The 1,104,169-nt window shown below is 29.8% G+C and overlaps 9 protein-coding genes, 2 long non-coding RNA genes and 1 pseudogene across 32 annotated transcripts; 5 read left to right on the forward strand and 7 right to left on the reverse strand.

Moving 5' to 3' along the window:
- Positions 1-196,105: 196,105 nt before the first annotated feature.
- LOC129910788 (palmitoyl-protein thioesterase 1-like) lies at positions 196,106-210,862 on the reverse strand. 2 transcript variants are annotated; one of them, XM_055988330.1, is made up of 8 exons: positions 210,648-210,862; positions 200,791-200,973; positions 200,569-200,711; positions 197,050-197,138; positions 196,829-196,987; positions 196,605-196,754; positions 196,390-196,516; positions 196,106-196,315 (listed from the first exon to the last, which is right to left on the reverse strand). In XM_055988330.1, exons 1-8 carry the CDS (start codon positions 210,649-210,651, stop codon positions 196,190-196,192), a joined length of 981 nt encoding a protein of 326 aa, XP_055844305.1. In that variant the 5' UTR covers positions 210,652-210,862; the 3' UTR covers positions 196,106-196,189. The 2 variants fall into 2 exon arrangements, with proteins under 2 accessions (XP_055844305.1, XP_055844306.1); XM_055988331.1 differs by having other exon boundaries at positions 210,635-210,740.
- LOC129910789 (palmitoyl-protein thioesterase 1) lies at positions 210,734-215,997 on the forward strand. The gene is made up of 7 exons (XM_055988332.1): positions 210,734-210,954; positions 213,511-213,659; positions 213,738-213,826; positions 213,891-214,049; positions 214,119-214,268; positions 215,590-215,716; positions 215,781-215,997. The coding sequence occupies exons 1-7, from the start codon at positions 210,840-210,842 to the stop codon at positions 215,907-215,909; spliced, it is 918 nt and encodes a 305-aa protein (XP_055844307.1). The 5' UTR covers positions 210,734-210,839; the 3' UTR covers positions 215,910-215,997.
- LOC129910787 (uncharacterized) lies at positions 215,712-217,738 on the reverse strand. Its single transcript, XM_055988329.1, has one exon. It carries the CDS (start codon positions 217,649-217,651, stop codon positions 215,906-215,908), a length of 1,746 nt encoding a protein of 581 aa, XP_055844304.1. The 5' UTR covers positions 217,652-217,738; the 3' UTR covers positions 215,712-215,905.
- Positions 217,739-218,201: 463 nt separating this feature from the next.
- On the reverse strand, positions 218,202-256,235 carry LOC129908591 (carbonic anhydrase 2). Of its 2 annotated transcripts, XM_055985206.1 has the most exons (4): positions 256,048-256,235; positions 227,181-227,737; positions 226,914-227,050; positions 218,203-219,140 (listed from the first exon to the last, which is right to left on the reverse strand). In XM_055985206.1, the coding sequence occupies exons 2-4, from the start codon at positions 227,653-227,655 to the stop codon at positions 219,000-219,002; spliced, it is 753 nt and encodes a 250-aa protein (XP_055841181.1). In that variant the 5' UTR covers positions 227,656-227,737; positions 256,048-256,235; the 3' UTR covers positions 218,203-218,999. The 2 variants fall into 2 exon arrangements, with proteins under 2 accessions (XP_055841182.1, XP_055841181.1); XM_055985207.1 differs by lacking the exon at positions 256,048-256,235 and having other exon boundaries at positions 218,202-219,140.
- On the forward strand, positions 234,973-239,343 carry LOC129908592 (carbonic anhydrase 1-like). The gene is made up of 5 exons (XM_055985208.1): positions 234,973-235,415; positions 235,479-235,639; positions 235,701-235,775; positions 235,831-236,052; positions 239,022-239,343. The coding sequence occupies exons 1-5, from the start codon at positions 235,055-235,057 to the stop codon at positions 239,202-239,204; spliced, it is 1,002 nt and encodes a 333-aa protein (XP_055841183.1). The 5' UTR covers positions 234,973-235,054; the 3' UTR covers positions 239,205-239,343.
- A 2,119-nt stretch (positions 256,236-258,354) lies between the features above and the next one.
- Positions 258,355-258,996, reverse strand: LOC129912238 (uncharacterized). Its single transcript, XR_008771787.1, has 2 exons — positions 258,873-258,996; positions 258,355-258,790 (listed from the first exon to the last, which is right to left on the reverse strand). It is a non-coding gene; the product is annotated as an uncharacterized LOC129912238 (long non-coding RNA).
- Positions 258,997-263,641: 4,645 nt separating this feature from the next.
- On the forward strand, positions 263,642-304,067 carry LOC129912807 (rho-associated protein kinase 1). 5 transcript variants are annotated; one of them, XM_055991243.1, is made up of 10 exons: positions 263,645-264,521; positions 285,969-286,114; positions 286,185-289,043; positions 289,526-289,683; positions 289,750-289,869; positions 294,230-294,393; positions 294,468-294,661; positions 294,737-294,842; positions 294,960-295,190; positions 302,540-304,067. In XM_055991243.1, exons 1-10 carry the CDS (start codon positions 264,487-264,489, stop codon positions 302,559-302,561), a joined length of 4,035 nt encoding a protein of 1,344 aa, XP_055847218.1. In that variant the 5' UTR covers positions 263,645-264,486; the 3' UTR covers positions 302,562-304,067. The 5 variants fall into 5 exon arrangements, with proteins under 5 accessions (XP_055847219.1, XP_055847220.1, XP_055847218.1 ...); XM_055991242.1 differs by having other exon boundaries at positions 302,559-304,067; XM_055991241.1 differs by lacking the exon at positions 302,540-304,067 and adding an exon at positions 298,462-298,884 and having other exon boundaries at positions 263,646-264,521.
- A 5,798-nt stretch (positions 304,068-309,865) lies between these two features.
- On the forward strand, positions 309,866-317,584 carry LOC129909883 (T-complex protein 11-like protein 1). The gene is made up of 8 exons (XM_055987025.1): positions 309,866-310,024; positions 310,267-310,486; positions 315,257-315,367; positions 315,443-315,604; positions 315,667-316,145; positions 316,206-316,524; positions 316,669-316,835; positions 316,900-317,584. The coding sequence occupies exons 2-8, from the start codon at positions 310,464-310,466 to the stop codon at positions 317,196-317,198; spliced, it is 1,560 nt and encodes a 519-aa protein (XP_055843000.1). The 5' UTR covers positions 309,866-310,024; positions 310,267-310,463; the 3' UTR covers positions 317,199-317,584.
- A 4,303-nt stretch (positions 317,585-321,887) lies between these two features.
- LOC129909884 (ethanolamine kinase) lies at positions 321,888-335,807 on the reverse strand. Its single transcript, XM_055987026.1, has 4 exons — positions 334,894-335,807; positions 323,238-323,695; positions 322,517-322,966; positions 321,888-322,423 (listed from the first exon to the last, which is right to left on the reverse strand). The coding sequence occupies exons 1-4, from the start codon at positions 335,131-335,133 to the stop codon at positions 322,339-322,341; spliced, it is 1,233 nt and encodes a 410-aa protein (XP_055843001.1). The 5' UTR covers positions 335,134-335,807; the 3' UTR covers positions 321,888-322,338.
- A 14,822-nt stretch (positions 335,808-350,629) lies between these two features.
- LOC129909882 (disintegrin and metalloproteinase domain-containing protein 9) lies at positions 350,630-831,534 on the reverse strand. Of its 16 annotated transcripts, XR_008771453.1 has the most exons (25): positions 831,246-831,533; positions 763,841-763,891; positions 637,254-637,450; positions 630,254-630,313; positions 559,893-559,966; positions 515,684-515,756; positions 504,032-504,178; positions 446,578-446,862; positions 438,743-438,912; positions 429,136-429,305; positions 427,490-427,653; positions 419,579-419,743; positions 419,337-419,481; positions 410,444-410,615; positions 402,185-402,304; positions 401,459-401,636; positions 390,185-390,335; positions 377,951-378,089; positions 365,230-365,388; positions 361,576-361,640; positions 360,553-361,210; positions 360,253-360,357; positions 351,130-351,147; positions 350,969-351,063; positions 350,630-350,747 (listed from the first exon to the last, which is right to left on the reverse strand). XR_008771453.1 is itself a non-coding variant. In XM_055987020.1 (23 exons), the coding sequence occupies exons 1-23, from the start codon at positions 831,313-831,315 to the stop codon at positions 350,735-350,737; spliced, it is 3,765 nt and encodes a 1,254-aa protein (XP_055842995.1). In that variant the 5' UTR covers positions 831,316-831,534; the 3' UTR covers positions 350,630-350,734. The 16 variants fall into 16 exon arrangements, 15 of the variants coding, with proteins under 15 accessions (XP_055842995.1, XP_055842989.1, XP_055842987.1 ...); XM_055987020.1 differs by lacking the exons at positions 350,969-351,063; positions 351,130-351,147 and having other exon boundaries at positions 360,019-360,357; positions 831,246-831,534; XM_055987014.1 differs by lacking the exons at positions 350,630-350,747; positions 350,969-351,063; positions 351,130-351,147; positions 377,951-378,089 and adding exons at positions 354,429-355,353; positions 389,205-389,310 and having other exon boundaries at positions 360,019-360,357; positions 637,302-637,450; positions 831,246-831,534.
- Positions 831,535-831,792: 258 nt separating this feature from the next.
- On the reverse strand, positions 831,793-902,243 carry LOC129909885 (uncharacterized). Its single transcript, XR_008771454.1, has 2 exons — positions 899,882-902,243; positions 831,793-831,858 (listed from the first exon to the last, which is right to left on the reverse strand). It is a non-coding gene; the product is annotated as an uncharacterized LOC129909885 (long non-coding RNA).
- Positions 902,244-1,067,838: 165,595 nt separating this feature from the next.
- Positions 1,067,839-1,068,328, forward strand: LOC129910534 (40S ribosomal protein S10b-like; annotated as a pseudogene).
- The last annotated feature ends 35,841 nt before the right edge of the window (positions 1,068,329-1,104,169 follow it).

Raw genomic sequence — 1,104,169 nt, forward strand, 5'->3', positions numbered from 1 at the left:
TACAATTCAATTGGAGTTGAAAAATTCATTTTTGAAGAAAATGACATTTCAAAATCTTTAAATCGTCATATCTCGTTAACCAAGCGTCTAAACAGGTCAAAACTTGCAAAATTCAAAATTCTCTAAAAACAAAACTACATGTCCAAAACTTATAGAAAATACATTTTTGTGCTCTGTGAGTCGATATCCTTCGCATACAATTCAATTGGAGTTGAAAAATTCATGTTTGAAGAAAATGACATTTCAAAACCTTTAAATCGTCATATCTCGTTAACCGAGCGTCTAAACAGGTCAAAACTTGCAAAATTCAAAATTCTCTAAAAACAAAACTACAACTCCAAAACTAATAGAAAATACATTTTTGTGCTCTGTGAGTCGATATCCTTCGCATACAATTCAATTGGAGTTGAAAAATTCATGTTTGAAGAAAATGACATTTCAAAATCTTTAAATCGTCATATCTCGTTAACCGAGCGTCAAAACTTGCAAAATTCAAAATTCTCTAAAAACAAAACTACAACTCCAAAACTTATAGAAAATACATTTTTGTGCTCTGTGAGTCGATATCCTTCGCATACAATTCAATTGGAGTTGAAAAATTCATTTTTGAAGAAAATGACATTTCAAAATCTTTAAATCGTCATATCTCGTTAACCGAGCGTCTAAACAGGTCAAAACTTGCAAAATTCAAAATTCTCTAAAAACAAAACTACATGTCCAAAACTTATAGAAAATACATTTTTGTGCTCTGTGAGTCGATATCCTTCGCATACAATTCAATTGGAGTTGAAAAATTCATGTTTGAAGAAAATGACATTTCAAAATCTTTAAATCGTCATATCTCGTTAACCGAGCGTCAAAACTTGCAAAATTCAAAATTCTCTAAAAACAAAACTACATGTCCAAAACTTATAGAAAATACATTTTTGTGCTCTGTGAGTCGATATCCTTCGCATACAATTCAATTGGAGTTGAAAAATTCATTTTTGAAGAAAATGACATTTCAAAATCTTTAAATCGTCATATCTCGTTAACCGAGCGTCTAAACAGGTCAAAACTTGCAAAATTCAAAATTCTCTAAAAACAAAACTACATGTCCAAAACTTATAGAAAATACATTTTTGTGCTCTGTGAGTCGATATCCTTCGCATACAATTCAATTGGAGTTGAAAAATTCATGTTTGAAGAAAATGACATTTCAAAATCTTTAAATCGTCATATCTCGTTAACCGAGCGTCTAAACAGGGCAAAACTTGCCAAATTCAAAATTCTCTAAAAACAAAACTACATGTCCAAAACTTATAGAAAATACATTTTTGTGCTCTGTGAGTCGATATCCTTCGCATACAATTCAATTGGAGTTGAAAAATTCATTTTTGAAGAAAATGACATTTCAAAATCTTTAAATCGTCATATCTCGTTAACCGAGCGTCTAAACAGGTCAAAACTTGCAAAATTCAAAATTCTCTAAAAACAAAACTACATGTCCAAAACTTATAGAAAATACATTTTTGTGCTCTGTGAGTCGAAATCCTTCGCATACAATTCAATTGGAGTTGAAAAATTCATTTTTGAAGAAAATGACATTTCAAAATCTTTAAATCGTCATATCTCGTTAACCGAGCGTCTAAACAGGTCAAAACTTGCAAAATTCAAAATTCTCTAAAAACAAAACTACATGTCCAAAACTTATAGAAAATACATTTTTGTGCTCTGTGAGTCGATATCCTTCGCATACAATTCAATTGGAGTTGAAAAATTCATTTTTGAAGAAAATGACATTTCAAAATCTTTAAATCGTCATATCTCGTTAACCGAGCGTCTAAACAGGTCAAAACTTGCAAAATTCAAAATTCTCTAAAAACAAAACTACATGTCCAAAACTTATAGAAAATACATTTTTGTGATCTGTGAGTCGATATCCTTCGCATACAATTCAATTGGAGTTGAAAAATTCATTTTTGAAGAAAATGACATTTCAAAATCTTTAAATCGTCATATCTCGTTAACCAAGCGTCTAAACAGGTCAAAACTTGCAAAATTCAAAATTCTCTAAAAACAAAACTACATGTCCAAAACTTATAGAAAATACATTTTTGTGCTCTGTGAGTCGATATCCTTCGCATACAATTCAATTGGAGTTGAAAAATTCATGTTTGAAGAAAATGACATTTCAAAACCTTTAAATCGTCATATCTCGTTAACCGAGCGTCTAAACAGGTCAAAACTTGCAAAATTCAAAATTCTCTAAAAACAAAACTACAACTCCAAAACTAATAGAAAATACATTTTTGTGCTCTGTGAGTCGATATCCTTCGCATACAATTCAATTGGAGTTGAAAAATTCATGTTTGAAGAAAATGACATTTCAAAATCTTTAAATCGTCATATCTCGTTAACCGAGCGTCAAAACTTGCAAAATTCAAAATTCTCTAAAAACAAAACTACAACTCCAAAACTTATAGAAAATACATTTTTGTGCTCTGTGAGTCGATATCCTTCGCATACAATTCAATTGGAGTTGAAAAATTCATTTTTGAAGAAAATGACATTTCAAAATCTTTAAATCGTCATATCTCGTTAACCAAGCGTCTAAACAGGTCAAAACTTGCAAAATTCAAAATTCTCTAAAAACAAAACTACATGTCCAAAACTTATAGAAAATACATTTTTGTGCTCTGTGAGTCGATATCCTTCGCATACAATTCAATTGGAGTTGAAAAATTCATTTTTGAAGAAAATGACATTTCAAAATCTTTAAATCGTCATATCTCGTTAACCGAGCGTCTAAACAGGTCAAAACTTGCAAAATTCAAAATTCTCTAAAAACAAAACTACATGTCCAAAACTTATAGAAAATACATTTTTGTGCTCTGTGAGTCGATATCCTTCGCATACAATTCAATTGGAGTTGAAAAATTCATGTTTGAAGAAAATGACATTTCAAAATCTTTAAATCGTCATATCTCGTTAACCGAGCGTCTAAACAGGTCAAAACTTGCCAAATTCAAAATTCTCTAAAAACAAAACTACATGTCCAAAACTTATAGAAAATACATTTTTGTGCTCTGTGAGTCGATATCCTTCGCATACAATTCAATTGGAGTTGAAAAATTCATTTTTGAAGAAAATGACATTTCAAAATCTTTAAATCGTCATATCTCGTTAACCGAACGTCTAAACAGGTCAAAACTTGCAAAATTCAAAATTCTCTAAAAACAAAACTACAAGTCCAAAACTTATAGAAAATACATTTTTGTGCTCTGTGAGTCGATATCCTTCGCATACAATTCAATTGGAGTTGAAAAATTCATGTTTGAAGAAAATGACATTTCAAAATCTTTAAATCGTCATATCTCGTTAACCGAGCGTCTAAACAGGTCAAAACTTGCAAAATTCAAAATTCTCTAAAAACAAAACTACATGTCCAAAACTTATAGAAAATACATTTTTGTGCTCTGTGAGTCGATATCCTTCGCATACAATTCAATTGGAGTTGAAAAATTCATTTTTGAAGAAAATGACATTTCAAAATCTTTAAATCGTCATATCTCGTTAACCGAGCGTCTAAACAGGTCAAAACTTGCAAAATTCAAAATTCTCTAAAAACAAAACTACATGTCCAAAACTTATAGAAAATACATTTTTGTGCTCTGTGAGTCGATATCCTTCGCATACAATTCAATTGGAGTTGAAAAATTCATGTTTGAAGAAAATGACATTTCAAAATCTTTAAATCGTCATATCTCGTTAACCGAGCGTCTAAACAGGTCAAAACTTGCCAAATTCAAAATTCTCTAAAAACAAAACTACATGTCCAAAACTTATAGAAAATACATTTTTGTGCTCTGTGAGTCGATATCCTTCGCATACAATTCAATTGGAGTTGAAAAATTCATGTTTGAAGAAAATGACATTTCAAAATCTTTAAATCGTCATATCTCGTTAACCGAGCGTCTAAACAGGTCAAAACTTGCAAAATTCAAAATTCTCTAAAAACAAAACTACATGTCCAAAACTTATAGAAAATACATTTTTGTGCTCTGTGAGTCGATATCCTTCGCATACAATTCAATTGGAGTTGAAAAATTCATTTTTGAAGAAAATGACATTTCAAAATCTTTAAATCGTCATATCTCGTTAACCGAGCGTCTAAACAGGTCAAAACTTGCAAAATTCAAAATTCTCTAAAAACAAAACTACATGTCCAAAACTTATAGAAAATACATTTTTGTGCTCTGTGAGTCGATATCCTTCGCATACAATTCAATTGGAGTTGAAAAATTCATGTTTGAAGAAAATGACATTTCAAAATCTTTAAATCGTCATATCTCGTTAACCGAGCGTCTAAACAGGTCAAAACTTGCAAAATTCTAAATTCTCTAAAAACAAAACTACATGTCCAAAACTTATAGAAAATACATTTTTGTGCTCTGTGAGTCGATATCCTTCGCATACAATTCAATTGGAGTTGAAAAATTCATTTTTGAAGAAAATGACATTTCAAAATCTTTAAATCGTCATATCTCGTTAACCGAGCGTCTAAACAGGTCAAAACTTGCAAAATTCTAAATTCTCTAAAAACAAAACTACATGTCCAAAACTTATAGAAAATACATTTTTGTGCTCTGTGAGTCGATATCCTTCGCATACAATTCAATTGGAGTTGAAAAATTCATGTTTGAAGAAAATGACATTTCAAAATCTTTAAATCGTCATATCTCGTTAACCGAGCGTCTAAACAGGTCAAAACTTGCAAAATTCAAAATTCTCTAAAAACAAAACTACATGTCCAAAACTTATAGAAAATACATTTGGAGTTGAAAAATTCATTTTTGAAGAAAATGACATTTCAAAATCTTTAAATCGTCATATCTCGTTAACCGAGCGTCTAAACAGGTCAAAACTTGCAAAATTCAAAATTCTCTAAAAACAAAACTACAAGTCCAAAGCTTATAGAAAATACATTTTTGTGCTCTGTGAGTCGATATCCTTCGCATACAATTCAATTGGAGTTGAAAAATTCATTTTTGAAGAAAATGACATTTCAAAATCTTTAAATCGTCATATCTCGTTAACCGAGCGTCTAAACAGGTCAAAACTTGCAAAATTCAAAATTCTCTAAAAACAAAACTACATGTCCAAAACTTATAGAAAATACATTTTTGTGCTCTGTGAGTCGAAATCCTTCGCATACAATTCAATTGGAGTTGAAAAATTCATTTTTGAAGAAAATGACATTTCAAAATCTTTAAATCGTCATATCTCGTTAACCGAGCGTCTAAACAGGTCAAAACTTGCAAAATTCAAAATTCTCTAAAAACAAAACTACATGTCCAAAACTTATAGAAAATACATTTTTGTGCTCTGTGAGTCGATATCCTTCGCATACAATTCAATTGGAGTTGAAAAATTCATTTTTGAAGAAAATGACATTTCAAAATCTTTAAATCGTCATATCTCGTTAACCGAGCGTCTAAACAGGTCAAAACTTGCAAAATTCAAAATTCTCTAAAAACAAAACTACATGTCCAAAACTTATAGAAAATACATTTTTGTGATCTGTGAGTCGATATCCTTCGCATACAATTCAATTGGAGTTGAAAAATTCATTTTTGAAGAAAATGACATTTCAAAATCTTTAAATCGTCATATCTCGTTAACCAAGCGTCTAAACAGGTCAAAACTTGCAAAATTCAAAATTCTCTAAAAACAAAACTACATGTCCAAAACTTATAGAAAATACATTTTTGTGCTCTGTGAGTCGATATCCTTCGCATACAATTCAATTGGAGTTGAAAAATTCATGTTTGAAGAAAATGACATTTCAAAACCTTTAAATCGTCATATCTCGTTAACCGAGCGTCTAAACAGGTCAAAACTTGCAAAATTCAAAATTCTCTAAAAACAAAACTACAACTCCAAAACTAATAGAAAATACATTTTTGTGCTCTGTGAGTCGATATCCTTCGCATACAATTCAATTGGAGTTGAAAAATTCATGTTTGAAGAAAATGACATTTCAAAATCTTTAAATCGTCATATCTCGTTAACCGAGCGTCAAAACTTGCAAAATTCAAAATTCTCTAAAAACAAAACTACAACTCCAAAACTTATAGAAAATACATTTTTGTGCTCTGTGAGTCGATATCCTTCGCATACAATTCAATTGGAGTTGAAAAATTCATGTTTGAAGAAAATGACATTTCAAAATCTTTAAATCGTCATATCTCGTTAACCGAGCGTCTAAACAGGTCAAAACTTGCAAAATTCAAAATTCTCTAAAAACAAAACTACAACTCCAAAACTTATAGAAAATACATTTTTGTGCTCTGTGAGTCAATATCCTTCGCATATAATTCAATTGGAGTTGAAAAATTCATTTTTGAAGAAAATGACATTTCAAAATCTTTAAATCGTCATATCTCGTTAACCGAGCATCTAAACAGGTCAAAACTTGCAAAATTCAAAATTCTCTAAAAACAAAACTACAACTCCAAAACTTATAGAAAATACATTTTTGTGCTCTGTGAGTCGATATCCTTCGCATACAATTCAATTGGAGTTGAAAAATTCATGTTTGAAGAAAATGACATTTCAAAATCTTTAAATCGTCATATCTCGTTAACCGAGCGTCTAAACAGGTCAAAACTTGCAAAATTCAAAATTCTCTAAAAACAAAACTACAACTCCAAAACTTATAGAAAATACATTTTTGTGCTCTGTGAGTCGATATCCTTCGCATACAATTCAATTGGAGTTGAAAAATTCATTTTTGAAGAAAATGACATTTCAAAATCTTTAAATCGTCATATCTCGTTAACCGAGCGTCTAAACAGGTCAAAACTTGCAAAATTCAAAATTCTCTAAAAACAAAACTACATGTCCAAAACTTATAGAAAATACATTTTTGTGCTCTGTGAGTCGATATCCTTCGCATACAATTCAATTGGAGTTGAAAAATTTATTTTTGAAGAAAATGACATTTCAAAATCTTTAAATCGCCATATCTCGTTAACCGAGCGTCTAAACAGGTCAAAACTTGCAAAATTCAAAATTCTCTAAAAACAAAACTACAACTCCAAAACTTATAGAAAATACATTTTTGTGCTCTGTGAGTCGATATCCTTCGCATACAATTCAATTGGAGTTGAAAAATTCATTTTTGAAGAAAATGACATTTCAAAATCTTTAAATCGTCATATCTCGTTAACCGAGCGTCTAAACAGGTCAAAACTTGCAAAATTCAAAATTCTCTAAAAACAAAACTACAAGTCCAAAACTTATAGAAAATACATTTTTGTGCTCTGTGAGTCGATATCCTTCGCATACAATTCAATTGGAGTTGAAAAATTCATGTTTGAAGAAAATGACATTTCAAAATCTTTAAATCGTCATATCTCGTTAACCGAGCGTCTAAACAGGTCAAAACTTGCAAAATTCAAAATTCTCTAAAAACAAAACTACAACTCCAAAACTTATAGAAAATACATTTTTGTGCTCTGTGAGTCGATATCCTTCGCATACAATTCAATTGGAGTTGAAAAATTCATGTTTGAAGAAAATGACATTTCAAAATCTTTAAATCGTCATATCTCGTTAACCGAGCGTCTAAACAGGTCAAAACTTGCAAAATTCAAAATTCTCTAAAAACAAAACTACATGTCCAAAACTTATAGAAAATACATTTTTGTGCTCTGTGAGTCGATATCCTTCGCATACAATTCAATTGGAGTTGAAAAATTCATGTTTGAAGAAAATGACATTTCAAAATCTTTAAATCGTCATATCTCGTTAACCGAGCGTCTAAACAGGTCAAAACTTGCAAAATTCAAAATTCTCTAAAAAAAAAACTACAAGTCCAAAACTTATAGAAAATACATTTTTGTGCTCTGTGAGTCGATATCCTTCGCATACAATTCAATTGGAGTTGAAAAATTCATGTTTGAAGAAAATGACATTTCAAAATCTTTAAATCGTCATATCTCGTTAACCGAGCGTCTAAACAGGTCAAAACTTGCAAAATTCAAAATTCTCTAAAAACAAAACTACATGTCCAAAACTTATAGAAAATACATTTTTGTGCTCTGTGAGTCGATATCCTTCGCATACAATTCAATTGGAGTTGAAAAATTCATTTTTGAAGAAAATGACATTTCAAAATCTTTAAATCGTCATATCTCGTTAACCGAGCGTCTAAACAGGTCAAAACTTGCAAAATTCAAAATTCTCTAAAAACAAAACTACAACTCCAAAACTTATAGAAAATACATTTTTGTGCTCTGTGAGTCGATATCCTTCGCATACAATTGAATTGGAGTTGAAAAATTCATGTTTGAAGAAAATGACATTTCAAAATCTTTAAATCGTCATATCTCGTTAACCGAGCGTCTAAACAGGTCAAAACTTGCAAAATTCAAAATTCTCTAAAAACAAAACTACATGTCCAAAACTTATAGAAAATACATTTTTGTGCTCTGTGAGTCGATATCCTTCGCATACAATTCAATTGGAGTTGAAAAATTCATGTTTGAAGAAAATGACATTTCAAAATCTTTAAATCGTCATATCTCGTTAACCGAGCGTCTAAACAGGTCAAAACTTGCCAAATTCAAAATTCTCTAAAAACAAAACTACATGTCCAAAACTTATAGAAAATACATTTTTGTGCTCTGTGAGTCGATATCCTTCGCATACAATTCAATTGGAGTTGAAAAATTCATTTTTGAAGAAAATGACATTTCAAAATCTTTAAATCGTCATATCTCGTTAACCGAACGTCTAAACAGGTCAAAACTTGCAAAATTCAAAATTCTCTAAAAACAAAACTACAAGTCCAAAACTTATAGAAAATACATTTTTGTGCTCTGTGAGTCGATATCCTTCGCATACAATTCAATTGGAGTTGAAAAATTCATGTTTGAAGAAAATGACATTTCAAAATCTTTAAATCGTCATATCTCGTTAACCGAGCGTCTAAACAGGTCAAAACTTGCAAAATTCAAAATTCTCTAAAAACAAAACTACATGTCCAAAACTTATAGAAAATACATTTTTGTGCTCTGTGAGTCGATATCCTTCGCATACAATTCAATTGGAGTTGAAAAATTCATTTTTGAAGAAAATGACATTTCAAAATCTTTAAATCGTCATATCTCGTTAACCGAGCGTCTAAACAGGTCAAAACTTGCAAAATTCAAAATTCTCTAAAAACAAAACTACATGTCCAAAACTTATAGAAAATACATTTTTGTGCTCTGTGAGTCGATATCCTTCGCATACAATTCAATTGGAGTTGAAAAATTCATGTTTGAAGAAAATGACATTTCAAAATCTTTAAATCGTCATATCTCGTTAACCGAGCGTCTAAACAGGTCAAAACTTGCCAAATTCAAAATTCTCTAAAAACAAAACTACATGTCCAAAACTTATAGAAAATACATTTTTGTGCTCTGTGAGTCGATATCCTTCGCATACAATTCAATTGGAGTTGAAAAATTCATTTTTGAAGAAAATGACATTTCAAAATCTTTAAATCGTCATATCTCGTTAACCGAGCGTCTAAACAGGTCAAAACTTGCAAAATTCAAAATTCTCTAAAAACAAAACTACATGTCCAAAACTTATAGAAAATACATTTTTGTGCTCTGTGAGTCGATATCCTTCGCATACAATTCAATTGGAGTTGAAAAATTCATGTTTGAAGAAAATGACATTTCAAAATCTTTAAATCGTCATATCTCGTTAACCGAGCGTCTAAACAGGTCAAAACTTGCAAAATTCAAAATTCTCTAAAAACAAAACTACAAGTCCAAAACTTATAGAAAATACATTTTTGTGCTCTGTGAGTCGATATCCTTCGCATACAATTCAATTGGAGTTGAAAAATTCATATTTGAAGAAAATGACATTTCAAAATCTTTAAATCGTCATATCTCGTTAACCGAGCGTCTAAACAGGTCAAAACTTGCAAAATTCAAAATTCTCTAAAAACAAAACTACAAGTCCAAAACTTATAGAAAATACATTTTTGTGCTCTGTGAGTCGATATCCTTCGCATACAATTCAATTGGAGTTGAAAAATTCATGTTTGAAGAAAATGACATTTCAAAATCTTTAAATCGTCATATCTCGTTAACCGAGCGTCTAAACAGGTCAAAACTTGCAAAATTCAAAATTCTCTAAAAACAAAACTACATGTCCAAAACTTATAGAAAATACATTTTTGTGCTCTGTGAGTCGATATCCTTCGCATACAATTCAATTGGAGTTGAAAAATTCATTTTTGAAGAAAATGACATTTCAAAATCTTTAAATCGTCATATCTCGTTAACCGAGCGTCTAAACAGGTCAAAACTTGCAAAATTCAAAATTCTCTAAAAACAAAACTACAAGTCCAAAACTTATAGAAAATACATTTTTGTGCTCTGTGAGTCGATATCCTTCGCATACAATTCAATTGGAGTTGAAAAATTCATTTTTGAAGAAAATGACATTTCAAAATCTTTAAATCGTCATATCTCGTTAACCGAGCGTCTAAACAGGTCAAAACTTGCAAAATTCAAAATTCTCTAAAAACAAAACTACATGTCCAAAACTTATAGAAAATACATTTTTGTGCTCTGTGAGTCGATATCCTTCGCATACAATTCAATTGGAGTTGAAAAATTCATTTTTGAAGAAAATGACATTTCAAAATCTTTAAATCGTCATATCTCGTTAACCGAGCGTCTAAACAGGTCAAAACTTGCAAAATTCAAAATTCTCTAAAAACAAAACTACATGTCCAAAACTTATAGAAAATACATTTTTGTGCTCTGTGAGTCGATATCCTTCGCATACAATTCAATTGGAGTTGAAAAATTCATTTTTGAAGAAAATGACATTTCAAAATCTTTAAATCGTCATATCTCGTTAACCGAGCGTCTAAACAGGTCAAAACTTGCAAAATTCAAAATTCTCTAAAAACAAAACTACAAGTCCAAAACTTATAGAAAATACATTTTTGTGCTCTGTGAGTCGATATCCTTCGCATACAATTCAATTGGAGTTGAAAAATTCATTTTTGAAGAAAATGACATTTCAAAATCTTTAAATCGTCATATCTCGTTAACCGAGCGTCTAAACAGGTCAAAACTTGCAAAATTCAAAATTCTCTAAAAACAAAACTACATGTCCTAAACTTATAGAAAATACATTTTTGTGCTCTGTGAGTCGATATCCTTCGCATACAATTCAATTGGAGTTGAAAAATTCATTTTTGAAGAAAATGACATTTCAAAATCTTTAAATCGTCGTCAAAACTTGCAAAATTCAAAATTCTCTAAAAACAAAACTACAAGTCCAAAACTTATAGAAAATACATTTTTGTGCTCTGTGAGTCGATATCCTTCGCATACAATTCAATTGGAGTTGAAAAATTCATGTTTGAAGAAAATGACATTTCAAAATCTTTAAATCGTCATATCTCGTTAACCGAGCGTCTAAACAGGTCAAAACTTGCAAAATTCAAAATTCTCTAAAAACAAAACTACATGTCCAAAACTTATAGAAAATACATTTTTGTGCTCTGTGAGTCGATATCCTTCGCATACAATTCAATTGGAGTTGAAAAATTCATTTTTGAAGAAAATGACATTTCAAAATCTTTAAATCGTCATTATCTCGTTAACCGAGCGTCTAAACAGGTCAAAACTTGCAAAATTCAAAATTCTCTAAAAACAAAACTACATGTCCAAAACTTATAGAAAATACATTTTTGTGCTCTGTGAGTCGATATCCTTCGCATACAATTCAATTGGAGTTGAAAAATTCATTTTTGAAGAAAATGACATTTCAAAATCTTTAAATCGTCATATCTCGTTAACCGAGCGTCTAAACAGGTCAAAACTTGCAAAATTCAAAATTCTCTAAAAACAAAACTACAAGTCCAAAACTTATAGAAAATACATTTTTGTGCTCTGTGAGTCGATATCCTTCGCATACAATTCAATTGGAGTTGAAAAATTCATGTTTGAAGAAAATGACATTTCAAAATCTTTAAATCGATATATCTCGTTAACCGAGCGTCTAAACAGGTCAAAACTTGCAAAATTCAAAATTCTCTAAAAACAAAACTACATGTCCAAAACTTATAGAAAATACATTTTTGTGCTCTGTGAGTCGATATCCTTCGCATACAATTCAATTGGAGTTGAAAAATTCATTTTTGAAGAAAATGACATTTCAAAATCTTTAAATCGTCATATCTCGTTAACCGAGCGTCTAAACAGGTCAAAACTTGCAAAATTCAAAATTCTCTAAAAACAAAACTACATGTCCAAAACTTATAGAAAATACATTTTTGTGCTCTGTGAGTCGATATCCTTCGCATACAATTCAATTGGAGTTGAAAAATTCATTTTTGAAGAAAATGACATTTCAAAATCTTTAAATCGTCATATCTCGTTAACCGAGCGTCTAAACAGGTCAAAACTTGCAAAATTCAAAATTCTCTAAAAACAAAACTACATGTCCAAAACTTATAGAAAATACATTTTTGTGCTCTGTGAGTCGATATCCTTCGCATACAATTCAATTGGAGTTGAAAAATTCATTTTTGAAGAAAATGACATTTCAAAATCTTTAAATCGTCATATCTCGTTAACCGAGCGTCTAAACAGGTCAAAACTTGCAAAATTCAAAATTCTCTAAAAACAAAACTACAAGTCCAAAACTTATAGAAAATACATTTTTGTGCTCTGTGAGTCGATATCCTTCGCATACAATTCAATTGGAGTTGAAAAATTCATGTTTGAAGAAAATGACATTTCAAAATCTTTAAATCGTCATATCTCGTTAACCGAGCGTCTAAACAGGTCAAAACTTGCAAAATTCAAAATTCTCTAAAAACAAAACTACAAGTCCAAAACTTATAGAAAATACATTTTTGTGCTCTGTGAGTCGATATCCTTCGCATACAATTCAATTGGAGTTGAAAAATTCATGTTTGAAGAAAATGACATTTCAAAATCTTTAAATCGTCATATCTCGTTAACCGAGCGTCTAAACAGGTCAAAACTTGCAAAATTCAAAATTCTCTAAAAACAAAACTACAAGTCCAAAACTTATAGAAAATACATTTTTGTGCTCTGTGAGTCGATATCCTTCGCATACAATTCAATTGGAGTTGAAAAATTCGTTTTTGAAGAAAATGACATTTCAAAATCTTTAAATCGTCATATCTCGTTAACCGAGCGTCTAAACAGGTCAAAACTTGCAAAATTCAAAATTCTCTAAAAACAAAACTACATGTCCTAAACTTATAGAAAATACATTTTTGTGCTCTGTGAGTCGATATCCTTCGCATACAATTCAATTGGAGTTGAAAAATTCATTTTTGAAGAAAATGACATTTCAAAATCTTTAAATCGTCATATCTCGTTAACCGAGCGTCTAAACAGGTCAAAACTTGCAAAATTCAAAATTCTCTAAAAACAAAACTACAAGTCCAAAACTTATAGAAAATACATTTTTGTGCTCTGTGAGTCGATATCCTTCGCATACAATTCAATTGGAGTTGAAAAATTCATGTTTGAAGAAAATGACATTTCAAAATCTTTAAATCGTCATATCTCGTTAACCGAGCGTCTAAACAGGTCAAAACTTGCAAAATTCAAAATTCTCTAAAAACAAAACTACATGTCCAAAACTTATAGAAAATACATTTTTGTGCTCTGTGAGTCGATATCCTTCGCATACAATTCAATTGGAGTTGAAAAATTCATTTTTGAAGAAAATGACATTTCAAAATCTTTAAATCGTCATATCTCGTTAACCGAGCGTCTAAACAGGTCAAAACTTGCAAAATTCAAAATTCTCTTAAAACAAAACTACATGTCCAAAACTTATAGAAAATACATTTTTGTGCTCTGTGAGTCGATATCCTTCGCATACAATTCAATTGGAGTTGAAAAATTCATGTTTGAAGAAAATGACATTTCAAAATCTTTAAATCGTCATATCTCGTTAACCGAGCGTCTAAACAGGTCAAAACTTGCAAAATTCAAAATTCTCTAAAAACAAAACTACATGTCCAAAACTTATAGAAAATACATTTTTGTGCTCTGTGAGTCGATATCCTTCGCATACAATTCAATTGGAGTTGAAAAATTCATTTTTGAAGAAAATGACATTTCAAAATCTTTAAATCGTCATATCTCGTTAACCGAGCGTCTAAACAGGTCAAAACTTGCAAAATTCAAAATTCTCTAAAAACAAAACTACATGTCCAAAACTTATAGAAAATACATTTTTGTGCTCTGTGAGTCGATATCCTTCGCATACAATTCAATTGGAGTTGAAAAATTCATTTTTGAAGAAAATGACATTTCAAAATCTTTAAATCGTCATATCTCGTTAACCGAGCGTCTAAACAGGTCAAAACTTGCAAAATTCTCTAAAAACAAAACTACATGTCCAAAACTTATAGAAAATACATTTTTGTGCTCTGTGAGTCGATATCCTTCGCATACAATTCAATTGGAGTTGAAAAATTCATTTTTGAAGAAAATGACATTTCAAAATCTTTAAATCGTCATATCTCGTTAACCGAGCGTCTAAACAGGTCAAAACTTGCAAAATTCTCTAAAAACAAAACTACATGTCCAAAACTTATAGAAAATACATTTTTGTGCTCTGTGAGTCGATATCCTTCGCATACAATTCAATTGGAGTTGAAAAATTCATTTTTGAAGAAAATGACATTTCAAAATCTTTAAATCGTCATATCTCGTTAACCGAGCGTCTAAACAGGTCAAAACTTGCAAAATTCAAAATTCTCTAAAAACAAAACTACATGTCCAAAACTTATAGAAAATACATTTTTGTGCTCTGTGAGTCGATATCCTTCGCATACAATTCAATTGGAGTTGAAAAATTCATTTTTGAAGAAAATGACATTTCAAAATCTTTAAATCGTCATATCTCGTTAACCGAGCGTCTAAACAGGTCAAAACTTGCAAAATTCTCTAAAAACAAAACTACATGTCCAAAACTTATAGAAAATACATTTTTGTGCTCTGTGAGTCGATATCCTTCGCATACAATTCAATTGGAGTTGAAAAATTCATTTTTGAAGAAAATGACATTTCAAAATCTTTAAATCGTCATATCTCGTTAACCGAGCGTCTAAACAGGTCAAAACTTGCAAAATTCAAAATTCTCTAAAAACAAAACTACAAGTCCAAAACTTATAGAAAATACATTTTTGTGCTCTGTGAGTCGATATCCTTCGCATACAATTCAATTGGAGTTGAAAAATTCATTTTTGAAGAAAATGACATTTCAAAATCTTTAAATCGTCATATCTCGTTAACCGAGCGTCTAAACAGGTCAAAACTTGCAAAATTCAAAATTCTCTAAAAACAAAACTACATGTCCAAAACTTATAGAAAATACATTTTTGTGCTCTGTGAGTCGATATCCTTCGCATACAATTCAATTGGAGTTGAAAAATTCATTTTTGAAGAAAATGACATTTCAAAATCTTTAAATCGTCATATCTCGTTAACCGAGCGTCTAAACAGGTCAAAACTTGCAAAATTCAAAATTCTCTAAAAACAAAACTACATGTCCAAAACTTATAGAAAATACATTTTTGTGCTCTGTGAGTCGATATCCTTCGCATACAATTCAATTGGAGTTGAAAAATTCATTTTTGAAGAAAATGACATTTCAAAATCTTTAAATCGTCATATCTCGTTAACCGAGCGTCTAAACAGGTCAAAACTTGCAAAATTCAAAATTCTCTAAAAACAAAACTACAAGTCCAAAACTTATAGAAAATACATTTTTGTGCTCTGTGAGTCGATATCCTTCGCATACAATTCAATTGGAGTTGAAAAATTCATTTTTGAAGAAAATGACATTTCAAAATCTTTAAATCGTCATATCTCGTTAACCGAGCGTCTAAACAGGTCAAAACTTGCAAAATTCAAAATTCTCTAAAAACAAAACTACATGTCCAAAACTTATAGAAAATACATTTTTGTGCTCTGTGAGTCGATAGAGTCGTTCGTGGTAAGTGTGCGCAGCCGGTAAGTGTGCGCATTGCTATTTTCTCGAAACTAGTGTAAAAATTTAAATTTCTGCTGATGCACAATTAATTAAATATCTGATCTTCGTCGAAGTCCGTTATATTTATGCTTCTGTTGTTTTTAATGTTTCGAGAAAAAGCAAAAGAAAAAAAAGTTAACTTTCCTTAAAATTTTTCACACTTTTCAAACTGTGACAGTGACCTGTCTTTGACTTAAAGTGAAATCAATTGATTTTTTTTATTGAGCTTACTATTTAAACTTTATGTTCCAATAAAAATGTTATTGTTTTTTGTATTTATTTATTAATATTTTATCAAAAACAATAAAAAACTGCATTTGGGGTAAGTGTACGCAAAAATTTGGGGGCAAGTGTGCGCATGCAAATGCATGGGATTCCACTGAAAATATATATACTTGCATAAAATGCTTCAAAATGCATCAAAATTTCACAGTGTACAGAATGGATCAAAATAATGAGAAAATCGTATGGGAGCGGGAGTCTCAGACCCCTCGTTTGGTTTTTATATGTCTTTAAAAAATGAAAAAAAAGAACAATAGATATTCATTTAGATTACTAAGCAAAAGTACCTGCGCACACTTACCGTACACCCTGCGCACACTTACCCCTTCGAAGGGGTAAGTGTGCGCAATATGACCTGTTTTGGTTTTCTTAGGAAAACATAAATAATTTTATAAATATTAGTTAAATTTTAATTGAATTTAAGAAGTCAAAACATGTATCTGTAATAATCAATTTACTTTTTTTATGTACATCCTATATTATGCTTGTAATACTTATTCAAAGTCAAAAGTGCGCACACTTACCACAAACGACTCTATCCTTCGCATACAATTCAATTGGAGTTGAAAAATTCATTTTTGAAGAAAATCACATTTCAAAATCTTTAAATCGTCATATCTCGTTAACCGAGCGTCTAAACAGGTCAAAACTTGCAAAATTCTCTAAAAACAAAACTACATGTCCAAAACTTATAGAAAATACATTTTTGTGCTCTGTGAGTCGATATCCTTCGCATACAATTCAATTGGAGTTGAAAAATTCATGTTTGAAGAAAATGACATTTCAAAATCTTTAAATCGTCATATCTCGTTAACCGAGCGTCTAAACAGGTCAAAACTTGCAAAATTCAAAATTCTCTAAAAACAAAACTACATGTCCAAAACTTATAGAAAATACATTTTTGTGCTCTGTGAGTCGATATCCTTCGCATACAATTCAATTGGAGTTGAAAAATTCATTTTTGAAGAAAATGACATTTCAAAATCTTTAAATCGTCATATCTCGTTAACCGAGCGTCTAAACAGGTCAAAACTTGCAAAATTCAAAATTCTCTAAAAACAAAACTACAACTCCAAAACTTATAGAAAATACATTTTTGTGCTCTGTGAGTCGATATCCTTCGCATACAATTCAATTGGAGTTGAAAAATTCATGTTTGAAGAAAATGACATTTCAAAATCTTTAAATCGTCATATCTCGTTAACCGAGCGTCTAAACAGGTCAAAACTTGCAAAATTCAAAATTCTCTAAAAACAAAACTACATGTCCAAAACTTATAGAAAATACATTTTTGTGCTCTGTGAGTCGATATTATTCGCATACAATTCAATTGGAGTTGAAAAATTCATGTTTGAAGAAAATGACATTTCAAAATCTTTAAATCGTTATATCTCGTTAACCGAGCGTCTAAACAGGTCAAAACTTGCAAAATTCAAAACTCTCTAAAAACAAAACTACAAGTCCAAAACTTATAGAAAATACATTTTTGTGCTCTGTGAGTCGATATCCTTCGCATACAATTCAATTGGAGTTGAAAAATTCATTTTTGAAGAAAATGACATTTCAAAATCTTTAAATCGTCATATCTCGTTAACCGAGCGTCTAAACAGGTCAAAACTTGCAAAATTCAAAATTCTCTAAAAACAAAACTACAAGTCCAAAACTTATAGAAAATACATTTTTGTGCTCTGTGAGTCGATATCCTTCGCATACAATTCAATTGGAGTTGAAAAATTCATGTTTGAAGAAAATGACATTTCAAAATCTTTAAATCGTCATATCTCGTTAACCGAGCGTCTAAACAGGTCAAAACTTGCAAAATTCAAAATTCTCTAAAAACAAAACTACAACTCCAAAACTTATAGAAAATACATTTTTGTGCTCTGTGAGTCGATATCCTTCGCATACAATTCAATTGGAGTTGAAAAATTCATTTTTGAAGAAAATGACATTTCAAAATCTTTAAATCGTCATATCTCGTTAACCGAGCGTCTAAACAGGTCAAAACTTGCAAAATTCAAAATTCTCTAAAAACAAAACTACATGTCCAAAACTTATAGAAAATACATTTTTGTGCTCTGTGAGTCGATATCCTTCGCATACAATTCAATTGGAGTTGAAAAATTCATTTTTGAAGAAAATGACATTTCAAAATCTTTAAATCGTCATATCTCGTTAACCGAGCGTCTAAACAGGTCAAAACTTGCAAAATTCAAAATTCTCTAAAAACAAAACTACAACTCCAAAACTTATAGAAAATACATTTTTGTGCTCTGTGAGTCGATATCCTTCGCATACAATTCAATTGGAGTTGAAAAATTCATTTTTGAAGAAAATGACATTTCAAAATCTTTAAATCGTCATATCTCGTTAACCGAGCGTCTAAACAGGTCAAAACTTGCAAAATTCAAAATTCTCTAAAAACAAAACTACAAGTCCAAAACTTATAGAAAATACATTTTTGTGCTCTGTGAGTCGATATCCTTCGCATACAATTCAATTGGAGTTGAAAAATTCATTTTTGAAGAAAATGACATTTCAAAATCTTTAAATCGTCATATCTCGTTAACCGAGCGTCTAAACAGGTCAAAACTTGCAAAATTCAAAATTCTCTAAAAACAAAACTACATGTCCAAAACTTATAGAAAATACATTTTTGTGCTCTGTGAGTCGATATCCTTCGCATACAATTCAATTGGAGTTGAAAAATTCATTTTTGAAGAAAATCACATTTCAAAATCTTTAAATCGTCATATCTCGTTAACCGAGCGTCTAAACAGGTCAAAACTTGCAAAATTCTCTAAAAACAAAACTACATGTCCAAAACTTATAGAAAATACATTTTTGTGCTCTGTGAGTCGATATCCTTCGCATACAATTCAATTGGAGTTGAAAAATTCATGTTTGAAGAAAATGACATTTCAAAATCTTTAAATCGTCATATCTCGTTAACCGAGCGTCTAAACAGGTCAAAACTTGCAAAATTCAAAATTCTCTAAAAACAAAACTACATGTCCAAAACTTATAGAAAATACATTTTTGTGCTCTGTGAGTCGATATCCTTCGCATACAATTCAATTGGAGTTGAAAAATTCATTTTTGAAGAAAATGACATTTCAAAATCTTTAAATCGTCATATCTCGTTAACCGAGCGTCTAAACAGGTCAAAACTTGCAAAATTCAAAATTCTCTAAAAACAAAACTACAACTCCAAAACTTATAGAAAATACATTTTTGTGCTCTGTGAGTCGATATCCTTCGCATACAATTCAATTGGAGTTGAAAAATTCATGTTTGAAGAAAATGACATTTCAAAATCTTTAAATCGTCATATCTCGTTAACCGAGCGTCTAAACAGGTCAAAACTTGCAAAATTCAAAATTCTCTAAAAACAAAACTACATGTCCAAAACTTATAGAAAATACATTTTTGTGCTCTGTGAGTCGATATTATTCGCATACAATTCAATTGGAGTTGAAAAATTCATGTTTGAAGAAAATGACATTTCAAAATCTTTAAATCGTTATATCTCGTTAACCGAGCGTCTAAACAGGTCAAAACTTGCAAAATTCAAAACTCTCTAAAAACAAAACTACAAGTCCAAAACTTATAGAAAATACATTTTTGTGCTCTGTGAGTCGATATCCTTCGCATACAATTCAATTGGAGTTGAAAAATTCATTTTTGAAGAAAATGACATTTCAAAATCTTTAAATCGTCATATCTCGTTAACCGAGCGTCTAAACAGGTCAAAACTTGCAAAATTCAAAATTCTCTAAAAACAAAACTACAAGTCCAAAACTTATAGAAAATACATTTTTGTGCTCTGTGAGTCGATATCCTTCGCATACAATTCAATTGGAGTTGAAAAATTCATGTTTGAAGAAAATGACATTTCAAAATCTTTAAATCGTCATATCTCGTTAACCGAGCGTCTAAACAGGTCAAAACTTGCAAAATTCAAAATTCTCTAAAAACAAAACTACAACTCCAAAACTTATAGAAAATACATTTTTGTGCTCTGTGAGTCGATATCCTTCGCATACAATTCAATTGGAGTTGAAAAATTCATTTTTGAAGAAAATGACATTTCAAAATCTTTAAATCGTCATATCTCGTTAACCGAGCGTCTAAACAGGTCAAAACTTGCAAAATTCAAAATTCTCTAAAAACAAAACTACAAGTCCAAAACTTATAGAAAATACATTTTTGTGCTCTGTGAGTCGATATCCTTCGCATACAATTCAATTGGAGTTGAAAAATTCATGTTTGAAGAAAATGACATTTCAAAATCTTTAAATCGTCATATCTCGTTAACCGAGCGTCTAAACAGGTCAAAACTTGCAAAATAAAAAATTCTCTAAAAACAAAACTACATGTCCAAAACTTATAGAAAATACATTTTTGTGCTCTGTGAGTCGATATTATTCGCATACAATTCAATTGGAGTTGAAAAATTCATGTTTGAAGAAAATGACATTTCAAAATCTTTAAATCGTCATATCTCGTGAACCGAGCGTCTAAACAGGTCAAAACTTGCAAAATTCAAAATTCTCTAAAAACAAAACTACAACTCCAAAACTTATAGAAAATACATTTTTGTGCTCTGTAAGTCGATATCCTTTGCATACAATTCAGTTGGAGTTGAAAAATTCATGTTTGAAGAAAATGACATTTCAAAATCTTTAAATCGTCATATCTCGTTAACCGAGCGTCTAAACAGGTCAAAACTTGCAAAATTCAAAGTTCTCTAAAAACAAAACTACATGTCCAAAACTTATAGAAAATACATTTTTGTGCTCTGTGAGTCGATATCCTTCGCATACAATTCAATTGGAGTTGAAAAATTCATGTTTGAAGAAAATGACATTTCAAAATCTTTAAATCGTCATATCTCGTTAACCGAGCGTCTAAACAGGTCAAAACTTGCAAAATTCAAAATTCTCTAATAACAAAACTACATGTCCAAAACTTATAGAAAATACATTTTTGTGCTCTGTGAGTCGATATTATTCGCATACAATTCAATTGGAGTTGAAAAATTCATTTTTGAAGAAAATGACATTTCAAAATCTTTAAATCGTCATATCTCGTGAACCGAGCGTCTAAACAGGTCAAAACTTGCAAAATTCAAAATTCTCTAAAAACAAAACTACAACTCCAAAACTTATAGAAAATACATTTTTGTGCTCTGTAAGTCGATATCCTTCGCATACAATTCAATTGGAGTTGAAAAATTCATGTTTGAAGAAAATGACATTTCAAAATCTTTAAATCGTCATATCTCGTTAACCGAGCGTCTAAACAGGTCAAAACTTGCAAAATTCAAAATTCTCTAAAAACAAAACTACATGTCCAAAACTTATAGAAAATACATTTTTGTGCTCTGTGAGTCGATATCCTTCGCATACAATTCAATTGGAGTTGAAAAATTCATGTTTGAAGAAAATGACATTTCAAAATCTTTAAATCGTCATATCTCGTTAACCGAGCGTCTAAACAGGTCAAAACTTGCAAAATTCAAAATTCTCTAAAAACAAAACTACATGTCCAAAACTTATAGAAAATACATTTTTGTGCTCTGTGAGTCGATATTATTCGCATACAATTCAATTGGAGTTGAAAAATTCATTTTTGAAGAAAATGACATTTCAAAATCTTTAAATCGTCATATCTCGTTAACCGAGCGTCTAAACAGGTCAAAACTTGCAAAATTCAAAATTCTCTAAAAACAAAACTACATGTCCAAAACTTATAGAAAATACATTTTTGTGCTCTGTGAGTCGATATCCTTCGCATACAATTCAATTGGAGTTGAAAAATTCATGTTTGAAGAAAATGAGATTTCAAAATCTTTAAATCGTCATATCTCGTTAACCGAGCGTCTAAACAGGTCAAAACTTGCAAAATTCAAAATTCTCTAAAAACAAAACTACATGTCCAAAACTTATAGAAAATACATTTTTGTGCTCTGTGAGTCGATATCCTTCGCATACAATTCAATTGGAGTTGAAAAATTCATGTTTGAAGAAAATGACATTTCAAAATCTTTAAATCGTCATATCTCGTTAACCGAGCGTCTAAACAGGTCAAAACTTGCAAAATTCAAAATTCTCTAAAAACAAAACTACATGTCCAAAACTTATAGAAAATACATTTTTGTGCTCTGTGAGTCGATATCCTTCGCATACAATTCAATTGGAGTTGAAAAATTCATTTTTGAAGAAAATGACATTTCAAAATCTTTAAATCGTCATATCTCGTTAACCGAGCGTCTAAACAGGTCAAAACTTGCAAAATTCAAAATTCTCTAAAAACAAAACTACATGTCCAAAACTTATAGAAAATACATTTTTGTGCTCTGTGAGTCGATATCCTTCGCATACAATTCAATTGGAGTTGAAAAATTCATTTTTGAAGAAAATGACATTTCAAAATCTTTAAATCGTCATATCTCGTTAACCGAGCGTCTAAACAGGTCAAAACTTGCAAAATTCAAAATTCTCTAAAAACAAAACTACAAGTCCAAAACTTATAGAAAATACAGTTTTGTGCTCTGTGAGTCGATATCCTTCGCATACAATTCAATTGGAGTTGAAAAATTCATGTTTAAAGAAAATGACATTTCAAAATCTTTAAATCGTCATATCTCGTTAACCGAGCGTCTAAACAGGTCAAAACTTGCAAAATTCAAAATTCTCTAAAAACAAAACTACATGTCCAAAACTTATAGAAAATACATTTTTGTGCTCTGTGAGTCGATATCCTTCGCATACAATTCAATTGGAGTTGAAAAATTCATGTTTGAAGAAAATGACATTTCAAAATCTTTAAATCGTCATATCTCGTTAACCGAGCGTCTAAACAGGTCAAAACTTGCAAAATTCAAAATTCTCTAAAAACAAAACTACATGTCCAAAACTTATAGAAAATACATTTTTGTGCTCTGCGAGTCGATATCCTTCGCATACAATTCAGTTGGAGTTGAAAAATTCATGTTTGAAGAAAATGACATTTCAAAATCTTTAAATTGTCATATCTCGTTAACCGAGCGTCTAAACAGGTCAAAACTTGCAAAATTCAAAATTCTCTAAAAACAAAACTACATGTCCAAAACTTATAGAAAATACATTTTTGTGCTCTGTGAGTCGATATCCTTCGCATACAATTCAATTGGAGTTGAAAAATTCATGTTTGAAGAAAATGACATTTCAAAATCTTTAAATCGTCATATCTCGTTAACCGAGCGTCTAAACAGGTCAAAACTTGCAAAATTCAAAATTCTCTAAAAACAAAACTACAAGTCCAAAACTTATAGAAAATACATTTTTGTGCTCTGTGAGTCGATATCCTTCGCATACAATTCAATTGGAGTTGAAAAATTCATTTTTGAAGAAAATGACATTTCAAAATCTTTAAATCGTCATATCTCGTTAACCGAGCGTCTAAACAGGTCAAAACTTGCAAAATTCAAAATTCTCTAAAAACAAAACTACATGTCCAAAACTTATAGAAAATACATTTTTGTGCTCTGTGAGTCGATATCCTTCGCATACAATTCAATTGGAGTTGAAAAATTCATGTTTGAAGAAAATGACATTTCAAAATCTTTAAATCGTCATATCTCGTTAACCGAGCGTCTAAACAGGTCAAAACTTGCAAAATTCAAAATTCTCTAAAAACAAAACTACATGTCCAAAACTTATAGAAAATACATTTTTGTGCTCTGTGAGTCGATATCCTTCGCATACAATTCAATTGGAGTTGAAAAATTCATGTTTGAAGAAAATGACATTTCAAAATCTTTAAATCGTCATATCTCGTTAACCGAGCGTCTAAACAGGTCAAAACTTGCAAAATTCAAAATTCTCTAAAAACAAAACTACATGTCCAAAACTTATAGAAAATACATTTTTGTGCTCTGTGAGTCGATATCCTTCGCATACAATTCAATTGGAGTTGAAAAATTCATGTTTGAAGAAAATGACATTTCAAAATCTTTAAATCGTCATATCTCGTTAACCGAGCGTCTAAACAGGTCAAAACTTGCAAAATTCAAAATTCTCTAAAAACAAAACTACAACCCGAATAGCACAAAACACGATTTGCAACAAGATTTTTGTTGCATTTGTATCATACTGAGGTTATCTGAAACGAATGCCGTTTTAACTCAGTTTTATTTTTGTACCCAAAAAATTGATTGAAACATTTTTGTTCGAAATGCTGTTTAAAGGTTTTAATTAAGTTCAAACTTGTTCCTCTAAAAACGCAGATGTTGTTAATTTATTATAAACAATAGTGTGGTCCACGTTATAAGGCAAAAAAATAAACCATATAATTCATTAGTTCCCCACGCATTATTTTGCTACAGACATCAATACCAACACATGCTGAAAGTTTTAGCCCTCAAAAGAAAAAGGAAGAGGGCGCTCATCAGCTTTGGAATATTAGACTTTGTTACCCTTACCTTACCCTTAATATCTGATTATATTGTATTAGGACTTGGCTTGAGGTTGGAATTTGGCTTAAACATGATAAGCACGCATGTTCCCGACAACCATGTAAATGATTTTCATATTTCTTTGGTTTTGAGTCACTAGCTCGTATTTCATTGATTAATTCTGTTTTGTTAACTTTAAGCAAAAAATACTTACAGACGAATTTAAATGAACAAAAATTATTATCTGTGAAAATATCACTTAACTATTGGTTTTTTATGAAAAACTTTACCACATCATAACTTAATCCACTTGATAAATCAAAACACGAGTTAATTACTAGGCATGAGGACCCAGCTATAATAGCATGTGAGCAAAAACTTTGAGCCTGTTGAGCGCCCACTTACACTTCACCTAAAAAGCTGAAATTTCACGTGTGTAATACAAAACACATATGCAACCAATTTTTGAGTGGGGAACAACGGAAATGTAAAAACCAAAAAATTGGACCACCCTAATAAACAAGTATCTAAGTTAAAAGTTGGTAAAATGTTATATTTACTCTTATTCAATTTCGATTTTGGTTTCTTTCAACTAAAATATTGATAAAACCTTTATGCAGCATACTCTTATTACAAGTTAGTAACTTAATTAAAATGTTTAGTTGCGAATAATTTGAAATACACCAAAAACGGTTAAACAACATCACACAAACTAAGGTAGTGATTAGAATATTTAAGGATAGAACAAAGTATTTATGTATATAACATTGGAATGATTCAAGTACCTATAGTTGGTTAAAGACAAATTAAAATCATTTTCGGTACCTACAATACAAATTTTAACAAAGCTTGAATTTTTCAATTTGCGTTTATGATTATACACATTCTACATTTTATTCGATGGCTTTTTTAGATACTTTAACTTCCTTATTGCACGTAATGTGGATCGATGTTACTTTTGTTTTTTTATTTTTTGGATCTCGGTCATTTATAGAAAGTTGTCACAGAGTGTGAAATATCTAAAAAAGTTATATTTTACTTTTAATTCTTTCTCTTGCAAAAATCTGAACAAATGCGTTATGTGATGTTTCACACTCAGTTAAACATACATTTTTCATAACATTCTATCAATGGTTGATATCAAAAATATTAAAAACAGAAATATAATCCATCCACCCGTACCTTGTACCTATACATGCATATCACTTCTTAAGTGGTTTTTTTCTTTTGTTTTGGTTATTGTTATTGTTCCACACTTAAATGAAACAAAACAACCAACATACAACACATTAACGAATTGAATGCTTAATAGTTGTTATAACATAATATTTATAACTTTTTACTGACATTGACTGTAGCTCAACTGTTTTGTTTTTCGTTCAAGAGTTTTTATTACATTTAAGTTTTTGAAAGTTTGGTTTAACAAATATAGAACTAGAATTACAACATTTTTTCATGTATTGAAGTTGAAACAACAACGAGTTCCAAATGATATTATAGTTATGTTTCTGGAGCTCCGATTATTAGTTTTTGATACTTTCATTTTGACAGATGATGCTAATTGTAGTACTTAGTTGAAAATCCATGGAAGCAAAACGAAATGTTATTATATGCCAGAGTTGCCTAAGACAATCAAACAAATTTACAGGCCACAAAACAAAAATCGTAGATTTCTGGATGGACAAAAAAATATTTTAATAATAATACAAATACCAACATAATACAAAATTTAATTTTCACATATAAAAGTCATATCTAATTTTATAATTTTTTTCACAATTCGATCCATATTTCAATGGATGCCTAGGCTAGAAGTCAGAGGTTTTTTAATCGAAAGGGATTGTAGCCATTTTTTTTATTAATTTCATATTTATGGCATTTAAAAAAAAAAAGATGGCAATTAGCATTTGGAGGTTTAATGTGACATAAAATAAAAACACACTTAAAGTGCAAAATAGGAAAAATGTAAACAAAAAAAATACCCATGGCAAGCCTGACAAAGTAGATTAAAAGTGAATGATAGTTTGTTGTTTATTTTATTTTTCCGTCTGAATCTGTTTCGTTGCTGCTAGGATTTCTTAGTACTAAAACTTATGTTTTAGTAACAGAGTGTACATTTTATTATAAACTAGCATATTTCTCTGTTGCACCAAAATTGTTAAATGGTTGAAAGGGATTGTTTTATAACAATAAGTTTCTATTTTGTTCAAGTTATATGTTTAATAACATGAAAGTTTTAATTTGAAATTCTTTTGTTTTAGTGTGGTTTCATGCAACAAGCGCCATTTTAACTTCCATAATAATTCGAATTTGATTTAATATGATGAATTTAAAATGATTTTTCATAAATTCTTATTACCGTTTCCTATTAAATTTCAGTGAAAAAGGGTGTATATTCCATTTTCTAACATTAGCCAGTTTTTTTTCCGACTTTTATACCTAAATAAAAAAATTATTATTTGTCAATTTTCAATTTATTTCTCTAATTTCAATAATTTATGTGGCGCGTCAATTTTATAGAGGCAAAATATTAATCTTTATGATAAAAATAGTAATTGCATTACAATTTCCGTTCATAAACAACTAAAACCTTCATTTTCAATCATAATTATTATACGTATTATATTAATTTTGTACTTTTGACTTTTATCTTTTTTATAACATCATAAGACAAAAACATTTTATGTTTTTATGGAATAATAACTTTTCGGAAACTTTTTAGATGTTTTCGAAAACAAAAATTTCATTTAATTATAACAAATCCTAACAAAAATAATAAAAGTCACTACTTTCTTTAACATTTCTACAACATTAGTAAAGCTGATGTTCGACTTCATTCATAGTTGCACACTTATTACGTTAACTTTCATGAAACATGTTTTAAGTTCAGAAAACACAAATAAGACCAACAAATAACAAAATTTAACCTTTATAAAACACAATTGCTACAAATTTGTTGCAAATCAAGAGGGGAAATGCGGCTTTTTGGGTTACAATATTGTATAAGAATATGTTTCTGAAATTAATGGAAAACAATTTGATTGTTTTACTGGAGTTATATCTGCCAAATTAAAACCCATCTGTGCTATTCGGGAAGTCCAAAACTTATAGAAAATACATTTTTGTGCTCTGTGAGTCGATATCCTTCGCATACAATTCAATTGGAGTTGAAAAATTCATGTTTGAAGAAAATGACATTTCAAAATCTTTAAATCGTCATATCTCGTTAACCGAGCGTCTAAACAGGTCAAAACTTGCAAAATTCCAAATTCTCTAAAATCAAAACTACATGTCCAAAACTTATAGAAAATACATTTTTGTGCTCTGTGAGTCGATATCCTTCGCATACAATTCAATTGGAGTTGAAAAATTCATGTTTGAAGAAAATGACATTTCAAAATCTTTAAATCGTCATATCTCGTTAACCGAGCGTCTAAACAGGTCAAAACTTGCAAAATTCAAAATTCTCTAAAAACAAAACTACATGTCCAAAACTTATAGAAAATACATTTTTGTGCTCTGTGAGTCGATATCCTTCGCATACAATTCAATTGGAGTTGAAAAATTCATGTTTGAAGAAAATGACATTTCAAAATCTTTAAATCGTCATATCTCGTTAACCGAGCGTCTAAACAGGTCAAAACTTGCAAAATTCCAAATTCTCTAAAATCAAAACTACATGTCCAAAACTTATAGAAAATACATTTTTGTGCTCTGTGAGTCGATATCCTTCGCATACAATTCAATTGGAGTTGAAAAATTCATGTTTGAAGAAAATGACATTTCAAAATCTTTAAATCGTCATATCTCGTTAACCGAGCGTCTAAACAGGTCAAAACTTGCAAAATTCAAAATTCTCTAAAAACAAAACTACATGTCCAAAACTTATAGAAAATACATTTTTGTGCTCTGTGAGTCGATACCTTCGCATACAATTCAATTGGAGTTGAAAAATTCATGTTTGAAGAAAATGACATTTCAAAATCTTTAAATCGTCATATCTCGTTAACCGAGCGTCTAAACAGGTCAAAACTTGCAAAATTCCAAATTCTCTAAAATCAAAACTACATGTCCAAAACTTATAGAAAATACATTTTTGTGCTCTGTGAGTCGATATCCTTCGCATACAATTCAATTGGAGTTGAAAAATTCATGTTTGAAGAAAATGACATTTCAAAATCTTTAAATCGTCATATCTCGTTAACCGAGCGTCTAAACAGGTCAAAACTTGCAAAATTCAAAATTCTCAAAAAAACAAAACTACATGTCCAAAACTTATAGAAAATACATTTTTGTGCTCTGTGAGTCGATATCCTTCGCATACAATTCAATTAGAGTTGAAAAATTCATGTTTGAAGAAAATGACATTTCAAAATCTTTAAATCGTCATATCTCGTTAACCGAGCGTCTAAACAGGTCAAAACTTGCAAAATTCAAAATTCTCTAAAAACAAAACTACAAGTCCAAAACTTATAGAAAATACATTTTTGTGCTCTGTGAGTCGATATCCTTCGCATACAATTCAATTGGAGTTGAAAAATTCATTTTTGAAGAAAATGACATTTCAAAATCTTTAAATCGTCATATCTCGTTAACCGAGCGTCTAAACAGGTCAAAACTTGCAAAATTCAAAATTCTCTAAAAACAAAACTACAACTCCAAAACTTATAGAAAATACATTTTTGTGCTCTGTGAGTCGATATCCTTCGCATACAATTCAATTGGAGTTGAAAAATTCATGTTTGAAGAAAATGACATTTCAAAATCTTTAAATCGTCATATCTCGTTAACCGAGCGTCTAAACAGGTCAAAACTTGCAAAATTCAAAATTCTCTAAAAACAAAACTGCAAGTCCAAAACTTATAGAAAATACATTTTTGTGCTCTGTGAGTCGATATCCTTCGCATACAATTCAATTGGAGTTGAAAAATTCATGCTTGAAGAAAATGACATTTCAAAATCTTTAAATCGTCATATCTCGTTAACCGAGCGTCTAAACAGGTCAAAACTTGCAAAATTCAAAATTCTCTAAAAACAAAACTACAACTCCAAAACTTATAGAAAATACATTTTTGTGCTCTGTGAGTCGATATCCTTCGCATACAATTCAATTGGAGTTGAAAAATTCATTTTTGAAGAAAATGACATTTCAAAATCTTTAAATCGTCATATCTCGTTAACCGAGCGTCTAAACAGGTCAAAACTTGCAAAATTCAAAATTCTCTAAAAACAAAACTACAAGTCCAAAACTTATAGAAAATACATTTTTGTGCTCTGTGAGTCGATATCCTTCGCATACAATTCAATTGGAGTTGAAAAATTCATTTTTGAAGAAAATGACATTTCAAAATCTTTAAATCGTCATATCTCGTTAACCGAGCGTCTAAACAGGTCAAAACTTGCAAAATTCAAAATTCTCTAAAAACAAAACTACAAGTCCAAAACTTATAGAAAATACATTTTTGTGCTCTGTGAGTCGATATCCTTCGCATACAATTCAATTGAAGTTGAAAAATTCATGTTTGAAGAAAATGACATGTCAAAATCTTTAAATCGTCATATCTCGTTAACCGAGCGTCTAAACAGGTCAAAACTTGCAAAATTCAAAATTCTCTAAAAACAAAACTACATGTCCAAAACTTATAGAAAATACATTTTTGTGCTCTGTGAGTCGATATCCTTCGCATACAATTCAATTGGAGTTGAAAAATTCATTTTTGAAGAAAATGACATTTCAAAATCTTTAAATCGTCATATCTCGTTAACCGAGCGTCTAAACAGGTCAAAACTTGCAAAATTCAAAATTCTCTAAAAACAAAACTACATGTCCAAAACTTATAGAAAATACATTTTTGTGCTCTGTGAGTCGATATCCTTCGCATACAATTCAATTGGAGTTGAAAAATTCATTTTTGAAGAAAATGACATTTCAAAATCTTTAAATCGTCATATCTCGTTAACCGAGCGTCTAAACAGGTCAAAACTTGCAAAATTCAAAATTCTCTAAAAACAAAACTACAAGTCCAAAACTTATAGAAAATACATTTTTGTGCTCTGTGAGTCGATATCCTTCGCATACAATTCAATTGGAGTTGAAAAATTCATTTTTGAAGAAAATGACATTTCAAAATCTTTAAATCGTCATATCTCGTTAACCGAGCGTCTAAACAGGTCAAAACTTGCAAAATTCAAAATTCTCTAAAAACAAAACTACAACTCCAAAACTTATAGAAAATACATTTTTGTGCTCTGTGAGTCGATATCCTTCGCATACAATTCAATTGGAGTTGAAAAATTCATTTTTGAAGAAAATGACATTTCAAAATCTTTAAATCGTCATATCTCGTTAACCGAGCGTCTAAACAGGTCAAAACTTGCAAAATTCAAAATTCTCTAAAAACAAAACTACAACTCCAAAACTTATAGAAAATACATTTTTGTGCTCTGTGAGTCGATATCCTTCGCATACAATTCAATTGGAGTTGAAAAATTCATTTTTGAAGAAAATGACATTTCAAAATCTTTAAATCGTCATATCTCGTTAACCGAGCGTCTAAACAGGTCAAAACTTGCAAAATTCAAAATTCTCTAAAAACAAAACTACATGTCCAAAACTTATAGAAAATACATTTTTGTGCTCTGTGAGTCGATATCCTTCGCATACAATTCAATTGGAGTTGAAAAATTCATTTTTGAAGAAAATGACATTTCAAAATCTTTAAATCGTCATATCTCGTTAACCGAGCGTCTAAACAGGTCAAAACTTGCAAAATTCAAAATTCTCTAAAAACAAAACTACATGTCCAAAACTTATAGAAAATACATTTTTGTGCTCTGTGAGTCGATATCCTTCGCATACAATTCAATTGGAGTTGAAAAATTCATTTTTGAAGAAAATGACATTTCAAAATCTTTAAATCGTCATATCTCGTTAACCGAGCGTCTAAACAGGTCAAAACTTGCAAAATTCAAAATTCATTTTTGTGCTCTGTGAGTCGATATCCTTCGCATACAATTCAATTGGAGTTGAAAAATTCATTTTTGAAGAAAATGACATTTCAAAATCTTTAAATCGTCATATCTCGTTAACCGAGCGTCTAAACAGGTCAAAACTTGCAAAATTCAAAATTCTCTAAAAACAAAACTACATGTCCAAAACTTATAGAAAATACATTTTTGTGCTCTGTGAGTCGATATCCTTCGCATACAATTCAATTGGAGTTGAAAAATTCATTTTTGAAGAAAATGACATTTCAAAATCTTTAAATCGTCATATCTCGTTAACCGAGCGTCTAAACAGGTCAAAACTTGCAAAATTCAAAATTCTCTAAAAACAAAACTACATGTCCAAAACTTATAGAAAATACATTTTTGTGCTCTGTGAGTCGATATCCTTCGCATACAATTCAATTGGAGTTGAAAAATTCATTTTTGAAGAAAATGACATTTCAAAATCTTTAAATCGTCATATCTCGTTAACCGAGCGTCTAAACAGGTCAAAACTTGCAAAACTCAAAATTCTCTAAAAACAAAACTACAACTCCAAAACTTATAGAAAATACATTTTTGTGCTCTGTGAGTCGATATCCTTCGCATACAATTCAATTGGAGTTGAAAAATTCATTTTTGAAGAAAATGACATTTCAAAATCTTTAAATCGTCATATCTCGTTAACCGAGCGTCTAAACAGGTCAAAACTTGCAAAATTCAAAATTCTCTAAAAACAAAACTACAACTCCAAAACTTATAGAAAATACATTTTTGTGCTCTGTGAGTCGATATCCTTCGCATACAATTCAATTGGAGTTGAAAAATTCATTTTTGAAGAAAATGACATTTCAAAATCTTTAAATCGTCATATCTCGTTAACCGAGCGTCTAAACAGGTCAAAACTTGCAAAACTCAAAATTCTCTAAAAACAAAACTACAACTCCAAAACTTATAGAAAATACATTTTTGTGCTCTGTGAGTCGATATCCTTCGCATACAATTCAATTGGAGTTGAAAAATTCATTTTTGAAGAAAATGACATTTCAAAATCTTTAAATCGTCATATCTCGTTAACCGAGCGTCTAAACAGGTCAAAACTTGCAAAACTCAAAATTCTCTAAAAACAAAACTACAACTCCAAAACTTATAGAAAATACATTTTTGTGCTCTGTGAGTCGATATCCTTCGCATACAATTCAATTGGAGTTGAAAAATTCATTTTTGAAGAAAATGACATTTCAAAATCTTTAAATCGTCATATCTCGTTAACCGAGCGTCTAAACAGGTCAAAACTTGCAAAATTCAAAATTCTCTAAAAACAAAACTACATGTCCAAAACTTATAGAAAATACATTTTTGTGCTCTGTGAGTCGATATCCTTCGCATACAATTCAATTGGAGTTGAAAAATTCATTTTTGAAGAAAATGACATTTCAAAATCTTTAAATCGTCATATCTCGTTAACCGAGCGTCTAAACAGGTCAAAACTTGCAAAACTCAAAATTCTCTAAAAACAAAACTACATGTCCAAAACTTATAGAAAATACATTTTTGTGCTCTGTGAGTCGATATCCTTCGCATACAATTCAATTGGAGTTGAAAAATTCATTTTTGAAGAAAATGACATTTCAAAATCTTTAAATCGTCATATCTCGTTAACCGAGCGTCTAAACAGGTCAAAACTTGCAAAATTCAAAATTCTCTAAAAACAAAACTACATGTCCAAAACTTATAGAAAATACATTTTTGTGCTCTGTGAGTCGATATCCTTCGCATACAATTCAATTGGAGTTGAAAAATTCATTTTTGAAGAAAATGACATTTCAAAATCTTTAAATCGTCATATCTCGTTAACCGAGCGTCTAAACAGGTCAAAACTTGCAAAACTCAAAATTCTCTAAAAACAAAACTACAACTCCAAAACTTATAGAAAATACATTTTTGTGCTCTGTGAGTCGATATCCTTCGCATACAATTCAATTGGAGTTGAAAAATTCATTTTTGAAGAAAATGACATTTCAAAATCTTTAAATCGTCATATCTCGTTAACCGAGCGTCTAAACAGGTCAAAACTTGCAAAATTCAAAATTCTCTAAATACAAAACTACATGTCCAAAACTTATAGAAAATACATTTTTGTGCTCTGTGAGTCGATATCCTTCGCATACAATTCAATTGGAGTTGAAAAATTCATTTTTGAAGAAAATGACATTTCAAAATCTTTAAATCGTCATATCTCGTTAACCGAGCGTCTAAACAGGTCAAAACTTGCAAAATTCAAATTTCTCTAAAAACAAAACTACATGTCCAAAACTTATAGAAAATACATTTTTGTGCTCTCTGTGAGTCGATATCCTTCGCATACAATTCAATTGGAGTTGAAAAATTCATTTTTGAAGAAAATGACATTTCAAAATCTTTAAATCGTCATATCTCGTTAACCGAGCGTCTAAACAGGTCAAAACTTGCAAAATTCAAAATTCTCTAAAAACAAAACTACATGTCCAAAACTTATAGAAAATACATTTTTGTGCTCTCTGTGAGTCGATATCCTTCGCATACAATTCAATTGGAGTTGAAAAATTCATTTTTGAAGAAAATGACATTTCAAAATCTTTAAATCGTCATATCTCGTTAACCGAGCGTCTAAACAGGTCAAAACTTGCAAAATTCAAATTTCTCTAAAAACAAAACTACATGTCCAAAACTTATAGAAAATACATTTTTGTGCTCTCTGTGAGTCGATATCCTTCGCATACAATTCAATTGGAGTTGAAAAATTCATTTTTGAAGAAAATGACATTTCAAAATCTTTAAATCGTCATATCTCGTTAACCGAGCGTCTAAACAGGTCAAAACTTGCAAAATTCAAAATTCTCTAAAAACAAAACTACATGTCCAAAACTTATAGAAAATACATTTTTGTGCTCTGTGAGTCGATATCCTTCGCATACAATTCAATTGGAGTTGAAAAATTCATTTTTGAAGAAAATGACATTTCAAAATCTTTAAATCGTCATATCTCGTTAACCGAGCGTCTAAACAGGTCAAAACTTGCAAAATTCAAAATTCTCTAAAAACAAAACTACATGTCCAAAACTTATAGAAAATACATTTTTGTGCTCTGTGAGTCGATATCCTTCGCATACAATTCAATTGGAGTTGAAAAATTCATGTTTGAAGAAAATGACATTTCAAAATCTTTAAATCGTCATATCTCGTTAACCGAGCGTCTAAACAGGTCAAAACTTGCAAAATTCAAATTTCTCTAAAAACAAAACTACATGTCCAAAACTTATAGAAAATACATTTTTGTGCTCTCTGTGAGTCGATATCCTTCGCATACAATTCAATTGGAGTTGAAAAATTCATTTTTGAAGAAAATGACATTTCAAAATCTTTAAATCGTCATATCTCGTTAACCGAGCGTCTAAACAGGTAAAAACTTGCAAAATTCAAAATTCTCTAAAAACAAAACTACATGTCCAAAACTTATAGAAAATACATTTTTGTGCTCTGTGAGTCGATATCCTTCGCATACAATTCAATTGGAGTTGAAAAATTCATTTTTGAAGAATATGACATTTCAAAATCTTTAAATCGTCATATCTCGTTAACCGAGCGTCTAAACAGGTCAAAACTTGCAAAATTCAAAATTCTCTAAAAACAAAACTACATGTCCAAAACTTATAGAAAATAAATTTTTGTGCTCTGTGAGTCGATATCCTTCGCATACAATTCAACTGGAGTTGAAAAATTCTTGTTTGAAGAAAATGACATTTCAAAATCTTTAAATCGTCATATCTCGTTAACCGAGCGTCTAAACAGGTCAAAACTTGCAAAATTCAAAATTCTCTAAAAACAAAACTACATGTCCAAAACTTATAGAAAATACATTTTTGTGCTCTGTGAGTCGATATCCTTCGCATACAATTCAATTGGAGTTGAAAAATTCATTTTTGAAGAAAATGACATTTCAAAATCTTTAAATCGTCATATCTCGTTAACCGAGCGTCTAAACAGGTCAAAACTTGCAAAATTCAAAATTCTCTAAAAACAAAACTACATGTCCAAAACTTATAGAAAATACATTTTTGTGCTCTGTGAGTCGATATCCTTCGCATACAATTCAATTGGAGTTGAAAAATTCATTTTTGAAGAATATGACATTTCAAAATCTTTAAATCGTCATATCTCGTTAACCGAGCGTCTAAACAGGTCAAAACTTGCAAAATTCAAAATTCTCTAAAAACAAAACTACATGTCCAAAACTTATAGAAAATAAATTTTTGTGCTCTGTGAGTCGATATCCTTCGCATACAATTCAACTGGAGTTGAAAAATTCTTGTTTGAAGAAAATGACATTTCAAAATCTTTAAATCGTCATATCTCGTTAACCGAGCGTCTAAACAGGTCAAAACTTGCAAAATTCAAAATTCTCTAATAACAAAACTACAACTCCAAAACTTATAGAAAATACATTTTTGTGCTCTGTGAGTCGATATCCTTCGCATACAATTCAATTGGAGTTGAAAAATTCATTTTTGAAGAAAATGACATTTCAAAATCTTTAAATCGTCATATCTCGTTAACCGAGCGTCTAAACAGGTCAAAACTTGCAAAATTCAAAATTCTCTAAAAACAAAACTACAACTCCAAAATTTATAGAAAATACATTTTTGTGCTCTGTGAGTCGATATCCTTCGCATACAATTCAATTGGAGTTGAAAAATTCATGTTTGAAGAAAATGACATTTCAAAATCTTTAAATCGTCATATCTCGTTAACCGAGCGTCTAAACAGGTCAAAACTTGCAAAATTCAAAATTCTCTAAAAACAAAACTACATGTCCAAAACTTATAGAAAATACATTTTTGTGCTCTGTGAGTCGATATCCTTCGCATACAATTCAATTGGAGTTGAAAAATTCATTTTTGAAGAAAATGACATTTCAAAATCTTTAAATCGTCATATCTCGTTAACCGAGCGTCTAAACAGGTCAAAACTTGCAAAATTCAAAATTCTCTAAAAACAAAACTACATGTCCAAAACTTATAGAAAATACATTTTTGTGCTCTGTGAGTCGATATCCTTCGCATACAATTCAATTGGAGTTGAAAAATTCATTTTTGAAGAAAATGACATTTCAAAATCTTTAAATCGTCATATCTCGTTAACCGAGCGTCTAAACAGGTCAAAACTTGCAAAACTCAAAATTCTCTAAAAACAAAACTACAACTCCAAAACTTATAGAAAATACATTTTTGTGCTCTGTGAGTCGATATCCTTCGCATACAATTCAATTGGAGTTGAAAAATTCATTTTTGAAGAAAATGACATTTCAAAATCTTTAAATCGTCATATCTCGTTAACCGAGCGTCTAAACAGGTCAAAACTTGCAAAACTCAAAATTCTCTAAAAACAAAACTACAACTCCAAAACTTATAGAAAATACATTTTTGTGCTCTGTGAGTCGATATCCTTCGCATACAATTCAATTGGAGTTGAAAAATTCATTTTTGAAGAAAATGACATTTCAAAATCTTTAAATCGTCATATCTCGTTAACCGAGCGTCTAAACAGGTCAAAACTTGCAAAATTCAAAATTCTCTAAAAACAAAACTACATGTCCAAAACTTATAGAAAATACATTTTTGTGCTCTGTGAGTCGATATCCTTCGCATACAATTCAATTGGAGTTGAAAAATTCATTTTTGAAGAAAATGACATTTCAAAATCTTTAAATCGTCATATCTCGTTAACCGAGCGTCTAAACAGGTCAAAACTTGCAAAATTCAAAATTCTCTAAAAACAAAACTACATGTCCAAAACTTATAGAAAATACATTTTTGTGCTCTCTGTGAGTCGATATCCTTCGCATACAATTCAATTGGAGTTGAAAAATTCATGTTTGAAGAAAATGACATTTCAAAATCTTTAAATCGTCATATCTCGTTAACCGAGCGTCTAAACAGGTCAAAACTTGCAAAATTCAAATTTCTCTAAAAACAAAACTACATGTCCAAAACTTATAGAAAATACATTTTTGTGCTCTGTGAGTCGATATCCTTCGCATACAATTCAATTGGAGTTGAAAAATTCATTTTTGAAGAAAATGACATTTCAAAATCTTTAAATCGTCATATCTCGTTAACCGAGCGTCTAAACAGGTCAAAACTTGCAAAATTCAAATTTCTCTAAAAACAAAACTACATGTCCAAAACTTATAGAAAATACATTTTTGTGCTCTGTGAGTCGATATCCTTCGCATACAATTCAATTGGAGTTGAAAAATTCATTTTTGAAGAAAATGACATTTCAAAATCTTTAAATCGTCATATCTCGTTAACAGAGCGTCTAAACAGGTCAAAACTTGCAAAATTCAAATTTCTCTAAAAACAAAACTACATGTCCAAAACTTATAGAAAATACATTTTTGTGCTCTGTGAGTCGATATCCTTCGCATACAATTCAATTGGAGTTGAAAAATTCATTTTTGAAGAAAATGACATTTCAAAATCTTTAAATCGTCATATCTCGTTAACCGAGCGTCTAAACAGGTCAAAACTTGCAAAATTCAAAATTCTCTAAAAACAAAACTACATGTCCAAAACTTATAGAAAATACATTTTTGTGCTCTGTGAGTCGATATCCTTCGCATACAATTTAATTGGAGTTGAAAAATTCATGTTTGAAGAAAATGACATTTCAAAATCTTTAAATCGTCATATCTCGTTAACCGAGCGTCTAAACAGGTCAAAACTTGCAAAATTCAAATTTCTCTAAAAACAAAACTACATGTCCAAAACTTATAGAAAATACATTTTTGTGCTCTGTGAGTCGATATCCTTCGCATACAATTCAATTGGAGTTGAAAAATTCATTTTTGAAGAAAATGACATTTCAAAATCTTTAAATCGTCATATCTCGTTAACCGAGCGTCTAAACAGGTCAAAACTTGCAAAATTCAAAATTCTCTAAAAACAAAACTACATGTCCAAAACTTATAGAAAATACATTTTTGTGCTCTCTGTGAGTCGATATCCTTCGCATACAATTCAATTGGAGTTGAAAAATTCATGTTTGAAGAAAATGACATTTCAAAATCTTTAAATCGTCATATCTCGTTAACCGAGCGTCTAAACAGGTCAAAACTTGCAAAATTCAAATTTCTCTAAAAACAAAACTACATGTCCAAAACTTATAGAAAATACATTTTTGTGCTCTGTGAGTCGATATCCTTCGCATACAATTCAATTGGAGTTGAAAAATTCATTTTTGAAGAAAATGACATTTCAAAATCTTTAAATCGTCATATCTCGTTAACCGAGCGTCTAAACAGGTCAAAACTTGCAAAATTCAAATTTCTCTAAAAACAAAACTACATGTCCAAAACTTATAGAAAATACATTTTTGTGCTCTGTGAGTCGATATCCTTCGCATACAATTCAATTGGAGTTGAAAAATTCATTTTTGAAGAAAATGACATTTCAAAATCTTTAAATCGTCATATCTCGTTAACCGAGCGTCTAAACAGGTCAAAACTTGCAAAATTCAAAATTCTCTAAAAACAAAACTACAACTCCAAAACTTATAGAAAATACATTTTTGTGCTCTGTGAGTCGATATCCTTCGCATACAATTCAATTGGAGTTGAAAAATTCATGTTTGAAGAAAATGACATTTCAAAATCTTTAAATCGTCATATCTCGTTAACCGAGCGTCTAAACAGGTCAAAACTTGCAAAATTCAAAATTCTCTAAAAACAAAACTACATGTCCAAAACTTATAGAAAATACATTTTTGTGCTCTGTGAGTCGATATCCTTCGCATACAATTCAATTGGAGTTGAAAAATTCATGTTTGAAGAAAATGACATTTCAAAATCTTTAAATCGTCATATCTCGTTAACCGAGCGTCTAAACAGGTCAAAACTTGCAAAATTCAAATTTCTCTAAAAACAAAACTACATGTCCAAAACTTATAGAAAATACATTTTTGTGCTCTCTGTGAGTCGATATCCTTCGCATACAATTCAATTGGAGTTGAAAAATTCATTTTTGAAGAAAATGACATTTCAAAATCTTTAAATCGTCATATCTCGTTAACCGAGCGTCTAAACAGGTCAAAACTTGCAAAATTCAAAATTCTCTAAAAACAAAACTACATGTCCAAAACTTATAGAAAATACATTTTTGTGCTCTGTGAGTCGATATCCTTCGCATACAATTCAATTGCAGTTGAAAAATTCATGTTTGAAGAAAATGACATTTCAAAATCTTTAAATCGTCATATCTCGTTAACCGAGCGTCTAAACAGGTCAAAACTTGCAAAATTCAAATTTCTCTAAAAACAAAACTACATGTCCAAAACTTATAGAAAATACATTTTTGTGCTCTCTGTGAGTCGATATCCTTCGCATACAATTCAATTGGAGTTGAAAAATTCATGTTTGAAGAAAATGACATTTCAAAATCTTTAAATCGTCATATCTCGTTAACCGAGCGTCTAAACAGGTCAAAACTTGCAAAATTCAAATTTCTCTAAAAACAAAACTACATGTCCAAAACTTATAGAAAATACATTTTTGTGCTCTGTGAGTCGATATCCTTCGCATACAATTCAATTGAAGTTGAAAAATTCATGTTTGAAGAAAATGACATGTCAAAATCTTTAAATCGTCATATCTCGTTAACCGAGCGTCTAAACAGGTCAAAACTTGCAAAATTCAAAATTCTCTAAAAACAAAACTACATGTCCAAAACTTATAGAAAATACATTTTTGTGCTCTGTGAGTCGATATCCTTCGCATACAATTCAATTGGAGTTGAAAAATTCATGCTTGAAGAAAATGACATTTCAAAATCTTTAAATCGTCATATCTCGTTAACCGAGCGTCTAAACAGGTCAAAACTTGCAAAATTCAAAATTCTCTAAAAACAAAACTACAACTCCAAAACTTATAGAAAATACATTTTTGTGCTCTGTGAGTCGATATCCTTCGCATACAATTCAATTGGAGTTGAAAAATTCATTTTTGAAGAAAATGACATTTCAAAATCTTTAAATCGTCATATCTCGTTAACCGAGCGTCTAAACAGGTCAAAACTTGCAAAATTCTCTAAAAACAAAACTACAAGTCCAAAACTTATAGAAAATACATTTTTGTGCTCTGTGAGTCGATATCCTTCGCATACAATTCAATTGGAGTTGAAAAATTCATTTTTGAAGAAAATGACATTTCAAAATCTTTAAATCGTCATATCTCGTTAACCGAGCGTCTAAACAGGTCAAAACTTGCAAAATTCAAAATTCTCTAAAAACAAAACTACAAGTCCAAAACTTATAGAAAATACATTTTTGTGCTCTGTGAGTCGATATCCTTCGCATACAATTCAATTGAAGTTGAAAAATTCATGTTTGAAGAAAATGACATGTCAAAATCTTTAAATCGTCATATCTCGTTAACCGAGCGTCTAAACAGGTCAAAACTTGCAAAATTCAAAATTCTCTAAAAACAAAACTACATGTCCAAAACTTATAGAAAATACATTTTTGTGCTCTGTGAGTCGATATCCTTCGCATACAATTCAATTGGAGTTGAAAAATTCATTTTTGAAGAAAATGACATTTCAAAATCTTTAAATCGTCATATCTCGTTAACCGAGCGTCTAAACAGGTCAAAACTTGCAAAATTCAAAATTCTCTAAAAACAAAACTACAAGTCCAAAACTTATAGAAAATACATTTTTGTGCTCTGTGAGTCGATATCCTTCGCATACAATTCAATTGGAGTTGAAAAATTCATGTTTGAAGAAAATGACATTTCAAAATCTTTAAATCGTCATATCTCGTTAACCGAGCGTCTAAACAGGTCAAAACTTGCAAAATTCAAAATTCTCTAAAAACAAAACTACATGTCCAAAACTTATAGAAAATACATTTTTGTGCTCTGTGAGTCGATATCCTTCGCATACAATTCAATTGGAGTTGAAAAATTCATTTTTGAAGAAAATGACATTTCAAAATCTTTAAATCGTCATATCTCGTTAACCGAGCGTCTAAACAGGTCAAAACTTGCAAAATTCAAAATTCTCTAAAAACAAAACTACAAGTCCAAAACTTATAGAAAATACATTTTTGTGCTCTGTGAGTCGATATCCTTCGCATACAATTCAATTGGAGTTGAAAAATTCATTTTTGAAGAAAATGACATTTCAAAATCTTTAAATCGTCATATCTCGTTAACCGAGCGTCTAAACAGGTCAAAACTTGCAAAATTCAAAATTCTCTAAAAACAAAACTACAACTCCAAAACTTATAGAAAATACATTTTTGTGCTCTGTGAGTCGATATCCTTCGCATACAATTCAATTGGAGTTGAAAAATTCATTTTTGAAGAAAATGACATTTCAAAATCTTTAAATCGTCATATCTCGTTAACCGAGCGTCTAAACAGGTCAAAACTTGCAAAATTCAAAATTCTCTAAAAACAAAACTACAACTCCAAAACTTATAGAAAATACATTTTTGTGCTCTGTGAGTCGATATCCTTCGCATACAATTCAATTGGAGTTGAAAAATTCATTTTTGAAGAAAATGACATTTCAAAATCTTTAAATCGTCATATCTCGTTAACCGAGCGTCTAAACTATAGCTGATGATACCCGGGTAACCGGTTACCCGGGTAGTACCCGGGTACTCGAGTAAATCGGGTAATGCCCGGGTACCCGGGTACTACCCGGGTACCCGAAACTACCCGGGTACCCGGGTACCCAACTACCCGATTACCCGACTACCCGATTACCCGGGTATTATTTGTCACTGAATTTATCGGAATTGCTTCCTACTTTTACCAAATATTTTTCCACGACTAGTAAAATGCTTTTAAAAAAGTGATAAAGATAGTAATATAATTGTTTTTATTTGTATATTCGGTTACCCGGTTACCCGGGCACCCGGGTAATTTCGCTTACCCGGGTACCCGGTTACCCGGGTAGTAGCCATTTTACCCGGGTACCCGGGTACTCGGGTAATTTACTACCCGGGTACAAGCTACCCGGGTAACCGAGTACCCGGGTAGCATAATACCCGGGTCGAATCATCAGCCCTAGTCTAAACAGGTCAAAACTTGCAAAATTCAAAATTCTCTAAAAACAAAACTACATGTCCAAAACTTATAGAAAATACATTTTTGTGCTCTGTGAGTCGATATCCTTCGCATACAATTCAATTGGAGTTGAAAAATTCATTTTTGAAGAAAATGACATTTCAAAATCTTTAAATCGTCATATCTCGTTAACCGAGCGTCTAAACAGGTCAAAACTTGCAAAATTCAAAATTCTCTAAAAACAAAACTACATGTCCAAAACTTATAGAAAATACATTTTTGTGCTCTGTGAGTCGATATCCTTCGCATACAATTCAATTGGAGTTGAAAAATTCATTTTTGAAGAAAATGACATTTCAAAATCTTTAAATCGTCATATCTCGTTAACCGAGCGTCTAAACAGGTCAAAACTTGCAAAATTCAAAATTCTCTAAAAACAAAACTACAACTCCAAAACTTATAGAAAATACATTTTTGTGCTCTGTGAGTCGATATCCTTCGCATACAATTCAATTGGAGTTGAAAAATTCATTTTTGAAGAAAATGACATTTCAAAATCTTTAAATCGTCATATCTCGTTAACCGAGCGTCTAAACAGGTCAAAACTTGCAAAACTCAAAATTCTCTAAAAACAAAACTACAACTCCAAAACTTATAGAAAATACATTTTTGTGCTCTGTGAGTCGATATCCTTCGCATACAATTCAATTGGAGTTGAAAAATTCATTTTTGAAGAAAATGACATTTCAAAATCTTTAAATCGTCATATCTCGTTAACCGAGCGTCTAAACAGGTCAAAACTTGCAAAATTCAAAATTCTCTAAAAACAAAACTACAACTCCAAAACTTATAGAAAATACATTTTTGTGCTCTGTGAGTCGATATCCTTCGCATACAATTCAATTGGAGTTGAAAAATTCATTTTTGAAGAAAATGACATTTCAAAATCTTTAAATCGTCATATCTCGTTAACCGAGCGTCTAAACAGGTCAAAACTTGCAAAATTCAAAATTCTCTAAAAACAAAACTACATGTCCAAAACTTATAGAAAATACATTTTTGTGCTCTGTGAGTCGATATCCTTGAAGAAAATGACATTTCAAAATCTTTAAATCGTCATATCTCGTTAACCGAGCGTCTAAACAGGTCAAAACTTGCAAAATTCAAAATTCTCTAAAAACAAAACTACATGTCCAAAACTTATAGAAAATACATTTTTGTGCTCTGTGAGTCGATATCCTTCGCATACAATTCAATTGGAGTTGAAAAATTCATTTTTGAAGAAAATGACATTTCAAAATCTTTAAATCGTCATATCTCGTTAACCGAGCGTCTAAACAGGTCAAAACTTGCAAAACTCAAAATTCTCTAAAAACAAAACTACAACTCCAAAACTTATAGAAAATACATTTTTGTGCTCTGTGAGTCGATATCCTTCGCATACAATTCAATTGGAGTTGAAAAATTCATTTTTGAAGAAAATGACATTTCAAAATCTTTAAATCGTCATATCTCGTTAACCGAGCGTCTAAACAGGTCAAAACTTGCAAAATTCAAAATTCTCTAAAAACAAAACTACAACTCCAAAACTTATAGAAAATACATTTTTGTGCTCTGTGAGTCGATATCCTTCGCATACAATTCAATTGGAGTTGAAAAATTCATTTTTGAAGAAAATGACATTTCAAAATCTTTAAATCGTCATATCTCGTTAACCGAGCGTCTAAACAGGTCAAAACTTGCAAAACTCAAAATTCTCTAAAAACAAAACTACAACTCCAAAACTTATAGAAAATACATTTTTGTGCTCTGTGAGTCGATATCCTTCGCATACAATTCAATTGGAGTTGAAAAATTCATTTTTGAAGAAAATGACATTTCAAAATCTTTAAATCGTCATATCTCGTTAACCGAGCGTCTAAACAGGTCAAAACTTGCAAAATTCAAAATTCTCTAAAAACAAAACTACATGTCCAAAACTTATAGAAAATACATTTTTGTGCTCTGTGAGTCGATATCCTTCGCATACAATTCAATTGGAGTTGAAAAATTCATTTTTGAAGAAAATGACATTTCAAAATCTTTAAATCGTCATATCTCGTTAACCGAGGGTCTAAACAGGTCAAAACTTGCAAAATTCAAAATTCTCTAAAAACAAAACTACATGTCCAAAACTTATAGAAAATACATTTTTGTGCTCTGTGAGTCGATATCCTTCGCATACAATTCAATTGGAGTTGAAAAATTCATTTTTGAAGAAAATGACATTTCAAAATCTTTAAATCGTCATATCTCGTTAACCGAGCGTCTAAACAGGTCAAAACTTGCAAAATTCAAAATTCTCTAAAAACAAAACTACATGTCCAAAACTTATAGAAAATACATTTTTGTGCTCTGTGAGTCGATATCCTTCGCATACAATTCAATTGGAGTTGAAAAATTCATTTTTGAAGAAAATGACATTTCAAAATCTTTAAATCGTCATATCTCGTTAACCGAGCGTCTAAACAGGTCAAAACTTGCAAAACTCAAAATTCTCTAAAAACAAAACTACAACTCCAAAACTTATAGAAAATACATTTTTGTGCTCTGTGAGTCGATATCCTTCGCATACAATTCAATTGGAGTTGAAAAATTCATTTTTGAAGAAAATGACATTTCAAAATCTGTAAATCGTCATATCTCGTTAACCGAGCGTCTAAACAGGTCAAAACTTGCAAAATTCAAAATTCTCTAAATACAAAACTACATGTCCAAAACTTATAGAAAATACATTTTTGTGCTCTGTGAGTCGATATCCTTCGCATACAATTCAATTGGAGTTGAAAAATTCATGTTTGAAGAAAATGACATTTCAAAATCTTTAAATCGTCATATCTCGTTAACCGAGCGTCTAAACAGGTCAAAACTTGCAAAATTCAAAATTCTCTAAAAACAAAACTACAACTCCAAAACTTATAGAAAATACATTTTTGTGCTCTGTGAGTCGATATCCTTCGCATACAATTCAATTGGAGTTGAAAAATTCATTTTTGAAGAAAATGACATTTCAAAATCTTTAAATCGTCATATCTCGTTAACCGAGCGTCTAAACAGGTCAAAACTTGCAAAATTCAAAATTCTCTAAAAACAAAACTACAACTCCAAAACTTATAGAAAATACATTTTTGTGCTCTGTGAGTCGATATCCTTCGCATACAATTCAATTGCAGTTGAAAAATTCATTTTTGAAGAAAATGACATTTCAAAATCTTTAAATCGTCATATCTCGTTAACCGAGCGTCTAAACAGGTCAAAACTTGCAAAATTCAAAATTCTCTAAAAACAAAACTACATGTCCAAAACTTATAGAAAATACATTTTTGTGCTCTCTGTGAGTCGATATCCTTCGCATACAATTCAATTGGAGTTGAAAAATTCATTTTTGAAGAAAATGACATTTCAAAATCTTTAAATCGTCATATCTCGTTAACCGAGCGTCTAAACAGGTCAAAACTTGCAAAATTCAAATTTCTCTAAAAACAAAACTACATGTCCAAAACTTATAGAAAATACATTTTTGTGCTCTCTGTGAGTCGATATCCTTCGCATACAATTCAATTGGAGTTGAAAAATTCATTTTTGAAGAAAATGACATTTCAAAATCTTTAAATCGTCATATCTCGTTAACCGAGCGTCTAAACAGGTCAAAACTTGCAAAATTCAAAATTCTCTAAAAACAAAACTACATGTCCAAAACTTATAGAAAATACATTTTTGTGCTCTCTGTGAGTCGATATCCTTCGCATACAATTCAATTGGAGTTGAAAAATTCATTTTTGAAGAAAATGACATTTCAAAATCTTTAAATCGTCATATCTCGTTAACCGAGCGTCTAAACAGGTCAAAACTTGCAAAATTCAAATTTCTCTAAAAACAAAACTACATGTCCAAAACTTATAGAAAATACATTTTTGTGCTCTCTGTGAGTCGATATCCTTCGCATACAATTCAATTGGAGTTGAAAAATTCATTTTTGAAGAAAATGACATTTCAAAATCTTTAAATCGTCATATCTCGTTAACCGAGCGTCTAAACAGGTCAAAACTTGCAAAATTCAAAATTCTCTAAAAACAAAACTACATGTCCAAAACTTATAGAAAATACATTTTTGTGCTCTGTGAGTCGATATCCTTCGCATACAATTCAATTGGAGTTGAAAAATTCATGTTTGAAGAAAATGACATTTCAAAATCTTTAAATCGTCATATCTCGTTAACCGAGCGTCTAAACAGGTCAAAACTTGCAAAATTCAAATTTCTCTAAAAACAACACTACATGTCCAAAACTTATAGAAAATACATTTTTGTGCTCTCTGTGAGTCGATATCCTTCGCATACAATTCAATTGGAGTTGAAAAATTCATTTTTGAAGAAAATGACATTTCAAAATCTTTAAATCGTCATATCTCGTTAACCGAGCGTCTAAACAGGTCAAAACTTGCAAAATTCAAAATTCTCTAAAAACAAAACTACATGTCCAAAACTTATAGAAAATACATTTTTGTGCTCTGTGAGTCGATATCCTTCGCATACAATTCAATTGGAGTTGAAAAATTCATTTTTGAAGAATATGACATTTCAAAATCTTTAAATCGTCATATCTCGTTAACCGAGCGTCTAAACAGGTCAAAACTTGCAAAATTCAAAATTCTCTAAAAACAAAACTACATGTCCAAAACTTATAGAAAATAAATTTTTGTGCTCTGTGAGTCGATATCCTTCGCATACAATTCAACTGGAGTTGAAAAATTCTTGTTTGAAGAAAATGACATTTCAAAATCTTTAAATCGTCATATCTCGTTAACCGAGCGTCTAAACAGGTCAAAACTTGCAAAATTCAAAATTCTCTAAAAACAAAACTACAACTCCAAAACTTATAGAAAATACATTTTTGTGCTCTGTGAGTCGATATCCTTCGCATACAATTCAATTGGAGTTGAAAAATTCATGTTTGAAGAAAATGACATTTCAAAATCTTTAAATCGTCATATCTCGTTAACCGAGCGTCTAAACAGGTCAAAACTTGCAAAATTCAAAATTCTCTAAAAACAAAACTACAACTCCAAAACTTATAGAAAATACATTTTTGTGCTCTGTGAGTCGATATCCTTCGCATACAATTCAATTGGAGTTGAAAAATTCATGTTTGAAGAAAATGACATTTCAAAATCTTTAAATCGTCATATCTCGTTAACCGAGCGTCTAAACAGGTCAAAACTTGCAAAATTCAAAATTCTCTAAAAACAAAACTACATGTCCAAAACTTATAGAAAATACATTTTTGTGCTCTGTGAGTCGATATCCTTCGCATACAATTCAATTGGAGTTGAAAAATTCATTTTTGAAGAAAATGACATTTCAAAATCTTTAAATCGTCATATCTCGTTAACCGAGCGTCTAAACAGGTCAAAACTTGCAAAACTCAAAATTCTCTAAAAACAAAACTACAACTCCAAAACTTATAGAAAATACATTTTTGTGCTCTGTGAGTCGATATCCTTCGCATACAATTCAATTGGAGTTGAAAAATTCATTTTTGAAGAAAATGACATTTCAAAATCTTTAAATCGTCATATCTCGTTAACCGAGCGTCTAAACAGGTCAAAACTTGCAAAACTCAAAATTCTCTAAAAACAAAACTACAACTCCAAAACTTATAGAAAATACATTTTTGTGCTCTGTGAGTCGATATCCTTCGCATACAATTCAATTGGAGTTGAAAAATTCATTTTTGAAGAAAATGACATTTCAAAATCTTTAAATCGTCATATCTCGTTAACCGAGCGTCTAAACAGGTCAAAACTTGCAAAATTCAAAATTCTCTAAATACAAAACTACATGTCCAAAACTTATAGAAAATACATTTTTGTGCTCTGTGAGTCGATATCCTTCGCATACAATTCAATTGGAGTTGAAAAATTCATGTTTGAAGAAAATGACATTTCAAAATCTTTAAATCGTCATATCTCGTTAACCGAGCGTCTAAACAGGTCAAAACTTGCAAAATTCAAAATTCTCTAAAAACAAAACTACAACTCCAAAACTTATAGAAAATACATTTTTGTGCTCTGTGAGTCGATATCCTTCGCATACAATTCAATTGGAGTTGAAAAATTCATTTTTGAAGAAAATGACATTTCAAAATCTTTAAATCGTCATATCTCGTTAACCGAGCGTCTAAACAGGTCAAAACTTGCAAAATTCAAAATTCTCTAAAAACAAAACTACAACTCCAAAACTTATAGAAAATACATTTTTGTGCTCTGTGAGTCGATATCCTTCGCATACAATTCAATTGCAGTTGAAAAATTCATTTTTGAAGAAAATGACATTTCAAAATCTTTAAATCGTCATATCTCGTTAACCGAGCGTCTAAACAGGTCAAAACTTGCAAAATTCAAAATTCTCTAAAAACAAAACTACATGTCCAAAACTTATAGAAAATACATTTTTGTGCTCTCTGTGAGTAGATATCCTTCGCATACAATTCAATTGGAGTTGAAAAATTCATTTTTGAAGAAAATGACATTTCAAAATCTTTAAATCGTCATATCTCGTTAACCGAGCGTCTAAACAGGTCAAAACTTGCAAAATTCAAATTTCTCTAAAAACAAAACTACATGTCCAAAACTTATAGAAAATACATTTTTGTGCTCTCTGTGAGTCGATATCCTTCGCATACAATTCAATTGGAGTTGAAAAATTCATTTTTGAAGAAAATGACATTTCAAAATCTTTAAATCGTCATATCTCGTTAACCGAGCGTCTAAACAGGTCAAAACTTGCAAAATTCAAAATTCTCTAAAAACAAAACTACATGTCCAAAACTTATAGAAAATACATTTTTGTGCTCTCTGTGAGTCGATATCCTTCGCATACAATTCAATTGGAGTTGAAAAATTCATTTTTGAAGAAAATGACATTTCAAAATCTTTAAATCGTCATATCTCGTTAACCGAGCGTCTAAACAGGTCAAAACTTGCAAAATTCAAATTTCTCTAAAAACAAAACTACATGTCCAAAACTTATAGAAAATACATTTTTGTGCTCTCTGTGAGTCGATATCCTTCGCATACAATTCAATTGGAGTTGAAAAATTCATTTTTGAAGAAAATGACATTTCAAAATCTTTAAATCGTCATATCTCGTTAACCGAGCGTCTAAACAGGTCAAAACTTGCAAAATTCAAAATTCTCTAAAAACAAAACTACATGTCCAAAACTTATAGAAAATACATTTTTGTGCTCTGTGAGTCGATATCCTTCGCATACAATTCAATTGGAGTTGAAAAATTCATGTTTGAAGAAAATGACATTTCAAAATCTTTAAATCGTCATATCTCGTTAACCGAGCGTCTAAACAGGTCAAAACTTGCAAAATTCAAATTTCTCTAAAAACAAAACTACATGTCCAAAACTTATAGAAAATACATTTTTGTGCTCTCTGTGAGTCGATATCCTTCGCATACAATTCAATTGGAGTTGAAAAATTCATTTTTGAAGAAAATGACATTTCAAAATCTTTAAATCGTCATATCTCGTTAACCGAGCGTCTAAACAGGTCAAAACTTGCAAAATTCAAAATTCTCTAAAAACAAAACTACATGTCCAAAACTTATAGAAAATACATTTTTGTGCTCTGTGAGTCGATATCCTTCGCATACAATTCAATTGGAGTTGAAAAATTCATTTTTGAAGAATATGACATTTCAAAATCTTTAAATCGTCATATCTCGTTAACCGAGCGTCTAAACAGGTCAAAACTTGCAAAATTCAAAATTCTCTAAAAACAAAACTACATGTCCAAAACTTATAGAAAATAAATTTTTGTGCTCTGTGAGTCGATATCCTTCGCATACAATTCAACTGGAGTTGAAAAATTCTTGTTTGAAGAAAATGACATTTCAAAATCTTTAAATCGTCATATCTCGTTAACCGAGCGTCTAAACAGGTCAAAACTTGCAAAATTCAAAATTCTCTAAAAACAAAACTACAACTCCAAAACTTATAGAAAATACATTTTTGTGCTCTGTGAGTCGATATCCTTCGCATACAATTCAATTGGAGTTGAAAAATTCATGTTTGAAGAAAATGACATTTCAAAATCTTTAAATCGTCATATCTCGTTAACCGAGCGTCTAAACAGGTCAAAACTTGCAAAATTCAAAATTCTCTAAAAACAAAACTACAACTCCAAAACTTATAGAAAATACATTTTTGTGCTCTGTGAGTCGATATCCTTCGCATACAATTCAATTGGAGTTGAAAAATTCATGTTTGAAGAAAATGACATTTCAAAATCTTTAAATCGTCATATCTCGTTAACCGAGCGTCTAAACAGGTCAAAACTTGCAAAATTCAAAATTCTCTAAAAACAAAACTACAACTCCAAAACTTATAGAAAATACATTTTTGTGCTCTGTGAGTCGATATCCTTCGCATACAATTCAATTGGAGTTGAAAAATTCATTTTTGAAGAAAATGACATTTCAAAATCTTTAAATCGTCATATCTCGTTAACCGAGCGTCTAAACAGGTCAAAACTTGCAAAACTCAAAATTCTCTAAAAACAAAACTACAACTCCAAAACTTATAGAAAATACATTTTTGTGCTCTGTGAGTCGATATCCTTCGCATACAATTCAATTGGAGTTGAAAAATTCATTTTTGAAGAAAATGACATTTCAAAATCTTTAAATCGTCATATCTCGTTAACCGAGCGTCTAAACAGGTCAAAACTTGCAAAACTCAAAATTCTCTAAAAACAAAACTACAACTCCAAAACTTATAGAAAATACATTTTTGTGCTCTGTGAGTCGATATCCTTCGCATACAATTTAATTGGAGTTGAAAAATTCATGTTTGAAGAAAATGACATTTCAAAATCTTTAAATCGTCATATCTCGTTAACCGAGCGTCTAAACAGGTCAAAACTTGCAAAATTCAAATTTCTCTAAAAACAAAACTACATGTCCAAAACTTATAGAAAATACATTTTTGTGCTCTGTGAGTCGATATCCTTCGCATACAATTCAATTGGAGTTGAAAAATTCATTTTTGAAGAAAATGACATTTCAAAATCTTTAAATCGTCATATCTCGTTAACCGAGCGTCTAAACAGGTCAAAACTTGCAAAATTCAAAATTCTCTAAAAACAAAACTACAACTCCAAAACTTATAGAAAATACATTTTTGTGCTCTGTGAGTCGATATCCTTCGCATACAATTCAATTGGAGTTGAAAAATTCATGTTTGAAGAAAATGACATTTCAAAATCTTTAAATCGTCATATCTCGTTAATCGAGCGTCTAAACAGGTCAAAACTTGCAAAATTCAAAATTCTCTAAAAACAAAACTACATGTCCAAAACTTATAGAAAATACATTTTTGTGCTCTGTGAGTCGATATCCTTCGCATACAATTCAATTGGAGTTGAAAAATTCATGTTTGAAGAAAATGACATTTCAAAATCTTTAAATCGTCATATCTCGTTAACCGAGCGTCTAAACAGGTCAAAACTTGCAAAATTCAAAATTCTCTAAAAACAAAACTACATGTCCAAAACTTATAGAAAATACATTTTTGTGCTCTCTGTGAGTCGATATCCTTCGCATACAATTCAATTGGAGTTGAAAAATTCATTTTTGAAGAAAATGACATTTCAAAATCTTTAAATCGTCATATCTCGTTAACCGAGCGTCTAAACAGGTCAAAACTTGCAAAATTCAAAATTCTCTAAAAACAAAACTACATGTCCAAAACTTATAGAAAATACATTTTTGTGCTCTGTGAGTCGATATCCTTCGCATACAATTCAATTGCAGTTGAAAAATTCATGTTTGAAGAAAATGACATTTCAAAATCTTTAAATCGTCATATCTCGTTAACCGAGCGTCTAAACAGGTCAAAACTTGCAAAATTCAAATTTCTCTAAAAACAAAACTACATGTCCAAAACTTATAGAAAATACATTTTTGTGCTCTCTGTGAGTCGATATCCTTCGCATACAATTCAATTGGAGTTGAAAAATTCATGTTTGAAGAAAATGACATTTCAAAATCTTTAAATCGTCATATCTCGTTAACCGAGCGTCTAAACAGGTCAAAACTTGCAAAATTCAAATTTCTCTAAAAACAAAACTACATGTCCAAAACTTATAGAAAATACATTTTTGTGCTCTGTGAGTCGATATCCTTCGCATACAATTCAATTGGAGTTGAAAAATTCATTTTTGAAGAAAATGACATTTCAAAATCTTTAAATCGTCATATCTCGTTAACCGAGCGTCTAAACAGGTCAAAACTTGCAAAATTCAAAATTCTCTAAAAACAAAACTACAACTCCAAAACTTATAGAAAATACATTTTTGTGCTCTGTGAGTCGATATCCTTCGCATACAATTCAATTGGAGTTGAAAAATTCATGTTTAAAGAAAATGACATTTCAAAATCTTTAAATCGTCATATCTCGTTAACCGAGCGTCTAAACAGGTCAAAACTTGCAAAATTCAAAATTCTCTAAAAACAAAACTACATGTCCAAAACTTATAGAAAATACATTTTTGTGCTCTGTGAGTCGATATCCTTCGCATACAATTCAATTGGAGTTGAAAAATTCATTTTTGAAGAAAATGACATTTCAAAATCTTTAAATCGTCATATCTCGTTAACCGAGCGTCTAAACAGGTCAAAACTTGCAAAACTCAAAATTCTCTAAAAACAAAACTACAACTCCAAAACTTATAGAAAATACATTTTTGTGCTCTGTGAGTCGATATCCTTCGCATACAATTCAATTGGAGTTGAAAAATTCATTTTTGAAGAAAATGACATTTCAAAATCTTTAAATCGTCATATCTCGTTAACCGAGCGTCTAAACAGGTCAAAACTTGCAAAATTCAAAATTCTCTAAAAACAAAACTACATGTCCAAAACTTATAGAAAATACATTTTTGTGCTCTGTGAGTCGATATCCTTCGCATACAATTCAATTGCAGTTGAAAAATTCATGTTTGAAGAAAATGACATTTCAAAATCTTTAAATCGTCATATCTCGTTAACCGAGCGTCTAAACAGGTCAAAACTTGCAAAATTCAAAATTCTCTAAAAACAAAACTACAACTCCAAAACTTATAGAAAATACATTTTTGTGCTCTGTGAGTCGATATCCTTCGCATACAATTCAATTGGAGTTGAAAAATTCATTTTTGAAGAAAATGACATTTCAAAATCTTTAAATCGTCATATCTCGTTAACCGAGCGTCTAAACAGGTCAAAACTTGCAAAATTCAAAATTCTCTAAAAACAAAACTACAACTCCAAAACTTATAGAAAATACATTTTTGTGCTCTGTGAGTCGATATCCTTCGCATACAATTCAATTGGAGTTGAAAAATTCATTTTTGAAGAAAATGACATTTCAAAATCTTTAAATCGTCATATCTCGTTAACCGAGCGTCTAAACAGGTCAAAACTTGCAAAATTCAAAATTCTCTAAAAACAAAACTATACAAGTCCAAAACTTATAGAAAATACATTTTTGTGCTCTGTGAGTCGATATCCTTCGCATACAATTCAATTGGAGTTGAAAAATTCATTTTTGAAGAAAATGACATTTCAAAATCTTTAAATCGTCATATCTCGTTAACCGAGCGTCTAAACAGGTCAAAACTTGCAAAATTCTCTAAAAACAAAACTACAAGTCCAAAACTTATAGAAAATACATTTTTGTGCTCTGTGAGTCGATATCCTTCGCATACAATTCAATTGGAGTTGAAAAATTCATTTTTGAAGAAAATGACATTTCAAAATCTTTAAATCGTCATATCTCGTTAACCGAGCGTCTAAACAGGTCAAAACTTGCAAAATTCAAAATTCTCTAAAAACAAAACTACAAGTCCAAAACTTATAGAAAATACATTTTTGTGCTCTGTGAGTCGATATCCTTCGCATACAATTCAATTGGAGTTGAAAAATTCATTTTTGAAGAAAATGACATTTCAAAATCTTTAAATCGTCATATCTCGTTAACCGAGCGTCTAAACAGGTCAAAACTTGCAAAATTCAAAATTCTCTAAAAACAAAACTACAAGTCCAAAACTTATAGAAAATACATTTTTGTGCTCTGTGAGTCGATATCCTTCGCATACAATTCAATTGGAGTTGAAAAATTCATTTTTGAAGAAAATGACATTTCAAAATCTTTAAATCGTCATATCTCGTTAACCGAGCGTCTAAACAAATCAAAACTTGCAAAATTCAAAATTCTCTAAAAACAAAACTACAAGTCCAAAACTTATAGAAAATACATTTTTGTGCTCTGTGAGTCGATATCCTTCGCATACAATTCAATTGGAGTTGAAAAATTCATGTTTGAAGAAAATGACATGTCAAAATCTTTAAATCGTCATATCTCGTTAACCGAGCGTCTAAACAGGTCAAAACTTGCAAAATTCAAAATTCTCTAAAAACAAAACTACATGTCCAAAACTTATAGAAAATACATTTTTGTGCTCTGTGAGTCGATATCCTTCGCATACAATTCAATTGGAGTTGAAAAATTCATGTTTGAAGAAAATGACATGTCAAAATCTTTAAATCGTCATATCTCGTTAACCGAGCGTCTAAACAGGTCAAAACTTGCAAAATTCAAAATTCTCTAAAAACAAAACTACAAGTCCAAAACTTATAGAAAATACATTTTTGTGCTCTGTGAGTCGATATCCTTCGCATACAATTCAATTGGAGTTGAAAAATTCATTTTTGAAGAAAATGACATTTCAAAATCTTTAAATCGTCATATCTCGTTAACCGAGCGTCTAAACAAATCAAAACTTGCAAAATTCAAAATTCTCTAAAAACAAAACTACAAGTCCAAAACTTATAGAAAATACATTTTTGTGCTCTGTGAGTCGATATCCTTCGCATACAATTCAATTGGAGTTGAAAAATTCATGTTTGAAGAAAATGACATGTCAAAATCTTTAAATCGTCATATCTCGTTAACCGAGCGTCTAAACAGGTCAAAACTTGCAAAATTCAAAATTCTCTAAAAACAAAACTACAAGTCCAAAACTTATAGAAAATACATTTTTGTGCTCTGTGAGTCGATATCCTTCGCATACAATTCAATTGGAGTTGAAAAATTCATTTTTGAAGAAAATGACATTTCAAAATCTTTAAATCGTCATATCTCGTTAACCGAGCGTCTAAACAGGTCAAAACTTGCAAAATTCTCTAAAAACAAAACTACAAGTCCAAAACTTATAGAAAATACATTTTTGTGCTCTGTGAGTCGATATCCTTCGCATACAATTCAATTGGAGTTGAAAAATTCATTTTTGAAGAAAATGACATTTCAAAATCTTTAAATCGTCATATCTCGTTAACCGAGCGTCTAAACAGGTCAAAACTTGCAAAATTCAAAATTCTCTAAAAACAAAACTACAAGTCCAAAACTTATAGAAAATACATTTTTGTGCTCTGTGAGTCGATATCCTTCGCATACAATTCAATTGGAGTTGAAAAATTCATGTTTGAAGAAAATGACATTTCAAAATCTTTAAATCGTCATATCTCGTTAACCGAGCGTCTAAACAGGTCAAAACTTGCAAAATTCAAAATTCTCTAAAAACAAAACTACAAGTCCAAAACTTATAGAAAATACATTTTTGTGCTCTGTGAGTCGATATCCTTCGCATACAATTCAATTGGAGTTGAAAAATTCATTTTTGAAGAAAATGACATTTCAAAATCTTTAAATCGTCATATCTCGTTAACCGAGCGTCTAAACAGGTCAAAACTTGCAAAATTCAAAATTCTCTAAAAACAAAACTACAAGTCCAAAACTTATAGAAAATACATTTTTGTGCTCTGTGAGTCGATATCCTTCGCATACAATTCAATTGGAGTTGAAAAATTCATTTTTGAAGAAAATGACATTTCAAAATCTTTAAATCGTCATATCTCGTTAACCGAGCGTCTAAACAAATCAAAACTTGCAAAATTCAAAATTCTCTAAAAACAAAACTACAAGTCCAAAACTTATAGAAAATACATTTTTGTGCTCTGTGAGTCGATATCCTTCGCATACAATTCAATTGGAGTTGAAAAATTCATGTTTGAAGAAAATGACATGTCAAAATCTTTAAATCGTCATATCTCGTTAACCGAGCGTCTAAACAGGTCAAAACTTGCAAAAGTCAAAATTCTCTAAAAACAAAACTACATGTCCAAAACTTATAGAAAATACATTTTTGTGCTCTGTGAGTCGATATCCTTCGCATACAATTCAATTGGAGTTGAAAAATTCATTTTTGAAAAAAATGACATTTCAAAATCTTTAAATCGTCATATCTCGTTAACCGAGCGTCTAAACAAGTAAAAACTTGCAAAATTCAAAATTCTCTAAAAACAAAACTACATGAGCAAAACTTATAGAAAATACATTTTTGTGCTCTGTGAGTCGATATCCTTCGCATACAATTCAATTGGAGTTGAAAAATTCATTTTTGAAGAAAATGACATTTCAAAATCTTTAAATCGTCATATCTCGTTAACCGAGTGTCTAAACAGGTCAAAACTTGCAAAATTCAAAATTCTCTAAAAACAAAACTACATGTCCAAAACTTATAGAAAATACATTTTTGTGCTCTGTGAGTCGATATCCTTCGCATACAATTCAATTGGAGTTGAAAAATTCATGTTTGAAGAAAATGTCATTTCAAAATCTTTAAATCGTCATATCTCGTTAACCGAGCGTCTAAACAGGTCAAAACTTGCAAAATTCAAAATTCTCTAAAAACAAAACTACATGTCCAAAACTTATAGAAAATACATTTTTGTGCTCTGTGAGTCGATATCCTTCGCATACAATTCAATTGGAGTTGAAAAATTCATTTTTGAAGAAAATGACATTTCAAAATCTTTAAATCGTCATATCTCGTTAACCGAGTGTCTAAACAGGTCAAAACTTGCAAAATTCAAAATTCTCTAAAAACAAAACTACAAGTCCAAAACTTATAGAAAATACATTTTTGTGCTCTGTGAGTCGATATCCTTCGCATACAATTCAATTGGAGTTGAAAAATTCATTTTTGAAGAAAATGACATTTCAAAATCTTTAAATCGTCATATCTCGTTAACCGAGCGTCTAAACAGGTCAAAACTTGCAAAATTCAAAATTCTCTAAAAACAAAACTACAACTCCAAAACTTATAGAAAATACATTTTTGTGCTCTGTGAGTCGATATCCTTCGCATACAATTCAATTGGAGTTGAAAAATTCATGTTTGAAGAAAATGACATTTCAAAATCTTTAAATCGTCATATCTCGTTAACCGAGCGTCTAAACAGGTCAAAACTTTCAAAATTCAAAATTCTCTAAAAACAAAACTACAACTCCAAAACTTATAGAAAATACATTTTTGTGCTCTGTGAGTCGATATCCTTCGCATACAATTCAATTGGAGTTGAAAAATTCATGTTTGAAGAAAATGACATTTCAAAATCTTTAAATCGTCATATCTCGTTAACCGAGCGTCTAAACAGGTCAAAACTTGCAAAATTCAAAATTCTCTAAAAACAAAACTACAACTCCAAAACTTATAGAAAATACATTTTTGTGCTCTGTGAGTCGATATCCTTCGCATACAATTCAATTGGAGTTGAAAAATTCATGTTTGAAGAAAATGACATTTCAAAATCTTTAAATCGTCATATCTCGTTAACCGAGCGTCTAAACAGGTCAAAACTTGCAAAATTCAAATTCTCTAAAAACAAAACTACAACTCCAAAACTTATAGAAAATACATTTTTGTGCTCTGTGAGTCGATATCCTTCGCATACAATTCAATTGGAGTTGAAAAATTCATGTTTGAAGAAAATGACATTTCAAAATCTTTAAATCGTCATATCTCGTTAACCGAGCCTCTAAACAGGTCAAAACTTGCAAAATTCTCTAAAAACAAAACTACATGTCCAAAACTTATAGAAAATACATTTTTGTGCTCTGTGAGTCGATATCCTTCGCATACAATTCAATTGGAGTTGAAAAATTCATTTTTGAAGAAAATGACATTTCAAAATCTTTAAATCGTCATATCTCGTTAACCGAGCGTCTAAACAGGTCAAAACTTGCAAAATTCAAAATTCTCTAAAAACAAAACTACAACTCCAAAACTTATAGAAAATACATTTTTGTGCTCTGTGAGTCGATATCCTTCGCATACAATTCAATTGGAGTTGAAAAATTCATTTTTGAAGAAAATGACACTTCAAAATCTTTAAATCGTCATATCTCGAACCAAGCGTCTAAACAGGTCAAAACTTGCTAAATTCAAAATTCTCTAAAAACAAAACTACAAGTCCAAAACTGTGAGTCGATATCCTTCGCATACAATTCAATTGGAGTTGAAAAATTCATGTTTGAAGAAAATGACATTTCAAAATCTTTAAATCGTCATATCTCGTTAACCGAGGGTCTAAACAGGTCAAAACTTGCAAAATTCAAAATTCTCTAAAAACAAAACTACAACTCCAAAACTTATAGAAAATACATTTTTGTGCTCTGTGAGTCGATATCCTTCGCATACAATTCAATTGGAGTTGAAAAATTCATTTTTGAAGAAAATGACATTTCAAAATCTTTAAATCGTCATATCTCGTTAACCGAGCGTCTAAACAGGTCAAAACTTGCAAAATTCAAAATTCTCTAAAAACAAAACTACAACTCCAAAACTTATAGAAAATACATTTTTGTGCTCTGTGAGTCGATATCCTTCGCATACAATTCAATTGGAGTTGAAAAATTCATGTTTGAAGAAAATGACATTTCAAAATCTTTAAATCGTCATATCTCGTTAACCGAGCGTCTAAACAGGTCAAAACTTGCAAAATTCAAAATTCTCTAAAAACAAAACTACAACTCCAAAACTTATAGAAAATACATTTTTGTGCTCTGTGAGTCGATATCCTTCGCATACAATTCAATTGGAGTTGAAAAATTCATGTTTGAAGAAAATGACATTTCAAAATCTTTAAATCGTCATATCTCGTTAACCGAGCGTCTAAACAGGTCAAAACTTGCAAAATTCAAAATTCTCTAAAAACAAAACTACATGTCCAAAACTTATAGAAAATACATTTTTGTGTTCTGTGAGTCGATATCCTTCGCATACAATTCAATTGGAGTTGAAAAATTCATTTTTGAAGAAAATGACATTTCAAAATCTTTAAATCGTCATATCTCGTTAACCGAGTGTCTAAACAGGTCAAAACTTGCAAAATTCAAAATTCTCTAAAAACAAAACTACAAGTCCAAAACTTATAGAAAATACATTTTTGTGCTCTGTGAGTCGATATCCTTCGCATACAATTCAATTGGAGTTGAAAAATTCATTTTTGAAGAAAATGACATTTCAAAATCTTTAAATCGTCATATCTCGTTAACCGAGCGTCTAAACAGGTCAAAACTTGCAAAATTCAAAATTCTCTAAAAACAAAACTACAACTCCAAAACTTATAGAAAATACATTTTTGTGCTCTGTGAGTCGACATCCTTCGCATACAATTCAATTGGAGTTGAAAAATTCATTTTTGAAGAAAATGACATTTCAAAATCTTTAAATCGTCATATCTCGTTAACCGAGCGTCTAAACAGGTCAAAACTTGCAAAATTCAAAATTCTCTAATAACAAAACTACATGTCCAAAACCTTTAGAAAATACATTTTTGTGCTCTGTGAGTCGATATCCTTCGCATACAATTCAATTGGAGTTGAAAAATTCATTTTTGAAGAAAATGACATTTCAAAATCTTTAAATCGTCATATCTCGTTAACCGAGCGTCTAAACAGGTCAAAACTTGCAAAATTCAAAATTCTCTAAAAACAAAACTACATGTCCAAAACTTATAGAAAATACATTTTTGTGCTCTGTGAGTCGATATCCTTCGCATACAATTCAATTGGAGTTGAAAAATTCATTTTTGAAGAAAATGACATTTCAAAATCTTTAAATCGTCATATCTCGTTAACCGAGCGTCTAAACAGGTCAAAACTTGCAAAATTCAAAATTCTCTAAAAACAAAACTACATGTCCAAAACTTATAGAAAATACATTTTTGTGCTCTGTGAGTCGATATCCTTCGCATACAATTCAATTGGAGTTGAAAAATTCATTTTTTGAAGAAAATGACATTTCAAAATCTTTAAATCGTCATATCTCGTTAACCGAGCGTCTAAACAGGTCAAAACTTGCAAAATTCAAAATTCTCTAAAAAAAAAACTACAAGTCCAAAACTTATAGAAAATACATTTTTGTGCTCTGTGAGTCGATATCCTTCGCATACAATTCAATTGGAGTTGAAAAATTCATTTTTGAAGAAAATGACATTTCAAAATCTTTAAATCGTCATATCTCGTTAACCGAGCGTCTAAACAGGTCAAAACTTGCAAAATTCAAAATTCTCTAAAAAAAAAACTACAAGTCCAAAACTTATAGAAAATACATTTTTGTGCTCTGTGAGTCGATATCCTTCGCATACAATTCAATTGGAGTTGAAAAATTCATGTTTGAAGAAAATGACATTTCAAAATCTTTAAATCGTCATATCTCGTTAACCGAGCGTCTAAACAGGTCAAAACTTGCAAAATTCAAAATTCTCTAAAAACAAAACTACATGTCCAAAACTTATAGAAAATACATTTTTGTGCTCTGTGAGTCGATATCCTTCGCATACAATTCAATTGGAGTTGAAAAATTCATGTTTGAAGAAAATGACATTTCAAAATCTTTAAATCGTCATATCTCGTTAACCGAGCGTCTAAACAGGTCAAAACTTGCAAAATTCAAAATTCTCTAAAAACAAAACTACATGTCCAAAACTTATAGAAAATACATTTTTGTGCTCTGTGAGTCGATATTCTTCGCATACAATTCAATTGGAGTTGAAAAATTCATGTTTGAAGAAAATGACATTTCAAAATCTTTAAATCGTCATATCTCGTTAACCGAGCGTCTAAACAGGTCAAAACTTGCAAAATTCAAAATTCTCTAATAACAAAACTACATGTCCAAAACTTATAGAAAATACATTTTTGTGCTCTGTGAGTCGATATCCTTCGCATACAATTCAATTGGAGTTGAAAAATTCATGTTTGAAGAAAATGACATTTCAAAATCTTTAAATCGTCATATCTCGTTAACCGAGCGTCTAAACAGGTCAAAACTTGCAAAATTCAAAATTCTCTAAAAACAAAACTACAACTCCAAAACTTATAGAAAATACATTTTTGTGCTCTGTGAGTCGATATCCTTCGCATACAATTCAATTGGAGTTGAAAAATTCATTTTTGAAGAAAATGACATTTCAAAATCTTTAAATCGTCATATCTCGTTAACCGAGCGTCTAAACAGGTCAAAACTTGCAAAATTCAAAATTCTCTAAAAACAAAACTACAACTCCAAAACTTATAGAAAATACATTTTTGTGCTCTGTGAGTCGATATCCTTCGCATACAATTCAATTGGAGTTGAAAAATTCATGTTTGAAGAAAATGACATTTCAAAATCTTTAAATCGTCATATCTCGTTAACCGAGCGTCTAAACAGGTCAAAACTTGCAAAATTCAAAATTCTCTAAAAACAAAACTACAACTCCAAAACTTATAGAAAATACATTTTTGTGCTCTGTGAGTCGATATCCTTCGCATACAATTCAATTGGAGTTGAAAAATTCATTTTTGAAGAAAATGACATTTCAAAATCTTTAAATCGTCATATCTCGTTAACCGAGCGTCTAAACAGGTCAAAACTTGCAAAATTCAAAATTCTCTAAAAACAAAACTACAACTCCAAAACTTATAGAAAATACATTTTTGTGCTCTGTGAGTCGATATCCTTCGCATACAATTCAATTGGAGTTGAAAAATTCATTTTTGAAGAAAATGACATTTCAAAATCTTTAAATCGTCATATCTCGTTAACCGAGTGTCTAAACAGGTCAAAACTTGCAAAATTCAAAATTCTCTAAAAACAAAACTACAAGTCCAAAACTTATAGAAAATACATTTTTGTGCTCTGTGAGTCGATATCCTTCGCATACAATTCAATTGGAGTTGAAAAATTCATTTTTGAAGAAAATGACATTTCAAAATCTTTAAATCGTCATATCTCGTTAACCGAGCGTCTAAACAGGTCAAAACTTGCAAAATTCAAAATTCTCTAAAAACAAAACTACATGTCCAAAACTTATAGAAAATACATTTTTGTGCTCTGTGAGTCGATATTCTTCGCATACAATTCAATTGGAGTTGAAAAATTCATGTTTGAAGAAAATGACATTTCAAAATCTTTAAATCGTCATATCTCGTTAACCGAGCGTCTAAACAGGTCAAAACTTGCAAAATTCAAAATTCTCTAATAACAAAACTACATGTCCAAAACTTATAGAAAATACATTTTTGTGCTCTGTGAGTCGATATCCTTCGCATACAATTCAATTGGAGTTGAAAAATTCATGTTTGAAGAAAATGACATTTCAAAATCTTTAAATCGTCATATCTCGTTAACCGAGCGTCTAAACAGGTCAAAACTTGCAAAATTCAAAATTCTCTAAAAACAAAACTACAACTCCAAAACTTATAGAAAATACATTTTTGTGCTCTGTGAGTCGATATCCTTCGCATACAATTCAATTGGAGTTGAAAAATTCATTTTTGAAGAAAATGACATTTCAAAATCTTTAAATCGTCATATCTCGTTAACCGAGCGTCTAAACAGGTCAAAACTTGCAAAATTCAAAATTCTCTAAAAACAAAACTACAACTCCAAAACTTATAGAAAATACATTTTTGTGCTCTGTGAGTCGATATCCTTCGCATACAATTCAATTGGAGTTGAAAAATTCATGTTTGAAGAAAATGACATTTCAAAATCTTTAAATCGTCATATCTCGTTAACCGAGCGTCTAAACAGGTCAAAACTTGCAAAATTCAAAATTCTCTAAAAACAAAACTACAACTCCAAAACTTATAGAAAATACATTTTTGTGCTCTGTGAGTCGATATCCTTCGCATACAATTCAATTGGAGTTGAAAAATTCATTTTTGAAGAAAATGACATTTCAAAATCTTTAAATCGTCATATCTCGTTAACCGAGCGTCTAAACAGGTCAAAACTTGCAAAATTCAAAATTCTCTAAAAACAAAACTACAACTCCAAAACTTATAGAAAATACATTTTTGTGCTCTGTGAGTCGATATCCTTCGCATACAATTCAATTGGAGTTGAAAAATTCATTTTTGAAGAAAATGACATTTCAAAATCTTTAAATCGTCATATCTCGTTAACCGAGTGTCTAAACAGGTCAAAACTTGCAAAATTCAAAATTCTCTAAAAACAAAACTACAAGTCCAAAACTTATAGAAAATACATTTTTGTGCTCTGTGAGTCGATATCCTTCGCATACAATTCAATTGGAGTTGAAAAATTCATTTTTGAAGAAAATGACATTTCAAAATCTTTAAATCGTCATATCTCGTTAACCGAGCGTCTAAACAGGTCAAAACTTGCAAAATTCAAAATTCTCTAATAACAAAACTACATGTCCAAAACTTATAGAAAATACATTTTTGTGCTCTGTGAGTCGATATCCTTCGCATACAATTCAATTGGAGTTGAAAAATTCATTTTTGAAGAAAATGACATTTCAAAATCTTTAAATCGTCATATCTCGTTAACCGAGCATCTAAACAGGTCCAAACTTGCAAAATTCAAATTTCTCTAAAAACAAAACTACAACTCCAAAACTTATAGAAAATACATTTTTGTGCTCTGTGAGTCGATATCCTTCGCATACAATTCAATTGGAGTTGAAAAATTCATTTTTGAAGAAAATGACATTTCAAAATCTTTAAATCGTCATATCTCGTTAACCGAGCGTCTAAACAGGTCAAAACTTGCAAAATTCAAAATTCTCTAAAAACAAAACTACAACTCCAAAACTTATAGAAAATACATTTTTGTGCTCTGTGAGTCGATATCCTTCGCATACAATTCAATTGGAGTTGAAAAATTCATTTTTGAAGAAAATGACATTTCAAAATCTTTAAATCGTCATATCTCGTTAACCAAGCGTCTAAACAGGTCAAAACTTGCAAAATTCAAAATTCTCTAATAACAAAACTACATGTCCAAAACTTATAGAAAATACATTTTTGTGCTCTGTGAGTCGATATCCTTCGCATACAATTCAATTGGAGTTGAAAAATTCATGTTTGAAGAAAATGACATTTCAAAATCTTTAAATCGTCATATCTCGTTAACCGAGCGTCTAAACAGGTCAAAACTTGCAAAATTCAAAATTCTCTAATAACAAAACTACATGTCCAAAACTTATAGAAAATACATTTTTGTGCTCTGTGAGTCGATATCCTTCGCATACAATTCAATTGGAGTTGAAAAATTCATTTTTGAAGAAAATGACATTTCAAAATCTTTAAATCGTCATATCTCGTTAACCGAGCGTCTAAACAGGTCAAAACTTGCAAAATTCAAAATTCTCTAAAAACAAAACTACAACTCCAAAACTTATAGAAAATACATTTTTGTGCTCTGTGAGTCGATATCCTTCGCATACAATTCAATTGGAGTTGAAAAATTCATTTTTGAAGAAAATGACATTTCAAAATCTTTAAATCGTCATATCTCGTTAACCGAGCGTCTAAACAGGTCAAAACTTGCAAAATTCAAAATTCTCTAAAAACAAAACTACAACTCCAAAACTTATAGAAAATACATTTTTGTGCTCTGTGAGTCGATATCCTTCGCATACAATTCAATTGGAGTTGAAAAATTCATTTTTGAAGAAAATGACATTTCAAAATCTTTAAATCGTCATATCTCGTTAACCGAGCGTCTAAACAGGTCAAAACTTGCAAAATTCAAAATTCTCTAATAACAAAACTACATGTCCAAAACTACATTTTTGAAGAAAATGATAAATCGTCATATCTCGTTAACCGAGCGTCTAAACAGGTCAAAACTTGCAAAATTCAAAATTCTCTAAAAACAAAACTACAACTCCAAAACTTATAGAAAATACATTTTTGTGCTCTGTGAGTCGATATCCTTCGCATACAATTCAATTGGAGTTGAAAAATTCATGTTTGAAGAAAATGACATTTCAAAATCTTTAAATCGTCATATCTCGTTAACCGAGCGTCTAAACAGGTCAAAACTTGCAAAATTCAAAATTCTCTAAAAACAAAACTACAACTCCAAAACTTATAGAAAATACATTTTTGTGCTCTGTGAGTCGATATCCTTCGCATACAATTCAATTGGAGTTGAAAAATTCATTTTTGAAGAAAATGACATTTCAAAATCTTTAAATCGTCATATCTCGTTAACCGAGCGTCTAAACAGGTCAAAACTTGCAAAATTCAAAATTCTCTAAAAACAAAACTACAACTCCAAAACTTATAGAAAATACATTTTTGTGCTCTGTGAGTCGATATCCTTCGCATACAATTCAATTGGAGTTGAAAAATTCATGTTTGAAGAAAATGACATTTCAAAATCTTTAAATCGTCATATCTCGTTAACCGAGCGTCTAAACAGGTCAAAACTTGCAAAATTCAAAATTCTCTAAAAACAAAACTACAACTCCAAAACTTATAGAAAATACATTTTTGTGCTCTGTGAGTCGATATCCTTCGCATACAATTCAATTGGAGTTGAAAAATTAATTTTTGAAGAAAATGACATTTCAAAATCTTTAAATCGTCATATCTCGTTAACCGAGCGTCTAAACAGGTCAAAACTTGCAAAATTCAAAATTCTCTAATAACAAAACTACATGTCCAAAACTTATAGAAAATACATTTTTGTGCTCTGTGAGTCGATATCCTTCGCATACAATTCAATTGGAGTTGAAAAATTCATTTTTGAAGAAAATGACATTTCAAAATCTTTAAATCGTCATATCTCGTTAACCGAGCATCTAAACAGGTCCAAACTTGCAAAATTCAAATTTCTCTAAAAACAAAACTACAACTCCAAAACTTATAGAAAATACATTTTTGTGCTCTGTGAGTCGATATCCTTCGCATACAATTCAATTGGAGTTGAAAAATTCATTTTTGAAGAAAATGACATTTCAAAATCTTTAAATCGTCATATCTCGTTAACCGAGCGTCTAAACAGGTCAAAACTTGCAAAATTCAAAATTCTCTAAAAACAAAACTACAACTCCAAAACTTATAGAAAATACATTTTTGTGCTCTGTGAGTCGATATCCTTCGCATACAATTCAATTGGAGTTGAAAAATTCATTTTTGAAGAAAATGACATTTCAAAATCTTTAAATCGTCATATCTCGTTAACCGAGCGTCTAAACAGGTCAAAACTTGCAAAATTCAAAATTCTCTAATAACAAAACTACATGTCCAAAATTTATAGAAAATACATTTTTGTGCTCTGTGAGTCGATATCCTTCGCATACAATTCAATTGGAGTTGAAAAATTCATGTTTGAAGAAAATGACATTTCAAAATCTTTAAATCGTCATATCTCGTTAACCGAGCGTCTAAACAGGTCAAAACTTGCAAAATTCAAAATTCTCTAATAACAAAACTACATGTCCAAAACTTATAGAAAATACATTTTTGTGCTCTGTGAGTCGATATCCTTCGCATACAATTCAATTGGAGTTGAAAAATTCATTTTTGAAGAAAATGACATTTCAAAATCTTTAAATCGTCATATCTCGTTAACCGAGCATCTAAACAGGTCCAAACTTGCAAAATTCAAATTTCTCTAAAAACAAAACTACAACTCCAAAACTTATAGAAAATACATTTTTGTGCTCTGTGAGTCGATATCCTTCGCATAAAATTCAATTGGAGTTGAAAAATTCATTTTTGAAGAAAATGACATTTCAAAATCTTTAAATCGTCATATCTCGTTAACCGAGCGTCTAAACAGGTCAAAACTTGCAAAATTCAAAATTCCCTAAAAACAAAACTACAACTCCAAAACTTATAGAAAATACATTTTTGTGCTCTGTGAGTCGATATCCTTCGCATACAATTCAATTGGAGTTGAAAAATTCATGTTTGAAGAAAATGACATTTCAAAATCTTTTAATCGTCATATCTCGTTAACCGAGCGTCTAAACAGGTCAAAACTTGCAAAATTCAAAATTCTCTAAAAACAAAACTACATGTCCAAAACTTATAGAAAATACATTTTTGTGCTCTGTGAGTCGATATCCTTCGCATACAATTCAATTGGAGTTGAAAAATTCATTTTTGAAGAAAATGACATTTCAAAATCTTTAAATCGTCATATCTCGTTAACCGAGCATCTAAACAGGTCCAAACTTGCAAAATTCAAATTTCTCTAAAAACAAAACTACAACTCCAAAACTTATAGAAAATACATTTTTGTGCTCTGTGAGTCGATATCCTTCGCATACAATTCAATTGGAGTTGAAAAATTCATTTTTGAAGAAAATGACATTTCAAAATCTTTAAATCGTCATATCTCGTTAACCGAGCGTCTAAACAGGTCAAAACTTGCAAAATTCAAAATTCTCTAAAAACAAAACTACAACTCCAAAACTTATAGAAAATACATTTTTGTGCTCTGTGAGTCGATATCCTTCGCATACAATTCAATTGGAGTTAAAAAATTCATTTTTGAAGAAAATGACATTTCAAAATCTTTAAATCGTCATATCTCGTTAACCGAGCGTCTAAACAGGTCAAAACTTGCAAAATTCAAAATTCTCTAATAACAAAACTACAACTCCAAAACTTATAGAAAATACATTTTTGTGCTCTGTGAGTCGATATCCTTCGCATACAATTCAATTGGAGTTGAAAAATTCATTTTTGAAGAAAATGACATTTCAAAATCTTTAAATCGTCATATCTCGTTAACCGAGCGTCTAAACAGGTCAAAACTTGCAAAATTCAAAATTCTCTAAAAACAAAACTACAACTCCAAAACTTATAGAAAATACATTTTTGTGCTCTGTGAGTCGATATCCTTCGCATACAATTCAATTGGAGTTGAAAAATTCATGTTTGAAGAAAATGACATTTCAAAATCTTTAAATCGTCATATCTCGTTAACCGAGCGTCTAAACAGGTCAAAACTTGCAAAATTCAAATTTCTCTAAAAACAAAACTACATGTCCAAAACTTATAGAAAATACATTTTTGTGCTCTGTGAGTCGATATCCTTCGCATACAATTCAATTGGAGTTGAAAAATTCATTTTTGAAGAAAATGACATTTCAAAATCTTTAAATCGTCATATCTCGTTAACCGAGCGTCTAAACGTCAAAACTTGCAAAATTCAAAATTCTCTAAAAACAAAACTACATGTCCAAAACTTATAGAAAATACATTTTTGTGCTCTCTGTGAGTCGATATCCTTCGCATACAATTCAATTGGAGTTGAAAAATTCATGTTTGAAGAAAATGACATTTCAAAATCTTTAAATCGTCATATCTCGTTAACCGAGCGTCTAAACAGGTCAAAACTTGCAAAATTCAAATTTCTCTAAAAACAAAACTACATGTCCAAAACTTATAGAAAATACATTTTTGTGCTCTGTGAGTCGATATCCTTCGCATACAATTCAATTGGAGTTGAAAAATTCATGTTTGAAGAAAATGACATTTCAAAATCTTTAAATCGTCATATCTCGTTAACCGAGCGTCTAAACAGGTCAAAACTTGCAAAATTCAAATTTCTCTAAAAACAAAACTACATGTCCAAAACTTATAGAAAATACATTTTTGTGCTCTCTGTGAGTCGATATCCTTCGCATACAATTCAATTGGAGTTGAAAAATTCATTTTTGAAGAAAATGACATTTCAAAATCTTTAAATCGTCATATCTCGTTAACCGAGCGTCTAAACAGGTCAAAACTTGCAAAATTCAAAATTCTCTAAAAACAAAACTACATGTCCAAAACTTATAGAAAATACATTTTTGTGCTCTGTGAGTCGATATCCTTCGCATACAATTCAATTGGAGTTGAAAAATTCATGTTTGAAGAAAATGACATTTCAAAATCTTTAAATCGTCATATCTCGTTAACCGAGCGTCTAAACAGGTCAAAACTTGCAAAATTCAAAATTCTCTAAAAACAAAACTACAACTCCAAAACTTATAGAAAATACATTTTTGTGCTCTGTGAGTCGATATCCTTCGCATACAATTCAATTGGAGTTGAAAAATTCATGTTTGAAGAAAATGACATTTCAAAATCTTTAAATCGTCATATCTCGTTAACCGAGCGTCTAAACAGGTCAAAACTTGCAAAATTCAAAATTCTCTAAAAACAAAACTACATGTCCAAAACTTATAGAAAATACATTTTTGTGCTCTGTGAGTCGATATCCTTCGCATACAATTCAATTGGAGTTGAAAAATTCATGTTTGAAGAATATGACATTTCAAAATCTTTAAATCGTCATATCTCGTTAACCGAGCGTCTAAACAGGTCAAAACTTGCAAAATTCAAAATTCTCTAAAAACAAAACTACATGTCCAAAACTTATAGAAAATACATTTTTGTGCTCTGTGAGTCGATATCCTTCGCATACAATTCAATTGGAGTTGAAAAATTCATTTTTGAAGAAAATGACATTTCAAAATCTTTAAATCGTCATATCTCGTTAACCGAGCGTCAAAACTTGCAAAATTCAAAATTCTCTAAAAACAAAACTACAACTCCAAAACTTATAGAAAATACATTTTTGTGCTCTGTGAGTCGATATCATTCGCATACAATTCAATTGGAGTTGAAAAATTCATTTTTGAAGAAAATGACATTTCAAAATCTTTAAATCGTCATATCTCGTTAACCGAGCGTCTAAACAGGTCAAAACTTGCAAAATTCAAAATTCTCTAAAAACAAAACTACATGTCCAAAACTTATAGAAAATACATTTTTGTGCTCTGTGAGTCGATATCCTTCGCATACAATTCAATTGGAGTTGAAAAATTCATGTTTGAAGAAAATGACATTTCAAAATCTTTAAATCGTCATATCTCGTTAACCGAGCGTCTAAACAGGTCAAAACTTGCAAAATTCAAATTTCTCTAAAAACAAAACTACATGTCCAAAACTTATAGAAAATACATTTTTGTGCTCTGTGAGTCGATATCCTTCGCATACAATTCAATTGGAGTTGAAAAATTCATTTTTGAAGAAAATGACATTTCAAAATCTTTAAATCGTCATATCTCGTTAACCGAGCGTCTAAACAGGTCAAAACTTGCAAAATTCAAAATTCTCTAAAAACAAAACTACAACTCCAAAACTTATAGAAAATACATTTTTGTGATCTGTGAGTCGATATCCTTCGCATACAATTCAATTGGAGCTGAAAAATTCATTTTTGAAGAAAATGACATTTCAAAATCTTTAAATTGTCATATCTCGTTAACCGAGCGTCTAAACAGGTCAAAACTTGCAAAATTCAAAATTCTCTAAAAACAAAACTACAACTCCAAAACTTATAGAAAATACATTTTTGTGCTCTGTGAGTCGATATCCTTCGCATACAATTCAATTGGAGTTGAAAAATTCTTTTTTGAAGAAAATGACATTTCAAAATCTTTAAATTGTCATATCTCGTTAACCGAGCGTCTAAACAGGTCAAAACTTGCAAAATTCAAAATTCTCTAAAAACAAAACTACAACTCCAAAACTTATAGAAAATACATTTTTGTGCTCTGTGAGTCGATATCCTTCGCATACAATTCAATTGGAGTTGAAAAATTCTTTTTTGAAGAAAATGACATTTCAAAATCTTTAAATCGTCATATCTCGTTAACCGAGCGTCTAAACAGGTCAAAACTTGCAAAATTCAAATTTCTCTAAAAACAAAACTACATGTCCAAAACTTATAGAAAATACATTTTTGTGCTCTGTGAGTCGATATCCTTCGCATACAATTCAATTGGAGTTGAAAAATTCATTTTTGAAGAAAATGACATTTCAAAATCTTTAAATCGTCATATCTCGTTAACCGAGCGTCTAAACAGGTCAAAACTTGCAAAATTCAAAATTCTCTAATAACAAAACTACAACCCCAAAACTTATAGAAAATACATTTTTGTGCTCTGTGAGTCGATATCCTTCGCATACAATTCAATTGGAGTTGAAAAATTCATTTTTGAAGAAAATGACATTTCAAAATCTTTAAATCGTCATATCTCGTTAACCGAGCGTCTAAACAGGTCAAAACTTGCAAAATTCAAAATTCTCTAAAAACAAAACTACAACTCCAAAACTTATAGAAAATACATTTTTGTGCTCTGTGAGTCGATATCCTTCGCATACAATTCAATTGGAGTTGAAAATTCATGTTTGAAGAAAATGACATTTCAAAATCTTTAAATCGTCATATCTCGTTAACCGAGCGTCTAAACAGGTCAAAACTTGCAAAATTCAAAATTCTCTAAAAACAAAACTACATGTCCAAAACTTATAGAAAATACATTTTTGTGCTCTGTGAGTCGATATCCTTCGCATACAATTCAATTGGAGTTGAAAAATTCATTTTTGAAGAAAATGACATTTCAAAATCTTTAAATCGTCATATCTCGTTAACCGAGCGTCTAAACAGGTCAAAACTTGCAAAATTCAAAATTCTCTAAAAACAAAACTACAACTCCAAAACTTATAGAAAATACATTTTTGTGCTCTGTGAGTCGATATCCTTCGCATACAATTCAATTGGAGTTGAAAAATTCATGTTTGAAGAAAATGACATTTCAAAATCTTTAAATCGTCATATCTCGTTAACCGAGCGTCTAAACAGGTCAAAACTTGCAAAATTCAAAATTCTCTAAAAACAAAACTACAACTCCAAAACTTATAGAAAATACATTTTTGTGCTCTGTGAGTCGATATCCTTCGCATACAATTCAATTGGAGTTGAAAAATTCATTTTTGAAGAAAATGACATTTCAAAATCTTTAAATCGTCATATCTCGTTAACCGAGCGTCTAAACAGGTCAAAACTTGCAAAATTCAAAATTCTCTAAAAACAAAACTACAACTCCAAAACTTATAGAAAATACATTTTTGTGCTCTGTGAGTCGATATCCTTCGCATACAATTCAATTGCAGTTGAAAAATTCATTTTTGAAGAAAATGACATTTCAAAATCTTTAAATTGTCATATCTCGTTAACCGAGCGTCTAAACAGGTCAAAACTTGCAAAATTCTAAATTCTCTAAAAACAAAACTATATGTCCAAAACTTATAGAAAATACATTTTTGTGCTCTGTGAGTCGATATCCTTCGCATACAATTCAATTGGAGTTGAAAAATTCATTTTTGAAGAAAATGACATTTCAAAATCTTTAAATCGTCATATCTCGTTAACCGAGCGTCTAAACAGGTCAAAACTTGCAAAATTCAAAATTCTCTAAAAACAAAACTACATGTCCAAAACTTATAGAAAATACATTTTTGTGCTCTGTGAGTCGATATCCTTCGCATACAATTCAATTGGAGTTGAAAAATTCATTTTTGAAGAAAATGACATTTCAAAATCTTTAAATCGTCATATCTCGTTAACCGAGCGTCTAAACAGGTCAAAACTTGCAAAATTCAAAATTCTCTAAAAACAAAACTACATGTCCAAAACTTATAGAAAATACATTTTTGTGCTCTGTGAGTCGATATCCTTCGCATACAATTCAATTGGAGTTGAAAAATTCATGTTTGAAGAAAATGACATTTCAAAATCTTTAAATCGTCATATCTCGTTAACCGAGCGTCTAAACAGGTCAAAACTTGCAAAATTCAAAATTCTCTAAAAACAAAACTACAAGTCCAAAACTTATAGAAAATACATTTTTGTGCTCTGTGAGTCGATATCCTTCGCATACAATTCAATTGGAGTTGAAAAATTCATGTTTGAAGAAAATGACATTTCAAAATCTTTAAATCGTCATATCTCGTTAACCGAGCGTCTAAACAGGTCAAAACTTGCAAAATTCAAAATTCTCTAATAACAAAACTACATGTCCAAAACTTATAGAAAATACATTTTTGTGCTCTGTGAGTCGATATCCTTCGCATACAATTCAATTGGAGTTGAAAAATTCATGTTTGAAGAAAATGACATTTCAAAATCTTTAAATCGTCATATCTCGTTAACCGAGCGTCTAAACAGGTCAAAACTTGCAAAATTCAAAATTCTCTAAAAACAAAACTACAAGTCCAAAACTTATAGAAAATACATTTTTGTGCTCTGTGAGTCGATATCCTTCGCATACAATTCAATTGGAGTTGAAAAATTCATTTTTGAAGAAAATGACATTTCAAAATCTTTAAATCGTCATATCTCGTTAACCGAGCGTCTAAACAGGTCAAAACTTGCAAAATTCAAAATTCTCTAAAAACAAAACTACATGTCCAAAACTTATAGAAAATACATTTTTGTGCTCTGTGAGTCGATATCCTTCGCATACAATTCAATTGGAGTTGAAAAATTCATTTTTGAAGAAAATGACATTTCAAAATCTTTAAATCGTCATATCTCGTTAACCGAGCGTCTAAACAGGTCAAAACTTGCAAAATTCAAAATTCTCTAAAAACAAAACTACAACTCCAAAACTTATAGAAAATAAATTTTTGTGCTCTGTGAGTCGATATCCTTCGCATACAATTCAATTGGAGTTGAAAAATTTATTTTTGAAGAAAATGACATTTCAAAATCTTTAAATCGTCATATCTCGTTAACCGAGCGTCTAAACAGGTCAAAACTTGCAAAATTCAAAATTCTCTAAAAACAAAACTACAACTCCAAAACTTATAGAAAATACATTTTTGTGCTCTGTGAGTCGATATCCTTCGCATACAATTCAATTGGAGTTGAAAAATTCATTTTTGAAGAAAATGACATTTCAAAATCTTTAAATCGTCATATCTCGTTAACCGAGCGTCTAAACAGGTCAAAACTTGCAAAATTCAAAATTCTCTAAAAACAAAACTACAACTCCAAAACTTATAGAAAATACATTTTTGTGCTCTGTGAGTCGATATCCTTCGCATACAATTCAATTGGAGTTGAAAAATTCATTTTTGAAGAAAATGACATTTCAAAATCTTTAAATCGTCATATCTCGTTAACCGAGCGTCTAAACAGGTCAAAACTTGCAAAATTCAAAATTCTCTAAAAACAAAACTACAACTCCAAAACTTATAGAAAATACATTTTTGTGCTCTGTGAGTCGATATCCTTCGCATACAATTCAATTGGAGTTGAAAAATTCATTTTTGAAGAAAATGACATTTCAAAATCTTTAAATCGTCATATCTCGTTAACCGAGCGTCTAAACAGGTCAAAACTTGCAAAATTCAAAATTCTCTAAAAACAAAACTACAACTCCAAAACTTATAGAAAATACATTTTTGTGCTCTGTGAGTCGATATCCTTCGCATACAATTCAATTGGAGTTGAAAAATTCATTTTTGAAGAAAATGACATTTCAAAATCTTTAAATCGTCATATCTCGTTAACCGAGCGTCTAAACAGGTCAAAACTTGCAAAATTCAAAATTCTCTAAAAACAAAACTACATGTCCAAAACTTATAGAAAATACATTTTTGTGCTCTGTGAGTCGATATCCTTCGCATACAATTCAATTGGAGTTGAAAAATTCATTTTTGAAGAAAATGACATTTCAAAATCTTTAAATCGTCATATCTCGTTAACCGAGCGTCTAAACAGGTCAAAACTTGCAAAATTCAAAATTCTCTAAAAACAAAACTACAACTCCAAAACTTATAGAAAATACATTTTTGTGCTCTGTGAGTCGATATCCTTCGCATACAATTCAATTGGAGTTGAAAAATTCATTTTTGAAGAAAATGACATTTCAAAATCTTTAAATCGTCATATCTCGTTAACCGAGCGTCTAAACAGGTCAAAACTTGCAAAACTCAAAATTCTCTAAAAACAAAACTACAACTCCAAAACTTATAGAAAATACATTTTTGTGCTCTGTGAGTCGATATCCTTCGCATACAATTCAATTGGAGTTGAAAAATTCATTTTTGAAGAAAATGACATTTCAAAATCTTTAAATCGTCATATCTCGTTAACCGAGCGTCTAAACAGGTCAAAACTTGCAAAATTCAAAATTCTCTAAAAACAAAACTACATGTCCAAAACTTATAGAAAATACATTTTTGTGCTCTGTGAGTCGATATCCTTCGCATACAATTCAATTGGAGTTGAAAAAATTCATTTTTGAAGAAAATGACATTTCAAAATCTTTAAATCGTCATATCTCGTTAACCGAGCGTCTAAACAGGTCAAAACTTGCAAAATTCAAAATTCTCTAAAAACAAAACTACAACTCCAAAACTTATAGAAAATACATTTTTGTGCTCTGTGAGTCGATATCCTTCGCATACAATTCAATTGGAGTTGAAAAATTCATGTTTGAAGAAAATGACATTTCAAAATCTTTAAATCGTCATATCTCGTTAACCGAGCGTCTAAACAGGTCAAAACTTGCAAAATTCAAAATTCTCTAAAAAAAAAACTACAACTCCAAAACTTATAGAAAATACATTTTTGTGCTCTGTGAGTCGATATCCTTCGCATACAATTCAATTGGAGTTGAAAAATTCATTTTTGAAGAAAATGACATTTCAAAATCTTTAAATCGTCATATCTCGTTAACCGAGCGTCTAAACAGGTCAAAACTTGCAAAATTCAAAATTCTCTAAAAACAAAACTACATGTCCAAAACTTATAGAAAATACATTTTTGTGCTCTGTGAGTCGATATCCTTCGCATACAATTCAATTGCAGTTGAAAAATTCATGTTTGAAGAAAATGACATTTCAAAATCTTTAAATCGTCATATCTCGTTAACCGAGCGTCTAAACAGGTCAAAACTTGCAAAATTCAAAATTCTCTAAAAACAAAACTACATGTCCAAAACTTATAGAAAATACATTTTTGTGCTCTGTGAGTCGATATCCTTCGCATACAATTCAATTGGAGTTGAAAAATTCATTTTTGAAGAAAATGACATTTCAAAATCTTTAAATCGTCATATCTCGTTAACCGAGCGTCTAAACAGGTCAAAACTTGCAAAATTCAAAATTCTCTAAAAACAAAACTACAACTCCAAAACTTATAGAAAATACATTTTTGTGCTCTGTGAGTCGATATCCTTCGCATACAATTCAATTGGAGTTGAAAAATTCATTTTTGAAGAAAATGACATTTCAAAATCTTTAAATCGTCATATCTCGTTAACCGAGCGTCTAAACAGGTCAAAACTTGCAAAATTCAAAATTCTCTAAAAACAAAACTACAACTCCAAAACTTATAGAAAATACATTTTTGTGCTCTGTGAGTCGATATCCTTCGCATACAATTCAATTGGAGTTGAAAAATTCATTTTTGAAGAAAATGACATTTCAAAATCTTTAAATCGTCATATCTCGTTAACCGAGCGTCTAAACAGGTCAAAACTTGCAAAATTCAAAATTCTCTAAAAACAAAACTACAACTCCAAAACTTATAGAAAATACATTTTTGTGCTCTGTGAGTCGATATCCTTCGCATACAATTCAATTGGAGTTGAAAAATTCATTTTTGAAGAAAATGACATTTCAAAATCTTTAAATCGTCATATCTCGTTAACCGAGCGTCTAAACAGGTCAAAACTTGCAAAATTCAAAATTCTCTAAAAACAAAACTACAACTCCAAAACTTATAGAAAATACATTTTTGTGCTCTGTGAGTCGATATCCTTCGCATACAATTCAATTGGAGTTGAAAAATTCATTTTTGAAGAAAATGACATTTCAAAATCTTTAAATCGTCATATCTCGTTAACCGAGCGTCTAAACAGGTCAAAACTTGCAAAATTCAAAATTCTCTAAAAACAAAACTACAACTCCAAAACTTATAGAAAATACATTTTTGTGCTCTGTGAGTCGATATCCTTCGCATACAATTCAATTGGAGTTGAAAAATTCATTTTTGAAGAAAATGACATTTCAAAATCTTTAAATCGTCATATCTCGTTAACCGAGCGTCTAAACAGGTCAAAACTTGCAAAATTCAAAATTCTCTAAAAACAAAACTACAACTCCAAAACTTATAGAAAATACATTTTTGTGCTCTGTGAGTCGATATCCTTCGCATACAATTCAATTGGAGTTGAAAAATTCATTTTTGAAGAAAATGACATTTCAAAATCTTTAAATCGTCATATCTCGTTAACCGAGCGTCTAAACAGGTCAAAACTTGCAAAATTCAAAATTCTCTAAAAACAAAACTACATGTCCAAAACTTATAGAAAATACATTTTTGTGCTCTGTGAGTTGATATCCTTCGCATACAATTCAATTGGAGTTGAAAAAATTCATTTTTGAAGAAAATGACATTTCAAAATCTTTAAATCGTCATATCTCGTTAACCGAGCGTCTAAACAGGTCAAAACTTGCAAAATTCAAAATTCTCTAAAAACAAAACTACATGTCCCAAAACTTATAGAAAATACATTTTTGTGCTCTGTGAGTCGATATCCTTCGCATACAATTCAATTGGAGTTGAAAAATTCATGTTTGAAGAAAATGACATTTCAAAATCTTTAAATCGTCATATCTCGTTAACCGAGCGTCTAAACAGGTCAAAACTTGCAAAATTCAAAATTCTCTAAAAACAAAACTACATGTCCAAAACTTATAGAAAATACATTTTTGTGCTCTGTGAGTCGATATCCTTCGCATACAATTCAATTGGAGTTGAAAAATTCATTTTTGAAGAAAATGACATTTCAAAATCTTTAAATCGTCATATCTCGTTAACCGACGTCTAAACAGGTCAAAACTTGCAAAATTCAAAATTCTCTAAAAACAAAACTACATGTCCAAAACTTATAGAAAATACATTTTTGTGCTCTGTGAGTCGATATCCTTCGCATACAATTCAATTGGAGTTGAAAAATTCATGTTTGAAGAAAATGACATTTCAAAATCTTTAAATCGTCATATCTCGTTAACCGAGCGTCTAAACAGGTCAAAACTTGCAAAATTCAAAATTCTCTAAAAACAAAACTACATGTCCAAAACTTATAGAAAATACATTTTTGTGCTCTGTGAGTCGATATCCTTCGCATACAATTCAATTGGAGTTGAAAAATTCATTTTTGAAGAAAATGACATTTCAAAATCTTTAAATCGTCATATCTCGTTAACCGAGCGTCTAAACAGGTCAAAACTTGCAAAATTCAAAATTCTCTAAAAACAAAACTACATGTCCAAAACTTATAGAAAATACATTTTTGTGCTCTGTGAGTCGATATCCTTCGCATACAATTCAATTGGAGTTGAAAAATTAATTTTTGAAGAAAATGACATTTCAAAATCTTTAAATCGTCATATCTCGTTAACCGAGCGTCTAAACAGGTCAAAACTTGCAAAATTCAAAATTCTCTAAAAACAAAACTACAACTCCAAAACTTATAGAAAATACATTTTTGTGCTCTGTGAGTCGATATCCTTCGCATACAATTCAATTGCAGTTGAAAAATTCATGTTTGAAGAAAATGACATTTCAAAATCTTTAAATCGTCATATCTCGTTAACCGAGCGTCTAAACAGGTCAAAACTTGCAAAATTCAAAATTCTCTAAAAACAAAACTACAACTCCAAAACTTATAGAAAATACATTTTTGTGATCTGTGAGTCGATATCCTTCGCATACAATTCAATTGCAGTTGAAAAATTCATGTTTGAAGAAAATGACATTTCAAAATCTTTAAATCGTCATATCTCGTTAACCGAGCGTCTAAACAGGTCAAAACTTGCAAAATTCAAAATTCTCTAAAAACAAAACTACAACTCCAAAACTTATAGAAAATACATTTTTGTGCTCTGTGAGTCGATATATTTCGCATACAATTCAATTGGAGTTGAAAAATTCATTTTTGAAGAAAATGACATTTCAAAATCTTTAAATCGTCATATCTCGTTAACCGAGCGTCTAAACAGGTCAAAACTTGCAAAATTCAAAATTCTCTAAAAACAAAACTACAAGTCCAAAACTTATAGAAAATACATTTTTGTGCTCTGTGAGTCGATATCCTTCGCATACAATTCAATTGGAGTTGAAAAATTCATTTTTGAAGAAAATGACATTTCAAAATCTTTAAATCGTCATATCTCGTTAACCGAGCGTCTAAACAGGTCAAAACTTGCAAAATTCAAAATTCTCTAAAAACAAAACTACAACTCCAAAACTTATAGAAAATACATTTTTGTGCTCTGTGAGTCGATATCCTTCGCATACAATTCAATTGGAGTTGAAAAATTCATTTTTGAAGAAAATGACATTTCAAAATCTTTAAATCGTCATATCTCGTTAACCGAGCGTCTAAACAGGTCAAAACTTGCAAAATTCAAAATTCTCTAAAAACAAAACTACATGTCCAAAACTTATAGAAAATACATTTTTGTGCTCTGTGAGTCGATATCCTTCGCATACAATTCAATTGGAGTTGAAAAATTCATTTTTGAAGAAAATGACATTTCAAAATCTTTAAATCGTCATATCTCGTTAACCGAGCGTCTAAACAGGTCAAAACTTGCAAAATTCAAAATTCTCTAAAAACAAAACTACATGTCCAAAACTTATAGAAAATACATTTTTGTGCTCTGTGAGTCGATATCCTTCGCATACAATTCAATTGGAGTTGAAAAATTCATGTTTGAAGAAAATGACATTTCAAAATCTTTAAATCGTCATATCTCGTTAACCGAGCGTCTAAACAGGTCAAAACTTGCAAAATTCAAAATTCTCTAAAAACAAAACTACATGTCCAAAACTTATAGAAAATACATTTTTGTGCTCTGTGAGTCGATATCCTTCGCATACAATTCAATTGGAGTTGAAAAATTCATTTTTGAAGAAAATGACATTTCAAAATCTTTAAATCGTCATATCTCGTTAACCGACGTCTAAACAGGTCAAAACTTGCAAAATTCAAAATTCTCTAAAAACAAAACTACATGTCCAAAACTTATAGAAAATACATTTTTGTGCTCTGTGAGTCGATATCCTTCGCATACAATTCAATTGGAGTTGAAAAATTCATTTTTGAAGAAAATGACATTTCAAAATCTTTAAATCGTCATATCTCGTTAACCGAGCGTCTAAACAGGTCAAAACTTGCAAAATTCAAAATTCTCTAAAAACAAAACTACAAGTCCAAAACTTATAGAAAATACATTTTTGTGCTCTGTGAGTCGATATCCTTCGCATACAATTCAATTGGAGTTGAAAAATTCATTTTTGAAGAAAATGACATTTCAAAATCTTTAAATCGTCATATCTCGTTAACCGAGCGTCTAAACAGGTCAAAACTTGCAAAATTCAAAATTCTCTAAAAACAAAACTACAACTCCAAAACTTATAGAAAATACATTTTTGTGCTCTGTGAGTCGATATCCTTCGCATACAATTCAATTGGAGTTGAAAAATTCATTTTTGAAGAAAATGACACTTCAAAATCTTTAAATCGTCATATCTCGTTAACCGAGCGTCTAAACAGGTCAAAACTTGCAAAATTCAAAATTCTCTAAAAACAAAACTACATGTCCAAAACTTATAGAAAATACATTTTTGTGCTCTGTGAGTCGATATCCTTCGCATACAATTCAATTGGAGTTGAAAAATTCATTTTTGAAGAAAATGACATTTCAAAATCTTTAAATCGTCATATCTCGTTAACCGAGCGTCTAAACACAACCAAACTTGCAAAATTCAAAATTCTCTAAAAACAAAACTACATGTCCAAAACTTATAGAAAATACATTTTTGTGCTCTGTGAGTCGATATCCTTCGCATACAATTCAATTGGAGTTGAAAAATTCATGTTTGAAGAAAATGACATTTCAAAATCTTTAAATCGTCATATCTCGTTAACCGAGCGTCTAAACAGGTCAAAACTTGCAAAATTCAAAATTCTCTAAAAACAAAACTACATGTCCAAAACTTATAGAAAATACATTTTTGTGCTCTGTGAGTCGATATCCTTCGCATACAATTCAATTGGAGTTGAAAAATTCATTTTTGAAGAAAATGACATTTCAAAATCTTTAAATCGTCATATCTCGTTAACCGACGTCTAAACAGGTCAAAACTTGCAAAATTCAAAATTCTCTAAAAACAAAACTACATGTCCAAAACTTATAGAAAATACATTTTTGTGCTCTGTGAGTCGATATCCTTCGCATACAATTCAATTGGAGTTGAAAAATTCATTTTTGAAGAAAATGACATTTCAAAATCTTTAAATCGTCATATCTCGTTAACCGAGCGTCTAAACAGGTCAAAACTTGCAAAATTCAAAATTCTCTAAAAACAAAACTACAAGTCCAAAACTTATAGAAAATACATTTTTGTGCTCTGTGAGTCGATATCCTTCGCATACAATTCAATTGGAGTTGAAAAATTCATTTTTGAAGAAAATGACATTTCAAAATCTTTAAATCGTCATATCTCGTTAACCGAGCGTCTAAACAGGTCAAAACTTGCAAAATTCAAAATTCTCTAAAAACAAAACTACAACTCCAAAACTTATAGAAAATACATTTTTGTGCTCTGTGAGTCGATATATTTCGCATACAATTCAATTGGAGTTGAAAAATTCATTTTTGAAGAAAATGACATTTCAAAATCTTTAAATCGTCATACCTCGTTAACCGAGCGTCTAAACAGGTCAAAACTTGCAAAATTCAAAATTCTCTAAAAACAAAACTACAAGTCCAAAACTTATAGAAAATACATTTTTGTGCTCTGTGAGTCGATATCCTTCGCATACAATTCAATTGGAGTTGAAAAATTCATTTTTGAAGAAAATGACATTTCAAAATCTTTAAATCGTCATATCTCGTTAACCGAGCGTCTAAACAGGTCAAAACTTGCAAAATTCAAAATTCTCTAAAAACAAAACTACATGTCCAAAACTTATAGAAAATACATTTTTGTGCTCTGTGAGTCGATATCCTTCGCATACAATTCAATTGGAGTTGAAAAATTCATTTTTGAAGAAAATGACATTTCAAAATCTTTAAATCGTCATATCTCGTTAACCGAGCGTCTAAACAGGTCAAAACTTGCAAAATTCAAAATTCTCTAAAAACAAAACTACAAGTCCAAAACTTATAGAAAATACATTTTTGTGCTCTGTGAGTCGATATCCTTCGCATACAATTCAATTGGAGTTGAAAAATTCATTTTTGAAGAAAATGACATTTCAAAATCTTTAAATCGTCATATCTCGTTAACCGAGCGTCTAAACAGGTCAAAACTAGCAAAATTCAAAATTCTCTAAAAACAAAACTACATGTCCAAAACTTATAGAAAATACATTTTTGTGCTCTGTGAGTCGATATCCTTCGCATACAATTCAATTGGAGTTGAAAAATTCATTTTTGAAGAAAATGACATTTCAAAATCTTTAAATCGTCATATCTCGTTAACCGAGTGTCTAAACAGGTCAAAACTTGCAAAATTCAAAATTCTCTAAAAACAAAACTTCATGTCCAAATCTTATAGAAAATACATTTTTGTGCTCTGTGAGTCGATATCCTTCGCATACAATTCAATTGGAGTTGAAAAATTCATTTTTGAAGAAAATGACATTTCAAAATCTTTAAATCGTCATATCTCGTTAACCGAGCGTCTAAACAGGTCAAAACTTGCAAAATTCAAAATTCTCTAAAAACAAAACTACAAGTCCAAAACTTATAGAAAATACATTTTTGTGCTCTGTGAGTCGATATCCTTCGCATACAATTCAATTGGAGTTGAAAAATTCATGTTTGAAGAAAATGACATTTCAAAATCTTTAAATCGTCATATCTCGTTAACCGAGCGTCTAAACAGGTCAAAACTTGCAAAATTCAAAATTCTCTAAAAACAAAACTACATGTCCAAAACTTATAGAAAATACATTTTTGTGCTCTGTGAGTCGATATCCTTCGCATACAATTCAATTGGAGTTGAAAAATTAATTTTTGAAGAAAATGACATTTCAAAATCTTTAAATCGTCATATCTCGTTAACCGAGCGTCTAAACAGGTCAAAACTTGCAAAATTCAAAATTCTCTAAAAACAAAACTACAAGTCCAAAACTTATAGAAAATACATTTTTGTGCTCTGTGAGTCGATATCCTTCGCATACAATTCAATTGGAGTTGAAAAATTCAATTTTGAAGAAAATGACATTTCAAAATCTTTAAATCGTCATATCTCGTTAACCGAGCGTCTAAACAGGTCAAAACTTGCAAAATTCAAAATTCTCTAAAAACAAAACTACAAGTCCAAAACTTATAGAAAATACATTTTTGTGCTCTGTGAGTCGATATCCTTCGCATACAATTCAATTGGAGTTGAAAAATTCATTTTTGAAGAAAATGACATTTCAAAATCTTTAAATCGTCATATCTCGTTAACCGAGCGTCTAAACAGGTCAAAACTTGCAAAATTCAAAATTCTCTAAAAACAAAACTACAACTCCAAAACTTATAGAAAATACATTTTTGTGCTCTGTGAGTCGATATCCTTCGCATACAATTCAATTGGAGTTGAAAAATTCATGTTTGAAGAAAATGACATTTCAAAATCTTTAAATCGTCATATCTCGTTAACCGAGCGTCTAAACAGGTCAAAACTTGCAAAATTCAAAATTCTCTAAAAACAAAACTACAACTCCAAAACTTATAGAAAATACATTTTTGTGCTCTGTGAGTCGATATCCTTCGCATACAATTCAATTGGAGTTGAAAAATTCATTTTTGAAGAAAATGACATTTCAAAATCTTTAAATCGTCATATCTCGTTAACCGAGCGTCTAAACAGGTCAAAACTTGCAAAATTCAAAATTCTCTAAAAACAAAACTACAAGTCCAAAACTTATAGAAAATACATTTTTGTGCTCTGTGAGTCGATATCCTTCGCATACAATTCAATTGGAGTTGAAAAATTCATTTTTGAAGAAAATGACATTTCAAAATCTTTAAATCGTCATATCTCGTTAACCGAGCGTCTAAACAGGTCAAAACTTGCAAAATTCAAAATTCTCTAAAAACAAAACTACAACTCCAAAACTTATAGAAAATACATTTTTGTGCTCTGTGAGTCGATATCCTTCGCATACAATTCAATTGGAGTTGAAAAATTCATGTTTGAAGAAAATGACATTTCAAAATCTTTAAATCGTCATATCTCGTTAACCGAGCGTCTAAACAGGTCAAAACTTGCAAAATTCAAAATTCTCTAAAAACAAAACTACAACTCCAAAACTTATAGAAAATACATTTTTGTGCTCTGTGAGTCGATATCCTTCGCATACAATTCAATTGGAGTTGAAAAATTCATTTTTGAAGAAAATGACATTTCAAAATCTTTAAATCGTCATATCTCGTTAACCGAGCGTCTAAACAGGTCAAAACTTGCAAAATTCAAAATTCTCTAAAAACAAAACTACAAGTCCAAAACTTATAGAAAATACATTTTTGTGCTCTGTGAGTCGATATCCTTCGCATACAATTCAATTGGAGTTGAAAAATTCATTTTTGAAGAAAATGACATTTCAAAATCTTTAAATCGTCATATCTCGTTAACCGAGCGTCTAAACAGGTCAAAACTTGCAAAATTCTCTAAAAACAAAACTACAAGTCCAAAACTTATAGAAAATACATTTTTGTGCTCTGTGAGTCGATATCCTTCGCATACAATTCAATTGGAGTTGAAAAATTCATTTTTGAAGAAAATGACATTTCAAAATCTTTAAATCGTCATATCTCGTTAACCGAGCGTCTAAACAGGTCAAAACTTGCAAAATTCAAAATTCTCTAAAAACAAAACTACAAGTCCAAAACTTATAGAAAATACATTTTTGTGCTCTGTGAGTCGATATCCTTCGCATACAATTCAATTGGAGTTGAAAAATTCATTTTTGAAGAAAATGACATTTCAAAATCTTTAAATCGTCATATCTCGTTAACCGAGCGTCTAAACAGGTCAAAACTTGCAAAATTCAAAATTCTCTAAAAACAAAACTACAAGTCCAAAACTTATAGAAAATACATTTTTGTGCTCTGTGAGTCGATATCCTTCGCATACAATTCAATTGGAGTTGAAAAATTCATTTTTGAAGAAAATGACATTTCAAAATCTTTAAATCGTCATATCTCGTTAACCGAGCGTCTAAACAGGTCAAAACTTGCAAAATTCAAAATTCTCTAAAAACAAAACTACAAGTCCAAAACTTATAGAAAATACATTTTTGTGCTCTGTGAGTCGATATCCTTCGCATACAATTCAATTGAAGTTGAAAAATTCATGTTTGAAGAAAATGACATGTCAAAATCTTTAAATCGTCATATGTGTGGATCAGAATCAAAACCCATTTTATCCACTTTTTTTGATTTCGAGTAAATCGAGAAAAACTTGTATCTCGTAAACGAAACATTTTTTAGTACTTTTTTAAATGCAGGATTGATTCAATTAGGATTCCCTACAGTTCAAGTCCAGAAATCGTGATCTGAGGGTTTTAGTTTTAGAGCTATACCCAAAACAAATATGGATATAATGGATTTTGAAAATCACCTCTGAATTTCAGGCCAAAATAAGAAAATATGGCATTCAAAAAAACTCAATTAAAAACGAGAAAACTTTATTTCCTTTTTTTTAACTACGCCTACTTTCTTGAACAAATAAATTCAAACCTAAATGCCGAAATTTTTTTTTCAAAAATCCGTATAAATTTTCGGATATTGCCATCTAATCTCATCCCATGGATAAAATGGTTTTTGAATTTCAAATTTATTTTAGAAATAATATTTTGAATGGATTAAATGGATTTTGATGCGAATAAAATTGTTTGGATATAATGGATTTTGAAACAAAAACTCAAGTGGATAAAATGGGTTTTGAAATTAACCTCTAACTTTGTGGTCTGATTTCTACGCCAAAAAATGTAGTTAGAGACTCAAACTTGGGCGCAACGTATGTATTTGAATAATAGAAAAAAAACCTCATACCTAAGTCATTTTTTTTGAAAAGTGGATATAATGGGTTTTGATTCTGATCCACACATATCTCGTTAACCGAGCGTCTAAACAGGTCAAAACTTGCAAAATTCAAAATTCTCTAAAAACAAAACTACATGTCCAAAACTTATAGAAAATACATTTTTGTGCTCTGTGAGTCGATATCCTTCGCATACAATTCAATTGGAGTTGAAAAATTCATGTTTGAAGAAAATGACATTTCAAAATCTTTAAATCGTCATATCTCGTTAACCGAGCGTCTAAACAGGTCAAAACTTGCAAAATTCAAAATTCTCTAAAAACAAAACTACATGTCCAAAACTTATAGAAAATACATTTTTGTGCTCTGTGAGTCGATATCCTTCGCATACAATTCAATTGGAGTTGAAAAATTCATTTTTGAAGAAAATGACATTTCAAAATCTTTAAATCGTCATATCTCGTTAACCGAGCGTCTAAACAGGTCAAAACTTGCAAAATTCAAAATTCTCTAAAAACAAAACTACAAGTCCAAAACTTATAGAAAATACATTTTTGTGCTCTGTGAGTCGATATCCTTCGCATACAATTCAATTGGAGTTGAAAAATTCATTTTTGAAGAAAATGACATTTCAAAATCTTTAAATCGTCATATCTCGTTAACCGAGCGTCTAAACAGGTCAAAACTTGCAAAATTCAAAATTCTCTAAAAACAAAACTACAACTCCAAAACTTATAGAAAATACATTTTTGTGCTCTGTGAGTCGATATCCTTCGCATACAATTCAATTGGAGTTGAAAAATTCATTTTTGAAGAAAATGACATTTCAAAATCTTTAAATCGTCATATCTCGTTAACCGAGCGTCTAAACAGGTCAAAACTTGCAAAATTCAAAATTTTCTAAAAACAAAACTACATGTCCAAAACTTATAGAAAATACATTTTTGTGCTCTGTGAGTCGATATCCTTCGCATACAATTCAATTGGAGTTGAAAAATTCATTTTTGAAGAAAATGACATTTCAAAATCTTTAAATCGTCATATCTCGTTAACCGAGCGTCTAAACAGGTCAAAACTTGCAAAATTCAAAATTCTCTAAAAACAAAACTACATGTCCAAAACTTATAGAAAATACATTTTTGTGCTCTGTGAGTCGATATCCTTCGCATACAATTCAATTGGAGTTGAAAAATTCATTTTTGAAGAAAATGACATTTCAAAATCTTTAAATCATCATATCTCGTTAACCGAGCGTCTAAACAGGTCAAAACTTGCAAAATTCAAAATTCTCTAAAAACAAAACTACAACTCCAAAACTTATAGAAAATACATTTTTGTGCTCTGTGAGTCGATATCCTTCGCATACAATTCAATTGGAGTTGAAAAATTCATTTTTGAAGAAAATGACATTTCAAAATCTTTAAATCGTCATATCTCGTTAACCGAGCGTCTAAACAGGTCAAAACTTGCAAAACTCAAAATTCTCTAAAAAACAAAACTACAACTCCAAAACTTATAGAAAATACATTTTTGTGCTCTGTGAGTCGATATCCTTCGCATACAATTCAATTGGAGTTGAAAAATTCATTTTTGAAGAAAATGACATTTCAAAATCTTTAAATCGTCATATCTCGTTAACCGAGCGTCTAAACAGGTCAAAACTTGCAAAATTCAAAATTCTCTAAAAACAAAACTACATGTCCAAAACTTATAGAAAATACATTTTTGTGCTCTGTGAGTCGATATCCTTCGCATACAATTCAATTGGAGTTGAAAAATTCATTTTTGAAGAAAATGACATTTCAAAATCTTTAAATCGTCATATCTCGTTAACCGAGCGTCTAAACAGGTCAAAACTTGCAAAATTCAAAATTCTCTAAAAACAAAACTACAAGTCCAAAACTTATAGAAAATACATTTTTGTGCTCTGTGAGTCGATATCCTTCGCATACAATTCAATTGGAGTTGAAAAATTCATTTTTGAAGAAAATGACATTTCAAAATCTTTAAATCGTCATATCTCGTTAACCGAGCGTCTAAACAGGTCAAAACTTGCAAAATTCAAAATTCTCTAAAAACAAAACTACATGTCCAAAACTTATAGAAAATACATTTTTGTGCTCTGTGAGTCGATATCCTTCGCATACAATTCAATTGCAGTTGAAAAATTCATGTTTGAAGAAAATGACATTTCAAAATCTTTAAATCGTCATATCTCGTTAACCGAGCGTCTAAACAGGTCAAAACTTGCAAAATTCAAAATTCTCTAAAAACAAAACTACAAGTCCAAAACTTATAGAAAATACATTTTTGTGCTCTGTGAGTCGATATCCTTCGCATACAATTCAATTGGAGTTGAAAATTCATTTTTGAAGAAAATGACATTTCAAAATCTTTAAATCGTCATATCTCGTTAACCGAGCGTCTAAACAGGTCAAAACTTGCAAAATTCAAAATTCTCTAAAAACAAAACTACAACTCCAAAACTTATAGAAAATACATTTTTGTGCTCTGTGAGTCGATATCCTTCGCATACAATTCAATTGGAGTTGAAAAATTCATTTTTGAAGAAAATGACATTTCAAAATCTTTAAATCGTCATATCTCGTTAACCGAGCGTCTAAACAGGTCAAAACTTGCAAAATTCAAAATTTTCTAAAAACAAAACTACATGTCCAAAACTTATAGAAAATACATTTTTGTGCTCTGTGAGTCGATATCCTTCGCATACAATTCAATTGGAGTTGAAAAATTCATTTTTGAAGAAAATGACATTTCAAAATCTTTAAATCGTCATATCTCGTTAACCGAGCGTCTAAACAGGTCAAAACTTGCAAAATTCAAAATTCTCTAAAAACAAAACTACATGTCCAAAACTTATAGAAAATACATTTTTGTGCTCTGTGAGTCGATATCCTTCGCATACAATTCAATTGGAGTTGAAAAATTCATTTTTGAAGAAAATGACATTTCAAAATCTTTAAATCGTCATATCTCGTTAACCGAGCGTCTAAACAGGTCAAAACTTGCAAAATTCAAAATTCTCTAAAAACAAAACTACAACTCCAAAACTTATAGAAAATACATTTTTGTGCTCTGTGAGTCGATATCCTTCGCATACAATTCAATTGGAGTTGAAAAATTCATTTTTGAAGAAAATGACATTTCAAAATCTTTAAATCGTCATATCTCGTTAACCGAGCGTCTAAACAGGTCAAAACTTGCAAAACTCAAAATTCTCTAAAAACAAAACTACAACTCCAAAACTTATAGAAAATACATTTTTGTGCTCTGTGAGTCGATATCCTTCGCATACAATTCAATTGGAGTTGAAAAATTCATTTTTGAAGAAAATGACATTTCAAAATCTTTAAATCGTCATATCTCGTTAACCGAGCGTCTAAACAGGTCAAAACTTGCAAAATTCAAAATTCTCTAAAAACAAAACTACATGTCCAAAACTTATAGAAAATACATTTTTGTGCTCTGTGAGTCGATATCCTTCGCATACAATTCAATTGCAGTTGAAAAATTCATGTTTGAAGAAAATGACATTTCAAAATCTTTAAATCGTCATATCTCGTTAACCGAGCGTCTAAACAGGTCAAAACTTGCAAAATTCAAAATTCTCTAAAAACAAAACTACATGTCCAAAACTTATAGAAAATACATTTTTGTGCTCTGTGAGTCGATATCCTTCGCATACAATTCAATTGCAGTTGAAAAATTCATGTTTGAAGAAAATGACATTTCAAAATCTTTAAATCGTCATATCTCGTTAACCGAGCGTCTAAACAGGTCAAAACTTGCAAAATTCAAAATTCTCTAAAAACAAAACTACATGTCCAAAACTTATAGAAAATACATTTTTGTGCTCTGTGAGTCGATATCCTTCGCATACAATTCAATTGCAGTTGAAAAATTCATGTTTGAAGAAAATGACATTTCAAAATCTTTAAATCGTCATATCTCGTTAACCGAGCGTCTAAACAGGTCAAAACTTGCAAAACTCAAAATTCTCTAAAAACAAAACTACAACTCCAAAACTTATAGAAAATACATTTTTGTGCTCTGTGAGTCGATATCCTTCGCATACAATTCAATTGGAGTTGAAAAATTCATTTTTGAAGAAAATGACATTTCAAAATCTTTAAATCGTCATATCTCGTTAACCGAGCGTCTAAACAGGTCAAAACTTGCAAAATTCAAAATTCTCTAAAAACAAAACTACATGTCCAAAACTTATAGAAAATACATTTTTGTGCTCTGTGAGTCGATATCCTTCGCATACAATTCAATTGCAGTTTAAAAATTCATTTTTGAAGAAAATGACATTTCAAAATCTTTAAATCGTCATATCTCGTTAACCGAGCGTCTAAACAGGTCAAAACTTGCAAAATTCAAAATTCTCTAAAAACAAAACTACATGTCCAAAACTTATAGAAAATACATTTTTGTGCTCTGTGAGTCGATATCCTTCGCATACAATTCAATTGGAGTTGAAAAATTCATTTTTGAAGAAAATGACATTTCAAAATCTTTAAATCGTCATATCTCGTTAACCGAGCGTCTAAACAGGTCAAAACTTGCAAAATTCAAAATTCTCTAAAAACAAAACTACATGTCCAAAACTTATAGAAAATACATTTTTGTGCTCTGTGAGTCGATATCCTTCGCATACAATTCAATTGCAGTTGAAAAATTCATGTTTGAAGAAAATGACATTTCAAAATCTTTAAATCGTCATATCTCGTTAACCGAGCGTCTAAACAGGTCAAAACTTGCAAAATTCAAAATTCTCTAAAAACAAAACTACATGTCCAAAACTTATAGAAAATACATTTTTGTGCTCTGTGAGTCGATATCCTTCGCATACAATTCAATTGCAGTTGAAAAATTCATGTTTGAAGAAAATGACATTTCAAAATCTTTAAATCGTCATATCTCGTTAACCGAGCGTCTAAACAGGTCAAAACTTGCAAAATTCAAAATTCTCTAAAAACAAAACTACATGTCCAAAACTTATAGAAAATACATTTTTGTGCTCTGTGAGTCGATATCCTTCGCATACAATTCAATTGCAGTTGAAAAATTCATGTTTGAAGAAAATGACATTTCAAAATCTTTAAATCGTCATATCTCGTTAACCGAGCGTCTAAACAGGTCAAAACTTGCAAAACTCAAAATTCTCTAAAAACAAAACTACAACTCCAAAACTTATAGAAAATACATTTTTGTGCTCTGTGAGTCGATATCCTTCGCATACAATTCAATTGGAGTTGAAAAATTCATTTTTGAAGAAAATGACATTTCAAAATCTTTAAATCGTCATATCTCGTTAACCGAGCGTCTAAACAGGTCAAAACTTGCAAAATTCAAAATTCTCTAAAAACAAAACTACATGTCCAAAACTTATAGAAAATACATTTTTGTGCTCTGTGAGTCGATATCCTTCGCATACAATTCAATTGGAGTTGAAAAATTCATTTTTGAAGAAAATGACATTTCAAAATCTTTAAATCGTCATATCTCGTTAACCGAGCGTCTAAACAGGTCAAAACTTGCAAAATTCAAAATTCTCTAAAAACAAAACTACATGTCCAAAACTTATAGAAAATACATTTTTGTGCTCTGTGAGTCGATATCCTTCGCATACAATTCAATTGCAGTTGAAAAATTCATGTTTGAAGAAAATGACATTTCAAAATCTTTAAATCGTCATATCTCGTTAACCGAGCGTCTAAACAGGTCAAAACTTGCAAAATTCAAAATTCTCTAAAAACAAAACTACAACTCCAAAACTTATAGAAAATACATTTTTGTGCTCTGTGAGTCGATATCCTTCGCATACAATTCAATTGGAGTTGAAAAATTCATTTTTGAAGAAAATGACATTTCAAAATCTTTAAATCGTCATATCTCGTTAACCGAGCGTCTAAACAGGTCAAAACTTGCAAAATTCAAAATTCTCTAAAAACAAAACTACAACTCCAAAACTTATAGAAAATACATTTTTGTGCTCTGTGAGTCGATATCCTTCGCATACAATTCAATTGCAGTTGAAAAATTCATTTTTGAAGAAAATGACATTTCAAAATCTTTAAATCGTCATATCTCGTTAACCGAGCGTCTAAACAGGTCAAAACTTGCAAAATTCAAAATTCTCTAAAAACAAAACTACAAGTCCAAAACTTATAGAAAATACATTTTTGTGCTCTGTGAGTCGATATCCTTCGCATACAATTCAATTGGAGTTGAAAAATTCATTTTTGAAGAAAATGACATTTCAAAATCTTTAAATCGTCATATCTCGTTAACCGAGCGTCTAAACAGGTCAAAACTTGCAAAATTCAAAATTCTCTAAAAACAAAACTACATGTCCAAAACTTATAGAAAATACATTTTTGTGCTCTGTGAGTCGATATCCTTCGCATACAATTCAATTGGAGTTGAAAAATTCATTTTTGAAGAAAATGACATTTCAAAATCTTTAAATCGTCATATCTCGTTAACCGAGCGTCTAAACAGGTCAAAACTTGCAAAATTCAAAATTCTCTAAAAACAAAACTACATGTCCAAAACTTATAGAAAATACATTTTTGTGCTCTGTGAGTCGATATCCTTCGCATACAATTCAATTGGAGTTGAAAAATTCATTTTTGAAGAAAATGACATTTCAAAATCTTTAAATCGTCATATCTCGTTAACCGAGCGTCTAAACAGGTCAAAACTTGCAAAATTCAAAATTCTCTAAAAACAAAACTACATGTCCAAAACTTATAGAAAATACATTTTTGTGCTCTGTGAGTCGATATCCTTCGCATACAATTCAATTGGAGTTGAAAAATTCATTTTTGAAGAAAATGACATTTCAAAATCTTTAAATCGTCATATCTCGTTAACCGAGCGTCTAAACAGGTCAAAACTTGCAAAATTCAAAATTCTCTAAAAACAAAACTACAACTCCAAAACTTATAGAAAATACATTTTTGTGCTCTGTGAGTCGATATCCTTCGCATACAATTCAATTGGAGTTGAAAAATTCATTTTTGAAGAAAATGACATTTCAAAATCTTTAAATCGTCATATCTCGTTAACCGAGCGTCTAAACAGGTCAAAACTTGCAAAACTCAAAATTCTCTAAAAACAAAACTACAACTCCAAAACTTATAGAAAATACATTTTTGTGCTCTGTGAGTCGATATCCTTCGCATACAATTCAATTGGAGTTGAAAAATTCATTTTTGAAGAAAATGACATTTCAAAATCTTTAAATCGTCATATCTCGTTAACCGAGCGTCTAAACAGGTCAAAACTTGCAAAATTCAAAATTCTCTAAAAACAAAACTACATGTCCAAAACTTATAGAAAATACATTTTTGTGCTCTGTGAGTCGATATCCTTCGCATACAATTCAATTGGAGTTGAAAAATTCATTTTTGAAGAAAATGACATTTCAAAATCTTTAAATCGTCATATCACGTTAACCGAGCGTCTAAACAGGTCAAAACTTGCAAAATTCAAAATTCTCTAAAAACAAAACTACATGTCCAAAACTTATAGAAAATACATTTTTGTGCTCTGTGAGTCGATATCCTTCGCATACAATTCAATTGGAGTTGAAAAATTCATTTTTGAAGAAAATGACATTTCAAAATCTTTAAATCGTCATATCTCGTTAACCGAGCGTCTAAACAGGTCAAAACTTGCAAAATTCAAAATTCTCTAAAAACAAAACTACATGTCCAAAACTTATAGAAAATACATTTTTGTGCTCTGTGAGTCGATATCCTTCGCATACAATTCAATTGGAGTTGAAAAATTCATTTTTGAAGAAAATGACATTTCAAAATCTTTAAATCGTCATATCTCGTTAACCGAGCGTCTAAACAGGTCAAAACTTGCAAAATTCAAAATTCTCTAAAAACAAAACTACAACTCCAAAACTTATAGAAAATACATTTTTGTGCTCTGTGAGTCGATATCCTTCGCATACAATTCAATTGGAGTTGAAAAATTCATTTTTGAAGAAAATGACATTTCAAAATCTTTAAATCGTCATATCTCGTTAACCGAGCGTCTAAACAGGTCAAAACTTGCAAAATTCAAAATTCTCTAAAAACAAAACTACAAGTCCAAAACTTATAGAAAATACATTTTTGTGCTCTGTGAGTCGATATCCTTCGCATACAATTCAATTGGAGTTGAAAAATTCATTTTTGAAGAAAATGACATTTCAAAATCTTTAAATCGTCATATCTCGTTAACCGAGCGTCTAAACAGGTCAAAACTTGCAAAACTCAAAATTCTCTAAAAACAAAACTACAACTCCAAAACTTATAGAAAATACATTTTTGTGCTCTGTGAGTCGATATCCTTCGCATACAATTCAATTGGAGTTGAAAAATTCATTTTTGAAGAAAATGACATTTCAAAATCTTTAAATTGTCATATCTCGTTAACCGAGCGTCTAAACAGGTCAAAACTTGCAAAATTCAAAATTCTCTAAAAACAAAACTACAAGTCCAAAACTTATAGAAAATACATTTTTGTGCTCTGTGAGTCGATATCCTTCGCATACAATTCAATTGGAGTTGAAAAATTCATTTTTGAAGAAAATGACATTTCAAAATCTTTAAATTGTCATATCTCGTTAACCGAGCGTCTAAACAGGTCAAAACTTGCAAAATTCAAAATTCTCTAAAAACAAAACTACAAGTCCAAAACTTATAGAAAATACATTTTTGTGCTCTGTGAGTCGATATCCTTCGCATACAATTCAATTGGAGATGAAAAATTCATTTTTGAAGAAAATGACATTTCAAAATCTTTAAATCGTCATATCTCGTTAACCGAGCGTCTAAACAGGTCAAAACTTGCAAAATTCAAAATTCTCTAAAAACAAAACTACAACTCCAAAACTTATAGAAAATACATTTTTGTGCTCTGTGAGTCGATATCCTTCGCATACAATTCAATTGGAGTTGAAAAATTCATTTTTGAAGAAAATGACATTTCAAAATCTTTAAATCGTCATATCTCGTTAACCGAGCGTCTAAACAGGTCAAAACTTGCAAAATTCAAAATTCTCTAAAAACAAAACTACATGTCCAAAACTTATAGAAAATACATTTTTGTGCTCTGTGAGTCGATATCCTTCGCATACAATTCAATTGGAGTTGAAAAATTCATTTTTGAAGAAAATGACATTTCAAAATCTTTAAATTGTCATATCTCGTTAACCGAGCGTCTAAACAGGTCAAAACTTGCAAAATTCAAAATTCTCTAAAAACAAAACTACAAGTCCAAAACTTATAGAAAATACATTTTTGTGCTCTGTGAGTCGATATCCTTCGCATACAATTCAATTGGAGTTGAAAAATTCATTTTTGAAGAAAATGACATTTCAAAATCTTTAAATCGTCATATCTCGTTAACCGAGCGTCTAAACAGGTCAAAACTTGCAAAATTCAAAATTCTCTAAAAACAAAACTACAACTCCAAAACTTATAGAAAATACATTTTTGTGCTCTGTGAGTCGATATCCTTCGCATACAATTCAATTGGAGTTGAAAAATTCATTTTTGAAGAAAATGACATTTCAAAATCTTTAAATCGTCATATCTCGTTAACCGAGCGTCTAAACAGGTCAAAACTTGCAAAATTCAAAATTCTCTAAAAACAAAACTACAACTCCAAAACTTATAGAAAATACATTTTTGTGCTCTGTGAGTCGATATCCTTCGCATACAATTCAATTGGAGTTGAAAAATTCATTTTTGAAGAAAATGACATTTCAAAATCTTTAAATCGTCATATCTCGTTAACCGAGCGTCTAAACAGGTCAAAACTTGCAAAACTCAAAATTCTCTAAAAACAAAACTACAACTCCAAAACTTATAGAAAATACATTTTTGTGCTCTGTGAGTCGATATCCTTCGCATACAATTCAATTGGAGTTGAAAAATTCATTTTTGAAGAAAATGACATTTCAAAATCTTTAAATCGTCATATCTCGTTAACCGAGCGTCTAAACAGGTCAAAACTTGCAAAATTCAAAATTCTCTAAAAACAAAACTACATGTCCAAAACTTATAGAAAATACATTTTTGTGCTCTGTGAGTCGATATCCTTCGCATACAATTCAATTGGAGTTGAAAAATTCATTTTTGAAGAAAATGACATTTCAAAATCTTTAAATTGTCATATCTCGTTAACCGAGCGTCTAAACAGGTCAAAACTTGCAAAATTCAAAATTCTCTAAAAACAAAACTACAAGTCCAAAACTTATAGAAAATACATTTTTGTGCTCTGTGAGTCGATATCCTTCGCATACAATTCAATTGGAGTTGAAAAATTCATTTTTGAAGAAAATGACATTTCAAAATCTTTAAATCGTCATATCTCGTTAACCGAGCGTCTAAACAGGTCAAAACTTGCAAAATTCAAAATTCTCTAAAAACAAAACTACAACTCCAAAACTTATAGAAAATACATTTTTGTGCTCTGTGAGTCGATATCCTTCGCATACAATTCAATTGGAGTTGAAAAATTCATTTTTGAAGAAAATGACATTTCAAAATCTTTAAATCGTCATATCTCGTTAACCGAGCGTCTAAACAGGTCAAAACTTGCAAAACTCAAAATTCTCTCAAAACAAAACTACAACTCCAAAACTTATAGAAAATACATTTTTGTGCTCTGTGAGTCGATATCCTTCGCATACAATTCAATTGGAGTTGAAAAATTCATTTTTGAAGAAAATGACATTTCAAAATCTTTAAATCGTCATATCTCGTTAACCGAGCGTCTAAACAGGTCAAAACTTGCAAAATTCAAAATTCTCTAAAAACAAAACTACATGTCCAAAACTTATAGAAAATACATTTTTGTGCTCTGTGAGTCGATATCCTTCGCATACAATTCAATTGGAGTTGAAAAATTCATTTTTGAAGAAAATGACATTTCAAAATCTTTAAATCGTCATATCACGTTAACCGAGCGTCTAAACAGGTCAAAACTTGCAAAATTCAAAATTCTCTAAAAACAAAACTACATGTCCAAAACTTATAGAAAATACATTTTTGTGCTCTGTGAGTCGATATCCTTCGCATACAATTCAATTGGAGTTGAAAAATTCATTTTTGAAGAAAATGACATTTCAAAATCTTTAAATCGTCATATCTCGTTAACCGAGCGTCTAAACAGGTCAAAACTTGCAAAATTCAAAATTCTCTAAAAACAAAACTACATGTCCAAAACTTATAGAAAATACATTTTTGTGCTCTGTGAGTCGATATCCTTCGCATACAATTCAATTGGAGTTGAAAAATTCATTTTTGAAGAAAATGACATTTCAAAATCTTTAAATTGTCATATCTCGTTAACCGAGCGTCTAAACAGGTCAAAACTTGCAAAATTCAAAATTCTCTAAAAACAAAACTACAAGTCCAAAACTTATAGAAAATACATTTTTGTGCTCTGTGAGTCGATATCCTTCGCATACAATTCAATTGGAGTTGAAAAATTCATTTTTGAAGAAAATGACATTTCAAAATCTTTAAATCGTCATATCTCGTTAACCGAGCGTCTAAACAGGTCAAAACTTGCAAAATTCAAAATTCTCTAAAAACAAAACTACAACTCCAAAACTTATAGAAAATACATTTTTGTGCTCTGTGAGTCGATATCCTTCGCATACAATTCAATTGGAGTTGAAAAATTCATTTTTGAAGAAAATGACATTTCAAAATCTTTAAATCGTCATATCTCGTTAACCGAGCGTCTAAACAGGTCAAAACTTGCAAAATTCAAAATTCTCTAAAAACAAAACTACAAGTCCAAAACTTATAGAAAATACATTTTTGTGCTCTGTGAGTCGATATCCTTCGCATACAATTCAATTGGAGTTGAAAAATTCATTTTTGAAGAAAATGACATTTCAAAATCTTTAAATCGTCATATCTCGTTAACCGAGCGTCTAAACAGGTCAAAACTTGCAAAACTCAAAATTCTCTAAAAACAAAACTACAACTCCAAAACTTATAGAAAATACATTTTTGTGCTCTGTGAGTCGATATCCTTCGCATACAATTCAATTGGAGTTGAAAAATTCATTTTTGAAGAAAATGACATTTCAAAATCTTTAAATCGTCATATCTCGTTAACCGAGCGTCTAAACAGGTCAAAACTTGCAAAATTCAAAATTCTCTAAAAACAAAACTACAAGTCCATAACTTATAGAAAATACATTTTTGTGCTCTGTGAGTCGATATCCTTCGCATACAATTCAATTGGAGTTGAAAAATTCATTTTTGAAGAAAATGACATTTCAAAATCTTTAAATCGTCATATCTCGTTAACCGAGCGTCTAAACAGGTCAAAACTTGCAAAACTCAAAATTCTCTAAAAACAAAACTACAACTCCAAAACTTATAGAAAATACATTTTTGTGCTCTGTGAGTCGATATCCTTCGCATACAATTCAATTGGAGTTGAAAAATTCATTTTTGAAGAAAATGACATTTCAAAATCTTTAAATCGTCATATCTCGTTAACCGAGCGTCTAAACAGGTCAAAACTTGCAAAATTCAAAATTCTCTAAAAACAAAACTACATGTCCAAAACTTATAGAAAATACATTTTTGTGCTCTGTGAGTCGATATCCTTCGCATACAATTCAATTGGAGTTGAAAAATTCATTTTTGAAGAAAATGACATTTCAAAATCTTTAAATCGTCATATCTCGTTAACCGAGCGTCTAAACAGGTCAAAACTTGCAAAATTCAAAATTCTCTAAAAACAAAACTACATGTCCAAAACTTATAGAAAATACATTTTTGTGCTCTGTGAGTCGATATCCTTCGCATACAATTCAATTGCAGTTGAAAAATTCATGTTTGAAGAAAATGACATTTCAAAATCTTTAAATCGTCATATCTCGTTAACCGAGCGTCTAAACAGGTCAAAACTTGCAAAATTCAAAATTCTCTAAAAACAAAACTACAACTCCAAAACTTATAGAAAATACATTTTTGTGCTCTGTGAGTCGATATCCTTCGCATACAATTCAATTGCAGTTGAAAAATTCATTTTTGAAGAAAATGACATTTCAAAATCTTTAAATCGTCATATCTCGTTAACCGAGCGTCTAAACAGGTCAAAACTTGCAAAATTCAAAATTCTCTAAAAACAAAACTACAACTCCAAAACTTATAGAAAATACATTTTTGTGCTCTGTGAGTCGATATCCTTCGCATACTATTCAATTGCAGTTGAAAAATTCATTTTTGAAGAAAATGACATTTCAAAATCTTTAAATCGTCATATCTCGTTAACCGAGCGTCTAAACAGGTCAAAACTTGCAAAATTCAAAATTCTCTAAAAACAAAACTACAAGTCCAAAACTTATAGAAAATACATTTTTGTGCTCTGTGAGTCGATATCCTTCGCATACAATTCAATTGGAGTTGAAAAATTCATTTTTGAAGAAAATGACATTTCAAAATCTTTAAATCGTCATATCTCGTTAACCGAGCGTCTAAACAGGTCAAAACTTGCAAAATTCAAAATTCTCTAAAAACAAAACTACATGTCCAAAACTTATAGAAAATACATTTTTGTGCTCTGTGAGTCGATATCCTTCGCATACAATTCAATTGGAGTTGAAAAATTCATTTTTGAAGAAAATGACATTTCAAAATCTTTAAATCGTCATATCTCGTTAACCGAGCGTCTAAACAGGTCAAAACTTGCAAAATTCAAAATTCTCTAAAAACAAAACTACAACTCCAAAACTTATAGAAAATACATTTTTGTGCTCTGTGAGTCGATATCCTTCGCATACAATTCAATTGCAGTTGAAAAATTCATTTTTGAAGAAAATGACATTTCAAAATCTTTAAATCGTCATATCTCGTTAACCGAGCGTCTAAACAGGTCAAAACTTGCAAAATTCAAAATTCTCTAAAAACAAAACTACATGTCCAAAACTTATAGAAAATACATTTTTGTGCTCTGTGAGTCGATATCCTTCGCATACAATTCAATTGGAGTTGAAAAATTCATTTTTGAAGAAAATGACATTTCAAAATCTTTAAATCGTCATATCTCGTTAACCGAGCGTCTAAACAGGTCAAAACTTGCAAAATTCAAAATTCTCTAAAAACAAAACTACATGTCCAAAACTTATAGAAAATACATTTTTGTGCTCTGTGAGTCGATATCCTTCGCATACAATTCAATTGGAGTTGAAAAATTCATTTTTGAAGAAAATGACATTTCAAAATCTTTAAATCGTCATATCTCGTTAACCGAGCGTCTAAACAGGTCAAAACTTGCAAAATTCAAAATTCTCTAAAAACAAAACTACAAGTCCAAAACTTATAGAAAATACATTTTTGTGCTCTGTGAGTCGATATCCTTCGCATACAATTCAATTGGAGTTGAAAAATTCATGTTTGAAGAAAATGACATTTCAAAATCTTTAAATCGTCATATCTCGTTAACCGAGCGTCTAAACAGGTCAAAACTTGCAAAATTCAAAATTCTCTAAAAACAAAACTACATGTCCAAAACTTATAGAAAATACATTTTTGTGCTCTGTGAGTCGATATCCTTCGCATACAATTCAATTGCAGTTGAAAAATTCATGTTTGAAGAAAATGACATTTCAAAATCTTTAAATCGTCATATCTCGTTAACCGAGCGTCTAAACAGGTCAAAACTTGCAAAATTCAAAATTCTCTAAAAACAAAACTACAACTCCAAAACTTATAGAAAATACATTTTTGTGCTCTGTGAGTCGATATCCTTCGCATACAATTCAATTGGAGTTGAAAAATTCATTTTTGAAGAAAATGACATTTCAAAATCTTTAAATCGTCATATCTCGTTAACCGAGCGTCTAAACAGGTCAAAACTTGCAAAATTCAAAATTCTCTAAAAACAAAACTACAACTCCAAAACTTATAGAAAATACATTTTTGTGCTCTGTGAGTCGATATCCTTCGCATACAATTCAATTGCAGTTGAAAAATTCATTTTTGAAGAAAATGACATTTCAAAATCTTTAAATCGTCATATCTCGTTAACCGAGCGTCTAAACAGGTCAAAACTTGCAAAATTCAAAATTCTCTAAAAACAAAACTACAAGTCCAAAACTTATAGAAAATACATTTTTGTGCTCTGTGAGTCGATATCCTTCGCATACAATTCAATTGGAGTTGAAAAATTCATGTTTGAAGAAAATGACATTTCAAAATCTTTAAATCGTCATATCTCGTTAACCGAGCGTCTAAACAGGTCAAAACTTGCAAAATTCAAAATTCTCTAAAAACAAAACTACAAGTCCAAAACTTATAGAAAATACATTTTTGTGCTCTGTGAGTCGATATCCTTCGCATACAATTCAATTGGAGTTGAAAAATTCATTTTTGAAGAAAATGACATTTCAAAATCTTTAAATCGTCATATCTCGTTAACCGAGCGTCTAAACAGGTCAAAACTTGCAAAATTCAAAATTCTCTAAAAACAAAACTACAAGTCCAAAACTTATAGAAAATACATTTTTGTGCTCTGTGAGTCGATATCCTTCGCATACAATTCAATTGGAGTTGAAAAATTCATTTTTGAAGAAAATGACATTTCAAAATCTTTAAATCGTCATATCTCGTTAACCGAGCGTCTAAACAGGTCAAAACTTGCAAAATTCAAAATTCTCTAAAAACAAAACTACAAGTCCAAAACTTATAGAAAATACATTTTTGTGCTCTGTGAGTCGATATCCTTCGCATACAATTCAATTGCAGTTGAAAAATTCATGTTTGAAGAAAATGACATTTCAAAATCTTTAAATCGTCATATCTCGTTAACCGAGAGTCTAAACAGGTCAAAACTTGCAAAATTCAAAATTCTCTAAAAACAAAACTACAACTCCAAAACTTATAGAAAATACATTTTTGTGCTCTGTGAGTCGATATCCTTCGCATACAATTCAATTGGAGTTGAAAAATTCATTTTTGAAGAAAATGACATTTCAAAATCTTTAAATCGTCATATCTCGTTAACCGAGCGTCTAAACAGGTCAAAACTTGCAAAATTCAAAATTCTCTAAAAACAAAACTACAACTCCAAAACTTATAGAAAATACATTTTTGTGCTCTGTGAGTCGATATCCTTCGCATACAATTCAATTGGAGTTGAAAAATTCATTTTTGAAGAAAATGACATTTCAAAATCTTTAAATCGTCATATCTCGTTAACCGAGCGTCTAAACAGGTCAAAACTTGCAAAATTCAAAATTCTCTAAAAACAAAACTACAAGTCCAAAACTTATAGAAAATACATTTTTTGTGCTCTGTGAGTCGATATCCTTCGCATACAATTCAATTGGAGTTGAAAAATTCATTTTTGAAGAAAATGACATTTCAAAATCTTTAAATCGTCATATCTCGTTAACCGAGCGTCTAAACAGGTCAAAACTTGCAAAATTCAAAATTCTCTAATAACAAAACTACAAGTCCAAAACTTATAGAAAATACATTTTTGTGCTCTGTGAGTCGATATCCTTCGCATACAATTCAATTGGAGTTGAAAAATTCATTTTTGAAGAAAATGACATTTCAAAATCTTTAAATCGTCATATCTCGTTAACCGAGCGTCTAAACAGGTCAAAACTTGCAAAATTCAAAATTCTCTAAAAACAAAACTACAAGTCCAAAACTTATAGAAAATACATTTTTGTGCTCTGTGAGTCGATATCCTTCGCATACAATTCAATTGCAGTTGAAAAATTCATGTTTGAAGAAAATGACATTTCAAAATCTTTAAATCGTCATATCTCGTTAACCGAGCGTCTAAACAGGTCAAAACTTGCAAAATTCAAAATTCTCTAAAAACAAAACTACAACTCCAAAACTTATAGAAAATACATTTTTGTGCTCTGTGAGTCGATATCCTTCGCATACAATTCAATTGGAGTTGAAAAATTCATTTTTGAAGAAAATGACATTTCAAAATCTTTATATCGTCATATCTCGTTAACCGAGCGTCTAAACAGGTCAAAACTTGCAAAATTCAAAATTCTCTAAAAACAAAACTACATGTCCAAAACTTATAGAAAATACATTTTTTGTGCTCTGTGAGTCGATATCCTTCGCATACAATTCAATTGGAGTTGAAAAATTCATTTTTGAAGAAAATGACATTTCAAAATCTTTAAATCGTCATATCTCGTTAACCGAGCGTCTAAACAGGTCAAAACTTGCAAAATTCAAAATTCTCTAATAACAAAACTACAAGTCCAAAACTTATAGAAAATACATTTTTGTGCTCTGTGAGTCGATATCCTTCGCATACAATTCAATTGGAGTTGAAAAATTCATTTTTGTAGAAAATGACATTTCAAAATCTTTAAATCGTCATATCTCGTTAACCGAGCGTCTAAACAGGTCAAAACTTGCAAAATTCAAAATTCTCTAAAAACAAAACTACAAGTCCAAAACTTATAGAAAATACATTTTTGTGCTCTGTGAGTCGATATCCTTCGCATACAATTCAATTGGAGTTGAAAAATTCACGTTTGAAGAAAATGACATTTCAAAATCTTTAAATCGTCATATCTCGTTAACCGAGCGTCTAAACACAACCAAACTTGCAAAATTCAAAATTCTCTAAAAACAAAACTACATGTCCAAAACTTATAGAAAATACATTTTTGTGCTCTGTGAGTCGATATCCTTCGCATACAATTCAATTGGAGTTGAAAAATTCACGTTTGAAGAAAATGACATTTCAAAATCTTTAAATCGTCATATCTCGTTAACCGAGCGTCTAAACAGGTCAAAACTTGCAAAATTCAAAATTCTCTAAAAACAAAACTACAAGTCCAAAACTTATAGAAAATACATTTTTGTGCTCTGTGAGTCGATATCCTTCGCATACAATTCAATTGGAGTTGAAAAATTCATTGTTGAAGAAAATGACATTTCAAAATCTTTAAATCGTCATATCTCGTTAACCGAGCGTCTAAACAGGTCAAAACTTGCAAAATTCAAAATTCTCTAAAAACAAAACTACATGTCCAAAACTTATAGAAAATACATTTTTGTGCTCTGTGAGTCGATATTCTTCGCATACAATTCAATTGGAGTTGAAAAATTCATTTTTGAAGAAAATGACATTTCAAAATCTTTAAATCGTCATATCTCGTTAACCGAGCGTCTAAACAGGTCAAAACTTGCAAAATTCAAAATTCTCTAAAAACAAAACTACAAGTCCAAAACGTATAGAAAATACATTTTTTGTGCTCTGTGAGTCGATATTCTTCGCATACAATTCAATTGGAGTTGAAAAATTCATTTTTGAAGAAAATGACATTTCAAAATCTTTAAATCGTCATATCTCGTTAACCGAGCGTCTAAACAGGTCAAAACTTGCAAAATTCAAAATTCTCTAATAACAAAACTACAAGTCCAAAACTTATAGAAAATACATTTTTGTGCTCTGTGAGTCGATATCCTTCGCATACAATTCAATTGGAGTTGAAAAATTCATTTTTGAAGAAAATGACATTTCAAAATCTTTAAATCGTCATATCTCGTTAACCGAGCGTCTAAACAGGTCAAAACTTGCAAAATTCAAAATTCTCTAATAACAAAACTACAAGTCCAAAACTTATAGAAAATACATTTTTGTGCTCTGTGAGTCGATATCCTTCGCATACAATTCAACTGGAGTTGAAAAATTCATTTTTGAAGAAAATGACATTTCAAAATCTTTAAATCGTCATATCTCGTTAACCGAGCGTCTAAACAGGTCAAAACTTGCAAAATTCAAAATTCTCTAAAAACAAAACTACAACTCCAAAACTTATAGAAAATACATTTTTGTGCTCTGTGAGTCGATATCCATCGCATACAATTCAATTGCAGTTGAAAAATTCATGTTTGAAGAAAATGACATTTCAAAATCTTTAAATCGTCATATCTCGTTAACCGAGCGTCTAAACAGGTCAAAACTTGCAAAATTCAAAATTCTCTAAAAACAAAACTACAACTCCAAAACTTATAGAAAATACATTTTTGTGCTCTGTGAGTCGATATCCTTCGCATACAATTCAATTGGAGTTGAAAAATTCATTTTTGAAGAAAATGACATTTCAAAATCTTTAAATCGTCATATCTCGTTAACCGAGCGTCTAAACAGGTCAAAACTTGCAAAATTCAAAATTCTCTAAAAACAAAACTACAAGTCCAAAACTTATAGAAAATACATTTTTTGTGCTCTGTGAGTCGATATCCTTCGCATACAATTCAATTGGAGTTGAAAAATTCATTTTTGAAGAAAATGACATTTCAAAATCTTTAAATCGTCATATCTCGTTAACCGAGCGTCTAAACAGGTCAAAACTTGCAAAATTCAAAATTCTCTAAAAACAAAACTACAAGTCCAAAACTTATAGAAAATACATTTTTGTGCTCTGTGAGTCGATATCCTTCGCATACAATTCAATTGGAGTTGAAAAATTCACGTTTGAAGAAAATGACATTTCAAAATCTTTAAATCGTCATATCTCGTTAACCGAGCGTCTAAACAGGTCAAAACTTGCAAAATTCAAAATTCTCTAAAAACAAAACTACAAGTCCAAAACTTATAGAAAATACATTTTTGTGCTCTGTGAGTCGATATCCTTCGCATACAATTCAATTGGAGTTGAAAAATTCATTGTTGAAGAAAATGACATTTCAAAATCTTTAAATCGTCATATCTCGTTAACCGAGCGTCTAAACAGGTCAAAACTTCCAAAATTCAAAATTCTCTAAAAACAAAACTACATGTCCAAAACTTATAGAAAATACATTTTTGTGCTCTGTGAGTCGATATCCTTCGCATACAATTCAATTGGAGTTGAAAAATTCATTTTTGAAGAAAATGACATTTCAAAATCTTTAAATCGTCATATCTCGTTAACCGAGCGTCTAAACAGGTCAAAACTTGCAAAATTCAAAATTCTCTAAAAACAAAACTACAACTCCAAAACTTATAGAAAATACATTTTTGTGCTCTGTGAGTCGATATCCTTCGCATACAATTCAATTGGAGTTGAAAAATTCATTTTTGAAGAAAATGACATTTCAAAATCTTTAAATCGTCATATCTCGTTAACCGAGCGTCTAAACAGGTCAAAACTTGCAAAATTCAAAATTCTCTAAAAACAAAACTACAAGTCCAAAACTTATAGAAAATACATTTTTGTGCTCTGTGAGTCGATATCCTTCGCATACAATTCAATTGGAGTTGAAAAATTCATTTTTGAAGAAAATGACATTTCAAAATCTTTAAATCGTCATATCTCGTTAACCGAGCGTCTAAACAGGTCAAAACTTGCAAAATTCAAAATTCTCTAAAAACAAAACTACAACTCCAAAACTTATAGAAAATACATTTTTGTGCTCTGTGAGTCGATATCCTTCGCATACAATTCAATTGGAGTTGAAAAATTCATTTTTGAAGAAAATGACATTTCAAAATCTTTAAATCGTCATATCTCGTTAACCGAGCGTCTAAACAGGTCAAAACTTGCAAAATTCAAAATTCTCTAAAAACAAAACTACAACTCCAAAACTTATAGAAAATACATTTTTGTGCTCTGTGAGTCGATATCCTTCGCATACAATTCAATTGGAGTTGAAAAATTCATGTTTGAAGAAAATGACATTTCAAAATCTTTAAATCGTCATATCTCGTTAACCGAGCGTCTAAACAGGTCAAAACTTGCAAAATTCAAAATTCTCTAAAAACAAAACTACATGTCCAAAACTTATAGAAAATACATTTTTGTGCTCTGTGAGTCCATATCCTTCGCATACAATTCAATTGGAGTTGAAAAATTCATGTTTGAAGAAAATGACATTTCAAAATCTTTAAATCGTCATATCTCGTTAACCGAGCGTCTAAACAGGTCAAAACTTGCAAAATTCAAAATTCTCTTAAAACAAAACTACAAGTCCAAAACTTATAGAAAATACATTTTCGTGCTCTGTGAGTCGATATCCTTCGCATACAATTCAATTGGAGTTGAAAAATTCATTTTTGAAGAAAATGACATTTCAAAATCTTTAAATCGTCATATCTCGTTAACCGAGCGTCTAAACAGGTCAAAACTTGCAAAATTCAAAATTCTCTAAAAACAAAACTACAACTCCAAAACTTATAGAAAATACATTTTTGTGCTCTGTGAGTCGATATCCTTCGCATACAATTCAATTGGAGTTGAAAAATTCATGTTTGAAGAAAATGACATTTCAAAATCTTTAAATCGTCATATCTCGTTAACCGAGCGTCTAAACAGGTCAAAACTTGCAAAATTCAAAATTCTCTAAAAACAAAACTACATGTCCAAAACTTATAGAAAATACATTTTTGTGCTCTGTGAGTCGATATCCTTCGCATACAATTCAATTGGAGTTGAAAAATTCATTTTTGAAGAAAGTGACATTTCAAAATCTTTAAATCGTCATATCTCGTTAACCGAGCGTCTAAACAGGTCAAAACTTGCAAAATTCAAAATTCTCTAAAAACAAAACTACAACTCCAAAATTTATAGAAAATACATTTTTGTGCTCTGTGAGTCGATATCCTTCGCATACAATTCAATTGGAGTTGAAAAATTCATGTTTGAAGAAAATGACATTTCAAAATCTTTAAATCGTCATATCTCGTTAACCGAGCGTCTAAACAGGTCAAAACTTGCAAAATTCAAAATTCTCTAAAAACAAAACTACATGTCCAAAACTTATAGAAAATACATTTTTGTGCTCTGTGAGTCCATATCCTTCGCATACAATTCAATTGGAGTTGAAAAATTCATGTTTGAAGAAAATGACATTTCAAAATCTTTAAATCGTCATATCTCGTTAACCGAGCGTCTAAACAGGTCAAAACTTGCAAAATTCAAAATTCTCTTAAAACAAAACTACAAGTCCAAAACTTATAGAAAATACATTTTCGTGCTCTGTGAGTCGATATCCTTCGCATACAATTCAATTGGAGTTGAAAAATTCATTTTTGAAAAAAATGACATTTCAAAATCTTTAAATCGTCATATCTCGTTAACCGAGCGTCTAAACAGGTCAAAACTTGCAAAATTCAAAATTCTCTAAAAACAAAACTACAACTCCAAAACTTATAGAAAATACATTTTTGTGCTCTGTGAGTCGATATCCTTCGCATACCATTCAATTGGAGTTGAAAAATTCACGTTTGAAGAAAATAACATATCAAAATCTTTAAATCGTCATATCTCCTTAACCGAGCGTCTAAACAGGTCAAAACTTGCAAAATTCAAAATTCTCTAAAAACAAAACTACAACTCCAAAACTTATAGAAAATACATTTTTGTGCTCTGTGAGTCGATATCCTTCGCATACAATTCAATTGGAGTTGAAAAATTCATGTTTGAAGAAAATGACATTTCAAAATCTTTAAATCGTCATATCTCGTTAACCGAGCGTCTAAACAGATCAAAACTTGCAAAATTCAAAATTCTCTAAAAACAAAACTACAACTCCAAAACTTATAGAAAATACATTTTTGTGCTCTGTGAGTCGATATCCTTCGCATACCATTCAATTGGAGTTGAAAAATTCACGTTTGAAGAAAATAACATTTCAAAATCTTTAAATCGTCATATCTGCTTAACCGAGCGTCTAAACAGGTCAAAACTTGCAAAATTCAAAATTCTCTAAAAACAAAACTACAAGTCCAAAACTTATAGAAAATACATTTTTGTGCTCTGTATCCTTCGCATACAATTCAATTTTAGTTGAAAAATTCATTTTTGAAGAAAATGACATTTCAAAATCTTTAAATCGTCATATCTCGTTAACCGAGCGTCTAAACAGGTCAAAACTTGCAAAATTCAAAATTCTCTAAAAACAAAACTACAACTCCAAAACTTATAGAAAATACATTTTTGTGCTCTGTGAGTCGATATCCTTCGCATACCATTCAATTGGAGTTGAAAAATTCACGTTTGAAGAAAATAACATTTCAAAATCTTTAAATCGTCATATCTGCTTAACCGAGCGTCTAAACAGGTCAAAACTTGCAAAATTCAAAATTCTCTAAAAACAAAACTACAAGTCCAAAACTTATAGAAAATACATTTTTGTGCTCTGTATCCTTCGCATACAATTCAATTTTAGTTGAAAAATTCATTTTTGAAGAAAATGACATTTCAAAATCTTTAAATCGTCATATCTCGTTAACCGAGCGTCTAAACAGGTCAAAACTTGCAAAATTCAAAATTCTCTAAAAACAAAACTACAACTCCAAAACTTATAGAAAATACATTTTTGTGCTCTGTGAGTCGATATCCTTCGCATACAATTCAATTGGAGTTGAAAAATTCATGTTTGAAGAAAATGACATTTCAAAATCTTTAAATCGTCATATCTCGTTAACCGAGCGTCTAAACAGATCAAAACTTGCAAAATTCAAAATTCTCTAAAAACAAAACTACAAGTCCAAAACTTATAGAAAATACATTTTTGTGCTCTGTATCCTTCGCATACAATTCAATTTTAGTTGAAAAATTCATTTTTGAAGAAAATGACATTTCAAAATCTTTAAATCGTCATATCTCGTTAACCGAGCGTCTAAACAGGTCAAAACTTGCAAAATTCAAAATTCTCTAAAAACAAAACTACAACTCCAAAACTTATAGAAAATACATTTTTGTGCTCTGTGAGTCGATATCCTTCGCATACAATTCAATTGGAGTTGAAAAATTCATTTTTGAAGAAAATGACATTTCAAAATCTTTAAATCGTCATATCTCGTTACCGAGCGTCTAAACAGGTCAAAACTTGCAAAATTCAAAATTCTCTAAAAACAAAACTACAACTCCAAAACTTATAGAAAATACATTTTTGTGCTCTGTGAGTCGATATCCTTCGCATACCATTCAATTGGAGTTGAAAAATTCACGTTTGAAGAAAATAACATATCAAAATCTTTAAATCGTCATATCTCCTTAACCGAGCGTCTAAACAGGTCAAAACTTGCAAAATTCAAAATTCTCTAAAAACAAAACTACAACTCCAAAACTTATAGAAAATACATTTTTGTGCTCTGTGAGTCGATATCCTTCGCATACAATTCAATTGGAGTTGAAAAATTCATGTTTGAAGAAAATGACATTTCAAAATCTTTAAATCGTCATATCTCGTTAACCGAGCGTCTAAACAGGTCAAAACTTGCAAAATTCAAAATTCTCTAAAAACAAAACTACAACTCCAAAACTTATAGAAAATACATTTTTGTGCTCTGTGAGTCGATATCCTTCGCATACAATTCAATTGGAGTTGAAAAATTCATTTTTGAAGAAAATGACATTTCAAAATCTTTAAATCGTCATATCTCGTTACCGAGCGTCTAAACAGGTCAAAACTTGCAAAATTCAAAATTCTCTAAAAACAAAACTACAACTCCAAAACTTATAGAAAATACATTTTTGTGCTCTGTGAGTCGATATCCTTCGCATACCATTCAATTGGAGTTGAAAAATTCACGTTTGAAGAAAATAACATATCAAAATCTTTAAATCGTCATATCTCCTTAACCGAGCGTCTAAACAGGTCAAAACTTGCAAAATTCAAAATTCTCTAAAAACAAAACTACAACTCCAAAACTTATAGAAAATACATTTTTGTGCTCTGTGAGTCGATATCCTTCGCATACAATTCAATTGGAGTTGAAAAATTCATGTTTGAAGAAAATGACATTTCAAAATCTTTAAATCGTCATATCTCGTTAACCGAGCGTCTAAACAGGTCAAAACTTGCAAAATTCAAAATTCTCTAATAACAAAACTACATGTCCAAAACTTATAGAAAATACATTTTTGTGCTCTGTGAGTCGATATCCTTCGCATACAATTCAATTGGAGTTGAAAAATTCATTTTTGAAGAAAATGACATTTCAAAATCTTTAAATCGTCATATCTCGTTAACCGAGCGTCTAAACAGGTCAAAACTTGCAAAATTCAAAATTCTCTAAAAACAAAACTACAACTCCAAAACTTATAGAAAATACATTTTTGTGCTCTGTGAGTCGATATCCTTCGCATACAATTCAATTGGAGTTGAAAAATTCATTTTTGAAGAAAATGACATTTCAAAATCTTTAAATCGTCATATCTCGTTAACCGAGCGTCTAAACAGGTCAAAACTTGCAAAATTCAAAATTCTCTAATAACAAAACTACATGTCCAAAACTTATAGAAAATACATTTTTGTGCTCTGTGAGTCGATATCCTTCGCATACAATTCAATTGGAGTTGAAAAATTCATTTTTGAAGAAAATGACATTTCAAAAACTTGCAAAATTCAAATACTCTAAAAACAAAACTACATGTCCAAAACTTATAGATATACATTTTTGTGCTCTGTGAGTCGATATCCTTAGCATACAATTCAATTATAGTTGAAAAATTCATTTTTGAAGAAAATGACATTTCAAAATCTTTAAATCGTCATATCTCGTTAACCGAGCGTCTAAACAGGTCAAAACTTGCAAAATTCAAAATTCTCTAAAAACAAAACTACAAGTCCAAAACTTATAGAAAATACATTTTTGTGCTCTGTGAGTCGATATCCTTCGCATACAATTCAATTGGAGTTGAAAAATTCATTTTTGAAGAAAATGACATTTCAAAATCTTTAAATCGTCATATCTCGTTAACCGAGCGTCTAAACAGGTCAAAACTTGCAAAAAAAATGACATTTCAAAATCTTTAAATCGTCATATCTCGTTAACCGAGCGTCTCAACAGGTCAAAACTTGCAAAATTCAAAATTCTCTAAAAACAAAACTACAACTCCAAAACTTATAGAAAATATTTTTGTGCTCTGTGAGTCGATATCCTTCGCATACAATTCAATTGGAGTTGAAAAATTCATTTTTGAAGAAAATGACATTTCAAAATCTTTAAATCGTCATATCTCGTTAACCGAGCGTCTAAACAGGTCAAAACTTGCAAAATTCAAAATTCTCTAAAAACAAAACTACAACTCCAAAACTTATAGAAAATACATTTTTGTGCTCTGTGAGTCGATATCCTTCGCATACAATTCAATTGGAGTTGAAAAATTCATGTTTGAAGAAAATGACATTTCAAAATCTTTAAATCGTCATATCTCGTTAACGGTCTCGTTAACGGTCAAAACTTGCAAAATTCAAAATTCTCTAAAAACAAAACTACAACTCCAAAACTTATAGAAAATACATTTTTGTGCTCTGTGAGTCGATATCCTTCGCATACAATTCAATTGGAGTTGAAAAATTCATGTTTGAAGAAAATGACATTTCAAAATCTTTAAATCGTCATATCTCGTTAACCGAGCGTCTAAACAGATCAAAACTTGCAAAATTCAAAATTCTCTAAAAACAAAACTACAAGTCCAAAACTTATAGAAAATACATTTTTGTGCTCTGTATCCTTCGCATACAATTCAATTTTAGTTGAAAAATTCATTTTTGAAGAAAATGACATTTCAAAATCTTTAAATCGTCATATCTCGTTAACCGAGCGTCTAAACAGGTCAAAACTTGCAAAATTCAAAATTCTCTAAAAACAAAACTACAACTCCAAAACTTATAGAAAATACATTTTTGTGCTCTGTGAGTCGATATCCTTCGCATACAATTCAATTGGAGTTGAAAAATTCATTTTTGAAGAAAATGACATTTCAAAATCTTTAAATCGTCATATCTCGTTACCGAGCGTCTAAACAGGTCAAAACTTGCAAAATTCAAAATTCTCTAAAAACAAAACTACAACTCCAAAACTTATAGAAAATACATTTTTGTGCTCTGTGAGTCGATATCCTTCGCATACCATTCAATTGGAGTTGAAAAATTCACGTTTGAAGAAAATAACATATCAAAATCTTTAAATCGTCATATCTCCTTAACCGAGCGTCTAAACAGGTCAAAACTTGCAAAATTCAAAATTCTCTAAAAACAAAACTACAACTCCAAAACTTATAGAAAATACATTTTTGTGCTCTGTGAGTCGATATCCTTCGCATACAATTCAATTGGAGTTGAAAAATTCATGTTTGAAGAAAATGACATTTCAAAATCTTTAAATCGTCATATCTCGTTAACCGAGCGTCTAAACAGGTCAAAACTTGCAAAATTCAAAATTCTCTAAAAACAAAACTACAACTCCAAAACTTATAGAAAATACATTTTTGTGCTCTGTGAGTCGATATCCTTCGCATACAATTCAATTGGAGTTGAAAAATTCATTTTTGAAGAAAATGACATTTCAAAATCTTTAAATCGTCATATCTCGTTACCGAGCGTCTAAACAGGTCAAAACTTGCAAAATTCAAAATTCTCTAAAAACAAAACTACAACTCCAAAACTTATAGAAAATACATTTTTGTGCTCTGTGAGTCGATATCCTTCGCATACCATTCAATTGGAGTTGAAAAATTCACGTTTGAAGAAAATAACATATCAAAATCTTTAAATCGTCATATCTCCTTAACCGAGCGTCTAAACAGGTCAAAACTTGCAAAATTCAAAATTCTCTAAAAACAAAACTACAACTCCAAAACTTATAGAAAATACATTTTTGTGCTCTGTGAGTCGATATCCTTCGCATACAATTCAATTGGAGTTGAAAAATTCATGTTTGAAGAAAATGACATTTCAAAATCTTTAAATCGTCATATCTCGTTAACCGAGCGTCTAAACAGGTCAAAACTTGCAAAATTCAAAATTCTCTAATAACAAAACTACATGTCCAAAACTTATAGAAAATACATTTTTGTGCTCTGTGAGTCGATATCCTTCGCATACAATTCAATTGGAGTTGAAAAATTCATTTTTGAAGAAAATGACATTTCAAAATCTTTAAATCGTCATATCTCGTTAACCGAGCGTCTAAACAGGTCAAAACTTGCAAAATTCAAAATTCTCTAAAAACAAAACTACAACTCCAAAACTTATAGAAAATACATTTTTGTGCTCTGTGAGTCGATATCCTTCGCATACAATTCAATTGGAGTTGAAAAATTCATTTTTGAAGAAAATGACATTTCAAAATCTTTAAATCGTCATATCTCGTTAACCGAGCGTCTAAACAGGTCAAAACTTGCAAAATTCAAAATTCTCTAATAACAAAACTACATGTCCAAAACTTATAGAAAATACATTTTTGTGCTCTGTGAGTCGATATCCTTCGCATACAATTCAATTGGAGTTGAAAAATTCATTTTTGAAGAAAATGACATTTCAAAATCTTTAAATCGTCATATCAAAACTTGCAAAATTCAAAATTCTCTAATAACAAAACTACATGTCCAAAACTTATAGATATACATTTTTGTGCTCTGTGAGTCGATATCCTTAGCATACAATTCAATTGTAGTTGAAAAATTCATTTTTGAAGAAAATGACATTTCAAAATCTTTAAATCGTCATATCTCGTTAACCGAGCGTCTAAACAGGTCAAAACTTGCAAAATTCAAAATTCTCTAAAAACAAAACTACAAGTCCAAAACTTATAGAAAATACATTTTTGTGCTCTGTGAGTCGATATCCTTCGCATACAATTCAATTGGAGTTGAAAAATTCATTTTTGAAGAAAATGACATTTCAAAATCTTTAAATCGTCATATCTCGTTAACCGAGCGTCTAAACAGGTCAAAACTTGCAAAAAAAATGACATTTCAAAATCTTTAAATCGTCATATCTCGTTAACCGAGCGTCTCAACAGGTCAAAACTTGCAAAATTCAAAATTCTCTAAAAACAAAACTACAACTCCAAAACTTATAGAAAATATTTTTGTGCTCTGTGAGTCGATATCCTTCGCATACAATTCAATTGGAGTTGAAAAATTCATTTTTGAAGAAAATGACATTTCAAAATCTTTAAATCGTCATATCTCGTTAACCGAGCGTCTAAACAGGTCAAAACTTGCAAAATTCAAAATTCTCTAAAAACAAAACTACAACTCCAAAACTTATAGAAAATACATTTTTGTGCTCTGTGAGTCGATATCCTTCGCATACAATTCAATTGGAGTTGAAAAATTCATGTTTGAAGAAAATGACATTTCAAAATCTTTAAATCGTCATATCTCGTTAACGGTCTCGTTAACGGTCAAAACTTGCAAAATTCAAAATTCTCTAAAAACAAAACTACAACTCCAAAACTTATAGAAAATACATTTTTGTGCTCTGTGAGTCGATATCCTTCGCATACAATTCAATTGGAGTTGAAAAATTCATGTTTGAAGAAAATGACATTTCAAAATCTTTAAATCGTCATATCTCGTTAACCGAGCGTCTAAACAGATCAAAACTTGCAAAATTCAAAATTCTCTAAAAACAAAACTACAAGTCCAAAACTTATAGAAAATACATTTTTGTGCTCTGTATCCTTCGCATACAATTCAATTTTAGTTGAAAAATTCATTTTTGAAGAAAATGACATTTCAAAATCTTTAAATCGTCATATCTCGTTAACCGAGCGTCTAAACAGGTCAAAACTTGCAAAATTCAAAATTCTCTAAAAACAAAACTACAACTCCAAAACTTATAGAAAATACATTTTTGTGCTCTGTGAGTCGATATCCTTCGCATACCATTCAATTGGAGTTGAAAAATTCACGTTTGAAGAAAATAACATATCAAAATCTTTAAATCGTCATATCTCCTTAACCGAGCGTCTAAACAGGTCAAAACTTGCAAAATTCAAAATTCTCTAAAAACAAAACTACAACTCCAAAACTTATAGAAAATACATTTTTGTGCTCTGTGAGTCGATATCCTTCGCATACCATTCAATTGGAGTTGAAAAATTCACGTTTGAAGAAAATAACATTTCAAAATCTTTAAATCGTCATATCTCCTTAACCGAGCGTCTAAACAGGTCAAAACTTGCAAAATTCAAAATTCTCTAAAAACAAAACTACAAGTCCAAAACTTATAGAAAATACATTTTTGTGCTCTGTGAGTCGATATCCTTCGCATACAATTCAATTGGAGTTGAAAAATTCATGTTTGAAGAAAATGACATTTCAAAATCTTTAAATCGTCATATCTCGTTAACCGAGCGTCTAAACAGGTCAAAACTTGCAAAATTCAAAATTCTCTAAAAACAAAACTACAAGTCCAAAACTTATAGAAAATACATTTTTGTGCTCTGTGAGTCGATATCCTTCGCATACAATCCAATTGGAGTTGAAAAATTCATGTTTGAAGAAAATGACATTTCAAAATCTTTAAATCGTCATATCTCGTTAACCGAGCGTCTAAACAGGTCAAAACTTGCAAAATTCAAAATTCTCTAATAACAAAACTACATGTCCAAAACTTATAGAAAATACATTTTTGTGCTCTGTGAGTCGATATCCTTCGCATACAATTCAATTGGAGTTGAAAAATTCATGTTTGAAGAAAATGACATTTCAAAATCTTTAAATCGTCATATCTCGTTAACCGAGCGTCTAAACAGGTCAAAACTTGCAAAATTCAAAATTCTCTAAAAACAAAACTACAACTCCAAAACTTATAGAAAATACATTTTTGTGCTCTGTGAGTCGATATCCTTCGCATACAATTCAATTGGAGTTGAAAAATTCATGTTTGAAGAAAATGACATTTCAAAATCTTTAAATCGTCATATCTCGTTAACCGAGCGTCTAAACAGGTCAAAACTTGCAAAATTCAAAATTCTCTAAAAACAAAACTACATGTCCAAAACTTATAGAAAATACATTTTTGTGCTCTGTGAGTCGATATCCTTCGCATACAATTCAATTGGAGTTGAAAAATTCATTTTTGAAGAAAATGACATTTCAAAATCTTTAAATCGTCATATCTCGTTAACCGAGCGTCTAAACAGGTCAAAACTTGCAAAATTCAAAATTCTCTAATAACAAAACTACATGTCCAAAACTTATAGAAAATACATTTTTGTGCTCTGTGAGTCGATATCCTTCGCATACAATTCAATTGGAGTTGAAAAATTCATTTTTGAAGAAAATGACATTTCAAAATCTTTAAATCGTCATATCAAAACTTGCAAAATTCAAAATTCTCTAATAACAAAACTACATGTCCAAAACTTATAGATATACATTTTTGTGCTCTGTGAGTCGATATCCTTAGCATACAATTCAATTATAGTTGAAAAATTCATTTTTGAAGAAAATGACATTTCAAAATCTTTAAATCGTCATATCTCGTTAACCGAGCGTCTAAACAGGTCAAAACTTGCAAAATTCAAAATTCTCTAAAAACAAAACTACAAGTCCAAAACTTATAGAAAATACATTTTTGTGCTCTGTGAGTCGATATCCTTCGCATACAATTCAATTGGAGTTGAAAAATTCATGTTTGAAGAAAATGACATTTCAAAATCTTTAAATCGTCATATCTCGTTAACCGAACGTCTAAACAGGTCAAAACTTGCAAAAAAAATGACATTTCAAAATCTTTAAATCGTCATATCTCGTTAACCGAGCGTCTCAACAGGTCAAAACTTGCAAAATTCAAAATTCTCTAAAAACAAAACTACAACTCCAAAACTTATAGAAAATACATTTTTGTGCTCTGTGAGTCGATATCCTTCGCATACAATTCAATTGGAGTTGAAAAATTCATTTTTGAAGAAAATGACATTTCAAAATCTTTAAATCGTCATATCTCGTTAACCGAGCGTCTAAACAGGTCAAAACTTGCAAAATTCAAAATTCTCTAAAAACAAAACTACAACTCCAAAACTTATAGAAAATACATTTTTGTGCTCTGTGAGTCGATATCCTTCGCATACAATTCAATTGGAGTTGAAAAATTCATGTTTGAAGAAAATGACATTTCAAAATCTTTAAATCGTCATATCTCATTAACCGAGCGTCTAAACAGGTCAAAACTTGCAAAATTCAAAATTCTCTAAAAACAAAACTACAACTAAAAAACTTATAGAAAATACATTTTTGTGCTCTGTGAGTCGATATCCTTCGCATACAATTCAATTGGAGTTGAAAAATTCATGTTTGAAGAAAATGACATTTCAAAATCTTTAAATCGTCATATCTCGTTAACCGAGCGTCTAAACAGGTCAAAACTTGCAAAATTCAAAATTCTCTAAAAACAAAACTACAAGTCCAAAACTTATAGAAAATACATTTTTGTGCTCTGTGAGTCGGTATCCTTCGCATACAATTCAATTGGAGTTGAAAAATTCATGTTTGAAGAAAATGACATTTCAAAATCTTTAAATCGTCATATCTCGTTAACCGAGCGTCTAAACAGGTCAAAACTTGCAAAATTCAAAATTCTCTAATAACAAAACTACATGTCCAAAACTTATAGAAAATACATTTTTGTGCTCTGTGAGTCGATATCCTTCGCATACAATTCAATTGGAGTTGAAAAATTCATGTTTGAAGAAAATGACATTTCAAAATCTTTAAATCGTCATATCTCTTTAACCGAGCGTCTAAACAGGTCAAAACTTGCAAAATTCAAAATTCTCTAATAACAAAACTACATGTCCAAAACTTATAGAAAATACATTTTTGTGCTCTGTGAGTCGATATCCTTCGCATACAATTCAATTGGAGTTGAAAAATTCATTTTTGAAGAAAATGACATTTCAAAATCTTTAAATCGTCATATCTCGTTAACCGAGCGTCTAAACAGGTCAAAACTTGCAAAATTCAAAATTCTCTAAAAACAAAACTACATGTCCAAAACTAAGAGAAAATACATTTTTGTGCTCTGTGAGTCGATATCCTTCGCATACAATTCAATTGGAGTTGAAAAATTCATTTTTGAAGAAAATGACATTTCAAAATCTTTAAATCGTCATATCTCTTTAACCGAGCGTCTAAACAGGTCAAAACTTGCAAAATTCAAAATTCTCTAATAACAAAACTACATGTCCAAAACTTATAGAAAATACATTTTTGTGCTCTGTGAGTCGATATCCTTCGCATACAATTCAATTGGAGTTGAAAAATTCATTTTTGAAGAAAATGACATTTCAAAATCTTTAAATCGTCATATCTCGTTAACCGAGCGTCTAAACAGGTCAAAACTTGCAAAATTCAAAATTCTCTAAAAACAAAACTACATGTCCAAAACTAAGAGAAAATACATTTTTGTGCTCTGTGAGTCGATATCCTTCGCATACAATTCAATTGGAGTTGAAAAATTCATTTTTGAAGAAAATGACATTTCAAAATCTTTAAATCGTCATATCTCGTTAACCGAGCGTCTAAACAGGTCAAAACTTGCAAAATTCAAAATTCTCTAAAAACAAAACTACATGTCCAAAACTAAGAGAAAATACATTTTTGTGCTCTGTGAGTCGATATCCTTCGCATACAATTCAATTGGAGTTGAAAAATTCATGTTTGAAGAAAATGACATTTCAAAATCTTTAAATCGTCATATCTCCTTAACCGAGCGTCTAAACAGGTCAAAATTTGCAAAATTCAAAATTCTCTAATAACAAAACTACATGTCCAAAACTTATAGAAAATACATTTTTGTGCTCTGTGAGTCGATATCCTTCGCATACAATTCAATTGGAGTTGAAAAATTCATTTTTGAAGAAAATGACATTTCAAAATCTTTAAATCGTCATATCTCGTTAACCGAGCGTCTAAACAGGTCAAAACTTGCAAAATTCAAAATTCTCTAAAAACAAAACTACATGTCCAAAACTTATACAAAATACATTTTTGTGCTCTGTGAGTCGATATCCTTCGCATACAATTCAATTGGAGTTAAAAAATTCATTTTTGAAGAAAATGACATTTCAAAATCTTTAAATCGTCATATCTCGTTAACCGAGCGTCTCAACAGGTCAAAACTTGCAAAATTCAAAATTCTCTAAAAACAAAACTACAACTCCAAAACTTATAGAAAATACATTTTTGTGCTCTGTGAGTCGATATCCTTCGCATACAATTCAATTGGAGTTGAAAAATTCATGTTTGAAGAAAATGACATTTCAAAATCTTTAAATCGTCATATCTCGTTAACCGAGCGTCTAAACAGGTCAAAACTTGCAAAATTCAAAATTCTCTAAAAACAAAACTACAACTCCAAAACTTATAGAAAATACATTTTTGTGCTCTGTGAGTCGATATCCTTCGCATACAATTCAATTGGAGTTGAAAAATTCATGTTTGAAGAAAATGACATTTCAAAATCTTTAAATCGTCATATCTCGTTAACCGAGCGTCTAAACAGGTCAAAACTTGCAAAATTCAAAATTCTCTAAAAACAAAACTACAACTCCAAAACTTATAGAAAATACATTTTTGTGCTCTGTGAGTCGATATCCTTCGCATACAATTCAATTGGAGTTGAAAAATTCATGTTTGAAGAAAATGACATTTCAAAATCTTTAAATCGTCATATCTCGTTAACCGAGCGTCTAAACAGGTCAAAACTTGCAAAATTCAAAATTCTCTAAAAACAAAACTACAAGTCCAAAACTTATAGAAAATACATTTTTGTGCTCTGTGAGTCGATATCCTTCGCATACAATTCAATTGGAGTTGAAAAATTCATTTTTGAAGAAAATGACATTTCAAAATCTTTAAATCGTCATATCTCGTTAACCGAGCGTCTAAACAGTTCAAAACTTGCAAAATTCAAAATTCTCTAAAAACAAAACTACAACTCCAAAACTTATAGAAAATACATTTTTGTGCTCTGTGAGTCGATATCCTTCGCATACAATTCAATTGGAGTTGAAAAATTCATGTTTGAAGAAAATGACATTTCAAAATCTTTAAATCGTCATATCTCGTTAACCGAGCGTCTAAACAGGTCAAAACTTGCAAAATTCAAAATTCTCTAAAAACAAAACTACATGTCCAAAACTTATAGAAAATACATTTTTGTGCTCTGTGAGTCGATATCCTTCGCATACAATTCAATTGGAGTTGAAAAATTCATGTTTGAAGAAAATGACATTTCAAAATCTTTAAATCGTCATATCTCCTTAACCGAGCGTCTAAACAGGTCAAAACTTGCAAAATTCAAAATTCTCTAATAACAAAACTACATGTCCAAAACTTATAGAAAATACATTTTTGTGCTCTGTGAGTCGATATCCTTCGCATACAATTCAATTGGAGTTGAAAAATTCATTTTTGAAGAAAATGACATTTCAAAATCTTTAAATCGTCATATCTCGTTAACCGAGCGTCTAAACAGGTCAAAACTTGCAAAATTCAAAATTCTCTAAAAACAAAACTACATGTCCAAAACTAAGAGAAAATACATTTTTGTGCTCTGTGAGTCGATATCCTTCGCATACAATTCAATTGGAGTTGAAAAATTCATTTTTGAAGAAAATGACATTTCAAAATCTTTAAATCGTCATATCTCGTTAACCGAGCGTCTCAACAGGTCAAAACTTGCAAAATTCAAAATTCTCTAAAAACAAAACTACAACTCCAAAACTTATAGAAAATACATTTTTGTGCTCTGTGAGTCGATATCCTTCGCATACAATTCAATTGGAGTTGAAAAATTCATGTTTGAAGAAAATGACATTTCAAAATCTTTAAATCGTCATATCTCGTTAACCGAGCGTCTAAACAGGTCAAAACTTGCAAAATTCAAAATTCTCTAAAAACAAAACTACAACTCCAAAACTTATAGAAAATACATTTTTGTGCTCTGTGAGTCGATATCCTTCGCATACAATTCAATTGGAGTTGAAAAATTCATGTTTGAAGAAAATGACATTTCAAAATCTTTAAATCGTCATATCTCGTTAACCGAGCGTCTAAACAGGTCAAAACTTGCAAAATTCAAAATTCTCTAAAAACAAAACTACATGTCCAAAACTTATAGAAAATACATTTTTGTGCTCTGTGAGTCGATATCCTTCGCATACAATTCAATTGGAGTTAAAAAATTCATTTTTGAAGAAAATGACATTTCAAAATCTTTAAATCGTCATATCTCGTTAACCGAGCGTCTCAACAGGTCAAAACTTGCAAAATTCAAAATTCTCTAAAAACAAAACTACAACTCCAAAACTTATAGAAAATACATTTTTGTGCTCTGTGAGTCGATATCCTTCGCATACAATTCAATTGGAGTTGAAAAATTCATGTTTGAAGAAAATGACATTTCAAAATCTTTAAATCGTCATATCTCGTTAACCGAGCGTCTAAACAGGTCAAAACTTGCAAAATTCAAAATTCTCTAAAAACAAAACTACAACTCCAAAACTTATAGAAAATACATTTTTGTGCTCTGTGAGTCGATATCCTTCGCATACAATTCAATTGGAGTTGAAAAATTCATGTTTGAAGAAAATGACATTTCAAAATCTTTAAATCGTCATATCTCGTTAACCGAGCGTCTAAACAGGTCAAAACTTGCAAAATTCAAAATTCTCTAAAAACAAAACTACAACTCCAAAACTTATAGAAAATACATTTTTGTGCTCTGTGAGTCGATATCCTTCGCATACAATTCAATTGGAGTTGAAAAATTCATGTTTGAAGAAAATGACATTTCAAAATCTTTAAATCGTCATATCTCGTTAACCGAGCGTCTAAACAGGTCAAAACTTGCAAAATTCAAAATTCTCTAAAAACAAAACTACAAGTCCAAAACTTATAGAAAATACATTTTTGTGCTCTGTGAGTCGATATCCTTCGCATACAATTCAATTGGAGTTGAAAAATTCATGTTTGAAGAAAATGACATTTCAAAATCTTTAAATCGTCATATCTCGTTAACCGAGCGTCTAAACAGTTCAAAACTTGCAAAATTCAAAATTCTCTAAAAACAAAACTACAACTCCAAAACTTATAGAAAATACATTTTTGTGCTCTGTGAGTCGATATCCTTCGCATACAATTCAATTGGAGTTGAAAAATTCATGTTTGAAGAAAATGACATTTCAAAATCTTTAAATCGTCATATCTCGTTAACCGAGCGTCTAAACAGGTCAAAACTTGCAAAATTCAAAATTCTCTAAAAACAAAACTACATGTCCAAAACTTATAGAAAATACATTTTTGTGCTCTGTGAGTCGATATCCTTCGCATACAATTCAATTGGAGTTGAAAAATTCATGTTTGAAGAAAATGACATTTCAAAATCTTTAAATCGTCATATCTCCTTAACCGAGCGTCTAAACAGGTCAAAACTTGCAAAATTCAAAATTCTCTAATAACAAAACTACATGTCCAAAACTTATAGAAAATACATTTTTGTGCTCTGTGAGTCGATATCCTTCGCATACAATTCAATTGGAGTTGAAAAATTCATTTTTGAAGAAAATGACATTTCAAAATCTTTAAATCGTCATATCTCGTTAACCGAGCGTCTAAACAGGTCAAAACTTGCAAAATTCAAAATTCTCTAAAAACAAAACTACATGTCCAAAACTAAGAGAAAATACATTTTTGTGCTCTGTGAGTCGATATCCTTCGCATACAATTCAATTGGAGTTGAAAAATTCATTTTTGAAGAAAATGACATTTCAAAATCTTTAAATCGTCATATCTCGTTAACCGAGCGTCTAAACAGGTCAAAACTTGCAAAATTCAAAATTCTCTAAAAACAAAACTACATGTCCAAAACTAAGAGAAAATACATTTTTGTGCTCTGTGAGTCGATATCCTTCGCATACAATTCAATTGGAGTTGAAAAATTCATTGTTGAAGAAAATGACATTTCAAAATCTTTAAATCGTCATATCTCGTTAACCGAGCGTCTAAACAGGTCAAAACTTGCAAAATTCAAAATTCTCTAATAACAAAACTACATGTCCAAAACTTATAGAAAATACATTTTTGTGCTCTGTGAGTCGATATCCTTCGCATACAATTCAATTGGAGTTAAAAAATTCATTTTTGAAGAAAATGACATTTCAAAATCTTTAAATCGTCATATCTCGTTAACCGAGCGTCTCAACAGGTCAAAACTTGCAAAATTCAAAATTCTCTAAAAACAAAACTACATGTCCAAAACTTATAGAAAATACATTTTTGTGCTCTGTGAGTCGATATCCTTCGCATACAATTCAATTAGAGTTGAAAAATTCATGTTTGAAGAAAATGACATTTCAAAATCTTTAAATCGTCATATCTCGTTAACCGAGCGTCTAAACAGGTCAAAACTTGCAAAATTCAAAATTCTCTAATAACAAAACTACATGTCCAAAACTTATAGAAAATACATTTTTGTGCTCTGTGAGTCGATATCCTTCGCATACAATTCAATTGGAGTTGAAAAATTCATGTTTGAAGAAAATGACATTTCAAAATCTTTAAATCGTCATATCTCCTTAACCGAGCGTCTAAACAGGTCAAAATTTGCAAAATTCAAAATTCTCTAATAACAAAACTACATGTCCAAAACTTATAGAAAATACATTTTTGTGCTCTGTGAGTCGATATCCTTCGCATACAATTCAATTGGAGTTGAAAAATTCATTTTTGAAGAAAATGACATTTCAAAATCTTTAAATCGTCATATCTCGTTAACCGAGCGTCTAAACAGGTCAAAATTTGCAAAATTCAAAATTCTCTAATAACAAAACTACATGTCCAAAACTTATAGAAAATACATTTTTGTGCTCTGTGAGTCGATATCCTTCGCATACAATTCAATTGGAGTTAAAAAATTCATTTTTGAAGAAAATGACATTTCAAAATCTTTAAATCGTCATATCTCGTTAACCGAGCGTCTCAACAGGTCAAAACTTGCAAAATTCAAAATTCTCTAAAAACAAAACTACAACTCCAAAACTTATAGAAAATACATTTTTGTGCTCTGTGAGTCGATATCCTTCGCATACAATTCAATTGGAGTTGAAAAATTCATGTTTGAAGAAAATGACATTTCAAAATCTTTAAATCGTCATATCTCGTTAACCGAGCGTCTAAACAGGTCAAAACTTGCAAAATTCAAAATTCTCTAAAAACAAAACTACAACTCCAAAACTTATAGAAAATACATTTTTGTGCTCTGTGAGTCGATATCCTTCGCATACAATTCAATTGGAGTTGAAAAATTCATGTTTGAAGAAAATGACATTTCAAAATCTTTAAATCGTCATATCTCGTTAACCGAGCGTCTAAACAGGTCAAAACTTGCAAAATTCAAAATTCTCTAAAAACAAAACTACAACTCCAAAACTTATAGAAAATACATTTTTGTGCTCTGTGAGTCGATATCCTTCGCATAGAATTCAATTGGAGTTGAAAAATTCATGTTTGAAGAAAATGACATTTCAAAATCTTTAAATCGTCATATCTCGTTAACCGAGCGTCTAAACAGGTCAAAACTTGCAAAATTCAAAATTCTCTAAAAACAAAACTACAAGTCCAAAACTTATAGAAAATACATTTTTGTGCTCTGTGAGTCGGTATCCTTCGCATACAATTCAATTGGAGTTGAAAAATTCATGTTTGAAGAAAATGACATTTCAAAATCTTTAAATCGTCATATCTCGTTAACCGAGCGTCTAAACAGGTCAAAACTTGCAAAATTCAAAATTCTCTAATAACAAAACTACATGTCCAAAACTTATAGAAAATACATTTTTGTGCTCTGTGAGTCGATATCCTTCGCATACAATTCAATTGGAGTTGAAAAATTCATGTTTGAAGAAAATGACATTTCAAAATCTTTAAATCGTCATATCTCCTTAACCGAGCGTCTAAACAGGTCAAAACTTGCAAAATTCAAAATTCTCTAATAACAAAACTACATGTCCAAAACTTATAGAAAATACATTTTTGTGCTCTGTGAGTCGATATCCTTCGCATACAATTCAATTGGAGTTGAAAAATTCATTTTTGAAGAAAATGACATTTCAAAATCTTTAAATCGTCATATCTCGTTAACCGAGCGTCTAAACAGGTCAAAACTTGCAAAATTCAAAATTCTCTAAAAACAAAACTACATGTCCAAAACTAAGAGAAAATACATTTTTGTGCTCTGTGAGTCGATATCCTTCGCATACAATTCAATTGGAGTTGAAAAATTCATTTTTGAAGAAAATGACATTTCAAAATCTTTAAATCGTCATATCTCGTTAACCGAGCGTCTAAACAGGTCAAAACTTGCAAAATTCAAAATTCTCTAAAAACAAAACTACATGTCCAAAACTTATAGAAAATACATTTTTGTGCTCTGTGAGTCGATATCCTTCGCATACAATTCAATTAGAGTTGAAAAATTCATGTTTGAAGAAAATGACATTTCAAAATCTTTAAATCGTCATATCTCGTTAACCGAGCGTCTAAACAGGTCAAAACTTGCAAAATTCAAAATTCTCTAATAACAAAACTACATGTCCAAAACTTATAGAAAATACATTTTTGTGCTCTGTGAGTCGATATCCTTCGCATACAATTCAATTGGAGTTGAAAAATTCATTTTTGAAGAAAATGACATTTCAAAATCTTTAAATCGTCATATCTCGTTAACCGAGCGTCTAAACAGGTCAAAACTTGCAAAATTCAAAATTCTCTAAAAACAAAACTACATGTCCAAAACTAAGAGAAAATACATTTTTGTGCTCTGTGAGTCGATATCCTTCGCATACAATTCAATTGGAGTTAAAAAATTCATTTTTGAAGAAAATGACATTTCAAAATCTTTAAATCGTCATATCTCGTTAACCGAGCGTCTAAACAGGTCAAAACTTGCAAAATTCAAAATTCTCTAAAAACAAAACTACTTGTCCAAAACTTATAGAAAATACATTTTTGTGCTTTGTGAGTCGATATCCTTCGCATACAATTCAATTGGAGTGGAAAAATTCATTTTTGAAGAAAATGACATTTCAAAATCTTTAAATCGTCATATCTCGTTAACCGAGCGTCTAAACAGGTCAAAACTTGCAAAATTCAAAATTCTCTAAAAACAAAACTACAAGTCCAAAACTTATAGAAAATACATTTTTGTGCTCTGTGAGTCGATATCCTTCGCATACAATTCAATTGGAGTTGAAAAATTCATGCTTGAAGAAAATGACATTTCAAAATCCTTAAATCGTCATATCTCCTTAACCGAGCGTCTAAACAGGTCAAAACTTGCAAAATTCAAAATTCTCTAATAACAAAACTACATGTCCAAAACTTATAGAAAATACATTTTTGTGCTCTGTGAGTCGATATCCTTCGCATACAATTCAATTGGAGTTGAAAAATTCATGTTTGAAGAAAATGACATTTCAAAATCTTTAAATCGTCATATCTCGTTAACCGAGCGTCTAAACAGGTCAAAACTTGCAAAATTCAAAATTCTCTAAAAACAAAACTACAACTCCAAAACTTATAGAAAATACATTTTTGTGCTCTGTGAGTCGATATCCTTCGCATACAATTCAATTGGAGTGGAAAAATTCATTTTTGAAGAAAATGACATTTCAAAATCTTTAAATCGTCATATCTCGTTAACCGAGCGTCTAAACAGGTCAAAACTTGCAAAATTCAAAATTCTCTAAAAACAAAACTACAAGTCCAAAACTTATAGAAAATACATTTTTGTGCTCTGTGAGTCGATATCCTTCGCATACAATTCAATTGGAGTTGAAAAATTCATGCTTGAAGAAAATGACATTTCAAAATCCTTAAATCGTCATATCTCCTTAACCGAGCGTCTAAACAGGTCAAAACTTGCAAAATTCAAAATTCTCTAATAACAAAACTACATGTCCAAAACTTATAGAAAATACATTTTTGTGCTCTGTGAGTCGATATCCTTCGCATACAATTCAATTGGAGTTGAAAAATTCATGTTTGAAGAAAATGACATTTCAAAATCTTTAAATCGTCATATCTCGTTAACCGAGCGTCTAAACAGGTCAAAACTTGCAAAATTCAAAATTCTCTAAAAACAAAACTACATGTCCAAAACTAAGAGAAAATACATTTTTGTGCTCTGTGAGTCGATATCCTTCGCATACAATTCAATTGGAGTTGAAAAATTCATTTTTGAAGAAAATGACATTTCAAAATCTTTAAATCGTCATATCTCGTTAACCGAGCGTCTAAACAGGTCAAAACTTGCAAAATTCAAAATTCTCTAAAAACAAAACTACAACTCCAAAACTTATAGAAAATACATTTTTTGTGCTCTGTGAGTCGATATCCTTCGCATACAAATCAATTGGAGTTGAAAAATTCATTTTTGAAGAAAATGACATTTCAAAATCTTTAAATCGTCATATCTCGTTAACCGAGCGTCTAAACAGGTCAAAACTTGCAAAATTCAAAATTCTCTAATAACAAAACTACATGTCCAAAACTTATAGAAAATACATTTTTGTGCTCTGTGAGTCGATATCCTTCGCATACAATTCAATTGGAGTTGAAAAATTCATTTTTGAAGAAAATGACATTTCAAAATCTTTAAATCGTCATATCTCGTTAACCGAGCGTCTAAACAGGTCAAAACTTGCAAAATTCAAAATTCTCTAATAACAAAACTACATGTCCAAAACTTATAGAAAATACATTTTTGTGCTCTGTGAGTCGATATCCTTCGCATACAATTCAATTGGAGTTGAAAAATTCATTTTTGAAGAAAATGACATTTCAAAATCTTTAAATCGTCATATCAAAACTTGCAAAATTCAAAATTCTCTAATAACAAAACTACATGTCCAAAACTTATAGATATACATTTTTGTGCTCTGTGAGTCGATATCCTTCGCATACAATTCAATTATAGTTGAAAAATTCATTTTTGAAGAAAATGACATTTCAAAATCTTTAAATCGTCATATCTCGTTAACCGAGCGTCTAAACAGGTCAAAACTTGCAAAATTCAAAATTCTCTAATAACAAAACTACATGTCCAAAACTTATAGAAAATACATTTTTGTGCTCTGTGAGTCGATATCCTTCGCATACAATTCAATTGGAGTTGAAAAATTCATGTTTGAAGAAAATGACATTTCAAAATCTTTAAATCGTCATATCTCGTTAACCGAGCGTCTGAACAGGTCAAAACTTGCAAAATTCAAAATTCTCTAAAAACAAAACTACAACTCCAAAACTTATAGAAAATACATTTTTGTGCTCTGTGAGTCGATATCCTTCGCATACAATTCAATTGGAGTTGAAAAATTCATGTTTGAAGAAAATGACATTTCAAAATCTTTAAATCGTCATATCTCGTTAACCGAGCGTCTAAACAGGTCAAAACTTGCAAAATCGTCGCCTGAGAATTGTTTTGTCGTATACGCCAATTTTGGAATTTTGGGAAATCGCATTTTAAGGTTTGAGCTTTTATAAAAAAAAAACTGGCCGATAGATTTTTTTCAATTTTTAATAGAATATTTTGTGCGATATCTTCTTTATATTTATGTTGTCAAAATTGTCACATCAATTTTAGTTTTCAAATTATCAAGGTTTTTATCCAAAATCAGTTTGTCGTAAACGCCACCAAAATCAACTTTTTTTTACATCCCGTACACGTACGACAAAGTAGGCGCACGTACAACATTCCAATACTAAAAAATAAATAAAAAAATTTTCACAGTTCGTTTTTATTTATTAATTAAATATTTAAAAAATAGTTTCTTATTACATAGAAGTAGTATTGGTTTGACTTAGAGGCTCAATTATTAAAATAAATATATCTAAAATAAAGAAAAACCAAAAAAATGACCATAAACATAAAAAAAAATTTAAAAAATGTCTTAACAAAAAATATAAGTCATCCTATGGCTATGAAATATGAAAGAAATAAAATAAAAATAAACCAAGTTTGGTTAAATTAATATATGGTCATAAATAAAAGTAAATTAAATAAATATCAAACTAAAGAATTTATTCTAATTTTTTGATTTGACGCTTCATAATATTTTTGGTCTGATTTAGGCATAAATATGAAAAGGCTTTTAATATCAATAATCTTATCCTTAGTTATCGAGTTAGATTTTTTAGTAATTTGAAGACTTTGGCTGAAAAAATTACAGGAGTTGCTATGGTAGACTTTTTATATGTTTTAAATATTGATGAGCTTTTATATTCCACTTTTCTACCGCTCGCTTTATAAAATAGTGTAAAAGTATCATCAGTATCATCAATTTGCAAAACAATAACGCAAATTTAGCGAAGAACAATGGCGCCTTAAAAAAATAATTTTCGACCAGCAGGTGTTTTTTGCGAGCGGGTGCAATAACAAAACTCACAGCAACCCTTTTTCGCTTCGTTCACAACAAAGCGCGTGAACGAAGAGGCGCCACGGGCTCGGCGCTTACGACTACTACAGTCGACTTGTTGATCTTGTGTGTTCGATACAAGATCAATAAGTATACAGCAATAAAACAGCAACCTTTTTTTCACTTTACTTCGTTGAAGACAGCGCGTGCGAACGAAGTGACAAGATCAATAAGTGTACAACAATAAAACTGCGATCTTTTTTCACTTCGCTCAAGACAACGCGCTTGAACGAAGCGGCGCCCGCGACCGACGGTCGACTTCTTGATCTTGTGTTCGATAGAAGATCAACAAGTGTACATATTTATAAGCGGTACTTGTGACCGAGGATGAGGTCAAGTATCTAGCGGCAGGAACAAACGACAAGAACCATGACAAAATTAAATACAACATTTGAGATGTCTCTCAGATGCACATTTTTCTTCCTTGCACCTCTAGGAATAGTGCAAAACCTCAAGTAGCGCAAAGCTTAATGCAGCCCTTAGTTTTTAAATTAATTGTCCTTATAGCACATGAAGTTCTTATTTTCAATAAATACTTTTCTAGCAGGTTTATTATATTTGTTTATATTCTATTTGGGTCATATACCTGCATACATGTAAGGCAAAACAAGTTCGAAATTTTCTACTCTATCTGTTTTGTACGACGTACGACAAACCAATACTGAAGAAAAAAAAGCTGAAAAATACATAGAATTTTTGTCGTAAACGCCAAAAGTTGGCGCTTACGACAAACCAACGCTAATCCGATGCTTATTTTGTGGATATACGACAAAATGCACACTAATTATCTCAGTAACGGTAAACGATAGGACAAATCTGATAACAGAAATGAAAAGAGAACGTTCTAAAACCTATTACTACATATCCAGTTTAAAAAAGTGCATTTTGGCGTTTACGACAAAACAACTCTCGGGCGACGAAATTCAAAATTCTCTAAAAACAAAACTACAACTCCAAAACTTATAGAAAATACATTTTTGTGCTCTGTGAGTCGATATCCTTCGCATACAATTCAATTGGAGTTGAAAAATTCATGTTTGAAGAAAATGACATTTCAAAATCTTTAAATCGTCATATCTCCTTAACCGAGCGTCTAAACAGGTCAAAACTTGCAAAATTCAAAATTCTCTAATAACAAAACTACATGTCCAAAACTTATAGAAAATACATTTTTGTGCTCTGTGAGTCGATATCCTTCGCATACAATTCAATTGGAGTTGAAAAATTCATTTTTGAAGAAAATGACATTTCAAAATCTTTAAATCGTCATATCTCGTTAACCGAGCGTCTAAACAGGTCAAAACTTGCAAAATTCAAAATTCTCTAAAAACAAAACTACATGTCCAAAACTAAGAGAAAATACATTTTTGTGCTCTGTGAGTCGATATCCTTCGCATACAATTCAATTGGAGTTGAAAAATTCATTTTTGAAGAAAATGACATTTCAAAATCTTTAAATCGTCATATCTCGTTAACCGAGCGTCTAAACAGGTCAAAACTTGCAAAATTCAAAATTCTCTAATAACAAAACTACATGTCCAAAACTTATAGAAAATACATTTTTGTGCTCTGTGAGTCGATATCCTTCGCATACAATTCAATTGGAGTTGAAAAATTCATGTTTGAAGAAAATGACATTTCAAAATCTTTAAATCGTCATATCTCCTTAACCGAGCGTCTAAACAGGTCAAAACTTGCAAAATTCAAAATTCTCTAAAAACAAAACTACATGTCCAAAACTAAGAGAAAATACATTTTTGTGCTCTGTGAGTCGATATCCTTCGCATACAATTCAATTGGAGTTGAAAAATTCATTTTTGAAGAAAATGACATTTCAAAATCTTTAAATCGTCATATCTCCTTAACCGAGCGTCTAAACAGGTCAAAACTTGCAAAATTCAAAATTCTCTAAAAACAAAACTACATGTCCAAAACTAAGAGAAAATACATTTTTGTGCTCTGTGAGTCGATATCCTTCGCATACAATTCAATTGGAGTGGAAAAATTCATTTTTGAAGAAAATGACATTTCAAAATCTTTAAATCGTCATATCTCGTTAACCGAGCGTCTAAACAGGTCAAAACTTGCAAAATTCAAAATTCTCTAAAAACAAAACTACAACTCCAAAACTTATAGAAAATACATTTTTGTGCTCTGTGAGTCGATATCCTTCGCATACAATTCAATTGGAGTTGAAAAATTCATGTTTGAAGAAAATGACATTTCAAAATCTTTAAATCGTCATATCTCGTTAACCGAGCGTCTAAACAGGTCAAAACTTGCAAAATTCAAAATTCTCTAATAACAAAACTACATGTCCAAAACTTATAGAAAATACATTTTTGTGCTCTGTGAGTCGATATCCTTCGCATACAATTCAATTGGAGTTGAAAAATTCATTTTTGAAGAAAATGACATTTCAAAATCTTTAAATCGTCATATCTCGTTAACCGAGCGTCTAAACAGGTCAAAACTTGCAAAATTCAAAATTCTCTAATAACAAAACTACATGTCCAAAACTTATAGAAAATACATTTTTGTGCTCTGTGAGTCGATATCCTTCGCATACAATTCAATTGGAGTTGAAAAATTCATTTTTGAAGAAAATGACATTTCAAAATCTTTAAATCGTCATATCTCGTTAACCGAGCGTCTAAACAGGTCAAAACTTGCAAAATTCAAAATTCTCTAAAAACAAAACTACATGTCCAAAACTAAGAGAAAATACATTTTTGTGCTCTGTGAGTCGATATCCTTCGCATACAATTCAATTGGAGTTGAAAAATTCATGTTTGAAGAAAATGACATTTCAAAATCTTTAAATCGTCATATCTCCTTAACCGAGCGTCTAAACAGGTCAAAATTTGCAAAATTCAAAATTCTCTAATAACAAAACTATATGTCCAAAACTTATAGAAAATACATTTTTGTGCTCTGTGAGTCGATATCATTCGCATACAATTCAATTGGAGTTGAAAAATTCATTTTTGAAGAAAATGACATTTCAAAATCTTTAAATCGTCATATCTCGTTAACCGAGCGTCTAAACAGGTCAAAACTTGCAAAATTCAAAATTCTCTAAAAACAAAACTACATGTCCAAAACTAAGAGAAAATACATTTTTGTGCTCTGTGAGTCGATATCCTTCGCATACAATTCAATTGGAGTTGAAAAATTCATTTTTGAAGAAAATGACATTTCAAAATCTTTAAATCGTCATATCTCGTTAACCGAGCGTCTAAACAGGTCAAAACTTGCAAAATTCAAAATTCTCTAAAAACAAAACTACAAGTCCAAAACTTATAGAAAATACATTTTTGTGATCTGTGAGTCGATATCCTTCGCATACAATTCAATTGGAGTTGAAAAATTCATGTTTGAAGAAAATGACATTTCAAAATCTTTAAATCGTCATATCTCGTTAACCGAGCGTCTAAACAGGTCAAAACTTGCAAAATTCAAAATTCTCTAAAAACAAAACTACAACTCCAAAACTTATAGAAAATACATTTTTGTGCTCTGTGAGTCGATATCCTTCGCATACAATTCAATTGGAGTTGAAAAATTCATTTTTGAAGAAAATGACATTTCAAAATCTTTAAATCGTCATATCTCGTTAACCGAGCGTCTAAACGGTCAAAACTTGCAAAATTCAAAATTCTCTAAAAACAAAACTACAACTCCAAAACTTATAGAAAATACATTTTTGTGCTCTGTGAGTCGATATCCTTCGCATACAATTCAATTGGAGTGGAAAAATTCATTTTTGAAGAAAATGACATTTCAAAATCTTTAAATCGTCATATCTCGTTAACCGAGCGTCTAAACAGGTCAAAACTTGCAAAATTCAAATTTCTCTAAAAACAAAACTACATGTCCAAAACTTATAGAAAATACATTTTTGTGCTCTGTGAGTCGATATCCTTCGCATACAATTCAATTGGAGTTGAAAAATTCATTTTTGAAGAAAATGACATTTCAAAATCTTTAAATCGTCATATCTCGTTAACCGAGCGTCTAAACAGGTCAAAACTTGCAAAATTCAAAATTCTCTAAAAACAAAACTACAACTCCAAAACTTATAGAAAATACATTTTTGTGCTCTGTGAGTCGATATCCTTCGCATACAATTCAATTGGAGTTGAAAAATTCATGTTTGAAGAAAATGACATTTCAAAATCTTTAAATCGTCATATCTCGTTAACCGAGCGTCTAAACAGGTCAAAACTTGCAAAATTCAAAATTCTCTACTAACAAAACTACATGTCCAAAACTTATAGAAAATACATTTTTGTGCTCTGTGAGTCGATATCCTTCGCATACAATTCAATTGGAGTTGAAAAATTCATGTTTGAAGAAAATGACATTTCAAAATCTTTAAATCGTCATATCTCGTTAACCGAGCGTCTAAACAGGTCAAAACTTGCAAAATTCAAAATTCTCTAATAACAAAACTACATGTAGAAAACTCATAGAAAATACATTTTTGTGCTCTGTGAGTCGATATCCTTCGCATACAATTCAATTGGAGTTGAAAAATTCATTTTTGAAGAAAATGACATTTCAAAATCTTTAAATCGTCATATCTCGTTAACCGAGCGTCTAAACAGGTCAAAACTTGCAAAATTCAAAATTCTCTAAAAACAAAACTACAAGTCCAAAACTTATAGAAAATACATTTTTGTGCTCTGTGAGTCGATATCCTTCGCATACAATTCAATTGGAGTTGAAAAATTCATTTTTGAAGAAAATGACATTTCAAAATCTTTAAATCGTCATATCTCGTTAACCGAGCGTCTAAACAGGTCAAAACTTGCAAAATTCAAAATTCTCTAAAAACAAAACTACAAGTCCAAAACTTATAGAAAATACATTTTTGTGCTCTGTGAGTCGATATCCTTCGCATACAATTCAATTGGAGTTGAAAAATTCATTTTTGAAGAAAATGACATTTCAAAATCTTTAAATCGTCATATCTCGTTAACCGAGCGTCTAAACAGGTCAAAACTTGCAAAATTCTAAATTCTCTAAAAACAAAACTACATGTCCAAAACTTATAGAAAATACATTTTTGTGCTCTGTGAGTCGATATCCTTCGCATACAATTCAATTGGAGTTGAAAAATTCATTTTTGAAGAAAATGACATTTCAAAATCTTTAAATCGTCATATCTCGTTAACCGAGCGTCTAAACAAGTCAAAACTTGCAAAATTCTAAATTCTCTAAAAACAAAACTACATGTCCAAAACTTATAGAAAATACATTTTTGTGCTCTGTGAGTCGATATCCTTCGCATACAATTCAATTGGAGTTGAAAAATTCATGTTTGAAGAAAATGACATTTCAAAATCTTTAAATCGTCATATCTCGTTAACCGAGCGTCTAAACAGGTCAAAACTTGCAAAATTCTAAATTCTCTAAAAACAAAACTACATGTCCAAAACTTATAGAAAATACATTTTTGTGCTCTGTGAGTCGATATCCTTCGCATACAATTCAATTGGAGTTGAAAAATTCATTTTTGAAGAAAATGACATTTCAAAATCTTTAAATCGTCATATCTCGTTAACCGAGCGTCTAAACAGGTCAAAACTTGCAAAATTCAAAATTCTCTAAAAACAAAACTACATGTCAAAAACTTATAGAAAATACATTTTTGTGCTCTGTGAGTCGATATCCTTCGCATACAATTCAATTGGAGTTGAAAAATTCACGTTTGAAGAAAATAACATTTCAAAATCTTTAAATCGTCATATCTCGTTAACCGAGCGTCTAAACAGGTCAAAACTTGCAAAATTCAAAATTCTCTAAAAACAAAACTACAACTCCAAAACTTATAGAAAATACATTTTTGTGCTCTGTGAGTCGATATCCTTCGCATACAATTCAATTGGAGTTGAAAAATTAATTTTTGAAGAAAATGACATTTCAAAATCTTTAAATCGTCATATCTCCTTAACCGAGCGTCTAAACAGGTCAAAACTTGCAAAATTCAAAATTCTCTAAAAACAAAACTACAACTCCAAAACTTATAGAAAATACATTTTTGTGCTCTGTGAGTCGATATCCTTCGCATACAATTCAATTGGAGTTGAAAAATTCATTTTTGAAGAAAATGACATTTCAAAATCTTTAAATCGTCATATCTCGTTAACCGAGCGTCTAAACAGGTCAAAACTTGCAAAATTCAAAATTCTCTAAAAACAAAACTACATGTCCAAAACTTATAGAAAATACATTTTTGTGCTCTGTGAGTCGATATCCTTCGCATACAATTCAATTGGAGTTGAAAAATTCATGTTTGAAGAAAATGACATTTCAAAATCTTTAAATCGTCATATCTCGTTAACCGAGCGTCTAAACAGGTCAAAACTTGCAAAATTCTAAATTCTCTAAAAACAAAACTACATGTCCAAAACTTATAGAAAATACATTTTTGTGCTCTGTGAGTCGATATCCTTCGCATACAATTCAATTGGAGTTGAAAAATTCATTTTTGAAGAAAATGACATTTCAAAATCTTTAAATCGTCATATCTCGTTAACCGAGCGTCTAAACAGGTCAAAACTTGCAAAATTCAAAATTCTCTAAAAACAAAACTACAAGTCCAAAACTTATAGAAAATACATTTTTGTGCTCTGTGAGTCGATATCCTTCGCATACAATTCAATTGGAGTTGAAAAATTCACGTTTGAAGAAAATAACATTTCAAAATCTTTAAATCGTCATATCTCGTTAACCGAGCGTCTAAACAGGTCAAAACTTGCAAAATTCAAAATTCTCTAAAAACAAAACTACAAGTCCAAAACTTATAGAAAATACATTTTTGTGCTCTGTGAGTCGATATCCTTCGCATACAATTGAATTGGAGTTGAAAAATTAATTTTTGAAGAAAATGACATTTCAAAATCTTTAAATCGTCATATCTCCTTAACCGAGCGTCTAAACAGGTCAAAACTTGCAAAATTCAAAATTCTCTAAAAACAAAACTACAACTCCAAAACTTATAGAAAATACATTTTTGTGCTCTGTGAGTCGATATCCTTCGCATACAATTCAATTGGAGTTGAAAAATTCATTTTTGAAGAAAATGACATTTCAAAATCTTTAAATCGTCATATCTCGTTAACCGAGCGTCTAAACAGGTCAAAACTTGCAAAATTCAAAATTCTCTAAAAACAAAACTACAACTCCAAAACTTATAGAAAATACATTTTTGTGCTCTGTGAGTCGATATCCTTCGCATACAATTCAATTGGAGTTGAAAAATTCATTTTTGAAGAAAATGACATTTCAAAATCTTTAAATCGTCATATCTCGTTAACCGAGCGTCTAAACAGGTCAAAACTTGCAAAATTCAAAATTCTCTAAAAACAAAACTACAACTCCAAAACTTATAGAAAATACATTTTTGTGCTCTGTGAGTCGATATCCTTCGCATACAATTCAATTGGAGTTGAAAAATTCATTTTTGAAGAAAATGACATTTCAAAATCTTTAAATCGTCATATCTCGTTAACCGAGCGTCTAAACAGGTCAAAACTTGCAAAATTCAAAATTCTCTAAAAACAAAACTACAACTCCAAAACTTATAGAAAATACATTTTTGTGCTCTGTGAGTCGATATCCTTCGCATACAATTCAATTGGAGTTGAAAAATTCATTTTTGAAGAAAATGACATTTCAAAATCTTTAAATCGTCATATCTCGTTAACCGAGCGTCTAAACAGGTCAAAACTTGCAAAATTCAAAATTCTCTAAAAACAAAACTACAACTCCAAAACTTATAGAAAATACATTTTTGTGCTCTGTGAGTCGATATCCTTCGCATACAATTCAATTGGAGTTGAAAAATTCATTTTTGAAGAAAATGACATTTCAAAATCTTTAAATCGTCATATCTCGTTAACCGAGCGTCTAAACAGGTCAAAACTTGCAAAATTCAAAATTCTCTAATAACAAAACTACATGTCCAAAACTTATAGAAAATACATTTTTGTGCTCTGTGAGTCGATATCCTTCGCATACAATTCAATTGGAGTTGAAAAATTCATGTTTGAAGAAAATGACATTTCAAAATCTTTAAATCGTCATATCTCGTTAACCGAGCGTCTAAACAGGTCAAAACTTGCAAAATTCAAAATTCTCTAATAACAAAACTACATGTCCAAAACTTATAGAAAATACATTTTTGTGCTCTGTGAGTCGATATCCTTCGCATACAATTCAATTGGAGTTGAAAAATTCATTTTTGAAGAAAATGACATTTCAAAATCTTTAAATCGTCATATCTCGTTAACCGAGCGTCTAAACAGGTCAAAACTTGCAAAATTCAAAATTCTCTAAAAACAAAACTACATGTCCAAAACTTATAGAAAATACATTTTTGTGCTCTGTGAGTCGATATCCTTCGCATACAATTCAATTGGAGTTGAAAAATTCATTTTTGAAGAAAATGACATTTCAAAATCTTTAAATCGTCATATCTCGTTAACCAAGCGTCTAAACAGGTCAAAACTTGCAAAATTCAAAATTCTCTAAAAACAAAACTACAACTCCAAAACTTATAGAAAATACATTTTTGTGCTCTGTGAGTCGATATCCTTCGCATACAATTCAATTGGAGTTGAAAAATTCATTTTTGAAGAAAATGACATTTCAAAATCTTTAAATCGTCATATCTCGTTAACCGAGCGTCTAAACAGGTCAAAACTTGCAAAATTCAAAATTCTCTAAAAACAAAACTACCTACAACTCCAAAACTTATAGAAAATACATTTTTGTGCTCTGTGAGTCGATATCCTTCGCATACAATTCAATTGGAGTTGAAAAATTCATTTTTGAAGAAAATGACATTTCAAAATCTTTAAATCGTCATATCTCGTTAACCGAGCGTCTAAACAGGTCAAAACTTGCAAAATTCAAAATTCTCTAAAAACAAAACTACAACTCCAAAACTTATAGAAAATACATTTTTGTGCTCTGTGAGTCGATATCCTTCGCATACAATTCAATTGGAGTTGAAAAATTCATTTTTGAAGAAAATGACATTTCAAAATCTTTAAATCGTCATATCTCGTTAACCGAGCGTCTAAACAGGTCAAAACTTGCAAAATTCAAAATTCTCTAAAAACAAAACTACCTACAACTCCAAAACTTATAGAAAATACATTTTTGTGCTCTGTGAGTCGATATCCTTCGCATACAATTCAATTGGAGTTGAAAAATTCATTTTTGAAGAAAATGACATTTCAAAATCTTTAAATCGTCATATCTCGTTAACCGAGCGTCTAAACAGGTCAAAACTTGCAAAATTCAAAATTCTCTAAAAACAAAACTACATGTCCAAAACTTATAGAAAATACATTTTTGTGCTCTGTGAGTCGATATCCTTCGCATACAATTCAATTGGAGTTGAAAAATATTTTTGAAGAAAATGACATTTCAAAATCTTTAAATCGTCATATCTCGTTAACCAAGCGTCTAAACAGGTCAAAACTTGCAAAATTCAAAATTCTCTAAAAACAAAACTACAACTCCAAAACTTATAGAAAATACATTTTTGTGCTCTGTGAGTCGATATCCTTCGCATACAATTCAATTGGAGTTGAAAAATTCATTTTTGAAGAAAATGACATTTCAAAATCTTTAAATCGTCATATCTCGTTAACCGAGCGTCTAAACAGGTCAAAACTTGCAAAATTCAAAATTCTCTAAAAACAAAACTACCTACAACTCCAAAACTTATAGAAAATACATTTTTGTGCTCTGTGAGTCGATATCCTTCGCATACAATTCAATTGGAGTTGAAAAATTCATTTTTGAAGAAAATGACATTTCAAAATCTTTAAATCGTCATATCTCGTTAACCGAGCGTCTAAACAGGTCAAAACTTGCAAAATTCAAAATTCTCTAAAAACAAAACTACAACTCCAAAACTTATAGAAAATACATTTTTGTGCTCTGTGAGTCGATATCCTTCGCATACAATTCAATTGGAGTTGAAAAATTCATTTTTGAAGAAAATGACATTTCAAATTCTTTAAATCGTCATATCTCGTTAACCGGGCGTCTAAACAGGTCAAAACTTGCAAAATTCAAAATTCTCTAAAAACAAAACTACATGTCCAAAACTTATAGAAAATACATTTTTGTGCTCTGTGAGTCGATATCCTTCGCATACAATTCAATTGGAGTTGAAAAATTCATTTTTGAAGAAAATGACATTTCAAAATCTTTAAATCGTCATATCTCGTTAACCGAGCGTCTAAACAGGTCAAAACTTGCAAAATTCAAAATTCTCTAAAAACAAAACTACATGTCCAAAACTTATAGAAAATACATTTTTGTGCTCTGTGAGTCGATATCCTTCGCATACAATTCAATTAGAGTTGAAAAATTCATGTTTGAAGAAAATGACATTTCAAAATCTTTAAATCGTCATATCTCGTTAACCGAGCGTCTAAACAGGTCAAAACTTGCACAATTCAAAATTCTCTAAAAACAAAACTACAACTCCAAAACTTATAGAAAATACATTTTTGTGCTCTGTGAGTCGATATCCTTCGCATACAATTCAATTGGAGTTGAAAAATTCATTTTTGAAGAAAATGACATTTCAAAATCTTTAAATCGTCATATCTCGTTAACCGAGAGTCTAAACAGGTCAAAACTTGCAAAATTCTAAATTCTCTAAAAACAAAACTACATGTCCAAAACTTATAGAAAATACATTTTTGTGCTCTGTGAGTCGATATCCTTCGCATACAATTCAATTGGAGTTGAAAAATTCATTTTTGAAGAAAATGACATTTCAAAATCTTTAAATCGTCATATCTCGTTAACCGAGCGTCTAAACAGGTCAAAACTTGCAAAATTCAAAATTCTCTAAAAACAAAACTACAAGTCCAAAACTTATAGAAAATACATTTTTGTGCTCTGTGAGTCGATATCCTTCGCATACAATTCAATTGGAGTTGAAAAATGCATGTTTGAAGAAAATGACATTTCAAAATCTTTAAAACGTCGTATCTCGTTACCCGAGCGTCTAAACAGGTCAAAACTTGCAAAATTCTAAATTCTCTAAAAACAAAACTACATGTCCAAAACTTATAGAAAATACATTTTTGTGCTCTGTGAGTCGATATCCTTCGCATACAATTCAATTGGAGTTGAAAAATTCATGTTTGAAGAAAATGACATTTCAAAATCTTTAAATCGTCATATCTCGTTAACCGAGCGTCTAAACAGGTCAAAACTTGCAAAATTCTAAATTCTCTAAAAACAAAACTACAACTCCAAAACTTATAGAAAATACATTTTTGTGCTCTGTGAGTCGATATCCTTCGCATACAATTCAATTGGAGTTGAAAAATTCATGTTTGAAGAAAATGACATTTCAAAATCTTTAAATCGTCATATCTCGTTAACCGAGCGTCTAAACAGGTCAAAACTTGCAAAATTCTAAATTCTCTAAAAACAAAACTACATGTCCAAAACTTATAGAAAATACATTTTTGTGCTCTGTGAGTCGATATCCTTCGCATACAATTCAATTGGAGTTGAAAAATTCATTTTTGAAGAAAATGACATTTCAAAATCTTTAAATCGTCATATCTCGTTAACCGAGCGTCTAAACAGGTCAAAACTTGCAAAATTCTAAATTCTCTAAAAACAAAACTACATGTCCAAAACTTATAGAAAATACATTTTTGTGCTCTGTGAGTCGATATCCTTCGCATACAATTCAATTGGAGTTGAAAAATTCATGTTTGAAGAAAATGACATTTCAAAATCTTTAAATCGTCATATCTCGTTAACCGAGCGTCTAAACAGGTCAAAACTTGCAAAATTCTAAATTCTCTAAAAACAAAACTACATGTCCAAAACTTATAGAAAATACATTTTTGTGCTCTGTGAGTCGATATCCTTCGCATACAATTCAATTGGAGTTGAAAAATTCATGTTTGAAGAAAATGACATTTCAAAATCTTTAAATCGTCATATCTCGTTAACCGAGCGTCTAAACAGGTCAAAACTTGCAAAATTCAAAATTCTCTAATAACAAAACTACATGTCCAAAACTTATAGAAAATACATTTTTGTGCTCTGTGAGTCGATATCCTTCGCATACAATTCAATTGGAGTTGAAAAATTCATTTTTGAAGAAAATGACATTTCAAAATCTTTAAATCGTCATATCTCGTTAACCGAGCGTCTAAACAGGTCAAAACTTGCAAAATTCAAAATTCTCTAAAAACAAAACTACATGTCCAAAACTTATAGAAAATACATTTTTGTGCTCTGTGAGTCGATATCCTTCGCATACAATTCAATTGGAGTTGAAAAATTCATTTTTGAAGAAAATGCCATTTCAAAATCTTTAAATCGTCATATCTCGTTAACCGAGCGTCTAAACAGGTCAAAACTTGCAAAATTCAAAATTCTCTAAAAACAAAACTACATGTCCAAAACTTATAGAAAACACATTTTTGTGCTCTGTGAGTTGATATCCTTCGCATACAATTCAATTGGATTTGAAAAATTCATTTTTGAAGAAAATGACATTTCAAAATCTTTAAATCGTCATATCTCGTTAACCGAGCGTCTAAACAGGTCAAAACTTGCAAAATTCAAAATTCTCTAAAAACAAAACTACAACTCCAAAACTTATAGAAAATACATTTTTGTGCTCTGTGAGTTGATATCCTTCGCATACAATTCAATTGGAGTTGAAAAATCCATTTTTGAAGAAAATGACATTTCAAAATCTTTAAATCGTCATATCTCGTTAACCGAGTGTCTAAACAGGTCAAAACTTGCAAAATTCAAAATTCTCTAAAAACAAAACTACATGTCCAAAACTTATAGAAAATACATTTTTGTGCTCTTTGAGTCAATATCCTTCGCATACAATTCAATTGGAGTTGAAAAATTCATTTTTGAAGAAAATGACATTTCAAAATCTTTAAATCGTCATATCTCGTTAACCGAGCGTCTAAACAGGTCAAAACTTGCAAAATTCAAAATTCTCTAAAAACAAAACTACAACTCCAAAACTTATAGAAAATACATTTTTGTGCTCTGTGAGTTGATATCCTTCGCATACAATTCAATTGGAGTTGAAAAATTCATTTTTGAAGAAAATGACATTTCAAAATCTTTAAATCGTCATATCTCGTTAACCGAGCGTCTAAACAGGTCAAAACTTGCAAAATTCAAAACAAAACTACATGTCCAAAACTTATAGAAAATACATTTTTGTGCTCTGTGAGTCGATATCCTTCGCATACAATTCAATTGGAGTTGAAAAATTCATTTTTGAAGAAAATAACATTTCAAAGTCTTTAAATCGTCATATCTCGTTAACCGAGCGTCTAAACAGGTCAAAACTTGCAAAATTCAAAATTCTCTAAAAACAAAACTACAACTCCAAAACTTATAGAAAATACATTTTTGTGCTCTGTGAGTCGATATCCTTCGCATACAATTCAATTGGAGTTGAAAAATTCATGTTTGAAGAAAATGACATTTCAAAATCTTTAAATCGTCATATCTCGTTAACCGAGCGTCTAAACAGGTCAAAACTTGCAAAATTCAAAATTCTCTAAAAACAAAACTACATGTCCAAAACTTATAGAAAATACATTTTTGTGCTCTGTGAGTCGATATCCTTCGCATAAAATTCAATTGGAGTTGAAAAATTCATTTTTGAAGAAAATGACATTTCAAAATCTTTAAATCGTCATATCTCGTTAACCGAGCGTCTAAACAGGTCAAAACTTGCAAAATTCAAAATTCTCTAAAAACAAAACTACATGTCCAAAACTTATAGAAAATACATTTTTGTGCTCTGTGAGTCGATATCCTTCGCATACCATTCAATTGGAGTTGAAAAATTCATTTTTGAAGAAAATGACATTTCAAAATCTTTAAATCGTCATATCTCGTTAACCAAGCGTCTAAACAGGTCAAAACTTGCAAAATTCAAAATTCTCTAAAAACAAAACTACAACTCCAAAACTTATAGAAAATACATTTTTGTGCTCTGTGAGTCGATATCCTTCGCATAAAATTCAATTGGAGTTGAAAAATTCATTTTTGAAGAAAATGACATTTCAAAATCTTTAAATCGTCATATCTCGTTAACCGAGCGTCTAAACAGGTCAAAACTTGCAAAATTCAAAATTCTCTAAAAACAAAACTACATGTCCAAAACTTATAGAAAATACATTTTTGTGCTCTGTGAGTCGATATCCTTCGCATACAATTCAATTGGAGTTGAAAAATTCATTTTTGAAGAAAATGACATTTCGAAATCTTTAAATCGTCATATCTCGTTAACCGAGCGTCTAAACAGGTCAAAACTTGCAAAATTCAAAATTCTCTAAAAACAAAACTACATGTCCAAAACTTATAGAAATACATTTTTGTGCTCTGTGAGTCGATATCCTTCGCATACAATTCAATTGGAGTTGAAAAATTCATGTTTGAAGAAAATGACATTTCAAAATCTTTAAATCGTCCTATCTCGTTAACCGAGCGTCTAAACAGGTCAAAACTTGCAAAATTCAAAATTCTCTAAAAACAAAACTACATGTCCAAAACTTATAGAAAATACATTTTTGTGCTCTGTGAGTCGATATCCTTCGCATACAATTCAATTGGAGTTGAAAAATTCATTTTTGAAGAAAATGGCATTTCAAAATCTTTAAATCGTCATATCTCGTTAACCGAGCGTCTAAACAGGTCAAAACTTGCAAAATTCAAAATTCTCTAAAAACAAAACTACATGTCCAAAACTTATAGAAAATACATTTTTGTGCTCTGTGAGTCGATATCCTTCGCATACAATTCAATTGGAGTTGAAAAATTCATGTTTGAAGAAAATGACATTTCAAAATCTTTAAATCGTCATATCTCGTTAACCGAGCGTCTAAACAGGTCAAAACTTGCAAAATTCAAAATTCTCTAATAACAAAACTACATGTCCAAAACTTATAGAAAATACATTTTTGTGCTCTGTGAGTCGATATCCTTCGCATACAATTCAATTGGAGTTGAAAAATTCATGTTTGAAGAAAATGACATTTCAAAATCTTTAAATCGTTATATCTCGTTAACCGAGCGTCTAAACAGGTCAAAACTTGCAAAATTCAAAATTCTCTAAAAACAAAACTACATGCCCAAAACTTATAGAAAATACATTTTTGTGCTCTGTGAGTCGATATCCTTCGCATACAATTCAATTGGAGTTGAAAAATTCATTTTTGAAGAAAATGACATTTCAAAATCTTTAAATCGTCATATCTCGTTAACCGAGCGTCTAAACAGGTCAAAACTTGCAAAATTCAAAATTCTCTAATAAACAAAACCACATGTCCAAAACTTATAGAAAATACATTTTTGTGCTCTGTGAGTCGATATCCTTCGCATACAATTCAATTGGAGTTGAAAAATTCAGTTTTGAAGAAAATGACATTTCAAAATCTTTAAATCGTCATATCTCGTTAACCGAGCGTCTAAACAGGTCAAAACTTGCAAAATTCAAAATTCTCTAAAAACAAAACTACATGTCCAAAACTTATAGAAAATACATTTTTGTGCTCTGTGAGTCGATATCCTTCGCATACAATTCAATTGGAGTTGAAAAATTCATTTTTGAAGAAAATGACATTTCAAAATCTTTAAATCGTCATATCTCGTTAACCGAGCGTCTAAACAGGTCAAAACTTGCAAAATTCAAAATTCTCTAAAAACAAAACTACAACTCCAAAACTTATAGAAAATACATTTTTGTGCTCTGTGAGTCGATATCCTTCGCATACCATTCAATTGGAGTTGAAAAATTCATGTTTGAAGAAAATGACATTTCAAAATCTTTAAATCGTCATATCTCGTTAACCGAGCTTCTAAACAGGTCAAAACTTGCAAAATTCAAAATTCTCTAAAAACAAAACTACATGTCCAAAACTTATAGAAAATACATTTTTGTGCTCTATGAGTCGATATCCTTCGCAAACAATTCAATTGGAGTTGAAAAATTCATTTTTGAAGAAAATGACATTTCAAAATCTTTAAATCGTCATATCTCGTTAACCGAGCGTCTAAACGGGTCAAAACTTGCAAAATTCAAAATTCTCTAAAAACAAAACTACATGTCCAAAACTTATAGAAAATACATTTTTGTGCTCTGTGAGTCGATATCCTTCGCATACAATTCAATTGGAGTTGAAAAATTCATTTTTGAAGAAAATGACATTTAAAAATCTTTAAATTATCATATCTCGTTAACCGAGCGTCTAAACAGGTCAAAACTTGCAAAATTCAAAATTCTCTAAAAACAAAACTACAAGTCCAAAACTTATAGAAAATACATTTTTGTGCTCTGTGAGTCGATATGCTTCGCATACAATTCAATTGGAGTTGAAAAATTCATTTTTGAAGAAAATGACATTTCAAAATCTTTAAATCGTCATATCTCGTTAACCGAGCGTCTAAACAGGTCAAAACTTGCAAAATTCAAAATTCTCTAAAAACAAAACTACATGTCCAAAACTTATAGAAAATACATTTTTGTGCTCTGTGAGTCGATATCCTTCGCATACAATTCAATTGGAGTTGAAAAATTCATTTTTGAAGAAAATGACATTTCAAAATCTTTAAATCGTCATATCTCGTTAACCGAGCGTCTAAACAGGTCAAAACTTGCAAAATTCAAAATTCTCTAAAAACAAAACTACATGTCCAAAACTTATAGAAAATACATTTTTGTGCTCTGTGAGTCGATATCCTTCGCATACAATTCAATTGGAGTTGAAAAATTCATTTTTGAAGAAAATGACATTTCAAAATCTTTAAATCGTCATATCTCGTTAACCGAGCTTCTAAACAGGTCAAAACTTGCAAAATTCAAAATTCTCTAAAAACAAAACTACAACTCCAAAACTTATAGAAAATACATTTTTGTGCTCTGTGAGTCGATATCCTTCGCATACCATTCAATTGGAGTTGAAAAATTCATGTTTGAAGAAAATGACATTTCAAAATCTTTAAATCGTCATATCTCGTTAACCGAGCGTCTAAACAGGTCAAAACTTGCAAAATTCAAAATTCTCTAAAAACAAAACTACAACTCCAAAACTTATAGAAAATACATTTTTGTGCTCTGTGAGTCGATATCCTTCGCATACAATTCAATTGGAGTTGAAAAATTCATGTTTGAAGAAAATGACATTTCAAAATCTTTAAATCGTCATATCTCGTTAACCGATCGTCTAAACAGGTCAAAACTTGCAAAATTCAAAATTCTCTAATAACAAAACTACATGTCCAAAACTTATAGAAAATACATTTTTGTGCTCTGTGAGTCGATATCCTTCGCATACAATTCAATTGGAGTTGAAAAATTCATGTTTGAAGAAAATGACATTTCAAAATCTTTAAATCGTCATATCTCGTTAACCGAGCGTCTAAACAGGTCAAAACATGCAAAATTCCAAATTCTCTAAAAACAAAACTACATGTCCAAAACTAATAGAAAATACATTTGTGTGCTCTGTGAGTCGATATCCTTCGCATACAATTCAATTGGAGTTGAAAAATTCATGTTTGAAGAAAATGACATTTCAAAATCTTTAAATCGTCATATCTCGTTAACCGAGCGTCTAAACAGGTCAAAACTTGCAAAATTCAAAATTCTCTAAAAACAAAACTACTACTCCAAAACTTATAGAAAATACATTTTTGTGCTCTGTGAGTCGATATCCTTCGCATACAATTCAATTGGAGTTGAAAAATTCATGTTTGAAGAAAATGACATTTCAAAATCTTTAAATCGTCATATCTCGTTAACCGAGCGTCTAAACAGGTCAAAACTTGCAAAATTCAAAATTCTCTAAAAACAAAACTACATGTCCAAAACTTATAGAAAATACATTTTTGTGCTCTGTGAGTCGATATCCTTCGCATACAATTCAATTGGAGTTGAAAAATTCATGTTTGAAGAAAATGACATTTCAAAATCTTTAAATCGTCATATCTCGTTAACCGAGCGTCTAAACAGGTCAAAACTTGCAAAATTCAAAATTCTCTAAAAACAAAACTACAACTCCAAAACTTATAGAAAATACATTTTTGTGCTCTGTGAGTCGATATCCTTCGCATACAATTCAATTGGAGTTGAAAAATTCATGTTTGAAGAAAATGACATTTCAAAATCTTTAAATCGTCATATCTCGTTAACCGAGCGTCTAAACAGGTCAAAACTTGCAAAATTAAAAATTCTCTAAAAACAAAACTACATGTCCAAAACTTATAGAAAATACATTTTTGTGCTCTGTGAGTCGATATCCTTCGCATACAATTCAATTGGAGTTGAAAAATTCATGTTTGAAGAAAATGACATTTCAAAATCTTTAAATCGTCATATCTCGTTAACCGATCGTCTAAACAGGTCAAAACTTGCAAAATTCAAAATTCTCTAAAAACAAAACTACAACTCCAAAACTTATAGAAAATACATTTTTGTGCTCTGTGAGTCGATATCCTTCGCATACAATTCAATTGGAGTTGAAAAATTCATGTTTGAAGAAAATGACATTTCAAAATCTTTAAATCGTCATATCTCGTTAACCGAGCGTCTAAACAGGTCAAAACTTGCAAAATTCAAAATTCTCTAAAAACAAAACTACAACTCCAAAACTTATAGAAAATACATTTTTGTGCTCTGTGAGTCGATATCCTTCGCATACAATTCAATTGGAGTTGAAAAATTCATGTTTGAAGAAAATGACATTTCAAAATCTTTAAATCGTCATATCTCGTTAACCGAGCGTCTTAACAGGTCAAAACTTGCAAAATTCAAAATTCTCTAAAAACAAAACTACATGTCCAAAACTTATAGAAAATACATTTTTGTGCTCTGTGAGTCGATATCCTTCGCATACAATTCAATTGGAGTTGAAAAATTCATGTTTGAAGAAAATGACATTTCAAAATCTTTAAATCGTCATATCTCGTTAACCGATCGTCTAAACAGGTCAAAACTTGCAAAATTCAAAATTCTCTAAAAACAAAACTACATGTCCAAAACTTATAGAAAATACATTTTTGTGCTCTGTGAGTCGATATCCTTCGCATACAATTCAATTGGAGTTGAAAAATTCATTTTTGAAGAAAATGACATTTCAAAATCTTTAAATCGTCATATCTCGTTAACCGAGCGTCAAAACTTGCAAAATTCAAAATTCTCTAAAAACAAAACTACAAGTCCAAAACTTATAGAAAATACATTTTTGTGCTCTGTGAGTCGATATCCTTCGCATACAATTCAATTGGAGTTGAAAAATTCATTTTTGAAGAAAATGACATTTCAAAATCTTTAAATCGTCATATCTCGTTAACCGAGCATCTAAACAGGTCAAAACTTGCAAAATTCAAAATTCTCTAAAAACAAAACTACAACTCCAAAACTTATAGAAAATACATTTTTGTGCTCTGTGAGTCGATATCCTTCGCATACAATTCAATTGGAGTTGAAAAATTCATGTTTGAAGAAAATGACATTTCAAAATCTTTAAATCGTCATATCTCGTTAACCGAGCGTCTAAACAGGTCAAAACTTGCAAAATTCAAAATTCTCTAAAAACAAAACTACATGTCCAAAACTTATAGAAAATACATTTTTGTGCTCTGTGATTCGATATCCTTCGCATACAATTCAATTGGAGTTGAAAAATTCATGTTTGAAGAAAATGACATTTCAAAATCTTTAAATCGTCATATCTCGTTAACCGAGCGTCTAAACAGGTCAAAACTTGCAAAATTCAAAATTCTCTAAAAACAAAACTACAACTCCAAAACTTATAGAAAATACATTTTTGTGCTCTGTGAGTCGATATCCTTCGCATACAATTCAATTGGAGTTGAAAAATTCATGTTTGAAGAAAATGACATTTCAAAATCTTTAAATCGTCATATCTCGTTAACCGAGCATCTAAACAGGTCAAAACTTGCAAAATTCAAAATTCTCTAAAAACAAAACTACAACTCCAAAACTTATAGAAAATACATTTTTGTGCTCTGTGAGTCGATATCCTTCGCATACAATTCAATTGGAGTTGAAAAATTCATGTTTGAAGAAAATGACATTTCAAAATCTTTAAATCGTCATATCTCGTTAACCGAGCATCTAAACAGGTCAAAACTTGCAAAATTCAAAATTCTCTAAAAACAAAACTACAACTCCAAAACTTATAGAAAATACATTTTTGTGCTCTGTGAGTCGATATCCTTCGCATACAATTCAATTGGAGTTGAAAAATTCATGTTTGAAGAAAATGACATTTCAAAATCTTTAAATCGTCATATCTCGTTAACCGAGCGTCTAAACAGGTCAAAACTTGCAAAATTCAAAATTCTCTAAAAACAAAACTACATGTCCAAAACTTATAGAAAATACATTTTTGTGCTCTGTGATTCGATATCCTTCGCATACAATTCAATTGGAGTTGAAAAATTCATGTTTGAAGAAAATGACATTTCAAAATCTTTAAATCGTCATATCTCGTTAACCGAGCGTCTAAACAGGTCAAAACTTGCAAAATTCAAAATTCTCTAAAAACAAAACTACAACTCCAAAACTTATAGAAAATACATTTTTGTGCTCTGTGAGTCGATATCCTTCGCATACAATTCAATTGGAGTTGAAAAATTCATGTTTGAAGAAAATGACATTTCAAAATCTTTAAATCGTCATATCTCGTTAACCGAGCATCTAAACAGGTCAAAACTTGCAAAATTCAAAATTCTCTAAAAACAAAACTACAACTCCAAAACTTATAGAAAATACATTTTTGTGCTCTGTGAGTCGATATCCTTCGCATACAATTCAATTGGAGTTGAAAAATTCATGTTTGAAGAAAATGACATTTCAAAATCTTTAAATCGTCATATCTCGTTAACCGAGCGTCTAAACAGGTCAAAACTTGCAAAATTCAAAATTCTCTAAAAACAAAACTACATGTCCAAAACTTATAGAAAATACATTTTTGTGCTCTGTGATTCGATATCCTTCGCATACAATTCAATTGGAGTTGAAAAATTCATGTTTGAAGAAAATGACATTTCAAAATCTTTAAATCGTCATATCTCGTTAACCGAGCGTCTAAACAGGTCAAAACTTGCAAAATTCAAAATTCTCTAAAAACAAAACTACAACTCCAAAACTTATAGAAAATACATTTTTGTGCTCTGTGAGTCGATATCCTTCGCATACAATTCAATTGGAGTTGAAAAATTCATGTTTGAAGAAAATGACATTTCAAAATCTTTAAATCGTCATATCTCGTTAACCGAGCGTCTAAACAGGTCAAAACTTGCAAAATTCAAAATTCTCTAAAAACAAAACTACATGTCCAAAACTTATAGAAAATACATTTTTGTGCTCTGTGAGTCGATATCCTTCGCATACAATTCAATTGGAGTTGAAAAATTCATGTTTGAAGAAAATGACATTTCAAAATCTTTAAATCGTCATATCTCGTTAACCGATCGTCTAAACAGGTCAAAACTTGCAAAATTCAGAATTCTCTAAAAACAAAACTACATGTCCAAAACTTATAGAAAATACATTTTTGTGCTCTGTGAGTCGGTATCCTTCGCATACAATTCAATTGGAGTTGAAAAATTCATGTTTGAAGAAAATGACATTTCAAAATCTTTAAATCGTCATATCTCGTTAACCGAGCGTCTAAACAGGTCAAAACTTGCAAAATTCAGAATTCTCTTAAAACAAAACTACAACTCCAAAACTTATAGAAAATACATTTTTGTGCTCTGTGAGTCGATATCCTTCGCATACAATTCAATTGGAGTTGAAAAATTCATGTTTGAAGAAAATGACATTTCAAAATCTTTAAATCGTCATATCTCGTTAACCGAGCGTCTTAACAGGTCAAAACTTGCAAAATTCAAAATTCTCTAAAAACAAAACTACAACTCCAAAACTTATAGAAAATACATTTTTGTGCTCTGTGAGTCGATATCCTTCGCATACAATTCAATTGGAGTTGAAAAATTCATGTTTGAAGAAAATGACATTTCAAAATCTTTAAATCGTCATATCTCGTTAACCGAGCGTCTAAACAGGTCAAAACTTGCAAAATTCAAAATTCTCTAAAAACAAAACTACAACTCCAAAACTTATAGAAAATACATTTTTGTGCTCTGTGAGTCGATATCCTTCGCATACAATTCAATTGGAGTTGAAAAATTCATGTTTGAAGAAAATGACATTTCAAAATCTTTAAATCGTCATATCTCGTTAACCGAGCGTCTAAACAGGTCAAAACTTGCAAAATTCAAAATTCTCTAAAAACAAAACTACATGTCCAAAACTTATAGAAAATACAATTTTGTGCTCTGTGAGTCGATATCCTTCGCATACAATTCAATTGGAGTTGAAAAATTCATGTTTGAAGAAAATGACATTTCAAAATCTTTAAATCGTCATATCTCGTTAACCGAGCGTCTAAACAGGTCAAAACTTGCAAAATTCAGAATTCTCTAAAAACAAAACTACATGTCCAAAACTTATAGAAAATACATTTTTGTGCTCTGTGATTCGATATCCTTCGCATACAATTCAATTGGAGTTGAAAAATTCATGTTTGAAGAAAATGACATTTCAAAATCTTTAAATCGTCATATCTCGTTAACCGAGCGTCTAAACAGGTCAAAACTTGCAAAATTCAAAATTCTCTAAAAACAAAACTACAACTCCAAAACTTATAGAAAATACATTTTTGTGCTCTGTGAGTCGATATCCTTCGCATACAATTCAATTGGAGTTGAAAAATTCATGTTTGAAGAAAATGACATTTCAAAATCTTTAAATCGTCATATCTCGTTAACCGAGCGTCTAAACAGGTCAAAACTTGCAAAATTCAAAATTCTCTAAAAACAAAACTACATGTCCAAAACTTATAGAAAATACATTTTTGTGCTCTGTGAGTCGATATCCTTCGCATACAATTCAATTGGAGTTGAAAAATTCATGTTTGAAGAAAATGACATTTCAAAATCTTTAAATCGTCATATCTCGTTAACCGAGCGTCTAAACAGGTCAAAACTTGCAAAATTCAGAATTCTCTAAAAACAAAACTACATGTCCAAAACTTATAGAAAATACATTTTTGTGCTCTGTGAGTCGGTATCCTTCGCATACAATTCAATTGGAGTTGAAAAATTCATGTTTGAAGAAAATGACATTTCAAAATCTTTAAATCGTCATATCTCGTTAACCGAGCGTCTAAACAGGTCAAAACTTGCAAAATTCAGAATTCTCTTAAAACAAAACTACAACTCCAAAACTTATAGAAAATACATTTTTGTGCTCTGTGAGTCGATATCCTTCGCATACAATTCAATTGGAGTTGAAAAATTCATGTTTGAAGAAAATGACATTTCAAAATCTTTAAATCGTCATATCTCGTTAACCGAGCGTCTTAACAGGTCAAAACTTGCAAAATTCAAAATTCTCTAAAAACAAAACTACATGTCCAAAACTTATAGAAAATACATTTTTGTGCTCTGTGAGTCGATATCCTTCGCATACAATTCAATTGGAGTTGAAAAATTCATGTTTGAAGAAAATGATATTTCAAAATCTTTAAATCGTCATATCTCGTTAACCGAGCGTCTAAACAGGTCAAAACTTGCAAAATTCAAAATTCTCTAAAAACAAAACTACAACTCCAAAACTTATAGAAAATACATTTTTGTGCTCTGTGAGTCGATATCCTTCGCATACAATTCAATTGGAGTTGAAAAATTCATGTTTGAAGAAAATGACATTTCAAAATCTTGTAATCGTCATATCTCGTTAACCGAGCGTCTAAACAGGTCAAAACTTGCAAAATTCAAAATTCTCTAAAAACAAAACTACAACTCCAAAACTTATAGAAAATACATTTTTGTGCTCTGTGAGTCGATATCCTTCGCATACAATTCAATTGGAGTTGAAAAATTCATGTTTGAAGAAAATGACATTTCAAAATCTTTAAATCGTCATATCTCGTTAACCGAGCGTCTTAACAGGTCAAAACTTGCAAAATTCAAAATTCTCTAAAAACAAAACTACAACTCCAAAACTTATAGAAAATACATTTTTGTGCTCTGTGAGTCGATATCCTTCGCATACAATTCAATTGGAGTTGAAAAATTCATTTTTGAAGAAAATGACATTTCAAAATCTTTAAATCGTCATATCTCGTTAACCGAGCGTCAAAACTTGCAAAATTCAAAATTCTCTAAAAACAAAACTACAACTCCAAAACTTATAGAAAATACATTTTTGTGCTCTGTGAGTCGATATCCTTCGCATACAATTCAATTGGAGTTGAAAAATTCAAGTTTGAAGAAAATGACATTTCAAAATCTTTAAATCGTCATATCTCGTTAACCGAGCGTCTAAACAGGTCAAAACTTGCAAAATTCAAAATTCTCTAAAAACAAAACTACATGTCCAAAACTTATAGAAAATACATTTTTGTGCTCTGTGAGTCGATATCCTTCGCATACAATTCAATTGGAGTTGAAAAATTCTTGTTTGAAGAAAATGACATTTTAAAATCTTTAAATCGTCATATCTCGTTAACCGAGCGTCTTAACAGGTCAAAACTTGCAAAATTCAAAATTCTCTAAAAACAAAACTACATGTCCAAAACTTATAGAAAATACATTTTTGTGCTCTGTGAGTCGATATCCTTTGCATACAATTCAATTGGAGTTGAAAAATTCATGTTTGAAGAAAATGACATTTCAAAATCTTTAAATCGTCATATCTCGTTAACCGAGCGTCTAAACAGGTCAAAACTTGCAAAATTAAAAATTCTCTAAAAACAAAACTACATGTCCAAAACTTATAGAAAATACATTTTTGTGCTCTGTGAGTCGATATCCTTCGCATACAATTCAATTGGACTTGAAAAATTCATGTTTGAAGAAAATGACATTTCAAAATCTTTAAATCGTCATATCTCGTTAACCGAGCGTCTAAACAGGTCAAAACTTGCAAAATTCAAAATTCTCTAAAAACAAAACTACAACTCCAAAACTTATAGAAAATACATTTTTGTGCTCTGTGAGTCGATATCCTTCGCATACAATTCAATTGGAGTTGAAAAATTCATGTTTGAAGAAAATGACACTTCAAAATCTTTAAATCGTCATATCTCGTTAACCGAGCGTCTAAACAGGTCAAAACTTGCAAAATTCAAAATTCTCTAAAAACAAAACTACATGTCCAAAACTTATAGAAAATACATTTTTGTGCTCTGTGAGTCGATATCCTTCGCATACCATTCAATTGGAGTTGAAAAATTCACGTTTGAAGAAAATGACATTTCAAAATCTTTAAATCGTCATATCTCGTTAACCGAGCGTCTAAACAGGTCAAAACTTGCAAAATTCAAAATTCTCTAAAAACAAAACTACAACTCCAAAACTTATAGAAAATACATTTTTGTGCTCTGTGAGTCGATATCCTTCGCATACAATTCAATTGGAGTTGAAAAATTCATGTTTGAAGAAAATGACATTTCAAAATCTTTAAATCGTCATATCTCGTTAACCGAGCGTCTAAACAGGTCAAAACTTGCAAAATTCAAAATTCTCTAAAAACAAAACTACATGTCCAAAACTTATAGAAAATACATTTTTGTGCTCTGTGAGTCGATATCCTTCGCATACAATTCAATTGGAGTTGAAAAATTCATGTTTGAAGAAAATGACACTTCAAAATCTTTAAATCGTCATATCTCGTTAACCGAGCGTCTAAACAGGTCAAAACTTGCAAAATTCAAAATTCTCTAAAAACAAAACTACATGTCCAAAACTTATAGAAAATACATTTTTGTGCTCTGTGAGTCGATATCCTTCGCATACCATTCAATTGGAGTTGAAAAATTCACGTTTGAAGAAAATGACATTTCAAAATCTTTAAATCGTCATATCTCGTTAACCGAGCGTCTAAACAGGTCAAAACTTGCAAAATTCAAAATTCTCTAAAAACAAAACTACATGTCCAAAACTTATAGAAAATACATTTTTGTGCTCTGTGAGTCGATATCCTTCGCATACAATTCAATTGGAGTTGAAAAATTCATGTTTGAAGAAAATGACATTTCAAAATCTTTAAATCGTCATATCTCGTTAACCGAGCGTCTTAACAGGTCAAAACTTGCAAAATTCAAAATTCTCTAAAAACAAAACTACAACTCCAAAACTTATAGAAAATACATTTTTGTGCTCTGTGAGTCGATATCCTTCGCATACAATTCAATTGGAGTTGAAAAATTCATGTTTGAAGAAAATGACATTTCAAAATCTTTAAATCGTCATATCTCGTTAACCGAGCGTCTAAACAGGTCAAAACTTGCAAAATTCAAAATTCTCTAAAAACAAAACTACAACTCCAAAACTTATAGAAAATACATTTTTGTGCTCTGTGAGTCGATATCCTTCGCATACAATTCAATTGGAGTTGAAAAATTCATGTTTGAAGAAAATGACATTTCAAAATCTTTAAATCGTCATATCTCGTTAACCGAGCGTCTAAACAGGTCAAAACTTGCAAAATTCAAAATTCTCTAAAAACAAAACTACAACTCCAAAACTTATAGAAAATACATTTTTGTGCTCTGTGAGTCGATATCCTTCGCATACAATTCAATTGGAGTTGAAAAATTCATGTTTGAAGAAAATGACATTTCAAAATCTTTAAATCGTCATATCTCGTTAACCGAGCGTCTAAACAGGTCAAAACTTGCAAAATTCAAAATTCTCTAAAAACAAAACTACATGTCCAAAACTTATAGAAAATACATTTTTGTGCTCTGTGAGTCGATATCCTTCGCATACAATTCAATTGGAGTTGAAAAATTCATGTTTGAAGAAAATGACATTTCAAAATCTTTAAATCGTCATATCTCGTTAACCGAGCGTCTAAACAGGTCAAAACTTGCAAAATTCAGAATTCTCTAAAAACAAAACTACATGTCCAAAACTTATAGAAAATACATTTTTGTGCTCTGTGAGTCGGTATCCTTCGCATACAATTCAATTGGAGTTGAAAAATTCATGTTTGAAGAAAATGACATTTCAAAATCTTTAAATCGTCATATCTCGTTAACCGAGCGTCTAAACAGGTCAAAACTTGCAAAATTCAGAATTCTCTTAAAACAAAACTACAACTCCAAAACTTATAGAAAATACATTTTTGTGCTCTGTGAGTCGATATCCTTCGCATACAATTCAATTGGAGTTGAAAAATTCATGTTTGAAGAAAATGACATTTCAAAATCTTTAAATCGTCATATCTCGTTAACCGAGCGTCTTAACAGGTCAAAACTTGCAAAATTCAAAATTCTCTAAAAACAAAACTACATGTCCAAAACTTATAGAAAATACATTTTTGTGCTCTGTGAGTCGATATCCTTCGCATACAATTCAATTGGAGTTGAAAAATTCATGTTTGAAGAAAATGACATTTCAAAATCTTTAAATCGTCATATCTCGTTAACCGAGCGTCTAAACAGGTCAAAACTTGCAAAATTCAAAATTCTCTAAAAACAAAACTACAACTCCAAAACTTATAGAAAATACATTTTTGTGCTCTGTGAGTCGATATCCTTCGCATACAATTCAATTGGAGTTGAAAAATTCATGTTTGAAGAAAATGACATTTCAAAATCTTGTAATCGTCATATCTCGTTAACCGAGCGTCTAAACAGGTCAAAACTTGCAAAATTCAAAATTCTCTAAAAACAAAACTACAACTCCAAAACTTATAGAAAATACATTTTTGTGCTCTGTGAGTCGATATCCTTCGCATACAATTCAATTGGAGTTGAAAAATTCATGTTTGAAGAAAATGACATTTCAAAATCTTTAAATCGTCATATCTCGTTAACCGAGCGTCTTAACAGGTCAAAACTTGCAAAATTCAAAATTCTCTAAAAACAAAACTACAACTCCAAAACTTATAGAAAATACATTTTTGTGCTCTGTGAGTCGATATCCTTCGCATACAATTCAATTGGAGTTGAAAAATTCATTTTTGAAGAAAATGACATTTCAAAATCTTTAAATCGTCATATCTCGTTAACCGAGCGTCAAAACTTGCAAAATTCAAAATTCTCTAAAAACAAAACTACAACTCCAAAACTTATAGAAAATACATTTTTGTGCTCTGTGAGTCGATATCCTTCGCATACAATTCAATTGGAGTTGAAAAATTCATGTTTGAAGAAAATGACATTTCAAAATCTTTAAATCGTCATATCTCGTTAACCGAGCATCTAAACAGGTCAAAACTTGCAAAATTCAAAATTCTCTAAAAACAAAACTACAACTCCAAAACTTATAGAAAATACATTTTTGTGCTCTGTGAGTCGATATCCTTCGCATACAATTCAATTGGAGTTGAAAAATTCATGTTTGAAGAAAATGATATTTCAAAATCTTTAAATCGTCATATCTCGTTAACCGATCGTCTAAACAGGTCAAAACTTGCAAAATTCAAAATTCTCTAAAAACAAAACTACAACTCCAAAACTTATAGAAAATACATTTTTGTGCTCTGTGAGTCGATATCCTTCGCATACAATTCAATTGGAGTTGAAAAATTCATGTTTGAAGAAAATGACATTTCAAAATCTTTAAATCGTCATATCTCGTTAACCGAGCGTCTAAACAGGTCAAAACTTGCAAAATTCAAAATTCTCTAAAAACAAAACTACATGTCCAAAACTTATAGAAAATACATTTTTGTGCTCTGTGAGTCGATATCCTTCGCATACAATTCAATTGGAGTTGAAAAATTCATTTTTGAAGAAAATGACATTTCAAAATCTTTAAATCGTCATATCTCGTTAACCGAGCGTCTAAACAGGTCAAAACTTGCAAAATTCAAAATTCTCTAAAAACAAAACTACAACTCCAAAACTTATAGAAAATACATTTTTGTGCTCTGTGAGTCGATATCCTTCGCATACAATTCAATTGGAGTTGAAAAATTCAAGTTTGAAGAAAATGACATTTCAAAATCTTTAAATCGTCATATCTCGTTAACCGAGCGTCTAAACAGGTCAAAACTTGCAAAATTCAAAATTCTCTAAAAACAAAACTACATGTCCAAAACTTATAGAAAATACATTTTTGTGCTCTGTGAGTCGATATCCTTCGCATACAATTCAATTGGAGTTGAAAAATTCTTGTTTGAAGAAAATGACATTTTAAAATCTTTAAATCGTCATATCTCGTTAACCGAGCGTCTTAACAGGTCAAAACTTGCAAAATTCAAAATTCTCTAAAAACAAAACTACATGTCCAAAACTTATAGAAAATACATTTTTGTGCTCTGTGAGTCGATATCCTTTGCATACAATTCAATTGGAGTTGAAAAATTCATTTTTGAAGAAAATGACATTTCAAAATCTTTAAATCGTCATATCTCGTTAACCGAGCGTCTAAACAGGTCAAAACTTGCAAAATTAAAAATTCTCTAAAAACAAAACTACATGTCCAAAACTTATAGAAAATACATTTTTGTGCTCTGTGAGTCGATATCCTTCGCATACAATTCAATTGGACTTGAAAAATTCATGTTTGAAGAAAATGACATTTCAAAATCTTTAAATCGTCATATCTCGTTAACCGAGCGTCTAAACAGGTCAAAACTTGCAAAATTCAAAATTCTCTAAAAACAAAACTACAACTCCAAAACTTATAGAAAATACATTTTTGTGCTCTGTGAGTCGATATCCTTCGCATACAATTCAATTGGAGTTGAAAAATTCATGTTTGAAGAAAATGACATTTCAAAATCTTTAAATCGTCATATCTCGTTAACCGAGCGTCTAAACAGGTCAAAACTTGCAAAATTCAAAATTCTCTAAAAACAAAACTACATGTCCAAAACTTATAGAAAATACATTTTTGTGCTCTGTGAGTCGATATCCTTCGCATACAATTCAATTGGAGTTGAAAAATTCATGTTTGAAGAAAATGACACTTCAAAATCTTTAAATCGTCATATCTCGTTAACCGAGCGTCTAAACAGGTCAAAACTTGCAAAATTCAAAATTCTCTAAAAACAAAACTACATGTCCAAAACTTATAGAAAATACATTTTTGTGCTCTGTGAGTCGATATCCTTCGCATACCATTCAATTGGAGTTGAAAAATTCACGTTTGAAGAAAATGACATTTCAAAATCTTTAAATCGTCATATCTCGTTAACCGAGCGTCTAAACAGGTCAAAACTTGCAAAATTCTAAATTCTTTAATAACAAAACTACATGTCCAAAACTTATAGAAAATACATTTTTGTGCTCTGTGAGTCAATATCCTTCGCATACCATTCAATTGGAGTTGAAAAATTCACGTTTGAAGAAAATGACATTTCAAAATCTTTAAATCGTCATATCTCGTTAACCGAGCGTCTAAACAGGTCAAAACTTGCAAAATTCAAAATTCTCTAAAAACAAAACTACATGTCCAAAACTTATAGAAAATACATTTTTGTGCTCTGTGAGTCAATATCCTTCGCATACCATTCAATTGGAGTTGAAAAATTCACGTTTGAAGAAAATGACATTTCAAAATCTTTAAATCGTCATATCTCGTTAACCGAGCGTCTAAACAGGTCAAAACTTGCAAAATTCAAAATTCTCTAAAAACAAAACTACAAGTCCAAAACTTATAGAAAATACATTTTTGTGCTCTGTGAGTCAATATCCTTCGCATACAATTCAATTGGAGTTAAAAAATTCACGTTTGAAGAAAATGACATTTCAAAATCTTTAAATCGTCATATCTCGTTAACCGAGCGTCTAAACAGGTCAAAACTTGCAAAATTCAAAATTCTCTAAAAACAAAACTTCAAGTCCAAAACTTATAGAAAATACATTTTTGTGCTCTGTGAGTCAATATCCTTCGCATACAATTCAATTGGAGTTGAAAAATTCACGTTTGAAGAAAATGACATTTCAAAATCTTTAAATCGTCATATCTCGTTAACCGAGCGTCTAAACAGGTCAAAACTTGCAAAATTCAAAATTCTCTAAAAACAAAACCACAACTCCAAAACTTATAGAAAATACATTTTTGTGCTCTGTGAGTCGATATCCTTCGCATACAATTCAATTGGAGTTGAAAAATTCATGTTTGAAGAAAATGACATTTCAAAAGCTTTAAATCGTCATATCTCGTTAACCGAGCGTCTAAACAGGTCAAAACTTGCAAAATTCAAAATTCTCTAATAACAAAACTACATGTCCAAAACTTATAGAAAATACATTTTTGTGCTCTGTGAGTCGATATCCTTCGCATACAATTCAATTGGAGTTGAAAAATTCATTTTTGAAGAAAATGACATTTCAAAATCTTTAAATCGTCATATCTCGTTAACCGAGCGTCTAAACAGGTCAAAACTTGCAAAATTCAAAATTCTCTAATAACAAAACTACATGTCCAAAACTTATAGAAAATACATTTTTGTGCTCTGTGAGTCGATATCCTTCGCATACCATTCAATTGGAGTTGAAAAATTCACGTTTGAAGAAAATGACATTTCAAAATCTTTAAATCGTCATATCTCTTTAACCGAGCGTCTAAACAGGTCAAAACTTGCAAAATTCAAAATTCTCTAAAAACAAAACTACATGTCCAAAACTTATAGAAAATACATTTTTGTGCTCTGTGAGTCGATATCCTTCGCATACAATTCAATTGGAGTTGAAAAATTCATTTTTGAAGAAAATGACATTTCAAAATCTTTAAATCGTCATATCTCGTTAACCAAGTGTCTAAACAGGTCAAAACTTGCAAAATTCAAAATCCTCTAAAAACAAAACTACATGTCCAAAACTTATAGAAAATACATTTTTGTGTTCTCTGAGTCGATATCCTTCGCATACAATTCAATTGGAGTTGAAAAATTCACGTTTGAAGAAAATGACATTTCAAAATCTTGTAATCGTCATATCTCGTTAACCGAGCGTCTAAACAGGTCAAAACTTGCAAAATTCAAAATTCTCTAATAACAAAACTACATGTCCAAAACTTATAGAAAATACATTTTTGTGCTCTGTGAGTCGATATCCTTCGCATACAATTCAATTGGAGTTGAAAAATTCATGTTTGAAGAAAATGACATTTCAAAATCTTTAAATCGTCATATCTCGTTAACCGAGCGTCTAAACAGGTCAAAACTTGCAAAATTCAAAATTCTCTAAAAACAAAACTATAAGCCCAAAACTTATAGAAAATACATTTTTGTGCTCTGTGAGTCGATATCCTTCGCATACAATTCAATTGGAGTTGAAAAATTAATTTTTGAAGAAAATGACATTTCAAAATCTTTAAATCGTCATATCTCGTTAACCGAGCGTCTAAACAAGTCAAAACTTGCAAAATTCAAAATTCTCTAAAAACAAAACTACAAGTCCAAAACTTATAGAAAATACATTTTTGTGCTCTGTGAGTCGATATCCTTCGCATACAATTCAATTGGAGTTGAAAAATTCATTTTTGAAGAAAATGACATTTCAAAATCTTTAAATCGTCATATCTCGTTAACCGAGCGTCTAAACAGGTCAAAACTTGCAAAATTCAAAATTCTCTAAAAACAAAACTACAACTCCAAAACTTATAGAAAATACATTTTTGTGCTCTGTGAGTCGATATCCTTCGCATACAATTCAATTGGAGTTGAAAAATTCATTTTTGAAGAAAATGACATTTCAAAATCTTTAAATCGTCATATCTCGTTAACCGAGCGTCTAAACAGGTCAAAACTTGCAAAATTCAAAATTCTCTAAAAACAAAACTACAAGTCCAAAACTTATAGAAAATACATTTTTGTGCTCTGTGAGTCGATATCCTTCGCATACAATTCAATTGGAGTTGAAAAATTCATTTTTGAAGAAAATGACATTTCAAAATCTTTAAATCGTCATATCTCGTTAACCGAGCGTCTAAACAGGTCAAAACTTGCAAAATTCAAAATTCTCTAAAAACAAAACTACAAGTCCAAAACTTATAGAAAATACATTTTTGTGCTCTGTGAGTCGATATCCTTCGCATACCATTCAATTGGAGTTGAAAAATTCACTTTTGGAGAAAATGACTTTTAAAAATGTTTAAATCGTCATATCTCGTTAACCGAGCGTCTAAACAGGTCAAAACTTGCAAAATTCAAAATTCTCTAATAACAAAACTACAACTCCAAAACTTATAGAAAATACATTTTTGTGCTCTGTGAGTCGATATCCTTCGCATACCATTCAATTGGAGTTGAAAAATTCACGTTTGAAGAAAATGACATTTCAAAATCTTTAAATCGTCATATCTCGTTAACCGAGCGTCTAAACAGGTCAAAACTTGCAAAATTCAAAATTCTCTAAAAACAAAACTACATGTCCAAAACTTATAGAAAATACATTTTTGTGCTCTGTGAGTCGATATCCTCCGCATACAATTCAATTGGAGTTGAAAAATTCATGTTTGAAGAAAATGACATTTCAAAATCTTTAAATCGTCATATCTCGTTAACCGAGCGTCTAAACAGGTCAAATCTTGCAAAATTCAAAATTCTCTAATAACAAAACTACATGTCCAAAACTTATAGAAAATACATTTTTGTGCTCTGTGAGTCGATATCATTCGCATACCATTCAATTGGAGTTGAAAAATTCACATTTGAAGAAAATGACATTTCAAAATCTTTAAATCGTCATATCTCGTTAACCGAGCGTCTAAACAGGTCAAAACTTGCAAAATTCAAAATTCTCTAAAAACAAAACTACATGTCCAAAACTTATAGAAAATACATTTTTGTGCTCTGTGAGTCGATATCCTTCGCATACAATTCAATTGGAGTTGAAAAATTCATTTTTGAAGAAAATGACATTTCAAAATCTTGTAATCGTCATATCTCGTTAACCGAGCGTCTAAACAGGTCAAAACTTGCAAAATTCAAAATTCTCTAAAAACAAAACTACATGTCCAAAACTTATAGAAAATACATTTTTGTGCTCTGTGAGTCGATATCCTTCGCATACAATTCAATTGGAGTTGAAAAATTCATTTTTGAAGAAAATGACATTTCAAAATCTTTAAATCGTCATATCTCGTTAACCGAGCGTCTAAACAGGTCAAAACTTGCAAAATTCAAAATTCTCTAAAAACAAAACTACATGTCCAAAACTTATAGAAAATACATTTTTGTGCTCTGTGAGTCGATATCCTTCGCATACAATTCAATTGGAGTTGAAAAATTCATTTTTGAAGAAAATGACATTTCAAAATCTTTAAATCGTCATATCTCGTTAACCGAGCGTCTAAACAGGTCAAAACTTGCAAAATTCAAAATTCTCTAAAAACAAAACTACATGTCCAAAACTTATAGAAAATACATTTTTGTGCTCTGTGAGTCGATATCCTTCACATACAATTCAATTGGAGTTGAAAAATTCATTTCATTTCAAAATCTTTAAATCGTCATATCTCGTTAACCGAGCGTCTAAAGAGGTCAAAACTTGCAAAATTCAAAATTCTCTAAAAACAAAACCACAACTCCAAAACTTATAGAAAATACATTTTTGTGCTCTGTGAGTCGATATCCTTCGCATACCATTCAATTGGAGTTGAAAAATTCATGTTTGAAGAAAATGACATTTCAAAATCTTTAAATCGTCATATCTCGTTAACCGAGCGTCTAAACAGGTCAAAACTTGCAAAATTCAAAATTCTCTAAAAACAAAACTACATGTCCAAAACTTATAGAAAATACATTTTTGTGCTGTGTGAGTCGATATCCTTCGCATACAATTCAATTGGAGTTGAAAAATTCATTTTTGAAGAAAATGACATTTCAAAATCTTTAAATCGTCATATCTCGTTAACCGAGCGTCTAAACAGGTCAAAACTTGCAAAATTCAAAATTCTCTAAAAACAAAACTACATGTCCAAAACTTATAGAAAATACATTTTTGTGCTGTGAGTCGATATCCTTCGCATACAATTCAATTGGAGTTGAAAAATTCATTTTTGAAGAAAATGACATTTCAAAATCTTTAAATCGTCATATCTCGTTAACCGAGCGTCTAAACAGGTCAAAACTTGCAAAATTCAAAATTCTCTAAAAACAAAACTACAACTCCAAAACTTATAGAAAATACATTTTTGTGCTCTGTGAGTCGATATCCTTCGCATACAATTCAATTGGAGTTGAAAAATTCATTTTTGAAGAAAATGACATTTCAAAATCTTTAAATCGTCATATCTCGTTAACCGAGCGTCTAAACAGGTCAAAACTTGCAAAATTCAAAATTCTTTAATAACAAAACTACATGTCCAAAACTTATAGAAAATACATTTTTGTGCTCTGTGAGTCAATATCCTTCGCATACCATTCAATTGGAGTTGAAAAATTCACGTTTGAAGAAAATGACATTTCAAAATCTTTAAATCGTCATATCTCGTTAACCAAGCGTCCAAACAGGTCAAAACTTGCAAAATTCAAAATTCTCTAAAAACAAAACTACATGTCCAAAACTTATAGAAAATACATTTTTGTGCTCTGTGAGTTGAAAAATTCATTTTTGAAGAAAATAACGTTTCAAAATCTTTAAATCGTCATATCTCCTTAACCGAGCGTCTAAACAGGTCAAAACTTGCAAAATTCAAAATTCTCTAATAACAAAACTACATGTCCAAAACTTATAGAAAATACATTTTTGTGCTCTGTGAGTCGATATCCTTCGCATACAATTCAATTGGAGTTGAAAAATTCATTTTTGAAGAAAATAACGTTTCAAAATCTTTAAATCGTCAAATCTCCTTAACCGAGCGTCTAAACAGGTCAAAACTTGCAAAATTCAAAATTCTCTAAAAACAAAACTACAACTCCAAAACTTATAGAAAATACATTTTTGTGCTCTGTGAGTTGAAAAATTCATTTTTGAAGAAAATAACGTTTCAAAATCTTTAAATCGTCATATCTCCTTAACCGAGCGTCTAAACAGGTCAAAACTTGCAAAATTCAAAATTCTCTAATAACAAAACTACATGTCCAAAACTTATAGAAAATACATTTTTGTGCTCTGTGAGTCGATATCCTTCGCATACAATTCAATTGGAGTTGAAAAATTCATGTTTGAAGAAAATGACATTTCAAAATCTTTAAATCGTCATATCTCGTTAACCGAGCGTCTAAACAGGTCAAAACTTGCAAAATTCTAAATTCTCTAAAAACAAAACTACAACTCCAAAACTTATAGAAAATACATTTTTGTGCTCTGTGAGTTGAAAAATTCATTTTTGAAGAAAATAACGTTTCAAAATCTTTAAATCGTCATATCTCCTTAACCGAGCGTCTAAACAGGTCAAAACTTGCAAAATTCAAAATTCTCTAATAACAAAACTACATGTCCAAAACTTATAGAAAATACATTTTTGTGCTCTGTGAGTCGATATCCTTCGCATACCATTCAATTGGAGTTGAAAAATTCACGTTTGAAGAAAATGACATTTCAAAATCTTTAAATCGTCATATCTCGTTAACCGAGCGTCTAAACAGGTCAAAACTTGCAAAATTCAAAATTCTCTAATAACAAAACTACATGTCCAAAACTTATAGAAAATACATTTTTGTGCTCTGTGAGTCGATATCCTTCGCATACAATTCAATTGGAGTTGAAAAATTCATTTTTGAAGAAAATAACGTTTCAAAATCTTTAAATCGTCATATCTCCTTAACCGAGCGTCTAAACAGGTCAAAACTTGCAAAATTCAAAATTCTCTAATAACAAAACTACATGTCCAAAACTTATAGAAAATACATTTTTGTGCTCTGTGAGTCGATATCCTTCGCATACAATTCAATTGGAGTTGAAAAATTCATGTTTGAAGAAAATAACGTTTCAAAATCTTTAAATCGTCATATCTCCTTAACCGAGCGTCTAAACAGGTCAAAACTTGCAAAATTCAAAATTCTCTAATAACAAAACTACATGTCCAAAACTTATAGAAAATACATTTTTGTGCTCTGTGAGTCGATATCCTTCGCATACCATTCAATTGGAGTTGAAAAATTCACGTTTGAAGAAAATGACATTTCAAAATCTTTAAATCGTCATATCTCGTTAACCGAGCGTCTAAACAGGTCAAAACTTGCAAAATTCAAAATTCTCTAATAACAAAACTACATGTCCAAAACTTATAGCAAATACATTTTTGTGCTCTGTGAGTCGATATCCTTCGCATACCATTCAATTCTAGTTGAAAAATTCACGTTTGAAGGTCAAAACTTGCAAAATTCAAAATTCTCTTATAACAAAACTACATGTCCAAAACTTATAGAAAATACATTTTTGTGCTCTGTGAGTCGATATCCTTCGCATACAATTCAATTGGAGTTGAAAAATTCATTTTTGAAGAAAATGACATTTCAAAATCTTTAAATCGTCATATCTCGTTAACCGAGCGTCTAAACAGGTCAAAACTTGCAAAATTCAAAATTCTCTAATAACAAAACTACATGTCCAAAACTTATAGCAAATACATTTTTGTGCTCTGTGAGTCGATATCCTTCGCATACCATTCAATTCTAGTTGAAAAATTCACGTTTGAAGGTCAAAACTTGCAAAATTCAAAATTCTCTTATAACAAAACTACATGTCCAAAACTTATAGAAAATACATTTTTGTGCTCTGTGAGTCGATATCCTTCGCATACCATTCAATTCTAGTTGAAAAATTCACGTTTGAAGGTCAAAACTTGCAAAATTCAAAATTCTCTAATAACAAAACTACATGTCCAAAACTTATAGCAAATACATTTTTGTGCTCTGTGAGTCGATATCCTTCGCATACCATTCAATTCTAGTTGAAAAATTCACGTTTGAAGGTCAAAACTTGCAAAATTCAAAATTCTCTAATAACAAAACTACATGTCCAAAACTTATAGAAAATACATTTTTGTGCTCTGTGAGTCGATATCCTTCGCACAATTCAATTGGAGTTGAAAAATTCATGTTTGAAGAAAATAACATTTCAAAATCTTTAAATCGTCATATCTCCTTAACCGAGCGTCAGAGGCGGCGGAAGGGGTGTGCTGAGTGTGCCCCCTCACACGGCCCCGCTCTTAGAGGGGCCCCGCGGTCGCTAAATGAAAATGTCCCAGAAATAATAAAATCCGAAAAACCATGTCTCTTCTCTTTATTCAAAACAATCAAATAATTGAAATTGGCTTGTTTCCACTCGATTTCCATAATTCCATCGAGATAAGTCGAAGCATACATTGGCCACTTTTTGCAAAAGTAGGAAAGAAAAAATAAATTAAACAATTTAAGACTATTGTTTGTTTTTTTTTTTTTCTCAACTGAATCAATTTCAATTTTGTTTTATTGAACATACTATATACAATTGACTTAAGCTTAACTTATTTCTAATAAGATACATTGATTGATATAAAATTTGTTGGCACATATGGGGCCTAACCTTATACAATGGATAAAAGATAAAATATATATAAATATAGTACATGAATAGGCTTAATTTTACACGTCTGCTGACTAGGTTATCCTCGGGGTGTTCCGTCCCGGTTGTCCAGTTGTGGTATTGATAATGGTGGGTTGGGTGGTATGGCATTTAGCCGCGGTAGTAGGCCGATTGCGTATCGGCGTAAAAGTAAACTACTTCCTCGTTGTCGGTTGGGATTATGTGCTCATCCAGAATATCCAAAGCACTAAGGTATCTGGGTTCGGGATGTCGTTGTTGACATTTATCTATCGACATTTATCTATCGACATTTATCTATCCACATTTATCTATCCACATTTATCTATCCACATTTATCTATCCACGTATATCTATCCACATTTATTTATCGACATTTATCTGTCGACATTTATCTATCGACATTTATCTATATACATTTATCTATCGACATTTATCTATCGACATTTATCAATCCACATTTATCTATCCACATTTATCTATCCACATTTATCTATCCACATTTATCTATCGACATTTATCTGTCGACATTTATCTATCCACATTTATCAATCCACATTTATCTATCCACATTTATCTATCCACATTTATCTATCGACATTTATCTATCGACATTTATCTGTCGACATTTATCTGTCGACATTTATCTATCGACATTTATCTATCCACATTTATCTATCCACATTTATCTATCCACATTTATCTATCCACATTTATCTATCGACATTTATCTGTCGACATTTATCTATCCACATTTATCAATCCACATTTATCTATCCACATTTATCTATCGACATTTATCTGTCGACATTTATCTATCGACATTTATCTATCGACATTTATCTATCCACATTTATTTATCCACATTTATCTATCCACATTTATCTATCCACATTTATCTGTCGACATTTATCTATCGACATTTATCTATCCACATTTATCTATCGACATTTATCCATCCTAGATATCTATCGATAGATAAATGTCGATAGATAAATGTCTATCGACATTTATCCATCCTAGATATCTATCGATAGATAAATGTCGATAGATAAATGTCGATAGATAAATGTCGACAGACAAATGTGGATAGATAAATGTGGATAGATAAATGTCGATAGATAAATGTTCATAGATAAATGTGGATAGATAAATGTCGATAGATAAATGTGGATAGATAAATGTGGATAGATAAATGTCGATAGATAAATGTCGATAGATAAATGTGGATAGATAAATGTGGATAGATAAATGTCGATAGATAAATGTCGATAGATAAATGTGGATAGATAAATGTGGATAGATAAATGTGGATAGATAAATGTGGATAGATAAATGTGGATAGATAAATGTCGATAGATAAATGTCGACAGATAAATGTCGACAGATAAATGTCGACAGATAAATGTCGATAGATAAATGTGGATAGATAAATGTGGATAGATAAATGTGGATTGATAAATGTGGATAGATAAATGTCGACAGATAAATGTCGATAGATAAATGTGGATAGATAAATGTGGATAGATAAATGTGGATAGATAAATGTGGATTGATAAATGTCGATAGATAAATGTCGATAGATAAATGTCGATAGATAAATGTGGATAGATAAATGTCGATGGATAAATGTCGACAGATAAATTTCGATAAATAAATGTGGATAGATATACGTGGATAGATAAATGTGGATAGATAAATGTGGATAGATAAATGTGGATAGATAAATGTGGATAGATAAATGTCGATAGATAAATGTGGATTGATAAATGTGGATAGATAAATGTCGACAGATAAATGTCGATAGATAAATGTGGATAGATAAATGTGGATAGATAAATGTGGATAGATAAATGTCGACAGATAAATGTCGATAGATAAATGTGGATAGATAAATGTGGATAGATAAATGTGGATTGATAAATGTCGATAGATAAATGTCGATAGATAAATGTCGATAGATAAATGTCGACAGATAAATGTCGATAAATAAATGTGGATAGATATACGTGGATAGATAAATGTGGATAGATAAATGTGGATAGATAAATGTGGATAGATAAATGTGGATAGATAAATGTCGATAGATAAATGTGGATTGATAAATGTGGATAGATAAATGTCGATAGATAAATGTCGACAGATAAATGTCGACAGATAAATGTCGATAGATAAATGTCGATAGATAAATGTCGATAGATAAATGTGGATAGATAAATGTGGATTGATAAATGTGGATAGATAAATGTCGACAGATAAATGTCGATAGATAAATGTGGATAGATAAATGTGGATTGATAAATGTGGATAGATAAATGTCGACAGATAAATGTCGATAGATAAATGTGGATAGATAAATGTGGATAGATAAATGTGGATAGATAAATGTGGATTGATAAATGTCGATAGATAAATGTCGATAGATAAATGTCGATAGATAAATGTGGATAGATAAATGTCGATAGATAAATGTCGACAGATAAATGTCGATAAATAAATGTGGATAGATATACGTGGATAGATAAATGTGGATAGATAAATGTGGATAGATAAATGTGGATAGATAAATGTCGATAGATAAATGTCGATAGATAAATGTCGATTGATAAATGTGGATAGATAAATTTGGATAGATATATGTGGATAGATAAATGTCGATAGATAAATGTCGATAGATAAATGTTCATAGATCAATTTTCATAAAATATTATAGAGCACTTCTGATTATCGTAGAACCTTGAAATTTGGTAGAATGTTAGAGCTGTTTATTCGAATTAAAAAATTTAAAATTTGAGAATTTCAGCCAGGGGGCGTGGCAACTGCCTATTTCCGGTGAATTTTCATCAAATATTATAGAGCATTTCTAACTTAAGTTTTTTAGTAAGATATGTTGTTTTGACCAAACTATTTTTCGTTCAAGAATAAGATTATTTCGAGTTGTGTCCTATATTTTTTTTAAAGAATTTTAATTTTTCGAACGAAGGAACTTAGTTGTGCTGTTTTGACCAAACACTTATTTAAAAGTATAAACATTTTTGATTGGTCAAAACAGCACAAGTTGGAGTTATGCCATTATGATCAAATATAATTTTAGAAAAAAGGAGTTAAGTGTGGTTAGGGCCATTGAATATCTTTGGAACTAGTTTACTTAGAGTTATGCAGTTAAGACCAAACGAAAATAGATTTTCGAAAAAAATGAACTTATGCTTTTAATACCAAACTCAATAGATTTCTATTAGAAAATCGTTTTTTTTTTCTTTCTTTTGTATAGAGACAAGATTTACATCAAAATGTAATTTTAGGAATATTGAGGACTTATTGCTTCTTTTAATTGGTGATTCAATTTTGCTTTTGAGTTGAAGAAGAAGAGAACGGAAAAAACCAAGGGGCTCCCGCTGCTAAATACAGGAAGATATATAAAAAATTGGAATTGTTTTTGTTGATGTTTGCTTTCCTCTATTAGATACTTATCAATCATTTAATTTTTTTTTTACGAAATAACTGATAAATTATTCGCATGTTTGTTTGAGCAAAATTTTTGATTTAAAACGGGTTTTTAAAGTTTGGTGGATTGTAAATCCGTCCGTATTTTGAAACATCAATGAATCCGCAAAATGTGTTCGAATACGGAATTTCGAACAGCGAAAATTCGAAAATTCCACTGAAGAAAATGGTCCTTTTTAATCATTAAATTGGCGGCGGAAAACAGAAATGTTCTTAAGTCCTAAGTAACAAAGTGTTCAAATTTCTAGAAAGTATAAAAAATCAGTTTATATAAATAAAGAATTTTTTTAAGGGAAGTAAAGTTTACCCATTCTTAACCTTTACAAAAACTTATTTCATACAATTTTAAATACCTATACAAAATTGAAAAATAGAAAAAAGAAAAAAAAAAACAGTTTTTATCACTGAGATTTTGTATTTTAAATTTAATTGGGAATTTTAAAAGCAAAATTTTATATAATCCAAGTTGCTGGGCAAACTAATTATCTGCTTCAGTTGAGAAAAAAAAAAAACAAACAATAGTCTTAAATTGTTTAATTTATTTTTTCTTTCCTACTTTTGCAAAAAGTGGCCAATGTATGCTTCGACTTATCTCGATGGAATTATGGAAATCGAGTGGAAACAAGCCAATTTCAATTATTTGATTGTTTTGAATAAAGAGAAGAGACATGGTTTTTCGGATTTTATTATTTCTGAGACATTTTCATTTAGCGACCGCGGGGCCCCTCTAAGAGCGGGGCCGTGTGCGGGGGCACACTCCGCACACCCCTTCCGCCGCCTCTGTTGAAAATGACCTTTAACAGTTGATTTGTTATGACACGATAAAGACCAGTGCAACATTTCAACAGGTTTTAAATTAGCATACAATTTTCAAATTTGTCGATCTCTTATTGCACTGAATAGAAATAAATCTATAGGTTTTGCTGTATAAATAAATAGAGAAAGGGAAAAACCTTTCCTATTCACTTCTGACATTTTACCTTACATAATTACCTTTTCATTTTGATTTTAGCTCTTTTACAATAAATGGTACAACACACTATTTTAACTTAGGTAAACAAAATACAAACAAACTCTAAATAAAGTTCAATTTAGAGTGTATATGGTAGGGGGGAGTGGGGCAGTTTTGAACACGGGGCACATTTGAACACTGCATATACAATTTTAGTATATCAATCTTTTTTAGAAGTATTTCGATATTTAAACCCGTCAACACGATATCCATAATTGTCAATGACTTTCCATCGTTATCTCGGCTGACTTTCAGATTTATAGGTGGAAGGTGATTTTTATAGTGGTTTTGCATTATTTCAGTTTTTTAGTTGTAAGAGTTTAAAAAAAAATTGGTACGTGATTTCAAAACGTAATTCAATTTTTGTTAATGGTTAATGAATTTTAAACTAATTGATGGTGAATTTTTGAATGAATATATAAATGTTAAATATTTATTCAACATTTTATGTCGTTGACACAGTTGGGGCAGTTTTTAACAAGTATGGTGGGGCACTTTTGAACATGTTCAAAACCGCCCCGAGTAGTTTGTATCAGACATTTTAAGGACACTTGAATGTGTTTTATTTAATAAATCGTAATGTTCTTATAAAAAAAAATAATGAAACTAGCATTTGTGGGCAAAATTAAAGAAAAAATGGTAATATGTACAACATAATTGAAGATTTAAAAAAAAGCCTGAATTCTTCAAGTTCTGCTAGACTGTTCTCGATGAGAACTCGATTAAAGTATGCTCAACGAGGATTTTTCTAGATCAGAACAGGACAGCACACAGCACAGTTTCGTGAGAAACGTCAGAACAAGTTAGAACAGTCATTTAAACGTCAGTTGTCAAAATAATAAAAAAAAAAACGAATTATACGAATTTTTTGTTTATCGTTTCTCGTTTATTTTTCTATTTTTTTGTATTTTTACTGTATTTTTACTGCGAAAAATATAATTAAAAATTGTTTTTAGCTATAAAAACCACGAGCACTCGAGAAATATTCGCAAAATTAAATCAAAACAAAAACAAAAAATGACAGCTTTGCTTTTGACACTTCTCACGAATCTGTTCTAACCTAATCTGACTCAAAAGCAAGAACAAAAAATCCTGTTCTAAACTGTTCTAGTTTTGTCAATGAACAGCAAACTAGAACAGTTCAGCACAGAAGATCTCAATAAACAGCAAAAAGCTGTACTTTTCTGCCTAGAACAGTCCAGCACAGCGTCAGTGAACAGACTTTATATACCGCTTAAGCGTTATAGAAATTAAAGTCAAGCTACCTACACCAATTAATGCTCCTGGTACATGAAGAACATCCGCTTTGTTAACATTTGGATTTAATGTCTAGAAATATATCTATATATATTGAAAATAAATCTATTATACTCTGAGAAGCATAAATGGTATGAATACCATTTTTCTAAGATATATTTTAAAGGAATTTTTCATGATTTTTGTTTTTCTTTTGAACTTATAAATGTGATGAACTGATAACACTGGTCAACAAAATTAAACTTTTTTTTTTGTTACAGAAACCAAGGTATACTTTTCTATAGGATTTTGGTGTGCTAAGCTCAAATCCGAAGTCAAAAAAATTCTATCACATCACGTTTTTGAGATAATCCCGTTAAAAAAAAATTGAAAATGCCGCTTTTTACCAGTCTTCGAGATTATTTCTTAGCTTTTGGTTATTTGTTTTAAATAAATTTGTAACGGTTTCTAATAGAACTAAATCTTGTCTTTCTAAATCCGTTTAAATCTTTTGAAAATCTCTTATCTTCTTTGAGAAATCTGAAATTGAAATCAACGTGTTTGGTATATCTCATGTTTATTTACTTTTAATAGCGAATCTCGAAAAGTTCTTTTCCAATCGCTTTCAAATTTTGACACAACGTTCCATTTAGAATCTTGCAAGTTTTTATATTTGCGAAGGTGGTGAATCCCAGTGAGATACATCAAAGCGTGACCGTGTCAGATACTTATACTAAATAATTACTAGTGAGAAAAATATAATTTTTTTTTCTTGTTAAAAACAAGATAAGAACTTACTGGAATGTAAATGAAACGTTGTGTCAAAATTTGAAAGCGATTGGCAAAGAACATTTCGAGATTTACTATTAAAAGCAAATAAATATGAGATATACCAAACACGTTGATTTCAATTTCAGATTTCTCAAAGAAGATAAGAGATTTTTAAAAGTTTTAAACAAATTTAGAAAGACAAGATTTAGTTCTATTAGAAACCGTTACAAATTTATTTAAAACAAATAACCAAAAGTTAAGAAATAATCTCGAAAACTGGTAAAAAAGCGGCATTTTCGATTTTCTAACGGGATTATCTCAAAAACGTGATGTGGTAGAATTGTTCTGACTTCGGATTCGAGCTCAGCACCCAAAAAACCTATAGAAAAGTATATCTTGGTGTCTGTAACCTAAACCTTGTTGACCAGTGTAACTATAGTTTAAATTTTAATGTTATTTTTTCTGAGTTTTTATTATTTGTTGGTTAATTGAATATGATATAATAATCAATTACTGCTGTTCAAAAGTGCCCATACATGGGGCACTTTTGAACATAAGAGCCTTTATTTTTAAAACATCAAAATTCAATATAAATAATTTGTTTAACTAACCAAATGTTCTTTGAAATCGAAGTTCAATGTTACTGTTCAATGTTAGTAAACTTTATAGATCAAGAAAACGAACATATTTCGTTCAAGCAGTGGCGAAAGCAAAAAGTGTTCAAATGTGCCCCACTCTCCATTATTTATATGCTCTTAACTATAAACGTATTATAGTATTACAATTGAAACTACACTCCTGCTCAAATTTAACGCACATCCTATTTATTTTAAAGTAAAGTCCTGCTATTACTTTATGCCACATTATCATGGTTATTTTCTCAAATGAGACAATAGTGATCTTCAAGGTATGGAATAAAATGTTTGTCGGGAAAATTTGGCGGGAGATTTGCTGAAGTCTGTCTGTTAACCCGCGAACCTTTTAGAGAAGAGTCATAAAATTTCATGGAGTTAAATTTGCTTTACAACACCTACGGAGTTAGCGAGCCTTTCTAAACCTAAGTTAAGTACCCAAAAATACTTGACTGATGCCCTCGAACAGCATCCCGTTCCAGCCTGATGCACGATAATGCAGGCTAGAGTAGTTTGAGAATATCTTCAAGATTTTTATATTCCAGCTTCAATTTAACCACACAGAAATTTGGATTTGAATTCAATAGAACATGTGTAGGACATATTGAAAATATGCATTCGCGACCGAAATCCACCTGCAAGTAGTCTTGATCAACTGAAAACTTCAGTGAAAGAAGTGTTACAACAAAACCTTCAAAAGTTAATTAGTGGAATGGATAAACGACTCCAGGTTGTAATATGCGCTAGAGGAGACTATACCAAGTATTGCATACAATTATGGGAAAGAACCGTCACCCGCTTCCATTTTTTTAAATTTTTCTTCTTAAAAACAAAAATTTTACTATAATCAGTTTTCAGACCTTGCATTGTTAAATTTGGTTTATCTTTTTTACTTGCTCTATAGGGCAAGTATTGGTTTCGTGTCAAAAAAAAAATTCGAGGTTTTAATCAAAACTAACATTACGATGATGGAGAAGTCCGAAAAAGTGGTTTTCGTCATGACGTCCGTCGGTCTGTGCGTCGGTGCGTCTCACAGTGCGGCACTCCTTGGACAAAAAGAAAAAAAAATATGTGCGATTTTTACAAAAGTAACGGTTACATCATATAGTCTAATAACCAAACCATTGTTAAACAAAACTTTTTTCTCATTGGGCAGAATAGTTTTTCGGCAAAGTCTGTTGCAACTATGCATTGGCAACAAGAAAAATTTATTTTAGTCAGTCTGGTTTGGTAAGTCCGAACGATTATTTTTCTTAATAAGTACGGTTAACAGTTAAACAAAAATTTTGTTTTGGGTTATTAAGAGGGTATAATGTTTTATTATATAAAACATTTTGGAAATCAATTGGAGGTTTTTAAATTTTTTTTTAATTTTGAAAATATGTAATCATTTAATTTCCTTTTTTTTGGAAAAGTTCAGAAACTTTGAATAGACGTAAAAAATTAGCGGCTCAAAATATCCTGTAATTTGTACAGAAACGCATACACTATATGTTTGGCTATGTGCTACTGTATAAATTTACTGCTACAAACTGCTACACTTAGGCTATTGATTATGTCGAAAAAAAACAGGGCAATAAGGAACTAAGACGTTCACGGGTTTTTATTGCAGGAATTGTTCAATTTGTTATAAAAGAACATAAAACCGCGGAGTGCTATTAAATGAGAGGCTGGAAACTGAAGATAGGGGTGTAAAAGCCCCCTTTTTGGTTTTTCCAATATATCTCATCAACCGAGCAAAATTTTAATATATTGCTCTCAAAACTTTTTGTAGAGAATTGAATTTCCCATTAGAATAATGTTTTTTAAAAATTGAAAAAAAAAATTTCCATACCAAAATAGTCGAAACAATCATAAAAAAAATATCAAAAAAATCGATTTTTTGAGTTTTTTTGCTTTTTTACTTGTACATTTTTTTTGGGTTGAGATAGACATAAACATTGCTCCAAAGAAAAAAAGAAGATTAAATTTCCTTCAAAATTCTGTACTCACTAAATTTTTTCATTGAAAATTAACCGAAGTATGGCCATTTTAATATATCTTTTTTTCGCATTTTTAGTTTTACTCAAGTAAAACAGAAACATTTGAGGGGAAAGTACGATAACTTAAGCACCAAGAACTGATAATGAGATTTTGTAGAGGGGTTAAATACAATCATTGTTTACTTTGGGAGGGGGGGTCTATGTCCCCCCGTTTTGGCGGGAGGGGCAATTTTCTAAAAAAAATACTTAAAATAAAAAAAAATTATTAAAAAACAACGGCAACACTTACAGTTCTGATTGATACTTTTTTCAAAAGCTAGAATTATAAACTTAATATTAGTTTTAAAATGAAGTTATTTTAATCAATTGTTTTTGAAATACTTGATTTCAAAGTCACAACTTGTGAAAAAAAAGTTTAAAAAGCACATTGAGTACAATTTTCACAAAGATTGTGGAATTCAATACGAAATTGATCGACAAAGTAAACTGCCTTAATTGATTTCTTATCAAATCATGAAAATCATAATGTTATTATGCCTTCTACTTTTTGAGAAAATTCAAAAATAGACAAAATACTTTCTTTATCGGAATCACTGGTTTATTTCAAAAACAATTGATTAAAATAACTTAATTTTAAAATTAATATTAAGTTTATAATTCTAGCTTTTTAAAAAAGTATCAATCAAAACTGTAAGTGTTGCCGTTGTTTTTTAATATTTTTTTTATTTTAAGTATTTTTTTTAGAAAATTGCCCCTCCCACCAAAACGGGGGGACATAGACCCCCCCTCCCATAGTAAACAATGATTGTATTTAACCCGTCTACAAAATCTCATATTCAGTTCTTGGTGCTTAAGTTATCGTACTTTCCCCTCAAATGTTTCTCTTTTACTTGAGTAAAACTAAAAATGCGAAAAAAGATAGATTAAAATGGCTATACTTCGGTTAATTTTCAATGAAAAAATTTTGTGAGTACATCAATTTGAAGGAAATTTGATCTTCTGTTTTTCTTTGGAGCAATGTTTATGTCTATCTCAACCCAAATAAAATGTACAACTAAAAAAGCAAAAAAACTCAAAAAATCAATTTTTTGATATTTTTTTTATGATTGTTTCGACTATTTTGGTATGGAAATTTTTTTTTCAATTTTTAAAAAACATTATTCTAATAGGAAATTCAATTCTCTACTAAAAGTTTTGAGAGCAATATGTTAAAATTTTGCTCGGTTTACGAGATATATTGAAAAAACCAAAAAGGGGGCTTTTACACCCCTATCTTCAGTTTCCAGCCTCTCATTTAATAGCACTCCGCGGTTTTATCTTCTCTTGTAACCCATTGAACGATTCCTGCAATAAAAACCCGTGAACGTCTTAGTTCCTTTCTAAATGACATAATCAATAGCCTACACTATTTTTAATGATTTTTTAAAAGCGTAGATCAAACCATAAAAAACATTTTTGTGTAAATAAAAGTTTTTAAATTTTTGTTTTATTTTAATTTTTGGACATCTGTCCCGTATAAGATAAGAACAATTTAAGGAGTGATTCTTGGGTTTATTCTAAGAAAAAAAATTGGTTTTCAGTAAAGCTCTATCTGCAAAGTTGCTACCACGTTACGATGATTAAAGAAAACGGTTACTTTTATATACCTTTACTCATATTAATGATGATTTCTGTGTTAAAACAATTGGTATAAGCAAAGTTAAGATTTTTAGAAAATATGTTATTTATTTTAGCTGCTTTTAAGAAATTTTGATATCTTTTTTGATTGCTCGGATATTAATTTTTAAAGTCTGTTCATTTTTTCTTGCCCATGATAATTTTTGACTGAGGCCAATCTTCTTCGAGAAATGTATTTTTAACAAAGCGTTTGATGTATTTATTTTTATGTAGGAAGCCAATAATAAACAAAAATGTTATACACAAGTTTACCAAAAAACTTATATGTACATTTTATGATACTTAGGAAAACCTGCACCAGGAAAAATCTTATTTTTTTATTAAGTCTTAAAATGTTAAGAAAAAAATGTTTTTTTTGTTGTTTGAGATAATTTTTATTTAAAGTGCAGTTACAAAAAATATTTAAAGTCCCTTCCTTGATTTGGTAAAAGTTAGGTCAAAGCATTGCATTTATAAGTTTCCATGAGAGTTTTCAAATTCTTAGAGCCTTATTTATAACTACTCTTTGAACATAATACTTCAGGGTAAAAGTATAGACTATGTAACCACATGAGTCTTGCGGTAAATATGCAGCATTATGTTATTCTATATTGCAAAAACTTGAGTCAGTATAAATTTTTAAAGATATTCAATAAAGCAAGGAACATGATTTTTTTGCGGCATCCCTTGTACAAAAGTAGCGGCCTTTTTGCTCTAGCAATCAAACCAAAAAAGAAAAAAAAAAACACTTTGTAGCAATGAACCAAACGGTACTGGCACAAAATCAACTGCAACTGCATAAGCCAAACAAAAGGAAATAATAACTTAGATTATCCCTCATCAGAGAAGAATTTCCGTATTTTAAAAATATTTATGAAATCAAAATTTGTGTTTTATCTTAAGAAATTCTATGTTAAGCTAATTTTGTACAAATAAATAGTGAAATGTACCTATAAATTGAAGAAAATGATTTTTGTCCAAATTTTTTTCAAAAGGCCGCACTGTGCGTCTGTGCGTCGCACTGTTGTCCAAAATGACTTATCTCGTTGCAAAAATCATAACTTTTGAACGGATTGAGGTAGCGGTACAGTTTTTTTTTTAATTTGAAGGAAATTTCCAGGGCTGTTACACCAATGAATTTCAAGAAAATTGTTTAGGAATCATCGGCCGAAAACCGATTTTCTTAAAAAAAAAAATATTTAAATTAAAATTGGTATGCCATTTTGTAGAAATCACTAATTCACATCTAAAAAAAGTTCAGATTACACTTTTCCATGATATTACGATTATAGAGAATGCCAAAAAAGTTGGTCCCGGAAGTCCGTCTGTCTGTCTGTCTGTATAAGGATCTACATCCTAAACGGATGGACCGATTGACTTCAAATTTGGTATGTAGCATTTTTTGGAGACCCTCCAGAGGTGTTTTTGGAATTAATTTTTTTGGGCCAAAAATAACGGTACTTGTCATACACCAATTTCAGTAAAGCTGTAATTGCTCAAAAACGGCTCCAACGATTTTGTTTAAAAAATTCAAATGTAAGTTTGAAAACAAGGTCTATCTTCTAATGAAAAAAATTTTTTTGGAAAATCATTATTAACGGTACCTGCCATAGAACGGTTTTTTTTAAATCCGATATTCTCCGAAACGGCTTATTCGATTTCAACGAAACTTTTTTTGAAGAAGCACTTATATAACTCAAATATAAGCCAAAAATAAAATTTCAAAAAAAATAATTTTTGGATTTTTAAAAAAATTTTGAAATTTTTTTTTGAAAAATAAAATTTTCGAAAACGGGACATTGTATTTTTTTGAAATTTTGTTTTTAGATGTGGATTAGTGATTTCTACAAAATGGCATACCAATTTTAATTTAAACATTTTTTTTAAAGAAAATCTGTTCCTTCTGCCTTCATTTTTTTTCAAAGTACAAAATCTCGGCAGTGCGCAAGCATGCGCAGCTAAATATTTTTATTTTGAATCAACAATTGATTGGTACACATACCCTATTCGGCTTAATGAATGGAACCGAATGGATTTTTTACGGTACCTGCCATAAAACCGTTTTTTTTCAAATCCGATATTCTCCAAAACGGCTTATTCGATTTCAACGAAACTTTTTGTGAAGAAGCACTTATATAACTCAAATATAAGCCAAAAATAAAATTTCAAAAAAAATAATTTTTGGATTTTTAAAAAAATTTTGAAATTTTTTTTTGAAAAATTAAATTTTCGAAAACGGGACATTGTATTTTTTTGAAATTTTGTTTTTAAATGTGGATTAGTGATTTCTACAAAATGGCATACCAATTTTAATTTAAACTTTTTTTTTAAAGAAAATCTGTTTTTGGCCGATGATTCCGAAACACCCTGTGAAATAATTTTATTGAAATTCATTGGTATAACAGCCCTAGAAATGTCCTTCAAATAAAAAAAAAAATTGTACCGCTAACTCAATCCGTTCAAAAGTTATGATTTTTGCAACGAGATAAGTCATTTTGGACAACCGTGCGTCGTCAAAAAAAAGCTGTACATGAAGCTGCAGCCTAAACGGGTAGACGGATTTTCTTGAAATTTGGTACAGATGATTTTTTCGTAATTTCCAAGGTTGTTTTTTTTTGTTTTTTAATATCTCGCTTAGAACATATACCTCTCATACAAAGTGTTCGAGGTATTGCAATTTTCTCGAAAACGGCTCTAACGATTTTGATTAAATTTGACCCACGTTATACTGTACGTAAATCTAACAAAACTGCGTTTTTAGTTTTTCTCAAAAAATACGTATATAGTGAAAATATGATATTACATTTTTTTTTAAATCGCTGATGTCGGCTCTTCCCGGGCATCGTTAATGAGTTATTGCAATTTTCTCGAAAACGAATCAAACGATTTTGATTAAATTTAACACACGTAATTTTGTACGTACATAAATCTAACATATTTGCGTTTTTAGTTTTTCTCAAAAAATACGGATAACGGAAATATGGCGTAAGAAATTATAAAAAAAAAGATTACATATTTTTGCATTTCTTATGAAATTCCTTTAAAAATCAAATTATAACCAATTCAAAATATTTTTCCAAAAAAGCGTTGACATAAAAGGTACTTTTATCATTAAAGCAAGTACGTGCGGCCCCAGTCGGGCATTTTATTTTGGTTGATAATACTGTTGCAGTTTAGCATTTTTTCGACTTGCTAAACAATAAGAAAACAAAAAAAAATGCAAAAAGCCTTTTAAAACAAGAGGCAGGGGTATAACTTTAGAAGAAAAATGTGTGCGTTCATTTTGAGCAGGAGTTTATTATAAACGATAACCGCATTTTCTGTGAAAATTCTCCTACCTACATATTTCTATTTTTAAAACATCACCGATTTTCTATAACAAAGTTCAACACGTGTGTGTTACGTTACCGATGTTAAAACTCACTTAGCAAACACATTACAACCATCATTTTTTATGTTTTATTGAAGTGTTGCAAAAAAAAAATACGGACTGAAAGCAAACATTATCCTTGGAATACGTACCATACACCGGGAGTTATAGTGTTTGCATTCGACAAGAAAATTCTTCCCACTCGCTCATAAACTATCTGTACCATAACGTATAGCCTTATATCGTTGCATAAACTTAGTCTCTCTCGCTCTCAGTCTGTATAGGTACGATAAAGTTTTTATATATGAGAGAAGAAAACATCCAGGTCGCCCAGGACCTAGGCCACTGTAAATGACCTTAGCTGTTGGAAATTTGATTAAATTTTCTCGCCCACAATATCATTCCAAGCCATTAGCCACACTCAATTGCTACTAGTATACCTTCAGTGCCTTAAAAAAACACCCTCCGGCATCGATCGATGAAAAACTCTTTAACACCGATAAATTATTTATTTAGCTAGAACATTGCACACAAGGGAATGTGCTAGGTATAAAAGTGCATGTGTTCTCCATTTTGCAGAAGCATAATCTGATACTACAACGACGACGGAGACAGCCTTAGTCATTTCAAATTTAAAAAAGTATGGTTTAATGGTGATACTATGACTCTGTTATATAAAATATGTATATGAATAGTTTAAGTTTTAGGAATTTTCAAAGTCGACTTTTCCGCTAAAATGGAACGGAAAATGGAACTGGGTATAGTCTTTTTCTTATTCGTAAGGTAAGGTTAAGGAAAATATCTCTGGACTTGACAGTACGCCCAAAATCACACTGAAGCTTCATATGAACATGAACTTTATTACAAAGAAAACAAAATTTGGAATAACAAAGCTATTATTACAAGACTATTATGACAGACTTCAAAGCAATGCCAGCAGAATTTCAAACTTCATTTCATGCTTACACAAAAATGTTTTTAGCAAATTAATAATATTAACTTTTTAAAGTCTGCTCGGAGCGTTTGAGTTTCCGAAAATCAAAGTTATTCAGCTCACATGGATTCCTTCTAAAAATAATATAGGAACAAGAAGATTTTTTGTCCACAAAGAAGCAATTCGCACAACGAATGTAACAAAGAGATATTATTTCATTTTATGAGAAACTTCAGAAAAATAGATGAATTTATGAATTTCTTGGATAAAACTTTTTGTATTTGCACCCGTTCTTAAGAACAAATTTAGAGAAAACAACGAATATATGATCTTTTAATTATCTATAACTTTCCACATGACTTTTTCGATAACTGCTTCCGAATGTAAGAAAACAAATATTTCCATTGCAAATTACTGGCAGCAACCAGAAATAAAAGAAACTTTTAAGTTTCATTTATGAATAAGACTTAAAAAGTCTCTTGTTTTGATGTATCATTTGATGGATTTCTAGGAAATTTTTTAAAATGCATTTTTTTAGTATTTTTTTTTTCGAAAATCCAAAAAAATTGATTTGAAATTTATTTTACCTAAATTCACAGCCTCTTTCTCTGTGAACTCATATCTTTAAACCAAAACTGAGATATCTAAGTACTTCCAAATTTAAGAAAAAAAATATTTCAATTGCAACTAACTCAGCAACCAGACCTTAACTTTTGGGTTTAATTTATGAATAGAGCTTAAAGACACTTTTCTTTTGATGTCTTACTCGTTGGATTTAGAGTAAATTTTTTAAAATGCATTTTTTTCTGGCAAGAGGTTTAGCTTAGATTTTTTTCGAAAAATCTAAAACAAACAATTATTTCAATTGCAAATAACTAAGCAACCAGATCTCAAAGAAACTGTTGGATTTAAGTTGAGATGAGATCTTCAAGAGACCTTTCTTCTGATTTTTCACTCGATGGATGTGGACGAGGGTGACAGAGTTACATCCCAAGTAACAATTTAGCTTTCATAAGGGTCAATGCAAGCTATTTTTTGGCTTGCATTGGAAGAAGGACAGGTCTTACACAAATCATTTTGGAGCTTTTTACCGAAATTGAATAGGAATTTCCTTCACAAGTTAATAGCTTGGGAAAAACAGCTAAAAATGTCCTTACGGAGGTCCTCCTGCAGAGGGTTTATCTAATGCACAAACCGGATTACTTGCGTAGGATGTTAAAATAAGGCCTATTAGAAGTTGTTATAAGATGTTGAATTTATGCATAAAAAAAGAATTTATTGAATTTTATTTCATTATTTTTATTTTATATGGTTCTTTCTATTTTGCATTTTCTACTTTTTATTTTATTTAAATTTTTTCCTATTTTGTTTTTTCTCCTTTTTTGGAAATTCCACTGCATTTTCTGTTGTTCTGAAATGATGAGAATATTATTTTATTTGGAAAAGAACACATTTTTTTATTTTCACATGGCCCGACCAGGAATCAATCCCACGTACCTCTGCATACACCGAAAAAAGAAAATTGATAATAACAGCTATCAAATTAACATTTTTCAGTGACAAAAGTCGTCCAACAATTAAAATATCAATTTTGATATTTTATCATATCATTTTGACATTTTTTAATTTCAGGTGGGATTATGAAAATTTCACTTTGACAATTAAAATATCAATGTTGACTAGATTTTACGTCTTAGTTTATTATAATGAAACCTATTTCTTTCCTTTTCATTTTTATTATTTTTATTATTTTAAGAATTTTCTTTCTTTTTTCAAAATATAACTGAAAGCGAATATTCTTTACAAAATAATGGTGATATTATTTTTTCTGTTATAGGTGATATTATTGTTTTGTTATTTTCTCCCAAACTATGTGAAGTAAAATCTTCGTGTCGATCAACTTTAAATTTACTTCGAAAAAACACAAAGCGCCTTTAAATTAGTACACATTAAGAATTTTTTATTTAATATTTTTCAATAATTTGGAATGAGAAATTGATATGAAAAAATGATAATAAAATTAGTGCTCTTGATACCCGGATACCCGAGTACTCGCCCGAGTACCCGGGTACCCGAGTTTTCGGGTATTACTCGGGTAGCCGGGTAAACGGGTATTCGGGTACCCGAGAAATACGGGTACCCGGTTGTTTAGTTACCCGAATACCCGGGTACCTGGGTACTCGGGTATCAAAAGGAAAAAAAAAAGGATTTGTTGGGAAAATTGTTGATTATTGTGCATTTTAAACGGTAATTAACACACCATAGGTATAAGATTGAAGGCAAAAATTAAATTCAAAGCAGTTCTCCAGTCAAAGCGAAGAATCGTGCGAAGATGCAACATCTGCATAGTCTCCATTCCTCTAGGTGGCCGAAGTATGCCCACCGAAGAAGGGTCCTTACCGTGTGCAAAGATACCTTCCATTTTGTTTATTTCGATTTTTATAGATTTCCATTAAAATTTTCTAAAATATTAAGTCAAAAAAAAAAAAGCAGAGAAAATGAGATTTGAAAAAAGCTCTCCTTGAAAAAATAAGAGAAAATTTGTTTTAAGTGGCTGCATTAAAATGTATAAATATTTCCACATATATGCTATGCACTTTTCAGATTAAAGTCTTAAATGAATTCTGATAATATTATTGAGCGAATATAAGCATAATATTACCAACATTTTGGCGAGAAATTGGAAAAAGTTACAAAAGAGTTTTGACATTTGATTAAAAAAAAAAATCGAAAAAAATCAATATGGCGTTTGAAGGTACACTTTTAACATAAGAACGCCGCAACCGATGTTAGTGTTAATATGGTCTTAAATTGTAGCTTAGAATATACCAATCATTTTTGGTTTTTGGTAAAAAAAAAATTTTTCCACCCATCATAAATCCCATGGCCCTAATATTCTTAAATCGAACACTTCTAAATAATTTACAGAAACAAATGACTTTATTGTACCCGGGTACTCGGGTTTTATAATTCATGAAACTACCGGGTGCCCGGATACCCGGGTACCCGAATACCCGGGTACTCGAGTAATACCCGAAAACTCGGGTACCCGGGTATTTGTGAGAACGGGTACTACCCAGTCGAAATCAAGAGCTCTAAATAAAATATCAAAAAAAATTTCCAAAATGTGACATTTAAATAATATCATCCTGATAATAAAAATGTTGTTTTAACATTTTAAATACCATAAAACACATTTTATAGAGAATTTTTGGCTGATATTTAAATAAAATGCACGACTGGGGTCGCACGTACTTGCTCTTGCAGTTCAAAGTATCGTTATCTTAAATAGCTATTGGAAATTTAAGATTTTGTTTAGTCGAGAAAAAAAAATCAAAAAATAAAGTTGCAAGTTAAAAAAATTAAAATTAAATTTTTTTTTTCAAAAACTTAAAAAAAAATTTTTCAAAAACTTTTTTAATTTTTTTTTTAATTTTTGACACTTCAAAATTATGTCTGTAAATTTTGAATAAAATTAACTCATGTTTTGATGAAATATATGAACTTAAAAAATATGTTAATTTTTGAAAAACGGCAACGCCATATATCCGTTCTCCGAATTTTTTGAGAAAAACTAAAAACGCAGTTTTGTTAGAATCAATAAGAGTATTGCGCACACCAAATTTAATCGAAATCGTTAGAGCCGTTTTCGAAAAATTTGCAATACCTCGAAAACGTTATATGGGAGATATGCGTTAAAATGGAGATATTAAAAAAATAAAAAAAAGGGGTCTAGGGAATTATGTAAAAATCATCTGTACCAAGTTTCAAGCAAATCCATCCATCCGTTTAGGCCCTAGCTCGATGTACAGATGGACGTACAGACGCACAGACGCACAGACGCACAGACCGACGGACGGCATGACGAAAACCACTTTTTTGATCTTCTCCATAATCGTAATGTTGGTTTTGATTAAAACCTCGATTTTTTTTTTCTACACGAAACCAATACTTGCCCTATAGAGCAAGTAAAAATGTTAATTTGATATTTAAATAAAATGCACGACTGGGTCGCACGTACTTACTCTTGTAGTTCAAAGTGTCTTTATCTTAAATATCTATTGTACATTTAAGATTTTGTTAAGTTTCGAAAAAAAATTTTTTTAAATCGAATGTTAAGAAAATTAAATTTTTCAATTTTTTAAAACTTTAAAAAAAAATTTTATTTTACATTTTAAAATGAAAAGAATGGGAGCGGGTCATAATTCTGCTTGTCAAAATTCTGTACGACAAAATTCTGTGGGGTCAAAATACTGTAATACCATAATTCTGTACGTCATTATACTGTAAATACAAAATTCTGTACGTCAAAATACTGTATCAACAAAATACTGACATGCAAAATTCTGTTTTGTAAAATTCTGTACGACAAAATACTGTATATCAAAATTCTGTAAAAATGCTGTAAAACGATATTTTTTTACAGCATTTTTACAGAATTTTGATATACAGAATTTTGATGTACAGAATTTTGAAATACAGTATTTTGACCAACCAGAATTTTGCTGTACAGAATTTTGACTTTCAGAATTTTGCTCATACAGCATTTTGCACATACAGAATTTTGACATACAGTATTTTGGCATACAGTATTTTGAATACAGAATTTTGCAACATACAGCATTTCGACCCCAACCCGAAAAGAATTAGTTGTCTGTAAATTTTGAATAAAATTAGCTTATGCTTCGATTTAATATTATGAACCTAAAAAATATGTCAATTTTTGCAAAATGGCAACGCCATATTTCCGTTCTCCGAATTTTTTGAGAAAAACTAAAAACGCAGTTTTGTTAGGATCTATAAGACCATTACGTATATAAAATTTTATCGAAATCGTTAGATCGGTTTTCGTGAAAAGTGCAATACCTCGAAAACGGTATATGGGAGGTATGCGTTTAAAAGGAGATATTAAAAAAATAAAAAAAAACGGACCTAGGAAATTACGCAAAAATCATCTGTACCAAGTTTTAAGCAAATCCATCCACCCGTTTAGGCCCTAGCTCGATGTACAGATGGACGCACAGACGCACAGACCGACGGACGGCATGACGAAAACCACTTTTTTTTATCTTCTTTATCATCGTAATGTTGGTTTTGATTAAAACCTCGAATTTTTTTTTTCCGCACGAAACCAATACTTGCCCTATAGAGCAAGTAAAAATGTTAAATTGATATTGGTTTTTTTTTCGGTGTACCAACCCAGCACCTTACCAGTAGACCATGCTCGAATATTAAAGATGAGTGAAAAAATGGAGCTAATTAAAACCTCACAATAAAATGCAATGTTTTTTTCTAATGCGTTACAAACATTGCACATCTGCATGATAAAAACTTTGCATACTTACAGGTGAAAAACATTGCATACTTCCAAGATGAAAACATTGCATACTTACAAGAACCTCTTGGAACAGGTCTTATAAAAGCCTTCTGTCACTTAAAAATACAAGGCTTCTTTAGAACGGTTCAAACAGGTCTTATAATCTTTTTTAACTTATATTTACAAGGCTTCTTCTAAACACTTCTAGATAGCCTTAAGGAGACCTCTTTTTTTTCCAAAATGGTTGACTTGCGTAAGTAAGCCTTAAACTAAACGTATATAAACTACAGCTTGTCGAATCGAACAAAATGGACCTTATGCAAGTAAAATTGTTACTTGGGATACCTGGTCAGAAAGCTGAAAACGAGTGCATAAGATGTTTGGCGCATGTAGAGCCTATGAGTAAGTAAAAAATACTTTACCCATTTTCATATAATTTTGATCACCTGACAATCAGGTCAAGTACCAAAATACAGATTTAACTAAATCATCTGTATTTTCAGAATTTGGTTCTAGAAAATTCAGTTTCTTAGGAACAACTTTCTCAGTATTTTTCTAACACTTAAAGTGATTTTGAGCCCTAATTGAGTTAAAATCAACTCGATTAGTGTAATTAGTTCCAGAGAAATTGTTTGCAAATATTTTGAAATAAGTTATTTACATGCCCAGAACACGAGAATAAATTGAAATTTAAAATTTAAACATAATTTATTAATTATTTTGAAAACAACACTGCATAAAACAAACTAAATGTAGTGTGTATACATATAAACATGTTTTTATAAACATTCTGGATAATCGCTTTGCTTGTTCCATTGCACCGTGATCATAAACTGTAACCAAACTTTTCAGACCTAAACAAAGCATTCAGTTGTATTATCTCATTATAAAATTCCAAATTATTATTTTTCCAAACTTCAGAAACATTCAAGCATTCTTTTTTACTTAAACAACTATGTATTTATTTCTATTCAAAACCAAACATGTAAATAAAGGATGTTCTTTTGTTTTCAATAAAATAATTACACAAAATAAATTCCACCAAAACATTTCAGTTGTAATTTTGCCAAATTTACAAGGCAATTATTGCCAAGTGCATATGAGAATACATTTATTCTAAAATTTAAATCATTATTTTAATTCCAGCACACTACCAGATGCTTTTTCTGAAGAAGGATGGTCAGCAATTTATTTGTAAAGTTAATATATGTACATAAAATTTAGAACAATATTTCTTGAGAAGTGTAAAGTTATTTTTAGTTTATGAAACAGCTTCACAAGTTCTCTCAAAACAAACATTTTTTATTTGCATATTTAGAAACAGAAATAAACTCCAGAGAAAGAAAATGGTGTATTTTTCAATTTTATATTCCAATTAAATAATATAAAGACAAATATTGACAGAGTACAGTGGGCATTAAAGTGGAAAATGGGATGTAAATTGACGCTTTATAAATTTATTTATGAAATTTGAAGTACTTTGACCTTTTTCTTAATAAAAAAAAAAAAAAAAATAAGTCTATTCAAAATTTGTGATAGAAGAAATGGCAAGGGCAATTATTGCCACAAAGTGTTTTTCTATATCATAACCATTTTGAATTTAATCACTGAAAGATATATTTAAACACGCCCAGGAAGAAGATATTTTTTCCAAGGGAACAAATTGTAACATAGAAATCGAAATTGAGGTGGTTTAGAACCCAAACTATTAAATAGTTGCGCGCAACGGGGGTTTTTGCTTGTATTTCAAAATCAAAAGTGAAAGTTAAATCGGTTCTTGTAAGTTTCTACTAAACTCTCATAATTAAAAAGTTGCAGCACTTCAATATAAAGTAGGTACATATGCAACATTTTAAAATGATGATTTATGACCAAAATGTTTTGCTTTATAATAAATAACACCGTTTATAGGTGATATGCCATCCATGTTTGAACTTTAAAATTTCAGGAAGGTAGTGCCACAGTCATAGTTCCTACCTAAATGGATCAGCGGAAAATGTAGCCGCATTAACTGTACGAAGTTTATAAAACTGCTGGGCGGGCAGACTATTTCCGAGCCTTTTTCCAACTTCCGGTTGCGATTTTTAGGGTCACTGAAAATATTAAGTATAATTAGTAGATGATTCCCGGTAGATTGCAAACTAAATGGCTGGACAGAAAAAATCCGGACCCTAGTATTTGTCCGACCATCTAAAAATAATGGCATTTTTGTTGTTGGCCTGCCGCATCTCTTTGAGCTTGATTAGTAAACGAAACACAATAGTTTCTTTGAGGTCCGGTAGATGGGTTATTTGAAATCAAAATCATTGTTTCTTACATGTGGGATCAAAGTCTCGAAACAAGTTTTGGTTTTAAGATATGAGTTTATAGTTAACTGGCATATAAATCAAAAATGTCCTCCAAATCTATCGAGTGAGACATCAAAACAAAGAACTTTTTAAGCCTTATTCATAAATGAAACTCAAAAGTCTTACATTGAAAATTTGTATACAAACTGCTTGAAAAAAATGCATTTTACAAAAATACCTCTAAATCCATCGAATACAGCATAGAAAAAAAGAAGATTCCTTTACGATCAATTCAAAACATTTTTCGAAAACATATTTCTAAAAATATTAATTTTTTTATTTGAAAAATCAAAATCATGTCCATAAAATGTTTTGAAGCTTCGTTTCCAACTAATTTATTTTGGAAGGGCGTACCAAATTTTATTTTGTTTTTCTTTTTTAATCTAAAAATTCTTTCTTAAATTCTGACCAGAAACCGAATCGGATATTTCTACTGGTCATCATTCAGAAAATTTTTTTCTTTAATTTCCAGTTTTTATGAAATTCTTTAAAAACCAAATAAAAATTATTCTTTTGATTTTTATTATAAGGGGTATCATAATAATAACTCAAATAGCACAAAAGTCTAAAATACACCAAAATATTTGGTGTATTTTTTGCACTTTCGTGATATACATTTTCAATGTAAAAAATACACCATTTTCTCGTATATAATAAACTCCGGTGGTTAAAAAAATATACCGATTTTTGGTGTATAAATGGCACTAGTGGTATATTAAATGATCTGGTTTTTGGTGAAAACTATCCCTTTGAAATTGAAAAATACACAATAAATCTTTGGATAAAATACACCATTTAAATTATTCTGATTTAAAATTTGAACCAAAGTTTATTTTTTACCTCAAACAATGAACTTTTGTTCACTTTCATAATATTGCCATAAATATGAATTTGTTTGCCTAATTTAAAAAAGAAACACATTCTGTCTACTAATTTTAGATACTTCCCCCTCTAAAATTCAAGCGCCTCAAAAATATCAGTGAATTAATGATTTTTTTGTTCGATTTTAAAAATCAATTTTTTTCAAAAATTATAATTTTGTTGTTGTTTTTACATTTTTTTAGAAGAGTTCTTTTATAATATAATACATATACCTAATCCAAAAAACCAAGAATGCGGGATAATTAGGTCAATAAATATACTATTATAGTAAAAAAATTATTTGCTGTCTCCTTTTTTTAAATGGCGGCCATTGAAAAATATGGCGTCTCCCACTTATTCATTCTGGTGAATTTTATGTCCACAGGGTGTGCTTCCTACACCAAAGAGAGTGTACAAAATATACCGTTTTGGTTGATTTCAGAATCGGATAATTTTATGCACCATTAAGGGTATATTATAAAAACAACTGAATATCGGTGTATTTTTTGCACAGAATCTTAAAAAAATGTTGAAATTTTGTACAGAAAAGACAGTGGTATAATTTGTACACCACTAATTTTGAGAAATACACCATATTTTTTCAATTTCCTCAATTTTACACCAAAATTAATGAATTTACACCAATTTATACACCAGTGTGCTACTTGAGAATAGCTAGTTTTTAAGAAAATATAAGGCGTATTTTTTGTTTAACGGTTTTTCAAAGTTTCCTCAAAAAGATTTGAAAATATTTCCGCATATTGAAGGTTTATTTGTTGTCTTTAAAACAACGTTAAAACAACATGCATTTTTACTATCGGTTTTTAAATTTTTGGGAATATCTTAAGCACTTTTTAGTTTTTTACTTGCGATATAGGTACCAAATATCAAGTTATGCATTCGTACAAAAAAAAAAGTTGAGATAAAATTTTTCCATGACATAACGATGATAGAGAATGCCAAAAAAAAAACAATTGGAAGTTTTAAGACAATGTCTATCTTCTAGTGAACGTAGAACCGTTTTTTTTTTTTAATCCGATTTGCTCCGAAACTGCTTATTCGATTTCAACGAAACTTTTTGTGAAAAAGCATTTATATAATTAATATAAGCCAAAAATAAAATTTCTAAAATAATAATTTTTGGATTTAAAAAAAAAAAATTGAAATTTTTTTTTTTGAAAAATCAAATTTTCGAAAACGGGACTTTGAATTTTTTGAAATTTAGTTTTTAGATGTTGATAAATGATTTCTGCAAATTGGCATACCAATTTTATTTTTAAACTTTTTTTGCAAAAGATTATTTATAAAAAATTAGATTTAAATAAAACGGCTCTGACGATTTTGAAATTTTTTTTTCTAAAAATGTATCTTAATATATCAATCAAAACTGCATACTTATTTTGGAGGGCAATTTGATTTTAGATTTTGTTTTATTTTTTTTAAACGAATTTTATGTTTTTTTTTTTATTTTATATATTTTTACTTGCGATATAGGTACTATATAATTATCAAGTTATGCATTCGTACAAAAAAAAAAAGTTGAGATAACATTTTTCCATGACATTACGATGATAGACAATGCCAAAAAAGTGGGTCCCGGAAGTCCGTCTGTCTGTCAGTCTGTCTGTCTGTATAAGGAACTAGAGCCTAAACGGATGGACCGATTGACTCCAAACTTTCTATGTAGTAGTTTTTGGAGACTCTCCAGAGGGGTTTTTGGAATTAATTTTTTTGGACCAAAAATAACGGTACCTGTCATACAAAAATTTCGGAAAAGTTTAATTTCACGAAAACGGCTCCAACGATTTTGTTAAAAGAATTCAAATGTTAGTTTTTAAACAAGGTCTATCTTTTGAAGAAAAAATTTTTGTTTGAAAATCATTATTAACGGTACCTGCCATAGGACCGCTTTTTTCAAATAGGATTTTCTGCAAAACTAATTATTGTATTTCAATGAAATTTTTTATACAAACGCATTTATATAATTTAAATATAAGCCAAAAATAAAATTTTGAAAAAAATAATTTTTGGATTTTTAAAAAAATTTTGAAATTTTTTTTTTGAAAAATCAAATTTTCGAAAACGGGACATTGAATTTTTTTGAAATTTTGTTTTTAGATATTGATTAGTTATTTCTACAAAATGGCATACCAATTTTATTTTTAAACTTTTTTTTCAAAAAATTAATTATAAAAAATTAGTTTTTTTAAAAACGGCTCTAACGATTTTGAAAATTTTTTTTCTAAAAATGCACCTTAATATATCACATAAAACTGCATACTTGTTTTGTGGGGCGATTTGATTTCAGATATTGTTTTATTTTTTTTTTTTCGTTTTTGTATATACCTACACTTCCCAAGTTTCTATATAAAAAGTCTTAAAAATTTAAGCAACTTGAACTCTAAGAGCAAGTTCGTGCGACCCAGTCGTGCATTTTATTTTTAATAGAATGAAATGGCTCAAATTTGTTCAAGACAAAATCCCATACTTTTTACTTTTAAAAATTTAATAATTCTTAGTTTTTTAAGAATATTTTATAAAAACTCATTGTGTGTGTACAATTGTAATTTAATTTATATGTTTTTTTTTATTAATTCTAAATAAATTAATTAATAATCTTTAAATCTAAATTTAACAAGGAGATCTTCAACTTCTTAAATACCTTAAAATATTTTCAACAAACCATTCATCAGAATACTTCAAATGGTCCCCATTCAGTTCTAAGAAAACAAGTTGCCCTTTTTTGTCCATTGTTGCAAGTCCCAGTTTATCCTAATGATGAATGGCAAAGAAATTTTGTTTGTGTATCTTTTCTTTTTCTAACGAAAAAGTATCAGTGAACTTACTTCTCTATACAACTTGCTTTTTCTTAATGGTAAAATAACCTTATCCTGTCCAGGTAAATAAAATTCAAACCATTGAGTCTCTCTAGGTTGGGTAACAGAGTCATTTCGAAACTTAACCATTATAAATCTGCAAATAAGATGAAGAGTGTATACAAAAAGACAACATTATTTGCATTAAAGTTGTTAAAGAAGGAAAATTAGATGTAAATAGCTACCTTTCAAGTTTTTGTAAATTTTGAGAATATTCTTCGTTCTTCCCTTTTTCGTTGTTTATGTCACTGAGAAATGTACTCTGCCACTTGTACATTACCTCATTGAAAGGATCATGCCAATAAGTTGCAGGAATCAAGAATTTCTGCGTTGAACTGGAAATTTAATATTCCAAACGATAAAATAAATAATATAAAACAGAGAAAGTATTAGTTTCAGGAATACAAACCTTTTATATGCAGCTAAGAAAAGGAAATGTCTGATTATATCACATATCCATGTTTTCGTTGAAGGACATTTGGGAAGACCATAGACTCCTTGATGTGGTGAGGCAAATGTTATTAGGTTTTTCATGGGTGGCCAGGGACAGCGTTGAGCTATAGCTCGTCTTTAAAATAAAGTAGGTCCATGTGTTTTGAAAATATTTTAGCATTTTATAAATTGACTTACAAAAAAACACCACCTTGTGAGAGACCAATGCTGTTATAACCATTTGATAATCTTGTATCATTTTGCAGTTCATTGCAAACCAAGGAAATCTATAAGAAACTATTTAAGTAGTTAACATTTAAAATAAATTCGAGATTCAAAAAATATTGTACTCAAAGAAAATCTATTTTTTTGAAAAAATAAAGTTTAAATTAAGGAGTTTAACAAGTAAAATAAATTATAATATAATTTTTGTATATATATATGTTTTTGTACTACATAGTTACAACATAAATATGCTTTGTTTAAACAAATTCAAAATCCTTTTTGTTTAAAAAAATAAAACCAAAAATGTATTTCTTAACTAATAGTGGCTTGTCCTATTATTCAAATAAGCCCTTAATTTACATAGCTAAGCATAGATTTCAGTTGTTTTGCAAAAAGGGCCATTATGGTTTATCAATGTCGTGCACATTGGGCCTTTTTGCGCCATCGATTTTTTTTTTTCATACGAATGATCAGTTATTAGTACTTCTTGTGCTAATTATATGAACACTGTCAATTATCCAGGAGAAGGAATGCAATACTTAAAAAAAACTACACAAACTTGATAAAAATAGAATGCAAAGAGAAAAATGTTAGCCATTTTGTATTGTTATTTGTTAATAAATTACGTAGAACACACCTACGCCAACACGATTTGGGCTGAAATTTTCACATTTGTTTGATTGAAGAGTACCCAAACGGACCTAATATAAGGAAACATTCAAAATATGAAGTGTCAAAAATATACGTTTTTCACATTAAAGATACAACTTTTTTACTGTAAATTTTATTAAAAATGCTTGAACAATTTTTGTTAAGAAAAATAAATCAAAATGTTTTTTTTTTCTAAAAGCTGGTATTTGGAGACATTGGTGCAAAAAATGTATATAGATTTTGAAAAAGAAGTAACATAAGGTGTATTATTAGACAAAAGTATTTCCTACAAGAAGTTCCTTGATAATTTTTATTTTTGGGATCAAGTACATATAACTTAAATGAAAAAATACACATTTATCAAAAAAACATTATTAACAGTACCTGTCATAAAATCGTTTTCTTCATTTTTAATTTACTCGTAAACGGTTAAACCGATTTCAAAGAAAATATTTTAACAGCAGCATTTTAGTAACCGTAAAATAAGCAATAAGTTCAAAAAATAACGCATAGAAATAATTTTTTTTTTAATTTACTTTTACGGGTTAATAAAAGTTTTTTATCTTTCTTTCTATTTACTTATGTATTTCTTTTTAATATACAAAAATTATTTTATTTAAAAAAACGGCTCTAACGATTTTCAATTTTTTTTTCTTAGAATTCTTTCTTATATAAAAATTAAATGGTATAATTTGTTTGGAGGTGAAGACCTTTTAAAAAATGTATTCGCAAGATAAAAGGAATATTATGCTTTTTTAATTTTGTTTTAAAGATTTTATTAAAATTACTAGCTGACCCGGCGGACTTCGTTCCGCCATTTTTTGTTTTTATTTTTAATTTTCGACTCTATATAATTAGTTAACATTTTAAATGAAAAAGCGAATCAAAACTTGAAAAGTTCGTAAAATGAGTTTAAAAATATTCACTTTTAAACTTTTAGCAAAAGAGGCCTATGTAAAATATGGCCTATGTTAAAAACGGCCAAAAAACTTGGGACAAAAAACTTGTTTTTCCCGTTATTCGGTCAAAAATCATTTTAAAATTTAAAAATTTGTAAATGCTTGCGCATGACTAAAGCCTATATTTCCTATAAGCTTAAGATTTTTTGGAGGCTTATAAAAATTACAAAAAAATTAAAAACTACTCAAAAATATCCCTTAAAATTAGTTGTTTTTCAAAAATTCAAATTTCAAAATCCAGGGCCTATGAACAAAATCCGTATAAGACGCTTAAATTTTTTTCTTAGTATCTTTCCAATCGTGTAACTCAAGTTTCCGTAAAAAATTTTAACTACTTTTAATAAGCCTTTTGTCGAAGTTCTACCAGATGTTTTCAAAAATAAGCAAAATAAGTTAGCCGGTGTGGCCGGTTAGCGAACGTACAAAAAACCAAACTTTAATATATATAAAAAGCAAAAAAAAACATGTAATTTTATTTTCTCACGCTTAAAATGTGTTATCAAATGAAAGGTAATATTATCAGGATGCTCAATAAAGATAAATCAAATTTTTATAAGCTCCAGATCAAAAGATGTAATATGTTGAAAAATAGAGTTTTATTTTACCGTTATTTCAAATTTGTCATTACAAAATTAATTGAAACTTTGTACAAATATAGTCTTGCCCATTATCTATCTACACTGTAAATTTTATTCATTTATCTATTGAAGAAAAAAAGATAAAAATAAAAAACTGTTAAAAACGGACAAAAAACATGGGACCAAAAAAAATTGTTTTTCCCGTTATTCGGTCAAAAATCATTTTAAAAATTCAAAATTTTGTACATGCATGCGCATGACTGAAACCTATATTTTTTGCAGACTTTAAAAAATTCCAAAAAAATAAAAGACTACTCAAAAATGTCCCTAAAAATTAGGTTGTTTTTCAAAAAATTTTATTTCAAAATACAGGGCCTATGAAAAAAATCCGTTCTAGACCCCTAATTTTTTTTTTTAATATCTTTCTCATGGTGTAACTCAAATTTCTGTGTAGTTTAATTGGGCTTTTTTGGTCAATTTAGTTTGTTTATGTAAATAAAAAATTTAAACATAAATTTTTGTTCCGACGTTTCGCTGGAGTTTTTCAGCATCTTCAGGGGCGGGGGCGCTTTATTATTACGTCTACATACATACATAAGAACACGGTTTTTTGAAAAATTAAAAAAACTACTTTTCAAAAACAAAAAAGTTAAGTTAAAAATCATAATTTTACTACCAAGTCTTACAAAAAAGTTTTTTTTTTTATTTTTTAAAAAGACATAAGGCAAAGAAAATCTAATAGCTCAATTGAGGTTCTTAATACCCTCGATAACATCGCCATCCACTATTTATTTATTTTATGATTATAAATCCTAAAAGAAGAATGTCAGAAGCGCTTTAGAAATTCTTAACACCTTCTATAAGAAATTCTGTGCTACTTGTCATATTTTATTGTAGTATACATATTTTGAATTGGTTTGTTGTTTTTGCATAAGATAGATACATACATACTTCCAGTTTTAAACAAACTAGAAGTTAATTTTACTTCTAGTTTGCCTTAAATTGGACTTCCTTCTGCAAAAACAACAGCACAATTCAAAATTTAATAAATTTAAATTTGGATGTCTTTAAAATCCAATATCAATCCAAATTTAAACAACTGCAGGATAATTGATCAAAAGCAACCCTTTGGTAGTCGTAGTTTAACTATGTACTTAACCCCCAGCAAATACAAAATTCTTATATATGTCTTAAATTTCTCAAATAAGGTTGACATTCCAACTTGCAATATTATCTACTATACATAAGAACGTTTAAAATAATTGAAGCTTACACATTGACATTAATAATATTCATTTACCTACCTGTATATCAGGATGCATGAAAATAGAATTTTGATATTCATCCCACACACTGGCACCAATTCGTATACGTTTCACATAAATACCATCAATATGATCCTCTATAAGTTTCATCATCGAATTAGGTATTCCTTCTGAAGTATCTCCTGTGTCGATAGAAAGTTAAAGGAAAAGGAATTTCGAAATCACATTCAAATAACTTTACGAATTTAACTCAAGAAATACCACTTCCATGCCAAATAACTACCGGAGTTGGATCCCCATAACTCAGACACCAGATAGATTGCCAGATTCCAATAAATACCAAAAGCTTGTTGATGAAAGTCATTGGCTCAACGAATGTTCCTTGATGAGATTGTGGGTAAGTAGGTAGGTATGTCTTCAATATACTTTGTCCGTCGTCGTCACCTGTACGAGTGCTCAATTAGTAATGAGTGATGTCAAAAGTTGTTGGTTGAAAGTTTTTTTTTTTGTAGTAGGTAGGTACTATACTCTTGTGAAAATGAAAACAAATGAAGCGGCACAAAAGTTAATGAACCTGAAAGTTATTGTTCTTAAGAAAAAGAAAAAAAAAAAAAACAAAATTGGCTTTCATTGTACCAGTGTTATATTGGGCTACGAATTTGCGTTACCCATAAATAGATTTGTATAAAGTAAGAGTGCTGGGCTATATTTGGAAATGTAAGTAAGTCTTTGGGTTAGAGTGTTTATTTTGCTTTTAATTACAAGTACAAGGTAGTCAAGTGAAAGTAAAAATTAAAAAGTAAAAACACCTTTGATTACTCAATTTAGAGACAAAAGGGGTTTTTTTTTAAAAGTTATTGAGAATTTCATGTATTATTATACCACTTTGCTTCGATTGCTTCTGTGTCGCTTTAAAATTCGAAAAATAAGGTAGGTATATGTATACATAATTTCATTTTTTATTACTTTTTGAAAAAATTTTGTTTTTCTATTTATTTATTAACATTGACGACAAGAGGATGAAGATTTTGCTAATTATTAAGTGCAAGTGTTTATTTATTTTCGATTTAGGGTGTTTTAGCATCTAGGCCAAAATGGTAATTTGCATTATTTACACGTTGTTCACATGCACGGTGGCGTATACGTAATTTTTTTTATATATCTCACATGTAGTACAAAAGTGTCACAACTCAAAAATCTTCATTTTTTAATAGAGGCGATAAACCAATTTACAGAGAATAGAATGAGTATATTTATTAATTAGTTAATTTTTAGAAGAGGAAATACGCTTTTAACCAAATTCAGACAACCAGCATCATTTAAATTATCTTAAACCTTGGAAATTCACGTTTTTAGAGTTGTGACAATTTTAGTGATCTTTGTACACAAAAAATAATTAATTAAATCAAGTTTTTTCACCGCTTTCATATTTTTGTTAAGAATAAATTATTGAATATTATTTCAATACAATAGGTGTGTTTTTTATTACCACCGGTCTTAACTTGACAAAAAAACCACAGTCGGGGATAAGCAATTTACATGTTAAATACAACAACACTTTAGCCCCTTGGGCTTAGTTGTTTTGCCCAGAGAATTCTCTGGGCTTAACTTTTTCAACAGATTAAATCTGTGCTACCAAATAAACTTGTTCTTAAATTGTTTAGAATTTGTTTAAAAACACCAAAACTAATGTTTGGAATGACAATTATTGTTTTAAATATTTATTTAATAGTTAGTTAAACTTTTTTTTTTCCAAAACACAATCAAACCCAAAAGCGAAAAATATAACAACTTTATATTTTTTTTCTGTCAGCTGATTTCGGAACATTTAATATGCTGCCAATTTTTTTCGCTAAGCCCCGAGGCGTTTTTTTGTCCAGTTAAGACCGGTGTTAATAAAAAACACACCTAATGTCGTTTATTCATCACACCTCTTTTGAAGCCTTTCCTTCTCTTAAACTGAAAACTTTAACTTTATTTGGAACAAGAAATTATTCAGAAATTCTCTTTGGTAACACCGTTTATCTTGAGGTACTCATGGATCTCATTATAAACACCGTCGTAAAAAAAACATAGGTTTAAGAAAACTTTAAGACCGAATCACAAAATCACATTATATAAGAGATTTCGGTGAGATGAATCACAACAGGGATTTGAGATACTCACGTTAGGAAACCACAAACATTTTTTTTTGAGACTAGCTTAATAACCTATAAGCCGTTGAAATATTTTATTCACCTAACTCATGTCAAAATATTGTTAAGAACACAACGAACGAAAAAATATAATTTTGGATTTTTAGGTGAAGTGCTAAAAAATTTCAGACTTATTTGAAGTCAGCATGTTTTTTGTAGCTAGAAGTTTATTCGTCAAAAGTGTCATAACTCGAAAAACATCCAAAAATGTATGAAAATAGGATTTGTTTTGAGTTGAAGTGTTTGTAAAATATCTGCCCTAGCTAGCTTAAGGTTTGATAAAAAATTGGAAGCATTTGGGATTTAATTGAGCTTTAAAAAGCAATATTTTTAAATAAACAACAAAACTGTATTAACTCTAAATTACAACTTTTAATTTATCTAAAGTGTTGTAACTTAAAATAATACAAAGGGGATACGGTTACCTCAATCAACTAAAATGTCACAATTAAAAATGAAACAAATGCTTTTCCCCAGAAAATTCAGCAAAAGTGTTTCAATCCAAAATGCAACACTCGATTATCTTGAAAATGGTACAACTAAAATGACATAATTCAAATTAAGACACTTTTAATACTTATGAAAAAACTTTTTCCAACAAGAATCACGTCACAACTAAAAATATGTCATTTTTGTCAAAGGACTTTTTATTTCAAATGAAACATCTAAAACGACATTTTACCTTCTGGAATAAAAACTATTCAAATTATATCAATGGCAACTAGATAGATTTGTCCGGAAAAATTTCAAATATTTTTTTGTTGTCAAAAACTAAAAAAATGTGATTTTTGAGTTGTGACACTTTTGTACTACATGTGCGATTGTATATATTTTTTTAAACCATATGCAAGATTATGCGAGGAGAAGAACGTTGATCAAGAAATAAAATGCAGGTTCATTGAATCTAGCCATATATGACACATTATTTTAATGTATTTTAAAATGCTGAATGGAATGAGACCCAAAACGACCACTCTAAAAAAGTTAATAATATTTTTATTTATGATTCCTGGCAACAAATCCTTTGAAAAAAATCATTTTAGGTAGTGGAAGTACTAATCATCGTGCCACGCGGTACAACCATTATTGGAAAATTAACTACACAAAGAAGAATGATTAAGAGTTGTTGGTCACTAGGCTTAGCTCCTTCATAGGATGTTGCATGTATGATATATCATGTCACAGCAAATGTTTTTAAGTAATTTTACTTGAGATATACTCGTACATATAGATATTATAGAAAAGTATGAAATTACTATGATTGAGAATGCGAAAAGTATGTCTCGCAATTCTGTTTGTCTGTCTGTCTTTCTCTATCTCGAGCTACCTGGCAAACGTAACGGTACTTGCCATATGACCAAAGTAGACAATTTAGTTTTCCTCAAAAACGATTTTGACTTAAAAAAGTACAAGTACATGCTGTGGCAAATAAAGTGCTACTTTTGAATTAAAAATTAATACATATATTAAGATAGTAGGTGTTAAATATATAAAATTTCTTTGTTCAGAGACCAATTTATGCAAAAAATGCTTTTTATGCATGTCCGAAATACCTAGGCCATAACCCATAAGTAATATTTTTTTTTTTTTGTTAACTTTTAGTTGAAAGTTTATGCTACAGCCATACTTGAATAGAATGTTGATTGAAAATACCCAAAACATGTAGAATTATGTCTGTAAAACTACTTTCTTAAAGCGTTCCCGAAATGACGCTTTGACCATAATTGATTGATATTTTGCATGTCACAAAGTACAACGAAATATTTTTGATCATAATATCAAAAACAAAATCTAATTTTAATCTAAATATCCCTCAAAACAAGCGTTCCCGGAATGACGGTTAGTTGATTAAGTTTCTTATAAATGAGGTCTGGTTGCTGATTTACACAGGTGGACAAAAATAAAAATATTTTTTGTGCCTGGCTTTAATTTGCACTTTTTTTGTTCATGGTAAACCATAACAATAGATAATCACCCTTTCTTCTCCTAGGATTTGCTTTTGTAGTGTTGGGAGCAAAAATACAATTTTTATACCCTGTGAGCCTAACTTGAGTCTTGTGAGAGTTTTAAAAATAATAAACCAGAGTCACACAATACAAATTTTTTTGGTCTTGTTGCTCTGAAATAAAAATAAGAAATTGAGTTTTTATAAAACTCGGAACTGTTAATTAATTTGCAAAAAAAATGGAGTATGAAATAAATAAAATGCACGACTGGGGTCGCACGTATTTGCTCTTGCAGTTTAAAACATTTTTATGTTAGTTTACTTGTAGATTTTAAGAGCTGCCTCTATATAAAATTAAAGAAATTTTTTTGATGTTGGGGAAGAGCCGACATTTAGGGCAAATTTTTGTTAAATGAAAAATAAAAGGTTTTTTTATTTAACTTTTTTTGAAAAAAAATAAAGATGCAGTTTTTTTGCAATGGCTTTGAATATTACATTTGTAAAGTTTAATCAAAATCGTTTGAGCCATTTTCGAGTTATTTGGTATAATTTGAAATATTTGTATGGGAGGTACACTTTTTTGACTTTTTTGAGAAAAACTAAAAATGCAGTTTTGTTGCAATCACTTTAAATATTACGTCTGCAAAGTTTGATCAAAATCGTTAGAGCCGTTTTCGAGTTATTTGGTTTGAATTGAAAAATTTGTATGGGAGGTACACTTTCTAAGCGAGATATAAAAAAAAAAAAAAAACAAAAAAAACCAACTTTCAAAATCCCATAAAAATCATCTGTACCAAATTTGAAGAACGTTTAGGCTGTGGAAATGTGTACAGATGGATGCACAACCGCACAGACGCACGGACGGAATTGCGAGACCCACTTTTTTGGAATTATCCATCATCGTAATACTTGCCCTATAGATACGGTGACCATATTTCTGGAAGCGAAACCCGGGACAGATAAAAAATTCGTTGGATCGTTTTGAAAATATTGATTTAAAAAAAAATTTTAAATTAGTTTTCATAATTTTTCCTTATTTGGATATCAAGATTTCCTAAACGATTTTATGGGAGCGTTTTTGTTGAAATCATTTAAGTCGTTTACGAAATCAGAAATCAAGAAAAGGGTTTTATAATAATGTCTGTTAAAAACTTCTTAAAAAATATTTTTTTAATCAAATCGGGAGAGCTGTTTTTTAACATTTTAATTTTATTTTAAATGATTTTGAAATTGTATGATCTTTAACACAACTTTTAACATGTCCTTAAAAGTTTTGAAACTTATCTGGGTTCTTTACTCTTCCATATGTTGTTCTTTATTCGAAAACATTTTACCTGGTGCAGCAACCTGACAAACAGAAGCTGGACCTAAATAATTGCCGAACATTTAAAAAAAACTAGCCTAGTCTAGAGACGAAACGAAAATATTCATACAAAACCAGCACCAAATTTTGCTTTTCGTTGCACAATGCGCAGCTTAGGTAACGAAATTCTTACCTATGCTAGAATATATGGAGAATTTTTAATAGTTTGTCACTCCCATTTATTATTTGTCCAGGCAATTTTTCTTGCAGCAAAAGTTTTTTGACTTTGGAGACTTAGAAAAATGTTCGTTTTGCTTCAGCAACGTACTAACCCGAGTCGAACTTTATGTACGAATTTAGTACCTAAAGTACCTTATAGAATCTACTTAAGTACTTTTCATCATAAAATAAACCTAAATTAGAACTTTGTATACTTACTAAACTCAGTATCTCCTGTGAAACCTTCACGACTGATGAGTAACGACTTTCAAAACTGAAAACACTAGTTAAATCCTAAATATTCTACTTGTGTACTGAGGTTTAGACCTGACTATGTACTTGTAAATCTTTTTAAGCTTGGCAGATACTATTAACACTATTGAAGCTAGGTTGAGACTATTTAAACTGAAACACTTTTTAAGTGCTAAATGTACTTCATGTGTCTTGAATGTTTTACTCCTAAATTTGTACTCTTTCAGCTAGTTTGAGGCTATCAAAACTCCAAATTCTAGTTAAGTTCTAAAAATACAAGTTCAAACAAGCACGACCTCGGCCATTGTCTCTTGCACTTGACAAATTGAAGGCCATTTGAAGAAGTCATTCGGCGAGCGCGGATCAATGACTGTGTTGTCGCGTAATTTAATTTTTGAATACAACGAAAAGTTAAAATATTTGAAAATAAAAAAAATAGGTATAATAATTTTGTGAAAAAGCAGAGCGTACGCTTAAGAATGTGAAAAACTAATAATTTGTGAAATAAAATAATCCAAATAGAAAAAAAGTGAAAGTGAATAAAACAAAAATTAGTACATTTTGTAGAGTCACAAATTTTTTTTATAGGGCAAGTATTGCTTTCGTGTCAAAACAAAATTACCTAATAAAAAATGGAGAAGTCCAAAAAAGTGGTTTTCGTCATGACGTTTGTCGGTCTAAGCGTCCGAGTCGGTGCGTGTCGTCACTGTACTGTACATGAAGCTGCTGCCTAAACGGGTGGGCGGATTTTTTGTTTCGTAATTTCCAAGGTTGTTTTTTTTTTTATATCTCACTTGAAAAGTGTACCAAAAACCAAAGCGTATATAAAATTTAAAACAATGAGAAAAAAATTAAAAAAAATTTTTGTTCATGATTTTTTTTATTATTTTTTTCTGATTTCTTACCAAATCGTTAAAATTGCAATGGTAAGCAAACATGTATGTATTTACTTTTTGTTACAAACGCTAGTCGTGTATTTTATTTACTTTTTTTCTGAACGTGTTCTGAGCTTGTTCGTTTGTTGTTGTTTAAGGTACTAAGGCCGTCTGTGAATTGCGTTAAATAGATAACACCGTGTAAGATTTTTGACACTATTGAGGTGAATAAAAAATTTTCAGCTGTAAAAAAATTATTGGGCTGGTTAAATTTGAGTTAAATTTTTTTTGCAGATGGTTTTGTTTTTTTTTTTTTTTACTAAAAAGGAGTTTCATGGCAGAAAAAACGCAGAAAAAATTTTAAACAATAATTCATACCTACAGCTGAAATTTTTTTTATTAACCTCAATAGTGTCAAAAATTTTACACGATGTTAACTATTTAACGCAACTCACACACGGCCTAAATGTTTAATCAGATAAGTACTGAATTACCTACCACATAAGCACGGCTATTCATTTTTATAAATTGAATATTATTTATTCTATCTTAATTCGAATTTGTAGGACCTAATAAGAATATTTAGAATCTATTGAAAACAAAAAGCCTATCGGATATAAGTATAGAATAAATAAGATTTAATGAGTTTTTGTAGTATATTTAGGTTTTAAAGAAGGGTTAGTAATAATTTTTTTGGTCCTAAATAACTACCCAAAATGGGATTTTTTCCGATAACCGACTATTTGCGGTCTTAAATAGAGGTTATTTTCTTTAGGAATTAAGTGATATTTATGGTCTATTAAATCTTAATACAGAATGTTTGGGTTTAAAATAGGTTTCAAATAGTGCCAAATGTTCGACTCGGGAATGCTTTATCCGAAAAATTAGAAAAATTTTAATTTCCACCCAATGTTTTCTTATTTTCCGTACAAAGTATTTAAAATATTGAATACAAAAATCAGAGAATGTTCAAATACGGGACAATCAGGGGACAAATTACAAAATACGGGACACTTATACGTCCCGGGTTTCTTGAATAAAAACCCGGGACAAGCTGTAGAAAAACGGGACAGTCCCGGGTAAACCGGGACGGATGGTCACCGTACCTATAGAGCAAGTAAAAATATTTTTATTAGTTAATTTTTTTTTTTATTGTTAGGCAATGTTCTAGTGAACGAATTGTAAAAAACAAAAATCAATTATGGGCAGAGGAAGCAAAATACTGTTGCAAAGTAGGGATTTTTCGAAATTTCACAATAACTGTAAGTATTTGGGATGAACAAGTTACCAAATAAAAAAAAAACTATGCAAAAAAATTAATTTAATAAGTAAAGAATTTCAATATGAACTAGTTTGGCTACAGTTTAAATACAGTTATTTGTGTAAGTTGTTATTTTTGTATAATAAAAATACCATCAGAGTGAATTACTTTTACCATAAATATTGAAAATAGAAGGTATCAAATAATACCTCAAGCTCCCATTTGACAATAATTCGAAAAAAAAAAAACAAAAATTTCGATTTAATTTTTCTTTTTTCTTCTTAAATTTCCTCTTTTTTTATTTTTCTGAATACATATGAATATGAAAACAGCATTTAAATGAAGAACAGAAAACAAAAATCAGCCAAAACGGGTAAGACGTTCTCGAGTTTTTGCCAAAATTACGCACGACAATTTTTGTAAAAGACAGATTTACTTGAAAACTGGAAATGGCTCTGCTGGCTGACTTCAAAAGCAAATTAAAAAAAAAATATTTTCCAGATGAGTATCAATATATCTATCATAATTTCATAGTCACAACACAACCCAAGAACAAATTTCGTGTTGACCTGTGTTATTTGCGATCTAAATATTTTTTTTTTCTTCTGGGGTCGAATTACGGCATACGTTCGTTAACGTATGGTCGCTATGTGTCCCTATCTTTTTCTACAAATTAAATAGAGACCGGAATAGTCAAAACGTTAACGTATCATCGTAATCGTGTGCTGTATTTCAACCCCTGATATTTTCGTATCAAAATCTCGAAACAAGTTTTGGTTTACAGGTACGAGTTCACAATGAGCGGACCTATCCACTAAGGTAATAAAATTTACAAATCTATTTTTTGAAGATTTTCAAGAAAAAATCAAGGTTAACCCCTTGCCTAAAAAATAGGCATTTTAAAACATTTCTTCCAAATCCATCGATTGATAAATCAAAAAAAGGCGTCTTTTAGCTTTATTCATAACTGAAAACGTCTGGTTGCTGAATTGCAATGGAAATATTTTCTTACATACGGAAGCAGATATTTTCGGATCAAAGTCTCGTTACAAGTTTTGGTTTACAGATATGAGTTAACAATGACCTATCCATTTAGGTGAATAAATTACAAATCTATTTTTTTTTTTAATTATCGAGAAAAAATCAAGGTGATCTTCTTGCCCAAAAAATTGGCATTTTAAAAAATTTCTTCCAAATCCATCGATTGATACATAAAAAAAAAGGCCTCTTTAAACACTTGCACGTTTCTTGCACGTCTGCTTGCTGAATTATTTGCAATCGATATATTTTTTTACATTAGGAAGCAGATATTTTCGGATCAAAGCCGCGAAACTAGTTTTGGTTTACAGATATGAGTTCCCTATTAGCGGGCCTATCCATTTAGGTAAAAAAATAGCAAATCTATTTTTTTTTGCAGATTTTCGAGAAAAAATCAAGGTTAACTTTGCGGCTGGCTGGAAGTCGTAAGTTTTGTCCAAAAAAAAATATAAAAATACGCCATTGTAGGTCTGAATGTGGTCTACAAATTTTATTTTAATAATTTTTTCGATATTCATCACCCAAAAATAGATTTTGTCAAAAAACAAATGGCATGTCCTAAATTTTTGACTTTTTTAATCGATATCTCGAAAACGGTTCATGATACACAAAAAATGTGTATGCATGAATTGTAGAACTCGTTAAAAGCTACAAAAAAGCTTCTTGTAAAATTTTCGCATTCGTCAGATAGCCGAGTTATTGTCAAAAAACCAATTTTATCCTTTTTTTCAAAATGGCGGAAAAAGCTCATAGGAAATCTTGGTCGAAAACTTCAAGTTAAGCTTTTTTAAGCATCCTCTACAACATATCCAAAATTTAGCTTTCTCGGTCATTTTGCATTTCTAAGCCGTTTTTTCCGACATAATGACTGGCCTATAAGTACTGAGTTAACAAAGGCTATTAAGAGCTGAAAGAAAAAAATTTATACATGGCAGAGCCCAACTTCAATTTTGAATTAAGTTCTGCTAGAATGTGAAATCACAAAATTTTTTGTGAAGTTCATTTCTAATCACTTACCTTAGGAACATACCCATAAAAGCTTTTATAAAAGCTCATTTAAGTTCATCATTTAATTCATTTTTAAACAGCTGCTTTTTGACAGAACAGAAATGTTGCTCTCTTTTTTTGTTTTGTTTTGGTTCGGCAATAATTGATTGTGCTAGTTTATTTATAATCCAACCGTTCGAGATTCAAGTTTGCATTTAAATAATCTTTAAACAAAATGAACTTTATTCTTCTTTTATCAATTTTATTTATTCACAATATTTCACAAAACAATGCTGATGAAAATCTTATCAGCAATAACATTTTACCGGTTGTTATGTGGCATGGAATGGGTAAGTTAAAAATTGATTTTTTTTTTTGTTGAACAACAAAATTGTTTATCATTATAAAAATGTCAATAACAACTGTTGACACTGTTTCAAATTAAATCTTTGATTTATTGATAAAATTATTTGAGATAAATCACAAGAGTGTAAGTACCTACTCTATTATTATAAAATCCCGACGACACAGACGTCTTTTTTAATCGACTACTGCCGCGAGCCTATCTTGATTTAATGATAGGTCTTTCAAAGAAAAAGAGTAGATATGCCTCTGTTAATTGACTGCACTAAGGCAAATTTTAATTTCTACAACAAAACAACATACAAGCTCTTTAAAGTTTTTAAAAAAAACCAACAATTGAATGAGTGAATGAATATGTTTGATGATATAATCCATTAAAAAAAAAAAACCAACATGCATCTCGGCTTCAGTTGAATGCCACTTTTATTTACATACACTCCATGTCGAAAGAATATGGATAGATTACCGCTATTAAATTTAATGCAAAGTTATATTACCTGAAGCTATAAATGGATCATTGTTTACCTTTCAAGAAATTTTAAGATATTACTCATACACCACAGTGACCCTGTGAGTTTATATTTTTATATTTTTTGTTATATATGACAGGTATAACAGTAAATTTTCAGTGAAATTTTTAACGTAATAATAAAATAGTGTTGTTGATCAGTGAGAAAAATAATAAAATCAAAAATAACCCATTAAGCTAACTAAATTTTTGCGTAATTTTCAAGACATATTTTATAATTCTTTTTAATATCTCCTTTTAACACATATCTCCCATATGACGTTTCCAGTTCAAATTTATTCACTTTATTTCATTACTTTAAGTCCAATGGAATGAAATCGTGATTAAATATAGGTAAAATATTTACGTTGGTTTTGTTTAGTTTTATTTTTCGATTTGTTTTCGAGATTAAAGTGTACCTAAAAGATATTTCCTGGAAAATGGAAGATGAAATCAATTTTTATAACTGGGCATTGTAAACACAGGGGATTAGATTTTTAGTCGAAATCAAGTAAGTAGACTTTCGTGTCTCTGATTGTTAAGGTGCCAAAAATAAATAACTTTAAATAAAAGCAATTTTATATTTTTCTTGGCCAACTTTCCAATTAAATTGCCTTAATTAGAAGGACTTCACTAAAAATTTAGTTGCTAACCTTTTTTTAACCTTTCCAATAAAATTGGCTGAATTGAAAAAAAAAAAACAGCTTACCAATTAGAGTCCCGAAACTTGACTAGCTTTTTAGTTCATAATCGTTCTGAACTTGTCCATACAAAACAAAATCTCAAAAAATAACAACAACAATTGTTCAGATAAATATCAAACGGAAAAGTGAGTGGGAATCTTGAGAAAACCCCAGTCAAAGCTTTTGAAAATTTTCAACTATCATTTGGTTGTATTTGTAGTGGCAAATAGGAAATGAAATCTGAGATTCTACATAACCCCTATTTTAGCTATCAAATTCAGAAATCTGTTTCCGAATTGGTTAATGGAATAATATTTTGAATTTTATAGTCTTATAAACAAATCTAAATTACCGAATTTTTAACTTTATTATATTAAATATTTAAATAGATTTCGGAGTAAATCAGCTAATCAGTCTTCTCATACACATTGTTTTATTTTAACAAAGTTTTTTTTCGAGATTTGTTCTCAACGTTGGTTGTTTGCTTTATAAAACAAATAGGTATTTTATGAGAAAAATAAGATTATTTTTTCTATTAATTAATTAATTTTAAAACTCATAAAGTTTTAAATTTCGAAGTTTTATCAATAATACTGGGGTGTAATACGTGCATTTAACCATGGCTTGGGTAAAGAAAATTGCGAAAGATGTTTAGTTTTCCGTATTTGCTATACTTAACCGCATTGTTAATTTTGCAAATTGATGACGCAAACACCAGCTCATACTATTATTGTTTAATATCTTAAAATTGATGCCCGATTTCAAGAAGGGATTTTAAATATTTAAATAGGTTAAGCCTGTTAATGAAATTTTGGATTTCGTTGAGCGCTATTGATAGGCTATTGATTATATCGAAAAAAAAACATGGTAATAAGGAAATAAGACGTTCACGGGTTTTAATTGCAGGAATCGTTCAATGGGTTATAAAGAGAAGATAAAACCGCGGAGTGCTAATAAATGAGAGGGTGGAAATTGAAGATTGAGGTGCAAAAGCCCCTTCTTTGGTTTTTTCAATATATCTCATAAACCAAGCAAAATATTGATAAATTGCATTTATAACTTTTTGTTTTCGTTAAAACAATTGATTAAAATATAACTTAATTTTTAAATTAATTTTAAGTGTATAGTTCTAGCTTTTGAAAAAGTATCATTCATAACTGTAAGTGTTGCCGTTGTTTTTTAATAATTTTTTTTAAATTTTAAGTATTTAAAAAAAAAACTGCCTCTCCCTCCAATTTATTTAATACCCCAAATTTTTGTGAAAACTCGACCCGGTTTCCTTTTTTAAATTTTGTTTTAAGGTATTGATTGCTTAGTTCCTAAATGGTAATTGTTTAACTTTTTTAAAACAGGTGACACCTGCTGTTTCCCATTCAGTCTTGGTTCCGTAAAGAAACTCATCCAGCGAGAGACAAATGGTACATACGTAAAATCTTTAGAGATTGGAGGATCAATTTTAACCGATTATAGCAGTGGATTTTTTATTCATCCTGACAAACAGGTTTTTCAAATTATATTATTTTCTTATTATTTTCAGTGCTAAAATATTTTGTTCTTTTTTTTTTTGTACTTTAATCAGATTGATGATGCTTGCAATCAAATTCGTAATGATCCAAGCTTAGAACATGGCTACAATGCTTTAGGTTTCTCACAAGGTGGACAATTTTTGTAAGAAACACCCAAAACAGTAAATTCAGCTGTTTAAAAATAATGTATTTAAAATTTATTGCAGACGTGCTCTAGCACAGCGATGTCCAACACCTCCTATGAATAATCTCATATCTTTCGGCGGACAGCATCAAGGAATTTTCGGACTGCCCAAGTGTCCGTCGCTGAGTCAACCAACATGTGAATATATTCGACGATCTTTGAGTTCAGCTGCATATGAAAAGTGAGATAATGTTTACCTACATAACAGAAAAATTTAAATAAAATTGTATTTTAAATATATTTTTTTTAGATGGATGCAAAAAGATCTTGTACAAGCTACTTATTGGCATGATCCTTTGAATGAGGAAGAATACCGAAATATGAGTACTTTCCTAAGTCCTATCAATAATGCCTTGCATAAAAACACAACCTACATTCGGAATCTTCAACAACTAAACAAGTAAGACATCAAAATTTTGTATAAATATGCCAAAATTAGTTATTGTTTTTGGTGTTTTTAAGTAAGAAAATTACAAAAGCCTCTTTTGAAAACGTATTAAACCACGTAGGTAGATTATGGTTTAGGAAACCCATATTTGAATAACTTCAAAGGGATTATAGACCAAATTAAAAGGCCCTTCAAGTCCACCAAGAGGAGTACCTCTTCTTTAAAAATTCAACTGACTAATACAAAATGTTATTGCTCAGAAAATATTAAACTGATTTCTTTATCTGTTTACCAAATGAAAATGTTTTCAAATCCAGCAAAAAAATGTTTTAAAAAAAAAATATTACACATACACCACAGTGACCGTGTAAGTTTAAACTTTGAAAATTGTTTCGAAACTCTGAAAAAAAATTTACCGCTGTGACAAAGAATGAAACTAATAAGGGTTTGTTAAATGTTTTCTGCAAAAACTTAAACGTGAACACACCAATTTGAAATAAAAGTGTAACACTTTGAGGTATCTTGTCGTCGTAGAATCATGAATTTTGAAAATCACGCAATTGCATAGGATAGCAGATATCGAGAAGTTGGGGTTTTCTATGAATAAAAGCGATATCCACAATATTCCAGTAAGACTGCAAAAGATCTGTGAGTTCGATATTTTGAATACAAATAAAACTGAAACTTAAATGAAAATAAATTAATTGAGTTATCTGCGTTACTAAAACGCTTTTGTAAAAAAATTCGTTGAAATCGATTGAGTCTCTAGCGAGGAAGTGAAAACAATAAAATCAAAATTAATGAGCTAAATAAATTTTTGCGTAGTTTCCAAGATCCATTTTTAACACATATGTATCTCCTATATAACCTTTTTCAGGTATTTCAATTTCTTCGAAAACGGCTCTAACGATTTCGATTAAATTTGGTATACCGTATACATAATGTACTTAGTGATTATAAAAGAACTGCGTTTTTAGTTTTTCTTAAAAATTTGAACAACAAAAATATGACATAATTTTATATTTAATATTTTGCCAAATTCTGAAGCAATTTTTTCATAATTTACAGTATTAGAAAAAAACACGCCTAAAATGTGTTAAAATTTAAAAAAAAAAAGTTTTTCAAGCAAATTTTTTTTTTACCCTCGTTGTTCTTTCTTTCTCTCATGATAATCTTATCAAAAGTTTTAATATCAAATGGTTAACTAATATATATAGGTACCTTGAACTAAAAGAGCACGTTAGTGCGACCCAGTCGTGCATTTTGTTTTATCTTTTGTTCAAAATTTTTCTATCGGAAATAAAAAAATATTAACCATGTATAAAAATTTCAGATTCATAATGGTTAAGTTCATCAACGACACCGTTGTCCAGCCACGAGAATCACAATGGTTTGGTTTCTATGCACCTGGTCAAGATAAGCAAATTCTCTCATTAAGAGAAAGTGAAATATATCTCAATGTAAGATTTTCAAAATGTTTAATTTCTTAAATTTCAAAAACCTAAATATCTTTTTTTATTTCAGGATGATCTAGGATTACAAAAAATGGATAAAGATGGCAAACTTATTTTCCTCGAAAGTGAAGGCGATCATTTACAATTTACAAACGAATGGTTTAAAACTAAAATAGTGCCATATTTACTTGCAAATTAAATATTTTGTTCAAGCAATAAACAATTTTCAATAAATGTTACAATTTCTTCAGTTAAATCACAAAAATTACAATACATTTGAAGATAAAGTGCTTGATGTTGAATTATTTTGCGTTTATCTTCTAACGAATGATCTTGTTCAAATTTTTCTATAATGAAAGGCATTTTTATTACCAGAATATCTATTTCAGTTAAAGCAACTGAATTGACAATTTGAATAGCTTTTGTTTCCCATTTATCTAGAAACGAACGAATTGCAGATGCACCCAATTGGATTTTGACGCTTGTGTCACAATGTGAAATTCTTCTCCTCATTTCTCGAATGATTCTCCTAAAACCATTTAAACCTTGATTGCGTTTTATAAAGTTTCGACATCCTTCAATTAACAACTTGAGAGTGTGTAATTTCAAATCCCAAGCTTTAGGATGGGATTTGTTTTTGAATTGCCTGAAAATTTCTTTGAATTTTTGTAGGTCTTCAGAGTTGCACTTAAATCCTGGATTTAATTTTTCAAATAATTCACATTCTGTTAGGACAGTTCGTTGGCCAACTTTTCCTGGTAAAACATTAGAAATTACCATTTCTATAATATCTCTCGTAATTATATTTAAATAAATTTCTGGTATATAGCATTCGCCTGAGAGTTCCAAATGAATAGTTTTCGTTTCTTGAAAGAAAGACGGTTCAGTACAAAGTTGCCACTGATCGGCATAAATCATGCGATGATTTGGTTTGAAAGAAACCTCCACAGGTTTACTTTCATCATAAGTTAATTGAAATGCTTTTTGATTGAATTGGAAGACAGACTCATCAGGCGGCATAAAAGCAAAACCATTAGGTTTTATCTTTTTCCATGCAAATCGAACAGGCTTTCTTCCAGTATTCCTGATTCGGAAACCTACAAGTGTTTGCTCTTCAAATGGCAAACATTTGAATTCCAAATGAAATTTTAAAGGTTTGATAGATTTATCATCATCCATTCTCAATGTACAATCGTCTATTTGAATTGAATATTCTGGAAAATCCAAAGATTCTACCTGAGAAAAGGACGACATAGTTGACAACTCAAAATCACTATCGCGTTCAATCATCGGCTTGGTATGTTTGTGAATTCTTTTTCCAACAATTTCTAAGCCATCTGTCTCCGGGTAGTATTCAATTATCTTCGAAAATGGTGTTGATTTAATTTTTCGTTGCAAAGAGTCCGACGATAAAAATGCATTATCACCTTGTTTCATCCATTGCTCGTCTCGACTGACCTTTGGCATTCCAACAATTTCAATATTCGCCGTTTGAATTTTTTCTGAAAGTGGCAATGTTTCAATAAGACTTGGACGTCTTAAATTAATTGGTTTTCGCATTGCCAATTTAGTAGGATCAAGTCGTTCAGCAACATCAATTATACGTTTGACATTTTGTACATTCCGGTGATCTTCGAGTTGGTTGTAGAGAACATGCGAAAGACGTTTACCAGTAACCTTTCGTATGCGACATGCCAACTTTTTACGATCTTCAAGTATTTTTGTCCAATAGAGTAGACGTTTGTCCATTGAATAAACAGATTGATTTGGAGCACTAAATAAGGAACATGAAGAACCTTGGTCAGATTTGGTACAAAAGTATTTTTTCATAATATCATCGATTAGCATCGAAGCTGCAGATGGATGTTTAAGTTCTTTTATTTGTTTATTGAGGCATTTGCAATGAGAGCTTTTTGATTCGAGTTCATCCTCACAAGACATTTTTTTTTAAATATAATATTTCATAAAATTATTTAAAAAAATTTTCTTGACAAAATTCAATTAAACTTTAACTACAAAAATAATAATTGAAGCTTAAAAATAGTAATAAAGGTACATACTTTGATTTTTTTTTTAAGTAGAGGAGAAGTTTATTTTGACAGAGCTTATTTGGTTTAACTTTACCAAATGAGTCTCATAGGCAGGACTTTGCGGTTAGCAGTAAAACAAGCAAGCATATACCACGGTCTTTAAGCGTAGGTCGACGGTTAAACCCGAATTAGGGCTGAATGACTGCAATATTTTAACATCTTATTTTGTAAACAATTATCTCAGACATTTCTTAAATTATTAAACTTAAAAATAAATTATTAAACTTAAAGAAGAATATTGAAGAAAAAAAACTCTGATAATTTTTAATTTACATAGAAAATTTATTTTTCTGATATTTTGTTCTTTTTTTCGGTTTTTTTTTAATGGATACATTTTGTTTTTTTTTTTACTTTAATAATAAGAATAACAGAGTTATATATAAAAATTTAAAATTAATTTGATTGCCAAAAATACTATATAGAAAACAAAAAACATTTTAACTTAATAATTATGCATGCAAAACAGAAATAGTATTATTTACAAACAAACAAAAAACAAACGCCTTGATTCGAAACAAAAAAAAAATACTTAGCCCAGTTGAAAGCGAATACTAATAAAATATTGTAATCAAAAACAGAACTGGCGAGTTCGAAAATTGGTCTTGAGCTTAAATAGATTAGAAGATTTTTCTTGTATGTAGTATTTTAAATATATATATATATGTATTTATGTTACTATAAAGTTTTTTTTTTTTTAAATTTGATTAATAGTACAAAAATATTATATTAAGTGATATATATATACCTATATATATTTATTTTATTCGCCTATGCATTCTATTTAAATGAATAATTGCTTTCTGGAGGCATTTTCATTGGGCACACGCACAAATAAGATATAAAACTAAAAAGACTCAATCTGCATATGTACTTTTTACCGTTATTAGTTTCAAAGAAAACAGTTTCGTTATTTTATAAAGAAACTGTTTTGGAATTGCACCGTAACAATTTTATTTTGTTCACATTTTGTAGTAAGAATTAATTTAAATATATACGTATATAAATTTCTTTTTTTTATATAATAATAATTATTTTATATAATATTTATTCAACAACAGGTGTGGAACCAAAGAAACCCAAAGAAATGCCATAGTAGAATAGTGATTTTTTTTTTTTTTCATTTTTTATATAGAGTTTTATAGCAAAAAAAGGTGATTTATGGTGATGATGCCGCAGCTCCTGTTATCTGGGAATTGGGTTCATAATTTTGATTTTGGTTTTGCGTTCCTAGCAAAAAATACTTCGGGATTCTTATGAGGTTTTTGAATTTCACGGAAATTCTTTACTATCTTCTTGCTCTCGTCCTTGGGACACGACTGAAGATTTCTAAACACGGAGACCTGAAAGAACAAGAATACAAAAAATATGCTTAGTTAGAATGAAACAGAGTAAATATGTAGGTATTAATATTATCCATCGTGCTACCTGTAATAAAATGTATTGTTTCGCTAGGAAAATTAGAACAATAGTAGTTATAATTAAACCGGATTTGACGAACGGTTTTTCTTTACAAGATAACGATGCTATAATGTTTAAATGACGAAACGATTTACTAAAGGATATCCGTCCGAAATATACATACATTTCTGGAAAAAAATAATAGAAACGACTTGCACTTTTACATGTATGATACTGTACATAATTACCGGATAAAGGTATTTTATATTTTCGACGAAAATATCTGTGGTATTTGGTGATGGATAATTGCATTTAAAAAAAGCCATTAACCCTCTGTTATACTATTTGGCTATACATATTTTCAATATTTTTTACCATCAAAACTGAACGACTATATTTGAGGACCTTGCATCAAAAGGTATACAGTAGGGTGGAGTGAAAAAACCTTTTTTTCGATTTTTGCGTGTCCTGTAATATTAATCGTTAGTCCATGATCTAAAATGTACACAACCAAAATTTTAGTCAATTATGTCAACATCTTGAGGTGGCGCACTAGACTTGAATGAAAAAAAATATAAATCTTCAGAAGGCAATATATTGTACTTTAAGAAGGTTTTTTGCCAAACCCAGTATGTAAAAAGAATATGTTAAGCTTGTTAATGAAGCTGCAATTTTATTTGTAAGCCCAAGCCAAGAATTGGTTACATACAACTAAGATCAAATTCGGGCAAAATTTTCAATATTTTGAAACCGAATCTGAATTTTTTAGCCAAAAATAGTACCTAAAGACTGCTTATAGAAACATTTATAATTTTAGCTAATTTGATTTATTGCTTCTATGTCTATGTATTTAATTAAAAACTAAAATTTAAAAAAAAAATTAAAATCAGTGTTGTTTTTACGTTTTTGAAATAGGCCTCTTTTTCAAGTCAAGTCGAGTGCGCCACCTCTAGATGTTGTCATAACTGGCTAAAATTTTGGCTGTACACTTTTTAGGTCAAGGATCAACGATATATAATACAGGACACACGAAAATCGAAAAACATGTTTTTTCACTCCACTCTAGTATACAGCTCCATTTTTTTTTAACTTAAGCAGATGCAAAATTGCACATTTTCATATTATTTTTTCAAGTTCTAGGTTAAATAAAAAATAATAGTAATTACTGCGATTTTTTGAAGTTTTTATATGTCTAAATTAAAAAAATACTCAATTATTGAGTATAATACTTTAATAAGCTGTTTCATTTTAATAATCGTTTGAATAGTCTAGTAACTAAAGCTCAAAAATTGGCAATATTAGGGAACCCGGCCGAACAGCTTAGACTTTGATGATCTTTTTTTTCAAACCTCGGTAATTAAAAATACTTTAAAGTCTATAGATTAAAAATTGCCGGCGTTGCCGTTTTGATTTTTTAAATTTAATTGAAGTTTTTTGTGAACAAAAACAAATTTTTTTCAAAATTTTTTCTTAAATTTCATAAATTAATTGATGCCAAAAGATTGTCTAGGAAATTCAAGGAAAAAAAATATATGGGAGTGAGGGACAATCTTCCATAGTTCAAGCGATAGATGCAATTTTCTTATTAATTGACTTCAAACACAAAAAAAAATATTTGAACACAACGGCAACACTTACAATATTCAAATATACATTTTTTAAAAGCTAGAAGCTTAGTCATATATGTAAAATTAAAATTAAGTTAATTGAATGAACGGCTTTTGAAAGAATGGTAATTGAACTCAGATTTTGAAAAAAAAAAATTATTGAAAAAATTTTAACATGTCGTTTTTAAACTTGGTCGTAATATAAAATGCATTTATTTTCAAATTTTTTTGGCCGCATTTATTATGATTTCAAATTATAAAAGGAAATGTCAATATGTATTACGGTTTATGAAAAAAATTAAAAAGTATTTCATTTTCGAAGAACTTTTTTTAATAAAAGTTTTGAAAAAAAATGTAACTTATTTTTTTTTAAAGTTCAACATCTAAACATAAAATTATTTTTTATTCATTTAATAACCCTTACTGTTGAAAGTTAAATAGCAAAAATTTAAAGTTCCTATTTACCACAGTCTTTGAGAAAATTAATTATTTCAATGCAAAAATTCAGTTTTAATAAAAAAAACCATTGAAATTGAAGTAATTTTTCATTTTTTTTTTCAAAAGTGTGATATATTTTACCTTTTTTGCTTCGAAATTCAACTGATAATATTTATGGCAAAACATTTTTTTTTAAAAAATTCATATTTTATTAGAAAAAGTTTGGAAAAAAGTCATTTTAAATTTTTCTAATAATATTTTTTTTTTTTAATTCTGAGTTTGAGGACCATTTTTTCAAAAAGTCTTGATTAAATTTAGTGGATTTAAATTTAAGAGATAAGAATGAGCTTCTGGCTTTTTAAAAATGTATTTTAAAATATTGTAGGTGTTGCCGTTGTTTTCAAAATATTTTTTTTGTGTTTGAGGTCAGAATGTTAGAAAATTGCATTTATCGCTTAAACGATGGAAGATTGTCCCTTACTGCCTTTTATATATTTTCCTTAAATTACCTAGAGAATCTTTTGCTATCATTTGTTTTATGAAATTTAAGCAAAAAAAATGGTTTTGTTCAAAAAAAATTTAATTTTAATTTTAAAAAACAATACGGCAACACCGGCAATTTTTAATCTATAGACTTTAAAGTATTTTTAATTACCTTCGTTTGAAAAAAAAAATCTTCAAAATCAGAGCTGTTCGGCCGGGTTCCCTAATAATTTGCTTTAGTTACTCTACTAGAAAGCCTTAAATAAAATATTCCCATAGAAGTTTTCAAAAATTATAGTGGCACAACTACGTATTAAAGAACACCTAATTGTTTTATTTAAATAAGATTTCGAGTAAAACCTGTGTTATTTAGCTTTAATTCTATTTGATGCAAAGTTAATAAATGAAGTTTATTCTTCGATATTTAAATTTTCAAACATACATTTTTTTAGGGAACGTATCTTAATCCCGCTTTTTAAAATACCGTTTTTCGAATATCCCGAAAAAAAAGTTTCAAAATCCCGTCTTCTAAAATACCGATTTTTTAAATCAGCTTGAAAATATAACTAATCAACATTTAAAAACAAAATTTCAAAAAAATTCAATGTCCCGTTTTCGAAAATTTGATTTTTCAAAAAAAAATTTTCAAAATTTTTTTAAAAATCCAAAAATTATTTTTTTCAAAATTTTATTTTTGGCTTATATTTAAATTATATAAATGCTTTTGTTTAAAAAATTTCGTTGAAATACAATGAGTAGTTTTGCGGAAAATCCGATTTGAAAAAAGCGGTCCTATAGCAGGTACCGTTAATAACGATTTTCAAAAAAAAAATTTTTTCTTCAAAAGATAGACCTTGTTTAAAAACTAACATTTGAAATTTTTAAACAAAATCGTTGGAGCCGTTTTCGTGAAATTTAACTTTTCCGAAATTTTTCTATGACAGGTACCGTTATTTTTGGTCCAAAAAAATTAATTCCAAAAACCCCTCTGGAGAGTCTCCAAAAACTACTACATAGCAAGTTTGGAGTCAATCGGTCCATCCGTTTAGGCTCTAGTTCCTTATACAGACAGACAGACAGACTGACAGACTGACAGACTGACAGACTGACAGACTGACAGACTGACAGACTGACAGACTGACAGACTGACAGACTGACAGACTGACAGACTGACAGACTGACAGACTGACAGACTGACAGACTGACAGACTGACAGACTGACAGACTGACAGACTGACAGACTGACAGACTGACAGACTGACAGACTGACAGACTGACAGACTGACAGACTGACAGACTGACAGACTGACAGACTGACAGACTGACAGACTGACAGACTGACAGACTGACAGACTGACAGACTGACAGACTGACAGACTGACAGACTGACAGACTGACAGACTGACAGACTGACAGACTGACAGACTGACAGACTGACAGACTGACAGACTGACAGACTGACAGACTGACAGACTGACAGACTGACAGACTGACAGACTGACAGACTGACAGACTGACAGACAGACGGACACCCGGACTTCCGGGACCCACTTTTTTGGCATTGTCTACTATCGTAATGTCATGGAAAAATGTTATCTCAACTTTTTTTTTTGTACGAATGCATAACTTGATATATAGTACCTATATCGCAAGTAAAAATTAGAATTATTTTTTTCTACAACCTTCTTTAATTTTAATAGGATTCCATGGATGTTTATTTTGGTAAGCTTATTCACAAAATTAAGGCCTCGCATTGGTGCCCAAAAAAAATTTAAAATAGGTAAATCAAAACTAAAATAAAATTTGACATTGGGCGCCAGTTAAATATAAAAAAATGGAATAAATTCTTTTTTGTAAGAAATTTGGCTGGCGTTTTAAAATTGGAGAAAATCTTACATTGGGCGCCAGTTTAATAATACAAAATATAACCTTCTAATGTTCGATATAAATTCATGAGGATAATCTAATGAATGAAACGTTTGAAAGTTGAGCGCCAGTTAAAAAATAAAAATCGTTCTCAAACAAATGTGAAGGTGGTACATGAATTGAAAATTGATGCAAACATTTATTTCATAGGTATCGGACGAATTTAATAATAAAATAGTATTTATTTAATAAAAATTATTTTTTCTAAAATTTTTCTAATTAAAAAAAGATTTTATACACTGTCATATTTTACTCTGTTTCTGTATAAAAGACGGTTTTGAAAAACTTTAATTTTGGTTCCTACACAAAAACGAAAACCCTTTAAAAGTTTGAATTTTGGTTTGAAAAATTGAATCTTTCAAAATTATAATTCTTGTGTTTGAAAGTTATTCAAAATATGTATGTCTGGATATTTCTATAGAAACATTTTTTTTTCTATTTAAACAAAACAGGAAAAAAAACTCTTTTCTATTAACACAAACAATTTTTTTTTTTACAAAATAAATTTTTTTTTTTAAACAAAAAAAAACTTTTTTTATTAAAAAAAAATTTTTTTTTATTAAAACAAAAAATAAATTTTTGTTGTAAAGACGAAATGACTGCTTTTATTTGCTTTTTAATAAAATTAAAAATTTTACTTCAAGCCTGGACTGTTTTTGTCAATTTTGTTGATTTTTGGAACAAAAATGTTATATTTTTTAAATTTAAATTTTTTTTTGTATATTTTTCATCAATTTTGCTAAACAAAAATTCTTCATTGTTTAAAAAAACCTACATTGAATTGTTGATTTATAATCATTTTTAGCAAAAAAAACAGAACCGACTTCTATGGCTCAAAACTGGGTTTTATGATTTTTAAAATAGTTGCCATGGCTAAATGTAAATGAAATTGAAATGGGACCATACTGCAGCCACCAGCTTTCCAATACAAAAAGAGTTATCAAAATTGGTTCACTCAGTGCAAAGTTATGCGGTAACAAACATAAAAAAAAAAAAAAATACAGACGAATTGAATACCTCCTCCTTTTTGGAAGTCGGTAAAAATAAATTTGCAAAAATTAAAGTTAAATCGATTTTGCAAGTACTATGCAACAATAAAAAAAATAGGAATTTGCTCAAAAGAAAAAGTTTCCTCTTCTCAATATTTTCATTTTTTTTATGCTGCTTTGGCTAGCTATCTGGATAGCTTTTCGTTCAAAGAGATATTCCAGATACGGGTATCCCAGATAGCCTATCCGATAGCTGTTTGAACATGCCCATTGATTTAAAGGTCACGAAGATAGAAATAATTGATTTTTTAAATCTGTCTTCTGAAATGTCGCTTATTTAAAATCCCGATCAATTATAATCCCGCATTTCAAAATCTCGTCAAATCCCGAAAATCCCGTTTTTTTACAAAATACATGCTTAATTAATAAATTTAAAAAAATCATGAGAAATAGACAAAAAATTAGTAAAACTGATTTTTTGCATCGTAAAGCCCACAGAATATGTACCTTCAACACAAATTATGAAAACGGTATTTCTTTTATAAAAACATAAAATGATTAAAATCTTAAATTGAGTAAAAGAAATTTAATTTATTTAAATATCAAAATTGTTGAAATGCATCCAAATATAAGTTGAAATTATGTATATTTAAATGAAATTTCTTTTGATTGTGTAGTGTGTACTTAATTTAAGATGTTGTGATCATTTTATGTTATTATAAATCAATTGGAATATAAAAAGCGGGATATCGAACCCAACCCTTACAAAAATAAATTCTGGGGAAATGAAAATGATGCCGATGATGGTAAGCAGGATTACGTGTTGTTTTTGTTTTGTGTGTTAAATTGATCCCCACTGCTATTGTCTTTGACATTTGTACCAAATTTTACACTGATGAGTAAAACCTCATCACAATAATGAATCGGTTTGGACAAATCGTCGAAAGCTAACTTTGAAAAACAATTTTGCCTGAAAAAAGTCAAGTCACGCTTGGTTTTGTAACGCCATTTCTGGTTATTCGCTAAGCTCAAAAAAACGCTTCGCTGGCAAATAGAGAAAAAAAAAAAAAACGAAAGAACGAAGGAATTCAAGATTTTCCAGAAAGTACTTTTGGAACTTTTTTTAGAAATGAAATTGAAAAACGTTGGCATAAGTTTATTGCATCGGCTGGGGAAATTTTAAAGGAGATAATCATAATCAGATTTAGAAGAACTATTAATAAAGTTTTTTTTACTTATTTCCAATTTTCCGGTACCTTTGGTACATATTATTTTATGTGACATAAAAGTGCTTGGGTATTATTTAACAGACTTATTAAGTGTCTGCCTGAGATGCACATGCATGGCAATTTTTTTTTTTCATTACTGTTTTTACAATGTGCAATGTATAATATAAATAAAATGCACGACTGGGGTCGCACGTACTTGCTCTTGTAGTTCGAAGCACTTTTATGTTAGTCTACTTATAGATTTTAAAAGCTGGATCTAAATTTAAAAAAAATTGATATTGGGGAAGAGCCGACATTCAGGGCAAAATTTTGTTATATGAAAAAAATTTTTTTTTGTTATTTGACTTTTTTGAGAAAAAATAAAAATGCAGTTTTATTGCCACTGCTTTAAATATTACGTATGCAAAGTTTAATCAAAATCGTTAGAGCCGTTTTCGAGAAATTCGTAATATCGTATTTTTTGTATGGGAGGTATACGTTCTAAACGAGATATAAAAAAACAAAAAAAAACCAACTTTCAGAATTCCATAAAAATCATCTGTACCAAATTTGAAGAAAATCCATCCACCCGTTTAGGCTGTAGAAATGTGTACAGATGGACGCACAACCGCACAGACGCACAGACGCACGGACGGAATTGCGGGACCCACTTTTTCGGAATTCTCCATCATCGTAATGTTGGTTTTGATTAAAACCTCAATTTTTTTTTTCGACACGAAACCAATACTTGCCCTATAGAGCAAGTAAAAAATTTAACGGAAAACATATTGCTAATAGCTACTAATGCCACAATATGCATACAATACAATTGCAATACCAGCTGTCCATAGCTGTTGCTTGAGTTATTCATCAGACAATAATAGGTATGTGGTCTCTTAGTTTAGAATTTATAACTAGTTTATATCCAATAAATTTCCAACTACTTGTGTCAATTTTTTTTTAATCTAGCGAAGGATATTTATCAAATAAGATTCATTAACAAATTTTACTCTTGACTTAAACCTGTCAAAAAAAAACAACATCTTAATTAACATAAATTTTACCTGCTCCCGCGATACATAGATCGGCGTTCTATAAATAATCCACGTCACACTTTCAAAATACGGCGCAGTCGTCAGAGATCCTTTATATGTGTAATAGTGTTTGCTCAGCTCTTGCAATCCAATCCAGGACAAACAGTCTGTGCACATTACATTCATCATCATTTCGCCAAGCGTGTCACAAGATAAAATAAAAGTAAACAAAAAAATACAATTTTTTTTCATTGAGTAAAACCATTCTTGCATTAGACATATGACCAACCATCAAACCTGAATCTAATGATGCGGTTGTGTGAATTTTCTGCACAATCCGTATACCCTCGGTGATTTTTTGAAACTCCGGACAGTCTTTTTCTCCACACGCCTGTATAAAAAACGCAATCACAGCAAGGCCGTCTGGTTTATTTTTAGCCTCAGCAAAATTTTCATACTTTGAATTGTAGTGCACCGCATGCGCCTCCATTGAATATGTCATGCCTTCTAGAGTGTGCTCACAGCCAGAATCATCGGTTTCAGCCCAATGAAAATGTATCTGCTCGAATATATACTTGTCTTCGCCTAGTACTCCACCAATTATGAATGGTTGTTCGGGACGCTTTGAAAATGTTACCATTGCAGAGGTGCCAGTATTTGCAACTCTCGCCACACCAACTGGCTCCCAATGACCATGATACTCAAGTGGATCGACATCGTCACGATGTTCGATGGCACGGTTGCTGATCTCGATAGGTGATTGCACTGGCATTTTTGAACTCTTTTTCTTCGTAATAAATTAAAAAAATTAAATAAAATATGCACTTAAGAGATGATGATGATGAAGAAGAATTCTGTAAAGATAAAGATAAAATCCAAATAAGTAAAATGAATGAAATAAATTCTGGGTTATATTTTTATTTAGGTAAATATTATTCAAGTGGCCTTTGTGTGCACTATTTAAGCACGTGGATTGGATTGAAATGTCATGGAGCTTTGATTTCCGTCACAAAATTAAATATTTCGCACTTGAGAGAGAGATTTTTTTATAGTTTGGGATTATAAATTATTGTCCTCCTTGAGTTTAATCTTTAAGTTTATACCTGACACTTGTAGAATGAGTGGAATTGATATTGTAACAAAGGCCAAAGTCCTCAAAAGCTACGTGATTAAATTTTCAAATGATACAGATTAAACACATGTTATAAACAATAGAGATCCTCTTGAATGAGATTCGTCTGAAGTTATTTAGTGTAAGAAGCATTATTAAAAAAAAATTATATTTTTATTTGCATTTCAAATCAACTGACCAAAAAATAGCCTGCATTACCAAATACAAATCTAAAAAAATAATGTTTGATAAAGTTTTTGTTTTTGTATCTACCTGAGGCAGTCAGATGATGGTCTGGCTGACGGAATGAAAATTTAAACTCTTGTTAAATGTTATTCTAAAATGAGATATGTATCTAAATTCCACCGCATTTGGACGAATGAGTTAGTATATGAAGTAATTATCTACGAACGCACCCAAAATTTCACTACTCCATCTTCTAGCTAGCTCATTTTATTCAAATGAGGAGAATATTATCTCATGTTCTTTGTCTTCTAAGTTTAAGTGAAATAATAGCTTACAATTGCTTTGTAGTCACTTCAAAATAGCAAGGGACATTGTTCGAAAGGTGATTGGTGCGAAGACAGAATGGTATTGAAGAAATGAACGAACTGATGAATTGTTCGGGCGAGTATCAGTCCTTCAATTATGAGAATGCGGATATTTATGCATGCATATAAAATGAAGCCATTCTAATATGTATAGGTGGAGTCATTAAAAAAATCGAAAAAAACAGAACACCAAGGAAGCGTCTTGAGTCCTCTGTTCTTTATTGCAGTCCTTGACTACCTGTACGAAGGTAAAGTGATGAACCCAAAATTATGAACATCAATTATTCTTTGCTGACGATGGATCTATTATAATAGAAGGTTCTACATTCCTCGAACACTTGACTTTTGGGAGGGTGTTTTGAAAAGAAATGGTAACCGCCAAAACAGTCAAGTAAGAAAAATTTTAATTTCTCAAACGCTAAGTATAAGACCGAAGAAAATAATAGAATACTTATGCTGCCCTTTTTCTGATCCATACAGCTCTTTTCCTGGCATTCATTTGAATACTAAAGTACCTCCAAGTGTGGGATCTATGATTAATAGCGGAGCTTCTTGTCATAACAATATCAATAATTGTCTTCTGTGAATTTTTTCAGGACATATGTAGATTAATTTTGATTTTGATTATGTAGTATTGAAAGATAAAACCGCCAAACGGACGTGAAATCTAAAATAATTCAAATCTATCGGTTTTTTTTCAGTAATTATCCGACGATGTCGGTTAAGGTGATGTTCGTGCTCATTCTCTTTGAAATGTGGTTGATTTTATCGTTACGAATAGCTAGATTCGCATTGGGTTAAAAATTATTTGTTACACTTTTGTTATTAAGTAAAACGTATTTTTATTTAAACTCTCTTTTTATTTAACACACAATAAATAGCTGTAACCTATGTAAATGTGTTGTCTTCAGTAAATGTGTTTTCTTCAGGAAAACAAAATATTTACTATGTCACAAGGTTACATCTTATCTGACGATTTGAATAATAATAATAAAGGTAAGTTCTTAAATAAATTAAACTTTAAGAACACATTTCCACTGCTGCAATATTTTATTAAATAATTTTCAGGACCTGACTTTTTTTGCAACGACACTCTATAAAGTAACAAAATTATTATTCTCAATTTAAATAATATTCATACTCTCACGTATGCATTGTGTATTTAATTTAGGAAGGTTAAACAAACTAAAACTCTATAGGTACCTCCCCAACTTCTAACCTATATCTGTACCTACGTAAAAAAAAAAATCACGCTTCCAATATTTATCATGAAATATTAAAGAAACCCAACTATGCGAACTAGTCACGTGTGTTTTGTAAATTTGTATCGTTCGGAATGAGTTTAAAGGTGGTTAAATAACGAATTCATTTTAATAGTATGGTGATTTCATTGGAAAAAAAAAATAAACATTGATTTCTTGATTTTAGTTATTTTAATTTTTTGTTTATCGATACACATTTCTGGAATTGGTACGGTTGTAATTGAAACTTATTGTAAAACGAACGCAGAAAAAAAAAGATACAGATTTGTTTTAATTGGAATATATTTGCAAGTCAAACCTACTTGTTATGTAAGTTATGTAAGCAAATATAACAGACACAGTCGTTTCTGTTTAACATTAGGAATTTCCAAACTTGATTGTAAGGTGCATTTTCTTTAAGCGTAATTCCAATTAAGTTGCGTTTCTTCTTTTATGCAAGTTAGTTAAGTCAATTGTATACATATCAAGTTAGAACAACACAAACTTTTTAGAAGAAAATAATTATTCACATGAATCTTTGATATGAATTAATATGAATTGAATATGTACCTATGTCTTCGAATATATTCGAAATTAACATTGTATGATTTGGTTGGGAAATTTGCTTATCTTATTGTGCGTCTGTGTACTGTAGGTCTGTATGACTGTATGTACAATGTAGGTACACATTTTCACCGCCAAAACGAGTGGACGGATTTTCTTCAATTTTTTTTCGGAAAACGACTTTAAAGATTTTGATTAAACTTCGCAGAAGTGCGACTCAGTCGTACATCTTATAATTCTATAGAATTGATTCCTCGAAAATTTTTGTTAAGTAAGTAAGTAATTCATTTATTGGTTTGTTTCTTTAAATACTATTTACAAATTTTAGAATAAATTTTAAAGCTTTGGCTTTGCCGTCAGCTCGGTTGGCAAATTTAAATGATAATAAAAAAAAAAATATACATTTACATTATCAAAAAAGAAAAAAAGCAAAAATATTCAATTACAAGTAGCATCTTATATTTTAATACGTCTTTCAGAAAAAGATAGAGTTTCTTCCATATACAGATAGAATTGTTTTGCAGAGGGATTGTTTCTTGAAGTGTGAAAGTTCTCTTTCCCAAAGAACAAAATTCGTTGTTGTGCAAATGGACAAACACTTATAAGGTGGAAGCAGTCTTCTTTCGATTTAAGGTTGCACAGTGAACAAAATTGGTTGAAGCTGTTATTATATGGCGTTCCATTAAGTCCAAGAATTTCGCACCTCATCTTAAATATTAAAGATATTTCTTTGTAAGTGAGTGCATCGTTGAAATAATTTGCTTCCATAAGGTTCAGCTTTAATTGAGAGTAAATAACTCTACTCTCCGACATCTGAGCTTCTTCAATAAATGCATCTCGTACAGAACTTTCGTGGGCTTGAATTATTTTGTAAAGTTTTTCCTTTGATTGATGACTATTAAGTATGTTATGGTGATTCTCATTGTGGTAAAAGTCAGTTATTTGGGTTACATAAGGCCTGTAGGTAGTTTTTTTTTTTTGTATAGAATTGAGAGACAAAAGTATTTTGACAAACGTTCTTTTTCAATTTTAGTAAGGTAAAGTAATACTTTGCACATATTTTAAGCATGTATCAATTTGTAAAGTTATGATCTTGTGGTCAACGAAATCGGTCAACGCATTGGCTCATATGCAAAAAGAATGAGATCTATCTCAAGAAAATGAGATATACATACATACATATCTCAACTCTCAAGAAAATTTAGGTACTGACTCTCTGGCATAAATATGACCTCGAAATCGTTTCCCAATAGTGTAATTTCATGTGATAGTTTTTGTATTGATAAGTTTTGACATTTACGGCGCGTTGAAAGAGTAAAGTTAAGGTTTTTAGTAACGTCAGAAAGAATTTTTGCTTTATAATCTGAGAAAAGTCCGCCATCTAGGGTGTATGAAGAAGAAACAGAAGCAGAAAAGAAGAAGTTGTTTACAGGGTGTCAAAGGTCACATTTTGAATCAAAACTTTTAACAGAGTTACGGCCTTATTCTGCAGTTAGATTTACGTTAAGTCTGACATATGAAACGTTTAAATGGCGTTGCAAATTTAATTTAAAAAAATAGTTTTTCATAAAAAGTTCTAAAGCATCGTTTGGCCGTAACTAATCAAGTAAATCTTTCAATTCATATATTCTTGCTTATAATTCACAGATACTCTAAAATATTTTGTTGTATAATTTCAAGTTCAAATATGATTTGGTTTTTGTGACTTGAGCTCGTCGGGAAATTTATGACTTCATCAAAAATCTCTGTTACTTGCTAGAGATCATCAAATTTCTTTACTTATTTCAATAGTTTAATCAGTTTGAGTTCGGTAGTTTGTTTGATTTGTATTGAAATAAGTTTTTCATCAGAATTTTACCAGCTCCCAACACTTTCTGTAGAAATAACACTTTGCTATGGTAGTTACTACATAGTTAAGCTTGAACTAATTGCAAATTAAAGAAAAAATAATTCCATGAGTAGAATTTCCAAGCAACAAATGTAATTCTTATTAAATCTTCATCCATTAATTTACTATCATTTATCAATTGATTACTACAAACACATTCATTGGCCAAGCCCCCATGAATTAAAACGTAAAACCGATTTTTTTTTTTTCAATTACTTTTAATTTCACTAAACAATACCAACTAGTAAATATAATTATACTTTATGATTAATTTCACCCTCTACTAAAAACTATTAACGTTCCATTATTGCACAATCTCTTAAATTAAGCTAAATAAATCTCTGTTACACAACTTTATTAACACCATAAAATTTGAATAAGTACTTAATAGTAGTTATCAGGTTATCACATTAACAAAACAATTAAATGTCAAATAAATCGATAACACGGATAACAACAATTGCAATTATAATAATAATTATTGTAAATATTTGTTTTTAGAAGACTTTGATCATAAATATCCCATAAACACGTATTTTAACACTTGAACAATATTTAACACAAATTTCGTCGCTATTAAAGTAAGCACGTTCTACAGTATCAATTTTTATATTAAATTATACAACAACCAACCTTCGTTAGCCAATTATCACATGACTCTTTCTATTTGAATACTCTAAATAAAAAGTTCCTCTCTCTTATTATATAAATTTCTTTAGAAATAAATAATGTATTTTTCTGTGAAGGCTGAAGGGTTGTTTTTTAACACGCGGAAGAGCAGAGTATAGTAGTGGAGAAAATGGAGAAGGGGATGGAAAGTTGTTGCCGGAATTTTATAGCCAGACATTCACGAGGGTCAATGCAACACTTGTTGGTCGTCGTCGTTGTAATATCGATCGAAGTTCTATCAACTGGTTAATTTATAAAAAAAATTTCAATGTATGCAGTAGCAATTCAATTTAATTATTGATTTGTGAACTTCGATGGGAATGAATTTTGAACGAATGCTTGTTGTTGTTGTTATTTTTATATTTTATGGCATTGATGGAAGATTGATAGGGAACATTTAGTATTTTATGCATAAATAATAAAATTGCAAATCAATAAATTCTCTTACTCATACATAGGAATATCGTTGAGTTGTGACTGATTATGGTTTTTTGACGCAAGTGAAGTTTTATTTTTTAAATAATTGGTGTTCTGGTTCAGAAACTTACGTCATGGTAATTAATAATCTCTTAGGAAGTATTTATAAACGGGGTTGCCGTTAATTGTTTAACTGCACACGAAAACACTTACATCTGTTTCTGTAAAACAAAAAAAATCACACCATAAATGAATAAAAATTAAATAACGCTTAATTTAACTTCCGCAGCGACGACGCATGTATTTCTTCAATATCGGTTTATGCTTTTGAAGGGTGTCGGACAACGAAAAAAACTTTTTATTTTAGGTGGTGGAGGTTGGGAATCGAACCCAGACCTCTGGCACCACAGTCCATTGCACTAAAAATCGCCACGGGGTACTACGTTAAATTGAAGTTGCTATTACTTTCATTTGGAAACTTCTATACTTTTTTTGAAAATTGCAATAACAGGGCAAGTTCTTAAAATAATAAACAAGTTTCAGGCCATTCGAATTCGGAAATTGAGTTTCATAAAAACTTCGAACTGATAATCAATTTGTAGCAAAATGGCATAGGTACAAGATAAAAATTGTAAATTAATTTTTCCAACTATTGACCAATGTTTAAAACAAAAAAATTAAAAAAACAAAAATCATTTAAATGGACTGGAAGCAAAAGCCACAATTTTTGTATAAGATTAGCTTATATGGTCTGCCATTTCCCAATTCGGAATGGGATTTTCAAATCGAACAGCTAAAAGAGGGTTGAAGATGTAGCAAAAAGGAAATGGATTTCTTGTGCCCATTGCCATTTCAGATTTAAAAGAATTAAATAGAGATTCAAATTTCTGACTCTGGGTTTTCCTAAAGATTCACGTATACATGTCCAAAATTTCTTGGCGAGGCTTATTTGGTGGATGCTGCCCGTTTCTGTCACATCATCTATTTCCGACGATGGGTGACACGTTTGCTGAGCTGCCCTTCGATTCTTTCCAAAAGGTGCGAAAATGGCCAGATCACTGCTTTGCCCAAAAAGGGTTGGGTCATAATTTTATAAAAACTAAAATCAGGTTTCCAAAACTATATAGGTATACCATTATTCTCTATTTAAAAGGTTCTGCAATTCTGAAATTCCTCTATAAATCCATAAATCTGTATTTTGAAATTCTGTGAATGGTAAACAACAGAATTTTAAAATATAGTAAAATATAGAATTTTAGACTTAGGAATTAAAAGGACACATTTTCAGTAAAACTCGTGGAAATATCATCATCACTTATTGCAATGCAAATGTTTTTTTTTTTCGACACAAGTTCATTTAAGCTTTAAGGGTCTGTCAAATTATGCAGCATTGTTGTGGTAGATGCCCAACTATTTTGGTTTTGATTTGTTCTACTTTTAGAATGATTTTGCGAATTGTCCTTTCCACCATACTTCAAATTCTTATCAGCATATATTTTTTTCCATGCATAAAGAATATCAACTGTGCGCAATTTTTAATATTGATTTCAGTTTTAGAACTGCATACCACTAAAGACATCAATGGTAAGTGAGTGTGCTAATTTTTCTGATTTCTAGAGTGTAAATTACACTGTCAAACACAGAAATTGATAAATAAGCCTTGAAAAACTGTCACTATCAAAAAATCAAAACTAAAAAGAACTTCAATAAAACATAAAAATAATTTGGCTATGGTTGAATATTCAGTCTGTTACATTATGGACCATTTCATCTATTCTGCAATTTCTTCTTTAGCAAGTTTCGCTTATGATCATCCTTTGGTGACGCTTATTTTAAGTGTCATTATAACCATAACGATGGGTTATGGAAATTTTTCAAAACTTTTATGCGTTTCCCAAAATACCCAACCGGATTATGATTATGAATCAGAGAGAGGACCTCATTCCTGGGAAACTTCGGGTACAGAAAATCAATCTCCGATTGATATCAAAACAAGTTTGGTTGAAAAATCAATTATTCAAGAACAATTGATGTGGAATCACTACAATGATATTCCAACAAAGGTTACAATGGAAAATAATGGTCGAACAGGTAAAAATAAATTCATACCTATATTTGAAAAGAACTTAATAAAGAAATAATTAACCATTATAGTAATATTGAAAGCAAAATATGCTGCCAATATTCCAACAATTAGTGGAGCTGATTTGTTTCATAGCTACAGTTTTGAGTCACTTTGCTTTCATTGGGGTTATTCAAATACTGAAGGCTCTGAACATACTATTGACGGTAGAAAATATGCAATGGAATTACAAGTAAATAACAAGAACTTTTTTCTAAAAAAAGAGATACCTATTTTATTTTTGTTTTATTTAGGCAACTCATAAGAGCGAACCGATGTTGCCATGTCTAACAAACTTACATAGCCTTATTATTGCCTATGTTTTTCAGGTAAGTTGAAAGCGGATCAGTTGTTGATTTACAGAAAAAAATTATGTTCTGTTAGGTTGCTGCTTATAATCCATTTTTTGATCCTATTGTTCTTAACCTGCATCGCATTAAAGAGCCTGGAACCATTGTTGAAATTCCTCCATTTCCCTTAGCATGGTTGTGTTATCAATTCAAATCTGGATTCTTTAGTTATGGTGGATCAAATAGCATTCCACCTTGTGACGAAGGCGTTGAATGGTTTATTAATCCTGAACCAATTGCTATTGGAGAAAATCAAGTAAGTACTTAACGAACTCTTAGAGGCAAGTAAAATTAGGCATTGTTATTATTTGTTTGCAATCAACGTAATGAACCAGATATCAATTTGTTTGATTTTAAGTTGAGTTTTCATTGGTACCGAATTAAAAAAATTCAAGGATCAAAATAAAAGGTCGATTTTATCAACCAGCGTACAAAGGATATAAGTAGTATTACGATATTGTCTTTTTTTTTAAATCCAACATCTTCTTTATGGAAAAGTGTGTGTTCAATTTTGCATTGTGTACCATTTTCGATGCAAAAATTATATTTGTCTTATAGATGATATTTTTAACTTTAAGATAAGTATGACAAAGAACAACGGCTCCTCTCTTATCTTTACTTGTACAAAAAAAAAAATATCATCAAATTACTTTTCAACTTTTCTAATAAGCGACAAACACTAGACAAAAATCGGTCACATACAAATTCGAATCAGTGCTTTAAAATTAATTTGACTACTACAAATTTAGGTGTTTTCATTTTTGCAACCTTTGTGTCACAAAACAGCCGACCTTATCTCATTTGTATGGGCTGTTAGAATGACATCAATCACGTTTTAGGTGGACTTAGCTGTTATTAATGGTATAGTTTGCTATGTATTGTTGATCTAAATAAGAAAGCAATCTTTAAATTGGGTCATTGGCGAGGTCATTTATTGTATCAGGCTTTTCTTAAAAAACTGTTTTATTTTTGTCTATAGTGTTTTAACTTTTTTTGAAATGAAAAGCTGAATAATCATTGAAACAGGAGGCACCAGCTTTCGAATACAAAAAAAATTATCAAAATAGGTTCACCGGGGGTCAATTCCCGATCTGTGAAACTGTGTAGTGATAAAGTTATGAGGTAACAAAATTTTAAAAATATACTCCTCCTTTTTCTGGTAAAAATTAATTCAGAGTTCAGAAATATGAGATCCCAGCCAATCGTTTGAAAGTTTGGAAATATCCATTATCATTTGTGAGAGACAAGTTTTCGAAATTTTCGTTCAGTTTTAGTAGATAGAAGTGAATGTTAATATAGTTCAAATCCTTATTTGACTCTAGTTAAATTTCAAACGAAAATGAAGTTAAGAACATAACTTTCTACTTAAACATTCTATCATTTTTTTTTTTTTGAAAACTTTTCGAAATCACTTTAGATGATTTTAGTGCAGCCCTCTTGTGAATAATTTTTTTAAAAACTAGTGAAGTGAAACGAAATATCATACACAATTTATATTAAAATTTCATTTTCGAAAAATCGTCGCCTCGTGCGTCCTTTTTCAATTTTTTCGGAATTTCAACGCAACGAGAATCGGAATATTGTGTAGGTATTGTTTCATATATTTTCATTATTTGGAATTTTTTTAAAATCGTCAAAGAAAATCTCGTCTCGCTCTCGTCTCGTCGCACAGTGTGCAATTTTGCCAATCTAGCGGTACTTAATTCTAATTCTAAGTAAACTTAATTTTTTTGATGCAAACCAGCTTAATTTTGTTAAGTATTGTATTTCTACAAGGGTTTTATTGATTTTCAAAATTATATATTTAACTATATATCCAATATGTGGTATACGAGTACAAAATGTACCACAAAGGGTGGGGAAGAGCCGACATCGAGCAAACGATTTTGGGAGTTGGTTCTTAAACTGTCTCTGTTTCGAAAACGAAGCAAAATATCGAAAAATTTTATTTAATCTTTTTGTCTTATTTTGCCAACAAGAATCTAAAAAAGTCATTTTCAATTTGTAAAAATGTGATTTACGATTTTTCAAAAGATCGAAAAATTGGTTTTTGGCCTATGTACCTGAACAAAAAAAAAAAAAATTAATGGTTTCGCACACCAGACGCAAGAAAAGTAAACGAATTCTAATACAGAATACATCAACGGAGATTTTAAGCCCAAAAACAGGACGGATACACGAGGATACATTTTTAAAACGCTTTACAAAGTTAAACAACACAAAAAAAAAGACACTCTTTAGGTCTTCACACAAAAGGTTTTTTATGTTTTTTATTTTTTAGTGCACAAAAAATTTACTTACCTTAAATATTTCTTAAATGTTACTTATAATAAAAAAAATCAATTTAATTTAAACAACTATTATTTTACTTAACCACGGTGTTATCAAAGTGACACAAGAAAAGCAATGAGCTTTAAATTTTTTTTCTCTTGAACCAAGCTAATGTTTGTGATTCTGTGGAACGGTAAATTTGATTATTTTCTTGTTGTTTTTTGTTTGCCATTCTATTGCCTGAGGTTTTACCTTTCATATGATACCAATTTTGTTGGATATGGGAGACATATATTTTTCATTAAAGTACAGCTAGATTGCGAAAATTGCACACTGTGCGTCGTCTCGCAATATTGTGAATCCGGCATAATATGGTTAAATTTTTTTTTCATTTTAGAAAGATATCGAAATTAAGTTAGATGTAAAATTAAAACATCATTGCATTCATTAATTTTCTCGTTCAAAAATGTATCATTTAAAAACTAACATTAAAATCCTATTGCTTAAAGAATATGATGAAAATTTCAAATGATCTTTTCTTTCAGTGTTAGTTTTCCAAAGTATGTAGGTTTTTTTCACAGTCCTTGACATTCACAAAAATTTGAATTTCAATAAACTTGATTACATACTTGTTATTATCACTTTTAGCCACACGACCGCTAGACATAATTTTGTCACACTTATAAAATAGCACATTGAACCGAGACTGATAAATAATCATTTAACACTTTCCTATTATAGTAATGTATATAATATGAATTGACGTATTTATTTAAACTATAAAAATAAACAATATTATAGCGATAAGCCGACAGCAGCGGCCGGCACATAATGCGCTAAATACCGCTACATCATGCGTTTAATTCAACTAATACAAAATTATAATCAAAACATTCGATTATACTCTTACGATAATATGATAATGAATTTAATCTTTTCTCTTTCTATCAACAGCTTATGGAGTTTAGATCGCTTCTTTCATCGGATGGTTCATCGAGAATTATTAGAAATTCAAGACCAGTTCAGTGTTTGAATACTAATCGTATTGTCCATTACAATAATTACGAAAGAAGCGATAGTTTGTGTTCGTGTGATTCACAACAACAATTATCAAATGCTAACGAAAGCGACAATTAACTGTTTTATCAACTTGAAATCACATCAAAGATATTTCATGATTCGACTTTTATCAAGAATAAATAAATATTTAATCGCAACGATAATAAGTAGTATTGTAATTGGCTCTGTTGAGATCAATAAATTTATCTGTAATGTTTTTTAGTGTCTATAAATATTTCAATGTCTTAACCATAAGATAATTTGGTCAGAGTTTTAAGAACTGGTATTAACAGCAGTCTGTCTAATTTAGGCCAAACTTTGTTGGTAATTTGCCGGACTGATTAACTTATTGTGAGAGCAAATGAGTTTCAAGTTCAAATTATTATCTTATCAATCTAAACTTATCGGATCGCTGAGCAGGGCTATAGACCATAATGACTCGGCCACTTTACTGACAACACTCATGCCAAAATTTGGAATGTCGGGTGTTTGGGCGCGGTTAAAACGTCTGTCGTTGATGTTTTTTGTAATCAGGGCGACCAAGGCGTCAGGATCCAATTGTCAGGATCATTATTTCCAGGGGGTTACCCTCACTAAATCAATTTTCAAAAAAATTTGTACTTTTGATGCACTTTTTCTCTGCAAAGGCATGCATCGATGCTGGCAGACGTTCGTTTTATTATAACATTAATATGAATCGGTTACCTCTCACGCAAAAAATCTGCTCCCAGCTCTCGGTCTATTATAGTTATTGAAAAAAAATGGTCGACAAAATCGAGTTTAAAGTGTTTGCTTATGAAATTTGTTAGTTTATGTTTGCTGATATGATATTTTCATTATGGACTTTTGTCCACTGTTTTATTATGGACTTTTGTCCGCTTTATTGTTTTCCCGCAGTCAAAAATTGTCTCACACCATTTTTCGGAATTCCATAACTTATAATAGAAATATTTCAGGTGGGACATAATCTCACACATTTCTCATTAAGGTCCAAATTATTCACACTCCATAAGTGCATAATTGAACAATGAGTTTATGTTATAGTGGGACACAATTCTTTTTAGACTTATATATGTGCTATGGATCTATGGTCAGAATAATAATAATGGGTCAAGTCCACTTCTCTATAGGTTGGATGTTTTAATTTACTAAAAATTAAGGGTTTCGTTTTATATCAAATAGTATGGAAATTTTTGCGTCACGTTTGTAACGTAAAAATCAAGTCTTATATGCAATTAATTTTATATGCTTTTATAAATTTTAAGCTTTATTATAAGAACAAGCTATTACAAAAAACCATATGCATTTAAATGAATTCTGTTGGTATAAAATAATGAGTAAAACTGTCACACCCAAAACGATGAAAAGCCATTATGAAACTTCGAAAACAAAACCGCCATTCATCTATTTAATCAAAAGTACATACAAAAATTATTATACCCCATTGATTTTGAAATATTTGTGCACTGGAATTGTAATATTAAAACGTTAAAAATTACAACGCTTATCAAAATTAATTAAGAAATTTGATTACACTTTCTTTAACACCTATTGAGTGCCATTGTTCGATGTTTTTATCTTTAAACAATCTGAACTGTCATTACTCATTAAGTATTAAACAAACAATTTCAGAACTATTCGGAGCTACTCCGGAAAGTTCCGGCAACCAAAAGAAAATGCCATAAATCTACTTACGCAATTATTATTAGAATGGCCTTTTTCTCTATCCTGTCAACTAATCAAGAAAATATCGTACAATTTTGTTGATTGAACTTGATTGATGGTTTCTTTTAAGCAATATAACAAATCAAACTGATTTTTAATAAAGAAATTATTTTATCAATTTTATTTTTATTTTTTTTTTTTTACTGGCCTATGATGAATATAACCTACACATATGCATCAGATATGATAATAATGATGAGATTTGATCAAATGGAGACACCAACAATGCAATAAACCTCATATCAAAAATAATTGTTTTTATTATTCACAAAATCTTATCTTTCTGAACTAATAAAGAAATAAATAATTTGGAATTTGTTGGCATGACGGGAAGTGTGCCTGTCAGAAAAAATATTTATCATCCTTTGTTATTTGATTAATTACGAAGCTGTTATAATTTTAAATGTCTTAACTAAAAATAATAAGAAGAATTGAAAAATAAACAGATTGCTTATAGTTATAAAGTAGTAGTTTTTATGAAGACTGGCTTATTCGGATAAAACAATAGATAATAACTTATCATCAGACGAAATGTTTATGATTTCGATAAATACTCCGTTTCCTGCTGCTTTAAAATCTAATATATTACTAGAACGCACAGATAAATTTGCTAATGCTATATTAGTTGTTTTGGAAAGGGCTGTACAAATTTTCATGACATTTTTAGAGTTTGTGGCAGGGAGGTTAAAATTTTGAAGCTGATTTATAAAAAAAAAGCATCCGCTGCCAAGCCCACTGTTCTTCTGCTTTTTTTTTTTCTAAGCGAATGTCAGAATGGTAGGGGTTGTAGTAGGTACATGCGAGGGAAAATTTCTGCTATGTATTAAGAACATCTCTAAAAAAATTACAAAAGCAGACAAAAAAGTTTGTATAGCAATTCATATCAAACTTACAAACAGGTTCACACAGAGAAAAATAGACCACATAAAATAGAACAAAAACAATAAGATTTCTCTATGGTTTTCATCCAAGAAGGAAACCTTATTAAAACAATCGGGTTTTCCTTATTGTTTTAAAATCTGCAAAAAAATAAAAAAAACGATGACCAGGCTGGGAATCGAACTGGAGACTTCAAATCATTAGTCGCCCACCTTACCACCTGAACCAACCTGCCATGAAAATATTGATCGCGATTTTTGTTCTAGTGCTAAGTTGCAAAAAAAATCAACTTTTCAGTCAAATTTTAATAAGATTTTCTCTATAAAAATAATAAGAAATCTCCTTAAAAAAACCTTATTAATCGTTGATTTTAATAAGATTTCCTTATGAAATGTATGGACGGTAAAACAATATGGCAATCTGTTAGTTTTTAGCGGGTCATATTTTTCTCTGTGCATCTATAGCGATGACCGATAATCCTTTTTATCAAAAAAAAAAAAAAAACAAAACCGACTTCTACGGCTCGAAACATGGGTTTATGGTTTTCTTATGGATGGTACAGTAAAACCTGAACGAAATTGAAATGGGACCACACTGCAGGCACGAATAAAAAAGAATTTTCAAAATTGGTTCAGCCATCATTTGCCACAAATTACTGTTAGAATGCCTCTGACAACGGTTGTCGAATGAATATTAGATTACAATTTCATATAAGAATGCTTATAGTGTAGTAACTAAAGCAAATTATTAGGGAACCCGGCGGAACAGCTCTGATTTTAACGATTTTTTTTTTTTCAAACGTAGGTAATTAAAATTACTTTAAAGTCTATAGATTAAAAATTGCCGATGTTGCCGCATTGTTTTTTAAATTAAAATTAAATTTTTTTTTTACACAACACTTTTTTTACTTAAATTTCATAAAACAAATTATAGCAAAAGATTCTCTAGGTAATTTAAGGAAAAAAATATAAGCGATAAATGCAATTTTCTCACAATCTGACTTAAAACACAAAAAATAAATATTTTGAAAACAACACCTACAATATTTTAAAATACCTACATTTTTAAAAAGCCAGAAGCTCATTCTTATCTCTTAAATTTAAATCCATTAAGAGTTTTTGAAAAAATGGTCCTCAAACTCAGAATTAAATAAAATGCACGACTGGGGTCGCACGTACTTGCTCTTGCAGCTCAAAGCACTTTTATGTTAGTCTACTTGTAGATTTTAAAAGCTGGATCTATATTTAAAAAAAAATTGATATTGGGGAAGAGCCGACATTTAGGGCAAAATTATGTTAAATGAAAAAAAAAATTTTTTGTTATTTGACTTTTTTGAGAAAAAATAAAAATGCAGTTTTATTGCCACTGCTTTAAATATTACGTATACAAAGTTTAATCAAAATCGTTAGAGCCGTTTTCGAGAAATTCGTAATATCGTATTTTTTTGTATGGGAGATATACGTTCTAAACGAGATATAAAAAAACAAAAAAAAACCAACTTTCAGAATTCCATAAAAATCATCTGTACCAAATTTGAAGAAAATCCATCCACCCGTTTAGGCTGTGGAAATGTGTACAGATGGACGCACAACCGCACAGACGCACAGACGCACAGACGTACAGACGCACGGACGGAATTGCGAGACCCACTTTTTTGGAATTCTCCATCATCGTAATGTTGGTTTTGATTAAAACCTCAATTTTTTTTTTCGACACGAAACCAATACTTGCCCTATAGAGCAAGTAAAAAAAAAAAATGTTAATAAAAAAATTTAAAAAGACTTTTTTCCAAACTTTTTCTAATAAAATATGAATTTATTTTAAAAAAATGTTTGGCCATAAATATTATCAGTTGAATTCCGAAGCAGAAATGGTAATATATATGTATATATCACACTTTGAAAAAAAAAAATTAAAAATTACTTCAGTTTCAATGGGTTTTATTTTCATAAAAACTGAATTTTTGCATTGAAATAATTGATTTACTCAAAGATTTTTCAAATAAGAACTTTAAACTTTTGCTATTTAACTTTCAAGAATAGGGGCAATTGAATAAATAAAAAATAACTTTATATTTAAATGTTGAACTTTAAAAAAAAATACCTAAGTTAATTTTTTTCAAAGCTTCTATTAAAAAAAGTTCTTCGAAAATGAAATACTTTTTAATTTTTTTAATAAACTGTAATACATATTGACATTTTCTTTTATAATTTCAAATCATAATAAATGTGGCCTAAAAAAAATTTGAAAATAAATGCATTTTATGAAAATGTTTTAAAAACGACATGTTAAAATTTTGTCAATAATTTTTTTCAAAAATCTGAATTCAATTACCATTCTCTCAAAAGCCCTTCATTCAATTAACTTAATTTTAATTTTACAAATTTGACTAAGCTTCTAGCTTTTAAAAATGTATATTTAAATATTGTAGGTGTTGCCGTTGTGTTCAAATATTTTTTTTTTGTGTTTGAAGTCAATTAATAAGAAAATTGCATTTATCGCTTAAACGATGGAAGATTCTCCCTCACTCCCATATATTTTTTTTCCTTAAATTTCCTAGGCAATCTTTTGGCATTAAATAATTTATGAAATTTAAAAAAAAATTTTAAAAATCTTCAATTAAATTTAAAAAATCAAAACGGCAATACCGGCAATTTTTAATCTATAGACTTTAAAGTATTTTTAATTACCGACGTTTGAAAAAAAGATCATCATTATATTACATTCAGCCCAATCATGAGTTCCACGTGAACAAAATTCTACCCGCAATTTACCTTTCCCTTATTGTGAGTTCCCAGCGAAAAGTTGTTCACGTTCCAAAAATTCCTCCTATATTGATCAATTGGTAAGCTCTTTTTTTCAACTTAAATTTTTGGAGGCGATCAGGAAACAATTTCGGAAGAAAATGTTAATTTCATTCAGGGAAAACTCATGAAAACTTTTTAAATTCCATGAGAACAAAAATATTTCACGTGAAAAAAATGATGATTTACAGAGTCTTCACACACTAAAAAAAATTGTTCCTGATTTTTGTCTCTACAGAGAATTGAATTTGATGTCATAAGGTCAATAAAAAGCGAAAGAGGAAGACGATTTTAAAGACACCTCGTTTGTCAAATATCGATAGCTGGTTTATAAGTTGTGGTGGAAATACAAAACCCTCTATTTGGCTATGCCGAAGTTAAGAAAAAAAGTATCCACATTAAATTTAAATGTTTTGCTAGAAAATGAACTTTCTATATAGTAAAATATTTAAAACTAAATAAGTTTTTTCAACTAAAATACATTATTTCTTATTTTAATTAAGATTATGAATCAATCTGGTTTGATATGGTTTCCTTTTCCTTATATGTATGTACAAAAAAATTATATTATGTAGGTATGTGTAAAACATTCAATAATATATACAAACACACACATAATAATGCTCTATTGTCAATATTTTAATTTCCGTAGGTGGTTACTACCAAGTAAAATTGACTTTTAGAATACAACAATTAATAAATTACTATAAAGTGATGTCAATTAATAAGAAGACCATTTTTATTAACAAACACCTCTTCACTTTGACGCATATTGTGGAGGTGGTGTTAGAATAGTAAACAATACTAAATGAGGAAATCATTGTTTACATTCAATCAACAGGCATATCGTTTAGAAAAATTAAATGCTGGAAGAATACACCACATAACGACTATTGTGAAAAAGTTACTGATATTATGCGCATGACTGATTTATTGTTACTGATTGAAGACAAAAAAAAAAGTTGTTTAAAATAATACACACACACACACAGCCATAGATTGAATGTATATTAACATGTTTAGATCCTTATTGATTCTTATAGAAAAACGGAGCTACCTGGTACAGGATATTAATTGAATGAATCAGCCAATATGTACTTTCAATGGAGTTAACAGTGGTAAAATATTGAAACTAAGCTGGAAAGCAGGAAAAACTGAACAAATCGTTTCTAATAGCATTCAACTCTTTTTCTTCTATAGAAAAAAGTCTTTGAATGTATGTAGTCAGAAGTACTCCATATAAAGTACTTATCAAGGGGATATTTAGGGATTTACAAAATGTTGGCTCATTGTTTTTGGGCTAGTATTGGATTTCTTCTCATGATCACGAAAACGAATTCACTTGTTTTTTTTTTAAGCGATTTCATGGGCGAAACAAATGTTAAAGAATTAAGAAGGCTGTTGCCTCTTGTACATGGTTTAATCTAATCATGGAAACAAAAAAAAGTTTGAAATCGTAGGAGCCGTTTCCTTTAAAAAATTTAAAAAATTAAATTGAATTGAATTTAATTGAATTGAAGTAATTATATACATTTAAATCAAGAAGCTAATATCCATTACAATTATTTTTATTATTGAATGCAATTGACAAGCTGGAAAAATAACACCCTATTGTTTATACTCTGACAGATAAACTTGTTTTATGCTAACCGCGGCGCGGCCTTAACAAAAATTGTTTTAATTTTCAACGAAATGTCTTTGATGAATAAATCATCTTTCTTTTCTCCAAAGTTTTTTTTTTTTAGATTTCAATTGAGAATAATTGTTCAAAACACTCTTATAAAAGATCAATCACCTTTGACGCGCAATATAGTAGTTCTAAAATTAATGAGACTTTTGTGGGTTTCTTTTGGCGGTGCAGTCGGATTAACAGTCACAACTTACTCAAGTTTCCTATTTGAAATAAGTTGTTTACATATTGAATTAACTCATATTACCCCATGCAGTTTTTTTTTTTTTTTTTGTCATACAACAAAATGTTATTTATCTTGCAAATAAATTAAACAAAATGATGTAATATAATTGATATGTCTTATTCATTTTTTTCTCTTACTCGTATTTTATTGGATTTACCTATATTTTGTTATTGTATTATTTTTGATTTATTAATGGATCTCTTGTATTAATAAGATAAACATGTGTATAATATGAGAAAAGATCTGTAGTATGTATTTTTTTTGATTCGTAGTTAAACATTTTAGAATCTATTTAAATTTAGTAACCGGTTCAGTATCTTCTTTTAATTTAAATTTATGTTTTTTATTAACATTAAAATATATTAACATTTATGAAAAAGCTAAGAAACAAGTAACTGCAAGTTTTTAAGACATAAAATTGCAATATGAAATATTTTGTGATTCATATCCTAAGTTTCAACTTGTACATTCGTTAAGTGTGTTAAAAAAAAAATGGGAAGTTTTGTACAACAGATGAAAATACATAAAAAAGTACATTATTAATATTGTTTTATAATAAATTCAGAAGCGTGAACGCACTTTAAAAAGTTCCAACTAATTTACCCTAAAACTTTTCTTTGCACTTTTCAGAAAAAACATTAAACATTTATTAAGTGTTCCATTGAGCCAAACTCAGACAATGAAAAAGGTGAAAATCTGAAATCACAATAAAAATCAATTTTTAGTTTTTCGTCTTTTCCAATTTTTTTGCGAAATGTGAAAAAAGGTAATCTACTCTTGAAAAGTCATTTCTGAAAAAATAAACATTTTTGGAATGTTTCTAAAAATTCAACAGATTTTTGAAGCTTTTAAAGCTTTTTTTGAAGAAAATATCAACTTTTTCTTATTTTAATTGTTTAACAAAGTAAATAAGATCATATTCATATTCATATTCAAAGTAAATAAGATCATATTCAGAATCTTACAAAACAAAAAAAAAATTATGGATCCTACTATGAAGAGACAAGAAAATAAATATTCCATGTTTAACAATTACAGTGGTTTTTATTCTGACATAATCTAAGACCCCTGTGGTTTGTTAATAAATAAAATTAAATCATCTTATTTTAAAATAACACACATTTTAACTCAAGTTAAAGGTAATTCAATTAATTATATTTTTTGTTTACTATTTTTAAACTTCGAAAAAAAACCCTGGCTGCAATGTGTCATTGAAGGAAGTGTTCATTAAACTCAATCACTTAACAATCGAGAAGTGCACACTGACCAGGTATCCAGCCAGGCCGCACCTCAAAAGAGTGTTCAGTTTTATTGATAAATTAAAAATAAGTTAATTTCCAATGCAAAACTAGCGGTATTTTTCTTTTTTTTTGCAATTTTATGTATTTATATTCACTACGGTTGAGTGATGCGTCCATATCAGACTGCCACAACAGTATGGTGGTGGCATGTTTTTGTCATCTTTCTACCTTGAAAAGTCTACAACCAGCACTTTTTGTCATTGTCATTGCTTAAACGTACAAAAATAAAATTAAAACAAAACATAACAAAGCATACATATATGCCTAATTTATTGTTTACTTTAATTGTACTACTTTATTCTACTTCATTAAATATTCCTAAAATGTTTATTTAAAAATGATAAAAAAAAGACACAGATAATAATTCTAAAACGAGTTTATTATCATTTTTATTACATTTATTTTAAGGAATTCATATAAGTAAACAATCAAATTTTGTTTAAAAAAAATCACAAATCAAACTGATTATAAAACGTCATGAACAGTATTCCGAGAATTCGAAAAAAAATCACAAACGTTTTTAACTTGAGTCATTAAATCAGTAATAATTTTATTTGATCTAAAAATAAATAAAGTAACGTTCAGGTAAAATGAATGAAAAGTTATTTGCACAATAACACCTTTCGTAATTTAGCATACATTTTTATTTCCTTGTTTGACTTCTTTAAGATCAAGGGGGAAACCTTTTCAAATAGAGTTTGTTGTGCGATTTCTGAGACTTTTGTATTCTCAGAAATATTTAACCCAGTTCACAATTTTGCAATAACTCAGAGCCTACGAAAAATTCTTAACTCATAAAACGCAAAATCTCTCAAAATTCACAATTTTGCAATAACTCAGACCCTACGAAAATTTCTCAACTCATAAAACGCAAAATCTCTCAAAATAAAACCACTAAGGAATCAAGGATATTGTCAGGATAAAACCCTTTTCTTATCAGTAATGATGGATACTGAGACTTTTTTTTGCAGTATCTTCAATCCAAGGAGACTTGAAACAGAAAGACAAGCTAACGTGGCTAAAGTAACTTTTAACCAAATATAACCAACACCCCGACTGGGTGTTCCATTCAAGGCACAGTATCGTTCAAAAACCTCAGCATCAGCACTCTCCTTAACTCATCTAGTGGATTAAACCTTTCGGTTTTTTCACAATTACATACATTGTAATAATTGAGTTGAGCGATTGAACCGATGCCAGTCAGGTTCTCAACTGAAACTTACGAACTACTTCAGATAATTCAGCTCCGTAACCCATCCTTAATGGCTCTCAGATATAAAGTCAAGAAACTAAAGGAGTAAAAAAGTTATAATAAAGCCGCGATCATTAGTCAATAATGGGTCTTCTGATAGATACTCAAGTCTTAAAGCTTGCCTGTCTCCACACGCTGAACCAAACAAAGTACTGAGACTTGTTAAGGCAGTCCATTAACATGAAAGGGTACCTAATCGATCTACCTTACTATTATTAGTTAAAATGTTTTTATTAGTACGCCACAGTTTTCACCTAAGATTAAAAATGAAAGAAGAACAGGGTTAACCCAACCAACCAAAGTTTTGCTTGATCTGTAAGTAGCTTCTCCGAGCACTCATCGCTTTACGGTATGTTAAACCATCTCCAAGATAACTATGATGAAATTGCAATTCTGAGCATTTGCACCGTGATTTTCTCCGACCGATAGCGGAAATGATACTATAGCAACGAGTGACTCTACGAAAAAGCAAAAATTGTGCCATTGGATAGGAAATTTTACCAACCACTTCTATCAGCTAATGAGAAAGATAACTAATCTTAGAAATGTGTTGATTTTCAAATTGGTTAGTAAACAGCAAGTTCAATAAACCAAATTTTAATTGAATTTTATTAGTATAGACGAACCTTCAACACTACATTAAAACATCGATCTTCTTTCGTCTTCGGTTAATCATCAACTGGGAAGACAACATCTTTGTCAAATTTATTTATTTATTTATTAAGCCACCAAGTCAATTCTATTTATATGAAGTTTTCAGAATAAGGGTCAATTTATTCACTCTCCATTCTATTTAAAGTCCCCATTAAAAATTCAAAATCTGTCAAATCACATTTTAAAATTTCCTGTTTTTAATGGAGACTTTAAGTTTAATAAAGTGTGAATAAATTGGCCCCTTATTTGTTTATTTTGTTCTCTCAAACGAATAATAAATTCGATTTAATTTTTTTAATAAAATATTCTACCTACAATTAATTGTTGTTTATTTTTATTTTGTTGATAAAATGACCAGATTTGAAGATAATACACATAAAATTGCCAATAGCACAAATTTATTTAAAATGAAACCCTCTACACAAGAATCAATCATAATATAAACCGGGTAGTCAAAAATTCAAGTTTTTTCCACCAATTTATATTTTTTTCTTGTACAAGCTGGTATTTAACGAAAAAATCCAAGTCAATCAGTCAAGTTAAGATTCTAAGATAGTAATGGCAATTGCTAGTGGCATACCACTTCATCTACAAAAATAAAAGCAGATTTTTCCAGTTTTCTCTTTAAAGACGATCCACCGACCGACAACGACGACTTTACAATAAAACCACGAGACTTTAATTAAGGCACGTGAGTTTATGACTAAAAAAAAATACTTTTATGGGGAGCGGGTGACGTTAATCGGGGTTTTGCCTGTAGTTTTTGTTTTCTTTTTTTTTTTTTAGGTAGGTATTTATGGTTGAGAGACAAGGTCATTATTGATCAACAAAAGTAAAAAAAAAAAAACACCAAAATAAATATCTTTTTACTTTCGAAATGAAAAATATGTTTTTTTCTATTATAGACATTATGAGTGTACGAGACAAGACTAAGTGTTGAAAAACAACAAATCATAATGGAATGTGTTCTAAAATGAGTAATTTCATTTATTATGTTTGATCAATTTATCTAAATAAATAATTTATCTCTTGAATCGATTTTATTGCAAATAAATCTGTTTCTTACAAAAAAAATTTATTTTCATATTGATTTTTAAGTGAAATCACATACGCGAAAAAAGAAGTGCGAAAACAAAAATTACGCTGAGTTTAATTTAATGTAAAGCAAAAATAAAATAGTTCATGATCAAATTTTTTGCAGGCATTGATAAATTACCTACCACTAGAAATATCTGAAACACATTTGGAATTTTTCAACAACATGAATTCGATAAATAAACTGTACATATAAAACACATAACCTCTTACGAATAAAAACAAATAAGTGCCAATCGACAAAACGGAACAATCAAATTAAAATAGATAAAAAATTCAAAACACGTAATAAAACTAAAAACAAAGACTTATCTTCACTACTTTACACATATGAAATGGAGCAAAGTGGTTTTATTTTATCAATGACAAGGAGCGTGATGACATCACAAACAACACCATCACCGCAAGTAATTACATTTCAACAGGCTCTTGCTTGCTAGCTTGTTTAATAATAAAACAAAACAAAAAAACATTAAAAAAAGAATCAATTCCAAAGTTTATATAGCCACCCAGCTGATTCTTATTAAGCAGTCGGTCTGTTTATTGATTGCTTATTCAAAGAATTATTTGCGAGAAATTTATTTCTACCTTGTTTAAGCTTGTGGCATTTTTTTTTTTTTTTTTTTTTTTTGTAGAATTTCACATTAAGTAAGTACTAGCTGTCGCATTCACAGAAATACAATTTCTAAAAAAAAAAAAAATAACAACAAGTCACGCGAGATAGAATCCATGAGAATGTTTATAGGCATCTCTAGTGATCTCTGGCTGGGTCTAGCACTCACATGTCGTCTATCACCCCGCCAAACTATGGAACACGATGGTGTTTAAATTGACTAGAAATCGATTCATTGATTTAGGACTATGAGCCAAGATAATTTTTAAATTTCTTTTGTTTCCTTTTTTAACCAACTTATTGGCAAAGCATTTTAATATTTTTTGTATTATTTTAAAGGTATAGGAAGTTTCCCTACAATTCAGTTTTTGAGTACTAGTATTCATACTAACATGAAAATTATTGAGAAGTTCATCAATATGATACTAGCCGACAAATTAATGATCATTACTTTTGCAAAAAAAACTTAATAGCACGTAGTTGCCCTTGTTGTTAAAGTTGCTTGAAATGTTGAAAAAAAAATATCCACTTTTCAGAAAAAAGATTTTAAAAAATGTTAATTAAAAATTGTGTTTTTTTTAATAAAAAAAATATTTACGGTAGATAACCAGAACGATTCTGTAAAAAAAAATTAGGCTTATCAGGTAAGTTGTGGAATGTCCAAATTAAGGTAAATATATGTATTAGCAAAAGAAATTTTTCTCTCTTAGAATCCAATCCGAAGTTGAATCCTGATTTGACAGGATTATTAGAAATATAATCCATCTACAAGACTTAGGGCGTTGTTAAATATTGTTATATATTTTATAATTATATGCCACAGCACAATGGCCGTTAAAATAAACTAATTCAGTCATTAAAAGTCCTGGGGTGCCAGCACGTAACTTTGAGCAAAAATCTCATTTGGATGAAATGTCCATACATTTTAGTTACCATGAATAAAAAAAAAACCTTCACGGAGAAAGATGATCAATGCACATAATCCCAAGAAGAAATTTTTCCTCCCAATATCTCCAAAATATCAAAAAATCTCCGTTTTTTTTAAACTGACAAAAATAATACTATATAAGATATAATTAGATCACCTCATTCAACTGTTTTGATAAAAAAAATCCTATAAATTTAATGAATAATGTAATGTGTGCTTTGAAAAATATTATTGTTAGGAAGAAATTGATATATTTTTGTACTTGACAAATTTAACTTCCGGGCAAAATTAGGTAGTAGAAAAACGACGAACAGAAAAGTCATCTTTGAAAAATTAGTGTTTAAGGCGTTTGTGGTATTTATAAGACCTATACTATATAAAAATTGGGAGTACTGGTCTTATTTGAAAGCTTTTTTTAAATCAGAATTGCCCAAAAGCAATTCACGAAACACACATCAAAACCAGACTTGCCATGGTATTGTTTATTAAGCCACGCAAGTATTTGCTACAAGATCGGTGGCAAAAGAAGAATTAAACTCAATCATCAAAGTTGTGTATTAAAAGTATTCACAATACCTAAGATTTACCATTGGTAAGCTTCCTTCATAAACTTCATAAACGAAAAAAGAATAAGTGTTGTCGAGGGGTTGGTGGCTGTTGTTTTTTTTTTTCTAGTATTTGGGAAAACATGCTCCTTGATTTCGTTCATAGCAGAAATTGAAAATAGGAAAATTACTTTCTTTATTAGATTTTTTTTCTTGGCTGTTTTGCTTTACCATTATCAAAAATCAAAAACTAAAAAGTACAAAGTAAAGCCTGCTTCGACTCTATGAATGGGTTTTATTTCCATTTAAAATTGGATCCTAAAAATATAATTTCTTGTTACTAATGTGGTACCAGTACGCCCATGAGTGAGTCTGATAAAAAAAAAGTATTTTTCCTATTTTTCAATTTTCTCAAAAATAAGAAGGCATAGTTCCTATCGTGGGCACAACGCCAAAACCACGAATCTGCAAAATTGTAGTTTTGAGAAAAACGGCTTCAAAGTTTTGGAAATTCATGCAATCTTATGGGAACTCGTGCTACGGAAATTGATATTTTGGGCTTTTAGGCAGCAGATGGATGATTGGGTTCGAAGCAGTGGATAGAGGGACCGATAACAAGTAAAATGACGCATTAAAGTGAAAATGTCCAAAAATGCAGATTCGCGGTTTTGGCTTTGTGCCGATCATTGAGGCAATTTACTTTATTGATATATTTTATTGATACATTTTGACAAAAATAGTATTCAATGTATTTTTTATACTTGTTTTTCCCAAATGTTGACTCCGAAATCGATTATTTCAAAAACTAATTAATAAAATAACTTTATTTAAAAATTAAAATTAAGTGTATAACTCTAGCTTTTGAAAAAGGTATCATTGATAACTGTGAGTAGTGCGTTGTTTTTTAATATGTATTTTATGGGATCGGGTCAAAATTCTGGCTTCAAAATTCTGCTTTTTCATCGAAAATTCTGTTTTTCAAAATTCTGCTTTTTTCTATTGTTTTTCAAAATTCTGCTTTTCAAAATTCTGCCAGCATTATATTTGAACAAAAAAATTCTGCTAATTCTGTTTTTTTTTTATAGCATATGCTCTGGCTAAAGAAAAATACACCTCATTAATGTAATTCAACATTGGTACTTTCCTAAATTTTTTTATTTAAGTGTCGCAAATATTTTTTGAAATGCATATACTGACTTTCTTTCAAATAAAATATGTATACTAATTGGAACCTTTTCTTATTCAAATTTTTGAATATTCATCTTTATTTGATAAATTAATAAATTTTTAGTTATTTTCGGAAATGTTTAATATTAAAAAATATTAAAAGCGCGCGCTTTTTAACATTTTCCAAACCCTTTTTTAATTTTTTGCAGAATTTTGAAAAGCAGAATTATGAAAAGCAGAATTATGAAAAACAGCATTTTGAAAAACAGAATTTTGAAAAGCAGAATTTTGTAAAGCAGAATTTTGAAAGCAGAATTTTGACAAAAGAATTTTGACCCCGGCAGAATTTTGACCCCAACCCGTATTTTATTTATGATTTTAAGTAGTTTTTTTTAGAAAACTGCCCCTTCTGCCTAAAGGGGGGGTACATAGATCCCTCCATTCCCGTAACAAAAGATAATGGCATTGAACACCTCTATAAAAAACCGTTATCAATTTTCGGCGCCTAAGTTATCGTAATTGTGGTTTGCGTTGATGTGAATTTTTCACAAAAAAAAAACACTTTTAGGGGGATATCTCAACAAAAAAAATCTAATCCGATTTTGGTAAAAACGGATTATTATTGCTGAGACCTTTACGAACAAAACATCATTTTTAGTTTTTGTCGTCATTTTAGGTCAACCTTAAACTTCTTGTTCAGGATCACTGTGTAAAACTTTAATCATAAAAAAAAGAAAGGTAACCCTACATCAATTTCTTTCATCTTTTCAAATTCAATAGGTATGCTTTTCATGGCATACATGTAAGACCTATTTTCGATAAGGTACTTAACAATAATATGAATGAGAGACAAACTTCCCTGTACTGAACTGCCAATTTTGATCAGACAGTGTAGTTGAGGTCGTTTTTCACTAGTTGGTAGGCTAAAATGAGACCGAGACGACTTTTTCCACGTTTGTTAATACAAACTATATTTTTAGCATTTTGACCATGTCACAGACACTGGAATCAAACTGCAAACAGAGCCTTACCCGAATTTTCAACTATCGTTGATTAGATTTTAAGAGTAATCTAGAAATTCAGTAAACCGCTAGAGATTGGTACAAAGATAACAAACGCTTCTTCATTCCGAGCAATCGTCGGATAATAAAATTTTGGTATTTTTTTCCGATTTCAGCCAATTTTGAATGGCATTTTGGTCTACTGTTGTGTAGGTATATGAAGCTCTCTCAACAATATCAATTAATAATCTAAAAACAACTGTTTAGACTTTGATAAACAAAGCGACATCCACAACGCCGTTTAGGTACACTTCCTGAGTTCTTTCTATTTCTCTACTATGTACAACTTTTAGCTATACGGTCTTCTATTAGACACAAAAGTCTCGTGACCTTTGTATATTGCAAAATATATAACGAATCAGCGTAACGTTAGCGACTTCAAATGTTACTGATCAATGAGGGATGACGCATATCAAGTTTTTTTTTCGCTATGTGAGTGGAAAAATACAAAATAAAAAAAAAGAAATAGTATGTAAGGTGGTTTGATTAATTTTTGTCGCTAGAGCTGCTAGAAGAGACACAAGTTTCTACAATTGCAGACAATTAAATTTTTGTGTTTTGTGACAATATAATTAAAAGCTTAATAATAACTGCAGTCACAGGAAAACTGCCACTATCAACAGAGAGAAACGCAAACCATGAGGAAAGTTTACAGCTTGTTTACATTGCTTTTGTAAACAGAGATCTTTTGATAATTCCAACCTTTTTTTTATTCATTTTCGTTCTCGTTTTTTTTTCATTTGTAACACAAAAAAAGCTTTATGAAGTTTTGCTGTGTGCTAGTTAGTTGTTGGTCTTGCGAACAGGTAAATTTCACTTGAATCACTTGACATAACCGGGCAAAGTAGAAAAAAAAAGAATATATGAAAAAATGAAATAAGATAAAATCAGCAAAAAGCAAAGGAAGGTTTCCTTTTTTGACACTGTTCGGGTGGGGATTTTCATCGATTTTTATTGAGAATTATATTAATCAAAACTCACCTGTTGATTGTGAATTTCACTTTAATTGGATTTTAATTATGTAGAACGTAGTATTCAATGCGAAAAAGAAATAAAATCAGCTAATTAAATTCTTGCCAGAATGACTTGAGATTTATTTACACTTTCAGACACGGTGAACAGAGATGTCTCGACTGGCCGAGTCGACTTTTCGAATTTGACTTGTGTGAATGGATATGAATGTGTGTGCGACGGGATGGGTTCATTAATCAAGTGATGACGGTATGGTGGCTAGAGATGTGAGTGAATCGATAACATATTTATTGGTGGAAAAATGGTTATTTTTTTAGAGCTGAATGCAACCATTCTGATAGAGATGTGCTAGACTAAGTTATCGAAGGTGTAAACTTCTATCACTGCAAACCAAAATGGAGTAGTTTATTTGAAAAACATAACCACAAACAAAAAATATTCTGTAACTGGATGCGTTTCTTTACCAATTAACAATTTTGCTTTTATAACGATAGTGAGAAGCTTCTCGTCATGACTAAACGGCCACTTTTTGCAAAAAGTCAAAAAGTGAATATTTTTAAATTCATTTTGTGATAGTTTTTTTTTACAACCGGTCTTATAGCCTGTTTTCACTAGACCCCAAATGAGATAATTAAATTCGAATGTCAAAATCTATAAAAAAAAAAGTGTGTGTACACATGTACATGCGATTGAAGTTATACTTCTCACTCATGGGGTTTTCGTTTGGTAGCCATCAATTTCTTTTATATAGTTCCGTTAAAAAAAGAGTGATTTTGACTTCGATTGGCAAAAAAAATGAGGGAACTATTTTTGCATAAATTTTGTTTTAAGTTTTTTTTCTGGAAAAACTTTACAAAAATACTTTTGAATATTTTCACTCTTGTCCTATTTCACTTTTTGAGCCAATCGTCGCCTCAGTAAAATAATGTCGTAAATAACATTCGGCTACTTTTGGGGAAACGCAATTAAAGTTCAGATATTTTTTTCGCGAAAACTGTACGGTGCATTTTTTAAAAAATATCATGACATATAAAGAAAATATTTGTCTATTGAATTATGTTAGAATTATTTCAATATTCCAATCCAGAAACAAATAATAGTCAATTTTCTCCAATATGCCGATGTCGTATGTTACGTTTTCACAGAAACTATTTGTTACTCAAACACATACGACAAATTGATGACACATACAACAAAAACAAGCAAAGTTTTATTCGACACTTGTTTACGACATTCGGCAAATAGATGTCAAATTCAATGCGAAAAAAAATAACTAACGTTAATTTATTAACTTTTTAAAATCACATTGGCTCTTTCTTGGTGATAACCCGAGTTTAGCAAAACTCAATTTTAACAAAAACATCAATGGTAAAATAACATACCTACATCTAACTTCTAAACAATTGGTTTAGAAGCAGTTCACCTATAAAATGATGAACTTTTTTAGTTTGGAAGTGAGATGTATATGTTTTATTTTTTGTTAAAACGAGGTTTCGCTTTAATTCGGGTAGGTATATTACTATGGGTTATTAACTTCACAACAAAATTCTTTCCTAAAGCCTGGTACGCTGCTTGCGCTAAATTTTAGCTCCCATACAAATTATCGAAAAATTTTATCTGAGCTAAAATGGATCCTATACAAATTATCGATAACTTGTATGGGAATTTTATCTCGGCTAAAATTTAGCGCGAGCAGCGTACCAGGCTTAAAGCCTGTCGCGCTAAATTTTAGCTACTATACAAATTATCGAACATTTTTAGCCGAGATAAAATGGATCCCATACAAGTTATCGATAACTTGTATGGGAATTTTATCTCAGCTAAAATTTAGCGCGAGCAGAGTACCAGGCTTAAGGCTTAACTACATTCAACTTCAAAAAGTACAAAAGTGAAAAAATGTTTTGTCTTTCACCAACACACTGCAAAATTCTATCTTTCATCTCAGAAAAACAAAAGTGAAAGTTAAAACATTTTTAACTTTTACTTTTTCACTTTTTGAAAACACCAACACATGCAAACCAACAACTTAAGAAAATGATTGCTAGATGGCGTTGCAAAGGATAATTTTCAATGAACATGCCTTTTTTTTGGCAGATGATTTGTTGTAAACAAAAAAAAAAATTCAACAAAAATTTATAAATTCGAAACAAATTCCAATGCAACATAATCTTTTAAAAGGTTTGTTGTAATTTCAAAAGGTTTTCCTTTGTGATTTGATGTAAAAATATATCATTTCTATAGCCTTGGAAGCTGTAGCCCTCCTGCCACATTATCTTGATACAATCGGTATAATACAATAAATGAAACCCGAACACATGTTTTCAATTTAAAATTTTTCTTTGGCCCAAAAGATACATAATAATTGCTTATTTCACTTTGGTTTCTTTTTTGTTTCGTTGCTTTTCCACCGACTGAGGAGACGGTATTAGTTCGATGGTAACCTCCAAAAAGAAATTTCTATCGGCCACCGCAACACCACCACCAATCACAATCTCCTAGTCCAAGAATAAATCTATCCTTAAAGCTTATCATACTGGACCACACCATCACCCAGCAAGTGGTGTTTATTTCCAATATTTATATTTGCATGAATAGCGCAATAACAAAATCCAATTAAATTGGAAAACACCATGTCGTGATGCTTCTCGGAAAAGCGGGGACTCTTTGGTTTGGTTGTTGTTTTCTTTTCCAGCGGTGGCGATGAGCTAGATGAACAACGGAAATGAATGCATACAGTTCAATGATGAAGTTTCTTTATGCCCACATATTTAAAAGAAATTATAAAATAAAAATAATAAAATCTTAAGAAATAAAACAAAAATGTTAGTACTCACATCTTGACCGCAAGACAAAAACTAATAACTGCACAATTTTTTTTCACAAAAATGACAGATAATCTTAAAGTTTTAAACACAATTTTGATACTCAATTTCGTATGAAGATGTCGCTAGTAGTATGTGTGTATTTTTCACTTTTTCACTTTTTGAAATCAAAAAGTGAATGTAGTTAAGCCTTTAAAGATAAAATCACATAAATAGAAAAAAAAATAATAGGTACATTATTTTTAAAGCAATTTTAGAATTAATGAGATCACAGTTTACTAAAATTAAGTTATGGGGACTTTTCACGAGTCGATTTTTGCCGTGCGGTGAAGCTTTTCGACCCGTGTGAACGTGAGTCGCAGGCAACTAAAGTGACAATCCCCATAGAAAAATCCTAGTCGACCGACATATCGTGAGGCTAAAAACGACTCGTGAAAAGTTGGCATTACTATACAAGTTGAATTAAAATTATTACAGTTTTAAGATAGCACGATAAAAGCTTCATACAAATTTCGCAGGGCCAAGTTTTCATTTTCACTGGATTCGAAACATTGGGGGAACCTATAGGATCGGCATCATAGAATTCATCTTCCAATATTTCGTTACATATGCTAAATTAATAAAATCATAAAACCACTATTTGATGCATTTTGTATGCATAAAATAAAGCATCCATTCGATGCAAATGGTCTTGTATCGTTGTAAAGGCCTAACTACATTGGCTCAAAAAGTGAAAAAGTACAAAAGTGAACATTTTCAAACGTATTTTTTTATAGTTTTTCCAGGTGGAAAACTAAAAATAATTACGCAGAAAGCTTATTTTTTTGTCTAAAAACAATTTGGTATCCTCTTTTTTACAAAAATAATTTCGCTAGCGAGAATAAAAATTTTTTCACTTTTGTACTTTTAGCCTGGTACGCTGCTCGCGCTAAATTTTAGCTCCCATACAAATTATCGAAAAATTTTATCTAAGCTAAAATGGATCCCATACAAATTATCGATAACTTGTATGGGAATTTTATCTCAGCTAAAATTTAGCGCGAGCAGCGTACCAGGCTTTTGCAAAAAGTGGTGAATGTAGTTAAAGCCTGGTACGCTGCTCGCGCTAAATTTTAGCTGAGATAAAATTCCCATACAAGTTATCGATAACTTGTATGGGATCCATTTTATCTCGGCTAAAAATTTTCGATAATTTGTATGGGAGCTAAAATTTAGCGCGAGCAGCGTACCAGGCTTAAGCCTGGTACACTTTTGCACTTTTAAGCCTTAAAGCCTGGTACGCTGCTCGCGCTAAATTTTAGCTGAGATAAAATTCCCATACAAGTTATCGATAACTTGTATGGGATCGATTTTATCTTGGCTAAAAATTTTCGATAATTCGTATGGGAGCTAAAATTTAGCGCGAGCAGCGTACCAGGCTTTAGCGAGAAAAATTGGCAGCACTGCATATTAAATGTTCCGAAATCAGCTGTCACAAAAAAATATAAGAGTTGTCATATTTTTCGCTTTTGGATATTCTTGTGTGTTTAAAAAAAAAACTAACTATTAAATAAATATTAAAAATAATAACTGTCATTCCAAACATCAGTTTTGATGTTTTTAAACAAATTCTAAACATTTTATGAACAAGTTAATTTGGTAGCACAGATTTATATCTGTTGAAAAAGTTAAGACCAGAGAATTCTCCGGGCTAAACAACTAAGCCCAAATGGCTAAAGTGTTGTTGCATTTAACATGTAAATTGCCGTTTTTTTTGTCCAGTGAAGACCTGTGGTAATAAAAAACACACCTATATGTTCGCTGTTGACTTTGGAGACTTCAAAATTTTTAGTTTCGCAGCTGAAGCCTGGTACGCTGCTCGCGCTAAATTTTAGCTGAGATAAAATTCCCATACAAGTTATCGATAACTTGTATGGGATCCATTTTATATCGGCTAAAAATTTTCGATAATTTGTATGGGAGCTAAAATTTAGCGCGAGCAGCGTACCAGACCTGAAGCGAAACGAAATTTTCCATACCTACAAAATTTCATTAACGAAATCGTGAACGAAATTAAATTTGTTTTGTTTTTGCTTTAAAACTTATTTTCTGATGTTTTTTTTTGAATTTTTTGATTTGTATTTTTATTATTTTTACTTTGCTAATACCCGATGGTTTTTCGTTGAGCCTAGTATGCAGCTGAAGCAAAACCAAATTTTCCATACAAAATTTCGTTAACGAAATCTTGAACGAAAACTTTCGTTTTGCTTTTCGTTTTTCAGTACGCAGCTCTAGCGAAAAATTGGAGATTTTTCACTCATTTTGTCACTTACTTTTACTGTCCTGTGCATTTTTCTTGAACTAAAAGCAGTGTTGACTGGTTTTTCCACTTTTAAATAATTTATTTCTTGCTTTAAAAATTATTTTCTGTTGATTTCTCTTGATTTTAAAATAATTTTGAATTTTTTTGACTTTGACAGAATACTCGATGATATTTTTTCGTTAGTCAGCTATTACATGAAGCCTCAAGAGGCACGCTTCTTTTCAAAACTAATGAGTGCAAAAGAGATAGAAGATCAAACAAAAAATTATCCGACCGGAGAGTCGTGGGCCAAAATTCTGAGACTCTTTTTTGACGTTTCTTTTTCCACTCTTTCTTTTTTCAACATTCTCTTTCATTCTTTTTGCTTCTTGGTGGAATACAACAACAACAATACTTAAATCAAAAGAGAAATGTCAAATTTGAGTCTTTGACTCAAGAGGCATCGTGTAATAGTACGCGCCTCACAGAATGATTATTAAAAGAAAATTCGAAAAAAGAGTCAAGCCTCTTGAGGCTTAATGTAATAGCTGACTTAGCATTTTCGTTGTCGACTTTGGAGACTTGAAAGTTTTTGGTTTCGCTTCAGCTGCGTATTAGGCTTGACAACAAAAAAATACCATCGGGTGTTATAGCAAAGTAAAATTAATAAAAATACAAATAAAAAAATTCAAGAAAAAACATCAGAAAATAAATTTAAAAGCAGAAACAAAACAAATTTAATTTCGTTCAAGATTTCGTTAACGAAATTTTGTATGGAAAATATCCGATTCACTTCAGCTGCGTACTAGACTTGAAACTAGAGCCTACGATTTTGTTCGTGTATTTAATTACACGTGTACCCGATACACGTGTACACGTGTATCTAAAAAACGTTTACACGTGTATCTTATTTACACGTGTATTTATTAAATACACGTGTATTTATATTTACACGTGTAAATACGAAACAAAATGATTTTTTTGCTTTTTGGGGGTAAAATAAAAGTTTTTAAAACTAAACAACTGAAGATTATTGTGCAAATAAATAGTTCGAATTGGAAAAAAAGTATTTGAACTTTTTGAAGACCTTATAAATAATTTATTCAAAAATTAAAAATAATGATGTGCCTTTTCATTAAAAAAAAGCTAATAAATTTTTCCAAGATATATTTGCATATTGCCTACTGTGTCTTTCTCAGGGCTGTAACGTAAGTATCAATAAAAACAAAATGAAAACAAAAATATTATAGTTTAAACAATTAAAAATGCGCATACGCACTAAAAACTATAAAATAATTGATTGATTTATGTGAAATGGTTAAACAAAATTTAGAACGTCTTTTGGACAGTTTGAACCAAACCCTCTACACCTTTTGATCTAAAATTTGATTGATTAAAGTCAATTTAATTATTTTATATGTTTTGTTGCTTGGTAATCTAATCTAATCTGCTTTATTTTTTTACTTTTTAGTCGTATAATATTTGAAAGAAGATGATAATTTGCTTGGGTGGTATGAGCTCCCAAAGCCCCTCTCTTGCAAATTACCTACAAAAGCTTTTGTGATATTTAGAATGGGATAAAATATATTTGGGGTGTTTCAACCCCTCAATGCCCCTCCCCTGAGTTCGGACCCCAAAATATTGCGTTGCAATCCAAACTTCATATGTGTACAAAGTTCAGTTCGATACGATAATGGGAATCGGGTCAAAATTTTTTTCCAAGATTTATATGGCTAGGGTTGAATAAGAATTTCCAATTAAATTTTCCGTGTAATTTCAATGTGTAAATCTAGCCAATAACCGCAAAAACCTGAACAATATCCTTTTCATTCAATATAATACATATTTTAGGAAATCGCCACCAAATCTACCTGTTCGAACGCTATTTACACGTGTAAATATAAATACACGTGTAAATATAAATACACGTGTATTTACAAATACACGTGCTTCGGCACGAATTATTTAAATACACGTGTAGCACGTGTACCTTAATACACGTGCAATAGTAGGCTCTACTTGAAACCTAGTTTTAAAATAGTGTAACCTGCTCCCAATGCATTAATTTACTCACTGACTACTGCCATCCAAAAAACCTCAAACAAAACTAAAATCATTCAGCAAAACAAAAAAAATGCATTTCCTCATCTCCATATTGGTACAACTGCTTGAATGAAAGGCAAAACCGCTGACGTATGTATGTGTATGTGTGTGTGTTGTGTGTGTCTTCCTCACGGATACGCGAAAATCTCTTGGACGACAAAAATTTTTTTTTACATTTTTATAATTTTCCACAAAAACATCAAATCAACTTTTATAAAATATTTCAATTTTCCATTAAACTTATCTTATGCACAAGTTATTCAATACATTTACAATGTGATTTCGTGATACTAAAAAACCCTCGCCGTAAATTTTTCCAAACCAACGAAAGTTTCAACCAAAAAAAAAAATTCATCACCTTCGACACAAAAAAAAAAATCTCGATCGCTGTGTGTTTTACGTTTTTTTTTTTCATTTGTATTTCTTTCCTTTTCTCTCTCTTTTCCTTCTTCACTAAATAGTTGATTCATTATCTCGTTTACTCTTTCTTGTCGTACAATTTTTTTCCTTTGTCGCCCGCATTAAAAAAAAAAAAACTCGACAAAAAAAAATCGAAAAAGTCTCGTCGACGAAGACCCACCTTGCCAAATAGTTCCAGAGAAAAAGAAAAGAATTTTTTTATATTTTCTTGGTGGAAAATAATTCTCTAACAAAACTACGAGAAAATAAAATAAAAAACAAACAAAATTGTGACTGTTTTTGATTCTTATCAATTTTGTTTTTTTCTTTTTGATGAACTCTCGTCGTCGTCGGACAAAAAAGCGTGCAAAATAAATAAGCTCCTTGGATGTGTAGTCGTCCCGCAGGCGCCGCGGTTATAGCCACCAAATCATCTCGAGAACTCGAATCCGGGAGGCGCTCCGCTGTGCCACCATTTACATTAAATTGTCATCGCTTTGCAGTTATTAAAATGTCGATAATGAGTGTAAAATCACTTAATTCACATAAAAATGAAGAATATCTTTGAATAAATTTTGAAGAAAATCAGGAAAAGTAAAAAACGAGAAAACAACGAAAAAAAATATCGAAAAATTCAATAAAATTGCATTTTTAATGTTTTCGACGCAAGTTCCCTAAGGAATTTCCCAATATTCCCCACGGATAAGAAAAGGAAGTTTGAGAAGACAACACTTTTCTGCCTAGACAAATTGTCACAGTCATTTCCATCAGGATTTGATTGTTAATCGAGAAAGAGTTACCCGGAGTCTGGAGGAGCAGCAGGACATAATCCCACAAGTAAAAATGTCCGGCTTAATAGACGAAGATCGCAGAAAAAGGTAATTTTTTTCTTTTACATTTTGTCTACACAAATTAATCGCTCTAAGTGAGCTCCACAGGGACAAAACGCCAATTTTTTGTTTGGACTAAAGGCCATAAAAAGCTATATTAAATCAATAAAATTTAACAAGTTCAATTAAATATAGTGCTTATTCTTCTACTACTTATTTCAGTATTTTATAGAATTTGTATTATAAAACCAATCTTCTTTTAAAACTTTACCTCAACCCCATCATCATCATCTTTCTTCCGTTTACCCAGTTAGGTTACCTATGCGGACTTGAAAGAAACTTACATAATTGATTTTTTTCTTTTTTATTTATTTAAAAATAAAAACATCACATCAGAAGAAGCAGAAACAGAACTATTTATTTATTAAAAATGTGGATGTAAATTTAGTTAAAAGAAGATTTTTATAGCTAGCTAGAGAGATAGATAGAAGGTACATAGAAGTACAACAACTTTGTGGTAGGTAGGTATGTTGTGTGTACCAGGAAATTATAAGTAGAAGAATGGTTAGACAACAACAAAAACGTGGTGCGGGTGGTGGTAGCTTCCGATTGCTGCTGTTGTTGGTTGTGCATCTGGCATTCGTTGTTGTTGTTATTTCTTTTTTGCTTTTCATGTCGGCTTTGTTTTGATTGGGGGCTTCTTAAGTTGATGGTCATATTTTGTGAAGGAAACCGACAAATTATATAGGTATAGTTTCTTTTTGTCCCATTTTAATTTAATGTTTTTAAAGCTTTTTAAGCAAAGAAACAAGAAACATTTTAGCCAGACTCCTTATGTATTAAGTAAATGCCGGATGGTGCCGCGGAACCTATAAGTTTAGGTACCATATCAACCTTCCACTTCATATAATGCAAATTATTGATTTTATTTTTTTTTATTTAAGTTGCATAGGTATATAACATGAACATCCTTGATTTTGCGGTGGCGTGCGATGTTTGTTTTTATTATATATTTTCTCTCTTTTCCGTTTAGTTTTTGTTGTTGTTGTTTTTTTTTTTGTGATTGTCTGCCTATCTGTTTTCGGTAGAGAATATAGAGAAATTAAAAAGATAGTAAAATTTTGTTCTTTTTGGGAGGTGGCTGACAGATCAATAGATGTACTTTATTCTCATGCAGTGCATTAATGTTAATTATGAAGGTTTTTTTTATACAATAGAACCATGCTTGCAGTTTATTGCCAAATTAATCGATTATTAGGTAGAAATACCTTCATTGTTTAATTATTAATTTTTAATCCTAAATAATAGGGGGTTCTATTTCGCATAGACATCTCGCCATTCTCTTTCATGCTCTTGCAACCTTTGTGAAATTTGCTTATAGTCCACCAAGGAAATATTGTTGTTTACACTCTTGTAGGACTTAATGTATATGTCGATTTCAATTCGTACAGTGCCTTAACTTTCTGCATGTTGGGCTCAATGCAACCGAACAGCAAAAAACAACTTATCACTTCCGATGGAAATGATAGAGAATATTATTGCTGTGATTTTGACTAAACTATGTACCAAGCAGCATTTTACATTCAACCCCTTCAACTGCAACACCTCAGGAGAGGATTCTAAACCAATAACTTGTGTCTTGCACTTGTTTTTGTCTTAAATGTTTAATTTTCCAGCTACTCCCTGTTTCAATGTCACAAGTTATCAACCCTTTAGTTGTTGTGCGTAATCTAGATTTTAAGCTAATGAATCAACAATAGCATAAACTTTTGATGCATACAGTACTAGAATAAGAAAACTAGGGAGGGGTTTGAAAGGAACCAACGATGAACCTTAGTTTTGAAGTTCTGAATTTTGAAATGGGAGGGAAAAATGGAGGCGGGTAACGTGTTACACATTCGTGTAGTGCGGCTGAAAAAAGATTCTCTCTGTTTAACGGTAGGTCAGAAATTGGACTCGACCGTAAACGAATGAGCAAGAGCATTCCTTGAAGCACCAGTTTACGTTTGAATTGTTTGAAGAAAGGAATGTAACTAACTATTTCATCAGAACATTGATTATTAAAATAACGATAAAACGTGAAGCATGAGCATCATTTTTAAAGCTCAATTTTGTATTGCACCCATCTGCCCAAATGTGTAAAATATACTCGAATCTTGGAGAAATATATGCCTCATAAATTACTACTAGGTCAGACGGGGTGGAAAATTTCTTTCATCTTTGGAGGAAATTCTATTTTCTCTTGTTTTCAAATTCTAGCTGTTACGAGTTGCGTATTCGAACACATTTTGCGAACTCATAAATGTTTCGAAAAACGAACGCACCTACAATCCGAAATATTTTTGCCGTTTTCATTCCGGGTAGCAATTTGCTACAGGAAAAAAATATTCTCCGACAAAAAATTCGAATGGAAATCAGAACAAACGTTTTTAAATGCGTACGGATTCAATTTTCGTTTCCGTTTTCAAATTCCGACAAATATTAGAACAGCCGTGTATGTGTTAATTCCACAGAAGTTTGCTTGTAATGCAGTTATCAAAAATGAAAAGCAGCTCGGTTTCCTAAACGGTGTAAAGATTTTCTCCACTGTTGGGTAAGATAAACTATCAGATCACCAGTGGACCTATTGCTAAAAAAAACAGTAAATTAAGAAACGGTCATTAAGAAACTTTCGTTGCTCGAGATATTTTTTAAGTTGGTAGGTTAGGTAGAAATGGCTGTCAGGAAAACAACTGACACACTTAGACCATTTATTGGTCCGTTGTGATACCATGATTTTGTGAGGAAATTCCTCACTAATTAAACCAGTTGGAGCTTTTAATAAAGCGGTGAAGGTTGAAGATGTCAGTATTGATTAGCTCACTGGTATCTTCTAAGAAATATTTTTCCAGGTATTTTTTACGTCTACTGGAAAGGGCAGGACATGAGCAGAGAAGATGTTGGATTGTTTCTTCTTCTTCCTCATCAAGGCAACTTCTACAGAAGTCGTTAGAGATTACGCCAAGTCTTATGGCGTGTCTACCTATGAGACAGTGTCCTGTTAAGACACCTATTACAGAGCTGATATGCAATCTGCTTAGAGACAACAAATTTTTTGAACGTTTTGGATCTAGCCTAGGCCAGATCTGCTTGGTCGTTTGGCAAGTTATAATGTTTGACCATCGTATGTTTGTTGCCTCTATAGCTTCTTGCTTCAGCATGAGTTTGCACGTTGCGATTGGTATACCAATATTTGCCTTATTGGGTAAAATTGGTATTAGAGTTCCATTTCTGGCGAGTTCGTCTGCTTCACAGTTTCCCAGAATATCTCTGTGACCCGGCACCCAAAAAAGGTGAATGTTAAACTGTTCTGACATCTCCATGAGAGATGATCGACAGTCGCGGGCAGTAACGGAGTTTGTGGAAACCGAAGCTAACGATTTAAGGGCGGCCTGGCTATCAGAGAAGATGCGGATATCCGATGTAGATATCACGTTTTCTTTGAGCCAAGTCAGTACTTCTTTAATCGCCATTATTTCCGCTTGGAACACGCTGCAGTGATTAGGGAGACGGAAGGAGAGACTAACATTAAGTCTATCGGAGTAAACCCCGCCACCCACTCCGTCATTGGTTTTAGAACCATCTGTATAGAAATGAATTGAATCATCTCTTAGAAACTCGGCATTGTCCCATTCTGATCTATTTGGGATGGTGACTTCATAATTATTGCCGAAAACCAATTGTGGGGTGGTGTAGTCGGAGTGACTGTGGATTGATCCGAATGAATTCAGAATATTTGTGTGGCCAATAGAGTTATTGGTCCATTGAGAGATGGCTTGGAGTCGAATAGCAGTGCTCGCGGCCACCTGCTTGCTGAATATATCTATGGGTGGAAGATTGAGTAATATATCAAGAGCGGCGGAAGGTGTCGAACGGAGAGCTCCGCTGATGCACATGCAGGCTGAACGTTGGACTTTGCTTAACTTGTCTCGATATGTTACTTTTTCCAGAGCAGTCCACCAAACTGCTACCCCGTAAGTGAGAATAGGTCTGATGACTGCAGTGTATAGCCAATGAGTTATTTTAGGAGATAGTCCCCATTTATTCCCTATAGCTTTTTTGCAAGAAAAGAGTGCCACTGTGGCTTTTCTTATTCTTTCTTGTATGTTGGTTTTCCAGTTTAATTTGCTATCCAAAATAAGACCCAGGTATTTGGCTTCGCTGGCAAAATTAAGTGGAACACCATTAATAGAGGGGGGGTCTAGTTGTGGAATTTTATATTTCTTTGTAAAGAGGACAAGTTCTGTTTTTTGAGGATTTACCCCCAATCCACAGTTTGTTGCCCATTTTAGTAGCTTATTTAGAGCAGTTTGCATTAGTTCTATTATAGTATGGAGATGTTTTCCTGATATGGCAATGGCGACGTCGTCAGCGTATGCAATCACTTTGAATCCATCTACTTCTAGACCGACTAGTAGTTCATTAACCACTAAGTTCCACAGGAGTGGGGAGAGTACCCCTCCTTGTGGTGTACCTCTACTAACAGATCTTCTTGCTGAGAAATCTCCTAGAGTTGAGTTAATAATTCTGCTTTTCAGCATAAGGTCTATTAGCTCGCTCAGTGAGCTATCTACTTTAAGGTTCTTCAGTGCATTTGTGATTGCTATGTTGCTGACGTTGTTGAACGCGCCTTCAATATCAAGAAATGCAACTAAGGTGAACTCTTTATGATGGAGGGAATATTCAATAGTGCGCACTACAGTATGTAGTGCTGTTTCAACCGATTTCCCTTTACAATAAGCGTGTTGTGCTGTAGATATAAGATTGGGATCTATGACATTACGCAAGTGGATATCAATCATTCGTTCTAAGGTTTTAAGAAGGAATGATGATAGGCTGATAGGTCGGAGGTCTTTCGGATTGACATGAGAGAATTTGCCTGCTTTGGGTATAAATACAACTTTAACTTCTCTCCATAGGGCAGGGATGTGTTTCAATTTTACACATCCATTCAGAATTATCTCTAAGATGGGAATTAGAATATCTGATGCCATTTGAAGTTCGGCTGGTATTATACCATCCGGTCCAGCGGATTTGTATGGTTTGAAGGCGTTGATGGCCCACTTTAGCTTCTCTCTTGTAATCAGACCAAGATTGTTTTTTGAATTTGTGTCTGGCCCTGATGGGTCGACTCTGTTTATAATGTTTGAGCTACTTGGAAAATGAGTATCTAGTAGCAAATTGAGTGATTCTTCACAGGAGTTGGTCCAGGCCCCGTTATTTGTTTTCAAGGCACTGGGTTTTAAGTTGGTAATTAGTCAGTGTTTCCATGACCTTTAAAAAAAGAGACGTATGTAAGTGCAAACGGTTGGTAGTTTGAGGATGAGGAAGATTCGCCTCTCTTAGGGGCAGGCATGACGAATAATGTTTTTATTCACTGCTGACAGATGGAAAATTTCAAGCTGTGGTTTAGCCAGCTTGAAAGAACACCTGTTCAGAACGATAGGAGAGTACTATCCGGGCCAGCAAATGTAAATGTCAAGAACTTTGAGAACTCTTGCTACTAGACTAGTGTGAAAGAAGATAAGTCGCATGAATCCGTTTACGCCCTTAATTACTCGAAGAGTCATTCATGGCACTAGCGGGTATCGTAGAGTTGGCAGCTTCTTAACAGAGATAAATAAAATTTCGGTCGCAATCGAAAATTCAAATTAAATGGCGATGACTAACCCAGCTCTGCTCGTAGGCAGATTGCAACACTCAACTTTTCCTCTATTCAAATTCTTTGCTTCGGTTTAGGCATTTTTATTGAGCTATATCAATTTCTATTAATGAACAAAATCAAATATGATCCAATCACAGCAAAGCGTCTGTGGAGAATCGAGCCTTATGATTGTTTTCCCGGATTTTAGTTTTCCAAGTCTTAAACCAAAATGTTTTATAGGCGACCTCTCTTGTATATGAGACATTCTATGTTTTAATTCATTCAGCATACCAGATTGTAAATTGATTTAGGATATGTTCCTGACCAGATTGTCTCCATCTGCTAAAAACATATCGACCAGTAGGCCATCTGTACCTACATCTTTATACAACATACATATATGTATATACATTTTGTATATATTTGCTACCAAACACTTGAAAACGCGACTTTTCTTTCATCAACCCCAAAAGAAGTTCGAATGTATTAGAAACTAAACTATTTTTAATAAGCAAACACTGTAAGGTACTTAAGAAATTGTATGTATCAATTGTATTTTGAAATGCATTTACATAATTAGATATGTTCATCAACTTTTTGATGTTTCGGAAGTTGCATAAAAGTCTATCCTCAACTAAATGGAACAAGTTGAATACTATTTATAGATTATTATTAAGGTGGGGCAAGAATTTATACTTCTATTTGTGGTGTCAGTGGTATACAAACACAAGCACACAATGTTTTGTTTTGTTTTTACACTAAATTAATTAACTTTAACGAAAAAAGAAACAAATATTGTAAATCAAATCATTTTAACACCAAATAAATACAAATACATAAAATAATACAAAATAAAATAACAGGAAGTGATCTTCGTATTTTAGATTATTTTTCTTTTTCGGGTTTTACCATTTATTCCAAGAAACAAGAACATTCATCACTTGTTGTCTAACAAATCGCACTTTACTCTTTCAAATATTCAAAAGACTTCAATGTGAATTCTTCGTTTGACATTTGATTAAGTAAAGTGTTTCCAAAAGAGAATAACATTCAGCCAAATGGAATACATATTATGTATTCCATTTGGCTGAATTTCAATTGAAAAAAAAAAAAAACAATAAACTGTTTTGTTAGAACGAATACGTTTTTTTTCTTTGATGCTTTGTGTTAACAACACTTATTTCAAAACAAAATTTACTGAATTTAGTAATTTGTTTTATAGCAATATTTCTTAAATTAAAAATTTAACGCTCATTGAATTCATTGAACTTATTAGTTCTAAAGTTATTCAAGGTCAAAGTTCAGCATAAATTCGGGTGACACGGAACTACCACAAATAATAATTACTTTTCATAAAAAAGAAACATTCTTGTAAAGAATGTAGAAGACAGTAGCATACCTGGATAATCTAGTTATTCTAGTATAAGGAAAGTTTTCAACGGTGGTCAGCGAGATCACTGACATAGCTTTGAAAAAAGTTAGCTAGAGATTTCCGTTTCTGCCAGATTTATGCTCTTGCGTTCTCCTGCGTCTCCTATCAACCTTCATATATTTAATAGCTTAAGGAAGCCGCATGCTGGGATACATCGCCATTTGGTTTCACTGATACAATAAGCTTAAATATAATACCTTCAGATATGTATGTTGTGGCGGGTGCCTTTTAGTTTTATAACTTACCAAGAAAAAGAAACGGTCGTTCGTTTGCTTTGGGAGAAAAGTCTTCAGAGACATACATAGATAAGCTATCATAAATAAAGATCCGAGACTTGATCTTATTTCGCAATGCTACAAAGTAAATCTACAATAATCTTCATAGACTTTAGCTTCTCTCCCTAAATTGCCAGCACTGTGAGGAAACAAAGTTTAAGTTTTTTTTTTAATCGATCTTGCCACGGCCGCCACTGCCTTGCACCACTGCCTTTCTCACTCTACTTTAGACGCGCCGGACAACCACTGATTTCAACTGTTTACTTAATATACAGAATCTACTCTGTGTTTAGCTTCCAACTTAAAATTTGCATTATGGCAAATGAAGGACTCAGATCCAAGAAAGATTTTCGGTGTTTCGTTATTGCCGATATTTGTGAAAATACAAGAAAGCAGGTAAAATATTTGTTGAAAATAAGCGACTTTCTTTGTTAAAAAAAAAATCCTGGCTATTAAAACCTGCTGAATAAGGCAATGAAGATGGTCTTCGGACCTCCATGGAAAATCCTACGTTTACATTAAAAAATAATTTTTTGTTTTTTTCGCACCTTCATACTTACAATTCGATGAAATACTTAACAAGAATGTAGTAACAAAAGTCATTAATCGATTTGCGTCCAATTTACAATATTTGTTTCTCCGTCCATTAATAGCTTTTCCAGAATGTATTAAAATTTTCTAAAACATTTCAATCAGTTTTCCATTTAAGTGTGGCGCCAAATAATTTATGATCATTAGTCGACATTCCCCTATGTTCCCTGCGATATGCATTTATTATTTTAAAATAGCTTACAAATTCAAATTAAAAATGTGTTCTATAAAAGATTTGTTCAAAACATTTGACCCAAAATAACATGCTGATGTCTTTTATTAAAATTTTTAAACATCAATGCCATAATTTTGCAATACACATTCCGTCAACCTACATGAGAGCGGGCGTCCGGTAAACAGCGTCACTCTTCTCGATGTGTCGTCGTCATTGGGACAAACAAAAAAATTATTATTAATATTTTTACTTATTGAACCCAAAATGCTCTCTCTCCGAAAACGTAAATAAAATTGGAAAATGTCCAAAACGAACAAAAATGAAAACTCAAAAAAAAAAAAAAAAAAAAATTATGAAAATGGCGATTCGCTAGCTGCGCTCTTTATACTGCATTATATTATTTTTATTATGATTCAGCTGTGGGCTGATAGTTTGGCAAAAAATAATTGTTTTTATATGTTTTATTATAAAGTAAGTTAAGTGTTTTTATAGAACAGTTTTAAAAGTTGAGTCATTAACAAAAGATTATAGTCTGAGATTGTTGAGTTGAAAATGATTTGTTTTACTGGCTGATGGCTTAAAAAAAAAACTTGAATAGAAAAGAAAACATAACAGAAATCATTTTATTGAAATGTCGAAAACATTTCCTATAGTAATAAAAATAAATCAAAAAATCCACAAAAAAGAACCGATTTGGTTCTTAAAATAAAATGCACGACTATATCGCACCTACTAGCTCTTATATTTAAAGTTGCTTTTTTAAAAATTCTTTTTATAAATCTATAATTTTGAGAAATCCAACCTTTTCCATTTTGGGCATATCGCAATTTTGGTCTTAAAAATAAATGTTCAGTTTTCCCTATAGTAAATCTTATAAACTTATACCTGACAAGTTTGTCTCACAAGTTTGAAATTCTCTCCAGTAGTTTAGACTACATTAAGGTAGATACAGACAGACTGACAGACTTGTTTCGCATTCTCCATCAACGTAGTGACATGTTGGATTGTTATCTCGTGTTCTATAGTAATGGATTCCTGCTATACACTATACCTTTGTTTGCCAATGTAATTTTCTTCTTATTTTATGGTGTTCAAAAATTGGAACGAATTCACATTCTTCCCAGACTGCACTACTTTTACTAAAACAGTATTGAAAAAGGTCAAAAAATGGCAAGACTGGAAAAGTAATATTAGGAAACCATAAGAGAGTTCATTTTAGTCACCAATTACACCAGTCAGCAAAAATAAACATTTCTTGTTACAGAAACCAAAAAAACACTTCTCATGTTTTTTGTGTGCAAAGCCTAATCTGAAGTTAGAAAATCAAAAATGCTTTGTACGTGATAATTTCTTTTAATTATAAATTTGTGACGGTTTCTAAAAGAGCTAAATAACTTTTTGTAAAATTTTTATAGCGATCGGTAAAGAACTTTTCGAGAATGCTTTTGCTACGCAAGTGAACTTAATATTTTTGTATATAGAGAAGATATACTTAAATACATTGAGTTCAACTTAAGATTTCTGGAAGAAGAAAAGAGATATTTTGTAAAGATTTAATTAAATTTTAAAGAAGGAATTCTCTCAAATATCTTGATTTAATACTCGGTTTTAATCAGCAGAGAAAAGATTTTAAAAAAAATTGGGGTTAAAAAAAATTCCAGCGTTTTTAATTCAGGATTAGGAATTTTCGGGCTACTCTTGGTCTATTACTTTGAATGAAAGTCACCTTAAAATCAACCGGTGAAGAGTTCATAAATGTAAAAGTACTACCAATAAACGACCCATAACTCGTTAATATAATAATCATATGACCTTGCAATGCGGCAACTTGTTCTTGTACATAATATTAGCGTCGTCTGTGTTTTCGTCATGTTTTCTTATAAGCTCCAAAACTATTTTTGGCTTTTATCTCCGTCTATATAACGCAAAGTTTGGCATCACTCAAATTTCTCTAATAGTTTCATTGCAATTTAAATATCTAGGAACCATTTTTTATTTCTACTTGTCGGCTAAGATCTTAGAGTTCGAACTTCGAAGCTCTCTTTCGAAAAAGATGTATAAATAAGCTCGTATTGGTACAGCTTCTATTCATAAAGAGCCTTAGTTCGTGGGCACACCATCCTTCCACTTTGATCAATTGGTTCTCTAATTGAGCTAGTTATTTCTTGAGTGATTTCTTGTCTTCTAGACTTATGTGAATATTAAAAAAAAAAATTTAAATTACCTATACCAAGTTGTAAATAAATTCATTGTCCCGTTTAGGTTCGAAAGCACAAAGACGAACGAATAGTCGAAACAACCATCATCGTTATTTTGCTCTTGATTAAAACCCATAATTTTTGTTTTCGTTCGCAAACAGTACGTTGATATTTCTTTAAAATATGAAAAAAAAGGAAAATAATTTATTTTGAAGAATCTTAACAAAAAGAATAAAAATTATAATTTTTTAAAATTATATAGGTATGTAGATAGTTTACCAATAATTTATATTTGCAAAAAAATACCTTGGAACTATTTTTGTTTCTATTTCTGGAAGCAGTGACACCTTTTTACCACAAAAACAAATGCTAAACGTGTGTTAAATGCCAATTTAACTTCCTGAAACTGGCTAATTCTCTAGCAAATCTGTGTGACCTGTGATATTTTTTTCATCAGTCATTCGGAAACGAATTACCAACAAAGACACAACAACACACAAGTCAACACAATTCAAGAGCACTCAATGAAATCTAATGCGCGATCCCAAAAATAACTACGAATAAATTCTTTTCCCACTCCAACCAAGAAGTAATCCGTGACAGAAAAAGAATGTGTACATATTTGATTTTTTTTTGTTTTTATTTTGGTTTAGGTTTTGTTTTTTTTTTTTACTTTTCTTTTTTTTTACTATATTGGCAAGAGTCAGCATAATTACAAATTAAGAAAAAATAAAATAAAGAATATATCAAAAAGAGACCAAACTCCTTAGTAGTAGAGTAGTAGCATTAATTTTTTATGTGGAAACATCGAATTTGGTTTTATTCGTTTTTTTTTTTTTTTACATTTAGAAAAATCGCTGCACTTTTGATAGTGGTTTTAGAGCCAATTTATGTAATTCTCAGGTTGTTTTTTTTTTTTTTAAACTGTCTTTCATATTTCAAGCTGACACATCTTTTGAAGAATTCGCGAAATTTTTGGTTCTTCGTGAAATTATTAAATGAATTTTACATCTTTCTTTGCAATAAATATTGAGGGAACAGTTCTTTATGTATTTTTTGTTGTTTTTTTTTTTTTATAAATCTAGTCGTCAAGAGTTAAGAACACTTTGAAATTATGTATGTTTTCAAGCTTTCTAAGTAAAAACTTTTTTTCGATTACTGTTTTGCCGTTAACAAAATAGCGGTAGAAATAAATTTGTAGGCAAATTTCATCGTCACGGGTGAGACGCTTGTTTAATGAATCTGTTTCCGTTTCAAATTCTACTCATATTTGTACATAATTTTAATAGACTTTCATAATACCAAGATTGGAAATTGTTTATCATAGCAAAAATATTATAGTTTAGTTATTATGTATTTTGAAAATAAACAGCGTTCTTTCTACTGTCACTGGTGGGACATAAATAAGAAGAATAGTAAATTATCTTACAGAATGTCCGCGAATAAATTCGAATGTTTATTTAACGTGTCGCTCTCATTTTTTTTTTCTAAAAATAAACAACTTGTGCTTCATTTTTTTCAGAAATCCTTTTTTTCTTTAATTTTGTATTTCAAACAGTTTTTCAATTATTTCGTGAAAAAATCCATCCAATAACACAATTTACTCCGGTACACAGTTATTCAAAGTTTTTTGGTGCACTTTCGTGTAATGCACAAAATCCCAGTGGTGTGATTGTTAGTGCGATCGACTTTGATGTCAGAGGTCTGGGTTCATTTCCCAGTCTCCATCATTTACAAGAAAAACATTCTTCTACAATTTACAGCCGTTCAGAATCAGTTGTAAATTGTAGCTCCCTTCCATTCTTGAAAATTATTACATGCACACAAGTAAGGTTGGGAATTATCAGTCACTAGTCATTGCTCGTTATTGAGGTGTCGTGCCACAAATGTATTTATTTTTTATTTTTTCGTCGTACTCTGCCATCTTTATTTTTACGATAGCACCCAAAATTTTGATGGAACGCAAATCTACATAGGCTTTTTGTGCTTCCCACATAGATTGAAAACTTGATTTTATAAGCAAGTTCGTAAAATAATTACGTTGAGCTAAGGATCTCCATCTTGTTGGAAGATGGTTGCTTCCATTGGATATGGTAGACATCCATATAGGCCACACCAATTAGGTTTAAGAAATTAATATGTTTTACAAAATTTTATTATTCTAAGAAATAAAGAAGTCATTAAAACTAACTTACCATTTGATAACTAAATTGGTCGAATGTGTGGTAATTAGATTGAAGAATATCGAGATAATCTTCTTTTTAGGCTAGGCGCACACATGCGATTTTAGTCGCACGATTATTCAGTCGCAAAAATGGATCACACGCATTTCAATGCCGGTGAACACACATGCTTCTAAAAAATAGCCGCGATTGTCATATTTTTTTGGCGACGCGATTGTCGCAAATTAAAATGAAACAAATGGACCAGCATAGTTATGCACACACTTGCGACTAAACCGAAAACGACTAAGAGACCAAATCATGCGCACACATGCGATTTTCAACCACACGATTTTTTTAGACGCAAGAAATGAAACACATTATTTTAAATGAGCGCGCACAGACTTGCGATTTTAAAATCGCAAAGTTAAAAAAAATGGATCCGGTTCTATTTTTCGCGATTTTTTTTTTTTTGCTGCACATAAGGATATATTATACAGAATATAATGCACCTGCCCGCTCGTGCGACACTTGAAACAATTGTTTTAAGTACAATAATGGATATTTTTTTTATTATTTTTGTTATTTTTTCTTCGTTATTACTAGAAAGTGTTGTATAGTGGCTCTTTTTTTATAAACGATGGGAAATTTAAAAATACAATTCCATAAAATTCATAAGAATTGAGGCGCTCAGAACTAAAAGGGGCTAACCCACATTTTCAAAAAAATCAAACTGAGTACACAGATCGAACCGCAATAAAACAATTTATAGTATAAAAATACATTACCATTAAATTATATTAAATAGAGTTAAAATTAGAGCCAAAAACTTTTGTCACTCTAGTGGACGCCATTTTGGCTTCGGCGACAAAATTGCCTAAATCATTTATAACAAATGTAGTTTCGGAATAGAAAAAATATCAGACCTTAGCCCAAAAGTATAACCAACACTCCTAACTAAAAAAAAATACAAACTAAGAATTAAATAATATTTTTTTATAACTTTTACAAGCCAACATAAAAGAAACCCTGAAAATATGATTTTCTTTAAACTCGTTTTTCTCAAAACGAAATTTTTGGGGTTAGGCCGATTTGGCGCTGTATTTAAGAGAAGACCCTCAGAAATTTACCCAGTACTATAGAATGAGTATTCAATGCTTTGGTGAAATAATGGTACTCGTGGGGAATAAAATAAGATACAAACATACACATTGCAGAGAATCTATTTCTATTTCTAATCTGGAAAACAAGCTGTCAAACCCTTACCAAATTTTGACACATTTATCACTTTACCACTTTTACCAGAGCTTACACCGTTTCATGAATTCACCTTATCATAAAATCCGCTCGTAGATACCATTTGTTTGTATGAAATTTTTCATTACGAACGGATTTCGTGATTGTTATCTTTGCGGTCATTTGACCATTAGATTTGAACAGTGGCTCTTTAGATCTTTATCTTTGAGATGATGCATTTTTTTTATCGAAAAACGGTCAAATTTTTTTTGACCAAACAAAATGTTTTTTCTTGCAATAAAAAATAGTCGCGCGATTTTTTAATCGCAAGTGTGTGCACGGTAATTTTATGTTGCGACTGCGACTTTTTAGTCGCAACGACTGAAAATCGCATGTGTGCGCCTAGCCTTATTCATTACCTAATTCGTTGATCATAACCAAAACCAAAACAAACTCACACCATAAGGTCACCTGCAACTTTAATGTTTTTCTTTCATGCGGCAGATAACACAACTATTCTTTTTTATTTCGCTTATTTCGCTCATCTTCTCCATAAAAGATGATCTGCATTTTTCTCCTCAAAAGATTCAACCTTCATATTATGTACTCATTCTTTCAGGAATGCTTACTGTTATCATTTTACCATATTTTCTGTGAATTGGATTTGAAACTACACATTACAGAAATAAAGTTACGGCAGAATAAGTTTAATTTATGAAGGGGGACGATATGTAAATAAATGGTTTTATTTGCTCAAAAATCCAACTTTCAAATGAAGTACAACACTTATTGGTATATGTGAATGTGTTGTAGTTTTAAAGTCAAAAGCCTACCATATTAAGCTATATTTCTCAAAGAAAAAAAATATAAATAAATCAAGATGAGTAATTCAGAGATCGGTATACCACAAGGTAATCATAAGCAAAATTATGCAAATAATCGTTAAAATTTATTTTTAATTTACTTTGCTTGCCAAGAAATGACATCAACCCTAGAGTGTAAACCCTTCTTCTAAATATTTTTTTATAAATTGTTCATCTTAGAAAATAGACAAGATGTCTCATGAAAACATTTTTCTTTGGGATAGATGTTAAGATATTTTTGCCGTTTTTCTATATGTTTAAAAAATAATTTCCAACTAAAAATAAATAAACGGCTGACATACGTTAGTTTATTCTTCTTGTTTTCCTCAATATCTAAAAATCACCAGCATGTCATAGCATCTAGCAAAAATAAACCAGCTCGCATTGTGAATTTCAAATTCACCTAATCTACGTCATATTGGTTTATTACTATTACAGTTGTTTGCCATTCAATAATATTAGGAAGCTTGTGAGAGCTCTAAATCAAAAACCTCAATATCCATCTACGACACGAATTCGTGCGTCGGACGGCAGACGCTAAGAAAAACTCTAAAGAATTCAAATAATGATGTAACTAGCTTACCCGTGCGAGACTTCTCGCATGCTTAAATAAAAAGAAAGTATAGCTAGGTAGGTACAAATGTAAATGCAGAGTGTGTTTTTTAAAAAGTCGAGAATTACTAAAAAACTCCTGTTCATCCCTTTTAAAATACATTGGATTAGCCCCAGTTTAAGTTAAACAGCTATGAATATGGCACATTAAATTTAGCAATTCTAGGTTCCCTAAGTTGTACATACATTTTATAATTAACTCTATTTCAAACAGGTTGCCGCAACTAATATCTCAAACTTGGTCAATTTGAAGAACTTGAACCGATGTTGAATCATGCATTCACCACCTTAACTATCAATTGATAGTTGATAAATACTGAAATTTGATGTTTTAAAATCGAAATGGGGGAAAACTGGTCATTTTTTTAATGGATCTTTTCAGTTACATTTCACGGTTAGCATCATTCTTCGTTTTCAAATTTTTTTCAAAGCAAATAAGAGATCAAATTTTTTTTAACAACTATAAATTCTTTGCTTCCGGCTACAAAGAGGTTAAGTCACAAAATTGCACTTTCGGGTTTTGATGAAAAGAGAATAAGCTCTTTTATTTGGTATCAAAAACATAAATTTAGAGTAACTCTTTCTTATAAAAATAAGGGGATCAATGCTCAAAAATTCATCGATTTTCAACTTCAATCGGATTTTCTGGTAAACTATCATTTATGTAAGTCCTTTTTACCCAGGGGCAAAGAATTGATAGTTGACAATCGTAATAGGGGTGCAACACTTACGCCCCTATAGCACGCAAAGAGCAAATGAAGGGTCCAGGGGAAAAACGGCACATGTCCACTTTTTGTCAAAAATAAACGAATGATGAGGTCTTGTAGTATTTACTGACCACTATCTGATGGCATCCTTACTTTTATAAAACAAATTTAAGCCTTGCTGAAAAAATAAATAAATTGTGTGCTAAGTACTAAGTTGTATGGAGAACAAAATTTAAAAACGCATTTTTCTCGAAATGAGTTGGAATGGACTTGTGCTGTTTTTCCCCTGGAGCCTTCAAATATTCCGGCTTTTTTCTTATGTACATTATGTATGTATATACTATATATGCACATACATAGGTACACTTCCCAGACTTTTCCTGGCAAATGGAAGATGAAATGTTCCTACGGAATATGTTCATACATATATGTAGGTACTTACAAAAAATCTTGAAAAAAAACCATAGGTGTGTTTTTTTGTTTATCTATATTGATTTTTGAAATCCATGCAAATATTTGGCACCACTGTACATAAACTTTGGCAGCTGTCTGTCAGAAAAGTCGCTTTTGTTTTTTTAGTATTAACTCCGCAGTGGAAGGCCATTACATCCATGATGGATGCAAACAAATTTTTTTCACAAAAAAAAAACAAAAACCATAGCATGGCATCCATTTTGGATTCAAAAAATTTCACAAAAAACCAAAAATCAAAACTGACAGTTCTGATTCTGAAAAAAAAACAGAATTTCTCTTCTGGTTTTAAAAACAGAATCAGAAGCAGAATCACTCACACATTCATAGATTTAAATGTTAGCAGTACAAAATGTTTGCAGCACAAAAACAAATGAAGTTTGGCGCGATTACACATATATGTGGCACATGTTAAACTTCAGATTCTTCGGAATAAAAAAAACTGTTCAATTGGGATTCTGAATCGAAGAACAATTCCGGATTGCCAATTAAAAACGCCATTAAACGTTTGTTATTGTTTTGTTTCTGGCGGTGTTTTTTTTTCATAAAGGGAAATTCCAAAAACTATCTTTGTCTTTTCCTTTTCTAATTTGACATATCTCGGCAGGGAAAATGTAAACAAAAAACATATTGTCACACACACTTACATTACAACAAACACTGTGTGTTCGAAATCATTTAACCACAAAAACTTTTATATTTCGCGATTGTTTTCAAATTTAAAGTTTTTATTTCCGATTAATTAAAAAAAAATAATTAATTTTACATATTTATTTTGGAAAACACGAACTAAATTCACAAAACTCTATCGCAATTCGCGCCTCCTTTTGTTTGTTTATGTCTTCAGTCTTCACCATCCCAGCTATAGCTGTAAATTTTTTTTTCTTTTTTTCTGTTTTCTTTTGACTATTTTCTTATACTGACAATCGTTGGAAGTTCCCCACTGAACTTATTCCAAAGATCCTGTCAAAAGCGATGAACACTTCCACTTTCCAATAATTTTGGAAACATCTTATGTAGAAGTGTTCAATGATCTGAAAGAATAATTAAAATAAAGGTAGGACCGCACTTGATGTTGAAGGAACTACGCTAAGTACACCAAAGTAAAAAATAAGCAAAATATTTTGTATCTTTCATTGGTTATCGGAACTACACTATGTGGAATATAATTATTCCTATCAAAATATCGTATTATGTGATAAATGAATAAAATAAATCAATTATTTGTATTTGACGAATTCGACGGAAGAAATAGCTCAACTTTCTACTTTTTCATCTGTCGTATCCTTTGACATTGGTTGTCAACAATAGATCAGTTCGATTTTCTGTTTCGGAGTGCAGACCGGGGAATTTCAGAGCTAAGAACTGTGTTCTTTTCTTTTCTGATTTTATGAATTGTGAACTTTAGTTGTTTATTTGTGAAGAAAATGTAATAAAAGTAACATTTAATGATATATCTAATAAATTATATCAATTAAATACTAAAATTCTGTTGTAGAGTTCAATTTTATTATGCCAAAGTCATATCTACAAATGATAATCTGTTATTAAAAATTGTTTTTAACTGAAGAGCAAGAACATACATAAAGTCTAGTAGCGTATTTTATTTTATTAAAAAAAAAAAGAACAACGATAATAGTTAACAATTTCTTGCATCAGAACTTCCTTAGTGCACATTCATCGAGAAAATATCGAACATACCTTGGAATTTAAAGTGAGCTGTCAAAAAGCAATCCGTCATGCAACGTATTCTTTGGGTCACCCCTTTCTGTCCCATCCTTCAATTTCAACGGATTGATTGACACAACGGGTGGAACGGATTCTATGGGTTAACCATTAACCATTAACCATTCAAAATGAAATAGTTTACGAAAATATCTCATTTGGATTTTAGTGAAAACATAATATAAGGCACTTAAATACAAAATAAAACTTTTGAGTGATCTTTTTTTTACGGAGGTTGACTACCCAGAACCTCAAAAGTTGGCATTTTTAATTTGTGTTCCAAAAATGAAATAAAAATGTATAACTAATGTTACATGTAACAGGGCTGTTTAGGTACTGCCTAAAACAGAAATAATTCTCCTTTTTTCAACTTTTTTAACCCAATTCCTGTTTGATTAGACTGAAACTGTGTAGTTTTTTTTTTACAAAAAAGAGAGCCCCTCTTCTTGCAAATTTCTGCCCAAAAATTTCTTCGGACAAAAGTCTGAAATCTTTCAAAAGCTAGTGCCTTCTTTTTTTCTTTTAATAAATGATAATTTTGTCCTAAAAGAGTTTGCGTACTTTTGCACAATTTTTTCTTTCTCTGAGAGGATTTCATCCCCACTTCTAAAATTTGACAGGTTTCATATTTTTGTCCAAACTTATCTGCAATTTGTTTGTACATAATAATGCTTAAAATGTTAACCATCAGAATTTTTAAGCAAATCGGAGAATTTACTCGCCTAATGAACGCCCCTGATGATACGAACTAATGATATACGAACACCCCTAATGTGAACAGGAACACGCCATGTCAAACATTTCCAGATTCATTGGAAAGTGATAAAAAGTCATTTTAAAATTCATTTTGGCTGGAATATTATTTTTTAAACAAATTAAGATTTCTTAAAAATTATAAACATTTATATATTTATATTTTGCCAGATTCTGGCGGCAGAAATTCGCCTTTTTTTAAGATATAATTTATTAAAATCTGTTCGGTGTAAGTCCCGGAAAAGGGTGTTCGACAACCGTAATAATATATATGATTTGGAAGACAAGAATGCGTAAAAGAGTTTACACGACCTCAGAGAGTATTTTTTTAAACACACAAAGACGATGATGGGTCGTTCTCGATGAGCCTCAAAATACAATTTAATTATCGCTCGCAACGAGCTCAAAAGCTTTTGTTTTGTGGTGCTATTGAACTGTTATTTCTATACTTTGGCAATGATCTCCTGTACTTTGTTTTTTTTTTTTATCAAAATAAAATCAAAAAAAAAAAAAAAAAAAAAAACAAGAGAAAACAAAACTTACGAAACAAATAAAATTGAATGAAGTGATTAATATTTGTTTTTATTTTGCATAGAAATTGTGTCGCCAACTGGATCATTGATTGAGAATGCTTTGAATGTTTGATCTTTGTGGGAATTTCCATGCATATGGATGATTGAAATGCAAATTGAAGAGAAAACAAAAGACTACTTTAACGAACTGATAATTTCAATAGAAAACATTTTTTTTTCTTGAGATAGTAGTTGATTCAATTAGGAATCGATTAGAAAATGGGATAATAAATTGTTGTGTTTTTGTTATATTTTTATCAGTACACTCATCTTTCTATTAAAAAGAGAAATATTTTTTTTTTTAAGTTGATTACTCACAAAAATAAAAAAAAAAACACTGCAAAATTTTAGAAGGAAATTAGTTAAAAAGATATTAAACTCTTCAAATAATTATCTATAAACTGTTTTAATACTTAAAAGTAGAAGTTATTATGTACATGCTTATACGAGCGTAATAATGGTTATCACTCAAGTCGAAATTTTTCTCAAGTGGACTTTTGACTAGGCTTTTGTACACTTGAGATGCTGGTTACATGAAGAAAACAAAAGCGTTTAGTTAACTTTCAACATTTGAATAAAAGCTAAGAAAACCTTGAAGTGAATGCTTGAACATTGCCTCACTAAAATTTCTTCAGCCGTTTACTTCAGGAAAATTTTGTTTGTTTTCTTTGATGGAACCTTAAACGCAGACAAAAGTAAGAAGTGGTTTTTCTATGTCTTTTTCATACTTGCAGTGTTGCTGCCTGTGTGTAATCAATTTACATTAAAGGTTTTGAATGAACAACAACAACTTGTGTGTGATACCACCAAATTCATAGGCTGGTGTTATAGCTATTTCACGGGGACCAACCCGATCATCAGACTCCTTTTTAAGTGGTGCAAAGTCGCTCTATGTTCAATTAATTTTGTAAAATGAGGTGGTATACTATTTGACCGAAAAACAATGATTGGACTGAGGCAGGAATCTATGGGACTAGAACTAAAACTTCCATTCAGAAAGAACAGTCTCCTCAACGACCGACATGACCAATAATGTACGGAACGAAATCTCGACAAAAATTACAAAACCCTCAATCTGTTAGGAAAAAACTTAAAAAAATTGAGAAGAAATACAAAAAATTTAAACATATGTACCATCATTTTAATAGCCAAGCTGCACCAAAAGTAATACACTTATGCCATTAGCTCCAAACTCGTATGGTACTGAAAAAGAAAGGTACACAAACTTTTCAAACAGAATAACATAGCACTCAACTTTGGAAACGTTGCTCTTAGCGGAAATAAAGCATTAGCATTAAAGAGAATACAAAAAGAACCAAATTTAAAACTAAACTCCTATGCTCAGGCAAGCCAAAATACTATTTTGGGAATTTAAATGATACAATTCTTGCATCCATATGAGCAGAAATAACCTGAGAATAATAGCAGGCTCCCTCACAGCCATTGCAAACTTGGCCTGGAAAACAGTGCCACCTAAAGGCTCTGAAACGAGCATGAATAAATATCAGAACACATACTGGATACCTGTGGAACACTCATGCACCAACGACATGGACACAAAGGGAACCCATTATTGCGAAAAAAAAATTCACCTCCACTTTAAATATTCCAAATACTTAAGTATCTGCAGGTTACTGACTTTTAGGTGAACTGTAAAAAAAAATTCCATAGTAGCAAAAATTGGAGCATTAAAAGACCTTTAAGGTCGCACTGCAATTTTCCCCTACATTCAAGAGCTACAGTATTATAAGCCCAATTCATTTTTATCAATGAGGATCTTAATCCATTTTCCATTTTCCCGTTCAACACAACATATAATTCCATACTTTCTAAAAACCTTCCCACTTTTAGGAAATTATAAAAAAAATATCCTTCAGTACGAAGATAAACTAAACATCCATGAGAAACACTTCGATCTCAATCTGTAATCTGTAGTCCATTTTCTTCTATACATTTCTATTTCTATTAATTTAATACAGATAATTAATACTTGATCTATGTATTTATCAATGTAACACAATCTTTATTATCTTCTTTTAGAGCGGCGCTTTTGGAGGAGAGGATGCGTGATCCATTTAGCCATGCCAATGTGGATTGCTTGTTGGATACAGTCACAGCACTGGTTGCAGATTGTGACCATGAATCGCTTAAAATCCTTAAAAACATAGAATCATATGCCTCGCGGTGTAAGTACATTTAAATATCTACTTTAATTTCAGTTAAATAAAATAATTTTTTATTAAATTTAAAATATAGATAAATCACTGGCAAAAGAGATTGCTGAACTGCGTATGAATGTAGACGATTTTCATTTCATCAAGCTCATCGGTGCGGGAGCATTTGGCGAAGTGCAACTTGTACGACATAAATCCTCTAAGCAAGTTTACGCAATGAAGCGTCTTTCAAAATTCGACATGATGAAACGGCCAGACTCGGCGTTTTTCTGGGAGGAGCGTCACATCATGGCTCACGCCAACTCCGAGTGGATTGTGCAATTGCATTATGCATTTCAAGATACCAAGTATCTGTACATGGTGATGGACTACATGCCTGGCGGTGATATAGTCAGTCTAATGTCCCTTTATGAAATTCCCGAAAAATGGGCAATTTTTTACACAATGGAAGTGGCCCTCGCAGTGGACACAATTCACAACATGGGCTTTGTGCACCGGGATGTGAAACCAGACAACATGCTTTTGGACAAAAATGGTCATTTAAAGTTAGCTGACTTTGGTACGTGTATGCGAATGGGACCAGATGGTTTGGTAGTGTCAAGCAATGCAGTTGGTACACCGGATTACATCAGTCCTGAGGTATTGCAGTCACAAGGAGTTGACAACGAATACGGCCGTGAATGTGATTGGTGGTCTGTGGGAATATTCTTGTACGAAATGCTGGTTGGTGATACGCCTTTTTATGCAGATAGTCTAGTCGGCACCTACGGCAAGATAATGGACCACAAAAACTCCTTATCATTTCCATCTGAAGTCGAAATAAGCGAGAATGCCAAGTCGTTGATACGTGGTTTTCTGACTGATCGATTACATCGGTTGGGTCGTCATGGTATCGATGAAATTAAGACGCATCCATTTTTTCAAAATGACACGTGGACTTTTGAAAATATAAGAGAATCTGTGCCACCAGTTGTCCCAGAACTTAGTAGTGATGATGACACACGCAACTTTGAAGATATCGAACGCGACGAGACCCCTGAAGAAGTATTTCCTGTGCCTAAGACTTTCGACGGAAATCATCTGCCGTTCGTAGGCTTTACGTACAGCGGTGACTACCAGTTATTGGGCACCGATACTGTAGACACAAAGAGTGCCGCTACAAACAACAATATTCACCGCCATCGGCCATCTAACTCAAATGAACTTAAGCGACTGGAGGCGTTGCTGGAACGCGAACGCAATCATTCCGATACGCTAGAGAAACAAGATACTGCTCTGCGTCAACAAATTGAGGTGATTACTAAGCGCGAAGCTGAATTGCAACTCCTTGTAAGCGATTATGAGAAAGATTTGGCGATTCGTAAACACAATTACAAAATGGCCATGCAAAAGGTTGAACAGGAAATGGAATTGCGCAAGAAGACCGAAGCTCTGCTTGCCGAAACCCAAAAGAATCTCGACGATGAGCATAAGATCCGTACACGTGAAATGAACAACAATCAGCACCACAATGACAAAATTAACACACTTGAAAAACAGCTGGCTGATATGCAAGAAAATCTTAAACTGGAAACAGAAAACAGCCAAAAGTTGAAGAAACAAGCGGCAGAGCTGCGTCTGGGGAAAACAGAGGTCGAACAAAAGGTCACTCAACTGCAGGCTCTTATATCAAATCTACAGATTCAACGTGACACTCTGCAACAAGAAGTAGCCGAGCTACAAACACGACTTATTCAAGAGAAAAATGCCCGCACACAGATAAAAGAAGTTCAAAAGGAGCTGGAGAGTAAACTACAAACTGTATCCACTGACCTTGATCGTTGCCTTAATCGGGAGCAACAGGCAATAGTGGACAATCAAACTCTGAATGAGAAGATCTCGGATTTGGAAAAGTCCAATGCTAGCTTAGACCTAGAGCTGAAAGCCGCACAAGGAAGATATCAACAAGAGGTAAAGGCTCACCAAGAAACGGAGAAATGCCGAATGTTGAGTCGCGAAGAGGCAAACATGCAGGAAGTTAAAGCACTGCAAACGAAACTCAACGAAGAGAAATCGGCACGTATTAAGTCCGATCATAGTTCGCAAGAAAAAGAGCGTCAAATAACTATGCTCTCGGTAGATTATAGGCAAATTCAACAGAGGCTGCAAAAACTCGAAGGAGAATGGCGACAAGAGACCGAAAAGGCAATGGTCTTACAGAGTCAACTGGACCAAGAGCAGAGCAAAAAGAATAATCTTGTGTCTGAGTTGAATTTACAAAGTTCCGAAGTAGCCCATTTAAAATCTCGCGAAGGCCAATTGCAGAAAGAAGTTAATCAGTTACGAGAAACTAAACGGAAGTTTGAAGAGGATATAGTTCAGATAAAAAATGCTCACAATAAAGATATTCTTTCAATGAAGGAACTACAAGATCAACTAGAAGCCGAACAATATTTCTCTCGTCTCTACAAAACACAGAGTAACGAACATCGTGAAGAAATCAACGAAAGATGTCGCGAAATTCAAGAACTGAAGGAAGAGCGCGTCTCGCTCAAACATCAAGTTCAAGTTGCTGTGGCGCGAGCCGACTCAGAAGCACTGGCGAGATCTATTGCCGAAGAAACAGTGGCCGATTTAGAGAAGGAGAAAACAATCAAGGAGCTTGAACTTAAAGATTTCATGACAAAACATCGTAATGAAATTGCAGCTAAAGAAGCTGCCCTGGTGGCTATCAAAGAAACTGAAGCTGAATTCTTGAAGAAGCTCAACAAACAAATTGCTGAGTGTGAGGAATTGCTTCAGCAGAATAAAATTATGCAGGAAGAGATGATACAAGTTAAGTCCGACAAAGACAACGAAATTGTTAAACTTAAAGAAAAATGGAAGACTGAGATGTTACTTAAGCAAGTGGCTGTCAATAAGCTGGCCGAAGTGATGAATCGCAAGGATACTGATTTGCAGAGTAAGTTTTTTTTTTAAATTGAGTCTATCATTTTTCTTAAACAGTTTCCAAATAAAACATTATAATTCAGTATTTTTAATTTAAAATAAATGAAACTACCGTTTAGTGAAAAATTCAAAGTTATTTTTCGAACAAGTCCAATATCTATAAGATGAAAGACTTGAAAGACCAATTTGCTTAAAATAAGTTATCCTTGAAATTCATATTCCGATTTCCATCATTTTCATAGAAATGCACGCACATTTTAAAAGCATATTGCTTTGCTTCTGTTTCAATAAAGTGAGCACAAAATACCTTTAACTTTGCCCACAATACTTGCGTCGCGCTGAAGAAAAGTATGCAAAACCACTGGTTTTGTGTCATGTTTGGAGACTCATTATGCCTATTTTGTTTTATTCAATGTCTTTTTATTTTCAAATCTCATCGAATTTCCAGCTTATTTCTTATATTTATTTTATATATACTTCTATTTTCTTTCAAAGGCAAACAAAAAGCAAAAGTTCGCTCATCAGCTGATTTACGTAAAAAAGAAAAGGAGAGTAGACGCCTGCAACAAGAACTTACTCAGGAGCGTGATAAATACAACCAATTGCTGCTTAAATTCCAAGACCTTCAAAGTCAACTCATTGAAGAAAGTCATGTGAGATATATTATTTAATTATTATCTTCGTAATTTGTTGAATTTTGTTGTTGTTTTTGGTTCTAGGCACGAACTAAGCTGCAAATGGAAATCGACTGTAAAGCAACAGAGATCGAACAATTGCAATCGAAATTAAATGAAACAGCCTCGCTTTCATCTGCCGATAATGATCCAGAGGATAATCAAGTAAGTAGATTTAAAACTCATTTTTTTTTCATATAATATGCGCTCGCAGTAGCAATTTTGTTTGTATACAAAAAAAAACATATTTATATTTTTTTTCTTTAAATAACAATTGCCCCATTAAAACGAAATGCAGCATTTTAAAATTTACTTAAATTTCAAATTTACTTATTTATCGCCTGCTTTAAGCAAGTTGAATCTTAATCCAACCTTTCCTAATCTTTAAATGGTACAATAATGTAGTCCCAGTTACATAAGTTCTGAAAAAAAATGCCATGAGCAAGCATGGAACCACTGAATTATTCTAATTGTGTTGCCCTTTTCGTGTTGCCTTACTTTTGAAATGAAACTAATTGTGTTTATTTGTATAAAGTGTGTGCTGTTATATTATCCTGGAATCCGTTTTTAAAGTGTAAAACTGCTATTGTTAATGCTTGAAAATAAAAAAAAATCTTTTGTACAGATTTAAATATTTGATGCTTCAAAATCAACGAATCGATAATACAAATGATTTAAAACTATACTAATTGTGATTCAGAATAGTAAATATGTACAACGTCTGGTTCTTTAAACGGAGAAATAATATTTGAAGAGGGTTTTTTTTTCTAAAAAGGGATAAAAACACAAATTGTAATGTTCCATATAGTTTTATGCTTTCCAATTTTTTAAGAGTCGGATTTCCTGTTTTTTCACTCAACTTAAATATTTAGTTTAAACCGATCATTGCATGGTTTTTAAAAAAGGACATTTTTTAAGTCAGTCCTAATATTTATGATAAAATGAAATATAGGAAGTAATGAAAAAGTTTGCTTCGTTTAATACCCAAAGCTCTTTCAATAGTTTTCCAGAAATGAAAAGACAAATCTCAAAGTTGATTATAATTTTTGTCGTGCTATTTCATAATCGCTTTTTTTGTAATCTTTCTTGCCATTTTTTTAAATATTAATAAATGCTCTAAATCAAAAAGCTAAATCCAAAAAAATCGAGTTTGTTGTAAGCCATTTAAAAAACTTTAGGAATTGCATAGAAATATTATGAAACACTAATCGGCTCACTTAGGGAGGGAGATGTTCTTGCTTTAAAAATTCATTTATGAGTTAGAACAGAATGAACCTTAAAAACTTTCTAATCTATTTCAAGAAATACTCTTCGAAGGTTTGTCACCTTTCATTAGTATTATATTTTTATGGAGATATCAGGGTTTCTTCTTTGAGGATGGAAATATTTTCCAAACAAGTCAGTCACGTCTTTTATATTTTCTGTTCATTGTGAACCGAATGTGAGTGCTGGGAGGGCAATCGCGTGGTAGAGCATTTTTCAGTTACACATTGATATCGTCAGCTGTGTTTTATTATTCCCATGGTCCAGATCAGATCATTGTTTTTATTTGCTTTGCAACAAAAGCAGGATCTCGCTTTGTTATTGTAACGCTAACAAATGCAATGATCTACTAAGAGTTTCGCTTTTTAGAGATAGACTTTTTAAAAAATATTTTCCACCACATTTTCAAATAGAAAAAAGTTCTGAACGAAATGCCAATCTTTTAAGTTTATTTGATTTGAATTTTTATTTGCATTTCATTTTGTCTTTTCGTTTTTTTTTTTGTATTTGTAATATCTTTTTTTTTTTTTAGTTAAGAAACTATAAAATATCCATTTTTGAATTTGGATTTTGAATTTTCACATCAAATAAACACAGGATCAAAAGTTAAAATTGTGTGATATGTGATTAATGATAATGAAATGGTGGAAATTTTAGAAATTGTCGAAACATTGCACAAAATTGCATCTTTAATTAAGTACCTACGTTGCGAGACCAATTTCATAAAAAATATATAAATCCTGCTCACTTTTTTTATTCAGTTGAACAAAAAAAAAACCTTTAAGGCAGAATATCTAAGTCCATAACATAACAAAATCATTCTTATTATTTATTTGCTGGATTTTGAAGCATTAAAAAAAACTGTAACAAAATAAAAAAAAATATTATCACAAAACTCTTGTTAGGCAGTGTTAACCATGCGCAACGACAGAAAGCAGAGCTGCCCACCTCAGCTTATCAATAATACTAGCAAAGGCAAAATTGCTTTTGAAACGAAAAGCAATACCCTACAAAGATCAACAATGGGCTGAATCAAAATAAATATTTAAATATCGTGTTCGTGGTAAGAAAAAACGTTTGAGATATTCAATTAGCGGCTTCACACTCGGTATTTTTGTGCACATCTATCGTATTAAAGAAAACGTTCAAATTAAATAAAAAATAAATCTGTAAGTACACAAAGTTTAAATAAAAACAGTAACACGTTATTTAGCAAAAAAACACATCAAATATTATTTGTGTTTTTCAGAGAATATTTAATACACTACTACAAAAAAAAAAATTCACTCGCGTCATCTATCACATCTGCTTGCTATGCGCCACTAAAATTCACAAAAAGATAAATCTCTTTATGTTCTTGTAAAACTTCGCTCCGCTTTCTGTCTGTGCGTTCTTCTTTACATCACACACACTGCACCGACAGAGGAACATTTTCATCGCTTTGATTGAATTTGCCAAAAACAAAAAAAAAAAAAAAAATAAAACATAAAATGTATTAACAGTCTTGAGGCTTTAATGATTGTGTCACCAGAGTTTGTTAACCCCTTTCTAAAATGAAACAATCAAAAATTATTTAAAAAAAGCATTTCCTCAGAATGTTCCTAAGCTTCCTGGGATGGAAGTAATCGAGAAGGAGATTTCTATTGATGACGAATACGAATACGATGATTGTGTCGATTGTGACTCCACACCTGAATGTGATGGTGGAATTTTGCATGAACAAGATGCTCCTAACATTACTAAAGAAAATGACAACAATAATGATGATAATGACGATGATGATGAAAGTGAATTGAGTAGTGATTATAATGAAATTCTCTTTTCCAATGATGATAATAATTTGGCAATAATTCAACATACTACAACGCGCGAAGAAGCATTTGCTGCTTTGACAATACTTAGACGTTTTTTCTACGCTTGCCGAACCGATATGACAAATATTAATGCTCTAGAAATTCAATTAATGGAGCTAACTGTTAGATATTTAAATTTTTCATTTATTCATATGTTATTAATATTTATGTATTTGGTATTTTAAAAAATATCATTGAAAAAAAAATTATAATATAAATATTGTTAATTTATTATTTATTTACAAAAATTAAAAAAAAAAATTGTTAAGTTTGTGCTTTAATTTTAATTTATTACAATGTGCTGTTTTATCAAATTAAAATAAATTTAAGACTTTGATTTTTATAACTTTAAAATTTTGTTTCTTGTATTTTATAAGAGTTGTTGAAATGTGTCTACAATAGCGAATGAAAAAATTTTTGATCGACAATATTTTATTAAAATGTATTGATGAGTGCGGATGACGTGAAATTCGAGGTACTCTGCAGATTAATTTCTAGGTCAGACTGAAAGTGAAAACGAGAAATAGTTTTACATTTGTCGCGAAGATAAACCAAATGGTTCGAGGTCAAAAACATACATTGCAAAAAGTATTTAAAACCCTCTGATACTTAATAATAGGGTGAAAGAGCAAGAATTATACTGAAATTTGACTAGAGTTTTTAATGGGGTTTTCGTTTGGTAAATTTATATTTTGATCTATAAATTGATTTTTTTTCGTTACGAAACGAATACGTTTTCAGATTGATTTTTATTTGCTCTAGTATTGGTGTGTATTTGTGTCTGTAAACCAGGCAGCGGTCGCAGTTGTCAAAAATCGATTCGAAAGTTAATTTTATTTTATCCAAAGATCATATAGACAAATCAAAAAATTCACCTAAAATAGCTTCCATTTGAACTCAAAACTGTTATAATTCTTTCTTGAAACCAAAACAAATAATTATCAAACAAAAATTTCAAAAACAAAAATGGCTTTCAATAATAAAACATAATAATGTTAGGAAATTTGATCTAAGATCAAAAATAAATCATTTTTTTTTGGCAAAACGAAGGCAAAAATTGTCAAAATCAGTTTTTTGACAGATCTAAATCAAAAGTACCAAACGAAAACCCCATAAGATTAAGGGGAAGGTATACAAATTTTATAGAGATACACACCCCCGCCAGACGCTTGAAACCACATTAAAAAATAACCACTTTTTCGAGTATGGCATACCAAATTATTTTCAAAAAAACTTACGTTTGTAACGATAAGTTTTTCACATTTGGTTCAAGTGGTTCCAAACTTTTGACGGCGGGGGTATATGTTTAAGCCAACAATGTAAATTTAAAGTTTTTTTTTAGAACATTCTTTTGCTTTTATACAAAAATTAAAAAAATATTAAAGACCATATTTTTTTTACTTAAATAGGATTCAGTCTTTGAAGGCTGGTTAAGTGTGCCAAATAAACAAAATATTCGCCGACATGGATGGAAACGGCAGTTCGTTATTGTATCATCAAGAAAAATAATATTTTACAATTCCGAGATAGACAAACAGAATACAATTGATCCTGTGCTTATATTAGACTTAAGGTAAGTTCGCAACGAATGACTTTCCCACCAAGGAAAATTACTTAAAACGAAAATATTTCTGTTTTAAATTACAGCAAAGTATTTCATGTACGTTCCGTGACACAAGGTGATGTCATTCGTGCGGATGCCAAAGAAATTCCTCGAATATTTCAATTATTATACGCCGGTGAAGGCGAGGCTAGACGCCCAGAAGAACAGAATCAATTAGACATCAGTGTGTTAAGAGGAGGATCTGGGGATGAGAGGCCCGGGACCATTCTGCACAAGGGTAAGTGTATTAATATTGTTTTCTTTCAACGATTTGATGTTATTTTTGTATTTTCTAACAAAAACTTTTCCATAGGTCATGAGTTTGTCCACATTACATACCATATGCCAACTGCTTGCGAAGTTTGTCCAAAACCGCTCTGGCATATGTTCAAGCCGCCGGCGGCCTACGAATGCAAAAGGTAATATTTATTGTTGTTATTGTAAAATCAGTATTTAATTGTTGCTTGTTTTTAAAATTGATGTGTAATATATTTGTTTTGTGTGTGTTTTTCTGTGTGTTCTTATTTCCAAAATAGATGCCGCAATAAAATCCATAAGGAACATGTAGATAATAATGACCCATTGGCCCCATGTAAATTACATCACGATCCTCTTAGTGCTAGAGAAATGTTATTGCTAGCTGTAACGCCAGATGAGCAACATCTTTGGGTTACTCGTTTGTCTAAACGTATCCAAAAGAGTGGGTATAAAGCGAATTCATCAACAAACAATAATTGTTCGGGAGATGGTAGTAAGATTTCACCAAGGTAAGATAGTAAATGTATTTAAACTAAAAAATACATAAATTAAATATTAAAGTTGTAATAAAGTAAATAAATAAACTTTATGATGTACTTGTGTATGAAATCAAACAAAAATTAATGTACATAATATAGATGATGAAATGTACATTGATATGAACATTCACTTTTAACAAATGGAAATTCATATTTCAGGGAAATACAAGATATAAATGCTCTCTATATTCGTAGCACAGTTAGACAATTATTATTATTAAAAAACTTAATTTTTAACTTCTGCTGAAAGCAGCATGTTAAAAATATAGAAAGTGTTCTCAACTGTAATTAAAATACCTTTAAAAAAAATAAAAAAATAATTTTTGGTCGTTACTCACACCCTTAACTACTATGAACTTTGTGTACTTGTGTTAGCAAAGTAAAGTCTATTGGCCGATAATTAAGGTATTTCAGTCATCAGTATAAAAACGTATAAACGTTCGCTCACTCCTGCCATTCGATATCGTTAAAAAAAAAAAACTATGCTAAATTACCTTAAAACGATGTAAAGTTTAAACATTTAGTGCACACTAAAAGAAATAAGAAAGCAATGAAAGCCATCTGGCGACAAGCAGAACCAAGTTTCATTTAAAACTAGGCTCTAACTCTAGATACTGCAGTCTCGACCATTGGTTTATTAATGTTTTCGTTATAAGTACGAGTATCGATTAGTTTTATGTAATTATTTTCTACAACAACAATAATGGCCAATTCACTTTGATCTTGGAAAAGTTGTCTTCATGTTTTTATGCAGAAAACCTAATTGTACAAGAAAAACTTCATTTTTTTTTATTTGAAAATTTGGGTAGCATACTAATAAACTCACTTTATTTTGAACATTTCGCTTACTGGAAGGAAGCATTTATGAGGCAGCTGAACTTTTTCTAAAATTACGATAAAATAATGAAGAACAGTTCTTGATATCCCTATTTTAATAAATTGATCCGTCTGTGAGATTCACTAGGTTAGCCTCAGAAAGCGGAGGCAAGTCTCCCGGGCTTGCATCACTCCATATCCGCGGGCAATACAAAAAAAAAAACATACAATATTATTTAATTATTTATGTATCATTTGAAGGCAGTTGGTATAATTTTGCCGAAGATATTGTTATAGGACTAGGTGAAGATGGACCAGAAATGGCCAGTTTATACAGGGTGTCCCAAAAGTTAACGTCGAAACGAAAACGGTAGATAGGGTAGGTGGTGATAGTTATCAGAAAAATAATAAAAAAAATCGCAGCCATATATTTTGGGAGTTATGGGCATTTGAAAAAAATTCGAAAATATGGTCACCCTGTGACGGTTTTTCATGTGCCGTGGCTACAAATCTTAATTTTTCTCATTTTTTTCTTTTGTTACGGAACCTTGAATAACCCTGCTATCAAATGCATTAAAAAATTTTAACTCAGCTGCATCAGTTTTAAAGAAAATATTACTTTTTTACCCAACTTAGTACTAAAAAATTTTACATGACTCTAATTCAATGAGCCGTAGTGTAAAAAAAATGCACTACGATGTTTCAGCAAGTTGCCTCAAAAGTTGGTGTGTTCAATTCTCTTTTCAAAATGGTATAACATTGTTATGAATATTTCATAAATAACCGAGATAAAATGTTTTTTCTTAAGAAATCCGACTTTTTTTAGGTAATTTTTCCATATTATTTAAGTTTTTGTATTCTGAAAGGTTCTGAAAGGGTACAAAACTTGAATAATATGGAAAAATTACCTCATAAAAGAGTCGGATTTCTTAAGAAAAAAAATTTTATCTCGGTTATTTATGGATTATTCTCAACAATGTTATACCATTTTGAAAAGAGAATTGAACACACCAACTTTTGAGGCAACTTGCTGAAACATCGTAGTGCATTTTTTGTACACTACGGCTCATTGAATTAGAGTCATGTAAAATTTTTTAGTACTAAGTTGGGTAAAAAAGTAATATTTTCATTAAAACTGATGCAGCTGAGTTAAAATTTTTTAATGCATTTGATAGCAGGGTTATTCAAGGCTCCGTAACAAAAGAAAAAAATGAGAAAAATTAAGATTTGTAGTCACGGCACATGAAAAACCGTCACAGGGTGACCATATTTTCGAATTTTTTTCAAATGCCCATAACTCCCAAAATATATGGCTGCGATTTTTTTTATTATTTTTCTGATAACTGTCACCACCTACCATATCTACCGTTTTCGTTTCGACGTTAACTTTTGGGACACCCTGTATGATAGCAATTCATAACTTAAAATTCAATTCACATCTTTTCATTTGTATAATTGGGCAGTAAATTTCTTATTTTTATTTTTCAATTATTTTGGAGTCGTCACCAAAGAAATTATTAATAAACAAATTCTGATTTTTCGTTAGTTTATTTTTTTCTCTAGCATTTCTTTCATTCGAACAAGCATGATTTGTTGTTATTTTTGGGTTGATTTGTCGCAATGAGCCAATAAAATTGAGTTTTTTGTTTATTTGTTCTCAATTTTATTGCAAGGGAGAAAATAAACTCAGAGTCAGGACTTTTTATTTGAAACTACCTATAAAAGATTGTCACTTAGCATAAATTTTGTTTACATTTTTATGAAGCTCAGTTCAGTTTCTATGTGAATTCAAGATTCGAACGTAAGCTCACAATTGGGGTCAAAAAGCACCCCACGCACTCTTTTTCGTCAAACTGGAGAAAAGTTAACGGTCAACTTAAAATGCAATTGATCTGGCTCTTAAAAATTTAAACTGAATTATGGTTAATTTAAGAAGTCTATAATAGCTGCGTTTTATTTTCGTCGTGATCCAGATCAGGTCATCAGGTGTTAATTATATTGTATCAAAGACATAAGAAAATTAGAAATAATCGTCAAAGTTAATGACGGTTTATACTTTACATGGAAATTGTGTACATGAATTTTATCTTGTATTTCCCTTTTAATCACAGAAAATAATTATTTCATAATTTCTTAAACATAAATTCTCTAAAACACTAATATGCCATTTAACAAAATCTCCTTTTAACTTTTCAACAAAATTATTAAATAAACCAATTGAAACTTTCTTTATTTCATGCTTTCATTTACTCGCAATCAATCAAAACGCTATAAAAAAATGTGGATATGGTAAACTTATTTCTATAATTTATATTTAATATTTCAACTATCCACATTATTGTTTGCGCGTAATAATAAATAAAAAAACCAATCAATGTCAATTAAATCGCCATTGCCTTTCATCACCATCATAAACATTTAACAGCCAATCAACTCGTTCCAATTACAAGCCATTTGCAGTCAATGTACAAAGATCAGCGACACTTCCAGCTAATTCATCATTAAAACAGTGATTATCGAAATTTTTTTAACAAAATAAAAAAAAAAAAAAAATAAATATTATATATTATATTTTTATACAAACAAAATTAATTAAACAAAAAAATAAAATAAAAAACAACAACAAAATCAGTACTAATAATTAATAAATACGTATATATATAAATAAATTAATTTTACACGATGGAAAAAAAAAGAAAATTCTAATATATCATATCATTATAATACATTTTCTTTAAATTTAATTAAAAGTTTGTTAATTATTTAAAGTCAGCAAAGCGTAGACACACTGAAAGTAAATAGGAAAGCGAGAACAATTGTTGAAAATAACAATTAAAATAAAACAAAACATAGTTATTATTAAATAAACACACACATACACACGAGTTCATTCAAACAAAATGCATTTTAATCGAAATAACAATAATTCCATTTACTTTGAAACAAAAATACAAACCATTTTCGTTTTCACAATTTATATAATTTTTTTTTTTGTTTAATTCTTAAATCTGTTTAGTATAATAACATACCGTTATATAAGTGATTTCTCATAAAAAAAAAAATATAAAATTAAAACAAAATAAAATATATTGAATAACTCAAGATGATATACATAAATCTTCTAAACTTAAATAATTAAATTTAAGAATAATAATTCCTTGATGTTAAAGATTTATAACATTCGTTTATTTTTTGAAAGAAGATTTTTTTTTAATTTCGCTGCTAATATTGTTTATTTTTATTTTACTTTCAATTTTCTGTAATTTTATTATTTGTTTATTATTATTTTTTTTATAATTCTTTTTTATTATACAGGGTGTCCCACAGTCACCGCCCCAAATGAAAACCATGGATTCCTGAGATAATTTTAAGTCGAAAAACTTAAGAGGTAATTTTCTCGTTTTCGTCCCGTTTTCGAGTTACCACGGTTTTTATGATTTTTGCTCTCTTGTCCTTTAACTGGCCTTATCTTTGCCAAACTACGTTTGATTTGAAAGATTTTTTTTGCAACCAATCAAGAATTTATTGCAATTTAAGTTTGTCTCAAAACTTTTATTTCTGCGGACAACCGTTTCTCCACAATTTTGCATCAAACACAATTTTCTTCGGTTTTTAAGTTGTTTTTTACACTTTCATATCATTTAAGTCAAAAAAGCACGTTAATGTGTGTTAATTTTTTGTGCTTTTTATTAAACCCCAGTTTATTTTCATAAAAAAAATAGGTTTTATTTCATAAAAAAGGCTACTGAAAGTAATTAAAAAAATAAACAAACTGAGTGAATTAAAAAAAAAAAATAATTTTTCAATAATTTTTCAATTAATTTAAATGAATTAAAACTTTTTCTGAGCTTTATCTATTTGTTCTTTTCTTAACCACAATTGCTCAGAAAAAGTTTTTAATTCATTTAAATTAATTTTTTATTTAAAAATTATTTTTTTTTTCATTCACTCAGTTTGTTTATTTTTTTTTAATTACTTTCAGTAGCCTTTTTTATGAAATAAAACTTATTTTTTTTATGAAAATAAACTGGGCTTTAATAAAAGCACAAAAATTTACACTCATTAACGTGTTTTTTTGACTTAAATGATATGAAAGTGTAAAAAACAACTTAAAAAACGAAGAAAATTGTGTTTGATGCAGAATTGTGGAGAAACGGTAGTCCGCAGAAATAAAAGTTTTGAGACAAACTTAAACTGCAATAAATTCTTGATTGGTTGCAACAAAAATCTTTCGATTAAAACGTAGTTTAACAAAGATAAGGCCAGTTAAAGGACAAAAGAGAAAAAATCATAAAAACCGTGGTAACTCGAAAACGGGACGAAAACGAGAAAATTACCTCTTAAGTTTTTCGACTTAAAATTACCTCAGGAATCCATGGTTTTCATTTAGGGCGGTGACTGTGGGACACCCTGTATATATTATTATTTAAAAACAAAAAAAAAAAAAACAAGATATATATAAATAAACTTATTAATATTATATGAAAAACAAAGAAACTATTTTTAAAAAACTCAATTGAATTTTGTTTTATTTGAAAAATTTTGCTTTCGTTATTTTCGAAGTAGGAGTAGTCATGGCCGCATGTTTCAGATCATATTTTCATCTGCTTTATTGTTTGATATATTTTTGCATGTTTAAATGTTGGTATTTTTTCATAATATTGTATCATTGCTAAATAATGAAAATAAAAGGGAATGATTTTTTTGTCGAGCTAATCTTATTCTATTAAGATTGCACATCAGTACATTCCATGGGAATACATTAAATATAGAATCTTCCGAAAAACAAAAATGTTGGAAAATATTGTAAAGAAAAATAATAACGAAATAATTGTTGGGTATGGTCCGATTGGTCGTTCGGAACCATACCCAATGTTCTTTCGGTACTTAATGCCAGATCTAATTATTAAAAGAAATCAATTCCGAATTTATATTTAAGGTTAATCGAGAACATAGTAGTTGGCAAACCATGCTGTTTGAAAAAAAAAACCATCGAAAACAATTATTCGAACATTATTCATAAAAAAGAAACAATTAATAGAACACAAATTCTTCGACTTCAAATTATTCGAATAAAAATCATTCGAATAAGAATTATTCGAACAAAATGGGCCCGGATTATGCCCATCGTTGGAAGGCCCTCATCCTGTGGGGCTTCGTTGACGGTACAAATATCTAAAAAGTGTTTTGTTTTACATGATTTTTCAGCAAATCTTTAGAGTTGATGAAATTTTCTTATTCGAAGAATTGTTTTTTCAATGACTTGTCTTCGACGAATGGTTATTCCAAGGATTGTTTTCAGAATTCAAAAACTATTCAGTTAAATTGAATGAATTCTTACACATAGGTACATAGTTATAATTTCGGGTTGAAGTACTATAATTTACAGACAAAAGTATGCAACACTCGAAACTTACAAATTACTTTTCTGAAGAAACGATTTTTCTTTCAATTTATTGCAGAAAAGTTCATAATAATACCGGATAGTGTGTATTTAGTTTCGATTTGAATGTTTCAAAATTTTGATCAGAAATAGACATCTCGAGAAGGCTTTCAAGATCTCACTTATCACACATTCGCATGCGTAATTTTCTACGAACCACGAATAAAAAACATCCATTCGTAAAAACATTTTATATGAAATTTTCCATCATCTACGAACGGATTCTGCGATTATTTTTTCAGGATTCGTAACAAATTTCCCATACGAATGGAATTCGTTATAAGGACGATTAAGATACAAGCTTCGGACGAAAACTAGTAAAATGGTTCCCACAGGCGTTTTGTATTGTGTTGGCATTTCATACTGAATTCGTCTACAGTCTGTAAAACGGAATCAAAGAACAAATTACTGCATAAATGTTCATTAGTTGTTTACACATAATTTCGTTCATTGGAAAATTGTGCAAAATTGGAAAAAAATCACTCGGCCTTGTCTCGCCTCCGATTGGTAAAAAGTTGGAGTTGAGGTCACTTTAACTTTTTAATAATAAAAAGTTATTAACTTTTTAATTGAGTTTTATTCAATGGATATTTTGTTCATCTACGGTACACAGGCATCAACAAATAAAAAAAAAAAAAAAAAACAAATTATGCTTATGTCTATTAAAAATAGTAAGCGTAGTATCCAAAAACTGCCATCGGTCGTAAAACACGACCACACGTTTTGAATTTCACGAACGACTTTTTTTCTGATCGGATACGATTTTGCTTTAAATTATAAAGCTTTAACTGACAGTAATTATTCTTCAATGGAAAGTAAACGAAGTGTATACATTTATTAATTATTCAATTCATTGATTACCACAGAGTTTTGAATTAAATTAACAATTTTTTTTAATAAATCGTGAATGAAAAAATTAAAAACAAACAAACAAATTCATTGTAAATCTTATTAGTATCTTTTAATAAATAATCACTTTTACCTCTTTCATATACCTACATACAATACATAACATTTTACATACCAAACACTTCAAAGTTAATAAAATACTTCTTTTCAGTCGTGGTGCTACCAAACAGTAAAAAACTTAAAGTCAAAGTTATCTTCAACATCTTTAAAGAACTGGGAGCAGCTAAACAATGATTATATTAAAAAAAAAAAAAATTGTTCAAAGTAAAAACACATAAATAATATACCTACCTAATTCTTTTTCATCAAAATCAAAAATAACTAAGGCATAACATAATGAATTTGTATTTTAGAAACAACATTCCCGATTAAAACATAACATGCCTCGTACTTTGTACATACATTTATATATGATACAATAACAACTACTGTAGAAGTTCATGAATTTAAATTAAAATGAATAAAAAAAAAAACTTGAACAATCAGTATACTCGTAGAAGAGCTCACACAAGCAAAACTGCCTTAAGTGCTCCTTTAGTATATTTAAATATTTTGTAGATGTACTTATTTCATTAAACATAAAAAAAAAATAAAACAAAACAAAAGAAAACAAAGCAATAATTGATGTTCAATTCGATTTTAGAACTCAAAATTAACTCAAACTTAAAGTACTTAGATTAAAAAAAAAAATATATACATATATAAAAAATTAAAACATTTTTAATTGACACATACTACACACATTTTTAAATATTATAAAACTAACCGCCTTATTAATCAATAAATTATGTAGATAAAGTATACAATTTTAGCTTTTACTAGTTTTGATTTAAAAATAAAACATACAATTACTACGAAATCAAGACTCAAAACATTTTTTGTACCACGGGTGTGTATATAAATTAGCATCCACTTTTATAAATTTGTATTAACCAAGCCCAGAAATTTATCAAAAACACAGACCTAAATTTTCAAAATATTTAAAACTCGACTCTAATGCCGGTATTCTTTTCAAGCGCTCATAACTTATGAGCTTACATAAATTAAGTTTTCGGAGTCAGCAATCATAAATTAAAAACGGTCGGCACCACTCATAAGTTGTATGACTAGCCCTCTAAAGTTAAACTGGCCTAAATGTGTACTAAAACGAGGCTCGAATTTAAACACACACAAATTTGGTTCTCTTAAAGTCGAGTCCCATTTTAATGTTGGTTTTAAATATTTGGAAATATGCGCCATAGATTTTATTTCAACACATTACATTTATATACACATCTGTGTTAAAACAATTTTTTAGACACAGGTAATCGAACTTATCATGAATTCTATTCGTTTCGTGAATTTTGTACGAATCCTGAAAAAAGATATCACAGAACTCATAGCAATTGTAAATCTAATACAAATTACGATACGAATGGAATTCATGTTAGGGCAGATTTTTTAGGCACTACAATATTTTGTAATTTAAAAAAAATTTTCTCAATCTAAACATTAAATATAACAAAGAGAAAATGAGTTTTTTTGGAAGATACGCTCTTTTATGTAATGTGCTCTCTTTCGCTTGAAAGTAAATAATTGATTTATCACTTAAGACCAAATTACAATAAGTATAAAATTTATTTTTTTATTTTTGATAGTATTTTAGAATTAATGAATTTATAATAATAACTCGATAAATCATCATCATTGAATAAATTTAAAATTTTTAAATTTGCACTTATTCAAAAATATTTATGCAAAATTGAAATACATGCATACAATTTATAAAGGAACTAATAAATATCATAAAATTTTAGTATGTAAGTTTTTTTTTTTATTAAAATTAATGTAAATATGTATAGTTTTAATATAAAATATATTTCAAGTAAATACCATTTTTATCAAAAGAAAGAAATCTCGTGTTTTATTTTTGCAAACTTTTACTGTAAAAAGTTTCTTATGATATAATTCTGATAATATGATATGAAAATTTAAAAAAAATATTTATTGCAACTGAAAAATAATATTTGCATTGAAAAAAATATATTTGTTGCAACTAAAAATATTTGCATAAAAAAAAAAATTACTGCAAATGAAAAAAATTGCACTGAAAATAAAATTTTTATTGCAAATAAGAATATTTTGCATTGAAAAAACATTTTTATTGCAAATAAAAAATTGTCTGCATTGAAAAAAAAAAATTCAATGCAAAATGTATGCATTAAATATTTTTTTAATATTTGTCGAATTTCTCATAATTCTGAAATAAATTGCTATAGTACAGGAAAGTTAGTAAAAAAACAAGCATATTGTGGAACGAAATATAGGACGGCTGAATTTTTCAAATCTGATAGAGGGATATTAGAAAAGCTTAAGTCCTGGTTTTCGGGAAGCCACCCCCCTGGCGAAATCCGCCATTTTGGAAAACGCGAATCGCTCTATATCTCCAAAACTATTTATCCTAGAGAAATGATTATCAGACCAAAGTTCCTGGAAATTTAATTATCTTTTTCTTTGTAATACATTATTTTTCTGAGCGGGCAATGGTTTTGAGGTTATGTTGTTTTAATTTATTTTTTTTTTTTTTTAAAGATTTTATCATTCCCGGTATTAGTTACATAAATTTTTAAACAGTTAAAGTTATAGACCATCAAATTTCCAATAATTTGGTATATTTTTGAAAGTCATGCGATGTATGAGTCGAAAGTTATTGATCTGAAAACTGCGTAGTCTAAGTACACGAAAGTTAGTAAAAAAACAGACATTTTGTAGAACGAAATATAGGGAGGCTGATTTTTTCAAATCTGAAAGAGGAGTATTAGAAAAGCTTTAGTCCTGGTTCTTGGGACGCCGAGCACCTGGCGAAATCCGCCATTTTGAAAAACGTGAATTGGTATATACCTGCTACACTATTGACTTGACCGAATAAGTTACTTAACCAAAGTTGTAGGTAATATGAATATCTGTTCTTGTACATGCACTGTTTTTCAGCGAGGACAACACTTTTGAGGTTATGTTGTTTTTTTTTTTAATTTTTTTATTTTTCACGGTCTCTATGATAGAAACATAATTTTTTAGCATCATAAAAGTAGGATGTTTGACTTAAAACACAAAATATGTGTACCACAACATTCTACGGTTTACCATAACCCACCATAATAACTAACTTCCTCTCATATCATATGTTTCTTGTTCTTACATTACGTACACGATTAAGTATTTTAGGTATGAACCTTATGCAAAAGCATATTAGTATATTTTTAGAAAATATTGAAAGGGATTGCTCTTAAAATTCCGTATCTTTGGTTTGAAAAATCATATAATCTTCAAAAGTATACCAAATTAATGGAATATTGATGTTCTACAACATTAATCAGAGAGAAAAATTAAAAAAAACCGAAAAAATAAAAAATTAAACAACATAACCTTAAAAGTGTTGTCGTCGCAGAAAAACAATGAATGTATAAGAAAAGATATTTATATTACCTACAACTTTGGTTAAGTAACTTATTCGGTCAAGCCAATAGTTTAGTAGATATAGACCAATTCACGTTTTTCAAAATGGCGGATTTCGCCATGGAGTTGGTGTCCCGAGAACCAGGACTTAAGCTTTTCTAATACCCTTATTTCAGATTTGAAAAAATCAGCCTCCCTATATTTCGTTTCTTAAAATGCCTGTTTTATTTACTAACTTTCCTGTACTTAGACTACAGTTTTCAGATCAATAACTTTCGACTCATACATCGCATGACTTTCAAAAATATACCAAATTATTGGAAACTTGATGGTCTATAACTTGTACTGTATATAAAATTATGTTGCTATTACCGAGAATGATAAAATCTTAAAAAAAAAGGAAACAAAATAAATTAAAACAACATAACCTCAAAACTATTGCCCGCTCAGAAAAATAATGTATTACAAAGAAAAAGATAATTAAATTTCCAAGAACTTTGGTCTGATAACCATTTCTCTAGGATAAATAGTTTTGGAGATATAGAGCGATTCGCGTTTTCCAAAATGGCGGATTTCGCCAGGGGGGTGGCGTCCCGAAAACCAGGACTTAAGCTTTTCTAATGCCCCTCTTTCAGATTTGAAAAATTCAGCCGTCCTATATTTCGTTCCACGAAAAAGTCTATCTTTCCTGTACTACTACACATTATAGCTCAACCTTAAAAACTATAAAAATAACGTTTTTTTGAGTTTTATAACGCTTATATTTCAAAAACTAAGGTCAATAAACTTTTTCTGACTTCAGATTCAAAATCAGCACCCCAAAAAAAAAATCAGAAAAGTATATTTTGTTTCTTCTGCAAAAAAAAAGTTTAATTTTTTTCACCAGAATTATCATTGTAGCCAACCAAAATATTGATTTCTACAGGTTATAACTGAAATAGTTTTGGACGTACAAGAAAACTTAGTATACCAAAATGTAGGAAATTTAGAGTTTTATCAATGTTATTATGAGAACTATTTCGCTTAGATGAAACTAAACTGAAGAAAAGTGTAAAAACCACGATCATCACCGAAAATTTTACATGTTTTCGTCAATAACTTTTTATAGAGAAACTTTACAAAAAAAAAATTATTTGATAAATAAATAATTTAAGAATACGTTCTTCTACAAAACAAGACAAAAAAATCCATTCTACGATAAACAGGAGCCGAGAAAATCACAAAAACGCATTTTTCAAAATGGCGGCCAAACCACACGTTTTTGAGACAACGGACGGATTGGCAAACAAATCAGCAATAACAGTTAGAAATAAAGTGAAGTATCATACGACTGACTGACAATCAGCGAATTTTAACGACGCACAGTGCGGTATTTTGGTCTAAAACCTGACCAATGTATTTGGGCATATTTTCCACATCAAATACGTACCAAATGACAAAAAAGTTATTCTGAAGGAAAAATTTTCATTTTCTAGGTACAGTAAAAGCCACTTAAGTGCTTACCCACTTACCTCCCGATCAGCCGACAGAAAAACAAATATAAAAAATCATAAAATGCACTTACAATCCTGTGCTATAACTTTGGGTGCTTTCATAATTGCATGGTTGCTTTGTTTACATGCTGTCATTTGCGATCAGACTAATGTCAGAAAAACTATTTGCGCACGTATTTTACTTTGAATTTATGAACACTTTTTCTGATTTGCGTCATTTGTCAAAAGTTTGAAGTTTTAATTCATCCTCTTCTCCAAAATAAACCAATTCTATCCTTTAAGAAAATAAACTTTTTTTTACATTTCTCTCAATGTTTACAAATTTATTATATCCAAGGAATTCGAGGCTATTTTTGTTATTTTTACTTGAATTTTGAATTTCAAATCAAAATTTTGGTAGAATTGAGAAATGAAGGAAAGCTTTATCATTTTTTACGTCATGTTCCTTCTTTCTTCAAGTTAAAATTCATTGCGCATGGGAATTTTTTCATTTGCACATTTGCGCTGCAAATATTTGCGTTTTACATTTATGAACACCTGACATTTGTCATTTGCATTAATGAAAGCTTTGCATTCGTCAGACTTGCGCAACCATGCATTTATGAAAGCACCCTTTTCTTAAAATAAGCGATTTATTCTTTATTTTTTTTTTTCTGACTCAAGTTGTTTCATTAAATAGTTTTTGAGAAATCAAGTTTTAAGCCTGGTAAGCTGCTCGCGCTAAATTTTAGCTGAGATAAAATTCCCATACAAGTTATCGATAACTTGTATGGGATCCATTTTATCTCGGCTAAAAATTTTCGATAATTTGTATGGGAGCTAAAATTTAGCGCGAGCAGCGTACCAGGCTTTAAAGATGAAATTTAGAAAAAAAAAAATGTTTTCGTTTTTTAATTGATTTTGTATACCTAAAATTTTCCAATATTATGGACACTTATTTAATGACCTAGTAGTTTTTAGTCAAATACTAAAGATTTCATTCTAATAAATATTAAAGTTAATAAGAAAAAAAAAAAAAAAAACTGTAACATACTTTTTCCCGGGAAACCCAGTTTTTTTTTATTTGCATTAAAATTTTTTTATATCTCAAGAATATTTTGCTCAAATTGTAGGTCTATTGCACGGAGAAAAATGAATCTAGTATTTTATACTCCATATGACTAGTAAGGTAATTAAAGTAAAAAGCCATAGAGTTTAAGTAAAATTTACCTTACGTATTGAACATTTCTTGGATCCGTAAAGTAATTTTTACAAGAAAATTATGGTGAACAAATTGTAGTAGTATATACCTTACGAGTAGCAATATTTTCTTTACGTAGAGTAAAATATACTTTCAACTAAAAAAGTGTATGACTCTATTCACTTTAAGATTCTAGTAAAACATATTTAACTATTCTAAGAATAAGTTTTACTTTACAGTATAGCCTGGTACGCTGCTCGCGCTAAATTTTAGCTGAGATAAAATTCCCATACAAGTTATCGATAATTTGTATGGCATCCATTTTAGCTCAGATAAAATTTTTCGATCATTTGTATGGGAGCTAAAATTTAGCGCGAGCTGCGTACCAGGCTTTATGTGCTATTAATTTTTTTTTGTTTAGGTACTTGTTTAATAAAAAAAAAACATTAGAACACCGTTCAAAAGAGAGCAGTTTTTCCTTTGTTTGCCATTAATTTTGAGGGGTTTGGGGTGTTGCAGAATTAAAATAATTAAAACGTCAAATCAAGACCTAAAAATTTCCTATGGGAACACAACATTTCATGTTTTCAAGTTTTTTTTTTTTTTGCCGAAAACCGCGTTTTGAGCCTGGTACGCTGCTCGCGCTAAATTTTAGCTCCCATACAAATTATCGAAAAATTTTAGCTGAAGCCTGGTACGCTGCTCGCGCTAAATTTTAGCTGAGATAAAATTCCCATACAAGTTATCGATAACTTGCATGGGATCCATTTTATCTCGGGTAAAAATTTTCGATAATTTGTATGGGAGCTAAAATTAAGCTCGCGCTAAATTTTAGCCGAGATAAAATTCCCATACAAGTAATCGATAATTTGTATGGGATCCATTTTAGCTCGGCTAAAAATGTTCGATAATTTGTATGGGAGCTAAAATTTAGCGCGAGCAGGCTTTGGGTTTTGAAAATTTGCGAGTTTTTTTTTTGCACTAAATTGCTTCATTCTATTCTGATAAGACTCGAATGCGTCCATTTATATATTTTTTTCTACTGAATGTTACCAAAAATCGATTTATCCGTCAAATCCACATTCAATTTCAATGTTATTCAATTGCATTCAAATTTTGTATTCGTATTTCCAAAAAAGTTGATTCATTTCAGTTTTTTATTCAACAAAAAACCTTTCTTCTCGTCGCATCTCGAACTTTATAGAAATAAAAAACTTAAAATTATTTGTGTAATTAAACAATAATAATAATATTGAATTCATATAAAAAGGTTTGTTGCAATTATTTAGATCAGATTGACAAACAAAAAAAGAAAAAGATTATACTCCTTCAACTCAGTCACAAAAATTGTGAAGTGTTGTTTTTGTTTCAAACAAAATTTTTAAGTGACAGACAAATATAAAAAACAGCAAAAATATAAATAAAAATAACTTGATGATAATTTTAAACACAAACTGACCTAGTTAATATATTTGCAAAAAAAAAACTAGAAACAATCCCAGCAAAGCTAATTAAGATCTAAAATAAAGTAAGTACTCTAAAAAAAATTCCACATAATAAACAAAGCTCTCGACGAGTTTTTTTTCCCTCTGTAACCCCTACCTCTTCCCCCACACTCACTAATTTGATATTCTGCCTTCCTATTTACAAACTACTGCGTAATCGCTAGATGAAAATTTTGTAATTAAACATTCCGCTTAGAAATTTTCTTGTGCAATACCACAAAACCAATGTTTTTGGCCTCGTACTCATTTTGGAAAGTATTTTTAGATTTTTTAGGAGCAAATTGCAGATCTGGCTTGAAGAAAAAAAAATAAAGTTTTATTTCGATAGAAGGTGCTTCTCATTTCGTCCTCCTTTCCACACGTCTCCGCAAAACAAGTTAGAAGTTTCTTTGTGTCTAAACAAAGCCAACGTTTCCTGTACGAAGTCGAAGTCCTCCTCTGTGTTTCGCGAACGACGCAATAATGCCAGCTGATTCAGTTTCAAGGTAAGTCTGGGATTAATACCATTTTTGGAAGATGAAAAACTTGTATTGGCAGAGAATTGAAGAGTGGTGTCATTGACAGACAGACACACAAAACAGGAACTGCAATAAATGTAATCGTAATGTTTTTTCTTGTGTGTTGTCTTGTTAACAGACGTGTGACGGAGTGAATCAACAAGCAAAATCAATTGTTCAAAAATAAAATCAAAGAACAAAGAGATTTATTGTCTGTTTATTTTATTTTCTTATGCGGTTGGCGGGTGTTGGGTGGGTTGGTTGGTTCGATAGTTGGTGGTAGCTATATAATATTACATCCAATTGCATTCAAGGTGTCTAGTTTTTAAGTTTGTTTAGAACATGTTTTAAAAGACAAGTGTAATTTGTATTAATTTTGCATTTTATGTATTAGTTTGCTTCGGTAAGAAAAGTAGAATGCTTACCTTGGTTATTGTTAACACCTTGTTGAGAGATTAGATTTAAAAAAAATAATAAAACAACCCCTTAGTGTGGAATATACTTAGATAGGTATAGGTCGTTTCAAATCAAAAGTCCCATGAAAAATTGAGCAAAAATAAAAAAAACTCATTCGCTTACTGGAAGGAAGCATTTATGAGGCAGCTGAACTTTTTCTAAAATTACTATAAAATAATGAAGAACAGTTCTTGATATCCCTATTTCAATTAATTGATCCGTCTGTGAGATTTACTGGGTTAGCCTCAGAAAGCGGAGGCAAGTCTCCCGGGCTTGCATCACTCCATATCCGCGGACAATACAAAAAAACATACAATTATTTAATTACACTGGGCAACAAAATTTAACTTTTTTTTTGCCACAAGAACCAAAATATAATTTTTTAGTAGTTTTTGGAGTGCTGAATCCGAATCTGAAGTCAGAAAAATTTGATTGGCCTCCGTTTTTGAAATATTACCGTTATAAAATGCTAAAAAACGTCATTTTGGCTGTTTTCGAGGTTCTGTTTTTATGATTCGGATTCAGCACCCCAAAAACTAATAGAAAAGTATATTTTGGTTCTTGTGGCAAAAAAATTGTTGACCAGTGTTATTTATCATTTGAAGGCAGTTAGGATAATTTTGCCGAAGATATTGTTATAGGACTAGGTTGGCCAGAAATGGCCAGTTTATATGATAGCAATTCATAACTTAAAATTCTATTCACATCTTTTCATTTGTATAATTGGGCAGTAAATATCTTATTTTTATTTTTCAATTATTTTGGAGTCGTCACCATAGAAATCATTAATAAACAAATTCTGATTTTTCGTTAGTTTATTTTTACTTGCTCTATAGGGCAAGTATTGGTTTCGTGTCAAAAAAATAATTCGAGGTTTTAATCAAAACTAACATTACGATAATGGAGAAGTCTGAAAAAGTGGTTTTCGTCATGACGTCCGTCGGTCTGTGCGTCGGTGCGTCTGTGCGTCTGTGCGTCGTCAAAAAAAGGTGTACAAGAAGCTGCAGCCTAAACAGGTGGACGAATTTTCTTGAAATTTGGTACAGATGATTATTTCGTAATTTCCAAGGTTGGTTTTTTTTTTGTTTTTTAATATCTCGCCTAGAACGTATACCTCCCATACAAACTTTTCGAGGTATTGCAATTTTCTCGAAAACGGCTCTAACGATTTTGATTAAATTTGACACAAGTAATGCTGTACGTATATCTAATATAACTGCGTTTTTAGTTTTTCTCAAAAAATACGGATATTGGAAATATGACAATTTCTTTTTTTTTTTAATCGCTAATGTCGGCTCTTCCCGTGTATCGTTAATGAGTTATTGCAATTTTCTCGAAAACGACTCTAACGATTTCGATTAAATTTGGTATTCGTTATAGTCTTAATGAGTCTAACAAAACTGCATTTTTAGTTTTGCACAAAAATTTCCTAGAACGGTATGGCGTTGCCGTTTTCTGCCAAATTGATGTATTTTTTAGTTAATGTCGTATATTTCATCAAAGGCTAAGCCAATTTTATTCAAAATTTGCAGACAGATATTTCTTGTCATTTAGAAGTGTAAAATGTAAAAAAAAATCTAAAAAGTTTTGAAAAAAAAAAAATTAAATGGAATATTTTTTACTTTTATTTTTTTTTTTCAAAATTTAACGAAAACCTTTAATTTCCAATAGTTGTCTAAGATATAGATACTTTGAACTACAAGAGCAAGTACGTGCGGCCCCAGTCGTGCATTTTATTTTCTCTAGCATTTCTTGCACTCAAACAAGCATGATTTGTTGTTATTTTTGAGTTGATTTGCCGCAATGAGCCAATAAAATTGAGTTTTTTGTTTATTATTTGTTCTCAATTTTATTGGAAGGGAGAAAATAAACTCTGAGTCAGGACTTTAGATTTGAAACGACCTATACCAATTTGAGTTGTAGAATAAGTGGGTTGGTAAAGAAATTTAAAATTAAAAATGCATTTCTGATAGCTGTTTTGGCTGGCAAGTGTACCAACAGTCCTGTGCTGATGAATAATTTTGTAAGAAAAATTTCAGCTTCTTAAAGTGAAGAGTTTCTGACCAACGCAACGATTCAAAAATTTCAAAAACTGTAACTGAATCACAAACTGACCATCAGAATTGAGGCCATAAGAGCCGTATTGTCTCAACTCATTTTGACACACTTTTTGAAGAGACGAATTCTAATATTTACATTTGTTACCAAAATATTGTGTCGTTTTTAAAAACGTATCTATTCCATTCATGTACCTGTTCTCGGAAAAAAATGATTTTTCAAAGAATTGATATTAGTTTTAGCCGCTCAATTAAATCATTTATTATATTAGTTATGGACTTATCATTTTGTGAAAATAAACAGCGGCTTCTAAATGTGTAGTTGCTTTAATAGACTATTGGCTAAAAATCTTAAGTTTAAAGCGTCTTTCAAGTTCAAAAACTACCCTGAACATTGTATTCTAATCTCAAATATTATTGTTTGATAGACTGAGGCTTAAAAAATTTTTTAACAGATTTTAAAATTATAGACCGGGCGGCCACTCAACTCATCGAGCTAAAGAAAATTTCAAATTGAAAGTGAAAGCGGGCTATTAGTAGTTACGAAAACTACAGCTCTGCCCGGCCACATCCTGGCACGATTGGCGTGGTAAAGTGCATTGTGCATCTCAATAGAGCTAGAAGACGATATTAATGTCAAATTACAGGTAATACCATCTTCTTCTCAAATTGAGACGTTTTCTGGGTCAAAGGTTGTCAGTTTCGAAACGTAGCCTGTTTTAAGGTTAGAAGCGATGAATGTGAGCTTTTTCATAAAATCTTGTTTTTTGGTACCTGTGTTGAAAAATAAGAGTCATTAGCATTTAAATACAAAATGGTGTTTTGGAAAAAGTTTGATAGATTCTTAACAACGACCCAAAGTATATGCAAAACTACGAAATAATACCCTGTGCCCCTTTAAACTTATGTCTCCTTTTGAAAACCATAGGTCTTCCAAGTCAGAAATTTGAGATTTTTCACTTCTAATGTTCCCCAATGCTGCGGGGTCAAGATTTGATGCGGCAGACCTCTAAATTTTGAAAGAATATGTTATTAGCCTTATTTTGACATTACTGATTCTTTAATGTCTATATTAACAACATTTGCATCGCACCTTTAATCTAATTCTCCCTTATATTTTAATAATTTTAAATATACTTTGTATGAATAAAAACAAACTATCAACAAATGGCTTAAAAAACTCCTATGCCAGAAAAGTGCTTAGTTTTATCTTTGATTTTATACCAACAAAACTCCTTAACTCGTCCACGAACACCACCAAAAACAGGACTTTAGCCAAAAACTCTTGTTTAGCGCTTCTAACCACAAAACGGGGTGCATGACAAAACTACCAGACTTTCACCCGGAAGACCTCTGAATTTTAAAAGCTGACAGTAGCACCTTTAATTTGATACCAATATGCATTCGTTTGTTTTGGTTTATATATTATTTTTTTGCTTAACTTATAATTTGTTCACCCGTAAATAACAACCGTTTGTTTGTTGTTGTTTACAGTAAAAAATGTTTACTAACCTGGTTATACAGTTATCAATAAAACATATTATTTGTTAGAGAACCAATTATGTGATTTCTGACTTTCTCGTAAACCAAACAGATTTTCATTTTTGGATTTAATTTTACTTTTATTTTGGATTTAATTTTACTTTTATTACATTTTTTTTGAAAACAAATTTTTTGAAAACGTGGTTTTATTTTTAAATGTGGATTAATTGTTTTTTTTTTTTAATGCCATTATAATTTTTATATTATAGTAATACATATTAAAAAAAAAATTTACTTTTACCATAAGGACAAATTGTGTATTTTATTTTGATAATCTTCTTACGTTAAATAATTTTTCAAATATCAAATTTTGAGGCAAAATCTCGCAGGTACTTAAAATTCTCGCGAAACCGTAGTCTGCCATATTTTTAATGTTGCAAGATTTAAAGATACAAGATTATTACAATTCGAGATTTCAAGATTTTTAAATGTGGTCATTTGTAGATAACTCTTGGCTGAGTCATAGAAAATGGGTTCGCATCGATATGAATGACTTCATTTATTTTCATTGTATCTTCTTCTAACCAATAATAAAATTTTCGAGACACCCAATCGCTTTGTGTTTCATTATTAAAAAAAAACTTGTCAAGTTTGTATTGGAAATCTTGATATCAAACTCCAAATCTTACACATGAAATTGTTTTTGCCTAGAATATTTTTTATCATGAGAAATATTAAACAAATATAATTTTTTGTATTTTAGAATGGATTCTAACAGTTCTACCAATGAAGGAAGTAACATGGAAAATATTTTAAGTTCTTCTCCTGTTGCTACTAGCATGAGATTAAGAACTGATAGTGAAGGATCTGATCAGTAAGATAACAAACATATATCATAATACTCAAATTATTAAAAAAAAAAGTTTTTTTCTATTTAATTTTTAAACAGAGCACGATTCTTGCTTCCGAGTACCGATGGAAGTCCACCAAAAGTCGTGACTCTAAATGAACTAACTCATGTGGTCAATAATATTGAAAACATGTCATTAGTACATGAAATAGCTGTAAATCCGGATTTTAAGTTTGAGCCTTATGAACCACCAGAGAACAGGTAACTAATCAAACACATTTGTCCTCTCAACAATTTGTGTATATTTTAATCATCTTTCTAAGCTTGGAACGTCGTATTAAGGAAGTAATGCATAAAGTTTTCTGGGACATTTTACGTGAACAACTCAATTTAACTCCACCCAATTACGACCATGCAATTCAATTATTAGCAGACATCAAAGAGTGTTTCCCACAAATTATTCCTTCCAGCAACAAACGTGCCTTGGAACACATCAATGAAGTTCTTGATGCAAGTGTTATCCGTCAACAAGCTGAACAGGGTGTACTTGATTTCAAATCTTATGCTAATTTTGTCATAACAATTATGGCAAAATCTTGTGCCCCAGCAAGGGATGAACAAGTAAAAAAGCTAACTGAAATCGATGATGTTGTTGAAACTTTCAAGGGAATTCTAGAAACAATGACTGTTATGAAACTGGATATGACCAATTATATGTTGAATTCAGCAAGAAATGATATTTTAGCAAATTCAGTTGAATATGAAAAGGTCAAGTTTAAGGAGTATTTAGAATATTACAAGTGTAAGCAAGAATTTTTAATAAAGATAATAATATTTTGATAAATCTAATTTTTGTTTACAGTTGGCTTCCCTAACACAGACAGTTGGTTGCGACGTAATCAAGTTCAAACACAAACCGGAACCTTATTGAGTCCAGACCAAACCATATACAACGCCTACATGGAACTAATGAACTGGTCTGATCCAGAGAAATTCCCTGAAGTACTTTCTGTTGACAAGGACCGAATTTTGAAATTAGGTCAGAGAGCAAAGCGATTGTGTGCTAGCGCATCGTTGATTTCTATTTGTTCAGCAGTACCAATTATTTCACAACGCACAGCAAATCGCACAACACTGGCCAAGCAGATTGAAATTTTACTTCAAAGTGTTACCAACGAAAAGTAAGTAAACCCATAACCGTTACTTTTTATAGGAAATTTATTTATTTTCAATTTTCACTTCGCATTGATTGTTTGTTAAAATTCTTATATTTAAAAACACCATTTCATGTTATTTTATTTATAATTATTTTTTTTTTAAAAAAGGGAACTCTCTGAGGCAATTGAAAACATTTGGATTCAAATTAAGACATTCATAAACTCCAAACTCACAGAGGAGAATGAAAATGAAATGGATGCCACTGCCGAAAACACGCTTAAAACTCAAATTCTTCAAATTGGAAACATCGATTCACCTGTTCGTAATTTATTATGTAAGTAATTTCTTATGGAGGACATTTTTTACTCGCATTTTATTAATTTTAATATATAAATTAGGGAAACGTCTGCATGCCTACTTTAGGCTTGTGCTAGGTGCAAAAGCTGGCACTCCACCACCGCCACCTGGCTACACTGATTACCAAGATGAATTACAGGCATTCGCTATTGCCTTGCGACGAGTTATTCTCTATAATCACTCAGTATTTGGTGAATATTTCCTACAGGTGCTTACTAATCAACGACCAGGAGCTGCAGGTACTTCGACTTCCACAAATACGGATCCACTGCCAAGTACATCTGCGAACTCAACAACCCAACCATCTAACGAAAATAAAGAAGAAACGAAGAATGAGTAGTTCAATTAAATTTTCGTTTACTGTGGATGGTAAGTTTGGTTGGGGTTTCTGGACAAAAAATAAAAAAACAACAACAAAAACAAAGGCGAAAGTAGAAATATGCTGTGCCGATGCTACATAAACTGACCCACCCAGAAGATGTAAGCAGTGTACATTCTACATTAATTTAGATGATACTAAGAGACAACCCTGCCATGCTTTTGGAGTGATATATCCGAATGGTTGAGACAAAGTTAAGAAAATCTCATGAAATAAAATAACAAAACAAATAATTAAGAAAAAAATATATATTATGCATTAATAACATGATGTGCTAAAATAATTATCATTGATAGACACAATACTAACAACGAACACACAATAAATGTTTCTTTGTAAGACAACAATTTTATTTTTCTACACTTTTTTGCACCGCACCTTTTTTTTTGTCACGATAAGAAAGAAAGTTGAAAGCAGGTTTCTTTTTTATAAAGAATGAAAATTCATACATAGTAATTTTTTTAAAAGGGCCAGACTTAGCGGCAATTTTTCAATAGTCAGAATGAAGAATACAAATTTTGAATTCTACATAAATCCTTATGTGACACTTAACAGAAAAAGTAAAACAAAGGAGTTTAAGTTGAACTTAAATATTTAAGTATCGTTTCAGCAAATGTCTAAATTTAGTTTTACGATGGGTTTCTGTTTGTTGATCCAATTCAAATAGAGAAATCATCTAAGAAAACAGAAAGAGGTACAATCATTACATTTTAAGGAAGTCAAGGTATAAGGTTTTGGGCAACTCCTTTTAAGAGACTTTTTTATTTAATTTGATTAATATTTGCTGTTTGATATACATAGAAATCACCAAAAAGAGGGATTATGGTTCCATTTAGGGTGATTTTGTTCACTAGAAGTTTAACATAACTTGGGGATTTTTATCTTCAACTTCTGAATTTTGTTTTGTTCACGCAAAGTTGACGTTTTCAACTTTCGATTTCAAACTCGAGAGTTGATAAACTTTCGGTTTTCTCAACTTACGGAAAAAGTAGAAGTTTGCCAACCAAACTTGAGATTCAAAATATGATTATAAGCTTTTTGAAATCAAAGCAGTTTTCATTGAATATGTTTATTGATTCCAATAATTTCCTTTCTTTTTATTTTTTTTTTAACAAAATCCTAAATAAATTGTGCCTTCCTCTGTTTTTGTATGTTAAAAGATTAACACTGATCGATGACATACATACAAATATTTATTTCTTCCATAAATCCCAATATGAAAACGATGGAGACAAAAGCTCTCAAACTACCTACTAATTAATAATTTTCTTCTTCAAAAATTATTTTACGCCTTTGTGCATGTAGGCCTCAGAAATAAATTGAAAATTTAAGTAGTGTTTTCGTGAAAATAAGATAAATTAATCAATATTTTTTCACAAAAACTCTCCAAATTCCAAGTTCAAAAAAATGTCTACAATTTTTTGAACTTGGGAACTGCACGAAACATTTTTCTGAATTTGACAACTGTAACGTTTTGTTTAAAAATGGTTTTTACACTAATCTTCAACAGTTCAACCAACTTGTAGATTTTATTAAATAATTTATGTGTGGTCTTTATTTTAGTTCTTAAATTCTTCATTATTTGGCACATTTGAGGTAAGATATAGCCCTGTGACTTCCATGTTAGTTTATGATTTTGTCTTTTAGCAGGCAATGATTTGTAGTGCCATGATCTGTAGCATTCAATGTGCGACGTGTCTTCTGGGTATATGAGTGTGACACGAAATCTTGAAAAATGGCAGCCTACTGTCAAACAAAAATATTTTTAAAAAAATAAACTTGAAACCTTATTAGACTGGACTATGAGAACTCGAACTATTATTTGTTTTAAAGCAGGGGTTCAAACTGAAAATGCGAATTACTTGGTATGTAAGAAATTCATATTTTTAAAAGTTGAAATAAAAATCTATGAAACGAAAACATTAATTCAAATTACACGGTGTAACACTCAAAATATACGCGGGCGGAGACCTATCAGGTTTTGTAGAGCTAGTCGCAGTGAATACGAAACGGTATTTGAAAATCCCCTAACACCCCCAAAATCTGGAGTTACGGGGAAAAAACGGTTTTTTGGACCTTCACCCATTGAAAAAATTCTAGCTTCGACAATTTTTTACCCATTTTCGATTTTTTTACAGTTTCTGATAGAAGATAAATATACCTTTTTAACAATGTATAAAACATGTTATGTCGGTTAAACCACTTAGAATTTATAAGATGTCAAAGTTCAAAAATTCAATTTTTTTTGTCATTTGCCCAACTTCGGCATCAATTTAAAGTATATGTTTTCAAGACAACATGCTATTTTAAAAATATATTATAAAACTATATCTATTTCCCAATTGATCGAGGTATTTTTTATGAAAATCACTTCAAAATTGGCTTAGAAAAAAAACAAAAACAGAAAACTGCCTCACTTAATTCCTTATCAAACCGTGAAAACTATATGTTTCTATGTCTTCTAGTTTTTGGGAAAATTGAAAAATTATTTTATCAGATTTTTCATTTTTCAAAATATTTTTTGTTTTCATTTGCTTTTAATTTTCAATTTTCTCAAAAACTAGAAGACATAGAAACATAATAGTTTTCACTGTTCGATAAGGAATTTATTGAGGCAGTTTTCTGTCTAAGTAATTTATTTACTAAAATTCAATTCATGGACAAAAATAGTATAAAATGAGTTTTAAAAAAATTTTTTTCCCTTATTTTTAACTTTGAAATCGATTATTTCAAAAACAATTGGTAATATTTTATTGATTTAAAAATTAGAATCAAATGCACAATTTTGCCTTTTGGAAATGGTATCATTTATTACTGTAAGTGTTGCCGTTGTTTTTTAATAATTTTTTTTATTTTGATAATTTTTTTTTAGAAAAATGCCCCTCCCACCTAAACGGGGGGAGATAGACCCCCCTAACAAAGAAAAAAAATGTTTGTATTGAGCTCCTCTACAAAAACCCTTCATCAAATCCTGGCGCCCAACTTATCCTCATACGTGCCGAAACAACATTTTTGTTCTATGCCTAAAAGTTCGAATTTCTGTAACTGGGTTGAAATCGAAAAATTTTTTTTTCTAAGCCAATTTTGAAGTGATTTTCATAAAAAATACCTCGATCAATTGGGAAATAGATAAAGTTTTAGAGTACATTTTTTAAATAGCATGTTGTCTTGAAAACATATACTTTAAATTGATGCCGAAGTTGGGCAAATGACAAAAAAAAATTGAATTTTTGAACTTTGACATCTTATAAATTCTAAGTGGTTTAACCGACATAACATGTTTTATACATTGTTAAAAAGGTATATTTATCTTCTATCAGAAACTGTAAAAAAATCGAAAATGGGTAAAAAATTGTCGAAGCTAGAATTTTTTCAATGGGTGAAGGTCCAAAAAACCGTTTTTTTGCCCGTAACTCCAGATTTTGGGAGTGTTAGGGGATTTTCAAATACCGTTTCGTATTCACTGCGACTAGCTCTACAAAACCTGATAGGTCTCCGCCCGCGTATATTTTAAAACCTCATTTTTGTAACACCGTGTTATTAAATCGTTTGTATTTTTCATAGTTTTTTCTTGCTATGTGACCCAATTTAAAGAAAACATAGTTTTGGGTGTATGCATTCATTCATTAAACGTTAAAAAAAAAAGCAGAAGCTTATTATTTACCCGACCAATAGGAATCTATTTACATAATTACGAAAGGTGACAAACAATTACCTAAGTAATCCCGTAGACACAGAATATAGTCGAATCACGACACGATTTGTTCAGAATGTGTTCTAAAAAAAAATTTGTTTCTTTGCGAAAATTTAAATCTTTTAATTTATACACATTTTTATAAATCACACTGATTAGCATATTGAAGATAAATTGAAATTAATGTTCGACTAAAATTAAATTAATTAAATGAGTATGTCACTAAAACTAACACGATTGCACTTCTCTTAATGCGACAAATTTAATGTCCTGCCCTTAAAGAAAAATAATTTAAAAAAAAAATTAAAACCATTTGGATCATATTATATTTTATTTATATACGCATGTACGTACACCTACATACATACATTTATATAAATCGTTGTACTCTATAACCACCACAATTATTTGTGATATTTTCCTTATAAACTTAAGAACATAAAAATACTTTTACCATTATTATTCATTAACATTTTACTTTAAAATATATAAGAATATACCTACATTATGTAATAGTTAACCGTTAATAATTTTAATTATTATAAAAATATTCAATTGTGATTTTTTGTAAGCAAATATTATTCTGTTATTTCAGTATAATAAGGTGCAAACAATTATTTGAACGCATAATATCCCAGACAAATAAAACTAAATATTTTATGACAGAAAAATGTTTTTTATTTTATTTTGGAAAGTTCTCTCTTTTAAAGCTCACTGATGCAAAAGAGAACAAAAAGATTTCCTTGACTCAATTTACTGCAATAGTCTGGGAAAGCCAGTTCGTCGAGTCTGAGTGCTCTTCGGTTGTCTGTAGTTCTGTACAATTATGACTAGAAATCCTGCTAACAGCTTATATTGGAACTCCTAATGGAATTATTTTAATCTGGAACGGACTAGGCTATAACAATTTCTAATATCAACCACCCATTTAGAGTAAAAAATAAATTACCAAACTGTTATATTTTTTAAAATACCTTTAATTCACCTTTTATACATTAAAACATTCAACAAAATGATTAAAAAAAATTAACATAAAAATAATTTGTAAAACAATATAATAACAATGTATCTAGAGGGAATGCTTTAAATTTTTAAAATTAAACATACAAAATAAAAAAACAAATACGATTCGCTCGTTTTAAGTAATTATTAAATATTTTTAAGCTTAATTATAAATTAAAAAGCGAACTAAGTTCTTAGCAACAAAAAAATCGATGAAACTATAATTTTATAAAATTTGCCGAAGATTAAGTTTTTTTTTGTTTTTCAGTTTTTTTTTATGAATTTTCGATTTAACTTTATACAAATAAACAAAAACAGTTATGTAATTATTGTTTTTAGTTTCACATGTAGCTTTTTAAATGTCTTGCTGGTTTCGTGTCAAACGATTTCGTTAAGAAACTTATTTCAGCTAAGACTATTGGTGTTTGTATCCAGTGATAGAAATTGGTCCTTTTTGCTTAAGTATTCATTGTAACGGGTAAAGGCGTAGCTGAAAAGAAAGAAACAAATAAAAATTGTTTTATTATCACATTTTTGATATATATATTTTATGGCTTTATACTTATTTGAGCTTTATACTTACTCGACAAAATCAAAGTCAATTGTTGAATATTCCGCCTGAATAAGTGCCCATATCGTCCAAAAGAAGTGTGCTGCCAATGCAAATTGATTCACTTGCACATACAATGTTTCGACTTGTTCATCTGAAACTTGGCTGGTTCCTAAATATGACTCCAAATAAGTACGCAACCAATTAAGTTGAAATTCCTTGGATGGATAACGCTTATAATCAACTTCATCTACGCCAGCAAATTCAGCAAAATGATTGCCAATATCAAATGCTTGGAAATTATAGTCAGCATATTCGTAATCGATTAAGGTTATCTGTGACAGGGATTCTGTGTAGATAACATTGCCCAGCAATAAATCATTGTGTGCAAACACAAGCGGACTATTTAGTGATTTAAGTTTCTTGTAAAGCATTTCAAACTCGTTGCGGATCTTCGAAATTGGTAGAAAAGTTTTTTCTAACCTAGAATGAGTAAGGAAAATTAGTATATGAGATGGTTCACTATAGGGTTAGTTGGGTTGATTATATTTTTTGTTTAATTATTTTTTTTTTTAGACAGAAAATGGCAAATTACAATAGAGTTGGTATACAACAACTGAGTGCAACAACAGAACCAGATCACACTATACCAAGGAGAAGAAGATGACGATTTTTTGAAATCTTATGTCCTTCTTATGTCCTGTGAATATAGCAATTTGTGTTGAAATGTTATTGGATGTTTGTGTCAAATTACCTGCTGTGCTTGTCTGCATCTGAAAAACGTTCGGGCACTAGATCGAAGAAGCTTTGAACTTTTTTCCAAAGCATTGATTCGCGTGTGGATGATGGTATCGTCAAACCGTTGTCTTGGGATACTTTATGCATGTCTGCCATACGGCATGCAACAAGTTTCCATATTTCAGGTTTTGTCACGCTTTCTGGATTGAGTGTTACTCCGGGTACATATTCGTAGGCGAGGCCATTTTTAAATGTAGCAAATAGTGAGGGGGCGAATCCGTACGAATGAAGTAGCTTAATGTTGCGGGTTTCAGCTTTGCGATCGATAAGTAGGTCGGTTTTGTTGCCGTAAACTCGGACGAGCACCACATTTTTGGAATAGTCGGTAGCACCATTTTGAGAAGTATTATTGTCATCTTGTGGAGTTTTGTTAAAGCAACCCACTAGTTTGTTTGTAATGCCATCAGTAAAAATCTAGAAATAAGCAAAAGAAAAAAAATTGGGTTTATATAAAAAATAATCTAATTATTATTCGATAAAATAAATAATTTTTTGGAGCGTTGAGCAAATGAGGAACCAAGACAAAGTGACTTACAATTCTTAATATTTCTTTGTCCGTGTAAACTATTTTCAAGAATTAAGGGGACCTACAATTTTTTTTGACTTTAAAAGACTAAGGTTTTTATGCGATTTTTTCATGAGAATTATACTCTTGAAAGATTTGTCAATTCCCCGATGGCTCAGAAGCCCTGAAAAAAATTTCTACATAGTGGAGGCTGGATTTGAACAAAGAACATCTGAAATTGGTATCAAATGAAGTATAACGATAGGATACAATTAACGAAAAGCACTTTGTATGTTTTTTTTTTAATTTTTTTATTTTAGAAGAAAGTTTCGATAGGTATTATTTTTCTACTTAAAGTTAACACACTAAGGTATGCGATCGACAAACGTTAAATGGTTCTCTGTGCCCGATTTTCCCCTAATAAATAATAATTGTGTGTGTGTGTATGTACTTTTTGTGAAATTTTTTCTTTATCATAAATTGCAATTTTTTTTATATTTCGTCGAAGACAATTTTGTCACATTTTTATTCTTGATAAGCGTGGAAGATAAAAAATCAATAAGACATCAATATTACTATCTATTTCTTAAAATTAATTGAAAATGTTTAATTTTTAATGGACGACTTTTTTTTGTATCGACCTTGATTTTTCTATAGAAACAACAACCAAGATTAAACAAAAAAAAAAATCTTACTTAAACTTTTCCCATCACAAAATAAATACACGATCTTTCTGTCTATTACACAAACAATTTAAATGTCATAACAACTCTGTTTGTAGTTAGATGCTATTCAATAACAAGTAAATATTACGCAAACACTTTCATTTAGAAGCCTGTCTGTAGTTTTTTTTTATACAAGTTTTAAATTAGAACACTTTTCTATCAATTACCTTTGAATGAATATGCTTCGTTAATAATTTTGTAAGCTATTAAGTAATTATTGATATATAGAATTGACTATACCTTACCTACAGTAATTAACTGATGGCTATAAGTTGTTTTTTTTATTAGTTCAGCTTAAAAGAGCGTGAGTCGTTATTCGAATTTTGTTTTAGAGGATTAGTATCTGTTTCTAATTTAGGATACAAAAAATGATACGTATAAGCCACAGTACCCTATATTTTACATTTAAGTTTATTTAATTGAATTCTTTAGATTCAAAGGATTTAAATTATCTCGGCTTACGCATTTTCTTTTGATGTAGATTTTGAAAATGCTTCTTCTTTGTTTAAAATAATTTTGTTTGTAGTTTTAATTATCATTTACTATAACAGGCATAGGAATTCATCCCCTAAGCTACAGATGTATTGCCACAAAATATAAAAGTCATGTGCGTTATAATCGTGTCAAATTAGTTATCATAATGGTGAGATAACCAACCATTTCTATAATAATTTTTTTGAAGTAATTTGAATATATACACATTATACAAGTCAGTTTCTTTGTTCAAGGGTATTTTTTTTTTTTCTAATATTTATGCAGTTAATTGCCATATAAATAAAATACACGATTAAAGTCTAGAGCATTACTACTCAAATACACCAACAATTTTGAAATATTTTTCTTCTTTTCTTTCTAAACGAGTAATGCTTAAAATTGCGACTTATTGCAACAAAATTAATCATTAACAACTGAAATGTGCGGTTGAGAAATTACAGCACTGGGTCGCTTCTAAATACAATGTAAAATAGATAGGATCGTTAAAACTGAGTACTTAAACAAAAAATTAAAAAAAAACAAATGTAAATATGTTGTTTGAGTGACTAAAACACGTTCTTAACGACATGAGGTCTCAAAACAAGATATACATTCTGATTTCTCCTATAATAAAAATTCAAAACCGTTGGATCAGTTTTTACAAAATTAACTTAAAAAAATGTTATTTTATTTAAATCCAAATATTTTTCCAAATTTTTTTTTCGAGCCATTCTAAGGCAACGCAAATGTTTTTAACAAAAAACGTTAAAATCAGTTTTGTCGCTTATAATGAAAAACGGTTTTCAACAAAAGATAAATCGTTGGAGATGTTCGTAAAAATTAAATATTTAAATCTCAACTCTTAAAAGTTTTAACCGTCTTCTAAACAACAACTTTTAAAGTGATTTTAAATCTTAAAGGCATTAAATAATTGAAGGGTCCGAAGAAAAACAGCACTAGTCCATTCCAACTCATTTCAGCAAGGCTTAAATTTGTTTTATAAAAGTAAAGATGCCATCAGACAGTGCTCAGTAAATACTACAAGACCACATCATTAGTTTTTTTTTGACAAAAAGTGGACATGTGCCGTTTTTCCCCTAAAAAAAAAAACTAAAATACAAAGTAAAATTTCATTATTATAAAACTTCAGACAACAAAATTATTGTTGACCAGTTTTATTCATAACAATGCAATGGAAACAAAAGCTATGTGCTGCATTTCCGCTGGAAAGTTTCTAAATAACCTTTAACTAAAGCTGTTCACTAATTATCTTATCTAGCACTGATATTATTTCGCTCCTACTTACATACATATGTATATGTTAAAAGTGGGTCAAACTTATAATCTCGAGTTTTTTTTTTACTATTGTTTCAAAAAAAATTGTTACAACTGTATTTTGTATTAATTTCTTGTTGCGTTAAACTAAAATTCTTCCAGGCTAAAAAAACTTTATTCCGATTTCAGAGCTTTGTATTGGCTTTTATTGCCAGTGTCTTTCGATGCGATAAAAGTCGATCTAATCGATAAATATCTGTTTTGGTATTGTGTATCTCTTTCGACAAAAATATTCGCTATTTTGAACGATGAACTTGATTTGAGACGATAGCAAAATTGTAAACGAAAAAGATCAAACGATAAAACGAAAAATTTCGTTCACAACAGAATTTCACAACACCAAAATTCATTTTCGATGATCGATTTTCGACAAAAGTCGTCTATCGATAGACAAACGAAACACGCAATAAGGGCCATTGTGTTTTTTGGTAACTCAGTACTTTGCTTTTTAAATTTTTGCACGGAAACAACAACAAATGAATGCTAAGGATAAACAAAAGTTTTTTCCTTGTTGGTTTACAGAGAAATATTCTTTCTAAACCTATACATTTTGTAGGATCATTAATAAATAAATAAAACCTTTTATGAGGAAGGCTTTGTTCTTTTATACATCTTTCAATAAGATACTAGTTTTCAAATAACACAATTTTCAGTTCGTATGAAGCATGGATTCAAAAGTCTTTGTGAACAAAGGCCTTGCAATAAAATTTTGTATTGGAAATTGAAGATTGAAATATCTATCGTTTTTCGAATGATCGAACTAATTGTTTTTTTTTCAGAATTTTTTCATTGCATTATTAGTAATTACTTACTAAAGAAGCATTTTAAAAAAATCAGAAAATGAAAGTCTGTTCGAAAATATCAGTAAATTTTCAAATTTAATTATTGCATTTTTTATTAGAAACATTTTTCACAAATCAAAAACATAGAAAGGAGAAATCTTTTATCTACCTTAAAACCTAAAAATAAAAAAATCACTAAAAGTATCTTTCAAAGTAATTAACTGATAAGATACAAAAATGTCTGTTTGTATATTTTATACTGTCTGTATTTTAAGCATTTCAATAAAACAATTCTTTGTTCTAGCAAAGTGATGTTTATTTTATTTATGTATTAAAAAATAAATCACACGTTTTTAAATTATCTCATTTGGAGTACAAAACATTTTATAGCTTGTCGGAGATCTATTTCGAAGTTATTTTACCGAGATAGAAATATATCTTTTACTGATTCCAGCTTTTATTTTAGTTTTTAATTTATAGATGTGTCCAATTTCAAATAAAATAAGAATTTTGTTATGCCCCAACAACACTACACTTGTACCATAATCTAAGTATTTTTTTAATCGGGAATGTACCAATTACACAAATATTTTAAAGAACATTCAAGAGCTATTGTAGTAATCTACAATCTTAAGAGCTTTTACTGCTTTATATTATTGTGTATAATTATGGTTTCATTAAATGATAAGTAGTCAAGCACATTCATTAAGGTGTTCTTTTTTTTTGTTTCATACATGAATGTAATTTTTTGAATTCCGACGTCATGTCGGAAAGCAAATACAATTTAGGATGTTTTAGAGGTCAGTAAGCCTGAGAAGAAATTGTACTCATATAAGACATAAACTCAGTAAAGTTGATATTCTGGTAAAGTTTGCGTTAAATTCGACGGGTTTTAAACAAAAGTCAAAGAAGATGTCGAGATACCTTTATCTTAGGGGGTAAGAAACTAATTTTAGAACCTATGTATGTATCTCAATATTCATAATTAATTAGAACATTTCTCGATTTTCTTTATATACAACTGCTTTTAAAGTCCATTACTCAGTATCTGAAAGGCATTCTTATGCTGTTTTCAAGCCGAGAGTCGTTTTCATTAGTAGCTCAAAATGCTATTTGAATGTCAATGCAAAAAAAAAAAAAAACACTTAATTTTTCGATATGGATTAGTTTAAAAAAAAGTTGGCAAAAAACACCCTAATCTTTATATATTTTTGAAAACAATTTACAGTGTTATAAGATATCATAATGTCCAAGTGGAAGATCAAATCATAATTTAAAAGCAAAGTAGACTTTTACCTGTCAAGGCGACGGTTATTTCTAATTTCGTGTTTTTTAATAAATTGTTGTTAAAGAGATAAGTATCTCATGATAGAAAATATTCCACTTAACTTAATCATATTGAAGTACATATTTCATATTGAACATATGTACCTTACATATCTTCATTTTATTATCAAATACAAAATAAAGTTGCAGGCTTATCTGTAATCTCTGAGTTTCAAGAGAAACATTTTATTATGTTGATTAGTGATTGCTGTTTGTTTTTGTAATTAGGTAACTACCCTTATCAAAAATTCAAATCACAAAATAAATCTCATTTTTATAATCTCCTACGACTTTGAAAAAAAGAAAACTTATAAAAAAATATGTATGCATAACAAAACTTGTTTACTATAATATTCGCTAAGATGAATAACACTCATTATAATAAACGTATTTGCTTCATTTATCATTTCCATTTCGTGCAGGCCGCAAATTTACGAGTATTTGTAAAATAATTGTGCAAAAAAAGAAAAAAAAATATAAAAAAACAAGTACCTACATAGATATACTTGGTTTAATTTTTAAAGTCAGAAAATATTTAAGCAAATAAATTTGTTACAAATTTTGTTACGTGCTTAGAACAATTACGAATATTGTATTAGTTGTAGAATGATTTATTGTACTTTGTACTGACGATCAAATGCAATTATACTTAAAGTGTTGCGCAATTTATAACAGAATACACGTCATCGACCCACAAAATGTTTTCTTTTATTGACTTAGTAAACAAATACATAGTTATAGATACTTTTTGTTAAAGTTGTAAGATAAGTTGTTTAAGCAAAAGCATAGTTTTATAAAGAAAAGAGTTAATTTGTTCTCAATATGTATTTTCTTTGGTCTTAAACGGGCATTAAAAACTTATGTTTTACTTACAACTTACGTTAATATTATAGAAGTGACTCACAAGAACATTTACATTAATATAATTGACAGATTTGGTTGCGTTAGTTGTAAAATTTCCGTAAGTTTTCAAAAATTTATTCACTCAAATCTTTCTCAGCTTACGCAAGTTGAAACAATTACTTTCATTTAATTCAGAGGCGTTAATACTGATACATTTTTCAAAATAAGTTTACGTGAGTAACTTAAGTAACTAAAACGTGCGTATGTGTAATCCTTGCCTTAATACAAAAAAGTAGTATTAAACGAAGCTGTTTATTATGTAACGGCCTACAAATACAGTGGCTCACAGGTCATATTGATACAGCTTGATAAGTTTTGAAAATACATTCAATAAAGCTATGCACGCGCACATATTAGAATCAATGCTTGAACAAAAATCTGAAAACATACAAAAAAATAAGTTCGATATCAAAACCTACGCAAATAAGAAATTTTTTACTTCTGATGACTTACTTCTAATAACAATTTTTGGATTGAAGACAAGCGTTTTTAACGTTGATGTCTATTTTCCCTAGAATCAATTAAAAAAAAATAATAGCTTAAATAAAATAAAAACAACTACAGTCCACTCCCTTTAATGCGAATTTCCTAAAAGTACGCAAAATCCCTCTAACATTTTGTTTGCAAAAACTCAAACTGCGATTTGCTGATTTTTTTTTTCAAAATCTATTGCAGAACGATGACTTTAACAAATAACGCCATACAAAAAATTGTTGCACGCATATTTTGGAAATAACGTTTAAATAAGTGTTTTTTTTTTTTGACGTGATAACGTCTTATAAATCGATGAACCATGGCAGCCACCACAAAAAAGTGACGCCATTTTCTAACGTTACACTCTCGCACTTTCGCAGTGCGGCAAAGAATTTCAATTCAAAATTAAAAATAAACTATTAGAGATACAAAAATCTTCTATAGCTTATTTGAAAGATAATAACCTAAAGCTTAATCCAAATGAAGGATTTTTTAAAATTCCGTCATTTAATAGGGTAAACAGGGGTAAAATGAAAAGATGAAATTTGGGCTAAAATCTAAACGCGAAGTCGTAGAGAATTGATTTTTTTTGCTATAGATAGATGAGATTAATTAAGAATAACTACATTTAAGAAAGAATTCTAAAAAATTTTGAAACTAAGCTATAACGTTTTGTTTGAACGTTGTACACTTGTTGGGGCTATGACAAAATTATGGTTTTGGGTAAAGGAAATTTTTTTTGACTATTCTAAAGATGCCAGGTGAAAGATAAGGGAAAAAAAATTAGGTATCTGATACGGATTTTTTTCCAACACTCTGCGTTTCGAAATATGAATTTTTGAAAAACACCTTGTTTTTTAGGGGTATTTTTGGACATGTAAGCTTTTGCCTAATGCATGAATGTGCAAAAACTTGGAATCGTTTAGTGAGTTTTGACTGAATAACGGAAGAAACAAGTTTAAAAAAAAACACGTTTTTTGACAGTTTTTCACCGATTTTCATCGTTTTCTATTTTTATCTTTTTTTTTAAGAGATACAGGAATAAAGTATATAGAGTAATGATAGACCATGACTACGACTATATGTGTGCGAAGTTTTAATCATATTCGTAAACACAACTTTCAGATAACGGTAAAATAAAATTTTAGAATTCAACAGGTTATAAACTTTTATTATACTTTTATGAGCATTCTGATACAATTACCTTTCATTTGGTATATCACACATAACGGTAGACTAACTACAAGCTATACAATGTTAAATCAAGAAACTTGCGAAAACCCTCAAAACACTACTGGATATCTTTTGCCACCCCCCCCCCCCCGCCCCCCGAACAGCCACCAGTCTGGGAAGTACCGTAATCTCAGTCTGGAAATTCGACATGGTTGACTTTAAAAAATTCTAACTTCTCTTGTAGGCATCTTTGAAATGAGATTGATACGTCATATGAAAGGTGAATTGAAAAGCTTTCACATGGTATAAAATCTTTTATAGGTTGTTAAACAAAAAAATTGATTCCATAGCCTGAGAACATAAAAATAAATGTTTTTTTGCCTTTTTTAATGAAATTTGATCGAGTTCAAAAAATTCTATATCTTTTTGTAGATGTCTCATAGACCTGATCGATATATATATTTTGAGCTGAAACAATAAGCTTTCAGGTGATATAAAACTTATTATAATTTGTTATATAAAAAAAATGAATTTTTGGGTGATGGAAATGATTTTTTCACTTTTTTCATAAGAAATGATTGTTTTTAATAAATTATTTTAATACTTTTTGCGCATTGTAAAAATTTAAAAACGGTTTTATTATTTAGAAGAAATATTTGGCTTTTTAATGGTATAAGCTTTGTAGGTACCTACTATATGGGTACAAAAAAAAAAAAATAAAATAAAATTCGTTTTTTTTTTTAAATAAAATAAAATCTGAAATCATATTGCCCTCCAAAACAAGTATGCAGTTTTGATTGATTGTATTAACATGCATTTTTAGAAAAAAAAATTTTGAAAATCGTTAGAGCCGTTTTTTAAAAAACTAATTTTTTATAAATAATTTTTTGGAAAAAAATTTTTTAAATAAAATTGGTATGCCATTTTGTAGAAATCACTATTCAACATCTAAAAACAAAATTTCAAAAAAATTCAATGTCCTGTTTTCGAAAATTTGATTTTTCAAACAAAAATTTTCAAAATTTTTTTAAAAATCCAAAAATTGTTTTTTTGGCTTATACTAAAATCATATAAATGCTTCTTTACAAAAAGTTTGGTTGAAATCGAATAAGCAGTTTCGGAGATAATCGGATTTGAAAAAAAAAAACGGTTCTAAGGCAGGTACCGTTAATAATGATTTTCAAAAAAAATTTTTTTATTAGAAGATAGACCTTGTCTTAAAACTTACATTTGAATTTTTTAAACAAAATCGTTGGAGCCGTTTTTGAGCAATTTCAATTTTACTAAAATCGGTATATGACAAGTACCGTTATTTTTGGTCCAAAAAAATTAATTCCAAAAACCCCTCTGTAGAGTCGCCAAATAATGCCACATACCAAGTTTGACATCAATCGGTTCATCCGTTTAGGCTGTAGCTTCGTTTACAGACAGACAGACTGACAGACGGACTTCCGGGACCCACTTTTTGGCATTCTCTACCATCGAAATGTCATGGAAAAATGCTATCTCAACTCCTTTTTTTTTTGTACGAATGCATAACTTGATATATGTATAGTACCTATATCGCAAGTAAAAAGGTAATTTTGTTTAGCTTTTTCTTGTAAATTATGATTGTTTGAAATAAATAAACACTTCAATTGACTCATTTTAAAAGCCACAACCCGTTTTCTTACGACGTTATCACGTGAAATCATCGTCCGTAAATCGGCTTTACAGACAACCTCTTTTTCAAAAACTTGGCACTACCAATACTGAAAAAAAAACTAAAACCTGCAGCACTTATATTTTCAATGTTTCAAACTTTTATAATGATATTGACAATGCAATATCAATATAAACGCAAACAAAATAACTTTTGTGGATTTTGGGAGCTTTTAAATTTTTTAGTGCAAATTTTCTTTTTTTCATATTTCCTATACGAAGAGTGGACAAAATCTTATGCTTGATGTGTATGTTACTCAAGGTGGACAAACGAAAACTTTGTGTGGATAAACGGCGATTTTTGGTATACATATTTAAACAACTCGAAGTGGACTAGCGACAGAAATTTTAATTTTCGAAAAAAAGTATTTTTTGGGTTTTTTGGGGGACTTTGAATTTTTCAGTTGGTACACTGTGGTGTATGCGTACTTTTTTAATATCTCCTAAACGTAGGGTGGACAAACGATGATTTTTGTTATGTATGCATTTCTCGAATTATTTTTGGGGATTTTACAAAAAACGATATTTTGTATGAGAGTTGCTATAAAGAAAATTCCTATAAAATAAAATGCACGACTGGGGCCACACGCACTTGCTCTTGCAGTTCAAAGCACATTTATGTAAGTCTACTAGTAGATTATAAGAGCTGCCTCTATATAAATTTTTAAGAAATTTGGTTTATGTAGGAGAAGAGACGACATGGAGACCAATTTTATGTTAAATAAATTTTATTTTGTTATTTGAATTTTTTGATAAAAACTTAAAATGCAGTTTTATTGCAATTGCTTGGAATATTACGCATGCAAAAATAAATTAAAATCGTTTGAGTTTTTTTTCAAAAAAATTGCAATAACTAATAAAATATTTAAGGGAAGAGTCGACATCACTGATTAAAAAAAAAAAAACGGAAATAATATACATATTTCCATTATCCGTATTACGTGCGGTAAATTTAATCAAAATCTCTAGAGCCGTTTTCGAGAAATTTGTATAAATCGAAACTTTTGTATGGGAGCTATACGTTCTAAGCGAGATATTAAAAAAAAAACAAAAAAAAAAAAAAAAAAAAAAAAAAAAAAACCAACCTTGGAAATCACGAAAACAACATCTATACCCGATTTCAAGAAAATCCGTCCACCTGTTTAGGCTGTAGCTACTTGTACAGACGGATGCACGAACGCACAGATCGACGGACGTCATGACGAAACCCATTTTTTGGACTTCTCTATCATAAGGTCTGTTTAATGAATCTGAACCGCACAGAAAAGATGCGAAAAGTACAGGTTTGTGTGTTGCATAAGGAAAAACCTTGCCCTAAACTGTTCTACAAACTGTCATTTTGTGTTCCATGAAGTTTTCCAGCACAGATTAGTTCAAGTTTTTCTGCTCCTACTTTTGAGGTAGAGCAAACAAGTGAGAAGTGTCAAACAGCAACTGATTTGTTTTATTTTTACAAAAATATATTTAAATAAATTCAAAATAATGAAAATTTGTTTAGAATATTCTTTATATGTATGAAGAAAAATTCAAAATGTGAAAAAATATCCTGATTAATTATAATTTATTTGAATGAAAAGTCATAACAAAAAAAATTATTTTAATTTTAAGTTTCAAAACTGATAGGCAAAAGTAAACCCTATAAAATAGGAAGGTGTACTTTTCTGATCTTTTTTGTTTTGACAGTTTTCAAGAATTTGTGCTGTTCTGATCTTTTCTGTTCCAGTTTTTCTTCATTAAACAGACCTATAGTAATGTTAGTTTTGATTAAAACCTCGAAATTTTTTTTGACACTAATACTTGCCCTATTGAGCAAGTAAAAAAAAGAGTTTGCTCTAAAATTTTTTTGAAGGATAGACAAACGAAAATTGTGTGTGGACAAACATGGAAAAAAGAATTAGTCAAATTTGGTTAAAAAATTTGAGGTGGCAGTTCTGGCTTCACGGTAACCAAGTCCACCTAGAAATCTTTTCAGGAAACAAAACAAAAAAAAACATGCTACTTTACAACTTCAATTGCAACATTCTTATCTTCAAATTACGTAATTTATCTTCTGTCTTAATAATAAGCAAGCATAGAAACAGTCTACTAAGATACGATCGTCCAATAACCCCAGACAAATTGATAACCTTCTGAACATACGAAGATACACTCTACTTAAGATTTTTAAAATTTGATAAGAATATTGAAAATTAAATACAAAAATACAATACAAACCTTAAATTCAGCTGTAGACAAATCCCAATGCGATCGAATTACTTTCAAAATCTCTTTGGCACCGGATATCACATCGTTTTCATCAACGGTCAATGGTATGAATGGTACTTCCGTTTCTGCTGTTTCTCGACTTCCATTGTTCTTGCAACATCTGTCATTGCTATTATGCCCAGCCTCCAAGACAAGCTTTGATGTAGTTTCACTATCGGTTTGTTGCTGGCAACAGCCTTCTGTTCCCATAATTCAAATAGAACAACAACAAAACAAAAATCGAAGAAAAACAAGAAACCTTATTGATTTATAAAAAATTATTGTCGTTAAAGTCTTTTTATGTTTTGTTTGTCTTTGACAAAAGTTGAAGTGCGACAGTTAATTGCTGGAATTGATTTTTGTGTCGGCACCTTTTTAGTCTTTCGCTAATTTCAACTTAATCGTGGAACAGGCTAGAAATCCTGTTTACTTTGAAAATCAGCTGATGTCTGACAAAATTAGGACAGGCTTAATAATTGGCGCCTAATAAATGTTGTTCTGTTGCAACAGCGCATAAGAGAAAATCCTAAGCGAAGGCGCGGTGCGGTAGGTAGAGTAGATCTATTTTTATCGATTTTTCAAGGGATTTTATTTGGTTACTCGATTCTTTTTTTCCAATTAGAAATAAAAAGAAAACAGGTACTCGTTTAATATCACACTCAAATTACTATTAATTAAAATGTATATTAGTATTTAATGCCTTTGTACATTAACACTTTTAATTAATATCGTAACACAAAATCACAGGTAACGAACTTGGTATTGTTAAAGGATTTTCTGCTTTGCAAAAAATATAAATGTATGAATCAAATTTGAGAATCGGGATGAAATAAAAACAGCACCAAACTCGACTACATTCGATGACAGCTCACAGCGAAATGAATTTTGTGTGCCACTGAACAAAATTGAATTTGAATTTTGAAATGAATTATTTGAGAAAATGAACTTTGAACGATATATCAAAATAAATTCGCAATAATTCATTTAGTTGAAAAATTTGTGTTATTTTCTCTTTCATTGAGTAAGTGAAAAAGAGATGGAATTGATTTGTTTTGTTATCATTTTCATTCATTTTGTTTGTTTTTGCTGTTATTTATATCAGTTTTTTTGTGTGTTTATTTTCAGAATTTAATGTGAAAGACAAGGATGGAACTTTTCAGGTTAAAAGATAATATGAGGGAAAACGAGATGGAAGATGAATATAGAAATATTGAAAGAAAATCACAGGGTGACCAGTGGTCACTGACCACATAATGGAATGTTGTTTTTCTTTGTATTCTCAATTTGTAGTAATGTAGTCTACAAATCTGTGTTATTAAGTCTGCTTCTACACGAAGACGTAAGGTTCAAGATGCACATAAGAGCAAGGGAATAAGAAAGTTCGAAAAAAGGGGTAAAAGATTTTCTACCCTGTGATGTCAGTCGCCGGTCGAAAACTTTGACGGCTCGCGTACACCAAATCCGTCATCGGCCGAATTATGCTCGGGCGTTGTCGGCCGAACTCGGCCGATAGAACCAAGCACATAGAAAGAAAAGAGAGTGCGTACACCACTGAAAGTGACATCGTCCGTTGACGTACGTTGACGCCCGATAATAACCGATCAACCGGCATAATCCGAACTTGTTTGGATTTTTCGTCCGTTGTCGGGTTGATTTATACATAGATATTGCTAAAAGAATTTTCTTTGCAAAAATTGGCGGTATGAACTTTCAAAAATATAAATTTCTTCAAAATATTCCATATAAAACAATTATTATATGCACTTCAAGTTTCACAAAGTCAAACTACAGACCGGCAGCGACATCCTAGATCGGAAGCAGTGTATGCAGACGATCGTCCGAGAAAGTCGTCCGAGTAGTTCCGACCCGATGTCGGCCGATAATTCGGTTTTAGTGTACGCGAACGGTGAGACTCACTTTGACGTTTCTCTTTGATCTTGTTCTTTTTTTGTTGTTTTATTTTATTTACGTGTATTGTAAGTTTTTTTTTAACATATTCAAATATTTTTGTTGCACATAGAGCCCGCTGGAGTTGTTTTTTTGTATATTTTGGTGCTTATTTTGGAATAAAAATACACACGAAAACGAGAACAAAATAAAAAAAAAAAAAAAAATTGCTGTCAAATTTGCGTATTATTAAAAATACTTAAACTGAAATCTTGGCAGCACTGTATATTAAATGTTCCGAAAACAGCAGACTCATATTTTTCGCTTTCGGGGTTTTCTTGTATTTTTCATGTATGTTTTACAAAGAGATACAATAATCTATGCCATGAAAACTAGTTTAATACATTTTGTGATTCCAAATGTCAGTTTTCACGTTTTTAAATAAATTCTAAACAATTTATGAAAAAATTAGTTTGGTAGCACAGATTTAAAACTGTTCAAAAAGTTAAGCCCAGAGATATCTCCGGGCCGGGCTAAAGCCTGGTACGCTGCTCGCGCTAAAATTTAGCGGAGATAAAATTCCCATACAAGTTATAGATAATTTGTATGGGATCCATTTTAGCTCGGCTAAAAACTTTCGATAATTTGTATGGGAGCTAAAATTTAGCGCGAGCAGCGTACCAGTCTTAAACAATAAAAACATGGGGCTAAGGTGTTGTTGTATTTAACATGTAAATTGCTTAGCCCCGACTGCGTTTTTTTTTGTCCAGTTAAGCTCGGTGGTAATAAAAAACACACCTATTCATACACAGCCGTATTTATTAGATTTGCTTAGATTGGTTCTCAAAGGTTGTTTAGTTAAGCTTGCTTAAATATTTAATTCGCCTTTAAGCAACGTTGCTTAAATTTTAATTTATAATCGAATTTCCACAGATGGTTAACTAATCGATAGTTGTGTCAAAAAATGAAGGGGAATTAACTAATCTAGTACAAAATACTATTACATTTATGAAACATCACGTGGTTTTGACAGCTTGAGGGTATGTAAACAAAAATTCTTAACCTTGACTGCAAAAAAAAAAAACACATTAGGTCGTTGACAATGATTTTGCTTTCATCGGGTTCCTTAATAAAATTAATTTTAAATTCAAACTACTTTTAGGGAATAATTGCATACGTCTTTACCCCACACCCTAGATAAATTATTATCATGGTACTGAGCTCACGATCTTAAGGCTTGGCCACACCGGAGGGTATGCGGTAGAGGTACGGGTAGCGGTAACGATATTTGTATGAAAAAAATTCCACATCTGAACGTTGATATGTCAGTTTGGAATTTTTTTCATACAAGTACCGTTACCTCTACCCGTACCGCTACCGCATACCCTCCGGTGTGGCCAAGCCTTTAGTAATAACTAGCTAATAATTCATATCTGGTCAAATCAATCTTAAAATGGCTCTAAGCGAGCTCTAAACGCGGTGAATGGCGTTTAAGTTAAGCAATCGTTAAGCAACGTTACTTAAATGTGTAAATTTTCTATAAATACACATTTTGTACTTAAAAGCTATTTAGAGTTTGTTTAACGTTAAACAACATTTAAGATTCTTTTATAAATATGGCTGACAATGTTAAGCCTAGATAAATAATGAATCTAAAATGAATCCCATACAAATAATTATCGATAACTTGTATGGAAATTTTATCTCAGCTTAAATTTAGCTCGATCTGCGTACCAGGCTTTAATCGATAAAGCCTAATCGCACTCGTTTAATTTTAAATCCTCAAATATGAGAAGAATTTATTTAAAAGAATATTTTTCACTTCTTAAACCAATTTTCTTTACTTTTATTGCTTTTCATTGGCAAACATCAACAAATAAAAGCATGCTTTAAAAAGATAAACGATCGTTTTGCTGCCTGCGACCTGTTTAACGATAAAGTATACCTACTTTAAATGGTTCGAAAATATCAAAGAGTAGACTTCTGTTTTAAATTTTGTTTTTAGATCCGACTTCCGTTTTAAAGTAGATATAGAGTAGGGTTTAAATGTTTGAATATTTGTCCGTGGACTAAATTTGGCCTTTAAGCCTGGTATGCTGTTCCCGCTAAATTTTAGCCGAGATAAAATTCCCATACAAGTTATCGATAATTTGTATGGGATCCATTTTAGCTCAGCTAAAATTTTTCGTACGCAGCTCGCGCTAAATTTTAGATCCCATACAAATTATCGAAAAATTTTAACTGAGCTAAAAGGATCCCATACAAATTATCGATAACTTGTATGGGAATTTTATCTCTGCTAAAATTTAGCGCGAACAGCGTACCAGGATTTAAGCCTAGTGCCCTGGTACGCAGTTCAAGCAATTTTATCTCGGCTAAAATTTAGCGCGAACAGCGTACCAGGCTTTAAGCCTGGTGCCCTGGTACGCAGTTCCCGCTAAATTTTAGCCGAGATAAAATTCCCATACAAGTTATCGATAATTGGTATGGGATCCATTTTAGCTAAGCTAAAAACACTGTGAAAGTTTTTTGAAAAAAATTTTTGAAAAAACTTTCAAAAAAAATTTTGTTCGAAGTCGTACCGATAAATCGAAAAACTAATTATGGCCAATGGATTTCTCGAGTCCAAAATAGGGCGAAACAGTTATTCGCGCGCCTGTCAAGAATTTCGACTTGCACAGTGAAATTTTCCATAAAGCCTGATACGCAGTTCAGGCTAATTTTTTGCCAAGATTAAATTCCCATACAAGTTATCGATAATTTGTATGGGATCAATGCTCGGCTAAGTTTTTTCGATAATTTGTATGGGAGCTAAAATTTATCTCGAACAACGTACCAGCCTACGTTTGAAAACGATTCGTATAAAATTCTTGAATAAACAGCAGAAAATATACCTAGATACAGATATCGCATCACCAAGTCAGGAAGTGTCCAAACAAATAAATACCTAAATAGATATTGAAACAAAAATTCATTTAAATTGTTAAAAAAAACTCAATAGGTGGAGCAAGCAACTTCTGTTAATTGTATTTTCATTTGTTTCTTCATTTCAAAGATTTGAACTTCCAACTTCCGCCTTAAAAGCTTTATTTACTCTCCATTGGATGGTTTGTGTATATGCTAAGCAAAAACACAACTCAAATTTTCATTTTGCAATACAAAATATAAAGCTATATTCACACTGAAATGAAGGCACTTGAGACTTAAAACTTGAATATCTAGCTCTATACAAATGTAAAAGTGTTAAAAAAGATAGGTTCTTTCTAGTAACCTGACCTATTTTAACAGAAATTTGGAGTTCGCTTACCTGCAGGCACCATGGCGCAAAAATTGTGTTGATTATAAATTTTACTTTTGAAAACGAACCTAATTTTTTAAATCTCCCGTCTTTGGATACCTAGACAATCATTACATACTAAAATTGAGAATTTAAATAAAAATAATTTATTTTATAAATAGAGTATAGATCTTTTTGATTTTTAAATTTATTTTTCAATTGATTCACTTATTTTTCATTCATTTGTGTGGTTGAGCTAGAGTTGTTGTTTAATAGCCCAGTCAAGAAAGACTATCTTCGTGAATAAACCTTGTAGAGTAGATATTTATAATTAAGGAGTTACATACATAAATCCCCTTGTAATCTTTAAAAAATCGAAATTTTTGTCTTGCATATTTTGAATCAATATATATTTAAGTATATTGTCCGAAAATTTACCATTGATTGGGCAAACAGACGTCTTACTTATTTTAAATGGTTCCCAAAGCTTGAATCACGTTTTTCTCGAAACGGTATTTTCAAAGTCGGTGAGGAAAATTTCTCTAAAACGGCTGGACGGATTGGCATGAAATTTTCACACAATCTTCTTATATACTTTTGTCAGTTACTGATGAAAGTAATAAGGTTTCTAAGAATTATCTTGATATATTTTGAAACACTTAGATATGTATAACTCCTTAATTTATTTCACCGTTTAAACATTTGTTTGAAATTTTTTCCTTTAAAATAGGCTTTTCATATAGATATTCGCATTTTAAAAGTGGCAACCCTATTTTTTTCATTTTTAGTAGGTGTGAACTTATTTTTCATTTGACACCAATTTTAACCCTTAAAAAGTTGCAATAACCCTTATTCTATGAGCTAAGTAACTAGCAGGGACGTACTGCGTACACTCCCTTGGGGCAAGCGGGGTGGTGCCCCGGGGCCCCCGACCGACCCCAGGGCCCCCACTGGAGACAATGCAGATAAGGAAACTGTTAGCATAAATTGAGTTACAAAGTAACCAGGGAGAAAAATTATGTCATTCAGTGTAATGTATAATGCATTGGTAGCCACACAATATATGTATATTGATTTTAAAAAAAGGTTACCCCAGGGGCCCCAAAAAAAAATAAACTGCTTTTTTATAAGAAAAATTATAATTTTATCTTAGGGCCCCAAAAAATATTACTTGAAAAATCTTTGCCACCACAAATAATACATAAGGGGCCCCAAAAAAGCAAAAAAATATTATTTGAGGATCCTCAAAAGTGGTTCAAAACAATCAAATGGAAAATTAAATATAAATTCAGGGGCCCCAACATAAATACATCAGGGCCCAAAATAAAAACATTACGTTATTGGTGGCATTCCGAATATTACTTCAGAACAGAGGCCCCAATACCTATTAATTCTTGGCTCCAAAAAAATTATATTATATTTTAGGGGCCTCTAAGCACTTAATTTTGAGGCTCTAAAAATAATTTTTCAGAGGCCCCAAAATAAAAAAAATTATGTCTGATGATGGAAAATAAAATATGTATTTATTACTTCAGAACAGAGGCCCCAAGAACTATCAATTCTTAGCTACAAAATTTTTATTTTATGGTTCTCTAAATATTTAATTTTGGGGGCCCCTAGTACAAGTGTTTACTACTTTTATGAGAGACATTTTAAGTAAGTATAGCAAAGTGCATTACGAACATATTAAAACATTAAAATAAACCTAAAAATAAATAACCCATACAAAAAAAACGTATGGCGTATACGTAATTTTTTTTAGTAACTAAGGGGCCCCCAAATATCAAAGGGGCCCCATAATTTAGTCTTACCCCGGGGCCCCGGCGACTCAACGTACGCCACTGGTAACTAGATGGATGCCTCCTCGAACTGGAACTACCTATAAGTCTAGTTTTGTCTCTATTGTATAAAACTATGTTTTTTTTTGTATAGCATTATTAGAAAAACGTCGTTCTCTAATATGATTTCCTCTCCAGTCTCCTTAAAATAAATAATTAAAACTTTAATAAAACACTGTGATTTATATAACATGCAATTTATTATATTTTTTCATTCTTTTTTCACAAATTTATTTCATTTTTATTCGGGCAGTGATTTTACATCATCAATACAATTTTGTTTATTAATCAAATAAATAAATTCCATATCTTAATTAAAATGTACAAATTTTGTTTTATTGGGTTTTCTTTTTTTTTTTTTTAATAATAATAATATTATAATTTCAACCTTTTCGTTTATGTTTTAAGTTTTTTGGTTTCATGTTGTTTTTTTGTTTGTTTGTTTTTATTTTCAATTTTGCATTTTTATTAATGTTTTGTTTATTTTTTTTTTGTTTGTTATGAATTAAAAGTGCATTCTTAATAACCATTTTTTTTGTATTTTGTCTCTATCGATAGGTTTAGGTTTCCAATTTTTATTTTGTATTCCTTTTTGTGTTATAATAATTATAATATAATGATAAAATGAAAAATAAAATTAAATATAATATTAAATTATCTAAAAAATTGTGCTAATAAATCATTTAATAAATATATGATAACATAATAATTTATGTAACAATATTAAATATTGGATTATGCTAGATAATTTTCAAAGATAAAAACGGATTGATTTTCTTATATGTTTTCTTAATTTTTTTGCTTTCTCTTTTCTTTTACTTTATAAAACTGATAATAAAATTCTATGTTGCCATTACCGTATTGTTGTTTGCTGTTGTTTTTTTTGTTTTTTGTTTTATTCTTGTTTTTATATGGATCCTTGGATAGTGTTTCGAATTGTTGAAATATATCGAAATCGCAGATTTATTGTAATAATAGTTTATTAAAATTAATTTGTTTGCTCCAGAATATAGTATATTGTTGATTTCTTTTTTTTTTGTATGTTTATTTTTTATTTGTTTTGTTTAACTAATAGATCATTAACATTTTGCTTGCCTGTTTTTAGTGTGTGGTTGTTTGATGAATGGTTTTTCTTGTTCAGTATTTTTTTTTTTCATTTTTTTTTGTTTGGTTTATATATTTGTTTCACTGCAATAGTTCATACATACAATATTATCATCATTTTTTATTTTTGTTTAATTTTAATTTAATTTCATACACATTACATTACCTTACGAATTAGTATTTTATACACTAAATTAAATTCATTTTAGAATATCTCTGTAAGTCTGTTAATTATTAACTAACGTTCCATTCATCATTCATTTTTATAATCAAATTTATTTCTTAAGTCTATCATTTCATAATTTTTTTTTTTAATTTTCCATTTTTTTTAATTCTCACTGTTATGTTCACCTTTAACGGTAACATTTTTAAATACTTTTGGGTTTTTTCTTCTTCTTTATATTTTTTTTTGAGTTTTTAGTCATATTTTCAGTTCTAAAAACATAGGTTTACTTTAAAACTAAATTCTGTACAATGTTGATGAAAAAACAAAATCAAAAAATTTAAAATTATTTTATATTTACTTTAATAAATACAATAATTTATTTACACGCTGCTCAAAATCGTTTCTCGTTATAAAAAAAATATTGTTTTTTTTTTTTGTTGTGATGATATTGGTAGTTTTTTTTTATTTAATAATTTTCAAAATTAACTATTTTATTCGTTATTATTAATTAATTCTTTTTTTTTTAATTTTAAAAGAAATGCCTATTAGTACGTAATTACGCATACATATACAGTTTCAAAGTTATTAACTTTCCATTTTTTTGTTTTTGTGTTTTTTTTTTAACAACATGATTTCTATATAAAAGTCTGTTTTAATTTCATTAAAACCTGTTTTATGTTCATTTAAATAAATTTGTTTATGTTTTAATTTATTTTTATTTTGTTTTTGTTTTTAATTAGATACTCTAGAAGATTTTGTGTATAAATTTAAAAATTCCTCTTGTACGATTTTCTAAGTATTTTTTTTTTTTTGCTTTAACGAAATTAAAATAAGACTTTATGTTAGGGGAAAATGGGGGAAGGGGGAGGTTATATTGTTTTGTTTTTTTGTTTGATTTTAGATAAACTGCATTAGAATTTTGTTTTAGATAAAATATTTTCATATTTTATTGTTTTGTTTGGTTGCTTATTAGATTAGTGTCCTTAATTTAAATAATCTAACTATTTCTTACGATATTATTTTCTTTTTGTTTTGTTTTGTTTTATTAAATAATTTCCTGTTATGTGTTTTGCTTTTGGATTTTGTTAAAGTTTTGTCCATGTAAGTTATTTTTGTTTAGATTTATTTTAAGCTCAATACTCATACTGTTGAAGTTGTAGTTATTATTTTTCTTTGAATAATTAAGTTGTGTTTTTTTTTCTATTAATTTATTTGTTATAGTTTTTTTTTTCTTATATAAATTAATTTTTATATATTAGAGTGTGTGATTTTGTTTTGTGTGTGTTGAATATCTTTTACAGTGAATTTGATTTTTTTTTTAAGTTTAATACAAAAAATATATAGGCGAATTTATGCAACGAGGAATTCAAATTGCTTAAATTAATTTTTGTTGTTTGTCAAGATACCAGGTGAATTTTTGTTCAACAAAAAAAATTTTAAATAACAAAAATAAAATATTTAACAATATAAAAATATAAATTTAAATTTAAATAAAAAAAAAATAATTATCATTTATTTATTTACAAATATGTATATAATATTTTTTTCATACAAATGTATGCACATATATATATTTTGTTTCCATTTTGTGTTTATCTATTTTTTTTTTTTGTTTGATTACATTTTTTGTTATATATGTTTTTTCTTGAAACACATTTTGTGTGGCAAAATCGAATAAAATTTAGAATTGTACGAGGCTTTTGTATTTTTTTAATCTGAAACTTTGAAGCGGCTTCCACTATCTTTTTGTGATATTTATATTGTTATTTGTATTTTAAGCTAACGAGAAAATAAAATAAAAGTATAAAATAAATATTTAAAATTTTAACTGAAAACGAATGAAAAAAAATAATAATAAAATAATATTTATATGAATAACCAGTCTGTGTGCATCAAATGCTTTCAAATTATTTAGAGAATTAGCTATTAGCAAGCGGAAAGAAACTTTTTTGTGCATTATTAACAATTATTCTAACTTTCAAAAATACTAGCGAATTAAAAGAATAGTTCTATGTTTTTTTTTTTTTTGTTAACCATTTTAATGCAAAACTACAGATCTAATGTTCATTTTTAAGGGGAAACAAATAGCTTTCCTTACGCAAAACCAGCAATAGTTAAAAGTTAATTTTGTTTGTATTAAATAACCAGCTGCAAGAAAATAAAGCAAAAATACTAATGTAAATCACGAGTTACATAATTTTTCGGAAATTTCTAACTAATCAAAATTAAATAAAAATAAAATCATGATGACGATGAATCGAATCTTTAAACAAACAGAACTTTTACTTAGAACGCATTCATTTTTGTACAAATGCATGTCTGGATGCAGTTGTTAGCTAATTTTCATTTTTGCAGAACGGAAAGAAGTACTTCATTTATTTTCCAAACTAGCACCCGTTTCCTCACATCTTTTATAGTTGGGGTTTTAAATTGTTCTAATTCATATTTTTCAGCCATTTAAGCTGTTTTGAACTCTTGATAAATATTTTTCAGGCAAAAAGTTCTCAATATTTCACGAAATGAGTGCATTCACTACCAAACTTTGAAGCCCGTAAAAAAAAGTAAATGCGAGATTTAGAGAAGATTTAGCTTGATAATGTAAACGTACCTACATATATTCTAATTTTTTTTTTTAAATTAAATTTTTAAAGATGTAGCATAAGATATTGCAACCGCAGTTTCATTACGAGGGTCACCATTCTATATAGTATTACATCTCTAGGGACCGGTTTTCCAGTGTTGAGTAAGCTCTAAATTAGTTTTTTTTTTTTTAAGCAACATTAACTAATCTTTCAATCGTGAAATATTGGTGCATTTCGTTGTGCAAAGCTATATGCATATTCAATTTTCCTTTCAAACATTAGGTGGTAAGGCAAGGTAATAGGTAATGTGTGAGTGAATTTACGAGTCTATGACCTATCTTTTAGATTCAATACATTTTGCGCACACACCTGTCAATAATGTATATTCCTTCATTTACTCACAGGGTAGAGATGCTTTTCCCTATACATATTTGGAGAAAACTCTAAAAAATGGCGATATCGTTTTACGTTTTATGGTTTTCAGGTTTCAGCAGTTTTTCATTTTTTAAAACAACCACTTGTTGGATTGTATGAAAATTATTTCAAAATCTTGAAAGGTTTCGGAAGTACATTGATTTTAAAAACTGTAAAAATATTCTGTTCTGCACATAGCGTACATACTTCGTCCAACCAGTAAAATTAAAATAAAATGCACGACTGGGTCGCACGTACTTGCTCTTGTAGTTCAAAGCATCTTTATCTTAAATATGTATTGGAAATTTAAGATTTTGTGGAGAAAAAAAATAAAAACAAAAAAAAAAAATCGAAAGTTAAAAAAATTCAATTTTTTAAATATTTTTTGAAAAACTTTTTTGTTTTATTTTTTTTTTACATTTAACACTTCAATACCTATGATGTCTGTAAATTTTGAAAAAATTGACTTATGCTTTGATGAAATATATGAACTTAAAAAACATGTCAATTTTTGAAAAACGGCAACGCCATATTTCCGCTCTCGGCATTTTTTGAGAAAAACTAAAAATGCAGTTTTGTTAGAATCAATAAGAGTACTGCACACACCAAATTTAAACGAAATCGTTAGAGCCGTTTTCGCGAAATTTGAAATACCTCGAAAACGTTATATGGGAGATATGCGTTAAATTGGAGATATTAAAAAAATAAAAAAAACGGCCCTAGGGAATTACGTAAAAATCATCTGTACCAAGTTTCAAGCAAATCCATCCATCCGTTTAGGCCCTAGCTCCATGTACAGATGGACGCACACACGCACACACGCACAGACCGACGGACGGACGGCCTGATGAAAACCACTTTTTTGATCTTCTCCATCATCGTAATGTTGATTTTGATTAAAACCTCGATTTTTTTTTTCTACACGAAACCAATACTTGCCCTATAGGGTCCAACTACAAAAACTTACTCGGAACTAACACGCTTTTCCTTTCAGTAGAAATGAGTTTGAATAGAACAAGCATCTTTATTAAAATTGATAGCTTCGAGATCAACCGATGCAAATTAATAATGACCACGACGGACGTATTAGTCGTAACCAGTGTTGCCGGAGAGATTATTTTAAAAGTAGTACAGAAGACAACAACAGGGTAGTATTTTGAGGAACATGTTAGTAGGTTCAGAAAGGTTTTTGCTTGATCACTAGAATACCGAATAAAAATTCTATGACAACAAATCCGATCTACAACAAATATGGAGATATTAATAAAAAAAATGTTATATTTATGTTGAACTTGCTCGTGTAGCTCAAAGTCAATTTTTTTTTTTTTTTAAATATTTGTTAAAATCATAGAAATATCTTACAGAACAAATTCTGTAGATTGGTTAATGAAATAAATGCGAACGAAAATCTAAATCGCTAGGGTCATTTTCAGAAAATTGCAAAACTAAAAAAATTTGTATTGAAATAATATCGGCGAACCCCACATGTCTAGCCGTAGTGTGAAACAGTAAAGTGGGATAGCTGTGATCCCATTCGAGGTCATGACTGTCGTCGATAATGGAGAAGAAGAAGAAGAAGAAAAAATTTTGTATTGAAGATGTCCGTTCTAAGCTCTAAGGAATGTGTATATTGACAAAAAAAAAAATGTTTCCCTTAACTTGATTATGCCAAGTTAAAAACGTTTAATGTTTCACCGTCAATGCTTTTACTTAGGTTTTTAAATGTTAAGTGGTACCAATTTTAACAATGATGTAATTATTGAATTTAAAAATACGTCGAAAAGAAACTAGTAGTAAGAACGAAAGAAGGATTTCGCTTGTACAGAGGTCCCGAGAATAATACAAACAACACTTGCTTGGCAGATAAAGATGAAATGCGCCATAACCTTCTTATGTAAGCTGCCGCAAGATTACGCTTTTTTTTCAAATTAAGGAGGGTTTAGTATTATGAATTATTATCCTTCAATGGGGTCAATATTTTCGGAATCATCAACAGTGCTTCGAAAGTATTGAAAAGAAAGATTTCAAAAGTTGTTAACTACTCTCCAAAAAATTCTGGGATGTATTATTTATAGATGAACACTCTGTACTGAGCTCAACACAGGAATAAAGATAATCTTAATAGCCGTTTCCTGAAATAATGTCTGATAAATCTCAAGATCAAATCAGAAGTTACTTTGAAAAACCCTTATATGCAAGAGCAAAGATCAAAATCTAATCAAGGCACGTAATTGAAGGCCAATTTAGTTACCTATAGATATCAATTCATCGTACTTCATCTTATCTTAGCTTTGACAGTAAATGGACCCTTAAGATCTATATCGAGCTCGCCATAACATATTTTATTATGCTGCAGTGAGAGATGTACAGCCAGCTTTGAGAAATAATCATAAATAAGACATAATGCTGCATGGGCTTTAGAAAGAAAATATAGTGGAGTAACTAAAGCTAAAAAATTGGCAATATTAGGGAACCCGGCCGAACAGCTTAGATTTTGATGATCTTTTTTTTCAAACGTCGGTAATTAAAAATACTTTAAAGTCTATAGATTAAAAATTGCCGGTGTTGCCGTTTTGATTTTTTAAATTTAATTGAAGATTTTTGTGAACAAAAACAAATTTTTTTCAAAAATTTTTCTTAAATTTCATAAATTAATTGATGCTTAAAGATTGTCTAGGAAATTCAAGGCAAACAAAAATATATGGGAGTGAGGGACAATCTTCCATAGTTCAAGCGATAGATGCAATTTTCTTATTAATTAACTTCAAAACACAAAAAAAAATATTTGAACACAACGGCAACACCTACAATATTCAAATATACATTTTTTAAAAGCTAGAAGCTTAGTCATATATGTAAAATTAAAATTAAGTTAATTGAATGAACGGCTTTTGAAAGAATGGTAATTAAACTCAGATTTTTGAAAAAAAAAATTATTGAAAAAATTTTATCATGTCGTTTTTTAAACTTGGTCGTAATATAAAATGCATTTATTTTCAAATTTTTTTGGTCGCATTTATTATGATTTCAAATTATAAAAGGAAATGTCAATATGTATTACGGTTTATGAAAAAAATTAAAAAGTATTTCATTTTCGAAGAACTTTTTTTAATAAAAGTTTTGAAAAAAAATGTAACTTATTTTTTTTAAGTTCAACATCTAAACATAAAATAATTTTTTATTCATTTAATAACCCTTACTGTTGAAAGTTAAATAGCAAAAATTTAAAGTTCCTATTTACCTCAGTCTTTGAGAAAATTAATTATTTCAATGAAAAAATTCAGTTTTAATAAAAAAAAAACCATTGAAATTGAAGTAATTTTTCATTTTTTTTTCAAAAGTGTGATATATTTTACCTTTTTTGCTTCGAAATTCAACTGATAATATTCATATTTTATTAGAGAAAGTTTGGAATAAAGTCATTTTAAATTTTTCTAATAACATTTTTTTTTTTTAATTCTGAGTTTGAGGACCATTTTTTCAAAAAGTCTTGATTAAATTTAGTGGATTTAAATTTAAGAGATAAGAATGAGCTTCTGGCTTTTTAAAAATGTATTTTAAAATATTGTAGGTGTTGCCGTTGTTTTCAAAATATTTTTTTTGTGTTTGAGGTCAGAATGTTAGAAAATTGCATTTATCGCTTAAACGATGGAAGATTGTCCCTTACTGCCTTTTATATATTTTCCTTAAATTACCTAGAGAATCTTTTGCTATCATTTGTTTTATGAAATTTAAGCAAAAAAAAATGGTTTTGTTAAAAAAAAATTAATTTTAATTTTAAAAAACAATACGGCAACACCGGCAATTTTTAATCTATAGACTTTAAAGTATTTTTAATTACCTAAATTTGAAAAAAAAAATCGTCAAAATCAGAGCTGTTCGGCCGGGTTCCCTAATAATTTGCTTTAGTTACTCTACTAATAGTAAGATGAAATTTGTAATTTGTTCACTTGTTTTCACTTGCTAGTTTTTATTGATTTTCGGTTCGGACATGCTGTAAAAATATCAGTCATCGGTTTATTAAAAAAATATTACCTACATAGATAGCATATTTAAAGTTATACAGAAAGCTTCAGAAAAATTATAGTAATGGAACTTAATTGTTGCAGAATTACTGTACAAATTAGCTATAAATCTCTTAGAGAGACTAAATAATACAAGAATTATTATTATTTATTATATAAACGATTGTTTGGATACAAAATAAAGATTTTTTTAAAGAAAATTCATTACAAAATTGAGCTCTAAATAGCAGCTATATGAAAAAAATATAGTTATACTATATATAGATCAATTAATATAGAAATTCTTTATATCTAAATTAAAGAAAAAAAAAAAATATATATATAAATCATGCAACTGGTCATTCAATTAAATCAAATTTAATTTACGCAAATAATTTTTTTTTGTTACTATACATTACATCACTGTCTCTCTGTTCTTTTTTTTTTTTATTATTTAATCTTCATCTCAATTTTTTTTTATTTATCATGATATAAGACGACGACGGTGTCTCTCGTCAGTCAGTCTGTCTCAATTATACTTAGCGATAATATCTGAAACAATAAAAAAGAAAATTAAAAGGGAATTTTATTTCTTTTTTTGTTTGAGTTGTTGTTTTTTTTGAAATTGTTACTTAAAAAAATGTAAACTACAAAAATGTATTAGAAAAAAACATTTTTAAATTAACAAAAAAAAAAAAAAAATTATAACTTAGACTATATAAAAATTAAATAAAAATAAATAATGAATTAAAAAAATTTTACAATATTCTAACATTTTAATTTTTTATTCTCCACAAGGTGTCTGAGGTTTTTTTTTCCCTTTAATTTAAGATCTAAGACAAGAGTCTATCAATTGTCTAACCTAAATCTGAATAAATTAATATAAAAAGTAAATAAATAAAAGAATGAATTATTTTTTAACACGAAAAATCACCTGATATGATGATTGAATCTGAAAAAAGATTTCATTAAATTATTCAATTGATTTCTTGAAATGATATCGTAATTTTTTTTTTGTTTGGTAGGTAATTTAAGTTTTTTTTTTTTTTTAAGTTAACTGTATGAATGAGAAATTTTTATGAGGAAGATGTTTTCATTTTGATTTTGGCATTTATCTTTTTTTTTTTTAATGGAAATGATTTTGGTTTGTTATAGTTATGTTTCATCCAATTTTGGTATAAAAAGTATGAATTTGAGTTTGTTTTGTTTTTTTTTTGTCTTATATACAGATAGTCGATAGATAGGTTAGTTTTTTTTGCTTTGAAATGAAAATGATGTTTTTTTTTTTTTTTTTGGTTTATTTTTATATCTTTTTTGTTGTTTTATTTAAAAAAATGCATGTAGTTGTTGTTTGTTTATGGAAATTTGTTTTATTTAATTAATAAACCAGGTTTGTAGTTTTGTTTATTTTTGTGGAACACTTTTATTTTTATTAAATTTTATAAAGTTCTATTTTGTTTTGGTTGTCCAATACTTAATGATATTTTTTTGTTTTGTGATTTGTGTTATTTTCTTTATTTTTTTTTTCATTTATTTGTTAATATCTAAACTTACAATTTAAACGAACATGTTTGTTTTTTTTTTTTTTTTGATATACAACAATTAACAGAATTTGCTTTGGTTTTTATTGGTTTCTTTTTTGGTTTATAATTTTATCTGTACACATTTTCTAATTTTGATAATTTAACTATTTACATTTAAATATTTTACAAAATTAAATTATGAAACTTAATAGTTTTTATTTCGTTTTGCTTGCTATACCTATATAATTTTTTTTATGTTTTTTTTTTTAAATTAAAATAATGTACATTTTTAACCGATTTCTAGTTTTTTGGGTTTATAATGTATTTGAATTTCAGTAGTGGCACAGTAGAAAGTTTAAAACTATTGAAACATTTTTTTATTTAATATTTCTTTAACTAATAAAAAATTGAAAATGCATTTCTAAGAACAAAACAATAGAATTATTATTATGTCCCTGTACTCGTAAGTGCGATTTTAAATTAAACTATGGAATATTTCTGAAAGTTTTAAAAAGTTTTTGGCAGGTTTTATTTTAGTTTCAGATAAGTTACGCTTTGAATAAGACTATCGACTCAGTAAAATAAAAAAATCGAATTTTTTTGGGATGTATTTTAATTTATATTTGAAATGTCAGCAGTAAAATTTCGGTATGACACTACTCAAATCGTTCTTTTTAGTATTAAATATGTAACTTTTTTTTTCTTTGCTCAAAATCCATTTTATAATATTCTAAATTTGATTTCGAAGTAAAAAAAAAAACTATGACGTCACGTTTTTAAGATATCAGATGTCCAAGATGAGCTTTTTGTATCTTAGGAGCGTGACGTCATAGATTTTTTACGATTTCGCATTCAATCTCAGAATATTAAAATCTATTAGAAGAGTATATTTTGAGTAGAAAAAAATATTCAGTTTTATTGAACATTTTATTTTTTTTGTATTATTTCACGTTTTCCAATCTTTACTCAAAAAAACTTAAAAGATTTTTTTGTTTAAATTAGCACAATTTTGACATCTTTCCTACACGGAGAAAAAACCTGCAGAAATCCGCTTGTTTTAAGGTTATCTTTTTCTCCGTGGGATGGAAAGATGTGAAAATTGTGCTAATTTAAACAAAAAAATCAAAAAAAAAAAGGTCATTATACAAAGGTCTTGACTTTCTTTTAAAAATTTTCGATTTTTTTCATTGAATATGAACAGTTATTACTCCTAATCCAATACCGAACACCTTTCCCACATAAGTTTTGCTGTATTTTTAGTTTTAATCCTGTTTGGAAAAAGAAAATTCAGTTTAAACTCTTATTATGTCTGCCATTTTGAAGCCGCCATTTTGAATAAAAAAGTTGGCAGTTTTTTCGTTTTTTTTTTAGTGTACATTTCATGACTTCAAAGGTACGACCATGCCTTGGTGTAACAGGCCGTTATGCGGACGACTACCAAAACCAAAAGTCTTCTTCTACCGTAATCTGCACTATGATAATAGGAATACAAACGACTTTTCAATAGTTTTTCGTAAAACATCAACTTAATGGACGTTTTTATCAATGAATAATGTTAAATTACTCGCAAGAAAACGCAAATATAATACCCTGTCATTGATGTTAAGAAAACTATAAGGGCTGGGATCTCAATACTGGTGACATGTCTAAATGTAATTTTCTTGAGCGGTATGTAAATTCTCACAGTTTATTATTAACTACTCTTAAGTAAAAATTCTACAGTCATTTCTGGGATCTTACAAATTATTTCTACCTTTTTTATTTAAAGTAGTTAAGAATGATGATAAGGACTTCAGCAAGCTTTAGTGCTTTGACTTTTAGTAGTGACTGCTAAAATAAAAAAAACTCTAGTTAAGCTGTATCTAAACTAGGATCATAATAATACGTAAGGACAACTTAAACTGCACCATCTACTTACATTTAAAAAGAATATGATTTTTTTGTTCTATTTAATCGTACTATTTATTTTTGTTCTATAATTTTTGTTTAATAAATATATTCCTGCATCACCTGTTTTTTAATGTAATCATAGTTATAATACTGCGTGTTTAATATAACATGATCAAATTTTTAAAATCGATCGTTTTCTATTATTTTTGTATACATACATAATTTATGTATGTATTTAATTATTTATTTATTTTTTTTTTTTTTCAATTTAATAAAAGGAAATTGTTAGATTTATCTACGTATAAGACTAAGCCTAAACATATGTATTTACATAATTTTCTTTTTTTTTTAATTTCTTATAAAATAATTGTTTTATTTTTTAAAAACAGGCGAACCAATTTGGTTCACAATAATTATTATATTTTTTTAAATTACTGTTAACATTTTTTTTTTGTTTTTTTTTTTTTTTAATTTTATTCGTAATACACATTTTAGGCTTTGTTTTTTTTTTTCGTTAAGAAATAAAAATCATTACTTTTAATTTTATAATTTACCTATAATTCTTAAAATAATTATTTATTTTGTTTTTTTAACTTTTCACAGGTGTTGTTTTTGAATTTATTTTTTAAATTCTTCGTGTAATATTAGATTTTATTTTGTTATATTTTTTTTTGTTATTAATTTTAATTACATTAATGTTCTATATAAAATTGACTTTATATTAAATTTATTTTGTTTCTCACTATTTTTTGTTTTTTCTTAAATGTTTTCGGTTTTCGTAAAAAAAATTGGCCAGTGCTACCGATATACGTCGATATCATATGGCTTGTGTTAATTTTAATTTTTAATTTAATTTTATGTTTTTTTTTTTTTTTCATCCATAGAATAAAACTCTTCTGGTGTTTTATTTAATTAATCGCTAATTTTGAATTAGTTCTATACATTTACATGTTGTTTTTTTTTGTTTTGTTTTGTTATTTGAATATATCTATAGCCTTTTCTGTTTAAATTTTAATATTTATAAACATTAACTGTGTTGTGCAATTAAGTATATTATCTAGGTTTTAAATTTTATTTGCCTAACCTTAAAACTAAATTGCATTTTCTGTTTTTTTTTTTTATTTTTGTTTCATAATTTTTTTTTCTGTTTTTAATTTTTCCTCTTCATTTGCAATATAATTTTATATGTGTGTATATGTATTTTTTTTTAATTTTAGAAAACTGTATGTTTAATAGTGTTTTGTTATGTTTATTTTTGTTGTTGTTGTTAATCTGTTTTTTGTTTTTTTATTTTTTCTGTTTTTGGTTTTAATTTAAAATAAATAAATATATCTAAGTTAAATCACGAATAGGGGGCGGATATATTGACCCCAAACAGTTATTATCAGTGTTTGTATTCAGGATAGCGTCCATTCTCCATTAATTGTCCGTCTCCTATTTGATTTGATTCTATGTGGGCGCGCCTCAATTGTGGCTGAATAACACTGCCGCTGCTCTCCGTTTCGGTCGATGGTGGTGAGGGGTAGAAGTCCCTCTGACTTACACTTAAGCCATTGGCTACCCCCATTGATGATGGTTCGCCGTGGTGGTGGATAACGGAACTCGTTGAGGCCGTTGACAATTGTCCGACGCCGGGTTGTTGGGAATCCGACATTGTGCCTTGTTGATGGTCCAATACCACGACGGATACTACATCCTCACTCGCCCACCGGGCTAACTGTTGTTGAGCTTGAATAAAGTCATCACTAGAAAATAATAATCATAACAGGAACAACGATACAAGAAAAATTATAAAACGAAACAAACAAACAAACCAACAACCCAGAAAACAATCAAAAAAAAAAAAAAAAAAAATTATATAAAATAAATAAAATAAACCAAAAAAAAACTTATTAATCAAACTGAGATACTTTTTTGGTATATATCAATTTAATAATTTTGTTTTTTGTTGGAATTAAAAAAAAAAATTAAATTAAAAAATTATGTTTTATGTTAGCAACATATAAAGCCAGGCTTTAAAACAGAAGTATAAAAAAGTACCTTTAAAGCGTTTTTTTTTAAATGCAACATAGTCGAACGAGCGGATGTAATGTAATTTTTTTTTAATGGTTTGTTTTGTTGGTTATGTATTTTTGTGTGTAATTACTAATTTTTTTTTTTTTTAAATTTTAGCATGAACTCTAATAATTGTTGTTTATTATGAAAATGTGGGGGGAGGAATTTGGCAAACATAAGATGTAAATATTTTTGAAGTAATAAGGAGAACCAAGTAAAAAGTTTTTTTTGTAATTTTTTGTAAGTAAACGAAAAAAAAGAACTAATTCAGAAATGTATTTTTTATGTCATTAATGACAATGTAAAATCATTATGTTTTCATATTAAAAAATTTAATGTTTTTATATTATTTAAGAAAAATACAGCATAAGTTTTTTATACAAAAATTTAACATATTAAACTAAACATTGTCACATGTGTGTCATTTATATTAAAATATTAATTCGCAAAAAAAAAATGATTGACATTACGATTATGGAGAATGCAGTTGCGTTGCTAGCCCTGTGGGGGCCCTGTATCCAAATTATTTTGGGGGCCCCTCCCATCTATATATAATTTTTTGAAAAAAAAAAAAAATTGAAAGCTGGAATTTTTTAGCAATTTTTTTTTTAATTCCAAAATTAATTTTTTTCAGAATTTTATCTTTTTTTTATATTAAAGCTATATTGTAAAAACTTTTGTAATAAAAACTTCGTTGAAATTGAATTAGTGGCTTGTAGATCAGTAAAAATAATTTTTGAAAAAAAAAAAAAATATATTACTAGCATATGGGTGGTTGGAAAATTCGATATCTCAAAAACTCGGTACGTTAGAGGCATTCTAGTGCTAGATTCAAATTCAGAATGTCAAAAGCCATAAGAAAAGTATAATTTGATTTCTGTGGAAAAAATTTTTGCATTTTTGTAAAAGATATAAATCCAAAACATATAAATCTCATTTTTTCATTTTTCTCAATATTTCTGAGGTTATTTAAAAAAAAGGGTAAAAGTTGTAGATCTTTTTATTATCCCCCAATTTGTTTGTGGGCATTGAACAAAAAATCCAAGAAATAGCATACAAAAATGTCTAAAATTGTGTTTTACTACTTTGGTACTTTTTTGGTCTTTTTGGTATTTGTTTTACTTAAAAAAAATTGTTTTCATTGAATACGTACAGTTCTTCAGTTCTATGTATATTTAAAATGCTCTATTATAAAATTTTTAATCTATAATTCCGTAAAAAATTCTGTATTTCAAAATTCTGTAAATTCTATTAATGTAATAAAAATTGTTCAACAAGAAATAATTACAAATGTGTTATTTTTATAACTGTGATTTTTAATGAAGAGGTTTTGAATAAAAGAATTTCGAAAATCTAAATTTGCAGAATTTTGAAGAAACTGAATTTAACAACTGTTCAAATATTGCAAGGTCAAGAAAATAAACATCAATTCCGATTTAGTTTTTCAAAACAGCTTTACTCCTTAGTTTGTTTCAATCTCAATCCAACAGTTTAAAACACTTTTATGTTAGTTTACTTGTAGATTTTAAGAGCTGCCTCTATATAAAATTAAAGAAATTTTGTTGATGTTGGGGAAGAGTCGACATTTAGGGCCAAATTTTGTTAAATGAAAAATAAAAGGTTTTTTTATTTAACTTTTTTTGAAAAAAAAAAAAAAAAAAATAAAGATGCAGTTTTATTGCAATTGCTTTAAATATTACGTTTGTAAAGTTTAATCAAAATCGTTAGAGCCATTTTCGAGTTTTTTTGGTATAATTTGAAAAATTTGTATGGGAGGTACACTTTTTTGACTTTTTTGAGAAAAACTAAAAATGCAGTTTTGTTGCAATCGCTTTGATTGCCGTTTTCGAGTTATTTGGTTTGAATTGAAAAATTTGTATGGGAGGTACACTTTTGAAGCGAGATATAAAAAAAACAAAAATAAAACAACTTTCAAAATTCCATAAAAATCATCTGTACCAAATTTGAAGAAAATCCGTCCACCCGTTTAGGCTGTGGAAATGTGTACAGATGGACGCACAACCGCACAGACGTACAGACGCACGGACGAAATTGCGAGACCCACTTTTTTGTAATTCTCCATCATCGTAATGTTGGTTTTAATTAAAACATAAAATTTTTTTTTCGACACGAAACCAATACTTGCCTTATAGAGCAAGTAAAAAATAAAATTCTTAGTCTGACTAATAAAAACACAACAAAAAAAAAAAAAAAAATAGGTCGTACTAAAAAAACGACCAACGTGTTTTGTATACTCTGTAAATTACAATTGCTCAAATTTAGAAATTATAAGGTCGAATATTTTTAGCTTTGTTTATTAACCGGCCGTGTTCGAATTGCGTTAAAATACTGGTTAAAATTTGACATTTGGTTAAATTTTGACACTAGCGTGGAGAATAAAATGGGTTAACAATTATCCAGCTGCGAAGCAGGGTTTAATTTGACACTTGTGGTCAAAATTTGACGTTTCTCAAGATAGAAAGATCAAGATAGATTTGAAATTATTTTTTTTTGTATAATGCGTTGATATTTTAAGAAATGTAAAAGTATTAATACAAAGCACTTTCATAAATTATTATTCATCTTGCAAAATTGGAAATGTATGTTGGTTTTTTATTTTTTATATTTCTATTTTGTTGGTACCTGGTGAACCATGAATTAGTGTTCGAACACTGAATTAAAAATATCTTTTTAATCGCAATGAAGTGGGAAATTATGGATACAAATAAAAAAAATATGTGAAATTGAGAATTTCTTACATTTCCATACTAGAATATTTAACTTTATACATTTTCAGCTGGGTTTTGTTAAAAAAAAAAAAATAATTAATTGAATAGGTATAAGAAAAACCATTTTTGAGGGTAATTTGGTTTTATCTTAAGCGAATTTTTTAATCAAATTAGTGCCAAAAAAAGTCCCATTTTAACACATTTTAACCCAATTCGCACAGCAAAAAAATAAATTTGATCCCTTTTTTAACCAAATGTCAAAATTTAATCGTGGTAGAAAATGTAACCAACATTTTAATGCAATTCGCACACGGCCTAAATAATAAAATTCATTCAATTATCTATACAAATGAGAAAGTTATCTACAAATTTATAAATGTTGAGCAGTTTATGTGGTAGTCCCACCCAGCCTTAAGGGCGAAATTAAATTAAAATGTGTAAATATCTATTTTAATTCATAAAATTATTATCAATTATTTTGTTTTACATAACCCCATATTAAAGTTAATTCATACTTTCTTAGTAAAAATTAATTAATTAATTACTAATAAATTAATTAACCGTCTATTTGATTTGTTAAACAAGGAAATAAACTTTGAATTCATCAGTTTCCGATTTCCAACTTGCTCAGTCCTTTTGCATTTTGACGGAAAATTCTTTTGGGTTACTTCTTCGTCAGCTATCACTTCTATACTTTTGTGTTCTTCTACATTCATTTTGAGGCTCTGTTGTACTGGCAAAAAAGTTTTCCATATCTCATAAACGACACAAATAAATCAATTTATAAATTAAATACAAAATTTAGTATTACACCGTTTTATAAGCGAATTTTCGAACGACTACAATAATTGTGTGTTACTAAGGAATTTTAATATTTTAAACAAGTCTTCCTATTTACAGTATTTTTATAGATGTTTCTTTCTTTTTAAAGTCTTCAATATTCCTATTTAAAAAAAAAAAAAAAAACTATTAACATTCATTAATTTGTTTATTTTAATTTTCGTTACAACATATTATTTCTTCGGTTTTTTTTTTTAATTTTGGTAACATTTTGATTAATTGATTTTTCTTTCCTCCTTTCTTCCATAATATTATTGTTTTTCATACAAAGTATTTTTAATTATTATATTTATTCATTAAAATTAACATTTCTTTCGTATTTTTTTTTCTTTCGTCATTAGTTTTGATTTTTCTCCTTATTACTTTGAAACAAAAGCTTAAAACATCTTGGTACACTACATATGACTAATTTTAATTTTATTATTATTTATTATAAAAATTAAAACTAAATATAAAACAAAAAAACATAAAACAAGGTTTTACAACTAAGGGTTTTAAGAAAAAAAAAAAAAAACTAAAAAAAACTAAATTCTATTTTATGTAAAAAATTCTTTTGGAAAGAGCGTTAGCAATAACGGTTTTTACGTGTGAACTTTCAGCAAACGAGTCCATCATAATGCAAAAACACAAAACACCATAAATATTAAATTTATAAACAAAATATTATAATATTTAACGAAAAACAGAAAAGTTAACGAAACTTAGTTTTTTTTTTTTTTTTTTTAATTTTAAATTTTAATTACAAGGTATCACTAGCCGGGATATTGGTGACTGAAGGGGACCTACCTCTCACTATCGGGAGTTTCACGATCAATCCGGGCATCTACGGTCCTATCATGATGATCGGCACTCTCGTAGATGCCCTCATCATCTTGATGCAGATGCGTATGCGACGAGTGATGTGATGAATGTGGGCCATGTGTGGCATGGCCATGGGCATGAGAATGATGCGCATGATGGCCAAAAGCATGAGGTGAGTGTGATTGATGAGGATGTCTACTAGTTGTTGGATGCCTATACCTTCCATAAAAGCGATTCTCCTCGTCGGAGCGCGGGCGACAGCTTCTGCTGTAAGACGGATGGATGGTCGCTGTTTTTTGTGATTGGGCTAATTGTTGGTTGGAGCTGTAAAATGGTTTTTAATTTTTTTGTATTTTTTTTTTGTATCAAAAAGGATCAAATTTTTTAAGCAGGTTGATTTATGTGTTGATTTAAAAATTAAAAAAAAAAAAATTAAAAAAAATTAACAAAACAAACACATTTAAAACAAGAAAAATAAAAATTTGTATATATTAGTAGACACAAAAAAAATTAACTAACCCTTGCGAGGATTCACTACAAGCAGCGGAACTATCTAATCTATAATGGCGGTCGGCTTCCGTTTCGGACATTCGATTGTCCTCGGAGCCACTAGGGCTCATATGCCTAACCGAATGATGCTCTAATTGTCGAATTAGATCTTCTAGGTTTCTTATTCGCAGCGGCCCGGTCGCTGGGGCATCATCTTCCTCAGGCAGATGGTGCTGCGATCTGTGATGGTGCAATATCGCACCGGTCTGAGGACCTTCCACCAGCACCGTATGTGGTTGATTAATGTCGCAGATGTTCTCTTTGGAACCGGACTTTGAGCTGCTGCGTTTGTATTCGCCATAGCTGAGCTGTGACGTTGAGCACTCTTGGAGTGTTTTGCGCAGCATTTCTTCGCTGAGACTACCACTACCTACGGGAGTGTTCCCAGCGCCAGTACCACGATGTGAAGCTGCATTTCGTAGAGCTTCCAAGATGTCTTCGTGGTAGCCATTAAGGCTTTTTAGAGTGCGCTCAACTTCGGACACTGCTGCGCCAGATGCCGCTGCTGCTGCTAATGTGCCATCTTGTTGAGCAATTAATTCCAGATTGTCTGATTGACCGTCTTCCCATTTGTTGGCTTGGTCACCAAGAACCAGTCCGTAGCCGTGCTTTTTCAGTATGCCTTTTTCTGAAATGTCATAGGGAGGAGTTGGAAGGTGTTTTTTGTGTTTTTTGATTTTTTTGAAATTCGGTTTTTCGTTTCAATGCATGATTTTCCATCGAACTACGTATAAATATTTATTCAATAAATAATTCAATGATAATGAATTCTATATATCGAGGACAAGTTATTTGTTAGATTAAGCAAAAGCACACACTTATTATAATATTGGTTTTTATATAGTTTTGGGGAAAAACACGCATTTATGAACTACCATACTATGGTTATAAAATGTATAGAGTCTATAATTTTGTTATAGATTAAAACATTTTAAGACTTGGTATAAACATTTAGTATGATTATAAGTTATACACATAATTTGAGTCAATTACCTGAATGAGCTTGATCTTCTTCGCTGCTTCCAGTCAAACGTCTGACCTGGGGAGTCTTGTGATCTCTGGAAAAATTAACAATCATAATGTAACAATTTTATGAAAGAGTTTAAAAATCAAATTATAATTAAAGCAGAGACGGTTTTAAATTCTAAAAGTTATGTTCCATGTTAGTTAATTGATTTTTTAAGATAGCGCCAACAACAATTACACGGTGTAACACTCAAAATATACGCGGGCGGAGACCTATCAGGTTTTGTAGAGCTAGTCGCACTGAATACGAAACGGTATTTGAAAATCCCCTAACACCCCAAAATCTGGAGTTACGGGCAAAAAACGGTTTTTTGGACCTTCACCCATTGAAAAAATTCTAGCTTCGACAATTTTTTACCCATTTTCGATTTTTTTTACAGTTTCTGATAGACGATAAATATACCTTTTTAACAATGTATAAAACATGTAACTCGGTTAAACCACTTAGAATTTATAAGATGTCAAAGTTCAAAAATTCAATTTTTTTTGTCATTTGCCCAACTTCGGCATCAATTTAAAGTATATGTTTTCAAAACAACATGCTATTTAAAAAATATATTCTAAAACAATATCTATTTCCCAATTGATCGAGGTATTTTTTATGAAAATCACTTCAAAATTGGCTTAGAAAAAAAAATTTTTCAATTTCAACCCAGATACAGAAATTGGAACTTTTAGGTATAGAACAAAAATGTTGTTTCGGCACGTAGTAGGATAAGTTGGGCGCCAGGATTTGATGAAGGGTTTTTATAGAGGAGCTCAATACAAACATTTTTTTTCTTTGGAAGGGGGATCTATCTCCCCCCGTTTAGGTGGGAGGGGCATTTTTCTAAAAAAAAAATTATCAAAATAAAAAAAAATTATTAAAAAACAACGGCAACACTTACAGTAATAAATGATACCATTTCCAAAAGGCAAAATTGTGTATTTGATTCTAATTTTTAAATCAATATAATATTCCCAATAGTTTTTGAAATAATCGATTTCAAAGTCAAAAATAGGAGAAACAAATTTTTTTTAAACTCATTTTATACTATTTTTGTCCAGACTGTGAATTTAGTAAATAAATTACTTAAACAGAAAACTGCCTCAATTAATTCCTTATCGAACAGTGAAAACTATATGTTTCTATGTCTTCTAGTTTTTGAGAAAATTGAAAAATAAAAACAAATAAAAACAAAAAATATTTTGAAAAAAGAAAAATCTGATAAAATAATTTTTCAATATAGTTTTCACTGTTCGCTAAGGAATTAATTGAGGCAGTTTTCTGTTTAAGTAATTTATTTACTAAATTCACAGTCTGGACAAAAATAGTATAAAATGAGTTTAAAAAAAATTTGTTTCTCCTATTTTTGACTTTGAAATCGATTATTTCAAAAACTATTGGGAATATTATATTGATTTAAAAATTAGAATCAAATACACAATTTTGCCTTTTGGAAATGGTATCATTTATTACTGTAAGTGTTGCCGTTGTTTTTTAATAATTTTTTTTTATTTTGATAATTTTTTTTTTAGAAAAATGCCCCTCCCACCTAAACGGGGGGAGATAGATCCCCCTTCCAAAGAAAAAAAATGTTTGTATTGAGCTCCTCTATAAAAACCCTTCATCAAATCCTGGCGCCCAACTTATCCTACTACGTGCCGAAACAACATTTTTGTTCTATACCTAAAAGTTCCAATTTCTGTATCTGGGTTGAAATTGAAAAATTTTTTTTTCTAAGCCAATTTTGAAGTGATTTTCATAAAAAATACCTCGATCAATTGGGAAATAGATATTGTTTTAGAATATATTTTTTAAATAGCATGTTGTTTTGAAAACATATACTTTAAATTGATGCCGAAGTTGGGCAAATGACAAAAAAAATTGAATTTTTGAACTTTGACATCTTATAAATTCTAAGTGGTTTAACCGAGTTACATGTTTTATACATTGTTAAAAAGGTATATTTATCTTCTATCAGAAACTGTAAAAAAAATCGAAAATGGGTAAAAAATTGTCGAAGCTAGAATTTTTTCAATGGGTGAAGGTCCAAAAAACCGTTTTTTGCCCGTAACTCCAGATTTTGGGGGTGTTAGGGGATTTTCAAATACCGTTTCGTATTCATTGCGACTAGCTTTACAAAACCTGATAGGTCTCCGCCCGCGTATATTTTAAAACCTCATTTTTGTAACACCGTGTTATTAATAAGAAATTAACTTTTTAAATCGGTACTCGTATATCAAATATTTAAATTTATGTATTTATTCCTAAGGTAGTTTATAAATATTTTGCAATGATTTTGACTAATAATAATTAGCTCTTTATTGACTGACAATTTTTGTTGGACAGACTATAGCAATATTTATAATTATTTTGTTAAAAGAAACATTTTGAGTTAAATTTTTGTCCAACTTGTTTCTGTAGGCTAGATTTGATAGAAAATTTTGAATTTCAAATAATTAAAAAGTTTAAAACATTTTCAAGGCTTTGAATTTTTAAATATTTTAAATTAAAATAAAAGCATCCAAAGCCAACACAAATAAATTTAAGAAAGCTCTTAAAGCTCCAAAACTTGTTTCGGGACTTTGATCCGAAAATATCTGCCTCCGAATAAAAAAAAAAATATTTTCGATTGCAAATAATTCAGCAACCCGAACTCCTACAAACTTTTGGTTTTCAGTAATGAATAGAGTCTAAAGCGTCCTTTCGTTTGATGTATCAATCGATAGATTTGAGAAAATTTTTGAAAATTCCGAATTTTTGGACAAGGGGTACGTACCCCTTGCATAATTTTTGAAAATCTTAAAAAAGTAAATTTTTAATTTTTTTATCTGAATGCATAGGCCTGTTTACTGTGTTCTCATATCTGTAAACCAAATCTTGTTTCGGGACTTTGATCCGAAAATATCTGCTTCCGAATGAAAAAAAAAAAAAATATTTTCGATCGCAAATAATTCAGCAACCCGAACTCCTACAAACTTTTGGTTAGCAGTAATGAATAGAGTCTAAAGAGTCCTTTCTTTTGATGCCTCATTCGATAGATTTTGAGAAAATTTTGAAAATTCCAAATTTTTGGACAAGGGGTACGCCTTGGATAATTTTCGAAAATCTTAAAAAAATAAATTTTTAAATTTTTAGCTGAATGCATAGGCCTGTTCACTGAATTCTCATATCTGTAAACCAAATCGTGTTTCGGGACTTTGATCCGAAAATATCTGCCTCCGAATAAAAAAAAAAATATTTTCGATTGCCAAACTTTTGGTTTTCAGTAATGAATAGAGTCTAAAGAGTCCTTTCTTTTGATGTGGCATTCGATAGATTTTGAGAAAATTTTTGAAAATTCCGATTTTTTAGACAAGGGTACGCCATTGATAGTTTTTGAAAATCTTAAAAAAATAAATTTGTAATTTTTTTATCTGAATGCATAGGCCTGTTCACTGTGTTCTCATATCTGTAAACCAAATCTTGTTTAGGGGCTTTGATCCGAAAATATCACCACAAAATTTAGTTGAAGTTGGCAATCCATAAGATTGATCATTTTACCAGAACGATAATTCGTATCTCCTATATTTCATTCTAGAAAATATCACTTTAAACAGTCTCTGAAGATAAGATATATTTTAATAACTTAAACTTACCTAAATCCGGTTTGATTTTGATACATCAACTTGCTGGATCCATCCAATGAAACCTCTTCCACCGAATGATGATTGGCTGCATTGCCTGCCGTTTGGTAGGGCTTGACAATTGGCTTTTTCGAATATGGCGGATCATACTTCAATGTGGTAGTCTTCCTCCTGATTTATTTCGGGGAGTTTTTTCATTTGATTTTTCGTTTTGTTTGTTATTATGAGTTATTATTTTTTTTTTTTTTTATTGTTTGTTAATTATTTTTATTTTTATATTTTTTTGTTTGATTTTATAAACAATTTTGTTAAATTAATTTTTTTTTTATTGGTTTTGTTTTTGTTTCGATGAGAAATGTTTTATGAAAATTTAATAAAAGTGAATTTGTTTAGAAAATAGTTAAAATAATTAAATGTATCTATTTTTTTTTTTTGAAAAAAACAAAATGTAAAAAAAAAAATAATTTTGTGGACTAATTTTTTTTGTTTAATTTAATTAATAAATGGGTTATTAGAGTGTTTTGTGTAAATGTTGTTATGTGAACGATGTGTTTTAGATGTGTTTTATTGTTTTTTTTTTTTTTTTATACAATGGAAAACATTTTACTATATTATAATAAGTCAACATGAAAAAATAGAAAATAGAGTGAGAAATTCGTATATGTATATTTATGAAGTATGCTTGTTTGTTTATTTTGATTAAATATACACATAAAGTACGCAATATAATGATACAAAATGGCAAAGAGTTGATCATACATTTATAGACAGTTGAAGTTTACAGTAGCACAGGAAAACTTTTGTACACACACACAACACAATATGCATACCTACACAGATAGATAGATCACATTCATCAATAATTATTTTTTTTGTATTTTAATATATTTAAATTGAAAGTCTAAAAATATATTTATAGCGTTTTAATTGGTTTTTGGAGGTTAATTGTTTAATTGGAACTACAGTTAGTGACAGTCGTTTTCAAAGACGGTGAAGAGTTTAGAATATATTTTTTAAAATGAAAATTATAGAACATTTAAAAGGTCAGTACATATTTACACATTGCTAGTTGAATTTTGTACAAGTGGGTTTTCAAATATCTAAGAAACAATCACTTAATTTATTATGTCGCTAGGAGCCACATTTGGTCAGTTAGTTTTAAAGTTTGTTCATTTTATAAAAACTATTTCAATGACTTTTAATCGAATAAAATGCCACTGCAGGTGGCCATGGCACAGAGGAATAGATGGATGACTTCAGAGCCAGACATCGTGGGTTCAAACCCAGCGGTCGGCTCAGAAGTTTTTTCTAAATCGCCAGCTTAACTGAAGCCACCTGTGCGATAACATGAGACAATTTTCAACTATGTCTCCTCCTCTGTGCCACGTAGTTCAGTGTTGTATGTTCTTCTCTCGTTCTTTCTCTCTTTGTCTTTCTGTGTTGTATTAATGTCTTGTGTTGTATCAGCAAAATGGACCTAGATTCCGAAGCTGCAGTGTTTCTAGTCCGGAGATTTATCTTCAGACTAGTTTAATATGTAATGTAATGTAATGTAAAATGCCAAATTTACTTACTATTTTATGTCTAGATATTTCTTTGGATTTATTGAACTTCAATAAAATTCACAAATTTCTTCAAAAACAACAGAACAATTCTTAAGATTGCATTAACACGAACCCCTTTTAAATTTTTCAGATCTTAGGTTCATCACAGTTATACTTCAGATTGAAGGCTTTGGTGTTGAAGCAGGTAATGCATGAACAGTAAAGGGGGATTATATTATTGGAATTGTTGGTTCTACAAAACCATATATAGACAGACTAATATAAAAATCTCCTAATAGGTTCATTTTGGAAACATAAGCCATATTAACATTCATTGTATTCATAGAGGAAAAGATGAGGACACCAAATACACAATTATTATGAGCTTTTAAAAAGAGCATTGCTCTAAAATAATGAAATTGTCTCAGGGGATCATTAAAAGTACGGTAACAAAAACAAGGGGAATCCGCCTAAGAATCAGCAGATAGTTTCTTATTTAGGTAATTCCTTTTCTTATTTGAAAGAAAGTTTTAACATTGCTCAGAATTTGAAAACATCGATTCATACAAACTGAAAAATTCTACTACTCTATATCAAATTTGAACAATGCGGTGAATACAACCAACCCTCGATAATTTCAATCACAAGACTTAGAAAAAAAAGAAGTTATATTTTTTTTTCTAAATTATAAAATATTAACGTTTGGATATGCTAAGTGGATGTCAATCTAAATTCAAAAGTTCAGACGATATCTTTGATGTCAAAATCTTATTATATACCTACTAGCTGATCGGGCAGAGGTTGTCCTGCCTCTAGCAGTTGATAATTTCTATTCTAACCTAAAAATCGTAATTTATCTGGCAATAATAAAATAAAATAAAAAAAAAACAGTCGTTACTTAGTTTTATGAAAGATTTGTAATACAAAATATATGGTTATTGTATGAATAAAAAAACTCATAAAACTTGAAAGTTTTCAACATTCACTTGCTACCAGCCCATAGCTATACACTTTTGACCAAGGTTTCAAATTTCTCCCTCTCCTAACTCCCTTGCAAAACGTTACCAATTTTGTATATCAATTTGAGTATGTATATATTTCAAGACACGCAGATCTAATGAGTTATATCATTAGTTTCTTCTTTCTCATTTGTCATACAACCAATAATATTGAATGAATGTAATATACCAAATATTTTATATTGAATTGTAAAGTTTTTTTTTTGCAAGAATTAATCGTTTACTCAATAATATTTTATTTATTTGGCGAGAAATGATGTTTGGTAATACCTAAATTCTTGATAAGTTCGAACCTTTTTAACTGGCTTCCAAAAAGGAGAAGGTTCTCAATAATTCGTCTGTATTTTTGTTTTCAATCTTTGTTCCCTCAGAACTTTCGACTACGTGAACTAATTTTAATTTAATTTATTTGAAAGCTAGTGCTTCGAGTGTGTAACCATTTCAATTTGGTCCAGTCCTGAGTATGGTATCCATGAGAAAATCATACCTAATACAAATTTTGATTCACAGAAGTGTTTTTTTTTTGATAAAAATGATTGTTTGAAGGACATTGCTAGAATTCAGTAGAAATCAATAATTTCAATTCTTCGAAATGAACACTGTCAATGGTTGGCAATCGCTTAATGATTTTGGTATGACTAATAACGTTTGATAGAAAACGCCAGGAAAAAGAATAATTAAGAAATCTTGAGTTACTGTTAAGATATTTCGTTTGAGTGCTAATCCGCATTAATAATGCAATTTGATAGTAATTTTAAAGTTTAACTTTGAAAGGCATTTCATTCTCTATCTTTACCAAAATGTATAATTCATACAACCCCATCTTGCATTATCAGAGAAAAATACAATCCCATTTTCCCATATATGCGTATTTTTTTTTACTGTAATATGTAATAGATGGAGTTGCAAATGAATTTAACTTTAAGTTTTCTTATGTTCAAGAAGATATTTCGAGGCCAAGCTGTTCTTGAATTTATGAATTGAATAGGTTATTATTAATCAGCCCTATGATGGTAGCCGATCGGAAGAAAATTTTATCCGATTTGTACGAATTTTTCAATTTTCATATGATTTTAACCCTTCCGACAGTAAAATCGGACAGATGTACGAAAAAAAATCTCAGGTGCGTTGAAAATTTAAAATACATGCGATGCTATGCAGTGAACTGTCAAAATATTTGAGACGCGTTGTGCTTTATGCTTTTTTTTCTTTCCGATTCTTCCCGATAGAAAATTAAACGTGAAAAATTATCCGAAAAATATAAAAACCAAAAAAATTGGAATAATTTCTCTCTTCAAATTCGGGTACCGTGAATACAAAAATCTTCCGATCGGAACTTTTCTCCGATCGGATATTTTTCCGATCGGCTACCATCATAGGTCTGAATATTGAACAAGTTTTTTTAGTGTGACATCCAAAAAGCTAAGTTTTTGAATCAGAAATATTTTACTTGACTTGTCAACAAGAGTCTTTTTTCTATTGACTCTTTTCAAATTTGTTTCATAATTTTATAAATGCCTTAATTCACACTGGGCAACAAAGGTATTGTTTTATTAAGTTTGATCAACTTTTCCGAAGTTTTTTAGGTTGCTGAACTCGAATGCGAAGTAAAATTTTTTCAGCTTGCGTTTTCGAGATATTTCTACCTAATATTCCAATAATTCGAAACTGATCAAATCTATCCAAAGGAAGTAAGCCTCAGTTGAAATTTTTACATTTTAGTTAAAACTTTAAACTGAAATTATTAAAGCTTTAAAATAATTTATAACTGCCTAAATTCAAATAAAATTAGGATATATCAGCTGATGTGTGCCGAAGAACGAAAATATCAGTCGGCCAGTTTCAGCAAATTAAAATTATGTAGTTCAATTTAAGCTGAAACAGGTGAATAACTGGCAGTACTTGCAATGTTTCTTCATTTTTGTTTGTACTTTTTGGATACTTAAACTTACATATGTATTTACTTAATACTATGCGAGTGTATTTTATTTATTTGTAAAATAGTTGTAATTGAGTTGTCATTTATCACAGGAAGCTTACAAAATTAATTGTATAGGAACTTTTTTTCTGACGGCTTATGATACGAAAAACCTTCAAACCATTATTTAACGTATAAAATATATTTTGACTTACAATTTGAATAAAATATAATAATTTGTTTATTTTATTAACACACAAACATGCAATTCATAACGCATGTTAGCAAGCAATATTAATTAAAAACCATATACCAAAATAACAGTAGACCAGCTCCTTCAATATGTCCAACAGACGTTGTAAATTTATATATACATATAAAAATTGTAGTTATGTACATATTTATAAAACGTCACTATTTCGATGAAACATATGGTTATTTCTATATAGCTTCAGTTTATACATATACATACAAAAAAAATAAATGTTAGCAATATGAAAAAATGATTGATGGTAACATAATATTATATGTTCAAAAATGATTTTATTTTTTATGAAAAATGATGAAGATGATGAAGACTATGCTGAGGGTTAAATAGAGCTGGTTTCAATGTGTGATGCTGTGATGATGATGAAAATGAAGTGTAATTTTTCTCTCACTTAATCTTTTCTTTTTTCCTTAACTTTATATTAGATATTTTTAATATATAAATGATATAATTTTTGAAAGTAAATGGAATTTTTTTTTTTTTTTAATAACTTGTTCGACGTTTTTTCACATGACAAATATAGTACATAGTACATATATTTGTGTATATGCCATGTTCTACATATTGTCATGTGTACACAATACACAAACAAAACCAATCTTTGTGTTTGATGTCTGTATAATGGTATTGTGTAAATACAATGTGATCCCGTACAAAGCACCAGCACGAACTCAAAGCCAGTATAGTAAATGTTTTTTTTTATTTTACAATATGAATTATATTACTCTTTTATATTTTTTCTTTATATTCATTTAGTGCTTTTATCTTTTATAATATTTTTTTTTAATTAATTAATTTTTTTTCATATAAATCTACTTTATCTATATGAGAACTTTTAAAATTAAAAAAAGAAAACAAATAATACACACAAAACAAAAAAGTTAATCACGCGTGCCGTGTTAAGCTCCCCGGTCCGTTTTGCATTATTAATATAACACACACATTCAATTGAAAATTAAAAAAAAAAAAAACACACACAAATTAGTACCTACTTGGGAATAAAAAAAAAATTAAACAAAATAAAAATATTAAAAAGAAATTCGCATTATGTGTTTCGTTCATATTAATACACTTCTCTCCAGGAATTTTATTATTTCGCCATTTTAATAGATTACAACTATTTCTAGGAATGACTAATTATAAAATTTGTAATTTTACTAAACGAGTTTAAAGGGTTTTATCGATTGGTCCAGGATACAAAATTTTATTTTAAAGTTTAAAAAACTCAGTACGGACGATCACTGGGGCGTATACGTTACATTTTCTTATATTGAAAATTGTCATTAAACGGTCAAGATAATCAAGATCAAATCAAGAAAAGTTTCATTATTTGACAGCGACAAAGAATTTTACTGTAAACTTCTATATAAAAAAAAAAAAACAGAATTTCACTGGTCACTGTGGTGTATACGTAATATTTTTTAATTGAAATTTTCATTAAAAGATACATTCTTTGGCCAGAATTGGACATTTTGCTGTCAATAAATGAGAATAAAAACTTAACTGGACACTATGACGTATACGTAATATTTTCTTATATTGAAAATTTTTTTTATTTTTTTTAACACTTCATCAAGTATTTTAGTATTTTTGAAAAAAAAAAAAATCATATTTTTTTTGAAACATTGTTCTAGAAAAAAACAGTCACACAATTTAAAAGAATATTAAACTTATTGCATGGTTCTACTGTCAAATTTCGTAGCTTATGAATAATTAAATACTAAATGATGGACTTATGAAATTAAAATTGAATATTCACAGCACTTTAATTCATAATTTCAGGAGTTTGCCAGAGGCAAAAATCTATCTTAATTGATTGTATTCGCAGAATTTTTTAATTGAATATTGATTTCTCAGTCCATTAAAAGAATCACAGTTTCAAACTGACCTTTATTCTAGTCCGCAAAAATATAAAAATTTCTTGGAAAAGTGGTTATTATTTCTACGAAAGTGAATGCATTTACTAAAAACAAACAACAACAGATTTATTTAATAATCTCGGATTTTGTATGAAAATTTAAATCTTTTTTTTATGTAAAATTTGAAAGCATACTTTTTGAGCACAAAGTGTAACACAAAAACATTTGTTTGACACACTTGAAGCTGTTCACAATTCTTTTTGTGAAAATCAAGCCAAATTGAAATATTGTAGTAAAGAAAAATACCAATATTATTCATATTCCTAAAAAAATAAAGGAACTTTTAGAATAATTTAATTTGTTAAAAAAAGTTAAAAACTTGAATTTATTTTTTAAAAAAAGTAATCACACATATTTTTTAAAATGGCCATTCTTGAAAAAAAAAGTTTAACAATTTATAAAATTAAAATTAGAAAGTAAGGATTTACCCAAACTCTTTACATATACAAACAAATTTATTTTGACTAATTCTTTTTCATTGAAAACTGAACATGACGTCCTTCATATCAAATCGTTGAACCCAACCATATTTATTTTCATAAATTTTGTTATTCTCTTATTAAATATTTGTAATAATGCTTTGTCATAAATAAACTACGAGTATTTTGATTTTTCAAAGTCACATAAAAATTTTGTCTAAAAAACGGATTTATCTCGTGAACATTTTCGAGCAATGATTAGTTCGGACTTCCGTTGATTTTTCAACTTTGCCAAAAGTTCAATTGTGAACGTGATTCGTTTACTGATGAATTTCACGAAGATCGTCCAAAATCGGTTGTTTTGTCAGATAATGCATATGAACATTTCATGGCGAAGAACTTTCTTGGGGTCATTTTTTCCCACATAATTTGACAATCGCTAAAAAAAAGGCTAATAAAATACAATCACGGTAAGTCAAAATTTTTTTTAAGAAATAATAGTTTTTCTCAAAACTGAATGTTTGAATTGAGCAATAAAGTTAACTTTAAGACTTATTGATTGAGTTATAAATTTCTAAGTTAAGACCGTTTTGTAACTAATCATCCTGAGGGTCTTAGAGTGATGTTTACAGAATAAATTCTTTTAAGAAAATGCACATACGAGGATCATAAAGACACAGGATTTAATTAGGGTTTTTACTTAGCCAATCTAATATATTCTGTTATTTGACAAAATGATCAAGGTAAAAGTGCACTTCATTTATAAACACGGTTTAGCGATGAAAGATTTCTAGAGCCCAATTCTAGAACGTAAGCCTTGGAGTTACTTCATATGATTGAGTTTCCATATCACTTGAAAGGAAGATAGAAAAATTTTAACTCAGTTAAATTCAATAATTGCCGTTTACGTTCTTTAAGTCTGTTAAAAAGTTAAAAGTTTTCAACTCGTTTTCCGTCTTTTCAAACGTTAATAGGATGATGGGGGAAATTCGACGTTCAAATAACAGAAGTGCATGAATAAACGCTAAACGGACCATTTTTCAAGTTAAAGAATTTTTGAGGTTTTTGTGTTTTATTTTTTAAGGAAGTTGTCAAAAAATGTCAATACTTGATTAATTCTTGTTAGATTGTCCGGTTGTTAGGATTCCACGACTGTAAAACACATTCATAATGTATTTTCAAAATTTTTCAACAATATGCGATTTTCTTTAAGGAAAACAAAAAATGGATGACTATTGACAAAAACAACTTACCTTTTATATGAAAATATAAATAAACTTATTTAAAAAAAAAAAAAAAAAAAAACAAATACAAAACAATAATAAAAACATAAACAAATCAAAATTATTCTATATAAATAAATGATAAAAAATTGTATGTTTTTAATATACAAACATACATAATGATAATTATAAAATTCAATCAAAACTTTATCACACTAAATCATTTTGAAGCATCATTTAAAATATATTATATTCGTACTAATTGTTCAATTATTGTTTTCATTTTTTTTGTCTATCTATGTTTTGTTAAGTAAATCAAACAAAAAAAATATAAATTTTTGTGTTTTTTTGAATGACTATAAAACAATTTCTGTTTTTTTACCAAAACTATTCACATAGCAGTTAACAGTCACAATGACGACAAAAGTAGTAATGAAAAATTTTCTTTCTTTTCTTTAAATTTTCTTTTTTTTTTTTTTAGATAATTTAAATAATAAAAGATTGTCAGTTTTTAAATATCTCAATAGTTTTTTTTTTTTTTTGCTGTGTCTCATCTTTTTCTCTTCTCTCTGCTTGCTGATGTCGAAATATAGAGTCACGATTTTTTTTTGTAATATTGTTGTACGTGTTAGAATTTTTTTTTTTAAATAAATGTCAAATTTTGTAGTTATGAGATTGATAAATTAAAATTTTTATATAGGTTTTGTTTTTAATTTTTTAAGGGTCTATGTCTAAATTAAGTAAAAAATTTTATTGAGGTATTAGGCGGGTTCAATGCATATCAATTTATTATTTTTCTATGCCTCTCTGATTGGATAGCTGTCAAATGTATCCTAGTCAAAAAAAGGCTAGTTGCAAATTGACATCTAGCCAATCAGAGGACTTAGAAATTGTTAATGGTTAATAGACTAATCCAACTTCTGTTGAAACTGGGAATTGTTATTATCTTTTGCGGGGGGATACACTTAGTTAAAATATTTGGTTAAGCAATGGACAAAGAAAATTGGAAGGGCTTTTAGTTATATAAATGGGCGAAGAGTTAAAGCATAAATCTACATTGTTTCATTTTTTGTTTTTTTTAATTTATTTTTCGAACACTTCGTTAATAGTGTTTGGAAGACTTTTACAATTCTACATATTATCAGCTCTAAACTAATTTGGAGTTGCAGTTGATACAATCCTGACATACTGAAAGTTTTGAGTAAATTTTTCCAAAATTTATTAATGACCACTATCATTTTATTTGTTTTCATTTTTTTGTTTTTGGTTGAATCTATTTTAAACTGTTTTGCATTAAACTGCAATAATTTTTGAGTTATTTTTCAATTAACTTCCGTCAACTTAAAACTGATTTGAAGTTGCTTTTAAGTTGTTTTTTTGTCAAAATTGTTTTTATTCAAACTTATTTCTTAAAGAAAAAAACAATTTGAAATCAATTTAGAATTTAACCAACTGATAACAAACAATAAGTAGTTTTAACTTGATTACAAAAAAAAAAAAAACAATAAGCGCTTTTTCTTTGTGCAAGTTAAGTTTTGGCCATGAAGTGCAATTGTGGTCTACTCATTGATACAGTGACGAGTATAAGACGAGAGAGACTGCCTCATTTGCTTCAAGGTCAATGTTATGATCATTGGAGTAGCACGGAAAAGTTTATTAAAACTTCCTAACCAAATAATTTTATAGCGGCAATTGGCATTCTACTGGAAATTTTGTGATTATCCTATTCAATTCAGAACTCCTGCAAGCGAACATTTTGGACTAGACAGTTTTGGGAAATATTGGACTATATTCTTAAAATAGTAAAGTTTAATCAAGATTGTTCTCCCCGAATAGTAGTGGTTGTCTGGTTAGGACTATCATCTACTATTGACGAGTGTAATGTTTGGACCGGTGCACATTTGTACGGCCATTTATTGACGAAATGTAATAAAATTTGGTACACGGCAGAATGTTTGTATGGAGAATACGAAAACGTTGCCAACTTTTTTATATTCAAAATGACGGCTCCAAAATGGCGGAAAAAATGAGCGTTTAAATAGAATTTTCATTTTCAAAACAGTATAATCTAGAAATTTGTGTAAATTCATGTCAAAAAGGTGATCTTAGATTTAGGATTCATAAATTCATATTCTTTAAAAAAAAAATCAAAAATTTTAAAAACAAAGTCCAAAAAACGCCAAATTAGTAAAACACACGAACACCTCTTATTACGATAGTTCATGGCTTTTTTAATTATCACAATATTGAAATCTCTTCTATTTATGTTTCATAAGAAAATTAAATAATGTATATTATTGAGTTTATAAGCTTGCCAACTATGTTTTTAAGTAAATATTAGAAAACATAATATAATTAAAATTTTCAATGTTCAATATAACTGAGAATTTATTATTTCGGTAAACCAAAATAAATTTTTCCAATAGATTTTAATGTTTTAAATTCAAATCCAAAATCGAAAAAAAAATCTATGACTTCACGTTTTTTGAGATATAAGTGGTTCAAAATTAATTTTGATCTACAATAAGTGATGTCATAGTTTTTTTTTCGAATTTGGATTTGGATTAAGAATATTAAAAAGTATTAGAAAAGTATATTTTGGTTTACCGAAAAAATAAATTCTCAGTTTTATTGAACAATGAAATTTTTAATTTTATCATGTTTTCTAATATTTATTTAAAAGATAGGTGATTCCATGGTCTAAAATTACCCTAAAAAACTGCTACTTTGCTTAGCCAAAGTTAATATAGGACTAGGCTTCAACCAAAATTACCTTTGAATTTTAGCCATTAGATTCAAGTCGGAAAGAAAGGTCGAACCTTTTAGTCAGCCATAGAATATGGCAGGGCTGAAAGCAGTATAAGCCACACCATAATATGAATTTTGTATTCTTCGGATGTCAAAGATTGAAGGCCATATTAATATGCAGCAGGTTTTGAACTTTTTAGCTTGTAAATTTTCCTCATGATATGGTAAAATTAAAGCTAGAGTTTTACACACATTTGCATTCACTGCACATCATAGTCTTTTTTTGATCCATATATTAGGAAAGTGGTACCAAATCTTAATGATTTTTATTCAGTTTGACGAGGTTTTAACTAAATATAAAATTGAGTATCTAATATTTGAACTTTTTGAAGGCCTTTTTTTCTATCAAACCCAATTCTATTCTACTTGTTTTATTAATATGTTTCTATTATAAATCATTGGTGTGAATACTTTTGGGCACTATTGGTATACAAACAATTCTTTTCAACCGATAAGTGCAATTTTGCATTGTTTTTTCTTATTAAAAATTGATGTGACGAAGACTGTAACAAAATATTTCCTTATATTTTCATCCCGAATACAATGTAGATTTATATTTAATGGGTGTTATTTATCGCTGATGGTCCACCACAAGGTGAACCTTTAGTTACATAATTGTTTAGGGTGGGTTAAGGTATACAGATGTTTCTTTTTCAATATTAAGGGTTTTTTTTTTATTAGGTAAAATATAATATTATGATTTTAAGATTTTTTATTCTGGTTAATGATTGAATAACGCTTTGCAATTATAGGTTTCATTACAAAAAGCGAAAAAGCGTTTAAAAAGAAAAAAAAAAAAAAACAAAACAAAAATATGCGTTTGTATTGATGCAAACATTGAAATGGATTTACTAAATGTTACGAAATTGAGCGTGCTTATATAAAATAAAAAATTAAAATAAAATTTATACATGAGTATTGTTTTTTTTTTTTTAGCTTTTTTTTGGAATAAGCAATTGATTTGAATGAGAATTCGAAATTTAAAAACAAAATTTTTTCAATAGTCTTCTTTTTTTTGCAAAGAAAAAATTTTGTATGTACGTTTTATCTACACATCATGACTACAGCAACAGAAGTAGAAAAGAGTGCGATTTGATGTATGTATAATATTTTTTTGCTTTTTAAAAATTAAAAATAAAATTAAAAATAGTGCAGAAATAATTAAAACGGTGAATAATACAATTTTTTAAATTATATTTAGTGTATGTGTGTGTGTTTTTTTTTGTGGTAGTGGTATTGGCTGTGGTGTTGGTGGAGTAGTGTATTGTAAGCATTTTTTTTTTTTTTTTTTATTAAAAGTTTAGTCTGTTTATGTCTTTGTAAAAAAATTAAAAAATAAATAAAAATATAAAATTTAGTTTTTCTTTGTTTTTGTTTTTAATCAACTACCTTGTACTTTGTTTTGTTTTTGTTTAGTAGTTTGTTCGGATTTTGAAAACAAAAAAACTAACAAATGTCAATTTTTTTTTCTGTTTACTTGTGAGTTTTTCTTTCAGTTTTTCATCTCTTATTTTTTTTTGCTCTTTTTTTTTTTGACTAATTTTCTTTCTTCTTTTTTTTGTTTTTTTGGAAAAAAATAAAAACAATCGTTTTTCATTACTTCTTTTCAACTAACCTCAGACACAGGGAGAAGTTTCTATGTACTACAACTGACCTGTAGCACAGTGCCATCAAGGTGAATGTTACAAAAACGAACCCAACAACTGACATTAGTACACCAACTAAGAACACTGTATTTGAGCCGTGGTAGTTCTCTATACGAGTAATATTTTTTTTTTTATATATAATTTAAACATAATAAATATTATTATAGATAAGAAATTGTGTGTATAGAATAATGTGTGATTGATGCAGAATAAAGAATTCAAGAATTTATTACATCGAAGAATACAAGATACCATTTTGAGTTGACACAAAATCCATTTAAAAAAGCAGCATCAGGATGTTTGGAAATATATAAAAAATTATTTAAAGAAAAAAAGTTTAAAGTTAATTTTTTTGATATTTTAATTTTTTGAAATTAAAAATAACAAAAAAAAAACTTTTAAAAATTAATTGTTTTTAATTGAGTTTATTTTTCTCTTCTTTTTTTTTTTTTGCAGGTAGAAAACTTCTTTATGACAATGGTAATCCGTTGAGCTTAATTTTATTTTTACTTTATTGCTGCATTTTTTGAAGTTCAATTCTCTGACGGAATAATAATAATTAAAAAATTTATTTGATTTTATTTGTAATTTAAAACAATAACATGCATATTTTTTTGATTGTTTTTTTTTTTTTTTTATTAAAATATTGGAGAGGGTGAGAAAATAGATATTATTAATTTTTTTTCTTTTAAATTTAAAATTAAGATGTTTTCGGGCAAGGTTTTTTTTTTTTAAATAAGTTTTTGTGATCTATGATGTGATGACATTTTTGATGTTGTTATGGAAAATGTTACTCAAAAAAGTTGATAATTAGAACTATTAGGTAACGAATTATATGACAATTTCGTTAGATATTATTTAATAACAAATCAAATAGGGAAAAATATTAGTTATTTTGATGGAAAATTTGAAAAAAAAAGTTGATTTCAATTTAGTTCCTAAATCGGAGAGTTCAAGACAAAATTCAACAACACAAGGTACACGGAATAATATTAATGTATATTGAAATTCAGTTTAATACGCTGCCGCTGACGAAAAAAAGAAGACTTAGTTAATGTCGCTTTAAGGCAAGAAACCACAAGAGATTTGTTTTTATTTTTCACTTTGATTGATGTTCATATTAATTCTTATTCATTTTGAATATAATGTAGTTAAATCAAAGTGATTTTCAATGATTTTTACGTTGTTTTGCTTTCGCTATCTACTATCAGTGTAGATATAGCAAAATGGGGACAGTAATAGTCCAAGCGGCGACCGTCGAGTTACTTAGCTTATAAGGTTAGAGGTTAAAATTAGTGTCAAATGAAAGATAAATTGATACTGAAAATAAAAAAATAGGGTTGCCACTTCTAAAATGGGAACTTCCATGTGGCAACCCTATTTGAAAGGAAAAATTGTCACATAACTAATACATTCATATCTTTGTTGTTTGGCCAGATAAAAAAAAATTTGAAAAGCCAAACGAAAGCCAAAATAATAAAAAAAAAATAATAAAATAATATAAAGGACGTGACCCTACAAATGTGGCAACCCCATCCAAATGAAAACAACACTGACAAAAATCTTCTTTGAACAAAACAGTATAACTTTTTATGCACTAGAAAGCTAAACTAAACACTATATTTTAGATAATACTCCCTTCTATTTAAAAAATGTCGGGTGCCACCTCGCAAATGCAGACAAGTACTCGGCAACCCTACTCAAATGCTAAAAAACGCAAAAATCACTTGTTTTTTGGCCAAAGTGTATAATATTTGATCGAGTTAAAGGCTGTAAAATACATTATGTTTAGCTTAGACTCTCTTCTATCTAAAAAATGTCGGGTGCCACCCCGCAAATGTAGACAAGTACTCGGCAACCCTACTCAAATGCTAAAAAACCCAAAAATCACTTGTTTTTTGGGCAAAGTGTATAATATTTGATCGAGTTAAAGGCTATAAAATACATCCTGTATAGCTTAGACTCTCTTCTATCTAAAAAATGTCGGGTGCCACCCCGCAAATGTAGACAAGTACTCGGCAACCCTACTCAAATGCTAAAAAACGCAGAAACCACTTGTTTTTTGGCCAAAGTGTATAATATTTGATCGAGTTAAAGGCTATAAAATACATCCTGTATAGCTTAGACTCTCTTCTATCTAAAAAATGTCGGGTGCCACCTCGCAAATGCAGACAAGTACTCGGCAACCCTACTCAAATGCTAAAAAACGCAAAAATCACTTGTTTTTTGGCCAAAGTGTATAATATTTGATCGAGTTAAAGGCTGTAAAATACATTATGTTTAGCTTAGACTCTCTTCTATCTAAAAAATGTCGGGTGCCACCCCGCAAATGTAGACAAGTACTCGGCAACCCTACTCAAATGCTAAAAAACCCAAAAATCACTTGTTTTTTGGCCAAAGTGTATAATATTTGATCGAGTTAAAGGCTGTAAAATACATCATGTTTAGCTTAGACTCTCTTCTATCTAAAAAATGTCGGGTGCCACCCCGCAAATGTATACAAGTACTCGGCAACCCTACTCAAATGCTAAAAAACCCAAAAATCACTTCTTTTTTGGCCAAAGTGTATAATATTGGATAGAGTTAAAGGCTATAAAATACATCCTGTATAGCTTAGACTCTCTTCTACCTAAAAAATGTCGGGTGCCACCCCGCAAATGTAGACAAGTACTCGGCAACCCTACTCAAATGCTAAAAAACGCAGAAACCACTTGTTTTTTGGCCAAAGTGTATAATATTTGATCGAGTTAAAGGCTGTAAAATACATCATGTTTAGCTAAGACTCTCTTCTATCTAAAAAATGTCGGGTGCCTCCCCGCAAATGCAGACAAGTACTCGGGTTGCCGAGTACTTGTCTGCATTTGTGGGGTGGCACCCGACATTTTTTAGATAGAAGAGAGTCTAAGCTAAACATAATGTATTTTACAGCCTTTAACTCGATCAAATATTATACACTTTGCCCAAAAAACAAGTGATTTTTGGGTTTTTTAGCATTTGAGTAGGGTTGCCGAGTACTTGTCTGCATTTGCGAGGTGGCACCCGACATTTTTTAGATAGAAGGGAGTCTTAGCTAAACATGATGTATTTTATAGTCTTTAACTCGATCAAATATTATACACTTTGCCCAAAAAACAAGTGATTTTTGGGTTTTTTAGCATTTGAGTAGGGTTGCCGAGTACTTGTCTACATTTGCGGGATGGCACCCGACATTTTTTAGATAGAAGAGAGTCTAAGCTAAACATAATGTATTTTACAGCCTTTAACTCGATCAAATATTATACACTTTGCCCAAAAAACAAGTGATTTTTGGGTTTTTTAGCATTTGAGTAGGGTTGCCGAGTACTTGTCTACATTTGCGGGGTGGCACCCGACATTTTTTAGATAGAAGAGAGTCTAAGCTATACAGGATGTATTTTATAGCCTTTAACTCTAGCCAATATTATACACTTTGGCCAAAAAACAAGTGATTTTTGGGTTTTTTAGCATTTGAGTAGGGTTGCCGAGTACTTGTCTACATTTGCGGGGTGGCACCCGACATTTTTTAGATAGAAGAGAGTCTAAGCTAAACATAATGTATTTTACAGCCTTTAACTCGATCAAATATTATACACTTTGCCCAAAAAACAAGTGATTTTTGGGTTTTTTAGCATTTGAGTAGGGTTGCCGAGTACTTGTCTACATTTGCGGGATGGCACCCGACATTTTTTAGATAGAAGAGAGTCTAAGCTAAACATAATGTATTTTACAGCCTTTAACTCGATCAAATATTATACACTTTGCCCAAAAAACAAGTGATTTTTGGGTTTTTTAGCATTTGAGTAGGGTTGCCGAGTACTTGTCTACATTTGCGGGATGGCACCCGACATTTTTTAGATAGAAGAGAGTCTAAGCTAAACATAATGTATTTTACAGCCTTTAACTCGATCAAATATTATACACTTTGCCCAAAAAACAAGTGATTTTTGGGTTTTTTAGCATTTGAGTAGGGTTGCCGAGTACTTGTCTGCATTTGTGGGGTGGCACCCGACATTTTTTAGATAGAAGAGAGTCTAAGCTAAACATAATGTATTTTACAGCCTTTAACTCGATCAAATATTATACACTTTGCCCAAAAAACAAGTGATTTTTGGGTTTTTTAGCATTTGAGTAGGGTTGCCGAGTACTTGTCTGCATTTGCGAGGTGGCACCCGACATTTTTTAGATAGAAGGGAGTCTTAGCTAAACATGATGTATTTTATAGTCTTTAACTCGATCAAATATTATACACTTTGCCCAAAAAACAAGTGATTTTTGGGTTTTTTAGCATTTGAGTAGGGTTGCCGAGTACTTGTCTACATTTGCGGGATGGCACCCGACATTTTTTAGATAGAAGAGAGTCTAAGCTAAACATAATGTATTTTACAGCCTTTAACTCGATCAAATATTATACACTTTGCCCAAAAAACAAGTGATTTTTGGGTTTTTTAGCATTTGAGTAGGGTTGCCGAGTACTTGTCTGCATTTGCGAGGTGGCACCCGACATTTTTTAGATAGAAGGGAGTCTTAGCTAAACATGATGTATTTTATAGTCTTTAACTCGATCAAATATTATACACTTTGCCCAAAAAACAAGTGATTTTTGGGTTTTTTAGCATTTGAGTAGGGTTGCCGAGTACTTGTCTACATTTGCGGGATGGCACCCGACATTTTTGAAGTTATACTTCTTATGGGAGGGTGGGTATGAAAATTTACTTTTTGACAAGAATGTCAAAGGGATTATGACGCGATCACCCTGGGTAGCAGGGCTGTCGTTTCACCTTTAGAGTACGCAGTACTTTAGTATTTAAAAATGCAGTACGCCGCAGTACGGCAAACAAAACACACAACACGTAGCAAGTTACATGTTTCATGTGGCAAGTTGCATGTGGCAAGTTGCGTGTGGCAAGTTGCAAGTGGCAAGTTACATGTGGCAAGTTGCCAGGGTTGCAAAAAGCTAAAATTTCAGCTCAGCTCACAGCTCAGCTCAAATTTGAGCTAGGTACCATAGCTTAGCTCATTTGAGCTGAGCTGAGAGTGAGCTGAGCTGAAAGTGAGCGCCCCAACTTCCAACGCCTATATCTCGGAATTTTGAAAAAAATGAAAAAAAATGTTTTGATGCCTAAAGGTAGCGGGGACTCTAACCTACATTTGGGTACAACTTCCATCCCTGTAGGTACACGCGTTTTCAAACCAGGAGAACTTAAAGGTAAAAAAAAGTTGAGCCCGATTCTGAAAAAATAGGCATGATGTGGCGGTTTAACATGCAAGGCGATTTTTTTAAAATCTGACAATGTGCAAAGCGTAGGCCCATGACACAAGCTATCATTTGGCATCACTCCCAAAAATTGCTCTCAAGCGGTTTAGCTTCCAGGAGCGTTCAAAGATTCGGGGATTTTTCGAAAAAAAAATGTACCCCAACTTTCAAACGCGATTTTCTCGGAATTTTGAAAAAAATCGAAAAACCGGATTATACCACTTTCGGGTAGCTGAGAATATAAGCTTTTATATGGCACCACATCAAAGCGTTCGAACGCCTATATCGCGGAATTTTGAAGAAAATGAAAATAAAATTTTTGATGCCAAAAGGTAGCGGGGACTCTAACCTACATTTGGGTACAACTCCCATCCCTGTAGGTCCACGCGTTCTCAAACCGGGAGAACTTAAAAGTAAAAAAAAATTAGACACGATTCTGAAAAAAAAGGCATGATGTGGCGGTTTAACATGAAAGGCGATTTTTAAAAAACTGATAATGTGCAAAGCGTAGGCCCATGACACAAGCTATCATTTGGCACCACTCCCAAAAATTGCTCTCAAGCGGTTTAGCTTCCAGGAGCGTTCAAAGATTCGGGGATTTTTCGAAAAAAAAATGTACCCCAACTTTCAAACGCGATTTTCTCGGAATTTTGAAAAAAGTCGTAAAACCGGATTGTACCTGATTTTTTTTCATGATAAAAAAAGAAATATTTTACTAAAAAAAATAGAAATATATTTACTATTAACCCTAGAAAGATAATATACGTCTGTAAGATGTATGGCGTGTAAAGAACTGTTTTATCTAATTCAATTCAAATTTCTGGGTTTTTGTTAAATTGATTTGATTTATTATATCACTTCTTTAAAATAATCTAATTTATGAGTTAAATAAATATAAATATGACAAAAAGTGTTAACATAAGACCAAAAATCTTTTTTAGAATCATACGTCTCTGAGACGTATATTATGATTATCTTTCTAGGGTTAAAAAAACCAAGAGAAAGATCACGAAAAATTATCTGTTTTATTTATAAAAATATCCATGTGCTAAAATAATTCCATTAATAACTAGAACGAAACATCTTAAGCGATGGTGTTATATAAAAGTTTAAAATATCTTCATATTTCATTATACTTTCCAAATAATAAAAATCAATGTATCCTCTCACCCATCACAGCTCAGCTCAGCTCACTTTACTTTAGCTCACCCAACAGCTCAGCTCAACCATCAGCTCAGCTCACTTTCAGCTCATCTCAAATGAGCTGAGCTATGGTACATAGCTCAAAAGTCAGCTAGCTCAAAATTTGAGCTGAGCTGTGAGCTGAGCTCAGCTCACTTTTGAGCTTTGTAGCAACCCTGCAAGTTCCATATTGCTACTACTAGTGCTGAAGCACACACAATTCTCATAAAATTACCATATCGCACATTTTATGCGCAATTCATTTAGTTTCGTTAAGCGTATACCGTACGTTCTGAACCGCACAACATGTGTAAATTTCACAGAATAAATTGAAAACTACATGGACGCAAGGAGGATGAAAGAATTAATTTATTGTTCACTTGATAAAAATGTTAAAAAAACGAAGTGTGGATTAATTATTTTAATAATAGAAATTAAAAATATCAAATGAAATTCATTTACATATACTGAATGAGAAGTATAACTTCAGTCGCGTGTACATGTGTACACACACTCTTTTTTTTAGATAGAAGAGAGTCTAAGCTAAACATAATGTATTTTACAGCCTTTAACTCGATCAAATATTATACACTTTGCCCAAAAAACAAGTGATTTTTGGGTTTTTTAGCATTTGAGTAGGGTTGCCGAGTACTTGTCTACATTTGCGGGGTGGCACCCGACATTTTTTAGATAGAAGAGAGTCTAAGCTATACAGGATGTATTTTATAGCCTTTAACTCTAGCCAATATTATACACTTTGGCCAAAAAACAAGTGATTTTTGGGTTTTTTAGCATTTGAGTAGGGTTGCCGAGTACTTGTCTACATTTGCGGGGTGGCACCCGACATTTTTTAGATAGAAGAGAGTCTTAGCTAAACATGATGTATTTTACAGCCTTTAACTCGGTCAAATATTATACACTTTGGCCAAAAAACAAGTGATTTTTGGGTTTTTTAGCATTTGAGTAGGGTTGCCGAGTACTTGTCTGCATTTGCGAGGTGGCACCCGACATTTTTTAGATAGAAGGGAGTATTATCTAAAATATGGCGTATAGTTTAGCTTTCTAGTGCATAAAAAGTTATACTGTTTTCTGCAAAGAAGATTTTTGTCAGTGTTCTATTCATTTGAATGGGGTTGCCACATTTGTAGGGTTACGTTCTTTATATTATTTTATTATTTTTTTTTAATATTTTGACTTTCGTTTGGCATTTAAAAAAAAACTTTTATCTGGCCAAATAACAAAGATATGAATGTATTAGTTATGTGACAATTTTTCCTTTCAAATAGGGTTGCCACATGGAAGTTCCCATTTTAGAAGTGGCAACCCTATTTTTTTATTTTCAGTATCAATTTATCTTTCATTTGACACCAATTTTAACCTCTAACCTTATGAGCTAAGTAACTCGACGGTCGCCTCTCCGACTATAAGGTCGTAAACTTTAAACTTGTGCCCGATTAATGTAAAAGAGTTACCAACAGAATTTTATGCTTAAAATAAAAACTAAATTATTTTACTTAACAATGAAAGTAATGCATCATACAAAAGTACAAAATCGAACGACAGAATTTTGAGATATTGACCATTAAAGAACTCCCCTTGCATAAACTGGTTTGTAAGGATATAGGGAACGTAAAGAAATATAGACAAACAAATACTATGCAAATTGTGACTTTCGAACATCCTTTTTTAAATATAAAATTTGGGTAATTTCGTGGTAATTTTAGACATGAAATACGTGGTCAGAAGCGTTTTTCTCTAAACGGACTTTGAAGTTCTTAGAACCTTCTTGTTCTAAGGACCCGAAATATTGATGAACATTTTTGTTCTAGTGTTCAGTTTATAATTAGAAATCTCTTTCTTTCTATAACATTTCTGACTATTTTGTACTATTTTTATCTTGATGTTTTAATGACAGTGTATTTTTTTTGGGACAATTCAATTTTGAATTTGAAAATTGTATTGTTTAAATTAAAACTACTTAGAAATATGATACTACGTATTTCAAACTCGATTTTTTGAAAATTCGTAACTTTATAAAAAAATTTAAATAGTTTTATATAGTTTAAACTTTAAAACCAAATTATTAACTAAATTGTTATAAAAGGTTAAATTCATTTTTCTGTAAATGCCAAAATTCCGTAAATTAAAAATTATTTGTAATTTATGTATTTTGTGGATTCCAAAAAAAGTATACTTGCAAAAAGTCTTTAAATAATATAAATTATGTAGGTAGAGGTACATACAATATATATATGTATGTAAAATATAAAATCATTTTTATAGTGGAAAAATGTGCGCACGTTTTTTCATTACCAAGACAATTTTTCTTTTGTCATATGCAGAACTGTTTAGAATAGCCAATTCTTATGGATTAACCAAATTTCGAAAATCACAAAATAAAACATAATTTTAGAAAAAATGAATTTTGCACTAAAAAAAGACCAGTTCCATTGTAAAGACAATATATCAAATGATTCAAAATTCTTCTTTTCAATAATATAATATGCGTAACCGCTTCAAATATGTAAATGTTTTTATTTGTCACGATGTGGCTATGTACCTATATTTATTTTGATTACACTGGTCTGCAAGGAAATTCTCCTTTAAATAAAACTATACTTTTCTAAAAGATTTTTGTATGCTGATCCGAAGTCAGAATTGACCTAGCACGTCACGTTTTTTAGATATTCCCGTTAGAAAATCTCAAAACCCCATTTTTTTTGCTTTTTTCGAAGAAATATTTTGGCATAATGTAATCTTTTTCAATTAAAATTGTTACGGCTTATGAAAGAACTTATTTTTTCCTTTCAAAATTAAGTTTCAATCTTCTCAATATCTCTTTTCTTCTCCGAGATATCTTAATTTAAGTAAGTTTAGTAGGTTTGGCATATCTTATTATAAAGAAACTGATCTCTAAAAATTAATATATCTTTCTCCCAAGAAAAAAAAGTATACTTTTCTAATAGACTTTAGTGTGCTGATTTTGAATCCTAACTTAAAAAATTTCGGTCAGCTCTGGTTTTTGACTTATAGTAGTTTTTTTTTTGAGATTTTCTAAAAAAAAAACTAAATTTTGTGATACTTTAATGCGAATATCTCAAAATCCTGACGTGATAGAATATTTTTGACTTCGGATTCTAACTCAGCACATCAAAAACTATAAGAAAAATTTACTTTTGTTTCTAGGAGAAACAAATCTGAAGCTTTAAAAGGCAGTTTTTTTGAATGGTTTATTACAAATAAGATATTTCTAAATAGAAAAATAGTATATAAAATTACAAAAAACGTAAACATTTTCTTTAATGCATTTTACTATAGTTTTCTTTACATATTTGACTTTTCAAATATAATGGGCGTTGATATTTTACATTTTCCTTAATTAAGGTGATTTTGTTCTTGTAGGATTTACTAAAAAGTGAAGGATTTCGATGTTTCTGCTTTTTTTGTCAATCAGTATTTTAAAATATGAGTAAAACATTAATAAAAGGACATATTTGGTATCAATATATATTATGACAAATAAGTTCTCCAAATTTGATCTCAATTCGACAAATAGTTTTAATTTTATACAAGCTCAAATGAATGTAAAAGGGTGATTTTTTAGAAACTACCCACATTTTTCAAAAATTATTTTTTTCAAAAATGGTACCTGATAGAATTTTTCTGAAACCAGATTTAGATTCATTCAAGTCTAATCTTTTATAATATAAAAAAATTATTTGAAGGAGAAAAAAAAAGTTCAATTTTGCAGTTTATTAGTATTTTTCAGCTGTGATGGACATTGGCTTTATTCGTTGAAAAATCAACAAAAAAAGTTAAACAAAGTTTAGTCTGCAGATTAAATAATTAATCGCTTTTTAATAAAAAAAAAATAGACAATTTTTTGTTTCTAAAAATCGCTAATTTATTTTTAAACATAACCTTTCTTAAATCTTAAAAAAATTCAAAGACAAATGATTTGTAATGGGATTTAAAAAAAAAAAATTTAAATAATAACTTTAAATTTTGTGTATTCCATTCATTTTTCATTAAATTTTTAGTTTTTTTTTTTAGTTTGATCCCTACATAATATTATATATCCTGTAAAACAGGATTACCATAATAGAATAAAAAAGAAATATTTAACTAGCCAATTTTTATTTTATTTCCTTGCATAATTATAATATGTTTTAAAATCAAAATTTTAAAACAAAAAGTAGCTCAAATAAATGAATAAATTAAAATTCAATTCACACTAACACAGAAGTTATACATACACACCAATTAAATGAGTTGATATAAATAAGTAATTTTATATATATGTAAATATATATTTATACTTTTACACCAAAGTATTTACAAACTAAAGAAATAAAAAAAAAATATATTCATTATTGTTTAAGACAGAAAACCAAGCAATGTTACAAAATATTACAGAGATTTATTTATTAAACACATAAACAACACCAAGATTTATACAGACAATATTTAATTAAAAAAAAAATAAGGATCAAAACATTTAACTAAAGAAAAAATAAAAAGTTATAATTTTTTGTGCATTTTCCAATTTATTTGTATTTTTGAAATAATTATATAATTTATCAAATTCAATTCATTTTGTGAGTAAAATGTTTCCAATTTATTTTTTTTAATTCTTTTAATAAAAATTTTAATTTTTTTCTTGTTGGTGTTTTGTTTCACAAAAGATGTTAAAATTTTGTTAAAAAAAAAAAAAACAAAAAAAAAAAAACAATAGGTATGTGTTTAAAATTTATTGCTTGGTACTCTACCTGTAACAAACGGCCAAAGTTGCAAAACTAATGAAGACACACTTCACGATAACGGTTAATATGATGACCATTGTTAATGTGCTGATTCTATCTTTATCTGAGGTTCCTGTAAGATGTTTTATTTCGTATTTGTTTTTTGGCCAAATCAGTAAGTTTTTTTTTTATAATTTTGAAATTTTAGTGTGATTTTGAGTTACATATGTAGATGTTAATAAGATATTAGAGGATTAAGAGTGGTACCAGCTAGTGAAGTTCAACAAGCTGGTACTACTTCTTTAGACTTTTGAGGAGGTTAGAGAGCAAAATACTGATTTTCAGTTAATTTTAGTAGAAATATTTTCTTAATTTTATGGAGAAGTTATTAGTTTTCAAAACTTTTTTTGAGGTACAATATTTAAGGTTATTTAAAAATCAGTTTTTGGCTCTTCTACCATCAAGAAAGGATGGTTGTTTTCTTAAACAACACGTAATATTAAAAAAAAATATAGATATATATTGTGTGGGCAGTCAAATTTTAAAAGTTCAATTTAATTTTTTTGATTTTCTTGTCATTTTTGTAAGAAAAAAAAAATATTCATGCAGAGTTTAATAAATAGAGTTAAAGAATATTTTTAACTGTCATACCATAATACATTTTGGGATAAAATTATGTACAAGAATAAATAATATAACAAAAACTACTTTTATTAATATTATCCTGTCAATTGCAAGACAAAAAAAAATAATTTATGTATTTTTTTGTTTGTTTTTATTATAATTTCTTAGATTACCATTGTCATATTTTGTATTATTATTATTATTAATTGAAAGCTTAATTAATTGTGAATAAATTTATATATATTTTACATTGAAATTAAGAAACAAAAATGTTATATTACAACAATATTGTGACGAAATTACGCTAGATTTTTATTTTCAGTTTATATTTTTTATTTAAATAATTTAAAAAAATATTTGTGTTAAAATAATATTGATCTTACCATATGGCGTTTCTTTCTTTTCCATTTTAATTGTATTTTCAGGTGTTGGTAAGGCTTGTGTTGGCATTGGTGTTGTCAGTATCACAATCAAGCTGCAATCCATTCCTCCCCAACCCATATCACAGAAGCATCGATTCGTGTTCGTGCAGACCTACAAAAAATAGAATTATGTTACAATATATGTATGTATTTTAACATTTTTTTAAAGGAAATAAAAAAATTCTTGTATGATAAATTTGTCTTAAAATGCATGAAAACTGAAATATTATCTATTCCTAATGCCGCTAGGGCACAGTTATAAAGGAGAATATGATAAATTCTGGGTCTAAGAGTATTTATTACCTTTTTATTAATTTATTTGAAAGTTATGATTTTTGGAAAAGAAAAGAAAATTTGAAAAATTCAAGATTTTTTAAATGTTTGAATTTATCTATATCTTAAGCACCGTTATTTATGGTTTAGAAGAAAAAAACTTGTTAATTATTTTTGAAGTGAACTATCAAGGTACATCATGTTATGGCACTTTAAAAAAACGTCAAAAAATCGTTTTTCAATTTTTTCCGTCTTATAAATTCTAATCTAGGGTATATTTGAGATTTTTTTAACAGTTTTTTAATAGAGGGAGGGGTATTTGTTCTTTTTTAACATATTTTCTAAACCAAAATAGGTGTAGATTTTTTAAATTGAATCTCAAAGTTTAGCATTTCTTACACCTTTTTTTATAATTCGGAGCTACATTTTTAAGTTTTGACATTTTTTTTTTTTATAAACAGTTCTGGTGTCCTATTCATGTTGTATCATTCAAATTTATTTATTAAAAATCGGTTAGAAATTGTAGAAGGTATGATTTTTTTTCTCGAGGAAGGAATTTCAATTTATTGGGACGATCGTATAAATGAAAAACTAGTTTCTCTGTTCATATGTACTAATTGTAGAAAATGTTGTTATGGTCTTAGTTTTTAGAAAAAATGATAACACAGCCACACAAAAGAAAGTGCCAATACTTTTAAGCGGACATGCCAACATTGAATAATTATATATAGAAGTGACACCGGAAAAAACATCCGCTTTGTTTTAGGGGTGGCGCTACAATCGTTACAGGAGTGGCGCCACAATCGTTTTAGGATTGTGTATTCGATGGCCGAAAAATACCTGAAAAGGACATTTGGTTACTAAGTAACCACAACTACTATATTATTTATATTTGGTGTATTTGTATTAGTTATGTTTTGTGTTAGAAGTGTGTTTGTTTATTTTTGTTTCTGTAATATTCAAATTGAATTTATTTTTAATTTTTGTAATATTTTGAATTGAACATTTATTTTTGAATGTTTGATTCTATGTATATTTGAAAGGATTTTGTTTTTCTGTTTTTATTAACGACAAGAAGATTTTTCGTCAACTGTAGAGAGTTTATTTAATTTTGATTAGGGTGCTTTTTGTAAAAACATCTAGGCCAAAGTTGTAGTTCACATTATTTAAATGTTGTCCACATGCACTGTGGCATATACTTGCTATTATCTAAAACCAAAAAGACACGGCATCAGGAAGATTAATCAATTTTCGTTCCAACCATCCGAAACACATAATTCTAAATACAGCTTCCAACTTAATAAGTAAGATTTTCACGATAAGTGACACTTGTTTCCACAGAACAAACGAAGAAAAAATAATTAAAATGTTGAGAGACAATGGGTTTCCTTCTACCTTAATACGCAGTCTTCTCTTCAAACATAAAAATAAAATTCCCCAAACCAAAAAAGATGATCGTCCAACTGGCTACTATAACAGCGTTATTTTTGTACCTGGCTTAACGGAAAATTTCAAAAAATCTATCGTCAACAAAACCAAAAATATTCTCATGGCTTATAAGCCCAACATGACGCTCAGCCATCTCTTCACAAAACTCAAAAACAAACCAGAGAAAGATAAAGCTACAGATGTGATCTACAAGATTAACTGCAAAGGAAAACCGAATGAACCATGCAATTTGTGCTACATTGGCACAACAAAACAATTTCTCCGCCAACGCATGTCTAACCACAAGTCGGACATCAAATCCAACAACCCTGGAAAAACTGCATTAGCCAGCCATGCAATTGAATATGGCCACACTCCGGACTTCGAAGATGTTAAAGTTCTCCAGACTGAACGACATACGTCTAAACGATATACACTGGAAACACTGCACATCATTAATAACAAAAACAACATGAACCGAAAGCTCGACACACAAAACATATCATCCGTATATTGTTCTCTTGTCTCATAGTAAATGTCAAAAATATTTGTTTTTTTTTGTTTGTAATATAGTCTATTTAATAGACCCGAGCTCCAGAGCAAAAATAGAACAAATTCGTTCAAGACTTTTTATTGGCGATTATGGTTCCTTGGCATACAAGAATACTCCAGCCAAAAGTGCTACTAAATCCATTGGTGCATTTCTGAGAAAACGGCAACACTGGTCGGTTTTCAGTTTTTTTGATTTAACTCGAAAACCAAGCCTGACTTTGAAATTGTTCAAAGACACTTTTCATAGCAAATTAAATTTTCTGTCAAGTTAAGATGGTTAAAAAATTTTAAAAATTATTTTTGACTAAAATTCTAACCTAAAATCAAAGAAAAAAAAGTTAAAAAATTGACAATTTTATTTTTTTTTACTAAATCAAGGGGCATTTTGTGTCTGTAGCCGGGACGTCCAAACTTTGTACTAATGAAATAAAGTAGAGGTAAAATCCTTTGATAATACGTAATTTTTAATTTTTTTTGTCAAGAAACAACTTAAATGTACCTATTCAAAAACTAGCACTTTTTCTAAATTTTTGACTTTTTTAGTGAAAAGCAAGTTTTTAAAACTCGATAAAATCCTATTAATTGGTAACTTTTAGACTTTTAAAGTAAACATACTTCGAGGGATTGATTTAATATAAACTAAATATGACAAACAAAAAAATTTATTTGCATCCTTATGGCCTTTTGTGCAATTTTGTGTATGTGCATTTTTATAAATACGGGTCGAATGGATGGACGGAGAGCCATTAGCTTTGGTCTATTGCATAGAAGAACATTTAATACCAACTCATTTACTGTTTTCAATGGCCTGAAAAACAATTCTTGTAAAATCCGCGACCAACGAAAAGTTTCTCTTGAAAAACGAAAAAAATACTGTAATGAGTTTGAAACAAAATAGCTCAGGCAAATTAGTAAATCAAATTGCACTTTTCGCGGGACAAATTTTTTTCATGGAACGTGTTTAGGTGAATGTCCTTATCGTAAAAGTGAATTTTTTGGGATGATAAGATATCGGGAACAGCCGCCATCTTGGAAAAGAGGTTGGTGCCGTTTTTATTTTATAACTCCATTTTTACTCATTTAAACCAAAAATGTCCGAGGATAGACTTATTCACAATTAAATTATCTAAAAAATGATATACAAATGAATTCCGTGAGTTAGTTAAATTCAATTTTATAGTCGGTCAAAGTCCAAATTCTTCTCGCAAGGTTAAGACAATATGATATTTTTTCAAATATCTGAAGAACTTTTGATTTGTTTGGGATTTTCTTCAAGAATGAATTATAGCACTTTTGATTATCTATAAAATGAGCCCTTTATCTAAACTGTAACCAACATAATGTATAAGCCATCTAACGTCGAAGTTCACATTCTACTAGTCAAAAGTGAGAAAATAACAAGTTTTCTTCTATTAGACCGAGCAAATTTTTGAAGTGGAGGTATAACCAAAATATAAGTAAACAGTTTTTTAACTATATTCGTCTAAATATTGAATTCAAAGTTTGAAATCTTTAATGTTAACCTTTATATGGTTTTCGAGGTTTTAAATGAAGTGAATTTTCCAATTAACGTGAATAAGCTAAAGTGACACTATTTAAGATTCTAAATATAAGAACTGATGCCCTGTCATTTTTCCAAAACATGAACACCTCAATCTCAGCATTACGATAAGTATAACTCAAGATATGAGGTGTGTAAGCCGTTACCTTTTCGAGACTATTGTGTTTAATTTTTGATTGTTTATTTGAACTATTGAAATCCCAAATAAGTTCAGTTAAAAAATCGTATATCATGACCTCGACGTTTGGTTGCTTCTACAATGTGATGGTTACAAAAACAATAAAGGGTTCATTTCATAGATAATTAAAAGTGCTATAATTCATTCTTGAAGAAAATCCCAAACAAATCAAAAGTTCTTCAGATATTTGAAAAAATGTCATATTGTCTTAACCGAGCGAGAAGAACCCGGACTTTGACCGACTATAAAATTGAATTTAACTAACTCACGGAATTCATTTGTATATCATTTTTTAGATAATTTAATTGATAATAAGTTTATCCTCGGACATTTTTGGTTTAAATGAGTAAAAATGGAGTTATAAAATAAAAACGGCACCGACCTCTTTTCCAAGATGGCGGCTGTTCCCGATATCTTATCATCCCAAAAAATTCATTCAGGACATTCACCTAAACACGTTCCATGAAAAAAATTTGTCCCGCGAAAAGTGCAATTTGATTTACTAATTTGCCTGAGCTATTTTGTTTCAAACTCATTACAGTATTTTTTTCGTTTTTCAAGAGAAACTTTTCGTTGGTCGCGGATTTTACAAGAATTGTTTTTCAGGCCATTGAAAACAGTAAAAGAGTTGGTATTAAATGTTCTTCTATGCAATAGACCAAAGCTAATGGCTCTCCGTCCATCCATTCGACCCGAATTTATAAAAATGCACATACACAAAATTGCACAAAAGGCCATAAGGATGCAAATAAATTTTTTTGTTTGTCATATTTAGTTTATATTAAATCAATCCCTCGAAGTATGTTTACTTTAAAAGTCTAAAAGTTACCAATTAATAGGATTTTATCGAGTTTTAAAAACTTGCTTTTCACTAAAAAAGTCAAAAATTTAGAAAAAGTGCTAGTTTTTGAATAGGTACATTTAAGTTGTTTCTTGACAAAAAAAATTAAAAATTGCATATTATCAAAGGATTTTACCTCTACTTTATTTCATTAGTACAAAGTTTGGACGTCTCGGCTACATACACAAAATGCCCCTTGATTTAGTAAAAAAAAATAAAATTGTCAATTTTTTAACTTTTTTTTCTTTGATTTTAGGTTAGAATTTTAGTCAAAAATAATTTTTAAAATTTTTTAACCATCTTAACTTGACAGAAAATTTAATTTGCTATGAAAAGTGTCTTTGAACAATTTCAAAGTCAGGCTTGGTTTTCGAGTTAAATCAAAAAAACTGAAAACCGACCAGTGTTGCCGTTTTCTCAGAAATGCACCAATGGATTTAGTAGCACTTTTGGCTGGAGTATTCTTGTATGCCAAGGAATCATAATCAGCAATAAAAACTCTTGAACGAATTTGTTCCATCCAAAAGGGTCTATTCAATAGACTAATAATTAAAGACTAAACTTCTCTTTGAAGTGTATTTTGCTCATTTTTATTTTTTAATCTTTGCTTTTTAATGTAGATTACAATTTTTGTTATATTTTTATGTAACGTAAGTTTACAATATTGTTTAAATTTGTTGCACAGTTGTTAATAAAATATTTGTTTTTATTTTGATAAAATAAAGTTCCCCTGAAGAAGACAGCAACCCCTGTCGAAACGTCGGGAAAAGCTAATGGTTACTTAATTGTTTCATTACTACAACCACTGCGACCAAAAAAGCCAAAGGAATATAAGATTTTAATCTTTTCCACTTCTTTCGATTATATTATCTTAAACCGCATAATGCAAGAGTAGGTAAGGATCAAGTTCATACAATATGGCCATATTACACATTATTTTAAAGTATTTTAATATAATACGAAACTACCTCGATTATTTGCTTAAAATGATTTATGTATGCGAACAAGAACTTTGGATTTACGGCTTTGTTCAAATTTGCAGCTGTAAATGAAAATTTAAAGTTTTTACAAAATGTTAAATTTTGAAAAAAAATCTGTTCGTACCATTTTTGGATACTTTTCTCTGTTTTTAATTTTTTTATCTAAAATTTAAACGATAATAATTAATAAAATGTTGAAATAAACTCACAAGAATTTGAGTTTATTTGAAAAAAAAAAAAACTGTAAAAAGGACTATTTTGATCGCAAATGTATGAAAATGTGGTTTTGGATAGTTCCAATGATCCTATTTCACCATTTGAAATAAAATATTTGGTTCTAATATCCTAAAACTAGAAGAATGTAGCTTTTACATGCTTTTTATTTTATCATGATACTATATAGTCAAGCTATATGCATTCTCACAAATAACAACCAGACATGCCATTAATATAGCCCTGTTCCATTGGAGGATACTAATAGTAGATTTTTTATATACCAATTTCGGAAATGTTTAATTTTCTCGAAAACGGTACGAATTTTGTTTAAAAAAACTATAAAATAGTTTTTGGGCAGTCATGGAAATTTTTTATACAAAAGCATTTATATAGTTTAAATATAAAACAGTTAGAAAATTTGTAAAAATATGTAATAGTTTTTGGATAAAAAAAAATTGAACATTCTTTTTGAAAAATCAAATTTTAAAAAACAGGAAATTAAATTTTTTTGACATTTTAGTTTTGAATGTTGATTAGTGATTTCTACGAAATTGCATACCAATTTTATTTTTGAATAATTTTTTTTTTAATTTATTTATAAGGTTCCACCGATTTTGAAATTTTTTTCTACAAATCTTTCTTAGTAGAAGAAATCAAATTGAATAGGTACTTGTTGGAGCTATCACGAATTCTGCTTTGTTCATTTAACTTTTTGGACTAGTGTATAAAAACAACTCAGGTTAAAACCTGCACTCGTTATGAAACTCATAACTATTAAATTTAGACCAGCGTTTGCCTTGTACCTGAGTATTAAATTGTTTATTGGTAAGTTGAAATAAATTCAGTTAAATATTTAAGTCAGCCTTAAATTTGATTATTGGTAAGGCCCGTAGAAAATAAAATTTACTAATTATAAGTTTTGGTGAATAAAGCTTCTTATTCAGAATTCTTTGGCGCAAATTTATTTGTTATGAAGTAAAGTTATCAGGTGTAGGTTAGCCTAATAGTAAGTAAATGTATGAGCGTGGTCGAATGTTCGGTATTCGGCCGAATTGTTATTCGCAGCATCTCTAGTTGGTACCATTAAAAAATTTCAATTCAATTTTGAGCCAAATCGACTTATTGGTTTGAGCTCTTACCTGATTCACAATATTACGTTGAGTTTTTCTTAACGCTTTTCTTTTTTCACTAAGGGCCATTTGCTGAAACGAACCTTAAATAATTTATTTTGAACAAAAACTTTTGCTTCAGTTTCGATTCAGCAAAAAAAATATAAAAAAAAATAGCAATCTCTGTGGGGATACGAACTCAAAGCGCAAAAGTAAAGAGCAATCACCTTGTCACCTACGCTAATAGGACTATTGAAATAAGGGTAACTTTCATGCCCTATAAGGCCTAGGATATACAACAATAATATTTAATTTTGTTCAAATTCTCGTCGTTAATACAAAATTTCTTGTTTTTAGTTTCGAGTTACTATGGATACATTTATAATGTCAACTAAATTTTCAATATTTTTGTTTGATATTTGTGTAATTTTGTAGATATGTATTAGTAAAATTTCCTTATTTTCTTTTTTCATTTATAGGATGTCGATGTGTCGATACAATTTATTTTTGTTTGATATTTGTTTTATGTTTTATGTGTGAGTAAAATTTCCTTATTTTTTTTTTCTATTATAGAATGTCGACGTGTCGATACAATTTATTTTTATTTGATATTTGTTTCCTTATGTTTGTATAAGTGAAATTTCCTTTTTTAAAGACAACATTTTGGAAACATAATTTGCTAGGACAAGCTCCATTCTCTCTGGGGATTTTTTAGTACATTTTTTTGCCGATAAAAATAAAATTGTGTGGCGCTAGAAACTATCGGTGTCACTTCTATATATAATTATTCAATGATGCCAATCTTTAAGTATTTTGACGTTCTGAATCCGAATCTGAAGTCAGTTTTGCCCAAACACCCTCAAAATTTTGAGTAAATTGCTAAGGTCTATCTTTTAATGAAAATTTTTTTTTTTGAAAATCATTATTAACGGTACCTGCCAGAGAACCGTTTTTTTTTTTTCAAATTGGATTATCTCCGAAACTGCTTATTCGATTTCAACGAAACTTTTTGTAAAGAAGCATTTATATAATTCAAATATAAGCCCAAAATGAAATTTCCAAAAAAAATAATTTTTAGATTTTTAAAAAAATTTTCGAAAACGGGACGTTAAATTTTTTTGAAATTTTGTTTCTAGATGTTGATTAATGAGACCTACAAAATGCCATACCAATTTTATTTTAAAACTTTTTTCCTAAGAATTATTTATAAAAAATTAGTTTTTTAAAAAACGGCTCTAACGAATTTTATTTTTTTTTTCCAAATTTCTATATAAAAAGTCTTAAAAATTTAAGCAACTTTAACTCTAAGAGCAAGTTCGTGCGACCCAGTCTTGCATTTTATTTTGTTTTGTTTTTTGCAATTTATTTTGAGAGTTTTTGGGCAAAACTAAATGTTCGTTTTTCGTTGACAAATAGGACATTTTTCAAAAACATATTAAAAAATCAAAAAAATTATACATTCATTGTACTTCACAAAATTTTATTTAAAACGAGCCATTTTATATAAAGATAAAAAAAAATAAATAATTTTTTTTGCATGTTTCTCAATATATGTTCGAGGATAATATCAAAAAAAATAAATTTAATCAATTTTAAAGCTTTTTTAATTGTTTACATTTTTTTTAAAGATGTATGTACACCGAAAAAAAAATTTGATAATAACAGCTATCAAATTAACATTTTTCAGTGACAAAAGTCGTCCAACAATTAAAATATCAATTTTGATATTTTATCATATCATTTTGACATTTTTTAATTTCAGGTGGGACAGTGAAAATTTCACTTTGACAATTAAAATATCATTTTGACATTTTTTTAAGTTAAAGTGGATAGTGAAAATTTCACTTTGACAATTAAAATATCAATGTTGACTAGATTTTACGTTTTGGTTTATTATAATGAAACCTATTTCTTTCCTTTTCATTTTTATTATTTTTATTATTTTAAGAATTTTCTTTCTTTTTTCAAAACATTACTGAAAGGGAATATTCTTTACAAAATAATGGTGATATTATTTTTTCTATTATAGGTGTTATAATTGTTTTGTTATTTTCTCCCAAACTATGTGAAGTAAAATCTTAGTGCCGATCAAATTTTCTCAGTAAATCATACATTTTGCTTCGAAAAAACACAAAGCGCCTTTAAATTAGTACACATTACGAATTTTTTATTTAATATTTTTCAATAATTTGGAATGAGAAATTGATATGAAAAAATGATAATAAAATATAAAAAAAAATTTCCAAAATGTGACATTTAAATATTATCCTGATAATAAAAATGTTGTTTTAACATTTTAAATATCATAAAACACATTTTATAGAGCATTTTTGGCTGATATTTAAAAAATGTTAATTTGATATTTAAAAAATGTTAAATTGATATTGGTTTTTTTTTTTCGGTGTATGTAGGTAGGTATATTTTTTCCCAAAAATCGTAAAAAAAAACTTTTTTTTATAAGAAAGACTTTTTTCGTAAGCGACTGGACTGATTTTGGCAAATGTTTACACACAAGCGTTTGAGTGCATTTAAAGCTAAAACCCAAATTTTTAAGAAATATATTTTGAAAGATCAATATTTTGAAACGGGTTGAAAAATTTTTCAAAATTTTTGTATCGGTTTTGTACCGATTAATAATATAGATACTAGAATGGTATATATCAATTTAAAATGTTTAAAACAATTTATAAGGTATATACAAAATATATAAAATATAAATATTAAATTTTTTTGTTTAGAAACAGCTTAAAATTGTTTCATCTAGAAGATGTTTGATCGATTATAAGCTATCAAGTTTTTTAAAACAGAATTAAAAAATAAAGGAATACTTTTTTCTTTAGAAATATCAAAACGGGTTATCGAATATCTTCAAAATTGTTGTTATAGAAAACTCTAAATTTAGCGAAAATTTACGTAGGTACATATAAAACTATAAGGACGATGTTGTTTGGAATATTGTTTTTGTTTTCTACTGAAATAAACAAAACAAAAATAGTTGAAACGATAGGACGTCATCGTTTTGAATTTTCGAGATTTGGGTCCTTTTTTAATTCACTCTAACCTCCAAAGTAGTAAACATTTAAGTTAGGTAAGTACCTACGTTAAAATAAATTGCTATTTAGTTCTAATTTAATGTGGTTACTTGAACTTTTTTCATTTAATTTCATGAAATCACTTAATTTTAATTATTCTCTTTCATCTTTGAAGAAGAAGTACCTATCTTATAAAAAAAATTTTATAATTTTATCAAACCTAAGTCTGACGAAATGACACCCAACTACTTCTCATTTTTTTTTTCAACTTCCCTAAGAAAATTTTCAATAAGGTTGAAATTGTTGTTGCTGAAACTAAAAGTACCACAAAACTCTGAAGTATATCTTGACTTGACCCTTCTTCTTCTTTCAAATGTATTCATTCTTCCAAGAAATTGTTCAAAAACTCTAGAAACTATTTGGTAAATTGACCATTAATTCAATTAAGTATATACTTGTGTTGTGTGTGTGTAAAAGTCCATGAAGAAAAAACAAAAATATATTCATCAATTATCATTTCAGTTCAGTTTTGTGTATCCATCTGTTATGTTACAGAATAGAAATAAATTTAATACTCACATGTTAATTTATTCTCATAGGTACATGAGTATAGAAATAATACAATGATTCGAAAATTGTTAGGGTGACCTTTTTTTTCAATAAATTAACTATTAAGGTTTTTTAAATTTTCTTTAAATGTCAAAAACATCTGTTTAAAAAAATCACTTTTAGTTTTTTGAACTCGCAGACTCATACACAACCTCTAACAAAAACTATTTTATTTGTATTTGTTGTAACTGTAATGAAGCCAATTCACCCTATCTCTTCAATTCAATATAACAAAACTTTTATTCGCATTGTGTGTGGCAAGCAAAGAAGTGGTAATCCACATTTAAAAAGAAAACTAGGACAGAACAAAGTAACACTCCTTATCAACTATTATAGGTACATGGTACATTCCCTCTGTGATATTGTTGTCGTTTTATAAAACGAAACAAGACAATTGAACAAGGACATACATAAAAAGGATATAGTTGTATGTTAGATAGATATAAATATACTTACCCCATGATCAGAGCATTCTTGTCCTTGTTTGTTGGCTGGACACTTGGTCTGGTCAATATGTGGAAATAGACTAACGCACGTTTGATTCACACAAATCAAATTATCTCCACATGGGGTGCCATCCTTAACGAGACCATGTTCTGGATATTCATTAGAGCCCACTTGACCGCTTGTTGCCCTGTTGTTAAAAGAAGAGTATAACCAAATCAATTATCATACTTATCTAGGATATATACAAAGTTAGAAATAAAAGTAAAGTATACTCTAAAGGCCAAATAAGAAGAAAAATGGTTGTTAAACTTTAGTTTTATAAAGAAGAAGAACAAGAAGAAGATATGAAACAATAATTAGATTATTGATAAGAGTTTATAGAAACAAATTTTGAAAGCCTCTTCTATACTATATGCATAAAGTTGTAGTATGTGCTAAGCTTCCAAAATATAAATACAAAATAAATGAGAAAGCCTTGAACAAAAATTAAGAGAAAACAAAATTAGGGTAAAAGTCATCTTGAAAATATCAAATTAAAGAAGCAGAAAAGACAAAGAAGGTCCTTTTGGCTAAATCCAATGAAAAAGTTCAACTTCTAGGCAACTTTTTTGAAAAAAAAAAAAAACAAAACTTTTGTTTCATTGATTTTATATTTCAAATTCGATTCCTTTGTGGATTAGTTTATAGGCAAAGAACAAAAAGAAATCTTTTATCATAATTGACACCATCACTTACTTGCATTCGTATTCCACTCCCTTAATTGATATAATGGTCCGCGAATAAAGTTGATCAATGCCATCGTTAATTGGTTGTCGTTCGCCTTCCTTGCATTGCAACGTGCCACACTGAACGTTTCTATAAAAATAAAAATAAATTCATAATGACCCATGGTTAATGGATATATTGTAGATAAAATTAAAACAGAGTTAAAAAAAAAATGTATCAAAAACCTCGATTAATGTGAAACTGACGTGTCTTTCTATTCAATCAATATTAAAAAAGAATAATAAAGGTTTTGATTAAATTTACGAAAACTATATTGCACATCCTATGCCTCACTTTGTGAGGCCCAGCTCATACACAGACACACACTATGGTTCATTGGGTTTAATGCATTCAATTAAGTCTTTTTTTTTTGTCAAAAATATTTCTTTTATTTAAAATTATTGACAAAAAAGGAAATTGGAAATATATCCAATAAAAAGAAGTTTAATTTGATGGTTCATTTCAATATAATTTGTGAAACACAATCATCAGATGGGAAAATCCTATTTGGTTAGAAAAATTACGGTAACCTTTTGGTATATCATTTGTAAATGTTAGGAAATTGATAGGATAATTTTATTTAAAACTGTCTCAGTGACGAATAAGAATCTCAAGTCAATCTATACATGACGATATGTATGATACAAATGAAAAAAAAAAAAAAAAAAAAAAAATCAATTTAGAGTAGAGGACAAAAGGTCAAGAATAAGACCAGATGTTTATATGAAACCCACAATCCTATTACCTGGGTCTGACAATGCCATTAATAGGACTAAAATTGTAAACTTTTTGAGCGAAACTTTTCACGGGGATTATCCATTCAGTATACCTATTAATTTACCCCTTACAATGATCAGCTAACGATCTTCATTAGCTGATTTTTAAAATTTCTTATTCTCCTATGGAGAAATTTTTACCACTGCGCAGATATTTCCTTTTTTTTAATGTTGCATTATTATTGAATATTTAAAAAAAATTGATTCCTAAGAAGTAAGAAATTAACCCTAATTTACATACAGACCCCGGCGAATGTTTGATTTTTTTCTTATAACTTTTTTTTTTAAATAAAATTAAAAAAGTATAAACTTCATTTTTGCGAATTTGGTTTATACTTTTTCATGTCGCTAGAACTTTTTTCGGTCTCACTATTTTATAGAGAATCATATATGAAATTGATGTAGAATATTCCGAGGAATTCGAATATTGTATTCACAATTCAAAAAAAATGTATTTTCACCCTTATAAAGACACTTTTTTGTGACCACTTTTAATTTTTGTGCTGCCAAATTCGCACCCGTGTGCCGACAGAGGAATAACATCCCGAGTCGAACATTTGGCACTATTTAAAATCTAAATATTACCTACACATTCTTTGTTTAGATTCAATAGGTCATAAGTATCACTAGATTTCTAAAGAAAATAGCCTCTACTTAAGACTTCAAATAGTCGGTTATCGGAAAAAATCCCATTTTGGGTAGTTATTTAGGACCAAAAAAATTTCAATTAAAGCCTGTTTAAAACCTAAATATTCTATGAAAACGCATTAAGTCCTATTTATTCTACTTATATTTCCAAAAATACTATAGGCCCTTTTCTTCTCTCTAGGCTTACTTAATATTTTTTTAATAGTTTCCATTAAAAAAATGCGACTTTATTGCCTTAAGGGCCTTACAGCTAGAATTAATCCGCGGCGGTGATCCCAGACATAGAAAGAAAAATTCACAGGTCAGTTTTTAGGTGTAATCAGTAAAAAAAGTATTAGTTCCAATACTGTATCACTGTATTGTATACTCATAAAACACTGAATGTTTAAAAAATAATTCCAGAAAGATTAATTAATTTACCAACAAGTCCAGTCATGTTAGAATTACCGCCACCATATTCTTTAGTAAATTCTATTACAAAAATTGCAATTGCTCGAAAAAATTGTATTGGAGGTACACTTTCCAAAGGAGATATAAATATTAAAAAAAAAAACAAGCTTCAAATTATGAAAAAATCATTCATACCAAATTTCAAGAAAATCCGTCCACCCGTTGAAGCTGCATTTTCATGTAGGTACAGATGGACCGACACGCACGCAACGAACTGACACACCATCACACGGACCGACGGAAGTCATGACGAAAACCACCTTTTTTATGGTTTTTTACTTGCTTTAGAGCAAAACAAAACCATTTAATTAGTAGGTAATTAATAAAAGAATTTATTTATTTTGACCGACACGCATATTTTTTTTTCACTTTACCTATTTCACTTCCACTTTTACATTCCACTTTTTTTCTATGTATTTTGTTTTATAAACTTAAGAACTTTTTTTTATTTTACGTATATGTATACACTATACCTACCTACATAATATGTCTGTTGGGGTACTGCCTAAAACAGAAATTTTTTTTATAGTAGGTACCAAAATAAGAATTGGATTAAAAATGTTAAAAAAAGTAGAAATATTTGTGTTTTAGACAGTATGCTTCAAATAGACCTAATATAAAGTACGCTGATTTTTACAAAAAAAAAAAAAAAAAAATCAACCGATACCGACCCGCACTCGCCATCATTTGCTTCAAATGGCCTTTAATGTGTGCATCAGACAATGAGCAAGTTTGTTGCATGTCTGAACTTGAGTTTCTAGGACATAACTAGAATTTGGAGTTTTAATAGTATTAAGAATTGAAAAGTACAAATTTGAAGAAGAACATTTAGAACTTAAAGAGTGTTTGATGTTTTAATAGTCTCAACCTAGCTTAAATAGTATTAATAGTATCTATCAAGCTTAAAGAGTTTTTCAAGTACTTAGTTAGGTCTTATTATTCTGGACACAAATAGAATGCTTAGGATTAAACTAGTGTTTTCAGTTTTAAAAGTCGTTAATTATCCGTCGTGGAGGGTTCCTAGGAGATACTGAGATTAGTAAGTATACAAAGTTCATATTTAGGTTTATTTTAAAATTATAAGTAGTTATATAGATTCTATTAAGTACATTGAGTACAAAATTCGTACATAAAGTTCGACTCGGGATACAACAATGGCTTGTTACAATAATTGTGTTGTTGTCATTGTCAGTGAGGTCCTTTTATCAGAAATATGGTTAGTACTATTTATCAACGAGAAAATCACTCCCAGTATTATTCATTGATTGTTTTTGCTACAAAAATAGTAAATTCATTAATAAATGAGCTGATTTTTAATTGTAAAAACTAATACCTAAACACATTTTTTTTATTTGACAACTTATAATAAATTTTATATCATTATTGTTTCAGCTTATGTAGATCATGCCTATACAACATCTGCAAAAAGTGCTAGAACTTTGTGAACCCAACCAGTTTTCATAAAAAAAAGCAAAAAAAAAAAAACATCAATCTTTTTTCTCTTCTAAAACTATTAAATCCGTTTTTTTTTAATGACAACCTATAATAAATTTTATATCATCTGAAGGCTTATTATTTCACCTTTCATATGACGCTTCAATCATATTTCTTCCATCATTACAAAAACAAGTACGAATTTTTAAAGCCAACCATGTCGAAATTTCAAACTGAGATTACAGTACTTCCTACACTTGTGGCTGGTCATGGGCAACAGATCTCCACAGTTGTTTTGCGGTATTTTTCAAGTTTTCAATTTAAGATTATGTTACTTGTAGAGCATGTACTGTTATGTGATATATATCAAATGAAAGGTAATATTATCAGCTTACGTATTAAATCTAGCTCAAATTTGTATGTGCTATAGATTAAAAGATATAACGTTTTTAGGAAAAGAACATATTTTCATCGTTATTTCAGGATTTTGAATATGAAATTAATTGAAATTTTGCACTATTATATACCTAGTTTATTTAATTACCTGTCTACAGTATAAATTTTATTGATCTATCTATTAAAACAAAAAAGTTATAATCAATTGATTTTTTTTGTCGCTTTTTCGTTTCATCGTGTTTCAAATCACTATACGATACTTAAGAAGTTTTCACTTCAAAAACAAAAATAACTAGTTTAAGTTTGTACATATGTGCAATGGGAATTTCCATAGTAAAAACAACATACAAAAAGTTCAAAATGGCCGTTTAATTGTCAATTTTAATGTAGGAAGTTGTCAAAATTACGATTGATTTTGAGACAAAATGACAAAATGCATTCGGTAAATTAAATCACCCATCTAAAAGCCCAAATTTGGCACTTCTGACTATTACATATTTAATTCACCAAACAGACAAAAAAAATTTCGAAAAAATTACCTATTTTGAACACCTTGACATCAAAAAATATTTTCCACGGTGCACATAGGGGTATTTGCCAATTTTACGCGGACTTAATTATTTTTCCGGTTTATCTTCATCAACAAGGTAAAAGCTTGTATTTAGTACTGGAATAAAGTGTTTTAAGTGTTTATTTCAATGAAAACGTTTTTCTTCCTAAACCACTTTTTGATCAAACAAAAAATTGTCAAGAATGGATCCCAAAGGTTTGTTAAAGCGCTTATAAATGGAGTTCTATTAATGGTATCGCCAAGATAAAGGTCATACAATTTAGGAAAAATCATAAGGATTCAGGTTCTGTAACTAAAGAAGTTGAATCTTTTTAAAAAAAACTTAAAATATGGATGCTGAATACAAGGTAACCATTTTTCAAAACCTAAAATCTTTAAGAAGAGCAAATGTGTCGAAGTTGCACGTAGTTGCACATGATTTTAATAGATTCAATTAGATAAGAGTTAAACCTTTAGAAAACATTAAATTTTATCACACAATAATGTGAAATTGTATAACTTATCTCCTTACCAACACAGAAATTCAGTTTTTTACGATTAATTTATATTAAGATTCAACATAACACTTTTTATTTATAAAGTAATACAACATTTATATTAATACAGTCAAATAAGGAGAAAAAAGGGGTAAATCTCGGAATGAATGTTAGTAGACATTTTTTTTGCTCAATATCTTCCTTTTGCCATTCTATAACATATCTCAAAAGTCTAGAAAAATCTCATGTCCGCTTGTCGCGATTTCAAGGTCAAATCGCGAAATGGAGATTTTCAAAATTAGCAAAAATAGGCTATGGTATTATATACACATATGATACATGATTTCAAGGTATTTTTTAATGCTGATTCCAAAAAATCTAAAATCAAGACAATCTGACGTCTCTGGAAAAAGTTATACCTGTTTTTCATCTGTCAACTCATATTATTATAACAGTTGCAAACTTACTGCCGAAAAACCCTTTAAAGTTATGGTAGATGAACCAAATTTTGCATGAAGATTTTAGAATCCATCATTATTAAAAATGAAAACAATCCATTACAAAAAATATATATACCTACGAAATAATGGTATCTTTTGATGGAGGGGCAAATTTTAGGATATGCACTAAAGAAGATTCTTGTTCATCTTAGGAATAAGTGCTAATAGGCTAATTTTTTCATTTTAATCTTTGTTTGGATATTCTTTAACTACCCTCAAAAATCTAAAAAAAATCTCATGTCCGCAAGTCCTAATTTTCTTGGTTTGAAAATAAGGTGCAGATTTTAAAAAATTGGAAAACTACACTTCAGATATTTGTGTCAGATCAACATGAATAAGGTGCATTACTTTTCAGGGATGGTCAGGTTGACTTGTTTGTGAGTTTTGTTGGAATTAGTGTTAAAAAATACCTTTAAATCATGTCGCTTATGTTGGTATACATATACAAATTTAAACTTTTCTTATTAATTTTTTAAAATCTGCACCTTATTTTCAAACCAAGAAAATTAGGACTTGCGGACATGAGATTTTTTTTAGATTTTTGAGGGTAGTTAAAGAATATCCAAACAAAGATTAAAATGAAAAAATTAGCCTATTAGCACTTATTCCTAAGATGAACAAGAATCTTCTTTGTGCATATCCTAAAATTTGCCCCTCCATCAAAAAATACCATTATTTCGTAGGTATATATATTTTTTTTAATGGATTGTTTTGATTTGTAATAATGATGGATTCTAAAATCTTCATGCAAAATTTGGTTCATCTACCATAACTTTTAAGGGTTTTTCGGCAGTAAGTTTGCAACTGTTATAATAATATGAGTTGACAGATGAAAAACAGGTATAACTTTTTCCAGAGACGTCAGATTGTCTTGATTTTAGATTTTTTGGAATCAGCATTAAAAAATACCTTGAAATCATGTATCATATGTGTATATAATACCATAGCCTATTTTTGCTAATTTTGAAAATCTCCATTTCGCGATTTGACCTTGAAATCGCGACAAGCGGACATGAGATTTTTCTAGACTTTTGAGATATGTTATAGAATGGCAAAAGGAAGATATTGAGCAAAAAAAATGTCTACTAACATTCATTCCGAGGTTAAACCCTTATTTGACTGGATTAATACAATATTTAGATACAACATCTAGTAGACAGTTTCGTATGTCCTTATCGATATTCCATAAAAACTTTTGTCTACATCCACTTCAAAAAAAAGTACTTACTTAAGCACAGTCGCTAAATTACCAAAAAAAATTTAATTTTATCTTTGGGTTGAAAACTTTAAACTCTAGACCGCTGCTGTTAGTCACCTGAAGGGATAATCAATTTTAAAACTATAAGAAAATGCTAAGCAAGTTATCTACTTTTAGTAGGATGTTGATTTTTTACGTTTAGATCAGTTTAAAATGTCGTGTTTTGTCCGCCTAAATTGACTAAATACCCCTATGTGCGGTGGTTGTACAACCTACACAAATTTATTGATTCCCAAAATTTTTGTTTCTATTTTTTTTTTTCCAAGAATTACAATAAAAATATGATAATAAAACATAATTTCATGAAGTTTACGCGAAAAACCAAAATATGTATACGTCAAAAACCTACAATGCCACTTTTTCGATAATTGAGTTGTTTGAAAAAAAAAATATATAAGCAGTTTTATTGCAATAACTTCAGTTACATGCGCAAAGGCTAAACAAAATCTTTAGAGGCCTTTTCGAGAAAATTGCAATACCTCAAAAATTCTGAATGAAAGGTTAACGTCCTTAAGAAAGATTAAAAAAAAAAGAAGAAACTTTCAGAATTCCATAAAAATCATCTGAAGAAAACTTGAAGAAAATCCGTCCACCTGTTGAGACAGTAGTAAATTGTGCAGGTGGAAGCACAGATCGACGGATGTCATGACGAATTCCACTTTTATGAATTTCTCCATCATCAAAATGTAGGTTTCAGTTTAAACCACAAACATTTACGATTAAAACTTAAAAAAAGTAAAAATGTCAAAAGTCAAATGTTACAGACAGACATTCGCTATATTTGATAGGTTTTTTTGAGCCCTGTTAACTTAGTACCTTTAGTACCTACATATATTTATAATACCTACCTAAGTTAAAAAAAATGACGTTTGGATGAAAATTGAGTGAGTCGGAAAATAATGAGTTTAAAAATAACTTTCAAAATATACAACCAACGCAAAATTTTCATCACAAAATTAAATACATACTTTTCACTAAAAAAAAAACCCACCTGAATTGGCGACGGAAATTATTTTCAACTCTGAAATAACCGCAACAAAACTGTCATACTTGTTGGTTATTTCAGTTAAACCCATTCAAGGTTAATGGATTCACAAGAAATATCATCAATATCTATACTCGTAAAGTTTACGAAATATGTAGTTAAACAAAATTTTATGGTATACCTAACCAAATGAATCGTGATGTTAATTCAGCCATATATACCGATATCTACCTACTATACATTTTCACTTTGCAAGAGTAAAAAAAGTTCACCTTTCATCTTCAGTTTGCATTGCAAACCACTCTAAGCTCTGTGAAGGTAAATCTTTTAGAAATATAAGCGTGTCCATCAAAGTAATTGCTTTCTTGACAGCATCCCCAGTTTCATTTTAGAAATTTTCACGAAGCTGTATAGCGGTGATGGTATGGTGGAGTAAAGAGCTCAATATATGAAGCAAACTTTTTCGATATGGTTGTGACACAAGAAACCAATTTGCCACGTTGGCAGTTTTTAGAGGTAAAATAGTTTTTTTTTTCATTCAAAAAAATTAAAAAAAAAAAAACAAGAAAATACTGCCGTTCGAAGTGAATTAAAATTCTTGTGAAATAGTTTGAGGAAGATAAAACACGACTTTAAGGATAATGAGGAAGAACTTGTTGTAATAATAATATAAACAAACAAATGATACTATAGAACCGAGAACGAAAAAAAATATATAAAATAAAATATACTTACTCTGGGTCACATTTAATATAATGTTCGTTGGCATCTCGTCCACAATGACCATTTATGGATCCTTTCGAATTAAATTGTTCATAACATTGACGATCGGCCGCCGAACCACCATAGCCCCATATGCCCTCACATTGCAGACTTAACGTTGGACAGTCGCCTTGAAAGCAATAACCTGAGAAAGAAAAATACACAAATAAAAAAAACAAAATTATTATCTATGAGTTTTTTTTTTTTTTTATATTTTTAGATGATGGTTGTGAGGTGACATTAAAATAAGTAAGTTTCTTTGTTTTTGTCTTCTTTTTTTTGTGGCATTCACAAAACAAAATATTTTTCTTCTTTTTTTTTGGTGGTGGTGGGTGTCATGTTCTTTAGTTTTATGGACAGTATTATTAGCGGAAACAGCAAACTAATGCGCACAGGAAGAAATGAAAAACAACAAATGTCCGGACCACTTAAATCAAATGTCAGAACTTGGTTAAGATGTGGGAGTAGAAGCCGACACTCATCTCAGAGTAAAAATGAATTGGAGTGGATTTTTTGTCTGTGCATTTCGTGAATGAAAGTTACGACGCCGACGCACAGTGGGGCGACCCATATGGCAATGTTGGAAACAATTCAAAAAATAAAACAAAAGATATCGGTGTTTTATGTTAGTTTTCCGTTATATAACATTCCTATGCATCAAAACCACACTCATTTTATCTTGGTGCATGATTTCTCACTCTAAAACGAGCACTTGAAGTTGCCACATTAGTTGTATTTAAATTGTGTTGTAAAAAAATTAACAAAAAGGTTTAATGTTCAACTAGCTGCCATTTTTGTTTAAATAACAGTATAATTCTGATTAAACATGGAATCGAAAGATTCGGTTTTATATTTTATCATTTAAATAAAAAAATTTAAATCAATGAATTATTTTGCTCTATTTTGTATTAAATGTAGAGTGTTTAAAATTGTTAGTTGGAAATTAAGTTATTTTCTAAAAACTTTAGCTTAAAGTTAGTTTCCACACACTTCCACATCGAGATTTTAGTATTTTCATATGCCTTGACTTATTATCTGTGGAATTCTTAAAAGAAAGGGTGCTCATATGTGCTCCATTTTTTGTTTTAGTTTTTTTTAAAGTATATCCTCAGTATATTTTAAAAGGCTTACTTTTTGATCCAGATTTATTAGGAAGGTTCTTATTTTTGAAATATATATAATTTTTTGCTAATCTCATATGGTTGAAAAAAAATAAGAATTTACATTCCTCAATTAAAGTTCCTGACTTAATTCTAACCCGTTTTTCCAAGGAACTAAAGTTTCTTATGGGAACAGTATGGTATTTTAGTCCTTGCCTTGAATAGAAAACTTTAAAATCTAGCGTTATAATGCATACTTTATTATAGCACTACAAACAAATAGATTATCTCACTTCCACATTAATTTCATCCATCAAAAAAATTAAAATAAAAAACGTTGAAAAAATGGTCAAAAACTTTGGGGCAAAATAAATGTTTTTCCCCTTTATTCGGTGAAAATCATTTTAGAAATAGAAATTTATGCACACTAACATAAATCAATCTCACCTATAAAAACTATAAGTTTCAGATTTTTTGCAAGCTTTCAAGAAATCCTAAAAAAAAAAAAATACCACTCAAAAATACTCCTACAAAATAGCTGTTTTTCAAAAATTCACGTTCTACGACAAACCGTTGTAAAAAAATAATTTTTTTCTTACCATGTCATTTTACCCCTATTTACCCTATCTAATGATTGAATTTTTAGAAATCCACTTTCACTTCACTTTAAGGATATAAACTTTTAAATAAACTATATTAAATTTTGTCTCATATGAAATAAGATGAAACTCCAATCTATACCACATATCTAACGGCAAGTGGAACGTGAGGAATAGTCATCCTTTTTCGTATTTGCAGCACGGGTTCATCGATTTATAACATTTTACAACGTCACAAATATAATTCAGCCAACTAAATTTCGCAAATGAATTAATTCCAACTTTTGGGGTATCTTGCCCCATTGTGCGACGCAGTGAAAAAAATATGCACCTGTTTAGTTGATGGACTAAGGAGCATTTTCTTTTCTAAATTTTGTTACACTTAAACAACAAAAAGAAATAAAGCACGAAATTCTTAAGACGTTTTGAGTTGAGTAATATTTTAATTCCAAACAGGATGTTGGTGATGGAAACAGAGATCATGAAGAAATTTCAATTATCAATTTTTCACGTTTTATGCGTGGTAAGAGCTACGGCTCGTAGATTTAATTTTTTAGCAAATTTTTAACCTTTTGTATACCTACTTCACAATTTTCATTTTGAATTTTTCAAAAGATGGAGTGCATCTGAAAAATAAGTGAAAAAAGCTTTTTTTTTGTTGAAAACATGCAACCTGTGTGATGATGGGTTATAGCACTATGTATGGAGTTACCCTCCTTTGAAATCAAATTATAATCATGAAATACAAACTGGGGCTTCTTGGTGGTGGGGTAGACTTAAAGGAAATTTATAGCATACAAAAATATTGCATTTTTATAGCTTTTATAAATGAAGTATTTTTTAATTTTTTTTATAAGCAATATATATGTGCCCATGATTATGAAAGTGGACTAAGTCACTTTTTGCATTGTTTGAAGAAAAACTTACACAATAATTTTCTTATAACGATTTAATGATATTTCTTTTATGAAATCACTAGAGGAGCAATAAAAATGTTTATTTACTGCAATTTCGCTTTCAAATAAACTTTACTCCTTAAATAATAATTATTTTTAGGCTAGATTTGATGCCATTTTTAGGAGTGACTTAGTCCACTTTCATAATCAAGGGCACATATAGGAATTAAACTAACAATTAATATTTCTATAGATTTTTAAAAAATACAAAAAAATTAGAAAAAAATCAGGTCATATTCTTTTTAACTAATTTTTTTCTCAAAATTTTGAGTTTTTTTAAAAACACTTCTTTAAAGGAGATGACCCATTTTTTTATGGAGCCTGGGCCCAGGGCGTACACCAATGAGACTAGTATCAAATGAAAGCTTATATTGAGTTCTATTAGTGAGTAAAATATTTTTAAAATTAGTTTTGGGGATTTCGAAATGTTTGAGTCTGAAGTTGGGGACGAAAAAATCAGAAAAATCGGATTTTTTCGAAACAAATCTTCATAGCATCCGAAGTATAGAACCTAGAGAGACAATTTTGGTACCAAATAAAAGGTTAAAGTAATACGTTTCGACTGATACTAATATCTTTTTCCTATCCTCAGTAGGATAGGAAAAAGATAGGGCCCAAAATGGGAATAATCTTCTGGATTTTTAAAAATGTATATGTATATTAATACTATCGATCAGTCGTTCTTTACAAATACTTATTTTTATGTTTTAACGAATAAATTTGTAATAACTTAAACTATGGAAAATTATCCAATTTTTTGATATCATTTAATCATTTAAAACAAAGTCTTTGTTTTGTTTATGGCACAAAATTCATAATTTAAATTTTAAAAACCAATATGGCATTAGTGGCAATTTTTAAAGTTAAAGAATTGTATAACCGACGGAAAAATGGTTGAAAATTTAGTTGAAATCGATTTACCATCGTAGACTTAGCCAGAATTTGACTTTGGTTTATTTTGTGATGGTCAAAGAATAAGTCTTACTTAAAACAGCTCTAAATGACAACAGCTTTTTGTTTTGTTCAAGAGAGGGATAACGCTCAGAAATAACTTCTTTTTAGGCTAATAAAGCAATAATTTTAGGTAAAAGCCAGATCTTCGACAACCCCTGAGACTCTTTATTTAGTTTTATTGAACTTGAAAAGTGCAATATCTGAGCTTCTTAAGTTGTTTTTTTTTTTGGAAGAATTTCTGAATTGTTTTATTATTATTGAAAATTTCGAAAAGAATGACAATGGAAATATGGAAGAAGAGAGAGACACACACAAGGAAACTGAAATATTTCTTGCCAAATAGAAGGTAATTAAACGTGAGTCGTTGGCTTCCTTTTTACCTTGCAGCCAATATATAAGAACTTCAACAGATTGCAATTCCTTTACGTATAACGAAGATGTCTTTCTAATGTTTATTTGCTTTCACACCTCTCATGAACAAGGTATGGTGTCTAAAAAGTCACTTTTAACATATGTGAGTAGTTTGGTTTAATTTTCTTTTTGAGTAACTTCGTTTGCAAGGAGCCTTGTCTAACACTGATTTCACCAAAGGTTTTCTCATTATCTGCAATTATTTTTATGTCTTCATGTTTTTTTTTTTTTCTTCCTAAGGATAATTCTTATCTAAGCTGTTCAATTTTTTTTTTCTATTTTTAAAGTTTTGTACAAGTTCATTAATAGCGAATGAAATTGTGTAAAAGCCCTCTTTTGCAGAAGCCGCAACCATTACAACGTTATGAACTTCAAATGAACTTTGCTATAAAAGTTTATCTATGTTAAGACTTCACTCTTCTTAGAGTATCTTTTTTTGTTGCAATTTTTTTTTTCTTCTTTTTTATTTTTGCAAGAAAAAGAAATTAGTTTTAAGACACAAATAGATGCAGATACTTTTTGTTTGGTTTGTCTGTGGTAAGGTTTTTTTTTCTTTTCTTCTAGGTTTTTTTTTTTTTTAATCTTGTTCCTTTTTTTTTGTGTGTTATACCGCGCCAGCCGTCATCTTGCAATTTTCTTTTTGCCCTTTTGTTGTTTGTTCTTCTTAAGTTTGTTTATTTTTTTTTTTGTCTTTTTGGTTTGGATATTTTGAGCTGAGCGTGTGAAATCTTCTTACCACATTTGACTTTTGCCCAATTTTTTTTTCTACGCTTTTTGTTGTTGTTGATGCATTTTTTTTTATCAAACCGAAAAGGAAGCAATTTATAGTGTACAACAGGAGTTTCCTTAAAGATGTATTTATAACTTAAAGTTTAAGGGTAACTATTTTTTTTTGTTCTTGTATTCTGAGGGTGGATTCTGAATTATTCATTTTTAAGTTTTAACAAAGTCGGTTTTTGTTTTTGTTTTAATATTCTTATGCATGCATATTGCTTCTTTAAGAACTTCTTAAAAAATGCAGGTAACAAGATTGTTGAAAATTTAAAATTCGTTAGAAAAGTTTGCTGCTTTCTAATTGCTATTCTCTAAGCAGAAGACTACTTTGGATACAGTGGGGATGCAAATTCTTAGAAGAGCATCTTTGTTTAAAGAAAGGCATAATGGGAATGTTTATTTGATCTAGAAGTTTTATTATATTTGTATCTGTCTTTCTTTATCGAAAAAAACAAAAATAAAAACATGTCAATTTAAAAAAGTAGGAAATATACTTTTGTCAAAACTAGACAGAAATTGCAAAACTGCAGGACATAAAAGTTCGAATTTTTGGAATACCCATCTCAAGTTTTGTGAACATAGAACAAAATTCAAGATGTCTTTATTGAAATAAATATCATTTTTGTCTTTATATTCTGGGGCTTATAAATTATATTGAAATATTCTTTTTAAATGTTCAAATTAATTTTTTTTTTGAAATACATATAACTAGGAATTTCTTTTCTTTGGTAGAATTCTGAGAACTTTTGAATTAAAAAAAATATTCAGCAATGAAATTAATGTTTTTCAATTCGAATTCAGTAAAGGACTAGAAAAAAAGGACCTTGAAGAAATAAAAGAGACTGTCAAAATTCTAAGAATGATGTTAAATAAGCTAAATTTACAAATACATACATGAATATAATAATATGAAGAATTCTAAGAAATTTATTGCATTGAATAAATCATTTTTATCTCTTTTTGGAAAAATAAATGGCTCATGATGCTTTCAAGTTTCAAATTCAAGGATTTTTATTTTAATAAAAATTATTTTGTTAGAATAAGAAAAAAATACTTAATTCATATATAAATTTATACATTATGCATATTACAAAGACATATTAGTTTTATTGAAGGAAAAATAGTAAAAGTAGAAGAGAATATATGCATTGTTTTGGTAAAAACATTTTTAAATTTTTGATAAGAATAAAAAGAATTTTTTTTGAATTAATATGTCCAGTCAAATTAGATCGAAAATAGGATGTGCTCGTAAATAATTCAGACAAAGCTGTAAATGATTTTAATTTATTGTGAACATCTCAAAGAAGAGTCGTACAAATTTGTGACGGATTCTGAGTTGCGCATAACTTTTGATAGCCAAAAAACCGTTACATTTTAGGACTTCTTTCAGTTTTTGGGTGATAACTCCTGAAAAATAACTCGCACAAAAAATGATTGTACACTAAAGTTAAAGAATATTAAATTTTACATCGATTTAATACCAAAAACATTAATTTTGGTCAAGCGGTTTGGTCAGAAGTGGCAGTCAAAAGTATAGTAAAATTTTACTACTTTGAATAAAAGGTGTGTAATCTCCATTTCAAACGTCTATTTTTTGAATCTACGAAGGTGAAGTGAAACTCAATTTTCCATACAAAAATAGCACACTGAAATCTTGAACGAAAAATTTCATTTAGCTTTTCGTTTATCAGTACGCTGCTCTTGGTAAAAATTTTAAAGTTTTCACTCATTTGTCACTTAGGTTCTTTTTTATTGTCCTGGACTTTTTTTTGTTTTATTCAAAGAACTGTGATAATGTTTTTTTCTCATTTTTAATTCATTAATTTCTTGATTAAGAAATTATTTTTTGAAGTTTTTTCTTAAATTTAAATGAATTTGGATTTTCTTTATTGTGACTTTGACAGAATACTCGATGATATTTTTTCGTTAGCATTTTCGCTGTCTAGTTTCGAGATTGGAAAATGACTCTTCTTTGAGATGTCCAAAGTACCTAAATTAAAATCATTTCCAGCTTTGTCTGAATTATTTACGAGAAAAAGTCTAATTTGACTGGGCTAATATTGAATATAAGGTTTACCTTGTTTTACCTGGTTTGATAAACCAAACTTTTTCTCTATTGGAACAATTAAAACAAATTTAATACTTTACTTTTAAGAGGGTTTTGAAATGAATGTTTATGCCTAAAAGGTTTGTACTTTTTAATAAATTGATGATTTTTTTTTAAAGTTGAAACAACTTTGATTTAAAGATATTTTATAACGGCAAACCGCTTTAAACTAACGATGTTCTACTTTCAATTTAAAATTTTCATCTTCAACGCAAAAATATTCCGAAAAATATTTGAATCAATGTGATTTTCGTGGATTTTAAGTTGTTTTTTTTCCCTAAGTGTACAGGAGTTAAAAAGTGATTCAACATAGACAGTCAATCTGTTTCTTATGATAAAGCCCTTAAATGCTCCAGGAAACAATGAGAAAATGGAAAGAGAAAGTGTAGAAAAAACTAAGCTTGTAGGTATTTAAAAAAAAATTCACTGGTTACTGTAAAACTGTTCTGATTTTTCACTCAAATTAAAATAATGCTTTATAAACTAGTAGACTCAAGTTTTTTTTTACACATGAAGGGTCCACGGGAAAAACGGCACATGTCCAAACTAATGATGAGGTCTTGTAGTATTCTGATGTTATCCTTACTTTTATAGAAAAACAAATATAAGCCTTGCTAAAAAAATAAATACCTGACGTGCCTTTAGTACTAAATTGTATGAAGAACAAAATTTTAAAATGCGTTTTTCTCGGAATGAGTTGGAATTGACTTTTGCTGTTTTTCCCCTGGACCCTTCCCATGGAATTCAGTAACTAAAATCATAGTGAAATAATATAGGTCCAAGATCTAAGGGAAGAAAAAACTTTTTACATCGGACAATAATTGCCGACTCAAGATGATACCCGTTTTCGTTAGAGCATATCCATTTTTTTTAATAAATAAATATATTATCATTAGGAAAACGTGATTCAAAACCAAACCCTGTTTTTTTTTTTTTTTTTTTTTGTACCAAAGCATTCATATTCAATTACAATAACCTTCCCGTAATCTACCAACTACTTCAATTTATATATCATTTCAAAATGCATAATTAAGCATTTTAATGAAATTTAAAGTTCAACCCCTTTGGCTTTTACAAGAACCATTAAAAGTCTATGACACAGTATCAAAAGTACCTACATAGTTCACTGTATCCTCTAGACAAACCCTAATTGAGTCTAATTAAGCCAAGCATACCATAAGCGAGCTTTTGCAGTGTATATCTTTCTATACTACAACATACTAATAGCCAGCTTGTATATACCTATAGTTACAAAGATATACCTAGCAACAGATAACTAGGCGTTGTGCAAGAAATAGTCATTATAAATGGAATCCCATTATCTTTTGCTCTTCTCTGTGTTAGGACATCTTTTCCGTGCTTCAAACAACAACTTTCCTGTGGGTGCTGGCTGCATAGCATATCTCTCTCCATTTACCCACCAACCGCACACACACACACACACACCGTGACCATCCAATCATCAAATTCACATGACCAACGGATACCAAACTTCCTCCTTTATCCTGTGCCCGATGTTGTTAGCTTTACTTTACTTTAACTATCTGTCGTCACAAAAATAAAAAAAAAAACGAAAAGAATTACTTTTCCACTCTTTCAGCACTTGGCTGAGTATGATATCCTATCGGGAGCGCAAGAGAGTAGCAGACAGACAAAAACGCACAAACCCATCATGTCCTTTGAACTGGACTATATCTGGATCCTGGCCTTGCTAGAAGCTCTACAATTTAATTAAGAAAGATATATTTTTTTTACTGCTACTTATTGCATAACAAAATGCAGACAGACAGAGATGAGGGAGATAGCATACACCTAAAGAGAGAGAGAGATGGAAGAAAATGCGTTACAATGCATTTCCTGTGCGGAATACACCCACACATCAATTAGCTGGTATGTTATATTTTATACGCTCGCACTTGCATATGCATTAATTTGAATCCCTTGAAGCTATTATAATATACGCACCGGATGTTCCTGCTTTTGTATGGCCGCATGGTGATCCGTTCTTTTTGTAGACATCGACCGGACAATGGCCATTGTCGCCATCACAATATTCGGGCAGATCACATTCGGTAATGGAATCTCGACAGATGAAGTCCTTTGGGCGGAGCTGTGCAAATATACAAAAAAAAATTGAATGTTAATAGATTGAGTTTCCAAAAGTTTAGATTATGCGATGGACTCGGTGCATCATCATATAAACTTACCCGACACTTATCACAACACATTCCGGTAGCACATTGGGCTTCTGTTTTCAATTTGCAGGTTATTCCATCACAGCAAGGATCTATTGCACATTCCTCGAAAGTTCCACAATCACATTCTTCATCCTCTTCAACGATTTTATTGCCACAATTTCGCCGCATTTCAATCTGGTTTGATAAAAGAAAAATAGAAAAAAGAAAAAGAAATATGAGAATGTTTGTGGCATTAAATTTCATCAAAGAAAAAGTTATATAGATGAGTGTGTAGAGTGTAATGTGAATAAAAGTTAGAAAAAAAAAAAAGTTAAAGGGTTCAAAGTTATCTAGAGAAGATATTAATTAGTGGTGTGCCTGTGTTCTAGACGTTCTAATGATGTAGGGGAGACTGAGGCACTTATCAAAGAATGGACAGATTTTATATTACATATATTTTTGACATAAAATTACTTTTTTTTTAAGACCATATAAAACGTCATTTTAGTAATAGGTGTAGTAACTAGTAAGAAATTTCTAGTATGGGTTTTAAGCTGAATTATGAAATAGATTTGACATCATCAATTCAAATTGTCTAAAAGACATCAAATGCCAATTTTCCTGAGCGGAACTACCATGGTCTAAAAAGTGAAAAAATATAAAATTTTGAATGAATGAATGAAATGAACAAAAGGTAGTTATTTTAGTTAAGTCTTGAAAATTGTTTTGATTAATGGATAGCCTAAAATCATGAAAACATTCTTTCAACTTGGTGCCAAAAAGTTAAGAAAACAGATGGTCTTCAAATTTTGAAAAATATAATATGTACATTTTTCAAAAATTATTGAAGAGGCAAAATCTGAGGCTAGTCAGCAACTATCTACTATTCAACTATAGGGATTGTTTTAAGTTTAACTGTTTTTTTTTCTTATTTTCGAAGTTCGCAAAAACGAAAAGATATAGATAATATAGAGTAGCAGGGATATTTATTACATTTTTGTGTACTTAAACACTGCTTAGCTTTTTTCAAATTTATTATTTATTTATTTAATAAAAATAAATATCACATTATTCAAAGTTAAGACCATTTATACTTAGACCAAAGTATGACAGTTATAAAACAACTAAAAACATGGTTTTTGAACACATTTTTGAAATTAAAGCAGTTTTTTAAAGTTAATTAACGTTTATAAATAATAGCCTAGATGTATGTATAACCAATCTGAGTAAACAGTTTTATAGCTTCCTGCATCGGGCTGAAAAGTTTGGCAGCTGCAGTTCGCTTCATAGGTTTTTGGTCAAATTTACATTATTTCACGTTCGAGTATATGAACTGTTAATCTATCATTTTCCCTAAGACTGATCTTGACCTAGATCTTGCTGATAGAACTTAAAATGTAAGTAAAGGTCTTTAAGGGGTTTTGTTTTGGAAACTTTTGTGTTTAGTTTCTCGTTTGTTTATATCAGTTGAAAAAGAGAAGAGTCAACAAGGTTAGCTAAAAAAGCTTAGATTGAGGTCTTCAGATCAAGGGAAAATTAAAAAAAAAACCTGATGCTAGGTATATGAAGTTACATATTTTCCATTATGTGATTATTTAATTTTATAGTCTGCTGACGTTGATTCGAAAACGAGCCTTATTTAAGCTTTTTGTAAAAATTTAATATGGACTTCGTGTTTAGGGTACTTCAGAAAGCATAATAAATCAATTTTTTTTTCCCAGCTACATTATGTTTTTCAAAAACTGATAGGATTTATCCTCCGATAAGAAATGATGCTATTTCAAAAATTTTTTCATTTAAACTAATGAGGAATCCAATTCACTCTATCTAAGATCTTTGAAACGTGAGCTATCGCAATATTTCTTGGACACTAGATTTTGTAATATTTATAAATCCTCAAGTTTTCAGATTTCGTTGAAGTGTGAATGAATTACACAAAAAAAAAAAAAAACAAAAACAAAAAATAGGAATTAAGATTGGCTTAAATTGGGTTTAAATGACCTAAAAAAAAAAGACATTTTTTGTATATCTCAGTTTAAATTTTGAATCGTAACAGGAGAAGGATTTTAAATAAAGTTGTGTTTGGTACCAGTACTTAATCGTTCCACGAAATAGGGTAAATTAGGGCATTATGGCATACCTAAGCACAAACTCAAATAACTTTACTACGGACAACAATTGTTATTTCAATAATTTTTTTTAATTAAATTTGATAAAAACGTAACATAAATAAATTATTTAAGAATAAAAATTCAAGCGTTTTAACAAAAAATAAATTAAATTAAAAATAGTCAAAAAAAAACCATATTGCCCTATGTACGGGCAATGTGGCGAACCCCATTTACTTCGGAGCCCTTTACTTTTTTTACATATATTCGGCATTTCTGAAATATAATTGTAAATAACTTTCATAAAATTAACGTTAAATTGAGGTTAATTTGAAATTTAAAAAAATGTTGAGACATTATGTAAGTTACTTTTGAAATTAGTTTTACATAAGGGCATTATGGCGCAGTCAACTATAATGTAGCGCCATAATGCCCCTATTGCATCTGCGCCATATTGCAAAATATACACATATTCACAAAACACCAAAAACCAAACACAATTCTTACTTCATTTAAAATATTACAAGTTATATAACCAAACCAAAACTGTACTCTGCATTCCACTCTTCACAACAAACACGTGCACTGTATAGTTACCGAGATACACACAAACAAAAACAAAGCGATATTATATTGGAACCCAGAACCGGTATATTTATTTTGTTTTCTTTCTTGTTTGACACAAAAATAATAGCACTGACCTGCGATTTTCACAAGGCTAGTGTTCAACGAAAACCAAAGTTTCTGCATTGGTTTTATTTAAATGCGAGTATTGGAAGTATGGTAGTTGAGAGGTGCGCCATAATGCCCGGTGCGCCATAATGCCCGAAGTTACCCTAAGTTCGAAGATTCTTATTGCTTTGATAAAATTTATGAAATTAGTTTCTGTAGCATTAAAAATAAAAGTTGTTTACCCTGGTTCAACTTTTCTACAATGTCTTCGAATTTAGAAAACCAAATTTTCTATAATATCACATCCACTTTCTTTATCTATCTTTACCAGGCCGTAATATCTACCTGCCTACTTACCTTCAGAAAATACATAATTCGAACAGTTTTTGATTTTTTGAAACAACTTCATACCTAAAAACTAAAGTACCGAGTCGATGAAGACTCACGTTAAAACATATACAAAACAAGCCGCTATAATTTTTTGTGTAAGGTAGAGCTCCCTTTGTTTTTTAAATTTAAATTTTCATTATTGCTTTATACTTTTAAGTACATCTAAAGACAAATTATTTAATAATAATATTGTTTACAACAAAAAATTCTTAATCCCTTAAAAAGCCATTCTGATCCTGGTTTACCCTGTGCTTATTACTGCATATCCGATAATACCATACCGAAAAATAACAATAATTTAACTTGAAATTGACTTACAACAAAAAAAAAGAAAAGTTTTTTCCACATGAGAAAAGAATAAATAATTAGAAAAAGTTTGTGAAAAAGTCTTTTATGTTATACGCTAAGCTACGCATTGCTTCTTTCTTCTTTTCCTCCTACTCCTTCAGTTCCTTTCCTTTTTTTCCTTTTTTTTTAAGACTTTGAATATATTTCTCTTTAATGAGCCAAAAATCACAGCCAGTCCTTGTTGAATACCAGAAATTTAACACTTATTTAAACAATTTTCTGGGAATTTTTCTGGTTGGTATAATATGCGTATAATGTATATAATACACTTTACATACAACCATATACTCGTACACTGATAGATATGGCAGTAATTTTCTTAAGAGAAATCATCGTTTGTTCAATATTCTCAAGAGTATTAAAGAAAAAAAAAAAAAAAAAATAAAGAAATTCTACAAGTGAAAGGTACGAGTATATGTGTATGAAGAATAGGTACTATATACCTAAGGGGTGGATTTTGATAAGTTATACCTACCTACATCATATATATTGAAATATTTACCTTGAGGATATTATTATGAGTTGAAACATTTCACTCGACACATGTTTTTAATTACTTTTTCAAAAAATTCGTAACCAAATGTTGATTGTTTGTTTCTCCATTTTACTTGTCAAATTCAGTCCACAGTAAGATCTCTGTATTTACTTCTTAGAAAGTTTGATTATATTAGTTTACTTTTTGATAAGTTCATCGTTTCATCATATCGGGATTCTTAGAAATGATTTTTTTGTAACGCAGTTTTTAAATTTTGGCAAATACAAATTTAAGAAAAGAGATATTCCTTGAATTCAATATCAATCATTAATATACTTTTGTCAAAAAAATCATGATGTTTTTGACATTTTGCTTCGTTCGCTTTAATACATTTATTTTAACTATGGCATTTTAACCCTCTGTAGGCACACCTCTTTTTTGTGACGTGATAGGCACACGGGTGCGAATTTGGTTTATACTTTTTCAAGTCGCTAGAACTTTTTTCGGTCACAATATTTTATAGAGAATCAAGTATGAAATTGATGTAGAATATTCCGAGGAATTCGAATATTGTTTTCACAATTCCGAAAAAAAAAATATTTTCACTCTTATAAAGAGACTTTTTTGGGACCACTTTTTTGAAAAATCGTAATTTTTTTTATTTTTGTCCTGCCAAACTCGCACCCGTGTGCCGACAGAGGGTTAAGATTAATTTGATTTTTTTTTTGAAAAATATTTTCTATTTTAGGTGGAAAATTTGAAAAACATTCGCAGCTTATTCACAAAAAATTTAAATTGCACGTGAAAGACTTGTGAATTGTGATAGATAGGTTTCGACAAAACTCACACAAAAAATTGGCGCTATTACTATATGTATTAGGGTGGGTCAAAAAAATGGAAATTCGTTTTTTTGATTTGGTACTTCGAAAACTCGATTGCTAGACACCTCTAGAATATACTCACCAAATATGAGCGCTTTTCAATTTTCCATTTTTACATCAAGCTTCTACCAAAAAAAAAAATAATTTTTTTTAATTGACTTTTTAGCCAATTTTTTTACATATTCTTGTAGAAAATTGAACGCTCTACAAAAAAGGTTAAATACACTTTTTTGAATTATCTAACCGTTTAGTAGATATTTGAGGTAAAAAATCGAGAAAATCTTTAAAAATTCGTTTTTTTTTTTTCTTAATTTTGTAACAAATTGAAAAATTATATTAATCAAATGCGCATGACATATTCTTGTAGAATACAGATTGTTCCACAAGAAAGGTCTTAATAATTTTTTTCAATAATCTAACCATTCTAAAGATATTCGAGGTCAAAGTTAAAAAAAAATATGAAAACATTTTTTACTTTTCAAAATTTTCTAATTCACTGAAAATTCAATATTTCCATATTAGCAAGATGTTTTCTTGTAGGGACTTAAACGTTCTATAAAAAGTTCCTTGGCAGCAAATTGATTGCTTTAACCGTTTAGAAGATAATCGTATTCAAATCGCAATGCATACTTGTCATAAGAAAACTATTGAAATCAGTGGGCATTGGTTTGGATACGAATATCTTCTTAACGGTTAAAGCAATTAATTTGCTGCAAAAAAACTTTTTATAGAACGTTTAAGTCCCTACAAGAAAACATCTTGCTAATTTGAAAATATTGAATTTTCAGTGTATTAGAAAATTTTGAAAAGTAAAAAATGTTTTCATATTTTTTTTAACTTTGACCTCGAATATCTTTAAATAGGTTAGATTATTGAAAAAAAATTATTAAGACCTTTTTTGTGGAGCAATCTGTTTCCTACAAGAATATGTCATGCGCGTTTGATTATTATAATTTTTCAATTTGTTACAAAATTATGAACCAAAAACGAATTTTTAATGATTTTCTCGATTTTTGGACCTCAAATATCTACTAAACGGTTAGATAAACGAAAACAGATATAAAGTCTTTTTTGTAGAGCGTTAAATTTCCTACAAGAATAAGCAAAGAAATTTGCAAAAAAGTCGATTTATAAAAAAAATAATTTTTTTTTGTAGAAGCTTGATGCAAAAATGGAAAATTTAAAAGCGGAGGACCTTCTAAATAAAGAGCTCATATTTGGTGTGTATATTCTAGAGGTGTCTAGCAATCGATTTTTCGGAGTACCAAATCAAAAAAAAGAATTTCGATTTTTTTGACCCACCCTAATATGTATTAAACCTTCGGACCTTCATTATACAAATACTATTTTTTTAAGAAGCGACCTTTTAATTCTAGGGCGACGAAAACTAAACAAATACTAATGCAAAGTTTAGGGCTATCTCGTTTAGTTCAAGAAGTCGATAGGTAAATCAGATTAAATCATGATATTGCAAAATAAAAAACGAGCTTACATTTTTTTGGTTTTGATTAAAAACTGGAGTGCATAAGAATAAAAAATAAAATGCACGACTGGGTCGCACGTACTTGCTCTTATGGTAAAAGTAGCTTTTATCTTAAAGGTTTTTATGAAAAGCATATTTCTGAATTATGTAAAAAAAAAATACATAAAATCTTGTTTTTTTTTAAATTAATTAAACACCGTTTTTAATGGTTTTGATCACAAAACGAAGTACCCAACTCGCCTCTGTAAATTTAAATCTTCCAGTTTCTACTTTTTATACAGCTTTTATTGAGCTTGCTTCAGAATTTAACTGCTTATAGAAGTTCGGACTTGTTTAACAACTTCTAATAAGTTGTTTAAATACTGTTAAAGAAACTTAAACGAAGAAAGCTTGTTTTTTCGGATAAGCCTGTTTAATGAATTTATAGAAGCTTTACAGAAATTACCAAGTTTTGTATTTGATTTTTGGTTTTGATATTAAATAATCTAGCTCGGACACTTTTTGGTTTTGACATTGAATAATTTAGCTCGGACATTTTTTTGCTATTTGAACTGATTAAGTTCTTCATTTCATTAATGAATATACTAGGATGGCCGAGTGGATAGAGTAGTGAACTAGCACCAAGCAGATATACGAAGTTCGATTGCTGAGTGTGGTAAAAAATTATATACTTTTAAAATTATTATTAATAAATATACTAAAAACTAATGGAATGTTATATATAATATCAGATCAAAAGATAAAATTCATTATTTAAAAATAGTTAAAAAAGAATTCCTTTTGTTTTTGTAGTTGTTTTTTTAATTTCGAGCTATACAAGCTCTTCCGAAGCTATCTGTCAAATCTCAAAGCTTCGATAGAGCTTCGGTAAAGCTTCGTTAAAGATCCTTATAGAGGGTCAAACTTGTATAACGTTCTCCTTTTCCATGCCCAACAACCTAACTAAAGTTTAAAAGAAGCTGAAATGTAGCTTTTGTAATACCTTAACCATAGCTGAAATGTTAGTTGGGTATGCCACCTGATTCCTTGTATGAAAAGAAGTTTATAGAAAAAATAAATTGAAAATCGTTGGAGCCGTTTTTTTTTAAATAATTTTCTATATATAAAAATTTTTAACTGTTTCCATAAAACGAAAAAAATATTTTTTTTTTTTAAGTCTAAAAATGTATTTTTAGAAAATTTTCTAAAATTTTATTATTACGGTTACTTAAACGCTTTTGTATCAAAATTTTCTTTGAAATCGGGTTAGTCTTGTAAGAGATATTCAGAAACAAAAAAAAACAAAAAAACGGTTCTATGGCAGGTACCGTTAGTTACGGTTACGGTTAGAAAATTAATTGTTCTACTTCAGTTATATGGCAGGTACCAAACAAGAAGACAAAACTAAATTAAAAGTAATACCTAAATAAATTTGATATTTTTGGTTTTTCTTGAATCGTATAATGAAATGAAACAGAATTGTGTTACTAAAGAACTGAAAAAAAAAAAAAATTAAAATAAATTATTTGGTTTGGGACAGTTGAAAAGATATTTTTTTAAATATGTATCATTAAATTGTTTGATTTTATTATATACAATACTTACTTCATTTGGTTTGTTTAGCAAACAAAGACCATGTCCAGTTCTTAAGGCATCGATGTAATCTTTTTTACTGCATTCTGAAAATTTGTACGGCTGAACATTTTCTTGTCCAACAATTGACTGTGCCATAATACAACCATGCCAGTCTCGGCAAAAGCACTCTTCACCTGTAAGGACAAAAATAAATGTTAATGAAAGAGTAAAGAATAGGTACATAACATCACCATAGTATAACAAAGGAAACTCAAAAATTAAAAAGTTTTCTGTCAAAGGTTTCAATAGTTAGCAAAACGTCACTAAAACCCAAGTTTTCAATGCTAAGCTAACCTTATTTATTGGTTTTTCCTAAGAATAAATTTTTTATATTGACGTTATTTTTCTGAAAATCTAATAAACCTAATTTTCATGAACACAGAAAATTTTAATGTTCGATGAAAAAAAAAAGCACGTATACGCCACAGTGAACTGAAAGTTCATTACGGTGTTAAGTAAGAATTAAAAAGCTATGCGAATTTCTTTTTGCTGGGAAAGTTTACACTTAAAAAGTCAACTTTGTATTAAGTAATTTTCAAATAAAAATATATTTGCCGAATTTAAAAATCAAGTTAAAATAAATGGTGACACCTTGTTTGTAAATATTGTTTATTGATAAAAAAAAACAATCTATTGCACAAACAGAATGGACACCCATTTTGGTGTGAAAAATATTTATTATATGAAATATTGATCCATGTAAATATATATTTCCACTTTTTGCGTCATTGACAAATCCAAAATTAGTGTTAATTTAAATTTTAATTACAAAAAAAAAATTATATGAATCCTCTGATAAAATATTAATTTATTTGATATTATTTAATATTTATTATAAAATTCTCATTAAAATTAAGCATTTCATTTTCAATTTAAAAAATCAAAATTCAATTCAAAAATAATAAAATAAAACAACACAAAAATATAAAAAAAAAATCGCATTAAACTAGGATAATAATTTTAATTTTAATCTTTGTCGTTCAAAATAAATGAACAAAAAATTGATTTAATTTGCTACCATTAGCCAAGCCAACTTATATCCCTCCACCCAGGATGTGCAATAAAAAACAAATTACTGGGTTATTAAACATTAAATAAAATTTATTCCACCATAAATGCTAATCATTGGAAATAAATCATGTGAGAAATGGAAAGGGACATACCTACTACAAAAATCGAAACGAATATACCAAAGCAAAAAGTATAACAACAAAAATACACCCTCTCTATAATGTAAAAAATAAAAAAAAAAAAACATTTCATCGTGATGGCGACAAATGATTCCAAGGCGAATCAGTCAATAAACAACATCTTGAAATATCGAAGAAAAGACACAGCCCTTGGAACATTGGGAGTTAAAAGGAAGAAGAAAAGAACATAAGACAAGCCTGTCATTAATTTGCTGCCCAGGACTCTCTGTCCTGTCACAGCGCTTCTTTTCGTGACATAAATCACAATTCCAGTGAGTGTTGAAATTATGAGCGAAAGCACACCACGAACGAATCTGATCTGTGCAGTAAGCGGCTAATTGATTGATGTCCCCGAAAAAAAAAAAAAAAACAGATAACAAAAACAGTCCTTGAGGAAGGAAGAAAATACATAATCTTCGAACTTACGTCCATCATCATGGCCCATGCCAATATTGTGTCCTATCATATGGGCCATCGTTCCAGCTAGTAGATGTGGCTCATAAACATTGATATCAACACTTATGCCAACCGCCCGCGGTGTACAAACAGTCTCTGGCACGGCCATACCTGCTTCGCCTCCAGCAAATGTCTCACCCCTGAAAATATATATAAAAATAAAAGAAAATAACAAAGAATTATTTAGTATTATTGTCTGTCACAAAAAGATAAGACACGAGCAATAAAATAGTACAGAAAAATAGAAAAACACCAAAGAAAACAAAACTCGATAAATAAATATGACGGCGTCAGAGAAAAGCTCTCAATCATCGTTAACAATTGAATTAAAGTGTACAAGACTTCCACCAAAAACCATAACAAATGAAAAAAAAAAAAATTAAGTACATCGAGTTTCTATTTTTTAAAGCTCAATAAACATTTTTAAATGCCTGGTTTTCTTGGTGATACATTTACAATAAATACACTTTGAAGGTCAAAGCTAAAAATTATGTTTTTCTTAATACAAAAGAGACAAGGAAGCTGTATAAGATCTAAGATACATTTGGAATCATTTTATGAAGTTCCTCTGCTGTTTTTTTGGCAAGTTATATACAATTTAACTGTTTTGTGGAATGTCTATATAGCGACGGTAACAAATAAACGATAAATGTTTGAACTACTGTGCTCTGTGCCATCTCAATCAGAGACGATAGGTAGTTAAAAGCTTTTATATAGAGTTTTATAGACATTTTATAGCTTTTATTGCTTCATCAAAGGAAGTCTACCATATTGCCACATAAATGAATGATTCCAATCAAAAGGAATGTGTACTCAGTGAATAATGTAGGTAACGTACATATTGGTTTGAAGAGTCCATTTCGTCAAATTAATTCTATTTTGCAAAATTGCAATAGGTTATAAATATTTTCATTATTTTGGAACTTGAAGTTTTGAAGTCCTTCCTTCTAGGAATTTTTTTTTTTTTTGGAAAAATCAAATTTTTGAAGTATTCAAGTCTAAAGAATTGCTAAACACTCAAATAACATAAGCTATTATAAAGTTGTTTTTAATGAACATCAAAAAACTAATTCATCAAAAACATTCATTTAAAAAAAAAATTGATTTCACAAAAACACAAGAAATCATACTTATAAAACTTTTTTTTTTTTTTCAAAATTACAATTGCAATTTATATTTTAATGTAAGTAATTTCATTGAAATTGATTAAGTCGTGCACAGTTAAATTCAAAATAATAAAGTTCTGTTAGAATGCCATTTATACAAATTTTTGTTTTTGGCCTCGACTCTTCATGAAGTCGTAACGTTGGGTCAAAAATATTCATATGTGTGTAAGGTAAAAAGCTTCAATTATTTAGGGAGAAAAATTTAGAAGCCGAAGAATATCTTTGTACATATATGCAAAAAAAAAAATGCACTACTGGGTCGCACGACTTGCTCTAATAAAATAAAATGCACGACTGGGGTCGCACGTACGTGCTCTTATGCTTAAAGTAACTCTAATGTTAAAGCTTTTTATTCAAGAAAATTAGGAAAAATTTGATATTTTCAAGAAATTTCATAGGTAGTGTAAAAAAATAAAATCTGTTTTTTATAATTAATTAAACACCGTTTTAAATGATGTTTAAAAAAAAAAAACAAGTATGCCATTTTTTTACTTGTATAAAAAGGTATTTTTAGAAAAAAATTTTCGAAAATCGTAGGAGCCGTTTTTTTAAAAAAACAATTTTTTATATATAAAAAATGTCTAACATTTTTCAAAAAAATAGTTGGTATGCCATTTTGAAGAAATAATTAAATTACACATAAAAAGTAAATTTCAAAATTTTTCATTCATCCGTTTTCAAAAAATTGATTTTCACAAAAAAAAATTTTGAAATATTTTTTAAAAATCCAAAAATGCGTTTTTTGAAAATTTTCTAAAATTTTAATATTACCTTTACTTAAACACTTTTGTATAAAAATTTTCTTTAAAATTGGGTTAATGTTGTACGAGATATTCAGAAACGAAAAAAAACCGTTCTATGACAGGTACCGTTAATAACGGTACAAAAAATATTTTTTTTATTTTAAAAGTTGGCTCTTATCTGTAATACTACAAACAAAAATTTTAATCAAAGTCGTTAGAGCCGTTTTTGAAAAAAATTAACTTATGTATTTCCGTTATATGTCAGGTACCGTTAGTTTTGGTCATAAAAAAAATTTCAATTTCCCCTCTAGGGAATCACCAAAAACTGCTAACTACTAAGTTTGAAGAAAATCACTTCACTTGTTTAGGCTGCAGCTCCAGATAGAGACAGACAGCATTGCCGGACCCACTTTTTTGGCATTCTCCATCATCGTAATGTCATGTAAAATTGTTATCTCGAGTTCGATTTTTTTTACGAATCCTAAACTTGCTCTATAGTACCTATATCGCAAGTAAAAAGTGGCTTAGAATATTAAAGTTCTTATGTAAAAATTCTGAAAAGAATATTCTTAATTTAATTTTTAAACTATGAATGTGAAATTTTTAAAAGAGGACTTTTCAAAACTGTTGGCGCCGCTTTAAAAGAAGTGTTTTTTATGCGCATAGAAATTTTCAAACATTTTTCAAAAAAAAAAAAAAAAAAATCGTTAGCCGATAAAAAGTAGATATGAGTCAATATTTTCAAAAAAATTGATTAACTTTTTAAAAATTCTTAATTTTCACTTTGAAGTTACTAAAAATTTTTCGTTGAAATCGGTCAGGCATCAATAAAACGGTACTATGGCAGGTTAATAGCGGTCCAATTTTTTTTTTGTTTGTTTTATTAAGAGCAGGACCTTTTTTTTTTTTGACAAAATGATTTAAGTCATTTTTGCGAAAAAAATTTTGGTCGCGTATGGCAAGTACCGTTTTTTTTTGGTACTCAATTTTCTCTCGAAACAATCACCAAAACCTATTTTTTCTGCTCAATCGTTATTTGCTACCAGCATAAACTACTGCCTTTGTGAAAATGTATATATTAGTAACGAATGTGTTGCCGTTGTGTTTTAATACATTTTTTTTTTGTTTACATTTGAAGACGATTTGTGAGAAAATTGCTTCTACCGGCTAAACGATTTAATCTTATAATTCACTCCCATATAATTTGTTTCTGTAAATATTCTAAATAATCCTTATACATCATTTTATTTATGAAACCAAAAAAAAAAAAAAGTTTTGGAAAAAAAATTATTTTTATATTAGTTTAAAAAACAAAACGGCAACACCGGCAATTTTTAACACATAGATTTTAAAGAATTTTTCATTACCGACGTTTAAGAATAGAAATTATCAAAATTGGATCTGTAATTTGCTTTAGTTACTCCACTAAAACATAATAAAACGATAACAATGCAAAAAAATACAAATTTTTTGAACAAAAACTTGCTAAATTGTTAAATAAATAACGTAACGTAGTAAATAACGTTTGAGTCGAATAAAAATCAATATAAACAAGAAAAATGACTTTAAACCGGGCAAAATATTTAAAATTATTGAAAAAAAATTCCGAAAAAAATGTTTGTTCGAATTCGTACCGATAAATCGAAAACTAATGATGCCAATCGATTTCTCAGGTCCGAAATAGGGGGGAATAGTTAACAGCGCACTTGTCTCAAAAAAATTTTTGAAAAAACTTGCACAGTGTAATAAATAAATTATTCACGACAAAACTAAGTATTTACTATGGTGGTATTTTCAGCAGTTTCCATTATTTTCGGTAATGTTTAATGCATTAAAATTAAGATTAAACATTACTTTTTATTTGGAGAACTTCTCAGTGTTTCTACTCATTGTGTTTGTAACCTATTTTGCATTATTATTCTTTTTTTTGGGTCGTTGGCCTTTTAAACAAGAGCTTCATAGCATATGAATGAGTAAACTCGTAGTCGTACATATGTTCAAAGTCAAAAAGTTGAACCTGCACATTCATAGCATAAGTCTTTAAACACAAAAATTATTTGAACGTCGGTTTACAACAACACTGTGTGTTCCAGGTGTTAATAGTCGAGCAATTGCAAATAATAATAAGCAAGTGGAAAATTATCCTTTTATGTTCCAAATATAAAGTTAAAAAATCCAAAAGCGTAAAAAATGAGTGCAAAGTAAACAAAAAAAAAAAAAGAGAGAAAAAAAGGCATAGTAAAGGTAAGCACTGTCAAAAGACTAATATACCGCGGCGATACTAACCTAAATGGTAAGTGGGCATTGCTATGGATTTCACAGTCCTTAAGCCAAAAGGAGTCAAATGGATTTTTAAGTATACTTATACCTCTACTATACATCTGGCTTGCAGTGTACCCTATGGTTTCTTTCAACATATATATATGTAGTGTGGAAGGGGTGTTTATGTCTTCTCTGTACATTTGTATAAAGCCGTAAAAGTTAATTTGCTATTTCACCTAATTTAAGCTGCCTGCAGAATTGTTTGCTTATGGCTTTGATCCTTATGCTATGATGTTGAAGAAGTAAATGTTTGTTTTTTTTTTTGCTTTCTTGTAAGCTATTGAATAATTTAATCGCTTAGTACTGTAAAATTGAATATAAAGGTTATACGTGAAGAGATTGTTAATGAAAGGGGTGCTACCTTTTTTTTTATAGTTTTTTGTTTTTTTACATATAGAAAAAAGAGAGGTATTAAGTTGATCATCAGTTGAATCCGCAAATAGAACTTTAGCCGGAAACGGTTAATAGAGTCAGCAAATGGACCAGCGAGTGAAATAAAAACTATACGGTAATAGAATTTTATTGCGCAAAAAAATGTGGGGCATCTGGGGAACAATATTAAAGAATTCTCCTTACAGAAATGTTTTTTTTTTTTTTTTTTGCAGAAAAAAAAAATTAGAAGGTTCATTTTGTAAATTGGCAAAACGATAATGTTAAGACGTGTTTATAAACATTAAGGCTGAAAACAATCAGTTTAACATCGAAATTTAATGTTGAGTGTTTAATATTACAAATAAAAAACATGGATTCCTTTCTTGAGGTAGATACACCTAAAGTTCTTAAGGTATACAAACAATAAAAAGCTATTAGAATAACAATAAAGCTACGCACTGCAATAAGAGCGAATTAAATATTAAAACAACCTAAGAAAATCATTAATAGGTTAGCTCCTAATTTTTAAGAATATGAGAAAATAAAATGCACGACTGGGGCCGCACGTACTTGCTCTTGCAGTTCAAAGCACTTTTATGTTAGCTTACTTGTAGATTATAAGAGCTGCCTCTATATACATTTTTAAGAAATTTGATTTATGTAGGGGAAGAGCCGGCATGGAGGTTAAACAAATTAGTTAGTTTGTTAAATAATTTTTTTTTTTTACTTGACTTGACTTTTTTGAGAAAAACTAAGAATGCAATTTTACTGCAATTACTTTGAATATTACGTATGCAAAATTTTATCAAAATCATTAGAGCCATTTTTGAGAAAATTGCAATAACTCCATAATGATGTACGGGAAGAGCCGACATCCGCGATTTAAAAAAATATAAAGACCATATTTCCACTATCCGTATTTTTTGAGAAAAACTAAAAACGCAGTTATGTTAGAACTATATACAGCATTACGTGTGTTAAATTTAATCAAAATCGTTAGAGCCGTTTTCGAGAAATTTGCAATAACTCGAAAATTTTGTATGGGAGGTATACGTTCTAAGTGAGATATTAAAAAACAAAAAAAAACCAACCTTGGAAATTACAAAATAAACATCCATACCAAATTTCAAGAAAATCCGTCTACCCGTTTAGGCTGTAGCTGCTTGTACAGATGGACGCACGGACGCACCGACGCACCGACGCACCGACGCACCGACGCACAGACCGACGGACGTCATGACGAAACCCACTTTTTTGGACTTCTCCATCATCGTAATGTTAGTTTTGATTAAAACCTCGAATTTTTTTTTTGACACGAAACCAATACTTGCCCTATTGAGCAAGTAAAAATGTCTTTGATACAAGAAAACTTAGTTGAAATGAATGTTGAGTCAAAGAGTAAAAAATTCATTTTCTGTTTAAAGTAAATTGAAAAAGATCTGTATTTTTAATCGAATTTATTGTGTTTCAAATCGTTTGCTTTAAAGGCCTATTAACTTCTGATTTTTCGGACGTCGAGCAGTACCAAAACCACTCACCAAAAAAAAAAAATTACCTTCAGTAAGTCTAAAACTCTAAGAGTGATGAAGTTGGAACTAGTGAAATACAAAAAACAGAAGTCTGGTAGGGTTGCCGTATGCTTTTTTTGCCAACTATTTTTTTTTGTGCAAAAAATGGCCAAATTATCCAATTTTATTTCTTGAAAAGTTTAAATTTGAGCCAGAATGTCTGGTAGGGTTACCGTATGCCATTTTTTGCCAACTATTTTTTTTTGTGCAAAAAATGGCCAAATTATCCAATTTTATTTCTTGAAAAGTTTAAATTTGAGTCGGAAAGCAAAAATGTGTCAGTTTGCTTCTTAGGACTTAAAATCAATAAACCAGTACATCGGTTGAAAGTTCTTGCCAAAAGTTTTATTATTCCTTCTTATCAAAAACAACTCTTCATTCAGAAATGTTTTGTAGTGTGAATATTTGTACTTTTTGTAATAATGTTTTAGGCACAATGTGAACGGTATGGCGCTACTAATGAAAATAAGAAATATAAGTAAAATTTAAAAAAAAATCAAATAGTTATTTATTAAAAAAACTGATAACCGTCTCAAAAAATTACCAAAAAAAAAAAAACAAAATTATCTACAATCTACATTACTTGAATTGAGTTTTATCATTAAAAAAAAATCCGTTTCTTTTTTTTAATTTTTATAAAACTTCAATGTAAGGTCTATTAAAACAGTTTGTACAATTTTTACTTGCTCTATAGGGCAAGTATTGGTTTCTTGTCGAAAAAAAATTTGAGGTTTTAATCAAAACCAACATTACGATGATGGAGAATTCCAAAAAAGTGGGTCTCGCAATTCCGTCCGTGCGTCTGTACGTCTGTGCGTCTGTGCGGTTGTGCATCCATCTGTACACATTTCCACAGCCTAAACGGGTGGACGGATTTTCTTCAAATTTGATACAGATGATTTTTGTGGAATTTTGAAAGTTGGTTTTTTTTTTGTTTAGAACGTATACCTCCCATACAAAAAAATACGATATTGCGAATTTCTCGAAAACGGCTCTAACGATTTTGATTAAACTTTGTAAACGTAATATTTAAAGCAGTGGAAATAAAACTGCATTTTTATTTTTTCTCAAAAAAGTCAAACAACAAAAAAAAAATTTTCATGTCCTAAATGTCGGCTCTTCCCCAATATCAATTTTTTTTTTAAATTAAGAGCCAGCTTTTAAAATCTAGAAGTAGACTAACATAAATTGAACTGCAAGAGCAAGTACGTGCGTCCTCAGTCGTGCATTTTATTTTTTGTAGAAATCACCTCAATGAAAATGATGAAAACCGTTAATAACGATTCAAAAACTATTATCTGCTATATTAGTTACCATCTCCTAATTTCTTAAATCTAAATTGTAAGACGTATATGTATATAAGTCATTTTTTTAAGTGTGTACCGAATTTTTGAAAAATCATGAAAATTTGTTGTTTTTACTAGCATTTATTACTAAGGAAAAAAAAAGAAGAAACGTCACGTACAGACAAGCAAGTTAACCATAAAATTGTTTGAAGTTCAAAGTTATTATTTATTAATCCGTTAATTGTCAAAATGCTTATGGTTCAAAAAAATTTATTGAACTGAAAAATCTGAATTAAAACTTATGGTACCTACATTTTTCTATTTTAGTTCAAACAGTTGCAAATTTCTAAAATAATTTGATTCGGTTGAAAACTTCAAAACAAATTTTCATGATTAAAAGTTGATAAGCTGCATTTTTATGAAAGAAAATCTTTGAATTTGAATGGTTTTCGCCAATTTAATTGTTACATTTATAAAAAACTGATTTTTTTTATGAAACCATTTGCAAAGATTAATAATGTCTTGGACGGTGTGATTTTCAGTAATTTATTATTACAAGGAATGAAAAAACTATCAAAAATTTAAGTTAGTTACTCTTATTTCCCTTAGTGTCTAATTTAATTGAAAGGAAAATCAAGTTCTGGTATTTTGCTATATCTCTAAAGTTCCCCTTACTCTGTCATAGTTTCAATAAATTTTAAAGAAAAAATTAACTTTCAATTCAAAAGAAAAGTGTTATTATGTTTTTATGTTTTTATGTATAAAATCAATTAATGAATATTTTCGAATCACTAAGAAATAATTTAAAACGTAAAAATTGACGAGCTTGAAAAGCAATTTTTTTATGAATGTTATTTTTGGGCTTTTTTTTTATATCCCAATTCACATGTTACCATTGTTATTGAAATTGAAGAGTTTCCAATTTAATTGGGTTTCAAAAAAATGAATCCTACTCTCAAAGAAAAAAAAATATACAAAAAAAAAAAATAACAATATAAATTGAGAACGTGGTTATTATCGACGATGATTTATTGTCACATCTGTTACTGTATGATTGGAATAAAGTTTACCACTGGGTCGTAAGTATTTGCTTAAAAATAGTTTTTATTTTTTGAAAAAAGATTTGAATTTCTCGTAAAGAAGGAACTTTTTTCTTATAGATCGTTTGAAAAAAAAAACTCGAAAACGTTAAGGTAAACACTAAAAGTTGTAAACCACAAACTGAGGCAACAAATGTCACTATAAACGAGATAACAACTCTGAAATAGCAAATTTTAATTTTTTTTTCTTCGAATCCAATACTTGTCCCTATAGATCAAGAAGAAATAAAATTTATGTATGTATCTCTGTTATTTTAAGTAAAATTCATTGAACTCATGGGGCGGGGTATTATAAAGATGTTCGACGACTGATGATGATGGGAAAAAAAAGCTCAATCAACATCAGGTTCAGGATAATGGTGGAGGCGATGATGATGATGATGGCATCATGTAGTCGACGACACAAAATCGAAATGAGAAAAAGATGAAGGTATACCTACGTCTACCATACAATCGTAGTTTGAGTTGTCATTTGGCACTTCATACTGAAGTTTCTCTGGATTCGGGACTTCTTTTTTTTTTTTTTTCTATGGGTCATGTCACGTGTGCGTCGGTCGTGGTTGTCATCGAAAAAAAAATCGATTTTGACTGATCTAAATGAAATTGTGTAAGTTGAGCCTTTATATGTGTGTAAAATAAAAAAAAAAGCAAAAATATTTCTCCTTTTCATCCTCTCACTATTAATTTTCGGTTTGAAGCAAATCTACACATACTAAAACAGAACAAAACACATACAAAAAAAAGTGTATAGATGTAATGAAGAATATAGATTGATGGGGAAGTTAATTTCATTTATTAAAATGTCACGTGGCGACCGACGTGCGGCTCTAGAGCACGACCGCCTGTTATTTTTATAGGGATTGAAAAAAAAAGAATGGCAATTTTTCTTTTACGCACGTTCTTATTCATTTATACATACATACAGGTAAAAAATAAACAAACAAAAAAAAAACCAAGAAGTACAAAATAACAGTTCTTCTTATTTTTTTCATTTGGTTTTTATTATGATAACGAACTTACGTTAGTAGTTGAGTGGTGTCTCTTTCGATTTGAAAAAGATTCCTTGATGTGTAATCATTGAAATTCGATATTGCCTTACTGATATCCTTGCTGCCATCGATGACTGCTTGATTCTTGCCCCATGTTTCAATATATACAACTGATACTCGGGTGTTCAAAGTGCGGAAATACTGCAATGAAATTATACAATGAAATAGAAATTCATATTTATTTATTTTTAAAACATTGGCACTTTGAAAATAAAAATAAAGAAATAAATAAATTTAATTAATAATTTCAATTAGATTATGGACTGATTGACTTTTAAAAAAGAGGTTTTGATAAGGATACAACTTTTTCTTTTAGATAATTTAAGTATTTACATGGGACTGTCATCTCTATTTCCTATGATCATTGTCAATCTAATTTTACCTAATAACTTTCAATTCCTTATAGACCAGTGCCAATCCGGTTTTCAGAAGGCAAAAGTTGAACAAATTAGTAGCAGCTAAGGCTGGTGAGAAATTTAGGATAAATGGTATATGAAAGGGGAAAAAAAATTGGGGGAAAGGGGGTGGGTGGGCGAAAAAGTGGGGTGGGTGTCAAAAATCATGGTTTTTTACGATTTCTCTCAGAAAAAATCGAATGCCTTGTTCGATTTCACTAGTCAAAAAGTTTTTTTTTTATAGAAATCAAAGTTTATTTTTCTAATGGTTTATTGTGCGCTGAGCTCGAATCCGAAGTCAGAAAAATTCTATCACATCACGTTTTTGACATAACCATGCCAAAAATCAGAAAAATAGTATTTGGGACGTTCAAAATTCAATATCTCAAAAACTTTGCACGTTAGAGCTATTCTAGTGCTTGATTCAAATTAAAAAGGTAAATGACCATTAGAAAAGTATAATTTGGTTTCTATGAAAAATTATTTCTCGCCAATATTACTGTCATTTACGGAAAAATCAATCTTAAAAATCGTTTTTTTGTTTTTTTTTTTTTCAATTTTTCTCCATGTTTTCTAAAACAAAAGTATAGTTTTTCCACACAATCTTTAAAAAACGGTTTTAAGCTAAATAATTGCATTCTAAACTTTTCAAAAATCAAAAATTTTTTCGGTAATTTTTTTGATTGAAAAATAGGCTATTTTTTCAAATTAAATTCGTCAAAAATCCAAAAATTAACTTTTTGCTCAAAAAAGGTTTTTAGTAGAAAGAAAACATAACAAAGTAATTTTTAACCAAGTTTTGTTAAAATCCAACAATTTTTGTAAAAGATAAAAATAAAAAATCAAAAAATCGTATTTTTGCATTTTTTTCAATTATTTTTGAGGTTATAGAAAAAAATTGTTTGAGTAAAAGTTGTACACATTTATACTACCTACAACTTTTGCATTTGACTTTTTTCGATAGGACGTCTAATTTTGACAGAAATCGTAAAAAAAACATGATTTTTGACACCCACCCCACTTTTTCGCCCACCCACCCCCTTTCCTCCAATTTGTACCGACTTCCAAAAAGGAGGAGGTATTCAATTCGTCTGTATTTTTTTTTTTTTTTTTTTATGTTTGTTACCGCATAACTTTGGACTGAGTGAACCAATTTCGATAATTCTTTTTGTATTAGAAAGCTGGTGGCAGTGTGGTCCCATTTCAATTTCGTTCACTTTTAGCCATAGGAACTATTTTAAAAACCATAAGACCCAGTTTTGATCGATTTAAGTCGGTTTTGTTTTTTGCTAAAAATGATTATTTGACATTATCTATTTTTTGGTGATGAATATCCTCGACCTCCAGCCGGCCACACCCCCTTTCCACCAATTTTTACCGACTTCCAAAAAGGAGGAGGTATTCAATTCGTCTGTATTTTTTTTTTTTTTTTTTTTTTGTTTGTTACCGCATAACTTTGGACTGAGTGAACCAATTTCGATAATTCTTTTTGTATTAGAAAGCTGGTGGCAGTGTGGTCCCATTTCAATTTCGTTCACTTTTAGCCATAGGAACTATTTTAAAAACCATAAGACCCAGTTTTGATCGATTTAAGTCGGTTTTGTTTTTTGCTAAAAATGATTATTTGACATTATCTATTTTTTGGTGATGAATATCCTCGACCTCCAGCCGGCCACAAAGTCGTTCGTTCGATTGTGAAAGTCGTTTTTGGGTTTACTTTTTCTTTTTTTCTTTTTTGTCGACGTTTCGATTGTGCTTACAATCCTCCTCAGGACTCTAAGAAAAAATGTTCTAAAAATTGCTTATACAATATTTAAATTTTATACTTATCTTTATCTTAATGGCTTTCTTATAATTCTGGCTTGATTTCTTATAATTTGTTTTCGCTGTTGTTTTAAAAATTCAATAAAAAAAATGTCTTGAAAAAGACGTTTATAACACTAGTCAACAAAATTGAACTTTTTTTTGCCACAAGAACCAAGATAATATACTTTTCTAGAGGTTTTTGATGTGCTGAATTCGAATCTGAAGTCAGAAAAATTTGATTGGCCTCCGTTTTTGAGATATTACCGTTATAAAATGCTAAAAAAACGTCATTTTGGCTGTTTTCGAGCTTCTAACTTTATGTGGGGTAATTCATTATAAGCTGATTATAAGAACAGATATTCTTCTTTCCAAAACTGTTTAAATTTCCCCAATATCTCTTTAATTGCTCGAGAAATCTTAAGTTTCAGTTAATAAGCCAAAGAGAAACTAAATTTAATCTAAATTTTGTTGATTGCGGATTCGAGAGAACCAAAATATACTTTTCTAGAAGTTTTTGGGTTGCTGAACTCGAATCCGCAATCAGAAAAATTCTATTAGCCTCTGTTCTTGAAATATAACCTAAAACCCACTAGAAAAGTATATTTTGGTTTTTGTGGCAAAAAAAATGTTTAATTTGGTTGGCCAGTGCTTTTTCTGAGCCAAGGAACGCTACTTAATTTTTTTAATATCTCAGGCAGTAAAAGAGATATCGAAAATATTTAAACAGTTTTTGGAAGAATAAAACCAGTTCTTATAAATACCGTTACAAATTTATTAATATTAAATTACCTCGAAAACAGCCCAAAATAACGTTTTTTTTTGGCATTTTCTAACGGTAATATTTCAAAAACGGAAATTAGCAAAAAAAAGTTGGTGGTAGACTTCATTTCGATATTTTTTATTAAAAGTCCTATTTTGATAAAAAGGACGCGTATCCTATTTTCTTCGTGGATAAAATACTGCTCTAAAATATTTATGAATTTTTCTAGGAAAACTTAAATATATTTCTGTGTTAGCAAGAGTCTATCTTCCACTTCGTAGATCGTAGCGGAATTGGAAATTTTCCTAAAAAAAAACCGCCTTAAAATGGAACAAAAATTTAAGAATAAAAGAACAACAGTGTTCTGGCTTTTAAAAAGCTATTATTCTTAGTTTTAAGTGTAGGTAATTATTTTTAAATATTTAGGGGAGCCAATTTTTTTATTTTTATGTTAAAAATAGTGTATCGAAATGAAAGTCTCTCCAATTTTGAGCTTCATTTTAATAATTTTAGCTTTTGAAAGACTTACAAATCCATTTGAAAAATTCCATATTCTTTTTTTTGTTTTCTAAACTCAATTATCAAATTGATCAAGTGACAAGTCCACTAACTGGAAAAAAAAAATCAATTGAGTTGATAACAAATTTTAATTCTCTATGGGCTATGTGCACAAGCTTAAGCAAAATCATCTTTATTCCTATTCTTCTTTGCCCACTCAATATGGTTATTGAATTTTATTTTTTTGAAATAAAAAAAAAACGTAAGGTAAAACACATTTTTTTTAATACAAAATTCTATTTGATATTTGAACAATACCTACCAGAACGCCCCCTACTGTGAAAAAAATAGAACCATTTTTCTCTATAAATGTCTAACCGGACTTTAGGTATAGGTGTACTTTTTCTACTCCACAAAGGTAGTAGATTTTTTTTTGTTTGTATTATAGTCTTATTCCTTACCTATATAGAGAACCAAAAGAATTCCATTTACAGTGAGTAATAAATTAGAGTATTCTTTCTTTCTCGATGCTTCATCACTTTCTCCCCCCCTTCAAACATAGAACACCGGAGCTTTTCTTTATTCAGTTTTTCGTCTGACATTTTCATTCGTTTTGTATTCCCGAAATTCATTTCCTATGTTAGACAATATATAGTCACAATTAATCTTAATTGAATGAGAAAATGTCGTCGAGTCGTTGTCGTCGTTGTCGGTTCGGTTGTCGATACGAAGCTTCAGGATAAAAATGTGTATATAGACGATGTTATGGTGGTACGATTGGGTCGACCAATGACAACGATAAAACCGGACGCGAAGTAAAACCAAAATGGGGATCACAAATCCCTAAAGGGGTTTTTGTTTGAGCATATAAAATTCAAAAGAAATTCCTCGCTCTATGGTATAAGGGAGCACTGGACGATGCCATTCATCGATAAATTTAAATAAGAAGTGCAAAAAAAGAAAATACACAGTTAAAGCTTAGGTGATTTACCTTTACCACAATTCAACTTAAATGTCTTTGCTCTCATCTCGCTGAGTAAAAAAAAAATAAAGAAAAAAAAGAAAATTTACCGAGAAAACGAGGGTAAAAAAAACTCGTTAAGTTTATGTTTTTTTTTTGTTAATTTTTTTTTTTTTGTTGAAATTTGAAAAAGCAGTCGCTAGGGATTTATCGAAGCGAAAATTTCATCCGAATGCTATACATAATATAGTCCACAGGTAGGTCTAGATATAGACAACGAGATGGAGGTATAAAGAATCATACATATACCAACATAAAGGTGGTAAAAGAGCCATTTGCCTATGAGTCAAAGATTTCACTGGAAAAACTTTTTCCGGTGAATGTATGCTGTTGGGGAGTACATATTTGCTTCTAGAGAGAGAGTGCAAAGGCAAACGAAAACCAAACCCATTGCCAGTACCATAGTGCACCATCGCTGAACGCCACTCATTCGAAAGTCATACAACAGAAAAGAGAAGTCAGTTTGGTGTACCCACTTTCTCCAGAGTCTGCAGCAAAGCTGTAGGGGCAAAGGGATAACATACAGCTGCAAGCATATACCTTACCTATGTGTATAAAGTAGTTTTCTCACATTTCATTTTTTTTCTCAGTTTTTTTTTTTTTTTTTTTTTAACTATAGAACTTTATTTTCATTTCAAATATTTTATTTAAAAATATAATATTCCTGAGAAAAAATAATTCGCTTGAGTTGTCATACCAGTCGTTGTAGTATATGGTTGTAGGGGATTTTTCTGCATTTAGTTTTTTAGCTAGTTTATCAAGTTGAACGAATAATCTAAGTTTTCGACCTCGAAAATTCTATAGTTTATGACGATTTTCACCCTCCATTTTCACATGTTTTCAAAGTTAATTTGAGGTCAGAGTCGTATGCTTAGGAGTTATATTTTTCTAAAGTTTGCCAATTTTTTTTTTTTCTAATCTAGATATTATCAACATATTTTGTTGGTAGGGAGAAATTTCCTTCTCCGAAAAAAGATCAATATTAAACATTTTTGAGTGATATACAGATTATTCTACATAGCTTATGAAATATTGAATGATAATGATAAAGTTTCATTTAAGGAATTTAGTTTCTTTACCGCTATTTTAATATAAGTTGTAGGTACAAATAATGAGCATTCCGAAGCCGATATCTTTTGACCAAGTTTTTTGAAATAAGTTTTGAATCTAAGACAGACCTGTGCATAAAAAATATTAATTTTTTTTGGATTTTCGAAAAAAATCCAAGGTGTACCTACCCCTTTGAAAAAAAAATAATTTTTATAAAACTTCCTCTAAATCTATTGGGTTAGATCTCAAAATAAAGGTTTCTTAAAGCACTATTTATAACTGAAAAGAAAAAGTTTCTTGGAGGTCTGGTTACTGTGATATTTCCAACCGAACATTTTTGTTTTTTTTTTTTTTCTTTTCATACATTCCGAAGCCGATATCTACTGCAGGGTACTACAAATTAAAAAAAAAATTATTTACTTCAAATAAAAACATTTCCAATGAAAAAAAAAAATTTATTGTAACTGAAAAATATTTGCATTAAAAAAATTTTTTTATTGCAACTGAAAAATATTTGCATTGAAAAAAAAAAAATATTTGTTGCAACTAGAAATATTTTGCATTAAAAAAAATTGTAGTCGAAATGAAAAAAAAATTGCATTGAAAAGAATATTTTATTGCAAATAAAAAATTTTCTGCATTGAAAAAGAAAAAATTCAATGCAAAGTGTGTGCATTAAAAATTTGTTTTTATATGTATTCGTCTAATTTCCTACAATTTTGAATATTTGACAATACATTAGGTTCAATGTTATAGTTGAAATAGCTTATAAATGGTCAAATAGTCAAAATTGTAAGAAATTCGACGAATATTAAAAAAAAATATTTAATGCACACATTTTGCATTGAATTTTTTTTTCAATGCATTTTTTATTTGCAATACATTTTTTTTTCAATGCAAAATATTTTTATTTGCAATAAAAATTTTATTTGCATTGTAAATTTTTTTCATTTGCAATACATTTTTTTTTAATGCAAGATATTTCTAGTTGCAATAAATATTTTTTTTTTCAATGCAAATATTTTTCAGTTGGAATGCAAATTTTTTTTGAATGCAAATATTTTTCATATATATATATTTTTTTTTTAATGAAAATTTTTTTTTATTTGCAACAAATATTTTTTTTTTTATTTCAAATGCATTTTTTTTTAAATTGATATTTTTACAACCCTGATCTACTGAACAAAATCTTGAAATTCGGGTTGAATTGAGGACATGAGTTCAAAATCAACAAGACTCTACATTACTTTAAAAATATTACAATTTTAATTTTTTTGGATCTTCAAAAAAAAAAAAAAATCCAAGGGGTACCCCTAGAAAAAAAAAAATAAAATTTTTAAAAATTTCCTCATCAAGGCGTCAAATAGTCCAGTGCATTTATAATTTGACCCAGCAGTTTGTACCACCCCCAATTTTTTTTTGCTCATTCGATAGAGCATTGGCTGAATATCATTACCCTGATTTTTCGCACTCGTGAAATTCACCTTTCGGCCGCCATCTTAGATTTTAATTTTTGTTGAATATCTCAATTTTTATTTATCCTACATAAAAGTTGTGTAAAATTGATAAAAAGTGCTCAAAACTTTAAAATTGTCACTTTTTTCTGGTTTTTTTACTTTGTTGGCTTGTAACTTTTTTAATATTCAGAATATCGAAAAAATGTTCTTAACATTTTAGACGCGAAATTTAATTGCCTACGTTTCTTGTATACACAACTTTTATGTAGGATAAATAAAAATTGAGATATTCAACAAAAATTAAAATCTAAGATGGCGGCCGAAAGGTGACTTTCACGAGTGCGAAAAATCAGGGTAATAATATTCAGCCAATGCTCTATCGAATGAGCAAAAAAAAATTGGGGGTGGTACAAACTGCTGGGGCGCCCATATATTCAGAAAATCGAGGAAAAGCAGCTTGATTGTTTAAACTTAACTTGTAGGCCTTAGTGTAAAAAGTCAGGTGCATTCCTTCCCTTAACCAATCAAGCAATAATAATACCCGATCTATGATAAAAATGCAAACTTGTCAGGTTGCCATTATGCATGAAATATTTCAAAACACACTTAGGCCCTATTTCACAATAAATATCTGATTTTCTTTCAAGTAATTTAATTCAAACTAAACTTTTAACATTTTCATTTAACCAAATAAAAAAAAAAAACATTAATATTAAAGTTAAATTTTTTTTGTTTGACTAAAAAAAAAATGAGACATGCCAAAAATAAAGATACAAAAAAAAAAAATAAAACCAAAAATTGAAATATTAAATTACTTACCAAATCAGCAATATTCGCGACCTGAATGGCATCATGGATGACATCAGACCGGGAGCTGCCGTTTCGTTTTTCAAACATTGCTTTGTCAACAATAACTGCTGTTTCAATATATTTTGTTGCCTCACGAACATCCCGCTTATATCGGCCAGCACCATTCGGATGAATATCATCAATGATGCCCGATAAATGTTTAGTGCGACGTGAACGCCACGAATCTAGATTCCCAGAATTAGCGCATCCTTTATTGGCTTTAGTTCGTGCCTCAAATATCACATGTGGATGCTTCTGCTGAAACAAGGGGTGTATAAAATTTTAGAAAAGCCTCGAAATGACACGATATACCTAGTGTGTGAAATTGTTATATAAAATGAAAAATAAATGTTAGGTGTATACCATTCAAATATCTATTAGCTATCAATTTTGTGTTTTTTTTTTGTTTCTGTTTTGTTTGTTATTTGTTGTTTAAAGTTTATTTTTCTATTAAATTGATTTTAAAGTATTGTTATATAGAATTGTGGATATAGAAAATATATGGATCGCACAAAAATAGTTTGGTTTTTAAAATAATCTTGCCATGTTTGGTTATTCTGTTTCCTGAAATTGTTGTTTTTTTAATTTCAGACTAAATTATACTAATTTTTATATTTTAATTTTCTGAGAATTTCGATTTGACACTGAATATAGAAAGGATATTTTTGTCCACCTGATGGATGTAACCACAATGACATTTCTGCTTTCATTTCATTTTTATTTAATTCGAACAAAATACTAAGCGAACAAGCGAATCATTTGGTTTCAAGCTAAGTGAATGTTCAAAGAAAAAGATGGACAAAATAAACTTAATTTAATCTGACACATTGCTTTCTTACATTTTTTATTCTGTGAATAATTTAAACAAAAAATTTTGTTTTCAATTAAACATTTTTTAACGGTTTGGGGTCAAAATTCTGCTTTTCAAAATTCTGTTTTTCAAAATTCTGTTTTTTAAAATTCTGTTTTTCAAAATTCTGCTTTTCAAAATTCTGCTTTTCATAATTCTGTTTTACAAAATTCTGAATAAAATTAAAAAAGGGTTTTTTAATTTTTTTCAGAATTTTGTACAATCATCATCTCGAAAAATTTGCTCCTTATTTGAGATTCCTTACTCTCGAGTAGGTAGGTACTATCTCAATTTTTGTAATATTAATTCTTTGATAAATCAATAATTTTGGAAATTATTGAGAAAAATTTTAATGATAAATATTTTCGAAAAAATGATAATTGAAAACTTTTTAATTAAACATTTTTAATTAATCGTTTCTAATTAGTTTTAGTTTTCATTAATAAGGTGTATTTTTGTTAAGTAAACACATATACTATGAAAAAAAAAACAGAATTATCAGAATTTTTTTCTTAAAAAAAATGCTTGCATAATTTAAAAAAGCAGAATTTTGAAAGACAGAATATAAAAAAAGCAGAATTTTGAAAAACAGAATGTTCTTGTAAAAATTAGAATTTTGAAAACCAGAATTTTGAAGCCAGAATTTTGAACTGCTCCCTTTTTTAACATATAATGGATTGAGATAAAAAAAAAATTTTTCCTTCAAATATTTTCGTTCTAATAATAGCACAAGTTAAAAAGTAAACTTTATTTGTAGAGAGGGACATCGTATCAAATTCCTTTTTAGACTAATATTTTACTGATAAATGCAATTTTTGATTTTTGAACATTTTTTTAAAAAGATGGCATAAAATTTAATGCCATTTTATAAAGAACCACAAAGTCTACAGTAAAAACCATTATTTTCGACATTTAACTGAAAAAAAAAAAAAAAAATATTTTTTTTCTTACTTTTGATGTTTTTAGTTTTTTTTACACACTTAGGTGGCTGATACAAGTGTAAGCGGACTTGATTTTTATTTATTAATAAATAAATTTATAATTCTATTTGGATATTTGTTGTAGTAAATTGCAAAAGTTGAAGGAAAATTACAGCCATTTTATCTTAAAGTTTTGGGTCACTGTAGTGTATACGTAACATTTTTTTTATATGAACCATATTTGACCATTAATGTTAAATATCTACTGCTGTTAAATATCTAAGTTGGTTTTGTTAATAAATGTATAACTACGGTGATCATACTTTTATGAAACCCGCAACGTAAAAAAACTAACATGTTAATGTGACGTTTTATATTTTCATGATTATAAAACAAATATGGTTCAAAAATTGATTATTAAAATGTAATCAATTTTAGTCTTTTCGTTATTTTTTATTCAGAAAGATATTAACATGGGGAAAATAACAAATACAGGAAAATAAAGGAATAGAAATTATTGTCTTAAAGGAATAACAACAAAATAAATAAATAACATAAATAAATAATAAATGAGTACAATTGATAGCCGTAACAGTGTATTTGATATTAACAATGTTTTTTTTTTTTTTAAATAACAGTATAAAAAGAGTTGGGTTCAATACGTTTTTTATTTTTCTGCTTTTTTGTAATCCCGCTATTTTTAGTCCCGTTTCTTATTACCTTGTCAAAAATAGTTGTTTTATTTTAAATAGCGCTCGATTTTTCAAAGCAAAATAAATAGATACATAGTTCCGATGTTCAAAATCGAAATAATAAAAAAATTAAAACAAATTCAAAATTGGAAGATTTTTAAAAATGCATTTTATTGTAAGCAAATATAACAGATAAAATAAAATGCACAACTGGATCGCACGTACTTGCTCTTGTAGTTCACAGTATCTTTATCTTAAATGTCTATTGGAAATTTAAGATTTTATTTAGTGTCGAGAAAAAAAAAATCAAAAAAAAAATCGAAATTAAATTAAATTTTTTTTTTCAAAAATGTTTTTAAAAATATTTTATTTTTTACATTTTATACTTCAAAATGATGTCTGTAATTTTTTAATAAAATTGACTCATGCTTTGTTGAAATATATGAACTTAAAAAACATGTCAATTTTTGAAAAACGTTAACGCCATATTTTCGTTCTCCGCATTTTTTGAGAAAAACTAAAAACGAAGTTTTGTTAGAATCAATAAGTCTATTACGTATACCAAATTTAATCAAAATCGTTAGAGCCGTTTTCGTGAAAGTTGCAATACCTCGAAAACGTTATATGGGAGATATGTGTTAAAAAGGAGATATTAAAAAAATAAAAAAAAACTGTCCTAGGGAATAACCTAAAAAGCATCTGTACCAAGTTGCAAGCAAATCCATCCATCCGTTTAGGCCCTAGCTCGATGTACAGATGGACGCACAGACGCACGGACGCACAGACGCACACACGCACAGACCAACGGACGGCATGACGAAAACCACTTTTTTGATCTTCTCCATCATCGTAATGTTGGTTTTGATTAAAACCCCCAATTTTCTTTTCTGCACGAAACCAATACTTGCCCTATAGAGCAAGCAAAAAGTAGAGTAAAGGGATTTTTGAAAAAAGGCATTCTTTATCCATTTCCGGCTGCTACCAGTTCCAGTAGACTTAGAAACATGAAATTTTACACACTATCTGTTTTTGGTCTGATGTGAAAATTTGGAAAAGCTTCTGGTTTTCGGGAAAATTGACGTTGCGTTTTCGCAACGCTAGCCAAAAATGAGCCTTATAAAAATTTTTAATAAAAAATTTTCTTCTATAAAGTATAAATCAGCTATATTTAAACATTTTTATGAAGAAATGAACTAAATATAAATACAGTGAGTATTGAAAAACGGTTTAAAACAAAATGCGTTCAAAAATCCTAATTCAAATTTTACTTTAGCTTGAATTTTGAAAGTCCTAAAAAAGCACGAAAAAAAAATTTTCACAAAAAAATCTACCTAACAACTGGTCGATTAGGTAATTCAAGCATTTTTAAAAATCACTTTTTTAGTTCATTTCAATTTAAATTCAGTTATGTTCCAGATGTCTTCAAACATGTCGTTGCGAAAACGCAACGCTAGCCGTAAATGGATTTTAAAAGCGGGATTCCGATACTCTCCCTTAATGATTTTTCTCGTCTTTCAGTTATGAAAATAAACTACATACCTACCCATTCCTTATTAAATAAAAAATAAATTTTTACCAATTTTTGAGCATGGAATCTCCATCACTTAACAAAGTTTAAGTTATTTTAAGAGGACATTTTATAATTTCAATAACATAATAAATACATATTTATTAGCAATTTTTTAACTTAAATAGAGAAAATTAAAATTGTTCACCATCATGTTTTTGATCATAATGAAAACTATCTAATTCCTTGACAAAGTAACTTTAATTAGTGATGCAATATTAGTTTACTGCATTTTTTTTTTATTAATTTACAAAACAAAAATCATTGGACCATAGATTTATTATTTTCTCTCAAAACAGTTCCTCTCTTATTTTTTTATAATTTTTATGTGTGTATTGTTGCGTACAGAAGTTTAAATTTTACAAACAGACAGAAAACGCCAGTCACAATTCCATCTTTATCGCTTGATAAATTATTAAAACATACTTTTGGCCATAAAACAAGCCAAGCAACACATTATTATCCCGCATGGATAGGTTCCAAAAGAACGGACTCCTCTTCTAGTTCTAGCTCTACAACGATAATCATGATTCTCATGCGGATGCTCCTTTCTCCTGGCGGTGGTGGCGCTAAGGGTCGTTTTTTGGCATTTTTTTTTTTATGGAGAATTGTGAACTGAAAGTGACATCTATGAGGACATGGATGTGAAGAATTTTGTTTGACGTTGTCGTCGTTCGTCGTCGTAGTCGTCGTTGTTGCCTCAAACAAAAGACAATCATGCCAGGGACAGACAGAGAGAGTTAGAATAAAAATATTTATGTGTGTTTGTTATGTTTATGTATAGTTACAGTTTTTTGGGGGGGCCTTCATCACTTCTTGAGTGTGTATATTTTTGTTGAGGGTGGTAAATGGTATAATGATAATGACATTGCTGATAAATGTGGTTTCCAAGGAACAGAGCTAACCACATATACCGTACCAGGAAAAACCATCATCCACACATCCAGGAATATTATACGAAACGAAAAACGACAGCAACACAATAGTAGCTAGAGAGAAAGTCCTTTTTTGTTTATACAAGTTTGACTATGCCAAAATAGGATTAGGTGTTGATATTTAACGGAAAATCATCCACGGTTTACTATACTATGCGATAGAAGGAAGCGTGTTTGATGCTTTGAAGCCAATATTAATTTCACCTAGCAACGGGTGCTTAGCGATAGATACTCGCATAGGATGATTTTGTTGACGACGAGTTGCGAGAAGAGTGTATAATAGATAAACGCATGTTTGGGCCACATAAAGGATAGATAAGAGCCAGCTGATTTGACAATGAGTTAGCAATGTTTCGTTTCAAAAGCTAGATAGCTCCCTTTTGCAATAACCAAGTGGGTTGGTGGATATATAGAGCAGTGGCGGCGGCGGTGATGAGGTTTATAGGGTTTTGTGTATACTATATATGTGTTAACATAGGTACACAATTTATATTAATTACAAATGAAATGGATCTACGCGGTGTTAAACAAGTGTTTTTTGAAAAGGCACAAAGATAGAATAATCTATTGTTTCTAACTAAACGATAAACAATGGCATACATAAACTTTCCGGGGCCTTCTCTCTCAATGAAACTCTGCTTTTGAACACTGAACGTGTACCGAACCACATACACCAGAACCCTATAGGCATAAAGGATGTGTAATTTTGATTTTAAGGATGTTCTTGATGTAGGTTTAACAAGATAGCAAAAATGTGTGTTGGTGGTGCACGTGCATAACTTTATATATATTTTTATACATGGGAGTATCTGATACATGCGAGAAGTATTATGTAGGTATGCTTAAGTTTTATTAGGTGGAATGATGAGCTTCTGTTTAATGAATAATTTGTTGTGATTGATATAAGATGATATAAAATATGCCGCACCAGAGTATAGGATTATTTTGTAAGAATATATTTTGCTGATACTGTGTACTTTTATAAAATACCTACTCATAATCTGTAAAAAAAGAAAACGAGGTGGATGAGAATTATAAAAAAAAAAACAAGTGAGTGAGAATTATATAAGGAACGAGAATCCTTGGTATTCTATTATAAAATTAGTGATCGAAATTTTGTCAAAAGACTTTAAATAAAATTGATGTTATCATGCAAAATAGGAAAATGGCAGGCATGATCAGGTATTGTTAATAGTTAAACTCGAGTACCCGAAATTTGAAAAATGGGTTAAAAAATAGGAGCTATATAGGCGTTTCGATATGGGACATTGAACCTTATGTGTCCTAACTAAGAGAGGAAATCTTCAAAAGACACTTGGCAGTATTCGACACCAAGTAGTGTGGGACTCTTAACCACTAAAACCACCTCTTTATCAGGACCAATCTTGAATGATCGACATCAGATTTTTCTTTCTTAACTTTGTAAAATCACTTTGGGGGAAGTTTAAACTTTTAATACTTTCCCATGTTTTTTTAGACCATAAGCTCATGAGGCTTGGTTCTTCTTAATCTCCGAACATGGTTTCTGGTATTCAAGACGGACACCATTTCAGAATTGGTATGACTTTGCAGTCTCGGATTATGGGATACAGCGTATTTTTTAACAACTTCTGTAACCGTTTCTATTTGTAAGTCACGATGTAGATCGCTATTTCTTATGTACCAAGGTGCATTAACTATTCCACGAAGGACTTTGTTTTGGAATTTTTGGATGATTTCGGTATTTGTTTTCTTTGTACAGCCCCATAATTGGATACCATAGGTCCAAACAGGCTTTAGTACTTGATTATACAGCATTATTTTGTTTTGGGTTGATAAATCAGAGTTGTTACCAAGTAACCAGTACATTTTTCTATATTTCAAGTTTAGTTCTTCTCTTTTTTTTTTGATGTGCTCTTTCCACTTTAGCTTTGCATCCAAAGTCATTCCAAGTTATTTGGCCGTATTGGCGTAAGGTACAGCTTGATTATTAATGAATATTGGAATATTGTTTATCATTTTATTTGTAAAGTTTATATGTGAAGATTTTGTTTCATTTAGTTTGATACGCCATTTTTCGGTCCAATCTCTGACTGTGTCGACGGCATTTTGCAGCTTAACTGCTCCCCTAGAGACACATTTGTCGGGTACCAAAATTGCGGTATCATCTGCAAAAGTAGCCATTATGGTGTGATTCCCAACTGGGATATCCCTTGTGTATTGTAAATACAGGGTAGGACCTAGGACACTTCCTTGTGGTACACCGGCTTCTATTTTCTTCAATTCCGAATATTCTTGATCGTACCTTACTCTAAACAATCGGTCTGAGATGTACGATTTTAATATTTCATAGTACTGTCTGGGAAGATCCCTTTGCAGTTTGTACTCAAGTCCCTCATGCCAAACCTTGTCAAAGGCTTGAGCAACATCTAAGAAAATAGCTGAACAGACTTGTTTTTCTTCTAATGCTTTTTCTATTACATCCGTTATTCTATGAACTTGGTCTATCGTGGAATGTTTATTTCTAAAGCCAAACTGATGATTTGGGATTAACCTTCTTTCTTCTATAATTTTGCTAAGTCTCTTCAGAAGCAGTTTTTCAAAAACTTTTGCCATAATTGGTATAAGCGATATTGGTCTGTAAGACGTCACTTCTGTAGGTGGCTTACCTTGCTTGGGTATGACAATAACTTCAGCAATTTTCCAATGGTGTGGGACATACCGTTGCTTAAGGCATGCATTTATTATATATTGGAGTTTTATGAAGGCTTTCAAAGGCATTTCTTTCATAACCTGAGCAGTAATAAGATCGTAACCTGGTGATTTTTTATTTGATAGTTGATGTAAACACATACTTTTTATTTCTTTTAATCTTACAATTGGTATTTCACTTTCATCTATCTTATCAACAAGCTGTAAGCTATTTTCAGCCGCGTTTGTTGGGTATGGCTTAAAAACATTCGCTAGATGCTCCGCGAAAAGGTTAGCTTTTTCTTTTGGGTTACCGATCCATTTCCCATCTTGAGATTTCAAGGGAGAGTTTAGTAAATGCGGTCTTTTCAGGCGCTTGGCTGCTTTCCATAGCGAAAAATCGGTTGAAGCATCAGTCGTTAAATTCTTTAGGAATGTACTGAGTGAATCATTTTTGAATTTATAAATTTGTTTTTTTAAGATTGTTGCTTATACGGTTAAACGTTGTTTTATCATCTGGAAATCTAGTATTTTGCCATTTTCTTCGAGCTCTTCTTTTCTCTATTATCAACTCTCTTATCTCTAAAGGATATTTTATTTCATTTTGTCTTCTATTAGAAAATGTTGGAGTACTTTCTTCAGCGGCCTGTTGCACATCAGCAATAAATTGTTCCACTTCATGGTCAATTTGCTCGATTGTATCCATGGGAGATCTTAAATTTATAAAACTTAAAAGCCTTTCTCTAAAATCACTCCAGTTTGTTTTCTTATTTACAAGCTTTGGATTACTTTTTTCTATTACTTCCGATTCACTTAGTGTTAGAATCACTGGAGTATGATCTGATGACAAGTCATAATTACCTTCGACACTAATGTGATTTCGTTTGATTCCTTTAGCTACGAAAAAGTCAATAAGGTCTGGTATTTTGTTAGTATCGGAAGGCCAGTAAGTAGGCGACCTGGAGGAATAGAATTCGCAATTGTATTTACGGCCTGAGTGGAAAAGTCTTTTGCCTTGAAGCAATGAGTGAATTGAACTTTGTTCTCTGAGTTGCGACAGTGAAAAACGGAAAAGAAGAACTTTGGGTTTAATTTTTGGGGAGTCGAATCAAGTCCCGAAACTTCAAAAACTCCAAAAATCCAGAAACCTAAGAATACCGAAAATCTAGAATCTTTCCCGAAACCAGAATATCAAAAATCCGAAAACCCGAAATCCAGAAAATTCAAAATTCCGGAAGCCATTATCCAAAAAATCTCGAATAGGATCCCGAAAAATTTGTGAAATTTGCGAATTTTGGGTTTTCGGAATTTTGGATTTTCTGGATTTTCGAGATCTTGGCTCTTCTGGATTTTGAATTTTTTGACCCCCAACAAAATTTTGTTAGCACTATACAATGCCAGGTTTTCTATGGGAGCTATGTAGGTATACTTCTTATTACTTTACCCTTTCGATATTGCAAGGCTGTTCTGAGTTTTCAAAGGTTCTTGTTGGTCACCTGATCAGTTTTACCAGTAATTGTGCTTTGTTGCGGGATATTCAATGAAAATGCTGTCAAAGGCTACAGTTTTGAACTTTGACTTTGGAGGTGTCATATTTTTGTGACGTCAGAGAGCCATTAAATTGGTCTTCTTACCGTGACAAACAAAACAGATAAGAGCCTCTATCCAAGAAAATAAAGCTCAGATCGACATCGGATTTTACCAGAGCAACAAAGCAACCCGTGATTTTAACTAAGAAAGTTGTGATCTTATTGAGGAAACCATGTTACCGGGGTTCGTGACTTTACCATGACGGAAACCTATGATTTTATCGAATCGCTCTATGATTTTTGGGGGGAAACTCTTGATTTTACGAAAAAAAAACGGTGATTTTACTAGATCTTTGATCTTACCGGAGCGCCGCCGATGTCGTTTCACCGAGAAAATGGAGCAATTTATGATTTTACAGAACCGATTCACCATTTATCAGTGATTTTTCTGAGGCGTTTCTTGAATTTATCGTGTTGGTAAACTTGTTATTTTACAGAAATAATTCAGATTTTACCGGAAAAATCCATGATTTTTCCAAGACAAGACGTGATTTTACCAGGAAAACGTGTGATTTTTTCAAAGTAATCTGCGATTATATCGGAGAAAACAATGATTTTATCGGAGCAACCCGTAATTTTACCCATAGTTTTTTGAATTGTATTTTCAATACATTTTGTATTATAATTTGTTTCATTAAATTGCTTAACAACCAATTCAATTCTTTATCTTAATTCTATAATAAATTGTTTCCAAGAAAATATATTTTGTTTTTTACTTTTAAAAGAAAAATCGATTTCTTTTTTTTTTTTTTTTTTTGTGAATTTTTAATGAAGGAAAATATATGTAAAGCCATCATCATCATCACCCGTGCCACACTCTTAATTACAAATTATTGTTGGTCAATTCATGCAAGCGTTTATGTTAATTTGAATTCTCCCTCTGGGTCTGAGTGGCGTCAACATTTATAAAAGGTTCTTTATTAAAAATTAAGGTTAATTATATCGTTCATCATTTTGTTTTTACAAAAATTTTCTTCCTTTCAAAAAGAAAAACAAGAAATACAAAACAGAAAGGAACACAAAAAAAAAAGTCCAAAAACAGGCTGTGCAACATTTTCTGGACGACCAAACAACGATGATGATGACGACGATGACTACAACAACGACTACTATACGATGTATAAATTATTAAGATATTTTATTTGCCTTCCTCTCTCTCTCTCTCTCTGTCTCCTACTTCCCTCTCTCTGAAAAAGTTTGACTTGATTTTGACTCCAACTCGGCCACAAGAAACAGCTTCATAAATTTCAAAAAAAAAAAAAACTTAATCGCATTAACTCGCCCCAGTTAACGACCGACAATTTTTTTGGGGAATGGCGTGAAAATATTTACCCATAATAAACAAACACACACACATACAAAAACACACAAAATACACACAATGAAAAATCGGAAGGAAGTGCTTACCTTTGAAAATCAGAAAAGTCAAAACACACTATAACCAAAAAAAAAGATAATTGGCGGCGTATAGTGGTTGTCATTTTGGGCTGGTATGGAGGGGAGGGTAATATGGACAGAAATGAATGCAATGATTTGGTGTGGCTCCATCAGTCTTCCCTAATAGTGGGGTGGCAATTTATTTAAGGTCTCTAAAGAGCACTTATGGGACGCGATGGGCGACAATTGTGTGGCTTTAAAAAATGTTACTGCCGCCTATTTTTCTTCCTTTTATTTATTTTTTTTTTTTGTATAAGTCTCCATTTAATTTGAATCTCTGGTGGAGCTCCATCTGCACCTATCTATATTCATTACACACAAAAAAAGAGTCCGTATATACAAAATAAAAAATCACACACAAAAATTGTATATTATACAAATTTTTTAATATTATTTAATTAGTCTCTCTGAAATATGCAAAATAAATGCAAAACTTTTCAAAAGACGTGTTGACAGTATACAAAAAAAAAAAAACAAAAAAAAAAAGTTATTCATCAAACATTCTGTTCATGTGTGGCTAGAGATTTTAATTAACTCTTTGGTATCCAGAAAAAGTTTTGTTGGCGCCAAACAGAGTCGTCAAATGTTAAATTAGCGCCTTTGTCAAATTAGTAGAATGATGGTGGGGAGCTTAAGTTTTTAAAGATTAACAGAAACCAGTAAGTAACTAAACAGTAAACAAAATTGTATGACTATTTTTGTGTAAATTTTTATTAGCTGTTTTAATTAAGGTTAGATAGAAATTTTAGGACAAAATCGAGAAACAAATCTGCTTACTGCCTCACCAATAATTTATATTGTCGTTTTTTTTTTATTTAATGCTACATAGACATTTAAATAGATTTTTTGAGAAAAATCTATTTGCTGCCACACCCATGTTATACAAATAAGTTGCGGGTAGTTAGGCCTATCAGCACTTTTTTATTCCAGTTTAAATAAACATTTAGGAAGAACTTAAGAAAAAATCCACCAAAAAAAAGTAGTTGCGGGTAATAAGGCCAGGCCGCATATTTTTATTTCAGGTTAGATAGACATTTAGGAGAGTTTTTATATAATTTATAATATAAATAAGTTGGTTGCGGGTAATAAGGCCTACCAGCCGTTTTTTTAAAGCTTAGGTAGTTGCGGATAATAAGCCAGTTGACGTTGTTTAATTTTAGGTTAAATAGACACTTAAGAAGAACGCTATGTGCTCTCACATCCAAACGTAATATAAATAAGGTGATTGTGGGTATTAAGGCCTTAAGGACTTATCTGCCTGCTGCCATGCACTTTTGTAATGTAAATAAGGTGGTTACTGGTAGTAAGGCCTACCCCCCTTTTTACTTGCGATTTAGGTACTATATATCAAGTTATGCATTCGTACAAAAAAAAAAAGTTGAGATAACATTTTTCCATGACATTACGATGGTAGAGAATGCCAAAAAAGTGGATCCCGGAAGTCCGTCTGTCTGTCTGTCTGTATAAGGAGCTACAGCCTAAACGGATGGACCGATTAATGTCAAACTTAGTTTTGTAGCGTTATTTGGCGACTCTCCAGAGGGGTTTTTGGAATTAATTTTTTTGGACCAAAAATAACGTAGGTACTTGTCATATACCAATTTTAGTAAAATTGAAATATATCGAAAACGGCTCCAATGATTTTGTTAAAAAAATTTAAATGTTAGTTTTAAGCTAAAGTCTATCTTTTAATGAAAAAATTTTTGTTTGAAAATCATTATTAACGGTGCCTGCCATAGAACCGTTTTTTTTTTATCCGATTATCTCCAAAACTGCTTATTCGATTTCATCGAAACTTTTTGTGAAGAAGCATTTATATATTTTAAATATAAACCAAAAATAAAATTTCCAAAAAATTAATTTTTGGATTTTTAAAAAAAATTTGAAAATTTGTTTTTGAAAAATGAAATTTTCGAAAACCGGACATTGAATTTTTTTGAAATTTTGTTTTTAGATGTTGATTAGTGATTTCTACAAAACGGTATACCAATTTTATTTTAAAACATTTTTTCCAAAAAATTTTTTATAAAAAATTAGTTTTTTAAAAAACGGCTCTAACGATTTTGAAATTTTTTTTTCTAAAATTGCATGTTAATATATCAATCAAAACTGCATACTTGTTTTGGAGGGCAATTTGATTTCAGATTTTATTTTATATTTTTGAAAGAAAGAATTTTATTTTATTTTTTTTAAGCAACTTTAACTCTAAGAGCAAGTTCGTGCGACCCAGTCGTGCATTTTATTTAATATATATAAGGAGGTTGCGGGTGATAAGGCCTGGAACCATTTTTTTTTTCAAACATTCAATAAAATAAGAAATTAAGCCCACACTTAATTTACATCAAAATCGCGTAAACTGCTTTTAAAAACTGGATTTATAGCAAAAAGTTCACACAACATGTGCTGGGATATCACTTTATGAGCTTTCTTCTGGAAGCAAAGTTACATTAGAAAATATATTTTTTTTTGAAATCAGTAGCGGGTGGAGACTTATCATTTGTAATAAATCTTTTGGAAACTATAGTAGATAGGATCTTCTAGAATTTCGTCTAATGATCGAGTTCATAATAAAAATTTTATTTCTGGAAATGGTTTTTAAAAGAAAATCAATTTAATTTGAAACTTATTTACCCGCACCAAGCTAGCTTATACAATACAGTCATCAAAATAATGGAAGCTACTGCTGCAAAGTGGATTTTTCAAAAATTCTTCACAATAATTTTTGAATATTTTTTGAGAATTTAAAGCATTGAGAAATGCTTTTTTGAGATCCGCACACTTCCACACCAACTTTTCGTTTAGAACTTATTTCTCAAAAGCTGTAGTGGAAGAGTTTTTTTTTTGAATTTTTGTCTTGATATTTTGATAATTTTTTTTAAAGAGTTTTTAGAATCAAAATTGTATAATAAGGACATTTATCATTAAACAATTTTTTTTCTAAAAACTCTTTAAAAAATTTATCAAAATTATGAACTTGGCCTTATACTACCCGCCCCTAGCTTAAATCAAATTTTTAAAAACTGGTTTGTCAAAAACGGTTCGCAACTATGGCTTTGAGTGCTTTAGTTCACGAAATTCCCCCACTCAGCTATCGTTTGGAATTCAGTTCTCGAAAATATGAATAATAGGTATATCTTTTAGAATCTTTATTTGTAAGTTTTTAAAAGAAAATCAATAAAATTTTAACTAGGAATTATTACCCGCACCGAACTTACATCAAAATCTTGAAAATTAATCCTGCAAAAATTCGAAAATTCTTTAAGACTATTTTTGGATATATTTTATGAGAACTTTAAGCAATAAGATGAATTTTAAATCCACCAACTTTCAATCGTTCATCCAGTTTTCGTTTAGAATTCATTTCTGTGAAAATGGAACGGATGGATATTCAAGAATTTCTTCTTATTCGAATTTTATTTCTGAAAACTTTTTTTTTTTAAGAGAGTTAATAAACAACACCCAAAAACCCACATTTCTTGGGATAGCTTCTAACCAATTTGAATTTTTTTTAATTTTGGAAGGATTTTTAGACAACTGCCCACTGCCAAACCTACTTTTGTTCTATAGTTGGATTCTTAAAAACGCTTAGAACGATTTGAATGAAATTTTCAGGACTTCTTTATTTAAACGAGTTTAAAACAGATTTCTACTGTGTATATGATACCTACAATAATTCAACAACAGACAGAGTGATTAAATCCGGAAAACAAAAACAAAAACAAAATACATTTTGCAGACTATCAATCCCGGGGCTCTGAAATCAGGCCAAGCTGTCCTCGGCGTTGTGATGGCCCTGGTTATTCCAATTTTATTTTTTTAAGGTAGGGACTGTTGGTTGGTGGCTTGGGTGTGAGGTATAAAGAGCGTGAAAAACTTTGGCGAAAAGTTTAATTTGGTGGCGTCTTTTGTATATCCCTTCATCAAGTTTTCTCCTTTGTTTTTTTTTTTTTAATTTTTTTTCTTCTTTTTGGGCAGGATTAAAACTTGAAGCAAACGACAGGAGCAAAACTACATTTCCATCAGGGATTTTGTTCTCTCGCATATATTTATTTTTTTGTTATCTCTATGGTGTTCTGGTGTGCCTTTGTTGAATGTTGACGGGGCGACGACGTGTATACCGAGAAGAGACTTGCATTTGCATTCGCTTTCCGTTTGGACAACCACGAATGGTATCACGTAGCAACGATTAAGGATTGACTAAAAAAGGGAGGGGGGAGAGGAGGATATTTGCAGAAACTGGAGGTTTTTCCATCACAGTGAAAGAGAGAGAGAGAGAGAGAGAGAGTTACCAACCAAATGACAAAAAAAAAAAAGAAAAAACCAAAACAAACGAACGAAAACGACAATGATTTCGATATCGACAGAGTCATTACACAGAAACGTTTCGTAATATGGCATTTTATTTACATTTTTTTCTCTTTCAATTTTCAATCGATGTTGCTTGCCTGTAATACCCTATACTCTTGCTGCTGCTGACTATATGACGCGCGGTAAACGTTGTTCTACGTTGAGGTAATAGCTTAGCCATGACTACGTGTTTGACTTTCACCATGATGCCCTTGTTTTATAGATTAGAAAGATATATGTATGTAGATGGGTTTGGGTATATAAGGATATAGGGATATCAAGCAGTGACAATACTGTCATTTGCAGATGGATGTTTTAAAAATACAAACAGAAAGTAAAGAAAAAAAAAAGAAGAAAATTAATGACAAATTCACTTTATGTGTGTGAGTGTGTGATTTGCCAGAAGTGTTTGATTTTCTTTTATTGAGTTAAATGACATGTTGAGTTAGGATTTGTTGATATAACAAGAAAAGAATTAAATCAAATATTACCTAACTGGGAATAAAGTTAATATGTTTGTAAGCGTGATGATGGTAAGAAAAGTTTTCATTGCCAGAAAATGAGATAAATTTGGAAAAAGAAACACATACGTCAAAGTTCTATATATCTACCCTTTTAGGATAGGATGGATACCTTTTCTTTTACATAATGTCATGTTTAATAAGTTTTCTTACTTAAAACCTTTTTGAATTTCTATTTTTAGTCTCATATTTTAAAAAATTATTCATTATACCTTCAGGAGAAAAAGGGGAGTGTGTGAAGTTAGCATCCCTTTTTATAAAATTGTGATTTTTGAAAGTTGTTCCAGGTTGTTCAAAATTTTTTTTTGAAAAATTTTCAAAAATGGAGATTTTAGAGCCAAAAAACCGTTTTCGACCTAGCCCCCCTTTTTTCGAAAATTGAAATTTTGAAAGTTGTTCCGAACAATGTTCCAAATTGTTGGACCTTTAAGTTCAATATTTAAAAATTTAGCGGCCAAAAACAAAAAAAGTTCTAGATTATTTTTAAAGTATCTAATTTTAAGTTTTATGGTTTGAAACTCGTATAGTGTTTTTCAACCCTCTGTAGACACACCTCTTTTTTGTGACGTGATAGGCACACTGGTGCGAATTTGGTTTATACTTTTTCATGTCGCTAGAAATTTTTTCGGTTACAATATTTTATAGAGAATCAAGTATGAAATTGATGTAGAATATTCCGAGGAATTCGAATATTGTATTCATAATTCTGAAAAAAAATATTTTCACCCTTATAAAGAGACTTTTTTGTGACCACTTTTTTGAAAAATCGTTATTTTTTATTTTTTTCCTGCCACATTTTCACCCGTGTGCCGACAGAGGGTTAAAGTGGAGTTTTTTATAAGTATTCAATTTGATATTCTCAGTTTTTGTCACAAGGGAGTCTGGGGAGCACGTTTTCGAAAAAAAAAAACGTATATAAATTTTTTTCTTATGTTTTAACTGGAATTAATTTGAAGGGACTATATTATCACAATATTGTTTTTTTAATATTTGAAAATTTTTGGGGTTCAATAAGATTTTTTTTCTAATATCGTAAAAATAGTTTTTTTGCTCTAAAATCTATATTTTTCATTATTTTTTGTTAACATTTTTGGGAACATTTTGGTTTTTATAATAATACATGTGGGTGTGCTTTTTGATTTTCGGTTTTCGAATTTGGGGGGTGGTTGGGGTTTTTTTTTATAATTTTGGTTGGTTTTTGTTTGGCTTAAGAAATATTAATGTTCAACTTGGAACAACTTTTGGAATTTTATTTTTCGAAAAAGGTAGGCCTATGGAAATTTTTGAAAATGTGAAAACATCACGATTTATTTTGAAAGTGCATTTTCGAGTTGATACTCTTACTGCAGAACACTGAAACTCACTCCAAATATGAATGTATGGTTAAATATTCGATTTCAGATAAAAAAATTTGGAAAATAAATTGGAAAAGTTTTTTTTTCTTAATTTTTCGAAAAAAAAGTTTCCAAAGCGATATCTTTAAAATACAAATTTTAGGACCTCAATTTTTTGGAACAATGTTTAAAACACTTTTTTAAAGTTAAAAAAAATATAAAAACTTAAAAAATCGAAAAAAGGGGGGCTAGAATTTTTTTTATTTTTGGCCCCTAACTTTCGAAATATTGAACTTAGAGGTCCAAAAATTTGGAACACAACAACTGTACAACTTTTTAAACCCGGAACATTTTTCAAAATTTCAATTTTCTAAAAAAAGGGGGCTAGGTCGAAAACGGTTTTTTGGCTCTAAAACCTCCATTTTTGAAAAGAAGAATTGGCCCCCAGAACTCTCAGATGAAGTAGGCTTATTTTTTCATCGAGTGCAATTGCATCTGGGGAATTCAAATTTCAACTACAAAAATTTAGCCAATATGATAGATTTTTGCCAATATGACTTTCGTCTTAAATTAAGCGGAAATCGATTTAATTAAAGATGAAAATCTTCTTGTTTTAATTTAAGACGAAAGTCATCTTGGCAAAAAACCATACAGAAATCCGCTTAATTTTAGGTTGTTTTTTATTTTGTGTAGCAAACCATTCACGATATTCTTTCGCTAATGCAGTAACGCAGTGGTTGCAGGACTCTGTGGTTTTAACTTACAAGCAACTTATAGAGCCCCTTAAGTTTCCCAATTGAGATCATGTTATCGAATACAAACATGAAGAAGCTGGAAATCTTTGAAAGAAATACCTATTTTGCATTTCTTTTGTGGGGCACTGGGATGCAATACGACAGTAAGCGAAGAAAATACTTTAGCCAGAAAGAACTTCTTGGGCAAAGAAAAAATATTTACAATTTTGAAAGATATCTCCTCTATATTCGTAAAAGGTGTTTTCAGAATCTAAAAACCTACCCCAATCCATGAAAAGGAATTATAATCAGCAGCCAAAGAAATGTGTTTAATAATATTTTTTCTTCAATATTCCAAATGATTTTTGTTAAAATAAAAATTATATTCTTTTTGCCTTGAAAAAAAAAATATTAATTCAATATTCCACCCATTTTTTTTTTGTGAAACTAACAACTTGGAAGTACCTAAACTATTTATTTACCGGAAAAAACAACCTCATAACTTTTTAGTAGTAGTTACTAGCTACTTTACGATAATTTCCAATCGTAAATATGTAGTGTAGATGTTGTTAGTGTAGGTATGAATATTTCTGTATATTATTTACTATATCCACTTTTGTTTGAAAATTTACATGCTTCAAGTAATCAACCCCAAAGGAATATTACAAAAAATTATTTTTATGTTGTACGTGTCCCAAACATTTTTTGGTTAAGGTAACTTTACATCTCTAACAACAACCAGCCAACAAAAACGAAAAAAAAAAAATAAAATAAAGTTTTTGAATAAAAATATCTGAGTAGATAGATAAGAGGAATGAATAATGTACCCACTTGACTAGTTGGCCTAGATTTGTTTAAATGTACCTACGTGTATATATTGTGTAGTATACCATACGCGTATCAAATGGGGGAGAAACCTTTTATTCAAAAATATATATTTTTATTCGTACCTATTTTCATTATTTAATGAATTTCAAGAACTTCTTCTTCGGAATTCTATTTTCAGTGGCTATTTATATGAGAAATTAGTCTAATTAAAAAGAATTTATACGAACAGAAATAAAAACTATCAGAAAAAGATTTTTTGATTTTTTTGCAATGCTGTTTTTGGCTATGTGGCTTCGTTGTAGTGTTAAAATAGAAAGTACATGAACTTTAAGTCCTGTCCACGTTTTATCAAATCTAGTGAATCTCATGGCAAGCTACACCCGAAACTGTTGACTCTAATAATAAAATGCACGATTGAGTCGCACGAACTTGCTCTTTGGGTTTAAGTTTCTTAAATTTTTAAGACTTTTTATATACAAAATTAGGAAATGTAGGCATATAAAAACAAAAAAAAAAAAAATTAAAGAAAATAAACTTCGTTTTTCAAAAAAATAAAACAACATCAACAAATCGCCCCACAAAAGAAGTATTGATATGTGCATTCTTAGAAAAAAAAAAATTTACAAAATCGTTAGAGCGGTTTTTAAAAAACTTTTTATATTTTTTTAACTAAAAAAAATTTTTTAAATTTCTTATATTTAAAAATTGAATGAGAAAATAATGAATTTTTTGAAACGCATCTTAAAGTTTTTTTCTCAAAATCTTCTGTTTAGGCAAATATTTAGCTAGTCTAAAAATGGAGAAAGCATGATAAGTAATTACTCTATAAGCCCATATAAACACTTTTGCTAAATATTTGCCTAAAATATTTTTAATGAAATTTTGAACTTCAAAAAAACTGTTTTTTTTTAAGAAAGTGCTTTTTTGTTTTTATGAAAATAAAATACAAAATCATTCTTTTTTGACAATCATGCACTGATTACCTACTTATAAACAATGTTTTTTTTTTTCTTTTTAAAAGTTGTTTTTTTTTTTCTTTTATTATAAGAAGTTTCGCGAAAATACTTTTTAATTTAATTTATTATTAATTTTTTTCCAATTAAAATTGATGCGGCTATAAAGTTTTTTAAAAAAAGTCCCACCTTACAAAGTAAATTTGAAAAGAAAAATAACTTGAACATCAAATTTGACAATTTTTTTCAAAGTTTTGACTTTGAAATTTTATTTCACAAAAAGTATAGGCGAAAACTACTTAAATCGAAGAAAATTTGAAAGAATGCAAAATAAGCTTTCAAAAAAGCTATTGCACAGTATTCTAGGTCTTTTTGTTGATTTTATGTATTTTTTTTTAATTTAAGGTTAAATTTTCAGAAAATTGCCAGTCCCACAAGAACGAGGAGACTTCCCCCTTCCCATACATTTTTTTCTTAGATCAAACTAAAGATCTAAAGAGAAAAATAAATATTTTAATGGAAAAAAGTTCATAAACTTCAAGAAGACTGCTAACTTTATTTACAAAACCAAATAAAAGTGAGAAAAAATGTCTTATTTTATTAGTAGAAGTAATTAATATCACAATTCGACCTATTCTGCCCCACTGTGAGACGGGCAGACGGACTTCCGGGACCCACTTTTTTTCGCATTCTCTACCATCGTAATGTCATGGAAAAGCAAGTAAAAAAAAAATAAATATTAATATCGTGAAGAAGGTTACGTATACACCATACATATTTTTCATTAACAAAAAGCTTCAAAAGAGTCCTACACTGTATTTTTTTTGTTTGAAAATCCAACTATATAGAGAGTTCATTGGAAATAGTCTAAATCTAGCCTTAATATTGAATATCTAAAGAAAACAATTTTTAATAAACAAACAAAAATGAGTTTAATTTTTTACAAACGTTGTGTGTGTGTGTGTTTTTTTTTTTTTTATTTTCCAAAAATTCTCTTCAAGTCTGAAAAGAGGAAGAATGTTCCCCATAATACCCTCTCTAAAACAGTGCCTGTTTTGTATAGTAATAGTAAAAATATCCTTAACATTTGCTTAATACTTCTTAGAATTTAATATTGTGTTTATGTTTGCACTCCATCATTTAGTAGTCAAAAGATTCCTAAAGGTTGCTATTTTTATGATAATAGCTAACATCATTTGAATGTTGTGTGGTAGTGCTTGTTGTTTATTAAGATACATATATGTATGTGAAATACACACAACACACAACGCCCTCAAGGTTTATATTATATAGAGGCTGGATATACGAACTCTTGACTTGTTGATAATAATATGTCAGATACAGTGCCCGAAGCATAAAGTTAATAATATAAATTCTTAAATATGATCCAGGAAATATAAACAAGATTATTATATGTTTTATGAAAGTGGAATGTGAGACTAGATTTTATATATACATACCTTCAAACTATTTATAAAAAGTATATGGTAGATACCTATTTAATATTTTGATTTTTAATATTTGATTTTTATTAAGGAAGAAATATGATAAAGTTATGCCTAGAAATATTAATAAAATTCGTAGCTATTTATAAATCTGTGTGTTTTAAGAATGCCCAGAGGAACTTTAAGATTACATAATATAGCAATCATCATAAATCGAAGTTAGGGTGGTGGATTTCAAAGAAGTATAAATCTAGTACAATTTATCTTAGAACTAAGAATAAGTACCTATAAGGTCATCATTAAATAGGAATTAGTAGTTTTTAGTAGTTAAAGCAATCAATTTGGTGCTAAGGAATTTTTTGTAGAACTTTTAAGCCAATACAAGAATACATCTTGTTAATTTGAAAATAATGAAGTTTCAGTGAATTGGAAAATTTTTAAAAGTAAAAATTGTTTTTATAATTTTTTTTAACTTTGACCTCGAATATCTTTAGAATGGTTAGATTAATGAAAAAAGTTAACAAGACCTTTTTTGTGGAGCAATCTGTTTCCTACAAGAACATGTCATGCGCGCTTGATTATCCTATAATTTTTCAATTTGTTACAAAATTAAGAACAAAAAACGAATTAAAAAATAATTTTCTCGATTTTTGGACCTCAAATATCTACTAAACGCTTAGATAATTGAAAAAAGGGTGTAAGGCCTTTTTTGTAGAGCGTTCAATTTTCTACAAGAATATGTAAAAAAAATTAGCTAAAAAGTCAATTAATAAAAAACTGATTTTTTTTTTATAGTGCAGGTAAAATAGGCATTTAAAAGAAAATAAATTGCACGACTGGGGTCGCACGTACTTGCTCTTATGGTAAAAGTTTCTCTAATTTTAAAGATTTTCATGGGCAAAATAAGGGAAAAGTTAAAACTTGATATTTTTACGGAATTTCATAAGTGGTGCAAAAAAAAATAATATCAGTTTTTATAAATAATTAAATACCGTTTTAAATGAACTTTTACAAAAAAACTAAGTATGCCATTTTATTTCTTGTATAAAAAGGAATTTTTAGAAAAAAATTTTCGAAAATCGTTAGAGCCGTTTTTTTTTAAATAATTTTTTATATATAAAAATTTTCTAACATTTTTCAAAAAAAATGTTGGTATGCCATTTTGAAGAAGAAATTAATTTACACACAAAAACGGAATTTCAAAATTTTTCACCAACCCGTTTTCAAAAAATTGATTTTTCAAAAAAAAATTTTGAAATATTTTTTAAAAATCCAAAAACGTGGTTTTTGAAAATTTCTAAATTTTTTCAAATATTGATTATTAAAACGTTTCTGTATAAAAATTTTGGTCGAAATCTGTTATGTCGTTTACTAGGAATTCGTAAATCAAAAAAACCGTTCTATGGCAGGTACCGTTAATAACGGTACAAAAAATATTTTTTTTATTTTTAAAGAAAGCTTTTATGTGTTACACTACACACAAAAATTTTAATCAAAATCGTTAGAGCCGTTTTTGAAAAAAATTAACTTTTCTATTTCCGTTATATGACAGGTACCGTTAGTTTTGGTCCTAAAAAAAAAATTTCAATTTGTCCTCTAGGGAATCACCCAAAACTGTTAACTACCAAGTTTGAAGAAAATCGCCCTATTAGTTTAGGCGGTAGCTCGAGGTACAGACAGACAGACAGACAGACAGACAGACAGACAGACAGACAGACAGACAGACAGACAGACAGACAGACAGACAGACAGACAGACGGACAGACAGACAGACAGACAGAATTGCCGGACCCACTTTTTTGGCATTCTCCACCATCGTAATGTCTGGTAAAATTGTTATCTCGAGTTCGATTTTTTTTACGAATCCTAAACTTGCCCTATAGTACCTATATCGCAAGTAAAAAATTGTTACACTCATGAAACCTATCAAAAAGTTTGCTTTTAGGATAAGAACCAAAAACTATAAAAAAAAAGTTGGGTGGAAGGGTGTTTTTTCGCGGACAAGAGGGAGGGGTTGAAGGTCAAAACCATACTGAAAAAATTATTTGTCGAATATCAACATATGACACATGTTTTTAAGGTATTTTTTAATGCTGAATCTAATGACATTAAAATAAAGTCAATACGATTGCTTTAAGAAAAGTTATTGCCGATTAAAAACAAGGGTGCTTGTTTTTTGACTTCAACAAGTAAAATATAGCCGAAACCCATGTGAAAAACATGCTACACTGATGAAATTCGGGATGAAGGTTTTAGATAAAGCAGGGACAAAGGATTCACACAGTTCTTAAAATTATTTTTAGTGAAAGGGTGTTTTTTTGATGGGTTAAGTTGTGTGTGAGGAAGGTATCATAACAGCTGACTTAAATTTTATTTATTTTTAAATCTTGGTGTAAATGTTTTGGTACAAAATTATCTTGAGTGAAAGGGTGTTTTTTTTTTTAAGAAATGATGAAATTCGGAATTAGTACCACAAAAACTAGGAAAAAATTGTTACACCAATTAAATTTGGTAAAAAAGTTTAATTTATAACAGAAACCAAGAACCCGAACAGTCAATACAAAAATTTTAGGTTAAAGGGTGTTTTTTTTGGGAAATAGGGAAAAATCAGCAAAAAGTCCGATAAAATCAATGGTATAAATGGTACCCTTACGAAATTCATTAAATATGTTCTCTTTCCCATAAGAATTACGAATAATGTAAGTCTATATTTTTTTTTTATGTGAAAGGGTGTTTTCCTTAGAAGTAAAGAAAATTTTGGTATATTTGAAAAAGTGTCTAATACTTGAATAATATTAGTGGTACCCTATTGAAATTTAGCAATTATGTTACTTTTAAGATAAGAAACAAGAATCTAAAGTCTATAAAAATATCATGGTTAAAAGGGTGTTTTTTTTAATTGAAAACAAAAAAGATGGGTCACTCTAATGAAATTTGGTTGATTTTTGGATAGAAAGCAAGAATAAAGAGTTTTTATAAAAAAAATTTTGGTGAAAGGGTGTTTTTTTTCGAAGAGACAGTAAAATCTGCAATTGGTCCCAAAAAGCCAAAATTTTTTATGAAAACTCTTTATTCTTGCTTTCTATCCCAAAATTAATGTTTTTACCAAAGTTTCATTAGGGTGGCCAATCATTTTTGTTTACACTAAAAAAAACTCCCTTTCAACCACAATATTCTTATAGACACCTTAGAGTTTAGACTCTTGTTTCTAATCTCAAAAGTAACATAATAGCTGAATTTCAATAGGGTACCACGAATACTACTCTTGTATCACTCATTTTTTTCAAATATACCCATATTTTCTCCCACCTTTCCAATGAAAAAATGTAAACACTTGTTTTATTCGTAATTCCTATAGAAAAGACAATATTTTTAATCAATTTCGTAAGGGTTCCATTTATACCACTGATTTTATCGGACTTATTTTCCCAAAAAAAAAAAAAAAAAAAACACCCTTTAATCTAAAATATTTGTATAGACTACTTAGATTCTTGGTTTCTGTTATAAATGAAACATTTTTACCAATTTTCATTGGTGTAACAAATTTTTCCCAGTTTTTGTGGTCATATTTTCGTATTTTTAAGAACTTTATGAATTCTTTGTCCCTGCTTTATCTAAAACCTTCATCCCGAATTTAATCAGTGTAGCACGTTTTTCACATGGATTTTAATTATATTTTACCTGTTGAGGTCAAAAAACAAGCACCCTGGTTTTTAATCGGCAATAACTTTTCTTAGAGCTATCGTATTGACTTTATTTTTGTGTCATTAGATTCAACATCAAAAAATACCTTAGAAACATGTGTCATATGATGATATTCGACAAACACAAACCCCCTCCCTCTTGTCTGCGAAAAAACACAATTCCATCTAACTTTTTTTTATAGACTTTTTTTATCCCAAAAGCATACTTCTTGCCAAGTTTCATGAGTGTAATAATTTTTTTCTTACTATTTCTTACTATACTATTCTATTGAATCTTTATCAATTATACCAGCTTGCTTGAATTTGCCAAAATCCGTCATTTTCACCACATCATTTGAGCATTGTCTTTGTGTATTTATGTAATACCTTTTGATTGACATTTTAAAACACGCGCAATATAGTAATTGATTTAATACACGCTGATTTTATCTCCATCAACAAGATTGAAAGAAATAGTATCAAAAGGACAACGTGCTTTTTGCCCTCTGAACAAAAAAAAAAAATTATAATGTATGTTCTATAATTATTATTATAGCTGAAAGATTTAGGTTTCTACTGTTATTATAATTATTTTTTTTTTTTTAATTTTTAACCTAAAACGTGATATCCTGTAGCAAGCTGACGAACATTTTAATTAAAATTTAATTAAACTCTGATGACTGCTATATACACAATCAAATACATACATAAAAATGTGAAAAATGATGGTAATGGCTTGACCATACACAAATAATATTAATAATGTTTCTGGGCCGGTCAAAATGTCTGTGTTTTAACAACAAAATCAAAATAAAAAAAAAAAAAAAACATGAAAATATAATTACAAAATTTACAAACAGAAGGAATAATTTTTTGACTGATTCTGACCACTAGCAAGTATTAAAATTTTAACAACAGAGTTAATGGCGATTTATTGAAACACAAATTACATAAGATTTAAATTTGGCAAAACATCCCTTTTGTTTTGCATATAGCTGCATTAACGGCAAGCATGCTCGTATAACATTTACGAATATTCCTTTTTTTTTTTTTAATAATAATCTGGGTTATTGTAATTATGCTCAGGTTATAAAGGTTTAATATCCTTGATCTCGAAAAGGGATGGTAAAAGAAATGTCACTGACTTTGATAAAGGAAAAACAGAAATTAAACAAAAAAAAATGAAAAAAAAAACATGAACTGATTTTAAAATAACATTACAAAAGAAGAAAAAAATGTCAAGTACAAAAATACAAGATTGGAATTTAATTTAGATTGTTTTTTTTTTGTTCTCTGCTAAATCATATAATAAAGAATTTAACTTAAACTGAGGAAATACAAATTAAATAGCCTATTTTAATGAGAGATGTCTTAAGGATTCCGAGGCTGAAATCATCAACGTATAGCTATTTCGAATCTTCTTTAAAATTGAAAAATCACAATGTAGGTACCAATAAAAGGTTCCACTCTATATTTATCCTTCTACCCCATTTTTAACGTCACTTTTAACCCGTTTCTATCGATGTTGGTATGTTTGTTCCCTCATAACTTCTAACCTAATTGTCATTATCTGAAAAACGAGACAACGCTGTAAGCATTTTAATTTTGCCCTGGTCATAGAGTATCAAACATTTTCTAAAATTGCGTGTGTTTCATACAATTCTTTTCTAAATTATCTACATCAGGGATGGCGAACCTTTTTAGAGCCCCGTGCCATTTTAATCAAATAATTTATTTCAAGTACATTTGGCGTGCCATACAGTTTCGATCTAGTTTTTTAGTGACTACTAGAAACAAAAATTAATAATTTTAAACTACGCAGCATTTTATTTGTAAACGTTAAAATTCATTTATTTAAAATGCAAGCTGAACTGGTTTAATTTGGCAACATATTTCTAAGAGGATCCTTAATGTTATTAACTTCGAAAAATAAGGACTCACACACTCGCACTTTAGGAAAAAAAAAATATTGTCAGACGCCAACACTTTCAAGCAGGTACATAAATGTATCGGGAATTGATTTTCATGTTTCCATTAATTAAGATGTGATTGCATTCTTCGTCGTTTTGAAGAATTTTTGAGTCCATATCGTTCAACTGCATTTCAATGTCTTTAATTTTCACCAATCAAGTTTTGACAAGCTAAATTTATCAAAGGATTTCATATCAGACGTGCGGTTAACTATGGCCGTTCCTTTTATACAAAATAGTTACAATTTTGTAACTATGAATTGATCCCTCATGAGATCGTTGATGTGTCAAAATGGACATTTTGTTTACAAAACAAACGAAAATTCGTCGACTGCTGATCTAATTACCGATAAAAACTCTTTAGTTAATTTTAATTCTTTTGGTTTTTCAGGTAAATTCAATCCATTGTTAAATTTGTTCAAGTTTCAAAATTACTTACAGTTTTCCAACATGATAAATTTGCAGCATTTTCATTCACCTATTTTTCTAGTAACGATTTTTTTTTTTATTGTTGTAATTAAGTGAGAAGAAAAAGAAAAGAGTTTTAAAGTGGAACAATCTCAAGAAAAATCTTCACTGGAAAAATCGGGGAATGTCGTTGGTGGCGTGCCGGAAATATTTCATGGCGTGCCATCGCCATCCCTGATCTACTTAATATGAGTATTAGAGTGGCAATAGCGCGGAAAAGTTGCGAATGGTGATAACTAATAAGGGTTTAAAAAGTAATCAATCGGCTCTGAAGTATGAAAAAAATGTTTTTAAATGGTATTTTTACAAAAAAAAAATTACAACCTTAACATATTATTTTTTGAACATAATAGCTTAAAAAAAACTTTCATATGAGCTAAATATTAAGTAGAAAAAAAAAAAAAAATGCACGACTAGGTCGCACGAACTTTCTCTTGTAGTTCACAGTATCTTTATCTTAAATATCTATTGGAAATTTAAGATTTTGTTAAGTGCCGAGAAAAAAAAAATCAAAAAAAAAAAAAATCGAAAGTTTAAAAATTTAATTAAAATTTTTTTTTTCAAAAATATTTTTTTTTTTTATATTTTATACTTCAAAATACTTTCTGTAAATTTTTAATAAAATTGACTTATGCTTTGATGAAATATATGAACTTAAAAAATATGTCAATTTTTGAAAAACGGCAACGCAATATTTCCGTTATCCGCATTTTTTGAGAAAAACTAAAAAAGCAGTTTTGTTAGAATCAATAAGTCTATTACGTATACCAAATTTGATCAAAATCGTTAGAGCTGTTTTCGAGAAAGTTGCAATACCTCGAAAACGTTATATGGGAAATATGCGTTAAAAAGGAGATAGGGAATAACCTAAAAAGCATCTGTACCAAGTTGCAAGCAAATCCATCCATCCGTTTAGGCCCTAGCTCAATGTACAGATGGACGCACAGACGCACAGACGCACAGACGCACGGACGCACAGACGCACAGACCGGTGATATTAAAAAAATTAAAAAAACGGGTCTGGGGAATAGCGTAAAAAGCATCTGTACCAAGCTTCAAGCAAATCCATCCATCCGTTTAGGCCCTAGCTCAATGTACAGATGGACGCACAGACGCACAGACGCACGGACGCACAGACGCACAGACCGGTGATATTAAAAAAATTAAAAAAACGGGTCTGGGGAATAGCGTAAAAAGCATCTGTACCAAGCTTCAAGCAAATCCATCCATCCGTTTAGGCCCTAGCTCAATGTACAGATGGACGCACAGACGCACACACGCACAGACCGACGGACGGCATGACGAAAACCACTTTTTTGGTCTTTTCCATCATCGTAATGTTGGTTTTGATTAAAACCTCAATTTTTTTTTTCTACACGAAATCAATACTTGCCCTATAGATACGGTGACCATCCGTCCCGGTTTACCCGGGACTGTCCCGTATTTCAACAGCTTGTCCCGGGTTTTTATTTAAGAAACCCGGGACGTATAATTGTCCCGTATTTAGGAGTTTGTCCCGTGATTGTCCCGTATTTGCACATTTTCTGATTTTTTTTACCGACCAAAAAGGAGGAGGTATTCAATTCGTCTGTATTTGTTTTATTTATTTTTTTATGTTTGTTAACTCATAACTTTGGACGGAGTGAACCAATTTTGATAATTCTTTTTGTATTGGAAAGCTGGTGCTTGCAGTGTGGTCCAGTTCTGGCTATAGAATCTATGAAAAAACCATAAAACCTAGTTTCGATCCATGGAAGTCAGTTTTGTTTTTTTTTTTTGATAAAAATGATTAATTATTCAAAATTTTAAAACTTTGTACGGAAAACAAGAAAAAACAGTCTTTGGTTGATTTAAATTAAAAGTTTTTCTAATAAGTCTCCAAAGTAAAAAAAAACTCTTTTAGAGTAAGAAAAATTACTTGGACAGTTAAATGTCAGTGAAAAACGATTGAAAACTCTCCAAATATTCTAGCACAGTAAAGAATTTCGGCGGTTAAGCTGCGTGAATGTGCATCGAAAAACAAAATTTTCGTATTTCGTCGTGCTGGTTTTATATGAAAATTTTCGTTTCACTTCAAGACTAGGCTTTAGTTTTAAAATTTTGTTGTCATTTTTTTAGCTCTAGCTTGTATTTGTCGAGTTGAAAAGCTATATCAGGAAAAGTTTTTTTTTTTATTGACAAAATATTCTTTTAGAAGTTATTAACAGTAGGTACCTATTATAAATCCGCTTTCTTGATTTTGTAAACGGCTTAAATGATTTCAATGAAAATGCTCCCATCAAATCGTTTAAGAAATCATTATATCAAAATAAGGAAATTATGAAAACTAGTTTTAAAAAAATAAAATTTTTATTTTTTTTTTTTTTTTGTGAAAAATCAATATTTTCAAAACGAATTTTTTATCTGTCCCGGGTTTCGCTTCTAGAAATATGGTCACCGTACCTATAGAGCAAGTAAAAAATTGGCTCAAATTGGTTAAGGATTCGGTGGCGCATGTGTTTTAAAATTTGTCAAAAATGGCAAAAATCATATTTTTACGATATTATTTTCTTTTTTATAAACTATTTGTAAAATTATTATTTTTACCAAATAAGAATTAAAAAATGAAGTTGACACAATCAGTGAAAGTCACAGTGGTGCTCTTTTTTTTGTTTCTTTTGAAGTTAGTACAATTTTCATCTTTTTATTTTGTATCTTTCTTAATTTCTACTTTTAAACATAGTTGGGAATTATATAAAGCCAAAATAGTCAATTTTTTATGAAAATAAATAGGAAAGATGTCAAAAATTGAGCTTTATAAACAAAAATCCAAAAATAGCACACAAAAAAGGTCAAAAGTGCGGTTTATCAGAAATTTCGTAGGTGGCTTACAAACCCCCATTTTGAAAAAATTTATTTTTACTGGGCTACTTGTACAAGAAAGTAAATATATATACAATATAAATTACATAATAATGTAATTTTTTTATTAGTAAGAAAACATATGGAAATATAAGGCCTTTTTTCCAAATTGGAAATTTTTGCTTCTATAAAAAAAAGGTTTCAGTTTGTGTTCGTTTTTAATTCCTATCTTTGCCTATCTAACATTGTTCGTTTTCAGTAGAAATATTTCATCCGATTAGAACAAAACCTTGCAAAAATATGTATATCAAATTCGTTAAATTTTTTTTATTTTCGAAACATTCAAAACATAATATCTCACTCCAACTTTGGCTGAAATTTTTGAATTAATAAAATTCAACCGTACTTCCGTTGAAAACAAAATATAGTGCAAAAGTAGTTTACGGAGCGCATCCTTATGGCTTAATATGCTGCTGTGTAACCACCCAACTACAAAAAAACTACTACACACACAAAAAAAAAAAATTATCATCTCCCCATAACACGGTAAGGGCGTGGAGTGTAATAATAAATGAACAAAACGACAGCGTAGCTATATCGTGAATTTGAACAAAGCTGATAGGAAAAAAAGTAGGAGGTGTAGATGTGGAGCAGAAAGGAAAAAGGTATAGGCGACGACCGACCGACACGAGAGGGGGCACAGAGATGTTTTGAAAAAGTTTTTGATTATAATTTTCCGTGCCAACTGCGTTGTCTTTCCTTTAGCAGCACAATAACTGATGGAACTGCATTCAAACATTCAAAGCGGAAACTATGCAGATGCAGGTGGAAAAATATTGTACAAAGAAAAATTCAAAAATGCTGCAATGAGTTTCTTCGTTGTCTCTCTGTGTATGGTGCTGCTGATGATGAAGATGTGACATACAACAGAAAAATTTTGTTGTTGAATGGAGGTTTAGTATTAGGAAAGAAGGTTTTATAAGTTTGATCCTTGTGAATTGATGGCGCGTTTTGAAGTAAAAGCATAGAATTTGATGAGGAACATGAACACATACTTGAAGGTCCAACATTGTTTTTTAATATGCCATCTCTATGCGCGAAAATATAAATTCTAAATGAAAAAGAAAAATAAAGGAATCTTTGTTGAAAAAACCTGATTCGAATATCGATTGGGAATGAATTTTGAATTGAATTTTTGAATCCTGCATTTTTGGATCCATCAAGAAAACTTCAAAGGACAATTTAAAGTAAAATTAGTTCAGCTACAAAGTTATAGAACATATTTATTGTCTTAAACCTATTGTTTTTAGGATATAATTTCTTGTGACTTTAGGTATATCTCCTATAAGAGGCCCATAGAAGACGAAGATACTTCTTAAGGATTTTTAAAATTTCTAAACTCAAAATTTCACTTTTTTTTATTTTGAATACCGAACAAAAAGTCATTACTTCTTCTATAAACTTCCCTTTTTGTGAATTTTGTACCCGAAAGAAGTTTAGCTCAATAAACGTTGTGAATGAAACCATACGGAGAAAAAAAAGGCACCTAAAAGTATAGCGATACCCACTTTAAATTCGATTTTCTTTAAATAAGCGGAATCCGCCTAAATTTTTAAAGTGAGCTTCATTTAATTTTGATAAGAATTTTCATCTTATAAAAATCGACTAGTGCGTTTGTTATGTAAGGTTTTTACTTACGATATAGGTACTATATTTCAAAGGTGAGATAACATTTTTCAATGACATTACTATGGTAGACAATGCCAAAAAGTGGGTCCCGGAAGTCCGTCTGTCAGTCTAATGCCAAGGACCGATTAATGTCAAACTTGTTTTTGTAGCGTCATTTGGTGACTCTCCAGAGGGATTTTTGGAATTATTTTTTTCGGACAAAAAATAACGGTACTTGTCATATACCGATTTAAGTAAATTTAAAATTGCTCAAAAACGGCTCCAACGATTTTGTTTAAAAAAATTCAAATGTTAGTTTTAAGACAAGATCTATCTTCTAATGAAAAAAATTTTGTTTTTCTAAATCATTATTAACGGTACCTGCCATAGAACCGTTATTTTTTTTCAAATCCGATTATTTCCGAAACTGCTTATTCGATTTCAACGAAACTTTTTGTGAAAAGAAGCATTTTGGATTTTTCAAAAAAATTTGAAATTTTTTTTTTTTTGAAAAATCAAATTTTCGAAAACTGGACATTGAATTTTTTTGAAATTTTGTTTTTAGATGTTGATTAGTGATTTCTACAAAATGGCATACCAATTTTATTTTAAAACTTTTTTTTCCAAAAAATTATTTATAAAAAATTAGTTATAGTAGGTACCTACATTTTCCAAATATATTATACAAAGTCTTAAAAATTTAAGCAACTTGAACTCTAAGAGTTCGTGCGACCCAGTCGTGCATTTTATTTTTTCGAGAATCAAGCTCCTAAGTGGAAAAAACTATTTCAAAATAATAAAAAAAATCCCCTAATTTTTAAAGATTTTTATTTTTAAGATGGCGCCCTCAAAGGTTCAAAATTTTTTTCGCATTTAGAATAGGTAATATGTTGACTTATGACATCATTTTTTTTTAGTAAAGTAAAAATGTGAGGTTAAACAGAGTTTTCAAAAAGGTACAAACCATTTCTTTAGGACCAGAGGTTTAGTCATGAACCAATTCATACCTCTGTAATTTAAAAGCAAAAAGATCATGAAATAGAAAAACAAAATATAGATTGCCATCAACATTATAAGGTCATGATAAAAAACATATTTTGCACATATGTAAGTTAGCTCAAAAAGCTGAAAAACTGTCGATGTTATGACTAATCACCCACTAGATATACCCCGGTATTTCGTTATTTCATTCCAATCCAAAACCTTAAAGCAAGAATTTTGATCCGCAATAATAATGTTATTTTCAAGATTGCACTACCACCAACCATCACACTCAGATCAGAAACAAACCTTACCAAAAATGTCAAAGTGTATCATTTTTATTCCTTAAAACAATGCGTTTTATTGCTTACTCGTCGCAATCCCCAACCTCGTTATGCGGATTTCAAATCTTCCCTGTCAAAAGATGTCCCACATATATATAAATATTGATGTGTACATGTCACATAGAACAAAATATAGGTTATCTACCGTTCTTTCGATTAAGGACCATCTTCTTTTTTGTTTTTTGTTGCTTTTTGCCTTTGGTTTTTTTGGTTATTGTCGTCGCGTCGTGTTGGATTATGTGTCACAATTTTTCAATGATTGTATATTGTTTTATTGCTCTCTCATATGTTTATGCATTGAATTCTAATAAAACTTCAAGAAGAAAAAGATCGATGAAGTGAGAACGAAGAAACGAAATATTTTCTTTTTGGCATTCTTTTTTGCTTTCTGCTAAAAAATATATCTATAATTTATACCTTACTTTCTTTTATGTAAAAAATGTATATCTATGAGCATCTAGTCATATATATTTGCGAAATATGATTACATTTTCGATAAAAGGGATTTGGTTTGGTATATTTCATATCGTGTCCTTGGAGAGTGCCACCACCAAATCAACCCAGCAAAGAAGAGCAAAATCTACACTACCTACGTATTTGAATGTAGGTACATAAAATATAAAAGTGTCAAACGAAGGCGTTTCATAAATTTATCTGGCGGCGATAAAATGACGTGAAACCTTTTTGGAAAAAAGGATGTGAAATTCGAAGATATTGCCAAGGTGTTTATTACATCGTCGTCGACGACAATGATTCAAAAGTTGTTTACATGAGTATTTTTTTTTAGCCATTTTCATCCATTTAAAAATCTCGAAAACTGTTAAAGATTGTAATTTTTGATGCCTGATAAAAAAAAAAACTGATTACCATTTCCTTCAAGTATTTTTTTTAATTCTATCAAATTGGAATTAATATACAAGAAAACAAACATGAAAGTTTGCTCATTGTTCTTCTCAAATCGAACGAACAAAACCCTTATCAAGAATAAAATGCTGAGATATTGTTTTCTAATTAATTCCTAAAAGCTTAAGATTTTCAATATAAAAGCAAAATCAAATGTTGTTTTCGTACAAATTAAAATTTAATCCAATTAACAAAGATTGCATAACCTCTTTCTCCCATCACTCTTGAACCGAACTCGCAAAAGCTTAACTTCTCTCCATCGAATCCGCATCGACATCGACATTGGCAACAATCATATTGAAGAAAGTAGAGGAAATTTATATGTAGATATACCAAATGGACATTATTGTAGCAAATGAATTTCTTCACTTAAAAACTTGTGCAAAATTTTCCGGTTCATCCTTTTAGTTTTGCACTTTTCAATTAAAATATCAAATTATTTTCTCATCTTGTTCGATAGAGAGAGTGAGAAAGAGAGATAAAGAAGAAGAAGAACTTTCACAAACTATGTACTAATACTATTTCACTACTATACTTGAACAATAAAAGTTCCCAATTTAATTCTCCAATCAACACAAAATGGGAACCGGAACAGAAGTAATCATTGGAAATATACGAAATAACAAAGGAAAGAACAACATCCCTATACAAATACCATACATATGCACACACATACCTACCTACAGCTGGTACAAAAATGTATCGAAACGATTGTCCCTGACACTGACATCACACAGAATAGGCAAATACCAAAATAAGAATACGACATCAGGCAAGGACCAGTACCACCAGGTTAACAGAGGTGCAATCGAAAATTTGTATCCTCTGAATTCTGGAAAATCATGTAGATGAGTATAGTGAATGAGTTTATATAGGCAGTGCATAACAACAATCCTTTTTGGCCGAAAATGAAATCGACAAATGAATTACCTAACCTGCAACAATAATTTCAGTACATCCCACTTCTGAAAATAGTGTTTTCTCTATTTGCTATTCTGAAATCGAAAATCCGTTTTTCAAGTGTATTTTCATTTTGTGTTGTTTATGAACATGGTCGTTTAATGCCCCCAACCAATAGCCATAGAGAACCTGTGTGTTATTTCGTTCCAGTCGGGTTTATTATGGATATAGATGGTATGGGTACAAAAAGCGGATCAACCGTTTTAGCGATTATGTAGGGGGAAGAGTTAAAAGGGGCGTCAAAAAAGACTTTATGTTTTTTAGTTAGTAAATTAAAAGTTCAAAATGGATTTTGTATGATCTAAGTTCCCATGTCTCAGAAGTTAATGCTACAAATAAGTGATTTGAAACAAGATGAAACGAAAAAGCGGCAGGAAAAATCAATTGATTATAACTTTTTTGTTTTAATAGATAAATGAATGAAATTTTTACAGTAGATAGGTAAATAAATAAACTATAATTGTGAAAAATTTAATTTAATTTAATATTCAAAATCCTGAAATAACGATAAAAACGATGTTCTTTTTCTAAACACGTTATATCTTTTGATCTAGGGCACATGACAATTTTATTTATGTAGGTAAGTTTAATACGCATGCTGATAATATTAACTTTCATTTGATATATCAAAAACGTGAAAATACCTCAAAACACGTATGGAGATCTGTTGCCGATGACCAGCCACCAGTGAAGGAAGTAACGTAATCTCAGTTTTAAATTTCGAGATGGTTGACTTTAAAAAATTCTTACTTTTTTTGTAGGCATGGTAGAAACATGATTGAAAAGTCAAATAAAAGGTGAAATAATAAGCTTTCAGATGATTTAAAATTTATTATTTTTTTTAATTTATTAGGTTGTCATATAAAAGATGATGAATCGAAAAAGTGGAGAAGATTAAAATCTTGTTTTCCGATTATTAACTCTAAATTGGTCAATAAATCATCTTTAATTTATAAAAGATATGGATTTAAAGGTGATGGAATAAAAAAAAAGGTAAATTTTTTCGATTTTTATTTTATGCAAGAAAAATAATTTTTAAGGTTTCACTTCAACCATGTGTGAATTGCACACATGATTTTTTTTTAACATGGTGACGTATTTAAAATTTTTAATTTTACGGGTTAGGGTTACATTAAGGGCCTCATTCTCTTTTGAGCTAAAGTCAACTACTGATATTTGAAATTTTTTATAAAATTTCTTGAGAAAAACAAAAATACAACGACATTTGTATTCAGTTGATCAGAGGAATGGAAGTTTTGTGAAGTGAGTAAGGTGAACCCAATATGTCAAACCTTCAAGTGAAGAGTTAGGAGAGTTGTGAAACTATTTAAGATCATGAAAATTGTTGAAAAGAAGAAGAAAATCAGATTTGCTGATCTAAACAAAAAGTGCTAGAGTTGCCACCCCACAGCAGTTCTACGCACATTTTAACGCGATTTTAAAATATTTTCCTCTTCATATTGAATAACGTAAGATGTTAAAATAGTCTAAATCTTTAGTGAGTCATGTAGGTGGACTTAAAAAAAAAATGGTGAATGGAAAGGGGTCTATTTGCCTCTGCTTAGGTGGGAGATGCAGTTTTCTGAAACGTCACTTAAAATAGAAACAAAAATTCTTAAAAAAACAACTTTACAGACTAGTGCAGGCGAACCTTTTTAGAGAACATTTCCTCAAATATATGAAAAATTAAATATATTTCAAAAACTACAGCTGCTAGAAAGAAACCAATGATTTTTGAGATTACTGAACCCAAATCTATAAAATTTAATATAAATCTTTTTGAAAAATTTTAATAAGTTGAAAATTGTTGGCCACTGTTATGAAAAAAAAAAACTCTTCAGTTAGTTTTACTTCGACTGGTTTTTTATGTCAATTCAATCAATTTAAAAAAGTTAGGAAAATATGTATAGTTTTTATTCCAGTGACGATTTTTTTCTACTGTTGTAATCAAGAGTGAGAAGAAGGGGAAAAGAGTTTTACAGTGGAACAAAATCTCAATAAAAATCTTCAGTTTAAAAAATCGTTGTCTCTGAAATGTGCAGTTTTATTACTCAAATTTATGGCGTGCCGCCAATGGCACGAGTGTCATTGGTTCGCCATTCCTGGCCTATAGTGCATACAATAGCAGTAGAGAAATAAATTTTTATTTTTTTTTTTTTAGAAAAAATCATACATATTCGTATTTGTTTTCAAGAATGTATACAAAATTTGCAAATATTTTCTCATAAGTAAGCTTCATTGAACTGTTCAATTATAAAGTTCTAAAGCAAAAACTCTGGTTCTCGCGTTTATCAATTACATAGCTCTAAAAATATTAGCTTTTAAAAAAATTTTATGTCACCAACCCAGAAATTGGTTAGAATATACCGCATTTTTAACACAATAAAGAGTCGAAAACATAGTTTTTTTTTGCAAAACCCTTAATTTTTTTTAAAGGGTTTTGCAAAAAAAAAAACGCTCTTTTTTGTCTGTGTTTTTTATCTTTACTTTTTTGTGATTTTTTTTTTTTTTTTCAACCAAATCTTGAAATTGAAATGATAAGTAAGTATCTTATAGCCTTTGGTAAAAAAGGGGTATTTTTTAACAAAAGAAGTATTAATAACTTTTGTACCTATAGTAGAGAATTTTGATAAAAAATTTTCAAAACTAGTAAATTTTCTTGTTTTTTACTTTTTTGGTTTGTAACTTTTTTAATATTCAAAATATCGAAAAAGTGTTTTTGACATAAAAGACGCTAAATTTAATTGTCTACGTTTTTTGTAAAACAAACTTTTACCTAGGATGAACAGAAGTCGAGATATTTAATAAGAACTAAAATCCAAGATCCAAGAGTGATCAAAGAAAAATTTGAGGGTGGTACAAACTGCTGGGCCAAATTATAAATACACTGGACTATAATAAGTGCGCGGGGGGGCTCTTAAGTTTTTTTTTTTTAATGATTCATGTCTTTGGTCTACCTCATTTAAGTAAGTAATTGTTACAAACACCGATTTTTGTTGCAATGTAACCTTGCCTTTGTCCTTGAGTGACTTATAGAGCCCTATTAGCACTGCAGTTAAAATTTGTGTGATAATCCTTCACTGCTACGTATATAAAATACACAAATATAAAGAAAATTGAGCATCGCATTGGTAAACAAATTGGAACTTCCATTAGTATGATGCCACATCGACTTTTTTTTTTCAATATCACACACACAAACACACACATGGTGAAATCTGAAATCTACTTAAAATTAAAATTGTTTCATTAAATTTTTAATTACACTCCTAAATCAATAAAGTGCGAAACTGGAAATTCGATAAAAATCTCCACTTTTGCGAATAAAGTGAAAATCAGTTTTTTTTTTTTTTTTTTATTCACAGTTGGTTTTTGCACTGATTTTTATCAAAAAAAAAATATATATATATACCTGTGTGTACAGATAAACACTGTGTTACCGTATATAGCTTTATCTATAGTAAAATAATTAAGTGTTTGTCCATGCACTCCAATTAGCACAGCGATATCATCTGTTAGTGGAGGTTACTTTAGGCGCCAACCAGAGAGATATATCAGGTTAATTGTAGGAGGTTTCAAATTTAATATTTACCCCGTTAGTATCTATATATTATAAATGTTGGCAATGTCGAATTTTGTTGTTATCGATTGAAAATCAAATAAAAAAGAAAAAAAAAAACACAAAAAAAATAGCCAAAGGGAATGGTTAATTTTATATTTAAATTGGAAAATTCTTCCTGGCTCTATCTTTCTATGAACAAAAGTATTTATATCTAGTAAATGATCGACCTAATTAACACATGAAGCACTTTATCGTTCAATGTGAATTTTCAATACTTAAACCAACATTAATCATTTTAGAACAAAGCTCATATAGGCAGGTGAGAAGGTACACCGATTCAACACTAATTAATAGATAAATATATTTTGAATGGATAAAAGTGGGTCGCTCGTGTTTGCTTAGGCCTTATATACTTTTAAAAATGCAAAAAAAAAAAAACATTAAGTTTTTCAAATCGAAAGGACAATAGAACAGTATAAAGGAAAAGTGGCTTCATTGGGATTGGATAAACCTTAAAAATGTAATTTTTGGTTTATTTAACGACTTTCCCCTCCAGAGGGCGATATATGAGAAGACGATTCATAACCTATAACCAGGAGAAAAGTAAGACCATTTCAAAAAAATCTCATTTGTCGAATTATGAAAAGTAATTTAGAAGTTATGAGGGAACATACACTGGTCAAATACGCAATTCGACTTTTTTATGGATGCTAAATGCAGAAAAAAAAGGATATAATACGGAGCAATTTAATGATTCATGAATAATAAATCTTCTATTAGCATATGGTGGTAAAAATGGGTACATAAAGGGTAAAAAGAAGGGGTAAGGGGTTGAATGTAATGAACAATTGGGTTTGGTTCGTAATGGAGTTGAGCTCATGGAGACTTTTCATCAGAACGTCATGAACTAAAAATTTGACTAAAATTACCTCTTCTCTACAATAGGTCTTCCTTTTTTAAGTTAAGAATTTTTGAAATAAAAATCAAAGAGAAACGCGATAGAATTTTATACCTAAGTTCTATTGAGGTCGATGTTTCATTAAAAATTTTAATTTATTTTTTCTTATTCAAATGTACTTGATCTTAAAAATATTCTTTTACCTACATGATTTATTTTTTTAGAACCACATTTTATAGTCCTTTGTTAGAGGTAAAGAGATAAATTCAATTTAAATAAAAAAAAGTATAAACAAAGGTCCTTTAAAAAAATAAATGATTTTTATTAGAATAAAAATTTCCTTTTTACAAAATTCAAGCCATCAAAAAAGTGCACTTAACGTTAAACATAAAAATCTTTTAACATAATTTTTATGACTCTAAAATAAATTATATAACTTTATTTGTGTTAAGGTATGCATTTTTTTTAAAGCAATATATTTTGTTTTTTTTTTTTCCTGTAAGCAGCAGCAAAAAAAAAGGACTATGCAACAATTTTTTTTCCTCAAATAATAATAATAATAATAAAAAAAGAAAAGAAAACTTTGCGGATAAGATTAAGATTCAGCGAATCTTTATTTTTTTTTTGTATTCTCAACTCTAGAGACTACCTACTTCAGCTCCTTCAAAACAAACCTCCACTGGGCTCACTCTTACTTAAAATTCATAAAATCCTTGAATAAATCAAAATCAACCCATAAAAAAAAAACTCTGACATTATTAAGTTTCAGGAGTTTGAGCAAACAAATAAATTAAATATAGAATAAGGCAAAAAAAATAAAAAAAAAAATAAATATAAGTTGAGATGAAGATGATAATGAAAATATTGAAAGCAAAAGCGGAAGGAAATAACTTATCTCTAAATGAAGCACTTAAACTTTCGGACAGTGGGTGAAATTTACGAGACAGCGGAAATAAAATAAACAACAACAAAGCAACAAAAAAAAAGTGGAAAATCCTGTTGTTGAAGAATATGATATTAATAGTCTGGGAAGTAGAGTTGCAAGTGATGAGTGCAACTAATTTATATTGATAAGTAATAATCTTTTTTTTGGATACATTTAAAGAAATTTTATTTTTTTTAATTGTTTTTAGAAGACTAAAAAATACAATATAAAAATCTAAGAAACTTAAGGTTTAAATATTGAAGACAGGAAGTTAAGCAAGTCGTACTTTGTCCAGTTTTAGTTGAAACATGCCAATGACGTTTTTCGAAGAAAAAAACTTTTTTTTGGGCACATATTATGTAAGTCGCATGAGGGTAGAATTTTTTTGCTAAATTGATTTGGGGGTGTTTTCATAAACGTCTGCCTAACTTAGGCCTGCGTTAGACGTGTTCATAAAGTCAGAACTGCGATCGGACTAACTTAGTCCAATAAAAAATTAATTTTTTTTAATTTTTCGAAAAATTTGGATACGATTTAGAAATTTTTTCTGTGTCATAGAAAATTTCTAAATCGTGTTTTTTGAGATAATAAGTTTAAATTGATATTTGTTGGTATTAGGGTGGCTTTAAATAATGTTATCTTCCAAATTGCAAAAAAATCAACGTGGATATTATTTTGACCAAATTATCGAAGAAAAAAAATTCCATTATTAATTGAAAAAAAAAATTAATTTTCACTGCAGAGAAAGTTTGTACAACATTTTTTATTAAATATAATGTAAAATTGTTTAGGTATTTTCGCATTAAGGGGCTCAGATGGTACCTATATTTTACATTTACGCTTGGAATTCAACCAAATTCTATTAAAATAATTTGACATGAATTTTATTTTACTATAGCAAAAAACGCACTCAAAACAACTTTCATTTTTTTTTTTCAAACGCAAAAATAAAATGTGCCACCCTAATTAAAAATATTTTTTTTCCATCGACGATTTGTCTCAAATGCGAACCGCTAGTTGTTTTTATTATTTTTTTTTAGAAGAGCGCCACCCTAATGTAACACGTTTTACAAGTTTTTCGTATCCGATTTATTCTTTCTATTTTATTGACCCAGTCGTGCATTTTATTTGTTTTTAAGATGAGTAATATAATCCTGTATAAAGAATCATCAACTTAAAACGAATAGTAATCACAGTGGCTAGAGAACTTAATTGAATAAAATTTATTAATTATTTTAGGGTGGAAAGCAATAAAAACTTATTTATTCCATAACTAATATCATGAGTTTTAAACTACAAAATGGATTAACGAGTCATTTTTCAACGTTATCTTAGAATCCATTACACAACACTATATCTTAGCCTATACGACACATATTTCATAAATTTAAGTCAGCAAGTTTTTAGTCAAAAGAATCTCTCCCTGTAATGGCAATGGCGACGACAGGCAAGATTGAAAAATTGTCGGTTTGGATTGTATCCAAAAAATAAAAAAAAAACTATATTTTCTTCTTCTTCACTAGCCGATCCGCATTCAAGTCGACCTACCAAAAAAAAACACACACAAACTCAAACCAAACATCTGGGTGCACGAATAATATCGCAAAAGTTTATTTTGATTTTCATCAAAGGACATGCTGCTTGAAGTGTTTTCTTCATCGTGTCGTATATAGAGCTGTAGGAAACCGTATGTATTCGTTACTTAAATGCGGGTATTCACTTCAGTAACGAGTAACGAAACGTTACTGCCCAAATAATTTCGTTACTCGTATGTTTCGTTACTGGTACTGAACAAGTAACGAAACATGCGAAACATACGAAACGTGCGAAACGTGCGAAACATACGAAAAATACGGAACATACGAGTAACGACGATACTCCAATTCCAATACCAATTTGGATTGGATATACGAAATGCGAAACGAAAACAAAATGGTACACTGCATTTGTCGTGTGCGCATTATTTCGCATCTCGTATCGGTTCGGTATCATCATTTATGTATTTTACGATTTTGTTGTTCTGTTTTTGTGTATGTATATCAAAAGGGGTAAATAAGAATTCAGTTTCTTTCTCTTTCGTACCTGTTTTTTATGGACATGTGGGAGTGAGATATGTGAAAGTGTGTTTGAGTGTAGTGTAGATACATTCCAATTAGAATACCAATTTGGATAGGTATACGAAATGTGAAACAAAAACAAAATGGTACACTGCATCTGTTGGGGCATAGCCGTACTTGTATTCTGTTTTCTCCTTTTGTAATTAATAAAAAGAATTTTTCTTTTCCTTTGTTTGATTTGTTTAATTTATTTTATTCTTTAGTTTGATTCAAACAAATAATTACAATTTTGGTTTTATTCGTGGTTTTAAGTTTTTGTTTTTTTTTCTTTTGATTTCAAGTAGGTACTACTTTCTTGCTTGTGTGTGGTGAGGTGGTGTCTGACATGAGTGACGACAACTTTGAATGAGAATATGGAATGAATTTGACTGAATGAAATGATTGAATGGTTTTTTATTTTAGGTTGGCTGCAATGACAATTTTTAAGTTTGGACCGGGAGGAAACGAAACATGGGCGTGTTCGGGAATGAGGATAATTTGCGTTCCGCAATTTTCCCTAAAACTGAGTACGCTTTTTACGTATTCGTTTGCGGTTCCCTTCGGTAGAACATTCTGAATTGAACAGCATTTATCGCATCTCGTATCGGTTCGATATCGGTATCATCACTTCATCACCACGACGCAACCAATCTGTTTATGGCCTTTGTGTTAATAGTTGATATTTAGCTTAAGAATGTACAAAAGTTTTTTGGTTTTTCAAAAAATTAGTTTATTTTCGGTCCAAAATTTTCAACACAAAAAAAAGCAGAGAAAATGAGGTTTGAAAATCACTCTCAATAGAAAAAATAAATGAAAAATTGCTCGACATGGTTGTATTGAAGTGTTAATATTTCGAGATCTGCGCGTTGCACTTTTGAAATAAAGGTCTCTAAAGAATTGTGATAAGATTACTGAAAGAATATAAACAAAAAATTACCCAAGTTTTGTCTAAAAATTTGGAAAAAAATCAAAAAAGTTTCCACGTTTGATTAAAAACAAAAACGAAAAAAATTCAATATAGCTACCTTTAAACTCTTATTACATGAGAATGCCGCAACTAATTTTAATGTTTATGACCTTAAAATGTAGCTTAGATTATAGAAATTGTTTTTGGTTTTTTTCAAAAAAAAAAAAAATTAACACCCTTATACCAATAATGTACGAAACATACTTAAAATACCAAACATACCAAACGCATCAAAGACATGAAATATACGAAATGTACGAAACACACGAAGCATGCGAAAGTAACGAAAGTAACGAAACATGCGAAACACCCGAAACATACGAAATATGCGAAAAATGCGAAACATACGAAAGTAACGAGTAACGATATTATTGATGCGGGTACTAGTATCAAAAGTAACGTATACATGCGGGTACTCATTTTGTCGTTACTTTTACAGCCCTAGTCGTATATAAAGTCATAGTCATCCTCATCGTCATCTCGTGCAAATGCGGTAGTTTTTTTCTCTTCTTATAGTTTGGTGAGGAAAACTTTTGATGAGTTGCCTGAAAAATTGTTTCACTTAAGCGTCCTTGACAGATTTTTTTTTTCTTCTCTTTTTGTTATTATAATTTGAAATTTAGGGTATTTTTTTTTTTACTGTTGTTTTTCTGTCTCTCTCTCTTACTTCAATTATTCATGAGAAATGGAGGTGTGGTAATGCTAGAAGCAATGCTACACAGTCAATTCAATTATTCAAAAACGTGTTTTTGCGTGCAAAAGTACCAAGATGGCTTGTGTTTTTGTTGTGATTTTAATTTCAACAAAAGAATAAATGTGTTAAATAATCCGTTGCTACACGCAGGAGAAGCCTGTCAACACATACAATCAAACACTGTCAACACATCTCAAAGGAACAGGCGATCAGCGATATGTGTGTATTTCCTTTTTATTTTTCCCTTCTTCCTCAACAACCAACAACACTACAACACCAACCAACGATCATGTGTGTTTCCTTATTCTTCCCTCCCTCTCTTCTTTTTAGTCGTAAAAAGATCTCCAATAAAAAGGACGTGTCACGAGCAGTCCAACTAAAACGAATAATAACTCTGTGTTTTATTTATTTACAATTTATTTATTTATACAGTCCATTTTATGTAGAGTTTATTGTTCACGGTCCTTCGACGCCCAATACTGTGCCACGCGCCTTTCAATAACTAGACATGTAATTAAATTACTTAAAACGGTAGTGAGTGTGCGAAACTACAAAAATTATACCAAAATATAAACCATAATCCCTCGCATATATAAAAAAACACACAAAACAATATCATCGACAGATTTTGTTACAAAAAAAAAAATTGTGCGAATAAGAATTAGAAAAAATGCAAATACCTAAATTAACATAAAAAATATCAGTGACACGAAACGAAGCGGATCGTATGTGGGTGATAACGGTTCACATAAATGCAAATGTGGCTGTGTGGCAAATTCTTGGAATGTATTTCAAGTGCACTCCAATCTCCAATGTACCGCAGCAGATCATTGCTTTGACAAGCAAACATAAAAACAGATGTAAGTAACACAAAAAAAAAAAAAAGCAAAAAACAAAACAAAATTTTACTTTAAATTATTACAAATGTTGCTCACCCACACAATTGCAAAATATTTTTGATTTCGCTTTGACAAAATGTAACAACGAAGCATTATTTATAATTTTTGTTTATTTTTCTTTAAAACAATTATCCTTTCCTTTACAAGGACACAACATGTACCAAATTCAGACACATAGGTGTCATCTTTAAAATCTAACTCAATGCTGACAAGGGAGAATTTTCCCAAAATATTTTGCGTACAGAAACAAAAATGCAATGAGCATCGAATTGAATTCTAACTGGATTCACAACACTAGTCTCACATAGCGCTATACATATACGGTCCTTAAATATGTATGTACCTATGTACGAAAGTATCTACTTAGCTTAATTTTGTAAAAAAAAACTAACGAAAAATATATATGCCGATGTCTAGGTACGCAGGTTCGTACTTCGTAGAGTTGTACTTTGCTTGTACATACTTTGCGAATATGATGCAATCAAATAATGGCGTACACAAAATAAAAGATCTATACAAAGGATACAAAAAATATATTTTATCATTATAAATGTTTATTCATCTCATCTTCCATCATAATTATGAGACAAAGTAATAGTAACAAGTACCCCGTTTGTATGGCGATTTGAATCCGAATTGAATCAGGATTTAGGTCTATATATACCTGAATCGAATTGAATCCGGATTTGTCGATCCGATCCGACTCGGGGAGCTGAATCGAATCGAAAATATGCATATATACCAAAAGAATTGAATACTCGAGATATAATTTATGGTGGAAATTGTGTGTGATTGTCTTCTTATTTGCAAATTTTACTGTATGTATGTATTATGATATCTAGTTTTACTTGCACTTTGTTTTTGGTTAGATTTTTCTATTTTACTGCAAATATATTTAAAAGAAAAATTGTGTTTTCGATTCTATTTCAATTCGATTCCTCGATCTGGTACTTCCATATACCTGGATGGAAATTTCGATTCAGTTTCAATTCGATCTTTAAATCGGCCATACAAACGGGGTAAAGGAGCCATGAATAAAGGTATGACAAAGACAAGGTTCATCCATCTGATTAGATCATTCTCATCACCACCGGTCGGTGGTGGTTTTCTCTTTCTGTTACTATGGTGCAAGCATCGGAATGAGACATCGCTTTGAGTTGTTTTTATTTTTCTTTTTTTTTATATAGCGGGGTATCTGTGTTTCCGTCGATCATATTGGTGTTGCATGTTTTGTCGTGTCGTTCGGGTGGATGCATTGTTGGATCGTTTCATTTTTTTTTGTTTGGTTCAACAGGTCGAGAGTTTGTGTTTTTTAGGTGTAGTGGTAGCAGCACGTAGATTATGCCCGTGTGCCTTTCACGTCACAAATAGGGGCTGTGTCTACAAAGAGTTAATTCATATTTTGTGGCGCATCTTTGTCTCAGCATTTGAAATAGGAAATCTTGCTAGTTCGTTTTTATTTTCCCTTTTTTAGCAAAAGATTAGTTTCTTCAACTATGTGTGTAGGCAATTAGTTACAGTGGTGATGCATGAAATCAAGCCGTTAGGTTAGGAGTATACTTATAATTGAGAGAAAAGAAACAATGTCCTTTATGCCTGCAAGATCGACAACTGTTGTTATATCCTCATACTATAAGATACCCGCTGCGCAGTTAGCTTTAATTTCTGTATTTTTGTTTGTCTTGTTTTCTTCGGGTCAAATTGTGATGTAGGTAATTGATTGTATGGTGCGTTATTTTTTATTCTTACAAACATTTGATTGTGAACGGCATAATAATCGTCATAAACATCTGATTGGAAATTCGCAACATTGGAAAGTGTGTAACAATTTTGAATTAGGTGCAGGCCAAATGACACCCCATTCATATAGTCTTGCAGAGATTCATAATGGTATAATGTAGGTATGTATGTATAGGTACATAACAACGAAAATTAATTTTTTTGCAATAAGGCAAGCAAAACGCAGAACTTTAAAATATTAAGATCTAAATCATTGTCGCATCATTTCAATATCATTTTTCAACTAGAATGTATAGGTAATATCTATCATGATATTATAAATCAAACAAACATTTTATAATAACAATACCTATACTCAACACTTTATAAATACATATGTATGTACAAGTACATCATACATACTAAATAATTATGTACCTACATACTACATACCTACCTGCCTTCATTTGTACATACATTCATCTGCATAATTATGATAAATAGACACCTAATTTGTAATGAATTAAAATTATCTCGAATTCAAAACGCCCATAAAAGATGGTAAAAAAAAAAAAAAAAAAAAAAAAAAAAAAAAAAAAAAAAAAACAACCACCATAGTAGGTACAACATCACCAAATCTGTAGGTATGTAGGTACATAGGTACTTAAAATTATTTCTATCGTATCTTGTTTATAACATTCAATTCAATTACAAAACAAAGCAAAGCAAAGATCAGTACAAATCGATTTCCGATATTCAATCTACATACCTACATAGATACATACAAAATACCATTCAACTTCAAAATCGCAAAACAAGAGACATATTTGTCTATGGTGTCGTGAAATTTGTGCATCAACCACGAAAGTGTTGATTTCCATGTAGGTAGGTAGATGGTGATATTTTTGCAGTATGTATACATAAAGGATCTACATAATCTATTTGTACAGCTATCCTCTAAGATCTAGGTACCTATTCCTTTCGCTATTTACTTAGTGGTGCAGCTGTTGGAATGGAAAACCCGTTAGGTCATTTTTGTTTTCGTCGGTAATTTAGGGATGCATTGCTTGTGTCGAGTGTCACTCGAGTACACATTAGCTAGGCAGGTACCTTTTGTTTTTATGGCTGTTTTCGTTTAAATCGCGAAATGTTTTTATTTTTATTTGCAAGAAAATAGAAATAGCGGCGTTACACCAATAGTGTAAGAATGTATCTTGTAGTCGAGAATATACCTACCTACGCGCTACGCATTTATGTATCTTGTTTGCAAATATATGAATGTAGCCCAACTTGTTTTTTTGTGTGAACAATTTCTTTTCCTTTGTTTTAGGGTTTGTTGTGAAGAATCTATGCAGCTGTTGAAATTGAAAATTCCGTTAGGTCGTTTATTGTCCTTTTTGTAGTAGAAGAATTTTCTTGTCATTGGTTCGGTCAAGTAGGTAGGCAGGCATACATTTGGTTGGACACCACTCATTTAACTAGGACAGTAAGATCTGTACCCTTTTTGTCGGATAAGATTGACAACTCATGTTTTATGGTGTAGGAAAATAATTGTGTGCGAAATTCTTTTATGATAAAGGGAATCATAATCGTAGATCGCCGAGGCAATAAGGAATTATTTTACGATCTTTTTAGTTTTATTTTAGCTGCTTTTGTTTCCAAAAATGTTGTCGTTTTGCGCGGTGAGGTTGAGGATTAGATCTGCCAGGGTTTAATTGAATTGTTTTGCTTTCTCGGGGTGGTTAGTAAGTAGGATAATTATCAACCTACTTGTTTGGGTCGGAGTGAGTTATTCAAATTGTGGTTATTCAAATTAATCACAAATCACAAAGACAATTTGAGTAACTGTTCTTTGAAATCCTCAAGGCACAAATTGAGAATAATGGCAAACAAAATAATAGCGCTTTTCATTTTATAGGACAGGCTAAATGTTTCATTTAAGGATCTTAGCTTTAATGCAAGATGTTTTCATTTCATTCTTTTGCAGTTATATAGTTATTATATAAATAACGTAAGAAAATCATACAAACAATGAAAAAGAGTCAGTGCAAGCTGAATTATAGAAACGCAAAACCAATATAAAGCATTTTTTTTTTTTCTAAAAAAAAAAAACAAAACAAAAAACACAAATAATGCACTTTTAAAATAATATAGGCCAATTTACATTAAGGTAACAAAACATACATGTTAAACCAACAAAACAAAATACAGGTGCATTTAAAGTTCACTCCCACCCAAACTAAAATTTCAATTACATTTCACTCTTTTGTTTCATTTGTTTTCTAAGAATACATTTCATGCGTTAATTTGTCTACAGGGGATTTTATTTGACTTTTATATTTTTATCCTTTTCTCAGTCGATTTCGAGTGTACGTTCGCAGGATGAATCGATGAATTCATCCCAGCGTACATTCTTCCAGATAAGCAGTTACCCACAAAGGGTAACCTTTTCACGTTTACAATTTGAGACAATTTACCTCACAAATATTTTGAGTTGTCTTTCAAAATATTACACAAATAATAGGTTAGGTACATCGAATTGTACGTTGAGCTTAAAGCTACATATAAAGTAAATGACAACTGCCATATTTCACCACCTAAACCGTTTCTTGACCTTACTAAAGGTTTATTCCACACTTATGCACCTAAACACAATTGAACTTAATTCAATTAATTAAAAAAAAAAAAACTCACATTTTTGTTAAAAAAAGACGAAGATTTGAAACATAATAAAAAAAGGATTTGCCTGCATAGTGTGAAAACACTCAATCTTGAGGGAAAGTTGTTGCACACAAAGGGTAAACTTTTGATATTTCATATTGAGTGTGCGTTTTTACAAAATGCACATTCTTCCGAAAAAAAAAAAAAAAAAAAAAATTGTTACCTACAAGGGTGAATTTAACATTTTGAGTGTGTGTTCTTACAAAACGCACATTCTTGCAGACAAGTTGTTACAAAGGATAACCTTTTATTTTTTATATTTTCACTTGGAGTGTATGTTCGCAGGGTGAATCATTTGTTCATGAGACAAAATTCATCCCAGCGTATATTCCTGCAGAAAAGCAGATCGCTCACATAGGGTGTCCTTTTCTCAATTCCATTTTGAGTGTACGTTCTTACAAAACGTACATTCTTACAAAAAAGCAGATCGCCTACATAGGGTGCCCTTTTCACAATTCAATTTTGAGTGTGCGTTCGCAGGATGAATCATTTGTTCAGAAGACAAAATTCATCCCGGCGTACATTCTAACATGAAACCAAGATGAAGCATTTGTTAAAGAGACTAAATTCAAACCAAAAACATCAGTTGATATCAAATGTTCAACAATACAAAACACTTCGAACACGTGTGTACATAATAAAAAAAAATCAGTATACATTAAAACTGCTCAAGAAAAGGCAGCTACATCAGATCGATCGCATTCATTAAAAAAGGTTAAGGAATTGAAAAATACTAATTTATAAGAAAAACAAAAGTTCTTCATCCACACCTATGCAAGAGACCTGTTCAATTAGTTATTTTCAAATCACACAAATTAACTTAGGAATTAAATCATTGGAAGCAGAGTCATAAAGCAAACTCAATAAACAAAATTCAACAAACTAAGCAAAATCAAATCATAACAAATTTCAAAGGATATCATGCAGAACAAAAATGCTAGTACATTTACATTTTACATCTATGTATGTATTTACTAACTTAAACTGTGTTATTTATGGGTTTATTGTGCAAGAGAAATATAAAAAAAAAAAAATTTTAGGTACCTGCACATATATAAAATAAGGTACACAAGGTTGGTGTTCGGGGTTTGACTTTGGTGTTTTAGGTTGACTTTGGGTTGGGTAACTTTTTGACTTTGGGTTGGACTACAGTGTGCGTCCTTACAACGCGCACATTCTTGCAGAAAAGGATCTACCTACAATGGGTAACCTTTTTACTTTGGGTTGGACTAGGAGTGTGCATCCACACGAGGTGCACATTCTTGCAGAAAAGGATCTACCTACAATGGGTAACCTTTTGACTTTGGGTTGGACTAGAGTGTGCGTCCTTACAACGCGCACATTCTTGCAGAAAAGGATCTACCTACAATGGGTAACCTTTTGACTTTGGGTTGGACTAGGAGTGTGCATCCACACGAGGTGCACATTCTTGCAGAAAAGGATCTACCTACAATGGGTAACCTTTTGACTTTGGGTTGGACTAGAGTGTGCGTCCTTACAACGCGCACATTCTTGCAGAAAAGGATCTACCTACAATGGGTAACCTTTTGACTTTGGGTTGGACTAGGAGTGTGCATCCACACGAGGTGCACATTCTTGCAGAAAAGGATCTACCTACAATGGGTAACCTTTTGACTTTGGGTTGGACTAGAGTGTGCGTCCTTACAACGCGCACATTCTTGCAGATAAGGACCTACCTACAATGGGTAACCTTTTGACATTCAAGAAAAGGACCTACCTACAATGGGTAACCTTTGACGTTCAAGAAAAGGACCTACCTACAATGGGTAACCTTTTGACATTCAAGAAAAGGACCTACCTACAATGGGTAACCTTTTGACATTGCAGAAAAGGACCTACCTACAATGGGTAACCTTTTGACGTTCAAGAAAAGGACCTACCTACAATGGGTAACCTTTTGACATTCAAGAAAAGGACCTACCTACAATGGGTAACCTTTTGACATTGCAGAAAAGGACCTACCTACAATGGGTAACCTTTTGACGTTCAAGAAAAGGACCTACCTACAATGGGTAACCTTTTGACATTCAAGAAAAGGACCTACCTACAATGGGTAACCTTTTGACATTCAAGAAAAGGACCTACCTACAATGGGTAACCTTTTGACATTGCAGAAAAGGACCTACCTACAATGGGTAACCTTTTGACGTTCAAGAAAAGGACCTACCTACAATGGGTAACCTTTTGACATTCAAGAAAAGGACCTACCTACAATGGGTAACCTTTTGACATTCAAGAAAAGGACCTACCTACAATGGGTAACCTTTTGACATTCAAGAAAAGGACCTACCTACAATGGGTAACCTTTTGACATTCAAGAAAAGGACCTACCTACAATGGGTAACCTTTTGACATTCAAGAAAAGGACCTACCTACAATGGGTAACCTTTTGACATTGCAGAAAAGGACCTACCTACAATGGGTAACCTTTTGACGTTCAAGAAAAGGACCTACCTACAATGGGTAACCTTTTGACTTTGGGTTGGACTAGGAGTGTGCATCCACACGAGGTGCACATTCTTGCAGAAAAGGATCTACCTACAATGGGTAACCTTTTGACTTTGGGTTGGACTAGAGTGTGCGTCCTTACAACGCGCACATTCTTGCAGATAAGGACCTACCTACAATGGGTAACCTTTTGACATTCAAGAAAAGGACCTACCTACAATGGGTAACCTTTGACGTTCAAGAAAAGGACCTACCTACAATGGGTAACCTTTTGACATTCAAGAAAAGGACCTACCTACAATGGGTAACCTTTTGACATTGCAGAAAAGGACCTACCTACAATGGGTAACCTTTTGACGTTCAAGAAAAGGACCTACCTACAATGGGTAACCTTTTGACATTCAAGAAAAGGACCTACCTACAATGGGTAACCTTTTGACATTGCAGAAAAGGACCTACCTACAATGGGTAACCTTTTGACGTTCAAGAAAAGGACCTACCTACAATGGGTAACCTTTTGACATTCAAGAAAAGGACCTACCTACAATGGGTAACCTTTTGACATTCAAGAAAAGGACCTACCTACAATGGGTAACCTTTTGACATTGCAGAAAAGGACCTACCTACAATGGGTAACCTTTTGACGTTCAAGAAAAGGACCTACCTACAATGGGTAACCTTTTGACATTCAAGAAAAGGACCTACCTACAATGGGTAACCTTTTGACATTCAAGAAAAGGACCTACCTACAATGGGTAACCTTTTGACATTCAAGAAAAGGACCTACCTACAATGGGTAACCTTTTGACATTCAAGAAAAGGACCTACCTACAATGGGTAACCTTTTGACATTCAAGAAAAGGACCTACCTACAATGGGTAACCTTTTGACATTGCAGAAAAGGACCTACCTACAATGGGTAACCTTTTGACGTTCAAGAAAAGGACCTACCTACAATGGGTAACCTTTTAACAGTAAATTAGAAGTATGAGCCCACAAGAGGCGCACGAGATAAAACGTAATAAAAAAAATTTTAAACATACACATTTCAAACATACATTTATAAAATATATTCCTTCAAGTAGGAAGCATGACTAAATATTTTCTTCTTTATTTTCTTTTCTTTGCGAGCCAACACAGAGAAGTGGCTAAGGATGCCACATGAAACATCGTTAATAATTCTCTTGATTCTGCCGAATCAAAGTGGGCAGGAACATCTCTTTATGCGTTCAAGCCCAAGGAAAACAATATAGTTTATCGATAGCAGCAAGTGATCCATTCCGAAGCAGGAACCTGTTCTGTTGCAACAGTAGCGGCAACATTAGAAACATTGATACCAGAGTGATGGCTCGATATCAGCCTATGATTCATCAAAACTACCAATTCTTTATCGGCAGCTCTACAACAATTACTTGTCATCATTCAACGATATTCATCTGGGAATGTTGTAATGCGACTAGGCTTTAATACCTCTTCAATTTTTAAACGCAAAAATACATCAGTATCTAAAGTCCTAATACAGCCATCAACTAAAAAAATTTGCAAATAAACGGAACAAGCTTTCCACATTCAAATTCAAATATTTTAATTCGTGATCAAGTTAAGCAGAGCGGACACTCTTAACAAGCCGTCTATTTCAGAACAACAGCAGTATAAACAACAGACTGCATAAACAACTTTTACAACATCTAATACAATTGGTGGGCCACATCAAAATCTCCAAGAGATTCAACAGATCTTAAGTCTGCAAAACAATCAACTATAAGGTCTATACGAGCAAAGACTCTCAGTCAATTCGCTACATATTACCCGAATCGACTTGGTTTTTCCCATTGGCATTTACTCAGGGGCGCCAATGGTTTTCCCAATGTCCTTGAGCAAATGCTATTCGGAAGAAGCCCCCAACGCATCGAAGATCAATAATCATCAAACATTAAACCGAAGGTTTAAAGTGGGCAGGATGTTAAATAATCCGTTGCTACACGCAGGAGAAGCCTGTCAACACATACAATCAAACACTGTCAACACATCTCAAAGGAACAGGCGATCAGCGATATGTGTGTATTTCCTTTTTATTTTTCCCTTCTTCCTCAACAACCAACAACACTACAACACCAACCAACGATCATGTGTGTTTCCTTATTCTTCCCTCCCTCTCTTCTTTTTAGTCGTAAAAAGATCTCCAATAAAAAGGACGTGTCACGAGCAGTCCAACTAAAACGAATAATAACTCTGTGTTTTATTTATTTACAATTTATTTATTTATACAGTCCATTTTATGTAGAGTTTATTGTTCAAAATGGACAGAACCAGGTCGGACATTATTGCTCATAGAAAATAACTACCTACCTTAATTTTTTGATTTTGAAGAAAATTTAAAAAGAAATGAATTACATAAGTCAGAACTACATAAAAACACAAAGTGAAAAAAAAAACAAAAAAAAATCCATACTTTTCAAATAATTTTTTTTTTTTTGACTTTTACGTTTCGATGTAGTTCTAGTTTTAGGCTATTTTTACATATCAATATACTTTTACATATTAATGCCCCAAAATGCAATAATTCGTGTTTAACGTGACATGTGGACCTTTGGTGCTTATATTAACCGCAGAACTTGAGTTAAGTGTCTTTTACTGTTCCTTGGAGAGTGACAACGAACTACTGTGTTTTTTTAATTAATGTCATTAGTTTTTGATCCAGTATTTTTTGTGTTATACAAAAAAGAAAATCATTTTATTTTTAAACAAAAAATTAATGAATTTCAAAAAATGAAGTTTGTAGCTCAGCTCTTTTGTTTAAAAAAAATTCCAATTATGCTTACTAAAGTGGGTTTTTTTCATTTATTTTCCATTTTAAATTTTAAATACAAACATAAAATACGGTTAAATCCAAATATATGTAAGTGATTTCATTCATTCATTAAGACATAATTAAGCTATTTTTCTCATACATTCGTTGCAGTAGTTTGCGCCGCCTCACAGTGCGGTAATTTGACCTAAATGTGGTCATAAATCAAATTTCACAATTTTGCCCTCCCTCCCAGGATTAAGTTTATGTTCCATTACAGGTAGATAGCCAGGCTACTTTTTAGTGAAGTCTATCTTTAAATTATTCAACCCAGTTCGCCACACCATCAGTTGCAAGTTGCACTATTTGGGTAAACACGAACTTTTTTGCGATTTTTATTAAAAAAAGTGAACTTTCTTAGTGTTTTTTTTTTTTTAACTTAAAAGTGATTTTCGTGAAAATTTTTGCTATGGATTGTGACATTCAAGGTTTTTATGGTATTCTAAAAAAAAAATAATATATAATTGTAATTGTATACATCCTTAAAAATTTTGCACTTTTTTCACCGTTTTTTTTTTTTTCTAAACATTAGTGTTCTTAAATTAGCGCAACACGCCGCAACATGGTCTAACCTATATCTTTTTAAACTGCAGGGTATGTGGAACAATTTTGCATTTCAAGAGCTTGCCCGAGTTTGTTTAAAAAAAAAATGCAAATAAAAAATTTTATTGCACATAAAAAAAAAGGAACAGGGTTTCCGTGAAAAAATTACACAGCCACACAAAAAAAAATAAAAGTCCTGACCTGGGGTTTCGACTATGTTTTTCACATAGTTTTTTTGGGTCGCTGAAACCGAATCTGAAGTCCGTTTTTCCCCATCACATCAGGTTTTCGAGATAACCTCAAAAAATGTCACGAACAAAATTTTTTTTTTTCTCTGATCTGGATGTGCGAATATGTTAATCATATAGTTTTTGGATCGCTCAATCCAAAAAATCCTCAAAAAATGTCATATAAGAACTTTTTTTTTAGTTTAGACATTTTTTTGGTGATATTTCAAAAACCTGACGTGATAAGGCAAAATAAACTTCGGATTCGGTTTAAGCAACCCAAAAACTATATGAAAAACCTAGTCGCAACCCAAGGTCAGGACTTTTATATGTTTTTGTGTGGCTGTGTTATGTTTCGGTTTTTTTTTTTTTTTTTTTTAATTTCTTAAGAACTTTGATATTTATTCGAATGAATTCTTTAGTATTTGACTAAAAACTACCAGGTCTTTAAATAATGATAAAACAAAGTTCACAACATTGCAAAATTTTGTACAGAATTAGTTAAAAAAAAGAAAACAAATTTTTTTTTCTAAATTTCATCTTTTAAACTTAATTTCTCGACAACTACTTAATTAAACAACTTGAGTCAAAAAGCAAAATAAAGTATAAACTACCAGCTTTAAGAAAAGTTATAGCACACGACTGTACGTGATTTTTAATATTTATTTTTCATGGCTAATCGAGAGGTAAGCACTTAAGTGAGTTTTAATGTACCAAGAAAATGAAAAATTTTCCTTCCAAATAACTTTTTAGTCACTTTGTACCTATTTGAAGTGAAAAATGTGCCCAAATATTTTTGGCCAGGTTATAGACCAAAATACAGCACTTCGCAAAAAATCAAAACTATTAATTTTATTCGCATTGTATTGAGTTGAATACTAAGCAATAATTTTGTGTGGATCTTTTATAGCTGCTTTTATATACTTAACCATTACACGATACAAAGTTTTCCAAATTATTTAATCATTTAAAGCTGATAATTTTATCATATAGCAAATAAATTCAAGCTGTTTACTGTTTACTTCCCAAAAAAAAAAAAATCAATACCTTAAGTGAGTATTTTTGTACAATTTTTATATTTTTATAAGTTAGGTATTACATTACCAACGAAAGCTAAAGGTGTCAACTATAAAAATCAAACAACATCAATCAAAATCTAAATAACATCAAAAGAAATCAAATATTTATCCACGAAAAAAAAAGAAAAATTCTTCACATTTATGTATAAAATATGATATATTCATATATGATATCCACATATACAATGTCACACTAAAGGTCCTTCCTGTTCTTTTCATAACCGAGAGAGAGAGAGAGTGACAAATAAAAAGCTTGAACAAAAGAGCGAAAATTGACATAAATAAAATCATATGGAATAAAAGAAACCAACTGCTCCAAATCAAAATCAATACAAATGCAATAAATTCAAAACGCAGAAGTCTCATAAATCCGAAAAGCTATATATATAGGTAGGTTTTTTTTTTTTTTTATTTATACATAACGATGATTTCTTCTATACTTTACTTTACACACCGTAGCGACGTGGTTAGCTTGTCTATGAATGAGCATGAACTTTCGTTATAATGCCGGTATTATGCATAAATAAAACTATGTGTGTGTGGGGGGGGGGGGGGGATATGTATGAGAGTTGGCTTTTGTATAATGTAAAATAAGAAATAAACCACCCTGAGGACATAAAAGTGAAAAACCATTGAATAAAAGGATCACGAAAAGAATTCTAAAAAGGTAAATTCAACCGTTAAAAATATGGTATAGATACTAGATAATGTTAGAGTGGTGTGGTGTAGTGAGATAGTAATAAAATGTAAAGCTATGGGTCCCTAGAGCAAAAATGTTTTTTTTTTTTTTTTTTTTTAGTTCAGAATACATTATATTGGTTGGTTTCTAGAAAAAAATTGGTTTTTAATTAAAATATTGAAATCAGAAATTCAGAAATCGCTTTTAATTAAATTTCGAGTATTTCTTTATAGAAGCAGTAAAACAATAAATTTGGTATTCATGAAAAATAACAACAAATATGACTAAAACCACTTTGTCCTTTCCTTAAAAATCATTTTTCCATTTCTTGAATATTTTACATGTTTTAAAAAAAATCTTGTATAATACCTTCCTAAATATATTATCTTTTTTTTTTTACATTTCTGATATATTTTGATGTCAAAACATTTAAGTAAATAATATTAACAACAGCTTACCGAAAGATCTCCTCCATAGAAGGGATGTATTACGAATGTTTCGTTGCCAATGTGTATAACACCGCTGACGCCATTACACGTATGAAACGCAGCGCTGGCTCCTGGATAATCCTTAACTGTGCCATGGTAATAACAATGTTCGATATCCTATAAGAAGAATACAAAAAAAAAAAAGAAAAACATGATTTAAAAAACAAGAACAAGAAATAACAAAATAATGTGTAGTAAGTATAATATCGTTTTTTTTTTTTTTTTTTTTTGTAAAGTAGCCAAATAAAGTATTTTTTGTTATTTTCTTGTATTTGCTGATTTAAACGGAGTAGAATAAGAAATTGGATTGAAAACATATCTACCCTTCTTTACCTTGTTAAGGTATAAAAAGGTTTTTTACATTTGAAAAAAAAAAAATATATTAATGGGGTATTACAAGAGTTTAGGTATCATAAATAAATAAAAATTTTGCATAGACTTACAAAATAAAAAAGGGACTTTTCTGAAGACGGGAGTAAGAAAGAAAGTCTTAAGAAACATGTTACAGATGAAAAAAAAGTATTCGATGGCTTATAAAACCTAGCACCAAACCTAGTTAAAAAGTGGGGTTTCCAGAAAAAAGACTATTTGGCGCAATATTAAGGTTATCCTGAATTATTTGATTTTTACGCTCTTGATTGGTAGGTACTTTTTGACATTATGAAATCAAAAAATCTTGACCACCTTTCTGTTTCTTTGGGCAGTAACTTTAAAATAAAAATTAAAAAGAAATTATAATAACTTTTTTTTTTAATCGGTCCATATTTGTAGCCAGAGTAAAATAGAAAATTGAATTTTAAAAGAAAAAAAAAAAAAAATCTTGGACGGCGCACCTCATCACAGCCGGACTACCGCCCTTCGCCGTTTTGCGGAAAATTTCGCCGCACTGCCCGCCCCGCACAGTGGTGCCTTTAGTGCTCTTTGGCGTCAAAATTCATTTGCACCGCCATTTCTTGACGAAATGTCATGAAATGTACACTGAAAGACATTTGTATGGAGAATACAAAAAAACTGCCAACTTTATTATATTCAAAATGTTGGCTCCAAAATATCGGAAAAGAATCCGCTTTAAAATAGAATTTTCATTTTCAAAACAGTAGGTATATAAGCTAAAAAGGACAATGGTAATTTATGTATGGGAGCTGGCCCTGAGACCAATAACGATGAGTCATAAGTCATTTAAAAGGTATTTTTGTGTACATCAATTGTTTTTTATGGCGACAAACTTCAATTCGCTGTGTGAATGTCAAAAGAAAGATAAGTTGATAGAGAAAATGAAAAAAATATGGTTACCGCTTTCAAAATTGGAACTTCTAGGTGGCAACCCTATTTTAAAAGAAAAGATGGAATATAACATACCTTTGTTGTAGTATGATCAAATAAGAAAATTTTTGAAATGTCACACAAAAGCCTTAATAGTGAAAAAATCAATAAAATAATATTCGGAATGTAGGCCTACAAATTGGCAACCCTTTTTAAATTAAAAAAAAAAAATCAAAAAATCTTTTTTGACGAAAAGAGTACCTACAAACTTTTGTTGACTCCCTTCTTTCTTAAGATTGTCAGTTGCCACATCAAAAATACGAGAAAGTACAGGGATAGAAGAGGATGTCAACAAAAGTTTGAATTCTTTTGCTCAAAAAAGATTTTTTGATGTGTTTTTTTTTTTTGTTTTTGTTTTTAATTCAAATACAAAAAGAATTATCAAAATTGGTTCACTCAATCCAAAGTCCAAAGAGGTAACAAACACAAAAAAAAAAAAAAAAAAACAGACGAATTGAATACCTCCTCCTTTTTGGAAGTCGGTAAAAAAGGTGTTAGATCTTATATTTAGGATTCATAGTCTTTAAAAAATATCAAAAATTTTAAAAACAATTTAAAAAAACGCCAAATTAGTAAAAAAATACTTTAAGTTAAGTAAAACATACTAGTTCATGGATTTGTTATTTAAATTAGCACAGTTTTGAGATCTCTTCTATCTATGTTTCATAAGAAAATTTAATGTTGAATATAAGTAAATATTAGAAAACATTTTATTTATAATGCAAAATTTCAATGTTCGATAAAACTTAGACTTAATTTTTTCGGTAAACCAAAATATACTTTTCTCTAATAGATTTAAGTCGAAATAAATTTACGGCGTCACGTTTTTGAGATATAAATACAGTCAACTCCCTCTAAGTCGAACTTTCACGGGACACGAAAACTGATTCGAGTTAGAGGGAAATTCGAGTAAGAGCGATTAATTTGGTCTATTTTCTTAAATTTGTTCCATTAAAAATGGTGAAAAAGTTCGAATTAGAGGGAGTTCGACTTAGAGGAAGTGGACTGTAGTTCAAAATTAATTTTTTATCTATAAATACTTTCTCTCCTGATTAGTGTCTAGGGAGAAAATTTGTTAAAGAGCCTTTTTTTCGGCAAGGAAAAATTTGAAAAAAAAAAAAAATAAATTTGTAAATTGTTTACCTAAATAACAAATAGGTGTTCACTTTGAACTCATTTTTGTAAACCAAAACTTGCATCGAGACTTTGGTCCGCACAACTGTAAGACGAAAATATTTTTGAATGCAAATAAATCAGTAGCTAACCAGATAGCTCACTCGATGAACTTGGAGGAATTTTTTTTTTAATAATTTTTTTTGGAAAATCAGAAATTTTTTTTTTTTAATTTTTAACATAAATGCATAGGCTTGTACTGTGAACTCATATCTGTAACCCAAAACTTGTTTCGAAACGTAGGTCCGCAAATATCTAGCTCCGAATGTAAGAAAAAAAATGTTTGAATGCAAATAACTCAGCAACAAGACCTTCAACGAACTTTTGGATTTCAGTTATGAATAGAGCTTAAACAGACTTTTCTTTTGATATCTCATTCGATGAATTTGGAGGAAATTTTTTCAAAAGCAATGAAAACATGCAGAAATTGGTGTCGTCAGTTCAAAAATTGCAATTTGGACCTGAGACGGTACTCATGCTGTCTTTCGCTACCTCCAACAATAAATTTAATTATATGGTGTGTAACAAGAATGAAAGAAGGAGGTGGTACCTTTGCCTGCCTGACCTTGCCTTTCTTCGACTTTCAGCGTTGGTCTGTAAAATTAGTAGTGTTTTGTATTTAAAAATATTTTTTAACCTCTAAATGATTACTTATACCTCCCTTCAATAGCCTTGATTTTATTCTATTCTTCAATTTTCACTCAATGATAAAAATATTGAACTAAATATTTGTACCTATATATGACTCGTGCACAAAATAATAATAATAATAAACAACCCAGCGCTCTATTGTCACTCGAATAAAAAAAAATTGCACACAAAACATTTCCCACACATTTCATTTGGCTTCCACCACTCGATCAAATAAAAGTTCGTCTAAATGTCCTCCGGTTGCTTTATATAACCATCCGGCTTACCTTATACCATACAGCACGTTTTCTCGATTTTCTACATAGTGTTATTACATTTTTATGTATACAAAGATATTTATTTTTTTTTTCTTTCGCTTTTTCTGCTACAATGAAATTAAATTATTTCACAAATCCAATTTCCGGTATTGAATTGGAACTTTGATTTTCAGTTTGTAGAATTTTTGAAGACGTTTTTGTGACAACATCATCCCAACACACACACACAAATAGAACGGAAGTACCCTGTCTGTGCCTTTCCTTATTATACCCCACACCTTAAAAAGAGACGAAGAAAATATACATTTTCAGTCAAGTCTTATTTTTTTGTATATATCCTCTCTGTGAAATAAAAATCCGAATCCTTTAAAATTGACTAGAAATTTGCTAGCATCCTAAAACTCATTCTCTTCTGTCATCCTCCTCATCTACTCCTTATATAAGATTGTTGATTTTGTTGTCTTGAAGTGGTACTAAGATAATTTCTGCCGAAACAAGAATAAATAAGTTTTGCGAACTTTCTCTCAACGTTTTCATACAAACAAATCTATACACAAACAACAACAACACAGTCTGCTAAGAGTATCTAAAAAGGAGTAGGTACCAAAAAGGACACATTTCTATATCTTAGAAAACATATATATATAGTAAATGAACTTGGTGATGTAAATTTTTTGGCCAAGAAACACGATGGCAAAAGTTTACGTTTCCCTTAAACTGTTGTATGCATATCAAGAATCTGCATCCTCAGGCAAAAATACACAAATTTCAAAACTTAACAAATCCACAAAGAATGGCAAAAGCTCTAGCAGCAGCAGCAGCAGCAGCAGCAGCAGAACAGAAAAGCCCACCCGGTGCGCGCCCTTACAAGGACGACCTGGAGAGAAATGACATGACAAATAATAAAAAGAGTATAAGAAAAAAAAAAAAAAAAAAATAATTTTTCGGATTTTAGTTTATTTATTTATGCACTTTCGAAGTGTCCAGCACAGAAGGAAGGAGTATTGTGTCAAGGATTTTCCTCTGGCATAATTTGCACACAAATACGCCGATGACACGACTAACACTATAAAGAGCTGCTGCATGTCCGTCGGTCGGTCGGTCGTCCTCGTCCTCATCCTAGGTCGTTGGTTGTGTGAGTGTAAATGTGTTTAAATGTAGATATATAGCAAAGCAATATCCTTTGGAAATTACTATTCAAACAAAAAGTGAAAAGGTTTTTATTCTTTGCCAAAAAGAAGAATGTTTTACGTATATTTATGTATGTATGTACTAGTACCTACATTGAGTTGTGGTTGTGGCATTTATTTCATTCTTTTCTGTTTTTTTTTTTTTTTGTCTCCTCCCATCTTCCAACGTTTTGGTCAGTTTAACCCGAAAGTACGAAATAATTTTTAGATTTAGGGTAAAAAAGGAATCAATGGGTTTTTAGTTTTTTACTTAATAAACATTCCTAACAAAATTGTTTTGTTTGTAGTTTTTTTTTTTCAATTCAAATAAATTGAATGGGTACCTACATTTGGTACAGTATTTTTATATATATTTTTGACTTGGTGAACTGGTCAAGGACCTTTTTTTTTAAGTGAAACTTATGATTCTTTCGTTATTATTTTTAAATCCTTTTTTTAAATGCCAGGAAAAGTGAACTCAACATTATGCCTATATCTAATGAGATTTGGCAGCAGTGAAGTTTCTAGCAGTACGAACATCAATATTTTCAGTACAATAACATTTTAGAGTATAGCGAATGCCTCGTAAAATATAGGAAAGAGGGAAAAGAGAACTAAAATTTTACCGGGTGGAATTTTGAAGTCTGAAATCTAAAAAAGTGGGAAACTTCTTATAAATAATTTTTTAATAAAAATTACAGAACATTTGGATTCAATTTTATTTCGACTTTCTATAGGAAATTTGACTTAATATCTATATAATTTCGGTAAGAACATGGTGTGAACTATAAAAAACAAAATTTAAAGTAACTTCGAAGTTATTTTGACAAAAACAACAAACTGACAGTCCGTCCAAACATGACTAGGTGGTCGTGAAGGCGTTAGATTGTTAATTTAATGTAAGTACTCGAGTTCGAATCTTATTCTCGTCGAATAGTTTTTTTTTTCATTTTTCTATCCAAAAAAATGACAAAACTTTCCACGGCTGTGATGCGGCTGTGGTGCGGTCGTGAAGTTAAGGCGTTAGATTGCTAATTTAATGTAAGTACCCGAGTTCGAATCTTATTCTCGTCGAATAGTTTTTTTTTTCATTTTTCTATCCAAAAAAATGACAAAACTTTCCGCAAAACTGTGCGGCTGTGGTGCGGTCGTGAAGTTAAGGCGTTAGATTGCTAATTTAATGTAAGTACCCGAGTTCGAATCTTATTCTCGTCGAATAGTTTTTTTTTCATTTTTCTATCCAAAAAAATGACAAAACTTTCCACGGCTGTGATGCGGCTGTGGTGCGGTCGTGAAGTTAAGGCGTTAGATTGCTAATTTAATGTAAGTACCCGAGTTCGAATCTTATTCTCGTCGAATAGTTTTTTTTTCATTTTTCTATCCAAAAAAACTAACAAAATTTTCCGCCAAACGACGCGGCTGTGGTGCGGCTGTGGGTGACCAAGAATTTGTTTTCTTTAAAAATTCAATTTCTATTTTTTCTTCATTTAAAAAAAAAATACGAATAAAAAAACGGTGTGTATCAAACATGATAACTCTTAAAATCCCAATAACTTTTAATTGCTTGCCAGTTGTCTCCTGTAGAGAATACTTTTTTATTTTTTTTTTTTCATTTTTAATTTAGGTAAATATCATTTTTACTTGCGATATACACTCCGCTTCAACTGAATAAGCACACAAATTTTCAAAGGTATTTTGTCCATTTTTTCCTAAGATTGAGCTTTCATGTAACATTTGATGATGTTTACCGTTAGCTTGTGATGTTGAGAAACCAAATCAGAAAGAATAATTCTCAAAGTACCGCTATTTTTTTTCGTGTTCTATTACAAAGCGTCCCATATGGAAAAATGCAGTTTTTTTTTGCGTCAACTGAATAGACACACGGTCTTTAAAGGTCAATATCTTCGTTGTTTGTGAGAGTTTTTAGGTGTTTGGCATACCAAATGAAAGGTTGAAATGTTCATAGTGAGATTTTGTCATTTAATGTAAATTAAAAAAAAAGTAGTAGATTAAAAGCTTTGAATACTGGCAACAGAGCTAAAATTAATTTGTTAACGGAACAAGTACTGACCGGGTCTGCTGTAGCTACCAAAATTGATCGGAGTTTTAGTGTGTTGCCTATTCGTACCTCAGAAATAAAAGTTCGTGCAGGAAAAATATGAATTGAAGTAAAAAATGGCAAAAATAGCAGTTAATCGACGAGAAATTTTGAAATCTGCCTCCAATTCATTTGACCCTGGGGCAAAAATCAAACAAAAAGCTGGTGTTACTGCAAGTGTTTCAACACTCCGCAGAGTAATAAACAGCACGGATCATTTTAACTCATTTAAAGTCCAAAAGAAACCACCTTTAAACAAGCAACAAAAAGGTATTCGTTTAGAATTTTCTAGACTCCATATGAGCTGGAAAAATGAGTGACGCAAAGTGGTTTTTTTCATTTGAAAAAGGTCAATTTTGATGGATTCATAATTGAAGTCATCGGGGCTATCAAAATTGACCTTTTTCAAATGAAAAAAACCACTTTGCGTCACTCATTTTTCCAGCTCATATGGAGTCTAGAAAATTCTAAACGAATACCTTTTTGTTGCTTGTTTAAAGGTGGTTTCTTTTGGACTTTAAATGAGTTAAAATGATCCGTGCTGTTTATTACTCTGCGGAGTGTTGAAACACTTGCAGTAACACCAGCTTTTTGTTTGATTTTTGCCCCAGGGTCAAATGAATTGGAGGCAGATTTCAAAATTTCTCGTCGATTAACTGCTATTTTTGCCATTTTTTACTTCAATTCATATTTTTCCTGCACGAACTTTTATTTCTGAGGTACGAATAGGCAACACACTAAAACTCCGATCAATTTTGGTAGCTACAGCAGACCCGGTCAGTACTTGTTCCGTTAACAAATTAATTTTAGCTCTGTTGCCAGTATTCAAAGCTTTTAATCTACTACTTTTTTTTTAATTTACATTAAATGACAAAATCTCACTATGAACATTTCAACCTTTCATTTGGTATGCCAAACACCTAAAAACTCTCACAAACAACGAAGATATTGACCTTTAAAGACCGTGTGTCTATTCAGTTGACGCAAAAAAAAACTGCATTTTTCCATATGGGACGCTTTGTAATAGAACACGAAAAAAAATAGCGGTACTTTGAGAATTATTCTTTCTGATTTGGTTTCTCAACATCACAAGCTAACGGTAAACATCATCAAATGTTACATGAAAGCTCAATCTTAGGAAAAAATGGACAAAATACCTTTGAAAATTTGTGTGCTTATTCAGTTGAAGCGGAGTGTAGGTGCTATATATCAAGTTATGCATTCGTACAGAAAAAAAAGTTAAGATAGCATTTTTCCATGACATTACGATGATAGAGAATGCCAAAAAAGTGGGCCCAGGAAGTCCGTCTGTCTGTCAGTCTGTCTGTCTGTCTGTCTGTCTGTCTGTCTGTCTGTCTGTCAGTCTGTCTATGTGTAAACGAAGCTACAGCCTAAACGGATTGACCGATTGATGTCAAACTTGGTATGTAGCATTATTTGGCAACTCTCCAGAGGGGTTTTTGGAATTAATTTTTTTGGACCAAAAATAACGGTACTTGTCATATACCGATTTTAGTAAAATTGAAATTGCTCAAAAACGGCTCCAACGATTTTGTTTAAAAAATTCAAATGTAAGTTTTAAGACAAGGGTTATCTTGTAATACACTTTTTTTTTGAAAATCATTATTAACGGTACCTGCCATAGAACCGTTTTTTTTTTTTTCAAATCCGATTATCTCCGAAAGTGCTTGTTCGATTTCAACGAAACTTTTTGTGCTGAAGCGTTTATACAGGGTGTCCCAAAAGTAATGGATCAAACGAAATATGCTGATAGGCCAACTTTAGGGCTCCCAGAATTTGGTAACTTGTTCATCCCTAATTCTTACGGTTTTCGATTTAATGCAGTTTTTGTGAAATTTCGATAAATCCCGACTTTGCAACAGTATTTTGCTTCCTCCGCTCATAATTGATTTTTGTTTTTTACAATTCTTTCACTAAAACATTACCTAATGATAAGATATAATTAATTAATCAAAATATTTTTTATTTCATTCGCCATTTTGCTGCAAATGAATTAACAGTTCCATGTTTTATGAAAACTCAATTTCTCACTTTTATTTCAGAGCAACACCCTGAAAAAAATTTGTATGGTGTGACCCTGGTTTATTATTTTGAAAACTTGCCGTGTTATTGCAGATTTCAAAAATGTATAAAAGTTTCCAAAGCTGAAATTAGAACGAAAGATATTACAATTTGAATGCAAAAAAACAGAGGTTTTCAGAGCAAAATATCAAACAAAAATCGAGGCTTTTATTCAAAAAGAAATAAACAAACAACAGTCGACAAAATTTGTTTATTTTTCTTTGTTATTTTTCTCTGAAAGACCCTGTTTTGTTGCTTTTAAATTGTTATATCTTAAGTTCTAACTTTAACTTTGGAAACTTTTATACATTTTTGAAAACTGCAATAACACGCCAATTTTTCAAAATAATAAACCAGGGTCACACCATACAAATTTTTTTCAGGGTGTTGCTCTGAAATAAAAGTGAGAAATTGAGTTTTCATAAAACATGGAACTGTTAATTCATTTGCAGCAAAATGGCGAATGAAATAAAAAATATTTTGATTAATTAATTATATCTTATTATTAGGTAATGTTTTAGTGAAAGAATTGTAAAAAACAAAAATCAATTATGAGCGGAGGAAGCAAAATACTGTTGCAAAGTCGGGATTTATCGAAATTTCACAAAAACTGCATTAAATCGAAAACCGTAAAGATTTGGGATGAACAAGTTACCAAATTCTGAGAGCCCTAAAGTTGGCCTATCAGCATATTTCGTTTGAACCATTACTTTTGGGACACCCTGTATAATTTTAATATAAGCCAAAAACAAAATTAAAAAAATATAATTTTTGGATTTGAAAATTTTTTTTTGAAAATTCAAATTTTCAAAAACGGGGCATTGAATTTTTTTGAAATTTTGTTTTTAGGTGTTGATTAGTGATTTCTACAAAGTGACATACCAATTTTATTTAAAAACTTTTTTTCCAAAAAATTATTTATAAAAAAATTAATTTTTTAAAAAACGGCTCTAACGATTTTGAAAATTTTTTTTTCTAAAAATGCACCTTAATATATCAATCAAAACTGCATACTTGTTTTGGAGGGCAATTTGATTTCAGATTTTATTTTATTTTTTTAAAAAACGAATTTTTTTTTTATTTTTTTTTTTGTCTTAAAAATTTAAGCAACTTGAACTCTAAGAGCAAGTTCGTGCGACCCTGTCGTGCATTTTATTTTTGTATGTATTATAAAAAACATTATGTATGTATGTATTAAATAAAAAAAAAAAACTTGCTTTGAACTAAATTATTTTCATTGCCGGTTTAAAGTTTAGGTATAAGCAAAAACTGATAATTTCTAAAAAAATATCAGCGATATCTTCTGAACGATTTCCTAACATTTCCTATTGAAAATTGTAAATTCTACTTTTTGATAGCGTTAACCATTTTAAAGCTATGAATTCGCGAAAAATAGTTGTTTTCAACTTTTTTGTCCTTTAACAATTTATGACTTAGACTTTTGTTTAAGTATTATACTTATGAAAAAATAAAGATAACTGCATTTTAAAACATTAACTACCGCAGTGAGATTTAAGTGATGGGAATTATGGTAGCTATATACGGAAATATCGGGAAGACAAATTTATTCGGAAATGTACCTATTCTTTCTTTCAAAAATTTTTAGATACGTTAATGACTCTCCCAGCTTTTCTCAGAATAAATGTTTTTTTTTTTTGGAATTAATTTACCAAATGGTTTTATCTAGAATTTCATTTGATTTTTTCCTATATACAAAAAAATACACAAAATTAAATTTAACTCCGAGGGTAGAAATTTCCTTAGAATTCCCAATGTTATTCAGTACTGAAAGAGATTATATTTAAATAAAAGAAAAATCAAAATTTGTCAAAATAATTTTTTTATTCCATGGAAATTTGAATTTTCTATGTATTTCATGACTTTATGTTAAACAAAACTGAAATTCTGAAAAAAATGTATTTTGGCTAAAAAATACGACGGAAAACACCAAATTAATTAATGGTAATTTATATACATACAACGATACAATAATTCTTGTCATTTTTCTTCTTAAACAATTTTAAAATTTGTTAATTTTAGGGAGAGAAAAATTGTATCCGAATTTTTAGTAAAAAAAAGTGCATAGTGACAAATTTTTATTTATATACAAAATATAAATATGCCAAAAGTTTTAAAATACCCCATTTTCCACTATGCAAAACAATAACTACTAGAAAAAAAAAATGACATTTTTAACTATTGGAATTTTATCTCTGCTCTAGGTTAGGCCAACAATATCTAAATATATATTTGTTGTTGTTCTTCTCCTTCAATGACTGTTTGGTATTCCATTTAATAGATCGAAATTTTTTCAAACTAGAATATAAATAAAGGTAGAGAGAGCTGTACCTAACCTACATATAGATATTGTTCAGCTGGATGCAGTAAAATATTTTTGGTAGAATTCCAACAAATTTAAAACTAAAAAATAAAGAAATGACCTTTTAGTTAGTCAAACAAAAGAATTGAAAAAAAAAAAACGAAAAACCATTTTTTTAATAAAAAGTATGCGTTTACCAGTAGTATCTAGTTAAAAAATATATTTTTATATTTCTTTCATGTTTTTTCATTGGAATTTTCAATACTTGCTCCAGTAAAAATTATAAAAAATATTTAACTGGAAGTCCTGAAATAGATGTTGTAGATTTTTGTTTGCCTAGAATACTTTTACATTAAAAAACGAAACAATGTAATAACTAAATGGGCTAGATTTGTTTGTATCTTTCAATGGAAATGTTAAGGGTTAAAAAAGAAGAAGATTGAAGATAAAAAGTTCATTCAATATACATATCTATGAAACTTTTATATCCCGTTTTATTTATAACTTTTGAAAAAAAAAAAAAAAAATAAATAAATAAACAATACTTACATGTCTATTACCATCCACAAGATATCCCCCGACATGATAATGTTTTTGTTGGATATTTGGCGATAGGAGTTGTCTGAAAAGAAAAAAAATAAAGAAATACTTATTAATAATTTATTTAACTCCAAGACATTAGACCAGTCGCAATGTTATAAAAAGTGTAAAATTATGTTAAATTGATAGTCTTTCTATTGTATGCGGTGTGTTTGTGTGTAATGCTAACCAGGTTAAACGTGGAAAATTGTATGAAGCTTCCATGGACATAGCCGTAGCTAGGATTTCATTTCGGCGGGGGGGGGGATTAGCTGAGACCAAACAAAATTTTTTTTTAGAAATCACAATACTTTGTATCAACTATATGTAACTGCAGTCGATTCTAAATCCCGCTAAATCAAATAGTCATTTCAACTGTGTAGAAGCGAAAAATTTGCCAATATCCTTTTTAAGTATTTTTTAGGAGAGGAATTCGTAGTTAAAAGTTTAAAAAAGCCCTGCTTACGGTAAACGAATTTAAAAATGGCCGAATATTCAGCGGCATCTCTAGTTTTGTAGATACAAAGAGTGATAAGTTGGTTGATATAAATTGCGAGCGTTAGCGAGGAAGAAAATTTTTTTTAAGAAACAAATTTTAACCATTCTAAGGCTTTATAAAAAAATTATTTCGTACAATTTAATATATAAAACATTGAAAAATGGACTTTTTCTTGCACTGAAATTTTGTAGTAGAAAATTGACAGGTACATTCTATCTATTAAGTTCTAAATGAAATTAGCAATACTTAAAAACCAAAATTTTAAATAATCCAAGTTGTTTCACATGAGCAAATTACACTGGTCAACAAGGTTTTTGTTACAGAAACCAGGATATACTTTTCTATAGACTGAGCTCGAATCCGAAGTCAGAAAAATTCTATCACATCACGTTTTGGAGATATTCCCGTTAGAAAATTAAAATGCCGATTTTTACCAGTTTTCAAAGTTATTTTTTAGCGTTTACTTATTTTTTTTTTAAATTAAATTTGTAACATTTTCTAAAAGAATTGTGTCAAAATTTGAAAGCGATTGGTACAGAACTTTTCGATATTTGCTATTAAAAGCCCCAAACACTTTGATTTCAAGTTATGATTTCTCGGGGAAGAAAATAGATATTTAAAAGATTTAAACGGATTTAGAGAGACAAAACTTAATTCTTTTAGAAACTGTTACAAATTCAATTTAAAAAACAAATAAGTAAACGCTAAAAAATAACCCTGAAAACTAATAAAAAGCTGCATTTTCGATTTTCTAACGGGAATATCTCAAAAGCGTGATGTGATCGAATTTTTCTGACTTCGGTTTCGAGCTCAGCACACAAAAAACCTATAGAAGAGTATACCCTGGTTTCTGTACTTCACTTCACTTTGAAATTTAACAATAAACTGAAATTGTTTAATTTTATAATTTGAAACAAAAGAATAACGAAATGTTGTAAATACAGTGCTTTGCAAAAGTATAATCGCTCCATATAAAAATGCTATTTATATAAAACCGAGTATTGCAGCGACACCCTACTATTTTTTTTATTAAAGGGAAAAGGGGATCAAAAAACAAGAATATTGAGAAGAACAAAATGTCCCGTTACTTTCTCTTATAATATTTAGAAATAAAAACAAGTTTTTCTTCCATTGCAAAAGTATAATCGCATTTTTTTTATTTTAAGTACCTATGGCCAACAAGGTTTTTGTTACAGAAACCAAGATATACTTTTCTAAAGGTTTTTTATGTGCTGAGCTCGAATCCGAACTCAGAAAAATTCTATCACATCGCGTTTTTTGAGATATTCCCGTTAGAAAATCGAAAATCCCGCTTTTTACCAGTTTTCGAGGTTATTTCCTAGCGTTGGTAGGTAGAGGTACTACAGTCTCTGAATAAATCGATACATTTATTTTCGCTTACATACTGGATTTAAGGTTAACATAGAACAAAAGTGGGTAATAAGCAACTGAAGATATCTCGGACAGTAGAAAAGATGTCTGAAAGATTTAAATAGATTTAAGCTAGAACTACATCGAAACACAAAGTCAAAAAAAGTATAAAAAGTAAACAAAAGTACAAAATAACAAAAACAATTTTATTGATGTGACATTTAAAAATTTAAATTATTTGAAAAATTAGAAACTTTTTGTACTTTTTTCACTTTGTGTTTCTATGTAGTTCAGACTTTAAGGGTAATATTTCAAAAACGAGATGTGATCGAATAAGTCCGTCTTTGGATTCGAGTTCGGCCACCGAAACCCTTTGAAAAAGCATAGTTTAGTCCCGGTACCAATAACCCTGCATAAGTACTTCTTGTGGTATTTAAAGGGTTCTTAAAAGAGCATTTTAAGGTGTTAACATAGTGCTTAAGGAAATGGTCAAAGAGATAAAAACTTTTTGTAATGGACCAAACAATTTTTGTTTTCCTTTATACAAATTTCATCGACAGCTTCTGCAACGATGCAAAATTGGTAGTGATTTTAAGGGAGATTTTCATATAGGTAATCAAATCACTAAAATACAAAAACAAATCATTTAGTGCTGCATATATTAGACTTGTATATGTTTATAATATAGGTATCTTTTGATTTTCTGAAAAAAAAATTTCGGGGGGGGGGGGGGTTAAACACCCAACCCCCCTCCCCCCTAAATACGGCTATGTCCATGGAATTTACCCAAATAAATTGTTTTGTTCATAAATCCACTAACCTTTAGGTCACGGGGCATAATGGGCCCCTTAAGGTAAAAACAACAAAAAAAAACATACCAAAAACATGTTAATTATGCTCAAAACAATTTAATTCATTAAATGAACATTAATTACATAAATTAAGGAGATATAAAATAAATAAACTTAAAAATTCTTCAATTTGTATTACTTAAATTTAAAAAAATGGTTTAAAAACCCATTTTGCCCCATGCATGGGGCATAATGGGCACAGGTTAGAAACAGTGGGTATTGGGTTAATGATGTTACTGAAACGTCTGCGAATGTTAGTCGATTCATCATCTACATCCTCCTCGCCCGCACAAGAGCAATGGGCCCACTTTCCGTAGGCCTTGCATGGAATCCATCCTTCTGTTGATTCGGAAAACAAATGTCCACAATAAAGACATTTTTCATCTTTTTCGCTTTCCGAAAATTCTATTTACCTCTTCTTTTTTATTTTTTTTCAAGTAAAACTTAATAAATGAAATAACTAAATAAGATAAAATAAATAAACTTATAAATGAGAAAAACTAAACTTAAAATGCATTCATAGTCTAAAAAGGCGCATTTTACTTTGACTCAGAAATACATCAACTCAGCTGAAAAGCTATTTTTATTCACTACGAACCACAGATATCATTTTCACTCAATAAGGAGATTCCCCCGTATTACCACGGGGACAGATGCAAAATTGGAGTTGTCACTCTATTCAAACAAGAAATACGAGGGGGGGGGGGGGGGGGGCATTATACCCCAGGGGCCCGATATGCGATTTTGGTACACAATTTTAAATAATTTTTTTTGGAATTTCAAATACAAAAAATTAAAATGTTATCAAAAGTATTGAAATATAAGAAAATTAATTCCCTTGCACCTTTAATTATAACTTTATTTTTAATACAAGAAAATCAAATTTTAGTTAAACTGTATTAAAAACGTAAACGAAAATGGAAGCCATTTCAAAAAAGAAAGAAATTTTTTTGTGTCTGAATTAAGGGTTATCGCTACCTAAAAAGGTACCTATATAAAACAAATTGGGTTCAGAAAAATTCGTTTAGTAAGCTTTTTTTCTGATAAAAAAATCAAAAAAATCTGAATTTGCACTATTTTGAAGGCACTTTGTCTTTTTTCGAAGTAGAATGTATGAATTACTAAAAAAATTGATGAGCAATAACATTTCACTTCACATAAATTTGTGAAAATATAAAAGAGATAATAATATCACCATTATTATTTTTATGATGAGTACCTAATCACTTTTAGAAATGTTTTGTTTCATTCTTAAAAAAGAAAATACTCAAAATAAGAAAAAATAATAAATAAGAAAAAGAAAGAAATATCATTATAATAAACTGAAACTTTAAATTGAGGAATACTTCGTTGATTTTTAATACAAAAATATTTAAATTTCAGTCAATTTTGTATTAGACTCAAAAATGTATGCAACCAAAATATTAAATTTAAATAAAATTTTGGTATTGCCTCACATGTAACCCAATGTAGAATCTACACCAAAATTTTTAACCGTGTTATAGTGAATAATGTAGAGCTGTGTCAATCGTGATTGATTCGGTCTTTTTGACCCGTTCACTATAGACCAAATCAATCAATCCTAATATCAATCTCGTTCATAAAATAAGAAAGTACGAAGTGAAAAAGAACGTTTCGTTCATCCAAATCGTTCACAATCAAAAATCATTTAAAAAATCTCTCAGAACTCGGATTTCGTTCATTCCATTCATTCTCAATCATCATTTCGATTCCATGCATACAACTGATACAAGTTTATATAAAGCAGGTTCAGAGTTTGAATTGAATAGGATTCGATTGGGAATTTTTATCGAACATCTGACCTTTGTCTTCTTTTTATTTTTGATGTATCTATTTCGACGTTTTGAACTTGGCCTTATTAATAAAATCAAATTTAATATCCCCATTTTGTACTAAAATAAGTATGAGCTAAGAAGTAACGAAATACCAAAATTACACTATTTTGTGCTGCTAGTGAAATAATTCAATTTTGTATGGAATTACTGATGGTTACACTATGACATGCAATCTAGAAAATAAATTATTAAAAACAAAATCTCTGATAATTAAAATTGCATAGAAGAAAAAATCAATTATATGAAATTTCGGAATCCAGACATTTTTTCCGTTTTACAATATTTTTCAATTTGAATGTAATATGTACACGATAATTTTTATACTCTTCCATCACAATACAAATTTAAAAGAACAAAACTGAAATTTGTATTATGCTAACAGGTTTTAAATTTTATCAGCACGGTATTGATACATTGTTAAATTTAACACATCTCCTAAATTGAAGCAATTTGCTGAATATTACGTTTAAATTTCGTAGACTCTATTGCATTATCGCCTTGAAAATAAGCTTCACAAAATAACAAAACATCATGTCAACAGCCTGTTATATAACAGGAACATATAAATATCAATCTATACATGATATAATTAAATTCTAAAAATATTACGATACATAATATGTACCAATAAGTATTTTTCGACGCATTATCCTTTGAATGTGTACATATACAAGCACATATAAGTATCAAATGTGTAAATATGTCTACCGAAATTATTTTCAACTTAGCCTTGCGATTACTTAGTAAAAAATTTACACTTAGCAAAATTAATTTTATTATTTTTATAATAAAAAAAAAAAATAAAATGCACGTACTTGTGCTTAATGTACGTAAAAAGTAACTCAAAAGCTTTTAAAATAAAAATTCATTAAAAATTTTTTTTTATTTTATTTATAGGACATTTAAGACCAATTTATTCACACTCCATTAAATTTAAACCCTACATTAAAATTTGTTTTAAAATTAAAATTTATATATTATTATTATTAATGGAGCCTTTAAAAATATAATAGAACGTGAATACATTGGGCCTTAATAAAATCAGAATCTTTATACAAAATTTTGAAAAAAATTTTCTTTTTTTTCAGTGCATATTCCCCATCAGACAAGGTAAAAACCTAATTTCTCCACCCAATGCTTTTATATTTTCGAAGAAAATTTCAGTAAGTGAGAAAAGGAAATCAGTCTAAGGATACACCTACACCCACCATTGTATTTTCTTGACAAAAAAAAAGAAAAACAAAAAAACATAAAAACAAAACCGAATCAACACAAAAGTGCGTAGTATACTCGTACATATACATTTTTTTTTATTTTTTTGAAATTTAATCCTTAATTAGTCTGAAACGGAAGAATCCCGCTTTAGATGTAGGTAATTCACATGGAAACACCAAAATGGTTGCTATTTGAGTACTTAGCTTTTTTTTTCTTCTTTCCATTTTTTCTATTTTCCTATTTTTTTGTTTTCCTGCAGATACTGATCTCTCTATAACAAAAACAACAAAATTGAATCTCTAGGTCTTTTGCAAAAAAAAAAAAAAGATTATCATCCATCCAGAATTTCTATACCTATCAACTTTTCTTCCTTCCTTTCCTGGCATCTATGTACCTCTACAATAGCTTTAGCTATTAACATAAGGACCTACACTTTATTGTATACATAAAGAAGTATTTGCCTGAAAGGCTTCTTCAATTTTGAAGTGTTTTGTTTAATTTTATTTGCTTTTTGTTTCTCGATTTAATTTCTCTTGATAAGATGAATCAATAAAACACAAACCAAACCCAGCCAGCAGAGAGAGTGTAAGAAATGAAATAATCAGTTTTTGTATATGTCTTTCAAAATGTTGGTTGGTAGAAGTAATATTGAGTTTTTTAAAGTCTTGGTGAGAAAATTAACTTTCACACTTTTTGAATTAAAACAAAAATAATATGCGTATTTTATACAAAAGCATTTCGTTGAAAAAAAAAACAAAAAATTTATTCATTTTCTTTTGTTTAAGCAAATAAAATGAACCCACATTTTTCACGCCCGTCTTAATATTTACAAGAATCCTTAGAATAAGTAAATTTCGTTAAATGGAAAATTTCTAAACAATTTTTTGAACAATTGCCATACAAAATTGAAAAATACCAACAACAATGCAAGAAATAAATGTATACCCATCCAGAAAAGTGGTGGGTAGATAGATATATATATAAATATATTTACCCTATGTACATACCCATACATAAAGAAGTGCTATTGAAAATTCAATTAAAAACGATGAAATTGAAAAATTATTCGTCCCACTCTCTTTGGTCTTTTGCCTAAATTGAATGAAATCCATTTTGGTCTTCAAATTGAGTAAGAGAAAACACACTCTTCTCTTCACTCCCACACAATTAAATATGTACAAGTGTACATACCCCCGAACATAATATAAAGACACAGTCAAACCTCAGGATATTTAGGATCGGGATGGGATAGGAAGAAGGACGACTTTGAGCAAGCAACCAAGAAGCAACAAGGCATCGGGATGGTTCGTTCTCAATTGGGTGCCCGCCATAAGCACAACCACAACTCTCAAGCTCAACAAATATAATCGATGTGATGCTCCTCTGTGTGTTGATGGTTTTGTATGGTCGACAAAGATGAGGTCGCAATTTTCCGGAAGGAAGGAAGGGCGACAGGAGGCTCTGATGAATATGGGAGGTGGGGGGGGGTGGTAGTTCATTGATGTGTTGGGCAAAATCGCCTTCATTTTCCTTGTTGCCAAGAATATGGATGTTTTGTGTTCCATTACTGCGATATTAGGTACAAAAATGAATTACACTTCAATGAAACAAAACGCAGGCAAAACCTTGAGTTAAACAACTTAATGGACTTATGAAGGTAAAATCGACAGACGAGAGAGACCGTCCTAACCGACTGGCGTCGAAGAGGGAAGCTATACAAAGTAGAATGATGGACGCACGATGATGACGATGGTGACTATACGACCGACGAACAACGACCGAACGAACGACCACCACACCGCGACAAACGTAAGGGTGAGTAAATTTCAATCATATTGAAGGTAGCAATAGCAATTAAGTTTTACCTACAACTTTGGCATTCGAGAGTGAGTTTGGCAGGTTTATTAAAGCGTGTTTAGCCTTAGGGCACTCTGTGTTACGATAAATATTACATTTACGAAAGGAAGACTGTATATATTGAGTTATACCTACCAAGAGAAGAGAGAGATACACCAGTTAGTCTTAGTTGGTATATATCCGGGAGGACTGGAGGCTTAAATTGATTTACTGACGGAACGCACAGAGACCAGAGAGAACCATGGCAAAAGTAACCATTGGCAGATAAGGTTCTTTTGTTATCTTAAGGATTGAACTTTAATGAGTACCCCATCAGAATATCAAAACTATTTTTGTTTTTTTTTTTTTTTGATGATTTATTTGATTTTACTGTGTTGGGGTTTATAGAAATTTCTATGCGGAAAATAGGTAGAAAAGGGTAGCGATGGGCTAGGACTTAAATCGACTATTGAGTTTCTAATTAGCACAGTGTTCAACATTTAACACAATTTTATCTTTATAGAAATTCGATATAGAAGTGGGTATAAGTAACAGTGGGCTGTTGCTTGGTAACATTTTCCTTAAGTATTAAAATATAACCCATTTTTCTATGGAACTTCAAAAAGTGGAATTATTTATATTGATTTTGTTTAAACTTGTATTTTAACAAAGTTCGACTCAGCTTAACTCAACTAGAAAGAACTCATTTTAACCAATTCAAATCGATTCTAAAACTAACTTTAGAAAGCCTAGTTCCGATGAACCAAATACCATATTTTGACATTTGGACTTATTACTTATTTTCGAGATAAGTTGCTTAAAGATGAGCTTTTCCGTTGCAGTTATCTTAGAGTTGAAAAAAATACTTAAATCGCTATTTTCCAAAAGCTAAAGATTATTATAAGATTGTTAAGTTAAAAGTTGAGCCATTTTATAAAGACTTCTGCAATAACTCAAAAATGTTTTAGAAAAGGAAACTTTTCTATTATAGATTTCGAAAAATTACCAACTTTAAAGAAATTCGTTCAGAATCAGATAAAAGATAACCATCAAACATGATGTTTGTCTACCCTTTTAGTCTGTACCTGTCTTGAACGTCAGATTTCACTAATAAACTCGGTAGTTATGAGTTAAGAAGTACATACTTCCTAAAGGCGAAATTTAAATTTATTGTTTTGAAAAATATTTTTTCTCAAGAACGCCTCTTACGATATTTTTAAAGAAAAAAAAAATATTTTCTAACCGGCTTAGGACTCGTAAAATAAATCGAACTCGAGATAACAATTTTACATGACATTACGGTGATGGAGAATGCCAAAAAAGTGGGTCCGGCAATTCTGGCTGTCTGTCTGTATATCCCTCGAGCTACAGCCTAAATGAGTGAAGTGATTTTCTTCAAACTTTTTAGTTAGTAGTTTTGGGTAATTCCCTAGAGGGGAAATTGAAATTTTTTTTTTATGACCAAAAGTAACGGTACCAGCCATATAACGGAAATAGAAAAGTTAATTTTTTTCAAAAACGGCTCTAACGATTTTGATCAACATTTTTGTGTGTAATGCTACATGAGAACCAACTTTTTAAATAAAAAAATATTTTTTGTACCGTTATTAACGGAACCTGCCATAGTACGGTTTTTTTGGTTTCTGAATATCTCGTACACGACTAACCCGATTTCAATAATTATAGGTACAAAAGTGTTTAGATAAGGGTAATATTAAAATTTTAGAAAACTTCCAAAAAACACTTTTTTGGATTTTTAAAAATATCGTAAATTTTTTTTTCAAAAATCAAATTTTTGAAAACCAGTGGGTGAAAAGTTTTGAAATTTCGTTTAAAAAAACGGCTCTAACGATTTTCAAAAATTTTGTCAAAAAATTTATACTTTTTCATACTAGAAATCAAAAGATCATTTAAAACGGTGTTTTGTCAATTATAAAAAGAGATTTTATTTTTTTTTCACTACTCATGAAATTCCTTAAAAGTAAAAAATTTTCCCTAATTTTGTTCAATAAAAAGCTCTAACATAAGAGTAAATTTTACCACAAGAGCAAGTACGTGCGACCCCAGTCGTGCATTATATTTTATTTTGAAAATGCTTGAATTTTTGTATAAAATGAGAATTATTTTTTTTTTTTTAATTTCTTATTATACAAATGGCTGTTAAAACCATTAAGAATCATGCTTTAACAATTTTAATTTATTTTTAATTTTTTTATAAAATTGCTTAAATATTTTATTTATAATTTAAATATGATTGTTCCTATTAAGAAGCTTTAACATTTACCATAAGAGCAAGTAAGTTAAGCTCAATCGTGCCTCGTACATTGTATTTCAAATGCGTTTATGAAAAATTGTTATCATGTTTGCGTCTACACAAACCTTTAGTTGCAGTCTCTAAAGAAAAGCTTTCAAAGTAATGCACCGAAAAGAGTTTTTATAAAAAAATGTATAGATTTACCCGGCACCGACTCGCCACACTTCTTGGAATCAGTTCAGATACGGCTTCGCGGCAAAATCGTTTTAAATTTTTGAAGTTATACTTCTTTGGGACGGTGGGTATGAAATTTTGTTTTTTGACAAGAATGTCAAAAGGATTATGACGCGATCGCCATCTCTGACACAATTGGGCAACAGGGCTGTCGTTTCACCCTTAGAGTTGTTGGTACTTTAGTATTTAAAAATGCAGTACGCCGCAGTACGGTAAAAAAAACACACAACACGTGGCAAGTTGCATGTTTCATGTCGCAAGTTGCATGTGGCAATTACCATGTGGCATGAATCATGGTGCAAGTGCATGTGGCAAGTAGCACGAGGTATGTGGTATTCAGTATGCAAAATGTGGTAAGTTGCATGTGGCAAGTTGCGTGTGTCAAGTAGCATGTGGCAAGTGTCATGTGGCAAGTTGCATGTGGCAAGTTACATGTAGCAAGTTGCATGTGGCAAGTTGCATGTGGCAGGTTGAATGTGTAAAGTTGCATGTGGCAAGTTGCCACAAAAAACAAAAACGTAAATACTCATAAATAAAAGGAAAAGAAAACAACGTAGACTAAAACTAAAAAGGCCATTAATCATAGATAAATTTAAATTTTTTTTCTCAAAAATTCTTAATTTCCAATTAAAAAGATTTTTTCATGCATAACTTAACTATATTCAGGGAAGTCAGATTGTCTTTCGTTAAGGTACATATCAAATGGAACTCATTTAATATACTGAGTGAGAAGTATTACTTCAGTCGCGTGTACATGTGTACACACACTCTTTTTTTCATGTTTTTTTTTTTCTAACCTTCTAAAAATGCAAACAATGCATACAAAATCGAAACACTTTACTAATTTTGTAAATAAGTTTGTGATTGAAGTGTGACCCCCCCCCCAAACTAAAAATCTGAATCCATTTATATTATTTTCAATTTAAAGTATGTAATATTTCTATTCATTTGAAGACAAATTAAATTAGTTCAAGAGTTATCCAACATATCAAACAGTTGAAGCGATGATGTTTACTTTGTTATTAAATACAATAATTTTGAAGTGTGTGCAAATTTGCAGAATATTGACAAAATGGTTGATTGGGTCATAAAGGGTAGCAGTATGTGAATTAGAGTGATTGTCTTTCTTCGTCAAATTGTTATAATAATGATGAACAAACAAACTGAATTTTGAGTTGAAATACAAAACGCCAATTGGATTGGCTTCCTTGGAAGCCCAATTGAAAATCTGTGAGTAAACAAGTCTCTTGAAATACTGAAAAAGGTATACAATCTCTTATTGTCGAGGTCGTTTAAAGGAAGTAAATATTTGAAATTTTGAGTAATTAAAATTATTTTGTTTTGTATAAACTTATTTGTGTTTATATTTTCGTGTTATATCATCCGTTTATTTCATTTCAACATCAATTTAATTGTGTCTAGTTTTGGGTACCTTTTTAATTGGAGTATAGAAATTACTGCAGAGTAAGTTTACCATTTTTAAGAAAAACTACAAGATTTGTATGTTTTTATGTTCATGAAATTGGTTTAATTTGATTCTTAACATATTTTTGTTATTTCTTTTATATCAAATTAACTAAAAATTATAAAAATATTTTTGTAGAAAGAATAGTCTTGGAATGCTCTTTAAAGAAATTGTTATTTAATGTTGTTTGCTCCTCCTGAGATTCGCCAGTATTTTTTTGCTTTTTAAATCTGACAAAAACATACAACCTAGTCGTGCATCTGCATATTATTGTAATCTATACTTAAATCTGAAATTAACAAGAAAGAAAAAACTGTTTTTTCTTTAAACAATTCCTTGACATCTTATACACGTAATTCACCAAAAAATTGTTTTTTTTTTTTTTTTCAAAATACCTTTATATCTGCTATATCAAATAACAACCGTTCATGACACTAAATTTCAATCGACCATCATCATACTCAAATATTTACATTATTTTCTCCCTTGTTTCTTATTCGCATGAACCATCGGTCATTTGCATACTAATTTGAAGAGGACATTTTATAAGCACATAAATATTCCATTATATCGTCTCGTTAAAAAAAAAAAACAAAAAAAAAGACAAAATAAAATGAAAAAAACAAGCACTTCACATATTCCAAAAATTCCACCACCATCACATAGCCAGGTCGCTCTTCCTTCGTTGTTTGGAATGAGGGAATTTCTTTTTTTTTTTTTTAATTCAATACCCGGAAAACACTTAATTTTCGTGTGCCCTGTTGCTATAGGAATTTGTTCTTTTTTTTTTCATGCAATATCTTTTTATCCTGTGAGTTTGCTCTATTAAACGTTGAAAAAGGATATATAAGAGGATGGGGAAATTATGCAATAACTTATGTTTCCTGTGCGCGCACTCAGGGGCGGATCCAGGATTTTTTTCTGGGGGGGGCACAAGGGATGGATTGGCAAAAAAACAGCAATAACAGTTAGAAATAAAGTGAAGTATCATACGACTGACTAACAAGCAGAAAATTTTAACGACCCACAGTGGTCTAAAACCTGGCCAAAAATATTTAGGCACATTTCCCACATCAAATAGGTTCCAAATGACCAAAAAGTTATTCGGAAGGAAAAATTTTCATTTTCTTGTTACAGTAAAAACCACTTAAGTGCTTACCCACTTACCCCTGGATTAGCCGGGAGAAAAAAAAAATATAAAAAATCTGAAAATGCACTTACAATCCTGTGCTATATTAAAGTTAGTAATCTATTCTTTATTTTATTTTTTGACTTAAGTTGTTTCATCAAATAGTTTTTGAGAAATTAAGTTTTAAAGATGAAATTTTGAAAAAAAAAATGTTGATGTTTTTTAATTGATTTTGTATAAAATTTTGCAATATTATGGACATAATTATAATATTAGTTAATGATCTAGTAGTTTTTAGTCAAATACTAAAGACTTCAATCTAATAAATATTAAAGTTCCTAAGAATAACAAAAAAACTGAATCATGCTTTTTTGCTGGGAAACCCAGTTTTGTTTTTTTTTTATTTGCATTAACCTTTTGTAACCCAAGGTCGTAAATTTAAAAATTAATAAGTCAATCGAATGGCCTTTATCTTTAATAAAACACGTATTTTTTAAAAATTCAATAAAGTCATTATTTACTTAGTTATTTTGATATTTAGGGAGTAAAAAAAAGTTTAAATAATTTATTTTTATATAAAACTGCAAAAATTCAGGCAAAAAACTATCTAATATTAATTTTTTAGTCTATTTAATAGACCCGAGCTCCAGAGCAAAAATAGAACAAATTCGTTCAAGACTTTTTATTGGCGATTATGATTCCTTGGCATACAAGAATACTCCAGCCAAAAGTGCTACTAAATCCGTTAGTGCATTTCTGAGAAAACGGCAACACTGGTCGGTTTTCAGTTTTTTTGATTTAACTCGAAAACCAAGCCTGACTTTGAAATGGTTCAAAGACACTTTTCATAGCAAATTAAATTTTCTGTCAAGTTTAGATGGTTAATAAATTTTAAAAATTATTTTTGACTAAAATTCTAACCTAAAATCAAAGAAAAAAAAGTTAAAAAATTGACAATTTTATTTTTTCTTACTAAATCAAGGGGCATTTTGTGTATGTAGCCGGGACGTCCAAACTTTGTACTAATGAAATAAAGTAGAGGTAAAATCCTTTGATAATATGCAATTTTAATTTTTTTTTGTCAAGAAACAACTTAAATGTACCTATTCAAAAATTAGCACTTTTTCTAAATTTCTGACTTTTTTAGTTAAAAGCAAGTTTTTAAAACTCGATAAAATCGTATTAATTGGTAACTTTTTGACTTTTAAAGTAAACATACTTCGAAGGATTGATTTAATTTAAACTAAATATGGCAAACAAAAAAATTTATTTGCATCCTTATGGCCTTTTGTGCAATTTTGTGTATGTGCATTTTTATAAATACGGGTTGAATGGATGGACGGAGAGCCATTAGCTTTGGTCTATTGCATAGAAGAACATTTAATACCAACTCTTTTACTGTTTTCAATGGCCTGAAAAACAATTCTTGAAAAATCTGCGACCAACGAAAAGTTTCTCTTGAAAAACGAAAACAATACTCTAATGAGTTTAAAACTCATACTCTAATGAGTTTAAGCGCTCTTCGGCTATGAACTGATAGTGTATAAAAAAAAAACAAAATAGCTCAGGCAAATTAGTAAATCCAATTGCACTTTTCGCGGGATAAATTTTTTTCATGGAACGTGTTTAGGTGAATGTCCTTATAGTAAAAGTGAATTTTTTGGGATGATAAGATATCGGGAACAGCCGCCATCTTGGAAAAGAGGTCGGTGCCGTTTTTATTTTATAACTCCATTTTTACTCATTTAAACCAAAAATGTCCAAGGATAGACTTATTATAAATTAAATTATCTAAAAAATGATATACAAATGAATTCCGTGAACTGGTTAAATTCAATTTTATAGTCGGTCAAAGTCCAGGTTCTTCTCGCAAGGTTAAGACAATATGACATTTTTCCAAATATCTGAAGAACTTTTTATTTGTTTGGGATTTTCTTAAAGAATGAATTATAGCACTTTTAATTATCGATGAAATGAACCCTTTATTGTTTTTGTAACCATCACATTGCAGAAGCAACCAAACGTCGAAGTCATGATATACGATTTTTTAACTGAACATTTCAATAGTTCAAATAAACAATCAAAAATTAAACACAATAGTCTCGAAAACATAACGGCTTACACGCCTCATATCTTGAGTTATACTTATCGTAATGCTGAGATTGAGGTGTTCATGTTTAGGAAAAATGACAGGGCATCAGTTCTTATATTTAGAATTATAAATAATGTCACTTTAGCTTATTCACATTAATTGGAAAATTCACTTCATTTAAAACCTCGAAAACCATATAAAGGTTAACATTAAAGATTTCAAACTTTGAATTCAATATTTAGACGAATATAGTTAAAAAACTGTTTACTTATATTTTGGTTATGCCTCCATTTCAAAAATTTGCTCGATCTAATAGAAGAAAACTTGTTATTTTCTCACTTTTGACTAGTAGAATGTGAACTTCGACGTTAGGTGGCTCATACATTATGTTGGTTACAGTTACGAGAAAGGGCTCATTTTATAGATATTTAAAAGTGCTATAATTCATTCTTTAAGAAAATCCCAAACAAAAAAAAAGTTCTTCGGATATTTGAAAAAATGTCATATTGTCTTAACCTTGCGAGAAGAACCTGGACTTTGACCGACTATAAAATTGAATTTAACTAGTTCACGGAATTCATTTGTATATCATTTTTTAGATAATTTAATTTATAATAAGTCTATCCTTGGACATTTTTGGTTTAAATGAGTAAAAATGGAGTTATAAAATAAAAACGGCACCGACCTCTTTTCCAAGATGGCGGCTGTTTCCGATATCTTATCATCCCAAAAAATTCACTTTTACTATTAGGACATTCACCTAAACACGTTCCATGAAAAAAATTTATCCCGCGAAAAGTGCAATTGGGTTTACTAATTTGCCTGAGCTATTTTGTTTCAAACTCATTAGAGTATTGTTTTCGTTTTTCAAGAGAAACTTTTCGTTGGTCGCAGATTTTTCAAGAATTGTTTTTCAGGCCATTGAAAACAGTAAAAGAGTTGGTATTAAATGTTCTTCTATGCAATAGACCAAAGCTAATGGCTCTCCGTCCATCCATTCAACCCGTATTTATAAAAATGCACATACACAAAATTGCACAAAAGGCCATAAGGATGCAAATAAATTTTTTTGTTTGCCATATTTAGTTTATATTAAATCAATCCTTCGAAGTATGTTTACTTTAAAAGTCAAAAAGTTACCAATTAATACGATTTTATCGAGTTTTAAAAACTTGCTTTTAACTAAAAAAGTCAGAAATTTAGAAAAAGTGCTAATTTTTGAATAGGTACATTTAAGTTGTTTCTTGACAAAAAAAAATTAAAATTGCATATTATCAAAGGATTTTACCTCTACTTTATTTCATTAGTACAAAGTTTGGACGTCCCGGCTACATACACAAAATGCCCCTTGATTTAGTAAGAAAAAATAAAATTGTCAATTTTTTAACTTTTTTTTCTTTGATTTTAGGTTAGAATTTTAGTCAAAAATAATTTTTAAAATTTATTAACCATCTTAACTTGACAGAAAATTTAATTTGCTATGAAAAGTGTCTTTGAACCATTTCAAAGTCAGGCTTGGTTTTCGAGTTAAATCAAAAAAACTGAAAACCGACCAGTGTTGCCGTTTTCTCAGAAATGCACCAACGGATTTAGTAGCACTTTTGGCTGGAGTATTCTTGTATTGCAAGGAATCATAATCAGCAATAAAAACTCTTGAACGAATTTGTTCCATCCAAAAGGGTCTATTCAATAGACTATTTTAGGCACTTTCCTAAAATCCAAAAATAAAATAAAATAAACTAATGAAAACTTTTTTTTTCTGAATTTCGTAGTTTTTACACAAACTAGCTTATTTTCAAAAAAAGCCCAACTTTCAACATTAACTGTCAATTAAAAACTATTGGTGCTATTTATTAGAAATTTGAAGTAGGTACTATTTCGATAAAGCAATACTTAAAGATTATATTAGAAGCTTCAAAAGAAAAAAAATAGTATGTAGTGCTTTTATGCAATCTTTTTCGGTTTGTTACAGAAATGTCACATGGGGCTACAAGGGGTTAAATTGTTTTATATCTCAAGAATATTGTGTTCAAATTGTAGGTCTCTTGCAGCCAAATTGACCAAGTTCTGAGTATTTTAATACTTCCCTTAGGAACGTTTTAGTCTTTTAGTCCAGAGTTCAAAACTTTAAATCGTTATCCCCACTACTAATGTTATCAACGCCGGTGCTCCTCAAAACTACTGCACCGATTCTTTTGAAATTTGAAACACTATTTTTTTACATATTTTTAAAGGTATCCCTGGAGAAATTTTCTCAATAAAATAATATTTATAAAAATCTATAAGTAAGGGTCGCTTTTGAGGAGTTTTTTTCAAGGGGTCTTTATTTTCGGGGTGCAAACTTGGGCAAACTTCTAAAATGCAAGTTTGTTCTACATATCCAGCAGTTCTATAATATATAGTTTATGCAATGTTGTGGCGTGTTCCGCTATTTTGAAAACACTAATGTTAAAAAAAACAACGAGAAAAGTGCAAATTTTTTAACCCCTCCGTATTAAAAAATAGAGTTGCATATACAATTATTTTTTTTTTTTAGAATATCATTCAATGTCATTCGATGTCCATATCAAAATTTTTCACCAAAATCACTTTGAAAATTCACTTTTTCTTAAATCGAAAAAAAATTCGTGTGTACCCAACAAATAGCCTTTTATTTATTTGTGAGGTGGAGCTTTTCATGGGAAAGGGATGCAACAAACAATAAAATTCGCATTTTCAGCCAGAAATAGACAAGAGTTTCACTCAAGTTCTTTCTGTTATTATTCATATATTTTTAAAACTCTTATAGTTTGATTTCCTTTAAGTATGAACTTTAAGTTCTGGGGGGGGCACGTGCCCCCCCCTGGATCCGCCTATGCGCGCACTGAAGAAAAGATCCACGTTTAAGATAATTCAGTTTTCAGAGGTTCGGTTTTTTTTTTTTGCTTTTGGAAGGGGGAAATGCAAGGACGATACAAAATACGTATAGGTTCATTATGTTGTCATAGCATTTTTTATATTATTTATCTTGTAGGTACCCTCTCTGACAACACTTTTGTACGAAATGCATATTTTTATGAACCAAACAAATTGGTTAAATAAATGGAAAAATCAAAAACGAAAAATTGTAGGATTAAGAAGAAAATTAATTATTAAAATCTTTATGCAATGGGAATGGAATGCTTTTTACACTTGTCTTCAGAAAAAAAAGGCTTATAAGCCGAGAACTTTTTTTTTAAATTACCAATGAAAATCAGGGATTTGAGATCAAAAAGTAATGCAAGGATTTTCTGCAACTCTGGTAAAAGAGGGAAAAAGAAAATTATGGAATGCAAGAATTTTTTTTTAATAAGTAAAAGCATTCTTTCAGGTCATTTAATAGGTTACAGCACTCTTAAGACATGTTACTTTATTTTATTACAATAGCTACACTCAGAGATAAGGTGAATTATTCCCACCAAAATAAGAAATGGATTTTTTTTTAACAAATTAAACGCTGTTCGTTAGTCTCGCTTGAACTCGAGAACGGCCTGACCAGATTTTCCTAATTTTGGTCTTGAATTATTTGTAGAAGTTCAGGGAAGGTTTAAAACTTCATACCATACTACTACCCCTAATAGTTAGGGTGGTCCAACAAAAATTTTTTTTTTAACGATTCTTTTAAATTTTGTGTGCATATCAGTATCGGGTAGGTCTAAGATTCGGCCAAAATCTATTTTTTACACACAATGGTTAGGGTAGTCCAATAATTTGTTTTTTAATTTTATGATTCCGCTTTGAAAATTATGAGATTATCAAATTAAATACTTCAAGTATTTTTTTTTTATTTCCGAATGATTAATAAATCAATAAATTGAAGCAAAAAAAAATAAATCAGAAAAGAGCAAATTAATTTAAAAAAAAACTAAGTTTATTATAAATGTATTTGCCTAAACTACAAAACCATTAGGGTGGGCTAACAATTTTTTTTTGGAACGATTGTTATGAAATTTTATGTGCATATCAGGAAGGTCTAAGGTTCGGCAAAAATCTATTTTGAATACTCCAAACAAATTGTTAGGTATTATTATTTTTTGGAATGATTTTTATTAAATTTTAGGTGTTTTTATAACTGAAGAACGGTTGAACCGATTTAGTTGAAAATTGGTGGAGAGGTAGGTTAGCACCAGGAGAAGGATACAGGATACTTACAAAAACTGCATTGTTAATGCATTTTGTTTTGGAATAAGCGCACTAGGCACACAAAAATTTCTCATCTTATGGATCCAAATAAAATAACCGTCCTCAAAAAAAAAACATTTTATGTTATATTATAACCCAAATTTACCATGTCCATCATGTGCATTTTGTCTAAAAACAAGCTAAAAGCATCATTTAAAAAAATTCTGAACTTATGGCACATTAACTTAGGGTATTTTTGGATGCTGGAAATTATAAAACCAAAACTAAAACAATCTGACTTCACTTAATTTTTTTTTTTAATATGTTTTTATGAGCTAAAAACATTGTTATCTCACGGTAAAGAAATAAAATTGTCTTTCCCGAACTCTCTGCGAATTGTTCTTTGGGTAATGCAGTTTTTGGTGACAGAATGGGATTTAAAGGGAAATTCTCAAAATGTGCCTGTTTTCTTTTAGTGCATTTTTTTTATTGCCCAATTTTAGCAAATTTTGGGAAGCATACGTTTTTTTGTGTTTTCTTATTTGGTAATAAATAGTTTTGCACTTTTTTATTCTATTGGAGCCTAAATAAGTTCAACATTTTGATACATGCTTGAAAAATGTAAAATACATTACCTTACCTTACCAACATTGAAAAACAACGGTTGTCAAAATACTTTTTCCACTCAGAAATTCGCACTGCTAACACAAAAATGGCAACACGGAAGCATAATACCACCCATATAAATGACCGTTTACTTGGATCTTTTAACTTTAACCGTTATAAATTATTCTCATCAGATCGAGAAATGTTCATTTTGTCAAAATACTTATTCCGACTATTGTATATTTATTATCCTAATTTCCTCCTTATTTGCTCTGAGGCGGGACAACGTTCGCCGGGTCCGCTAGTTAAATTAATATTTTTGTAAAAAATGTTACAAAGCAGAGATTTTTTGAGGTTTTACAAAGATTAATTTAATCGAAATACATGAGTATTTAGTATTTTTAGGAAATTCTGTTTTCATTTTTAGTCATTTTTTATATTCTAGGAGGTTTGTCGATAGTAAACGATAAAAAAAATCGGTAACAATTAGGTACTGAAGGAATAAAATGTTGCTTAGAATATTAAAGTCTCTTAAAGCGTTCATAAAACAAAAAAAAAATTAATTCAATTTAGTCATTGATTTTATAAGAACTGCAAAAAATTATTGAAAATTGTTTTTAAAACAAGGAAAACACATTTTGGAATGATTTAAGTTTTCAAACTGAGTATGCAGTGAAGTTGCTTGTATAACAAAGATTTTTTTGAAAATTGTAGAAACCGTTATTTTTTTTAAATTAGTTTTTACTTAATAAAAAATTTCAAACAATTTTCATTAAAAAAAAAATGGGAAAGTATTATTTGACACATAAAAACGAAATTTAAAAAAAATATCAACCCGTTTTCAAAAAATTAATTTTTCAAAAAAAAAATTCTAAACTGATCATTTTTAGACATTTTAATATTCGCTGAAATAAGCTACCAAAGTCGTTTATAAGAAAGTCAGAAAGCAAGTAAACTGTTCTATGGCAGGTACCGTTAATAAAATGTTTCAAAAAACTGTTTGTTTGTTTTAAAAGTATGATCTTAGTTACCAGAGTACACATGGTTTTGTTTATCAAAATCGTTAGAGCCGTTTTTGAGAAAAATAACTTTTTCCATTTAAGTCTTATGGCAAGTATCGTTCGTTTTGGTAAAAAAAATTTAAATTTTCCATCTAGGGAATCACTTAACCCTCTTAACTGCTTAGTTTGAAGAAAATTGGATTCTCTATCATCGTAATGTTATGTCCGATTGTTATCTCGAGTTCGATTTTTTTATGAAGTAAAAAAAAGTGCAGTAAAAATACTTATAGAGAAATAACTCGTGAATAACTTTGTAAGCTGAAAACATTTTTGAAACCACAAATGCCACCCAGCATTGAATTGTTAATACAATATTTTTACTTGTTTAAGTATGTATAAAGGATCTGAAAGAGTTGTATAATTTTAAATACATTTGCATAGATCTTTTAAGTCTAAAAAAAAAAGGGAGTTACTGGTCACTGTGGCGTATACTTGCTTTTTTTTATGATAGTAGTCTAAGATCAGATCATACGATGGTCTATCTTCTTATTTTTACCAGTTGAGAGTTATATTTTCGTAAAAGTAGTGTATAAAGACATATTTTGAAGATGAGTTGCCAAGGGATATCCTTTCGAGGCAAAGGGTTGCCACGCTTAAAAGTTCGCTTTTTGAGTTTTTTTTTACTAAAAAAAATAAAAAAAAAAAAAATTTGCCTGAGCCTCGAAAAGATTATAATAAAAATTTATTTTTGCTCTTAAAGAGAGTTTTTACTTTAAGTAAAGATATAAAAAATATTGAAAGTGTCCTTCTTGGTTTTTTTATGCATGCCAGAAGCTGTTTTTTAATTCCACTATAAGAATTTTTGTAACATAGCCAGTATTTAAAGAATTCCTTACTTAATATGATTATGGTTAATTTCACCCAAGTATAGTTCGTTTTCTTGACAGCTAATATTTCTGTGCAATAAAAAGTAATTTTTCTTGTCTTTAAGATAAAGAACCACAACATTTTTTGATAGAATATTTTTTTTAATTTCTTTGAAATATTAAATGAAAAATGCAACAATTTTATCAGATATAAAGGTATTTTATATTAAAAGAAAGTAAAAAAACGTAGGTAAGTTCTTTTAAAATTGAAAATAGAAAAAAACACTTTTTCAAGTCCTATTTTATGGAAAAATAAAAAATAAATTCCGAAAAATTAATCTTGCACCCTGGACAGGAATCTTTTTCAAAGACCATAATCTTACTTTGAAGAGGTGGCAACAACAATGACCAATTTCAAAAACAATCTATAGCAAAAAAAAAAAAACAAATTAGCAAATTTAAGTAATTACTCTGTTTCCCGGAAAACAGAGTAGCGCAAACTCACATACTGACCCGTCCATCATTCTCAGCTATTTCCTTTCAATTTTATTAATTTAAAGGACGTGGAAGATGTGATGTGCAAACAACCCTAACCTTTTTATATATGTATATCTTTTATTCGTCGTTGTGTCGTCGTTGGTCGGTCGTCGTGTCGATGCGATGAGACCGAAGAATACGCATAGCAACGGTAACTTTGGGTCAATAGGCAAATATTTGCGAGGTTAATTAAAAACGTCTGATTCGTAGCAACGAAGGACGGCATCAACAGCAGCAAGCAGCACAGAGCAACACAGGATACGTCCGTCTGATGTTTGGTAGTCGTATAGTTGGAATTGAAGTTGGAGTCGAAGTCGTTCGTTCTCGTCTTTCGAATTTCCAACTCTCCTGGACGGATTACATATATAAAGAATCGCATTGGCCTCTGTTCTGCGTTCTGTCCTCACTTTGTTTGTATAATATCCTCCCTCCCACTTCACCCCCATCCCCATCAAACTGGTTGGCTTTAATGAAATATTTATTAGTTGCTCAGAAGGAGTACCGAGTAGTATAGTATTTGCTTTGCTCCTTTGCAATTGAATTGTCTACAATGAAAGCAAAAAGGAGGTCGCTTCGGTGATATTTGTGGTTTTTGTGGAATGAGAAAAATATAGAAAGCAGTAGCGTTATGCAAGAGACTTGATTCTATAAGGACATAAGCTTAATGAAATTCCTTCAGAGTAGTTGTTGGTTATGTATATTTATATATATATATAGGAGAAAAAGCCAGCATATTTATTGAAAATTTGGGCAAAATTATTTTTGGCCAAAAAAACCATCATAGAAAAACTAAGCAAAAGAGTGTTTGTGTGTGTTTGTATTATAAATAATGAAAATAATGACCTACTCTTGTCTTATATTCAAGTCTTCAAACTATAGAAATATATACAAAAGACTACTGCAAAACTGTGAATTCTGTGATGGTATAATGGTCTGCCAATTTGTTGAGTGAATTACGAGGAATTTCCAATAATGAGAGTAATATGGTTGGTCTTCTTTTTTTTTTCTTCTGTAAGGGATTATGGTATAAAGTATGACTGCTATACACGAAGCTCTTATTCACAGACGTTACCAAAATGCGGATAAAATGAAATTGTCATACTTCAATCATGAATCAACTTATATGATGTGTTTATAGCATCATAACTTTTCATATTCGTTTGTGAAGAGAATGTCATTTCCGAAACGGAAATGGTTATTTTGTTGGCGATGTCATATATTTGAACAGTTTCAAGGTCTATTGACAATCTACTTCCATCACATACAAAGCTTTGTGGTTGGTTTTTTTTTCCTAGAATTCTGTTAATGTATAGATTGCTGATGAAATATCATTGATTTTGATTACCAATAATCATATTACGATAGAAGAAGAAGAAAAATAACAATTTTCTGAAGTTAGTTGTGGAATTTCAAGGATTCCAGATGTTAATTCATATAAGCTGATTATGAAAGTCTTTTGAATATTTCTTATTCTAATTAAGGATAAGATAAATATTATCTGCACTCAATAATCAAGTTAATCAGTATGTGTAGTTTTAGGACTGGGAATAATTGTATGTCATAGTCTTACCATATTTTGGTATGGATAGATAGAGCTCAATCAACCTTCAGAAGTTGAGCCAAAAAAGGCTGAATTAAACCAACGGAACAGTCTTCAAAAATTTCCAAAGATGCCCTTAATTCTGATAAATGAATTAATTGGAAATGTTTAGTTAATCGTTTTTGATGGCTGTGCAGGTTTTGAACAAAACTCTGGCAAGAAAATCACGAAAAATCCTTAATTGTGATGCAATCTTATAAGTTACTATAGAAGCTTTATTTTAAATGTGTATATAGTTTAGCATTTTTTTTTTTAATTTTCTTACACAAACATAACCTTAAATAACACTGGTCTGCAAGGAAATCCTCTTTTAAATAAAAGTATACTTTTCTAAAGGATTTTTGTATGTTGATTCCGAAGTCAGAATTTACCTAGCACGTGACGTTTTTTTAGATATTACCGTTAGAAAATCTCAAAACCCCATTTTTTTTTGCTGTTTTCGAAAGAAACATTTTGGCATAATGCAATCTTTTTCAATCAAAACTGTTATGGTTTATGAAAGAAATTATTTTTTTCTTTCAAATTCAGTTTCAATCTTTTCAATATCTGTTTTCTTCTCCGAGATATTTAAATTTAAGTAAGTTTAATAGGTTTGGCTTATCTTACCATAAAGAAACTGATTTCTAAAAATTAATATATCTTTCTCCCTAGAACAAAAGTATACTTTTCTAATGGACTAAAAAGTGGAGTAACTAAAGCTCAAAAATTGATGATTATTTTTTTCAAACGTCGGTAATTAAAAATATTTTAAAGTCTATAGATTAAAAATTGCCGGTGTTGCCGTTTTGATTTTTTAAATTTAATTGAAGATTTTTGTAAACAAAAACAAATTTTTTTCAAAAATTTTTCTTAAATTTCATAAATTAATTGATGCCTAAAGATTGTCTAGGAAATTCAAGGAAAAAAAATATATCGGAGTGAGGGACAATCTTTCATAGTTCAAGCGATAGATGCAATTTTCTTATTAATTGACTTTAAACACAAAAAAAATATTTGAACACAACGGCAACACCTACAATATTCAAATTTACATTTTTTAAAAGCTAGAAGCTTAGTCATATATCGTCGGTGAAACCAGAAAAGTGTGTAACTCCATTTTAGAAAATTTTATAGGAGAGCAAAAAAACAAAATCGTTTTGAAGGCATTTGTATGAGTTTTCATTTTCTAATTTGCTAATAAAATAAAAACTATGAACTTTAAGGGGATTCTGAGTTTAAGGAACGGTAAATATTAGGTGTGTCTAACAGATGGCATTCAAATCTAATTTTCAGAAAATTTGGAGTTACACACTTTTCTGGTTTCACCGACGATATGTAAAATTAAAATTAAGCTAATTGAATGAACGGCTTTTGAAAGAATGGTAATTGAACTTAGATTTTTGAAAAAAAAAAAAAAAATTATTGAAAAAATTTTAACATGTCGTTTTTTAAACTTGGTCGTAATATAAAATGCATTTATTTTTTTTGGCCGCATTTATTATGATTTCAAATTATAAAAGGAAATGTCCATATGTATTACGGTTTATGAAAAAAAATAAAAAGTATTTCATTTTCGAAGAACTTTTTTTAATAAAAGTTTTGAAAAAAAAATGTTACTTATTTTTTTTTTTAAAGTTCAACATCTAAACATAAAATTATTTTTTATTCATTTAATAACTCTTACTGTTGAAAGTTAAATAGCAAAAATTTAAAGTTCCTATTTACCACAGTCTTTGAGAAAATTAATTATTTCAATGCAAAAATTCAGTTTTAATAAAAAAAAACCATTGAAATTGAAGTAATTTTTCATTTTTTTTTTTTCAAAAGTGTGATATATTTTACCTTTTTTGCTTCGAAATTCAACTGATAATATTTATGGCCAAACATTTTTTTAAATAAATTCATATTTTATTAGAAAAAGTTTGAAAAAAAGTCATTTTAAATTTTTCTAATAACATTTTTTTTTTTAATTCTGAGTTTGAGGACGATTTTTTCAAAAAGTCTTGATTAAATTTAGTGGATTTAAATTTAAGAGATAAGAATGAGCTTCTGGCTTTTTAAAAATGTATTTTAAAATATTGTAGGTGTTGCCGTTGTTTTCAAAATATTTTTTTTTGTGTTTGAGGTCAGAATGTTAGAAAATTGCATTTATCGCTTAAACGATCGATGATTGTCCCTTACTGCCTTTTATATATTTTCCTTAAATTACCTAGAGAATCTTTTGCTATCATTTGTTTTATGAAATTTAAGCAAAAACAAAAATGGTTTTGTTAAAAAAAAATTAATTTTAATTTTAAAAAACAATACGGCAACACCAGCAATTTTTAATCTATAAAGTATTTTTAATTACCTACGTTTGAAAAAAAAATTGTCAAAATCAGAGCTGTTCGGCCGGGTTCCCTAATAATTTGCTTTAGTTACTCTACTAAAAGTGTGCTGATTTTGAATCTGAACTCAAAAAATTTCGGTCAGCTCTGGTTTTTGAGATATAGTAGTTTTTTTGAGATTTTCAAAAAAAAACCTTGATTTTGTGATACTTTAATGCGAATATCTCAAAATCCTGACGTGATACAATATTTTTTACTTCGGATTCTAACTCAGCACATCAAAAACTTCTAGGAGAAACAAATCTAAATCGTTACAAGGCAGTTTATCGAATGGTTTATTACAAATAAGATATTTCTTACTAGAAAAATAGTATACCTATACAATTACAAAACACGTACAAATTTTTTTTAATGTATTTTTTATGGTTTTCTTAACATATTTGGCTTTTTAAATAAAATGGGCGTTGATATTTTACATTTTCCTTAATTAAGGTGTTCTTGTTCATGTAGGATTTACTAAAAAGTGAAGGATTTCGATATTTCTGCTTTTTTTGTCAATCAGTATTTTAAAATATGAGTAAACATTAATGTAAAAGGACATATTTGGTGTCAATCGATAGATAATTATATTATGAGGAATAAGTCCTTCAAATTTGAGGTCATTGTGACAAATAGTTTTAATTTTATATAAGTTCAAATGAATCTAAAAGGGTGATTTTTTCTACCCACATTTTTCAAAAATCATTTTTACAAAAATGGTAACTGATAGAATTTTTCTGATACCAGATTTAGATTCAGGAAATTCTAATCTTTCATAATATCAAAAAAAAAAAGTTAAATTTTGCAGTTTACTCTTCGTCAAAATCCTTCAAATGACTTCACGTTTTACCGTTTATTTTAAGCTTTTTCTAACAAAAAACGAGTAGCAGCTATTATTGTGTTTTCTTTTCCCTTTTTTTCAATCCAGTCATACAAAAAAAAAGTATACATCACATCCTGTGCATGTATTTCCCTACATATATATCCTCTTGAGTTAATTCAAAACTTTTCCAAAAAGTGTTTAAAAAGGACCTTTTTTTTTTTTTCTTTTTTGAGTCGTTTGATGCTCCATATACCTTTGCATACGAATAAAGAATTATATCGAATTCAACATTGAAGTATACAAAAATATATATATATATAAAAAAGTTTCATGCATAAGATATTACCTTGTCATGGCACATGCCTTTTGAATAAAAGGTAGGTAGGTAGTTAGGTTTTTTTTTTTTGGTATTGGTATGCCTTCTTTCAACTTTTTTACTTTTCCACCACCTGATGCCCACTTAAGTTGCACGTAATGTTTTCGACTGCTATTAAACTCGATTTTTCAATTAACTTAAAGGATCTATAGATGACAAAACAACTTTTGAAGTTAGCACGGAAAAGCTTTCATTGTGTACTTTATCATCCTTAACCTTTGAACATACAACACCTTCCCAAATAGTCTCTTACCACGATATACTAGAAGGTAGGTTTGTAGTACCTACATACTCTTTTCTAAATTGGAACTTCAAACATGGTAAAAGAATTTTAACACGTTTTCAAAGAAGAAGAAAAAAAATGGTATTGAAAACCATCATCATGAAGGATATGAGCTTTGCAATGACGTTACTATGCATATAAAGCGATGTTAAGTAGAAAGAAGAGGAAAAGCTAAAGAAATGCTTGTAAATTTCTATTAAGTAAATAGTAACTTGAGCTGAAGAGTGTGGTAATAGATAATAATGATTGGAACTTATAAAAATAAGTATCAAGTAATTCTTTTCGTCGGGTTCTCAGACATCCGCACCAAAATATTAGTGTGACAGAGAGTTTAATGGAAAATTGTTTCGTCTTCCAGCTCTTGCTTTTTTTAATTCTTTAATTTAATTCTTTCATTACCATAACCTTACCATTAAAATTCTTCAAGGGGTGATTGCGTTTTAGGAGACAAACGCACATCAACTAATATCGTAGATATATAAGAACTCGAGGTTTATTTACCCGTTTTGGTCGAGAACAGTAGAATAAACAAAACAGACAGATTGACTTTTCACGAGAGTATCAACCTTTTATGATTCACTTTCTAAAAGATTCGACGTCCTTATTTATTTCCTTCATTAAAACAAAATCTCATAGGGGAATTTGATCCAAAAAGGTGATCAACATTATTTGTTCGTATTTTCAAATGAAAAAGGTTCTTCAAAAGTGTAATTAATAAATACAAAAATTATATTTATTATATTCTACAATTTTTGTAATTTGTATTAACCAATAGGATATTTCAATCACCCAGAGAAAAAACGCATAGTAATTTTTAATCCGTTCTACATTGAACTAATGGTGAAAAATATATTCATTAATTTTCTAAAAATCGTCCTATGGTTAAGTTACAGTTTATCACATCAATATAAGTGAGATAGCACAGTGGTAAAGCACAAGCTTGTCAACCCAGGTACAGCAAATTTCGGTTTCATAAAGAATTGGAATAGACTAATAACTACAAGAATCGTAGACTTGTAACTACACGCAAATTATACAAGTGTGGCGAATGTTTCTGTTTCATATAAGTATTTGCCTAAAAATTTATTAGTGATAGACTTGTAACTACAAGCGGTTTTTTACAAGAGTAGAAAGACTAATAAAGAAAAAATGGTGTCTATTTTTGGGTCATTTGAGGTTCGAATGTATTGCATGGATAACGTAATAGCACTAAAGTGATCAAGAACTATATAATCAAGAAAGTTAATTTGCGTTTTTTTTTTTTAATTAGTACAATGCCAAAAAAAAATTGTTGGCACTAAAATCATTGTTCTTTGGTTAGAGACAAAAGTTTTGGCTTTGAAATCTTTATATATTCTTTTTTCTGAAATATGCATTCAAAAAAGTTATTCAATTTTAATTTGGTGGCATCACGCATTTTTATAGTATCTCAATAACTTAAAAAAATAGATTTTCTACTACTACAACTACAAAAGACAAATTTTGCACCGTTGTATTTTATTTTTGCAATATGGTTAAGGTATTGCAAAAGTGTAAAAGTGTAAAATAAATTGTAGTCTGTATATTTGGTTGTTTTATTTTAAGAAAATGTTACACTTTTGCACTTTTACAACGATACAAGACCATTTGCATCGAATCCTGAATACCCCTAATAATTTAGTGTCGGAACTAAATTTCTTAACAAAAACAAGCTAATTCATCTTCTCAACACAATTTCAGATCATTGTATCTTGATTTTTTCAAAAAATAGACAACAGCCTGATGCTGGTTCAAAAACTCAAGCTTTTAGCTGCCAATCCAAAAATGTTTATTATTTCGCGACCTTAAAACAACAAGGTTCTAACCGACAATTTTGAAAAAAATGAGTTATATCAACTATAGGTAAAATCGTGGTGCTCTTTCGATTCCCGCTATCTATTTTGCTCTATCTCTTTCCGTTTCGAAGATAACCAAATAAAAACAAAAACACTGGAAATCCCCCTTATACAAAACACCCTTAAACAAAATCGCACAGAAAAAAAGTCGATCCGGCAAGCACTACCTTTTCATTTAGAATAAAAGAAACGGATCGACATGGGGTGCTTATGGTTGTCAAACGATGCAGTTCTTATTTATCTATGACATAACCGTTAAATTTTCTTGATACGCTTCATTTTTATATAGACTTTTGATCAGCTTTTTGCTATAAATACCCCTTTGTACATTGGTAGATCATTTCATCAATTTACATCATAGTTATATTGACACTATTGACAGAGATTGAACCTAGTCTTCATAAGTGGAAAAATGTTCCCCATTACAGGGTAAAAAACCATTTTTTATCCAATTTGTCAAAAACACTGGAAATTGGAAACTATAACTGTGAATAAAAGACTTTTTCAAGAGTCCTTAAGTCGATACAAATATTACAAAAAAAATGATATCAATTAAATTTTTAAGTACTTATACAACTTTTGTGTACAAATACAAAGTAAACAAAAACCACAAAAACACTCTTGTAAATTTTCAAAATTTTACAGCATTTTCAAGGTCTCCGTCAACCATTCACTTTTTATTTCCATTTCCTAACACCATTTATATAGACTAACACTCATTTCCGATAAAGAAGACTACTTTTTTTTGTATACAAAAGTTGTGAAAAACATGTTTATGACTTCTAGCAAAAAGGCATATCAAAGCTGATATGTCTTAAAAAAACCTACATCAACTTAACCAGTACCCACCCCATTCAATTCGTCCTCTAAACTTCTTTCTATCATACAGAATTTTAAAATAAATAAAAACGTTACTCTATAGTAACAATACACATATATAAATCACAAGAATCGAAAAGTCGAAGACAAACAAACGAAATCTATGACAAAAGATTCCTTCGATTAAAAGACAAAAAAATAGAAAAGTAAAAAAAAACAACCCCCATATAACACAGAAAAAGATACATACATACATTACATAACCTATAGAAAAAGATAGACAAAATACCAAACGACAAAGGACTCAAATTTAGGGTAATTGAACCGCCTTTGATGATAAGTTTGCGTTGACGTTGAAGGCGATTTCTAGTTGTTATGCCTTTTTATGACATCGTTTTCCCTTCTACTTCTTATTCTTCGGTTCGCAATACAAAAGATCGAAACTCTAAATCACTATGACAAGAGACTTTGGGCAAGCTTAGAAAAAAAAATAGGAAAGAAAAAAAGAAAAGAAACAATTTTTGTTTAAGGATGTCAATGTCGCTCTCTTCAATGCATGGCCGGATAATGAAGAACTCAGTCGATTTTGAAAGGGCTCCAGATGGGAAGCTTACATGTTTTAACTTCAGTCTGACATAGAAAAAAATTAGTTTTAATAACACTGGTCGGCAAAAAAACAAAAAAAGTCGGGAGCAAGAACTCTGTAAGGTGATTTTAATTAATTTGAGTCTGCTGAATTCAAAACTGTTTACAGATTTATTCCAACACGTCTATAGTTTTTGAGCTATGCTCATCACTATTTTCGCTATAAACCCTCAAAAACTATTTTTGAATGAAATTTTTTTTGGCGTTTGATCTAAAATAATATTTTTCCGTAATATTTTGCTTTTTTTATCCAAATCAAGAGTCGAAAACTGTAATTTACTTCAAATCTGCTTCAAAAAAACCATAAATGTTACCATAACCGCCGGGATTTTGAGATATCACGCACTTCTATATCAAATATCTTTTAGAAAAAAATAATTTAAAAAATTAATATATTTAAAAGGATGAAATATGGGTTTTGGAGATTGCATAAGTAGTTTTGGAACAAAAAAATTAAACTGTGTTTAAATTCAACGCCAAAAGTACAAAAAAAAGGCGTTTTTGAAGTGTTAATATTCAAATATTTCGAAAACGTGACGTACCAGTGAAATTTTGACTTCGGATTCGGAATCAGCACACAAAAATCCTTAAGAAAAGTATTGCTTGGTTCAAGCTCTTTTTTCGTTGCCGACCAGTGTAGTTAAATTAAATTATCTTAATTCTCTACTCGAATAGTGACAACGTATAGTTTAAGTTTAACAAAGGTTTGAAAAACTGAACCTTTTAAATCTTGTAGTTCCGATGTTTTTTTGGAGAGCTTTTAATAATGTTTTTTTTTTTTATGTTTTCAAACCCGAGTTTTGAAAGTAGTATAGTCAAAAATTCATAAAACTACTAAAAAACAAATTTTTCAGTCTTTGAATCTGTATCCTTAGGAACGATAAATTACACCTTGTAGGTACTTGTATGCTAATCAAATTTGCTTTAATTGGAACTTAAAACTAACTTTTCAAGCAGATTTAATTTTTTTGTACCTACTTAACCTTATTAGAACGGTAATTGGGAAATTTCGTCCTTCAAACGACAAATTCGTTCGATTTTGTCACATGTTGTTTGGATATTGATTCTTATGAAAACTAAAATTTTTTGACATCGACACGGTGAGCTCTATCTGCCATTTTGTAGCAAATATGCACAAAAATGCATTTCGTCAAATAATTCTCCAACAGCCTATTTACGAAAAAAGAGACAAGGAAAATAGTGGCTTGGATAGCAAAAAGTAGAGTCTTAGGTTCAATTTTATATCTTAATGCAAAACAATAGACGATTGAGTTGCATATACTTGATCTCATGGTAAAAGTGGTTTCGTTGTTAAAACTTTTTTTGAAAAATTTAAGAAAAATAAAAGGAGCAACTATAATTTAATTTTTTATTGAATTTAATAAGAAATTAAAACAAAAATGGTTTTTATAATTAATTTAACACCGTTTTACATGTTTCTAATATCAATTTAACATTTTTTTAAATATCAGCAAAAAATGCTTTATAAAATGTGTTTTTTGATACCTAAATAAAATATCAAAACAATATTATTATTAAATTATTGAAAAATATTTAATAAAAAACTCGAAAAGTGTACTTATTTAAAGGCACTTTGTGTTTTTTCGAAGTAAAATGTATGGCTTACTGAGAAAATTTGATCGGCAATAAGATTTTACTTCACATAGTTTGGGAGAAAATAACAAAACAATTATATCATCTATAATAGAAATAATAATATCACCACTATTTTATAAAGAATATTCACTTTCAGTAATGTTTTGAAAAAAGAAAAAAAAAATACTTAAAATAATAAAAAAGATAAAGACAAAAATATCATTCTAATAAACTGAAACGTAAAATCTAGTCAACATTGATATTTTAATTGTCAAAGTGAAATTTTCACTATCCACCTAAAATTTTAAAAATTTAATTTAATTTAATTGTTGGACGACTTTTGTCACTCAAAAATGTTAATTTGATAGCTGTTACCTATATCAATTTTTTTTTTCGGTGTAGTAAGTAATCATGCCAATTGTTTGATCGTAGGAAGAATTTTTTTTAAATGATTGAAATTCTTTACAGCCATTTTTAAATCATAATTTTTTGTGGGTATGAAAAATTTCTAGAATAAAAAAAAATATAAGCTATTTGCTATAAAATATTAATCAACACTCAAATAGAAAATTTAAAAAAAATCATCAACCTGGTTAACGGTTTTCGTATTACGAGAAATTCATACAGTAAAAAAAAACTGCTTTTATGGTAGTTAAGCAGCAGTTTTTGAGAAAAAAAAGCTTTCAAGTTTGGTCAGATGCCTACAATCGCTCAGAACCCTTAATTTCAAGTAAAGCAAATTGCTCCAGCAGCTTGGGATGCAGGTCGAGATAAAGAAAAACGGACAGACAGACAAGCACAAGCAGAATTTCTTGATATTTGACTTTGTCACTTTTTTTTTAACACAAAGAAAAATTAAAAATAAAATATAATTTAGGATTAAAAAGTAAAATTTAAATTTTTTTTTGAAAAATCAATATGTCAATTTGTTTGAAACTTTGTTTTTTTTTTTTGTCGATTAATATTATATTTTCAATTTGGTTCGTGAAATTTTTTCGAAAATTTTACTAAAAAAAATAGATTTTTTTTAAACGGCTCCGAAAATTTAAATTTTTCTTCTAAAAACTCCTTGCTACACAGGAAGTTAATGAAACTTCCTGTGTTCAAAATGGTTGAAATTTTCAAGTTTTTGTTAAATAGGTATCTCACAAAATTAAATTTAAAATATTATTTAATGAATTTTTACATAAGAAACTCAAGTATTTTAAACAAATTAAAAATATGAAACGATTTCATTTTTGTAAACAACACTTAGTTAATCAACTTTTTCAAAAAAGGCAAAACATTTGACTAATTTCGCTCCTCACTGTATGCTGCAAGTAAAAAAAAATAAACGGATCTGTTAAATTACTTAAATAACAAGTACACCAAATTTCAAACAAACTTTTTCAAGGATTCAGAGTTATAGATCGATGAACAGATCAACTCAAAGACGCTTGTTTAAACTTCATTAATCTAATAATGTTGGTTTTGATCAAAATGTCCACAAAAATATTTTGACACGAAACTAATAATCAGAGATGCTTGAGAAAATTCCAATTTTTGAGAAAAAAATTCTCTAAAAAATCTCTAATTAAGTAATCACATGGTCAAATAACTCATCACATACGAAACTAAATCGCTCTATAGAGAAAGTTAAAATCATCTGCGTCTGCAACCTTTTCCATATGTAAGGCCCCTTCATGTGTAATACGTCCCCGCTTCAATTTCTTTTCTTTTTAATATAAAAACTTACTTCATATCCTTCTTCTTTTTTTCTTTTATTAAGAATGTTTAAATGTTTTTTTGTTTTTGTTACTGTTGCTTTTTAAGAAAAAATACACGAGTTTCGTTACAAGACAACATTTTACAATTACAGTACCTACTCAACCCTTTCAATATAAAACATTTTTTTTTTTGTCGGTTGAATATCATTCATTTCAGTTTAACTGTGCTAAATCCTTTTTATTGTTTCTAGAGTCAGGTGTGGGAAGAAATATTTTTTTGAGAAGAAAAATATTTTTTTTCTTGTTTTTTGTTTTTGAAATTAATGGAATTCTTCATCCGGGGAATAAATTCATATTTTGAGGGATAATTTATGGAATAAAAATACAACAACAACAAAAAAAAAAAATGAAAATAATAATAAAAAACTTTTTAGTCGATGAAGGTATAAAATGGGGACTGCCAGAGATTAAGGCAAGGATAAGTGAGTTTTTATTGCCCCAAAAAAAAGGACACTTCTGGAATAAGTTTAGCTGTGTAGAGTTTTGTGTACTACAACATCCTATACGCATCACCTTTCGGCCTTCTAAAATGTTAAATTCAGTAGGGACATTGGGTGAACTGAAGAACTTTCGTTTTTTTTTTCTCTAATTTTTTTTTTTGAAGACACAAAACGATAGAGGGAGAAAAATAAATTGAAAAAACATCAAGCTTAATGAAGAAATAATAAGAATTGAAATTTTATAAGTGCCTAAGTGTGGACAATACAGCAGCAGCAACACAAACACAGTATATACAGATACACCCAATGAACCCTCTGTTCCGCACTAAGGGTTCTGTCCTCTTTCGTATACACGCCAGAAGCAGATAGTAGTGCGATTAATTTTTGTAAAAAGCATGAAACCATTCTCCCATGAGATGTAATTTATTTTAATAGAAATTTGTGTTGAAAAAAAAAAGTTTTCTTGTTTTTTTTTTCAATTTTGAGCTTTTGTGTTAAGTTCATCGTTATGTTTCCAGGAAACTTATTTGAATGTAGAATTTTTTTTTGTTCGCTGCTGATCTTTAATTTGAATATATTTCTAATAAGGAATAAGTTTTTTTTGTCAATTTATAAAAAGAAATTAGTGGATTTTTTTTAATTAAAGTTGGTACAGGAATGAAGGTGTGAAAAACAATGTGCATGAACTTCGCTCTTCAGGATAAGTCTATCAGTATTAACATAACACATAAAAGTTTAATTTTTTTTTTTAATCAAAGAACTTTAAACTTGTACAAGGGAAAAAGTGGTTTTATTCAGTATTTTGAATATTTTGCAGCTTGCAAAGGTTCTATGGATAGTTGAACAAATAGAGACACGTCCCACCGACCTGGATCAAATGAACAAAGTCCAAGCTTAATAAGTTCAATAAAACAGCTGAAACTGACAACCTTGCACCTAATGTGTTAAAATCCATGTAGGTATAGGGATATTAAATCGATACCCATTCCTTATTTATCAATTTCAAGGCCCGAAAAGTTTTCGAGTTTATATCAAAGGAACAAAAAAATAGGTGAAAATCATGACTCTGGTAGGGTACGTAAGTGGAAAAAGAACTCAACCAAACAGAACAGCTCCTATCTTGAGACTGGTTGAGTTTAGTTGTAGTAGATGCCATCTTAAAGTATTGCAATATTAAAGTATTGTAATAAGTCAATGTGTCAAAAATAAAACTAGTTTATAAAAAATAAAAAAAAAAAAATTCGTAGGTATAGATTTGTGCCCAGAAAAGCCGAAAATCAAACCAAAAATACAAAACTCTTAATTACCACTTGTAAAATGTGTTAAAGAGAAATGGTTAAAAACAGACCAAAAATAGTAGATTTTGTAAGACCATATTTTATTCAATTTTAGTCCTATTAAATTTTTGAGACTTTTTTTGAAAGATAAAGTATCACCTTTATACGTTTAATATCTATTAATTTTAAAAGGATAAAAATAGACTATTTAGTAAAAACTTCAAAAATGTAATTTTTTTCTCTTTTTTGAATAGTTTTTCTTAAGTTTCTTACAATATTTTAATTTTAACTTTTATAAAAGGATGCATATCGATAGAAAATTCAATTATCTACAAAAAAATTCTCAATAAAAATTTTCAAATTCGGCTTGCTTTTCAAGTTATAGACAAAAACTCAAAAAGAAACAAAAAGAGTCAAAAATGGTCATATCGTTGTAACTTTCTATAAATTTTGAGGAAAAGTATCTTGTTATCTTTTCCAGAGAATGTACGTAAGGTTACGAGGATTCGAAAGATTTTGATTTTTTCTTTCACTATGAAAATTTTTTGTTGCCGGTTCTTCTATTCAAATTGATCGTTTATTACTCAAGATATAGCCCGAACACTTTAATATAAAAATTCTCAAGTTTTGTTCAACTCCGAGTGAAGAAAATGGACCTAAGTATCCTGGGAAAAACAAAGACAAAAAACTTTGAAAAATCATATCTCGAAAACGTATCGAGTTCCTAAGGTCAAAGTGGGTAAGAAAAAAATAGTAGGATTGAGTGTCCATTTTGGCTGATTTCTCCAGATTGGAATTTTCCTACAGTGTGATTTCACTACCAGGAAATAAATGCGGTGTTATGAGAACGAGATGTTATTAGAAAAATTAAATTATGTAGGTAATATTCATTTTAACAATAGTCGGAAAAAGGATAATAGTTTAAATGAGACTTTGGACTGGAGTCCGATTTTTCAAGGAAATCAAACGTTTAAGAAATTAAAACCAGTAAAGCTATACTAGGGTCAATTCTTTTCGCATAAATCTTATCTGTCCCTCTCGGTTGAACCTATGATTGATCGATGAAAGGATTTTTGAAAAAGGTATATTGATGTTGAATTATGTGTTGAACACTATTAAGAACTTCAAAAACATATTTTTTTTTAGTTTCGGCCTTATTCTTTGGTTTTAACTCATATCGATTATAGACCGCAGAATTTCCATTGAAAACCACTACATTGATCTAAGAATGCATTTTAGCAATTAAATCCTTTCTCAAAAAATCCAACGATAAGTTCTGCATAATAACTTTAGCTTTACAGTCGTTCTGTATGGGTCAAATGAGCAGGAAATGGAAGCAGCTAGCTAGTTATCAAGCTACTCTCTTGACTGAATGACTTGATGGATGAATCCCTGTTTTGGTCTGAAATTAAGTACCATCGTATGTAAGTATATAAAAGTGTGTAAAGTTGCAGCGTACAGATCATACAATAAGACCATTCACCACACATCATCAAGTGAAATATTCATGTAAATTTTTAAATATAGTAGGTACTCCATGATAAATACTTCAGGAATTAAGTTATTACATACCACTCCTATATATTTTTTGTACACAAATAAAAAACAAAAAAAAAAAAAACAATTCGATTGGAGATTCATATATCCCAATGGAGTCCTTTACACAGAGTGAATTATCATTATTATTGCCTTTTTTTGTCGACGACGCACGGGCACGGTAGCTCGAAGACAGTTTATTGGAAAATAATAATTGTTATATGTTCCGCCATCGGGGATATTGTAACGGTTGTTGGTCGTTGGGATGCGTATTCCTTTGTATCTTCGAATAAATTCCTCGAAAAACAACCAAACAATTCCATCGAATTATTTTTTTTTATTAATTCATTTTTTTTTTTTTTTTTATTAAATCTCAGCAAAGAACAATGCTTCATGTAAACATGGCGTAATAATAACAACTTAATTTATATATATATATTTTTTTTTATTTTCGTTTTTATTATTTTACTGCCATTTACCATGTCTACTTGTCATTTACATTTGAATCCGAATATCGCCGAGGTTGATAATAATTTTTTTTGTATATGGGATGATGATGATGAAGAGGGGGGGGGGGGGGGGGGAGAGAAAGAAGGTGTTGTAGGCATATACACATCGGAGCTATTACGAAATGAATTAATTTAAATCCTTTTTCAAAAAGGACTCTGATTCGCCAACCTCTCTACCAGACTCTTGAGAGTGACAAATCAATTTGTATAAGTTCGTGAGTTCTTATTTGCGTTGTATGAATTTATGTTGTTGTTTTTTTTCTTGTTTGCTATCGGCGGCGCCATTAAAACGAACTTCATCACTTAATCGGGGAAGTTGACATGTAACACGCGCGTATGGAAGGCGAATTTTCATTCATATTCATGTATGCATTACATTTGTTTGTATGTATGTAGGGTAGACATACCATTGTGTGTAATGTGGAATGTTTTATGATAAGCAGATGAAGGCGTTGTCGTCATCAGTGACGAGCCTATTCAAATTTAGCTGAAAAGCAATAAATTCGTGTGAAACACTGATGTCTTGGTTACAGTTATTTGTTGTAAGAGTGTCAGTAATATAAGGTCTTCTTTGTTTAAATATGATTTATTGGTAGAATTTTGTCAGAAGCCAAATTTGAGTCTGTTTTTTGGTCATTGTTTGAAATTTGTTGTTAACATAAAAAAGGTAACCCTTATGAAATGTGACATATTCTATGTAAGGGATGATAGTTTAAATTATAGAAAGGGCGTTTGAAATGATTTTTATTATTTAATAGGTTTGAAATTTTTTTCAAGAAAAACAAAGTATAACATTTGGTATGAAATTGAGAAATAGTAGAGAATTTCTTATAAAAAAATTAGAAATTTCTTACAATTTAATTATAAATCCAAAATCAAAAAAATTTGTTATTTTTTGAATTTTTTTTGCATTTTTGGCAGTAATGCTTTTGACACTCGTGCCCGGAAACACAGGACGTTTATTAGTCCTTAATCTTCTAATATATACAAATCTCATGTCGTAGTGTTTGTTACCAAACTCCTCCGAAATGGCTGGACTGATTTTTATGAAATTTTGTACACATATCGGGTAGGTCTGAGAATCGGCCAACATCTATTTTTCATAGGTACCTCTAAATTGGTCCAGCCAAATTTTTTTATATTTTCTTGGAACGATCTTTTCGAAATTTTTCGTGTATGTCGGGAAGCCTGATAAAATGGTTAGGGTGGTCCAACCAAAAAAATTTTCTATATTTTTTTGGAATGATTTTTATGAAATTTTGTAGGTAGGTATATCGAGTAAGTCTAAAAATCGGCCAACATCTATTTTTATACCACTAAATAGTTAGGGTGGCCCAATCAAAAAATTTTGGAACGATTTTTATGAAATTTTGTGGGTACATCGGATAAGTATAAGAATCGGCCAACATCTATTTTCATACCATAAATGTTTAGCGTGGTCCACTCCAAATTTTTTTTTTTTTGAAGAATTTTTTCAAATCCTGGCCTTATATTGTTTTCAAGGGGTTCAAAAAAGTTAGTTTTCCTCATATGAAAAACTAAAATAATTTTTTTTTCTTGAAAATTTTTTTATTGAAAACTTTCGGAACATTGTAACATTTCAATGGACTAAAAGCGACGCAACTGATTTCAATGAACATTTCTGTACCAAAATATTTTGATAATTAATAAGAAACTTTTTCAAACAAATTTGTTGGGTTCTTAAACATAATTTTTTTGTTTCCAAAATCAATTTTTTGAAATTGAATCAATGAATTTTTTTAAACTATTTTTAATTTACCTATTTAATTGGCAAACCTTTTTTAACATTTTTTAAAAAATTTAATATATAATAAACAAGAAATTTTTTTATATAATTTTATACAATAATTGACCAGTTTTGACATTTTTTTAATGGTAATGTATTAAAAAAATTATTGTAAAATATGACTTACAAAAAACCGATTGAATTCTTGCATTTGTGGCAGTAATGTAAAAAAACTTAACATAATTCAGTAAAATTAATTTATTAAAAAAATAATATGAATTTTTTGCTTTTTGGTGTCTACCAATAACTTCCTAACAACAATACGATAAAAACTATATCCATTTTGAAATCCTCTTTAAACGCGCACCTACGTTCCTATAGATTATTTTTATTCCACATACAGGTGTTTAAAATTTATCATAAAATATTTTTTTACTTGCGATATAGGTACTATATATCAAGTTATGCATTCGTACAAAAAAAAAGTTGAGATAACATTTTTCCATGACATTACGATGGTAGACAATGCCAAAAAAGTGGGTCCCGGAAGTCCGTCTGTCTGTCTGTCAGTCTGTCTGTCAGTCTGTCAGTCTGTCTGTCTGTCTGTCTGTCTGTATAAGGAGCTACAGCCTAAACGGATGGACCGATTAATGTCAAACTTGGTATGTAGCGTTATTTGGCGACTCTCCAGAGGGGTTTTTGGAATTAATTTTTTTGGACCAAAAATAACGGTACTTGTCATATACGGATTTTAGTAAAATTAAAATAGCTCGAAAACGGCTCCAACGATTTTGTTTAAAAAATTCAAATGTTAGTTTTACGCTAAGGTCTATATTTCAATGAAAAATTTTTTATTTGAAAATCATTATTAACGGTACCTGCCATAGAACCGTTTTTTTTAAATTCGAATATCTCCGAAACTTCTAATTCGATTTCAACGAAACTTTTTGTGAAGAAGCATTTATATAATTTAAATATAAACCAAAAATAAAATTTCCAAAAAAATAATTTTTGGATTTTTAAAAAAATTTTGAAAATTTTTTTTTGAAAAATGAAATTTTCGAAAACGGGACATTGAATTTTTTTGAAATTTTGTTTTTAGATGTTGATTAGTGATTTCTACAAAATGGCATTACAATTTTATTTTTAAACTTTTTTTCCAAAAAATTATTTATAAAAAATTGTTTTTTTAAAAAACGGCTCTAACGATTTTGAAAATTTTTTTTCTAAAAATGCACGTTAATATATCAATCAAAACTGCAGTTTGCACCGAAAAATGAGATTTTCAAAATTAGCAAAAATAGACGATGGTATTATTACACATATGATACATGATTTCAAGGTATTTTTCAATGCTGATTCCAAAAAATCTAAAATCAAGGCAATCTGACGTCTCTGAAAAAAGTTATACCTGATTTTCATCTGTCAACCCATATTTTTATAATAATTGCAAACTTTCTACCGAAAAACCCTTAAAAGTTTTGGTAGAGGAACAAAATTTTGCATGAAGTTTTTCATGTCCATTATCATGAAGAATCAAGAGAAAGCAATGCAAAAAACATTCATATCTATGAAAAAATGGTATTTTTTGAGAAAATATGGAATTTTGGGATAATACACCAAAAAACATCCTGGTACAATGTTGAAATTAGAGCTAATAGGCTAATTTTTTTGTTTCTATCTCTTTTTGGATATTCTATAACTTATGTCAAAAATCTAAAAAAATCTCATGTCCGCAAGTCCTTATTTTGCGGACAAAAAATTTCTATTAGCATTCATTCCGAGGTTAAACCCTTATTTGACTGGATTATGTAGAAAATTATAAAAAAACGAAATTGATAAAATTTGTGGTGAACGAAATTGTAAAATGATAAAATTAAAAATACACTGAACAAAAAAAGGTAACATTTTATGAAATAGTTGCCATAGATTTTTTTTCTATTTGGTTTCAGAACAGTCATAAGTGCAGGTATCAGACATTTATTATTTGTATTGTTTTTATTTGTATAATTTTTTTGCGCATACAGAATCTAATTTTATTTTCTATGGAGTGCTTTCTTGGAGATCATTCTTTGTATTTTAGTGCAGAAGTTTTTACTATATTTAAATACAATTTTTTAATTATAAAATCTTTGATATTTTCAAGTTTTTCCCTCAGTGTAAATCTTTCAAATTTTTTTTTCTACTGTACCAAAAAAAACTGAGAAATATTCTTCAACACTACTGTATAAATGTATTTATTTTGTGAAAATATACAAAATTGAACAAAATATACAAAAACAAAAAAAACCAAAAATAAAACAATCGTGCTCGTAAATATTTATAAATTGCGTTTTGCACTGACATAAAATAAAAAGCCTTCGATTTTTATGTGATTTTTTTTTTTATAGGGCAACGTGTGCGTGTTGTCTTTTTTTTTGTAAAACAAACGAAGAATAATATAAAATATACATACATAAACATATACATACATCTCCTACACTTTTATACAAACATTTGTACCTACACACAACAAATCGTATAGGAATTTCCATCGTATCTGTTTTTATATATATAGAATTTTTTTCTCATTTTGATACCATGCCTATATAAATTGAATACTGATTGAAATTGAAATTGAAATTATGATTATTGAAAAGGAAGTTCAAAAAATTGGTGTTTAGAGAGGAATGGCGGGAGTGGTTTGGATTTGTTGTGGAGTCTTCTTTGATATGAAGAAGACCGTTTGATGGAGGAGGTTTCGCAAAAGGATTGCCGTGAATGACGGTTAAGTGTGAAAATGGAAAGTGATTGCAAACAGATGTTATACGTATACGGCACAACAACGACGAGGGTTTATTTGCAAACATAATTTTCAGCATTCAGTAAATTCGTTTATGTGTTTTGTTTTTTTTTTTTTTTTTTTTCTTTTTGTATTCATCTGTTTTACTTGAGTTTTGTTTGGTTTTTTTTATTTAAAAATAGATAACGAGAGGGAGTTAAATTGAAGAGTGGAAAAATACCATCAAACCTCTCTAAAACTTATCGTTTATACTGAAAACGAAATGTTGTAAATTTCTATGTTTAGAGATACTTATGAATAAAATTTATACTAAAGTTTAGAGGGTGAGTAGAAAGTATATTTGGATAAAAAAGGAGCATTTAATTTTAGGAGATAATATAAGTCTACTCAAAACTTCGACAAAATGCTACCATTTATGGTAAGGGTTGATGGGAACAACTTTTTAAAAGGATGGGAACAATTTGAAATAAAAAATAAAGTACCTCTTCAAGTGTCAGAAGTGGAAAGATATGGTTGAAAATGATAGTTGAGGATATATTCAATCTTTTTCTAAATTTGCCATAATTTAAAAGAAATAAGGATCATTACTGGAAATTATTGAAAACTCTTAAACTAAATGTATCTCAACTGAAATCAACGCCACACTAAGGGATGAGGACATTGGAATGTCCAATTTCCAGAGGTTGAACTTTCTACTTATTTTATTTTTAATAAGGACAAAATTTAATTTATATTTTTTGTATAATTTTCTCGTTTGAATGTGTCTGTGTGTATTTGTGATACTCTTTAACTTTCTTCTAGCAAAAGAAAGTTCACTGAACGTATGAGTAGAACATAATTATTTTTTCTTTGCTTCGTATAATCTCAGCTCTCTTATTTCATTTTTTTATGCAGACGATGATAAGACAGAGCTCATATAAGTATATTATATATACATATACAAAAGCATTAACGTGTGAATTATGACATCTTCATTATGATGATGAATGCCATTTATATTCAAACTACATCCTTAAGATGAATAAATTCTATATACATAACCACACAAATCTGTATGTAGGTACCAACCCGCCAACACACAACACACTATTTCAGAATAATTATATTCTTTTTTGTATACCAAATTAAAAACGCTTTTTTATATTATAAAAAAAATATATGTATCTATATATAAGCATAGAAGTAGATATATATAAATGATACAAGTACACATCAAGGAACTCGCATGTTGTGCTTGGTACATGACATTTCTTTTTTTTTTTGTTTTTGTTTTTTTTTTTTTTTTTAATTTAACGACACATATATGGGAACATGCATATTTATATTCAAACATCAAACTCTTTTGTCTAGACATTGTAGACGGAATTATTTTTAGTTATCCTTTTTTGAATAAGTTTTATTTTTTTATGTCGCTATATGTTTCTATTTTTTTTTTAGTTCAAAGGATATTTTTTTTTGTTAAATATTTTATGAATTTTTTTAAATTATTTTTTTTTTGTTAGTTGGTTTTTCATGGTAATATTTTAGTCGGGATGTTATATGTACTAGCTTAATTTTCTCATTCATTAAGATAACCAAGGACATACATATTATTTTTTTGTTTTATTTTTTGTTTCATTGAAAAAAAAAAAAAAAAAAATACAAATAATACAAATAATTTGGCTGAATGGGATTATTTTTATGTGTGTTTGTGATTTGTGTTATCGTTTGTGTGTAAGTGCCAACGTAATGTCCTTAAAATCTTTTGTGTTTTTTTTTATTTTTTTTTTTTTTGTTTAACAAAAATTCTATTGTTTTATGAGTACTTACGAATTCAACTCCAAATCCAGTCGAAACTTATGATTAAATGCCTTAATTAATAGTGAGGTTCGGTGAAAATGTTTCTGAAATTAAAAAAAAGGTAGATACAAATTAATCAATAAAAAAGATAGAGAAAATATTAAATTTGAAGGTTTAAATTTTTATTTAAAACTATATTAAAATTAAAATCTTAATTTTAATCTTAATCTTAGGTACTTTAGAATAAAAATGACATAAAAACTATAAAATCTTATGTTTAAGAGTCATTTTCAGGTTTATGAAGGTGGAAAATTTGATTTCCAGGCGGGGTCGATCCAGCCCATCATCGGACAACCCATAATGGGACAACTCATCATGTCCAACTCATCATGACGGAACACAGGCATTGTTTTTTTTTTTTTTTAATAAAAACATCATTAAATGCAAAAAGTGTTCATTTCATTTTATTTCCTTAAATTAAATTTACTTATTAAAAGCGTTCCTGGAACATATCTATAACTCAAAAAATCTGAAATTCAAGTGGATTAAAAAGAGATTAAAATGAAATATTTTATGGAACCTATTTCTTTTATTAACACCACTTTAATATGTACAGTATTCTTCAAGAATTTAGCGTACATAAATTAAATTTGATATGAATTTAGATAGGTAAAAAATGTATTTTTTTTTTCTTATAATATTATTTAAAAACAAGGCTTCTTTAATCCCTCAAATATTTCGTTTTAGACAATAATAAAAGGACAATAATATTTAAAATGTGTTCCCGGGAACGCTCTAGAACTGTAAATGAGTGCATTTTGCTAGAAAAGCTAGCTAGTTAAACGAATTTCCTATATTTACTTAATTTGAACATACAAATTTTTGATTAACTAATCAATTTGAACTCTAAGAGCAAGTTTATGCCACCTAGCTGTGCATATTATATTTCAAACTCTTCAAAATGTGGAGTCAGAAGCAGTCTGTTACAATTTTTTTAAACGTTACTTAAAACCATCTTGAAATTCTACTTAGAGAATCAAGCTTGAAAAAACTTGCATATAAAAGCTTTTTTAAACTTTTAAAAAATGTATACAATTGTTTTTCAAAATTTTGTTAGAAATTAATAATAACACTAATTTTTGGAACAAAATAAGTTGATATGAAAAAATATCATCAAAATGCACACCAATTTCTGAACTACAAGTCTGGACTCAGTTAAGCAAATTAATTTAATCCTCAAAAAATAATCACTTAAGTCCAAAAATATTAAAAATTGCTATGCAGTTTCGGAGAATATTGAATGAAATTTTGTAAACATGGATCCAATATTTCCGGTTTTTGATTTTTTGGTTATAGATTTTTGGTTTTCAATATTTTATGTTCAAAAACGGGTTGGGGTCGAAATTTTGTATGGGCCAAAATTCGGATTTCAAAATTCTGTATTCCAAAAGTGCGCACTTTTTTTCATTATCAAAACAATTTTTTTTTTATCATTTACAAAATTTTAGAATACAGAATTTTGAAATCCAGAATTTTGTTTTAACAGAATTTTAGAATACAGAATTTTGAATTTACAGAATTTTAAAATACAGAATTTTGAAATACAGAATTTTGAAATCCGAATTTTGGCCCATACAGAATTTCGACCCCAACCCGTCACATAGCAAACGGCTCTTATACACTGTCATACTAAATTTGTTAATTGAATATAAATTGTTCAACAGGCAAGATAAAAATGTATATTTTTGGAATATACAGAATTCCAAAAAAGCAGACTAATGGATTTGCAGAATTTTGAAAACAGAATTTTGGATTTACAGAATTTTGAAATACAGAATAATAGAAAAGTAGAATAATAGAATACAGAATTATGTTCATACAGATTTTTTTATTCTTATACAGAATTTTGGTCATACAGAATTTTGGAATGCAGAATAACGACCCGTTCCCGTTCAAAACATTTTTTCAATAACGCCTTAAAATATTTTTAAATTACTTTTCATATGTCAACCAAAAGCCTTTGGTCTTCATAAGGTTACTCAAATACTCATACAAACTATTCGAAAGTCCTAATTTATGTTTATTTACAGACATGTTCTTTGTAACCATTTATAAGCCATATCATTTTATAAAGAAATGCTTATTGGAAATACAATTCAGAAGAGCATAAATGCTCTAAACTTTGTCCTAAAAAATTATCATCATTCAAAGCAACATTTTGTTCTCGAATACTTCACATCAAAGGAATAAATCCACTCAAATTTTTTTTTTTTTTTTACTAAAAAAAAGAGTCCATGTGTATATTTTGGAATATTTTAATGCATAATGTTATCTCAAAGTAACAAGCTATATAGAGCTACTTAAATAAACACATAGTATATGAATTTAGTCCTTCGCTGTTTCCCTCCACTCAAGTATAAATTCCTTAAAATTTCAATATTATTGATTTTTTTTTAATATGAAAAAAAAAAAAAAAAATAAAATAAAGATCTATTTAACCAACCACTAGTGTACCATACAAGCACATAACTAAAAACATGGTCAAGAAAAAAAATATTTTTTTATTTTTGTATTTATTTTCGATTAATACTCAAAAAGGACTTTGCCATCTTTCAAAGCAAATCCAAATGAAATAAATAAAACAAACATCAAGTTTTGTATATAAAGAGCTTCAGTTTTCGGAAAAACCCCTTTGAAGCTGATTTGAACCACTAGTGTATTTTCGTTTTCTCTTTTGGAAAAACCGCTAATATCTTGAAAGCTTTTATTTTTTTTGTTGTTGTTTTTGATCCGCATACAAAGTCTGAATGCTTGGTAAACTAACTGGGAATTTACATTTTAAATCGTCCTTTTTAGCTTTATGTACGTTTATACAATATTCCTCTTTATCCTTTTTTTGCTCCTTTTTTTTTTGTCTGATTAATTTTTGTTTTTATATGGATTAGAGATACCCACATATATATAGAGAAATATAAGGAAAAAAAAAACATGGATAAATGTTTATGTTTGTTTGAATCGCCTTAGGTATATGTTTTTTTGTATATATGTTGGAATTTTTTCTGGACATTATGGTTTTGATTTAATAGATTTTTTTTTTGTTATTCAACATGTCGTGTAGATTAGGATAGTATGAATTAGGTTTAATTTTTTAGTTTGAATCCTTATAATCAATGTTTCTGTTTTTGGGTTAAATTTTGTACTAGCCTTCCTACACCTACATTAAAAAAAAAGAAGAAGGAATCGAAAATATTTCACACAAAACGGATGCCCGTGCATATTGTACACATCCTTCATGGATGAATTAGTTTGAAACTTTTCATTTGGGTATTTAATAAAAAAAAGTATACTACTCTTGTAAATTCTGGGATTTATAAAATGTCTTGCGCAGTATGTGTGTAAATGTAAAAAAAAATATATGTAAATAAGAAAAAAAGGCTACAAAATTTAAATACACACATCAACATTTATATTTTAAATTCCGTTTTATGAGTTATGGTTTCAAAGTGTTTAATGTTATGTATAAGTGAATGATTTTTTTCTCTACTCCATATTTTTATGTATATGTATGATTACGGTCAATTTTGAAAAAAAAAACTTTCCATTAGAATGTATCAAAAGATATACATTTTTACATATTTTTACACATAAAGCGGAAATAAGGGAAGGAAAGGAACAATAATGCTTTTAAGGATTGATATTTTAAAAACAATATGATGGTTTTTCATGAAAATGTAAATTTGTTCAAACTGCAAGGTACTTACAAATTTAAAAGTGATCAATTTTTTTTTTGTTCCAAACTCACTATTAAATCTATAAAAAAAACGTGACGTCACTAAATTTTAAAAATTAATGAAGAGAGAGTTTGATTTTGAATATACCTAAATAATAGTTTGATTCCTGTTTGTAATTGACAAGTTTCCAATATTTATAACAAATAAAACTAACCAGAGTTATCTTGAGAACGACTTTTGTATACAAAAATTTCCAGCCAAAAAAGAACTAAAATACTTTTTATCAACCATAATAAAAAAAATTGCTTCGATTAATTGGTCAGCAATAGAATTTTTATATAAATGGTTCAATTTTTTTTTTATTTAAAAAAAAGTACGTATACACCATAGTGACCCAACTTTCGGAAATAAGTATTTGCGAATATGAATCAAATGAAAGCAAATACATTCATGGGCTCTTGCTCTTATTAATTGTTAAAGTTCATACCCGAGGTACAGATGGTTGACTATGCTTGAGATAGACTCACATAGAAGTTATTCGGGCCAAAAAGTTAACCGACAAAATTTATTTGATTTTTTAAGTTGGGCTTTTCTCTATTAATTTTGAATACACTTTTTCATAACGTATTTAAATTAATTTAAACATAGTCATATGATAAAAGACAAATAATCCTTGAATTTCAAACAAAAAAGTAAAAAAAAAAATAAACAATTTTTACATTGAAAAATTATTGTAATTATTTTGCCGGAATTAGGACTAATTTCGAATGCAAAAAGAAATAATTTTCGAAACGTTATTCATTGTACCTGTAGAAACGTTTTTTTTTTATTTCTCACTTTACTTGTAGATGACCTAACCAAATTTCAAAGAATTTATTTTTTCAGTTTTTAAATTTTTAGTATTTGCACCCAATATTGAAGTGTACCAAAATTTTGTAAACAAAGCAGTTTGCTAATTAAAAAAATCAATTCCTACAAAATGGGCCATTCATTTTTTTGAAAGTTAGTTTTTAAGTAGGTACCAATTCAATTCAATTCTTAAAATTGGAATTTTAATTTTTTTTTTTTATATTTGAAAACTCTTGAATATTTTAAGTGAGTTTTCATACAGTGAAAATTGTTTTAATATTTGAAAACTCTTATAAAATTTAATTTTTTTTTCCAAATTTAGTGTTAAAATTTAGTGCTTCTAAAAATTTTTTGTTACACATTAATTCATTATAATATTATGAACTTTGCTTTCAGTTCAAAATCCTTTGAAAAAAAGTCTTTAAAATTTAAAGAACATTTTTACTTGAAATCGGTAATTGAAATTTTTTTTGTCAAAAATAATGTACATAGATATGTATTTTGATTGCAAATAATTCAACAACCAGAACTCCTACAAACTTTTGGTTTTAAGTTATGAATAGAGTGTAAAGAGTCCTTTCTTTTGATGTATTATTCGATGTATTTGGAGAAAAATCCGAATTTTTAGACAAGGGGTACCCCTTGGATAATTTTCGAAAATGTTGGATAATTTTCGAAAATCTTAAAAAAATTAATTTGTAATTTTCTTAGCTGAATGCATAGGCCTGTTCACTGTGATCTTATATTTGGGACTTTGATTCGAAAATATCTGCCTCCGGAAAAAAAAAAATATTTCGAATGCAAATAACTCAGCAACCCGAACTCCAACAAACTCTTGGTTTTCAGTTATGAATAAAGTCTAAAGAGTCCTTTCTTTTGATGTCATTTTTGATGGATTTGGAGAAAAATTTTGAAAAATCCGAATTTTTAGACAAGGGCTACCCCTTGGATAATTTTCGAAAATCTTGGATAATTTTCGAAAATCTTAAAAAAATAAATTTGTTATTCTATTAGCTGAAAACATAAACTTGTTTCGGGACTTTGATCCGAAAATATGTATTTGTATATTGTTTTTATTAAAATTTTATAGCAGTTTTTTTTTTCCAGAAAAAATTAAAATAAAAAAGCCCTTCACGAGAGTTTTAAAAAAAATTTAAGATAGCAATGTTAAGGAAAATAAATCCATCCTTTAATTCTGCAACAATTATAAATACATTGTAAGGACTGGAATAATTGTCTGTACCTTTTTTCAAAATGATGTTAACGTACATAATTGCGAACATAATAATAAATTATAATGTTTATTCTTCTACTCGAATAAATAAATATATTTTTTTTCTTTCATCAAAACAATAAGTTTCTTCTAAACACGATGAAATCGAAATATGTATAAACACACACATACTATTAAAAAATGTAAACATTACCCCCCAATTTCTTTTTTATATACATATTTTTTGTTAAACAGTTCAATACACAAATATTATTCCATTTATTTATTTGTTGATTTTGGAATTCTTCCTGGGGCCAAAATTTTGAATATTGTTCAATATATATATTTTTTTGTTCTTGTTTAACAACCTACTATTTTTTTTCGATTTTCTTTCTTTTTTTTTTTTTTGTTCTAATTTATAATTTACAAGGTAAGTGTTTTTGGTTATTTCGAATCACGTACCTTTTGTGTGCTACATAAGCGGAATTCCGCGGCCTCTATACGGTGTTATGAAAGCATGCCAAACCAAACATGCCTCTGTCTGTTACCACCTTTATAAATTGAGCAAAGATACAACAAAAAAAAAACCATTTTTGTTAGGATACAAAACTGAAGGAACAAAAAAAAAAAAAAAATAAAATAAATATGTAAGGAAATTTTAAAGGAATGTGAACAAGGGCGGAATTGAGAAAAAATCTAGAGGCAATTATATTTTCTTAAAAATGTTCAAAAGTTTTTTTTTTTTTGCTTATTGAAATATTAAATTTGCTTAAACTTTAAACACAAAGAAATTAAAACAAAAAACGAGAAAAAACAAACTTAAAAGCAAATTTTGGAATAATTGAAGAATTTTGCGAATAAGGATGAAAAATATATGGCCCTCATGAATCTGTCGCCTTTAATGTTATCTAAATGTCAAATCCAATGGTGAACAAGAATGTCAACAAAAATAAGGCCAAACATTATTTGACAATTCACGTACACGTTTTTGCCTTAAGGACATTTTTTCGCACGTCGACTTGCATTTATCATTATTCCCGGGCAATTTAAAGGAGTTTAAACAAAATGATACAATTTTGCTTCCTTTCGTTCTATGCTCGGAATGTAAATATCATTTTTTTTTTGTTTCGCCTTCCTTTTCTTTATACTTTTTTTTTTTTGCTAAGGTTGCAATTTTTTTTTATTTTGTGTTGGAGCTCGAGCTCCTTTAAGGAAGAGTGTTAGTATACATTTATCTACACAATTGAAAAGGAAGGTGTAAGGAAAAGATGTTGGCAGTTGAGTTTGGTGAAGATGGTAGATATATGACTAAGATGGAAGGAGGACACTCTTACAAATGATTCAAAAAATCTAATTCAGTGTTCTTGGCATTTTTTTTTCGCTTGTATATGCTATACTTCTACGTTATATTGATGTGTGTGTATGTGTTGTTATTATTCTTCAGTCTCCTTCAGGAAGGATTGGATGTTTGTATAAAAATTAATATCCGGCAAACAAAATTGCATAAAGATTCTTTTGTGCGCTTAAGTGAACTTCATAAGCTTGTCGTAAAGTTAAGGGCATACATACACTATATCTACATGAAATAAGAAGTATGTAGGCATATACAAATTGCTCACACGGCTCATTGAATGAATGTTGAGAAGCTCATAAAAATAAATCCCCGAATTATGTTGCTTGCGTTATGGAATGACTTGTTACAGAGATTGCCACTTTTTTGTTTTGTTTTTTATTTTGTTTAGCTTAATAAGCATACATTTTTGATGCAATCTTCAAGACCTTATATGAAAAAAAAGACAATAGATGTTTTGTTGATTTATGCTGGAAAAAAATTGATAAAAAATTGGAGTAGATTTTTTTTTTGTAATAGCTTTGCAAGATATTTACGGTAATTACTTAACTTATGTGTCAGCACGGGGGTAATATGTTCGCATTATGTACTTTTATCATGTAAATATTTCCCAATTTTGTTTGTTGCATTCAATTTAAAAAAATAATTATGGAAATAAGAATATACCTACGCACGCACTTAATAAATGTACCGTGCGTAGACATAAAAAGATACAAGATAAGTACTTATGTATGATGTTTGTATACTCGATGGTGTTAAGAGGAAAAAAAAGTTAGTGCCAACTTCGGTATCGCACAAGTTTTTTTTCTATTTTCTCGCTTAAGCGGATTGTTGCTTAGCTTCCGGAAACAATGTTTTGAGTTTAACAGTACAACCACCAGCAATATCTACACCAACATAGAAATATCAGAGCATTCATACCAGTATTATCCAGCTTTCTTAAAAGATAAGTCTGAAAGTTTTGAACTGATGGAGAATACAAAAGCATTTATAAAGCAGTAAAAATCGCATTCAGAAAATCTTGCAAAGATGCTTAAGAATGTTGAATGTATGAGTGCGATTACCAAGCAAATTTCTGAGAAGAATAGAGAAATAGTGGAAAATTTGGCCCATGTAGGTAATATGGCCCACCTCTGTATTTCCTAAACGACAAAAGCAAATATAAAATTGTTTATTTCAAACATCGTTAAGGCAGTTTATCCTCAGTATTTTGTTATATTTGAAAGTTAACTCCATTTTTTTTATGTTTCGAGATATTTAAGGGTTTGCGTTTTTAAGTGTTTGAGGGAAAAAACGCAACGTAAAATGTTATATGTTCAACGTTGATTTAACGTTGAAAAAACTAACATGAAACATCTTTAAATTAAAATTGAAACAACGTAAGATTTTTTTTTTTATTTTTGTCGGATTTCATCTTTTGTTGCATTTTATCACCCTTATTTCCAACAGTGAGATAGCACGTTGTTAAAGCATTCCAATAGAGATCCAAGAGTTGTAGGTTCGATTCCCAAGTAACAATTAAGCTTTCATAAGGGTCAATGCAAGCTATTTTTTGGCTTTTATAACAAGAAGGATAGGTCTTATGCAAATAATTTTGGCGCATTTTACCGAAATTGCATAGGACTTTCCTTCACAGGTAATCCACAAGCTAATAGCTTGTGACAAACAGCTTAAAATGGCCTTACGGAGGTCTTCCTGTAGAGGGTTTATCTAATGCACAAACCGGATTACTTGCGTAGGATGTTATAATAAGGCCTTATAGAAGTTGTTGTAGAAAATGTTGTAGAAAATGTTGTAGAAAATGCATAAAAAAAGAATTAATTGAATTTTATTTCATTTTTTTTATTTTCTTTTGATTTTTTCTGTTTTGTATTTTCTACATATTAATTTTATTTAATTTAATTTTTTCCTATTTTGTTTCTTTTCCTTTTTTGGAAATTCCACTGCATTTTCTGTTGTTCTGAAATGATGAGAATATTATTTTTATTGAAAAAGAACACATTTTTTTTATTTTCATCACATGGCCCAGCCAGGAATCGATCCCACGTACCTCTGCATACCAAGCCAGCACCTTACCAGTAGACCATAATCGAATATTAAAGATGAGTGGAAAAAAGGGAGCTTATTGAAACCTCACATAAAAATGCAATGTTTTTTTCTAAAGCGTTACAAATATTGCATATCTGCAGGATAAAAGCTTTGCATACTTATTGTTGAAAAACATTGCATACTTGAGAGATGAAAACATTGCATACTTACAAGAACCTCTTGGAACAGGTCTTATGAAAGCCTTCTGTCACTTGAAAATAGAAAGCTTCTTTAGAACGGTTCAAACAGGTCTTACAAAGGTCTTCTTTAACTCATATTTACAAGGCTTCTTTTGAACACTTCCAGATAGTCTTAAGGAGACCTCCTTTTTTTCCAAAATTAAGCCTTTGCTTAAGTAAGCCTTAAACTAAACGTATACAAACTATAGCTTGCCGAATCGAAGAAAATGGACCTTATGCAAGTAAAATTGTTACTTGGGTTCTCAGTGGCTGCCAATTTTTTTCTTTTTTTTTTTTTAATAAATTGATGATTTTTTTCAACTTTGAATTAAAGATGTTTTATAACGGCAAACCACTTTAAACTAACCATGTTCTACTTTGATTTTAAAATTTTCGTCTTCAACGCAAAATCATACCGAAAAATAGTTGAATAAACGTGGTTTTCGTTGATTTTAAGTTGTTTTTTCCCTCAGTGTAGGTATATTGGGGAATTAATATGATGTATTTCTCAATGTGATGCAGTGATATTTCAGAAAAGAAGAAGAAGAAGAAGAAGAAGAAGAAGAAGAAGAAGAAGAAGAAGAAGAAGAAGAAGAAGAAGAAGAAGAAGAAGAAGAAGAAGAAGAAGAGGAAGAAGAAGAAGAGGAAGAAGAAAAAGGAGAGGAAGAGGAAGAGGAAGAAGAAGAAGAGGAAGAAGAAGAAGGAGAAGGAGAGGAAGAGGAAGAAGAAGAAGAAGAAGAAGAAGAAGAAGAAGAAGAAGAAGAAGAAGAAGAAGAAGAAGAAGAAGAAGAAGAAGAAGAAGAAGAAGAAGAAGAAGAAGAAGAAGAAGAAGAAGAAGAAGAAGAAGAAGAAGAAGAAGAAGAAGAAGAAGAAGAAGAAGAAGAAGAAGAAGAAGAAGAAGAAGAAGAAGAAGAAGAAGAAGAAGAAGAAGAAGAAGAAGAAGAAGAAGAAGAAGAAGAAGAAGAAGAAGAAGAAGAAGAAGAAGAGAAGAAGAAGAAGAAGAAGAAGAAGAAGAAGAAGAAGAAGAAGAAGAAGAAGAAGAAGAAGAAGAAGAAGAGAAGAAGAAGAAGAAGAAGAAGAAGAAGAAGAAGAAGAAGAAGAAGAAAAAAGAAGAAGAAGAAGAAGAAGAAGAAGAAGAAGAAGAAGAAGAAGAAGAAGAAGGGGAATTAATGTGATGCAGTGATATTTCAGAAAAGAAGAAGAAGAAAAAGAAGAAGAAGAAAAAGAAGAAGAAGAAGAAGAAGAAGAAGAAGAAGAAGAAGAAGAATTCTCTAGATTACAGAAGCTATACCAATAGTGTTCGATATTTCGCTGATTTTTGACTAGCCTCTGAAAATGGTTTTTCCATAGAGATTTCTTATCATTTTTATGAAGAAAATTTCATTTAAATTTGAGTAAAAAATTCATTGGCAGTAGATCAGAAAATGCCACCAATATTTGTATAGTGAATTTGTTCAGGTGGCTAAGCGTGCGATTATAGAATTAAAGTCTTGAGTTCGATAAGAAAACCCGTTTGTTTTAATAAAGTTTCCTTCTTGGATGAAAACCATATCTTGTTGTTTTTTTTTTTTTCTATTTTCTGTGGTCAATTTTTCTCTGTGTATTATAAGTTTTTTTTTAGTTTTTATGATAACTGATGAAATCAGTACAGACCAAAAAATTCTAAAACTTTTTCAAATTTTCTGCATTTTTTGTAATTTTGTGTTCCACTCTTGAGTTCGAAAACTTAGGATGTTCATTGGCCAAAAATTATCAACAACTATGTAACTATTCCAAAATTCTGAGCTACTGAGTTTTGACGCACAGTCTTCCTCTACAAAATTGACAAGGTCATTGGGCTTCATAGTAATTTCATTTCGATTTCGATTTTACTTCAATTTTTTTAAGTAAGTAAATACCAAACTGTAAAATGCTGAAATGTTATAAAAAAAAATGTTCCTAACAAATGGCAAATTAACCCAACCATCCAAACCATCGCATTCATAATGATTTGTTTTCAAATTGTTGGTAGGTTAGGTATATAACACGAAGTATAGAAATAAAATAGCAGATACGTTGATGTTAAGTTGAGCAATGCACAAAATTAATTTTTTTTTCTTTCCTTCTACAGGGTGTCCCAAAAGTAATGGATCAAACGAAATATGCAGATAGGCCAACTTTAGGGCTCTCAGAATTTGGTAACTTGTTCATCCCAAATCCTTACGGTTTTCAATTTAATGCAGTTTTTGGGAATTATCGAAAAATCTCGACTTTGCAACAGTATTTTGCTTCCTCCGGTCATAATTGATTTTTGTTTTTTACAATTCTTTCACTAAAACATTGCCTAATAATAAGAAATAATTATTTAATCAAAAATATTTTTTATTTCATACGCCATTTTGCTGCAAATTATGTAACAGTTCCATGTTTTATAAAAACTCAATTTCTTAATTTTATTTGAGAGGAACATCCCGAAAAAAAATTGTATGGTGTGATACTGGTTTATTATTTTAAAAACTTGCCGTGTTATTGCACTTTTCAAAAATGTATAAAAATTTCCAAAGTTCAAATTAGAACGAAAGATATTACAATTTTAATGCAAAAAAACAGGGGTTTTCAGAGCAAAATAACAAATAAAAATCGAGGCTTTTATTCAAAAAGAAATAAACAAACAACAGTCGAGGAAATGTGTTTATTTTTCTTTGTTATTTTTCTCTGAAAAGGCCTGTTTTGTTGCATTAAAATTGTAATATCTTTTGTTCTAACTTCAAGTTTGGAAACTTTTATACATTTTTGAAAAGTGCAATAACCCGGCAAGTTTTTAAAATAATTAACCTGTGTCACACCATACAAATTTTTTGCAGTGTGTTGCTCTGAAAAAAAATTAAGTAATTGAGTTTTTATAAAACATGGAACTGTTAATTAATTTGCAGCAAAATGGCGTATGAAATAAAAAATATTTTGATTAAATAATTATTTATTCTTATTAGCCAATGTTTTAGTGAAAGAATTGTAAAAAACAAAAATCAATTATGACCGGAGGAAGCAAAATACTGTTGCAAAGTCGAGATTTTTCGATAATTCACAAAAACTGCATTAAATTGAAAACCGTAAGGATTTGGGATGAACAAGTTACTAAATTCTGAGAGCCCTAAAGTTGGCCTATCAGCATATTTCGTTTGATCCATTACTTTTGGGACACCCTGTATAACACAATGGACATTGACAAGGATATATAATGCTCAATTTGAAGAAAAATTTTTCCAGGTCTCCAGGCAACGTTCCAGGTGAATGAAAACAATTCACATCGTAGCAGACGTAAAATCGGCACGACCGACAAGGCACGGCAGCACACGGCCGGCCGACTTGCACAAACAGAGAAAAGCAAATATGATGAGTTAGAGATGACAAAGAAATTTCTATAAATCTTCATTGTCCGCTATACCCTTTTTATATACATATATAATAGGTACATACTATATTTATATATATTTTTAAATGTATATAACTTTTCCACTATACCCCCTTAAGTATATATCAAAAGCAATCTTTATCTTCATGAGTGCCAAAAAGAAAAGAACATTCGAGTTTTCGTACAAAGTGATGTTCCTCCATCTTTTTTTTTCAATCATACAACAACAACAACAAAATAAAGTAAAAGATACAAAATAAAAGATGCGGAAACACAGGACGACGACGAGGACGAGAACACTGATAAATGGAAAACGAAATGAACAAAAGCACAGAGATGGATGCCTCCTTGAGTGTTCTGTGTGTGTGTGCATGTTGTATCCACTTGGCCCAGATGAGATCAAATTTAAAGACGAAGAAAATATTTGTGCTTCCTTCAGCTGAGTGGCCAGGAGTTATTTTCCTGGAAACTACATCATCATGCAGGAATACCTAGCTGCTGCTGCTGCTGGTAGCTGGTTGAGTCAGTTACTCGAGCTTCTGGATCTGGTTGATGATGTTGGTTGGTATACCGTCTTTAATTCTTGGAAGAGAACAAGTGGCTTGGCTATGGTCAAAGTATTCAACCGTAAGCATCACAACAAGTTAAAGGTAGGTATACGTTATATAAAGGTATAAGTTATTATAAAGCTTCGCTGTACGGTTCAAATGCATCCTGATGATGGTTTTTTTGCTTTTTTGGTTTCGTTTTATTTGGAATTTTAATATATATACATCTTTAACGCAAATATACAAATATTAGAAGAGTAAATTGTTCTTAGTTTGTATTTAATGAAGGTAAATTAAACAAAAAAAAAAAAAAAATAGGTATATCTTGTTGTTTTGATGCACTTGTACCATGAGCTTGTTTCTATTTACCTTAACCAGAAATGTGAAATTTTGGATTGGTTGTATGCGTTCTACATTTAAATTTCTTCTAAATGAAATTTATTCTAAAATTTACCAGAGCATGAAATGTTGATGAAAAGTTACAGAGTCCTCTAATCTGCATTTGTTATGTGATATTTTTATAAACTAATTTAAAAAATTACCTCTCATTACATTCGTAAATCTTCTTAACGGTTAAATTTTCAAAACTTTTAGGCGCTTTTTAACATTTTTACAGTTGAAATGAATGAATTTGTTTCAAAGTGAAATAAATATTAGAAAATATGAAATACAAATTTGACTTAACAGATTTGAAACATTTTTTTTTTCACCCGGAAGCTCTGAAATAACTTTATTTTTATTTTTAGCAACGTTTTTAAAACAAAGAAATTGTCGAGATCTTTTTTTACTTGAAAAAAAAAAGTTTTTAACTTGTTAACAATTTTTACTTGATCTATAGGGCAAGTAATGGTTTGTGTCAAAAAAAAAAAAACGGGTTAACGGATTTTCTTCGCACTTGGTATTAGATCATTTTTATGAAAGTTACCCTCCCATTGAGTTTTATTATTTTCTCGAATGTCAAATAACAAAAAAAAATTTTAATGCACAAAAATTTGTCCCTTATTTCGGCTCTTCCCGTATATCAGCTTAATTTCCTTAAAATTTATATGAAGGTTGTTCTTTAAATGAACAAGTCAACTACTATAAAAGTGCGACCAAGTCGTGCATTTTTTTTTAATTGTAGGTATTATTATGTTATTTTTATTTTTTTTTTTTATTTATAAGTAACAAAATTTTAAAAATTTAAGGAAAGTCGTTATAAAACATTCTAGGTCACAAATATTGCAGCAAGCTGATTTTTTGGTATGTTGTTTCAATATGTAGGTGCTCGAATTTTCTAAATAACTATTCGGATCTAAAATTATTAAATTAACTAAATTTTTGCAGCACTCAGGACAAGTTTAGGGTTCGGAAGAAATCGCACTCGAGTTATCAAGCGGATATGAAATTACAATGATACAGAATACGAAAATAAAGGGTTCTTCTTCACAGGAAAAAAGAACAGCAAAAAAGAAGCGGATTCTGTATTAAATAAAGATGATTTCTGAATGTTTTTTTTTTTTTTTTGATAAGAAGAATTCCGTAAAATCTTCTTATTCAAAAGAATCCACTTAGTTTATAATGGAAATCTTCGTTATTTTATGTGAAGGCTTATTAAACTATCTCACAATTGAAAATCATTAGGTATGATAAACTGCAACTTAACTGAAGTTTCGTAAGAATTTAAAAATTGTTTATATTGCTTCAACCACCAAATATTAAGAAGATTTGCAAAGTCATTTTTTAAGATGATATAGTTTTTATTAAAATTAAAAGAAGTTGAGTTTAAATTTGACAGAGTTAATGCGGATTCCATTTGTTTTAAAAAGAAATCTTATTGTTTTAAGTAGATGGGATTTAAAGTGTGCATCATCTTATTTTAAGGTGCCTTTTTTTCTCCCTGTACTTATGATTTATGAAACAAAAATAAATACATTTTTTTGACACATCCGATTTCAATAAAAACATTTTTACAAAAACATCTCACTAACTGCAATAATAAAATTAAGAAACATTTGCAAAAAAATCATTATTGAATGTTAAAAAATAATCAAAAAAATAGTAGGTATTTCCTTTTTAATTGCATACCAATTTTTTTTTTTTTTTTTTAATTTGTGAAAGTTTTAATACATTGTGTCCCAAAAGTAATAGATCAAACGAAATATCATCGGCTTCATAACTCACAAATTCAAAATTTTACAGGAGAAACGAATGAGTAGAGAAACAACAGAGTAGTTGGGAGTTAAGTGCAGTGCAAAATTTTAATTTAAGTCTATTTAGAGTTTTCGTAATGACTTCAAATTTTTTGGGTAGCTCCGCTGACATATTTTATAAAAAATGGCATTCAAAAGTCATTTTCGAAAAAAGTGAAGTTACGAGGTTTGCTTATGAGATCGACGATATGCTGATTGGTTATCTTAAGGGCTCTCAGAATTAGGTAACTTCTTCATCCCAAATCCTTACGGTTTTCGATTTAATGCAATTCTTGTGAAATATCGAAAAATCTTTACTTGGAAACTTACTTACTGGTGTTTTGAGGTTTTTCGCAAGTTTCTTGATTTAACATTGTGTAGCTTGTAGTTACGTCTGCCGTTATGTGTGATATACCAAATGAAAGGTAATTGTATCAGGATGCTCATAAAATTTCTATCTGCTCTTGGTCAAAAGTTATAACCTGTTGAATTCTAAAATTTTATTTTACCGTTATCTAAAAATTGTGATCACGAAAATGATTGAAACTTCGCACACATTTAGCCGTGGTCATGGTCTATCATTACTCCGTATACTTTATTCCTGTATCTATTAAAGAAAAAAAGATCAAAATAAGAAACGATGAAAATCGGTTAAAAACGGTCAAAAAACGTGTTTTTTTAAAACTTGTTTCTTCCGTTATTCAGTCAAAACTCACTAAACGATTCCAATTTTTTGCACATGTATGCATAAAGACCTACATTTCCTATAAGTTTAAGATTTTTTGAAAGCTCCAAAAAAAGCTAAAAATCAAAAACTACCCAAATACAGATATATTTCGAAACGTAGAGTGTTGGAAAAAAATCCGTATCAAACGCCTAATTTTGTTTTTCCTCATCTTTCACCTGGCACCTTTAGAATTGTCAAAAAAAAATTTTCCCTACCCAAAATCATCATTTTGTCATAGCCCCAACAGGTGTACAGCGTTTAAACAAAACGTTATCGCTTAGTTTCAAAAGCCCAAATTTCATCTATTAAATGACGGAATTTTTAAAAATACTTCATTTATATGAAGCTTTAGGTTATTATCTTTCAAATAGGCTATAGAAGATTTTTGTATCTCTAATAGTTTATTTTTAATTTTGAATTGAAATTTTTGCCGCGAGAGTGGAACGGGAGAAAATTTCATCACTTTTTTGTGGTGGCTGCCATGGTTCATCGATTTATAAGACGTTATCACGTCAAAAAAAAACTCATTTATTAATGACACAGATGTTTCCGCTGAATATAATCCAAATATAGAAATGAAAATTTTTTGAAAAGTATGAATATCATGTCGCAATTCAAATTTTGAATATTTAATGACACCTTCTCCAACCTTATACCCTACTTATCTAATCAATAAAACGTTGTTTGTATATGATTTCATTAAAAAATATTATTTCAAAATTTCCCTCTATCTAATATATATTTTGCACCATCCAGAGTGATAAACAAAAAAACCGCTTTTAAATCAGATCCTTTTTCACATCATAATCTTTTATTTCCATCACTTTTTTTTTCTGTTTTTATTTTTCACCTCTATTTCAAAAATATATCTAACGTGTAGAAAAAAATAAAAAAAAAAAAACTTCTCGGGCAATATGACATCGAAATTCAATACCGGATTTCCAATATTATTGAATGTGAATGGGAAATATTAAATATTCATGTGCTATGTATTGAAATTGCTTTCACCGGCTCATTGTGTATGTCGCTATACCGAATCGTTCTCGCTGTGTCGTCGTTGTCGTAGTCTTCTTCTCTTCAAAAATCTAAATTCAACGATGAATAAATGCTCCTATAGATTTACATATATATACTCGTTGTAGATATAGAAAAAGAACTTAAATTTAATCTATATAAGAAGGAAAGTTTTTTCTTTTTTTTGAAAACTGCATTTTGCATATTGAACAAAACTGCAAATCTGTGCAAAAATGTTAAATGTATTCGTGGCATGATCTCGTTCTCATCTTTATACCCTCAACTTTCAACTTCGATATAGAATCAAATTGTCATCATCATAATCATCATAATATTTTTTTTTTTTTTATTAAGTTGAGGTTTTTTGCATTTGCATATCTACGTGCATATATTTCCGTTTTTGTTCCATTTATGATGTGATTTTTTAGAAAAGAGTGAGAGGAGCATACTGATTTATCGGTGTGTATTCGTTCATACAAAATTTATTAACTAGAAGGACTTCTAGCAGTGTCCTGATTGAGGTGCCGACATAAGGGCTTGCCCGAAATGAAGAATGTCGTCTTGAAAGGATCTCAAAGGATCTTAGTTTATTCCTTTTTTTCCATCCTGACAAGAAATTTGTATACACTTTTAATAGCTCTTCTAAGTTTAATGGCTGTTTAAAAACCTTCGAAATGACTTCTAATTAGTTTGCTTTGTGAATGAACTAAAAGAAATCGACATATCAAGATATCAGTGATGGTCCATATCTAATACAAAACTATAGAGTCAAATCCATAGAATTTCAATTAGTAAAAGCAATCCCTTAGAATTGAGGAAAAACAATCAGACAAGCATGATAGCCATTGCGCTCTTGCTATTCTAGATAAAACCATTTACCTACTAGTATTTCTCAACAAAAATCAATTATTCACATCCTTTCCGCAAGTATTGAAGTTAAAATGCTCGAAACAACACACCACCAACAATACCGCACAAAACACCACCACCATAACCATATCACCAACACCATAGCAACAATACCGCACCGCACCATCCGGAGAGCCAAACATGATAGCATTTCTAGTTTCTAGATGCAATTTTAATTGAACTTCCCAATCATTTCGGCACAATGCAATTAAACCCTAGGGATGAGGTTGAGAATGAAGATGAGAGAGAGAGAGAGAGAGAGGATGAGGATATAAGGACAAGAGAGATCAAACATTGAACTAGACCACGAAACCAATTCTCTTACTTCATCTTGATGCTGAAGAACAGTGGGTTATTCATTTCGCGTATATAAAAACGAGGTCGATCAAAAGAAGGAAGAAAGAAGAAAAGTTCCGGAAAAAAGGATTAACAGAAAATACAAATAAAAAAAAAAAAAAAAAAACATCTGTGTGCCTTAGTTCACTTTATTATTTTTAAACAACCCGCTGCACTTGACAATCGAAATACTATTACTCCTGGCACGTTACCAATTTTAAAAGCAAACAAAAAAGGTCGCAACTCTTTGCTGTGGGTTGCTTACGAAATTTTTGGGAAAATCCTTTTGTAGAATTTAATTCACTTGGCGTGGATTTGCCATGTGAAGCGGATAAAAAGATTCTTCATTGTTTATGTCCTAGAGAGAGTATAGTAGATTTAGTGCAGACTTTTAAGGATATTTATTTTTCATTGCCTTATGGCTAGGACAAGAGTAGAGTATAGGTATTATATGTGTATTTGTATTGGTTTCGTTTAGAAAAGTTTTTAGATTTAAATCAAAAATAATTTAATTTTCTTTACGGATGGATTTATGGATCGATGAGGTATGAATACGATAGATGACAATAGAAATAAGAAACCACAAAATAGTTTTTTTTTTATAATTTCAGTGGCTTATTTATTTATCAAAATATAAATCCTAATTAAACAGTTTAGAGATGATGTGAACGTGATTATCGTCAAACAGCAAATACACTTCGCGTCACTTGAATAGAAACAACATTTTTTCTTTAGAAAATAGCGATTGGCGCTTTGGTGAGGTAACTAAGTAGATTTTTGGTTTTGCATTTTCAAAGAGGAACTTTTAACAAACAATGTTGTAAAAACAAAAAACCCAAAACAGAAACCGTATGGCTTCTAGTTGCGTTTTTTCGCATTACCTCACAAAAAACAGTGTTTTTTTTTGCGTCACTTGAATAGAAACAAGCTCTTAAATTAGATAAAAATGATGAAAAATCATGGAAAACACTAATTATAGTAAAACAATATTAAGCTTTGACATTATTTGCACATTATAACCAATTATGGGCTACGAGCTACCAATAGGCACCACAGAAAATACATAAATAGAATTTAACATTAAAAATGCACTTCTACTGTACACAATCGTGGAACTTATTGGAGAAAGTGATAAAAGTGTTTGGTAACTTATCGTGGAACTTATTGGAGAAAGTGATAAAAGTGTTTGGTAACTTCTTACAAATTAAGAAAATCACATTTTCTACAATTTAAGGATTGAATAAGTGAAATAAACTTTCGTTTTTATCCGGAATGCATCTGTTTTGTTTTTATTGCGTTGTTTTTTCTTGAACTATCCTTGTGCAATCTCTAAGACGGTTGTTCTTCCACGTTCCTAAACTTGCCAAGAGCTTCTACCATTATTTCTTTGTAAAAGTTAGCATCTGTTTTTGAAGCGTGAAGCTTCAATTTTGCTATTGCACATCATAAAAACAAAGCGTATTACTATAACACATTTTAGTGCCCTTTATTGGCGATGCGATAAAGGTTATTCTTTTATAAACCAATGAAATAGGGCTAATATTAACGTGGTCCATCTGAGTTGGTATGTTTTTCTTTAAAAAACCACTCTTTACCTCACTACTTTTCAGTTCGAATGCAACTATAAAATAGTTAACTTTTTTGTAATCTTAGAAGAACTTAAAATGTTGTTATTTTGCATTTTGAGGCTTTTTTAATGTTGTGCACCTTTTATAACTTCCAGGATGGAACAAACCAACACGTTTCCATCGCACTAACACCACGTTTTTGACCGATTTTAGCGGCAAAGTGAAGAAAATTGCAGCTAGTTTTTAAGTTATTTTTTTCTCTGCTCGTGACTTGGGTCTCACCTGTCTTATTTTTTGATTTGATCACTAGTTTACGATATTTTAAAAATTATCTCATCCAAATTTGGCAAATTTTCCAATATCTTTCTCGATTTTGCATAGTGCAGGTGCATTTCCAATGTTAGCTGCTATTTATGCATTTTCTGTGGTGCCTATTGGTAGCTCGTAGCTCATAATTGGTTATAATGTGCAAATAATGTCAAAGCTTAATATTGCTTTACTATAATTAGTGTTTTCCATGATTTTTCATCATTTTTATCTAATTTAAGAGCTTGTTTCTATTCAAGTGACGCAAAAAAAAACACTGTTTTTTGTGAGGTAATGCGAAAAAACGCAACTAGAAGCCATACGGTTTCTGTTTTGGGTTTTTTGTTTTTACAACATTGTTTGTTAAAAGTTCCTCTTTGAAAATGCAAAACCAAAAATCTACTAAGTTACCTCACCAAAGCGCCAATCGCTATTTTCTAAAGAAAAAATGTTGTTTCTATTCAAGTGACGCGAAGTGTAAAAGAGCGAAATATCATTGAAAAAGTAAGAATTAGCCGTAGTTTTGTAAGTGTGCAAAAGTTTTAGTTAATTAGGAAGCAAAAGAACAAAAATCTTCATTGGATATTACAAAATAAAAGAACATTAGATCATTTAACAATAAATGAAAATGAAATACAAAGATCAAAATTCAGAGTGGTCTCAATGCAAGGATCTACAAAAAAAAAAGCTGAAAATAATTTTATTCAACCAACGTGAATTGTATATTTACGAAACAGGCATTTCTTGGAAATTGTAATAAACGAAACCTGAGAGTGACACCACTGACTATGGATTAAGAAATGACCATATAAGCATTTCAAAGTAGGTATACTTACATATTTGAAATATCGTTTATGACAACCTCATTCTTGGATTTGAAACTAAAACTTATAGGCTATTGATTATGTCAAAAAAAAACAGGGTAATAAGGAACTAAGACGTTCACTGGTTTTTATTGCAGGAATCGTTCAATGGGTTATAAAAGAAGATAAAACCGAGGAGTGCTATTAAATGAGAGGGTGGAAACTGAAGATAGGGGTGCAAAAGCCCCCTTTTTGGTTTTTTCAATATACCTCGTAAACCAAGCAAAATTTTGATATATTGCACATATAACTTTTTGTAGAGAATTAAATTTCCTATTGGAATGTTTTTTAAAAATTAAAAAAAAAAAAAATTTCCATACCAAAATAGTCGAAACAATCATAAAAAAATATCAAAAAAATCGATTTTTTGAGTTTTTTTGCTTTTTTACTTGTACATTTTTTTCGGGTTGAGATAGACATAAACGTTGCTCCAAAGAAAAAAAGAAAATTTAAATTCCTTCAAAATGCTGTACTCACTAAATTTTTTCATTGAAAATTAACCGAAGTATGGCCATTTTAATCTAGCTTTTTTTTTACTCAAGTAAAACAGAAACATTTGAGGGGAAAGTACGATAATTTAAGCACCAAGAACTGATAATGAGATTTTGTAGAGGGGTTAAATACAATCATTGTTTACTATGGGAGGGGGGGGTCAATGTCCCCCGTTTTGGCGGGAGGGGCAATTTTCTAAAAAAAAAATACTTAAAATAAAAAAAAAAAATATTAAAAAACAACGGCAACACTTACAGTTTTGATTGATACTTTTTTCAAAAGCTAGAATTATAAACTTAATATTAATTTTAAAACGAAGGTATTTTAATCAATTGTTTTTGAAATGCCCGATTTCAAAGTCAAAACTTGTGAAAAAAAAGTTTAAAAAGCACATTGAGTACAATTTTCACAAAGAGTGTGGACTTTAATACGAAATTGATCAATAAAGTAAACTGCCTTAATTGATTTCTTATCAAATCATGAAAATCATAATGTTCCTATGCCTTCTACTTTTTGAGAAAATTGAAAAATAGACAAAATACTTTCTTTATCGGAATCACTCGCTTGTTTCAAAAACAATTGATTAAAATAACTTCATTTTAAAATTAAGGGGTTATATCTAGTTGTAAGTGCAAAAAAACCTTCTTTTTTGTGGATTTTTTGTGAAGAGGCATTTAATTATATAAACATAAAGAATACATATCCATATAGCAAATTTAATGTATTAAAATAATTCGCTGTATATTTAGAAAAATATTGGGTTCCGTTATTTTTGTAGTAGATCTCCTAGACGACCTCCAAAAAAAAGGTAACTGGCGGTGAGCAAGATATCTCTGATCCAAATTACTTAAAATTAAAAAAACCAAAAGATTAATTTTCAGGATAGACGAATGCAGGTAATGAACGAAGGAAGAGTCAAAATTTTGATGTTTGACAAAATGGCGGCTTCCCAAAAAAAAAATCGTTGTTTTTCACGAAAACTTATACTTTAAAGTAGCTTAAAAAATCGAATTATTGTCAAAAACCTTTTTCCTTCGTTCATTACCTGACAAAAGTATCTAAAAAAATTGTGTAAAAATTTCAAGCCGATTACTCCAGCCGGAGAAATTTTGCTCACCGCCAGACAATTTTTTTTTTAAGGTCGTCTAGGAGATCTACTACAAAAATAACGGAACCCAATATTTTTTTAAATATACAGCGAATTATTTTAATACATTAAATTTGCTATATGGATATGTATTCTTTATGTTTATATTATTAAATGAATCTTCACAAAAAATCCACAAAAAAGAAGGTTTTTTTTGCACTTACAACTAGATATAACCCCTTAATATTAAGTTTATATTACTATTTTGGTATGGACATTTTTTTTTTTTTTTCAATTTTTAAAAAACATTATTCCAATAGGAAATTTAATTCTCTACAAAAAGTTATATTTTTTAATTTAATTTAATTTTTAATTTTGGTGGAATATATCAAAATTTTGCAGAGTGTTGTTTTGTTATTTCTTACTAAATTTAGGGTGCTGAATCCGAAAACAACATTAGTTTTTTTCTAGCAGCTCTAGTTCTTCATACATGAAAAGGCATAGAAATTCATACACATTTTTTTTTGTAAAATTTTTTTTTATGTAAAAAAATTTTTTATATTTTTATTTTACTTACTGAACCAAAATACAATACATTCAAAATAAATTTTTCCAGCAAAACTTTAAAAACGCTTGTAATAGGTAATAAAATCTAAAAAAAAAAAAGTATGAAATCACTCCAAAATATCAAAAATTAAATATTTAAAAGACAAGAGCTCCCTAAGTGAGCCCAAATGTAATAGGTTCAACAAAAAATTTTCTGGAAAATCTTAACAAACATTTAAAATAAGCATAACTTTAAAATTAGTACGAAATTACCCACAAAATGTGGAAAACTCAAATATTTCAAAAAATAAAGCTCCTAGAAATAAATGAATGTGATTTTTAGGTTTACTGACCCTTAATACAATAAGTTTAATATAAATTTTTCTGGAAAATTCGAATAAACACTCAAAATTAGAAAAACTGAAAAATTAGTATGAATATTCCCCAAATATGAAAAATTAAATATTTCAAAAACTAGAGCTGCTAGAAAGAAGTATTTTAAAAAAGATATAAATCCTTCTGGAAAATTTTAAAAAGTTGAAAATTGTTTGCCAGTGTAAATGAGGAGACATAATTTGTGCGCTTAGAAGACCAGATGAGTAGAAACTTGGTTTTGTTATGTCAATTACCGTTTTCGGCGTTTGATCATGAAATTTTTCGGGGTTTGATCATAACAAATGAAAAATAGTTTTTTTTCGACACTCAACCTTTTTTCTGATACCGTTTTTTCAGATGTGGTATACTTTTTTCTAATTCTTTCTATATCCGATGGCTATCCAACCTCGTTCTGTGTTAAAAACAAGACCTCAAAAGAATTTCAAAATTGTTCAATGGTTCCAATTTGTTTTTCACCTTTTTTTTTACAATATCTCACTGGCGATTTCATTGTGCTAAGTTCTGTTACTTTCAATTTTGCAAATTTCTTAAACCGCATTAATTCCCCAAAATATGTCTTTCTCTCATTGTGTACAAACAAATGTTTTTCAATCCTTTTTTAATCTCTTATGCCTGTGGTAAAAAATTAGCGCATTTTTATGAACTAAGCTGTTTCTTGAAGTGCCTCACATCCCCTAGCTATCACGTCTTTGTGAAAGTTAGGTAGCGGTAATAGCGCTTATTAACAAAATTTATATAATTTATATTTAGAAAAATAAATAAATAAATTAAAATTAAATTTGTTGCGATTACTAATAATTTGCAAGGATGGAACGGAACTACAATTTTTAGTTTTTTTGTTAATATTTCGTAAGAGGCAGTACCTATAAAACAAGTGAATTTTTCAGGTGGTGGAGGTTGGGATTCGAACCAAATCTTCTCACATCATAGTCTATTACAAAGTTCACAAAATACTACTTACAAAATCTTACAATGCCTTTTAATCTTTTAACAACTTTCTTGGTTTCGAACCTATTTTGTTGAAATTAATATCTTCCTAATTGAAAACATAACAGAGACATTTTTTTCAGTCACTTAAGTAACGAAAAACACTAACGAATTGTTCGTTAAAAAATAATATACCGCAAGGCATTCAAACCCATTTTATCGGCATATCGTGGGTAAAACCACCAACCTGCAAAATTGTAGTTTTGAGAAAAACGGCTTCGCTCAAGGAAACTCGTGCAACGGACAGTCGACACAGTGAATAAAAGGACCGATAACAGCTAAAAAACGCACCATTATCCAATATCTCACTCTGGTATATAAAAAACGGCATTAAGCTACATAAGTTTAACCCCATTTTTCGAAACGTAAAAAATATCTTTACCGCCCTATGCATTCTACAGTTTTTACTTAATTCTGAGTAGGTACCTACTCGCTACTCCTTGCCTCAAAATTCATCAGATGAATTTTCCCCTAATGCATTCAAATATTAACTCAAATCTAGCAAGAAGTTTTGGTCCTCCTTTCCGAACTTGATTTTTAATTTTTTTCTTCTAGCAATAGCAACTCTTCCTCTGTGGACCAGTTTTTCAGCATTAAGTAAGTGCTTTTATTTACAAAAACATTTTTTCTTAAATCCAGAGTTAACTCACCAAAGTTGGCAGTGTTAATTTTAACCACGCACTGTAAAACTGATACCTGCGTTTTTTACCCATTTTAAATCACCCTCAACTCTATAAAATTATTTCAGCTTCTTAGATTCGTTTTTATAACTACTAACTCACTACGCTAGGTACCTTATACTTAAAAATTTCTGTTAACAAAAATTTCATCAAAATCGGTTAAAATTAAGCGAGAAAGTCAGAAATAGTAAAAAATCGGGTTCTTTGACCAATAAATGTCTCAAATTTGTTCTTATTCGAAAATTAATGCATTTTCGAATCAAGATCAAGAACTAATGATTAAATGGAAAGTTGCATTAATTTAATTATAAATTAAATTCGAATTCTTCTAAAGCCATCATTCGTATCATTCTGGCACAATAAGCTTAAAGAGAACAGCAAAAGTACGTGAACTTAATGACGGAAATCCCTTTTAAGCATTTGGCTACAAGGCTTTTTGGTTACATGTTATTTGTTTCAATAATAGTGTCTGACTTTATAGAAAACCGCAATTTGCTTTAAATAAATGCAATAATAATGTTACGAAAATTAAAAACAATTTTAATTTCATTAATCAATTCAGTTAACATATATATATACGAAATTATATGAAGTTAATCCTTACACAAAGTCACTATATACAAAGTCACATTGCAAAAGACTTAGTACATAGTTGCATACAGTATTTTTCATTTAAATTATTTTTAATTCATCTCTATAATCCACTGCAACATTGTAATCCCAAAAAAATAAGGTTTTAACAAGCTTGAATAAATATTCACTTTAATATAATAATAACTTCCCAGGAAAACTCTTTCTCCATGTGACATGTGAAAACAACAAAAAAAATTAATTGAGTTGCAATTAAAAGTCCAAACGCGTTCCAACGTTTCACAAACAAAATTGTATACATATAAATTAAATATCCTCTTCACGTCATTTATCAATGTTTTGAGAGTTTATATCCGTTCCTGCGATGTGTCCATTCCATCATCATCATCATCCAATCCAAGCCACTCAACCATGTACTTATATGATTAATGCTCAAAAATAATTTATATTCAATGACACACAGCTCGACAGAAAAAAAAGTTCGATATCTAAAAGGCTTAAAACTGTTCGTTTCGCAGATGCCTCCAAATTATATTGATATGCTCCTATGCTATAGAAGGCCAAACTTTCCATGTCGCAGAAAAACAAAAAAAAAAAAAAAAAAAAAACATCCCTAAAAGTGTGAGAAAAATCTAAAGAAGATTATATAGGCCAATAGCAATATAGTATACTTCTTCTTCGAGACAAAAAAGAAAAAAAAAAAAAAAACATGGAGCAGAAAAACTATTTCGAAAAAGCTTGACAATTCCAATCACTTAAAACGTTCTGGCGCAGAAATTATTTTCATTGGCATTGTCATAGCGTTTGATTCTTCTTTTGGTACTTGGACTTTTGGTTCACCCTCCTCGGTTATCAGACCACCAAAATCAACCCAAAATAAAAAAAAAAAAAAAAAAAAAATAGCTCAGGACACGTCTTGCTGGAGCCACGTTTTTGGATTTTTCTCTTTTTTGTTATATGTATATGGCTGGGACTATATAGGAAAAAGGACATTATTTTGTGTAAAAGCAGCCGATGCGATACTGGTTGGGGAAATGGAAAGGCTTTTCATTCTAAAAACAGGCTTTCATTTTGTTGAAAAATAAAGAGAGAAGTTTTGCAGTGAAGCTGCTGGTGATGGTGACACAATGAAGCGAGCATAACAAAAAGATACAGATAGTAGTAGTTGATGATACAAAACTTTTGCCTTCTTGCTCTACTTAACAGTGCTGTGCAAAAAAATTATGTTTCTAGCTTTTCGAGTGATAGTTTTTTTGAGAGTTAAAACTAAAAAATTCATCTTAATATTAATTTAATTTGTAGTCTAAGAGCTTCAACAACAAGATAAATCTATAAAGGGAAAGTGATACTAGTTTCTTGTGACAAAAACATTATTAAAATAAAAAAAAGCTAAAATGAAGGGGTTGTCATATTTACAAATTATAAAAACAATTAAAAAAGATTTCGAACAATGTTGAAAAGCTGACTTAATAAAACTGAATTGTTAAATCGATAGATCGGCAATAGATTTATTGCTTAGCAGAGAACCGATTCATATAAAAAAACTGTTTTTTTTTCGAAAAAAAGTGCAATAACGAATGCTGTTTTTACTTATTTATGGAACTAAATAATGTCTAGTACTAGTAAGAAAAATTCAAATGTAACAGTAATTTCAAAAAAATTACAAAAAGCCTTAGAAAATTAAAATTTTTTAAATGTTAGATATAGGTAAAAAAAAAAATAAAATTAGAAATGGTAGTAAAATAACCTTCCGTTGGTTAGAATTTCAGTATAAACAGATATGTTGTTCACGTACACTAGAGGGTTCCAAGCCTATAAGGGCGAATTTTTTTTTTTTCGTTTTTGAATACGCATACCCTTTAATTTTTTTCTAATTGACCCCAATAACTAAAAGATAGAATATTATAGAAATCAGATAACGATAACACCAATACTATATTATTATGATACGGCGAAATCATCAAGTACTTACATGTATCAACGCAAGTCGGCACGGGTTGCTGTGGTCCTAGTTACATGAAATTTTATTTATACGTGTTTTAACACGATTCAAAAATAATTAGAGGGTATGCGTAAAAAAAAACAACTATAATTTTTTTGGGACACTCTATTAGAGTCATTTACATGTAAGTACTTGATGATTTCGCCGTATCATAATAATATCGTATTGGTGTTATCGTTATCCGATTTCTATAATATTCTATATTTTAGTTATTAGGGTCAATTAGAAAAAAATTAAAGGGTATGCGTATTCAAAAACGAAAAAAAAAAATTCGCCCTTATAGGCTGGGACACTCTAACGTACACCGTGGCGTATACTTTATCTTTTTTTGTTGGATTTTTTACATGGCATTATGCAAGATTAGAGTACGAGAAGATGGAAGGATAGAATGAGATCCGAAACGACCAATATAAATAAAATGCTGGGGTCGCACGTACTTGCTCTTATGCTTAAAGTAACTCTAATGTTAAAACTTTTTATTCAAGAAAATTACTGAAAATTGAAAATTTGATATTTTAAAGAAATTAAAATAAAAAAAATCTGTTTTTATAATTAATTAAACACCGTTTTAAATGATCTAATACAAAAAAATAAGTATGCCATTTTATTTCTTGTATAAAAAGGAATTTTTAGAAAAAAATTTTCGAAAATCGTTAGAGAATTTTAAATATTTTTTTATATATAAAAATTGTCTAACATTTTTCAAAAAAAAGTTGGTAATGCCATTTTGAAGAAATAATTAATTTACCCGTTTTCAAAAAATTATTTTTTCGAAAAAAAAAAATTTAAATATTTTTTAACAATCCAAAAATGTGTTTTTTGAAAATTTTCTAAAATTTTAATATTACCTTTACTTAAACGCTTTTGTACAAAAAATTTTCGTTAAAATCGGGCTAGTCTTGTACGAGATATTTATAAATAAAAAAAAAAACGTTCTATGACAGGTACGGTTAATAACTGTACAAAAAATATTTTTTTTTATTTAAAAAGTTCGCTCTTATGTGTAATACTACACACAAAAATTTTAATCAAAATCGTTAGAGCAGTTTTTGAAGGAAATTAGCTTTTCTAATCCCATATAACGGGAAAGGTACCGTTAGTTTTGGTTCTAAAAAAAATTTCAATTTCCCCTCTTGGGAATCGCTCAAGACTATCAACTACCAAGTTTGAAGAGAATCGCTTTAGTAGTTTAGGCTCTAGCTCGAGGTGCATAAAGACGGACAGACAAACAGAATTGCCGGACCCACTTTTTTGGCATTCTCCATCATCGTAATGTCATGTAAAATTGTTATCTCAAGTTCTATATTTTTTTGGCGAATCCTAAATTTGCCCTATAGTACCTGTATCGCAAGTAAAAAAGAAGTACCTAAGGCGTGTTTTTTCTATTACTCAGTTCCTACTCATTTTTGATTTTATTCGCAAAACAATAATAAAAATTACACAAGTAAGTATTTGTTTTTATTGTTTTTCGAATAAAATAAAAAAATGAGTAGCTACTGAGTTGAAGAAAAAACACGCCTCTACTATCATATTCTGTTTATTTATTAATATAATGACAAGAAGATGAACATTTTGTTCGATTAATAAGTGCAAGTGTTTATTTAATTTCGTGTGTGACTCTGGTCTGACGTGCACTGTGGTGTATACGTGATTTTTTATTTTGGCTTTTTTAAATCGGCATATTCGAGATTAGAGAAGGAGAAGATGGCCGGCCATAATGAGGAATGAATGAGAATTTAGTAAAAATTTATGTTCCTAGCAATTGGCTACTAGCTAACCATTTTTTATCAACTTAAATCATAACGACGCATTTTTAGAATAAAATAATTTTTGAAAAAAAATACTCTATTGAACTAAAAAGCATCATAAAATCTAAAATAAAATTTTTCACACAGCACTGTGTAATATAGAAAGAATGTTGGATTTTGGTATTATGTCTATGGTTAGATATTATGGTAACAAGAAGGAGTTTCGTATATGTGAGTTTCGGCGGCCTATCTCTATTCGCCTGGAATGCATATCACGTTCTGTCTGTTTGGGATATTTTTGTTTCATCTCTTCAATTGTGTTAGGTATGCTTGGAATATTAATTGAGTTGCAATGGCAACAGCGGCCGCAACAACATGATGATAAATCTCCGTCTCCTACTAGAAAAGCAATAAAATGTCCTTGGTTTGGTTTGGTTTGGTTTGCTCGCGTATGTTTATATATGTTGGTTGGTATGCCAACAACAACGAATTAATAGAGTTCAGATAGGCTGCGAAACAGATTCGATGGTACTTCTGAATTTCATACATACCTTTTACCTACCTACCGTACCGACTGATGATATGATTCATATTAAATAATACTTTGTGTATGTGTGTGTGTGTATTCTAAAGTTCAAGCGATAGTATATTGTTAAAGATTGGCTTATATGGATGTGTGCATTGTGCACACGTGCTATTGTGCAAATTGAAGCCGCTAATTGAAGAGCTTGCCTGATAAATGCAATTGCATACGAAATAATTACCACCACTCGGGATCATCTTATTAAAGTGCAATTATAGGGTATGTGTTGTGAGTTTCTAGAAATCTTATTATTTTTTTTTTTTTCTTTATCTCTTCCTCTCTCTGTCCTGCTCTAGGACAGAGAATTATTATTAATCTGCATAAAACAATGTGTATTAGGGTGTTCGTTATTTTTGAATCATGTTCCTAAGTGTTAAAGATTTTTATCATTTGAAATGGGTATGTGTTGACTTATGAGGCCATTTTTTTGAATATAGGTAAACTTAAATCAAAATTTTTTGATGAGGTTCTTGTCTACATTAAAAAACGTTTTCAAAAAGGTATAAATCATTTTTCTAGGACTAGGGGTTTAGTCAGGACATGTTGTTTAGTGTAGACAAGAACCTCATCAAAAAATTTTGATTTAAGTTTATATTCAAAAAAAAGAAACATAATTCTCGAAAAAAAAAACCTAAATAATGATCGCCCTAATGTGTATCTGTAAAGATAGATATACACATCATAAAGTTCACTTAGACAAGCAGGAAGATGACTTACCTAGTATATGTATGAAGGTAGAAATGATTGTGCAACGTTTGTGCACCCAGGGGTAAAATGTCCACTAATAACACTGAACCCCATGTTGTTTTTGATTTCCCAACTTGATGAGTAACTAAAAACTGCAAATGGTTCCATGGTGGTTAATCAAGCTACATTTTCATTATGTTTAAAGGCTATAATAGATATAATATCTTCATCCAAGTTTCTCTGGGTTTTACCAGAACGGAATAATTTTTGATTTAATTAGTGGTAGTTTAGGGGGTAAGGCATCCATGGTATGGCCACGACGAGAAAAAACGCTTGGCCTTTTTTTGTGGATTGTAAATATTCAAGAGTATTATACTATATTTCAACTTTTAACTTTGAAAATAGAAATTTATTTTCAAATTCATGCAACAGTCAGTTGACAACTTTTTGTTTTTATAGTTTTCCATATGGATTATTCAGTAGATGTTTTTTTGTGGTTTTGGTGTTGGCACTAAGCCACGGAGCATTAGTGTAGTGTATGAAAAATAATTTCACAGCTTGGGTTTCTATGGTACTTAACTCGAGGTTTTGTTTCGGGATTTTGTACAAAATTGTTCGCAATATTTATTTGGGGTTAAGTTTGATGTCCTACCTATAGTGACAAAATTAGTGATGATTAAGACTCAGTATGCTTATGTTCAAGATGAATGTAAAGAGAGATTTATTGCTGTTATAAAAAACTTTTCGTTTTGTAAGCATAACATATATCTGGTGTGTAAGCATGAAAATTGCAAAAATCTGGATAAAAAAAAAGTCTATGAAAAAAAGACGTTATCTGTAAAGCCGGTTTACGGACGATAATTTTACGTGATAACGTTGTAAAAAACAGGTTGTGTGCTTTTGTTTAAAATGAGTCAATTGATTTTAGTTGAGTTTATTCATTTCACACAATCATAATTTACAAGAAAAAGCTAAAAAAATTAAATTTTTTTTTCTTTTATATTATTTTTTTTTGATTGGAAAAGCTTACAAAAAAAAAAAAAAATAATACCACCTTAAAGCTCAATATTTTTTTAACCATATAAAGGCTATTGTTTTAGCTCAAAATATTCATATCAACCATGTCTGTACGACATCTACAAAAAGGGCTAGAATTTTTTTGAACCCAATCAGTTTTCATCAAAAAAAAAAAAAGCAAAAATATCAATCCTTTTTATCTTCTCACGCCATTAAATGGTATTTATTTAATTTTATAAATTTAATCTTATATCATAAGAAAGAGCTATTATTTCACCTTTCATATGACGCTTCAATCATATTTCTACGATGTCTACAAAAAAAAATAAAAAAAAAGATAAAAATAAAAAACGGTTAAAACATTCAAAAAACTTGGGACAAAAAAACTTGTTTTTCCCGTTTTTCAGTTAAAAATCATTTTAAAATACTAATTTCTTGCGCATGCATGCGCACCGTTATAGACTACTTGTTTTATAAGTTTGATATTTTTAGAACGATAAGAAAAATAAAAACTCACCCAAAAATACCCCAAAATTTAGGTGTTTTTCCAAAAATTCATATTTTGAAACGCAAAGACTTAAAAAAAATCCGTATCAGACCCCTAATTTTTTTTTTTATTATCTTTCGAATGACGTTTTTCAAATTGTCAAACAAAATTATCCCTACCTATAATCACTACTTTGTCAAAGGTCTACCTCATGTTTGAGTTTTAGAAAACCATTTATTACTTGGTTTTGAATTTTTTTAGAATTTTTTCAATACCATTGTCAGCCTTGAAATGAATTAATCTATCGATAAGGAAAATTCAGCTCTTTACATTGTCGCGTTTAGAAAATAGGAAATTTTTACAATTTTTTTCAAATTTTTGAAGCTCAAAAATATAGTGAAAAATATTTTTTTGTGAAATATAATCATATGACACATTTTCTAAAGTATTTTTTGATGCTGAGTCTAAGAAAATTAAAATAAAGTCAATACGATTGCTCTTAGAAAAGTTATTGCCGATAAAGCAGGGACAAAGGATTCAAAAAGTTCTTAAAAATATTTTTGGTCAAAGGGTGTTTTTTTGATGGGTTGAGTTATGTGTTATGAGTTATTTTTTGGAAATAGGAAAAATCCGAGATAAGTCCGATAAAATCAATGGTATAAAAGTTACCCATACGAAATTTATTAAAAATGCTGTCTTTTACATAGGAATTACGAATAAAGTAAAACTATAATTTTTTTTTATGTGAAAGGGTGTTTTTTTAGGTGTAGAGAAAATATGGGTATATTTGAAAAAGTGTGTAATACTAGAGTAATATTAGTGGTACCCTATTGAAATTCAGCAATTATGTTACTTTTAAGATTAGAAACATGAATCTAAAGTGTCTATAAAAATATCTTGGTTAAAAGGGTGTTTATTTTTTTGAGGGAAAACAAAAATGATGGGTCACCCTAATGAAATTTATTGAAAACATTGAATTTTGGATAAAAAGCAAGGTTAAATAGTTTTCATAAAAATAATTTAGGTGAAAGGGTGTTTTTTTTCGAAGAGACAGTAAAATCTGTAATTGGTCCTTAGAATGGTTTTTTGTTGGCTTAAATATTTTGAAACTTCAATAAAAATGTCTTGAAAAAGATGTTTTCAAATATTGAAATTTCAAAACTACAGCGAAATGTCTGCTTTTATGATTAATTCTGGCAAGAATACCTACACAGAACGCAGCTAAACAGCTATAAAACTTACAGGAGGGTGCTGCGAAGAAATATAATAAAGGTGTGACTGAAATGAAGTAAAAAGGTATTAACAGACGGTAAAAAGGCCCAAATAATGATATAAATCCTGAATTGAACATGTTATATGAATCAGAAACGGTTTTAGAATATGACAAATCTCTTCTTTTCATTGCAATGATGATGAAAATCTCATTTCCACCACAAAGCAGAATGCAACTATCAACTTGGACGTTGAAGATCAACAATTTCGTCTTCCCAGGCTGGAAAAAGGCAATCTTTTGTTCAAGTTTGATCCACTGTTACAACAAAAATACTGAACATTATAATCTTTTAATGCAAAACATCATTTCTGTTTACATGAATCCATAAAATTTCCAACTATAACAAAAGAGTTTCAAAGATATCAAGTTAACAAAGCTACTTGAACTAATTGCTAACAGCTAACTTCAGAGTGTTTATAATAGAAGTAGAAATTAATATTAACCAAAAAGACCGACATTTTATATCCTGGTACATTTTCTTTGTTTTTATCATAAAACCTTTAGAAATTGAAGCTTCTCTTTAACAAAAAAAAAAAAACAAGAAGTATAGATGGCGAACAAAACCTACCCTCAAGTTATTTATAATGACTTTCTTATTTAAACACTTGATACAATTTTAACCGGGCCTTATGATAAAGTTCAGTTTTGTTTGTTCCTATCCATTTTCGGTATGTCCGCTCTAGGCATTTTCATTTTTAATGAAATTATACCAAAAATAACCTTCACGCTTCATAAACACAGACAAACAATAACAAAAAAACAACAAGAACATTAAAAAAAAAAAATTATATTTCAAAAGACACTCTCAATCAGTAAACAATGGTAAATTGTATACAAGAGTAATTATTTTTTTATTATTAAACTGTTCCACTTGAAGACTTAGAAAAAGCGTTCGCCAACAATATCGCACGATTTTGCGAAATAAAAAAGTTAAATAAAAGAAAAAAAAAAAAAACACTGATGCTAGACTTCCAACTTGATGAAGCGTAATGCGATATTTCCTTTTTCCTTTTTAAGAAAAAAGCAACAACAACAAAAAAAAAAGAAAACTGAAATAAAGTCGCGTGTTTCCATCCAATTGAATATTTTAATTTCCTTTTTCGCCTCGTTTAAGAACAAAGGGACATCAGCATTGGTAAAATGGCAAAAATATCCGTTGTTCTTCCATTCTTACCCTTGGCACTCAACTTTTTTTTTTTATTCCAACAATTGGAAGGGGAAATTGAATAAAAATGGAAACGAAAAAAAAAAACGAATTCCCCGAATATCTGAATCTACTCTTGCACATTGAGTACTTTTGATCGAATTCTAGAAGTGGTCTTATACTCGTATAGGTCTTGTAGTATATTCGTGGGAATGAAGGTCGCCAACGCCATACACCAACAGCAGCTACACCAACAGCGCCACGTGGAGTCTTCGATTTGGTGCTGAATTTCTGAAACTAAAAATGTGCAGGGGCTAGGGTAATAAATACAATGGTGGTAATTGGGGTGGTCAAATAGCCCGCACTGGGGTATAATAAGGAAAGAAAAACAAATTAATTCTTTTGTTGCCATTTCTTCTTCATTATTTTTCTTCTTCTTCTTCTTCAATGTTGTAAAAAAGAAGATCTTTGAATAGGCTTTTATATAAAGGCCTATGGCACAGCGGGTTTTATTTAGTTTGGGTCTTTATTATTTTTTTCTTTCTACTTCATTTTTTTTTTGTGGTGTTGTATATGAGTGTGTATACATAATGTATAATTTATTTATCGATTATAATTAAGCCGAATATCCAAATTAAAATTCATGACCAGAGGTCATAAATACACACTTTCACCGCAGATAAATTTTGTTTTTTTTTTTTTTGTATTCAAATCACGATAAAGAATTAATACCCAAGTTGTGTTTTAATAAATAAAAAAAAAAAAAATATTATTACTTTACAATTATTCCTGAAGCGTTATAGGATTTGCGGTTATGGTTATAAGACGGTGTCCTTTCTTATCACAAAATTTTGGAGAGCTAATTATATTTCCATCTTTATTTTACACATGAAAATCGTAACACAAATTATTTTGAAATAAATTTCGGTCACTGGGTTTGGGGTTTTTTTTTATTTTCAGATGACTGAATAAATCATGAACAGAATTACAATCGAAAAACACTCTATCTGGGGTAATTTTTAAACCCATGGATAATAATTTGCACTTTAAAATGCTAAAAAGAAACCATGGTAAAGTTGGATTTAATTTTCGGCTGTGAAAACTTTGAGGATTTGACAAACGAATCTCGTTTTATATAAGTGATAATTTACTTTGTTTTGTTGCACACCAAATTAGTAGAATCGACTTTAGATCGCAACAGTGAATTTGTGTGGTGAACGCCTGTGTTTTTGTATAGCTTAAATTTTTTATTAGCATATGTGCCCTTAATTATGAAAGTGGACTAAGTCACTCCTAAAAAAACGATAAAATCTAGAATAAAAATAAGGTTCTAAGCATTTTAACTAACGAAAATGCACGAACTGCGGCAAGTAAGATCCTAATTTTGAAATACAAAGTTTCTGACTTTCTCGTAAGCTACGTTATTAATTTCAGCAAAAAAAAAAAATTACAAAAATGTTTTAAAAATAAAATTGTAAATACTAAAAAATTTTCTAAAAAAAAAAAACGGAAACGATGAAAATTTCAAAACTTTAATTTCATGTGTAAATTAATATTTTCCTCCCAAAGTGCGCATTTATTTGTTTCCACCAAAACTTTGACAGTTTAACCCTCTTTCAGCACATGGGAGCGAATTTTCCATAGCAAAAAAAAAAGTGGTCACACAAAAGTGTCTTTATAAGGGTGAAAATACATTTTTCGGAATTGTGAATACAATATTCGAATGCCTCGGAAAATTCTACATCAATTTAATATATGATTCTCTATAAAATAGTGAGACCGAAAAAAGTTTTAGCGACATGAAAAAGTATAAATCAAATTCGCAAAAAAGAGGTCTGCCTGCAGAGGGCTAAGCCTAAAGTCATTGTTTCGAAAAATAAATGAAAATATGTTGCTAGAAATGATGTGCTGTTTTTGTTTTAAAATCATTTCTCAGTTACAACTAGAGTTTAATGATTTCACCGTAAAGATAAATTCTAACGATGTAAAAAAATAATTTTTGTATAATGTTAACAAATGCCATTTATCAAATTATATTTGCTTAACGACCCTATATATTTTATTAAATATATTAGCCATCAAATAAGCACTTGTTTATATGCTCAGATCAACAGGTGGAACTATTTGAAAATGAAAAGATTAGAATACAATTTTGTTTTATATGTATATAAGTAGAAAAAAAGTACGTATACGCCCCCATGAACTATGAAATTTGTTCTCATTTTACATGATTTTATTTATGTGTGTGATAAGTAGTAATTCAAACATTTTTGTATGACAAAAAATTGAAGAAGACAAAACAATTCAAATCCATTGCTCACTATTCTTATATTTGGGTACCTACGTGAGAAAATTGTAGTTGGAATTTTCGGTGGTTTACACTTAATTTCGATACTGCGCCAGTTCGTTGCTGCGTATAAGATATGTGTCTTTCCATAAGTAGTCTACTAAAAGTCTCTTAAGGGGTTATAATGTAGTTGTAAGTGCGAAAAAAACGTTCTTTTTTTGTGGATTTTTTGTGAAGAGGCATTTATTTTTATAAACATAAAAAAATTTTAAAAAATATTGGGTTCCGTTATTTTTGTAATACCTAGATCTCCTAGACGACCTCCAAAAAAAGGTGTCTATCGGTGAGCAAGATATCTCTGATCCAAATTAACTAAAATTTAAAAAAATTAAAAGATTCATTTCCAGGATAGACGAATGCAGGTAATGAACGAAGGAATAGTTAAAATTTTGATTCGATTTTTTTCACAAACATTTACACTTTAAAGTGGCATAAAAAATCGAATTATTGTCACAAAAACTTATTCCTTCGTTCATTACCTGACAAAAGTATCTAAAAAAAATTGTGTAAAAATTTCAAGCCGATCACTCCAGCCGTTTTGGAGAAATTTTGCTCACCGACTTTGAAAACACGGATTCGAGAAAAACACGTTTAAAAAAAATCTTGTGTGCAATTCACACGTGGTTGAAGTGAAACCTTAAAAATCATTTAAAAACAATCGAAAAAATATAACTTTTTTTTATTTCAGCTCAAAATATTTATATTGACCATGTCTATACAACATCTACAAAAAGAGCTAGAATTTTTTTAACCCAATTAGTTTAAACAATCAATCTCTTTTCTCTTCTAACGCCATTAAATCCATTTTTTAAAAGACAACCTACAATAAATTTTAGATCATTATTATTTCACCTTTTATATGACGCTTCAATCATATTTCTACCATGTCTACAAAAAAAGTAAGAATTTTTTAAAGCCAACCATGTCGAAATTTCAAACTGAGATTACGGTACTTCCTCTACTTGTAGAGCACCTACCGTTATGTGTGATATATTAAATGAAAGGTAATATCATCAGCATGCGTAAAGTAAAAGTTAAATAAATTTGCTATGTGCTCTAGATCAAAAGATATAACGTGTTTAGAAAAAGAACATCTTTTCACTTTTATCTCAGAATTTTGAATATGAAATTAATTGAAATTTTGCACAATTATAATTTATTTAATTACCTATCTACTGTATAAATTTTATTCATCTATCTATTAAAAAAAAAAGTTATGATCAATTGATTTCTCGTGTAGCTTTTTCGTTTCATCTTGTTTCAAATCACTACGATACTAAAGAAGTTTTCACTTCAAAAATATTTTCTCGGAAACTAATTGCTGTATCAACGTGAAATTTTTGGACAACATTTTTATTTATATGTGCATTCCAATATTTTTCAAAATTACAACTAGGTATAACCCCTTAAGTAACGACTTTTTCTCTTGTAGATTGACTCCATTGTTAAACTGGCATTTCCTTGGAAAACTATGTTCTTTTAGACATTACAAGACTTTTTTTTAGTTATCTGAACCGCAAATATAATTATATGTAAAATATTCGAGCTATCAAATTTAAAAATACGAGTAAATTTCGAGTTGTTAGCAAAAATATTGGAAAGTTACCAGAAAATCTTTAGGATGAATTTTGTATATGTAAAATATTTAGATCAAGTTCCACAAAATCTATTTGAAATAAAATATTTTCTCTTGTATTCTGTCGTCCTTAAACAACCACTTACTATTGCTTATTGATAGATTATGTAACAATTTTTCCCCAAACAAAAATGTAGTACATATGAAATTTAAACTAACCCAACAAAATATTCTTATTAAATCCATGTTATAATCAAGTTTTGCAAAACAAAGCATTAAGCAGAGAGTATTTATTTCTCGTAAACAATTATTTTCAGCAAAATTGTGTTCTTCTCAACAATTTCTACTCGCTCTTAAAATATAATATATTTTCCTGATCCAAACAACTCACTTGAAAAACTCTTCAACTATACTTTGAATCTATCCAATTCTACTCCTCTTCGGATTAATAGACAAACAGGTTTTGTGTATATATATTTTTTTTTTTTTAGTTTTGAGAATTCTACTTCAATGCATACAACCAACATGAATATATACAACATCCTTGGAAAGTAGTTTATATATTTTGTGCTTTGTGTATGCGTTGCACAAAATAATGGATTCCCAAAAGGAGTAATTGAAAATAAAATGCACAGTAAGAAAATAATTTTCATATAGCACTGAATGCATTCATATATACTACTATAGTACTGACACTGAAAGGAACCCATCCGCCGCCGCCATCTTGTTGTCTTCCGTATCCATATTTATACAGTCAGTAGCTACTACTGGTGAATCTTAATGCTTATACTCATTAGCACTTAGTTGCAGTTCAGTTGAAGTAGGCGGAGGTGGAGGCGGAGGAGGAGAGGGCATCGTGCATTAAACAGAACCATTTTCAAGTATTCAATTAACTCTGATCCTCCTACCTCATATTGAAAGGATGCATTTCACAACAACCAACGACGACGATGAGGATATATACGAACAACGTGGACTGAACTGAGTAAGATAGAAACTCTCGTTCCAAACAATTAGAACTCCAAAGTATACGTTACGCACAAGAGTATATAGTCGGCGTGGTTGTTGGTCTTTTCTTTTCATTGCCGAAAAGATTGCAGCACCCCATCAACGCCTATCTTTTCTTTGTAATGTTTCTAATTGTAAATTTGGTGTGGTAGTAGTAGTTTTGGTTTTGGTTTCAAAAATTAGGATGAAAAATGGTTTGTTTGATATAACAAAAGACAATGAATTATTAAAGGTTCCTACAGTTGATAAGACATTTGAGAATGATATACAGGGTGTCCCGGAATGAGATTAGAAGATTTTGAGGGATGATTCTTGGGTATATTCTAAGAAAAAAATTGTTCTACAGTAACTCTTTATCTGCAAAGTTGATACCTTTTAGCGATGATTTAAGAAAACGATTACTTTGGTAGGCCTTAACTCATTTTAATGTTAATAACTCCGTTAATACTTATGATAAAAACTTCATTAATGTTTTGATTTTTAGAAGAAATGCCATTCTTTGTACTTGCATTTAAAAAATGTTAATATCTTTTTTTTATTGCTCAGATATTATATTTTAAATGGAAAATCCAAAACCCTAAAGTCCTTAATGCCGAAAATCCAAAATTTATAAAACCCAAAATCCATAAAATATAATTTTTGGTAATTTCAATTTTTTAAAAATAGGCTAGGTCCCGAAAACTGAAATCCCGAAAACTCAAAATTCAGAAAGTCCGAAAGCCCACAGTCCCAAAAATTTCGGTGTTTTAATTTCTGAAAAAAAAAAAAGTTTTGAAATAGTTCCCTATATTTGCTCTTTGAACATGACACTTCAACTTCTTATTGTACTTCTATATGACTTCATGTTCATTTAAAGTTTCTGTATAAACAAATAATTTTGAAAAATTTTATTTTTTTTTTATTTTTATTTTGGGGGTTTTGGCGTTTTTGGATTTCAGGTTTTCCGGATTTTGGGTTTTCAGGATTGTAAATATTTGGAGTTTTGGATTTTTGGGATTCTGGGTATTCTAGATTCTAAATTTTTGGGATTCAAGGTATTCTGGGCTCAAAATTTTGGGATTGTGCCCACTTCTCGGTTGTTTTGTACCCTATTGAGTATTAGTAATTGCAATCATTTGTCTTCAATAAGGCTTTCACGTAAATTTTGACTGCAAAGAAAATCTGATACTATGCAACAAGCCCTTAGGATCCTTGATCCCAACATATCGAATGTATCTAAGCATCTTTTCTGGTCACACTACTTTTAATTTCTTGTCGGCAACAGAAAATATCAGATCTCTAGCTTAAAAGATGTATCCATAAGAACCCTTGAAGGCATTTTGCAATGAAAATTGCACCAGAATTGTGCTATTTTTCATGTACTATGTATTGCAGCATTACGTAGTATAAGAGGCATCCCATTATCATCACTACACCATCATTACCGCTATATGTGACCGAAAAAGCCGACCTGCCTCAACTATTAATACAAACACGGTGTACTACAAGGCCACATGAATGTGCGGAGTTTTTGCAAGCGATAGCAGTTGTGGCACTTACAACATTCAGCCAGCCAGCCACACCGCGCGCGTCGAGCGAATGAAACGATATAACATACCTCGCTGACTATTGAGCAATGGGATAGTATAGTATAGCATAGCACAGAGCAGAGCAAAAGGACGAATTTATGGACCACACCGAGCTTTTGGCCTACATAACACTAGAAAGGATGGAGGTTTTTTCAATGTAAGGAATTTACTCTGTTGTTGACGTATGCACAAGCGAAAATACATCATACACATAGTTGCAAGAGAATGAGTTTGAAGGTTTTTTTTTTTATATTTTTCGTTGGTTCATTTTAAAATTTGCAGCCACGCCTGCCTCAAAATACTAGGCTTTATAGTACACCCAGCAGTAGCAGCAGCATCATGGATATAAAGATTGGAATTATGTATGTCACAAACATTATACGTTACGTATACGTACGTATGAGTATATATATGTATTTTATGAAGTACCTACACATATTTTGCTCAGCGAAAAAGTTTTTCATACAAAAACTTTATATAGGTAAGGTATGGTAGGTATAGGTATGGTCACCGGTAAATTTATCGAAAACAATTCGTCGAATTACAATTCATCGAACACAATTGATCGAAAAAACAATTCACCGAACAACAATTCTTCGAATGACAATTCGTCGAATAACAATTCATCGAATAACAATTCATCGAATGGCAATTCATCGAACACAATTGATCGAAAAAACAATTCACCGAACAACAATTCCTCGAATGACAGTTCGTCGAATAACAATTCATCGAATAACAATTTATCGAATGACAATTCATCGAATGACAAATTCATCGAATAAATTATTAAAAAACATAGGTTGCCACCACAATATCGTGACATATCTTTTTGTAAAGCTAGTAACTTTTACTCTAATTTTGCATTTAAATAAAACCGTTTTATTAAACCTTTTTTCCAAATTTTTTTTTTCAAACACAAAATTTTGAAAAAAAAAACTAAAACAAAAATTTCAAACTAATTTTTTTCAAAATTTTATGTAATTAAAAGCTAATTTTGTTTTCAAAGATAAATTTTAACATTCGTTTTTAAGGAAGCAAAGAAAACCCGATGCAAAAATGTATTGTCGTTTTCGAGAAATTAATAAAAAAAAAAAACAAAACAACTTTTTTTTAAGAAAACACTTAATTATTTGTTTTACGTGGTTGATTTAGTGTTCATTTTCTTTTATTTTACGATGAGTTTGGATGCATTTTCCGCAAATTCTTCGAATGAAAATTCTTCGAATGACAATTCCTCGAATGACAATTCGTCGAAAACAATTTATCGAATCACAATTCATCGAATGACAAATTCATCGAATAAATTACTAAAAATTATTGGTTGCCACCACAATGACATGCCATACCTTTTTGTAAAGCTAGTAACTTTCTCTTTTAGTTTGCATTTAAATAAAAATGTTTTAGGGAATTTAAAAAAATTTCAAAATTTTAAAATTTTTCTAAGTCCCAAATGTGAAAATTTTTCTAAGTCCTGAAATATAAAAAATTTTTCTAAGTCCCGAAAAAAAATTTCTTAGTCCAAAAATATGAAAAAAATTTCTATTTCATATTTTACGACTTATTAAAATTTTTCACATATTAGGACTTAGAATAATTTTTTATATTTTTGGACTTAGAAATATTTTCAAAATTTTTAGTTTGAAAAAAAAAATTCTTAAAACATTTTTATTTAATTTCAAAATAAAAGTAAAAGTTGCTCGCTTTACAAAAGTATATGGCCATTGAATGAAAATTCTTCGAATAACAGTTCCTCGAATGACAATTCCTCGAATAACAATTCGTCGAAAGCAATTCATCGAATGGAAAATTCATCGAATAAATTATTAAAAATCATAGGTTGCCACCACAATGACGTGCTATACCTTTTTGTAAAGCTAGTAACTTTCTCTTTTAGTTTGCATTTAAATAAAAATGTTTTAGGGAATTTAAAAAAATTTCAAAATTTAAAAATTTTTCTAAGTCCTAAATGTGAAAATTTTTCTAAGTCCTGAAATATGAAAAATTTTTCTAAGTCCAAGAAAAGTACGTAAAAGTAAGAATTTTGCTGGGAAAAAATTCCAAAATGTAGTTGGACTTCAGAACTCCAAAGAGTATCAAGATACCAGCCGAAAACCCTCATTTTGCACACTCGGACCTAGAGCCATTTGGCCGCCATTTAGTTTTTTTATAAAAATTTTACTTTTTCACATAACTCACGTATTTTTGAATCTACAGAAAAAAAATTTATGGAAAACTTGAAGATAATTTAATTTCCTACAATATATGTTAAATAACTAATCTTCAAAAAATTGAAAAACAAAAAAATGAATTCTCTAAGTTTTCGGTAAATATTTTCTTTGTTGTTTTTCTTTTTTCGTTACTTCGTACTTTACATTTGTTTATTCATATCAAAAAAAAAAAAAAATAAAACAAAAAAATTAAAATATATAAAGTTATAAAAATATAAAAAAATTCAAAAAAATATTTAAAAAAATAAAAAAAAAAAAAAAAAAAACAAAAAAAAAAAAAAAAATGGAACTAAATACCTGCCACGTCCTCGTCGTTAGTTCTGGGTAATGCCAAGTGCAGGAAACATAAAAACATTTATATGTTTACATCAAATCTACTCTATTTCTACTGACTAGAAATAATATGTACAATATATTTAACACACGCATCTGACAAATTATTATTATTATGGGGAAGAGCCGATATTTAGGGAACATTTTTTTTATTTGACTTTTTGAAAAAATAAAAATGCAGTTTTTTTGCAATCCCTTTGAATACTACGTCTGCGAAGTTTAATCAAAATCTTTCTATCTTTCTACGCGAGATATACAAAAAAAAAAAAAAAACAAAAAAAAAGAACTTTCAGAATTCTATAAAAATCATCTGTACCAAATTTGAAGAATATTCCGCCCACCCATTTAGGCTGTGGAAATGTGTAATAACCGTGGATTTTTAATAATTTATTCAACGAATTGTCGAATTTGATTAAGTCCTGAAATGTGAGTCCAAGAATATGAAAAATTATTCCCAGAACATGAAAAATTATTCTAAGTCCAAGAATTTGAAAAATTAAAAACATAAAAATTTTTATAAGTCCTCAAATTCTTGGGAAATATTTCACATTATTAGGATATCCTATGCAAATTATACCCTGTATAATACCTTTGTCCCTATATACAAAATTGCAATTTTTTGAAGTTTTTTGCCTACAGATCGAAAACGTTGTGTCAAATCGAGAAACCGTTAGTGTAGTAAATAAAGATAATAAAAAGATCTACAACTTTTACTACGAACTATTTTTCAAAAAAAGCTCAAATAAAAAAGATATGACAAAAATAAGAAAATCGCCTTTTGACGTGTTTCAAAAAAACCACCCTAACTCTTAAACCGGAGGGATAATCGAAAAAAGTTATTTAACATATATTGTAGGAAATTAAATTATCTTCAAGTTTTCCATAAATTTTTTTTCTGTAGATTCAAAAATACGTGAGTTATGTGAAAAAGTAAAATTTTTATAAAAAACTAAATGGCGGCCAAATGGCTCTAGGTCCGAGTGTGCAAAATGAGGGTTTTCGGCTGGTATCTTGATACTCTTTGGAGTTCTGAAGTCCAACTACATTTTGGAATTTTTTCCCAGCAAAATTCTTACTTTTACGTACTTTTCTTGGACTTAGAAAAATTTTTCATATTTCAGGACTTAGAAAAATTTTCACATTTAGGACTTAGAAAAATTTTTAAATTTTGAAATTTTTTTAAATTCCCTAAAACATTTTTATTTAAATGCAAACTAAAAGAGAAAGTTACTAGCTTTACAAAAAGGTATAGCACGTCATTGTGGTGGCAACCTATGATTTTTAATAATTTATTCGATGAATTTTCCATTCGATGAATTGCTTTCGACGAATTGTTATTCGAGGAATTGTCATTCGACGAATTGTTATTCGAGGAATTGTCATTCGAGGAACTGTTATTCGAAGAATTTTCATTCAATGGCCATATACTTTTGTAAAGCGAGCAACTTTTACTTTTATTTTGAAATTAAATAAAAATGTTTTAAGAATTTTTTTTTCAAACTAAAAATTTTGAAAATATTTCTAAGTCCAAAAATATAAAAAATTATTCTAAGTCCTAATATGTGAAAAATTTTATTAAGTCGTGAAATATGAAATAGAAATTTTTTTCATATTTTTGGACTAAGAAATTTTTTTTCGGGACTTAGAAAAATTTTTCATATTTCAGGACTTAGAAAAATTTTCACATTTAGGACTTAGAAAAATTTTTAAATTTTGAAATTTTTTTAAATTCCCTAAAACATTTTTATTTAAATGCAAACTAAAAGAGAAAGTTACTAGCTTTACAAAAAGGTATAGCACGTCATTGTGGTGGCAACCTATGATTTTTAATAATTTATTCGATGAATTTTCCATTCGATGAATTGCTTTCGACGAATTGTTATTCGAGGAATTGTCATTCGAGGAACTGTTATTCGAAGAATTTTCATTCAATGGCCATATACTTTTGTAAAGCGAGCAACTTTTACTTTTATTTTGAAATTAAATAAAAATGTTTTAAGAATTTTTTTTTCAAACTAAAAATTTTGAAAATATTTCTAAGTCCAAAAATATAAAAAATTATTCTAAGTCCTAATATGTGAAAAATTTTATTAAGTCGTGAAATATGAAATAGAAATTTTTTTCATATTTTTGGACTAAGAAATTTTTTTTCGGGACTTAGAAAAATTTTTCATATTTCAGGACTTAGAAAAATTTTCACATTTAGGACTTAGAAAAATTTTTAAATTTTGAAATTTTTTTAAATTCCCTAAAACATTTTTATTTAAATGCAAACTAAAAGAGAAAGTTACTAGCTTTACAAAAAGGTATAGCACGTCATTGTGGTGGCAACCTATGATTTTTAATAATTTATTCGATGAATTTTCCATTCGATGAATTGCTTTCGACGAATTGTTATTCGAGGAATTGTCATTCGAGGAACTGTTATTCGAAGAATTTTCATTCAATGGCCATATACTTTTGTAAAGCGAGCAACTTTTACTTTTATTTTGAAATTAAATAAAAATGTTTTAAGAATTTTTTTTTCAAACTAAAAATTTTGAAAATATTTCTAAGTCCAAAAATATAAAAAATTATTCTAAGTCCTAATATGTGAAAAATTTTATTAAGTCGTGAAATATGAAATAGAAATTTTTTCATATTTTTGGACTAAGAAATTTTTTTTCGGGACTTAGAAAAATTTTTCATATTTCAGGACTTAGAAAAATTTTCACATTTAGGACTTAGAAAAATTTTTAAATTTTGAAATTTTTTTAAATTCCCTAAAACATTTTTATTTAAATGCAAACTAAAAGAGAAAGTTACTAGCTTTACAAAAAGGTATAGCACGTCATTGTGGTGGCAACCTATGATTTTTAATAATTTATTCGATGAATTTTCCATTCGATGAATTGCTTTCGACGAATTGTTATTCGAGGAATTGTCATTCGAGGAACTGTTATTCGAAGAATTTTCATTCAATGGCCATATACTTTTGTAAAGCGAGCAACTTTTACTTTTATTTTGAAATTAAATAAAAATGTTTTAAGAATTTTTTTTTTCAAACTAAAAATTTTGAAAATATTTCTAAGTCCAAAAATATAAAAAATTATTCTAAGTCCTAATATGTGAAAAATTTTAATAAGTCGTAAAATATGAAATAGAAATTTTTTTCATATTTTTGGACTAAGAAATTTTTTTTCGGGACTTAGAAAAATTTTTTATATTTCAGGACTTAGAAAAATTTTCACATTTGGGACTTAGAAAAATTTTAAAATTTTGAAATTTTTTTAAATTCCCTAAAACATTTTTATTTAAATGCAAACTAAAAGAGAAAGTTACTAGCTTTACAAAAAGGTATGGCATGTCATTGTGGTGGCAACCAATAATTTTTAGTAATTTATTCGATGAATTTGTCATTCGATGAATTGTGATTCGATAAATTGTTTTCGACGAATTGTCATTCGAGGAATTGTCATTCGAAGAATTTTCATTCGAAGAATTTGCGGAAAATGCATCCAAACTCATCGTAAAATAAAAGAAAATGAACACTAAATCAACCACGTAAAACAAATAATTAAGTGTTTTCTTAAAAAAAAGTTGTTTTGTTTTTTTTTTTTATTAATTTCTCGAAAACGACAATACATTTTTGCATCGGGTTTTCTTTGCTTCCTTAAAAACGAATGTTAAAATTTATCTTTGAAAACAAAATTAGCTTTTAATTACATAAAATTTTGAAAAAAATTAGTTTGAAATTTTTGTTTTAGTTTTTTTTTTCAAAATTTTGTGTTTGAAAAAAAAAATTTGGAAAAAAGGTTTAATAAAACGGTTTTATTTAAATGCAAAATTAGAGTAAAAGTTACTAGCTTTACAAAAAGATATGTCACGATATTGTGGTGGCAACCTATGTTTTTTAATAATTTATTCGATGAATTTGTCATTCGATGAATTGTCATTCGATAAATTGTTATTCGATGAATTGTTATTCGACGAACTGTCATTCGAGGAATTGTTGTTCGGTGAATTGTTTTTTCGATCAATTGTGTTCGATGAATTGCCATTCGATGAATTGTTATTCGATGAATTGTTATTCGACGAATTGTCATTCGAAGAATTGTTGTTCGGTGAATTGTTTTTTCGATCAATTGTGTTCGATGAATTGTAATTCGACGAATTGTTTTCGACGAATTTTCCGCAAATCATAGGTATAGGTATATAATCTAAAGCCCTGAAAGTTAAAAATTGCGTGCTTGTAACATCCGCGAGGCTTTATTTATGTAGCAATTAAGTTTTCATTTGTAGTTTAATTTTGTGGCTGGATGCAGAGTCAAAAGAAATCAAGAAAAAAACACAACCTTAACTTTAAGTAGGCCGAAAAAATAGAGGTATGTTATAGACACATGTAAATAAATGGCCTTTGATTAGATTTTTGTAGTGAATTCCAAGTAAGTTGTTTCTTAAAACCTTAAATCTACGACACGTATAGGTTTTCGTCATTTATGCAGTTTTCTAGAGTTTTACCTCCATTAATTCATAAGAGTATAGTTTCATTCGTTAAGAGAATATATAAATATTTTTCACTGTTTAAACTTTTATATGACAGCTACTTTTCTTCGCTTTTTATATCAAAAAATCATAATTTTTTACTTTTATGTGCAGAAATTCAATAAGCAGAACGAACTTTGTTGAACTTGAGAGCAACCTTAGGGGGCACGGGGCACCCTCCTCACAAATGCAGCAGGTAAATATAAACAACTGCTACAGCTGATGAAGTGTTAGTAATGAGATTTTTATAAGGGACTTCCTCGATTGATAAATTAGTAAGAGCTTATCCAGCAAAGTGATTATCTTTAATCGTTTAACCTATTTCCGGCGGCTACCAGTTCCAGTTGACTTTGAAACTTGAAATTTTATACAATATCTGTTTTTGGTCTAATTAGAGGTGAAAAAAAAAATTTGAAAAGCTTTTGGTTTTCCAGAAAATTCACGTTGCGTTTTCGAAACGCTCGCCGAAAGGGATATCAAAATTTTTATAATAATTTTTTATACACATGGAGTATGAATCAATTTTATTTGAGTATTTTTATGAAGAAATTAACCAAATAAAGATACACTGGGTAATGAAAGATTGTTGGAAATAAAATAACAAAATTTGTAATAAGTTATACATTATATTTTGATATTTTATGCTTACTAAGAATGGTTTTTTGTTTGGTACTCATGGAAGCATTTTGGATATGAATCGGGATATTACATTTATTGCAGGAAAAAACGGATTGGCTAGAACACTTGCAACATCGTTTTGATGAAAGTATGTTTGATGTTGTAAAACAAAATTATAAAAGTGGCTTATTTATTAATTCCTTATGGTAGTGCAAGTACATACATAGTGAAAACTTCTCTCAATTGATTCCTTTCAAAAATCGATAAACCAAGTCAGTACCCGGTAACAATCGACAATTTTTCTAAGTCTCACCAACTAAAATATCCCCTTTCTAACAGGTAATTTGATTTATTCTCAATGCATAGCGAAAAACGAACTCTTGTATTGTATTTACATACATAGTTTGTCAAAATAAAAGTGGTAAATCAGAATTGACCGAACTCAAACAAATGAGAAAAAATCGTGGTTTCATTGATTTTGGAACAACAATTGTAACAATCTTATCAAATCATTTGATGGATCCACCAATCATACAAAACGGTTTGATCAAATAAAGGACAAAATTGTCAACAATTCATTGCCAAATTCAATTCGTGAATACAACATAACGATGGACGGAATTTGTTTATATAATAACTCTACAAGCAATTATCTGATTCAAATTCGAGTATAAAAGTGGAACTGGTCAGTTTTATTTGACTATCAAATGCGCTTGATGAAGCGTTGCTGAAAGTATGGATAAAATATTGCATTTGCAAAAAATTTGGGAAGGAAACACCAATGCCAAGCTAAAATTTAGAGCATTTGTTGTAGATTCCCTGTTGTGATCAGAAACAAAGAATGAACCAGAGATTCAAAGAATCTTCGACATTGCAAGTGTTCTAGCCAAACCGCTTTTTCTCCAAGAAAAGTTATATCTCGATTCATTAAAAATACTTCGATGAATAAAGCAAAAAAATTACGTTTAAAAGTTCAAAAATTTTACCTCAAAATTTACAAAAACTCAAATTTTGATAGTTCTAAAGAAGCACGAAAACACTTTTTTACAAAAAAATCCAAAAACATGTCGATTAGATATTTTAACTATCTTTTCAAATAATTTTTTAGTTTATTTAAATTTATAATCAGTTATGTTCCAGACGTCTTCAAACATGACGTTGCGAAAACGCAACGCTATAGCCGGAAATGGGTTAAACTGCATATTCAATAATTAATAATTTGCCCATTTGTATCTTAACACGGCACAAGAACACTGTTACTTTTTTTTGTAGCAGAGTGGAAAATATTTCTTCTAGTCATTCGAATATGCTTTGTTCCAAATCTATTAGAAAAGCACGAATATAAATGTTTAATATGCAACCCTTTTTGTAGACCCTGAGGTATTCAATTCGTAATTGCCTAATTAAACAACTTAAATACTTTTGCTTTATATTGCTTAAAAAAGTTAGAGGCAAAATTCCTAAAATATTGGAAACCCTACAAGAAACAACGAAATACTCTTATCTCCAAGTACAAATGAGTTTTTATCAGATAAAATGTTGTTCCAAATAAAGTTATGAGTAGCAAAAAATTACTTTAAGAAGGAGTTAACAAATTTAAATCACTTTAAAAATTTTCCTTTAAGTAGAATAATTTAAGTTTCATCTAGGTACTAACCTAGATAAATGGTGCAAGTGGGCTTTCCGACAGGAAATTAAGAAAGAATAAAGAAGGAATAAAGCTTAAATAAAGAAGCTATAAATAACATACGTACTATAACATGAAAGGAAAAGAATACCTAAAAACAAGCCAATTTCTGCATTAGTTTTTGCCAAGATGATTTCTGTTTTAAATTTAGCGGACAAATCTTCTTAATTTCTTGAATGTGCTTATTTCAAAGATATTTAGTCAATTTAAGACGAAAATCATCTTATTTTCATGTGGATAAAATGCACGACTGGGGTCGCACGTACTTGCTCTTATGCTTAAAGTTACTCTAATGTTAAAGTTAAAGCTTTTTATTCAAGAAAATTAAGAAAATTAAAAATTTGATATTTTCAAGAAATTAAAAAAAATAAAATGTGTTTTTATAATTAATTAAATACCGTTTTAAATGACCTTTCACAAAAAACCAAGTATGCATGTTTACTTCTTATATAAAAAGGAATTTTTAAAAATAAATTTTCGAAAATCGTTAGAGCCGTTTTTAAAAAAAATAATTTTTTATATATAAAAATTTTCTAACATTTTTCAAAAAAAAAGTTGGTATGCCATTTTGAAGAAATAATTTATTTACGCATAAAAACGAAATTTCAAAATTTTTCATAAACCCGTTTTCAAAAAATTGATGTTTCAAAAAAAAATTTTGAAATATTTTTTAAAAATCCAAAAATGAGTTTTTCTAAAATTTTAATATCACCTTCACCTAAACGCTTTTGTATAAAAATTTTCGTTGAAATCGGGGTGGTCTTGAACGAGATATTCATAAACCAAAAAAACCGTTCTATGACAGGTACCGTTAATAAAGGTAAAAAAAATATTTTTTTTTATTTCGAAACTTGGCTCTTATGTGTAATACTACACTCAAAAATTTTAATCAAAATCATTAGAGCCGTTTTTGAAAAAAATTAACTTTTCTATTTCCGTTATATGATAGGTACCGTTAGTTTTGATCCTAAAAAAAAAATTCGAATTTGTCCTCTAGGGAATCACCCAAAACTGTTAACTACCAAGTTTGAACAAAATCACTCGAATAGTTTAGACTGTAGCTCTAGGTACATACAGACAGACAGACAGACAGACAGACAGACAGACGGACAGACAGACAGAATTGCCGGACCCACTTATTTGGCATTCTCCATCATCGTAATGTCATGTAAAATTGTTATCTCGAGTTGGATTTTTTTTACGAATCCTAAACTTGCCCTATAGTACCTATATCGCAAGTAAAAACAGTTGGTTCACTGGGTGGTTATTTAATTATTAACTTTTAATAGGTATAGGTACCCGTTCATAATGAATGTTATTTGAAACAACAAGTTACTTATCCTTGTCTATTTTATAAATTAACTCAACTGTTAAAATTCCCTTTAGCAAAAACGTTGAGTTATCTTTTTTTCCTCATATAAACAGCACTCTATCAAGACAATCATTATTTCATCAAAAAAAACCCACCCGGATAAACTAAAATAATAAACTGTCAAAATTCCCCTCAAAGAAAATTATACTCCAAGATCCGAAATTTGTTTGTGCGGTTATGTTGGGTTAGTCTCGGTTAGGGTTGCCAACCGTACTCTAAAAAAGAGTATTGTACTCTATTTTACCTATGTGTACTCTAAAATCTATAACTCTGATAGAGTACGTCAAAATACTCTTTTTTTTACTTTAGGCTGAGTGTAGCACCACATAAACATAAGCATCTTAACGTTTACAAATTGTATTGGTTTATAACTTTCATATTTCTAAAGATAGAATTGAATGAAAAAAAAAACGAGGCTTAAAATTTTCGACCTTATAATTTCCAAATTTGATCAATTTTTATTTAGAGAGTACAAAACACTTTAATTTTTTTCGTTGTTTTAGTACGACCTATTTGTTTTGTGTTAAGTCAAACTTAAAATTTAATTTTTTTACTAAAATTTTATTTTTTTTTTAATTCAAATTTTGTTCTCTATTTTACTTTGTTTTGTTTAAGACTTCAAAATATTAGATTTTTTCTTGTAAAATATCAAGGTATTTAAAATTGAGTTAACCTTCTTATATATTTTTATTTCGATGAATTATATTGATAACTGCAAAAATTGTAAGCCATATTCTATCTGTTCTTGCCACTTCAGCATTCACTGAGAGAGTATTTTCGGTCTTGAATATGAAATGGCGAGAGGAGAGGAATAGGGCTTCGTTGAAATTGATCAAAAATGAGCTCTTAATGTATATGAATTTTGAATTTGAACGTTTAGTCATACACGCTACACATATTTAAAAAAACAACAAAAAATTGTTATGTACTGTAAGAAGCAAAAAAATACATTTTCAGGACTTCAAACAAATGGTAGGTACTCTTCTTTTTTCAAATGTGTTCTTTTTTTTTTCGTCTTTGAAATCAAATATACTCTATTCCTTTTTAAAAAAAGTTGGCAACCCTAGTCTCGGTATAGTTGTATGCTCTTGTGGTTGGTAGATACATGTACATTTATATAGTCTAAGACTTGACTTCTGCATATAACAACTTATCACAAATTGAGACTGACCCAGCTCAAACAATTTCCTTAAGGCCTCCAGGGGGCTAGCCGGCTAAAGTAGTTAAACTTATTTTCTTTAATTCAGTTTAATATTTTCTTTTTATTTTTTATTTTTTTTATTCCTGACGTTCAACCCCTTTTTTCATCTTTTGAACACAATTTTGTGATAAAAATAAAGAAAAAAACTATATACGAGTGCTTATTGGATACCATATGGGGTTTGTGGAAATTTGAATAGGAAAAGAAAAGAGAGAGGTTGAAAAACTTATTTAAAATTGATGAAAAGGTCAAATGCTTTTTACCTCTTCTTAAATGTATATGGGGATTTGAGGTTGAACTTTCACGAGCATAAATAAGGAAATTTTTTTGTATATATTTTTTTTTTTTTTGTTTGTTAAAGGTTGTTTAAACATTAAATTTTTGTCAAGTACTTTAGTTCGGTTTGCTTCCTTCATGCTGAAGATAAATTTTTTGAATGAAAAATGTTTTTTTATATAAATATTCCAGGCACCCTAAAGCAGTGTCTCATTAAGTGTCCCTATAGAAATTAATCAAAAAAGGATATAACGGTTATCACTTCTTTGAAACATTAAAAAGTAATAGAAATATAATTGATGTACGAAAAAATGGTACTGGTTGATCTAGAATCTGTGAAATGATAAGAAATTACCAGCAAGTCCAGGCTAAAACAAGTTAAAAAAACCTCATTAAAAAAAAAAATTAACTACCATAGTAATAAAATTCTTCACTATCCGAAATCTTTTGTTGTTACTCTCAAAGGAACAAACACGCCTCACTCTGATTTAGTTATCAAACAGATCTATGTTAAAAAAAAAAAAAAACGGACAAATAAAAAGGTAAAAAGAGAACAAAGTTTCATTCGTTTGCTAATTATGATGTTTTATTTGTTTAACCATACCCCAATAACAATTATTTAACGAAAATAAAGCCCAAGGCCGTTTTTAATTTCCCTAATAAAATCCCCGTCTATGATGTCTTCATCTTCGAATAACAAAGCAAACGCAAGCATTATTATTTGCTCTCTCCAGGTACCTTTATATAATAGTATAACTATACCTAACCTATATAACTGAAACCTACCCATTATTATTAGGTTTGGTACGTTTTCTTTTATGAAGATTCGACATAGGCACGACAACTTAACTACCGAATATTTATGGACTACCCACACAATCACCAATTATACAAACAACACACACAACACAAAAAGCAATCCCGGTTAACAATAAAAATGGAGAATGGCGCCCATAAAAGTACCGCTACCGCGTCTCATTCCAATCACCCAACACGACGTTATAGCAATTGCACGAATAACAAAAACAACAACAACAACAACAACAACGACCCACAACACTAAGAACGATGACGGTAAGGGTTTCTAGATACACTACATTACCCTCTACTACCATACCAACGAACGAACGATACGAACCCAACCATCATCAGCAGCATTGTTAAATTCAAGGTATATATGTTGTTGTAAGTATATTGGTAGTGTTGTGAGCTGTTTAAAATTCGCGTGTTGAAAATTCCATGGCAATGTAATTTTTACCTTTTGCTTTGACCAAGGCAATTAGATTTCGAACAATGAGAGCCTGGGTATAAAACATGCTCCCAAGGCAGGTCTTGCCTAGCCTTTTTCTCCTGGCCTAGCACAAAAAGCTTAAAACTTGGACGGATGCGATTAAGAACTTGTCACGCGATTTCAGCAGGTAATTGCAAGGAAATCTCACCGAAATGGTTGGTCATTTAGCAAAAACACAGACAAAAGCCTATTTACCGTTGGAATATGTGTTGGCAAATCTGTAACATTAACCGGACCGGTCATTTGTAATGATTTAAGGTGTAAAACGATATAAAGTGATGTATTGTAGTAGAAAAAACATTGTATTTCAACATCAACCTTATCGTTTTCGATATAGTACATACTTGCACAAAAGCAAAACAAAAATAGCTTTTTCGTAATACAGTTAAGTGTTGCATGGCGTGGGATATTGGTATATACCTTTTACTACCTACTACCTATACACTTTTAAAGTGTTGGTGGTCATTTAAATGTTAAAACCTTAATTTCTTCCTTCCTTTTTCATTCATATCACTTCTGACAGGCACTAACTTGTGTGGGGAGGATTTTAAAACCTTTTTTGTAAAGGTACGTCTATAGCTAGGGCCTTTAAGCACTTCCTGATTGATTGAGATTAGCGTAAATAGGAAATGATGTAGCGAATTTGGCGAAAACTTGAAAGAATTTGGGTTCTAATGCATAATTAAATTTTTACGAGTATTTTCCTGTAAGTTTTTCATCATACTCGTAGAAGCAGTACAAAGGGTACGAATATAGAGCAAAACCTAATATTTTGGGTTAGATGTCGGTTATACGTAAATTACACCTATGAGCATTAACTTTATTGAAACGTCGTCGTTTTCGTATAGTTGGTCTTGTTCGTCGTCATCACCGTTGTTTTGTCGAAGCAAAGGGACAAAAGTTAAAGTTTTTGGGGCTTTTTTTGGCAGAGATTGAATTTGGCTGCAAATGGTTTGGTGTTGGTGTGGCTTAACAGAGCAGAAAGTGATTTTAAGGGGTCGATGGAATTTCATGTGCGGATTAGCGCCATTGACAACGACGCAACAACATTAAGAGAGTGATGAAGGTATAGAAATATATATATAGGTATGGTGAGTGATTTTGTGGGTGTTGATATGTATGTTTTGGATGATGATGATGATAGGGCAAATAGTATTGACTTTAATAGTGCGGTAGTGATGTGGCATAATATAATGTTGACAATGAGAGTGAAGAACTTACTTCTGGTCCTTAATTTCGTGGGACAGTTATCTTCAGTATAATGGTAACAAGAGGCCTAGTGATTTGAGTTATTTTGTATATTAAAGCCAGTTAGAGTGGCAGAAGTTTTACGAAATCTGTAACACGATTACATTGCTAATCTTTATTAAGTTTAAGATATGTACCTACATATCACAATACTTTTGTATGTTTTGAAGGTTCTTAGAAAAACTACGCATTTTGTGATTACTGACTATAATAGTGGTGATAATTCGATTTTCATAATTTGCCTTTCAAAGTTACTCAAGTAGAATAACTTACATCTGAAAATGATAAGTGGTTTTAAAAGCTATAATACAGGGTATTTTTTTTAACAAAGGGTTTATATAATTTGTTAATTCATCAAGAAAATTTGAATAACTCTTACGGTTGCAAAAATCTCCTTAAAAGTTTCGGCTTTTTATTCAAAAAATTGTGGATTTGGTATACACTTAGTTTTGGATTACTAATTTATATGTTTTAACAAGTTAATCGATAGAAATAACAACAGCACCAACTAACGCAAGAGCTTCGTTATAGAAAAAATTGGACAAAGAATATTGAATATTGACAACAAATGAGTCCAAGTGGAAAAGGGTTAGTTCGTATCAATTTTAATTTCAAGAAAGGTCACGAAGATAATCTGAAAGCTAAATAAATAAGCAAGAAACAATAAAACAATTTTTCTGCTCCACTTAAGATTGTTAGGTGCAATGTATCAAAATATTTTTAAAAAAATCGATTTTTTAAAGGAATATACCTAATAAAACCACTGCTATTACCATTTTTGAAAACATGAAAAATAGATTAAAAAGACCAAAACCAGTAGATTTTGAAAGTCTATATTTTATCCAATGTAAGCGGTGTTCAATTTTTGTGGCCATAACACTGAAAAACGAAGTATCTTCTTTTCTCCATTACATGTTCCACATCTATAAAGGCTCAAAAGATAAAAATAGACTATTTAGTAAAAACATCAAAAATTTTTTTCTTTTTTCTCTTTTTTGAATACATTTTCTTAAGTTTATTACATATTTTAATTATATAAAATTTTGTTGAAAGGATACACATCGATAGAAAATCTAATTATCTACAAAAAATTACCTAATACAAATTTTCAAATTCGGCTTGCTTTACAAGTTATATAGGCAGAAAAATAATGATCGTTACAAAAATGGTCATATCTTTATAATTCGTCCATAGATTATGAAGAAAATCATCTTGTTATCTTTTTCAGAAAGTGTACTACACATGCAAAATTTAAAACTACTATAGGACTCGAAACAGTATGATTTTTTCTTTCAGGCAAAAATTTTGTTTAAATGTTTCGGATACATTAAACTTAAAAATCTTTAGTGCCGCAGAAAAGTGGTTTTACTGTTTCTTGCTTATTTATTCAGCTTTCATTTGCAGTTTTTTCTGTTCAAATTGATTGGTTATTACTCAAGATATAGCCCGAATACTAAATATACTGGGAAAAATAAGGACAAAAAATTTTGAAAAATCATATCTCGAAAACCTATCTATCGTAATTTTTTTTTAAACTAATTTCCGAGTCCCTGAGATCAAATTTCGTAAGCAAAAATAGTGGGATTGAGTGTCTATTTTGGGTGTAAAGCCAGTGTAATTCTTACCTAGAATTTTTTTTTTTGAAATATTAAGTTTTTCAAAAACGGAACATTTTTAAAATTTCCAATTACTTATTACTATTTGTTCATTATTTTATTTTCGATTTTATGTTTTATGTTTTTTGTTAATTACATTTACCACATTTTATTTTGCAGTTTGTGCGCCCTGGCGGACAAAGTGATTACGTTTGTTTTATGATCGAAGTGACGAAATTAAAAAAAAATTTATTGATATTCCTAACTCGGCTTCTATGAGGCCCCTCTAACTTAACTTTAATAAAAGAAAAAAAATCTAAAAAAAAAAGTTTGGCCTTTTAGTTTTTTTTTTTAAATTAAATACACTCCTTTTCATCAGAATAGGTACACAACTTTTCAAATGTTCAGTATTCGTTTTTTTCTTACAGTGTAAGAAAAATAATAATTTTTTGATGCAAGTCATTGTTTAAGATGTTACCAGAATCAGCAAAAAAATAAAAATAATTCAAAACGTGTGGTTATTTTTTTTTTGTTTCTATATGGCAAAGCATTTCACATCGAAAAACTGATTTATTTTTTTGTTTCATCACAATAGGTAGGTACACATAAAGAATGATGTCAAAGTGGTCCATGAAATGAATTTAAACAAAGTTCTTCTTAAAAACGTATTTTACTTATTTTATTTTTTGTATAGTGCCGTTTTTATTCATAAAAAAAAATAACAAAACTGTCCAGGAATTGCATTGTTAAATCTCTTTATGCAATCTATCTGAATCTCTTCCCTAAATTGTTAAAAATGGTGGGTTAGGAAATATTTTTGTCTTAAAATCGAATATCACAAATTTTATCAGTACGGGCTAGCCATTTCCAAACATTTTCAACAAGGTTCAGGGTTGTTTTCTATGGCAGATACTGGAGTACTTCCTAAATTTTTACTTCCTCTCAATATTTTTCAGAGTATTTTTTGTGGTAGGAGGCGTCGTCGTGGTCCTGTTGGTTCACAAATACTAGAGAATTAAGGAAAAGCTTCTTGAATATTCATTTAGAAATAATTGTGACCATTCTTCACGTTTGAAATTCATTATTTGTACTATCGTAGTAGATTACTTTCTTCCGTGTCTTAACACTTCTTTTTTAACAATGAATTTGGTCTCAAAATGGTTTCTCTTTTCGCAAAATGTTAAACTGATAGTTTAACTCACCAAGGACATCAATGTTAAATGTTCATTAATCAAAAAATAACAATAATACCACTCAACTTTTCATGTGGTTCAGGATTTCAAAAACCTTAAACGAATACAATTCTGTTCTTGGTTAAGTGATGGTGTCTTTTAAAAATTCAGCCATTTTAGAAGATTGGGACTAATGCGACCATTCTATTTACTGTCCTAAAATTACAAATAACAACTGTTATCACTTTTATTCTTGTCGTTTGCATTTTTTTTTACCACCATTCATGGTTTTTTACTCCCAGAATGTTTGTAGCTGAAGTCTTAATAGAGCATATTCACAATAATTATTTGCAATTTTTTTAACCATACCATTTCTGGTGGATCCTTAATTGTTTGTTTTATTTCTTAAGGTATTTTCGTCAAAATTTAGCTATTTGAAACCACCCATCCAGGGTGTACCTATTCTGATGAAGAAAAAAATAAGTAAATTTTTTCTCAAAAAATACTTTATACAAGAAAAACAATGGAAAAGTTATGGTCCATTTTGAAATAATTTTAGCCGTTGCTTTTCCCAACATCTTAAACTATTAAAAAAACAATAAAATCTTACTAGGTCATGCACCAATATTGGGGACAAACAGTTAAATAAAATTTGAAAAGTTGTGTACCTATTCTGATGATAGAAGTGTATAACAACGGCTGGTTTGAACTGTTAAAGACTCAGTCACTCAAAATGGTTATCAAAAAAGTTCAAAAGCGATATTTTTCTTGCTATTTTTTAAAATGTTAAATAATCTCTAAATATTTCAAATTTTTCTTTACGCTTTTCTTCATTTTGGAGAACTTTTAAAAAAGGGGAACCATAGCTGATTAAAAGCGTCTTCTATTTTACTGAATAAGATATCAGCACACTTCTTCAAATGCATCTTCTGTTGTGTATGTAAATTTTTTATTAAAAAAAAAAAAACTTATCGTTGTACAAGATCAACCCCTTCAATTGTGTACAAAAAACTAGTTGAGACTTCACCAAGTAATCTTGTACAATTACAAATTTCATTAATCAATCTGCTTACTCCAAGCCAGAACAAACATTTTCTATTGTGGCATTCATTGTGTCACTTCAGCTGCAAATTGTGCAAATAGATGTTTTATTCTTTTTTAAATTTTATTACCATGCGCATACTGTTCTCTCTGTCAACCAACTTGATGCTCTAATTGACTGACTTTATCAGACTTACCCAAACTCTTCATAAACCAAAAAAAAAAAAAAATAAAATACCAAGTTGACGATCATACTGACTGCTGACAGTGCGATGACGTATTCAAAATGAAAAGGAACACTATGATTAGAATCAAATCCTTTGATGTCCCTCTTACATGTTTACTATGGTGCATCATCCCTAGTTGTCGTTATTGTCTTCTCTTCCTCCTCGTCAGCATCATCATCATCATCATCACTAGCATCGCTTCAGCTTAGGCAACGTTGTAACATTTACTGTGTCCTTATTATCGTTTTGTAAGAAATACTTTAGTATGTGTGAGTAAGTTTTATATTTTTGTGTAAAAGAGATAGTTTGCCACATGAATGAAAAGCACCAAACAGCATCAGACACAGAAACTGACACCATGCTAACACATATTTTATGGCCTTCAACGAGCAATGTTCTGTTAGCTGCTTCTGCTGCTGTTGAACACTGTAATCGGAACATGGGTCTGGTGGCGTATACGTAACAATTTGCTGCAACACACACATACAAAAAGAAAGAAAGAATACAACAAAAAAAAAAAGAACAAAAACAAGAAGAAAAAAAAAAAAAAAAACACTCACTTCTTGCCTTCAATTGCAACACACAAATGAGAGCATTTCAGACTCACAATATGACATGTTAGTGTCACACAAAATACATGGTTTACTGCTGAGAAAAATGTCAGAATTCTTTGTTAAATTTTCAAGTGGAGACAATAGCGTGAAAAGCACCCTCAATGCACATTTGAGAAGGGGGCTTTTTAGGTCCATGTGCTGGATGCGCTTCTTTGATATTGGTTCACTATTATAATAATACTTTGTGCATTTACCTTCACATTTTTTTTTTTTTTAATTTTTTTTTTTTTGTCAGACATACACAAAAGGGGAGGAAAAAAGGATCCATCAAGGATTTCTTCAGGCATTTCATATATACACTATATGATGACGACGATTTCTTTTCAGTTTTTTTTTTTTTTTTTTATTATTTTAGTATGAAACACTTTTCAGACGTTCTATACTCTCAGTGGAATATACATATACAAACACTATCTACACCCACACCTGTGTACACACTCACTACACACATCACAATGTGGCATGACCTGCCACCATGTTTGCTATTCACATACACACATACAAATTCATATATATTATTTATATAGAAAAGAATCATTTATGATTGCAATGTTTAATGCACTTTAATAATTTTGATTCTTTTGTGGGACAGAAGATGAAAATGGAAAAAAGACAAAACTCGCAAGACTCGGAAAGAAAAATAAAAAAAAATATGAAATGGAAAGAGGAAAGTATTTTATTTTTAATGGCTGGAAAATCATAATTACGCACGAACTAAGGTTAAGCCTTTTTTGCCGCCGCTGCCGACTTAAAAGTGGTCTTTTTAATTGAATGTCTGCGCTCCATCTACTAACACTCTTTCTAACACTTAAGTAGATGGATGATGGATATACAAACGAGAGGTCTAGGTTATTTATACAAAAATGTATGATACTATGTTTTTTTTGTTGTTGTGTTTTTTCATTTTAATGTAAGAATTTTAGGTGTGAAAATAGTTGGAGCAATTTTTGAGGTCTAAAATACATTTTTTTTTCTTACAAACTGGACTGGAGCAGTGCTATGATAAATGTGGATGTAAAGCTTTTGTAGGACGAATGGATGCAACTTATATGTGTTTTTAGAACGATTTCGTTTTTAAAACCTTTTTTTGTGGAAGTTTCTTATATTTTTTGACTGTTTTAAAAGTGTTTTTAAGTCACAATTTGAACTGATGTGTGTCCTTTAAGAAAACATATCGCTTCTTAACCATAATTCTTAGATATAATTTATTCCAAAACAGATTCATGGCTTTAATTGTATTTCATCATCATTATAAATATAATTGATTTAGTATAATATTTTACCTGTATGAACATCATGCAAAGACATAGTGATGGAATATTTTCTGCATAACTAACGCAGTTGTTAATAATAATTAATTTTGTAAATGCCATTTGAATTTCAGATCCTGTATAGAATCCTTTGAGTAGAATATCGAACAGAGAGATATGTATATCAAAGCAATGGCAATGGATATTAATTAATAAACTAGACAATTCAAGCATTGTAGGGCTTTGTGTAACTAATGTATTCAAAGTAACTGTAATCACGTATAGCATCAACGCGAAATGGTTTCAAATATTGTGAGTTCAACGGAAAGCGTTTGGATGATCAATTTTCAAACAGCATATTCTCCAATAATAAGTCTCAATTTTCAATAGATGGATGTGTTATTAAACAAAATTATTACCTACATAATACCTAGAAATTTAAAAATTGTTATTTAAATGGGACAAGACGCAGCAAAATAAAATGCACGATTGAGTCACATGAATTTGCTAAATAAATAAATAAAATAAACAATGTTCAAAAACTAACAACTCTTTTTTTTATCAAAATCGTAGGAGTTGTTATTGAGAAATAATATTAATATTCTAAAATGTATGTATGGTAGCAACCATTTTTTTCGGTCCAGGAAAATTTATTCCATTTTTTTTTCTCAATCTTTAGCTTTGCTTTCTTAGCATTTTTGATTCAAAATTTATAGACAAAATTAAAATTAATGTCATTAGAATGACATTAGAAAGCAAAATATCAAAAACATCTGAGAAATAAAATTCGGCTTTTCATAATTCTGCTTTACAAAAGTCTGCAAAAAATTTAAAAATTTTTTGGAAAATGTTTAAAAACGCGCGCTTTTTTTTTTATTTTTTGCAGAATTTTTAAAAGTCACCTCCTCGCTGCTTATTTTATTACTTACTCACTTTGTCAAATTTTTTTATATTCACTAACTGTTTGTTTGATAAATCAATAAGTTAAAAAATATTAAGCAAAGGTTTTTAATGTTACATAATTTCGAAAAATAATTAGAAATTTATTAATTTATCAAATAAAAGTGAATGTTCGAAAAATTGATAAAGAAGTTAATATTTTGTATCTTTCTATTTAATTTTTAATAGTTTTCAATGGTTTCTAGATATGAATTATAAAAAAATCAGTCTATGTATTTAAAAAAATATTTGCGACAGTTACACAACAAACAGTTAGGAAACTAGTATGTAATAGCATGTAAGCCAGATGCTATGAAAAATAAATACAGAATTAGCAGAATTTTCAAAAATATGCTGGCAGAATTTTGAAAAACAGAATTTTCGTAAAAAAAAACAGAAATTTAAAAAACAGAATTTTGAAGCCAGAATTTTGACCCGATCCCGGTAATTACCTATGTATCCAGGATGAATGAAAACTTAAATTATATTATTTGAATAATATTGACAAAATTCAGAGCCAAATTAGGACATTGCATCGGGAGACGGACAGAATCCCGAAATCCAAAATCCAGAAAGACCAAAATCCAGAAAACCCTAAATCCCGAAAACCCCAAATCCCGAAAACCCAAAATCCCGAAAACCCAAGATCCCGAAAATCCAAAATCCCGAAAACCCAGAATTCCGAAAACCCAAAATCCCGAAAACCCAGAATCCCGAAAAACCAAAATCCCGAAAACCCAAAATCCAGAAAGGCCAAAATCCCGAAAGAAAACAGAAAAAATAAAAAACTCTTCAAAACTGTGTTTCACTGAAATTTTAACTTAAACATAAAATTAAAACCAATTAAAAACAATTATTATAAGTTAAATATGAAAACTCATAATTCTTTTGATTTTAGTTCAACGATTTTCCAACTTAACTCAATCATTACAAAACACTGCTGAAATCACAATACCTAAGAACTTGAAATCATGTAAAAAAGAGATATTAACGGAATCATAAACTTATATTGTTTTTTACGTAATAACACCTTAATTTCACACTTAGTATTGTTTTGGAAACCGAAATCCCGAAAAATTATATAAAATGAAAAATTTGCGCAAATTTTTCATTTTATATAATTTTTCGGGATTTCGGGATCCCATTCAGGATTTTGGGTTTTCGGGATTCTGGGTTTTCGGGATTCTGGGTTTTCGGGATTTTGGGTTTTCGGGATTTTGGGTTTTCGGGATTCTGGGTTTTCGGGATTTTGGGTTTTCGGGATTTTGGGTTTTCGGGATTTTGGGTTTTCGGGATTTGGGGTTTTCGGGATTTTGGGTTTTCGGGATTTCGGTTTTCGGGATTTTGTCCCCAATCCCATTGCATCGCATTGGAAACAAAGTCTTTGAGATCGAAAAAAAAAGTTTTTCAATCATTTTTAGGGCAAGTATTGGTTTCGTGTAGAAAAAAAATTCGAGGTTTTAATCAAAACCAACATTACGATGATGGAGAAGATCAAAAAAGTGGTTTTCGTCATGCCGTCCGTCGGTCTGTGCGTCTGTGCGTCCGTGCATCTGTGCGTCCATCTGTACATCGAGCTAGGGCCTAAACGGATGGACGGATTTGCTTGAAACTTGGTACACATGATTTTTACATAATTCCCTAGACCTGTTTTTTTTATTTTTTTAAAATCTCCTTTTAAACGCATATCTCCCATACAAAGTTTTCGAGGTATTGCAATTTACTCGAAAACGGCTCTAACGATTTTGATTAAATTTTGTGTAGGTAATACTCCCATTGATTCTTACAAAACTGCGTTTTTAGTTTTTCTCAAAAAATGCGGAGAACGGAAATATGGCGTTGCCGTTTTTCAAAAATTGACATATTTTTTAAGTTCATATATCTCATCAAAGCATAAGTCAATTTTATTCAAAATTTGCAGACATAATTTTGAAGTGTCAAAAAAAAAAAAATAAAAAAAGTTTTTCAAATTTTTTTTTTAAGTTTTTGAAAAAAATTTTTAATTTTAATTTTAATTTTTTTAACTTCCAATTTTTTTTTTTTGATTTTTTTTTTCTCGACACTAAACAAAATCTTAAATTTCCAATAGCTATTTAAGATATCGATACTTTGAACTGCAAGAGCAAGTACGTGCGACCCCAGTCGTGCATTTTATTTTTAAAGCATGACGTGTTTGAAAACTTTTTTTTATTCAAAATTGTGGTTCCAAAATGGCGATTATAGATGGAAATTATAGAGCATAATTTGGGTTAATATAATTGCCAACTTTGATTTAAAGTTAAATAGAATAATAAATAAAAAAAACATGATGTAATGAAAAATTACAATGCTGAATAAAACAAAGTATTTATTTTTTCGGTAAACCAAAATATACTATATTAATAGATTTATAGGTACCTAATTGTTGCAATTCAAACTCGAAGTAAGTAAAACAAAATAATAGGGAAAAAGCGTGTGATCAAAAATATTCATACCTATTAAAATTTTGAACAATTTTTCACGGGTTAAGATTCGTTTTTTTTTTTGAAGTTTTTATGTTTAAAATGTAAATCAATGCATTATACTTTGAGTACAATGTTGTAAATATAAACATACAATTTGAAGGCCCCTCTTTATCAACCTTTTCACCGCAGCTTAAAATAATAATTTTAAGGTGCCCTGATATATTTTATCTTCTCAATTTTTATATAATACCAAAAATAATCTCTTAACTTTAGAATATAAATAAATCTTAATCTAAAAGTAAAACATTTAAAATGATATCTTAAAACTTAATCAAAATCTTCATCTTTCATCAAAACTTCATCAAGCTAAGCTCATTCTATTACCATCATAACATTTATATAAATGATCATCAAATGAACGAGTCGATTTTAATTTCGATTTATTTTTTAGAACCATCTCTTTGTCGCGCATTCTATCTAATATCTAAAAAGAAGTATCCTATAAGAACCATACTCTCTCACAAATTTTAATCCTATACCTTTTACCTTCAAACATTTTGTGATATTATCTATCTGTATCATTTTGCCTGCCTGACAGTCATGATGCTATCAATACAACTTTTCCCTTTTTGTTTGGCCATTGAAACCTTTCCTTTTCGGTCGTCTCTTTTATCAAAAAAAAAAAAACTTAAAACTATCGTAACCAGTTAGGTATAGCGAACACAAAAATAAACATTGAACAACATCACGTTATAGATAATGTACTTACGTTACGTAATCTCTATCTAAAAAGGTATTTTCCTTATTTTCCGCCGCAGCGCCGCCGTTCTCGGTAGACACTGACTCCGTATACGTAACATTCATCTTAATTATTGAAAAACGAACCGAACTAAAGCAAAAGAAGATTGTTTGGTATGGTATATGGTATAATGGGGTAGTCGTTTTTAGTAAGGTAAGTAGTATTAGGTACATAATACATTCGAACTTAAAATCTCTGTTAAAAGTTTCAGTTCAGTTCTATATAAGTACTCTATAGTGCGATATACTGACAAAAACTTACATGCATGTGCGTCTGTCTACTCATTCCAGGAAAACCGCAAAACTAAGTGAGTATATGCATATAGTATATTTATGCTTTCAACCTTATGATGGTTTACATATATATTAGATATATACACACTAAAAAGCAAAATGAATATTCAAATCATCTAACCACGTTAGTCCATGTCATTCGTATAATATACAGCTGAGCTTATTTCCATTTGAATACGTTTAAGGAAATACTTATTTATGAACAGTTGAGTACGAGGAATAATTTCCTGTTACATAATTCAAATTGGCAATAATTTAAATTTCAAAGAAGTAGGATTTTTTGTTTTTTTTTTTTTTTTTAATTTATATTTACATGCAGAGAAATTTTACACATTAAAAAATATTTCTTACAAAAAGAAACAGAACCATTTTACGCGTTATTTATAGACTTTAGTGCAGTTTTTGACTGGAGCACTTTTTGCAAGTTTTATACAAAAAGTGTGTGTCGCTGTTGGTATGATAAAATAAATAATCATATGTTTGAGATGAAGATACTATATTTTACGAGGTTCCGCAAGGTAACATTCTGAGTGGTATACTTATTGAAATTTTCACAAATGAAATAACAAATTAATTGACATCCACTGCATTTTGATATTAAAGCATAAAATATCACCCATTTAAAATAAAATGCACGACTGGGTCGCACGAACTTGCTTTTAGAGTTAAAGTTGCTTAAATTTTTAAGACTTTTTATATAGAAATTTGGAAAAAAATAAAATTCGTTAAAAAAAAAATAAAATAAAATCTGAAATTAAATTGCCCTCCAAAACAAGTATGCAGTTTTGATTGATATATTAAGATGCATTTTTAGAAAAAAAAATTTCAAAATCGTTAGAGCCGTTTTTTAAAAAACTAATTTTTTATGAATAATTTTTTGGAAAAAAAGTTTTAAAATAAAATTGGTATGTCATTCTGTAGAAATCACTAATCAACAACTAAAAACAAAAATTCAATGTCCCGTTTTCGAAAATTTGGTTTTTCAAAAAAAAATTTCAAATTTTTTTTTTTAAATCCAAAAATTATTTTTTTCAAAATTTTATTTTTGGTTTATATTTAAATTATATAAATGCTTTTTCACAAAAAGTTTCGTTGAAATTGAACAAGCAGTTTCGGAGATAATTGGATTCGAAAAAAACGGTTCTATGGCAGGTACCGTTAATAATGATTTTCAAACAAAAATTTTTTTCATTAGAAGATAGACCTTAGCTTAAAACTACTACTTGAATTTTTTAAACAAAATCGTTGGAGCCGTTTTTGAGATATTTCAATTTTACTAAAATCGGTATATCACAAGTACCGTTATTTTTGGTCCAAAAAAATTAATTCCAAAAACCCCTCTGGAGAGTCGCCAAATAACGCTATATACGAAGTTTGACATCAATCGGTCCATCCGTTTAGGCTGTAGCTCCTTATATAGACAGACAGACAGACAGACAGACAGACAGACAGACAGACGGACTTCCGGGACCCACTTTTTTGGCATTGTCTACCATCGTAATGTCATGGAAAAATGTTATCTCAACTCTTTTATTTGTACGAATGCATAACTTGATATATAGTACCTATATCGCAAGTAAAAAATATAAAAATTAATTACGGCAGGATACAAAATAGAGGAGAAAGGTATTGTACTAACAAGTTTCAAACATTTTTGTGTGCATGTAATTATTTTGTTAGAATAAAAGGAACAGGTAAGAACAGATGCAATTTTTCATACAATAAATCCTGGAGGCTTTGCTAATTCTTCGCAATATGCAGTATTACTGGAGAAAATGGGCGCATTCATAAATGCATGGTTGCGCAAGTCTGACGAATGCAAAGCTTTCATTAATGCAAATGACAAATGTCAGGTGTTCATAAATGTAAAACTCAAATATTTGCAGCGCAAATGTGCAAATGAAAAAATTCTCATGCGCAATGAATTTAAACTTAAAGAAAGAAGGAACATGACGTAAATGATGATACCTACATCTTTTCTTTGTTTCTCAATTCTGTCAAAATATTAATTGGAAATTCAAAATTCAAGTCAAAATAACAAAAATAGCCGCGAATTTCTTGGATATATAATAAATTTGTTAATATTGTAAGAAATGTTTACAAAAAGTTCTTTTTCTTAAAGGATGGAATTAAGATAATATTGTAATTTTGTAGAAGAGGCTGAATTGCAACTTAAAAATTTTGACAAATGACGCAAATCAGAAAAATTTTTCATAAATTCAAAGTAAAATACATGCGCAAATAGTTTTTCTGACATTAGTCTGATCGCAAATGACCGCATGTAAACAAAGCAAATATGCAATTATTATGAAAGCACCCAATATTTTGGCTATGACTCGAATCCAGGCCGAAATGTCATGTCGAATGTCTCCGCCATTTAAATCAGTTCGAGGAAAAGTAAGTCTAGTCCCATTAAAAAATTTGCTTGTATAAGGCTTTACAGATGCTACCTGTTACTTCTGTAAAGCTTTAAAGAAACAGAAGCTGAGAGACAACGTCATATTACTAAAACGCGGATCGTTCATGACTTTTATTTTTCTGCCGCTGTTTTAAAAGACTTTATGTGGCCTATGTGACAATACCATATGTGTCAAATTATGATAAGAAGTTTAGAAAATTTAAGGGAACATGCAAGCTTACATACTGTAGAATCATGATTTATAAAAGCAATGATCTATAAGAATGCATATAACAACGAAAATCCTCTAAAAAATATATAAAAAATTTTTACGTGATTTCTGAACACATCGAAAAATTAAAGTTATATAACATTCTTTAAATTATTGCGAAAAACAACTTTATCTTTTCGTAAATTAAGGACAAATTTATTTATTTTTTAAATGGTTAAATTGCTCCAATTGAAATGATAGTTTGAGTGGTGCAAAATAGAAATGAGGATCCAAAAAAAAAAAACAAAATTTATTAAAAATAAACAACCTATTTGTGGTATTGAGGAACGAGTATTTACTACAAATATGTAGATATATTAACTTATAGAATTAAAACGAATTAATAATTAACTTGAAACCGCATACAAAAAATGCATCGACGCACCAGTATTTTCAGATGATTTTCTCTTTAATTTAGGACACTACCCATAACTGTCGGACAACGATTTAATTTCAATGTTTGAATAGTATGATTGGAATGAAAAACTCAATAAAAAAGGACTAAAGCAGAGGTAGATATTACCAAGAGCTCGTTCTTAATGAAAAGCTTTAACATGAAATAAAAAAAAAATTATATGAAAAGTATATTTCTACAGCTGCACATTTATACAGTTGTATGATATGTCCTTGTGAATACAAAAATGTATATACATATGAACATAATATATACACATCTATATATTCATAATTATGCGAATAAAAATTAATAAAATCATTCATGATAATTCCAGCTGCTGAAATTGAATCATTTTTCTCTTGGCTTGGCAAACTGCTATATTAATTGGCACAAAATGTATGTTTGAATAAATTTCATTTTTCGTATTTAATTGAAAATTTAAAATTTACCAGCACTAAGACCATGATATGGTTTCAGTTTTCAGAGAAAAATTGTTTCATCAATAAAAATGAGCTACCTACTTTTTTTTACCTATGAAGAAAAAAATGAAAAATGGTATTTTTTTTTCATTATATTCAAAAGTCTCTGAGAAATTCGTTGATTAAAATGTCCTTAAATTTGTAAAAGGATATTTGAACCTATTTAACATTGGTTTAATTTGAGAAAGTTTTCTTTGTTTTGTTTTGAATTTAAGAAAAAATTCATACCTTTGTCCTTCCTCTGCTAAACCCACCATCGTCGTGGGGTCGTCCTGGACGCTGACCCGGCTGCAAAAAAAAAAAAGATTGCACATCCATTAAGTATAAATTTAACATTTGTAATTTTTTCAAAATTTATTATTATTTTAAAAATTATTTATTTAACATTAAAATTAAGGTTTATTAAGAATTTTTTAAAGTGCTTTCGTATTTTCGAAATTTTAAGTTTTTTTTCCGTTCTACTCATTAGATGTTAAGATAAAATACTAAACAATAAAGGTACAATCTTTTCTTACATTATAACTGCTTATTCGAAAAATGAATTATTTTATTTAAATAATTTTCGAAAATCTTAAAAAATAAATTTATAATTTGTTTTACCTGAATGCAAATGCCTGTTCACTTTGATCCGGAAAAATCTGCTTCCGAATGAAAACAAAAAAAAACCCGAACTCCTACAAACTTTTGGTTTTCAATTATAAATAGAGTCTGAAGAGTCCTTTCTTTTGATGTCCCATTCGATAGATTTTGAGAAAATTTTTGAAAATTCCGATTTTTTAGACAAGGGGTACCACTTGGATAATTTTCGAAAATCTTAAAAAAATAAATTTGTAATTTTCTTAGCTGAATGCAAAGGCCTATTCACTGTGATTTCATATCTGTTAACCAAAACTTGTTTCGGGACTTTGATCCGAAAATATCTGCTTCCGAATGAAAAAAAAAATATTTCTATTGCAAATAATTCAGAAACCCGAACTCCTACAGACTTTTGGTTTTCAATTATGAATAGAGCCTAAAGAGTCCTTTCTTTTAATGTCCCATTCGATAGATTTTGAGAAAATTTTTGAAAATTCCGATTTTTTAGACAAGGGGTACCCCTTGGATAATTTTCGAAAATCTTAGAAAAATAAATTTGTAATTTTTTTACCTGAATGCATAGGCCTATTCACTGTGATTTCATATCTGTTAACCAAAACTTGTTTCCGGACTTTGATCCGAAAATATCTGCTTCCGAATGAAAAAAAAAACCCCGAAAATTAAAAAAAAAAAAAAAATTGTAATTTTTTTAGCTGAATGCCTGTTCACTTTGATCCGAAAATATTTGCTTCCGAATGAAAAAAAATACCCGAACTCCTACAGATTTTTGGTTGTCAGTTATGAATAGAGTCTAAAGAGTCCTTTCTTTTGATGCCCCATTCGATAGATTTTGAGAAAATTTTTGAAAATTTCGAATTTTTAGACAAGGGGTACCACTTGGATAATTTTCGAAAATCTTAAAAAAATAAATTTGTAATTTTCTTAGCTGAATGCAAAGGCCTATTCACTGTGATTTCATATCTGTTAACCAAAACTTGTTTCGGGACTTTGATCCGAAAATATCTGCTTCCGAATGAAAAAAAAAATATTTCTATTGCAAATAATTCAGAAACCCGAACTCCTACAGACTTTTGGTTTTCAGTTATGAATAGAGTCTAAAGAGTCCTTTCTTTTGATGCCCCATTCGATAGATTTTGAGAAAATTTTTGAAAATTTCGAATTTTTAGACAAGGGGTACGTACCCCTTGGATAATTTTCGAAAATCTTAAAAAAATAAATTTGTAATTTTTTTACCTAAATGCATAGGTCTATTCACTGTGATTTCATATCTGTTAACCAAAACTTGTTTCAGGACTTTGATCCGAAAATATCTGCTTCCGAATGAAAAAAAAACATTTCGAATGCAAATAAATATTAATATTTCAAATGAACTGAAGACTCATTCGAAATTTGCTCCAAATGGACTTTAAATAGGATTAAAATCAATTGTGAAACAGTGGAAAATCGATTTCAATTCGGTTGCAATGGAGTAAGTATAAAAGTCAACCAATTTAAATTACAACTCTGTTTGGGTACTACCTTAAACACAAATATTTCTACTTTTTATAAGATTTTTAACCCAATACCTTTTTGGTTAGGCACTATGAAACTGTGTAGTTTTGTACATTATTTTTGAAAAAAAAAAAAAAAATAGATCTTATGGACCATATAGTAGACCAAACAGACCTTATATAAGATCAAAGTTTTAAAATTGTGCCTGGCAAAAGCTCAAAATACATTGTCACTTGCTTATAAATCGATTGCATAAAAGTTTCAAATCAGTTGCAATCCAGAAAATATTAGTATAGCATCCAGCAATCAGTAAGGTAGGAAATTTTAAAATTCATTTTTACCGAAAAGTTAGCAGAAAAGGATTTACAAATTATTTCTCCTTGTCCTTTCGATATTTAATATTATCAAAGACGCTTTATTGAAAAATTATTTTGAAGAACTTTAAATTTAATTTTGTATTCTCCTTCGGTTATTAAAAGTAATTTTAATAATTCAAAAATATAAATCACTGAAGTTGTTGCAATAAATAAGTAAATCAGTATTATGATAAAAAACCCATTTACAGCTCTTCCATAATATCCATAAATAAATGAATTTAAAATAATTTCAAAACAAATATAAATTCTAATAAATTGTCATTTGAAACAAATAAACTTAATTAACTCACTGTTAAACAAAAATCCTTGTTCTATTTTATTTTTTGTATTTTCTTCGAAACAAGAAAACAGCAATAAGCGAGTGGAACATCAGAGAAAAGACAATATACACTCTTATGTGTGTATGTCTGTTTAATTGTGTAAAAAAAAGGACAAAAGAAAGTTCTATTTTATATATACTCGTATTATAATGAACAAATGGAAAAAGAATGTCTATTTCATAAAAAGGACAATGCCAATAAATCTCTATAAATTCTCGAAATCGTGGCATTAAAAAGATTGATTACAAACGAATTCGATTTGATTAATCAGTCACAGTTTCCCTTCGAAAAACTGAAATACACTTTTTTTTTGTGTGTGTTTGTTTTGTGTTTAGAAGAGGAAAAACCTCAAAGTCCTTTTCGACTATAGTCGCATCTTGATTGAACCCTTGCGGAAAGTTTAATCCTGATTTATCGAATCGAGTATTTTCATGCACATGATATGGTCCCAAAAATAAGGAAAATGTTATGTGTGTTAGCTTGATTTTGTAGACGTGTTTGCTTTGACCAAATTCTATCAAATAGTAGTTGGTATCAGCGGTTTAATGTTGCCAGGTATGCTTTTTGGAGAGTTAAACAATTCCGATATCCCGAGTCTTGCTGATGCATTTAATTTTCATTCTTTTTTTTATTTTTACTTTTTTTATATTTACTTTTTTATATTATTTTATTTTTTTCTTTTTATAATAATTTGTGCAATGAACATATTTAAATAACACAAAATTTTTACACTGATTTCAACATGGTTGGCAATCATGTCAATGGAATTTTGTGTTTAGGGTGAATGTGTCACCGGTCATCGCACAGCACACATCAGTAATATGTTTTGCTGTACAATTGCTTTAAGTGACGTCTTGTCACCTGTCATCGAGAGATTGGTTTTGATAAAATAAATAAATAAAAGTTATTTGCTTGGTCTTTATGTGAACAAAAAAAAAAAAAAGAAAAAAAAAATAGGAAGAAAGTTGCATCATTTTATATTAACTTGAGATTGATAAGTTATCCAATATTTTTTCGTGTGTGTTAGAATCTTGAATCAAACATTAAATTATGTGTGATTAAACTTGTTAACCAAAATCGAAACTATTTCTTGCGAGTTTAAGGTTTTTTGTCGAATTTAAATAAACTTTCCTTTTTTGTGCTATAGTACCTACTTGAGTTATTTAGTTATACACATTTTTACGGCAATTTTCTAAGTTACCTTGTAATTATTATTAATCTTAAAAAAAAAAAAAAACAGTTTCATGCTTTTTAAATTATTTTCAAATACTGAATATGATTCGTCAAACTAAATATTTCAAATTATCGGTAGTATCCCAAAATTTTTTTTTTCTAAGAAAAATCACTTAATTCTTTTAAAACACTTTTTTTTACAACACAGAAATACTTATATTTTTTAACAAAAAAATTTAGTAATGGTCAAAAAAAGTTGAACTTTAGATAAATATGTACCTATTTAAAAATTGAAATTTTCCTCTTTTGTAAAAAAGGTATATTTCAACAAATTTTTGGTACATTCAACTATAATATTATTGAACATATTAAAAGTGAAGTTATCATTGCCATTATTTTCTCTGTGTGCATGTAATTCTGCAGTGATTTGTTTTATTAAACTTCAATTTTTCAAGTTTTATTATGTATCATTACCCCAAGAGACTGATTTATGTTATTAATTTTCCACATAGTACAGGTAAAATAGGCATTTAAAAAAAAAATTACACACATGAAACTTGGCAAAAAGTTTGCTTTTGGGATAAGAACCAAGGGCAAAAAAAGTCTGTACAAAAAAGTTCGGTGGAAGGGTGTTTTTTCGCGGACAAGAGGGAGGGGGTGAAGGTCAAAAATATACTGAAAAAAATTGTTTGTCGAATATCATCATATGACACATGTTTTCAAGGTATTTTTTGATGCTGAATCTAATGATATAAAAATAAAGTCAATACGATTGCTCTAAGAAAAGTTATTACCGATTAAAAACAAGGTCGCTTGTTTTTTGACCTCAACAGCTAAAATATAACCAAAATCCATGTGAAAAACATGCTACACTGATGAAATTCGGGATAAAGGTTTTAGATAAAGCAGAGACAAGGGCATAAAAATCTTAAAATTATTTTTTGTGGAAGAGTGTTTTTTTGATGGGTTAAGTTGTGTGTGAGGAAGGTATCATAACAGCTGACTTAAATTTTATTAATTTTTAAAACTTGGTGTAAATGTTTTGGTTAGTATAAGAATTAAGAATCTATAAAGTGCACAAAATTATCTTGAGTGAAAGGGCGTTTTTTTTTTTTTAAGAAATGATGAAATTCGGAATTAGTACCACAAAAACTAGGAACAAATTGTTACACCAATGAAATTTGGTAAAAATGTTTCATTTATAACAGAAACCAAGAACCCGAACAGTCTATACAAATATTTTAGGTTAAAGGGTGTTTTTTTTTTGGAAATAGGGAAAAATCTGTGATAAGTCCGATAAAATCAATGGTATAAATGGTACCCTTACGAATTACGAATAATTGGTACCATGGGAATTACGAATAATGTAAGTCTATACATTTTTTTTATTTAAAAAATTGTGTGTTACTAGAGTAAGTGGTACCCTATTGAAATTTAGTAATTATGTTACTTTTAAGATAAGAAACAAGAATCTAAAGTGTCTATAAAAGTATCATGGTTAAAAGGGTGTTTTTTTAATGAAAACATAAATGATGGGTCACCCTAATGAAATTTGGTAAAAACATTGAATTTGGGATAGAAAGCAAGAATAAAGAGTTTTCATAAAAAAAATTTTGATGAAGGGTGTATTTTTTTCGATTGCTCTACACATGTGTGTAAAATTAAACTATTTTTTTTTTTTTTAAATTGAATAACTATTTTTTTTTCAATTGCAGTATAAGTTGCGTGAAAGGCTCTGATATCTTAATACCCCATATGTAAAAATTTCACCTGGAATCGTAAACTTTAACTAATTATTTAAATGGGACACTGTGGTGTATGAGTAACATTTTTTTTTATTTTAACGTTCTTTTTGATATTCTTACATCGTCTTCGGAATACATTTCTTTATCACATTGAAATATAAAACATAAAATTAATGTTCGTCGAAACGACTTAGGTTAGCTAGTTAGTTAGTTTGTTTTAAATTTATTTTTTAGTATTTTAAAAGATACGTTTTTCAGGTTATGTAAGATTCATTTTAGCTACATTTATCTTTTACAATTCTACGATCCACTTGCTGTATTTAAGGTTTTGGTTTAACATTTTATTTTAAACTAATTTTAGCTTTTCTAGAAGTAATTTTTAAACACAACACAATCAGGTTTGTAAAAATATCATCTAAAAAAAATATTATTTACAAATAAAAAAAAATCCAATTCAAAAAAGAAGTTGTTGCAGATAAAAACATTTGCATTAAAAAAAATTCAATGCAAAATAAAATAATACAATTTTTTTTTTAATGCAAGCATTTTTATATTTAATGAATTTTTTTTTTTAATTTTTTATATTTGCAGTAAATTTTTTTTTTTTCAAATTTCAAATGCATTTTTTTGAGATGACATTTTTACAACCATGTATTATATGTATGTATTTAACTGGTTAAAATAAATTGAAACAGACAAATTTTGTAATTGTTTTGTTATTAAATGTATGCAAAAAATTACATATTGAAGATAAATTCCATCAGGTGGACATTCTGTCAGTCAAATGAATTTAAACATTCTTCAAAAATAAATATGTCTGTCCATCAAATCTGAAATAACACTACGCCTTTAACTTACATATTTTTATCCAACTCAAAAAAATATACCTACACTTTTAGAAATTTTAATTGGAAAGGAATATGTATATTTTTGAAATTCTAAAAACAAAATAAAATCCCTATATTTCCAATCCATATCCATGTCCTTTTCCATATTCACTTATCAATCTGATATTATGACAGGCATCATATCGTACATTGACAGAAACCTTCTTTTATTATGATGATTATCCTTAGATACCCATTGTCTACGTGTTAAATATTGTATATTATACATATTATGTTATATGGATACAAAAACTTAACAAAATTTCAATCTTCGTAATGGATAACACATTATTTTATTTTATTTAAGCTTTTTTGATTGACATACATTATTGTATGTTTTTCAAAAGAATTATGTATGAAAATGAAACATGAGGTGAGGGATATATTTGTTTTTTTATATGAATTGTTTTAAATGAAAGAAAAAAAAAAATAATAATAATCTATTTGCAATCCCTTAAAAGTATATCTCTGTTCAAAATGACTGTTTTTTGGTATTTTCTTTTTTGTGATAACAAAACAAAACAAAACTTTTTTTTTTTTTGCAAAAAGGTATTCAAATTAATTCAATTTAATGATTTATGTGAATTTGAATTTTTTTTTTTTTTTGTTTGTTGGGTGTATGATGTGGATGAACATACCGTTGTGTAATTTTGATAAATATTACGTTTTCGTATAAGGTTTCGTACCTTTGGTGGGCTAACTTCTCTCGTCGATATGCCCATCTTTTCGTGATGCCGCAGCTGTACTGGATAAATGATTTGATAATAATGGCCGCCGATACGACGCACCAATTCCTGATTTTGTCTGTACTCCTTTAGAAGGCGTTCGACTTCACCTGAAATTAAATTGAAAAAAAAAAAACAATTTTAGAAAAATGCTTAAATATAAGTTTCGTAATTTATAATAATAACTTTAAAATAATAACTCACATAAATTTAAAAATACAAAATTAATAGTTTTTAATTAAAAAAACGTCAAAAATTATTTTTGAAGAATGAATAATCAATTATGTATTTAAAAACGGACCAATGAATTGTAGTGAAATTTTTTTTTCCTAAAAATGTCATAGAGAGATGTGATTTTTAACTTCTTTAAAACTTCTTAAAAAAACTCTTTTCTGAATTTTTAAAAAGCTTTATTATTATTTTTGTTTTTTTGTTGCATTTTAGATTGTAAGCAAGAATCCTTAGTGTCTATAAGAATATTATGGTTAAAAGAATGTTTTTTTTTTTTTTGACGTGGTAACGTCTTATAAATCGATGAACCATAGCAGCCACCACAAAAAAGTGACTCCATTTTCTCCCGTTCCAATCTAGCACTTTCGAAGTGCGGCAAAAATTTCAATTAAAAATTAAAAATAAACTATTAGAGATACAAAAATCTTCTATAGCTTATTTGAAAGATAATAACCTAAAGTTAAATATATTTGAAGGATTTTAAAAAATTCCCTATTTACCCTATTGGTAAATAGGGGTAAAACTAAATTTCAAAAAATTGGCTATTTTCTAAACGCGTCAATGTAAAGAGTTGAATTTTTTTTTAATCTATAGATAAATTTATTGCAAGACTGACAATGGTATTGCAAAAATTCTGAAAAATTTCAAGACCAAGCTATTAATGGTTTTCTAAAACTAAAACCTGAGGTAGACCTTTGACAAAGTAGTGATTATAGGTGATTTTTTTTTTTTTTTTTTGACAATTTGAAAAACATCATTCGAAAGATAATAAAAAAAAAGTGGGTGTCTAATACGGATTTTTTTTTAAGTCTCTGCGTTTCGAAATATGAATTTTTGAAAAACACCTAGGTACTTATTTTGGGGTATTTTTGGGTGAGTTTTTAATTTATTTTAATTTTTTTAATTTAATTTTTTGTAGCATTCAAAAAATCTCAAGCTTATAGAACATGTAGTCTATGACTGTGCGCATACATGTGAAAAAATTGGTATTTCAAAATGGTTTTTGACCGAATAACGGGAAAAAGAAGTTTTTTTTGTCCCATGGTTTTTTACCTTTTTTAACCATTTTGTATTTTTATCTTTTTTTCTTCAACAGATAATATACAGATAAATGGATAATAGACAGGACTATATCTGTCCAAAAATTTCAAACAATTTTGTAGTCACAATTTTGTGATAACGGTAAAATAAAGTTTTATAGTTCAACAGGTTCTATCTTTTGATCTAAAGCAAATACAAATTTGATTTAACTTTATTGAACATCCTGATGATGTTACCTTTCATTTGGTATATCACACATAACTGTACATTCGCTACAAGCTACACAATGTTAAATTAAAAAACTTGAGATATACCTCAAAACACCTGTAGAGATCTGTTGATCATGAACAGCCACCAGTGTGTTAGGTACCGTAATCTCAGTTTGGAATTTCGACATGGTTGGCTTTAAAAAATTCTAACTTTTTTTCTAGGCATTGCAGAAATAAGATTGAAACGTCATATGAAAGGTAAAATTATAAGCTTTTACATGATATAAATTTTTTTATAAATGTCTAAAAAAAATTGATTCAATAGCGTGAGAACATAAAATTATATGTTTTTTTTTGCTTTTTTTAATGAAATTTGATCGAGTTCAAAAAATTCTAGCTCTTTTTGTAGATGCCTAATAGACATGATTGACTGTATATATTTTAAGCTTAAGCAATAAGCTTTCAGGTGTATAAAATTTATTATAGGTTGTTATAACAAAAAAATGAAATTTTGGGTAATGGAAATGATTTTTTCACTTTTTTCATAAGAAATGATTGTTTTTTATAAATTTATTTTAATACTTTTTGTGCATTGTAAAAATTTAAAAATGGTTTTATTATTTAGAAGAAATATTTGGCTTTTTAATGGTACCTATAATTTTTTTTGTAAGCTTTTAAAATAATAATCATTTTTAGCAAAAAAAAACAAAACCGACTTCCATTAATCAAAACTGGGTTTTATGGTTTTTAAAATAGTTCCTATGGCTAAAAGCGAAATTGAAATGGGACCACACTGCATCCACCAGCTTTCCAATACAAAAAGAATTATCAAAATTGGTTCACTCAGTCCAAAGTTATGCGGTAACAAACATAAAAAAAAAATACAGACGAATTGAATACCTCCTCCTTTTTGGAAGTCGGTAAAAAAAAATATTTTTTTTTTTAGCTTTTTCTTGTAAATTATGATTGTTTGAAATAAATAAATGCTTCAATTGACTCATTTTAAAAAGCATACAACCTGTTTTCTTACGATGTTATCACGTAAAATCATCTAACGTAAACCGGCTTTACAGACAACCTCTTTTTTTGTTCTAGTTGCAAATAGAACGTTAATACACTAAAATTCTTCACGGTTTTTGGGATCTATTATAGAATTTACTACCTCCTGGAAAAAACACCCTTTTAGGTATCTGAAATTAACGGTACTTATGGTATAGCCAAAGTGCAAAACGTTTTTTACAAAAAAAAAAAAAAACAGTAACGAGTTTAATATAAAACATTTTTATACTGTCGCAAATGAGGCCTTGTTTTTGAAAAAAGTATCTGTTAAATTAAAATTTTACAAAACAAGAACAAAATAAACATATTTTGATATTAAAAGAAAATACCTTTTTGTTTTTAAGTGTTGATTAAAAACTTCATTAGAATGTTACACATTCGACTGCATTTGAACAAAAAAAAAATATCACAGATTACTCATTACACTTTTTAATATAGTAATAGGATTTTCATTTAAAACTAAAAACTAATATAGAAGCATCGGGCAACCCATTCAAATTATCAATAAAAGATATTTGGAATGCTTCTAAGGAAATGAAATTCAAAATTTAAGAGTTAATTTACCAAACGGCTTTTGGGACTTGAATTTATTACATTAAGCTTAGAGAGCGAGAGATGACAAAATATTCATACAAAACAATTTATAGTAAAGAACTTTAAGCCTTTTTCGTATACCTAAAGAAAGAAAGACGACAAACACAACTTCTTGAGAAATTGTGTATAACTTATTGAATATCTTAAAAACGGACAGAATTTAATCCCAAATGAGATTCACAAAGTCTAGTCTCAAGGAATATATCCTTGTATAGTAAATTCTTCTTTCTTATTCCTTTGTGATGTTGGTATAAGTTATGTATGTATAAGAAAGGCATTACATATACATCAAATATTTATACCCATGGAAAGGAGTATTAGGTGGTGGATGGTGGTGCAGTAATTAATTTTCTGGACTCCCCAGGCTCTCTGGGGAATACACAAAGAATAAAGTAAGGCACAAAAGACATAGAAAAAAGAAGAAGCAGCAAAAAAAAAAAAAAATTCAAAATAAGACACAATTAGTGGAGCGACATTAGGTTGTGATTAAATTCCATCAACTTAAATGAAGATACTGGGATTACATCACTTTCCGAAAGAATTTCCTCCTCTCATAGTATATTCGGAACACCTTTCTTTGCGTATAAAAGAAAAAAAAAAAAAAAATCATTCGCAAAAGGATGTTGTTGTCCTGTGTTGATGTTGTTTTTTGGCGTTGTTGTTTTTGCAAATTTACATGGTTTAGCCCTTTTCGTCTCTTTGGAATTGGTCGTCCTCTAGATGGTGTTGTTGTTGTTATTATTCTTTTGTGTTTGTGTTTTTTTTTTTTTGATTAATGATCACACGCAATCCGGTGAATGAAAATGCGAGAAATGTTTGATGGAAATTAATTGCGTTTTATGTTCGAGATGAAGAAAATTTATATAGATACATCTTAGACTTGGGACAACTTTTGCATGAACCTGAACATAATATATATATTTTTTTCATTTCTCAGAATAAAATTCCAATGAATACGTTACTTATTTTTTTGTTTTCTTTTTTTCCTTGAACAATTTTTAGACTGGTTTGGAGAAAATTACATGAATATAACAAACGAAGTTCTCGAGGGTTAATATTTGACAGATGCTGTTTTATTTATTTTTTTTTTTTTTATTTGGATGTTGGTTGGTTACGGAAAATTAAACTGGAAAAATGTTTATTTTTTTTTTTTTGTATTTTTGGTGAGATAAATGTTACATTTGGGATCATTCAACACGTTTCTAAGACGTAAATATTTTATGTTGTATTAAGAAGATAAACTTCAACTATATAGGTATAAAATAAACTCAAAAAGGTATTTAAACGAAAGTTTGTGTCACGTCCAATGAATAGGCTTTTAAATTGGACATGCGATGAGAATATGAAATTAGCTTTCAACTTTAAGATCGAAGACTATAAAATATTTTTTTTATAATTCAAAATTATTAAACCCTAAGAACTTTCAGTGATCTTGACTTGTAAAGTGCTTGTAATAAAAACGAATATAGAACTTTTAGTTTTCAGTTACCTATGAATAGCGCTTAAAGAGGCCTTTTTACTTGTGATATAGGCAATATATTTATGTATATCAAGTTATGCATTCGTAAAAAAAATGTAGATATAACAATTTTCCATTACCTATATAACGATAATAGAGAATGTATAAGAAGCTACAGCCTAAGCGGATGGGCCGATCTACTTCAAACTTGGTATGTAACAGTTTTTAAATCCTGTACAGAGGGGTTTTTAGAATTAATTTTTTTGGACCAAAAACACCAATTTTTTAAAAGTTTAATTTTCTCAAAAATGGCTCCTACGATTTTGTTAAAAAAATTCAACTATTAGTTCTTAGGCAAGGGCCCTATTGCACCAACCACTTTGCACTTTGCATTTTGCAAATTTGCACTTTAACTTTGCAAATTCTGTTGCACCAAACTCCAATTTGCAAAGAGGAAATTATTTTTTTGAAAAGTAAAACAAAAATTCCTTCTTTGCAAATTTTGTTGCACCAACCACAAATTTGCAAAGCACAAAGTACTTTTCTGAAAAGTGCAAAGTTTTGCCAATTTGCATAGAATTCTTCGATTTCGTTGCACCAACCAAAAAAACTTTGCACTTTCCATTTCAAATTCTGCAAAGTTTTGCAATAATATGCAAAGAAAAAATTTCATTTGCGGATAGCCATTTCTCGTGTAAAGTTCGGGTATATTAAATGATAATTTAAAATGAATCGCTTTGAATGACTTTTTGAAGATAAAGAGTATAGTAATAGGTACGTGAGTGATGTAAAATTAAGAATGAATTTTGAAATTAGGAATAATTAACTATTGGGAGTACTTAACTATGGTTACTATGTGAAAAGAAGTTGAAGTGGCATTATTAGAATTTGTTGTGTTCTTTTTACAAATCATTTAGGAACGATTTGTTGTTAGATACCTAATGATAAACTGTCAACGATTTTTTTTTTTTTAGAATAATTCCAATTCCTTTATTATAACCGAAAATCATGTTTTTACTCAAAAAAAATTTTCTCCCATCATTTCCAAAATTCCATTTTAACTTAATTTTTCCGCTGATTAATAAAAGTAATACAAATGTTTGAATTGTCTTGAAAACCAAACATCTTATTTCTTAGATCATTAACTCACTAAACTCGTATCATGGAAGTGAGTTGGAAAAAGTTACGAATCGTGACTATTTGACACTTCAAAGGGAGTTTAGGAACCATTTCAAATAGTTAGAAATTGTAACTTAACAATAGACCATTTAGTTCGATGATATGAATATAAGTAAACTATGGTAAAAAAAAAGAACGCACCTCTGCCCTCTGTTTCATGGCCACATAGCCTCCTCTAGAATTGCCAACCGCCTTATTCAAAATTATTCGTCATTCAAAGAATGATTTCAATTTAAAGTTAAAATAATGAAATTATATTGATATTAAAAATTCTATTATTTTCTTCTTTAAACAAATTACAGCAAAGTAAAGTACAACAAAATTTCAAAAGATATCGTTGTTTAACCTTCCGATGACAACAGGGGTGCTATACCACCCCAGGCTTGATTTTTCTTTCTTTGTTGTTTTTTTAGATACAATTATTGTTTTTTTTGTGAATTATCTATTTTCTGATTCTGTTGAACCCTATGAAGCGTTATGATTAAATATTATAATATCTATTATACCTAAAAGTATTTTTTTTTTTTTATTTAATTTTAGGACAACCAACAAGTGTTTTGCTATCGGAAGGTTAAGTAAAAAAATAAAAATTTAAGCCTTTTTTAACAACGAAAAAAAGTTGAAACTATTTATTGCTTTACTTTGCAAATTTTCAAATTAGGCAAAGTTACATTTTTAGTTGGTGCAACGCCAGCACTATTTGCTTTGCAAAAAAAACATTAAAAATTGCAAAGTGCAAAGTGGGGAACTTTTAATTTTTGGTGCAACGCTTTGCACTTTTACTTTGCAAAAAAGTATTGTTTTGCAAAGTTGAAAAATGCAAAGTGCAAAGTGGTTGGTGCAATAAAGCCAAGGTCTATTTTTTCATGAGTTTTTTTTTTTTTTTTTTTTTTTTTTCAAAAAACGTTATTAACGTCCCATAGAACCATCTTTTTTTTAAATCTGATTTTCTCAAAAAACGATTTGCTGAATTTCAACTAAACTATTTAAACAAAAGCATTTTTATTATTTTTATATAAATCAAAAATTAAATTTTGAAAAAAAAAAAATAATTTTTGGATTAAAAAAAAAAAAATTATATATTTTTTTGAAAAGTCGAATATTCGAAAACGAGACATTGGATTTTTTTTGAAATTTCGGTTTTAGGTGTTGTTTAATAGTTTCCACTATATGGCATACCAATTTTATTTTCAAACATTTTTTTCAAAAAATTATTTATAAAAAAATTGTTTTTAAAAAAAAAACTACTTTAACGATTTTGAAATTTTTTTTCCTTAAAATGCATCTTTGCAAAAGAAATTAAACTGCAATCTTTTTTAAGATCGATTTTATTTAAAGGATTGCTTTTTTTCAAGTATTTTTCAGTCGTGCATTTTAAGTTTTGATATCTCACTCGATGGATTTGGAAGACATTTTTGGATATTTTTTTTCCAGGGCTTCCCTTAGGCCCTTTAATTATGAAGTCTGTCTTTAATTCCGAACCAATTTCGAGACTTTGGACAAAAGATATCGGCTTCGGAAAAAAAAAATAATCAGTTGGAAATAACTCATGACATGATTACTACCTTTATTCATGAAAACCAACAAAAAAATACAGGATTTATAAAGAAGTTGGTACTAATAACTGAAAAACATCGAACATTTTGTGATGCAAAACTGCGGTGAACTAAAAGGTTTTCCAAGAATTTAATCGACAAAATGGAACTTCGACCACAAAAAGTGAGTTTTGATAAGATTTTCATGAAATTCAACATAACAGACATTGAACGCTGAAAATTCTTATGAAATAATTTTTCAAAAAGGAAAAAAAAATACCTTTCCTTACATTTTGCCTTATAGCTGAAAAACTTAAAGTTAAAAAAGCTTAAATTTAAAATACTTGATGTAAATGTAATGCAAATCGTATTCAACCCATCCCGCAGGAAATTTTAATCTTTAAGAAAACATCTTAAAGCAGATTATTTAATCCATTGAGATTTCATTAATCATCACCATCATTTTCTTCCTAGAAAACCGAAATGGAAAGAAAGAGGAAAAATAATTTTAACTTGGCATTTTTTTTTTTTTTTTTTTGGTTTGAATTTTTTAGCCAGGTATAAAGTATAAGTGCTTTCATACTGCTCATAACATTATTTTTTTAATACAGACTTTCTCATGGTATATTCCATTTTAGAAAAAAAAGGGTTATACAGATCAGAAAACCAAAAGAAACAAGAAAAAAACCTACTTTAAATACTCAAATTTTGCCTCCTAGCAAGAGTTTAAATACACCTAGCGTTTACTGTTTTTTTTTTTTTCGGAACATAGCCTCCTTCATCGAAGCCAAAATGCTCTACATTTTCAACTGCGCATCATTTTCCGAAGGGAGTGGCAGGCCATAAGCATCTTAGAAAGAAAAAAAAAAAAAAAACAATGTAATACCCGTAAACCTTCTATGCTCGTATATGGTCTCTATCATAAGCATGAACATGAGTATGTGGAATTATAAATCGAGCACCGTTGCTACTCCTGCTGCTGCTCCTTTTCTCGTCCTGCATATTATTATTATTACTTTCACCATCATTATCACCAAGCATTCGTCATGTGAGAGTTTCCGCTTTCATACCCACAGCAACATCCGGTGAAAATATTATGTTCTCATGCTATCCCACCCACCCCCTCGATAGACTTGGTTTTTATTTTTATTTTTATTTTATTTTTTGTATGTGTCTGTCTGTCTTTTACTAGGAAATAAAGTAGAGGAATTTTTCTACACTGAGGCTATAGCTATTTCTTATATTCTTATTCTCATCTCTCATTTTCTTTTCATAATGCATGGGAATAAGTGCATATGTTTTGGTTTTATATATTTTTCGATTAGATATTGCGCCAAACAAGAACACTTCAAGTGAGTGCTCGAAAAAAATGTATAAATCTTCCTTGAAGATTGATTATTTAAATGTGATTAGTTCGCAATGTTCTAACATGCGATTTCTTCGTTGAGAATATTATTTACTTGCTATCAAAAAAAGGGGAGGGGGACGGAAAAGAAAATTAGTAATTATTCTATCACTAAATTGTATTATGTATCAGATTTGTCAAAGATCCCTTTACTAATCAAATGAGGCGTTAAAATTTTTTGTGCACACAACGTGGTCAAGATAAACAAACCTTGATAGGACTGGCAACCTCCAGCATTACTATTTTTATTAGGTAATCAACTTCCAAAAAGGAGGAAGTTGCAGGAGGTTCATCTATTTTTTTTTTTCATATTCTTCAGAAGTTTCGGCAAAGTAAACCGATTTTGATCATTCTTTTTGTATTTGAAAGGTGATCTTCCAGTTTTTGCTCCGCTTCTGACTTTGGTACGAGAAAACCGTTTTATACATACCTAAGTATCATTTCATAGCTAAAAATGATTATGTAAGGTAATTATTCAAAGATTAAGGTGATAGAAGTTTTATGTTTGAAAAACCATTCTTAGCTTTTTTGACTTGTTATCAGATAGAACTTGTTTTAAACAAATGGGTTCATGTCTGTCTGACTCTACCTCAAGCTGCAGTCTTAACCACTGCCACTGGGGCGATCTGATTTAAACGTATTAGCTTAAAACTTTGAATAATTCCCTCGAGGGGAAATTGAAATTTTTCATAGGACCAAAACTAAAGTACCTGCCATATGACCAAAATGAAAAAGTTTGCTTGATGTTAAATAATCCGTGCCTACCTGCCTACTCCCAAGAGAAGCCTCTCAACACACACAACATCTAACAGGCGATCAGCGAACAATTGTGTGTGTGTATCTCCTTTTCATTCCTTCCTTCTTCCTCAACCAAAACTTTCAGTCTTAATAAGATCCTCGAATAAACAGGACGCGCAGTCCAATAAGAACAAGAATTCATTTGTGTTTTATTTATTTATACACTACTAATAATTTACAGTCCACTAAAGTTAGTTAGATTATTGTTCACGGTCCTTCGTAGCCCAATATTGAGCTATGTACCTCTTAAAAGTACATTTTAGTACCTGTAATGCAGTGCCGTTAAAAAAAAAAAAATATATTACGAAATACAAAATAAACAAACCAACCACCATTGGTAGTTATGTTTTTGTTCAAGTGAGAGTGCGAAAATTAATAGAAAACAAAACACATTCAGACTCCTCGCGTGTGAAAAAAAAAAAAAAAAAAAAAAATACAAATTCAAATACAAATAGAAACACAAAAAAAAAAAAAACACAAATATCAGTTCACGTTGTGCCTGACATTATTTTGGTGACAAATCAGCTGGACACAATACGAATTGTAGATGGAGATGCAAATATTGAACTGCAATACGAATTTACAGCCGACTAGTGCTTGCAATGGAGTCCATGAAGTTGAAACAAGCGAAAGAACAGAAAGATGAAAATCAGCAACCTGATCTAGCAGTAGCGCATGTGTCAACAAGAAAATTATGCTGTGGCATTTTCTTTGAAGGCATTAAATGTACATATGTACATTCCTATGTGAAAAACAAACGTAAGTAGGTAATATCTATCGTGATTTTATAAATCAAACAAACATTTTAAAATAACAAAACCTATACTCAACACTTTATGTATGTATATCATACATACTACATAATTATGTACCTACATACTACATACCTACCTGCCTTCATTTGTACATACATTCATCTGCATAATTATGATAGACACCTAATTTGTAATGAATTGATCTCGAATTCAATACGCCCATAAAGGATGGTAAAAAAAAAAACAATTAAAACAAAAACAAAACAACCACCACAGTGCAACATCACCAAATCTGTAGGTATGTAGGTACTCCAAATTGTCTCTTTTCTAATACTCAATTCAATTACAAAACAAAAGCAAAAACAAAAGATCAGTACAAAATAGATTTACAATATCCAATCTACATACATATGTAGCTACATACAAAATACAATTAAACCTCAAGAATTGCAAAACAAGATACATGGTGTTGCGGTCGCGCACACATACATCAACCACCGAAATTTATATATTTCCATGTAGGTATATACAATTATACATAGGTAGATGTTGTTATTGCATATTGCACTATGTAGGTACGCAAACGATCTATTTGCTCGAACATTATCCAATTCTTTTTCTATTTATTTTGTATGCTTGGTTGTGCAACTTTTGGAAAAGAAAACCCCGTTAGGTCATCTTCATAGCCCTTTTTTATGTGTGTAGCAAGAATTTTATTTTCCTGTGTCATTTAGAGATACATTATTTGTGTCGCGTGTCACTACACATCACCCTTTTTGTTGTTGTTCGTTCAGATGAAGAATTGTTTTTATGCCGCAGGTAGCTTTGTGATCCACCCATCCAGCACAGGCGAGGCGCACAGGATTGTTAGGATTTCTTTTTTGAAGTCTAGATAATGTTGTTTTCTAATAGGTACCTATAATCTCGCGCCGTTTTAAGTGTCGGATATTTTTGTAGGTATTGCTTTTTTTTTTTTTTTCTTTTGGGTGGTTATACTTCCAAGTTTTTATCTGTGATGACTGATGGGTATCTCTGATTCTGGGTGCCTATGCCTATAAAGCAATGCTTAATTTAATTTTGATTGAGCGGACGCATGATTGTGATTTGGCATTTATGTCTTTTAAAAGGAGACAGTCGGTACGTTACAGACCTAAATAACCTATATACCTACCTACCGATCTTATAAAAAAATAACATGATAACGAAAATATGTATTAAGATTCGTGTACCTACATTTGTACATACACAAATTACTTTGCAAATGCACATACATACACATATAGTGTATGTAATATACATAGGTACCTGTAAAGGATGAAATTGAAATAAAAAGACGAGAAGCCAAATTTCATAAAGTTGAATTTCTTTTTGGTGCAGGCTTGTGCACTCAAAAAAAAAAAAAAATATCTTCATAAAAAAAAACATAAAACAAAAAACAAAAATACCTATCTAACTCGAAATGAAAATTTATATTGCTCGTTAGAAATCAAACAATTTCTAGATATATCAACCACCGAACTTTTTGTATGCAGGTACCTAGACCTACATGGGTGATAGGTATGTACACTTTTAGTTTTCGAAAATATCAAAATCTATTTGCATCGATTTGTTGTTGCGGAATATATGTCATGCAGGGTGCAGCTGTTAAGAAAGAAAACCCCGTTAGGTCCTCTTCATGTTCATAGTCCTTTTATGTGTAGTAAAGAACTTCGCTGTTCATGATCAAGAAAGTATACCTACCTACATTTTTGGTCACGTAGGTATACGGTTAGTTCATAACCCTTTTTATTTGTTGTTTGAGATTGGGAATTTGTGTTTTGCAGGGCAGGTCGGTAGATATTCTTGTGCAAAATTCTTTTATGAGGGAATCATAATCGTAGATCGCTGAGACAATTAGGATCTTTGAGTTTTATTTTTCGCGTTGCTTTGTCTCGAAAAATGTTGTCCTTTTGCGCGGTGAGTCTGGGGTTTAGATCTGCCAGGGTTGAATTGAATTGTTTTGTTTACTCGAGGTGGTTGGTAGGATAATTATCTACCTACTTGTTTGGGTTGGAGTGAGACCTTTGGATTGTTGTTATGCAATTACTCATGTCACAACTTAATTTAAGTAGTTTTTCTTTAAAATTTTCATGAGAGTCATTGAAAGTATTTACAAACAAACAAAAATAGCGCTTTTCATTTATAAGAAAAACTTTTAATGTTTTTCATTTAAGATCGGAACTTTTATGCATGATATACAATTTCATTTCGTTCTTTTGTAGCAATAAATACACAACGTAAGCGTTTATATAACTACTATTTATCAAATTACAAAAAAGAATTAAAGCAAGCTAAATTATATAAAAGAGCAAAACAAAACAAATGCAAAACGGAAAAGGGGCCAAACCAATCAAATTTTAATGCACATTTTAGTTCATAATGAGAGACACAATAAACAATAAAACAATGCAAAATAATATACCTATACCAGGTTATATTGAGATAAAAAAACAAAAAAATATTTTAAACCAAAAAAAAAAAAAAAAAAACAAAACAAATAGGTACACAAGACGCATATAAGTTTCACTCCCACCCAAACTCAAATTTCACTTGTTTGTTTCATTTGTTATCTTTTAGGATAAATTACATGCGTTAATTTGACTACCAGGGATTTAATTTGACTTTAACACTTTTGTCCTTTTCACAATTCAATTTTGAGTGTGCGTTCGCAAGATGAATCATTTGTTCATGAGACAAAATTCATCCGAGCGTACATTCTTGCAGAAAAGCAGATCACCTACATAGGGTGTCCTTTTCACAATTTAATTTTGAGTGTGCGTTCGCAAGATGAATCATTTGTTCATGAGACAAAGTTCATCCGAGCGTACATTCTTGCAGGAAAGCAGATCGCCTACATAGGGTGTCCTTTTCTCAATTCCATTTTGAGTGCACGTTCTTACAAAACGTGCATTCTTGCAGGAAAGCAGATCGCCTACATAGGGTGTCCTTTTCTCAAATCCATTTTGAGTGTGCGTTTGCAAGATGAATCATTTGTTCATGAGACAAAGTTCATCCGAGCGCACATTCTTGCAGGAAAGCAGATCGCCTACATAGGGTGTCCTTTTCTCAATTCCATTTTGAGTGCACGTTCTTACAAAACGTGCATTCTTGCAGGAAAGCAGATCGCCTACATAGGGTGTCCTTTTCTCAAATCCATTTTGAGTGTGCGTTTGCAAGATGAATCATTTGTTCATGAGACAAAGTTCATCCGAGCGCACATTCTTGCAGGAAAGCAGATCGCCTACATAGGGTGTCCTTTTCTCAATTCCATTTTGAGTGCACGTTCTTACAAAACGTGCATTCTTGCAGGAAAGCAGATCGCCTACATAGGGTGTCCTTTTCTCAAATCCATTTTGAGTGTGCGTTTGCAAGATGAATCATTTGTTCATGAGACAAAGTTCATCCGAGCGTACATTCTTGCAGGAAAGCAGATCGCCTACATAGGGTGTCCTTTTCTCAATTCCATTTTGAATGCACGTTCTTACAAAACGTGCATTCTTGCAGGAAAGCAGATCGCCTACATAGGGTGTCCTTTTCTCAAATCCATTTTGAGTGTGCGTTTGCAAGATGAATCATTTGTTCATGAGACAAAGTTCATCCGAGCGTACATTCTTGCAGGAAAGCAGATCGCCTACATAGGGTGTCCTTTTCTCAAATCCATTTTGAGTGTGCGTTTGCAAGATGAATCATTTGTTCATGAGACAAAGTTCATCCGAGCGCACATTCTTGCAGGAAAGCAGATCGCCTACATAGGGTGTCCTTTTCTCAATTCCATTTTGAGTGCACGTTCTTACAAAACGTGCATTCTTGCAGGAAAGCAGATCGCCTACATAGGGTGTCCTTTTCTCAAATCCATTTTGAGTGTGCGTTTGCAAGATGAATCATTTGTTCATGAGACAAAGTTCATCCGAGCGTACATTCTTACAGGAAAGCAGATCGCCTACATAGGGTGTCCTTTTCTCAAATCCATTTTGAGTGTGCGTTTGCAAGATGAATCATTTGTTCATGAGACAAAGTTCATCCGAGCGCACATTCTTGCAGGAAAGCAGATCGCCTACATAGGGTGTCCTTTTCTCAATTCCATTTTGAATGCACGTTCTTACAAAACGTGCATTCTTGCAGGAAAGCAGATCGCCTACATAGGGTGTCCTTTTCTCAAATCCATTTTGAGTGTGCGTTTGCAAGATGAATCATTTGTTCATGAGACAAAGTTCATCCGAGCGTACATTCTTGCAGAAAAGCAGATCACCTACATAGGGTGTCCTTTTCACAATTTAATTTTGAGTGTGCGTTCGCAAGATGAATCATTTGTTCATGAGACAAAGTTCATCCGAGCGTACATTCTTGCAGGAAAGCAGATCGCCTACATAGGGTGTCCTTTTCTCAATTCCATTTTGAGTGCACGTTCTTACAAAACGTGCATTCTTGCAGGAAAGCAGATCGCCTACATAGGGGGTCCTTTTCTCAAATCCATTTTGAGTGTGCGTTTGCAAGATGAATCATTTGTTCATGAGACAAAGTTCATCCGAGCGCACATTCTTGCAGGAAAGCAGATCGCCTACATAGGGTGTCCTTTTCTCAATTCCATTTTGAGTGCACGTTCTTACAAAACGTGCATTCTTGCAGGAAAGCAGATCGCCTACATAGGGTGTCCTTTTCTCAAATCCATTTTGAGTGTGCGTTTGCAAGATGAATCATTTGTTCATGAGACAAAGTTCATCCGAGCGCACATTCTTGCAGGAAAGCAGATCGCCTACATAGGGTGTCCTTTTCTCAATTCCATTTTGAGTGCACGTTCTTACAAAACGTGCATTCTTGCAGGAAAGCAGATCGCCTACATAGGGTGTCCTTTTCTCAAATCCATTTTGAGTGTGCGTTTGCAAGATGAATCATTTGTTCATGAGACAAAGTTCATCCGAGCGTACATTCTTGCAGGAAAGCAGATCGCCTACATAGGGTGTCCTTTTCTCAATTCCATTTTGAGTGCACGTTCTTACAAAACGTACATTCTTGCAGGAAAGCAGAACGCCTACATAGGGTGTCCTTTTTAGATCAGCTTTATCAGATCGATCACATTTTATATCCAATATAAAAAAAAAAAGGTTTACCAATTGAAAAACAATAAATTGATAAAAACAAAGTTTGTTATTTTCAAATAACACAAATTAACCTAGGAATCAAATTCTTGTGAGCAAAGTCATAAATCAACCTCAATAAATAAACTTAAGCAAACCAAGCAAAATCAAATCATAGGCAATTTTCAAAGAGTATCATGTAGAACAAAAATGCTAGTACATTTGCATCTACATGCATCTATATTCTTTTTAACTGAATTAAATTTAAATATGATAGATTTATTGTGCAAGAGCAATAAATTTGTCTCTATTTCAACTCTGTTTCAGAAAGAAGAAAAAAAAAATATATACCGTTTTTCAAAAATTAGTATGCAAAAAAAATTCAACAACCGGCAATTGCTTTAAAACCTTTAACATTTTATTTTGAGTGTGCGTTCTTACAAAACGCACATTCTTCCAGAAAAGCAGATCGTCTTCAAACGGCATCCTTTTCACAATTCGAATTTGAGTGTGCGTTTGCAGGATGAATCATTTGTTCATCAGACAAAATTCATCACAGCGCACATTCTTGCAAAAAGGTTATTGCCTGCAAAGAATGACCTTTAAACTTTTTAATTTTGAGTGTGCGTTCTTACAAAACGTACATTCATGCAGAAAAAGGAGTCGTCGACATTGAGTATCCTTTTAACAATCAATCGTCTACACGAGGCGCATGATATGAAACACTATATACAAATTTCAAAACAAAAACATATACATTTCAAAACATTCATTTACAATATAATATTCCTTCAAGTAGGAAGCATGACTAAATACTTTCTCTTTCTTTTATTTTCTTTCCGAGCATTTCCAACACAGAGAAATGGCTAAGAATGCCATATGAGATACGATACAGCTTTATCAATTCTCTTGATTCTGTAGAATCAAAGTGGGCAGGGACATCTGTTCATAGGCAGATCAAACCCAAAACACAAGCACACGATGCAGCTTACCAATGGCAGCAGATCATTCCGTCAAAATGCTTCTCAGGAAAAGCAAGCAATAAATCAACAATAGCAGTAACGGCAACAGCAGCAATAGCTACAAGAACTTCAAGATCAAGGCCAATATACCTACATGAGGATGTGACTTAAAACAAAACAATCAAAAACAAATTGACAACGCCAATTCAACCATGTGCATAGCAACGATAACTGTAGGCGAATGTAGTACATGCGCCGAGCTTTGCCCAGCAGCTCAACATCATAAATCACCCATTCAAAATGCATCAAGTTTTCCATACCAAAAATTTGAAAATTTTAAGCACTCAATATGTTCATATTGTTTAGCCGACATTACAAGAAAACAACAGAACATCAAACAAAACATTAGAACACCTATCAAAAATAATGGACCACATCAAATCTCCAAGGATTCAACAGATCTTTAGTCTGCAAAACAGTCAACTATAAGGTCTATATTAGCAAAGATTCCGTCAGTAAATTCACTACACATTACCCGAATCGACTTGGTTTTTTCCATTGGCATTTTCAAACACTCAGGGGCGCCAATGGTTTTCCCAATGTCCTTGAGCAAATGCTATTCGGAAGAAACCCCCATCGCAGCGAAGATCAACAATCATCAAATATTAAACCGAAGGTTTAAAGTGGGCAGGATGTTAAATAATCCGTGCCTACCTGCCTACTCCCAAGAGAAGCCTCTCAACACACACAACATCTAACAGGCGATCAGCGAACAATTGTGTGTGTGTATCTCCTTTTCATTCCTTCCTTCTTCCTCAACCAAAACTTTCAGTCTTAATAAGATCCTCGAATAAACAGGACGCGCAGTCCAATAAGAACAAGAATTCATTTGTGTTTTATTTATTTATACACTACTAATAATTTACAGTCCACTAAAGTTAGTTAGATTATTGTTCACTTGAGAAACGGGTTAAATGATTTTGATTTAAAAAATGTACTTTTGCAAATAAAAAACAGTGTTTCCCAATCTTTTTTGTGATATGTATGTCCCACCAAAACCTTTTCAAAATATCGATTTTGAATATCGATTTTTTTTTCATTTTCTACTCCGAATAATCGATTTCTAGATATGTCTAGAACATTCTCACCAAATATGATCTCTAATACATATTATTGGAAAGCTCCTCCACTTCACAGATTTCCATTTTTACATCAAACTCATATAAAAAAATAATTTTTTTTTACAATCAACTTTTTAGCATAATATTCTTTTCATATTCTTGTAGGGAATTGTATTGAACACTTTACAAAAAAGGTCAAATACACTTTTTTCGTTTATCTAACGAAATCGATTGCCTTAAACGTTTAGAAGATATTTGTATCCAAATCCGAATCATACTGATAAAACAAACTATTGAAATGAAATCAGTGGGCATTTGGTTTTGGATAGGAATATTTCTAATTGCCCCTAAAACGTTAAAGTAAATCAAACGATTTAGTAAATTTAACCCAAAAAAATAATTTTTGGATAGAAAAAAAAAACTATTTTGAAAAATCAATTTTTTGAAAACAGAATGAGTTTTATTGCGTCCATTAATATTTTCGTTTTAATGTTTTTTTTTTTTTATTTTTCTTTTGAAAACTTGAAAGTATGTATTAAAAAAAAAAAACTATTTAAAAAATACGGTTTTCGAAAAAAAAATTTCTAAAAATTCGTTGTTATACAAAAAATAAAATGGCATACTTCGTTTGGAAGTCTAAACCATTTGGATAAAGAGATGTTTTTGTAACTTTAAAACTGCTTTTATATTCTTTTTATGATTTTAAAAAAGCTTTAATATTAAAAGCAAAGTACGTGTGACCCAGTGCTTCGCGTCGTCGTCGTGCATTTTATTTTCATAGCATTTTTAAAATTCCTTTTCTGCAATGGCCTCCAGCTGTCTCCCGAATGGTATTTTCAATTAAGTAGAAAAACGATATGCGCTGAATTTTTGTGAAAACGATTTAAATTTTATAATAAAAAAAAAATCATTTACACAGTGATTATTAAACTAGTTTTTTAATTATAAAATTAACAAAAAAAAATTAAGAGTTTTTTGTAATGCAATGTTTTATTCAGCATTTATCATTTATACCAATTCGGATTCTTTTTGAAGAAAATCGAAAAATTTAAAATTTAGTGAATTAAATTTAATCATTTTCAGACACTTAAAATCCTTCCACCTTTATTCGTTACCTTATATTTATTTGATGATATAGTAATAGAAAAATACTTTCTCCAAAATATATTTCATGTAAATGCGACTATACAAGTGTATTACTCTATAAGATTCTATAGGTATCTTCAATTTCACGTCTACGCCCCTCTCACTTCCCCTCCTCTTTCCTTTTAAAAATATCTATTTTCTGATGGTTGAAATGATGGTGATTAAGTCCCTAAGATACGAAAGCAAGCTTTCGGTGACGATATCGTTGTTATAGCACATCATCAGAATTTGTTTCCAAGCACATTGAGAGAAAGAGAGAGAGCTCAGTCATTTCATTAAAATTTGAAGTACGAGAATAATACAACTACAACCAATACTACTACAACTATATATAGTGCCTTTTCAAGAAATAGCTATATGCACATAGACATCCAGTTTGTTCCCCCTGGGTTAATAGATGGATTAAAATTAATTCAAATTTCAAGAAACGGAAATTAGATTGACGTTAAGGGAAATCACTGCGACGAACTTCTGTAGATACTTGTATAAACATAAATATATGTGTATAGCAAGGATTCAGGACATCATAGAGTTTGTTGCGAGAGTGGAAAGAATACTATATAGTTTTTTTTTTGTTGAAACGATTACGTAAATATACAGAAAAGATACAACATGGTCAAATTATCTTGCCAAATCCTGACCAAATGAAAAAGAGTCCTAGATTTTGTGGGATGCTCTTGCTGCTCTCCATCGGGAATTGAACTTTGCAGCCATTTTGGGTTATCGTTTTATTTATCTCGTATAAACGTCCTTCGTATAGATATATACAATATACATGTATTATAATCCAATCTAATTTAAATAAGAAATACATAAAAAAACGGAACTAAAATCAGAAACTAAACAAACTATATGTTGAAAAGGGAACCTTTTAACCCCTTCCCTCCTCCCCTCATTTCTATACTATCGGCCTAGTAAAACATTTTGATTTTCTGAATTTGATTGTTTAAAAATTGATAATGCCAGGGGTATTTCACTTTTTTTTTTATGTATTATTTGAACAAAGCAAACAAATGAATAAGAAATCGCCATATAGTCAAGCCTTTTTTTCTAATTTTTGTTTTGAGCACATACTTAAAGGTATACGTTTATTTATCAAAGAAAAATAAAAAAAAGGAAGATCTAATGTGAAATTGACTGAAATGTCCTGAGGGTAGTGTATGGGTAATAAAATCAAATGTCGGACCCAACCAAATACTACATGAAAGCATCAACCTTTCAACCTGTCATGAATCGACAAACAATTGAGCCAAGAAAAGTGATTTTGTGACATTTCTTATGTGTTTCTCTTTTTGTGCAATTCGGAATGATTGGTGGTGAAGAAAGTCATTCCTTAGTTTATATATTTTTACTTGTACGAAAACAAATAAGAGAGTTTTTAACTTAAGATTGTATTGAATATCATTGTTTCTTTTCTTTTTAATTTTTCTCTTTAGAAAGGAAAATATTCTGGATAAAAAACAACAATAACACCCATCTTCAAAAGTAATTTGCGTGAAATAATTTAAATCGAATTTTATTACATTTATTAAGTTTTAACCACGAAAATGGAAGTTTTGTCTGTATGTGTTACTTTAATTTATTCAGTATACGAGTATGTTGAGTTTTTGCCGAGATCATGAAAACAAAAAATCATGTGTGCAATTCACACATTTAAAAGTCATTTTTCTTGCTTAACAAAAAAAAAATCGAAAAAATATAACTTTTTTTTTATTCCATCACCTTTTTTTATATGACAACCTACAATAAATTTTATACCATCTGAAAGCTTATTGTCTTAGCTCAAAAAATATATATATCGATCAGGTCTATGAGACATCTACAAAGAGAGCTAGAATTTTTTGAACTCAATCTATTTTCATCAAAAAAAGCAAAAAAAAACATGTATTTTTATGTTCACATGCTATGCAATAAATTTTTTTCAATGACAACCTATATTAAATTTTATATCATGTGAAAGTTTATTATTTCACCTTTCACATGACGTTTTAATCTTATTTCTGTGATGCCTACAAGAAAAGCTAGAATTTTTTATAGCCAACCATGTCGAAATTCCAAACTCAGATTACGGTAATTCCTACACTGGTGGCTGGTCATCGGCAAAGAACATCTTTTCACCGTTATCTCAGAATTTTGAATATGAAATAAATTGAAATTTTACAAAATTATAATTTATTTAATTACCTATCTACTGTTTAAATTTCATTCATCTATCTATTAAAACAAAAAAGTTATGATCAATTGATTTTTCGTGTCGCTTTTTCGTTTCATCTTGTTTCAAATCACTACGATACTGAAGAAGTTTTCACTTCAAAAATGTACGTATTTGGAACTTAAACTAAACTAGAATCTTTATTTTCTATCATCCGTTTAAAAAATCATGTCAAATAGATACATAAAAATAGGTTAGGTATGTGAAGTTTGCACCCCCCAATACCTGTTATTTTTTTTTTCTTCAAACCTGCCTGGTTTGATTGTCCAAGGTTAGCCCAGGATAGCCAAATTTTTTTTTTCTTTATTACACTTTTTTTTCAAAAGATACAATAAAAAACTTTTTTTCATAGCAGAAACCGAAAAAATTATGATTGTTTTTCCTGTGAAAAAACCGTGGTTTGTTTGCCCAAAATTATCCCAGGATAGCCCAAATTTTATTTTCGCTATCTTTTCGTTGACAAATTATTATAGAAGCATTATTTTTTATTCACCTAAAAAAAAAAAAAAAAAAAATAGTACGCATACACCACAGTGACCTTTTTTTAATAATTTAGAAAAAGTAAATACACTGGTGTTATTTATTTGACTTAGAATTCTCACTTGATTGAAATCAGTAGGTACTTAGCTCAGTAAAATTGTTCAGTTAAGACAACAACAAATGATTACTTAGTTTGAATAAAAGTAGGTACCAATTTGTTTGTTGTTGTTCACAGTACAAAAACACGGCAATTGTTGTTTTTTTTTCTATCAATAATTTAGGTAGGTAATCTTTCACAATTAGGCTCTTTCAGTTTAGGTATGTACCTACTTACATTGTAGGTACATTGGGATTTTTATAGGTACAAAAATAAAAAATATTAAACAACTTCTCTAGAATTAGATGTTTCGCTAAGTTCACATCAACTTAGCGAAACGAATCAAATTGCAAAAATAACAGAGCAACAAAATCTAAATTGTCGCACCTAATTAGCATCAAAATAGCAACAAAATATAAACCTAGTTTAAATTCGCTAAAATGATATAAACTTAGCGAAACACTCAAAAAACAAAAGCTATCGGAGGAAGAAAACCTAAATTGACGTTACTTTTCAGCAACAAAATATAAACTTATTTTGGATTCGCTAAGTTCATATAAACTGAGCGAAATAACCAAAATACAAAAACTGCTGGAGAAAAAAAATACTAAAGTGCCGTATTTAATATGCAACAAAATATGGACCTAGTTAGGATTTGAACCAGGGGGTGCTTCGCTATGTTCAGTTCACACGAACTGAGCGAAAAATTTCAATAATTCCAAAACTAACGGAGTTAAAAATTTTAAACTGAAGCAAAAAATTACCAACAAAATATGGACCTAGTTTGGATTCGATCCATTTTGCTTTGCTTATTTCACACGAACAGAGCGAAAAATTTCTTCATTTGTTATCGAATTGTAATTTCTGAGAGATATAAATTAGAGATTAACCCGCTAAAAGTTGTAATAGCGAAAAATATCATTAGCTGAAAAATCAAGCGTAGAATAACTTTTCTTTATTTCTGTTTCTTTAACAAACTTGATCGTCAAAGATGACTTTTTGATTGAATTCTAGATTTTCTTCAAAGATTTACAGAGCTTACTTGTATAAACCTTAGCGCTTTTAAATGCTTGAGTTAGGCAATTTTTAAAACCTGAAAATAATGTATCTTCTTAAATCTTTAAGTGACTTCGCTAGTTTTACCCCACATTTCAAATTTTTTTTTTCTAAAATAAAGAAAGGTTAACAAATTACCTTGGTCTAATTTTCAAAGAGCCTTTGAGTATCTATTTTTCAACAAAAAAACTAAAATAGTAAGACATCCCTCATTTTTCAAAGACTTTTTTTTATAATAAGACTAAACAAAATCTAATAATGATACCACTGGGAAAAACGAAGGTAAGACAAAAAAAAAAACATATTTTGCTGAAGGAAAAAAAAATAAAAAAAAATGGAGAGAAAAAAATGTTTGTCCTTACAGGACATGTACCACCACAATACAATACAATAAGAGATTCATAGAAGAGGCAGCTACGAGTGCTCACACTAATTCTGTCATGTCACAAAGTCACAAACTTTTTATAAATTCTGACAAAGGATACTCTAATTCTATTCACAACAATTCCATTTCAGTTTTCCCTGTCTTTTTTTCAAGCCCGCCGCCGCCGCCCTCTCGCCTGACAACAACTATAACCAACCAACCATCCATCCTTCTATTTTTATATGTATCCATGCATATATATCTTTTTTATTTTATTTAAGTTTTTGTTTGTCTCATTCATTTCCTCTTTTACTATGTCTTTCTATCGTTGCAAACTCATCATATTTTTTTTTTATTTATATATATTTTTCATAAGAGGAATGCGACTATATACAGTACATATTTTCGTATCTCTTTTTCATACGAAGTATTTTGTTTTACTTTTGCAACTCATAAAAGTATAAAAAGTTAAGTGGCTTCGGCCCGAGAGCTCAGAAGATGACATCAAAAATACTTCAGAATTGTTTCTATAATTGTTTCGAATTTTTTTTTTTTATTAATCAAGTAGGAAAGATGCAGTTTTTTTTTTATTTTGTTCCTTTTTGAGTTGCAAAAGTTCCATGGTCTAGAGAAGGAAAATATACTTTTTTTTACTTATTTTTGAAATTCGTTTTTTTTTTCAACACAAAACCTTTGAAGATATACTTTAATAATACAGGAGAATGATTCAAGGATCCTTTGCATAGCTCTTAAAATATGTACATTAAATTAGACATAATTACGCTTACTCAGCTTTGAATTAGTTCTTGTTACAACCGTGAAAGTAAGCGGCATTAGCGAAGGATTGTATTTCTGTGATGCTTCTTGTATACATCACCGCATGTATCTACCTTCAGTTTTGTGCTCTGTTATCTTTGAGTAACATTTCATGCTGATGCTGATGCTTGGGTTGATGTTATATATAGTAGAATAGAAGGGGTTAGGGTTTTTTGAGGATAAGAAGCGCGTAGAGAGAAATAAGATACAGATACATATTATTTTAGATTAAGAGGTGTATGATGCTGTTTTTGTTTTTCTTTTGTGCTACTGGCAATTTACGGATGAATTAAAGAAGAATAAACTTAAAGGTTTTCTTTAGTTTGCTATCTTATTTTGAGGAGATTTTAATTTAATGTCAGATTAACAAGTCAATGGTAAACATTGTAGACATGGAGAATATTTTGTATATAAATATTACGTATACACCAGAGTGTCTGGTGGATTATTGAATTTAAATTGTTAGGTGTAAAATTTGGGCAAAAAGGCTTCAAGGTTAGCATAATCCATTTTCACTTGAAAAAAAAAGTTTATATTCAAATTTTAACTACGATTTTAACTGCGAATCTATTTCTTAAGCCTCATCAATATTTTTCTGAAGCTAAATGTTCAAAACAATATTTTTTTTTAATACATTATTTGTTTTTCATTACAAATTAAAAAAAAATTAAAAAAAGAGGTTGTCTGTAAAGCCAGTTTACAGACGATGATTTAAAGTGATAACGTCGTAAAACAGGTTGTGTGCTTTTGTTTAAATTAGTCAATTGAAGCGTTTATTTATTTCAAACAATCATAATTTACAAGAAAAAGCTAAACAAATTACCTCTTTTTTTTTCAATATATTAATTTTTTTTATTTTAAAAGACAAAAATTTCTTCTAAAGAATAAAACCATTTTAAGATTTTAACAATGCGCAAAAAGTATTAAAATAATTTATTAAAACAATAATTTCTTATGAGAAAATTGAAAAAATCACTTCCATCACCCAAAAATCCAATTTTTTTTATATAACAACCTATAATAAATTTTATACCATCTGAAAGCCTATTATTTCAGCTTAAAATATATATACCGATCATGTCTATTAGACATTTACAAAAAGAGCTAGAATAGAACTCAATCAATTTTCATCAAAAAAAGCAAAAAAAAAACATATAATTTTATCTTCTCACGCTATTGAATCAATTTTTTTCAATGACAATCTATAAAAAATTGTATATCAGGTGAAAGCTCATTATTTTACCTTTCATATGAAGTTTCAATCTTATTTCTGTGATGCCTAGAAAAAAAGGAAGAATTTTTTAAAGCCAACCATGTCGAAACTCCAAACTGAGATTATGGTACTTCCCACTAGCCACTAGCTATTCATGATCAACAGATCTCCACAGGTGTTTTGAGGTATTTCGAAAGTTTTTAAATTTAACATTGTGTAGCCTGTAGTGAATGAACAGCTATGTGTGAAAGGTAATATCATCAAGATGCTCAATAAAGTAAAATCAAATTTGTATCTGCTCTAGATCAAAAGATATAACCTGTTCAAAAGTAGCACTTTATTTTACCATTATCTCAAAATTGTGACTACAAAATAAATTGATTTGCACAAATATAGTTCTGTCCATTATTATTGTCTATCTACAATATAAATTTCAGTTTTTTTTTTTGCTGAAGAAAATAAGATAAAAATAAAAAACTGTTAAAAACGGTCAAAAAAACGATCAAAAAACTTGATACAAGTTTCGGTCAAAAATCATTTTAAAATACAATGTTTTTATACATGTATGCGCACGGTCTTAGACTACATGTTCTATAAATTTGAGTTTTTTTGAACTCTACGAAAAATTAAAAAAAAAATAAAAACTCACCAAAAAATACCCCAAAATAAGTAGGTGTTTTTCAAAAATTCATATTTTAAAATTTCGAAATTTTTTTAATACCATTCTCAGCCTTGCAATGAATTTGTCACAAAATAGAATATCTTCTGAAGGGTTAAAGCAATCAGTTTGATTCTAAGGAATTTTTTGTAGAACGTTTAAGCTCCTACAAGAATATATCTTGCTAATTTAAAAATAATGAAGTTTCAGTGAATTAGAATATATAAAAATTAAAAATATAAAATGTTATTATATTTTTTTTTTTAACTTTGACCTCGAATATCTTTAGAATGGTTAGATTAATGAAAAAATTTATTAGGACCTTTTTTGAAGAGCAATCAATTTCCAACAAGAATATGTCTTGCGCGTTTGATTATTATAAATTTTCAATTTGTTACAAAATTAAGAACAAAAAACGATTTTTTAAAGATTTTCTCGGATTTTGGACCTCTATTATCTATTCAACATTTAGATAAACAAAAAAAGTGTACAAGGCCTTTTTTGTAGAGCGTTCAATTTCCTACAAGAATATGAAAAGAAATTTGGTAAAAAGTCTATTAATAAAAAAATTATTTTTTTTTAGTAGAAGCTTGATGTAAAAATGGAAAATTGCAAAGCGGAGGACCTTCCCATTAATATAAAGAGCTCATATTTGGTGTGTATATTCTAAAGGTGTCTAGCAATCGATTTTTTCGGAGTACCAAATCAAAAAAAAGAATTTTGATTTTTTTGACCCACCCTATTATATATGTACATTTTGAATTCAATATAATTTACTCAGCTTCATGACTTTCAAGTCAAAAAAACTTTAAAAATAATAATAATTTTTCACTAGGTACTAACATCATTTTATCTTGTTATATAAGTACTAGGTAGGTAGTAATGATTTGAATATTGACAGCAAAAAGCATCAGTTAGGTACTTTTAAAGGCAAAACTTTGATACAAATGAAATTTCCGCAATTTTTTTTTTAGTTGTTGTTGTTTTGTTAAATTCAAGTAACACAAAAAAAAAAAAATAGATGAAGAAACTCTTAAAGCAACAACGACGGACGAACAAAAAATAGAGAATAAGAAAAAAAGTTTTGTATATAAATATAACGTCAGAAAACCTCCTATCGTCTGTTATCTTCGTTATACCGTAAACCCATTTATATATCACTGCGAACTAACGAACCAAGGTCCGGAAAATCTACTCCTGTGGATTTTTATGTTTATGATGCGCTCAATTTAATTTGCATTCATATTATTTGCTCAGCTTCTACGTATAACAACCCGAACTCAAACCCTCATTTAAGGCGGTTCTTTTTTTTTGTGTTGTGAGATGGGTGGGTGAATTTCCCAGGAACGGATTAACTTAGAAGGGGCCTTGTAAGCATTGGAACAAGAGAAAAGAAAAATCGAGTTACATTTTTTCACATAAAAGGACTTGTGAAAAAAATTAAAGAGATGTATTTTTAAACGCATAGATTCTAGTATAAAAAAAGACTGATGGTATTGTATACATAATTTTCGAAATCGAGTGAAATTTTTACAACATTTCTGAACATGAAATCGAATTAAGAGGGATGCCGCAATAATTTTTGGAAACTTTAAAAATGAATTTGCCAATAGCGATCACTAAAGCCAACGAAAACGTAAGCCACCGGACTGACATTTGAAAATACTACCAACACTTTTTACGTCAGTTTTCAACCGATTTTCATAAAATGTATATCATTCGATTAAAAATAAGTACACGGAGAAAACAGACCATATAGAATTGAATTTAATAGGATTTCTGCACGGTTTTTTTCTAAAATGACTCTGACCTTAAATTAAGGTGACAGGTGACAAGTCACATTAATTTCTTGAATGCGCAAATTAAAAAAAAAAAAACTGGCAGCCACCGGGGATCGTGCTTTCAACTGTTGGGTTACTAGGCCAGTGTCTTACCACTGTGCTAATTAACTGTTGGAATTGAGTATGATAAACTGCAACTTAAGCTAAAGTGTGACTATAAGATTAAAATTTTAATTTTTGGTCGTTTTTTTTTAAGATGAATATTAACATTAAAATAAGATGAAGTTCACATTCAATTTAACTGAGTTTAAGTGGAATCGCCTTATTTTTAGCGGATTTCACCTTATTTTAAGGTGGTGAAATTTAATGTGCGCATCATCTTATTTTAAGGTGACATTTTTTTCTCCGTGTATAGTAGAAATATAAAAATTGGTTAACTCAGTCCAAATTAGGTATTAAAATTGAAATGTTCTTGGTCATAAATAGGTACATGACATATTTTAGTATAAACTCCCTTTTTTTCTATCGAAATCTTCATTAGTTTCAATAAATATAACCCAATAAAATTTGTTTAAAATTGAAGAAGCAGGCATTTTTGAATTAGCTGAATGTCCTAAAAACTAGTTTTTGCCCCTTAAGCTATATTTTTGGGGTAAATGCAAAAATTAAAACATGAAGTTTAGATATGTTCAAAAAATGCTACACAAAGTCCTAAATGCACAGTGTCACAGAAAGATAGTAAAATTGGGTAGCATGTGTTTTGTACTTGCTCTTGCAGTCAAAACACTTCTATGTTAGTTTCCTTGTAGATTTTAAGAGCTGCCTCTATATAAATTTTAAAGAAATTTTGTTAATGTTGGGGAAGATCCGATATTTAGGGCAAAATTTTGTTAAATGAAAATTGTTCTTTTGTTATTTTCAATTTTGTTATTTCAATTGATTTCAATATTACGTCTGCAAAGTTTAATCAAAATCGTTAAAGCCGTTTTCGAGTTATTTGGTATAATTTGCAAAATTTATATAAAAGGTAGGTACACTTTCTAAGTGAGATATAAATAACAACAAAAAAAAAAAAAAAAAACAACTTTCAGAATTCTATAAAAATCATCTGTACGAAATTTGAAGAAAATCCATCCACGCGTTTAGGCTGTGGAAATGTGTACAGATGGACTCATAGACTCACGGACGGAATTGCGAGACTCACTTTTTTGGAATTTTCCATCATTGTAATGTTGCTTTTGATTAAAACTCAAATTTTTTTCCACAAGAAACCAATACTTGCCCTTCAGTATAAAACAAGTAAAAAATTAAAAAAGAGCCTTTTAAAATATATATTCTTTTAATCTTTCTGCCATAAAATTATTGATTTACGTTTTCTCTGACAAAATATTCGCATAGTTAAAAAAATTTTAAATGATCTTTATTATTTAAAGTTTGGCAATCTTCTGGTAAAGCGATGAGAACATGTTGTCCTATGGCACAAATTTCTTATGTAGGGTATTAAGAACTTAAAGTTGACTAAATGGACCAATTAACATCAAACTTGGTTTGTAGCGTTTTTTTCGCGACTCTCAGAAGGGTTTTTGGAATTAATTTTTATTTTCAAATGAAAAATTTTTTTTTCTAAAAAATCATTATTAACGGTATACCTGCGATAGAACCATTTTTTTAATCTGATTTTCTTCCAAATAGGCCAGTCATTGCAAAATGACAGAGAAAGCTAAATTTTGGATATGTTGTAGGGGATGCTTAAAAAAGCTTAAATTGAAGAAGTTAATATTTTTTTGGATATTCATCACCAAAAAATAGATAATGTCAAAAACAAATCGCATATCGTAAATTTTTGACTTTTTTTATCGATATCTCGTGAACGGTTCATGATACGCAAAAAATGTGTATGTTGAATTGTAGAACATGGTAAAAGCTACAACAAAGCTTTTTGTATAATTTTCGTATCTCAAAGGATAGCCGAGTTATTGTCAAAAAAGATATTGCGGCAAAGCTCATAGGAAATCTTGGTCGAAATCTTCAAGTTAAGCTTTTTTAAGCATCCCCTACAACATATCCAAAATTTAGCTTTCTCGGTCATTTTGCAATTCCAAATGTATATAATGACTGCACTAAAACTACTAGATCGATTTCAAATATTTCTTGTGTGCAAAATCATTTTAATAAAAATCCAAAATAAAATATTGAAAAAATAATTTTTGGATTAAAAAAAAAATAATAAAATTTCGAAACCGTGGTTTTGAATACTTTTGAAATTTTGGTTTAAGATGTTGATTAATAATTTCTACAAAATGGCATACCAACTTTATTTTAATAAAACGGCTTTAACAATTTTGAAAATACTTTTTCTAAAAATGCATCTAAATAAAAAAAAAATAAATTGCATATTTGTTTTGGAGTACAATTTGATTTAAGATTTTTATTATTATTATTTTTTTTTTTTTTTTCATTTATGTAGGTAGGTAGGTAGGTTCATTTTTTCATACATTTACCAATTTTCTGTATAAAAAATTTAAAAAAATTAGCAGCTTGAACTCTAAGAGCAAGTTCGTCCGACCCAGTCGTGCATTTTATTTCATATTCTGAAAACTATATGAGTTGAATCACATTGCACAAACGACTTGGGCAATAAAATATTAGTGAGTACAAAGTAATCCCTACAAAGAAGTTGGTTTTCTTCATTATGGTCAATCCGGCACTGAGTGTTTAGATTGTTGTATAGAACTTTTTGGGTGGCAACTACAAGCCTCACTGGCCTTAATGATTTTTGTATATTTTTTTGCACTCCAACCATCTAGCCAGCCACCCGGTCACCTTGTTCTTCTTAAACTTTTATTTTATTTTTTTTTCTGTTGGTTCTTCTAAAGATGAAAGTATACGAAAAAGAGTATTTTTTCCTTGTGCTAGAGCCTTAACGGATTGCATAAATGAGGATCCTTATGACGAAAGCGCAGTTTTTATCTAAAGAAAAAGCGCTGTTTATTACTGATGGGGATTTACAAAATGATGTTATACTTTTATTTTGTACTAGGTTTTTATAGCTGAGAGAATCCTTCCTAAATGTAGCTACGTGCGTATGAAGTATCCCAATTTTCGCTATAAATGGAAATGGAAAAACATCAAAACACACGTTGGCCCCACAAAAAGAGTTTGCTTATTTTCTATATATATATATCTATCTACCACCTCTTGTGTGTATACTTGAAAAATTCAAGGAAAGGGGTTGTCAGCTTGTCAGAGCATTTACCATCACACGCGTACGCATTTAAGGAGATTCTAAGACGAAAAAGTTGGCAGTGAAACGCTTGTACCTTTAGCCTACTTAAATATTCAAATGCTATGTGGCTTGAAGGACGTTTTTTTGTTGTTGTTTTTTGTTTGTGAGTTCTTTTTTTTTTTTCGTTTTAGCTGTGCTATGTTTGAGGTAGAGCAGCCCTTGCTTCTTCAAACAGCTTTTTATGATTTTTTATGGAAGCTACTCAAAGATTTGGCCACCATTACACATCACAGGAAGAAGAACAAAAAAATTAAGAACAAAAATTTAAGTTGGGTATAGGGAACACGAAAAAAAACCAACTTTCTTATGCCATGGTAAATATGCCTTCTTGTGATGATGTGCAAGGTTTGGTACACAACATGGGTAATTTTAGTTAATTAAAGGTTATATAAAAATTGGGTCATACTTTGTTTTCCTTTTATTTTATTTTTTGTTTGTATATTTTCTTTTCGGCACCATAGAGTGTTAAGGTGCTGATTTTTGAGGGTGCGCTACGCCGGATTGGACCTTATATTTATGAAGCTTTGTTTTAATGGACTTACTTAAAACAGCATTATAATGGCAATGAAGACTGAATTTGTGGTTGAGGCATTGTTAAGAACAGTGTTTTTTTTTTAATTACACAGTATTTTTCAACAAATTATTAAGAGAGTGTATACAAAAAATAAGAAGTGGATGAGAAGTTTTAATTGAAAACAATAAATTAAAACTAATGAAGTTTATTGTCAGTTTTTGGGAGGAAAATAAAGAAAAATTAATTTTTATTTTACATTTTTTTTAAATTGATATTTTCATTGATATTGCTCTTCATTCAAAACATAAAAACTATAGAGTTGAAAATTATAATAAATAAATTGCACGACTGGGGTCGCACGTACTTGCTCTTATGCTTAAAGTAACTATAATGTTAAAGCTTTTTATTCAAGAAATTTAAAATTCGATATTTTGAAGAAATTTCATAAGTAGTATAAAAAAATTAAATCTCTTTTTATAATTAATAAAACTCCGTTTTAAAATATCTTAAAAAAAAAAAACAAATATGCCATTATATTTCTCGTATAAAAAGGTATTTTTAGAAAAAAAATTTTGAAAATTGTAGGAGCCGTTTTTTTAAAAAAATAATTTTTTATATATAAAATTTTTTTAACATTTTTCAAAAAAAAAGTTGGTATGCCATTTTGAAGAAATAATTAATTTACACATAAAAACTAAATTTCAAAATTTTTCATTGATCCGTTTTCAAAAAATTGATTTTTCAAAAAAAAATTTTGAAATATTTTTTAAAAAACCAAAAATGCGTTTTTTGAAAATTTTCTAAAATTTTAATATTATCTTTACTTACACACTTTTGTATAAAAATTTTCATTTAAATCGGGTTAATTTTGTGTGCGAGATATTCAGAAACGGAAAAAACCGTTCTATGACAGGTACCGTTAATAACGGTACAAAAAATATTTTTTTTATTTAATAAGTTGGCCCTTATGTGTAGTATTACACACAAAAATTTTAATCAAAATCGTTAGAGCCGTTTTTGAAAAAATTAACTTTTCTATTTCCGTTATATGGCAGGTACCGTTAGTTTTGGTCATAAAAAAAAATTTCAATTTCCCCTCTAGGGAATCACCAAAAACTGCTAACCACCAAGTTTGAAGAAAATCACTTCACTCGTTTAGGCTGCAGCTCCAGATAGAGACAGACACACAGACAGACAGAATTGCCGGACCCACTTTTTTGGCATTCTCCATCATCGTAATGTCATGTAAAATTGTTATCTCGAGTTCGATTTTTTTTACGAATCCTAAACTTGCCCTATAGTACCTATATCGCAAGTAAAAAGAAGGGAAAGGAACTGATTTTTCATTAAGTAGGTATAGTTTTATTTTATTTATTTATATTTTTATTTTTTTTTATACTTGTATTTACCAGCGTTTTTAAGAGTTTTTATAAAGCATTTTAGAAATTGTTGTAGGTGTATATGGGTATTTCAATCGTAATGGGTGTGACACAGTGACTTCATTTTTTGTTCTTGGGTTGCTTACTATTCACTAAACAAGGTATTTAACAGCTTCAACACCTAATATGTGTATAATGTATACAGGGTGTCCCTGGATGAGGTAAAAAGATTTTGAGGGATAATTCTTGGGTATATTCTAAGAAAAAAAATGTTCTAGAGTAATTCCCTATCTGCAAATTTGATGCACTTTACGAATGATTTAAGAAAACGCTTACTTTGGTATGCCTTTACTTATGTTAATGTTAATAACTCCGTTAATACTTATGATAAAAACTTCATTAATGTCTTGATTTTTAGAAGAAATGCTATTCTTTGTACCTGCATTTAAAAAATGTTATTATCTTTTCTAATTGCTCAGATTATTATTTTTAAATGGATATATTTTTTTCTTACCCATGATAATTTTTGACTTTGGGGCCGATTTTCTTCGATAAATGTGTTATAAACATAGTGTTTTATAAATTTATTCTTATGAAGAACACAGTAATGAATAAAAATGTTGCAAACAAGTTTGCCAGAAAACTTATAGATTTTATGATATTTGGGAAAAAGTGCACCAGGTAAAATCTCTAAAAAATGTGTTTTTTTGCTATAGTTAAAAATGGGTACGAATTAAAAATTTATTTTTGTAGTTTAAGTTTATTTCTGTTTACAACAATTATTTAAAAAAATTTACACTTTAATTACCCAAAAACCGTAAGATTTTATGTTACATTGATTAATGTTTTACGGTTTTTGAGTAATTAAAGTGTAAATTTTAATAAATAGGCCAAAATTGAAAATAATGATAAAACAAATTTCCGAATTTAAGCTTTTTCATTTTTTGCATTCTCCGAGAACATGTACTATATGGTATACTAATGTAAATTTTTGTTTACACCATCAGAAAGTAGAGGTTTTAACAAACAAATTATCCACCGATTTTTTGAAAAAAGCTGATATTTTGACACGTGAATTTTCGATTGAAAATTAAGGTGTTTTTTTTTTATACATATTAAGTTAAAATAGGGATAAAAAATAAATATTTTAAATCAAATAAATTACTGTGTTTTTGGGACATAATAAGGGAGATTTTCACCAAATTTCGTAAAAAAAGAACATATTTTTGAAAAAGATAAAAATAAAAATCCATTTTTTTCCATAGGACTTGTAGTTTTTCCGGAAATCGAGATATACCATTTTTACCATTAAAAACTCAACCCTACCACTTCCCGAACTCGGCTCGCCCATAATTTATTTTTCCTTTCATTTTTATCATATTCACCTCCTTTTCCAATGGGTTTCATCCTACTATGATTTTTGTTGGTTTCAAAAATTATCGACCCTGGGCTAATACTTTTATATGCAAAATTTCTTGGAATTATATAAGTAGAAAATCAGATTTAAAAAAAAAACACTTCTATGACAGGTACCGTTATTAACAATTAAAAAAAAAAAAAAAATTCATTTAAAGAAAGACTTTGCTTGAAAACTAAAATTTGATTTTTTTTTAACAAAAACGTTTTCTTAATTTTTTAGTGACAGATAATGTTATTTTTGGTCAAACAATTAATTCCAAAATCCCCCCTGGATAGTCTCCAAAAAACGCTTCATACCAATCCGTTAAGTTGTAGCCCTTATGCAGACTGACAGACGGATCATCCTGACAAAATTCTGAGTCGTAAAAATCAAAGTTATTCGAGTTTTCTTGATGTATCAGGATTTCTAAAACTTTCGAAAAAACGATGCATAGGCGTCATTTTGGAGCAAAATTGTTTTCTCAATTGCGAAGCAGCAAATCTTGTCAAAAAAAAAACTACAAAAATTAAATAAAGGTTTTGATATCTCATATCATCAAAATTGTTTCCATAATAAATTTGGAATACACCTCCAAAGACTCATTATGAGGCCAATCAAATCCCATTATATGCTTTATGCCTTTTTCATTATCAACCATATCGTTGATTTTTTTGCCTCCTTAATATACAATACTGCGCAGAGTAGAAAATGTTAAAGCTTTTAGCCCTACTTTGGTTATTTTTTCCTTGTATCCATTAAAATTCAAGAAGAAAAACGAAAAGAAACAGAAAAGATAAAGAAGCTCACAAAAAATAAAAAAAAAAAACACAAAAAAAAAGAAGAAGAAAAGAATTAAACGTCCAACAAAAGCCAAAGGATTACTTTGGAGGATTTACTTTTTTTTTTTTTTTGTTCGCCATGCAAGAGCGTCATCTTCTCTTCCATAAACAGGCGAGGGCATCATTGAAATTGCCCTTGACTTCTAATATTCTTATAATGCAAGAGCTGAGTGCTCAGCCTTCAGCTAAGGATTTCTCAATTACCTTTTTAACATATAAAAAAAAATACAAAAAAAAAACACCACCATCATCATCGTTCCAATGAGGCTTTCAATATCTGAATGGCGGCGTAAGCTCGTGTCGGTCGTCGGGTATGTTCAGAACAGAAAGTACACTAAGATGTGATATTATAAATGTGTGTAGGTGTAACGTGTTAGCCTGGCTTTCATTATTCCTTTATAATTTTAACATTAAAATTATTATGAGTAAAAAAATTTGAGGTTGTAGATTTATGGGTGAAAAGTAAAAAAATAAAAATGATTAAGTAGGATATTATGATTTTTATTAACTGTTTTTAAAAATGATTGTTTAAAAACACGTATAGTTTGGACAGGTTCTTAAAAAGGAATAGGATTTCAAGCTGAAATCCCAGTTTTATTTAAAACCAAGTTAAACGTTTATATTAAAGACTCCTGCGAATACAAAACGCAGTGATAAGTTACTTCTCGTGATAATTTTCGATGTAATTTTCTTTAAAATTATTTTTAAGCTACATTTTATCACGGACCTTGGCATGGGAACCGAATCAAGAAATTTCGAACCGAAAAAACCTGTACCGACTGTACGAAACTTTCAATGATCAAGACGAGCGAGAACAAAATACCTTCGGAAGATCGTTTGCCGACCACCAGTTTTAATTTTGACATGGTTGTCTTTAAAAAAATTATAACTTTTTAGTATAAGTGTCGTACAGATATGGTTGAAGCAAATTTTTAAAGGTAAAATGATAAGCTTTTCAATGATATAAAATTTATTGTTAGTTGTCAAATAAAAAAATGGACCAAATCGAGATGGAAGGAAAAAAAATTTTTTTTTTTTTTATTTTTTTGATGAAAATTGATTTCATTCAAAAAATTTCAGCTTTTTGATAGATGTCGTTACAAACATGATTGAAGCAAATATTGAAAGCTAAAATAATAAGCTTTCAAACGATATCAAATTTGTTACAGGTTGTGTAATGTTGGCTTTTTTTCCATGAAAAATGTGTGATTTTAAGAAATTATTTTTATAGTTTTTACGTATAGGATTTAATTAAAGCTTAGTTCATTAGAAGAAATATACATACATACATATATAAGGCTTATTAAAGGTATAATTTATTTTTGTATACTTTTGCATATAAAAAATTGACAAAATGAGATATACTAATTTTTTAAAATTAATTATATTTAATTCATTTCATTCTCTTTTTGTGAAAAAAGTGAAAACTTCTTTAGTATCGTAGTAATTTGAAACAAGATGAAACGAAAAAGTGACACGAAAAATCAATTGATTATAACTTTTTTGTTTAAATAGATAGATGAATGAAATTTTTACTGTAGATAGGTAATTAAATAAACTATAGTTGTGCAAAATTTCATTAAATTTAATATTCAAAATCCTGAGATAACGGTAAAAAGATGTTCTTTTTCTAAACACGTTACATCTTTTGATCTAGGGCACATGACAATTTTATCTAAGTTTAATACGCATGCTGATATTATTAACTTTCATTTGATATATCACACATAACGGTACGTGATCTACAAGTTACAAAATCTTAAATTTAGAAACGTGAAAATACCTCAAAACACGTGTGGAGATCTGTTGCCAATGACCAGCCACCAGTGTAGGAAGTACCGTAATCTCAGTTTTAAAAATCGAGATGGTTGGCTTTAAAAAATTCTTACTTTTTTTGTAGGCATGGTAGAAACATGATTGAAAAGTCATATAAAAGGTTAAATAATAAGCTTTCAGATGATATAAAATTATTATTATTTAATTTATTAGGTTATCAAAATATGGATGATGGAATAAAAAAAAGGTAAATTTTTTCGATTTTTATTTTCTAGCAAGAAAAATAATTTTTAAGGTTTCACTTCTACCACGTGTGAATTGCACACATGATTTTTTTTTATTTATTGGGTTTCAAAAATTTTAAATTATGACGTTGTCACGTAAAATTTTACCGTTCGTTAACCGATTTTACAGAGAACAAAATCTTTTTTCTTTGACATTTATTGTAATCAATGTCTTCATTGTCTACAAACATTCTTATGCAAATTTAAGTTTGATCTTTAAACATCTTTTTAGAAAATAAATAATGGCTTCAAATTCTTAGCTGTTGTTTGCTTAAATAAAGAATAAGTAACTTTGAAGAATTGTCAGTGTTATTAATTGTCTATTTCGAAACAAACTTAAAATAATCCAAACAACCTTAACAATATAAACAAAACAAAACAAAAAAAGAACTTTTGATGTCAGTGTGTATCTAATACTTCCTATCTATATTTACTTTTATTATAAAGAAAGAAAAATTACTTCAAACACCACACAAAATATCAAAGACAGGTACAATACACAACCACACTGAAATTGAGTTCTATACGGAAGTCCTTTTTATTTATTATTCTAATTTATCACCTTCCATTAAACGCATCCCTCTCACACACCAGAGTGTATGTATATATTCTTAACCTCTACAATAATAACATTTTTCACGCATCATATTCAAGGTCTCTTACACACGCAACACGAATATAAATCACCTCAATTAATTATTGGTAATTGTTCTATGTCATCACCCTATCGTACTTTTTTTTTTTTTTTATATACATTTGCCAAATTCTTTTGCTGATGTTTTCTCTTATTTTCTTCTTCTTATTTTTTGCAAAGTGCGTTTCCCCTCAATCGATCAAGGAAAGAAAAAAAAGGCAAAAAGCAAATACAAAAAAAAAAAAAAAGTAAGAAGAAATAAAAAATAGAACAAAACTTGAAGGATACAACAACTTTCCTATACCATCGACATAGCTGGATAGGTACTAGAGCGCAAATTTATATTTAGCCATAAATAAAATTGTCACACAGCCCAGTTCCTGTGGGTTTCAGTTTGTAGCCCAGCAAGTACTTCAGCATTAGGAATAAATCACCCTATAAATTTGAGTGTCGTCAGGAAACCGGTGTTCTTCGGTCTTCGATGGTGTATATCGAAGAATGTTTTGTTTTCTTCTTGTTTTTTTTATATTCTTTTCAAGCAATAAAAAAAAAAACAGTAAATTTGTTGAATAAGTTAAGGGATTTTCAATCTTTTGAATCCTAAAACACCTGCTACTCGTCACTATGATTTGGCAGACAACAGAGGTGCAATTAAATGAAACATCGTTGTGTGGTTTTTATAGCGAAAATTTTACATCCTTGTGACTTAATTGTATCAAAATGGAGATTTTTTTTTTACTTATTTTCGATTTCCACGCTATTTGCAATTTAAAACTTTAGGGTAAACTTTGGTATTAAATAAAAATAAGTTTTGTATTCCCATGAAAATCAAAGTTTATATAATCAAAGTAGACATTACGATGATAACAAAAAACCAATAGAATCTAGGATTGGGTCTATCGAACTCAAGATGTTATATGCATTGATTTAACAATAAAGATTTAACAGTTCTATTTTTATTAACAATCTGAGCTTTTGAGAACAAAATTGGGCAAATATAGTAAAAAAGGTTCTATTGGCTTTCTTTATCCAAAAATTAAATTTGTTTTTTTTTTTTTTTTTTTTTGAGTGGAAAGAATTCAACAAAAAAGTAGTGTTTAATACAGGGATGACCTGGACACAATAAAAAATTTACTGTTTCATTTTCAAATTCTACTCTATTATGAGTACAAAATTTACATTAGACTTTCATAATGCCAACTACAATTTTTGTTACTTAATTTAACTTTGAAAAACAAAAATAAACAAATTTTACTATTTTTGAAAAATAAACATGGTCTTTTCTACTGTCACGGGTGAGACGCACTTACACAAATTTGGTGAATTTATTAAAATTTTTTGGTTTCCTACACAGAATTTACGACAAAACATGGTTTTACATAAAAATAATTGTCTTTATTCAATCAAATGTGTTATTAAAGTCACGGGTGTGACAACAACAAAATAACATTTTCTTTGAATATCTAGAAGAAACTAATCGTTCGCAGTGTTTGTCTTTTTAACTATGTATAAAACGACCAAGTTATAGGTACAGATAATGAATATGGGTGACAGAGATACACACGTCGTCGAAGATATTTAAAAAAACGAAATTATTACAAATCACTTCGCAATGCTTTTTAGTTAATAAGCTGGTGTCAGAAAAAATTTTTTTAAACTCTTTTTCCAGCTTTAAAAAAACATTTGCACTTTTGAGCAAACCAATTTTTTTCAGTTTTTTATTATGTTGAATAAAAAAGTTAGTTCAAAAGTGAGTTTTCAAAATTAAAAGGAATAATCTGCTGAAACGTCCAAAAATTGGTTGATATAAGAAACAAATCCATTAGTAAAGGTTTAAATTGAAAAAAAAAATTGTATTTTTATAATTTATTTCTAAAAATTGCCACATTTCAAAAAGTGTATTTAAAAACAATCCAATCAAATTGCTATGAATTCAAATAAATTTAAATTAAAAACTCTTAATTGAACAACTTGTTTCTTGATTAAACAAAACATATTTATTTAGCCTATATTGGTTTTTAGAAAAATTAAATAGTTAATTTATCAATTGTACTCAAATAAAAATGGAGTTAGAATATAGGTTTTATAGAATAATTTAATTTTATATGCAAATTGTGTATATTTACATATTACCTATACACAGGGTGATTGATAGAATTGAAACCTTAAAAAATCATTTTTCTTGCAAAAATAAAAAATCTACCTTTTTTTACCGACTTCCAAAAAGGAGGAGGTATTCAATTCGTCTGTATTTTTTTTTTTTTTTTTGTTTTATGTTTGTTACCTCATAACTTTGGACTGTGTGTACCAATTTTGATAATTCTTTTTGTATTGGAAAGCTGCTGGCTGCAGTGTGGTCCCATTTCAATTTCGTTCACTTTTAGCCATAGGAACTATTTTAAAAACCATAAAACCCAGTTTTGATCCATGGAAGTCGGTTTTGTTTTTTTGCTAAAAATTATTATTATTCCATCACCTTTAAATCTATTGTTTTTTTATATGACAACCTATAATAAATTGTATATCATCTGAAAGCTTATTGTGAAAATATTTATGTCGACCATGTCTATACAGCATCTACAAAAACAGCTAGAATTTTTGAGCCCAATCCGTTTTCATCAAAAAACCAAAAAATCAATCTTTTTTCTATTCTTACACCTTTAAATCCATTTTTTTAAATGATAAATTTTATATAATCTAAAAGCTTACTATTTCATCTTTTATATGACGCTTGAATCATATTTCTACCATTCCTACCAAAATAGGAAGATTTTTTTAAAGTCGACTAAAAAAGTCGATTAAAAAAGAACATCTTTTCACCGTTATCTCAGAATTTTGAATATTAAATTAATTGAAATTTTGTACAGTTATAGTTTGTTTAATTACCTTTAATTATCTAGAATATAAATTGCATTCATCTATCTATTAAAACAAAAAAGTTATAATCAATTGATTTTTCGTGTCGCTTTTTCGTTTCACCTTGTTTTAAATCACTACGATACTAAAGAAGTTTTCACTTCAAAAATCCAAATTTCTGGACTAGCGCAAAAACCATTTAATCCATAGTTTGTAGATTTGACGTTTTTTTTTTCAAAGAGATTTTTAATTGTATATTAGTTTCAATTATAATAATAATATTAGTTTCAACGGCTTTGTATCCCACCCGAGACATAAATTTATATACAGCCCATGACAAGAAAATTTATTTGTTTTTGTTAACAGGTAATAGTTTTAAGGTTGATTCGCTTTATCACAGAAGCTACAAATTTTGTTAGGTACCTATTTAATACAATTTTTAAAATCACTCATTCTCTGTCCCACCCATGACAGCAGAAACATTTAAGTAAAAATATATTAAATTAATTAACAAATTTAATTGTTGGCATTATGATTTAATTTTCAAAGGGAAACAAAAAAATCCTTGTATAAGTGTCCCACCCGTGACGGTTAAGTGCCAACAGTTTAAAGGAAAAATTAAAATTTATCCAAAAATAGATCAAAGAAGCAAAAAAAAGTTTTTGAAATACCCAATTGAATAAAAAAGGTTTAAAACCGGACCGTTTACCAAATTTGGGCTCTTTGAATGATTTTTCTTCTTTTTCTTAAACCTATTCATTGCTAAATAAATTCGTAGAATCTATACATCCAACATCCCTTCGTAAATGAATTTTTCTTTAATTTTTATCTCATTTTAAACGAATCACCCTGTAAGAATATATCAACAATTTGTTTCCTATAACATAAATAATTCAACATCATATAAATAACTCTTTATTTTGCAGAAAAATTCAATCAAACAGTACTCAATTGAAACCACACACACATACTAAATAGATACAAATAACATAACAAAACGAACAAAAAAAAAATTATTTCAATAAAAAAAAATCAATTAGCGCCAACCTAATTGCAGGCATCATCAAAGTCATCGTTTGCCATTGTGAATAACTGAAAAACAAAAAAAAAACTCTGTTGGGGAAACGATTAACTGGGACATAGATTGTAAGCGCAAGCCCATTGACCAACAGCAATGGGCTTGTAGGTATATCATTTTATATCTACCTATACTATAAGCTATAACTAAACTTATATATATATGAGGGCCAAACAAGAGGGCAAAACCGTCGTCGTCGGTCGTCACTCAAACGTTTTCTGGTCCACATAAAGAGCAGCCATTCAACCATTGACACATTGAACAACATTTGTATACCCATACAGAGGCATAGACATGAAATCTTATTCTACACCACTTTTCAGCACTCGTGTTTTATATGTTGGTTTGGAAAAAAAAAAAACCCTTTTCCTCCCCAACCCCTTACATACATTTATACCTTTGCTATAGGACAAACCCCCCGAATACACAATGCAATTTCCATTTGAACTATGCATACGTTGATTGAGGACAATTGTTCTAAAAAAAATAAATAAAAAAAAAAACAACAAACACAATACAATGAAATGGAATCATTGATATATGTATGGATATAAAAACACAAAAAAAAAATACCTAAAGCAGAGAAACCTATACGACCAAAGAAAGAAATCGAAATCGATTTTATGTCATTAGAGTTTTATCGACTCAGCAGCTGTTCGGGCAAGGCCAGAATACATCCCTCATATGTTACTGCAAGAGGACTTTTATTATCCCAGGATACTGGAGGCCATTAGTCAGACTTTAAGCAGAAATCAATTTGCGAAACAACTATTGTGGGGATAGACTTTCTGATAGTTTTCATTATTCTCTTGTTCTTGTTGTTGTTGTTGCTGCTGGTTTTGGTTACGTTGATGTGTAGAATGTAGATATGTTTTTTTTTTGAGATACAAAGTCGTATCGATAAGAAATTAAGTAAAAGTCTGAAACAAATTCATTTTATTCTGCTTGAAAAGTTTTATTTTTTTTTTGAGGTGATTGATAGAAAAAATTAGTTGATTGGATTCTTTTATTTTTTAATGTGTATTTTAAGATGCTTCAAATGCCTCATTTTTTTTTATTTAAAACAAAATTATGAAAATAGGGGATTATTTAAATTGGAATTTATTAAATGTGCGTAAAAGTAAAGATTGCCATTTTTATAACTATGTTGTGTAAAAGAAACATTAGCAGTTTTGTTTATAGCATTACGGCGACACTTTCACTTCTTCAAAGTTAAATTAACATCCTATTTTGTTTTTGACTTAACAAGTTTAAATAAAAATAATCAAATACTTTCATAAAATATTTACTTCATCTAACATTTATTCAGCAAATGAAAACAGTTTAGTTTTTTTCAAAAGCATTAAATAAAAAAAAAAAAATGTTACTCATACCCCATAGTGACCTGTAGGTATCAACATCTTGATAGAAGAAAATCCCGCCATATAGGATGACTAAGAGAGTTTATGTTCCTAAGAATTATTTCTAAAGAAATAGTTTACACATGGGTTGCCAAATGATATTCAGTCAAGGCATAGGGTTGCCATGCTTTAAAGTTAATTTTTTAGTTTTTTTTTCAAATCTATAAAAATAAAGAAATAGGTTTTGATACCATAAAAATTATTAACAGGACTTTCTATAATTTGTATTGTTACTTTGAGTCTGAGATGTATAAAATGCCAATTATCGCTTTCCACCTCCCAGCTCTTTTTTTCTAATTTTTTTTAAATCAATTTAATTTAATTCCATTAGGTAGTAAACAAAAAGTGTTTGAGGAAAAACAATCAACTTAAAATTTTAAGATCTGGAGTTACATAAAGGAATTTAAATAAATCGATTTGATAAATGGAAATGACGGAGAGAAATATGAGGAGGGGAATAAGCCAATTTGTTAATACATTTTTGTGATTTATCTTCAAATTTTAGTTTGATTAATTTGTATTATCCAGTTTTTAACGAAATTTATGATAAGATTGTATTAAAATACTTACTAATAAATATTAAAATAAGCTTTATTTATACCTGATGACTTACCTGAAAAGAGAAAAAAGAAATTTCGATTAGTATAATTTTATTGAAACAAAATTTTGTATTAACATAAATATGATTTTATTGGTACGATAAAAAATAAAATACATGACTGAGTCGAATGAACTTAATTCGATGTTAAAAGTTAGGAAAAATTTCAAATTTTTATTTTTTTAATATTTGTTCTAGAATAACTTAAATTTAACTATTAATTTTATAAGAAATAAATGAAAATCGCATTCGATTTCTTTTATTACAAAGAATTTCTATTTTTTTTTTTATTTTATATCCTTGGACCAGTTAAAAATGGTAAATTTATCAAAATTTCGGAGTTTTTATAAAATTCAATTTCCAGTGGGATTCTGAAAAAAATCGTACTGTTTGATAGTGATTTATTATTTTAAAGACTTGCACTGTTTGCTGTTTCAAAAAAGTATTTGAATTCAACAAAACAGAGTTCTGAATAATAAAAAAAAAGAAGTTAATGTTTTTTGGCTTTCTGATAAAAATTCTTAGCATTCTGTATACTAAAGGAAATTTTTGACTCTTAGAATTCATTAACTGTAAAAAATTTTTCGACGCTTCCAACAAAAATCGTATTTCAGACTTTTGTATTTTTCTTTAAATTGATTTGGCTTCAATTTTGTAAGCTTTCGAATTTTAAAAATATTCCATCCGATAAGTCCTCTTCATTGTCTTGTATTGTATTCCAATGAATTTATTAAGAAGAAAGACCAACAAAATTTTGTATGTAAATTCTAATGTACTTATATTGGGGTGATTTTCTATATAGATTTTTGATCATCATTTTATTGAAAACCAGGCCAATCGATAAAGTCATCAAATATTTGTTGCTTCTTACTTCTATATAACAAAAGATGTCCTTTTTTAAGCATTGAAAAGAGCTTATAAACAACAAGAGAATATACATGTATATGTATATTTTGAGTAAAATAGAGTAGGTGTTGGGTGATGGGGGGAAAAAACAACATCCAAAACTACAATATCTATTACAAGGGTATTTTTTGATGTGTGTGGATATGCTGTTCTGTATGCATTTACACTATACAATATCTCTCTGTATACCTTAGAATATACAATTCTCATGTCCTGAACATCCGTGATAAGCCAAACCCGACAACAATGGATATTGGTGCGTGCCACCATGTACAATTGGAAATCAGAACAGTGCCACACCCTTCGGGCATCACATTGTTATCTCATGTGTAAGACATCACAGAACCACCATATCACAGACCATATAATATTGAAACCTATTCACGTATCTGGAAATGATTTCGGATTCCCTAGCACACACACCAATAGCACACATATGTACGTACGTAGTCAATTTCACTTGATTTGATATCGTTTCATATACCTACGATATGACAAAAGTGTAGAGCGACAAGAGGTCCTACATTTATATAGTGATGTTGACTGGCACTTGTGTATCTGTGTATTATGATAGAGCTACTTGAGGGCATCCAGCAATAGAGTATAGAAACACCTTGTAACCTTCTTCGAAAAGCCAAAAATGTTTAAGGAATATGAAACATGTCTAAAAGATATATACCTCAGGTAGATACTTTTGTTAATTTTTATACTTTTTGATACGATAAAGATAAAGATTATAGTAGATCATTTGAAATAGGTAAGGATGAGAATTATTCTTCTATGAGAAAAAGTGATTGCCAAGCATTTCCCAGCTGAAATAAGATATCTTTCAGAGATATTCGATTAAGATATATTGAGAAGGACATGCATGGATACTATCGGTATCCGATGTTTTGAATAATACTCTTCAATTCCAACTTTCTGAACTTGTGATGTGTTAATATTATTTTCTAAGAAAAATAGAAGTATTGCATGGACTTGTATAGAGTTCAATCTTCTAAGTATCAAGAACTTAATATAAACACAGAGTTTCTATTTTATTAAATCTGATTAAGAAGCAAAGTGCAAATTGTTTACACATGGATGAAGAATTGTTTAGTAATTCCGTTTGATAAATTTTAAGCTCAATTGTGTCAAGCAGGACATAAATTTAAAATATTGATGCAACAAGGTTTAATTGAAATCTATAGATATTATTGAACTTTTTTATTTTTTTACATTTAATGTGGCTTTCATCTCCAATTCAAAAAATTGTGTAAATTTTCTTTTGGGATAATAGCTACACTTGACGATAAATATAATCACCCACAACGAAAAATTGCGAATAGTACTTAGTACTTAATTTCTTTAAAAATGGTGGAAGAGCCGACCTGAGTGTACTGTGATTGCTTAGGAAGGACACATTATACCCTTTCTCTAAAATTTATATTGATTTCAATAAAAATTAATGCAATTAAGCCAAAAAAACAAATTGAACCCTATTGAACAATTTATAGAGAGCTTGTTCTTTTTGAATTATTTTGATCAAAGTACTGCACGATTTTTGATTTAACCATTTGATAACTATACCTATATATTTAAATTATTTAATTTTTTTTCTTTGTCGTTTGATCCCATCACCATATAGTGGATTAGCTAAAGCTTAAAAAATGGCAATATTAAGAAACCCGGAACTTTATTTCACTAATTTCCTATATCGTTTAAGTACTATAGTGGCAGTATTCTCACAAATTAACTTCAAACAAACAAAAACTTATAAATCGATGAACCATGGCACACCACAAAAAAGTGACGCCATTTGCTCCCGTTCCACTCTCGCACTTTCGCAGTGCGGCAAAAATTTCAATTAAAAATTAACAATAAACAATTAGAGATACAAAAATCTTCTATAGCTTATTTGAAAGATAATAATCTAAAGTTGAATACATTTGAAGGATTTTTAAAAAATCCATCTTTTAATAGGGTAAATAGGGGTAAAACAAAACTGCAAAAACTTGGCTATTTTCTAAACGCGACAATGTATAGAGTTGAATTTTTTAAATCGATAGATAAATTTACTACAACACTGACAATGTATTTGAAAAAAATTCTAAAAATTTCAAAATCATGTAATAAATGATTTTCTAAAACTAAAACATGAAGTAGACCTTTGTAGGAAGTAGTGATTATAGGTACGGGAATTTTTTTTTTAACAATTTGAAAAACGTCATTCGAAAGATAATAAAAAAAAAGTTAGGAGTCTAATACGGATTTTTTTTTTAAGTATCTGCGTTTCGAAATATGAATTATTGAAAAACACCTAATTATTTTGGGGTATTTTTGGGTGAGTTTTTATTTTTTTTAAATTTTTTGTAGCTTTCAAAAAATCTCAAGCTTATAGAACATCTAGTCTATAACTGTGCGCATATATGTGCAAAAAATGTTTTTTTGACCGAATAACGGGAAAAACTAGTTTTTTTGTCCCAAGTTTTTTGACCGTTTTTGACAGTTTTTTATTTTTATCTTTTTTTCTTCAACAGATAAATGAATGAAATTTATAGTAAAATAAATAACAAATAGGACTATATTTTAATCAATTTTGTTGTCACAATTTTAAGATAACGGTAAAATAAAGTTCTATTTTTCAACAGGTAATATCTTTTGATCTAGAGCAAATACAAACTTGATTTAACTTTATTGAGCATCCTGATGATGTTACCTTTCATTTGATATATCACACATAACTATACATTCACTACAAGCTACACAATGTTTAATTAAAAAACTTGCAAAATACCTCGAAACATCTGTGAAGATCTGTTGATCACGAACACGAACGGCCACCAGTGTGGGAAGTACCGTATTCTCAGTTTGAAATGTAGACATGGTTGGCTTTCAAAAATTTTTCTAGGCATCGCCGAAATAAGTTTGAAACGTCATTTGAAAGGTGAAATAATGAGCTTTCACATGATATTAATTTTTTTGAAGTTATACTTCTTATGGGAGGGTGGGTATGAAAATTTACTTTTTGACAAGAATGTCAAAGGGATTATGACGCGATCACCCTGGGTAGCAGGGCTGTCGCTTCACCTTTAGAGTACGCAGTACTTTAGTATTTAAAAATGCAGTACGCCACAGTACGGCAAACATAAAACACACAACACGTAGCAAGTTACATGTTTCATGTGGCAAGTTGCATGTGGCAAGTTGTATGTGGCAAGTTGCATGTGGCAAGTTGCATGTGGCAAGTTGTATGTGGCAAGTTGCGTGTGGCAAGTTGCCAGGGTTGCAAAAAGCTAACATTTCAGCTCAGCTCACAGCTCAGCTCAAATTTGAGCTAGGTACCATAGCTTAGCTCATTTGAGCTGAGCTGAAAGTGAGCTGAGCTGAATTTTGAAAAAAAATGAAAAAAAAATGTTTGATGCCAAAAGGTAGCGGGGACTCTAACCTACATTTGGGTACAACTTCCATCCCTGTAGGTACACGCGTTCTCAAACCAGGAGAACTTAAAGGTAAAAAAAAAGTTAAGCCCGATTCTGAAAAAATAGGCATGATGTGGCGGTTTAACATGCAAAGCGATTTTTTAAAAATCTGACAATGTGCAAAGCGTAGGCCCATGACACAAGCTATCATTTGGCATCACTCCCAAAAATTGCTCTCAAGCGGCTTAGCTTCCAGGAGCGTTCAAAGATTCGGGGATTTTTCGAAAAAAAAAATTTACCCCAACTTTCAAACACGATTTTCTCGGAATTTTGAAAAAAATCGAAAAACCGGATTATACCACTTTCGGGTAGCTGAGAATATAAGCTTTCATATGGCACCACTCCCCTGTCTCTGGATCAAAGCCTTCCAACGCCTATATCTCGGAATTTTGAAAAAAATGAAAAAAAATTTTTTGATGCCAAAAGGTAGCGGGGACTCTAACCTACATTTGGGTACAACTTCCATCCCTGTAGGTACACGCGTTCTCAAACCAGGAGAACTTAAAGGTAAAAAAAAAGTTAAGCCCGATTCTGAAAAAATAGGCATGATGTGGCGGTTTAACATGCAAAGCGATTTTTTAAAAATCTGACAATGTGCAAAGCGTAGGCCCATGACACAAGCTATCATTTGGCATCACTCCCAAAAATTGCTCTCAAGCGGCTTAGCTTCCAGGAGCGTTCAAAGATTCGGGGATTTTTCGAAAAAAAAAATTTACCCCAACTTTCAAACACGATTTTCTCGGAATTTTGAAAAAAATCGAAAAACCGGATTATACCACTTTCGGGTAGCTGAGAATATAAGCTTTCATATGGCACCACTCCCCTGTCTCTGGATCAAAGCCTTCCAACGCCTATATCTCGGAATTTTGAAAAAAAATGAAAAAAAATTTTTTGATGCCAAAAGGTAGCGGGGACTCTAACCTACATTTGGGTACAACTTCCATCCCTGTAGGTACACGCGTTCTCAAACCAGGAGAACTTAAAGGTAAAAAAAAAGTTAAGCCCGATTCTGAAAAAATAGGCATGATGTGGCGGTTTAACATGCAAAGCGATTTTTTAAAAATCTGACAATGTGCAAAGCGTAGGCCCATGACACAAGCTATCATTTGGCATCACTCCCAAAAATTGCTCTCAAGCGGCTTAGCTTCCAGGAGCGTTCAAAGATTCGGGGATTTTTCGAAAAAAAAAATTTACCCCAACTTTCAAACACGATTTTCTCGGAATTTTGAAAAAAATCGAAAAACCGGATTGTACCTGATTTTTTTTATGACTAAAAAAGAAATATTTTACTAAAAAAATAGAAATATATTTACTATTAACCCTAGAAAGATAATCTACGTCTGTAAGACGTATGGCGTGTAAAGAACTGTTTTATCTAATTCAATTCAAATTTCTGGGTTTTTGTTAAATTGATTTCATTTATTATATCACTTCTTTAAAATAATCTAAGTAATGAGTTAAATAAATATGACAAAAAGTGTTAACATAAGACCAAAAATCTTTTTTAGAATCATACGTCTATGAGACGTATATTATGATTATCTTTCTAGGGTTAAAAAAACCAAGAGAAAGATCACGAAAAATTATCTGTTTTATTTATAAAAATATCCATGTGTTAAAATAATTCCATTAATAACTAGAACCAAACATCTTGAGCTATGGTGTTTTATAAAAGTTTAAAATATCTTCATATTTCATTATACTTTCCAAATAAAAATCAATGTATCCTCTCACCCATCACAGCTCAGCTCAGCTCACTTTACTTTAGCTCACCCAACAGCTCAGCTCAACCATCAGCTCAGCTGACTTTCAGCTCAGCTCAAATGAGCTGAGCTATGGTACATAGCTCAAAAGTCAGCTAGCTCAAAATTTGAGATGAGCTGTGAGCTGAGCTCAGCTCACTTTTGAGCTTTGTAGCAACTCTGCAAGTTCCATATTGCTACTACTAGTGCTGAAGCACACACAATTCTCATAAAATAACCATATCGCACATTTTATGCTCAATTCATTTAGTTTCGTTAAGCGTATACCGTACGTTCTGAACCGCACAACATGTGTAAATTTCACAGAATAAATTGAAAACTACATGGACGCAAGGAGGATGAAAGAATTAATTTATTGTTCACTTGATAAAAATGTAAAAAAACGATGTGTGGATTAATTAATTTAATAATAGAAATTAAAAATATCAAATGAAATTCATTTACATATACTGAATGAGAAGTATAACTTCAGTCGCGTGTACATGTGTACACACACTCTTTTTACTTGCTCTATAGGGCAAGTATTGGTTTCGTGTCGAAAAAAAAATTTGAGGTTTTAATCAAAACCAACATTACGATGATGGAGAATTTCAAAAAAGTGGGTCTCGCAATTCCGTCCGTGCGTCTGTACGTCTGTGCGTCTGTGCGTCTGTGCGTCTGTGCGTCTGTGCGGTTGTGCGTCCATCTGTACACATTTCCACAGCCTAAACGGGTGGACGGATTTTCTTCAAATTTGGTACAGATGATTTTTATAGAATTCTGAAAGTTGGTTTTTTTTTGTTTTTTTATATCTCGTTTAGAACGTATACCTCCCATACAAAAAAATACGATATTGCGAATTTCTCGAAAACGGCTCTAACGATTTTGATTAAACTTTGTATACGTAATATTTAAAGCAGTGGCAATAAAACTGCATTTTTATTTTTTCTCAAAAAAGTCAAATAACAAAAAAAAATTTTTTTTCATGCCCTAAATGTCGGCTCTTCCTCAATATCAATTTTTTTTTTAAATTTAGAGCCAGCTTTTAAAATCTACAAGTAGACTAACATAAAAGTGCTTTGAACTGCAAGAGCAAGTACGTGCGACCCCAGTCGTGCATTTTATTTTTTAATTATATGCTTTTTTTTGCTTTTTTTGATGAAAATTGATCGAGTACAAAAAATTCTAGCTCTTTTTGTAGATGTCTAATAGAAAGCAATAAGCTTTCAGGTGGTATAAAATTTTTTATAGGTTGTTATATCGAAAAAATCGATTTTTGGGTGATGGAAGTGATTTTTACTTGCTCAATAGGGTTTCGTGTCAAAAAAATAATTCGAGGTTTTAATCAAAACTAACATTACGATGATGCAGAAGTCCGAAAAAGAAGTCCGAAAAAGTGGTTTTCGTCATGACGTCCGTCGGTCTGTGCGTCGGTGCGTCGTCAAAAAAAGCTGTACATGAAGCTGCAGGCTAAATGGGTGGACGGATTTTCTTGAAATTCGGTACAGATGATTTTTTCGTAATTTCCCAGGTTGTTTTTTTTTTTTTGTTTTTTAATATCTTGCTTAGATACATACAAAATTTTCGAGTTATTGCAATTTTCTCGAAAACGGCTCTAACGATTTTGATTAAATTTAACACACGTAATGCTGTAACATAACATAACTGCGTTTTTAGTTTTTCTCAAAAAATGCGGATAGTGAAAATATGACATTAACTTTTTTTTTTAATCGCGGATGTCGGCTCTTCCCGTACATCTTAATAAGTTATTGCAATTTTCTCGTAAATGACTCAAACGATTTCTATTGAATTTTACACACGTAATGTTATACATGTAAATCTAACATAACTGCATTTTTACGGATAATGGAAACAGGATATTAATTTTTTTTTAAATCCTTGATGTCGGCTCTTCCCGTACATCGTTAATAAGTTATTACAATTTTCTCGAAAACGGGTCTAACGATTTACTTAGACTAAATCTGACATACATAATGCTTTAAGTGATTATAATATAGCTTATAGCGTAAGAAATACCGTACAAAAAATGTACCTACATATTTTTGCATTTCTTATAAAAATAGCTAAAAAATCAAATTTGACTACCTAATTGAAAATATTTTTCTTAAAAAGCTTTGACATAAAAGCTACTTTTATCATAAGAGCAAGTACGTGCGGCCCCAGTCGTGCATTTTATTTCACTTTTTTTCATAAGAAATAATTGTTTTTAAAAAATTATTTTAATAGTTTTTACACATTGTAGTAATAAATCAGAAAAAAAAAACTAGTAAAGCTTTTACTTTTTAAGGTTTTGAGCATGAGCTTTGTGAAGTAAAGTGAATATTCAAGAGAAACCGTTAGATTTAATTTGGAAACCAAAACGACCACTTTAATTTATTTTCCTCATTTCTTTCTAACTTTATGTAGAGACAATTATTTATATTTTTAAAGTTTTTTGAGATGAAAATATAATATGTATCTACAGTAATAGTTTTATATACAAAATTACATTTAAACGAATTTTTAAGTTGAAATTTTCGAAGAACTTCTTTCCACACGAATTCTTATTTCCTTCGTAATCCTTCTGTTTAAATGTATTCACAACACATTTTATAGTTATAAAATATAATTTCAAAACTTTAAGTAAAATATATTTTTTTTCCACCACTTAACCATTTTCCAAGTAAAACTACCTAATTAAAACTTTGTTTATAATTGTTTTTTATATTTCCTTTCAAAACCCATTTAGTGTTCATTAAAATTTGATAAATAATTTAAATGTAAGCGTTTTTGAGTTGAATTTCATTTTGCAACATACAGAAATAGGATATATTTATCTTTGTTTACTTAAAAAAAAAAAAAAAAAAAAAAAAAACAAAATGTAAAATGTAAAAAGTTAATATTTCACTTTTGAAACACACCAAAACCACATTCCTGTTATAGTTATATTTCTATATTTTTTTTTGGCATAACAGCATTTAAATCCGATTTGTTTTTTGAGTCCTAACAAAACTTCAAAATATGAATACAAAAATTTTTCTATATAAAACATATAGATACAAATACATAAGAATCTATAGGTGAAATTGCATTTCAAAGAATCACATGTAACACATCGCACTAGTAGATATTTTAATATTTATGCTTGACTAACGATAGACTGTGTATAGTGTTGAATCGTATTGTATACCAGAATGCACATTTATCGTTGCTATGGAAATTTATATTCACACAGCCACACACGATTGCAAAACAAACATTCATTCAAACACACACCAGGAGCATCGCAAAAATGAACGGATTTAAATTCATAGATATTTTTGTAATTTTGTAAAGTTTTTTTTTTTGCAAAAAAAAAAAATATATGTATAAAGCAAAACCAGGAAACCAAATAACTGATGCACACGAAGGATATGTCAGAACCATAAAATATATCGAACAAAACACAAACACAAGCTTAGGTGATTACATTGACTCCCCCTCTTGAGTAGAGAGGAGCTATAGAGCAGATAGATACTGATGATGCGGTGCTGGAAGAGATGGAAGAATGCTAGGGCTTATGGAGGGAAATAGAAGTTTCGAAAAAACTTCAAGACTTAAATTGAATAGTTGAGGAAGGATGAAATAATGTAGATAGATGTACGGCATAAATAAAGTGCTTTTTTTCTACACAAAATAAAGTTCTTGTAAATTTATTTAACAAAAAAAAAAAAAAAATATATGAAAACTGATAAAATTCAATTGATACAAAAATATTATAGATACAAAAGAACATTGTATATTGTACAAGAAGTAGGTATCAAGCTTCTTGCGGAAAAATATCTTTTTTGATTAAATTCTTTCTTAGCTTTAGAGATTAGTAATGCGGTTATCTGAACCTATTTTATCAAGATTTAAACATTTTAAACGCTTCTTTTGGACACTTTTTTTTGATAGTTTTTAAGAAAGTTTTCAATTAATTAATTTTTTTTTTTAAGCTTCTATGTTAAATTCTATAAGTAGGATCTTCAACATTGAGATATCTATGAATCTTAGGGAAAATGATAGACTATCACTTTTTTATTTCTTAAAATAAAAGTATGATATTCACAAAAACCGTATAAGCCTGTGATAGTTTGAAGAAATTGAAATAAATCGATTTGCAAAATTGAAGGTGTGAATTTGTGGGGCGGAGGGGTGGGAGTAGTGTCTAAGGATCGAAATCTAGAATGAGCTGGTGTAAAATATTGGAGAGATCAGAAAGGAGAGCATCATGTTTGATTTGACAATTAGAAGGGACAACGCCAACGACAATACTTCTGAATCTGCCTGGGAATAACATTAATCATGTCACAAATCAAGTAGGTACCTACTCGAAAAGAGGCTCTGAGTGAAGTTGGCACCCCAAGATGCTAGTTTTTTTTTTTTTTTTTTTCAAACCTACCTGGTTTGATTGCCCAAGGTTAGCCCAGGATAGCTAGAACACCCTTAGTTCTAAAATTATAACTGAATTAATATTTTTCCCCTCAAAAATCACAAAAAATATTTTTTTTTATTCAGTTTCAAAATTGTTGGTTTTGGACTGTGGTTCGTTTGCTTAACGTTAGCCCAGGATATCTCAACTTTTATTTTCGCTATCCTACGCTTAGTTTAAAAATTATAGAAGAATTATTTTTTAATCACCACAAAAAAAAAAGTACGCATACACCACAGTGACCTTTTTAATTTATAATTTAAAAAAATTAAAACCACTGGTGTTTGAATTGCACCTCAAATGTTATTTATAATTTAGAATTTTAACTTGATTGAATGTAATAATCACATTCCTTTAAAGAAACTTAAGTTGATTTGTTTCATTTTACCTTAAAAACCACTGCTAAAAATCACAACATACAAATATTTCTTCAAGTGTAAAAATCATTGATTTTCTTGGTTTACCATATGCATAAGAACCTAGAAAAGCTACATGCTTAGTGAAATCTATCCAAATATTTTTCAAAAGTGACAACAAATATATAAAATGATGTAAAGTGATTTCTTTTTCAATAGACCTTTCTGAACTAACCTTGGTAATTCCAACAAATTACATCGTTTTTCTTTTAGTTAGCCCACCCTTAGTTAAAAATTTATGAAGAAAAATCACAATTTTCTATCAGGTTCTATCTTTCGATCTAAAGCAAATACAAATTTGATTTAACTTTATTGAGCATCCTGATAATGTTATCTTTCATTTGGTATATCACACATAACTGTACATTCACTACAAGCTACAGAATGTTAAATTAAAAAACTTGCGAAATACCTCAAAACACCTGTGGAGATCTGTTGATCATGAGCAGTGTGGGAGGTACCGTAGTCTCAGTTTGGAATTTCGACATGGTTGGCTTTAAAAAATTCTAACTTTTTTTCTAGGCATCGAAGAAATAAGATTGAAACGTCATATGAAAGGTGAAATTATAAGCTTTTACATGAAAGAAATAATATAAGTTGTCTAAAAAAAAAATTGATTCAATAGCGTGAGAACATAAAATTATATATTTTTTTTTTCTTTTTTTGATGAAAATTGATCGAGTTCAAAAATTCTAGCTCTTTTTGTAGATCCCTGATAGACATGATCGATATAATATATATTTTGAGCTGAAGCAATAAGCTTTCAGGTGCTATAAAATTTATAGAAGAAATGATTGTTTTTAATAAATTATTTTAATACTTTTTGCGCATTGTAAAAATTTAAAAATGGTTTTATTATTTAGAAGAAATATTTGGATTTTTAATGGTATAATTTTTTTGTAAGCTTTAAAAATAAAAAAAAAATTTTTAGCTTTTTCTTGTAAACTATGATTGTTTGAAATAAATAAACGCTTCAATTGACTCATTTTAAAAGCACAAAACCTGTTTTCTTACGACTTTATCACGTAAAATCATCGTCCGTAAACCGGCTTTACAGACAAACTCTTTTTTTTTCGGTTTCTTATATGAAAAAAAGTTTTTTGTTGTATCTTTTGAGAAAATAGTAGATTAATGAAAAAAAAAAGTTATGCTATTATGAGCTAACGTTGGGCAAACGAACCTCAATGTAAAACCAACAATTTTTACACTGAATACAAAAAAAAATATTTTTGAGGTAAAAAAAATAATTCCGCTATCCACATAACTCTCCAAGCAGGGTCCCATATCCTGTCCAAGTCGTGGAACTTGTACCAAAAATCTAGAAAAATATCAAAATAAAATAAATATCACATTTCAAGTGCCTATTTAATTTAAAAACATTTCTCTTGAAAATACATGGAAATAATTTGATGCTGTTATTAATCAAATAAAAAACCATGATATAAAGAAAATTTATTTAGTTGGCCTGCTCTTTGAAAAAAACCTACGTCCGCTTATGAAAGGATTATTGGATTTTCGGATGGAAATTGAATAAAATTATAGACCAATGAATTTTGGATTTAGATCAAAATTAAATATCAAACATTTATAAACCATATAGCCGGACTGACACCCTTATCTACCAATTAATTCTAAGGTTAAACATTCCTTCGATCTCTTCCGAATAAAATAAGGGGAACTTTTAGAAAATTAAGACAATAGAACTCAATTATATTGAAAAATGATGACACATAAATTCAATGATTATCCGCAACTCAATTAATTCAAATTATCCACCATGGAATAGAAATGCCAATCCCCAAAACACACACCATCCAGCTCGTAGTAGCAAACTAGAATATAGGTACTTCGAAACTGAGTGTTTCATTGTGTGTATAATTCATAGTTTGGTCGTTAATTTAGTATATAGCTGAATGAGTACTATCTACTAAAGATAAATGATTGTCCTTGCAGTGCCCACAAATCTCGCTATTCTATTTCTATGGTACATTCAAATATAGTCATAGTGTTGGTACCTACTGTTAGTTTCGAATAATTTTAATCGGATGCTCTGGCTAGCGGCAGCGATATCCATTCATATGCGGACGAAAAGCTTTTCTTCGTGAGTATATGCCCGCATTATTGTCTCATTGCACACAATCGAACGTGATAATAGAGCGGTGATCACTATACCGCACATACAACAGAGTACAGTGAATAACCCAGAAGCACGGTTGCCACTCGCATAAAAAAATTCCTACCAAAGTTTCCAAAAAAACCTACCAATTCAAAGAAAAACCTACCCAACGAGAATTTTCGATTTTAAGAGAATAAATTCTTGTTTAAAAAAATAAAATGCACGACTGGGTCGCACGAACTTGCTCTTGGAGTTAAGGCTTGGCCACACCGAAGGGTACATACGGTAGCGGTACGGGTAATTGTATGAAAAAAATTCCACATCTGAACGTTGATGTGTCAGTTTTGAATTTTTTTCATACAAGTACCCGTACCGCTACCGCATGTACCCTTCGGTGTGGCCAAGCCTTTAAAGTTGCTTAAATTTTTAAGACTTTTTATATAGAAATTTGGAAAAAAAAAATAAAATTCGTTTAAAAAAAATAAAATAAAATCTGAAATTAAATTGCCCTCCAAAACAAGTATGCAGTTTTGATTGATATATAAACGTGCATTTTTAGAAAAAAAAAATTTCAAAATCGTTAGAACCGTTTTTTAAAAAAACAATTTTTTATAAATGATTTTTTGGAAAAAAACTTTTAAAATAAAATTGTAATGCCATTTTGTAGAAATCACTAATCAAGAATGTGAAGTTAGTGTCAACACAAAACATGAAAATGGATGAGTTCAGACACCAACAATGAGGATACTGCGTTTACATCTTAGAGGATATAATAGGTGTGTTTTTTATTACCACCGGTCTTAAGTGGACAAAAAAAAACGCCTCGGGGCTTAACCTGAAATCTTGGCAGCACTGTATATTGAATGTTCCGAAAACAGCTGACACAACAAAAATTTAGAGTTGTCATATTTTTCGCTTTCGTACTTTTCTTGTAATTTTCATGTATGTTTTACAAAGAGATACAATAATGTATGCTAGCAAAACTATTTTAATACATTTTGTCCTTCCAAACGTCAGTTTTCACGTTTTTAAACAAATTCTAAACAATTTATAAAAAAGTTTGTTTGGTAGCACAGATTTAGAACTCTTCAAAAAGTTAAGCCCAGAGAAATCTCCGGGCTAAACAACTAAGCCCAAGGGGCTAAGGTGTTGTTGTATTTAACATGTAAATTGCTTAGCCCAGACTGCGTTTTTTTTTTGTCTAGTTAAGACCGGTGGTAATAAAAAACACACCTAATATATGGAGTGCTTGTTCCTATACCTAATACATTGTAACGCCATATGCATGGATAGGGCTCGCTGCCTACGTTTTTCAGTGCGAGTCCGGTTCCGCAGCTGTAAATAAACACGCTTGTTGATGACAGCCATCAAATGAAAAAAAATGGAGGCATGCACTGATCGAAAAACTTAAAGAAACTAGATTCCTCTATAAAAGCTCACGGAACTAACAGCACAAGCACTCCATATATTATATCCTCTAAGGTTTACATACACTACTTAATATTATTACTCTCGGTTTAGATGGGCACATTTGTTTTGCACAAATATTTTGGGTAGATTTGACATAATTACAATTTTTTTTGTCAATTATTAAAAATAAAATTATTTTAGAGAAAGAACTCGGAAAAACCTACCAAATTGACTTCAAACCTACCAACCTACCAAAGGTAAAAAAACCTACCCAGTTTGGTAGGATCCTACCCACTCCGGCAACCGTGCCCAGAAGTCCAATTTCTAGTAGAAAATGAAATAAAAAAAAAAAAAGACAAAACACTGCATCCAATGAACAAAAAGGATATGATGAAAGGATATTGATATTGCTTTTTCCAATGCTTGCATATACAACTCTTTAATGCTGCGCTCATGATTTGGCCTGGATTCTTTATATTCCATGCAAAAATGCCCTATTCCTATATAATGTAAATTCTCACGCTCGCAATTGTAGAAGAAAAAAAATGTTTATGAGACCACAGTTAAAAGGACTTTAAGCTCTCTCTTATTTATTCCACATCGGTAAGTGTGTGGGTGTGAAGTTAAAAATTAAAAAAAAAAAAAACAACAGACGATCCGATTACGACAATGATGACGCCGACGGGTGTGGTCACTCTACCATTGTTGGTCCTCAGATTGTTTGCTATACAATTCCAACATTTGAATATTTTTTTTTCCGGATAGTTGCATTTGATATAAGTACATGGTTCCAGTTTCAATGTTCCTTCGAAAGTTTTCATTTGTAGAATTTTACCATAGGGTAGGATGGTATAAGAGTGCGCAGTTGATAAGAGTGCGCAAAGCGATTTTCTACGGTTTGAAAGGGAATGTAAGACTGAATGCACTTATTTTGGAAAGATCTAAATGAGTTTGATCTGCTGTCAAAATTTCATGCAAATGTGTTTGTAAACAGAGGTGCTAGTTAAGTTTAAGTTTTTTAGCACTTTTTTTTCCAATTTTTCTTGCCAAACAAATTAAATTTTCCGCTTAACAACAAAAAATAACAATAAACAAAGTATGGGTCATTGAAAAGTCGACAAAAACAAACATTTGAGGAACACGTAAGATTGGTCATAAAGTACATTGTGAAATACATATATATTCTTCGATTACATGTCTGAACGTGTAAGAGTGCGCACCATGTTGATGTATAAGAGTGCGCGGGTTATAAGAGCAGTAAATGCTATCCAAGGCTTCAAAATAACTGGCATTTGTCCATATACCAGCAAACAGCAGCTAGAAAAAGCAATTCCAACCAAAAAGAAACCAAATACAAGTTTTACAAAAAACAATCGAATGAAAGTAACTAGAAAATGTCGAAATTTTCTCGGAACCATTAATCGAAGACTAAATTGATTGTTCCTCATGCAAGGAGTGATAGGTCGATAAATACTCTGTTTATTTAAAGATAGGCAGTTTTATTTGCGACTTTTGTGCGAACTTACACCTGTGCGCAGCTGCGCACTCTTACAAACTAAGCCGCGCACTCTTACACAATAGGATGTATAAGAGTGCGCCAATTTCCTAATGTAATATTTTGTTTATAACTTTTGAATTAATACATTTTTGTTACCAGTTTTAAGTTTTTTTCGTTGCTTTGATTATAAACTAAAAACTATATATAAAAAAAGGAGTTAAATTCTTTTTGTTATTGTTTTATTTGGTGTTTTGTCTAAAATGCGCACTCTTATACCACCTTACCCTACCTAAGCAAAAAAAAAAAAAAAAAAACTGCTGAATCGAATCGCTTTTCACAGAAGTATGGGTACAAAATAATAATAATAGCACTTTATTGGACACATTGACTTTATTGACGGTATTGCGGACGTGAAATCGAAACAAAAGATACTCTAAATTACTGGTTCAAATTGGTCTCTGAATACAAATGTGCAGATTTTTTTTTTTAAATCTTTATAATAAAACTTCGATCAGATAGAACTTTTGGGTTTCCCTCTAACAAAAGATTATTATTAATAACAATAATGATTTTTATCAAAAAAAAAAAACAAAACCGACTTCCATGGATCAAAACTGGGTTAAATGGTTTTTCTCATCGTTCCTATGGTTCAAAATGGGACCACACTGCAGGTACCAGCTTTCCAATACAAAAAGAATTATCAAAATTGGTTCACTCCGTCCAAAGTTATGAGGTAACAAACATAGAAAAAAAAATCTTTTTTATCAAAAAACAAAACCGACTTCCATCCATCAAAACTGGGTTTTATGGTTTTTCTAATAGTTCCTATGGCTATAACTGAACGAAATTGAAATTGGACCACATTGCAGCCACCAGCTTTCCAATACAAAAAGTAACAAACATAAAAAAAAAACAAAAAAAAAAAATACAGACGAATTGAATACCTCCTCCTTTTTGGAAGTCGGTAAAAAAGTTGTGCCTTTTTTATAAAATATTCTTTTATTTAAAATATTTAGTTCTTTCTGTTTTGAATTGCAAGACAATTCTAAGTTTTGTGTAGAAGAGAAGGAATTTGCTGCCATTTAGTCAGAATTTTATTGTACAAAAATTTTAATTTTACTTAATTTTTCTTTTGTAGGTATTTATTTAAAAAATTTAATATTCCTATTTTGTTTAAGAGAATAAATTGATCTTTCATAACACTGTTCATAATAGTTTTATGTGTTGTGTTTAAGGGCTAAGTCCAAATTTCATTGGCACATCTTGTTTTCGAAATACTGGGTTATAACCAGGTCAAAAATGCAGTTCTTGAGTAGTTATACCTACATTTTCATCACCGTTTAATTTTTTTTTTTTTCAAAACCTCAAAAAGGCATATTATGGAGTCTAAATATAGTTTTATTTCTTATTCGTAATTTATTTTTTTCTAAAAGATATTGGAAACATAAATTTATTACATTTCAAAATCATAGAGTGTGACTTCTGATTTGGATTGAAAAAAGCAAGATATTACGGATAAAATGATTTTGAATCAAAAATAAAGAAGAATTTTTTGAAAACTTATTTTTGAGACTTTAAGCCTAGTAGGTACATATATGTACTTGTGAAGCAAGTCGTGAAGTGAATTCATACAATTTTTGTTTGTTTTCAATTTTCAAATCAATTTTTTTCGAAAAGTATAAAAGGAGAGTAGATTCACGACGTGAAGCAAAACTCTCCAATTTTTTTTTTTTCAATACGAAAGTTCACATTAACGTTCACGGGTGACCAATTTTTCGATTTTTTCTGCCCTGTTCGATTTCACTAGTCAAAAAGTTTTTTTTTTATAGAAATCAAAGTATATTTTTCTAATGGTTTATTGTGCGCTGAGCTCGAATCTGAAGTCATAAAAATTCTATCACATCACGTTTTTGACATATTACCATGCCAAAAATCAGACAAATAGTGTTTGGGACGTTCAAAATTCAATATCTCAAAAACTTTGTACGTTAGAGCTATTCTAGTGCTTGATTCAAATTAAAAAGGTCAATGACCATTAAAAAAAGTATAATTTATAATATAATATGGAAAATTATTTCTCGCCAATATTACTGTCATTTACGGAAAAATCAATCTAAAAAATCATTTTTTTTGTTTTTTTCAATTTTTCTCAATATTTTCTAAAACAAAAGTATAATTTGTCCACACAATTTTTAAAAAACGGTTTTGAGCTAAATAATTGCATTCCAAACTTTTCAAAAATCAAAAATTTTCTCGGTAAATTTTTTAATTGAAAAATAAGCTATTTTTTCAAATTAATTTCGACAAAAGTCCAAGAAATTATTTTTTGCTCAAAAACATTTTAATAGATAGAAAACATAACAAAGTAATTTTTAACCAAGTTTGGTTAAAATCCAAATATTTTTGTAAAAGATAAAAATAAAAAATAAAAAAATCGTGTTTTTGCATTTTTTCAATATTTTTGAGGTTATAGAAAAACATTGTTTGAGTAAAAGTTTTAGACATTTATACCTACCTACAACTTTTGCATTTGACTTTTTTCGATAGGTCGTCTTATTTTGACAGAAATCGTAAAAAAATTTGACACGCATGACACCCACCCCACTTTTTCGCCCACCCACCCCTTTTCCCCCAATTTTTTTGTGGGCAATTTTTGTTCCCCTTTCATATACCATTTATCCTAAATTTTCCCACCACCCTTATGCTGCTAATAATTTTTTTCAACTTTTGCCTTCTGAAAACCGGATTGGCACTAGTCTATATCTGAAAAAAAAAAAAACAAAATAAAAATTGTACCAAATATTCCTTCTTACGTGACCTTTTTAGTAAAATGAATTATTCTAGGGTTTGTGGGCTATAGGTCTTTTCTTGAATAAAGTTCTTACTTCAATCAGTCGACGTTTCGGGTATGGATATACCCTTCTTCAGGAATAATAAAAAGTTTTTAATATTAGTCCTCAAGAAGGGTATATCCATACCCGAAACGTCGACTGATTGAAGTAAGAACTTTATTCAAGAAAAGACCTATAGCCCACAAACCCTAGTATAAAAATTGTACCTATGCGTTTTTTTTACAATTTTTGAAAGCGGCTATTTTTGGCTCCAAGATTACCTCTAAAATATTCTGGCAACGATTAGAATTAGAAATTGGTATTCCTCAAGTGTTGATTCTGTATAAATATTCTTCGGAAAATTTATTAGTTCTGATTTAACGCTTTGGCATAAAATTATTTTTTCTAAAATCAAAATCGTTAGAGCCGTTTTTTTTTACAAATTTTTTACAAATATTTTTTTTCGAAATACCAAAATTTCAAAAAAAATTCAATGTCCTGTTTTCGAACACTTGATTTTTCAAAAGTTAAACTTATTTTTTTTTTAATCCAAAAAATTTTTTTTTTTTTCAAAACTTTTTTTCTGATTTATATTCGAAATATATAAAAGCTTTTTTATAACAAATTTCGTTGAAATTGAATTAGTAGTTTTGCAGAAACTTTAGCAGATACCGCCTGTAAGGATTTTAGGAAAAAAAAAAATAATTGCTTTCATTGAAAGACCTTGTCTAAAAACTAACATTTGAAATTTTTTAAAAAAATCGTTGGAGCCATTTATTTTATGTCAATCGGTCCATCCGTTTAGGCTGTAGCTCCTTACACACACAGATAGTAATGCCATGTCTGATTGTTTCCTCAATTTTTTTTTTTTACGAATGCATAACTTATCGCAATTAAAAATAGTAAATCGCGCTTTCTCTTCAATGAATATGGTGATTTATATGTTGTATGTTTAAGGTCTCCCCAAACCAAGTTCACATCAGTTTTTTTCTGTTCAAAAGTTTTCGTATTTATCCAAAGCTAAAATTTTCGTGGAATCAGAAAATCAATCCAAAGGCATTACTTTAGGTATAACTTAGTTTTTTGTTTATTTGCGTATTAAAGATTAGTTTCCCCAAAGTGAATTTCTTAGTATTCTTATGATTCCTAATAATTCTCTGTTTTTTTTTTTGCTTTAGAGCCAATTTTTCAATCTTCTAATAAAAGGTCAGTTAACTGTTCGACGAATAAAGTTATCAGGCTCATAAACAATCAGATAAAAACATTGAATTTTTCAATCAAGAATAATTTATTCTACAGAATAACAAAAAAAAAAAATTGTCAAATTCAAAAATATTTAAAATTAAACGTCATTTTTATTCATGATTGTTTCTGTTTTCTTGTGTTCCACTGTATTTTTTTCAAAATTCTTTCAAAACAGCTTTGACAACTGACATAATATTTTTGTTGAGTTTATTGCTTAGAATAATTTTTATTGGTCTCTGAAAGAAGCAGATAGTTTTATTCTAAGGAATAAGCTATATCTGCTTGTTGAAAAATTGATTTTTTTCTCTATCCTTAGGAATAAGTACTAAATGACTGTTTAACTGACTATTGAAAAATTGGCCCTTAGTGACGTAAAATCAAGCTTTACCTACTTTTTCTTCGAATTCGAATAAACATTAAGGCTTTCTGTGTTTACTGATTCTAAAGTTACCCTGAAGCTTCATAATCAAAGAGAATTTTTGGGTCGATTTATTTAAGGTTTCAAACCATTTTTATTTGTTTTTTTTTTTTTTTTTTTTTCTTAGTCGAGTGGACAGCGGCTAACATACCCTACACTCCATTTTGAAGCATTGTTCTACTTTTCATAAAATCTTTTTTTTTTCTATCTTTAGTTTACATCAGGCATGAGTGGATATAGCATGAAATGTCTTCAATATAACTATAGTTAGGAAAATATATATATCATTTATGTTTGTCGAAATAACTGTTATGAAAAAGAAAATTCTAGTTTTAAGTTTCAAGACAGGAAGACATAATGTTGAGTCATCATAATGGGATTTCCATTCAATTTCAGGTCGGGATTTGTGCAAAATGTCAACTAGGTGTTTTTTTTTTGTTTTTTTATTTTTATTTTTTTGATATTCTAGACAAGGCAGATAGACAAACACAAATAGACTTATTGTCTCGGTGTTGGTCGGTGAGATAATGGCTAAGATGAAGACTTTTGTACTTACCTAACCAACACACATATGAATACAAAACATTATATAGTTTTTGGTTTCCTTTTTGATGACAAAAACCTCACACACTCATATGAGATATATCTACCTACATTTTGGTTGTCTCCAAATGTCCTGCAAAACGAGATGCTTGCTATGGTTCTATATTTTCTTTTTGTAAATCTTAGAGAGAGCATCTTTCTTCTTAACTTTTGTAATTTTCGTTTGTCAATTCGAAGGACAGAGGGCAAGTTCGTGTTTTATTTTTTTTTTTTTGTTTAAATTGTGTGGCAATCGGGGAGAATGTCCAATATGCAATTTCACTAAGGACGACAATTGGGTAAATATTTGACAATGTCAAATAAAAGAAAAAAAATAATACATTCTAGTTTTTTTTTGTCATCTTCAAGAAGACTCTATAGATTTTTTGTTGTTGTTGTTATTGTTGTGATGTAACAAGGTTGTCGTGGTACTTCCTACACAATATCTCAATTTTCACATTTTATTTTTTTTTGTTGTATTTGTTTGATGGATCAAATTTTGTTTTTTTTTTTTATTTTTTTGTGTTTATACTTATACATTTTTAGAAGCCAAATAAAAAAACATAGATATACATAAAGCGGACATTGTGTTGTATTGAATAATAGAAATGTTGCCTTTTTTTTGTAAAAAAGGCCGAAGGCATTAAGTTCATTTATAAGCTGGGTTGATTTCAATTATAGCGAGTGATGGAATTTAATCAATATTTTATGCCATATTGGGAGAGATATTAAAATATTATTTATTGAAAATGAAATTTATTATTAAATTAAATTTAATTAATGAAATATACATTGAAAGGAAAATATTTGCTTTTATTTACTAAAGGATTTAAGAAAAATCTACAATTTTGGTCTATTGAAATAGTAAAATGTTGAAATTTAAAAGAAATTCTGAGAAATTCGACTGACAAAATTTAAATTTATACACAAAGTAAGTAGATCCTTTTTGTCGGCTAAATAGTTTTTGGAGGATGGAGGGGGCTAAGAATATACTATGTATTTTAAAATATAGCGCAGTAAGAGGATAAGAAGCGAGCTATTGAATTAACATACATATGTTTTAATATTGATTTATGTAAGGGTGTTGTCTAAGTATTCGACTTAATTCAGCTAAATGCTCATCAGTTAGATACATTCGTATCCTTTTTAGCACGCAAAATTTTTAAGGAGCTTGTAACAGAATTTACTCCCTCTTCGAAAAAAAAAAACCTTTTCGCCCAAAATTATGAATTTTGGAAAGTCTCTTTATTCTTGTTTACTATCCCAAATGCAATGTTGTTACGGAATTTCATTAGGGTGACCCATCCATTTTTTTTTTGTTTATTTTTTAGATATAAAGAAAACGCCCTTTAATAACATGATATTCTTATGGACACTTAAGATTATTACCTACTTCCAATCTCAAAAGCAATATAAATGCTGAATTTCAATAGGATACGATTTTTATTATACTAAGTTCTAGCAATAAAACCACTTTTCCTCTACACCTAAAAAAACACCCTTTCACATAAACAAAATTTAGATATAGGTAACTACATACTTATTTTGTTCGTAATTCCCATGTCAGAACCAAATTTTTAATAATTTATATGTAAGTATCAATGATCCTGAACTTTCCAGACAATTTGTCTGCTGAGGTTTGGACAAATGCAATTTTGTTAGTTTTTTTTATCTGTCCTTAAAAAAAGTTATAGCCACTTTTATAATTTTTTGCGTTTTTTTTTTGGCCATAACTTTTTAATTAAGATAAATGAAAAAAAAAAAACTAAAAAATATCGCCCCTAGATTTTTATAAAACAAAGCGATTGCCATTTATTTAATTAAAATCAGTCCATTATTACAGTGGTGACGAAAGTCCAAACATTTTTAAATTAATTTTTTTGGTGTTTTTTTGCGTTTTTTTGGTCATAACTTTTTTGTTACGACAAATAAAAAAAAAAAAAGAAATATCGCCCCTAGATGTTGATTAATCGAAGCGATTGCTATTTATTTTTTGAAAATGGGAAAGTCCAAAATTATTTAAATACATTTTTGGTGTTTTTTGCGTTTTTTTGGTCATAACTTTTTTATTAAGATAAATGAAAAAAAAAAAAAAAAACTAAAAAATATCGCCCCTAGATTTTTATAAAACAAAGCGATTGCCATTTATTTAATTAAAATCAGTCCATTATTACAGTGGTGACGAAAGTCCAAAATTTTTTAAATTAATTTTTTGGTGTTTTTTGCGTTTTTTGGCCATAACTTTTTTGTTAAGACAAATAAAAAAAAAACTAAAAAATATCACCCCTAGATTTTGATTAATCGGAGCAATTGAAATTTATTTTTTGAAAATGGGTCCGTTATTACAGTGGTGACGAAAGTCCAAAAATTTTTAATTTAATTTTTTGGTGTTTTTTGCGTTTTTTTGGCCATAATTTTTTTTGTTAAGACAAATAAAAAAAAAATTAAAAAAATTGATTTTGATTTAACGAAGGGATTGGCGTTTAATTTTTCAAAATCAAACGAGTTTTGCGACTTTGGTGGCTGTCCAAACCTCAGCCGACAAATTGTCTGCCAAGTTCAGGATCATAAGTATCGTTGATTTTATAGGACTTATCGCGGAGTTTCCTTCTTTCCCAAAATAAAAAATACCCTTTCACCCAAAATATTTTTGTTGACTGGTTGGTTTCTGTTGTAAATGAAATATTTTGACCAATTTTCACTTAAAAAAAAAAAAAAATCCAAAATTGTACTACTAAAGCCTGCAAAAGAAAAATGTTTGCCAAATTTCATGATTTTTTAATTCCTATTTTACCAAATTTTATTAATATATTTGTAGTTTTATAAAATAAGAAGGATTTCAAAATGCCAAACAAAAGTCTAAATAATTTAATCTACGAACGCGTTGACGACTTAAATTGACCTCCAAGCAAACTTGATCAACTGAAAACTGTAATGAATAAAACAGTCGGAGAACATTTTACAACGAAAACACAATTATTGCAAAGAACTGTCACTTGTTTCTAATATATTTCTTTCTTAAAAAAAAAAAAATATGTTAATATCAGAACACGATTTGTTAAAAAGTATGATTTAAATCGATTTTAATTCGTCACCATTTGAACAATATGTTTGACAATAGTTGTTTCCATACCACTGTACATCAATGCATACCAAAATAATAATAATATCCATAAGATATTTTCAATTTTAATTAATGGATGCTCTAGTTTTGCAATATTTCTTTTGCATTGCTTAACAAATAAAATACCGATTTATACTCAATTGACTCAGCTTACTGCCGATTTTATTTGCACATTTTTTTCATTTTTTTTTTTTTTATTTTTTTTTGTCAACCCATGCAAACCGCAGATTGCAAATCAATAATACCGCCCTACTACATAACCCGCGCCGCTGTCGTCGTTGTCGTTCTCTTCATCATCCTCATCTTCATCGACCACCCAGCACAATGTTCCAACCTCAATATCAAAATGAAAACATCCATCATCATCCCCAGATAGGTGCCCCGGTCCCCAGCACCAGCCCCAGCCTCAACCTTACATTACAACATCACAAGCAATGCTCAAGCTTTGGCCCAGTAGTCGGGCTATGGGAGTTTTTGAATTTATAAGCATCGATCTTATGACACACTGAGTGCCAGCACATTATTACAATTCTCGAGAGCTGTTTGGAGTTCCTTTCATTCCGCGTGCAGCAGCACATAGTTATACGACCCTAATAATAACAATCTCCATTTCCATCGATAAAATGTATCCGGATCCGGAGGATAAAAGGCATTGCCAACAACAACTACTGTGTATTATAGTAGAGGTATATGATGGTTGTGTGTTTTCCAATGGTAGCACCTTTTTTATGCGTTTGGGGTTGAGTAAGTGATGATGGTGAGTAGGTGGGATGATGTGATGGTGGGTTTTGGAAAATGTTCCTTATAGGTATAGTCGTAGTCGGTAGTATAGTACCGAATACCGATATCATCCCAGCCAGCACTCATAAACGCTATGTTTACATTTTCAAAACATGTTCAGCTGAGATCCCATGGATTTACCATAGGCAGCAGGGTTTACCCATCGACTTTGCGTATCCGGTGCGCACTTAAACATTTAACAACAACTGGCGGGTTGGCGAGTACCTTCTAGTGGGCGTGACAATTGGTGGGTGTATGAAGTTTTTTTTTTTTTGTTATTCAGTTTTTTTTTTGCTTCTTTACTTTACCAATGTGTTTATAGTGCAGAGGCGTAAAAGGATAAAGAAGGTTTTATTTTTGAGCTTGTAAAGATGTATAGATGTGTGTGTGTGTCCATATGGGAATGATCACGATTTGCATACAAAAGTGTATTTACCACTTTAGTTTTAAATGTGCAAATATTTAATTTCTAAAGTATCTGGATATTTTTTTTTTTTTTGTATTGGTTTTTTTTTTCTTTCTTTTACATTGAAGATTTCTATTTTTTTTTTTTTTTTTTTTGAGAACTGAGCTTGATATTTTTTTTTTTTTTAATACATTAGTAGATATCGATTTGAGTATAGAAATGGAAATCTAGAAATCGGTAGTTTTCTGAAATGGAATGAAAATATACAAACCCCCCACCACCCGCCGCACTTTATGCTCTTTATTTAATTTTTGTAATCAGACTAATGGAAGCTGTAACATAATTATATTTTAATAAGGTATTAATGAAGTGGATACTATGGGGGACGAAATGGGTTTCACAAAAGGGCTCAAGTTGATTACTATTGATTCATCTTAGATGGCTACTTGAGGTATTGAAATTGATGTGATGCACATCACAAGGGTTATTTATGTATCTTTGGACGATAACCGAAGAAGATGAGTACTAAATGTACGGGATTCTTCCAATATAATACATTCCATTTGGATTTATATATAGAAAACTTAAGTTTTGAATTATACCTATGTCATAAAATCTTTTTGTGTCATTTTTTAACGGTTCCTTAGCTCAAAATATGAACTTCTGTAAATAAATAATCCCCCAAAAAAATTAGCAAATGAGCAGAATGAATTAATTCCCTAAGTCACTCAATTTTTGAGAGTAAAAAAAAAACATGATCTTAAATTACTTTTTTGCATATTTCTTGCGACTTTATACATAATTGAAAGAATGTTTTTTTGCTTTGGTAGGGTGATATTTAGACCTTTCCACAACCGTTATTAAAAATGAAATTAGTCTATTTTAAGCATTTTAAGCTGATCTGTTACAAAAAAGGTGATAAACACATTTTATTTTTTTTTTTTTTTCTAAAAAACCCATTTTTTAATTTTTTTTTTTTCAAAACTATTTTTGAAGTAAAAAATTATGATCTTTTCAATAAAAATAGTTTCGTAATGATTTTTTCACTTTTTAGCTGTTGTTTTTGCAATTTTTTATTTTGATGATTCAAGTTTTTACATAAAACGATAATGAGGCTTAGCACGAGTACGATAACTTAGGCGACAAGAATTGATAACGGTATTTTGTAGAGGAGTTCAATACAATTATTTTTTACAATAGGAGGGGGGGTCTATCTCCCTTCGTTTAGGCGGGAGGGGCAATTTTCTAAAATATGACGAAAAAAAATTATTAAAAATCAACGGCAACACTTTCAGTTATAATTGATATCTTTCTGAAAAGCCGAAATTGTACACTTAATTATAGTTTTTAATTCAAATTATTTCAATTAATTTTTCTCGAAATAATCAACCTCAAAGTTAAAATTTGGAGAAAAAAGTTTTTAAAAAAACACATTAAATACTATTTTTGCCAAGACTGTCATTTTAAATATGAAATTAATCAATAAAATAATCTGCCTCAATCAATTTCTTATCAAATACTAAAAACCAGATGGTTCATATTTTGAGCTATGGAACCGTTAAAAAATGACACAAAAAGATTTTATGACATAGGTATTTTTCATATATTCTTTTCACATGGATATAATCTGCTATCAATTTAAAAGTGAGTGGCTTTGGAACCGTTTTCGAATAAAGAATGTTTTCGATTGGCAATATGGCCGAAATTTTAGTTGATCACTAAAAACTACTACTAATTTAAATTAGTATTTTATCCGATGGTAACAACAACGCCATAATTTCACTTTCCGAAGTTTTTGAGAAAAACTAAAAACTTAGTTTTGCTAGAAGCACTTAGACCTTACAGCATTTCGTGTACAAATTAAATTGAATTTGTAAAACCGATTTTTTTTCCACACGAAACCTGCCTTGTGGTAATTTGTATTTACTGTATAGGGGTCAAAATCATGGAGGTGGGAAATTTCGATGACCGAAATTAAAAAAAAATCAACTTTGTTTTATGATAAAAATTTCATGTCCAAATGTTCGCTTTAGCCATAACTTGTCGGTTCATGAAAGCACAAAAATGCATATTTTTCAATTTACCACAAAACCTCAAAAATTAGTACAAGAAAAACGTTTCTCGAAATGGTGGTGATCTCTTCAAAATGACTTTAAGGGTCTAGAAATAGTGTCAATGTGAATGGTATATTATTATATTAAAATAGTAGGTCTTAAATAAATCAAATATACCTTTATTTCTTTGGGCAGAGACCGATGCTTTTATGCACGTCCGAAACACCAGTAATTTTTTCTTTTGTTTTTTTGGTAGCTTTTTTGATAAAAAAAAGACCACACTATTTGTTCAGATTTCAAGAGCGTTCCCGGAAATGACGTTGCCGGAAATGAATTTTTGACCTTAAATAATTTTTATTTTTTATTTCACAAAGTAAGACGAAATATTTTTGAGATTCTATCGTTCGATTTTTGATCATATTATCACAAAAAAAAAAAAAATAAATTTTAGTCTAAATATACCCCAAAAGAGTGACGGTGAATTGATGTACGCTACTTAAAAATGAAACTTAAACAAGCTTATAACATACATTTAATATATCTTATATATAAAAATGAGTTCGTTAAGTGTGTGTGGCCGATAAACTCGCGTTTGGCTGGTCCGATTTTGGTAATTTTTTGTTTGTTTGAAAGGTATTAATATGTAGATGGTTTGTATCAAAAAAAAATAATACCTTTTCTCCCACTTTCACATAGCTGTCAATTTGTACGAGTGAAAAAACACTCTTGCTTTTTAAAAAGTTTAACTAAGCTTTATTTGTAAAAAAATATATTTAGACAGGCTTTCAAAATAATTACACTGGTTTACAAGGGTTTTGTTGCCGAAACAAAAATATACTTTTCTGAAGGTTTTCGGTGTGCTGAGCTCGAATCCGAAGTCAAAAACAACCAATCAGCTCCCGTTTTTGAGATATTACCGTTAGAAAATGCAAAAAAACGTTTTTTTGAGTTCTCCGGATATTATTCTTTTGTATAAGAAAAATTGTTTGAGCATATATAGTAACGGTTTCTGTTTTTCATCTTTCGATACCTGTTTAAATCTTTTCAATATCTTTTGTATTGCCCGAGATATCTTAAACTGAAGTCAGTGGGTTTGGCTTCATATATCATAAAGAAGATAATGACGTTATAAAATTTATAAAAATACCAAACAACTGAGGATATCTCGGGCAAAAAAAAGATATGGGAAAGATTTAAACAGATTTAAAAAGGTGGCAAATAGTTCTTATAAAAACCGTTACTAAATATGCTTAAACAATTTTCCATATATAAAAGAATAAGGTCCGAAGTGCTGTATTTTCTAACGGTAATATTTCAGAAACGGAAGCTGATTAATTTTTTTTGACTTCGGATTCGAATTCAGCACACCGAAAACCTTTAGAAAAATATATTTTTGTTTCGGCAACAAAAAAAAAGTTTAATTTTGTTAACCAGTGTTATTATTGTTTATAGTCTGTCTGGCGCATTTGTTTTGTCTTCGCCACATCATATTGTTCTCAGTAATATAATCACATCTAATCCTCCAAATCCACTCGAACTTTAGCATAATTTCCGTGATTAGGATTAGATACACCGAATGCGCCGTGTGACATTAAATCCACATTTGGATTACAAAAATAAAAAAATGTATATGCGAATAAAGCATTGGCACAATTAGGATTGGTTGCTCCAAATCGTGAAGAGCAAGATGTTCTTGATCAAGAAATACTACGAGGAAGGCAATTGGTTTGCACAAATATTCTTAATTCAACGCAATTGTTGAATTAAGAATATTTGTGCAAACCAATTCCCGAAGTATGACACTATTATGCAAGGTGTCATCAGTCAGAGTTGTGGTTTGTATTTCTTAGATGCACCCGATGGTACGGGAAAAACATTTTTGATATCATTACTTTTAGCATAAATAAATAAATAAATATTCACGCCCGGATAATTACCAGACCGGTCCAATACTTAATTTTTTTGTACCGAGGAATAACGTGACATGCTTAACTTTAGTGGCAAGGATCGCATTTTGCATAAACATAGAAGCTCTGATCGTCTGGATAGTACGTAATTTTCTAAGATTTGGAGTAGTTTTATTTTTTTTCGTATAAGACCAGGCAAGTACGTTAATCAAATAAAAAAACATCCTCTGATCATTATTGGCTGTGCTGCTATTTCAGGAAAAGGATGAGGTTCTTTTTATATTGTGGAAAACGCCAGACCAAAACAAAAGGAGCTTGGGAACGTTTTGATTCTACGATTTCAGAATAGGCTCGAGACTCGAAGCATCTATATCTATGCAAGACTGGGTCCTTTCTATAAAGTTAAGAATGTCACGTTATTCCTCGATATACAAATTCAAGTATTGGACCGGTCTGATAATTCTCCCGGCATGAGTTCCATAGGAAATGTCTTTTGGAGCTTATCCCTTATTAGACCAGTGCCAATCCGGTTTTCAGAGGGCAAAAGTTGAACAAATTATTAGCAGCATAAGGGTGGTGGGAAAATTTAGGATAAATGGTATATGAAAGGGGAAAAATAAATTGCCCACAAAAAAATTGGGGGAAAGGGGGTGGGTGGGCGAAAAAGTGGGGTGGGTGTCAAAAATCATGGTTTTTTACAATTTCTGTCAAAACTAGACGTCCTAGCGAAAAAAGTCAAAAGCAAAAGTTGTAGGTAGTATAAATGTCTACAACTTTTACTCAAACAATTTTTTTCTATAACCTCAAAAATATTGGAAAAAATGCAAAAATACGATTTTTTGATTTTTTATTTTTATCTTTTACAAAAATGGTTAGATTTTAACAAAACTTGGTTAAAAACTACTTTGTTATGTTTTCTATCTATTAAAAATATTTTTTGAGCAAAAAGTGAATTTTTGGATTTTTGACGAATTTAATTTGAAAAAATAGCCTGTTTTTCAATCAAAAAAGTTACCGAAAAAATTTTTGATTTTTGAAAAGTTTGAAATGAAAATATTTAGATTAAAACCTATTATTTAAGATTGTGTGGAAAAACTATACTTTTGTTTTAGAAAATATTGAGAAAAATTGAAAAAAACAAAAAAAACGATTTTTAAGATCGATTTTTCCGGTAATGACAGTAATATTGGCGAGAAACAATTTTCCATAGAAACCAATCTATACTTTTCTAATGGCCTTTGACCTTCTTAATTTGAATCTAGTATTAGAATAGCTCTAACGTGAAAAGTTTTTGAGATATTGAATTTTGAACGTCCAAAACACTATTTTTGTGATGTTTTGCATGGTAATATCTCAAAAACTTGATGTGATAGAATTTTTCTGACTTCGGATTCGAGCTCAGCGCACAAAAAACCATTAGAAAAATATACCTTGATTTCTATAAAAAAAATTTTTTGACTAGTGAATTCGAACAGGGAAGAAAAAATCGAATGCCTTGTTCGAATTCACTAAACAAAAAGTTTTTTTTATAGAAATCAAAGTATATTTTTCTAATGTTTTTTTGTGCGCTGAGCTCGAATCCGAAGTCAGAAAAATTCTATCACACTACGTTTTCGACATATAACCATGTCAAAACATCACAAAAATAATGTTTTGGACGTTCAAAATTCAATATCTCAAAAACTTTGCACGTTTGAACTATTCTAATGCTAGATTCAAGTTAAAAAGGTCAAAGGCCATTAGAAAAGTATAGTTTGGTTTCTATGAAAAATTGTTTCTCGCCAATATTACTGTCATTACCGGAAAAATCGATCTTAAAAATCGTTTTTTTGTTTTTTTCAATTTTTCTCAATATTTTCTAAAACAAAAGTATAGTTTTTCCACACAATCTTAAATAATAGGTTTTAATCTAAATATTTTCATTTCAAACTTTTCAAAAATCAAAAATTTTTTCGGTAACTTTTTTTATTGAAAAACAGGCTATTTTTTCAAATTAAATTCGTCAAAAATCCAAAAATTCACTTTTTGCTCAAAAAATATTTTTAATAGATAGAAAACATAACAAAGTAGTTTTTAACCAAGTTTTGTTAAAATCTAACCATTTTTGTAAAAGATAAAAATAAAAAATCAAAAAATCGTATTTTTGCATTTTTTCCAATATTTTTGAGGTTATAGAAAAAAATTGTTTGAGTAAAAGTTGTAGACATTTATACTACCTACAACTTTTGCTTTTGACTTTTTTCGCTAGGACGTCTAGTTTTGACAGAAATTGTAAAAAACCATGATTTTTGACACCCACCCCACTTTTTCGCCCACCCACCCCCTTTCCCCCAATTTTTTTGTGGGCAATTTATTTTTCCCCTTTCATATACCATTTATCCTAAATTTTCCCACCACCCATATGCTGCTAATAATTTTTTTATTTTCAAAAATTATTGGCACTGGTCTATATGTACGTTATTTTGTATCAAAAAGTATGAATTCTTTGACTTTTTTTTAAGGCAATCCATATCTACATGATAAGGGCAGGTAAATGGGATAAAAAAAATTAAAGACATTTCGACAAAAACTTTAAAAATTCAGCAGCATGAACCAAAAAATTGTATTTTTGTCGCTTGGGCCTAATAATATGGCAAGGCTTTTTGATACATTATAGTCCTGGTATATCCAATGAATTCAAAAACTCCGTTTGGTAATTTGATACATTGCTTTCATTTGTGATAAGGTCAACCGATTTGTAGGCAAAACATTGTGCATTTATATAGTTTAAAATTGTTGCATTGATTTCAGAAACATTTTTATTTGTACCAGCCATTATTGAACGTTGACTCAGCCAAGTATGATTTTTGTAATTTGTCTTTATACTTGGAAATACATTTTGAACCAATTCATTTTTTGAATTTACATTGAAAAAATTGTTTTGAAGTGTAATTCGGTCTTCCGAATCAAGTGCCGCTATTCCATCAACAATGTCCAATAACTGCATAAATTACAATAAATTGGTTAATGTTCATTACAATAAACCCGTTTTTTTTCGGTTTATATGTATTTTCAAACAGGTTCTATTTTTTTAAAAAGTACACTCAGCGAAGCGGGTGGGGATTAGCTAGTTTATCTATAAAAATAGGTGTGAATGATAAATCTATATAATATCAACTTCAAAATCTGCTTTCAGCACCATCTGTACGTTGGATGAATAAAATATTGATACTTTAAAATATGTTGGTATTATGCGTCATTTTTCTTGGGACAATTTTTATTAATCTATTATATATATTAAAGTTTGGTTTTGTGTACGTTCGCTAACCGGCCACACAGACTGACTCATTTTCTTAATTTTTTTTTAAATCAAAGAGGCATAAGAGGAGAAGGTTTAAGACAAAAAAAATTCAAGATTTTATAGGGTAAAAAGGGGTAACACTACATTGAAAAAGAGGCTATTTTCTAAACGGTAGGTCGTTAAGAGTTGACTTTTTTTTTAAATGATAGAAAAATTTATTCAATAGTTAAAAAAGGTATTGAAAAAATTCAAAAAAATTTCAAAACCAAGTTGTGAGGGTTTTTTTGCAGTCATAGACCTTCGACAAAAGACTAATTAGAGGTACGCAAAATTTTGCACAGAAATTTGAGTTACACCATAAGAAAGATATTTAAAAAAAAAATTAGGGTCTAAAACGGATTTTTTTCGTAGGCCCTGTATTTTGAAATAAAAATTTTTGAAAAACAACCTAGTTTTTAGGGACATTTTTGAGTAGTCTTTTATTTTTTTGGAATTTTTAAAAGTCTGCAAAAAATCTCAAATTTATAGGAAATATAGGTTTTAATCATGCGCATGCATGTATACAAACTTTTGAATTTTTAAATCGATTTTTGACCGAATAACGGGAAAAACAATTTTTTTTGTCCCAAGTTTCTTGGCCGTTTTTAACAGTTTTTTATTTTTATCTTTTTTTCTTCAATAGATAAATGAATGAAATTTACAGTGTAGATAGATAATGGGCAAGACTATATTTGTACATAGTTTCAATTAATTTTGTAATGACAAATTTGAAATAACGGTAAAATAAAACTCTATTTTTCAACACGTTACATCTTCTGATCTGGAGCTTACAAAAATTTATCTTTATTGAGCATCCTGATAATATTACCTTTCATTTGATATATCACACATAACGCTACATTCACTACAAGCTTCACAATGGTAAATTAAAAAACTTAAAAAACGTTTTTAACATAGGCCACTTTTTTTTTAAATTTTAAAAGTGAATATGTTTAAATTAATTGGACGAACTTTTCAAGTTTTGATTTCCTTTTTGTATTGGGAATTATGACAAATTACAAAGTCGAAAATAGATATAAATACATGAAATGGCGGGACGAAGTCCGCCGGGTCAGCTAGTACATATATAAAAAATAAAAAATCTTAAATTTTTTAAGAGATGTACCAATTTAAAAGGAGTAGGGTAAGCGAGGGCACATTTGACTTTGTGTTTTTTGGTATGATTGTGCCCTTAATAAACAAAGAAAGAAGCCTAATTTGATTTAAAGAAGTTTTGTGAAATTTCGCAGTCTTCCATTAACTTTTGCATTTGCCGGAATACCACGTGTTTTGGTGTTTTCTGTATTTCTGATCTAATTTTTGACCACCGGTATGTAAGCGATTTCTGAACCTAATAAAAAAAATTTTTTAATTGGTGAAACAATATTTTGATAGCACTATGCTTAAGGTTAAGTAAATTAAAACCAACTTTGTAAAAAAATAGTATTAGTTATTGAAAAAAAAAAAAGAAAAACAGTTATGAGGCTCCTTCGGGGCACCTTTGACTTTTGCAATGTGATCACAGTTTTACGTTGATTTTGGGGAGTTATATCTTAAATAAATTATTTAAAACATAAATCAACATCGATTAATTTTGATTAAGATTTAAATGGAGGGATTTTTTGATATATTTTATGGGTTTTTGTTTTTTTTTTTCCTTCTTTTTTAGCAAATGAATTTTTTAATTTATTTTTTCGTTATATTGTTTAGTAGATTGTTTAAAACCAAAAAATTCTTTTTTCTAAATAAACAATAGACGAGCAAGATAGTTTAAAGAATATAATGCACACGATGTGGGGTTTAATTCACCATTGTCAAATGTTCCCGGTTCCGGGGCACTTTTGACAAAATGACTTTTTTTAGAAAACATTATTTTTTTTATTGTTGAAATGTTGTAAAATAAAAATAATTACTGTTCGTATAATCTTGAATAGTTAATAAATCATATACAAAACAAAACAAAATGTCAAATGTACCCCCTTCTCCCCTATTGTGTATAAGTAGTTTAAAAAAAAAGAAATACCTACTCAAAAATAATTAACTTTTATGTGATTTTAAGCCATTTGATTTTCAGTTTTTGAGTTATGTACATGGGAACGCTATTTTTGGGTATATTAGATGCAATAAAAATGAAATTCAAACTTTTCTAACCGAAAAAAAATATATTCTTAGATGCGTGCCTACTATTTTAATTGGTAAATGAGAAAAAAACTTTAAATAAATGTTATTTTGATTAACAAAAATGCCTGCGACATCAAATGTTCCACCTCCATGATTTTTACCCATAGGCAAGTACAAATTACCACTATTTAATTTTTGTTAGTACTTACGTTACTTTTTTTCAAATTTTTGAAATGTACCTACCTATTTTCTTTCGAAGAAAATTGAGATAAATAATGATTAAGTATTAAATGTTATATATGTCCAGAAACCAACTTCATGCTTTATACCAAACCGAAAAATCCATTATAAAAAAAAGGTTAATTCGTACGTACCTAGTAGAAATTTGAAACAAAAAGTTTTCCTCTTCTTTTTTTTTCTGTATAAATGTAACTTCTAAGAGATATATAAAATCCATCATTCACTTAGGGTAAAAGCGGGTGAGATGGCATACCTTTTTTGTTTTTGGTATATTTTTCAAAGTAAACCACATTTCATATTTCTAACAACGCAAAAATGTTCTTTATTCAATATCCAACGTATAATTATGTTTTACAGAATTTTATATTTTTAGTTTATATTTTTAAATTAATAAAGAAAAAAAGCTTAAAAAAAACCATCTCCCCCTCTAGGGTGGGTGAGATGGCATACCCTGGTAGGTGAGATGGTGCATGAGTTTGTTTTAGGTTTCTATTGCCACATTCATTGCACAAATAGTTAACCGATATGCAGGAGTGAAGCACCAATGCATGCCATATAATAGATTGCAACTAGTCGTCGTTTTTATAAAAATGTTGGAGTAAAAAGTTGGTTTTCCTTCAAATTTGAAGCTATTTAGTTTTTACTTGTTTTTTAAGTTAAAAAAATGTTTTATATGTCAACGAAGCAATAAATACAAATTATGTCAATGCAAACGTTTAAAAAGTTCACATACACTACCTCATTCTAAATTGTGGGTTTTAATGAAAATTTGAACTTAGCTGAATTACGAGTACTGAAAAAAAATATTTTGAGGGTGATATGGCTCATGCTAACACTATACTCAAGTAAAAAATTTTAGTACGGGATGCGCCATTTCACCCGCAAAAAACTGCGCCATTTCACCTTTTTTCACATAATTCCTATTCGTAAGCACACATAAAAAGCAGATAGAGCTAGAGCTCATATTTCACTTGCAATTCATAGCTTATACTCTCTTGTATGTATTAGTGTATCAAGGGCATTTAAGATCCCAACCACTCAAAAAAAAATCTGAACAAAAAAAAGAGCAAAGAAAAAAAATTCGAAAAAAATCATCACATGATTTGCTTTGAAATTTTTTTAAATTTTTGTATCACTGTCAAAGAAACGAATACTAGCTACTTCGATTTAAAATATTTAAAGAAAGCTAAAAATATTTTTCATACATTTTTAGAGCGATAAATGTACAAGATATTTAAAGTGCGCCATCTCTCCCGCCGCGCCATCTCACCCGCTTTTACCCTAATGCAAGACTTTAAATTTTTTTTTTTTTGCAGAAAAACCATCTTCATCCTCTGGCACGTGTTCATTAAGCAACCTTTAAGTATAATCCCCCATAGAGAAAAACAGAGACGATATCTAGCTAGCTACTTTTACTCAAGTTTAGGTGCTCTTAAATTGGGCTGGGATGTCTGTACCCAATACCAGCACGTGTTGTATATCTACTCAAGTGCCGTCACCCAAATTTCAAATGCCACTTTTGCCGTAAAAACAGAAAGGCAACACGAAAAAAAAAAAAACACAAGAAGCGATTTGTCCTTGGTTCCAAGGATGTTCTAAATTTATAAAGGTATACCCTGTATCTAGTTAAGACTTACTTGAGAAGATGTATATTATATTGTGTAGGTATTCTAATGTATAAAGTATACCCCAACATCATGCATTGTACATTTTATTCTTCTCTATACAACACTCAAGATCGTTGCTTAGAAATACAACATGCAGAAAAAAAGCAAGAAGAAGAAGAGATACATTTCCACGAAACACAATATAATATAAAACAGTGTATACCCCCTATTGTCTTCATCCATTTGATTTTTCTGGGCATTTTCCATGGGAACGCGACACAATAGATAGAAAAGCTACGCGAAGAATTGAAGAATCACTTGACTGGGCATTGTCATTCACGATGACAAAATATACCTTCGGAAAATGCTGCTGGCAAGGAAACACCAAAACTGCTATGTAAATTGCTAAAAAAAAAATGAAAAACAAAAAAAAAAAAAAAAAGATTTGGATATTTTTGTGTTGTGCGGCCAACATTTTTCGTTCTCGCCTTTTTTTTTTAAGGACTTTTTTGTTCTTCTTGTTTTTTTTAATTTTTTTGGTTCATATATATAAAACAAAGCCAAAAGCCTTACTTTTGGGAAAGTGGGTTCTATCCTGAAGATTTTTTATAGTAATTCAAGAAGAATATACATATAAAGAAACACTTATAGGATAGGTAAGATAGCTCTTGGCTATGGAACATGGATAGAAAACACACTGCCTTCTGCAGAACTGTTGTTGGTGCGGGATTTACTTCAAAAACCTTTTCACGTAAGGCCTTCTATAAATCATGCACCTCAAGTAACTCACGTGACTCTTTGCTATAACTACGATGAAGAAAGAATATATCTGTTCTTTCAAAATATACAAAAAAAAAATAGAAAAAAATTGAAATAAAAATGAAAATGGAAGCATTTTAAATTGCTGACGAAGAGCGAGTCAACGTTGTTGGTTGGTTGGTTGGTGTTGCACGACCGCAGATGGAGTTTCTCTTATAAATTTTCTATTTATGTATACATAAGTGTTTTATGTATAAAAAAAAAAACTAGCTTATATAGAAACGTGCTTGAATGCATGTCTTAAAATTTCAAAATTACACCTCATTTTTCCACTGCATTAGGTGGTAAATGCTATAGTGGCGGCGGCGGTAGTGGGTAATTTAATGTGAATCGAAGGCATGTAGTGAATCGAAGATTGATTTATTGCCAAGTTTTTTTTTATTCTATTTTTTTTTTTTTTCTTTTTTTTACTAAAAAAACGTGATCAAGTTTGAGAATGAAATTAAATTCTATAAAAGACTTTTATTTAATATTTGTGTTCAGTCAAAATTGAAATTTGAAATGGCAGTGGCCATTTTTTTTTTTTATTTACTTATAGTCTTTCTAGGAAAATTTTCATCACAATAGTTGAAGAAGACGTTACCAAGTAAAATAAAAAAAACTGATGGTTGTTGCTACTTTAACATTTGAAATCATGGTTTTAATCAAAAAGTTTTCCAAAGACTACCTATGTTGATTGCAGGTAAATCCTCAGCTAAAGTCCTTTTCTATTTTTACGGTTTTTATGAACACAATAAACACTAATAGATTAATTTCAATTTCTGTAAAGAACGTTAATTTTTCAAGGGTTTTTCGATCAAGCTGCACGGTAGTGCCCAGCCAAGTTCTCTAGCAACTTTGGCACTACACCCTTATTTACAGGAAACAACTCAGGCCATTTTCGACCCCCCTCTAACTTCCACACCAAAGATGCCAGAAATTTCAAACTCGCTACATTTGTTGAGCTCGCCGAACCCAAATTCCTCACAAAATTTCAGCTTCTTACGATGAGTACTTTCTCAGATAAAGGACTTCAAAAATCACGAAAACCGTAACTGACTCACTGACTCACTGACTCACTGACAGATCATCAAAATTATGGAGACCTTCCCGCTATCGTAGAAACTTGAAATTGTACATGGTGATAGGACTTGTGGTGTATACAAAGGAAAAAATCGAAAATTTGAGATTTTCAATTCAGGGGGCGTGGTAACCGCCCATTTTCGCTGAATTTTCATCAATTATTATAGAGCACTTTTGACTATCGTAGAATCTTTAAATTTGGTAGAATGGTAGAGCTGGTAGTTTATACAAAGGAAAAAATTTAAAATTTGAGAATTTCAGCCAGGGGGCGTGGCAACCGCCCATTTCCGCTGAATTTTCATCAAATATTATAGAGCACTTGATACCAGTGAACTAATCAATACTGACATCTTCAACCTTCACCGCTTTATTAAAAGCTCCAACTGGTTTAATTAGTGAGGAATTTCCTCACAAAATCATGGTATCACAACGGACCAATAAATGGTCTAAGAGTGTCAGTTGTTTTCCTGACAGCCATTTCTACCTAACCTAACCTAACCTATAGAGCACTTCTGATTATCGTAGAATCTTGAAATTTAGTAGAATGGTAGAGATGGTAGTTTATACAAAGGAAACAAATTAAAGTTTGAGAATTTCAGCCAGGGGGCGTGGCAACCGCCCATTTTCACTGAATTTTCATCAAATATAGAGATTTTCAATTCTACAGCCATACCTTGCAAAAAGTAGTGAAATCACAACAAAAACATTACTGTTAAAAAAAGAGCCAAGTTATCCTATGTTGAAATTATGCTGGCACAAAAAGTATTGAAATATAAAAGTTAAAAGTGTACCAAGTTCTAAAGCTTGGGTTCAAATTCGTATCAATAAAATTTTGATTGTTTACTTGGCAAATTTTTGAAATAACTTTAAAAATCGGTATTTAAAACAAAAATTGTCAAGTAAGCAACCAAAATTTTATTGATACGAATTTGAACCCAAGCTTTAGAACTTGGTACACTTTTAACTTTTATATTTCAATACTTTTTGTGCCAGCATAATTTCAACATAGGATAACTTGGCTCTTTTTTTAACAGTAATGTTTTTGTTGTGATTTGTATTTCATGATTGGCTAGTAAAATAAAAGAAGTATCAGAATAACTTCAGAAAACTATGACTCGTAAACTACATATGAGAAAGCTAGAGATTTCAAACGCTGCACTCGGTGAATGGATATGTACGTGAAAGTGAACACAAAGCTGTTTTGCAGATGTAACCGAGGACAGTTCCTAATAAAATCTGGTGTGCACCAAGGTAGCGTCATAAGCCCTCTTCTATTTATTACAGTGCTTGAATTTCTGCTTTTTTTTATTTCACGATTCACCCTTTTGAATATTTTCAAGATGACAATGATTATAATAAAGAATCTAAGAGCTCATTATTATCTGTCGTTTTGTCGCTCCTTTTTTCTTCTATAGAGAACGGTTTTCTTTGAATAATCATTTTTATCAACAAAATTAAACCGACTTCCATGGATCAAAACTGGGTTTTATGGTTTTTATAATAATAGTTCCTATATCTATAACTAAACGAAATTGAAATGGGACTACATTGCAGCCACCAGCTTTCCAATACAAAAAGAATTATCAAAATTGGTTCACTCAGTCCAAAGTTATGAGGTAACAAACATTAAAAAAAAAAAAACAAACAAAAAAATACAGACCTCCTTCTTTTTGGAAGTCGTTAAAAACAAATTGTGGAAAAATACCCAAATTTGATGGTTTAAGCCCTTAAGGACTAATTGCTGATAGTAAAATCTACCAAAGCATTCAAACTTCATATAAGTCTGAGCCTATGCCAGAGGGGGTTTTAGGCTAAATTGTTTCCAAAATAATGTTTCCTAAATATCAGCAATTTTTTCTAAATCAAATAATTGTTCAATATTGTTTTCAAAACAATAAGCCCGGTCATATTACAGGTAAAATATGCATTTAAAAAAGAAAAAATTGTTACACTCATGAAACTTGACTTAACAATTTGGTTTTGGGATAAGAACCAAGGATACAAAAGTCTACAAAAAAAAAGTTGGGTGGAAGGGTGTTTTTTCGCGGACAAGAGGGAGGGGGTGAAGGTCAAAAATATAGTGAACAAAATTGTTTGTCGTATATTATCATATGATACATGTTTTTAAGGTATTTTTTGATGCTAAATCTAATGACATAAAAATAGAGTCAATACGATTGCTCTAAGGAAAGTTATTGCTGATTAAAAACAAGGGTGCTTGTTTTTTGACCACAACAGGTAAAATATAACTGAAACCCATGTGAAAAACATTTTACACTGATAAAATTCGGGATGAAGGTTGTAGATAAAGCAGCGACAAGGGATTCATAAAATTCTTAAAAATATTTTTGGTGAAAGGGTGTTTTTTTGATGGGTTGAGTTATTTGTGAGAAAGGTATCATAACAGCTGACTTACATTTTATTACCGACTTCCAAAAAGGAGGAGGTATTCAATTCGTCTGTATTTTTTTTTTTTTTTTTTTTTTTTATGTTTGTTACCGCATAACTTTGGACTGAGTGAACCAATTTTGATAATTCTTTTTGTATTGGAAAGCTGGTGGCTGCAGTATGGTCCCATTTCAATTTCGTTAATTTTAAGCCAAAGGAACTATTTTAAAAACCATAAAACCCAGTTTTGATCCATGGAAGTCGGGTTTGTTTTTTGCTAAAAATGATTATTAATTTTAAAAACTTGGTGAAAAAGTTTTGTTTGGTATAAGAATTAAGAATCTATAAATTGTACAAAATTATTTTGAGTGAAAGGGTGGTTTTTTTTCTAAGAAATGATGAAATTCGGAAATATGAGCACAAAAACTGGGAAAAAAATTTTACACCAATGAAAATTGGTAAAAATGTTTGATTTATAACAGAAACCAAGAATCTAAGCAGTCTACATAGAACTTATGTATAAACGTTTAAATGGTCATCAAAACAAAAAAAAAAAAAACTAATCTTGGCTTTTTGGGACCAATTGCAGATTTTACTGTCTCTTCGAAAAAAAACACGCTTCCACCCGCAACTTTTTCTTATAGACTTTTTTTTATCCTTGGTTCTTAACCCAAAAGCAAACTTTTGATTTTAAGTACTATTTTATCTGTACTACAGTAGAAAAATTCGTGCTTCAAAAGGCAAATTAGTTCCAATTTTGTTACATGCAGAGTTGTACAAAACAATTCCCTTGAAATGCCTTCCTTTCAAATTAAAAATAAAATGTAATTGAAAATAATAAGAAATTCCATTAAAAAAAAATTACAAATATATTTTGCATAAAAAAATTTCTTTTATGACAAAATTTTTTATCTGAAATAAAACTTTTTGTTTATTTGCCATAAAAATTGTATTTTGAATACAATTTTTTATTTTCATTTTCATTTTCGTAAATATATATCAATTATTGTGACTGTTGAAATAACTAATATACATTGATAAATATTATAGTCTATCTTTGTTATTGGCTTGAATTAATTAAATAAATAATCTTATAAATACTAAAATAGATATGTATGGGTTTTATATTCCCATAAAACGAACACAAAAAAAAAAAAAAATAATAACCTCAAACTACTCACCAATAAACAGAAAATCAAAATTTATTTTTTCAATCCCCATTATTCCTATTTCTATTAACAGCTCACAAATTTAAATCAAATATATTTATCAACATTTAATTTGATATGAAAAAATTAACTGTCACTTAACAATTTTAATAATTAAATTAACTTTCGCACAATAACTTGCATACAAAAATATTATTTAAAAAAAAAAACTAAAATAATGAAAAATGTCAAAAACATGTGCAGTTGTAGTCTTTCCATTATTATTTATTATGTATTAACTCTTATGTAGGCACTCGTACATATGTACATATATAAAACAAATATACACACCTACCTAATAAATATGATGTTTATGAAAAGTTCATTTAGGAAATTTAATATTAAATTAAATTCAATGGAAAAGTAAATGAAATGTATTTATGCAGTTTAAAACCCATCCAAGTTCGCTTAATTGAAAATTCTATTAAACCACTGTTTTTTTTATTTTTTTATTATTTTTGTTGTGTTTTATTAACCAATCTACTCATGCATACATTGAATTTCCAAAAACCGGAAGTGTCAGTATGTATTATGGTTAAATTCAACATGGTAATTGGTATCAAAGCCTAAAAGTACAAAATATAAATATATATATATCTACCTTCATATTGTAAGTATCTGCAGATGCATTTAAATATTGAAAATTGTGTTTTTAATGACCGCAAATTTCCCTGTTCTTTAATATGTATATAACTATAGGTACATATTTTCAGATGATGTATATTTTTTTATGCTTTGTTTTCAATCAAAATGATTTTTTTTTTAAATAAATATTATTTTATTGTGTGGCAACAGCATTTCAAATAAACAAAATCATTTAAAAAAAAGGAGATTAAAAGACTATTGTCAATTTTTGTTAAAATAAAAATTAAAGCTTTTGATTTTTTAATCTTGAGAATTTTATCAAACGAATGCAATTAAAAACAACTGATGAAGATTATTTTTCCCTAATTAGAGGATCAAAACACCAATTTAGTTTTAAGATTGGCAAACATTTGAAAGTTTACTAATTTCATGTCTAGATAGTCTATTCCTATGTTTTTAAAAATTGAAATGACCTCATACACCTTAAATTGTAGGTGAATCTTCACTCAAATCTTACAGAAACACATTTTAATTTTAAAACCCATGAAACGTTTATAATTATACAAAAAAAAAACACAAAGTCAATTAAAGCATTTTTTCTATAATTTGTACTAAAATTAAAGAAAATTACTTACATATTAGTCTTACTTCTATCAAAAAGCTTTAAATGGATAAAATGTTAACCGTATTTAAAAAAAAAAATCATGGTCTTTTGGATACCTTAAGCATGTTTGCAACACAAAAAAACTGAAACATAAAAAACACAAACACAAAAAAACTCTATCTGTCTAAATCAATCACTTCAATAAATTATATTGACTTACATTCAAGGAAATCTGTAAAAGTCATAAATTAAATTAGTTAAAAATATGTTTGTGTTTTTGTCAAAAAAAATTATAAAAAAAATTATAAGAGCTTAATAGACATGAAAATTGAAAGAGAAATGGAAAATTTAAAAGCAAGAATTTGTATTACTTTAGCTAGAAAATTTGTAACTTTTTTATTCCATACGAAAACTGCAAGGTTAAAAAAAATTATTGTTGTTTTTTTCAGAAATTCTGATATTTGTTTTATTTGATCAGAAAAATCATGACTGTTCTAAAAATTTCTTAATTTGAAACATTTTTTGAGATTTTTTTTTATTATTTTTTTCCATAAATTCCAAACATTTTATCAATAAATTTGCACAACAAATCTTAAAAATAAAAAAAAAAAAACATTTTTCTTTGTTGAAGCCTTCAATTTGACTAAGACTTTTCTGAAATATAATTTTTTGATATTATTCATCTTTAAAAGTTTCAATGGTCGCAGTGAAATGATCAGTGATATGGAGCAAAATACTATTTAGTGCATAAAAAAAGTACTTTTTTTTTAAATTTCATTTTACTTAAAGAAAAAGTACAAATTAATAGAAAAACCATATTAACATTATTTACTTTTACAAGAAGTTTGAAACTCAAATTTGGATTGAATTTTTTACAAATTACGGTAACATTGTTGTTTATCTTGGTAACGCAGTGGTATTTAAAGTTTTAAAGCTGATTTTTGGTAATAAACTATTAAGAATATTTAATTAAAATTATTTCTGTGATTTAACTACATAGGAGATTTACGTTGTTCCTATAATTTCAAATACGAATATCAGAGAGCTTAATTATATGATTTTACAAAGTAACGCAGTTGTTTGGCTTTGATCACTTTCTGTTTAAACTGTCATAAATAAAGAAATATCATTCCAAACATATCTGTGAAAATGTTTTATATAATAGACTAAAGTATAACCATTCTATGTCAACTAAAATATATTGATAAAAATGTCCATTTTTTTTTTTTCAAAATTCACTGTCCAAATTGACAACTTTTTAGACACTAAATATGATAAAATTGTATTTAAAAAAAGTCTTGATCAAAATCAAATATCTGTTTTGCATAGCCGTAGCTAGGATTTCATTTCGGGGGGGGTTAGCTCAGACCAAACAAAATTTTTTTTAGAAATCACAATACTTTGTATCAACTATATGTAACTGCAGTCGATTCTAAATCCCGCTAAATCAAATAGTCATTTGAACTGTGTAGAAGCGAAAATTTGCCAATATCCTTTTTAAGTATTTTTAGGAGAGGAATTCGTAGTTAAAAGTTTAAAAAAGCCCTGCTTACGGTAAACGTAATTTAAAAATGGCCGAATATTCAGCGGCATCTCTAGTTTTGTAGGTACAAAGAGTGATAAGTTGGTTGATATAAATTGCGAGTGTCAGCGAGCAAGAAAATTTTTTTTAAGAAACAAATTTTAACCAATCTAAGGCTTTATAAAAAAAATTATTTCGTACAATTTAATATATAAAACATTGAAAAATGTACTTTTTCTTGCACTGAAATTTTGTAGCAGAAAATTGACAGGTACATTCTATCTATTGAGTTCTAAATGAAATTAGCAATACTTAAAACCCAAAATTTTAAATAATCCAAGTTGTTTCACATGAGCTAATTACACTGGTCAACAAGGTTTTTGTTACAGAAACCAGGGTATACTTTTCTACAGGCTGAGCTCGAATCCGAAGTCAGAAAAATTCTATCACATCACGTTTTGGAGATATTCCCGTTAGAAAATTGAAAATTCCGATTTTTACCAGTTTTCAAAGTTATTTTTTAGCGTTTACTTATTTTTTTTTTAAATTAAATTTGTAACAGTTTCTAACAGAATTGTGTCAAAATTTGAAAGCGAAGCCCCAAGCACTTTGATTTCAAGTTATGATTTCTCGAGGAAGAAAATAGATATTTAAAAGATTTAAACGGATTTAGAGAGACAAAACTTTTAGAAACTGTTACAAATTCAATTTAAAAAAGAATAAGTAAACGCTAAAAAATAACCCTGAAAACTGGTAAAAAGCGGCATTTTCGATTTTCTAACGGGAATATCTCAAAAACTTGATGTGATCGAATTTTTCTGACTTCGGTTTCGAGCTCAGCACACAAAAAACCTATAGAAGAGTATACCCTGGTTTCTGTAACAAAAAAGAAGTTTAATTTTGTTGACCAGTGTTATACTTCACTTTGATATTTAACAATAAACTGAAATTGTTTAATTTTATAATTTGAAACAAAAGAATAACGAAATGTTGTAAATACAGTGCTTTGCAAAAGTATAATCGCACCATATAAAAATGCTATTTATATAAAACCGCGTATTGCAGCGACACCCTACTATTTTTTTTATTAAAGGGGATCAAAAAACAAGAATATTGAGAAGAACAAAATGTCCCGTTACTTTCTCTTATAATTTTTAGAAATAAAAACAAGTTTTTCTTCCATTGCAAAAGTATAATTGCATTTTTTTTATTTTGACTATGGCCAACAAGGTTTTTGTTACAGAAAGACAAGATATACTTTTCTAAAGGTTTTTTATATGCTGAGCTCGAATCCGAACTCAGAAAAATTCTATCACATCGCGTTTTTGAGATATTCCCGTTAGAAAATCGAAAATCCCGCTTTTTACCAGTTTTCGAGGTTATTTCCTGGCGTTGGTAGGTACTACAGTCTCTGAAAAAATCGATACATTTATTTTCGCTTACATACTGGATTTAAGGTTAACATAGAACAAAAGTGGGTAATAAGCAACTGAAGATATCTCGGACAGTAGAAAAGATGTCTGAAAGATTTAAATAGATTTAAGGGTAATATTTCGAGTTCGGCCACCGAAACCCTTTGAAAAAGCATAGTTTAGTCTCGGCACCAAAAACCCTGCATAAGTACTTGTGGTATTTAAAGGGTTCTTAAAAGAGCATTTTAAGGTGTTAACATAGTGCTTAAGGAAATGGTCAAAGAGATAAAAACTCTTTGTAATGGACCAAACAATTTTTGTTTTCCTTTATAGAAACTTCATCGACAGCTTCTGCAACGATGCAAAATTGGTAGTGATTTTAAGGGAGATTTTCGTATAGGTAATCAAATCACTAAAATACAAAAACAAATTATTTAGTGCTGCATATATTAGACTTGTATATGTTTATAATATAGGTATCTTTTGATTTTCTGAAAAAAAATTTCGGGGGGGGTTAAACACCCAAAACCCCCCCCCCCCCTAAATACGGCTATGCTGTTTTGGTAAAGTTATTATCTGCCTTATAACCTTCAGGAAGTTACCCATTAAGTCAAAATCATTTAACTCTTTTGCAAAAAAAAAAAAAAAAAAAAAAAAAAAAAAAAAATACTAAAAGGCTCACTGATTTTACCACAAAAACTAGAACAGACTATGTTTAGCAAGCTTTCGGTAAAATTTATTGCATAAGAAATATCTCTCATTATTTTTTTTCCCAATGCTATTTATTTGACATACCAACATAAGAAATCTCTTCAAAAACATAAATATTTTGTAGAAATCATTCCAATTAAAATGAATAAAATCATAATGGAATTTTATTGACGAAGAAATGTGTACGAAACACACAGAGGACTTTCACTTCCATTTAATTCTGTTTACTATTGTATTTTTTGTTGAACTATATTCAGGTCATATGAAACAGAAAGATGCATATTATTTCATTTAATTCTGCTAAAATACCATTTAGTCACTGACAGATGAAAACATTCAAGATACCTCTGCTTCTGCCTACAAAAAAATAAAAATAAAAAGAAAATCATCACAAAAAAAAACAAGAAAAATATATTTCAGAATGCTCTTTTTCTTGGCACTCTGCAATTTCTATACAAAAAATGTTTGCGGACATCAACAAAATGGGGACAAAAAGTGGCATTCCATAACTTGAGCTTTTAAATACTTCTGTGAGTGATAGGCAAATATTCAATTCGTCTTCAGAAAATAAGCATTTTCATGCTGAATATAATGTTTGTGTATGTCTGTGGTGGCATCCCTATTCATCAATTTCATCTTGAATATAGTGCATCCAAGGTTTTGTATCATTTACCACAGATGACGACAGAGGACGACGACGCGACACGGTGTTTAAGACGGTGACTAATAGCTAAGGATGATGTGTTGTCTCTTGTGTATGATAGATAGCAATCTACGGTTTTTACTTTTGTAAAGAAAACGAATCTAGGTACTTTAAGCAAAATTTGCATCCATAAAATTGAAAAGGTTTCACAAGAACTTATATTAGGGTGTGCCTTATTTAGCTTTTTGTGGAAAGTTTTATGTTCAAAAGGAAATTAGGTTTTCTGATATTTTATTTACAAAGGAAATCATAGCTTTATCAAAAAAATTAGAATTAATGTAACGCTACCCAATGCTTTATTGGAGGATAAATCTATCCTCTCCCATATGACAGCTCAATTTCAAAACTAAAAAGAAAATTGATCAAGATACAGCCTAATTTATCAACTATTGGACATAGGTCACTGTGGCGTATGTGTAACATTTTTTTTTTTTTTTTGAGAATTTTATGTAATTTTCATGAACTGATTAAACAAGATCCATAATTGTTTTCAGAAATTACTATCAAAAGATATTATTGTGTTTTATTAATTAATTTTGTATTTAAATCAAATAATTTGTGTATCAACTTGGTACAAAATTACACGATATAAAAAATGCTCATATTAAATTTTTCACATTCTTCAGGTATTAACATTAATATTCTTACTTGTATTTTCAACTAAAGCATAGAGCAACTAACTACCACGGGTGTCGTTACTTTTTCACACAAAAAAAAAAACTATCCAGTTCTTTGTTATTTATTTCAAAAGCGTTAAAGTAACTTCTCAAAAACCCACCAACAATATAGTTTTTTACTTTTTATAGTATACATATACAATATTTTTTTTTTCATCCAATTTTATTTAACCTTCGGGGACGTCCTTAATTTAAATTCAAAGCCTCCTATATGAAGGATAAAATACAAATCGGAAATACTTTGCCTTTGGGTTGAGTAATGGGAGCACCATAGTGATGATGATGGTGTTGCGCTGCGCTAGCTGCGGCTGCTACTGTGGCTCTCTCTTTCGTTCTTGTTCTTGTTCTCGTTTACCACAAAAGCAACGTTATGTAATATAAAGCTAAATGCCATCGCACAAAAATGAACGAATACGAAATGAACGAACAAAATGACATCGCCTCGCTCGCCATGCATGCCTTTAAATGGTGGTAGTGGTGGTGGTGGATATAGTGGCAATGGCATCCTTTTCGGAATGAAAACTAGGATGCTACTCGACTCGTATGTCGTACATAAAAAAAAAGAGATTGCCTAAAGAAGAAAAATATTCTGTGTAGAAATATTTATACATTTGTGTAATAACATGAGTGTGAAAAATCTTATTTTATAATAACCAAGGGAAAAAGTTGGCACATAGTCAAATTGTATACATACTAACAATAATCACCATTAAAATGCGAGTTTTAGGCGGTTTGTCAAAGTGTTTTCATTTAAAACGGTTTATTTATTTTTTTTTTTCGATTGTAATAGTAAGAAATTGCGCAGTGAAATTTTGAAATTAAAAAACATAAAAGAAACCTTGAGAAGAATTTTTTTTACTTAAAGTCCTTGAAGGAATGGAAAAAAAATGACCACTTTCTATTGGACTTTTTCTTACGAATAGGTACTATTCATTTATACCAAGTCATAGATTCGTAAAAAAATTCAAATTTTGTTAAAATTATGCATGACATTACCATAATAGAAAATGCATGAAATTTGTGTGTGTCAGTCAGTCTTTATGAATAAGAAGAATTTAGGCTCTAGAATTGTGGAATTTTATTTTAACATGATATAGGTACCATATACAAATATTGGGAACAATTTTAAAAAGAAAAGTTATTCTCAAAAACGGTTACAACAAAACAAATTTTTTCGATACTTATTTACTAACTGTATCTCCCACATACTAATTTTTTTTTTATTTTCCTGACTGTTTCTCAAATGACTTGTTCAAATATAACGATTTTATAAATGAGTATCTGTAAAGTTTTATTTTTAAAGACAAACAAATATCAAAACATAAATTTTTGGATTTTTGAAAACATTTTTTGAAAAATTACCACAGACATATAACTTTTTTGTTAGAAACTTTTATTTTAATAAAGCAAATCAAGTAGAAAAAGGGTTGATAAACCTTAATGAAATTTCGTTTTTAAGTGTTAAAAGTGGCATAGTAGGTATTTTTTTTTTGTTTTTGTACAGAAATAACTTTAAAAAAATCACTTAACAAAAGTATTGGTTTTGTAGCAGTTAAAAAAAATCGAGGTTTTAATCTTAACCAACATTACGATTACAGTACCTTGCCATATTATTAGGCCCAAGCGAAGAAAATTCAATTTTTTGCTTCATGTTGCTGAATTTTTAAAGTTTTTGTCGAAATATCTCAAATTCTTTTTTGTCTCATTTACTTACTTTTATCATGTAGACTTAAAAAAAGTTAAAGAATTCATAAAAATAAAAAAATAACTAGCAAAAGGGAATAAGCTCCAAAAGAAGTTTTCTAAGGAATTTACGACCGGAAAATTTCCAGGCGGATCCAATACTTAAATTTTTGTATAGAGGAAATAACGTGACATTCTTAACTTTATGGCAAAAGTCTTATTTTGTTTCAATATAGAAGCTCTGATCGTCTGGTTATTACGTAATGTTCTTAGATTTGGTTCAGTTTTTTTTTTCGTAGAAGACCAGACGAGCAGAGCTATTCCCAGAATGTTTCAAACTTTTCGTAAGTCAATCCGTATCTACATGATAAGTGTAAGTATATGAGACAAAAAAAAAATTAAGATATTTCGACAAAAACTTTAAAAATTCAGCAACATGCTAAATTGTATTTCTTTTTCGCTTGGGCCTAATAATATGGCAAGGTACTGTACATTTACATTACGAGAAGATGAAAAAAATGGTTTTTGTCATGCAGTCCGTGAATCGATTTGAGCATCCTGTGTGATCTCAAATGTAAGAAAACATTTCTTTTTTTAACAAAAAGACTTTAATTGTGCGTAGAAAATTAAATGGAGATTTTAAATACCTATATCCTTGAATTTTTTTAAAATAATCCGTTGTTCAGGTATTGAAAGTTAAATTCAAGAGTAAGGTTTTCAGTTTGATGACTAATAATGCAGTCAAAAAAAAAAAAAAATTTAAGGAGTGACGAACAAAAAAAAATCTTAAAGCTTAATTAATTCTCTCTAAAAATAATAAAAAATTTATCAGTTAAATGTTTCCCATTTTCTTAAGAAAAAAATAGAAACAAAAACGATTTTTCTTTTTCACGATTTAAAATGAAATATTTAGTAATAAAATCGTAGAATTAGAAGAATGTAGCTTTCACATGCTTTTTAATTTGTCATGGTACGGTGATATGTATCGAAAATCTTTAATTTCTTTAACTTTTTGGGCTAGTGTATTTATAGGGCAGGTAAAAAAAACTGCTTAAAAATGAATAAACCAAATGAAAGCACTTGTCTTGTATGAATAAAATGCACGACTGGGTCGCATGAACTTGCTCTAAGAGTTCAAGTTGTTTAAATTTTTAAGACATTTTATATAGAAATTTGTACTTATAACATGTACGTACTTATAATATGTAGGTTTAAAAAAAATTAAAAAAAAAACATAAAATTCGTTTTAAAAAAATAAATAAAATAAAATCTGAAAATTAAATTGCCCTCCAAAACAAGTATGCAGTTTTGATTGATATATTAACATGGATTTTTAGAAAAAAAAATTCAAAATCCTTAGAGTCGTTTTTTAAAAAACTAATTTTTTATAAATAATTTTTTTGGAAAAAAGTTTTAAAATAAAATTGGTATGCCATTTTCTAGAAATCTCTAATCAACATCTAAAACAAAATTTCAAAAAAAATTCAATGTCCCGTTTTCGAAAATTTGATTTTTAAAAATAGAAAAATTATTTTTTTCAAAATTTTATTTTTGGCTTATAATTTAAATTATATAAATGCCTTTTCACAAAAAGTTTCAATGAAATCGAATAAGCAGTTTCGGAGAAAATCGGATTTGAAAAAAAAAACGGTCCATGGCGGGTACCGTTAATAATGATTTTCAAAAAAAGAAATTTTACATTGAAAGATAGACCTTAGCTTAAAACTAACATTTGAATTTTGTAAACAAAATTTTTAGAGCCGTTTTTGAGATATTTGAATTTTACTAAAATCAATTTTACTTTTTCCGTGGGCTATAGGTCTTTCTTCAATATACTTTGTTAGTACTAGTCGACGTTTCGGGTATGCTTATACCCTTCTTCAGGACTAATATTAGTGAAATATATTAAATATATTTTAACCTCTTAGGTTTCTAACTTCTTGGAAAGTTGTTTGTTTTTGTTTTTAAATTTTAATATTTCAAAATTTCAACAATTGAAGTCTTGAAAAAGACTTTCGTTTTATCAAATTTTTTTTTTTTTTTTTTTTTTTTTTTTTTTTTTTTGAAATTTTGATAAAACGAAAGTCTTTTTCAAGACTTCAATTGTTGAAATTTTGAAATATTAAAATTTAAAAACAAAAACAAACAACTTTCCAAGAAGTTAGAAACCTAAGAGGTTAAAATATATTTAGGTAATATATTTCACTAATATTAGTCCTGAAGAAGGGTATAAGCATACCCGAAACGTCGACTAGTACTAACAAAGTATATTGAAGAAAGACCTATAGCCCACGGAAAAAGTAAAATTTATTTTACTAAAAAAGGTCACAAAAGGAGGAATTAATTTTTACTAAAATCGGTATATGACAAGTACCGTTATTTTTGGTCCAAAAAAATTAATTCGAAAAACACCTCTGGAGAGTCGCCAAATAACGCTACATACCAAGTTTGACATTAATCGGTCCGGGACCCACTTTTTTGGCATTGTCTACCATCGTAATGTCATGGAAAAATGTTATCTCAACTTTTTTTTTTTGTAAGAATGCATAACTGATATATAGTAAAAAAAAAGTGAAATACAAGACTTAATGATTTTTTGAAAATTCAACTTTTCACAATTTTTACATAATCTATCCTAATAATCCATAATCTATCCGAAAGACCAACCTCTTTTACCTTGGACGTTTTTTATTTTATTATTTCCTACTTCTAATACCTACTCGTAATCCGCCGCAATGTTTATATTTTACAATAAATATTAATTTAAGAAAAACAAGACTAGTTTTTTTTTTTTTTCATTTTTAAGTAAATTTTGTCCTCTGACCAGCAACAAACCAACTTTAAATACAACATAAAGTTCGTCAAATACAGAGTGTCAAATAAAATCCTTTCGTTTTTCTAACACACTTACTCTACATGACACCAACATATTTCATTATTTAACCAGATGAAATACATAGTTTTTCTTTTTTTAAATATATTTATGTAAAATTATGTACCTAGTTATAAGTTTGCTTTCCCTTCTATTCCCCCCTGCCCACCATCTTTTATTCATTTTTGTATAGACTTACAGCATAATAGCAAATACTTGATCTTTCCTTCACTTTTCAACTATTGAAGTGTCATAAATAATAATTATTTCAAAACTCTATGGACATGGACATTTAAGAGAACCATTTGACACATGTGTGCAAGAAGTTAGCTTTTGGTTTATATACGTTTATAGCCTTTTTTACTAAATGGCAATGGGTGCTTTTTACCACAAACTAACAGCCAAAAAAAAAGAAAAGTAAAAATGTTTTAAACCACAGTCTCCACATCAGTTGTTGTTTGTCTTTAGAGGTATAAATGTGAGCACAGACGCATAATGTGTATATCCTCTATTCCATAAGATACAAATGTATATGTATCTATTCACATATACAAACATAACATAGTAGCCCACAAAATGTTAAGTTTTGTTTTGTACCTCTATATATCTGATTTTTGATGTCGACAAGGCACTAATGGAGAGACAGAGAGTGGTGGTAATTTTGTTGAGAGAAACTTTTTGATTGTAATAATAATTGTGTTTTAAAATGACAAATAAAAGCACACACAAAGTATACCCACAATAATAGTTTCCAACATCAAACGTTATTAAAGCAAAAAAGCAAAGTTTTTCAAGTCCTAAAAACAAATCTTTGTGGTTTGTCAAGTTGTCTGGAAATTGAATAAAAAAGTCAAGGGAGTAATAATAATGAGAATGGGAAGGAGAAAGGAAAAACCAGTTGGTTTAAGTTTTAGTGACGAAAGTAAAACAGATGCATTTTATATAGATTTTTTATTTGGTTTTAAACTGCGTTTGAAAAAGATAATATAGGTACAATTAATTAAATTTTACAACTGCATTTATTGTTTTTCTTGGAATAAAAGAGTGAAGTAGCTTATTCAAAATTTCATTCGTTATAAAAATTTATTGAGTTTGTTTTAGAATATTGCTCTGGCGATGAAAGGACCAAAATTTTCGGAAGCAACAAAATGGAATATAGCGTAAGCGATACAGTTATTGACACCCATAAGGAATTTTTCAGTTCACACAGCTGGCAAATATAATTGGTATGGATATGTGAAACTCTTAGTACATTTTTATATACCTTACTCAATTGTTTTTCATTATATTTGTATTAAAATCGGTTAAGAGATTCGTGATATTGTTAAATTTTGATTTTTCTAAAACTCTACCAAAATATATAATTATTGACACTCTTGTACAGCTATTGACATCACATATTTATACAATTATTGACATACTTGTACAACTATTGACACCACATATTTATACAATTATTGACATATCTTCAAACAGACAGTTGGAAATACAAATTACGATTTTTTTGTTGAGGCTGATTTAAGTCATTTTCTTAAACCTTTACGTGGCACCCTTTGAAGGGTGTCGGCTCAAAAATGCCTTAAACTAGCCGTTCGCCTGTTTTGTGGCCCAAATGGATTTTCCTTTTTGTCTTCTTCAAGAAAACCCTTGACGGTAGAAGTACATCCTCTCCCAAATAACATTTCAGCTTCGATAAAGAAGATACATTTCAGCTTTTGTTAAACTTTAGTAAGGTTGTTGGGCATGGAAATGGGCAACGTTATACAAGTTAGACCCTTTATAACAAAGTACTTATAAGGTCTAAAAGAATCTTAAACGAAGCTTTGCCGAAGCTCTATCGAAGCTTTTAGATTTGACAGATAGTTTATAAATTGACTAACCAAGCTTATCCCAAAAACAAGCTTTCTTCGGTTAAGTTTCTTTAGGAGTATTCAAACAACTTACTACAAGTTGTTAAACAAGTTCGAACTTCTATAAGCAATTAAATTCTGAACACAAGCTCAATACAAGCTGTATCAAAAGTGGTACATGCAAGATTTCAATTGTCAGAATCTGTTGTGTTAGTTGAGTAGTTCGAGGAATATGAAAAAATTTTGCTGCAGCCTTTTTGATCATCTTTTGTATCCTCACAGCTTCAAGAGCGTTTTTCGAGGTCCGTTTTGGTGTTTTTCCTAGTACATTTAGGCATTTTTCCAGCTTAGTATTCATTTAAAAGAGTGATCTAATTATTGACACTCTTTATAAGTACAACTATAGACACAGTGTCAACGTTTGTACTCCAATACAAGACAGTTATTGACACAGGGGTGTCAATTATAGAAAATGTTAAAATCTTAAGACAGTAGTTGACACCCCATTTTATTAAATATATAATAAGAGAAAAACAATAAAAATACATTAAATCCTTCTCCAGGACATTAAATTTCATATATTATAAACTTTTATGAGCATACTTTTACTAAGTACAACATAATTATCGATTTACATGTTAGGACTCCTTAACGAAATAGACACTTTTCTACCAAAAAAACACACTCTCGTAACAGTGATGTTTACGTTTCAAAATTTAAAACAAAATTGAGTAGCTACCTCCCAACTAAAAACAAAGAGTGAGAGAATAAGAAAGAGCGAAGAAATTAAAAAAACGGTTTATATAAATCGTTGCGATTTTTTCCTATAAAACGTTCTTTACGAAGAGGGTGTCAATAACTATATTGAAATTTTGCAGTGTCAATAATTGTATCACTTACGCTATATAATCTTATTCATTTTTATATGTTTTTAAGCTTTAGCTTTATACTCATTTTAAGTGCAAGTTCTTAACCTAAAGGGTGCAGTTCTCGACCAGTTTTTTTTTTTTTAAATATCCATACAGAAAACAGTTTTTTTTTCAACCAATAACTCCATAGCTGTAATATTTTGACAAAAATAAAAAAGGTACTTGGCTATTATATAAAAATATTTTCGATACACCGAAAAAAAAAACCAATATCAATTTAACATTTTTTAAATATCAAATTAACATTTTTTAAATATCAGCCAAAAATGCTCTATAAAATGTGTTTTATGATATTTAAAATGTTAAAACAACACTTTTATTATCAGGATGATATTTAAATGTCACATTTTGGAAATTTTTTTTGATATTTTATTATCATTTTTTCATATCAATTTCTCATTCCAAATTATTGAAAAATATTAAATAAAAAATTCTTAATATGTACTAATTTAAAGGCGCTTTGTGTTTTTTCGAAGTAAAATGTATGATTTACTGAGAAAATTTGATCGGCACTAAGATTTTACTTCACATAGTTTGGGAGAAAATAACAAAACAATTATATCACCTATAATAGAAAAAATAATATCACCATTATTTTGTAAGGAATATTCCCTTTCAGTAATGTTTTGAAAAAAGAAAGAAAATTCTTAAAATAATAAAAATAATAAAAATGAAAAGGAAAGAAATAGGTTTCATTATAATAAACTAAAACGTAAAATCTAGTCAACATTGATATTTTAATTGTCAAAGTGAAATTTTCACTATTCACTTTAACTTAAAAAAATGTCAAAATGATATTTTAATTGTCAAAATGAAATTTTCACTGTCCCACCTGAAATTAAAAAATGTCAAAATGATATTATAAAATATCAAAATTGATATTTTAATTGTTGGACGACTTTTGTCACTGAAAAATGTTAATTTGATAGCTGTTATTATCAAATTTTTTTTTCGGTGTACTGTCTGTCTTACAAAATTTGGGAGTAATAATTTTTTTTTTTTTATTTAAATTTAATTAATTTTTAATTTATTTTGCAAATTGATTATAATATTAGTAAAGACTTCTAAGTCGATAAATAGCATTTTTTATATTATAACGTTGAACATGAAAGTATCGTCTTTTGGTTTAAGAAATATTTAAAATAAATTTTAACTTTTGACATGTTTCTGAGCTCTTAGAAACAAATTTTATTAAAATCCGCGAAAAAGATTGAAATTAAAAATACTTTTCTTAGAGATGTATTGTTAAAAGAGGCCTTGATACCAAAAAAAACAACACATATTTGTAGTAGCCTTATTAAAAAAATTGTTTCCTTAATGGTTATAATTGACAACTACTAAGTATAAAATTCTATGTGACTATGTGAAATTTTAACTGAATTTTAACACCTTTATAGTCTGACAGAAAAAAATGGACTTTTCAGTAGGTATACAGGGTGTCCGGTAGAAAATGGATAACCCTTAAATGGCTGATAGCTAAACTTATGACTGTACTAAAACCAAATAGAAAAAGTTTCTATCGCAACCAGTTTCAAAAATATTACCCTTTTTTCGTTCAGTGTATTTTAAATTTCATCATCTTTCATTTTCGGTTACCACAACCACGAATGTATGAATTTTTTAAATTTCTTTTTTTTTTATAATTTTCTACAATAATTGACTTAATACATAAGCATTTAAAAATTTTCATATTTGTTGCACTTTTTCTTTGAAAAAATATTGAATTTCGTTTTTCAATGCAAAATGTAAAAAAATAAATATTTGGTGAAAAATTTGAAACACCTGTGGTATAAAAAAAATCTATACTAACGTAGGTGGGCAACTTTTTTGAAAATATGCGCGTCCAAAGGGAGTTGCAGAATGGTAAAAGTTTTTATCAGTCGTACAACGTACACACAAAAAATTGCATAGCGCACAGAGGAGTATTCGACCTCAAAATCCGGTCAAAAATATTTTTAATGTTTTTCTTATTGGAATTGGCCTAAAGTATTGTTTTATAACTTATAATGTATTAAAAAGTCACATTGAAAAAAATTTTCGGGTCAGTTAAAAAAAAAAAAATTAATTAAGTAATTTTTTTTTTTCAATTTTATTTAATTCATATTATTAATTTTTACATGAAATTTTTAAATATTGTTAATATTTCAGGTTAAAGAAAACAAAAATTTGAAAATAAGTAGTTTTTTAAGCAACAAAAGCCAATTTTACTAAAAATACCTCGAGACTAAAAAACGCCATTAAAAAAAAAGGTGGAAATATGTGGAAATTTTTTTTATGTGCATGAGATGACAAAGATGTACAGTTAATTATATAAGACAAATTTTTGCTCGATCGTACCCGAGACTACAACAAAAACACTTTTTTTTCTACCGAAAATTTCATTAGTTTTCACGTTTTTCTATGCACTCTTGTCATCTCGATTTTTAATATATTTTCAATGAAATATATGGAAATTTCTGTATTAACATAAAGTATATGCCTTGACCTTGGACATACATAAAAAAATTTTCACAATTATCACAAATCACAATAAAAAAATCAGACTGAAGTGTTAATGATTAGAAAATAAAATAAGCTTTTGTGACTTGAGCTTATAAAATCGACTAGATTTAGACTAAGATCTTGGGAATTAGGGGGTCAACTGTTATTATTTGAAACCGGTTTTAGTTAGCATGGGTATTGAGGAATGCAAAAAGCAAAAAATAATGGGTCGAATGCGATTTTTATTTTTTTCACTTATGACCGGATTTTGGGGTCGAATACTCCTCTGTGTAGCGTACAATGTACAAAGTAATTTTTTTCTTCTCCTTTTTTTATTGAAACGTTTACGTAAAATTAAATCACTTTGTTACTAAAATGAAACAAAAATTTAGGTTCGTCTTCCGCATAAAAAAAAAAGTTAAAAAAAGAATAGCTATAATTAAAGACAATTTCAGCCATTTATATGTGATCATGACATGGTAAATATGGAAGGAATGAAATTGACCTCAAATTTGCTATCAAATTGAAATAGCTATAGGTACGATAGCTATTTTTTTTTTATCATAATCCACTTGAAAAGTTGTTTTTAAAGTAATAAAAATTAAAAATTATAAATTTTGGAAAAACTTGAGTTTTTTTTCCAAAAATTGAAATTACAAAATTTTACTTTAGTAAATTCGAAAACTATTTTCTTCCAACTGCTTTCTTTGTAACCATTACATGCAGACTTATATTAATTTATCTGTGATCTTCTTGAGCTTGAATTCTTGTTGAACTTTGATCCCCAATTGCATACATTATACTATCACTATAAAAAAAGAAGTAAAATGCTAATAACAAATAAGAAAATAAAATTCCAAAATTGTTACATTTTCCTATCATTTGCATTCTGGTTATTATACAGGGTGTCCCAAAAGTAATGGATCAAACGAAATATGCTGATAGACCAGCTTTAGGGCTTTCAGAATTTGGTAACTTGTTCATCCCAAATCCTAACGGTTTTCGACTTAATGCAGTTTTTGTGAAATTTCGAAAAACCCCGACTTTGCAACAGTATTTTGCTTCCTCCGCTCATAATTGATTTTTGTTTTTTACAATTCTTTCACTAAAACATTGCCTAATAATAAGAAATAATTAATTAATCAAAACATTTTTTTATTTCATACGCCATTTTGCTGTAAATTAATTAACAGTTCCATGTTTTATAAAAACTCAAATTCTTACTTTTATTTCAGAGCAACACCCTGAACAAAATTTGTATGGTGTGACACTGGTTTATTATTTTGAAAACTTGCCGTGTTATTGCAGTTTTCAAAAATGTATAAAAGTTTCCAAAGTTGAAGTTAGAACTAAAGATATTACAATTTAAAAGCAACAAAACAGGGCTTTTCAGAGAAAAATAACAAAGAAAAATAAACACATTTTCTCGACTGTTGTTTGTTTATTTCTTTTTGAACAAAAGCCTCGATTTTTGTTTGTTATTTTGCTCTGAAAACGTCTGTTTTTTTGCATTCAAATTGTAATATCTTGGGCTCTAATTTCAACTTTGGAAATTTTTATACATTTTTGAAAACTGCAATAACACGGCAAGTTTTCAAAATAATAAACCAGTGTCACACCATACAAATTTTGTTCAGGGTGTTGCTCTGAAATAAAAGTAAGAATTTGAGTTTTTATAAAACATGGAACTGTTAATTAATTTGCAGCAAAATGGCGTATGAAATAAAAAATGTTTTGATTAATTAATTATTTCTTATTATTAGGCAATGTTTTAGTGAAAGAATTGTAAAAAACAAAAATCAATTATGAGCGGAGGAAGCAAAATACTGTTGCAAAGTCGGGGTTTTTCGAAATTTCACAAAAACTGCATTAAGTCGAAAACCGTAAGGATTTGGGATGAACAAGTTACCAGATTCTGAGAGCCCTAAAGTTGGCCTATCAGCATATTTCGTTTGATCCATTACTTTTGGGACACCCTGTATAGCATTCGCACTTTTATTTAAACTAAACACAAATTAGTTTCACCTTTCACAAATATATTTCACCTTTTAGCAAATATATTTCACCTTTTAGCAAATATAATTAAACTAAAAGCAAATCAATTAAACCCAAAAGCAAATATACTTAAACTAAAGTAAACTATTTAAACTTTTAGCAAATCTATTTAACCAAAACACAAATTTATTTCACCTTTAAAATGAAAAATGATAGTGATAATATTTTTTTAACAACGTTAGCTAGTTTGCTGGCATTGGAATAAGTAGAATAATGTCAATAACATTGCTAGGGTGATCTACTTTTATCAATTTTACTTCAATAACTGCAACAAAGTTATGGTCCATGTTAATCTTACTTAGAACTTGTCATGCGTATGTTTTGAAAGTGTCTTTTTTTCTTTAATAAGCTATACTATAAGAGTTGGAGTATGTTAGTTTTAATTTTTTCCAACATAACTTTTTCGGAAATAAAAAACAAGTCGTTTTCGAGGTATTGAGAGTAATGCGATTTTTTAAATAGCGGATGTCCCACCCAACAAAAAATTAAGTAAACTGAGATTTGTTCTCAAAATAAACCTCTCTTCAAAACTGCATCAAATCCTAGGTCAAGTTTCTTTTTTGTTAGATTTTTCTCTATTAACTGAAATGCACATTTTGTTTATAGGGTCTTATTGTGGCTTTTGGGGTGTTTCGTTGATTTTTGAGCTACGGACAGCTTCTAAATCCTAATCCCTTCTTCATAGCTCGATACCAAAAGCTTTTTCTAGAAAATGTTTAATCAGTTTGCGTTTAGTTTAAATAGATTTGCTAAAAGTTTAAATAGTTTGCTTTAGTTTAATTATATTTGCTTTTGGGTTTAATTGATTTGCTTTTAGTTTAATTATATTTGCTAAAAGGTGAAATATATTTGCTAAAAGGTGAAATATATTTGTGAAAAGGTTAAATAATTTGCGTTTAGGTTAAATAAAAGTGCGAATGCTATATTTAAAGTAAGAATCAAATCTTTTTCTTTTAACCTTGATATCGCACAAAACATAGAAGTCATATCAAAATAACACATCTATACGTATATTTCAGAAATAAAATTGGTAGCTATAGTAACAAATCTAGACTATATGAGTATGAGTACACTTGTATGTTCCCAATTAAAGCCATTTTACATAATTTTTTTTTTTTTTTCTTCTTTTCCGAATAAAATGCTTATGGAAGCGGGTACACAAAGTAATGTACCACTTCACTTTCCAGTTGCGTATTTCGTCGAAAGGAACAAGTGGTATGTGCTTATTTTTCTTGCATCATAGCTCTAAATGCACGTTTGTATGTTATACGTTTCCATATAGAACGTTGGCCTATATATGGTTAAAAGTGCACATAAAGTAAAGAGAGTGTTCATTGAGCAAAATATATAGTTCTTTTGATCGTGTGGTAGTTGTTATAGCATATGTGGAGAGGATAGCAAAATGTAATATTCACATTCCGGTCTTTACTTGCCTTAAGCCAGTGATGTTATACTTATAATGTGTTTATATTTCGAGTAATTTTAAAATACATATAATATGTGTGTATGTATGTACCTATGAGCATTTCCCTTACTTTACAAAAATCTTAAGAACCTCTGGTAACATAAAGAGAATAAAATACCCTTCCAGGAGGCAGAATTTATTTTTGGACTTTAAGTCGAAATTTTTAGTCAAATTCTACATTTTTTCTTGGATGGTTTTAAATATAATTCTTACCTACATATATGAAAATTAATATTTGGAAAAAAGAAATTACTTTTTTCAAGAAATGATTCCCCAAAAAAAAAATCAAAATAAAGAATAAAGAATAAACAAATAAATAAAAAAAAAATTTGGAAAACGACTTACGGTTCTAATATGGCACTTCATTCTTATCCATTTGTGGTATCTGTCAAACAAGGTTTCCATATAGACCAATCTTTAGCAGCACTGAATATCAAAACCGATAAACAAGACACAAAAACTATAAACGCGTTTTATATTCTCCAAATCAAAGAATTTTTTGTCGATTGATATTATTTTCGATTAGAATTTAAATGAAGACTCGCATTTTCAACAGCGCGCAAAATTAATTACAAAAATTCTCAAAACTGCATTTCCTTTTTATTTTTCTCAAAATAAGAATTTTTTGCGTTTTTTTTTTAGGTTTGCCCGAGGAAAATCGAAACTTTTTTTTTTCAAATTATTTTCAATTCATTTAAATTTATGACATTTTAAACAAATTTTTTGATACATAGGTATTTTTAAAGTAAAAGTGAAAAAAAAACCAACCTTCACCAAAGTCAAGGTATTGGTAGGAACATAATTTAACAGTTATATGTCCATGGTAGATTTGAATAAAGAAAATTGATATTTTTTTTTTATCCTCCAGGACCGACATTAACGTAATTAACCTCACGAAACCCAAAATTTATTTAACAGTTAAATTGTTTTTTTTTTTTTATTTCTACCTTCTAGCGGTAACAGTTGGGTTCTGCCAACCAAAAATAAGCACATACAACTACTATCGTTTATTTAGTCGCTATTTAATTTGGAAAAATGGGTATAGTGTTGTCAGGCTAATGACAAGGAACTTCGATATGAGGGTATACGCCTGGAGTTTGATAAAAAAAAAAAAATTAATCTGGGATAAACAAAGTATAATAAGACTGCGTTTTGAAGTAAGAACATAGCTTAGGTTCGAGGTCACAAATTTGAAGTCAATAATTGTCTGGCAGTGATCCGCATTCCGCACTAAAAAAAATTTTCACAATATAATCTTTATATGTGTATCTGTATATGCCGCGAACGGCGGAAGATTCTATTACTGAACACTTAACTGAAATCCATTTTTTCATCAATAGGTATCGTGTCAGAAAAGTCAAGGCTAACATGTGGAAACTGTATGAGTTCTAAAAAAATGGGGTATTTAAAAAATGTGGAATCAATTTATAGGGCCACAGGTTATTTAAGAACACAAGGCAAGTTCCTACCTAAATATTAAAAATATGTAATTCAATCACTGAAGCGCTGGAAATACTCGTTGTCAATGTTTTTAAGCTATGTTCTTAATGGAATTCATGTACAAAGAAGGCAGGGCAAGAAAAGGACCTACCCATCAAGAAAGCCATAAGCTTGTCTATATCTAAGGATCACAGATTGCAAAAATTAATAAGGGTAAGTGATAAGTCCGTGTAAACTTTTGATTAAAGAATTAAATTTTCTAAACGGGTGAACGTCTAATACTGTTCTTCAATGCCAAACTTACGATTTCCAAGACGAGATCAAAGTAGGTAGGGAACGAACTTCTAACAACAAACTTCTGTCAGCCACCCAAGTACAAAACGTCAGTGTTGATAGCAGTTATTCGGAGATAATCAGGAACTTCACCCATTTCAGAGTAAAAGTTTACTTTTCGAATATCACCTTGGCATGGGAAAAATTTATGAAGAATTAATAAACGTAGAATATCACTGTTACTTTGATTTTGTACAAGAAGTGGGTTCAAAACTTACTCTACGAAATTCTTATCCTGTCAGTCTTTCTTCTATATAGGGTCGAGTGTTGGACCATAAGCAGAAAAGGTGAGTCTAAAAATGTTTTCACGAAAAAAATTTTGTGAAGGAGTCGAGAAGAGAAGATTACAATAATTAACTCTTGGTATGTCGATATTGTAAAAATCTTGAAAACTAAATTAACTCGAAGGTCTCTAAATGAACAAATATGCTCTAAGCTTCGGGCTATGAATTCTAATCTCCAGGTTTTTTAGAACTGCAAGAAAAAAAAAAGAATGGCAAAACTCTTGATTTGAACAAGGAAAACTGATGTGCCTCGAACTAAGTATCTTGAAAGACGTACAGTGGCTCGTTTTGACTTTTTTCGTTACAGAAAAACATATCATCTAAACGAATTAGTATACTACCACAATTTGTTTTTTTTTAACATGGTGTTATAGTAAAAAATTTTAACTTATGTGATAAAAATAATAATAATTTAATACACTGAGGGAATAAACGCAACGTATAATGTAAAATTTTCAACGTTGATATAATGTTGAAAAAATTAACATGAAACTTCTTTAAATTAAAATTTATTTTTGTCGGACTTCAGCTTTTGTTGCATCTTATCACTCTAATTTTCAACAGTGAGATAGAACGTTGGTAAAGCATTCGCCTAGTAACCCAAGAGTTGTAGGTTCGATCCCCAGCAGTGTCTGCCCATTTTTTCTATTTTTTTTTAATAAATTGATGCTTTTTTTTAAGTTGAAACAACTTTGATTTAAAGATGTTTTATAACGGCAAACCACTTTGAAGTACTTTCTACTTTGATTTTAAAATTTTCGTCTTCAATGCAAAATCATTCCGAAAAATAGTTGAATCAACGTGGTTTTCGTTCATCAATTTCTGAAGTAATCTGATGAATGAAATTGGGAAAAAAAGAAATTCAAGTCAAACATTCTTCAATACATTGTTCATACATAATTAAAAAAGTATTTTTCGTTATTGTATCTCGCAGCTCGCAGGCGATTTTTGTTAATATATAAATGTACATAAGGGCAATACAAATTAACCTATAAACAGTAGACTTTTTCAAAATTATCATCTGAGGTAGGTATTTAAAAAAAAAAAAATTGGTTTAATGAATCCGAGACAGCGCGAACACTGCAATGCTAGTTTGCTGTATAATTTGGTCCTCTCGGGGAGAATTATATCATCCCTGGGGAATCATTTAATGTGTTGATTGTTGATAGCGAAAAACTACATGTTTTGTTAAAACCAATGTTTGTAGTAGAAGAGTGTCAAAAATATCTTAAACTTTAACGAAACGAATAATGTTTGATATTCAAAAACGATGATCAAAAACAGCCACATGTCAGATTTTTACTTAGCCGATTTCACCCTAGGACTTATGGAAGTTATAAATAAATATTAAATATGTAAATAAAACGTATCATTGTGATACATATTTGTAAAATTTTGAAATTAAAAAAATCTCTCAAACCAAAACCAGACATAATCACTAATAAAACTAGTTAACATCGCTGTTCAATATACCATCAATGAGCCCCACCCTATCATTGTGTTTATGAAATGATGTACACATCCAGTAATGTGTATATGTAGTATATTTTGATGTGAATAGTCGAATTTGCAAATGATTTTGCTCCAGGACATACACATTACAAACATTTATCTACACATATATGAAGCCAGATGGTTTACCTATACATTTTACGAAATGGAATAACTTTATTGACTCACACACATAATAATGCATTCATCCCACTCTTTTTCTGTGTGCCATTGCAATCACACACACCGTTCTTCGTTCGTACCTAGTTGGAAATGTTTTTTTTTTTTATTTTTATATCAATACTCTGTTGATATGTTGTTTTTTGGTCTGTTGGAAAATAATATCAAAAAACAACAAAATGGTAACGTTGCTAGAAGTGTTGAACTTTTGGGGGCACATGCCCCAAGGCAAGAGCATTAGAGCAATCTCTTGAACTTTTTGCAATGCAACGCCCTGTTTTGCATCCTGTTTAGATATTCTGAGGATAGGTATCATTTAGTTTCTTGGTAGTTTTAAATTTTGTACACTCTCTTCCTTCTTACCTATCCTATACCTGTGCCAGTTTATATACATAATTTACATTTTCTCTACTTTGGTCCTTTGCATCTCTGCTAGCTGCTGTTGCTGCTCTCTGGTGGCGTAATATTTGTGTAACTATCTAGATATAGTGTGTAGATACTTTTTTTTATAAGTAATGCATGATAGACATTTGTGTGACCATATAGATACCTTTCGATATAAGGTGGTGGATATGGTTTATCAATTTATAGTTGTTGAGTGGTAGGTTTGGTCTCTCTATATTATGACACTACTGAACTGAGGTTACTTTGTAAAATAGGTTAAATACAATTTATACATTTTTTTATAAAATTTTGTCGAAAACACTAGAGAACAAATTCAATTTTATGGAAAATATTCAATGCTAAATGTTTATTTGATTCTTAAGGATATTTGTCTTTATAGAATTTATTTTAAGATACAAGAAGCAGGTACATATGCAAATTATTAAGAATGGTCATTGTTGGATAAATATGTTGACATAAGTGTTTTTATTTTGATTTCATTTGTCCCGTTTTTAAGATCAAAAACTGAAAACATTATTTTTGTACTTCCAGAAATTATGGTCGAGCAAGTCGAGTAATCTTCTTTATTTTTAATACACATTCTATCTATACGTATGTGAAACTAGTAGCCATGTGCTTTCAATAAGACACCAGCTCCACAGTGCGGTATTTTGGTCTAAAACCTGGCCAAAAATATTTGGGCATATTTTTCACATCAAATAGGTATCAATTGACTAAAAAGTTATTTAGAAGGAAAATTTTTCATTTTCTTGGTACAGTAAAGCCCACTTAAGTACTTACCTCCTGATTAGATATAAAAAATCAAACAATGCACGTACACTTCTGTGCTATAACTTTTCTGAAAGCTAGTAGTTTGTTCCTTATTTTGTTTTTTGATTCAAGTTGTTTCATTAAGTAGTTTTTGAGAAATTAAGTTTTAGAAAAAAAAAAATATTTCGTTAACTAATTGATTCTGTATAAAATTTAGCAATATCATGTACCTTTTTTATCATTTATTTAATGACCTGGTAGTTTTAAGTCAAATACTACAGAATTCATTCTTATAAATAACAAAGTTCCTCAAAAATTAAAAAAAAAAAACTGAATTATATTTATTTCCTGGGAAATCCTGTTTTTTTTTTTATTTGCATTAAAATTTTTTTGCTGCAGCGTTTTAAGTGGTCAACATTTTGATAATACCGGTTATCACATAGAGTCAAACAGAAAGCTAACAAAGTGGGGCTGCATAAAAGGACGAGGGCTGCCAATGAGTTCTTCAAGTGAAAAAAAAGAATGACAAATATTAGCGCCTTAGAAGAAATAAGGATCAACTCAACACAAAAAATGAAAATAAAAAAATGCTATTGCAGGAATAATGTTTGGAATTTTTACTAGAAGTTAAAAAATGATTTCACAGTGATATGAACCCTTAATTGAAGCCTGCAAAAATGAACAAGGAAGTGGAGTGAAAAAAAAAATCTATGATGTCACATTTTTGAGATATAAAAGGTTCAAAATGAATTTTTAATCTAATATTTAATTAAAAACATAGTTGGCAACCATATAACCCCAAAATACTCAGTTTTTGTATGAAATATAAATGAAAGAGATGTCAAAATGGTGCTAATTTACAAAAATATCCATGAAATAGCATAATAAGAGGTCTAAAAGTGTATTTTACTAATTTGGCATTTCTTGGACTTTGTGATTTTTTATGAAATATGAATCTATGAATTCTTTTGACCTGAATTAAGACAAATATCTAGCTCATATACTATTTTGATATAGAAAATTCTATTTAAAGGCTTATTCTGGCCGCCATTTTGGAGCCACCATTTTAAATAAAAAAAAGTTGGCAGTTTTTTCGTATTCTCCATACAAATATCTTTCGGTGTACCAAATTTCATAACATTTCGTTAAGAAATGGCCGTGCAAATGAATTTTGACGCCAAAAAGCACCAAATACACCACTGTGTGGCGCGGAGGCGGCGTCTTTAGCGCACGTTTTTCACCTCTCTCAATATTAATTATTCAATATTATTTGAAAAAACTATATGGAAAAACGAAAGTTTGAATTTCTCAGGATTCAACCTGCACTATACCACCCTGCCAAAATTTCATTTCCGCTTGAATGTTTGAATATTAAAAAAAAAAACCTGGAGCAGTAACGTATCAATTCCGGCAGTTTGTCGTTGGCCATAAAAACTTGGAATTTCAGTTTAGCTAATTGCAAGAACCACATTTTTTTGATTATATTTGTCCTCGAATTCTATAAAGAACTTTTGTCCTAGCATATTGCGAAACTTTTCATATTAATTTTTTTCAAATTTTTCAACAGTATGTTTAGATTTCATTTCACAAATCCTAGAAATAAATTCTAACTGATTTCGAAAAACCAATCATTTTTACCTGGAACTAATTTGACTTTTTCCTCATTAAAAACTTTTCAAAAACTAGGTATGAAATGAATCTTTCAACATTGTTTACCACAACCACATGTCTGTTTCTATATTATATTATGTATGTATGGTATGTATGTATGTATGTATAGCATGTTTATCCTTCCTAAACCAATTTTAAGCCCAAGTATACGCAACATTATGTCCTCCAAAACTATTTCAACAAGCCATTTACTTTTAGAAACAAACAATTTCCACTCTAATCCTATAACCACATGACATAAAGTGTGATTTTGTTTCTATACCATGCGACAGAACATCCCAGGCAAGCAAATATAATTTACCCAAAAATACCAACCCTCCTCAAAATTCATCGTTTGTCGTTGTATATATGCATATATTTGTATGTACAGTATATATGTATGTATAATGGTAAAAACCTATGTACTATACCTACGAACGACGTTTTAAATTATTACAATGTCATTTTCCAAATGACGCACCAGGCGCCAAACTTTCGTTCACAACATACACGTAGTCCCAGTTTCCCAGAAGCCAGAGCAGAACCCCAAAAAAAAAGAACAAACAAAAAAAACACCATCAGCAGCAGAACAGAACCCATCACAGAAAACACAGAGATCCCATCTTCCTTTTCATGAGAAGTTGATGTTAAATGAGCAACATATTTAAAATACGAAACGGAAAGTATAATTTCTAACAAAGAAAAAGGAGAGAAGGACGACCAACGACGACGACGATGGGATTTATTTAACTTCGCCAACCCCAAACGAACATGATAATACCATCTGCGGTATTTTGGAAATGACTTGAAAGTTTTAGACGCGCCGAACCGCGCCGCATCGCGGCATACCATCTTTAAATAGTTTAACTCCAGGAAATGACGGTGTAAAAGATTTTTTGGTTAAACGGATGTTGTTGGGTCTCTTCTCTGTGTAATAATTTTACCTTCTTTTGTAACAGAGAACAAATACATGCATATATAGATCTATATGAAGTGTTAGAAATCGGGAAGTAAACTTTTCAAATTAACAAAGACGAAAGGAAATATTTCTTGTGGGAAACAAGACATGACTAGCAAGACACATTTAAACACAAAAAGTTGAACAACATCGGACATACGAAATTTTTATACATAGGTACAGGGTGACTTGCATGTTTCTATGTATGTAAAATGTCAATAAGTTTGAACGTATTGTTGAAATTGAAAGCTAATCGAAACGGAGTAGGATAATTCACTATTAAGGGGTATTCCAGAGTAAAAATGGAATTTCGCACCACTACTGCACCACGTCTGCACCACTTTTTGACCGCCGCACCACTGCTCCACCACGTCCGCACCATTTCATTTTGAAAAATGAAAAAATATGAAAAACAAATCGCCCCAATACGACTGCACCACGTCAGCACCATTTCATTTTGAATGAAAAATTCGGTGCACCACCACCGGCGCACCACGTCCGCACCATGATCAAAAATTCTATTCTCGTACCTATACAAATATTTAAGACGTCTTCAAAGTTATTTTGACTTAAGCAACAAATTGCCAGTTCGTACAAACGTGACTTGGTGGTCAGGTGGTTAAGGCATCGAACTTCTAATTTGAAGTGCTCTGGATACTCGGGTTCGAATCTCCTACTTGTCTGTAATTTTTTTTTTTTTTATTTTTCAATAATCCAAAATTATGTATCATGGTGCAGCAAATTTTTCATACAAAACGAAATGGTGCGGCGGTGGTGCACCGAATTTTTCCGCCAAACAGCGGTGGTGCAGCTGTGGTACGGCGGTCAAGATTTTTTTTTTATTTTTTTTTTCTTTAAAAATTCAATTTCTTTTTTTACTCGTTTTCTCACCAAGACACCACGCACAAGACACGTAATCGGAAGAATTAATTTATAAAATTAACGTTTTTGTCCCAAGTTCTAGTTAGAGATAATAATGTCCAACTTAATGGTACCTGCCATAGAACTGTTATTTTTAAATCCGATTTTCTCCAAAACTACTAATTCGATTCCAACGAAACTAAAAGCAATCATATAATCAAAAAAAAAAACATTTTTTGAATAAATGTTTGGATTTTTAAAAAAAATTTGAAATGAAAACTATAAGTTTCTATGCCTTCTACGTTTTGAGGAATTTGAAAAATAGTTTTATCAGATTTTTTTTCTTTTTTCTAATTATTTTTTTTTTATTTTTTTATTTTCTCAAAACCTAGAAGGCATAGCAACATACAGTTTTCACTATTCGATAGGGAATCAATTGAGAGAGTTTGCTGCATGAGTCAATTTTTTATTAAAATTCACAGTCTGGACAAAAATAGAAATTAATGAGTTTTTTTTAATTTTTTTTTTCGACAATTTTTATCTTTGAAATCGATTATTTCAAAAACAATTGGTTGAAATATATTGATTTAAAAATTAGAATTCAATATACAATTCTGCCTTTCGGAAATGGTATTATTTATTACTGTAAGTGTTGCCGTTGTTTTTTAATAAATTTTTTTTTATTTTAATAATTTTTTTTTAGAAAATTGCCCCTCCCTCCTAAAGGGGGGGGGACATAGACCGCCCCTCCCATAGTAAAAAATGATTGTATTGAACTCCTCTACAAAAAACCGTGATCAAATCCTGGCGCCCAAGTTATCGTACTACCTACGTGTTAAAATAACATTTTTGTTCGGTGCCTAAACGTTCGAATTTCTGTATCTAGGTTGAAAACGTTAAATTTTTTTTTTTTTAAGCCAATTTTCAACTGAATTTTTGAAATAAATATTATTTTAGAATATATTTTTAAAACAGCATGTTGTTGTGAAAATACATACATATTTATACTTTAAATTGATGTCGAAGTTGGGTAAATATAGAAAAAAATCTAATTTTTGAACTTTGACACCTTATAAATTGTAGGTGGTTTAACCGAGTTACAAGTTTTATACGTTGTTGAAAAGGCATATTTATCTCCTATCAGAAACTGCAAAAAAAATCGAAAATGGGTAAAAATTTTACGAAGCTAGATTTTTTTCAATGGGTGAAGGTAAAAAAAAATCGTTTTTTGCCCCTAAGTCCAGATTTTGGGGGTGTTGGGGACTTTTTAAATACCGTTTCGTAATCAGCGCGACTAGGTCTACAAAACGTGATAGATCTCCACCCGCGTATATTTTGAGTGTTACACCGTGTTATTGAATATACTAAATTTTTATATAAAAATTCCTAAAAAATTCTAACAACTTGAACCTTAAGAGCAAGTTCGTGCAACGCAGTAGTGCATTTTATTTCTTCTTGTCTTATAAGATGTTCATGGCCCCGGTTAGAACTTGATTGTGTTATACCTGGAGGTCAATCCTTCCACTTAAAATAATAATCCAGACTACACCTATCTTCATTTTTTATTTTCTTCCTCAACTCCGCTATAAGAAATTAAAAATTGAATTCAATTTTTTTTTAGAATGTGACTGAAAATGGCGTTATGGTAAAGTCGTATGTTTTGATTCATTTCTACATATCACTTCAGTGCATAGTGTTGCAATTAGATAAATTTCAAAACAAGAAATAACCAAGAAGTATTTAAAACTAAAATAACCCGTAAGCATGTCCCTTGGTTAAATTAAAAAAAAAAATAATAAAAAAAACAATCCTTTTCTGCTCTTTTCTTTCACAAACAACATACGCATGAACATGACTTCCTATTTTCACCATATACTTCCTGACATTTTTGCTGCTCTGCTTCTTTACATACAACAAAATAATAATATATGTTGAAAAACAAAATGGTGTGAGTGTGTGAGAAGGAGAATGAGGATGTCGTCTCTAAGCTCTAAAAGGAGTAAAAAAAATGTGAGAAATTCTTGAAGAACACTTTTACAAGAATAGCTAACACTTTATTCTTCTCTACTCTGACTCTATACACAATGATGTCCTCCCAACGGGACACACACTTCCTCACCCCATAATAAATGAAGAGGTCATTTGCATTTATGAAAACGACAACAAGAGGTCAACATAACAATTTCGTAGGGTAAATTCCATTTTGAATTATGTTTTAATTTACCGGAAGTGACGTGCTCTTATAAGTTTGTTATTACAAAAGTTGTTGTTGGTAACTCAAAAAAAAAAAAACACACAACATACCAACTTCAACAATTTCTTAATAATTAAGTTTTTGTATTGCTTTTTAGCACTTGTGTAGAAATACAATAAAAGTATTTGTATATCAATGAGCAGAAGTAGTTTTCTAATATTAGAAAATTTATAAAGTGGAGAAAATATTTTTAGATTAGAAGTTCAAGAATGTCCTTTGTGTGTCCTTATTTCACTTCATTTTGAAAATTGAATACTCTCAAGTAGTTTTTGGGGGAGATTCGGGGTCAAACATTTATTGAAAGTCCACTTGAATTTGCAAAAAAAAACTTACAAAATGGAAAGGGATAATTCTATAATTTGTGGTCGAAATATATTTTCATATGAATTTTAATGAGGGGTAAATACGGTAAAGAAAAACCCAAAAGATGTAGAAAAGGAGCAGTCGAGTGGTTTGTTTTGTTTGTTTATTTGTGACACTTTTTCTTTCTTTCTTTCTTGTATCAAATGAACCGATTGTCATGGAATTTTGGTAAAGAGGACAATTTAATTATGCAGGTTGAACGAATTTTAAAATGGTTGACAAAATTATTCCAGCTGGGTAGAAAATTGACAGCTTAAGGTTGGAATTAACAGGATTTAAATAAAAATGAAAATCGATATAAGATTTTACAAAGAAATACGTATTTACGTTGAAGACAATTTTCATTTTTTTACAAAGGTTATTTCAGATAGAGTAAGTATTTGATATTTTTGTAAAAAAGCTTTGAATGAAAGAATTTTTTATGTTGATTTTTTTTTTTAATGTATTATTTTCTTTAAATTTCTTTCAAATTTTTTTGGTTGTAAAAAAAATCTTTCAAATCAGACGTAGTTTGGGAAAGATAAAGCCAGTTAAAGAAAAAGGGGGCACAAATTATAAAAACCGTCGCATAACTCGAAAACGGGACGAAAACGAGAAAATTACCTCTTAAGTTTTTCGACTTAAAATGACGTCAGGAATCCATGGTTTTCGTTTGGGGCGGTGACTGTGGGACACCCTGTATATAAGTAGAAACATTTTTTTTCAAGTGTCTCCAACAATTCGTTCTTGTACAAATAAATCATATGGAACACCGAGTTTGGAGATTAAAACCATTTAAAAAGGTGTTTTCGTAGGTATATTGTATTAAAGTAAGAAGCTAGGAAAACAAAGTGGGAACCCAAAAATTCTAATTTAACTATGCGAACTGGGGAAATTCTTTTAAAAAAGTGTTTTTTTTTTAACCAAAACTTTTTGTCAAGAAAGCCAGACTACCTTGGTTTTAGTTCCATGAGATGCAGCATCGGAAAACACAATAAGAAGAGATATAAGCCTAGATTGTTTTTTTTTTTTTCATTCAATTCAATTTTGTACTCTAACCCTTTATTGCCTGGAGCAAACTTTTACGTGATAACGTCACAAAAAAAACAAGTCTTGTGCTCTTGATAAAAGAAATTGATTTGAAAAATAACCCCACGACTGGAGTCGCACATGCTTGTTCTTATGGTAAAAGTGATATTTTTAAGGAATTTCATAAATATTGTATTTTTTATAATTATAAACTAACCACCGTTTTAAATTATCTTTTTCACAAAAGCAATTATGCCGCCATTTAATTTCTTGCAGAAAAAGAAATTTTCAGAAAAAAAAAAATTGAAAATCTTTAGAGCCGTTTTATAAAAAAATTATTTTTTCCTATAAAAATTTTCTAACATCTAAAAAAAAAGATATTATTTTTATTAAACTATTATTCAACACATAAAAATGAAATTTAGATAAAATTCATCAACCCGTTAAAAAAAAAAAATGAAATATTTTAAAAAAATCAAAAAATGTGTTTTTTTGAAAAATTTTGTATGTTATTGTATAAAGATTTTAGTCGAAATCTGCTTCGTCGTTTACGAAAAATTTTTAAATAAAAAAGCCGTTCTTTGGCAGGCACTTTGATTCATAGCAAAAAATCAGTATTTTAATAAGTATTTTTAGACGAAAACAAGTATAATTTTGAAAATTTTTGAATTTTTTTAAAAAACGACTCTTAGGTTTTTCAAAAAAAAAAGAAATTCTAAAAATTCTTTGTTACAAATTTTATGACATATTGAATGATGAAGAGATATTCAGAAGTGGTTCTAATATTTGATGATGATTCAGTGAAAATGGACGTTTAACTCAAGGGCAAATCTCAAAACATGAAAACAGCAAGCGCTCCATAATTTTGAAGATCTGTCATCTTAAGGAACAGAAATTTTTTTTTAGAAACTTGTTTTTGACTTGCACAACAGTTTGAAATTTCTGATAAAAAACTAATGAAACAATCTTTTGTATGCAGTTACCCCGGTTTTGTGTAAGATCCCTTGACTTACCTAAATTAAATACAAAACTTATCTTCATAAGAAATAAACACAACTCAAATAACACTCTAATCTATCCTAATCCTTTTCTTCATCAAAAGTTCAAAGTGATATTGTGATAATTGCCATTACTAAATAACATTTCCTTAAATTTTATAAAACCAAAAAACCATAGTATTCTCAATGTGGTTTAGCTAAAGTCAAACAACACAATAAACAAAACTGTATAGTACTCTGAAATAATTCCCACACAGCACAACTCTACCAGTAGGCTATTGATTATGTAGTTTAGAAAGGAACTAAGACGTTCACGGGTTTTTATTGCAGGAATCGTTCAATCGGTTATAAAAGAAGATAAAACCGCGGAGTGCTATTAAATGAGAGGGTGGAAACTGAAGATAGGGGTGCAAAAGCCCCCTTTTTGGTTTTTTCAATATACCTCGTAAACCAAGCAAAATTTTGATATATTGCACATAAAACTTTTTGTAGAGAATTAAATTTCCTATTGGAATAATGTTTTTTTTAAATTGAAAAAAAAAATTTTCATACCAAAATAGTCGAAACAATCATAAAAAAAATATCAAAAAAATCGATTTTTTGAGTTTTTTTGCTTTTTTACTTGTACATTTTTTTGGGGTTGAGATAGACATTAACGTTGCTCCAAACAAAAAAAGAAGATTAAATTTCCTTCAAAATGCTGTACTCACTAAATTTTTTCATTGAAAAGTGACCGAAGTATGGCCATTTTAATCTATCTTTTTTTTCGCATTTTTAGTTTTACTCAGTAAAACAGAAACATTTGAGGGGAAAGTATGATTACTTAAGCACCAAGAACTGATAATGAGATTTTGTAGAGGGGTTAAATACAATCATTGTTTACTATGGGAGGGAGGGTCAATGTCCCCCCGTTTTGGAGGGAGGGGCAATTTTCTAAAAAAAATACTTAAAATTAAAAAAAATTATTAAAAAACAACGGCAACACTTACAGTTTTGATTGATACTTTTTTCAAAAGCTAGAATTATAAACTTAATATTAATTTTAAAATGAAGTTATTTTAATCAATTCTTTTTGAAATAAACGAGTGATTCCGATAAAGAAAGTATTTTGTCTATTTTTCAATTTTCTCAAAAAGTAGAAGGCATAGGAACATTATGATTTTCATGATTTGATAAGAAATTAGTTAAGGCAGTTTACTTTGTCGATCAATTTCGTATTGAGGTCCACAGTCTTTGTGAAAATTGTACTCAATGTATTTTTAAACTTTTTTTTCACAAGTTTTGACTTTGAAATCGGGTATTTCAAAAACAATTGATTAAAATAACTTCATTTTAAAATTAATATTAAGTTTATAATTCTAGCTTTTGAAAAAAGTATCAATCAAAACTGTAAGTGTTGCCGTTGTTTTTTAATAATTTTTTTTTATTTTAAGTATTTTTTTTTAGAAAATTGCCCCTCCCGCCAAAACAGGGGGACATTGACCCCCCTCCCATAGTAAATAATAATTGTATTTAACCCCTCTACAAAATCTCATTATCAGTTCTTGGTGCTTAAGTTATCGTACTTTCCCCTCAAATGTTTCTATTTTACTTGAGTAAAACTAAAAATGCGAAAAAAAGATAGATTAAAATGGCCATACTTCGGTTAATTTTCAATGAAAAAATTTAGTGAGTACAGCATTTTGAAGGAAATTTAATCTTCCTTTTTTGTTTGAAGCAACGTTTATGTCTATCTCAACCAAAAAAAAATATACAAGTAAAAAAGCAAAAAAACTCAAAAAATCGATTTTTTAGATATTTTTTTTATGATTGTTTCGACTATTTTGGTATGGAAATTTTTTTTTCAAATTTTAAAAAAACATTATTCCAATAGGAAATTTAATTCTCTACAAAAAGTTTTATGTGCAATATATCAAAATTTTGCTTGGTTTACGAGGTATATTGAAAAAACCAAAAAGGGGGCTTTTGCACCCCTATCTTCAGTTTCCACCCTCTCATTTAATAGCACTCCACGGTTTTATCTTCTTTTATAAATCATTGAACGATTCCTGCAATAAAAACCCGTGAACGTCTTAGTTCCTTATTACCCTGTTTTTTTCGACATAATCAATAGCCTACAGGAAGTATTAAAAAAAAAATAATAAGAAACTTTTTTCTATGCAAAGTTTCTTCACTACACATTTTAATTTCGCAAAAGATTCCATTAAATCACTTTTAAGATGTTTATTTCTTTTTTTGCTGTTGCTACTCCCACTGTGATTGATCAAAGTCAAAGTTTTAATGACGATTTCTTCAACTACTTGCAGTTTAAAGTAGGTATTGCAAATAATCCCACTTTAAACTTCTTGTTTTCTTGCTTTTATATATTAACAAGCATTGGTATTTCGAGAGAATATACTATTTGCTTTGCAAAATGTCCTCGAAAAGAGCATACCATAGATTAAAAGGTATGTAGGATACTTCTTATATGCAATACACCTACGTATACAACAGCAACTACCTATACTAGGTATAATAATAATTTCAACTATTCCCAGATACATTCCAATTAGGTACGAGGGAAAACATCCATGCGACATTAACACGACATGTACTCTTGTAGCAAGATTATTATTATATTTGCAAACACCATTAGAAGAACACATAGCACACATGCTTACAGTTGAAATGCACAGAAGCATTAAATGCATAATTCCCAGAAGGTCGTAATTTAATTTAGAAGCTCTACAAAACCTCCCAACCAACGGAATTTTGCACTAAGCATTCTCACGACCCTTTTTTTGTGTGTGTCGTATATAGTCGAAATAGCAAAGACCCAAAGTATACGAAAAGGATGAGAGAAAGAGAGAGAAAGGGTTAGAGTTTCTCCAAACCACATCCGTCCAAAGCATGCAAGAAGCGAATGGAATCCTGTAATGTATGGCGACCGCAAATCGTTTGGCAGGGACGTAACTTGCAATAACTTAACTTAATGTCTTGTTTTTTTTTTTTTTTTTTTTTTTTTTTATGTATTTTTATAGTACCTAGTTGTCCTTTTTTTTTTTCGTCGCCAGTTGCAAAAACCGCCCTCTATATCAAGGCGACTTAACCATCGTTGAGCGACAAAAACTAGTTTGTGCGTTCTTCTTGTTATGTTGGACAAAAAAAAATATATATAAAAATCTTCAGGATATCCAGGCCAAGTAGAGGGGAAAGTGTTAAATTGCAGAGGAAACCAACTGAAGACTTTTAGATTAGGACGAAGGACAAGTGAACATCACCATGATGATGGCCTCAACAAGCAAAACCAACAAGGACATGAATGTAGTTGTTTTGTGAGTGTTTTTGGTTTTTTTTTTTTTTCATTTAATTTTTTTTTTTGTTAGTTAGAAAAAAGTATTGGTTTCGTTTAGAGAAATAAAAAGTTGGACGTTTTATTTGAACATAACAAAATAACGATAGGGGGAAAACAAAACTGATGTTATGATTAGATTTTTTGAAAACTATTCTTTCATTGTTTTAAACGTCTCTTTACTCTTTGATACTAGAACTAAAAGCATTTGAGTGAATTAAAAAAACAATACGGTAAAAATGAAACAGTAAGATGCGTTATGTTGTTAACGATTTTAAATTGTGACTTGTGATAGGTAATAAGTAACTAGTGACAAATGACGCAAGACAAGTGACTTCTGCAAATAACACGGTGCAACACTCAAAATATACGCCGGCGGAAACCTATCACGTTTTGTAGAGCTAGTCGCATTGATTACGAAATGGTATTTAAAAAATCAATAACACCCCCAAAATCTGGAGTGAGGGGCAAAAAACGGTTTTTTTTACCTTCAACCATTGAAAAAAATCTAGCTTGGTCAAATTTTTACCCATTTTCGATTTTTTTACAGTTTCTGATAGGAGATAAATATACCTTTTTAACAATGTATAAAACATGTAACTCGGTTAAGTCTTCTAGAATTTATAAGTTGTCAAAGTTCAAAAATTCCATTTTTTTTTCGCCATTTACCCAACTTCGACATCAAATTAAAGTATATATTTTCACAACAACATGCTGTTTTAAAAATATATTCTAAAAACATATTAATTTCCAAATCAAACGAGGTATTTTTTATGAAAATCAGTTCAAAATTGGCTTAGAAAAAAAAATTTTACGATTTTAACCCAGATACAAAAATTCGAACTTTTAGGTATAGAACAAAAATGTTGTTTTGGCACGTAGTAAAATAATTTGGCGCAAACATTTTTTTCTTTAGCAGGGGGGTCTATCTCCCCCCGTTTAGGTGGGAGGGGCAGTTTTCTAAAAAAAAATTATAAAAATAAAAAAAAATTATTCAAAAACAACGGCAACACTTACAGTAATAAATGATACCATTTAAGAAAGGCAAAATTGTACATTTAATTCTAATTTTTAAACCAATATATTATAACCAATTGTTTTTGAAATAATCGATTTCAAAGTTAAAAATAGGCGAACATTTTTTTTTTTAAACTCATATTATACTATTTTTGTTCAGACTGTGAATTTTAATTAAAAAAATTACTCACACACAAAATTCCCTCAATTGATTCCTTATCGAACAGTGAAAACTACATGTTTTCTAGTTTTTGAGAAAATAAAAACAAAAAATATTTTGAAGTAAAAAAAATCTGATAAAATTATTTTTCAATTTTCTCAAAAACCCGCTTATATTTTAAAACCTCATTTTTGTAACACCGTGTAATTGATAATATGATGTTTACATTCAGCATTTAAGGTTTAATATTCATGTTCATGAGTTTAAATTCCAACATAAATGGGAAATAGAAATTTGTGATGCGGCAGTACTTAATGTTAATATTAAGGGCTGAAACTTTTACAGATTTTTTTTTTCGTCATTTCCTATTTTCTACAAACAGAAGGCAAAGTTTCAAATTCAAATAAAATAAACTGAGTACATAATTGATTTTATATGAAAAAAAAAAACAAAAAATTTCCAAGAAAAGCGGCAACGTTCACTGTTCTTTTAGAAAGAAGAAATTTGTTGGTTACAGAACACATTATCAAATACAGTTTCTGTCATCATCATCATCATAGTGCCATAGATACTCGCGAACTTTAAGTGTCTTTCGAAGACATTTTTGATACATTTTCATAATACTGTATCATTCTCATTAAAAATTTGCCAACATTTCGTATGCAGAGTAAATTTGCTGACAAAGTTAAGAAAAAGTTTATTTTGCAAGTAAACTTTATTAAATAATGACAAATTTTACAAAATCTGATAATGAAGTAAAATTTGTATTCATAATTAATTAAATATCAATAATATATATAGTTTTGAACTGAAAATTAGTGTAACAAATATGACAAAGGAAAATGTGCACTTTTGTGTAAGATGTGCTTGCTTATGCATGTGTTGTAAGACTTAGTGACATTTGTCTTATTAAATGCCTCAAGGGTATTAATATGGATTAATCTCTTGTAGGAAAAGTTAAAGACAGTTTTATTCGAATCTTGGAACAGGTACGGAAAAAAAAACCACATAAAACTACGTAGTTTTTTGATGAATTTTTGCCAAAACGATTTCCGTCTTAAGTTAAGCAGACATCCTTTTAATTTTAAATGAATTTTTTTTTATTTTTATGATAAGAAGAAGATTTTCATTTTAAATTAATTGGATTTCCATTTAATTTAAGACGAAAATCATATTGCCGAAAAAAAATCATCCTCCGTATGTTGTTTGAAAATAAAAAAAAAGTTTTCAATTCAAAAAGGGAGTTCCCCTTTCTCTATGGTCTGCGAGAATTCAGTATATAAAAAAATAACTTCAAAGAACTTTCCAAAATGCAAAATATTTAATGCTATCTTTCACACCTACAAAACTAACCGTGGACCCTCTACATGGTGAACTACTACCATTCAGATTATCCTCAAAAATTATAAAACAGCGTTATTAAAAACCAAAAAAACTAACCCTCGGCTCGTACCTACTGTGTTCAACATAATAAGGGTGGACTAACTCCCTAAGTGCTTGGATATGTTCATTATTTTATCTGTTTTAGTTTCGACGAAAACATCGAAGAAGAATTTTAAAACTAAATAATAAATAAATTTTATCGTTCACTGTGGCGTATGCGTTACCTTTTTTTTTATAGAAAAAAAAAAACTTCCACATTTAGGTAATAGAAACATTTTAATACTGAACAATTAATCGAAATATTTTAATATTTAAGAATATGTTCTGAAGCTTTATATAATTTGTTTTGAGGAAGATTGCCTAAATGTTAATTGTATATTATTTCAGGTTTTTACTACTGTTCTAAGTTCTTAAAATGAGAGTTTTGTAATGGCTTTAAAACGCATTTAGACCGGCGCAGGGACAGTCCCCGGGACAAAAGTCCCAATTTTTTTTTTTTCGGGTCTAATGTCCCTTTTTATTGGGTCATTAGTCTCGAATCGAATTCGTTAATTATGTCCCACCCTACTGAGACAGAAGTCCTAAATTTTTTTTATCGAAAATGGGACATAAGTCCCGAATAAAATAAAAATGTACATATTTTTACTATTAAGGTACTAAGTAATCCAAAAGATTATTTTTTGGTGCCATAAAATACGCCAAAGTGAAATAAGGGAGAAAGCATTTTGAGGTGTGGAAATTAAATTTTGCGCGAATTTTAATTTAGACCAATGAAAGAATTAAATTCTAAATGTTTATTATTGTAACTGTTTTCCCTTTAGACGAAAAGATCGCAGAAGAATTTTAAACTAAATACATTTTATAGGTCACTATGGTGTATACGTAACATTTTTTTATATAGAAAAATCTTTCACGTTCAATAGAAACATTTTATTATACTAATTTTAAAGAATGTGCAAATGTTCATGTATTCAATTGTATATATTGTTATTGCAACCCAACAAATATCTGAACCAACTTCAAAAACCTCTTCCACACAGAAACTCTTAAGGAACTTTGTCATAATCTTTCAAAATTAAATATAATTAAAATTTAATTTTGTTGTTTTTTCAAATCATTCATAAACATTCATTTTTGTATAGAACCTGTTCAACTTTCAAGTTTCAAGTATACAAGTATTTATGTACTACGTGCGACCACCACAAATTTTGTATGTCACTGACTTTGGGTTTATTTATTCCTGTCTTAATTGTGACCCTGATGTGGCCTGGTCAGTGGTAACCATACATTTTATTTGGTTTTTCCTTCTGTGTGAAGATGTCTTCTACATTTACCGCATGCATTTGTTATAAGGTTTCCTTCCAACTTACCACTTAAATTGTTTTCAATTGGACAGTAACAATTAAGCTGGAACTTCTGCTAGCATATGGTTTTTTTTTTTTTTTTTTAAATTCCACTTAAATACGAGTAAAACTTGGTGTATTTCAGGAGTGTTATGTGCCGAATTATTTATTAATTTAACGATGACAATTTAAATGCAGGTTTTATTGTTTTTTGCGTGATAATGTTGGCTGTCGCTTTTCATTGAAGATGTTCCAGGACTCATGTTTTAACAGTTACAACTCTCATGTATGTTGTAAAGTGGTCCTTATAGGGAGCTTCAGCTTGAATGAAAATTGATCAACATGTAGAATGTTAAGAGCATATTCGCCAGTTCAACTCTTGTATTTGTTTTTTTTTTTTATGAACTGCAGAAAATATCTGTTTTTGTATATAGCAAATATATTTTGGTTATAAAAATAAATTTTATCGCTCCTTGCAACATGCACACTGTTAACATTATTATGTGGTATGTGTGTGTGTGAATATCATCACGTTTCAATTACCCTTTCGGGTGTACTGTAACCCAGATATAGACTTACAAATACCCATAAATAATGATATAAAACAGTTAAGCAGGCATTTAGTATGTTGAACATGTTTGCTATCTTTTCTACATACTCCTACATATGCTAGAGGTAGCGTGTAGTATAAGATTTCTCGCGAAACACATCGAAGATTAAAAGCTGTAATACCAAAGGGATGAGTTGAGTTTGGTGTAGTATAGAGGTAACACATTTGTTAACCAGGATAACGATGTTATTCCTTATTTTAAATATTTCTTTATTTAAATTTTGGATACAACACAACAACAACAAAAAAATAAACGTTTAATATTCTGTTGCTGGTTGAGGTGATGATGCGAGGAGAAATTTTTGAAATATTTTCAGGATAAAGGATTTCGGGAGCAAAAAAATTTGTTACAGCAGGCGGTGAAAAATATTTAAAGCCTTTATCATATTTACTTAATTTAAAACAACGAAAATAGAACTTAATATTTAAATACAACGAAAAACAGAAAATGTTTTCAACACTTTGAAATATTTTAAAATAAAACCAGAGTCTTTTGCAAAGGCATTTATAATATTCATGAATTTATCTGATTATTTTTTTTGTTTTTCCTTTTCTTTTTTTTTTACATAATTGCGTATTAGATTTATAATGAAAAGTCTAGACTGTAGACAGGTTAAATAGAAAATGTGAATATAATGAATGAAAAGCAAAGGATTTTTTTTTTTTTTTTTTGTAATAAGTAGGTACTTACCGACAGGACTTTCTTCATTCCAAAATGAATCGTCCAGGGTGTAATCAGCTTCTGTAAAACAAAAAAGAAAAAAACTTTTGCATTAGCTAAAAATCCATCAGAAATAAAAAAAAAAAAAAAAATTGAACAAAAAAATCGAAAAAAAGATTTAACCCGAATGGCATTTTATTTAAACAAAGACAGTTTAAAAATTTATTTTCGAATAAAGATAAAAGTTTTAATTAAAATTGTGTACTAAAATTTCTTGTGTTATATTGGCATCACTGTTTATAATCCGTATGTATGTATATTTTCTCCACAAAAAAAATCGTCCTTTTTACAACACTAATCATTTCGTTATTCATATACCTACCCAATAGGTGGATACACGTGCCTGGTCAGCGATACACGTCCAAAAATATTGCAGATACAAAAAGAAGTAGAAAAAAAAGAATAAAATAAAAATACATGGACACTCAAAAGCGAGTAAAACTAAAATATGTAAAGGAAACTATCTAGCCAGTAGTTTCCTTTTAGCATATTTTAAGGATACACTCGGTTGGTGGTTACAATGCTTTCATTCTAACGGTGAAAGAAATAATTAATAAAAAAAAAAAAGAAAAATACAAAAAACCAAAAAAAAAGTAATAGTTCTCTCTTTTTGGACGCTATAGCACACGAAAACCACAACTTAGGACTCGAGCATTTAATTTGAAAATATTTTACCCAGCACAACGTGTACGATGTACAAAAGATATGTAAAAGTGTAAATCTCGTGGTATACCAGTTGGGTGTAATCTAATAAAAAGAAAAAACGAAAAATAACTCATCACAGATGCAAGGATAAGAAGCGAATGTAAAGATTATACGTGAATCTGATTTAATGGGAGTTTGTTAGAAAAACCTTTAGAGCAGAATCATTGGTTTAAATTTTTTTTTCTTTCTTTTCTTTTTGGTTTCAGTTTTTTTTTTTTTTTTGTATTCAAATTCTGTCTTAATACAAAAATTATACATATACAACGTGATAGCCGCCAGATATACATAAAATATGCATGAAATTTGCACGTACATTACTTTTGTAGTTTGATTTTTTTTTTGTTCTAAGAATGCTGAATTTTATGAATTAAATTTCGTTTTTTTTTTTTTTTTTTGTAAACCAAAAAATGATGTTTTAATTTAAATTTGAATGCACTTTAATTTAAATTAAAATAGCATTTTAATAACTACTTTATTTGATCAACTGAGTTTCTTATTTTTCATCGTCATATTGAAACAATAAATGGATACAAAATAGTTCAATGATGATGAATCGAGACAGCATTCTAATAGTTTTTAAGAAATTGCAGGTGCAAGGTCTCACCAATTGATGTAGCTTAAGCTAAGCTGAAATTTGCCCCAATTTTAGAAAACAAAAAAAAAAATACCTTAGAATTGAATGATTTGACTTGGACAATTTTTAAATTAATTTTAAATGCACCCAAAAATCTAAGTTATATTTTTTTTTATTTTTTTTCTTGAAAAAATTTAACTCTGACGCCCATATTATTCAAAAACAATTTTCATTTAAAATTGTTTTGTAATGATTAAAAAAAAAAAATCAATTCAAAAAAACAAAGGTACGAGTATTATTCACTCATATAGACAAAAAACCTGGGGTGGAATCGGCTAAAGTGACTGTTGACAGTCATATTTGTGAAAATCAAATTTGATCAAATAAAACTTTCCGTCTGCGTAAGATGATCAAAAAAAGTTTTTAAAACGCTGGCATCACTTAATGATAAGTAGTAGTATTGCCATCTTTATATAGCATCCAAACACTTGTTATGTCAAAAATAATACGTTTTGAAAGTTAAATATAGAACGTATAATGTCAAATTGCATATAAAAAAAATGCAGTTGAGGTTTTTATTTTTCGTTTTGCCGGCAAAAGTTTTTTTTTTGATAAGTTTATTGCAACTGAGTGAAAAGGTGTAAGTAAACATTTTTGTGAATTTGGTATAATTACAAAATTATAATAATTGTCATTAATAACAACAAAACGCAAACGAAATTGATGACGGAGTTCATGGAGTAGAATCCGGACTTGGTCAAATCCTTTTCTGCTACTAGCATACATTCACGGGAATCCCAAAGAATGTTATGGGAAAGGCTTACGTTAAAATTAAACATAAATGGGCCACCCACAAAAACCAAAGCAGAGTGGAAAGTGGGTGTGTTAATAAAGGATTTGCTCTCGTCCCTTATTATTTCAGATTTGGACAACTAGAAAATATAGTGCAAACAAAAATTAATTGAAAATAAAAAGTCTATTGCGCAGACAGGTGGAGGTCCCTATACAGAACTGCCTTTAGATAGAAATAAGGAAGCTATTATTCAAGTTTGTGGGATCAAAGCAGCAGTGTTATGTGTCTACTTACTTTGAGTTTGGTAATTCCAATATAAATATTTCTTCTATTTTTCCTCAAGAGTCGCACGTTATATTTACAAAACATTCATTTTTCTAGACAATTAAAGAAAATATGAAACCCTTTTACATGAAAATGACAACAAAATAGCTGTCACACGAAAAAATCAAAAAAGTTTGACTATCAAATTTGGCAATCACCTTACGCAGACCAATCTCTTGTAATATGACTGTCAACAATCAAAAATCGCCTTAGCCGATTCCACCCCTGATTTAATTTTGAAATCATTTTCTAGATCTGGAAACTCACTATCCATCCTTATAAACTGGTAAAAATTATTAATTGTTACGTTATTTTCTTTTTAACACAAATGTGAGAAACTCGTGAGGGGTTATGGTCGGTGGTAATCTATGCAATATCTACAATGTAGATTCTACATATTCTATATGCGAAAAAACTAGTTTTGTCTTAAAATTAGTTGAACAGATCAATAATATGGTTATGGTTATAAATAAAAAATATAGAAAAAAAAAACCACTAATGTTAACGATTTTAAAGGAATGTGCATTTATAAGTTCAATATAGGTACCGTACAAAAAAAACATTCTTAAAGACTTTTGACTTCTGATTTCTATCTAATACAAATCTTAAAACTTTATTACATTGCAAATCGTCGGTGAAACCAGAAAAGTGTGTAACTCCATTTTAGCAAATTTTATAGGAGAGCAAAAAAACAAAATCGTTTTGAAGGCATTGGTATGAGTTTTCATTTTCTAATTTGCTTATAAAATAAAAACTATGAACTTTAAGGAGATTCTGAGTTTAAGGAACGGTAGATATTAGTTTTGTCTAACAGATGGCATTCAAATCTAATTTTCGGAAAATTTGGAGTTACACGCACTTTTCTGGTTTCACCGACGAAATGCTTTTTCATTATACAAAGAACAAAATTTCAAATTCAACATTTTCTGCTCTAAGGGTATAATAACAAACTTAATGTGAAAAAAGTACTACTAAGGGTAAAAACGCAACTTTAAAAGTAGTATTCTCATATTTAATTTAACGTTGAAAAAAGGACGTATGTTACCTTATGTTATTATTAAATTTGTATTACTGTAATGGACTACTACGCCAAAGATCTGCGTTCGATATAAGATTGTGTAACTTGTAGAGCACTTAACGTTATGTGTGATATTTTAAATAAAAGGTTATGTTATCAGCATGCGTATTAAAGTTAAATCAAGTTTGTATGTGCACTAGATCAAAGGATATAACGTGTGTTGGAAAAGAACATCTTTTTACCGTTATCTCCGAATTTGGAATATGAAATTAATTGAAATTTTTTTGTAAAATTATAATTTATTTAACTTCACCTATCCACAGTACAAATTTCTATCTATTAAAAAAAAAAAAAGTTATAACAAGTTGAAGTCGTGTCGCGTTTTCGTTTCATCTTGTTCCAAATCACTACGATACTAAAGAAGTTTTCACTTCAAAAATATGTTATAAGCAGGGATAGGATCTTGAGGACCTAAAAACTTCAAAAAAGGCAAAATAAAACTCCGAAAAAGGCATAAAAAGGCATTTATTGAGAAAAGAATGAAATATAAAAATTAATTGCAGTAATTTGGAACAATCATGAGTTTTTTAAAATTTTCAGTTAAAAGCGCCTGCGATTATCCCTTAAAGCCTGGTACGCTGCTCGCGCTAAATTTTAGCTAAAATAAAATTTCCATACAGCAGAGCTAAAATGAGTCCCATACAAATTATCGAAATTTGTATGGGACTCATTTTAGCTCTGCTAAAATTTTTCGATAATTTGTATGGGAGCTAAAATTTAGCGCGAGCAGCGTACAAGGCTTAAGAGTGCTCTAAAGAAGCTAAAATATCTCTCTACATCTGTAGAGACGACTGGACTCCAATTAAATAGCTCGACATCGCCCACTTCAACATTTGCAGGGTGCTCTGGGGTCGAACTACGGCATAAGTTCGTTACCGTTTTGACTATTGCTTTCTCTATTTAATTAGAAGAAAATGATAGAGACCCCTGGATTTGTGTTCCAATGTATTACGCAATTTATTTGTTCAACTTTTTCGAGTCCCTCAAAAACATCTTTTGCGACTGCCCCTTTCGCAGCTTCCAAATCTCTCTGGATTATGTCCAAAAGCTGGAGAACTTCTTCAATGGAGTATTGTAAATTGAGAAAGTTAGCTTTTGAACTCTGATACGTGTCGGTTGTCGGCCGCGCAATATAACAGAGAAGACAATAAATGGTAGCAATAGCAGACAAACAAGTTGCATAGGTAGATCTTTTCATTCGAATTTTGTTTGTGTGGGGTAATTAGTGAATTTTTAATATAGAATAGATATATTGAGTAGGTAATATACTGAGTAAGTTAGCTTTTTGTTTGTATATTTGAGTGTTTTGTGTGTAGGCATTACCTTTAAGATGCTAAAAAGATAAAAAACATAGGAAAAGACAAAAAAAGGCAATAACAAGAGAAAAGGCAAAAAAAGGCAATAACGAAAGAAAAGGCAAAATTAAATACATATATTTGGAACGAGGGGGACGTGAAACGTATTTGTATTTAATCTATAATGTCGTACGATTAAGCAAGAATAAAGGCAAATTCCACAACATCCTATCCCTGGTTATAAGCTTCAAAAGAAAAAAAATTTAGTTTTTGCAATTTTTGTGGGATCTTTGTTGGTTTGTAACAGATATGTATGTCACATGGGGTTACAAGGGGTTAACTAGGTTCAAAAAAATTCTCTAAATAATTTATATTTAAATTTATATTTATTTTATAGGTATTTATAAATTAAATTTTATCTGCTTTAACTGCTTTGTTAGTGTCAAAACTAAACAAGTAAAGAGATTTTGAATTTCTGATTTGCACTTAGTTCAAGTATTAATCTTAATCTTATAGCTTCAGATTTAGTTCTATTTCAAATTAGGTAATAAGCAAGCAAAATATAATAGAGATCAATTATTTACAGAGCTATAAATATAAATAATGCAATCTTCAAAATACACCAAATTCTCAATAAATAATGCATAGACATTAGAAAATGTTCATTAATTATTTTTCCAAAGTATTTACATTTAATTTGGACACAAATTCATGAATATTACAAACGTGTCTTTTTAATTGATATATGAAATTCTATTTTAAGTAATTATGATTATCCTTTTCATGTTTAATTTAGAAAATTTTGTTACAAAATTTCTATCAATAAATAGTAAATTGCATTCGAAATATAACGTCACAGAGAATTAAATCGATTTATAGCTATAGAGATCTCTAGCATATCACAATACATATACCAGATATACGTATAATATAATATCGCTATATGAGATTGGAATAGGATAATACCCACAATCTTAGCATGTGATTTAGTTTGGTGTCAGTTCAAGCGTGAAATAAGTTTTGAATTTGCACACAAATCAAATTGCAATACAAGAACGCAAGCTAGACCTTGTGTCGATGGAATTTAGAGAAAGAGAAAGAGAGAGAGAGATAGATGCACACGGTGCAATGCGAATTGCTTCTTCTTGAAGAAAATTTAAATTTACACAAGGATATAGATGCGGGACAGAATGTATCTCTATATAGCTCTACCTTTATATAGAAATAGATATTACACTCTGTGCGAGGATTATGGAAATGATCCTAGTAAATTGCCAAATTACGATGTTGGCCACAAGCACGTTGCATAAATGAAATATATGTGAACACGTTTTCAAACTTGGATATATGTTTATTGCGACCTGTTGGGGAATCATATGCAGTTGTTGTATGTGTGTGAGCAAAATAAAAAAATATATATGTAAATAGAATTATTATTGAATTATAATTTCGTAATACTTAAGAAGATTATATTTTCATGGTGATATAGCGAAATCTAAGGATCACGATTATATCTTATCAAGCCAAAAACTATTTTAATTAAAATTGGAGAATGGCTTGAACATGCCAGATTTATCACATGAATTTGTGTTACGTATGAATAAAACCATCCATCACTAATCATCATTTATAATATAGGAATATAGCATAATACCTATGAAGAATATTAAATGAAATGTTTTTAATATTTAGTGCGATTTCTTTAATTTTAATTAAACAATTAAAATGATGGTAGTGAAAAAAATAGATAATGTGTTTATTTTTGTTTGTTTTTTGATCTGCAAACCACTGCAAAAATAATTTTTTGTATTTAAGTTGATTTTTTTTAAATTTTTTGTATTTAAGTTGATTTTTTTTAAATTTGAAATACATGGTACAAGTTTTTTTTCAAATCCTTAAAAATAGAAAAAAAAAGATAGGCACTTTTATATTTGTTTTATTTGTTCCTAAGGAAAAATTTGTATAATGGTTATTAAATCAACAGATTTGTATGTTCAATCACACTTAATGTGACTCAGAATCAACCCCAAGAGCGTAGTGGTATTTTGGCTCCTTTTTTGAGGTTTTTTTGTTCATTTTTGGTGTTTTTTTTAATGGTTTTTTTTGCCATTTTTAGAGTTTTGTATTTTTTTTTAAATTTTTATATTTTTTAAAGTTATTTTTATTACGTTCTGAATATTTCGGGACTATTTTTGTAATGTAAGAGTTATAATGTTACGTATAACAGAAAAATATCTCACATTACATAGATTTCAGGACAGCTTAGGTCCTCAGGGACCACAAAACCTTTTCTCGATTTTCATCGTGAAAGCCATTTTTCATGAATCCATGTTGACTTTTCGCGTTAATTCAAAAAAAAAAAAGATCAGCAGCGTGTTACAGTGAACTTTTTTTCATTTGATTTGAGGCTATTTTTTTTTTTAATTGAAAAAAAATTTAAAAAAAAGCTAAAAAAAAATTTGGAGAAAAGATGCATGCGGTTTTTTGTTATTGACTTAAAATCAATTAGTGCATTGATTTGTGTTAAAAAATTGTACCCTTTATTAAAAACAATTGAATAAAATAAACTAAAAGAAAAAAAAATATTTTTTTCTAAAATAATAACTTTCAAATTAAATTTCTCAAAAACTATTTACTCAATCAACTTCAAATAAACATCAAATTCAAGGAGTATATTTTAGCTTTCCAAAAAAGTATAGGACATTATAATGTACTTTTGTTTTTTGTTTAATTTTTTTTTTCCATTCTAAGTCGAATGTAAATAAATGTATAATGCCTGTAACTCAAAAAAGGGATCAGGTACGATTTTGAAATTTACAAATTTGGAATCCTGAGATCATTTCGAACAAATCTGCATCATTACTTTTGGGGTCCATTTTTATAAAACCTGCCGTGTTTTCAAGACCACCGTGTTCGACATGTTAATTGATTGAAAGCAAAATGATGTTCGAGGTAAAAAAAGGATTTTCTGAAAAATTTGTTAAATAAGGGTTAAATACCTACCTAAATCTTTATTATTGATTTTTGTTTGTGTTTTATTTTCTTTGCCTTGGTATGAGTTTCTAAGTACATCAAGCAATTAAAGATATCACAAACACTTAAATTTGCATTCAACGCCATCTTTGATAAATGTCATCTGAAACGAATTTTTAAATAACAGCAGCTGCGTGGTGGTTTAGCATGTGGGAACTGTGAAAAGCCATTTCTCGTGTAATTTATTTAAGTCACTGTTTGAGAGAAATCTAAAACTGTTGCAGCAATTATTACTTTTTCTTGGAAAGCACCTACATTGTAAGAGGGATGCTGAAAGGCTAATTCTGCATTTAAATTGACATTTGACCTTTAAACCACTGAAAAAAACCGACATGCGAACCACTCATCCATCTATGGCAAAAGTTTTGTTAGCAAATATATAAATATAAGCACGAAGAAGCAATGATTTCAAGGTCTACCGCTGCTGATAAAATAAGCAGTTAACTCGACGATTTTGTTGCGATTTCTGAAAAAAATTCAGATAAAGGAAAATTGTATTCATCATGAGTCATGACAATTAAGAATTAAAAATTCCAATCTCTCAATGGTTTTTGGTCTGACCCTAAAAATTAAAGTCTCCCTCGAATTCAACTTTACGAGTCGAGTCGGACAACAATTTTGTTATTTCTCGCATCTCATAGCAGGAGAAAACATTGAAACGGTTAGGGTGTATCCTAAAAATGATCTGCTGCCACGTGATTTTTTATTTTTGTACTACACTGATTCCAACGATTTTTATTCTTAAAAATGATTTCAATTTTTTATTTCTTTATTTAATTTATTATTTCTTAAAAATGGTAACTAACTTTTTTTTTTTTTGAAAATTGTTACAAAATTTGTAGATATGTAGGTATTATGTACCTACATATCGACGGTTAAACTGCAAAACCTCGTAAGTCGTTTTTGACTCTTTGTTTAGAAATCGAAAAAAAACCACTTAAAACAATTAAAATAAATTGCAGGACTGGGGTCGCACGTACTTGCTCTTATGCTTAAAGTAACTATAATGTTAAAGCTTTTTATTCAAGAAATTTAAAATAATTCGATATTTTGAAGAAATTTCATAAGTAGTATAAAAAAATTAAATCTGTTTTTATAATTAATAAAACTCCGTTTTAAAATATCTTAAAAAAAAAAAAAACAAATATGCCATTTTATTTCTCGTATAAAAAGGTATTTTTAGAAAAAAAATTTTGAAAGTTGTAGGAGCCGTTTTTTAAAAAAATAATTTTTTATATATAAAATTCTTTTAACATTTTTCAAAAAAAAAGTTGGTATGCCATTTTGAAGAAATAATTAATTTACACATAAAAACTAAATTTCAAAATTTTTCATTGATCCGTTTTCAAAAAATTGATTTTTCAAAAAAAAATTTTGAAATATTTTTTAAAAAACCAAAAATGCGTTTTTTGAAAATTTTCTAAAATTTTAATATTATCTTTACTAACACACTTTTGTATAAAAATTTTCATTTAAATCGGGTTAATTTTGTACGAGATATTCAGAAACGAAAAAAACCGTTCTATGACAGGTACCGTTAATAACGGTACGAAAAATATTTTTTTTATTTAAAAAGTTGGCCCTTATGTGTAGTATTACACACAAAAATTTTAATCAAAATCGTTTGAGCCGTTTTTGAAAAAAATTAACTTTTCTATTTCCGTTATATGGCAGGTACCGTTAGTTTTGGTCATAAGAAAAAAATTTCAATTTCCCCTCTAGGGAATCACCAAAAACTGCTAACTACCAAGTTTGAAGAAAATCACTTCACTCGTTTAGGCTGCAGCTCCAGATAGAGACAGACGGACAGACAGACAGACAGACAGACAGAATTGCCGGACCCACTTTTTTGGCATTCTCCATCATCGTAATGTCATGTAAAATTGTTATCTCGAGTTCGATTTTTTTTACGAATCCTAAACTTGCCCTATAGTACCTATATCGCAAGTAAAAATGAATGAAATAAAAAAATTGTTTATTTAATAACTCAAATCAACTATTTTTTTAAGTTCTTTAATTTTTTTAAAATTGTTTAAGAGGTTTTTTTTCGATATCTAAACAAAGAGCCAAAAACGACTTACGAGGTTTTGCAGTTTAACCGTCGATATGTAAAAAATTATTTTTTAAATATAACGACTCAAACGATTTTCAATTTTTTTTCATTTTCATACAAGAAATCAGATGGCAAACTTCATTTTGTGATCAAAATAATTAAAAACGGTGTTTTATTAATTAAAAAAGTAAGTTTTATCAGAAATTCTTAAATAATTATAATTTTCGTTAATTTTTTTTTTTTGTTTCATACAATGCTTTACGTTCTTTCCTCTTCTTTTACAATAACGGCAAAGTTTTTATACAGCCTGAACTAAAGGTTTTAATAAAAAAAAAAACTGTACCTATTGAATTTTTCAAAACTAAAAAATTTGTTGTCCTTATTTTTTAAAAATAAGCTTTACTTCAAAGTCTTATTCTGTTACATTCAAAATAATTTAATTAAAGATATTTCCTTGTTTAAATAAAATTAAATCACTAAGATCAGATTATATCAACATATTCTCCCCAAACAGTATTATTCTGACCTTTGATAATGAAACTGCATATAGTTTTCCTCTCCAAGGTAGCAACACAAACGCAATCTGGTTAGACAATAGTTTATACTTACTCTCTGTAGCCCTGTGTCAATCTTAATTGAATTCCAAAAATTACTTTAACAAGAGAAGTATACTAACACACAGAAAATTAAATATTCATACATACACTCACAAAGGAGAAGGAGATAGTATTAAGGAATTAAGAAGAGTATAGATACATGAAAAGAAAACGAAAAAAAAAAAAAAAAAGAGTGTGTGTACACATGTACACGCGACTGAAGTTATACTTCTCATTCAGTATATGTAAATGAATTTCATTTGATATTTTTAATTTCTATTATTAAATTAATTAATCCACACATCGTTTTTTTACATTTTTATCAAGTGAACAATAAATTAATTCTTTCATCCTCCTTGCGTCCATGTAGTTTTCAATTTATTCTGTGAAATTTACACATGTTGTGCGGTTCAGAACGTACGGTATACGCTTAACGAAACTAAATGAATTGAACATAAAATGTGCGATATGGTTATTTTATGAGAATTGTGTGTGCTTCAGCACTAGTAGTAGCAATATGGAACTTGCAGAGTTGCTACAAAGCTCAAAAGTGAGCTGAGCTCAGCTCACAGCTCAGCTCAAATTTTGAGCTAGCTGACTTTTGAGCTATGTACCATAGCTCAGCTCAATGAGCTGAGCTGAAAGTCAGCTGAGCTGATGGTTGAGCTGAGCTGTTGGGTGAGCTAAAGTAAAGTGAGCTGAGCTGAGCTGTGATGGGTGAGAGGATACATTGATTTTTATTTGGAAAGTATAATGAAATATGAAGATATTTTAAACTTTTATAAAACACCATAGCTCAAGATGTTTGGTTCTAGTTATTAATGGAATTATTTTAACACATGGATATTTTTATAAATAAAACAGATAATTTTTCGTGATCTTTCTCTTGGTTTTTTTAACCCTAGAAAGATAATCATAATATACGTCTCAGAGACGTATGATTCTAAAAAAGATTTTTGGTCTTATGTTAACACTTTTTGTCATATTTATTTAACTCATTACTTAGATTATTTTAAAGAAGTGATATAATAAATCAAATATCAAATCAATTTAACAAAAACCCAGAAATTTGAATTGAATTAGATAAAACAGTTTTTTACACGCCATACGTCTTACAGACGTAGATTATCTTTCTAGGGTTAATGGTAAATATATTTCTATTTTTTTAGTAAAATATTTCTTTTTTAATCATAAAAAAAATCAGGTACAATCCGGTTTTACGACTTTTTTCAAAATTCCGAGAAAATCGCGTTTGAAAGTTGGGGTAAATTTTTTTTTCGAAAAATCCCCGAATCTTTGAACGCTCCTGGAAGCTAAACCGCTTGAGAGCAATTTTTGGGAGTGGTGCCAAATGATAGCTTGTGTCATGGGCCTACGCTTTGCACATTATCAGATTTTTAAAAAATCGCCTTCCATGTTAAACCGCCACATTATGCCTTTTTTTTCAGAATCGGGCTTAACTTTTTTTTTACTTTTAAGTTCTCCTGGTTTGAGAACGCGTGTACCTCAGGGATGGAAGTTGTACCCAAATGTAGGTTAGAGTCCCCGCTACCTTTTGGCATCAAAAAAATTTTTTTCATTTTTTTCAAAATTCCGAGATATAGCCGTTGGAAGTTGGGGCGCTCACTTTCAGCTCAGCTCACTTTCAGCTCAGCTCAAATGAGCTAAGCTATGGTACCCGCTACCTTTTGGCATCAAAAAATTTTTTTTCATTTTTTTCAAAATTCCGAGATATAGGCGTTGCAAGGCTTTGATCTAGAGACAGAGGAGTGGTGCCATATGAAAGCTTATATTCTCAGCTACCCGAAAGTGGTATAATCCGGTTTTTCGATTTTTTTCAAAATTCCGAGAAAATCGTGTTTGAAAGTTGGGGTAAATTTTTTTTTTCGAAAAATCCCCGAATCTTTGAACGCTCCTTTAAGCTAAACCGCTTGAGAGCAATTTTTGGGAGTGATGCCAAATGATAGCTTGTGTCATGGGCCTACGCTTTGCACATTGTCAGATTTTTAAAAAATCGCTTTGCATGTTAAACCGCCACATCATGCCTATTTTTTCAGAATCGGGCTTAACTTTTTTTTTACCTTTAAGTTCTCCTGGTTTGAGAACGCGTGTACCTACAGGGATGGAAGTTGTACCCAAATGTAGGTTAGAGTCCCCGCTACCTTTTGGCATCAAAAAAATTTTTTTCATTTTTTTCAAAATTCCGAGATATAGCCGTTGGAAGTTGGGGCGCTCACTTTCAGCTCAGCTCACTTTCAGCTCAGCTCAAATGAGCTAAGCTATGGTACCTAGCTCAAATTTGAGCTGAGCTGTGAGCTGAGCTGAAATGTTAGCTTTTTGCAACCCTGGCAACTTGCCACATGTAACTTGCCACATGCAACTTGCCACACGCAATTTGCCACATGCAACTTGCCACACGCAACTTGCCACATGCAACTTGCCACATACAACTTGCCACATGCAACTTGCCACATGAAACATGTAACTTGCTACGTGTTGTGTGTTTTATGTTTGCCGTACTGTGGCGTACTGCATTTTTAAATACTAAAGTACTGCGTACTCTAAAGGTGAAACGACAGCCCTGCTACCCAGGGTGATCGCGTCATAATCCCTTTGACATTCTTGTCAAAAAGTAAATTTTCATACCCACCCTCCCATAAGAAGTATAACTTCAATAATTTCAAACATGGCATCGCAACTCACACACAGGATAGATGAAAACTGAATCACTTCCTGTCCGCTCTTATCAGTTTATAAAATCAAAAGTTTTAATCAAGTTCGCCTTGGCTGTGCAACACAAAAATGGCATGTTGTATCTATACTTTTAGTATATAGATAGTAACCCTCCGAGAAAAGGATTGAATAATACATAGACTTGTTTCTATGATACAAGCGTAGCAAAGCAAGGTCTCTAGAGAACCACCATCTCATAGTCATAATGTTTTTATCGTGCGTCTCATAGTCATTGATGGCACAGGCTTATGATGGTGAGAGTTATCTATTCTAGAAATAGAATGATTATGATGATTTTGTTGTAGGATATATGCGGCATGTACAAAATCAGCCAGAAATATCTCAAAACATTAAAGCTGCTATCTATTTTTTTTTTTCAATATAACATTTTAGAGTTTTTTTTTGTTCAATGAAGCGAACTTCATTGTTGAAGTGTTCAGTTTCATAAATAGATTTCGTGGAACAGAAATAATTTTTTCACTAATTTTAGATTTATTGACATATTGAGAATCAGATGAAGAGTGAAAATTCAAGGCCACTTGATTCATGCTTTAATCAAGAGAAATTTTTGACAGAAGTAAAGATGGAGGAAAATAGCAGACTTTATTTTGTATGCTTTTTGTCATTTTTCTTATACCTATTCCGCTAAAGAAGTAACAAAAACGGTCAACTTCTTGTGGGCAAATCTTCTTGTTTTTATATTTTTTATTGCTGAACTGTATTATTTATATTTTATAGTTGTATTACTTTCTTCTTGTTTTTGTTTTGAAGTGAAAAATTCTTACGGTAAAAAGATGTTCTTTTTCTATACACGTTATATCTTTTGATCTAGTGCACATACAAATTTGATTTAACTTTAATACGCATGCAGATAACATAATATTTCATTTGATATATCACACATAGCGGTACATGCTCCACAAGTTACACAATCTTAAATTGAAAATTTTGAAAAATACCTCAAAACACCTGTGGAGATATGCTGCCGATGACCAGCAACCAGTGTAGGAAGTACCGTTATCTCAGTTTGAAATATCGACATGGTTGGCTTTAAAAAATTCTTACTTTTTTTGTAGGCATGGTAGAAATATGATTGAAGCGTCATATAAAAAATGAAATAATAGTGATATAAAATTTATTATAGGTTGTCTTTTAAAAAATAGATTTAATGGCGTTAGAAGAGAAAAGAGATTGATTGTTTTGCTTTTTTTTATGAAAACTAATTGGGTTAAAAAAATTCTAGCTCTTTTTGTAGATGCTGTATAGACATGGTCGATATAAATATTTTGAGCTGTTTCAGCTTTCAGATGGTATAAAATTTCTTGTAGGTTGTCATATAAAAAAAGTGATGGAATAAAAAAAAGTTATATTTTTTCGATTTTTTTGTTGCAAGAAAAATGATTTTTAAGGTTTCACTTCAACCACGTGTGAATTGCACAATTGATTTTTTTCTTTTCAAATGATAATTCGAAAGGATGACCAAAAGGAAGCCCAGGAAACTCGAAAATCGTATCTACAAAAATATTTATGGATAGGTTTTAAAGATATGATTTTTCAAAGTTTGTTGTCGTTGTTTTTCCCAGCATGCTTAGTGTTTGGGCTATATCTTGAGTAATAAACGACTTTCAGGATTTTAAAAAAATCGATTTTTTAAAGGAAATTTTTGCAAAAAAAAATTTATTACTAAAAGAAAAAATCAAAATCTTCCAAATCCTCCTGATAGTTTTAAATTTTTCATGTATAGTACACTTTCCTGGCAAAGATAAAAAGATAATTTTCTTTAAAATCTATGGATAAATAAATTATAAAGATATGACCATTTTTGCACCGATCAATATTTTTTTCTTTCACTTTTTGAGTTTATGTCTATAACTTGAAAAGCACTGGTAGACGGTCATTGGCAAAACCAACCTAAGACTTAAGATAAACTTAAAAATGAAATTGTAAATAGAATTAAAATTTTGAAGTCAATAAAACTAACTAACTAATTTGAAAAGCAAGCCGAATTTGAAAATTTGTATTAAGTAATTTTTTGTAGATAATTAAATTTCCTATCGATATGTATTCTTTTGAAAAAATTTAAAATTAAAATATTGTAAAAAACTTAAGAAAAACTATTAAAAAAATAGAAAAAAAAACAAAAGTTTTGATGTTTTAACTAAATGGTCTATTTTTATCCTTTTAGCATTTATAGATATTGAACTTATGTAAAATAGTAAAGAAGATACTTTATCTTTCAACATAATGGTAATAAAAAATGGAATATGGCTAAAATTGGATAAAATATGGTCTTTCAAAATCTACTGTTTTTGGTCCTTTTGAACCATTTTTCTTTATCTAATACATTATTTTAAAAAATGGCGACATCCTGTCACGCTTTAAAGTTAATTTTTTTGACTTTTTTTTCGACAAAGCCGTCCTGCTTATATGGAAAGTCTTAAAGGTGTAAACAAGATACTTTATCAGAAAAAATTAAATTTAAAAATTTTTATATTAAGGATTTTTAGAAATTTGAAATTTTAGTAGGGTAAACTGAGGTAAATTTAGAAAAAGGTCATAAAACCTATTTCCTTTTAATGAGTCGCACTTATGTAAGACATAAAATGTTTAAAATTTTAAGCTGAATATATTTTGCCACTCTCGTTTTTTTTTTATTTTAAGACCTAAGTTAAATTAAATAATAAGAAATATCGAACTTCAATGTATAAAGTTTTTTGTATTGAAATATCTACCCTTCAATCAATATTAAATTCTTATAAGGTTCAAAGCTTCACCATATTCTTATGTTAATATTTTCCTTTAATCTACATTTTCATTTCAAATACAATTTTTTTTTCTTTTTCTTAAAAAAAAAAATGATGGTAAGTAAATTCACCTGCTTAATCATAATATTTATATGTATATTTTTGCGTTTCAAAATCAAGTCGGATTTAAAATGAAATAAAAAATAAAATTATAATCTTAAGAAAAGATAAAGGTTAAACTACTCAAAATTCAGGATTGTAATTAGATAAAAGTGAGGGTGCCTAGGCAAAAATGAAAAGAAATTATTAGAAAGAGCGAGGCGAGGTGAGAGACAAGAGCAAAGTAAAATGCACATAATATTTCCGGGTATTTAATTTTGCTTCATGAATAATTTGCTGCTTAATGAGAATGCTCAGAAGGAGTTTGGTTCGTCTATAGATGCCATCTTCCTCTTCGTATTATTTTTATAGTAAAAATGATGATGAAAAAAAAAAAAAAACAAGTAAAAAAAAAATTTTTTTTTTTTTTGTTCATTCTTTTCTTCGTTTCTGGTTAAGAGTGGAACATTCAAGGACCTTAACGAATTGAATTGACACCTGAAACATTCACGCTGGAGACCACCATACGAAGGGAGAGAAAATATAAGGTAGTAGGGTGAGTGTCGCTATTTATACAAACGAGATTTTCTTTCAAGTTGAGTATCTTTTTTTCGTCTATCTTGATGAGTCTTACTTATTTTGTGGGTAAACTTAATTTTTTTTTTCTTTTTTTTCACATTTATGCGACCAGTAGTATCTAGTGGTGTTGTGAAAATATAATTAGAATTTTGATTTTTAAATGAAATAGGTTCTTAAAGAGTTTAGATAGTAAAAAGGGTTGGGTAAAATGACGACAATATGTTTCAAAAGTCATAAGAATTCATAGTTATTCTTTAATATTGTCGACACAACAAATTATTAAACGCAGCATATTTTTTATTAAAATTAGTTAATCTAAAAATAGTGAATTTTTTGTTTTACATTGAAAATCTGTTAACTATTTAATATACAATAATTATCCGGGAAGTTATTTTTATTTTTTTATTGATGCATTACTCGGGTAATTTGTTTTAGAATCCAAACGCTTTGCCAGTTTAATATTACGGTAAAGCGTAGGAATTCTAAATCAAATCAAACGAGATGTTTTGTACAATATTTTTTTTTTTAAAAGGTTTCACCTGGATTTCTAAAAATGCTTAGCTTTTTCATGTTTTATTTATTTATTAAAACAAAAATAAATTAAATAAAAAAATAAGTCAGTAATAATAGTAAGGTAAAATAGGCATTTAAAAAAAATTGTTACACTCATGAAACTTGGCAAAAAGTTTGCTTTTTGGATAAGAACCAAGGACAAAAAAAGTCTTTAAAAAAAGTTATGGGGAAGGGTGTTTTTCCGCGGACAAGGGGGAAGGGGTGAAGGTCAAAAATATAATGAACAAAATTGTTTGTCGAATATTATCATATGACACATGTTTTCAAGGTATTTTTTTGATAAAGTCAATACAATTGCTCTAAGAAAAGTTATTGCCGATTAAAAACAAGGGTGAAAAACATGCTACACTGTCAAAATTCGGGATAAAGGTTTAAGATAAAGCAAGGACAAAGGATTCATAAAGTTTTTAAAAATATTTTTGGTGAACGGGTGTTTTTTTGGTGGGTTGAGTTATGTGTGAGAACATAACAGCTGACTTATATTTTATTAATTTTTAAAACTTGGTGAAAAAGTTTTGTTTGCTATAAGAATTAAGAATCCATAAAGTGTACAAAAATTTCTTGAGTTAAAGGGTGTTTTTTTTTTTAAAGATATGATGAAATTCGGAATTAGTACCACAGAAACTGGGAAAAAATTGTTACACCAATGAAAATTGGTACAAATGTTTGATTTATAAACTAAGAATCTAAGTAGCCTATAAAAATATTTTAGGTGAAAGGGTGTTTTTTTTTTGGGGAAATAACTGAAATCCGCGATAAATCCGATAAAATCAATGGTGTGCTACCCTTACGAAATTTATTAAAAATGTTGTCTTTTCCATTGGAATTACTAATAAAGTAAAACTATAATTTTTTTTCACGTGAAAGGGTGTTTTTTTTTTTTTTTTGGTGTAGAGAAAATATGGGTACCTATATTTGGAAAAGTGTGCAATACTAGAGTAATACTAGTGGTACCCTAGTGAAATTCAGGAATTATATTACTTTTGAGATAAGAAACAGGAATTTCTACAAAAATATCATGGTTAAAAGGGTGTTTTTTTTTAGTGAAAACAAAAATAATGGGTCACCCTAATGAAATTTGGTAAAAACATTGAATTTGAGACAGAAAGCAAGAATAAAGAGTTTTCATAAAAAAAAATTAGGTGAAAGGGTGTTTTTTTCGAAGAGACAGTAAAATCTGTAATTGGTCCCAAAAAGCCATTATTTTTCACCAAAAGGTGACAAATATTGCAAAGTTTAGAAATGTTCGTAAAAATAGGTTTAATCGATTGCAAAAAAGCTCGAAATGAAGAAACCTGTTTTATGACAGTAAGCGTTGATAAATCTGATTGGGGAGAATTTTTAGGTAAGTCCCAATTTATTCACACTCCATTTAATTTAATGCCGCCATGTTGAAGAGAAAATTTTAAAATTAATATGCGATGTTGTAGAATTGAATCTCTTATTTCAAAAAAGCCTTATGTTTCAATGTAGAAATCAGCATTCATGCAAAATAAACTAAATTATTTAATAAATTATGCAAAGCCGTTACTTTTTTTACCTCACGTAAAACCCACTTCAGATTAAAAAAAAAAAAAATATTTGGAAGCTTTTTTTTGGATTTTTAAAAAAATTTCATATATTTTGGAAAAATCGAAATCCTTACGTTGCGGGCTTTTTAAGAACATAAGTCTTGTCCGTGATGAATATTTGGTCTTATTTTTTGCCCATTACAAAAAAATTACATTTAAAAAAAAAATAAAATACTCTTTTACAGCTTTGATGACTTTGATGTTGTTATAAAAAAAAGCAACGTGAAAACTAAAAATATTTTTTGTTTTGATTTATTTAAGCCTAATTAAGATGTCTAGGTTGTTATCTAAAAGCAAATTTTTATCAAAGCTGAACATTGAAAAAAAAAAAAAAACAAAGGCATCACTTATGACTATATTCTGTCGAAATTAGCTCATTAAATGTCAAAATGTAATAAAGAAACAAAAAAAAAAACATTTTATAGAAATATAAGCCAATGAAACTTCAACAAACAACAATATGCCAAAAAAAAAAAAAAAAAGACCCACAAAGTGCTATCAAATGAATGAATCTCTTACCGTTGTATTCCATTATAAATTAAGTTTCATTATACTTTTCGAAGTCGCAAAGAGCAACGCATTTCAAAAAAAAAAAAACAAATATAGTGTCTGTTGTATTATAAATAAAAACACATAATGTAGAAGAAAAAAACAAACAAAAAATAAACAATAAACATTAATCCAAAAAGTAAAAAAAAAAAAAATGGAAAAATAAAATAAGAACAAAAACAATAACAAAGCTATTGTTTCAAGGGTACATATAGACGTAAAGGATACTTTATCTCCATCGTCTGCATCATATTTCACTATGTAGGTGTACTATAGTGCTTCTGTTTCCGTATACACACATATCTCTAAACATATTTATATATATATATTTTGTTGTGTATATGCCATTCCATACATGAAAGCTAACAAACAATAGAAATATGATGGGGGTCTACAATAGTACCAGATACACTCCAGTATCTTTCTGTCTTGAACTTATAGGTAAGAACAAAAATATAAAAAAAAATACAAGCAAAAAAAAATCTCAAAACGACGATGAGGGTCGATAATAATAGAAAGAACAACAGCAGGATGAATGTGGGCGCTACTAGACTTTTATATAATGCTCATCATTTCCTATTTTTCTCTAGTGTACAGGTGAAATCGTGACGTGAATGAAGCTGAAATAAATGAAACACATACTATTCACGTGTTCCATTTCATAAAAATATAAAAATAACAAAAAAAAAAAATACAAAAAGGATAACAAAAATGGCGTCTGTGCTTCACATAACCACACACATGTTGTATACGACAGATATGAGTAGCTATAAGGACAAAATGTATTAACAAAAAAAAAAAACTAAAAAAAAAAACAAAAGACGAAATTTATAAAGGAAAGTTGCGAAAAATAATTTGTTGTTGACATCACATAGGACTTTATTAAAAAACAAAAAAAAAAAAAAAAACAAACAAACATGGTACAACAAATTTTGAAATAAAAATAATGGTTGTTTTTTTTTTTTTTGTAGAAACATAATATTAAAATTTTTTGAACAAAAAAAAAAATATTTTCTTACACATACAAAAAATTCAACTAAAATAACGCTCGAGTAGCCAATTAAAAACAACAATTTCAGAAAGAAACAGTATTGTACTATGAGGACGGGATTTATTGAAATGCTGACAAATATTCGTTTCACAAAATGAAATATAAATTCATTAAATTGTGGTGCAAAACAACCTTTATATTGAAAAGAATATTTATTTAGTAAAATCAATGATAGTATCTCTTTGAAGGAAAATCAAAGTTTGTACAAGTCTTGTAATGAACGGTAGTACCTATTTGTTCGATTGCCCAAAGTTAGAACAGGATAGCCCAACTTTTTATTTCCTTATTACGCTATTCTTTTAAAAGATAGAACAAAAAACTTTTTTCATATCAGAAACCGAAAAAATTGTGATTTTTTTTTCCTTTGAAAAAAATCGTTAGTTTAAAACCGTGGTTTGTAGCCCAGAATAGCCCAACTTTTATTTTTACTATCTAAAGCTTAGTTTAAAAATTATAAAAGCATTAGTTTTTATTCACAAAAAAAAAGTACGCATACACCACAGTGACCTTTTTAATTTTAAATTTAGTAAATCCACTGGTGTGGGCAATGCGCCTCAAATGTAATTTATTTGACTTAAAATTCGTACTTGAATGTAGTCTATATAACCTGTTAAGATGCTTAAGTTGATTTGTTTCTCTTCACCTTAAAAACCAGAACATACATAATATTTTTTCAAGTGTAAAAATCATTTAATTATTTGGCACCTAGAAAAGCTACATGCTTAGCAAAATCTATCCAAACATTTTTCAAAAGTATCAGCAAATATAAAATGGTGTGTGAAGTGATTTCTTTTTCAGTACGCGAATAGAACTTTTTAGACCTTTCTGAACTAACCTTGGTAATTAAAAGAAATTACATCACTTTTTTTCGTTAGCCCAACCTTAGTTCAAAAATAATTAATAAAAAATTTGTTTTTTTTTTCAAATTATCAACCTCTTAAAAATCAAAATATGTTTTTTTTTTAATGTAAAAATTCCAACATATTACATCACTATTTTTCATTAGCGCCCCCTTAGTTCAAAAATTATGGAAAAAAAAAACTTCTTTCAAAATCAGAATTTGTTAAAAATTGTTTTTCAAAAATTTTTTTTTTTTAAATCAAAGGTACAAACATTTTTTTTAACTAAAAAAAAGATTGATACTGGTTGAGAAACTTGTATTGAAGATTTTTAAAGATAAAAAATTTTATTATTTCTTAAGGACATCAAATATCTTAATTCAACTATTGAAGTGATGTCTGAGAGTTTCAGTATTAGAAACCACTTAGCATTTTCTTATCATTTCATTTAAAATTCTCTATTATCAGCACTGTTGTCAGACCGTGGAATATTACTAAGCAGGCCGTCTACTTCAAGTAGCAATATATACGTTGTGCATTTCTAATCTGAAACAAATCCCCTGATTATTGCTTTTCCTTTGGAGCGACTATTTCAAAGATGGTCACCATCAATAATTCAAAGTATCTAACCAAAATTTGACTGTAGGTATCCATTAAGTGCCCTCAAAAAATAATTTATTTAGGTATAAGATTGATTTATTTCTCTCAGTCAGTATAAAATGTCTAGTGGTTATTTTCGCAAAGACATTTTATTTTTTTATTGCCTTTTTCAATTATGCCACCATTTTAAATATTCATAAGCAATTTTGTTATAAATTCATAAAATTCTAATTTTAACATTAATGATGACAAATTAGTTGAAAGAATGTTCTATTTTCATATTATGGTCTGGAATATTACCTATAAATGTTTGTGAGTAAGCATATGAAAATGGTCCGTAGAAAAAAAAAAAATTAAAAAAAAAAAAAATAAAATTATTAAAAAAAAAAAAAATTTATAAAAAATATTATAAAGAAAAGAAAGTTCTATTTTCATATTATGGACTGGAATATTAACTATAAATGTTTGTGTGTAAGCACATGAAGATGGTCTCTAGAAAAAAAAAACTATGACCTTTAATTAAAAAAAAAAAAATTATTAAAAAAAAAATTATTTAAAAAAAAAATTTCTTTAAAAAAAAATATTTAAAAGAATGTTCTATTTTCATATTATGGACTGGAATATTAACTATAAATGTTTGTGATTAAGCATATGAGGATGGTCTGTAGAAAAAAAAAAAAAATATGACCCTTAGGTAATTAAAAAAAAAATATAAAAAAAAAAAAAAATTATTTAAAAATAAAAAATTTATTTAAAAAAAAAATTATTTCAAAAGAATCTTATCTTGTGCCTGCTTTCAAAATTTTGTATATGTTTTTGCACGTCTTCTATTTACCAGGACCAATTTTTGATACCAAATTTCACACATTTACTCCTAATTAGCTTTTGTCATTTTTCCCGAAAAATGTATTTGAAATCCATTTCTAACTTTCAAATACAAACCCCATGTGCGAAGTTCTGATTCGAAAAAGCTTTTATAATCAAGTTATATAGCTGCGCTAAATAATTCAACCCACCGCATATTTCCCACTGAAATGATAAAATGCCTAGACCCATTTGTTTTTGATAAGAGAACTTCAATTATATATTTTTTTTTTTGTTTATAAATTCAAGTTTTTGACAACTCTGACACTCAACGGCCGTCAATTCGATTTGAATCTTCTCTCGTTTTATTTTTTTGTTCAACTTTATATCTGTGTATGAAAACCTAAGCATTATACAACCGCACAATTCGTCCTGTCTGTCAATCATCTTGTTATCCTGCTGTACATAATTTACATAATGATTTATGCAATTTGTTCCTCGCTGGATTGTGTGAATCGTTGAATGTGGACGGAGCCCCCTGTGTTCTAGAAGAAATAATGTTGGCTGGTCTATAATAACAAAACAGAACGTAGGAAATACGCGTTTGCAAATTATGCTACTGAATTAATGTCAGTTTCTAATTAATTCAGATATAGAAGAGCACGGTGTATTTTGCAGAGGATATATGCATTTACAATTCACTATACTATAACAGCTAGAAGCGCCATTGGTATCCAGCAAGGCATGAATGTTGTTAGAGAGTAATTTGATTTATTAGCTTGGTATATACGATTTGTTAAAATTGTACGTACATAACTGGAAAGGGCCATTATTTGTGTTTAATATCCAAATAGCTACATTTTGGCTAGGTAACTATAGTTTAGTTGGATGATTTAAATTTTAAAGGACGACACATTTATGGTGAATGGGTTCATTTAGAAATGCTGAATGCTAATTAATCAATTCTATAATGAAATATTGTATGAAGCAGTTTTATAATTATGATGCAAAACTACTACCTACATGGAGCTTAAATATGACTTAATTTCAACTTGGGAAAAAGCTCAGAGAACAAACGTAATCTACACCACAAAGTTTGGATCAAAATTTAACTAGAAGCTAAGAAAATTGATTTTTATTAAAAAAAGCGAAAAAAATGGATCGCACATAATTGATCTTATGGTGGAAGTTGTTTAGAATTTTCATGAAAAAATAGTAAAAGATTGGATATGTGAAGTTGGCAGCCCCAAATAAAATTAGTTTTTTTCACCACACTAAAAAAAAGTACGCATACACCACAGTGACCTTTTAAATTTATAACTTTCCTTTGTTAGCCCAACCTTAGTTCAAAAGTTATAACAAATTTTTTTTTTTAAATTACCAACCTCTTAAAAATCAAAAATTGTTTTTTTTTTTTCAGTGTAGAAATTATCTTTTTACACTTTTTCTCGATTAACCATGCTAATTTCAACAAATAACATCACCTTTTTTCATTAAATAAATGCTGATAAAACAAAATATCTTTAAATGGTTTTTATCTTTAAAAGAAGCATAAGATTGAATGGAAGTTGGAGTCGTTTTTCAAAAAAATATATTTATTTTTTAAGGGTACCTACAAAATGTTCCAAAATAAAAAATAATTAAATGCTAGAAGAAAGTCTTATGTTCAAGTTTTTTTTTTTTTTAAGAAGAAGGAAAAATAATTATATTAAATTTTATTTAAGGATTTTCAAAAGTTATGACAAAACAAATTCAATCTTTTTTGTTTTTCTAATTACCTACTTAAACACGCACCGTTTTAAATGATTTTGACAACGAAACAATGTATGCCATAATTCCAACAAAAACATTTTGGAGTTTCGTTTTTAAGATTAGGTACATAAATAAACACTTGAAAACAAAGTTTTTAAAATATTTGCCAATCGTTTCCATAAAATTGAGTAGTTTTTATTAAAGATCAAAAAATTTGATTTTCAAAAATTTTGTAAAATTTGTACTTTACGTTAACGGTTACTGAACTTAATCGTTTACGCAAAATTCAGAAATTAAAAGATAAAGCTTTTATGGCAAGTACTGGTTTAAAAAGATTCAAGATATAGTTTTTTTTCGGGTTGAAAAATATTAATTTAAAAAAAAATCTATATTTTTGATTTTATTACAAATACAAAAATTGGAAAATTGGTAATAAAAAAATGATAAATGTGTGAATTAAACATTTTTTTCATTTTAATATTTATCGAATTTCAATAAACTTTGACTAATTGTTAGAAATTCGACGAATATAAAAAAATTTAATTCAGACATTTTTTTTTATGCAGAAAATTTGTTGCAGTAAATATTTTTTTTAATGCAAATATTAATCAGTTGCAATAAAATTTTTTTTAATGCAAATATTTTCCTGTTTTTTTTTAATCCATTATTTGCAATAAATATTTTTTTTTTTTTATTTTTTTAATTTGATATTATTGTGTGTATTTTGACAATAATACTGTCAAAATTTAGATTTCTCGGTTAATTTGCATATCCAAATGTATATAAATGTACCTACATATATGTATGTATGTTTAAGCCTTAACTTTAAGTAAAATTTAACTTTTGAAATAATAAAAAAAAACCTGATAGAAAAGTGTAAAACAACTTATTTTGTTAATATACAAATAAAATACTTCTAAATTTATATATTTTATATGTATACATACACAATCAAATCTTAAAGCAGCAAATATGTACTATCAACTTATATATTTTTACTGTACATTGTTATCTTGAAATACGATTACTGCCAGAAGAAAACAAAAAAAAAAAAAAAAAACAAAAAAAAACTTTGGTGATTTCATCTAAGTACCACTTCGTAGAACTTTTCTGCCATCAGTTAACCAAGTAAGTGCGATATAGAACTTATATTATATTCAAAAGGATAGGAAAGGTGTTAAAGAAAAAGTTGTTATCTTCAAATATAGTATAGTGAGAAATTATTGCAGAATATTAAAGTACCATTACATTGGGACCTACGGGCTCAATTGAATGTGAAGTTGTTTCATATTAAGATGTCACATAAAATGATCTTTTATTTTATTTTATGCACAAACTCTTCTTAACTGCTGAGAAATTATAACAAATATTTGTTTTTTTTTTTTTTTATGGAAAAAAAAAAGAAACAAAAATGATCTTTTTATTGTGTTTTTTTTTATTACTTTTTTATAAGCTCTATTATTTGTGTTCAATCGTCTCTCAACCCACAAATGTTTGAAAAAAAAAAATTCGTATTCAATGATTACTGGTATCTAGTTTTTTTTTTTGGCTTTTCGAAACCAAATTTAAGGTACAAAAATACATTAAAATTTAGTATACCATGATGACAATCTCAGTTTTCATAATACATTAATCTTTTTAGTTGAATACTAGTTGTTTATCAAAGAACTCATCATAAATACTAACCGGATAAATCAAAAGCTAATTAAAGGGAAGCTAATTTTCCCAACAAAGATTGAATACTAAACAGAGCTGAAACAGTAAAGAGGAAATCTGCTTGGTTGCATACTCATAGGTATATTTCTTAGCAGATCGGGAAACATAAGATATAACCTTAGCCCGTTTATACTTGAATATTATCTATATTTTGCAGTATATTAGGGTTGAGTTTATGACATAAATGTTTACGCAATTACAGCCAGAGGCATTTCACTAAATTCAGTTCTCCCTTGATAATATGGTAAAATAGTTCATCAAAGAATTCAGATTCAAGGCATTGATGCATTGAGCTTTGTCATTTGAAATAAATAGCTTTTGCCATGTGATTATGACATAAGATCATAAATGTCAGATAGTCTTCAAAAAAATGTGATATTTAATTGGTTTCAAACGAATGAATCAAAACAGAATATCCTTTCAACTCAAAAAATGGAAAATTAATGTAAAATAAAAAAAAAAAAAAATACACTGTGGCGTATACGTAACATTTTTTTTTTTTTAAATTTTAATTTTTGTGTGTGGTATCATTCACTATAAAATCAAGTCTAAATTAAGCAGCTATTGTTGGGCGAAAAATTATTACCATAATAAGACAAAGTAAATACTTTTGTTTGTCTTCCTTAAAGCCTTTTAAAAGTCTTGTATAAGTTTTCTAAAGTCTTGAAGAATTACGAGTGCATTTAATGGATGAGGTTTAGTTTTTCTTACTGCCCAACTTCTTTCTCCTTCTTTTCCAGTCTTTCCTTACAGACTGTATTGACAGTTTCTCATCATTCAATTACACTACAACGAAAGTTAATTGTCTACTTGACCCAAAACGATAACCAAACCTAAGACTAAAATATTATATTAATGCCAATTAAAAGTTTATATAAACTTACACAAACAAACCCAACACTCAAAGTGTGTACCAAAACACACAAAACTAGTTGTTCTGCATTAATATATGTATATAAAAGGTCTTACCCCCGGAAAAGTGAAACGGTTTTTATTTTTTTGGTGGCTTAATATTGCTTCTGTTTCTTATAATATTAATACACAACTATACTCTATCCTCTTTTTGTATAGTTATGACCGGACCAATCTAACCAAACTATATACTCTCAACATAAAGTGACACTTTGCCGACCATCTTTAGCATTAAGATATTTTATAGTGTTAAGCTATGGAGGTCATATAGGATGATACTTATAAGCAATATAATATTTGAACCCATATATAGGGAAGAAAGTGTGGCAATAGGCTCAAGAGTATATATTGTGGTGGATGCTTTGGGAAATTCGTACAGATTAACACTTGGTATTATAATCATTTGGCGTCAGCAGGGAAGTTTGTCTTGAACTTGATTGCTCGTTTTTTTTTTTTTTTTTTTTTAGGGGTACCTACCCTTTTACTATATATATATATGATTTTACTAATATACTGTAACTTATAGGGATATAAAAGGAACTTGAATTGTTTTGGTATTTTTGAGGATTTAACGTGTAAATAACAATGATAATCTGCAACAAATTTTTGCCATACCCAAAAACGTTTTATTTTGAAGAGAAAGTTACATAAAACAAAAAAATAATCCTTTTGAAATGGTAAAAGAGGGTATAAAATATTAAATCTTTATTATATACAGTCGACTCCCTCTAAGTCGGACTTTCACAAGGCTCGAAAATTGGTTCGAGTTAGAGGGATTAATTTAATATTTTTTCTTCAAAATTGTTCATTCAAAATGGTGAAAAAGTTTGACTTAGAGGGAAATTTGACTTATTCTAGTTGAAAGTTTATTGGTTCTTAGATTGAAGATATACCGAAGATAAAGGGTTTATATTTAATATGTATTTTTAGAACCTTACCATTTCTAAATACAAATGCGAGTTGGTTCAAAAAAATATACCTACTGATTTGAAGTTGTATACAAAAAATTTAAAAAAGGGTTTTTCAGTTCTGGGACTTAAACGGTCGGAGCATGCGTTATTTTTTTTTTTTTTTTCGATTAAAAAGTCACGAAAACGTGAGGTAGGCTTTATCTTAAAAACATGTACCATTTCAGAAAATAGAACACGTCTGACTCAGTTGGTACTGCCAAAAAACTCCTGGTACAAGCAAATGCTAAAACACCAAGATTCATCAAGCTTCAAATATGGGACAGTTCAAAAGTGAGAGCTTTGCCACTTTTCTTTTTTAAGTCAGCCCCTTTGAATCATACAGGAACAAGGGAAGCAGACACGTGGAAGAGGTATTGCACCCTTGGTATCAATATTAAAACTTAAATGGTCACTGTGGCGTATGCGTATTTTTTTTTTTTTAATATTTGCTACGAATTCAAGCAGTCAGTCAAAATTGTTTACTAGTCACCATCAACAGCTGCCATAGCAATAAAATTATTTTAAGTGAATTTTGTGCTTTTTAGAAGTTATAAATTAAAAAAAAAATCTTAATATTTTTGGTATTTTTTTTAGGTATTATAAATAAACGGTTCATATAGATGGCGCCTCACGAGAATGAATATTTTTTCTCATTCGAAATAGGTTCATATATGACATATATGTACCTGTACCTATTTCGAATATGTTGACTTATGAGGTCATTTTCTTAGAAATAGCTTTAGAGGAGAAACGTTTGATGAAATTATTATCTACGTCAAATTTCTAGATTGTATACTGTTTTGAAAATGAAAAGTACATATATTTTAACGCTAATTCTGTCCTCTATTTTTGAGCCACAATTTTTAATAAAAAAAGGTGTCAGTTTTTTAATATTGTTTATACTAAACACTAATGTCCCTCAGTGTAGGTACCAAAAAGTTACAACTTATTTTAGACCTCTCATAATGCTATTTCATGGATTTATTTTAAAATTAGCACAATTTTGACATTTCTTCTATATTTATATTTCATACAAAATTGAATGTTTTGGGGTTATATGGTTGCCAACTATGTTAGTAAATATGAGAAAACATGATTACATTAAGGTGGGTTGTTTTTGGTTTTTTTTTCGAATTTCAAATCGTAATAGCGCGCAAAAGTTGTGAATGGTGAAGGCCAAGAACGGGTTAAAAAATAATCAAAATCGATTAATATCTTCAATCAGCGCATCGGCTCTAAAGCTTGAAAAAAATATTTAAAAAATGGTATTTTTACAAAAAAAATTTAAACACCCTAACATCTTTTTTTAATAAAGAGCTTTCGACAACCTTTACATTAGCTAAATATTAAGTAGAAAAAAAAACTGTTCAAATTGGGTAAGGACTTCCGGTTGCACATGCGCTTTGAAATTTGTCGAAATATGGCAAAATTCCTATTTTTACGAATTTTTACTTGCTCTATAGGGCAAGTATTGGTTTCGTGTAGAAAAAAAAAAAACGAGGTTTTAATCAAAACCAACATTACGATTATGGAGAAGATCAAAAAAGTGGTTTTCGTCATGCCGTCCGTCGGTCTGTGCGTCTGTGCGTCTGTACGTCCATCTGTACATCGAGCTAGGGCCTAAACGGATGGATGGATTTGCTTGAAACTTGGTACAGATGATTTTTACATAATTCCCTAGACCCCTTTTTTTTATTTTTTTAATATCTCTATTTTAACGCATATCTCCCATATAACGTTTGCGAGGTATTGCAAATTTTTCGAAAACGGCTCTAACGATTTCGATTAAATTTGGTGTGCGCAATACTCTTTTTGATTCTAACAAAACTGCGTTTTTAGTTTTTCTCAAAAAATTCGGAGAACGGAAATATGGCGTTGCCGTTTTTCAAAAATTAACATATTCTTTAAGTTCATATATTTCATCAAAACATGAGTTAAAGTTATTCAAAATTTACAGACATAATTTTGAAGTGTCAAAAATTAAAAAAAAAATTAAAAAAGTTTTTGAAAAATTTTTTTTTTTAAGTTTTTGAAAAAAAAAAATTTAATTTTAATTTTTTTAACTTGCAACTTTATTTTTTGATTTTTTTTTCTCGACTAAACAAAATCTTAAATTTCCAATAGCTATTTAAGATAACGATACTTTGAACTGCAAGAGCAAGTACGTGCGACCCCAGTCGTGCATTTTATTTTTTAATGGTTTAGACTATTTGGTAAATTATTATTTTTAAAAAATTTGAAGTAAAAAGGAAGTTGACACAATCAGTGCATGCTATGAACTCGTTAAAGATTTGAAAATCTGTTAGTCAAGAGGGATTTGACTATGTATCATTGTCCTCGTCGCACAGTGGTACTTTATGGCGTCAAAAATCATTTACACGGCCATTTCTTGACGAAAAGTCATGAAATTTGGACTTTGAAGCATATTAGTATGAGAAATACGAAAAATCTTCCAACTTTTATTTTTTCAAAATGGTGGTTAAAAAATGGCGGACAGAATAAGCTTTTAAAGAATTTTCTTTTACAAAACTGAATATAAGCTAGAAATTTAGCTATATTGATGTCAAAAAGATGTGCACTCTTGGATTTGTTTAGAACTGTTCATATTTAATGAAAAACAAAATTAAAAAAATTTAAAACAAAGACCAAAACGTACCAAAGTAGCAAAAAACACTTATATACAATTTTTGTGCTATTTCTTGGATTTTTTGGTTATTAGCATATTTTTTACATCTTTCATATTTATTTTCACATAAAGTTGATTATTTTGGCGTTATACATTTTGCAACTATGTTTTTATGAAAATAAATAGGAAAGATGTAAAAAATGTGCTAATTCAATGAAAAAATCCAAGAAATAGCATAAAAAGGGTACAAAAGTGTTTTTTTTTTTACTACTTTGGTACGTTTTGGTTTGGTACATAGTCAAATCCCTCTTGACCAACAGATTTTTAAATCTTTAACAAGTTCATAGCATTCACTAATTGTGTCAACTTCCTTTTTACTTCAAATTTTTTAAAAATAATAATTTACCAAATAGTCTAAACCATTAAAAAAAAAAAATTCGTAAAAATAGGAATTTTGCCATATTTCGACAAATTTCAAAGCGCATGTGCAACCGGAATTCCTTACCCAATTTGAACAGTTTTTTTTTCTACTTAATATTTAGCTAATGTAAAGGTTGTCGAAAGCTCTTTATTAAAAAAAAAGATGTTAGGGTGTTTAAATTTTTTTTGTAAAAATACCATTTTTTTAATAATTTTTACATCCGATGCGCGGATTGAAGATATTAACCGATTTTGATTATTTTTTAACCCGTCCTTAGTCTTTACCTTTTGACAACTTTTCCGCGCTATTACGATTTAAAATTCGAAAAAAAACCAAAAGCGACCCACCTTAATGTACCTACATATAATGAAAAATTTCAATTAAACTGAGAAATTATTTTTTCGCAAACCAAAATATACTTTTCTAATAGATTTTAACATTACCTACTAATTCAAATTCAAAGCCGGAAAAACTATGGCGTCAAAACTATGGCCGGAAAAACTATGGCGGCACATTTTGTAGATAAAAATTCGTTTTGAACATCTTAAATCTTAAAAAACGTGACGTCATGGATTTTTTTTTCGAATTTGCTAAATATCAAACATTCATGCCAAATTTTATCTCTGTATCATTGTTTTAAAGATTTTGATGTTAAAAATGTGAAATTAATAATCCTCCACGTCAAAAAGTAAAAAAAAAAAAACTGAAACAAATTCCATTTAAAAACGACACCATTTTCTCTAAAAATCATATTTTAAAAAAAGATGTCATACACTAACTTTTTTCTGTAAAAAACTAGTTTTCAAGAGCTAAGGCCGCTTAGAATTAGAACTAACAAATTACTTTTGGAAAGTTACTTTTCCAAATATCAGAATAAACTGATTTAAACAAGGGTTAATTTATAGTAGTTACTCGACAAAAAAAAAAAAAAGTATGAATCAAGAAATGCTATTCAGAATTATTTATAACATTTTTTATAAAACCAAGCTCAAAATGCAGTTGCAAAAAATATCAAAATTAAATTAATTAAAAAGGATAAAACCTAACCTAAGAAAAGTCTTTTCTTAAAAAAAAAAAAACTCATATAAATGGTGCTTTTTTTTGCAAAATAGGAAAAAGCAAATTATGTTCGTTTTCTATGCAGGAAATAGCATTTCATTTAAAACTGCACAAATCACCGTATTTAAATGTGATCACTGCAGTCAATTCAATAACCCTACCTATATGTTTTTTTTTTCGTTTTTTGAAAATAGCAAATAAATGGTTTAGTGAAGTGGGTGGAAATAATGGCATGGCGGTGAGTTTAATGTGCTAGTGGTCAACCTCAAAAGCTTCTATTCCATGTTAGCTGCTCTCTAGCTATGCATGAGTTTTTGTTTGTCATATACACATATAGAAAAGGACTTTTTGTCCATTTTAATACTTATTCCTCCTCCCGGAACGTGTATTTAACAAAACCAAAAAAAAAAAAAAAAAAAACAACTAAAAAAACCAATATGCGGTTGCTGCCTTCAAAACTCGTGTTAGTTTCTGCTCATGACATGGATGGTCAGATGCAAAACGCTTCCACGTTTTATAGATGAACTCGTGCTGTAATTATTATTAGATATGTGTATGTGTGTGTGTGTGTATAGTGTATAGCCATCGCGCATCATGAACGTTGGCGTTCAAAAATGATTTTACAATTTCATATAGCGTTGGATTTTTTTTTTGTTGTGTTTTTTTAGTTATTTTTTAAAATAAATTTTGAAAGGTGACTCTAGAGAAAAGAAGAGCTCAATGATCGAAAATGCAATTAAAATCAGATAACTACCGTGTGTGCACGCGTGGGTGGACACAATTGTGTTTGTGTGAATTAAATATGCATAAAATGTTTTCAACTGTTTTGATTTTTAATTAAAAAAAAAAAAAAAAAAAAAATGAAATAAATATCGATGTTTTGTAATTTTTTAGATATTTTTTTTTTTTTTTAATTTGTTTGTATTGTCACAAAGTTTATAGAAAAATGTAGAGAGATATAGATACATAAAGTACATAATATTACGTTCGCGTCAATTAGCTGAATTTTAATTTAGTTTAGTGAAGCCAATCAATGATGATTGGGTGGTAAAATATATATGAGTAAAGTAACTGTTTAATTATGATATTCGGTTTGATATGTTATGTTGTGTGAAGTATTATAACAAGGTGAGAAATAAAATGTGTGTACACAAATACTTATGAACTGTACGCAACTTATGGGTTATAATCTTTGTTTTAATGTGTACTTATAAGAAACCTACGTATAGATATAAATAGATACACGTTTGTGTATTAAAATTCATTATTAAAGATGATATTATGGCTTTCAATTTGTAACTTATCTGCTGGGGGTAAAAGGAAACATGTTTCCATTACGTAAATGGAACTAATTACATATAGCTAGCTATGTTATTTAATAAGGATATGTTTGTATGTTGATGTGGACGTAAGTGTAGGTATATTTAATAACAGAAAAGTCAAGGACTTTAAATTAGAGATAGAAATTATACAAAAGATTGCTTTAATAAAGGATGCGAGTCAGGGCGTTTTCCAACAGTCTGCTGTTTGGTAAATATTATTATCTTTTTTCACTAAGATTTTTTTTTGTAGCGTGTTTTCGAAACAAGTTTTTCTATTTATTGGCACAAAATTTGAAGACCAGTGGTCTATTTCACCAAATTACAATTAAAATAACAAATTTGTACAAATTTGTTAACTGATTTTCTGTTTCACAACGATAAATTTAGTTCCAACAAATTTGTTGAAAAAAGAAAAAAATTTAAGGAAATTTTATTTGTTATTTACAATTACAAGAAAAACCGGTTTCACCGTTTAGTTTGGAAAGTTGTAAATGACAACTGTTTTTCACAAATTTGTTGACCTTCCCAAACATCATATCGAATCAAAAGAAAGAAAAAAAAAAGAAAATGCTGGGTCACACGTTATTTGATTTTTTTAATCTGTTTTTATAATTAATAAACACGGTTTTTAATAATTTTGACCACAAAGAAGAAATAATTAATTTACAGTTTACACATAAAAACGAAATTTCGAAGTATTTCACTTACCCGTTTCTTAAGAGGGGATGTACCGTCACATAAAAGGCGCAACGTTTATAAATTAAAGGATACATTTTACATTTGTAAAAATAAGACGGTACAACCCGTTTTAAATCCAAAAATTTTTTTTTTGAAAATTTTCTAAAATTTTAATATTAGGTACGGTTACTTAAACACTTTTGTATAATCGTTCTCGAACTCTTTCAAAATCTCTGGCCAACGTCAACAACTTAGAGCACAAAAAAAAAAGCTCATAGGTGCAGGTGTTCAGAGATCAAAAATAGCGTCAAAATAAAAATCTGCAAAAAATTAGGGGATTTTGTTTTATTGTTTTGAAATTGTTAACCCCTTACCAGCGTTACTCTCATGTAACATATCTTTAAAAATTCGTAAAAAATATTTCATTAAGGGCCAATTTTTCAATAGTCAGTTAAACAGTCAGTTAGTACTTAAGTTAGTACTAAGGATAAAGAAAAAATCAATTTTTCAACAGGCAGGTATAGCTTATTCCTAAGAATAAAACTATCTGCTTCTTTCAGAGACGAATAAAAATTATTCTAAGGAATAATCTCAACAAAAATATTGTGTCAGTTGTCAAAGCTGTTTTGAAACAATTTTCAAAAAAATACAGTGGAAAACAAGAAAACAAAAACAATCATGAATAAAAATGACGTTTAATTTTAAATATTTTTGAATTTGACAATTTTTTTTGTTATTCTGTAGAATAAATTAATATTGATTGAAAAATTCAATGTTTTTATCTGATGGTTTATGAGCCTAACAACTTTATTCGTCGAACAGTTAACTGACTGTTTATTAGAAGATTGAAAAATTGGCTCTAAATAATTTTTAATAGTTCGATGGCTTAAGGGGGGAAATCCCTCTGGAATTTTTTATTTTGGAATTACTTTTTTTTGTCTAATAAATTCATTTATCAACCGAAGAAACTATTTTCAGTGTTCTAAGCCTTAAATGAAGCCTCAAAAGTCCCTAGATAGTCCCGAATCCCATGCACTCTGAACCTACCATAGTACGAAAACTTAAACTTTAAACGCATTTTTCTCGAAACGCGTTTTTTCCGCGCCGTGCAACGTAACTCAAAAACTAATGAAGCTATCGACTTGAAATAAAACGCAAATTACTCTTTAAATAATTGGCCACTGCATGAAAAGTTTAATAAAATAATTACAATAAACATTTTTTTTTAACAATTTCTTTATATTTAGATTTTGATTTTAGATTTGTTTTTACTAAATTTAGGTTCATGCAATGCGTATAAATATATTTTATTGGAAAAAAATTTCTTTTTTGATCATAAATAGTTTTCTGAACCAGGGCATTGCACGGCGCAAACGCGAGGCGTCAACTTCAAAGAGCTGTAGAGCCGCCATGTTGTTTTTTTTTTTACCTCAAAAAAATTGTATCAATACTTCATAATGTCAATAATATCATATACTTTTCCAAATTTCAACAACTGCTTTCGGTTTTCCAAAAAAAATTATTGAAAAAGCCGTCCTCCAGAGGGATAATAATGCCTAGTTACTGGATTAGTACAAAAAGTTAGTCAAATATCATAGTTTTATTTTTTTTATCAAAAAGGGACTGAAATTTACACTTTTTTTTTTGCAAAAAATTTGTTTTATATATTTCTATGGTCATAATTTTGAAAAAAAGATATAAAAAATGTAAATCCAGAAAGTCTTTTATTTTTGGCTTAAAAAAAGAAGCATAATATCATTGTTCTATAAAAAAATTATTTTCTCAGTTGTCCGACTTTTTTTGGTGGTCATATAGGCAGTGTATGTTATTTACATGTAACATAAATGTAACAGATTAGTTTTGCTATTTATTATTTTGGAAAATAACTTTTACCTATGCATATTTCTTAGTTGTGATGTTTTTGACACGATAATACTGAAAACACATTTTTTAATATTGATTTTCATAGCTTGGGTTTGAAAGGGTTAAATAAAAAACTCCCTTATGCACATATTATTTATGTAATTTTATTGACCCCAACCTTTTATAACTATTTTTTCAAATACCTTACCAGAATGTTTTTGAAAAATATTTGTATCCTTACCTGAAAATAAATAAGAAAAAAATATTTCATTAATTCTTCAAATAATGTAACTTATGGTAAACAAAATTTATATTAAAAAGTTACAAAATCAGTTATTTAATTGACCTAAGAATAGTTTAAAAAGTTACAAAATAAAAACTTTTGAAGGTTTTTTTTTATTTATATAAAAAAATATATAAAATAGTTTGTAACAACTTGAGTGCTGGTTGTATTATACACATCGTCAATTCATTCAGTCAACTTTATCATAAGAAAACAAAATAAATAAAAAAAAAAAAACAATTGTCCTGGTATTATCACAACTTTTTTTTTTTTTACAATAAAAAATCGATGCTTTAGAAAACCCTGTTGTTGACAATTTATTTACGCTTGACTTCATTAAAACTCCTTCTCTAAGCTATCTATGTCACATTAAACTTTAAATTGACCGAAATTGATTCGTTTCTTATTTTCTTATTTTTTTTACTTATATCTTTTCTTTTTTGTTCAAGAACCTACTAAATACAATAAAAAAAATAAGTTTATATAAAGTATAGATAAATATATGTATACGTATGATGATGGAGACCCACCTTCAAAGTTTTTAGAAGATTTACATAGAACGAAAACAAACTTCACGAAAAGAAACTCAATTCATCATAATGTCAAGCCAAGCGAAACGCTGAAGTTTTGTGAAAACTTACAACAACAAATAATAAAAAAAAATCTGAAAAAAAAAAAATATAAAGTAGGTACGATGTACAGTACATAGTAGGTATAGAGAAATTGTGCAATACAAAAAGCACTAAAGCGCCAACAGCCCGAGACCATCGGAAACAATAAATTTCATGAAATGCACTTCCCGCTATCGATTTCCTGCCGAATATTGGAAGGATTACAGCAAAATAATATGAAACACGAATGAGAATAAAAAAAAAAAAAAAACTAAAAACTAAAAATGAAATCCACGACCAAGGAGCATCCTTGAGTTTTACTACAATAAACCATTCCAAGGTATCTGATGGCATTTTTCATTGAAATAAAAAAGAAAAAAAAAAATAAAGTTAAGAAAAGAATGGATAATTCGCAACAAACTAAACAACAACAAGAACACTAATATACTTTGCAAGTAGTATATTTTTCTTCCAGACTTCATACCACTATCATATAGTCCTGGAGAATATGGACACAAAAAAAAAACTTTTGATACCTATCTAATAGTAGACAAAAGAAATAGAGACAAGGTACGTTACAGAAAAAATAAGTATTAAGGAACGGAAAAGGACTGTATTAGACAGGATTACCTAATAACTTAGTTTTCGTATACAACAAAAATATTAAAAATCCCTTTTTGTCTTCTATTAACGAGACTTTTTAATAAATAAAATGCTGTTCAAAACACTTAAATCTTCTTTAGGTGAAAGCTAGAAGTTTTTTAAAGTCGTTAATATTACTTCAAAAACAGTAGGGTCCTGACAAATATAAAGTCCTTGAATTCTAAAACAGTTATTACAAACTTAACACATGTGAAAAACATTGTAGCAATGTTTGTGGAACAGTAGTAAGTCTGAGATTTTGGGTAATAAATACACTGGTCTGCAAGGAAATCCTCCTTTAAATAAAACTATACTTTTCTAAAGGATTTTTGTATGCTGATTCCGAAGTCAGAAAAATATTCCCGTTAGAAAATCTCAAAAACCCATTTTTTTGCTGTTTTCGAAGAAATATTTTGGCATAATATAATCTTTTTCAGTTAACCCTCTGTGGGCACACCTCTTTTTTGCGAATTTGGTTTATACTTTTTCATGTCGCTAGAACTTTTTTTGTCTGATTATTTTATAGAGAATCATATATGAAAATGATGTAGAATTTTCCGAGGAATTCGAATATTGTATTCATAATTCCAAAAAAAATGTATTTTCACCCATATAAAGAGACTTTTTTGTAGTAGTTTTTTTGAGATTTTCTAAGAAAAAAACTTGATTTTGTGATACTTTAATGCGAATATCTTAAAATACTGACGTGATAAAATTTTTTTGACTTCGAATTCTAACTCAGCACATCAAAAACTATAAGAAAAGTATACTTTTGTTTCTAGGAGAAACAAATCTGAAGCTTTAAAAGGCAGTTTATCGAATGGTTTATTACAAATAAGATATTTCTAAATAGAAAAATTGTATATAAAATTACAAAACACTTAAAAATTTAGTTTAATTTATTTTATTATGGTTTTTTTTACATATTTGACTTTTTGAATAAAATGGGCATTTTATATATATTTATATTATATTTTACATTTTCCTTAATTAAGTTGTTTTTGTTCATGTAGGATTTACTAAAAAGTGAAAGATTTCGAAATGTCTGCTTTTTTGTCAATCAGTATTTCAAAAAATGAGTAAACATTAAGGTAAAATTACATAATTAGTGTCAATCGATAGGTCATACTATAAAGAATAAGTCGTACAAATTTGAGCTTAATGCGACAAATAGTTTTAATTTTATACAAGTTCAAATAAATCTAAAAAGGTGATTTTTTTTTAGAAACTACCCAAATTTTTCAAAAATCATTTTTAAAAAAATGGTACCTGATAGAATTTTTCTGAAACCTTTCATAATATCAAAAAATTATTTGAAGGAGAAAAAAAAAAGTTAAATTTTGCAGACCAATGATATCTATGATTTTGGAATTTTTTTTCGAAATGAACATACTCAAGTAGCACACTTGTGCATAAACTGGTGTAAATTCATTAATTTTGGTGTATAATTGAAAAAACTTAAGATTTTGGTGTATTTGTCAAAAATATCGGTATAAAAATTACACCATTGTATTTTCTGTGCATTTTTTCAACATTTATTTTGAAATTTGGTGCAAAAAATTAACCGGTGCTCAGTTGTTTTTAAAATATACCATTAATGGTATATAAAATAAATCGTTTCTGCAACCAAAAAATATAGCATATTTTTTTCACTGTATATTGTAGATAAAATACACCAAATATGTTTTGGTGAAGCTTTAACACCATATGGAAATAAAATGCACTTAAATACATAAAAATAAATAACAAAATGTAATTGAAATTATTCAGTCGCGATTAAATTCTTAAAGAGCACACAGCATTTTTTAATTAACAAAAATGAGTTCTTCGAAATTAAATTAATATAATGTTGTGTTGATATGTTGTACAAAATGTAATGTTGTTGCAAAATTTGATCGATCAGGAAATCATATGAGCTTTCCTAGATTTGATTCCAAGCTAAGCAATGTTATATCCCTATTTATCAGTGGTGTAAACGCAAAAGTTGACCACAAATATTTTAGAGATTTATTGAAGACGAAGGAGGAAGTTGAGCCGAAAGTACCAAAAAGATAAAGTTAGATACAAATTTGGACAAAAAGAATGGAGAAGAGGATCCGGAGGCACAAAAAGTCGATAAATATGAAGAAGATGTTGTTGCCGAGCCACAAGAACAGAATTAAAAAATGTATGAGTTTATAATAAATTTGTTTTTATTGTTTATAAAACTTTTTTTTTTTTGTCAAGGGTTTGCACATTTCTCATACCACAACAGCAAATAAAATATACCGAAAAAAATATTTTTTGACATATTTTTAACAATTGTGCATTTTTCTCATTGCTCCTTTAGTTTCCGTGCGTTTTTTGTATAATTTATCAATATAATATAAATCAGTGAATATTTTATACAGTTGTCAGCATAATAAATGCACTGAAAAGAGCATATTGCATATAACTTTTACAATTGTGTATTTTGTTTCTTTTTCTTTCAAATTGGCCCATTTTTTATTCCAAATTCAGGAATTGCTGTATATTTTGGACAACGGCCATATTTTTTAAGGAATAATAGGAAAAATTGAAATTCATGTAGCCGCCATATTTAAATAAAAACAATGATTAGTTATTTTAATATATATACTGTCTTAATTATGCCACGTTTTTTGTGTCTTTGACTTGTTTTTAACAAAAAGTCTTTAAAAAAGTCTTAAAACAACCAAAAACTATAATTTAAAAAAAAAAAATTTTACGAATCGAATAAAAAATCTTTGAATTATTAAAATTTTCGAGGCGCTCGAATTTTAGACGGGGTAGGGCCAAAAATCTATCGACAGAATGTGCTTTGTTTTAAAATAAGGCACTCAGAATCGTATTTATTCATGATTTTATTACGTCTATAATTATTATGTAGGTGAATACTTAGATTCATATAATGAGTTAAAAATTCTTATAGACACTTTCTTTCATATAATAAGTAACGGTGTAAATTATAATTCATTAATTTATTTCGAATTGAAAAAATAAACTTCGGTTTAAATTTTAAATAGAAAAAATTTAAGTTTCGGATTTTAATACACCTATGGAGTATATTATATCCCAGTAACTAGAACAATTTGTATACCACACTGAAAATAATAAATTTCGTAAAATTACGAAAATCGTTTCATACACTACATTTTCGTTGGCCCAACGAAACTTTCGTTGGCTCAACGAAAATATGTAATTTTTCATAATATGAAAACCTTCATCAATTAATGAAAACGTTTCATACACTTTTTCTCCCTTTTTAGTGCAAAAAAATCCAATTCAATGAAAAGATTCATCAATTAACGAAAAATTTCATACTCATTTTAAAGAATAAAAATAAGAATTTTTTCCTTACTTTATTAAAGTTTTAATTAAGTAACGAAAAAATTCATTAACCTATGAAATTCAACATTAACTAACGAAAATCTTCATAAGCTTATGAAAATTCTTCATATACTAATGAAATATTACATTGGCTTATGAAAAAATACATCAGTTAACGAAAAAAATCGTTGCCTTACAAAAAAAAAACGTAGACTTGGGTGCATTTCTGTTTTAATGATTAAAAATTGAATCTTGCTTTATATATTTCACATTAGGTTTTTGTTTAAAAATCTATGTAAGCTGAGCTGAATATAAAAAATATTTGCGTATTGACAAGGTGTCTCACGATAAGTCGGACTCATCAGTTGACTTAAGTGATCTCCACCGGGTCGAAACGCCAATTTTTGGTTTGGACTATTGAATCAATGATTTAACAGGTCCAATTAAATATTTATAAAAATAAAAATGAATGAAAAAATTCGTAGGTTAACGAAAAAATTCGTAATTCTACGAAAAGAATGTAAAAATAATCTACTAAAAAAATAATTAATACAACGAAAAGTTTCGTTAGCTAACGAATATTTTTTCGTAATTTAATTAAAATATTCATAAAATTTACGAAAAACTTCGTTAGTTTACGAAAGTTTTAATTAAATTTTACGTTAATTGATGAAAAAATTTCGTAAAGTGATGTAAAAATTCATTAATTCTCGATCAAAATTTTTTATGAAAAATTTCATTAAAATACGAAAGTTTTCGTTAATTGATGAAGTTCTTCATTAACGTATGAAAGCCATTTCGTTGAGCCAATTAAATTTTTCACCGGCTGAAAATTAATTAAATTTTCGTTGGCTCAACGAATTTTTCGTTGTATTTACGTAAGGATTTGGTTCAGTGCACTGGCACAACTTATATACCGAAAATCGGTACAAGTTTTATGCAAGCGGTGTTTATTATATACGAGAACATGGGTATTATTTACACTGAAACAGAATTAAATGTCTAAAAACTGCACTAAAAAGTAGTGTATTTTTTCCTATTCAAAATGCATATCACGAAAGTGTAAAATATACACTAAATATTTTGGTGTATTTTTGACTTTTGTGCTACTTGAGTAAGTATAACTTTGATTTGAAATTCTAAAGCTTAGAAAACAGCTCTGGCATAATTTGTCTATTCCCGAAATGATATGTTTATGTTTCCCTTTAAACCTTTTACTTTCCTCTTCCCTACCACCTTCTCTGCTCTTACCATTTCTCTTTATTTAGATATTTTCTTATAAGATTATGTTGCGAGTTCTTGTACTACTGATGAACTACCACAGGGGAGCTATTTATGTGCTATTCTATTGTTCACTTAAAAATATTCAACCGTGACATTAAAGAATTTCTTCCCATTACAGAGTTAGATTTAAGCCGCTTGTAAAGAAGAAGGGGCTTTTGAAAGATAGCATTTGAGAGTCTCAAAGGGCACTTTAATGCCTTTTTCAAGGAAGAAAATAAATACATAGCAAATATATTTTCAACGACCACAATGAGGTAAAGAGAAGAATACGTAATACGTAACGTAAGTACTATATATACGAATACTAAAAGGAAACATTTTTCAACAAAACTTCAAAACCAGAAGTGTGAATATTTTTTTTTTATTATTATTTTGTTAGTCATTTTCTTTTTCGTTTTGGGGTATTTCAAATAAATATACTTTCTACGAGTAACAACCAAATGTAAAATGTATATATTTTATTTATTCAGAAATTACTTTGTGAAAATAAATCATCGTTATTCGTTTGGGTATGATGGTATGCGGGGGGAAAAAAGCAATGAAGCAGTTCTATGTTTTGTTGTGTGTTGTGGTATTAGATGTAGATAGGTAATTGGGCGGGAAAATGTATTAAGATTTGCATTAAATTATTTTTGAATGTTTATTTTATCGTGTTTTTTTTTTTTTTTGAAAAATAGATATATTTTCATTTAATTTTTTGAAATGAGAGCTATTGATATAATTTTTGGGTAAGTAAAAGAAAACACTTAAAATGTCTTCGTCGGTAAATTGATACATTCACAATTTAATTGAAATTTTAAATATAAAAAAAAAACTTCATAAATAATAAAAGCTTTAGTAAAATTAAGAAGAAACATAGTTTTTAGTTGACAACATTAATAAAAAAAAAATATATTTCCATTATATGTTTAACTCAAGAGTTGATGTACTATTTTAACCGACTTTTACTTGCGATATACCAAGATACTAAGGCAGATAAAGATATTAATGCACATATGTAGGTGTGCGATTCTTGAAAATTATCAATATACCAACATATCGATAACTTCTCGTAAGAATGTATCGAGCGAGATTTTTTTCGAAAATGACTTTTGGATATATACTATGAGTTAAGCGCCACGTTTTGGTTTCGTTTTGGTTGCCCTATCATGTATGCAAATGAAATTACACGCCACCAAGTGAAAACTGATAATACAAAATTAAAAAGGGAAAAGACTAACCAAAATCTAACTTACCAAACTTAACACGAAATTTTAACAGAATGCTTTTTTTATAATAAAAAAAAAATTTTTTAAACTTGTAAATAATTCAGCAACCCGAACTCCTACAAACTTCTGGTTTTCAGTTATGAATAGAGTCTAAAGAGTCCTTTCTTTTGATATCCCATTCGATGGATTTGGAAAAAATTTTGAAAATTCCGAATTTTTAGACAAGGGTAATTTTAGAAAATCTTTAAGAAAATAAATTTATCATTTCTTTAGCTTAATGCATGTTCACTTTGATCCGAAAATATCTGCTTCCAAATGAAAAAAAAAAAACATGAACTCCTACAGACTTTTGGTTTTCATTTATGAATAGAGTCTTAAAGTCCTTTCTTCTGATGTTATATTTGATAGATTTTGAGAAAATTTTTGAAAATTCCGATTTTTTAGACAAGGGGTAGTACCCCTTGGATAATTTTCGAAAATCTTAAAAAAATGAATTTGTAATTTTTTTTACCTGAATGCAAAGTCCTGTTCACTGTGATCTCATATCTGTTAACCAAAACTTGTTTCGGGACTTTGATCCGAAAATGGCTTCTCCGAATGAAAAAAATACCCGAACTCCTACAGACTTTTGGTTTTCATTTATGAATAAAGTCTAAGGAGTCCTTTCTTTTGATGTCCCATTCGATTTATTTGGAGAACATTTTTGAAAATTCCGAATTTTTAGACAAGGGGTACCCCTTGGATAATTTTCGAAAATTTAAAAAAATAAATTTGTAATTTTTTTAGCTGAATGCATAGGCTTGTTCACTGAGTTTTCATATCTGTAAACTTGTTTCGGGACTTTGAACCGAAAATATCTGCTGCCGAATAAAAAGAAAAAACAAACTTTTGGTTTTCAGTTATGAATAGTCTTAAGAGTCCTTTCTTTTGATGTCTCATTCGATGAATTTGGAGAAATTTTTTGAAAATTTCGAATTTTTAGAGAAGGGGTAGGTACATCTTGAATATTTTTCGAAAATCGAGGGAAAAATATCGGTTCTATTAATTCGTCAGCTGTGGTCTCTTGAAATAGTCTCCATAGATATATTTATGCAAAAAACATATACGTGGACATAAGTCCCTGAAAATTTTTTTCGAGACAAATGTCTCAGTAAGGTGGGAAATGATTCCCAAATTAGATTCAGGACTTATGATCCAGTAAAGTGGGATATTAGTCCAGAAAAAAAAATTTGGGACTTATGTCCCGGCGACTTATGTCCCGGAGAATAATGTACCTGCGCCCTTTCATTCACTACTTTTTAGTCAGATAAAGGGTAGTTATTGTTTCTTTTTTTTTCAAAGTTAGATAAATTATTATTAAAATTCTTTTAAAAAAATACCTCAGTTGTAGCTGATTTTAGTAAATATTTTTATGATTTTGAAGTCGATTTAGACCGAACCAATTCTGATTTCCGTCTGATCTGAACAGTAAAAGCCTTTGATTGTAAAACTTACTGAGAACCCGGTAGCATGGACTATAGCATAATAATCTACAGAACATTTTCTTTACGACCATTTTATACTGTAGTCCTTAAAATATTTTATTCCAATTTTTTGTCAAATTTGAATGGCATTTGGACATAATCTCAAAGCACAAAACCATTTTAATCTGAAATAAACAATGTTTTCTGAGGTCAAAATAGCAAATCCCATAAGCGGATAAAATACAAACATTTGAAAATGTATATATTTATAATTTTCTACTATGTACGTTGTTGGACATTGCCCCGAAACAAAAATAATATAAAATAAAAAAAAAAAATCATTTGTATTTAAAGCTTAAATAAATTTACAAAACAAAAACATAGCTCTCCTATTAAATAAAGTAGGTAGTAGGTTCCCAAAGTAATGCCCTTTGAACTATGGCACTTGCCTTTAATTAGCATATATGTATACCACTACTATCTACTTGCTTGTGTATTGAGAGAACACAATAAGCAAATTGAAATTCACAGAGCATCAGAACAAAACTGACTGCTGGCAAAACAATAATATCAAAACTTTGGTATTTTGAAAACATTTTCAATGCATTATTTTGAAATTGTTGGATATATATAAATTCAATTTAAACAATACAATGCAGTATATCTGGCATTTGTTGATGTTGGTATAGGAAAATAAGGTACGTGAACTCTGCACATGCAAACAAAAGTATATCCTTCCTCATTGTAGCATCATCATTATCATCTCTCTCTATGAGATTGTACCTATACAATTATTATAGGAGTGGTCTGTATAGAGCAATATACTGCGATGCAACTTGAGCTTGACATGCAACTGAAGTTGTGCACTTTATGTTGTTGGTTGTGTGTTGTTTTAATTTATATATAATTACAGAGAAAATAAATTGGTATAGCGGCTTGGGTAATAGCATAGCATTTATTAGAGCAACCCAGCCAGCATCATGCAGCAGCCACATTTGCTTAGGTTATCCGTCAACTCCAGACAAGGACTTTGTAAACCATCAGAAGAAGTAGAGCAATAGCTGCTGCTGCTGTTGCAACAGCAACAGAAAAGCAGTAGCAACAAACTTTCAAACGTTGAATGATATCTCGCGTGAAACTTGTCATTTATTTTCTTTGCATCGCATCGCATCGGCATCATTTTCATTTTATCCCCCAACAACCCTTCAAACTTCTCTTGAGCTATAAACAAAAAAAAAAAACAAAAAAAAAATAAATAGAAAAGATGAGATGAGTTCAGTTGGAAGGTTGCTCTTTATAACGGCTTGTATATAATTTTTTTTTTTTTTTTTTTGCATTTCAAACTCATCCTTTTCTTGATCCTTCTCATCTTTAAAGGATGTAAATTTTATAGTTTTTAATTACACAATTGTTGTTAATAGCAAGACTTGCACAAGTTGTGTAAGAGTTTTTGACAAGTTCGTCTCTGAAAAATGATAATATCTATAGAGAAATTAAAATACCGTAAGCAGGATTACTTAGCCTTGTTGCACTTAGTTTTTTGATTAAACTTCAAACTAAAAATAAAACAAAAATTTACAAATTAAGTTATTCTAAATGTCATGTCATGTTTTTTTTTTTTTTTTTGACGAATAAACGGGGCTTGTTAAAGATTGTAGAAAATAATTTATTTTTGTATCCTTGTCTTTTAACAGGTAGTAAAAAAAGTATTAAAAACAAAATTGATAGAAATAATGAAGGTTACTAAGAATTTTCATTCACGTTTTGTTATTACTTAATTTTAATTAAATAAGTTTTTAGTTCAAAACGAGATAAGTAGTTTACATGTGAATTTTTTCTATAATGATAAAACTAAAGAAAAAAAATTTTGTGCTGTTACTCAATTTTTTTTTTCAATTTAATTTTTTGTTCAAAAATAGTCACAAGAAGAAGTGGAGTAACTAAAGCTAAAAAAACCTTATAAAGAAACTTTTTTGCGACAACTTTTTTATTTTTGTCCTGCTAAAATCGCACCCGTGTGCCAACAGAGGGTTAATTGAAGATTTTTGTGAACAACAAAATTTTTTTATAAAAATTTTACTTTATTTTTATAAATTTATCAATGCCAAAAGATTGTCTAGGCAATCAAAGTAAAACAACTATAAGGGAGTGAAGGACAATCTACCAGCAATTTTCTAACGAATTGACTTTAAACACGAAATAAAATATTTGAACACAACAACAATATTTTAATATACATTTTGAAAAAGTTAGAAGCTTTTTCATATTTGTAAAATTAAAATTAAGTAAATTGGAGAAAGATTTTTTGAAAAAATGGTAATTAAACTCAGATTTAAAAAAAAAAAAAATATTGAAAAAATTAAAACTTTTTCGTAATATAAAATGCATTTATTTTTCAATTTTTTTTGGCTACATTTATTTTGATTTGAATTTATAAAACGAAATGTCAATATGTAATTCAGTTTATGAAAAAAATTTAAAAAAAATTCATTTTCGAAGAATTTTTTTTTATTAAAGTTTTGAAAAAATGATACTTATTTTTTTTTTCTTAAGTTCAACATTTAAATATAAAGTTATTTTTTCTTCATTCAATAGCCCTTATTGTTGAAAGTTAAAAACCAAAAGTTTTAAGTTCTTATTTCATCAATCAATTATTTCAATGCAAAAATTCAATTTTTATCAAAAAAATCCCATGAAATTGAAGTAATTTTTAATTTTTTTTTAAACAAATTTTTTAATAACATTTTTTTTTCCAAAATTCTGAGTTGAATACCATTCTTTCAAAAACTCTTGATTAAATTAAGTGGATTTAAGTTTTACAGATAGAAATGAAATTCTGGCTTTTTAAAACGAGTAGGTATGTAAATATTGTAGGTGTTGCCGTCATGCTCAAAATATTTTTTTTTTGTGTTTGAAGTCAGTTTGTGCGAAAATTGCATTTATCACTCAAACGATGGAAGATTGTCTTTTTCTCACATATATTTTTTTTTCCTTAAATTATCTAGAGAATCTTTTGGTATCATTTATTTAATGAAATTTAATAAAAAAAATGGTTTTGCTAAAAAAATAATAATTTTAATTTTAAAAACCAATAAGGAAACATCGGCAATTTTTAACCTATATATTTTGAAGTATTTTTAATAACCAACGTTTGAAAAAAAGAGATCATAAAAATCAGAGCTTTTCGACCGGGTTCCCTAATAATTTGCTCTTTTTTATTTTAGTTATTTCATAAAGATAATTTATTATTTCGAGTAAATCGTCGATGAATATTAAATTAGGCATACAAACATTAAAAATTAAAGATTAATGTTTTTGTATCAATAAACTATTAGTTTTTTTTATTTGTATTCTAAATAATAAAATGTTTGCATATTATTATTATGAAATCAATACAATCATTACGAGCCCGCATAAGTTTACATTCAATTAGGCAAATTAATAGAGATTTTGTTTTATTTTTTGGTGTGTACATTAAATCACACTAAAAGACTATGAAACTAAAGTACCTACATAATATATAAAATACGAATCCACGAAATGAAAACATTTATATACGATTTCGGTTAGTTGTCAATATAATTTATGGTTAAAATTTGTCCTTCAATAATATCTATTTTCAAAAAAAAAAAAAAATATTTTTATTTTTAAAGTGAATTAACCACAGCCTAGCCTACACAATACGAAAATATTATTTCATTATTAATTCAATTTTATTTTTAACAAAAAAAAAAGTATTCAAATATCTACGCTCCAATTGAAAATAAAAACATTTATGATTCTCAAAGTGAGCATTATTCGCTATCTTATTTAACAATGCAAAAAAAAATATACACCATCATCAAAATAAACATTTCAAAAATTAAATCCTTTAAACTTACCGCAAACTAAAAGTTTATTTTTTATTCAAATAAAAATAATTGTCATGAATAATGCGCGAAATACTCTTGGGGGAGGAATCAAATAAGTGATTTCATTTTTTTTTCAATTCAATTTTTTTTTGCTAGTTTCTTTTTGATTTTGTTGAAAATATATAAAAATGCTTTCATCATTAAAAATATTTAAAAAAAAAAACATTTGTTTAACAAAAATAAATAAAATAGGTATTTCTGTGAAAATATTAATTTTAACGAATTGCAAATTGACTTCGTAGAAATTTTACTACAGCTTAAATACACATATATTTTTTTGTCAGAAGGAAATGTAACTGTGAAATACCAATATTTGTACATTAGGGTGATTATGATTTTATATGGAATTTTTTGTGATGACTTAAAAATTTTTTTCTTTTTCTTTTTATTTTTTTAAAGAGTGGATTTCTATTTTTTTTTTTATATTTTTATATTATTATATTGTTCCAATTTTGCATTTTGTTACATGACTAATATTCAATATCAAAATGTTGGAACATGATCAAACAGATGAATCCCGTTTATCACGAAAGTTTGTTGTGGAGTTGTGATGATATTCTGCATCTTTATTTAGCTTTTGAAACTATATAGAATTCGGTTAAATGATTTTAAATGTATAAACTTTCCGGACAGTGTAAACAAATCGCACATTGAGAACAAGAGAGTGGTACAAAACAAATTACTTTGTTTTTTGCTATGGGTGTTAGTTATTTTTGGCTGTTTTCAAATCTAGATCCTTAAGATCTATACAGGGTGTCCCAAAAGTAATGGATCAAACGAAATATGCTGATAGGCCAACTTTAGGGCTCTCAGAATTCGGGAACTTGTTCATCCCAAAACATTACGGTTTTCGATTTAATGCAGTTTTTGTGAAATTTCGAAAAATTCCGATTTTGCAACATTATATTGCTTCCTCCGCTCATAATTGATTTTTGTTTTTTACAATTCTTTCACTAAAATATTGCCTTATAATAAGAAATAATTAGTTAATCAAAATATTTTTTATTTCATTCGCCATTTTGCTGCAAATTAATTAACAGTTCCAAGTTTTATAAAAACTCAATTTCATACTTTTATTTCATAGCAACACCCTGAAAATAATTTGTATGGTGTAACACTGGTTTCTTATTTTGAAAACTTGTCGTGTTATTGCAGTTTTCAAAAATGTATAAAAGTTTCCAAAGTTGAAATTAGAACGAAAGATATTACAATTTAAATGCAAAAAAAAAAAAATAGAGATTTTCAGAGCAAAATAACAAACAAAAATCGATTCTTTTATTCAAAAACAAATAAACAAACAACAGTTGAGAAAATGTGTTTATTTTTCTTTATTATTTTTCTCTGAAAAGCCCTGTTTTGTTGCTTTTAAATTTTAATACATTTTTAAAAACTGCAATAACACGACAAGTTTTCAGAATAATAAACCAGTGTCACACCATACAATTTTTTTCAGGGTGTTGCTATGAAATGAAAGTAAGAAATTGAGTTTTTATTAAACTTGGAACTTTTGGGACACCCTGTAGATTGCAGCCCCTTTATTAATTTTTGTAAGTAGTATATATTTTTATTTCTTATTTATTTTTATTTACTCGTAATTCAAGTGTAAATAAAATGTACGACTGGGTCCCACGAACTTGCTCTTAGTTACTAAAATGCTTAAGAGTTTTTAAACAGAAATTTTGAAAATGTACATACAGGGTGTCCCAAAAGTAATGGATCAAACGAAATATGCTGACAGGCCAACCTTAGGGCTCTCAGAATTTGGTAACTTGTTCATCCCAAATTCTTACGGATTTCGATTTAATGCAGTTTTTGTGAAATTTCGAAAAATCCCGACTTTGCAACAGTATTTTGCTTCCTCCGCTCATAATTGATTTTTGTTTTTTACAATTCTGTCACTAAAACATTGCCTAATAACAAGAAATAATTAAATAATCAAAATATTTTATATTTCATACGCCATTTTGATGCAAATTAATTAGCAGTTCCATGTTTTATAAAAACTCAATTTCTTACTTTTTTTTTAGAGCAACATCCCGAAAAAAATTTGTATGGTGTGACACTGGTTTTTTATTTTGAAAACTTGCCTTGTTATTGCAGTTTTCAAAAATGTATGCAAATTTCCAAAGTTGAAATTAGAACGAAAGATATTACAATTTGAATGCATAAAAACATTGATTTTCAGAGCAAAATTACAAACGAAAATCGAGGCTTTAATTCAAAAAGAAATAAACAAACAACAGTCGAGAAAATGTGTTTATTTTTCTTTGTTATTTTTCTCTGAAAAGCCCTATTTTTATGCATTCAAATTGTAATATCTTTTGTTCTAATTTCAACTTTGGAATTTTGTATACATTTTTGAAAACTGCAATAACAAGGCAAGTTTTCAAAATAAAAAACCAGTGTCACACCATACAAATTTTTTTCGGGATGTTGCTCTAAAAAAAAAGTAAGAAATTGAGTTTTTATAAAACATGGAACTGCTAATTAATTTGCAGCAAAATGGCGTATGAAATAAAAAATATTTTGTTTATTTAATTATTTCTTGTTATTAGGCAATGTTTTAGTGACAGAATTGTAAAAAACAAAAATCAATTATGAGCGGAGGAAGCAAAACACTGTTGCAAAGTCGGGATTTTTCGAAATTTCACAAAAACTGCATTACATCGTAAACCGTAAGAATTTGGGATGAACAAGTTACCAAATTCTGGGAGCCCTAAGGTTGGCCTGTCAGCATATTTCGTTTGATCCATTACTTTTGGGACACCCTGTATATGAAAAAAGTAACAAAAAAAATAGTTTTTCAAAGGTAAAAAACAGCATCTTAGAAAAAATTGAGCTCCAAAAAAATTACCTAAAAAAAATTTTTTTTTAATTAAATTCAAAAATAAAATTGATATAGGTACCATTTTGTAGAAATTACTTATCAACATTCAAAACCTAAATTTCAAAAAAATTCAATGTCCCGTTTTCCAAAGATTATTGTTTTCAAAATTTTATTTCTGATTAAAATTAAAATTATATAAATATAAAAATTCGTTGAAATTAGATTAGTTTATTAGCAGAAAATTAGATTTGAAAAAAAAAAAAAAACGGTTCTATGGTAGGTAGATATCGTTAATAATGATTTTCAACAAAAAAAAGTCACGAAAAGATAGACCTTAACCTTACCTAAATACCTTACCTAAGCATATTTGAATTTTTTTAACAAAATCTTTGGAGCCGTTTTTGAGAAATTAAACTTTTCCAAAATTTGTATTATTTTGGTCCAAAAAAATTAATTCCAAAAACCCCTCTGGAGTCTCCAAACAATGGTACATACCAAGTTTGATGTCAGTCGGTCCATCAGTTTAGGCTGCAGCTCCTTATACAGCAGAGAAACAGTCTGACAGACAGACGGACGAATGAAAATTGAATTGAATTGAATTGAGTTCTTTAAAATTGTCACAAAAAATTGTCGTAAAACTGCCTGTTTATCAATTTCACTGAACATAAAACATTTTTTAGTTTTAGGAGAAAACCGACACCGATAAATTCTCGTTTATCTTAGAGAGTCAATATTTTATAGGACTACAATAGTTTTAAATTTGTTAACCAGTACTTGAATAGTTTGCAAAATAATAGAGCGAGAGTTTGCTAACCAAAGAAACAGTTTCAACTTATTATTATTAATTCTTTATTTGTTTGAACAAAAAAAATGTGCACCAGAAAAAACTATTTTTTTTTTAGTTGTCATCGCATATATTATGTTTTACTTGTGTTGATTTATCAATTTCTCAGTCATTTTTGGTGGTTGCTGGTAGATAGCTGATTTTTTCTACGAAATGCAAAAAATAAAAAGGGCTAAAAAATCAGAAACTTAATTTCATGAAGAAACATTTAGTTAACATAAGATTTGTCTGAGACTTCAGGACATAAACATCGACCAGCCTCCTAGATAAAAGAATCGAAATCAAACGAGAACAAGTACAAAAATAAGAACGAAATCCTATCATCCTTGGCGAAGTTAATCACTGACAAGACTATTTGTACTAAAAATAGCATTTAAAAATATATGTATTACAAAAATGATAAAATTTTAAAATCAGTATTTTGAAAATCTTAAGAACCACAAAAAATGAAAATATTTACAAACTTTATGAGCTTTATGAAACCTTGAAAGAACATTTTTGTCAAAATAAAGACCTTAAAGCCTTCATTAAGACTGTAAAATTCAGCTATTTGTTGGCATTTATTTTACATTATTGATAATGTTGAGTTCGACTCTCGAACTAATGAATTTAAAATTTAATTCTGAGCTAGATTGAAAAGTAAATTGTTTACCTTTCCTTAAATAAAGACAACAGACTGACAGTTTAAAGCTACTTTGTCATAACTCATTTTTATAAGAATTTTCCTGAATTAATATTTAGACCTTCCTTTCTTAACCAAAAACTCTTCAAAACATAATAGACTAGCCATTGGTTATAAAACTCAAATTATTATTTCCACTCATTGAACAAACCTTCAAACCGTATAAGAATTTTTTAACAAACGACTTCTGACCACATTAAAGAAATATTTCAATAAATTATACTTTTTTTTACCTAAATCATTGAATATACAGGATGTCGATAAAAGATATCGATCATAACCACCAGATACATTGCCTCTAGGCTAAGGAATTTATTTACACAATGTTCATCACCATAAATATAAAAGAAAAAAAAAATAATAAATAGTTACATCCTATTGCTATCTTGTACGAGTACGTTTTTCTTTTAAAAGAAAACGAAAAAAAAAAATAATAAGAATTCAAAACGATAAAACATAGAGGTATACCATTTAACCCTTATCAAAACACCTTAACACCCCCAAAAGATCAAATTTCATAGACCCTTAAGTAATAAAGTTTTAGACGGTTATTATTAAGATGTAGTCGTTACGATAGATTTTCTTCCCATTATACAAAATATCTGTTCGCTGTAAGGAAAAAAGGGTTTTGCTTAACTTTAATTAGCTTATATACCGATAAGAAGTGAAAAAGCTATAAAGCTGACACTGCGGTCTCTAACAACTAAATGGGCTTGCATCCCGTCTTCGTCTTCGGTCGTCTTCGGTCGTTTCGGCTTTTCTCTTCTATAGTTGTTAGAATATTGCTCAGGTGGGGCACATTCCCATCATAATTTATTAAACCGAAACTAGGGTAGACTTACCTAAATATAAAGCCACATGAAACACAACATCCCATGTCCCTATCCCTACCCATCATCGCATAAGGCCAAAATAGTAAAGAAAACTCAGGCAAGCAGCAAAAAAAAAAACTGAGAAAAAAAGGAGCAAAAAGTGAAACATAAAATAAAAAAAAAAAAAAAGAAAATTTGCCCTCGTTTGAATACAAAAAATGAATGAACCATCATTTATCTGGGTTAGGAACGAATCCATCTTATGGTCCGAAAAATATTTCACAGCTTTAAATATGAAGAATGCTCCCAATTCGAAAGTCGTTCGTTTGAGTAATAGACAAAGGAAAAGGATGGTCTGGGCCAAAGATATTCTCTTTTTGATGTTGATGATGATGATGATGGTGATGGTGGCTCCATCTCTTTTTCGTCTGTGTATTGAGATGGGGTTCACACCACTCTATCCGCCGCCGCCGCTAGCTCCGGCTTTGGCTCCAAACTTAAAGGGTACGGGTAGGCGGGCGGCGGCGGCAAGGTGGCCTATACCCACTTTAAATATATAGAGGGCATTCAAAGTGAACTCGACGATGAATGGGATGCTACCTTTAACTGCACAGCACATCCTTCAGACATGTTGTATAGTCTTCAGTGAGTGTTGTATAGAGAGGCTACGTCTTGATGTTTTGTTTTATTGCAGCCATTTTCCAGGGGGTAATTGAATTGACATATAATGTAATCTTGAATCACTGCTGCTTCGCATGCAAAGCTAGCTTTGACGAGTGGGTATAGAGAGAAAGAAGGTGCTTGTGAAAGGTCGACGTTGCTAGTTATTATGATAGCGCATCAGAAAAGAATGAAAGGTATACCTGGTCTATATGTATACTACCTAACTACCTCATACTCCCCAACTTCATTCCATAATAGTCGCTGTGTGTTGCATGATGATGGTGTGCCTGATGGCTGGGTAAATAATGCTTCTGTTGCTGTAGCTATAAATTTTCTCTTATATGGCTCTGTAAATTCAAGCGCCTTTCCTGTTTCTGTTCTCTTGATAATGACTGCCATTTCTGATGATGATGATGATAATGCTCTATACTCTATATAAAGCAAGGAAAATGCATAAAATCATTTCCATTCGTGTCCTGAAATTGCCATTAGAGAGTAAGTAATGTTTCAACAGCTTTTTTGCTATAAAATAAGCCGGAGCAATGCACTCAAATGAATAGCATACTAAAAATGATTGCAAGGTGAAATGTATACTTTCTATGACGATGACAGAACGAATAAATGTCCACGATCTAAATGGGAGAGAGGGGACTCTTTTATTTATTTGTTTTTTTTTTTTTTTTTTTTGTAAGTTTAAAACTAGCTTTTATCTGCTAATTCCGTCGAAGTAAAAAATATAAATCTGATTGTAGTTTTTTTATAATGTTATATTTTGAGTTATAATCACAAGAGGACTTTGAAGCTTTGAAACAATTAAGTTAATTAGGCGAGTGTACTTGAGAGGAATTTAACAAAATGTAAAAAATTTCTAGTGAATTTTTAAGACTCTTAAACTATTTTAGACTATGTTTAGGTACATTCTTACCAAAAAGTATTAAGATACCTATACAAAAATAGAATTAAAGGCAAGACTGTGTCGCATAAAATTGCTCTTATGTTAGGAAAAAAAAAACTTAAAAAAAAATTATGACTTAAAACATCTCTTTTAATGATCTTGACCTCCAAATAAAGTCTGTCATTTAATTTCTTGTATGACCAAAATTTTTAGAAAACAAATTTTTCTTAATTTTAATTTAAAATTTAACTTAAACGTTTTCGTAAACAAAAATTGCTTGAATCGGTTGTAGGTATGGTATACGAGAAAGTCAGAAATATTTTTGTTTTATCAGAAAAATACGATCGCAGCTAAAATAAAATGCACAACTTTGCTGCACGAGCTTACTCAAGTTGCTAAATATTTTAAGAATTCTTATATAAAAAATTTGGTGAATTTGTATAAAAAAAAATTCAACTACATATTTCCAAAGAAAATAAAAGCATCCTAAAGTTGACGTCTAAAACATGTATGAAATTTATTTTCTTTTATTGAGGTAAAACTTTAGAAAAAAAATTTAAATAAAAAAATATATTTTTATAAGTATTTTTTTTTTAATTTTTTTAGATAAAATTTTGCAATTTTAAAGCAATTATATCAACACCTAAAACTTAAATTCCCAACACAAAAAAAAAAAAAAATTCCTTTTTAAAACTTTTATTTATTTTTTTTTTTTTTTTGTGATTTCTCATTTTTGGCATTTTGCAGCACATTTTGGTTTTCAAAAATGAAAAAAAAGGCAGTCAAAAAAATACATCAGAACTTCTTTATACTTTAAACGCAGTTTGACCCGATTATTTCGGATTTTCTTGACCTTTCATTAAAAATTGAAACATCCCAAATGTATTTTGTGCTCAAAGCTCAAAACTAACATCGAAATTTTATGAAAAAAAAAAAAATATATATATGAAACACGATTGAATAAAACTGGAAAAAATTCAACTCATTTAGAAGATACAATATTCACAAACACTCATTAAAAAAACTCGGAATTTGAAAGAATGGAAAAAGAAATAAAATGCACGACTGGGGTCGCACGTACTTGCTCTTATGCTTAAAGTTACTCTAATACTCAAGCTTTTACTCAAGAAAATTAAGAAAATTTAAAATTTGATAGGCAAGAAATTAAAAAAATAAAATCTGTTTTTATAATTAATTAAATACCGTTTTAAATAATCTTTCACAAAAAACTAAGTATGCCAGTTCATTTCTTTTATAAAAAGGAATTTTTAGCAAAAAACTTTCGAAAATCGTTAGTTTTCTCGGTTTTCGTAGGTTTTCTAAAAATTGATTTTTCAAAAAAAAATTTGAAATATTTTTTAAAAATCCAAAAGTGAGTTTTTTGAAAGTTTTCTAAAATTTTAATATTATCTTTACTTAAACGCTTTCGTATAAAAATTTTCGTTGAAATCAGGGTGGTCTTGAACGAGATTTTCATAAATAAAAAAAAAAACCGTTCTATGACAGGTACCATTATTAACGGTACAAAAAATATTTTTTTTATTTAAAAAGTTGGCTCTTATGTGTAATAATATACTTAAAAATTTTAATCAAAATCGTTAGAGCCGTTTTTGAAAAAAATTTATTTTTCTATTTCCGTTATATGACAGGTACCGTTAGTTTTGGTCCTAAAAAAAAATTCAATTTGTCCTCTATGGAATCACCCAAAACTGTTAACTACCAAGTTTGAACAAAATCACTTGAATAGTTTAGGCTGTAGCTCAAGGTACATACAGACAGACAGACAGACAGACAGACAGACGGACAGACAGAAAGACAGAATTGCCGGACCCACTTTTTTGGCATTCTCCATTATCGTAATGTCATGTAAAATTGTTATCTCGAGTTCGATTTTTTTTACGAATCCTAAACTTGCCCTATAGTACCTATATCTCAAGTAAAAATATGAAAAAAATTATTTTACCTAGAACCACCCTAATATAAAAACTTACATATATCATTTACTAGATTGTTTCAATCACAAAAGAAAATTTTTTTCAGCTTAAGGTCATTAAAAAGATTAGTTTCTTGTGGGTTACTAGGGCGTATACGTAATATTTTTTTTAAATTGTATGTACATTTTATATAAATGATTAAAAAAACTGGCTGTCTGTCAGATCGGTTTTCGGAAGATAATTTACGTGATAAGAAAACACTGAAGAAAATTTAATATGACCAATATACGACCGTAAAGTGAGAAGAAAGGTTGGTCTTATAACTCGCCTAGTTCAAGAAAATACAAAAACATCAGAATTTAGTTGGCCTCAGAAATGGAACAATATAAAAGCAGGAAGCTTGTCGCCAATTTTTGAGGTCAACCAGCAAATCGCCACAGGCGAATCACTAGTGTTTTATGATCCCCTCGATAAGTTGTCGATGACATCGAAATCATAACAGCGCCGAGTATAAGATTAAAGAAGATAATATACCAATGCTAGTAAGTCCGAAGACTATGCACTCATTCAACTTAGGTTTAACCTGGAATGTCAATGTCAGAAGACTTCAGCCATTATCCCTCTGTCCTCACACGGGTGCGATTTTGGCAGGAAAAAAATAAAAAAATTACGATTTTTCAAAAAAGTGGTCACAAAAGAGTCTCATTATAAGGGTGAACAAATTTTTTTTCGGAATTGTGAATACAATATTCGAATTCCTCGGAATATTCTACATCAATTTCATACTTGATTCTTTATAAAATATTGTGACCGAAAAAATATCTAGCGACATGAAAAAGTATAAACCAAATTCGCACCCGTGTGCCTATCACGTCACAAAAAAGAGGTGTGCCTACAGAGGGTTATTCTTTGTTACCTACATTTTAGATTTTGTTGTGTGATTTTTGTAAGGAATTTTTCGTTCCACGTAAAAAGCATATATTTATCTACACTACTTCCTTTTCTTTGTTTTTCTTCATTCTCAGTAAAATGTATATTAAATAAAGCAAAGCTAGCATAGTTTTTTCTATCTAAATTAATTAAAAGTACAAAGTTAAAAAAGGAAATTATTTTAGATTTTAAGGATGTATGTTCCTAAAACTTAAAACATGAAATCCATTTAACAAAAAACTTTAACTTTAAAAACAAACTGAAACTTTTCAAAGTTATAAACGAATGAAAATTTTAATTCATCTGTCCTTCGGTGATTTTTTTTTATTTTTTATTTTTAACATTTTAAGTGACACTTTCTCATGCATTTTACCAGAACACCTATATTCCCGGAATAATATGGCCTTTAAAAAAGTGTAACTATATAAAACTACCTATAGTATTATTGGGTTGGCCAGTAGGTTGGTATGATATAGGGGTGGAAAGATTGAACTTTTCATATAGTTTCCTCTATCAGAGAAAGAGAGAGAGAGTTTTAACTTTTAATTAAGTTTTCGAAAAGTAAAATCATCATCGCATACCCACTTCTGATTGGAGTCACTCTTTGACATTTTCCTTAATATAATAATTTTTATTAGCGTAGTTTTCTATTTTTTTTTTTTTTTTTTTTTATTTTCATTTAGCTCATTTTCACATCTGGAAGAACCTTAAGGATGGATAGCAATTTACAAAATGAGTATTTTTATGTCTTCTCTTTCATCTTATATTTATCTCTTGTCCTGTGCTGCTTATAATTGAAATACTTACTGCTGCTTGCTGGATGGCAATGCAAACTTAAAATTAAACGTAAAAGAGACGTACATATAACTAGCTTCTGTCAAAGAGATTATTATTTAAACACGATGGTCTTAAGAAAAGAGCTCCTCTTTTTAAATGGAAATGGAATAAATTCACTGAGGTGTATTCTCTAAGATTTCGTATTATAATTGGTCGTAATTAAAAGAGGGGTAGGTAGTCATTTCTAGTCATTGATGAAAAACAATTATTTTGATTTTAAATTTTACGTTTACTATTACATAATGAAGATTTTACAGGAATTTTTCAAGAAATAGTAAACCTAAATAATGTTGTTCTTTGAAATTAAGGACATTGAAGTATTAATCCTGAAAACAGTTTTCTTTAAAAACCTTAGTTTTTTTTTCATTAACATTTCAAGATTAAATAAAAAGGACAGTTCAAAACTAAAGATTTAATTCAAGAGATTTTCATTTTGTTTAGTTTACAGTTATAAATTATTTTAAATTAAGGTACTTTTCTTATTTTTTGTGTACAAAAAGTCTTAATATTGTTATTTTTTTGCAAATTCAATGCCTCAAAAAAAGACTAATACATTTTGTTGACTTTTAAGTTCAAAGAACTTGACTAATGTTTTTAAACCCATTTTTAGAAAACAAATTGAATAGCATAGTAACGACCTGAGAAAGAATGTTTTTCATTAAATATGTATTTGTAAACAAATCTTATTCTACACGACTTTAACAACAAGAGCACGTTTATGCGAGTGTGACTCAGTGATGCATTTAACTTCCTTGAACATATTTTAACTTCAAACATGATACCTGAGTCCCAAGGCTAGGAAAAATTTCCTACCGCATGTATTGAATACAATAAAAAAAAAAAAATACGTATACGCCATAGAACCCCAACATACAACTTCAATAAAATTAATATACAGAGAGCTGAAAAAAAAAAATAAGAAAATTATTTCCACTGTCTGTGATTGAAAATAGTAATTTTTATTAAAAAAAATTAGAATTATTTCCTCTCTTCGGATCTTAAAAATATAGGTTTTCAAATCCAGGAAAAGTGACAGAGTATCATTTTTCAAATCTGAATATAAATAATCCAATTCAATTTATCTTTAACACACATTTTGAAAATTTCTAAAATAATTGAGCAGAAGTTAAAGATTTTCATTGATGAACAAAATATAACACTCAAATACATTTATAAAACATTTACAATAGTGGAAAAAAAAGGACATAATAATGTCATATCGAAGTGTATGAAACTTATCTTTGAAGGTAACATTCTCTTATTTATTGATCTAAAGACGAAACATTTTTCAAACTGATGCTCATCGTGTAATAAATACCACAAAAAATAACACTGGCCAACAAAATTGAACTTTTTTTTGCCATAAGAACCAAGATATACTTTTCTAGAGGTTTTTGATGTGCTGAACTCAAATATGAAGTCAGAAAAATTAGATAGGCCTCCGTTTTTGAGATATTACCGTTATAAAATGATAAAAACCGTTTTTTGGCTATTTTCGAGCTCCTATTTTTATGTGGGGTAATTTATTAGAACAAAATTTGTAACGATGAATAAAAGAACAGATAATCTTCTTTCAAAAACTGTTTAAATTTTCCCGATATCTATTTTATTGCTCGAGATATATTAAGTTTCAGTTAATAAATCTAAAGTTTAAGTCACTGGTCATAAAATGTTTGCCACAAGAACCAAAATATACTTTTCTAAAGTTTTTTGGGCTTCTGAATTTGAATCCACAATCATAACAATTCTATTAGCCAAAACAAATATATACGGTACTTTTAAATTTGATTTATAGAACCAATTATCACACAGCAAATTGAAGTTAAAAAAAAACTGTAAGAATTATCTACATTAAATAAAAAAAATACATGAAAAAATTCTGAAAAATCGAACGCTTTATAAAAAAATACCTGCAAAACAACTAATTTCTAACATAATTTTATACTTCAAGTCATTCTCAGAAACCAGGTTTCATATTCAATCCAGTGAACCTTTATTTTGAATGATTGAAACATTAGAAACAAATAAGAGACGCAAAGTTTTGATTAAGAAAGCTCACCACTTTTTTACATTCTTATGCAAATTTTATTTTAACGATGCATCACTTTGAAATATGTTTTGATTAAAGATCTTCTAGTAAATTTTTTTTAACTTTTCAAGCATTCCAATACGACCATTTTAAAAATCTCAAAATATTTGGAAATTTTTGCATCCTTTCATTTTTTAAACTAGCGCACAATTAAATACTAGCCAACGTATTTTCCTGGGAATAAGTTTTTTTTTCAATATTGGACGCGTGGGCTTTTATGTATACATATTTATATTTATATTTTATTTTTATATTATAAATTTATCAAAGTCATGTCATTCTCTAGAAAAAAAAAAAAGAATAATGCATTAACATTTGAAACCCCCAATGGAACTGTTGGTTTGGCCCACAACAATACTTTTTATGAGTTTTAATCTAATAAAAGGATACCTTTGATATATCGTCCACATAAAAGGTAAATACACTATAAATTATAAATACACAACAACCATCCCCAATTTAACCGAAACGAAAACCCTTTTGATGTGATAACAACAAATAGTAATAATTATAATTTCTCGATGTTTAGTCATCAAAAATGGGGTAGAGCAGAAGGGTACAATAAAGTGGCGCACCTTGTAGGTAGCTATATATGAAAAGGTTTGATTTTCATCCCCTTTTTTTTGTCCTTTTACTCATACTACTGGCCAAAGTTAAAGTGCTTACCTTTATTTTCTAAAACTTTGAACGAAAAGTTGTTAAAAAAAAAGGATATAAGAGAGACAACAAAACCTTGGAAGAACATAGGTATTATTTCAGCCCGAAAGGAAAAGAAGGTTGATGCTTTTATAATCATAAGGAAAATATTATTTATACTTATAATTATTAATCCCGTTAATGTGTTGTTGTTTCTGTTGTTGTTTTGATATATATGAATCCGTTAAGAAAACTCCTTAGCTCATTATGAAAATAAAAAAATAAAAGGTATATTTATACGTTTAGAACACAGAGAATATAATGCCAGTGGCAGAAGTAGCACAAGCAGAAACAACAGCACCAGCAAAAGCAGGCACCAGCAAAACCAAACGGATGAACGAACATGGACAGAAACAATGGACAGCCCAGGCAACAAGGATATTAGTGATAGTGAAGGAGATCTGTTTTTTTGTGAGTCCTTGGAGGATATTCCGCTTGCCGCACAAAGATTTACTCGCAGAACAATCATTTCATTATGGCAGCCACTTGCTAAACGTTTTTATCTTTCAGTAGCAATTTCTTCTTAAATTTTTCCACTCAACCAAAAGTATCTTAGAATTTATTTATATAAGTATAATGTATATAGATATATTATCTTTGTATCTTTTTGTCCATTTTTTGTATACTTCCTCTGGTTTTTTTTTTACCGCTATCTGTATTTTAAAAGTGTATCTTATTTTTTATTTATAAATTTTTATTGCATAGTAAAGTTAGGCAGAAGGAAGGAAAAGCTAAAAAAAAAAACAAATAATAATAATAAACTGAAATAGAGGGTAGAATGTGTATTTCTAGCTTTTGGGAATTATATTTATTATGAAGTTTCCCTTATCCGAGATATAATGTGGGATATAATTTATATAGTATACATTTGTGTAGGTTTTGTACGTATAAGAAGAACTTTTGGATACGTTAAGACGTGTTATATGGAGCATGAGACTGTGAGTTTGCTAAAGTCTTTCTAAGACTTTTGTGGGTTGACCAAATAAAAAAAAAAAAAAAACAAAAACAAAAAAAGCACTAAAGATTTATTCGCCAAAGCCTGAGGGTAGTTAGGGGTGAAATCATTTACAATCATGTGGAAGAAAAATGGAAAAAAATTAAACTTGATTTTTAAAAATAATTGCTCATAATATGTACCTACAACAAGATAATAGAGATGTAATAAATTGAATGCACGACTGAGTCGAACGTTTTGGTTTTCATAATTGTGTTACCAAGAATATTAAAGGTTTTATTTAAAAAACAAAATCAAACAATTTAAAAATAATAGAAAACTGAAAACACAAAAAATTAGCAAACTCTGTCGGAAAATATAGAATTTATAAAAATTTGTATATAGAAATTTGGAAAAAAATAAAATTCGTTTAAAAAAAAAAGAATAAAATCAAATCTGAAATTAGATTGCCCTCCAAAACAAGTATGCAGTTTTGATTGATAAATTAACATGCATTTTCAGAAAAAAAAAAAAATTCAAAATCGATATAGCCGTTTTTTAAAAAACTAATTTTTCATAAATAATTTTTTGGAAAAAAAGTTTTAAAATAAAATTAGTATGTCATTTTGTAGAAATCACTGATCAACATCTAAAACCAAAATTTCAAAAAATTTCAATGTCCCGTTTTCGAAAATTTGATTTTTCAAAAAAAAAAAATTTTTTTTAAAATCCAAAAATTATTTTTTTCAAAATTTTATTGTTGGCTAATATTAAAATTATATAAATGCTTCTTCACAAAAAGTTTCGTTGAAATCGAATAAGCAGTTTCGGAGATAATAGGATTTGAAAAAAAAAACGGTTCTATGGCAGGTACCGTTAATAATGATTTCCAAAAAAAATTTTTTTCATTGAAAGATAGACCTTAGCTTAAAACTAACATTTGAATTTTTTAAACAAAATCGTTGGAGCCGTTTTCGAGATATTTCAATTTTACTAAAATCGGTATATGACAAGTACCGTTATTTTTGGTCCAAAAAAATTAATTCCAAAAATTTCTCTGGAGAGTCACCAAATAACGCTACATACCAAGTTTGACATTAATCGGTCCATCCGTTTAGGCTGTAGCTCCTTATACAGACTGACAGACAGACGGACTTCCGGGACCCACTTTTTTGGCATTGTCTACCATCTACCATGTTATATCAACTTTTTTTTTTTGTACGAATGCATAACTTGACATAACTTGATATATAGTACCTATATCGCAAGTAAAAATTAGATAATTCAAACAGTTGAAAATACCGATTTTTTGAATACAACTTTTTAACCATTTAAGTTATTTATGAAGAGTTTGTAGGCTATGTGATTCTCTACAAAAAAGTTTACAATTAAATTGTGTCTCGGAGCAGTGTTTTTTAGAAAATATTTCTATTTTAAAACTGACAAATGGTGCAAATAACGAATTTTAGCCTATTAGTCGAAAACGGTGAGAGCTATTGAATAATAGTTTATCATAAATTTGTAGACTTTGTGTAGGTATGTGCTTTTTTTCACATCTGTATTTATTTTTATAAAAAATATATCCAACACTGATGTGTTGGTGATAACATTGTTATATTGAAATAAGACAAAATTATTTTTTGAACTTTTTTGACGTGTCCTTTAAAAAAATTTAGTAACTAAATAAAATCGTTATAATTTCTACACAGCACTGTAAAATATTTGCGTTTAAATATTTCGTGCATGGTCTTTGAATCAAAATATAGTTATCAATCGATCTGATTTCATTTCAGTTGAAGCTTCTTGTTTTGTACTAATTTTTTGACAGCTGCTTGGAAATAAATCAAGAAAGATTTATTTATTGAAAATTAAACCTATCGGAAATTGTTTGTCAACATTTGCTTAGGAATGAATTTTATGCTTGATACTTTTGTAAGGGAAGGTTCTTGCAATTAGATTACTGTGAAAAAAGATGGATCGCAATAATATATGGGAGGAAAACAGCTGGCTATGTAAAAATATGCCTCATCTTTAAAACCGTAGTAGCAGAAACAATTTACTTTAAACTTGATCAATAAAATAGTAGTTTAAAAATGACACTATAATGGAATCAAGTCGAACAACTACGAACTCTGATTACACTGGTCTGCAAAATTTAACAAAATATTATTTCCTGAATCTAAATTTGGTTTCAGAAAAATTCTATCAGCTACAATTTTTGTAAAAATGATTTTTGAAAAATGTGGGTAGTTTCTGAAAAATCACCCTTTTAGATTCATTTGAACTTGTATAAAATTAAAACTATTTGTCGCATTGAGCTCAAATTTGGAGGACTTATTATTCATAATGCCCTATCGATTGACACCAAATATGGCTTTTTATATTAATGTTTACTCATATTTTAAAATACTGATTGACAAAAAAAGCAGAAATATCGAAATCCTTCACTTTTTAGTTAATCCTACATGAACAAAGACACCTAGATTAAGGAAAATGTAAAATACCAACGCCCATTATATTATAATAGTCAAATATGTATAGAAAACCATTATAAATTACATTTAACAAAATTTTTAATTGTTTTGTAATTTTATATACTATTTTTCCATTTAGAAATATCTTATTTGTAATAAACCATTCGGTAAACTGCCTTGTAAAGCTTGAGATTTGTTTCTCCTAGAAACAAAAGAATACTTTTCTTATAGTTTTTGATGTGCTGAGTTAGAATCCGAAGTCAAAAAATTCTATCAAGTCAGGATTTTGAGATATTCGCATTAAAGTATCACAAAAATCAAGTTTTTTTTTTGAAAATCTCAAAAAAACTACTATATCTCAAAAACATGAGCCGACCGAAATTTTTTGAATTCGGATTCAAAATCAGCACACTAAAGTCCATTAGACTACTTAATACTAAACTTACTTAAATTAAGATATCTCGGAGAAGAAAAGAGAAATTGAGAAGATTGAAACTGAATTTGAAAGAAAAAAAAAAGTTGTTTCATAAACCGTAACAATTTTAAGAAAAAGATTACATTATGCCAAAATATTTCTTCGAAAACAGCAAAAAAATTTGTTTTTTAGATTTTCTAACGGGAATATCTAAAAAACGTGACGTGTTAAGTCAATTCTGACTTCGGATTCGGAATCAGCATACAAAAATTCTTTAGAAAAGTATAGTTATATTTAAAGGATTATTTCCTTGCAGACCAGTGTTATAATAAATTAAATGTTTTTTTTTTTTTTATATTAAAATAAATTTTTTTGTATACAATTTATTTTAAAAAATATATTAAAAATATATAAACTATGTAAATGATAGCAAGGATCGCTGAAGATATTTAAATTTTAAAGAAAAAATAATGTGGGAGCAGTAGACAATTTTGCTAACTATTCTAACTTATCTTTCAGCATAATTTTTCGAAGCTTTCCGTGCTGAAAAATTATTGAAAAATATTTTGAATTTTTTTATATTTTTGTATTTTTTCCACATTTCATGGACATTTTTTAGTTAAGCTTGAAACAAAAAAAGAAACAATAATTTTACATTTCCTTTTTTCAAACTTTTTCCTAAAAATTTTAGTACACAAAATTCTCATCTTATTTTTAAAAACAATGCGCTATTTTTTAATATTGATAGAAGTAAAAAAAATTATAACTACCGACGAAGTTAAAAAAAAAAATTATGAGTATTTATATTAGGTATTCCTTATGTGGACGATTAAGAATTAACAACCTTTGGTTTTCTGTCTTTTTGATTATTAATTTTATCTTTTGTATGTGTACATTTTTTCAATTTTTTTTTTTTTCTGAATTGGTAGTTTATTCCAATTATTTTTTGAACATAAATATTGTTTTGAAACTTAATATTATCTAGATATTTTCAGAAGTTGGAAGTAGTAGTCATTCTGTGAACAAAATTCATAAGCAGACAACTCTGAGTATTTCATATTTTTCACATAAAAACATCTAAATTTTAATTATGAATAGAACAATGGTTTCGTTCGTATTAGAAATTTGTTTTTTGATATTTCCCTACTAGACAGTTGAAAAGTTTGCTTGGAAATTTAGAGCTGTCGGTAGCAAAATTTTGCAGATGAACTGGTCTGTCATTTTTGTTTTGAGTTTTTGCTGAAGTCTGAACACACATCAAAACAAATTTCTAAGAAAAGAAATTTTTGGATTTATCCAATTGTTTTTCTAGTTATTCCCAAACAGAACCCCATTAATTCTACGTAGTTAAAAACACATTCGTTGACTTAATGTTCCATGGGAAATAGATTGGTGAATACAAAAATGTATGTTAAAAAAAGTTAGAGTGTTCTTTTCATCAAGCTGATGGACTGTTCTAGTATTTTTTTAACTTTAAGATCATTGATGGGCAAGTTGATAAATAAAAAAACAAAATGAAAATAGCCCTTTTGCAACTGTTTGTAACTTTTTTAATACTTTTCCTTAATTTCTGAACTTTCGAGGGAGCAATTAAGACAAATTGAAAAGTTATACTCATAAAACTTCTTCACAATTTAAATTTTTATATAAAACAATAACAATAGCAAAAATTATAAAAATATTTTTTTGGAATATATAAAAACAAATAAATTATACACTTACCTCCAGCCGGTGCAACACAATAAAACAGATGGGCTATCATAAGAGCCCTAAACGGGGCAGTGATTCTCATGACGGCTACTGTAATAGCGATTCTGCTTGGTAAAGTAGAACGCTATGATTTGAACGCACTCTTAGGATTCTTCGTTGCCATTCGAATAGGACGACGACGCTGATGTAATATTATTATTTTTATTGATAACTAAAACAATGAAGCGCATTGATCAATATTTACTATTAATTTATTTTATTATTATTATTTTTTTTAATTTTAGATATTCTATGTTTGTTCTAGGATGGTATTTAATATTAATTCACTTTTATTAGGTACTATTATATTTTTATCTAAAAGTACTACGACTATACGCGATTTTTTTCTAATTTATAATTTTTTTTTTTCAATTTCAATATTAAATTTGTTGATTAAATCTCAACATACTATGTTTTTTATTTTTGGCTTTGGATAGTGTTTTATTATTATTTTTCGTGCAAAAATTTATGATTTGTTTTTTTTTTTTTTTTTTGTTATTGTATTAGAAACTAATGTTTGTTTTTGTTTTTGCATGAAGGATAGGTGTGAATGTTATGCCTTCTTCATATTTTTGGTGGTAATGATCTGAAAAAGAAAAGAAATAAAAAATATTTGTTAGCATTTATTATCAAGTAAATTGATTAATGTATAAAATTAAAAAGAATATGTATATGTATAGAGATAAGTTTAGTAGAAATAAGTTAATTAGAAATAAGAAAGTTAAAAACCGATGGTTTACATAAGTTTTTCAAATTCAAGATTGTAGTACCTACCAACGCTAAATCATTCTCATGGTCGCAGTTATTTAATTATTTAAACATATTAATTTCCGAAAAAACAGCTGTTTTCATCAACTTCGCGAGGTTTCCGAAAAACAAATTTTTCCAACTGTGATCAAAGTTTAAATTATTATATTTAAAGCAATAGGTTTTGGCAACCTTTTCGTATTAGCGACGCGACGATTCTGCCAATATGTTTCCTATTTTGATGGTTCTTGGCAACCCTACCCTATGTAATAACACTCTAGCGAATTTAAATTAATATTTGCAGGATACAGGGGCATAGGTACACAAGACATAATTAAATTGAACTTCAGCTCATAACTCCACAATTTCAGGAAATTACTCAACAATTTCAGGACATAACTCCACAATTTCAAAGTTTTTTTGGTTGAAAGATGAGACATAACTCCACAATTCTAGATTCAAATCTCTCTGTTCTCGTGGGCTCAATAAAATATATGAGAGTAGAGGACTTTGAGCTTAGCAAAAATGTACTTATTACTTGCCTTATGGGCAAGTATTGGTTTCGCGTGGAGAAGATCAAAAAAGTGGTTTTCGTCATGCCGTCCGTCGGTCTGTGCGTCCATCTGTACATCGAGCTAGGGCCTAAACGGATGGATGGATTTGATTGAAACTTGGTACAGACGATTTTTACTTCCCTAGACCCGTTTTTTTAATTTTTTTAATATGTTTTTTTTTTTTTTTAACGCATATCTCCCATATAACGTTTTCGAGGTATTGCAATTTTCTCGAAAACGGCTGTAACGTTTTTGATAAAATTTGGTGTAAGTATTAGTCTTATTGATTTAAATAAAACTTTTTAGTTTTCTCTAAAAAATACCGAGAATAGAAATATGGCGTTGCCATTTTTTGCAAAAATTGACATATTTTTAAGGTTCGTATATTTCATCAAAGCATAAGCCGATTTTTCAAAATTTAGAGACACGTGTTTTGGAGTGTAAAATGTAAAAAAAAAATCGTTAAAAAGTTTTTGAAAAAAAAAGTTAACAAATTTAATTTTTTTTTCTTGAAACTTAAAAAAATCATAAATTTCCAATAGATATTTAAGATATCGATATTTTGAACTACAAGAGCAAGTTCGAGCGACCCAGTCGTGCATCTTATTTTTTTTTTTTTTTTTTAAGATCAGTAGAAACCAGAGGCCAGAAATAACAGTCAACCTTTATTTTCAATCGGTTTCTCTCTGAGAGTTACCACATTAGTAAATAGTTTCGGTTAAGGTTTGAGATTTATTTTTAAAAATCAAAAATAAAGAATATCGGCTGAGATTTATTTTTTATTTTTTTAAATATCTCTCAATGGTTGAGATTTTTGTCAAGAATGTCTTTATATTGCAAAAATAAATATGAAAAGGATATTTTTTCAAGTTTATGTATTTAATAATGTATGAACTAAATAGACTCTCAAAGTTCTTTAGACCCAAGATTATATCGCTTTTCGTTTAAAGTAAAATCTAAAGACGAAAATGTGTTTTCCATTGTGATTTGAGTAGCTGAGACGACAAGCATAACAAATGCAATTTCGAATATTTCAGGAGACCGATGTTCTAATATCTAGGTCAAAGCGTTCAGCTTCCAGGAGCGTTTTCGCCCGCCTAACTTCAAACTTCTCGGAATTTTGAAAAAAAAAATGAAAAAAAAAAATTTTTGATGCCAAAAGGTAGCGGGGACTCTAACCTACATTTGGGTACAACTCCCATCCCTGTGATGCACGTGTTCTCAAACCGGGAGAACTTAAAGGTAAAAAAAAGTTAAGCCCGATTCTGAAAAAATAGGCATGATGTGGCGGTTTAACATGGAAGATGATTTTTTAAAAATCTGACAATGTGCAAAGCGTAGGCCCATGACACAAGCTATCATTTGGCATCACTCCCAAAAATTGCTCTCAAGCGGTTTAGCTTCCAGGAGCGTTCAAAAATTCGGGGATTTTTCGAAAAAAATTTTTACAGCAACTTTCAAACGCGATTTTCTCGGAATTTTGAAAAAAATCCAAAAACCCGATTATACCACAATCGGGTAGCTGAGAATATAAGCTTTCATATGGCAGCACTGGCACTCCCATGTCTCTAGAAATTGATACATTTGCAGATGAGATTTTTTTTTCTCTCCGCCATAAATCTCACTGGTTAACCGAAACATAAAAAAATACAAAAAAATGGTTTCTCTCAGACCTTGACCAAAATTTTTCTTTTTTTTTTAAATAAAGGTCATTTTATGACCTTTATTGAAAATGGCGATAAATACGAATTATTAAGGAACCTTTCAAAAGGTTGATTGTTTTTATTTTTTTATTGACATACCTCCATATATATATATACGGCTCATATATTACGGTATATTGCAATCTAGTGAAATTTTTACTTTAATACACAAAACTTAATCATTTTTAGATAGGTTTGCACTAATCTCCACACTGAATTTATATGTCCATCAAATGGTTCTCTATTCATAATCAAACAACGTGACAGATTATTTAAAAATATTTTGGTAAATTCAAGTAGGACATTGATTAAATTCACTGTGGCATTGCTGATGATTTTGATTAATTGCAATAAATTCAGTGCCTAAAATTTTATAAATAGCTACCCCCTTTAATGGTATAACATTATTTCAAATAGAGTAAAAACTCTCATCCTTATAATAGGATCAATTTTCACAATTTGTTTTTAAGCAAAAAAAAAAAAACCATTGGCCAATACACCAATAGTTTGCGGTTATTTTGTCGCTATTGCATTTCGTTAAAATTTAATAATAATAGGTCAAAGGTAAAAAAAAAACAATATGACTATATGAAAGCTATTTCAGTTAGGGCCAATTTTTCAATACTCAGATAAACCTCAGTTAGAGCTTATTCCTAGGAATAAAAGTTTTTTTTATATTGACATTTGGCAGTTTTTATTCTTCTGATAGTCTAACTGACGATTGAAAAATCAGGGCTTAATCAAATATCTAGTCAGAAGTATGAACTAAACAATACACTTTTTTTCAATATATTATTTAATATAACAACAAATTAAAACTGTTTAAAATATCAATAGTAATAAATTGTTATTTTCAAATTGTATTCTCCGTAATCTGTACTCTTACCTGTTTTAGTTTGTATGATGATGAATCATAATACTAATGACATTTAGTTTTGGTTTATCCGGTAGTGTATCGATAAAAACCAACCAATCAATAAAATATTAATTGAAATGCTTTCACATGAAATTGCTTAAACGTACGTCTATATAACAAATAATTTATGCCAGGATTCATTTAGTGGTATTCTATGAAAATAGGAATTTTGTGCAACTAATTGCATGTGATAAACAATAGCTCTATAAGCCATTATTCGATACATATTATTTTTATTTAGAAATTTTAAATTTAAATAAATCACCAATTTGAATAGATATTTTGATCTGGTATTAATAAATACACTCGGAAGTCATCTTGTTTGAATTCCAAACAACAAAAACATTAATTAGTTCAAAATGTATTAAGTGAAGCCTCTTGAAATGCAATCAATTCTAAATAAAAGTGGAAACATTATAGCTTTAAAATTTTTAAAATTGTGGCCATTAATGAGTTCAAAATAATTTCAGTTTTGTACAGGTTTCAACAGATCAATGCCATTCGAAGGAGGTCTAACAAGTTAAAATGCAATATGCAATAATACATTTTTTGCACTTTATTAATAACATGAAATATTTTGTACACATACTAAATTTAGGTTCATTCAAGTGTTTGATTAAATTTTAACAGTTAAAAAATCGAAAAATATTAATTTATAATACAGCTTTGCATTTTAAGCTCCGTGAAGCTCCGTAATTTTTGGGGATATTAGGGGAGAATTTTTCAGTACAAATATTGTTTTTTTTTTTAATATCTTCTAAACGTAGGGTGGACAAACGATTATTTTTTGGTATATGTAAAGAACTCGACAAACGACAGAAATTCTTATTTTTGAAAAACTAATTTTTTTTTGGATTTTAGGGACTTTGAAATTTTCAGTAGGTACACTGTGGTGTATGCGTACTTTTTTAAAGGAATTTTGAAAATTTGTTTTTCGAATATGCACCGAAAAAAAAACCAATATCAATTTAACATTTTTTAATTATCAAATTAACATTTTTTAAATATCAGCCAAAAATGCTCTATAAAATGTGTTTTATGATATTTAAAATGTTAAAACAACATTTTTGTTATCAGGATGATATTTAAATGTCACATTTTGGAAATTTTTTTTGATATTTTATTATCATTTTTTCATATCAATTTCTCATTCCAAATTATTGAAAAATATTAAATAAAAAATTCTTAATGTGTACTAATTTAAAGGCGCTTTGTGTTTTTTCGAAGTAAAATGTATGATTTACTGAGAAAATTTGATCGGCACTAAGATTTTACTTCACATAGTTTGGGAGAAAATAACAAAACAATTACATATATCACCTATAATAGAAAAAATAATATCACCATTATTTTGTAAAGAATATTCCCTATCAGTAATGTTTTGAAAAAAGAAAGAAAATTCTTAAAATAATAAAAATAATAAAAATGAAAAGGAAAGAAATAGGTTTCATTATAATAAACTAAAACGTAAAATCTAGTCAACATTGATATTTTAGTTGTTGTTCAATAATCCGTGCCTACCACGGAGAAGAAGACTACCAACACACACATGACATGCCAACCAACAACACCAACCAACGATCGTGTGTGTTTCCTTATTCTTCCCTCCCTCTCTTCTCCTCAGTCTTAACAAGATCTCTCAATAAAGAGGACGTCCAGTCCTATTACAAATATAAACTTGTGTTTTATTTATTTATAATTACAAATTTAATATACAGTCCGCTAAAGTTATGAACAGATAATTGTTCATGGTCCTTCGTAGCCCAATATTGAGCTATGCACCTATTAAAATTACGGTTTTGTCAAAGTGAGAGTGCAAAAATTAATAAAAAACACAAACAATCCTCGCGAGTACAAAATAGAATTCAAACAGAAAAACAATAATAAAAAAAATAAAACATCTGTTCACGTTTTGCGTGTGAAGGAGACAAATTTGGTGACAACTCAGCTGAGCACACAGGAAAATGCTTGAAATGGAGTTCATGAACGCGGGAATACAGAAGAACAAAAAAAAGGATAATCAATAAGCTGCTCTATCTGTAGCACATGATTCAACAGGAATGGATCTATAGATAATGGCATTTTAATGCAATTCAAATACATTCCTATGGAAAAAAAAAAAATTTTCCGAGCATTTCCAACACAGAGAAATGGCTGAGAAAGCCATATGAGACACGACACAGCTTTTTCAATTCTCTTGATTCTGTAGAATCAAAGTGGGCAGGGACATCTGTTCATAGGCAGATCAAACCCACAACACAAGCCACACAAAGCAGGATATCAATGGCAGCAAATGATTCCGTCAAATGCTGACATCTGGTCAGCAGCAGCAAGAACAACAAGAACCACAGCACAGCACAGCACCAACATGAGCTAGTGATTCATCAAAACCGTCAACAGAATACTGAATACACCAACAACTTTCAATAGCTCTTCAATTTTTACCACAAGAATGCAGCAGGATCTACAAGTTTTGCAAAATCATCATCAAAATATTTGCAAAATAAGATGGATGAAGTTTTTCCTCACACAAATTAGAAAAATTTTCATCAAAAAGTTAAAGCACACACTGAAAACACTCCAAGAGTTTTGCAGCCATCCGTTTCACCAACAATAACAGTAGGATGCGACTGCGTAAACAGCTTTTACAACATCTAGCAGAATTGGTGGACCACATCGGAATCTCCAAATTATTCAGCAGACCTTCAGCCAGCAAGTCACAAGGTCTATATGAGCACTATGGCCACCAAAAACATTACAAAATACCCGAATCGACTTGGTTTTTTTCATTGGCATATACACGCAGGGGCGCCAATGTTTTCCCAATGTCCTTGAGCAAATGCTATTCGGAAGGAGCCCCAAAGCAGAACCTCCAAAGCAGAACTTCTAGCAAAATAACAATCGGAAGATATTAAACCGAAGGTTTAAAGTGGGCAGGATGTTCAATAATCCGTGCCTACCACGGAGAAGAAGACTACCAACACACACATGACATGCCAACCAACAACACCAACCAACGATCGTGTGTGTTTCCTTATTCTTCCCTCCCTCTCTTCTCCTCAGTCTTAACAAGATCTCTCAATAAAGAGGACGTCCAGTCCTATTACAAATATAAACTTGTGTTTTATTTATTTATAATTACAAATTTAATATACAGTCCGCTAAAGTTATGAACAGATTATTGTTCAGTTGTCAAAGTGAAATTTTCACTATCCACTTAAACTTAAAAAAATGTCAAAATGATATTTTAATTGTCAAAGTGAAATTTTCACTATTACACCTGAAATTAAAAAATGTCAAAATGATAATGATAAAATATCGAAATTGATATTTTAATTGTTGGACGACTTTTGTCACTGAAAAATGTTAATTTGATAGCTGTTATTATCAAATTTTTTTTTTCGGTGTGTCTTAAACGTAGGGTGGACAAACGATGATTTTTAAAATAGATCAATTTCTCGAGGTGGACAAACTATTGCCGTTTGAATTTTTGAAAAAATACACGATATTTTGTATGAGATTTGCCATAAAAAAAATCTTTTTGAATATCTCTAAGGAACTCGAGGTGGAAAAACGACAGCAGTTTGAATTAAAAAAAAATTGATTTTTTGGGGATTTTAGGGGAATTTCAATTTTTCAGTGCAAAATTTGTTTTTTGAATTGCTCCTGAACGGGGGTGAAAATAAGATAATATTTGGTATGTGTGTATATAGAACTTGAAGTGGACAAACGATTGCAGTTGCTTTTATACGTCTATCTCAAAATTTGAGCGTTTTAGACGATTTTTCATTTTTCAAACTTCCTATAAAAAAATGAATGTGCTCTAAATTTTTTTTCAAGGGTGGATAAAGGAAAATTTTGGGTGGACAAACGATAGGCAAACGAATTAGACAAATTTTGTTCATAAATTTTGAGGTCGCAGTTCTGGCTTCACTTGTTTTTCCATTTAAAGTAACTTACAACAAGAAAATTAAGTACATCCAGAATACTTTTTCTTATTTGAAATAAATCCAGTAGTATTATTTTCATTTTTCGTTTTCTTCTATCGATTGTAAGCACATTAACTTTCATTATTTTTTGTTGAATTTTTTTTAATTTAGTAAATGTATTTGTGGATACCGCAAACAAGACAATCCATTTCAGACACTTTGGGTTTTCTTTTAAAATTTCTTTCCATTACACTTAAAACTTTACACACCGACAAAGTAATATGAAAACCATATACCTTGAGTGTTTTCTCACACTTCTGATAAGATATTTATAAAATAATCGATTAAAATGAAACATCCCGACACCAAAGACACATTTATATAAGTTTGAAATACAAAACTTTTCTCTCTTAAAGGATGAAAAGTAATTGAAGATGGAAAAAAAGTTCACTGTGGAAAGAAAATACTTTTCACATCCGGACGGATTTCCGGTCAAAGTGAGAAGAAACAATTTTTGCCATTTTTTTTTTTTTTTGTATTGTTTCGAAATTATTATGAATAAAAAAAAAAAACTACCGATAATCGATTTAGAGAACCATTTTAACCACAAAAACAACAAAAATGATTTCATAAAAATTTCTATGCGTTTGCAGAGCAAACACAAAATCACTGTCAAGACTAATGAGAGTGGCTGCAGAGGGTGTTCTATAGTTGCCCCCACCACCAACAAAGGAATATTGTTGGACAACAATCAATTATGCTAATTGCTGGGAAAGTCGGACGAACATATACAAATACAACTACTTTGTAATAATTGTTGAGATACTTTCTATCATCAACAACATCATCATTATCATCGTCAACATTCATTCTTCAGGGAATGTGTATGTTTGTCGCCAACATCGTGATTATCATCAACATCACCTTCATCTTACCCACTCTAGGATTATGTCAGGGGGATGATTGTTTTTTTCCATCGCCAGATGACTCTGCTTCTGTTTAGTGGCTTAAAAGTACGAGTTTTAATTACAGGTGAGCATCTATTTAAGAACGGCCTTGTTAGCAACCTTCATTTTTTGGGATTCATTTGTATATCACTTGAGATATAAGGAGTTGCAAATGCTTAGTAGGTGTACCGTGTACCTTAAAATACCATAAAACTCTTTTAGGAAGTGTCCGAAATATTTTACGTGTTCTAAATATATATTGGAAAATAATACACAAACCTTTCTGATATACATAATAGAGTTAGTGTCTGTTCTCAAAGGAAGAGCATTCCAATTAAATTAACTCAATATTAATTTAATTGAACCTTGTAATGACTTTTGTCATAATATATTGATTTTTTTTAGACAATTTAAAGGTGATTTTAATATTCAAAATTTCGAGTACATCAGCATTTCAACTTGATGGCCGTATCGGTACCAAATTTCGAGGCAGTGCTCGAACGCTCAGAACCCTCAAGAACTGTAAAAACTAACGCTTACATTGCCAAAGTTCACGTTTTTTTGGCGTGATAACGTCTTATAAATCGATGAACCATGGCAGCCACCACGAAAAAGTGACGCCATTTTCTAACGTTCCACTTGAAATTTTTAGCCGTGCGGCAAAAATTTCAATTAAAAATTAAAAATAAACTATTAGAGATACAAAAATCTTCTATAGCTTATTTGAAAGATAATAATCTAAAGTTGAATACATTTGAGGGATTTTAAAAAATTCCATCCTTTAATAGGGTAAATAGGGGTAAAACAAAATATCAAAAAAATCTAGAGTTTAATCAATAAATAAATTTATTGCAAGAATAATAATGGTATTGAAAAAATTCTAAAAAATTTCAAAACCAAGCTATTAATGGTTTTCTAAAACTAAAACATGAGGTAGACCTTTGACAAAGTAGTGATTATAGGTAGGGGAATTTTTTTTTTTTGACAATTTGAAAAACCTCATTCGAAAGGTAATTAAAAAAAAGTTAGGGGTCTGATACGGATTTTTTTTTTAAGTCTCTGCACCGAAAAAAAAACCAATATCAATTTAACATTTTTTAATTATCAAATTAACATTTTTTAAATATCAGCCAAAAATGCTCTATAAAATGTGTTTTATGATATTTAAAATGTTAAAACAACATTTTTGTTATCAGGATGATATTTAAATGTCACATTTTGGAAATTTTTTTTGATATTTTATTATCATTTTTTCATATCAATTTCTCATTCCAAATTATTGAAAAATATTAAATAAAAAATTCTTAATGTGTACTAATTTAAAGGCGCTTTGTGTTTTTTCGAAGTAAAATGTATGATTTACTGAGAAAATTTGATCGGCACTAAGATTTTACTTCACATAGTTTGGGAGAAAATAACAAAACAATTACATATATCACCTATAATAGAAAAAATAATATCACCATTATTTTGTAAAGAATATTCCCTATCAGTAATGTTTTGAAAAAAGAAAGAAAATTCTAAAAATAATAAAAATAATAAAAATGAAAAGGAAAGAAATAGGTTTCATTATAATAAACTAAAACGTAAAATCTAGTCAACATTGATATTTTAGTTGTCAAAGTGAAATTTTCACTATCCACTTAAACTTAAAAAAATGTCAAAATGATATTTTAATTGTCAAAGTGAAATTTTCACTATTAGGGTAACTTCGGGCATTATGGCGCATCGGGCATTATGGCGCACCTCTCAACTACCATACTTCCAATACTCGCATTTAAATAAAACCAATGCAGAAACTTTGGCCTTCGTCGAACACTAGCCTTGTGACGATCGCAGGTCAGTGCTATTATTTTTGTGCCAAACAAAAAAGAAAACAAAAAAAATATACCGGTTCTGGGTTCAAATATAATATCGCTTTGTTTTTGTTTGTGTGTATCTCGGAAAGTATACAGTGCACGTGTTTATTGTAAAGAGTGAAACGCAGAGTACAGTTTTGGTTTGGTTATATCACTTCTTATATTTTAACTGAAGTAAGAATTGTGTTTAGTTTTTGGAGTTTTGTGAATATGTGTATATTTTGCAATATGGCGCAGATGTAATAAGGGCATTATGGCGCTATATTATACCCGACTGCGCCATAATGCCCTTATGTAAAACTAATTTCAAAAGTAATTCTGCATTTTTTTAAATTTGAAAATAACCTCAATTTAACGTTAATTTTATGAAACTTATTTACAATTATATTTCAGAAATGCTGAATATACGTAAAAAAAGTAAAGGGTTCCGAAGTAAATGGGGTTCGCCATATTGCCCGTACATAGGGCAATATGGTTTTTTTTTGACTATTTTTAATTTAATTTATTTTTTGTTAAAAAGCTTGAATTTTTATTCTTAAATAATTTATTTATGTTACGTTTTTATGAAATTTAATTAAAAAAAATGATTGAAGTAAAAATTGTAGTCCGTAGTAAAGTTATTTGAGTTTGTGCTTAGGTATGCCATAATGCCCTAATTTACCCTACACCTGAAATTAAAAAATGTCAAAATGATAATGATAAAATATCGAAATTGATATTTTAATTGTTGGACGACTTTTGTCACTGAAAAATGTTAATTTGATAGCTGTTATTATCAAATTTTTTTTTCGGTGTGTGTTTCGAAATATGAATTTTTGAAAAATACCTACTTATTTTGAGGTATTTTAGGGTGAGTTTTTATTTTTTTTAATTTTTTGTTGTATTCAAAAAAACTCAAGTTTATAGACTGTGCCATACATGTGCAAAAAATTGGTATTTAAAAATGGTTTTTGACCGAATAACGGGAAAAAACAAGTTTTTTGTGTCCCAAGTTTTTTGACCTTTTTTTTTTGTAGATAAATAAATGAAATTTATATTGTAAATAGATAATAGACAGGACTATATCTGTGCAAAATATCAACTTTGAGATAACGGTAAAATAAAGTTTTATTATTCAACAGGTTCTATCTTTTGATATACGGCAAATACAAATTTGATTAAAATTTATTAAGCATCCTGATGATGTTACCTTTCATTTGATATATCACACATAACCGTACATTCACTACAAGCTGAACAATGTTAAATTAAAAAACTTGCGAAATAAATCAAAACACCTGTGGAGATCTTTTGTTCTTTTTAGACTTGTTTTTCCAGTTTCAAAAGTTTGAAAGTGGAATCCAAAAAAATTGCTCTTCAAAATTGGTATAAAAATTATTTTTTTAAAGTCTACAATGAAGTAAAGGACCGCCTGCGACCACCCTATTATTATCAATTATTTTCCGTTTCTAGAGCATTTTCAAGCTCGGTTAAGGTAACTAGAACGTCCATATTGTCAGTCAGTATAGTCGGAATAGAATACAAAATCTTCTTGTTGCATAACAAATAGAACAAACTATAAACTGATTATCACCAATGTCTCTGTCAGAGACAATGATGGCCGCTCTTTGTTTGTCAATGTATAGACATAAATGAAGGGGTTCCGGTGCCGGTAGTCGTGGTAGTAGAAAGTTGTTGCAACAAAGTCCTATGTTAGCAATACAAAATGCAAATTAATTATTCTCCATCAGCAAGAGATTCATCTCAAACGTTGTACCACTACAAGCAACTGTACAACGAGAATACCACTGCTTCCACCATTCCACTACCTGCGCATACATTTCTTTTGCATTTAATAGAGATCTAGATTTTATTTTTATATAGTTTTTTAGTCCCGTTTGAAGCAAGAGCAAATGATGAAATTGTTAATTAGCGGAGCATAAATTAGTGTGCAGGGTGCACACTGATTGATTGTTGGTCATGGTGGTCAGTTGGGCACACAGTTTTTGTAGGTTTTTCATTTTTTTTGTTTTTGTTTTATTTGTTTTGTATGTTTTTTTTTATTCAATTTATCATCAGAGCTTGAGAGGAGGTCAAGTGGCAAAAGTTTACTATGCTTTGTTTTCAGAGCCAGTCAGCTTTTTGCCTCGAGTGGATGTGGCTATGGTGTTGAATGCTGCAACAAAGTAAGAAGTTTTCTTTTATTTTTCTTTTTTTTTTTTTTTTAGTTTTTATTTGTTTGTGTGTGTGTGTGTATTTTTGCTCAAAAAGTTATAATTGGCAATTTTAGCGGAAGTTTTGAGTTTACTGTTCCTCTTTTCCAATAAAATTGCAGGCGTGTTTTCTCGATGGCTATATGATGTATTTTAATTGGACGGATGTGATCATTAAGCTTTATACCAATATACTACTAGTATAGATATATAAATGTTAGTATATCTATATTTTATATAGAATTGAAAGAGCTATAAGGTTTTTGCACTATTCGAATGAAATAATGGAAAATTGAATATGAAATTTCTAAAAGTTGAAAAGATTTGAGAGCTCGTTTTTTTATTTATTTATTTATTTTTTTTTTTTTTTTTGCTCTGAAGTGGGAAACGTCATTTCGGCATAGAATTGAATAGTTTTAGAATATATTTATTTTGTGAGTGAGGAAGAAGAATATTATTATTATTATTTTTTTTTTTTTTTTGAAAAAGGATTCGAAATTGCATTTAGTAAAAATTTTCATTTAAATCTTTAAAAGCACATAAATAACACTGGTTTACAAGGGTTTTGTTGCCGAAACAAAAATATACTTTTCTGTAATATCTCAAAAACGAGAGCTGATTAGTTGTTTCTGACTTCGGATTCGAAGTATAATTTTGTTTCTACAACAAAAAAAAAAGTTTCATTTTGTTAACCAGTGTAATAAATGAGGCTTTTTTGAAAGACGAGTTATAAACAAAATGTTCTAAACTGGCTCCAATTTTTTAATAAAAATTGTATAATATTGAAATTAAAGTATTCTTCTTTTCTGTCGAATAGTTGACGTTTGCGTCCTTTATTCTATAAGCTGTTGTGGTACTGATCCCCAGTCTCCGTATAGCGTTAGATGTTTATAAGGTACAAATGACTCACCCGACATCATTTTTTCGAAGTTTGCACAAACTGCCTCAAAACGATAAAAACATTCTTTAAGAGCTACTATAATCATCATTTTTTTTTTGGTAAATTTTTTTAAATAAACAACAATTCAGGCAACCATCTTTTCAACTTTCATAACAAAAATTGACCATTTTCAGGTTATACTGTTGGCACTTATGTTTTTAAGCAAATATTAAAAAAAAAAAATTAAATAATTAAATACATAAAACATGTTCAACAACATTGAACAAACATACATATTAGAGTGGGTTAAAAAAATCGAAATTCGTTTTTTTGATTTTATACTCCTCCTTTTTGATTTTATACTCATTTTTACATCAATCTTCTACTAAAAAAAAATTATTCTTTTATATATTGACTTTTTAGTAAATTTCTTTACATATTCTTGTAGGAAATTGAACGTTCTACAAAAAAGGTTTCACACACTTTTTACGTTTATCTAACCGTTTAAAATATATTTGAGGTCCAAGGTTAGAAGAAATCTTTAAAAATTCGGTTTTGTTATTAATTTTGTAAAAAATTGAAAAATTATAATAACGGGCAAGACATAGCTAATTCTTGTAGGAAACAGATTTCTCCACAAACAAAGTCCTTTTAATTTTTTTTGATTAATTTTTTATTAATCTAACCATTTGAAAGATATTCGAGGTTAAATTTAAAAAAAATAATATAACATCACTGAAAAGTCATTATTATCAATTTTTTTTTTTTAATTATATTATTGTTCTACAAACAAGTTCTGGGCATCAAATTGATTGCTTTAACTGTTTAAAAAATATTCGTATCCAAATCCCAATGCACACTGTTCATAAGAAAACTATTGAAATCAGTAGGCATTAAGATTTGGATACGAATAATTTTTTACAATTTCCTATGTAAAGTATATGGTAAAGAAATTTGTTTAAAAGTCGATATACATATAAAAAAATAATTTTTTTTTATAGAAAGCTGTTGTAAGAATGGAAAATTGCGAAGCGGAGGACCTTCCCATTAAGGTACTCATATTTGGTGAGTATATTCTAGGGGTGTCTAGCAATCACCCTAATACACATAGTTTTTTTGTTAAACCCACCTAAGGCATATTTGCCCATGATTTAAGCTTTTGGAGCCAACTTCATATCATTATACATAACTATAAGAACAGTTAATAGAAAGATCTTGCGACTCTGGACTGGGATACCCCACCTATAAGAGGTTCTACGAAGAAGCAAAAAGTCTTCAAATTATCTATCAAACAATCAAATCAAGATGCAAGACTAAATTTTGGGGCCTCTTGGACATTTCAGGGACTCCTTGATATATCGCTGGCTGAGAATTATATACGGGTGTTTTTCATACAAAAAAAAAATGAGTTTTATACACCAAAATTTTCGTAATTTCAACGGCTTAGAGATAAAATTAAACAATAAATTAAAAAAAAAAAAAACTTATGGCGACGATACAGGTAAAAAACACATACAACTTTTATGATTTCACATAAATGTATTAATATAATAAGGTTCTAAGTTGTTTAAATTGCAATATAGAAATGTTTTACTGATTTTTTTCAAGCAAAAACATACATTGATTTAAGTTAGGTACATAGAACTTTTTTGCGCAAATTTTTCAAAATGAAATCTTATGGAAATGATCTTTTTTTTTAACCAAAGTAAAAATAAAAGACCTTTTGCTATTTTTGCTGATATTGAACAACAGGGGTGGAATCGGCTAACTTCATAGTTAATAGTTGACAGTCAAAAACGACGATTTTGCTCCATAATTCGTCGTTTTTGGCTATCAACTATCGATTATAAAGTTAGCGGATTTCATTCCAGGGCTTTTACTAAACAGCAAAGAATTTTTGTATTTCGTTCTGTACTCTTTAAACCAAAATATATACTATCCAACCTTAACTTTTGCAATAATTCATTCGGATTACCTAACCTAGATATTCTTACATCATAATTAAATTAGGGTAATAATTTTTGTGTTACAAGAATTGGAAGTGATTTTTTGAAAACTTTTTTTTCATAATCAAGGTTGGGAATTTCATAGTTCGTATTAGAAACCAAAAGTTAAAAAAACACTTAGATTCCTTAACTTAAAACAAAAGAAGTCAAAACTCAAAAAAGTACATAAAAGGTACCTTCGGACAAACCTAAATCCGATGGCAAGATATGCTAGGATAAAGTAACTGCATACGAGATTTAGCTTTCACCTTAGTACCCAAAAAACAAAAATATTAAACAAAAAATTAACTAATTTTTAATTGTATTTAGTTGGAAAATTGAGTTTTTTTTTCAAAGGTCAAGATTTTACTTTACTAACCGAAGTTAACTCTTCGTTATTCATCTTTACAATTATATTAGTTTATTTCTATTAATAAACTAAAATAATAAAACTTTATTTTTAACTTAAAGCAAATTTACTTACGTTATACATGGATACAAATAAGGCACTTAGAATCAATATGATACTCCTCTAAAATCCAATCCTCTTAAATTAATAAGATTTCTAATGAAAATAAGTAAAATTTGTTTAAACTTTTTTTAAATCAAAGTGAACTTCATTTTAACAAAAATTTTCTTCTTAAGAAAATTTAGGCGTAGATACCAGCTAGGATTGAGTTAATTTTATGTGCATTCTTATTAAAATTAAAATATTAAACAAACTTTCAATTTTTTTTTTTTGGCATACATTTTGCACCGTAAATGATTGTTTTCAGACGACTGTCTTTTTGGCAAAAAAGCATTCAAAAATCCAATTGATTTAATACAAATTCTAATTGTTTTTAGCATGTCTTTTTTCTGTGTACCTAATTCAACAAAAGTAGGAATTGTTGTTTTCTATAAATGCAATAACGTGATTTGTGGTATTTTTTCCTGTTATTTAAAATAGAATTTGACTGTTTTCTGCAAAACTTGAATAAAATTAAATTAAATCAAAGAATTTTTCACGATGAAGTCACTCTTTTTCATATAAAATCCATTTATTACATGTAAGCTCTTTATAACTATAAGGTTCTATGTTGAACATAGAACCTTTTTCAATTTTTTTAACAAACTTTTTCATAATAATCTTTTTTATCAAAAAACAAAACCGACTTCCATGGACCAAAACTAGGTTTTATGGTTTTTATAATAGTTCCTATGGTTATAACTGAACAAAATTGAAATGGGACCACATTGCAGCCACCAGCTTTCCAATACAAAAAGAATTATCAAAATTGGTTCACTCAGTCCAAAGTTATGAGGTAACAAACATAAAAAAAAAAAAAATACAATCGAACTGAATACCTCCTCCTTTTTGAAAGTCGGTAAAAAAGGTTCTATGTCATTTTTTAAAAATGCTTATAGAATCCTTTTTTGTGGTTAAATTAATGTTTTTTTTCATGGTTTTATGATTTTTTTAAGGGTCCTTTATAAGATTACATCAATACTCTACTGCTATGAAACTATTTTATCCAAAAAAACCAGCCTTAAAAAACTTTGAGATCGATTTTCTCAAAACTAAGGTGAGTTGACATACAACCCTATTATTCTCAGCCAGCTATGTATACAGGGTGTCCCAAAAGTTAACGTCGAAACGAAAACGGTAGATAGGGTAGATGGTGACAGTTATTAGAAAAATAATAAAAAAAAAATCGCAGCCATATATTTTGGGAGTTATGGGCATTTGAAAAAAAGTCGAAAAAATGGTCACCCTGTGACGGTTTTTCATGTGCCGTGACTACAAATCTTAATTTTTCTCATTTTTTCTTTTGTTACGGAACCTTGAATAACCCTGCTATCAAATGCATTCAAAAATTTTAACTCAGCTGCATCAGTGTTGAAGAAAATATTACTTTTTTACCCAACTTAGTACTAAAACATTTTACATGACTCTAATTCAATGAGCCGTAGTGTAAAAAAAATGCACTACGATGTTTCGGCAAGTTGCCTTTTCAAAATGGTGTAACAGTGCTGGGAATATTTCATAAATAACCGAGATAAAATTTTTTTTCTTAAGAAATCTGACTTTTTTTTAGGTAATTTGTCCAACTTTTGGGACACCCTGTATGTAGAAAGTATCATTTCTCCCTTCGTTTAAGAAATATTTTCTACGAAACTGCTACGTGAAAAAGTGGTCTAACAAGTTTTATTGATTTTCCCAAGAAAATTTTTATTTTGATCAGAGCAATATAGAAATTCTGGACTCCTTTGAGGCTCATGAATTTGTTCATATTCGTAGAAGAACTCTACATTCGGAACTTGGCTAAGAGAAACTCTGTGATGGATAAGGGTGTATGTTAACAATATTGAAAATTTTGCAGACAATTTAATTTTCTAGTTTCACTGTCTTACATTTTTTTCCAAGGATCAACCGAAACAGATATATTTTAAGAAAAATTAAAATCCAAGATAGTGCCCAAAATGTTACTTTCGCAAGTGCGAAAAATCTGGGTTTTCATTTTCGAACAATGCTTTATCGTACAATTTACAAACAGCTGGGACATCCATATAAATATTCATATATGCATTGGACTGTAAATTCTGCAACATTAGCGTTAAAATTAATAATACAAATTATCAAACTTGAATTTCAATAAAATCTTTTGAAATATTAATAAAGACCGACGAGCCGTTAATTGAGATTCTATTTTATTTTCGAAAATGTCCAACGAATTTTGTATCTTTCACTTTCTCCACATCAGTTGGTACCTAATTATTGTTAGAAGTAAAACTAGCAGTAACGAATTATTGCACCCAAACACCGACTGTGTATTTCAGATAAGTTGAACAAATTAAACGTGTTCCAATGCATGGTTGACTGACTGTATATAATCTAGAGCTAGTCTAGAACTATAGGACAGTCACTATACAAAGCTGTATGAATATATCTGCGTGCATTTAAAGTGATGCCTTCAAAATCCTCTCATTCTGTATGCGTGTAATGTTCACAGCCAAAAACGGTTGCCTGCTTCGCAATCACATCTCAACCGGACGGCCAAGCCAACAGCCAACTACAACTATACTATACAACCACCATTACCATCTCACCACCACCATCAGTAACAGCATCATCTGCCTTCAGTATACCGCACCACCACCGCACCGCATTCGCACCACACCTTCTTGCAAATGGGTCATCTTGCAAATTCTAAACTTTCCTAGCATAACTGTACCTAGTGCTACTGATGGGTGGGTGGTGTTACGCTGCTGATATTTGTTAGTGTAGTTGTAATAGTTGCAACTTGCCGATAGCTGCTGTGGCAGAAAACGTTACCTTCAGCTGTAATTAAATCACCGTGCTCACCAGTGACTGTCATTAGAGAGAAAGCTTTTAAAATCTCACCCACCCATTTGTCAGTCAGTCATAGTGTATACATTTGTATATCTACCTAGCCTAGCAGCTGTAGCATACAATTTGCCAGTGCCATCTATCGTCGCGTCTGTCGGTCGGTTTTGGTAGGTGTATAGAGTATAGTATAGTTGGGTCTTGGGTATAGAAGTCGTACTTGTATACACGCCTTCTGTGAGTGAATTGATGGTAATGACGTTGTTGATGTGTTGTAGATAGTGAAGAACACACAGCACGAGGCAGAAGAAGAAGCAAGAAGCTTCAACTAATGCACTTGCCACTGACTTGTTCTTTTTTTTTTTTTGCATTTTTCTCTCATTCCGTCTCATGCAACAACCCCTTGATAGATGATAGATCTTACGAGTTGTAGGTTATGTTTTAAAAGCAAGCAAAATGAAAACGACTTACATATACATCATTTTACATGGTGCTTGAAGCATGATGGTTTGGTGTTAGCAATGGCTGCAAACATTTTTGGATGCGGATTGTGTCCTCTTCTATATGTTCTAGAGGTAGTTCTGACTTGTATAGCTATGCTGGGTTTTTGCAATTAATTTTTTTCATCACTCTCACACATTTTGTGTGTGTGTCTGCTTCAGTGGTTTTGATTTGAGAAATCTGCTAAAAACTTGCGATTTGTATCTGAAAATTTATTTTTCGATACAAATAAATCAAGGAAGTTGTAAAGGATTGGCGTTGATTTTGAAAAGTAATTTACTAAACTCACCACCATTCACCACAACATGAAAACTTTTGTATGGAAAGTTTTTGAAATATTTTGTATTTAGTTGAAACTTTCTGAGCGCAGAAACCTGAGCGACAAAATTCCGAGCGCCAACTTTTAAAATCCTATAAATGCTAAAAATTCTATTTTAATATTTTGCTCAGACTTTGGAGCTCGAGAACTTGGTTCGATTCCGCTTTATAAAGATTCGTAGTTTCGTAGTTTATAAAGATCAACACCTATAACCAAAATTTCAAAAAATTAAATGGCCTTTTTACAGAAAATTTGATTTTGCAAAAAAAAAATTCCAATTCCAAAAATGTATACTTCTTCAAAATTTTGTTTTCGATTTATATTAAAAGTACTTAAATGCTTTTGTATGAAATAATCATTTTTACCAAAAAAACAAAACCAAAACTTCCATGAATCAAAACTGGGTTTTATGGTTTTTGTAATAGTTTCAATGGCCAGAATGTAGGTATATAAAAACAAAACAAAAAAACGAATAGGTTGAAAAAAATAAAATTCATTTTTCAAAAAAATAAAACAATATCTGAAATCAAATCGCCCCACAAAACAAATCAGCAGTTTTATTTGATATATTAAGGTGCATTTTTAGAAAAAAAAAAAAAATTTTCAAAATCGTTAAAGTCGTTTTTTAAAAAACTAATTTTTTATAAATAATTTTTCGAAAAAAGTTTTAAAATAAAATTGGTAGGTTTGCCATTTTGTAGAAATCACTTATCAACATATAAAAACAAAATTTCAAAAAAATTAAATGCCCCGTTTTCGAAAATTTGATTTTTCAAAAAAAAAAAAATTTCAAATTTTTTTAAAAATCCAAAAATTATTTTTTTTAAAATTTTATTTTTGGCTTATATTTAAAGTATATAAATGCTTTTGTATAAAAAATTTCGTTGAAATACAATAATCAGTTTTGCAGAAAATCCGATTTGAAAAAAGCGGTCGTATGGCAGGTAATTTTTTTCTTCGAAAGATAGACCTTGTTTAAAAACTAACATTTGAATTTTGTCAACAAAATCGTTGGAGCCATTTTCGTGAAATTAAACTTTTCCGAAATTTTTATATGACAGGTACCGTTATTTTTGGTCCAAAAAAATTTATTCCAAAAACTCCTCAGGAGAGTCTCCAAAAACTGCTAGGTACATAGCAAGTTTCTAGTCTATCCGTTTAGGCTCTAGTTCTTTATACAGACAGACTGACAGACAGACAGACGGACTTCCGGGTCCCACTTTTTTGGCATTCTCTATCATCTTAATGTCATGGAAAAATGTTATCTCAACTTTTTTTGTTGTACGAATGCATAACTTGGTATATAGTACCTATATCGCAAGTAAAAATACAGTTAAAACCACAATAAAACCTCAATTCCGGGAACGCTTTGTAACTCGGAATATGAATTTTAACCGAAAATTTCAAAAAATGCAATTTTTCCGTACGTATTTTGAAAAATCGAAACAAAGGCCCGTATGCATAGAAAATTGTAAATGCTAGCAACATGAAATTAATAAGTAGTATAAACTAGGTTTCATGTTCACAAAATGTGGATAAAAAAAGCTCTACAATTTTTCAAGTTAAAGCATTTCCTATTTTGTATGCATATGACCCAAAGAATATATTTTTTTAGAAGAAGACCATTAAACTAGTAGGAACTTTCCATTGTAAAGTGTAGGCTAAAATTTTTACATTGTTTTTGGTGTTTGCACTAGATTTTAAGTGCTGTTACAGTTTTTAGATCAATTCAGAAGTTTAGAAATAATTTTATATCGCCCTTTTTTATGTAATGAAGCGTCTCCAAGTCTCAGTTAACAAATATAATTATGTTCTTTAAATTAGATACATTTACTTTGTCAAGTGCACGATATTTAAAAAAAAAAAACAAGTTAAATCGTTAAAACTTGATGAAAAGTTCGGCTGGGTTAAAATCAATTTGCGAGTAAAGTTCGGAAACACTGGTTTTGAGAAATAGTTACTTGTCTCAAGAGAAGTTTTAAATTGCAAAAGATCAAATCTTTTACCACAGATAATAAATTATACAGATGTCTTATTCATATGGAGAGAAAAAAGAGCTTTTCCAAAAGCTTTAAAATATTCAGTAAATACACACAAAATCATCTCTCTCATCTTCTTTCTTGAAAAAAAAACCTTTGCTTTCATATGAGAGTGAGTGAAAAAAAAGTCCACTTGAAAAAGAGCTTTTTCAGTTTTATTTTTGAAAGCTCCTTGTTTGGTAGGGCTTGTCTGGTAAGGAAAAAAAATGATTCATATTTTTCTGAGAAGGCAAGATATCTGTATGATTATATTATCTGTGCTTTTACTTCTTTTTCCTTAGTAAAAAATTATCACTTTTCACGGAATGCCACAGTAAGTAAATATATATTTTTTTGTTGCAATAAAAATTTTTTTTAATGCAATTTCTTTTTTCTTTGCAATAAATACTTTTTTCTTTAATTTTAAATGCATTTTTTTTTAATTTGTATTTTTACAATTAAAAAAAACGACATTTAAATGGAAAAGCCTTATAATTTTTTTTCACGCAAACCACAAAAAATTCTTTCATCATTACCTACAATCTTTTTTCCTTAAAACTTCAGATTACTTCTAAAATTTACATTGTAAAAAAGCAACAATACGATATCTAAAAAAACAGAATTCATAAATTGAAAACTCTTTCTTAAATTTGGATACACTTTTTAACTTTGAATTACCTAATTGAAATTCCTTAAAAATACAAAAAAAAAAATATTCATTAAAATTCCCAAAACTTGTACAATTTAAAATTTGTATACCAAATGTCATTTTTAATTCCATAAAAAATAGCTTTACAAAAATAGCAAAGAGCTTAGATATTATGTTGTTTTTTTTTCCACGTACCTGGGGTTTATTATTTTGCCTTAAAAATATTTCACAATCATTTTCACTTGCACGCTCTGACGTAATCTCTTCTTTTTTTAAATTAGAATATTTTCCATATATAGATCCACATCCAATATCCACTCATACAAATATAATTTTTTTTTAAACTTATTTTTATATTTTTTTTTTTCTGTCGCTATCATACTGTGCATCATAGAGCAATTGTCCTGCATGACAGAAAAATAATTGACACATGAATGGTAAACGCTAACTCCATTGTCCGTCAGATTAATTTGCAGCTCTGTTTTTTCTGAAATATTGAATTTTCATTCTGGCTATGACAGACCGTTCCGTCGAAATGAATACATATTGAATTGATGTGAGGAAACAAAGGCAGATTTTCATATTGTTTTTTTTTTTTTATTTCATTAAAATATCCGTTTTTTTTTTAGAAAAAGGTATGGAAATTAAAAGTTATATTATAACAAAGGGAAATAGAAATTTATTTTTAAACTTTATAATTGGTTCACTTGGAGCTTATTTTCCGGGAAAATGTTTATAAAAAATATTATTAAAATATGAAAATAAAACTTTAAGTTTTAGAAATATATATTTTTTTGTAGGTATAAATATCTGTGAATGAAAAACATGCCAAATAATATGTTTTAAACTTTAAAGTTAAATTAAAAATTTAGCTAACACTCTTATTTTTTTTTTTTTTACTAAAAAAAATTGTATTGAAATGTATTTAAACATTTTTCAAAAATAAAATCTTATATAGTTTTTTTTTAGATATTAGGTATAAATCAAGATATTGATGTGAAATTTTAAGAAAAAGAGCTCTTTTCGTGAAATTTGGATGTGCTAAAAGTATTGAAAGTTGAATGTATTGGTACATTAATCAAAATAAACATAGTCCCTAATTATTGCCATATTTTTTAAATATTTTCTTGGGAACGGCTATTTTCCATACCGATGATGGTAAGGACCGAGTCGGAGCTGCGATAACTTGGCCCAAAAAAATGTAAACATTTAACATAATTGGTTTTGGACAGTTTTTTTTTTTTTGTTATTATATTTCTTATCAAAAATGAAAATATTTATATGATGGTAAGAAAAATCAAAGGTTGTTTTTATGTATTATTTGAGGCCTATCGAATTCAGTTATAAAATTAGAAAAAATCAATTTTTCGGTGGCCTTGTTTTTAAAAACTCAATTTTTCAAAACCATTTTCAAAAAAATTAGGTACAGATAATTTTTTAAAACAAAAATTTTCAGTTAACACTTTAATTTTTTCAAGTATAACACACTTAACAAAGCTTCACGTAAGAACTTTTTGGAAGTTTTGTAAAATTCTGGTCCATCGAAAACATATCGTCCATTGAACTTTTTATACTATCGAAATTGAGTTTCGAACACAACACTCTCGAAACTCCTAAACAAAAATGTCAAAAGAATACTTAAATTTAAGACTTCATTGATATTAGGGCTTAAAGACGGTTTTTTTTTGTCAAAATATTGAACATGGCTTGAAACTTGAAATTTCCAATATAATTAGAATTTACAGTAATTAAGACCTTAAACCATCTGTTTTTTTTTTTTAAAGAAATTGCTTTTCAAAGATCTACATGGAATGAAATTTGTTTTTCTATACTGAAAAATTCTAGATTTAGAAAATGTATGTATGTCAGTTTTTTTTTGCTGTAACATTGTTCAGCATTTAATCTCAAAAGGTTAGATATAACCAAAGTTTTTGAGAATACATCAGCGTTGGAAGTAAAGTAGTTGGCTTTTTCTACACAAAAATTCACCAACACAGCCTAGACTCATCAGTTACTCTTTAAAAAGTAAGAAGTGCCACTTTTCGTACAGAAAATGAAGAAATTATTTTAATTAGGCAAGGTGTAAAGTTTTCAATAGTTTCAAAATTCAAGAATATCTTTGAAGAACAAATATAAGACAAGTTTTTGTTCGTTCGTGCACAAAATGTTTTTGAAAAAGAGAATTTTAATTTCTGAAAATTTAAGAAGATTTTTTTTATCAAATAAGGTAGTAGGTATTTGTTTTTTGCTAAAGAATCAAAAAAATAAAATATTCGGGTATTAAATTACACAGCCACACAAAAAAAAGAGTGTGTGTACACATGTACACGCGACTGAAGTTATACTTCTCATTCAGTATATGTAAATGAATTTCATTTGATATTTTTAATTTCTATTATTAAATTAATTAATCCACACTTCGTTTTTTTACATTTTTATCAAGTGAACAATAAATTAATTCTTTCATCCTCCTTGCGTCCATGTAGTTTTCAATTTATTCTGTGAAATTTACTTATGTTGTGATATGGAACTTGCAGGGTTGCTACAAAGCTCAAAAGTGAGCTGAGCTGCTTTTTAAAGCTCACAGCTCAGCTTAAATTTTGAGCTAGCTCACTTTTGAGCTATGTACCATAGCTCAGCTCATTTGAGCTGAAAGTGAGCTGAGCTGATGGTTGAGCTGAGCTGAGCTGTTGGGTGAGCTAAGGTAAAGTGATCTTATAGCTGTGATGGGTGAGAGGATACATTGATTTTTATTTGGAAAGTATAATGAAATATGAAGATATTTTAAACTTTTATAAAACACCATAGCTTAAGATGTTTGGTTCTAGTTATTAATGGAATTATTTTAACACATGGATATTTTTATAAATAAAACAGATAATTTTTCGTGATCTTTTCTCTTGGTTTTTTTAAAAGTAAAAATATTTCTATTTTTTTAGTAAAATATTTCTTTTTTTATCATAAAAAAAATGTCGGTATAATCCGGTTTTTCGACTTTTTTCAAAATTCCGAGAAAATCGCGTTTGAAAGTTGGGGTAAAATTTTTTTTCGAAAAATCCCCGAATCTTTGAACGCTCCTGGAAGCTAAACCGCTTGAGAGCAATTTTTGGGAGTGATGCCAAATGATAGCTTGTGCCATGGGCCTACGCTTTGCACATTTTCAGATTTTTAAAAAATCGCCTTCCATGTTAAACCGCCACATCATGCCTATTTTTTCAGAATCGTGCTTATTTTTTTTTTACTTTTAAGTTCTCCCGGTTTGAGAACGCCTGGACCTACAGGGATGGGAGTTGTACCCAAATGTAGGTTAGAGTCCCCGCTACCTTTTGGCATCTAAAAATTTTTTTTCATTTTCTTCAAAATTCCGAGATATAGGCGTTGGAAGTTGGGGCGCTCACTTTCAGCTCAGCTCAAATGAGCTAAGCTATGGTACCTAGCTCAAATTTGAGCTGAGCTGAAATGTGAGCTTTTTGCAACCCTTGCAACTTGCCACATGGAAATTACCACATGCAACTTGCCACATGCAACTTGCCACATGCAGCTTGCCACATGCAACTTGCCACACGCAACTTGCCACATGCAACTTGCCACATGCAACTTGCCACATGCAGCTTGCCACATGCAACTTGCCACACGCAACTTGCCACATACAACTTGCCACATGCAACTTGCCACATGAAACATGTAACTTGCAACGTGTTGTGTGTTTTATGTTTGCCGTACTGCGGCGAACATTTTTAAATACTAAAGTACTGCCTACTCTAAAGGTGAAACGACAGCCCTGCTACCCAGGGTGATCGCGTCATAATCCCTTTGACATTCTTGTCAAAAAGTAAATTTTCATACTCACCCTCCCATAAGAAGTATAACTTCAAAAACCCAGAAATTTGAATTGAATTAGATAAAACAGTTCTTTACACGCCATATGTACGTCTTACAGACGTAGATTATCTTTCTAGGGTTAATAGTAAATATATTTCTATTTTTTTAGTAAAATATTTCTTTTTTAATCATAAAAAAAATCAGGTACAATCCGGTTTTACGACTTTTTTCAAAATTCCGAGAAAATCGCGTTTGAAAGTTGGGGTAAATTTTTTTTTCGAAAAATCCCCGAATCTTTGAACGCTCCTGGAAGCTAAACCGCTTGAGAGCAATTTTTGGGAGTGGTGCCAAATGATAGCTTGTGTCATGGGCCTACGCTTTGCACATTATCAGATTTTTAAAAAATCGCCTTCCATGTTAAACCGCCACATCATGCCTTTTTTTTCAGAATCGGGCTTAACTTTTTTTTACCTTTAAGTTCTCCTGGTTTGAGAACGCGTGTACCTACAGGGATGGAAGTTGTACCCAAATGTAGGTTAGAGTCCCCGCTACCTTTTGGCATCAAAAAAATTTTTTTCATTTTTTTCAAAATTCCGAGATATAGGCGTTGGAAGGCTTTGATCTAGAGACAGGGGAGTGGTGCCATATGAAAGCTTATATTCTCAGCTACCCGAAAGTGGTATAATCCGGTTTTTCGATTTTTTTCAAAATTCCGAGAAAATCGTGTTTGAAAGTTGGGGTAAATTTTTTTTTTCGAAAAATCCCCGAATCTTTGAACGCTCCTGGAAGCTAAGCCGCTTGAGATCAATTTTTGGGAGTGATGCCAAATGATAGCTTGTGTCATGGGCCTACGCTTTGCACATTGTCAGATTTTTAAAAAATCGCTTTGCATGTTAAACCGCCACATCATGCCTATTTTTTCAGAATCGGGCTTAACTTTTTTTTTACCTTTAAGTTCTCCTGGTTTGAGAACGCGTGTACCTACAGGGATGGAAGTTGTACCCAAATGTAGGTTAGAGTCCCCGCTACCTTTTGGCATCAAAAAAAATGTTTTCATTTTTTTCAAAATTCCGAGATATAGGCGTTGGAAGTTGGGGCGCTCACTTTCAGCTCAGCTCACTTTCAGCTCAGCTCAAATGAGCTAATCTTGGTACCTAGCTCAAATTTGAGCTGAGCTGTGAGCTGAGCTGAAATGTTAGCTTTTTGCAACCCTGGCAACTTGCCACATGTAATTTGCCACATGCAACTTGCCACACGCAACTTGCCACATACAACTTGCCACATGCAACTTGCCACATACAACTTGCCACATGCAACTTGCCACATGAAACATGCCACATGAAACATGTAACTTGCTACGTGTTGTGTGTTTTATGTTTGCCGTACTGTGGCGTACTGCATTTTTAAATACTAAAGTACTGCGAACTCTAAAGGTGAAACGACAGCCCTGCTACCCAGGGTGATCGCGTCATAATCCCTTTGACATTCTTGTCAAAAAGTAAATTTTCATACCCACCCTCCCATAAGAAGTATAACTTCAAAAATAAAAGTTCTGACCTGGGGTTGCGACAATGTCACAAATGTGCGAATATGTTAATCATATAGTTTTTGGATCGCTGAATCCAGATTTTAAGCCAATTTTGCCCTATCACGTCAGGTTTCTGAGATATCCTCAAAAAAATGTCGAAACCAAAAAAACAAAAGTTCTTATCTGGGGTTGCGACTAGGTTTTTCATATAGTTTTTGGGTCGCTTAAACCGAATCCGAAGTTTATTTTGCCGTATCACGTTAGGTTTTTGAAATATCCTCAAAAAATGTCTAAACTAAAAAAAAAAGTTCGTATCTGACATTTTTTTAAGGATATCTCACAAACCGATGAAAAACTTAGTCGCAACCCCAGGTCAGAACTTTTATTTTTTTTTTTTTTTCAGTTTTCTATAATTCTATATTTGTACGATTTTTTTCTTCTAAATTTTGAGAAATTGAAAAAAAAAACGTTAAGATAAATCAATTTTTAGTGACGCGTTACCTGGATGACCTATGTTATTTATAAGTTCGCAAACCAAAAAAAAAAAAAACAATAGTTATCTGTCACTAAAACTGATTTTTTGCTATATAAAAATAACTCAACATAAACCCATTTTCTATACTCAGCAGACAAACAAAGTGTGTATGTCAAGATTATGTTTGCATTTTCAAATTTACCATAAAAAAAAAAAAAAAATAACAACAACAACACAAAAGGAACATCAATGTTGTATACATACTATACTTGAAAAGGTAGCGCTATTAGGTTGGCTGGTTTTCTTCAGCATGTACCGTACCTCTACCAACCTATACATAGTTTTAATTCTTCACAACAAATTTTCACTTGATCCAGTTTCACCAGAGATACATTTATACCTATACATTTTACGTGAGAGTACATATTTTTTTTTTTTTTTTTGTAGGTAGTACACAGAAAAAAGCTATGTATGTATATATAAAACCGAATTCTATGCACACATAAGCATCAAAAGCAAACATTTCACTCTCCATCACTCAAGTTCTTCCGTGCGCCATATCACACACAATGACGCTCTCATACAATGGATGAAAGCATCTTAAGGATTTCCAAATATACTGCATTTCACAAAAGATTTCAACACTTCAGAAAAAAAAAAAATAGAAGAAGAAGAAAAAAAAATGGCGAAAACATAAGCAAGCATGCTTAACCGCATTTGATTTGAATAACAACACAACAACTACAATAACAAAAAAAAAAAAAAATAAAAACAACAACAACTTTAACCGAGGGTCTGGTACATTTTATGCAAACACAATGTCTCGAAGATATACTTTTTCTTTCTTCAGCTGCAGTTCTTGTCATGTTCCTGGAAGGCTATTTGTTTTTTTATTTTGTTATTTTTGGTTCAGTCTTGAATTTTTCGATTTGACCAAAAACTTACAACCGCCTTGTCAGAGCAGAAAAAATAGGAAAGATACCAATATTTACTTCTATTGTTAAGTCCTTTTTTTCGGACTCAAGAAAACAGAAACTTTTCTTTAGAAATAAAAAAACCTTGTCGTCTTTTCCTTACAAAAACTGATCCTTAATCAGAATTCTATTAATTAAATTTAAGCGATATGCATGCAATAGCTTGCCCTCAGGTTTTCTAATTTTAAGTCAATTAGTGATAACTAAATTGAAATTTATCGATTCTACAGATCCTGAAATTTCTAATTTAATTAAAATGTTGAACGCAATGTTAGACATTTATGTAAAACATATCAATATCGACACGTTAAATGTTTAACGTTTACCAAGAGGACGCATTTCCTCGCTAAATTTTTCAAATAAAAGCAAGTTCATTGTTCTATACGTCGAACTTATCACATCCTTAAAGCTTTGATATTGCTCAAATAAACATGAGTATAGTGTATGGGTTGCCATGTGTTTTTTCCTTTTAGTTTTGATATAAATTATACTCGCAAATGTAGTGAACATGAAAACTGGCATAGAATTACCACAGTTTTGAACTGATTTTCTTCAGCATTTTGATTAACCGTAAATGTAACTAAGAGTACAGGCAGGGCCGTCTTTAACTATCGTGGGGCCCTTGGGCACACAAGAATTTGGGGCCCTTTTGGAAAGTAAAATTAGTACAATTGTTGGATTAAAGGCAATGGTTAGGGTTAAAAAGAGGTGCCAATATATCGTTTCATATAAAGTACCTATCTAGTGTCTTTATTATTGACAGGGGGTGCCAATAATACGTGCATCGAGACATCAATCGTTGCCACTGCCAATAATATTGTACCCTGTATCCGTTATAAGTTTCAGATTAAAGAATTGGAAAAAAGAGCTCAAACGGATTGATAGATTTGCTAAAAACTCGGACCAGACGATTTCTACGTAATTTTCAAGAGCCGTTTTTTTTATTTTTTGCCTTTTTGTTTAAATGTCTCTTTTTCAACGGATATCTCCAATATAAAGTTTTCGAGATATTGCAATTTTCTCAAAAACGGATAACGATTTTGCTTTGAAAAAAAAAAAATATGTTTTGCTGCAAATAAGGCCGCACTTTTGAAAGAAGAAAAATATTTTTTTGACCGTTATTAACGGTACCTACTTGCCATAGAACTGATTTTTTAATGAAAACGACACAACCGATTTTAATTAATTTTTTTTTTTGAAAAACAATTTTTTTAAAAGTTATTTAATGAATCTTATGTGTCAATCTTCAAATACGAGAGCAATTCGCAATTCAAATTAAAACCATTGTACCATGGCGTTTTCCATTGAACCAAAACATTGATGTACCGTCGATGAGCCGGCAATAGTTTTTTCTCAAACGTTTTACAACGGAAAAAGTATTGATGTTTTTTGCCGACGAATTGATTCTTTTTCGTCTTTTAATACGAATCTACACATATTTTTACACTGATTTTAACACGCACTACAAATTTGACAGTTTTGCAAACTTCAAACGAAATTATTATTTAAGGAAAAAGATAATGGAAGAGAATTCGTTGTTTTTATTAATAAATAATCTTACCTACCTACAGCGGAAAAAAAGGTATTTTTCTTGTTTTTTGAAAATATTATTGTCTTATTTTTTTTTTTGAAAGGCGCATACAACGCCACATAGTTTGTTTTCTTTTTTAAAACATATATTTTCCGTATAGGTGTAGAAAAAAATGTATTTGATTGTTTGGTTGCCATATAAAAACTAAAAATTTTTGGTAGATGGTCTGACCGACAAAAATGTTTTGAGAATATAATATTCGTTCCTTCGGGGCCCCCCTGAGAATGGGGGCCCTGGGCACGGGCCCCGTGTGCCCTTATGGTAAAGACGGCATTGAGTACAGGTGTTTTGTAGTACAGTGGTAATGCTGGCAAAACACTTTTTTCGATTACTGTTAAATACGATTTTTTAGTACACAAACCAGAACCACCAGCCCAGCCGCCATTTTGTTTTTGATAGGCACACGGGTGCGAATTTGGTTTATACTTTTTCATGTCGCTAGAACTTTTTTCCGTCACAATATTTTATAGAGAATCAAGTATGAAATTGATGTAGAATATTCAGAGGAATTCGAATATTGTATTCACAATTCCGAAAAAAAATATTTTCACCCTTATAAAGAGACTTTTTTGTGACCACTTTTTTGAAAAATCGTAATTTTTTTATTTTTGTCCTGCCAAATTCGCACCCGTGTGTCGACAGAGGGTTAAATGTTGTGTTTATTTTTGCACATAGCTCGTGTATTTTTGGACCTGGAAAATTATGTTAAATGACAAACGTTTACTAAGTGCAATTCTCTAGTAGTTTTTTTTTCGCTAAGTAGACTTGACATTTTGAAAAAAAAAAAAAAAAATAAGTATCATCTATCACTTCAATCAAAAAACTCTTTCAGCCATTTTTCTTTAACACATGTTTTAAAAAATGGTGATTAGCAGTGGTTTTATTGTATGCATTCGTTATTTAAAATTACTTACTTATCATTATAACCATAAAACCACTTAATGCAAACATATTTGCAGAACTTAGAAAAAATTAAAAAAAATAGTAAATCTATAGTTTTGGGATTTAGGATAAACGATATCATATGAGATTGTGTTTTTATAAAATAGAGTATAAATTGATAAACATATAGTGGAGTCAAATTAGCTTTATACCTCGGAATCCAGGGAAAGTCGATGCATCTGAAAAATGAGTATAGGACTGCATTATAAAAGGGTCAAATAAGAAAGTTAAAAAAAAAATTTCACCGCTCTCGATTACAACAGTTTTTATGGACCGTTTACTGTCATTCCGTATGCAAGCGTCAATCGGAATTGCTGTCTCATTTTAGATTTTGCTCAAACTTTGTAGGGATGTTCTCTAGGACTGTAAGGAAGCAAATCCATGATGATTTAATTTTAAGTTGCGTGGTTTCCCCGCTACCCGCATTCGAACTTTTTCAGAAGGTCATTTTTATGTTATTATAACTTTGCGTCTACTAAAGATATCTTTTTGTTTGAAACGCCATTTTAAAGCTTAAGAATAGTAATTTTTGAATATATATTAAAAAATTACGTAATAATTATCCCTGAATTAAAAATAATTTTTGAAAAACTGGCAATTTTGCTGATTTCTCATGGTTTTTGACTGGCTCCAGAACCTTGGCTATTATATGTAGGAAGCTTATACTTACCAAATATTAAATAAAAATATTTTTCAACAAATTACATCTAAAATGAATGATGATGGCTGTACTCCTTATGCAAAAATTTTAAGTTCAAAGTTTTGAGTTTTTTGAAAAAATATTTTTTTATACTATGATTTTTTACGATTTGACTAAAGATAGAAACATGAAACTAACAGTGTGTTAAGTTGAAACTTTTAACTTTAAGTCCTCTAAATAAAATTGTGTTATTTTCATATCTTCTTAGTGTACCGCTTGTTTGAAAATTCGCAAAAATGCTAAAAAGCCAAAATAACTCCTACTTAAGGCTATGATTGCACTATGTTTGACATAAGATAGAAGCATGAAATTAATAGTATATTTAGTTCGTACTCTTAACTTAACACACTGTAAGTTTCACATTTCTTCGTTTAATCGTGGAAAATGACAGTATAAAAATTAGCTTTTTTAAAATACTCAATACTTTGAACTTAAAATTTTTGCATAAGGAGTACAGCCATTGAGTTCATTTTAGATTTATTTTGTTGAAAAATATCTATATTTAATATTTGGTAAGTATAAGCTTCCTAAATATAATAGCCAAGGTTCTGGAGCCAGTCAAAAACCATGAGAAATCAGCAAAATTACCAGTTTTTCAAAAATTATTTTTAATTCAGGGTTAATTATTACGTAATTTTTTAATATATATTCAAAAATTACTATTCTTAAGCTTTAAAATGGCGTTTCAAACAAAAAGATATCTTTAGTAGACGCAAAGTTATAATAACATAAAAATGACCTTCTGAAAAAAGTTCGAATGCGGGTAGCGGGGAAACCACGCAACTTAAAATTAAATCATCATGGATTTGCTTCCTTACAGTCCTAGAGAACATCCCTACAAAGTTTGAGCAAAATCTAAAATGAGACAGCAATTCCGATTGACGCTTGCATACGGAATGACAGTAAACGGTCCATAAAAACTGTTGTAATCGAGAGCGGTGAAATTTTTTTTTTTAACTTTCTTATTTGACCCTTTTATAATGCAGTCCTATACTCATTTTTCAGATGCATCGACTTTCCCTGGATTCCGAGATTTTACAAATTTTATGTCTAATTTGACTCGACTAATAAAAACATACAAAACTCCTAATTACAATTTGTAAAATGTGTTAAAGAAAAATGGCTCAAAGAGACCAAAAATAGTAGATTTTGAAAATCCATCCATATTTTTTTATCCAATTTTAGCCGTATTCAATTTTTGTGACCAGTATGTTGAAAGTTAAAGTATTTTCTTTTCTCGGTTACATGTTCAATATCTATAAATGCTTTAAGGATAAAAATAGACTATTTAATAAAAACAGCAAAAATGTCATGTTTTTCTCTTTTTCGAAGAGTTTTTCATTAGTTTTTCACAATATTTTAATTTTAAAGGATACATATCGATAGAAAATTTAATTATCCACAAGAAATTACTTAATACAAATTTTCATATTTGGCTTCCTTTTCAAGTTATAAAAATTATCATATCTTTGCACTACACATGTGATTTCCGAATTCCTGAGGTCAAAGTACGTAAGAAAAAAAATATAGGGCTTGAGTATTTTGGCTGTAAACCAGAGTAATTAAATGCTCGACTAATTTGAGTTAAGTAACCCATTTTCCTAAGAATTATTCGAGTGTCAAAAAAAAATTCAAGGTTTTAATCAGAACCAAACATAACAATAACACTGGTCTGTAAAATTTAACTTTTTTTTTCTCCTTCAAATAATTTTTTGATATTATGAAAGATTAGACTTTCCTGAATCTAAATCTGGTTTCAGAAAAATTCTATCAGGTACCATTTTTGTAAAAATGATTTTTGAAAAATGTGAGTGGTTTCTAAAAAATCACCCTTTTAGATTCATTTGAACTTGTATAAAATTAAAACTTATTCTTCATAATATGACCTATCGATTGGAACCAAAAAGCAGACATTTCAAAATCCTTCACTTTTTAGTAAATCCTCCATGAAGAAAAGCACCTTAATTAATTAATTAAGGAAAATGTAAAATATCAATGTCCATTAAATTTAAAAAGTCAAATATGTAAAGATAACCATAATAAAATACATTAAACAAAATTTTTACCTGTTTTGTAATTTTATATACAATACAATATACAATTTTTCTATTTAGAAATATTTTATTTGTAATAAACCATTCGATAAACTGCCTTGTAAAGCTTCAGATTTGTTTCTCCTAGAAACAAAAGTATACTTTTCTTATAGTTTTTGATGTGCTGAGTAAGAATCCGAAGTCAAAAAAATTCTATCAAGTATCAGGATTCTGAGATATTCGCATTAAAGTATCACAAAATCAAGTTCCAAATCAAGTTCAAAAACCGGAGCTGACCGAAATTTTTTGAGTTCGGATTAAAAATCAACACACTAAAGTAAATTAGAAAAGTATACTTTTGTACTAGGGAGAAAGATATATTAATTTTTAGAGATCAGTTTCTTTATGGTAAGATAATGCCAAACCAACTAAACATACTTTAAATAAGATATCTCGGAGAAGAAAAGAGATATTGAAAAGATTGAAACTGAATTTGAAAGAAAAAAATAAGTTCTTTCATAAACCGTATTAATTTTAATTGAAACAAATTACATTAGGTATGCCAAAATATTTCTTCGAAAACAGCAAACAAAATGGGTTTTTGAGATTTTTCTAACAAGAATATCTAAAAAACGTGACGTGATAGGCCAATTCTGACTTGGGATTCAGAATCAACATACAAAAATCCTTTCGAAAAGTATAGTTTTATTTAAAGGAGGATTTCCTTGCAGACCAGTGTAATTTAAAAATGATTTTCATCATAACGTCCGCTATCGCAAAGTGATGCCTTTTCTACTTGTTGGCGACAAAAATCTCTTGCATGTCCAGAACTTGATGAAATGTCATGAAGCATATTAAATTTGGAAATACGAAACAGCTGCCATTTTTTTTTTAATTCAAAATATCGGGTCCAAAAGGCGGATAGAATAAGAGTTTTAACTGAACTTTCTTTTTTCAGAGAATTTAGCTTAATTGATAGGTTTTTGAGCTTGGATAACTGTTCTTATTCAATGAATAAAATTTAAAAAAAAATGTAAAATAAAACTAAAAAAGTATTAAATTAGTTGAAGACACTTTTAGACCTTTTATGATATCTAACAAAAATTACTATTTTGGCGTAATATTGTTACCAACTATGTTTTAAAGTAAACTTAAAAAAAAAAAAACATTACATAAGAAAAAACTACAATGTCCAATAAAACTGAATGAGTATTTATTTTTTCGTTAAACCAATATTACAAATCTAATAGATTTAAAAATTTTATGAATTATTATTAAATTTTATGCAAATCCAACAGTTTCATTTTGGCCAAACCCATGTGATGGGTTAATATATTTATTTTGGCATAAGAGTGGTAAAAATAAAGTGTACCACAGCAAAGTGTGACCTGGTCAGCTAATTAATTAATAAAAATAAAAATTTTCTAACAGTTTGGAAAATTAAAAATCTTTTGATTATACTGTTACATGATTTATATAGAAGTATGTATATTATGTAGTGAAATTGGTTGACTTTAATTGATTTTTGACATTTTTTCTGGCTTTTTTGTCTCTCAAAGTAAAATAATTACTTTTTAATTACAGTAACTCTATCACAAATACATATATGTATGATGTATAATTCAACAGCTTTTTCGATTAAAATTTAAAAACTCAGAAATATTTTTTATAATTGGCTTGAATGGAACGAGTATAGAGGCTCTGAATAAAATAACTGCATGTATGTGAAAATGTAAAAAAAAAACATTGCATTCTTTTAAAGTAGCCAGCAGTGGTCCCTATCAACAATTGTATGTGTCTACATCTCAAAGTTGTCATTGTTTACATCGTGTCCTACATTTCATAAGATATAGTATATTTTTTTTTTCTTCATTCTTTTTTTTTTGCAGAAGAAAGAAAAAAAAAAAAACAAACCACACAAAAGATACGTAGAAATTTGCACTAAGTTGTCCCCTTGCATTCATTCAAGGATTTTGCAAAAAACATAACTAGAACAAATGGCGACTAAGGCGATGGGAATGTGAAGAACAAAAAGTCATTTGAAGAATTCAAAATAACACAAAAAAAAAAAAAACTATGATGATAGCTTATATACGCTGTGTACCATCCTGGACGTGCTACAATTTGCCAATGTATAGTTTGTCCGCCAACCCAACCTATTTATCGGGAACAATGGCCGACCGAACTGAATATGGCGGGAGAGGATGTGAAGGCAAGTATCGTTTTCAGTTCAGTCGTTTTAAGTTTCATTTCACACATATAGCTCTACCTACAAAACCTACCATATGCTTGAGATGGACACGAAAACTATGTGGGCATTGTTCTTTTTTTTTTTTTGTACAAGAAAATTGGAAGGGAACATACAAACACAAGATATGAGATGACACTTTAGTTGCCGTGGGTTATCTAACTATGATTAAAGTGGCTAGACGAATTTTAACAAATTATTAGAATTATTAATTTTAATAACAATTTTTTCAAATTATATTTTTAATAGAATCAATTTAGGATTTGACATCTTACAAACTTAATATTTTTTTTTTAATTTTATTGATAGACATCCGAGGTTACATTAATTCCCAGCAAGCTGAAATTTTTATGATTGTTGGAAACACCATCATAAATTAAATCTAAAAAGTCCTCATCGATCCGAGACCTGGAAAAAAATTTACTTGGGGTCAAAGGTCACAAAAACTGATTTTTCACGATTTTCACCAAAATGGTAAGTCTTATTAAAAAAAATTTCCATGCAAGAATTGTAGACCAGATTATTATATATAAAAAGTGTCATGACACTTTTTTACTTGCGATATAGGTACTATATATCAAGTTATGCATTCGTACAAAAAAAAAGTTGAGATAACATTTTTCCATGACATTAAGATGGTAGACAATGCCAAAAAAGTGGGTCCCGGAAGTCTGTCTGTCTGTCTGTCTGTCTGTCTGTCTGTCTGTCTGTCTATCAGTCTGTCTGTCTGTCTGTCTGTCTGTCTGTCTGTCTGTCTGTCTGTCTGTATAAGGAGCTACAGCCTAAACGGATGGACCGATTAATGTCAAACTTGGTATGTAGCGTTATTTGGAGACTCTCCAGAGGGATTTTTGGAATTAATTTTTTTGGACCAAAAATAACGGTACTTGTCATATACCGATTTTAGTAAAATTGAAATATCTCGAAAACGGCTCCAACGATTTTGTTTAAAAAATTCAAGTGTTAGTTTTAAGCTAAGGTCTATTTTTTAATGAAAAAAATTTTTTTTGAAAATCATTATTAACGGTACCTGCCATAGAACCGTTTTTTTCAAATCCGATTATCTCCGAAACTGCTTATTCGATGTCAACGAAACTTTTTGTGAAGAAGCATTTATGTAATTTGAATATAAACCAAAAATAAAATTTACAAAAAAATATTTTTGGATTTTTAAAAAAATTTTGAAAATTTTTTTTGAAAAATCAAATTTTCGAGTCGTGCATTTTGTTTTCTTAAGACCCACCGTTTCTTAGGTATAACTATTCAAAAAGTTGAAGTTGAGTTGTAATCGTCATAATCAGGCCTATTCTAAAAAAAAACAACTCCCAACTGAAAAGATCTTGAAATTTCATTATATTTTTTAGCTTGAATTTTGTTCTTCCATGGTTAAGAATATGGGGAAAGCAAAAAAAAAAAATTAAAATTTTCACCATTTTTCCGATTGGGGCCCTTCTCCCGAAACCATTTCCCTGGAAATTTTTGTTTAGAATAGGTCTGAATATATACAGGTCTGAATAAAACAGAAAGAAAAAAGTTCTATCGTAACCAGTTCATAAAATATTGGCTTTTTTTCGTTCAGTGTATTTTAAATGTTATCATCTTATGTTTTCGTTCACTGCAACCACGAATGAATGAATTTTTTTTATTTCTTTTTTTTATAATTTTCTACACCAATTGAATGAGTACATAAACACTTTAAAAATTTCATAGCTATTGTGCATTTTCCTTAAAAAAATTTTGAAATCTGTTGAAATCTAACTGATCAATTGAAGGAAAAAAGTGTCAAAATATTTTTTTTGTACAGAAGTGCAACGTAATGAAAAGTAAGAACTATTTCAAGCACCCCAACACCACCGCAACACTCGACAAATTTTTTCCGCAAAAATATAATATTTTGTCATGTGTTGGGGGTAAGAGGTCGCTGATAAATTCTTTGTTTTGACTTATACGGTGGTGTGTTGTGGCTATGCTGGTAGGGTCACTGTGGCGTATGTGTAACATTTTTGTAAACTACTTTTTTTTAGTAGATAGAACATTTTTTTTTTTTCTTAAAAAAATAAACAGTTGAGCTTTGTGAGTCATTTATCTGACTTATTGCAGTGGTAATTCTTAATTCTACAACTAAAATGAGACTGCGCAGTGAATTTTAGTATCTTTCTTTTATTCGTGTAGATAAAACAAGTGGAATTAATCCTAGTTAAAAAAAAAAACACAAATTACAAACAGATAAATTATTGTGTCAAATACCAATTTTTCAGAAACGGCTTAAAAGATTTTTGAAAAATTTCTTCATTATTAAAAAATTAAATATACCATCCTTTCTTTTTTAAAAACGTTATAATGTTTGTATGTATAAGATAAATGGTATAGAATATAAAAAAACGTTGCAGCGGTTTTGTTCTCTCAACTATTCGAAACTCTGTTAGATGATTAAAATTTTAATCATTTGTTGCGATGAGTTATATTTCTTCGGAAAACTCTTATTAAAACATAAATGTTATTACTATTGAATTTTGTTGTAGGACATGTAGAAAATATTGTGCATAAGTAGTGTTGAAAAAAAGGAAAACCTAAAAATAATTATTAGTTTCAATGTGTTGTTAAGACACCCGAATTGCGGGCGGAATGGTTCCGGGAACGCTTTCATAAGTAAATTAGTTAAAACGAAATGAAAATCACTTAATATCTTGATGCATATCGATTATTTTTGTCGTTAAATCAAAAACAAAACTATTACTATTACAAAACGACTATTTCTCCAATTTTCCATTTTTTGAATAAAAATAGACGAAATAGAAACATATAGTTTTCACTGTTCGATAAGGAATCTATTGAGGCAGTTTTTTTTTTGTGAGTAATTTTTTAAATTAAAATTCACAGTCTGGACAAAAAAAGTATAAAATGAGTTTAAAAAAAATTTTTTTGCCTATTTTTAACTTTGAAATCGATTATTTCAAAAAACTATTGGTTATAATATATTGATTTAAAAATTAAAATTAAATGTATAATTTTGCCTTTCGGAAATGGTATCATTTATTACTGTAAGTGTTGCCGTTTTGATAATTTTTTTTAGAAAACTGCCCCTCCCACCTAAATGGGGCGAGATAGACCCCCCTCCCAAAGAAAAATATGTTTGTATTGAACTCCTCAAATCATCCTGGCGCCCAAGTTATCCTACTACGTGCCAAAACAACATTTTTGTTCTATACCTAAAAGTTCGAATTTCTGTATCTGGGTTGAAATCGTAAATTTTTTTTTCTAAGCCAATTTTAAACTTATTTTCATAAAAAATACCTCGTTTGATTTGGAAATGAATATTATTTTAGAATATATTTTTAAAACAGCATGTTGTTATAAAAACATATACTTTAAATTGAGGTCCAAGTTGGGTAAATGACGACAAAAAAGGGAATTTTTGAACTTTGACAGCTTATAAATTCTTTGTGGTTTAACCAAGTTACATGTTTTATATATTGTTGAAAAGGTATATTAATCTCCTGTAAAAAAATCGAAAATGGGTAAAAATTTGACGAAGCTAGATTTTTTTTCAATGGGTGAAGGTTAAAAAAAAAACCATTTTTTGGCCCCTAACTCCAGATTTTTTGGCTGTTAGGGACTTTTTAAATACCGTTTCGTAATCAATGCGACTAGCTCTACAAAACGTGATAGGTCTCCGCCAGCGTATATTATAAAACCTAATTTTTGTAACACCGTGTAATTATTTGCTTGGAAACCATTAATAGCTTCATAGATTAAGTAAACATTTTTACACAACTACATGCTTTTAAAAACTAATACATCACTGAACCATCTCAAAATTTCCATTATACACTTTTTTTAATTCCTTATTCAAACATAAGCTCATATAAAGCTCAAAATATCGATTTAATAATAAAAATAGAATTTTATTTTGTTTAAGGAAAAAAAAAAAAGAATGTCCTTGCACACAGAGGTAACTGCTCTATAAATGAGCATTATCGACTATACCTAATTAATATCTCTGTTTAGAGTGAGATTCCTATCTTTTGTCTGATGATGCTACAATTTTAATGTTTGTATAGCCTTGCGTGACCCGTAATACTTGTTCATCTAAAACTAAAATAAAGCAAAAAAAAAAAAAAAATGAAACACGCACACAATGATTATAGTTGTGCATGTTCATTGTATATATATGATCTTTTATAGAGCTAAAAAAAAAAAACACATTAAAAGCAAAAGGAAAGTAGTTGCTGCAATGCCAGCAATTTTCAACAAACAAACGGATTCATACGTTCCATATATGATGGTAGAAATACTAATAAAAAAATAAAAATTATCCACAGTCTACTAGAGAGAGCTCTGGTACATAAACAACATGTTGTCGTTTTCATTTTCCACTCAAGCAAAAAGAGAAAGGACCTCAATATTTATACTACGAGAACGATGAAAACTGAACAAACAGGAAATGCGTTCATTTTGATGTTTATGTTTTGTTTTTAAGCTTCCAATTTTTTGTATTTTTTTTTTTTTTTTTTTATTTTTTAATTCACAATTTTTTTTCATATCAACATTTTTTTTATCTCAAGGACAAATCTCAATTTTCTAATCAGAAATTTTTATTAGATTATTAACAAATTAAAAGATTAAGCAGAAATACTGATTAAGTTAAAGTAATTTCGCTCTTAAAAATTATGGAAGCTACATTTGAGTTACAGAATACGTGATTACTTCATTTGTAATACTAAAATAATTGTGAAAAATATAATTATCTGACTGAAAAATGGCACCAAACTTTATTAAATCTACTGTAAATGGTTAAACTGATTTAGGGCATTTCGAACTACTTGTGACCCTCCGCTGTAGTTACGGTGGCAAAATATTATATTGTCTTCTCAGCTAAATTTGATTTCAAAATTTAAGTTTAATGTCGCCTATGAAAACTAAACTAAAATAGATTCGGGGTATTTTGAATCCAAATGCCTTTCTCTGGGTGAAATTACTTTCTAACAGAGATCAGAAATAAATCTCAACCTTTTGAAAGGTTCCTTAATAACTCTTATTAATCGCCATTTTCAATAAAGGTCATAAAATAACCTTTATTTTTAAAAAAGAAAAATTTCGGTCAAGGCATGCGCGTAGGAAGGGGGGGTCCTAGGTGGGCCAGGCCCACCCTAAAAAATCAATGGCCCACCCTAGAAAAATCGACAGTTCTACGGAACTTCTAGTCTGGTATTAGCTCCCACTAACATTTTTTTTTATAATATCGCTTGCTGAGAATTATAGGGCTGTATGTATGTATGTTTAATAATTCAATTAATTTTTTAATTAAAATTAATTTTTTAATTCAATTTAATTTTTTACAAAATTAAGATTTTTGGACGTCAAATATCTTTTAAACGGTTAATTACACGAAAATGGTGGCCAAGGTCTTTCTTGTAGAGCGTTCAATTTCCTACAAGAATATGTTAAGAAACCTAAAAAGCCGATTTATAAAAACATGATTTTTTTTAGTAGAAGGATAATGGAAAATTGGGAAGCGAAGGACCTTCCCATTAGTTTAGTACAAAGCTGAGTATTTGCTGAGTATATTCTAGAGATGTCTCGCAATCTATCGGAGTATAAATTCAAAAAAAAATTCGATTTTTTTGAACCAGCCTTGTGTTTATGTACATATATTTTTCTTAGCCAGCGATATGTATAAATACCCCGTTTATATGAGCAGACTAAAAGGTCGGATTCAATAATTAGCTTTTTCAATTTAAAATTTTTACACAAGACTTTATTTCGATATTTAGACCGAGTGTGAATCGGGTTAAATACTTAGCCGAGAATACATTTTTCACACTTTTTAATTTCAGTTGTCAAAAATTTATCCTGCTCTGGGGGCCGGTTAAACTTTTATTTTCAGAGAAAACATTCTTTGCAGAATTTTGTGTGTATTTTTTTGAATTACTATTCAAAAACTGAAAATAAAGAAAGAAAATTAAGAAAGCAGTACAACATTATGAGTGTGTATTAGGAAAAATTTATACTTTTCAATATATTTCATTTTATTGATGATGAAAAAAATTGTAAGTTACCCATTAATGGCAATACAAAAATAAAATTCACATGACAACGCGTGTTGGAAGTTTGAAAATTGTTAATATTTATATATTTTTTTTAACCCTTTCGGACCCAGCGTTACTCTCATGTAACTTATTTTTAAAAATTCGTAAAAAATATTCCAGTAAATAATTTTTTAGGTTTCAATGGCTTAATTGAAAGATAAAGTCGAATATTATACTTTTATATTTTTTTTTATCGAAAAAGGGACTGAAATTCACATTTTTTTTCAATTTTTTTTTTATATATGGTCATAATTTTGAAAAAAAGATATAAGAAATGTTAATCCAGAAAGTATTTTGTTTTTTGGCTTAGAAGAATTAGCATACATTATTGTTCCATAAAAAGTTATTTTCTCAGTTGTGCGACTTTTTTTGGTGGTCATAGGCAGTGCATGTTACTTACATGTAACATGAGAGTAACACATTAGTTTTGCTATTTATTATTTTGGAAAATAACTTTTTGCTATTCATATTTCTTAGTTGTGATGTTTTGATACGATGATACTGAAAAAACATTTTTTAATATTGATTTTGATAGCTTGGGTTCGAAAGGGTTAATTAAAAACTTTAATTCTTTCGATTTGCAGAAAAATAATCTACGTTAAAAATGTATCCAAATTCACACAGCTAAATTAAGCCAAAGATAATTTTTTATTCACCAGACATTTAAATGTCAAAAATGTATCCTTTGCTAAATATTTAACATACGTCCTTATAGTCACCCTCATACAACAACTTTTATCTACGGATTTTTATATGTACCTACACTTCTGGTTTAAGTTTCAAGAGCACCTTAAATAAGGTCAGTTTTTAAAGCCAATCGGCAATCGCTGTCATAAATTGTGACTGAATTCAACATTTGTGTCGCTCAAAATAAAAGTGATGTAACTCCATCCAATTGCATTTCGATATAGCAAGCTTTTAAAAAACGGAATACCATATTACACTACACAATATAAAAACAAAAACCAGTAACTATCAAAAATATATTGCGTATTTGGAGTTGGTTCTTTTTTATATTGAAAGAAATTTACAAAATACGATACCATTGAGCAAAAAACACACATTTAAAAAAAAAATTATTATTTTAAACACCACATTTACCGATCAAATATATTATTAAAAATTTACTTTTGGCAAATATTAAGTTATTAAAAACAACAGAGATTGGTGAATTATTTGCCAATTAAAGGATCAAAGTAAATAAAATGCACGACTGTGTCATGTACTTGCTGGTAGTTCAAAACACTTTTATGTTAGTTTACAGCTTTTAAGGGCTTCATTTATATAAGTCTAGGCGCACACATGCGATTTTAGTCGAGCGATTATTCAGTCAGTTGGATCACAAGGATTTCAATGGCTGTGAACACACATGCTTCTCGCGATTAAAAATTTGAAAATTGTGTCTACAGTCATTGAAATTGTTGTCATCTAATTTGCGACTGAATAATCGCGCGATCAAAATCGCATGTGTGCGCCTAGCCTAAATTTCAAGGAAATTTTGTTGATGTTGGGGAAGAGTCGACATTTAGGGCAAAGTTTTGTTAAATCATTTTTGTATTTATTATTTGACTTTTTTGAGAAAAACTAAAAATGCTGTTTTACGTCTTCAAAGTTTAATTAAAAGCGTTAGAGCCGTTTTCCAGTTATTTGGTAAAACTTCAAAAATTTTAATGGGAGGTACACTTTCTAATTAAGGTAGAGAAAGAACAAAAAAAAACAACTTTCAGAATTCTATAAAAATCATCTGTACCAAATTTGAAAAAAATCCGTCCACGCGTTTATGGCTGTTGAAATGGGTACAGATGGACGTACAGACGCACGGAAAGAATTCCTAGATCCACTTTTTCAGAATTCTCCACCATCGTAATGTTGATTTTGATTAACACCTCAAATTTTTTTTCGATGCGAAACCAATACTTGCCTTATATAGACCTAGTTAAAAAAAATTGCACACTCATGGTTATGGCTTCAGGTCGACGATATCATCTGGCCCACCCTAGATAAAATCTCTAGCTACGCCCATGGGTCAAGGTCTGAGAGAAACCTTTATTTTGTACTTTTTTATGTTTCGGTCAACCAGTGAGATTTATCGCTGAGAGAAAAAAAAAAAATCTCATCTGCAAATGTATCTATTCCTAGAGACATGGGAGTGGTGCCATATGAAAGCTTATATTCTCAGCTACCCGATAGTGGTATAATCGGGTTTTTGGATTTTTTTTTTCAAAATTCCGAGAAGATCGCGTTTGAAAGTTGGGGTAAATTTTTTTTTCGAAAAATCCCCGAATCTTTGAACGCTCCTGGAAGCTAAATCGGTTGAGAGCAATTTTTGGGAGTGATGCCAAATGATAGCTTGTGTCATGGGCCTACGCTTTGCACATTGTCAGATTTTTAAAAAATCATCTTCCATGTTAAACCGCCACATCATGCCTATTTTTTCAGAATCGGGCTTAACTTTTGTTTACCTTTAAGTTCTCCCGGTTTGAGAACACGTGCACATACAGGGATGGGAGTTGTACCCAAATGTAGGTTAGAGTCCCCGCTACCTTTTGGCATCAAAACAAATTTTTAATTTTTTTTTTTTTTTCAAAATTCTGAAATATAGCCGTTTGAAGTTGGGCGGGCGAAAACGCTTCTGGAAGCTGAACGCTTTGACTTAGATATTAGAACATCGGTCTCCTGAAATATTTGAAATTGCATTGGTTATGCTTGTCGTCCCAGCGACTCAAATCACAGTGGAAAACACATTTTCGTCTTTAGATTTTACTTTAAACGAAAAGAGATAGATAAAGAACTTTGAGAGTCTATTGAGTTCATACATTATTAAATACATAATCTTAGAAAAACAGCCTTTTCATATTTATTTTTGCAATATAAAGATATTCTTGACAAATTCGACATTTTCCTTTGAATTAACCACTTTTTGATTTATTTTCAGAGAAAACGGTTAAAGGTTGACCTTTTCTATTTATTTTTTTGTAAAAACCATTGAGAGATATTTAAAAAAATAAAAAATAAATCTCAACAGATAACCTTTATTTTTGATTTTTAAAAATAAATCTCAAACCTTAACCGAAACTATTTAAAGTAATGTGGTAACTCTCAGAGAGAAACCGATTGAAAATAAAGGTTGACTGTTATTTTTGGTCTCTGCTTTCTAAATATTCTGCTGTTATCCATACAGCATATAATGTACAAAGTTCTTACTCGATACGATGATGGAAATAAGGCTAAGTTTTGTCTGTGGTGTTTTGAAACTTAATGTTCACTTTGGTGTATACGTAACTTTTTTTCTAAACAAATAATACAAATTTACCTACCTGGCTGACGTCAGAACTTTTGTCATATTTGTTTTGACTGTTTCACCCATTGAAACTGTGGTTTCTGATCCAGATGGATACATAACTTAACCATAATAGTGCCTTACTGAGAAAAAAAAATAAAAATTGCCAATCGCAAAAGTATTACAACTGAAAGATTAATTTCTGAAAATCTTCAATCAAAATTGAATTTACAGTAAATTTTAAATCGAATTCCATTGTAGCTGTTGTGTGCAACGTCCATACCTCCAATGTTTTAATACATTTTAATGTTTGAATGCAAACAAAAATAGTTCAAATTAAGGTGATCGATAAATGGCGCGGACCAAAAACAACAGCCAACAACAAAAAAAAGAAGAAAAACATAAAACTTATCACAGAACCATTTTAAGCGTGGTTTTTTGGGCTTAAAAAGTTGTTTATTCTCATCACCCATCAGTATGCTCGTATCATAGTATCGTATCCCTGTCACGTTTAACATCTACAAACTATGCTTGGCGCGTTTTGTGTTTTCGAATCGTTTTTTTGTGTCTTTTTTTTTATTTTTCATTTTTCAACATCCCCGTTAAATTATAGTCAGGTCCCAATTGTATATCCTATCTTGCCAAGCAAGGCATCAGCTATCCAAACCATCCACCTGGATTGTGTGGAGGATGTTGTATATTCTGTCCGTATAACACACACACGAGCGAGTGTATACGAAATTGCTCTGAAAATTGCACATATTAAATGCTGATTTGCAATCAAGGATGTCATTTATTTAATAGCCAATAGGTAAACGGAAATGTGTTCTGACAGGGGTTTTGTTGTATAGAAGATATAGGCAAAAGGATGTCATGTCCTTGGATTTTGTCAAAAAAGAAATAAAAAACATATCCACTCAAGTAAAGGACAAATATTTTCTAAATGGTATATTTTTTTGTTGAAAAGTCGATAGTGTGAGACTGACTGAGTGAAAAATAATGCAATCATTATTATTAATTAAGAAAAAAAAAATAACTAGAAAAAGAAAATATGCCACTCTAAAAGTTGTTTATTAAAAGTCCTGAAAAGCTAGAATAAATGACGCCGTATACTCAACGAAATTGATTTTTGTTGAATAACAATAAGCCAAGCAAATTCATAAATCATAACGCAAAAGAGTAAAATTGTTTTTTTTTTTGCCTACTTTTTGTTGTTGTTCTATATATATGAAAGAAATTCAAGAGCCAGAGGCGGCGGCATTTGCGGAGGAGTGTGGAGAGAGTGAATTGCTGGTATGCTTTTGAATTGAAGCAGAAATCCTTTTAGGCTAATTAGATGCAAATCGACAGCTATGAAGAAAATTTTATATTTTCATCATGAGTGAGTTCTTATTTGTATTAAAGCAAACTGTTCAATCGAATCAACTAAACACAATGTACATACATACTATACATCTTTTGTGTCTACATATTGTATGTACCTATATTGAACATCAAAACAATTTATTGAGAGGGTTTTGTATAATAGGTACCTACATCTATATTGAATGCGTTTGTGGTAGAGTGATTGTTGAACTGTGAGAGTTTTGGTTTACGCGAAAGCGTTCATACATGATTATGATGAACAAACAAATAATTTCGGTCGAATAGGCATTTCCTTTGAAGTGGTTATATATATTTACAGATATATTTATAGATGTGTGAAAGGTCAAATCAAAATGCAAACTATTTTATAGTTTTGAATATTTAACACAAAAGCAAAAGTTAAAACTTATTTTATTTAGGTATTATAGATGGATTTTTACAGTTGATTTGCTTCAGTTAACATTTTTTGTGATGTGAATATGTGTGTAAGTATTAGTGCATTATCTTTAATAACTTTTATTCAGTGAAATGAAAGATAAAAAACTACAGTTTTTGGTTAATTTTTGATACCTTTTTAGAAAAAAATTAAAAAATTAAGCAAAAAATACTTCGAGGTCAAACTTGAATTTATGGTGTAAAATACATGAGAAAATCTCCTCACCCAAACCCAGATTTTTTATACTTACAAACCGACATTCTTACATCGTGACCTAGAAACGGGCAAATTTCAAACTACTCAAAATAAAGCAAGTGCTGCACGCGATAGTTTTTGACTGAATTATAAACTTTTTATTTTTTAAAGCAATTTTCAAAAAATAAAAACTTTTACTACTTTAAAAAAGAATTTAAAATACCTTTTATTTTAATTGAAAAGTTGGCGTCAAAAAGAAACTTATTTTCAAAAACTAATCAATTTAAAAATAAATATAAGACACACAATATGGATTTCAAATAAAAGCTTTTTTCCTTTTCATAAAAAATTTCCTGTGAATATCCATTTCCTTTAGAAAAAGAATGCGTATACGCCCAAGTGAACTTATCTTTATTATAATGTAGGTATACCTTAAGTACTAAGCATATCAATTTTTTTAATTTTTCTAAGATAAAACATTTCTTATATAAAGACGGCCACCAATTTAAGCCAAAACACCATAACGTGTTCTTATATAAAGACGGCCACCAATTTAAGCCAAAACACCATAACGTGTTTGCAGATGAAGAAAAAAAAATGGCCGAATTTTTAACATTGTAACATGAATGGTGAATGAATTTTTGGGAATGTGAGTTACACTTCGACATAGTGATATTTTGTGGACATTTAGTTGATGAAAACCAGGATCTCAAGTAGCACAAAAGTCTAAAATACACCAAAATATTTGGTGTATTTTTTGCACTTTCGTGATATGCATTTTGAATATAAAAAATACACCATTTTCTCGTATATAACACAGGTCGACAAAAATAAAAATATTTTTTGTGCTTGGGTTTAATTTGCACTTTTTGTGTTCATGGTAAACCAAAACAATAGATAATCACCCTTTCCCCTCCTAAGATTTGCTTTTATAGTGTTGAGAGCAAAAATACAATTTTCATACCCTGTGAGTCTAACTCGAGTTTTATGAGCTATAGTGCAAGAACCGTGCATTGTACAAAAAAACTGTTAAGGTATAAAATGTAGATAATTGAAAGGTCTAAATTTTTGCTAAAGCACTTTATTTGACTTAAATTATAGGAAAAAAGTTATGATGAATACAAGGGTTTTTTGCTCTGAAAAACCCTGTTTTTTGAGTTCAAACTGTAATATTTTTAGATCTAACTTCAACTTTGGAAACTTTTATACTTTTTTAAAAACTGCAATACCGGGATAAGTTTTAAAAATAATAAACCGGAGTCACACAATACAAATTTTTTTCGTCTTGTTGCTCTGAAATAAAAGTAAGAAATTGAGTTTTTACGAAACTTGAAACTGTTAATTAATTTGCAGAAAAATGGCTTATGAAATAAAAAATATTTTTATTAATTAATTGTTTCTTATTATTAAGCAATGTTTTATTGAAAGAATTGTAAAAAACAAAAATCAATTATGGGCAGAGGAAGCAAAATACTGTTGCAAAGTAGGGAAATTTCACAAGAACTGCATATTTAATCGAAAACCGTAAGGATTTAGGCTGAAAAAGCTACCAAATTCTGAGAGATATTAAGTTTCGTTTGATCCATTATTTTCTAGACAGCCTGTATATGCAACAAAATAATAAAAATACTATGCAAACAAATTAATTTAATGTTTCAATAAATAAAGAATTTCAATATGAATTAGTTTGTCTACAGTTTGGATACAGTTATTTTTGTAGATTAAAAACATCATCAGAGTGATTTACTTTTACCATAAATATTGAAAATAGAAGGTATCAAATAATGCCTCAAGCTCCCATTTGACAAAAATTCGAACAAAACGAAAATTTCGACATAATTTTTCTTTTTTCTACTTTTTTTAATTTTTCTGAATATGAATATGAAAACAGCATTAAAATGAAGAAAACAAAACAAAAAACAGCCAAATCGGTTAAGACGTTCTCGAGTTTTTGCCAAAATTACGTCCGACAATTTTTGTAAAAGACAGATTTTCTTGAATACTGGAAATTGCTCTGCTGACCTCAAAAGCAAATTAAAAATAAAAAGAAAAATATTTTCCAGATGAGTATCAATATATCTATCATAATTTCATAGTCACAACCCAAGCACAAATTTCGTGTTGACCTGTGTAATAAACTCCGGTGGTTAAAAAAATATACCGATTTTGGTGTATAAATGGCGCTAGTGGTATATTAAATGATCTGGTTTTTGGTGAAAATTATCCCTTTGAAATTGAAGAATACACAATAAATCTACGGATAAAATACACCATTTAAATTATTCTGCTTTAAAATTTGAACCAAAGTTTATTTTTTACCTCAAACAGTGTGATGAATTCTAATTCACACCATTTGTTATGAAATAAATGTAAATGAATTTTTATTCACTTTCATAATATTGCCTTAAGAAACTAATGGTTTAATATGAATTTGTTTGCCTAATTTTAAAACGAAACACATTCTGTCTACTAATTTTACATACTACCCCCTCTAAAAATCGAGCGCCTCAAAAATATCAGTGAATTAATGATTTTTTTGTTCGATTTTTAAAATCAGTTTTTCAAAAATTTTATTTTTTTTGTTGTTTTTACATTTTTTTTAGAAGAGTTCTTTTATAATATAATAAACCGCATAGAAAAAACCAAATTGCGGGATAATTAGGTCGATAAATATACTATTATAGAAAACTAATTAATTGCTGTCTACTTTTTTTAAATGGCGGCCATTGAAAAATATGTCGTCTCCTACTTATGCATTCTGGTGAATTTTATGTCCACAGGGTGTGCTTTCTACACCAAAGAGAGTTTACAAAATACACCCTTTTGGTTGATTTCAGAATCGAATAATTTTATGCACCATTAATGGTATATTATAAAAACAACTGAATATAGGTGTATTTTTTGCACTGAATCTTAAAAAAAATGTTGAAATTTTTTACAGAAAAGACAGTGGTATAATTTTTATACCACTAATTTTGAGAAATACACCATATTTTTTCAATTTCCTCAATTTTACACCAAAATTAATGAATTTACACCAATTTATACACCAGTGTGCTACTTGAGATTACTTTGCAGTTGTTGGGTAATTTTAAGATTAAGTCTAAGTTATTTCCTTATTTAAGTTGGCATTACCAACGCCAAGAAGAATAAGTCTGAAAAAAAAATATTTTTGAATCGATTTTAACTATAGGTAGGTATCTCTCATAGAGTCGTTTTCTCTATTTCTGACTTTCTCGTAAACGATACTTAACCGATCTCAAACAAAAATTTTGGTATTACAATTTAATTTTTTATATATCTATGAATATCAACTAAAAACTTTTGATTTATTTTTTTTATTAATTTTGTTTTTTTTTTTTTGTGCACCGAAAAAAAAAACCAATATCAATTTAACATTTTTTAAATATCAGCCGAAAATGCTCTATAAAATGTGTTTTATGATATTTAAAATGTTAAAACAACATTTTTATTATCAGGATGATATTTAAATGTCACATTTTGGAATTTTTTTTTTTGATATTTTATTATCATTTTTTCATATCAATTTCTCATTACAAATTATTGAAAAATATTAAATACAAAACTCTTAATGTGTACTAATTTAAAGGCGCTTTGTGTTTTTTCGAAATAAAATGTATGATTTACTGGGAAAATTTGATCGGCAATAAGATTTTACTTCACATAGTTTGGGAGAAAATAACAAAGCAATTATATCACCTTTAATAGAAAAAATATTATCAATACTATTTTCTAAGGAATATTCAATTTCAGTAATGTTTTGAAAAAAGAAAGAAAATACTTAAAATAATAAAAAAGAAAAAGAAAGAAATATCGTCGGTCTCATGAGAAAACCTCGTAACTCCACTTTTTTTCAAAATGACTTTTGAATGCCATTCTTTAGAAAATATATCAGCGGAGCAACCCAGAAAATTTGGGGTCATTCCGAAAACTCTAAATAGACTTAAATTCAAATTTTGCACAGCGCGTTTCTTCCCAACTACTCTGTTGTTTGTTTACTCTTTCGTCTCTCCTGTAAAATTTTGATTTTGGGAGTTGCGAGGTTTTCTCATGAGACCGACGATATGTTTCATTATATAATAAACTAAAACGTAAAATCTAGTCAACATTGATATTTTAATTGTCAAAGAGAAATTTTCACTATCCACTTAAAATTAAAAAATGTCAAAATGATATGATAAAATATCAAAATTGATATTTTAATTGTTGGACGACTTTTGTCACTCAAAAATGTTAATTTGATAGCTGTTGTTATTTAATTTTTTTTTGGTGTGTCTATTAATATTTTATAAAGAATAACACAGTAATTTTTATAAAATATATTTCAAAATTTTTATTATTTAAAGTGGATCTAACTGTTTTTAATTTTGTTTTTAATTCTTTGCTGTAAAAGAAATTCGCCATTAAAAAAAAAAATGTGTGTACCTAATCTTTTTACTTTTCTTGAAAAAAATTTGTTTAAATTCTGTTATAGTTCAAGTTCAAGTTTATTAAATATGTTAAATACTAACGTTAAAAAAAATTACAAAAATTTTACTCAAAACTAAATTTAAATATAACAAAATTTTAACTATTCAGAGCAAAAAGTTTACATTAATTGCTATAATTATTCTTTATGAACTTTTTTATAAAATGCTTTTAAACTTTGAGCATTTTTACCATAGAATCAATTAGGTACTTCAAATTCAATTGTGCATTTTTCAAATTTAACTTATTGGCTCACTGTGGCGTATGTGGAACTTTTTTTTACTGAAAAATCTTTCATTTCTTTTATTTTAACCTTGAGGATATATTGACGCTTGTTATCTAGTTACCATCCATCTCGTTCAAGAAAATTGTTTTTCTTGAAACTTGTTGAGTCTTTAGGGTTCATGATAAAGTTTATGTTATAAAAGTTTCACCTAAAACTAAACTAATTATTATAACGAAAGCTATACGATAATATTACAAAAAAATGTAAAAGTATGTTCCCAAAATTCTAGCGAAAAATAAAACAAAGACCTCGTTTAGGGCAAAAAACAAAGTAAAAAGATTTTATATTATTCTACGACCAACACTAAGAAAAATTTAAAAACTGAGAAAAAATAAGCATAGCTTTGACTTTAACACAAATTTTGTTAATTTTTTTTTTTTTTTTTTTTTTTTTCTTGAAGACTAAAACTTTGCCTTGAATGGTTTGGGTATATATGCTCATTAGTTATTGAAACAGCAGGTGTTTCCACCTCAAGACTTCCGATCAACTTTCTGTAAGCTGTAAGAAAAAAATATAACTTCTTATACAAAGACAGTACCAACACACAATCTGTATACCTATGAGCAAATATTAATTATAGCTGTTCTTTTTTTTTCTGAAAATATTCATATATTTGTCCTTAAAGAATAATAATTAAAGTCTTATGCGTGGAAAAAAACAATCAAAATAATCCAAAAGAAAAAAAAAAAGAAAGAAACAACAAACGATTAATTGAACGTTGGCAATAAATAATGCTACCATTTGCACTTAAGTGTGATTACGTTCGTGCTGTAAGTTCATTAAAAGCATATTTCCGCATAAATCAATGAATGAGTCCTTTTTTTTTGTGATTTCGCAGACAACCCTTACTATATAACATCTATATTTAAAAAAATAAATGTATATGAATGTTCGTAGGTAAGTAAATAACATCAGAAGAAAAAAAAAATCAACAAAAAATTAAAAGGAAGCACTGTTAAAGCAACACGCATACTTTGCTAGAGCTTACAATATAGGTACCGTACCGAGGTAGGATACATCGATCGCAATGTTTTCATCTCCTGACTATTGTAGTCCTGGCAAATAACCAACGACCAACCGACCAGCGACCGATGACGACCAACGACAACAACGATGTCCTGTTCGTTTTTCCAAGGTATAATAACAATAATAATTGCACTGCCATAAACAACACGCTTCGGTAAAAATGTTGTGTAAATAGTGTGCAGGACCACACTCACTCACACACACACACATGACACTCACATGCACACAATCACATTCTGCACCATCCACCAAAAGCAGCAGCAGTAGAAGGACACTCCACTGTGGCTAGTAGATCCACTAAAGTTTGTCATAGCATTTTCATAAATCAATTTTCTACCACCCGCAGCGTCTGTCATCAACAGAATAGATTATGATGATGTTAAGAGTAGAGATGGTAGATTGAAATAGAGATTTACTGCTGCTACTCCTCCGTCCATCTACAATATAGGGCTGTAGGCTAAGAGTAAACGAAACCAACCACAAAAAATAAAAAAAAAAAATCCCACAAACAAAAAAACAAAATCCTGACCACTCTGAGTCTATACGTAATATATTTGGCACGACTTGAGGCTAAAATACCCCCTTTTTCCTTAATCCCATGTCTAACAGTATTCTTTGTCTAAATCCGCCTGTAATCTTAATTTTGCAAGAGTCCCAAACAGTGGAATAAACCTGCTAAGCTATATTACTTCTCATCAGCAAAGAAAAAGATTTTTCTTCATTTAAATAAAAAATGAAAAATTATGTTGCAGAAGTATAGTGGGAAGATACGTGCTGGTTTTTTTTAAGTACCTACAAAATCTGTATGGGAAAATAATGAAGGGTTTAAATTCTTGAGACATCTTTTAGTTTAACAAAACATTTATTTTTATATAGAACGCACAATATTGTGATGAAATCTACATCATGAACATCATCTACAAAATGAAAAAAAAAATATCTAAAACAAATACCTGAAATTTTCAAGAGCAACTATTAAAAAAAAATGCCGAAGCTTAGACCTCACATCCCTGCACGCACTACACGAATTTGGAATTTATACCAGTCTTTATTTTTTACCGAATTCTAAAAAGGAGGAGGTATTCAATTCGTCTGTATTTGTTTTTTTTTTTTGTTACCTCATAACTTTGGACTGAGTGCACCAATTTTGATAATTCTTTTTGTATTGGAAAGCTGGTGGCTGCAATGTGGTCCCATTTCAATTTCGTTCAGTTTTAGTCATGGGAACTATTAAGAAAAAACATAAAACCCAGTTTTAGCCATGGAAGTCGATTTTGTTTTTTGATAAAAATGATTTTTTGTTTTTTGATAAAAATGATTATTTGTTTCCTGCTTCTTTTTCGGATGTTTAATTAAACTAAACAGATCTTAAAATATTTGTTCTATCGTTCACTAGTGACCAAAATTTACAAACAAAATTGTGATTTTTTTTTAGTGATAGGCATTTTTTTAATGAAATAATAGGTATTTTCCTAGTTTTACGATTTTATAAACAATTTTTATTTTTAACCCTCTGCTGCATACGAAGCCAAATATGGTTTTGTCTATTTGTATGCACTTTTCTCTTCTCTGTCACAAAAAATTTATAAAGATTCAATACAATCCTCTTCTTTGTGTGTCTGAGAACCCATAAGGATAGTTTTTTCGTGTGTCCGACACAAAATAAAGGTGTATTTTATGATCACAGGTGAGTCGATCAGTCGTGTGCATTTAAATCGAAAGTGTAGAATATATTCATACTTTAAGTGTTAATTACTGCGTTTGTTTGGAAAGAAAAGTGGAATTAAAAATTTATTTTTGATCGATTGTCTTATTATGTACGCTATGAACCAATTTTTATTAAAAAAAAAATATTGGCCTGGTCTTGGGAGGGTACGGAAGTCATATTTGGCTTCGTATGCATTAAGGGATTTTAAATCTATACAATTTGTTAAATTTGTTTGTTGGAAAATTTTGTTCCTTTTCATTTTTTTTTGCTTGGAAGCTTCAGAAATGTAGCCCCTTCACTTTTAGAGACATTTTTTGTACGTTAACCCCATTTCCAGGGGCGTAACCACAAAAAATTTAGGGGGAGGGAGGCTTACCTATAATATTTTTCAATCATTTTATTACTTTTTAGTTTTTTTAAGATCTGGGAGTGGGTGAAAATGTTGGAGCAAGACTTACTTTGACAGTGGAAAGAATGTGAACCAGAAAAAAATATATATAACGGAAAAAACAAATTGCTTTTAGCGGTTCCATGGCTTAAAATGAGCTAAATTTAAATTAATTCTTAACCTTTTGTAATGCAATGTATTTATTTTACTTTATTTTGTTTTTAAATGATGAATATTTATCTTTACATAATCTGAATAAATAAAATTAGTAAAATTTCTTACCCCTTAAGGCATACGAAGCCAAATTTGGCTTATAAACAAATTTTTTAAACAAATTAATTTAAACAAATTTTTTAAATGTAAACCGTTTTGAAACAACCCAGAGAACCCATGTAAAGCATTTTTTAATTTTTTCGTCCCCTAATATTAATTCATGCAGTAGAGGGTTAAGATGGTGTCATCATTAGAAACATCACAGAACCAAAATTCTCAAAAATTAATTTTTCATTAAAAGTGCAAAAAGTTTTTGTGACAAAGTGTTAAGTAATTTTAGTACCTAAAGAGTTTTATTTAGGTAATACGATTTTTTCAGACTGTGTGAAACCAAAAATCATACTTTTAACCTTAACTATCAATACCTGAATACAAAATTTGTTTACAGATTTAAAGGTGGATTTCAAATCGTTATTTAAATAAATAAAGTTACTTTGTTCGAAATTTTAGATATTATTATTTAATATTGAATAATAAAAAAGGTTCCAAATAGGTTTGGTTATGGTTTTCTTATTAAATGTTCCGCTATATTAAATTGATCTAATTAACGAAGAGAATTTAAGATAAAGATAAGATTAAATTGGCATTACAGAAAAACAGGAAATTACTAGGAGGTCAGTCTATTTTTAATAGAATATGTTTGGGTAAATCTTACCAAGAAACACTATTTTTTGGGACTCGCCATACTGAAAAAGAAGTTAATGCTCAACTCGTCTAAGACTTATTTTAACACAAAATTACCCAATATTTTAGTATACATTTGTTTGTAAATAATAATAATTGTTGTTAGCTATAAGAAGTCAAACGACAATTGTTTTTTACAAATTTATAGCAACAAAATCATATAAACACAAAAAATTAATATGATATTGCTAGGTTTTACTAATTCACTTTTTTGGTCATTTTTTACCTAAATGAGGACACAACAAATTTTTGTGTGGCATTTTTTGTATTAAAAGTTGTCGAGTGGAAATAGATAATAAAATGGAAACATTTATATGAAATAAAGAAAGTTAAATTAGTGAAAGTAATTAAAGGAAATACGTTGTATCCAATGGCAATCTACCTACGACAAAATCTTTTCATTTTTTTTAAGCTCGTAATAACATTTTTGAGGGATGGAAGTGCTTTCTTGGCTTTCAAGTAAGCACTGCCAGGAGTTATTTAAAAAAACGGACACGAGAATTTTTTTTCAAAACAAGCTTACCTACGAAAAATTTATAACAGTTAATTTTTTTGAAATTCGAAAGAGGTAATGCTTACTCGCCGGAGAGAGAACAATTTTGTTAGAGATTACTCAAATGCTTACTTCAGGACCTCTTCAATTCATATTCGTAAGATAAAATTTATTTAAACAATAGGTAGTTTAAGTTTTCCTCATGCTTTTTCCTCATGTAGCCAAATTTTCTAAAAAAAAAAGTGTTTTTACGAATCAAAAATTAGGTCCAAAAGTGTCATTAAAGTGTGATTGACAAACTTTTTTATGATATAAGCATGTTAAAAAAATAGAATTGCGTATAACAATTATTCGAATGTCACTTTTGGAACAAATTGGATAGACATTTCTTTTATATTTTTTCAGCTTAATTGGTCTTGGATAAAATTAAATGGTCACCTTATTTGAATTCAGTATTTCGTTTTCAATATCTTTTTCTCGGTATAATTTTCTTTTATAATTCTTTTAATTTGAAGAATTCTCGAAAGGTAATGTTAGAAAATATAAACTTGTTTTTGTATTCACTTTAATAATTTTGACTACAAACACAGTATATGCCATTTCATTTCTTGTATGAAAAATATTTAAAAAGAAATATTAAAATTCGTGCAAGCTTTAAAAAAAAATAAGATTTTTGCTTGTAACTTTTTTGATATTTTTCGAAAAAAAAGTTGGTATGTCATTTTTAAGAAAATGATAAAATTAAAAAACTAAGTTTCCAAAAAAAAATTAGGTATTTAACCGGTTTTCAAGACATTTATTCATTTTTCAAAAAAAAAAAAAAAATTAAATGAAATGAAATACCTACCGGTTTAGTATTATGATAGAGACTTGAAACTCTGGGAATATCTTTTTAAATTTATTTAGAAACTTTTAAGCCCCTATACCTACATTTTAAAATTCGGCCGTGTACAAAATAAGGGGCACCCTAATGTAAATGAACATATCCTTAAAATTGTTTATTTTAATAAATTGTATGCAATAGCAATACTTAAAAGAAGTTGATACATTTTAAAGCTTTTATTGAAATGTAGATATATGTATGTATATCTCTTCAAAGAAATAATTATGCTACTCAACTCCCTACTACATAATTCAATACAGCATACATAAAGAAAAAAAGTATTTGAAACATTCCTTGGCATAGAAATCTCAAACAATTATTGTTAAAGATAACTTAATTATAATTACGCCCTTTGAAATAGGATAGGTGCCATTTTAAGTGGTTTCATTTTGCGTGACTGAAGGATATAATATTTAAACTACCACCGACAGCAGCGACAGAAACAGGGTTGAGAACACAATGCAGGTACCTCTATATAATATACTTTACAACACCAACACGCTCATCTGTCTACTCTAGGAATTTTGTAAATAACAGTAATAACAAACAACAACAACAAAAACCCACACTATCATCAGAAATTATATTATTGTATTTTATTATATGTACCTTCTATACATCGCTATTTCGCTTGTGCGGGGCATGACAATCAACCACCCACAATTTGATAAATGATTGTTTTGTTTGTAATAGTGTGATATCTATTTGATAAATCTGTTTTTGACATTTACAAACTATGTTTGCTTTGAATTTGGAATTCTGACAAAGAACAAAAAAAAAGATATATTAAATGAACTGAATCGTTTAACTCTTGTTTCAAATACGAGATTAGCATGCACCCTTCTTTTTTAAACGATAACATTATTGGTTGATCTATTATATGTAGCTATAGTGTGTTTCTCCTCACCTCAGAAAGGAAACACTTTAGCTTCTCTTTATTTTTTGGCCCCAGCTCCATCATCGGAATGAGAGGGTTGTCGCGTGTCAGTCATAAAATTTTAATAATTCAGCAACATTATCCCTATCAAAGGTTAAGATTTCATAAAGGCGTCTGGTAAAATGCTTATGAAAAGCCCTCCAGGCTCAAATGAAAACTGGTTATGATGGGACGGGGTTGTAAATTTCATTTTTCCCCGTGTAATTACAACGTTTCTATTTAATCTTCTAAATCAAGACTTATTTTTATACTTTTTTTGTATATATTTTAAACATGGTTGTGACTTGAAAAAAAAAATTAAAATTAAACATGTCAACGTGAACAATGAATGGTGACATGACATTCAACAACCTAAACTACACTAACCCTCCACATCATTCCCATGATTGCTAAAAAAAGATTAATTGAGATTTACTATTCGTATAAAAGTACTACATACACCGGCACATAGAATAAGTTTAGTTGAATTAAGGTCACACTGTCACCTATAGTTTTTATATCACGGAAGAAAAAAAATGTGACAAGTATAGGACATTTACATTACCATCCAGGATATCAACAGGATTTTTGGTTGTTTTGTTTGCACCACCCCCTCTTTGGGATATTGGCTGAGTTTTGATTTCTGGTGCTAAAGTATAGATTAATTGTTGTATACAGCTATTAAGAGTTTGGACAGCACAGAGCAGAGGGGTAGGTAGTAAAACCAACACAATAAACTTATTTTTATTTGAACGTGCTGAAGTGTGTTAGTTAAATAGACATCCAAGGATTGTCTTTTATATAAAAGAATCAGTGTGCTAGAAAGAAGGACAAATTAGACTGTCAAGAGGCATGAAGTGAAATTTGTTTTTTTTTTTTTTTTTTTGTATTCTTTTCTTTTTTCCACGATTTGTCAAGTATCAAGGATTTCCTTGTTGAGCATTTTTGTAATCTGAAATTTCTATTTTTTTTTTTTTTTGTTTTATCTTACGTTTGTTATAATTAATTTTGTTGGTTCATTGTTTGTCTTCTTTATTGTGAAATAGGACTAAGGAATCATTTTTCAAAATAAGGATACAGAATGAGGCAGAATTTGGGATTCTTAAAATATATCTGAGTCCAATCGAAAACTATCAAGTGATTTTTTTGTAAAAAGAAAATCAAAATAGAATAAATTGTCATAAAAATTGATAAGAAAAAAAAACTTTTTTTCTGCAGCAAAGTGCGTTGTTCATATAATAGCCTAAATATGAGAAAAAAATCTGTGAAAGACTTAAAAAAAAAAGTTCAGTATGTCAATTATCCAGGTAGTTTTCGAGTTCTTACAAGAAAAAAAAAAAAAAAAAAAAACATGAATTTTTTTTTATTTTTTATTTATTAAAAATTAAAGGATTTTTTGTTTTTAGAAATAATTTTTTGAATTAGAAATTAAATAAAAATCTGAATGTAGCAATATATTAATCATCATTTATTGCCAAAAATAAAAAAAAATAGCGTTTAATGTTCAATTTATGAAAACTGTTTTATTGCAAAAAAAGAAATCATTTTTTTCTTAAAAATCCAAAAATAAATTTTTGAAAAAATTTGTATAACATAAATAAATGTTATTTTTTAATTAATTTTAAAATATAAAAAAAGCTTTTGCATACAAAACTCTTTTAAATTGAGTTACAGTCGTTTCGGAGAAAGTCTATTTAAAAAAAAATGTTCTCTCTCAGGTACTACCTTCAATAAAATTTTTGAAAAAAAAAATTTCAGCAATAGACATATCGTCGGCGTAAAGCAAAACTGTTATATATCCACTTTTTACCGAAAATGAGTTAATGATGCAGTTTTAATAATTTGATGGTTCTCTTTCCGAATTTGAAAACCGTTTTTATCAAAAAAAATTTTCTTCCGTAGATAATATAATTTAATGGGATATAGAACAATAAAAACAGGGAAGTAGCCTTTTGAAAATGAGCCCGAGTATTCTTGATTGTTCTAAGTCCACTTTTTATTTAAGGAAAAAACGTCCTTGTATAGGAATTGTTTTATGTCCAATTTTGGGTTTTTAGTTTTAAAAAATATTTAAAAATAGTATGCACCTACTAATGAGTTAAACTTGTATATTTTATTCAAGAGAAAAGAACAAACTTTATAAAAAACATAACTTGAAAGGCAAACGAGCAGAAAATTGTCGCTTTGAAACAATTAGAAACTTAAAAATCGTGCTATGTAAAATTTGCTTTTTGTGACTTAGAACAATTTTGCTTTACGGCGACGATATATCTTTAAAGGAACTCTTGAACTATTTGGTCAAAATCGTTAGAAACTTTTTTCAAGAAATTGCAATACCTCGAAAATGTTATATGGGTTATCGGTACATAGCGAAATATAAAAAAAATCGTAAGATCGTATAGTTGGACGCTCTCAAAAAAAACTCCAATTTATGTTTGGTTTTTTCTTTTACCTTATTAGTAATGAAAATATTTTCATTAATAGTTGCAGTTCTTTTTTTTTACTGACTTCCAAATAGGAGGAGGTATTCAATTCGTCTGTAATTTTTTTTTTTTTTTTGTTACCTCATAACTTTGGACTGAGTGAATCAATTTTGATAATGCTTTTTGTATTGAACTGGTGCCTGCAGTGTGGTCCCATTTCAATTTCGTTTCGTTTAAACACAGTTTTTTTTTTTTTGATAAAAATGATTATTTCATGTTCATCTTTTTTCTCTCAGATTAACGAGATTACAGATTGACGAGATTACTTCAATCTAAAATCGGCTTTTTTCAATGTTTGAACAACTTGGCGTGATATATTTTAATTTTAATACACTTAATATATAATGGAACTCACCAGATTTCCAGTTTTTATATTGAGAAAAAAAGAAAAATACTAGATACAAATTACTAGATTAAATTTAAAAAATGAAACCCGTGACATGGGTTTATATATTATTTCTTTATGTTTCTACTAATTTCATAACAACTGGTGATAACTGATAAGAAAAGTTAGTAAAAAAATTTCCGGAACACGAATTCTTTTTACTACTTATTAAATAGGTACATTTTGTGCCCAAACTTCTTAAAATTACATTTCCTGAATTTTTACATGGCCTAATTTCCAATTTTTTTTTTCATGGCAGTGTTTATTCAGTTTTAGCCGAGTAATTTGCACATATTTGTTATTGGAGTGATAGTGGGTGCGAAAATCATGGTATTAATTTCTCCTGCTTTTAGTGAGCATTTTTTTTATTTATCAAAATCAAATTGAGTAGTTTAGTTTTTATTATGTTTTTTCCGCTCTACCATATAAGCCCCAATTTGAAGCTTAACGGACTTTGTGACGATGTGGTTAATTATATGCACCTATTAAAATAATGAAAAACCATAAAAAAAAACAAGTTCTAGTTTCGGATCATTTCTTTTGAGTTCTTTTTTGAAGACGAACTTGAGTATAGTGCGAGTATATACAGATATAGAGTGTTCCAAAAGTATTGGTGCCAACAAAATATGCTGAAAATCAAATTAAGGGTTGGTAACTTGTTCTTCCTGGTTTTCGATTTAATTCACTTCTTGTAGAATTTCTAAAAACCTTTACCTGTCGATTTAATTCACTTCTTGTAGAATTTCTAAAAACCTTTACCTGTCTATAATTGATTTTTTTTTACAATTCATTCTCTAAAACATTAGTTAGAAGTATAACAAGCAAATTATTTTATTTAAATAATTTTTATTTTTTACTCAACAGTAGTTTTTAATTAACAGTAGTAAAACTTAATTCCAAGTTTTTATTTTAGAACAACACCCTGAAGAAAAATCGTATATTTTAACACTGGTTTGTAGTTTTCAAAGAAGTAAACAATTTTAAAATTCAGATAGTAGAACGAAAGATATTATGTTTTCGAAAATTTGCACTAAATTTCGAATTTCAACTTCATAGACTTTATTTCATTCATCGATAGGGTTCTATCCGAAAAGTTTAAAACCAAACTTTCACCACTTGACCACTCTTTTTTTAACGGAGTTATGCACAAAAATGCATTTTTTACAAATACGATAAATAAGGCGGTCAAAATTTAAAAGTTTTTTAGAAGACTCAAAAAAACAAGAAAAAACTTTGATACGCACATACACACAAATATGTAGTTTTGTGTTGATGAATGAAAATACCTTTGAGATTTAAGATTTTGGTCATTTTTTTCAGAAGAACTATTATGATTTTTTTTTTAAGAACAGATTTTGATGCAATGTTCTTTAGTATTATGTTTTTTCCGTTCACTCAAATGTCAAAAATCTGGAACATTAAATAAAATCATTAAAAACCATCTTGTGTAATATAATATTTAACTCTTTAACTAACAAAAAAAAACAAACAAAAGCGTTCAAAGCTACCTCATTATACCTTGCTTTAAACTTACACTACTGTCTCTTCTAAACGCTCCGGTGGTATTTTTTTTTTTTTTTTTCAAATATTTTTCTCAAATTTTGTCTTAATTTTTTTTTTTCGTTTTTTTTGTAATATTTTAATTTAAACTAACTTCTTCCTTATCACCTCGAAAATATTTACACAGTTGCGGAAAAAATAAAAAAGATATATGATGATGCATATAGAAAGGGAGTAAAATCGAATTAAGCTACACGATGGGATAACTTAGCGATATGAGAAAAGTTTTCATCTAGATATTCATGATTGGCGAGTTGGTGGCACTCAGTTTTATATAGGAACTTTAACTATTTTACTTGTTTTTTTTTGTTCTCCTCTCACTCTCTTTCTCTGTTTTTGGTTGGTCAAAAAGTTAATTTTGTTTTTGACAGGAACCATTGCAGCAAGAAGATATACATATTTTTTATATATTTTTTCTGAACCACATCAAAAAAAAAAAAAGTTTTGACAGTGCAGAAATTGGTTTGAAAACATTTTGATAAATCAAAACGTAGTGGTCGTGTCCGTTTTCAAATAATTCAACTTTTTAATGAGACAATTGTGCAAAATATAATTTTTATTTTAAAATATTTTATTTGTTGAAAGAAAAGGATCTTCTTTGATTCCATATGATAATTTTTTTTATTTAACGCGTTTTATAAATAGACGATTGCATTTCTGTTAAAGAGGTTGATATAAAAATTTATTTCAAGAAATAAAAATAAGAACCAATATAAGTTCAAGTGACCTCAACTCCAAAAATGTATAAAGCGTTTCGCCCAGGTACGACAGTGGGCTCATCAGTTAGATCTGTCGTACCCTTACTAAGACGCCTTATTTTGGTCGATGTTTACCGACACTATATAAAACTCACAGCATGAATATACTGTGAATTATAATATTCTAAGGGAATTTGTTTAAATTCAGACACTTAGAAAATGTATGCCCGTGGTCAGGCTTATATAATAACGAAGAAAAAAATAACAAAAATAATAAAAAATTATTAAAATTATTTTTATTTTAAGTGGAGCATTTATAAAACATGCATGTATGTACACACGTCCAGAATCTCGCTTATAAATCCAGAGTAAATATTTTTTTTCGGGTTAATATCTAAACATCTGCCACTCTTAGTTGCAACCGATGAACATAATCATTAAAAAGTAAGGACACTGGGGCGTATGTGTAACATTTTTTTTTTTTTTATTTTGAAACATCTCGTTTTATTTTTGTATCGTTTCGTTGTTATGTGTGCAGTATTTTTTAAGAGACTTCAATTAAAACCACATGACGTCCTGTTTGAAATTTGATCAGATCTTTTATATGTATGTATCTAAAAGTACTTCAATTTTAGTGTTGGCACCTGACATTTTTTTAGAGATAAAATAATTGAATATTAAGCTTCAAACTTAAAAAAAAAAATACTTTTTAAGACAATGTTTTTTTAACAGTATTGTTTTTACAGTAGATTATGGTTACCATTGTTCGACCCATTAAATTTTTTCGTTATCTTTGATTTGACATTAATTTTTACCCCTTAGCTTTTATTTTGACCCTAAAAATCCGTAGGTTAGCTATCCGACTTTAAAAAATACACCTTCTCCAATTTGTTTTATGTGTTTTTTTTTTTTTTGTAAATAAATCAGTCACGGAATATGGGCGCACTAAAAAACACCTAGAATTTTAACGTGGCTTACAAATTTGCATGAAAGTATTGGTATCGTTTATGTTTCACAAAATTAAAATTGTTCTGAAGGTTGTTCTAATTTTTAAATTTTTTGATGATTGGATTAAATTTATTTCATCAGATGTTGAATAATTTTTTTGTGATATAACAAATAACAATACGAATTCGGTTCAAATATTCAGATTTAATAAGTTTAATACAACAAAAACGACCAATTGCACGCAATTAAGCTCGATGTGATCGGTACGAGAGTGTTTTTAGAAATTTCATAACAAATATTAGAATCAATGGAGCAAGTTTTAGTTTGTTGCCAATAAATATTTTCGAAGATTTAATAAAAACCAATATGTTACAATGATGGGGTACACCAAAAATGTTTTTCTTTTTAACCGACTTCCAAATTCAATTCGACTGTATTTTTTTAATTTTTTTTACCTCATAACTTTGGACTTAATGAACGGATTTTGATAATTCTTTTTGTATTGGAAAGCCAGTTTGATCCATGGAAGTTGGTTTTGTTTTTTTTGATAAAAATGATTATTTATATCATGTTTATGCTCAAACAATTGCTTTCAAAACATATTAAAAAGTAATTTATTCCTTGAATATTCATTTAAATTTTAAAATAATAGTTAAGAAACAAAATCGGAAACAAATATTTGGTCGCTTTTAAATTTTTCCAAATTCTCTTCTAAATCCATAAATAATTTCAAGAGGGCTAAAACCGTAAAAAGGAGAAGGGTCAATGGAAAGTGGTCAACACATTATAAGTTTGGTTGATCTTTAAAACATTGGATTTAAAATGTACTGTTTAATCATTGTCATGTTCAATCTGAAAAAAAAAAAAAAACAAAACAAAACTTATTTTGTTTTTGACTGTATCTGAAGGATGAAAAAAACATGAAATTGTTGTGTGATATTCATTCGATATCCATGGTCATATTCCACCTACTCTAAGTAAGCAATACATTGTAATTTTAGTAAATTGTATATGACCATGACCACGGCTATCGGTTGAACATGCACTCAGCAATTTTATATAGTTTTAGAATAGTAAATTGAAAGCAGTCTTAATATTTTAACAAATTTTGATTGAAATTATTTTGGGGTTACAATTTCGTGATAAGGGATTTGTAAGGCTGCAGTATACAGAAATAAAAAAGAGTTTACAAATTCTCTCTCTAGAGGGCACCATAATCAGTTTAATGTATCGTTACAAAGTTTATAACTATATAACTGCAGACGAGCAAGACGTTTTCAATAATACCTCATTAGCAAATTACAATAAGCAGTTTAAAAGTTATGATGGAACAGATGAACAAACTTAATACATACAAGCCGGTCCAACAAATAACTTTCCATTTAGGCTTATCGTAGTCGAATAAAAAAATTTACTAAAATTGTAAAACATTTTATCCAACACAAATATCTGAGCAGAAGAAAACACTCATTCAACCCGGGTAAAATTGTGTTATACAATTTTTTCTCATTATAATGTTGTAAAAGTTAAGTGTTGAAAACGCAAGCCTTAGCTAATGGTTCAACGGCTTACAAAATATAAGAAATTAATTAAAACCACAAACAATTATGGAATAATTTCAATTTAAGATATAACAACCACGTAGCAATAAATTATTTTAATCTATTGATTTTGTAGCTTAACTAAAAGCCAGTTTTTCACGATACTGTTATGTGAAGAATGTCAACTTGTAAAATAAAGTGATATTATTTAAGTTAAAGTCTAAATCAGTCAATTGTAAATTTTCAGTTTATTTAATTCAAATCAATTTTATTTAATAACAGAAAAGGTTTTTGTTTTGTTCTTAATTCATTAAAAAATTTATTTTTTCAGAACAGTTTGCATGTGTTCCACCCGTGACATTTATAACTGGTTTTTTTTTTTTTTTTTTTTTTTTTTTTTTTTTGTATAACGACAATCTTTTTATATTAATTTTTCTTCTAGTTAAAGAAGCTAAGAAAATATTGTGTACTATTACCGCTTCTTTTGTGTATCCCACCCGTGACAATTTGAAAAACAGTCAAATTGAAATATTTTTCTTTGGCCATTTTAATATTGAATAAATTTTATTGTTTATTTTATAGGAGTTTACGTCCATTTCTTTAGACTTGTGTAGAATTTGAAAAGCAAACAGATATTTACTATTTAAGTGCCCCACCCGTGACGATAAAAGACTCCATATCAATTTTTGAAGATTTTAAATATGTAATATCTATACATATAAAAACTTTTAAAATCAATTAGTCAAAGAGAAGACCTAGTTGATACAAAAAATTCTATCTAAATTTGTAAAAAAAATTGCCAAAATAATGTTTGCATTATAAGATTTTCCTTAGAAAAAATCTACGTATTTTCTTTTACTGCATCAATTAAAACTTTTACGCCAATACCAAAGTGTACAGATAGACCGACGGACAATATGGCTATCCATACATATTTTTGAACTTCTTTTTCACTGTAAAGTTGGTTTTGATAACTTCGAGAATTTTTTTTAGAAAAAAAAATAATAAAGCAACAAAAAAGCAAATAAAACAATTACTAAAAACTCTGCAATTAAATGTTTTTGGATATTCGAGAGCAAATACTTCAATTTCGTTCTTCACTTTTGACTGTGTATTGGGAATTTGATAAGATTTTTGGGGATATTGAATAATATATTAAGTCCTCTTTTAAAATTACAAAATTACTTTTATACATTTCTCACTTAGCTACTTTGTAAGTAATAATTTTAAGACCATTAATTTTTCTCAACATTTTTTCAAACTTTTCCACAAAAATTCAAAATTTTCGACAATTTAGCCTTCTTGTCAAAAATTATCATCAATTTTTTTTTAATATGCCGAAGTACCTACATATTTTTTCAAATAAACATTTTCTATCAGAGAGAAAATCTTAGTTTTAATTCCAAAAAAAATTATTTTCAATAAAACTACTCCTTAAATTCTATTTTTCATTTCCTTTTACACTAAAATAACCCACTTTTTTTTTTTTTATTCCTCAGGCCGACGACCTACATAGACAGTTTTCGAACATAAAATAAAACATTCAGATTTGAAGAAAAACAAAAAAACAATAAAAACCATTTGAAAAACATAAAATAAGAAGCACATTGATATATAAAAAAAAATCATGACAAGAAAACTCACATTGAAAGTTAGAAAATAGTTTCATGAATTATATCCTTTAAATTCGTCGTTCCATACTCCAAGATATCGATTGTTATGTTTTTTTTTTCTTCTTCCTTTTTTTTTTTTGTTTTAATAATTTTTCTGTTATTTTCCTTTTATACACATTTTTTTTTTTTTTTACTTTTCTATTTTTCCATTTCCACAACACTAATTCTTGAATAATTCATATTAATTTTTCATTTTGTTAATTTTTATTACCCATAAGGAAACCTTATTAATAACTTATATTTAACATATTTTTTCTCACTCACATTGATAATAATAATAATTATTTTATATTTATTATTATTAAACTAGTCTTAAAACTTTTATATTATTTATTATGTTTTCTATTTTTATACGGATGCTACACTTTATTTTTTTTTTTCTTTTAATTTAATTTTTTTCATCTGTATGTACTCAACTTTATGTGTATGTTATATTTACACTCAAAAATACAATTTCGAACACTTTTTGTCATATTTTCTATTTTTCTTATTTATCATAGAAAAGGGATATAACTAAAAGAAATAAATTCACAAAAAATCAAGTACAAGGGAATACAGAATAATAAATATTCATATCTCCTATCAATTTTCCACGTAATGAAAAAAAAAAACGAGATTTATTCACATTTTCTATAAAGATGGCAATCTTTTGAGATAGATCTCCTCTATACACGTTAACTTTGCGAAAAGCCTTTATATATTTTATTTTACCCGCGACGACACGACGACGAATTACTTGAGATATTATACCGAAAAAAGTGCAGTTTCAATCAAATATTTTCTTCAAAAATTAAAAAAAAAAAACTTAAAAAATTACGATTTTTTTTTAAATTTATACACAGTTTTTTTGTTGTTGTATGAACTTTTTTTTTTTTTTAGACGATTTGGAAAATCAAATATAAAAATACGGGAAATTCTACGTGTATAAGAAAGGACGAAAACGGAATACAAGAGGATTCGTAGATTGAGAGACGCACCACCTAGAAGATTTATCCATCCAGCAGTAGCAGCAGCATACTCATTATTACATTTACGCATGTACCACTATTTTCATAGAAGAGACACGAAAACACGGTATGAGTGTGTGGCAGTGTGAAGGGGGAAATTCTGTGTGAACTGGAGTCGGAGTCAGAGTTAGAGTCAGAGTCGGAGGAGACCAGGATCATCACTTGAATTTTATGTATATATACATTTATGTTTAATACAAAAGGTGGCTGCTGATAGTGGGTTTGTATGCGTGTGCTAGTGGATGTTGTGTTTATATGTATATGTGTATGCTATTTTTAAATTTTTTTTTATTGGAAAAACATCTCTATAAACCTGATGATATAGCCCAAAAGCACACACTCGATAAAAAATAACCAACAAATATAAAAAAAAAATCACAAAATTACACACATCCTTTCCAAGGATAACACTGTCCGAATACCATTACAATTCGCGATTTAATTAAAATAACATTCCTTGAGAAATTATATATTTTTCAAAAAAAAAAAAAAGATAACAATTTTGTATTGGGTAGTTTTTTTTCTTTTGAAGAATAAAAAATAAATTCAACCCTCTCATTGCTTGCAAAAAACACCACCGCCTAAGTTCATCGAGAGTAACCGATTGAGATGAGATGCTGCTGGTGCACGAAGCACACGATGTCTCGTGGCAAATGGTGGAAAACTCCTTCATCTATTATAAGGGAGAGGTTTTTTGCTTATAACTTAAAGCGTAAAGCATCCATTTGGGATTACATCCTTTTTTCTCGTTTCGTTTCGTTTCAATGGTATCCAAAAAATGGTGCGGTGGCGGTGTGGTGCGGTGCAGGGAGCAGCAACAGAGCGGTGTGCGGAGGCGTATTGGAGGGATGTTGTTGTAAATTCGGTTGCTTTTTTCTCTTCGTGATGTCGTTTTGGTCTTATGGCTTACGATGTTGTTGTTGTTGGTGTTTTTATTTTCATTTTTTTTTTAAGATTGAGTTCAAAAAAGAGCTTTAACCGGAGAGGCGAGAGAGAGAGAGGAAAATCTTAATTATTTTTATAATTTTTTTGAAGACGTTACGCGCTCGGGGTGATGGATAAACACATATTTTGAACGAATTAAAACTAGTATTGTTTTTTCGTCCTTTTTTGAATTTTCAAATTAAAAAAAAAAAGCAACACTGTATTTTTTTGTATGATTTTATTGTTGTTGTTGTTTTTTTTAACGATTTTGGGATTAAAGGAATTTATGTCCTCACCATACCACGTGTCGCGCCCAACTGTACCTACTTTAACTAGGATCCTGCGAAAAATCCTCGAATTCGAACATTTTGCTCACTGAGTTTTTTTTTTTTCTTCTTCTATTTTTTTTTTTTTTTATTATTTAGGTACCTACCAACTATACCAACAACAGAAAGTTATACAGGATGAAAAATGAGAGCAGCCGGAGGACACAGAAATTATGATAAATTCTCTGTACCTCTATCAACATATATATGTATTTTGTATTTGTATGGTATGCTCTCCTTTCGAGATGAATTCTCTAGGTTACGAAATGGTTTGTGTCGAGATAAGTATGGCAAGTGGAGCTGCTGCTGCTGTTTGCTGTTTCTGCTCCTGGTGCTCTTGCCAGGATGATACAATCATGGACATGTGTAGATGTGCCTGTGTGATATGAAAAAAAATATAACAAAAAAGTTTTCAAAAGAAAAGAGAAAAAAGCACAGAGGTTGACATATTGATATCGTTTTCGTATACAATATAAAGTGGGTGTTGATGGTATAGAGGTGAGCTTAACAAAGAGAAATTCTCAATTAAAATGGTTATAATGATAGCTGGGAAATTTATTATGTGTATCATACAATTCCCCTACGCAATTTTGATTTTCGGAATTCGACATAGTGATTCCGAAAATTTCGAATTTAAAAAAGATGTACTATATAAAGAAGTTTTGGTGACATTTCGAATTTATAAATATGGGTGAATAATATAGTATATTGACAGGTTATGGATTGTTTTTTGAAGTTTGATGGTATGAGCACACTTGGAAAACAAAATTCGGTTAGAAGGTATATTGTTGTTGTTTTATATAAATTAAAATTCATCCGAAGAAACTTTTAGAAAAATTTTAAGCCAACATTTGAATTAGGCCCAATTTATTGGCCCTTTTGTACGTTCTTAAAGTCCCCAGTATTAAAAATGAGAAAACTGTCAAATAGCATACAAAGTTTAAAATTGCCTCCTTTTAATGGCGACTTTATGCAGCGTAAATAAATTTGGCCTTAAATATTTTCATATATCCTCTTAAGTTGTTGTTTATTTATTTTTACATCGAAATTTTCAAATTTATTAAAAATAAACACATTCCTAATAGAAGGTTTTTTTAATCGAATTTATTAATTTTTTATTACTTCTTTATTTACCCCGTGGTTAATAGACCAGAGATTCTGGGTTCAAATTCTTGAAGTTAAAAATCCTATAAATCAATAATTCTGTTTTTTTTCTGTCAAAACGTTTGAAAGGACTTTTTTATTGCCGCAAAAATTTAAATTTTAAAAAGAAAAATTGAATTCTGCAAGATTTTCATTTATTGTCATAATAAAAGCATTCGCGTTCTTTTACAAAGTTTCAAATTCATTTAGAAATTTGTATTTCAAAAAACATTTAAAAATCTAAAGTTTTCAGATCAGGAGTGTGTTCGTAGTCAATATTATACAATTGAGGTACCTAATGGTGCAAGATTGAATTGAATTTAAGTTTAAATTTAAAAATGTTATGACATTCAGTAGGTTATTTTTTTTATCAGCAGTTTTAACTTTTTTCAATTTCTTGTCAAACATCAAAAATCATTTGCGTTTATTTTGTAAGGTTTTTAAAAATCGGTTACGATTTCATTTTAATTTGATACCTTAGTCTCAAAGATTGGATAAGAAATATAGATCACTGGGGCGTATGCGTAACATTTTTTTTTTGTATAAGGAAAAAAAAATTGTATAATTTTAAAATTTGTATACGACATAGATCTTTGAAGTGTTCAATGGCAGATTAATTTTACGTTTTAAAAGTTGTTACCTGTAAGTTAAATAGCCTCATTATGAAATGGTATAAAAATCAGTTGACTGAGTTGTGAAAAAAATTATTTTGAAAGTATTTTTTTTTTGTCGTGCTGAACTGTAAACTACAAAATAAAGTTATATGTATATTTTTCTAGTGCACCTAAGCAACGGAATTAATTTAAAACATACATATGTATAAGGTTTGCCATGTGTTAGATTTTTGTTATCCTTATCGAGCGTACATACATTTGTGATTGTGACATAGAGTTGACTTAAGAATTTGATAAAATTACCTACAAAAGCTTCAATATGCATAATTTTAAAAAATGTTAGTTAAAAAAAGGATTTTTTTTTTAATTTCAAACAAAAATGTTGCAAAAAAAAATTTTTTAAATCGCTCCATCTATGATTTTTTTTGTTCTTAAAATTTGGGATTTTGCCTCTCAACATTTTGCTGTAAAATTATCTGTTTTTTTCAGGATAATGAATTCAAGATTTCTGTTTTAAATTTGCATTTACGAAATTTTTGAAAATATAAGCAACTTAAAATCAACTGCTATCGAGTTATTCATTTAATTTTAAAAGACTTACGGATAGTTCTTCCTTCCAATGAAAACTTTTTAAGAATTACTTTTACAAAAAATATAAAAAATATGTATACCTATATTTTTTTGCTAATTCTAAAAGAGACCAAGGTACAATTTTTTAATGAGCGAATCTAGATTTTTTCTTGACTTCATATTAAATAAATAAAGAAATAAATAATGGATTATATAAATCATTATAAAAAAATGAGTGATGAGTAAATTTAGGATTAATGGTTTACACACATCCTTTTTACGATTGTCAACTATCAATTTATAAATACTGAAATTTGATATCTTATAACTCAATTATTTAAAGTTCTGATCATTTCTATTAATGTAACCATTTTTGAATTGAAATAAAATAGAGCAATATTATTGAACATTTGACAGATTTAGAAACAAATTAGGTTTTAAAATACTTAATTTCAATATTTAAAAACTATCGATTGATAGTTGACAATCGCAATAGTGTGTTGAAATTTGGCTGAAGAAAACAAAAAAAAAAGGATGAAAAACTTATCGAAAAAAGTTAAATGTACCTACGTTAAATTTATGGATTTGTTATTAAAAGATATTTAACTTTTATTTCGATATTTTTTTTTAAACCTCAAAAATATTGATAAAAATACATATATTTTTGTTTTTATTTTTAACTTTAACAAAAATATTTTTATTTTAATTAAAATTTTGAGAGAACACTTTCAATTTTCAGCTTAAATATTGTTTAAAGCTAAATATTAATTTTTTTGATTTTTAATTTTTCAATTAAACTTGTCAAAAAATTGATATTTTGAAAATTTCAATACAGCATTTTTTCGTTGAAACTTTTACTTTTAGATTGTGAAGGAAAACTCATAACAAAAAAAAACTAAAAACTAAAAACGGTTTTTTGTGATTGATTTTTCAGTAAACGTCAGCAAAATGAGGTAATTTTTGTTCGTATTTTATTTCCATTTTCACATCATGCAAAGGCCTAAGAATTACTTTACTTAAAAAAATTAGAAATTAACCTAGCTATTAACAATTTTGTTATTATATTGTGCCCCCGAGTATTCTTTTCTACGGGACCAATTCTAGCGTTGTCAATTTTCTGAAATTTTTTATTTACATATACAATTTTCAAAATATTAAGACCTTTCTAAAGATGTATGAAACTTGTAGTATTTATGGTTTTACGAACTCATAAGATTTCATAAATTCAAGAATTTCAAAAATACTATTTTTTCACTTTTACATCGAGAAAAAAAAAACAGTTTGTCATATTTTCCTTGTATTTTCCGTGTTTATTTATCCTCATCAACATCCCTGACAGTTAGTTCTTTCATACGCACTTTTAGAAATAGCGGCCGCCATCAACATTCGAATTCGAAGTTTGAAAAAAAATCCGCCCCACGAAATGACATGCGCCAAAAAATTCAACATCCGAAACTATAACTGTTGAGTATTGACAACAAACTAAAATGACACCAATACACACTCAAAACCTTAAACAAACAAAAACACACCCCTCAAAAAGCTTTCACATAGCGGTGCTCCTTGTTATCAGTTAACCACTTTCTGATGCTGGAGTACAGAAAAAAAAAAACCTTTTTCTCTCTTTCAGTGTCACCACCGAAAAATTAAATTGTATTTATTGCTCTTTTGCTTTCTTATTTGCTCTTTCTTTTCACTACTTTCTCTCATATTTATTCGAAAATGCATGGGCCTGACTTTTATTAAGTTGGCCAAGTTAAGTTATTGCATTGCATCGTATTCGTGTCTATATGTTAGAGCTATGCAATGTATTTGTTGTTGTTGTTGACAAAAAGGATATGCGGATGAGAATGGAAAGTGTATAAATGAGATAAGAATTGCTTCCAGTTTTCTAGTTTTATTTGTTGTTGGGTCCTTTTCGATTGCATTTTGGTGTTACTGTTCGAAAAGTTTAGGTAGAATATAGTGCGTGGAAAATCTGATCAGCTTGAACACTGAACAACTAGCGGTTTGGTTGTTGGTATAGTTGTTGTTGTTGTCGGTTATGTTGGCTATGAAACCTTATGACGCTGATGACAGAGGTTTTGGTGAAAATGCTTATGCGAATATAGATAGAATAGGTAGCAGGTGATTGCACGCCCGTTTTACGCCAATACACTTGCAACAGCAGCCAGCAGCTGAGGATGACGGCAGTGTAACAAAAGTTTAACTGACGTATCTACCCACCTAACTACATTTACCCTTATACTTACCCACCTACTACCCAACTACCAACTCAGCTTTTCATTACATGATGTAACCAAATCCTTATGAATTTTCCCAGGGTATGGATTGCTGTTTGTCGTTCGTTCGTTGTTCGTTGCCTTTTTAAATATATTTACGGTTGAAAGGGGTGAAAAGCTTCAAGAATTCCAGGGAATTGTGATTGAAATATCACAACTAGACTACAGAATTTCTGTGGCAAAAAAGGATGTGCAAAAGCATGTGTCGAAAAAGCGTTTTGCGTTTTGCGATGGGTCGAAGAAGGGGGATGAAAATATTTCAAAATGCAAATGATGACAGTTTTATGGGTAGCTATTTCGTCTCTTATTCTTATTCTTTCATTTTTTTGTGTGTTTTATTTTTTTGAATAATGTGGGTCTGGCCATTTTTAATTTTAATACCAAAAAAAGGATTCCCCTTTGGTTATTGTGTGTGTGTGTTTTTTTTTATGATTAACACAGACATACGAATAAATGATAAGAGAAATCTCAAAACTTGTCTGCTTGATTATTATTTGGCTAGAAATGTAATAATATGTTTGGATCATAATTTTGTGAATGCGCTATGGGACTTGCTGTTGCGGTGGCCATTATTTTCGACATTTGTCGAGCACGTGAAACTTTCAACAATCCACCCCCACCGCCGGCTACGTACTTTTGGGAACGACAATAAAAATAATCTGTTAGAAAGTTTTGATATTAAACGAAAAATGGGCAAGAAGAATTATTGAGAATGACAATATTTATCAAGAGATAAATATAAGGTTTATATACGTAGGGTAGGTATTTTTTTGGTTGAGAGTAGGTAAGAGAGAGATATGGGATGAAAACGGGTGGTGGAAAGGGGTGGAACAAGACTTCAACACGCACAGCCATAATTCACAATTAGAAACTGTATCGATAAATAGGGAATATTATGTTAGGGAGTACGAATTTATTGCCTACATCCTGTTAAGATGTTTGGTTATTTTTTTTTTCTCTGTTTTGGTTTAGAACATTATCCGTAAGCAACAACTAACTGATATTGTATTGAGAGTTTAATGGGATTTAATGAAGGACATTAAGTTAAGATAAATGTTATTTTGGCTAATACCTGTAATTTAATTTGTTCTCTTCAATTACGCACAAAGTAATGTATTGCTTTTCTTTTAAAGAATGTAAACAAGGAAATAAAGATGTTTCCGGAACTAACATGTCTGTCAGAAAAATAGCTGGTTTAAGGAAATTGTATAAAATCTATTAGTTTTTTCTTTAGCAAGAAAGGAACTCCTAATACAAAAAATCTTTAACTTTCTTTATTTAAAATTAGAAAGAAGTGATTTTTATGTTTTTTTATATGGTAGTTCGAGTTAACGAGTTAAGTTTGACTGTTTATATGGAGGTCCTGACATTCATTGTAAGCTTAAATTGAAATATCAGACCATCATATTTGAAAAAAAAAATAATACAGATTTCAAAGCTTCGTATGCTTCATTTTTTCATGTAAGGGAATAAGAATAATTTTTAATTAGAAGTCTTTTTTTTAAGTTTGAACTTTATTGGGTTATTCATGCTTATTGCTTAGTAAAAATAATAACGAATATCCATTTTATATATAGGTAAACAAGATCTCTATCTTGAGAGTCTTCAAAAAAAAAAAAAAAAAAATTACAAGCAACTAAAAACTTTTAACTTTTTTCCAAAATGACGTTTTTTCCGGCACCAGATTGAACCAAAAATTGTTGTTCTACAATAAGGAAACTTTTCCGATCGCATTCGCTAAAAATAATTGTCCTGTGATATAAAGATATGAAATCATTTTAATTTGATACCTTAGCCTCTAAGATTGGATAAGAAAGGAAGGTCACTGGGGTGTATGCGTAACATTTTTTTTATAAAGAAAAACTTTGACCGCAAAAAAATTGTATACCTACGACATACATAGATTTTTGAAATATTCTATTGTAGAGTAGTTTTGCGTATTGTATCAGTTGTTATAAGCATACAAAATAACCTCATTATGGGATGATATAAAAATCAATTGACTGAGTTTTATCCGATTGTATTCCCTAAAAATAATTGTCCCGTAAAATAAACGTACGATGTAAGTTTTATATCATACCTTATCCTCTAAGATTGGAAAAGAAATATAAATCACTGGGGCGTATGCGTAACATTTTTTTATAAAGAAAAACTTAAACAGATTAATTTTACTTATCTTATTAGTTGTTATAAGTCAAATAACCTCATTATGGAAAAAAGGAAAAAAAAAAAAAACAAATGACTGAGTTGTGATAAAAAGTATTTTTAAAATATTTTTTTGAGTGCTCAACTGTAAATTACAAGATATAATTTTTTTTAGTACACAACCGAATTAAAAACATACTAGAGTTGCCGCTCCATATCCATTCAGGAGTCAGGGTTGCCATGTGTTGACATTTCTTTTTATCTTTATCGAATTTATCTACGTTTTTGTGATTGTGGAATAGGGTTACCTTAACAAAATTGAGCGCTCCATAAAATGAGAAAACGTTTAAGCTGAAAGGTGGCTTTGAAAAGAGAAAAAAATAAATATTTGGTGAGAATGACTATTTGATTCCATATGTTTTGGAGGAACCATTTTCTATAAAAGACAATTTAAATAGAAAGAAAAACAATAGACAAAAAAACAATGGATCTATCTACAGTAACATTTAAGAAAAAACAAAATTAATATCTCCTTATAAAATGTTTTTGAAAAGTAAAAGCTACATGTGAGGAGGTGATTTCTAAAACCAGCTATCTGACCTGAATGTAGTTTTGAGTAAAATGCCAAAAACCTTTACTTCGTAATACAGAAGATATAGAGCAAAATAATCTTCTACAAATTTATTCAGTACGAAATTTTAATAAAATTAAAGTTTTCAAAATAAATATATCTAAAGTCTTTATATTGAAAATTCCATATTAAAAAGTCGGTATATCTGCTTTTGGAAGTATAATTTAATTATGTCTTCTTTTGGAAGTAAAACTATTAAAAAAATCTTCTTTTGCAGGTATAATCACGATTTTTTTTTAATTTTTTGTAAATAAACCTTTTTCAATCGCACGTACTTGCTCTTGTAATTTGGGGTGTCTATTTTGTTTATTTGAATAGCACTATATTTCATTTTTTTAAATGATAAGAAATAACAGTCTGAAAATTTTGAAAAAAATTGGCACGAAATAAGCTAAAAAAAAAGTTAATTTCGCAAAAAACCACAACGCCATTTCCATTATCCAAATTTTTGAGAAAAACTAAAAACACAGATTCTTAATATTATTTACTAAAACCCTTAAGTACACAAAATTTAATTAAAATCGTTAGACCGTTTAGGTCCTAGCAAGGTGTACAGATGGACGGATGGAACTACCTAAGTAATGTGGAAAACTATTTTTGTAACTTCTCCATCATCGTAATGTGGCATTTTATCATAAGCCAAATTGATATTTTATATACTGAAGAGGCCTTATTGGAAAGAACATTTTGCATAGGCCATTTTGCAAAAAACATTTGGTTTTCAATAGGCTGTTTTGAAATAAAGTCGTTTTTTGACATTGAATAACTATCTCTGTGTGCTGTTTAGAAAATTATTTTTGATTGAATCAGACGCGCGTTGAAAAGACCTAAAAAATGATATGCATATCTCATTTTCCGATTTTTTTCCGATGGCTGGTTTTGGAAATCAGCTCCTCATGTGCCTGTATATTGTTTGGCAAACTTTTTGTTTTGTTTATATAGACACTATATTTTCTACGAAGAAATTTTATGGCAGCACTCGATGAGTGAAGGTCATTGTATAGCACGATCTTATAATTATATGGTTTTTAAATTTCAGTTCCTGTTATTTTTTTTTTTTTTTTTTGTAAATAGTCCAAACAGTTGATAAATAATTTTGTCAGAATTAAGATGATCTATCTATACCATATTTTATTAAATATGAGGTATAAACTTTATTGATTCTATAAAGCCATGAATATCTTTCTTTCATATCTTCATTGATCAATTGATGGATTTTCGTAGGCATTCGACTAACATTTTTTCTAACTTATGGTTTTTATTAGATTTAAAATTTTGTGGGTCGAATTAAACTCAGGTTCTCTAAAAAGCTAAGCTTTATGTTTATCAGAAATTCTTCTACACTAGTTTAAAGTACGTAAAAATCAAAACAAAATTTCAATTGTTTAAGTAATTTTTGAGAAGCTGTTATAAAAGAACATAAAATTCAAAGTTCAAAATTTGAATTTTTAGATATTTTGTACAAAAAAATTAAAAACCACTTTTATCACATAGTTCTAAGAAATAGCTCGCAACCAGAAATTAACGCATATTTTATTTTTTGCTTTTCGGTGCATTGACGAGTATTTTGTTTTTTAAGCAACATATTTTTTAAAATTCAAAAGCCTGTACATTTAGATTAAATAAAAGATTTATAAATTTTTTATAGGGAGTCCCAACATTATAAAACACAATTCATTCCACTCAATTTAATTAATTTATTCCAAATTTTTAACATTTGTATTAAATTTTGAAGAGCATTTAAAACTTACACTTTTTAAGGAGGTAAAATATTTTGTATTACCGATAGTTTAAATTTTAAAATACCAAATATCTTGTCTGCAAATAAATGTTCTTTCATTTTCTTCATATAACATTTGATTTATTGAACAGCTTTTTCTAAATCAATTCCTAAACTGTTCACATTGCTCGCCAAATGAACCGAGACATTGCTCTAAGTTTGGTTATAATTTCTTTGTCTTTTTTTAAAGCACCACAAGCTTTCACAATACAGACGATTTTCCAATTTGTCTCAAAAAAAAAACAAAATTCTTTACAATCTTTTTTGTATCTACACAAAAAAAATTTCGTGGGTAATATTTCATATTTATGATACTTTAATTATTCAAACTTATTGTCTCTCATTTTTTGTATTCCTCTACAAACAATTCTCGACCTGTCGTATATAAAAAAAAATAATAATTCATATATGCTTCACTTTTGGTTTTAATAAATACTTAATGTTGCCCATGCCCAAGCATATGTGTTTTTTTTTTTCCTTAGACATTTCGAAATATATTAAATTTCTCCTTGACTTGGTTCATATTTTTCTTATTGCCATTTAGTTATATGTATAGTTTTACAACATACATGATGTTTTCCCAGAAAATTTAGCTCCCAAACCACTGACCCTCATACCGTGACCTATTCCATAATGAAAATGGAAGCCTCTGACTATTAGGACGAAAAAAAAAATCAACCCAAGCGAAAAAAAAGGAGAAATACATTAAAATTATAGAAGGAGGACGAGAGTCCTTTAAAAGTACTTTGCATAATCGCTCTGTGGTGTTTCTCTGTGTCATTGCTGCATCGTTGGCTGTTGGTTGTTGGTTGTATATGGACAACCAACATTTCTGCATCCCGCACGCTCGACTGTTTACCTTCGTCAACCACAACAGATTGCTTCGTCACCTGCCGTTGGCACTTGACCTGTTTACAGGTAACGTTCATATAACCTCCAGGCCTCCTCCCTCTCATTCACCACTTATTTCAGAGACGCGTAAACTACTATCTACAATCTACACTCTCATACAAACACACACACACACTAATACACAGATAGAAATTCATTTCATTTTCATGCTCGAAAATTCAGATTCCCGATCTCAACAAGATTAAATGAATTTTCAAATGTGTGTGAGTGTTATCATAAGGACTTAACATCGCAGAAGTAAACTGCAACAGCAGCTTCCGCCAGGAGTTCTCCATTCTCGATGGGGATCCAATTCAATCCCGGGACTTTTCAATTTTCCTGACGGTAATTATTTAAAATAACATCCAATCCCCCTCGCTCTAGTGGTGGGTGATGATGATGATGATGTTATCATTATAAAACTGTGCACCTATTATCGGCTTAGTGTCGACTCTTCACACTCATTTTGATAACAACGCGTTGTACCTTGTATATGTTCCCATACACACAAGTGTATGGCGTGAAAAGCTTTCGGAACAAGTGTTGGGCCTGGGGATCTCGGCAAACCTCTGGATTATTGTGAGGGTTACTCTTTGGCCTATACTTCATTTTGTATGGCGGTCTTCAATCAAAATAAAGTGTTGCGTTGATGTCCTGATGGGAAGATAAAAAATAATTAACTTTTCCTCAATAGTGCGGTCAATAAGGCATTTGACTTCAGATTTTTGAGCATCATCGTTTTTGGAGAAAATCCCCAAGTGTGGAAAACAATTTTTGATTGGGTCTTGGGTCAGGGGATCCAAAAAAAAAAAAAAATTGTCGTATACCTACTCTGCTCATTTTTTTGTTCTTTTACAGAAAATGGTGTTTCGTACCCTAAAGCTTAAAAAATGTAATAAACAAAAAGATCTTGCATTTTTTTTGTCTTAAAAGTAAGTTATTGAGATCGCTCAATTTGTACGACACTTTAAATTGTTTTATTTTGAAAGAGTTTTAGTTGGTAAGTGATAAGAAAAATTTAACTTGTCCTTTCTGGTTTATTTTAAAGCTGTTGTCAATCTGAAATGTTGTTAAAAATCACTGAAAAACTTATTGGAAAAGCAACAAACAGCTTAAAAATAAAATACGTTTTGAAAATTATCATTGACGCTTCTATCGGAATATTTTGTTAAAATAAGATGCAAGACGAGCTCTTGTGGAAAAAGTTGCTGAAGCTTTTTATGTGAAAATTTTTGAAAGAATATCTTTAAGCTACAGCCTAAACGGATGGACAGATTGACATTAAACTTGGTATGTGTCATTTTTTGGAGACTCTCCAGAGGGTTTTTTGAAATTAATTTTTTTTTACCAAAAAAAAAATGATATCTGTCATAATATACTAGTTTCGGAAAAGTTAAATTTTCCCAAAAAGGATTAAAACGATTTTGTTAAAAAAAAATAAAATGCACGACTGGGTTTCACGTACTTGCTCTTGCAGTTCAAAGCACTTTTATGTTAGTTTACTTGTGGATTTTAAGAGCTGCCTCTATATAAATTGTAAAGAAATGTTTTTGTTTGAGGTTGGGGAAGAGCCGACATTTAGGGCAATTTATTTTTATATGACAAAAAAACAATTGTATTTGACTTTTTTTGGAAAAAATAAAAATGCAGTTTTATTGCAATAGCTTTGAATATTACGTCTGAAATTGTTTAATTGTTTAATCAAAATCGTTAAAGATATTTTCGAGTTATTTGGTTTAAATTGAAAAATTTGTATGGGAGGTACACTATCTAAGCGAGATATATAAAAAAAAAAAAAACAACTTTCAGAGTTCCATAAAAATCATCTGTACCAAATTTGAAGAAAATCCATCCACCCGTTTAGGCTGTGGAAATGTGTACAGGTGGACGTTCAGACGCACAGACGGAATTGCGAGACCCACTTTTTTGGAATTCTCCATCATCGTAATGTTGGTTTTGATTAAAACCTCAAATTTTTTTTCGACACGAAACCAATACTTGTCCTACAGAGCAAGTAAAAAATTCAAATGAATGTTCTGAGGCAAGGTCCATCTTTTCATGGAATATGTATTGGATTTTTTTACGGTTCCTTCCATATTATAGAAATGTGTTTATTGAAATCAAATTTTCAGCGAAACTCCTAATGCAATTTAAACGAAACTTCTTACACAAAAGAATTTATGTAATTTAATATAAATTTTGAAAAAAAAAAACAATAAATTTTGGATTTTTTAAAATATTAATTTTTTTTTTTTTTTTGAAAAATTAAATTTTCGAAAACCGGAAAATTGATTAGTGTTTTCAACAAAATGGCATAACATTTTTTTTAAATAATTAGATACTCGTATGTGTCATTAAAAAATTAGTTTTCTAACGATTTTGAAGTTTTTCTTTTCTAGAAACTTGTTTTGAAGCTCAATTTGTTTTATTGCTTTGAAAAACGATTTTTTTTTTTAATTGTTGTTTTTATTTACTAAAATTTACCAAATTTCTATAAAAAGCATTAAAAACTTTAGCAACTTGAACTCTATGGTTCATAGGACCGAGTCTTGCATTTTATTTACTTTGCCATTATATCTTTGCATTTTTATAGTCTTACACTTTATTTTGGCAGTGTTTAACCAACTTCAGTAGCATTTAATACCAATTTCGAATTCGATTTAACAATTTTGTGCACAATTTTTTGTCAGAGTTCCAGTTGCTATTTACTATATGTTCGTTACATGAAAATTATACTTTTACTTAGAGTCTGTTATTAATTTTGAATAATGATTTTCAAATAACACATACTATCTTAATTAATGAATAATAATAAAAAAAAGTTCACCAAATTAACAATCATACAACATAAAGCTGACATTAAAAATAAAAGAGAATCAACTGGACTATCACAACACATATTGGAAACGGGACATGCTGCAGACATCGAAAACGTAAAGATCTTGGACAAAGAAAGAAAGAGCAGTACGAGATTTACACTAGAAAGTCTGAGAATACAACAAAAGAGAGCCTATTCGATGAATTTGAAAGAAGACATCGACAGTACCAACTCGATATATAACACCGCCATTCTGTGATATTTATGTTGTGCGTTAAGATGTTAAAAAAATTTTTATTGTTAAATTGTGATGTTTTTAATTTATTAAATCTTATGTTAATTTATTTAAAAGTATAAAACTAAATTTTGATTAAAAATAAAAAAAAAAATATAAAAATGCAATAAAAATAAAAAAATAATGTAAGTTAAAAATATTCTAATTTTAAAATTCAAACGAATTAAAGAATTGTTATTTTATATATGTATGTAGACGTAATAATAAAGCGCCCCTGAAGATGCTGAGAAACTCCAGCGAAACGTCGGGACAAAAATTTATGTTTTAATTTTTTATTTACATAAACAAATCAATTTGACCAAAAAAGCCCAATTAAACTACTTAAATTATAAAATTACAAAGAATTGGTCACAAACACAAACTTAATATTAAATTAACAATCTGTTGTAATTATAATTCTATACATACATCAAGCACTTCTCAAAATTTATACTAAAATGTATTTATTTTACAAAGAATACTTCTCTTTAAGGATATCTACATACAGTGGTGGAAAAATAATTAGAAACACGCTCTTTCTTTTCAAAATGTTTGTATGTTCTTAATATGAATACAAAATATTAGAAACATTTTTTAACAGAGGTATTTGAAGAGCTTGATGTTTTACTAAGGATCTCCTCTTTATTGCACCTTCTTTTTCTAAAATATAACGGGTTGGTGTGTCAGGAATATTGTTAAGGACGTTTTATTATTTTTTTGGAACATGTGGCATTTTTCGAGGACTGCAACCACATTAACCAACTAATAGAAATTAGTTGGTGATAGTCCTTTTTATTAATTGTACGTTTAATTAATTGACCAAGTTTGGCAAATGTAAATGCTAAAAATCAAAAACAGGATATTTCTTATAATCCAGTCAAATAAGGGTTTAACCTCGGAATTAATGTTAGTAGAAATTTTTTTTGCTCAATATCTTCCTTTTGCCATTCTATAACATATCTCAAAAGTCTAGAAAAATCCCATGTCCGCTTGTCGCGATTTCATGGTCAAATCGTGAAATGGAGATTTTCAAAATTAGCAAAAATAGGCTACGGTATTATATACACATATGATACATGATTTTAAGGTATTTTTTAATGCTGATTCCAAAAAATCTAAAATCAAGACAATTTGACGTCTCTGGAAAAAGTAAAACCTGTTTTTCATCTGTCAACTCATATTATTATAACAGTTGCAAACTTACTGCCGAAAAACCCTTAAAAGTTATGGTAGATGAACCAAATTTTGCATGAAGATTTTAGAATCCATCATTATTAAAAATCAAAACAATCCATTACAAAAAATATATATACCTACGAAATAATGGTATTTTTTGATCGAGGGGCAAATTTTAGGATATGCACTGAAGAAGATTCTTGTTCATCTTAGGAATAAGTGCTAATAGGCTAATTTTTTCATTTTAATCTTTGTTTGGATATTCTTTAACTACCCTCAAAAATTTAAAAAAATCTCATGTCCGCAAGTCCTAATTTTCTTGGTTTGAAAATAAGGTGCAGATTTAAAAAAATTGAAAAACTACACTTCAGATATTTGTGTCAGATCAACATGAATTAGGTGCATTACTTTTCAGGGATGGTCAGGTTGACTTGTTTGTGAGTTTTGTTGGAATAAGTGTTAAAAAATACCTTTAAATCATGTCGCTTATGTTGGTATACATATAAAAATTTAAACTTTTCTTATTAATTTTTTAAAATCTGCACCTTATAATCCATCATTATTAAAAATCAAAACAATCCATTACAAAAAATATATATACCTACGAAATAATGGTATTTTTTGATCGAGGGGCAAATTTTAGGATATGCACTGAAGAAGATTCTTGTTCATCTTAGGAATACGTGCTAATAGGCTAATTTTTTCATTTTAATCTTTGTTTGGATATTCTTTAACTACCCTCAAAAATTTAAAAAAATCTCATGTCCGCAAGTCCTAATTTTCTTGGTTTGAAAATAAGGTGCAGATTTAAAAAAATTGAAAAACTACACTTCAGATATTTGTGTCAGATCAACATGAATTAGGTGCATTACTTTTCAGGGATGGTCAGGTTGACTTGTTTGTGAGTTTTGTTGGAATAAGTGTTAAAAAATACCTTTAAATCATGTCGCTTATGTTGGTATACATATAAAAATTTAAACTTTTCTTATTAATTTTTTAAAATCTGCACCTTATTTTCAAACCAAGAAAATTAGGACTTGCGGACATGAGATTTTTTTAAATTTTTGAGGGTAGTTAAAGAATATCCAAACAAAGATTAAAATGAAAAAATTAGCCTATTAGCACTTATTCCTAAGATGAACAAGAATCTTCTTTAACGCATATCCTAAAATTTGCCCCTCGATCAAAAAATACCATTATTTCGTAGGTATATATATTTTTTGTAATGGATTGTTTTGATTTTTAATAATGATGGATTCTAAAATCTTCATGCAAAATTTGGTTCATCTACCATAACTTTTAAGGGTTTTTCGGCAGTAAGTTTGCAACTGTTATAATAATATGAGTTGACAGATGAAAAACAGGTATAACTTTTTCCAGAGACGTCAGATTGTCTTGATTTTAGATTTTTTGGAATCAGCATTAAAAAATACCTTGAAATCATGTATCATATGTGTATATAATACCATAGCCTATTTTTGCTAATATTGAAAATCTCCATTTCGCGATTTGACCTTGAAATCGCGACAAGCGGACATGAGATTTTTCTAGACTTTTGAGATATGTTATAGAATGGCAAAAGGAAGATATTGAGCAAAAAAAAATTCTACTAACATTCATTCCGAGATTTACCCCTTTTTTCTCCTTATTTTACTGTATTATTAGTAATTTTTCTTCAGTGTTTCTAATTATATTTCCACACAAAATTCGACTATATTTTAGATTTTTTGCAATATTTTTCTTTTGTTGGATAAATTCTAAAATTTTTGTCTTAAAATGTTACAAGGATTATATCATCACTTGTGTTTGCTAAAAATTTGTTAAATATTTTGTATTTATAGTAAGAAAAAAATAACATTTTGTAAACAAAGGAGGATGTTTCTAATTATTTTGCCACCACTGTATATGTTTAAAACTTAACTTGTTGAATAAAATAAATTAATTCAGGTTAAGGGTGAATGGAGTAACTTTGCAATTGTAACTTTGTTGAATTGCCTGCTTGTATATGAATGAATAGATGTTTGTCTATATGTGAGTATATTTATTTGCATCAAGCATATGGAAATAACTTTAAAATAAAGCACCATATAAACTTGTTGTAAAATGCAACGATTAGGTCTCTCGTAAATAATTAAGGAGTTGTTATAGTGTAGGTAGTTAACTACATACATATATTATATGTTTTATGTGATCAAACTTTTTGAAGTATCAAACATTTAATTAAAAAGTTACATGAAATATGAATTAGAAAATGAATTTTTGTTTTCATTTCCATTATTTCATGCAAATAGTTGAAACTTTTATTTTTATTTTTTTTTTTTGTTTTTTGCTCTAAAAAATATAAAAACACTTGAATTAAAATTTAAAATGGATAGATTTCATTCAAATACAGTAAAAAAAAAAGTAAAAAAGTAAAAAAAATATTTCATTTAATCAAAATAATGTTAAACATGTGTGCAAAGAAGAATGAAGAAACTCCCATAAAACATAATGTATCTTACATTGTAAGTATACCAAAATCTGCGCCACAAATTTTAAATTCACAAAGGAAACTATGCAATTAAATCAAAATGTCCCAAAATAAATAGAATATGTATTTTCTTATTTGCTTCAAAAGAAGACATTTTCCGTAAAGAAATAATTTTAAGTCCAACAAGACAAATTTTAAATTGTTTTTGGTTTTTTTTTTTATAATGCAAAAACATACATTAAAATAGTTTTAATCTCTTAACAGCAAATGCTTTTAAAATTTGGGTACAAGAAATAGTTTCTTTTTCCAAACTTTTATCAAAAGAAAATTGCTATACCATTTTGAAAATAAATTAATAATCATCACATTATTTCTAGGAACACACATGCAATTTTGGTCAAACGACTATTAAATCGCAAAAGCGGATCACAAGTATTTCAATGCCTGTGGGGACATTTTGTATGTGTGTTCACAGGCATTGAAATTCTTGTGAACCTTATTTGCGCTCTACAAAAATTATGTGTGTCCCTAGACTAATATAAAGTTTCTTTTATTGACTGGTTTTTTTAGAAAAAAGAGATATTAAAAAAAAAACGTAAGTATTACACAAAATATTTAAAAATGTTTTTTTTTTTTGAATATTTATTTAATTTTAATTTTTTGGTGACTTAAACGCTTTTGTATAAAAAAAATGGTTGAGTTGTTTACGAGTTGGTTTGAAATGACAGAAACGGTTCTATAGCGTAACTAACTATCCTATATAACTATACAAACGGAAATAGACAAAGCCGTTTTAGAGAAAGGCTTTTTTTTCATTTTAATTGTATGCCAGGTGCCCAAGTTTAACTCTTGTAAGGAATTTTATTCATATCATAACAAACAAGTTTGTAGAAAATAGTTTCATTAAGATTTAATACAGAATTCAAAAACACACAATTTTGGATTTTATAAAAATATTTAATTTTTTTTAAAACAATTTTTCGAAAACGTGTTAATTAGTTTTTTAAATTTCTTTAGTTGTTGATTACACTGATTAACAGCCAAAATGGACACTCAATCCCAGTATTTTTTTCTTACGTACTTTGACCTCAGGGACTCGGAAATCACTTTTAAAAAAATTGATACGTTTTCGAGATATGATTTTTCAAAGTTTTTTGTCGTTGTTTTTTCCAGCATACTTATTATTCATGGCTATATCTTGAGTAATAAATGAATAATCTGAACAGAAAAGCCGGCGACTGAAAGCTGAGTAAATAAAAAAGGAACACTAGCACAACTTTTCTGGGTCGTTCCAGATGTTTAAGTGCAATGTATTAAAACATTAAAAAAAAAAACGATTTTTTAAAGGAAATTTCTGCAAAAAATACTTTATTACTAAAAGAAAAAAAAAACAAAATCTTTCGAATCCTCATAGTTTTAAATTGTATGTGTAGTTCACTTTCTGTTAAAGATAAAAAAAATATAATTTTTTTCAAAATCTATGGATAAATTATAAGGATATGAGCATTTTTGTAACGATCAATATTATCGACTTTTTCTGTTACTTTTTGAGTTTTTATCTTTAACTTAAAAAGCAAGCAGAAATTGAAAATTTGTATTAAGAAATTTTTTGTAGATAATTAAATTTCCTATCAATATGTATCCTTTTTAAAAAATTAAAAATTAAAATATTGTAAAAAAACTTAAGAAAACCTGTTCAACAAAGAGAAAAAAAACGAATTTTTTGATGTTTTTACTAAATGGTCTATTTTTATCCTTTGGGCATTTATAGATGTTAAACATTTAAAGGAGAAACGAAGATATTTTACCTTTCAACATAATAGTCACAAAAATTGAATACGGCTAAAATTGGATAAAATATGGACTTTCAAAATCTACTGTTTTTGGTCTTTTTGAACAATTTCTCTTTAACTTATATTTTAAATGTAATACATTGCACTTAAACATCTGGCGTGACCCAGAAAAGTTGTTCTAGTGTTTCTTGATTATTTACTCAGCTTTCTGTTCAGATTAGTCGTTTATTACTCAAGATATAGCCCGAATACTAAGTATGCTGGGAAAAACAACGACACAAAACTTTCATATCTCGAAAACCTATCCATAAATATTTTTTTAGATAAGATTTTCGAGTTTTCTGGGCTCAAATCTATACGAAAAGTATAACGGCACGTGGTGTCCCAAAAAAAATTTATTTTTTTGTAAACTATGTGTTAAAGTTATCTATCTTTTTTTTTAATTTTATAACATTTTTATATACAAAAAAAAGTTTTTTTTTTCTTTAAAACGACTTTAACGCGTTTCAAAAATTCTTCGATTAACTCAAAAACTGTATCTCCTACTCAAGGAAAGGCCAGTCAAGCCATATGAATTTTAACATTTTTTGGTCACTGTGGCGTATGGGTAATTTTTGTATCACCGAATAAATATTTTTTAAAACCACTTGTTGTGCTTTGTTGATAGGTAACTTATCAAAAATAATTTTTATTATATTTTTTTTTATTTTATTATTATACAAATAATTGGTCATGAAAAATGTAATCTGTTATCTACATCTCTCTTTTTTTTTTTGTTTTTTTTGTCATTACTTGAGTTTTCATTATTTCCCCATTTTTACATAAAAAAGCTGCAATGGTTTAATAAAATTTATCTTTTAGACCAGTCGTGCATTTAATAAATTTCAACTTTAATTCCTCTGTGCAAGTGAACACGATCTCCTAGGTCGTCACCGGACGCGACGATCGCACATGTCGTCGGTCGTCGTCATCACGTCGTAAATATCATCGTCGACACATAGCATGATATGCTGACACGACGACTTCTATAAACGAAGTCGTTCACACCGTCGTCAGCTACAAGCAACAGGTAGGCAATGAAATATCTTGCACACGCTGCAAAATATTATCATTGCAATAGCAGGGTAGAATAGCATTAAGTTAGAATGTAAGTCTTTAGTCTTTAAAGAGATTCGAATAAAATATCATATACCAAATACAAACGTATTATTATTACTGGCGCCCAACTTATAAAGAAGCTGAACCCACCAAGAAGCTGAACCAAGATTATTTGGAAATAATTAAATATTTTATTGAAGCTGCATCATATTTTATTAAATAAATTCGGAAATGTAAGAAAAAATTATTATTTTATCAAATTAAGTATTACATCATCAAATTAATTTATTATCTTAACATAACAGTGTAAGCAAGTGTTATTTTGTGCTTATGAAATTTCATGGGAGATTCTAGTAAAAGCTTAGATGAAGCTTTAGAAAGACTAGGATATTTAAGAATTAGTGGTCATATAGTAACTAAAGAACAGAAAGAAGCAATGAACGCGGCAGAATTAAAAATTGTGATTGAGGCTGCCGTTCGTGGTGCTTTAACTACACAAAAGGAGGAGTTCGAAAAAAAACTTAATGAAACTATTGAGTTTTTAAGTGTTAGTAATAATAGTGAAAATAAAATAGAAGTTTTTAAGGATATTGAAATTAGAGAGGGTGTTAAATGTGAGGAAACCCTAGACATAGTCAAATCGTTGCCCGAATTCGAGGGAAAACAGGGCACTTATGTTTCTTGGCGTCAAGCCGTACACGCCGCCTATAAAGTATTTGAGAAATACGATGGTAGTTCCAGGCACTATCAAGCGGTTGGGATAATTAGAAACAAAATAAGAGGTCCGGCCGATGCCGCTCTAGCTTCATTCAATACAGTTTTAAATTTTAAAGCTATTATAGCTAGGCTAGATTTTACGTACGCCGATGTTCGTCCGATTTATTTAATTGAGCAAGAACTCAGTACATTGCGGCAAGGGAACTTTACCGTTCTAGAATATTATGACGAGATTGAAAAAAAGCTTACCCTCCTTACAAACAAAACTAATATGTCATATGACAGTGCATTAGCCACTGCTTTCAACGAAAAATATAGATCTGACGCTCTGCGAGTGTTTATATCAGGTTTGAGGAAACCATTGAGTGACGTTTTATTTTCGGCTCGTCCAACTGACTTGCCCAAAGCACTAGCATTGGCTCAAGAAATAGAGTCGAACAACGAAAGGTACTTATTTGCAACAAATTTTGCACGTAATTTTGAAGAAAAACGCTCACAGAATAAATATCAAAATAAAAATTACTACGGTAATAACTTTGACAATCAGGCTAATAACTCTAAAAAGAATCCTTATTTCAGTCAAGATAGATCGAAGAACAGTCAATTTCTTTCAAATAATAATAATAATAATCATCAATATAAAATTAGTAATGAGCCTGTTGAGGAAATGGATGTTGACCCAACATCTTCGCGATTTAGACAGCCTACAAGCTTTGAACAAAACAAAAGTGGTATCAATTCATACAACAAAAGCCAAGTGTTCAAAAGACCAAATAGTGTTCAGAGACAATCTGGACAAAGACGTCAGAGGTTAAATCACATCTGGCAGGATAATCCTTCTCAGAGGGAAGAGTTTGACTATCAGTCCTTGGCAGAATCACAATCAAATGAATTTGAAAGTGAAATACCAAATTCTGACTACGTCCATTTTTTAGGGGAAGATCCCTCCTTCCATTCATCCAGCGAAAAGTAGGAGGGATATTAATGAAGTTTTTAATTGACACTGGAGCTTCGAAAAACTATATTAAGCCGCTACGCCAAATAAAAAATGTTGTTCCAGTAGATACTCCGTTCCTAGTTAAGTCCATACATGGATTCAATAGTGTTGAATCCAAATGTTTTTTTGAAATTTTCGGGGTAACAAGTACTTTCTTTATACTACCACACCTCGAAAAATTTGATGGGATAATTGGCTTCGATCTGCTAACGCAAATCAATGCCACAATTTCTTTAAAGGAAAGCTTAATCATTTTCGATTCTGGTTCTGAAAAAATTAGTTTTCATAGTTGTCAGAATGTTAACTTTACAAGAGTAGAGGATATAGATGTGCCAAAATCTATAGAAAACGACTTTAAAAAAATGATTAACAATAGAATTAAAACATTTGCAGATCCAAATGAGGCATTGCCTTACAACACAAATATAGTTGCCACAATTCGTACTGAATGTGAAGATCCTATTTACTCCAAATTTTACCCCTATCCTATGGGTGTAACAGATTTTGTTAACAATGAAATAAAAGATCTTCTACGGAATGGCATAATTAGACCATCAAGGTCACCTTACAACAATCCTATTTGGGTTGTTGATAAAAAGGGCACTGACGAAATAGGAAATAAAAAGAAACGTCTAGTAATAGACTTTCGAAAGCTAAATCAGAGAACCATAGATGATAAGTATCCCATCCCAAATGTCACAACAATTCTGTCAAATTTAGGCAAGGCACGATTTTTTACAACCTTGGACTTAAAATCAGGGTTTCATCAAATCGAATTAGCCGAGCGAGATCGGGAAAAGACAGCCTTTTCCGTTAATGGAGGGAAATATGAATTTTGTCGCCTCCCGTTCGGGTTAAAAAATGGCCCCAGCATGTTCCAAAGGGCCATAGATGATGTTCTACGTGAACATATTGGGAAAATTTGCTATGTTTACGTCGATGACGTAATAGTTTTTTCTGAAACTGAAGAAGAACATGTAGAGGATATCAGTATTGTTTTAAAAAAATTGTATGATGCAAATATGAGGGTTTCACGTGAAAAATCAAATTTTTTCAAAACAAACGTTGAATACTTAGGATTTATGGTATCTAAAGATGGTATAAAAACATGTCCCAATAAAGTGGAAGCAATAAAAAATTTCACTCAACCTTCAACACTTTTTGGACTCAGATCTTTTTTGGGACTAGCGAGTTATTATAGATGTTTTATAAAAGACTTTTCCTCAATAGCTAGACCACTGACTGATATATTAGGAGGTGAAAATGGTAAAATAAGTGCTAATCAGTCAAAAAAAGTTAAGATAGAATTGAGTCCCAAACAATTTGATGCATTTAATAAACTAAGAGACATTTTGGCGTCAGAAGACGTAACATTATTATACCCAGACTTCACGAAGCCTTTCGATCTAACGACGGATGCTTCATCGTACGGTCTCGGAGCGGTTTTGTCGCAAAACGGGAAACCGATAACAATGATTTCAAGAACTCTCAAGGGCAAAGAGTTAGAATTTGCAACCAACGAGAGAGAGCTTTTGGCCATAGTATGGTCATTAAAAAACCTACGTAATTATCTTTACGGAGTAAAGAGTCTAAATATCTTTACAGATCATCAGCCTCTTTCATTTTCAGTTTCAGACAAAAACACAAACGCAAAAATTAAGCGCTGGAAAGCTTTTGTAGACGAGCATAATCCTCGAATATTTTACAAACCAGGAAAAGAGAATTATGTCGCGGATGCGCTTTCAAGACAAAACATTCATGCATTGGATAATGAATCATCTTCTAATGCCGCTACAATGCATAGTGAAATATCTCTAACTTATACAATCGAAACAACAGATAAGCCATTAAACTGCTTCAGAAATCAAATTATTATAGAGGAAGCTCCAAGCGCTTCAACTCGTACATTTATAATATTTGGTAAGAAAACTAGACATTTCATAAACTTTTCCGATAGAAATACTTTAATTGACACTTTAAAAAACGTAATTAAAACAGATGTAGTCAACGTTATTCATTGTGAGTTACCAATTCTGGCTTTTATTCAAAACAATTTAGTCGAGTTATTTCCATCAACTAAGTTTTGGCATACTAATAAATTTGTATTAGATATATTTGACCCCAATGAGCAAAAAGAAATTGTAATTACGGAACATAACCGAGCTCATAGAGCAGCTCAAGAGAACGTTAAGCAAATTCTATGTGACTACTTCTTTCCAAAAATGACCAAACAAGCAAATGAGGTTGTGACAAATTGTAAAATATGCTCAAAGTCAAAGTACGATAGACATCCTAAAAAACAGTTGATTGGTGAAACACCGGTACCCTCGTATGCTGGAGAAATGCTTCATGTTGACATATTCTCCACGGATAAAAAATATTTTTTAACATGTATCGACAAGTTTTCTAAATTTGCGGTTGTAAAACCAATACAATCACGTACAATTACAGACGTAAAAATTCCAATTATAGAGATAATAAATATATTTCCCAATACAAAACAAATTTTCTGTGACAACGAAGCTTCTTTAAAATCAGAGACAATAAGGTCAATGTTGCTCAATCATTTCAATGCTGATATTGTAAATGCTCCACCTTTACACAGCACATCCAATGGCCAAGTGGAAAGGTTCCACAGCACTCTGTTAGAAATCGCGAGATGTCTTAAACTTGACAGAAAAGTCGAAGACACAATCGAACTACTGCTATTAGCAACAGTAGAATACAATAGAACCGTCCATTCCGTAACAAAAATGAAACCTATTGATATAATACACTCGTCTGCGGCAGATTTAAGAGAAAAGGTAAAAAATAAAATTCAAAAGACTCAAGAATTACAATTACAAAGAGAAAATGAAACAAGGAAAAATAGAATTTTCAATGTTGGAGAAAGAGTCCTAGTGAAGACGAACAGAAGATTAGGAAACAAGCTAACTCCACTTTATGTAGAAGAAAAAGTAGAAGCTGATTTAGGGACCACAGTTTTAATTAAAGGAAGAGTAGTCCATAAGGACAATCTCAAATAGATGATTTATTAAAATTTTTTTACATTTTACAATCAAAACTTAAAAAAAACGATTTTATTAAAGAAACCGACATCTTTCAGGATTATCCTATTTTTATTGATGACGACTGCGACAGGAAAATTAATAAATTATTCCAATTCGAACTATATACCAATAGTTGACGGTGATGTAATTCTCTGGCAAGTCTACGGCTATTTAAGCCACTCAGCGAATCTAACAGCCTACAGACAAGTAGTAGATGAGTCAAAGAACATGACTAATCTTTTTCCGCAGTCGCCTATGCGTAAAATCCTGGAAATAGATATAAGCCATTTAGAAACACTTATCGAAAGTATAAACATTCATCATAGAAACGCTAGGAGTCTTAATTTTTTGGGAACTGGTCTCAAAATTGTGGCCGGTACTCCTGATTTTGATGATTTCGAGAAAATTAAATTTAACCAGGATCAATTAGTTAATTCGAATAATAGACAGGTTATTATCAACACAAGGTACCGGGAACAAATTAACAGGCTTTCAGACACAGTCAATAGTATTTTAGCAAACTCAAAAAAACAACAAATTGACACCTTCCATCTTTATGAAACCTTGTTAGCAAGGAACAGAATTATAATTAACGAAATACAAAATCTTATAACCTCAATAACACTTGCAAAGCAAAAAATTGTAAACCCAGTAATTTTGAAAGATGTTGATTTAAATTCAATAAACGAAAAATTTGTAAACATAAGCATTGTAGAACTAATGGAAGCCTCTAGTGTTAAGATTTTGCAAAATGAAAATGTATTGCATTTTATAATTAAGTATCCTAAACCTAAGATAGTTTGTAAGAAGGTTATTATCTTCCCTGTTGCGCATAAAGGTAAAATTATATACTTCAACGGCAATAATGTGGTTGCAGAATGCGGAAAACATGTACTGGCAGTAGAAAATTGTGTAGAAACAACAGCATCTACATTCTGTAAGGAAGTTTCTATCAAGACATGTGCTCAACAACTGCACTTTGGTGGAACAGCGCATTGCAATACAGAACCAGATCATAGGGATGCAGTGTTTGTAATCGATGAGGGTATTATTGTTATAAATAACAACCATGTTATTATAAAGGAGGCCAACAATACTGAAATAGCTATCAACGGGACATACTTGCTCACTTTTGATGATGAAGTTTCAATAAATGGAACAAAATTTGTTAATTACAACAGCATTCAGAAGAAACATCCGATTGGTGCAACATCATCGATTGTTAATATTACCGGTCATATGGAAATACTGAGCTTACCGTTTTTGCATAAATTAAATGAAGAAAACTTACGGTACATTGGTGAAATGAAAACCAAGTTGACGACTCACCCATTTATAGCCTCCTGCGTTACTCTCTCAATCATTGGAGTAATTTACATTTGTGCTAAACTGAAACAATGTCAAAACGAACGACGTCGAAAAGTCGACCTACAAAACATGATCAAGGCTTTGAAGAAGACCGAGGACGGCCTTCATTTAAGTGAGGGAGGAGTGAACACGATCTCCTAGGTCGTCACCGGACGCGACGATCGCACATGTCGTCGGTCGTCGTCATCACGTCGTAAATATCATCGTCGACACATAGCATGATATGCTGACACGACGACTTCTATAAACGAAGTCGTTCACACCGTCGTCAGCTACAAGCAACAGGTAGGCAATGAAATATCTTGCACACGCTGCAAAATATTATCATTGCAATAGCAGGGTAGAATAGCATTAAGTTAGAATGTAAGTCTTTAGTCTTTAAAGAGATTCGAATAAAATATCATATACCAAATACAAACGTATTATTATTACTTGCACACTTTTCCTTTACTCTCGTTCTCCATTATTTGTCAAATAACAATGTAGGCATACACATTACTTTAAGAAAAAAAGAAAATTCTAGCTATTTCATACACATAGAGCTATTTTAAAACTCGACCCATGTCAATGCCTATGTCCTGTTCATGTCCTTGTTTTGTACCTTGATGACATTCCCATCATGGAAAAAAAAAAACAACAACCATTCCGCCATCAGAAGATTCGCTAATTTTAATGAACCAATTTCTATTCCACTTCCAGTAGAAAAGTGCCGTAAAGTAAACATAATTAAATTACACTGTAAGAACTTATTTTCTGTACCTACATGCACACAGCAAACCATTCCTCTTCTCCACATTCAATTGCCAACAGTCAGTCTCAGTACCTAACCTATACCTCTATACACTTGTTCCATTCCATCAATATTGTATAAATACTCTCTCTTTTTCTCTCCCTTTAGTAAATTATTTATATCTTTTGCTTGAATAGTCACCATCAGCCTGGCAAAACGTTGCTGGTGGTCATACTTACATAATATATTTCATGAAAAACTTACATATAAATAGGTACAAAAATAAATATACATATCTACAAACAAATAAACATATTTTTTTTTTTTTTTGTTGTTGTATTTCTGTTTTGTATAAGTATACCAATACACACCTGCATAATAAAAATAGGAAAATTATCATCAGATAGGCCAAAATATCTTGTTTATTTTGTCGTTTTCATATTTTCTTTTTTTTTTAATTTTTTTTTTTTTTGCTTTTTTCTCTGATTCCCTTGTGTGCAAAAAAAAAACAAAATTCAAAAGTGCCGGTAAAACGTTTTCTAATGCCACCACCACCCTTAAATTGAAGAAATAAAAATAAAAAAAAAAAAATGTACGTAGGCGCGTGTACTTTCATTTATCGATGAAAGTATGGGAGCGTTCTCACGTCCGGACTAAAATGAGAGGTAATTTAGTGGCAGGACGAAATTTGCTGATAAGATTACAGCCAAAAATTAAAAACTACCAATAAAATCGATGCGGTTATTTTTATGCGTTCACCTTAAAAGGACTTGTGGAACTCATTTGTTGCTATGCTCTTAGGATAAATAATTCGATATCAAATTACTCTACTTCCCTAAAAGGATTTCCCTCAATCCAAAAATTAGAACAAAAAAAAAAAAAAAAAAAAAAACAGATTTGAAAAGACTCTAAAAGTTCAAATTCAAAATCCCAATCAACAAACTAAAAGACCAAAAATTAATAAAACTCAATGCAATGAAAATTGCGAATTCAAAAATAAGTTAACTCAGAAAAAAAAACAAACGATATAACATGAATAAAAGGAATAGCTAAAAAATACGAAAATCCATTAAAATCCATGAAAACCCAAAAACTTAAAAAGTTATAACCAAAAGCCCCGAAAATTCCTTAAAGTCTAGCAAAAACCAAAGAAAATTGAGACCACTTTCCAGCATAATACCAAAAATCCTTAAAATTGAAATCCTAGAACCAAAAACATAAAAACATCGTAAATCCAAATATCCAAAAATGTTGAGATCCCCAAACTAATACGATGAAAATCCTTACATTGATTAATTGAAATTCCCTTTAACTATAGACACCCGAAAAACTAACAATTTTGAACCCAATGTTCAGGAGAAAAAAAAACTCAGGGGGACTAAGGCTCAAAAACTGATAACCCATAAAACCGAACATTTGGGAAACTCGAAATTAGAAAAAAACTTTCACCGAAAAATTCGATTAACTTTAAAACGAAAGCAAAAAGAACTAAGGCTCTAAAAACCCAAACTAAAAAATTTAGAAAATTTAAAATTTCAGAACAATTAAATTAACAAAATTTTGGCTTCAGGAAATTTAAAATAATAAAACCCAATCATCCAGTATTAATTTACCCAAATTAAATGAATCTAAATAACCCAAAATTCAGAACTCAAGAAAATCTATTACAAGAAAGTCAAACTTTTTAAAAACCACGAAATAACCCAAAAATTCGGTTTCTTATATTCAAAACTAATAGAACAAAAACTTATTATTATTAGAAGAAATGTCCAAGAAAATCAAAATTAAGAAAGCCCAAAATTTATTAAATTAAGAATTCATAAAACTGAAAATGCAGAAAATCCGAAATCCGGAATGACCAAAAAAATACCGAAAAAAAAACAATAAACCTTACAACGAAATCGAACAAAAGGAAAGCTTTGAAACACTAAAATTTCTAAATCCAATAACCCAGAAAAATAAATGTATTCCAGGAAACTCAAAACCCAAATCCGAAATGTTAAGTAAACTTATAACTAGAATATTACTCTTACTAAAAACAAATTAATTCATGACTTGGTCGATTTTATTAAAGCATTTTTGATAATATTAAAAAAAATACATAAAATCCTTTTTGACGAAACTTCGTTTTTAACGACTTTGATCACAAAACGAAGTATGTCATTTGATTTCTTATTTAAAAAGGAGTTTTTAGAAAAAAAAAACTTGAAAATGGTTGCAGTCGTTTTTTTTAAATAATTTTTTGTACATTTTAAATTTAGGTAAACTTAAAAAAAAAAGAGGTTGTCTGTAAAACCGGTTTACGGACGATGATTTTACGTGATAACGTCGTCAGAAAACAGGTTGTATGCTTTTATTTAAAATGAGTCAATTGAAGCGTTTACTTATTTCAAACAATCATAATTTACAAGAAAGAAAGCTAAAAAAAATACCTATTTTATTTTCCCATTGTATTAATTTTAAAAGCTTACAAAAAAAATTATGCAATTTAAAAGCCAAGTATTTCTTCTTAAGAATAAAAACATTTTTAAATTTTTACAATGCGCAAAAAGTATAAAAATAATTTATTGAAAACAATCATTTTCTAAAAAAAAGCAAAAAAAAACAATTTCTATCTTCTCACGTCATTAATTCCATTTTTTCCCTAACAACCTATACAAAATTTTATACCATCTGAAAGCTTATTATCTTAGCTCAAAATATATATATCGATCAGGTCTATGAGACATCTACAAAAAGAGCTAAAATTTTTTGAACTCGATCAAATTTCATTAAAAAAAGCAAAAAAAACATTTATTTTTATGTTCTCACGCTATGGAGTAAATTTTTTGTTTGACAACCTATACAAAATTGTATACCATGTGAAAGCGTATTATTTTACCTTTCATATGACGTATCAATCTCATTTCAAAGATGCCTACAAGAGAAGTTAGAATTTTTTAAAGTCAACCATGTCGAATTTCCAGACTGAGATTAAGGTACTTCCCACACTGGTGGCTGTTCGGGAGGCAACAGATCTCCACTGGTGTTTTGAGTTTTTTTGCAAGTTTCTTGATTTAACATTGTAATTAGTCTACCGTTATGTGTGATATACCAAATGAAAGGTTAATTGTATCAGGATGCTCATAAAAGTTTGATCTTGGTCAAAAGTTATAACCTGTTAAATTCTAAAATTTTATTTTACCGTTATCTCAAAATTGTGTTTACGAAAATGATTGGAACTTCGCACACATTTAGTCGTGGTCATGGCCTATCATTACTAGATATACTTTATTCCTGTATCTATTAAAGAAAAAAAGATAAAAATAAAAAACGATGAAAATCGGTTAAAAACGGTCAAAAAACGTGTTTTTTAAGAACTTGTTTTTTCCGTTATTCAGTCAAAACTCACTCAACGATTTTTCGCACATGTATGCATAAAGCCAAGCTACATGTCCTATAAGTTTGAGATTTTTTGAACGCTTCCAAAATAAAGCTAAAAATCAAAAATTACCCAAAAATACCCCTAAATAACAAGGTGTTTTTTTCAAAAATTCATATTTCGAAACACAGAGTGTTGGAAAAAAATTCCTTTTAGACGCCTAATTTTTTTTTCCTCATCTTTTACCTCGCACCTTTAGAATTGTCAAAAAAAATGTTCCCTACCCAAAATCATCATTTTGTCATAGCCCCAACACGTGTACAACGTTCAAACAAAACGTTATAGCTTAGTTTAAAAATTTGTAAGAATTTTTTCTTAAATGCAGTTATTCTTTAATTAGTCTCAATCATCTATAGCAAATCAATTCTCTACAACTTCGCGTTTAGATTTTAGCCCAAATTTCATCTTTCCGTTTTACCCCTGTTTACCCTATTAAATGACGGAATTTTTAAAATAAGCTTTGGGTTATCATCTTTCAAATAAGCTATAGAAGATTTTTGTGTCTCTAATAGTTTATTTTTAATTTTTAATTGAAATTTTTGCCGCACTGCGAAAGTGCGAGAGTGGAACGGGAGAAATTGGCGTCACTTTTTTGTGGTGGCTGCCATGGTTCATCGATTTATAAGACGTTATCACGTCAAAAAGTTGGTACGTCATTTTGAAGAAATAATTTAAAAAACACTTTATATGGAAATTTCGAAATATTTCACCAAGCCTTTTCAAAAAACTGATTTTTCTAAAAACAATTTGATTTTTTAAATCCAAAAATGTAGTTTTTCGAAAATTTTCCGGTTACATAAAACTTAAACGCTTTTGCAGAAATTAATAATTTATATCTTTTTGCATTTTATTTTTCCTTGAAAACAAAGGTTTAAAAAAAAATGCGTGTACTTTAAGAATCCTAGGCTTTATCCATATCGGGTGTCCAAAATTCGTTTTTTTTCTAATTTTTTTAAAGTTTCTTGGTTTTTTTTTTTTTTTAATTTTGGGTTTAAGTCATTTTTTTTTCTTAAGATTTGTGTAATCCGCATTTTTGGGCTTTAGGATTTTATTCTTTCTGTTTGATCTGGTATTTTTGAATTATTGTACTGCCTTTTGTATAAACAGAGCCTTAGCTTAGTTTCCATTCATACCTAATTAATATTCCACTACTGTAAACAGAACACACCCGCCCCAACTATGACGAAATTCTCACCATTTTCTTTTTTATTACTTATTTTTGAATCGATTTATTGTAGGTGTGAGCAAAAGTACATCAAAGAAAAGTTTCTAAATTTGCCAAAAAAAAAATATGTAGGAGAATTGGTTAAAAGGGAAGGAGTAAATTAATGCAAAGTTCTCACATTCGTGAAATTTGAGATTCGTACATCAGGATATTATTTGGCTGGCATCCTATTATGTCTGATAGATTTATTGCTTCTGTCATCTCTTTGAATATAATAACATCTTGAAATTGTATATCCTTGTTAGTTATGGGTGTCCTCCCTTTCTATCTCTTATCTCTCACGTGTCTCCTTTTGTCTATATACACGATGGCCTCATTTTTGAAAATCCTTATTTGAATAAATAAATAAAAAAAATATATATTTTGCTAAAAATTAAAAAAAAAAAAAAAAAAAAAATCACACTCAACTTGAAAAACAAATATAATAATAATTTGCATTTGGCATTTTTGTTGAGCTTATTTTTACTTATGCTCATTAAGTTGAGTTTGTAGGATTTGAAGTAAATTTAAAAATGAAAAGTTTTAATCAAAAACTTTTAATTATAGAATGAAATTATAATTTGCTGTTTGATTTTAAATTGAGAACGGAAGGAGTGACGCGATTAAAATTTGTACTATTTTTATGGAATTTGAAATATTAAGAGAGTTGATTTTTTGAATGATCATATGGAGTTAAATAAAGACTGGAGTTTTGGAGTTTCTGAGATAGATGCAAGCAATTTTACAGAGTTTCTTTTATGTACCTAGTTCTGTTAAGTTAAGAAGGATGCTATATATCGTCATTTTACACAGATGGCCGATATTGACAGTAGAATAAAACTCAGCAACCAAATTTTTAAATTTCATTTTTTTTTTCGGAGACGGGTAGGTGATTTTTTTTCATCAAAAAAAAAAAAAACATGTTTTGTTGGAAATATCTCAGGAACAAGATATCCAAAAAACTTTAAATTTTCAGTTATGAATACAGCTTTCAGAGACCTTTCGTTTGATATCTCACTCGATGGATTTGGATGAAATTTTTACAAAAGTATTTTTTTTTGGCTAGGGTTGGATTTTGTTCGAAGGTAAAAAAAAAAACACATTTATTTATTTTTTTTACCTGAATGCATATGGCATTTAATAATGAAGTCATATCTTGATTCTTGAGTTCAAAGCCAGTTTCGAGAATTTGGTAAAAAAAAAATTTGTTTCTATTCAGAATTTACGAAAAAGAATGAAAAAATGATTGGTTGAATATATCTCAGGAACCAGAACTCCAAGAGACTTTTGGTTTGCAGTTATGAATGGAACTAAAAAAGACCTTTCCTTTGAAGACTCATTTGATTAAGAGAAAAAATTCACTTCATTACTTATTGCGTTACGAACCGAATATTGCGTGATTACCATCCCACCGAAAAGTACCAAAATTTCAATGCGGCCATCCTCGAGCTGAATGAAACAGGTCTGATACATACACGGTTCAAGAGTAAATGGGAATTTCAAGAATGTTTTATCGATTGATCTAACCATTTTTTTTATTTTTCTGATATACAACAGAGGATTTGCGTCTTAAACCCTTCTAGACCAGTGCCAATCCGGTTTTCAGAGGGCAAAAGTTGAACAAATTATTAGCAGCATAAGTGTGGTGGGAAAATTTAGGATAAATGGTATATGAAAGGGGAAAAATAAATTGCCCACAAAAAAATTGGGGGAAAGGGGGTGGGTGGGCGAAAAAGTGGGGTGGGTGTAAAAAATCATGGTTTTTTACGATTTCTGTCAAAACTAGACGTTCTTTCGAAAAAAGTCAAATGCAAAAGTTGTAGGTAGTATAAATGTCTACAACTTTTACTCAAACAATTTTTTTCTATAACCTCAAAAATATTGGAAAAAATGCAAAAATACGATTTTTTGGTTTTTTATTTTTATCTTTTACAAAAATGGTTGGAATTTAACAAAACTTGGTTAAAAACTACTTTGTTATGTTTTCAATCTATTAAAAATGTTTTTTGAGCAAAAAGTGAATTTTTGGATTTTTGACGTATTTAATTTGAAAAAATAGCCTATTTTTCAATCAAAAAAGTTACCGAAAAAATTTTTAATTTTTGAAAAGTTTTGAATGAAATTATTTAGATTAAAACCTATTGTTTAAGATTGTGTAGAAAAACTATACTTTTGTTTTAGAAAATATTGAGAAAAATTGAAAAAAGCAAAAAAACGATTTTTAAGATCGATTTTTCCGTAAATAACAGTAATATTGGCGAGAAGTAATTTTCCATAGAAACTAAATTATACTTTTCTAATGGCCTTTGACCTTCTTAATTTGAATCTAGCATTAGAATAGCTCTAACGTGAAAATTTTTTGAGATATTGAATTTTGAACGTCCAATACACTATTTTTGTGATGTTTTGCATGGTAATATCTCAAAAACGTGATGTGATAGAATTTTTCTGACTTCGGATTCGAGCTCAGAGCACAAAAAATCATTAGAAAAATATACTTTGATTTCTATAAAAAAAAACTTTTTGAGTAGTGAATTCGAACAAGGCATTCGATTTTTTCTTCCCTGTTCGAATTCACTAGTCAAAAAGTTTTTTTTTTATAGAAATCAAAGTATATTTTTCTAATGGTTTTTTGTGCGCTGAGCTCGAATCCGAAGTCAGAAAAATTCTATCACATCACGTTTTTGACATATTACCATGCCAAAAATCCGAAAAATAGTGTTTTGGACGTTCAAAATTCAATATCTCAAAAACTTTGCACGTAAGGGCTATTCTAGTGCTTGATTCAAATTAATAGGGTCAATGACCATTAGAAAAAAGTAATTTGAAATGGAATGGAAAACTTTTTCTCGCCAATATTGCTGTCATTTACGGAAAAATCAATCTTAAAAATCGTTTTTTTATCTTTTTCAATTTTTCTCAATATTTTCTAAAACAAAAGTATAGTTTTTCCACACAATCTTTAAAAAACGGTTTTTAGCTAAATAATTGCATTCAAAACTTTTCAAAAATCAAAAATTTTTTCGGTAACTTTTTTGATTGAAAATTAGGCTATTTTTTCAAATTAAATTCGTCAAAAATCCAAAAATTCACTTTTTGCTCAAAAAACATTTTTAATGGATTTAAAACATAACAAAGTAGTTTTTAACCAAGTTCTGTCAAAATCTAATCATTTTTGTAAAAGATAAAAATAAAAAATCAAAAAATCGTATTTTTCGTTTTTTCCAATATTTTTGAGGTTATAGAAAAAAATTGTTTGAGTAAAAGTTGTAGACATTTATACTACCTACAACTTTTGCATTTGACTTTTTTCGAAAGGACGTCTAGTTTTGACAGAAATCGTAAAAAACCATGATTTTTGACACCCACACCACTTTTTCGCCCACCCACCTCCTTTCCCCCAATTTTTTTGAGGGCAATTTATTTTTCCCCTTTCATATACCATTTATCCTAAATTTTCCCACCACCCATATGCTGCTAATAATTTTTTTATTTTCAAAAATTATTGGCACTGGTCTATTCACTAAACAAAAGGCTTGGGTGAAGTTTAAGGCAGCTGATCGCATAAGGCAAATGATCGGTTAAAAACAAGGTAAAACTCGTGTAAAATTAACAGAAGGAGATTGTATATATAATATTGCACCTGCAAACTAACCCGGTTAAAATTACACGAGTCAACTCGGTTATTCAAAATTGTTTATCTTACCAACATTCTCGGTAAAATTGTACTAATACATATCTCCACTAATATCATTTTAGCCGAGTTTCTCGATCAATATAAACAAGTTAAAATAACCTTCTAAAATGGTAATTTTAAACGATTTAACTTAGCGTAGGCGATAACGTTGATTTAAGCAACGAGAACTACGTAATTCTTAACCAAGACTACGTTATTTTTAACACATTTTTTTAATCCACCAAAAAAACCCTCTTGATAGGTCCATTATTTTTCCGCGTGTGAAACAGTTACCAAAGAAGTTAAAGAGGCATATGGTCCCGTTTCTATTAACGCTACCATAAATTCAAGAGGTGAATTTTACAAATATGAAACACTTGATTTGTCAGCAAATTTGTAAATTAGGGTTATTGTGGACTTTTCTCAGACAAATTATTACTTTTTAATGTCGAATAGAAGGACATTTTAATAGTCAAGCTGAAGGCCTCAGCAATAATAATCCGTTTTTACCAAAATCGGATTAGCTTCCTTTTTCGAGATACCCCCCGTAAACGTGTTTTTTTTTTCGAGAAAAATTCATATCAACGCAAGGCTCGAGTACGATAACTTAAGCGCCGAGAATTGAAAACGGTTTTTAGTAGATATATTCAATACAATCATTTTTGGTTTTGGGAGGAAGGGTCTATGTCCCCCCCTTTAGGCGAGGGGGCAGTTTTCTAAAAAATCAAACAAAAAATTATTAAAAAACAATGGCAACACTTACAGTTATGAATGATACCTTTTTCAAAAGCTAGAATTGTACACTTAATTATAGTTTGTAAACCAAGTTATTTTAAACAGTTGTTTTTGAAATAATCAATTTAAAAGTCAACAATTGTGAAAAAGAAGTTTAAAAAAATACATTGAATACTATTTTTGTCAAGACTTTGGGTTTCATTACAGTATAAATTGATAAAGTAAACTACCTCAATAAATTCCTTATCAAATACTAAAAAACCATATGTTTCTATGCCTTCTAGTTTTTGAGAAAATTGAAAAATAGGAAAACTACTTTCTTAATTTATGAAACATAAGGTTACAATACCTAAACTGAAACAGTATTGGATTATCAGCTTTTTTCATCGATAACACCTGAAAACTTACCTGAGAATTTTTCTTACAATGTCTGGGGTCTGGTATTTTTGAATACTGTTTTCTGTTTTTGTTAGTGATGGGAACTATCGAATAAAAACTATCAAACTATCGATAGTTGTAAAATATTCATTCATTCGATAGTTTAAAATCATTCATTCGAATAGTTTTTTCGTTCGATAATTTTTTATTCGATAGTTTTTTCATTCGAATAGTTTTTTCGTTCGATAGTTTTTTATTCGATAGTTTTTTCATTCGAATAGTTTTTTCAAACGATAGTTTTTTTCATTTGAATAGTTTTTTCAAACGATAGTTTTTTCATTTGAATAGTTTTTTTATTCGATAGTTTTTTCATTTGAATAGTTTTTTTCAAACGATTATTTTTTCATTTGAAAAAAATTTGACACGGTGCATGAAAAGAATAGAAGTTATCTGTCGGTCAGTGCGGTGTCATAAAAAAGTGACAAGAGAGAAAAAAATAACTCTTTGGCCTGGAAAGGGGAACATGTTCATTGTTTAGCCAGTGTATAGTTTATGATCCTAATTAGTGGAAAAACCCATCTTTTCAATCACTTGACGAGACATGGCATCGGAAGAAGCAAAACATTCGCGCACGCACAAACAGCAGGTATCTGTGTCAACAAGTGGATTTTGTAAAGGGTTGTTAATGGGTTAGACAAAAATATGATGCAACTGTGTGGTTGGTTTGAATTATTGTATATACTTTTGATATTTGCAATTTTGCATGTGGACGAGCAAAAATAGAAAGTGTAAGAAAAGGAAACAAATCCTTTCCAGTGGTCATTTCTCGACTATTTGTTTCCTTTTTTTACTGAATATTTGATAGTATTTACTCGATAGTTTATTCGATAGTTTATTCGATAGTTTATTCGATAGTTTTTATTCGATAGTTTTATTCGATTGTTTTTATTCGAATGAATGAATGAATAAACTATTCGATAGTTCAAATCATTCAATTACTAACTATCGATAGTTCAAATCATTCGATAGTTCCCATCACTAGTTTTTGTTTTTAAACAAATAAGAGCATCGAATTTTAAAAACTAGATTGGTACTTAATTACATAAAAATTTTGAAAAAAATTAGTTTGAATTTTTTTTTTCAAAATTTTGAATTTGAAAATTAATTTTTCAAAAATTGTGTCATAAAATGGCTTTATTTAAAATTTTTCTGAAAGACTAAGTTTTTGTCTTTACAAAAAGGTATAGCACGTTATTTGAGGTGTAACTGTTGATTTTTCATAATTTTTTTTCCAAATTAAGTCAATTTTTTTTTAAATTACCCCTCCCCGCTAAACGAAGGGGAATAGACCCCCCCCTCCCATACGATTTTTTTCTTGTCTCGGCCCATCCTATACGCTCCAGCTTTTTGGTACATTACTCCTGAATCTGTATGGTAAAAGTAACTATAAATTCCTTCGTGAAATAAAGATAACTCAATGAAGAGCTTAAATAAAAAATACATTCACACATTGACAATTTTTCGTCTAAATTTTCATCAAGTCGCAAAATATCCAACAATTTATATACCCATCATCTAAGAGAGACAAAGTATTTTTATATGTAGCTCGAAAACTATCGATATCGAAATACCAATAATTAGAAAAGGTATTCAAGTATCTTTTATTTTTTTGTATTCCAAAAAAAAAAAAACCCCAAATGATAAAAAAATAGACAAAAGGGAATACCTACCTACAAGAAAAAAAAAAAAAGCTTCCAACAGAACCCATATCAACAAGCTGAACGACAAAATATTCTGCCACTGATAGGTATGTACTGTTATTGACATCGTACAGGAGAGAAACAGTGCCATTGGCAGCAAAATGAACATATAATCTCTTTTCCCACTCACCTTCGGTAGCCTTCCAGGCGAGGCGAGATATGGTTGGTGTATACGGTACACGGTAGGGTGGCTCTCAATAGCCTTGTAGCTGTGTAGCGTATGTCAACCATGCCGGTCGGTCGGTCGTCCGCCAAAATAATCACCCATCCTCACATCACAATCATCCAGAAGGTCGAAAAAGAGTGTGTTGTTCTTGTCGTCGTTGGTTGTTGGGTGTCTTCCCTGTGCATGGCGATATGATGATGGTTTGTTCACTGGATATAAAGGCAGTACCGTTGAACAGGGTGTTTAGCGGGCGTCCTTGTAGTCGTTGGAGGTACAACGGGATTCAAGTTTGTCAGCTGACTTCATGCTCGTTCAATTGTGATAATCGTGTTATCATGTGCAATCGCCAATTTAATTTTCGATAAGGTGTACCTATTTCCATCCGCCCACCATCATCCCTTATGTTTCATTTTTTTGTATTTTCAGTTGATTCCAACTTGAGCCACCCAATCAGTTCACCCGCCTTTTTGCCCCCTCTGAAAATGTATTGGGGCCATATGTGTGGCGTTTCAAGCACATATCTGCGTTCCGAAGGATATTTTTTTTTTTTTTGTTTTTTTCATCTGATAGCATGTTTTCGATGAGAATTCAAAAAATAGAACTCGCTTAGTAAGCATTCGTGATTTTTTTTTTTCTGATGATTTTTTTTTTCATAGACTAACCGCCACGTGCGCCATCACCACTAACCACCATCATCACCCATCGTTGACGTCATATTTATAAAAATATAAAAAAAAAAAGAGTCCTCTATGATGTTTAACATTGAATTTTTTACACTGATCCATCTTTAACTCGGCCCCTTTTTCTCGCTTCTTTGTGTGAGAATATGCGGAGTCTGGCAGCATCTTTGAAGCGGTTTTTTGAAGGGTTGTGCGATGATGATCCCCAAAAGCCCAAAAATGGGGTTGTTAGTGCGTTTTCAAACGACCGAAACTTTTGGAACTTGGTTCGCCTTTCATCGATTTGGTTCAAAATTTTCAAATAAATGCTTGACGTGTTTACAATGCGGCTCGCTTATAGGATACTCGCTCTTCTTCTTGTTTGAGAGGCAAAAGGATATATAAACTAGGAGAAGAAGATTTTGAGGGTTAGAGCGATGCTTCAGTTTAAGGTTAAAAATGATTATTGGAAAAGTTTTGTTCTTTCGGCTTAGATAAAAAAAAGACCAAAGCGAAATATAACAAGAAATAGCAAAGTGAACAGAGAGAAAGAGAGAGAGAGATATATCTATCTATACAATATATTCATTTATACACATAAAACAAAAACAAACAAAAAATAAAAAAACAAAAAAAATCCCTAAAAAACTTATTTTTTATGTAATGCGGTGATTTAAGTGAAATAAAAAGGGGTGTTGTGTAAGGCAAAGGCAAAAGGCGATGGTGAAAAAACGAGAAGAGGTTAAATGCTTACCATTATTGGAATTGAGCTCTATCTTAATTTCCAATAAGCGGTGATGGAATTCTTGCGTTGGCGTTGCTAGGGTTTTTTTATTTTGTTTTATTCTTTGTTTTTGGTATTTTTTTTTTTTTTTTTTTTTTTGGCACAGTTTAATCTAAGTTTTTCTTGTGAAAATCGGAAAATCCTTTTTTTGTTTTTTACTTATATACTACTCGTACATTCAATTACTTAAAGGAAAAACCCATCGTTTGAAAATCAATAAAGGAGGTTCTCGCACTTTGAATTATATTTAATCATTTATTGTATAGGCAAAAAGGTATTTGTATACGTTTTATCTATGTTAAGACTATAATGTTCTTTTGTGTAATAGTAGCCTAAAGGTGAGATATAATATAATCCTAAGTAAGCTACTTGTAAAAAAATGTGGATCAAGTTTTTATTCGATGTATTTTAATTAATTTAAAAGAATATGTAAAAGATTACCTACCTAATCCATTTCATAAATCAAGTACTTATCTCTAGTAGAGGCAGTTGGTATTGGTTAGGGATCTTCAGTTAGGTAGCTCTTGAAAGTAAGTTATAACAATTGTTCATTACATGTTGTAGGCTATTTTGATTATATCGACGACGTAATGGGAAAAACCAAGGAAACTGTTCAGGTGGTGGGCACAGAGGCAAAAAAGTGGGCCCTCCTAAAAATTGCATTTTTAAAGAAAAAAATATTTAAAAATCTTGACCGCCCCGCGGCACCACAGCTGCACCACGTCCGCACCATTTCATTTAGTATGAAAAATTCGCTGCACCATGATACCTACATAATTTTGGATTAGATATTGAAAAAATAAAAAAAAAAAAACTACTCGAGTATCCAGAGCACTTTCAGTTAGAATTCCTACGCCTTAACCACTCGACCACCAAGTCATGTTTGTAGGAACTGGCAATTTGTCGCTCAAGTCAAAATAACTTTGAAGACGACTTAAACATTTGTATAAGTACGAAAATAGAATTGTTGATCATGGTGCAGACGTGGTGCGCCGGTGGTGCAGCGAATTTTTTTCCTTTTTTCAAAATGGTGCGGACGTGGTGCAGTGGTTTTGCGGTGGTTTAGAAATGTTTGATCATGGTACGGACATGGTGCAGCGGTGGTAAGGCGCAATAGAAACTTTTGATAATGGTGCGGACGTGGTGTCTCGTTGGTGTTGCATCCAAAAAGTGGTGTGGCGTCCAAAAAGTGGTGCGGACGTGATGCAGCGTTGGGGCGGTGGAATTCCATTTTTATTCGAGTTTATTACAAATTAAATATGCAATTGCGGCACGACCGTGTTGGTCGGTCTGTGCGTCGTCCGGTACGTTCAGCCTGCAATCTAAACGGGTAGACGGATTTGCAGAAAATTTTGTTTTCGTAATTTCAAGTTTATTTTTTGTTTTGTTTTTAATTTTAACCCTTTATTGCATTGTTCTCAAACACGGTTCTAACGATTTCGATTAAATATGTAGGGAGTAATGGTCTTAGCTATTCACGCGGTGTTTGTCGGATGCTTGTTGTGTAGAGTATAAGCTACCTATTTCCTGCGACGAACAATACAACGCCAAATTAATCTTTGTGTCAGGAAAATTGTCTTCCAAATAGTCTATTAATTTTTTCTTTTGTAAAGTCTTCAAAGCGCGTAAACAGACAATTTTTAATTGAAAGACAAACAAAATTGTTGGTAGTTGTAGGCTGATATTCTGCCAATGGTTTGTCTAATTTTTGGATAGTTTCATTCAATAGTATAAATAAAAAATTTTTACTTGATAAAAAATTGGCTATTGGCAGCTTATTCGTTGCTTTGGGAAGACTTTTGAAAGTTCAGCCAGGAAGATCTTCCAATTGTGTACACTTTCTTAGCTTTTCTTTTCCTTGAATTATTAAAACTTGTTTAAATACCTTTGTAAATGTATTTTATTTCATATTATTCAAAATGGTAAATTTTACTGACCGGAAGTAATTATATAAAGAAAATAACTGCAACCAGATCGTTTTCAAGACTTATTCTAAATCTATTGGCACAATATAACAATTCAAGTCAATTATTATGTTTCATTTTAACGTTTCCACTTATTCTCCTTTATACAATTGCCTCAAAAAGGTATGTGCTCTTCTGCTCCATAATATTGTATCACTGTATAGTCTAACAATAAATGGGACTGGAAATGAACATACAACATCAATGACCCAAAACGTTTCTCAAAAGACATTTTAACTGCTTGTGCCATACACAAGGACATTTTGCAATCCTTTCACATAAATATGTCTTTTGCCCACAGAAGAGGTTTCCCATAACAACACCAACCGACGACCCCAAGTGGGCATTAACGCACATAACTTGTCAAAACTGAATTGCAATTTCATTTCTCTCTTCTTACACTTTCCATTTCTCCTCCAGCCACCTCTCGCTTTCTCATTCTTCGTTTATGTATCTGTAAAAGGAATGCTCTATGCATATTCGTAATTAAACCGCAATACATCTGCATATATTCAGGCTGTTCTTGGGAGCATTTCGTAATGCTTGACTACGTTAGTTACCATTTAGGAAGTACAAAACTTTGGTTAAAGGGTTAATAACCGTAATCAATTCCTATAGCAGCTTGAGACCTTAATTGAGCTTTATTGTGAAGACAAGAAAAAAACATCAAAAATATTTTTTAGTCAAAGGAGTTTTTCGTTGAAACAGAATTTTTTTTTTTGGAAGAAGGAATAGTCAGGTCATTCGGAGATCTAGCTTTAAGGGATGTTAAACACAGGTATTCAATTATGATAACGGGAAATTGAGTTCAAACTTGAACTTTGGACGAAATTGCTTTGGTAGGTACTCCAAATACAACTCAACAAACCTTAAAGCAAATATACATCTTTTTGTTTGCTCATTATTCCCTGTTAGACCAGTGCCAATAATTTTTGTAAATAAAAAAATTATTAGCAGCATATGGGTGGTGGGAAAATTAAGGATAAATGGTATATGAAAATGGAAAAATAAATTGCCCACAAAAAAATTGGGGGAAAGGGGGTGGGTGGGCGAAAAAGTGGGGTGGGTGTCAAAAATCGTGGTTTTTTGTGATTTCTGTCAAAAGTAGACCTCCTAGCGAAAAAAGTGAAATGCAAAAGTTTTAGATAGTAAAAGTGTCTACAACTTTTATTCAAACTATTTTTTTATATAACCTCAAAGATATGGAAAAAAAAGCAAAAATACAATTTTTTGATTTTTTATTTTTATCTTTTACAAAAATAGTTGGATTTAAAAAAAAACTTGGTTAAAAACTTTTTGACTAGTGAAATCGAACAAAGTAGAAAAAATCGAATGCCTTGTTCGATTTCACTAGTCAAAAAGTTTTTTTTTTATAGAAATCAAAGTATATTTTTCTAATGGTTCTTGTGCACTGAGCTCGAATCTGAAGTCAGAAAAATTCATCACGTTTTTGACATATTACCATGCCAAAAATCAGAAAAATAGTGTTTGGGACGTTCAAAATTCAATATCTCAAAAACTTTGCACCTTAGAGCTATTCTATTGCTTGATTCAAATTAAAAAGTTCAATGACCATTAGAAAAGTATGATTTGGTTTCTATGGAAAATTATTTCTCGCCAATATTACTGTCATTTACGGAAAAATCAATCTTAAAAATCGTTTTTTTATTTTTTTTTTCAATTTTTCTCAATATTTTCTAAAACAAAAGTGTAGTTTTTTCCAAACAATCTTTAAAAAACGGTTTTAAGCGAAATAATTGCATTCCAAACTTTTCAAAAATCAAAAATTTTTTCGGTAACTTTTTTGATTGAAAAATAGGCTATTTTTCAAATTAAATTCGTCAAAAATCAAAAAATCAACTTTTTGCTCAAAAAACAGTTTAAATAGATAAAAAAAACATAACAAAGTAATTTTAAATCAAGTTTTGTTAAAATCCAACCGTTTTTGTAAAAGATACAAATAAAAAAATCAAAAAATCGTATTTTTGAATTTTTTTCAATATTTTTGATTTTATCGAAAAAAATTGTTTGATTAAAAGTTGTAGACATTTATACTACCTACAACTTTTGCATTTGACTTTTTTCGATAGGACGTCTAATTTTGACAGAAATCGTAAAAAACCATAATTTTTGACACCCACCCCACTTTTTCGCCCACCCACCCCCTTTCCACCAATTTTTTTGTGGGCAATTTATTTTTCCCCTTTCATATACCATTTATCCTAAATTTTCCCATCACCCTTATGCTGCTAATAATTTGTTCAACTTTTGCTTTCTGAAAACCGGATTGGCACTGGTCTATGTGTAATCAACAAAATTCTTAATTTTTTTTTCAAATGCATCTGTAAGACCTCTGAAGAAAATACAAAAAAAAAATTACTTTGATTTCTATTTTTAGAATTAAACAAAAAAAAAAAAACAAAATTTTTATTACATTTCAACATACAAACTGCGCACTTACAATTTATCGCCCTGTTGATTTGTAATCCCCCAATTTTAATGATTCGAATATTTGTCAAAAGATTTGCGATTGAATTGAATTACAATTTAATCAAACTCAAGGATGAGATGTTATTTCTTTCATTTTTTTTTTTTTTTCATTAAATACGAAATCGATTTTCGCTTAATACACAAACATTCAATATGGGGGTACACTACATACATATACATACGTTTCATTTGTACATTTAACTAACATCCTTGCGTCCTTTTTTTTTTTAACGCTAACACGATAAACACGGCCCACATGGCCCACAAATCATAAAACATATTATTACTGATAAAGAAAAAGTGGCTCAGCCTATCCAGCATCAGCTTCAGCATTTTTCGGCAAAGCACATTCAACAACCCCTAACTATAAACTTTTAACAGGGTTTCCATTCCATCCACTGTGGGTATGGCATGTCAAGGGCTCCCTTGCTTGTTGTAAACAACTTTGCCTTTCTTTTAAGTATTATTTGAATCGTTTTTATTTGCCGAAACTCTGATTTCTGTTAGCACCTGCTTCGACAGGATAAAACCACAGGAAAGAAAACAATACAAGAAAAAATAAAAAAAGGAAACACCAAAAAAATGCTGCAGCCGCTTTTAGAAGGTGAAAGTTTCTTTTTTTTATTTGGTAAATTGTATATAAAACCACAGGAGTTTTTTTCGACAACAACAATAACCTGCCGATATAAGAGATGGACTTTAATTTAAATATAAGTGAAATTGCAGGACTTTATCGGGTTTATTCAAAAATCTAAATTTTTTAACACCCATAAATATAATAGAAGATAGCCTTTATAACATTTTTCCTCGTGGAATTTACTTAGGGAGTCAATTTTTTCTCTTTTCATTTTTTTTGGGGGGAAACTAAATTGGGGATACTTGACTTTCATTTAGTTTACTAAAATGTCGTTCAAGTACTGTTTCCATGAAACATTTGGTTAAATTACAATGGTCAGTAAAATTATTATTATTAGTACTTTTTTTTAACAATAAACTACCCCAGAGAAAGCTTTTTCAAGTGATTTTGGTACTCTCAATTGAATTCGAAAATGGAAATACTTTTTTTGATATATTTTTGAGATATGTTTGAGATATTTCGATACAAAAATCAACTAAGCAATAATTAAAATAAAATATTAATTTGTAGATTTTTGGAAAAAAAAAAAAACGTATTTTACGACACGGCCAACATATACATAATATGTAGCTGCTTAGTCCCCATATAAGAATTATTTCAAATATTAATTTAAATTTAGTATAATAATAATAATAAAATTAAATGAAATACAGTAGTGCCTCTATAATGTGAAATAATTAAAACAAGGCGTTTTCGGATTTTAGAGAGATTCACATTACTGGAACTTTTTCCAATTCTCATTAAACTGATTAAAACAATATTTATAAGCAATGAATGTAGCACAAAATATTTTTTTGAACCTAAATTTTTTTGATAAATAAAAAAATAAAATTAATTACGAGTGCACTCCATTTCAAAACATCAAAAAAAAAGTCATCGCATTCAATATTTCTTTAGATTTATCAAGACCCATAACAGTTGTCCATTATCCAGGATTATATAAAAAAAATGCGTTTACGAACAAGAAAAAAACACACAAGCTTTAACAAAAGAAATTCACATTACAGAGTCTAAACATTTTTAAAGTTCACATTATAGAGATGACAATGAAAATTTTTGTCGATTCACTTTTTATAGAAATTCGCATTATCGGTAATTCACATTATCGAGGGACTACTGTATTTTGTTTTTAATATATTTTTTCAGGATTATCAAGTGGAGAAAAACGTGATGAACCATAGCTTAGAACTTTATACCATACGGTTGAATTAGACAAATCATTAGTAAAAAATCAGACAACAAATGCCGACAATTTGTTTGACTTTTCTAATTCAAAATTGTAGGTAAATATAAGGTTGGATTACTTTAGAGATCAAAAAATTAAAAGATTCATTGGAAGACAATTTTCCTTAAAGACAGTTTAATTTGGCCTTGCATTAGTTGATTTGGAACGATTTGTCCATGAACATGAAAACACCGCAGAAGTAGAAGTTGGGTGGAAATATGATATGGTAGGAAGGTAAAAATGGGTGATAGAATACAAAAAATAAGTAGGTATACATAATTATACTTAAAAAGAACACTCAGTGGGAACTGGTAAGAAATCATTTCCCATCGTGTCAGCAACAATGCAATGTGATAATACTATTGGTCATATGGTTACTTAAAATGTTTACTTAACAGTGCAAATGCATGTGGCAAGTGGCAAGTAGCACGAGGCATGTGGCATTTAGTAAGAAAACAACATAGAATAAAACTAAACTTGTATTGTTATAAAGGCCATCAAAAATTTAGCCTCGGAAATGGGTATGAAGATTCTTAATTTCCAATTATAAAGACCTTTTCATGCATAACTATATTCAGGGAAGTCAGATTGTCTTGGGTTAAGGTACGGGGATAGCATCAAAAAATTTCCTAAGAATACCATAAGCTGAGATTGTTAAAAAATTACGCTGTTTGATTATTTTAATAATAATATAAAACAGAAACAATACAAATATCAAATGAATATCATTTAATATACTGAGTGAGAAGTATAACATATGAAAAACTTTAATGCAGGCTCCAGGTCATAGAGCCTGCATTAAAAATGTTCATATATACCTACACTATTTGAAGAGGTCACCACAAAATTCCTATATTTCAGAAGTATAACTTCAGTCGCGTGTACCATGTGTACACACTCTTTTTTTCTACCAAGAAAAACTTACATAATAATTTTCGTATAACGATTTAATTATGTTTCTTTTATAAAATCACTAGAGAAGCAATAAAGAAGTTTATTTACTGCAATTTTGCTTTCAAATAAACTTTACCCCTTAAATAATAATTACACGGTGTAACACTCAAAATATACGCCGGCGGAGACCTATCAGGTTTTGTAGAGCTAGTCGCACTGAATACGAAACGGTATTTGAAAATCCCCTAACACCCCCAAAATCTGGAGTTACGGGCAAAAAACGGTTTTTTGGGCCTTCACCCATTGAAAAAATTCTAGATTCGACAATTTTTTACCCATTTCCGATTTTTTTACAGAAGATAGAAAGAATAAATATACCTTTTTAACAATGTATAAAACATGTAACTCGGTTAAACCACTTAGAATTTATAAGATGTCAAAGTTCAAAAATTCAATTTTTTTTGTCATTTGCCCAACTTCGGCATCAATTTAAAGTATATGTTTTCAAAACAACATGCTATTTAAAAAATATATATTCTAAAACTATATCTATTTCCCAATTGATCGAGGTATTTTTTATGAAAATCACTTCAAAATTGGCTTAGAAAAAAAAATTTTTCGATTTCAACCCAGATACAGAAATTCGAACTTTTAGGTATAGAACAAAAATGTTGTTTTCTAAGCCAATTTTGAAGTGATTTTCATAAAAAATACCTCGATCAATTGGGAAATAGATATAGTTTTAGAATATATTTTTTAAATAGCATGTTGTTTTGAAAACATATACTTTAAATTGATGCCGAAGTTGGGCAAATGACAAAAAAAATTGAATTTTTGAACTTTGACATCTTATAAATTCTAAGTGGTTTAACCGAGTTACATGTTTTATACATTGTTAAAAAGGTATATTTATTCTTTTTATCTTCTGTAAAAAAATCGAAAATGGGTAAAAAATTGTCGAAGCTAGAATTTTTGTCAATGGGTGAAGGTCCAAAAAACCGTTTTTTTCCCGTAACTCCAGATTTTGGGGGTGTTAGGGGATTTTCAAATACCGTTTCGTATTCAGTGCGACTAGCTCTACAAAACCTGATAGGTCTCCGCCCGCGTATATTTTAAAACCTCATTTTTGTAACACCGTGATATTTTAAGGCTAGATTTGAGACCATTTTTGAGAGTGACTTAGTCCACTTTCATAATTAAGGGCACATATTTGATACCTGTTTAAAAAAGGTAAGTCTTTCTTTCACAAAAACGTGCAATTTAGTTTAGTTTTGCAAAACCTCCATACATTTTGTATTAGTTTTGTTGAGTTTTGAAAAAACGAATTTCCTAAATATTTTATTTTTAAATTAAAACTATTAGCTTTTATAATTTTTTGATTTCGTCATCTTGTGCGCCTGGTCATGCCAAACATTTTGATACCAATACCCCATTTTTGGCGTTTTGTTGAGTTTTGAAAAAACACTCCTCAATTATTACTTGCATATCTATTTCTACATACAATGTAATTGTTTAAAAAAAAAAATATATTCCTTAATAACGAATATAAAATTGTCTGCCATTTAAAAACTCTGCTCAAGAAATTCATCAAATAACCAGTTACTCCATACAATTGTCCAATTACTTCATTATTGTAATTTTTCGCTCGATTGCAAGAAGTCGGCAAATGTTTTGATAGAAAATTGACAAAAGATTTGCTTCCAATTTTGTTATGTAAAATTTGACCGGCAAATTTAATGTTTAAATGGTAAGTAGAAAATTGGTAAAAATTTGCTGGGAAAAATCTGCCAATATTAAAAGAGCTTCCAATCGTGAATACTTAACCAAAGTTTCATTTGTACAGTTAACCTAATAAGCAGAATATAAAAACTTACAAATGATAGAAAGTATCAAACATGGGTTCAGTACCAAATTAGAAAAGTGAAAATTTCCGAGCATTTTTTATAAAAATAGTTTGAAAACCAAACGAGGTATGCCGTTTAAAAAAAAAGCACTTGCTTGCTCCTATGGTAAAAGTTGCTTAAAATTAATTAAATTTTCTTATTTATTTTAAAAGAAAGGTAAACAAATGTATGTATAAAAAATATTTTTAAAATACGAATAAATCTTTTTAAATAGTTTTAATCTCGAAAATTAAAATTAATTTATTTAAAGAATATTTGATTTTTTTTTTTTTGTTATAAAATTGTTTGGAGCCATTTAAAAATAAATTGCACGACTGGGGTCGAACGTACTTGCTCTTATGGTAAAAGTTACTCTAATGTTAAAGTTTTTTATTGAACAAAATTAGGGAAAATTTGACATTTTCACGGAATTTCGTTAGTGGTACAAAAAAAATAAAATCCGTTTTTATAAATAATAAAATACATAAAATAATAAACAAAGTATGCCATTTTATTTCTAGTATAAAAAGGAATTTTTAGAAAAAAATTTTCGAAAATCGTTAGAGCCGTTTTTTAAAAAAATTATTTTTTAAATATAAAAATTTTCTAACATTTTTCAAAAAAAAAGTGGATATGCAATTTTGAATAAATAATTAATTTACACATAAAAACAAAATTTCAAATTTTTTCACCAACTCGTTTCCAAAAAATTGATTTTTCAAAAAAAAATTTTGAAATATTTTTTAAAAATCCAAAAATGTGGTTTTTGAAAAATTTTAAATTTTTTTAAATAATGATTGATTAAACGTTTCTGTATTAAAAATTTGGTCGAAATCTGTTATGTCGTTTATGAGAAATTCATAAATCAAAAAAACCGTTCTATGGCAGGTACCGTTGATAACGGTACAAAAAATATTTTTTTTATTGTCAAAGAAGGCTCTTATCTGTAACAGTAAGCAGAAAAATTTTAATCAAAATCGTTAGAGCCGTTTTTGAAATAAATCAACTTTTCTGTTTCCGTTATATGACAGGTACCGTTAGTTTTGGTCCTAAAAAAAAAACTTCAATTTCTCCTCCAGGGAATCACTCAAAACTGTTAACTACCAATTTTAAAGAAAATCCCTTCAGTAGTTTAGGATGTAGCTCGAGGTTCTTACAGACAGACAGACGGACAGACAGACGGACAGACAGACAGACAGACAGACAGACAGAATTGCCGGACCCACTTTTTTGGCATTCTCCATCATCGTAATGTCATGTAAAATTGTTATCTCGAGTTCGATTTTTTTTACGAATCCTAAACTTGCCCTATAGTACCTATATCGCAAGTAAAAATTGTAAAGAAATTTTGTTTGCCGTTATGAATAAAATTATTCATCTGCTCACATTAATGCAAAAACTTGAGAAAATCTATTTTTCACACAATACATTTTTTTATTTTTTTCTTGATTTTTAAATGACGGTTGCTAAAGCAATTGAACAAAAATTTTCATTGAACTCAGTTAAAAATTTTAGGAGAAAATCAGAAATCAAGAAAATGTAAACTGTTACATATACAAAATTTCGTCTCTGCCTGAAACCATTTTTTCACTTTCACAGGTCTGGGATACTATGAAATTTGTTAACTACCAGTTCTACTAATTTAACAAGTTTCAAGACACTACGATCGCCAGAAGTGCAAAAATGAAGTACATATTTGCATATTTTTCCAAAAAGGTATTAACTACGCGAGTTTTGGGAAATTAAAAATGAGTTTTTGAAGAATATTATTTTTTTATCAAAATGTATGCAGTCTAGAAAGCCATCTGTTTCTTGCATAGCAAAAACAAACCTTCAAACATTCCCGCAGAGCATATTAGCAGTTGCAGTGTATCCTAGATTTAAATCCCAATTTTTTTTTTAAATACCAAATACGTCATTAATCACAAAAAATAGGACTTTAAATTATTTTTTCCTTTACATGCAATTCTTGAACTTAGGTCAAAATTTCATCTTATTTTTATACAAATAAAAAAATATATATAACTCTATTTACGATCCAGGTAAAACAAATTAAAGCATAAAATTTATCTATCATGTCAAATTGACCTATCATCCACTTGTTAAAGACTCCACCTCAATTATGACGATAAGATTTTATCGAAAGACATATATGAAGAGAGCATCACCATCAATTCGTCAAGATAGATATTATGTAGGTATATGCGTTGATTAAAATCTCCCGGCAGATAATTTATTTACCGGGAGTTCGATATGATAACAGAACCAGAATATGATGAGAACCAGAACATACTTCTCGGCACTTGCAAGCATAGTTCTCTGGAGAGCTTGAAAACAAGGTGTGTCGATGCCGATACTTGCTTATCATCCACAATATGGAGCTTTAAACATCTCAGTAATATAAAAGATAGAACGAAATGGGAGCAAGAGATTCAAAATAATAACAAAAACAACAAAAATAAACATTCTCTATGGAAAGCTTCAATAAAAAAATGAGTAAAAATATAGGGAAATTTTGAAACATTGGGACTTTTTACAAAAATGTATCTGAACATTTGCGTCATATCGAATGATGTATATAGGTTACTAGACTTTCGTTACCGGCGGTATTCACTGATATAAAATATATTGCAAGTGAAAAATGTTTTTCAAATGTTAATAAAAGTCTTGCAATTTATCACATAATGGACAATACGAATGGGTAGTCAGGGCGATACTGTGGTAAATTTTGAAATAATCGAAAAGCCAACAGTTGTTTTGTGTTTTGATTAAAAATTAAAATAAATTTAATGTTTTAATAAAACTCAAGACTTCTTCGTAATGTATATTGAGAAAAATATGAGACCAATACCTATTGTTTTTTGACGTGATAACGTCTTATAAATCGATGAACCATGGCTGCCACCACAAAAAAGTGATGCCATTTTCTAACGTTGCACTCTCGCGACAAAAATTTCGCTGCAAAAATTTCAATTAAAAATTAAAAATAACCTATTAGAGATACAAAAATCTTCTATAGCTTATTTGAAAGATAATAACATAAAGCCTAATCCATATGAAGGATTTTTAAAAATTCCATCATTTAATAGGGTAAACAGGGGTAAAACGGAAAGATGAAATTTGGACTAAGATCTAGATGAGACTAATTTAAGAATAACTGCATTTAAGAAAAAATTCTTAAAAATTTTTAAACTAAGCTATAACGTTTTGTTTGAACGTTGTACACGTGTTGGGGCTATGACAAAATGATGATTTTGGGTAGGGAACATTTTTTTTTTTACAATTCTAAAGGTGCCAGGTGCCAAAAAAAAGTAGGCGTCTGATACGGATTTTTTTTTCCAACACTCTGCGTTTTGAAATATGAATTTTTTAAAAACACCTTGTTTTTTAGGGGTATTTTTGGGAGGCTTTTATTTTTAGTTTTTTTTTTTTTTTTCGAGCGTTCAAAAAATCTCAAACTTATAGGACATGTAGGATTTGGCCTTATGCATAAATGTGCAAAAAATTGGAATCGTTTAACGAGTCTTGACTGAATAACGGAATAAACATATTTTTTAAAAACACGTTTTTTGACCGTTTTTAACCGATTTTCATCGTTTTTTATTTTTGTCTTTTTTTCTTTAATAGATACAGGAATAAAGTATATGAAATAATGATAGACCATGACCGCGACTAAATGTGTGAGAAATTTCAATCATTTTCGTAAACACAATTTTGAGATAACCGTAAAATAGAATTTTAGAATTCAACAGGTTATAACTTTTGAACAAGATCAAACTTTTATGAGCATCCTGATACAATTACCTTTCATTTAGTATATCACACATAACGGTAGACTAACTACAAGCTACACAATGTTAAATCAAGAAACTTGCGAAAAATTTCAAAACACCAGTGGAGATCTGTTGCCCCCCGAACAGAAAAATTCTTACTTCTCTAGTAGGCATCTTTGAAATGACATTGATACGTCATATGAAAGGTGAAATAATAAGCTTTCACATGGTATAAAATTTTGTATAGGTTGTCAAACAAAAAATTTACTCCATAGCGTGAGAACATACAAATAAATGTTTTTTTTTTTGCTTTTTTTAATGAAATTTGATCGAGTTCAAAAAATTCTAGTTCTTTTTGTAGATGTCTCATAGACCTGATCGATATATATATTTTAAGCTAAGACAATAAGCTTTCAGATGGTATACAATTTTTTATAGGTTGTTAGGGAAAAAATGGAATTATTGCCGTGAGAAGATAAAAATTCATGTTTTTTTTTGTTTTGTTTTTTTTTTTTTTTTTTTGATGAAAATGATTGTTTTCAATAAATTATTTTTGTACTTTTTGCGCATAAAAATTTAAAAATGTTTTTATTCTTAAAAAGAAATACTTGGCTTTTAAATTGCATAATTTTTTTTGTAAGCTTTTAAAATAAAAAAAATTAATATAATGAGAAAATAAAAAAAAAGGTATTTTTTTTTAGCTTTTTCTTGTAAATTATGATTGTTTGAAATAAGTAAACGCTTCAATTGACTCATTTTAACAAAATCACACAACCTGTTTTCTGACGACGCACGTTATCACCTAAAATCATCGTCCGTAAACCGGCTTTACAGACAACCTTTCTTTTATTTGGCTTTTTTGCAAAAAAATTTCCTTGAAATTGAATTAGTTTAGTAGTTTCGGAGCAGTTGGATTTAACAAAAAAAAAAAAAACGGTTTGCTATGGCAGGTAGGTACCGTTGATAATGGTTTTCCAAAAAATGTTTTTTTTTATTAAAAGATAGACCTTGTCTCAAAACTTACATTTGAATTTTTTTTTAACAAAATCATTGGAGCCGTTTTTGACAAATTTAATATTAACTACAATCGGTACATGACAAGTACCGTTATATTTTTGGTCCAAAAAAATTAATTCCAAAAACACCTCTGTAGAATGGTCAAATAACGTTACACACCAAGTTTAACATTAATCGAAATAAAAGATTTTTAATCGCTTATTCTGCCCGCAATTTTGATTAATAAAAGTTTGTATTCTCGTATTCTCCGTTATAATATCCATCAGTGCACAAAATTTTATGACTTTTCATCAAGAAATTTTTGATTTTTGACTCCAAAAAGCACCAAAGGCACCACTGTTTGACGTCTCTGAATTTAGGTCAAATTTAATTTGGAGAACAGATTTTATTTATTTTTTTTTTAATTTTGTAGAAGAATCTTAAAAATTTGATTGGTTTTGAAAAGTTTGCACAGCTTTGTTGAAATTATCAAACAATTTCATTCTCTACACCCAAACTGCTACAAATTGAAATGTTCAGCAACATGATGCTATTGCGATTCCACGTAGTTTTGTTAACAGCGCATGTCCTAGAAATATTACTGGGAAAATCTCCGCTGATTAGAATGCCATATATTTACTCAAATTTGTACCGGTTTGCAATGAAAACAATTGACTGTGACAGGCGCTCTATTGATAGCAAATTGAGTAAACGTCATACATCGGAACGGAACTGTGAGTAACAACTTAACTCCTTTCTCTCTCTTGCTCTCTCTGAAACTTTACATAAATCCAACAAAACAGAACAAAAAAAAAAGGAATAAAATGCGATAATTCTGATAAAAGCTTCACGCTCATCAGGCGAGACTGGTGATTTATGAAATCTCGCAATGATTGCGATTGAAAACCTGTAGGTAGGTTGGTAGCTAGGTATACACAACAAGCAACAAGCTTAATTGAGTTTTTTTTCTCATTTTATCCGAATGGCAAAGCATCACTCCCAGCAGTCTTATTGCCATGCAATTAAAAGAGAAAACTAAAATAGCGAATAAAATACTGTATCCATACATATGAAAATCAATTCGAATATTCTGCACGAATTTGTTGGTATATGCGATGACAGTTAAATGGCATGAAAACCACCCAACTGCCAATGACGTCATATTTTACACCTTATTTGTTGCAATTGTGCAGCAGAGTGAGAGTTGGGGGTTGGGGTGAAAATGCGAATGAATATGAAGTAGGTATAAGGATTTGGCTAAAAAAAAAGGTGATGTTGATGCAACTGGGGAGTTATACTCCCATATTTTCAAAAACTATTTGAGTGACTGACGCAAAACAAGCATTTGGGTATAAGGGATGATATGAATAAATATATTCTGTCGAAACTAGTCCAGAATCGAAATGCGATGACGTTGACTACTGAACCACATAAGGTGAACCTCGATTGTGGTGATGCAATTGGGTGCGGGTGGTGTGGATGCTATGTTGGTTATGCTTATGAGCGCACGAGAGGTCGGAGTTTGGGGTAAGGGTTGTGTCAATTATCATTAGCGGTTAATCATGCATTGACGCATCGAAGCCAACTTAATTACAACGAATGTATCGCGCGGCAACAGTAGCGATGGGGACTTTTGCAATTGCAATATTCGAACTTTTGCTGCGGTGGTGTTGCTTGGCGTATCTATTGGGTACAGAACACGCAGAGTTTCTCTTTCCTGGTAGAATCTTTTTCGACAAAAAAACACACTACCACTATTATACATCCATATGGGGGTAGTTTATAGAGATATCAGATGGTTTTTGTTGGATTGTTTTGTGTTCTGCATATGGGTCTCCAGAGAATTCATTTTACGTTCTTGCTTTTTGGTATAAAATGACGTTTGACATGTTGTCAACATCAATTCAGCTAATTAGATATGCGATGTGGCTGCATCAAACTGAAGTTAAATCAAATAATAAGCAATTTGATGTTTGAAAAGATTATGTAAGTTAATGATTTATTGCTAAAAAAAATTTAAAACAAAATGACTTTTAGAAAAAAGTTATTTCGAACCTTACATATCTTTAGAAAGAGAAATATAAAAATGTATGTATATTTATTTAACACAATTTTAAAATAATATAACTTGAGAAATAATGGCAAACAAACATCTTAGTTTTTAAAACACAAAAATTGTATCCTTCAAATCCAATTATATATTTTTATATAAATGGATTTTTCTCATTACGGCCTTTTCGACGATTTTTTTAATGAGATTTGAATTACCTATGAAAGTCAACTACATAATATAGAATAATTAAGAAAAGTTTAAAAATATCTTTTGTGGAGAATTGATGAATGATCTACACGTTTGGTTTTTTATACTTTTTGATTGCCATCACTTTGTGAAAATTACTGGCGAAAAAACAATATTCACGAATATTAAATGCACGACTGGGTCGCATGAACTTGCTCTAAGTGTTCATGTTACTCAAATGTTTAAGGCTTTTAATAAACAAAATTGGTAAGTAGATATAAATTTAAAAAAAAATAAATTTCGGTCTTCAGTAAAAAAACAAGTTTTTAAATGAATTTGAGCTCAAAAAAATGGTATGGAGAATTAAAAAAACATCAATCTTCTTTTTTCGGAAAGTGGATTTAAGAAAATTATCATTTTATTTCGAGTTCACAAAATATACTTATTGAAAATTAAGTTATAAAACCTTATTAAAAAAATTGTTGAAATTGAAAGTGAGGTAGGGGAAAGTGGCCTAAAATGGCACCCCAAGGTAAAATGGCCCCCTTGCTAGAAATCGTAGAATCGAAAATAATTAGAAAGTTTTATGAACGCGATTCTTTAGTTTATCTGGCAAAACCAACATATACGAAATTTCAGGAACTTCAAGCCATTATTTGAAATTTGACAGGTCAAACTGTCTCTATCCACATCAAAAAGTACACTCGTTAAAATTTTGTGAAATTTTTTTTGCAAAAAAAAGTATAAAAAACATTGTATTTTGGAAAAAGAAGTTAATGTGTGTACTGCCCATAATTTCGTAAAGGCCCTATCTTTTTTTTTATTTTTTTAGCCTAAGTCTTCAAATACGTAAGAAAATTGAAAATGAACTTTTGATTTTTTTCATTTTTATATGAAATTTGCGATATTACATTTACTATTTCCCTCTTTAACTCAGAACTAAGAAAAGTGTAGTTAGGGCCTTTACGAGATTATGGGCAGTGTAGGCATGAAGTATTTCTTATTAATTTACTGAAATAAGTTGGTTTAAAACGATTTTAAATTTGTTGGTGTAAAAATTAAATTGAAAAAACTCAAAATGGGCAAAATGGCCTACTTAGTGCTCGGGTAAAATGGCATACCTATTTCACAAGTCATTTTAATTTTTTTTCACATTTTCATTTTTTTTTAAAGTGAAAATAGTTGCTATTTATGAACGATGTACAGAGAGGAAGTCCTGGACTGAGGAAAGCCCTTGATTCCGTCAAAAACCTGGAAAAAAGCATCCAAAACACTCAAAGTTGCAAAAACTATAAAAACGAGACGAGCAACCAACATAAACTTGGTTTTGAATGACTCGATGAAAGATCTGAGGGGATTAAGCACCACTTGTTCCAAGAAAATGGAAAAGAAGCCCTTTGACTCAATTTTGCATTTAAAATCACGTATGTTTGGACAGTGTGCCATTTTACCCGGGTAAATTTGATCAGTGAAATTTGTAGACGTCTTGAAAATTTAAAAAATTAAATACTTTTTGGAACTTTTTCAACTCGCAAATGAAAAAAATGTGAGAGTAATATATTAAACTTTGAAAAGTATATAGCATTTAAGTTTGAATGCTACTGTTTTTCGAGATATAGGACATTTTCCATTTTAGGCCACCTTCCCCTACCATTAAAAAGGATTTATTTATATCAAAATCTTTTCAGCCTCAAAAATGTTAAATGGGGAATATTCTTTGGATTTCTTAATCATTTTTATGTAAAATATTAAAATTCGACATTTTTGTTTTGAAACAAAATCAATACTTGCTCAAAAATAGAGCAATTTCGGAAGTATGCGCTAGAATTTGGTTGATATTGAAATATCATCTAGTTGAGGATAAACAGTTCTACGGCATAGAATATTTTTGTTATTTTTTTGTTTTCGATACAGTGAAGCAAATTTTTTTAAAAACCAAGCTTTCTTACTTTTTATTGTTCGGCATCGTTATACGTCCGAAGAAAGATTCAAAGAATCTTTTACACACGATAGCTTAACAATTCAATTTTTCTCCTTTATTACCATGATTTAAAAATGTGGGCCATTCTGTATTCATGCATTCGTACAATTGTTTACAAATTTTTGTGTACAAATTTTTGACTAACCAAAAAACTTAAAGGAATGCAAAAATTTTTTGCGATTTGCCATGAAACCCAAACGAACATAAGATTTTTTTTCATAGAGAATATTCACCAAACATGTTGAATTGATTTTAGGATTTCTCGGAGAAGAAAAGCGATATCGAAATGATTTAAACGGATTTTAAAAGAAGAAACTTATTTCTTTAAGAAACCGCTACAAATGTAATTATAAAAAACTATCTCGCAAGATGACATAACCTCAAAAACTGTTAAAAAAGGGTATTTTTGATTTTCTAACGGTAATATCTCAAAAACTTGATGTGATGGAATTTTTTTGACTTTGGATTCGAGTTCAGCATACGAAAAACCATTAGAAAAGTATACCCTGACTTCTATAAAAAAAAAAACTTTTTGATTAGAGAAATCGAATTGGGCAGAAAAAATGAACGGACTTAGATTCGAATATCTGAAGATCTAAAAATGCCACTAATTTGATTGAAATGCCGTTAAAAAGAGGGATATTTTTTCTAAAAATAGAGATATTATTTGAGTTTCTACCATTATTATTAACAGAGTTATTAATAAAAACGTGTGAAAAAGTACGTAAAAGTACGTTTTTTCATAACTTATTAAGCTCATAAAAAACGAATAGCTCGATAGAAAATTTTAAAAAAGCTTTTTTCTTACTATTTAGACCTCAAGGAACATTTCTGCATCAAAACATATGGAGTGCAAGACACTTCGAGTAGTGTCGCGTTCAAACGACCCGTGACAAGACTTAATAGTCTTTTTTGTCAAAATTAAGTTAATTTTGCAACTGGGTTTAGCTTTTAAAGAAAACGTTTCACCTATGTAACGATACCGTCTGCTTTGATTGAAATAAAAAACAAGCAGCAGTGATCAATGATCAAAACCACTATTTTCAAAACCAAATCGATTTCTAAAATTCACATAAGGCAGTGAAAGCCCCAGCAGGCCACAAATTGTCAATGGGCATTTAGTAAAGCCGGGATGAGCTATTTGTGCGCACAATGGGCCGATTAAATAGTCACGTGAGAAGAGTTATATACAATAGGCAAACTGGGAGGATTTTTCTTTCTATTGAAAGATAGAAAATTTGTAGTGTGTGTGGCTCTTACGTTTTAAGAAAGATATTATAATAATAGGTGTGTTTTTTGTTTATCTATATAGATTTTGTGCAAAAAAACGACATCGAGATTTTTGAAATCAAAACAATTTACGTGTTAAAAACAACAAAAACTTTATCTGAATAGATTTTTGAAAAATCCAGATAATTACCCAGATTTTAATTTCTCTCGATAAAAACAGTAGTGCCAAAGGTACTTTATTTGTTGTGTTCATACAAAAATATCTGAAAATATTAACAAAAAAAAAGTGGAGAAAATGAGGTTTGAAAAAATCTCTCATAGAAAAAAATAATTAAAAAATTTGTTTGACATGGTTGTATTGAAATGTAAATATTTCGAGATATACGCAATGCACTTTTCAGATAAAAGTCTTAAATTGATCCTGATAGGATTGTTGAACAAATATATACATGCAATTATCAAAGTTTTTTCGAAAAATTAGAAGTAAAAATAAAAAAGTTTCCACGCTTGATTTAAAAAAAATCAAAAAAAATCAATATGGCTACAACTAATGTTGATGGTCATGGTCTTAAAATAAAGCTAAGAATATACAAATGATTTTTTTTGGAATCCAACATGGATGCAATGGCCACACGATTGGTTTTGGTTTTTTGTGAAAAAACATGAGCACGGCACATTTTTGACAGACAGCTACCAAAGTATACGTACAGTGGTGCCAAACATTTCGACGGATTTCAAAAATCCCGATGTTGTTTTTTGCACAAAATCTATATAGATGAACAAAAAAACACACCTATTATAATATATAAAAAAAAATCACTCGGGCGTATACTTACTTTTTTTTCCTTCTTTTCATTGAAAATATTTAACAGTTAGATTAAATCAAACAATTAGAAAAGATAAGTTTATGTGAGTCATGACTCATGAAATATGCATGCTGCTGTTCATGTTCATTCAACATCACATAAAATTAGGAAATTTGGATGCATTTTCTTTTGGGATTGAGTTTAGAGAAGCAATATTTATTTATAAGAACTCTAAGATTTTTAACAGGACCCATTTACTATGTAGAAAAATTTGAACAGACATGTTCATATACAAACATGCATTCTCAACATTTGTGTTGTTTAAAAATTTGGTTACACTTTAAAGTTAAGAAATATAAAAACTGGATAATATCTAAAAAACTATAGAGAGTACACGAAAAAATTGTTAATATTATTGGAAATGGTCCTAAAAGAATATATTTTGGTCATAGATATAATGTTGATAAAGTAATGCCCAGTAAGATTTTGCACCAAAAATCAATTCAGTTCATACTTGATGTTTGGTCGTTTTGGTTCGAACCTTAGGTTTTTTGTAGGTTAGAACAACAGAATAAAGTACATATTTAGTTTGTTGCTGCTGAAATATTGATGTTTAAAAGCAAATATGGCTTTTGATGGCTGATATCATATTTTAAGGCACATTCTAAGCCACTTTATCTGTAAGGACCATCTTTTCATATGTATTTATTTACTTTCAATGAATTTCTTTTATTAAAACCTTATTTTTTTAACAGTCAAGGTCTTCAGTAACAAACAAAAAACTATACCCACTTGAATAAAAATGTGAACATTCAATAAAATCCACTAGGTTTTTTTTCATAAAATCACTATTTAACTTTTTGAGTTGATTAGTTATTTATTTCACATAACAATGTCAATAGTTTCAAAACCTACTTGTTAAGGTATTGTACCATTGTACTTAGCCACACATTCAAAACAAAACAAAAAAAAATGTTCATTTAACCGCAGACATTTTGTTACCTTTCTACCTATTTAATTTTCAAAAGAAACATTTTTTATATAAAGTTACAATATAAACCGAGTAAAAGATTGACAAAAAGCCACACAAATGACCTAGTATAGTATTTTTCTTAAAGCTCATCGATGCGACAAAATAGAAAAAAAAAATAAATAAAAAAAAAAAAAAAACAAAAAACAACTTCATCGATATCCGTAAAGGATTTGCCAACAGATTTATGAAAAAAGGGCTGAACCAAAATAAAAAAAAAATGGAAAAAAAAAAACTAAAAAAGGATAAATATTGTGAAAAAGTTTTTCTAGCTTAAACAATGTTTGCCTTTTACGGACATCCCACTCCATATTGCTTGGCAGCCATTCAGACAGGCAAATGTGTTTAACACGTTGGCAAGGATATTTTTTTTTGTTTTCAAATAAATAGACACTTTTTTTGTTCCTTTTTTTTCTTTTTTTTTTTTCTTTGTAGAACCTCTCTATTTAGATCAAGCACATAATGTATGATTCATTTGTGGGTATTTTGTGCTGATGATAGTTTTAAAGTTGTAAAAAAAAATATGAGGCAAATATTGTTTTTTTGATTTCGATTTTGATGAGATAATGTGAAAGCAATTTTAAAGTCACCTATTTAAAATTAAATTCTCCAATATTGAAAGATATTTAACTGAAAAAGAACTCACGTTTTTGCGTTTTACTCTTGGGAGCATTTATATGTCCTCTTGGTGGCACTCTTTTGTCCCTTTTTCTATAAACTGAATATGTTTTAATCCCAAGATACACAGGAGTTATTATCCCAAGAGACTCTGAGTAATTTTTTTTAATAATTTTAATTTATTACGTAATTTTGTTGAAACTCAAATAAAATTATTCGCTATAAAATGAAAAAAGATAACCCCCAAAGACAGCAAAACACAGTCAAATAATTCCTACATTTCTTATTGTTAGAGAAAATAGGTTAACCCGTACAAGCAGATCAATAGTGAAGCAGTTAACTGAACTCAAACAAAAGCTATTCCTTGAAACCAAAACAAAACAAACAACGGAAGCAGGAGTCGCTTAACATTTTCAAGGATTTACCTATTTCTCTCTTATTAAAAAAAAAAAAAAAACAAATAGTGGTCAGCAAGAGACGTATACCACTAACAGAAATCCGGGTTTATTTTACCTTGCAGTGGTTTAGGCAACTTACCCACAAACACCAGATACAAATGAACTAAAAGCTGAAAAAATAGCCTTAATTCAATAAGATCAGTTTCAGATAGACAGTAGTCTTCATTATAGTTGTTTTTTTTTTTTCTTCCTTTAGTCCACAAAAAAAAAAAAAAAATACTAAAAACATCAGCTTGACCCATTTTTAGAGACATCGAAAATATTTTCACTCCAATGGGCGTTCAAAATATAGAAACTCTTTCAATCATGATGCTGGGGGCGAGATAAAACTACACAGGTGGATGCGGAGAGAAAGAAACTCACACAAGAAAAAAGTCGGTAGAAATTTTTGGGGGGAAACTAAATTTTCTTCCCTTGCATATCCTTGTGCAATATCACACTGCCAAGGGATATACTATATTGAATGGTCAGAAAGTTATACAAACAACTATTGGCTAATATAGGAGAGAGCAAAGTGTGTGAAATCTGTTCACATCATATCCTTTAAGACAATCGGCCGGGAAATATAGGGAAGGAAAAATACTATATCGAATTCTCGCCTGTCATTCGCATTGGAGCCCAAAATAAAGTTTTTGTATTTATGGTAAATATTATTCAACTTAAACACACCCGGCACTAGTTTCTTTTTTTTCGTAGTAAGTACATACATATGTAGTACAGTACATACACATACATAATATTGTACGTGTGATGGTTGATTTTATTTATTTTTATGAAAGGAGTTTTTGAAACGAAAATTTAGTTTGCCCATAGAGCTCGAAAAATTTAGTCAACGACTAGGTATATGCGTATTTTGAAAAGAAAATTTTATTTTATTTTTAAGATTGTTAAAAAATCAATTCAACAATTAAAATACCCACTCTTTGGGTTTATGTTTTAACAGACTAAATATAAGATAACATTAAATCAAAACAAAACCCACAATTTTTCTTTTGAACAATATTAAGAAAAGTACAGAACACGAGTCGTAGATTCGAGTTGCAGATTCGAGTCACAGATTCGAGTCGAAGACTTGAGTGGCAGACTTAAGTCACAGTCTTGAGTCGCAGACTTGGATCGCAGACTTTAGTCGCTGAATTTAGTCGTCGACTTTTGTCGTCGACTGTAGTCGTCGACTTTAGTCGTCGACTTTTGTCGTCGACTTTAGTCGTCGACTTTTGTCGTCGACTTTAGTCGTCGACTTTAGTCGTTGACTTTAGTAGTCGACTTTTGTCGTCGACTTTATTCGTTGACTTTAGTCGTCGACTTTAGTCGTCGATTTTAGTCGTCGACTTTTGTCGTCGACTTTTGTCGTCGACTTTTGTCGTCGACTTTTGTCGTCGACTTTTGTCGTCGACTTAAGTCGTTGACTTTTGTCGTCGACTTTTGTCGTCGACTTTAGTCGTCGACTTTAGTCGCAGATTTTAGTCGTCGACTTTAGTCGTCGACTTTTGTCGTCGACTTTAATCATCGACTTTTGTCGTCGACTTTTGTCGTCGACTTTTGTCGTCGACTTTAGTCGTCGACTTAAGTCGTCGACTTTTGTCGTCGACTTTTGTCGTCGAATTTCGTCGTCGACTTTTGCCGTCGACTTTTGTCGTCGACTTTTGTCGTCGACTTTTGTCGTCGACTTTTGTCGTCGACTTTTGTCGTCGACTTTAGTCGTCGACTTTTGTCGTGGACTTTTGTCGTCAACTTTAGTCATCGACTTTTGTCGTCGACTTTTGTCGTCGACTTTTGTCGTCGACTTTTGTCGTCGACTTTTGTCGTCGACTTAAGTTGTCGACTTTAGTCGTCGATTTTAGTCGTCGACTTTTGTCGTCGACTTTTGTCGTCGACTTTTGTCGTCGACTTTTGTCGTCGACTTTTGTCGTCGACTTTAGTCGCAGATTTTAGTCGTCGACTTTAGTCGTCGACTTTTGTCGTCGACTTTAGTCGTCGACTTTTGTCGTCGACTTTAGTCATCGACTTAAGTTGTCGACTTTAGTCGTCGATTTTAGTCGTCGACTTTTGTCGTCGACTTTTGTCGTCGACTTTTGTCGTCGACTTTTGTCGTCGACTTAAGTCGTTGACTTTTGTCGTCGACTTTTGTCGTCGACTTTAGTCGTCGACTTTAGTCGCAGATTTTAGTCGTCGACTTTAGTCGTCGACTTTTGTCGTCGACTTTAGTCGTCGACTTTTGTCGTCGACTTTTGTCGTCGACTTTAGTCATCGACTTTTGTCGTCGACTTTTGTCGTCGACTTTAGTCGTCGACTTAAGTCGTCGACTTTTGTCGTCGACTTTTGTCGTCGAATTTCGTCGTCGACTTTTGCCGTCGACTTTTGTCGTCGACTTTTGTCGTCGACTTTTGTCGTCGACTTTTGTCGTCGACTTTAGTCGTCGACTTTTGTCGTCGACTTTTGTCGTCAACTTTAGTCATCGACTTTTGTCGTCGACTTTTGTCGTCGACTTTTGTCGTCGACTTTTGTCGTCGACTTTTGTCGTGGACTTTTGTCGTCGACTTAAGTCGTCGACTTTTGTCGTCGACTTTTGTCGTCGAATTTCGTCGTCGACTTTTGTCGTCGACTTTTGTCGTGGACTTTTGTCGTCGACCTTTGTCGTCGACTTTTATCGTCGACTTTAGTCGTCGACTTTAGTCGTCGATTTTTGTCGTCGACTTTTGTCGTTGACTTTTGTCGTCGACTTTTGTCGTCGACTTTAGTCGTCGACTTTTGTCGTCGACTTTAGTCATCGACTTTTGTCGTCGACTTTTGTCGTCGACTTTTGTCGTCGACTTTAGTCGTCGACTTAAGTCGTCGACTTTAGTCGTCGACTTTTGTCGTCGAATTTCGTCGTCGACTTTTGCCGTCGACTTTTGTCGTCGACTTTTGTCGTCGACTTTTGTCGTCGACTTTAGTCGTCGACTTTTGTCGTCGACTTTTGTCGTCAACTTTAGTCATCGACTTTTGTCGTCGACTTTTGTCGTCGACTTTTGTCGTCGACTTTTGTCGTCGACTTTTGTCGTGGACTTTTGTCGTCGACTTAAGTCGTCGACTTTTGTCGTCGACTTTTGTCGTCGAATTTCGTCGTCGACTTTTGTCGTCGACTTTTGTCGTGGACTTTTGTCGTCGACCTTTGTCGTCGACTTTTATCGTCGACTTTAGTCGTCGACTTTAGTCGTCGATTTTTGTCGTCGACTTTTGTCGTTGACTTTTGTCGTCGACTTTAGTCGTCGATTTTTGTCGTCGACTTTTGTCGTTGACTTTTGTCGTCGACTTTTGTCGTCGACTTTAGTCGTCGACTTTAGTCGTCGACTTTAGTCGTCGACTTTAGTCGTCGATTTTAGTCGTCGACTTTTGTCGTCGACTTTTGTCGTCGACTTTTGTCGTCGACTTTTGTGGTTGACTTTTGTCGTCGACTTTTGTCGTCGACTTTAGTCGTCGACTTTAGTCGTCGACTTTAGTCGTCGACTTTAGTCGTCGATTTTAGTCGTCGACTTTTGTCGTCGACTTTTGTCGTCGACTTTTGTCGTCGATTTTAGTCGTCGACTTTTGTCGTCGATTTTAGTCGTCGACTTTTGTCGTCAACTTTAGTCGTCGACTTTTGTCGTCGACTTTAGTCGTCGACTTAAGCCGTCGATTTTAGTCGTCGACTTTTGTCGTCAACTTTAGTCGTCGACTTTAGTCGTCGACTTTTGTCGTCGACTTTTGTCGTCGACTTTTGTCGTCGACTTTTGTCGTCGACTTTTGTCGTCGACTTTTGTCGTCGACTTTTGTCGTCGACTTAAGTCGTCGACTTTTGTCGTCGACTTTTGTCGTCGACATTAGTCGTCGACTTTAGTCGTCGACTTTAGTCGTCGACTTTAGTCGTCGACTTTTGTCGTCGACTTTTGTCGTCGACTTTAGTCGTCGACTTTTTTCGTCGACTTTAGTCGTCGACTTTTGTCGTCGACTTTTATCGTCGATTTTTGTCGTCGACTTTTGTCGTTGACTTTTGTCGTCGACTTTTGTCGTCGACTTTTGTCGTGGACTTTTGTCGTGGACTTTTGTCGTCGACTTTTATCGTCGACTTTAGTCGTCGACTTTAGTCGTCGATTTTTGTCGTCGACTTTTGTCGTTGACTTTTGTCGTCGACTTTTGTCGTCGACTTTTGTCGTGGACTTTTGTCGTCGACTTTTGTCGTGGACTTTTGTCGTCGACTTTTGTCGTCGACTTTTATCGTCGACTTTAGTCGTCGACTTTAGTCGTCGATTTTTGTCGTCGACTTTTGTCGTTGACTTTTGTCGTCGACTTTTGTCGTCGACTTTAGTCGTCGACTTTAGTCGTCGACTTTAGTCGTCGACTTTAGTCGTCGACTTTAGTCGTCGATTTTAGTCGTCGACTTTTGTCGTCGACTTTTGTCGTCGACTTTTGTCGTCGACTTTTGTCGTCGATTTTAGTCGTCGACTTTTGTCGTCGATTTTAGTCGTCGACTTTTGTCGTCAACTTTAGTCGTCGACTTTAGTCGTCGACTTTAGTCGTCGACTTAAGCCGTCGATTTTAGTCGTCGACTTTTGTCGTCAACTTTAGTCGTCGACTTTAGTCGTCGACTTTTGTCGTCGACTTTTGTCGTCGACTTTAGTCGTCGACTTTTGTCGTCGACTTTTGTCGTCGACTTTTGTCGTCGACTTTTGTCGTCGACTTTTGTCGTCGACTTTTGTCGTCGACTTAAGTCGTCGACTTTTGTCGTCGACTTTTGTCGTCGACATTAGTCGTCGACTTTAGTCGTCGACTTTAGTCGTCAACTTTTGTCGTCGACTTTAGTCGTCGACTTTTTTCGTCGACTTTAGTCGTCGACTTTTGTCGTCGACTTTAGTCGTCGACTTTAGTCGTCGACTTTAGTCGTCGTCTTTAGTCGTCGACTTTTGTCGTCGACTTTTGTCGTCGACTTTTGTCGTCGACTTTAGTCGTCGACTTTTGTCGTGGACTTTTGTCGTCAACTTTAGTCGTCGACTTTTGTCGTCGACTTTTGTCGTCGACTTTTGTCGTCGACTTTTGTCGTCGACTTTTGTCGTCGACTTTTGTCGTCGACTTTTGTCGTCGACTTTTGTCGTCGACTTTTGTCGTCGACTTTTGTCGTCGACTTTAGTCGTCGATTTTTGTCGTCGACTTTTGTCGTTGACTTTTGTCGTCGACTTTTGTCGTCGACTTTAGTCGTCGACTTTAGTCGTCGACTTTAGTCGTCGATTTTTGTCGTCGACTTTTGTCGTTGACTTTTGTCGTCGACTTTTGTCGTCGACTTTAGTCGTCGACTTTAGTCGTCGACTTTAGTCGTCGACTTTAGTCGTCGACTTTAGTCGTCGACTTTAGTCGTCGATTTTAGTCGTCGACTTTTGTCGTCGACTTTTGTCGTCGACTTTTGTCGTCGATTTTAGTCGTCGACTTTTGTCGTCGATTTTAGTCGTCGACTTTTGTCGTCAACTTTAGTCGTCGACTTTAGTCGTCGACTTTTGTCGTCGACTTTAGTCGTCGACTTAAGCCGTCGATTTTAGTCGTCGACTTTTGTCGTCAACTTTAGTCGTCGACTTTAGTCGTCGACTTTTGTCGTCGACTTTTGTCGTCGACTTTAGTCGTCGACTTTTGTCGTCGACTTTTGTCGTCGACTTTTGTCGTCGACTTTTGTCGTCGACTTAAGTCGTCGACTTTTGTCGTCGACTTTTGTCGTCGACATTAGTCGTCGACTTTTGTCGTCGACTTTTGTCGTCGACTTTTGTCGTGGACTTTTGTCGTCGACTTTTGTCGTCGACTTTAGTCGTCGACTTTAGTCGTCGATTTTTGTCGTCGACTTTTGTCGTTGACTTTTGTCGTCGACTTTTGTCGTCGACTTTAGTCGTCGACTTTAGTCGTCGACTTTAGTCGTCGACTTAAGCCGTCGATTTTAGTCGTCGACTTTTGTCGTCAACTTTAGTCGTCGACTTTAGTCGTCGACTTTTGTCGTCGACTTTTGTCGTCGATTTTAGTCGTCGACTTTTGTCGTCAACTTTAGTCGTCGACTTTAGTCGTCGACTTTTGTCGTCGACTTTAGTCGTCGACTTAAGCCGTCGATTTTAGTCGTCGACTTTTGTCGTCAACTTTAGTCGTCGACTTTAGTCGTCGACTTTTGTCGTCGACTTTTGTCGTCGACTTTAGTCGTCGACTTTTGTCGTCGACTTTTGTCGTCGACTTTTGTCGTCGACTTTTGTCGTCGACTTTTGTCGTCGACTTTTGTCGTCGACTTAAGTCGTCGACTTTAGTCGTCGACTTTTTTCGTCGACTTTAGTCGTCGACTTTAGTCGTCGACTTTAGTCGTCGACTTTTGTCGTCGACTTTTGTCGTCGACTTTAGTCGTCGACTTTTGTCGTTGACTTTTGTCGTCGACTTTTGTCGTCGATTTTAGTCGTCGACTTTTGTCGTCGACTTTTGTCGTCGATTTTAGTCGTCGACTTTAGTCGTCGACTTTAGTCGTCGATTTTAGTCGTCGACTTTTGTCGTCGACTTTTGTCGTCGACTTTTGTCGTCGACTTTAGTCGTCGACTTTTGTCGTCGACTTTTGTCGTCGACTTTTGTCGTCGACTTTTGTCGTCGACTTTTGTCGTCGACTTTTGTCGTCGACTTTTGTCGTCGACTTTTGTCGTCGACTTTTGTCGTCGACTTTTGTCGTCGACTTTAGTCGTCGACTTTAGTCGTCGATTTTTGTCGTCGACTTTTGTCGTTGACTTTTGTCGTCGACTTTTGTCGTCGACTTTAGTCGTCGACTTTAGTCGTCGACTTTAGTCGTCGACTTTAGTCGTCGATTTTAGTCGTCGACTTTTGTCGTCGACTTTTGTCGTCGACTTTTGTCGTCGATTTTAGTCGTCGACTTTTGTCGTCGATTTTAGTCGTCGACTTTTGTCGTCAACTTTAGTCGTCGACTTTAGTCGTCGACTTTAGTCGTCGACTTTTGTCGTCGACTTTAGTCGTCGACTTAAGCCGTCGATTTTAGTCGTCGACTTTTGTCGTCAACTTTAGTCGTCGACTTTAGTCGTCGACTTTTGTCGTCGACTTTTGTCGTCGACTTTTGTCGTCGACTTTAGTCGTCGACTTTTGTCGTCGACTTTTGTCGTCGACTTTTGTCGTCGACTTTTGTCGTCGACTTAAGTCGTCGACTTTTGTCGTCGACTTTTGTCGTCGACATTAGTCGTCGACTTTTGTCGTCGACTTTTGTCGTCGACTTTTGTCGTGGACTTTTGTCGTCGACTTTTGTCGTCGACTTTAGTCGTCGACTTTAGTCGTCGATTTTTGTCGTCGACTTTTGTCGTTGACTTTTGTCGTCGACTTTTGTCGTCGACTTAAGTCGTCGACTTTAGTCGTCGACTTTAGTCGTCGACTTAAGCCGTCGATTTTAGTCGTCGACTTTTGTCGTCAACTTTAGTCGTCGACTTTAGTCGTCGACTTTTGTCGTCGACTTTTGTCGTCGATTTTAGTCGTCGACTTTTGTCGTCAACTTTAGTCGTCGACTTTAGTCGTCGACTTAAGCCGTCGATTTTAGTCGTCGACTTTTGTCGTCAACTTTAGTCGTCGACTTTTGTCGTCGACTTAAGTCGTCGACTTTTGTCGTCGACTTTAGTCGTCGACTTTTTTCGTCGACTTTAGTCGTCGACTTTAGTCGTCGTCTTTAGTCGTCGACTTTAGTCGTCGACTTTTGTCGTCGACTTTTGTCGTTGACTTTAGTCGTCGACTTTTGTCGTCGACTTTAGTCGTCGACTTTTGTCGTTGACTTTTGTCGTCGACTTTTGTCGTCGATTTTAGTCGTCGACTTTTGTCGTCGACTTTTGTCGTCGATTTTAGTCGTCGACTTTAGTCGTCGACTTTAGTCGTCGATTTTAGTCGTCGACTTTTGTCGTCGACTTTTGTCGTCGACTTTTGTCGTCGACTTTAGTCGTCGACTTTTGTCGTCGACTTTAGTCGTCGACTTTTGTCGTCGACTTTTGTCGTCGAATTTAGTCGTCGTCTTTAGTCGTCGTCTTTAGTCGTCGACTTTTGTCGTCGACTTTTGTCGTCGACTTTAGTCGTCGACTTTTGTCGTCGACTTTTGTCGTCGATAAGCAAACTATCCTTGAAATGATTTCCAAAATTGAGTTTAATATTGATTGGTTACTCAGCCACCATGTTATTTTTTAAATAATGTCAAAACAACTTCAAACAAAAACATTTATATAGGTTACGATTATTCCAACAGTGAGTTTTTTTTTTCAAATGCATATGTATAGGTCCTTCAGCATCTTTCTATTTATTTAATTTCAAAGTAAATTCATTTCATGTTAACATACAAAAAGTTCATACGAAAAATATAATATGTATACCTGCCTCCACTCCACACTCATACTACATGTATGTAGACATTATACACACGTGGGTATCTTAATTAACTCCCTGTGAAATTCGTTTAGCTATGGATTGATTTTTACCATATTCGTTTGTACACCCTCAATAAATCCAATAATATTTTTAGCTTCGTGTTGGAAAAATTGATTTGGATTCGTGAAAGTATTCTATAAACACATCGATATCGTCGTCGGTCGTCCTGCTGAAACAGGATATACCTACATAATTCTACATACCTACCTACATCATACAGAAATCAACAACAAAGCTCTTGTCATACAGGATCAGCCTTCACACTTCAACTTACCTATTCCATAAAACTTTATCATGAAAACATTTGTGACGCATTTAGAAAGCCTTCGGTTTTTGTGATTTTTTTTTTTCGCCTGCCTCTCACCACCCAACCCCACAAAAAATAATACCAATATGTCATGGTGTATAAAAAGAACAAGAAAAAAAAAATCGCTGCCTTTTTGGACTCACTGTATTATCGAACAAAAATTAACCAATGAAGAGACGGAAACAAAAATGCAAATAAAAAAAAAAAAAAAAAAAAAACTTTAATAATAATGGGAAAAAATCAAAATGACCAAAGTGAACTGGAGCGGACAACATCGCAACGAGATCAACTTTCTGGCTCCCGGCGGCGGTGGTATCATCACCATCACCAACATCGTTATTGTCGACGACGATGTTGCCGTCATAGTCATTTTGTTCGTTGGAAAAATTCCAACCCTAGAAGTTCCGGTGGTGGATTAAACATAAGATAAAGTTTGCATCCTATAATATTTTTGAGTTGGGGCCTATTTTATTGGTGGAGTTATACTTTATTTGAATTTCTATTAAAAAATAATCCGGATGAATTCTGTATTCAAATTGCATCCATATCGAAATGCATAGATTCAAGTTGAGCATAAAAATTATATACCATTAATGAAGGTTTTGTAGGATTTTTTTTTTAGATTGAAAGTTTGCATCAACTTTATAACCAAAGAAAGTGATGTGACCCCAAGCTCAGTATCAGACAAAAAATTTGACCTAACCTAAGCTCGGTATCAATTTATCAAATTCTACCAATTTATTATACCATATGCGGATGTTATGTTTTTAAGGGCCAAGAAAGGACTTCTTTGACTTCTATATTTTTGGGTTGGAAAATCAGAAGAACAGACGAAGTATTAGTGTAAAAATGAATTAATTTCTTTCTCAAAAATTCACCATCGATCTTCCCAGATTTATCTTGATGATATTGGTGATTTGAAAGTTATTGCTATATATAATTAATTTTGGGTTCTGATTAAATTCAGAACGATGATGATGATTTCGAGCACTGCATCACTGGCATTATTTTTTTTGGAAATGCTGTATCTTTAAATGAAAAAAAGTTGTTTTTTTTTTTGAAAATTATAAAATAAGATCTTAGCAAACAAAAGTAGCATTTATTTTAGCTACCTTTATTACTCGTTGCTAGAATTTTCAAAACAATTTGTGTAAGGTAAAATTAGAGAAATTTTTACCGTTTTTATAATAAATAAATATTATTAAATACTTTACCCTTTCTTGTTTTCAACTTTTTTGATGTAATTTTTTAGGTGAAAAATTTTTAAACAAAATTCAATAAAAATATTGTAAACATATCTTTTGTAGTTCAAGAAAAATAAATTTAAACGTATAAAAACGGCAAAAATTTCAAAAAAAAATTTAAAAAAATTAAAATTTTTGATTTATACACAAATTTTTGAATGCAATATTTGAGAAGAATTAAAAACCAATAAAACTGCATTTAAAATTATGTGATAGGTGAAAGCAAAAACTACGAAAACAGCTAATAATTTCAAAAACCGAAATAAAATATAAAAAAAATTTTTAACGGTAAATTTTGAATGTGATCTTTTAAAGTAACTGTTTTCCAACCAGAATTATCAAACATTAAAAAAAAATATGATTTAACTCGAGAGAAAAAAAATTTTATGTTTGAGTTAAAAATTTCCCATACAAATTTGTATGGGGAAAGTATGACCCTAGAGGCACGGGTTAATGACCTCCAAAAAATTTTTTTTTGCTAAATTCCCCTTAATTAGCCCCTAAGCTTTCGATCTAGGGGGTGTCACCCCCGAAAACATCACTTTGGGAAATAACGGACACCCTAGTGTACACATGTAAACGCGACTGAAGTTATACTTCTCATTCAGTATAATGTAAATGAATTTCATTTGATATTTTTAATTTCTATTATGAAGTAATTAATCCACACTAAGTTTTTTTACATTTTTATCAAGTGAACAATAAATTAATTCTTTCATCCTCCTTGAGTCCATGTAGTTTTCAATTTATTCTGTGAAATTTACTCATGTTGTGCGGTTCAGAACGTACGATATATGCTTAACGAAAGTAAATGAATTGCGCATAAAATGTGCGATATGGTAATTTTATGAGAAATGTGTGTGCTTCAGCACTAGTAGTAGCAATATGGAACTTGCAGGGTTGCTACAAAGCTCAAAAGTTAGCTGAGCTCAGTTCACAGCCCAGCTCAAATTTTGAGCCAGCTCACTTTTGAGCTATGTACCATAGCTCAGCTCATTTGAGCTGAGCTGAAAGTTAGCTGAGCTGATGGTTGAGCTGAGCTGTTGGGTGAGCTAAGGTAAACTGAGCTGAGCTGAGTTGTGATGGGTGCGAGGATACATTGATTTTTATTTGGAAAGTATAATGAAATATGAAGATATTTTAAACTTTTATAAAACACCATAACTTAAGATGTTTGGTTCGAGTTATTAATGGAATTATTTTAACACATGAATATTTTTATAAATAAAACAAATAATTTTTTCGTGATCTTTTTTCTTGGTTTTTTTAATAGTAAATATATTTCTATTTTTTTAGTAAAATATTTCTATTTTTATCATAAAAAAAATTCCGGTACAATCCGGTTTTTCGACTTTTTTCAAAATTCCGAAAAAATCGCGTTTGAAAGTTGGGGTACATTTTTTTTTCGAAAAATCCCCCAATCTTTGAACGCTCCTGGAAGCTAAACCGCTTGAGAGCAATTTTTGGGAGTGATGCCAAATGATAGCTTGTGTCATGAGCCTACGCTTTGCACATTGTCAGATTTTTAAAAAATCGCCTTCCATGTTAAACCGCCACATCATGCCTATTTTTTCAGAATCTTGCCTATTTTTTTTTTTTACTTTTAAGTTCTCCCGGTTTGAGAACGCGTGGACCTACAGGAATGAGAGTTGTACCCAAATGTAGGTTAGAGTCCCCGCTACCTTTTGGCATCAATTTTTTTTTTTTTTTTCATTTTCTTCAAAATTCCGAGATATAGGCGTTGGAAATTGGGGGCGCTCACTTTCAGCTCAGCTCAAATGAGCTGAGCTATGGTACCTAGCTCAAAAGTGAGCTAGCTCAAATTTGAGCTGAGCTGTGAGCTGAGCTGAAATGTGAGCTTTTTGCAACCCTGGCAACTTGCCACATGGAAATTACCACATGCAATTTGCCACATGCAGCATGCCACATGCAACTTGCCAAATGCAACTTGTCACATACAACTTGCCACATGCAACTTGCCACATGCAACTTGCCACATACAACTTGCCACATGCAACTTGCCACATGTAACTTGCCACATGCAACTTGCCACATGTAACTTGCCACATACAATTGCCACATGCAACTTGCCGCATAAAACTTGCTACTCAAAAAGCATTCGTAAAGTTATCCATCAAAAACCATGACAAACTGGGCAGGTTCAGAAACGTTAGGGACTAAATATTTAGGTAATTTCTGTAAAAAAAAATCCTTCCAATATACATAGGTTATTTTATTGGAAAACTGACTAGAAAGTGAGGCAAGAAAGTTTTCCCTAAAAATTTAGGAAAGTTTTTTATGTCAATAAGACAGACGATTGTTTTTAATCACAACAGAATTAAATCTATTTGTGTGAAAAATGAGTAAAAAGTGCGTTATCGGTTATAATTAATAATATTTATTTATTAAGTAAAATTTGACAACAATAATAAAATAATCCCAACTAATTTATGTCGTTTTCGATTGGCTCTCCGGAAGCGTCCGGAATCATTCAGAAGCCTTCTGAAACAGTTTCATTCGCACGAAAATGACAGAAAAAACTCTTCTCAGAAGAGAAATTCTCTTCTCGATTCAAAATCAGAATCCAGTCAAGAAGCACTTATACATCAATATTCAAAAGTCAAAATAATCACTCAATCAGTTTTTTTTGCTTTGTTTTCTGAAATTATTTTTTTAATTTACTTTCAAACAAATAAAAGCATTATTATATTTATTTAAAATATTTTACCACCCATCTATCCTATTATAGGTCGTTTCAAATCAAAAGTCCTGACTCAGAGTTTATTTTCTCCCTTCCAATAAAATTGAGAACAAATAAAAAAAAAAACTCAATTTTATTTGCTCATTGCGACAAATCAACTCAAAAATAACAACAAATCATGCTTGTTTGAATGAAAGAAATGCTAGAGAAAAAAATAAGCAAATGAAAAATCTGAATTTGTTTATTTATGATTTCTATGGTGACGACTCCAAAATAATTGAAAAATAAAAATAAGATATTTACTGCCCAATTATACAAATTAAAAGATGTGAATAGAATTTTAAGTTATGAATTGCTATCATATAAACTGGACATTTCTGGTCCATATTCACCTAGTCCTATAATAATATCTTCGGCAAAGTTATCCCAACTGCCTTCAAATGATAAATATTTAAATAATTGTATGTTTTTTTGTATTGGAGTGATGCAAGCCCGGGAGACTTGCCTCTGCTTCTTAGGCTAACCCAGTGAACCTCACAGACGGATAAATTAATTAAAATAGGGATATCAAGAGCTGTTCTTCATTATTTTATCTTAATTTTAGAAAAAGTTCAGCTGCCTCATAAATGCTTCCTTCCAGTAAGGGAATGAGTTTTTTTTTATTTTTGCTCAATTTTCCATGGGACTTTTGATTTGAAACGACCTATAATTTGTTGAATATTACTGTTTTTGAATATTAATTTATATTATTTCGTTTGAAGGAAAAAAAATTATTTAATGTTTGACGTTTGAAAGTTCACAATTTTATTTGCTTATTAACAAATACAGATATAAAATTTCAGAATTGAGTGAAAGTGATTCAAACTGTTTTATTGGATTTCAGAATGAGTGAATCCTTGAGTGAAACCAATCGAAAACGACATTAGTGAATTTACTCAAAATTCCGTTCAGCGAAACAAAAAATGACGTTGCCTAAATATTATGTATGTAGTCCCTAAAATTTCCTGAACTTTTTCTTTCACAAATCAAATAATTTTTACAAAATGTCAAAAATTTGTTTTTTGGTATATTTAAAAGCTAAAAATTAAAAATTCTCTAAAATCAGTTCAATCGTTCACGAGGTAGTTTGAAATTAACAAAAAAATGTTCTGTAGGATGTTTTGTGCATAATTCATTTGTGAAAAAAAAAACCTTCATCTTAATAGGTATGTTTTGATATAGGTACCTACATCTTCTTCTTCCTTTTTCTCGGCGCTGTTATGATCTCGATGTCGAGGGGATCATAACTATCCCACGTAACTGCTTCACACTAGTGATCCGCCTGTGGGGTTCGCCGGGTTGACCTCAGAAATCGGCGGCAAGCCTCCCGGTTTTGTATTGTTCCATTTCTAAGGCCAACTGAATGCTGGTGGTTTTGCATTTGCTTGTACCAATAGTTTTTAGGCCTACCTTTCTTTCTATTTCGTGTTGGAACGTTGTATGATATTGCTTTTTTGACGGGGTTCTCAGGATCTCTCCTTTGAACATGGCAATACCAACTGAGTCGGTCGTGTTCAATTTTTTGGGAGATGGTGTTTTTAACATGAAGGCTTCCTCGGATCTTCGTACTTCTAATTCTATTAAGCTTTGTTATATAGGTACCTACATACCTACCGGAAATTTAAAATAGTCCAATGTGAATGATTTTAAGATTTTTTTAGGAAAGCTTGCAAATTTCCGATAGAATATTGTTTTCGAATTTCTTCTTCATTTCTTATTCTAATGATTTTTTTTTTGCTTTTTCGCTTTATTTAAACAATTTAATTTTGATTCGATTCCACATAAAAATCACTCATATTCTAATTTGAAAGCTTAAAAAAAAAAAATATTTTTCATTTGAAAGTGTCAACATGTTTCGAGCTTAGGCATGTTTTGTCAGTAAATCTCACAGGCCCTGATCAAGTTGAATGCATCCATGCTGTTACCAATATCAGTCAACCTTCATCCAGCCGACCCGAGGACTACCCCCTACCCAAAAAACATAGAGACTCGGGTTTTTTACGAAGAATTTTGTGTTTTTTTCCTTGTTGGTGTGTCATTCCCGTTACTCAATCGCAAATTACGTTCAGGCGAACAGGTATACGTATAACTTTTTCATTCGATTTTCGATGCAACAAAAAAAAGAAACTCTTCCGTCCAGGTTCTTTACTCTTGTCCAACGTCGAAAAGGTGCTCTATATAATGGTTTGGAGTTAGCTTTGTATATAATGCATTCACATTGGTTTGCAAAGGATTGCAAAAAAGGTAAGTTTACTGCTGGATCTAGACTGCTCTGCATAAATTAATGTTCACCATCCTGACGTGGCTAATTTTTTTTTTTTTCTTTTTTTTACCTAATTTGATTTGGTGACTTTTAAGCTGTGGCAACGTCCCAAACCCTTAACGCTGGATAAAGTTTAAATCTAGTTGTTGAACAAAATAGAAAAAAATATAGAAAAAAAAAAAAACATCAATGGGCTAAAGTTATATAGGCAAAATGCTAAAGAAACGATAGGAAAAAAAAATTATTAAATGACTTGCCTTGTATGAAAGGGGATAGAAGCTTAATTGAACAACAGCCTTCATGAATGGTTTTTTTTTTCTCGATGTTGACTATGTTGGATAATTGGCTTATTTGCACATGCAATTACCAAAGTCAGCTTTGTAATAGAATGAATATCATAACAACAAAAAATTGAAAACCGTTTAGCGTTTACGTGGAGTATTGATGTAGTAAAAGGGTATATTGGAGAAGTTTTTTTTGTCTGTAAGATACTGTTCAAAATCTATTGGAATTGGTTTTTGAACATCTTTGCTTTTAAGTTATAAAATATACATAATTTAATAGGGTGGGTCAAAAAAATCGAAATTTTTTTTTTTTTTTGATTTGGTACTCCGAAAAATCGATTGCTAGACACCTCTAGAATATACACACCAAATATGAGCTCTTAATATTAATGGGAAGGTCCTCCGCTTTGCAATTTTCCATTTTTACATCAAGCTTCTACTAAAAAAAAATAATTTTTTATTAATTGACTTTTTAGCAAATTTCTTTTCATATTCTTGTAGTAAATTAAACGCTCTACAAAAAAGGCCTTACGCACTTTTTTCGTTTATCTAACCGTTGAATAGATATTTGGGGTCCGAAAATCGAGAAAATCTTTAAAAATTCGTTTTTTGTTCTTAATTTTGTAACAAATTGAAAAATTATAATAGTCAAACGTGCAAGACATATTCTTGTTTTAAATTGATTGCTCCACAGAAAAGGTCTTGTTAACTTTTTTCATTAATCTAACCATTCTAAAGATATTCGAGGTCAAAGTTAAAAAAAATTATAAAAACATTTTATATTTTTAAAAATATTCCAGTTCACTGAAAATTCATTATTTTCAATTTAGCAAGACATATTCTTGTAGGGACTTGAACGTTCTACAAAAAATTTTTGGAATCAAATTGATTGCTTTAACTGTTTAGAAGATATTCGTATCCAAATCGCAATGCATACGGGTCATAAGAAAACTATTGAAATCAGTGAGCATTGGTTTGGATACGAATATCTTCTTAAGGGTTAAAGCAATCAATTTGATTCCAAAAAATTTTTTGTAGAACGTTCAAGTCCCTACAAGAATATATCTTGCTAATTTAAAAATAATGAAGTATCAGTGAATTGGAATTTTTTTATTTTTTTTTTTAACTTGGACCTTGCATATCTTTAGAATGGTTAGATTAATGAAAAAAGTTAACAAGACCTTTTCTGTGAAGCAATCAATTTCCAACAAGAATATGTCTTGCACGTTTGATTATTATAATTTTTCAATTTGTTACAAAATTAAGAACAAAAAACGAGTTTTTAAAGATTTTCTCGATGTTTGGACCTCAAATATCTATTAAACGGTTAGATAAACGAAAAAAGTGCATAAGGCCTTTTTTGTAGAACGTTCAATTTCCTACACGAATATGGAAAGAAATTTGCTAAAAAGTCAATTAATAAAAAAATTATTTTTTTTTAGTAGAAGCTTGATGTAAAAATGGAAAACTGCAAAGCGGAGGACCTTCCCATTAATATAAAGAGCTCATATTTGGTGTGTATATTCTAGAGGGGTCTAGCAATCGATTTTTCGGAGTACCAAATCAAAAAAAAAGAATTTCGATATTTTTGACCCACCCTAATATTTAACCTTTCAAGAAATGTTTGACTTTTTGAAAACTACAAACAATATTGAAGAAATTATTCAATTTTAGGAAAATTGACCCTAATAAAAGATCCAACTTCTGAAAAAAAATGTGGCACTAGAAAACGTCTTCAGGGTTAAATTTTTGAAAATTGTATTAGGTTATGATACGTAACATCGTTAAGAGACAAAATTACCAAAATCAGAAAAATTTCTGTGTTTTTTTAAATGTTTTTTTTTTTTTTAACTTTTGACAATTTTTCGTTCGAAAATCCCATTTCTGAGTTCCTCGAAAACGACTTTTTTTTCATTTAAATTGAAATTTTATTTTAGACCTTGATTAATATCATGACAAAGAATATGGCCCTAACAAAAAAAAAAATCAAAAAGAATTTTCACAAAGCTTGTTTTTAATTTTAATATAAATGAGTTTATACTTTGAGTTTGAGATTTGCATTTGCAAGTATCTTTTACAGATCACACCAACATTAAATGTGTGTAGGTTTGTATAAGTTAACATGAATATTTACAAAAAGACAAAAACACAGACAAAACCCTTAAAAAGTCTCCTGTTTTATCTTTGTTATCATCAACCACACACACCCGAAAACAGGACATCAACGATGAGTATCTTATCACACTTACAGAGATAGATATCTTTTTCTTTATATAATATACAGGGTGTCCCACAGTCACCGCCCCAAACGAAAACCATGGATTCCTGAGCTCATTTTAAGTCGAAAAACTTAAGAGGTAATTTTCTCGTTTTCGTCCCGTTTTCGAGTTACCACGGTTTTTATGATTTTTTCTCTCTTGTCCTTTAACTGGCCTTATCTTTGCCAAACTACGTTTTATTCGAAAGATTTTTTTTACAACCAATCAAGAATTTATTACAGTTTTAGTTTGTCTCAAAACTTTTTTTTCTGCGGACAACCGTTTCTCCACAATTTTGCATCAAACACAATTTTCTTCGTTTTTTAAGTTGTTTTTTACACTTTCATATCATTTAAGTCAAAAAAACACGTTAATGAGTATTAATTTTTTGTGCTTTTTATTAAAGCCCAGTTTATTTCCATAAAAAAAAATAAGTTTTATTTCATAAAAGAGGCTACTGAAAGTTATTAAAAAAAATAAACAAACTGAGTGAATTAAAAAAAAAAAAATTTTTTAAAACAAAATTAATTTAAATAAATTAAAACTTTTTCTGAGCTTTATCTATTTGTTCTTTTCTTAACCACAATAGCTCAGAAAAAGTTTTTAATTCATTTAAATTAATTTTTTATTTAAATTTTTTTTTTTTTTTAATTCACTCAGTTTGTTCATTTTTTTTAATTATTACTTTCAGTAGCCTTTTTTATGAAATAAAACTTATTTTTTTTATGAAAAAAAAAATGGGCTTTAATAAAAAGCACAAAAAATTAATACTCATTAACGTGTTTTTTTTATTTAAATGACATGAAAGTGTAAAAAACAGCTTAAAAAACGAAGCAAATTGTGTTTGATGCAAAATTGTGGAGAAACGGTTGTCCGCAGAAAAAAAAGTTTTGAGACAAACTAAAACTGTAATAAATTCTTGATTGGTTGTAAAAAAAATCTTTCGAATAAAACGTAGTTTGGCAAAGATAAGGCCAGTTAAAGGACAAGAGAGCAAAAATCATAAAAACCGTGGTAACTCGAAAACGGGACGAAAACGAGAAAATTACCTCTTAAGTTTTTCGACTTAAAATGACCTCAGGAATCCATGGTTTTCATTTAGGGCGGTGACTGTGGGACACCCTGTATATGGAATAACAGTACCTTTTGGAACGTACATACAAACATATAAATGTATGTAGCTATGCTTTTTTGTACTTTACAAATAATCATCATAACAAAAGAGAAAATTTATACAAATACATTTTAAATTAAATGACATAATGTCTGCGGGATGTGCGATTGTTTTTTGGAGTTCTTTTTTCAAAGGTAAACAAAATCAACATTCTCATTCCCGATGGATGCTTCTGTGAAAAAAAGTTTTTATATGTTTTTTTTTTTTAAGAAATCCATTTCATTGTATGTGAAAAGGAGTTGAAGAGCTGAATATCTGAACAGTGATAAAATATTATTTGTACCTAAGAATAAGTATGTAAAATATGTATTTTCTTTAATTTGCGATCTTTTAGATAGTTTAAGGTAGGTTTAAAGTTTTCGGAAAAAAAATTGAACCCGAAAAAATCGTTAGTTTAAAACCGTGGTTTGTTTGCCCAAAGTTAGCTAAACATTTATTTTCACTACCCTACGCTTAGTTTAATTTAAATTATAAAAAAAATTAGTTTTTAAAGAAGAAAAAATAACAAAAATAATAATTGTGGAATTAGTTTTAATCACTAAACCAAGAAAAAAAAAAGTACGCATACGTGGTGTATGCGTAAATTTTTTAATTTGTAATTTATAAAAAAATAAATTCAGTGGTGTTCCTAAAAAAATAAATTTTGATTTTTAAGAGGTTGGTAATTTAAAAAAAAGTTTTTTTTGCTACAACTTTTGAACTAAGGGTGGGCAGAAAGTACTTAGAAGTTTTATTCATTTGAGGCGGAATGTTCACACCAGTGCACTTTCTAAATTATAAATTTAAAAGGTCACTGTGGTGTATGCGTACCTACCTACTTTTTTTCTGTTGTGGTGAATAAAAACTAACTCCTTTAGAATTTTTAAACTAAGCGTAGGATAGTAAAAATAAATGTTGGCCTATCCTTGGGCAAACAAACCGTTAAACTAACGATTTTTTCACAGGGAAAAAAATCAAATTTTTTTCGGTTTTTGATATGAAAAAAGTTTTTTTTCGTAGCTATTGAAAAAATAGTGGAGTAAGGAAAAAAAATTTGGGCTCTCCTGGGCTTACGTTGGGCAAACGAACCACAGTGCGAAACCAACAATTTTTACACTGAATAGAAAAAATTATTTTTTTGTGATTTTTGATGTGAAAAAGAATAATTCCGTTATAATATTAGAACTAAGACTGGGCTAACGAAAAAAAATTTTTAGCTATCCTGGTCTAACATTGGGCAATCGAACCAGGCAGGTTTTAAAAAAAATTGCAATTTGGAGGTCCCAACTTCACATAGCCTATTATAATGAGCCGTATTTTCAATTTCTAAGTAACTACACGGAGAAAACAGACAACATAGAATTAAGCGGATTGCACCTTAATTTAAGCGGATTTCTGCATGGTTTTTTGCTAAGATGACTTTCACCTTAAATTAAGGTGACATCATCTTAAATCAAGGTGACAAGTCAAATTAATTTCTTGAATGCGCGAATTAAAAAAAATAACTGGCAGCCACCGGGGATCGAACCTACAACTGTTGGGTTACTAGGCTAGTGCTTTACCACAGTGTTATCTCACTGTTGAAAATGAGCTTGATAAACTTTAACTAAAGCTAAAGTGTGACTCTAGTTTTAAAATTTTTATTTTTCGTCGGTTTTTTTAAAATGAACATTCACATTAAAATAAGATTAGGTTCACATTAAATTTAACTGAATTTAAGTGGAATCACCTTATTTTAAGCGGATATCACCTAATTTTAAGGTGGTGAAATTTAATGTGCGTATCATTTTATTTTAAGGTGACACTTTTTTCTCCGTGTAGGTATGCGATAGAAAGCGTTACAGACCATAGTTCTATTGAAAAACTTTAAACTTCAAATACAAGCAACTTTAACTTTGAATAGAAACTGTGAAATGTAATGCTAAAATTGCACACAAACGATTTTCAAAAAGAGCTAATTAAGAAAAAATTTTCCGGCCATTGGAACTATGAAGTAATAAAATGAAATTTTACATAAATTAGGTAGGAGCGTGCATCTTAGAATCAAAATTGTAGACAATTTGAAGGGGCACTCCCTACAACTCGCTACCGCCCAGTTAATTTTTGTAGATTCTATGGGCGTCTGAAAATTTTATAGTTTTAAGTATATCTGGTTTGAAGAAAATAAGACATTGATGATATTTTAATGTAAATAAAATGCACAAATGGTTCACACTAATTAGTTCTCGGAGTTCAAAATGCTAACATTTTTATTTTTTTTTTTTTTTAAATTTTGTATAACGTATATTATTTACCTATTATTAAGAATATATTTTAAATAACACAGAATTCATTCTTTAAAAGGAAAGAAAACGACTTCTTAAAAAGTTTGCTTCAAAAAAAAATTCACAGCAATTTGATCGTTTTTCAAAAATACCATACCCCAAACCATATAAATTCAATAAAATTGTTCAAGTTGAAGTAGTCGTTTCGGATAAAACCTAAAATTAAATTATATGCACAACTTGGTCTCACGTAATGCCTCTTATGATAAAAATTGCTAAGAATAGTTGTGTTTTATTTTCTTCGTGATCCAAATCAGAGTTTTTATTACCCTTACCTACAACAAAAGCATAATTTTGTTTTGTTATTGTTTCACAAATAAATACATTATCTGATCTGGATCACTAGGAAATTAAAACACAGCTAATGCTTAAGTTGTTTAAAGCATTTCAATCACAAACAAATTTTGTTTTTAAATAACGTTTTTGTTTAATTTAGGTACATAATTTTTTAATAGCGCAGGGAAATTAGTCAAAATATGGGCATGAAATCGCATTTTTCGCGGGACAAATTTTTTTTCATGGAATATGTTCGGGTGGTTGTCCTTATCATAAAAGTCAATTTGTTGGGATAATTGGAGGTTGGGAACAGCCGCCATCTTGGAAAAGAGATTGGTATCGTTTTTATTGAATAGCTCCATTGTTATTCATTTTAACAAAAAAAAACATAGGTAAGACTTATTAACAATAAAGTTATCTAAAAAATGATATACAAAACAATTCCGTGAGTTGATTAAATAAAATTTTATAGTTGGTCAAAGTGCAGGTTTGTATCGCAAGGTTGGGGCAAAATGACATTTTTTCATATATCTGACGAACTTTTGATTTGTTTGGTTAATTCTTCAAAAATGAATTATAGTATTTATAATTATCTATAAAATGACCCCACAATCGTTATTGTAACCATCATATTGTAGAAGTTATCCAACTCCGAAAGTCTCCATGTACTAGTAAAAAGTGAGAAAAAAGCTAGTTTTTTGCTATAAGGCCGAGCAAATTTTGGGAGTAGAGTTATAACCAAAATATAAGTACGCAGTTTTGCAGCCATACGCGTCTTAATATCGATTTCAAATGGCTGACAACTCTAATTTTGTGCTTTATACAGTTTTCGGGGGGTTAAATAACGTAAGTTTTCCACTTAATGTGAATGGGCTAAATGTATACTATTTGAAATTATAAATATAAAAACTGATGCTCTATCATTTTTGCTAAATCTAGACACCACAATCTTGAGAATGTGACCAATAGAACTCAAGATATAAGACGTTTATGCGATTATGTTTTAGAGACTTTTTTGTTTAGATTTTTGTTTGTTTATTTGAATTGAAAAGCCTGATATGGTTAGTTAAAAAAGCTTATATCGTGAGTTCTATTAACCCGATCGCCGAGATTGAAGTGTCCAGATTTAGGAAAAATAATAAAGCATCAGCTTGTATATTTATAATTACAATTAGTATAAATTTAGCCCATTCACATTAACTGGAAAACTTAGGTACGTTATTTAACCCCCCAAAAACCGTATAAAGCACAAAATTAGAGTTGTCAGACCTTTGAAATCGACACTTACACGCGTATGGCTGCAAAACTACGTACTTATATTTTGGTTATACCTCTACTCCAAAAATTTTCTCGGCCTACTAGCAAAAAACTAGCTTTTTTCTCACTTTTGACTAATACATGGAGAGTTTCGGAGTTAGATTACTTCTACAATACGATGGTTAGAATAACGATTGTGGGCTCATTTTATAGGTAATTATAAGTACTATAATTCATTCTTGAAGAATTATCCAGATAAATCAAAAGTTCGTCAGATATATGAGCAAATGTCATTTTGTCCCAACCTTGCGATACAAACCCGCACTTTGACAAACTATAAAATTTTATTTAATCAACTCACGGAATTGTTTTTTATATCATTTTTTAGATAATTTTATTGTTAATAAGTCTTACCTTTGTCATTTTTTGTTAAAATGAATAACAATGGAGCTATTCAATAAAAACGATACCAATCTCTTTTCCAAGATGGCGGCTGTTCCCAACCTCCAATTATCCCAACAAATTGACTTTTATGATAAGGACAACCACCCGAACCCATTCCATGAAAAAAATTTTGTCCCGCGAAAAATGCGATTTAATTTACTAATTTCCCTGGGCTATAACTAATTTACTTAATAATCTTAATAATCTTAATCTTTAAACTACATAATGTGGGACCCAATTTATAATCTCATAAATGGTATTATAATTTTATTTGGAGTATCAGGATATTTGGTGGTATCAGGATATTAGAGTTACTTGCTTAAGTTACTGTATTTTTTCAGTTATTTAATGTCTTTTTAATTGATCAAGTTATTTCTTCCTTTTAATTATTAGAGGTTATACCACGTTATATAACAGATTTAGCCTTGAGTTAAAAATGTACGACCAAAAATGTACCCAAACCACATTGTCGTTCTTACTAGAATCAATTCAATATCAAAACCAGCTTGAAAATTGTTCCTTATATCGAAACAGTGCTTAATTTAGGTTTAAATCAATTATAAAAACAATTAATTTTTAATTATGTAAATCAAAACAAGAATTTAAAAGCCTTCATCTTAATAATAAAAATATAAAATTGTGTTAATTATAACGGATCTTTCGTTAATCATTCATTGTTTTAAAAAAGTTCTCATCACCCGAAAAAGTACATTTATCTTTGTCTTTCGTTAAAAAGAACCAATGTCATCCCTTCCTAATTTTTATATCAAAATTGGTTTTCTTTGTTTTTTTTTTTTTGTATTCATAATTTCAATCCAAAGATACCAATAGACTCCTTTACCCTCTCCAAATTTTGTATATACAAGCTTTCAATTTATTACGGACATTAATATGATGATTACACAATTTCCAGTAGCCTCCTACTAAATCATTATTTATTTACGTAATTTGCGTGACACTTTATTCCAAAATAAGAAGGAATATAAAATATGAAGAATCGTAATCCTAGAATATTTACAGTAGCGAGCAAAAAAAATGCAAACGAAAGAGGTTTAAAGGGTTTTGAAAAAGAACTAAGTAACCAAATTTGACATATTGAAACTGTTTTATTTTCATTAAACAGAGTCAATTTGAGGAATATTTTACTCCAAAACCATTATTTGGTCAAAAGTCTACTTAAATACGCGTTTTTACACGAGCAAAAAAATGCAAATGTTTTTATTGTTTGCATTTTTTTTGCTCGCTACTGTAAGTGTAAAGAGAAAGAAAAAAGTTGATTGCCTTGGAAGAAGAAGAAGCTTTATTACTGTATTTAGTATGTTTCCTTTTTTTTTTAAGTTTTTTTCTGTTTTTCTTGTAAGTGTTTCGGAGGGTTTTTAATATAATTCGAGTTTGTCATGCAAAAGATGACGATATTCTCAATGACGATGAGTGGTAGATAATGATATATATTTGTTGCTTGTGCACAAAAGACAAGAGGAAAAACATTAGTTTCATAACACCTAGACCATATGTAACAATATTTTATATTGTGAAGAGAATGGCTATTGTTTTAAACATCCGTCATTTGTATCTCTACAAAGCTGAGTGATTCTAGGAAAAAGGAGGAAAGGAAGAAGGAAGCACAATGAGATGTTAAAATGATAAACTTATTCTGCTTCTTCCATATGTATATTCTATTATGAGAAATTATTTTGGCTTCTGGAAAATATTGGTTGAATGTGTGTGTGCAAGTGTGCATCATTTCTGTTATTTGTGGGTGTTCATAAATTGTAATAAATAACTGTATATGGTCATTATTGAAGCTTTGTTTGGAGTTTTAGAGAAAAAAGAAATATTGAATTCGTTTTATTTAGAATATCACACAAAACGATTTTTATACCTATGGTAAAAGTGACATCCTCCGATACTTGAATTTTCCGATTTTTTTTTTTTTTTTTTCAGGTCAAGATGCTGAGTAGTAAAATATTTCTAAATATTGTAAAGAAATTCATTAATTTACAATTTATAATATTTTTTACAATCGATATTTTAATTTAAAAGCTTAAATTTTGCAGTCAGATCGACTAGCTTTAATAATTGTACATTATTTTAAAAATCAGTTACAATTTCTCTTTTATATACAGGGTGTCCCCAAAGTATTGGTTCAAACGAAATACACTGATAAACCATTCTTTGATTTGGATTTTAAATCTTATTTATTTAATGAGTAGCTTTTCAAAAATATAATTTTAAAAAACATATATAAAAAAAATTTTATTTAAATTAAAATAACAAATTTAGAAAGATTTAAAACTGCTAAAATTGAATAAAATATGGACATTTAAAATCTACTCTTTTTTGGTCTTTTTGAGTAATTTTTCTTTAACATGTTTTAACATTAAATTAATTTATAAGTGGTTTTATTGTATGCATTTGTTATTTAAAATTACTTCTTTATGAATAATTTAAATCATGCAAGAAATATTTTCAAAACTTATAAAATATAAAACAAATAGTAAATCTATTTCCATTTGAAACATTTTATAAAATTAGAAAATAGTTTCGGGATTTAGGATAAATGATATCATAATTATGAGATTGTTTGTTAAAAAATGGTGGTGAAAATTGATAAAGAAAAAAAAAATACAAAACTACTAATTACCACTTGTAAAATGTGTTTGTTTAAGAAAATGGCTCAAAAAGACCAAAAACAGTAGATTTTTAATGTCCATATTTTATTTAATTTTAGTCACATTCAATTTGTATATTTGTGACCATTATGTTGAAAAATTAAGTATCTTCTTTTCTTCTTGACATGTTCAATATTTATGAATGCTCAAATGATAAAAAAAACATCAAAAATTACTTTTTTTTCCTCTTTTTTGAATAGTTTTTTTTTAAGTTTTATACAATACTTTAATTTTTAAATTTTTTAAGAGGATACATAAGAAATTCAATTATCTACAAAAAATTACATAATAAACATTTTCAAATTCGGCTTGCTTTTCAAGTTATAGACAAAAACTCAAAAAGTAACAAAATAAGTCGAAAATTTTGATCGTTACAAAAATGGACTTATCTTTATAGCTTATCCGTAGATTTTGGAGAAAAGTATTTTGTCATCTTTGACAAAAATTATACTACACATTCAAAATTTAAAACTATAAGAATTCAAAAGATTTTGATTTTTTCTTTCAGGAAAAATTTTTTTGTTCAAATACTTCCTTCAAAAAATCGATTTTTTTTTAAATGTTTTGATACATTGCACTTAAACATCTGGAGTGACTTATAAAAGTTATTCTAGCCTAGCGTTTCTTACTTATTTATTAAGCTTTCAGATGCTGGTTTTTCTTTTCAGATTAATCGTTTAGTATTCAAGATATAGCCCGAATACAAAAAAAAAAAAATCATGTGTGCAATTCACACGTGGTAGAAGTGAAACCTTAAAAAATCATTTTTCTTGCAAAAAAAAAAAAAAAATAGAAAAAATCTACCTATTTTTATTCTAGCACCTTCAAATCCATGTTTTTTATATGACAACCTATATAAATTCTATATTATCATCTGAAAGCTTATTGTCTTAGCTCAAAATATGTATATATTTCGATCAAGTCTATGAAACATCTACAAAAAGAGCTAGAATTTTTTAAACTCGATGAAATTTCATCAAAAAAAGCAAAAAAAACATTTATTTTTATGTTCTCATGCTATTAATTCAATTTTTTTGTTTGACAACCTATAAAAAATTGTATACCATGTGAAAGCTTATTGTTTCACCTTGTATAATGATGCACAAATCTTATTTCAAAGATGTCTACAAGAGAAGTTAGAATTTTTTAAAGTCAACCATGTCGAATTTCCAGACTGAGATTACGGTACTTCCTACACTGGTAGCTGGTCATCGCCAACAGATCTCCACAGGTGTTTTGAGGTATTTTTAAATTTTTTTCAATTAAACCAAATTTGTATGTGCACTAGATCAAAAGATATAACGTGTGTTGGAAAAGAACATCTTTTTACCGTTATCTCCGAATTTTGAATATGAAATTAATTGAAATTGTGTAAAATTAAAAATTATTTAATTACCTATCTACAGTACAAATTTATATCTATGTATCTATTAAAACAAAAAAGTTATAACAAGTTGAAGTCGTGTCGCGTTTTCGTTTCATCTTGTTTCAAATCACTACGATACTAAAGAAGTTTTCACTTCAAAAAAAAAACAAAAAACCTTTAAAAATAATATCTCGAAAATTATATCCATCGAAATTTTTTATAGTGATTTCCGAGTCCCTGAGGTCAAAGTACGTAAGAAAAAAATAGTTTGAGTGTCCACTTTGGCAGTAAGTCAGTGTTATTTTCAATTTTACGGTTATTTTAAATTGTTTCATTATTTGTGAGTAAAATTTTCCTGCAATGTCAATGGATTTGGAAGAAACTTTTCAAAGTTCTTTTTTTTTTTTCAAATCTTTTTTTTCAACAATCCAGAAAAGAACCTAAATTTGTAATTTCTTGTACCTAATAGAACATGTCGGTTCACTAAGAACTTGTAAACCAATACCTACTTATTTCGAAACATTGATTCGATGATAATCTGCTTTTTAAAGCAAACAAAAAAAGTAACTTGAATGAATAGAATAGAGCCCTTTCTTTTAATGCCTCATTCAATGCTTTTGAAAAAAAAAAAAAATTTAAATGCATATTTTTCGGCAAGAAGTTAAATTTGGATTTTTTTGAAAATACAAAAAAAAAGTATTTTTTTTTAGTTTTTGTTCCTAAATGCATGATTCTGTTCACTTTATATCTTTAAACTAAACTTATTTTGAGACTTAAATCCATAGATATTTATTTCCGAATGTATGAAACAAAATATTTAGGTTGAAAATAACTCAACGACCAAACGTCACAAAAACATTTGGGTTACATTCAGTAATAGAACTTAAAGAATCTTTGAATCTTTGATGACTCTCTCGATAGATGTGGGGAAATGCAAAAACTTGCACATTTTCGATTAAACCATGAGCTTTTAATTTAATGCTTATTTTTCATGAAATGACAATACAAACCAAAAAGATACAGAATGATTCATTTCTAAGCAAAATAATTTTTATTGATACAAACTGCTATGGCATAGTTATATATTGTCATTCCCTACATCCCTTAGCCCATAATATCCTTAAAAAAAAGATTAACTTCCTATTCAAATATCATTTGTTAAAATGCCCATCATAATACCTCTTCTTCTTGCATTAAAGATTAAACACACAAAAATCTTATATAAAATGTAAGACATTTTTCTTCCATTTTAACTTTGAAGAATACATTCCTTTCTCAAATTTAATGGCTTAATCTTTATCTTAATTTTCTTAACCCATCTAATTCATTCACTTAACGCCTGCATAAAAAATGTAGAAAGAACATTAAAAAAGGAACGTTCATAAATTTCTTCGGCGCATTCTCTTCGCATAAATATCCTGCTCAAGCCCGATAATGAACATCAATTGACATTTTTATTTGCTATCACATGGATAAGCACTGGTAATTGTGGAGAGGAGCAGCACTTTCAAAGAGACACAGAAAAAGAAAGAGAGAGAAAGAAAGAGAACTTTCTATAAGACATCAACTTTTCTTTTTCTTCTTACTAAGAAAATGAATATTATATAGAAAAAGAGGATTCGCCTGTTAGAATTATTATTGTTTGAAGAATTTTTGTAGATTGAAACGTTTTCAAACTAAAGATACTCCAAATTGAAACTTGAATTGGCCTTTACGGGAATTGGGAATAGAAATAACAAAAACAAAAATAAAAAGCAGAAAAAGGACGTTGCACTGCACTATACTAAGGACTATAGAAGGTACTCATCGGCATCAGTACATTTGGCAATCATTGAACTGGAGGCAATTCTTTGAAAGGATAAAAATGCACTGCCAACATCTCTTGTCATCCTTCAATCAACAAGATAAGAAATACGTAGTATGTACAGGATAAATTTATTTTATATGTGTGTGTGTTTGTTTGTATGTGCATCATGTATGCTGTTGGGACGACGACGACGATTGGCAAATCCCCCTTTTCTCCTGCATTTGGGGGAGGACTACACTCGCAAAGGATACTACGACGACATGAAAATCTGGGTCGTTTGTTCGTCGGTCTTGCTGTCTGTCTGTTTTTTTTTTTATTTTTTTTTTCTTGTTCAAATTAGGATCCATCTCATTTCTGACTGACTGATAGTTGTTGTATATGTGTGCTGTCACAGTAAACAGAAAAGGAGCATCTCTCCAATGGATTTCCCCAGAGAAGCTTATTTCTGTATTTTTCGTGTATAGTCCTTTTTTCTATTTGTCTCGTCTTCTTTTGGTTTTGTTAGCCATTTCTTGGTATAATTTAAGCTTCAAACTTCTTAGGCCCCACTTGTGGTTGGTCTCCTAAACGACCTCGTTCAATAAAATGGATTCTTAACGAACTTGTTCTTGTTGATTTTTTTTTAATAACTATTTTTTCTTTTGGATTTTTCTCTGGCTGCTGCGTAATATAAATATGTTTTACATATTTATGTATATTTTGAATTTTTTCCCAGAATCTTAATAATTTATATACAGGGTGTCCCAAAAGTAATGGATCAAACGAAATATGCTGATAGGTCAACTTTAGGACTCTCAGAATTTGGTAACTTGTTCATCCCAAATCCTTACGGTTTTCGATTTAATGAAGTTTTTGTGAAATTTCGAAAAATCCCGACTTTGCAACAGTATTTTGCTTCCTCCGCTCATAATTGATTTTTGTTTTTTACAATTTTTTCACTAAAACATTGCCTAATAATAAGAAATAGTTAATTTATCAAAATATTTTTTATTTCATATGCCATTTTTCTGCAAATTAATTAACAGTTTCATGTTTTATAAAAACTCAATTTCTTTCTTTTATTTCAGAGCAACACCCTGAAAATAATTTGTATGATGTGGCACTGGTTTATTATTTTGAAAACTTGCTGTGTTATTGCAGTTTTCAAAAATGTATAAAAGTTTCCAAAGTTGAAGATAGAACTGAAGATATTACAATTTAAAAGCAACAAAACAGGGCTTTTCAGAGCAAAATAACAAAGAAAAATAAACACATTTTCTCGACTGTTGTTTGTTTATTTCTTTTTGAACAAAAGAATCGATTTTTGTTTGTTATTTTGCTCTGAAATCGTCTGTTTTTTTGCATTCAAATTAAAATATCTTTCGTTCTAATTTCAACTTTGGAAATTTTTATACATTTTTGAAAACTGCAATAACACAGCAAGTTTTCAAAATAATAAACCAGTGCCACACTATACAAATTATTTTCAGGGTGTTGCTCTGAAATAAAAGAAAGAAATTGAGTTTTTATAAAACATGAAACTGTTAATTAATTTGCAGAAAAATGGCATATGAAATAAAAAATATTTTGATAAATTAACTATTTCTTATTATTAGGCAATGTTTTAGTGAAAAAATTGTAAAAAAAAAAAATCAATTATGAGCGGAGGAAGCAAAATACTGTTGCAAAGTCGGGATTTTTCGAAATTTCACAAAAACTGCATTAAATCGAAAACCGTAAGGATTTGGGATGAACAAGTTACCAAATTCTGAGAGTCCTAAAGTTGACCTATCAGCATATTTCGTTTGATCCATTACTTTTGGGACACCCTGTATATGAAATCGTGGTAATTTGGGAAAAAAGTTTTTCATATATATTCCCTGAGCAATTCAGAAAGACATCAAAATAACGCAAAAGGTAGATTTTAAGATTTACATGTCAATGTCAGAAGATAAGCTATGGAAAGGTATTAGATTTGAGTTTACTTGTTGGTTGTTGTGTTTTAAATCCATGGAAATAATGTGTACAATGTGGGTATGGTAATACTTTGATCTGGATGAAAGACAACATAAAATTTGTTATTTGTTGATAGGTACCTATGTATCTAATATTGTAATATGCCTGTTTATTTGGAATGAAAGCATTGTTCAACCACAGTTCATATATCTAAAAATTAATAGTAAAAGAGGGGACATTTAGATCACTTAGCTAAAACCATTCCTAGAATAAATGACGAACAAAATATACGATGATTTAGTTTGTGTGAAGAGCCAAGAACTGAATGTACTTACGCGGTGTTCTACTAAGAGAAAATGAAAGCTTATCTAAAAGAAAAATACACTTTTCACAAAAAATAAGTTATGTAAAAAAATTTAAGAAAAAAAAAAAAACAATTTGATAAGGCAAAAAAGGTCGTTTCGTATTTTTTTTATTTTTTTTGGAAATCATGCATACAATAAAAAAATAATAAAGAAACCACTTTTGTTAACATGAGAAAAACTGGCAATGGAAAAGTTCTAAAAGTTTGAAATTCTACAGACCTTATTTTCAAAGTTGATATTTAAATGGAAAATGAATTATTACTAGAGACCCTTTTTTTCATATTTTCGAAAATTTTTAGCTTGTTTTTGTATTTGAAAAAAAAAAAATAATAAAATGCACGACTTGGTCGCATGTACTTGCTGGTAATACGTGCTTAGAATGCTAAAGCTGAGGCTTCGTAAAAGAATAATGTTAGTTTTTTTGTATCATTAATTTTTAAAAGAAATGTAAAAAATTACGAAAACGACCTTTTAAATGGTTTTAATCTCCGAATGAAGTATTTCATTTGATTTTTTATATAACAAAGAATTTTATTGGAGACGTTTTTTTTAATTGTCTATATAAAAATTTTCGAAAATTTTTCAAAAAAAAATTTGGTAGATAGGTACATTAGGTATGCCATATTAAAAAAATTATTTTTCCACACTATCCAAAAAAAATTTCAGGTAAATTGATGCGTTTTGAAATAATTAATTACAAAAAAAAAAAAATTTGAAATATTTTTTAAAAATCTAAAACCAATTTTTTCGAATTTTTTTTATGGAAATTACGGTTACTGATTTTTTTTTTCACAAAAATTTTCATTAAAATGAGTTACGTGGTTAACGAGAAAGTCAGAAATAAAAAAAAATGGTTCTATGGCCGGTACCGTTAGTTATGGTCCGGAGTATGCCGGAAGCCGGAATGCATGTGTTGTTTAGTCAAGTTAGAGCCGTTTTTAAGAAAAAACAACCTTTTGTATTTTGGTCATATGGAAAGTTCCGTTAATTTTAGTCCTAAACATAAAATTTCTATTTCGCCTCTATAAAAATCATAACTATCAACAGACTGAACTTGACCAAGTCATGTCTGATTGTTCGATTTTTTTTATGAATCTTAAACTTGCCCTATAGTTCCTAGTATATAGCAAGTAAAAATAAGTTACTCAAAATAACACACCCTTATATATATTTTTTTGAAATTTTGCTAGCCAGACTTTTCAAGTTACAAATGAAACTATTTGAGGGTCACTGTGGCGTATGCGTAACTTTTTTTTCAGTTAAAAACTTAAAAAAACTCTTTAAATGTATTACATTTGGCATAAGAACAGAGGATTATAGGGGTTAATTCCAACAACTTTCATAGCTCCGAAATAAGATTAAAGGCCTAACATCTAATCTTCAATCTAAGTGCTATTCATATCTGAAAAATCTTAAAATTCCGTTTAGATGGTTGAACAAAGTGTGGAATTCTATTTTTTTTTTCCGGGTGTGAAATCTGACCAAATTCTTCTTTTATGGTTTTTTTGTTTGCAAACAGTTATTTAAATTTTAAAACCATTTAAAACTGAAAATCGGCAAGATTGCCTCATTTAGATTCGAAAAAAAAACAAATTCAAAATTCTATGAATCTTGTTTTAAGAAAATACATAAAATCAAAGCATATTTTCATACAAAAGTAAGAAAAAACTATTTTTTAAAACTCCAATAAAGCGCTTACATTACTAGAAACCCTCATAACTTTTGCAATAATTGATGTAGGATCGAAGTTCTCTGATTAAAAAAAATACTGCTTTTCTCTTACTCTTGACTGCACTGCAATCACTGAAATAAAATCCAAGCTTATAGACATTACTTTTGAAAACGCACGTCCAGTTTATGAATTTTCTTTGCTGAAATCGTTTTTCTCAGATGCATAAATTATTTATTTTTTTCTATTTAAAAACTCTTATTGAATTTCACTAAAAAGCTAAACTATAAACTAATATTTAATATTGACTTGATAGAAAGAGAAAAAAAACTGTTGAGCATTTTCGTGTCATACAATCACTATTCAGCACTCGTCTGCATCACAATTCATAAAGCTATATTGGCTTTTTGGATTCAAAAGAAATCCCCACTTTATTAATAATTTTCGCAATTTTCATATCCACCGCGCGCCGCCACGACAACGATGGACACTATAGCGTTTCATACCACGAACTACTTTCCGTTTCTATTTTTTTTTCTACTCTTTTTTTTTTGTCATCAGAAATAGAACTGCATCTAGGCCAAAAACGTTCCCGACAACCCGTGAGTGACTGAATATGAAATGCATTAAGCTTTCAAACTTTGTTTCGTGCTTTCCCTAATTGCAATTAATGTGTAGTACGGCCAGTGTAGGATTATATATTTTTAGAATTTAATTAAGAAATGGTTCTATCACCACGTTGTTGTTGGTTGTCGTTGGTCGGTTTGTCTCAAAGTCGGTCGAGTAAGAATGCTTTTAGCGTTTTGATGAACTAGCCGGTAGCAAACCGAAAATGAGTTCAATGTCAACAAAACATTAACACAAAATCTCTGATTGTTTATCTTTGTTTTGCTTTCTCGTTCATGATTTGTATACAAAATATATATCATTTTGAGACTGAATTAAATTTGAGATAATTTGGAGCAGAAACACAGCATGATGGTCACATCACAGAAAGTTTCCCGAGGCGATGATGTGTGCGCAGCAAATTAGAAAATAATAATATTTTCGACTTTTTGCTTGTCAAGAGGTAATCCCAATGAAATGGCTAAATACATTTTATCACACATGAATGGGGTTATTTCCGGTTAAGGAAGTTTTTTTTTTTGCAAAAATGTGTGAAAAATATTAAAGAGTGTCTATAGAGGAGCATGGAAAGACGACAAAACCGTTCGAGGGTGAAACAAAAATATACAAAATTGTTCAACTTAAATTAATAAACACACGTGTTTAATATTAAAGGAATACGTTCAGCCTTAGCCGTTAGCCATTAGTACTGAGTCCTTTCAATAGTCAGTAGTCAGTAGTTAGTAGTTAGTAGTCAGTAGTCAGTAGTCAATAGTCAGTAGTCAGTAGTCAGTAGTCAGTAGTGTCAGTAGTCAGCAGTCAGTAGTCAGTATTCATTGAATGTAAAAATTAAAAAAACCAATAAAATGTTACTCATACGCCACAGTAACGCACTTTTATTCTATTAACATTTTATGGTGATTTGAGTAAAATTCAATAAGAAATGTCTTGCCATGTAATTTTATACATTCTTGATACAAGTTTTTATGTTTTTTGTTTAATATCTTTCAATTATTATCTATTAAAAGCTTTTCTTACTAAATGAAGCAAGTAATATAATTTCTAGAATTTTCCTGCCTTTAATATTTCGCTGAAACCGCACCAAACTTCAAAAATTTGTTGGATTCTTCCAAGAATAATTTGTTATTGGAATTTTTTCATTTCACTCCAATTTGGAATTCTATAACGAATAAAAGCATTGCAATAGCCATTTTTTTCTTCATCTCCAATAAATCAAAACAGTTTGCCCTCTTGAATGTCAATCGCAGCCATACATCTGCCTTTAAGGTAATAAACTTTAGTTTAACACCCATAAATACACGCGATTTCTTATTCTTACTTGTTATTCTTTCATAACATTGCCAGAGAATCCATACATTCTCTCCATTGCAAAGAACGCAATAAATCTTGAAACGCCCTCATCCTCCAGTCGCATCGTCGTAGCCGTGTCGGTTGTTCACTTTGTCGGTCGTTGGTCGGTTGGAACTCGGAATGCCTGGTTGTCAAGCTAATAGTATTGTTTTCTAGGAGTTCAGTTGTTTCGAAATTGAAAAGACAGAGGGCAGAGGCCACTGGCCACAATGCAATCATCACCAGAGGCCAACATATGATATCCTTATAGCATTGAAACTGCTCATAATATCCATGGAAAAGATATACCATAGGCGGTATAAATGTACTATACGTAACGAATGTAGGTTTATAACTGTAAAGAATTCGTGTAGAGCTGAGCTATAGGTCTGAGCTTATATATATGTATAACGTGCTTGAAGTTTGGCTCCTTTTTCCAAGAGAGATTATTACTTGCGTATTTTGTGTTTGTTGCAAAACGTTGGCACATGCATTCATCATCGGCTACTGGATAACAATGCACTGCATACGAGGACACCATTCGCAGAGCAGCACGACCATGCCCTTTCGATATAGTGTGGAGTAATTTTTGAGACACAGTCATCCCGTCCCTGGGCAGAGGCAATTTTTCAATTTTTATGATTTATAAAGTCATCAGACATTCCTTGAAGTCGTAAATTATTTTCAAATTTACACGCTATGAGTGTAATTTTTGTCTCTTTTCATTCCTGCAGCACTAATTATATTATGATGAAGAGATCGATACAAAATGAAGTTTGGAAATGAAAAAAAAATAATATTATTAGGTAGGCAGGTAGAGTAACTAAAGCAAATTATTAGGGAACCCGGCTTAACAACTCTGATTTTGACGATTTTTTTTTCCAACGTAGGTAATTAAGAAGACTTTAAAGTCTATAGATTAAAAATTGCTGATATTGCCGTATTGTTTTTTTTTATATTAAAATTAAATTTTTTTTGAACAAAACCATTTTTTTTTTGCTTAAATTTCATAAAACATACAATAGTAAAAGATTCTCTAGGTAATTTAGGGAAAAAAATATGAGGGAGTAAGGGACAAACTTCCATCGTTTAAGCGATAAATGCAATTTTCTCACAAACTGACTTCAAACACAAAATATATATTTTGAACACAAAGGCAACACCTACAATATTTACAGACACGTTTTTAAAAAGTCAGAATCTCATTTCTATATGTAAAATTTAAATCCACTAAATTTAATCAAGAGTTTTTAATCAAAATTTTGGAAAAAAAAAAAACGTTATTAAAAAATTTTTAATGGCTTTTATTAACTTTTTCGTAGTAAAATATGAATTTATTTAAACAAATTTTTTTGACCATAAATATTATCAGTTGAATTCCGAAGAGGAAATGGTAATATATATTAGAGTTTTGAAAAAAAAAAAAAATATAAAAATTACTTCAATTTCATCGGATTTTCTTGATAAAAACTGAATTTTTGCATTGAAATAATTGAATTTCTCAAAGACTTGGGCAAATAAAAACTTTAAACTTTTACTATTTTACTTTAATAAATAAGGGTATTGAATGAATAAAAAATAACTTTATATTTAAATGTTGATCTTTAAAAAAAAAAAATTATGTGTGCAATTCACACGTGGTAGAAGTGAAACCTTAAAAAATCATTTTTCTTGGAAAAAAAAAAATATAAAAAAAATCTACCTATTTTTATTCTATCACCTTCAAATCCATGTTTTTTATATGACAACCTAGATAAATTTTTTATCATCTGAAAGCTTATTGTCTTAGCTCAAAATATATATAACAATCAAGTCTATGAGACATCTACAAAAAGAGCTCAAATTTTTTGAACTCGATCAATTTCCATCAAAAAAAGCGAAAAAACACGTATTTTTATCTTCTCACACTATTTAATCCATTTTTTTCCCTAACAACCTATACAAATTTTTACACTATCTGAAAGCTTATTGTCTTAGCTCAAAATATATATTCGATCAGGTGTATGAGACATCCACAAAAAGAGCTAGAATTTTTTAAACTCGATGAAATTTCATCCAAAAAGCAAAAAAAACATTTATTTTTATGTTTTCATGCTATTAAATCAATTTTTTGTTTGACGACCTATACAAAATTTTATACCATGTGAAAGTTTATTGTTTCACCTTGTATAATAATGTATAAATCTTATTTCAAAGATGTCTACAAGAGAAGTTAGAATTTTTTAAAGTCAACCATGTCGAATTTCCAGACTGAGATTACTGTACTTCCTACACTGGTAGCTGGTCATCGCCAACAGATCTCCACAGGTGTTTTGAGGTATTTTTAAATTTTTTTCAATTTAAGATTGTGTAACTTGTAGAGCACGTAACGTTATGTGTGATATGTCAAATAAAGGGTTATGTTATCAGCATGCGTATTAAAGTTAAACCAAATTTGTATGTGCACTAGATCAAAAGATATAACGTGTGTTGGAAAAGAACATCTTTTTACCGTTATCTCCGAATTTTGAATATGAAATTAATTGAAATTTTGTACAATTATAACTTATTTAATTACCTATCTACAGTACAAATTTCATTCATCTTTCTTTTAAAATAAAAAAGTTATAACAAGTTGAAGTCGTGTCGCGTTTTCGTTTCACTTTTTTCAAATCACTACGATACTAAAGAAGTTTTCACTTCAAAAAAATAAGTTAAATTTTTTTTAAAACTTCTATTAAAAAAAAATTTCTTCGAAAATTAAATGCTTTTTAATTTTTTTCATAAACCGTATACATTTTGACATTACCTCTTATAATTTCAAATCATAATAAATGTGGTAAAAAAAAATTGAAAATAAATGCATTTTATAATACGAAAAAAGTTTTAAAAACGACATGTTAAAATTTTGTCAATAATTTTTTTTTTCAAAAATCTGAGTTCAATTACCATTTTTTCAAAAGCCCTATCCTATTGCATCTATCGTTTCAACGATGGAAGATTTTCCCTCACTCCCATATATTTTTTTCCTTGAATTTCCTAGACAATCTTTTGGCATCAATTAATTTATGAAATTTAAGCAAAATTTTTGAAAAACATTTTTTTTTTGTTCACAAAAATCTTCAATTAAATTTAAAAAATCAAAACGTCAACACCGGTAATTTTTATTCTATACACTTTAAAGTATTTTTAATTACCTACGTTTGAAAAAAAAAGATCATCAAAATCTAAGCTGTTTGGCCGGGTTCCCTAATATTGCCATTTTTTGAGCTTTAGTTACTCCACTATTATTAAGGTATTAAAAATATGCTAAGCAATTTGTAAAAGTTTCCCCAATTAAAACGATATACTAATTGAATGAATCCAAAGAAACGGACCTAAAATAAGCTTAAAGGTTGCTGACAAATGCATCAAAAAATCATGCCTGACAAAAAAGAAGAAGAAGATTTAAAAAAAAAAACGAGATTAAAACGCATCTACAAGCAAGCAGTTTTAGGAGTTATTATGGAACACATGAACCCAAATACAAAAGTATGTGAATACGTTATGTTTGTTGGCGTCCTCTTCAACTTACATGCGGAAGACGAGGTCTTTCACTCCTGCGCAGTTCCTCTGGACTGAAATTGAAAACTTTATGAGTATAAGCATTATTGTCCATGCACTCCACTTGAGCTTGCATGTTTTTTTACCAAGATGACTTCTGTCTGAAACTAAGCAGAAAAATCTTCTTAATTTCATGAATGTGCAAATTTAAAAGAAATCCACTTAATTTAAGCGGAAAATCATGTAATTTTTATGTAGAAACATTTTAATTAAAAAAAAATTTGCAACCATGCGGCCCGATCCTACAACTGTTGAGTCACTAGGCGAGTGCTTTATGATCGTGTTATCTCACTGCTGGAAAAAAGTATAAAATTAATAGAATTAAAGCAGATTCCACTTATTTTAATCGGAAATCGTATTATTTTAAACAGGTGTGATTTGAGGTGGGCATCATCTAATTTGAAGATGACCTTTTTTTCTCCGTATAACTTCTTTATGCTTCTGCATCTCATAGTTGAGGTTGGTTTTGATAAAAACTGATTAATAAATGGTAACCCTTTGCATGTCCATGTCTACCATTAAATAGTTGGGGTATTATTTTACGGAGCCATCCTAAGATAGAATAGACTTCAACTTAATGCATTTTTGATACCATCTTTTTTTTAGAAAAATAAACGTTCGGTTACAAAAAATTTATATATTCTTAAGAGTTTTAAGAGTTTTTTCAAAAGTGTTCGATTTCAACAAAAGATGTGGGCGTGCAAAAGTAAAAACATAAAAGTGCAGTTTTACTATATTTTCAACCTCCACTTTGACTTAAAGATAATAATAAATTCTGCAAGCTTTAATAGGTCTAGGACGCTAAGTTTTAAAGCAAAATTTCAGAAATTTTCTGTATGCTACATTTTCAATATGGTTTATTCCAAGCTACAAGGACCTTTTGTTTGTAAGCAATATTACTAGCAGAACAATTGGTATTAACACATAAAATTTAAATATGTGTTGAGTATACTTACTTATGCTCTACCGAATTCTGTATTCTAATTTCATGGTGACCAACTGCTCTCAATTATTGAAAACAGTTGCAGTTATTTAGTTTTAGATTTTTTATTAATTTTGTTGAAATCTCTCCACTGCCACGCCCATTTTTACTGTATAACTAATTGATTTCTTAAAATGATTTTAAAGGAAGTTTCGTTCCGTTAAAAAATAGACTCAGAAATATTGAAGGGATACAAAATTTGAGTCCTCTGCCACGCCCACTATTAAATAATATTTTTTTTTTAAATGGCATATAAAGAATTTGGAAAGAATTTTAATAGCTGGTTTTTATAAGTGGACAAACATTTAGAAGTTTTGAAGTTTTTCTGCACTGGAAATTCGTTTTAAACCCCTTCAGGTTACCTATACTCCCTGAAGTTAGCTCGTATTGTGTATTGTTGTTCATATACACAATGGTCACTCTATATTATATATTCGCGCACGAAACGAAGGTTTTTCCTTCCCCCCAAAGTGCCCAAAGACTCCAACTGGATTTTTGGCTATTCACTGATGACACTGTGTGTGCTTCCATTGTTAGTTCTTTTATATCCGTTACCGTTGCTGTCGTCGTCGGTCGTCCGCCATCCTATATCAAAGGAACAACCCTTCTTCTCCCTCTTAACTGTATATAACGAGCAAAACACTGCTGCAGGTGTTGGCCCAGCCATAATGACGTAAACTGAATTCGGGGAATAAAATACAAAACAGAGAGATAGCCCCAGCAGCAGCTATTGTGATGAGATAGCTAAAGAGAAGGTTGGGTGGAGGAGGAGGGATTCGGGGTTGAATATAAATATTAAACAAAGCAAAAGCACAAGCGGAGTCTTGCGTTGATAACAAAAGTCATTTTAAACAAGCAGTGTAGCTTGGTTTTGCTGCAGCACCACATTATGTCTTTTGGTGCAACCCAGGTCCCAGCTGCAAAAGCAATTTGTCATCATCCAAGGAAAATTATTTGCGAGGTGTCGTCCAAAATAGCATAACGATTAAAAAGGACGAAGATGAACTTTTTTGTTGTTGTTGTTTTTGTTGTGAATATATACAAGAAGTATGCAAATGTTAGCAAGCGTTTGTTTTGACGTTATATTTGTATTTCAACTGATGCTTAATAATGTTTTGAGGAAAGAATCATCAAGTACCACTTGAAAAGTTATATGATCATAAAATACTTTGCTTGACAATGGGTACTTGGTTATAATAAGATAAATGTCAAAGTGATGTCAAATTGCTTTGATTTGGTGGAATTACAATATGAAAAAGATAATTCATAGTTCATGGTGTTAAAAGAGTTTTTTTTTTATGAGGTTGGGAGTTTTCACAGTAAATGAATATAAAGCCAGGAGAAATAGGAAAAAAAAGTGTCACAAGCTGCTCAAGGAGATGATTTAGCAGAAGACAAAAAATTTAAAATAATGTCCTACAAAGTTTCACACGTATAGTAACAATTTTTGGTCATTTGTAAAAAATATTAGTAACTTAACAATGAAAATCTTTTTAAGCTGTCTCGAGAAAGTGTCATGACTCCTATTGAAATAAAAAATGTTTTTAATGAACCCATCTTTTTTCGTACTAAAGTAGTGGTAAGAGTTCAGAGAGATCTTTACATAAATAAATCATCTGGTCCGGATAGTGTTCCTCCCATCTTCTAACACGCTAGCAAAACCACTATGGATATGGTTGGAAAACGGCTTTTTCCAGCCTGTTACTAAACAAGGTGAATCTTCACCGGCGCTCAAGGTGTTCAATTGCACTAAGGTTCCTTCTCTTCTTCCTTCATTAGAAATGTCTTTTAGAGAGGAAGCATTTTAGTGACCGGCAGAACTCCTGTTGTGGTAAAAGGTTAACTGGTGAATTGAAGGCTTAAATTAACAGTTAGATTTTTCGCTCGATAGAGTTTGCTTCTTTTTTATATATCGGGTCCTTTTCCATTACAACAATGTTGCATTGCACCTATTTTGCGTTTTTGAAGCCTTCCATAGGGGATTTTAGAATTTATGTTTTGAGGGCCAAAAATAACGGTACCTGTTTCTCAAAATAGGCTCCTACCATTTTTATAAAAAAAAAATCAAATATAATTTATCAGGCTCACTAATGAGCGTTCTGGCACCACACTGGTACCATAGGCCAGTCATTATATACATTTATAAATGCAAAATGACCGAGAAAGCTAAATTTTGGATATGTTGTAGAGGATGCTTAAAAAAGCTTAACTTGAAGTTTTCGACCAAGATTTCCTATGAGCTTTTTCCGTCATTTTGAAAAAAAGGATAAAATTGGTTTTTTGACAATAACTCGGCTATCTGACGAGATGCAAAAGCTTTTTTGTAGCTTTTAACGAGTTCTACAATTCATGCATACACATTTTTTGTGTATCATGAACCGTTTTCGAGATATCGATTAAAAAAGTCAAAAATTTAGGACATGCAATTTGTTTTTTGACATAATCTATTTTTGGGTGATGAATATCGAAAAAATTATTAACATAAAATTTGTAGCCCACATTCAGACCTACTATGTCGTATTTTTATATTTTTTTTTTGGACAAAAATTACGACTTCCAGCCGGCCGCAAAGTCGTTTAGGCCGCGCCCACCGCCAAGCAAGCCGCCCGGGCACAATCATTCATGTTTTTTTTTTAATGTTTATATTATTATATCAGTAACACATACATACAAATGTATGTATTTATTTAATAAATAATGAGAAGAAGATGGTAATGGTTTTTTTGTAACCTCTATTTTATTAACCCAAATTTTGTAAATACAGTATACCGGCTTTTTGCGTTGATTGTGCATTTTGTAATTTGCTTCAATCTCTACATTATTTAGTTCATCAAAATTGTAATTAAAAAATAAAAATAAAAAAAAAATTTTTTAAATTCTTGTTATACAGTAATTGTAGGGAAGCTCAATACCATTTTGAATAGATGGTTTTGCAATTTCAAAACAAGTCTTATAATAATTTAAAAAAAATAACTTAGATACACAATTTAATATCAATATTCTTTTATGAATTTTTAAAACAGCTTCAGTAGCTAAATTAATCACCTTTTACTATAAGAGCAAGAACGTGCTACCCAGACGTGAATTTTCTTTTCTTTTTTTTAAAAAGAACGATTTTTGTTTATTTTTTAATTTTGAACTTGCGAACAAGGCATTCAATTTTATTTTATAGTTGGTGATTTCACTAGTCAAAAAGTTTTTTTTATAGAAATCAAAATATATTTTTCTAATGGTTTTTTGTGCACTGAGCTCGAATCTGAAGTCAGAAAAATTCTATCACATCACGTTTTTGAGATATTACCATGCCAAAACATCACACAAATAGTGGTTTGAACATTCAAAATTCAATATCTTAAAAACTTTGCACGTTAGAGCTATTCTATTCTAGAAAAGTATAATTTGGTTTCTATGGAAAATTATTTCTCGCCAATATTACTGTCATTTAGGGAAAAATCGATCAGAAAAATCGTTTTTTTTTTCAACTTTTCTCAATATTTTCTAAAACAAAAGTATAGTTTTTCCACATAATCTTAAAAAATAGGTTTTTATCTAAATAAATGCATTCCAAACTTTTCAAAAATCAAAAATGTTTTCCATAACTTTTTTGATTTAAAAAAAGGCTATTTTTTAAAACTAAATTCTTCAAAAATCCAAAAATTAACTTTTTGCTAAAAAAAAAAACACAACAAAGTAATTTTTAACTAAGTTTGGTTAAAATCCATCCATTTTTGTAAAAGATAAAAATAAAAAATAAAAAAATCTTATTTTTGCATTTTTTCAATATTGTTGAGGTTATACAAAAAAATAGTTCAAATAAAAGTTGTAGACACTTTTACTATCTAAAACTTTTGCATTTAACTTTTTTCGCTAAGAGGTCTACTTTTGACAGAAATCGTAAAAAACCACGATTTTTGACACCCACCCCACTTTTTCGAACACCCACCCTCTTTCCCCCAATTTGTTTGGGGGCAATTTATTTTTTCACTTTCATATACCTACCATTTACACTAAAATTTCCAAGCATCCATATGCTGCTAATAATTTTTTTAATTTCAAAAATTATCGGCACTTTTTTTAATTTTCACAAACATTTATTTTTTAAGTACACAATTTTTGAAAAACAGACTAGTAAATATTTGTTTTTTTATTCAAATACCGAAATTTGGGTCAAAAAATTTTGGAATATAGGAATATAGTAGAAAAAATAAAATCACACACTTCGTTTACAGTTCAAAACAATTTTTCCACCTTTTTAAACCCTAATATAAAATGATTTAATTAATAAAGGTTTTCGCTAGGTTTTCGATACCCAACCTTCAAAAAATAAATTCATGCAAATTTAAAAAGTTTGTTTGGATTTTCCCAGCACGTGTGTAGGTATTTGAAAAAAAAAATATGTCCCGAATATTATTCCGGCCAAAATATACAGTACACAAAGCTTAATTCATAACGACTTTTAAGCTTTTGTTATAGTATTTTCAAGTCATAACTTTAACAACACACAGAAAAAAAAAGTGATTTGTGAACTGTGACTGACGGGTCATTATTCACTTGCATATTCAATAATCGGCCTCAAATCAGAAAACTTTTTTTTTTTTCTTCTTTTCAAGCTACACCATTTAAAAAACCCGCAAAAATGACAATCACAGGTTACTTTCCAATTTAGGGCAGCCTCAAACTATAATTCTTTCAGAGATTTATAGCGCATTTTGTTCAATATTTTTTTTTTCACTCCCATTTTCGATTGAAGCATACCTACATTTAACGGTCTATGAATTCTGCAAATTGATCAATACACAAAAAAATGTAAAAATAAAAAAAAAAAAAAAGAACTCTGACCAAAGCGGTTTTCATCTAAAATTTAATTGAACAAGAGTGTGAGTGTTATTTGAACTTTTCCCTGACGAAAAAGGACGACGAAAAGTAGCAGCAGCTAACTAATACATAGAAATGGATAATAATTACTTTATACAAAACCAAAAATAGCTCCTTAATGGTTTTTGTATTTTTATGGTTTTAGTCGAGCTTCTTATACATTTTGTTGCCTCTCTGAAATTTTCATGTTAAAGATTTTTAATAGGAAAGGACGAAATTTTGGTTTGGGGATTGAGGTCTCATATTGGGTAACAGCCGGTTAACAAACTGGTGACAAATGAATGTCAACGTTAAATATTTTGCCATTACTAATTTGCTATTCATGACCTTTGATGCGGTTACCTACACAATATTTAATTTTCTGCTACCTCTGGTGTTTTTGGTAGGTAGGTACCTCTACTAAACTCATTTTAAGGGTGAAGAATTTTATATACATATAGAAATTCAAATGCTTGGCTCGTTTTGCATTTCATCGACGACGACGACGACGATGACAATGACAACGACGACGATGCCAACAATGACAATGATGGTAATTTATAAACACAGGACTAGAATTTGATGAAGGTAAATCTCGTTTGTTTGGGACGGATTATTGGGCCTAATTTTAGCAATTTGATAAGAGGATATTTCGAACGAAGCTTGATGGCATAACATTTGTCATTTCAAATATATATACATAAATGTGTGTGTAAAATCCTAAAATGAAAAGGTGACATACAGCTTTTAATGATATAGACAGAGATAATGATTTTTCTATAAAATGTAGGTAATTAGAAGAGAAGGATTTTTGAAAATTTTTGTCATTATTTGCCTTTGAGAGAAATCGGTCTTAAAAATTATTTTAACCTTTTTAAAAAAATCCCGTAAAAGTTAAGGAAATTATTTTTACATATTTGTTTAATTAATTTTGGTTAAGAGATAAAATATTCTTGGAAACTTTGTTTAACTTGTCTTATATCAAATTTTTTATTTTCAAAAAACAACTCAATTTCAATGATATTTTGAAAAATTTTTGTCAAGAGGTCTTATCAATGATTACGATGACCCGAAATGTTCTACTAAATACATTTTTCATTATGGCAAACTTCAAACTTATCCCATAAACTAATTTAATTCTCATCATCTGTTATTTTGCTTGTAATATATTGGAAACTATGTTCATTGTACGAGTGTTTTAAACTTTTTCGCTAGTTACCTAAGCTTTTATGTTTTTTATTTTTAAGTAGTGTTGTGTATCATAAATTTTATATATCAACTAATTTAACACCAATAAAATAGCCAAACTAAGAGCCCCTTTGTGAAAGTTTTTAATCGCGCTACAATTTATTAATTTGTTTTATGAGCCACAGGGAACTTTTTGAAAGTAAGTAAAGTATTTAAAATGGTGTTTTCATTTTTGAAAATATATAGAGCAAAGTTTGTGATTTAAGTGCACTGTGCAGCTCTAATCCTACAATAGAAATAGATTAAAGGACCTGATATATTTAAAATGTGAAAAATATACAGTAATGAAAATGTTAACAAAAATAATGTAAGATGCATAATAGAATTGGAATTTGCTTGTTTATTTTATTTAGTAAATTAGTACCTTAAAACATAGGTACAGAATTTTTTTGGGATAGGTACTTGTTCAAAAATTACTTAAAGCTTCAGGCTCTTCAAATCCAACTAGAGAACTTTGTTCCTATAGCAGTTTCATGCTAAAACAAACTAATTATTTTAAAACAGACTTTAAGCCGAAATATTTTAATTTTTTTTCTTCTGAAGCTGATATTTTGGGATCAAAGTCTCGAAACAAGTTTTGGTTTACATTTACGAGTTCACAATTAATAGGCCTATCTTTTTATGTCAAAAAAATAATAATTTATTTTTTTCGGACTTTCGCGAAAAAATAAAAAAAAAACACATTTTCAAAAATTTCCTCCAAATCTATCGAGTGAGACATCAAAAGAAAGGTCTCTTTATAGGCTATTCATTACTGCAAACCAAAAGTTTCTTCAAGGTCTGGTTGTTGAAATATTTGCCATCGAAATATTTTTTTTTTTTCTTCTGAAGCTGATATTTTGGGATCAAAGACTCGAAACAAGTTTTGATTTACAGTTACGAGTTCACAATTAATAGGCCTATCTTTTTATGTTAAAAAAATAAAAATTTATTTTTTTCGGATTTTCGCGAAAAAATCAAGGTTAACCCCTGCTTAAAAAAAACACATTTTCAAAAATTTCCTCCAAATCCATCGAGTGAGACATCATAAGAAAGGTCTCTTTATAAGCTATTCATAACTACAAACCAAAAGTTTCTTCAAGGTCTGGTTGTTGAAATATTTGCCATCGAAATATTTTTTTTTTTTTTCTTCTGAAGCTGATATTTTGGGATCAAAGTCTGGAAACAATTTTTGGTTTACAGTTACGAGTTCACAATGAACAGGCCTATCTTTTTAGGCAAAAAAAATAAATTTTTTTTCGGATTTTCGCGAAAAAATCAAGGTTAACCCCTGTTTAAAAAAAAAACACATTTTCAAAAATTTTCTCCAAATCCATCGAGTGGGACATCATAAGAAAGGTCTCTTTATAAGCTATTCATAACTGCAAACCAAAAATTTCTTCAAGGTCTGGTTCCTGAAATATTTGCAATCGAAATATTTTTTTTTTCTTTCTGAATCTGATATTTTGGGATCAAAGTCTTGAAACAAGTTTTGGTTTACAGTTACGAGTTCACAATTAATAGGCCTATCTTCTTATGTTAAAAAAATAAAAATTTATTTTTTTCGGATTTTCGCGAAAAAATCAATGTTAACCCCTGTTTAAAAAAAACACAATTTCAAAAATTTTCTCCAAATCCATCGAGTGGGACATCATAAGAAAGGTCTCTTTATAAGCTATTCATAACTGCAAACCAAAAATTTCTTCAAGGTCTGGTTCCTGAAATATTTGCAATCGAAATATTTTTTTTTTCTTCTGAATCTGATATTTTGGGATCAAAGTCTTGAAACAAGTTTTGGTTTACAGTTACGAGTTCACAATGAACAGGCCTATCTTTTTATGTTAAAAAATTAAAAATTTATTTTTTTCGGATTTTCGCGAAAAAATCAAGATTAACCCCTGTTTAAAAAAAAAACACATTTTCAAAAATGTAGTCAAAATCCATCGAGTGAGACATCATAAGAAAGGTCTCTTTATAAGCTATTCATAACTGCAAACCAAAAATTTTTTCAAGGTCTGGTTCCTGAAATATTTGCAATCGAAATATTTTTTTTTTCTTCTGAATCTGATATTTTGGGATCAAAGTCTTGAAACAAAATTTGGTTTACAGTTACGAGTTCACAATGAACAGGCCTATCTTTTTATGTTAAAAAATAAAAATTTATTTTTTTCGGATTTTCGCGAAAAAATCAAGGTTATCCCCTGTTTAAAAAAAAACACATTTTCAAAAATTTCCTCCAAATCCATCGAGTGAGACATCAAAAAAAAGATCTCTTTATAAGCTATTCATAACTGCAAACCAAAAGTTTCTTCAAGGTTGTTGAAATATTTGCCAACGAAATATTTTTTTTTTTTTTTTCTTCTGAAGCTGATATTTTGGGATCAAAGTCTTGAAACAAGTTTTGGTTTACAGTTACGAGTTCACAATTAATAGGCCTATCTTCTTATGTTAAAAAAATATAAATTTATTTTTTTCGGATTTTCGCGAAAAAATCAAGGTTAACCCCTGTTTAAAAAAAAAACACATTTTCAAAAATTTTCTCCAAATCCATCGAGTGGGACATCAAAAGAAAGGTGTGGTTCCTGAAATATTTGCCATAGAAATATTTTTTTTTAAGTTATATTTCTTTTGCGGCGGTGAGCCATGAAAATTTACTTTTTGACAAGAATGTCAAAAGGATTATGACGCGACCGCCATTGGAAAACATGGTGGTCGTTTCACCTTTAGAGTTGATAGTACTTTAGTATTAAAATATGCAGTACGCCCCAGTACGGCAAAAAACACACAACAAGTAGCAAGTTGCATGTATCATTTCGCAAGTTGTATGTGGCATGTATCAAGTACCATGTGGCATGAAACATGGTGCAAGTGCAACGTAGCACATGTGGTATTCAGTATGCAACATATGGAAGTGTATGTGGCATGTGGCAAGTTGCATGTGGCAAGTTGCATGTGGCAAGTTGCATGTGCCAAGTTGCGTTGAAGATTCTTATTTTCCAATTATACAGATTTTTACAGATGCTTGAATCTTGGGTTAAATATTTGTTGCCAATATTAATATTTATTTATTTTCGGTATCTCTGATCGAAGAGTGTGTGATCCGGTCTAATAACTCGCAATCAATTCCTTAAATGCACATCATCGTCAATCAATATTCATTAATTTAAATGAATAAAACTATTTATATAGATGAAGTTTTCAAAATTGTTCATATCATGAAGCATTACAGTTGAAAAAACTACTGCAGTCCTCATATAAAATTTAAGTTTTTCTCTTCACTGAAAAATGAAAGTAATTATTGAACCACTCAAAATGCTTTTTATCAAATTTAAAATTGTTTGCCCTTCATCTACTCCTTTAACTCTTTATATTATATGAACATGCATACAACAGCAAAAAAAGAAAAAAAAAATGAAAAACTAAATGGAAAATAACAATTGAAAGAAAAAAAGTCCATTTAGTATATTTTCATTCGACCTCTCTCACTAAAAGATAATTGTCGTTTGCCCTTACTTTCGTTAATTGGTTTTTCATAATTTTACTTAGCATGACGTCTTTTGCTATTTTGTTGATGCCCTCTACAAAGGTACCCACTACTATATTCAATTCATGATGAGAACTGGAATTACCTACTTAAAATTACAAAAGTTTAATCTCAAGTTGTACAAAAATAAGAAACTTTCAGATAGATAATTATGATACGGTCCAGCTGATGTGCAGTAAAAGATACAGCGAATAATTGTTGTTCCATTGGGTTCTATTAAATGCACAAGAAATAAAATCGAAAAAAAAAAACAATTATTAGTAAAATTGTTTTCTAACACCGATATGACTGTTAAAATAGTCATGATGGTGACAAAATGAGAAATACTTTCAATTCGATTATTTTCAAGAGAAATTTTGTTTTAATGGCTTGAAATGAGAATGTCTATTAATAGTTTTAAAAAGTAATTTTGTCAGCTTTGCGAACAAACCTGCAAAATCTCAAATAGAAAACTAAAGCTTACAAAACTATATTGTGGCATTTGGGAAACTCTTGCAAATGTAGTTGGTTCTGTTTTGAAAACTATTAAATGGTTATAACTATGAAACTTGCAGTTTTTTTTTTGGCAAGGTACCTTATTTTAATTTTATTTTTATGAGTAGCCCACAACGATTGTTGTGAAAGCATTTTCGTAAGTCTTCAAGGCTCCGTCAGTACCTCTTTTGTTTAGTTAAATGTAAGTTGCTATGTCTGCTTCGAACAATATAAAGGTTTTTAAAAATACTTTTAGCTATGAGCGTTTTTCATATTACTCATTGATAATTCCACGCAGCCTATTTGGGGAAGATAAAAAACAATGTTTTACTTGCTGTATATCGCACCCTCAGTGCAAAAGAGCGATAAGTCAAAAAATGACATTTTTGAGATAATGATGAGGAAATGTTGCTTTTTAAATTACCTTTCTTTTGAAGGGCTTGTTGTTAACGTAAACGAAAAATTCGAAAGATTATGACTGTTTTTATCCAATTCCTACTATATTAAAAGTCAAACTCTTTCCTAATTTAAACAATTTTAAAAAATAAATTTATTAAAACTACAAAATAAACATAATGGTTCTTGTAATAGAGCTTTGAAATTATGGAAATTGCTGTCCAATGGAAAGTTATAGGGGAAAGTTTAGAGTCAGTATGTATTTTGCAGAAGTGTTTTCTCGAAATGAACTTTTTTGAGTTCTCGCTCTTTTGCACTGAGGGTGCGATATGTACGTACATTAGAGTGTCCCAAGTTTAGGACATGTCATAGGCATGTCCCGGATATATCCCGGGCATGTCCCGAACATGTCCCGGACTTGTCCCTGGCGAACATGTCTTAAATATGTCCCGGACTTTTCCCGTACATGTCCCGGACGTGTTCCGTATTTGTATCAAACATGTCCCGGACTTGTCCCGGACTTGTCCCGGACTTGTCCCGGACTTGTCCCGGACATGTCCCGGACTTGTGCCGGACTTGTCCCGGACTTGTGCCGGACTTGTCCCGGACAGGTCCCGGACTTGTCCCGGACTTGTCCCGGACATGTCCCGGACTTGTCATGGACATGTCCCGGACTTGTCCCGGACTTGTCCCGGACATGTCCCGGACATGTGCCGGACTTGTCCCGGACAGGTCCCGGACTTGTCCCGGACTTGTCCCGGACATGTCCCGGACTTGTCCCGGACATGTCCCGGACTTGTCCCGGACATGTCCCAGACTTGTCCCGGACTTGTCCCGGACATGTCCCGGACTTGTCCCGGACATGTCCCGGACTTGTCCCGGACTTGTCCCGGACTTGTCCCGGACATGTCCCGGACTTGTCCCGGACTTGTCCCGGACATATCCCGGACTTGTCCCGGACTTGTCCCGGACATGTCCCGGACTTGTCCCGGACTTGTCCCGGACATGTCCCGGACTTGTCCCGGACATGTCCCGGACTTGTCCCGGACTTGTCCCGGACATGTCCCGGACTTGTCCCGGACATGTCCCGGACTTGTCCCGGACTTGTCCCGGACTTGTCCCGGACTTGTCCCCGACATGTCCCGGACTTGTCCCGGATTTCTCCCGGACATGTCTCGGACTTGTCCCGGACATGTCCCGGACTTGTCCCGGACTTGTCCAGGACTTGTCCCGGACTTGTCCCGGACATGCCCCGGACTTGTCCCGGACTTGTCCCGGACATGTCCTGGACATGTCCCGGACTTGTCCCGGACATGTCCCGGACTTGTCCCGGACATGTCCCGGACTTGTCCCGGACATGTCCCGGACTTGTCCCGGACATGTCCCGGACTTGTCCCGGACATGTCCCGGACTTGTCCCGGACATGTCCTGGACTTGTCCCGGACTTGTCCCGGACTTGTCCCGGAGTTGTCCCGGACTTGTCCCGGACTTGTCCCGGACTTGTACCAGACTTGTCCTGGACTTGTCCCGGACTTGTCCCAGGACATTTTTTTTCTAGGAGCTCTATTTTTTTAAATACTTTAGTTTTCCACATTTGGGTTTAATTTCGTACTAATTTTAAAGTTATGCTTATTTTAACTGTTTTTTAACATGTATCGGACTTATCCCGGACATGTGCCAGACTTGTCCCGGACATGTCCCGGACTTGTCCCGGACTTGTACCAGACTTGTCCCGGACATATCCCGGACTTGTCCCGGACTTGTCCCGGACATGTCCCGGACTTGTCCCGGACTTGTCCCGGACATGTCCCGGACTTGTCCCGGACATGTCCCGGACTTGTCCCGGACTTGTCCCGGACATGTCCCGGACTTGTCCCGGACATGTCCCGGACTTGTCCCGGACATGTCCCGGACTTGTCCCGGACTTGTCCCGGACTTGTCCCGGACTTGTCCCGGACTTGTCCCCGACATGTCCCGGACTTGTCCCGGATTTCTCCCGGACATGTCTCGGACTTGTCCCGGACATGTCCCGGACTTGTCCCGGACTTGTCCAGGACTTGTCCCGGACTTGTCCCGGACATGCCCCGGACTTGTCCCGGACTTGTCCCGGACATGTCCTGGACATGTCCCGGACTTGTCCCGGACATGTCCCGGACTTGTCCCGGACATGTCCCGGACTTGTCCCGGACATGTCCCGGACTTGTCCCGGACATGTCCCGGACTTGTCCCGGACATGTCCCGGACTTGTCCCGGACATGTCCTGGACTTGTCCCGGACTTGTCCCGGACTTGTCCCGGAGTTGTCCCGGACTTGTCCCGGACTTGTCCCGGACTTGTACCAGACTTGTCCTGGACTTGTCCCGGACTTGTCCCAGGACATTTTTTTTCTAGGAGCTCTATTTTTTTAAATACTTTAGTTTTCCACATTTGGGTTTAATTTCGTACTAATTTTAAAGTTATGCTTATTTTAACTGTTTTTTAACATGTATCGGACTTATCCCGGACATGTGCCAGACTTGTCCCGGAGTTGTCCCGGACTTGTCCCGGACTTGTACCAGACTTGTCCCGGACATGTCCCGGACTTGTCCCGGACATGTGCCAGACTTGTCCCGGACATGTCCCAGACATGTACCGGACTTGTCCCGGACTTGTCCCGGACTTGTCCCGGAGTTGTCCCGGACTTGTCCCGGACTTGTCCCGGACATGTCCTGGACTTGTCCCGGACATGTCCCGGACTTGTCCCGGACATTTCCCGGACTTGTCCCGGACATGTCCCGGACTTGTCCCGGACATGTCCCAAACATGTCCCGGACTTGTACCAGACTTGTCCTGGACTTGTCCCGGACTTGTCCCAGGACATTTTTTTTCTAGGAGCTCTATTTTTTTAAATACTTTAGTTTTCCACATTTGGGTTTAATTTCGTACTAAAGTTATGCTTATTTTAACTTTTTTTTAACATTTTCCAGAAATTTTCTTATCGAACCTAATGCATTTGGGTTCACTTAAAATCACACTGGTTGCTTTCTAGAAGCTCAATTTTCTATATTTCTATATCTATTTTTAATTTCTGCATTTTAGGGGTAATATCATAAAATTTTTTAGATTTTATTATTACAAGCGCTTTCAAAGTTTTGTTGGAATGTAATGTATTTCTGTTGAGAAATTAAAATAAAAAAAAAAATTAAATAAAAAAAATTTCAAAAAAAAATTGTATGAATTTCTATGCCTTTTCATGTATGAATATTTTTAAAACTAGAGGTGCTAGAAAATAAATAATATTTTTTTTGGAATCAGCACAATAAATTTAGTAAAAAATGATAAACAATGGTGTGGAAATTATTTGTGTGTTGAGCAGTGTATTTCGTACGAACCTTTGAGCAAACTGGTAAGTTATAGCATGAGAGTAGTAAGTTCATTTCTATGACAGGATCTTCGAACACTAAGTTTAATTGTAGATAAAATCCTGTATATCTCATTCTGATTATAATCACCACAAACAATAAAAAAAAAAAACATTCCATATTCACACCGCAAAAATATTATATATTTTGATTCTATTTTCTTTTTCGCAATCATTGTAAACATTTGCTAAGGCCGATTAGATGTGAAGGAAAAACTTTAAAGCCCATGAGACGTGTGTCCTTCGCCACAAGACTCACTCACATCTAAACATCGCACAAGTTTAGCCTTCCACACAAATTTTGCAGTTCCATCGAAAAGTCGATGTAGCCAAGCAAGACCCACATTTGAATTTATGTATAGTTACACGCTTCTTCGGCTATAGTACTTTTACGTTCTAAATCATTTGCATTATCTATAGTCTATTGACAACTGAACATTATTCATTTTTTGTTTTTGTTCTTTTATACCCTCCTTTAAAATAATGTGAGTCTGTTTCAGGTAATAGCAAGTAGCAAAATGAGCTATTGATTTACTCAACATTTTGTAAAAATGATAAAAATAAAACTTTTAAAGTTTAATAAATCGACAAAAATGTTGCTGAAAAAATGTAAAACTAATTCAAAGATACGGAGTGTATATGAATTTATAAAGTTTCAAGCCAGACATCACATACCTAAAATGCTACCTACCACAAAAACCAAAAGAAACATTTTTTTTCTTCTAACTCATAACGAGTGTTTAGAGATACCTATATTAAACAAGTTGATAGGTTTTTATGATTGAGAATGACAGAAGAAAAACGTCCAGACTATTTAGACTGGTCTAACCGAAGTACGATTTGGACAAGAAAAAGAAAGTCATTTTGGCTAACGATGACAGTGAAAATAAAATTGTTTTGAAAATGCAGACCAGAATTGTATGTAACATTCATGTACATGAGTGTGTTATGGCTTAAAGTGTTGGTTATTATAACATATAAGTACCTAAGTTAAATAAACTTAAATTTTATGTTAAAAATTAAAGTTAAGGTATGTTTAATTAAAATAATAGTTATGAAATAGGAAAGGAATCAATCAACTCGTTGACTCTCTTACGTAAAATTAACATCAAAGTCTTTCCTGAGAACACTGACTACAAAGGGGAGGTGGATTTTATTCATTAAAAATAGGTGCAAGTGTTATTTTAAAACGATTTTGTTGAGTTGGCACCTAGGCCAAATTTGTAATCCACTTTATTTGCATAAGTTGTTAAGGTACACTGTGGCGTATACGTACTTTTTTTAAAAGCAAGTGAAAGAGTGAGGGAAGAGAAAACTATTGATCAAGCTAGAAATTTTATATTCATGTTATCTGGCAAATTGGCACATTATTTTAAAGTATTTTAGAATACTCTTAATTTTTTTTGTTGGGTACAATTTCATGCGGGGGTTAATTGAAACATATTTTCTAAGTAAGTTGAAACAAGTTAAAACTAGTTTGTTTATTTGTTCAAACTGATACAAGAACTTTGGAAATGCGGCTTTGTTGCTATTTGTGTTTCATTATGGCTCCTATGTTTTATCCATTAAAATAAGGTTCAAGTATTAGCGTCAAGCTCTTAGAAATGGTCGTACGGTTGTTAAATGGTTTAATTTGTAATGGAAATAAGGAATCAATAAATTATATTTTATATATTTTGTTTAAGCGAAATGAAACCACTTGCAACTAGTATCGAAACATCTTGTGAATAAAATGTAATACTTGTGAAATTTAATAAAAGTGTTGCAGTTGATATATGACAACCACATTTTTTAGCACATTATTTTAAAGTATTTAAGAACGCTTTTAATTTAATTTGTTGGGTAAAATTTCATGCCGGGGGTAATAGCAGCATCTTTTTTTGCAACTAATTCCAGTGATTTGACCTGTTTTGAATATATATGTACATTTCGAAGATAGCTACGATGTTATGTCATTTGAATTAAATTAAACTAGACTTCATCAACTTAAGAGTGTCCAAAATAACTTTTATTTATTGCCTACTTCTACATTGATTTTAGACATGTCGTCGCTATTAAAGAAAACAGACATTACTCAAAAATCTAAATTCTTCAGAAAAGTTGTTTTAAATTTCCAAGTCAATTCTCCATACTATTTTTCATAAAATGAAGAAGGTTGAAAATCGATTGAAAAAAAAAAACATGTAAACCCACTTAAATCGTTCAAAAATTGAGGTCGCTTAAAATCCCCTAGGTAATAGATTTTAGAAAATACAATTTCGTAATCAGTAGGACAGGAACTTGATAGGTCTGGGACCGAGCATTTTCTTAAGTGTTAAACAGTGTAATAGTTCAAAAAATTTAATTGTCATCTATTTCAAAATTGGGACCTTATTTGCCAATGTAGGTATACCTACACAGATTTTTTACTTGCGATCAAGTCAAGTCAAGTTATGCATTCGTACAAAAAAAAAAGTTGAGATAGCATTTTTCCATGACATTACGATGGTAGAGAATGCCAAAAAAGTGGGTCCCGGAAGTCCGTCTGTCAGTCTGTCGGTTTTTTTTTTTTTTTGAAAAATCAAGTTTCCGAAAACGGGACATTGAATTTTTTTGAAATTTTGTTTTTAGATGTTGATTAATGATTTATAGAAAATGGCATACCAATTTTATTTTAAAAATTTTTTTCCAAAAAATTATTTATAAAAATTAGTTTTTTAAAAAACGGCTGTAACGATTTTGAAAATTTTTTTCTAAAAATGCATCTTAACATATCAATCAAAACTGCATACTTGTTTTGGAGGGCAATTTGATTTTAGATTTTATTTTATTTAAAAAAAAAAAACGAATTTTATTTTTTTTTCCAAATTTCTATATAAAAAGTCTTAAACATTTAAGCAACTTTAACTCTCAGAGCAAGTTCGTGCGACCCAGTCGTGCATTTTATTCTGATTACGAATCGTTAGAGTCGTTTTCGAAGGAAATGTCCATATTTGTCATGTTTCAGGTGTGGAAAAAAAATCAATTACCAAGTTTGAACCAAATCGCCTTACTCGTTTAAGCTGTTTCCTAATTTACAATATTGCGTTTTTCCAAATGTGTTTCTCTTGTTTTTTTTTTTTCTTAAATCGTTAAAAAATTGCTAGGCAGTTCAACATGTTGCGATTTTTTATTCTATACTAATGCAATAACCCTTGGGGTTCCCTGTGGATTACATACATCTGATTGTCTAAAAACTAAAATTTTTGAAGCTTCTATATGTAATTTTCAATGGTAGAATGACAGTTTTATATTCGTCTAGTTTGATCCACAACTTAAAAAGCAGTGAAGATACACCTAGTAAACTAGACACGATACGATTGCAGATAAAAGATATGCATGCAATCAACGTCAGTCTAATTTTTTTTTTTTTTATTTGTAAACATAAAGAATTCAAGTCATTTCTACTTAATGTCAATCACAATTTCGTAAACAGGATCCTCAAAACTTGAAATCTCTTCAGCCCATCTTTATCCCAGCACAGTATTGTACGTAGTAGAATAAAACTTGCCACTGAGGTTGATGGAAAAAGAAAAGGAAGAAAATACAAAAAGTGAACTATAAACAAAATCTTTGAGAAAAAAGTTACCTCACTATTCGCTCGCTTTTTGCAATGTAACTCAAATAAGATTGTCACCCTCCCACCCAAGAAAAAAGGAAGCAAAACATTTTTAATCACGTCAGCACTGAAACTTCGATTTGAGATCTCAGAGAATACAAATTGGTGAAAAGCAAAAAAAAAAAAAAAAAAACACATAAGAATTCGGGAAAAAACTAAATGATTGCAACACAAACGAAGAACAATTCTTTGAGGAATTAAAGCAATTTAGGTAGATAGAGAGGAATCCTTAGAATGCACGTGTATATTTGTATGTGTGTGTGTATGTGTTTGAGTGTGTATAACATAGAAATGGGATAAGTTCCAAGAAAATTGTACCCATCTGGGCTTTTGCAACTGATTTTGTTTGCACTGTCAAAACTACGTGGAACCGAGTGCACATCTCAGTGCCAGAGAGATACCTTATTCCCTACATTTTTTTTTTTTTTTTTTGTTGAAGGAGTTAAATCTTTGAACGTTTCATACACTCAAGGACGACGAACATAGATTCAACGACGTTGCAGAGTTAAAGAAAAAAAAATGAGTTAAATCACGATTTCAAGAACTTCTCTCATTTCGTTTGTTTTCGCTTCCCGTGTGCCAAAGTGAACAATACAAATGCAAAAAAAAATACTTATATTTTTACCACACATCATCGCTATAGGTTATAGTGCCGTCATTCGAGGAATCATATGTATAGAGAAAAATTTTACTAAATTACTTGTATAAATAAATTGTTACACAGCAAACGCGACTTTTGGCCAATTATTTAATGTAGGGAAAGTGGGGGCAAGACCGCCCACTTAGTGTTTGACTGTCTTAAAAAACCAATAAAAAACATCATTTAAATAGAATTAAGTTTTAATTCAAGTTTAATGTTTTTTGCAGAAACTCTCATTATTATAAAAAAAAATAAAAATACTGAACAAAAGATAATACGTTTTGAAAAAAACATCAAACAAAAAACCGTCTTGCCCATGTCACATGGGGGTAAGACCGCCCTATCAAATTTTGTTGGTAGAAAGACCGTTTCTATTGTTTTAAATGCAGCCTATTTGTAATAATAATCCAACAATACTTTGGATTTGATCTAGAAAACAGTTGCAGATAGGAGGTACAAATACAATCTGCAAAGTCCTCTTCATCAGAATCATCAATTACAGTACCTATTGTTTGGTGCCTGTTGCTTAGCTTTTTGGAAGATTTAACGGTGAACTTTTTTTTTCACTTTGTGTAAGCTACCATATTTGATATTCTGTATTATTTTTTTTTTTTTTTGCTTGCGATACTTTATGACTCTTTCTTTCGCAGAAAATACTTTTTAATATTCACTTTCTATTTAAAAAAAAAAAGGAAAAGTTTAAAGTTTTAATTATTTCAATGTCAAAAATACTACTGACTTTTCACATGAACGATAACAATTTGATGAAAAATCACAAAATTTACCGTAACTCTTCGGGGTCTTAACCGAAATTGCTAAAACTTACAGACGTGATCGATCGTACCAAAGGGCACCTATTTTATATTGCAAGTGTTGCCAATTTTACTTTATTTCATACAACATAGTACGAAAACCGTCTTGTCCCCATAGGCGGTCTTGCCCCCAATTACACTACCTATACATTGTAACACGCTTGGGTTGGGGTTGATTTGAAATTTTGCAAAAATTCGTTGTTTAATTAAAAAAAGATTTTCAAATAAATTTTTCGTCATGATTCTCATAAATAGGTGTTTTTGGATGCAAACATGTTCATGTAAACATATTGAAGCTTGAAGGCGATATGTTAATGAGAAATAAGAAATTGGTGATAATGCTAATTTGTTCAATTATTTGATCATTGAACTAAAAAACGTGTTTTTTTATGGTCTAGTTCATCAATATTACAACATAAAATTTGTTGCTTATTGACGCAATTCTCGGTGAAAAATAAACACATAAGGGTCAAAATCATGGACGTGGGAAATATCGAGGACCGATTTCTTAAAAAATCAACTTTGTTTTCTGATACAAATTTCATGTTCAAATGTTCGTTTTAGCTATAATCTGGTGGTTCATGAACGGGCTCTGCCCGTTCAATTTAATACGGAACCCCAAAAATTAGTAGGTACTAGAAAAACGTTCCTCGAAATGATGGTGATCTCTTCATAACGACTTTAGAAGTCTAGAAATATTATAAAAGTGCGTGATGTATCATCATATTAATATAGTAGGTCTTAAATAAATTAAATATAGGTAACTTTATTTCTTGGTTCAGCGACTAATTTCTACAAAAAAAAATCTTTTATGCACGTCCTAAATACTTAGGCCATAAGTAATTTTTACTTGCGATATAGGTACTATAGGGCAAGTTTAGGATTCGCAAAAAAAAATCGAACTCGTGATAACAATTTTACATGACATTACGATGATGGAGAATGCCAAAAAAGTGGGTCTGGCAATTCTGTCTGTCTGTCTGTCCGTCTGTCTGTCCGTCTGTAAGTACCTCGAGCTGCAGCCTAAACTAATGGAGCGATTTTCTTCAAACTTGGTAGTTAGCAGTTTTTGGTGATTCCCTAGAGGAGAAATTGAAATTTTTTTTTATGACCAAAACTAACGGTACCTGCCATATAACGGAAATAGAAAAGTACATTTTTTTTCGAAAACGGCTCTAACGATTTTGATTAAAATTTTTGTGTTTAGTACTACACATAAGAGCCAACTTTTTAAATAAAAAAAAATATTTTTTGTAATGTTATTAACGGTACCTGTCATACAACGGTTTTTTTGATTTATGAATATCTCGTACAAGACTAACCCGATTTTAACTAAAAATTTTATACAAAAGCGTTCAAGTAAAGGTAATATTAAAATTTTAGAAAATTTCCAAAAAACACATTTTTGGATTTTTAAAAAAAATATTTAAAAAATTTTTTTTTGAAAAATCAATTTTTTGAAAACGGGTTTGTGAAAATTTTTTAAATTTCGTTTTTATGTGTAAATTAATTATTTCTTCATAATGGCATACCAACTTTTTTTTTGAAAAATGTTAGAAAATGTTTATATATAATAAATTATTTTTTTAAAAAACGGCTCTAACGATTTTGGAAAATTTTTTTCTAAAAATTCCTTTCTATACAAGACATAAACTGGCATACTTGTTTTATGTAAAAGATTATTTAAAACGGTGTTTAATTAATTATAAAAACAGATTTTATTTTATTTTAATTTTCCCAAATATTCTTGAATAAAAAGCTGTAACTTTAAAGTCACTTTAAGCATAAGAGCAAGTACGTGCGACCCCAGTCGTGCAATTTATTTCTTTTGTTTTTTTGTAACTTTACTTTTTGATAAAAGTATATATTACAGCCATAATTAGATAAAATACTGAAAAATACCCAAAAAATGCAAAATCATGAGTGTAAGCCTACATTATTTATTCACATTCTAATAGAATAGACGTTTTGACCTTAATTTATTTTTATTTTTTATGTCGATTGTTGATCATACGAACTTACGATATTTTGATGAAAAGGGCTCGATATGTACAGAAATGTACCAAATATTTTTCTTTCTTTCTTTCCCATTGTAAGACAACAAAGTCGAGGAAGTCGTTTCTCAATTATGCAATAACCTAAAAATTTTTTATTTTTTTTTTTTTCTCAGTACCTAATAACTATTTATAAGTTGCTCTTTAGGGACCGAAACAAGTTTTGATTTGGAGGTATGAATTGACAGTAAAAAAAGTTAAAAAATTTTTCTTTCAGATTTTCCAAAAAATTCAAGGGGTACCAATTGCCGAAAAAAAATAAATTTTAAAAAATTTTCTCCAAATTCATAGAGTGAGACATCAAAACAAAGGTCTCTCTAAGCTTTTTTCATAACTGAAAATCAAAACCTTATATGGGAGGTTTGGTTGCTGATTTATTTAAGTTTGGATTAACAGATATGAGTTCACAGTGAAAAGGCTTATGCATTTATGTAAAAAAAAAATTACAAACACATTTTTTCAGATTTTGCAAAAAAAAATTCATTGAGATCTGTTGGCTGAGCTATATTTAATTTATAAACAGGTTTTTAACTAATTTTAATTAATTTGTAATTTTTTTCAAAATCTGAAGACAGTGATCTTGTATTTCCAACTATTCAAGCCTTGAATATATAGACCCAACACAAGTTACAAGTAGATAGGTAATAAAAAGAGTCATGTCTATCAATTTTTAGTGCAAATATTATGCTTACACTATGTTTAACATTTATGTATAGCCATAGGCGGATCCAGGGGGGGGGGGCACGGGGGCACGTGCCCCCCCCAGAACTTAAAGTTCATACTTAAAGGAAATCAAACTATAAGAGTTTTAAAAATATATGAATAATAACAGAAAGAACTTGAGTGAAACTCTTGTCTATTTCTGGCTGAAAATGCGAATTTTGTTGATATTTGCATCCCTTTCCCATGAAAAGCTCCACCTCACAAATAAATAAACGGCTATTTGTTGGGTACACACGAATTTTTTTTTCGATTTAAAAAAAAAGTGAATTTTCAAAGTGATTTTGGTGAAAAATTTTGATATGGACATCGAATGACATTGAATGATATAAAAAAAAAAATTGTAGGTATATGCAACTCTATTTTTTCATACAGAGGGGTTAAAAAATTTGCACTTTTTTCGTTGTTTTTTTTTTTAACATTAGTGTTTTTAAAATAGCATAAACATAAACAAAATTGCATAAACCATATATTATAGAACTGCTGGATATGTAGAACAAACTTGTTTCAGAAGTTTGCTCAAGTTTGCACCCCGAAAATAAAGACCCCTTGAAAAAAAACTCCTCAAAAGCGACCCTTATACTTATAGATTTTTATAAATATTATTTTATTGAGAAAATTTCTCCAGGGATACCTCTAAAAATATGTAAAAAAAATAGTGTTCCAAATTTCAAAAGAATCGGTGCAGTAGTTTTGAAGTTATGAGGAGCACCGGCGTTGAAAACATTAGTTGTGGGGATAACGATTTAAAGTTTTGAACTCTGGACTAAAAGACTAAAACGTTCCTAAGGGAAGTATTAAAATACTCATAACTTGGTCAATTTGGCTCCAAGAGACCTACAATTTGAACACAATATTCTTGAGGTATAAAACAATTTAACCCCTTGTAGCCCCATGTGACATTTCTGTAATAAACCGAAAAAGATTGCATAAAAGCTCTACAAACTATTTTTTTTTTTCTTTTGAAGCTTCTAATATTATAATCTTTAAGTATTGCTTTATCGAAATAGTACTTAAAATTTCTAATAAATAGCACCAATAGTTTTTAATTGACAGTTAATGTTGAAAGTTGGGCTTTTTTTGAAAATAAGCAAATTTGTGTAAAAACAACGAAATTCAGAAAAAAAATAGTTTTTGTTAGTAAACCCCACGGGGTTTTATTTTTGGATTTTAGGAAAGTGCCTAAAAATTAATATTAGATAGTTTTTTGCTTGAATTTTTGCATTTTTATATAAAAATAAATTATTTGAACTTTTTTTTTACTCCCAAAATATCGAAATAACTAAGTAAATAATGACTTTATTGAATTTTTAAAAAATACGTGTTTTATTAAAGATAAAGGCCAATCGATTGACTTATTAATTTTTAAATTAACGACCTTGGGTTACAAAAGGTTAATGCAAATAAAAAATAAATTGCACGACTGGGGTCGCACGTACTTGCTCTTATGCTTAAAGTAACTATAATGTTAAAGCTTTTTATTCAAGAAATTTAAAATTTGATATTTTGAAGAAATTTCATAAGTAGTATAAAAAAATTAAATCTGTTTTTATAATTAATTAAACTCCATTTTAAATTATCTTAAAAAAAAAAAAACAAATATACCATTTTATTTCTTGTATAAAAAGGTATTTTTAGAAAAAAAATTTCGAAAATTGTAGGAGCCGTTTTTTTAAAAAATAATTTTTTATATATAAAAATTTTTTAACATTTTTCAAAAAAAAAGTTGGTATGCCATTTTGAAGAAATAATTAATTTACACATAAAAACTAAATTTCAAAATTTTTCATTGATCCGTTTTCAAAAAATTGATTTTTCAAAAAAAAATTTTGAAATATTTTTTAAAAATCCAAAAATGCGTTTTTTGAAAATTTTCTAAATTCTTAATATTATCTTTACTTACACACGTTTGTATAAAAATTTTCATTTAAATCGGGTTAATGTTGTACGAGATATTCAGAAACGAAAAAAACCGTTCTATGACAGGTACCATTAATAACGGTACAAAAAATATTTTTTTTATTCTAAAAGTTGGCTCTTATGTTTAGTACTACACACAAAAATATAAATCAAAATCGTTAGAGCCGTTTTTAAAAAAAAATTAACTTTTCTATTTCCGTTATATGGCAAGTACCGTTAGTTTTGGTCATAAAAAAAAAATTTTAATTTCCCCTCTAGGGAATCACCAAAAACTGCTAACTACCAAGTTTGAAGAAAATCACTTCACTTGTTTAGGCTGCAGCTCCAGATAGAGACAGACACACAGACAGACAGACAGACAGACAGACAGACAGACAGACAGACAGAATTGCCGGACCCACTTTTTTGGCATTCTCCATCATCGTAATGTCATGTAAAATTGTTATCTCGAGTTCGATTTTTTTTACGAATCCTAAACTTGCCCTATAGTACCTATATCGCAAGTAAAAAACAAAACTGGGTTTCCCGGCAAAAAAGTATGATTCAGTTTTTTTGTTATTCTTAGGAACTTTAATATTTATTAGAATGAAGTCTTTAGTATTTGACTAAAAACTACTAGGTCATTAACTAATGGTATAATTATGTCCATAATATTGCAAAATTTTATACAAAATCAATTAAAAAACGTAAACATTTTTTTTTTCAAAATTTCATCTTTAAAACTTAATTTCTCAAAAACTATTTGGTGAAACAACTTGAGTCAAAAAATTAAATAGATTACTAACTTTAATATAGCACAGAATTGTACGTGCATTTTCTGATTTTTTATATTTTTTTTCTTCCGGCTAATCCAGGAGTAAGAGGGTTAGCACTTAAGTGGCTTTTACTGTTACAAGAAAATGAAAATTTTTCCTTCCGAATAACTTTTTGGTCATTTGGTACCTATTTGATGTGGGAAATGTGCCTAAATATTTTTGGCCAGGTTTTAGACCACTGTGGGTCGTTAAAATTTTCTGCTTGTTAGTCAGTAGTATGGTACTTCACTTTATTTCTAACTGTTATTGCTGTTTTTTTTTGCCAATCCGACCCTTGTGCCCCCCCCAGAAAAAAATCCTGGATCCGCCCCTGTGTATAGCTACCCAACTAACAATTTTGCTTCTATAAAGCTTTATAGAAGCAAAAGAAACATGTATCAAGCTTTACAGAAGCAAAATTGTTAGTCGGGTAGTTTCAAGTCACGTTAAGTTACAATCATTGAAAGTGAGCACATTTATTGAATGCACATTTAAAAAACATCTATATAACTTCACCTTAAATTCATATAAACTTAAATTTTTCAGAAAAAAAAGTTTACCTTCACAATAATTCGCAAAGACACTTCTTCTTGGAAAATTAATTTTATTTGAATTGCTTACTGACACAACCTTTTAGACTCTTAAAGCCAACATCAAACTTATATATATTCTCTCCACATATCACGCACCCCCGAAAAATCCTTAGCAACTTGTTGTTTACCACTACTTTCCAAGTCAAAACCAGCTAGAAACACTATAAAACTTTATATACTCTACCTATACAACCCAGGTGACTGTCCTAGCCACAACCTCCATTCACCTCTGGCATATAATCCAAAAACCTTTCGCCAACCTTCATCGTCTTTAGCATAAACAGGAGCAGGCATGGTACTTTGTTTATGTCACCTATCGTGCTATGCTATAAAATATTACACGACATCTAACATGGTGACTTCAGCTTATTATCCTACATTGAGTTATCGGTGTAAAATTGTAATTCTTTTTTTTTTTTTCCTTTTTTTCTTTTTGTAACCTTGTTGGTTTTGTTATTTGAAGCTGATGCAAGTCCTCTTGAAGCTTGTTGGATGCTAGATTCCTTTTGCCTTTGGCTTAAGGGTTTCTCACATAGCTTTTATCCCATTGAGAAAATAACCTACACCACTTCTTGCTTCATGTACCTACTCTTATACCTTACCACCGCATCTCTCACTAGACCTTATATGCAAATGAATCATTAACATACATACATTAACCTAAGAGAGTTATTGCATTTCATACAATTGTCCTTGACTTTCATATACATATATATACCTACGAGTGTCGAGTAAGTACATATACATTCCAGGCAAATAATCCAGCTTGTTCGCATAAAGAAGGATCTCTTGCAAATGCAAGATGCAACGCAAACAATTTGTAAGAACAAAACCCGCCTGCAGATGTTTTGGAGAAACCTCTTCATTTAACTTAATGCCTTGTCTCCTAGCTAGGAATACAATACTTTTGAAGATAGGTAACAACAAAAATATCAACAACAGCACAAATTTAAATGTACACTACTTTGAGAAGAGCAGGTGTACGCGCAGCGCACTTCTGGTGCCAGTGAAAATTAATTATGGAATTTAAGTTTCATCATACAATCACCGCCACCGCCACTTCTATATCCTTGAGGTACGATATGACTCTTGGGAAGGATGAATCTTATAGCGATTCAAGTCGCTATGCAGAAATCCATCTTAAGGAGGGTGTAGTCTGTCGCTTAAGATGGAAGGAATCAAGAATAAGAGCTGGATATGTGTGTTTGACGATTGTTTTATAATTTATCATCGCGATGTAATATATCTGCGATAACAATCTCGCATAGAATGGATACCCAACCAACCATCTACCTGTTTATGACACTGATAACAGAGCCTTTTGACATCTAGTTTAAAAACTTTAAGTGTCAATTGTGAAAGACTTGTTTTAATAAAAGCAAAGTTTTAAGGACGAGTGAAAATTCCTTAATCGAAAATCACCAGCGCTCACAGGGTGGATCTCGGATTTAAACAAACAAGCCACTTCAGCCAGTTCGGTACGCAGATAGAGGTCTGAAGTTGTTCAATGTTCACATCAAATTGGTTGAGGTAAGTCTAGCTATACATAAGCGTGCCATCTAAGATGACAGCCAAAATCTTGGCCTCAAGTTCAACGAACTGTTTCACCCGTGCAACACAGATATTTTGAAGAAGGATTACTTTCATTGTATTCATGATATTGCGGAAACAATCCACAATGCATTTTGGTAACAAAATAATAAATTAATTTTTTTTTTAATTTTCGAAAAAAAAATCAAGAGGTACAATTTCCGAAAAAAATGATTTTGAAGAATTTCCTCCAAACCTATCGAGTGAGACATCAAAAGATAGGTCTCTTTAAGCTCTTTTCATAACTGAAAACCAAAAGTTAATTGGAGGTCTGGTTGCTGAGTTACTTGTTTTTTTAGTTTGGGAGACGTAACTTGGACCCAAAGCCTCGAAATAAGTTTTAGTTTACAGATCTGAGTTCACAGTGTAAAGGCCTATGCATTTTGAAAACAAAATTTAAAATTTAATTTTATCAGATTTTTGAAAAAATCAAGGGGTACTTCTTGCCGTAAAAAAAATGCATTTTGAAAAATTTCTGCCAAGCCGAGTGAGACATCAAAAGAAAGGTCTTATTTAACTCTATTCATAACTGAAAACCAAAAGTTTCTTGGACGTCTGGTTGTTGAGTTACGTGCTGCCAAACATTTTTTTTTTTTCTTAGTTTCGAAAGCAGGTAACTTAGAGCCAAGGTTTCGAAACAAGTTTTGGTTTACAGATATGAGTTAAGAGTTTCTAAACTCTTTTTTACTAATTTGACGTCGCTGATTTCAAATTTACCCTCAGTTTTTTTCCATTAGCCGTCGTTTTGGTGAAATGTACTAGGGAAATGCTTAAAAAGTAGCAAATAATCCATTATGATTTTATAACGCGAATATAGGAAAATTCTGATAGGAAAATTCTGATTTCTAATTCGAGTTAAGCATACTCAAAGCCTTTAGAAAACTATTGTTTTGTTGATGAAACAAAACCTCTGTGATCTTAAAGCCACTTTAGCTTAAAAAGGACACAAAAAAAGGGGTTGTCTGTAAAGCCGGTTTACGGACGATGATTTTACGTGATAACGTCGTAAGAAAACAGGTTATGTGCTTTTAAAATGAGTCAATTGAAGCGTTTATTTATTTCAAACGATCATAATTTAAAAGAAAAAGCTAAAAAAAATTACCTTTTTTCTTTTCTCATTATATTAATTTTTTTATTTTAAAAGCTTAAAAAAAAGTTATAATATTAAAAAGCCAAATACTTCTTCTAAATAATAAAACCATTTTTTACCGACTTCCAAAAAGGAGGAGGTATTCAATTCGTCGGTATTTTTTTTTTTTTTTTTTTTATGTTTGTTACCGCGAACCAATTTTGATAATTCTTTTTGTATTGGAAAGATGGTGTCTGCAGTGTGGTCCCATTTCAATTTCGTTCATTTTTAGATACAGGAACTATTTTAAAACCCATAAAATCCAGTTTTGATCCATGGAAGTCGGTTATGTTTTTTTGCTAAAAATGATTATAAATTTTTACAATTCGCAAAAAGTATTAAAATAATTTATTAAAAACAATCATTTCTTATGAAAAAAAAATGAAAAAATCATTTCCATCACCCAAAAATTCATTTTTTTGATATAACAACCTATAATAAATTTTATACCACCTGAAAGCTTATTGCTTCAGCTCAAAATATATATATCGATCATGTCTATTAGGCATCTTCAAAAAGTGCTAGAATTTTTTGAACTCGATCAATTTTCATCAAAAAAAGAAAAAAAAAAAAAACATATAATTTTATGTTCTCACGCTATTAAAAACAATTTTTTTTAGACAACCTATAAAAAATTTTATATCATGAAGAAGCTTATAATTTCACCTTTCATTTGACGTTTCAATCTTATTTCTGCGATGCCTAGAAAAAAAGTTAGAATTTTTTAAAGCCAACCATGCCGAAATTCCAAACTGAGATTACGGTACTTCCCACACTGGTGGCTGTTCATGATCAACAGATCTCTACAGGTGTTTTGAGGTATTTCGCAAGTTTTTAAATTTAACATTGTGTTAAATCAAATTTGTATTTGCTTTAGATCAAAAGATAGAACCAGCGTTACCGCTAAGCGACTTTAGTCGCTATTAGCGACCTTTTTGAAACCTTAGCGACCAAGCGACGACTTTTTATTCCAAGCGACCTTTTCACCAATTTCTTTATAGCGACTTTTTTTCTAAAAATTGTATTTCTTTTTTACCTCTCAACATTTAGAGCTTCAATTTCTTTTTTAGTTCTGAACGTATCTGAGCTTGTTCAGAGCGCGATCGATGGACTCAGAATAAGTTATCGCTCTCTGAGCAGACCGAGTTGAATGCTGAACAAGCATTTAACAAATACAAAAAAAATTTCAAACAAATAAAATAATAGTACAAGAGTGCAGTAGTCGGTCTCGTTTTTTTATTTTAATTTTAAAAAAATTATTTAAGGGCTTGAGAAGATAAAAAAGATTGATATTTTTGCTTTTTTTTTTTATGAAAACTGATTGGGTTCAAAAAATTCTAGCTCTTTTCGTACATGTCGTGCAGACATGGTTGATATGAATATTTACAGCGGAAACAATAGGCTTTCAGATGGTATAAAATGTATATAACAAAAATGAATTTTTTACCTTTTATTTAGAAAAAATATTAAACTTCTTAATGGCGTCATTTTTTTGTAAGTTTTTCATATACAAAAATTGATATTATGAGAAAAGAAAAAAAAGGTATTTGATTTAACTTTTTCTTGTAAATTATGATAGGATTCAAAAAGTTATTCCGTTTTTCCGCAAATCATACAGTTATACACATATATGTTAGGTCTTAATCTTTAGTTTAAGTAGGTACTTTACTATAAGATTTATTATATCTTATAATTTTTCTTACAAGAAAGTTGGCAAATAAATAATTTTTAGATCATTTTTTTAACAAAAGCACACGACCTGTTTTCTTATGACGTTATCACGCAAAATCATCGTCCGTAAACCAACTTTACAGACAACCACTTTTTAGTTTCTAATTTTGTTATTTTTTTGTTGTTGTTAATAAAAACTTTGTTTCAAGACAACTTGTGTTTATTTTTCTATTTAAAAACATATGAAAACGGTTTAGCGACCTTTTTTTCTCATATAGCGACTTTTTCGACAAAAAAGCGACTTTTTTTCAATTTTTTAGATTAGCGACCTTTTTTTTCTGAAAGCGACTTTTTTAGCGACCTTTCAAAAATTTTCAACGGTAACGCTGGATAGAACCTGTTGAACAATAAAACTTTATTTTTCCATTATCTCAAAATTGTGACTACAAAATTGATTGAAATAGTACAGATATAGTCTTGTCTATTATCTATCTACAACATAAATTTCATTTATTTATCTGTTGAAGAAAAAAAGATAAAAATAAAAAACGGTTTTAAAAGGTCAAAAAACTTAGGACAAAAAAACTTGTTTGTCCCGCTATTCGGTCAAAAACCGTTTTGAAATACCAATTTTTTGCACATGTATGCACACAATCATAGACTACATGTTCTATAAGCTTGAGATTTTTTGAATGCTACAAAAAATTTTAAAAAATAAAAACTCACCCGAAAATACCCCAAAATAAGTAGGTGTTTTTCAAAAATTCATATTTCGAAACGCAGAAACTTAAAAAAAAATCCGTATCAGACCCGTAACTTTTTTTTATTATCTTTCGAATGACGTTTTTCAAATTGTCAAAAAAAAATTTCCCTACCTTTAATCACTAGTTTGTCAAATGTCTACCTCATGTTTTAGTTTTAGAAAACCACTAATAGCTTAGTTTTGAATTTTTTTTAGAATTTTTTCAATACCATTGTCAGTCTTGCAATAAATTTATCTATTGATTAAAAAAAATTCAATTCTTTACATTGTCGCGTTTAGAAAATAGCCATTTTTTTGAAATTTTGTTTTACCCCTAATTACCCTATTAAAAGATGAAATTTTTTAAAATCCTTCAAATGTATTTAACTTTAGGTTATTATCTTTCAAATAAGCTATAGAAGATTTTTGTATCTCTAATAGTTTATTTTTAATTGAAATTTTTGCAGCACTGCGAAAGTGCGAGAGTGGAACGGGAGAAAATGGCGTCACTTTTTTGAGGTGGCTGCCATAGTTCATCGATTTATAAGACGTTAGCACGTCAAAAACGATTATAACGATAATATCTCGAAAACGCGAGCTGATATAAAAATTTGATTTCCCATTCGTGTACAACACACCTAAAACCCATAGAAAAATATGGTTTTTTTCCTGAAACAAAACCACTGTAAGCTAGGAAAATGCTCAGAAAGTAGCAAAAACTCGATTATTGAAATTTTATAACGTAAATATCTCAAAAACGCAAGCTAATAGAAAATTTTTGACTTCGGATTCGAGTTCACCACCCCAAAAAACCTTTGGAAAAGTTCATCAAACTCAATAAAACAACACCTTTGTTGTCCAGTGAAATCAGCAACCCAAAAAATCCCAAATCTCGATACCTAATAGCTTAGAGCCCGATGAGGACTTGGTAAATATCTACTTATGACGAAGAAGACATCTCAAAATGGAACTTTAAATATTCTGGTAATAGTTAGGTTTAAAGGTAAAACTATATGTATTATTTTCTTATTCACAAACCGACTTACAAGAACTTAGATTTTTCTAAACCCTACAAATCTTGTATTATACATAATAAGTTCTATCTGACCTAAATTTCTGTTGAACTCAAAAACGTATTATACGTAGAGTCTATTAAAAACTCACAAAATAAAAAATGAAAAAAAAAAAACAACAAAGGTCAAATCAATCATTTGTAAAAATTGAGCTCGATTCATTGGTCCTTAAAATTCCATTTCATTGAATTTACTGCTTCGGGTAATAAAAATTATATACATACACGCCATGGTTCGGGTCTATATATGTATATTTGTACTCAATCTGGAGTGAACGATCCATCCATGTGTTGCTCGTCGCTCTATAACATTGTTGACAATATGAATGTTTTGAGAGCAGTTTTAACGATGCAATTTGCGAAAGTGAAAAAGGTGACGATATGTATGGCTGCGCGTATGGTGGGTTGCATCGTAAAACTTCAGCAAACTGCATCGCATCGCTTCATTTTTATGGCGGATGGCAATGAGATATTAAATTTTCCTCCTTCTCAGATATCCGAAGACTATGTCCTTGGAAGATTTGTAATATACAGCAATAAAAAACGAAGTGACAATGTCATGTCATCACACCAGCCAGCACCCTTAGCTCAGTCTTATATAAACAGCTTCATGTTTTCATTTTTTTGTAACTTGATGAATAGTTTTTTTTCGACTTTATTTTTATTTTTTACAGCAAGGTTAACACTCCCATTATTTTACCACTTTTATGATCTAAGAAACAATTCATGAAACATTATTTATCTTTTTAACATTAGGGTGGTTCTTAATAAAAAGAAAAGAGAAAAGTTTCTTTAATATACCTATTCAAAAAATAGTAAAGTGACAAAATCAGTAAAAGGGGCAAGTGCGGGGATTACAACTAAAGCTATATGCCACAATGTCAACATGAGCGATAAATGCGAGAAAAACGGCAAAAGCGAGAAAATTGTCAAAAATTGTTAGGTATCGCAAATAAAAAAAATTTGCATTTAAAAAAAATTTTATTGCATATTAAAAAAAAAAAAAAAAAAACAATTTTTTATTTGATAAAAAAGACCAAACGTTTCGGAATGTAAGAAAACTATGTTAGGATGCAAATAGCTCTGCAAACAGGCCTCCTAGAAACGTTTGGTTTTCAGTCATGAAAAGAGCTTACAGATATGAAGGGTCCAGGGGAAAAATGGCACATGTCCACTTTTCGCAAAAATAAACTAATGATGAGGTCTTGTAGTATTTACTGAGCACTATCTGATGGCATTCTTATTTTTACCGACTTCCAAAAAGGAGGAGGTATTCAATTCGTCTGTATTTTTTTTTTTTTTTTTTTTTTTTTGTTACCTCATAACTTTGTACTGAGTGAACGAATTTTGATAATTCTTTTTGTATTGGAAAGCTATTAGTTTTGAAGATAACTTAAAAAGACCTTTGTTTTAAGGTCTCATTTGATTAAGTGAAAAAATTGGTTTTTTTAGGCCCTGGCAGCTTGACATACGCCTCTGCGGACAAACTTAGACCACTAATTAGTCCGTTGTGATACCATGATTTTGCAAGTTGCAAGGAAATTTGACATAAAAAGGTTGGGCAAAAACAAACAAGGCATGGAAAAATAACAAATCGCATGAGAGGTGGTATCTCTCCCAGTGTTTAGTATAAAAACTTGAATTCAGATAGAAAAACGAATTACAACGGCAAAACAGAAAAAATTATTGTGCTATATTTTAACTAAAGCCAAGAATTAATTCTTAAATTTTGCATACTTTCATAATTTTCAAACACACAATTTTCAAACAAAAAAATAAAGAAAATTGTTCTTAGGCTCGGTTTATTCAGCTTCCATTAAATTTAAAGTCACCATTTAATTTGTATTCGATTTGACAGATTTCTAATTTATAATGTACCAACACTTTAAAAATAATGAAGAGTGAATAAATTGGGCCTTAAACGTATTTTGTTCCAAATTTTAAATTATTAAAAGCTAATTTTTTTACTTATAATATTCAACTTTCTTATAAATTTTTAGTAAGGTGCTAAAACCCAGATTTTGATAATTGAAAACAAAAAGATCACTTTTCATTCAAAGTTTGATATAATCAGCGTCAAAGTGGTCAAATAGAACTTTTAAAAATGCAAATTTAATTTGAATAAACAAGTTATCCAATCCATATAATGGATTTTCAAGTTTTTAGACAAAAAAAAAGAACCGGCATAATTTTGAAAACAACATTTTTTCGGTATTCATTTGGATTGAGCGGAACACGTTACTTGAATTTTTTTCATCATAAGATCTCTATCTCTAGGAAGTTCGAGCTTTTAAATCCATTTTTTTAAATGATGCATATTCAGGTATACCATTCGTCCCCCTTATGGGGGACTATCTCCCATTTATATCTGAAGAACTAATTTGTCCCCCATAGTATGCGAAAGGGGGACGCAATGTCCCCTTTATTTAACCATCAGTACTTAATTTATTTTTAATTTAGAGCAATATTTTTTCATCGCAAAAACATTTTGCAGTTCTGAATACATCCATCAAAGCTTTTCAAATTTTCACAGCTGGATCATGGTTGTGAAAAAATCTTTATTTTTATTGCATTTGTTTTCCATTACAGACTTTAAAAAAATATTTACTGCAAATAAAAAAAAATTGCATTAAAAAATATTTATTTCAACTGAAATAAATTGCACGACTGGGGTCGCACGTACTTGCTCTTAGAGTTCAAGTTGCTTAAATTTTAAAGACTTTTTATATAGAAATTTGGAAAATCTAAATATATGGGAAAGAAAAAAAAAAAGGAAATTCGTTTTTTAAAAAAATAATATAAAATCTGAAATCAAATTGCCCCCCAAAACAAGTATGCAGTTTTGACTGATATACTAACATGCATTTTTAGAAAAAAAATTTTCAAAATCGTTAGAGCCGTTTTTTAAAAAAACTAATTTTTTATAAATAATTTCTTGGAAAAAAAGTTTTAAAATAAAATTGGTATGCCATTTTGTAGAAATCACTGATCAACATCTAAACACAAAATTTCAAAAAAATTTAATGTCCCGTTTTCGAAAATTGGATTTTTCAAAAAAAAATTTTCAAAATTTTTTTAAAAATCCAAAAAGTATTTTTTCCAAAATTTTATTTTTGGCTTATATTTAAATTATATAAATGCTTCTTCAATGTTTCGTTGAAATCGAATAAGCAGTTTTGGAGATAATCGGATTTGAAAAAAACGGTTCTATGGCAGGTACCGTTAATAATGATTTTCAAAAAAAAATTTTTTCATTAGAAGATAGACCTAAACTTTAAACTAACACTTGAATTTTTTAAACAAAATCGTTGAAGCCGTTTTCGAGATATTTCAATTTTACTAAAATTGGTATATGACAAGTACCGTTATTTTTTGTCCAAAAAAATTAATTCCAAAAACCCCTCTGGAGAGTCGCCAAATAACGCTGCATACCAGGTTTGACATCAATCGGTCCATCCGTTTAGGCTGTAGCTCCTTATACAGACAGACAGACAGACTGACAGACTGACAGACTGACAGACTGACAGACTGACAGACTGACAGACTGACAGACTGACAGACTGACAGACTGACAGACTGACAGACTGACAGACTGACAGACTGACAGACTGACAGACTGACAGACTGACAGACTGACAGACTGACAGACTGACAGACTGACAGACTGACAGACTGACAGACTGACAGACTGACAGACTGACAGACTGACAGACTGACAGACTGACAGACTGACAGACTGACAGACTGACAGACTGACAGACTGACAGACTGACAGACTGACAGACTGACAGACTGACAGACTGACAGACTGACAGACTGACAGACTGACAGACTGACAGACTGACAGACTGACAGACTGACAGACTGACAGACTGACAGACTGACAGACTGACAGACTGACAGACTGACAGACTGACAGACTGACAGACTGACAGACTGACAGACTGACAGACTGACAGACTGACAGACTGACAGACTGACAGACTGACAGACTGACAGACTGACAGACTGACAGACTGACAGACTGACAGACTGACAGACTGACAGACTGACAGACTGACAGACTGACAGACTGACAGACGGACTTCTGGACTTTTTTGGCATTCTCTACCATCGTAATGTTATGGAAAAATGTTATCTCAACTTTTTTTTTTGTACGAATACATAACTTGATATATAGTACCTATATCGCAAGTAAAAATATTATATTAGAAAAAAAAATTGTATTGCCACTGAAAAATATTTGCATTAAAAAAAATATTTATTGAAACTAAACATATTTTGCATTCAACAAAAATGCTAGGTATTACAATTGATATTTTATAATGAAAATAAAATTTTTATTGCAAATAAAAATACATATTTAAAAAAAAATTTTTTGCATCGTAAAAAAAAAAATTCAATACAAAATGTTTGCATTAGCTGCGTTCCTTTGGAAATATTTATCTACTTTTTAGTACTTAAAGCTGCTTTGAACTACTTTTTCAATATAGCAAAGTAGTTCAAAGTAGTTTTAAGTACTAAAAAGTAGATAAATATTTCCAAATTAAATACTAGTCGAATTTCTTCCGAAATTCCCCCCTCCCAAAAAAAAATCCAAAAGTGCCCCATTTCCATGATTTGAAAATGGTAACCCTATTTATATTTATTATGTTTATGTTACGTGTTCGTTGCAGTCAGTAAAATTTTAATCGAAAGTTAGTTAAAAAAAAAAAAAAAAAACATTCAAATTTCGCATTCGATAAAATCATTGCCTTAAAGCAGAAATATCTACTAAACCTTCAACACAAACATATAAATAACCCATCTTGTTTGGTTATATTCCTTGCCATAAAATATTCAATAAAAAAAAAAACAAGTGCTTTTTAAAAGTTTCTTTATTGTTCCAATTTGTTAGAGGTCCTATTTAAATTGAAATCAATAATTTTTCGAGGACTTAAAAAACTTCAACAGTTAAAGTAACGACAAAGACAATAAGTCAATAAGTTGCATCTACTTGAAATTTTCTCACAAGAGTAGCAACATAAACTATTGGGCTGGTTATATAAACTTATTGGGGAAATGTTCGTAAGTGCAGAAAGTTTTCGTTCCAAATAAATAACTCACGTTTATTAGATTGCTTTTGCTTTTGTTTTATTTTTTAACTTTTTTTGTACTCTTTTATGGTTGACCTCACTTTCTTATTAGCTTTGTAAAAAAAAAAAACAAATGTTGCCATTTTAAAGGTTGTTTTGATTGATAGCAGTTGGTATAATTAGTCAAACGGAAAATGTTCCTTTTATTAAAAAAAAATTAAGACCAAGAACATACGACCAAGTAGTGATTTTTTTTTTTTTTTTTTGAAGTGAAAACTTCTTTAGTATCGTAGTAATTTGAAACACGACGAAACGAAAAAGTGACAGGAAAAATCAATTGATTATAAATTTTTTTGTTTTAATAGATAGATAAATGAAATGTATTTATTTATTCAAAATCCTGAGATAACGGTGAAAAAATGTTTTTTTTACTAAACACGTTGTATCTTTTGATTTAGAGCACTTAAACATTTGATTTAACTTTAACACGAATGCTGATTATATCACCTTTCATTTGATATATGACAGATAACGGTACGTGCTCTACAAGTGAATTTAAAGGTGATGGAAGAAAAATTAGTGTTTAAGGTTTCACTTCTACCACGTGTGAATTGCACACATGATTTTTTTTTTGTTTATTAGTGTAATTTATTGTATTAATTTTTTTTATTCAATTAGAAAGTCAATTTTGACTTTTTTTGTTCTACTCATAAGGCTACTTAGAACATAGCTTCAAAGTCTTAGGCCACTTTGGTCATAAGAGCAACTATATTTTTTTAGCGTTTGGGTATAAATTTTAAGTCAATACAATTAAGACTTTTGTTCATCTTTATTGAAAACCAAATATTTACTTCTTTAAAAATATTTGTTTGCTTTGCACACTAGTCTAGGTTAAAACAAAAATTACAACTATTCGACTCGAGTAGACCTCTCAGTCTTGAACGATAAACAAAAGCTTGAGAGTTCTTGCTATAAAACGTTTCCTGCCAGTACCTTCGCCAAGGACCAAAAATCTCTTGCTATTTTTGGATACTTTCTCTCTGCATAGAAACTATTTGCTTTCTTGGAAAACCTTAAGATGTTGACATTTAACTTTCTGATTGCCAAATATGTATGCCTTATAGTTCTGTAGTTCTCCAAAAGGATTAAAGTAAAGAACATTCATCGGCATCAGTGCGGCGTCTGTTTTACCAGGAACGCCATTCACTTTTGAAAAAAAAAAAAAAAAAACAAAAAAAAAAATAGGTTCAAAGTTGTGCCTGTGATTTGAACTTAAATTTAGCTCTCAACACTGCCAGAACCTATGCCGCCGTGACGCACTCCATGCGCCGCATCTACATAGTATCCCCAGCCATGAGCCACTCGCTGTTTCTGTTTCCAAAAAGTTATCACAAGAATGTGTGTGTTTGAATGGCAGATTTGCAAATTCTACGTTTTCTCTTTCATGCTCGGCTAGCCATGGTTAGTCATCCTTTTATATTTCTTTTTCAAGAACTAAGTAGTCATTTTCTTTGCCTTTCGTTAACAGTTGGCTGAACTTTGTTAAGGGAATTGATTCGTTAAAGTTTCGCGCGAGATCGACCTTAGCTATACATATATGTATGAACGTGAATATGTGTGTATTTTGAGTTGCACCACACTAAAGGAGATGATAAAGCTTCACCCTCTTGAATGTGTTGGCATAATGTTCTAGCTGGTAGCCTACATTTTTACCTTCTAGCAGGAGTGTAGTTCACGCTCGCAATGATGGTGTAGAACTTTTGGTTAGAGGCGGGCGAACAGCCAAGTCTTTTCTTGTTTCCGGTATGGTAGCTCGACGATGGATATGAATGGCTTACCGTTATGAAGGTATTTCTTCCTCAAGTAGTGGCAAAGTGCACGGTTTTCTCTTCAATTTCTCTACTGAACCCTATATACATGCTGTAGTGGGGGTTCAGGCTAGGGGTTTTTCGAATATGATGTGATGTGTTGGGGGTTATACCATTGGCGTGCAGGTGCAGGAAGTTGGTTTTTGGCTCGCGCAAAATTGACTACGTCAATTTTGCCTTCATAGCTGCAATTTCGGTTATTAAGTAATTGTGAGTTTTCAATTTTCTTGTGGGAGCAATTAGGAGACATTATTAGAGCTTGGCTGCTGTATATAGAGCTGGTGCTATAAAAGCGTGGGCGTTCTCTTCAGTTAGTGGTTTTTGTAAAGACACATTGGTTATGCATCACATGCTATGAATTTTTCATGGAGGCAATTTGGGGTAGGTAGTTTCGTTTTTGTTAAAACGACCGCCCCGCCGCCCGCCCGGAAGTGAACGTGAGCAACGTGTTGCATAGAGAGAGAGAGAAAATGACAATGGGCTTTATTTTTATTTTTAAAAGTGTACATAAGTTACTTAAAGTTAGTTATACTTCAAGCAGGATACTTTTATCTATTTAAAACAATGCACCAGGATGTTGATGTGTGTGCAATGTGCATACAGAATTTTAATTTTATATTAATTTGCGATGTACATCTTGCGTTAAGGATAATAATGGGACAATTAAAAACATTATGGAATAAGAAATATGAATACCTATAGATGGCATAAGATTATCGTAGTGAGCGATGTAATAAACGGTAATGCAACAAATCAAGGAAGTGCAGTAGCAGAAGAGACTGAAAATTGATTTGACATGTGGTACCTAAGATATGAAAGTTGGTCTTTAACAATGTGGTTTTTATGATATTTAACCCTCTGTCGGCACACGGATGCGAATTTGACAGGACAAAAATTAAAAGTGGTCACAAAAAAGTGTCTTTATAAGGGTGAATTTTTTCTGAATTGTGAATACAATATTCGAATTCCTCGGAATATTCTACATCAATTTCATATATGATTCTCTATAAAATAGTGAGATCGAAAAAAGTTCTAGTGACATGAAAAAGTAAAAACCAAATTCGCAAAAAAGAGGTGTGCCTACAGAGGGTTAAAGCTGGATTAGCAGGGATACCTAGAAACCCGACAAACAATTTTGGTTCTATAAAGCTTTACATATGATATTGTTGCTTCTGTAAAGCATTATCGAAGCAAAATTGTTAGAAGGGAACTTTTTACTTAAGTCATGTTACCATGTTTCTTATACATTATCTGTTTGAATTGAAGTAGTATCCAACGGCGTATACAGGGGGGGGTCACGGGGTCATGACCCCCCCCCCAAGAACTCAAAACTTAAACAAGAAATTGTTGTGTTCTACTAAATTCTTTTGAGTACGATGATTTTCAAAATGTCGAAGTTTTAGAACAAGAAGGAAAATGAAAAGTCAAAAAATTTGTTGGTATTCAACCGAATATTATTGCCATATCTGGGGATGTGGTCATATTTTTAGCGAACGCTATGCTGGATTAGGATTATTTTGATTCATTCGATAATATAAGGCATTGATAGGCTACAAGTTAAGCTGTGCTGTAGAGCTTTGTATGGATTTAAAATCCATATAATTTTTTTAATTTTGACTAAACCGAGAATAGATAAGAATATAGGCAACCTCTTCTAAAGGCAAATTAAATATTTAAGCAAGCTTAGGTCACTTAAAATAATCTCGAAAATCGATTTAAGAAAAACTAATAAATATAACTGAATATGTTTTATATTTTAAACCGCTGATAAACACCTGAAAGCTGATTAAATCGGAGCCGAATATTATGAAATCCTTCGTAAGTGATCTAAAGCATTTCTTTAATTAGTAATGCCGTTTGAAATTTCGAAAAAATATCTAAACTATACTCTGTCCGATAAATATTGACAGTACAGGCCTTATGGGAGAGCTTTTTCAAAAACAATGGGACCTAACGATTGCTAAAAAGCAATTTACGAAAAATATGCCCCTGAAACACACAAGAACACCACAGACGTGCCATGGCATTGTTGTTGTTATTTCTTTATTAAGCGAAGTACACCCTCCTATGACCGATCTGCCTCACGATCTGTGGCAGAATGAAACTCAATCATAAAAGCTGTTTATTAAAAGTATTCACAATACATAAGAGTTACCATTGGTAAACTTCCTTCATAAACTACTCCTTTTTCTATTATTTTTCTGAAAGAGCTTTCAGGATTAATGCTTTTTTCAAGCTTTTTGAACGAAAAAAAGCATATGTGTTGTCGGGGTGTTGGTGGTGGTGGCTATTTGATTTTTATTTTGTGTATGTAGGTTAATGTCAACATTTTAACATGCATTTTAAGATTTCAACAGGCAAAATTTTGTACCCATGCGTGGGGTCGGCCTGCGTCTTAAATGAGTGAATTTTTTATTTGTTATTTTGGTGTTAAACGAAAAATTTATTTTTTTTTTTCGTTTTTGTGAAATTTTACTGACAAAATGGTAACGCTGGTACCTTTTCGAAACATTTTTTTTTGATAATACGGCATCGCTAAGTGAGCTTTTTTATGTGATAGACATATCCAGAAGGCGTGAAGCAGAGTGAGATGCAAATGCCCTACCTTCCCTGTACTGCCAATTTTTATCGGACAGAGTATAGCATAATTTTGTTTAATATTTTCTGTTACGCCAAAAATATTTTTTTGTCCTTACTATTTTGAAACAGGTACTTGAATCCTGTATCGTCTTAAAAGAAAAAAAAAACAAAATTTAAAAAAAAAATGTATTTTCAAATGCAATTTTTTTTTTGCAAAACCTTGCGATTCGTTTGCCTGATGAGGTTAGGAAGACAATTAATTCGAAAGTTATCAGTGTTATTAAACTAAAAAGATTTTATTTAAACTTGTAAAATAATTCTGGACTATCGGAAAACAATGCAGAGTTGTTTAAAGGCAAATTATTCAACCGAAGTACTTGTACATTACACTGTATTTTAAGGACAGGATGGTCTTAATTGGTGAAGATTTAAGGCTAAACAAATAAAAGCAAACGAATCACACAACGTTTTTGTTTGGTTATTCTTAGAACTCTTCGGAACTGTTCGATTCGAAATGCAAAACAAACAAATTTTAATATTTTTAATATTTTTAATTTAAATAGCACATTTTCAAGTTTATGCCTACTACCAAAACTTTTGTAAAAAAAATTTTGGCATGACCCCCCCGAGAAGAAAATCTGTATACGCCCCTGGTAGTATCCTGCTAGAAAACAATTTTTAGGGCTCCAAAATTAGCCTAAAACTCAACTAACACATGTTATCAATCAATACATGCTATCAATACCTTAAAACATATTAATCAATAACTTGACAAGCTCTCAGATAAGAATAGCAAGGACCGTATCAATTTTTTCAATTTGCCAATATGGTCTTTTTTATCACGTTTCGACTTTTTAAAAGTGGGAAAGCAAACGTGACAGCAATCGAAAATGTGTTGCATCACATGCCTACCGGAATTTCTTAGACCAGCCAGTTTTATATAAGTTTAAAACTTTCAATCAACCATATATAACCATCACAAACAGTGCTAATTGGGTCATCAAGAATGCATTTATACGCCGAATATGTGTGCTATATAACAGATGTTAATCGTATAACGACGATAATATAACATCATTAGCTGCAATCATGCAATGCATCATAATGTGCTAGTGAGTGAGTTTAGCTAGACGTTCCATGAAGGCAGAGATATTCCAAAGTGTTTGAGCGCGTTCACTGAGTAAACCATGTGTTACAAGATGGAATAATTTATATAGTGCATTGAAGAAAACTTATTCCATCAAAGACAAAAGCATTTAACAGCTTTTGAGTGTTCAAAACTACTACCTAAAGATTTTGAAATCATTTTTGTCTTTAATCTGACTAAGGGAGTTAAGCCGACTTACAAGTACCTACAAGGCAGTCACAAAAAATTAAAGATGATGTGATAGAAATACAATATTTTGACAAAAATTACGGTTTTTTTAGTTTTAACTAAATTATGAAGTATTACTGAAATAATTATGTCTTTTTTTGGTATTTTTATTCAAAATATTTTCCAAATACATATTTCTAGGATATAAAGTTTTCAAATGAATAAATTACCAACAAAACAAACTAAAAAAAAAAAAACAACCCAGGCCATTTCAGACTTCAATCATTCATACAAAATACATATTGTCGGCTTAGAGGGAAAAACAGCTATTTCCTAGTTTGCACTCTTGAAAAAAATATTAAAAAATAAAATATTTCTAAATGTTTGAATAAATCCTAAACCATAGGTCTCTACTATTTTCACAAAGGGACCTTAGCTCAGGGAAATTAGTCAAAATATGGGGATGAAATCGCATTTTTCGCGGGACAAAATTTCTTTCATGGAATGTGTTCGGGTGGTTGTCCTTGTCATAAAAGTCAATTTGTTGGGAAAATTGGAGGTTGGGAACAGCCGCCATCTTGGAAAAGAGATTGGTATCGTTTTTATTGAATAGCTCCATTGTTATTCATTTTAACAAAAAATGACAAAGGTAAGACTTATTAACAATAAAATTATCTAAAAAATGATATACAAAACAATTCCGTGAGTTGATTAAATAAAATTTTATAGTTGGTCAAAGTGCGGGTTTGTATCGCAAGGTTGGGACAAAATGACATTTTTTCATATATCTGACGAACTTTTGATTTTTTTGGGTAATTCTTCAAGAATGAATTATAGTACTTATAATTACCTATAAAATGAGCCCACAATCGTTATTGTTACCATCGTATTGTAGAAGTAATCTAACTCCGAAACTCTCCATGTACTAGTCAAAAGTGAGAAAAAAGCTAGTTTTTTGCTAGTAGGCCGAGAAAATTTTGGGAGTAGAGGTATAACCAAAATATAAGTACGCAGTTTTGCAGCCATACTCGTGTTCATGTCGATTTCAAAGGTCTGACAACTCTAATTTTGGGCTTTATACGGTTTTTGGGGGGTTAAATAACGTAAGTTTTCCAGTTAATGTGAATGGGCTAAATTTATACTATTTGAAATTATAAATATACAAGCTGATGCTCTATTATTTTATAGGTAATTATAAGTACTATAATTCATTCTTGAAGAATTACCCAAACAAATCAAAAGTTCGTCAGATATATGAAAAAATGTCATTTTGTCCCAACCTTACGATACAAACCCGCACTTTGACCAACTATAAAGTTTTATTTAATCAACTCACGGAATTGTTTTGTATATCATTTTTTAGATAATTTTATTGTTAATAAGTCTTACCTTTGTCAATTTCTGTTAAAATGAATAACAATAGAGCTATTCAATAAAAACGATACCAACCTCTTTTCCAAGATGGCGGCTGTTCCCAACCTCTAATTTTCCCAACAAATTAAATTTTATGATAAGGACAACCACCCGAACACATTCCATGAAAAAAATTTTGTCCCGCGAAAAATGCGATTTAAGGGGGGAAATCCCTCTGGAATTTTTTATTTTTGCATAATTTTTTTTTGCGTAATAAATTTATTTATCAACCGAAGAAACTATTTTCAGTGGTCTTAGCCTTAAATGAAGCCTCAAAAGTGCCTAGATAGTCCCGAAACCAATGCGCTCCGAACCTACCATAGTACGAAAACGAAAACTTTAAACGCATTTTTTTCGAAACTAGTTTTTTTCCGCGCCGTGCAATGTAACTCAAAAACTAATGAAGCTATCGACTTGAAATTTGAAGCAAATTACTCCTTAACTTATTGGCCAAAACATTAACCTAAAAGTTGAATAAAATTTGTACAGTAAATATTTTTTTTAACTACTTCTTTGTAAAAAAAACATGGTTTTTTTCGTTTTTTTGATTTCTAATTTTTATTTTTCATTTAAAAAAAATAAATTTAGGTTCATGCAATGCGTACTAATATCATCTAAAGGAAAAAAATTTCCTTTTTGATTTAAGATGATTTCCTGGACCTGTGCATTGCACGGCGTAAACTAGAGGCGTCAACTTTGAAAGGCTCCAGAGCCGCCATTTTGTTATTTTTTCATTTCAAAAAATTTTTTTTCAATACTTAATAATGTCAGTAATATCTTGTCTTTTTCCAAATTTCAATAAGTCCTTTCAGTTTTTCATAAAAAAATATTGAAAAAGGTGTCGTCCAGAGGGATTTCCCCCCTTAAATTACTAATTTCCCTGGGCTACCTCGTCTTAAAAAAAAAATAAAAATTCGCGTACAATTTTAAAAAAAAATTTAAAAAAATTATATTTTCAAACACAATTTTTTTTTGGAAAAACTTTGCGATTCGTTTGCCTGAGGTTAGGAAGACAATAAATTCGAAAGTTAGCAATGTTATTAAATTAAAATGATTTTTATTTTAACTAGTAAAATAATTCTGGACTAGTGGAAAACAATGCAGAGTTGTTGAAATGCAAATTATTGAATCGAAGGACTTGTACATTACTAGGGATCAGGTTTCCATGCAAATGCATGTTTTTTTAGGAACACCTCGGAAGCATGGCAACGAAGTATGTACAAGAATCAGGATATTTCCTTTAAAATGGCAATCAATTATTAGTGCATATTTTTGCATATTCTGCATTTATTAGCATTTTTTTTTTTGCATATTTTGACATATTTTGGAAATAAATGCATGTTTTTTGTGCATATTTTCGCAAAAATTGGCAAAAATAATGAAATTTCACGCTTAAAATTTTTGACTAAAAGTGACTGAAAGTCAATTGGAAAAAAGTCAAAAACGTAAGCAAATGCTGTGCAAAACTGGCAAATCAACGTTGTCCAAACTCATAAAAAACACGATCAAATGATAAATTGGATTATTTAAGAGTAAATTTTCGCCAATTTTATTTATTTTTTTCAAAGAAAACCCCAATATTTCCAAAAAGTTACATCTTTGAACTCGGAAATGTTTTCGTATATAGATTTCATAAAAGTTACGTAAAATCTTTTTATAATTTTAAAGAAATATTGATATTTTCCAAATTCATGTGGTCTTAAAAGCATATTTAAAGTGCATATTTTTTTTAAGAGTATATTTTGAGCGCATATTTTTCGTTTTTAAGTGTATGAAAATCCTATCCCTATACATTACACTGTACTTTAAGGACAGGATGGTCTTAATTGGTTAGACTTAAGGTTGAACCCTAAACAAAAGCTAACATAGTACATTTTCAAGTTTATGCCTACTATCAAAACATTTGAAAAAAAAAATTGGCATAGTTTTTCTCAATTTACATAATCGTTTAAATTTGTTTTTTGTTGGAATCAGCATTAAAAAATACCTTGAAATCAAATCTTCATCTTGCGATTTGAATCTGAAAATCTTGAATTTCTAAACATTTTAAGTAAGTAATAGAATACCAAAACAATGAGCAAAAACCATCAATCATATTAGAATTCAATCTGAGGTTTGTCCTTTTTATTAGCTTTATTTAAAATAATTTTTTTAAATGACAAACATCTTTGAAAATATTTTGTATCTTCGCAGTTCAAAGGGCCGTTTTTAAGCACATTTCTTACCAATTTCCTAAGTACCTACTCAAAACTTGTTTGGCACACTCAACTTCTCTGATTTTAAATATAGCAACTTTAGATTGACCAAATCCAATAATTATGTAAATCGTTTTGGTCATTCGAAATTATACCTACCCATTTTTCGTGTTATTAAATTCATATAACTATTATATTTTCTTTTTTAGTATTGAAAATTAAATGGTACCTACATCTGATTTCATTAAAAAAACCAATAGGAAAATTAAACTAGAATATTCAAAATTATAGCCCATTATTTAAATAAATATCAAGTAGGGTCACTTAGGCGTATGTGTAACATTTTTTTTTATGAAATAATTTCTTTCTTTTTTAAGATGTCGCGTTTTTATTTTTAATGGAGAACCAAGATGGCGCGTAAGCTTTCATAACAAATTTTGCCAAAGTTATAACTACCAAGTTTTCCGAAGGTTCCTCTGTTGTTACATACAAATACCAACACAATACATATTTGCTTAGCACGTGAAATCCTTTGGGAATACACCTAATATTACTATAACACGTAGCAATATTAAAAAAGAAATACGAATATGCATTCGAACCTCAATTAAATTGCCTAGAAATGTGTAAATAAAATTGTTTGAGCAGATTGGAGACTATTATTGAGTTTAAATATTGTTAACATCTTGCTCTAAAACTAGAATTTAATCATACTTACATCTATTTTTAAATAGCTTCAAAAACTTCACCCACACGAAATAGCTATTCCATTGAAACAAAGTGCACATTGTTTACATGTATATGATACATTCATTAGGGTGGTCTACATATCAATTAAGTAAAAAAAAAAAGAGTGTGTGTACACATGTACACTCGACTGAAGTTATACTTCTCATTCAGTATACATATATAAATGAATTTCATTTGATTTTTTTAATTTCTATTATTAAATTAATTAATCCACACTTCGTTTTTTACATTTTTATCAAGTGAACAATAAATTAATTCTTTCATCCTCCTTGCGTCCATGTAGTTTTCAATTTAATCTGTGAACTTTACTCATATTGTGCGGTTCAGAACGTACTATAGCTATATGGTTAACGAAAGTAAATGATTGCGCATAAAATGTGCGATATGGTAATTTTATGAGAATTGTGTGTGCTTCAGCACTAGTAGTAGCAATATAAAACTTGCAGGGTTGCTACAAAGCTCAAAAGTGAGCTGAGCTCAGCTCGCAGCTCAGCTCAAATTTTGAGCTAGCTCACTTTTGAGATATGTACCATAGCTCAGCTCATTTGAGCTGAGCTGAAAGTGAGCTGAGCTGATGGTTGAGCTGAGCTGTTAGGTGAGCTAAGGTAAAGTGAGCTGAGCTGAGCTGTGATGGGTGAGAGGATACATTGATTTTTATTTGGAAAGTATAATGAAATATGAAGATATTTTAAACTTTTATAAAACACCATAGCTTAAGATGTTTGGTTCTAGTTATTAATGGAATTATTTTAACACATGGATATTTTTATAAATAAAACAGATAATTTTTCATGATCTTTTCTCTTGGTGTTTTTGATAGTAAATATATTTCTATTTTTTTTAGTAAAATATTTCTTTTTTTACCATAAAAAAAAATTCCGGTACAATCCGGTTTTTCGACTTTTTTCAAAATTCCGAGAAAATCGCGTTTGAAAGTTGGGGTAAATTTTTTTTTCGAAAAATCCCCGAATCTTTAAACGCTCCTGGAAGCTAAACCACTTTAGAGCAATTTTTGGGAGTGATGCCAAATGATAGCTTGTGTCATGGGCCTACGCTTTGCACATTATCAGATTTTTAAAAAATCGCCTTCCATGTTAAACCACCACATCATGCCTATTTTTTCAGAATCGTGCCTATTTTTTTTTTTTACTTTTAGGTTCTCCCGGTTTGAGAGCGCGTGGACCTACAGGGATGGGAATTGTACCCAAATGTAGGTTAAAGTCCCCGCTACCTTTTGGCATCAAAAAATTTTATTTTCATTTTCTTCAAAATTCCGCGTTGGAACGCTTTGATCTAGAGACAGGGGAGTGGTGCCATATGAAAGCTTATATTCTCAGCTAGCCGATAGTGGTATAATCCGGTTTTTCGATTTTTTTTCAAAATTCCGAGAAAATCGCGTTTGAAAGTTGGGGTAAAATTTTTTTTCGAAAAATCCCCGAATCTTTGAACGGTCCTGGAAGCTAAACCGCTTGAGAGCAATTTTTGGGAGTGATGCCAAATGATAGCTTGTGTCATGGGCCTACGCTTTGCACATTGTCAGATTTTTAAAAAATCGCCTTCCATGTTAAACCGCCACATCATGCCTATTTTTTCAGAATCGTGCCTATTTTTTTTTTTACTTTTAAGTTCTCCCGGTTTGAGAGCGCGTGGACCTACAGGGATGGGAATTGTACCCAAATGTAGGTTAAAGTCCCCGCTACCTTTTGGCATCAAAAAATTTTATTTTCATTTTCTTCAAAATTCCGCGTTGGAACGCTTTGATCTAGAGACAGGGGAGTGGTGCCATATGAAAGCTTATATTCTCAGCTAGCCTATAGTGGTATAATCCGGTTTTTCGATTTTTTTCAAAATTCCGAGAAAATCGCGTTTGAAAGTTGGGGTAAAATTTTTTTTCGAAAAATCCCCGAATCTTTGAATGCTCCTGGAAGCTAAACCGCTTGAGAGCAATTTTTGGGAGTGATACCCAATGATAGCTTGTGTCATGGGCCTACGCTTTGCACATTCTCAGATTTTTAAAAAATCATCTTCCATGTTAAACCGCCACATCATACCTATTTTTTCAGAATCGGGCTTAACTTTTTTTTTACCTTTAAGTTCACCCGGTTTGAGAACGCGTGTACCTACAGGGATGGGAGTTGTACCCAAATTTAGGTTAGAGTCCTCGCTACCTTTTGGCATCAAAAAATTTTTTTCATTTTCTTCAAAATTCCGAGATATAGGCGTTGGAAGTTGGGGCGCTCACTTTCAGCTCAGCTCAAATGAGCTAAGCTATGGTACCTAGCTCAAATTTGAGCTGAGCTGTGAGCTGAGCTGAAATGTGAGCTTTTTGCAACCCTGGCAACTTGCCACATGGAAATTACCACATGCAACTTGCCACACGCAACTTGCCACATGCAACTTGCCACACGCAACTTGCCACATACAACTTGCCACATGCAACTTGCCACATACGACTTGCCACATGCAACTTGCCACATGAAACATGTAACTTGCAACGTTTTGTGTGTTTTATGTTTGCCGTACTGCGGCGTACTGCATTTTTAAATACTAAAGTACTGCCTACTCTAAAGGTGAAACGACAGCCCTGCTACCCAGGGTGATCGCGTCATAATCCCTTTGACATTCTTGTCAAAAAGTAAATTTTCATACCCACCCTCCCATAAGAAGTATAACTTCAAAAAAAAACTCTTAATTTCGCGAAACGATGACAAAGAAATTGTTTCCTTTCTCTGTTTTAGAGCTATCTTATCACATTCCTTTGTATCCGAATTTTTTTTTTTATTTAATTTTGGACATTGGTGCTAAAATTAATGTACTCACTCATCCACTCTTTTTATATTTTGTCTTTAAAGTATTGACCCAGGTAATTTACTATTTAACCTACTAATCAATTCTTAAAATTAAAATAATTTATTTAGTTAGGGACCACCTTAATGTTTATAAAATTGAAAAAGTGTGCATACATACATAAATACTACCAAAAAACAAGCAAGAAAAGGTAGGTTTGCGGCCTGGAACGTGTGGTTTTTGAAAATAATTTTGAATTTCTAAAATTGAAAACGTAATCCTTTGTCACATATTATATAGGGTGGAATATATATATAGAATTAATAAAAGTGATAGAACAGAAAACCGAACGGTGCATTTCTATGGAAACTGCATTTATTCAAAAATACTGTTTTGTCTGCAAAAGAGCCAAAATGCGGGTAGTAGAGGAACAATTGACGAGCGTATAGTTAATCCATGTATTTTGTATATATGTTAAATAGAGGTCAGAGCCCTTAAATGGGAATTGTTCTTAATTTGTCTAAACGGATATAGAATGTGGCATTTGCCGCTCGCACGCCACACCGGTCGATCCGGTTGAATAAAGAGCAGTGACCATTAAACAAATTTAATCTTCTAGCGGTTAATTGGGAGGCTAAGTTTGGAATAATTGTTTTTATCTAAACGCAGAGTATAACCAACGTTAAAACCATAATAACGTGTGACACAATTTGACAGATTTTATACTGCTCATATGCACGCATTGAAAATAATGTTGAGTGCTTTTGTGACATCAGAGGGCTTAAAATATATAGTGTGGTTTAAAAGGTTTAATAGCAAACGATAACACTGCTGCAATGTTATAATTTGTGTTAATTAAATTTATTGATATTTTGCTTTTCATTTTTTTTTTGTAAGGTACATAATATTGCAGGTAATGTAATGCATATTGCTACCGATAGAAAGCCGATAAGTGAAAACTGTAAGCATATTTAAATTGGTCTAAAGTGCTTGGTCTAAAAATAAGAAAGGTTCACTTACACATTCACACTCTATAAATGAAATATTGAAATGACTCCAACGTTTTTTATGTTCTTGTGATTTTAAATTCATTGGCTAAGCAGTTATATAAAAACTACCACATTCTCCTAAAAAAACATATTACTCTTAACTAAAACCCAAACTTTTTGGAGATTTGTTTAAACATTCCTTTTACTTCCCCCTTTTTTTTAATTTATAGATACTGTGCATAGCTGTGGTAAACAGAACAAAGTTTTAATGTTTGACTGCCCAGCAAAATGGTTTAAGGTTCTATATTGGAAAAGACAACATGACCCTCGATATCACCTCGGATAAAAAGAAAGTTTTATTCTGGGTATTTTTTTTTATTTGCATTTTTTTGCCTTTTACGTTTATCAGACTTTATGTGCGGTAAACGACTAAAACAGAGACACAAAAGAACACACATAAAAAAAAAAATAAAAATCGATAAGAACTTAAAAAAAAAAAAAACACAGTATTGTAACAGCATCTGTTTGTGAAAAGATTTTTAGGAAATATTTGAAGTATAGCTGGCTGAGTGGCTGGACTTTAAATACAGCCTTATCCACCCATGAACTTTGAGTTTATCCTAAATCATTCTGTCTTCGGTTCTGTATTTTCTCCCTTTTTTTCGGTTTTTTTTTTTTTTTTTTTTTTTCGTTCAACGATTCATCGATGTGAAAAGTTTTATTTTTTTTTTTAACTGGATTTTCATTCTTTGCGAGAATTTAAAATTTTATTTAAGAACAATTCGTAATTTCGATTGTGGAGTTATGGGTCTTGAAAAGTTATATAGCGAATAAAAAGAGGCCTTCTACCTACTTAAATGATAATTTCGTTGATTTATATGTGTTTTCATGGGTCATACAGAGTTTCATATTTTTTGTTCAGATGAAAATAAAAAATTTATTGCTGACTTGAAAATATGAAGTTGAAAGGAGAAAATGTTGGTAAATCGATTATGCAGGAGGACCTAGATGTTTGAGACTCCTAAGAGGAGTTTTAAAAGAGGTTCTAATACCTAGCTTTGTCTTTTCTTAGAAAATCTTGGTACTTGATTTTAGATGAGAAGAAACATCAATAAAAAGGTCAGAAAATAGATGCAAACATTTTAGTTAAGTTTTTTTTTTAAGAAAAAGGTTCCACATACACCACAGTGACCCAAATCAACAAATGTTTACTATAATAACATGTTTTTTGAAAATTCTTTTTTTTTGTAAGATAATGTTTATTGGTGCATTAGATTTCAATAATATATTAATTTTTTTGAAATTCAGAAAAGAATTGTCTATGTGGGTCACTGCGGGCGTTTGTTTATCTGTTTTTTGTTTTTTTTTTTTGTAAGATCTAAAACTAATCATTGTAGTAGAGTTAATAAAGAAAATTATTAGGGAACCCGGCCGAAAAGCTCTGATTTTGACGATTTTTTTTTTCAAACGTAGGTAATTAAAAATACTTTAAAGTCTATAGATTAAAAATTGCCAATGTTGCCGTATTGCTTTTTAAAATTAAAATTATATTTTTTTTGAACAAAACCATTTTTTTTGCTTATATTTCATAAAACAAATGATAGCAAAAGATTCTCTAGGTAATTTAAGGAAAAATATAATATAATATAAAATATAAGGGAGTAAGGGACAATCTTCCATCGTTTGAGCGCTAAATGCAATTTTCTCACAATCTGACTTCAAACACAAAAAAAATATTTTGAAAACAACGGCAACACCCACAATATTTTAAAATACATTTTTAAAAAGCCAGAAGTCCATTCTTATCTCTTAAATTTAAATCCACTAAATTGAATTAAGAGTTTTTGAAAAAATGGTCAGAATTTAAAGAAAAAAATGTTATTAAAAAAATTTTAAATGATTTTTTCCAAATTTTTTCTAATAAAATATGAATTTATTTAAAAAATATTTTTCGCCATAAATATTATCAGTTAAATTCCGAAGCAGAAAAGGTTATATATATCCCACTTTTGAAAAAAAGTTCAATAAGAACTGAATTTTTGCATTGATTTTCTCAAAGATTTTGGCAAATAAGAACTTTAAACTTTTGCTATTTAACTTTTAAAAATAACTACTATTGACTTATATTTAAATGTTGAACTTAAAAAAAAATAAGTTAATATTTTTTCAAAACTTCAATAAAAAAAGTTTTTCGAAAATGAAATACTTTTTAATTTTTTTTTATTAACTGTAATACATATTTACATTTCCTTTTATAATTTCAAATCATAATAAATGTGGCCTAAAAAATTTGAAAATAAATGCATTTTATATTGCAAAAAAGTTTTAAAAACAACATTTTCAAATTTTGTCAATATTTTTTTTTTTTGTTCAAAAATCTGAGTTCAATTACCATTCTTACAAAAGCCCTTCATTCAATTAACTTAGTTTCAATTTTACAAATATGACTAAGCTAGCTTTTTAAAAATGTATATTTAAATATTGTAGGTGTTGCCGTTGTCTTCAAATATTTTTTTTTGTGTTTGAAGTCAATTAATAAGAAAATTGCATCTATCGCTTGAACGATAGAAGATTGTCCCTCACTCCCATATATTTTTTTTTCCTAGGAAATCTAGACAATCTTTTGGCATCAATTAATTTATGAAATTTAAGAAAAATTTTTGAAAAAAAAAAATTTTTGTTCACAAAAATCTTCAATTAAATTTAAAAAATCAAAATGGCAGCACCGGCAATTTTTAATCTATAGACCTTAAAGTATTTTTAATTACCGACGTTTGGAAAAAAAGATCATCAAAATCTAAGCTGTTTGGCCGGGTTCCCTAATATTGCCAATTTTTGAGCTTTAGTTACTCCACTAATTGTTTTCATGAGCTGGCCAGTGTTGAAACACTTTTCAGAAAAATTAAATTTGACTTTTGATTGTTAATTTTGTTTTGAGATTTACTCAGAATAACATTAAAGAGGAGCCATTGTAATGGGTAATAGAGTTTGAGGAGACTGATTAAACGGACTTTAGGGCAAATTTCACTGCTGACTGGTATATTAAGTACTAAAAACTGTATCGAAATAAATACACAACTGTATCGTCCGGAACTTGTAGCTCAAAGTACTAAAGTATTTATTAGTTAACCAGTGATATAATAAATCAGAAGAAACAAGAAAAAAAAACTCGTTTAATTTTTTTTTTTTTTTATTTTTTTCCAAAACTTCTTTTGAAAATTTGAACGCACAAAATCGTTTCAGCATTTAATGTCAATGTTTTTTTTTTGTTTTTTAATTTGTGGTTTTACTCAAAGTTGAAAAACCACTTTGGCGTATTTTTTTTAACTTTTTTTTAAGAATGGTTTATGATTAAAAATCACTTTGAACCGTCTTCAACGAAAAATCATTCCGAAAAATAGTTAAATTGAATTGTTTTTCGTTAATTTTAAGTTATTTTTTTTCCTCATTGACCCAAATCCTTTCACTCGTTTGGGATAGGACTCGATTTACAGACGGACGCATCGACGCATAAAGCAACCGACGAATAGACAATTTGACGAACAAACTTGATGGACGTTATGGCGAAAACCATATTTTTCGACTTTAAGTGATAAATATTTGTCTCTAAGAGCTGAAATCATCGTGTGTTTTTTTTTATTTGTTTGCATTTTTGACAATGCTTGACACTCGATTATGAAAACTTAGAATATTCAGTAATCCAGTCAAATAAGGGTTTAACCTCGGAATGAATGTTAGTAGAAATTTTTTTTGCTCAATATCTTCCTTTTGCCATTCTATAACATATCTCAAAAGTCTAGAAAAATCTCATGTCCGCTTGTCGCGATTTCAAGGTCAAATCGTGAAATGGAGATTTTCAAAATTAGCAAAAATAGGCTATGGTATTATATACACAAATGATACATGATTTCAAGGTATTTTTTAATGCTTATTCCAAAAAATCTAAAATCAAGGCAATCTGACGTCTCTGAAAAAAGTTATACCTGTTTTTCATCTTTCAACCCATATTATTATAACAGTTGCTAACTTATTACCGAAAAACCCTTAAAAGTAATGGTAGCGGAATCATATTTTGCATGAAGGTTTTCATATCCATTATCATTAAGAATCAAAACAATGGAATGCAAAAAAAACATTTATATCTATGACAAAATGGTATTTTTTGAGAAAAGAGGAAATTTTGGGATGTGCACTAAAAAACATCCTGGTACAATCTTGGAATTAGTGGTAATAGGCTAATTTTTTTGTTTCTATCTTTGTTTGGATATTCTATAACTTATGTCAAAAATCTAAAAAAATCTCATGTCCGCAAGTTCTAATTTCCCAGGTTAAACTAAGTTAGGTGCAGATTTAAAAAAAAAATAATAAGAAAACTTTAGATTCTTATATGTATACCAACATAACCCATATCATTTCAAGGTAATTTTTAACGCTGATTCCATCAAAACCCACAATCAAATCAATATGACCATCCCTGAAAAGTAATGTACCTTATTCATGTTGATCTGACACAAATATCTGAAGAGTAGTTTTTCAATTTTTTCAAATTTGCACCTTATCTTCAAACCAAGAAAATTAGAACTTGCGGACATGAGATTTTTTTAGATTTTTGAGGGTAGTTAAAGAATATCCAAACAAAGATTAAAATGAAAAAATTAGCCTATTAGCACTTATTCCTAAGATGAACAAGAATCTTCTTTAGTGCATATCCTAAAATTTGCCCCTCCATCAAAAAATACCATTATTTCGTAGGTATATATATTTTTTGTAATGGATTGTTTTGATTTTTAATAATGATGGATTCTAAAATCTTCATGCAAAATTTGGTTCATCTACCATAACTTTTAAGGGTTTTTCGGCAGTAAGTTTGCAACTGTTATAATAATATGAGTTGACAGATGAAAAACCCGTATAACTTTTTCCAGAGACGTCAGATAGTCTTGATTTTAGATTTTTTGGAATCAGCATTAAAAAATACCTTGAAATCATGTATCATATGTGTATATAATACCATAGCCTATTTTTGCTAATTTTGAAAATCTCCATTTCGCGATTTGACCTTGAAATCGCGACAAGCGGACATGAGATTTTTCTAGACTTTTGAGATATGTTATAGAATGGCAAAAGGAAGATATTGAGCAAAAAAAATGTCTACTAACATTCATTCCGAGATTTACCCCTTTTTTCTCCTTATTTGACTGTATTACAGTGGGAGTTTCTAGTTTGGATAAACAACTCCTCAAATGCTGATAAAATCAATTTTCCATTTTTTTAATGCATGCAGTTTTGTTCAAAACATTTATATGCTTAGTTAAGACAGTTCAAAATGTGTTAAAACAAAAAGCAAATCATCATCTGAAAAAAAAAAATCATGTATGCAATTCACACGTGGTAGAAGTGAAACCTTAAAAAATCATTTTTCTTGAAAAAAAAGTACGCCATTAAAAAGCTAGAAAATTTTCCTAAAGAATAATGTACTTAAATTTTATTTATTTATTTATTATAAGAATAATTTATTCAAAACAATCATTTTTATGAAAAAAGCAAAACAAAATCTTTGTTTTTTCTTCTAACACCGTTAAACCCATTGTTTTTATGAAATGTATAATAATTATATCATCTGAAAGCTTATTATTTCACCTTTGATATGATGCTTCAATCAATTTTTTACGATGCCTACAAAAAAAGTAAGAATTTTTTAAAGCCAGCCATGTCGAAATTTCAAACTGAGATTAGGTTTTTTCAATTTATGATTGTGTTACTTGTAGAGCATGTACCGTTATGTGTGATATATCAAATAAAAGGTAGTATCATCAGCATGCATACTAAAGTTAAATCAAATTTGTATTTGCCTTGGATCAAAAGATATAACGTGTTTAGAAAAAGAACATCTTTTCGCCGTTATCTCAGGATTTTGAATATGAAATTATTTGAAATTTTGTACAGTTATAGTTTGTTCTATTATTATCTATCTACAGTATAAATTTCATTTATCTATCTATTCAAATTAAAAAGTTATAATCAATTGATTTTTCCTGTCGCTTTTTCGTTTCATCTTGTTTCAAATCACTACGATACTAAAGAAGTTTTCACTTCAAAAATCAAAACAAAAAATCATATAGAAAACTAATAAACTTTTGCATCAATTTTGAAAATGTCACTCCTCAGTAGGGTGGCTCAAAATATAATTTTTTGGATTTTTAAAAAGGCTCAGCGATTAAAAGGTGCTAAATGGTTCGGCTTATAAGTAAAATTTCATTTCATTATTTTAAGCCTAAGTGCCTCCGGATTGTGGTTTCATTTTTGAAAAAAGCTAATTTTTGCCTAAAAACCACATACGCTTTGCTTAATTTATTATTATCTCATTTCTTATACAAGCTAATTCAAGAGGATGTGCCAAAAAGCTTAACCGTGTAGGTTGGGTCGGGACAAGAAAAAAAATCGTTTTGGAGGGGGTTAATATTCGCCCCCGTTTAGCCAAGAGGGGCAATTTTCTAAAAAAATGATTTAATTAGGAAAAAATATAATAAAAATCAACCGTTATACCTACAACAACATGTTATACCTTTTTGTTGAGCCCAAAATCTCTTTTTTATTTTGCTTTCAAATAAAGCTGTTTTATAAAACAATTTTTGAAAAATTAATTTTCAAAATCAAAATTTTGAAAAAAAATTTTTTTAATTTGCGAACTAATTTTTTTTCAAAATTTTATGTGATTAAGTACTATTTAAGTTTTCAAAATTCAATGCTCTTATTTGTTTTCAAGCAAAAACAGTAAACCGGATGCAAAAATGTTTTGTCGTTTTTGAGAAATTAAAAAAAAACCAAAACTACATTTTTCTAAGACTTGTTAATTAATTTATGAAACATTATATACTTCTTTTATTATTTTTAAGATGATACCACGCCTCCAAGGCAGAAAATCTGAAGTTTGAATATGTTTCCTTTGCATTACCTACAATTCTACCAAGTTTCAAGGTTCCTAGGGTATTCAGAAGTATAACTTTTTAATAATTGATATTACTAACAACGAAGAAAAAAATAACAAAAATAATAAAAAATTACTGTCGTACCTGGGCGAAACGCTTTATACATTTTGGAGTTGAGGTCACTTGAACTTATTTTGAATTGATATTACTTCTACCAAAATGGGCGGTTACCACGCCCCTGAATGTAAAATCTCAATTTTTCGATTTTTACTTGCGATATAGGTACTATATATCAAGTTATGCATTCGTACAAAAAAAAAAAGTTGAGATAACATTTTTCCATGACATTACGATGGTAGACAATGCCAAAAAAGTGGGTCCCGGAAGTCCGTCTGTCTGTCTGTCTGTCAGTCTGTCAGTCTGTCAGTCTGTCAGTCTGTCAGTCTGTCAGTCTGTCAGTCTGTCAGTCTGTCAGTCTATCAGTCTGTCAGTCTGTCTGTCTGTCTGTATAAGGAGCTACAGTCTAAACGGATGTATCGATTGATGTCAAACCTGGTATGCAGAGTTATTTGGCAACTCTCCAGAGGGGTTTTTGGAATTAATTTTTTTGGACCAAAAATAACGGTACTTGTCATATACCGATTTTAGTAAAATTGAAATATCTCGAAAACTGCTCCAACGATTTTGTTTAAAAAATTCAAGTGTTAGTTTAAAGTTTAGGTCTATCTTCTAATGAAAAAAATTTTTTTTGAAAATCATTATTAACGGTACCTGCCATAGAACCGTTTTTTTCAAATCCGATTATCTCCAAAACTGCTTATTCGATTTCAACGAAACTTTTTGTGAAGAAGCATTTATATAATTTAAATATAAGCCAAAAATAAAATTTTGGAAAAAATAATTTTTGGATTTTTAAAAAAATTTTGAAAATTTTTTTTTTGAAAAATCAAATTTTCGAAAACGGTACATTTAATTCTTTTGAAATTTTGTTTTTAGATGTTGATTAGTGATTTCTACAAAATGACATACCAATTTTATTTTTAAACTTTTTTTCCAAAAAATTATTTATAAAAAATTAGTTTTTTAAAAAACGGCTCTAACGATTTTGAAATTTTTTTTTCTAAAAATGCATGTTAATATATCAATCAAAACTGCATACTTGTTTTGGAGGGCAATTTAATTTCAGATTTTATTTTATTTTTTTTTTTAAAACGAATTGTTTTTTTTTCCAAATTTCTATATAAAAAGTCTTAAAAATTTAAACAACTTTAACTCTAAGAGCAAGTTCGTGCGACCCCAGTCGTGCATTTTATTTTCTTTGTATGTACTTCAAGATCCATGACCATAACAAGTTTCTATGAAAACTAGAAGTTTGCCATAATTTTTATCATTTGTTAGTTAGAATGTTAGTGAGTAAATCAGCTACTCTTTTTGCTATTTTTCAAAGCCTTTTTCTCAGAAACTACTAATGCTACAGAGCTGAAAGTTTTTGAGGATCTTGATTTGGACTATGTTAACAAATAAAACGAGTTTGAAATGTTTGACGTTATTGAAACAAAAGTTAGAATGGTTCGAAAACGGCCTAAGTTGTTTCCTAAGGGTGTAGGACCAAGGTTCATAGAGAACTTGGTTGGGCAACCGGAGGCAGAAGATAAAGTCTGATTATAACCAAACTTTATATTATTGTTCTATTTACAGTTTGGCACCTTTTCATTACTGTGCCCGTAAAAAAATCAGCAAAAAAAATTTCTCCATACATTTGTGACCCAGCCTACTCCTCAGCTATGCAAATAAAATCAGATCTACAGGTTTTGACACACAGTTAGGAATAAAATCGTTTGGGTTTGATTTTAATTGTTTTTTTTTTTTTACAGAAGAAACAAATTACTTTCTTTTTTATTTTTTTGTAAAAAAAAAGTTTTTGCACAAGGGATCTCAATTAAAAATCATTAGAAGTGGGCAGTTGAATTTGAATTTTCTCAAGTACTTTAATAATTCATAAATTTAAAAACTTTTCAATTACCTCCCACAAGTGTTTTAATAAATCGATACATTTAGATAAATACTTGCAGTTAAGGAAACAATTCTTATTAACCGTAAATAAATTAGAACTTTTTTGTATCGACTTGCATACAATCTATACAAACGTTCTAAACCTTTGTTTTACAAAATCCGCATGACGAGCGATTTTCGACAACAATTAATCTATTTTATAGAAACTTTATGTACATTGTTCAGACTGAATCACATGAGTTATTCCTGTCTCTCAGTTTGGGTCTAATGCAAAATCAATTTCGAGAGTTTAATTATAAATTCCCTTTTTGTCCATACACAAAACATTTAATTTTAATTAAATTTCCAAGTGGGAAATGTTTGTGACTGCTTTTACTTATTTTTCGTGTTTTTTTTTTTTTTTATTTATTTTACTTTTTAACTTTTCCTTGAGTCGGGTGCAATTTTTTGTTCGTTTTCGATTTATGCGGGTGGAAACAACATTTACTGGGTGTTGGACTCTGGTAGTGACAAATTGACAAGGTCAACCACAAAAATTTCAACTGTGCGCCAGGAGGATAACAACATTGGAAGTGGGAAAAACTTATGACGAGACATAAAAGTAATTTACATTTACATTGGAGTTTTTGAAATATTTTAGTAAAAGTTGAACGCCAGAGATAGCTTTTCTCACAACCTTCTTCTTTTATGAAGGAGACCTATGGCTCCTTGCTCTACCAACTCATGCCCCTGACTAAAGAAAACTTAAATGCGAGGTGTCGTTTTTTTTCTAAGTTAAATTTATTTTTTTTTTTTTTTTGTTATCAAAGCGGAAGGCAGTTTTATTTTAATTTTGATGAATTGCCCCAGAAAGTTTTCATTCAGCCAAATCGGATGAATGAGCATTATGTAATGTAAGCGAGCGTTTTTATAGGCTAGGCTTAGCTTACCCTCTGATTATTTTAATGAGAGCATCCCTCCAGGTTAATTTCATTTAATTTGCATTTTTTGTACTGGTTTTTCTGCGTTTTTACTTGTTTTTTTTTTTTATTTTTTTTTTTATTTTTTTGTAAATAGTGAATGCTGGTGAATGGTCGGTTGTTCATAGCGCTTTGCTGGGTACTAGGTATACCTACGTAGTAAGCAAACAAACAATGGCTATATTCAGTTAGAATGAATTACGGGGGTAAAGGGCGGAAATTCAGAAGCATTTTCAGCAGTGTGGAATGGAACTAACCGTGGTAATGGAGTTTCAGGATTCTTTTTGTGTGTTGGGCTATAGTGATTTGAAATTTTAATGAATTTGTTGGCTGGCATGCAGTTAAATAATTATTATTCCGTTTGTTGGCATAGAGCTTGGACTTGGACTTAATTTTTTTTTTCTATTTTAATTTTATTTTTACTTTTATTAAGTCAACTTGAGGTAGAAAACAATTATTATAGTAGTTGAATTGCATATACCTACATATTTTTTTTAGCCAGGTCAGAGGATAATGTTTATTTGGGAGAACAGAAATGAAATCAATATTTGTGTGGTATATTTTACATTGTATATGTATTTTTGGAATATATTTAAATATGTTCTAGGGAAAGTATATTTAATAATGGTTAAGACATTTTGTGTTTTTAATTTCCAGGACCGGATTTGAAGGTGTGGATGTATCGGGGCAATAAATAAGTGGAAACCCCTCTCTACCCTTATTAAGAATATTTTAAATTTGTTCCACTTATCAACAATATTAACGTTGTGAAATTTCAATTCGCTATCTTAAGCGCAAGAGGGTGCTAGGAACAGTTCAATTTTTAGGTTTTGTAGGTAATCTTGATTTTTTTTTTTCATTTTGTTTTTGAGCAAATATTTTATTTAAGTTTTACCTGTCTTTATAAAACATATCAAATATTTTTTTTTTTTTTTTAAGTGAGCAATAATAATAATTAATAATAATAAATAATAAGAAAATTTGCAAATAAAACGTCTGTGTACTACCTATTGACGAAATTTACTTGGAAGTGCCCCCAGAAATTATTATTTCGATGTTTTTTTCAGAATAAGTACAACGAACAACCACAACCTCAAGCAATTTTAAACTTAAAAAAAAAAAAAATATTTTTTACTTTTTTCCAAAAAAATACAATTTTTCAATATCAATCAGCACCCCCTTCTATAAAAGATGGGAGGCTGAAAATTCAACAGTATCATACCAATAGTATGTGGAACTAAACTAGGGGATGGCCCAACTAGACCAGTGCCAATCGGCACAGGGACATAAGTCCCCGGGACACAAGTCCCGAATTTTTTTTTCGGGACTAATGTCCCGCTTTACTGGGTCACAAGTCCCGAATCCAATTCGGGAATTATGTCCCACCCTACTGAGACAGAAGTCCTGAATTTTTTAGTCGAAAATGGGACATAAGTCCCGAATAAAGTGAAAACTATTTTATATACATAAATTTTTACTATAAATGTTCATTAGGGTGGGTCAAAAAAATCGAAAATTTTTTTTTGATTTGGTACTCCGAAAAATCGATTGCTAGACCCCTCTAGAATATACACACCAAATATGAGCTCTTTATATTAATGGGAAGGTCCTCCGCTTTGCAATTTTCCATTTTTACATCAAGCTTCTACTAAAAAAAAATAATTTTTTTATTAATTGACTTTTTAGCAAATTTCTTTTCATATTCTTGTAGGAAATTGAACGCTCTACAAAAAAGGCCTTATACACTTTTTTCGTTTATTTAACCGTTGAATAGATATTTGAGGTCCAAAAATCGAGAAAATCTTTAAAAATTCGTTTTTTGTTCTTAATTTTGTAACAAATTGAAAAATTATAATGATCAAACGCGCAAGACATATTCTTGTTGGAAATTGATTGCTCCACAAAAAAGGTCTTATTAACTTTTTTCATTAATCTAACCATTCTAAAGATATTCGAGGTCAAAGTTAAAAAAAAATATAAAAACATTTTATATTTTTAAAAAATTTCTAATTCACTGAAACTTCATTATTTTCAAATTAGCAAGATATATTCTTGTAGGGGCTTAAGCGATCTACAAAAAATTCCTTGGAATGAAATTGATTGCTTTAACCGTTTAAAAGATATTCGTATCCAAACCAATGCTCACTGATTTCAATAGTTTTCTTATGACCCGTATGCAATGCGATTTGGATACGAATATCTTCTAAACGGTTAAAGCAATCAATTTCATTTCAAGGAATTTTTTGTAGAACGTTTAAGCCCCTACAAGAATATATCTTGCTAATTTGAAAATAATGAAGTTTCAGTGAATTAGAAATTTTTTAAAAATATAAAATGTTTTTATATTTTTTTTTAACTTTGACCTCGAATATCTTTAGAATGGTTAGATTAATGAAAAAAGTTAATAAGACCTTTTTTGTGGAGCAATCAATTTCCAACAAGAATATGTCTTGCGCGTTTGATCATTATAATTTTTCAATTTGTTACAAAATTAATACAATTATTACAAAATTAATTAATAATTAAAGATTTTCTCGATTTTTGGACCTCAAATATCTATTCAACGGTTAAATAAACGAAAAAAGTGTATAAGGCCTTTTTTGTAGAGCGTTCAATTTCCTACAAGAATATGAAAAGAAATTTGCTAAAAGGTCAATTAATAAAAAAATTATTTTTTTTTAGTAGAAGCTTGATGTAAAAATGGAAAATTGCAAAGCGGAGGACCTTCCCATTAATATAAAGAGCTCATATTTGGTGTGTATATTCTAGAGGGGTCTAGCAATCGATTTTTCGGAGTACCAATTCAAAAAAAAGAATTTCGATTTTTTTGACCCACCCTAATGTTCATATAGGTACTAATTAATCCATAACATTATTTTTTGGTGCCATGCAATACGCCCAAGTGAAATAAGGAAGTATTTCGCGAATTGGTATAATTTTAATTTTCAAAAGAGAAATAAACCCATTTTTCAACATTTGGCTTTCTCTTTCGCGTCAATTTATTTTCAAAAAAAAAAATAAAAGAAAAGTGCCTCGTTTTAGTTTATTAAAGCGAAATAATACCATTATGATTTTTAAATCATTCTTACTTATCAAAGAATAAGTTTTATATAAAATTTGTCTTACTCCAGTTTGCTCCAAGGAAACAAAATATAACTCAAACTTCAAAGATAATATTTTGCCAGTTTAATGTTTGTTCCAAAGATATGCTTGTGTTCTAACTCGATAAACGCGAAGCGGAAAAAAATTTCTCAGATTTGAATCTCTTTAATTTGCACAACCCAAACGCGGAGCGGAAAAAATTTTGCCCACGGGAGAATCCATTTTGAGGTGTGCAAATAAAAATTCGCGCGAATTTTTATTTGCACACCTCAAAATGGATTCTCCCGTGGGCAAAATTTTTTCCGCTCCGCGTTTGGGTTGTGCAAATTAAAGAGATTCGAATCTGAGAAATTTTTTTCCGCTTCACCCTGGTAAGTACTCATATCGGTTATCACAAATATCTATTATTAAACTTTCACTTTATACATTTGTTTATATTTTGTCACGATGCAATTTCGACTTACCAATAAATTTGCAAGCTTTGCTTTTGTTTTCCAACAGCTTGTAACCGTACCTTACATCGGAGTTGGTACTACGAAAAAAAATCGTGAGAACAATATCGGTTCTATTATTTCGTCAGCTGTAGTCTTTAATAGTCTCTATAGATATATTTATACAAAAAAAAAACGTGGGACATAAGTCCCGAAAATTTTTTTCGGGACTAATGTCTCAGTAAGGTGGGACATAATTCCCGAATTGGATTCGGGACTTGTGACCCAGTAAAGTGGGACATTAGTCCCGAAAAAAAAATTCGGGACTTATGTCCCGGGGACTTATGTCCCTGCGCCTGCCAATCCGGTTTTCAGAGGGCAAAAGTTCAAATAATTATTAGCAGCATAAGATTGGCGGGAAAACTTAGGATAAATGGTATATGAAAGGTTAAAAATAAATTGCCCACAAACAAATTGGGGGAAAGAGGGTGGGTAGGCGAAAAGTGGGGTTGGTGTCAAAAATCGTGGTTTTTTACGATTTCTGTCAAAAGTAGACCTATCTAAAAAAATAAAATTCAAAAGTTGTAGATAATATAAATCTCTACAACTTTTACTCAAAGCATTTTTTTATATAACCTCAAAAATATTGAAAAAATGCAAAAATACGAGTTTTTTATTTTTTATTTTTATCTTTTACAAAAATGGTTGGATTTTAACAAAACTTGGTTAAATATTACTTTGTTATGTTTTCTATCTATTTAAAATGTTTTTTGAGCAAAAAATTAATTTTTGGATTTTTGACGAATTTAATTAAAAAAAAAAATAGCTTTTTTTTCAATCAAAAAAGTTACCGACAAATTTTTTGATTTTTGAAAAGTTTGGAATTGCAGTTATTTAGATTAAAACCTGTTATTAAAGATTTTGTGGAAAAACTATACTTTTGTTTTAGAAAATATTGAGAAAAATTGAAAAAAAAAAACGAAAAAAAAAACGATTTTTAAGATTGATTTTTTCGTAAATGACAGTAATATTGGCGAGAAATAATTTTCCATAGAAACCAAATTAGAGTTTTCTAATAGCCTTTGACCTTCTTAATTTGAATCTAGCATTAGAATAGCTCCTTTTCGGTGACCGCTCTCACAAAGACGCTAAAATGTTTATGCCAAAGGCTCATCGCGTTGCTATCTATGAATACATCTTCAAAGAGGGTGTCGTTGTGGCCAAAAAAGACTTCCACGCCCCAAAACATCCCGAATTGGAAACCATTCCCAATTTACATGTCATCAAAACTATGCAATCCCTGCACTCGCGCGGATTAGTCAAGGAACAATTTGCCTGGAGGCATTACTACTGGCATTTGACCAACGAAGGTATTGAATACCTCAGGACATACTTGCACTTGCCCCCAGAAATTGTCCCAGCTACATTGAAACGTCCAGCTAGGTCAGAGACTGCTCGTCCACGACCAACTGTCTCTGGTCCTCGTGGTGATTCCACAAAGACTGGCGTAGATCGTTCCGCTTACAGACGTGCCCCAGGCGGTGCTGACAAGAAGGGAGATGTCGGAGCTGGAGCCGGAGATGTTGAATTCCGTCGGTCGTGGTTCTCGTCCATAATAGGTGTTTACTATTTTAAATCAATAAGCTCTAAGGTGCAAAGTTTTTGAGATATTGAATTTTCAAAGCCCAAAACACTATCCTTGTGATGTTTTGGCATGGTAATATGTCGAAAACGTGATGTGATAGAATTTTTCTGACTTCGGATTCGAGCTCAGCGCACAAAAAAACATTTAAAAAATATACTTTGATTTCTATAAAAAAAAACTTTCTGACTAGCGAAATCGTACAAGGTACCTATTCGATTTTTTCTGCAATTGTCTAAACGTTTATTTGAAAATTTTATTTTTCTCATACAAGCGTGGACCACTCTAACGGACAAATTGGCAAAAAAATTATGCAGAAATCCGCTTAATTTAAACTGAAATCCGATTGTTTTACGTGTTCTTTGCTCTCCATGAAGTTATAATAATTACATTTGCCCCAATGATAATTATTCATTATTATTTTTGTATGTTATGAGGTCTTATAATATTTTATTCCTAATACACATAAATGTTATTCGTTTCCATTACAATTTTAATTGTACTGTCACGCATCACGTTCTTCTTCTATTCACATTCCTTAAAAGAATCTTCATAATGATGTAAACTTCCGAACTGTTATTGATGTTATATATTCATTCTCTTAAAAAATAGTTGTTCCATCTACATATATTGTGGAATTTGTGAATCCTTTTTTTTTTTTCTTTGTTTGTGAAAATGAAAAAATAACAATTTATACAAGGAAATAAAAAAATTGAGAAAAACAATATTTTCTGACTTATTTAGCTTAAAAATACTGTCGTTTCCTTGTGAATTTGTATTCCTTTTGTCCAACTTTATTTCCGATTTAGAGAATGCATTGAAATTCAAACAGGGATAACAACCAAAATAATGTTTCGTGTATGGTACAGTAATGTGTTGAGTAAATTTATACAATTATTTTTGACGTGATAACGTCTTATAAATCGATGAACCATGGCAGCCACCACCTAACGTTACACTCTCGCACCTTCGCAGTGCGGCAAAAAAATTCAATTAAAAATTAAAAATAAACTATTAGAAATACAAATATCTTCTATAGCTTATTTGAAAGATAATAACCTAAAGCTTAATCCAAATGAAGGATTTTTAAAAATTCCGTCATTTAATAGGGTTAACAGGGGTAAAACGGAAAGATGAAATTTGGGCTAAAATCTAAACGCGAAGTTGTAGAGAATTGATTTTTTTTGCTATAGATAGATGAGAATAATTTAAGAATAACTGCATTTAAGAAAAAATTCTAAAAAAAATTTCAAACTAAGCTATAACGTTTTGTTTGAACGTTGAACACGTGTTGGGGCTATGACAAAATGATGATATTGGGTAAAGGAAATTTTTTTTGACAGTTCTAAAGATGACAGGTGAAAGATGAGGGTAAAAAATTAAGCGTCTGATACGGATTTTTTTCCAACACTCTGCGTTTCGAAATATGAATTTTTGAAAAACACCTTGTTTTTTAGGGATATTTTTGGGTAATTTTTGATTTGTAGTTTTTTTTTTTGTTCAAAAAACTCTTATAGGACGTGTAGGTTTTAGCTTTATGCATACATGTACAAAAACTTGGAATCGTTTTGTAAGTTTTGACTGAATAACGGAAGAAACAAGTTTTTAAAAAACTCGTTTTTTTACCGTTTTTAACCGATTTTCATCGTTTTTTATTTTTATCTTTTTTCTTTAATAGATACAGGAATAAAATATATGGAGTAATGATGTGTGCTAAGTTTCAATCATTTTCGTAAACACAATTTTGAGATAACGGTAAAATAAAATTTTAGAATTCAACAGGTTATAACTTTTGACCAAGAGCAGATAGAAATTTTATTAAACTTTTATGAGCATATTGATACAATTACCCTTCATTTGGTATATCACACATAACGGTAGACTAACTACAAGCTACACAATGTTAAATCAAGAAACTTGCGAAAAACCTCAAAACACCAGGAAACTGGACATGGTTGACTTTAACTAACTTCTCTTGTAGGCATCTTTGAAATGGGATTGATACGTCATATGAAAGGTGAAGTAATAAGCTTTCAGATGGTATACAATTTTTTATAAGTTGTTAGGGAAAAAATAGAATTAATGACGTGAGAAGATAAAAATTCATGTTTTTTTTGCTTTTTTTGATGAAATGGTTTTATTCTTAAAAAGAAATACTTGGCTTTTAAATTGCATAATTTTTTTGTAAGCTTTTAAAATAAAAAATTTATATAATGAGAAAATAAAAAAGGTATTTTTTAGCTTTTTCTTGTAAACTATGATTGTTTGAAAAAAGTAAACCTTTCAATTGACTCATTTTAAACAAAAGCACACAACCTGTTTTCTGACGACGTTATCGCGTAAAATCATCGTCCGTAAATCGGCTTTACAGACAACCTCTTTTTTATTGATTTTTTGTTTACGAGTAACTTAAAGATTTTTATTTCAACGTTTTGGTAAATTGTCATTTTCTTATTAAAATTTAAAAACAGAAACAATTCATTTCGAACTATTTTTTTGTCGATTTTGAATTTATTTGCAATCACTTTTAAACTGATTTGCAATCGATTGTGAACTTCGATTTTAAACTACTTTATAATTGATATTAAACTCATTTGCAATTGGTTTCAAACTAAATTAAAATTAGTTACAAAAACTTAGAAATCAATTTTCATTTAGAACAAAAAATGTGGATATGTTTGTTGGGTTTTTGAATATTTTTTGCATTTAAAAATGTGTAAACAACTCCGAAAACCTTAAAAATTACTTTATTGCATTCGTCATCAAAATCGAAAATAAGTTCTTAATATCAAAATTTTATCTTTTCTTAAAATTATATGCCTGAAGCAGTTTATCTTACTCCAAGAAAATTAATCTAATAATGTAACACAGCATTGTTAGAACGATTCAGTCCTCTCTACTTCCACAATGTGCATACTTCCAATACTTCCAACTCAATGATTGTATATAATTTATTTCCTTATCGTATTGAATGTTCGATTTAAACATCATTGTGTATTTGTAAGTCTTTGAAGAAAAAAAAAATGTTTTTATTTTTTTTTTTTTTCTTATTTTTTATTTGCAATTTGTTGATGGAAACGAAGATATTGATACTGAGGTAATAACACAAGAGGAACAACAATTCACTTCTACAACAACAACCCCATGCCCCTCCTATCAGAGTTCAGTTTTATTTTAGATATATTCACTTCTTTTAAATTTATTTTTTATTTTTTTCTCTTTCAATTCCGTTTTAATTTGTTATTTCTGTTCTTTTTTTTTTTGTGAGTTTAAAAAAAAAAAACTTTCCGTTGATATTGAAATTAAGAGAGAAAAAAAATAAATGTAAAAGGAAACTTTTCAAGAAATTTAATTAGAAAATCATTTACATTTCGGATAAATCTTTAAATTGATATCGTTACCTACTTATGCTGCTTTCAATAACTTTTTTTTACTGTTAAAAGACATTTTTAATTCATTATTTATTTATAATAGTATTGAATTAGAAGAAGAGCAAAAGCTGTCAAATACATTTGATGATTTAAGTGAAATTTGTAAATATTTTATATCTTTATATTTTCATTAAATTGAAGATGAGAAAATTATCTGCATGAGGAGAACCAAATAATATTGTTAAAAATACAAATGAGCCGAAGGTCTTCAATGAATCCAATAGTAGGGGAGCCCAGGAAGGGATTTAGCGTGTTACTCGAGCGCGTCAGAAAATCATATGGGGAGAAAGCTTGTACCAAATAAAAAAGCTTGACACAGTGGGGTTCTTTGTGGGCAGCCCGTCAGATTAGTAAAAAAAAATCGATCCTCGGAAACACTCGAGCGCGTCAGATTAAGAAATGGTAGGTTAAGTATATCCAGAAAAGTTTATATTTCAATAATCTGACAATTTGAGCGTGGCATAAGAAAATGGGAGAGGCACAAAGTTGTAAAAAAAAAACGTCACCTCGAAATACTCGAGCGTGATTAATTTTTTTTTTTATTCTGAAAGGAATTTTATCAGGAACACGAAAAACATATAATCTGACGGTTTTCATGGGGCAATTTAGCCAAAATTATCGATAAAGCATGCACGTACAGTAAAAAAAAATACAATTTTTTGGATCAAGTTGGTTTTTGTTTTTAACGTTTTTGTCGAAATATCTTAATTTTGTTTGCCTAATTTACTTACACTTATTATGTGGATTGACTTAAAAAAATCTAAAGAATTCATTAAATTTGATAAAAAATAACGTGCCAAAGGGAATAAGCCCTAAAAGACGTTTTATATGGAATTCATTATCGGACAATTTCCAGACCGGTCCCAATACTCAAATTTGTGTATCGAGGAATAACGTGACATTCTTAACTTTATAGCCAAAGCCCCATCTTTAATAAATAAAGAAGCTCTGATCGTATGGTCATTACTTTTCAGTAATTTTCTTAGATTTGGGGTATTTTTTTCTTTCGTAAAAGACCAGACGAGCAAAACTTATGACTTTAGGTATACGTTTACTTTTTAATAATATAATATCATACGAAAGAAAGATTATCAAATAGGTATCACAACCATTTTTGCTTACAGAAACAGTTGAAGAAGTGGAAACCAACCTGGAAGGCGAATCCAGTGATGATGAATATTAAATTATTGATTGACATTTGTATATAATATGTATACAATGTAAATTTTGTATTACATCCAGTAATATAACCAGAAGAAACGAAAAATATTGTTTTATTCAAAACTGTCTCATTATTTTTTTTTTTAATTGCCAGATATTCAAATTGAACACTATTTGGAGTTCTCTGAACGTGCCCTCTCAAAATCTGACACGCTCGAATAACTTTTTTTATTAATTTTTTCTACCGCTGTTTTCAGCCACCCACCACTGTCTAATTATCAGATTAATATATATCGGTTATCACAAAGCCAATGCGAGTATACTCTATTAATATCTGACGCGCTCGAGTTTTTTAATGCGAAAGTTTTTTTTGTACATTTTTTTAGAGTGTTTATAAGCTCTTTTCCCCACTTAAATGGAAAACTTCCGTATACTTTTTTCGTTTTAGAACCTAATCTTCGCATTCCAAAAGATCTCCATGACGCTCGAGTAACTGCAAATTTAGCATCTCGGGCTCCCCTACTACAAGTCGATTATTAAAAACAAGCTTTAAATTTTGTTCTCACTTTTTTCAAAAGTAAAGTTATTTCAAGTCCAGCAAATGTTCAATTGAACTTATTGACTTTTGTATGCATAATATTAAAGGAGCCATATTTGAAAACTTTACATAGACTTACATAAGTCGACATGGCAATTTTTATAGAATTATAGATCTGCAAAACGTATTACGAGAAATAAGATAATAAATTCATTTGTGGCCCGACACACCCCAACGAGTCTGATCAGAGATGGATATTTTTAAAGACAATAAGGGTATTCACGTAACGAAAAAAGGTTTAAATGAACACCCCAGCAGAAAAAAATTCTGAAACAAGGGAAACAAACAGCTGTTTGTTAAACGTCAAATTGAACTTATAAAATTTGTTCAATTAAAAAATTAAGTCAAGCTAATTTTGCAAATACTATGCAACAATAAAAAAAATTTAATTTGCTCAGATAAAATAATATTCTCTTTTCAATATTAACATATTTTATGTGTGGTTATCTGAATAATAAGACATAAATCGCGTTCAAAAAGATATTCCAGATACGGGGATCCCAGATAGCCTATCCGATAGGTGATTGAACACACCCAAAGTTTATCAGATTTTTTTTTCTACGGTTTCTGCTTCAAATTTGTGAGATAAAATTCTATGATTTGCGGAATATTTTTCCCATACAAATTTTGACAGCTCATTTCTACCGATAGAAAATTCTACGGTTTCTATATGTTTTCCGCGTTTACCTGAATACCCCTAATGATACTCCTGAAAACCTTGCCGATTTCTCGCAAGAAGCAGTATCTCTGGAGACTGGATTAGAAGCCCAGACCTATATGGTGTCATAGGCATTAACCATTGCGCCACTCAAAACTACCTACAGGTCCCGAGAAATATATTTTTTTCAAGTTATACTTCTTATGGGACGGTGGGTGTGAAAATTTGTTTTTGACAAGAATGTCAAAGGGATTATGACGCGATCGCCATCTCGGAGACGATTGGGCAGCAGGGCTGTCGTTTCACCTTTAGAGTTGCTAGTACTTTAGTATTTAAAAATGCAGTACGGTAAAGAAAAAATAAACACGGGAAAAGAAAACAACATAGATTAAAAATAAATTTTTATTGATATAAAGGCCATCAATCGTAGATAAAATTAAATTTTTTTTTCTCAAAAATTTAGCCCCGGAAATTGGTATGAAGATTTTTAATTTCCAATTATAAAGATTTTTTCATGCATACCTAACTATATTCAGGGAAGTCAGATTGTCTTGGGTTAAGATACGAAGATAGCATCAAAAAATTTCCTAAGAATACCATAAGCTGAGATTGTTAAAAAACTTGTTACCTGTAGTAAACCACATCAAACAAGTACCTACTTTTGTTAATGCTTATCAATGGTTTTTGTTGTTTGCCATGTAAAATCTTACTAATCTTAGTAGGTACTCAGTTTCCAATAAAACAAGGCTACTGTTATCAAAAGGTATACAAATTAACTAATTCCCCCTCCCTGCAATTCTCTCTCTTTTTTTAATTTTTTCAAATCGATTTATTTATTATTTCAATGTTGTACAGATTCAAACAATTAAATTAAAATAACCCGTCTTATTTACCATTTTCGAAATGATTTCAATTTCTCTTGGTCAGAGTGTGAAAGCATCTACTCAATAGTATACGAAATGAAATAAATCGAACTCAAAAATTTGGGAGGGAAAAAACGCCAATTTAATATTGTCATATTTTAATATACAGAGAACAATAAACACCAAAGAATGTCCTTTTAAAAATCTATTATTATGTTTCTATCGTAAAATGAGTATTTGTAAGGAGATACCTATTGCTGAAAACTGCTTTTGGGCGCATTTAACAAACGAGCGGAAATGATACGAGGTGGCAAAGTTGAATTTTTGAAAGAGCGCACCGAAATTTACAAAGTCTCCCTTTTTCAAAACTTACCAGCAAACTTGCCAGCCATATAACTACCAAATAAATGTAATAAAGTCAAAGTAACATAATTCAAAAATGCTCTTTTATCCATGTTTTTTTTAAATACCTACAAATAAAATCGAATAGTCTTTAAGATCCAATAAATGAAAAATCATTTCCAGGTGGTGTCTTAAATAAGAAAAAGATACGAAATAATGTATTTTATTTTTTATTATTTTTTCTTCTTCTCTAAATGGAAAGCAATTTCAGTCAACCAGCAAATAAGCGTTTTCACCTTGGATTCTTAATAACTTCGATTGAGTGTGTATTTGCACGATACATTGAATTATCAAACAATATAACGCCAACAACAAACTTTGGTCCAACAAACCGACCACCAGTGGTATACAAAAAAAAAGGAACATAAAAAAAAAAACCAAAACAAATTCCCAATCTTTTACCAAATAAAATCAAACACATTTCTAGGCCTCCTCCACATTCGACCTTTGCCTTATCTAACAAAAAAAAATATATATATATATAAAAAAAAGTTCTAGGTATGAAGCTGGTGGGTATATTGAACGGACGTCTGTATTAAGTCGATAGGACTATAACAAAAGGAAATCAATTCTTTTTTCATTTAGAAAATTCTTCTTTATAGAGAACTCTTAGAGCCTCGGTTATATCAAAAATTCCTTCCTTTGCTTATGACTTCCTCTGGCTGGCGATATAGCGTCCAAGTTTTTTTTGAGGGTCTTCTTATATGAGCCGGCTTGCAAGGAAATTGGCTATTTTATGGAATTGCCTTCACCTTGGTTATATATCCTAGTTTTTGGCCTGGTACAGCCCGACCCAACCCAACCCGGCCTGGCTCCTGTGTCTAAATCCGAGGTCGGTTTGTGTCCATTTATTTTATGTCAATTGAGGGATCAATCTTTATAGGGCCGTTGGCGATAGTTTTTTTTTACGTTTTTTTCTTTTTTTGCTGTTTCTAGTGGCGATTTCTACTCTATGCCACCCTAAGCAGCTATCGTCGTCGTCGCCGGCCAGTTGAGTGTTGAGATTTGATTCTGAACAACACTAGCTTTTTTTTTGTGTGTTACACATGTTGGCTCTTATAATTCATTAAATTGGTGGTTGCTGCTGCTAAAGAAGATGGAAGGAGGTATTCATTTTGTCCTTTAGATCGTGGTACCTTCTTGGAAGAAAAACCGAAAACTTACAAAAGCATCTGAATTGGGAGCCATGGGTGGATTTATGATAATTTATTTGTAAGGACATTTTGGAAAAATCGATCATATCTTCATTCACTGAAAGATCTCAATGAAAGCTTTAATCTTCAATACAGCTTCAAAGCTGTAAGAAATTCTAGAGTCGTCCTTAATCCACCTTAGTTTTTATAAAAGATATGGAGTTTTGTTGGGCCTCCTTTGAATTTGCGCCTTAGGATGTTGCCTAGGGGGAATCTAGTCTTAATATGAACAAAATGTTTGCTTGTATGTAGACATATTGTAAAAGTGTACATCATCAACTTATTTGTGTCCTTCCTTTGGCAAAATAAAACCAAAAGTTCAAGAGTACGATCAACGAAAGGACGGGCATGGAAATGGCGATGATGGTGGTAGCGACAGAAGTCGAATATGGAGGTGGAAAAATTATACCTATATCGACCGACGACGACATACACATCCTCAAAAAAGGTCAACAAGAACACCTTGCTTGCGTCAGGGAAGTCTGACATGTGCTTCTTTGTCGTGTTATTGCTTCTTATATTCCAGATGGAGACGAATGACTGTTCCGAAAATTGTATAAGTTATTCCGTTGTATATGTGGAGTAGAGTGATTGTGTGGGAAAGGTCCAGAGTATATAGTTAATTAGATGAATTTTCGATTTCATTTTCGTGTGTGTATGATGGTGGGGCTCGAGATGGTGATAATATATGTATATAGAAGTACTATGGAGGTCTTTTTAGTTCTTACAATGAACATACATATATACACAATACAACATACTTATATTAAATTGGCATAGAAACATGGATGAAAACTTGCAAAAGAAGAGGTTTACATTAGTACCAAGGGATGTTGAATGATTTACTTTACTAACATAAATCATATGAGGCAGCCAATTGGATAAAGCTGAAGAACTGAACCATATGTGTCACAGATTTGTGAGCTAACATATTTTGGGAATGAGTATGGTTTATTTATATAGTTGTGCTTTGGTATAAGATGGATATAGATGGGACTTATTTGCATTTCGTTTCCTTTGGTAAATTGGACTGTGAAAGTTTTTGTTTTTTTTGTATTTTATTTTTTTTTAAATTTAAATCAAAACCCAACATTCAATTGGTTCCTTTTTACTGGTGAATAGTTTTCTTTTTTTTTGTGATATTTTCCTTTCTGTTTAACTATGTGGTATTTGGTAATAGCTGAGCACAAAATTTTGTTTTCAAACTATTTTATTTAAACTTTAGGTCGAAGCAGAAAATTGAAAAAAAAATTAATTTGAAGCGCTATAAAATATTGAATATTTACTTAAATTGATAAAAGATGGAAATTTAAGGTAATTTCAGGTGCAGAATGCAATTTTATAGTCTTGTTAAATACATTTTTGTATTGTCATAATTGTTTGTAAGTATAACTACATATAATGAAGGAAATGAATTAATTGTTGAAATACATTTTTGACTCTTTTTTAAGCTTGAATGTTTTTATGCCGAAAGTTAAAAAATAAATAAATTTGTAGCACAACACTCCATGAAAAAACAAAGCCTAGTGACTAACAACTCTTTACCATGCTTGATTGGTGCTTTTATATAGTTTTCAACACAGAGATCTACAAATTTACCACCGAGTCTATGATTGAGCTGAGATGCTATTTTTATATCAATGATACAATTGGAGTAGAAAAGTTTTTAGTGGTGAAGGTTTGGATTCTAAACCTAAAACTACTAAAGATTCTAAAGCTAAAAGTAAAACTCAAGTCACGTTTTTAATCATATATATAGAGTGTAGATTTTTTTTTTTTTTTTTTTATTTATTTCATTTAAAATTATGTATTTAAATAGAGTACCTAAGCATTTTTTTTTCAAAAAGAAGCGTTATCAAGAAATTTTCCTGAAATTGGTACAAAGAATTGAATAGATAAAATGCACGACTGATTTGATCTTACTTGCTTTTATCGTAAAAGTTTCTTAAAATGTTAAAATTTCTTATACATAATTTTTCATTACTTTTAAAAGAGATGTAAAAAACAGTAAAGAAGTGTTTTTAAAACAACGAAAAGACTCTTTTGAATGATTTTAATCTTCAAACTGAGTATGCCATTTAGTTTCTTGTATAAGAAAGTATTTTTGAAATTTTTTTTTACGAAAATTGTAGGAACCGTTTTTTTAAATTCAAAAAAAAAATTTGTATACATGAATAGTATAATATGCTATCTTGAAGAAATTATTAGGGGAAAGTGGCCTAAAATGGCACCCCAAGATAAAATGGCCCCCTGGCTAGAAATCGTAGAATCGAAAATACTTAGAAAGTTTTATGAACGCGATTCTTTAGTTTATCTGGCAAAACCAACATATACGAAATTTCAGCAACTTCAAGCCATTATTTGAAATTTGACAGGTCAAACTGTCTCTTGTGAAATTTTTTTTGCAAAAAAAAAGTATAAAAAACATTTTATTTTGGAAAAAGAAGTTAATGTATGAACGCATGAAGTATTTCTTATTAATTTACTGAAACAAGTTAGTTTAAAACGATTTTAAATTTGTTGGTGTAAAAATTAAATTGAAAAAACTCAAAATGGGCAAAATGGCCTACTTAGTGCTCGGGTAAAATGGCATACCTATTTCACATGCCATTTTAAATTTTTTTTTCAAATTTTCATTTTTGAAAGTGAAAATAGTTGCTATTTATAAACGATGTACAGAGAGGAAGTCCTGGACTGAGGAAAGCCCTTGATTCCGTCAAATAACCTGGAAAAAAGCATCCAAAACATTCAAAGTTGCAAAAACTACAAAAACGAGACGAGCAACCAACATGAACTGGGTTTTAAATGACTCGGTGAAAGATCTGGGGGGATTAAGCACCACTTGTTCCAAAAAATGGGAAAGGAGCCCTTTGACTCAATTTCGCATTTAAAATAACGTATGTTTGGACAGTGTGCCACTTTACCCGGGTAAATTTGATCAGTGAAATTTGTAGACGTCTTGAAAATTAAAAAAATTTAATACTTTTTAGAACTTTTTTAACTCGCTAATGAAAAAAATGTGAGAGTAATATATTAAGCTTTGAAAAGTATATAGCATTTAAGTTTGAATGCTAGATACTGTTTTTCGAGATACAGGACATTTTCCTTAGGGGGGGCATTTTAGGCCACCTTCCCCTATATATAGGAACAAAAATATGATCCTGTTTTCAAAAATTTGTTTTTTAACTCCCAAATCCAAAACTGAAGATTTTGAAAAATTTTCGACCAATTAATATTATTGCTTCTTAGACGCTTTTCAATAAAAAAAAAATTTCGCTAAAATTGGCTTAGTCGTCTATAAGAAAGTCAGAAATCAAGAAAATGGTACTGTAAATAACGGTTCAAATATTGTCTTTAATTCAAAAGTTGGAATTTATTTCCCACAGTGCACGTAATCAAAATCTTTAGAGCAGTTCTTAAGAAAAAAATCTCTTCTATTTTAGTCATAAGGCAATACCTACCGATCATTTTGGTCCCACAAAATGTTTCAATTTCCCCTCAAGGGAACTACTTCAAACTCTTGAGTTTGGGCTGCATGTCGAGATAGAGTTTGGTGTCTGATTGTTATCTCGAGTTCGATTTTTTTACGAATACTAAAATTGTTCTATACCTACTGCCCATAACACTGGTCAACAAGGTTTTTGCCACAAGAACCAAAATATACTTTTCTAGTAGTTTTTGGGGTGCTGAATCCGAATCTGAAGACAGAAAAGTTTGATTGGCTTTTGTTTTTGAAATATTACCGCTAATAAATGTCAAAAATCGTAATTTTGGCTGTTTTCTAGGTTATGTTTTTATGTGGAGTAATTCATTATGAATAAATTTGTAACGTTGCCTATAAGAGCTAGTTTTATTCTTTCAAAAAATCTTTCCGATATCTTTTTTATTGCCCGAAATATTTAAAATTTATGTAGCGGTTTTTGAATGAGAAGCTACACTGGCCAACCAAATTAAACTTTTTTTGCCACAAGAATCAAAATATACTTTTCTAAAGGGTTTTGGGTTGCTGAACTCGAATCCATAATCAGAAAAATTCTATTAGCCTTCGTTCTTGAAATATTACCGTTATAAAATTCAAAAAAAGGGTTTTCTTATAACGGTTATATTTCAAGAACGGAGGCTAATAGAATTTTTCCGATTGCGGATTTGAATTCACCAACTCGAAAACCTTCAGAAAAGTATATTTTGGTTCTTTTGGCAAAAATTCTGTGACCAGTGACTTATACTTTAGATTAAGTTTAGTTTCTCTTTGGCTTATTAAATAAAACTTTAGATATCTCGAGTAATAAAAGAGATATCGGGAAAATTCAAACAGTTTTTGAAAGAAAAAGAAGAATATATGTTGTTATAGTAACCGTTACAAATTTGTTTATAATGAATTACCCCACATAAAAACAGAATCTCGAAAACAGCCAAAATGACGTTTTTTAGCATTCTATAACGGTAATAATTAAAAAACGGAGGCCAATAAAATTTTTTCTGACTTCAGATTCGGATTCAGCACCCCAAAAACTACTAGAAAAGTATATTTTGGTTCTTGTGGCAAAAAAAAGTTAAATTTTGTTGACCAGTGTAATCTCGACAAAATTTTCGATTTTGATTTTTTTTTTTGCTTATTTGAACATTAGGACATTGTCTCTGATTTATCCTCATTAATTTTTTTAGCCTAGGTCTTCAAATAGGTACGTCAGAAAATTCAAAATGTACTTCTGATTATTTTCATTTTTACCTATATGTTAATAAATTAATAAAATTATCGCAATTATTGCGATATTAGATTTACTGCTTCCCTCTATAACTCAGAAGTAAGAAAAATGTAGTTATGGGCAGTTTAGTAACTATATACCAACATCGCAAGTAAAAAGTTAAAAAAAAATTGTTCCATTTAAATCGCAACAGATGATGTACCTTTGCCTTGCTTAAAGAGTTTGTGTCGAAATAATAAAAGTGAAAAAAAAAACTAAAATTGACCAAATAAATGCCAATAGTTGTAAAATTTTCAGTAGCTCGAACCTTATTCAGATTATAGCTCCATATCCAAAGAGGCTGACAAATATTATTGTAGCACCCACTTATTCAACATCGTAAAACGGTGCATAACTTCGTTCCAAATTTAAAAGTTAAATAATCCAAAAAGTATCGTACAATTTTTTTCTTCTTTTCTTACTCCTCCTTTACCACTTCTCTGTTATCATTCTTTAAGTCTTTATAATATGACTTGAAGAAAGAATTAATAATTCATAAACAGAATACCTTAGCACTCATGTGTCTGATCCTTTTATTTTTATTTTGTAATCAAATCCACGTAGGTTCCCTTGCAAAACGTTCGTTTTACAAAATATGTAAATCGATGCTTACAAAAAAAAAAAATAGTTGAACAAAAAGTATTCTGCGTATGAAAAAATTCTATTAGCTTGGTGAGAACTAAACACCAAAGCTTACCCAATTAAAATTATTAACCAACCGCAAATTGTATATTCAACCCTGTGACTTGTAAAATGGAAATTTTCGTTTTTTTTTTGCTTCATCTAAGGTTCACAGGTTTTCCTTATGGAAAGGATACAAAAAGGGTTCACCTGTTAATTTTCGCGCCCTTTTGTCTTTCATATTTATTTTGGTCACCCAAGCCAATTGAAATTCTGGGGCTCCTAATTAGCATCATCAGAAGTAGTCTGCTGCTACTACTCCTTGCTTTTGGTTGCTGCCAAAAGCAAACACAACACAAAAAAGGTCTCTGCATCTGCATAGTTCAGCTCCAGAGCCAGAGCTACATCAGAGGGATAAGCTTGGTTGATTAGAGAGGTGTTAAATAATTTGTTTGTCCGTATTTGTGTTAAGGTGTTAATATATTCTATGACGATCCACGATGATGAATGAAAATGTCAGAAGCAACATCTTTTGTTTGGGATTAAATTTAGAGCCCGATTTAATTATAAACGTTAATTGAAGTTTTCTTTGAATTAGGGTTTCTTTTGTAAATCCTTTTTCCATTTAAAAAGCCTTGTTTTAAATCACAGAGCTACAAAAAAAAAAGTCCTATATCTTATGTAGGTATTTCAAAATGTTAAATACGAAAAAAGAAAAAATATAGAACGTTGGAAATTACAGATTTGAAATAGCAAGTTGAGATGATGGGAAAGCAAAAATCGACAAAATAGAGGAAGGAAGTCAATATTCACTTTAGTGTGTTCAAATAAAAACCTTATCCTGGCACAGAGAGTGGTGGGTTTTGGTCGATTATCAGATTGGATGAATGCCTCCGGGATGGGAATTTTATTCCATTTTGTTTGCCCTGCTTTTGGTCGTTGTTGGCTAAAAATGACGTTCCAATGCTAGCTATATGCTCCAGCTACATCAGCTTCAGTATAGCCTTCTTCTTTCTTTTTATACTCAGTCATGGTACTGGTTCAATCCAAAAAAAAAAACGCGAATGCTCGCCAGAATCCTGATGGTATCATTAAGGATATTGTCTGCTCGTTTTCATCATTGGCAGTTGGTCTGCATTTACACAATTCTATCGATAGAATAATTCAATGCTTGTATATATAGCTACAACTGCTATTCTACTCTATATACATATACAACAACTAATGCTGCTGGCGAAAAATGTTCTGCCTCAGTTTCCAACCAATACCCTCTCGCTGCTCTGATCTGCCAGATGTCGGCTGTCTGTTACGCTCGAAATGATTACATAAACTTCGATTTTCTATTAAATTATAAGGATTATAGTGCCCGCGGAAGAGAATTCCTTATTATTGGGATACTGAGACTTTTTTTTTTTATTACTCAATTACAGCAAAGTACTATGATGGGCTTATAAAGGAAATGGTCGGTCGTGCTTGTGATGCAGTCATACTTTTTATGTGACACTCAATTCGTTGATAATTTTTCTTTTTTTCTTTAGCGAATTTCATCCGAAAAGTATTTAAATTTTTTGAAGAATTTCTTGTATGAGTTCATTTCATAAATTGAGTCCGCTTTTTTATCAAGAAATTTCCAAGTATTTCAAAAATCATAATTTTATGTAAAAGTTTTTTATAATAACTAACGGTTACAAAAATACAATTCAAATAGAGTTTATTTAAAATACCGAGATGTAGCTTAAATTCAATATCCTTATTATAATTTTGCATAGTAGGTACTCGAAGATTTATCACCGCATAGAAAACCTTTCGCAAAACCAATGTTCCTAGAAAATCTCGAGGAATTTTCATCTTAAGAGAATTGTTGATTGCAATGGAATTTATTATTATAGAGTCAAAATTTAAGAGATAGTTTCTGTCCAACTTGTGTCTTCCGTCTTCCCTGACAACTAACAGCAGGGTTGTTAAAATGTCAATTAAAAAAATGAATTTGAACTTAAAAAAAAACTATTTCTTGCAAGGAAAACAATTTTGCATAAAAAAAGAAATTGGAGCAAACCAAACATTTTCTACTTTTAAAAATGCTAAATAAAAGTATTTTGCATTTAAAAAAAATATACATATTTCAAATAAAGAAAAGTAATGCAAAATGTGTTGATTAAACATTTTTGTAGGTATAATATTCGTTGAATTTCTTAAAATTTTGAAAGAAATTTGAAATTGAAACTTGGTACAAATGATTTTATTTTAATTTCCCATGTTTGTTTTTTATTTTTTTAATAATCTCGCCTGGGTCTTGATGTCACATACAAAATTGTCTTGTTATTTAAATTTTCTTAATGTACTTAATTTTTTAAAAATACGGATAATAGAAAGTTCAAAATACGAGTAATTTTTTTTTTCGAAAATTGACTTATTTGCTCGCATTGAAGGCTAAACCGATTATATCAAATCTTACAGACAATTATTTTTTATTACTTTATCACTTTTAATATGTATGTATTCAAATTTTCAACAAAAAAAGGTTTGGAAAAAAATTTTACATAGTTATTTTTAATCAATTTATATATGTTTTCTTTTTATTATTTAACCAAAAGCTTAAATTTGTTAGAGTTAGCTTATTGAAAAGTGCTTTTAACTACAAGAGCAAGTACCTACGTGCGATCCAGTCCTGAATTTTATTTTATTTGGGAAAACATTTAAAAATAAATGATAATACAACCCTGCCTAGAAGTAATACATTTCATAAAAAGAATTATTAAAAGTCATCTCACTCATCAGTTTAAAAATGGTTTATTTTCCAATTTATCCCCCAACATAAATAAAATGTCTCACAAGAAAACACGTAACATATTTGCTGTTATGGTAAAATTTAAATTTTTGGCTTCATACTATAAAAAAAATGGAAATTGTTAGATCCGTTTTTTTATTTAAATAATATGCAATAATTATTATTATCTAATCTTAAAAACAAATGAATAAGCTATTTAAGAAAATATTCATCAACACTAAAAAAAATTTTCAAATGATTTAGGTACCTATTTTTCCAAAAAGTTTTTTTTTTTTTTTTTTTATTTTAAATTTGTATATTTTTAACCGACTATCAAAAAGGAGGCCTCAACTTTTTTTTTTTTAATTGTTACCTCAGAAAGTATTGAAAGAAGTATGTAGAAAAGTTATTGAAATAATATAGAAAACTTATTAAAAGTATTTGGAGTACTTTTAGAAATAATAATGAATCTTCTTAAATCAATGTGGAAATCACTTTAATATCATGTGGAGTTTTTAAAAATGTTAACTTATTTGTCCATATTGTTTTCGTGGACCGATTATTTGATCGATAGAAATTTTAATTAACTGTTTAACTTTTTCTACACAAAAAAATGTTACGCATACGCCACAGTGACTGAGAAATGACAAAAAAATGAGTCCGGCTTACCAATAGTTTAGTGGTTAAGGTTTAGCAGAAAAAACACATTTTTTTCTTAATTTCGGAAGTTACCTTATATCTACTACCTACCTAGTATATCACAAGTAAAAACCCTGTGAAAAAAAACCTCATCAAATGTTTAATTGAGCCATAAAAATAAAGTAGGTATACCTAATTTTCTTAATAATAAAAAGGATTATCCATTTTTTAATAAATGGTTTTAGTTTTGTCCAAGACGATTATGGTACTTGTATGGAAGAAAACTACTCAACATAAATTCTCATTAAGTCTTGAAAAGAAAAATCTTTAAAATTGTCCGATTAAAAAATATTCCATCTAGATAGCTTGAAGCAGCCATCATATTACTCCTTTTTACTTTGCGTCAACAATTTTATTTTTTTCTATATTTTGTTTGCAGCCTTTAGAGCACAAGCAGGTAGGTAGGTAGGTACGTTTACCTAGCAAAAGATTTTCAAATAAGTATCACCATCCTTCCTTATATTATAGTCCTCCTCTTAGACAGAGTCAAAGAAAATCCCCCAAGCCATAGATCACACTAAACAAAAAAAAAAAAAATCAGCAAAAAAAAAGTCGAGTATAAAACAATTGCAAGTGTTCACCGAGTCACGGTATATGGCTATAAATCGTTCTTGGCCATGGATAAAGAACTGCCCTCGAAAGACAATGGATAACGGTACTCATTGTCACTTGCAATTCCATATAGCAACAATATAAATGCTGCAACCTTTGTTATAAAGGTAGAAAGAAGTAGAACATCTTTGGGAATATTCTCTTTGCATTAAGGAATATCCTGCAAGGATCTTGTTTATTGGCTGCTTCCAATTTCTTGTTAGATTTCAATTGAGAAGTCTACAAGAGAGCACTCCACAAGCATGGAGAAGGATGTCACATTCGTTCATACTCTTATGTAAATATTATCACACCTTTGCTAGTTCCTTTTGCTTGTTTTGCTTTTTTTTTTATTTTTGTTAGAGGTTGCGTTTAATGCTTTTATCCTACCTACAAAGATATAAATATAAATGAAGGCTAGAATACAATGTCTAATTTGACTTTTATTTTTGAAACAGTCAGTCTTAGAAGAAAAAAAAAAGTTGTGAAAGAGGATAGCTTTTTTTGAATGTTACTAACCTCAGGCAATGCTTTGTGCAAAGACTTTGCATAGTTATACATTTAACTTTTGTTCTTTCTATGACGGATCTGTATTAAACTATAAGACAAGACTGGTGGAGGTGGTTCATATTGTGATTGCTGAAATAGAATGCTAGGCTGGGTCGCATGTAGCTGCTCTTGTATTTCTTTCTGTATACCAAGTGCAAGAGAATTGTTTTTGATGAATTTCACCGTCACGTACGGACAAATCCGGCAGCAAATACGATTGTGTTTGTAGAAGACATCACTTTTTTTCAACAAACACAATAAATAAACTCCGTATTGGTTTAACGAATGTCAAAGGAATGTCACGTACAGACTGGGAATGTTAATCATACTTTTTTACTTGCTCTATAGCTATAGGGCAAATATTGGTTTCGTTTCAAAAAAAAAAATTTGAGGTTTTAAACCACCAACATTACGATGATGGAGGAGTCCGAAAAAGTGGATCTCGCAATTTAGTCCGTGCGTCTGTACGTCTGTACTTTTGTGCGCCTGTGAGTCTGTGTGGTTGTGCGTCCATCTGTACACATTTCCACAGCCTAAACGGGTGGCTGCATTTTCTTTCTATTTGGTACAGCTGATTTTTATGGAATTCTGAAAGTTGTTGTTTTTTTTTTTGTTTTTTTATATCTCGCTTAAAAAGTGTACCTCCCATACAAATTTTATGAATTTAAACCAAATATCTCAAAAACGGCTCTAACGATTCAAAGCGATTCCAATAAAACTGCATTTTCATTCAAAATTTTTCTCTAAATATCGGCTCTTCCCAAATATCAATTTTTTTTTTAAATTAATATAGAGTCAGCTCTTAAAATCTACAAGTAAACTAACATAAAAGTGCTTTGAACTGCAAGAGCAAGTACGTGTGACTTTTTTTTATATTAAGATTTTATTTAAGATTCGGAAAATGTGTTATACTCCGTTTACTCTGGACATCTTATATCAGCCAAATTAGGTCTACAGTTGAGTTGAGGTGAGTTGAGTTGAGTTCAGTTGCGTTAAGTTGAGTTGATTTGATATGAGTTGAGACGTCCGCATTTTGTGAAGTTAACTTAAATTTTAGATTTAATTCAGTCAGGTTGAGTCCGGCCTACAAAATTTCTACTGAAATTTTGTTTGAAATGAATCAAATACTTACCCCATTTGCGCCTATGCAGAACAACTGCTCCATTAAGGCTTCCAGTTGGAGCGGAGCAAAGTTCTTTTATACTATATTAGCCTTTGCATTTTGAAAAGAGGAAACAAACGAAATTTCCATTCTCATTATCATTATCAATTGTAAGGTATTTATCAGGTGTTCTTTTTCTTTCGCGAAGTCTTTTTAATAATCTTCATGACCTCCTTTTGAGAAATGTTTTAGTTTTTTTAGAACTTTTTTGTTTTAAAATGTTTTCAAAAGTCTTTGATTCAGAAACAAGGTGTGTTTACAATAATGGATAAAAGAAAGAAGGGGGTTAGAAAACACTGCGCCTTAATTATAAGGTTTTTAGATTGGCAAATAGGTTTTTTAATGAAAACGAAAATAAAGATTGAAAAATGAATATAAAAGTGGAAGTGAAAGTAACAATTAACCTTAGTTTTCGTTAACTTCACTAATTTAAGCCAACGTGATCATTAATAACACTGATCAACAAAGTTCTTGTCACAAGAACCAAAATATACTTCTCTGAAGGTTGTTGGGATGCTGAACTCAAATCCAGAGTCAGAAAAGTTTGATTGGCCTTCGTTCTTGAGATATTACTGTTATAAAATGGCAAAAAACGTCATTTTGGCTGTTTTCGAGGCTATGTTTTTATGTGATGTAATTCATTACAAATAAAAATTGTGACGGTACAAGTAAGAACTGGTTTCTTTCTATCAAAAATTCTTTAGATCTTTCCGATATATTTTTTATTACCCGAAATATCTTAATCAGAAAATATCCGAAATCAGAAAATTTCTTTTAGCCACCGTTCTTGAAATATTAGGTACCGTTATAAAATGCAAAATCAAGTTTTTTTAAGTTAAGTTTGTTTTTGGGTTATTCTTTTAAACATAAGATTTCTCGGCCAATAAAAAAGATATTAATAAAAATTTAAACAGTTTTTGGAAGAAGAAAAAAAGTTGTCATAAGAAACGTTACAAATATAGCCTCGAAAACGGTCAAAATTTCGTTTTTTGTCATTTTATAACGTAAATATTTCAATGGAACCCAATCAAATTTTTCTGACTTCAGACTTGAGTTTAGAACTCCCAAAACATTCAGAAAAGTATATTTTGGGTCTTGTGACAAAAAAAGGTCAATTTTGTTTACCAAAATATGCATGACAAGTAAATTGTTCAAAATACAAGAAGTTCAATATCAAATATCATGGGATTTTTCATTTGTTTTATTTCCTATGGGTTTTATTGCATGACGAGAGCACCTAACAACAAACTCTTCAATTCAAAGAGGAAAAGTCTGTCTGAATGCGTTAACATTGTTTGCCACACGGAATGGACTGTTGGACAATAATGCTTAACCACCACCGACCGATGAAAGCTATATAAATGAAGTACGGTGTACGGCGTACATTATTTGTTATTTATATTTTTGTAGCAACATCATCTGTTTAAAATTGAAAATTCCAAAAAGGAATGTTGGTTTTTTGTCCTCTCCGCAGTGCAGACAACAATTCTATTGCCTTTAAATGGTATACATTGCAGCAAATATGAGAATAATTCAAAGTTTGCACTTTGTTTTTATAGAATTAACAAGTGTGAAAGTGAAATTTTAAAGAATATTTACAAAATTTTTAAACCTTGTTTAAACTTCAAAAAATTTCAATTGAGAGTTTATAAGGTTATGTCAGGAAATTCAAAGTTTAAAGAACGATGAAAGAAAGTGTCTGATGAATTGCTTATTTTAAAATTTATGAATACGAGTAAGTGGTCAGAGTCACACATGGTTTCATGACTTTGGTTTTTAAAAAGTGGAAAAAAAGTGGAAAAGCATTTTTAAATAAAATGCACGAGTAAGTAGCACGAGCTTGATCTTATGGTAAAAGTATTTCAAATACCTCCAAAATCTGGATTTAGGGACAAAAAACATTGCAAATACCTACTCTAACTTCGTCGATTTTCAATCGATTTTCATAAAAAATAAGTCATTTGATTAAAACTTAATATTGTTTTTAAAAAAATTATCAAAATTGATATTTTTTAGTTAGAAAAAATGCTTAAAATCGTTCAACTGGAGAAAATGTCAAAAAAAAAACACTACATATTTTTAAAATTCATTTGCTTATGAAGTCTAGGTTTAAACTTAAAATCATATACTTTATATATTTTGGAAAGGTTGAAATATCTTCTTTTGAGAACAGGTTCAAAAATTAAAATTGGTTTATAATTTACGAAATTAGAGTAATTGAAATGTTTGAAGGTCTAAAAAACCGTTTTTTGTAACATTTTCCAGATTTTGAAGGCATTTTTAAAAAGAAAGTACCTATGCAGTTTTAATATATTCAATATGCCATTAAAAACGTTTTAGGACACGGGAAGAATATATTTTTAAATTTTTTTTTTTTTTTTTTTTTTGGGTTAAAAATTGTATTGAAATGTCAAAATCCGTAATCCAAAAACTAAGCTAAATCATAAATTTGGCAGAATCACGAGTTGCCAATTTTTACATTTTTTGTTTGTAGTTTGTACGTGTGGACTATTATATAATTAACAATATCTATGGATTCATCAATTTTTTTTCTACCACTTTTTGTTAAGGAAATAGCTTTTAGACTTTATTCTAAATTCACTTCAATTTAGGCTAGTAAAATTTAAAATTTATAAAAATAAATTTTTAAATTGAATTTTCTCTGACATGATATTTTTTTACACCTCTAAGCCTTAGCATATAAGCAGGGTGGCGTTGTCGAAAAAAACTACAAAAATTTTAGATTTTAACGTGTGGCAACCCTATGCCTTGACAGGATGTCCCCAGGCAATCTATGTGCAAACTATTTCATATATATAATATATACAATATACATATACCTAACAACTGGTATAACGATGAGGGTAGATATGGTAGATATGGCGAGATCTTAGACTATTAGAGCCGTTTTTGAAAAAAAAAAAAAATATTTTTCTTTGGGGCCTGATTTCTGAGTAATCTACAAACTAAAGTTTTTTGTTTCTTACATCCGGAAGCTGATACTTCAGACCAAATTCTCGAAATAATTTCTGGTTTAGGTATAGATATGAGTTCATAAATTAACGGGCATTTAGGTACAAAAATTAAAAAAAAATTTTTCTAGATTTTCGACATAAATCCCCTTGCCAAAAAAATGCATTTTAAAAATTTCGTCCAAATCCATCAGGTGAGACATCAAAAGAAAGGTGTCTTCAAGCTCTATTCATGAATAAAACCCCAAAGATTCTTTGGGGTCTGGTTGTTGAGTTAAAAGCAAACCAGGATGCATGAAAAATCGAACTCGCCTGTCGAAGTCGATGTCTCAGATATGATATAAAAACACCAATAAAGTATTATAACTGCAAGGTTCTTTTTTTTTAAGTAAGAAGCTAATCGTATTTTTGGCATTTATTGACCAATTGCTAAACGAATAATATACAGATATAAGGATTTGCGCGCTATAGTTTTAAATATTCTTTAATCAATCAATAAAGTTTTTAAATTTTATTTTAAAAATTTATTACACATACAAAATTAACAAAAAATATTATAAACAATTTCTATGAAATTATGGATGCAACCGATGTCAATTATTATAAAATCCTGCAAAAATTGTTTGCCTTAATAAAATTCTTCCATACAAAAAAGGAAATGTACCAGGAAAACAAAATTCACACAGGAATCTGATCAGGGAGCTTTTAATAAATTCAAAAGGGCATACAAATTCTGAAAGGATTGAAAACAAAATAGCAACAGTAGGTACTCGTGTTAATATGTATAAAAACTTCCCTAGATACGGAAGCATGACTGTCGATGTCTATAAAATCACATTGCATATGAGAGGATGACTTCATTGCAATGTTGATGAATCGCTATTAACTTAGTTAACCAGTCCAACTCGGGGTCATACAGTTTTCCTGCTTTGTTGCACTTTTACCAAACCAAACAGAAACATATACAAACATAAATACAACACCATTGGCATTGGCATATATGCGAAGGAGACCTTTGCATATATTTCCTCATCTACTGCATAAACACATTATTCTCACTAAAAGTCCCATTGAATTGGGCCATTGTGGCAAGTTCCGAAACCAACCGGATCTCCATTTTGCAATGGCTTCGCATAGAATTTTTATGAGTTGATTGGTAGCAGAGATTTATTTTTCACCCTCAAGCGGATATGGTATTCCTGAAAGATAGAGCTGTTGAATGGACGGAAATTGTATTACATCAACCTGCTGGGAGTATAGCATTCAATAGATATGCCAGAATATAGTGAACAGTAGGTACTCCTACGAGTGTATGGTACTATATCGCCCCCAATGAATAAAGAAAGGAAACGTTGAGTGTAAAAAAATTGCTGAGCAACAACTACAGCATCACTACTTCAAAAGTACGAGACGAAGGAATGATCTATGGCTTCAGTGAAAATAAGAGAGAAATGTTATTAATTGTGCATCTCGTCTTTTGCTCGCTCTCTACTTTATTCCTAGCAGATGTTTCAAGTTTTCGGAATAAAGCGTGACCAAGCCAAAAACCAAAGCCAATTATATTTTTAACATGAATAATAACATGGTTGTTATTTTCTTCCTTGGGAATGTAGTTTCTTGCGTAGCTACAGGATAACAATATGATGTGAACTTGAACATACTTTACTCATACACATCCTCTCAAATGAATCTATAGAAGTTGGGGGATAATTCAATTTTGACTTGCCACTGCCATAGGACAAGTATTGGTTTTATGTTAAAAAAAACGGCGCTGGTTAACGGCTCAACGGAGTTTATTCAAAATTTATAGTCAGATATAAATTGTTAACTTAAAGGACATAGTGTATTAAAAATTGTTAACAAAAAATTGGAATAAAAATTTTAATTTGTTGAAAAATTTACCCAAAAACTTAAATTTAACTAAAAAAAAAAAACTCTGAATTTCTGAATGACTGCAAAACAATCTGAAACAAAATTCAGAACTTTTGGAAATAAAAAAAAAGCTTTTAAAATAAGGAAAGAACAAGTCTCATAAACCTTTTTTTCTTAGATTGATACAGGATTATTTTTATTAATTTTTTTGTGTACACTGAGGAAAAAAATAAATTGAAGTTAAAACGTCTTTATTTCAAAGATGAACTACTTTGATTTATGTGACTTTAAGCTACGAAACCATCAAAAATTAACCTTTTTTCCACGTTGATTTTAAAATGTTAATTTTCAACGCAAAATCATTCCGAATAATAGTTAAATCAATGTGGTTTTCATTGATTTTATGTTGTTTTATGGTGGCTTTTCCCTCAGTGTATAAGTCTAAAACTCTTAGTAATTAATAGGCTCGAATCTAGCAAAACTCGATTTTAACAACAACAACAAAATATGTAGTAATAAAGTATACATCTAACTTCTAAACTTGGAATCGGATAAGAAACAGTTCACCTGTAAAGAAGTCGATTTTAAAATCATAGCGTTTTTTTAGATTTGGAAGTGAGATGTATATTTTATTTTTTTTTAAAAAAGAGTTATCGCTAAATTCGGGTCTATTACTACACTGGGGGGAAAAACAACTTAAAATCAACGAGAACCACGTTGATTCAACTAGTTTTAGGAATGATTTTGCGTTGAAGACGAAAATTTTAAAATCAAAGTAGAACATCGTTAGTTTAAAGTGGTTTACCGTTATAAAACATCTTTAAATCAAAGTTGTATCAACTTTAAAAAAAAAGCATCAATTTATTAAAAAAAAAAAAGCAAAAATGGGCAGCCGCTGGGGATCGAACCTACAACTCTTGGGTTACTAGGCGAATGCGTAACCAACGTGCTTCATGTTAATGTTTTCAACATTAAATCAACGTTGAACATTTTACTTTGCGTTTTTTCCCTCAGTGTAAGAGCTATTGCCTATTTACAGTTGCAAGTTCAAAAATTTGAAAATCATTATACAGAAAGTTATTCCGCTTTTTAATACAATTTTCATCTGTTTGTGAAGAATTTTCAAATTTTAAAAATTAAAAATAAATAAATTCCATACATTTTCTTAGAAGGAAAAATAAAGACAACAAAACTAAAGTGTTGGGCCATAGCCACAGCAGATCAACCTACGTCTCTTGGAACTCTGTTCACATGCTCTATTTATGTAATTTTAAGATATGAAATTATTAAAATAAGAAAATTCAAAAGAATGATGTGTTGGTATTGGAAAAATGTATGCAAAAATTCGGTTTAGAAGCACCAAAAATCTTGATACAAGTATACTTTCTTTTTCTGAGCCAAAACAAAAGTTAAAATTTGTTTGGTATCTATTGAAGGTAACTTTTTTTTGGTTCCGTGGAGGATGCAGCGGTGGCTAGCCCCTTTTAATATTTTGCCACCCGGGCCCCTTTGAACCCGTCCGACCCTGTAAGAACGCATAAGGCTTTAAAACTGCGTGTTCACATTTTAGTTATACCTCTACTCCCAAAATTTATTGTGGGCTTTGGGTTTCAAAAAAATTCATTAATCTGTTTTCTTAAACTTTTTCTAACAAAAATTTCATTAAAATCGGTCCTGTCGTTTACGAGACAGTCAGACATAAAGAAAACGGTTCTCTGGCAAGTACCATTAATAACAAAACAAAACATTTTTTTTTTTATTTCAAAAGTACGAACTGATTTACGACCATTAATTTTGGCTTTTCAAAATAATTTTCTATTTGCCCTCTTCTAAAGATCAAAACGAAATTATAAAAAATACAGCTTTACATTATAAATCCATATTGAAGATGGGTCACTATGGCGTATGTGTGACCTTTTTTCTGATGGAAAACTTTAAAAATAATAAACATTTTGGTTTATTTTTAATTAAGTAATCAAACAAATTGAATTTTTTAATAAATTTATAAACTTTCAATTTCTATTATTCATCTGAGATATTTTTTTGTTTAGAAGTGCAAAAATCTTCTTGAAGATTACGCTTTAAAAAGAAAGAAATATTTAATCATTTTTTCCGAATCAAAGGTGGAACTATAAAACTACTTGGTATGTATAAAGTTGAAAACTAGGATAGTAAAAAGAATTCAAAACACTTTCAACTCACATACCTAACTAAATATATATAGATAAATAACAAAAGTCAAAAACATTAAAACAAAACTGTTCCCAGATTTTGGACTTCGCGTCATTGCTCTTTATGCCCATTGTCACTGGTACCGTCATCGTTTGCTTTATCTCTTAATCTTTTGCAAAGCCTTGATTGTGTTGCTTTTATCGACTTGAGCTCTCTCAAAATGTTTCACGTTTTATGGTCCTTTGTTTGTTGCACACGTAGTACATTTTATTGTGACAGGAACACCAGTTTAAGTCCATTAAACCTTAAAAGGAAGATACCTTTCCTGCCAAAACCCAACAGAACTATGTACAACACTTAAACGTGAGCAATTTATACTTCATATTCTTATTCACGCCACACAACAACAGTACAGTACAAGAACAACAACAGAAAAAACACAGCATAGCACAAGCAGCGAGCTGTCGCAAGTATTTACAAAAAACATGCATTTTGTTTTTGTCCTCCTGTTTGTTTTATGTATAGTGAAGATACGTTAACTTGATGCCTTTGGTGAATCGCGGTCGAGTCCGGTACGGAAATGTATCTTTAATAGCAGAAATTTATTGCGACTTAAATGTCAACGAAATTGAGACATCAACACATAATAAAGCAAACAAATGTGTCGTACACGCTTACGTTTACCAATATATTTTTGTTTGTTATCTTAATGGAAAAAACACATTAACCTTCACACATAGGTGTAGGAGTAAAGTTAAATTTTTTTTTGTGCGAGTATATTCTAAGGGCATCAGGTAAAATAAGCTATAGAGTGTTATTGCCTCAATTTCTAGCAAAAATTACTTGAGTAATGTCATTTATTTTTTTGCAGAAAAATCGCATTCCTAAATATTTGAAAATGCATTAAAAATTAAATGTTAATTTAAGATACTCCATTGTAACTCAGTTGTGTTTTTATTATTTTTTTTTTTTTTTTCAAAATATTAACAAATAAGGGCGTTTTCAGTTTTGTCGAAGAAGACATAGTCGGGTAAGATTGCATACCTGAATTTTCGCAGTAACTATAAGCGCTACGATTAACATAACATAAGACATATCGCAGTTTAAATATTTCAATAAAAGTTTTTTTTTTTCAGCGAAGGAAAGAAGAATTTTACCTTCGAAAAAAATTGTCCTTGCTAAAGATATAAATAAACAAGTTTTTGAAGTGAAAACTTCTTTAGTATCGTAGTGATTTGAAACAACATGAAACGAAAAAGCTACACGAAAAATCAATTAATCATAACTTTTTTGTTTTAATAGATAGATGAATTAAATTTTTACAGTAGATAGGTAATTAATATATTCAAAATCATAGTCAAAATTCTGAGATAACTGTGAAAAGATGTTCTTTTACTAAACACGTTATATCTTTTGATCTAGAGCACATAACAAATTTATTTAACTTTAATACGCATGCTGATAATACTACCTTTCATTTAATATATCACACATAACGGTACGTGCTCTACAAGTTATATAATCTTTAATTGAAAAAACTTGAAAAATACCTCAAAACACTCCTGTGAAGATTTGTTGCCGATGACCAGCCAGCAGTAGAGGAAGTACCGTAATCTCAGTTTGAAATTTCGACATGGTTGGCTTTAAAAAATTCTTACTTTTTTTGTAGGCATGGTAGAACTATGATTGAAGCGTCATATATTAAAGGTGAAATAATAATTATATACAATTTATTAGAGGTTGTCTTTTAAAAAATGGATTTAATGGAAGAGAAAAGAGATTGATTGTTTTGCTTTTTTTATGAAAACTAATTGGGTTAAAACAATTCTAGCTCTTTTTGTAGATGTTGTATAGACATGGTCGATATAAATATTTTGAGCTGAAACAATAAGCTTTCAGATTGTATAAAAATTATTGTAGGTTGTCATATAAGAAAAGTGATGGAATAAAAAAAAGTTATATTTTTTTCGATTTTTTTAAATGATTTAAGGTTTCACTTCAACCACGTGTGAATTGCACACATGATTTTTTTTTTGTAAGAATTGTTTTGTATTCTGTATACAGGGTTATTTTTACACTTCAGAATTTCATTCAGAATAGTAAGCTTAGAGCAAGCTACAATCTACAATCAAAGGCTCATCATAAGTGCATGTGTGAGTATTTAGTTCCCCATTCTCCTTTGTGCATATTCACAAATTGCTCTGATATTAGCTTTTTTATAGTTTTATTTCGTCTATTTGTGTTAAAATTAACAACAATTTTTACAATTTTCTCATCAATTTTACTAAAAACATTCACTGTTTCGAAGAAACATTTCTGCTAAAATAGGTTTTATATCGAAGATTAAAAACATGAAACAATATTACAATTTAATTGTTATTTTATAGCAAAATATTAGGGAACCCGGCCGAACAGCTCTGATTTCGACGATTTTTTTTTTCAAATGTAGGTAATTAAAAATACATACTTTAAAGTCTATAGATTAAAAATTGCCGATGTTGCCGTATTTTTTTTTTTTTTATTAAAATTAAATTTCTTTTGAACAAAACCATTTTTTTTTTTTTTGCTTAAATTTCATTAATCAAATGATAGCAAAAGATTCTCTAGGTAATTTAAGGAAAGAAAATATGAGGCAGTAAGGGACAATCTTCCATCGTTTAAGCGATAAATACAATTTTCTCACAATCTGACTTCAAATACAAAAAAAAATATTTTGAAAACAACGGCAAAACCTACAATATTTTAATATACATTTTTATAAAGCCAGAAGCTCACTCTTATTTCTTAAATTTAAGTCCACTAAATTTAATTAAGAGTTTTTGAAAAAATGGTTAGAACTTAAAAAAAAATGTTATTAATAAATGACTTTTTTTAAAACTTTTTCTAATAAAATATGAATTTATTTTAAAAAAATTTTGGGCCATAAATATTATCAGTTGAATTCCGAAGCAGAAAAGGTAATATATATCACACTTTTGAAAAAAATAATTAATAAATCATTTTTAGCAAAAAAACAAAACCGAATTATATGGATAAAAACTGGGTTTTTTGGTTTTTAAAATAGTTCTTATGGCTAATAGTAAACGAAATTAAAATGGGACCACACTGCAGCTAGCAGCTTTCCAATACAAAAAGAATTATCAAAATTGGTTCACTTAGTCCAAAGTTATGCGGTAACAAACATAAAAAAAAAAAAAAAAAAAAAAATACAGACGAGTTGAAAATAATTGATTTTCTCAAAAATTTTGGCAAATAAGAACTTTAAACTTTTGCTATTTAACTTTCAACAATAAGGGCTATTGAATAAATAAAAAATAACTTTATATTTAAATGTTGAACTTTAAAAAAAAAAATAAGTTACATTTTTTTTCAAAACTTCTATTAAAAAAAATTCTTCGAAAATGAAATACTTTTTAATATTTTTCATAAACTGCATAATACATTTCCTTTTATAATTTCAAATCATAACAAATGTGGCCTAAAAAATTTGAAAAATAAATGCATTTTATATTACGAAAAAGTTTTAAAAACGACATGTTCAAATTTTGTCAATAATTTTTTTTTTTTTTCAAAAATCTAAATTCAATTACCATTCTTTTAAAAGCCCTTTCATTCAATTAACTTTATTTTAATTTTACAAAAAATACAGACGAGTTGAAAATAATTGATTTTCTCAAAAATTTTGGCAAATAAGAACTTTAAACTTTTGCTATTTAACTTTCAACAATAAGGGCTATTGAATAAATAAAAAATAACTTTATATTTAAATGTTGAACTTTAAAAAAAAAAATAAGTTACATTTTTTTTCAAAACTTCTATTAAAAAAAATTCTTCGAAAATGAAATACTTTTTAATATTTTTCATAAACTGCATAATACATTTCCTTTTATAATTTCAAATCATAACAAATGTGGCCTAAAAAATTTGAAAAATAAATGCATTTTATATTACGAAAAAGTTTTAAAAACGACATGTTCAAATTTTGTCAATAATTTTTTTTTTTTCAAAAATCTAAATTCAATTACCATTCTTTTACAAGCCCTTTCATTCAATTAACTTTATTTTAATTTTACAAATATGACTAAGGTTCTAGCTTTTTAAAAATGTATATTTAAATATTGTAGGTGTTGCCGTTGTGTTCAAATATTTTTTTTTTGTGTTTGAAGTCAATTAATAAGAAAATTGCATCTATCGCTTGAACGATGGAAGATTGTCCCTCACTCCCACATATTTTTTTTCCTTGAATTTCCTAGACAATCTTTTGGCATCTATGAAATCACAAAAATCTTCAATTAAATTATAGACATTTTTTACTTCACTATTTAACATGAATCGAAAGAAAGGTGTAATTCAAGTTATCATTTTTCAAATAGATGTGAACTAACGATATGTTTCAAAGAAAATTCTATTTTTTTACGTAAGTCATGTTAATTTTAAAATTGAAGAAGATTTTAGTCCCTAGAAAACAAAAGAAAAAAATGCTACGCATACGCCACAGTTTCCGCATTTGATAGGTGTTCTTTTATGTGACTTCCTATAACAATTATTCTTTTGCGGAATTTAACATAAAAGTATTGGAAAAAAACCAAGACAGCTTTAACATAACACATCTAAAATCCTCATTATTGTTAAGATAAATCAAATATAATTATTTTGTAGTATTTTTTCAATGGATTATTTTCTGTCTTCCTTTTAAACCTTACACACAAAATATTGAAATTAGTCTAATTTAAGCTAATTTCTTAAACTGTTTTTGGAATATGCAAACCATAATTTAACCAATTCAGATCTATAATTTTAAACATAAAATCACAAAAATAACAAAGTGTGAATGCAACATTTTGTTCCCTAAATAAAATTCAATAGCTTTTTTATTAAAACAACCGACAGTAGTAATCAAATAAATTAATGAAATCTAAGTGTGCTGGAATTCATCAATTTCTATGAGTTTCTCTTAAGAGCTTTTCATTTAACTAAGTAGCTTTTTCAGAGTCCAGATGAAAACTTTTGTATTTAAAAGTTTAATTCCAAAAGATGGCATTAATGCTACACTTCCTAAAACTAAGCTTTTATAACGCATTTGTACTTAGCAATCTATTACATTTGGAAATCTGAAAAAAAAAAAACGAAAAAATAGACTTTTAATCAATGTGGTTATCATGAAATCGCTTTAATGTAGTTGTTAATGTGCATTTTTGTATTCACGAAATAATGGTACAAGTAGCTATACAATTAGGTTTTATACCTATTTGTCAAAAAAATCAAAACCGAAAGAGACCCTGGTAATAGGTTGTTTTTTTTTTAGGAAGATAGATTTGAACTTTTGAAATTAGGTAAAAATGTTCTATTATCCATAAAATCAAGTTAAAGTAAAAGAATACCTATATTCCAGTGCATTTATGATGTTCATATATGGAATATGGGTCAAAATCATGGAAGTGGAAAATTTGATGTCCAGGCATTTTTTTAAATCAAAATAACATTTATTTAAAGTTTTTTTCTCATTTACCAATTAAAATATACGAATATATTTGTTTCGGTTAGAAAAGTTTAAATTTCTTTTTTATTCCATTTTATATATTTTATATAAAATGGAATAATGTCCGTTCCCGGACATGTCCATAACTCAAAAACTGATATTCAAATGACTTAAAAACACATTAAAGTCAATTATTTTTAAGTATTTCTTTTCTAAATACTACATATACACAATACTTTTTATAAATTGGTACATCTCTTACAAAAAAATTAAGTTTTGTTATTTTGTATACATTAATAAAAGTTGTCCCAAGAAATATGACGCATAAAAGCAACATTGCTTAATGTATCAATATTTTAATCATCTAACTTACAAATTCTGCTGCAAGCAGTTTTTAAAGTTGATTTTATATAGATTTATCATTCCACGCTTATTTTTATGGATAAATATATAAAATATATGTCAGAAGTTAGTTTTAGTTTCATTTTTAAGTATCGTACATCAATTAACCGTCATTCCGGGAACGCTTGTTTTGGGGTATAGTTAGATTGAAATTTTAATTTTTTTGGTGATATTATGATCGAATATCGAGGCCACTGCAATATAATCTCAAAAATATTTCGTTTAACTTTGTGACATAAAAAATAAAACTAAATTAAGGTCAAAACGTCATTTCCAGGAACGTCATTTCCGGGAACGCTCTTAGAATCTGAATAAATAATGCAGTCTAACACTCATAATTTTGCATTTTTTGGGTATTTTTATTCAGGAGTCTATCTAAGTATGGCTGTAATATACACTTTTATTAAAAAAGTTACAAGAAAACAAAAGAAAAAATTACTTATGGCCTAAGTGTTTCGGACGTGCATAAAAGCATTTTTTTGTAGAAATCGGTCTATGTCCCAAGAAATAAAGTAATATTTCATTTGTTTATGACCTACTACCTTAATATAATAGTATATCATTCACATTGATACTATTTCTAGACATCTAAAGTCGTTTTGAAGAGATTACCATCATTTCCGGGAACGTTTTTCTAGTATCTACTAATTTTTGGGGTTTTGCGGTAAATTGAAAAATATACATTTTTGTGCTCTGCCCGTTCATGAACCGACAAATTATGGCTTAAGCGAACATTTGAGCATGAAATTTTTATCATAAAACAAAGTTGATTTTTCAAGAATTCGGTCATTGAAATTTCCCACCTCCAGGATTTTGACCCATATGGGCTACTCAGTTTGTTCCACCCCCAAATTTTGTATGCTCATTCGATAGAGAATTGACTGAATATCATTACCTTGATTTTTCGCACTCGCGAAATTCACCTTTCGGCCGCCATCTTCGATTTTAGTTTTTGTTGAATATTTCGATTTATACTGGACTACTATGTGGAGGGAGATTTAAATCTTAAATTCTAGTTTGGAATATTTCAGGAGCTGGAGCGGTATAAGCTGAATTTTAGGCCTTATGAAGCTGAAGGATGAAATTAAATTGGTGTTAAATTAAAAGAAACAACGTTTACAACTTCTTACCATTAATCATTTCACAATTTGAGTTCGTTAAAAATAAAAAAATGCAGTCCTTCGTTTGTTTTTTTTTTTGTTTTTTTAATATTATCCTGAATATTTTATTTGTATAATTAAATTCATTAAATTGTAATTCTTTTAAGTTAAAATATAGATGTATAAGTAAAAAATGTGTTCCACATAGTGTTTAGTATAGTAGAAATGTAGCTAGTTTTTTTGTGAATTATATACTTTATGAACATCACCCAGAGTTTGCTCATAGCGGTATTAAAGTAGTCTTACATAGAAGTTACGATATCTTTCAAATTGGTTTTTGGTTTTTTTTTTTTTTTTTTTTTTAATTTTTTTTTTTTAATAATTTAATTATATTTGCATAGGATATTAAGTATTAATAACTTAATTAGTTTAATATATATATTTTTTTGTTTTCTTTTAAATTGATTTAGTGTCGACTGTTTGAATTAAATCGACATGAAATAAATATATATATATATACTTTTATATGTATATACATATATAAAGCAAATATGCTTAATTTTATATAAACATATATACTTATTTATTTTTTTATTTTAAATTTAAATATAAAGTTATCTTAAATATATTGCTGGTAAACATATCATTAATTTTTAGGATTGCTTTAGTAGGCTACTTTAGTTGTAATGTGTTGAATGTTTATCTATTTCATTTATTTTATTTTTTTTTATTTTTTGTTTAAGAAGAAGAAGACAAGAAAACTTTATTTGGTAGCTTTTTTGTCAAGATCATAAATTGTATGTATGTATATAATAATTATATGCATATATTGTATGTATATAGTATTTATAAATAACGAAGGTATTCAATTTTTTTTTATAATTTAATTTTTTTTTTTTTTGTATACAAAGTGTTTTCACGACACAAATATTAATGAGTGATAAATGAGTATATATTTAATGAAAGTGAATTAATAACTGTGACTTTTAAATATACAACAGTGAAGCGGGTGTGAGTTTTTTTTTGTAAAAATTCTCTCAACAAAAACGTAGTATAAATTCTGTATAATCAAAACTATGCACAAATTGGCAACGTTATCAATCAGTTAAAAATTTCAAAATAAAATTTTCCAAAAATATTGTTATATAAAAACTAATTTTATCCTTAAGAGGCTGGCAACTTTTGTTTTGCTTTCGATTGTTGTACTTATGTAGCTTTCCTAATAGCAAATTCTGCCATTTGTCCTTAGTAGAGTGTTAAAGTGTCTGAAAGTTAAAAACTGACTTTAAATGATTCTTACAAAAATTCAAATTAGATTTTGAAGCCGTCTTATGTAGCCTTGACTGTGAGACTGATTTTCCAAAACAATTATTTGTATCCAGTTTTTACAGAATTTACTACTTAACCATTTGTTGTGAGCACTTCTCGTAAATACGTGCATAAAACTTCACTGTTATTATTTTTATTTAACACTAGCATTAAATGCAACGACAAATATAAATTATTAAGTGCAAACATTTCTTAAAATTTTATAATTATATATATATGTATATACATTATATATGTATATTTATATATACATATATATTTATATAGATATATTATGTGTTTATGATGTACTTATATTAAAAATTTAAAATAAACTGTGAATTGATAAAAAAGTTTTATGTATTGTATACTATATCTTCTTATGGTCTTATTTGAGAAGGAAAGAAAAAGCAAATTTTTCAATTGATTCTTTAATCCTAAACGCTAAAAAAGTAATATAAAGTTTGTTTTAATTTATTTAAGACTTTGGTTATCATTATAACTTAAAACACAGTTTTGTTTCCAATTTAAACATTTGTGACACATTTACTAAGTTCTTCTTCCTTACTGTAAAATCATATATATTATTACCGTTGTCGAACACCCTTTTGCGGGACTTACACCGAACAGATTTTAATAAATTATATCTTAAAAATCATATATATTATTACCGTTGTCGAACACCCTTTTGCGGGACTTACACCGAACAGATTTTAATAAATTATATCTTAAAAAAAAGGGAATTTCTGTCGCCAGAATCTGGCAAAATATAAATATATAAATGTTTATAATTTTTAAGAAATCTTAATTTGTTTAAAAAATAATATTCCAGCCAAAATGAATTTTAAAATGACTTTTTACCACTTTCCAATGAATCTGGAAATGTTTGACATGGCGTGTTCCTGTTCACATTAGGGGTGTTCGTATATCATTAGTTCGTATCATCATGGGCGTTCATTAGGCGAGTAAATTCTCCGATTTGCTTAAAAATTCTGATGGTTAACATTTTAAGCATTATTAGCTGCGTTCCTTTGGAAAGATTTTTCTACTTTTTAGTACTTAAAGCTGCT

Source organism: Episyrphus balteatus, chromosome 2, assembly GCF_945859705.1.
Source record: "Episyrphus balteatus chromosome 2, idEpiBalt1.1, whole genome shotgun sequence".
NCBI classification, from domain to species: Eukaryota; Metazoa; Arthropoda; class Insecta; order Diptera; family Syrphidae; genus Episyrphus; species Episyrphus balteatus.

Bases quoted from the DNA above. Each gene is read 5' to 3' on its own strand.
- LOC129910788 (XM_055988330.1), bottom strand. The intron at 197,139-200,568 runs GTAGGTAAATGA...AGTTTCTTATAG, and splicing joins TCATGCATCCTGATATACAG to ATTTCCTTGGTTTGCAATGA. The intron at 196,988-197,049 runs GTAAGTCAATTT...TTTATTTTAAAG, and splicing joins TCACAAGGTGGTGTTTTTTT to ACGAGCTATAGCTCAACGCT.
- LOC129910789 (XM_055988332.1), top strand. From the start codon at position 210,840: ATGAACTTTATTCTTCTTTTATCAATTTTATTTATTCACAATATTTCA. The intron at 210,955-213,510 runs GTAAGTTAAAAA...TTTTTAAAACAG, and splicing joins TGTTATGTGGCATGGAATGG to GTGACACCTGCTGTTTCCCA. The intron at 214,050-214,118 runs GTGAGATAATGT...TATTTTTTTTAG, and splicing joins AGTTCAGCTGCATATGAAAA to ATGGATGCAAAAAGATCTTG.
- LOC129910787 (XM_055988329.1), bottom strand. From the start codon at position 217,651: ATGTCTTGTGAGGATGAACTCGAATCAAAAAGCTCTCATTGCAAATGC.
- LOC129908591 (XM_055985207.1), bottom strand. From the start codon at position 227,655: ATGCCAGTGCAATCACCTATCGAGATCAGCAACCGTGCCATCGAACAT. The intron at 227,051-227,180 runs GTTTGATGGTTG...TAATGTGCACAG, and splicing joins AACCGCATCATTAGATTCAG to ACTGTTTGTCCTGGATTGGA. The intron at 219,141-226,913 runs GTAAAATTTATG...TTGTTCTTTCAG, and splicing joins TCTATGTATCGCGGGAGCAG to GTCTCCGTGTTTAGAAATCT.
- LOC129908592 (XM_055985208.1), top strand. From the start codon at position 235,055: ATGGTTGAATATTCAGTCTGTTACATTATGGACCATTTCATCTATTCT. The intron at 235,416-235,478 runs GTAAAAATAAAT...TAACCATTATAG, and splicing joins GGAAAATAATGGTCGAACAG to TAATATTGAAAGCAAAATAT. The intron at 235,640-235,700 runs GTAAATAACAAG...TGTTTTATTTAG, and splicing joins AATATGCAATGGAATTACAA to GCAACTCATAAGAGCGAACC.
- LOC129912807 (XM_055991241.1), top strand. From the start codon at position 264,487: ATGTCCGGCTTAATAGACGAAGATCGCAGAAAAAG. The intron at 286,115-286,184 runs GTAAGTACATTT...TTTAAAATATAG, and splicing joins AGAATCATATGCCTCGCGGT to ATAAATCACTGGCAAAAGAG. The intron at 289,044-289,525 runs GTAAGTTTTTTT...TTTCTTTCAAAG, and splicing joins CAAGGATACTGATTTGCAGA to GCAAACAAAAAGCAAAAGTT.
- LOC129909883 (XM_055987025.1), top strand. From the start codon at position 310,464: ATGCCAGCTGATTCAGTTTCAAG. The intron at 316,146-316,205 runs GTAAGCAAGAAT...TTTTGTTTACAG, and splicing joins GTATTTAGAATATTACAAGT to TTGGCTTCCCTAACACAGAC. The intron at 316,525-316,668 runs GTAAGTAAACCC...TTTTTAAAAAAG, and splicing joins CAAAGTGTTACCAACGAAAA to GGAACTCTCTGAGGCAATTG.
- LOC129909884 (XM_055987026.1), bottom strand. From the start codon at position 335,133: ATGGGAACAGAAGGCTGTTGCCAGCAACAAACCGATAGTGAAACTACA. The intron at 322,967-323,237 runs GTAATTTGACAC...TACTCATTCTAG, and splicing joins GATGCAGACAAGCACAGCAG to GTTAGAAAAAACTTTTCTAC. The intron at 322,424-322,516 runs GTAAGTATAAAG...CTTTCTTTTCAG, and splicing joins ATTGACTTTGATTTTGTCGA to CTACGCCTTTACCCGTTACA.
- LOC129909882 (XM_055987010.1), bottom strand. From the start codon at position 831,315: ATGAGAATCACTGCCCCGTTTAGGGCTCTTATGATAGCCCATCTGTTT. The intron at 515,757-559,892 runs GTAAGTACTCAT...TTTTCTTTTCAG, and splicing joins CTGGATTTGGAGTTGAATTC to ACAACTCCTATCGCCAAATA. The intron at 429,306-438,742 runs GTAAGTTCGTTA...ATATATTTTCAG, and splicing joins GACACCACTCAACTACTAAC to GGGTGAGACATTTGCTGGAG.